Raw genomic sequence first — 1,153,433 nt, forward strand, 5'->3', positions numbered from 1 at the left:
ATACAATGTTTGTAAAACTTGTCAGGTCTGTTAGATGTTTCACTAACCATTTACTCCTTTCCAATTGTTTGTAATGGTCTTAATATCTCCTTACTGCTACTTTATTTATGGTGCTGATGTTTTTTTATTTGCTTTAATTATGACAGACCATTTATGTTAGGCGTTACAATAATAGAGTCAGTACTTTTTAATATATAAACCTACAATAACTCTCAGCATGTTTTTTCTTTGCCATTTCTATTGTTACCTCATAAACCTCTAAATTCTTTTGCAATTAATGCCTAAATTTGTGTCCAATGCGTAGAACTGTTTATTAAAAATATTCACTCATAAAGTTTACAGGACTTTGTAAAGCAGCACACTATGTCAAAACAATTCAACAATTTTCTGTGACAGTTATTGTCAATAGATAAAGATACAAAGGAAAAATGTGTGCAGAAGTGAAATGGTGAAGAGACTTTTTAATCCCAGTAGCTGTTTGAAAAACAATTTATTTGCAAAAATACAAAACATCTAATTCAAAATATAAATATTTTAACATTTAGTGTGTGACAACAGGAACATTGACAACCAATTATTAAATTATAATTTTTCTATTAGAGCCCGTCTCTGATCTTTTTGCTTCTTTGGCAATATCACAGGATCAGTGAGTAAAGGTGTTTAATGTTTTCCACTAAAATTACACCAACTACTTCTTCAAGTCTGTTAACTACTGATAATACTACGGCATCACATACTAATTGCCACCACGTTCTTTGTTCACTGAAGTAGGTACACTTAAAAAAGGATATCACAGCTACTTTAAACTATTACAAAATAAAAACAGAATATTTTATATTCAGTTGGCAAGAAGGTATATCTATTCTACTTTTTTTTCCATTGAGTATCATGTGTACAGAATAGGTTCTTGACAGAGTGGATAGGTCTACTTTATGAAAAACATGAAAAGAAATCTGGTGATTTATGGCTTTCAATTGTGTGTAACCATCTCATGGAAGCAACCTTCAGATACTCTACAAGCAAAATCATCCACTTCATTGTGAAAGAAGGACAAACTACTGACGAAGTATTGCATCATTAAATTTTTCAGTAAGTAGTTATAACATAAATTTACAGTTATAATGTTTTAAAACATAATAAGTCCAGAGACACACAGTTTGTAGAAAGAGACACGAGTCATAAACATATTTATTTATTTTCATTATCGTCTCTGTGAAAGAGGGTTCAGAGATAGGTAGGCATCATACATTAGCTTTTGCAAACACTTGCATTTTGTTATATCCATTGAGTGATGACAAAAATCCACTTATTACAGGCCTTCTGCCGTACTTAATATGACAGTTCCAATTTTGTAAACATGTTTTCTTGGACTCATGCTACATAACCAAAAATTTTCTGTAAGCACTAGTGACTTATGCTGATCTGCAAACAAAGTAACCAAAATGACTACAGGATCGTATTCTACAGATTTTACACCACATGCTGCCATATTGTGATATCATTAGCATCTGTAAAAAAAGTAACCAAAATGACAACAGGATTGAATTCCACAGATTTTACACCACACGTTGCATATCATTAGGATCTATCGAGCAACCAGGGGAAGTACTTCTAAAATGGCTGACATCAATGTTTTGTTTCAACAACTTGCTGTCACTGAATTCCTCATTAAAATGGGAAAATTTGTTGCTGAAATTCTTATCAGACATCAACGTATGTATGGAGATGTCTGCATGGGTGTAAGCCAACAGTGTTAGGAGATGGATGAAACATTTCCAAGTTGGAAACATAAGCATCCAAGATGAGCCATGTAGCACTCATCCTTGAACTACCTCCATGGGACACAAGGAAAGGGTTGATGGGTGCGGTAGAGAAGACAGGTGTGTTACGTGAATGAAATCATGCCAAATCTTGCAGTAGGACACAGAGCAGAGAAAGAAATGATTCAAAGCTTAGGTTGTCGAAAAGTTTGTGCCTGTTGTGTCTTACATTTACTGACAGAGGACCACAAAATTCAGAAAAGAACTATTACCCAAAATCTTCAGAGATATCAAAATGAAGGTGGTAATTTTTTAATTAATGTTGTGGATGTAATGAAAGCTCATTCTATCATTATTACCTGAAACAAAACACCAGGCCCCCTTGGATTTGCCATTGAAGAAAAAACTGAAGACAGTGACTTCTGCTGGGAAAGTAACGGGCACTGTCATCTGGAATGAACAGGGTTGCATTCTGATTCAGTTTCTTGAATGTGGCCAAATCATAAATGTTGCCCACTGTATCAAGCCTTTTGAAGCTCCATCGTGCATTCTGTGGTAAGAGCTCTGAGAAGATCATCCTGCACCAAGATAACACACTTTCTCATTTTGCTCTTTCGCTGTGGAGAACGTCAGGATATTTGGGTGAAGAAACTCTTCTACATCCTCCCTACAGTCATGACTTGGCACCCACTGACTACCACTATATTTTGTATTTTGTTTGTTAGTCTTTGAGAAATTGGAACAGTTCTATGATAAGAGTACTTTCAAACTTGCATGATGGAAAAATCTGTGGACAGGTATGGAGACTGTTGACAAGTGGCAGAAAGTGTGTAAATTAAAATTATGTACTTGGTTTTTCTAAAAATTAACATTTTAAAAACTGTTACTCTTACTTTCATATGGCCCACATCTGTGTAAAAAAAGGAATAAAAGCTTAATGAAATGTATTACTATTAGATCTCTATAGTTTACCCGCATATTTGTTTGTAACTGAACAAAATATAGTAGCGAAACCTATGGCCAACAATGGATGTCAGTGCAATTTAACAAACTCCATTTAGATTCAATATATGTAAACGGTGTATAATTGCTAATGACTTATAACAGCAATAAGACACAAATATTTTTTCTTGTTCATGAACAGATATTTTTTCATGTTCACAGACAGCATTAAATCTGACACAGTACTTCATCTATGGCAAGAAACTAATTGTAGTCTATGTGCATTCTGCATGACTTGTATAAAAGCTCACTAAAATTATTCTTGACTGAAGCATTTTTCACTTACGAATTCCTCGACATCCTGCTATCAGCAGCAAATTGCTTTTGCTTACGTAGGTACAAATAGCAACAAAATTTTAACTCATTAAAATCTTAAAAAAGTGTTCCTTCAAACACAGAGAGCCAAGTGAAGGGTGAAAAGATTCTGACTGTTTTACTAATTATGTGCATTTTCTTGTCCTGTTATGACAGGCTATAACATAACTGCAACTTAGAGTCATTGCTGAATGCTCTATTCTATTTATTTTGAGAAATGTCATTTTTTTTTTAAAGGCGAATGAGTGATAAAGCAATTTTTGGTACATCACAGGTACTGGACTGGCTCTTCCTTATGCTTGGAGAAACAATTACAACTTCATTTACAGAAAATGTTTTTTGAATTCACTAACATATCAGGTCAGTTTAATCTCATGGTATGGTTACTATTTCTTTTTACTTACAGTTTCTCATGAGTGAAGCCACATCCCTTCAGTCATTATAGCCCATACCATCCTTCTCTGAACACCTCATTACGTTAAGGAATAAGACTTTATTAAACTTCCAAATTTTTACGTTTTTGTATTGTGTCAATTGGATTGAATGGTCATGTAGAGATGAATTGAAAACTGACCATACACAAGGGACAGCCACATAGTTTTTTATTTTTTGGAATCCTTAAACTGACACTGAATTTTGCAGAGCTAATAGGGGAAATGTCTTAAGAATTTGCATATGAGCAAAACTAAATGAACTCAACTGAAAAATCACAAATATTATAAATACATTAGTTGTATTATCCATTACACATGACAGCAACACCCTGTTTTAACACTGGATAAAAGTTACCACTTTTCTAAAGGAGGTTGCTTACAATTGCTCTTCTCCAGCTCCTTATCACTGTCAATATTCATGCAATTTGGAACTTGGTTATAATGATGACTTGAAATATAACTGAACTCATTATCCACAAAAAGTCTTACCACATGGCAACAGAAAGTTTCAGACAAACTGTTACAAAGAAACGTCAGCTTTCACATAGAGAGTGCCAGTAGTCTTCTGATAAAATTTTCTCTGACTTTCAGTCACATTGAGTGATTGAATATCCACAATCTTTTGGCCAAGGAGCACTAAGCTGAAACCTTATAGATATTCAACCACCTGACACAGCTGAAATCTCATGAAAATTTTATCAGTATACTTTGTCATGAAACTACACATTTGTACATAGAATATTCTTCATTTCCCACGAGGGAGCAAAGGGTTGAATGATGGCGGTGACAATCATACAGCAAAGAAGATTGCCTAGACACTGGGTTAGGGATAAAAAGGCACAAAAAGAGAACTGTTGCTTATACAAGACACTCTTTGTTGTTGTTGATTGGTAAGTAGATTTTTTATCTATATTATATTACACTGGATGATTTGCATGTTTGTGAAGGTTAGACAAACAAAAGCTTGGAAAATCTGAGCAACCTTTTTCTCATAACTACTGGCCAATATGACAAGGTATCACCAGACCTATGTGCTATACTGCACACATAAGAACTGACAAAAATTTACAACAAAGAAGAAAACAAAAGAATATTATGCACATATAACTGGGTGCAGTGTGCAAGAGAGCTTAATTCCTGTACTTTAAAACAGTTTTTACACATGAATATCACAAGTAGCAACCAAATCAATTTCCATGAAGAACATACTGCTTCAATTAAGTACAATTGTACCCACATATTCCAATGTTCATGTTAAAAATAAGGACAATGCATTTTTCAGTCATGACAAGGTGAATGACTATGAGAATGACAAGGACAGTTGACAAACTATTACCCGTTTTGTTTCTTTAAAAACAGTTGGTGTCAGCACATGCACTATGTTCTTGTCTAGAATTTATGGAAACATCCATCCATTTTTTGGGACATTGTTCATGTTGTGAAAAATATATGATGTAGAACATGAGTAGATTTTCTTTTCTTCATTTATGTTTAATGCTGACATTTCTGTTATATGTCATGAAAAATTTAAAGTTCTTATTTTCATACTGAACCTGAAGGTATATACAAAAACTATGATACCACACACAGTGCATTCTTTGGATCATCTTTCATCTATACCGCTAGTCAAGATAACATTTTTGTTGTTGTTGCAGAAACAACAGCTATTATAAAATGTTTCACCGTTAATGAACTTACAGTCCTGACTTGAAATAAATACCCATTACAAGTCGTTGGCATCTCACTGTCTATAATGTGATGTCCATCATCATCTGGAATTATCCATATAAAAATAAACTGTTCAGAGACAACAGACAGTAGCACAATAAGCTGCCTCAAGCTTATAAAAGTAGGCTCCATATCTTCTCAACACACAGCGCAGCACTCATCACTCATGAAACTGGTGCTTCCTGCTGATCACTCAGCATCATCACTGCCTCACTTGGTGCAGCGTATCTTGGGCTTTCAGAATCTAAAATCATCAAAACAAAGGTTAACAATTTTTTTTTATTTACCTGCTACTGATTTCATTGTTATTGTACCAAAACTACCATTCACAAAAAATAAGAATTGAGTCAATAATTTAGAAAGAACTGCAAATTTTATTTTTTTGTTTTGTTTTTACAAGTACATATGGTGTATAAAGTGAATGTATTTGTACTGTAATGAATACAGGCTGTCTTAAGTAATGTAAAACCAGAATATGAATTACCCATCACAGATGGAGCAAGAGTATGTGGACAAGCAGGCTTAATGGAATAACATAGATGTGATGTGAGTATTATATGGCCATCATGGTTGTAAATAATGAAACAATGTGAGACGGTGCTTCTTAAGTGTATGGATGACAGAGGCAAGCTGAAGTAAACATGGAATAAAGATGCAGATAAATGTGAAGTAAAGATGCAGAAAATAAAGAACAACATGAAATCATCACTATAAAATGGCTAAGAATATTTAGAATGATGCATATTTCAAAAGTATATTTAAACATTGTCAGCCTCAGAATAAAGTTGCACAGATGTAGTGTTATCCATGATCATTTATGAGACCACAGGAATCAATGTTTTGATTCAGAAGATAGTTGACTGTGGGTAAGAGCAAACAGCAGCAGCTTTGAAAATCATTGCTCCTGTCAATTCCAAGGAGCATAATGTATTTTGATTTTGTATGCAGGACAATCTACAGCTGCTCAGCTTAGTCTGAATTCGAGTTTAGTAAATTAGCCAACAGAAATGAGAGATGAAATGGTATCAAGACTCTAAAAATGGATGTGATAAAGGGCAAATTGGCGCGCAACATCCAGATGGGTGAAGCTGAGCAGTATGTGGACCAAAAACTGTGATTTGATCAACAATTGATGCTCAGTGTTATAGGTGAAGAATTTCCTCATGTTGGATGCACCAATACTCACACCACTATCATGGAAAAGCTGAGATATCACAAACTGTGTACAAGGTGGGTACCAAATAAGCTTACAAACAAAGACAAATATCCAGAGCTGTCAAGCGGGGAAACTGCTGACAAGATGGAACTTCTTTGTTCTGTCACACTGTTATGGGAATTGAGACATGGATATCCTACACCAATACAGAATCAAAACAGCGTTGAGTCCAGTGGCACCAACTTCTCAAAATGGCAAACATTCCAGTAATCTCCTTATTCAATTTGAAAAATGATGGCTACTGTTTCTGGCACAAAAAGGGCAGCCCTCTGATTGATTTCATGGAATGTGGGTCAAAAATTGTACTGCAAAATAGTCACCAAACGGAGGAGGTAAGGCAAAGTTGTCAACGTGGGAAACTGTCACATCCTCAAGGGTGCTTCTGTACACACCACTGCCCATACCAATGAAACAATTTAATGTTGTCTCTGGGAACTTTTTGGCCACCTATCCTACAGTCCCAACCTTGTAACCAATGACTATTACTTCATCCTGCATTTGAAACAATAGATTGGTGGATAATGATTTGAAGATGACCCAAACTCGTGACTGCTATCATCAACTGGTTCCATTCCCAGATGGAGAACTTGTATGCACAGGACATTGATGAAACTAATGCACTGTTACAGAAAGAGCTTAGAAGTGAACTGCGATCACATGGAAAATTGAATGTTTGTAGCAAACTAAAACTGGCAATAAAAACTCTTTCTAGTTAATATTTTTTATAACATAATGGCCCTTACTCTTCAAATATCCCTCTATATCAAAGGAGAATTCACCTGACAAAACTGTAATATTACAAGGAGAAATAATTGCTAGCCAATACTTACCTATAAAAGGTAAAATTTCAGTACTGATGATACACACATTAAGAACTAGTCCTCTTTCTGACAACTGATGGGTTCATCTCAACCTCTCTCCCCCAACATAACCCTTTTGTCTCTCTGTTAAAAGAACTGACAGTTCTGAAAGTAGGAATCGCTCCTTTTTCTACTTTTAATGCGTCCACTGGTCAGGATTCTGTGTCTGACTGAGTTATCTTAAATACTGTGATGGCATATCCAAGGGACTGTATTAAAATTCTCTAGCCACATTCGTGTGTGTGTGTGTGTGTGTGTGTGTGTGTGTGTGTGTGTGTGTGAGAGAGAGAGAGAGAGAGAGAGAGAGCACAAACAGTACTCAGACGAAAACAGTTCATTACTTTGTGGATTACACTACCTAATAAACAAGGGAGGTGCATTCTCACCTCATATCATTATCAGTATGGAAGGCATATTATAATAAAGTAAGGCAAGTAAAAATTACAGAAAGGATATAACAAAATAACTAATATAAGATGTGATAAACAAAGGTGAAAAGGTAAAGAACACTGAGGAATACATTTTTATTTATTCCACAGCACAAATGGCTATTCATTAATCATAAACAGAAAGTCCTTATTCTAAGTTTCATACACAAATGTATTTATTAAAGTGGAATAAACACATAAACATGTGCACTAAAACACTACTATGTCAGAAACTGTTGCAAGTTAAGTAATTTATTATGCCAACTGTTATCTAATCTGTATTCAGCAGTGATAAAAGTTGAGCTCCTGGATAAATGAGATTACATGATAACAATCAATTGTCTCTAACTGTAGTTAGGACCTTCCTTTCATTTTGGCCAACTTACTGCTTCTAGTAGAAATTTATTTACGGGAGGATGCATGTTATACACAGACAAACTATGTAGCTCAATATTTCTGCTGAATGCTCATAATCCAAGTCAACATTTATGTTGTTTGTAAGTACCAGTTAATAACTACATTTGTTAACTATTTCTAATACAAACAAAATGAAAGATTCTTTTACTTACATTCAGTTTACCTATGAAATAATAATGAAAAGTATGTGTGTGTGTGTGTGTGTGTGTGTGTGTGTGTGTGTAAACAAAGTACAATTAGCACTGATGTTTCCTCATAAGATCAGTCTTTCACTTGAGTTGACTATTCAATTTTCTTCTGTAGCTTTGCTACTATTCCCATCCATTCCTAGTGATAATTACCACCTTGTTTCCTCTGTTCTTCCTATGACCTGAGGATTTATTGTTATGCTGAATTATCAATATATTTCATCATTTTTCCTCACAACTCTGAACTTAGACTGTGCCTCTTCTCTTTATTAAAAATGTGTGTTAATTTAACACTAAAATGTCATGGGCAAAATTTCAACCTGCACAGTCTCACAGGAAATGAAAAGCAGAGAACAATTATGATTACTACAGTCTATTAGTAAAGAGCAGTTGCAAAAATTGTAAGTTACTTCCGATTATGCAGTTAAGATAAATATGATCTGAGAGAGGCACTACTGGATTGCTATGAGTTGGGCAGGACACCAGTAGGAGCATTTCAAGGGTCTGGGTATCTATGCAAGTCCTGCTTTTAAGTCTCATAAGGTTTTAGGTTTCAAATATTATATGTTTCTTTCCCATTGATGATGGTCTTCTGTGATAAAAGGCATGACTGCCCCTCATTCTTCAGTGTTCAAATCATATTTCTTAATCACTGAAGCTAAGTAAATGTTATAATCTATACCATGTCATTATTATTGTCATTCCGCTATTAATATCAGAAACCTTTTAATGGGTCAACAGTATAAGACATATATGTATTAATTTGAATTTCCTTTTTTGCAACCTTCTTTCCTGCACTTGGAGAATGTTACAGTTTTCAAGAAAATCACGATTTGGTTCTCACGAAAATACCATAGTTTTCCATTCACCTGCATGTTAACAAAGAGAATCAAGCTCACTCCCATCTGATCCCATTTGTGTCAGGTGATCCCATAACTGCTGGTTTCGGAAAGAAGCAACTAATTCCAGTAACAGCTTCACTTGTTGTCAGTTTTGGTTTTGGTCTCAGCAGTTGTACATTAGATTTATTACATACATTTTATGACAATAAAAAGATACCAAGGTCAGTTATCCTACAATATTACCATACATCTCTGAAACTTACAACCATGAAAATGTTATATTTGGAAATTAACAAATGTCACTATTATTGACACGAATCCATCCAAAATGCAAGTCACAATAATGAAATGCCAGTTTATAATGTAATCTTTTCATCTTCACATTTGCTCCCAAGTCAACAAAGAATTTATAATTAGTAAAGATGTTGTTTTCCTGTAAGATCATAATGTCTATGAATAGAGTATCAAATGCTTCATTTGCTAGTTAGTTAATCCTATTTTTACAGGTTGCTTGCAAAACTTTTCTAGAATTCTTGTGTAATGATTCATTTTACATGCCGCATATACAATGCTGGCCATTAAAATTGCAACATTAGGGAGGAAAGAAAATAATGACATCTTACCACTCCCGGGATTGGAATGACTCCTTACCCTCACCCTTAAAACCCACATCCTTTCATATTCCCTCTTTCCTGATGAAGCAACCGTGGGTTGCGAAAGCTTGAATTTTGTGTGTGTGTGTGTGTGTGTGTGTGTGTGTGTGTGTGTCTATTAACATACCAACACTTTCGTTTGGTAAGTTACATCATCTTTATATATACTCCACCAAGAGTGTCTTTCCGCCTAACCTTCATAATCTCTTGGTTCATTCCTATGAAATCCCCAAACCACCTTCCCTACCCTCTGGCTCCTACCCTTGTAACCGCCCCCGGTGTAAAACCTGTCCCATGCACCTCCCACCACCACCTACTCAAGTTCTGTAACCCGGAAGGTGTACACGATCAAAGGCAGAGCCACGTGCGAAAGCACCCACGTGATTTACCAACTGACCTGCCTACACTGTGACACTTTCTATGTGGGAATGACCAGCAACAAACTGTCCATTCGCATGAATAGACACAGGCAGACAGTGTTTGATGGTAATGAGGATCACCCTGTGGCTAAACATGCCTTGGTGCACGGCCAGCACACCTTGGCACAGTGTTACACCGTCCGGGTTATCTGGATACTTCCCACTAACACCAACCTATCCGAACTCCAGAGATGGGAACTTGCCCTTCAATATATCCTCTCTTCCCATTATCCACCAGGCCTCAATCTCCGCTAATTTCAAGTTGCCGCCACTCATACCTCACCTGTCATTCAACATCATCTTTGCCTCTACACTTCCGCCTCGACTGACATCTCCGCCCAAACTCTTTGCCTTTAAACATGTCTGCTTGTGTCTGTATATGTGTGGATGGAAATGTGTGTGTGTGTGCGAGTGTATACCTGTCCTTTTCCCCCCTAAGGTAAGTCTTTCCACTCCCGGGATTGGAATGACTCCTTACCCTCTCCCTTAAAACCCACATCCTTTCATCTTTCCCTCTCCTTCCCTCTTTCCTGACGAAACAACCGTGGGTTGCGAAAGCTTGAAATTGTGTGTGTGTGTGTGTGTGTGTGTGCGCGCGTTTTTTTTTTTTTTTTTTTTTTTTTTTTTTTTTTTTTTTTTTTATTGTGCCTATCTACCAATGCTTTCCCGTTTGGTAAGTCATGGATATAATAGAGGGAAACATTCCACGTGGGAAAAATATATCTAAAAACAAAGATGATGTGACTTACCAAACGAAAGCGCTGGCAGGTCGATAGACACACAAACAAACACAAACATACACACAAAATTCAAGCTTTCGCAAACAACGGTTGCATCATCAGGAAAGAGGGAAGGAGAGGGAAAGACGAAATGATGTGGGTTTTAAGGGAGAGGGTAAGGAGTCATTCCAATCCCGGGAGCGGAAAGACTTACCTTAGGGGGAAAAAAGGAAGGTATACACTCGCACACACACCCATATCCAACCGCACATACACCATGGTGTATACCTGTCCTTTTTTCCCCCCTAAGGTAAGTCTTTCCGCTCCCGGGATTGGAATGACTCCTTACCCTCTCCCTTAAAACCCACATCCTTTCGTCTTTCCCTCTCCTTCCCTCTTTCCTGATGAAGCAACCGTTGGTTGCGAAAGCTTGAATTTTGTGTCTATGTTTAACAATCTTGTGGTTGTGTAACTGTGGCTTACTTCATACAGGGACACAAGGAATATTTATAACTGAGGTAAAAATCAGATATGATTTACAATGGTGATTATGGTAGCACAGGAGAGGACAAGCCACAAATGGCAACTGCTCAAAAGAGATAAAAAATAAAAAAAATAAAAACACACACACACACACACACACACACACACACACACACACACACACACAGAACATATCAAATTAGACTCTGTAAATAAAGTAGTGAAAACATGCAGCTGATTAAAGATTAGAGGAAACCCCTGACATACCAGTATGCTGAGATACACTGAAATGAAACTTTTTGGAAAACACACACACACACACACACACACACACACAGGGCAGAATTATTTTTTGCTAAGTAGCTAGGAGGAAATAGGCACACAAATAAAAATATATTGACTGGAATATTTTGGGATTGTTCAAAATACACCATCTTTTCATAGGAATCTTTCAGATTCACCTCATTTAATTTATGAGAACAATGTAAACCCTAAATCTGTACAAACCACTCAGTACTGGAACACTGTTTTTCACAAAAGGGAGACCAGTGTTTTAACCGTGTTGCCTCCAAATCCATTCTGTATCAACTGAATTCCTCCACATTAATAGATTTTGGGTAATTTCAGACTCTTCAACAAATAAATCACAATTCAAATGAACAGGCCGGGAGGGGTGGTGGTGGTTGAGAAAGATCAGAAATACTCTGCTACATCTATAGTACCAGTGTTTAAAAATAATCTAACATAAAGGAAAAACCAACCACATGCAAGGCATAAATTAGCATATTGTACATCCATAGTCTCCTAAAAGAAAATCATTCAAAATAAAGAATGGTGTGTCTTCACTCAGCAACATAATCAAATGGCTAACATCAAAATTTAGTGTAAAATCCCGATACGACACATAATTTTAAACTTCCACAGCCCCCCCCCCCCCCTCCTTACCACGTAAAATAGTTTGTGTATGTCCACATATCTTGTAGGTTGCCTTTTTTTTTTAAATTATTTTAAAATACAGTTAAGAAAAAGCATCACAACACAGACTGGAATAAGAGGCCTCCTGTCAGGCATGTATATCCTGTACACATGCACATGAAAAAATAATCCTCTGTATGAATGGGAAAAATACACTCCTGGAAATGGAAAAAAGAACACATTGACACCGGTGTGTCAGACCCACCATACTTGCTCCGGACACTGCGAGAGGGCTGTACAAGCAATGATCACACGCACGGCACAGCGGACACACCAGGAACCGAGGTGTTGGCCGTCGAATGGCGCTAGCTGCGCAGCATTTGTGCACCGCCGCCGTCAGTGTCAGCCAGTTTGCCGTGGCATACGGAGCTCCATCGCAGTCTTTAACACTGGTAGCATGCCGCGACAGCGTGGACGTGAACCGTATGTGCAGTTGACGGACTTTGAGCGAGGGCATATAGTGGGCATGCGGGAGGCCGGGTGGACGTACCGCCGAATTGCTCAACACGTGGGCCGTGAGGTCTCCACAGTACATCGATGTTGTCGCCAGTGGTCGGCGGAAGGTGCAGTGCCCGTCGACCTGGGACCGGACCGCAGCGACGCACGGATGCACGCCAAGACCGTAGGACCCTACGCAGTGCCGTAGGGGACCGCACCGCCACTTCCCAGCAAATTAGGGACACTGTTGCTCCTGGGGTATCGGCGAGGACCATTCGCAACCGTCTCCATGAAGCTGGGCTACGGTCCCGCACACCGTTAGGCCGTCTTCCGCTCACGCCCCAACATCGTGCAGCCCGCCTCCAGTGGTGTCGCGACAGGCGTAAATGGAGAGACGAATGGAGACGTGTCGCCTTCAGCGATGAGAGTCGCTTCTGCCTTGGTGCCAATGATGGTCGTATGCGTGTTTGGCGCCGTGCAGGTGAGCGCCACAATCAGGACTGCATACGACCGAGGCACACAGGGCCAACACCCGGCATCATGGTGTGGGGAGCGATCTCCTACACTGGCCGTACACCACTGGTGATCGTCGAGGGGACACTGAATAGTGCACGGTACATCCAAACCGTCATCGAACCCATCGTTCTACCATTCCTAGACCGGCAAGGGAACTTGCTGTTCCAACAGGACAATGCACGTCCGCATGTATCCCGTGCCACCCAACGTGCTCTAGAAGGTGTAAGTCAACTACCCTGGCCAGCAAGATCTCCGGATCTGTCCCCCATTGAGCATGTTTGGGACTGGATGAAGCGTCGTCTCACGCGGTCTGCACGTCCAGCACGAACGATGGTCCAACTGAGGCGCCAGGTGGAAATGGCATGGCAAGCCGTTCCACAGGACTACATCCAGCATCTCTACGATCGTCTCCATGGGAGAATAGCAGCCTGCATTGCTGCGATAGGTGGATATACACTGTACTAGTGCCGACATTGTGCATGCTCTGTTGCCTGTGTCTATGTGCCTGTGGTTCTGTCAGTGTGATCATGTGATGTATCTGACCCCAGGAATGTGTCAATAAAGTTTCCCCTTCCTGGGACAATGAATTCACGGTGTTCTTATTTCAATTTCCAGGAGTGTATAATTTGCTTCCATGTCTCCAGAAGATATACTTGACTCTGTTGTGGTGTCATCAGCTGGAGCTTATTGTATCCCACATTTAGATGGATTGGGACATGAATCTTTTTACTTTAATGAGCTAATAGCAAGCACACAAATTACACAACTGGCCACAATGTTGCCCATAAACCTTCATTACTTCTTTATCAGATACTCCATTTTTTCAATAACATCAGTGCATACCAGAAGGGATTATTTTTATGATACAATAACTGGTAAAAATCAAGTCTTGAATAGACTGGTTAAGAGCTTGACAACAGCTGCATGGTAGTAGCAAAGCCAGACTTCATGAATTTCATATCTAACCTGCTCCAGCAATTCCACAATTAATTTAAACATAATAAATTAAGCATCTAGAATGTAGTTTTAGTTCGAGCCACTATGTAAATGTTATTGTTTTCTGGTTTCAGTATACAATATGTATTCTGTCATCCTCAACTTCAGTATTTTTGTACTTCAGAAAGATTAGATAATTCTGCTCTAAAAGGGAAGGTGTCCTGACAAGCTGATGCACATTTGAGGGCATGGACATGGTGTACCTTATTTTTGTACTGACATACTGCTACCCACAGCCCCTCCACATTCTTAGAGGTGCACCCAAACCTTTAGCAATTAAAACATCTCACAGGGTTGTCAAAATAGTGTTAAACTTTAGATAGAAAAATCCACTCTTAATATATTTGTAGAGATAAACTGAATTTCACAGGTAATTTAATATGGAAGGGTTCTGACATTTTCACAGATGTCGTTCTCGGAACTACAGACTATTTCACCCAATCACACCATTTGTTCATGCACTGTTCCTATGTTCACTATATGCTTGCGTGTCACAACATATTTTCTGGAAATCAGTGTGCTGTGCAACTGTATTGTAACTGGGTTTTCCAATTTTTTTTTTTTTCACAGGGTGGTTCATTTGGACTATATGGTCATATAAATCTATTTTACGAACTTCAGAATCACCATCAGGCTCTCAAGTTCAATGTGTACAACCAGGAGGGGGGGGGGGGGGGGGGGCGCAAAATATAACTAGTCCAAAAAATATTTATATATGACCCTTGCAATGGAGCATAGAACCATCCATCACAGGAAATGCTGAATTCAGTACACCAATCGACTGCTGTCATGATTGCCCATGCTCATCTGCACACTCTTTCCCGAATATCCCACTTTGTTGTTACACATGAGTGAGTGAGAGTAGCAGATGTGTTTAGTGACCAGCGGAATGCAACACCAAACAGTGCTCATAATAAAACAATGTGTGTTTACTGTTGAATGTTATGCAAAGTGTAACTTGTGAGAAATATATGTAACTACTTTTGGAAGAGTTTACAGTTGGAAGTGTTTTGACAAATCCTCCAGCAAAGTCTCCAATGCAAAACTTAGTGGAAAAGATGGCATGAAAAGGGCTCAATAGCAAATAAAAACCGTACTGACCCAAAAAGAGTTCAAACACAAGAACTGGCTGTGATCAGTTTTATTTTGCTAATCTTGAATAAGATGATTTGTTATTCATTAAATTGTCTTCCATTTTTATTACAATAAATATGTAATGGAATACACTAATTAACAAGACCATTATGGAAAAACTACTGATTATTATAACTGGATGAAACTTTCTGTTGGGCAAGTTGACAATCTTGGGGACAAATTTAGTCAGCTATTTGAAAGAAATGAAAGCAAACATGACCTCTGTTCACTTCAAAACGTCAGCTCCTCTCAAAATATGTAGACCAAGAGAGAAATGTTCAGCGATAAGATTTTTCTTATCTGAAGGTTTGACATAAAGTAATATTTATTTGAGAATTGCATCACTGAATTTTTATTTCAGATTGTAAAGCAAACAAATTGCATTTTGTTCCACTAATGTTTGTTTGGTTTCAAAACAGTTTTCAGTTTATTACGCTGTTAAGTAACAACTGACTCATGTCCATAAGAGCAGGTGGGTGGCCTACTCTTGTGGACATGGGTCAGTTCAGCACAGTGAAAATGTGTAAAGGCTCAGTAGACTGAACAGTTTAAAAGAGATAGAAGACAGTCATACAAGAATTATGACAATTACTGATTTGTGTCTGTACATTCAATTATTCATGACAAGTTATTTGAGAATGGTTCCAAAACAGTTGACTCAGTCCATTGATACACTGCTTCTTGTTTGTCCTAAACTGATGAAACAGTTTGTAATGGAAAGTTTTAACTAATCAAATTCTGTTATAACCAGTGATGAAACAAGGGTTCACTAACAGGAATTTGAAACAAAATGACAAAGTCCTGTTCTTCTAGTATACATATTATAAGAAGAGCTGACATTTTAAAATTATCAAAACAGGTTAAGGCTTGATTTTATTTGTTTCATATAGTGGACTGTAGCCAATACTGGAAGCTGCTTTCCTCTCTGATGTTGATGCCTAAAAAACATTATTTTGAAAGGATTCAACAGCTTCTTGATGTGGAGAAAATCAGTCTTAAAAAAGTTGGTCAGGTGAATATGGAGCAATGAGATGATAATTCCACATTTTTCTTCATCAAAAAATCACTTGGTTGATATGCAATGGTGACAACTGGCATTGCCACTACGAAGAATGATGTGACATTTTCTGTTGTTTTTCTCAATTTCATCCATTACTTGTGGCAAACAAATTGTTGTATACCATTTAGCATTAACTGTTCTTATATCCTCCAAAGCAGTTGCTGCAGTAAAAACTACTTTTGTTGGTTTTGGTTCATCTAGGAACATACAAACAACTGATTACTGCATGGTGTCTTATTCATATCAGCACATCTATGTTTCATCTCCAATTATGATGCTGTGTACAGATTTCATATTAACTCCGTCTAAATTTTTAGGCATTTCCTTACATCAATTGGCTACAGCCCATTTTTGAGCTTCAGTCAGCAAAATCAAATGTTGTTCAGTTAGCAATATACTTAAGGGCATCCTAATCTCATGGTAAGTCAAATGCTAATCCTCCTCCACCATGTTGTACCTACCATTGAAATGTTGGAGCAAAAAAACAATTTTGGACAGCATTCATCACTGATAGAAGTACAACCGTGAAAAAATTCTACAAACCAACTGTACATAATCTTTTCTGAAGGTAGCTGATAACCAAAAGCTGAGCAAAGCAATTTGAGACATTGTTATTGAGTTACGTCTTTAACGCAAACTGTAAAATAGTCATACTATGAAACTCTTGAAGCGAAAATTCTATTTCCTTCACAATGCTGTTTCTTTAAATGCTCACTGTAAACATATTTCTTATTCAACTTCTGAGCTGTCATTGTTTCAATAAAAACAAATTTTACAACAATGGCAATGTGACATCTCAGGAGTGTCATTTAGAGGTCACTTGTAAAAGCTTATAGGGCAACTCTTATACAAGAAGGGTGTGGTAAGTGCCTCCAAGGTTGACAGTTAGCGTTGCAGCTGAACACTTTGACATTCAGTTTATTTTTCATAAAATTTTGTTTTTTTATAAAATTTTGTGCCTCTTTGTTACATTATCACATCCAACAATGATTGCTGAAGTGTGTTACAGGGTTATGATAACAGGTGTTTGGTGACAATTCTAAAGCCCCGATCTGGTGAATCTGTACCACAGTGATGCATGCTCGTCTCCCTGAGGCACTTAACATTTGTCACTACTACTTAAGGAAACATATGGTATTGGTAGAAGATAAAAAAGTAGTACAGCAAAGAAAAACAAAGAGTGACAAAAATTACTGTCAAAATGCTGGTGGTTGATAAGAGTGAACACTGAGAAAACCAGTTTCGATCACTAATGTGAACAGGCACAAATGATTCAAGTGTGAACACACACTACCCACTTTTTGATGATGGGTTGTGTGTGTCCTGTAAAAAGAAGTGTACAGAACTTCGTACAGAAAATCAGGAAGAGACCAGAAATAAAATTACATACCAGAATATTTCCTTTACTGACTGATGTACAGGATCTATTAAATGGCAAAAAGTATCAATCTTCTATGCCAATATCACAAAAAAGTACTTTTCAGTTCCCCAATGTACATGTAGTGAGTACAACATAGACAAACTACAGTAATTACAACATGAGTGTAAGTTTTTGGAGGACAAAATGTGAAAGATATGCGTACCTATGTCAAAACAGCGCACAATCATTGCTGAAAATTACAACACCTGAAATAATCCAAACAGGGCACTGTACTAGCAACAAGGGAGTAACATCACAGAGAGATCACTTGCATGCACAAGTGACCAGAAAAGTTGGTTATGAGATGCTCACATGGTGAACAGCTCTCAAACGATGCGGAAAGACAAAAATGAGTGAATTATCTGTGAAAGTCAAAGTATGGAATACGAGTGTGTGTGCAAGTTCAGGCAGTAGAATAATCAATAGCAAGTTAAATGGATACGTCCTATCATGGACTTTTGACTCACACAAAACATGATAGTAAAAAGCAATGCACATGTTGAAGAAGTGTATGGAAAAGGCTCCTCCTATGCAACACATGGCTGCTGAGCACACCGCATTTTATACAAATGGTTGTAATGCATCTTACAGCTCTCAACAACAGTGGTACTGTCTCTGTGCTGGAGGACTGCAAGTAACCTGCTACACTTACACCCCAAAAACACCACTCATAAACTTGCATACATACCATATTTACTCGAATCTAAGCTGCACTCAAATCTAAGCCGCACCTGAAATTTGAGACTCAAATTCAAGGGGCGAGAAAAGTTTTAGACTGACCCTCCAAATCGAAACAAAGTTGGTCCCTTCTAACATGAGAGACAATCGACGTCGCATGGATGAATATACAGCTACAGTAGTTCGGTTTGAGTCATAAGCTTAACAGTTAAGCTTTACCAAGTGGCCATTGCTGTGTGTCAGGTGCTCCGTCTGTATTTATACGGGTACCCTTCCTTTTTTACATGCTTCCTCTGGTTTGAATCGATTGCTTATTTTGCTTTGATCTGATAAGTGACGTTCTCTTTGTTATAGGTATTTACATCACTCTAGGCTGAAAATGCATTATTGTAATGTGTCATGCATTGTTTGTTGCATTCTGATAATGTGTGTTTACGACCTGTCACCACTCCCGAATGGTTTGCTTTTGTGCGCGCTACCACGGCTTACAATTAAAAATATAGAGGAATTGTCTTATTAGCAACACAATGGCAAGAGACTGCCATTTGTTGTTACTTACACTGTTGCTTTCTTTGATAATGATCAACAAGAACCAAATAATAGACTGTGTATGATAGAAGATGTTCTGAACATAGACTGCATATGATAGAAGATGTTCTGAACGAGAGTTTAGCGAAAATGTTTCTCCATTTGAAAATCTTCCCAGACACCTCTTTAATACATTACATTCTGCACAGAAATTAGAGTCATCTTAGATTTAAAAATCTAGTCAGTTGCCGTGCTTCATTTCTGACTGAATAACTATTCAGCATAAGAATAATATGAACATAAACATGACACGATATATATATTCTTCCGTGTTTGCTGCTGTCCCACTCTAGTTTCGTAGTTTATTAGGCAGACAGGATTTAAATGAGATGGCAGCAAACACGAAAGAATACATGGCATAATGTTTACATTCTTCTACCTTTTCTTTTAATTTATTTACTGACGAAGAGGTTTTGGCGCCAGTATTTATCTTTGTGCCTGCAAAGCATGCCTGTGTAGCGCTACATATATTCGAGGGCAGAAGTTAGTTGTGGTGGCACCTACCAACATTTTTCAGAACTTCCGCTTACTTTGCACTTGATTCTAAAAGTCGCAGGCGGTTTTTTGGATTACAAAAACTGGAAAAAAAGTACGGCTTAGATTCGAGTAAATACGGTATACCTCTTTTCAACGGTTGTGCTTATATGAACGGAGGATGGTCCTAACAGAATATTTTCACTTTCCATTCTCTTTAATAGCTGTACATAGTTCTTGTATAAAAATGAAAAAGATAAAGAAGCTGAACTGCAGCTGCAATATTTTCTAAAGACAGACCGGATACACTGAATTACCTGACTTTACTCAACCATATAAATGTATAATATTTCCATTCTTTGCAGAATATTCTTCTTCAAGCCCTGTAGTCATCAAAATCTTAGCTGCTTACCTGAATGTAAGTTTTACATCTGAGAACACTATGTTAGCCTTACCACTGAATTTTCTTACTGAAGGTTATTTTCCACCATTCTTTCTGTCCTCTTGTCATTCTTCCTTAATTATTTTATGACAATATTTATTCTTCCATGTTCAGTTATAAACACAGTTTCTTACTCTCTAGCCACCTTGCATCATTTACTATACAAGGCACTATGCTGCCTTTACAAGAAAGGCAACAGAGTACATAAAGATAAACATTCACTACATAATGGAGGCTTAGAATGACAGATGGGCATATATCAAGAACTAGAACTTTGTAGCTAATCTTAAAAATTTTCATTTCTATTGCTCTCTGACATTATAGTTGTATGTGCCCTGAAGAATAAAGGAATTTAAGCTGAGCTACCTCATTCCAGTTATTGGGTATGTGCCAATTTACTGTATAACACCTCCACTTCATGGTGAGTGGTTAGTTTCACTCATTCCATTATTTCTATAGAAATATATTTCTTGTTGATAAGTTGGAACAACTCCTCTCCCTACTGACACAAACACAGTGGCCATGAGATTCCATAAAATGTATGGTTCAAATGGAATTACAGAACACAACCCAGAATAGGAAGTCAGTAAACTTATAAATGGCCTAATCCATAAACTGCTCTGAAAAGAATGTGCCTTGGAATTTCTTTAGCAAACTGTGTTAAATGCAAGAACAAGTTGAGCAAAACCTTGATATACAAACAACTGCTATGATAGACTGATAGTAGGTTAATGGTTTTACCATGCAGCATGCCTGCTACACTATATGTTCATGCCATCTTGCTCTGACAACTAAGAGTACATACCACTTCAATATTCTTTCTGGTGATGATGGACTATCTGCTGTTACTCCACTTCTTGATATAACACCTCATTAAAGAAATTATATTTTCTTAAAACACATTTTTAAATATATCATACAAATAACAAAAGCAAATTTGCAAATACAATATCTTGAAGACACTTGTGTGTTGGTAGATAACAAAAGACAAAGACCGGTAGTAAATAAAACAAAAAGATTCAGATTGCATTGGGTAACTCTGATAGGTGAATAATTTGACTGTAAATAGAATTATGGTTTCATTTAATAACATTACAGTAGTCATGCAAGAAATATGCAACTGAAAATTTCACCATTTGAACCTTGAGCAGGCGTGCCTGTGTATAGAGTGTGCCAAGCGCAAATAACATTGTCGTGCACAGTTCCATTGCTGTTTTACAATAGCAGGCCCTACCTATTCCTGCAGTACTGTTTCAGCTAGAACAGTGAGAAATTGTGTTGTCATATGTTCACGTGAGCTACAGTAATTTAAAATAAACTGCGAGTGTGTCACCTTATTGGTACAAAGCACACCATGCGTCCGGTCATGTAAGTAATTTTTCTTTTACTTTTATTTCATTCCTTTTTAACAGCAAAGATAACACGTAATAAGCGGTATATCCCTGTGCAGGACAAGATCAAAGCTGACAGAAAACGAGCATGATTGGTTACTCAATGAAGATCCAGAGTTCAACACTGTATCATACAATGAAAACGTTGATGACTCTGAAGGCGAAGAGGAATTTATCACAAGAAGTGACCACGATTCAGATCCTGATCAAGTCCACGATTCAGGTGATGAATGTGAAAAGCGTCTCCACTGATGGTATTGTTATTGGGAGGGTCAAAACATGTAAATGGAATAAAATGTGCCCTAATGTGACAAACAAAAAGAAAGAATATTGTTAAAATATTCCCTGGGCCTACACGTGTTGCCAGAGGGGTCACAAGTGAAACAGAGGCTTTATGGACAATACTCATGCTGGAAATGACTGAGAAATCGTAAAATACACGAACCTATACATTCAATCTAAGAGCGAATGTGAACAATATTCCAGAAAAAGGGATGCTAAGGAAACTACATGGCGTGAAATAACAGCATTGCTGGGATTGCTGTATCTCATGGGGACTAAGAAAGCAAACCAAACATATGTCATTGATGGTACTGGTATGGAGATTAAGAGAGCTGTTATGAGCTACAGAAGGTTTCTGTTCCATTTTTTGATGTATCCATTTTTACAACAAGAGTACAAAGCAAGAAGAAGAGTAACTTATAAACTTGCTGCAATAAGGCAAATATTGGATGCCTGTTTGGTAAACTGCAGGAACACTTATAGTGTGGGACAATTTGTGACAGCAGACAAAAAGTTGAAAGCTTTCCGGGGTCACCGTTCTTTTGTTCAGTATATCCTGAACAAACCATCGAAGTACAGGATAAAGATTTTTCTTTTAACAGATGCTAAAACCTTTTTCAATAATAATATTGAAGTATATGGTGGCTAACATGCATTTTACATTGACAAAAACAACATGAGACCCCACAAGAATTTTACCTGGGAAATGTAGGGCTATTCACTTCTCTTTATTTGCTTTTCAAAATGTTATGATGCTAGTTTTGTATGTGCTGAAACAAAACAAGGCCAGTATATTCCTTTCAACTATGCACAATTTTGGACTCACTGACGAAACTACAGGTAAACCAGAGATAGTTTTGGATTAGAATATAACAAAGGGAGGAGTCAATACAGTCGATCAACTGGGAAGTGTGTATTCTGTTGCACGGGTGACAAGAAGATGGCCAATGGTTGTACTCTGTGCTCTAATGGATGTAGCAGGAATCATTGCTCAAATAATTTTTCATGCAAATGAGGCAAATCCAAAAAACATGAGAAGAATTTTCTTGAAAGATATAGCACTGTCTCTTATGAAGCCTCTCTTAGTGGAAAGAGCTAATATTCCTTCACTTCCAGCCAACATTTGAAACATAACAGCCCATTAAGACCCACTTAAAAAGGAACATTTTCCAGTGTAAATCAGGATTTCAAATGTAAACAAAATATGTAATTTGTCTAAAAAATTATTGTTACTAAACTAATTATTACACTCCAATTACCTTAAAGTATAGAAGCTCTATAAATGAAGGGAACATTTTCCATGAAGGAAACCACTAGTAATTAATAAAATATGAAAATACATTATTGTAATTTCTTATTCGAGAAGTTACACTCGAATAAAATAACAGACATGTACTAATATCTTAGTGTACTAGCTGTTCTGGAGTAAACATAGGTTTATATATGTATTTTCAGTTTTTATATGTCAATTTTAATTGTTAATTAATCAAAAAATATTCTAAACAATGCCAAGAATTGTTCGGGATTGTTATGAAAGTATAAATAGTTACAGCCATGTCGGCAAAGGGGGGTCAGTACTTTGACTGTATTTGGACAGAAAGCATGTAGCTTGTTGACCATCATTTATTTCATTATTTTAAAGTACATTGACTGTATTTGGACAGAAAGCATGTAGCTTGTTGACCATCATTTATTTCATTATTTTAAGTATGTTACAACTTATTTCAGATTTGTCAAGATGCTTTTATTTACTTTGAGATTGTAATAAATGTTCAGCGGAAACATTATACTGGATTAACTATTTAAATAACTTTATAGTTTCCCCCCCTCCCCCAGTCGCTGTATTCCAGGACTTCTGCTGCAACAGATTGCCAGCTACGATGAGTAAATTAATGCATAGTAACATTTTACATTGCAACTTTCCTTGTGAAATACAAAGATCAATGTGTTTAAAGAACTGAGGAGCCTACTACCAAGAAAAGATCAGCGTGTGACATGTGGATGAGCAAGAAACACATCTACTACCATAAGGTGTAATTCATGCCATAGCTTTGTTTGCAAAGGACATGTAAAAACTGTGCATATTTGTGAGAAATGTAAGACAATTAACTGTGTAGATGGAAGGAACTTTGTCATAACTGATACTACTTCAATACATAAAGCCTTTGTCCTTTTATGTTGCAATGAAAGAGTGTTATTGTTCAGTATGTGGTTAAAAAAGTGTTGGAATAGATCTGATACGTCAGCTATAGCAATAGAATGATATTAAAGTTTCTTATTTGTTTAATCAAATAGTAAATTACTGATTTAATATAAGTTTCTTGTATTATTTAAAAAAACTAAAATTAGACTGTGATTTAGTTCATACACCTTTCCCTTGGTAGCATAATGACAGCTTTTGACTACATGTGTACAAAGTGCACTGTGCGTCCACTCATGTTATGAAAATCTGTGCGCCTGCTCGAGGGTTAATGTCTTACTCGCAGCAGCTTCACTATGACAAAAATGCAGCAGTTAGGATTTATAAAATATAGGAAATTGTAAGACATTAATTTTGTTGGTTTGAATATTGATTTTATTTTGAATGGTAAACCAAGTCAGGTTGGCCTAACAAGAAAGATACGCATGAGGGAGAAGGGGAAGCAAGGAGGGAGGAAAACGTAGAACACCAACTGACATGGATGTATCTGATTAAACTATGCAAATATCACTGTGTACCTAACAATAAACCTGGAGTCTTTGGGTTTGAGCAAAGAGAACATACAGACCCATACTTCACTGTCAATTATCTTTGACAACTCTTTCATAGAAGCTAGGACCACACTTAAACTTTTATGAAAGATATCCTAAAAATGTTCCAGTGAAATGTCAAGTATTTCATAAACTGAACTTTACAAAAGATTTTTGATAAAAAAATATATTTTGTAGTGTAACATGGGCCTATTGAAGGCAAGTGAGACTTCATTTCCTACTAAAAAATCCTACAGTTGAAAAATCCTACTCATCAACTTTTCTTACCAAAAATCATTTAAGGGCAGAAACCATACAATACAATTTACTTTTTTTTGTTATAGTTATCAGCAAAGGTGCAATATTCATTTTCAGTTTAACACAAGTGCATTCAATTGGGATTTCATTGTAAATACAATGGCCTATTATGCAAGTGGAGATGTGAGGTGCCATCTGAAACTAATTAATACAGGGTCTGTACATCAGTCGATACAATAAGCACTGAAAGTACAGATGCAAAAAATGTGAGAGTGGTTGAGGAAACGTTTAACTGAAGTCCTTAGAAATAATAGACACACATCACACGAAAGTGTTTTGAAATTGTTCTGAGGGATAAACTGAATTTACATTCAGGATAACCACCTTACCACCACATATCAGCAGAAGTCTGTCATCATCAATCAAAGTACTGAGAGACAATGTTTGCTTGGTAAAACGACTGACCTGTCCTATACAAGATTATCATAAATATGAAAAGTCTATATTTTGTGGTGATAAGTTGTTTACTTGCGTAATTATAATTACTAGCAGTGGAGGGATATTGCCGAGGACGACAGAGGCAAGGATCATTTCGTACAGTTTGGTGTTACATTATTTATAACCCACTGACTGAGTGATAATTTTTTATGCTTCATGAATATTTTCCACAGTATTTTATCCACATGGTATATCTCAATAACTTAACTTTTATCAGTTATTGGATGGTATTGCCTTCCATTCTTTATGCCTGTGAACAGCTTGGAATCTACTTTCCAGTATAAGTGTTTGGTGTAGTGGCTGTGTTGAATGTCCAACAATAAGTCCTAAACTAACTCCATTTTTCTTTTGGCATGGCAAAATACAAAATGTATTGCATCAAACTGAAACCTCTTGACAAACTACAGGAATAAATTGACAAATGTAGCAAGTAAAAACCTGTGGATGTCTATTGTGACCAACCTGATAGGTATTAAATGCCTATTAGTTTAAATAAACACATGCAGTATTAATCCTTTTTCTCCTGATTTAGTTAGTGCCATCATATCAAATAAAAGCATATCAATGGACAAAAATGATAAGAGATAAATTCAGTTCAGACATTAGGACAGGAGTAGAATGAGGAGCAAATACAAATTGGAGAGGAAATGAAATGTGTAACGAATAATTCAAACGGAACTAGGGTAAAATCAGAAAAAGATAGGAGCAAAAATAGAAAGAGAGAGAGAGAGAGAGAGAGAGAGAGAGAGAGAGGAGAGGGGGGGGGGGTTAAGATTAAAAAAAAGAGGGTGGTAATATCTGAAGATATGTTGTGGAGCAAGTACCCATTCTCTAGAGTTTAGGAAAAGTAATAGGGGTGAGAGAATCCAAATGGCCACATGGTGTAACAAACACTCAGATCTCCTGGATCCAGCTATGGAAAATACTCAGAAACTGGGTACTAAGTGTCCGCAACAAACACACTTCTTCTCCATACCAACCAGTTAATGTCATGAAGTGGACACATGTTTCTAAATAGTACATGTGATTTCATATGTTGCTTTCATACTTTGATATCAGAGGATTTACCAGTGGTGGGGCTGGAGTCGGTGACAGTGGATGAGACGAAGCGGGAGCAGGAATTATTGCAGGAGTAGAAACCTTGTAGTGGGAATAATGGTCTGAGAATGTCACATGGTTTGGCAAGGGTGTTATGAAGATTAGGAGGAAGATTGAAGGTAGTGGGTAATACGGGAATATCAAGGGTTTGGCAAGGGTGTTATGAAGATTAGGAGGAAGATTGAAGGTAGTGGGTAATACGGGAATATCAAGGGAGATGTGATCTCATTTTGGAGCTAGTTTTGAGAAAGTCTCAGGCTTGGAGGAGTAATGTGTTGTGTCATTCAAATGCTTTTACTTACTTACAAGAGAGACACTACTGGTATTTTTTTTTCTTTGGACTGTCAGTTGTATTGGTCAAAGAGAGAAAGGTGGGGACTGATTGGTGGGATCTGAGAGGTGGGGTATGAGAGGACGGGGGGGGGGGGGGGGCTGAAAGACCGGGACCGAGGGGGGGAGGCTAAGAGGACAGGGGGGGGGGCTGTGAGGGGGGCAGGAACCGAAGAGGCTGGGGTGGGGACCGAAGAGGACAGAGGGGGGACCAAGAGAATGCGAGGGGCGACCCTGAGAGGGTGGGCGGGTGGGGGGGGGGGGGACAGAGAAGAAGGTACAGGGGGACGGCGGACCGAGATGGCAGTACAGGGGGATGGGGGACCGAGACGGTGGGGGAACACCGATGAGGACGGCGGACACCGAGAGGATGGGGAACACCGAAGAGGACGGCGGACACCGAGAGGATGGGGGACACCGAGAGGACGGGGGGCGGGGTACACCGAGAGAAGGGGGGGCACCGACAGGACGGGTGGGGGGGGGGGGCACCGACAGGACGGGTGGGGAGGGGGGGACCGAGAGGACGGGACAGGGGGAGGGGGGGGACCGAGAGGACGGGACAGGGGGAGGGGGGGGACCGAGAGGACGGGACAGGGGGAGGGGGGGGGACCGAGAGGACGGGACAGGGGGAGGGGGGGGGACCGAGAGGACGGGACAGGGGGAGGGGGGGGGACCGAGAGGACGGGACAGGGGGAGGGGGAGGGGGGGACCGAGAGGACGGGACAGGGGGAGGGGGGGACCGAGAGGACGGGACAGGGGGAGGGGGGACCGAGAGGACGGGACAGGGGGAGGGGGGGACCGAGAGGACGGGACAGGGGGAGGGGGAGGGGGGGGGGACCGAGTGGACGGGGTAGGGGGAGGGGGTCACCGAGAGGACGGGACAGGGGGAGGGGGGGACCGAGAGGATGGGACAGGGGGAGGGGGGGACCGAGAGGACGGGACAGGGGGAGGGGGGGACCGAGAGGACGGGACAGGGGGAGGGGGGGGACCGAGAGGACGGGACAGGGGGAGGGGGGGGACCGAGAGGACGGGACAAGGGGAGGGGGGGACCGAGAGGACGGGACAAGGGGAGGGGGGGACCGAGAGGACGGGACAGTGGGAGGGGGGGGACCGAGAGGACGGGACAGGGGGAGGGGGGGACCGAGAGGACGGGACAGGGGGAGGGGGGGGACCGAGAGAACGGGACAGGGGGAGGGGGGGGACCGAGAGGACGGGACAGGGGGAGGGGGGGGACCGAGAGGACGGGACAGGGGGAGGGGGGGACCGAGAGGACGGGACAGGGGGAGGGGGGGACCGAGAGGACGGGACAGGGGGAGGGGGGCGACCGAGTGGACGGGACAGGGGGAGGGGGTCACCGAGAGGACGGGACAGGGGGAGGGGGGGACCGAGAGGACGGGACAGGGGGAGGGGGGGACCGAGAGGACGGGACAGGGGGAGGGGGGGACCGAGAGGACGGGACAGGGGGAGGGGGGGACCGAGAGGACGGGACAGGGGGAGGGGGGGACCGAGAGGACGGGACAGGGGGAGGGGGGGACCGAGAGGACGGGACAGGGGGAGGGGGGGACCGAGAGGACGGGACAGGGGGAGGGGGGGACCGAGAGGACGGGACAGGGGGAGGGGGGGACCGAGAGGACGGGACAGGGGGAGGGGGGGACCGAAAGGACAGGACAGGGGGAGGGGGGGACCGAGAGGACAGGACAGGGGGAGGGGGGAAACCGAGAGGACTGGACAGGGGGAGGGGGGGACCGAGAGGACAGGACAGGGGGAGGGGTGGACCGAGAGGACAGGACAGGGGGAGGGGGGGGACCGAGAGGACAGGACAGGGGGAGGGGGGGACCGAGGCATTGGGACACGGGGAGGGGGGGGACCGAGAGGTTGGGACAGGGGGAGGGGGGGACCGTGAGGTTGGGACAGGTGATGCGGGGGGACTGAGAGGTTGGGACAGGTGATGCGGGGGGACTGAGAGGTTGGGACAGGGGGAGGGGGGGACTGAGAGGATGGGTCAGGGGGAGGGGGGGGATGAGAGCACCGGGGGTTACTGAAAGGATGAGGGACCAAGAGCAGGGGAACTTCGATGCTGTGGGACTGAGAAGTGATGAGCTGAGAGGTGGTTGCTGTGAGGTGGGGGCTATCTAGGAGATTTGTTTGTGAGCAGGCTCTTTGAGTCAGCAAGGACAGAGGGCAGCCTGAAAGAGGTTGCTGGGACAGGTGTAGAGGGATACATTTACCATGGGTGCCCAGGCTGTGTGGAAGACACTGTCTGGCGTGGAGGGGTGGCAGCTCTCAAAAGAGAGAGATCGTTGCTTATAGCTTTTTTGTATGGGCTGATTTTCAGATATAATTTACAGTGAGATGGTGTTCAGTGTCCAGGAATGTGGCTTTGCACCTGGGAAAGGAGTAGGTGAATCTGAGCTGGGAAGAAGAGTTAAGAAGTTGCTGTTAAGTTGTCATTAACCATGACTCCAGAATATAAAGTTATCAGCAACAAATCTGTACCGAGCCAGGGAAGTGGCAACTTGTGAGCATTGAGGAATGCCTTTCCCATGAGGCTCATGAAAAGGCTGGTATATTGGTTTCCATATATGTCCCCCTTAATTTATTTGTAGGTTCAGCCGTCAGATGTGAATTATTATGGATAAAGATGAAGTTAATTGGGTTGACTATACATCAGGTTTTTGTGACTTTCAGATGGATGTTTGGAGAGAGAGTGTTTTAGGGTTTAGACCTCAAGTGTATGTGGGATGTTGCTGTAGAGCACAACCCCCTTGTTGGTGAGAAGGTAGGTTCTGAAGGAAAGGATGGTGATTTATTTGAGGTGTCCTAGAAGTGGATTGTATCTCCAACGTAGGATAGGACAATGGTCCACTGCAGCTGAGATATGTATGGTACATGGTTTGAAGCCTGTTGCAATTGGATGGTTGGTTTGATTGTCTTGTGTATTTTGGAAAGTAGATAGAAGGTGGGGTTGTAAAGTGCAGGTGGGGTTCCATAGAGGCATTTGAGAATGTCTGCAAGGAGTCCAGGTTTTACAGAATTTTCTGCAGCTGTCAGACATCTCGATGTACAAAACTGTTGTTAATAATCCCATGCCTTTCATCTAGTCAGTGCTGCAGAACATCGTAAAAATACATAAGTTGGCCATAAGACTGAACTCTGTCACCAAAAATTATTTATTAACATATTTCAAGATAAAATAGAAAAAGTTATTAAATGGTTTGTGTATTATTGGTTCCTGGAGTAAGGGTAGAAAGCTCTGTGACATTGGTGAAAGACTTATATCAAGAAACTTAAAATCATTTCCTGCCATCTTCAGAATTAACATATGTGGATGTGAATTCAGAAGTGGCTAATAAAGCAGCCAAAGATGCTCATAAGGGGTGCACCATGGCTCAATATTCCACTCCCTGAATGTAATTACTGTGCAGTTTAAGCAATGACGTAGTGTCTGACCCTCTCCATCATGCATACGAAGACAATTCTAGGGATGTAGTCTATATTTTTAGCTTTCACTTTCTGATCATCACTTTCCTTTGATTTTTAGTACAGCATTGTTAAAATTTTTCTGATGCTGTCTCTTTCCGAGAGTTATTTATAACATGTGTTATCTCCAAAAAAATGTGCCAACTCTTCTAGGTATATGTTAAGTAAAGGGTCATTCACAATTATAAGGAATAAGAGTGAATCCAAACACAATGGGATTTCATAAGTTGTTTTTCTCCAGTCACCAATTTTTTATTCCATTGTAATTGCTTGAATATTCATCACACCACTTTCAGCACCTTTCTGTCAAGAACTTTTCAAATCAGTTGCTTGTAGTGCCTTTGATACCATAGAATTTAATCTTTTCTATGGGAGTATCATAATCTGCACAATCAAATATTTTGGACACAACACAAAAAATAATAACCAGCAACATTTTTGTTGTTTAAGGTTTGCCACTTTTGGCGAGTTAATGTCTGAACAGCAGTTTCAGACAAGCAACCCTTCTGCAATTAAAATGTGATGCACCAGGTACATGGTTTCTATTAAAATACAATAAATTATATAACAGTTATTAATAAGATATTATAATATTTAATTAATAAGGGCATTAATTCTGAAATATTTTGGGAAAACATATCATTTAGGAGATATGAAGAAAGGAAATGTGCCTAAAGATGATGGTATTTCAATAGAAATGGTTAAAGTTGGTAACAAAGAAACTTACAAAATTGTTTATTGAATATCTCCAGAACATGACAATTCTCCAAAATTGCAACAGTGTGAATTTATTCTTCATTATGTGAAACAAAAAAGATAAGACAAATAACTACAGAATTATCACCTTCTTTTAAATAATGAACACGATATTCACTCAAAGTATCACCAACTGCATAGAAAGAAACTCACTTTAACCAGACAAAAAAAAAAAACTGCCTTTCGCAAGGCAAGTAAAACAATAGAACAGAGCATAAGGTAAGAATGACCATTCTGTGTGGGACATATGTATTTTGAGGGAGCTTTTGACTTGGCTTCAACAAAATTTGTATTAACAACTCCAAAAAAAAAAAAAAAAAAACAAGACTTGATTCAACCTATATTAGTATACTGAAGAATATAAGCTCACCAGACAAAAAAATGGTCAGCCCTAGAGGATTCATTACAAGCATCATTTAATAACATTCCACTCTGGAACTTGATAACCACCTGGATTCAGTTAGGGAGTGAATCCACAAGATTGTTCAGGTGCATCACATCCAATTCCACTAAATTGCAGGGGTGTTGATGTTGACCTTTTGCCCATTGTTCCAACATGTCGCACAGATTTTTTATGGGATTCGAGTCAGGTTACTTTGCAGGCCAACCAAGATGTAACAAGATACTGGAGTGTTAAGGTCATATTCTTCCAGACTGATGAACTTTGCTTTTATCGTCTTTATGTGCCTGTGTGAACAATTGCCTCTGGCAAGGTGACAGATTCCAAATGTTCGAGGCATGCACTTTTGTCCCAATGTTCTCTCACTAACAGCTTGGGATGGGCATTAATTCACAGCCTGCAGCAATTCCTGCCTAGTTTGGAAGCAATTTTGAGCCACAACCCATGAAACATATCACCGATCCCTGTTAGTCAGAATCTTTTCTGGAACACAATTCTAATGTTGTGTTTGATAGCCACTGCTTGTAGACATGTTGAACAGTCCTGCCATGAAACACTAAAAAATCCAACAACTTCAAATAGCATATGTCTATGGGCATAGCCAAACACTACTGCACCTTTCTGCAACTCTGTCACATCCTTACAACAATGTCAGCTTGAAACAAAAACATCTCACTGATTGCTACTGCCTAATTGCTCACACTGAGGCAGTGCACATGTGGTTCAACATGTGACTTGACCGCTGCACCACCTATAAAGGTTTAATGATTCAGCAGTGTGTGCACACTAGCATTTACATCTCTGCTACAGCTTCCATTAGACTTCATCATGGGAGTCAGAAATTGATTAAATGATGATGGCATGCTCTTTCAGGAAAATTCCCTGAAGGTAAAATAGTTCCCCATTCAGATCTCTAGGTGGGGCTAAGGGTATGTCATCATCACGAAAAAAGGAAAATGGATAGTGAGATTAGTGAAGTTCTGTGGTAGGATGAACAGGACTTCTGGTCAGGTGAGTACAGGGTTATAAATACAAAATGAAATATGAGTAACACAGAAGCAGGTCTAATAATGAATAAGAAAATAGGAATCAGGGTTGGCTTCTATGATCAGCATCATGAATGCATTATCTTAGCCAAGAAAATACACAAAGTAGAGTAGTAAAAGTTTGTATGCCAACTAGCTCTGCATATGATGAAGAGATTGAAAAAATATATGATAAGATAAAAGAAATTATTCAGATAGGTAAGGTAAAGGAAATTTTAATTATGATGGAGGATTGATATTCAACAGTAGGAATTTGGTTTAAGATTCATAGAAGAAGACTATATACGTGGAATTGATCTGCAAGACATCTGCAGCAGTAAATGTGGACTCTGACCACAATTTATTGGTTATGAGCAGTACTTTAAAACAGAAGAAATGGCAAAAAAGTAGGACATTAATGAAATGGTACCTGAGTAAGTTGAAAGAATCAAGAGTTTGTTGAGAGTTTTGAAGGGGGCATTAGGCATTAGTTGACAGAGGAGAAAGGAATTCGGTATAAGGTGAATGGGTAACTTTGACAGATGAAACAGTGAAGACAGTAGAGGATCCAATACAAAACAGCCAAGCACAAATGGTTAGAGGGCAAATGTAAGGACACAGAAATATATTTAAGTAATGGAAAGATAGATACCTACCACCTACAAGAAAATTAAAAATATGTATAGAGAAGTGAAAACAGCTACATGAATATCAAGAGCTCGGATGGCAAAACCATTAATAAGCAAAGAAGGGAAAGCTGAAAGGTGGAAAGAGTCTATTGATGGTCTATGCAAGAAAGATGAACTTAAAGCCAATATTATAGAAAGGAAAGAGAAAGTAGAGCAACAGAGATAGGAGATATGATACTGTGAGAAGAATCTGACAGAGCAGTGAAAGACCTAAGTTGAAACAAGGCCTCAGGAGTAGAGGACATTCCCTCAGAATTGCTAACGTCCTTGGGAGAGCCAGCCATAACAAAACTATCCACATAGTGTGCAACATGTACAAAACAGTTGAAATGCCCTCAGACTCTAAGAAGAATGTAATAATTCTAATTTTAAAGAAAGCACTTGCTGACAGGTGTGAATATTACTGAACTAGCAGCCTAATACACCATGGTTGGAAAATTCCAACACAGATTATTTATAAGAGAATGGAAAAACTGGTAGAAACTGACCTTGGGGAAGATCAGTTTGGATTCCACAGAAATGTAAAAATATTATGACTTATCTTAGAAGTTATGTGACGGAAAGGCAAACCTACATTTATAGCATTTGTAGATTTAACGAAAGCTTTTGACAATGTTGACTGGAATATTCTCTTTGAAATTCTGAAGGTAGCAGGAGTAAAATACAGGGAGCAAAATGTTTTACAAAACTTGAACGGAAACCAGACAGTAGTTATAAGTGTCAAGGTGCGTAAAAAGGGAAGCAGCGGCTGGGAAGGAATTGAGACAGGGTTGTGGTTACAATCTCCAATGTTATTCAATCTGTTTGTGGGCAAGCAGTAAAAGAAACCAAAGAAAAATTTGGAGAAATAATTACAGTTCAGGGAGAAAAAACAGAAACTTTGAGATTTGTTGATGACAATGTAATTCTGTCAGGGGCAGCAAAGGACTTACTAGAGCAGCTGAAGAGAACTGACTGCATCTTGAAAGTATGATGTAAGATGAAAATTAAGACACACAAAACGAGGGTAATGGAATGTAGTAGAATTAAATCAGGGAATTAAATGATGGAATTATCTTCGGAAACAAAACACTAAAAGTAGTAGATGAATTTTGCTATTTGGGCAGTAAAATAATTGATGATGGCCAAAGTAGAGATAATATAAAATGTAGACTGGCAAGGGTAAGAAAAGCTTTACAGAAGACGAGAAATTTGTTAACATCATCAAATATAAACTTAAGTGTTATGAAGTGTTTTCTGAAGGTATTTGTATGGAGTGTAGCCTTGTATGGAAGTGAAATGTGGATTATAAACAGTTCAGACAAGAAGAGAACAGAGCTTTTGAAATGTGGTGCTACTTAAAGAGTGCTGAAGATAAGATGGGTAGATCTTTTAACCAATGAGTATGAAATAAATACAATTGGGGAGAAAAGAAATTTGTGGCATAACATGACTAAAGAAGGGACTGCTTGATGGAACACATTCTGAGACATAAAGATATCACCAGTTTAATATAGGACGGAAGTGTAGGGAGAGGGAGACCAAGAGATGAATACAGCAAGCCGGTTTGAAAGTACTTAGGCTGCTGTAGTTATATGGAGATGAAGGGGCTTGCACTGGATGTAGTAGTGTCTTCGGACTGAAGACTACAACAATGACAGTAAGTGATCATCTGGATATTATTAGAAGCAAGGTTGGTCTATCCTGTTTTGGAGAAAAAGTCATTTGAGTGACTTTAGGGGAATTCAGGATGACTTTGACAGAATTTTTATTTGGCCAAATGAATGACAGCTTGCTTTAAATGTGGGTTAATATAAGTTCATGCAGATGAGTAAAAGAGACAGTCCTGCAATGTTTGAATACTGTATTAATAGTACACTGCTTGACTCAGTCAGACTGATTAACCCTTTGCACTTTGTACTGCAGACAAAGGGCATCTCTGTGTGCTCTTACACTAAACTCTCACTAATCTGGCTCTCAGTAGTCCAGGCCACATTCAGCCTCAAAGTTGTTCAAGCAGAAATGACACTTGCAATAATGAATTCTTATGTAAAAAATGTTGTTAATTAATTACAATGTTAAACAATACTACACATGTATGCAATTGTGGCTTTCTTTACGGTTCAGTATTATATAATCTGAAAGGAAACACATTATGCTAAAGCAAGCATAAACTCAAAAAATCCTAAATTAGACATAGGTTGAACTGAGGTTCTTTGCAGAAAGCCACTGCTGCTGAGTACAATGTTGGATGAGCAATTACTTATGACCAAATTTTAACAGACAAAGAGATGAACAAAAGCTTACATGAAAGTTAGGATGAAAGCAATGAAGATGATAAAGGAGCTGTTGTTGTTGTGGTCTTCAGTCCTGAGACTGGTTTGATGCAGCTCTCCATGCTACTCTATCCTGTGCAAGCTTTTTCATCTCCCAGTACCTACTGCAACCTACATCCTTCTGAATCTGCTTAGTGTATTCATCTCTTGGTCTCCCTCTACGATTTTTACCCTCCACGCTGCCCTCCAATACTAAATTGGTGATCCCTTGATGCCTCAGAACATGTCCTACCAACCGATCCCTTCTTCTGGTCAAGTTGTGCCACAAACTTCTCTTCTCCCCAATCCTATTCAATACTTCCTCATTAGTTATGTGATCTACCCATCTAATCTTCAGCATTCTTCTGTAACACCACATTTCGAAAGCTTCTATTCTCTTCTTGTCCAAACTATTTATCGTCCATGTTTCACTTCCATACATGGCTACACTCCATACGAATACTTTCAGAAATGACTTCCTGACACTTAAATCAATACTGGATGTTAACAAATTTCTCTTCTTCAGAAACGCTTTCCTTGCCATTGCCAGCCTACATTTTATATCCTCTCTACTTCGACCATCATCAGTTATTTTGCTCCCCAAATAGCAAAACTCCTTTACTACTTTAAGTGCCTCATTTCCTAATCTAATTCCCTCAGCATCACCCGACTTAATTAGACTACATTCCATTATCCTTGTTTTGCTTTTGTTGATGTTCATCTTATATCCTCCTTTCAAGACACTGTCCATTCCATTCAACTGCTCTTCCAAGTCCTTTGCTGTCTCTGACAGAATTACAATGTCATCGGCAAACCTCAGCGTTTTTATTTCTTCTCCATGAATTTTAATACCTACTCCAAATTTTTCTTTTGTTTCCTTTACTGCTTGCTCAATATACAGATTGAACAACATCGGGGAGAGGCTACAACCCTGTCTTACTCCCTTCCCAACCACTGCTTCCCTTTCATGTCCCTCGACTCTTATAACTGCGATAAAGGAGCAGAGAACATAAATATATTTCACATAATTGGTGCTGAAGCTGTAGACATCTTCCTGGAGTACATTATGCAACACTCAGAAACATGCAGTACCATTGTAATGCTTGTAAACCTGTTGTGTGGTAAAGCATACTGTGATTGCACATCATCATTGCAACAACTAAAATTTTAGGACATGTTTCATAGTGATAATACCTGTACATGTACACACTCAATGGCTAAGTTTTCTGTGAGAATGAATGTATCTTTGGAGTTAATGGAGTACAATTCCTATGTTTTAAACTACATTTACGAGACTCTCAACAATCTGGCACTTCCGCCAATCCAGCACTCATATGTGCAAGGAATGGTCGGATTAGCAAGAGTCTAGTGTATCTAAATTGCCGCGTCTGGGCAGCAAGCGCACCTCAGAGACTTGCATGAGCCTCTTTGTTGAAACAATGAAACCATTGACCAACAATTAGGTTATACATTAAAACATAAATGTGCTCTTACATTCAAATATATTTACATAAGCATCAAAAAACTAAAGTTTTCCTTGTCTGACATTTTTTGCAACACTCTTCACAGAAGAAAGTTGGGTTTCATGTGCATATTTCACAGTACTACATGGTTTCTCACCAGCCACCTTTATTTTTTCTGCCAAAATACATTGCACAATTTCTGTGTTTATTGATAATGTGCAACTTTTTCATATAATTGTTCCTCATCATCAGAAGTTGAATGACTTCCCTGTTTCTGTCCTTGTCTTCTTTTTTCATCAATTAAGTCTGTTACAATATTTTTATGGGATTCTTTGTGGACAGTACTGTAAAGTAGTTGTTTTTTCACTGATTCTTGTGAAACAAATAGCTGTTTACAAGTCCTACCTCCAACCACCACAAGTACAGTTTTTGCCACTACTTGAGACTCTTCCATTACAAGATTGTAACTGGAAATAAAATGGTCAGATCAATCAACTTTGCCCATCATCCACGCATAATCAATAATCACATTTGGTTTCATTATTTCTTCCCTTCCCTTCCCTTCCCTTCCCTTCCCTTCCCTTCCCTTTCCTTTCCATTTCTCCTTTCTATAAGTGACACTGAGTTATTTATTCTTCTAGAAACCATGAGAACAGTTCATTTATCCTGCCATGCCAGAACCATGATTTTGTTATTCCAGCGGCATTTTACTTCATGCTTCTTTAGACAAAGAACTCCTTTCTTGTGAGATGCACATTCTGTTTCAACTGTTCTGCAGCTAATGTGACACTTGTACAAAAACACTCAGTTTACAACAGATGCCCTGACTGCCCTGCAGAATTTCTGATATCTAGGAACTCAAGAATTACGCATTCAGAAAAATTCAAGTCTGGACAAATCAATGCACCAAAATAATATACAAAACTGCAAATATAACTGTTTGATGTATCCAAAATTACATAAATTCTGAGTCCCCATTTTGTTAATTTTTGAGGATTGTAAATTTTGAGCACTGCACAACCCTTGAATGATACTGTAGGTTCATCAGCAGCTTAATACTTATAAGGTCTTTAAATTTTGAGAAACTTGCCAGAAAATAAGCCAACACATTTTTCACTTTACTCAGATGTGACTGAACCTGAGTAGACAGTGTAGCGTTCTCCAGATTAGAAACATGAAGGACCCAGAAAATTTCCATAAATTGTCTATGGCTAAAGCAGTCTGAAAAGAAGGCAGCTGTAACAATTCTCTTGAAAAATAGTCCTGCAAGTTTTTACACTTTTGTGATGCCATATTCAATAACACACAATGGAAGCATTCCATTCCTTCCATGGTAATGTTTCTCCACACAGAATGTTGTGGAAGTAGTGTCACTTTCCCTACTTTTACTGTAGCATACCTATTCATTTTGTCTGCTATTTGTTGAAATAGGTTGTGTGTAAATATTAACTGAAAGAAACCACTTACTTATGATAGTACATTACTAGTTTCAGTGATAAAACCAGAAAAATATGTATATTCGGTCATTGTTGCTCCACATTCTCCATCAATCTTCTGCTGAATCACATGACTTTCACAATTTTCATCACCATTTTCACTCGAATTGTTTACAAATGAATTACCATCTTCATCAAAATCATTGTCACTCTCATGTTCACTCAAGAGACTCCCGTAAAAACTCAACAACCCCTTCCTCAGAAAGGACTGCTATGTGAAGAACTAGCCATTTCGCACCTGCTAAACTTTCTCTCCACACAACTGCTAAAGTTCAACATCAACTTAACACAGGTTTTCTTGGATGGCAGTACTAACCAGCATTGATGCTTAGCACAATCAGATTCACAACTGAAGCATATGAAAGCTAAGATAAATTGCATCACATGAGACTTAACGTCTGAGAGGAAAACAAAATTTGCAATGGCAAGTGCCACTTGTCAATAAATGTCTAAGTATAATTGTGAATGTATGCTTTCCCGGCGTATACAGCTGGTGAAGAGTTCTCGGGCTTCCAGCCGGGTGGCGGTGTCTTCAAACTGCGACGTTTCGACGAGTGACATACTCATCATCTTCTGGCGAAGTGCCGAGACTTTGCGGATGCCAGTCCCTTTATACCTGCCGTGTGCCCCCCACCACCTGGCCGCGGGAGGCTGGGTCCAGAGGAGCCGGCGGGAGGGGTGGAGGGGGAAGCGTGTGCGCCATTTGTGTCTCCGTCAGAGCATTCTGATCACGTCTCGTGAGCTGGACGGTTCTTGTTGCGTTCCTGGCGTATTGCGGCTAATGCTGGATTCCAGGCCGCGCTCAGTTGATAGCCTTCGTCCCTGTTCACAAGATTCTCGTGGACCCGTATTTCTATTGATTCTTTAATGACGCTATCCCAATAGCTCCCGGCTCGGCACAGCACCCTGGTGTTTTCGAAATCAAAGGTGTGGTTTTCTTTGATGCTATGTTCAGCTATAGCAGATTTCTCCATCTGTCCAAGTCGAACATGCCTGATGTGTTCCTCGCACCTTTTAGAGATGCAGCGCTGCGTTTGACCAATGTACTGCACACCACATTCGCATGCAATGCTGTATATACCAGGTGTGTTTAGTTTGAGTGGGTCTTTAGCTGAGCCCAGCAGCTCTTTCGTCTTCGGCGGTGGTCGGAAGACGGTATTTATGTTTTTCTTAATAGCCTCCCGATTTTGGCTGATGTGGGCCCCAAATATGGAAGAAAGGCGAGTCTCTTGTTAACTTCCTCTTTGTCTTCCTGAAATTTGTCAGCCTGTCTCCTCTTGAAGGCCCTGCTAATCTGTGTTTCACTGTACCCGTTTTTCCGAAATACCTCTCTTAGGTGGTGTAATTCATCTGAGAGGCTTTCTTTGTCACAAATGATGTGCGCCCTATGTACCAATGTACGATACCTCATTTCCTACCTTTCAAACTTGACAGAAGTTGTTCTGCAAAACTTGCAAGGCTAACATTCCTGGAAGAAAGGATGGGGCATGTTTCCCGAATGAATTTTCCACTCTGCAATGGAGTGCACACTGATATGGAACTTCCTGGCAGATTAAAACTGTGTACTTGACCGAAACTCAAACTTGGGACCTTTGCCTTTTAAAGGCATGTGCTCTACCTACTGACCTACACAAGCACAACTCATGACCCACACTCGAAGATTTACTTCCTCCAGTACCTGTTCTTGCACCTTCCAAACTTCACAGAAATTCTCCTGCGAAACATGCAGGACTAGCACTCTTGGTACAAAGGATATTGCAGAGACATGGCTTAGCTACAGCTTGGAGGATGTTTCCAGAGTGAAATTTTCACTCTGCAGCAGAGTGCACTGATACGAAACAACCTGGCAGATTAAAAATGTGTGCTGGATCAAGGCTCACACTCAGGCGCTTAGCATTTCATAAGTGTTCTATGGACAGAGCTACATCTGCCGATTCATCCTCACAGCCTCTCTTCCCCATTACCTCATCTACAACCTTGCAAACTTCACAGAAGTTCTCTTGTGAATTTCTTTGAAGTTTGGCAGGTATGAGACAAGGTGCTGGCGCAAGTGAGACGGTAAGGATGGGTTGTGAATCTTACATGGGTAGTTCAATCTGCAGAGCACTTGCCCGCAAAAGTTACCGAGTGCCGAGAGAGAGAGAGAGAGAGAGAGAGAGATAGAGAGAGATCAGGGTACTGAAATACAACTCCACGTAACATAATAATATCTTAGAACCTTGAAACATCATATGGTAACGTTACAAGAACCACGTGCTTTAGCAAGCTACTACCGGGATTCAGGGAGGCACAGTTCCACTAGACTGAATCAGCCCGGTGGGTTAACAATGAGGGTCAGGGTGGTGGCCAGTCTGGATGTGCTTTTTAGGCAGTTTCCCATGTCTTAATAGGTGAATACTAGGCTGGTACAACATCATGTCTCAGATACATAACAAACAAACATTTTAAAAAGTTTGCAAAATTTCATATGGGATAACACTAAATGTAGGCAGTTGTGGTACACAAATTCTATCACACACAGGGGGTGGGGAGGGGAAGGGGGCGTGGGTGCGGGGTAAGAGGTGGCAAAGACTCCTCTCTAGCACTAACATTACGGAATCCAATAAATAACATGTCAAGCCTGTGGAGATATGGAATAAAGGTGAGGAAAAAGAAGAAGTTACATGAAATGTCACTATGTATACTGTTGTTCAACTTCAGTGATGAGGCAGGCTTCAGCTTGAAACTGTCAAATTCAAATCTACATTAGGTGCAGTCCCTAATATAATAGGTGTGCTGTGGAAGTAACCAGGTTGGAGAGGTGTCTATAGAGAGGCCAAATTAACATGATGGTACTGTGGACTGCTGAAAGCAAGAGGAAACTACAGTCACTATTTTTCATGAGCTCATGCAGTTCTTCTATGTGCTTTAATGGTTATGGCACCCTAGAGGGTAAAACATTCTGGAGGTAAAATAGTCCCCTGCTCAAACCTCTGGGTGGGGACTACTCAGAAAGATAATGCCATCAGAAAAAACAAATCTGGCTTTCTAAGGGTTGGCTCAAGGAATGTTAGAACCCTTAATTTAGTAGGTAAGTTCGTCCACCACATCAGATGAGTAGCCACTGCTGACTTGCACAGAGACAAAAGCACAAATTGGGAGCCTCAGCTCCAATACCAGGAATTGTTCACTAGAAGCTGGAGAAGAAGCAATGGCATACAAATTTCTTATGACATATTACCACCATGAAGCTTGCTTTCAGTAATATGAGTAGGTCTGCTCTGGTAGCAGCAATGGTTGTGTTTGAGTGTGGTGTTGTCCACAAGAGTGGCAAATAGTGGAGTCAGGGAACAAAATCGAAAACTAACTCTGGGCATCATAGTGTGGCAAGCAATAGGCAACAATGACCCTACCCTTAATTGTCACATGTCAGGGAAACAGAACAATGCAAAACACATTCAAAACACATTCCAACTAACTCCACTGCCATTCCTGCAAAGTCAGAGTGGTGTGTTTTCAAGCAGGAAGATGCTTGTGCACACACTTAACCCATTACTCGATGCATAAGACGATGATGACAATGATGAGGTCCCATACTCCGAAGAGCATAGGGGATCATGCGGGAGACCCGTACCGCCGTACTAGGCAAGGCCCTAGTGGAGGTGGTTTGCCACTGCCTTCCTCTGACTGTAATGGGGATGAATGATGATGATATTTGTCAACTCATTTGGCCAGCACAATGCCCTGTTCAGTTTATGTGGGACACGGTGAGCTGACTCACTTTAATCCCTTACTTAATTGTGACAACATGTGGAAGTAGTGGAGACCGTATGTCTCAAGCTGACATACGACATCTGAATGACTGTCTCTGTGAAGATGTATATGTGAGGGGGGGAGAAAAAAAGGAAATCCCGGGTTTTCCCCACATTTCTTGCTTAAAAATAAACTTCCTCTCAGGTGAAAATACACTTTTTCCATGGTGAAAATACACTACACCCTGGGTGAAAGTACATTTTTACCATGTTGTTGTTGTGGTTTTCAGTCCCGAGACTGGTTTGATGCAGCTCTCCATGCTACTCTATCCTGTGCAAGCTTCTTCATCTCCCAGTACCTACTGCAACCTACATCCTTCTGAATCTGTTTAGTGTATTCATCTCTTGGTCTCCCTCTACAATTTTTACCCTCCACGCTGCCCTCCAACACTAAATTGGTGATCCCTTAATGCCTCAGAACATGTCCTACCAACCGGTCCCTTCTTCTGGTAAAGTTGTGCCACAAACTCCCCTTCTCCCCAATCCTATTCAATACTTCCTCATTAGTTATGTGATCTACCCATCTAATCTTCAGCATTCTTCTGTAGCACCATATTTCGAAAGCTTCTATTCTCTTCTTGTCCAAACTATTTATCATCCATGTTTCACTTCCATACATGGCTACACTCCATACAAATACTTTCAGAAATGACTTCCTGACACTTAAATCTATACTCGATGTTAACAAATTTCTCTTCTTCAGAAACGCTTTCCTTGCTATCGCCAGTCTACATTTTATATCCTCTGTACTTCGACCATCATCAGTTATTTTGCTCCCCAAATAGCAAACCTCTTTTACTACTTTAAGTGTCTCATTTCCTAATCTAATTCCCTCAGCATCACCCGACTTAATTCGACTACATTCCATTATCCTCGTTTTGCTTTTGTTGACGTTCATCTTATATCCTCCTTTCAAGACACTATCCATTCCATTCAACTGCTCTTCCAAGTCCTTTGCTGTCCATGACCCTGGGTGAAAGTACATTTTTACCATGTCTAGTGATAAAATACTTTTCCTTGGAGGTGTCAAACTTATCTATCAATACTTTGTATGGCAAAGGTTTTATACATCAGTGCAGAAATTCCCGGTAATTTTGGGAATGAAACCCAGCAAAAAGTAATGCATTTCAGATATATCTTTGATGCATTGCAACATTACAAAAGAATAAATCTGAATTCTACCAAATACAGCATGATAGTTTTCAAAGCACTGAAATCAAGACTGTGCTGTGTGACATGCCTTTAGCAACAGATCATAATTCGTGTCACTTGATCTTTCCATCTAATTACAGCAATTATTCAGCTATTACACATGATGTAGTCAGCCAACAGTAATATCACTGTTAGGTAGTGTGAACACACAAGTTAATGGTTTCAGTTAATATGCATACAGTAGCGTTACAAGAAAAGATGAGCTTTCACATAAAATTTTCCCTGTCAAAAATTTTTTGATGGTTTTTTCCTCCGAGGGTGTGGTTAAGCAAGATCCTAAGGGCACGGCTTACATTACAGCAGCTGAATATTTCTGACAGGTACAATAATAAATTTCACTGCTGTGTACCAACATTTCATAGGCTACCTGGCTGAATACATGTTCCATTGAGCACTTCAACTTTTTCTATAGAAACGCCAATTACATGTTAAATTGCTCAAGAACTCACCTCATACCTTTTTTGAAGGATAATTATGTCAGGTTTCTGCCTAAGTTCACAGTGCTTTCCGTAAGTTTAATAAACACAACAGATGCACATAACACACACTTTAGTTATCTATAGTATATTCTCCTTCACTATTTAGAATAGGCTGCCAATGCCGGAGTAACTTATAGAGTCCGTGAGAGTAGGCAAAGAACTCACAGAACCATGTTCAGAATGCATTTTCGTCTGGAAAAGAAGTTCCTTGAAGGTTGTTCAACAGAGAACACAAAAGGTGAAAATTTGAGGATGCAAGGTCAAGTGAATAAGGTGGGTTCTGAATAACTTCTCAACCCAACTCCCATATAGCATTTTTTGTCAGTCTAGCAGAACACAGGTGATATCATGGAGTAGCACCACTTCACACAGTGTTTCTTGTTGTCATTCTCATATTTCATCTACAAGACAGTTGTTGACAATAAATGAGAGTAGTGACAGTTACACCTCAGGGAAGCAAATTGTAGTTTACCGCATCACTGGTGTTCCATCAGATGTATAACATTATCTTTTGCAGATGCATGAAGGTCTTTTAATGGGGAGTGAGAAGCCAATTGATAACGGTCTGCTTGTGTCTGTGTGTGTGCGGATGGATATGTGTGTGTGTGTGTGTGTGTGTGTGTGTGTGTGTGTGTGTGTGCGCGCGAGTGTATACCCCTTCTTTCCCCCTAAGGTAAGTCTTTACACTCCCGGGATTGGAATGACTCCTTACCCTCTCCCTTAAAACCCACATCCTTTCGTCTTTCCCTCTCCTTCCCTCTTTCCTGATGAGGCAACAGTTTGTTGCGAAAGCTTGAATTTTGTGTGTATGTATGTGTTTGTTTGTGTTTCTATCGACCTGCCAGCGCTTTTGTATGGTAAGTCACATCATCTTTGTTTTTAAATATATTTTTCCCGCGTGGAATATTTCCCTCTATTATATTCATATCATTAATTTGAACCCAACAATCACGTTTGTTATTGTCACTGTTGCATTTCGAAATCTTTTCTGTCGTCTTATTTTCTCTTTCTGTTTTTGCCAGTAGGTTCACTTTGTATTCACCTTCTCCTTTTAACCGTAATCTACTATACAATTTTATCCTGCCTACATATACTCAATAATACGTAACCCACTTCCAAACCATAACCAAAAAATTTTTTTTACGCTTTCAACACTACCGCCGCTATAAAATCCACTGTTTCTAGTTCACAAACAGTTCCTTTCACCTATTAAACAACCATTTCGGCTAGTTCTAATAACTTTTGCTTTATTTCCATTTCCATTTTTCCCACATCATTGATCATTTTTAGCCGCTTCCCACAGGTTTTAACGTCATTATTTCTTCGTCAGACAATTGTTAGCCTCATTCTCATAATCTGCCACCACAAAACCACTCCTTTTAATACATTTACACGTAGTTTTTCGAAATTTTCCTGAATTTCTCCACCAAAAATGTCTGCTTGTGTCTGTGTATGTGTGGATGGATATGTGTGTGTGTGTGTGTGTGTGTGTGTGTGTGTGTGTGTGTGTGTGCGAGTGTATACCCCTTCTTTCCCCCTAAGGTAAGTCTTTCCGCTCCCGGGATTGGAATGACTCCTTACCCTCTCCCTTAAAACCCACATCCTTTCGTCTTTCCCTCTCCTTCCCTCTTTCCTGATGAGGCAACAGTTTGTTGCAAAAGCTTGAATTTTGTGTGTATGTATGTGTTTGTTTGTGTTTCTATCGACCCCTAAGTCACATCATCTTTGTTTTTAAATATATTTTTCCCGCGTGGAATGTTTCCTTTTATTATATTCGAATAATTAGAGATGTGCATATGGCCACCAGCTGACTTTTGTGATTTTGGCTTAGAGCATGTGGTACCCACAGACCTAATTTTTGAATCTTCCCCAATGCATGCAAATGTTCACGAAGATGGAATGCTCACTGTTCACCATATTTGTCACTTGTCGAGTACACTGACGTGCATCATTGTGGATTAATGCATTTAAACGATCTTCATCAAACCTTGAATGTCTTCCTGCAAGTGGAGAGTCACTTATGTAAAAAAAAATCCTCCTTAATGTAAGAAAACCATTTTCTCACCGTGCTCTGTCCAATGAATTATCCCTATACATGGTGCAAATGTTTTTGGCAGCCTATGCTGCTGTCGTGCCTCCACTGAACTCAAACAGAACAATATGTCAGAAATGTTCCAATTTCTCCACTAGGCACTCCATTTTCTAGTGTTTACAGCTCCACTCACTATCTCCAAGAGACAAAATGACAATATGTAAACTCAAATTAGCAACAGCGAACCACAAATAAAAAAAAATGAGAATCCATAAATAAACCCATAGCAATGGGAACATCAACATGAAAAACAAAAACACTGAACTTATGCACCAAACTATTATTTTTTGCCATCATTACTGCATAATCTGTACTGTATGAAAGAACCAAAATAAATACGAAAAAATAACCTTGAAGTCTGGTCTTTTTCAGTGTGTGTTACCCTTTAAGATGTATCAAACACAGATGTGCCAGTAAAATTTTAAATACTGGCATAAATGGCTGGTTTTCTGGGTCTAAAATTTTTCTAAGTGTTTGATCCTCAAAGTGTTAAGTTTTTAAACACAGTCAAACACTCTGTGATTTAAGACAGTCATCGGATATTCTCACACACAACATAATTCACCTCTTGTAAAAGGAAATTTACTTTAAAATAATGCTTCTCAAACCACCATTCACAATACTTTCCTGTAACCTGTTAGAAATGTAAACAGTTGTGACATCACATTCATTGAAAGCAGTTTGTTGTTATGAAGTACTGTGTAGTCTTTGTCTCAAAGCCTCTGAAACACTTTGCTGTTGACTGACAATTGTGTTTTGTTTTGTAAATGTCACATTTCTTTGCAGCTAACATTTTATTTTGGTGTTATTCTCTCATTTATGTTTCACTGCTGTAATATTATTCTGCAGTAGGTGGATAAAGTAAAATTCTTTGTTGGAATATCAGTTCTTAATGGCTGGAATCACAAAAATTTAACTGAAAACTAAACCAATATAAAATTCCTGAAAATCTCAGGATTTTCTCAGATGCAAAAAATTCCCACATTTCTCCAGACGAGTATACACCCTGTTTATGCATGATTACAGGACTGCATTGCTGCTAGAGGAGGCTATGTAAGAAATACTCTTCAAGATAATCTCTCTAATGGTGCATTATCCTGTAAATATGACATGTCATTCTATAATCAATACAACATATGAATAAAACTTTATTCATGTGGGACAACTATAAAGGAGTGCTAATTTTTCATTTGTGTAATTTAGGAATGTGTCAGTACGTGCAGAATTCCATTTGAATGAAAACCCATTTACAATTAAAATTTTTCCATGTAGCTTGTTTTCACCATGTCGATTGATGGCTAAGTGGCTAAGAGTCAAACTACAAATCCAAAGATCCAGAGCAATATTTATTAAGCCCTGGGATTTTTTTTCCATCACTTATCATTTCTTCTCCTTCCAACAATGATTTGCTTAAAAAATTCCAAGTTTCACTGCGGTTCGGACTCTATGTAAAACTGTGTGTATAACCGGCTGGTTGCATGAGGGCAACAGCATGTCATGACCAATTGGATAATATCTAGCAATGCATTGTATCGTTCAAACCAACCTTCAAACTGAAGACAGTTTTTTGTAGGAATATTATCCTTCAGATACAGTGAAGGTCATGTAAAAGTAAAATCATGTGGAAAAAAAATATATATATATTGTCATGTAACTGCACATCTTGAATTGTAGTACAGGGAGCAATCTTCAGAGCTACCCGTGTATTTAAGCATTTCAGTACTTTTAAAAACTGCAAAATATCCATTAAGTAATACATTACATATTACACATTTTACTTAAAGGACAAAAAGATGGTTAAAAAAGAACTAGACAAAGCCATAGAACTACTATGTATCAGACAGATGTTGCATACAAGTTGCAGGTGATGAATATAAGGTACTGAACAGAGGTTGTAATTACTGTAGCTATAAATTCACAAATGACTTTTCCCTTAAAAATATGAAATTAAGGGAGTAGACACACACACTTTTACTTGCTGGACACAAAAATATTATATAATAATGGGATCTTGGCCAATAATACAATGGATAGAAAAAAGTAGGAGCTATTTTACCAAAACATTAAAAAACTGACGACACAGAGCAATAAAAGATAAAGCTTGCAGTTGGAAGTAAGTAAAACACAGCTGCACAAAAACAGTTACTAGAATAAAGTAAAATTATTAGTTCAAAAGGAATTTCATACATAATGTGTTCCTGATGATAGCATTTAAGAAGATGCCCCAAATTGAAATTATTTGGCTACCATAGGTGACATATCTGCTTTTTGAATGTAGCTATGTATTCCATGGCTAGGACAAGATGAATCAATTCAGTACATTTTTATAACAAAACATTAGTAACAGGGACAAATGTATGCAATACTGTTGGGCTCCCTTGAAAAGGAAGTAATTAAATCCTTTAGTAAGAAAAGAACCTTGATTAATATCAGAATAAGAGAGGGATTTTTCGATATGAAAGACATCCAGCAGTACAAAATGTTGATGCTACATTACACTTGCATAGATTGACTTAAATTCTAATCAACAAGAACCAATGGTTACATAAATCATGACATATATTACATTGTTATAAATCAATATATTTTCCTTCAAATAAAGCTCTACTTCATGGTATTTCACGCAACTGAAATATTTAGTGCCACTCTGATGCAAATACTACCTGTAATCATTTTGGAAGGCTCCATTAAAGGATGACAAAAAGTCACCAAGGAATTTTTTTAAATGATTACTTATTTTCTACTGTAACTGGTATCACATATCAACATGTCACTCACCTCCAACTTCAGGGAGTTTGTCTGACTTTCCTCCCAGCCAGAACTGAACTATTACATGCAAAACAAAGCATATCAGTGAACCTATACCAAATATAAGGAAAGTATCTGCTCCACCATACTGATCTATCAGTACACCTCCAATTAAACTTCCAATGGACACTCCTGCAACAGAACCAAAATGAAATTCAATTTCCATAAAATATTTTATTTTACTGCAAATGTAGGCAACATACAACATCAGAAGTTTTCTAATTCTGGTCTTCTGTATATATTAGAGCGAAGATTTTATCAAAAATACTTTTGCAATTTATATGTTTTCATACTTCATCTGCAAAGGTAATTACTTTTTTCCAAGTGTGCACAGAAAAAAATACACTGACAGTAATCAATCACGTCAACATCATACGTAGCCACCATATGGTGCAATTTCTGTTGAGGAGCTAAAACAAAGTGATACAACATACAGGGTTATTACAAATGATTGAAGCGATTTCACAGCTCTACAATAACTTTATTATTTGAGATATTTTCACAATGCTTTGCACACACATACAAAAACTCAAAAAGTTTTTTTAGGCATTCACAAATGTTCAATATGTGCCCCTTTAGTGATTCGGCAGACATCAAGCCGATAATCAAGTTCTTCCCACACTCGGCGCAGCATGTCCCCATCAATGAGTTCGAAAGCATCGTTGATGCGAGCTCGCAGTTCTGGCACGTTTCTTGGTAGAGGAGGTTTAAACACTTCACCATTAAGAAAAAATGTTGCTTCATCACTGAAAACAAGTTTCGCACTGAACGCATCCTCTTCCATGAGCTGTTGCAACCGCGCCGAAAATTCAAAGCGTTTGACTTTGTCATCGGTGTCAGGGCTTGTAGCAATTGTAAACGGTAAGATTTCTGCTTTAGCCTTTTCCGTAAGATTTTCCAAACCGTCGGCTGTGGTACGTTTAGCTCGCTGCTTGCTTTATTCGTCGACTTCCGCGGGCTACGCGTGAAACTTGCCCGCACGTGTTCAACCGTTTCTTCGCTCACTGCAGGCCGACCCGTTGATTTCCCCTTACAGAGGCATCCAGAAGCTTTAAAATACGCATACCATCGCCGAATGGAGTTAGCAGTTGGTGGATCTTTGTTGAACTTCGTCCTGAAGTGTCGTTGCACTGTTATGACTGACTGATGTGAGTGCATTTCAAGCACCACATACGCTTTCTCGGCTCCTGTCGCCATTTTGTCTCACTGCGCTATCGAGCGCTCTGGTGGCAGAAACCTGAAGTGCGGCTTCAGCCGAACAAAACTTTATGAGTTTTTCTACGTATCTGTAGTGTGTCGTGACCATATGTCAATGAATGGAGCTACAGTGAATTTATGAAATCGCTTCAATCATTTGTAATAGCCCTGTATAATATGGCACAGAAACAACATGCATATGTGCTGAACCTAGTTCTGAACAAGAAAAATCCACCGAGATCACACATCAAATAGTAATTATTATTATCACACACACACACACACACACACACACACACACACACACGGAAGACGTGGTAACATAGTGCCCCCTTGGGGCAGCTGTTTGTAGCAGTCTCGCTGAATGGCTATGCGTGCTGATTATGCAACCAGTGACACTGCCCTGTACAAAGGGATATTGTCTATTGGGCAACGGAGGACATAACATGTTGCTTCTTAACCTTATTTGGTGTAGTCTGCGCACACGCACACTCACACCCACACGCACGCCCACGCCCACGCCCAGACACCCCCCCCCCCCCCCCCCCCCACACACACATGTGCTTCTTAACCTTTAACCTTTTTTGGTGTAGTCTGCGCACACACGCACCCGCACGCGTACGCCCACGCCCACGCGGCCACACGCCCACGGCCACACGCACACCCACAGGCACACGCACAACACACACGCCCGCGCACACACACACACACACACACACACACACACACACACACACACACACACGTGTGCTTCTTAACCTTTTTTGGTGTAGTCTGCGCACACGCACACCCACACGCACGCGCACACCCATGCCCACGCCCACACGCACACACCCACACGCGCACACCCACGCGCACAACACCCACACGCACGCACGCGCGCACACACACACACACACACACACACACACACACACACACACACACACACACACGTGTTTCTTAACCTTTTTGGTGTAGTCTGTGCACACGCACACGCACGCACGCACGCACGCACACACACACACACGTGTGTGTGCAGACTACACCAAAAAAGGTTAAGAAGCAACATGTTATGTCCTCCAGTGCCCACCAGACAATATTCCTTTGTACAGAGCAGTGTCACTGGTTGCATAATCAGCACGCATAGCCATTCAGCAAGACTGCTACAAACAGCTGCCCCAAGGGGGCACTATGTTGCCACATCTTCCATGTATGCAAATTGCCCAGTGGAGGACACCACATTACATGGAAGGACAATGAGCAAGCATCTAGTTATCCTGGCTGACAGCTGCCAATTGTGAGGACTGAGTTTATTCATCAGTGTTATAAAATAACCAGTGCTGCCAGGCTTCTACAGCCAATCTATGCTCAATCCACAACATGACCAGTCCATGGATGGAGATCACACTAAGAAACCAGTGAGCTACCATCTACAGCAGTCAATGGAGAGTGGAACCACCACCAGTACAGTAGACCTCCAGGAAGTCATCTCAGAATATAACTTGGTAGATATGAACTTTTAAGAAGCACTATCAGGCTTGTACTGACTTAGTTATTGGAGGTCACCTGCTCCAAGAAGTGCTGTTTGTGTCCATTTGTACCAGAGTTCTGTCTGAGTGTTCAACTAAACGCTGTTATTATACTCAGATTATTTATTTGTATCGTTGTCTCCAATACTGCACTGGCCCAGTTGTACTGAGCTGATGTGCTACTCGACATACAGCCACATCACAACACAAAGTAATGGGGGATCGACCACTCTCCCTCTCCACATGCAATCAAGTGACAGGAAAGAGGTTTAAACTGCTATTATAATCGAATTTCTCATTAAATAAAGCAATACCTCTGAAATTTTAAGCAGACGGTGCTCTGGTGATGGAACACAGAACATAAACATAGGAAGCATAACATCATCGCCTGTAAGCAGCTTAAGGTCTGGATTTCATTATAATTTCATTCTTCGAGAGCTGCCAGATCAACTGTCCCCGTTGACATTTATCAATGCCTGCAAGCAGCTAAAGGTCTGGATTTCATTATAATTTCATGATGAAACTACTATTGTACATATCTAACAGCAACCATGTTTGAAGCAACAGCTACACCACACCACACAATGCTCCGCAGTGTGATCCACAACTGGGTGACTTAGTTTGTTCCCGGCCATACTCCCTTAAAATGTTGTACAGCAGCTGTAAACTAAACAGGTGATATGATTTCCTTCAAATGAAGTCCTTTTCTAAAATGCTAGTAACACAGATGGTATGCTAGTGACAGAGATGGAATAGGGAGAGGTTTATGGGACACTTTTGACTCCGTGTCTTCATTGATGGTATGATCCATGGGCAGATGTATAGGTTCAGGAGTGAGAGAGAGAGAGGGAGGTCATAATTTAAGTAGGGCGGGAAGGGTAATTTTGCTTAGGAACAGATGGCAAGGGTAATTAAAAGGAGCTTCCTCATTTTAGGACTCAGCAAGTGAGAGACAAAGCTTTGACAGAGCATGCTGTACAGTCATTACAGTCACGTGTAATATTCTGTGAAAATGAGGGTGATCCTTTGTGTCTCATCTCTGATCCTTTGTGTCACATCTCAGGTGTGCAATCATGTGGGAGATCCATTTTTGAACATTGTGACAAAAGTGTCAGTCTGCAGAAGCCTAACCGATGCTTGAAGAGTGATTGTTTCTCAGCGCAGATGAGGCACCACAAGCGATCTGGCAATATAGGAGTGACTTTTTGGCATATAATGGGTGCAGGCTGTCAAAATGGAATTACTTTTACTGACTGACATGTTCAATGTGAACAGAAAAAGAAGGAAGATTAGGGCTCACACATACATTGAGAAGGAAATTAAGAGATGATGATGATCGATTTGTGGCGTCAACCGAGCAGTCATCTGCACCCATACAAAGTCCCTATTTTTACGCAGCCCAATTTCTTCACAATCCAATCTAGCCACTGGCACGAATGATGATGATGATGATCATCATCATCATCATGATCATGAAATGATGAGGACAGCACAAACATCCAGTCCCCGGGCAGAGATAAATCGCCAACCTGGCCAGGTATCGAACCCGAGACCCCGTGATCCAGAGGCAGCAACGCTACCCACTAAACTACGAGCTGTGGACAAAATTAAGAGAGACTAAACTACGAGCTGTGGACAAAATTAAGAGAGACAAAGCACAAGCTTAGACTGAGGATAGATGGGTAAGGAATTTGGCCACATCTTCCATGTTATTTTCAAAGGAATGATCCCAACATTTCCCTTAAAGTGGTTAGGAAAACCTAAATCTGGGTGGCCAAGTGAGGATTTGAATTGCCACCTATTCAAATGTGAGTTCAGCATCTTACCACTCCACTATTTCTCAAGGGAGAGGTATTCATTGAGTGGGCTGTGAGGTTGTAGCCAATCATCCAGAGTCAAAGAGCAATATGAAAATAGAATTAGAGAAAAGCCATAGCCTGGTCTCACTTTGAATTCAGATTATAAAGATATCATATCAATGAATCTAACAATACCAACTTTGCAGGTTTATTTATGAGTGATTTTTTTATGTAGCAGTTGTTCTGGAAGAGGATATTGTTAGATGTAACTACCAGGAAGGATGTGGTTGGTTTTCAGCCAACTTGGCTATGGAAAAGGTAATGTCTTGTGATGGTAAAACCGTGTATCCTGGGGACGTGGAGTGGCATCAGTCAAAAACAACAATGGCATCAGTCAAAAACAACAATGGCAAGTACAGCACCAAACAGTAAAGACAAAGGAGCTGTGGGGGCCATTGGAGAAAGTAAGAACTTACTCTTGTTCCAGTTTAACTGTTGCACTCTGTACACACTGATTAATATTATCAGTGAAAGATGCACACTTAGAATATTTACCAACAGCACTGCTATCTTCAAGTAAATAAAACTGAACTATATAGGAAATTCAGAATGACGCAAATGGAATTTCCACGTTGCATATTGGATAGCAGATCAAACCATGACAATATTTGTCAATAGTAAAATAAATATTGTGTTACTTGGACAAAGAATAAATAACACACCTCTGGATTTGGTCACATCAACTAATTGCATCTAGGGCAATTACTATGCAGTAGACAAACAAAACCAGATGTACTAAGAGTGAACACATGATTTCAGTTAACTGGGAAAATTCTGGGGACTGTACATTTATCAGAAAGGGAGACCATAGATAACAACCCAAGACCCTTGGAGTAGTCCTGAAGGGAGAAATCAGAAACTAGAGCGTGCACCAAAGTAGGCAGACATTATGATTGGAAAAGAAGAGACACCAATGATTAATAGTATGACATTATCTTCACCGTATGTTGTACAGGCTTTCAAAGAGGATCACAGAAGAGATGTGGCAATGCAGGCACAGGCCTGTTATAGGTGCGCAGGAGTGGGCAGTGAGAAATCGGACTGCTTGATCCGGGGGGGAGGGGGGGGGGGGGGGGGAAACCTACATCTGTCATTACTATAATGTTTCGGAGTATGTTCAGTAACAGAAACCGTCCAATGTTGAGAAAAGTAATGAAGCAATGCTAATATGTACAATACTATATACCATCAAAGAAACAGGTGTAGAATATATACTGGATATAAAGACGCACAGAGATAACACTGTATTATGAACGTGCAAATATTAATTGTTTGTAACTATACATGACTTACCTATTCCTTCAAATGATGCACCAACAAGACCTTGCACTGTTGCTTCTGTTCCAGGTGGTGAAACAATACTTGCATATGAAGTCATGGCTGAGTAAAATATTCCAAATGTAAGACCTTGGAAAAGTTCAATTGGCAAGCACCACCATGGATTTGTAAGAAAATAATACAGAATAAAGCGCACTCCAAATGCCAGTAAAACAAGAGACATTGCATGTATGTGACCAATCTTGCGTAATATATGCCCTGAAACAATTAAGTCACCAATTGATATTTGTTACACTCAGTTTACTGTTCAGTTAGGTAAAGGAAAATATACCTTTTATTTAGGAACAATATTAAAGCAGTGAAATAAAAATTACACATTAGTCATTAACCACAGATAGATAGAGTATACATGGCATTTTATCATAAGGATCATTATTACTTGTTCTACAAAATTGTGCCACAGTCACAGAACATGCTCTTTGACACAGCAGACTGGATTTAGAAAACTACTTTCCCAGATGAGCTTAAGAGTTTATTGACAAATGCTCTGAAAAGAATTGCGAGAAATAAAATTTTGGTCAAACAATATACATATGTAACAATATGAAACACAGTTGCTGCACAATAGTTAACAGCTATGAGGTAGATTGATCTCATTACAGGACCAGCAGTATATTCACATAAGAGATTAGATACTTCACTGTTAATCCCAATCCTATCCCCTCAAACTAGGTTCTCTTAGTTTAGGTGAGAACAAACTCCCCATCAAGTTTTTTGAAAAAAACTGTAAAGTTCTTCCTTGGTCTCATTTTAGGAATTCAAGGACGACCCTGGATTTCCTGCTCTCAACTTACAACTTCAAATCTCAAAATGGAAAATTTGTACAATGGATACAGAGGTGGTAACTCTGATGAGGAGTCCATCATTACATCTTGTAATGCATTGGAACCTAGGATTCTGGGGAGTCCCAACATTTGCAGTGATGAAGAGATGGACTATACTGAAAAGCCTCTCACGCCAGGTGTGAATTACGCTTTTTGTGCAAAAATAACTGCGCCGGTGAACATTCATTCCCAACTGTTTAAATTCTATAGAGAAACATGTATGAGCATACAACATGGTTGCAAATTGTGCAGAGAATTCAAAGACGGCCATCAGTTTCAGATGAAACGATTGCAAAAGTGGAAGAAGCAATGCTGACAATTTGGGAGATCTGCGAGATGATCCCTGGTATTAGTGAGACGAGCACAGACAAAATTTTGACAGAACATTTGGGGAATGAAAAGATTTGTGTAAGAGGGTCTCAAGAATGCTTGAGGAAGACCACAAACATAAACATGTGGAAGTAGCCAATGAATTTCTTAAGCAAAATTTTGTACATGGCTGCACGTTCAGAGACTGCGAATAGTTACAACTGAAAGAAAAACAGCCCTTGGCCACTATTTTTAACAAATTAACCTGGTTTCAACACTGCTAGGAGTGTCTTCCTCAGAATTTAAAACAGAGAATGGTCTATATTCTATAACATGGAACAGAATTATGACTAAAAATGTATGATAGGGTATAAGTACGGAATCATAATCAGAGACTGACAGTACTTATGTGTCATTTATAAAATATAGTCACAAAGATACTTAAGATAAAGAAAACTATGATGGCAAGCCAGTAAGGGCTGCTCGTTACTTGCTTGGTGCAGGTTGCAAAATGCACTGAGGTGCCTGCGTTAACAAATGAGGCCAGGTGAACATAGCACTGCAATGAGCGCGCCATCTAGTAGCCATAGATACAATTAGGCTACTTCACATTGAAATATAGGCAGAAATGATTATAAATAACAGTATTTGGCACATAACGGAAAGCAATGTTTGTTTGACAGTGGCATACAACATAACATTTTGTCTACATCAAAGCTTATAACAGTAAGATAACACATGAAAACATCATTATGAAAATGTAGATTGGACTGAATGACAACTTGTACAAAACAATATTGACGTGAAATGCAGCCAAGAGACATTTTATAATTGAAAAACATAGGACTACCTTAGAAGGAAAAGAACATTTCGGCAACCCGCACAAGGAGACCCGCAATCAGATATCAAGTAACGGCTTTATACCTTTAAAAATTTTTTGTTACATAGCTGTAGCTGTTCGTTAAGGATGAGGGTATCATTTTGAGCAAAATGCTTGAAAATCTCTAATTCTTCTAGAATATCTAGTCTATGCTCTTTCTATTCGGTATGCAAGATGTTGCTATTGCAGATGGCTTTAGGTGAATGACCTGTTTGTCTTATATAGTAAAAGGAGCAAGTATCACAGACAATTTTGTAGGCACCAGAATTTTGTAAAGAGGAACACATAGAATCTAAATTATGAATGAAGTTTTTTTTCACATTGTTATTATTAGAAAAAGCAAAGTTGCAATCATACTTCTTTCGAAGAATGCGTTGGATCTGATAAGAGATAGGCCCCATGAAAGGAATAGAGAAATATTATTTTGAGTTAGACATCATAGCAGAAGTGCCTAGCATAGTAAGTCTTTTAGCATTTTTCTTTTTAAGGGCGTCATCTACTATGTTGGGTTTATACTCGTTAACTGCTATTGTTTTAAGTAAATTGATTTCGTTGTTGAAGTTTTCTTTAGAAAGTGGGATGGAAACAGCTCGGTGAACAGCAGAATGAAAGAAGACTTTTTTATGCGAATGTGGATGAGTAGAAGATGCAGGAACGATCTGGTTGGTATGTGTTACTTTATGAAAAATATTGAAATAAATTTTATTTGTTTCTATAGTAAGCATCAAGTCAAGGAAATATAACTGACGGGCCTCATTTTCAAATCCAATAGTGAAAGAAATTTTCTCATGAAGATCATTGAATAGGTTAAAGATATGATGAACACCATCAGCGGGTCCTCTGTAGATGATTATAATATCATCAACATATCTGAAATAAGAAAGAATGCATAGTGACGCAGCTGGAAAACAATTAAAACATTTTTCTTCTAGGGAGTTGATGAAAATATCAGCAAGGATACCAGCTAACGGATTTCCCATAGCGAGACCGTCGGATTTCTCGTACAAATGTCCATTAAATTCGAAATTGTTGTACTTGACTACAACTGAGATGAGATTCGTGAAGTCTGTGATTTGTTCATCTGAAATATCTTTTTTGAACCCGCGTAAATTTTTTTCTACAAGTAGCAGCATTTCCTGTACGGGGGCGTTAGTATAAAGATTTTTGATATTGAAAGAAATTAACTTGGTGTCTGAACTGCATTCTATATGTTTTATTTTTTGGACTAAGGTGTGACTATTTGGGATGGAAAAATTGTTCACAAAGACAAATGATTTTCTCAGAGTTTCATGTAGAAATTTGGACAGATCATGGTATGCACTATTCATACTATTAGATATCGGGCATATCGGATGATTAGGTTTGTGAATTTTAAATTGAGACTGAAGTTTCGGGGGCTGAGGGTTCATGTTAATGAGCATTTTCTTCTGAAACGGTTTGAGTAGGAAATTTGCGCTGTTGATGGCTGTCCTGACCTCTTTTTGTAAAACTGGAGTCGGATCCTCGTGTAGTCTCGAAATATTATTTTCATTAAAGAAATCTACGGTTTTGGAAATATATTCAGAGTTATAAGCAATAACTAAAGAGCACCCTTTGCTTGACTTAGTAATTAGGGCTTCTGCTTCTTTAAGTTTATTATTAATGGAAACGACAAATTTTCTATCATTATGTGTAACGTTATAAATAGGGGCTGTATTTTTCATGAAAATGTTAGCTACATCGTAAGCAATACGAGTTTGACAAGCATTATCTATTTTTTTTACTATCGAGACCAGCCTTAAGATCTACAAGCACTTTTTCAATCACATTTCTATCTGACAAGTTGGGCGAGACATTATACTTCAGCCCTTTTTCCAGCAGGATAGTTTCATTTTGTGTAAAAATAATGTTAGTTTTCTTCAGAATTCTTTTGTAAAAAGTGTGACTTTTTTTTTATTTAGTGTACGCTGAGGACTCTTTTCGCTACGAAACAGACAGAAAAGCTTGCTGAGTTTCTTTTCATGCTTCTGTATTACGCCTAGTTAATAAGTTTCTAAATGTTCATTAATTATCATCTAGAAATCGTCAATATTAAAATTGTAATTAATATGAAAAATGTTTGTCAGTTCTAAGTACAGGTAATAAGCGTCTTCGTTAAGATGATCTTTTTTGGCATATAGCCTTTTAATTTTATCAGATATGAGATTTTTCTCGAAAGGTCTGAAGGATTTAGTATTTTTCTTACAAACAGCAAAGTTAATATAAGTTTAACAAACTTTTTAAAAATAGTGACTGAGGGCGGTGTTAGTTTCAATCGTAACCACTCACGGTCTCTGAACGTGCAGCTGCGTCCAAAATTTTGCGATTCTTGCCTGCCCAAGCATCCAATGCTGCCACCAAATATAAAGTTTTAAAAAAGAAAATAATAAATAGAAGTGTGGCCATTAATTTTAATAAACAATGTGAAAATAGGGGTTTAGTCCCTACCTACGCGAAAGCTTATATTAAATTTGCAGTTTGTCAGAAAAATCCTAAATCCTTCAGACCTTTCATGAAAAACCTCTTATCTGATGGAATTAAAAGGCTATATGCCAAAAAAGATCTTCTTAACGAAGAAGCTTATTACCTGTACTTAGAACTGACAAACATTTTTCATATTAATTACAATTTTAATATTGACGATTTCTGGACGATAATTAATGAACATTTAGAAACTTATTAACTAGGCATAATACAGAAGCATGAAAAGAATCTCGGCAAGCTTTTCTGACTGTTTCCTAGCGAAAAGAGTCCTCAGCATACACTAAATAAAAAAAAAAAAAAAAAAACCGTCACACTTTTTACAAAAGATTTCTGAAGAAAACTAACATTATTTTTACACAAAATGAAACTATCCTGCTGGAAAAAGGGCTGAAGTATAATTTCTCGCCCAACTTGTCAGATAGAAATGTGATTGAAAAAGTGCTTGTAGATCTTAAAGTTGGTCCCCATAGTAAAAAAAATAGATAATGCTTGTCAAACTCGTATTGCTTACGACGTAGCTAGCATTTTCATGAAAAATACAGCCCCTATTTATAACATTACACATAATGATAGAAAATTGGTCGTTTCCATTAATAATAAACTTAAAGAAGCAGAAGCCCTAATTACTAAGTCAGACAAAGGGTGCTCTTTAGTTATTGCTTATAACTCTGAATATATTTCCAAAACCGTAGATTTCTTTAATGAAAATAATATTTCGAGACTACACGAGGATCCGACTCCAGTTTTACAAAAAGAGGTCAGGACAGCCATCAACAGCGCAAATTTCCTACTCAGACCGTTTCAGAAGAAAATGCTCATTAACATGAACCCTCAGCCCCCAAAACTTCAGTCTCAATTTAAAATCTACAAACCTAATCATCCAATATGCATGATATCTAATAGTATAAATAGTGTATACCATGATCTGGCCAAATTTCTACATGAAACTCTGAGAAAATCATTTGTTTTTGTGAACAATTTTTCCATCCCAAATAATCACACCTTAGTCCAAAAAATAAAAGATTTAGAATGCAGTTCAGACACCAAGTTAATTTCTTTCAGTATCAAAAATTTTTATCCTAAAGTCCCCGTACAGCAAACGCTGCTAATTGTAGAAAAAAATTTATGTCGGTTCAAAAAAGATATTTCAGATGAACAAATCACAGACTTCATGAATCTCATCTCAGTTGTAGTCAAGTACAACTATTTCGAATTTAATGGACATTTGTACGAGAAATCCGACGGTCTCGCTATGGGAAATCTGTCGGCTGGTATCCTTGCTGATATTTTCATCAACTCCCTAGAAAAAAAATGTTTTAATTGTTTTCCAGCTGCGTCACTATGCATTCTTTCTTATTCCAGATATGTTGATGATATTATAATCATCTACAAAGGACCCGCTGATGGTGTTGATCGTATCTTTAATCTATTCAATGATCTTCATGAGAAAATTTCTTTCACTATCGAATTTGAAAATGAGGCTTGTCAATTAAATTTCCTTGACTCGATGCATACTTCAGAAACAAATAAAATTTCTTTCAATATTTTTTGTAAAGTAACACATACCAACCAGATCGTTCCTGCATCTTCTACTCATCCACATTCGCATAAAAAAGTCTTCTTTCATTCTGCTGTTCACCGAGCTGTTTCCATCCCACTTTCTAAAGAAAACTTCAACGACAAAATCAGTTTACTTAAAACAATAGCAGTTAACAACGAGTATAAACCCAACATAGTAGATGACGTCCTTAAAAAGAAAAATGCTAAAAGACTTACTATGCTAGGCACTTCTGTTATTGAGACTAACTCAAAATGATATTTCTCTATTCGTTTCGTGGGGCCTATCTCTTATCAGATCCAACGCATTCTTCGAAAGAAATACGATTGCAACTTTGCTTTTTCTACTAATAACAATTCGAAAAAAAACTTCATTCATAATTTAGATTCTATGTGTTTCTCTTTACAAAATTCTGGTGTCTAAAAAATTGTCTGTAATACTTGCCCCTCTTACTATATAGGACAAACAGGACATGCCTTCACTACCAGATATAAAGAACACTTGCTAAGAAAAAAAATGACACGAGCCCCCAAAATTCGTCTTTTGCCAACCATCTTCTAATTACAGGTCATTCACCTAACGCCATCTGCATAGCAACATTTTGCAGACCGAAAAGAAAGGGCATAGACTAGATATTCTAGAAGAATTAGAGATTTTCAAGCATTTTGCTCAAAATGATACCCTCATCCTTAACTAACAGCTACAGCTATGTAACAAAAAATTTTTCAAAGGTATAAAGCCATTACTCGATATCTGACTTCAGGTCTCCTTGTGCAGTTTGCCGAAATGTTCTTTTCCTTCTAAGGTAGTCCTATGTTTTTCAGTTATCAAATGTTTCTTGGCTGCATTTCACGTCAATGTTGCTTACTTCAAGTTGTCATTCAGTCCTATCTACATTTTCATAATGATGTTTTATCTTACTGTTATAAGCTTTGATGTAGACAAAATGTTATGTTGTATGCCACTATCAAACAACCATTGTTTTCCGTTATGTACCAAATACTATTATTTATAATCATTTCTGCCTATATTTCAATGTGAAGTAGCCTAATTGTATCTACGGCTACTAGATGGCGCGCTCATTGCAGTTCCGTGTTCACCTGGCCTCATTTGTTAATGCAGGCACCTCAGTGCATTTTGCAACCTGCACCAAGCAAATAACGAGCAGCCCTTAGTGGCTCGCCATCATAGTTTTCTTTATCTTAAATATCTTTGTGACTAATGCCATTTTGGCATATTTATTATTTTAAAAACGACATATAAGTACTACCAGTCTTTAACGATGATTCCGTACTTATACCCTATCATACGTTTTCAGTCATAATTCTGTGACCATGTTATAGAATATAGACCATTCTCTGTTTTAAATTCTGAGGAAGACACTCCTAGCAGTGTTGATACCAGGTTAATTTCTTAAAAATAGTGACTGAGTGCTGCTTTTCTTTCAACTGGAATTTCTTAAGGCTTATGCAACTGATGGCAAGGAATCTTGGACTCTTGTCACTTTGGAGGAGACCTGGGTCCACTACACAACACTGGAAACGAAACAACAATCCTTGAAGTGGAAACATCTAGCATCACTGAAGCCAGAGAAGTCTGAGGAAACATCGTCAGCCGGCAAAGTGATGGTGATCATATTTTGGGACAGGAAGGGATTACTCTTGTGTGAATTCCTTTCTACTGGTATAACAACCAATGTGGACCGCTACTGTGAAATGTTGAAGAAACTTCATCGTATGATCCAAAACAAGAGGACAGGCACGCTCAAGAAGCATGTGACTTTCCATCAGAACAATGCTCGTCTGCACATTCCATGTGTCACAACAAATATAATCAACAAATGTGGATGGGAAACTACCTCAAAGGGACGCATTTCACAACCAAAGAGGAGCTGAAAGAAGAGGTTTTAAGCTAGCTTCGTGATGGGTGGGAGATTCTACAATGCAGGCATACAGAAGATGGCACACCGTATGCAAACATGATTGATCTCAATGACGATTGTGTTCAAAAATAGGTAAAAGTCTAAGCTTTTCACACATGTATTTTTCAGTGCCAATAAACATGTTTTTCATTGTGAAAAATAATTGGAACTTTACTTTACGAACAATCCTTGTAGGTGAAAGCTTTGGTGTATCTTGTTATAAAATGACATCAAAACGACCTTGGTACGTTAACTGAATATGAGTCAATAGTTTATGTTCTTCTGGGCCCACTGCATAATATATGTCTTTTAAGGATACTGTGTTTGATTGGTTTTATTTTTACAATAGGCCTACTTTGGCTGAACTGCATCATCAGGTTATCTGTAAGTAAACCGTAAATAATTTTGGTACTTATTTCTAATTTTGTAGGTAATTATTAAATGGGCTTCATTATTGTGGATTTTTACATAAGCCTAACAATGGAAAATCCAGGATTTTTAAAGGATAGTTGCTACTCAGCATATAGTGGAGATGCTGAGTTGCAGATAGGCACAATTAAAAGATTGTCACAAAATCAGCTTTCGGCCAACAAGGCCTTTGTCAAAAATAGACAACAGACCTGGTCTGGCTTCAGCTGCCAGAGACTGTGGTCATGTGTATATGAGCTGCAATTTTGTGTGTGTGTGTGTGTGTGTGTGTGTGTGTGTGTGTGTGTGTGTTGCCTATTTTTGACAAAGGCCTTGTTGGCCAAAAGCTTATTTTGTGGTTAGTTTGGGGGAGGAGACCAAATATCGAGGTCATCAGTCCCATCGGAGCAGGGAAGGATGGGGTAGGAAGTAGGCTGTGCTCTTTCAAAGGAACAATCCAAACATTTGACTGAAGCAATTTAGGGAAATAATGGAAAACCTAAATCAGAATGGGCAGATGAAGGTTTGCACTGTTCTCCCAAATGCGAGTCCAGTGTGCCACTTCACTCGGCATTTATTTTGTGACATTCTTTTAGTTGCGCCTATCGGCAACTCAGCATCTCCGCTTTACATAAGTCTGATGGTTTTTGACATCCATGTGATAACAGTAGTTGTGTCACTGTCTATTTGCTTGTTAATTACATTCCTTTGTTCATAGTAATGGTTGATCATCTTATCAACTTATTAGTTTATGTAGTTATCAGATTATATTCTTTATATCAGTATTTTCATGACATCTTATTTGACACAGTGATATTGTGTGATTACAGGCAGTTCTGTTTGTCACTGCTGTTATGTAGCTGTTGATCTCTGCTACTTTTTCTTTTTCCATGTGTTAAACGTACATCAATATATTTTCCTTTTTATAACTGCATATATTTTCTTAGTTATTATTTATTTTACTTATTATTTGCTTATCCATATGACATCACTGGAAACTGTGACTGTAATCTTTTTTCATACACAAATTTCATTGTAGTCAGTCTTTAGTCCCACATTTGTTTGTATGCAATTATAAATGTAATTAAACATTTCTATCTGGTTATTTTTGGGCTATATTTTTTAAATTAATTTTCATTGTTGTGTCTTTCTATCTGCTTTTTGACAGGTTTTCCATTGATGCTATATGGTTATGGTATTGTTTCTTGGAATCTATAGCTTGTTGTGAACGCTAAGACTGAAATAAATATTACACATATCAAGATGAGTAGACACCTCACCATTCGATACCAAGGGCATGTTAAAGACAGTGACAACAATCCATTTACTTTTTCCCACCACCTAAAGACCGAACAGCACAGTAAATAATGCAGAACAAGATACTTAAATTTTACATATAACACCAAAAGGACCACTAATGAACATTCTGGAAGAGATAGATATCTATCTACATACACATTAATACCCAAAACACTAATTGAGCAAACCGACCTGAAACAGAAACAATGCATTGAAAACTTTTTTAAAATTATACACTAGGACAATGGATATATATATATATAAGATATGAGACTACTAGAGGTTACATCATAGCTAGAGGCACCCGTTTTTCAAAAAGCATGAAATCATGAAATTTTACAAATTTTGCTCAAAATGCAAAGCTATTTACCTTAAAGCAAAATAACAAAATATTCAACGACATTGTGTGGAATCACACCATCTGAAGCTGAGGTTAACGGTAGAAATTCGATTTCAGTGATGGCAATGAACTCTGGATATCAATAACAATTGAATCTACACCACTTCGATATACAAGGTGAATCAGAAGGAATGTCACATAATTTGTGATGTGATTCTGCATGTGAAAGTAAACCAAAAAAGTCCTATAAATATGTGTATAATTTTCAATTATTATGGAACTGGAGTGGGTTGAAGAATACACATATCCACGAATGATATGAAGAAAAGTGTGAATATTACTTACTGAAATGCTATGTAGGCACTGTGGTGGACAGAACAATGGTGGAACCGATGACTGATTCATCCTACAAGAGGTGTTAAAGAAGTCCCCAAGCCATCTCAATGTACTTGTCAAATGTGTTGGACGGTATGCTGTGTTGTACATTGAACGCAGTTTTCCAAAATTCCTTCACCAGGGAAGACGAATGGAATATTCCAGAATTTGAAACACAAACAGCTGCTAGCATGAGTTTCTTAGAAGTAGATACCTTAGGGGTTGCGAAGCAACTCAAATCGCTTGATACGGGCAAGTCTTCAGGTCCAGATTGTATACCGATTAGGTTCCTTTCAGATTACGCTGATACAATAGCTCCCTACTTAGCAATCGTATACAACCGCTCGCTGACCGATAGATCTGTACCTACAGATTGGAAAATTGCGCAGGACGCCCCAGTGTTTAAGAAGGGTAGTAGGAGTAATCCATCGAACTACAGACCTATTTCATTGACGTCAGTTTGCAGTAGGGTTTTGGAGCATATACTGTATTCAAACATTATGAATCACCTAGAAGGGAACGATCTATTGATACGTAATCAGCATGGTTTCAGAAAACATCATTCTTGTGCAATGCAGCTAGCTCTTTATTCGCACGAAGTAATGGCCGCTATCAACAGGAGATCTCAAGTTGATCCCGTATTTCTAGATTTCCGGAAAGCTTTTGACACCGTTCCTCACAAGACACTTCTAATCAAGCTGCGGGCCTATGGGGTATCGTCTCAGTTCTGCGACTGGATTCGTGATTTCCTGTCAGGAAGGTTGCAGTTCGTAGTAATAGACGGCAAATCATCGAGTAAAACTGAAGTGATATCAGGTGTTCCCCAGGGAAGCATCCTGGGACCTCTGCTGTTCCTGATGTATACAAATGACCTGGGTGACAATCTGAGCAGTTCTCTTAGGTTGTTCGCAGATGATGCTGTAGTTTACCGTCTAGTAAGGTCATCCGAAGACCAGTATCAGTTGCAAAGCGATTTAGAAAAGATTGCTGTATGGTGTGGCAGGTGGCAGTTGACAATAAATAACGAAAAGTGTGAGGTGATCCACACGAGTTCCAAAAGAAATCCGTTGGAATTCGATTACTTGATAAATAGTACAATTCTCAAAGCTGTCAATTCAACTAAGTACCTGGGTGTTAAAATTATGAACAACTTCAGTTGGAAAGACCACACAGATAATATTGTGGGGAAGCCGAGCCAAAGGTTGCATTTCATTGGCAGGACACTTAGAAGATGCAACAAGTCCACTAAAAGAGACAGCTTATACTACACTCGTTCGTCCTCTGTTAGAATATTGCTGCGCAGTGTGGGATCCTTACCAGATGGGATTGAGGGAGGACATCGAAAGCGTACAAAAAAGGGCAGCTCGTTTTGTATTATCACGTAATAGGGGAGAGAGTGTGGCAGATATGATACGCGAATTGGAATGGAAGTCATTAAAGCAAAGACGTTTTTCGTCGCGGTGAGATCTATTTACGAAATTTCAGTCACCAACTTTCTCTTCCGAATGCGAAAATATTTTGTTGAGCCCAACCTACATAGGTAGGAATGATCATCAAAATAAAATAAGAGAAATCAGAGCTCGAACAGAAAGGTTAAGGTGTTCGTTTTTCCCGCGCACTGTTCGGGAGTGGAATGGTAGAGAGATAGTATGATTGTGGTTCGATGAACCCTCTGCCAAGCACTTAAATGTGAATTGCAGAGTAGTCATGTAGATGTAGATGAACATCATCTCGGTGGGCTTTAATGTGGGCAACAGCACCTGTGATGCAAGTGGCAATTTCTTCACGTGTGTCTACCTTTGTAGCATACACATCCCCCTTTAAACAGCCCCATAAACAGAAGTCTAATTGCGGTTAGGTCGAGTGATCCAGAAGGCCAGTTAATGGGTCTTCCACAGCCAATCCAGTGTTGAGGAAAAGTGTTATTCAGATACTGGGATACTTGTCTGGTATAGTGAATCAGTAATCCATTATGCTGCAGGTACAGGCAATCGTAAAATGCGTTTTAGACAGGTATGTGCCGAGTAAAACTGTGAGGGACGGGAAAAACCCACCGTGGTACAACAACAAAGTTAGGAAACTACTGCGAAAGCAAAGAGAGCTCCACTCCAAGTTTAAACGCAGCCAAAACCTCTCAGACAAACTGAAGCTAAACGATGTCAAAGTTAGCGTAAGGAGGGCTATGCGTGAAGCGTTCATTGAATTCGAAAGTAAAATTCTATGTACCGACTTGACAGAAAATCCTAGGAAGTTCTGGTCTTACGTTAAATCAGTAAGTGGCTCGAAACAGCATATCCAGACACTACGGGATGATGATGGCATTGAAACAGAGGATGACACGCGTAAAGCTGAAATACTAAACACCTTTTTCCAAAGCTGTTTCACAGAGGAAGACCGCACTGCAGTTCCTGCTCTAAATCCTCGCACAAACGAAAAAATGGCCGACATCGAAATAAGTGTCCAAGGAATAGAAAAGCAACTGGAATCACTCAATAGAGGAAAGTCCACTGGACCTGACGGGATACCAATTCGATTCTACACAGAGTACGCGAAAGAACTTGCCCCCCTTCTAACAGCCGTGTACCGCAAGTCTCTAGAGGAACGGAGGGTTCCAAATGATTGGAAAAGAGCACAGATAGTCCCAGCCTTCAAGAAGGGTCGTCGAGCAGATGCGCAAAACTATAGACCTATATCTCTTACGTCGATCTCTTGTAGAATTTTAGAACATGTTTTTTGCTCGCGTATCATGTCATTTCTGGAAACCCAGAATCTACTATGTAGGAATCAACATGGATTCCGGAAACAGCGATCGTGTGAGACCCAACTCGCCTTATTTGTTCATGAGACCCAGAAAATATTAGATACAGGCTCCCAGGTAGATGCTATTTTTCTTGACTTCCGGAAGGCGTTCGATACAGTTCCGCACTGTCGCCTGATAAACAAAGTAAGAGCCTACGGAATATCAGACCAGCTGTGTGGCTGGATTGAAGAGTTTTTAGCAAACAGAACACAGCATGTTGTTATCAATGGAGAGACGTCTACAGACGTTAAAGTAACCTCTGGCGTCCCACAGGGGAGTGTTATGGGACCACTGCTTTTCACAATATATATAAATGACTTAGTAGATAGTGTCGGAAGTTCCATGCGGCTTTTCGCGGATGATGCTGTAGTATACAGAGAAGTTGCTGCATTAGAAAATTGTAGCGAAATACAGGAAGATCTGCAGCGGATAGGCACTTGGTGCAGGGAGTGGCAACTGACCCTTAACATAGACAAATGTAATGTATTGCGAATACATAGAAAGAAGGATCCTTTATTGTATGATTATATGATAGCGGAACAAACACTGGTAGCAGTTACTTCTGTAAAATATCTGGGAGTATGCGTACGGAACGATTTGAAGTGGAATGATCATATAAAACTAATTGTTGGTAAGGCGGGTACCAGGTTGAGATTCATTGGGAGAGTGCTTAGAAAATGTAGTCCATCAACAAAGGAGGTGGCTTACAAAACACTCGTTCGACCTATACTTGAGTATTGCTCATCAGTGTGGGATCCGTACCAGGTCGGGTTGACGGAGGAGATAGAGAAGATCCAAAGAAGAGCGGCGCGTTTCGTCACTGGGTTATTTGGTAACCGTGATAGCGTTACGGAGATGTTTAATAAACTCAAGTGGCAGACTCTGCAAGAGAGGCGCTCTGCATCGCGGTGTAGCTTGCTCGCCAGGTTTCGAGAGGGTGCGTTTCTGGATGAGGTATCGAATATATTGCTTCCCCCTACTTATACTTCCCGAGGAGATCACGAATGTAAAATTAGAGAGATTAGAGCGCGCACGGAGACTTTCAGACAGTCGTTCTTCCCGCGAACCATACGCGACTGGAACAGGAAAGGGAGGTAATGACAGTGGCACGTAAAGTGCCCTCCGCCACACACCGTTGGGTGGCTTGCGGAGTATCAATGTAGATGTAGATGTAGATGTAGATGTACATTTGCTGTCATTTTTCTAATCTCATGTCCGTGCAAGGTCTTGTAGGCAATGTGCGTATGCTACAGCTGTCTTGTGATTTGGCAGGAACACATGGCTTATCAACAGGTCATCAATCATATGACACCAGACCTTTACTGAGAACCTTACTTTGAATCTTATAATGAAAAGGAAAGCTGCTACCCTCCATATAGTGGATATGCTGAGTTGCAGATAGGCACAACAAAAAGACTGTCACAAATAAAGCTTTTGGCCAGTAAGGCCTTCATCAAAAACAGATCACACACACACACACACACACACACACATGCAAGCAGCAGCACCAGTGCATGATGGAAGTGGCGACTGGGTGGGGGTAAGGAGGAAGCTGGGGCGAGGGAAACATAATAGGGTAGGGGTGGCAGATAGTGAAGTGCTGCAGGTTAGATGGAGGGCAGGGGAGGGGTCGAGGGACGAGGGTAGTGGAAAAGGAGAGAAGTAAAAAGACTGGGTGCGATGGTGAAATGAGGGCTGTGTAGTGCTGGAATGGGAACAGACAAGGGGCTGGATGGGTGAGGACAATGACTAACGAAGGTTGAGGACAGGAGGGTTACGGGAACATAGGATGTATTGCAGGACAAGTTCCCATCTGTGCAATTCAGAAAAGCTGGTGTTGGTGGGAAGGATCCATATGGCACAAGCTGTGAAGCAGTCATTGATATGTAGGAGTTCATGTTTGGCAGCATGTTCAGCAACAAGGTGGTCCACTTGTTTCTTGGCCACAGTTTGTCAGTGGCCATTCATGCGGACAGACATGTTGATGGTTGTCATACCCACATAGAATGCATCACAGTGGTTGCAGCTTAGCTTGTAGATCACATGACTGGTTTCATAGGTAGCTCTGCCTCTGATGGGATAGGTGATGTTAGTGACTGGACTGGAGTAGTTGGTGGTTGGAAGATTCATAGGACAGGTCTTAAATCTAGATCTATTACAGGGCATGCAAGTTCAGTGAATGGTGGAATACCACTGTGGGAGGGGTGAGAAGGATAGTGCGCAGGACATTTCTCATTTCAGAACACGACAAGACGTAGTCATAATATTGTTATATTCCATCCTGCACTTTCCATTGTTTAGCTTTGAATCTTGTTTCCCTAATGTCATGTGGATTCTCCATCGCCCATGTACGAGAATTGCTGGTGTTCCTGATACTTCTGCATGTAAATGTAGCCTCATCTGTAAATAAAGTGTATTGCTGATATCTCTTTGTACAGTACCATTCACATAGCTGTTGTTTACTTACTGAGTCACCTGGATGCAGATGTTGCTCAGGCTGCACATGGAATGGGTACAAACCCTCCGAACATAATGTACACCACACTCGCATTTGTGGAATATCAAGCTGACAGCTAAAGCGCAGTGTACTGTTAGTGGGACTTCACTGTACCATTCCAATAATGTCTTCTCTTTCCTCAACTGACTGGATGGCCTCACGTTCTGATGTTACGGGTACACTGGGTAGTGTTCCACACCCAAGTGATATTTGAAAAACCCTGGAAAATACCCTGGCACAGGGGGTTAATTGATCAGGGAAATATCTCTTGTATTCTGTCACAGCTGCATAGGCACTGCCATTATGCTAACCGTAAACAAACAACATCTCTACATATTCTGCATGGATGAATGTACGAATGTAGGTGGCATGTTGGTATTCCCGGACACAATGGATTTGCTCAATTAAATAATACTCACAGCACCTACACACCATTTTGCTAAGTAATATTCACATTTGTCTTCATATTCATTCATGGATGTATGTAATCTCCATTCCCGTAACAACTGAAAATCAGACACATATTCACTGAATTCCCCCCTCCCTCCCCCCCCCCTTCTCCCCCAACATGTAGAATCGCTTCACAAATTATGTGACGTTCCTCCCGAATCACCCATATCTGACATCATAACAAGCATAGCTAAGTTCATTTCCTGCACAGGGAAGGATGATATTCAACAATGTCTGGCTCATTATTTGATGTAGCCGTGTATTGTATGTGAAAAATTGTTGCCAACTGCCAGTGCATTCACTCTGATATTCTGTGATTTGTTTTTGTACTTCACTATATTAATAAGGTAGCAACAGTTTTTGCTTGAGAAAAAGAATTTTCATCAGAAAGATTTTACATTTTTGACAAAACTGCAAAGATACTTATGTGCAAATACTGCAATATGCTAATTGAGGGCCAGAAAAAGAACACATGCCTCAAACATATTAATACCAGTCCTCTTCGTAAGAAGAACAAGGAGAAGGTACCAACAGCAATATGTGTCAAAAGATAAATTACTCTCATAGACATCAGCGCGGTAGCAAAATGAGTAAAAACTGATAAAGAAAAATTTATTTTATCAATAAATCGATCTTTCCTCAAGGCTAATACACAATTGGAAAAAGTTGATCATCCGAAGCGGAGAGAATGGCTGTACAAATACATACCAGGTTTGTGTAATATTACACATTTTTGGAGGGGAAGAAAGGTGAATTCAACTTATATTGGTGCCAGCTCAATTGCGGGCCTTTAGTGCAGCAATTTTCCTAGTGTTATTAAAAAAAGACAGACATTGTTTTGTGTAACAAAATGTAACTGGAAGTGAAGATAATTTTTTCACACTTGCCTAGATTCCACCATCCTACCCCAAAAACTACCCTTCCTTTTATAGCAAGAATGAGACTGACACCTTGTGAATCAGCAATATACACTTTTTTGTGCTGCCAACTGTCACACGGCATGAATTTTAAAATGTAGAAACAGAGTGATCTACTCAACCTAACCAAACTGTCATGTCAGGCTTTTATAATGTTTACAACATAAAATTTTTGGGATGATGGATCAAAGTTGGCAACCCTCTATTCACACATGTGCGGGTTGGCTGCAAAGACTCGTGAATACCGCATGGTCACTACATTGGCAATCGGAAGCCCCACAGTTGAACAAATAGCCTTAACTCTTTGTAATATCACTTACTACATTTACGTGCAAATTTGAATTGAACTGAATATGCTTTCCATATGCAGTACACTAATAACTTTTTTGGTTAATAGGTGTGGCAAAATATGTAGACTAGTGAGCTGAAATCACTGAACACAAATGTAGTTGCATGCACAATACATGCAGCACAAATAATGATTGAATATCTGCAGAAGTTTTTTCAATTCGATTTCAGTAACCCATGGAAAATAAGTAACTGTGACATTATAATCTTTTTCTCATTCAATGATGTTTAGCACAGGTAATGCATGCTGGATCTGTCATTCATATTAAAGGCAAGGAAGTTAATAATTTAATTCCTTAAATGGTGTTAAATATTATTCTACTATCAGGTCTATTGACATTTTTAAAGTGCTGTAGTCTTGCCCTTAGCTGGAAGATAGTGGGAAGATTCTGTAACCTGAATCATTGAGGAGGTGGAGGAGGAGGAGGTGGAGGAGGAGGAGGAGGAGGAGGAGGAAAGATTAAAAGAAGCTGTGAAAAAATGAGTTTCAATTCTTTGTGATGAAACAACAAACACAAAAGGACAGTGTGTGTTCATGTTTCTGATGAAAATACTTAGTTGTAGTGCTGGTACAGTTCAGGTAATTCTGAAACTTGAAATTCAGTACCAAATTGTAGTTTCTATAACTTCACATTCAGCCCATTATGTGGGCAAGTGTATAAATGCAATTTGGGTTTTACTTTCAGAAGGGTTAGTACACATGCAATGCTGGATCCTTAAATTAAATTTGTCGGGTAATATGTGGGCCATGGAACTCGGTGATTTGAACCATTGTGTAATAAAGGCAAAACACGTCTTCCTTAATAGCTTAAAGAGGAACAACATATACATTCAGTTCTTTCAGAAATATGAAGGTGAACACACAAAAGATAAACTTTTCCCTATTACTGTCATCACCAAGTGGAACTTGTGGTTTCAGTACCTTGGAGAATATCTAAATGATATAGTAGAATTCACTGAAACTGTTTAAGACAATAGTGTTGCTTTGTACTATTTTAAAGCCTTGACCTCTAACAAAGAAAAGAAATTCAGTGCCTAGTTATTTTTCTTGTTGAGCAATTTGCTGCTGACATTAGAGAGCACCAAGATACCACTGATTCATGATCTACTATCTAAACTTTGTGCCCTTTTAAAGAGCTTTAAATTACTAGAGGACACATTTTTTTCGAGACAACCTCACACACACTTCAAACTGCCAAAGCAAATGCAAGCACATTTAACATCCATGGCAAAATTTGTGGGTAGAGCAAACCTGATGAAACTGAACCACTTAATGGAGTGTGACACAGGAAAGACTGCCATTCTTCTATCGTCAAATTGTTTGACCCAAGAAACATAATGAGAAGTGATTTAGATAGTGTCGAAATCTCTCAGCTAATTAAGCAGTTTACCATTCTACAAGTACTTTCAATGTCAGAATACCTAGTACCATACACAGTGTTTAGGGATTTAGTTGCTAGTTGTTGTTGTAGAGCAGGTAAAGATGTTGATGTGATTGCTATTCTCCTTTCCCTGAAATCAGAGCATGGCCATTTTGTGGATTCTGCAATGAAGGCTTTGTGGACCCCAGTCAGTGATGTAGATAGTGAGAAGTTATTTTCAACATTTTGTAATATAATTTCTGACACGAGAACAACTGTGACTCCCAGCAATGTGGAAGGCATAGTATCCTCTTTTAGGTTCAAATAAGAATTTGGTTCATAAATTCTGCTGGGCAACAGTAACTGAAAATGATGTTAGCAAAGCAATAGGCAAACTAAGCAGTTCCAGAGCAGAGGACTTCTATGGTCTGTCAAACTTTGTCATAAAGAAGATATCAAGAGATCTTCTGTCCCCTCTAACAACTCTCATTAACCGTATATTACAGCAAGGGATTGTTCCCGACTGTTTGGAAATAGCAGTAACTATTCCCATATTTACGAAAGGAGATAAATCAAATCCAAGTAACTATCACCCTATCTCATTAATCCCAATAATATCTAAAATAATCGAAGACTGTGTTCACCAACAAATGAATCACTATTTTGAGGGGAATAACTTGTTAAGTAACTCACTGTATGGATTCAGGTCTAAACTATCCACAGTTAAAGCGGCTGAAAATATTGTTAGTGATATGTATGACGGCTTTGAAAATTAATTAATCTCTTGTGCTACTCTCCTAGACCTGAGTAAAGCATTTGACACTGTATCTGATAGTGCTTTGATCATGAAATTAAGACACTACAGCATGGAAGAGGACACCTTGAAATTATTAGAATCCTACTTAAGCAACAGAGTACAATTTGTTAGTGTAAATGGGCAGCTGTCAAACCCACAAACAATAAAGAGGGGTGTGCCACAGGGCTCCATACTTGGGCCTTTCCTGTTTGTAGTGTATGTTAATGATATGCCACAGTATTTATCCTGTAAAACAGTCCTCTATGCGGACGATACAACTTTTATCAATTCAGGACAGACTCTTGAATCTGTACGAGAAAAAAATAATATAATATTTGAAAAATCAGTTCATTGGTTTAGTGCAAACTCCCTATACATAAATGAAATAAAAACTGAGGAAATATTCTTTAATTTGAAGGTATCAAACAAAGAAAATAAGTCTGTTAAACTGTTAGGAATGATGATTGACCAGAAACTTAGCTGGGATAAACATATTACATACATCTGTTCTAAACTTGCACGTGCTATGTTCCTATTTTATAAGCTTAGGAATAATGTCAGCCAAAACTTACTGCTGCATTCATATTTTGCTTATATCCACCTCCATCTTTCATATGGTATTCTGCTCTGGGCAAATTCTCCCAATTCAGTATCAATTTTTATATGGCAAAAAAAAAAAAGCTCTTCGATGTATAGTGGGTTTATCTCCTAGGGATACATGCAGGGAACATTTCAAAAAACTTAACATCATGACAGTTCCTTGTTTGTACATCTATTATTGCTTATTAAACGTAAAAGAAAACATAGCTCAATATCTTCTTAGGTCACCTATCCACACCCATAATACAAGATGAAACCACACAATTGATCTGCCATACTCCAGATCAGGCTGTTCCAACCGAGCTCCAGGGAGCCGGAGCGTTCCGGAGCACTCACTGCGGCAGCTCGGAGCGCGCGTGGAGGGGGAAAGCGAATCACTGCCCCCTGGCCGCAACTGACGCAATAATCCGTGTTCAATGACAGCTATGACTAGCCGTGGGAGCCCTGTACCTCTATTGGAGGATACCTTTCTATTCATTGACAGGGATGGTCGTCCGCAGTGTCTTGTATGTCATAAAGTATTTAATTCAGTGAAGAGGTACAATATACGACATTATACACGTCTTCACGCAGCGAACTACGATCAGGTAGAAGGCGTTGCACACAGAGAACTGGTAGCCAGGCTTAAGAACAACATACCCAGAGACCTAAGTCTGAAAATGGTTTCGTAATACAGAGGGTATCAAAACATGCAACATAGTTCGTGTTCTGTAATGCGTTTATAATTTTCAGGTGAATGAGAGCGGAAAAAAACACTACTGAATCTGCAATTCGAGCAAGCTACAGGGTTGCTCACATCATTGCGACGAGTGACAAGCCGATTTCGGTGGGACCACTCATAAAATCGAGCATGGTAGCAGTTGCAGAATGTTTGTTTCCAAGGGAGGTGCTGGCAATAGAAGGGGTTTGCCTGTCGAAGCAAACAATGTCTCATCGAATACTAGACATGACAGCAAATTTAGAGACACAGCTCAGGAAAAAGGCGGAGAGCTTTGTTGCATTTTCGCTAGCGCTTGACGAAAGCACTGACATATCGGACCGTGATCAGCTTGCAGCCTTTGTGCGTGGTGTCGACTTAGAGCTGTAAGTAACTGAAGAACTCTTGGATGTGGTACCACTCGATTACACCGCAACAGGACGTGACATTTTTGAAGCCGTTTGTGAATCAGTGGACAATATGAATTTGCCATGGGATAAGCTCCATTCTGTAGCGACACACGGTGCACCACAAATGATCGGGCATCACCAAGGTTTTGCTTCTCGTTTGAAAAATAAACTCAGGGACGAATTTGGGGAAGACATGCTGACTCTTCATTGTTTTATTCACCAAGAGGCACTGTGTGCTGAAACAGTAGAGCTAGGTGGCGTAATGAAAGATGTCGTGAAGTGTGTGAATTTTGTGTGGCGTCACGGTATGAATCTTCGCCAATTCAAAGGATTCCTGAAAGATACTGAGGTGGAGTATGGGGATATACCTTACCACAGTACAGTTCGTTGGCTGAGTCAGGGAAAAGTTCTTCATGTTTTCTTTGCCATTTGTGAGGAAGTATCCCTTCTTCTCGAAATGAAAGGCGAAGAAATGCATTGTCTGAAAGATATAAAATTGATATCACACCTGGTGTTCCTATCTGACAAAACTATGCATCTGAATAATTTAAATCTGTCATTGCAGGGGAAAGAGCAGCTAATCGTTGACATGCACAACCAGATCAAAGCGTTCATGGAAAAGTTACGTTTATTTGAGAGGCAGATGAGTAATGGACATTAACGTTCTTCAATCATCTTGGTTCTTTAAAACTACCTGAAGGTACTACTTTCAGCGACTACCAAGCAAAGTTAAAGCAGCTCATCATGTCATTTGAAACACAATTCCGAGACCTCACTAGTTTGGAAATGGAACTTAAGGTGTTGAGCACTCCTTTTTCAGTTTCCCCCGACGACTTGTCATTGTCACTTCAATTGGAGATTATTGATTTGCAAAATTCAACTTTGTTGAAAGAGAGGTACTGCAACACGTTGGATTTGTCTTGATGGTATCGTTCATTACAGCAAAAACATTTCCCAAGCTTCACAACAATGCTGCTCAGATCTTGTGCATGTTTGGATCTATGTATTGTTGTGAGCAGCTTTTCTCAGCAATCAAGAGTAAAAAGTAAGGAACGATCATTTCTTCAGGATGCAACAATGAAGGCCATCCTCCGCATTAACACTGCGAACACTTTGAGGCCCGATATTTCTGATCTTTTAATGAAAAGAAAATGTCAAGCTAGAGAGGCCCAATAAATGTAGTAAGCAATTTCTTGTGAAACAGTTGTTTCTTATTTATTTCCTGAACATCATATTTCCTGGTGTAGCATGTCACCACGTCTTAGCAGCTAAGAGTATGAGGTTGTCGATCTTTTAAGACGCAGCTGGCACATCAAAGCACTTGCCTTGCCGCCTGCCTCAGCCAGCGGTGCCACGTGCCGACCCACTTGAATGGTCACAGCGAGCGACACGGCTCCCTGGAGCAGGGAGCGCTCACAACGGAGCCAACAAGCTGGAACAGCCTGCTCTAGATTGTCCAACATACATAATAGTTATAAATACGTAGGCCTCAAACTGTTTAATATGCTCCCAAAAATTGTACAAACAGTATCTAAAAATAAATTTGAGACAACACTGGGTCAATGGCTCAAAGGTAAAGCATTTTACTCAGTTGATGAATATAAAGATTGTAATATGGCAGATTTGCTGTTTTAACATAGAGAAAGGTACCTCTGCCTGTAGTAGGACCTAAATTTGGAAAAACAATACCTAACATATAGGCATAATAGACCTATTTCGAGTGCTCTATATTTGCATCAATATCTTAGGATAATGACATAGTGTTATCAACATGTATATGATAATGACATAATGTCATCAACATGAATACTCCCCACTTAATATAAATTTGTATAATGTTTCCTTTTTTATTGTAAAATTAACAATATATAAAATTCCAAACATGTGCTATTTTACTACACTAACATTCATATGATTTATATATACATTGTTATACTATAACTGAACATGTTGACGAAGCCCATTGTATAAGAAAATACTGAACGGCTAATAAAGATTCTTATTCTTATTCCTAGTCTTTCTGAGAGTTTTGTGGAATATTTACCTAAATGAAAGATGTTTCACAACAAATATACTGTGTTATTTTTTATTTAGCTTTTATTGCTGAAAACTTGAAATAAAATTTAACAAAATTATTGACAAAATGACACAAAAATCGGAAAAAATCTGCCAAAATAGCTCTTTAAAAATGATGAGATCAGGCAAAAATTTTCACCACGCACAGGTGTCTAACTATAGCTAAACTATCTCTTACCCACTGCTTCGCTTGGATATCAGTACTTTTGTTATGATAAGTGAGGGTGAGTAAATAAGCTAGGAATTTTGCGATATGTCTGTGTATGTAGTGGTGTAGAGATTCATGTATAAACAAAGAATGCAGTGCCGCTACGTAGGTACATAACGAATATGTTTCTATTATTTTATTTATGTCTCATTTGAAATCATGTGTTATGTTTTCTAATTGTATTTAAAAATGCCTCAATTCATTGCATTCTTGCAGAAATAGCATTTTTAGGAGTTTCTCTGGTTCATATAGTACGGATGTGAGATTTTGCCACCGGAGCAAAACACACCAACCTTTTCTTTCATCCATTTTAATGTGTTATGGTGCTACAGTTTTAATCTATCCCACCGTGATGACTAATTTATGATTAATGTAGACAGTTAATAGATCATAATGAAATGCATCCTCACCAAAAGTCTCCCTCATTCCACACGTAAAGGTACATCTCTCTGTCTGTCATACAGCCTTTAAATAACACCACTGTTCTGAGTCTTCAAGTGTCTCGGAAGCTATAAGATACATATGACGCTCAGCATCTAAAATTCAACAGGCTTGTGACTGTTCTACTCTGTAGCTCTTAGGCTGAATGACGTTCTGCATCCAAGTTCCAGTGGGCATGAGACTGGTCCAAGGTTTGTTGGATTAGCAGTTTCAGTTGTCTTAGAACTAAGCGCTAAATCAGACTTATGTTTGCGAGGCTTCTAGTAATAATTTTAAATATGGTTCTCGGGCATACCATCCAATTTTATTGTTGTATCTCCACCAAAACTCTCCGGCTCGGCCAAGTGGTGTAGGAACTCAATATTACAAGCCACATGCACAATAACAATGGATTTGCACTGTCACAAAACAATCTATAAACACTAATAGTCACTAATCATAGTGTCAGTCTGCACACCACACACATATATCATATTTTAAAACGTTAATAATACTCAAAAACACAACTTTACAAAGTAGCCTATGATCTTCCTCAGTATTCAAGCTACCTCCATAAAAAATACCATCAGAATCTGTTCAGCAGTAGACTTGTGAGAACGTAACAGAGTGAGTTACTTTCTCAATTAATAATACTGGTATTAGTATGGAAGTATGGATTAAAAACATCGGGAATTGAACAAGCATTGTATTGATTATGTGGAATTGTATTACATACAACACATGAATCAATAGAAGTATTTTCAAAAATATAATAAAGTTCAAAAGCGAAAGAGTAAAGAGCTTTTTCAAAGAGTAATTATTGTTCCATGTTTAGCATTATATTCTTCAAATCAATAAATATGATGTACTAAACACTTTGGATAGTAAATTGTCTTCTTCATCTGGGTTAAAACTATCTCACGCCAAATTTCATGGATATCAGTTCAGCGATTTAATCGTCAAAACATAACAAGAGTTACTTTCAAATTTATAATAATAGTATCGAAGTATGGATTGGCATGAATTAAACACGATGGAGGATTGTGTAGTTTTTGTATTCTAGCCGTTACCCATGGCTATGCTTGCATATCCACAAAATGAAATTAGGTGTGCATATGGCTTTATTGGCTAGGAGACCTTGCTTTGGATGTTTGGGAGCTTGGTGTAAGTTTTTTTATTTGATGCCACTTCGATGACTTGCACATCAATGATGATAAAATGATGATGCGGACAATGCACACATTCTGACGCGAGCAGAAAAAAACCGATCTGGGAGGGAACTGAACCTGGAAATCCATGAGTGTAATACAGCAACCGTAACAGCATGACCACAAGCTGTTCATACAAATTATAACAATATTAGTGAAGGAAAGTTGCTACTCACCATATAGCAGAGATGCTGAGTCGTGATAGGCACAACAAAAAGATTCACACAATTATAGCTTTCAGCCATTAAGGTCTTTATCAGTAATAGACACACATACACACAAGCGCGCGCGTACACACGCACGCACGCACGCACGCACACACACACACACACACACACACACACACACACACACACACACACACGTCTGCAGTCTCAGACAACCGAAACCGCACTGCGAGTAGCAGCATCAGTGCATGATGAGAGTGGCGACTAGGTGGGGGTGAGAAGGAGGCCTAGGTGGGGAGGGGGAGGGATAGTATGGTGGGGGTGGCAGACAGTTGAAGTGTTGCAGTTTAGATGGAGGGCAGGAGAGAAGGTGGAAGGGGGGGAGGGGGGGTGGTAAGTAGTGGAAAGCAGAGAAAAAAAAGAAATTAAAAGACTGGGTGTGGCAGTGAAATGACGGCTGTGTAGTGCTGGAATGGGAACAGGGTAACAAGGAGGGGGCTGGATGGGTGAGGACAGTGACTAACGAAAGTTGGGGCCAGGAGGGTTACGGGAACGTAGAATGTATTGCAGGGAAAGTTCCCAAACGCGCAATTCAGAAAAGCTGGTGTTTGTCGGAAGGATCCTTATGGCACAGGCTGTGAAGCAGTCACTGAGATGAGGGATATCATGTTTGGCACCATGTTCAGCAACAGAGTGGTCCACTTGTTTTTTGGCCACAGTTTGTCAGTAGCTATACATTCAGACAGACAGCTTGTTGGTTGTCATGCCTACATAGAATGCAGCACAGTGGTTGCAGCTTAGCTTGTAAATCACGACTGCTTTCACAGGTAGCCCTGCCTTTGATGGGATAGGTAATGTTAGTGACTAGACTGGAGTAGGTGGTGGCAGGAGGATGTATGGGACAGGTCTCGCATCTAGGTCTACTACAGGGGTATGAGCCATGAGGTAAGGGATTGGGAGCAGTGGTTGTGTAAGGATGGATGAGTACCGTATTTACTAGAATCTAAGCCGCACTCAAATCTAAGCCGCACCTGAAAAATGAGACTCGAAATCATGGAAAAAATATTTTCCCGAATCTAAGCCACACCTGAAATTTCAGACTCGAAATTCAAGGGGAGAGAAAAATTATAGGCTGCATCTCCAAATCGAAACAAAGTTGGTCCATTGTAATAGGAGACACAATTTAGGTTGAATGAATGACGATACAGCTACAGTAGTTTGGTTCGAGTCGTAAGTTAGCCGTTAAGCTTTACGAGGTAGCCATTGCTATGCGTCAGGCGCTCCGTCCGTATTTATACGGGTACCCTTCCTTTTCCACGTGCTTCGTCTGGTTTGAATTGATAGCTTATTTTTCTTTGATCTGATAAGTGCAGTTTTCTTTGTTAAAGGTGTTTACATCATTCTAAGCTGAAAATGCGTTAATGTACTGTGTCATGCATTGTTTGTCGCATTCTGATAGTGCGTGTTTACGGCCTGTCGCCGCTCGCGGCATGGCTTGCTTTTGTGCGCGCTACCGCCGCTTTTTTTTTTTGAGGAATCATCTAATTAGCGAAACAATGGCAAGAAACTGCTATTTGTTGTTACTTACACTGCTGCTTTCTTTGATGATGATCAACAAGAACCAAATAATAGACTGCGTATGATAGAAGATGTTCTGAATGAGAGTTTAGCGAAAATTTTTCTCCGTTTGAAAATCTTGGCAGGCGCCTCTTTAGTACATTACATTCTACACAGAAATTAGAGTCATCTTACATTTAAAAATCTAGTCAATTGCTGTGCTTCATTTCTGACTGTATCACTATTAAGCATAAGAATAATACGAATATAAACATGACATGATATGTATATTCTTCCGCGTTTGCTGTTGTCTCACTCTAGTTTCGTAGTTTATTAGGCAGACCGGATTTAAATGAGATAGCAGCAAACATGAAACAATACATGGCAAAATGTTTATTTGCGTATTATTCTTATGGTGACAAGAATACTGCATGTGATTCACAATTTATAAAAGATCCTATTATAGCAACCATCTCTTCTCACAGATAGGAAAAAATTCAGAACGAGTTGGCCATATTGACAAACATCCCAAACAGTCTTTCCAGTCGGATTTTCGTAGTACATTGAATTGCTGCTACGTTCGAAGATGAACCATGCGGAATTTGTATTTACTTCGTTGGATAATGTATGAAAATGCAGTGGTCGAAACTCGGGGCGGAGAAAATAGCTCGTCTGCCACCTTTTTTTTTTTAATTTATTTACTGACGCAGAGGTTTTGGCGCCAGTATTTATCTTTGTGCCTACAAAGCATGCCTGTGTAGCGCTACATATATTCATGGGCAGAAGTAAGTTGTGGCGGCACCCACCAACTTTTTCCAGAATTTTCGCTGGCTTTGCACTTGATTCTAAGCCGCAGGTGCTTTTTTGGATTACAAAAAATGGAAAAAAAGTGCGGCTTAGATTCGCGTAAATACGGTATATTGTGTAGGTTTGATGGACAGCGGAATGTCACTGTAGGAGGGGTGGGAAGGCTAGTGGGCAGCACATTTCTCATTTCAGAGCATGACTAGAGGTTTATTTTATCACTACTTCCCCCCCCCCCCTTTCTCAATCCTGCCCTCCGTCTAAACTGCAGCACTTCAACTGTCTGCCACCCCCACCATACTATCCCTCACCTTCCCCACCCCAGCCTCCTCCTTACCCCCACCCAGTACCCACCCCCATCATGCACTGGTGCTTCTGCTCACAGTGTGGTTTCAGTTGTCAGACTGCAGACGTGTGTGCAAGTTGAGTTTGATGAGTGTGTGTGTGTGCACGCATGTGTGTATGCGTGTCTATTGCTGACAAATGCCTTAATGGCCGAAAGCTATAATTGTGTGAATCTTTTTGTTGTGCCTATCGTGGCTCTGTATCTCCGCTATATGGTGAGTAGCAACTTTCCTTCTCTAATATTGTTACATTCTATCCTGGATTTTCCGTTGTTTGATTCATACAAATTTTACTGCAACAAAGAAGTTATGAGTGATGCATGATGCTCAACAGCTAAAATGTGATGCGTTTGTGACTAATATTAGCATGGAAGTATGGATTAAACACACAGAGGACTGTATAAACATTATACTCATTACACTGAATTGAATTATGTAGGACATATAACAATAAAAGTATTTTCACAAAAACAGTAAAGTTCAAAAGTCAAAGAGTAAATAGCTTTTTCAATGAGTAATTATTGCTCCATATTTTGTGTTATATTCTTCAAATTAACAAATATGCTGTACTGTATACTTTCTAAAGTAGCCTACGTTCTTCCTCAGCATTCAGGCTATCTCCATACCAAATTTTATCAAAATTGGTTCAGTTGTTTGGTTGTGAAAGCATAACAGACAGACTTACTTTCGCATTTATAATATTAGTACGCATTCACAAAAGCATTTAGATCTGAACAAACAATACTGTAACAATAAGCATCACTCGAAAACCCGTTAACAAGCAGATAGAAAGACATACCTATGAAAATTAAAAAGAAATTATAGCACAAAAAATAACAAGAAAGAAATGTTTAATTCCATTTATAACAAACAAATGCACAGGACTAACCACAGCCCATACCAAAATTCATCTGAAAAAATAGATTACAATGACAGTATCCAGCAATGTTATATGGATACATAAATAACAAGTAAAATAAGTAATAGGATCTTCAAAATATGTGAATAATACCAGAAGTTAAAAAATAGATGAAATTTTAAAAAAGAAAAAAAAAATGATGTACAGAAACAAAAAAAGTATAACTGTAGCAAAGATTAATACCAGAAGACCAACAATGATAAACAGAACTGCCTGTAAGCATATAATATCACTGGATTATCTGTCAAATAAGCTGCTACGAAAATACTGATATGTCCGTTTCCACCCGAACCCACATGATCTTGCGGGTTCGGTTTTTATTTTTTTACGACAAACTGAATCTCTTGCCTTGCTTCCTACCGACCTGCAACGATCTTGCAGGTTGTGCGCTACGCGTTTCTCATGTTTATGTTGCCATTCGGCGCCAACAGATTGCAGCACATGTTGTTTAAGTTGCTCGAGAAGTGAGCATTATGCCGGCGCCTGGTTAGTAGCTCATAATTAAGTTAAATTGAATTGTTTTGGAGATTTGCTGGATCTGGTTATTTGTAATAGTGTGTACAACGTTGTGATATTGATAATTATTAGTAACTTCATATCTTTGCACAGTAATTGTGCGTTAAATTTGTACTAGCACAATTGTGCGGGTTAGGTGTTGACTGTGTAACTTCATCCTCGCGTGGGTGTTGTAGATTGTGTCATTGGCCTCCCTATATTACTGCTTTTCATACAGTTTTGAACGGGAAAGTTTTTTGCACGTTCACGTTATTGTATGCAGGTTTATCAGACAATCAAATCCGTTCTCAATTAGAGGATTCGGATTCGAGTTTGTTCCTTCTCCTTCAAATATTCAGCAGGCAGATGACTCGTCTGATGATGATTTGAGTGCCAAAGAAGTTCCTGAAGAGTGCAGGAGTTCACACAGTGTCACAGAAGGTGTCAGACCACTGCTTTTTCGGAGATCAAATTTTGTTCAGAAGTTTCATCCACCATACATTAATTACAGTGCTGTTGAGGTCAGTGACAAAGAGGTGCGATCTGAGTTATCTATTTCGTGTATCATTCCCATTTTCTTACTAAAATGTCTTCTTTTTAATTCTAGAGTCCTTCACCAATTGGAACTGCTGCTGAATATTTCTGTGAATATTTCAGTGAAAAGTTTTTGAAGAGGCAGCGAAATATACAAATATGTATAGTGTTGCAAAGACAGGGAAATCCCTAGGGACTACAGCTAATGAACTGAAGGTGTTTTTTGGATTAAATTTAATGATAGGGTGCATAAGGTATCCTACACTACCCATGTACTGGAAGAAATCTATTTCTTTATCAGCTATTAGTGACACTATGTCTAGGGACCGGTTCCTTGCACTCAGGAATAATGTGCACTTTGTTGATACTATAAAACCACCTGAAGAGGCTAAAACTAATAGACTGTGTAAAGTTCAGCCAGTGATCGACACAGTAAGAAGGTGATGTTACAGTTTGCCTCGTAGCTTTAACTACTACAGTATTGATGAGCAAATGATCCCTTTTACTGGGTGTTGCAAAATGAAGCAATATGTTAAAGGAAAACCAAGGCCTTTAGGTCTTAAAAACTTTATCATGACCTCAGCATCAGGTATAGTGTTGGATTTTGAAATTTATCAGGGGGCTACTACACCTCTGGGTGATAAGTCATTAGGATTAGGCCCTTCTGTTATTTTACGACTAACACAGACTCTCCCACAAGGAAGTTTTGTTTATTTTGATAGGTACTTTACCACAATTCCTCTCTTAGCAAAGCTGAAGGAGAAAGGAATTGAGGCTACTGGCACAATAATGGTAAACAGAATTAAGAATGTTAATTTGAAAGTGGGAAGAATGAAAAGAGGAGAGTATCATTCGTATGTTAGAGCAGATGAAGCTGTAGTAATTAATGAGTGTCAGGACAGTCAGAGGGTCGTGATAGCATCCACCTGTGCTGGAATTGAGTCAAAATGTAAAGTTCAAAGGTGGTGTAAGCAGGAGGGTCACTATCTTGATGTTGACTGCCCTTCCGTAATTCAGCAGTACAATGCCAATATGGGTGGCGTAGACATTCATGACCAGCAGGTTGAGTGTTACCGAACATGGTTCAGAACCAGAAAATGGATACTCAAGTGCTTGCTGCATTTCACAGACCTTTCAGTGGTCAACTGCTGGTTTCTCTACAGAGAGCACTGTCATGAAAACCAGACTGCCAAAAAGAACATTATGGATCTGTCGAAATTTAGAATGTGTCTAGCTGAGGCTCTTCTGTCAAGTCCAGACAGAAAGAGGAGAGCTGAAGAGTTTGAAACACCATTGGATGATACGCTAAGTATCTCCACAAAAGGCAAAAGTTTACAAACCCCATCCGAAACCAGGTTTGGACAAGCGATATGATGGGTACGATCACTGGCCGACAGTGGATGATATTTTGTCAGCATGAAAATGTAAGTATGAGCGCTGCAGTTCCAGAACAAAGACAAAGAGCATAAAATGCAATCAGTACTTATATCTTGCAAAAGGAAAGAATTGTTTCAAATTATTTCACAAAAAGTGAAGCAGTCTGAACCATGATTTTGTGTTACAAAATAAAATAAATAAAATTTATTATTAATTTTTTTGCCACGGAATATGATTTGCAACCTATGTAACATTTTTTATAATAACTAGTAAATAAAAGTAATGAAAGAATAATTTTTTATTCATAACTGTTCCTCAGGTAACTTATAATATCAAACAAATAGCAGGAATGCAGAGGATAATTTTGGTGAAATAAAACCTGACCCTCATGATTGTGCTTTGTTTCCCGCTACATTTTTTATGGAAGAGTTTTTTTATTATTTTTCCCAGTGTCTACTATGCTCAAATATACAGAGAATTCAACTTTATTCACCATTTTCAAAAAAAAGGTGTTCAGGGTGGAAAGGGATAATGAACATAAACTGACAACTACATAAAGTAATAAAACTGTTAAGATGATAGCCAACCATTATTAGTACCAAAGGAATATAATTAACAAGCAAATAGTGACATAACCACTGATATGTGATTGGAGGCTTTCCCAGCATATGTGTTGTTTCCAGGGCTCTCGGGTGTCCAGCCGGTCAGTCGGGCTGACGGAGATAAATAACTCTGACAATGAGCAGACAGACCATTCCGCCAGAACCAGCTGACAATAGCAGAAAGTTTATTTGCCGAAATATCGTGGGACTTCAATATCGCATCCGGCTGGACACACAAGAGCCCTGGAAACATAACCATTGATGTTGCATAGGTGTCAAGATCACCAGAAATACATGAAAATGTACAATAATGAAATCTATTTAATAACTAACTATAAAATTAGAAATAATGTACCAAAATTGTGTACCATTTACTTACAGATAATCTGGTGTTGGCAATTTGGCCAAAATAGGCCTCTCGTAAAAATAAAATCAATCAAACTTAGCAGCGTATTTGGGACTATAATTACACAAAATCAATGTGTGTTTTCAAAGTAGTAAAATCCTTTTCCATACATCTGTTAAACCTTATCACTTATTCCTTTTTCGGTTTAAATGCAGGGAATACTGAAAACTATGGTAAGACTGTCCAAACTATTACAGAATTTCCAGCAAGCTTCAGATAATGGTTCAGAGACAGGCTATTGTCCACCACTTAAGAGCACTCCTAGCATTCAGTTAGTTTGAAAGATATCTGAAATAACAAATCTGCCATGAAGGTTTTATTTATGTTGTTTCTGTTACTTTTTGTTGAGACTAACTATTTTCTTTAATGACCTCCTTCATGAATAACTTCAGTATTTCTTCTAATACTGAGTACAGAAGCTGAAGCTTTTCTGAACACATTGTGCTGTCATGACATCAGATATCCCTGCAGTTATTGTCACAGAAGCAGCAGTTACACGAGAGTATACACTGATGAGTCAAAACATTGTGACCACTTGTTTAATAGTGCATTGGTCCACCTTTGGAACACAATACAGTAGTGATTCTATTTGGCAAGGGATCCATGGTAGTTTCCCACAGGTACCTAGAAACATGTGTCTACATACTGGTCATGCAATTCCCGTAAATTAACAAAAGGTTGTTTGTGGGCCTAGAGCTCACACCTGATGGCATCACAGATGTGCTCCATGAGATTCAAACCAATCAGATTTGATGGCCAAGCAACCAACTAGAGTGCATCATTGTGCTTCTCAAACCACTGTAGCATGATTCTGGCCTTCTGACACAGATTGCATGTGGCTATTGGCTTCACGGAAGACGTACAGCATGAAGAGATGCAAGTAGTCTACACTAAAATTCACATAGCCCACAGTGCCCAGAAAAACTATGTGGAAGGTCTTAAAACATTTTGGCTGCCCTGAACACTTGTGTTAAACTGATTCAAGCTTTCCATGATGACATGTCTGAGTAAGTGATATACCAGCATGAAACATCTGACAAATTCCCTATTACTAACGGGCTCAAACAAGGATGTGTCCTCATGCCAATGTTGTTTGCTCTGTACCTACAAGCCATGCTTTATGAGGCGTCGCCTGTAAACAAAGCAGGAGTAGAACTTAAATACAGATTTGATGGAGGGCTATTTAATCAGTCCAGACTGCACTTTAATGGGTTTACAAGCATCACTCAGGTAACTGAACTACAGTACACTGATCACAAAGCTTCTTCAGCTCATACACCCGCAGAGCTGCAACTCTCTGTAAATTGTTTCAATACTGCATACAAATGGTTTGGCCTGACCATTAACATTCAAAAACGCAGGTAATAGCACAGCCAAACCCTGGAACTGCCTTTGAGAATCTCAGTATCTCTATTTCCAGCAGACATTTGGAACAAGTAGATCACTTCCTCTATTTCGGCAGTATATTATCAACTAACTGCTCGTCGGTAAAGGATGTGGAGAATAGGACACATGCTGCTCATGTTCAAACCAATTCAATTGATCTTCCTAAATAAAAGTCTGACACTATGCACCAAACTGATGGTGTATCGAGCAGTTGTCATTTCTGATCTATGGCTGTGAAACCTAGAAACTATACTGCTGTGATCTTAAGAAACTAGAATGCTTCAACCAACAGAAACTTAGATACATTTTGAACATCAAATCGGGTGACTTCATATCAAACATTACAGTTCTTGAGAAGGTAAAGATGAGTAGTATAGAAGCCACCATTATTGGTCACCAATTCACATGGATTTGACATGACCAGCAGATGAGAGGTAAGTGACTTCCTTGACAAATTTTACATAGTGAAATGAGCACAGGTAAAAAGCCCTGTGGTGCTCCTCTGAAGCGTTATAAGGACCAATTCAAGGAGGACTTAAAGAATCTTAATACTGACCCAAGTAATTGGAGCGCCTCAGCAGAAAATTGTAAAAATTGACCCACACCTACTTCAGCTGCTGTCTTACATTTTGAACAGGAACATCGGAGACAGCAAAACTAAAAACACCAAGAGATGCAAACTTTGGTAGGTACAGCCACACCCTCCACCCTCTATTATGTGTAATGTATGTGGATGCATGTTTCATGCCATCATAGCCATCTCCAAGCCTGAACTGCCAAGCAATAATGGAAACACAGGAGAAAAATGAAAACTCTTATACGAGTATCAGCTGATGAGTTCACAGCTGTCAATTACTACCACAGGTATCAAGGAAGCCAAGATGAATGTCCCCATATCATAAAATTGCCCTCACTGGCTTGCATCCATGGTGCAGTGCATGTTTTGAGGATCCATTTACCTGAACCACAGCATATCTGGACAAAACATGCAACAAGAAACTTAATTCATTTGACAAGGTGGCAAATTTCCACTGGTCCATGAACCAATCTTGGCAATCTTGCACACACCACAAATGTAACTGAATATACCACTGGGTCAAAATGGGAACACACGGATGTCATCCACTGTGGAGACACTTTTTCACAATGCGTGCTGAAAAGTATGCTTCAAAACATCTGTACTTGCGCCAGCATTGTAAACTGTCAGACCAGCCACAACTCACCAGCTATCCTGCTTTACAAAGTGGATCAGCCTTTGACCTCCACATTTCGTGCTGAGGCGCGAATGTCCAATACATTATCACCCTCTCACAGTTTCATCATCCTTCAACCACTTTCTATGAATGATTATGACAGTATCTTGTGAACAGCTGACCAGCTTTGCTGTTCCCAAGATGCTCATTGCCAGGTGCTGGGCAATAACAATTTGTCCTCTGTAAGTTTCTTAGGTCAGTGGATTTCTCCCTTTGCATTTCACATCATCTCTGCACCACTCATACACTTTCCTTACTGCACAGTAGGCCTGCAACACCACCAGGAACCATCCAGTCTCGCAGTGGGATGTGGTTGTACCTTTTGATTCATCACTGCACAATCTGCCTCTAGTGTAACTTTGTCAAATATAATATGATGGCGTATCAAAATAATGCCACATTCATCAAAGATGTACCAGTCACTCAGAACACTGCCACAGGTACTAGAGTCCCAGAGGAAAATAACTTAACATGATCATGACATCACTGACAAGACAGAAAACTGCTCCAAAGATGAGGTATGTATATCAGAAACTCAAATTTCTTCTAAGGCTCCATTTGAGTCATGCAGACACATCATGCAATGTAAAGAGTGAAACCAAACATACTTACCTGAGAGGAAGAAAAATGGTAGCTCTCCACCAAAACTCTGGACTCCATTTATTAAACCTTGTAGTGTTTTGACCCATTCATACGTCTCACAACCACTACTTTTTGCCAGATCTTCTATATGCCTATGAAACAGACCACCATTAAAGAACTTATGTATCAATGACACAAGGTCATACTTGCCAGAATAATAAATAAATTAGCTTCCATGGCATCATAATTGGATATAGGTCAAGTTAATATAATCAGTGATAACAACAATAATTATTATCACACAATGTAATTGTACTGCCTGACAAAAAAGTGAAGCATCCAGAAGTGGAGGAGAAAATAAAATGAAACTTCACCAGATGACAGAGATTGTGAGTTATTTCAGGTATTACAAAACTGAACCAAATTTACAAAAATTTACAAAGAACTTAGCAGTAAGAGCCCATTTATCAGAATGACACTGCACCTGCTCTGGTCTCGAATACACACTGATTTGATTGGGAAGGTGTCATAACACCACTGTGCCCTCTCCTGAGGCAAGCTGACCCTCAACTGTTGTAATTGGTCCTTAATACTGGCACTGGAACAGAGCTGGAGTCGAAGCTAGTTTCACATATGTTCTATCAGGGACAGGTCTGGAGATCTTGCTGGCCACAGATGTACTTCAACATCATGCAGACTGTTCAATCTGTCATGTGTGGATGAGCATTATTCTGTTGAAGAATGCCACTGTGATACTGTTGCATGAGACGTAATATATGAGGATGCGGGTTGTCCATGATGTACAGTTGTGCCATCATAGTTCCCTCAATCACCACCAGCCATGATCTGAAGGTGTACCTGAGGGCTCCTCACACCACCATACTAGGAGTAACACTGCTGTGACTCTCCAAAATTTGGAAAAATGGGACCTCTCTCCAGGTTGCTCCAATTTCAAAGACGATGGTCATCTGAGTTGGTGCAGAACCATGATTCACTGCTGAACACAATGCAAAGCCATTCATAGGCATCACTACAGATGTAGCCATTTGTGTTGAGCTGTTAATGTCAGCTTACGCACGCAATGGTAATTCCCTAGTACGGCTACTGCTAATCCCTGATCAACGGTGTGGGATGACACAGAATGCTGCAGGGATCCATTATTTGTTCTCTAGTGGCAGGTGCTGACCAAAACCTTGATGATGAGTCTGTCTGCCCTCCAGTTCCCATGCAGTCCATTGGGCCAGTGACACATCTGAATGCCCCACAAAACAATTTAACCTGCCAGCCAAGTACAGGACCACAAAGAGACCCCTTTCAAATATTGTCAGGTGTTGGTAACATCGTCTCATTTGAGTACAAGGAATCTTTGAATTCCTTGCAGTGATTACTCAACGTCTGACCCCACTCACACTTCTTATATACTCTACCTACATTGTTAACAACATAAACAGGGACAACACTAATGCACTCTAGTGTCATTCTACCTATCACAGAGAATTAAATCAGGTGAGATTTGAAAACCTGAGAGCTTGAAGGTGGATGACAGGGTAATATGCAAGACAGAGATTACTGCTTAAACATCAGGCACGAGTTAGTAACAATGATAACAATGAAAAGTTGAGTGCATTGTACGTAACAGAGGTGGGAGGGGGGCAGTGAAAAAACAGACAGGTAAGGCAATGAAAGATGTAGAAAACTAAAATGGAGTAAAGAAAAGAGTAGTTACTGTGAAGAAATACTGAGACAGAAAAAGAAAAAAAAATGTAAATTAAGGCCAGGTGGGTGGCGAGAACCAAGGACATGTTCCCACCTGTGGAGTTCTGAGAAACTGGTATCTGGAGGAAGAATCCAGATGGTGCATGTGGTGAAACAGGCACAGAAGTCACGATTGTCATGTTGTAGAGCATGCTCTGCAACATGATACTGCATGTTGCCAGTTTACACCTTCTGCCTATGCCCATTAACCCTAGCCGATAATTTGGTCATAGTCATGCTGATGTAAAAGGCCAAATAGTGTTTACATAACAGCTGTTGCAGGTGTTATTGAACAACTCCCCCATCTGTTTCTCCCACTGGGTGATTTTAATGCCTGTAATGTATTACGAGTCTCAAACTGGAATTCCCCTGGAAGTCAAGTCTTAGAGAACCTCATGATGTCTCAGGAGCTGTGCATCCTCAACACAGGCAATCCCACTCATTTCTCGGCTGCTACTGGGTCATCCTCAGGCATCGACCTCTCTTCCTGCTCTCCATCCCTTGCAGACTAACCACAGTGGAAGAAGCTGATGACCTTCATTCAGGTGAGCACTTCCCACTGTGGATCCACCTACCGGATGAAGGATTGGTTAAACAGAAGCCACTGGAAGGGATAATCAGTGAGGCTAACTGGGTATTGTTCAGACGGCGTGCTGTGCTTGAACACCCCAAAGTGTACAGGAAATGGTGGACTGCCTCACATGAGTAATCCATTGTGCTGCTGACCTATCTCTTCCAGTACCCTCAGGTCATCTAGGTGACCTTGGTGGGCAGATGAGTGCCATTTGGCAATCCAGAACAGGCGTGTTTAAATGCCAGGCAACAGCAGACAACCTCAGAGCCTTTTGAGTCATGAGGGCCAAAGCTCAATGTGTCATTAAGGAGAGCAGGAAACAATCTTGGCAAGCGTTCCTGGCCTTTATCAACCATTCCACTTGTTCTGCTTAAGAATGGGAAGCCACCTGGAGGATTTCCAGTTAACAAAGTTGTTTACCAGTACCAGGAGTGCTGAAACAGGCGTCTCTGAACAACACCCAGACACATTGCTCAGACAGTGGCTGAGCACTGTGCAAAACTACTGCCAATGCAAGCCAGGATCCGGTGTCTTGTCACTACTGTGCGGCTATCGAGAGGGGCCCGTTGGATTTCAGATCCAACAATTCTGAGTCGTACAGCCTCCTTTCTCCATGTGGGAGCTGGAATCAACACTGTTTAAGACTCGTAACACTGCAACCGGTTATGACCAAATCTGGTACTGCATTTACCAGTTGCAGCAAAAGAAAACCACCTCGAATGTTTTAATCCTATGCGGTAGATGGACAACCTCCCAACTCAAGGAGCGAGGCAATTCTTATACCTCTCTTCAAACCAGGAAAGGACTGCATGTGTCCCAGTAGTAAGGAGTATCGTCTTAACGAGGTATGTAGGAAAAACTCTGCACCAAATGGTTAACTGCCGTCTGGCCTTGTTAACGAACAGGCAATTCCTTAGCCATTCTAAGTGTAGATTCTGGAGATCTCAGTCCTCTGTCGACACTCCAACCCTGCCAGAGGCAGCTATTCAGCAGGCTTTCCTATGTGACCATAACTGTATCATCATATCATTTGATGTCAGTAAGGCATACGGTACTACTTGGAGACACAGTAGTCTCATACAGCTGCGTCAGTGGAGCTTTTGTGGGCACTTCTCCATCTTCCTACAGTCTTCCCTGTCTTGGCGGTATTTTAGGATCCAAGTTGGTGATATGCTGTCCACCATGTTGAGCAGGAGAATGGTATCCCTCAGGGCAGTGTTTTACGTGTTACCCTCATTACCATAAACAACATCACATCTACGGTAAGGAAAACTGTACTGTGCTCCTTATTTGTAGAAAATTTTGCTGTTTTCTGTTCCTTCTGTAGAGCTACAACAGTGAGCCATCAGTTGTATCTTACATTGTGGATATTAGAGGAGTGGGCTGCAAAGACAGGTTTTCAGTTTTCTGCAGATAAGTGTACATATGTTCATTTTAATCATTATTGTCATATTTTTAATTTACTTGACTTGTATGTGAGAGACAACATTCTGCATTTTAGAATGTCAGTGAAGTTTCTGGATCTCATTTTTTATTCCAAATTTTTGTGGTTCCCACACCCTCAAAGCCAGAACTCTCAAGGCACTGAACATCATAAAATGCCTTAGGCACACATTTTGCAAAGCAGAAAGGGTGAATCTGCTCCAGTTTTGCAGGGCTTTCGTTGCTCACAGTTAGATTATGGGTGCACGGTGTATGCGTGAGCAAGGCTGTCTTATTTGAAGATCACTGACGCTGTCCGTCATGGTGGGATTTGGCTGGGCGTGGGTGCTCATAGGACCAGCCCCATACCCAGTCTCTATGTTGAGGCCAGTCTATTGCATACTGCAGAGGTAAACACAGGGAGCAGAAAGCAATCTTCTCAGCCACTTGAAATGCAATGGCTACAGCTTGTATGTACGTAACCAAGGAGAGAACAGATGAGTGGTGTGTTATTGACAAACACAGCAACACATCCCTTGGCTCCATCCCCAGTCAAGTCACCCTTTCGCTGGAGGGCATAGCCCAATAACACAGTGGCTTTGAAATGTGTTTCCTATAAACAAAAGCACAGGGGCTGTGCCCTGCCAAGAGTTTCAGTTCCTCCACATGAGTCATGAACCCATTCATGTTCCACATGAAAGATGGCTTCCATACTACAGTGGAACATGTCCTTTTTCAGCTCCATGGTAAAGTGGATGTTTCCACAAATGGAATTTAAACGGTCCAAGAATTGATTAGTTTTCTCCTCACCACTGGGTCACACTACGGAAGTGTCCTCCATATAGTCCCAAAAGATGACGGGTTTAAAACTTGCACAGCCCAACATCATCTCAAAATCTTCTGTAAAATGGTTGGCCACCAAGAGAGATGAAGGGCCTTCTATGACAAACCCATCAATTTCTTGATGAAATTTATTACTAAACAAAAGAAGTTAAGTTGGGGGAGAGTACATGTTGATGTAAGGATATGTTTTTTTTAAATATTTTACAATCAAGGACAAGAACTTAGCAAGTAAATAGTGACACAATGTCACAGCCACCCATACAAATTTGACAGCTGAGCCTCAGAGTTTTAAGCCTGCTGATAAACGTGCAGAATTTGGGTGAGGCGCGTAATGGGGCCCCTTAGGGAAATGGCAGCAAGAGAGGGGAAGAAAACCAATGTGCACTCTGTGTGCATACCGGGGGGAGTCATTCCAGATGTGGAAAGGGTCCTTCCGGATGCCATGAAGGGTACAGGGTGCACCCATCTGCAGGTGGTCGCTCATGTCGGCACCAATTATGTGTGTCGCTATGGATCAGAGGAAATCCTCTCTGGCTTCTGGCGGCTATCTGATTTGGTGAAGACTGCCAGTCTCGCTAGCGGGATGAAAGCAGAGCTCACCATCTGCAGCATCGTCGACAGGACTGACTGCGGACCTTTGGTACAGAGCCGAGTGGAGGGTCTGAATCAGAGGCTGAGACGGTTCTGCGACCGTGTGGGCTGCAGATTCCTCGACTTGCGCCATAGGGTGGTGGGGTTTCGGGTTCCGCTGGATAGGTCAGGAGTCCACTACACGCAACAAGCGGCTACACGGGTAGCAGGGGTTGTGTGGCGTGGGTTGGGCGGTTTTTTAGGTTAGATGGCCTTGGGAAAGTACAGAAAGGGCAACAGGCTCAACGGGTGCGGGGCAAAGTCAGGACATGCGGGGACCAAGCAGCAATCGGTATTGTAATTGTCATCTGTCGAAGCTGCGTTGTTAAAGTACCAGAACTTCAAGCGCTGGTAGAAAGCACCGAAGCTGAAATCGTTATAGGTACAGAAAGCTGGCTTAAGCCAGAGATAATTTCTGCCAAAATTTTTACAAAGGTACAGACGGTGTTTAGAAAGGATAGATTGCATGCAACCGGTGGTGGAGTGTTCGTCGCTGTTAGTAGTAGTTTATCCTGTAGTGAAGTAGAAGTGGATAGTTCCTGTGAATTATTATGGGTGGAGGTTACACTCAACAACCGAGCTAGGTTAATAATTGGCTCCTTTTACCGACCTCCCGACTCAGCAGCATTAGTGGCAGAACAACTGAGAGAAAATTTGGAATACATTTCACATAAATTTTCTCAGCATGTTATAATCTTAGGTGGAGATTTCAATTTACCAGATATAGACTGGGACACTCAGATGTTTAGGATGGGTGGTAGGGACAGAGCATCGAGTGACATTATACTGAGTGCACTATCCGAAAATTACCTCGAGCAATTAAACAGAGAACCGACTCGTGGAGATAACATCTTGGACATACTGATAACAAACAGACCCGAACTTTTCGACTCTTTAAGTGCAGAACAGGGAATCAGTGATCATAAGGCCGTTGCAGCATCCCTGAATATGGAAGTTAATAGGAATATAATAAAAGGGAGGAAGGTTTATCTGTTTAGCAAGAGTAATAGAAGGCAGATTTCAGACTACCTAACAGATCAAAACGAAAATTTTTGTTCCGACACTGACAATGTTGAGTGTTTATGGAAAAAGTTCAAGGCAATCGTAAAATGCGTTTTAGACAGGTACGTGCCGAGTAAAACTGTGAGGGACGGGAAAAACCCACCGTGGTACAACAACAAAGTTAGGAAACTACTGCGAAAGGAAAGAGAGCTTCACTCCAAGTTTAAACGCAGCCAAAACCTCTCAGACAAACAGAAGCTAAACGATGTCAAAGTTATCGTATGGAGGGCTATGTGTGAAGCGTTCAGTGAATTCGAAAGTAAAATTCTATGTACCGACTTGACAGAAAATCCTAGGAAGTTCTGGCCTTACGTTAAATCAGTAAGTGGCTCGAAACAGCATATCCAGACACTCCGGGATGATGATGGCATTGAAACAGAGGATGACATGCGTAAAGCTGAAATACAAAACACCTTTTTCCAAAGCTGTTTCACAGAGGAAGACCGCACTGCAGTTCCTTCTCTAAATCCTCGCACAAACGAAAAAATGGCTGACATCGAAATAAGTGTCCAAGGAATAGAAAAGCAACTGGAATCACTCAATAGAGGAAAGTCCACTGGACCTGACGGGATACCAATTCGATTCTACACAGAGTACGCGAAAGAACTTGCCCCCCTTCTAACAGAGCTGTGTACCGCAAGTCTCTAGAAGAACGGAGGGTTCCAAATGATTGGAAAAGAGCACAGGTAGTCCCAGTCTTCAAGAAGGGTCGTCGAGCAGATGCGCAAAACTATAGACCTATATCTCTGACGTCGATCTGTTGTAGAATTTTAGAACATGTTTTTTGCTCGAGTATCATGTCGTTTTTGGAAACCCAGAATCTACTATGTAGGAATCAACATGGATTCCGGAAACAGCGATCGTGTGAGACCCAACTCGCTTTATTTGTTCATGAGACCCAGAAAATATTAGATACAGGCTCCCAGGTAGATGCTATTTTTCTTGACTTCCGGAAGGCGTTCAATACAGTTCCGCACTGTCGCCTGATAAACAAAGTAAGAGCCTACGGAATATCAGACCAGCTGTGTGGCTGGATTGAAGAGTTTTTAGCAAACAGAACACAGCATGTTGTTATCAATGGAGAGACGTCTACAGACGTTAAAGTAACCTCTGGCGTGCCACAGGGGAGTGTTATGGGATCATTGCTTTTCATAATATATATAAATGACCTAGTAGATAGTGTCGGAAGTTCCATGCGGCTTTTCGCGGATGATGCTGTAGTATACAGAGAAGTTGTAGCATTAGAAAATTGTAGCGAAATGCAGGAAGATCTGCAGCAGATAGGCACTTGGTGCAGGGAGTGGCAACTGACCCTTAAAATAGACAAATGCAATGTATTGCGAATACATAGAAAGAAGGATCCTTTATTGTACGATTATATGGTAGCGTAACAAACACTGGTAGCAGTTACTTCTGTAAAATATCTGAGAGTATGCATGCGGAACGATTTGAAGTGGAATGATCATATAAAATTAATTGTTGGTAAGGCGGGTACCAGGTTGAGATTCATTGGGAGAGTGCTTACAAAATGTAGTCCATCAACAAAGGAGGTGGCTTACAAAACACTCGTTCGACCTATACTTGAGTATTGCTCATCAGTGTGGGATCCGTACCAGATCGGTTTGACGGAGGAGATAGAGAAGATCCAAAGAAGAGCGGTGCGTTTCGTCACAGGATTATTTGGTAACCGTGATAGCGTTACGGAGATGTTTAGCAAACTCAAGTGGCAGACTCTGCAAAAGAGGCGCTTTGCATCGCGGTGTAGCTTGCTCGCCAGGTTTCGAGAGGGTGCGTTTCTGGATGAGGTGTCGAATATATTGCTTCCCCCTACTTATACCTCCCAAGGAGATCACGAATGTAAAATTAGAGAGATTAGAGCACGCACGGAGGCTTTCAGACAGTCGTTCTTCCCGCGAACCATACGCGACTGGAACAGGAAAGGGAGGTAATGACAGTGGCACGTAAAGTGCCCTCCGCCACACACTGTTGGGTGGCTTGCGGAGTATAAATGTAGATGTAGATGTAGATGTAGATGTAGATGTAGATGTAGATTTAGGGCACTTCCCAACAAAATTGTAAATGTTAAGTGAATAGGTGAAGCTGGGGGTGGTCTTCTTTCACTTTCCGCTCTTCAATTACAGCCCAGTGAGGAAGGAGGACATATTGTTACATTGCCCATTTACTGCATTTGCACAGAAGAATCCTGCCAAAAGAGGAGCTAGAGTTCCTTGTGATATCACCAGAACAATGACAAGCTTGGACACCCACTATTAAGCAAGCAGACTTTACTCTCTGTAGATTGTCATCTCCTGATGAAAAAGACTGTAAATCTTCAAAAGTTTACAGCTTCGCTCCAATATGATTGTGTTCTGAACATCAAGAAAATTTTATACGAGGAAGCCACTATGAAAAACTTCAACGTCTTTTGCCACTTTTAGCATCCATGAGTTGTGACATGGTCACTGTAGAGTTCTCCCACGACCCAGGAAATATTTATTTTATTACAATTCCAGCCACAGAAAAGTTGTTCACCAATGAGGTTATTAACTTCAATGACGACCATCTTCGGACCTATAAATTATATGTACAGAGATACATAAATATATCTATATTCCACAAATACAGAATCAGAAATAAATTTAAGTATTGCGGAAACATTCCCATAGGTGGAGAGATGTAGTATACTAAACATACCACACCGTTACATGTAGAGATGGTGTGACAGTACAGGCCCCAAGAAAGCAACTTTTAAACTTCAGGAGTGCACACAGCCATGAACACGAAGTTTGTTATGCCCTATGTGACTGTTGTCGGCATGCAAGCTCATGTTTGAGAGATAAGAGGGATGGTAGCAAGCCATGTGGTGGCTGAGTGTGGCTGCCCACAACAGCAACAGCTTTGTAGTTTGCCCGCTAGATGTCGACACTCTTCGAGCTCTGCTACTGGATTGGATATCATGTATCAGAAATTCTGATACTAGATGATGACTTGCTCACTCTAAAAGTACTTGGCCGGTATTTTCAGTGCTCAAAAGCTATTGGGGAGAAAAATGTGAGACTAAAGCGTCATGTTAAAGACTGAAAAATCAGATAACTTCTAACAAAATGTGAACTCAGTAAGATACCGGAAAGCCAGTACAACAGAAATAAAGGGAAAATTATAGCGAGTATGAGGGCATAAGTGCGTCCTCGGTTTGATGAATAGTTTTTAACTTATTCTGTGTTAAACAACTTATAAACTGTATGAACCTTACAAAATTTTAACTTGGTGACAACTACACTCATAAATAAAGTGTCAATCAATAGATAGATCTGGTAGAGACCTATTAGAGAATTAAACCAAAATTGCAAAAAACATTAACATTTCTGAACTATAGGCCGGAACGTGTATTCCGTGCTGAAAATCGGCAAATTTAGCCACATGATTAATTTATACCATAAAATTAACAGCAGCATTACAGAATAAAAATAGTTAGGGCAGTAGAAATAGGTTTGTAATTAATTGTTTACATTTGTTAACAATATTATCACCAAAAGTAAGGTTTTTCATGTTAAAAGTGTAATTTATATGCAAAAACCAGTGTGCATTTACTAAAAATCATACCAGCACTGAAAAGCTGGTAAAATTTGGAAGTGATTTCACATACAACACTTGATACATCAATAAATTTATATTTTTGGAAGCAAATATACCTGATTTAACACGTGACCCATGCGATAGTATAAATACCCAGCCGCCATCTTGCCTCAGTGCAGGTTGGTTTGGGCTGTATTCACAAGCAGTCTCCGTGTGACTTGTATGGGCAGCGATTATGTCATCTTGTGAAAGTATTGAGAGTTTTCTAAGTGTCGAGTTGTGGAATTAGAAAATTTTCACATGTATGTCACCAGTGAACATTCAGCAATATTTTTGAACTGTGGACACCAGGGAATGATTGGGAACTCTGAAATTTTACCATAAATCTGGATTTGGACTTGTGATTTTTGCCAGTTAGCATCTGAGAACTTTAATTTGAATTGGAACCAGGCTGGACTTCACAATTTTTCACGATTTTGGAGTAAGTGGGGACATAGCTGAGATACTGCCTGGTTACTTACATTCTTGCATAGGATACACATTCATCCTTGGAAGTTGGTTAAACTCGTTACTGCCGGTCATAAGGAAAATAAATCTAATAATTTTATGAAACTTGGATCCTTGACAGTTGTGACTTTATTACGCAAATCCCTACCTGCAGTATGTTGAATAATTTGCGCCAATATGATGAGTGAATGGATGGTTTTCAAGTTAGCCAGTGCACATAGGAATTAGTGGGCAGTGGAGTACAGTTACAATGTTACAATGAAAATGATTGGCTGTGCAAGCTTCACCACAAAGCTATAAAATTTGAGTATCTAAGCACCACTGCAACATCTATGTTGACACTTTGAGGAAACACATCAGACTGTCATAAAGCGACAAGTGCCTTATCTGCAATCTGGCACAATAGATATATGAACACACTGCCAAACATAATATCCCTCATCTCAATGACTGCTTCACAGTCTGTGCCATAAGGATCCTTCCCACCAACACCAGCTTTTCTGAACTGCGCAGGTGGGAACTTTCCCTGCAATACATCCTATGTTCCCGTAACCCTCCTGGCCTCAACCTTCGTTAGTCACTGTCCTCATCCATCCCGCCCTCTCCCTGTTCCCATTCCGGCACTACACAGCCATAATTTCACCACCACACCCAGTCTTTTAATTTCTCTTTATTTCTCTCCTTTCCGCAACTTACCCCCTCCACCCTCCCCACCTTCTCTCCTGCCCTCCATCTAAACTGCAACACTTCAACTGTCTGCCACTCCCACCATACTATCCCTCCCCCTCCCCACCCCAGCCTCATCCTTACCCCCACCCAGTCGCCACTCCCATCATGCACTGGTGCTGCTGCTCGCTGTGTGGTTTCAGCTCTCTGAGACTGCAGACGTGTGTGCAAGTTGCGTTTGTGTGTGTGTGTGTGTGTGTGTGTGTGTGTGTGTGTGTGTGTGTGTGTGTGTGCGCGCGCGCGCGCGCTGCCGACGAAGGCCTTAAGCCGAAATCTATAATTGTGTGAATCTTTTTGTTGTGCCTATCGCGACTCAGCATCTCCGCTATATGGTGAGTAGCAACTTTCCTTCTCCGATATTGTTACAATAGATATCACTGCTACATCTCAGATAACAAGATTTAAATAGCAGTATTCTCTTGGACTAAGTGTACAATATACTTCCGACAGGAGTTAGTGCAACTATGCTTACATACTTCAAAATTAAAAAGAGGAAGTATGCTTTAATAAAATGTAATATTAACTATGTTGCAAAAATTACACAACACTTATATTACATTACAATACAAATGACAACTGAAACACAAGCTCTGAAATTTGTTAATACATAAAGTACAACAAAACTAGATTGTACACTCCGAAACCGTACAATCCACTTGCCAATCACAAATTGTAGGTTATGGCTCCAAAAAATATCTGATATGGCATGCAAATGTGCCCAATTAAGGATCAATCAAAACCTCAGTATGTATGTACTGTGTATATCAGAAAAGCTATGCAAATGTAGCTAAAACACACACCAATAATGTCAAATACAGTGGTCAAAACCGAGTAAAATATAAAAATGAATGGACTGTTACAACACAAAGCTCACATGAAATACATAGGCCATCAAATAGCAACATGAAAAACAAAAACATATTGAGGAAGGACACACAGGCATGCTGTAAAATATAAAAGCACCATACAACATAATAGTGAAAAATAAATATGAAATTTGTTGTCAACAAAAGTCATTGTAAAAACTTTATATATGCCTCGTGACCTCTTAATAGGGGAGAACTGTCACTGTCTTATTTACATTTAATGATGGGAGACCTTCTGCACAGCACATGTTATTACCAACTGATAACATGTGTGTTTGGCTAAAAAGAAAGAAAGTTAGCATCAAAACATAAACTCAAGAGACCAAGTCGATCAACAGGAGTGTTAACACAAGCTTAGATTCAGTTTATATTCAAGATGTGTTACTTGTCGTTGCATGGCAGTCTAACTTGTTTCCTCAGAGTGTCAACATGTATGTTGTAGAGGGGTTTACATACTCAGATTCTGTGGCTTTGTGATGATGCTTATGGGGGTAACCATTTTCACTGTACCATCTATAAACATAATGACACAATATGTTTGGTATACCACATCTATCCAGCTACAGGAATGTTTCCACGTTTGTTAAATTGATTTTTGATTCTGTATTTGTGTAATCTGAATATATTTGGGCATCAATCTACTTCTGTATTGTATATCTATGGGTTTGAAGGTGATCATCATTGACTGAAATTAATAACCTCATTGATGAACACTGGTGGTCTGCAAATGGAATTATAATAAAATAGGCTTTCCATTAGTTTTCAGAATTATTTAATTCATAGCCATTAGTCAGCTACTACTATTTAATTTGTGTTTGATAACAGAAAATTACACACTCACCAAAACAAAAACTGCCACACCATAGCAGTGCACAGACCAACAGCAATAGTCCATATCAAGAAGACAACAATTCGGATTTCCGTGAAAAGCCTCCCAACATCTCGAATAATACTAGCAGACAGCTTAGTCTGGGTGTACTAAACAAACAGAAAACCACATTAGACTTTATTCTTTCCATACAGACAAAAATTAAATGAAAAAATGTATACAGACACTAACTAATTCAATAAAAAAGTTACACACTGAAAAATGTTTGCAAATTTTACTTTAATCATTCATGAAAGACAATGCTGTTAATATTTACCAACTATTACTAAAACAAAAATATCCAAGCTTACCTAAACTACGAAATAAGATGTAAAGGAATGTTCTGAAGATAACAAAGGCAACCCCTGATTTTTAAACAATGCATCATTTGCAGTTAACATGTTAATGACTACTTTCTTCCCCTACATTTTCCATTGCATCACAAGCTGCTCTTTCAGTGTTAGTATGAACTGATTTTACTAAAACACAGACAGCAGAACTCATGCTCATCCATTATTGTACCTGGTACCTGAAAACACTCATAACTGCCATAATAGAAATGATGGTTTTCAAGTAAGAGCCACAGTGGTATGACATTATCCCCCAGCTATGAATTTTTTAAATGAACCTTTGAGCAATATAATTGATTTACGTATCTATCCTGCCTTGCAAGTATGCATTATGTGTAATGACATTAAGTGCAGTGGCAGGAAGAAAACAACTTCTGGTTAGGACAGTACAGGATTATCAACGCAAAATCAAAAAAGAGTGCAGGGGTAGACCTAATGGCGATTAAGAGAACAGGGATGCAAGTAAGCTACAGCACAATGGACACATTATTGTAGCCAAATAACACAAAACCAGTACCCACCACAGCAGTACAAGTTTATATGCCAATTAGTTCTGCAGGTGATGAAGAAATTGTAATGAGATGATGAGATAAACAAAATTATTTGGTACTTAAGGGAGATGAAAATTTAACTGTGATGGATGACTGAAATTTGGTAGTAGGAAAACCAACAGAAGGAAAACTAGTACAATGTAGTTTGGGGGAAAGGAATTAAAGAGGAAGTCACTTGCATAATTTAACATTCAATCACACTTGGTTTAAGAATCATGAAAGAAGTGAATATGTGTAACAGGCATGGAGACAGTAGATCACTTCAGACTGATTATGTAAGGGTAAGACAAGATTTTGAAACTAGATTTTCAACTACGATACATTTCTAGGGGCAGATGTTGACATTCACCATAATTTATTTGTTATGAATTGCAGATTAGAGCTGAAGAACGACAAGAAGGCAGGAAATTAAGTAGATGGGACCCAAATACACTGTAGGAACCACAGCTTGTGGACAGTTTCACAGGCATCATTGGGCAATACTGAAAGAGGAAAAGGAATATAACTGAAGACACATGGGTAGCTTTGATAGATGAAACAGGAAAGGCGGCAGAGAATCACAGAAGTAAAAAGACAAGGCCTCATAGACATCCCTGTATAACCCAGGTTTTACTGAATTTAACTGATGAAAGGAGAAAACATAATGTTGTGTTGGCAGAAGAGCCAACACCGTGTTACTAGTGGAGGCCGAAATGCACGCGTTTTAGCTCACGCAGGCTGGCGTCAGGAGGGAAGAACTATGCTGACGTGAGGTCTGAAACATGACAAGGAATTAGAATTCAGAAAGCGGACGTAATTAGTTTGATACTTAACTTTAATCAATTAATGATGAACGTCGCTCTTGACGGTACATGAGTCACAATATTATCTGTTCAGAAGACATAGTAACTGAATATGGCGCCTTGCTAGGTCGTAGCAAATGACATAGCTGAAGGCTACGCTAAACTGTCATCTCTGCAAATGAAAGTTTATGTATACAGTGAACCATCGCTACCAAAGTTGGCTGTACAACTGGGGCGAGTGCTAGGGAGTCTCTCTAGACTAGACCTGCCGTTTGGCGGCACTCAGTCTGCAATCACTGATAGTGGCGACACGCGGGTCCGACGTATGCTAACGGACTGCGGCTGATTTAAAGGCTACCACCTAGCACGTGTGATGTCTGGCGGTGACACCACACATAACAATGCAGCAATTGAAGCCGTTTGGAGAAAAGAGAAGCAGCTATATGAGCATCAACAGCTCAGGAGGCAAGCCAGTACCAAGCAAAGAAGAAAAAGCTGAAAAGTGTAAGGCATATATCTACGAGGGTTGACTGCATGGGCGATTCTAGAAGTTGGTCTGGGGAGGGGGGGGGGGGGTGTTAATGGGGACAGGTGGGGGGGGGGGGGGGGGGGGGGGGGTTGGAGGAATGGAATATGGCTTAACAAAAGGAGAGTTGGGGTCCTCTACCGACAAATTGGTAAAATTTGGTGTTGCTTAAAGTCGTTTTTGGTAACTGTTTTGGAGTTCAGGGTAAGAAATGTGTATTAATAAATAATAAGACACCTATTTTAAGTTAAATGATATTTACTGGTTTAGGTAGTAAGCTGTTTGCACTCTTATTCTTTTGTTAAAATGTGTTTGTAATACACTGCAACCTATATTGCTACGTAATTATAAAAAAAAAGATTGAATCTGTTTGAGTAATATATTTGCTGATTCCTGAAAGTAATTTTATCCAGTGTAATATGATACTCTATGGGGGAGGGGGGGCTAAAGCCCCCCCTCCCCTTGCCACCGCCCCTGGTTGACTGAAAAGAAATGCCTCCACCTTTGTAACTCTTCTCAACAGTTGGCAGCATTAGTATGAGGAAGGTACTGGCTTAATCCATAGCCTCTTCTCTACAGCTCCAGTTGGTGGGAAGCCTTAGCATTGAACAGTCTCATATAAAAGATGTGACCAGTTGATAGGACACATCCTGAGGTGTCAAAGGAATTATTGATGGAATGAAATATGGGAGATAACAGAGACCAAAGTTTCAACACAACAAGTAAGTTCAAATGGATGTAGGCTGCTGTAGTTATGCAGACATGAAGAGGCTTGCACAGGGGAGACTAATCTGGAGAAGTGCATAAAACTAGTCAGTGGAATAAAGGCCACACCAATAATAAATATGACAGTAAACTGCTTCTGTTTGCATTGGTGAATTTGCAGCTTCACAGTTTTTGTATTTCTAATGAGAATTACAAGTTGCTAAAGGCAACTCTGTAAACACGTTTTCTTTTTTAAAAGTAACTGATTTCAATGTGCTTCAAATCTTGCTTATTTTTAACTATGTAGTTGTTTTGAGTACTTTCGTTTTTAGATGTAGCCCATTTGATTCAGAAGAGCTTGACAGCCTTACAGTGATTTATCACAAGTTTTATTCAATGTGATTAGCTGAAATTAAACGATAGTAAGTCTGGTCAAGTGACATCGGTGTATTGGTCTAAAAACTTGAAGTCTCGTGATGTAGACGCACTTCGTATGTAATGACATACATTTTCTACCATGAACCATGGACCTTGCCATTGGTGGAGAGGCTTGCGTGCCTCAGCGATACAGATAGCCATACCGTAGGTGCAACCACAATGGAGGGGTATCTGTTGAGAGGCCAGACAAACGTGTGGTTCCTGAAGAGGGGCAGCAGCCTTTTCAGTAGTTGCAGGGGCAACACTCTAGATGATTGACTGACCTGGCCTTTTAACACTAACCAAAACGGCCTTGCTGTGCTGATACTGTGAATGGCTGAAAGCAAGGGTAAACTTCAGCTGTAATTTTTCCCGAGGGCATGCAGCTTTACTGTATGGTTAAACGATGATGGCGTCCTCTTGGGTAAAATATTCCGGAGGTAAAATAGTCCCCCATTGTGATCTCTGGGGGGAGGGGGCAGGGAGGAGGGGGAGGAGGGGGGAGGAGGGGGGGAGGAGGGGGGAGGAGGGGGGAGGAGGGGGGAGGAGGGGGGGGAGGAGGGGGGGGGAGGAGGGGGGAGGACTACTCAGGAGGACGTTGTTAACAGGAGAAAGAAAACTGGCATTCTATGGACCGGAGCGTGGAATGGCAGATCCCTTAATCAGGCAGGCAGGTTAGAAAATTTAAAAAGGGAAATGGTTAGGTTAAAGATAGATATAGTGGGAATTAGTGAAGTCCGGTGGCAGGAGGAACAAGACTTCTGGTCAGGTGACTATAGGGTTTGTTGTTGTTGTGGTCTTCAGTCCTGAGACTGGTTTGATGCAGCTCTCCATGCTACTCTATCCTGTGCAAGCTTTTTCATCTCCCAGTACCTACTGCAACCTACATCCTTCTGAATCTGCTTAGTGTATTCATCTCTTGGTCTCCCTCTACGATTTTTACCCTCCACGCTGCCCTCCAATACTAAATTGATGATCCCTTGATGCCTCAGAACATGTCCTACCAACCGATCCCTTCTTCTGGTCAAGTTGTGCCACAAACTTCTCTTCTCCCCAATCCTATTCAATACTTCCTCATTACTTATGTGATCTACCCATCTAACCTTCAGCATTCTTCTGTAGCACCACATTTCGAACGCTTCTATTCTCTTCTTGTCCAAACTATTTATCGTCCATGTTTCACTTCCATACATGGCTACACTCCATACGAATACTTTCAGAAATGACTTCCTGACACTTAAATCAATACTGGATGTTAACAAATTTCTCTTCTTCAGAAACGCTTTCCTTGCCATTGCCAGCCTACATTTTATATCCTCTCTACTTCGACCATCATCAGTTATTTTGCTCCCCAAATAGCAAAACTCCTTTACTACTTTAAGTGCCTCATTTCCTAATCTAATTCCCTCAGCATCACCCGACTTAATTAGACTACATTCCATTATCCTTGTTTTGCTTTTGTTGATGTTCATCTTATATCCTCCTTTCAAGACACTGTCCATTCCATTCAACTGCTCTTCCAAGTCCTTTGCTTTCTCTGACAGAATTACAATGTCATCAGCGAACCTCAAAGTTTTTATTTCTTCTCCATGAATTTTAATACCTACTCCTAATTTTTCTTTTGTTTCCTTTACTGCTTGCTCAATATACAGATTGAACAACATCGGGGAGAGGCTACAACCCTGTCTTACTCCCTTCCCAACCACTGCTTCCCTTTCATGTCCCTCGACTCTTATAACTGCCATCTGGTTTCTGTACAAGGGTTATAAACACAAAATCAAATAGGGGTAATGCAGGAGTAGGTTTAATAATGAATAGGAAAACAGGAATTCGAGTAAGCCACTACAAACAGCATAATGAACGCATTATTGTGGCCAAGATAGATATGAAGCCCATGGCTACCACAGTAGTACAAGTTTATATGCCAACTAGCTCTGCAGATGACGAACAGATTGATGAAATGTATGATGGGATAAAAGAAATTATTCAGATAGTGAAGGGAGTCGAAATTTTAATTGTCATGGGTGACTGGAACTCGATAGTAGGAAAAGGAAGAGAAGGAAACGTAGTAGGTGGATATGGAATGGGATTAAGGAATGAAAGAGGAAGCCGCCTGGCAGAATTTTGCACAGAGCATAACTTAATCATAGCTAACACTTGGTTCAAGAATCATAAAAGAAGGTTGTATATATGGAAGATGCCTGGAGATACTGGAAGGTCACAGATAGATTATATAATGGTAAGACAGAGATTCAGGAACCAGGTTTTAAATTGTAAGACATTTCCAGGGGCAGATGTGGACTCTGACCACAATCTATTGGTTATGAACTGTAGATTAAAACTGAAGAAACTGCAAAAAGGTGGGAATTTGAGGAGACGGGACCTGGATAAACTGAAAGAACCAGAGGTTGTAGAGAGCTTCAGGGAGAGCATTAGGGAACGATTGACAAGAATGGGGGAAAGAAATACAGTAGAAGAAGAATGGGTAGCTTTGAAAGATGAAATAGTGAAGGTAGCAGAGGATCAAGTAGGTAAAAAGATGAGGGCTAATAGAAAGCCTTGGGTAACAGAAGAGATGTTGAATTTAACTGATGAAAGGAAATAATATAAAAATGAAGTAAATGAAGCAGGCAAAAAGGAATACAAACGTCTCAAAAATGAGATTGACAGGAAGTGCAAATTGGGTAAGCAGGGATGGCTAGAGGACAAATGTGAGGATGCAGAGGTGCATATCACTAGGGGTAAGATAGATACCGCCTACAGGGAAATTAAAGAGACCTTTGGATAAAAGAGAACCACTTGCATGAATATCAAGAGCTCAGATGGAAACCTAGTTCTAAGCAAAGAAGGGAAAGCAGAAAGGTGGAAGGTGTATATAGAGGGTCTCTACAGGGGCGATGTTCTTGAGGACAATATTATGGAAATGGAAGAGGAGGTAGATGAAGATGGAATGGGAGATATGATACTGCATGTTTGAGTTTGACAGAGCACTGAAAGACCTAAGTCGAAACAAGGCCCCGGGAGTAGACAACATTCCATTAGAACTACTGACAGCCTTGGGAGAGCCAGGCCTCACAAAACTCTACCATCTGGTGAGCAAGCTGTATGAGACAGGCAAAATACCTTCAGACTTCAAGAAGAATATAATAATTCCAATTCCAAAAAAAGCAGGTGTTGACAGATGTGAAAATTACCGAACTATCAGTTTAATAAGTTACAGCTGCAAAATACTAACACGAATTCTTTACAGACGAACAGAAACACTGGTAGAAGCCGACCTCGGGGAAGATCAGTTTGGATTCTGTAGAAATGTTGGAACACGTGAGGCAATACTGACCCTACAACTTATCTTAGAAGAAATATTAAGGAAAGACAAGCCTACATTTCTAGCATTTGTAGACTTAGAGAAAGCTTTTGACAATGTTGACTGGAATACTCTCTTTCAAATTCTGAAGGTGGCAGGGGTAAAATACAGGGAGCGAAAGGCTATTTAGGGAAGGGAGTGAGGCAGGGTTGTAGTCTCTCCCCGATGTTATTCAATCTGTATATTGAGCAAGCAGTAAAGGAAACAAAAGAAAAGTTCGGAGTAGGTATTAAAATCCATGGAGAAGAAATAAAAACTTTGAGGTTTGCCGATGACATTGTAATTCTGTCAGAGACAGCAAAGGACTTGTAAGAGCAGCTGAATGGAATGGACAGTGTCTTGAAAGGAGGGTATAAGATGAACATCAACAGAAGCAAAACGAGGATCATGGAATGTAGTCGAATTAAATCGGGTGATGCTGAGGGAATTAGATTAGGAAATGAGACACTTAAAGTAGTAAAGGAGTTTTGCTATTTGGGGGGCAAAAAACTGATGATGGTCAAAGTAGAGAGGATATAAAATGTAGACTGGCAATGGCAAGAAAAGCGTTTCTGAAGAAGAGAAATTTGTTAACATCAAGTATAGATTTAAGTGTCAGGAAGTCATTTCTGAAAGTATTTGTATGAGTGTAGCCATGTATGGAAGTGAAACGTGGACGATATATAGTTTAGACAAGAAGAGAATACAAGCTTTCGAAATGTGGTGCTACAGAAGAATGCTGAAGATTAGATGGGTAGATCACAACTAATGAGGAGGTACTGAACAGAATTGGAGAGAAGAGAAATTTGTGGCACAACTTGACAAGGAGAAGGGATCGGTTGGTGGGGCATATTCTGAGGCATTAAGGGATCACCAATTTCGTATTGGAGGGCAGTGTGGAGCGTAAAAATTGTAGAGGGAGACCAAGAGATGAATACACTAAACAGATTCAGAAGGACATAAGTTGCAGTAGGTACTGGGAGATGAAGAAGCTTGCACTGGATAGAGTAGCATGGAGAGCTGCATCAAACCAGTCTTAGGACTGAAGACCACAACAACAACAAACATTTTCTGTTTGCATTTCATGCAACTGGCTACACTGATGATGTCACATAGGTTTATTACTATATTAAATACATAACTCTTTCATCCCTTCAATCATAATAACACTACCCTATGCAGAAACAAAATGACACTACCCTAGGTAGAAAATAGGAATCACCACATGTAGGAGGAGTAGCATACTTTACACTTCCTAAAACAAAAAATGAAAAACTGTTCTCTACCCAGAACATTAACAGCGAAATAAATTAAAGAACAATTTAGAAACTGTAAAAAGCAGAATGTCATATTGCAAATAAAATGCCCACAATTCACCTTAAGGCGTGAGGAGACCAAAATATCCAGTGCCATCATCACAAGCAATATATAAAACACAACTGTATAATCTTTCTTCGTTTGACCCCTGCTAAATTCATCAACTAAAATGCCAGCTAAGATTGAAAACGTTCCCCAACCAACAGCTCCCCATAAACGCTGCTGACCAAAGTTTGATGGTTGATCACCTGAAAGAGATAAATTCAGAAGCTGATTAAATCAATGTCCACCCATATGATAACCTAGATTTCAAAATACCACTTTAAATTTTGTGTGCACATCAACATCAGAAAATGCAAATAAATCAATATTTTACTCTTACAGATGTAATCATTATGAACAAAGGGAAAAAAGAAAGAAAATGATATTTTAAAATCACAATCAAATTTGGAAATGTTACAGTGAAGGAATTTCATGTAAATTTCACAGAAGAGAAAACAAGCAGAATCATATTAAAAAAGATATATACAAGGCTACTACAAATGATTCATTCGTTTTCAAAGCTCTATGTTTCCTGTTATTACCTATAAAAATACAATTGATGCACAAGTAAAACTGTAAACTCATTAATACAATAAATTGATGCACAAATAAAACTGCAAACTCATCAAGTTTGCATTTTGCACTCTACAAATGTTCTACGAGTGTCCCTTTGGTCACACAACATACATCCAAACATTAGTCAATTTTGTTCCATACCTTATATAGCAACATCCTGTCAATGGTCATCACAGTAGCACTGAAGTGTTCTCTGAGTTATCACAATGTTCTTGGTAGTGGGAGCATGTAAACACAGTCCTTAGTACCCCCAAAAGCAAAAATCACAAGGTGTTAGGGTGACCTAAGGGGCCAAGGGAACAGATCCACACCATCTGCACCATACCACACACTCCAGTGACGCAGAAGTTTGTCTATTACGTAGTGACGCACACCAATGCTCCAATGACACGGTGCCCCATCTTGTTGGAAGATGAAATTCTTGGAATCAGCAGTCAGTTGTGGAATCTACCACAATTGCAACATATCAGGCAAGAGGTAACCCTCACAGTCTTATCAAAGAAGAAGAGCAGCCCAGACAGCTTTCTCTGTGACATTGCACAGAAAATATCAACCTCCGATGAGCCTTGTTGATCTGCCACTATTTTATGAGGATTTTCAGTGGCCCACAGACTCAGCTTGTCATGATTATCCTTTTCAGATAAATGGAAGGTTGCTTCATCAATGAACATAAGCTTGGAGGTGAAGTGTTCATATTAAAGTGCTTCCTGCATTATGATGCAAAACTGAATGCACTGGCCATAATCTTCCTGTTCTAATTGTTACATGAGCTGCAGACAGTATGGTTTCAAATGTAACTGCTGTTGCAAAATCCATTCCAATCAACTCTGAGACAGAATTACATTATCACCAGCAAACCTTAGAGATTTATTTGCTCTCCAGAACATAAATTTCTTTTCTCAGTTTCTTCTTGGTTTTATTTACTGTTTGCTCAATGAATAACATTGTGGACAGGTTAGAAATCCTTGTATCACTCTCTTCTTCAATATTGGCCCCTTTTCATGCCCTTAAACTCATAACTGTAGTCTGGTTTCTGCATATAATTTAGACAACCTTTCATTCTCTTATACCAGATTATTTCACAATGCTAGTCAACATTGCTGACCTACATATGACAAATCTCTAAAGTAAATCATATACATCTGTAATGGTATTCAGCCCAAGAAGACACATGGGAGGGGCTTTTGAGAGATACATCCCACCTTGTAGCACCAAATGAATTCTATGAACACAAGCTATTTTGAGGTTCCACTTTGCTTTGTAGCTTATTTTAAGTATCTTTCTCACTTTTCTGGGTATCTTCACAAGTATTTGTGTGCATTTCGACTAATCCGAACTAATGTTACAGAGAGAAGAATACATGTTACTTTCTCATTTGAGGGCTTGCCCCAAAGGAACAAAAACTTATAACAGAATGTTTTTATTTCATTTTCCATGGTAACATGAAGAAAACAGATATTTTTTCTTATGGCGGAAAAGAACTCTATGTAGGCACATTCTAGTGAACAATATATAACTAACATCAACTGTCAACGGACAGGCAGTAGTTGTGTAACATTATAGACTCTTTTAACAAGTGAGAAATGGTGTATCTATTGTGTATGTGACTCCTGCAGAATAAAAATATGGAAAATAAGCTTAAGCCAAAAAAACACATTACTTAAGACAAAGGATTACTTCTGAGTGACCCTGAGAAATGAGATCTTTGGAGAGACAGAGGTCGAGAGAGAGAGAGAGAGAGAGAGAGAGAGAGAGAGAGAAAATTATCAACCAGATACAACAATAAGTTAATGAGTACGTGTAATTTTTGTGTAGACAGTAGATATTTAATATTTTTCTCTCTGTCACTTGTTCAACAATATTTGATGTATGCCTGTAACTTGTCTCTTAATGTTCAGTACTGAATTGTTTGTGCAAGTAGGATCTAGTTTCTTAACAAATAAATGAAGGAAAGATTCGTAAAGATGGGCTAAGAGACACATATCATTAAAATTATAAGAAAATATTAAACTATATTTGCATACTTCACAATAAATTTGTATAGTAATAAGAACGTTGTGATATATGAAGCATGATATGAGAAAGGTGACATATTATACAGGACTAGCTACATTTCTGGAGTGAGGTTCTGACTGTATATGCTCTACACTTTTCACGATCAATTTGTGTAAATTATTTGATAATATAGAGCCATCCTCCCCCCCCCCCTCCACCCCCTCCCCTCCACCCCCCACCCCCCCGAAGAAATCTGATTGTTACGGAATGTGAAATGATAATTACTTTTTTCAAGGAGACAGACTTTTAAGTATACAAGAAAAATTTTCTTATGTCGATTTCATTTTCTTGCAGTACGGAAGACAATCAAGGATAACAGGCCCCCCCACCCCGGTGATTGAACCACCTACACACTATATAGCCCACAGAGCAGACAAATCTCAAGAGTTGCATAATAAATCAATTCTATCTATGCACAAGATGTATGGCAGAAAATATACTTCATCAATATTTACCTACACGAGAAAAAATTCCAGTATTGTGAATATACACTTTTAAAAGGAAAAATACTAATTCTAGCTTTCAGAACAATTAGCTTTTTCCCTCAGAGAGGACAGGTTGGGAAATGTTAGAAAGGACTGGCAGGTCACTCAGACCCCAGTATGAGAATTGCACACCATCTGTGAAGAGGTGGAAAAACAAAGATGAAGAGGGAGCATCTTACCGTAGGAGGTCACAACGGTAAATCAAAATTTGAAAAGGAGACAGTGAAAAAACAGAGGAAGAGAAGAGAGAGAGAGAGTTACTTTACACACAAAATGAAAATATTTGAGTAAATAAGTAAAGAAAATATGTATTACAATTAAAAAAAGTGGTGTTAATGCAGTCCAGGAAGATAGTGCCATCCTGGGATACGTTGGAGTCATCTCCTGAACTCAATGTTCTGAACATAAAATCCCTCACTCATTTATTATTGTAATTATCATTATTTTTACTTTCTATTTATTATTTTCTCAAACTCTTTATCAGTTTTTAAACACTGTTGTTGTTGTTGTTTGTTGTTTGTTGTTGTTGTTGTTGTTGTTGTTGTGGTGGTCTTCAGTGCAGAGACTGGTCTGATGCAGCTCTCCATGCTACTCTATCCTGTGCAAGCTCCTTCATCTCCCAGTACCTACTGCAACCTACATCCTTCTGAATCTGCTTAGTGTATTCATCTCTTGGTCTCCCTCTATGATTTTTGCCCTCCACGCTGCCCTCCAATGCTAAATTTGTGATCCCTTGATGCCTCAGAACATGTCCTACTAACCGGTCCCTTCTTTTTGTCAAGTTGTACCTCAAACTCCTCTTCTCCCCAACTCTATTCAATACTTCATAATTTGTTATGTGATCTACCCATCTAATCTTCAGCATTCTTCTGTAGCACCATATTTCGAAAGCTTCTATTCTCTTCTTGTCCAAACTATTTATCGTCCATGTTTCACTTCCATACATGGCTACACTCATACAAATACTTTCAGAAATGACTTCCTGACACTTAAATCTATACTCGATGTTAACAAAATTATCTTCTTCAGAAACGCTTTTCTTGCCATTGCCAGTCTACATTTTATATCCTCTCTACTTCGACCATCATCAGTTATTTTGCTCCCCAAATAGCAAAACTCCTTTACTACTTTAAGTGTCTCATTTCCTAATCTAATTCCCTCAGCATCACCCGATTTAATTCGACTACATTCCGTTATCCTCGTTTTGCTTCTGTTGATGTTCATCTTATATCCTCAAGACACTGTCCATTCCGGTCAACTGCTCTTACAAGTCCTTTGCTGTCTCTGACAGAATTACAATGTCATCGGCGAACCTCAAAGTTTTTATTTCTTCTCCATGGCTTTTAATACCTACTCCAAATTTTTCTTTTGTTTCCTTTACTGCTTGCTCAATATACAGATTGAATAACATCAGGGATAGGCTACAACCCTGTCTCGCTACCTTCCCAACCACTGCTTCCCTTTCATGCCCCTCGACTCTTATAACTGCCATCTGGTTTCTGCACAAATTGTAAATAGCCTTTCGCTCCCTGTATTTTACCCCTGCCACCTTCAGAATTTGAAAGAGAGTATTCCAGTCAACATTGTCAAAAGCTTTCTCTAAGTCTACAAATGCTAGAAACGTAGGTTTGCCTTTCCTTAATCTAGCTTCTAAGATAAGTCGTAAACGCAGTATTCAGATTTGACTTCTCATCTATCTCTCTCTCTCTCTCTCTCTCTCTCTCTCTCTCTCTCTCTCTCTCTCTATCTCTATATATATATATCCATATTTTGTTACTCACGCTGTCCTTGTATCATTGCTGGAATGCAGCTGGTACAGTGCTTATCTGTTTGCTTTGACCCAGTTCACAGTGGAACTTAGAATATTGGAGTTGTTTTTCCATTTAGGTACTCTATATCCTGCAGTGGATTTCACCGTGTACATATATAGCTTCTGAATGATAACATCATTTTCTAAAAACCACTGTAGGCTGTCAATACTACGCAAGATGCCTTTATTGCATCATGGATACCTAGGTCTCTCTCTCTTTCTCTCTCTCTCCCTCTCTCTCCCTCTCTCTCTCTCTCTCTCTCTCTCTCTCTCTCTCTCTCTCTCTCTCTCTCTCTCTCTCTCACACACACACACACACACACACACGCACGCAAGCAAGCAAGCAAGCATGCACAGGCGCGCACGCGTGCTGGAAGTCTATATATATTGCCTTGCACATCAGAAACTGCTTCCAAGCACACATTTTGCAATATGTCAGGTAAGCAAAGATTCTTTTAACAACTGGCTTCCTGGTCCTTGTCAAATATATTTAATGGCACAACTTGTCCTTTTGGTTTGTAATACATATACACAAACATTACAAAACCACGGGAACACGCAGCTCCCAAAGAATACGCTTAGACATTACACTTTGCAGACAGCTGAACTACAACGGCAAAGGGACCTAAAGTCATGTGACCACAGCACTGCGTACCTTTCACCATTCTCAATAAAAGTATTACATAATGGAATTTAAAATTACTCACAGCATTATTACTATAATCAGTATTCATTACTGTGTGAAAGGGAACAAGATTTTGTCAGTAATAATTCTGATCAGAGTTAGTGGACTGGTAAGAAACTCCTGTACTGTAGTAGTAAATAAATGTACAGCTGTAATTTCGCATTAGTGGGAAGAGGGATACTATCAGCTTCTAGAGAATTAAACCTTTCACTGTTATAGGCATGCTCTCTGCGATCTGTGCTGAGTGTGGATTTGTTGTGGCTGTACTGCTCACCAAATGCTGCTACCTGTGGTGAGGGGAGGTGACTGGCTGCCATGAAATACTTTCATCTGATTTTAAGAAAACTATTTGTTGAAAAAAAAAAAAAAAAAAAAGATTTTTGCACATCTTACAGTCAGATATCATCATTTGATAAAGAACTGAATTTATTTTCGTTATTCATCACAGTTGCTGCACTGCATGAAATTCAAGAAAAACATTGCATACTATTTTAAAAAGTTTTCAAAGATAAAAAGCATTGTGTAAACTTTGCATACAATTGATTTTAGCTCATACATTGCAGTGAATGATATGTACATTAGATATGAAAGTTTTATTTAAAATTGAAAGCAGAAAGATATCTCACTTCATTCTTGAGTTACTGATTTTTATATCAGATGCAACAGTCGCGTGTGGTGTGCCCAGTTCTGTCCGTGAGGACTTGCTGGCTACTATGAAATACTTATCATCTAATTTTAAGGAAACTATTCACTGAAAAAAAATTTATTTTTGCACATCCTACAGTCTGATATTGTTGTTCGATATTATCCATTATAGATAGCGCGCTGCATCAAATGAAGGAAAACATTGCACAAAATTTTACAGTTTGTAGAGATAAAAATGCATTGTGTATTGTTGATTTTAGTTCATGCATTGCAATATATGAAATGTAGATAAGATAAAGATATTTTATTTAAAGTTGAGAGCAGAACAATATCCCTTTCCATTCTCAAGTTATTGTTTTTTTCTATATCTGAGTGATAGCACGCAAAGAAGCACATATGTCGTTTGACAAATACTCAAAAATTTTTTATGCTCCGAGACACAGAAGTAACTGGTCAGCAGCAGTGAGAGGTTGGTGGTTCAGTACACATACAGTTATTAACAGCACTGTAGAAAAACCCAAGCAGTGCATGTGAAAACATACATAGGACCGGGGGAAGGGTGGAGCAGGACATGCACCCCTGTTCACAACAGCAGAAGGTTTAAAGATATCTCTATTAGCAATCACCGTTTCTTTAGATTAAATTCTGTTGTTGTTCTGTATGCCTGTCTGAGATATTCCTTTTGGGCTGAGTTTAGTTCAGCTGCTCCTGATGTCATCACAAGTGCAGCAAAGAGACTTCTGCACCGTATGCCATTCAAAGGAATATCAATGATTCTTGCATCCAACAGACAATAGTGTCAAATGCATTGATGCTTTCAATGACATTCAATTTTATCACTTAAATGTTAGACACACTACAAGTCAGTCATTGTATGATGGAAGCATATTAAACCTAGCCTTATCCTCATGTTATTGGACTACTTGTTTAGTAGATTTGCTAACATATGAATAACTGAGTAGCACCTGTTGGGGAATTTGTTGACTTTTACCGAATAGAGAAGCATTCGCGTTCAGCACTTGTGGACTCTCATAACTACTACTGAGATGCTTTGAGGTTTTATTAACTCTCTTTTAAAACTTCTGTTTTTTATGCCGCTACTACAAATGGTCTCCTCCTCATCTACACAAGGCGAGTCAATGCCCTAAATCATCACTGTCAAGAAAAATGTAAACTATATAAGTTGACAGTGGCTCGACACTAAAGCTGCGAGCTGAACCCTGGAAGCTGCAATGAAACACAACAACCCAGTCAATCTACGGGAAAGCAGGTTCTGAGCACTGCATTGAGAAATGCATGGAGATAATACAAATGCGACCAGCAGTCACAAGAATGCAGAAACAGAGCACAGTGCAAGGTGAGGGGCTGGTCTGAGACACTTGAAATCAGTGTAAGAACTGATGGGGCAGGTTTATCGGTCCTGAGAGGTAAGAACAGACCCTGTGGCTCTAGCCATGCCACACTTCGTCTGTACCCTCCATGATGGTGTTCAGTACTATTCTGCTGTGATATCCACATCAGCTCACCTGCACCTATCTTGATGTCCACTGGCGGGGATACTAAATCTCTCCACCCTGAAAAGGCCACACACAGTCAAAAATGGGCTGGCTTCTGCTGTGATCTCCGTCATAAGACTGGTGAGAGTGAGAGTCTCCCCAGCAGTGGATCGAACACCATAGAAGGTGATGCCAATGCAGCTAGCTCTTCTCAAGGGCTGAAAGATTGCTGATGCTGCTGTGACATTGATCCACCAGCAACAGTGGGTGTGAGGACTTGACCCTTGGCGAATTATGGGAGGAGGGCAATGGGTCAAATTCCACAGGGCTCCACACTTGCAACTGTGGGAGCCATCTCCACTAGTGCCCCAGTCTGCAGTCAAAGATAGAATGCTGGAAGGCACAGAGGGGGATGGCAGTGAGAGCACATGCTGCCACAACTGAGTGCATCCCACAGGACCGACACTGTGACTGACCACACTGCCTGGTGGGCTTGGGAGACAATGGCAGCAGGGGCTCCCTGGGCCGCAGGCACAACTAATTGGAACAATTCTGTGTACAGGTCAGGAAAGCCGCACAAGGTGTTCAACATCGTGAACAATCACTAGTAGGCATATGTAACACTGTGCCAAAGCCTTCATTGTGAGATGTATCCCAGTGCGATGCACACAGCAACTGACATATGTGAGGACATGATGTCACAGAGATGACCATTCAGTAACTTCGCTTCTCCTTTGCAAGCATGAGGACCCCATGGAACAATGCTGAGCTGAGCCCACAGCAGAAAACACATACGCCACACTGAAGCCGTTCCTGAAGGAGTGCACTTGAGTCATCCTGTCTGAACTACTGAAATGATTTTCCAAGAAAGCAGGTTGGCGGCTGCAATCTCCTGCTCCCTAAACATAGGAAAATCCAGCAACATCTGCTGCAAGGTATTATCCAAAGCAAAAAGTAGAGCCTCCTGTCGATCACACTCTGGATCATAACTGGCTGGCAACCATGATAGCATCTCTGCCTTAGCAGGCTGGGCAGTAAGCTGATATCGAATACTGTAACTATAGTTGCTGAGAAAGAGGAGTCACCTGTGCAACTGGTGGGCAGTCCAATCTGGCTTAGAGTGAGAGCCAAATAATGAAACCATGGGCTTGTGGTAACTGATGAGTAAGAACTTTGTTCCACACAAGAATATGTGAAATTATAGCCAGCACCTAATTTTCCACATCTGAGTAGTTACTTTGCCCTGCAGCAATTTTCTTCTATGCATAAGCAATAGGCTGCTTGGAGCTATCTGGGTTCCCATGAGAAAGAACTCCACCAGCGCCATACTAAGAAGCATTGGCAGCCACAGACAATGATTTACCTGGTGTAAAGTCAAACAAAGAGTACAGCACAAACATTGCTTGAGGGACTGAGAGGCCCGGTTCACAGACAACATGAATTTGAAGCTCTTTCAGCGAGGGCTGTTAAGAGGATGGCAAATGTGCATGGACAGGGCAGAACTTAGCATAATAAGAAATCTTGCCCAAAAAGGTCTAGAGCTCCTTCAGGTTCTTGGGCAATGACAAGTTGACAACGGCTCAGACGTGCTCATCCGTAGGGATGAGACAATCTTTGCTAAATCCATGTCCCATGAAATACGCCTTTGGCAAGAAAAAACTGCATTTTTCCAATTTGCCACAAAGACCTTTCTCCACAGGGCGCTGGAAGACTGACTGCAGATTTCGTAAATCCTCCTCTCGTGCAGAACAAATTAGGCTATCTGCATGTCATCGAGGTAGTTAACCCAATAGGAAAGCCCTGAATCAAAAGCCACAAATATCGTTGATAAATTCCTGGTGCAGACAAGCCTCTAAAACACGAGCAATCAAACTGGAAAAGCCCAAAGAGGGCGTTGAGTACCAAGAAATTCCAGAAGCTGCATCCAATGTCAGTTGCAGATACATATTGTGTAAGTCGAAACACGTAAAAATACTGGCCCCATCACAACTTCACCAATAATGCCTCTGGTAGTGGAATTGGATACAAATCCGCAACACAGTGGGCACTGATCATCTGTTTAAAATTGCTGTAAAGACACATGGTGCCATCTGGCTCTGAACGACTGACTGACTGCTTATGGGACATGCGTGCCTCAAAATTTTCTGTCCGTTGTTAACTATCTGGAAGCCAAAAACAGGAAAGGCGTCAGTCAAAAATATTTTGTGCCAATGGAGCATTTACCACAGTCTTAAAACGTGCAGAGATGTAGAATTGCCCTCTCACAGGAATACACTTTACTGAGAGACACAACTCGAAATAGCGGCCATTGCAAAGCAGGGCAGCCTAAGAGCCTATATGTATCAAAGTTAACTACGCTGACTGACACTCCTTTATCTACCTGATATTCAGTCATCTATACACTACCGACATTAGCAGTATATGCCAGAGAGATGCTTTCAGGGCATGGAGACAAACTCTAGTTCCAGAGAAAACAACAGGGCCTCTGAAGACTGCTGCCAAAATCACTTATTCTGTGGGATATTTCACACATGGCCTCTATTGCACCACATGACAATTGCGGCTCAATCGCAGGCTTGCCCAATGAGTGGAAACACAGAGAACATGAAAAATTTCACAAGTATGGATTATGAAGCTCGACTGATGTGTACTCATTGAGCCTGCTGCGGACAATGACAGGCAGCGCCGTATCACCGCACTCAAATCATCAATGATGTTAATACATGGTGACTCAGCAGAAGGAAAAGGCACCTGGCTCACCATACAGGGCACCCGGGTCTGTTTACCATGCACATCTAACTTTTGCCAACTGCCAGTTATCAGAAAGTACACCCCTTGCCACTGTTATAAAAGTTCATGTGATTGCAAAAGCTTTGTCACTTCAGCTACAGAAGGGGGTGGACAAGGCCAATGCACTTGTTTGGATCTCCGGGTCAGGTGTTAATTGGATGAGCACATTTGTAATTAGTTAGTCACACTCAAAACAACACTTGGGTGAGAGTCCTTGCAGGTCAGCAATCCACACCGCATATAGCTGTCCAGAGCACTTGTGGTGTGGGTTAAAATGTAACCGTGTAGCCAAGGATTCAATGACCAAAATACTGCAGGAGCAACTGACAAAGTTCATCACAGTTAAGTTTCTCAAGTTCGACAGAGGGATTCAAATCCTGTACAAACTCATATAATCCCACACTGCTGGACAACAACAAGGCAGCCTTATAAATTGGATCAACAATACGCCTTACCTGGCAATGCAGCAAGAACCAGCCCAGGTAATTCTCCCCCTTTCCGTAGACTTGTAGAAGACAGTAAATGCCATTGAGGGTAGTGAGGGAGGGAGCTTCTCTGCCATCAACAACTCACTATCAGTGCAGAGTGGGTATGGACTAATTTTGCATTCTGTTTGAGTAGTTCATGATCTGTTCCTGCTGCAAATTTTGTTGCTGCTATTGGACGAATGACGCCTCCTTCTAGTATTGCAAAAATGCCATGTCAATGGTGGCCACAATCAAACACTATGGGAAAAAAAATTGTCACATGCGCAAGAACGTCCAATGTCCTCAGATTTATATCTGCACAGGCTGTGGCAACACCATGAACTGTCACTATCAGCGGAAATATAAACTATATGAGCCGATGATGGAGCAAAAGAAAGGCCAGGAGCTGAACTCCAGAAGGGGGAACAAAACTCAATATGCCAGCCAATCTATGGGAGAGCAGTGTGTCCCAACACCACATGGAAACTAGCACAAAGATAAACGTGATCACGACTGTCACTAGCATAGTGGGAAGTGAGAGACTGGTCCAAGGTAGTTGAAATCAGCTTGGGCAGGCTTATCGCTGCCAACAGGTAAACACTTCGAGTCAGTGACTCTGCCAATGCTGCACTTCACATGCACACTCTGTGATGGCATTATATTTTATTCCGCTGCAGCATCCATGCCAGCCCACCTGTGTCCATCCTGCGGATATTTAATCTCTACACTGGTTGCCAGCGCACAAAACAAAGTGGTCCAACATCCCTGTACTGCACTGCTATGGTAAAACAGTCCCTACACTGACCAAAAATCTTATGTCACACAAATCTGTAAACTCATAAAATTATTTACAATACTGTCAATACTAAAATCATTTACATTTGTTATTGATGCATAAAGTATATAGTCATTTTGTTAATATTCTACTATAATGGACGCTTGCAGTCATTTTACTAAAATGGTAAATTAAAATTAACATTTGTGTCACTATTAATATAAAACAAAAAACAAATGGCTCAAATGGCTCTGAGCACTATGGGACTTAACATCTGCGGTCATCAGTCCCCTAGAACTTAGAACTACTTAAACCTAACCAACCTAAGGACATCACACACATCCATGCCCAAGGCAGGATTCGAACCTGCGACCGTAGCAGTCCCGCGGTAACAACAAAAAACACACCCACACAAAAACAAAATGCAGCCCTGCAACACCACCACATTTCATGACAATAAATGTAGTCCTTCATTATCACTGATTTATATAAACTTTAAAATATGACTAAAATTGGGTAAAAATTTTCTGTTTCACAAGTCTGTTTGCTCATTTAACATTTATCGTGGCTGCTTTTTGAGATGTTCATATATCTCCTCCAAGATGTGTAAGCTTTTTCCCTTTACCAGCTCGAAGCAAAATTGTCAAGGTTTTGTTTATATCTAATGCAGAGAGGCTGTTTTCTTTCTGATGTGTACTGAATGTTGACAGATAATTCTCACTCTGTCTGATGTGTTCTTTAAAATTTGTGTTAAAATCTCACCCACAGACTACAACTTGCCAGTAATGTCATTCGTATACATGATGCAATAAAGGCATCTTGCATAATAGAAATGACATGTTACGGACATATTTTAAAAATAGTTTCATTATTCAGAAATCAAATCAAGACAGTGGACCCAAACATGAAGAAATCACCATTTATATAAGTATAGTTTTAGCAGTATCCTAATAATACAATTTTCTAGCTATGGCTAATGTATGGAAGATTACAGAAGTTGTCACTTATATACACATAAAGTAAATACTATACAAAGGCATTGTCCTCTCATTACCTGCAAGTTTGGAAGACAGATTCCAGTGTCATATCTTTCGATTATTATTTGAAGTTACAAATTTTCTCAGCAGTGACTAGTTATTATCAAGCATATGTATTAATTTAGTAAGAACTTACAGCAAAATATTGCTGCGTTAGATCAATTTTATATTTGTAAACTATACTGACAGAGGAAAATTATTCCTCTGAAAACACAGAAGTGAGATTCGGATCAACTGTTGGGCGAGACAGATGTATTTTACAGTTTTATGAACATTAACAGCAGTTTAACAAAGATTATGAAGTTTTTTATTGGTGTTAAAGCAAAATGGGCCATTGGTTGTTCTAAAAGCGTAAGTTTCATTCAACATCTTTAAGCAGTATATGATTTATTTCAAATGGATAAGTGGGTTAACATATTTAGATTCAAAATGAGTGAAATGGAAGACATTATGGAGTTTATATGTCATTTTTTAGTGGAGGAAAAGGAGCAAGGAGGTAAGGAAAGAGAAAACTTTTTATAGAATCTGAATGAGGAGAAGCAATAGAAAATGAAAAAAGCATAATTATCTTCCAACTTTGAAGGACTGGATCACTTGGCTCAATGACTGAATTGGTTAGTAATTATGTATCTTTAAAGAGGAGGCCAGAATCCAAAGAAAACAACAAATAAGGGCAATATGCGGATGGCTACACTCTTAAGAACAGAACTGCAAGCTCAACTTGATAAGTGACATGGATTGCAAAATAATTTTAGGCATGTTATTGCAGTGGTCTCAGTTCAAATAAGTGGAAACAAATGTACACAGACAGAAACCAAGAACTGAAGTGAGAAAGCTGCTTTACGGAAATCACTTTAATCTTTCAGTAATAAAACAGACAGGTAAATTGCCAGAATTTTCGGTTGTGAGAATTTTGTGAATGTGATTTATCTGTTACAGGTTACTTAGTATCTCTAGTGATGTTACAGGGCAGAAACATATTGTCAAAATAAACGGCAACCAACTTTGACAGGATTCCAGATTTGAAATGAACAATAATGTTGTACAGAAATATATTATTCTTGAGCAACAAGGAAGAACACATCCAGTGTTGCTCCTAAAGAAATTCTATGGTACATCACCCAAGCCCTGCAACGAGTTACAGAAAATTCATTTCATATTTAACCATCTAGAAGGAAATGCATGTTAGTGAAGATTATTGAACATTGATAAATTTATTTCATACACTCTCAAAACGAAATCAAACCAAATTTCAGCCTAGAGAAGCACAAAAATACTCCATTTACAGCATTTATGATCAAAATTGTACAAGAATTTGTGGTGATGTTTAGGGAATTTTATCAAGTGGCAACTGGATCAATCTAATTATCTCAATATATCTAAAAACAAAGATGACGTAACTTACCAAACGAAAGCACTGGCAGGTCGATAGACACACAAACAAACACAAACATACACACAAAATTCAAGCTTTCGCAACAAACGGTTGCTTCATTAGGAAAGAGGGAAGGAGAGGGAAAGACGAAAGGATGTGGGTTTTAAGGGAGAGGGTAAGGAGTCATCCCAATCCCAGGAGCGGAAAGACTCACCTTAGGGGGAAAAAAGGACAGGTATACACTCTCACACACACACATATCCATCCGTACATACACAGACATAAGCAGACATTTGTAAAGGCAAAGAGTTTGGGCGGAGATGTCAGTCGAGGCGGAAGTACAGAGGCAAAGATGTTATTGAAAGACAGGTGAGGTATGAGCGGCGGCAACTTGAAATTAGCGGGGGTTGAGGCCTGGCAGATAACGAGAAGAGAGGATATACTGAAGGGCAAGTTCCCATCTCCGGAGTTCTGACAGGTTGGTGTTAGTGGGAAGTATCCAGATAACCCGGACGGTGTAACACTGTGCCAAGATGGGGGTGATCCTCATTACCAACAAACACTGTCTGCCTGTGTCCATTCATGCGAATGGACAGTTTGTTGCTGGTCATTCCCACATAGAAAGCTTCATAGTGTAGGCAGGTCAGTTGGTAAATCACGTGGGTGCTTTCACACGTGGCTCTGCCTTTGATCGTGTACATGTACGTCCAGGGCCTCGCTGCGATGGAACACTTCCTTTCACGCCAACCACCTGCCACCCTACCTAAAACCTCTTTCCTCATTACCTTAGCCAGCTTCATCCTGACCCACAACTTCTTCACTTTTGAAGGCCAGACATACCAACAATTAAAGGGAACAGCAATGGGTACCAGGATGGCACCCTCGTACGCCAACCTATTCATGGGTTGCTTAGAGGAAGCCTTCTTGGTTACCCAGGCCTGCCAACCCAAAGTTTGGTACAGATTTATTGGTGACATCTTCATGATCTGGACTCACAGTGAAGAAGAACTCCAGAATTTCCTCTCCAACCTCAACTCCTTTGGTTCCATCAGATTCACCTGGTTCTACTCCAAATCCCATGCCACTTTCCTTAACGTTGACCTCCATCGGTCCAATGGCCAGCTTCACTCGTCCGTCCACATCAAACACACCAACAAGCAACAGTACCTCCATTATGACAGCTGCCACCCATTCCACATCAAACGGTCCCTTCCCTACAGCCTAGGCCTTCGTGGTAAACGAATCTGCTCCAGTCCGGAATCCCTGAACCATTACACCAACAACCTGAAAACAGCTTTCGCATCCCACAACCACCCTTCCGACCTGGTACAGAAGCAAATAACCAGAGCCACTTCCTCATCCCCTCAAACTCAGAACCTCCCACAGAAGAACCACAAAAGTGCCCCACTTGTGACAGGATACTTTCCGGGACTGGATCAGACTCTGAATGTGGCTCTCCAGCAGGGATACGACTTCCTCAAATCCTGCCCTGAAATGAGATCCATCCTTCATGAAATCCTCCCCGCTCCACCAAGAGTGTCTTTCCGCCGTCCACCTAACCTTCGTAACCTCTTAGTTCATCCCTATGAAATCCCCAAACCACCTTCCCTACCCTCTGGCTCCTACCCTTGTAACCGCCCCCGGTGTAAAACCTGTCCCACGCACCCTCCCACCACCACCTACTCCAGTCCTGTAACCCGGAAGGTGTACACGATCAAAGGCAGAGCCACGTGTGAAAGCACCCACGTGATTTACCAACTGAGCTGCCTACACTGTGAAGCTTTCTATGTGGGAATGACCAGCAACAAACTGTCCATTCGCATGAATGGACACAGGCAGACAGTGTTTGTTGGTAATGAGGATCACCCCCATCTTGGCACAGTGTTACACCGTCCGGGTTATCTGGATACTTCCCACTAACACCAACCTGTCAGAACTCCGGAGATGGGAACTTGCCCTTCAGTATATCCTCTCTTCTCGTTATCTGCCAGGCCTCAACCCCCGCTAATTTCAAGTTGCCGCCGCTCATACCTCACCTGTCTTTCAATAACATCTTTGCCTCTGTACTTCCGCCTCGACTGACATCTCCGCCCAAACTCTTTGCCTTTACAAATGTCTGCTTATGTCTGTGTATGTACGGATGGATATGTGTGTGTGTGAGAGTGTATACCTGTCCTTTTTTCCCCCTAAGGTGAGTCTTTCCGCTCCTGGGATTGGGATGACTCCTTACCCTCTCCCTTAAAACCCACATCCTTTCGTCTTTCCCTCTCCTTCCCTCTTTCCTAATGAAGCAACCGTTTGTTGCGAAAGCTTGAATTTTGTGTGTATGTTTGTGTTTGTTTGTGTGTCTATCGACCTGCCAGAGCTTTCGTTTGGTAAGTCACATCATCTTTGTTTTTAGATATATTTTTCCCACGTGGAATGTTTCCCTCTATTATATTCATAATTATCTCAATATTTAAATGTACATAGATGAATGTTATTTATTGGAAATTCTTATTACTAGACTGCCAGTGACTGTATGTAAAAAGGTTGTTGGACACAAGTGGGTAAGTGCTCAACATTTATTTCAGTTTTTTTTTATCAACATGACTGTTTAAATGTAACTCAGAGTGTGGTGTGGTACCATTTTTCCCATGCAACAACAATGCAGAAGAAAACTGGAAATTTTCAAGTGAAGTGACATACCATTACTATTAAATGTCATTCCATTGCCAGAGATTTTTTTTTAAATTTCATTAATAAAATATTTGTTTAATGCATTTATCTTCTGTATCATCTTGTTTCCCATTTATTCCTCTCCATAACAGAATTTTTGTGAATTTTTATAGGAAATATGTGACCTCAATTAGTGTATTATAAATGAAAAAAATAAGCATATCTGAATTATATCATTCCATTACCAGAACTTTATGTTTTACAGAAGTCTCATTATATGAATGAAACATTAACTGTTACAATAAGAAAATCATATTTCTCTGTTTATGTAGAAAGTACAACAAAAACTTTCATCTTTTATGATGATGCTTGGCCTTTTTTATCCTTAACGTGCAAAAATAATACTGACTGTCATTCCATTACTCGTGCAACTGCCCAGCTGTTATGAGAGGTGAAAAAATAAGAGAAAGGCTTAGATTTGGCAGCAACTTTTAGAGAAGAACTACCCACGTGCAGAATGCAAAATTGCATGTCAAGGGAGACAATATTTTATAGGTCATGAGAGGAGTACACGATAACAGGTTAGGCAGAAGGAAAGAATCACAAGTACCTGTTGTAATGGGAAAGAAAAGCAAAATCACAAAAATATAATATGATCTCTCAGAGGTAAGGAAGTAGCTTACACTGCCAGATTCATTCAGTACTGGAATAATGAACATGATGGAGATGTATTAATGAAAGAAAGGGGGTGCACCTACAAATCACATGGCAGAGTATTCACCAGACGCTCTTTGATTCCATGATATGATCTAGTGGCTCCGACAGTAGTACGTGATGATGCTACAGTGTACTGAATTTCCACAGTTACAGAGGATGTACAGGTCTGTAATGCTAACTATTTGTGTAGTGTCATGTCCCTAATCATTGGAATAAATTTCACTGTGATTACATCTCTCGGTCTTGGTGTTTCACTTTTTCCAAACAGTAGTGTAGTTTCTTCCCTCCCACCTTTTTCATTTCTTTTGATGTAGACCATACAATCCTTTGTAGATTTCTTTTTGTTTTGCATTATAAAATGCATTTTCCCCATTCAGCCTCTCTTCAGCATCAGAAGAGGATGACCTTCCTCTCTTCCTGGAATTTTATTCCTAACAGTGCCCATAAGCAATGTGATAATTCTCCTACAGGAAAGAAGTCACTGCATCTTCTCTCCTTTCTCCTTCTTATCTGTTGCAGGATGTAGCTGTTTACAACTACAATTTCAACAAGCCAGACGAGTAATTTTGTCCACCATTCATATGACCTCTTTGTAAATCTGTAACACGCACAATACTGGAGAGTTCTGTCGCCTCTTCATATAAACTTTTAAACTGTAGGTTTCTGCTTCTTTCTATACCCGTGATCAACTGTGTTTCAGGACCAAAGAATGTACTCCACATATACACTAACTTCTTGTTGTGGACACACACACACACACACACACACACACACACACACAAAATTTGTATATTAAATTGGCAGAAACAACACATGATATTGCTGGAGCTACTGCTTCTCGAGATCTGGTGGAAACCTTTTCTAGATCTCGTAACAGTCCCTGCTGTATGCATTTTCATTTTATGTTGTTCTTGAGCAAATTTAGGCTTAGTGTGGAACCATTCAGTGTAAATGTGAAAATCTGTATCAGCTGTGTATGCTTGCAGATCTTGTGCCAAATGAATCACTACTGAAACAGTAAATGGCAAATCAAATGGCTGTCAGTCATTGCCTTGCCATAATATGGAATGTGAGAAAACATGTAATCATTTTCTAAACCACAGAGGCAAAAAAATTCAATGGCCACACTTTGCAGGCTTCCTTCAGTTATAATACTTGACCAAATCCCACCTCCAAAACCAACTGTGCTCTCATCTATAGCCATATTCCTTCCTGGTACATAAAATATTTTACATTTATTAGCAATTATTCACTTCATCCTTTCTAGTACACCTCTCTCGAGCTGCAATAGGAGAAACTAAATGAAACTTCCACAATATGCAGAAAAGTTGGGGATGAGAGAAAATATCCTTGAAGAATGGAAGGAAGGACATTGAGGTCATTAGAGATAGAGCACAAAATCAGATTGTTTCAAGGATGAGAAAGGGTGCCATGCCATTTCAAAGGAACCATCTTGGCATTGGCCTGAAGCTCTTCAGGGAAATCACGGAAAACCTGCAGACACGGATTTTAACCATAATTCCAAATGCGAGTCCAGTGTGCTATCCATTGTGCCACCAAAATCGATTTGAAAAATAGAGCTTGGTCCAGGCAATTTTCAGTAAAATAGTCATATTATTCTGTCTCCAAATTCAAAGCCTTTTTCATAACACGAAGGAATGCCTTAATTTCTTTTGACACCACATCTTTTCATGAGTACCACACAAAATGTTTTGTCAGTGGAGTCACCTTCCGTATTTTTTCCACTACATATGCATTTGTTGTGCCCATAAGGTTCGGTGAAAGTATTTATGTCTCAGTTTACAAGTGCTATAGATCAATTCTTCGGAAAAAGAGCTTCTGGAAAAGTTATTTTACATGTTGTGAATCTGAAGCAATAACTGAGAACCATCCCATAGGGATGAGCCAATTCTTAGAGAACAACACAGCTATTAACTACATGAAATGTATTCACAGTTGTGAGTATCAACAACCTTCACCTGTATAATGGAAAGACAATATCGCAAATTTGTGCCGGACCAGACTCGAACCCAGATTTACCATTTGTCACAAGCAACTGCCTTAACTGCTTTGGCTATCCGAGCCAGACACAAACTTCCATATGTCATTGTCCATGTGTCTTCAACCTGTGCTCATACATTCATTACGTTTATCCCTATACAGGGAGACATTTTAATTGATAGTTGCTTGCCCGGTACCGGCGTATAAATACTGTATTGCAGCGAGTAGAGCTGTTACTTGAAACATATTCACAATTGTGAATATGGACCATCTTCAGCTGCATAATCGAACAACAATATTGTAAATTTGTGCCGGGCAGAGACTTGAAGCCTTTGTCACAAGTGGTTGTCTTACAGACATTTGGATGATGATATGTGGAAATTTGGGTCTGGCCTCGAAATAAGGGTAATTAGTAAAAGAGCAAGCATTAAACAGTGTAACTGCAACTAACCTGTTAAAAAAGAAAGTAGCACCCAGGTTCAAGCGCCGGTCCAGCAAAAATTTTCAACGTCATCATTCCACTATACAGCTGAAGGTTGTCTATATTCACAACTACGTACACATTTCATGTATTTCATAATAGCTGTAATCACTACAGTGCCTGATCCTCATGTTCCTTCAGACATGCATGTATTGCAGTATCATAACTATTAACTTCTTAAACATAAGATTCAGAAGAGGAGAATAAACATTTTGTGTCATATGTTAATAGTTGACAAATCCAACCTAATCAAACTCAAATTGAGGCAATAATGAAATTTCCAGAACCCACAAAGAACTAAAATCTTTCCTAGGCTGATTACAATGTTGTGGGTAATTAGTAAAAGAGCAAGCATTAAACAGTGTAACTGCAGCTAACCTGTTAAAAAAGAAAGTAGCACAGCAGCAGTCAAATGGCTCTGAGCACTATGGGACTCAACTGCTGAGGTCATAAGTCCCCTAGAACTTAGAACTACTTAAACCTAACTAACCTAAGGACAACACACACATCCATGCCCGAGGCAGGATTCGAACCTGCGGCCGTAGCGGTCGGGCGGTTCCAGACTGTAGCGCCAGAACCGCTCTGCCACCAGCGGCCGGCCACAGCAGCAGTCTCCTAAGTATTTTAATTAGTTCAATACTAGTACAGAAGCACTCATTGAATCTAATGTTCTTGGGCACCCAGATTTAACAAGAAAATTCTGCACTGCCATAGATGAGTAAGACCATGGGTATTACACCCTAGTATTTATACGCGTTTACATATTCCAATTGTGACTCACTAATATTATATTAATAAGATACTATATTTGTTTTGTTTTGTGAAGTGGACAATTTTAATTTTATGAACATTTAAAGCAAGCCGCTTGTCACTGCACTGCTCTGAAATCTTATTGGTGACTGACTAAATATTTGAGCAGCTTCGTTCAGACCACATTTTGTTGTAAATAACTGCATCATCTGGGTAAAGTCTGAGGCTACTAACAATTTTGTCCCCAAGGTCATTAATATACAACAAGAACAGCAAGAGACCCAACACGCTTCCTTGGGGTACACCCGAAATTACTCCTATGTCTGATGATGGCATTCCATCCAAGACAACATGCTGCATCATCCCTACCAAGAAATCCTCAATCCAGTCACACATTCCATGTGATGCCCCGTATGACTGTACTGTTGACAATAAGCATAGGTGTGTACTGCGTCAAATGCTTTTTGGAAATCAAGAAACACTGCACCTACTTCATTGCTTTGATCCTTTGCTTCAAGGATGTCAAGTGAGAAAAGTGAAAATTGGGTTTCACATGATCTATGTTTTCAAAATCCAAAATGGTTGACGTGGTGGACGTAGTTCTGTTCATTCAAGACACCTGATTCTGTTTAAGCTCAGAATATGTTCTAAGATTCTACAACAAAAGGATGTCAGGGATATTGGATGGTAGTTTTGTGAATCACTTCTGCTACCCTTCTTGTAGATAGGTGTGGCCTAAGCTTTCTTCCAACTACTAGGGCCTTTCTCCTGCTCAAGGGATCCACAACAGATTACAGTTAACACAAGCACCAACTCTCAGCTGCGAACTGGTTACAGAATCGGATAGGAATTCCATGGGGCCCTGGCGTTTTGTTCAATTTTAACAATTTCCACTGTTTCTCAATGCTACTGACACTAATATCGATTTCACTAATTTTCTACAAGAATTATGACCGAGCAATACTCCAGGAGAATAGTCGAATAGGGTGATGAACCATTACCAGTAATTTTAATAAAAAAGAAAACCAAAACAACTGACTTCTTCTAAGAACAATTACAAAATTCAGTGAAAGATATCCACACATTTGTAAAAAAGTAATATGAATAACATAAATAGAAAAATAATGTGGCTCACTGCATTTATGCGGAAGCTTGACCTGGACTGAAAATCTACAACAGATTTTATAAATACTAAAAGCTTTTCTTTTAAACTTTCTATTCAATTACAAACATATTAAAACTTACCCAGCATTCCAAAGCATATGGCATCTCCAACACTTACTACAACTGCCATGCCGACCCAACTCAAAATCATGAGGAGGAAAAACAGCCAAAACTGGTAAAGACCAGCAACATCTGCAATTTCTTCATTTACAGTTATCATATTATTAATCACAGTATTGTTACAATATGTGTTACATGTCAAATGTCTCACAGCACTGCACGAGGGATTTAACACATCACTGTTCATGGTTTTTACTTTATGCACAGGGAAGTAAAAACAAGAATACACAGAAGTTGTGTGATTTAAGCTTGCCACAGCTGTTATATGGAGAGTGTCATTAGCAAGTACACCACTTCTTAGCCTTTGACTCTTGCAATAGTCTGACACATTCCAGTACATACAGATATCTGAAAATATTGCAGGGTTTGTTACACTACACGCCATCTGTAAAGGAAACATCAATAGTTTCAAACATGGAAATATTTTAAATTTGAAAAGATAAAAGCAGTATATGTTTGCTAGAAAATGAGCATATAAGAGAATTATTGTTTTTAAAAATGGTAATGACTTTACACTGACATGAAACAGAAGGTTTATTAACAACAATAATTTAAAAAGAGTATGGTTAAGAAGTTTCAAAGTACAGTGCACATCATAATCTGTTCTTAAAATTATCCAGCACTCAACACCCAAATTCACCATCCTATATGCTGGTAGTAATGGTAGAACAAAACATGTTATAAAGAACAGTTTTTTTTTTTTTTTTTTTTTTTTTTTTAATCCACAAGTATATCACGTATACAAAGTTCTATAAACAAGCAATACATTTCTCATGACAGAGGCATACATTACATATAGTGAAGAAACTGACAGAAATATGTATCCAGTTAGCAGTGGGCATAGTTACTGCACTGCGAATGTTTTGTACAAAATAACTACTGTGTGACTATTCACCAGCACTAACACATTTCGTGATCCACGGACCATCCACTTTGGATGATTGCTTTCCATCTGACAGGCAAAGCCAGATAGGGAGGAAATCAAGGAAACACAACTCAGTGGCTGCCTCTCTCTAACCAGTATCTATGATGTAATTCTTGTGATGGCATTACTAGGCACATGCCCAGGCACAATATTTACTGGCAAGTTAATCATGATTAGGAGAGAAAAGATGAAACCCAACAAATACATCCACCTTACTATTAGACATCTCCTAATGTGTTTGTCTTTTCTTGAAGGCTACAATCTTGTATCGAATGATAATAAGTGTGAAATGTTTTTCCCTTAAAGACATACATATACCGAAATCAAATGCACCAGTTGCCAGTTATTTTGTAGTTTTATACATACAATCGATTTCAGCTTAATTACAGATGAATCTCAAGTGTGTTGAGTGTATATGCAAGGACAGCAAGGGCACACAATAAAATGTTTAAATTCAGATGGCATGTCATTGCCAGCTGGAGTAAAATACTCATCACTCTTGAGAACAACTTTTTACTGAATCTCAATCAGTTAACAAAACTGCAACATAATTAGCAACTGGATAATTTGATTTCAATAAACACACAATCATTGGTTGTGGAAGCACTCACCAATTCAAAAAGTGGTAACTAATCTCTCATGAGCAAGAGACAAAGACATATGCCAGAAATTTCAGTCAATCCTCTTGGGTCACAGGACTGTGGGAGTCAATTTGGCAGTATTTTTCCTTTTTCCATCACAACTTCTTTTCAGCTCAAGGACTATTCTTCTTGAAAGGCTGGATGGTTTCCTCAGACACAGTCAATAATCCATATAATCTGTAGCAGTGTAGTCAGAAAACAGAAAACTACTGTTGAACAGTTTGAAGATTTCTGACTCACTTTGCTACTGTTATGACTTATATCACTATATTTGTTCTTGATTGATGACTCAGTATGTCTAAAGAGAACCTTGGCATTTATGTATATCTTCATGTTGGTGCAACAGGTAGCAGCACAACACTGTACGTGCTGTATTGTTGTCCAGTGTAATCACACTTCACAATGACATTACTTGAACTATCTCAACCTGAAATCATTTTGTACATCTTAAATATGTTCTACATAAACATAAATTCTCTGTCTGGAACAGTCTCTCAATGGTCTAGTTACACACTATCATGTGTCTGTCATTTTGACTAAGTTTCATAATTTTTTTAGATTTTTTTCAATTTTTTCCTTGATTTATAAAATTTGTGTTTTTTCTTTTAACCTTTTTACCTTGTCTTTTTTTTTCTTTTTGCTTAAACCATTTGTTCCACATCTCTTTATAAACTCAAGATGGTCAGTCTTCTATCCTTCTCCACATAGGTAGAACATAGTTAATGATAACTTGCTCTGGTAGTAACATGGAGGAAACAGGCAGTTCTGGAGGTAAATGACAGTGGAGTCCACGAAGTGATTGAATAACCATACCAAGCACATAGCATACCAAAGTCATCTTAAGTATGTACAACAATCCAGAGAGCAATCCAAATCACAAACATAAATTAGGCAAGGTCTAAACCTAAATATTCAATGGCGTGTAACAAAGGCTTCAATGACTAACAAGAAACTGGCTAGCAATAGCCGGGCTGCAATATTTCGCAGTAAACACTCGACAGTGGGCAGCACCATCTCCAATACTTCTGGCATTTTGTTTTCTTCATATTATTTATCATTTTCAGTTGTTTCACTTATTTAATTTTCATGTAATGTATCAAATGCTCTACATGGCACTTACAAATACTTTTGTTTAAGTCAGTTATTGTGTTCCTATTATTGCTCGTCTGAAACACTCTTCTCTACCAAGAAATCCTCAATCCAGTCACACATCTCATGTGATGCCCCGTATGACTATACTTTTGACAATGAGCATAGGTGTGTACTGCGTCAAATGCTTTTGGAAATCAAGAAACACTGCACCTACCTCATTGCTTTGACATGTTGCACTGTTGAAATTGCTTTTGCTTTCTTTATATCTTTAACATCTTTTGCTACTTGATAAGTAATTTTACCTCTTTCTTCACCCCTCACAACCCACGTTTTCTATGACGCTAAACTTGTTACTTAATTCAGTCTAATGTAACCAGAGTGTATATATACAGACAGGAAAAAAATTACGCTATACACTATATACTACAATGTCAGTGTGGTGAAAGTACTTTTTTTTCACGTTAAGTAACAGCCTTGCAGCTGTAAAACTTATCACACCTGTGAATGGCATGAGTTTTATACACCAGCTTAGAACTACCCGGCACTTTTGGAAATGAAATGCATTTTGGAAAGATCTTTGATGCACGGCAACATTTAAACTGCATATTTTCGTATCATAAAAGAATAAACAGAGAGTCCACCAAACACAGCACGATTCCTTCTGAAGCACTGAAATCAAGATTATGATGCCTATCATAGCTCGTGTCACTTGGTTTTTCCAGCTAATGACAGCAGTTATTCAGAGCATAGGACACATGATGTAATTGATCAACAGTAATATGACTGTTAGGTAGCATGAACACACAAACAGGAAAAGTTAACGATTTAAATCAATATACAAACAGCACAGCTACAAGAGCCCCCCTCTCCTCCAAGGGTGTGGTTACGCAGGGTCCTAAGAGCACAGCTTAACTTGCAGCAGCTGAATATTTCTCACAAGTGTGGTTATAAATTCACTGCTGAGCACCCAACATTTCATGGGCTACCTGCCTGAATACATGTTTCATCGAGCACTTTGACTTCTCCATAGAAAAGTCAATTATGTGTGAATTTGCTCAAGAACTCACTTCATATATTTTTTAAGGCTAGTTATACTTTAAGCTATCATTATTGTATGATTTTTAATCTGCGAAAAAACTAAAATAAATATTAAAAACTAATGTCAAAACTTGGTCTTCTTCACCATGTGTTACTCTTTAAGAGTAACACAAATGAGCCTGTAAAATTTTAAATAATGACATAAATGACTGGCCTTCTGGAGTTGAAATTCTTCAAGTGGCTGGTTCTCAATGTTAAGTATTGGCTAATAGTCTAATGCTCACTGATTTAAGAAATTCATCACACATTCTCACACACCAAATAATTCACCTTGCGTAAAAGGAAATTTACTTCGAAAGCAGTACTTCTCAAACCACCACCATTCGCAATATTTTTTCCGTGACCATTACAGTTATGTAAACAGTTGTGATGCCATGTTAATCAAAATGAAGCCCAAGAGAAAGACGCACTGACAACAGTTTGTTGTTACGAAGTATTGCATAGTCTTTGACACATTTTGCTGTTGGTAGACAATTGCGTGTGCATTGTGTTTTGTTGTTGTGAATGGTGCAATTTCTTAGCAACTACATTTTTATTTTGCTGTTATTCTCTCGTTCATGTTTTATTTCTGCAGTATTATTCTGTTGTAGTGGGCTAAAGTATAATTCTTCGTTAGAGTATCAGTTCTTACCAGTCAAAATAACAAAAATTTTATTGAAAAGAAAAACAGCGAAAAACTCCTGGAATTCTACCCAGATTTCCTGGTTGTCCTGCGGCATATACACCCTGTATATCTTATTTTTTAAAATAAATTTTCACTTTATTTTCACTTCCTACAGTTCTTACTTCTTGCCTGATAAGTTTAGGGCCTAGTTTGTTTCTTTTAGCTCTGTATACACTTTTACTCTGCATCTTACAATGGACTCTATGATCATCAGCTGTACAAAATTGATTTAGCATTTAACAGCCTGTAAAGTATCTTTGTTAGAAAAAAATATAGTCATTGTCACTAATAGTTGTATTTTATTTCGTTTTCTTCTGCAAGAATTTGTTAAGGACATAAATTTTGTTGTTCTAGGCATATCTGCTAACGAATGACATGGCATTTCTGTTATTATATCTGTAGACAAGGACTAGAAGAATTCATTGGGTAACACAAGAGAGACTGAATTTAATTGAGGAAAGAAGAAAATATAAAAATGCAATAAATGAAGTATGTGAAAAGGAATATAAATGTCAAAAACATGATATTACCAAGAAGTGCAAAATGGCAAAGCAGGAATGGCTAGAGGACAAATGTAAGGATGTAGAAGCATACATCACCAGCGGTAAGATAGATAATGCCTACAGGAAAATTAAAGAGACCTTTGGAGAAAAAAGAACCACCTGTATGAATCTCAAGAGCTCAGAGGGAAAACCAGTCATACGCAAAGAAGGGAAAGCAGAAAGGTGGAAGGAGTATATAGAGGGGCTACACAAGGGAGATGTACTTGCGGGCAATGTTATGGAAATGGAAGAGGGTGTAGAGGAAGATGAGAAGGGATGATACTGTGTGAAGAATTTGATGAAGCACTGAATGACGTATGTCAAACCAAGGCCCGGGGAGTATACCACATTTTGTTAGAGCTTCTGACAGCCTTGGGAGAGCCAGCGATGACAAAACTCTTGCATCCGGTGAGCAAGATGTATTACACAGGCGAAGTATCCTCAGACTTCAAGAACAAAATAATAATCCAAATTCCCAGGAAAGCAGGTGCTGACAGGTGAGAAAATTACCAAACTATCGGTTTAATAAGTCACAGCTGCAAAATGCTAACACAAATCCTTTACAGAAGTATGGAAAAACTGATAGAAGATGACCTTGGGGAAGATCAGTTTGGATTCCAGAGAAATGTAGGAACATAGGGGGCAATATTGACCCTTAAGGGAAACCTATGTTTATAGCATTTGTAGACTTTGAGATAATGTTGACTGGAATAGTCTCTTTCAAATTCTAGAGGTGGGAGGGGTAAATAAAGTGAGCAAAAGGCTATTTATAATTTGTACAGAAACCAGATGGCAGATATAAAAGTCAACGAGCATGGAAGGGAAGCAGTAGTTGAGAAGGGAGCGAGACTGGGTTGCAGCCTATCCCCAATGTTATTCAATCTGTATATTGAGAAAGCAGTAAAGGAAACAAAAGAAAAACTCGGAGTAGGAATTGAAGTCCCAGGGAGAAGAAATAAAAACTTCGAAGATTGCTGATGACATTGTAATTCTGTCAAGGGACAGCAAAGGACTTGAAATAGCAGTTGAACAGAATGGACAATATCTTGAAAGGAGGATATAAGACGAAATCCACAAAAGCAAAACAAGAGTAATGGAATGTAGACGAATTAAATCAAGTGAAGCTGAGGGGATCAGATTAGGAAATAAGGCACTTCAAGTAGTACATTAGTTCTGCTATTTGGGAAGCAAAATAACTGATGATGGTCGAATTAGGGAGGACATAAACTGTAGACGGCAATGGCAAGAAAAGCTTTTCTGAAGAAGAGAAACTTGCTAACATCGAGTTTAGATTTAAGTGCAAAGTCATTCCTGAAAGTATTTGTATGAGTGTAGCCATGTATGGAAGTGTAACATGGATGACGAACAGTTTAGACAAGAAGAGAATAGAAGCTTATGAAATGTGGTGCTACAGAAGAATTGCTGAAGATTAGATGGGTAGATCACATAACTAATGTGGAGGTACTGAATAGAATTGGGGAGAAGAGCAAGTTGTGGTACAACCTGACTAAAAGAAGGGATCAGTTGGTAGGACACATTCTGAGGCATCAAGGGATCACCAAATTAGTATTGGAGGGAAGCATGGGAGATAAAAATTATAGAGGGAGATCAAGAGATTAATATAGTAAGCAAATTCAGAGGGATGTAGGTTGCAGTAGTTATTCAGAGATGAAGAGGCTTGCACAGGATAGAGTAGCATGGAGAGCTGCATCAAACTAGTCTTTGGACTGAAGACAACATCAGCAGCAGCATCTGTAGTTTCCCAACGGAGAATTTTTTTCAGTTTTCGTCCTACATCTGCATTTATTAAAATCTTCCATCATAATCTTGTAGTGGGATTTGTTTCTCTATAATAAGACATATGTCTTGACTTAAATTATGTTCACTTTTAATTTTTTGCCACAATCCTGATAAACTTATTATATCCCATTTGATCTTATTTAACATTCCTTCCAATTCCACAAACCTATCTTTGGATTTTAAAAGTCTGTAATTTCTTAACTGTAGGCATAAGACAAATGGATTTCCAAGGTCATTTAATTGTCAGTGTAGCCCAATTTGCTGTAGTAAGGTACAGATGTAGAAGTGAGCGGTTTGCCTCATAGCCTGAAGCCATTGTCAGCGTTCCTTCCCTCCACAACTACTTACAACGTATGTTCATTTAGGCTGGAATAACACAATGCCTTGAATCTGCACATGGCATTAGCATCTGCAACCACTCTATGCACGATACACTAGCCTGTCATGGCTTGAAGGCTATGGCAAAACTAGTACTTAATCTTGTCTTGAGCTAAACCCACAGCAGTCTCAGTGCTTCTGAATCTCAGAGCCCAAGATCAACACAGACAGCTTGCATGCTAATCACTTTTCAGCAGGGCCCTCATATATCCAGTCTCAATTGTCACTTAACAGTCAGTCAATCAGTCAATCTTCATTCACAGAATCAATCTTTACTCCGCAGGGAAATTAATCTTGTCTGGATCACTCGTTAGGTAAAAGCACTGTGTGCAAAATTCAAGGTTCTGCATTAAAGTTCAAGTATACCACATATTTTAAATTTGTCAGAAAATTTGTATATCTACACCCCATCACCTTAAAAAGGTTCTGGTATCAATACAATTTCCCACACCACAGTTCCAACTGTGGATGGTGCAGACAAAGTATGACTGTTGGTAAGCCTCCATAAGAGTTTTAATTTCTTGTTGAGGACACTTAAGAGAAATGTATGAGAGAAGAAGAAATTCGTTGAGTAACTCTTCTTGGACCACACTTCCCGTGGAATGTTAACAGCAAACCTCTCCATAATGCAAAACACTTCTCTTGAAAAGTATGCCACTGTAGTTTGTTGTGTGCTGTAATTATCTCACACTCAGTAAACAAATTCATGACAAAATATGCCAGACTTCAATTGATTCCTCTCTCTCTTCCACTAATCCAATCTGGTGATCTTAAACTGTCAGCCAATACTCAAAAATTGGCTGAGCATGTGTTTTCAAAGTCACTTCTTTCACGGATGAATTACATTTCTTTAAGGTTCTTCCAGTGAATCTCAGTCTGGCATCTGTTTTTCCTACAGCTAGTTTCATGTGGTCATTTCACTTTAGGCTGTTCTGGTCATGTCTTGCACTTTTTTCCCAATAACTTGATACACCTCATTGCCCTATGTCCTATGATAAAATTTTTGTTAGGAGGAGAGGAGGGTTCTTCTGCACCATTTGTGTAGAATCTTACAGTTACCACATTAGATCAAGGTATCTTTCTACTGTTGAGTGATTACAGTTGATTTTTTATCCTGCAATCATTTGTCTCAATATCTGGCATTTTGGGATCCATACAGTGACTGAGTGAAACTAAAGTTTTATGAACTTGTGAACATGCAGTAAAAGAATTTTGGAAGACTGTATCCGATATTTTAACCTCCTATCAGCCACCCTCCGTTCTGGTGTCATTATTGCCTCTGACAAGTGGACCGCATGACAATTGGATTTTTGTAATTTTTTATATTTGTGTTATGTGAAGTTCAGAACTCAAATATTAATCTCCCAAAACAATTCAATGCAACTCTAAAAAAATTCTCCAGGAAATTGACTTTGAAGTTTTCCAACCATGATTAATAAGCTAAAGCAAGGTCAAGTTTTCTTGACAGGCCACTTGGCTTTGTGGCAGAAGGCTCACTTGCCATGTTGGGTTTTTTAGATTAGATTACTGGCCAACACAAATTTTTAAATAGAGGTGCATGTTCTATTGACAATTTCACGAAGTTTAAAATACTTAAAGATGGAAACAAATCAGTAGTGTTCAAGACTAATAACCACTGCTTTGAGTCTCATTTCACTCATTCCCCCCCCCCCCCCCCTTCCCCGTTAGTTTGAATACCTACGTCATTTAAACATAAAATTCTCCAAATATAGGCTAATTAACAGATATCAAGTTGCTTTTTTTATGAAAAATGTATGTGGTTTTTATTTCTAATTATATATCACACAACAGAAAAATCCAGTTTTCATTGCAAATATAAATCCTTAATTACTGAGTCTTTATATAAGATTGTTTGAATAAAAAAAATTACAAATTAGTAAATTCTTTTTCATTCTTACATATTTTACATTTTAGGGAAATGTTCGTGGAACCTTAGTTGAAAATTTTGCCAGGAATGAGAATTGAATCCATGGCACATATGTGATAGGCAAGCATTCTACCACACATCTGCATGGCCTGTCAAGAAAAATCAACCTTGCTTTTGCATATTAATGATTGTTGGTAAGCTTCAAACTTTAGAGCCGATTTTTTATAGAATTTTTGAGACCTGCATCAAACTGATTTTGCTAACTGATATTTGATTTATGAACTCCACATACCATAAATGCAAAAACAAAGGTACAAAATCCAGTTTCCATGTGGTCCCCTTGCGAGTGAGTGAACATATGATCTTGATCCACTTTATGTAAGACCAATATCTCTCAAGTCTTCTGGTCAGATTAGTTGGCACTGACAGCTCCTCACATTGCTCTTCTAAAGCTCATTTTCCCCCATTCAGCTTTTGTGTCACCAAGACCTCAACTTTGCTTAAATCTGTGACAAAGCTCCCTTTCCTTCCTTTGCAATTTACTAACAAGAGTACTGATCACATTGGATCTTTCCTATCCCTCATGACCTCATTGTCCCATCTGGTCTAAAGCTCTTTTGCACTGAAGTGAACACAAGTGAAAATGCCACAGATTGTGTTTGCTTTGCATTCCCTTGTGTTAGCTTGAATTCCACTGGTTGTCAGTCTTTTAGCAAATTATAAAATGGACGTTGGTTTCTCTTGTCTTCGGGGTTAGCAATACAGATCGATTTGGTTGTTGTTGACATGAGTTGCATAAGTGGTGGAGTGGTCTGGAAGAATGTAATGTTGCTGAGAGAAGAATATACAAGTGCTTTTGAGATATAAGGGATTTCAGCACAAATGCCAAGCCAAAAGAGGTACGACTAGTACAAAACTGCCAACGCACCTAAAGGTTCTACTGGAGCCAAGAGAAATACAGTAAATTCATTAGATGCTTGCTTCAGGCAGGATCAAAGTGAAAGCACAAGCTTTTTAATTTTTTTTATTAAAAAGGGAAAGCACAATAAATTTCCACGAGAGTAAATAAGTGTGAATAATTTACAAGACTTTCCAAGTGATTTACGGACATCTCGCAGAATTGGGTGTACTGCCAGACACCGTAACTCAGCATCTTCATCTAGTGTTTCGTGAGACTGGTCACTTTGCTGACTGGGTTGCATATTCATGCTTAGATAGTGCCCGCTATGCCATCCACACCCGCTGGGGCTGTTTCTTGCAGTGGTATTCGACTTCAGGCATTTCCTCTTTTGTCTGCACCCCTTGCAGCTGTCTCCCATGGTGCCAGCCATCCCATGGCATTCTGTATTAGGTATGTGCCCGCCAAGTGTCCCTAGCACTACAATGATGCTGATCACTGTAAAACTTCCTTAAGCTATTCACAACTACTGCACCTTTCTCTCATGGTCATGTCATCCTCCTGGCATTCTGAATTCAGTACGCCCTTGTAAGGTGTGCTTCCTGTGACATCACGCTGCAGCTGGCGTCGCATATTATGTTGTCTGCGCACTGCTGCAGCAATCTCTTATGGTGGTAGCCGCCACCTGGTGTTGCGTATTATGTCTGCTCCCTGGTTGTGCGGTGCCTGGGGTTTTGAGTGGTTGGTGCTGTTCCCTATCTTGTCTGTGACAACTGTGGCTGTCTCCCATGGAGGCAGTTGCCACCTCGTGCTCCATATGAGGTCTGATTCCTGTGATTATGCTCCCAGTCATCTGAGGTTCATTCTCAGACAAGGGAATTTTTTTCCGGCATTTCTGTAGTAGTTCCAAAGCCAGATTCCATGTTGTACTGATCTGGTATCCTGCTTCTCAGTTGATCAGGTTCTCCGCCACCTTGATTTCAATAGATTCATTGATGATACTGTCCCAGAATCTGGGGGTCTGACCCAGGATCCTGGTTCTGTCATAATTCATGGTGTGTTCAAGTTCCAGACAATGCTCTGCTATTGCTGATTTTGTGGCCTGTCATAGCCTGGTATGTCTTTAGTGTTACTAACAACAGAAGATGAATAAGAAGAAGAGACTAGGAAGGTAGCCTTTCTCACAATGGAGAAGGAACAAGAAAAATACACTAGGAAGGTAGCCTTTCTACTATATGCAGGGCCTATTCCTGCTAAGATCAGTAGAATCCTGGAAAAACACAAAATCAACAGTTTGTTCTGCGCACCCAGCAAGATCAGGGAGCTCTTTGAAATAGTCAAGGATATCTGGTGTTAAGAAAACCTGGTATTTACCTTATACCTTGCAGATACGGTATGTCTTACATTGCTCAAACTCCCAGAACAATGGACATAAGATGTATTTGCTTGTATCTGCTTCCATCTGTGTAGTTTCGAGGGGGCTTATGGTGTACTGTGAAATGCCTCTGGTTTAATCCATTTGTGTTCCACATCTTCATCCTCCAAGCTGAATGTTGTAGGCTTTGACTGCCCACTTACTCTACACTTAATTTCCTATCACCTTGTTAAACAAAAATATACTTTTCTTAGCATTCCTTGTAAGACACACAGTCATTCATGCTATGCTATTCCTTTGTACCAACTGATTAATATTTTCTGTTTCCAATCTGTACAAATTAAAGCTCTCCTTTGTCAGTAAAATGACTGATGTTTCAAAACAGTATGTACACAGTTGGAGAGTGACAGAAGGGTTGAGAAGATATGTCTTTAATCTCAAATTGTTTACACAAGTGCAACGGCAATTTAGAAATAAGATTCAGTAATACAAATCTGTGAGAGGAAGTAATCTTAACAGAACAAGTTAATAGTATGAATTCTCAGACTCTAGAAGTTAGATTACAAGTAATCCTGGATAGTAAATGTTTTGGATAATTTCATTTTTGAGCACACATACTAAAAATGTAATCAAAGTTGAAAGAAATCATATGAGAATAATGGTACAAATGACAACGTTACCTACTAGGCAAGGAAGGAAGGAATAACACACATCAAAGAAAGGAAAAATAAAAGGGGTGTAACAAACATGTTGTTTCCTAAAGGAAGCAACAGAAACAATGAAAGGCAACTACACAAAGAATACAGAAATGTGTCCCAAGAGAGCTTCAGTTGCCGTGGTTAGCCTAAAAAAAAGGTAATGCAATAATGTGTATAACATTTATGTCTTTAATTTAAGGGATCTTCACGATCCACAAAAAACAATGTGTCAAAGTGAAATTGTGACGACTAAATTGTAGTAGGGCAGCAGAGATGCCTCTGAGTATGTATGTAACAATCTCAGTGGGCAGAGGTCTTAGGCATTCTGCCTACTGCATGCATTTGGCAAAGAGTATTCAAGTTGCTCAAAAACAAGATAGCACAAAGAACATAGCTGGACAACATTCTGCATCATGAATCGCTGGCAGATTAGGGGTCAGCCACAGCCAGTGTAAGGCAGGCCAAGAGTTTTTGATGGGCCAAAGCGGAATGCTCCTTTTACCAGGAATGACAGTCACGAGTATCAAATAATATCCAGTGCTGAGCCACAAGAAAGCATAAATTTATATTTGCTTGGTGATCCGGACACCAGGAGGAAAATGACATTACAAGTTCGTGGTACCCTCCATTGGTAATGCTGGAATTCAATATGGTGTTGGCCCACCCTTAGCCTTGATGACAGCTTCCACTCTCGCAGGCATAGGTTCAGTCAGATGCGGGAAGGTTTCTTGGGAATAGCAGCCCTTTCTTCACGGAGTGCTGCACTGAGGAGAAGTATCGATGTCAGTCGGTGAGGCCTGGCATGAAGATGGCATTCCAAAACATCCCAAAGGTGTTCTACAGGATTCAGGTCAGGACTATGTGCAGGTCAGTCCATTACAGAGATGTTATTGGCCTGTAACCACTCCGCTACAGGCTGTGCATTATGCACAGGTGCTCAATCGTGTTGAAAGTTGCAATCACCACCCCCAAATTGCTCTTCAACAATGGGAAGCAAGAAAGTGCTTAAAACATCAATGTAGGCCTGTGCTGTGATAGTGCCATGCAAAAAAACATGGAAAACATAACCACACCATAACAGCACCGCCTCTGAATTTTACTGTTGGCACTACACACGCTGGCAGGTGTTGTTCACTGGGCATTCGCCATACCCACGCCCTGCCATCGCATTGCCACATTGTGTACCATGATTGTTCACTCCACACAACATTTTTCCACTGTTCAATCGTCCAATGTTTACACACCTTACACCAATCGAGATGTCATTTGTCATTTACCTGTCAGAGGTCTCTGTCGGTCAGCAGATGAGGTCGGCCTATATGCTTTTGTGCTGTGTGTCCCTTCACGTTTCCACTTCACTATCACATCGGAAACAGTGGACCTAGGGATGTTTAGGAGTGTTGAAATCTCGTGTACAGACGTATGACACAAGCAACACTCAATCACCTGACCACGTTCGAAGTCCACGAGTTCCACGAAGTGCCTGATTCTGCTCTCTCACAATGTCTAATGACTACTGAGGTCGCTGATATGGAGTACCTGGCAGTAGGTGGCATCACAATGCACCTAACATGAAAAACATATGTTTTTGGGGGTGTCCATATACTTTTGATCACATAGTGTATGTATTTACATGCTCAGAAATACATCTTACTAACTAAAAGCTATTGGGAAGAAACTTGTTGATGATGAAAAAGATGGAGGGAGGACATTATATCATTGACTATGGAATGGTGAACATCACTGCCTTTCAGTGTGAGTAGATAACAAATCAAAGAACTAGTCAAAATTTTGTGAACATCTTCTACTTAAATAAACTGAATGAAATTGCAAGAAAGACACCTAGTAGATGCGGTTAAGAGGTAAATATTTAAAAAATGTTCATCAGAAAGGGTAAGACTGGAGGATTTACGTTCTCATACATGTGCCTGTTGTAGAGTAAGAAATATCGCATGGCATTCATGCTTGTGACTTGTGGTCACTGGAAATTTTCTTGAGACCAGAGCTCTCAGATAAATGGTCAATATCATTGAGCACTAGTCAGACTAAAATCTTTCAATCAAATAAGAGAAGTGCAGATCAGTGAGGCAGTAACTGTAATAGAGTGCATGGCAAGGGGATTTTTTGTGACCAATCTTTCTAATGCAAAAATCAAGCGCAAAAGGATTACATAGGGAAGTTACAAAACTGGTGACACTGTCAAAGGATCACTGGAAATTATGTTAAGGAGACTATTTCTGATCAATATAAATTTAGGAATGTGTAGTACAAGAATGAGAATGCGGTGATGAAACCCCTGACTTGATCACAAGTGAGAGAAGACAAATGCAGCATTGATGTCAACCCATATGAGACAATGAGGCGACACCCGACCTGACCATAAATGGGAGGCAACCACACCACCGCCTGTGGTTCTGATGTGATCCTTCAACTCAGGAATGGTGGCACAACATGTTCAGAACACTTATTGCTTCAGGTAGTCCCAAAGGAAAAAGTCTGAACATGAAAGGTCAGGTGAGGGAGGCGGCCAGGAAACGTCACCAAAACGGGAAATTACTATACCAGGAAATGTCTGTCCCAAGAAATCCATGCAAATTCTGGCCACCATTCCTGTGTTGAAGGATCGCATCAGAACTGCAGTCGGCAATGTCCCAGGGAATATGTTACGCCAAGTTATGGGAAGCTTCCAATGCCGCCTAGATTAATGTGTTGTGCAGAGGGGGCATCATTTGACAGGAGGCACACTCAAAAAATAAATGGACAATGACTTACACACTGGTAAATGGCATACCTTTAACTATTAATTGACATAAGAGGTAATAAATGAATTACCTGCCTGTTGGTGTGTTTTTAATATCCTACCATGAACGCTGCTGCACCCTGTATTACAATAATTCATGGAATATAAGAGAATCTTGGATGGAATTCATGGATGCAGGGAGCTATCTCTGGAGGAAGTGCCAGAAGAAATGGGAATTGTTCTGCAGTGGAACTAAGGATGAAACTTTTGAAGGCGAATTTCCTAAATACCAATAGGCAGGTCTAACCACAGGAGAGTCTGGAGAGTTGGGAAGGAATTCTATAGGCATACATAAAATATTGGCCTGGCCTCTCCAATATTTCGATGTTCAGGGAAGGGAGATTGATTACGGATTAGAACGAATGTTTTTTTTTAATCTAATTTTGTTCTATATTGTTCGTTGAAATTTTGTTCGTGGCGGACGTCCGATTACACCTGTTCCGGTTGTTCGGTGATCCGTTCACTCAGTTTTTTTATTACAGAGCGTTGCCAGCCCTCTGAGCTGAGCTACCGTACCGGCAACTTAAGTAGCTGTAGTAACAGTTTACACAGAAAGATGAAAGTCTTGATATAGTATGAGATGTTTGCACTTCAGGAAATGAGCATGGTGTTTCTAGGATCTGTAAAGCACATAACATTCAGGAGGTGAGTTGTTCTGGTTAAAGGTGGGAAGCCTGACAAAATAATGTAGTGTACACAGTGAGAATTGAGTGACATATGGATCCCAGAATCAGTTCAAATCTGGTTCATGAGTGGAGCATAAAAAGAGATAACTTTACAGGTTTCTGGGACAGAAGTATTTACAAGTGAATTGTGTATATGGGGTTATCGGCTGGAAAACTAGTATTGCTCTCGAGTACAGATATCAAGACTGGAAATAGTAATAGACACAAAAAGCTAATTTGATTTTCTCAATAATACTCCCACACTTGAGTATATTTAGTTTTGAGATCTGTATGTGGGTAATCCCCCCCACCCCTCCTAAACCATGGACCTTGGCGTTTGTGGGGAGGCTTGCGTGCCTCAGCGATACAAACAGCTGTACCATAGGTGCAACCACAACGGAGGGGTATCCACTGAGAGGGGAGACAAACACATGGTTCCTGAAGAGGGGCAGCAGCCTTTTCAGTAGTTGCAGTGGCAACAGTCCGGATAATTGACTGATCTGGCCTTTTAACATCAACAAAAGTGGCCTTGCTTTGCTGGTACTGCAAATGGCTGGAAGCAAGAGGAATCTACAGCTGTAATTTTTCCTGAGGGCATGCAGATCTGCTGTATGTAAAATGGAGCACTGCATCAAACCAGTCTTTGGACTGAAGACCACCACCACAACAACAACAACAACAACAACAACATGTGTGTGTCATATTATATAGTTCAAGAATAAATTCAACATAACAAAAAGCAAATACAATAATGTTTCATAGTTACAATGCCAAGAAAATTGAGAATCCTAGATTCAACTGTGGGAATTTAGATATACATGAAGTAGATGGTAATGTGTTCACCAATATATCAATCTAGTGTTACAGCCATATAATAATATATTATCTACGAGTACAATATCAGTGCTAAGTTAATAATCTATATGTTTAGAATTAATAATTATGAAGAACTGTTCTAAATGAAAGAAAACCTGCAATAATTTGCTACAAGAAACTGGAGGAGGCAGAAACAATCATGATGCGAAGAGAATGTACTATAACTTTTTTACAGGAATTTTTTCAGTTTGTACGAGGGTTGTCCAGAAAATAAGTTCAGATCGGCCGCGAAATGGAAACCACTGGGAAAATCCGGTAAAGCTTTGCACAGATGTGTTGGGCAGTGTCTCTAGTATGCCTGTCGATCTTTTCAGTTTTGAGTGAACAGTGAGCACATAAAGATGTGTAGGGAATATCGTCTCCCGCCAAGTATGAGGGCCTGGTTAGAGATTTTGCCTGTGTCATGCAGCCAAAATAACACAACTGTCGAGCAGTTCCTTCTTCATGCCAATTCTCGGCTGCACACTGCAGGGGCAATGAAGATGCTCCTGCAGCATTCTTGATGAAAAGTGTTTGATCACCCACAGTACAGTCCGTAATTGGCTCCCCCCCACCCCAAGAGTCTCATCTCTATTCACAAGAACCGCTGGCTATGAAGGCAAAACTTTTCCACAGACGACAAGCTGCAGACCAGTGCAGATAACTGTCCAAAAGCACAGGCGGCTGCTTTCTATGACGAGGATATTGGAAAGTTGACTAGAAGTCGGAGCGGCAACTATGCAGGGAAGTTAGTGGAAGGTGTACCTAACTGTTGCAAATAAAATATTTCTGGTTTTCACTGTGGTTTCCATTTCGCGACTGATCGGAACTTACTTTCTAGAAAACCCTCGTATAAGGTGACCCTGTCAGTGAAATTTAAAATTAAACATCAGAAAAATTCTACACCATTTCTTCAGTTGGGAACGATTGGAAAGAATACTTAAAAAGTATCAAAGGGAGGATTTTTTATAACAATGATATAATAAAAAGTGATAATAATTATAGGAATGGAGGTGGTTGATAATGAAATCAACTTAGGGTGTTCTGTGATGGGCCAAAGTGCAGTCTTCCTGTTGTCAGGGATAATGATGGTCATTAGTATAATATTATCGCCCAATATCCAGTACCGAACAACAGTAAAGGATAAATTTGTATTTTCTTAGCAATAATGTTTTAAGTACGTATACATGTTATGTTGTAGATAAGTAAGGGGCAAGGAAACTGAAGCCACTGCAAATGTAAGATAGACTCAGTACGTGGAAAATTCATGGTCAGCTGTTATCAATGAAAGCCAAGTAGTTGGCTATAAGGAAGAGCTGTCATCCGCAAAAGTCAAAGTTATTTTTACCAAAGGGGCAGAAACGCACGCTTCTTCAATTGTTTAATGAGGTCGACATTTTTTTTCCCTACAGTCTCTCTGGATTTTAGAAGTAATAACAAATGTGAATTAATGATATACAATGGGAATGCATTGCAAATTTGGAAATGGGCCTGACGTAAAGAAAGTTTCTGACATGTAAACAGTAAGCCACTGTTTCAAATTTTTCTCGGTCATGTTCAAAAGGGTTCATGTCTGGAGACCGTGCTGGCCACTCTAGTGGAGCGATGTCGTTATCCTGAAGGAAGTCATTCACAAGATGCACAGGATGGGGACGCAAATTGTCGTCCTTGAAGATGAATGCCTCACCAAATATGGTGGCACTATCAGTCGGAGGATGGCATTCACGTATCATACAGCCATTACGGTACCTTCCATGACCACCAGTGGTGTATGTCGGGCCCACATAGTGCCACCTCAAAATATCAGGGAACCTCCACCTTGCTGCAGTCACAAGACAGTGTGTCTAAGGCATTCAGCCTTAAAGGGTTGCCTCCAAACAGGTCTCCCACAATTGTCTGGTTGAAGGCATATGCGACACTCATCGGTGAAGAGAACGTGATTCCAATCCTGAGGGGTCCATTCGGCATGTTGTTGGGCCCATCTGTACCGCGCTGCATGGTGTTGTGGCTGCAAAGATGGATCTCGCCATGGGTGTCAGAAGTGAAGTTGCGCATCATGCAGCCTAATGCGCACAGTTTGAGACATAACACAACGTCCTGTGGCTGCACAGAAAGCATTATTCAACATGGTGGCACTGCTGTCAGGATTCATCCAAGCCATAATCTGTAGGCAGCGGTCATCCACTGCAGTAGTAGCCCTTGGGCAGCCTGAGCAAGGCATGTCATCAACAGTTCCTGTCTCTGTATATCTCTTCCATGTCTGAATAACATAACTTCGGTTCACTCTGAGACGCCTGGATACTTCCCTTGTTGAGAGCCCTTCCTGGCACAAAGTAACAATGCAGACGCGATCAAACCACAGTATTGACCATCGAGGCACGGTTGAACTACAGACAACGTGAACTGTGTACCTCCTTCCTGGTGGAATGACTGGAACTGATCGGCTGTTGGAATGCCTCCATCTAATAGGCGTTGCTCGTGTGTGGTTGTTTTCATCTTTGGGCAGGTTTAGTGGCACCTCTGAACAGTCAAAGGGCCTGTGTCTGTGATACAATGTAAACAGTAAATGCTTATCTTCAGGAGTTATGGGAACTGGGGTGATGCAAAACTTTTTTTGACGTGCTCATCACACTTCCCTGGAGCACTCCTTATGATATCCTTTCTCTGATGAATACTCACCATTGAGGGCAACATAGTGAGTTCTGTTATTTAAGGAGTCTTCAAGCCACTCACATATCTATGTTCCAATTTCATATGCTCATACCTTCGTTAACAGCCTGCAACGGGGCTCTGTGTCAAATGCTTTCCAGAACTCTAAAAATATGGAATCTGCCTGCTGCCCTTCATCTATAATTCTCAGCATATAATGAGAAAAGGGCAAGCTGAGTTTTTCCAAGCAATGCTTTCTAGAACCATGCCGATTTGTGCACATAAGTTTCTCAGTCTCAAGAAGATTATTATATTCAAACTGAGAATATGTTCAAGGATTCTGCAGAGAACAGAAGTTGGGGATATTGGTCTGTAATTATGTGGGTCTGTTTTTTTTTTTTTTTTTTTTTTTTTTATGTACTGGAGTCTCCTGTGCTTTTTTTCCAGTCACTTGGGACTTTGTGCTGTGTGAGACATTCATGATTAACGCAAGCTAGGTTAGGGGCCAATGCCTCATTGTGTCTATACCCAATGAATGAAGAAGAACAACAACAGTCTTCGGGTGCAGGTGGTATACCTGACAAAACAGTAAAATGGTGTAGCGAAGTCCCTGTAAAATATCACTGACACAGTTACACAACAGTTCACTTGAATCAGGGACTTTCCCTTCTTGTCTAAAAATTGAAACCAGTATACCACAAAGGAAATATAGAAGAAGTTGGCAATAACAGGCCAGTCACTCTCGTTGTCTGGCTTCTCAATAATTTTACAGGCATTTTTCCATGAAAGACTTATAGGTTTTAGCAAATTCTGTCCATAGCACACTAGTAGTTTAGGAAGAACCACTCAACCAGCCCTGCTATTTATGAATTCTTGAGCGAAATTTACCAGAAAGGGGACAATTGACAATATATCACTGGTGTATGCCTTGTGTTCAAAGACATTTGAATTACAGACCATGAAGCCAGAGGCATAGCTAACCTTTGCAAACGTAAACAAATAGTGGAAATATAACATACTGAACGTAACAGAATTACAAACCATTACCCAGAATACCAAGAAGTGAAATATGGTGTTCCCCATGGATCAGCAAAGGGATCAGTGCTGTTGTTCCTATATGTAAATGACCCACACTCCAATATATATAGTCAAAATGATTATCAGTTTGCTCATGACACAAGCTTTCTCATCAGTGCAAAAACAAAAAACTTACCACATGAATATATAACAAAGAAGATAGCATAGCAAGATGATTTGCACACTATCAGATAATCACAATTGAAGAAAAAACTGTAGAAATGGACTTCCATAATGTCAACGAAAAGGTCCCACAAACTATAAATATCCACTTGTCAAACATAGTTGTACATAGAGTTGACATAACAAAGTTTCTCAGGTTGTGGATCCAGGGCAGTGTCAGGTGGCAAATTCATATTGGCAAACTCATTAAAAAATTGAGCACATTCTACTATGCGATGAGCATTCATGAAAACTGCACCAGCAGACTGCCTCAAAATTGTGTACTATGTAAACATTCAGTTGCTTCTGAAGTACAGAGTCACTTTCTGTGGAGCTTCCCCTAACATTATTAAGCTATTCAGTATCCAAAACACAATCGTGGAAGATACGACACACAAACTGCAATTTTCACAAAGCATTATGCAACTCAAAATAACACATTCTTCCCCAAAAATGTACACATCCACAACACAATAAATGTATCTCCATATGCACAGAACATAAACTAAGCTTTGTCAAATGGTTTTCTGCATCTAGTAAAAAAGATATTTAGAAAATTCCAAAATAATACACAGTCAGTAAACAGTATTACAGGATTCAATACTGCAATGAAGGCATATCTTAACCATTGCTTCTACAACCTGGAAGGGTTGTCTGATAAATAATAAAGTGCCAATACCAATACTAATTAATGTACCAGTATTATCCACTGAAACCATAGCAGCATTGTAACCCCTGAACCAACACTAATAATGCACCAATAATCTGCACTGTAACCTCAAACTTCACATAAAAGAATTCTGATAACAAGTCTCCAACATTAATTGGTCAAATGGCCTGAGATATAACGAATACCTTCATAAAAATGGTATTTTATACATTGTTGTTGTTGTTGTTGTGGTCTTCAGTCCTGAGACTGGTTTGATGCAGCTCTCCATCCTACTCTGTCCTGTGCAAGCTTCTTCATCTCCCAGTACCTACTGCAACCTACATCCTTCTGAATCTGCTTAGTGTATTCATCTCTTGGTCTCCCCCTACGATTTTTACCCTCCACACTGCCCTCCAATAGTAAATTGGTGATCCCTTGATGCCTCAGAACATGTCCTACCAACCGATCCCTTCTTCTGGTCAAGTTGTGCCACAAACTTCTCTTCTCCCCAATCCTATTCAATACTTCCTCATTAGTTATGTGATCTACCCATCTAATCTTCAGCATTCTTCTGTAGCACCACATTTCGAAAGCTTCTATTCTCTTTTTGTCCAAACTATTTATCGTCCACGTTTCACTTCCATACATGGCTACACTCATACAAATACTTTCAGAAATGACTTCCTGACACTTAAATCTATACTGGATGTTAACAAATTTCTCTTCTTCAGAAACGCTTTCCTTGCCATTGCCAGTCTACATCTTATATCCTCTCTACTTCAACCATCATCAGTTATTTTGCTCCCCAAATAGCAGAACTCCTTTACTACTTTAAGTGTCTCATATCCTAATCCAATTCCCTCAGCATCACCCGATTTAATTCGACTACATTCCATGATCCTCGTTTTGCTTTTGTTGATGTTCATCTTATATCCTCCTTTCAAGACACTGTCCATTCCGTTCAACTGCTCTTACAAGTCCTTTGCTGTCTCTGACAGAATTACAATGTCATCGGCAAACCTCAAAGTTTCTATTTCTTCTCCTTGGATTTTAATACCTACTCAGAATTTTTCTTTTGTTTCCTTTACTGCATGCTCAATATACAGATTGAATAACATCGGGGAGAGGCTACAACCCTGTCTTACTCCCCTCCCAACCACTGCTTCCCTTTCATGTCCCTCGACTCTTATAACTGCCATCTGCCTTCTGTACAAATTGTAAATAGCCTTTCGCTCCCTGTATTTTACCCCTGCTACCTTCAGAATTTGAAAGAGAGTATTCCAGTCAACATTGTCAAAAGCTTTCTCTAAGTCTACAAATGCTAGAAACGTAGGTTTGCCTTTCCTTAATCTTTCTTCTAAGATAAGTCGTAAGGTCAGTATTGCCTCACGTGTTCCAGTATTTCTACGGAAACCAAACTGATCTTCCCCGAGGTCGGCTTCTACTAGTTTTTCCATTCGTCTGTAAAGAATTCGTGTTAGTATTTTGCAGCTGTGGCTTATTAAACTGATTGTTCGGTAATTTTCACATCTGTCAACACCTGCTTTCTTTGGGATTGGAATTATTATATTCTTCTTGAAGTCTGAGGGTATTTCGCCTGTTTCATACATCTTGCTCACCAGATGGTAGAGTTTTGTCAGGACTGCCTCTCCCAAGGCCGTCAGTAGTTCCAATGGAATGTTGTCTACTCCGGGGGCCTTGTTTAGACTCAGGTCTTTCAGCGCTCTGTCAAACTCTTCACGCAGCATCGTATCTCCCATTTCATCTTCATCTACATCCTCTTCCATTTCCATAATATTATCCTCAAGTACATCGCTCTTGTATAAACCCTCTATATACTCCTTCCACCTTTCTGCCTTCCCTTCTTTGCTTAGAACTGGGTTGCCATCTGAGCTCTTGATATTCATACAAGTCGTTCTCTTCTCTCCAAAGGTCTCTTTAATTTTCCTGTAGGCAGTATCTATCTTACCCCTAGTGAGATAAGCCTCTACATCCTTACATTTGTCCTCTAGCCATCCCTGCTTAGCCATTTTGCACTTCCTGTCGATCTCATTTTTAAGACGTTTGTATTCCTTTTTGCCTGCTTCATTTACTGCATTTTTATATTTTCTCCTTTCATCAATTAAATTCAGTATTACTTCTTTTACCCAAGGATTTCTACTAGCCCTCGTCTTTTTACCTACTTGATCCTCTGCTGCCTTCACTACTTCATCCCTCAAAGCTACCCATTCTTCTTCTACTGTATTTCTTTCCCCCATTCCTGTCAATTGTTCCCTTATGCTCTCCCTGAAACTCTGTACAACCTCTGGTTCTTTCAGTTTATCCAGGTCCCATCTCCTTAAATTCCCACCTTTTTGCAGGTTCTTCAGTTTTAATCTACAGTTCATAACCAATAGATTGTGGTCAGAGTCCACATCTGGCCCTGGAAATGTCTTACAATTTCAAACCTGGTTCATAAATCTCTGTCTTACCATCATATAATCTATCTGATACCTTTTAGTATCTCCAGGGTTCTTCCATGTATACAAATTTTCTAACCTACCTGCCCAATTAAGGGATCTGACATTCCACGCTCCGATCCATAGAACGCCAGTTTTCTTTCTCCTGATAACGACATCCTCTTGAGTAGTCCCCGCCCGGAGATCCGAATGGGGGACTATTTTACCTCCGGAATATTTTACCCAAGAGGACGCCATCATCATTTAATCATACAGTAAAGCTGCATGCCCTCAGGAAAAATTATGGCCGTAGTTTCCCCTTGCTTTCAGCCGTTCGCAGTACCAGCACAGCAAGGCCATTTTGGTTATTGTTACAAGGCCAGATCAGTCAATCATCCAGACTGTTGCCCTTGCAACTACTGAAAAGGCTGCTGCCCCTCTTCAGGAACCACATGTTTCTCTGGCCTCTCAACAGATACCCCTCCGTTGTGGTTGTACCTACGTTACGGCTATCTGTATCGCTGAGGCACGCAAGCCTCCCCACCAACGGCAAGGTCCATGGTTCATGGGGGGTATCGTATACATTAGTTACATTAAATTCCAAACACTAAGTATGCATATAAGAGCAAGAGATTATCTCATAAAGAAAGAACGTAGCAGAACTGTACACAACAAAGTAAGAAATGCAAAAGGCGGTTGTATATTCTACAAACCTCACAATGAAGAGCACCTGAGCTACCATCTTCTGTAATACGTTCTGCATCACACTGGTCTGAAGATTTGTTACCACACACATTAATGAATGATTCCCCTTCTCCACAGTCAAATATTGCTACAGATTTTGATTCGACAGGTACTTCTGGTATGAACTGTATAGTAAAAAACGTTACTAAAACAAGTACTTCACAGAGAATGAACATCATTTTCTGACGTCGAAAATGGTCCGCAACAGCACCAAGTAATGGCTTGGCGAGCATTCCCATAATTGGCAGTATCGTGTAGATTAAACCAACAACTACACTGGAGAATCCAAGCTGTCGGGCATACGTTGGTAAGTAAGGCACCACTGGAGCTGTACCTGAATAACCAGGAAATGCATCTGTAGAGCACTAACCATAACAAAAATGTCACTTTTTATGCATTCTGTCAGCTATAAAAAGATGACATTAATGGTGCCTCAAAAACTGACTTTTGTAAATATAACTTACCGGCGTTGAACAGAAAGTACTGCCCTTTGACAGGGAGTAAATCTGCGTTAATTTTTATCTTCATTGTCAGTTTTCGCAAATAATGTCCTTTTATATTTATAAAAATCTTTTGGAAACAAACCACACGCGTGTGCTAGTCACGGGTTCACCTTTAAAATACAAACACTTAACCACCAATATTGGGCACTACCACATATTCATCGAATAATATAACAGAAACAAGACAATTAACTAAAATATGAGGGTCAAACAATATTTGAAAACATATTCCTTTACTGCGAACTGAAAGTTCCTCCTACACTCGGTACGGTGGTTCCATGCAATGTTTGAAATCTGTAGCACAACTTCAATTGTTTACGTTGGCTACCCTGGAAAAAAATGTTCAGTAACAAAGATAAACCACAGTGGGAAAATGACACAACAACTTCCACACACCGCACAGCACAGATGTTACCAACATTATTTTGTGTTTTTAAGGATCGAAAGCCGCTGTGAATTTTGAAGGAAATCTTTTTCCTGTCTTGGAAAATAATTTCCTTCAATAAATTATTTTGTGTAAACGGCAGTCCCCTCGCAAATGTCTGGCTCTAATAAAATATGCGTAGACATATCGTAGAATGTGGAGTGAGAATGACATGAAAAGTGCGCAAAACTGGATCCATACTGAATTATGACTGCGCGACAAATTGCTACGTGTGGACGAGAGATCGCCGCAAATATGTCGGGCGAAATATGTTTGAATTAGCTGTTTGTTCAGTCTAATTTCTTTCGTACTTGCGTATACAGTGAAACATAAAACGGTTGCTGAAGTCAGTGCTTTAGCGCGTTCATAAATGAATTTATTGAAATATGTAGGAGTCAAAAAAGTCTGTGGAAAATTAAGGCCAGGGATGGCTTAAATATCATAAACTGGGGTGAATAGGGGCAGAATTTCAGGTTTTTAAATAATAAATCCGAAAATGCGATCTGATTATGAGTTTTTAATAATTAAAGCGGAAGATGGTATAGTCATTCAACTTGGAAACTAGGTATATTTGGTATTGTTTAATATAATTTGACAGCAAAGGACTTGGAAGATCAGTTGAACGGAATGGACAGTGTCTTGAAAGGAGGGTATAAGATGAACATCAACAAAAGCAAAACAAGGATAATGGAATGTAGTCGAATTAAGTCGGGTGATGCTGAGGGAATTAGATTAGGAAATGAGACACTTAAAGTAGTAAAGGAGTTTTGCTATTTGGGTAGTAAACTAACTGATGATGGTCGAAGTAGAGAGGATATAAAATGTACACTAGCAATGGCAAGGAAAGCGTTTCTGAAGAAGAGAAATTTGTTAACATTGAGAATTGATTTAAGCGTTAGGAAGTCGTTTCTGAAAGTATTTGTATGGAGTGTAGCCATGTACGGAAGTGAAATGTGGACGATAAATAGTTTAGACAAGAAGAGAATAGAAGTTTTCGAAATGTGGTGCTACAGAAGAATGCTGAAGATTAGATGGGTAGATCATATAACTAATGAGGAGGTATTGAATAGGATTGGGGAGAAGAGAAGTTTATGGCACAACTTGACTAGAAGAAGGGTTCGGTTGGTAGGACATGTTCTGAGGCTTCACGGGATCACCAATTTAGCATTGGAGGGCAGCGTGGAGGGTAAAAATCATAGAGGGAGACCAAGAGATGAGTACACTAAGCAGATTCAGAAGGATGTAGTCTGCAGCATGTACTGGGAGATGAAGAAGCTTGCACAGGATAGAGTAGCATGGAGAGCTGCATAAAACCAGTCTCAGGACTGAAGACCACAGCAACAACAACAACATAATTTGTAGTTATTAGCAATTATAAAGTGTCCCTATTTACCACTTGGTAGGGGTCAATCGGGACAGTGATAAATATAACCCACAGAACCCTATTGCAACAGGCACAGGGGGCAAAAGCGACACATAAAAAGGTTTTTAAAAATAAAAATTAACCTTTAATACTTTAGAATATTAAAACATTATTTAAACATATGTTTGCCTCGTCTTATTAACGGTTCTTTCATGACTTGGATAGAGCCAAATTCAGATACATCTTCTACAACTGGGAAAACATAAACACTATCGTCTTTGGAGTTTTGTCTCAAAAATGATTTATTTATTTAGCATCCATGTCATCATACAAACGATATTGGACTTGTGATACATAGAAATTGACAATATAGAATATAGAAAATTAAATTGTCTAAAATTGGATTTGTCATACATAGAAATTAAAATATAGAATGTACAAAATTAAATTGTCTGTAATAAATGACAGCAAACTTACAGTTTCTTTCCACATAAATGGTTTATAGTAATTTGTTCCTCAATAACAATATATAACTAGTTCTATAGATGGTAAAGTATAATAAAAGCTGAAACAAACAATGATAAAAAATTTTGGAGTTAGTTTGTAAAGTCATTTTCTTGGTCTTCAAGATATTCATTTATTGAGTAGCAACATTTATTAATTAAAAATGTTCTCAGTTCCAATTTAAAATTTGTATTGTTCTTTAAATCTTTATTGTACTGAGGCAGTGCATTATAGAGGTTAATGCCCATGTGGCTTCCATGCTTCTGAGTTCGTGTTCTTCTTACTTGTTGTATGTGGAGATCATTCTTGTTCCTTGTGTTACAGTTGTGACAGTCTGCATTTGTGTGGAGATTGCTTAGATTAGCTTTGGTTAAGAGTACACATTTAAGTATATAGGCTGATGGCAGAGTAAGTATTCCTAACTTTTTGAAAAGAGGTCTGCAGTGAGCTTGTGTCGGACTGTGGGTAATTATTCGAACAGCCCGTTTTTGTAAAATTAAAATGTCTTTCAAATTAGATTTTGAGCCAGCCCAGAACACTATTCCAAATGAGGCAACAGAATGAAAGTATTCAAAGTATGCCATTCTGATGCCTTCTAGAGTGCAAACATCTGCAATAACTCTCAGTGCAAAGCAGGCTGAGTTATGTCTGTGTGTAAGAAATTTTACATGGTGTTACCAATTCATAACTTCATCTATATGCATTCTTAACACTTTTGCAAAGTGCACTCTCTCTATTAGTCTGTTATCCAGTTGTAGATTAATGTCTTCACCCTGAATCATTTTACCAAACTGTATGTAATTTGTTTTCTTTGCATTGAGTGTAAGTTTATTAGCACTGAACCAAGTCTCAATACTTTTTAGGGTTTTGTCAGTAGTTGACTGTAACGAGTTTTTGAAGTCGCTCACTATCAGACTTGTGTCATCTGTATATAGTACAATTTTGGTTGGATCATATTACAACTGTAAATCATTGAGATATATGAGAAAGAGTAGTGGCCCTAAGATGCTGCCCTGGGGTACTCCTAAAGGAACTTCTTTTGCTTCTGAAACTAGTCTTCTTTTTTTATTTGAATTTACAGTGGTGAGCTCTACATTGTGATATCTGTTTTTGAGATATGACTCAAACCACATTTTAACTCTTCCTCTAATACCTACCGCTTCCAGCTTATCAAGGAGGATTTCATGGCAGACCGTATCGAAAGCTTTCGATAGATCTAAATTGATTCCTACTACACTTTTGATTTTCTCCAAATTTTTAATTATTTTGTTGGGTGTAGTCTATGACTGCAGTTTCTGTGCTTCGCTTTGCACGAAAACCATATTGATTACTATTCCACATATGTTTTTCCTTCAAGCACAACTTCAGTAATTCTACTAATAAAATATTTTGGAGCCCCCTTTACGCTCTCAAATTTCACTTTCACCCAATTCTCATTGTGTAATACCCTATCAGTAGACAGTTCTTCTGGCTTCTGAGTAGGTGGGGAGTCTTCTCTCTTTTCATAACTGTGATCACTGTTGTCACCATCACTATCTTCTTCAGATTCATTCACTGAATTCGACAAGTCATGAACATGAACACTCCTGCCAGGTGGTACGTTCAGTTTCCTTTTTTTACCTCGTTTTGGCAAATTATCATCAAGCCCCCTTTGATTCTTTAAAAATTCAACCAGGCTGTCATTAATAGTGCCAGCGCTGCCTTCTCCACTTTCTTCAGATGGCAACATTCCAAGAACTTGGTCTTCATTGAAAGGATAAACAGCAGTCTTCTTGAAACCTGAACAAATCCTATAGTTTGTTATAACATGTCAAGGGTTTCTTTCAAAAGTCGAGGAAAGTACTTCTTATCAATTCTTGAACACTTGTTATTTCTGCTTTTCCAGTTCTCCAGAACCTTTCGCCAAGCCTGTTTCAATGCCCTAAAAATTGCGACATCTAGAGGTTGTGTAAGATGAGTTGAGTTTGATGGTAAGAAAACACACTCAATGTCATGTTTTTTGCACAAATCAATGACAGCTGGAGACACATTAGAGCTCAAGTTGTCACCAATAATGGCTTTTCTTCCCCCAAAACAACGGAAATAAGGTATCATTATAGACTCAAACCAATCTAAGAAACAGCTGCCATCCATCCAGCCTGATTTACTTATGTTAAACCTTGCCCCAGCAGGACCACCTTCACTCCACAGATCGTATAGGTGTTTAGCTTTATATATCACGTAAGGTGGCAATAGTGTGCCATCGCCTGTAGCAGCAAACAACACGCTTAGGCTACATTGGATTTTGTTTGATTTATAATCCTGTCAGGATATTTGCAGCGTCTTTTGCACAGAAGTTTTTTCCTTCCAGGGTTGTCCACCAGGTTTGTCTCATCATAATTTAATATTTGTTCTGGGTGAATAACATTAAGAGTTATTTTCAACTATTCAAAATAACGAACAATATCCTGTGAGGTAATTTTAGCCCAGCTTTGGGATATATTTTGATGTATTTGTGGAGAAATAGCTTTGTGTCTCTCGATGATAGATTGTGCCCAATCTGGACCTGGAAGATTGTTTTTAAATTCCTTTATTATTCTTCCTTCTGTGTCCAAATAGTACTTCACAAAACACTGTACATCAAACATGCTTAGTGGATGTCCCCCATCTTCCACAAGTAACAACACTTTCCATAATCTTCACTTCAGTTGGCATACCAAGAGCTGTTTGTCCTCTCTTCTTATTTCTGTTTTCAATTTCCTGCTTAGACATTTTGCTGTACCTTTGCAATGCAAATTTCGCAGTTTTAAAATTTTCTGAAGCTTTTCAGAGTGACATCCCTTTTCTAATGGCTTCTATGGTCCTTTCCAGGTCCTCTTGTGTAACATGTTTGTGGCGATGACCTCTAGGATCATGCTGATATTTCCTAACCATGCTGTCCCTATTCACCTCTGAAAGTTAAAATAAAAGTTACAGTATAATAGAAAATATATTACAGTACCTACTAAAAAATGATTGTATCATAAATCTCTGAGCGTGTCTCTTGTGCATAGTGATAATATTTACCTGGAAACTTTTGAAAAGATTCCTCAAAAGTATGTAGCACTTACAGCTGAAGTTTTACCGCCAAAACAAAAACAACACAAACAGATGACGAAGTTAGAACAAGGCTGCCAATTTTTGAAATAAGTCAAAGATGATAGTAACCAAGTACTTCAGAGAAACAAACTCATAAGGTGTTTCGGACATCAGATCTCACTGCAGACAAATTACTTTTCGTTGCGTTAATAACACATAAAACTTTTTCCTGAACTGCTGTCCCTATTTAGACCTGAGTCCGTATTCACCCCAGTTTACAGTATGTATTGTATACATCTTGGATTATTATACTGTAGACATTTGTCCAAATTTATATTATTATTATTATTATTGTGTTAAGACTGACAACACCAGTTGCATGTAAATATGCTCAAAGGTGGAATAAAACGTTTGTGTTATATTGTACTGAAATAAGAAAGCTGTTGATTATTATTACTTAATAGAAGAAACAAGAGCAGTTGACCCCACGACATACAGGAAAACTGAAATTAAAAAGAAAATCGCTGTGGAGTTAAAATTAATATTCATTCAATAATGCTCTATGCCATAATCTTTTGTGGTATTGCAGATAAAATAAAGATAAAAGTATTCTACAGAAGAGACCAGTCAGAACACAGAGTTGATGTAAATAATGGTGTAAATAAAATAAAAAAATGAACATTTAGCAGCAATGTCTTCAGGAACATAGAAATTCTTATATTTGTGTGTCAATACACATATTCTCTCATGTAATATCTGGTATCTAGAATAAATGGAATTTTATATGCTGGTACAAACGTTTGCTGGCAGACTTCAGACAGGGAATAGAAAATCTCAGTCAAAATGTAAGACTTCTTGCTGGCCACTCCTATAATATATTGGAATATATGGACCTCAAAATGCGGCTAAAATGTAAAAGTTCGCTCTGGACCTTGTCACAGTGTTACATAATTATATAATTCAGAAACTTGACTTGTATTCTGTAACCTCCCCACAAAAATTTATAAAAATTGCAAATAGTGCCAAATGTTAGCTTCCCACAGTAATAAAAGTCAATGATAATAAAAATGTGCAAAATGTTAAGTCCCCACAAAATTAACGTTAACATGAACCTGATAAATTTTATAAGGGCAGCTGCGCTGACCTTAGGCCCTGTGCAATAATTAATCTGATAAATTGAGGGGCAGCATCGCTGACCTTAGGCCCTGTGCAATAATTAATCTGATAAATTGATTCTGGGAGGAAAAGCATAGGAAATATTGTTTCAATTGTAATGATTCTTTTCTTAAAAACGATTGCTTTGAAAACAAAATTATGATTGGGGCATTTCTTGAACAAATTAATTACAATTAACATACATTACATTATCCGATGTGCGCAATGCTGCTTCATTACCTTATTTAACAATATACCTCGTCCTGAATCGTGACCTGAGACCCATGTCGACGCCCGCCGACTCCTGACACACAACTCCGACAGGCAACTGCTAACTCGCAACTGAACTACATGCTCTCGCGACTCGCTACGTACAACCACTGTGTCGCAACAGAACACTCACGCGGTCAAGTGCAGACTAGCCACGATAAATAACTCTCTGGTCAGAGATTCTGTCATGCCTCGCCATCGCTGCTACTGAATACATACGTGTTTCATAACCCTCCACTGGGGGGGGAAAAATTTGGCAGCGATGGTGCGTCATTTGGACTTGCCATGAGCAACAAATTTTTTTCTTAACTAATTAACTTTACAATCACAGAATATTCAGAAGTAGGTCATGAAGTAAATGTGGTGCACATGCACCAAGTACAATATATATATATATATATATATATATATATATATATATATATATATATATATATATATATATACAATGAGTACAAAACAAATTACATAAGTGCACATGCACTGAAAAACTCTTTAGTATTTTCACAACAAATAAACATAATGTCAAAAAATCGTGTTGACAAGTGACATAAGTGCACATGCACTGTAGTTCAGAATATATGAGCAAATCAAAATGTACATACAATGAGTAGTAATCATGTTAGAAAATGACGAAATTGCACACGCACTGAAATTCAGAATATATCAGCAAATCACAAAATGTATATACAATAAGTAGAAATCATGTTAGAAAAATGACAAAAATGCACACGCACTGAAATTCAGAATATATCAGCAAATCGAAATGTACATACAATGAGTAGTAATCATGTTAGAAAATAACAGAAATGCACGCGCACTGAAATTCAGAATATATCAGCAAATCACAAAATGTATATACAATAAGTAGAAATCATGTTAGAAAAATGACAAAAGTGCACACTCACTGAAATTCAGAATATATCAGCAAATCACAAAATGTATATACAATAAGTAGAAATCATGTTAGAAAAATGACAAAAATGCACACGCACTGTAGTTCGAAAAAAAATGTATAGGCCATGAATACAAATTATGTTAGCAAAAAAATGATTTTCACTATGTTGCAAGAATTAGGATAGGAAAGGGAAGGATTGCATCATGGTTGTAGCACTTTAGGTTGCAAGCAGCTGCACTGAAAGTCCATATCTTTTCACAGAAGTACAACACGAAGTCAGACAATCTGAAGTTCTTTTCCCAGAAGTATTTATCAGCGTACCCAAGACACTGAAATGTCGTAGTAATATTCCATGTTATCATTTTGGCAGTACATCAGGTACACCAAACAGTGCAACCATAATAACGTCTCCATCTATCACGGTGGTGGACAGCATGTCGTGTCAACACCACGCTCTTACAAGGCACACCAACGTAGAATTAGTGCAAAAACCAAATATATTGCTCCATGATCAAGAGGATATACAGGACAAATGGATATTACAGTAATTCAGGGTAGTTAGGTCAGAAAGTGAAGGACATTAAGTCACATACTAGTCTTCATTGGGAATTACATTAGTAGTTTGCGGCATTCATAGCCCAGTTATTGAACATTTCTGTACCATGTATGTAGTATTACAGAAAAATGTTCATTAATTGATTTACAGACAACATTGTTATTGGTCATTTCAATACTGTAATCAGTAGCGTTCATTTCCCAGTTACAAAGCATAATCAGTAGCATTCATTTCCTTGATACAAAGCATAATTAGTAACATTCATTTCCTAGTTACAAAGCATTATTAGTAGCATTCATTTCCTAGTTACAAAGCATAATTAGTAGCATTCATTTCCTAGTTACAAAGCATTGTTAATTAATCATTGGTCATTTAAATACAGTAATCATCTCAATACAGTAATCAGTAGCATTCTTTTCCCAGTCACAAAGCATAATCAGTAGCATTCATTTTCTTGTTACAAAGCATTATTAATTAATCATTGGTCATTTAAATACAGTAATCATCTAAATACAGTAATCAGTAGCATTCTTTTCTCAGTTACAAAGCATAATCAGTAGCATTCATTTCCTTGTTACAAAGCATAATTAGTAGCATTCATTTCCTAGTTACAAAGCATTATTAATCATTGGTCATTTCAATACCGTAATCAGTAGCATTCATTATTCAAGTGACATATTATTCATAGCTGATCAGCATTACTCAGAACTCTCTTAAACTGGTATCATTATTTGAGACTGGTAATACATTTTTTGTTAGCAATCCATTGCTTTGGGTAATTATAGGGGAAAGCAAGAAATAAAATTTGCTTCTGGGTTGTTGCTGTAAATGAAAATGTGTAACGTCATTCGTCATGAGTCCGCTGTTGCAAGATTATGAAACAAGTAGAGTATATGTAATCACATTCATAAAGGCATAGATTTAATGAACAACTGCTTATAGCACATTAATTTCATAAATAATTTCTCCTGCAAAAATATACAAAAAATGGATTATTAAGCTGAAAGAAGAAATGCATTTTATGCTGAAAAGTAGTGAACTTCGAATTAACAGGTAGTGAAATGTGTATAAAAATGTGTTCCATAGCTATCCTTTCCAAAACCTTCCGTCATTATACTATGCAATATAACACCTGCTGTCAAAGCAAACTGCAACAAATACTTAAATAACTACATAGCATAAATACATAACTTCAACAATATCCTCATCTGTAAAGAAAAAACTTCATTATCCATCACTTCATTATCATAACACCATTATTATCATCACCTGTAAAGAAAAACTTCATTATCCATAGTAGCATATTCGTCAGCATTATTCATCAGCATTCATTATCATCTGCAAAAAAGATCACTTCATTACTCATTACATAACTATTCCTTATCTCTAGCATATTTCATCACTAAAACTAAGATGTGTAGTTCTGTCTGACAGCCTGCATCAATCGCCTTGTATTCTGAAAGAAAAAATTAGTTAAGACTGCTATTCTGCGATGTGTATAGTATATTCTTGTTAATGCTTGTTAATCCTGATCCATTTACTCTTCCTCACGAGGTTTGCATCTTCTTTCATTCATTCCGAAGGTGAAATTCCCATTTCTGTTTAATTTATTTCTTTTACGCATCATTTCTTTCTGAAATTGATGAACAAAGATTAATGTCTTGCATTTACATCATTTACTCACTAAATAATGACTGGTTTATGGTAACATAATTGAGCATACAGCATACCATGACAGAATATGTGAAAAACTTTTGTAGTATTCAGAGGCAAAAATGTACTCAGTGTATCACAATGTAACAGTAAAGTAGTCACGATGTTGAGATATCATAAGGCAAAATGTCAAAGTCAACTGGTGTGTGTTATATCTCAATTATTTCACAGTGCATATAAACAAAATATGAAAACAATCGTACATACATAAAAAAAATGATGACAAGAAATGTGACCTTCTTTGAGTTCACCTTGTATGTTGTGTAGTTAGTAGAGGCGAGAATTAAAGACTTTAATGAAGAGAGAATTTAATAAAATTAATATGTCACTAGATAAAATTGCATAATTATTCATAAGATACATAAGTTTCTCTGAAAAAAATGTGCACAGTCTGATATGTAACGACAAGAAGAGCGACCTGCTAACCTTACCTTGCCAGGAACTTGCCAAGAAAAAATACAATAATCATCAATAAGTAGTCACATAAATATAATTGCATAAGTGGTCATAAATGTGTAAATTCATCTGGAAAAATATGCACGGTCTGATGTGTAACGACAAGAAAAGCGACTTGCTAACCTTACCTTGCCGGGCACTTGCTAAGAAAAAATACAATAATCATCAGTAATTAGTCATGTGAATATAATTGCATAAGTGATCATAAAAATTAGTAAATGGCATCATAGCATGTTAAATCACAAAGTGCCTTCATTCAATAAAGGGTTTAATATTGGAGACATGATGGTTGCCTTTACTTTTTCTGGTTCTCAGAGTTTCGACGTGTACTACATTGGGGTGAGGAATGCTGCGAATCCAATATGGACCTGCGTATAGAAGTTCAAATTTACTGCACTTACCTTTTATTCTGCTGGATAAATAGTGTGTACGTACTAATATCTTCTGTCCAATGTGAAAGTCACGGCGTGTACAAACCTGTTTTTGCTGTCTTCTCCGGCGCTCTGCGGCACGATTGATGTAGTTCAGCGCAATGTCGATTATTTCATGGTGTCGTAGTCGACGAGATGTAGGAAAGTTTATTAATTCTGTAATTTTGTTAGGTGGTTCAACATTTTTCAGTATAACAGACGGAGATAGCATAGTGGATTCATTTGGTATGGAATTAATTACATCTTGGAATGAGAATATGAGTGTGTCCCAATCAATATGTCTTTTGTGGCAGTGTATTCTACACAGTTTACCAATTTCTTTCATTAATTGTTCACAAGGGTTCGAAGAAGCATGGTACCTGGATATATATATCGGAGAAATGTTTCTAGCTCGTAACATACGTGTCCATATAGCAGATCGAAATTGTGGTCCATTGTCGGAAATTACTTTCAATACATGCCCTACATGAAATAAAAAATGTTTTACAAATGCTTTCGAAACAGTTTTAGCAGTAGCTTTGCGTAACGGAGTGAAAGTAACAAATTTTGAAGTGAGTTCAACAGCGACAAAGATGTAGCAAAAACCTCTATTAGTTCTCGGAATTGGACCAAAAATGTCTACAGCGGCCATATGTCTCAATTTAACAGGTACAATGGGATATAATGGAGGAATACGTGAAGTCGTGTCTGACTTAGCTTTCTGGCAAATTTTACATGGCGCTAAAACTCGTCGTATACGTTTTTCCATGTTGGTAAAATAACAGTTCTGTCTCAGTATAAGAAAACATTTTCTAGCTCCGTAATGTGCATAACTTAAATGAGTATACCAGATTAATTTGTTAACAAGCTCGTCAGGAATGCATAATAACCAACTGTTGCTGTCAGGATGAGAGCGGCGAAATAGAATGTCATTGCGTACAGTGTAATGGTTTCTAATCGTAACATTATTCCTATCTAGCCAGAGGTGTTTAATCTCTTTCCATACGTTGTCCTGATTCTGCTCGTGTGCTATGTCCTGTAATGACGACGAAATAAAATTTTCAAATGCAACTTGTTGAATGTACACCACACCGAAATTTGCCTTACAGAAGTTGGTTGCAATGTCTTGCTGATTGTTGCTGAGAGAACGAGATAGTGCGTCTGCTACAACATTTTGTGTGCCAGGAATGTGAACAATTGTGAAATTAAATTCTTGTAAATAAAGCTTCCATCTACTTAATCTGTCGTGTGAAAATTTAGCTGAAAGTAAAAACTGTATCGCTCTGTGGTCTGTGTATACGGTGGTGTGTCTGCCGTAAAGAAAGTGCCTAAATCTCGTAAATGCCCATACAACACATAATGTTTCCAGCTCGGTAACGGAATAATTTCGTTCAGCAGGTGACAGAATGCGACTTGCAAATGCGATGTTTTTAATTACTGTAGACCCATCTTCTTCAATTTCCTGGAAAATATGTACGCCTAAAGCGGTGTTAGAACTGTCGGTGGCAATGGAAAAATTTCTGGTAAGATCTGGCTGCGATAAAAGTGGAGCATTCAAGAAGGCTTCTTTCAGGTTCACAAATTCAGAATGTGCTTGCTTATCCCAGGACCAAATACTGTGTTTCCTGTCAATTGACATAATCCAGGGGTGTCTAAAGCAGAACAATGAATAAATTTATGAAAAAAGTTAATTAAACCCAAAAAACTGCGTAGTTGTTTCTTCGTCGTAGGAACAGTAATGTCACGTAGAGCTTGAAGTTTTTCCGGATCAGGCACAATGCCTTCTGCTGAAATTACGTGTCCAAGAAATTTTATAGAAGTTTTACCAAAATGCGATTTACTGAGATTAACTGTGAGTTTGCAACAGTCGCTCTAAAATCACATTGTGTTCAGACCAGTTAGCTTCTGCAATAAGAATGTCATCTACGTACGTTGTAATTCTGTCTTTAAGTTCTGTCGGAAGTATTGTGTTCAAACCGCGAATAAAAGCTGCAGAAGAAATAGTTAAACCGAATGGTAATTTGCAAAATTGATAACAGTCACCAAAACAGAGAAATGCTGTGTATTTTCTGCAATTCGGATGGAGCTGAATTTGCCAAAATTCCGATATCAGATCTAGTGTAGAATAAGTAGCCGTACCGTGAAATTTCTGTAGAAGTTCCTCTAATGTCTGTGGTCGATCTGTTTCATTAATAATTATGTCATTGATGTGACGTGAATCAAGTACGAGCCGAAGTGAGCCATCCTTTTTCTTAACAATATGTAGCGGGTTTATGTACGGACTAACTGCTGGTTCAATAATTCCTTGGTCGAACATATCTTGCAATTCTTTTTTAACTTGTTCTCTGTGGATATATGGAATGGGATAATGCTTTGCTTTAAATGTGTCATGCTGTTTGACTTGAAATTCATACATAAAACCGGACGTAGTACCAGGAATGTTGTCAAAAACTGGAGCTTGCTGTAAAAGAATTTTGTGTAGTTGCGTGCGTTCGTCGTCTGTATTTGCACTGCTTTGTTTAACTTTATCAGAAATCATCTGCATTACGTCGTAGTCAGCTTCGTCTGGAGTGTTATAGTTATGTACGTACGTTTCTGTGAACAATGTGGAATTACAGTCTATGCTACGTGATACGGAAATGACCTCTGTGCGATTAATTGTCTGTTCTTCCGCAGATAGTGAGTGCTGAAATTCTAAAGCCAATTGTACATTTTCATCCTTCAACATTAAATAGGAATTTTGAAAGTCAATAATGGCATCGTGCTGTACCAGAAAATTCGTTCCTAAAATAATGTCTGTCGTCAATAACGGAATAATCCAAAAATTTGAGTGAAATGTGTGACCTGCAATGCAAAATGATAAATGTGTCTGTAATTTAACGTCTACTCCTTTACTCGATACTGCTCCTTTTACTTTCGTTTTGCCTAATGATAATGTAGGATAGGTATTCTCTTTGTTACACTTGTTAAAAGTTTCTTCATTTATTACTGACATAGGTGATCCGGAATCGATTACTGCTGAAAATTTCGATGAATCAATTTTAATTTCGATGACAGGGTGTGAAATGGTTTTCTGAACAACTGGTCTTTCCTGCAAAAGAGTGTCTCGGATGTCGTCAAAAGTAATAACATTTTCGTGAACAACATTCTGCGTGTCAAAAGTAGTGCTTGTGTTACTGGAAGATGCGATCTGTACAGTATCTAGTCAAATTCTATCTGACCTGTTATTATTGTCAGGACGATTCTGTGCCATTTCGACTATTTGAACTGTTCTATTATTTCTTCCAGACGTATTACGCTCTGGATGATACCTACTGTCGGGTTCATTCATGAGAATATGTTGTTGCTGATCATTTTGCTGCTCGTAAGACCGACTGTTATTATACATACGCTGATAATTGTGCACATTGTTTTTATGTCTGTCGTAATAGTCATTCCTATATGGTGCATTGCGATAGGAATTGAAATACTGTATTTTCTGTACGTAGTTGTTCCTTTGCTGCCGTGCGTTACTATTTGTTGTACCAGGGACTATACGTCCACGCGGCGAAACATTAAAGTTTGGTTGACCTTGTGCATTACATTGTTGGTTAGGTATGCTAACCGGCTGATTTTGTTGCTGTTGTTGTGAAAAATCTCTACTGTTACTAAAATGTGATTCTTCTTGCTGATAATTTTCTCGATACTGATAATCAAAATTTTGTCTGCTATTAAAGTTGTGGTGGTTGTCGTTCCTAAAGCGTCTGTTACCTTTGCTATTGAAATTACGTGGTTGACCGTAATTACTGTAAGTTTGTTGGCCTTGGTTGTTATATGAAAATTTTTTACGAAGGAATAATCTGATTGCTGCACTTCTAAAAGCTCCAACAGATCCCTAAATGCAGAAATATTTTCTTTTTGCTGACCAGTTAAAAGTGACACTCTTAATGATCGTGGCAATTTATAAATACATAATTGAATGAGTGCAGATTCACTATATGGTTCACTTAAGTACTGGTTTTGTTGGACCATATGCTCAAAAAATTGCGTGACACTAGGAAAATTTGTGTTCTCATAATTTGGTAAACTGATTAGTTGATCTTTAATTCCACGCTGTGTCGTCTTCGACCAATACGCTGATAGAAAAGCATTCTGAAACTCTTCTACCGAATAGCATTGTCTCGCGATTGGTCTCATACGAGTTGCCGGTTCGCCTTCCAAAAAACTGAAAATAAATTCAAGTTTATGCGTTACGGGCCAAGTCAGTGGAAAAGCAAAGCTAAATTGTTGTATCCAATCCAGTGGGTGAATCTGTGTTCTGTCATTTTTAAACACTTTAAATTTTCTCACTGACAGAAAATGTTTGTAATCAAAATTATCGTCTCTGTATGATGGAATAGGTTCAGGATTGTAAGAGAATCTATTTGTCTGTGTCTGTTCGGAATCTAAGTCCCGTACTCTCTGTAGATTACCCAAATTATACGTGCTGCGTGAGTCTGACAAATGTTCGAAAAGTGGCGTCTGCTGTGATGTGTTATTAACTGAAATATTTTTTATCTCTGTTACTTCTTGCTGTAAACTTGAGAACTTTCTACGTAATGTGTTATTAGATGAATCTATCTCATTAATTGTCTGTTGTAAATTTTGGAATTCAGGTGTTTGGTTAAACGAAATCGGTGCAGTATCGTCTGATTTGCTGTCATTATTACTTTCAATAATATCAATACGACTGGCCAATTCATCACATTTTTCAGTCAGTATTTTTACCTGATCATCGGTTTTAGTGTCAGAGGCATTAATCTGTTTTTGCATTTTACGTGTGGTTTCGTTCAGTTTTTTAACGTCAGCTTTGACCACATCGGAATCCTGTGTTAGTTCTAATTGTTCGAATCAATCTGTCACTGTCTGAATATCTGCTGTGTGTGTATCTGTTTTTGATTTAAGAACAGAAATTTCATCACGTAATTCTATGTTCAACTGTTAAATAGTATTAATTTCGTCCGATACTGTAGCAATATTGTTGTCTACATATGTTTTTGAATTCGCAAACATTTTACGTTTATCTTCTTGTCTCTGGGCAGTGATTGTTTCCATGACCTGACGCTTTACTTTATTTTGATCCTGTATAAATTTGCGGAAACGCGTATTACTGTTTTGTAGGTGAAGATTAAAACGTTCGTCAATTTGAGTGTTCTGTTGGTCGAATTTCGCGTCAATGTTTGCATCCATTGTGCGCGAAAGTTCTGCTGTCATTAACTTAAACTCGTCGCGTAATTGTGTAGCTTTTTCAGAGCATTGTTTACCGACTGCACTTATTTCGTCTCTAAGTGTTTCTGTTGTGGCTGTTTGCATATCCCTTAATTCCTGAGCAACAGACCTAATTTCTTCGCTACATTTTCATGAACAAGCCTCAATTTCCTCGCGTAACTGTTCCTTAGTATCATGACACTGCGCGGCAACGTCTCTAATTTGTTCACTAAGCTGTCTGGAATTGTTGTCTAATTTTTCATTAAAGTATTGTTTGAGTTTTTTGTTGTTTTGTTTGTTGTCTTCACTCTGTTGTTTGGTAATCTCGTTTTGTTCTGTCTTAAACTGTAGCAATACAGCCATAATTTGATTCAAGCCAAAAGTAACCGCTGCATTCTATGTGCCGTGTGATGCTGTATATGCATTTGTCACGTTTTCTGTATCCATTAGGATATTCTGTGATTTGCTAGTCGGATGTGCACAGTTAGTCACTATTTCGGAATCAAGTAAATCTGTCCTACTTTGACTATCCTGTTCATTTTCATTAGAAAAATTTGTCCGTTCGTCACCTGAATTTTGCGAACTGGTTGTGTTAAGCTGGGCAGCGCTCATTGCAACAGAACGCCCCGCGTCATCAATTGTCGTCAAATTAACTAAGGAGACAATTGAGTTCGTTTGTTCATCATTAAGATAAAAATCATCATTAGTGGTTGGAACGCACAGATTGTCAGTGAACGCAGGATTGTCATCATTACACTGCGTGTCACAAGTACTATCAGTGAACTTGTTTAAGTCGGTAATTTCATTCATTATACTTGGCGATGCACTATTCACAGTCTTTCGCGGCATTTTTACAATAGTCACAACTATTCATAAAAGAAATAAGCACAATGCAAAAAGCAACAAACACAAATACAACAGAGAGCAACGAATTGCCGATGATCTGTGGAAAGAAAGTCATAAAATTAGTAAAAGCGTTGTGCCAAATGCTAATTTTATTTTAGTTAATAAGAGCAGATATCTGACTACTTTTCAGAAGATTCTCAAAGAAATACGATCCTGGTCCGGATGTCGCCTAGTGTAACCTCCCCACAAAAATTTATAAAAAAAAAGTTTAAATGTGAATTGGACATCGTGCTAAGTGTAACCTCCCCGGAAAAATATGAAAATGAAAAGAATTGAATAGAATTGCAAATAGTGCCAAATGTTAGCTTCCCACAGTAATAAAAGTCAATGATAATAAAAATGTGCAAAATGTTAAGTCCCCACAAAATTAACGTTAACATGAACCTGATAAATTTTATAAGGGCAGCTGCGCTGACCTTAGGCCCTGTGCAATAATTAATCTGATAAATTGAGGGGCAGCATCGCTGACCTTAGGCCCTGTGCAATAATTAATCTGATAAATTGATTCTGGGAGGAAAAGCATAGGAAATATTGTTTCAATTGTAATGAGTCTTTTCTTAAAAACGATTGCTTTGAAAACAAAATTATTATTGGGACATTTCTTGAACAAATTAGTTACAATTAACATACATTACATTATCCGATGTGCGCAATGCTGCTTCATTACCTTATTTAACAATATACCTCGTCCTGAATCGTGACCAGAGACCTATGTCGACGCCCGCCGACTCCTCACACACAACTCCGACAGGCAACTGCTAACTCGCAACTGAACTACACGCTCTCGCGACTCGCTACGTACAACTACTGTCTCGCAACAGAACACTCGCGCCGTCAAGCGCAGACTAGCCACGATAAATAACTCTCTGGTCAGATATTCTGTCATGCCTCGCCATCGCTGCTACTGAATACATACGTATTTCAATTCATGAAATTACTTTTCAGAACAGTATATAGGCCATATGGCTTCGCATGCATCAGGTACTATTTTGCTCAGTGCTTATTTGAACAATGCTGTAAGAAGTTTTAATTCATTGCAACTTATTCCTATTATCAGAAATCGCAATACTGTTATGAGCTGTTCATGTGGTGAAATCAATATTTAGCCATGTTTTATGATGAACTATGAGAGTATACGTATTAATATGTCCCCATGTCCGTTCGCCAATAATTTCACCGGTCGCCGTGTACCTCATGAAGTAAATTAATATACGAAAACTGTCGTCGCTTAAGGAGCCACTGCCTTGGCCATTTAGACCGTCCTATCCTCCTCTGACACACTGATAATATTTTTCTAAGTCTAGCTGCAAACACAAAACACAATAGATTTCTCTACAAGCCAGGTTCACACACGCAACAAAAGTGTCGCCACAGCTACACAGCTAGCGGCATACTGCGGTCGCAGTGCATTTACATGTGTGAACTCCCAGTTTTAGTGGTCAACTTAACAGACGCCACATTTGTCATGGCACAAAAAGTTCAACTCGATTGTACTTCGTTGTGCCACTGTCCTTCAGCCACTGCTCCCTGGCGGCAGTATTTCGAAACACAAGCATTCTGTCGCAGCTTTCGTGGAGTAATTTTGCTGCTGTACTCCATTCGGTCTCGGTATGTGTTCGTTTTATTACTGAAACAAGTGAAAACAGTGGTCGACAGGTACACTTTCACGGCTTCTGGAACTACAAGAACAGCAACGTATGTTTGATTTTCTGCAGCGGAGTGTGTAAACCAGTGACGTATTCCACAATCTTAAAAGATTTTTGGATGAATAAAGGAATAAACTTAATACACGCAAACCAAAAAAAGTGAGTCGTATAAACTTCGTGATTTGCGAGACGAAACATTGTATCAGTTGTGGATTATATACAGAAAATAGCTCCAGAGTATGGTGTGGCAGCCGCTAAACTAAAAATTAATTATTCGAAGTGCCTATATTAATGAATACAAAAAGATTCTAAAATCTTGGAAGAGTGGCGTGTATGCAGATGATACTTATATGCTATAAAAAAAAAGTTAAATTCTTTTATCTTGGCGGCTCGCGCATGCCCGCCCAGACGCGGGAGATTGCTGCGTTGCCAGTTGCACACGACACACGCGCCAATAGAAGCAGCACCATAGTATAGCATAGTTCGCAAGCTTACGTTTAGGGGGAAGCGCGCAGTTCATGAAGTAAAGCCACCACGGCCGCATTAACCCTTTCGCTGCTACAAAGACGTGCTCCCTGCATTCCGCGCTGTGGGCGATTTTGTCACTGCACTGCTCGCCTGTGCAGACACATCGTGTTCCGACTGCTTTGACACCCTTATCATTCGATTCCACAAAAACTATTTGGCCCAAAAATTTGATTTTTACACATCTTCTTGACTGATACCTTCCCCCCATAAATGACTTAATTTTGTTTTGATGTTCAACGCAGTTATTATGTAGCATTAAATATTGTAAACCATTGCACGAAATTTTGAAGAGTTTGCAGAGGTAAAAGTCCATAGAGTATACTTTCCGTATGGTCGATTTTAGTTGCCACAATGTTGAGAATGAAATGTAGACAAGATACCTAAATTTCATTTTAAATTTACTGTATAACAATACCTCATTTAAGTACCACAAAGGTGTCGAATGTAACATCGAGAAATATTCCGTCTTCCACGACTGTAACAAAAGTTTTATATACACAGAGCATATTTGGTTTATTTTAAAGCACTTCAATCAATCAAAAGGAAGTAGACAAAATACATTAAACAAAACTGTGGACTTACAAAAACATTAGGACTTGAATATACCGTCCATCAGTGAAGTGCTCTGAGCTATGTCAAATATAATTTTTGTGTGTGGCACACACGAACGTAATTTATTTGCTAAAACACTGATCAGCCAACACAAACGTTGAATATTGTGTTACCGCAGCACAAAACTACGAAAGGTGACTTGGCAATGGAGGAGACAAAATACTGTCCACTGAAGATGCTTCAAAAGAGAGAAACGCGTCTGGTCTAAATAAGTCGTTTATTACAGTAGCAGAAGAGGAATATATTTCAGTACCATTGGTAAAACTGCGACTGTGGAACAAAAATAAGAAAGAGAACATGAGTACCATTGTGTGTGTGCCATACCTTTCATTGATTGAAGTGCTTTAAAATAAAGCCAAATGCGTCTGGTGTAAATAAAACTTTTATTACAGTCGCGAAAGACGGAATATTTCTCAATATTACATACGACACCTATGTGGTACTTAAATTAAGTGAGATATTGTTATACAGTAAATTTTATATTAAATTTAGGTATCTTGTCCACATTTCATTCTCAACATTGTGGCAACTAAAATCGACCATACGGAAAGTATGCGCTATGGATTTCTACCTCTGCAAACTCTTCAAAATTTCGTGCAATGGTTTACTCCATTTAATGCTGCATAATAACTGTGTTAAACATCGAAACAAAATTAAGTCATTTATGGGGGGGAAGGTATCACTCAAGAAGACTTGTAAAAATCAAATTTTTGGGCCAAATAGTTTTTGTGAAATCGAATGATAAGTGTGTTAAAGCAGTGGGAACACCATGTGTCTGCACAGGCGAGCAGTGCAGTGATGACAAAATCGCGCACAGCGCGGAATGCGGGGAGTACATGTCTGCAGCAGCGAAAGGGTTAATGAAGAGACAAAGCACTAGAAATTTCAAAAAATTGCATTCAAACGAATATAATTTGTGAAGTAAGGCACTTCGATATTGTTTTTGAATAATGAAAATATTAAGCACCGCACATAGGTTTGAACTCATAACCTTTCGTGTAGAAGCCCAACACCTGAACTGTTGCGCTAGCGCAGCTCGTCTGACTGGACACGCCATGAGGACTCTAAGGCGTCACGCAAAATACTGACAAACACTGTTGGTATGACTATGAATTACTCACGCTTTGTCGAAGTACAATAGGAAATAAACAATTACCGCTGTTCTTTATTGCGAAAAAGCGGTTCGTGAGATTGATACAAACACCTTTCCTTGCTATCGCCTGAATTAGGAGTCTTATTGCTTGTTTGGTTTAATTAATTAATAGAATATGAAGCAATTGGTACAAACAATGCTTTTTCCAAACTTTCTATAAAAGAAAGTCTGCTATCAAGACATTGCTTTTGTTCTATTACTTTATTTATGACTGAACGTTTCTAAAACTGAAGACACTCGTCCATGCTCTGCACTGCAGTCGAGATCTGGCAACGTCGTTCTCTGTTCATTGGCTGACTGCGTTTTGTGACGTCAGATGCGCAGAACGAACCTAAACTCGGCCGCCAACATAAATGACGCGCACCTTAGCTGTTGGTCAGTTTGCCATTCCAGACAGCATCTTTGTCTCCGAGTGTTATTTCTTTTATAAACGTGTTTGTGGCCCCTGATTTATCCCTGTGCGAAATTTATTTTCGGATCCAACATTTGGGTCTCGTCTTCCTTGTATCTAACTCTTATACAGCTCTAACGCCATAGTTTGCGCCATAGACAATGGCTAACATAGACTGCACATGACGTCATTACACTGAAACTAAGATCTAAGTCACGTGACTCAGGGCAGTACTCTGAGTTTCTGTTATTACGCATTGTGTGGAGTGGAGTTGACAATTACATTTTTTCTCATTTATAGCTGAAATTAAGCATTGGTTTTAACAAGAAAACAATTTGCCTTTTGCTATTACACCCGATTTCTCCGAAATTCCTAATATAGCTGCGATGATTACCGTTTTTATAAGTGACCGAGTGAAACGTACTGACAGTTCTGTTTACAAGGAACAAAATTACAGTTCTTCAATGAATATTTCTTTTGTAGCACGATGAGTCTTTTAGTCCACCGTTTCCACAGGAGTGGAACACAAAATATTAGTCTGGCAGGCAGCATTACTTTTGTGGCGATTCCTCAACAAAACGTGCGAAATGTTTTGTTATGCTCTTATAAGAAATGTAACCCATTTTCAACCATAAGTTCCGGTTTTTACACAAAATAAGCGTTTATATTTTACGACTTTCCCTACTTAGTGATGCTGGTACATAAAGCAAGTAAACGATTTCCCTGAGGGAACTTAACTGGTCCACTCAACAATAACAGATTTTATACGTATAATTAATAGTCTACATTCATTTTTAATTGTGCATGAAGCTATCAGAAGCAGTTCTGTACCATGGAGGATTTTCATAATAGCATGTAAACTCACTCAAGACCCACTGAAGCTGCTTCCAAGAGATTTTTGGTACACATTCAGATTGGTACACATACTAATGCTAATTGCCTTGCCATTGTAATAGATAATGACTATGATTACGTTCCTTATCCAGTTTCTTACACTTTGTATTCGGATAGGGATCTGAACAAACCACTGGAGTGCCACATTGACAAATTTCACCATGTTCTAAAATTTCTAGTACAGATATTTTGAACAGAAGAAACAGAGGTGGCTTATCTACTATATCCAATGATCATTTTACCTGTGCAAAATGGGCCAGAAAGTATTAGACAAATGTCTCTTTTTAATGTGGAAAAACATTTTTGGCCCATGACGGACTGCTAAGAGCATGCTCTATCTCTGTCACAGAATGCCCCCTCTCTTTCGAACTCTCAAAGTAACCAAATGCTTTGTCACATACGAAGTCTCTTAAGATAGCAGTACAGAGGAGTTGTAGATATCAAGTTTATACTATACACCTCTTTATAAATTCGGTAATATAGCTGATTTTATTACGATGGTCATCTCTTCCTGTGTATGTGGGAGACTTAAATTTCGTTAAAAGATCTCGCTGCAACGGAAAGCACCTGATTACTGCTCCAACTCGCGAATCATATCCGTGGTACTCTCGCCCTCGCTTCCACTCACTCAGCAGCACGTCAGTGATGTCAAACTGATTGACTAATTCATTAAACTGATCACGAGAGTCACTCTATATAGTGACTAATTTTTTTCCTGCAGTCGGATTACACTTGATAGGTAACTCAAATTGGAATCCTTGGAGGGAAGATGATGTTCTTTTCGATGAACATTATTGAAAACCGACGTTTGGAACCGACAGCAGAAGGTTTCTGCTGCCGTCATCATATATCATGTGTAAGGACCAGAAAGATAATTTATGAGAAATTAGCACTCATATATAGGCATATAGATAGCCTTTCCCCCCTCGCTCTACTTGCGAGTGAAATAGGAAAGGAAATAACAAGTAGTGGTGCAGAGTACCCTCCGCCACACTCCATACGATGACTTTCGAAGTATGCATATAGATTTAAATGTAAATTTAGTCTACCTATTAAGATGTCACTCCATCCAATTACAGGCCAACTCATGGAAGAATGTTGTCTCTTATTTATCAAGAAAACAACAAATAGGACTTCTGTTGCTGATTGTCAGTCGTTAAAAATCTTCGTATTAGCCCCTAATTTTCTCATTGCAATCACTTCACGAGATGTAAATGAGAGGTTGTAATGTGTTTGCCCACAATACTTAGAGAAAGCGGTATAGAGCTGACTTTCCAACTCCATTTTCGTCAGAGTTTCATTTACCTCTCGAGTTCTCACGGATCTTCAAAAAATGTTCAAATGTGTGTGAATTCCTAAGGGTCCAAACTGCTGAGGTCATCGGTCCCTAGACTTACGCACTACTTAAACTAACTTATGCTAAGACACAGACAAAGATGTGTTACTCTGTGGCTAAGAACAACACACACACCCATGCTCCAGGAAGGACTCGAACCTCCGGCTGAAGGGACCACGTAATCCATGAGATAACACTTCTAACCACGCGGTCACTCCGAGCGTCACGGCTCGTCCAGTCTTCGATATAGACAGTTTAAATACATATGATTTCTACGAGTAAGAGGTGCCCCCGCCAGGTCATAGACCCTTGCTAATTCTCTAGAAATTCCATCACGTTCCGACAGCACTGTTCCATTAGTTGGAAAGCTGTCTAGTCATGCACATGTCACTGACTAGGTGGAGAGCTGTCATAACGACAAATAGAGTACACTAACGTACAGGAGGAAATTCACAACCATGCAGAGTGTATGCGGACTGCACATAGAAATTCATCAGCGTTATACCTACAATTCATCGATATCAAATGACCGTAAATAAATATCCCCCTGTACATGTCCTGATCTCTTATACAGTATTCCTGTGATTACTACGCTAGAAGTGCGTCAATGTAATGCTGACAGCGCGGTCTCTCTCTCTCTCCCTCTCTCTCTCTCTCTCATCGTTATTTTTTATAACATCCAACGGAGTAAAACTACAGACTATAAAAACTTCACTAACGTCACTTTGCAGGGAACTCGATCAGATTTTACTGGACTACTTCTTTTTTTTCTGCAACATGTATATGACTACAGCTTTGTACACCGCCATACATTTGGTTTTTCTATCATAATTTTGAGGTCTGTGTCCAGTGCTAAACTGACATTAATACGTTTGGATCCATTGGCTCTCTTTGAAAGCTGGACATCGCATTGTGGAACGTAAGTTACACCCACAACATGACTGAAATAAAAGACAGAGGCGATGTTTCATATTGACAAAAATGTGGAGGACATCGCAAAATATGGAAACTGGAAGAGTTTGCTGTATTGTGGAGCGTTTCCAAAAAGTTCTTCACAGGTGATGATCTCTACATTAAATCTCATATTCCACAGTGACAGGGTAGCAGATGTCTCGGTGTTCCATTTTCGAAGAAACCAATAGGATTGATTCCTCAGATTGGCAATGCATAACCCAAGGACATGACCACTGTTTGGGAGTTCTAGGTGGTGGTCATCATGACCTCCAAGTCCTTGGGCACTGTGTCTTTCAATTTATGGCTTACAGTGCATAGCCACATGTTAAACAAGGGGGTATTCTGCAGGACTTAAACTCATAGAACACTGATATTATGCACCAACAGTTGTCAATTGCACTGTTGGAGGAATGGAATGATTTTCATACACTCAGGCAGGCATATAAGTACCCACAGTCATCCAAATGTTTGTCGTATTTAGTTCAATTTTACGTATTTACCATCAATATTCCTAATTTTACCAGGTTTTCTGATTTTTTAAACGCATTTCACTCAATTACACGAGTTAAAGACCACCACTGTCGACTATTTGTCACATCGAGAAAGCGTCTCATCTCGTCGATCTCGTGATGTTATCAGCCAATGACATGGCAGCCTGATTCTCAATTTATGTATCATAGCTAAAGCACCCCCTCCCCCCTCCATTACTCTGCGAGAGTTATATGCCTGTACACATATCGCGAACCCTGTTACACTACCTCCTTCACGCAACACAAATAGTGTACGAAACAGCCATCAGCAGAGAGGAGGCGAAAAAACTACATTCCTTCGTCGAAACGCTATAAATTCTGTAAGATTTTTTAACGATTACCCGTCTCTCTCTGTGTGGATAGGGGTCCCAACGTGTTCTCACATTTGTGGATCCTGAGCAAAACTCTAGACAGTCTACCTATGCATCTTGCAACTGTTCCTCTGCCGTTAACAAAACCTCACTGCAACGTTGTCGCCGATTTAATTTGGAACTGACCAGAAGGAGTGATCACTCGGTATTCGACGTCTCGTGAAGGAACAGAATGAGCTGAGTTCCACACAATCAATACACTTCGATATTTTGCTTCCAAAAGAGCATAACACGTGATCCGAACTGCCACAACCGTTTGCGCTAGTGATATAGAATGGTATTTTCATTCCAGTACTGTAAATGCCGTTCTGCGAAGACCATTCCCTAACAATCTTACTGACGTCTCCCATCCAATTACGTACGATCTCTCTAGATGGATGCATGTTGAGGACGTTAGCACTCCTTATTGGTGCATAGTAGATACGAGCCTGATGTATTTGAGGGTATTGTGGCGATATAACAGACGATTCAGAAGAAGAAGAAATATATGTTGTGTGCATGATGAAGCTCCAGACTGAAGGAGATTGTAATATTTTACGTAGATCACTTGTGCTATCAATTCTGTAGAATTGTTGTAGTGTTTGGATTCCATACCACAAAGGTATTGGAAAGAGAGAAGTGTTCGTAGAGCATAAACACACACTTCTAAGGCTACACAGTTCTGCTCTTAAACATGCTATAATGTTAAAGCAGTGTGATTTCTGGTATATTAGTCATGTGGAATGCAACTCTGTTAATACTCCAATCCAGGTCATATATTTCCAACACCTGACGTATTTTCACCCTGGAAGCTTTCCATTCCATTTACTATGGTGAGAAATTTTGAGATGATAAAACTGCTACCTTCTACACCAAACGAAAAATACATAGCATCTTTGTGATACGTGCAGTATATAGTTTTCCGGAGGCATATAGCGCTCACTGTCCACATTCGATTATGGTTTGTAAATTATGTTATGCTCGTACCAGTCCTGTAAATTGATCTCCAGCAACGGAAAAATGCATGAAACAACGATGTCTTATGAGGAAATAGACAAATGCCTAGCAACAGTGTTTCAAATGTGAAATTACAAGCCATGCTGCACTAGCTCGGTGAACAGAACACAGCCTCTTCCACACACACATCACTTGTCAAGCGAAAGTATGCACAGGGAAGGCAGTAAGGAAATGGAGTACTTCACATACATCATTATTCGTCTAGAGGAGGGTGCCATAATAAATTTTGATTAGGTTTGGTGGACATGATACACCACACATGCATTGGAAGTCCTCTGCTGACTGTGATATAGGGAGGTTCACTGTTAACGATTGCAGGTAGATAGCACTATGAGTCATACACAGAACATGCAATCATATACAAGTCGAATGCAGGTTATACCACACAGCCGATACAGAACAAGAGAATAACGGAAAAATGGTTGAATGTGCGATCAATAACCTACCACAACATCTCCCTCTCTTTAGAATGTATCACCAGTCTGCCATTAAATCCTACCATATTACAACCCCTCTCAGTTGATTACTGCAACTACTTTCTATAGGCAAATGGCCTTCTATTCTAGGAAAGCATTCAAAACAGTAGTCAACATGCATGTATTCCTATAACCTCAAGCAGCTGTTCTGTAAGGCGTTTGCTGGCTGATCCCACATGGTTGTGATTGGACTGAGAGTACAGAAAGCACGTTGTAAATAGTGTTTGTTAGAGTTTAAAACATTTACACAGTCTTGCAAGGGTCAAATGAGTTTAAAACATTTAAACAGTCTTGTGCAGGATCAAACACGCGATCGATTCGGTAGTCGTATACTGCAGCCCCAAAGCTGGTAATACAATGCTCTTTAGCTAAGGAGAACGTACGTTTATCGTAATCACGTGTACAACCACTTTATTAAAATCCATAAGCGGGTTGCCGATAACTTTGGCGTCACACCTGGGTTTGTAATCTTAAAAATTTATTACTCTACATTTAGTGGTCATCCATGTGAAACAATTTATTCCAGCTGTCTTTTCGCTGACCACGAAAATAATTGTTTCCTTGGTTCCCAGTACTTCCATGTCGATTTTTTCTCATATTCCTGCTGCTATTACCAATTCGTTTGCAACAAGCAGACATGTAAGTACACTCTCATTCTCCCTCAATTTTCCCACATTTCGTCGTATTTTCCTTCACTTTACACGTATTTTCCATCAATTTTCGTAATTTCACCTTTTTTATATCACTTATGATAATGTGATCATGGCCTCACTGCTGGCCATGTATTCTAAAACTGCTTGTAAATGTAGTACAGTTGTCAACACATAACGGAACTGCGCTATTTTTCTGTGTGTGTGTGTGCACATACGCACACACGGCCCCTTATGGCACTGAGTGGGTTTGGGATAGGGCCGGGTTAGAGCTCATAATTGGATCCACCACGCGTAATGTCAGAGATTAGTGTTCGAAGGTGGCTCCACCATGTGTTACAGTTGGGATAGTGTTCGAAGGTGGATCCTGTGGGGCCTCGCCCACTCGTCGCTGTTAGGGTGCCTATGGGATGCAGAATTCTCGGAATGCTATACACAATTCAAACAAATAACATCAGCAGTTTTATTTCAATAAAACAATTGACAATACTTTGGAGAATTGCAAGTAGTAGTCGCAAACGATGGGCGACAGGAAATATAATTTAGAGTCCTTCATATGTGGACTGCTCAGGCAAGTTAACACATGTCACTGATAACTAACGTCCGCGATTCGGTGCCGATCTGAGCGGCCGAGGCTAGCAGGAGCGACACTTATATTCTCTTCTTCCAGGTGTCGTTCTTGGCGCGGCACGGTCCAATTCCGCGCGCCATTGGCTGACGTTTCCTCATCGCCTTCTCTGGTCTTGCACTCCACATCTTCATTCCAGCGTTTGTGGTTATGCCAGAATAGATGCACCATTTGCTATGGCTGGGATAGGGTTCCAAGGTGGAGCCACCACGTATTAAGGCCAGGTGAGGGTTGGAAGTTGTATCCACCATATGTTATGGTCAGGATAGGATTCGGAAGCAGATTCACCACTCGTTAGAGCCGGGATGTGGTTCGAGTGAATCCACTTGCGATGTACCCAAATGTCTGGGTCAGTGTATGAAGATGGATTCTCTCGCTTTATGTGTAGAGTAGAATATGTAGCTGGAAGTGAGGTCATGATCACACGAGTGGAAGTGACATAAAATTGGTACAATTACGAAAATTGATGGAAAATTTGTATAAATTGAGGGAAAATACGACAAAACGTGGAAAAATTAAGGGAAAATGTGAGGATACTTGTGTCTGGTTGGTGCAGGAAAATTCTTGTACATGGAAACGAGTGGGGGACAACAATAGGAATATGAGGAAAAGTCGACATGGAGGCACGGTGAACCAAGAAAATAGTAATTTTTCGTGAACGTTGGTAAGACAACTGGAATAGATTGTTTAACATGGATAATCACCAAACATAGAGTAATAAATTTATACATAGGGTGAGAATTATTTAACTGTATGAAAAAAAAACTTAAATTAGTTACAAACTATGGCATGAACCCACTTGATTCAAAATGTGGATGTCACTACAGATATTCGAATTTAGATTATGACATGTTCAATATGCCTGCCATCATTGGCCATGATGTGGCGAATAGCGGAATTCTGCATGACCCGCTGAGGCGTCAGAATATCGTTGCTGTCAACGACCTCCTGAGTGGCTGTTTCAGCTCAACAATGGTTTTGGCAGTACACCTTGTCTTTAATATAGCCTCACAAAAAGAAGTCAAATGTGTTCAGATCCATAGAACATAGTGGCCAATCGAGGCTCATGCCAGTAGTAGCGGCACTACCGTTTGGGATAGGAAAAGTCAGTTTTGGTGCAATATTTCTGAGTGTGCAAGTTACAGCCAGGCGGGGCTTATTTACAGTGAGTTGCGCTCACCAGCAGTTTCGAAGTAAAATAGAGGTCACAGCGGCGTAGAACCACCAGAAAAAGTACACGCAGCAGTTTGCATGGAGCAAGTCACAGGCAGAAGGGGCCCACTGGCCAACCTAAGTGTTATGAGTACGTGACACGGAGCAGTGCATTTAGCAAAACAGAGGCGTGCAGCCGCATATAAATGGGTGCCGCTTCACTAACCAAGCATCCAAGTATGGCAGCTCTCCTGGACGGCAGGGTGTGTCACACCACCAGCTACACACAGTAGTAGATGCGGCGCCAGCGTTCCAGTCCACGACGGGTCGCTGGTTCGACCCTCTGAGGCCGATGTGGGGTCCATAGCCAGCCAGCGGCGGGCTACTGTAAGGCTCCCAACACATGCCAGAGGAACCCTGAGGCGAGGGCCGCAGATTCGGACGCCGGATCGCTGGCGCTCGTTATCGTTGCATTCTTAGCCATGCCAGCATGGGAGCGCGCTGCGGGTCTCCTTGCAGCGAGCAGCACTGAGGCAGCATAAGCAAAGACCGCTGAGTCGGCTACTGGCACTTCCTGATGTCGACACAACTCCACGGCCATACAAGGCCGACACACAATGGGGCGCTGCGTGGGTCCCTGAGGCAGCCGTTCCGCACCAAGCCATTTCACAGACAGCGAAGTGGTGTCCTCAGCATTGTGAGACCCGGTGATGCAGACCAAGGGGAACACGGCACTGTAGTTGAAGCAATAAATCACTTGGAAGCCCAGACGAGTCTTAATATGATGTCTTCTACCTCTTCCCGCTACATTTGGTGTTCCTGTTACATTCGGTGTCAGAAGTTGCCACTACACAGAGGTCTCTGGGTACCCCAGAGCCAGTGGTTCCCAGAATGCTCCTCCAGGATATCAAACTCTCTCCTGCTCTGATGAGTCGAGCTCCATCATACATGAACGACATATCGTCGAAATAAGGGTCACTTTGGATAATGGCGATGAAATCATTTTCCAAAGCCTTCACGTACCGTTCGGTAGTCACCATGTCACCAGGGAATATCGCGCCGAGTAATCTGGGACTGAACACTGCACACCACACACTCACCCATTGAGTGTGAAGAATTTGTCCTGATCACGAAAGCGGATTCTCAGTTCCCCAAATGTTCCAATGCTGCTTACTGACGAACCCATCCAAATGAAAGTGGGCTTCGTTGCTAAACTAATCCATACTAGTTCCCCTCATGACCTGAGGCAACTGTGAAGTTTGAATGTCCTAACGCAAACCGTTCAGAAGTTACGACGACTTTATTTTGTATAGTTCAATAATTGTCTCCCCATATGTGTCAGATCACAAACCTTGGTATGACTCAAAAGTTATAGGCTACCACTTTATAGATTTTTATAAAGTGGTGGTACAGGTGACTACAATAAGATTTACGTCCTCCTTAGTTAAAGAGCACTGTATCACCAGCTTGTGGCTGTAGTACACAACTACCGAATCAATCGCGTGTTTGATCCTGCACAAAACTGTTGACATGTTTTAAACTCATTTGGCCCTGTGAAAGACTGTTTAAGCATTTTAAGCTCAAACAAACAGTATTTAGAACATGCTTTGCTGTACTCTCAATCCAATCACAATCATGTGGTGTCAGCTAACAAACTTCTTACAAAACAGTTTCTGTGTGGTTTTAAACAGCATATCCACTGAGGTAATAGGAATACATGCAGGTTGACTGCTGTCTTGGCTGCTTTCCTAGAAAAGAGGACCATCTGCCTCTAAATTGACATGGTTCTATGTTAAAGGATGATAGAAAGTACATGAAGTAATCAATTTAGAGGGAGGGGTTGTAATGAGGTAGATTTAATGATAGACTGATGATAAATTTCTGAGAGAAGGAGATGTTGTAGTAGATCATTTATCACACATTTAACCATTTTTTTTCGTTCTTCTCTCAGGCTGTATACATTGTGTGGTATAACCTGGGTTCCATTCATACATGATTGACTCTGTACTATAATCGAATGTGGACAGTGAGCGCTATATGTCTCTGGAAAACTATATAGGTCACGTATCGCAAAGAGGCTATGTTCTTTTTTCCTTTTGTGTATATTTATTATCTTAAAATTTCTCACCATATTGAGCGGGATGGAAAACCTCCAGGGTGAATGTATGTAAGGTGTTGGAAATAAGCTTCCTGGATTGGAGCATTAATAGCATTCCATTCCACACAACTAATATGTCAGAAACCACTCTTCTTTAACATTATAGCATTTTTAACAGCAGAATCGTGTAGCCTTGGGAAAGAGTGTTTACGTTCTATGAACATTTCTTTCTTTCCAGCACCTTCTTGGTATGGAATCCAAACAGTACAGCAATACAACAGAATTGATAAAACAAGTGCTTTACATAAAATGTTTCTAACTCCTTTCGTCTGAAGCTCCATGATGCATGAAACATACATTTCTTCTTCTCCTTGATCGTCTGTTATACCACCACAATACTCTCAAATTTATCAGACTCATTTCTACTATACACCGATAAGGGGTGTTAACCTCCTCAGCAGAGATCGTGTATAATTGGAAGGGTGATGTGAGTAGGACTGGTACGGGACAGTCTTCACAGAACAGCAGTTACAGTATTGGAATGAGAAAGTAGTAGGGCAAAGAGGCTTTGAGGAAACTGTTGATATCAAATTGATATCAAATTAATTGTGCAAATTAATTGTGCAAATTAATTAGTTATACCAAACCACTGATCACGTCAGGCGTTTTCCCCAGCTGGCATGTGGGTCCCTTCCTCCACCTCTCCTCTGAGAAATCCTCCTGCCCCAATACTATGATGTTACTCAACCCCACCACCACCCTTTCCCCTGCAAATGGCGGGAAAACTGACTCAGTCTGTGTTGGGGCATTGGAATGGGAGCAGCTCACGATGGTAGGCGAATATAGCATTCATATGGCATTAGTTGAACAATTTGTTTAAGAATATTGTTTGGTTTATTTCCGAAATCACAACACACCTCGAAATTAACACTGGTGCTTAAACAATTTAGGTGACGTTAAATAACAGCAGTACTTTTATTATTCCAATAACGAAAGGAACCACATAATTACATTGTCACAGATCACGCTAAACGTATCTGGGAAACTTCCCCCCGCATTCTCCGTGCACTGGAGCCATGTGCCTAGCTCATGGTACTGGCTAGTGTCCAACACTTGACATCTGTAGGGTTGTGCTAAGCACTTCCTGTCATGCAGGGAAATACCTCAACCTTCCCCCTCCCTGACACACTTTCTTTGTTTGTGGTATGCTGATCATGCTACGTGGTGCTAACAGCACTCCAGAAGCCACACTGCCCTCCTCCCCAGTACACTTCGTGCGCTTTTGTTGGAAATGCCCCAACCTTCCCCTTGTCTTTGAACACAAACTGCTTCAGGAGTTACTAAATCTGGTGTTTAAGCAATGTGCAGGATATTGTCACATATATATCTTGAAGGTGCCACAAAACTTTGAAAAAGTTGCTTCAGAAGATGTACCACAGGAAATATTAATAAATTCACTTCACAAACTGAATGTTATTACAGAACTCCTTGAAATGCACTTGCACACAAAATACTGAGAGAGCCATAGTTAGAATAATTAAACAATCTGGTGCTTCACACAGTTTATAAAATGAATCACACGCCCCAGGAAATATTAATGGATTTCACAAACTGAACAATTTCCCATGTTATATAACCTTACTAGAAGTCGGGGCTGGAAGACGTGGCATGTGGTTCAGTCCCACGTTCCGCAGACAAGCTGCGAACTTCCCCTGGTGGAATGCCACACAAAACGAATATAAGGATGTGTAAAAATAAATGAGTGCAAATGCATCGCGTAAAAATGTTGTTTAAACAATTTCACTAAAATAAATGAGCTCAAATACATTTGCACAGTAGTAGTAGTTTGCTGCACTTGGGAGCCGCCAATGCGAAACATCCATCCATAGCGCACTTCGCCAGAGAAGGAATCCGCCACAGCAAATCGACTCTCCGGTCGTCGTTGTGACGTCACCGCGTCCACCACAGGGAGCTGTTAAGCCATGGATCATACATCCTTGAGATTTCGAATCTCATTGGCTCCTGAAAATACTGTTCAGGACTTTCTATCAACCACTGTCCTGATTGGTTCCCGCCAATGTCTATGTAAACCCTATCCTCTCCCCTCCCGACCTCATTCTGCCATCGCCAGTTTACCTGTGTGTTTGTTCCTTAGTTGTGTGCGTCAGTTTGTCGAAAATGTAGCGTTCAGTGACACTGAGTAGCATCAGCAGAAAACGACGTAGAATTGTAGAAGAAGAATACAATGCACACCAACAGTTAGTTTTTGTAAATATTTGGTTATGGTGTAGAAATCGGAAAAATTTAGTCTGCGTTAAAAAATTTTCGTCGGCAGTTCAGTTTATTTTCCTTGTTTTAAAGTGCAACTTCAGAATTTTATCCTGGGTTGTGAGGACAGATGGGAGGAGGAGCAGGCTGGCCCACAGCAAACTCTCCCTGTCGAGGTCCAGCCTCCTGTGGAAAGCTCACAAATAGAACTGCCATGTGAGTATTAAAAAAACTCATGGTAGTAGTAGTAGTGTAATTTGTTTTTGTGTCGTTGGTTTATTTCTTATTTTATACTTACTCTGTTATAGCTCACGTGGTGAAAATTCTGCGTGAGTGGGACGCAATGCTGCAGGCTGAAAAAATACACAAGCAAAACGCTGTGTAACCGCCTCTGCCAGAATATACAGTACCAACAGTCGCAGTGAATACACAGCACCAGCTTGTTACAGCAACAATTCTAGAGGGGTCAGACCTCGCCGGCCGTGGTGACCGTGCGGTTCTAGGCTCTACAGTCCGGAACCGCGGGACTGCTACGGTCGCAGGTTCGAATCCTGTCTCGGGCATGGATGTGTGTGATGTCTTTAGGTTAGGTTTAAGTAGTTCTAGGGGACTGATGACCTAAGATGTTAAGTCCGATAGTGCTCAGAGCCATTTGAACCATTTTTTTGGTCAGACCTCATAGACAGGCAGCTGGAGACTATTCACCAACGGCAGCAGTCTCCAGTGAGACAGCAGAGCAGCCCTGTAAGTAGAAAAAAGAATTTTAATTTTTTGTTTGTTTGTGTCTGTAGTAGTTTTTCTTCTTCTCTAACAAATCTGTACATATATCTTTTGTCGTTGTTGTTGTTGTTGTAGGTGAGTTGGATCAGTGACACCATATCGATGGTTCAAAATAGTTCAAATGGATCTGAGCACTATGCGACTTAACTTCTGAGGTCATCAGTCGCCTAGAACTTAGAACTAATTAAACCTAACTAACCTAAGGACGTCACACACATCCATGCCCGAGGCATGATTCGAACCTGCGAGCATAGCGGTCGCTCGGTTCCAGACTGTAGCGCCTAGAACCATATCGATCCTGGAGAGGATGAGATACCTGAATGGGTCAGGAAAATGACTCTAGATGAAGAGCTGCAAAGGCAGCGTGACCTGGCCCTTTTATAGGGGAATGACTTTCCTGAAGGGTTTAATAAACGCTCACGCCGTGGACCTACAGTGGGAAAGGAAATTATGCACTCTGTTTATTTAACAGTGCTATCGTCTGTATTCTTTTTTACCTTGCAGCAGCAGCAAGCAATGTCCTGAACGCTGTACTTAATTTTTTTCGTTATTCTCTCTCTCCTCTACAACTGCATACTTTGGAGTGGGTACCGATGGTGGCTGAACCTACCCCGCAAAAGCTGTATCTGATGAGACATCTGCACTGGAAAAAACACTGCTACTTGTAGTGCTACAGACCGCGGCCGCAGCCGCCGCCGCCACCGTAGGTGCCACTTTTGCAACCCCTGCACCTCTCTGGCGTCTGTGGATCGAGCAACGGGTTACCACCCCTCAGGCTAGTGGATCAGGCCTACAGCAGCAGCAGCATTGGGAGCTGTCGCCATAGCCAGGCTGTTCCCACTGGGCTGACCCGATAGTGACGCTTCATCCTCCTTCTCATCCTCTTCAGAATAATAGTCATCAATGAAAGGTATGTGCGCCTCGGCGCATACCCATGTACACCTCGCCGACTCTATCATAAACAGTATGGAACCCATAACTTCCTGGTAGTGGTGTTATTAGTAATAGAGATGATCCTGTGGCTAACGGCAGTTCCTTCCCCAGTCCTTATAGTAAAGGTCATCAGATCAGTGACAACGTATCAAGTAGGAGTACTCAGTCATTGCATATGCCTTTGAGGAGCGAAACTCGTTCGCGAGAATTGAGAATCTGGAAGGAGAGTATCGTGACCCAGTTGGATTTCTAAGAGCATGCCTTCCTGTCATGGAACTGGAGCTACTCAAGGTGATCAATGATCTGTGGTATCCCGCCATTCAATGGACTGAACTGTCTCAGCCCCCTCCAAACTTGCCTATGGCGTTGGAGAGACAAGTCTTCATTATCTTTGGTGGGATAATGGCGGGATAAAGCGGAACACATCAGTCGCCGAGTGGTATTGTGAATCCACCTTGACTGCTATACTGGACTGGTATGGAAGTTAGGGGTCAGCTAATGCACTCAGCCAAATATTACACCTGGACGCCCATACACATGTTTATGATCCAGTAAATGGAGGGTCTAGCTATACAGAGCTACCTAAAGAAATAGCAGCCAAGCAGGCATGCATTAATGTCCAAAATAAAAAGGATCGGGCTTGTTTTTCATGGTCAATCCTGGCTGGTGGGAGAAATTACAATGTACATCCAGAGCATACAGGTAAATACTACTTGTGTAAAAATACTATCCACAGAGGATATAATTTTGATGGTATCAAGCTCCTCATCAAGATCCAGCACCTACCTAGATTGGTTCATGTTTATGGCATGGAGGAAAGCAAGCCAGACAAGCAGGAAAAGCATATAGTCATCGGTCCCCTCCATTTCTTAAAATTTGTCAGTGAGTGCTACCTTCGAGTAAACATACTGCTCTTCTCTGAAGTTGATAATAAGCATTATGTTTGGATTGAAAGCATGTCCCACCTCTTTAACTCCCAACTCAGTAAACACAAGTGTGAGAAACAGTTTGGATTGAAAGCATGTCCTACCCCCTTAACTCCCAACTCAGTAAACACAAGTGTGAAAAACACATCTGCTTCAGGTGTCTAAATATCTTTTCGGAAGAAAAGTATTTAAAAAGCCATATGGAGGACTGTGAATCCAAGGAATCGGTACGTGTTGTTATACCCGCTGAGGCAAACAAGTTCATTAAATTCAAGAATGCTCACCATCAGGAACTATGCCCGTTTGCTGTGCGGAATGGCCGCACGGTTTGAGGCGTCATGTCACGGACTGCGTGGCCCTTCCCATCGGAGGTTCGAGTCCTCCCTCGGGCGTGATTGTGTGTGTTGTTCTTAGCATAAGTTAGTTTAAGTAGTGTGTAAGTCTAGGGACTGACGACCTAAGCAGTTTGGTCCCTTAGCAATTTACACACATTTGAACATTTTTTTGCCCATTTGTTGTATATGCTGACTTCGAATCCCTCCTCACTCCTGTGACGAGCTGTGAAGGTGACTCTACAGCCTCACATACCACCTTCACAGAAAAACACGTACCATATGCGGTAGTGTACCAAATTGTATTGCCCTATGATTCAAGTCTTGACCACTACTAATTTTATGTTGGAGATAAACCTCCGATTTGGCTGCTCATTGAGCTTGAAAAATTTCCATGACAGTTTGATAAGCTTTACAGCGACAAAGTTCCCATGACCAAATCGAAGGAGAGTGAAGATTTGTGCAATAACGCGGTTGACTATCATGTTTGTGGGCTGCCATCAGATGGAAAAGCGGAAATGCCTCGTAGTGATCATTAACATCTTACGGGGAAGTTCTGTGGCACAGCTCACAATACGTGCAATTTGAGGTACTAGCTACCAAGGCACATACCTGTTTTCTTTCATAATTTAAGCAGGTATGATGCTCACTTTCTTGTTGAACACTTGGCTAATTTCGGCTGGGAGAGAAATCAGGTCAGTGTCCTACCTGAGAGCGTTGAGAAATACATTTCATTGTCCAAACGAATGAAACTGAGAATTATGCTCCACTTCCTTGACACACTACGTTTTATGCAGACGCCACTTCAGAAAGTCACTGAATCTCTACCTCAGGAGAATATGGATATCACTCGAGCTGAACTTTTAGACGAGGAGAAGTTTCAGCTTGTGACTAGGAAGGAGGTTTTACGAGTATATGGGTACTATGTCAAAATTCAACGAAATCAGGCTACCTGACATAACTGCATTCTCCAGTAACCTTACAGGCGATGCCCTAATGGATGTAGAGTACGAGCATGCTGTGAAAGTCCGGTGGGAATCCAACATTTCCATTTTAGGAGAGTATGCACAGCTTTGCATGGACACAGATGTGCGCTTCCTTGCAGATGATTTCTAGAAATTCCGGAATGAATGCATGTTCACATATTCTCTGGATCCCGCCTCTTATTACAGGTGCTTGGATTGTATTGGGATGCAATGCTCAAGTAAACGAAGTGCAGCATTGAATTATTGACTGATTGTGACATATTGACATACTTCTTTTCTTTGAGTGGGGGATCCGTGGGGGAGTTGCCAATGTGTCCACAGGCACGCCAAGGCAAAAAATTCTTGGGTGGATGACAGGTTCAATACATCCTTGATTCGAGTTACATCATGTACTTAGATTAAAATAACTTATTCAGGAATGCCATGCAACAGCCACTGCCAGTTGGGGTGTTTCAATGGATGCCTACAGATGAATGCAATGGATTGGGTGGAAAAAATCAAGGAGGGTATTGTGGCTGATTCTGATGTAGGGTATGTAATGGAGGCAGAACTCGCATACCCTACTAGGTCGCATGACAGACACCCCGATTTGGCACTGTGTCCAGAGTAACTATTTTCGTGAGGAGGCTCCGCCCCAGAACTGATGACAACACTGGGGAATAAGCAGAGATACATTATTCATCATCGTAATTTCCAACAGTGCCTCAGCTTGGGGAAGGAGTGGGTTAGAATCATCTGGGTTATCTCCTTCAAGAAGTCCCCATGGTTGAAGGAGTATAGTGATCTGAATACGAGACAGAGAGCTTCCGCCATGTATGGCTTTGAGAAAGATTTTTATAAATTAATGAATAATTTAATTTTCGGCAAAACAATGTAGAATTTGAAGGAACGAAGTGAAATTTTGATTAGAACCGGGTGGGATGGGCGTCATGGCTTATGAAATGCATTGCCAGACCAAATTTTAAGCAGTTCATCTTATTCAATAAGATCTTTCTGGATGTGGACGTGATGAAGACTGCAGTAGAGTTTACGAAGCCTATTTATGTGGGGATGTGCATATTAGACCTGCCCAAACTCCACATGTACTGCTTTCATTACGAGTTTGCGAAAATTCATTTTTCAGATCCTAAATTACTTTATTACTTTATATGGATACAGATAGCTTCAACTACTGAGCGAAGAACTGAGATCCATATGAAGTAAGAAGGTACCAAGGTTATGAATTCATCATGTCCTCATCGTATTGTTCCATAGAACAAGAAGTTGGTCGGCCTTATGATAGACGAGGCGAATGGATTGCTGATTGTGGAGTTCGTTGGTCTACAATGTACGTGTATTGCACATTGGAAGGTGCCACCCAGGGTGGGCTAAGGGTGCACATTGTATGGCATTGAGAGTCCTCTGTCGAAGACTATTTGTGGTGCCTGTACAGCAGGGTTCGTGGCGCAGTACCACAGCCTCGCCTCCACATATGGTACGGAAAACTAGTATTCCATCAAGAGGACACGAAGTGTAAACTGTGCTGCAGTTTAAAAAAGGGCCTTTCGCTTCATGGCAATAAGAGTCACTTGTGATGATGGGACTGAAACTCTCCTGTAGTCACACTACTTGAGTGAGAGGGAGAGAATGAGTGAGCGAGTGTGTGTGTTCACAAAGTGGTACGACCCTCTTACTGTAGTTTAAATAATTGTGTGTGTGTGTTGTATTAAATACTTACTTATTTATTTATGTGTACTATGTACACGTGTATATATGCACATCATATATGGAAAAAAGCAAAAAGAAAAAAAAGTAGGTGTGTGTGTGTGTGTGTGTGTGTGTGTGTGTGTGTGTGTGTGTGTGTGTGTGTGTGTGTGTGCGTACATATGTATGGATATCAAGAGTGAAAAAAGTCAAAAAAGTATGAAAAATGTAAATAAAAGCATAAACCAAAAAAAATTGCATAGTTTAATTATACACAGAGTATGTTTACTATGTAAGTACATAATTCTACACATCATGTGCACCATTAAATATAATAGTTTTTAAGTTTCAACTGCTGCTAGCCGTACAAGACTGATTAGTTTCTAAATGTACATAGACCATCAGAATAACTATTCAACCTATGCAATTGGGATTGTGGAATTTTGTTGTAGTATTAAAAAAGGTATTTCCATATTAGTGTGTAGTGTTGATTTATAAAAATATTGTTAACATTCTCATCTAGTGCTATTGGGAAAAAAATGTAAGTAATATTCTCAACCAGTGTTACTGTTGTGGCGTGTACGTTAAAAGTATCTCTGCATTGAAATACGAGAGTCAAATTGTATCTCAAGAACTGAACTGTACCTCAAGAACTGAACTATATCTCAAGAACTGAACTGTATCTCAAAAATCAAACTGTATCTGCATGAACTGAATAAATTAAAAAAATCGTTACCGCACGTCTTTGTTGTTGTTATGTACAAAAGAGCTATCTCCTATTGCATTGTGTATATAAAGGATGTGCGTGACACAAATGACATTAGTTTTTCTGAAGACGAGCACTGTTGAGGAGAAGTTTAAGATGGATGATAACAAAATATATAGCATGGTTGCGTGGGATTATGCCTATTGTGCAGCACGAATTAGCTTATGGGAGTACAAGGCATGTGACTGTGTCAGCTTCCAAAGACATATAGCAACCATATCCAAAATTATATCTCCTGTACGTGAAGAAAAAACCATAGACATAGTAGCAGGGCAAAACTGTGTACTGTCAAAGGGGAAACAAGGCAAAGAGAAATCATACACATATTGTGAGGTAAAAATGCATTTACTTCTCATCCAGCTTAAAATTAATTTTACAATTTCATAAGCAGACACAGCAACATTATTTTCACACATCTTCTTCTTGAGTCAATGGAGAGCAGGCCACCCATGTTATTCCAGATCTTGAATAGCAGCAAACTTGAAGATGCGACGCTCCCATGACATCTTCTCCTTCCCCCTCATGTAATGATGGTATCTGTATGGCCGAAGGATCGATGCGACGTCACTATATCTTTATAGGATATGCCGGGACCACCCCAGTGAATTCCATGATAGAAATGTGTCAACCACTTTGCACTCTTCCGTGTTTTAGCACACTTCACATCCTTGAAAGACCTCGGTGATGCAATGTTTGCTGAGAACGTCTTTATTTTTCTGGCATCTTCTGTGTATCCTATGAATGCAACATCTTTAAATATGAATTGTCTGCGCTCATCATCATAGAAACCCTGAGTGTCTGCAATGGTTTTCACACATTGAGATACCATTGTGGAATGCTCTGGGTGTGGCGCAGCACCTGTTAATTTATATGGCTCATTGCAGAACACCAGTGAGCAGGCAGCAGTTAATCACACAGTTATGTAGAACTAGAACATACGCTGCAATGTATTCCGGAAAATTTGCCAAAGATTCAGATTAAATTTGTACATTTATAGGTCCGCATTTAATTAGCTCTTCTGTTTTGAGAAATCTATTACGGTGATTGAAGACAGCTCTTTGAATTTCTGTGGACTGAGTAGTCATCCCCACCTCTTCATACTATGAAGGACTGAACCTCGTACACATGTCATATGCTAGACTGTACACGTTTTCATCCCACTGCAGGTGTAAATTATCACACGGGTAGAATTCAGAGTTCAGGTAGACTCTGCCATTAGTTATCGCGCAATTATCAAATTTGTTGGGATTATTTGCTGTATTCCCTCTTCTACTGTCTGAAACGCAAGTATGATGAACCTGAGGCCGGTTGCACACACGGCGGATTTTTCCGCAGCGATCAATTGACCGTCGCCGCCGTTCCCGCTGTGGTGCACAGGAGAAAGTCAGAGCTTGCACATTAAGCGGAAGAAAAAACGAGCGGTAAATCTGCCGTCGGCGGTAGCTGTGTGACCTCCGGCTGCCACTGGCGCCAACGGCAATTCTACCGCCACGGCCAAAGTAGTGGCGCACTTGACCAAATGCACGCTTACACACGTAGCGGTTTTTCTACCGTCGACAGCTGTTTTGCACAGTGTGAATAGAGTCCAGTCGTGGTGTTCACAGCTGTTAACCGGTTTCTTCTTGAAGACATGAGTAATCTAGACATAGATAATGAAATTTTAATTTCATTAATTCAAGAAAGGCCTGTTCTGTGGGACAAAACCCTCGACATATACAAAGACCGAGATATTACCAGAAACGCTTGGCATGAAGTTTGCAAGGGAATTCGTAGCGACTTTGATGTGTTGGAGGAAAGGGAGAGGAATGATTTTGGTAAGTAGCCTACATGCTTTTTCACGTATATGTTCTAGAAGAAACTCGATTTATAGACTCTAGAAGTGATGGCGCTCACTCTTTGCAGTGGAACAGGATCTTCACTTCACATTGCAGGCGTTTCCTGACTCAATTATTTATTTATTTTGTTATTATCGTGACAACCATGGTGGGCAATTATTAACAAATGTTTTATTTTATAAAAACGAACATTATTGAAAAACAGTAACAATGTCACATTTTTAAAAAGTATTATTATTTTTGCAACTTACTTCTAGTAATAAAATAACGATAAATATGTCGTATACTGGAATACTTGTGTTCAATGTGAAGGCGGTCTATTCCACAGTTATCTGTTCTCGACATCATGCCGTTCGGAATGCCCTTGTATCATGGACTTCTGCTATGAAACACTTCCTACACTTGAAACAAAGTATTTACACTGAATGTCTCTCACACTGTTTGCTTTGAGGCCTCCTCTTACAGTATTTTCTGCCTGAATATCTTCCAGCCCTGCAACTTACGTTGTATCCTCAACAATGTATCCATCTCTATCCCTAACATAATTATGAAGAATAATGCAGGCTTTAACAATGTCATTGGCAAAATGTGGTTGGGCATTTAATGGTCGATGGAATATTCTCCATTTGTTAGTAAGAATGCCGAAAGGACATTCTATGTACCTCCTTGCTCGGCGCAATCGAGAGTTGAAGATTTGTTTGTCAATTGTTAAATGTGTTCCAGAATAAGGCCTTAGCAGATGTTTATGTAGCCCAAATGCTGCATCACCAACAAAAAAAGTGTGGCACTTTCGGACTTTCTGTGCCTGGTAGGCACTTCTCATCAGGTAGATTTTTTGAACTGCTTTCAACAGATTTCCACAGCTGAGTCTGTTTAAAAATCGATGGGTCACGATCTTTTCCATAGCTACCAATATGCACATAAACAAATCGGTACTTCGTATCTGCAATGCCCATTAACACAACTGAGTAGTAGTCTTTATAATTAAAATACATAGATCCACTTTCTATCGGACTCACAATGCGGACGTGTTTTCTATCTACTGCCCCAATGCAATGAGGAAAGTTTGCTGCGTGCTCAAATCCATCTGCTACTGACTGCCACATTTCATTTGTCACTCTTGCGGTTGAGATTTCTACTCTGAAGGAATAATGAAGGTAGGTGAAAGTACATCCACTTGCTAGATATCTGGAAAAAATTATTTAAGATGTGAAGAGTTAACGAATTATTATTCACAATTTTTTTGTAATGTAAAATTACTATTGTGTATTTTATCGTAGCTAATGTAGGCGCTAATTATTTTCCATATTTAGGTAAGGACGTGATAAAACGATGGAAACATTTACGTGACGCCTTCGCCAAGGCTGAAAAAAGGGCAAAAGAAAGCAAAACTAGTGGCTCACAAGCTACAAAAAAAAAGAAAGTACATATTTCATGACGAACTCCAGTTTTTTTAAAAACGTATACGAAACAACAGAGACTAAAGAAAGTTTCAGCGTAGAAGAAAAGAACAAGGATGAAACTGATGCCCCTTCGCAACCTCGTCAGAACACAGAACATGAAGTAAACGCAACTATAGGGACAAAGGAAAAACCTCTGTCCGCCGCTCAACCTCGAAAGAAGTACAAGAAAATAGACGAAATAGATCTGAGGCTTTTAAAGGCATTGGAAAAAATAGAACCTGAGAAACCAGACTCCCAAATGTCCTTCTACCACAGTCTGCTACCACATACTGAGAAGTTTGATAATAATGAATGGCTACAGTTTCAAATGGAAGTTCTTAGAGTGATTTCCAATAATAAGACTCAGAAGGTTGCGCCTCATCACTATCAAACTGACACCACACAATCCGCTTCCCGCATCCAGCAACAGAGCCAATCAAATCCATACTATCTCCAACAACAGGCCAATCCACTGCCACCTCAACAACATTTCACTGCTGTCACTTAAGAGTACTCACAACCACCAGATGTCCCACATTATGCACCACCAACGATATCCTCAGTTTCAACTCAAAATGCATTACGTACTCCAGTATCCCAGCCAGGGCGAACGCATTCTGCATTCAGAACTCTGCCTTTGTATCCCTCACAAGTTCTACGTCTCCCAAATTACGACCCACCATCGATTCCCTCGGTGTCTACCGTAGATGAACTACCTACTCCACCTTCCCAACACACAAACGAAAAAACAAAATCTGCAGCTGAACATTATGAAAATTTTCCTGTGAGTGTTGAAGGAGATTTTGAAAGTAGTTCTTCAGTAAATTCGAACTCGTCCACAACAATGGACATCAATTTCTAATACTGTATTGTGTGCTAATGTGTGTTTGTTTATTTAAAGTTTTGGTAATGTAGGAATTTTTATCTTTCTTCGGAATTTTATCAATAAATACCGTTACTTTAAAACTAGTTTGAAAATGATTATCCCAAACGTACCTCAGTGTTATTGCCAGCATTTCTACAGGCTGAATACAATTCCTCATTTTGGTATATTTCCGCTGAATAGTATCTTTCAACAGCCCGTGGAGCCTGTCAAAGACAGACACCGACATTCTGAAATAATTAAAGCTCTTCAAACAACGTGTAGAAAGCTCCAGCCTCCCTTCTTCTTTCATTAATTGGACGAATCCAAATTAGTCGATTATTTCTTCTCCTTTTCATTCGTCGACGTAATAACGATAAACTTATAATTCGCACTCTGTTAATTTCAGACGACACCGTGTGCTTAAAAGCAACAAATACTTCAAATAAAGTAGTAAACTTGTGTGAACCGGTTTGATCATGAACGAGCACTGCCAACAAAAAACTGCCTGACTCGTTTAGATGCCCAAGCGCACCACAAAGCGAATAGCCTGCAACACAGTAAGCTGCTGACGACGGAGATTTTACCGCCGTGTGTGTAAACGCTAGAGTTCTGCGAGCGGCGACGGTCAACTGACCGCGGCGGAAATAATCTGCCGTGTGTGCAACCGGCCTGAGCGTCTCCAGCTGAGCTGCGGTTTTAATAGCCCATGTTTGTGCGCTTGCAGTCGGTATCGCTGGGTACTCTAAAACCACCCTTGAACGGGAAGATAGTGCTATATATATAGACCTGCATTCAGAGCTTTTAAAAGCTTCAAACGCTGCTCATCTGACACTGCGATGTGTGCCATCTTCTACATTATTTTACTGATAGCGATCTTGTTCTCCTCTGGAGCTCCTTGAATATATGAATTGTTATCCATTGCACTACATACCAGAATAAGTTCGTGTTTAGCTTTCAGAACAATTCGCCACATGTCCTCAAAGTATTCCATAAGCAGTTCTAAAGGTACATAAACAGCAAATCTGTTGTACTGATCCACTGTCCTATCCGCTGACTCACCAATGAACTATCCAGAATTTTCTATCAAATCCGAGGAAGTAACAGGGACATACGTTTTAAGAGTTGGTGTTATGCCTAAACTGCGTGTACGGTTAATCTAGACCTCATTAAGTTCATATCGTATCTCATGAAAGGAATGCTGAAGCGTTACGTGTTAAATTCGATGTCACTGTAACAGTACCAACCCTTTTCATAAATGATCCATCAAGATTTATGAAACTCTTGCATGGGAGCGCTAAAGCGTCCTGGTGTTGGATGACAGTCCTAATTTCATCGTTCTTGTTAAATGTGGTTAATGCATGAGGTTTATGTGAGAAGTATTCCTGGAATATAATACTCTCGTCATATTCCACTGGGCTAGTTATATTAAACGACCTCATTGCGCAGTTTCACACCAACTGATTTAAGAAACTCGTAGTTCGCACGTGTTATCATCTTTGCGCGTGTTACCACCCTTCTGTTCTGTTGTGAAGTGCTGTGCTGCACGTTGTGTACTTTGGTCTTATACCTTATGCTCATCCTGTGTGAGTTGACAATACAGGACTACTCCAATATCTGACTGGTTGTAGGTCTGGCAAGTTAAAGGCCGCCGATTCTGCCTCCAACAGGTTCTGGTTGGTTGAAGGCGGTCACCACTTCTGGGTCTCTGCACGTTTTTCAAGGTCACTGCTGGTTCCGTTTTAGATGTAGCTGTACAATGATTTCCCCACAGCAAAAATCGACAAATTTATTATCCTTGTCCACATTATGCACTTAGAGATAGTCCAAAGCCTGAACTGTAACTGGAAGGTTTCAACGATCTTCTACCCTGTCCCCACTGATGGGAAGGATTCGTAAATTGTGTGAATAAATCTGTTGTTGAGACGAGTTTGTTACAGTTTTACCCTCGACTCGGATTGTACTGTCAGGGAGTCTATCCACTGACTGGTCGGATCAGTAGAATTTATTAGGATCCTTCTTCAAAACCTGTCCTTTTGCGAAATGCAGTATCTGTCCTACTGATCCTTTCTGGTTAAAGTCTATCGTTGCACTTGCCGTCTTTATTTCAGGTTCAAGTGTATTCATGTTTGCACGTAGCGCAATCCCTTTTCCAGATCGTTTTAAAACTTCGTTTAAATCGTCGGTGTTTTATGCTCCAGGTTCTATTTCCACAATTTCTTTCCGACCATAATTTTCAGATGAAGTTTATTGTTAACCTCTGTGATATTTGTTGCTGTTGTAAGCCTCCAGGCCAGTCAGCGCAATACTTCCCTCCCTGCTGCTTAAATCAATCGGTGAGAGGTAATTCGCGCGTAATATTGACGATCGTTCTTTTAAAGCCTCAGTATTCAACATTGCATCTGAACTTCAACTGACGGGTGGATGTTTAATGAATATGTATGCTTCTTCATACACGCTAGGAGGAACATGATGCACTGATGCCCACATAAGTAGGTGTTAAAGTCTTGGTAGCGGTTAAAATCATAGAACACATATTTTCTGTCGGTGAAGTATCGTTGTAACTCTTCCGGCGGTTGCAAGCCTTCAAATCAGTCGAAATAGTAGACGTTATATATATTTTTCTTAACATAGGCCACCCAGTGGGTTCCTGGTCCTCCAGCAAGATCCAGACTCACAATTCTATGTTCTCTGGATTTCCCATAGTCACCCACCACGGAATCCTGGAATGCCGAATTTTTTCTTGACAAACTTGAGCAGATCTGTATTTGTAATAGGTCTGTGCGGCTAACGGGCTTTTTGTTATTTTTGAGGAGACCTAGTCCTTCCTTGCATCGTTTCAGGTATAGTTCTTTGTCGATGGTTGCTGCTTCCATCAGGCGGTTACGTCTTTTTGTGTCCTCCAGCTGTCCTGCGAGTTCTTTGGGTTCTTCCTTGCTCTGGCAATAGCCACAGCAACATTAACCAGTGAACCCATCACTGAGAAACGTGCGAGGGTAGGAATGAGGAAGGGGTTAATTCCATGGGTGCTTCAACTAGTCCTTTATGCTTCAGGGCACTTTTAGCTGCATGCGTCGCTGTCAAGATACAGGTTTTTTAAATACCCCTTCTTCTTCATCTGCATCTTTGTCTTCTTCTTCTTCAGTGCACGACGTGCAGCACTCATAACTTGCTTAAAAATTCGTCACTCCAAGCCCGACTTAATTTTACCGTACATGGTTTTATCAATTGCAAATGCTGCAGTGCGCTGTCCTAGACCAATATCCTTTCTCACACTTATTGACCTGGCTGTATCAGCTAAAATTCGATTTGCAGCGTGACGTCCAGGGAGACCTTTATGTTTTGCACACGCAATGTCATGTTCCAAACACGCCTCATCAAGCGTGTTAATTCCCTTATCACCATGAGTCAAACGTTTTTGGAGCTTTGTACCAGGCCCACAGTAATCACACAATGGAATATGCAATTCGACAGGTAGTTTGTGTAGAATACCACAGCCTTCTATAATACGTCTCCTATCAAGCATATTATCCTAACATGCTAATTGTGTTCTGTGCACCACATTACTTAGCAAATCATCACCGTCAATCTGGCTGTTTTATGTCTTAGGAAAACACAGCCATTTAACTAGTGCTCTATTCCCTCGACGTCTTAAGACACGCACTGTGAGAAATACATCTGGTTCTGAGCTATTCTGCATTTCTTCTGTGTAAAAGGATCCCGAAAACTTAAGTGCCATTGCTATCCTTTACGATGTAAGTTCTGGGATTTGTTCTTTGCACTCTGGAAACTGTGAATATCTCACTCGGCCAGTTTGGGAAGTACAACTTCTCAACTGCTATCTTGTGTTTCGAGATATACGCAAAATCAGCCACATTAAATTTTTGTTTACGTGGGTCCAACGTTTTAATACGTTGGTATACCTTGCCCATGAGTCCATTATCATGAACATCGATTAGTCTAATTTTTATTGTGCTATGTTTCATTCAGTTATACTGTGCAATTATTTCTGGAGGATATTCATCATCTTGTTTGAACCATGAAGTTTAAAACGCATCCACATTTGAGCTTCTATTGTTTTGTTCAGACGTTCCACAATATTTGCTTCCGAGTGGGCGAATGTTGAGTAGTGATGTATCCTATATCGCTGCACCACTGTCTTGAAATACCTATTGTAAAACTTTCGGCCGTGATCGGTTTGGAGGTTGTCTGGGCATCGATTCGTCCGTGTCTGCAACAAACGCTCAAACACATCATCGACATTTCTCCCCATTTTTGCTTCAACAGATAATGCCCAAACAAATTTGGAGTATGTATCACTAACCATTACAGTATATATGAACCCATTATTCTAGTGTGAATATTCCCTCATATCTACAAGATTGGCCTGTCATAAGCCATCTGAACCTTTAATCTGAACATGCCTATGAGGATATGTTTTGTGTGCTGGTTTGTGCAGTTTTCAAACTGCTGTCCCCGTACCATTCAGTTATACATCTCTCCCTAAGCTCTGAAATTATAGAGGCAACATCATTCGTATGAGTGGTATTGCGTGCAGCAGCTGATGCCATGAGCAGTCGTAGTCAATCTATTATCTCATTTGGGTTCTCGAAGGATACATACTGAGAAGACTGATTGCTGACTCTTTTATGCTAGACGTCAATACCATCACCCCTGCTGTACTGACCATCTAATACTAACGGTTTTATAATGCCTCTGTATTTCGCACTGCGTTGGTTTCCTGCTTCCCTGTGTACACTGATCAATTGTAGAATTTCACCATACATCTCTACATCTTTGGGTGAAAATTTTACGGTTTTTGAGGGTTTTAGGAAAATGACGCCAGTAGACCTGGTGTGCTTTGTAATTCCCTATCCCCTACCTGTATTGTTTTTTCATTTAAAGTTATATACGGCATGCCCAACATGTATGGTTTTTGTGATTCTTCAATTTCTCCTGGCATACTTCATGATGAAAGAGTGCATGGGTGAACAGCTGGGTGTTAGTGTCCATCAGACACAATATTTTGGCAAGCGACCACGTTGCCATCATCAGGTGCGATGGTGAACTGACCGCTGAAGCGCCGGCGCTAGGCTTTTATCTCGCCCCCCCCCCCCCCACCCCCCCACCCTCACTCCAAGTGTTCCCAGCGCGGTCCGACCCGCACAGAACGTCCAGCATTCGTTCCGGTGGCGGTCCGCGCATAGGGGCGCGTGCCAGCGAAGTCTTCTTAGTGTCTTTGTCTGTTCTCGAAGTCAGTTCGTGTGGGATGTTTTATTTCTCCTTTTATTCAGATTCAAAGCGGGTTCCCAGGCTTTACTAAGGATGTAACCGCTGTCTCGATTGATCAGCAGTTTCAATACTCGAATCTCGATAGATTCTTTAATGACACAGTCCGAGCACTTGGACGTCTGTGTCAGAACCTTGGTCTGGTCGTAATTAATTCTGTGTAATTCCGAGAGACTGTGTTCAGCAACCGCCGACTTGTTAGGCTGCTGCAGTCTGGTGTGTCATTGATGCTCTAGGCAGCGACCTCGGATAGTACGCACTGTTTGACCTATTTAAGTCATGCCACATTCACAGGGGACCTGGTAAACTCCGGATTTCTGTTGTCGTGGATCGTCCTTGACATTATCGAGCAGTGCCCGTGTCTTAATCGGTGGGCGGAAGACACTCTTCACTTGATGTTTTTGAAGCACTCGACCCATCTTTCACGTTAAAACGCCACAGAACGAAATAAATGCTATGCCCCTATCCTGCTGAGGTTGCTCTTCTATTTATTCCGGTTGTACAGTCTGTGTGGAACGTAGAGCTCTCCGAATTGGCTTCTTTGTGTGGCCGTTTTTCCGGAAAACCGACCTCAGATGTTCAAATTCTTGTTTAAGGTTCTCATTGTCAGACAGGGTACAGGTCCTGTGAACCAATGTTTTGAGGACACCGTTCTTCTGCACTGGATGGTGGCAGCTGTTTGCATGTACTGTATGTAGAGTACACGCTGTGGCCCAATGTGCCAACTGCTCTTCTTTTAACCAGGACACCCAGAAAGGACAGCACACCATCCACTTCGACTTCCATGGTAAACTTGTTCTGGTGCATGGAACTGAGATGTACGAGGGAACCATTCAGTTTGTCTCTACCATGTGGCCATTTGACAAAGGAGTCGTAAAGATAGCGGAAGAAACTGTTACGTTTCCACTGCACTGAATCCAGGGCTTCCTCCTCGAAATGTTCCATGAACAAGTTGGCGACGACTGGTGAAAGTAGACTCTTCTGCTTGTAATATCCACCGTCGAAGAGAAAATATTTCAGCATGTGACTTAAAACGTTGGTCGTCTCTGTGTCAAATTCTGACCAGTAAGTTCCAAGAATTCCTGCAAAGGCACCCTTGTGAAGGGAGAGACAACATAAGAATGAGATTCTGCTCACACATAAAGCACACCAGTGGCAAGACGCAATCAATACCTTCACTGCGCGATAACAACGGTGAAGTCACTGATGACAGTGCCACTAAAGCAGAGTTATTAAACACGGTTTTCTGAAACTCCTTCACCAAAGAAGACGAAGTAAACATCCCATTCAAGAACAACTGCCAAGATGAGAAATATAGAAGTAGATATGCTCGGTGTCGCAAAGCAGCTTAAATCCCTTAATAAAGGCGATGCCTCCGATCCAGATTGTATATCAGTCAGATTCCTTTCAGAGTATGCTGATACAATAGCTCCATATTTAGTAAATATATACAATCGCTCGCTCACAGAAAGATCCGTACCTAAAGACTGGAAAATTGCTCAAATCACACCAATACACAAAAAGGGAAGTAGGAGTAATCCATTGAATTACAGATTCATATCACTAACGTCGATTTGCAGTAGGGTTTTGGAACATATACTGTATTCGAACATTATGAAGTACCCGAAGGAAATGATTTATTGTCACATAGTGAACATGGATTCAGAAAATATCGTTCTTGCGAAACACAACCAGCTCTTTATACTCATGTAGTATTGAGTGCTACCGACAGCGGATGTCAAATTGAATCCATATTTTTAGATTTCCAGAAGGCTTTCAACACCGTTCTTCTAACCAAACTGCGTGCCTATGCAATATCGCCTCAGTTGTGCGACTGGATTCGTGATTTCCTGTCAGAAAGGTCACAGTTCGTAGTAATAGACGGAAAGACGTCGAGTAAAACAGAAGTAATATCCGGCGTTCCCCAAGGAAATGTTTTAGCCACCTATTGTTCCTAATCTATATTAACGATATAGGGGACAATCTTAGTAGACGTCTTAGATTGTTTGCAGATGATACTGTCATTTACCGTCTTGTAAAGTCGTTAGATGACCAAAACGAATTGCAAAATGATTTAGATAAGACACCTGTATGGTGCGAAAAGTGGCAGTTGACCCTGAATAAAGAAAAGTGTGAAGTTATTCACATGAGTACTAAAAGAAATCCACTAAATTTCGATTACGCGATAAGTCACACAAATCTTGTAAGTGGGCTACTTCTGTGCTGGTAGCACTGTGTAGCGCTTTGCATTGGATCTCTGACTGCGCTTTCTGGGCAGTTAGAAGTTAGTCGCCAGCAGTGATGGAAGTACTGTTGGGCAGTTGGAGGTGAACAGCGAGCAGTGATGGATGTTAAATGTGAGAAGTTAGCATTGATGGAGGGTATAGGTCTAGAATGTTAGCGTAGGCTAACGATCTGGAAGTATCCGACTTGGAGATTGAAAATTACTCATGATTATACACCTTTGTACTGGATATCAATGACGATTTATATTCGTGTTTGAACTGGATGTCACATTATTAAGATAAAAAAATACATTATTTGATTTGCAACAAAATCTTTCCTTTGCTAAACACATGCCTATTAGTAGTTAGTGGCTTTAGTAGTTGGAATCTTTTATTTAGCTGGCATTATTGACGCTTACTGTATTGCAGTCGTTTGCGTAATGAAGATTTTTGTGAGGTAAGTGCTTAATGAAATTTATAGGATATTGTCAGGATTGCTTCTTACTCAGGGTCATTCTTTTGTATTAATTATTGGAAGTTAGGTTGTAATTTTTTTTGAGCAGTCAGATTGCGTTACGCTAGAATATTGTGGGTCAGTGTTGACATGATAAGAAAAAGTAAAGAGAGAGTGGGTTCAGTACGTTCAGTTTTTCTCAGCTGTTTCAGAATCAAATAACGTAGAAGCTTCATCTTTTCCGTCATTCAACAATTTAAGTACAGGTTCACACATTTAAATGAAGAAATTTCAGTCTGTAAATTCAACTAAATACTAAGGGATTACTATTACAAATAATCCAAATTGGAACGATCAAGTAGATAATGTTGCGGGTAGAGCAAACCAAAGCCTGTGATTCACTGGCAGAACATTTAGAAGGTGCAACAGGTCTACTAAAGAGACTGCTTACACCACGCTTATCTGCAATATTCGGAGTATTGCTGTGAGGTGTGGGATTCGCATCAGACATTGAAAAAGTACAAAGAAGGTCGGATCGTTTTGTATTATCGCGAAATAGGAGATATAGAGCCACAGACATGATACGTGAAATGGAGTGACAAACATTAAAACAAAGGCGTTTTTCGTTGCGACGGGATATTCTCATGACACTTCAATCATCAGTTTTCTCCTCCGATTGCAAAAACGTTCTGTTGGGACCCACCTATATAGGGAGAAATGATCCTCACGATAAAATAAGAGAAATCAGGGCTCGCACAGAAAAATTTAAGTGCTCGTTTTTCCCGCGCTCCGTTCGAGAATGGAACAGTTGAGAGACGAAGGTGGTTCATTGAACCCTTTCCCAGGCACTTTATTGTGAATAGCAGAGTAATCGTGTAGATGCAGATGTCCGAATCACGAAGTCTGAAGTTGTTAAGACGCCCGACAAAATCCACTGAGTTGCTAATATGATGTGGAGATTATCTGACGCCAGGGCTAAGCATATACTTCATCTATTTTGCAAGTGGGTACGTCGGAGCACCAATGGTGCTGACAGTCGGATGTAAAGACACTCCCTCTTTGGGCACCTTTGGGAGTCCATAAAGTCTTGGTGGAACACATACTCTCTGTTGTAGCTTCTTCCCTGAGAAGTGCCATGGTCTTCCTCATCCCTCTCTTGGTAGGATCAGTGTTGATCTTCCAATATGCACTGTCTTCTAGCAAACCCCACATTTTCTCAATGTAATCCTGATGAGATTAGACCACAGTTGCGTTGCCTTTGTCGGCTGGTAAGACCACGAGATGTTGATCTTCTCGTAGCTCCCTCATGGGCGCCCTCTCCCTGCTAGAGATGTTCGGTTTCACAGGTTCAGTTTGCGTGAGAGCACGACAGGTTTCGCAGCGTACTTCCTCAGCTGCTTCAGGTGAAAGTCGTGCAGCTGCCTGTGCCACTGCATTGATGACATCCGTGATAGGTGCGGATTTAGGAGCTGATGCAAAGTTGAGTCCGCTCTTAAGAACTGAGAGCACGTCCTCATCCAGTTGCCTGGCCGTGAGATTGATGATAGTCGTGTAGGGAGCCTCAAAGAATTTTGATGTCTGACGTCCTGTGGCCTTCCTTTGTGAAGCGACGACCAACCTTTTTAGGCACGTGGATACTACGAGCAGCAGGAAGAAGCAGCTATGGGAGTCTACTTTCACAAGTAGTCGCCAACTTGTTCATGGAACATTTCGAGGAGGAAGCCCTGGATTCAGCACAGTGGAAATGTAACTGTTTCTTCCGCTATCTTGACTATTCCTTTGTCATATGGCAACATGGTAGAGACAAGCTGAATTGCTTCCTCATACATCTCAGTGCCACACACCAGAAGACCAAGTTTACCGTGGGTGGAGGGCTGCCTTTTGTGGATGTCCTGGTTAAAAGAAGAGCAGACGGCACATTGGGCCACAGCGTGTACTCTACATACATGCAAACAGCTGCTACCATCCACCGCAGAGTACCGGCGTCCTCAAAACATTGGTTCACAGGGCACGTACCCTGTCTGACAATGAGAGCCTTAACCAAGAATTTGAACATCTGAGATCGGTTTTCCGGAAAAACGGCTACACACACAAGCAAATTCGGAGTGCTCTACGTCCCACATCGATTGTACAACCGGAGGAAATAGCTGAGGAAACTCAGCAGGTTGGGAGCATAGCATATATTTCGTTCTGTGGCGCTTTATCGAGAAAAATAGCTCGAATTCTTCAAAAATATCAAGTGGAGACTGTCTTTTGCCCACCGATTAAGACACAGGCGCTGCTTGGTAATGTCAAGGACAGTCTACGACTATGGAATTCCGGAGTCTACCAGATCCCCTGTGAATGTGGCATGACTTACATAGGTCAAACAGTTTGTACTATCCGAGATCGTTGCCAATAACATCAACGACACAGTAGACTTCAGTAGCCTAACAAGTCGGCGATTGCTGAACACTGTCTCTCGGAATTACGCAGAACGAATTATGTCCAGACCAAGGTTCTGACACAGACGTCCAAGTTCTGGGACTGTGTCATTAAAGAATCCATCGAGATCCGAGTACAGGAACTGCTGGTCAATCGAGATGGCGGTTACATCCTTAGTAAAGCCTAAGAACTCGCTTTGAATCTCATTAAAAGGAGAAAGAATACATCCCATACGAACTGACTTCGAGAACAGGCAGAGATACTAAGAAGACGTGGTCGGCACGCGCTCCTGGGTGCGGACCGCGAACGGGACGGATGCTGGACGCTCTGTGCCCGGGCGCGGACCGCGTTGGGAACACCTGGAGGGCGGAGATAAAAGCCCAGGGCCGGCAAGACTCGGCCCTCCAGGAGGCGGAATCACGATTCCGCATGGTCCTCCATGCAGAGATGGAGGCCGCCTGCCTCACTCTCCGTGAACACCTCCGCCGCAATACCAGCAAGGAGACGCAGGCGCTGCAGACGGATCAGCAGCACAAAGACGACGGGCCGACAACACCGGCAACAGACGCAGCACACCCCAGGCGTGACCAGGCCTGGCCGAAGAAGTTGACCATCGGTCGAGCCATACAGGTCTCGTCAGAAGGCACGGGAGCACTGGGAGCACGTCAGGACCAAAGCGTCTAAACCAAGGAGTTCGTCAACCACTGGAAAGCCCTAGTGGACAGCGAAATCCTAGACGACACCATCCCAAACTTGGCCGACCGAGATGAACACCAAATGAGCTTCCTGCAAAGCAGGGAGCTCATAAGAAGAAAGGAGGAAGCCCTAGAAGAGCAGTTCCGAAGACAGAGAGACGAGCAAGAGGCGGAGCGTGACAGAAGACGCGAAGCCCGCCGTGATCGCCAGCGGCAACGCTGGCAACACGGAAAATAAAGAGAAGGCAAGACACAAGCAGTTCTGGCCGGGTTTTGCAGGTTTTCCTTGGCCGCTAAGGTAAATACCGGAACTGTCCCCTATAAACTCCTGCAAATAAATTCCCAATTGGGAGAAATGCCCCCCCCTTCCTTGCACCCCAGCAAAAAAGAATAAACAGAGCCAAAGCAGAATAACCAAACCAAATGGCTGAAAAGAGCATTGCGCGCTCTCAAGCAGCCCGCCCTTCTCCATCTGAAAAAAAAAAAAAAAAAAAAAAAAAAAAAAAAAAAAAAAAAAAAAAAAAAAAAAAAAAAAAACTTCAGCGGTCAGTCGAGTTGTGGCAGCCGTAGCGCGCAGGTCACTGTTGCACGCGGCGCTCAGCTCCTGCGGGAGAGTCAGCGAGGAGATCGTACTGCGCGCGGGTGGCAAATTGTCGTGTTGCTGTTTTAACGGCAAAAAAGCAAATTGTCAAACCTAGCGCGCAGTATGGTTAAGATGAGCAGCGTGGGACGTGATGTCGCAAGAGGCGGCAATTCGGCGACAGAAGAAGCAGTTTCCCCCGCTCCCGCCCTGTACATTAAATGCAGGGAGGTCGAGTGGGTGGAACTCTATGATGAGATGGGGCGGAGCTGCGATAAGGAGGTCGTCGTTGAGTCCGTTGACTCCGACGAAACCATCAAGCTCCAGGCCGCTGACTGGAACGACTAGGGGGCCCTGAAGGTCCTTGTGGCCGCTCACACGGTGGACGCCCCGGGAAGAGGTGCGATGAGTCAAAAGACCCGTCACAAAGAAGTCACCAAGGCGCTCCTGAGGGGCCTGCCTTGGATCCTCACGGAGCGAGCGGTAAAAGAGGGACTGCGCCGACAAGGTTTTGTTGAGGCAACCGTCAGGTTGCACAACAAAACCAATAGGAAGAAACCGCCTCTGTTTATTGTCGCCACACCAGCGGCGGACAATGGCGGGGGCATTCTCGACATCCGGAAGCTCTTGGGCTTCCACGTGCAGCCGGAGACTCTCCCCCCCCCCACCTGGACACGAAGCCACAGTGCTTCAAGTGCCAGGAGGAAGGACATGTGGCAAAACACTGCCGCAACGCCGCCAGGTGCGTCAAGTGCGGACGTCACCATGACACCCGCACCTGTACCAGCACCAAAGACGTCAAACCGACGTGCGCCCGCTGCGGCGGTGAGCACGTCGCAAACTGGCGCGGATGTCAGGCCTTCAACGGCCGAAATCCCGCCACCGCAAAGGAGACGGCGCCCCAGACAAAGAGGCGACGCCGCAGGAGAAGGAGGCGACAACGTTCTGCAGCCGCGGCGAACAACAGAGGGACGGAGGAAACAGCGAGAGGAGGAGGCAACGCCGCGGGAACAACGGCGGCAACCGGAGGAAACTCGACGACGGCCACCGCTCACGTGCGGCCGCCTTCCCCCGCCACCTGTGGCAAGGGTGGTGGAGGGGGGCGGCGGCACGACGCAGCAGGTGGGAAGACGGCGGCGACAGCTGGTCCCGACATCGAGTCGGCCCTCCGAGAGGCGGAAACACGATTCCGCATGGTTCTCCATGCAGAGATGGAGGCCGCCTGCCTCACCCTCCGTGAATCCCTCCGCCACGACACCACCAAGGAGACGCAGGCGCTGCAGACGGATGAGCTGCATAAAGACGACCAGGCCACACAAACGGCCTGGCCGAAGAAGATGACGATAAGTCGGGCCACACAGGCCACATTAGAAGGCAAGGGAGCACGTCAGGACTCATGTGTCCAAACCAAGGAGTTTGTGAATCACAGTCACTACCTTGTGGACAGAGAGATCCTGGACGTAACCGTCCCGGAGATTGACGAACGCAGTGAGCATCAGACGAGCTACTTGGTAAGCAAGGAGCTCATAAGAAGCTATATGCAAGAAGAAAAACGCAGAAGAGAGCGAGAGGCGGAACGCGAAAGACAACGCGAAGCTGCCCTTGCCAACCGTGAACGCCAGCGCCAAAGACGCTGGCAACTCGGTAAATAAAGAGAAGGAGAACATAACAAGCAGTTCTGGCCGGGTTTTGCAGGTTTTCCTTGGCCGTTAAGGTAAATACCGGAACTGTCCCCTACAAACTCCTGCAAATAAATTCCCAATTGGGAGAAACCCCCCCCCCCCTTCCTTGCACCCCAGCAAACAATAATAAACAGTGCCAACACAGAACAACTTCAACCCCATGGCTGAAAAGAGCAATGCACGCTCTCAAACAGCCCGCCCTTCTCCATCTGAGAAGGGAATGAAAAAAAAAAAAAAAAAAAAAAAAAAAAATATCAGCGGTCAGTTCGTCAGCGCACCTGATGATGGCAATGTGGTCGCTTGCCGAAATATTGTGCCCGATGTATACTAACATCCGGATGTTCACCCGTGAACTCCACCCTTCGTTATGTATGGTTTTCACCACAACACCGTATGTTTCGTCTGTCCTAGCATCTCTGCAACGTTTAATGAAACCAGTGATAGCCTCATCGTCATCGTTGTGTAATTTTGCTGAGATTCCATCGTAAGAGTCAGTAACTGGTTTGAACATTTCTCATAGTGTCCGGTCTCAATCCAAATGCCCTAACCTCAGCATCCATAACTTCTCTCAAATGGCCTTCCATACACTGATGACCTTATCCTTCGTTGACATCCTGCTATATGCTAAAAGCGCTGCTTCTCAGACTGCACCTTATATATATTTCGCTCAACCTTGACAGTTAAGTCATGTATTTTATCTCGAATTCCATCAACTTTTACGGCTACCCAGTGTCTACGTTCTTTCTCAGAATGATGGAGGTGTGCATCTAATTCGTTGGTAGGTCTTAGAAGGGTCTGGGCGTAAATCTCTAGCTCCTTAACTTTACCTTCGAGAGACTGGAATTTTTCATCTATGTACAGACGCATTCTCTGTCTATGCACACCTACCTTCTTGGGATGAGTGCCTGACATATGTGCAAACTTATCGATAGTGTGATGTATACTGACACACTCATCACTGTTTTCATAATTCTGTGTATACTTACCCTCAGTCATTTTTCTTGATTTATCAGTAACAAGAAACCCATACTGTGTGTGATTCCAGCAATCTGCACGTCTTTACAAAATCATTGAATGACATGTCGGTTCCTAGGTGTGGCTGGTAAATGCGTTTTAGATTCAAATTGTCGTGTCTGAAAGCTATAATGAGATTTGCATTATCCCTCATCAGTTGTTTGGGGATGCTGGGATATGTGTGACTCAAATAAAAGACATCAATAGCCATATGGCGACCAAAATCGAAATATCGTAGAATTCGATGTTGGTATTGCACAGCAACATCATCAAATACAAACACTGAATTTGGCTTCACTTTTTATGGTGGGGGAATTTGACTGCTTTGACTGAATGTCGTGTATGCTGCACCATCAACACCCAGCAATATCTCTTGCAGCACCTAGTGCTTGGGTTCAAAAAAATCTCAAAGTAGACTCCATCTGGGTGTGTTAGTGGTGGCATGAGAATATTTACCTTGGCACAGTCGGATCCGTCATTCTTCTTCTTTTCTTCTTCTTCTTCTGGTCTTCTTCCATACCAGTACAGGACCAGTCACTTACAACAGTCCTGATGCTTCACCCATCCGCCAATGGTAGCAACTACGTTAGCACATGATGTGGAATGGACTTTTATAGAATAATGAACACTTGCAATAACAGTAATATGTGTAGCCGCTGTAGCGCAATCATCTTACTGATTGAGCTACTGTGGCTACATTATAATGAGAGGGTTATGAAGTAATTGATGAAATGTATGACGAGATAAAAGAAATTATTCAGGTAGTGAAGGGAGACGAAAATTTAATAGTCATGGGTGACTGGAATTCGTCAGTAGGAAAAGGGAGAGAAGGAAACGTAGTAGGTGAATATGGATTGGGGGGAAGAAATGAAAGAGGAAGTCGCCTTGTAGAATTTTGCACGGAGCATAACTTAATCATAGCTAACACTTGGTTCAAGAGTCATGAAAGAAGGTTGTATACCTGGAAGAATCCTGGAGATACTAAAAGGTATCAGATAGATTACATAATGGTAAGACAGAGATTTAGGAACCAGGTTTTAAATTGTAAGACATTTCCAGGGGCAGATGTGGATTCTGACCACAATCTATTGGTTATGAACTGTAGATTAAAACTGAAGAAACTGCAAAAAGGTGGGAATTTAAGGAGATGGGACCTCGATAAACTGAAAGAACCAGAGGTTGTTGAGAGTTTCAGGGAGAGCATAAAGGAACAATTGACAGGAATGGGGGAAAGAAATACAGTAGAAGAAGAATGGGTAGCTCTGAGGGATGAAGTAGTGAAGGCAGCAGACGATCAAGAAGGTAAAACGACGAGGGCTAGTAGAAATCCTTGGGTAACAGAAGAAATATTGAATTTAATTGATGAAAGGAGAAAATATAAAAATGCAGTAAATGAAGCAGGCAAAAAGGAATACAAACGTCTCAAAAATGAGATCGACAGGAAGTGCAAAATGGCTAAGCAGGGATGGCTAGAGGACAAATGTAAGGATGTAGAGGCTTGTCTCACTAGGGGTAAGATAGATACTGCCTACAGGAAAATTAAAGAGACCTTTGGAGAGAAGAGAACCACTTGTATGAATATCAAGAGCTCAGATGGCAACCCAGTTCTAAGCAGAGAAGGGAAGGCAGAAAGGTGGAAGGAGTATATAGAGGGTTTATACAAGGGCGGTGTACTTGAGGACAATATTATGGAAATGGAAGAGGATGTAGATGAAGACGAAATGGGAGATGAGATACTGCGTGAAGAGTTTGACAGAGCACTGAAAGACCTGAGTCGAAACAAGGCCCCGGGAGTAGACAACATTCCATTAGAACTACTGATGGCCTTGGGAGAGGCAGTCACGACAAAACTCTACCATCGGGTGAGCAAGATGTATGAGACAGGCGAAATACCCTCAGACTTCAAGAAGAATATAATAATTCCAATCCCAAAGAAAGCAGGTGTGGACAGATGTGAAAATTACCGAACTATCAGTTTAATAAGTCACAGCTGCAAAACACTAACGCGAATTCTTTACAGACGAATGGAAAAACTGGTAGAAGCGGACCTCGGGGAAGATCAGTTTGGATTCCGTAGAAATGTTGAAACACGTGAGGCAATACTAACCTTACGACTTATCTTACAAGAAAGATTAAGGAAAGGCAGACCTACGTTTCTAGCATTTGTAAACTTAGAGAAAGCTTTTGACAATGTTAACTGGAATACTCTCTTTCAAATTCTGAAGGTGGCAGGGGTAAAATACAGGGAGCGAAAGGCTATTTACAATTTGTACAGAAACCAGATGGCAGTTATAAGAGTCGAGGGGCATGAAAGGGAAGCAGTGGTTGGGAAAGGAGTGAGACAGGGTTGTAGCCTCTCTCCGATGTTATTCAATCTGTATATTGAGCAAGCAGTAAAGGAAACAAAAGAAAAATTCGGAGTAGGTATTAAAATTCATGGAGAAGAAGTAAAAACTTTGAGGTTCGCCGATGACATTGTAATTCTGTCAGAGACAGCAAAGGACTTGGAAGAGCAGTTGAACGGAATGGACAGTGTCTTGAAAGGAGGATATAAGATGAACATCAACAAAAGCAAAACGAGGATAATGGAATGTAGTCGAATTAAGTCTGGTGATGCTGAGGGAATTGGATTAGGAAATGAGACACTTAAAGTAGTAAAGGAGTTTTGCTATTTAGGGAGTTAAATAACTGATGATGGTCGAAGTAGAGAGGATATAAAATGTAGACTGGCAATGGCAAGGAAATCGTTTCTGAAGAAGAGAAATTTGTTAACATCGAGTATAGATTTAAGTGTCAGGAAGTCGTTTCTGAAAGTATTTGTATGGAGTGTAGCCATGTATGGAAGTGAAACATGGACGATAACTAGTTTGGACAAGAAGAGAATAGAAGCTTTCGAAATGTGGTGCTACCGAAGAATGCTGAAGATAAGGTGGGTAGATCACGTAACTAATGAGGAGGTATTGAATAGGATTGGGGAGAAGAGAAGTTTGTGGCACAACTTGACTAGAAGAAGGGATCGGTTGGTAGGACATGTTTTGAGGCATCAAGGGATCACAAATTTAGCATTGGAGGACAGCGTGGAGGGTAAAAATCGTAGAGGGAGACCAAGAGATGAATACACTAAGCAGATTCAGAAGGATGTAGGTTGCAGTACGTACTGGGAGATGAAGAAGCTTGCACAGGATAGAGTAGCATGGAGAGCTGCATCAAACCAGTCTCAGGACTGAAGACCACAACAACAACAACATGAAGTAAGAAGTAGCACACATGATTTGCGATTATACAGAGTGTACATAAAGTTTGGGAACACTTTCAATTATTTATTGCACAAGAATCAAACATTGTATAGATATGATAAGCATGTCATTTTGAAGAGAAACCCTCAAAGTTTTTCTTCGTGTATACCGCCACAGCGTAGTTTGGTAATTTGCCGATAATCTGCGCTAGTCGCCAACATGGCGAGTTCAGGTGCGGAGCGAGCTGTTTATTGAAATGGCCTCCCCGATCACACAGATCTCACTCCGTATGACTTTTTTCTGTGGAGACACATTAAAGATCTGGTGTTTTTACCGCCTCTAACACGTGATGTAGCAGAGCTTCGAAAGAGAATATGGGAAGCGACTGCCAGTCGACGATGCCGCGCTGGGACGGGAATGAGAAGAATTCGATTACCGTATTGACATCTGCCGGGTCACTTGTGGTTCGCATGTCGAATGCTTGTAAAAAAAAGAAAAAAGAAAAAAGAAAAAAAAACTTTCAGAGTTTCTGTTCAAAATGCAATATGTATGACATCTGTACAATATATATATATATATATATATATATTTGATTAAAAATTATACTTTGGATGTAACACATCTGAAAATTCAACACATTCTTTCTTCACCTTCGCTCCTGTACAGAATTTACCAAATAACAGTTTCTGGTATGTAAGGAATTCAGCTTCAATTTCTGTCAGACTTATTGGTTGTCCTTTAATTGCTTTTGGCACTGTATTGATACATAGGTGTAAACCATAATCGTGCACACTATTCACTCAGAGACAGTCTACAATGTCATTATACACACTTTTAACACCATGTAACCATCTGTTCACTCTTTCCAACACACAGGACAATGCCACCCATAGACAGAACATGTTTGTAACAGTGGAGTGCTACAGGTAAACGACTATGTTCCCTGACTTCACACGGAGTGCAGAGCCATCGTACATTGTTGTAATTGGGAGAGTTAGAGCACCACAGCTGATGTCTGGTGGGGTACGAGTTAGATAATACTTGGTGGTCATCTGCTGATTGATATAGGCTCCAGTATATTTCTTTTCATCCCATTCATGTTCAGAAAATTGCACTTTAATATTTTTAGGCACATTTTCAGTTCCTAACAACATACACCAGTCACTGGCTTCTACAGCTGCTAGTACACCAATATTTAAACGCTTGGGACCTGTAGATTTTAAATTGTATTTTGAAGTCAAAAGCATTAAAGCACAAGGTGGAACTGCTAGCTTCTCATCTACAGTATCTACACGTCGTTCTTCTTGCAGTGGCATCGGAATCTTCTGAGATGGCTCGTATGTTGGCAGCCAGTACTGACCTGTACCATGTAGGGTAGGACCTCCTGCACACTTCTGCGAGTCAGGATAAGGTTGGTTGTATTCATCATCACTGAAAGGTATAGACAACAGCACATCACTTTCCTGCTTCAGCATGCACAGGATCTCACAGAGCCAACGCTGATGCTTATCCTGACACACTGGAGGTCATTGCAGTCCCTGACAAGTCGGTGGTCCTTACTGCTGCTGGTCTGGACACATCGGAGGTTACAGGTGAATAGAGAAGAAGCATTGAGCATCCACACAGACAAAGAAAATGGAGTTGAACAAACATACATATGGGACATGGTCGGACATGCTGTAACGTTCGGCCTGTCGAGATAAATGTGTTGCTCACTTTAGGCTCTGAGCACTATGGGACTTAACATCGGAGGTCATCAGTACCCTAGAACTTAGAACTATTTAAACCTAACTAACCTAAGGACATCACACACATCTATGGCCGATGCAGGATTAGAACCTGCGACCGTAGCGGTCGCGCGGTTCCAGACTGAAGCGCCTAGAACCGCTCGACCACATCGGCCGGCGCTCACATTAGGCCTAAACGGAAGCTCAGAACTTGCCGCCTGAAGTGGCCATGAGAAAAACGGTTCGGGAGTGTAATGCCTTTTAACATCTTCTCCTCCTTTACGAATCAGTGACTGGCTGCTTCTCCAGGAGGGAAATCAATATTAACTTTGGGTAGAATTGGCCGGAGGGTAAAGCAGATGAGCGACATGGAAGACACGGCACTTGCGGAGTGATTGGTACGAAATGGGGACGGTTGCATGGGTGCGTGTTTCGAGTTTAGCGATGTTTGATGGGAAGGGAGGAGCAGAGAAATATGGCCTTCTGATTCAAATTCTGATCTGGAGAGGAAATTCTGGCCTTGACTCTTAGTGCGCGTGAGCTCCTCTTTAGACACTAGTCCTGAGTGTGACTTTGCACAGGCATTGGTCCTGACTGGGGAGCCTGTAGTGGAGTCTTAGCTGTACCAGCAGTTTAGACCTGTCATCTCAGACAACTTGCTGTGCCGAGGAACCGAGGACAATCTTATTTGTATCGGGTCAGCCGCCTTGGCGTTTGATCTCCTTGTGTGTACTGCCATATGAGTGAGTCGAATTGGTTATCGGTATAACCGGTGAATAGGAGTGTCACACGATGGAATCTGACAAGATTTCAGAGCTCCATCAGAGGGTAATTGCGATCTGTCTAACAGATCTCCATGCCACGACTTGGCATATTTCGTGCCCACGACAACGAATTACAGGCTCTGCACATCGCTACTCTGCAGATGCTTGCACCACGGCCGTCGTCTTGACGGCGCTACGCACTGACAAAGGGGTATAATACTGCTGCTCTGTCTTGTTAGAGCAAACAGAGTCACTTGTTCTCAGCTGCACCAATGTAGTGTAACTTCTGTGTACACTAAATCCAGCAAAGTCTATTCATCATTAGATAATTTCAGATCGCGTTATCCATAATTTTGAGCCAGAGAAAACAGATTAAAAAGATAAACCTTAGTTTTCGCCATCCAGGCGCCGACCAGTGGAGTGCTAATCATCTGTGGTTTCTATTGTGTTGTCAAGAGATCATGATTTATTTGTCAACTCGCTTAACTTTATGATCAATAAACTTCTGCCATTTTTTTGGTGAAAGTTTAATCCCCTGTTGACATATTAATCACCCACAATCATTGTTTATAGTAATAACATGGCTACCATTTCATTAAATTATATCAGCAAGGAAATTTTATTTAAGATCCTAATAAAAGTGATAACTTTAAATGCAGGATAGTAACAAAACCACAATCAAAGGGCAGAATCAATTTAGCAGCCTCATGGCCAGGAAGACACGTAAAAGGCTTACAAGTTAAAGTGATTGCTGTCACGGCGTAAACCTAGATTCGCCTGTAGGTTTTCAAATCAAACCGCTAGATCAGTGTAGTATTGCAAGGTCCCTCCAACCAGCTCGGGTTTTGACGTTCTAACGTGTCAATTGGACAGAATTTTTGCGTGATATCCCTCAGAAAAACACACAACGACTCTATCAATCAATTCCAGGCCGAACAACTGCCTATATAATGGCCAGCGGTGGACTAACGCGGTATTGACTAGCGCAGTTTGTAAAGCACTTTCTCTTGAATGAATTACCTAATTTTTTTAAAAATTGTACTCATTCGGTTTCCTGTATATGAATGTCACATCTACCGATTTTCTTGCCATTCGGATAATTCCTTCGTGGTGTGTCCTTTTCTTTGTCTTAGAGTGTACATTATGGCTGTCGCTTGTTAAACTAATATTTGTGTTTGCGTTGTGTCGGATGGACTCGAATGATGAAATAACCGTCACTATACATGCAATAACACGAAAATTACATCCACATCTACATACATACTCATCAAACCACTGTGACGTGCATGACAGTTAGTGTGGCACACATCTTACAGTTTCTTTACATTCTAATCGCATATGAGGCGCAGTAAGAAAGGCTGCTTAAATGCCTCTGAGCATTCTGTAGTTAGTCTAATCTTGTCTTCGCGATCCTTAGGGCACCGATATGTGTGAGGCTGCAGAATACTTCTAGATTTTTCACTTAATACTGTCAAAGATTTTCATTATTTTCGTGACGCATCCTTTGAGTCAGGCAATCCTGTGACCGTTCATGTTGCATTTATTGTGTACATGTACTACTGCTATTAGCCATATCTGAGATACGACGGACACATTTGAACAAAATTCTAAGATGGGACACAAAAGCGATTTGGAAGCAATCTTCTTTGCAGACTGGCTGTGTTTTCCCATAGCATGTCAATGAACCGGAGTCCGTCGTCTGTTTTGACTATGATTGATCCTATGCGATCATTTCATTTTGTATCCCTAAAAGTTATTGCAGCCTCGTATTTGTATGAGTTGACTTATTCTAATTGAAATTCGTTGATACTGTAGTCGTAGGACAGTACAAGGGGAGGCCCAAAAAACCGGATATTTTTTATAAGCAATTTATTCCTGAACCTTTTTACAAAATTCCTTCAGTTACCGTCAAAGTACTCTCCATTAGATGCGACGCACTTGTCAAGACTTTTTCTCGCTGTTGAAGCATGTCTGGAACTCTTCACCTTTGATATATCCAGTGCCCTTTGCGAAGCTATTTTCATCGTCCCCGCACCATCGTAACGTTTCCCTTTTAGTCTTTCTTTTTCAGTCACTTGATCGCCAAAGTTCCAGGTTTTTCCTCCACCGCCCTCTCACAGACGTCTTAAAACTTCCAAATAAAACCGCTGGTTAACAGTCTGGCCAGGGGGGTATAAATTCCTGATGCACAATTCCATGAACATCGAAAATATCAGCTATCATCATCTGCACAGTCGACCTTACTTGACTTGCTTTGTTTAGTCTGGGAGAGTTGGGATTAGATTAGATTAATACTAGTTCCATGGATCATGAATACGATATTTCGTAATGATGTGGAACGAGTCGAATTTTCTAATAAATGACGTAATTAGGTTAATTTAACAACATACTTAAGTTAATATAACAACTTTATTTTTTGTGTTTTTTGTTTTTCTTTATTTTTTATTTATTTTTTTTTTCCTTAATTTATATCTAAAAATTCCTCTATGGCTTGACTCTTGCTTGGTTACTGGGTAAACTCGTAACACGAAGTCTTATCACATGTGATGACTTTCTTATAAAAAGTTTTGATCATTTTGAATCTCTGTTTTGAAGTTCTGGCAAGTAGTAGATGCAAATTCATTAAATTAATAATGACGTCGTGTGGCGAGGGCCTCCCGTCGGGTAGACCGTTCACCTGGTGCAGGTCTTTCGAGATGACGCCACTTCGGCGACCTGCGCGTCGATGGGGATGAAATGATGATGATTAGGACAACACACCACCCAGTGCCTGAGCGGAGAAAATCTCCGACCCAGCCGGGAATCGAACCCAGGCCCTTAGGACTGACATTCTGTCACGCTGACCACTCAGCTACCGCGGGGCGGACAATTCATTAAATTGATCAATTAATGACCCCCACCCACCCCCGCCCTTGACCATGCCCACCACCATCCCCAGATGATGTCACGTGTTCTCTCAGCTGCACGTGAGCCTCCTCTTCCCCTCAACTTCCCTCCACCACCCCCTCCCCCAACCAACCCTGTTGGTGGGAATTTCTAATTTTGGCAGGGATTTCGAATTTTGGCAGAATTTCAAATTTTGGCGAGAATTTCTTTGCCCCAGCGCTGTGCTGACATCCCACTACACCCCCATCCTGGGAATTGATGGGAAATTAAAATTGGCAGTACCCTTGCCGGGACTCGACCCTGGTTCTCCTGAGTGCAAAGCCCAAGTGGACCCCTCTAACACAATTAAACCACCAGATGTGCTTGGAATTGACAGGAAATTAAAAAGGGCTGTGTCCTTTCTGGGACTCGAACCCAAATTGTACTGGATGGAAAGCCAAAGTGCACCCCCTAACACATGGAAACTGTATAGATGCGGGGGAGGAAGGTTAGGTTGGTTAGTGTGCTTTATTTAATTTGGGCCGGAAACTGACGCAAAGATCGAACCTAATTACATAACTGATGCCAAAGATCGGGCTTAATTACACAAACATATGCATAGTGCTACACAAGGATTGAATAAAATCTCAACACACTGAAAAAACTAACGATACCATTCAACTGGTGTTATCCTGGTGGGAAAAAATTTTGCAATACCACTCGAAACTAGCGACAGACACACTCAAACTCTACACTATACCTACAAGCTAGCGGGAAAAAGGCTGGGGTGTAAGGTACCATCTATATTCTTTTTGGTGGAAACATATTCTTCTGACGAGATGCTGGTGCTGGACAGAGAGGACTTTGAAAAGTGTATTAACTGTAAGAATACAGTATGTATCACTGATGTCTCTACACTATACCTACAAGCTAGCGGGAAAAAGGCTGGGGTGTAAGGTACCATCTATATTCTTTTTGGTGGAAACATATTCTACTGACGAGATGCTGGTGCTGGACGGAGAGGACTTTGAAAAGTGTATTAACTGTAAGAATACAGTATGTATCACTGATGTCAGAGTTCGCTACGGATGCCTGTTCAAAAACCATACTGCAGCCTAGGTAATCGAAGCCAATACACGCTACCACAACTGACGCAAAAAAAGTGTCACAGTTCTAACTATGCTTCAAAATTGTCGTGAAAAAGCAGCACTCGTAATGAACGGGTCATAATGCAGCACATGTGTTGGGGAAATTCGTCGTCCTAAAAGATTGCAAAGGAGGTGGTAGTTGGATGTGCGTTCTCCTCAATATGCGTCCACAAACTGCCGAGGCTCCGTTCCTGCCTCCCTCCACCCCTCCGTCCATCCACCTACGAGGGGGACACAGGCTTCTTGAAACGGCCAGGTGCTCCACCGAGCGTCTTGTAGTTTCTCGCACCCCCGCTGCTGCCCCCCCCCCCCCCCCCCCATTGCGCCACTCGCGATACGCGACATGCGGAATACGGCATCGAGTTTTCAGTTTCATAACTACAGTGTTTCTAAGTTAGCGATAGGTGTTCGTGAGGTACTACAATCTCCGTGTATACATCTACTTGACAGATGTTCTGTTTACGGAGTTAGTGGTGGAATGACGTGTAATTTCACACGTCAAACACCGCTGCTATGCGTTCGCCGTTACTAACGATAATTTTAAATAGTACTGATGCGAGCATAGTATAATTTCTGGACCATCATCGGATGTGAATAGTGGGCAGCTATACACCTCTGGAAAGCTATATTGTACATGTATCAAAAGGAATCGATGTATTAAGGAAGTAGTTTTTTATTTCATAGTTTATCACCATAGTTTATCGTAGGGAAACCTGCAAGGAGAATGTATGTCTTGCGCTGGAAATACATCCATACGACTAATAGGTCGAAAATCGCAACGATCTATCAGTGTAACGTTTTTTAAGTGCAGAACATTGTAGCCTTAGGAGTGCATGTTTTTATGTTCTCTCTTAGCAGTGTCTTCTTGGTAATGATCCCAGACACTAGAACAATAGTTTAGAATTGCTAGCACAGTTGATTTACGTAAAACGCAGCAAACTCCGTCCGTCTGGAGCTCCATTATGCATAAAAACCACAAGTTTCACATCTACTGTACACCAATAAGGGGTGCTAACCGCGACATTCGCGCATCTGGGGAATTCTTGCGCTCTTGCATGTGTGCGGGACAACAGTTTCAGCCTCAGTTCGCACTGTTCCGATACGAAACGTGGAATGTAGCAGTCTACTTCTCGTCAGCTGCAGGAAGCATTGGTCAAAGACAATGCGAGGAGATTTTTCGGTCTCTAATTTTATCCTAAGAATGCGAGAATGCCCTGTGACATCCACCCACATAAAGAAAGATCGTAAGTTACGCACTATGATTGAAGTGCTAGAGATATGTAGGTCACTGTCTGGTATACTTTGGTGTATATGTTCGAGAATTAACATTGAATGAACATACTGCACATGAAAGGTGGCTTTCATTTGTGACATTCATTTCGCAGATTATTCTGCTTGTAGTAAGGGTAATTTGATGCTTACAAGGGCAAGAGCACGTAAAATGGCATACGATATGAGTCAGGAAAGAAATGAAATTATGACAGAGAATATGGGTAGCACTGATAGTTTACGTGAATTACGTTCTTGTTGTATATTAAAAAGGACTGTTTGTTTGAATTTCAACACAAACATCAGAACAGAAAAACGCCCAGAAACAATAACACGTTTTCTTCAAGTTAACTCAAATGAGAATGTAATTACATGTTTAAATAATTAAACGTAGGTGGCCACACTAAAAAAATTTACTTACGCAGGGAAGGATAAATGAAGAGTGAGAGGACCTTAAGTCTAATGCTAAGATCTGCCGTTTTCCAAGGAGTTAAATTTCGTAAACATTGTTTGCTTACTTTTTCTTGAACATTTTTGGAAAGGACATGAGATAGTTCCCAGAATGAGACTTTCACTCTGCAGCGGAGTGTGCGCTGATATGAAACTTCCTGGCAGATTAAAACTGTGTGCCCGACCGAGACTCGAACTCGGGACCTTTGCCTTTCGCGGGCAAGTGCTCTACCAACTGAGCTACCGAAGCACGACTCACGACCGGTACTCACAGCTTTACTTCTGCCAGTACCTCGTCTCCTACCTTCCAAACTTTACAGAAGCTCTCCTGCGAACCATGCAGAACTAGCACTCCTGAAAGAAAGGATATTGCGGAGACATGGCTTAGCCACAGCCTGGGGGATGTTTCCAGAATGAGATTTTCACTCTGCAGCGGAGTGTGCGCTGATATGAAACTTCCTGGCAGATTAAAACTGTGTGCCCGACCGAGACTCGAACTCGGGACCTTTGCCTTTCGCGGGCAAGTGCTCTACCAACTGAGCTACCGAAGCACGACTCACGACCGGTACTCACAGCTTTACTTCTGCCAGTACCTCGTCTCCTACCTTCCAAACTTTACAGAAGCTCTCCTGCGAACCATGCAGAACTAGCACTCCTGAAAGAAAGGATATTGCGGAGACATGGCTTAGCCACAGCCTGGGGGATGTTTCCAGAATGAGATTTTCACTCTGCAGCGGAGTGTGCGCTGATATGAAACTTCCTGGCAGATTAAAACTGTGTGCCCGACCGAGACTCGAACTCGGGACCTTTGCCTTTCGCGGGCAAGTGCTCTACCAACTGAGCTACCGAAGCACGACTCACGACCGGTACTCACAGCTTTACTTCTGCCAGTACCTCGTCTCCTACCTTCCAAACTTTACAGAAGCTCTCCTGCGAACCATGCAGAACTAGCACTCCTGAAAGAAAGGATATTGCGGAGACATGGCTTAGCCACAGCCTGGGGGATGTTTCCAGAATGAGATTTTCACTCTGCAGCGGAGTGTGCGCTGATATGAAACTTCCTGGCAGATTAAAACTGTGTGCCCGACCGAGACTCGAACTCGGGACCTTTGCCTTTCGCGGGCAAGTGCTCTACCAACTGAGCTACCGAAGCACGACTCACGACCGGTACTCACAGCTTTACTTCTGCCAGTACCTCGTCTCCTACCTTCCAAACTTTACAGAAGCTCTCCTGCGAACCATGCAGAACTAGCACTCCTGAAAGAAAGGATATTGCGGAGACATGGCTTAGCCACAGCCTGGGGGATGTTTCCAGAATGAGATTTTCACTCTGCAGCGGAGTGTGCGCTGATATGAAACTTCCTGGCAGATTAAAACTGTGTGCCCGACCGAGACTCGAACTCGGGACCTTTGCCTTTCGCGGGCAAGTGCTCTACCAACTGAGCTACCGAAGCACGACTCACGACCGGTACTCACAGCTTTACTTCTGCCAGTACCTCGTCTCCTACCTTCCAAACTTTACAGAAGCTCTCCTGCGAACCATGCAGAACTAGCACTCCTGAAAGAAAGGATATTGCGGAGACATGGCTTAGCCACAGCCTGGGGGATGTTTCCAGAATGAGATTTTCACTCTGCAGCGGAGTGTGCGCTGATATGAAACTTCCTGGCAGATTAAAACTGTGTGCCCGACCGAGACTCGAACTCGGGACCTTTGCCTTTCGCGGGCAAGTGCTCTACCAACTGAGCTACCGAAGCACGACTCACGACCGGTACTCACAGCTTTACTTCTGCCAGTACCTCGTCTCCTACCTTCCAAACTTTACAGAAGCTCTCCTGCGAACCATGCAGAACTAGCACTCCTGAAAGAAAGGATATTGCGGAGACATGGCTTAGCCACAGCCTGGGGGATGTTTCCAGAATGAGATTTTCACTCTGCAGCGGAGTGTGCGCTGATATGAAACTTCCTGGCAGATTAAAACTGTGTGCCCGACCGAGACTCGAACTCGGGACCTTTGCCTTTCGCGGGCAAGTGCTCTACCAACTGAGCTACCGAAGCACGACTCACGACCGGTACTCACAGCTTTACTTCTGCCAGTACCTCGTCTCCTACCTTCCAAACTTTACAGAAGCTCTCCTGCGAACCATGCAGAACTAGCACTCCTGAAAGAAAGGATATTGCGGAGACATGGCTTAGCCACAGCCTGGGGGATGTTTCCAGAATGAGATTTTCACTCTGCAGCGGAGTGTGCGCTGATATGAAACTTCCTGGCAGATTAAAACTGTGTGCCCGACCGAGACTCGAACTCGGGACCTTTGCCTTTCGCGGGCAAGTGCTCTACCAACTGAGCTACCGAAGCACGACTCACGACCGGTACTCACAGCTTTACTTCTGCCAGTACCTCGTCTCCTACCTTCCAAACTTTACAGAAGCTCTCCTGCGAACCATGCAGAACTAGCACTCCTGAAAGAAAGGATATTGCGGAGACATGGCTTAGCCACAGCCTGGGGGATGTTTCCAGAATGAGATTTTCACTCTGCAGCGGAGTGTGCGCTGATATGAAACTTCCTGGCAGATTAAAACTGTGTGCCCGACCGAGACTCGAACTCGGGACCTTTGCCTTTCGCGGGCAAGTGCTCTACCAACTGAGCTACCGAAGCACGACTCACGACCGGTACTCACAGCTTTACTTCTGCCAGTACCTCGTCTCCTACCTTCCAAACTTTACAGAAGCTCTCCTGCGAACCATGCAGAACTAGCACTCCTGAAAGAAAGGATATTGCGGAGACATGGCTTAGCCACAGCCTGGGGGATGTTTCCAGAATGAGATTTTCACTCTGCAGCGGAGTGTGCGCTGATATGAAACTTCCTGGCAGATTAAAACTGTGTGCCCGACCGAGACTCGAACTCGGGACCTTTGTCTTTCGCGGGCAAGTGCTCTACCAACTGAGCTACCGAAGCACGACTCACGACCGGTACTCACAGCTTTACTTCTGCCAGTACCTCGTCTCCTACCTTCCAAACTTTACAGAAGCTCTCCTGCGAACCATGCAGAACTAGCACTCCTGAAAGAAAGGATATTGCGGAGACATGGCTTAGCCACAGCCTGGGGGATGTTTCCAGAATGAGATTTTCACTCTGCAGCGGAGTGTGCGCTGATATGAAACTTCCTGGCAGATTAAAACTGTGTGCCCGACCGAGACTCGAACTCGGGACCTTTGCCTTTCGCGGGCAAGTGCTCTACCAACTGAGCTACCGAAGCACGACTCACGACCGGTACTCACAGCTTTACTTCTGCCAGTACCTCGTCTCCTACCTTCCAAACTTTACAGAAGCTCTCCTGCGAACCATGCAGAACTAGCACTCCTGAAAGAAAGGATATTGCGGAGACATGGCTTAGCCACAGCCTGGGGGATGTTTCCAGAATGAGATTTTCACTCTGCAGCGGAGTGTGCGCTGATATGAAACTTCCTGGCAGATTAAAACTGTGTGCCCGACCGAGACTCGAACTCGGGACCTTTGCCTTTCGCGGGCAAGTGCTCTACCAACTGAGCTACCGAAGCACGACTCACGACCGGTACTCACAGCTTTACTTCTGCCAGTCCCGAGTCCCGAGTTCGAGTCTCGGTCGGGCACACAGTTTTAATCTGCCAGGAAGTTTCACATGAGATAGTGTTTGATGCAAGTCGTAACTCGATATTGTGAAAGAAAGAGAGGCGACATTAAATGTAAATGTTCTCATGCCAAATATTAAAATCTAAGGAAGTACTCATGATTGAATGGAGGAATGAATGAGATTAGGAATGAGATGGGCTCTTAATTGTTCTTTGCTCAGGAAAATGAGATTTTTACACTGCGCAAGATGACACTATGAGAATCATCCTGCTTGTATAAAATTTCCAGGAAGGAAGAGGTTATGAAAGGTGGCTTTCAATTGCGACATTCATTTCGCAGATTATTCTGCATATTTGGAGTAAATAAACCCATATAATGGTTAATTAGTCTTATTCGGTGGATTAGAAAGAGAGATACGTGATGATTAAACACATGTCTGAAATAATACGGGCTTTGGTAATTATAATATTTAGTTGCATGCTCTAGGTGCAAGCAAAGTAAATTTGCCAGTGGAGGCGAGGAGTGGTCGGCCACAGCCAGGGAGGCGAAGGCCGGCGAGCGTCGGAAGAGCATTGTGCAGGGGCCGGGGTCCCAGGGGATGGGGCCGCTGGCCTGCAAGCATCAAAAGGAACGCCGCCGGGTGCCAGGTGAGAGAGAGAGAGAGAGAGGGGAAATGTCGAGCAGACAGAGAGCGTCCAACGTACGCACTGGCGCCGACCGGTCGCGCGCTGTTTTAGCGGCAAATGGGCTGAGCTCTGATTGGGCAGTTCATAAGAAAGTGCGGGAAACACTGAGGGTCAACGCCCGCTGTTTGAACAGAGAAATTTTTGGATAGGTGGAGAAATTGTATCACTCTGCGAGGGAAATGTGGGAGGCCTTTGCAGCGTCGGGATTGGCTGATTAGAGTTTGGCGGCAAGATTGTCGCAAGAGGATCGTGCAGAGCGAGGCAGGAGAGAGCGTCTTGTGCCGTGAAAGCCGACGGTCGCAAAGTTCGGTAGCTCTGAGATACGGACTTAGATAATACTGTGCTGTGTATGATCTAGAGTCTGCAGCTACAGTAGGACATCAGCGTCCACGATAGGCATTGCATTGACTACTAGTATAATTGCAGTTGATTCCGCCTTATAGGCTGGCAGTCACCATTGAACGTAGTCAACCAGTGCACAGAGCTATCGTACTGGTATTGTACGTTAGTACAAGACACACTGGGCTTCATCTTAAAGGTTGTTGAGCCAGTCTTGAAACCGTTGTATACCATTTAGAGGAAATATAGGGCTTGTGGTATTAGCAGTTTCTGAGTAGTTTATTCTGCTCAAGATATTTGAGAGACTTACCCTAATTCAGCGACTTCACAGCTGCAGTCGTCGCCCCAGCAGTATCGACGGAGCCAGCACGCTGGTAGACGGTATTGTAAAACTTGCAGCAGCGGCAGTAAAGTTCAGAAATAGTTGTTGGTTCGTGTTCTTGCTATCCACTGAGCATCCGTGCAGTTTTACTTACGATTCGTCATTGAGTATTTGTATTTTTGCATGTTGCTTGGTTTGTTTCTTGGTGGTGGTGTCCAAAGTACGTATTATTTCAGACACAAAAGAGATTATATGAACGCAGTCAGATCGCATTTACCATTTGCTTATCCAGGGGCTTAATTAAATCTAACTTCACATCAACTTAACATTGAGATTATAGGAACGCAGTCAGATCGCACTTACCATTTGCTTATCCAGGGGCATAATTAAATCTAACTTCGCATCAACTTGACATTAAGAGCTGAGAGCCAACCTTAACAGTGTAATATATCTAAGAACAGTGTACAATTTGTTTAATTTGTTATCATTCATGATTTGTTCAATATGATCTAATTTCTATCGTGAGATAATTTACAATAAATACAAGTTATTTACAATATCGCTTTTGATTCACTAATCATTGGTAGTTAGCCGCTACTGTCACATAATATATTTTAATCATGTTTAATAACCGGCACAACCCCAATGTGAATTCCTTTCACACACACACTCATCTACTTACATTCGCGATGGTACTCGCAAAGTAGTGGAGGGGCTGTTTAGCGATGATACAGAAATTGGTAAGCATGCTGCCGCGTTATTTGTCGGTGTTGAAATTACGATAAAATTGCTAAAATTGATCGCACTATCAACTATGATGCTTATTATTACAGCACATCGACGGTGTCTTTCCATCCCAACAGTCCAGGTACGCTGTTGATTACCACATAATGTTATTTACACCATGCGATGTCTAGCTTCCTGGGGTGAGTCAATCTCCCTTTAGAATCTGACACAGACGTTGAAGTCGTGGTGGGAAAAAAAATGTAAGGCAGTGTACAAATCGTGTTACAGCAGAAAAAGCGGTGTATCAAACAATGAAACAGCGTCCCTCTCCTGGGACTGATAACATGTGGGAGAAGGTTCTCGTACAGTACAGGCGATGAAACTTTACACCGGTCTGTGCAAGCGACGTCGATCACTGTCCACCTGCTCCAATGGATAAATATCTGTATATTTAATCGGATTACCGCACATGGTGGATGCCGGCGTGTGGGCGGTATTCGTTTTCGATATATCGGAAGTGAGAGATGTGGTAAAAATCTATTGGATGAAATTAATGGAGTTTTATAGTTCTTAAGTTTTCTCTGCTGGATGGTACAGAATAACGATGAGAGAATGTTTGGGTGATGGACGTGAATGGATCCTGAGAGACGCGTATCAGCTTCGATGTTGAGTCTTCCTAATTTTCCCAGAAAGAAACACTACCACAACTGTTCGTACTGTTGTCGTATTGCAGGGGCAGGCTGCATTTGACACTGACCTTACACATAGTACACGGGTGGCAGAGCTACGACAACATGTTCCCATTTCCACCGAGTGGTGAATACACGGCCCTATAGCTCACTCTGTTTGTACACAGGTTGCAGAATGTGGTGATATTGCTCTATCTGACATCCAGGTAAAATTGCTAAAATTGATCCTGCTATCAACTGCGGTGTGTATTACAGTACATCACTCCATATCAATGACGTCTTTCCAATCCCGACCGTCCACTGGGTACGCTGTTGATTACTGGATAATGATTGACTGACACCATTCCGTTGAGATGGAAGGAAACTTGACAGGACTCTTGATATCTGCTACTTGTCGCTGTGGGACATGGGATTAAATGCAGAGGTCTTAACACAGTTGTTAGGTAGCGTTCCGCATTGCTACAGACTCGTCCTATTTCCGTATGCTGCGATACCCTACACGTTTTTATTTTTATTTTTTTCGCCAATAAGATAACAGTACTTCTTTTTATCTGTGCTACCTCACGCATGTTGTGAACAGCACCTTCTGGCGATGGTCAACACCGGAACAGTAATCATGTACATGACTGCAAAATGAAGGAACAATGCTTTCTGAAACAGTGCACCGAGACATCCGCTTCCCTGTCGGTCGGAAGATGAGATTAACTGTACCGGTAATCACCTTTGAACAGCTACTGGAAGCGCTCTACAATACCGAAAACTCTTCCAATTTTCCATATGTTGTGATGTCTTCCACATTTCTGTCAATGAGAAACATCACACCTGTGTTTTATTTCTACCTGCCTTTATTGTGGTAGCTGTAGAGTCTATGTCATGTGATATTCAGTTTTCTGCGAGGGACAGAGGATCCATACGTGTTAATGTCGGATTTGCATCTGCTAACATGGATTTCTAAGTCATGGTAGAAAAAAAAAGTATGGCCGTGTACTATGATTGGGTGTGTTACAACCGAAAAAAAACAACAATGTATTAAACTGCTTATGAAGGAGCAGTACAGGAAACCTCGTGTGTGGTTGATAGTCTGTTGGATATGGTCATCCTACAGAACAAATGATTAAACTTTACACCGGTCTGTGGAAGCGACTTCGATCATGAACCACCTGCTCTAATAAAAAAAAAAAGTGTGTGAAATCTTATGGAACTTAACTGCTAAGGTCATCAGTCCGTAAGCTTACACACTGTTTAACCTAAATTATCCTAAGGACAAACACACACACCCATGCCCGGGGGAGGACTCGAACCTCCGCCGGGATCAGCCACACAGTCCATGACTGCAGAGGCTTTAATAAACCAATACCTTTATATTTAATAGGATCGTCACATATGTTTGGTTGATAGACATAATGCATCCTGAGAGACAGAGATCTCCTTCGGACTACATGTATGTAGTTTGGAGATGTGTCACAAAATCTTCGTCCTTCCTCCATGCCACGTGTGACGTGTAGTCTTCCTAATTTTCCCAACACGAAACATCACCTTAACTGCTCGTACTATCTCTTCTACTACCTCGTGTTGCAGGGGAAAGCTTGGTTTGCTGCTGGCCTTACACACTATACACGGTTGGCGTAGCTATGACACCATGTTCCTATTTCCACCGAATGGCCAAAACGCGCTCCTGTCACATTAACTCCGCTCGTCCTGTTTTCCCAAAGGATGCAGAAGGTCTTAGATATAGCGCTCTCCGACTTCTGTACAAGTCAGACTTAAATTGGGCGTATCACATGGACTAAGCTGCAGGGAGGGCGGGGCAGAGACTTAGGAACAGCTACAATATGCAGATGGATTGTCTAAAAACAGCGCTGGACTTCTTGGTGTATGGGATCCTTATTAGATAGGTTCGAAAAAAAAAGGGTGAGTCGTTCCGAGATACAAGGGTGGCACAAATATGATTCACCAGTGGCTGATTTTACGCTGTATGTGCATGTCTCTGCTGATCATTTGTGATCGGTGGCAGTACACTTCACTGCACGTCACAAAATAATGTAATACGACGGCAGTCGAACGTAAAAACTATACCGATTTTGCTCATAAAACTAAGAGAAAATGGACTTTACCTATTTCGTGGAAAGAGGACATTTATTATGGTCGCAAATGTGTTTTGCTATTTTTAATAGATGCTTGATCATAGATGCATTGATGTCAAATACAACTGTTCTCTATCGCCGAAAGGTGGGCTGCTGCAGGCGAGGGAGAGGGGCGGACGTGTCTGCTGTAGTGGTCACCGGACACAGCTACTCTCTGTTCAGGGGGCAGCGTGTGCAGGCTCTGTCACTATATTTTAGTCAAACTAGTTCTACTTGAGGCAGCTGTCCTTTTATCTCCTATTGTTTAGTTGACTATACACTCTACTGTGCTGGCATAGGAGCATCGCCTTAAGGCAGCGGCCAGATGGTGGAAAGCCGAGTTCTGATCTGGACCGTTCACCAGATGGGCGGGGTTGTGCTATGTAATTTCCCTTCTGTGTTGCCTAGGACTGTCATCTGAAGGCATGTTGCTTATCGCGAGTAGCGCAAAGGGAGCGGCAGTGGGGGTGCAGAGAAACTACAAGATGCTCGTTGGAGCGGCTGCCCGTTTCAAGAAGCCTGTGTCCCCCCCTCCCCCTTATAGGTGGAGGGAGAGAGGAATGCGGCCTCGATTTTCGGCAGTTTGTTGACGCCTGTCGAGGAGAACGTATATTCAACTACCACCTCCACTGCAGTCTTTTAGGACGATGATTTTCCCCAGTACATGTGGATTATGACCTGTTCATTACGGGTGCTGCTTTTTCATGACAATTTCGAAGCATAATTAGAACTGTGACACATTTTTTTTGCATCAGTTGTGGTAGCGTCTATTGGCTTTGATTACCTGGGCTGCAGGATGATTTTTGAGCAGGCATGTGTAACGAACTCTGACATCAAACAGTGATAGATACTGTATGCTTACAGGTAATACACTTTTTAAACTCCTCACTGTCGAACAACAGCATCTCGTCAGTAGAATGTACTTCCAGCAAAAAGAATATAGATGGTACCTTACACCCCAGCCTTTTTCCTCCCTAGCTTGTAGGTGTAGGGTAGAGTTTTAGTATGTCTGCCGCTAGTTTCGAGTGGTATTGCAAAATTTTTTCCCAGCAGGATAATACCAGTTGTATGGTCTCGTCAGTTTTTGCAGTTTATTGCGATTTTATGCAATCCTTGTGTAACACTAAGTATATGGTTGTGTAATTAAGCCCAATCTTTGTAATCAGTTATGTAATTAGGCTCGATCATTGCGTCAGTTTCCGGTCCAAACTAAATAAAGCACACTAACCTAACCTTCCTCTCCTAAATCTGGACAGCTTCCATACGTTAGGGGGTGCACTGGGCTTTCCATCCAGTACAATCAGAGTTCGAGTCCCAGAAAGAATACAGCCATTCTCAATTTGTGGTCGATTCCAAGTGCCTCTCGTGGTTAATTGGATTAGAGGGGTGCACTTGGGTTTTCCGCCCAGAAGGACCTGGTTTTGAGTCCCAGAAAAGTTACTGCCAATTTTAATATTCCGTCAATTCCCAGGTGGGGAGGGGGGGGGGGGTGGAGTGAGATGTCCGCACGGCTTTGTGGCAAATAAATTCCCACCAAAATTCGAAATTCCCACCAATAGAGTAGTTTGGTGGGTGGGGGGTTGGGGAAGGGGCGGTGGAGGGAGTGGGGAGTTGGGGCACATGGCCAGCTGAGAAACACATGACATAATCCGGGTTAGGGGGTGGACGTGGTCAGGGGCGGAGGTGGGTGGGTGTTGCCAGGGGCTGGGGTGATTAATTGATCAGTTTAAAGAATTTGCATATTAATTTGATATCATTAATTGCACCACAAACCCCTGCAACCCTACTACTCTGGCACTTATTCAAGCGCATGGCTTTTTGCTCCTGTGTGGGAAGGTGCAGATCAAATATAGCAGAGCATTTCTCATGTGGAAATCCTCAGTCATAATCGGCTGGCACGAGCTCCAGCTCACAACTGTCTGTGTTGAAATTCTGGCGATTGCGAAACAACGATCCACATTGATTTCTTGGTGGATTTTTTCAATGTTCCCCTCGATTGTAATGTTTCAGAAAGGTTAGGTTCAACAGCCATAAAGGGTTTTATAAAGTCAATTTTAGCCATCAGCCTTTTGTTTGTCCTATTAGTCATCCTCCGGTTTTGGTTATCAGTCATCGTCTTCGAGGATGCAGGGTACAACAGATTAGTTAAAAGCATGCCATATTCTTTTGAAGCTGAACATTATCGAAATTCACTGGAATATCCAATTTCACTGGATAATTTCGATACTGTTCAGCTTCAAAGGAATCTGCGATGCTTTTAACTAATCTGTTGTAGTCTACATTCTTTGTTCTTTTAAAGTTGCCATAATGACTTCACAACCGGAGCACACCAAAAGTCAGAGAAATACAACACGACACTCACACGTTGACCTACAGACTGACGTTGTCTGCACAGTTATTTCGTGAAGGTCTCTTCTATCCCCAATTAGCGGGAGAACTCTATACCACGTCTAAGAATGACAGTGCCCTCTCCGTCCGGATTTTTTAAGATCACCCACTTGTACATTTTTTCGTCTTCTGTAGTGCACAGTTTTACATTTCTGTATGTTTAAGACAAGTTGCAAATCATAGCACCACTGTTAAATCATATCAAGAGCTGACTGAATATTTGTGCACCTTTCTTTAGACAGTACGTCATTATAGATAGCTGCATCATCTGTAAACAGACTAAAATAAACATGACATGTATAACAGTCAGTCTGCAGTGTACTGCTATATCGAGCAACTCTGTCTACCAGCAATGTAGGTGTGATGGCAGATATTTGATGCTCCATCCGGCAGGTGACTTTGCCTCAGCAAGACAGCACGTAAACAGTTCGGCCGAGTACAATGCACTCTTTTGTTTTCGAATGGCACTTCAGCAGACGCCCCCAAGTTCACCGAGCAAATGTCCTTCCGCCAAAGCTGTACTTAAGAGGCTGTGCAGCCGCGGGGCAGGCAGTTACGACCACAGCACGAATCATGAAGGATCACGACAGCAGCTATCACAAGCAGCCAGATATCACAGTTGCAGAGCTTGTCTCCTCCGACTTATGCCTCACTCGGACTCCGAGCTCCAGAAATGGTATACGTCAGTCGACTTGAATATTGTGATCTTGCTGATTAACGATCTTCAGTGATAGGCATCTGACCTGACTTAGAAATGTTCCACTTAGTTTTCAGCAGCAGTTAGCGTGCGACCCGACTTATTTAAAACTCCAGGTGTTATTGTACTCTGCCAATGTGCTAATCACATCAGTGACCATTATTTATCATTTAAATTCAAAATGAAGAAAATTATTCAGAATGAAATTTTATCTCTGCAGTATAGTGTGCGCTGATTTGAAACTTTCTGTCAGATTAAAACTGTGTGCTGGACCAAAACTCAAACTCGGGACCCTTACCTTTGGCGGGCAAGTGCTCTATCGACTGAGCTATCCAAGTACGACTCACCATCCACAATATAATATGCCAGTAAGTTTCAAATCAGCGCACACTCCAATTCAGAGTGAAAATTTCATTCTGTAAATATCCCTCAAGCTGTGACTATAAGCCACGTCTCCGCACTATACTTTCTTCCACTAATGCTAGTCTTGCAAGATCCGCAGGAAAGGTCTTGTGAAATTTTGAAGGTAGGAGATGAGGTATTCTCAGAAGTAAAGCTGTGGGCATGGGTTGTGAGTTTGAGAGGTGGCATGAGCCCCCTCTCATATTTCTATCTTACGATTTTCGTCTCTAATTGCATGCGGTGAAAAGTTGCTATTCCTTCACACGCCGACTTCCCACGCAGCGTCTCTCGCCACCCAGGTTGTCCGGTGACAGGCGGGCTATGCAGATCTCGAGAGGGTTAAGCCAACGAGTGTGAGGGAGTCGAGTGAATGCTTTCCAGACGCCGACATTGTCAAAAGACAGGCCCGGAGGGGCCTGAAGTGGTGGCTGGGCTAGAGGTTCCGTTACTTCGCAGAAACTTAGCGAAAACACTTTCTGGCGGGCTACCAGCGAGACGTGGGAATGACTTGTGTACCCAGGCAATTGTGGCGGGAAAATTCCCGCGCTTTCTGCAAAATAGTAACTGTGATTGGCTTGCTCAGGGCATAGCTCCGTGACGTAGCAAAATCAGCGCAGAAATTGGCGCCAAGAATCTCCATTGGTTGAATGGTAGTGCTCCGGCAATGGAGTGGAATTTTCCGCCGGTTTTCGAGTTGCTGATTGGTACGTTTAACCACGGCCACTGTCGTGGGGGCGGGAATGTTATGTGTTCGGCCTGTACGGGTGCTCTAGGTAGTCAGCTCTCCCCTTTCGGTCGAGGACGTCGAAGCAACCAGCCATCGCCTCCGGTACGCCAGATCGTGTTCTGGCAGTTAAGAAGACAATTTGGTAATGTATGTCCGCAGAACCGGAAGATAGGGATTTTCCTAGGTGATAATCAGAGCTCAGCAGAGCGCGCCTGTTCGTCTTTTTCTAACTTTGTTCTGTCTTGAGTAGCAGCAATTAATGTTGGGTTAGCTGTGTGTCTCTCTTAAGATTTGAGTGGCAAGGAATTGGCTCCACATACCACTTCGTCATAAACCTCACAATCTAGTTTAGGGACAACTTCACCTTCACAGCGTTTGTTTGAGTATCCCATTTGAGCCAATTTGATGTATTATAAATGTTTCATGTGTTTTTGTTTATTATTTTGTGTTTAGTCTTAATAAATCATATTGTTATTTTGGACAGAACTTTCATTCTGTTAATCGGTAGAGCAACCCATCATTTCTCACTACGTTAATGAAACCTTCCTTTATTTAACTTATTTATCAAATTAAATTATTGCAGGTGCCAAACTCTTTTCTACTCCACTTGCAGGGTTGATTACAGTCAGTTCGCGTATATTTTTTAATCCATGTGCAACAGCAAAAGTCGGAGTTAGAATAGGGGGGGCTTAGAGCATCATTTACGTATGTAGATTCTAGAAGAATTTAGTGTTAAATACATTGCTTCCCCCGGCACCTCGCAAGTTGTGCTTCTGAAGCTCAGTCAGTAGAGCTACTTGCCTGCATAACGCAAAGGTTCTAACCTTCAGTCTCGGCCTGGCACACAATTTTAATCTGCCAGGAAGTTTCAAAGAAGATTATCGTTTGTGTGTGATCAGATTTAATTACTTTGCCTCACAGAGGACGTTGTTTTGTGAATCCTTTCGTTTTGTATGTTGTTTGATTGGTTGGGTTTTATTTTATCACTGCTTGTGACTCTTATTTTAGCATGTGTAGACTTCCTCAGCTCACCAGATGCACGTTATTGACAGAAGCATCAAACTGACGTTGTTGGCTGATGTGTTCCGTGATGCTCTGCCTTCTGCTACTGTGCATTATCCCACTACCTTCCATTGTGCATAGAACTCTAGGAGGCGAATATCAGTATTTTTCCTAGCCTCTTCAGAATCCCAGATCACGTTTGAGTGGACATTGTCACAATATTCGAGAACTTCAGTCACACAACATATATGACTTGTGATCAAAAAGTAATGAGAATTTTTTAATTTTGCGGTTTTATAGATCCGAGTTCAATTTTTTTATTTTATTTTTTTATATACATGTGCCTGATATATGTTTGCAGTTTCAGCTGTTTCGAATATTTAATTTATTGTTCAGTCGAAAAGGATATATGCAGGGCCAGCCACGGCGTGTCAAACTTCACTCCTGCAGCGTGTGCAAATCGTATGTGGGCCAAGGCCCAGACTGTCACTCGGCTTTGCGCGGTCCTTCTTGGAAGTACGTCGAAAAAGGTAACATTTCATTTAGCATTGCTGTGAGACGTTTTGGATCGGCGCAACTGTCTGAGCTCGGAAGAATCGAGGTGTCAGCGCTGTTTACCCTTCACTATTAGTTCGTGGTATGAGGGACGTTCGCAGGTCCAGTGGCTGTCTGCACGAAAGGAGGCAGTCTAGGGATCTATCGTCACATTCCTTTAAAAGAATTGGAATCACAGATGAGGTGGATGAGAATTCTCAATTGTCGTAAACGATGGGTACTGCGTATTTGATATGAAATGACATTATAGTGCCATGCAGAAAGGATTTAAACTATTAAATGACAATGAAAAAGAAAAAAGTTACAATGATCAACATTGTTCATTGCTCGAACAATCCACGGGTATACTGCCGGTTCATAGTGTCCAACGGACAGTCCACAGGTATACTGCCGGTTCATAGTGTCCAACGGACACTATGAACCGGCAGTATACCCGTGGACTGTTCGTGCAACAAATACGACGGGAGAAACTGAAGAATCACAACATTGTTCGTTGTTTTGTACACTTTGTGCTAAATTTTGGAGGTATGGAGTACTTGAAGATATTGGTGATAGGAATAGTAAAATTTATGAAGTTGCACCCATTACTCCATTTTCAGTTCAACAAAGAGCATGCAGACTTCATATATTACTGCAAAGTAAGTTGGTTAACTCAAGGGGCATGCCTGGAAAGATTTTTCGATTTAAAACTCACTATTGTTGAATTAACGAAGGAAACAGGAGTGCAGGGACGAAAATTAGAAAATCCGGAATGGATTGCAGACTTTGTATTTTAAGTGGACTTGACTGTCGCTGCCCACAGTAAAACATTGCATTTGACTTGATGGGGATGCATTTAAAAAGAAAATCGCATTGTAGAAGCGACACACTCTGACAAAGACAATCCAGTTACTAAAGCTCACTGGCATTAAAGAAAACGCGAGGTTTGTGAATTCATTGTGGCCTTGCAAGACTTACAACGATAGTTTTATAAAAGTTTTGATGACATTGTCAACCTTACATCCGTTTTCAGTTGAAAGCGGTCACGTGCATGTGCAGACTAACCTGTACATTTATTGCAGTTTTAATTATAAATCTTATTACATTAAAGCTGTCTAGGACGACTACATTGCTTTTCTGAGGTAGATTTTCCAAGTCTCCATAATGAGGGTGCAAAAGCCCTATAATATTTTGATCAACATATTTCGGTGAAAGACCTTTTTTCGATTACGAAGCTAAATAAGTCACGGTCACATGGCGGCCTGAGTGCCAAAGTCTGTGAAAATTTCTGAGTCCGTCAGTACGCCAGCAGTCTGTAGCAGATAAAATTTATATTATGTATTCAGTGGGTCAAAAATAATTAATAGTGAAAACCTGTTTTGTTTCTTATCTATGTTGTCGAGAAATATGAAATATAAAACAAAGTCGTATGCAGTAAGACTGACTGCCAATTAAATGCAGTGCGTTCGCTGGTTGTATGTGTTTTCGAGTACTCGGCGAATTTTTAGGTATGACCACAACCAGCTATGTGCTACACGTCTTACTCCTCGTCTTTCTAATCTTTCGAGCAGAATGTTATGGTCCAGGACGTCAAAGGCTTTTGATATATCTAGAAAAATACCTGCAGCTAATTTATGTTGATCAAGGGATTTTAAAATGCAGTCTAAGAATTCGAAAATTCTAAAACCACGTCGTTGTTTATTATTTATGAAACTTAAAAGCCTGTCATAGAAGAGTTATTCTAGAATTTTTGAGAAGGAACTTAACTGTGACACGAGTCAGTAGTTTGATATTTTTTCAGGAGAACCTTTTTTAGCGGTGGTGAAACTTTTGATATTTTACACTACTGGACATTAAAATTGCTACACTACGAAGATGACGTGCTACAGACGCGAAATTTAACCGACAGGAAGAAGATGCTGTGATATGCAAATGATTAGCTTTTCAGAGCATTCACACAAGGTTGGCGCCGCTGGCGACGCCCACAACATGCTGACATGAGGAAAGTTTCCAACCGATTTCACATAAACAAACAGCAGTTGACCGGAGTTGCCTGGTGAAACGTCGTTGTGATGCCTCGTGTAAGGAGGAGAAATGCGTACCATCGCGTTTCCGACTTTGATAAAGGTCGGATTGTAGCCTATCGCGATTGCGGTTTATCGTATCACGACATTGCTGCTCGCGTTGGTCGAGATCCAATGACTGTTAGCAGAATATGAAATCGGTGGGTTCAGGAGGGTAATACGGAACGCCGTACGGCATCGTATCACTTGCAGTCGAGATGACAGGCATCTTATCCGCATGGCTGTAACGGATCGTGCAGCCACGTCTCGATCCCTGAGTCAACAGATGGGGACGTTTGCAAGACAACAACCATCTGCACGAACAGTTCGACGACTTTTGCAGCAGCATGAACTATCAGCTCGGAGACCATGGCTGCGGTTACCCTTGACGCTGCATCACGGACAGGAGCGCCTGTGATGGTGTACTCAACGATGAACCTGGGTGCACGAATGGCAAAACGTCATTTTTTCGGATGAATACAGGTTCTGTTTACAGCATCATGATGGTCGCATCCGTGATTGGAGACATCGCGGTGAACGCACATTGGAAGCCCGTATTCGTCATCGCCATACTGGCGTGTCATCCGGCGTGATGGTATGGGGTGCCATTGGTTACACGTCTCGGTCACCGCTTGTTCGCATTGACGGCACTTTGAACAGTGGACGCTACATTTCAGATGTGTTACAACCCGTGGCTCTACCCTTCATTCGATCCCTGCGAAACCCTACATTTCAGCAGGATAACGCACGACCGCATCTTGCAGGTCCTGTAGGGGCCTTTCTGGGTACAGAAAATGTTCGACTGCTGCCCTGGCCAGCACATTTTACAGATCTCTCACGAATTGAAAACATCTGGTCAATGGTGACCGAGCAACTGGCTCGTCACAATACGCCAGTCCCTACTCTTGATAAACTGTGGTATCGTGTTGAAGCTGCATGGGCAGCTGTACCTGTACGCACCATCTAAGCTCTGTTTGACTCAATGCCCAGGCGTATCAAGGCCATTATTACGGCCAGAGTTGGTTGTTCTGAGTACTGATTTCTCTGGATCTATGCACCCAAACTGCGTGAAAATGTAATCACATGGCAGTTCTAGTATAATATATTTGTCCAATGAATACCCATTTATCGTCTGCATTTCTTCTTGGTGTAGCAATTTTAATGGCCAGTAGTGTAAAAATATCTGGAAATACATCAGTTTCTAAAGAGCGGTTGAAAATTTTTTCCAAGGGGTTTGCTATGTGGTGAGCATATGCTTTTAATATGAAATCAGGTGCTTCATCAAGACCACTTGGCATTTTATTGCTTAATGATTTAATTTTACTTATAATTTCATTGGGGTTTGTTTCATAAGCATACATAGAAGCAGTCGAGATCACTGACTTGCTGGAGAAACTTGGGACTGGTTCTTGACAGTGTACTTGGATGAGGTCTTGAGCTAGTGAAGTGAAGTATTCATTGAATTTTTCCACAACTGGATTTGGGTCTGTGCCTTTTGAGCCTTCTAGTGTTAATGATACATTGTTTTTCTTTGGCACTGAACTCCAAGTTTCTTTCTTTATAGCTCTCCACGTGGATCTCATTTTGTTAGATGAATTTCTTTTCAAATTGCTGTTCCACATAATTTTTGCGTCTTTGACTACTCTGCCATAGATTCTTTTGTAGGCTTTTGAATAATCTGTGAATTCTTGGGTTACTCTATATTTCTTACAACAGTACTGCAGAAATCTATTTATCTCACTGGAAATTTGTATTCCTTTAGTTACCCATTGCTTATTATTGTTAGGTTTTACTGTTTTTACTACTTTTGGAAATGCTACATTAAAATAGTGAAGAAAGTTGCTCTGAAAACTCATGTACATGCTATCAACATTGCTCTGATTGGTGAGCGATGCTTTCCCAGTTTTCCTTCGCCAGAAAGAGATTAAAAATTCTAAAGTTATCTTCAGAAAAAGTTCTTTTTTCAGCTACTTTTTCGGAACTGCTACTACTTGTTGGCATTTCTATACACAGCAAAATGGCTCTGAGCACTATGGGCTTAACATCTAAGGTCATCAGTCCCCTAGACTTAGAACTACTTAAACCGAACTAACCTAAGGACAGCACACACATCCATGCCCGTGGTAGGATTCGAACCTGCGACTGTAGCAGCAGCGCGGTTGTATAGGTTCTGTTAATTAAGTTTTCAAGACAGTCGTTACCTTCTTTGTGATTGAATCATTGCTTTCTTTTCGTATTGTTTCAAATATTTTGCTGTTTTATTGTTATTTCGTTGTTTTCTTGTAATTTTGTTGCAATTATTTTCTTGTTTTCTTGTAATTTTGTTTCAAGGTAACTTGATAACAGATTTGTTAGTATTTTGTTACTTTCCTGTAATAAGTGCTGAAGCATAAGTTCGTTTTTCTGCGAAGAATTCGTGCTAACTGCTGTGTGATGAATTGACCGTTCGTTTTGTTTTCACTGACAGCTGCGTTTTCCGAAAAATTTTGCGCCGACTGTGTGGTGATACTATCAGACTGCGCATTATCTAAATCTTTTAATCTCGAGTCTCGCGTCTCATCATAAAAAGAATATTTTAAGTTCGGAGAAATGTTGCTATCTGATTTCTGTGCATCGTCCATACTACTCGTAAACTGAGTAGCTGGGAGGGAAGCATCTACCTCAAAAAATGTTGTCTGAATTAGTCTCTGGAGTATTAATTAGTGACTCGTCTGAAAGTTTGCATATTGGCTGTCTGAGAATGGTTGCTACACGACTTGCTATTTACTGTGTTGCTCGGCATGGTAATTATAATAGGAAAGAAAACTATTCGAAATAAATAAATAAAGTTTCAGGAGTTATAGCAATGAGCTCTAATAAAACAGAAGTGTTTAGTAAATAGCGCAGCAGCAAAACAAAACTACAAGCAAATAGCGAGCAGGGGCAGTGTACTTTGTGTGACTACTTGGAAAAAAAAAATCTCAGAAAATTCCCCAATGCCCGAACCTAGAAGGAATGGCGCCTAGTGAGAGATACCTGCTTAAATTTATTTTAGTGAAAGAGGTTCTGTAATGTTGATTTTGTTTTTAATTTTAAATTATCTGTTAGGTGCTGAACTTGGGGCTTCCTGTTTTGAATGGTACGCATACTGGGACCATAGCTTGCGTAAAGCTAGAAAAATGCATAGAGAAATCTGACTGCGAGAATTCTAAGAAAATCGTACCCTGTATGAAACTTATTGTTATCATAAAATCCCACTGTTAACTTTGATGAAAAACTGGCTATTTAGAAATTAAAGTTGGTACCTGTAAAAAGAATCTGTGTACTACACTATTTGGCTTACCTGGTTCGCACTGGATAACACCGTGCAAACTGCTCTTGTAGCTGCAGCGCGTCTCGATAACAGAGCTGCTAAATCTAACTAATGAGATACGCAAAGGTGCAATACATTCTCAAAAAATATTGCTATCATTCTTGCTTCACTTTTGATAATGGTTTTAAATAAACTGAAAATTAATTGACTCCTAGGATGTGAACAATGAATCTGGGATAAATGAACTCGATAGTAGTCTCATATATTTTGACTTAATAACATTTAACGAAACTTCAAGCATTCTCTGAAATCACGTAACTGTAATCCAAGAATTACAAAAATTAAGGTTTACATGTTTAATTAAACTTCATATGTGTAATCTTTCCTTAAACAAATTCCAAAGTCTGTTTCTTAAATTCTTTTCTCTCTCAATGATCGATAAATCCTAATTAAAAAAAGTGAAAAGTAAAAAGGTACCTAATATGGACGCCTGATGAACCAAGAATGTTGCTTATCAAACCGCTGCCGCAAATAAAACTATTTTAATCATTGTTATCCATTCTCACAAAGCGTATAATTGTGCCAATGTAAAAATCAGTTCTTTTTCTCTTCGCAATAAATCATCCATTAATCCATAATATAATTCCAAAAAATCATTGTTTGCTGCTTACTGCTACCAAACCAAAATTCGACTGTTCGTATCTAATACCAAAGCTCAACTGTCCTGTCTCCTCTCGTCGATCAACACGCAAATATGGCACGAATCTTCACAGAGCAAAGATTACGTCAAACTCATCTCTATGCAGCGCAACTTCCCTGCCGAGGCTGAGCGCGTATATCTAAGCAATTCAAGCGTTAAGAGCGCGATTGCAGACATTCGAAAACAAGAAAAATTCCTATGAAAATTTACATACACACGCCTTTTGTTATTATATCTGATGGGGATTACTTTGAAGGAGAAGAGTAAGTAAAGAGTCTTTAAGAACAACATAATTCCCGTTACGTTTTGAAAAATGGCTCTGAGCACTATGGGTCTTAACTTCTGAGATCATCAGTCCCCTAGAACTTAGAACTACTTAAACCTAACCAACCTAAGGACATCATAAACATCCATGCCCGAAGCAGGATTCGAACCTGCGACCGCAGCGGTCGCGCGGTTACGTTTTAATCACACCTCGTATGGTATATTCATTTTCCTACTGGAAGCAGCTCATTCTTTAATACCGATATACATATTGACAGAAGCAATCGAGGGGACTAGGAAGAGTTACATTCCGTCCCGTCGAAAAATGTATTTATCGTTCTGGTCCGAATACGAGGTGCTTTCAAGTTCTAAGGCCTCCGATTTTTTCTCCGGACTGGAAAGAGATAGAAACATGCGCATTGTTTTAAAATGAGGCCGCGTTCATTGTCAATACGTCCCAGACAGAGATGGCAGCACCGTACGGCAGATGGAATTTTACCGCCAGCGACGAGAATAAGAACTGTTTTAAATACTTAAAATGGCGACGTTTTCCTTACTTGAACAGCGTGCAATCATTCGTTTTCTGAATTTGTGTGGTGTGAAACCGATTGAAATTCAGCGACAGTTGAAGGAGACATGTAGTGATGGAGTTATGGATGTGTCGAAAGTGTGTTGGTGGGCGCGACAGTTCAATGAAGGCAGAACATCATGTGACAACAAACCGAAACAACCTAGGGCTCGCACAAGCCGGTCTGACGACATGATCGAGAAAGTGGAGAGAATTGTTTTGGGGGATCGCCGAATGACTGTTGAACAGATCGCCTCCAGAGTTGGCATTTCTGTGGGTTCTGTGCACACAATCCTGCATGACGACCTGAAAATGCGAAAAGTGTCATCCAGGTGGGTGCCACGAATGCTGACGGACGACCACATGGCTGCACGTGTGGCATGTTGCCAAGCAATGTTGACGCGCAACGACAGCATGAATGGGACTTTCTTTTCGTCGGTTGTGACAATGGATGAGACGTGGATGCCATTTTTCAATCCAGAAACAAAGCGCCAGGCAGCTCAATGGAAGCACACACATTCACCGCCAGCAAAAAAATTTCGGGTAACCTTCAGTGCTGAAAAAATGATGGTGTCCATGTTCTGGGACAGCGAGGGCGTAATCCTTACCCATTGCGTTCCAAAGGGCACTACGGTAACAGGTGCATCCTACGAAAATGTTTTGAAGAACAAATTCCTTCCTGTACTGCAACAAAAACGTCCGGGAAGGGCTGCGCGTGTGCTGTTTCACCAAGACAACGCACCCGCACATCGAGCTAACGTTACGCAACAGTTTCTTCGTGATAACAACTCTGAAGTGATTCCTCATGCTCCCTACTCACCTGACCTGGCTCCTAGTGACTTTTGGCTTTTTCCAACAATGAAAGACACTCTCCGTGGCCGCACATTCACCAGCCGTGCTGCTATTGCCTCAGCGATTTTCCAGTGGTCAAAACAGACTCCTAAAGAAGCCTTCGCCGCTGCCATGGAATCATGGCGTCAGTGTTGTGAAAAATGTGTACGTCGATAAGTAACGCCAGTTTCATCGATTTCGGGTGAGTAGTTAATTAGCAAAAAAATCGGAGGCCTTAGAACTTGAATGCACCTCGTATAAGCCACATGTGGATAAACCACACCCTTAATTTTTAGAGGGAAAAATGCGCTGTGGCAAAAGCTTTATCGCGTTACCCAACTATAAAACTGCCCAAAGGTTACCGCTATTAATCACGTTTTGTGTGTTTTGATGCTTATAACTTACACAGTAATACCAGCCTTCCAATACGATCTTCAGTGATGTCACTTAGCTTCGCTACCGGCTTTTGTTTCAACACTGTCAGAACTTCGTCACTCTCCTCCAATAGCACGTCGCTCTGACTACCATTTAGAGATTCAAGAGCACCGGACACAGCACTGCTTGAACCCTTTGGGAGTATAGTTTGGCGATACAGTGCGCCACATAGAGAGTATCTTCTCACACGTAAAGCTGACTGGTGGTATTTCATTTTTGCGAGATGGAGTGAGTGCATGATCTCTTTCTTAAAGACAATCGAAATAGTAGTTTCGTAGACGGTCTTAAATGGCTGGCTTATGATGACTAGTGTTACCTGAAATTTTGAAGTCATACCTCTAGGTATAACTATTAGGCCTGTCTCCATTACAGCAACTCTGTTCTTTACTTCCGATGTGAGGTAACTTTTAAGACATCCAGCAATAGCATAGGTCTTAATGAGCAACGCACTAGATCTGCCGCTGGAAGTTGCGTTTCTCGGCAAAAGCTTTTTGCTACCTCTGCTAGTGAAGTACTTCGTCGGATAGGGAGGCCACTTCTTCGCACAAGCCAGTGGCACCTACCGATACACTCAAGGAATTCTGCCTGTGCTACGTTTAAGGCCACCGCAATTTCCAAAGTCCTTAACTAGACTGTATTATTTATCGAGAGATAGGTTCCTATCTCCTATTATCCTGCGCTAAGGAAATAAGCCTCGCTTCAAGTTCAGGGCACTAGGCAGTTTTTCGCGCTCTTTAGGATTGTCTTTATCAAATGTCAGCTTTTTGCTTATTATACATTGCGATTCAACGCCGCACATTGATTCGTCTAAACTAGTAGTAGTCAACCGCGACTCTACCGCCCCCTAATGGGCGTTCCATGGTGGGTGTTAGGTGTTTTAAAAACATTTTCATTAGTATTTCATACCGTTTTGATATAAAGCGTTTGGTAAATAATTATTATTATATTCTCTAATTTATTGTAACTCTGTTCTATAAATTTTTAAAGTTGCTTCCAACTTCTCAAATCACCATTACTAGGAAACCAGTTGGCGGTTAGAAAATTTTGCTATCAACAGTGATACAAAAGTGAAGTGAGCGGTAGATGAAAAAGGTTGACTATACCTGGTCTAAATCGTAGTTTTCCCAGCATCTTTATCAGCTGCACTGTTCGCATAACGGATAACTGCGAGCTTCAAATTAGCATTATAGCTTCGTCGGCGCCCGCCTTTTTTTTTGTTTTGTTTTCTTTCGTCTTTACCACTCATTAATAACGCCTAAATTTTACTTTTCATACAGAGAAAAACTATACCCCTCCCGCCATATAAAAAAACGGAACTGTGAGCGCTATAGTAGTTAATACATAAAAGAAACGTCGACCTCCGTAGACAGTTAAATTGTTACGTCATTTACAAAGATTAATTTCGATACACTAGCGGTACTGATGTCTCATTTCGAAATAGGGAACGAACACTGCAGTTGAAGTTTCTAGGGTGCTGAAATATTCTGGTATTTGTGGTGTCGCGCAGACAAGCTACATCCGTTTTCGTGACAGCATTTTGTAGAGAAAGCGTGGTTCATATTCAGGCCAATACAATAGGGGGGAGTGTTGTACTTTTGAACACTTGTCAGAGTTCCGGCTCGGAAGTCTAATGTATTTTCTTTTTCCATTTCGAAACGATAGCATTCACTTTATTTGCGCTGCGGTCTTTTTCTGAAATTACAAAAATTACCCCGGAAAAGTAAGGTTCCAGCCGTGAAAAACTTCTCCAAGGTACAGTACAACATGGTCATATATTTAAAAACAAATATTCTACTCAGGTTTAAAGATGTTGAAATCGTGCAAATCTTGTAAATACTGTATTTAATAGTCTATCTACTCTATTGCATAACAATAATCGGTAACTGAAATCAAATTAAAAAGAAATATTGTGAAAAACCAGTTACAAGCAAAAAGCATTTTGGAAGAGAAGCTGTTAACAACTAACCACAAAAATTCTACTTTCGAGACAGGAAAAATTGTTAACACCTTACAGAAACTCAGGTTATTTGTAAAAATCATTTGTTACATGATAAAACTAACTTCTGTTTCAAGTTACAAGATGGTGCACGACTGACGAGGTGTGGCTTAACTTACTATACGTTATATAACTAATTTTAGAAATGTACAGAATTTTACGCGCAATAAAGTCAACGGTAAAGATACCTTTAATATATCACATTACACTCAAAAACGTAGAATTCAGAATAAATAAAGGCGCTGCACGAAACACAAGCCTCATGTCTCACAACAACAAAAACTGTAGAAAATACAGGTAACCTTTTGTTTACTTATTTAACCTGATCTGATTAGGGCCACCAGGCCCTCTGACCAGGATTTCACACATACAGTACCTGTTTTACTCCTTCGTTACCTAAGAAATACCCATTTTAGTATGACAAATGGTATTAAAATGATTTGAGTGTCTACAGTAAAAATGTGATTAAGTAATGGTGACTATGAACTAATAAAGTCAATACTGGCAGTACTCGTACTACTGCTGCTGCTACTAATATTAATAATAATAATAATGATAATAATAATAATAATAACAGCAACAGTAACAATGATAATAATAACAATAATAGTGGCAGATATAGAAAGAATTTATGGCGGTCTCTAGGGACAGTTCCTTTACGTCAGTGTAAAATTGGTCACAAGAATGAAACGCCGACCAGGAAATCCCGTGTTCTAGACACACTGCCCTCCACGTGCAACACAATACCCTAATAAAAAGTAAGAAAGGTAAAGAATACAGCAGAACAAAAGGTAAAGAATACAGCAGAACAAAATTTAGATAGCTGAATTTTAGGACTTCGAAGTGTTACAGCCCGGAAAGGAACCATGTCATTTTGTTATGCAACGGTAAATAAAAAAGCAGAGGAGTACCAAAACAAGAAAGTCACAAGACAGCTCTTCGAGTTGGCAGAACTCAAAAACAACGGCCAGGGACGTACTCGTGGTGGCGCCCCACTTACAGCCATTTGACCTACGGCTCGGAGCGCTGAGAGTTTGGAACTGACCTCCAGAACAGAAATCGTCTGTGTGACCAACTGTTTTACCTTCGGCCAACCGGCTGCGAAGCAAATCTCTTGTCTGACTGGCCCGGATGATGGCACAAGAATACACTGTGGTCTCAAGTACCACACATGGGCAAGATTCCAGATATGCCATTTTTGTTATATTTGATTAGCTGAGTCTGCGAATGTGTTGTTCCCCATGAAACAAATGTGACATGATGTACACACGGGTTGCTGTATTTTAGATATTTGATAGTTATCCAGTCATTTTTTGAGGTAGATTATAGAGGAGCAAATTTCATCAGTATATCCAATGTTTATGTTTTTTATTATTAATATGGGTCTTTTGATCCAACTCTTAATAGCTAGGACCGAACCAAAATGGTCCTCACCTCCCTCGTTTGCATGGCGTTGTGTAACCTTGGCAAATGGACTGCAAAACTCGTAACTCTATGGTCGGGTGTCGCGCTGGGTTGCACTCCATACAGTTCATGAATAATTTGTTTTAACAAGATCCAAACGACTTACTGACCTTGATATTTCGCCATGTTTCCATCTTTGCCAGATCACAAATTGGCATTTCTCCTGCGTTTGGACCCACAGATGAGGTATAGGTGACCACACCTATGTTGCAGCACGACTGTGTCCCACATACTTCACTACAATCACTCTACCATGTAATGCGGAGTGAGCAAGCGTTGATAGCTCAAATATAAACCTATCGTTGTGATTGAGGCGTGCAGTAGACGAAGGCGTTATTATCGTGAGAATCAGAGCGGGTGTCTGGCAGCCGTATTTGTGCTGCAGCCATATTTGTACTGTGCCGGGTGTTGGAATTGCCCCTTTTTGAAGCTCGTTACGTGCTTCACGAGTGAGCGAAGACGGGGTAGTCTATTTCGGCAACATTCTGCAAAGATTCACAACCGCCAAGATTGAAAAACAACGCCGAAACAACCATCACGACAAGAAAATTGTATAATGACCCGTAAAGAACCTGACAACCAAGCAGCGCAGTATTTGCTAAAACTTGCATGCGGCAGTGCTACATCCGCGGTTAACTAGAATCGGAAACAATCATTAACAGAAATACGTGAGGATTCTGAAATTAACAAAAAGTCTACCGCAGATTCCAGGAGAGCGCAAGTACCCTCCTATTGCTCCTCTTGCAGCCACCTGCGCACACATATCAATTGGTCGCTACTGGGGGACAATTTGGTAGTGAAGCCTCAAGTGGCAATAATTCACTTGAAAGAAATTTTCTGTGCCAATAACCTACCATTACGCCATCAGACGGCACAGCAGTACTGCCTGGTGACATTTTGTGCGTATCAACAATGTTGCTGATATGTGGAATAGACCTCTCTCACTGGTCCGACATGAAAACAAGCATAGTAATTTCGACTTAATATTTTGTATGTCCATTGTTGTTAATCATCATTGTTATGACTTTACTATTGTTTTAAATACAGGGTGGTAATCGTGAACTTTTGCCACTGGTGCCAGTGTAGGTAAAACTATTTAATGTATGCGTCCCCAACATCATAGGAATGATGTTCTGACTTGCGCTGCGGGATTTGCGTTGTTAGTAACGATAGTACCGTGATTTGCCGTTAGGTGCCGGTACTGGTATGACGAATTACAATAGAAATACAAGCCTCATTGTGCATTGCAGTTGCAGACAGTCGCCATGGGTCTGGACAAGATGAGCAGGGCTTAACTCATAACGCTGATTTATCAAAACGACAGCAGCAGTGGTGTTTCTCTTCACGAGTATCGACGCTTGAAAGGAACACCGGGAGGTCCTCTTTCCACGTCGAGGTTGAAAACCATCATGTGGAGTGAGAATCGACTGACAATTTGGAAGTCGCTCCTGGGAGAGACCGACGGCCAACTGCACCACAAATTATTGAAGAAGTTACTGTTGCCAAGGCTGAGAATATTGGACGGAATGTGCGATCTTCAAGCAATGTACGAGCTGTGTCATGAGCTGAGTGTTGCATGATCCAACGTTCGAAAAGTGATGTGCACAATTTTGAAATGGTATCCTTACCAACTTTAGCCTGTCGTGGACGCAGATGGCAGTCACAATGAGCAAAGTTTGTAATGTTTGTAACCTCAAGCTCGAATTAAAATGTATTTCTTTCATTCGTTTATTCGTTATTCTCCTCCGCGTGTCCTTACAAATGTTTGCACAAAATTTCATTGTCCTACGACCACTCGTTTTCATGGGAGCCTTTTCCAATAGCGAAAGTTTAATTATAGCCATCATTTATCTGTAAAAGGTTCCTTCAGATTATGCAACCCAAAATTTTCATTTTATGTTAAGGGAAGAAATAAGGATATTTCATCGGGGAAGCAGGGAATTGTGTTAGCCTTAAAAAAGCTGGAAATGAAAATAAAGAAATTGCAAGGAAACTGTTCATTGACCACAAAACAGTGGGGAACGCTGGAATGTCATGCTTGCGACACCGATGAGGTCGTAACGATGACGCAAGTCTCCGACTGTGCAGGTCAATAAAAATGTCAGCAAAGAGAGAAAGGAAAATGTGTTGGCGTTAGATTGCTTCCAAAACTGAACAGGGTTTCAAGAAGATTGTTTCACGTCAAACAGTGCCTAAACGACTTTCAGAGATGAATATTAAGAAGACGTCTCGTAGGAAAAGCCTGCGCTAAGGAACACACCGCTGATGGGGTTCAGGTTTGTAAACATGTATGAAAACTGGACCGTGGAAGGCTGGAAAAGGGTAATTTTCTCTGATGAAAAACCGTTTGATATGTGTGGTAGTAATGCTGGCTTAGAACTCTGGATAGTACAGGAGAGGGACTGAGTAACGGGTGTGTTATTAAAACCAAAACGTTTTCTCGAATTGTTATGGAGTGGGGTCCATTTGTTCCAGAGAAGTTGGGAGGATAAAAATATGTGCAATACCTGTGTTTAAGGCGTACGACACACTGTAAAATCACTGAAAAGGAAGTAATGATCATTTCAGTGTTGCAAAGCTTGGGCCATTTGTTTTTCAAGAAGACAGTGCCAGTTGCCAGCAATTAAGGGTTGCACAGAAATTTCTGAAGGATCTGAGTTTACAGAGACCGTGGTGGTCAGCAACTCTGTAACATGAAACGTGTTGTGAACATCTGGTCAGTACTGTCAAACAAGTTACGCCGGTATTGCTGTGCATCTAAAATAGAGCTCATAGAGAAGATAATTAATGTCTGGTACAACGAAGTCGAGCCTACCTTGTATGTAAGTTTGCTTCATTCAATGCCGAGAAAAATCTCTCTCAAGAGGACCCGTGGGAAGTTCACGTGTTTTGACGTAAATTAACCTAAATATATGAGGGACAGTCAAATAAAAGCCGAACACCCACCACAACGGGACGATGGAATGATTCCGTTCAAAAGTAATTACCACACGCATTAAGACATTTATCCCACTAGGAAACGAAACGATCAAATCCTGTTTCATAGAGCGCGGCCAGCCACTGACGCGTCCACAACCGCACTTGCTCTTCCACTCCATCGTTCGACAGAAACCGACGTTCACGCATGTCTTTCTTTAGGTCGCCAAATATATGAAAAATGACACGGCGAATGGAGGGTGCTGTAGTGTCTATCAATGGAATAACTGAAGCGTAGCTTTCGTCCTACAGACAGTGGGGCGGGGGTTGTCAGGCAACAGGATGATTCTGTCTGACAGCGTTCCTGGGCGTTTTGACTTCATGCCACGTCGCAGTTTCTGCGAAGTGTCTGCGGACCGATTGTGGTTACATGCTCGAGTAACTCGACGAGCAGACCAAGAGGAAGGTCGTCATGATCTCTTGTGAATAGTTTTGGATTCTTTGGCGGGGGAGATGTGAGATATTTTCACTGTTGGCTTTGCCATTTGGCCACGGGCTCCAATTGGTGGCACCACATTTCGTCCCCTGTGACAATGCGGGACAGAAACTCATGCCGTTCCTCGTGGTATCGTAGCAGATGATTCAGATTTGACGCCATTCTGTCCATCTTTTGTCCCTCCGTCAGTTGATGCGGCACCCACTGCGAGAAAATTTTGCGGTAATGGCTCTGAGCACTATGGGACTTAACATCTATGGTCATCAGTCCCCTAGAACTTAGAACTACTTAAACCTAACTAACCTAAGGACAGCACACAACACCCAGCCATCGCGAGGCAGAGAAAATCCCCGACCCCGCCGGGAATCGAACCCGGGAACCCGGGCGTGGGAAGCGAGAACGCTACCGCACGACCACGAGATGCGGGCTTGCGGTAATGCAAGTGGTCTTTGATGAAGGCATGCAGGGAGCCATGGCTAATGCCGACCTGAACACGAATTTCATCGTCGGTCATGCGTCAGTCTACATGAGGGATAAAGGTTCGACGGGCCTGTCCTCGGCTCGATCGTCTTGCAGAGATATGCACCCTTCCCAGAACCTCCTCTGCCACTCGTCAACACACGTCAGTCATAAGCAGTGTTCACTGCACACAGCCGACATGCGACGATGAATTTCTCTTACTCCAGGATCCTCAGACATCAGAAAACGGCCGGCCGTGGTGGCCAAGCGGTTAAAGGCGCTACAGTCTGGAACCGCGCGGCCGCTACGGTCGCAGGTTCGAATCCTGCCTCGGGCATGGATGTGTGTGATGTCCTTAGGCTAGTTAGGTTTCAGTAGTTCTAAGTTCTAGGGGACTGATGACCTTAGAAGTTAAGTCCCATAGTGCTCAGAGCCATTTGAACCAATCAGAAAATGAGCCACACCTCTCTGCTATTCTTTGACTGCCTCCATTGCAACAGCTGGACGAACACACTAGACCAGACCGCCAACAACCAAGGTCATAACCCAACAGCTGCCTGCACCTCTGATGTGGCTTTATGCTGTTCCTCTACTACTGTGGTGACAGAATCGAAACATATAGTGGGACAGCCTGTCGGCAGACTGTGTGGTACGGAGAGTGTTCGGATTTCATTCGACTGCCGCTTATATTAGACATTGAGCTACATACAGCAAAACTATCGTTACCACAACCAACGTAATTTTAAACTATCCAGTCTTCACCTTATTGATAAAAACTAGGGAGTTGATATTTTTTGGACTGCAGTGCAATATGTAGTCTTGCTCTGGTAAATTAATGGAATATCAGGGATTCCGTTACGTCGAGTAGGAAATCAATAGAGGCCGAAAATAAGCCTGGAGAGACGAAGAGCCCTCCATTTAAAGCCGTAACGCAGCTCGCAGGGTATACATGTAAATGATGAGGAAATCTGCCATGGACTTTTACGAGGGAACCGTCCATAATCCGCTTTAATCTAATTAGGGTAACAACGTAAAATTAAAATCACTGGGCGGAGTTCGAACGCCAATGCTCCGGAATGCGAGTCCAGTGCTCTGACTACTGCGCTATCTCGCTCGGTCAACTCGCATTGCATTCACAGAATTGTTAATAAATGGCCTGACACTGACTTCATGACAAGGTTCAAGAAGGTCGCAATTCTTATGAGTTCGGAGACCACAAGTCGTCTCTTGACATTTAGCAGCGCTTTATAAATAGCTGTTGGAAATCAGGCCGCCACAGCGGGACTGTATACAAGCAGCTACAGAAATTTGCAGAGTTAATACCCTGCCGGATAGCGTACTCATGACTGACAGAGCTCGACTAAAATATAAGCATTTCTTATTCAAGGTGGTGCTTGAACACGATGAATGAAACGACTGTTTTGACGCAAAAACGTATATTTACTCGTCGGTTGAACTTTCTTGTGTGACAAAACTCCGTCAATTTTGTATCACTAATAACTACGAGACTAAAAACGCGTAAACAGTGGTTGAGCCCACAACGTATAGATCATGTATGTATCACGTATACACCTGTTTTCCGCGCAACATTTGTTTTGCCTGTGATATTATCGCATCAGTGTAGGCATGGGCATTATTGTTGGGAATTAGCTTTGTGTGATATTATGCATTGGTGCAGCGTGGAAACGTGTTTTACCGGAACATTGATTCGAGTGCCATTCCGAAGAGCTTGAGGAGCACTACTAGGACCCTAAGTGAGACAATAAAAATATTCTCCGGAATATAAGTGGAAATCGATATTGAATTAAAAATTACTATGTAGTGAAACATGTCTCACATGACTCGTAAATACGCTCCGAAATACTGAAATCGCAAGTCAGAGTGGAGCTCATGTTGAAAGGAATTCAAAAAGCTTAAAAGTCTAATGCCGATGGAATGTGAGAGCTACAGCATCGACGGAAAGGAAAAGAAAAAAATTGAAAATCACAAAACAATGAAAGACGTCGCCTCATACGACTCGTAAATCAAAGAAGACGCATGTCACAAGCAAGCTCGCGTTGAAGGGTATTCAAAAAGCCTAAAAATTCCAGTAGCGAGCGATTGTGAGAGCCACGGAAGCGTCGAAAAGGGAATGAAAGGAGGGCACAAAGCGATTACGTAGCTGGGCCATCGGAAATATCACCGCGCACGGTTAAATTGAACCCGCAGAATCTCTTGTCACATACGCTTGCGATCTGCTTCGAGAGGTTGAATATTTTATGAGAAATGCCATTGTTTATCATGCCGACCTCATCGATGATGGTACTATACAAACAGTTAAACATCCCTCAATACATTTACTCGAATTCATGAGCCCATAGATCCTTGCTACATGCGATATACTTGTGATTTACTATTTTGTAACTGTTATTCTACTCTATGCACCCTTTGTATTAAAGAGATTATTAATAATTAAATTACATGTTAATACAAAACATTTGTTATGACTTTACCCCGAAGTTTTCACGAAAAATACACGGCGCAGATCCGAACTACGCACTCAGAAATTTTGTTTTAGTCAACTAAAACTGCAAAAGATTGAGTGGGCATTGTGGAGCACTCTTAAAATGCACAATACCGAAAACAATGGGCTCCTTCCTCCGAGGAGGTGAACCATCGTGTCACACGTTCCATGTCTACTTTGCACTAGCACATGAGTTGTTTATTGAAGAAAAGACAGGCTGCAAGGCGAGTCTGGCCGACGCGTTCTACAGGCTCGTGATACTGTGAATTTATACTAGGAGAAATAAAAAGAGACGGATTGCGCATATAATCTGCATAAACTAAGAGGGAGAGACGGTAATGTACCCACTCCTTCCTACTTACATCTGTTGTTGTTGTTGTGGTCTTCAGTCCTGAGACTGGCTTGATGCAGCTCTCCATGCTACTCTATCCTGTGCAAGCTTCTTCATCTCCCAGTACCTACTGCTACCTACATCCTTCTGAATCTGCTTAGTGTATTCATCTCTTGGTCTCCCTCTACGATTTTTACCCTCCACGCTGCCCTCCAATGCTAAATTTGTGATCCCTTGATGCCTCAAAACATGTCCTACCAACCGATCCCTTCTTCTAGTCAAGTTGTGCCACAAACTTCTCTTCTCCCCAATCCTATTCAATACCTCCTCATTAGTTACGTCATCTACCCACCTTATCTTCAGCATTCTTCTGTAGCACCACATTTCGAAAGCTTCTAATCTCTTCTTGTCCAAACTGGTTATCGTCCATGTTTCACTTCCATACATGGCTACACTCCATACAAATACTTTCAGAAACGACTTCCTGACACTTAAATCTATACTCGATGTTAACAAATTTCTCTTCTTCAGAAACGCTTTCCTTGCCATTGCCACCCTACATTTTATATCCTCTCTACTTCGACCATCATCAGTTATTTTGCTCCCCAAATAGCAAAACTCCTTTACTACTTTAAGTGTCTCATTTCCTAATCTAATCCCCTCAGCATCACCCGATTTAATTTGACTACATTCCATTATCCTCGTTTTGCTTTTGTTGATGTTCATCTTATATCCTCCTTTCAAGACACTGTCCATTCCGTTCAACTGCTCTTCCAAGTCCTTTGCTGTCTCTGACAGAATTACAATGTCATCGGCGAACCTCAAAGTTTTTATTTCTTCTCCATGGATTTTAATACCTACTCCGAATTTTTCTTTTGTTTCCTTTACTGCTTGCTCAATGTACAGATTGAATAACATCGGGGAGAGACTACAACCCTGTCTCACTCCTTTCCCAACCACTGCTTCCCTTTCATGCCCCTCGACTCTTATAACTGCCATCTGCCTTCTGTACAAATTGTAAATAGTCTTTCGCTCCCTGTATTTTACCCTTGCCACCTTCAGAATTTGAAAGAGAGTATTCCAGTTAACGTTGTCAAAAGCTTTCTCTAAGTCTACAAATGCTAGAAACGTAGGTTTGCCTTTTCTTAATCTTTCTTCTAAGATAAGTCGTAAGGTTAGTATTGCCTCACGTGTTCCAACATTTCTACGGAATCCAAATTGATCTTCCCCGAGGTCCGCTTCTACCAGTTTTTCGATTCGTCTGTAAAGAATTCGCGTTAGTATTTTGCAGCTGTGACTTATTAAACTGATTGTTCGGTAATTTTCACATCTGTCAACACCTGCTTTCTTTGGGATTGGAATTATTATATTCTTCTTGAAGTCTGTGGGTATTTCGCCTGTATCATACATCTTGCTCACCAGATGGTAGAGTTTTGTCATGACTGGCTCTCCCAAGGCCATCAGTAGTTCTAATGGAATGTTGTCTACTCCCGGGGCCTTGTTTCGACTCAGGTCTTTCAGTGCTCTGTCAAACTCTTCACGCAGTATCTTATCTCCCATTTCGTCTTCATCTACATCCTCTTCCATTTCCATAATATTGTCCTCAAGTACATCGCCCTTGTATAAACCCTCTATATACTCCTTCCACCTTTCTGCCTTCCCTTCTTTGCTTAGAACTGGGTTGCCATCTGAGCTCTTGATATTCATGCAAGTGGTTCTCTTCTCTCCAAAGGTCTCTTTAATTTTCCTGTAGGCAGTATCTATCTTACCCCTAGTGAGACAAGCCTCTACATGCTTACATTTGTCCTCTAGCCATCCCTGCTTAGCCAGTTTGCACTTCCTGTCGATCTCATTTTTGAGACGTTTGTATTCCTTTTTGCCTGCTTCATTTACTGCATTTTTATATCTATAGTCCACATTAAACAATGTCTTTTATGAAGATTCGAGAGGAGCGAAGAGTACAATAAACTTTCAAGTTTACTTAGCTTGTCATGTAGAGTTGGCAGTTCTTCTTGTCTGGGGGTCTGATTCTTGAAGCTGAAAAATGTCACATCAGGTCCTCAGGGTTGGTTAGAACTAAATAAATCTGAAGATTGTTGTTGCAGCTTTTTTTTACGTAAATATGTTTTCTCACATTTTAGTATATCATACAGCATTTTGATTTTTCACATTAACATAGCCGAAATTACATTGTTCGCACAAAAATACGTCCGATCACGTCAGAGGCACGCTTACCACTCCCTCACTCTGCTGAAATAATATTCCAAAGGGTTTGCAATTTTTCTTAACACATGAATTCCTACTAGTTTTAGTTACGTTATTAGTTTCGATTATTATTTCATAAATGAATCCAGAAATAAACATAGCACACAGTATAGGATTGCGTAATTAATAATATAGATTTCAAGTGTACCAATAATTCGTAATTTCAAATGATTCTAAAAAAAGTAATTTTAACTGTCCATTCAAAACTAGTACTTATCGAGACCAAAATATTTTATAAAGTAATTCCTTTTCATAAACTTTAGCTTGAAATATAACATACTGTGTATAAAATTATATTAAAGTTTTCAGAAAAGCAACTAAGATAATACTGACCTGTCCAAAATCCGAAAAATAATACTGGTATCGACAACTACAGTTGAGGAAAAGTAATGCTTGAGGAGGATGTCCGGTTACAAGACGAACATCAATATTACATTTGAAGAGTAATGGACTATCAGACAGGTTATAGCGACGAGCCTCAAAGTGTAAAGACGACGGACAGAATAATTTTTAACATATTTTACAATACATTTTAACACGCTAACGCATGTGGAAATTATGAGACAAAGTAAGATACACGTGCCTGGAATGAATTTCGTGCAACAGATTAGGTACATGATAATCATGATTATTGAGGTGTACATGATCTTGGCGAATTCCGCGCCAGTGTGAATAGTCCACGTGATGTAATCAGGGCCTCTAAAGGCGGTGCCACGGAAACAAAGTGAACCTTATTAAATCACTGGGAGAATATCCATCTACGTAGTTTGTATGATGATCCATAGAGCACAAAAATTGTTGCTTGCTGGAGAATCGTGGTCATCAATTTACGCATCAACCATACTCAGACATAAATGGGATTTGATACTTCAGGTCAACGTACACTCCAAGGAAGTGGTGGTACTTGCCGACGTCCGAAGAAAGCTTGCCTCATCTTCCCACCTTTCGTTCTTCTGAAATACGGTGTGTGCAGTTGGCTAAGGAAGGGGCAGACACTCGGGTGTTACGGATATGATTAACAAATTCCAACGGCAGTCGCTACAAGAGAGGCGTTGTGCATCACGGCGTGGTTTTCTGTTGTAATTTTGAAATTCTGAGAGCGTACATTTCAAGATGAGGTACGCGCTGTATTAATTTCTCGCGCATTCGTCTCGCGAAATGTTCAAGAAAAGAAAATCAGAGGCCATGGGGAGTGTGCTTCCTAAGCTCTGTTAACGAATTTCAGCAAAAGATAGAAAATGTTAGTGATACTAGAAGTTCCCTCCGGCACACAGAATAAGGTAGCTTGTGGAGTGCACACACAACAAAAAGAGTTTTGCATTATCCATTTATTTCGAAGTTCATGGCAAGAAAGCAAAACTTGGCTTAGCGGCATGTGTGTATAAACTATTCATCTACAATGTGTCCAGATCACCAAATGATAAAAACAAACATTTCTGTAACCACAAAATCTTGTTTCCCATGTGGGGAGGCCGGGAGGGGTGGATTGTTTCATGTCACTGCTGATGAACGTCAATACGTGGTTGAACGTTCCCTTGCTCGTATGCAGATTTGAATCCATTGTGCTATACCATCGATGACATCAAAAATGGCTCTGAGCACTATGGGACTTAACATCTGAGGTCATCAGTCCCCTAGAACTTAGAAATACTTAAACCTAACTAACCTAAAGACATCACACACACATCTATGGCCGAGGCAGGATTCGAACCTGAGACCGTAGCGGTCGCGCGGTTCCAGACTGAAGCGCCTAGAACCGCTCGGCCACACCGGCGGGCTCATCGATGACATCAAGGCAGTCATGACCAACTGTCCCACTCTTCAATGACAATTCTGCGTAAGTCGCGCAGAATGCATGGTCCTTGTCGATGTCCGAAAACGCCTCGTTTCGATCAGTTTCACATATATTCGATTCGGTTCATATCCGGAGAACCGGCGAGCCACTCTATTCTGGTGATCCTAGCATGAAGAAAAAACGTGTTCATGAGAACAACACGATGATCACGTGAGTCATCATCCATCAGCATCAGATTGTCACTAAAATTCTGCAACACAGTCACAGTATTAGTTGCCGAATCTCTTCCCTGTTCCGTAGAGCTGTGAGATTGGTCTCAAGAATCACGAAAGGTATAAGATGCCCCATGTAATGCCACTCCAGAACACCACTCCAACACCATCTTGCTACAGATGAGGGACACAGTGTTGGAGGCGCTCGATGTTATCTTGTTGTCTCCAAACACATTATCTGCAATTATCAGCGTACAAACAGATCCTAGTTTCATTCGTAAACAAAACCCGACTCCAATCCTGGGGCGTTCATTTTGCATGATTTCTTGCCCATCTATAATGGAATCCATTTTGTAGTGACGTGCGACATGGTGCTCGCCGTGGTCATCGGTAACGGAGATTCACATCATGCAATCGTTTCCTATCAATTTGAAGGGATGCCTGTGCGGTGGACATCCTCAATTGGAACCGATTGCCCTCTGCCAGGAAACTGAATGTGATTTGCAGAATATCCATGTAGATGTAGATGACGTCCTGTAGCCCCCTCGAACGCAGAATTCAGATCTGGAGCACTCGGCTCACTGCTGCTTTGACATAAAAGCCGAAGATATCAGCCATCCGGTGTAACTGTCGGACGTGGACGGCCTGTGCCGTGGACATCCTCAATTGGAACCGATTCCATCTCTGTACCGCATCACTTAGGCTACAGTGCACACGTTGAGCAACTTCCCCAATTAACAAGCATTCCGCGAGAAACGGGATGATGCTGACCCGATCACCAGGCCGTGATTGTCCTTCGTGGGATGATGAGTGCTCACTCTACTGTTCCACAGACGTCTGTAATACGTCCTTAGTGAACTGTATCAACCGAAATGCTACGATCATTCGAGTGCGGCGTCCTGCCCATAGGTACAATGCCAGGCGTGACCTTTCGATCTGTACAATTGCACATGTGGAGGTTATGTCAACTTGTGTCGATGTTTGTATGTAGTGGTTGCTTTCAGATCACAGTTTATATATTTTTTTACTGTGGAGTCTAATTTGCATGAAGCAGTGTGTAGGGTAGCATGGAGTGTGATATGCGAGGGAACTCCTTTTTTCCACTCAGCATGTCAATGATAGCGTTCACTTTCTCATTAGTGTCGGAGGTGTCAGAGGTTTCTGGGTAATGGAGGGTAGTAGTGGAGCTAGGTCGGCGTCAGTGCATTTTGTTTGTGCATTGCCTACATCAGGGGCAGGTATGCACTCAGGGGCAAACTTATTGTTCTCCTTTGATTGACAGGTACATAACCTATTGTTCTCCTTTGACTGACAGGTAATTAACCTATTGTCCTGCTAAAAGGATCCTTCATTTCGTTTGACAGGCACTTAACTTATTGTCCCCCCCCCCTCCCACTACCCCCCCTCCCACCCCACCCCTCGCTGCTACAGGTACACTTTCAGGTCTGAGTTATTGGAATAGGCCCCTGTCACTCTTATCAATTTTGAATATGATAGACTACTTAATTGAATTGATCAAATAATTAACCTCTCAGCCCTAACCTCCCCCCTCCCCTCTCCTCCTGAGAAAATGGCGTGAAGTTCAAAATCCATCAGGACCATGCAACATACCATGGCTATCTCCACTAACCTAAGAAAATGACACTTTGACTACATTCAATAACCTAACTCTTCTCATCGCCACCTCCTCCTAGGAAATGGCAGGAAAAGGACTCGACCTGTGCTGGACATAAGTACACTCCTGGAAATTGAAATAAGAACACCATGAATTCATTGTCCCAGGAAGGGGAAACTTTATTGACACATTCCTGGGGTCAGATACATCACATGATCACACTGACAGAACCACAGGCACATAGACACAGGCAACAGAGCATGCACAATGTCGGCACTAGTACAGTGTATATCCACCTTTTGCAGCAATGCAGGCTGCTATTCTCCCATGGAGACGATCGTAGAGATGCTGGATGTAGTCCTGTGGAACGGCTTGCCATGCCATTTCCACCTGGCGCCTCAGTTGGACCAGCGTTCGTGCTGGACGTGCAGACCGCGTGAGACGACGCTTCATCCAGTCCCAAACATGCTCAATGGGGGACAGATCCGGAGATCTTGCTGGCCAGGGTAGTTGACTTACACCTTCTAGAGCACGTTGGGTGGCACGGGATACATGCGGACGTGCATTGTCCTGTTGGAACAGCAAGTTCCCTTGCCGGTCTAGGAATGGTAGAACGATGGGTTCGATGACGGTTTGGATGTACCGTGCACTATTCAGTGTCCCCTCGACGATCACCAGTGGTGTACGGCCAGTGTAGGAGATCGCTCCCCACACCATGATGCCGGGTGTTGGCCCTGTGTGCCTCAGTCGTATGCAGTCCTGATTGTGGCGCTCACCTGCACGGCGCCAAACACGCATACAACCATCATTGGCACCAAGGCAGAAGCGACTCTCATCGCTGAAGACGACACGTCTCCATTCGTCCCTCCATTCACGCCTGTCGCGACACCACTGGAGGCGGGCTGCACGATGTTGGGGCGTGAGCGGTAGACGGCCTAACGGTGTGCGGGACCGTAGCCCAGTTTCATGGAGACGGTTGCGAATGGTCCTCACCGATACCCCAGGAGCAACAGTGTCCCTAATTTGCTGGGAAGTGGCGGTGCGGTCCCCTACGGCACTGCGTAGGATCCTACGGTCTTGGCGTGCATCCGTGCGTCGCTGCGTTCCGGTCCCAGGTCGACGGGCACGTGCACCTTCTGCCGACCACTGGCGACAACATCGATGTACTGTGGAGACCTCACGCCCCACGTGTTGAGCAATTCGGCGGTACGTCCACCCGGCCTCCCGCATGCCCACTATACGCCCTCGCTCAAAGTCCGTCAACTGCACATACGGTTCACGTCCACGCTGTCGCGGCATGCTACCAGTGTTAAAGACTGCGATGGAGCTCCGTATGCCACGGCAAACTGGCTGACACTGACGGCGGCGGTGTACAAATTCTGCGCAGCTAGCGCCATTCGACGGCCAACACCGTGGTTCCTGGTGTGTCCGCTGTGCCGTGCGTGTGATCATTGCTTGTACAGCCCTCTCGCAGTGTCCGGAGCAAGTATGGTGGGTCTGACACACCGGTGTCAATGTGTTCTTTTTTCCATTTCCAGGAGTGTATTTATTTTGCATGCACTAATTCAACAATTAGGGGCAGTACCGCCATCAAGTGTGATAATGACAAGGTCCAGAGTCCAATTGACCTAGTACACAGTACTGCAACCAGAGGGCCCTGTCATCTGTTCCAAGACATAATCCAAGATGGCGGTCTGGGGTGGGGGGAAATGGCATGGAGCAGTGTGGTCGCCATGGGGTCTTGACTCCAACTGACCTGTTACACAGTACCACCACCAGAGGGTGCTGTCGTCCATTCTGTGATGTAACCCAAGATGGCTGTCTGGAGGGGAAAATGACTCAGCCTGTGCTGGGCTGCTGGAGAGAGGAAGGAGTGTACTTCATTTATTTTCGAACAATTTATTAAGGGATGGATATTTATCACACTGGTACAAAACACACGCACTGACATGCTCGGGGTCATGCCACCCAGCTTACAGGCCTGTAAACTACTCGTAAATTACCGTAATAACGCTTTGCAGACACACAAGCAACTCCTAAATTACCGAAATAATTTCAGTACATAGCACACAGACTTGCAAACTTCTCCTAAATAATACAGTACACTGATGTGCAGACACGAAATCAACTTGTAAACTGTCCAAAATAACACATAGCACAGCCTACAGACCTGCTCACAAAAATAATGCAACAGACACGCAAATGTGTGCAGGCACCACCTGCGGCCCCCGGTCCACTGGACTGTAGAGGAGGCTACTGCACACGCTCCCAGAAGTCAGAGCGCAGATGCTCCAAGGGAGTGTGCACGTCGACACCTCCATAAGCCACCTCCGGATGCAAGCCATCACTCTCACACTGCTGCCGATGGCATGTCAAAGTCACCTCTACAGTTAAAGTTCTTGGAGTGTTATACTGAAGTCATATGTCTGTCTAAATTAGCGCCAAGTCATCCTCTGGGCCGCGCGAGCATGTATTCACTGCTGCTGGTGTGATCCCTCTCTCTACCTGCAGTCCAGCGAAGACCTAATTACCGAGCGACTCACGCTCGCAGACGCTGCAGAAATCTGTTCCAGAATAGCACAGGGTGCATTGTTCCTCACGATCCTAACAGGACATGTGTGACACGCATACTGACTTCATGGATTATGCAATAGACATCTGTTCAACGACTCGCGATTCTAACGGGACATGCATGACGTGTGGCTGATGCATCACTGCATGTAGCTACATACCATCACATGTACATCTAGCAACGTTCTCAATGTTATACTGAAGTCACATGGCTATCTAAAGTAATAACTAAGCTGAACTCTCGAAAATTGTATAGTGTTCCAGAAATACTTAATGTGCACTTTTGTAGGAGCTTTTATGATGTCTCGGCTTGTATGCATGGAAATTCTTGCCCTAACAGAACCTGTTTACGAAAATGGCGTGGAATAATGCCGAATGCATTCCTCCTGATGGCCCTAACATGGCACCCTATCCATCACGTCTTATCCTTCCCCCTTGCAACATACACAAATGTTCTCCCTGCTATGTGGAGACTCCTATATCCCAGCACAAAGGATGTCTTGTGAATGAATCGAGCATTATTACTGGTTCTTATCGAATTTACCCACAGAATTACTGATGCCGCCAGTGTGGAAGCACCGTCCGCCTTTCTTTTTCTTTCTGTAGACAAGACTTTCAGCAGCAAAAAACTATTTCATACAGATAGCCATATTGCACCCACAATTAAACCTTGCAAATGGCCCTACATATCGTCAAATATTGAAAGACCCTTACTCAATTACACTGCTATCTGACTGAGAACAAGAGCTTGAATATTAGAGCTTAAACCGGTCTCCAACCCAGCAATATATCAACTCGTACCATATCGATGTAGTAAACACACAATTCGTATCCTGCACCATACAAAAATCGCCGCTTTTACATCATTTGTATAGCTCTCGACCACCAGACACTTGTACATTTACTGCGAAGACAGACAGCACCATATATGATCTTTGTAGCACTAGATATTTTCCCGCAGCCGACGGTCACAAGTCATCCACTCCCAATGCATGACCAGAGCGCCCTCAGTGGCCCGAAATCACTCTCAGAACTGTTCTACAAATTTGGGCTCGTTTCCCCTCTGCACAAATGCGTTACTGTTTCTGGTCTGGACCTGATTGCTTACTCGCTTGCTTTTCTACCCCATCTCCAGACCCTGGGATTACCAGAACACATTTATTTTAGCTTGGTTTGCAATAATACTATACCATTTTCGCTGTACTTCTAGATATCAAGCACACAGCAGTATCCTACCAGTTACTCGCACAACATTATTCCGAAGATATAGACCCCAAATTATTTCTCTACAAACCCTGAACTTTAGCGAGGTGGAGCGTGCTGTAAACCACTGAGTAACTAGAAACTTATCCCCTTTCAAAGACCTTTATGTGAGAACTCGAAAAAATATATGAAACTGATATTTCCACTTGCAAATACTGATGTCGGTGATGTAACAGATTCCAAATCATCCCTATAATTTACAAAGTCAACTAAGGTGTACCTCATGTCCAGAGAGAACCAGCAAACATGTCTTCCACCCATCTTTCACCTCCTAGATGCACACACCACAATCGATGTTCCCTCAACAAAATAAAGGCGCCAAATGTGCAGAAGCAGTCAACCAAACAATTTACATGGGAGGGAATAATGGTCCAGCGCAAAAACATGTCTATATTGAATCTTCTCAAAAATTTCCATGCGATCACGAAAGTGATCCAACACATACTAAGGATTAGTTCACTATTCGGCCATCTAGAGGACAACACGGTTAAGTCATCTACATTCCTACACTCCAACAGGCCTCTGCATTCAGACAGCTCCTACAGTGAATCATTCCCACCACAGGTCACCGGCGCCTCACGCCAAGCACACATAGACACAATCATCCTAGGAAAAAAATCAGCCTCATATATATTTTATCTCTGTACTTACAACTAAATATTAAGATTGAGGTCTCAGTTGAACGACATTCGACAATGAACGAAGTATCGGAAATACAGCCTGCTGATGGCTGTGGCTCTGGAAAGAGAAATATCGGTTGACATACTCCTCCCTTTGCTATCACAGTACTCTACATCAAATCCATACCTACCTTACGACTGGGCATAGCATTTCCTTTGCATAAGTCTGAACACGAACACATACTTTATAAGCCTGATGCTCAATGCGAACCTATCACACATCCCCTACTACTAGGTATAATGCTTCATCAATAACTGATTGCTGGCGATACGAAACAATACTGATCGAAAACTAACGACGGGTGGACATGTCTCACAAGTTTTGCTAGCGAGTGCTACTACCGTGTCTTAGAAAGAGAGGCGTAACTGTCTTACAAACTGCTGTATGTTAAAAAAACACAAGATATTTCTGCAGTATTTGTAACGCATTCTGTCTCGATGCCATGTTAGAGGTTCTGCTATACGTACACTGAGTTATAGGCGATGATTGATTGAGAAGGATCACAAACAGTAGTAGATGGTGTGATGATTGAATTCGTAAGAAATGTACAGTAGCTTTTCAGATCTCTAGTGCTATGCCTTCGGTAGAAATGATGTCTATGATTTCGAATCAAGTCTTTTCATTCAACCACATACCCGTGTTGGATCCTATGGAGAAGTCTAATGATTACAGTCACTAGCAAATCAAATTTCTGGCACCCTCATATCTCGAAACGAGCCACCTTTCTCGAAACTATCTTCTACATAATGCAGGTGCCTGTTCAGGCCCCCAAAGCATGAGGCGCTGGCATCCCTTTCATACTTGACACTTGAGAAGTTCCTCTCGAAATACGGGTTCACCTAGGCACCGTTGCTGACGCGACCAGATGGGAGTGAAAACCTATTTGCAGAGCGACTCACACTCACAGACGCTGCAGAAATCCGTTCAATTGCCTCCCAGAATAGCACAGGCTGGTTTCTCTTCCTCGCGATTCTAAAGAGACTTTAGAGCTGTGTCTAGCCGTGCTTATCTGCCCAGCGTGACTGACGCATCGCCGCAAAATACGCGCCCATAGCTCCACACCATTGCAAGCGCATCGAAAAACGTTCTCAATGTTATACTGATGTCACATGGCTATGTACAATAAGAACCAAGTCGATCTCTCGGCAATTGTATAGTGTCACAGAGACAGTTAACACTCGCTTTTGTAGGAGCTTTCGTGATTCTCAACTGGTCTGCTTCGAAATTCTTGACCTAACAGAACCTATTTACGAAAATAGCACAGAATAACTTCGAATGCATTCTTCCTCGTGGTGCTATCGTGGCACCCCATCCATCACGTTTACCCTTCCTGCTTTCAACATACGCAAACGTTCTCACCGCTATGTAGAAACTCCTATATCACAGCACAAAGGATGTCTTGTGAATGAATGAATGGAGCATTATGATTAGTTCTTATCGAATTTACGCGCTGAATTACTGATGCCGCTGGTGTGAAGCACAGTCCACCTTATTTTTCTTTCTACAGAGAAGAATTTCAGTGGCAAAAAACTATTTTACACACATCGCCATATTGCACCGACAATTAACCCCTGCAAAGGTGTCATACACATCGACAAATATGGAAAGACTCTTACTCAATTATACTGCTCTGCCACTGAGGATGGAAGCTTGAACATTAGAGCGGGAAACCGATCTCCAACCTGGCAATATATCACCGTTTGCTGTGTCGATGTAGCAAACATACCATTCGTATCCTGCACCATACAAAATCGCCCCTTTTACATCATTCATGTAGCTATCAACTGCCAGACACTTGTACTTATACTGGGAAGATGGACAGCACTGTATATACTCCTCACCGCACTAGATACTATTTCCCGCGAGGTCAGGCAGTTATCCACTCCCAACCTGTGACCAGACCATTTCTTACAACCTCAGTCATCACACCATCTACTACTATTTGTTATCCTTCTCAATCAATCATCGCCTATAACTCAGTGGATATATCGCACAACTTCTGACATGGTATCGAGACAGAATGCATTACAAATACTGGAGAAATATCTAGTGGTGGTGGCGTGAGGGAGTTGCAGACACCGATTTCATACCACACTCCTTAGCAGAATCACTTTCAAAATTCGGTAATTTTATTATGAGGATGCACCGTCAGCGACATGTAACCGCACTGCTGGTGTGATAATATACACTCTGGTGATCACCATCTATATTCAGTGTCACAGTATTTGTCTGTAAAAACCATGTCATTTGTAGATAATGCCATACATGGATTTATAAAGCCGGTATAGCTTTTAACATGGATACTTGTGTGCATCTGTAGAACCAAGACCGCTTGTGATGGTAATATGGTTGTGTTTTTTTTTTTTTTAACATATAGCTGTTTGTAAGACGATTACACCTCTCTTTCTAAGATATGATGGTAGCACTCGCAAGAAAAACTTATGGGACATGTCCACCCATCGTTGATTTTCGTTCAGTATTATTTCGTATCTCCAGCAATCAATTATTGATGGAGTATTGTACTTAGTAGTAGGGGGTGCATGATGGGCTCACCTTCAGCATCAGGCTTATAAAGTATGTGTTTGTGTTCATGTCCAGTCATAAGGAAGGTATGGATTTGACGTAGAGTGTGATAGCAGAGGAAAGAGTATGTCGGTTCATAAGAATGATACCGATATTTCTATTTCCAGAGTCACAGTCGTCAGCAGGGTGTATTTCCGATACTTCACTCATTGTCAAATGTTGTTCAACTGATACCACAATCATAACATTTAGTTGTAAGTACAGGGATAAAAGGTATATGAGGCTGGTTTTTTTCCTATGACGATTCTGTCTACGTGTGCTTGGCATCCAGCTCTGGTGACCTGTGGCAGGAATGATTCACGTTTCCTGTTAACAGCAGGAGCCGTCCAAATGGAGAGGCCTGTTGAAGTGTAGGAATGTAGCTGACTTAACTGTGTTGTCCTCTAGACGGCCGAATAGTGAATTAATACTTAGTGTCTGTTGGAGAGCTTTCGTGATCACATGGAAATTTTTGAGAAGATTCATTATAGACATGTTTTTGCGCTGGACCATTATTCCCTCCCATGTAAATTGTTTGGTTGACTGTTTCTACACATTTGGCGCCTTTATTTTGTTGAGGGAACATCGATTGTGGTGTGTGCATCTAGGAGGTGAAAGATGGGTGGAAGACATGTTTGCTGGTTCTCTCTGGACATGAGGTACACCTTAGTTGACTTTGTAAATAATAGGAATGATTTGGAATCTGATACATCACTGACGTTAGTATTCGCGAATGGAAAAATCAGTTTCCTCCAGTTTTCTATTTACAAGTTTTTTCACTTAAAGGTCTTCACAGACGGAATAAGTTTCTAGTTACTCAGTGGTTTACGGCATGCTCCATTTCGCTAAAGTTACGGGTTTGTAGAGAAATAATTCCCAGTCTATTACTTTGGAATTATGTTGTGCGAGTGATCGGTTAGGATATTGCTGTTTGCTTGATATCTAGAAGTGTTGCGGAAATGGATTAATATTCTTGCAAATCATATGAAAATACATGTGTTCTTGTAGTCCCCAGAGAGTGGAGATGGGTGTAGAAAAGCAGGCAAGCAAGCAGGTCTGGACCAGAAAGAGTAACGTCTTTGTGCCGAGGGGAACCGAGCCAGCCTCTGTACAACAGTTCTGTGAGTGACTTCCATCCACTGAGGGAGCTCTGGTTATGCGTCGGGAGTGGAAAACCGCCTGACCTCGCGGGAAATACAGTATCTGGTGTGGATAGGAGTATATACAGTGCGGTCCATCTTCGCAGTATAAGTATGAGTGGCAGTACTTGGAGACCCAAAACCAAGATTGTAGTAGCAGGGGGACAAGGGCGTGTGGCCCCACTCTGGATTGTTGCCAAGTTTATTCAAATGGTGGCTCTGAGCACTATGGGACTCAACTGCTGTGGTTATCAGTCCCCTAGAACTTAGAACTATTTAAACCTAACTAACCTAAGGACATCACACACATCCATGCCCGAGGCAGGATTCGAACCTGCGACCGTAGCAGTCGCACGGTTCCGGACTGCGCACCTAGAACCGCGAGACCACCGCGGCCGGCCCAAGTTTATTCAAGAGGATGTCATCCAAGGTGGCGGCCATGACGTGAGCTGATGACACGAGTACCGTTATCCAAGATGGTGTCTTTTGGTGGGAAAGTGCCATGCCCCCCTGGAGGGAAGTTCAAATTTCATCAAGACAATGCAACACACCACAGGTACTTCTACTGACCTAAGAAAATGGCGGGAACAAAGGGCACTAGCACTACCTGCACTGACCAAAGACACCTGACCGCCACTTCCTCCTGGGAACTCGCGGGAAAAGGTCTTGGCCTGTGCTTGACATGCCTTTATTTTCAGTCTTTATTTAAACAATTAGAGTCAGTACCACCTTCAAGTGTGTTCGCCATGGGGCCAGAGTCCAACTGACCTAGTACAGAATACTGCCACCGGAGGGCGCTGTCGTCCCTTCTGTGACATAATCCTAGATGGCGTTCTGGGGCGGGGGAAAATGATAGGAAAATGACACGGCCCATGCTGGGCTGCTGGAGAGAGGAGGGAGTGTACTTTATTTATTTTGGAACACTTTATTTAGGAACGATTTTCCCGTAGTCATTTATTACACTGATATAAACACACTCGCTGACGTGCTTGGGGTCACAATACACAGTCTGCTGTCTACACACTCTACATTTTCCCCTGCCCCAGACCATCTTTGATTATGTCATGGGAGGGATGGCAGCGCGCTCTGATGGCAGTACTGTGTACTAGGTCAGTTGGAGTCCGGACCTCATGATGGACACAATGGATGGCGGTACTGCCTCAAATTGTTTAAATAGACTGCCTGCAAAATAAAGGGTTACGTCCATCCTATCCTGCACAGGCTGAGTCCTTTTCCCGCCATTTTCTCATACCCCAGACTGCTATCTTAGATTACATCACGGGAGGGATGACAGTGCCCTCTGGTGACAAAAAAATGGTGCTAATGGCTTTAAGTACTATGGGACTTAACATCTGAGGTCATCAGTCCCCTAGACTTAGAACTACTTAAACCCAACTAACCTAAGGACATCACACACATCCATGCCCAAGGCAAGATTGGAACCCTCGACTGTACCAGCTGCATGGTTCTGGGCTGAAGAGCCTAGAACCGCTCGGCCACAGCGGCCGGCCTCTGGTGGCAGTACTGTGTATTAGGTCAGTTGCTCCTGTCCCATGGTGAGCACACTGGATGGAGGTACTGCCTCAAATTGTTTAAAAAAAGACATACATCCAGCACAGGCTGAATCTTTTTCCAGCCATTTTCCCACACCCCAGACCGCCATCTTGGATTACGTCACAGAAGGGATGACAGTGCCTCTGGCGGCAGTAGTGTGTACTAGGACAGTTGGACTCTGAACCCCATGGCGAACACACTTGATGGTTGTACTGACTCTAACTGTTTAAATAAAGACTGAAAGTAAAGACATGTCCAGCACTGGCCAAATCCTTTTGTCATCAGTTCCTAGGAGGAAATGGCGGTCGGGTGACTTAGGTTAGTACAAGTGCCCTTTTTCCCGCCATTTTCTTAGGTTAGTGGAGGTAGCTGTGGTGTGTTGCATTGTTCTGATGAAATCTGAACTTCCCACCAAGTGAGCGTGGCAGGAGGGCGTGGCACTTTAGCGCCAAAAGACGCCGTCTTGAATAATGGTACTTGCGTCATCAGCTGACGTCATGGCCGTCATCTTGGATAATGTCATACACTGTTACCAAGTCTACAGGCCGCCATCTTGGATGACATCATCTTGAAAAAAGTTTGCAACAATGCAGAGTGGGGGCACACCGCGCTTGTCACCCTACTTATAGTCACTAGTGACTACTTTTTAATAGCGATGATAGTTACAGGTTTCAGCATCACTGTTATCTTTATGTTTATCAAGAAACATTTTGCACAATTTTCAGATCTTGGGTTCTGAGGGCAATCTTTATTTACATGGTGTTTGAACAGAACAGGTGAGAAACATAATATATGCCGTTTTCCTATAAAAATAATGTGTTATGCAAGTTTAGTTTTTCATTTATATTTACTGACGTAAAAGTGGGAAGTGGTATTTGGAGCCTAAGACAATATGATGAAATTCAGATACCTGGGTCAAGTCATGAAATTCCACTGTAATTTGATATGTAGCCCTATTTGTAAAATTTTGTAGGAATAGTAAGTAAAAAATTGTTAATCTTACCTTTTCTCTACCATATTATTCAGACGTACGGTCAAATGGATGGTTGTATATGTGCACGTTTCAGTTCTGTGGTATGATGTATTCATATCTTTTCCCACTTTCCATCTCTTCTTTCTCCTCTTGAAACGCAATTTTTGAACTGATATGCAGCTGAATGGTGGACATGTTTCTGATCAATCCTAATAACACTACAGAAAGTTGCACAACAAACTTTTAACTTACGTCCTTCAGTATTCTGAACAAAGTATGTAATAGAAAACCGCCTTTGCCTGTTCCCTTGGCGACTCCTACTACATTCGGTTTTTCATACTGAAACCTTATTAGTTCTGAAGTTTGCTGATTCACTTTGGCAATACCATCACTACAAAATAAACTGTGAAACCTCGCTATGTCGTTTTGTAGTAATAGTTGCGCTTCGCAGCATCCATCATTGTGTTTACAGGACACTTTCGGTCGCTCCCATCACTTCCAAATCTCTGGTCATTCTCCTTGTTTTTACGCCATTCCGATGGGTCACGTTCCTTTTTCCTCGCAAAACAACCTTGTTGTTGAGTTATAACGTCATTAAAACACTATATATCACCCACAGCACGCATTCAAACAACTAAAGCAGTCATTACTCTGACTTATTTCATGTGACCCATGCAGCGCTCCTATTGTCTAGATCGAAATAAGGCTGATATGAAATAAAAGAGCGAGTCAGTAACGTCACTTTTGAAATAAATACACTTGTAGACGGATTTTGCACGGTTTTGGAAACAAAATGTTGTTAGTATGATATAATTGCTACAGTATATGAAATGCGAGAATTTTGTTAAAAAACTGGAAATGTAGTAGTCTTCAGTTTATCAGTCAAGAAAATTATTTACGAGTACAAAACATGTGGAAATTGATTCTTGAGTATTTCTTTTCAGTCTGGGACCTTTAGCAGACTGGAGTAACAGAACAGGAAAGGAGAGAGAGAGAGAGAGAGAGAGGGAGATAGAAAATGTAACGAAGAGCGGCACATTTGTGATGGGTTTGTTTAATAAGCGCGAGGGCGTTACATAGATAAACAACGAATACCACTGGCAGAGTCTACATGCGAGGCGTTGCCTCTCACGCCCACAGAGGAGTTTACTGTTGGAATTCCGAGAGTGCACGTTCCAAGAAAAGTAGGGCAACATATTACTTCCACCCACATGTAATTCGCAAAACGATCATGACGGGAAAGCTAGACAAATAACAGCTTATGCAGAGGTTCATCGACAATCGTTCTTCCCACATGCCATTCGCGAGTGGAAGAGGGAAGGGGAAGTTACAGTAATAAAATAAGTACCCTGCACCATACACAGTTAGGTGGCTTGCAGAGTATACATGTAGATTATGGCCCAAAACCCCGTCGATGGCGAAGCAGCAGCGCAAGCATCCAGGTCAAGCAACGAAACTACTCTATGTCATCTAACCAGCTAGTTTCATCCGCCGCTTTCAGTTCATTTAATTAATCAACTGTCCCCTATTTTTTGTAGGTGCGCAAATTAAAAACAGTGTAACGGCAGGCTACTATAAATTACCATCAGCACAAGTTGTGCTCACTGCTCAGTGTCATGACCCCATGAACCAAGCGCCTCCATCCCAGATGGTTACTGGCTTCAGTTAGAGCTTGCTGAAAAGGTAAGTAGTGGGATAAGGGGCTATGACCCAAATTATGATATCAAATTGATATGCAAATTAATGAAATCGATCAATTAATTATCCTGATCCCTGCCCCACCCCATCCCCACTCCCAGATAATGTCATGTGCTTTCCCCAGCCGACATGTGGGTAACTGCCTCCTCGCCCATCCTCCACCTACCCTACTGCAGGAATTTCGAATTTTGCTGGGAATTTCTTTGTCCCAGGGCTCTGATAACGTCACACCCCGCCCCACACATGAGAACTGGCAGGAAATTAAAAATCGTGATGCACTTTCTGGGACTCGAATTCTGGTCCTTCTGGATAGAAAGCCCAAGTGCACCCCCCAGCACATGGAAACGGTTTAGATACAGGAGAGGAAGATTGGGTTAGTGTACTTTATGTATTTTGGTTGGGAAACTGAAGTAAAGATCAGTCCTAATTACATAATTAATCATAAAGATCGGTCCAAATTGATCAACTATATGCATAGCGCTACGCAAGGAGCGCCTAAAATCGCAATACACCTAAAAACTTGACGAAGCCATCCATCTGGCGTTATCCTCCTGGGAAAAAATTTCACTATACCACTCGAAACTAGTGGCAGACGTACTCAAATTCTACTCTTCACCTACAAGTTGGTGGGAAGAAAAGCTGGAGTGGAAGGTACTATCTTTATTTTTTGTTGTTGTGGGAATTGTGTTCAGCTGATGGGATGCAGTGTTGGACAGAGAGGAGTTTAATAAGTGTATTACCTGTAAGCATACAGCTGAGAACTCTGTCTATAGCTGTTTGACGTCATATTTCGCTACAGACGCCTTCCCCAGCATTGCTCAACAATCACCCTGCAGCCCCAGCAATCGAAGCCTATACACACTACCACAAATGATGGATAACGCTTCACTGTTCTAATTACACATCAATGCAACTTCTAGAGGCGAGCATCTATTTAAAAAAAGACACCAGAATCGCGATGTTAATAAATGTCCTCTTTCCACGAAAACAGGCGCAGTCCATTTTCTTTTAGTTATATCAGCAAAATCGGTATAGTTTTTATGTTTAAGTGCAGCATACAAGTCATATATATATCTCTCTCTCCCTGCTTTCCGTTATTTTGCGACATCCAACAAAGTGGAAAAGCTACAGCACCGCCACCGATTACAGATGACCGAATTTCAGCAGTTGAGCTACACATCTCTTATACATTTCCACCCTGTGTAAAATCGAAAAAATAGTTCCACTATTTTGTTGTGAAAACTACCGATCATTGCAGAATGTTCTCGTTATCTCAAAACTATCGTCGGAGTAAAGAAAAAGTGAGATTTTAAACTCCGCAGAAAAAAACATTTATGTTAAGCAATTTCTTTCAGCTTGATGGACAAATTACACAGCCTGAGAGCATGCCTCACGTTCAAATTAGTGTCTGTAAATAAACTGTCATTCACTTGTGTGTTACAAATATTTCAGACACGTGAAATAACATTACAGAATACAGTCCTTTGCATCATTGATCACATGTCGGAAAAAACACAATCATTTTACATTCAATAACGACAAGCTGTAATTAAAGAAGACACTGTTGCTTTTTACTCTGTGACAGGCTCCATCTTACCAATGTGATGCATGAGAGCCTATATCCTAATGCCACCTAGTAGAGAACCCTGTAAGATTCTTCTGCTCCATTGAAAGCAAATACCATATATATGATGACATCTGACTTTTTTTATTGTTCCTTAACTCGCCTCTAGGGACGTGTACATAAAGTTTCTGTCATCCAGCAGACAATCATTCGCCATAGCAGCATTCTAGTTTTGGAGCAATTTGATCACCACAGCACAGTATTTCTCACACAATCTACCCATATGTTGGGAAAAACACTATCATTTCTAGGTTCCCCAACGAATGCAACTGAAATGGTATATGCTTTATAAATAGAGGTTGTGAAGTATTGAAATAACTTAGGATTTGTGGTAACACCTATTCTTAAACACGCAATAAAAACAGTCATGAGCCCACGAGAACATATACAGTCGATTTCTATTACTTTTATGAGCAAAATCAGTGTAGTTTAAGAGCATTCTGCATGTTCAAATTATAAACTGTCATGCACGAGGGCATTACATTCATTGTAGATAGATCAGCATCTGTACAGTCATTTAGTATGTTGGAGGGCACTCCTCATCGTTATTTTGTAACATCCAGAGAAGGTATAAAACTATGAACTATCTGTATCCAAACTTTAATCAGTCAAACCACTCCTTGTGATATAACTTCCTATTCTCTCTTCTGATATGTCGAAAACCAAATACCATATGCATGTTGATATCGAGCACATTACTTATACATGTATCAGTCCATTGGGAAAGATGGCCAGTGGCCGAAGTTGTTTGCACAGTCTTGTGTTCTGTTTTGTCACCTGTACTGGAGGAAGACCATATCCAACAGACTATAAATCACAAGAGAGGAGTCTTTAGTGTTTATTCATAAGCAGTTAAATGCATTGTTTTTTAGCTGTAACACATCCAAGCAGTGTATGGCTACAGTTTTGCACACCACCATATACTTCATTTTTCTACCATGACTTTGATCAATTGGCTCTCACAGAAAGTCAAACGTCACATTGTGTAATCAATGCAGGTACCACAACACACAGGATGGTGGAAATAAAACACAGAGGTGGTGTTCGCCATTGACAAAAATGTGGATGACATCGCAACATATGGAACTGGATGAGTTTGCAGTATTGTAAGAGTGTTTTCACATAGCTATCCGAAGGCGATGTCCTATACAGTTAATTTCATCTTCCACAGTGATGGGGTAGCAGATGTATTGGTGTACCATTTTGAAGAGATTATTTCCTCATATTGTAGTCATGCACATGATTACTGTTCCAGTGTTGACTGTTGCCAGAAGTTGCTGTTCACAACACATCTGAGGTAGCAGAAATAAAAAGAGGTACAGTTATCTTATTGGTGAAAAAAAGTGGAGGGCGTCACAGCATATGGAAATTGGACAAGTCTGCAGCATTGAGAAACAGTTACAAACAACTATACAAAGGTGATGATCTCTACATTTAATCCCATATTCCACAGTGATAAGTAGCAGATATCCACTGTTCCATGAAGGCTGTCTCCATCTCATCCAAGTGGTATCAATCGATCATTGGACGGATGGGATGGAAAGACACCATCGATGCAGGACAAAGTACTGTAATATACACTGCCGTTAATAGCACAATCAATTTTAGTAATTTTACCAGTTGTTACGTTAATTCAACGGCACCCAGTGATTCAGCAGATTGTTTCCCAGTTTCTGTATCATAGCTAACTCACCCCTCCACTGTATTGCAAGCACCATATACTACATATACAGATAGATGATCGTGCAGTTTATCTGTTTGGTCATACGCACCAAAGTATACCTGGTGTTCTGTAATTTCAAAGCCAGCCAATGATACAGCAGAATGCTTCCCAATTTCTGTATCATTGTGAAATCACCCTCCACTATGTTGCAAGACTGTGACTGCAGATAGATGACTGTGCAGTACATCCATTCAGTCATATACACAAATGTATACCAGACAGTGTCCTATACTGATGCAGATAGGTTATCTACATATTTCCAGTGCATCGATTACAGTGCAGAATTTACGATTATGACTGGTCATTTTTCCCTACAGGAATGGGAGTCATAGACTATTCTCACATTCATAGGATGAAGACGGAGTTTGATACATCCCCCAAATAGTCCTTAACCAATCCTTCCTACAGCATGTTCGCCAATTTAATGTGCAACTCAACAGGAAATATGAATGTCCTATACCTACTACATTCCACATCTCATGAAGGAACAGAGCGTGCTGTGTCGGTAACTGCTGTTCAGCGAACAGTGTTCTGCACCAGTCTTACCCACAGCACATATGCAAGGGCACAGTGTCACTCCAGATGCATGTATGTCAAGGAGGGTAGAAACCCTTATTGGTGTATAGTAGATATGAGTGTTGCAGTAACATGACAGACGTTTAAAAAAGAACTTGTGGTTTATACATGATGGAGCTCCAGACAGATGGGGTTTGAAACATCTCACATAAATCAACTGTGCTATCAATTTTGAAATATTATTCCAGTGTCTGGAGTCAGTACAAGCACAAGAGAAATGATCATAGAGTATAAACACAGACTCCTAAAGCGATGTGGTTCTGCACCTAAAAACGTTATATTATTAAAACTATATAGTTTCCAAAGTATTCGTAGTGCGGTATGCAACACTCTTAATATTCCTATGCAGGATATATTTGCCTAGCATCATTCATACAACCACCCTGCAAGTTCCTACTCCAATCACTACAGTGACAAACGATAAGCCGGCCGGTGTGACCGAGTGGTTCTAGGCGCTTCAGCCTGGAACCGCGCGACCGCTACGGTCGCAGGTTCGAATACTACATCTGGCATGGATGTGTGTGAAGTCCTTAGTTTAGGTAGGTTTAAGTAGTTCGAAGTTCTAGGGGACTGATGACCTCAGATGTTAAGTCAGAGACATTTGAACCATTTGAACGAACTATAAATTATAAAACTACTTCCTTCTATATAATTATAGTGTCCTAGGTAGGCATCGTTGGTGTATATTCGCCACTCGATCTGCTTATAAACCAAGTAGAACGGAGTCAGGAGACTGCTGTTCCATCTCTTCGGAAATTAATGGATTTTATGTGTCTTTTTAAGTTGGAAAGGTACATATCCACAATCACACTTACCACATCAGCTGTACTTATTATTATTATTATTAGTAGTAGTAGTGGTTTTGATGGATGCAGCTATGCCTAACTAGGAATTAGAGTGAGGGAAAAAAGACTTCAATATTTTAGATAGTTGGTACATTGAGTTACCACCCACACCCTGCTGCACAAAAATGCACACAAAGCAGCAACTTATTGTGAGGGAGTAAGCACCACAATCAGTAGCAATGGAGATGTAACAGTCTTATTGCTGTTTACATTAGCTTCTCCATGGCTCTGGCAGCATTCCTCTTGCACAAGGAAGTCCTAGTCTGACGTTAGTCACTTTCGCTCATGTGTAGGATAATATAGCAATTTCTTCCTAACACCGCATACTATTAAAGGTGATATGTATGGGATAGGTCCTGTCTCCTACAGAACACTCTAGGAAATGGCTCAAGTCTGATAAATACATTGAGTCTTCTCCTTAATACTTGAGGAATAACACTGCTTATGAGAATCTACCATAACTCGGTAATATCAATATTCGACTGAATGTGTGAGAACATTGTTCGTAACTGTAATTCCTAGGTATTTAGTTTATTTTACAGCCTTTAGATTTGACTGATTTGTCGTGTAATCCAAGTCTGACGTTTTACTTTCAGCACTCATGTAGATGACCTCACACTGTTAGTTATTTGGTGTCAATTGCCAATTTTTAAACCATACAGATATCTTTTCTACATCGTTTCGCAATTTGTTTTGATCTTCTAACGACTGAACTAGCCGATAAGCGATACCATCATCTGCAAACAACCTAAGACGGCTGCTCAGATTGTCTGCTAAATCGATTATAAAATAAGGGACAGCAAAGGACCTGTAACACTACATTGGGGAACGCCAGAAATCACTTCTGTTTTACTCGCTGACTTTCCGTCAATTACTACAAACTGTGACCTCTCTACAGGAATGTCGAAAACCTTCGGTAAATCTATAAATACAGAAGCAATTTAAAATCCCTTGTCAATAGCATCAACAGTTTGTGTGAGTAAAGAGCTAGTTGTGTTTTACAAGAACGATGTTTTCTAAATCCGTGTTGACTATGTGTCAGTAGACTGTTCTCTTAGAGGTAATGTTCGAATACAGTACATGTTTCAAAATCCTGCTGCATATTGATGTTAATGATATGAGCTTCTAATTTAGTGAATTACACCTACTACCTTTCTTCATCATCGGTATGACCTGTGCAACTTTCTAGTCTTTGGGTACGAATCTTTTGTCAAGTGAATGATTGTATATGATTATTAAGTGTGGAGCTATTGTATCAGCATACTCTGAAGGGAACCTAACTGATATACAGTCTGGACTGGAAGACCTGCTTTTGTTTATTGATTAAGTTGCTTCACTACTCCGTGAATAGCTATTTCTACTTACTCATGTTTGCAGCTGTTCTTGATTAGAATTCAGGAATACTTACTTTGCCTTCTTTGGTGAAGGAATTTCGGAAGGCTGTGTTCAGTAACTCTGCTTTGGCAGCACTATTGTCAATAGCATTTCCATTGTGGTCTGGTAGAGAAGGCATTTTCTCTAAGAAGGGCGCCAGAAGTTATCCCCAAAACCACTATTTGCGCTCCATTCAGACTCTTCATTTCGTCAAATGCCACTTGAACTCGATAGTGTTGTCCTCACTTTCCAGAGCATCATGGAGGAGGTAACTGAAGACTTAGAATTCCATTAAGTTTATATTGATGACCTCCCATAATGTCGTCCAATGAGGTTGGATATTTAGCAAACCTACAGTATCTGTGCACTTGACAACAATACCATGGCTTAGCGATTAATCCTGAAATGGATCTTTGGGGCGACAGAAGTAAAACTGTTTGACAAACGAGAGACATGGTGTCATAATGAGTCCCATACACAAATAAGATTTAAAAATAGCGACCAATCACATTATCAGTTCCTATGATGCCAAAATATAAACACCGAGTACAGAACTGTATAAATTCTGAACAATAAATGTAGTAGCAAATGATACAATGGTCGGTAAAAAGTAGCGCAAATCACTTGTGACAGTTATCGGTTACATCATCTGACCTATATAGCTCAACTGAAAACGCCACCGAGAAGAAATGGGACCCCTCCCATCCCGCCTGTCGCCGCGCCGATTCCTCTCGCGCCGGATTGGTCCGAATGGCAACGGCGCTGAGAGGATGCAGAGAAGCCCGTGGTCCGCGGCCATAAAGATCCTAGGCCAAAGACACTCTTGGGCGCCTCATATTCGGGACGTCCGCGCTCTTTACCGGCTGCTAAACACGCAGTCGACACTGCTGCCGCAGCACGGCGTCACGCTGTACCAACACTGGTCCGACCAGTGCAGCTGTTGTGTGAGGAAAGGCTTCAGATTCTCTCATCGCAATGCTGGACAGGCTCCAGAATCAAGCTCTGAGAACTGCTCTACATCTTCCAAGGGAATATTCAACTTTCCTGCTGCACGGGGACACAGGCATCCCGCTCCTGATGGACTGATTCAGGATTATTGCGAGATCCTCTTATGAGAAGGCAAGGCTTCTTGTAACCGGCTAGCCCATGGCGTGGACCGCCAACCACATCACAGGCCAACAACACATCGGTCTGACCAGCTGTGAGACCAAATATATCGTCATCACATCATCCAAGGACAGTTTGTATAGGTAAGGTTGTTTTCTTTTTTCCCCATAGGAACAGCAGGAACAGCATTTTTATGCTCACACTGCTCAACATGCTGAGCAAGGAAAGGTCACCATCAAAAACAAAGTTACATTAACAGGAAGTAGTAAGTGGGTTACTTGAACGCAGTAAAGGAATAAAAAATGTTCATAGTCATATTTCTTCCGAAACTAGGGACATTTTTCAAGAGGGCAAATAACAGGTAACAGGCAGTGGTAAGTAAGAGCAAGAGCACAAAAAAGACACTGATTAAATTTCATTTAAACTAAAAACTCAATATCGTGAAATTCGTTATCGTTTTTTATAAGTTTATTCATTGCTGTATACCTCAGTTTAATATTACCAACTTCAAAATACTGAAAATCACAACCAGTAATTATTTATAATTTCTATTTGGCAAAATAGTTTTAAATTTCTCATCGACCTCCATAACAATTTTCTCCCCATATTTCATTTTCAAATGTTCACATCCTGTAATGTAATATGTTTCATTCACTTCCAGCTCATTGATTTTTTTAACATTTTAGAAGTGTTAGCGCTGTCGAGCTTCTTGAGTAGAGTCTCCATTTATACAGATTAAAATTGTGATAGGATAAAAAAATTAATACACTCTCAAAACTGCAAAATCTTTCAGTACGCTTTCAAGGAAACCAGGTGGGTTTTTTTCTGATGGTACTCTCACTATTTCATTTCACCCCACTGTGTTTTTCTTTGGCTGAGAGTTGCTTTCAGTCTGTGACCTGGCTGCTAATTATCATCCACCCATCTTCTTCTGGCTATGTCTTTGATAGTATAACTGTTGTGCAATAATAGGGCCAAGTGGCTGTGAAAAAATGAAATTAATGCTAATGTTATATTATAGCTCCAGGATGGCTGACCTGGAATAAAATCAAATGTTTGTATGTTTACCAGCCAAAATACTCGGAATTTATAAAAAAGTGCAAAAAAATCAAAGATAAAAATTATAAGAAGATTGCTACTTTCACTGAAAACAATGATGAAATTATACCACTGGATCAATGCCAAGAAAATTCAATTGTAGTATTTGAAGATTTCATTATTGAAAATCAGTATGTAATGAGAGATTATTTCACTAGAGTTTCACATAAAAGAATAGACTGTTTTCATTTAGCTCAGACATACTCAAAAATACCAAAACGATTAGTCAGAGATAATCTAAATTTTTTAAATATCTTTAGGTAAGATGACACAAATTTTAAGAAATGTGTGGTAAATGTTGGAATGATCACTTCGGATTTTTTTATACACATGAGAAGAAAGATAAATGAAGGAAGGTACAGATTTCAAATAAAAGAATTTTTATAAACACAAACATTAAAAATATTTTTATAATGTTTTATCTATATTTAATGTTTTCACAATATGACCCAGAGGTTGTTAAGAAAACTAAACGAAATAGAAGCAAAAACAAAGTATTAAAAGAAGGTTTTAAAAATGGAAGAAGCAACCTAGAACAGAATATCAAAAGTGTAAAAAAGGTCAGCTTGGTACCGATTCAACAGAAAAGGTAAAAGAAGAAATCAAAGAGTTAGGTGATGATGTGTTGAAAGCTATAGAGTGGTTGACAAACAAATAATTCCTGATACACACCATTACTTAGAAAAGTATACTGATATTCCACCAATTAACAATACAAAAGTCCTCAATGCGATTGTATGTTGAGTGAATCAGAAATACAAAATTTATTAACTAAATATGATGATTTTAAAAATGGAAAAAGTGTACAAAACAGTATAAAAATGTTAAAAACAATAAATGTAAATGAAGATAAAGTTTGGATTGTAATGTGTCTGTAATTTTAAACTTTTGGGTAAATTACCAGTTGAATTCAATGTTGTGGCTTATGGGTAAAAATTTGATATTGTTGATTTATCAGTTTTTTTGCTGATACATTGTAATAATCATGAGCATTTTATTCTGATAATAATCCATCCAAATAAAATAAAGTAGAGCCATAAAATATAATGGTTTGATGAAGGAAGTTATTGATGTCTGCATCCCAAAGGTTGCAGCAGATTTAGGCTCAAGTGCAGATGCGTAAACAGGTGAAATTTTAATAAAACAATTATACAGAGAAACCAGCTGAATATGTTTGGATGAGTGAAGTCTGTCAATTAATCGATAGATTATCAGAAAAAGAAGATTAGGTATGGTCAATGACATCGAGAAAAATAGTTGGGATTGTAACTATATTTATTCTCATAAAAACTGAATCTGTATAAATAATAACTTCAGAATTGATTCCAGTTTGCTACCTAGTGCCAAAACTAAACTAAAATCAAGTAAAATAGACTCAATAATGAAGAGCTACAAAGTACTGATATGTTGTTAACTGATACTCACAAAAGAAAGAGAGACAAGAGAACTGCGGAAATTTAGTCGTATACCTGTTGTGCAAAAGATTATAGAATATCTAATAAAAAAGAAAGAAGATTTGGACTAACAAAAAACCTGAAGGTGGATCCTACAAGTTTTAGTAGCAGAATTAGGAACAATTGACTCATTAGTAGGTAGAGCAACAGTTATTGCAAAATCAGTTCATAATGAAGAAAAACATGATAAAGAATTAGAAGATCAAAAAAGACATAGCTTAGGAATGGGGCAGAAAGGAACTGGAGTAAAAAGATTTCCAAAAAACAATAAAAATTATTATAACCCTCCATAAAATTTTGATCTACAAAAATTAGCTAAAAAATTGAAAACTAAACCCTTTTGTGGTGTGTATGTGACTGATCAGTTACCTGATCAGCCTAGAGAAAATGAATCTGGAATAGAAAATTTAGATACATCTAATTGTCTGGCAGACACTTGACTATTATAAAAATAAAAATAAAAATTATATTTGATTTATTTGGAGCAAATATTCCTGAATAATTGGTTAAATATCTTGGTTCAGTTGACTTGTAATATGATGAACAATGTATTCAAAATTTTAATCAAGTGATTTGAGGTCATATGTGTATATTTGTTTTAAAACTGTTGTCAGGTATTTATGAGTTTAATGGTATTTTGAATCTAATAAATGGACATTTATGGAAATAAGTTGCAGCCTAAAGGGCACCTGATTAGTGAACAAATAAACTTAGAACATATGGAAAAGGAATTAGGATCAAAAACTGTTCAAAAAAACAGAAAATTTAATTAAATAATTTCATAAAGAATAATGTACCATCTTTAAAACAACTTAGGATATATTGATTTTAAGGGTAGAATGTTATCAGATTTAAAAGATCCTGTGAGTGGTTTTATGTGCCAAACGCTTTTAACTCCAAACGGAGCATCACTTGTTAAGATCACCTCAGCTTATTATCGAGCTCAATGTTTTGAGTGAATGAACAGGTTTGTGAAGTTTTCTTATATTTTTGTGTTAAAATACTGTAGATACATGACACATGATCTTCGAGAAAAGCTGTGTCTTGTCAAGTCAGCAAGTCTCCAACGCCCAGTCCACTACTGAACTGCAGTGGCAAAGAGTAGCCAGTCATTAAAAACCTTTGCTAGCGACCACTAAGAAGGAACATTTGTTGTTAAAAAAATAATTGGCGTGATATGCTTGTTCACAGAGAATGATTCTTGGTTTATCCTTTTAGAAATTCAGTTGGGTATGCAAGTATTGTTCAAGTAGTGAGCCATGAGAGAGATTATTTCAAGAGAGTGATGAGATCAGCTCACACATACGACATGTGAAATAGTCTGCAACAAAGATAGAACTCAAAAGCACTCAAAGCAGTTCCAAGTTGTTTCAAAGATATTGTGAAAAGATTACTGGCTCGTAAAGAAAGCGATTATTTCGCCGATTTTGGTAGGACATGCGCACGCCAGGTACAGGGACAGCTCCGATTTATTAAAGTATGAGACTAATTTCTCCCCTTTGTGATTACTGATGCGTTGTGCTGCTTAATAGACATGCTTTTGCAGGCGAACCGCGTTTCCAAATTTTTTGGAGATTTCCATTGGATGGTGTGTGTGATGACATGTGTTCACATGAAGTCGTTTAGTTATTGTGTTTAGGGATTAAAGCATGCACTAAGAGATAGTACCATTGCATTGTATTATTGTGGTGTATAGGTGTAAGTAAGCACTGAGAAGTATGACTTCGGCTTGAGCGTCATAGTATGGTTAAACTTCAGAAATCTCGCTGGATGCACTGAATGTACAGTCTATATTAGAGAGAATGATATTCATACATAAGAGTTATTTATTAAGAAACAATCGGAAGTTTATTGACAATTTGATACCTCCTCCTCTTGTCCCTAAAGAACAAATTAGAACCATTTATTAGATAATACGCAGATTCTGTCTAAAAGAGATCATCAAGTGCTGCGTTTTGCATTTTAAATATTGATGGGTCACAGAAGTCAACGTTTGAAGTGGTTCGACTTTGTTTGATTATTTAAAGTTTATATAGTAGAAAAGTGTCAGACACACTCAGGCTTTTTATTTTTTCTTATTTCATTACTGCTTACTGGGATTTTGAATAGTGAACCTGCACACGTAAAGTAAAATATTAACTTGTAGCTGCAAATGAATTAATGGTAGGAGATAAAGAATTAACTATTTTAAACTGAAAAAGTCAGTACCTAACTTGTCCTTTATACCTTAACTATCACAAGACAAATATTCAAAAGTTTATTCCAAAGCAGACTAATATCTCGAATATATCTCTTCATATCAAAGTAAATTCAAAGGCCAATAACGTAAAAGAATGACATAGTTGTTGAAGCAAAGTCTAGGAAATTAAAACCCTAAAGAGAAGGAATAATATTTTTCCATTAATAACTTGCGATGAAAAGAAAGATAATTAACCTTTATTTAGACAGGGAAAACCAGTTTATGTTATGTTGAAAAGTAATGAATATTAAATGAAAAGATATTCCATTTAGTTCTGAAAGATTGACAGTTAATAAATAGTTCATTACAATAAAATTTCAATAGAGTGAATAATATTGTTGTAATGAGGTGCTACTTATAGCAGTTATCGTTGATTGACAACGAAAGATAGACAATATTAAATTATATGTTTGCCTTGTGAATGTATTCTCGAGTTTGCATAAAAGTTTACAGCATTCACAATGATTGCTTGTATATAAGAATATTCATTGAAGCTTTAAAAGATGAGTAACTACAAGTGGCAACGAATTTATATGATGCATTCATCAGTTATATACAAAAGCTGTCGTTTCTGGCATCTACATTGTTGAGAAAGTGTTTAGTTGTGTTGTCCGAGTATACAGAGTAAGGTTCGCTACAAGTAGCTGATGCTGCATGGGGTAGCCATGCGGTCTAAGGCGCCATTACACGGTTCGTGTGGCTCCCCCCGTCAGACGTTTGAGTCCTCCCTTGGGCATGGGCGTGTGTTGTCCTTAACGTAAGTTAGTTTAAGTTAGATGAAGTAGTACGTAAGCCTACGGACCAATGACCTCAGCAGTTTGGTCCCATAGAACTCACCACAAAGTTGCAGAGTAGCTGATATTGTTAAAGTGAATATATCACTCCTAATCCTCGTAGGCTCTTGCATTTAGTGTTTTTTGGTTATTGAAACTAGCTTTGATGGAAGGTCATCTTTTGAACCTAGTGAACACTGATAGATACGTTGTTGTAATTAATATCCAGATAACTGCCACTGAACCCACTATACCATGAAAAGTGTTACCGTATCCATGCTTTTGTACATAGTGATGTCATAGTAAGCTGTTGTACAATTTTTAGCTTGGAAGTTGAATATCAATCTTATGTGAAATCATTGTGTTATTGCAGCCATTAATTTCACGTCACACCGAATACATCGTTGAGTGTAGGCAAGGTCTTGTCAGTACAACTTATTGTGGTATTGTAAGAGTGAGCTACATTATCTGACGTTGCTTTCTACCTATGTATTGCAGTGGTGTTAGCGTCTGTTCACACAGTATATCTCTTACAAGTTAGTGGTATCTAAAGGGTGGCGCAGTAAAAAGTTGGTGACCCTGTAGTCCAGGATGTGCTACTATTGAAATGCAGTGAATTGAGACTGGATCAAAAATTGTTAGAAGCTTGTCTTCTGCTGGGTCCATCTTAGAATTGCCATTTTGGCGGGTTAGGATTTGCAGAGTTCTTGTATCTCCTGAAGCAAGTGCAGTCTTGGAAAAGTATTTAACGAGAGCAGGTCGGTAGAGTTCAGTTTGTGCAGGTACAAACACATGTAGAATGAGATTTTCATTCTGCAGCGGAGTGTGCGCTGATATGAAACTTCCTGGCAGATTAAAACTGTGTGCCCGATCGAGACTCTTTCAGGATTCTGATAATTGAAAGTCATTGAATTTTGTTAGGAATTTACTACCATCATTTACTGACTTTTTTTTAATATACTTCATTAAAGATATGAAACACAATTACAACGAAAATTTATAATAATTTATATATCAACAATACAAAAATCTTATCACTGGATGAATTAATCAATCCACTCCAACCTGTTTATTATATATTCAACTATATTGCATTATTAAAATTTTATCTATACAAATGGGACCAATCATAGATCTCATCAGCAAAAGCTTCCATACAATGGTAAACCAGCATATATGATTATTAATGAAAAGAGTAATCCTTGGCTAAAAGCTGAAGATGTTGCAGAAATGCTGGAATAAAAAGATAATGACTTTGCAATAAGAAAACATGTTTATAGAGAAGAACAAATTGGGAATTTATACCCTGAGGCCATAGGAATGATATATTTACTATACCCATAACAGCAACCCATAGTAAAGCTTACTCTGTGTGCTCTGACTGCCTAACTAAATACTTAATCAACAATTTAGGTACCAAAAACGACAGCTTTCTTATATAAATGATGAATATGTCATATAGATCCATTGCCTATTGTAATTGCTCCCCTTTTGAAGCTTCAGTGCATTATCTTATCTACAACTAATCACTGTGAAAGTTATAAATCTTTATGTAAATTGGAGAATACATTCAGAAGGCGAATATATACGTTAATACTGTTTATTTTTCGTTGTCGATCAACGATAACCTCTGTAAGTAACACCTGGCTACAACAATATCCTTCACTCTATTTAAATTTTATTGTAATAAACTATTTCATCACTTTCAACCTTTCAGAATTAAATCGAGTAATTTTTCATTTACAATTCATCATTTTTCTATAAATCATAAACTTGCTTTCCCTATCTAAATAGAGGTTATTTTATCTTTCCTTTCATTGCAGGTTATTAGTTGAAAAACACTATTCCTTCTCTTTAGTGTTATGATTTCTTTGAAAGTTGCTTTTACAAATATGTGAGTCTTTTACTTTATTGGCCTTTGGATTTACATTGAAATGAAAAGATATACTCGAGATGTCAGTCTGCTATGAAAGAAACTTTCAAATATTTTTCTCATGATAGTTTAGGGATAATGGACAACTCGGGTACTGACTTTTTCAATTTAAAACAGTTAATTCATTATTTCCTGCCATTAATTCGTTTACAGCTACAAGTCAGCATTTTACTTTACGAGTGCTGGTTCCCTATTCAAAACCCCACTAAGCTGAAATGTAATAATAATAAAAAACTCAGTTGTCCGCCACTTTTCAACTATATGAACTTTAAACAATCAAACAAAGCTCAACCACAGGTATAGACATCTGTGACCCACTAATATTTAAATGCAATCTCAGCACTCACCCTCTTTTAGAGAGAATTAGTGTGTTGTCTAATAACTGGTACTTGATTTGTCGTTTAGGGACCAGAGGAAAAGCTATTAAATACCTTCTCCATAAATATTATGTAGGACTATTGTTCTCTGTAATATGGTCTGCACATTCAGTGCAAACAACGAGATTTCTGGGATTTACTATACTATGATGCTCACATCAAAATCATATCCCCTATTGTATGTACTCGTATATACCCCATGATAATGCAATGCACTGCTACTATCCCATAGTGCATTATTTAATCCCAACCACAAAATAACTAAATAACTTCGCATGAATTCATTTATTCACATACATCATCCAACAGAAAATCTCCCAAAAACATTGAAACATAGTTTGCCTACTAACATGTGTCTATTAAGCAGCACAACGCACCATTAATCACAAATAGGAGAAACTAATTTCACACCTCAATAAATCGGAGCTATTCCTATACCTGGCGAGTATCCATGCCTGACAAGGATTGGACATAAAAGTGGATGCTGAAAAAGATAAGATTTATTCCTCATTCTGAAAGTATTTCAATTAAAACAGAAACAAAATACCACCATGATTATCCAGAGGACATCATTTGATGCAAAGGCATATCTCCCATCAGTATAACATTGTTTCTAAATTCAAGGAATATTTATTTGCTCTAAAAAAGTTCCAAATCTTTAATAGTCCATTTCCTAGCAATTAAATAAAATAAGTAATTGATGCCAAATCTGGTTGAACTGGTATATTCAAGTGAGTTCTTGTTTAAAACTTTCAAAACATCCTTCTTATTTTAATTACTTTGGAAATTTTTCAAAATTGAGGATAAAAATTAGAAATTGAGGATGTTTGTTGTCTTTAGTCTGTTTTACAGGAATAGAGGAAGGACAAAGTATGAAAATTGAGGACTGCTCTAGAAAATGAGGCCACCTGTTCACCTCAATTTAATGAATAGAAGTATAGTAGGAGATTTTCATTGTTGTATCATTGGATATTGGTGGTGGTGGAAGGGGGGAGATATCAGAGAGACCAATGGTACTAAAAAAAGAGGGGTGTGTCATTTTTCAGTTCTCGCCTATGGCAGCAAAACACCTAGCAATGGCCCTGGCAGTTGGTAATAATAATAATAATAATAATAATAATAATAATAATAATAATAATAATAAAGATCAAGCAGACACAGCAAACCCAGTTAAATATCGCCCCATAACATGCCTATCAACAATATACAAAATATTAACTTCAGTCATTACACAAAAATTAATGACACATACAACACAGAACAAAATTATAAACGAAGAACAAAAATGCTGTTGCAAAGGAGCATGAGGATGTAAAGAGCAACTGATAATAGATGCAGAGGTGACATATCAAGCTAAAACTAAACAAAGGTCGCTACACTACACATACATTGATTACCAAAAAGCTTTTGATAGTGTGCGTGGTGCCGGGGCTAGCGGTGTATTTAACACTAAATTCTAGAATCTACATATGTAAATGATGCTCTATGCCCCCCCCTATTCTAACTCTGACTTTTGCTGTTGCACAAGGATTAAAAAATATACGTGAACTGACTGTAATCAACCCTGCAAGTGGAGTAGAAAAGAGTTTGGCACCTGCAATAATTTAATTTGATAAATAAGTTAAATAAAGGAAGGTTTCATTAACGTAGTAAGAAATGATGGGTTGCTCTACCGATTAACAGAATGAAAGTTCTGTCCAAAATAACAATATGATTTATTAAGACTAAACACAAAATAATAAACAAAAACACATGAATTCTAATTTATAATACATCAAATTGGCTCAAATTGGATACACAAACAAATGCTGTGAAGGTGAAGTTGTCCCTAAACTAGATTGTGAGGTTTATGACGAAGTGGTATGTGGAGCCAATTCCTTGCCACTCAAATCTTAAGACAGACACACAGCTAACCCAACATTAATTGCTGCTACTCAAGACAGAACAAAGTTAGAAAAAGACGAACAGGCGCGCTCTGCTGAGCTCTAATTATCACCTAGGAAAATCCCTATCTGCCGGTGCTGCGGACATACATTACCAAACTGTCTTCTTAACTGCAAGAACACGATCTGGCGTACCGCAGGCGATGGCTGGTTGCTTCGACGTCCTCGACCGAAAGGCGAGAGCCGACTACCTAGAGCACCCATACAGGCCGAACACCGAACATTCCCGCCCCCACGACAGTGGCCGTGGTTAAACGTTCCAATCAGCAACTCGAAAACCGGCGGAAAATTCCACTCCATTGCCGGAGCACTACCATTCCACCAATGGAGATTCTTGGCGCCAATTTCTGTGCTGATTTTGCTACGTCACGGAGCTATGCCCTGAGCAAGCCAATCACAGTTACCATTTTGCAGAAAGCGCGGGAATTTTTCCACCACAACTGCCTGGGTACACAAGTCATTCCCACGCCTCGCTGGTAGCCCACCAGAAAGTGTTTTCGCTAAGATTCTGCGAAGTAACGGAACCTCTAGCCCAGCCGCTACTTCAGACCCCTCCGGGCGTGTCTTTTGACAATGTCGGCGTCTGCAAAGCATTCACTCGACTTCCTCACACCCGTCGGCTTAACCCTCTCCAGCTCAGGAGAGCCCACCTGTCACCGGACCACCCGGGTGACGAGAGACGCTGCGTGGGAAGTCCGCGTGTGAAGGAATAGCAACTTTGCACTGCATGCAATTAGAGAGGAGAATCGTAAGATAGAAATATGAGAGGGGGCTCATGCCACCTCTCATTGCCCCTACGCCATTTTAGATTGTAATTGGTGAGCGGTTGGCTCACTTAGGAGCAAGGTAGTGAGTCAATCGCCCAAGAACAATCTTACAAACTGACTCCACATGCCACACTCTATAAAAGAATCACTGCAACCGAAAAATGCAGCTCATAGAGGGAGGATTATTTATGATGTAGCCAACTTCACCTTCTTAATATGGAACACTAACACTCACATCACACATCCATACCTAGGGAGCCCCTTCCAAACACCGATTCACACAGACATTCACGCTCTAAAGATGGCCCGGGCATGTGAGCCAAATATGGAGCAGTTTATTCTTTACAATCAGAGTTGGAGTGCTCCGCAATTAAATGCCCAAGATTTTACAACAATTTGAATCATGAAACTAACCTGAACTCACTCACACATGATACTATTTAAGTTAACAATCTCTTTGTGAGCTTTCAGAATCTAGTTACAACCTCCGATTCATTCTGTCTCCCTGCAGCAAGAATAACATTTACAAAATGTTCCCTGAACTGATGGTCCATTCACAATGACAGTGGTGGTATCTGCTTCAGTTTATGGGGACTTCAGGCACACTGTTTGCATACACACAACAATAAATACAAAATACAAAAAAAAACATGGTGTGGAGAACAATACAGTAATTTGTAATAAGAATTACAGTGTAAAACACAAACACATACAAGGTATAACATACATTACAAAAACAACACTAGAGAAAGAAATTTAAGAAAGAAAAGAAAGAAAAAAAGCAAGGTTCATGGGGCATCAAGTTGTGCGTGCACATTGCACAATGTTCACGACTGTGCTGAGAATGAGGCACTAAATCACATTGTTAGAAATATTCGAAGCACTTCACAAATTACACATTACTGACATCACATAGGGCTAAACGTCGGGTGTTGTTGCTACGTTGTTGCAACGGCAATAGGGTATGCTGGAGCATCTGCAGTACTCTGTCGAGATTGGACCAAGACCCACGCATATGATGACAGCAGTATGGTAGGAAGACACAGTGATAGGCTCTCATCACGTCGATTAATTGTCTCTGAGGTCTACTTGTTGGGATACATCACTAGTTTAGGCCTCTTCTCTCGCTGGACAGTACTTTATGTTTCCCAATATTGCAGTTCGACGAGGGACGATGGCATGTGGAGTGACTCCACCAAGTGTGTGAGGTCATCCATACAGGATCGAACTAGGAGCGACGATTGCTAAAACTGCTCTCTAATAGAGAGGAGAAGTTAGAAATGAGACCATACATTTGTTAGTGTGGCATGATACTGCTTTGTGTATGCAGATCGGCCAATGCTAGTGAGTTGTAAAAACCCAAACAGGTGAGTATATAGCGTCCCTTTCTGTCCTGAGGCACATGGGGCGCAGGTTCTGACACGATATGTGATCTTCTTCGTGTACTCACGACAACGTGGTCTGCCGCAGGGAATCCCTCCAAACGGCTGCCGCGTCCGGAGAGCTAGCAGGCTGTCGCGTGTGGGTCGCGTGTCAGTGTCAACGGTCAGCCTCACTTTCGCTTGTGGCCCGGCGAGGATCCCGCGTAATCCCTCAGGTATACGGCCCGGTGACTGTCAGCTTGTAGGACCGGATGTTCTCGCGCCCTTCACGTCAGGTAGCGCGCTGACGCTTTCTTCTTGCAGGTAGCCGATGACCTCCGGGTGGCCTCTGCATTGCCACGATCCCCGTCATCTGCACAATTCTTACAAAAATCTTATGCCTAACTTTTCCCCATGACCTTCTATGTTATAATAAATTTACATCATGATACATTGATGGTCTGTCATTTCAGACACTCTAATTTTAATTTTATAGTTATTTATCTGTAGCTATCATAACAAAAATCATGGAAATAATTTATCTTGATATTTGTGTAGAGACCGATCTCACTATTGTACATGGTGTGTGACGCTATATTGGATGAAGAACTAAATGTGCGGGCCCGCACTAATATTACTATTAATTATATAGATCGACAGTAGACATGCTCAAGAATTGACTACCATTTGCCAACGATCTACATTCTATGTCTTTTAATTCAATTATGTTGTTATGCAGGTCTAAGTTTTACTGTGCTATAAGGAACCTGCAACTATGCTACTTTCGCTCGCCCGTCGTCCCTCCATCTCGGGTCTGTGGTTTGGTGGCCTGAAAAATAGCATCTCAACAGGCGCGCGCCACACTTGTGGTAGAAAACCCCCACAATAATAATCTAGTTATTGTTAAATCCTACAGTTTAACTTATCCTAGTATATCGTACTTTCCCTTTTATTTATTTATTTATTTATTTTATTTATTTATTTATTTATTTTTGTTTACCTTATACAATACTCTTACATAATTCCTGTTACGCTGAGATGTCTCGCTGCTCGCCGCTATTGACGACAGTGATGTGCGCGCCGTACGACATGGCCTCCGAGTTCTCACTACGCCTCACTGAAACTCCAGAGACTGGGTTAGCCACGTCTATACAAGACAATAAATTTATAGTTGCAACTTCTTTTTCTATGTTATGCAGTATTCGCGATCAAAGCACACCTTTCCAGAGGCAATGTAATATGACCAAGCCAGGACTGGTTCCTGTTGAGGATTCCGTCGCCCACCACACATCAGCTACACAGTATGTCACGAATTTCCAAGTATAATTCCTTGGTTATTCATCTGTGACAGTCACGAGCAGCACGCTTAATCCCCAACCGTCACATTGGCATGGTAGGCTTTATGCCCGCATTTCTACCGTCTAGGCCCTAGGGCACCATTGGAGTCAAACGCTCACAGGTTCACCCCGACTTGCAAGACAACGATGCTGGCGCATCACTGTAAAAACTATACTGCCCATATTCATCCTCGAAATCACGCAATATACCACAATCTTGCAGTGCGCTGACGCGTGCCTGCAAGCATTGGTATGTACGTCTCACGAACTGGTTGTGGCCGCTATGGAGCGTATCACGACTTCTCAGAACGCTTCTAAGAGCACGTTCTTGTATGCGTCCGTTTGTGCGACATCTCGTCACTCATATTTACCCCTTAACATGGACACCAGATAGGAAAGGACAAAAACATTGCTCATGGAAAGGTAGTGCCTCTTGTCGCAACGACAGAGGAGATCCCGAACATAGACAAAAAAAAAAGTTAACAGCAGTAAATTCTTATGCGAGAAAACGCAGCGTGTTAATACTTTAACAATCTTAATCTATTAATGCAACACTTATTGTTCCCCGAAGAAAGGTTCATATATTTGTCTATTCTACTATGTACACCACTGAAACTACTATTATTCCACGAACTCCTTTATGTGAGAGATGTGGTGGAGTCCTATGGACTTCTTTCCTTTCAGCGTCTCCAATTCATAAGCATTGTGGTGAGCTGCTCTCCTTATACGGTACGGGCCGTTGTAAACAGAATAGAATTTTTGGCATTTCATTTTTTGTTTGTTCGAAAGTCGGAAAGACTTCACGAGCACCTTTTGTCCAATTTGGAAGTGTCGTAGACGAGCTCCCCTGTCGGCACGTCTCTTCCTGACCTCTGCTGCAGCCCGTATCCTCTTGAGAGCCAAATCCACTATGGCTTGGTGCTGCGTTCGCGCCCTTGGTGGGAAGTTTACGACCTCGGTTATCAAGTCCTTAGGAATCCGGTTTTTCAGTACTGTAATGGGTGCCAATTTTGTTATCCCATGGGGTGCCTCATTGATCACCTCCTGGAAGTCTTTAAGGAAAACGTCCCATGTCGTGTGCTGTTTGTTACAGTACAACCGGCACAAGTTTCCGAGTTCCTTAATAACCCGTTCTGCAGCATTCGACCTCGGATGGTGTGAAGATATAAAAATGGGATCAATTTTACATCCACGCAACGTCTCCTTCCATGTTTTTGACTTAAACTGTGGCCCGTTATCAGAAATAATTTTACTCACATGACCAACCTGTGGTAGGAAATCCCGGATTAGGGCTCGTGATACAGTTCGTCCTGTCGCCCTCTTCAGTGGCGTAAAGGTAACGTATTTGGACGTTAGTTCAACAAACACTAATACGTAAGTATATCCTCTTCTTGTTCTTGGCAAAGGTCCCATCAAATCTGTTGCTGCTAATTGTCTTAATTTGGTCGGTACGATTGGGTATAATGGTGCCTGCATGCTCACAGTGGTGTGCTTAGCCTTTTGGCAGTCTTTACACACCGACAGTACCCTCCGTATTCGACGCTCCATGTTTCGAAAGTAACACATGGTCCTTAGCTTGAGATTGCACTTGCGTGGTCCGAAGTGTCCATAGCTGAGGTGAGTATGCCATATAACCTTGTTTATTAGGTGTTCAGGGATGCATACCCCCCATTCAGTGTCATTTGCATAATTTCGGTGGAAAATTATGCCTTTCCGCAAGAGGTAGAACTGCCTGATGGTGGCGTGTCTTCTGTCTATCCATTTCTGTTTCAATAACACTAGGGCAGGGTCCTTGTCTTGCTCCTTCTTGATGTCCTGCATACTACAGGTAATAAAATTTTCAAAGGCTACTTTCTGCATATAGAAAAGGCAGTAGTGATTTTCCTCCAGATCTTCTTCCATGTTGTGCTCAAATCCGATCGGTGACCGTGATAAGGCGTCTGCAATAATGTTCTGACTGCCGGGGATATATTCTATCGAAAAGTTGTACTGCTGCAGATATGATGCCCACCTAATGAGCCGCCTGTGATTAAGCTTTGCAGTCATCAAGAACTCGAGTGCCTTGTGGTCTGTGTAGACCCTCGTCTTGCGACCAAACAGAAGGTATCTGAATTTTTCAAAAAAATGGTTCAAATGGCTCTGAGCACTATGGGACTCAACTGCTGAGGTCATTAGTCCCCTAGAACTTAGAACTACTTAAACCTAACTAACCTAAGGACATCACAAACATCCATGCCCGAGGCAGGATTCGAACCTGCGACCGTAGCGGTCTTGCGGTCCCAGACTGCAGCGCCTTTAACCGCACGGCCACTTCGGCCGGCCTGAATTTTTCAAACGCCCATACAATAGCCAGCGCCTCTAACTCGGTTACTGAGTAATTCCTCTCACTCTTGGCTAGTACTCTGCTACCAAACGCAATTGTCTTCCACACCCTGTTTCCTTCATGTACATAGTCTTGGAACACCATGACACCCAGACCTGAGTATGAACTGTCCGTTACTATGCAAAGCTCTTCTGCTAAATTAGGGTGTGATAGGATGGGTGCTTGTAATAATGCGAATTTTAATGCTTTCCATTCGGATTCGGCCGCCTCATCCCATTCCCAAGGATCTTCTTTCCTGTAAGTTGATGCAACCTAGGACTGCTCTGAGTTTTGACATGTATAAAGCGGTTGTAAAAATTTATGATCCCCAAGAACCCCCTTAACTGCTTCTTTGCCGTAGGAATGGGAAACTTTTCAATCGCTTCGATCTTTTCGGGATTTGGCGCAATGCCCTCACCCGTGATGATATGTCCTAGAAATTTGGCAGAGGACGTCCCAAAATTCGATTTTTCGATATTGATAGTCACTCCGTATTCCTTGAATGTCGCAAGGAGTTCACCGAGGACCGCATTGTGCTCTCCCCAAGATTTCTCCGCGATCAGCAAATCGTCCACATAGCTGGTGACATGACGTTTCAAATTATCGCTTAGTATGCCGTCCAGCCCCCGAATGAATGCGGCAGACGAAATGTTCAAACCAAATGGGAGACGACGAAACCGGTAAGATCTTCCAAATGCTAAAAAGGCTGTGTACTGTCTGCAATTTGGATGGAGCTAGATCTGCCAGAAACTCGATTTTAGATCAACTGATGAGAAGATTGATATTCCATGGAAGTTTTGTAAGAGTTCCTCTAATCGTTCCGGTCTGTCTGTTTCGGGTTCTATTATGGTATTAATTTGTCGCGAGTCCAAGACTAAACGAATACTGCCATCTGCCTTCTCGACTACTCTTAACGGGTTATTATAGGCTGAAGCCGTAGGTTCTATTATTCCTTCACTCAGCATTCGCGTAATTTCAGCTGCTACTTTCTGTCGATATGCCAAGGGGATTGGATAGGGTGGCACACGAAACTGGTTGTGCGGACGTACACGAAATTCATATTGGAAGTTCTTTATTGATCCTGTCTTGGGAAGGAAGACCTCCGTATGTTCTACTAGTAATTTATGAAGTTCTTTGCGGTGGTCGCACCTTATATTCTTTATTGCTTCCACCTTTTCTCCTATTTTCTCCTTTATTTCTCCCATTATTCCGACTTCATTCTCATCCGTGTTCTCTCCCCTACCCGCAACGTCGACCTGTTCTTCCTTTCCGTCTTTCAGACACGCATAGTTTATCCGTACACAGTTAGACGGTAGTTGAGCTGGGATCAGCTGGTCGTCGAACTTAATGTGGACGGGATTCCCTTTCCTCAAAACCACTTCACCTCGTCCTAGATCAACTATCGCTTCATGTTCATTTAGGAAGTCCGTTCCTATTATCATGTCGATCGCCAGATTTGGCACGATCCAGAAGTTAGACTCTATTTTGTGTCCTTGGCAGGAGAATTCCAGTCTTGTTTGTTGGGTGACCTCCGTACATTTACCCGCTAATGCCCCTTTTATTTTGGTTTTCTTAACCGATAGAACAGGCCAGTCCATCTCCTGAGAGCACCTCTTGTATGCTGCCTCAGATATTGCTGTTATGTAGCTTCCACTATCTATTATCGCATTCATACTCTTTTCAGCTATTGCTACTGTGATAAGAGGCTGCCGATCTTGTCGAGGAGTTGCTTTATGTTCCTCGAGCAGGATTTCTGATAAATCTTCGTAATGTATCATCCGTAGTTGGCCAGGTCCGAGATTACGTGCGAAATTCCGGCGGCCTGTGTTCGCACTAGTCTGGCGTCAATCCCTTGTTAAGCTCCCCCTCCTCTGACGTGCATTAGGATTTGCGGGTCTAGTTTCAATCTCCTGGTTCCACTGTTGTCCTTGGTTTCGCTCTCTCCAATTACGGTCGCTTTGCCGTTCGTTATTCCTCCTATCCCAGATTCCTTGTCTCGATTGACCCTGCTCCCTGACGTTCTGGTTTCCGTGTGTTTGGTTTCCATAACCTTGAATAGCGTAACCTTGACTTCCGTAACCCTGGTTTCCTAACTGACCAGTGCGATTATGCGATCTGTTGTCGTCTTCCCTTCCTGGCCCGTGATATTTGTTACTGTGCCCCTTCTTCCTGTCCTTTGCGTCTTGTTTATCAAAGACTACTTCGAGTTCGCGCAATAGACTCTTGAGTGCTTCTATGTCAGATCCACACTTGCCGACAAGTGTCTGTTGGTACCTAACTGGCAATTTGGAAAAGCAAAATTTAATGATTTCTCCGTTGCTATATGGACTATCTAAAAATTGATTCTTCTTGAGTAAATCATCAAGAAATTTGGTTGCGCTCCTATGCCCGGACACTTCCAGTTCAGGGCAAAATATTATTTCCTCTTTAATCCTGTCTTGCGTTTCCTTTGACCAGTAGGTCCGCAGGAATGCACCAACAAATTCCTGGTAAGTCCGACACGTCACTGCCACACCCCGCATCTTTTCCGCGGCTTGGCCTTCGATGTGTCCACACATGAATTCTAATTTTGCCTGGGTTGGCCATGATGGCGGTAATGAATTTGAAAACTGCATCACCCAGCTCTTCGGATGCATCGACCCTCCATTTTCTTTGAACTTCTGGAATTTTAGTATCGACAGGAAGTGATTGTGATCAAAATCCTGTCTGATCCTCGCACTGGTGCTGTCACTCGTTTCCGATACTTGCACATCTGCTGAGTGTCCTGCTATATCTTGCTGATAACTGTGATGTGCTACCTCTGTATCACAGTGGAAGTGGCTCTCAGAATTCACTCTCCTAAGTGGGCTATAATTATTGGAGCTATTACTTGCTGTTTCTGCGTGTGCATTGTTAGTTCCGCACTCGGTCATTGGGCTAGAGCACGGCGGGCTTTTCCTCGGAGACACAATTCTGTGTACTCGATCATTGGTATCCGAACGCGCAGTGCTCGTGTGCCCATTTTGCTCTAGTTTTGTTATCCGACTCTCTACTTCTTCCATTCGTTTCGTGGTGTTGGCAACCGCGATATTACGCTGAGTTTTTAAGAATGCTAGGGATTTTGAGTGGGATTGTGTTGTACGTCGCAAGCGCCCTGTGAGTTTAGAAGTTGCTTCCGCGACTTTCATTGCCCCTATTGCTGCCGTTTTGGCTAGGCCTGCTACTTTTTGTGCTACCATTGACATTTGTTTTGATTCTCCACATTCTTTCTTTATTGTTAGTAATTCCCCACGAATTTCCCCTATATTGCCTCTGTGTCCTTCTTACGCTGTTTCTCATCTTCTTCCTTCTCCTTCTTACGCTGTTCGTCAGCTTCTTCCTTTTCCTTCTTACGTTGTTTCTCCTCTTCTTCCTTCTCCCTCTTACGCTGTTCGTCAGCTTCTTCCTTCTCCTTCTTACGTTGTTTCTCCTCTTCTTCCTTCTCCCTCTTACGCTGTTCGTCAGCTTCTTCCTTCTCCTTCTTACGTTGTTTCTCCTCTTCTTCCTTCTCCCTCTTACGCTGTTCGTCAGCTTCTTCTTTCATTGATCGTAGGAAGCTCAGTATTGGGTTTACGTCATCTTTTTGATCCTCTTCAAACGTGGGAGATGTAACTCTGGACACCTGGGCGCTAGAGCTCTGACGTGGCCGAGCTAGCCCCTGTCTGCTCTCGTTCGTTTGATTATAAACTTCTGCTACCGTCTCGACCTGTGTGCCTGTCTCTGTTTCATCCTCTATTTCACTATCATAATCACGGCCGCAACGCTGCTCTGAGATCGCGTCCAAATCACCTTCCTCATCAATGACCCTGGCGTCCTGTCCTGCTAAAAATGTACCCATCTCATCTCTGAACCTATTACCGTCAGTAAACTGCCCCTTATCCATTATGCTATCCTCTTTTGTTTTAGCTTCGCTCGATAATAGTCGTGCCTTACTTCTCGTTATCATTCATGAAAAACAAATTTATCTAAAATGCACAATAAAATTAACCTACTCCATATATTTTTCGACATAGACACAAAATTTCAACAACGCCGTTCCAACGCTGTAATTACATGCACAGAAACTGCACACAAACCCGACAAAGTGTGAAGTGGTACGGACACCACATCAAAGAAACATATAAAACAATGAACAAACAAACAAATATATACGCTGAAAACAAAAACAGTAAACATGCGCCGCTACTTAAAAACTAATCGCGGAACTACAAGAAAAAAAAATTGGGTATTAATCAATAAAAAAATTAAGCAAAAAAAATTCTGAATGTCCCTACTACTAATAATAGTTGCTTACCAGCGATTCACAGGAAAGATCCGAGGCTAAGGGTCGCCATTTTATGCGAGGTGCCGGGGCTAGCAGTGTATTTAACACTAAATTCTAGAATCTACATATGTAAATGATGCTCTATGCCCCCCCTATTCTAACTCCGACTTTTGCTGTTGCACAAGGATTAAAAAATATACGCGAACTGACTGTAATCAACCCTGCAAGTGGAGTAGAAAAGAGTTTGGCACCTGCAATAATTTAATTTGATAAATAAGTTAAATGAAGGAAGGTTTCATAAACGTAGTGAGAAATGATGGGTTGCTCTACCGATTAACAGAATGAAAGTTCTGTCCAAAATAACAATATGATTTATTGAGACTAAACACAAAATAATAAACAAAAACACATGAATTCTAATTTATAATACATCAAATTGGCTCAAATTGGATACACAAAGAAACGCTGTGAAGGTGAAGTTGTCCCTAAACTAGATTGTGAGGTTTATGACGAAGTGGTAAATGGAGCCAATTCCTTGCCACTCAAATCTTAAGAGAGACACACAGCTAACCCAACATTAATTGCTGCTACTCAAGACAGAACAAAGTTAGAAAAAGACGAACAGGCGCGCTCTGCTGAGCTCTGATTATCACCTAGGAAAATCCCTATCTGCCGGTGCTGCGGACATACATTACCAAACTGTCTTCTTAACTGCAAGAAAACGATCTGGCGTACCGCAGGCGATGGCTGGTTGCTTCGACGTCCTCGACCGAAAGGCGAGAGCCGACTACCTAGAGCACCCATACAGGCCGAACACCGAACATTCCCGCCCCCACGACAGTGGTCGTGGTTAAACGTTCCAATCAGCAACTCGAAAACCGGCGGAAAATTCCACTCCATTGCCGGAGCACTACCATTCCACCAATGGAGATTCTTGGCGCCAATTTCTGCGCTGATTTTGCTACGTCACGGAGCTATGTCCTGAGCAAGCCAATCACAGTTACTATTTTGCAGAAAGCGCGGGAATTTTCCCGCCACAACTGCCTGGGTACACAAGTCATTCCCACGCCTCGCTGGTAGCCCGCCAGAAAGTGTTTTCACTAAGATTCTGCGAAGTAACGGAACCTCTAGCCCAGCCGCTACTTCAGACCCCTCTGGGCGTGTCTTTTGACAATGTCGGCGTCTGCAAAGCATTCACTCTACTTCCTCACACCCGTCGGCTTAACCCTCTCCAGCTCAGGAGAGCCCGCCTGTCACCGGACCACCCGGGTGACGAGAGACGCTGCGTGGGAAGTCCGCATGTGAAGGAATAGCAACTTTTCACCGCATGCAATTAGAAAGGAGAATCGTAAGATAGAAATATGAGAGGGGGCTCATGCCACCTCTCAAGTGTACCCCACTCATAGTTACTAAAAATATTGGAAATATACAAAGCAGATCCAAAATTGATACAGTTCCTAAACATAGTAATGAAAAATTGGAAAACCACACTTAATATCCAAACAAATTCAAATAATGTCACATCACAGCATATACGGATTAAGTGTGGAATATACCAAGGAGACTCATTAAGTCCTTTCTGGTTCTGCCTTGCTCTGAACCCACTATCCAACATGCTAAATAATAGAAATTATGGATACAATATTACTGGAACATATCAACACAAAATCACACATTTGCTATACATGGATGATCTAAAACTACTGGCAGCAACAAATCAACAACTCAGCCAATTACTAAAGATAACAGAAGTATTCAGCAATGATATAAATATGGCTTTTGGAACAGACAAATGTAAGAAAAATAGCATAGTCAAGGGAAAACACACTAAACAAGAAGATTACATATTGGATAACCACAGCGACTGCATAGAAGCTATGGAAAAAACAGATGCCTATAAATATCTAGGATACGGACAAAAAGTAGGAATAGATAATACAAATATTAAAGAAGAACTAAAAGAAAAATATTGGCAAAGACTAACGAAAATACTGAAAACAGAACTGACAGCAAGAAACAAGACTAAAGCTATAAATACTTATGCTATACCAATATTGAACTACTCATTTGGAGTAGTGAAATGGAGTAACACAGACCTAGAAGCACTCAATACACTTACACGATCACAATGCCACAAATATAGAATACATCACATACATTCAGCAACAGAAAGATTCACATTAAGCAGAAAGGAAGGAGGAAGGGGATTTCTCGAGATAGAAAACCTACATAATGGACAGGTAAACAATTTCAGAAAATTCTTTATAGAACGAGCAGAAACTAGCAAAATACACAAAGCAATCACTCATATAAATACATCAGCTACACCATTGCAATTTCATAACAACTTCTACAACCCTTTAGATCACATAACATCAACAGATACAAAGAAAGTAAATTGGAAAAAGAAAACACTACATGGCAAGCACCCGTATCATCTAACACAGCCACACATCGATCAAGACGCAGCCAACACATGTCTAAGAAAAGGCAGTATATACAGTGAGACGGAAGGATTCATGATTGCAATACAGGATCAAACAATAACACCAGATATTACAGCAAGCATATTATTAAAGATCCCAATACCACAACAGATAAATGCAGACTTTGCAAACAACAAATAGAAACAGAAGACGACATTACAAGTGGATGTACAATACTAGCAAATACAGAATACCCCAGAAGACATGACAATGTAGCAAAAATAATACATCAACAACTTGCCATACAACATAAACTAATAAAACAACACGTTCCCACATACAAGTATGCACCATAAAATGCACTGGAGAATGATGAATACAAATTATACTGGAACAGAACCATTATAACAGATAAAACAACACCACATAACAAACCTGATATCATACTCACCAATAAAAAGAAGAAATTAACACAACTAATCGAAATATCCATACCCAATACAACAAATATACAGAAGAAAACAGGAGAAAAAAATTGAAAAATACATCCATCTGGCCAAGGAAGTCAAGAACATGTGGGATCAGGATAAAGTTGACATTATAGCAATTATGCTATCAACTACAGGACTCATATCATACAATATCCACCAGTACATCTACGCAATACAGCTACATCCAAACGTATATATACAACTACAGAAATCTGTAATTATTGATACATGTTAAATTACCCGAAAGTCCCTAAATGCAATGCAACATATACCGTACAGTTAAAAGGAAGTCACGCTTGATCAAGGTCCGTGTCACCTTCCATTTTTAACCAGACATAATGTCTGAGAAAGGAAAGAAATAATAATATTAATAATAATAATAATAATAATATTCTTACATTATTAATATAATAATTTTAAGTAAGTTTCAGTCTCTTCTGCTTCATGCTACACTGCCCCTGTTTTCATTTTCGTTGGCTGCAAAATGAAAATATTTGTCTGGATGTTACAGCTAAGTAAGATAATAGATGACTATTTTCAGTTTATACTGGATAAGAGGAAGATAATTCCTCTCCAGGAGACACCACCTTAAAGAAGCACTGTACATGTGGGCAGAGAGGTTTGTGTGTTCGGATGACACTAAGAGCTATACCAGCAGTATTGTAGCTACTGGCAGGGTCTCGCAAGCCAGACAGGTCTTAATCGATAAACTAAACGAAGTGTGTCTCACGACGACCTATCTTTCCACTGCCTGTCGTTCATCCTTTCACATTTATAAGAAAAGGGGAGATGAACCTCGACAACTGTAGAGAAAGCAATTCATCTAGGGGAAGGTAACCCCAAAATAAAATACTCCAGTCCTCCAAGTTGGGGGTTGGCGATGGGTTACCACCCCATCATGGAAAATTTTTTAATGGTAAACAGACTACAAGGAAGCCTTGGAATTTGGTAATACAAAATAGACGAAAAGTGTGAGAACAAGGTTTACGATTTGAAACATGGAATATTCATAGTTTACATAAAACAGGCACCGCAATCAGTCTAGTCAAGCAGATCGAAAGATATAATATGGATCTAATTGCTTTGCAGGAAGTCCATTGGGAGTATACTGATACCCTAGATCTCAAGAAGTACACAATCTTTTATGGAGGATATGAGACAGGACACAAACTGGGTATGGCATTTTGTATAAGTAAGGTTCTAGCTGCTAATGTATCTGGGTTTGAGGCTGTGAGCCCTAGAATAGCAGTTTTAACAATAGATATAGAGAGGTGTAAAATATCTTTTGTGAATTGCCATGCACCCACAGAAGAAAGTACATCCAAAATGATGGATGAATTCCACACGGAGCTGGAGGTAGTCATAGATGCCATCCCAAATAATAATTGTGAAGTCCTACTGGGATACATGAAGGATAAAGTTGGAAGAGAGATGTCTTCCAGTCAACAACTGGAAGACACAGACTTCATGAACTCAGCAATGACAATTGCATCAGATTCATAACCTTTGCAACATCCAAAGGGATATTCTTAAGCAGCAGAATTTCCAACAGAGGGATATACATAAAGGGACGTAGGTATCACCAGAGGGTAAATCAGTTGATCAGATAGACCACATTGCAATAGATTTCAAAGCAAAGAACTGGGTAAGAGATGTAAAGACAACAAGGGGTGCAGGGTGTGGGAGTGATCATTTCCTCGTAAACAGCTGGCTAAAAGTACAACTCAAAGCCAAAGTTAGAAACAACCATACAAATGTTGTCCACTACCATATCGATGCGCTGAAAGACAATACAAAGAAAGAAGAATTTCAGCTCCAGGTCAGAAACCGCTTTGGAAATCTGTAGGAAGAGATTTCACAAGATAACCCAGATGAAATGTGGAAAGAAATTAAGTATGCCATAAATGAGGTGGCAAATGTAGTCATCAAGAAGCGCATCAAAGGCCAAAAGATTTGGTTTGGGGATGAATGTATTAAGGCATTAGCAAAGAGAAGAGAATCCAAGGAGAGCTGGTTACAAGGGGCCGATTTTGCACAAGGCAAAGCACAGTTTGTAGAACTACTCAGGCAACTCTGAGAAGAACAAAGAGAATATGCGTTAAAGAACTGATAGATGAGGCTCAACAAGATTTCTGGGGGAAAGAGGCGCGAAAGATGTACCAGAAAGTAAAATTCTTCAAGAAGGGATATCAAAGTCGCCTAAAATTCACCAAAGACAATAATGGAAGCATACTCACCTGTGAGCTTGGCATTGCTGAAAGTGGAAACAATACTTCAGGGAACTCCTCAACTGTGATGAACCTAAAGACATGTTTGAATTTCAATTTCCTGATATTGCAAATTCAGACTATCCTCCACCCACACTGGAGGAAATAAAGAATCAGATAATGATGCTAAAGAAGAACAAAAGCCCAGGAGAAGATGGAATCCTGGCAGAAATGATTCAAGCTGGAGGGGAGGGATTCCGCAAGAAAATTCACCAATTAATCAAGGGGATCTGGATTTTGGAGGAGATCCGAGAAGGATGGAAGACAGCTATCATATGGCCTATACACAAGAAAGGTGAAAAATAAACTGCACTAACTGCAGAGTAATCGACCTACTGAATGTCTGCTATAAGATCTTGTCCAACTGTTTGCTGGATAGAATACAGCCATTTGCAGAAGATGTGATTGGGGAATATCAGGAGGGATGCAGAAAGGGCCGTTCAACTGTCAGCAACATCTTTGAGCAGTGACAACTCACCAAAAAGTTGTGGGAGTGTGGCGAAGAACTTTATGTGCTCTTCATAGATTTTAAGAATGCATATGACTGCATCCACTGGGAGAGCCTGAGGAACTGCCCATCGGAGTTTGGAATACCTAAGAAACTCGTCAGCCTAGTTAGAATTCGTCTCACTGATTCAAAAGGCAAAGTGAAGCTTGGGAACCAACTCATGGAGAGCTTTAACATAAAGACAGGGTTGAGACAAGGAGATGGTGTGTCACTAGTATTGTTCAACCTGACACTGCAGATTGGAATAGAGAATGATTGGCGCCAGGAGGCACAAAACAGAACCCAGTGGGGGAGCAACCTTGTAGCAGCACACAGTCCTCTGGGCCTGATAGTGAAAAGTAAGTAAGTAAGAGGAAGATAATTGTTAGCTATTTTAATTATAAATGGTGATGATACATTAGAGTTGAAACCAATATGTAGTGTTCCTTACAGTAATGTCATGAGATTTCAGCCGGCCGTGGTGGTCTAGCGGTTCAGGCGCTCAGTCCGGAACCGCGCGACTGCTACGGTCGCAGGTTCGAATCCTGCCTCGGGCATGGATGTGTGTGATGTCCTTAGGTTAGTTAGGTTTAAGTAGTTCTAAGTTCTAGGGGACTGATGACCATATATGTTAAGTCCCATAGTGCTCAGAGCCATTTGAACCATTTTTGAACCATGAGATTTCACAATGGGAAATTATAACAACAACAATGTGAAATATGGCTTACCATCATCTGTAGCAGTCCTCATCTCTGTCCCCTGTTCCTCCTTTTCTTCAAACATGTCTTCATCTAAGTCTAGCAAATAGAGATGGCTGATATTCTCACAAACTGTATCACAATTTATGCTACACTGTGAGCACTGGAGGCCTATTTTCGGCAGCTACAAGAATAGCCACAACATCCTACGGTCGCAGGTTCGAATCCTGCCTCAGGCATGGATGTGTGTGATGTCCTTAGGTTAGTTAGGTTTAAGTAGTTCTAAGTTTTTTGGGGTTGATGACCTGAGATGTTAAGTCCCATAGTGCTCAGAACCATTTGAACATCCTGGTTTGCATTTGCATATGTTACAGGTCAGAATAACATTGGGTGCTGGCCGCTGAAGCATAGTGGTTGGAACCAGGCGATCCGTGTACCTCATCCAACCGCATCCCTCGGCATTTTTATTTTTGCCCATCAACTGTTGTACCTGGTGATACACTCGGAGAATATGCTGGCAAGCAGTATCCTCTGTTGGCGGCAGGGAAGTGATATTGGCAGTTGTCTGAATAATAATTTGATGTAGGTTCTGTATCTGAGGTGGTTCAGAGACTCTCCACTAACCACTGTACAACTTAATGAGGAGTTGTTTACAACACTCTTGTATGACCTTCTTTTCCATGTTCTGACCTTCAAATATCTGTATGTCTCGTTGCAGTTCAGGTTTTTCTTTACTGTAATCATGCACTTCACTTTATCCCGATTGCAAACAGCAGAAGTAATATGTCACAGCCATCGACTGCATGCAAAACAGGATGTTCTCTCAAGCAATAGTACATTACATTGTTGGTTGAAGCCGGTTAGAATGACAGCTATGAGGTTAATTGGCTGGGGGCCAAAGATAGTGCAGTGTTGATAATCAAGATATCAGCATCTTCAACAGCTTACTTGGATAGTGATATTAAGAGGTCCATGTTCTTTGAATTAGAAAGGAATTTTTCCTGAGAGATGTATCTTACCATCGTTTTGTTGAAGATTATTTCAACAGAGCTGTGTTTGTGGGTCCTTCTCATTCGCTTGGACTTCTTGGTACTGGTGTTCAACCTGTCAGGATTACCATAAAAAATTATATACCTTGAATTGTACTTAGACTGAATGAAGAAAATGTAGCTTTCACAGCCATCTTAAAATTACGGCCCATTGTGCCAAACAAGTCGATGTACACAGGTGTCCCACGATTAGGAGGGGGTGGTCAGTGCCACCTCACAAACATCTTGCCCCTCCACCACTCAGTTATCAACTAGTAACCACACTAACAACATATTACTGGAGAATGGACTTCGTCAATGGATGTGCAACGAAGCGTGGTAACGGTGCAGACTGAAGGTCCTGAGGTGGCCCATCTCCTCAGCTTTGAAATCGTGCTAACTTCAATACGGGCTACGCGCCATAGGTTGGTCTGACGAAAAGAGTCACTCAGACCTATTTTATGAGAAACTGTATTCTGTTTATCTCCTAATTAGTGAACGTCACCGAAAACAGCGTCGTTTACGAGTCGCAAGCGAAAATCCGGAAAATATCGCATTTTTCGTAGTTTTTTCCATTTTTGACCCATTTCTGGGCCAAAATTTTGGTGGGACTTTGAAAATTCGGATTCAGCACACTTGTAAACATATCGAAAACTTATCAAAAACTTTCCCCTATGTGGCCTTCCTGAGCACCATTTGACTGGACTATAACATTGAGGATACAATGCTGTTTCACCTACTGCCTCCCTTTCATGTCCTTTGACTGTTAAAACTGTGTTTTGCTTCCTGTACAAATTGTAGCAACCCCAACGCAAGCAGAACCAATGATTTCTTTAAACAAACAAATGTACAGGGTGACAATTATTGAATTATATGAAAAAAAACGTAAATTAGTTACAAACCACAGCATGCACACACTTTATCCAACATTAACTGTCACTACAGATATTTGGATTTGGGTTACGACATGTTCGATATCGCTGCTGTCATTGGCGATGATGTAGCGCAGACAAATAGGAAATTCTGCATGACCCACTGAAGTGTCGGGACATCGATGCTGGCGATGACCTGAATGGCTGTTTTCAGCTCAGCAATGGTTTTGGGGTTATTGCTGTGCACCTTGTCTTTAATATAGCCTCGCAAAAGGAGTCGCAAGGGGTCAGATCCTGAGAATATGGTGACCGATCGACCCCCATGCCAGTGGACTCTGTGCTCTCCGGGACCAGTTCACGGTTCACAAAGATCTCCTCCAGCACTTCAAACACTCTCCTGATGAGGTCGAGCTCCATCTTGCATTAATCACATCTTGTCGACATCAGAGTCACTTTGTATAATACGGACGAAATCATCTTCCAAAAATTCCATCTACCGTTCGGTCGTCACCGTGCCACCAAGCAATATCGCACCATTATTCCATGACTGAATACTGGACACGACACAGTGTGAGGGTGAAGAGACTTCTCGATCTCGAAATGCAGATTCTCATCCCCCAAATGCCCCAATTTTGCTTATTGACGAACCCATCCAGCTGAAAGTGGGATTAGTTGCTAAACCAAGCCATATAGCACATACTAATTCCCATCATGCCCCACGGTCAACGATGCAGTCTGAACGTCCTAACGTAAACCATTCAGAAGTTATGACGATTTTATTTCATGTACTTCAATAACTGTCATTCTGTAAATAAACCCAGGTTTGCAAGTACTCAGTCTATCGTTTAAGTCATAGGAAGAGTACTGCTTTGCATGACATTTCTCCAGAACCCACACTGATCTTCCCAAAGGTCAGCTTCTACAAATCTTTCCGTTCTTCTGTAAATAATGCTTGTATTTTGACATAATGACTTATTAGACTGATGGTTATTTGATATTCACACATAAGCACCAACTTTCTTTGTAATTATCAAATTTTTATTGACATCTGAAGGTATTTCGCCTGTTTCATACATCTTGCATAACAGATTGAATAGTTTTGTTTTAGTCTCAATAAGTCTGAGAGAATGTCATCTTCTCTAGGCATCTTGTTGCAACTTAGGTCTTTTAGTGCTCTGCCAAATTCTTCTGTAATCTCTCTGCCATTACATTTTCTTCCTCTTCGTTTTCTGTAACACTCTTTTTAAGTTTGATTACTTTGTATATTTTCTTTCATTGCTCAGCACTGAAGATTTGTTTAATTTCTGTAAATGCAATATCCAAAATGCAACATCCATTGCTACTCTCGCCATGGAGCGCCACTGTCAACCACCTCTACAACAACCTCCAAACCTCCTCCACATCCCCTCATAGCTGACAAACCCTGTATTGCAGACCTACTACATTTGCCCCAACCTCCAAAACTCCCTCCGACCACCAGACAGAATCCAAAACCTAAACAGATATGAAACACAGCCATGAAGCTTTCCTCCAGAAGCCTTAGCCCACAAAAATATTGGTCCTTTCCAAAGGCCTCACCTTTTGCCGCATCCCAAATTCAATCATGCAGGACTTGTTAAAGACCTTCTGTCCTTCTCCCAGTCCCTACAGTGGAAACACTTTTTCGCCACCAACCCTACCAATCAGACTCAACTAAGACCTAAGAACAATGGTGAACCATTCCTAACCCAGTTCACTCCTCCATCCAACCGTGATCCACCCCCACCACCCCAAATCACCCACTGTTGACTTTCCAGAATTTCTTAACCTCGAACCTTGACTCACCATCATTCTCTAAATCCCTCAACATGCAAACTAACCTTACATCCCCATAAAGAACTGCAGTCCAATGTCTAAAAACTGATCCTGACCTTATAATCCTACCTGTGGATAAGGCTCCACCATTGTTGTTTTGAACTGCAAGGATTACCTGGCTGAAGGACTCTGCCAGCTGTCAGATACTTCCACCTACAAACTTTGCCACAGTGCCCCCATTCCAGAAATCCAGCAGGCTCTCCAGTCACTCCTCAAATCCTTAGGCCCATCCCAGAACCTCTCCTCAGAGTCCATCTGTCTGATCACCCCTACCACTTCCCGCACTCCTACCTTCTACATGCTTCCTAAAATCCATAAACCCAACCACCCAGGGTGCCCCATTGTGGCTGGTTACTGTGCCCCCACTGAGAGAATCACTGCTCTCGTAGACCAACACATTCAACCTATTACCCATATCCTACCCTCCTATATAAAAGATACCAACCATTTCCTCCACCAACTCTCCACAGGATCTGTCCCTTTACCACACAGTGCCCTGCTCATCACTATTGACGCCGCCTCCGTTTACACTAACATCTTAAAATGTACATGGCCTTACTGCTATTGAACACATCCTTTCCCAATGCCCGATTCCAAACTCACAATGTCCTTCCTAGTCGCCATGACCAACGATATTCTCACCCACAATTACTTCTCCTTCGAAGGCATTACCTACAAACGAATGGCTTTGGGTACCATCCTATGCCAGCCTATTCATGGGCCTTCTAGAGGAATCCTTCAGAAACACACAGAATCCTAATCTCCTCATCTGGTTGAGTTTCACTGATGACATCTTAGCGATCTGGATCGAAGGTGAGTACACCCTATCCACAATCCTCCAGAACCTCAAAAACTTCTCTCCCATTTGCTTCACCTGGTCCAACTCAACCCAATAAGCCACCTTCCTAGATGTTGACTTCCACCTCAAAGATGGCTACATCCATATCAAACCTACTAACCACATTCAATACCTCCACACCAAGAAGCATACAGCATACAATAATCATCTTGTGGTGCAGTTCTTCTTGTTGTGTCCGTGCTTGTTGCGAAAATTTCGCCAATTAAGCTATAAATGGAACTTTTACATAATGTTGTAAACAACACAAAACAAAAAAAGGTGTCTTGCATAAGGCGGAACTTCTCATCCCATACAGCATATAGCCTAGCCACCCGTGGTCATCACATCCGCAGTGATGAGTGGTCCCTTTCGGAATATACTGAGGGTCTCGCTGAAGCCTTCACACACCGTAATCATCCTCCCAACCTTGTGCAAAAACAAATCTCCTGTGCCTTATCTTTCCAGTATTCCAACACCTCCCAAAGTCCCACCATCTGAACACAGAGGAGCATTCCCCTCAGAACTCAGTACCATCCAGGATCAGAGCAACTGAATTACATTCTCCGCCAGGGTTTTGGCTACCTCTCGAGCCATGAAATGAGAAATGTCCTACCCACTATCCTTCCCATCCCTCTCACAGTGGCGTTCCACTATCCACAGAATATACTGATCCGTCCCTACACAACCACTGCTCCCAACCCCTTACCTCGTGGCTCATACTCATGTAATAGATCTAGACGCAAGACCTGTCCCATACATCCACACACCACCACATACTTTAGTCCAGTCACAAACATCACCCGTTCCATCAAAGGCAGGGTTGCCTGAGAAACCAGTCATGTGACCCACAAGCTAAGCTGCAACCACTGTGTTGCATTCTATGTGGGCATGACAACCAGCAAGCTGTCTGTTCACATGAATGGCCTCTTGACAAACTGTGGCTAAGCAACAAGTGGACCACTTTGTTGCTGAGCATGCTGCCAAACAAGACATCCTTCATTTCAACGACTGCTTCACAGCCTGTGCAATATGGTTCCTTCCCACCAACGCTATCTTTTCTGAATTTCGTGGGTGGGAACTTTCCCTGCAAAATATTTACGTTCCTGTAATCCTCCTGGCCTCAGTGTGGGCTAAAAGTGTGGCTAGACATATTTTCGATTAACAAGACTATTATTTTAAACTATTAAAATTAATGTTTATATTCTCTGTTTTTACTTCATTATTGGTATATTTTGCTGGTGTTCGTTTTCTCTTCTAAACAAAAGCATTTATTAATGTTTTTTTTGGAGATTGGAGTATATTGTTCTTTCTTTATTTATGTTAACATTATTTTTCTTATTGAATTTGATTATGATCTTTTCCCTGCTATTGTTTTAGTTTTTTCTGTTTGTGGGGAAGCTTTATGTCGTTCTATCTTGGTTTCAATAATTCAGTCTCATGGTAATGATTTTTTAAATTCTTTTGGATTGTCTTTATTTAAAATATTTATTTATGACTGTATTCTGCTATCCTCTTTGTTTAGTAAATAATTGTTGATGGTTGGTTCATTCTTTAATGTTCCTGTCAAGTTCTGTTTTTATAATCTGTTTATATTCATAGGCTGATTTAACTATAATTAGATATTATTTTGGTATTGATTATTGTTCTTTTAGTTTAATTTTGTTGAGCTTTTGGATTTGTTCATTAATAATTACTGCTAGAGGTTCAGTTTATTTAAGTTCATATCATTCTAATTTTTTTATAGTTTTGAGTTTAATAATTATGCTTTATTGTTCGTTTGCTAGACTAAGTTTCTTTCGTTTTATATTTTTAAGGCTACATTGGTTCCTACTTTACTTTTAATTTTAGGTTGTGGCTATTAACCTGAGAATTTGCAGGCTGGTGTTTATTTAATTATTTATACTTTAGTTGCTTGATTACCTTTATTGTTAGTTTTATTTAAGGTTTATGATTTTGCTAATACTTTATATTTTCCTTTGTTGTTTGATTTTGGTTCGTATTATTTTTTGTTTTATGTTTTTATAATTTTGGCTTTTTTTAATTAAGATGCTTATATTTTTGGTTCATTTATGACTCCCTAAGGCCCATGAAGAATCCTCTATTTCTGGTAGAATAATTCTTGCTGGTGTTTTGATGAAGTTAGGTGGTTACAGCATTTTTCGTGTGATAGAAGATATTTCGTATTTGGGGTTGAAATTTAATTATTTCTGGTTTTTTAGGTTTATCTGGTGGGGTTATTGTTCGATTTAAAGTCTTTACTTGCTTATTCTTCTGTTGCCATATAAGAATGATTATTTGTGGATTAATGACTATAAATTGATGGGGTTTTATAGGTTCACTTTCTTTAGTGGTCAGTCATGTCTTAGGTTCTTCTGGTTTATTTTGTTTATCTACAAACATTTAGGTAGATGAAGATTATTAATTAATAAGGGTTTAACAAATTTGATGCCTAGAATGGCTTTGCAATGATTTCTTTTAAGATCATCAAGTATGGCTGCTGCTCCTTCATTAAATTTCATAGGCGAGCTGAGACTACTAAACAGAATTAAGTATTGATCTTCTTTCAGACTTTTGGCTCTAATTTTTTTATCTTTTTTTCGAGCTGTTTATACTGTATGTATATATTCTTATTCTCAGCATGGAAATTATTATTCTGGGGTTTAGACTTGTTCTCTTGGTTATTTTCGTGAATATAATCTTTTCCTTTTGTATTGATTACCTTTAAATATTCTTTGTTTAAAGGATGAATATTTCTTTGTTTAAATTGCTTGATTTTTTTAATTTAGAACATTGTTTTGTGGGGTCAATGATATGAAGTTTTTCATCTTAGGCCATGTATGTATTTTCTATTTGGTCTTTTAGTTTTTTTACTTTATTTTTGCTAGAACTACAATGTTTATTTTGGGTATCTATTATTTAATAATTGATTCTCGAGTTTTTGTTGAATGAGAACTTTTTAATTTGAATGGTTCTATGGTTGTCATGACTTTAATTTTAGTTTGAATGTCTCTTGTTTTAATGTCTTTTGTTATATATATATATTTCTTCTTTGGTAATTTATTGTAGAGTGGATTATATATCAGGTGTGAAAAATATAAATAGTTTTATTATTATTGTCTTAATATTTATTCTTCCGATAGGAGTTTTAATTATTCGTCCTAATTTCATTAGAATTTTATTAGGTTGGGATGGTTTAGGTTTAGTTTCTTATTGTTTAGTTATTTATTACCAAAAAGTAAAGTCTTACAGAGCTGGTATATTAACTGCTTTATCTGACCAGATGGGTGATGTTGCTATTTTAATTTGTATTACTTGAATGTTAGATTTTGGTGGTTGAAATTATATTTATTATTATGATTTCATTTTGAGTTCTTTTGAAATAAAGCTTATTACTATATTAATTTTTTTAGCTGCTATAACTAAGAGAAATCAAATTCCTTTTTCTTTTTGACTTCCAACTGCTATGGCTGATCCTACTGCTGTTTCTGCTTTAATTCATTCTTCTACTCTTTTTACTGCAGGGGTTTATTTATTAATTCGTTTTAGACTAATATTAGAAACTTATAATAGTGGTTGGTTTTTACTTTTAATTGGTTGTATAACTATGATTATGACTGGATTGAAGGCGAATTTTGAAACTGATTTACAGAAGATTATTGCTCTTTCTACTTTGAGACAACTTGGTTTAATAATGAGAATTTTGGCTATAGGTTATCCAAAGCTTTCTTTCTTTCATTTGTTGGCTCATGCTTTATTTAGGGCGTTGTTATTTATGTGTCCAGGTTCAATCATTTATAATTTAAAGGATTCTCAGGATATTCGCTTTTTAGGTTCATTTGTTAATTTCATGCCTTTAATGTTTCTAATTTGTCTTTATGTGGTATATCTTTTTTAGCTGGGTGTTATTCAGAGGATTTAATTCTTGAGATTGTTTGTTTGAGATAAATTAATTATTTGATTTTTTCTTTATTTTTTCTTCAGGTTTAACTACTGCTTATTCTTTTCATTTATTTCATTATTCAGTACCTGGGGATAACAATTTTTACTCAATTTTCTTTTGATAATAAGGGTTATTATATTTCATTTGGTATGATTGGTTTATTATTTGTTGCTGTTTTTGGTGGTAGTCTTTTATCTCTGTTAATTTTTCCTATTCCTCGTGTGATTGCCTTACTTCATTATTTGAATTTTTTGACAATCACTGTAGTTGTTTTAGCTGCTTATTTGGGTTATCCTATTTCTAAGTTTGATTTTTCTCATAACTCATTTTCTTTGAGTGTATTTTCTTTCGTTAGATTTGCTGGTTCTATATGATTGATACCTTTTCTTTAAACTAAGTTTGTTAGCTAAATGTCTTTAAAATTAGGTTATTATTCATCAAAGTATTTTGATTATGGTTGAGGTGAGTTGTTAGGTGATCACCGTACGTGCAGATTATTTATTAATTTAATTAGTTATATTCAAGGTTGATATGACTCGAATTTAAGTTTTATCTTCTAACTTTTATTTTTTGAATATTTATTTTAGTAATATTATTTTTCTTATACCTAACTAGCTTACAATTAGAGTGTGACACTGAAGATGTTAAGGAAATATTTTTAGGTAATTATAAATATATTTATATTATTTTTACAGTGAAAATGTTATGTTTTATTTAAACTATATAAATGTTAGAAATATTTATGGAGTTTGACAGCCAATATAAAAAGTTTGCAGTTTTCGTATTGGCTTTACATTTCCTTAATTGGAACTTTATAGTTCAATTATATTATTAACAGTAATATGACTCTTTTTACCTTCAATTAATTAATAAGAATAAGGGTACATTATTTACCAATCTTTCAGGTCGAAACTGACTGCAATATTTCGCTTCTTATTCTATTTAAGGTTGATTGATTATATCAATACTTTTTGAATGCAACCCAAATGTTATAGTTAACTCCAAAACTTTATTCTGCTCACTGTGAGGCTCCTTGGTTTCATTCATGCTAAAATGCAGTTTAAACATAATAGATGTTCATAAAACACCGAATTTCGCAGCACACATCCCCATGGTTGGCAGCGAGATGAAATTTACTTCCTGCTCACTATGCCCCACCCCACACTCATTATGCTTGTCAGCTAATCTTGTGTCACCATTCTGGAGCCTTCTGTAGTGCTGGGCCTGAACAACAGTGCACCACAGATGGCTATATCTTCTAGAGTGCAGGACATATTTAACAATAGCAACTAATACATAAACAAAAGATCGCAATAAAAATTATGTCCAATTCTCGAACATTCACTTGTCTTATGATCTGATGATGTCTGTTAGCACTGTCTCCACAATGTATCTTTCTGCTATAATTTATTCTTGCGATAACAACTGCAGTCAGTTTAATTGATTTGTTTTGTTTGTTAGACATTTAATTGTGGATTAAATTTCTTTCTCATTTCATCTAAAAGTTACAATTTCGTTCAAAGCTAATTAACAGCTGGTAATGTTTTCCCCCAATATTATAATGGATGAACAGCTACCGAATTTTCATTTCCAAAGCACTTTGTAAATCATTAGTTTCTCTTAATTATATAAAATACTGACTTTTATTTTCGCTTTTGAATATTATTTTTGCGTAAAAAGCAGCATAAATGTATGTATGCTGTAATATGGAGTAAAATACAATACCTTTCTTTTCATCTCATGGTTGCTCCAATGCTAGAATATTTGTCATCTTTATGTCTGAAATACTGGTTACTTTGGAACTCGTATATTTTGTGAACATTTTCAATTTAGTTTCGCATCTGACAGCATTTTCAAATGAAAAAAATGTGTCCTATGTTACCTTACAGAAACGGTTAACGTAGGATGTTGACATGTTATTTTACAAAAAGTTGTATTTTGCAAGAGAAGGGTAATGAATGCTAATCAAAATAAACTAATTTGGAAGAAAAAATATTTTTTTTATTTCTATACCCAGCACTGGTCATAATTTCAAATTTACCTTGATAAAAACTGGACAGAGCATAGTTCAAACTGAAACTTATAGCATCATGATACACTTAGTGGTGTCGCTAATGCCATTATTGATGTCATTTTCACTTCTGTTAAATCATAAGCATCTGGGAAAACATATGTTTTGTTACATTTTACTTATTTCCTCAAGAACTTCACCTGAAGCTTTCCCCGATCGCTAGTAATGGAAAATGCTTGTCCATAAAACTACTTCTTGTATTCCTTCTTAGTCTCCTTGTTGAACACAAGTTTTATGACTACAAATGCACGTACTGGTACACTGCTTGGAGAAAACTTTATACTTTAAGATGGCAATTGGCGTTCTTCTTTTTCTCCTGCTGTCTCCCATACAGATGTTTCAAGAAAGCACATTTCCATCTAAATCAGACTCATGAACTAAATACATGTCACATTCATCACTAGATGATGTGTTGGGTTTCTTATCTTTGTTGTTGTTTACATGTTTCTTTGAAGTCCTAGGAACTGGAGGCATAGTACAATCTCTCAGTGCAGGAGCACCTGTTCTTTCCCATTTGCTTTGCAAGGATTGTGTCCTTTTCTTCTGGTTTACTCCAGACAATTATCTAAGGTTTGAACCCATTCTGGTTCATTTCCCTCAAGATTATGACTGGTGGTTTTGGACACAGGCAATTTTCTTAGCATTTTTTCCCTGTCTATAGGCACAGTGCCTGTACTTCTGAAACCTGAGTTCAGATTCTTTTCACAGTTGTCACCAAACTCATCAAAACATTTCTTAGCAGTCCAGAAAACCTATCCTTTGGGATACTCCCCCTGTTGTTCTGCTTCCAGAAATCAATAACAGATTTTCATTTAATTTTTAAAGGCCTGAAAAAGGCAACATCAAGTGGTTGCATAAGTTTGTGCTGTTGAGAGGAACTAAAAAAACTCTTCTGATGTTCGTCTGACATTCAGATATTACCTTTGCAGATACATTGCTGCTTAGACTGTCTCCAATTGAAGTTTTTGGAGATTCAATGCTGAGTTGTTTGAAATTAGTTAAAGCTAGCGTTTCTAACCAGTTTTCATAGATTTCCATTGTTATGAACTGTTCATTTCGGACCTCCTCCTGTCCAGCTGCTGTACAGATTTTCTGCTTCATACATTACAAAGGGAATCAGCAGTGTCCCACTAGCTGTTACCGAAAACAGGACTGAAACACTTGACTTAGTAGAGTCAATAAATTTTTCGGGATGTCAGAAGCCACATCTGACAATGACTGATTTTCTTCCTGGGTCACCACTCATATTGGTCTTGTCATAGTTTACAGTAAGCTGTGGTTCGATGCCTTTAAGAAATTGTTGCAATTCATCAAATTACTGATTTATTATCTCAGGAGTGGCTTGAGCTCTTGGTCTACGCACATCTGTGCCAATGTTTGAGAGAGTTTTTGTTTGTGACGAGATAAAAATGATAAAACCCAATTTTTGTCAGGTAAATTATTGTTGAATCTCCTCTCAATTATTCCTTTGTGGTCAAGGGGTGATTTAACAAGTAGAAAAATGTCTAAAGCTGTCAAAGGGAAGCCCCAGTCTCCTGCAGAAATGATGCAAGACATGAGGACACACTGATCATCTTCCCACTTTTCCAATATTTACAGCAGAAATATGATGGTTTTAAGTGGATCTGGTGACTATACATAATTCAGCAGCTCTTTTTAGAGAGACACCTTTATTTTTCATTTCATCATTCGCTTTCTGTAGTTTTTGATGAGTGAAATCGCTATATTTATTGACCCAGGCTTCTTTTTTGTATTTCGAGAGATACAGATTCTCTTAAAATAGAAAAAATGCTATCAATGTGTTGAAATTGTAGTTGCAAGTAACAAGGGAGGTAGCATAGCGCACTGATGTAACAAGGGGACAACGTAGGACAATGTCCCATGTTACCCCATCATCGCTCCAAAGAATTTTCGGAAACAGCTTTCCTTGTATTGGCAGCACTGAACTTTCAAGTGTGCCAGTGTAACATCGATATTTGGGATTATGTTACGAAAACATTGATAATGGTTCAATACTGAGGGTAATTTCAGGAAAATGAGAGTTTCTTGAGGCATATTTTAACAGTAATTTAAACACCGGGTGTTAAAAAAATAAGTTGAAACTCATCTGCAACAAACACAACTTTTTGTTTAAAAATAAACCAGCACTTCTTTAATCACGTCCTCGTAACACAAAAGATGTCACAAAACCACCAGTGTAGCCACAACGTGAACATAACAAAATCGATGTCAAAATGGTTCATGTTACCCCACTGTCTTATTTTACCCCATTGTACTGTACGGAATCCACACATATGCGAGAATTTCTATTACAATCCTTTTCAAATGCAACGAAAGTCTATGAGTTGACAGAACTGTTAATTTTTTAATCACAGCATTAGACTGTTATAGTGCTTATTTCGTAGTTTCTCAAGAACCCATCCGTTGCACTCGTGCCGCAAGATTGAGGGAACAAGATCGATACGTATCGAGCGCTTCTGCGTATCGGGAAATCTCGAGCCTTTTCGAATGTCGAACGAAAGTTTTGTTTGCTACAGAGCTCTTCAAAATAGATTTGCACGTACTCTCATTAACCAAAGCTCTACGTCTTTAAATGTAAGACGACCCCTTTATTCATCTGTACTGCAAAGACGTTTACCTCAGCAGCAATAGGCTTTAAAACAAGCGTTCAGTGCATAGTGTTGTGGAATGGGGAGAAAACCGCAAATTGGCGTTCATAAGAAGGACAACACCAAAAATTTAACGGGAGCGTAATATGTAGGAAATTGTCCACGCAACCTGCCACTGATGATGCCTTGCAGAAAATAAAGGCGAAACGCGTATGGCACTAAAATTGTGTTTTATTCAGTTGCTGTCAGACGATCCATAAGTAAAAATTATTAATATACCATAAAAGCAATAGTTTAATCTGCGAATATAAGACAACCCCGTATTTTTCGATTGACGAATTTGGGAAAAACATCGCATGCTAATCGGGTGAATACGGTATATGAGAAGTGTTACCACACAAAATGTACCCCTCATCGTGATTGACTCGTGCACGTCTTACAGTAGCAATGCGGAAGTGGCACTGTTCTTGCCACGACGAATCATTAACCAGCCAACAATAAAAGTGACGCAACTGCCTTTTGGCGGATAAATTGCAAGGTTGATTTGTAACGCTTTTCATGCAACTGCAGCTGAGGCGGCCCCTAACAGAGATGCAAAATCTCATATTCATGCTGTTCCACTAGTTGCTGTAGAAGGTGGCCTACAGATGAACAGGGGGGCTAAGGATAAGTTAGAAAACCTTAGCAGAAAACATAACGGGGTGGGGGAGGTCTACCAGCACACACAGATGTATACATGTGGTTGCTTAGGTCCCCTGAGACACGGACTTTAGGTCATAGTTAGACAGACAATATCAAACGAAATCACACTGACAAATATTGTCAGTTCATTTGATTATAATAGAGGGATGGATGGAATCAACGTGCATCATTAGAATATTTGGAAGCAAACAATAAAAGAGTAGCTAATTTTATTGAAAGATTTTAACAGCTGGGAAGAAATTTATGTCATTTGTCTATCTGAAAACCATACAGCAATAAGGAAAGAAATTCTAAATTAAAGTGGTTATAAATTCTATGTAGATCCAATGGGGATAAGGGAGGAGTTGTCACCGTCATAAGAAAAGGAGTACAAAAATATAGGAAAAAGGTAAAACCAAACAATGGAAACTCCAGGTAGGGATAACAACAATGTAGGAAAAGGCGGATTGCTACTTACCGCAAAGAAGATGCATTAATTTGCAGACGAACAATTAAATGAGATTTACATAAGGCTTTCGACCACTGCCATCAGTAAGAGAGACACACGCACCATTCACACACAAGACACAAGCAAGCACACCTCACACACACACACACACACACACACACACACACACACACACACGACTGCAAACTCCCTTCACCTCAGACTGAAATGAAGTGATACTGAAGTTGGTGGTCGTGTGTGTGAGGTATGCTTGTTTGTTTGTGTTTTACTGACAAAGGCTGTAGGCGAAAGCTTTATGTAAATGTGTTGATTTTGCTTGTCTGCATCTTGACGTGTCTTCTTTACGGTAAGTACCAATCTGTCTTCTCCAACATAGCTGTAAGAAAAAAGTAAATTATGTATAGGTCAGGATTGGATGGATATGCTTTTGGTTTAGTAGTGTGAAATGTAATTTGTGACTGTTACAATACATAGGTCCCGACTGGGTAATTGGGTCATATCACATCATGACTGGTTGTAAATCACTGGAACTTTGTATATGTACACACCATCACTAGCAAGTTGCAATTCTCAGCGACAGATAGTGGCTACCTACGTGTATTAGTGACATTCATTCACATTTTGTTTTATTACTATGCCTGGTAGGCTTCATAAGGCACACGAACAGCCTCACTTGTCAAGTGATCACTTTGAAAGACACAGAGATGCTGTGTACTTGTGTGAGATAACACTATCAGCATGACAAGGCTTGAAAGGTGCTAATTGTGCGTATCCATTTAGTCAGATGGTTGAATTGTGCAATATCCAGATTTGTGGGGCATTTGAATGTGACAGTGGCCCGATGTTGGATAGCATGCAGTCATGCATTTCACTGTCAATGTTCTGGTCAACTACCACATGAGATCACCTTACTGTACACCAAGCACATCTCTTCACATCTGCACTTGCTATCTGAGAACAAGTAATAGTCTTCCTGTAACATTCCATCATACAGCCCCACTGGTCAAAGACTAGCAGCAGGTAGGAATAACAACAATGTAGGAAATGACGGATTGCTACTTACCGTAAAGATGACGCATTAAGTTGCAGACGAAGAATTAATATGTTGCCAGTGCTGTTAACTCCACAGAGAAAAAGAGCTGTGTTTGGAGTGGTGCCATGACGGGGAAGCACTGACTATTGATAAACTGCATCGCACTCTGCTCAGTGATGAACCATGGTTCTGCACTGTCCTAGGTGACAAGTATAGAGGTGACCTGGGGAGAGGCCCATTCTTCCAATGTTTTGAAGAGGCACAGCATCATAGTGCGGGAAGCATCGGGCTTCACTTCAAGTCACTGCTAGCCTTTGATGTTACAATCTTCATCACAGACATTCTGTGTTCCACACTTATTCCTTACGTATGTGACTGACCTTCCACTTAAGATTTGACGAGTAAAACTGATACTTTTTGCACATGATACTAGTGTTGAGAGAAAGCAACAGAAGAGTTAGTAAATGATGTTTTCCAAAAATATTATTAAGTGGTTCTCTGGAAATGGGCTCTCCAAAAATGTTGAAAAAACACACTACATTCAGTTCTCTACAACAAATAGTCATACCAACAATTGGTGTAGCACATGAGCAGCAGTCGATAAGTATTTTTGGGTGTATATACTAATGAAAAATTGAACTGGAAGAAGCATATTATGAGCTTCTCAAAAAATTATGTTGACCTACTGTTTCTCTTCGTATAATTGCTAATCTTGAAAACAAACATATCAATCTCCTGACATATTTTACATATTTCCAGTCAATAAGGTAGTATGGAATCATTTTCTGGAGTAACTCATCACTTAAAAAATACTGATTGCACAAAAGCAAGCTGTAAGAATAATATGTGGTGTTCACTCACTGATAGGTGTCTCAAGGGTTATGCATTTTAACTGCACTATCGCAATACAATTTTAACTAATGAAATTTGCTATCAATAATCCATCACAATATGAGAAGAACAGTGATGTACATACCTACAACACTACATGAAAAAATGACTTTTGTTAGTCACTGTTAAAATTGTCAGTGGCTCAGAGAGGAGTTCAATACGCAGCCATAAAATTTCTGGTCTTTTGTCCGATAACAAAATGTCAGACAGGTAGTGAAGCAAGTCTTAAATCTAATTTAAAATTATTTCTCCTGGACAACTCCTAGACAAATTTCTACTTGAAAACTGGTAGTAAAAAAAGAAAGTGTAGTTATGCGGAATAAAATGGTGATGTGTTCACTCATGTTAACACCAATTGTATGTACATATCCTATAAACTGACTCATTCCACATCATTTCAATGAAATAATTGTTCAAATGATTTATGGAACATGTAACTAACATGTGTTACCTTTCACTCTATTTCTCAACAGGACAATGCTTCTTCACACATGCCACGTGTCTATTAAATGTCTGCTTGATGCTGAGTTACTCCCGTGGACAGCAAGATTCGCAGATCTGTGCCCAAATGAACACGAGACCCCAGCTCATACATCAACTCCATCCTAGTGCCAAAATCAACTGAGGGCCAGTTACATTTGTAGGCCGGGTTGCTTCAGGAGAGGATAAATCAGCTTTATTCCTCACTTTCCATTGGATTTGTTCATGCACATCTACACCAGAAAGGGTGCAACCTGAATTACTGTCAACTACCCAGGGGCAAGAAGCCCAGACCCAACTACAGATTGCATAACTAATGGCTTCCAGGAGCAACAAAAATCTGATTTTCAATATTTCGTATAAATAGTGATCAAATTAAAAAAAATTGTGATTTTTTTGCTGACTTTTTGCTGTTCATGCAGTGACACTACCCCGTCAGGCTTTATGTTTTAATTTCTTTCATTAGTGCTAACTGTATTCTGCAGACTGTGTCCATATATAGCTCTGAATGTACCTGCAAAATTATATCACTGTACAACACATGGTACAGGAGATGACATCATAAAATGTGAAAATTAGCTTTTGCTTGAAACAGAGGGCAAATTACACACAATAGATTCATTCAATGTTTGACAATTAGAGCACTTAGCAACTTCCAACCAACTTTATGCATAATTTTAAACTTTTTCTTGATTACGTGCTTATGACATTAACTCATTTGTAAAGCTGTTTTATTCTTTATAGAATTGGGGGTTAACTATAAAAAGGAAAAATTAATATGAGGTGGATTATTTCTCCAATTAAAACTTGTGGCCATATAAAATGTAATGCTCTACGTTCCTTATGTAATGCATCATTATTAATTCATGACTTTTCCCCAAATACACAGAAATTTGCCACTGTTAGGCCTCTCTATGGATGTCTTCACAGATGTCAAAAACTATTGCCCAGTGTCACTTTTTACATTGTTTTCTACAATTGTTAGAAGGTAATGTACTGTAGGGTTGTCACCCACCAATCACAGTTTGTATTTCAAAAGAGCCAATCTACAGAGCCTGTTTGCTTACTTATTGAACACCTAATAAAATATTTAAATCATAATATTTTATCATTTGCAATCTTCTCTGACTTATCAAAGGAATTTGACTGTGTCAACCATAATATTCTATAAAGAAATTAAGTTTTACAGCATACATAGTTCATAAAAATGGTTAGTTTTTATTTCAGAAAACAATGCAAGCTGTTTGAGTAATATGAAGATGGACACCACATCATCTGTACAGAGAGGAATTATGATGGGAACCTTACAGGTTTCAATCATTGACTCACTTGTTCTTGCTTTATGTAAATGTCTAATATTTTATTTGAATTAGGATGCAGGATTAGTCATGTTTGCAGATGACACAAGAATTGTTAAGTTGAGTGAAGAAGCATTGACAGCGAAAACAGTAAATGATGTTTCTGTGAAGGGCTCTTGGCTTTCCACAAATGACCTAGATTTAAACTTTTAAAAAGTGCAGCTCATCCAGTTCTTTACTGTCAGAAATATCCCATCACCTACGAACACATTTGGCAACTTTTGCCAACTTATGGGCAATAGAAGTCCGTAAGTTGCATATTTTCATTCACTGATGTCTTGTGGGATTATATTCATAGGTAGCTCCTCACTTAGGCAAAAAGGATTCATTGTACAAAAGTAATTAGAATTGTGTGTGTGTGGGGTTCATACACATACATCTTGCAGAGACCTCTTAAAGCAGCTATGAATATTAACCACAGCCTCACAATACATTTTAGCATGACCTCACTGTCCATTTACTCACTTACGAAATTCTTGATCAACAATCCCTCTGACTTTTACAGTGACAGAGCTATTCACAAGTACAAAACTAGAAGGAAAATGATTTGCATAATCCTTTAAGGAATTGAACTTTCGCACAGAAAAGGTTGAAATTTGCTGTTATAAAACTCTTGAACATAAAATGTCTGACCGATAGCAGAAATGTTTTCAAATGTAGTTTAAAGAATTACTGAACACAAATAGCAATTTTTACAGAAAATATTTCTCAACTGTTAGCATATGGCTTTATATATATGTTACCGTGAAAGACCGAAATTGGAGAATGGTGACTTTCACTGGTGAAAGTCAACAGATACCAAATGCGTCGGTGAAAGATCGAATATTTCATTACATTGTTGTACATTCAGACCCTCTCCCGCTTGTGTCGACAATCACAGATATGGAAGTCCAAAACAGAAGAGTCAAAAAACAAGTGACTGGCTCTCACCTGCCAAATCCTTTGTTCTGCTCAGAGTCAATCAGCTTTGTCAGTGTTATGCAAGCTTTGATAACGCAAGCAACGTTTCCGTCATTTTTTTCCGATATCCTAATTTATACTAAATGGATACTGCAGTAAATTAAATGCAACACACCTCTGGGTTACAGATGATTAAAATGTTTTGATGTTTTAAAAATTAATGATGAAGAGAAGTTAATTGTACTATTAAACCAGGGTAAACGAACATATAGTATTATGTTACCAATGAAGAATTGTACAGTATACTATATGAAACTCACATCAGAATAGGCCACAGAGGAAGAACACGTGTGCTTAAAGAGTTGCACGCTAAATACAAAAATATTACCTCTGAAGTTGTAATGTTGTATTTAAATTTATGCAAACAGTGTCAAATGAAACACAGTGCACCTAAGAAAGGTATTATTGTAAAGCCAATGGTTAGTTCTGAATTAAACTGAAGATGTCAGGTTGATCTGATAGATTTGCTGTCAAACAGAGATGGCGGATATAAGTTCATAACGGTGTATCAAGATCATTTAACTAAGTTTGTCCAGCTACGACCTTTGAAAACTAAAAGAGCCGAAGAAGGAGCGCATCACGTTCTTTTAATATTTTTAACATTTGGTGCACCAGCAATATTGCAATCAGATAATGGTAGAGAATTTAGTAATCAAGTCATATCCAAAATATGCGCTATGTGGAAAGATGTTAAAATAGTTCATGGAAAGCCTCGTTACAGTCAAACACCATGCTCAGTTGAAAGGGCCAATCAGGATATACAGAAAATGCTAACTGCGTGGATGAACGATAACAATACAAATAAATGGTCAGATGGTTTATCCTTTGTTCAATTTGCCAAGAACACTACATACCAGGAAGGAATATGCCAAAGTCCTTATGAATCCATGTTTGGCGTTAAAGCAAAAAGAGGCATAGCATCGTCTTTTTTGCCTGGCGTACAAATCGCAAATATTGAAACTGAAGAACAACTCGAAGAAAATGCCAATACTTCTGAAACCGAAGAACAGCTTGATGAAACTGTAAATGCTTATAAAAAAAATTTTAGCAGTGGTCATACCAAAAACCACATTCCAAACAAAAATATTGAAGAGGATCTACTGTCTACACCACCTTCACATCAAATTCTGTCTGAAAAACACAAGTTGATTTCTACAAAAAGACTGGCCGCGAAAGAAAATCTACTGCAAACAACAAAGGTGTTACGAACCTCACAAAAACAATTTCCTCCTGCTCAAATTGGTGATAACGCACGAATACAAGTCCCTGATGTCGACCGTGGTCGTACAGATAGCCGAAATGTGTTAGCAGCTGTTGTTGGAATAGAAGACTCCGACTTCTATAAACTGGTATATAAAAATGGCACCCTCAAGCAGCTTTACACGCGGAATAGTTCGTAATTTGTAAAGAAAAGTTACTTTCCATAGATGAGATTTCTTTACAAGAAATGTTACTGAGAGAAGCAGCTGCAGCTAATTCGAGAAGCGGGGAACAAGGCTATACATGCTGTCATTTCAAAAGGAAGTGTTCCACAAATAAATGCAGTTGTAAAAGCAAGGGACTCTTGTGCAATTCAAAGAGTCATTATAGTTTAAGTTGTTGCAATAAATAGAATATGAATGACATAAGTAATTTTTTTATAACTATTATTTTCTTTTCTCATGTAGAATGTACTGTGTATTTTAAATTCTTGGTCATTCCTTTCAGAAAGAGAGGCAAAAAAGTTACGTCACCCTTGTGACGTTTTATAGCAACTGAATTACAGAGAAGAAAATATAAATCTCCAACATTCACCATTAGTGCATGGTGAATGTCAACATTTACCGATGTAAGTCAGAAATAAGGATATTTAGCAAATATTTCGGACATACACTAAGTGACTATGTGAATGTTGACATTCACCGGTGAAAGTAGACATTCTCCAGATTTGGCGTTTCACTGTGACATATATACACTCCTGGAAATGGAAAAAAGAACACATTGACACCGGTGTGTCAGACCCACCATACTTGCTCCGGACACTGCGAGAGGGCTGTACAAGCAATGATCACACGCACGGCACAGCGGACACACCAGGAACCGCGGTGTTGGCCGTCGAATGGCGCTAGCTGCGCAGCATTTGTACACCGCCGCCGTCAGTGTCAGCCAGTTTGCCGTGGCATACGGAGCTCCATCGCAGTCTTTAACACTGGTAGCATGCCGCGACAGCGTGGACGTGAACTGTATGTGCAGTTGACGGACTTTGAGCGAGGGTGTATAGTGCGCATGCGGGAGGCCGGGTGGACGTACTGCCGAATTGCTCAACACGTGGGGCGTGAGGTCTCCACAGTACATCGATGTTGTCGCCAGTGGTCGGCGGAAGGTGCACGTGCCCGTCGACCTGGGACCGGACCGCAGCGACGCACGCCAAGACCGTAGGATCCTACGCAGTGCCGTAGGGGACCGCACCGCCACTTCCCAGCAAATTAGGGACACTGTTGCTCCTGGGGTATCGGCGAGGACCATTCTCAACCGTCTCCATGAAGCTGGGCTACGGTCCCGCACACCGTTAGGCCGTCTTCCGCTCACGCCCCAACATCGTGCAGCCCGCCTCCAGTGGTGTCGCAACAGGCGTGAATGGAGGGACGAATGGAGACGTGTTGTCTTCAGCGATGAGAGTCGCTTCTGCCTTGGTGCCAATGATGGTCGTATGCGTGTTTGGCGCCGTGCAGGTGAGCGCCACAATCAGGACTGCATACGACCGAGGCACACAGGGCCAACACCCGGCATCATGGTGTGGGGAGCGATCTCCTACACTGGCCGTACACCACTGGTGATCGTCGAGGGGACACTGAATAGTGCACGGTACATCCAAACCGTCATCGAACCCATTGTTCTACCATTCCTAGACCGGCAAGGGAACTTGCTGTTCCAACAGGACAATGCACGTCCGCATCTATCCCGTGCCACCCAACGTGCTCTAGAAGGTGTAAGTCAACTACCCTGGCCAGCAAGATCTCCGGATCTGTCCCCCACTGAGCATGTTTGGGACTGGATGAAGCGTCGTCTCACGCGGTCTGCACGTCCAGCACGAACGCTGGTCCAACTGAGGCGCCAGGTGGAAATGGCATGGCAAGCCGTTGCACAGGACTACATCCAGCATCTCTACGATCGTCTCCATGGGAGAATAGCAGCCTGCATTGCTGCGAATGGTGGATATACACTGTACTAGTGCCGACATTGTGCATGCTCTGTTGCCTGTGTCTATGTGCCTGTGGTTCTGTCAGTGTGATCATGTGATGTATCTGACCCCAGGAATGTGTCAATAAAGTTTCCCCTTCCTGGGACAATGAATTCACAGTGTTCTTATTTCAATTTCCAGGAGTGTATATTTTACGCTTTCCACATCATAATGTTTGTCATGAATATGATCTATGGAACAAGTAATTACGATTATGGTCACAGCTATAATTAAGTGCTGAAATCCCCACTTCAATTCAGTTTTTGGTATTACCACATACCCGTGACATGATTATAACCACAATTAATTTTATTCACAGTTTACTTCAAGTTTCCTACTCCTGCTCTCAACCTGAGCATTTCTGTTACGACCAGATACTTGCCCTGAATATGTCTACCGTGGGTGCTGACAATTTACCTTGGAAAAAATTGTGCTACCCATGATTGATCAACTGCTTGGAAGACGCTTCATGTCACACATTTAACATGATTTGATGATGTTTTCAGTTCACTTCTTAACAATTCTCACAGATTCTCCACATTATGCAAACACAGCTTCTGCAGCCAATTCATTGAATGTTAAAGATTTCATATTTTCCTTTCTGTTCTTAGTAGATAAACATGAGAATGTACCATGATGAGAAACGCAACAGTAAATAGCAGAATAGCTGACACTCCATCCTGGAACTGGAGTGTTACTTTTCTGCATTTATAAGAAATCTTATTTGGTTCATTAAAACATTTACATGGTCATTGGCTCACATAGATGGTGAAAAATGATCACAATAAAAGATAATTTTGTTATTTGCCTAGGTTGTGAATTCATTCTAGGATATGACTGGCTTAGATTGTGATAGCAATCGACTTCAGATCTTAAAATTATTATTACCATGTTTAATTCATCACATGTTGTACAATCAAGTACTGAGCCATTAAAACTACGGTACTACTACTGACAGCAGTTAGAAACAACAGAACATAAAATGACAGCAACCTCCTGAAATGAGGTTATAGCATTTGTGACAGTGCATGTGTGATGAGCAGTGAACATCCAAATCATGAACCAATCAAGTAAACTGAAGACTTTTTTTTTAATTTAGCAACACAGATTAACTTAAGAAATGATAGTTCCACCACAGATAAATTTTAGCTGTTGATAACCATTATAGCTTCAAAATTAATTGCACAATTGATCCTTTAAAATGTAGAAATACTTCTAATACAAATATGGAAAGGTCCCCCATAATAGCATATCACTTACATTTTTAAAAGTGAGACATTAATACAGCTAAATGGCATAAAAATATTGTTGTGAGCAACTAAGTAGCCAAATGTTTTTGTATACTATCAGCCAAATATCACTGCACAATTAAGTATTTCAAAGCAGTGTGTGGCTTTGACTTCTAATTAACTGATATCTTGGTTCAAAATATGAATATTTTTTATATCAACAACTAGTAGCGTAAAAAAAACAACTTAATACCAGAAAAAACAAAAATTTTACTAGACGTCAATCCTACCTTGATTAAAAAAAAGTGCACATTAACAAATATTGTAGTGCTTAGAGAATTTCGGTGTAAATTCTATAACCACTTGGCCTTCCACTGTCTTGAACACACGATATTTTACATGTGAGTGGGAGAAAGGAGCCCTATCTACTGCACGTCACCTGTCTGTGTGTGCAGGTTTGAAGTTTGCCATACAAAGACGGTAGACACGGCGGTCGAACGGCACCGACAAGTACTTGTACGTCGCGCCATGGAAGTCGTAATGAAAGCACACGGCAGAACCAAGGAACTTCTGTCGTATTCTGTGCTGTTTTGTAACTATGACTATTGTTAGTGATGAAAGAACAAGTGAGTGGAAAAAGACATTTAGTAACTTTTAACCTGAACTTGCTAGAGGCAAAACATGTTTATGATTTTATGAGAAGAGGAATGTTTATTAAACCAACTCCCTCATAAATGTTATTTAATTGGTCTCTGGAAGTTATATATTTAAGTGAACATGAAGAAACTTGTGTTTCGAGTTGACTACATCGTTAATCGACAAGTACGTTGACAGTAAAGTTTGTATATGTGATCATCAGATTACGGAAATAAGAAAACATTATTTTTGCCACACAAGTCAAAAATGTTAGAACGTGGCGATCAGTGAAAAAGGACTTGAAAAACAGGAATTCTAAGACCAAAAACTAGAAAAGTGGATGTTGTATGTTGCCATAGCAACTAAACCAAACACAATAAAGAATATGCTCAGAGACGTAAGGTCATGCCCGAGTATTCAAAAGAGAAAAAAATTTTGAATTGAGGAATAGTGAAGAAGATTCCAGTGTGTTTCCCTAAGAAGAAATACATCGAGATCATTCTGACTAAGAAGATCTGGTGCAGGGAATGTATAGCTCTCACACACAGCAAGGGGACGCAGACGTGGAAACCAACATGCGACGTCGCCAGCACCAGTTGCTGTTCACCAGTGCTGACCCACTTCCACTTCCGCCCACTGACATCTATGTGGAAACCGACAGACACCACTGGCACCAGTTACTCCTCACCAGCGATGATTACACATCCGCTCATCGATGCAGCCCAAATTCTACGCCGGATGCATGCAAAACAGAACTTTATTGTTTAAATACAACATGGTATAGACTGATGCATGAACTATATTAGTTTAGTTATTATACTTAAAGTTAATTTTTAAATGCTCACAAAGTCCAAAGCGGGTAAAAATATGAATAACGAACAGCAAGTTGGGGAAACTCAAGAACCAACAATTGCTATGATAGTTACAAAAGAAGGACCTAACTGGTCGGAGTTAGTAAATTTGATCAAACTTTAAATGATAAATTGGAAGATCAAAGTACTCAATTAAATACTGAATTAGATGACCAGAGGACAGCTTCAATTGCTCAAAATGCTACTTTAAGTAAGGAACTAAATGCAACTATAAGTAAAGAAATAGGTTTGGTACATTCTAGTTTAAATGCTCAGAGTGAAGTTCTAAATGACCAGAGTGAAATCTTGAATAGTCAAGCACCAAATCTACATTTGTTAAATGCCACAGTTGACGCACAGAGGAGAGAATTTAGTAATCTATGCGAAGGCATGGATATTTTAAAGACTGAATTTGACACCCTAAATAGTAAATTGAAAATTTGAAATTAGATTTAAAGAAGGAATTGACTTATTCTTTAAATGTTCATGTAAATCAAATGTTTACTGGCTTCAATCAAAAACAGAAGTATAATTTTCAGGATCTGACAAAAATATTAGAATTGAATATTGAGGAGAAATGTAATAGTGTAGAATTATAGATCAATGAAAAGTTAGGATCATTGGAGGATGTATGTAACGCTCAGTTTAATGCTGCAAAGCAGGGATGGCATACTTTGAAAGACAGCATTGATATGCATAGCGAATTAATGCCTGTCATTCAGTTGCAAATTACAGGTGTAAGTACATGAGTAGACAGTGTAGAAAGACGCTTCCAAGAGAAGATAGCAAGAACTGGTATCATAAATGTAAGTAATCTGGAGGAACAGGTGGAAGAACTTATAGATCAAAAAGTTTCCAAGAAAGTAACATCCGGGAATACATTGCCTATGGCTTCTTCCGAACTTACTGATACCAGGAGGTGCATAGACAAACTCTGGTGAGAAGTCAAACTTATCCAGGACGAAGTAGAAAAACAAATAACTTCACCTAATGTTGTGTTACCTAGTGAAATAGTGACTGTTTTGCAGTGGGGAGACTTTCAAACAAAATTTAACGAGAAGTACTGGTCTATGCTTGTTCAAGTGAAGTTAGTATCAGATCCATGGGATCCAAGCGGAGTCATCTATTCCCCAGGAATGTTAACATTCTGAGTTAACAGGGGGAGTGACGATCGTTCGATCCTGAGTTGTTTTCGGTCTTTCTTCCAAAATAGTTTTCCTGCACTGAATTCCTTGCAAATCTTACACTATTCTATCATCTATTTCTAAAATCTTAAACTATCCTATAATCTTATTACCTAGAAAACTGGATATGACAATAAAATGAAAAAAGACAATTCAAGAGAATCACAGCATAAGAAAAAAAGTGATATTGGCATAAAATGAAATGAAGAGAGTATTTTATATGTGTATAAAATGTAATATAATATGAAGAGCTAAATAACTATTTTACAGCAGTGTACAGATTTTTATATTTTGTACAGAATATTTGATACCTTTTATGAGATGGGATATAAATTGGAGGGTTTGTATACATTTTGAGAGGGCCCGGTATTTTAAAGCATGATTTACAACAACAGATAAACCATGACTAACACAAAACACACACCACACCTTTCAGACAACCCTCGCAAACAAGTCTGACTGATTCTTCACCATTTGCCGTTTCCATAGGGTTTCCAAGATCCTTCAAAGGTGAAGGTGGGAATGTCCATTCTGTAGGAGATGATTTAACACCAAACCTCCTCCGACATCTTACTCAAGTACCTGTGAGATAGGGATCCTGGGGAAGTGGGGTGGGAAGGGTTCCTGTCTTTGGGGCTATCTTATTTCTGTTCTTTGATCTTGGCAACCATTTCTATTTATTTCCTTTCTTACTTCTCACTCGAGGACCTATCTATTTTTTCCCTCTTTCCATATTCACCTGCTTCTATCGCAGAAGTCCTTCCTACTTTCTGTGGTTTCTGATAAACTACATCTTATCTTTCAGTAAGAAGGCTGATGAATCAACACTACACGAACGCACATCCACATACACTTGAGAAGGCATTTAAACACATCAAGTATACATGAGAAGGAGGCATGAGCAAAGATAAAGAATGCAAACAAGAGTGGAATTGATTGTGATAGTCATTTAAGAAAAGTCATTAGAATAAATACTCTTATAAAGTGCCAAACTGTAGAATAGTGGGACTCGAATAGCCTAAGTAAGCATATTATCTACTGAATAGAGTATATAGACATGGAATCTATTAAGCGTATAGAAGTTGATAAGTAGAGGAGGACTCTAGGGATTATATGAAGTATTAAGAAGTATATGCGAAGTGTAGAGTAGATTTGTAACTTTACCAGAAAATACTTACTTATAATATACATAGGAAAGTATACTGGGGTAATGAACCATGAGGCCTACTCAGAAAGGAAAGGGGGGGGGGGGGGCATACCTGGCATTTGTTAGGTATATAGGGCAGGTATACTTACATGGAGATAGGATGGCCTGTGGCCTAAGATATAGGAATGTTTTATAAAGGGGTGTACCTATCAGAACGGAAAGAGGAAGTGCTCTCAAAGGTCAACCCACATGCAAGTTATAGGTACTGATCCTAGGAGAAGGGGACAGTAGCGTGACAGAAGTCACAAATTTTATAGGGATTATTCTGGTAAGTTTGAATTCTATGCACAATGAACATTATTACGTTTTATGGAAGTTTACGAGTGTCCAAAGAACACTTTCATTTTGCCCAATGTTCCTCCAAACTACATAAAAGTACTACAATTAGTACATACTTAGGAAAGGTAGCACAAAAAGGTGAAAACAGAAAGTAGATTACCCATATGTCATGAACACCTGGCCTTTACTATCAGAAAGATAGCACAAAAAAGTAAAACAATTATAGTCTTCACGATTATTAAAAGAAAAAAATGTATACTGTTGAAATGTGAATTGTTATTATGTGTGATATTAATGTACATAATGATTATATAAAATATCGCATGTTCGATCTGAGGGGGTGGGATATGTAGTGCTTCGAGAATTTCGGCGTAAATTCTAGAACCACTTGGCCTTCCACTGTCTCGAACACACAATATTTTAGATGCGAGTGGGAGAAAGTACTTGTCGGTCGTGCAATATAAGTCGTAATGAAAGCACAAGGCAGAACCAAGGAACTTCTGTGATATTCTGTGCTGTTTTGTAACTATGACTATTAATAGTGATAAAAGAACAATTGAGTGGAAAAAGATTGTTAGTAACTTTAAATTTGAACTTGCTAGAGGCAAGACAGGCGTATGATTTCTTTATGATATAGTTGTGCTTAGCAAGCCAACTCTGTTGTGAATGTAACTGTGTTTCCAACATTTGGACACGCAAGGAGACTTACTTAACAGTACTTATTCATGTGTACAGTGAGATTTGTAAACGTCTGATGGTTAACCCTTTAACTGCTCTGCACGTGTTAACGCGCGCCTTTGTACCTGTCCCTGTGTGCTCCTGATGTGTTGAGACACGCTGCAGCTTCTTCCCCTGTGGCCTTTGGCTGCATTAACGCGCCCAGCCGTATATTCGTGCCGAGTGCCTAGTAGCTGTTCAGCTTTCCGCCGGCACAGTTGAAGTCTCGTGAGCGTTTGCTGCTGTGTTCTTGTGTTGCCGTTTTCATCTGTGCATTTACTGACTGTTGACGCCATTAACGTTTTGAGAAGCAAATGACACGTCGTCGTGGTTGTACAGACAAAGAAATCTTCGAAATTCTCACTAGAAGAGACAGTGAGAATTAAATTTTTGACAGTGATGGTAGTGATTATTCTTCGACTGAATCTCAAAGTAACAGTACTGTGCTGTGTACTTCAGCTGGAACTACGCATCTGTCAACAAGGGAGGGATATCATTCAGAATCTGATGGGTCTGAGAGTGATAGTCAAGTGCCATTGAAAAGAGCTCGCTTTAGCGACACGTTTGACTGGCAGAAAAGTGATTTTCGTCCATTTATGCATGCATTCGATGCTTCAGCTTCTGGACACAACAGTGGTTTGGGGCCATATTCAAATGCTTTATCGTATTTCCTAGTATTTTAACAGAAGACCTGACGAAATTAGTAGCAGATGAAACCAACAGATTTTTTTGTATATGAAAGAAAATACGCCAGAATCAGGGCATTCTTGTTTGTCCAGATGGAAAGAAATGGGTTTTGAGGAACTTCGTCACTGTTTGTATGCTAATGGCTCATGTGAAAAAGCCGAAAATCAGTGGCTACTGGTCCACAGACATACTCTTGAACAGTCCTGTTTTCAGTAAAATTACGCCCAGGGACTGTTTTCTGTGAACTTTAAGAATGCTTCACTTCAGTGACAACTCTGTCAGCAATTAAGGAGACAGGTTATTTAAAATCAGGTATACCATTGATAAAATTCGAAGCAATGTGCGGCAATGCATTGGTGCCCAGTATGCTTGAAGCAGAAAGTGCACCAAGAAACGAGATACGAATGTACAGCATGCAACATACCACTATGTGTAGTGCCATGTTTTGACGCCTATCACACTAAACAAAACTATTAACCGTCTATAATCACTCAGAAGAGAAGAAGTGACAATGACATTGGTAACTTTCTAACAGTAAAGGAAAACAAAAAGGAAATAAAAATATAAAACAATACAAAAATTGTATATAAAATAAAATAAAAACAAAAAAATATATTTTTAACTTTGCCAGTGCCGGTCCAAAGCCCGGATCAAAAAGAAGGCTGGAAAATATATTCAGAAGGTGTAAAACAGACTCCAACACTTATGATTTCTGACCTTGAAGCCATTTTACAGAAGTGTTACTGCACTCTCAAAAACATGAACTGCATTTCTCAGATGCCATTAAATCTATTACATATGTTAAGCATTATATTAAAACAAGCATAGCGCTACATTGCTGATTTAAACAAACATCATGTTTGTTTCCATGGCCATCTTCCTCAGCAGCTCTAACAATTAATTATTGTTAGCTTTGCCATCTTAATCTTACTGCAATTAATGAAGAAGAATTTCACACTAGCTGCGTTTCGCTTTTATTTACAAAGCATCTTCTGTGTTCACTGGTTTTCCTGCTCCATGTCAACCTCCGCTAATGAAGAGAGGGAAAGCAGTGATGTGCAAAGGATGTAAACATGAAGCAGGAAAACCAGTGAACACACAAAATGCTTTGTAAATAAAAGTGAAGTGCGTCTGGTGTGAAATTCTTTTTCATTAACTGCAGTGAACTTAAGATGGCAAAGCTAACAATAATTAAGTCTACATATCATTTTTTATAGTGATTTTTAGCAACATAAGCAGTTTCAATGCACATCATGTGCGTCCAGTAATTCATGTGCACGTTCACAGCCACGGAAAATGTATTGAGATACATTGTGTGTCAGTGATCACACTCAGAAGGCGAGACAGCCACAGACGCCCTGGCTCGAGAAATATTCAGCGTAAGGCGTGCTCGGCCAAGTGGCGAGCTCAGCTGCAGGCAACGGTCTGTGGGGAAAACCATCAGCACAGGTACCAGGATTAGGCGGCCTCAATGGCGCGCTCAACCCTGCTAGATGAATGCACGGCTGCAACAGACAAAGGGTTAAATATATGTCGTTAAGTGAAGTGCAGCAGCAGGCTAACCAGCTAGGAAAGTCGGCTGACCATCTCAAGTAAGTTGTTTCGTTAAAGAAGTTGGAAGTTTGCACACATACTTCACCACTTCAAGTTGTCCAAAAACATTAGAATATCATATGAGAATAGTTGCTGGTGATACACCAGCTTTGGGCTGCCAAGTTCAACAACACTTCAGTAAGGGACGTTGGTGACTCCATATGTTTACCTCAATCATCTGTTATTTTATTAAAGTAAGAAATTGTATAATGTAGTAATTGAGTCTCATGTTAACCGATTAGTATAAAATACTGTATTAATGAAACTTTTAATGTACTATGGAACTCGCTTGAGCTTTCAGAAAACATTAAAAATTGGACATTAACAAACAGGCTCTTCTCAGGCAAAATCATATTCAACTATTTCCTTTACTTCAGTCAACCGTTTCTCATTATGGATAACAATTTTTTAAAAAATCCTTAAAACTATAAGTTACAACTTATACATTTCGCCTTGAGTGAACCATTACTGACGCATGGTAGCCATGGTTATTTCTTCTACATCTACATCTGCATACATACCTCGCAATCCACCATACGGTGCGTTGGCGGAGGGTACCTCGTAACACAACTAGTATCTTCTCTCCCTGTTCCACTCCCAAACAAACAGTATGAGGAAAAAATGACTGCCTATATGCCTCTGTACGAGCCCTAATCTCTCTTATCTTATCTTTGTGGTCTTTCCGTGAAATGTAAGTTGGCGGCAGTAAAACTGTACTGCAGTCAGCCTCAAATGCTGGTTCTCTAAATTTCCTCAATAGCGATTCACGAAAAGAACGCCTCCTTTCTTCTAGAGACACCCACCCGAGTTCCTGAAGCATATCCGTAACACTCGCGTGATGATCAAACCTACCAGTAACAAATCTAGCAGCTCGCCTCTGAATTGCTTCTATGTCCTCCCTCAATCCGACCTGATAGGGATCCCAAACGCTCGAGTAGTACTCAAGAATAGGTCGTATTAGTGTTTTATAAGCGGTCTCCTTTACAGATGAACCACATCTTCCCAAAATTCTACCAATGAACCGAAGACGACTATCCGCCTTCCCCACAACTGCCATTACATGCTTGTCCCACTTCATATCGCTCTGCAATGTTACGCCCAAATATTTAATCGACGTGACTCCGTCAAGCGCTACACTGCTAATGGAGTATTCAAACATTACAGGATTCTTTTTCCTATTCATCTGCATTAATTTACATTTATCTATATTTAGAGTTAGCTGCCATTCTTTACACCAATCACAAATCCTGTCCAAGTCATCTTGTATCTTCCTACAGTCACTCAATGACGACACCTTCCCGTACACCACAGCATCATCAGCAAACAGCCACACATTGCCATCCATCCTATCCAAAAGATCATTTATGTAGATAGAAAACAACAGCGGACCTACCACACTTACCTGGGGCACTCCAGATGATACCCTCACCTCTGATGAACACTCACCATCGAGGACAACGTACTGGGTTCTATTACTTAAGAAGTCTTCAAGCCACTCACATACTTGGGAACCAATCCCATATGCTCGTACCTTAGTTAGGATTCTGCAGTGGGGCACCGAGTCAAATGCGTTCCGGAAGTCAAGGAATATGGCATCCGTCTGATACCCTTCATCCATGGATTGCAAGATACCCTGTGAAAAAAGGGCGAGTTGTGTTTCGCAGGAGCGATGTTTTCTAAAGCCATGCTGATGCATGGACAGCAACGTCGCTGTCTCAAGGAAATTCATTATATTCAAACTGAGAATATGTTCGAGAATCCTGCAACAAACCGATGTTAATGATATTGGTCTGTAATTTTGAGGATCCGTCCTTCTACCCTTCTTATATACAGGCGTCACCTGCGCTTTTTTCCAGTCGCTTGGGACTTTACGTTGAGCAAGAGATTCGCGATAAATGCAAGCTAAGTAAGGAGCCAATGCAGTAGAGTACTCTCTGTAAAACCGAAATGGAATCCCATCAGTACCTGGTGATTTATTTATTTTCAACCCATTCAGCTGCTTCACAACCCCAGGGATGTCTATCACTATGTCCTCCATACGGGAATCTGTATGAGACTCTAACGGCAGTATGTTTGTACGATCCTCCTGCGTGAAAGATTTCTCAAATGATAAATTTAAAATTTCAGCTTTCGTTTTGCTGTCTTCCGTTGCCAGGGCAGACCGATCAGTGAGTGACTGGATGGAAGCCTTCAACCTGCTTACCGATTTTACGTAAGACCAGAATTTCCTTGGGTTTTCAGCAAGATCTTTTGCTAAGGAATGATGGTGGTAATGGTTGAATGCTTTACGCATCGCTCTTTTTACAGCAGCACGAATCTCTACTAACTTTTGCCTGTTCTCATTCTCCCAATCTTTCTTGTACCACGGTTGCAACTGCATATGCTTCCTGAACATTCTCCGAATTGCACTGTTAAACCACGGTGGGTCTTTTCTGTCCGTAACCCACTTTTTCGGCACCTACTTGTCCAATGCGTGATTTACAATGTGTTTAAAATTTGCCCATAATTCTTCCATGTCCATTGTACTGGAAGTAAATAAAGTCGATTCATTTACTAAGTGGGATGCTAACAACTGCTTATCTGCTCTTTCTAGTAAGAATACTCTCCTAGCCTTCTAGACCAACTTTTTAACTTTCGTAACCATACCCGTAATGACAACATCATGATCACTAATCCCTGTCTCAACACTGACACTGTCGACAGGGTCTGGTCTGTTCGTGGCTACCAGATCTAAAATATTTCCATTACATGTTGGCTGTCAATTTAGCTGCTCAAGACAGTTTTAAGATAATGTGTTCAAAAGCAATTCACACGATGGCTTGTCTGTACCACCTGTAATCAATCTATAGACATCCCAGTCTATACTAGGTAGGTTGAAGTCGCGTCCGACTAATATAGCATGATCCGGGTACTTCTGCGATACAGAATGTAGACTCCCTTTGAATGATTCTAGAACTGTCACGGTGGAACCTGGTGGCCAGTAATAACACCCCACAATTGACTTTATTTCCCCTAGCCCTGTTAAACGTGTCCAGATAACTTCACAATCACACTCTACTTCGACCTCGTAGACACAATATTTTTGTCAACTGCAATGAAGACACCACCTCCTACGGTGTCTAATCTGTCTTTCCGATACACATTCCAACCCTCACTAAATATTTCAGAACTTCCTATCTCAGGGTTCAGCCAGGTCTCAGACCCGAGAACAATTTGCGTGCCACACACTTCCTGGAGGGCAGTAAATTCAGGAACTTTATTCCGAGTACTCTGAAAATTTACTGCTAATATCTTGATAGCTGAAGTGTCTTTACACTGAGCGTGTCCTGATTTCCCTGCCTGCACGTCGACTGGAGAGTGTTCATCAGGACACCTCGCACTACTGCCCAGCCTAAAAAACCCCCATGTGCACGCCACAAGTACTATGCTACCCGAGTAGCCACTTCTTTCCCACTTTCTTTAACTTGCTGGAAAGGTGAATTCCGATAATACTGCTTTGATATTAACTGTTATCATAAAACAAACAACTGACACCTAGTGTCAACTATTGATTATTTGCATCTACTGTCTAAGCATAACTGGCATCGGTTCGGAGCTGCAGTTAGTTCTGGCTTGTTTAAATAAAGCATCATTCACTGTTATCGCAACTTATCAAATTTGTTTATAATATACAGTCTGTATTACTTAAAATGCTTTGACAATGCTACAGTTTAAAACAAAGCCAATTCAAACTTAAGAAAGTGACCAATTACAAATAAGTGATATGACATATGGTACCGTGATTCCTGTAAATACACTCCTGGAAATGGAAAAAAGAACACATTGACACCGGTGTGTCAGACCCACCATACTTGCTCCGGACACTGCGAGAGGGCTGTACAAGCAATGATCACACGCACGGCACAGCGGACACACCAGGAACCGCGGTGTTGGCCGTCAAATGGCGCTAGCTGCGCAGCATTTGTGCACCGCCGCCGTCAGTGTCAGCCAGTTTGCCGTGGCATACGGAGCTCCATCGCAGTCTTTAACACTGGTAGCATGCCGCGACAGCGTGGACGTGAACCGTATGTGCAGTTGACGGACTTTGAGCGAGGGCGTATAGTGGGCATGCGGGAGGCCGGGTGGACGTACCGCCGAATTGCTCAACACGTGGGGCGTGAGGTCTCCACAGTACATCGATGTTGTCGCCAGTGGTCGGCGGAAGGTGCACGTGCCCGCCGACCTGGGACCGGACCGCAGCGACGCACGGATGCACGCCAAGACCGTAGGATCCTACGCAGTGCCGTAGGGGACCGCACCGCCACTTCCCAGCAAATTAGGGACACTGTTGCTCCTGGGGTATCGGCGAGGACCATTCGCAACCGTCTCCATGAAGCTGGGCTACGGTCCCGCACACCGTTAGGCCGTCTTCCGCTCACGCCCCAACATCGTGCAGCCCGCCTCCAGTGGTGTCGCGACAGGCGTGAATGGAGGGACGAATGGAGACGTGTAGTCTTCAGCGATGAGAGTCGCTTCTGCCTTGGTGCCAATGATGGTCGTATGCGTGTTTGGCGCCGTGCAGGTGAGCGCCACAATCAGGACTGCATACGACCGAGGCACACAGGGCCAACACCCGGCATCATGGTGTGGGGAGCGATCTCCAACACTGGCCGTACACCACTGGTGATCGTCGAGGGGACACTGAATAGTGCACGGTACATCCAAACCGTCATCGAACCCATCGTTCTACCATTCCTAGACCGGCAAGGGAACTTGCTGTTCCAACAGGACAATGCACGTCCGCATGTATCCCGTGCCACCCAACGTGCTCTAGAAGGTGTAAGTCAACTACCCTGGCCAGCAAGATCTCCGGATCTGTCCCCCATTGAGCATGTTTGGGACTGGATGAAGCGTCGTCTCACGCGGTCTGCACGTCCAGCACGAACGCTGGTCCAACTGAGGCGCCAGGTGGAAATGGCATGGCAAGCCGTTCCACAGGACTACATCCAGCATCTCTACGACCGTCTCCATGGGAGAATAGCAGCCTGCATTGCTGCGAAAGGTGGATATACACTGTACTAGTGCCGACATTGTGCATGCTCTGTTGCCCGTGTCTATGTGCCTGTGGTTCTGTCAGTGTGATCATGTGATGTATCTGACCCCAGGAATGTGTCAATAAAGTTTCCCCTTCCTGGGACAATGAATTCACGGTGTTCTTATTTCAATTTCCAGGAGTGTATGTTATAAAACAAATTCATACCTTCACGTATTGGTTCAAATGGCTCTGAGCACTATGGGACTTAACTTCTTTGGTCATGAGTCCCCTAGAACTTAGAACTAATTAAACCTAACTAACCTAAGGACGTCACACACATCCATGCCCGAGGCAGGATTCGAACCTGCGACCGTAGCGGTCGCGCGGTTCCAGACTGTAGCGCCTATAACCGCTCGACCACTCTGGCCAGCCCTTCACGTATTGATTAGCTACTTATGTACCTAACAATGACGTAATTTCAACAAATGAGCTACACAAGTAAGATAAATTATTGGAAAATATTAAATATAAGATTTCAGCATCTTGTATTAGACTATATGGGTCAATTTTTTAACCCTCACAATATGGGAAGATTAACAACCCTACTCCAGCTCCACTTTGTGAATTAAGACCAACAACTTAAGGAGTGGGTAAGACAATGTAGATCATGACCATGTCATAAAATATGTAAACAAGATATTATAAATTTATTAGTTATTATAAAGTAAAGACATTACAAAATGACATCACATGAATAAACAGAAATGTGAAGTTTCTGATCTTAAGTGCATCAATGCCTACAGACATGGTTCGTCAATAGTTTGTGCATATTATTGATAAGGTGCAGTATTTTATCACCAAGTATTTTACTGCCTATCCCATGAACCCGAACGAGATCTTTTTACTGAATGGCTCCTTGATCGTGACCGTGACCGCTTTGGTGGCGGTGAGCGCGATCTGAAAATAAAAAGTTGTAAACGTATAGTTTCTTAAAGTAGGTACACAATTAAATATACAAAAATTAGTTTTAGTTCTCCTCTGTTAAATATGTAAATTACTCATTTGAAAACTGCTTCCTCATGCAACTATCAGGTTTCACTATTCATGAATGATATCCCTCCCTGTCCAATCCTTTCTTTTTGTGCTGTTACCTGTCATCTGTACACAGTTGGCTTGGAAAAAATTACTTACAATGCCTGTAGCAACATTCCCTCATATCGCTTGAAAGCCTTTCTGGTAACAGCAGCTTAAAAAAAATCCACTGGAAAATTACTGTAAATGACAAATTCTACAAAGTGTATAAACTGGAAAATTCCAATCAGAAAGTTATCAAATAAAGAAGAGAAAGATGAGGTGGCCAGTACTTACCTTTAGGAAATGCAACTTTCAGTATAGTCATTAGAGTCAGAAAAATTAAATAAGACATTATTCCTGGCTTTTGGAATCACAGGTTCTTTCTTCCAGGCAGAGTCAAGGGCATGGTTCTAACAGATTGGAGGTGGGGAGCGAATCACTCAGAACTCAGGTTAAAGGAGAATCACTTCCACACTGAGGAGCTCCTTTTCACTTGATACAAGGTGTGTCCCTCTTTCCTACATCCCACATGCCTGGTACCTGCCCTCATCCCATACTATTTCCTCTTCTCTGTATTTAGAAAAGGACCTGTGATTCCAAAAGCTAGGAATGATGACTACTTTGTGTATCTCTATTGGCTGTACTATGTGCTGCACCTTCTGAAAGAAAGTAATGGCCAAACAATTCCGTCCTCTTATAAAAATTTACATCAGTGATGACATCTGATTTCATATTACAACTGAGTGCGATGTTTACGTGTTTCACGAAATACTACCTGTAAGGTACAGAAATACAAATAAGAACTTCAATTGTGCCCATACATAATGTTCGATAATTAGATATTTTTGGTAATCTTTTGATAAAATTAAATCTGTTATTACAGGGAACCTAGCTACAGCCATGATCTTAAAGAGATAAAAAGCATTATTATAACACCGTTAAAATTAAATGTTGAAAATATTACGTTCGAAGTACAAGAAATTGACTTTAAAAGATAAATAATAATAATAATAATAACAGATGATGAGGCACTGGCTATAAAGTTATGAGTTTTCTGTCTATGGGATTTCATACACTTCTGATACACAAGATTAAAAACAACAGTTTAAAAATTTGTAACTAATGTACGCATATGATGCATCTGCATGGAATCAATATTCTAGTTTTCCAACTGCTACAACATCCAGATGCTTCGTCTTGTAACTGATAAGGCAATTGTGTTTTTTACATAGGAGGACTTTTTCCTGCACATGGAAACCTCAGTAACTTGCAGATAAAAATTGCTCCTTTTTGCCCCAACAGTTTAATCAATAATCAACTTCAAAGTTTTTATTTTATAGCAACACTGGAATCTGCCTGACTGGAACAAGCAGTTGCACATTGAGACCCAAAGAAACAGGCACATGGAAGGTTTACTGATTTGTTGTACGCCACGTTCATTCAATGAAATTCACAAGGTAGTCTTTCTAACTAACCCTGGAGTTTCCAAAGTTACCAGCCTCTTTCATTTGGTTGGCTATTGAAACTTTCACGCATTTTGCAACTTATGTGCTTCATTTAGACAAAGCTGTTCCATGAAAATCTTTCTAATGTTATTACTATACGTCTGTCCGCCCCCGGTAGCTGAGTGGTCAGTGTGACAGAATGTCAATCCTAAGGGCCCGGGTTTGATTCCCGGCTGGGTCAGAGATTTTCTCCGCTCAGGGACTGGGTGTTGTGTTGTCCTAATCATCATCATTTCATCCCCATCAACGCGCAAGTCGCCGAAGTGGCGTCAAATCGAAAGACTTGCACCAGACGGGCAGTCTACCCGACGGGAGTCCCTCGTCACACGCCATTATTATTATTATACTTTATGTCTGAATTAGCTTTTTCCTTCTGGCACCTCATTTTCAAGCCACAGAAAAGTAGCGATAGCTTCACAAATATTGGTTTGCATATGTAACTTTTTGGTTTCTTTCAATATTATCTGTACATAGTTGGATTTTCTTTAGATATCAGAAAGCCATCCTGTGTACTGCAGCATATACTGGATGACATGTCTTCATCTGTCTGGCATATTTCCATGACTGATGGGAATCAGTCAATGACTCAGAGCAAATATGATATTACATATACTCAAAATAACATTCCTCTTACAACCGACATCCAAATAACGCAGTATTCTACTAAGTGTAACTTACCTGTCCCCTCACACGTTTGTCACAGAAAATCAATCATTATACCTCTTAAGCCTTTGATATTTTGGAGAATACAAGAGCAACATTGATTTTCAACACATTAATGATAATTACTAAAAAAAGAACTACTCGAACAGACAACATAATACTGAAATGCTTTTCAAAATTTGCAACACAACTTTGAAATTGTTCAAAAGGCATGACCTTGAGACAATGAAGCCTAATAACATAGCTTTGCTGCTCACTGCCTATAATAAGAAATGTAAGTAAGTTATGATTGGCAATGCACTGCAAGATGGATTTTATGGTCTGAGTGACAAACCATTTTCTGATATCGAAATGGGAAGATTTGATTTTAATAAGCAGACAAGATCACAGAGTAACTTTACTTCTTAATATATCACACAAATTCTTTTAGAGATGTGTTGTTGATTCTTTTGCACTGAAATGAAATGTCGTGTGACGAGGGCCTCCCGTCAGGTAGACCGTTCGCCTGGTGCAAGTCTTTCAATTTGACACCACTTCGGCGACTTGCGCGTCGATGGGGATGAAATGATGATGATTAGGACGACACAACACCCAGTCCCTGAGCGGAGAAAATCTCCGACCCAGCCGGGAATCGAGCCCGGGCCCTTTGGATTGACAGTCTGTCGCGCTGACCACTCAGCTACCGGGGCGGACTCTTTTGCACTATAACAATACTTCATTACCTTTTATGCATTTTGGTGTTAGTGTAATGCTTCACGGAAGTAACTTTGATGAGATACATTGTACCAATAAGTTTTGGATCCTTCATGAAGGGAAATTGGTAATACTGCTGATAGACACACTTCAAAGCAGAAAACTCCTCCACCCCTTCCTACAAAAGGATAACTCCTTTTTCCTATTAAATCTTGTCGGGTCTTTTCCCAAATCCAAAGTCATCTTCCTTGACACCGACCCTCTCTCTAAGGCTCACATATACACATTCATCTTAAAAAACTAAGTAATTAGCAACAACAGCACCACAATAGCTGCCATCCCTTTTCTGCATTCTAGATATTTTTGGCAAATATATATGGAGTGATTTTGCTAAATGGGGACAAACTGCAGGGAACAATCCCCTGAGAGGATAAGAGGAAAAAACAGTCATATGGACATATGGCTGGAAATTCTTCCAAGGGAGGTACACCCACTTGAAGGTGGAGATGAAAGATCTGAGATCTGACTGTAAAAACACCTGGTAACAACACCAGGCAGGCGGCCCGCCAGTAACGAGTAAGCCAATCAGCTGTGTGGAACATTCTCTATGACAACTGTCACTCTGCGCATATCACTTACAAAGCATGCAGGTCTTACTACTTATAATGTGTGCAGGCCTTGCCTCCATGGGGGCAGTTTTGTCACTGGTTATTCACACAGGCCATCAAGGTGCTGAGATTTCTATCACCCATGCTATTCACAGATGAGGCTACATTTACAAGATGCGTTATTGTCATCCTAGACAATAACCAACTATGGGCTACGGAGAATCCCCATGGTAGAAGCAGCAAATCATCAGCACAGGTTTAGCCTCAATGTGTGGTCGGGAATTACTGGTGACTGACTTGTGAGACCAGTCATCTTTTCGTATCGCCTCACAGGTGAAGCATATCTGCACTTCTTGCAAAACGAACCTGCCTCTCTTGCTGGAAGATGTGCTGGCCTGGGCTGTTTTGAGGGAAGAGACCAAACTGCTAGGTCATCGGTCTCATCGGTTTTTAGGGATGGACGGGGAAGGAAGTCGGCCGTGCCCTTTCAAAGGAACCATCCCGGCATTTGCCTGGAGCGATTTAGGGAAATCACGGAAAACCTAAATCAGGATGGCCAGACGCGGGATTGAACCGTCGTCCTCCCGAATGCGAGTCCAGTGTGCTAACCACTGCGCCACCTCGCTCGGTGGAAGATGTGCCTCTGATGGTGCAAAGGGTACTGTAGTAAGATGGTGCCCAAGCTCACAGCCCTCTTGAGTGAGGAGTTAAAACACTAGTACAGACAGAACATTCTCACTTCTCTGGTGTGTTCTGAAGTATGCCCCCCCCCCCTCTCTCCTCTCTCTCTCACACACATACACACACACACACACACACACACACACACACACACACACACACACACACCACTTTCCTCAACACCTATAACCTCTCCCAGACTCTCCTCTCTCACAACCACACCACAAATCTGGTCCATAAACAAATCTCTACAATTATCTTCTGTTCCAAATACAGCTCTCACTTCCAAATAACCCAAAAGAACCCCCATCCAATATCACCCCTGAATGCGTTAAACCATTGCTCCACTAAGACTATTACACTCAAAGGTCAAGCCCTGAAACGAGACCATCCTCCTTCCATAACCTCCCAACACAACTTACTGTTACCAATTGTCTTTCTTCTAACTTCCTCAACATTTCTCTCTAAACCGTGACATTCCCTGATCATTACCCCTACTTACCAGAGGATTCCTACTCCTGCAATTATTTGTCCTATGAAACAAGATCCACCTTACCATTAATCAATCGTACATCAACAAAAGCAGAGTACCATGTAAAAAAACCTGATGTTTATGAACTAACATTTGCTTCCTACATGGCTTTGTGTATAGGAAAGGCCACCACAAAAACAGACTGGCTGAAGGATGAGTGGTCACAGAAGAATTGTCTCATTACAGGATATCAAGTGTTCACTTGCTGTGTGTGGTCTATGGCATGACTCAGAAGACCACAGCACTTTCTACACCACCCAGTTATCTTACCCAGTACTAGTTTTTTAAACTTTTTATGTGGAAACTTGCTCTCTAATACAGCCTATAATCTTTCCTGCTCTCGTAGTTCATTTTACTCAATTACTTTCTAGTGTTATTCCCCCTGCAATGTGTGGTGATATCTAAGTTTTAGTGATGTCTTTTCTGATGTTACATGATTTTCAAAGAAGCTGATAGCAGGACGATGGCAGCAACACATAATTAGCAATACAAATAGCGGCACAAATAATGGAGTCTGAGGAGCAAAATGGGCTTAGAGCAGGACACGCGCACATGGATGGCTTATTTGCTCTTAAAAACCTCACTGAAAAGAGGCTAAAAGGGGAATGAAAGTTTACTTAACATTTATTGATCAGCAGGAGGCATATTATTCAATCCCACTAAAGTAAGTAGTGAGTAGCAATGCAAAATTCTGGTATTAGTAATAGGTACTTCCAGGTAATAAGAAACTTATATGACAGTTGCATCAGTACGGTTAAAGAAGGTAACAAAATTCCTCCTGAATTCTCCACAAATGAGGGTCTATGGCAAGGGAGCTCATTAGCACCACACCCGAGAAATTATACTCAGAAGGGGAGGGGGAGTTTAAAGTGTAAACAAATATGGCTCGTCATGTGATGGACAAAGAATAAAGTGTCCCCACCTCCCAGGGACTTGCAGGAAGTAGTACTTACTTGTAGTAATTTGCATGAAATTAAATTTAACCTTTCAGGTACTTAAAATTACTGTTACACTATAAACACTGACAGCAGTGAGAATACATGATATCTATCGAAATAATCTGAGTGGAACTAGGGCAGCTGGGGCCACTAAGACTTTGACAGACTGTACTGCATACGCCTCGTGTTTGAGTCGTACGTCAGTCTTTCCATAACAAATAAATGTCATCTTACATTTTTTTCTTTCAATGAATTATAATGTTTTCATCCAAGAAAGTTACAGTTTGGCTTGATGGAGTATTGCACTTGATTTAAGGGATATAAATGTGGCACAGAGCAATCTCCATATTCAAGACACTGATTTGTATAGTCACTGATAGAGATTAGAGAGGGTACTTTATTAGATTACTTTTTCAACATTCTAAACAATATAATTTGTCTATACAGCATTATTTGCAGCACAAGTGATCCATACAAAGTGTGAACAGAGCAAGTATTTTCATAATTATGGAAAATCCTTCTCTTGCAATATCTCCTACATACGTTTTCTTATTGAGTCAGAGAAATGCTAGTATGAAGTCTCCTAAGGATGTCAACCTCTTTTACCATTTAGCAGGGCAGTACTTTTTCTTGCTGGGGGAAGAGGCTCTCGCAGGTTTACAGTAGATCAAATAGACATATGCTTCAGAGAAACCGCCAGTAATGTAGCAAACAAGAATACAAGTTTACAACACAAAATATAAAAAAGATGGAAATAACTATCACATAAACACATACGTAAGAAACACACACCATGTCTCCTCATTCATGGTAGCATAGGCTCACCAACTTGTTGGATACTGTTACATATCTACAAAGAAAATGACTTAGAAATTAAAAGCTAAAGTATAAAACAAATTTTATTGCACTGTTGCACATGTATACATACTGTTTTTAATCATTACTCAGATTGTTCTGAGTCATCACCACTCGATTCCTTGTTGGTACTGCCTTTGTAGATAGCATCATCCTATGTGCCATCAAGTGCATTGGAAACACAAAATTTTTTAAATGTATTATGGACAGTCTTACTCGGGATACATCTCCAAGATTGGTCAATCCACTTACACACTTGAGGGAAGCTTGCAAGCTTAACATGTAGTGCAGGCGTTGCCTGTCTATCTTCTCTCAGTAGCCGTTGTGGAGACATATTTTTAAGTTTGTCCTTAAATGGTTTGTTTAAACGAACATCTAATGGCTGCATAATTGATGTCATCCCTCCTGGAATTACAGCCAAATCTACCTACTCTCTACTAATTCCCTCCTTACAGAAGCATGAACTGCACAAAGATTTGCTACAAGGATATTTAGCAAACATAGCAAGGCACCAGGAAATGTTGCCATAAAAGTTTAATCCACTCTAATACCATGTCCTATGTGAACCAGCCACATTCGTTAGCAAGTAAGTAACACTTTTTGGAAATACTTCAGACTTGGATAACATCGTGCAGTTAGTAACAATAAATTGTGGCAGTTTATGGCCATCAGCTATACAAGCATGCAAGACAGACACACGCTGCTTTTCACCATCTGCGGACATTATCCTGACAGCTCTGTTCCCTGTTGCTTCTACTGTATTATTTGTTGGCGTATCAAAATACACCTATCTGACCAAGAAGAAACCTATTTTCAGTTTGACATCTGATTATGAAATGCCAAAAAATGATAAGTTCTTCCTCATAGTTTTCAAGCAGCTTCTGTACAACTGAAGTGCGCCTACGAAGAGAAAATCATCCATGTTTCACGAAACAGCCAACACAGTTGCAGCTTCCTTTGAATTAGTGATTTCCTGCTGTCGAGCAACTTCATGTGCTTTAACTTGGATAATTTCTACACTCACAGATAAGCACTTATGTCGTAGCTCCCTAACAAAATCATTCAGCACATCTACTATATAATAGCAAGCACGTTTTGGCCCAGAAATGTTTTTCTATAGCTGGAACAAGCTATAAGTTGTTCCTTTTCCTGTCTCCTTGGTCTCATGTTACTCTCGTTGATCCCGTGTCACTGACCTGTGGCATGATCAAGCACTGCTCTCATTATCCTAGAGGTCAGTGGAAGAAACACAAATGACAGTTTTGAACATGGCTGCCTTTCAGTAACCACGTCTATGGTTCAATGATGAAATAACGCAGAAACCAGTTGCAAATAATTTTTTAATATACTGACCTAGGTTTCGACAGTTCTAAGGCTGTCTTCATCAGAATGAAATTTTAACAACCATAAAGTTACATTGCGAGAAGGCAATAGCCACAGTTCTGATCAGAATTGCTCAAGCCAAAAATTAAAAAGGCTGGAACATTTTTAATTTTTGGCTTGAGCACATCTGGTCAATACTTTGACTACTGCTGTCTAGCAACGTATCTTTACGGTTGCTAAAATTTTCTTCTAACGAAGACATCCTTAGAGGAGTCAAAACCTAGGTCAATATATTAAAAAATTATTTGCAGCTGGTAGGCTGCATTATTTCTCCACTGAAACACAAATGAAGTGGGGGGGGGGGGGGGGGAGGGGGGGAGGGGGTTTGGGGTTGGTGCACTCATTGCAAGTAGCGCAGATAGCATAAGATCCATATCAATCAACAGCTATGGTAGGGGTCTCTCATGGGAGTAACAAGGTTTTGTAAAAGCTCATTTGTAAGGGCACTCATGTTCAAATGGGTAACTCATAATTATGATATTACATTAAGGCAGTGAAATACTTATTATGTTATGTTGCAAATATTAGCAGCATTGAAAAACGTGTGACGACAACCTCCAAATGGAGTTGGAGCTGTCAAAATGTAAAACTGTACTTACCATGCTTGCCAACTTCTGAAAGTTTCTTAAAAATGTCCTTTTTGTTGGCGTGTATATAAAGAAACTTATCTTTATTGATATGAATATATGAAAAACTTCCAAATTCAAAAGATGAGCAACCCACAACGAAACACTAACACAATGACTACTGTGGCAAAGTAACTACTTACAGCAGCTTCTTGCAGCATTTTCAGAACTTCCCGTGGCTTGCACCTGAATCTAAGTCACAGGCGCATATATGGGCCATGGAAATTGGAAAAAAAGATTGGCTTGCTTTTGTGTAAGTGCAGTAAACACACAAAAGACTGAAAATATGCTAGTGGGTGGCAATGAACGAGAAAATTTGGGTGTAGGATTCAAATTAAAAATGGATGTACATCTAAATATTTGGGTATCACTTATACAAAAAAATGGAAGAGGCACCTGAGAATCACAAATAAAATAAGGCAAGGGAAAAGAGTAATTGGTCACCTGAACTCTTTGTCATGGAATGACAAAAATACAAAGAAAACAGAGGTTTTTAAAAGTCAGTCATATAGAGCACCACCACATATGACACTGAAATATGGGAGCTAACCAAAAATTACAAAAATATGTTGATGACCCTTGACAAAGAAGCTGTCATATTTCCAAATTGGAGCATATCAGAAATGAAATGACACTATTTGTCATGCCACAGCTTTTAACTTGGAATGGCCACCTCCAATGCACGAATGATAACCAACGGCCATAAAAAATCTATGAATGGACACCAACTGAGCAAAGGAAATGTGGAAGATTATTGCAAGATGGGAAAGTACTTAAGTTGAGAAGCAGAATCATTGTCAATAAGCTACACACACACATTATGAGGTTTCCCTGGTCACATAGCTAATACAAATATTCCTAAAATCACACACAACTGTCTCTAAAGTTGACTATATAAAACTTACGGTCTTGGGGGGGGGGGGATGTTAGTATGAAGTCAACAATACCTTAATGTCCAGTGGAGATATGGAGAAACTACACAATCTTATAAATGTTTTCACACTGATTAACACAGAAATTGAATCAGAGTATTAAGGTTTTGTTTGCATAATGAAACTACGAAACTTCTGAATATATGCAGTTATGTTTGAAATACCCTAAATTATCCTAGTTTAGAAATTAAGTACAAAATGGTACATGATAAATGAGTTTTGTTAGCACCAAATGAAGTGCAATGAAGAATAATCAAATTTACACAAAACTTTAAGTATTAATTTATCATTTAATCAGATAAGAATTAAGATAACTACACCATGTTTATATCAAAATGCTCAGTGGATTAGCACGGATCTAACAATTCTTTTTAATTTTAAATTGGTCAACTGATCTGAGAGTTGCAAATTTCTTATAATTTACAGCGGAACCCATCACTAAACACTGCAGCAGCTAGGAGGGGGGGAGCATCGGAAGCTGCAACCAAAGAGAAGTGAGCCCACTGATATTTTGTTGGTTAGCATAGCTCTGAGGGTTGTATTTGGGATGCAATGGAGAGGAGTCTTGTTATGATCACAGCAAAGAAAGGGTTTGCTCTTAGGTCACAGTACAGCGAAGATATGTCGGACTTTGTCCCATGTAGCATACAGCTGCATATACTGTCAGTTACTATACTTAAGAAATTCCATTCTGCGAATGGATCCAAGTTATGGACTTAGTAAAGTTTAGCTGCACTGGTGGTACACAGTGAAGCAGCTCAACAATGAACTGAACTTAAAAATGTAGTACAACAATATTGAACCATAGCTTACTGGTTGCAGCTATCAACTGCTGGAAACAATTATTCATTTCCTGCGAGATATATGCATTTTTGATTAAACCTTTGATTGCTACGGGCATGCTCTTTGTATTCCATGGATAGTGCAGCTTTATTGTCACTGTACTGCTTGCCTAATGCTGCTATCGGTGCTGTGGTTGGCATTCCGGCTGCTGTGAAATACTTATCATCTGATTTTAAAGAAAATATTTGAGTTATAAGATTTGAATTTTGCACATTGTAGTGTCTGATATTTTTACTCAAAAAAGGATTGAATTTCTTTCCGTTATTCATCATAGTTGTGCTGCAATCAAATTACACTATGTGATCAAGAGTACTGGACACCTGGCTGAAAATGACTTACAAGTTCGTGGCGCCCTCTGTCAGCAAGGCTGGAATTCAGTATGGTGTTGGCCCACCAGCCTTGATGACAGCTTCCGCTCTTGCAGGCATACATTCAGTTAGGTGCTGGAAGGCTTCTTGGGGAATGGCAGCCCATTCCTCATGGAGTGCTGCACTGAGGAGAGGTATTGATGTCGGTCGGTGAGACCCGCACAAAGTCGGCATTCCAAAACATCCCACAGGTGTTCTACAGGATTCAGGTCAAGACTCTGCGTAGGCCACTTCATTACAGTGATGTTATTGTCGTGTAATCATTCCACCACAGGCCATGCATTATGAATAGGTGCTCATTCGTGCTGAAAGATGCTATCACCATCCCTCAATTGCTCTTCAGCAGTGGGAAGCAAGAAGGTGCTTAAAATATCAATGTAGGCCTGTGCTGTGATAGTGCCACACAAAGCAACAAGGGGTACAAGCCCCCTCCATGAGAAACATGACCACAACATAACACCATTGCCTCCGACTTTTACTGTTGGCACTACACATGCTGGCAGTGATGTTCACCAGGCATTCACCATACCCACACCCTGCCATTGGATTGCCACATTGTGTACCGTGATTTGTCACTCCACACAACGTTTTTCCACTGTTCAATCGTCCAATGTTTTTGCTCCTTACACCAAGCGAGGTGACATTTGGCATTTACCAGCGTGATGTGTGGCTTACAAGCAGCCCCTCAACCATGAAATCCATGTTTTCTCACGACCCGTCTACCTGTCATAGTAATTGCAGTGGATTCTGATGCAGTTTGGAATTCCTGTGTGATGATCTGGATAGATCTCTGCCTATTACACATTACAACCCTCTCCAACTTTCGGCAGTCTCTGTCAGTCAACAGACGAGGTCGGCCTGCATGCTTTTGTGCTGTATGTGTCTCTTCACATTTTCACTTTACTATCACATCGGAAACAGTGCACCCAGGGATATTTAGGAGTGTGGAAATATCGCAGACAGACATATGACACCCAATCACCCGACCACGTTCGAAGTCCGTGAGTTCTGCAGAGCGCCCCATTCTGCTCTCTGACGATATCTAATGACTACTGAGGTCACTGGTATGGAGTACGTAGCAGTAGGTGGCAGCACAATGCACCTAATATAAAAAACATATGTTTTTGTGGTTTTCCGGATACTTTTGATCACATAGCATAAGTAAATCACTGAACAAAATTTTAAAAAGTTTGCAGAGGTAAAAACGCAATGCATGAGCTTTGTGTAAGGTTGATTTCAGCTCATACACTGCTGTGTATGAATTGTAGATAAGATACCAAAATTTTAATTAAATTTGATTAAATCTTTCCAAATCATTAGTTTTTATACCCGGAGGATGGTTGTGTGTGCTGTGCCCAATTCCATCCGAGCGCTTCGGGAAACGTGATCAGAGGAATGGGATGCACAAACACACCAATAGTACTTAAGGTAAACCCAGAAGCCACATTTCAACATGTCCTCAGCCCCTGGGCGATGATGGAGGATAACGAGTTAACTCATCCACAGCAATCAAAGCGTTAATAAACAAGTCTTAAAAAATTTAACCCCTGCTGTTGCATAATAGTAATTCCAAACCTCTCCATTTGATGATTTTATGCAATTAATTTTACATTATATGTTGTACTGGACTACTCTGAAACAATGTATTAACAGATGTGGACTGAGGGGCAAAAGTCTTATGAAAATCTATCATGGATCCGATTACACATCCTTAAACTCACAAGCAAGGATTAATTTTAAAAGGGGATGTGAGGCAGTGATTCCAAGATCAGAAGTGGACAAGACTTTCGCTTCACAGTTAAAAACATTACGGGATTTTTTCGCCCCAATTCATCTGCATTAATTTCTCTACATTAGTGACAACACTCTTCTGCACACCACAGCATCATCATCAAACAGCAGCAGATTGCTGCTCAGTCTGTCTGTCAAAACATTTATGTATATAGAAAGTAATAGTAAAATAGTAGAAAGTAATAAATCGCACCCCCTAGGGCACTCCTGACGATACTCTTCTCTCTGACAAACACTCGCCATTGTGGGCAACATAGTCTTCAAGCCAATCGCGTATCTGGGAACCTATGAACCTATTCTGTACCTTCATATACAACATGCAGTGGGGCACCATGTCAAAACATTTCCTGAAAATCTTGGAATATGGAATCTCCCTGTTGTTCGTGATCCACGGTTTGCAGGGTATCGTTAGAAAAGGATTCCACCTGGGCTTGGCAACTTATTTGTTTTCAACCCTTTGAGCTGTTTCTCTACATCAGGTATGCCTATTCCATGTCCTCCATTTGATAGCCTGTATGACAGTTGAATGACAGTACACTTGTACAATCCCCCTGTTCGAATGATTTCTTAAACCTGAAATTTAAAACTTTTTATTTTTTTAATTTTTTTTTTTAGAATTGTGTTCAATAATATTTTACATGACAGCCTGTCCATACCACCTGCAACTTATCCGTAGACGTCACAGTCTATATTCGGTAGGTTAAAGTCACCTCTAACTGTTATCACATGATTTGGCTATTTCCATTCCAGTCCATTACTCAGTAGGTTAAAGTTGCTTTCAACTATTATCGCACAATTTGGTTATTTCAATACTACTGAGTGTAGGCTTTCTTTGAATGATTCTTAAACTGTCATAGCGTCAGATGGCTGTGAAACATCTGATAATTAAGTGGAGTTCACCAAGATCTGTTATAAGCATCAAGATAACTGCACAGTCAGACTCTATTTCGACTTGGAGAGACAGTATTTTTGTCTACTGCAATGAACACTCCCCCTTCTATGGTGTCTATATTCATGACATCTTTCCTGGAGGACAGTAAATTCAGGAACTATGTTATGAATACTTCAACAATTTACAGTTACAATTTTGACAGTTGTTATGTCTTCACTTTGTCTGTAGTCTGATTTTACTGTCAGGTGAGTCCTACGATTCGCTACTCCATAACACAGGTCCAGAAATCTGCAGCCAAGACTATCACAAAACCGACACAGCTTTTAGTAGAGACCCTCCACTCAGCTTCAAATCGAAGTATCCTGATCGATACTGGGAATGATGCTGTAAATTGAAAGCACCCAAGGTGTCAGTATAACAAATGTTTGAAGAGAGATGTGGCAGCTGAATTTGCTATAAGTGGGACAAGCTTTGAGGAGGATTTATTCATGGTTAGAGGTTTGACAACAAATATGGTCCTTAGTATGTATTTCTGGGTCAAACAGTGTTTAACAACCGACTGTAGAATTAACACAATTACTTGTAACTTTGGCAAGAACAGGGTAAAATTTAATTGTGTGTCATCAGGGCCAAAGTTCACAGCAAACTTTTGTTTAATACATGAGACAATAGACACCGTGCATATAACTGAACAAATTAAAGATAAGGTACCCAGTGTTATGAATATTTCAGATGTACACAGGCAGGAATTGTTCCATATACTGTACCAGATCAGTGATGAGCTCCCTGAAAGACCAGAACAGTTATAGGGTATTGAGGAACAGTTGGGGTTATTGTTTGTGTTGTATACATTTTCATCCATTTTTCATATTTAATGTATATTGTTTCTAATTAGTTTAGCAGTAGAGAAAATGTGACGAGTGAGTGTTATATTAGTAAGAGCTACACACAACTGAATTTTTTTATAAAAGTGTACCAGTGTTTTGGTCCATGGAGGTGGTAATTCCACCATGTGATTAAACTTGCAGTAAGAGTACAGTACTTCATTAAAGTTAAATTATTATGATCAAAGAGTACAGTTCCTTTATTTCTATTGGATGATTGCAGTAAGATTGGAGTGTGCTGTGGTTTAACTGCTGTCAAGTGTTTGTAGTTGTGCACATCTGCATGTACAGTAATATGATGGCACTCTATATATATTCTGTGATGAATACATTGGTTTTACTTTATTTTAAAGTGAGATGTGTCTTTAATTATTTACACTGGTAAATGTGTATGACATTTAGTTGAGAGATATTCAATTCGGTATGGGAAACCACATGCAAACTTTGTACAAACGGATGACTCAGATGCCTTTTATTTTTGTAGCTTACAGTCCAGTGGTCTTAGGTCTCTGATCTGAAAGTTACAAGAACACTGCAGTGTAAGGAAAATTCTGGGTGCTACATCATCTTGGTTGAAGCATTACAGCTATATTGTTTCTCATTCATTTCTTCCAGTTGCCTTTGACCGAGTTCAAGTTTGTGAGCGAGAGAAAAGAAAAAGAGCCTAACTTTCGGACGGCAGGGCATTCATTTTGGATTATGTTTGTTTGTTGGCATGAACTTGGATGTGTGGCTGACAGGCACAGTATTGCAGAGTGTTGCAGACCAACTGGGCAGTACTCCATCTGACGGTACATCAGCAAAGTGCTACTTAACAACATATTTCTAGACTTCAGACAATCTGAGCAGAGTGCTAAAACGAAGTGTATCAATCACTTGGTAGCTTCAAAGCTGCAGCTAAAAACATTGTGAATCAAAGAATACCAATCGTACTGTTCACAAGCCTCCGTTGGGTTTTCAGCAGTGGAACATTAATTAATTACTGATAGACCTATAAATTTAAAGATGAAAAAGTTTCACATTTAGTTTTTCTGTCAAAGCTTATTATTATTCTGATTTTTGTGATTCTTTGAAGTACTGATTTATTAGTTGCTTAGATAATTTTCTTAACCAAGTACCTGCTAACACATAACAGTGTAAAGCATGGCAGCACAATGCCATCCCCCTTTTCTTTTATCATTATTTCTTAGGTTAGATCATGTTATTCTCTCAGTAAAACTCAAATTTTATGGAACTGGTAGTTTTACACACAGCAAACAGAATACAAAAATTTGTGCTAAATAATTAAAACAATGATGAAAGTGTAGAACATTTTAGTGATTGGGGAGAAATCACAAAGGGAGATCCTGAGCCCCACAGGGTTCAATCTTGGGTCTACTCCTATTTCTTATATATATGAATGACCTTCCACTTAACATTCAACAAGAATAATTCATTCTTTTTGCAGATGATAATAGCGTTATAACAAATCCCATTAGAGAGGAAGCAACAAAAGAGTTGTATAAATGATATTTTACAAAGAATTATTAAGTGGCGCTCTGAAAATGAACTCTTCCCAAATTTGGGAAAAAAACACACTACATTCAGTTCTGTACAACAAATAGTCACACCAACAACTGACATAGCACTTGAGCAGGAGTCAGTAAATAGGGTAGAATGCTCCAAATTTTTGGGCGTACATATTGATGAAAACTTGAACTGGAAGAAGCATACCCTTGAACTTCTCAAACAATTAAGTTCAGCTACTTTTGTTCTTCATGTAATTGCTAATCTTAGAGACAAACATATCAATCTGCTGACACATTTTACATATTTGCACTCAATAATTTTAGGGGGTTACTCATCACTTAGGAAGAAAGTATTAATGGAAGTATTTATCATACAAAAGTTAGCAGTAATAATAATATGTGCTGTTCACGCACGGGTGTCATGTAGGTACTTCTTCAAGGAGCTAGGCATTTTAACTGTGCCGTCACAATATGCACTTTCGCTAATGAAATTCGTAATAAATGATCAGTCACAATTTGAGAAGAGTGATGTACATACCTACAACACTAGAGGGAAAAATACATTTATTACCCATTATTGAAGCTCTCAGTGTTTCAGAAATGAGTTCAATATGCAGCAGCAAAAATCTTTGACCATTTGCTAATAAGATAAAATGCCTGCCAGGTGGTAAATCAAATTTTTAATCTGACCCAAATTGACAAATCCGATTTCATGGATGAATTGCTATTAAAAAACTGTTAGACTGTAAAAAACAACTTGTTTTTAATTCTAGTTGCACAAGCAGGATTAACAATAGTGTTCATTACTGTTAACATTAACCATGTACACACCCTACAAACAAACTCATTCCACACCATTTCGATAAACGATTTGTTCAAGTAATCTATGGAACATGTAACTAACTAAAAAAGAGTTTGTTGTTGTGAGTAAGCACAGCACAGCATAATGGGCTGCATCTGGAATGTGATGAAAAAGGTGTCTCATTTTGGTCACAATGAGGAAAGTGTTTGCTTGTAGAACGAGATTTTCACTCTGCAGCGGAGTGTGCGCTGATATGAAACTTCCTGGCAGATTAAAACTGTGTGCCCGACCGAGACTCGAACTCGGGACCTTCGCCTTACGCGGGCAAGTGCTCTACCATCTGAGCTACTGAAGCACGACTCACGCCCGGTACTCACAGCTTTACTTCTGCCAGTGCCTCGTCTCCTACCTTCCAAACTTTACAGAAGCTCTCCTGCGAACCTTGCAGAACTAGCACTCCTGAAAGAAAGGATATTGCGGAGACATGGCTTAGCCACAGCCTGGGGGATGTTTCCAGAATGAGATTTTCACTCTGCAGCGGAGTGTGCGCTGATATGAAACTTGCTTGTAGTTCGTGGCAGGGTGAAAGCTTGTTGGAATGCATTCTGAGAATAAAGCCATGTTATGAACTTCGTAAAATTTAGCTACATTGGTGATAAGACTGTGAAGCAGCTTACCAAGGATCATTAATTTCGTGTTATAGTAGGATACTATTTGGACTCTTGCTTGCTGTTTGCAACCACCGATTGCCAAACTCAGATATTTACTGCCGTGAAAGGTGTGAATGACTTATTAATAACAATTCTAGTTCAAATTCCTCTAGTTGTTGCTTAAAAGTTATTTCAAATTACTGAATATAATTTGATACTTCTGTGCAGTTAAATATGAACTATGTTGTACTGGAGCTAGTTTGTAATGTCAATCGTACCGATACTTATAGACAGACCCAAGATTACAAAAATCTGTTGGACAGTTTGTAGTTTGTTGTTTAGTACTAACCAAGGTAGTGAGTGCAGGGAAAGATGGGAAGCATATTCTGATGGGGTTAGTGGAGGTACCAGCAGAGGACCTCGAGGCATATTCCAACTGAGCAGGTGTTATGGCACTGATACCCCAGACATGCAAAAAAAAAAAAAAAAAATTATAAGTTGGATAATTAGAACTTGTCAGATGGTGATTGCAAAAATGAGCAACAATTGGTATTGTCAGAACTGAAAAGGTGGTGTTTGGTTGTTTTGGGCACTCCAACATCGTGATTTTCAGTGCCAATTCAAAAGGCAAGATCCCCACTTCAGCGCAGGGATTGTCTGTGGGACTAGTCTGGAAGCCCCCAGTGGCCAGTCCAACTCTATAATGATGGTCTGGGTCCAGTAATTTTAAAGCTGAAGGTGCTGTTGAGCCACTCATGTGACAACCATAGTCCAATTGGGACAAGACCAGAGCCTGGCAAATATGGGGGAGAGTAGTGTGATTCACACCACAAGAGTTGTGTGTGGCCAGGAGAGATTATTAAGCTTTCGCATGCAGCTGGTCTTTAGCCAACAAATATGGGACAGCCATGTCAGACTTTGATAAAAACAGGAGTTCCAAACATATGGGTTGTGCAACAATGTCCAAGCATTGTGTACACAAGTAGAGTTCTGGGTATGACAGAAGCCCACAACACGTGTTTTCGAGGGAGAGAATTGGAACCTACTTCTTGAAAAAGTCCAAGTGGAAGTCATTCGAATGGGGTCTTTGAACTGGCATTCAGCCAATGATGCATACAGACTGGAAACGATACCAAATCAAAAGTCACTGACATAAAGCGCACAGCACAGACGACCACTCATCCAATGGGATCACTGGCTAAATGATGCTGATGAAGAGTTAACACTTAGCACGAAGTCCTGAGGAATGCTGTTTCTTGGGCCCAGGAGGAGCTCTAACTCAAAACAACTGGTGGGATAAAAACTGACGAATAAAAATTAGTAGGGTGCCTCAAATACCCAGTGATGGAGGGGGAGTAAAATGAGAAGTCGCATTGTACACCTTGTGTAGGTGAAAATGAGGTTTTGGTAGATAAAAAAAGGGTGTCATAATTCAGTTTCCATCCTAACCAGATAGTCAATTGTGTATCATCCCTCACTGATAGGGGGACAAAAGACCCCTTTAGTCAAGAACCCAGAGTAATTATCCGGTCATGCAGTTTGCAGAGCGTGTTAGTGAGGCTAACTGATTCGTAGCCATAAATGGATGTGGGTTTTTTGCCTGGTTTAAGGTTCAGGACAATGACACCATCTTACCAATGAGGAGAAAAACAGCTTCTAGCAAAATCTGGCTGAAGAATCTTAGTAGATGGAATCTTTGAGTAACATTAAGATATTCAGTAATCTGATTTTGAATCAAATTGCGGGTGTGGGGCCGTATTGTGTGACTAGTCAAGAGTCTGATGCAGTTTCCCATCAGTAAAAGGATCATTATATAATTTGGCATGACAGGAGATAAAGGATAGGGAGATGTCTTGAACTTCTCTTTTATGTATTCAAAGGGTAGCCAGATAGGAGGAGGATGCCAATGCTATCGCAAAGCGTTCAGCAATAACCGAAGCATCGCTAGAAAGACTACTGTGAAGGAAGAGAGCAGCCTACAAGATTAGGGAGCTTGGCCCACACCTGGGATGAAGAGGCATATATTTCCAGGAAGAAGATGTAGTGTACTCTCCATTACTTCTTTCTGTTCGATAGGGATATAAGATGAGTTGCTGAATTAAAATTCATGCCAAGGCTGGGACTTGAACCTGGGTCTCCTGCCTACTGGGCAGAGATGCTAGCATTACATCACTGTGAAACTGTGGCTCTCAAAATGCCTTCTCTAAAACAAACCTTAATTCATGCCTTCAGCTCATTTTGCCCTAGGCATTAAGGAGGGTATTAGACTACGGTATTCTGTGCAGCTCTTTGAGCCACAATGCCATGGTGGTGTAGTGGGTAGTACATCTTCCCAGTAAGCAGGAGACCTGGGTTCAAGTCCCAGTCATCACACAAATTTTCATTCAAAATGTAATTCCATCCTTCTTACTGTGTTTACTCAGACAGTGAACCTTAGTGTGAAGTCACTTAAAAGTGATGAGAATGGTCTGTGAAAGACGTTGCTCAGATGCTGAAGGGTCTTCTGACATTGTTGGATTTAAGCAGTCCAATGAAGTTAGGTAAGTGTCCTACCTGGGGGGTAAATAAAAGTAACAGATGGTGATTGCTGTGGTTATTTGCACTTGCACTACTATTGCTTCCAATGTGGTACACATTGGAATCCTCTTACTGATGACATCTGTAAAAGCCAATGTACAGACCCCTCCAGATGCTCTCTTAGGGGCAGTACGATTCTGAGAGGATACAAGGTAACTCTAAGGAGTTATAGAATGGTTGGCAGTGAAACGTATTTCTAGGAGAGCAAAACAGATGGCAGAATCGAAGGAAAATAGTAGCAATTGTACAAGCAGGTGACAGTAGTATCCATTGCAGTTCCACTGAAATATCACTTTTAAGTTTGTCCTGGTTAGGCATGGAGGGGTTGGGAGAACAAGTCATGCCCGAAAATCATTGTGTCACATGTAGGAGTGGGATAGTATCAGCAAACATTGGCTCAGTGTGTGTGTGTGTGTGTGTGTGTGTGTGTGTGTGTGTGTGTCAGGTCACAGGCCTGGAGACTTCTTCCTTTGGCTGGATGCAGGGAGTTGAGGTTCTAGTAGATGGTGCTGCAGGAACTGTGAGAGGGAAGGCCTGTCACCCCCATGGTCTAATTTACTTGCACACTACTGGAAGGTAACATCAAGGGCGTAAATATGCTAGGTATTGCTGTTGACCCAGTCACAATAGCTGCAAAGGTCAATCTAACTGAGAGCTTCAAAATACAAAAGGCAATCTGAACCCTTCAGTTCACAGATTTTGCATAACAAGGCAACAGACTTTGGAAATCTGGGAGGGTGGTCATTTCCGCAATTGGCACATATTGGTGGCAGCACAAAAGGTGAATTTTTGTGATGTGACCAACTAGTCTCCACAATTCAGGTTGTACGTACACCAGAGAAACCTACATCTGAGCTGTTGACATTTAAAGCACCAAAATATGGCTTCACATCACAGCAGTAAACCATGATTGTTACCATTGGAAATGACCAGTGCCAACATTGCTGTCTGGCAGGCTCTACCCAAGTTCACAACTGGGTAGAATTTAGCATTTTAATTAAGATGTAATCAAATTTTTTAAGAGAAGCAATTTCTCTAAATATGTTTTCAATATTCTCAATAAAGAACAATGGTTTAGTTGAGAGGAAGGATCCTCCATCTGCCCAGGTACAAACTAGGAACTGAGGGAAGTTAGCCACTTGTGTTCGTTTTCCTCCCATGGCGTAGCCAACTACGGTAAGTTTCTAGGATCATCATGAGACATACGCAAGAATTTCAGTCTGCCTGGAAGGACTGCCAGAGCCTTATGACCCATGGCTGAAAGCTTAGATCCCTTCATGGTGACACATATCTGGCATTATGCCACCTAGTCCAAACAAGGGTTCTCCATATGGGTGCCAGCCAGCTAAAGCAATGTAACAGGCGAAGCAGGAGAATTAACAGCTTGAGCACCAATAGTGTGTTGCCTATATAGTCAGAGATTACCGCAGTAGTAGCCTCTGACTACGCAGGGAACATACAATTGATGCCCAAAGCTATTACTTCCTCTTTTACATTGCTCTGGCAGGCTGTTGCCTACAGCCCAGCCACTAACACAGTGTACTGGGTGTTGCTGCCCTTCAAGTATGATAGCAACCCAACAGCAAATCACACCTCGGCAGCCACCATAGCATGAGGTGGCACTGCGTTTTCTGTATATAGTGATGCTATTGTTGGTATTACTTCATCCACACATCACATGCCACCACCACGTTTTGCTTGCATTCTTTTGCTGGATGGCTTTATAGGCTACTGCTTGGCCCTCTCCAGGCAGTCGACATCAGCCGTTCACAGATGTCTGAGCTTAACGCCAGTAGTCCCTCACATCGGAGCTCCATGTGCCCAGTGCGCAGAACACTCCAAGTTCATGGCCCATCAGTCTGAGCCTACAACTTCACATTCTGCGTCCAAAGTGCTGAGAAATCATGAATGCATCAATCACAGACTATGTCCACCTCAGACATTTCTTGACTTTGCCAGTGACAACTTATTAGGACTGACCAAAACACTAAGGACACTACGGAACTGTTACTGTGCATTGTGCCATTCACATATCAAATCTGGATGACCTTATCGTTGTGTTACTTCTGAAGCTGCTTATGTTGAACTTGCCCGTTGTGTTAAGTTAATAAAGTTCCATTGTTCTTTAACTACCTGGGCACATTCATCCATTAGTAGTGTGCAACACCCACTACAGGACTAACAACCACCATACAGGTACACAATGACCCTTAACATGGACTAACTAAATGCTGGATATTGGGCAATATTACCCCCACAGCCCACACTTCTGAAGAAAAGTCTGAACCAGTTGGAGGTCACATCAATATGTTGGGACCAAACCTAACTGAAATAGGTGGTATAAAGTAGTGAAACGAAGTGAGAAAAGCTCCATTGGATGTTCTATAAGCAAGCCACGCTGTTATTACAGAATGTGTCCTACACACAAAATGAGGAAAGATACAGTCAGAGAGTAAGATGACAGCACAGGAAAAAAGTACCATTGGGGGGGACCATGCTCACTATGCATGCATTCACAAGAGAGCTGTGAGCCCACTGGTGGCCTGCAATTAAACTGTTATCTCTCCTTATACAAAAGAGCTTTTGAAGCCATCTGTCCGAATTCTCACAGCAGACACCTTAATTTCTTTGCAGTGCCACAACATTTAAATTTTCCTTGGACACATTCTATGTTGAATTTACTGAATACCTATCTAACACTTTCACTTTCAGAGGTTTGAGAAAATTACACCTGTCTGTCTCCTTTGCTGAAACAATACATAAAGCTAGTGTGATGCAGTGACCTCTAAGAATATTTTTTGTGAAGTAAAATTGGAAGTCTCTTTCTTTATGAACAGAAGAGTTCATACCACACTGCTTGTGAAGTTTTCATTCTCTTCACACCCCAACACTCATGGAGTTTTCACTCTGATCACATGTAATAAAACCAAAAAGAAATAAAGAGAAAATGCAAACTACTGCAAAATAATGCTGTTTTGAAGAAAAGGTTTCAACCAAAACCTGTGCAATCTGTATTGAGAAACAAGCACTAACCACTGAAAACGTGCATTCTAGTCACATAGCCCCAAATAACCCTCCATGTCTACTTACATCTGACTGTCATTAATAATTGATTGTAATGATACAATATGGAGATCCTAAAGAAAGTGCAGCAGTGTAATTGAGCAGAAAAAAAATATGTTTCTACGACACAAATGTGGCTGAATAGCAATGTCAATATGGACAGACATTCAAAAATAAAATCTGCCTCTTTTAAAATAATGGTAGATCATCGGGCTTTTGCAAATACATATCCCACACTATTTGCAGTTTTTACTGCATAATATAATTTCCATTTGCCTTAATTGCTTTGGCAAAAGCTTTTATAAAGTGCAAACACACATCTAGCTCAGTCCTCCATGAATTAACGTAGGATGTACATACATTTCGAATCATAGGAACCACGCAAGCAAAATGTCACACAGTGAGTTAGAGAGTTTTATGAGGGTAGTTTGGTAAGTCTGGCAGAAAAAGTTTGTTTCGTAAAAAACTCATCTCACTTATCAGCATAGTCTCCTTTGAGAGATATACAACTGGATCAGCAATCCCATCAGAAAAACATCTTCTGTCAAGACTGCAAGATATTTGTTTTGACTGCAACCATCACTTCCTAATTCAATGAAAACCTCTTTCCAGCAAGACAAAATTTCAAGTCAGGGAACGGGAAGAAGTCACTAGGGGCTAAGTCTGGTGAATAGCGTTGATGAGGAACCAATTCAAAATCTAATTCATACACTTTCATCATTGTCATTTCAGACATGTAGGACGGTGCATTATCCTGGTGAAAGAGCACCCTTTTTTCTGTGTGTCAATCTTGGTTTTTTTTCAGCCAACACATTGCAAATGATCCACCAATGCAGCATAATAGGGTCCAGTTATGGTTTTGCCTTTTCCCATGTAATCTATGAGAATTATTCCTCAGGAATCCCAAAAAACAGTAGCTATCACTTTACCAGCCGACAAACCAGTCTTTGTCTTCTTCAGTGCACTTTCACCAGCCTTTGTTCACAGTTTTGATTGCCTTTTGACTCTGCGCATAATGATGGATATGGATTCTTTCAACAGTTGAGTCGGCACAAAAATCCTTGCAGACTGATTAAACATCGCCAGACATTGTGCTGAAATGTTAACATAGACGTGCATTTGGTCAACTGTGAATTTTGACATCCACCTCACACACAGCCTCTTCATAGACAATCCTGCATGCAGGATATTATGCACTTGCTCAGTTGAGATGCTTACAGTCTCGGCAATCTCACAGAGTTTTATTAGGTGATCTTACCTTACCACGTCATGGATTTTGTCAGTAGTTTCCATTAGGGTGGCCCCATTGGATGGCCAGAACTCACTTCATATTTGGTGCTTGTCTGACCACATTTAAATTCATTAATCCAATAGAAAATGGTATTTAATGATGGTGCAGAGTCCACATGAACTTCATCAGATTCAATTTTGATTTGTGTGGCAGTCCAACCCTTCCAAAAATGAAAATGTTTAATAACAGCAAGAAAATCTGTTTTCTCCATTTTCAATTGCAGCAGACACACTGACCAATTCAGATGGTTGTCAACAATGAACTGTATACTGAGCATCGTTTAAATTCTCTACACGGTCCTTGGAATAATCAAGCTTACTAACCATGAAGGTGCATCAAAAATGTCCCATTATTTCATGGAAATTTACAAGACTTGTCAAACCACCCTCATAAATATCTATTACCACTTGATTCCCTAAGTAATAAATAACTAAATACGGCAACGTGTGTTGCAGGTGCGTCTAACAAACATTTTTCGAGTGGTAATCATTTTCTCACAAGTAAAAATAATTACGGAAATGAAGTCATGAACTATGATATATAAATACGCTGGCCTAACATTTTAGAACATTCTGCATATGAAGTTCCACCTAATCAGTCCAGTTTTTCTTTTTGAAATATCCAGAAAAATGGAAGGCAGTGGAATGAGAAAGATGCGTGTAGTCACTGCTGGCGACATTTAGCAAATCGAAACAAGGAAAAAGTTGTAATGATTCTAATAATGTTTTACAGTCTGCAAAATTATGTCTTCCATGTAGTCTTATGGTCAGTTACATGTATTTCATTCGAAAAAATATCAGCAGACACAATGAAGTAAACTGATCAAAAAATGAAGAACCTGAAACAGGACTCTTACTTCCAGTTCTAATTACGAAAAAATATACTTCCAAAGAAAATATCAATATTCAAAGATATAATATCAATAGATAAAAAAAATCTACTCACCAGGCAGCTGCAGGAGAAAACAAGTGAAAGATGTGGAAACACACAAGCTTCCCAAGCCAGTGGCTCTTTCTTCTGGTACAAGAGTTGAAAGGAAAGCGAAAGGGATGTAATAAAAGCACTGGTGAGGTTTATAAAATGTGAAGAGTTTAGGAAAAGTTGCCCACAACCCAGGATTGTGTTTATTACCTTATCTTCCACTTTGAAGTTCTTAGATTTTCAGATGTCATCCAGCGCAAGCACCAAAATTCAATCTTTCCTTCTCATACTGTCCAGTAAGTCTCCCCTGAACCAGGGTTCTAGATGACTTTTCTATAACTCTTCCAATTTCCCGATCCTCACCAACCGTTTTCCTTCAACCCTCTTCCGTTCCTTTCAACCCTTCTGCAAGAAAGTAGCTTGTGCTTTTCCACATCCTTTATGAGTTTTCTCCTGCCACTGCTTGGTGAGTTGACTTTTTATCTAATAAATCTATTGTGGAACATTTAGAATATTAATATAATTCTAAAGATTGAAACTGCTCTAAACACACCACATAAAACCGTATTCAGTGTGTCATTAAAAAGCAATAGCAGCTTAAAAAATAACACAAAAGCATGAAGATAAAAAATAATGAGTTGTAATACTGAAAATATCAAAACACAAATTTAAATAAATCAAATGTATTCTACTCATGAGCATTAACCAAAATCCTTGCAAACTGCCAATGAAAACTCTTATTACATCTGCATAATTATTAGACAATACACAACTTCTTAAACATTCGTTAACAGATAAATAATGAATATTTGATTTGTTGAACTACAGATAGAAACCTGCACATAAACCAAAGATAAAACTGAATTAGTACACAATATTAAATGTGAAGGGCTCATATTAAAAGTCTTACTGCCAGAATGTGTATAGAAAAGATGTGGTTCAACTTTCAAGTTGAGCGCACAGTAAAGAACTATAAATTTTGTTACATTATTTTCTATGCAATCGAGAGAAAAAAATGATAACTGTGTGACACTAAAGAATAACATAAAACATCTGCTGGAAATATAATAAAATTACATACTGTGCTGCAGAGAAAAGTCCTTTGCTTTTATCACCTATTATCAGTTGTATGCTGAATACTACAAGCCGCACATTAGGCTGGCCCTTGTATCAGCACCATGAGATGGCAGTTGCATGAGAAGTTGTGAAACTCGTACGCTGGTATTAGGAGGCTGTTATGTTCTGCTGCCCAACAGATGGGTTGTAGCTGTGTTGATTGGTGGTCTGATGGCAGAGAAGGGTTGTGGAAACCGCTGGATGCAAATTTGTGGGCCTAAGATGTCTGGGGCGCCAGATGCGTAGTTTGTTTCAAGTGGGAAGTTCTCAGGTTGTCCCGGGTCATGTCGGTAGCAAAAACATGAAGAGCAGACTGACTTGAGCCAGAGATGGTAGACTGAAGGGAGAATATATCCTGAAAATTTTGGCATAATATGAAATACATACTATCTATTATTTCCCCAACAAAAATCACATTAAGCCAGATGCAGTGAAATTTAGAAAAAACTATATGTTTAGTTACATATGAATTTGCATGCATACTGGCATATATCTATTACCAAGAGAGCTTCAACCCCGTTAAAACTGCACTATTGTGAATATGTTATTTCCATGTTTAATATCAGGAAAATAAAGTGAGTGTTTGCAAAGAGGTAATACACCTAGTGGCAAAATTTATAAATGAGATAACAGACATGGCAAAAAATTGTACCTTGAATGTCTGCGGCCTTCATCTCTTCTTGTGCGTCCCGTAGACATTTCAACCCTAACTCGAGTTCCACACAGCCTCCTACAAATTATGAAATAGGTTCTAAATATACATATCTATGACACATGAAATAACCAACAGGATTTAATAGTGATAGCTCAAATCAATACTATGAGTCACATGTATAACATACTTGAAAAATAGATGTAATATTGCAGTGCCACAATGACTCAAGGGCAAGAAAGACATCTGACAAAGTTATTTTCAACAAATACACATCGTGCATTCTAATTTTAAAAACTTAAGTCTGAAGGCAGACGGACATCTTTCAGCAAACTGGGTTAAAAATTGGAAATAAAGGCCAGTAGTGATTTAAAAGTGATCGTAAATAATCGAGTGTACTACCAAAATTCATCTTGCTGCACTATGATCTCTTTCTCCAGCCAATATTTCTCCAAATCAGATGAATGCATTATCTCACTCCCTAACAAGCAAATGGTAAATAGACCAAAAATTATCATTCAAAAAGTGACACTGCTCTGTTGCACACCAAAATGTTTTATCAGTTCTCTTAATGACAATGTTCCATATGACAAAACATGCAAATGGTCCAGCACATGATGTAGCTATTTTGAATGGGAACTTTCACAGGGAGAGGTCTCAAACTAGTGAGAATAATTCAATCAGAATGACGATATATGAAAAAGTATTTTGACAGCAAAATTCATCATTTATTTAGTTATGCCTTCTTCAGTAAAGGAAACATGCCCACTACTTTTCCCAATGGGGTTCAGACTCCAAAAGCACTACCTCATTCACCATACACCTTACACCATACAACTTAGAGCTTGCAACTACTTCTCCTTTGAAGGAAAAGTATACAAACAAATCTGCTGCACCCACATGGCACCCTCCTATGCCAAATTGTTTATGGGCAATCTAGAGGATATCTCTGTTGCCTTCCAAAATGCCAAACCCTTAGTCTGGTTCACGTTCACTAATGACAACTTCATGATCTGAACTCCGGGCCGAGACATCCTACCCTCATTCCTTCACAATCCCAACACCTGCTCTTCCGTCTGCTTTACCTGGGGCCCCTCAATCCACCAGGCCACCTTCTTGGACACTGACCTCCTCCCCTCTGACGGCTCCATCCACACTTCTGTCCACATTAAACCTGTCAGTCATCCCTAAAAAAAAAAAAAAAACTTCTCACACAGCCTGGTCACCTGGGGATGGCATGTCAGCAGTGACAAAAACACTCTTGCTCAGTATGTTGAGTGTCTCACCATAGCATTCCCAGACAGGTACTATTCCCAGCTCTAGTCCGCAAACAATTTCCCATGCCATATCCCCACACAACCTCAATCCCCCCTGCTACCCCGAGAACCAGCTACAAAGAAGCACACGCTTTGTCACCCAACAGTACCCTGCACTGGAACAACTGAACCACATCCATTGCCAGGGCTTTGATTACCCATCATTGTGCCCTGAAATTAGGAACATCCTACCCAAGGCCCTTCTCACCCCTCTTTAAGTGGTGTTCCCACCCAACCTTTACAATATCCCTCTGCTACTCCCAATCCCAAACCCTTGTCACAGGGATCATACCCCTCTTGAAGACCCAGACGCAAGACCTGCCCATCTACCCACCCAGCAGCTCCTATTCCATTCCTGTCACAGGCTTATCCTACCCTGTCATAAGCCAGGCCACCTGTGAAAGCATCCATGTCACTTACCAGCTCTGCTGCAATCATTGCACGGCTTGCTATATTAGTATGACCACCAACAAACTGTTCACCAGGATGAACGGTCATCGTCAATCTGTGGCCAAGAGCACAGTACACCACACTAAGGCAAAACATGCAGCTGAACGTAGCACGTTTGATTTCAACGGTTGCTTCACTACCCGAGCCATCTCAATCCTCTTCCACCCTCTTTGCCACTATCTGCTTCTCTGAACTGTGCAGATCGGAGTTATTCTTACAACAGATTCTCCGCTCTTGAAATAATCCCAGGCTCAACCTACTGTCCCGACACCCACCAACCAACAACTTCCACCCCCTGTCCTATTATGTCCTATTCTCGTCTCCCACCCTCTTTGTGGCCACCCTTTGCTTACGCACTGGCCCATCTTTCCCCTTCCCTGCTCCTCTTGTTTTTTCTCTTCCACCCCCCGGCCTCCCCACCTCACAAAACCCCAAAGCTACACCTGTTGACAATTTGGTCCCTGCATGCTCTGCCAGACGGTGATTTTCCCTCTCCCCACTCATACACTGTTATCCCTTTTGCTTCCCAGCCCCTTCCAGATTGCTGCTTCCATGCTATATGACAGCTGCATTCCGGTCTGAGCTTACGGAGATGGCGGTCATGTGTGTGTAAGGCCTTAAAACATTTTTCACCAGTGCTTCTATACACCACACTCTGACTTAGTGGAATTTCATTGTAGTGACATCGATATCACACACTATTTCATCACCATCACATTAAGAATTATTCTTAATTTGGAGATCAGTTTAGTGGCATGAACAGTATATGACCACTAACCTAGTTACCTAGATGGTTATCACACCAACACAACTCATCTTAAATAAATCACGTTCCGACTGCAAAACAAGATTGCATATTCTGTAACAGATTCCATGCTGTATCAAGAACTTAGGAGATTACCTATGGAAACAATAGGCCTTTGCTTTTTATACCTTTTTTGGAATGATGATTTCTCTTTAATTATAAAAAATACAGAGCTATATATGCATGTATAATGTGGTATTAACATTGAACATTTTTGCTCAGAGCATAATTTGGACCCTACATCTCTTTTCGCAAGCGTTACTTTTTGTCAGGTTCATTCTTATTTTCCTGTTTGCGTGGTCTGGTATACCTAAAATCCCTACAACACTTATCACAGACTGAAGAAGTCTTCATTAAAAAGGCTACTTACATTCCATCAAGTGCTCGAACAGCATCCTTTGCATCTCTAGGATCTTCAAACTCTATGAATGCAAAGCCTGGAGGGCTTCGAGCTACCCACACATTTCTAAGGGGGCCATATTTACTGAATGCCCTTTCCAGATCATGCTTGGATGCACTGGGACCTAAATTTCCAACATATACTTTGCACGACAGGTCCCATTCACGAAATCTAGACATTTTCTGCAAACATACAAACAATGAATCAATTATAAAGTTTTTAGAGCACACTTGTAACAACTAACTACAATGTAAACATATCAAGAGATTTACAAATATCATGCATTTTCTCATCAAAAATAGCAGCTAAATGCTGACCATTTACAAAACTAAATATTTATGTTAATTTCAGTCTACAATACAATGTACTATCTGCTCAGAAATTAATGTTTGGTGTAGTTGACTCGTCAAACCAAGGCGATACCAGCCGTATTTCACGTTTAATTGGAAAGGGAGATGACCAAATATATTTACGGCTGCATAATTCTCCCCTTTCAGAGCAAGAGTTTGTTTAAGCTGGGCTAGGGGAACCCATGGTAATCCTAGAGTTGTGGTTGTGACTGCTGCTATTAACTTCAAACTGTGACTGTTTCTTCATAACAAACTTCATAAAAGAATGTGAACTGTCATGCTGTTGTCAGCACACACATCTTTTTAAATACTTGCATATACTTGTCCCACAAAACTGTATTCCTAATGCTTCTATCAGTCAAAATCTTGGCAAATACACGTAGGGCAAATGTTAATGAACACAGCATTAAAAAAGATCTATTTCCAACTCACATTCTGTTGAACACATATACCTAGAAATTTTTAACATTCAGTTTTACAATCTTTTCTTTCCTCTGACCTACTGTTACTAAGGATGGTAATTTCTGCCATGTACATATTTGAAGGAACTGTGTTTTTGTAAAGTGAGTAGGGCTCAGATTTTTAGGTTTTCATGAAATGGTTTTTAGCCATTTATTTTCTTGGAAAAGCCCTTTTTAGGTTTAAACACACTATTTAAGCCTTTTTGGAGTCTTTAATGGAAAGGTTTTGAACATGGCTGCTTGGTTCAGTGACCGTTTATAAATCAAAATTGAAACAAATGAGCCCTCGGCCACCATTTTTAGTCGTATAACCAGGTTGCAATACTTCTAAGAGTGCCTTCATCAGAATTTAAACATTTAAAGTGGCCTATAGCATATTTACAAATTTAAGGGATAAGAAATTTTTTATATAAAAGTTTAAGTACTGACTAACAACACAAGACAGAGACAGTACTTACATGTCACATATAAAATAAATAACAGGCCAGAAGGGCTTTAGTCACAAAATTTTTTAAAAAGTATGCATGAAGGCGAGCCACTATGGGCTGCTCATACCTGTACAGACACAGGTTACAACCTGGTTGATACGACTAAAAATTGTGACCTAGGGCTAATTTGTTTCAATTTACTCTAACGGGAACTATAATGAACACTAGCATTAACTTATTGTAGTTTGACAGTTATTTTAGTTCTTTGTGAAAAATTATTAATTATTCCTTATATTGGCACTAGAAAAATGCACAAACAATTGAGGCATTTGCCCATGCTACGATTATTTTCTCTTTTTTATAAAATTATTTTAATTGGAGGTTGTTCACTGAAAAGTTCTTTTCATGTAACTACATACGACCACAATACAATCTGTGATGTAACGTTGCAATTAAGAAGACACTTTTTTTTATGCCACACCAAGGCTGAAAGAGAGAGAGTATAAACCATTTTTTCTTTCCATTACAATATTCATGACTGTCACTACCATTGTCAAAATATGATTGATTTTTGACCACAAACTTCATAACTGGTGGTTGATGTACATGGGGCTGTTGTCAGTATGCTCAACTGAGGTTCTGGAGTTATCTTTAGTATCCTAACACAAATTTTCACTCTATGGCAAAATGTGTGTCGATTTGAAACTTGTGGCAGGGTTAAAACATTGCGCCAGACTGGGATTCAAACCTGGGACCTATGCTTTTCCTGGGCAAGTAGTCTACTGACTGAGTTATAGATGCGAGACTCACCATCCGCCCTTACAGCTTTACTTCCACTAACACATCATCACCTACATTCTAAACTTCACAGAAGTTCTACTGCAGCCCTGTGGGATTAGCACTCCTTGAAGAAAGGATACCTACTGCAGACATAAGGCCTAACCACACAGTTTGTTTTCATTAAGGACTTTCACTCTGCAGCAGAGAGTGCACTTAGGTAGCTTAGTACCTGTGAAAGGCAAATGTAAGAGGTTCAAGTTCTGGTTCAGCACACAGTTTTAACCTGCAGGAAGTTTCAAATCAGTGCACACCCTGCAGCAGAGTGAAAATTCATTTTGGAAACAACCTTCAGGCTGTGACTGTACAATCTTTGCAGTACACTTCCTTCCAGGAGTGCTATTCCTGCAATAAGATGGCGGAGGGCTTCTGTGAAGTTTGGAAGGTAGAAGATTAAATACTACTAGAAGTAAAGCTGAGAAGGTGGGTCACGAGTCATGCTGGGATGGCTCAGTCGGTGGAGCACCAGCCTGCAAAAGATAAAGGCCCCATGTCCAAGTCCCGGTCTGACATACATTTCTAATCCATATTATACGTTTTTGTGGAACAAGCACTCAACAGACGAGTGAACTGAAGCCAGTGCAGTGCTGACTTGCACTACTTTACCTGCCAGGAGTTAATTCCAAGACTGAGTACTACAGAAAGTGGTTTAGATTTCACATACCGCTGAATCATGAGTTTACAATTGTGTGGATTATCACCGAGTAATGTGTATCAAATTTGGTGAAAGAGTGTACACAGGCTATGGCTACACAGGGGTTGCACCCGGCTGAATATACAAAATACGGAATAGTCAATGTTAAAATTCTGGATCACGAGCAAGGTAAAAAAAATTACTTTATTTTTTTTCGGGACCTCTTTTGTCATTGTTGTTACGGTTGTAAACAAAATGGATATCAGGTGCTATCACAGCCATGTGAATTGTTGTCAGTGCTGTAAACAAAATGTATATCTCACTCTGTGACAACTGTGTATCACTTGCAACAGATCTTGGAAACTACCCAAGTACCAAACTGAGATTGACTAATTAGCTTATTTTGAGAGAGGTGTGTTTTAGTCCTTGCATACATAATTCTTTTCCAGTATGGATGAGAAGTAGTGAGACTGGTCCATAATTATTATCTGTCTTACTACTTTCCTTGTAAAGGGGTCTCTGCCTGTGTGTGTACGGCAATGCTTCTTATGATTATATTGCTTTATAAACGAAATGAACAGTCGCAAAGTAAAGAATAGAGTCAAGTTTTACCAGGTATAAAATATGGTATACACACAGAAGGAAAAATATTAAATGAAACAGTTGATTTTATGCAGCTTAGAATAAATATATTCAATTTTAACAGTGAACATTCTGAAACTACAGTAGGTTTTACTAAATACTTTCCAGTCTGCACCAGATCATGCATTGTAGCAGACGCTAATAGCATTCAGTATATCTTCACCATTCATCAAAACATTAGTTTAGCAAATTAATGCAGTATCATCTGAAGAAAACTAAAAAGTTACTATATGGATGGCCAACCACGACAAAAAAGTTTCTTTGAAAAAAACTGAAACCTTCGACAAACATGAAACCACTGAACTTAATCAGAAGATCAGCACGGACTACAAAACGAATATGTTACGCTAATACTGTTAACGTGAATGAGGACTTTTCATCTAAACTGACAAAATTAGTTCCACTCTCTTACACTGTAAAGTTTCACTCAAAAATTACAACATACTTAAAGGGTCATCTGGTGTAAGCATTGCCACAGTATCATTGGATGTTTATGAACATTCCCTAAACATCCCAAACAATGTCCAAGGAAACCACCAGAAGTCTGAGTCTTGCTTTGTGCATCTTATTACCAGTAACACACAAACCACTGTGGGTAAAAAAATTAGTTGTGTGCGTTTGTCTCATTTGTGAGAACATAAAACATTATCTCTGTATGCTCTACAGCATTCCAAAAATATTACAGATCTGATCTAAGTACCATATACCACTGTTATAAAAATAGCTTAGCCATCGAAAAACTGGGTGCAATAGTAGGAAGGTAAGATAAACAGCTAGTACGAAAGCAAAGTTTACAGATTCATACTCTACAACTTCCTCTGCCACATTGACTGCATTTACTTCTTCTATATTATTGTTGTTGACCTCAACATCCATAGTAGACCTTCTGCAGAACTCCAATGCTGACATTCAATTTACGAATTCCCTCCAGGGTGATACAGTCACACATGTCATGAAAGTAACACCACCCCGGAAGTCATCCTGGCATCACTCAACCTTGGTTGCCTCACTGTGGAAGTCCTCAATCCAATTGGAAGTAACCACCTACCTGTCCTCCTCACCATATCCCACGCACTATTCTGTCCCCATGCACCCCATCCCACCTTCATCCAAAGGCTGTCCACAACTACTCCCCATGCCAACTGGAATGACTGCTGGGGATCCATAGATACACTGACAGAAAGCCACCTCCTAATCCGCTAACATCGCCCATGGCACAGTCTTCCTGCAGCAGATCTAGTCAGATGCTATCTCCATCCATATCCCAACTAAAGCCATATATCCTCATTGACCCATTCTTCCACCACAAGCCATACTCCTCCGTGAATCCCGTCGCTAATATGACTTTCTCCTAGGGTCTTGTGACTGGGGTATATTCACATGCCACTGGCAAATACGACAACACATTAGAAATTCACTCAATGCGAAAAAACGGCTGGATTGGCACAAGACTCAATGCTACACCCCTAATTAACTCTTCCAACTAGAGAAAAGCATTCCACTGATTTGCAGGCACCCATCCCATCCCTCATTACCCAATCCTTCACAACAACCATCCCTTACTTGATGACCTGAGTAATGCCAATCACTTTGCACACTACCTCTCTAATATCATCTCCATCCCTGACAATCCTCAGTTTGACCACTCCCAATTCCCTACTGCTGACGAATACACAGATACGACAGTTCCACCCCTCCCTTAAAGCTTCTGGTACTTGACAACATACCACAAACAGAATTCAATACCTCAATCACAGCAGAGTACATAGAACATGTATTTCACAGAAAACACAATACATCCCATGGCCACAACTGTATTACTTATTGATATCTCAATGAATGACCTACCTCCTCTCCCATCACCCTTAGACTACTGTATACCACTATCCTCCCTACAGTCACTATCCTGACCTATGGAAAACCTCCAAAATCCCACTTTTCCTCATACTGAACAAACCCCCACTGATACCCCCTCCTATTGTTCCATCTGCCTCACCTCACTGTTTAACAAGATCTTTGAATACATCCTTTCCCCGACACATCCATCGACATCTGCTTTCTGTTACTCAATGTGGCTACTGTCCCTCATTCTCAGCTGATGATCAATTCCTGAACCTCACCCATTTCCTATCTCAAAAGCTCAGCAATCATAAATCAGCCACATTTGTTTCTCTTGACCTAGAGAAAGCACACGACTATGTATGGCATTCCAGTCTCCTTTTCAAATGCCAGACTTATGCACTTCCAATCAACTGTGTCCACCTGCACACTTCCTAGTCTTATCACCCATTCTATGTCATTGTTAACACCACCAGTTCCCATACCTTCCACCACACTGCAGGAGTGCCTCAAGGTCCGTTCTCTCTCCTCCCCTTTACTTCTTATACCCTGCTTATATGCCCAAACCATCTCCTCCCATCCACCTCCTCCTATATGCTGATGACACTGTTTTCCTTGCCCTCTATCATACATTACAGAAATCCCAACAGTCCTTCCAAATCCAACTCAATCAGTTTATCTCTTTGAATAACCAATAACTTTCTTAAGATTAACCCCTTCAAAATCCAAGCAATGATTATGGAGATTACCGCCTGCACTTTATGTCCCCACGACTTATACCTCACCATTTATGACTATCGTATCCAGTTAACTTAAAAACTAAAACACATTGGATTAACCTTAAACTAGCGACTAATGTGGAAACCCCACCTACTAAGCATCCAACAGATAGCCAACAATAAACAAACTACTAACTGGCCAAACAGTTGTACAACAACGCTCCACTGCCTTTCATACATAAAATCCCTGATCTGCACCATCCTTTGCTATGCAAATGTTACATGGATATCCATCCCACCCAAGATCTGTAAGTCCCTTCAGATCTTCAAACTCTATGCTTTCCACATCCACTCACCTTCTCCCACAAAAATCCTTCACCAACTCCTCAAACTCCCACTTCTCCTCACTCACGTTGAACATTTTCAAATAAACTACCACCGCAAACTCTACTCCAATAATCCTATCGTCCCCACTCTCCTTTCTAATCCAAGTGTGCTGCCAAACCTTTACCTACACATCCCACCAATCCTCTGTCTGCACACCCTCCACATCCTATCCCAAAGAAATTTCAATTCTCTCTCTACCCTAGACCACAAATTTGCCCCCAAATATATCCATCCCACCAACTCTGAATCTATCCTACTATACCCATTTCCCCCAAGTGCTCCCTCCTTGTCCTCACACCTCCTTTTCCCCTTTCCTGTTGCTCCCCATCCACTTTTCCTTTCAAATTTATAGAACCCAATACTATCCACCCCTACCTCATCCCACCTCTTACCAGTCCTCAATCCTCATCACCACCCCTCTCCTACCTCCATCCATATCAACCTTTCTTTTCATCAACCCTCTATTGATTCCAGGACAGGTCTTATTCCAGTTTTAGTGAAAGTGTACAGTGCTATGTTTTTAATGTTTAATGGTCACTGTCTACATCTACATTGATACTCCGCAAGCCACCCAACGGTGTGTGGCGGAGGGCACTTTACGTGCCACTGTCATTACCTCCCTTTCCTGTTCCAGTCGCGTATCGTTCGCGGGAAGAACGACTGTCTGAAAGCCTCCGTGCGCGCTCTAATTTTACATTCGTGATCTCCTCGGGAGGTATAAGTAGGGGGAAGCAATATATTCGATACCTCATCCAGAATCGCACCCTCTCGAAACCTGGCGAGCAAGCTACACCGCGATGCAGAGCGCCTCTCTTGCAGAGTCTGCCACTTGAGTTTATTAAACATCTCCGTAACGCTATCACGGTTACCAAATAACCCTGTGACGAAACGCGCCGCTCTTCTTTGGATCTTCTCTATCTCCTCCGTCAGACCGATCTGGTACGGATCCCACACTGATGAGCAATACTCAAGTATAGGTCGAACGAGTGTTTTGTAAGCCACCTCCTTTGTTGATGGACTACATTTTCTAAGCACTCTCCCAATGAATCTCAACCTGGTACCCGCCTTACCAACAATTAATTTTATATCATCATTCCACTTCAAATCGTTCCGCACGCATACTCCCAGATATTTTACAGAAGTAACTGCTACCAGTGTTTGTTCCGCTATCATATAATCATACAATAAAGGATCCTTCTTTCTACGTATTCGCAACACATTACATTTGTCTATGTTAAGGGTCAGTTGCCACTCCCTGCACCAAGTGCCTATCTGCTGCAGATCTTCCTGCATTTCGCTACAATTTTCTAATGCTGCAACTTCTCTGTATACTACAGCATCATCCGCGAAAAGCCGCATGGAACTTCCGACAATATCTACTAGGTCATTTATACATATTGTGAAAAGCAATGGTCCCATAACACTCCCCTGTGGCACGCCAGAGGTTACTTTAACGTCTGTAGACGTCTCTCCATTGATAACAACATGCTGTGTTCTGTTTGCTAAAAACTCTTCAATCCAGCCACACAGCTGGTCTGATATTCCGTAGGCTCTTACTTTGTTTATCAGGCGACAGTGCGGAACTGTATCGAACGCCTTCCGGAAGTCAAGAAAAATAGCATCTACCTGGGAGCCTGTATCTAATATTTTCTGGGTCTCATGAACAAATAAAGCGAGTTGGGTCTCACACGATCGCTGTTTCCGGAATCCATGTTGATTCCTACATAGTAGATTCTGGGTTTCCAGAAATGTCATGCTCAGTGTTTTCCAAGTGACCCTTTCTTCTTCTTCCCCCCCACCCCCATGTGCTTAGTTATCTTCAAGTGTTTTTAACTGTGCTGCCGGACGACAATTTTACCACTGTTTTTAAATTATTCTTGACGACATCATTAGTTCTTACATTCCCCCATTATCACCATATAAAAAATTAAACATGGTAAATATGTCTCTTTGTTTTGTTTAACTTCTACATTAGTGTATAATGTCTACTGACTGAAGAGCAGGTTGATTGTACTGCTCCCCTCCCCCCACCACAATATGGGGTGAGAGGGATGAGGGGAAAAAATAAAAAAAGGGGGAGGGGAGGATGGGAAAAATGTTTTGGCAATGCTTTCGATAGGCCCTAATGTCTCATATGACAAAATATGTCAACTTTTTTTCTGTTTACTCACTGATGTGACATTCTACAATATATACTGTGAATGCAAAGCAACTTTGAGCAATGGTTTTTGTCCACAAACTGTCTAAAAGTACACAACGGCTTCTAAAACTTGAAGAACACATTCTCTAGATTTGGTGTGATAAAAAGGCTACAGAACTTATATTCGAGACATGGACACCCAAAAAAACAAAAGATTTGACACCCAAAACCTTTTCATCCGTTTTCATCCGTTCAAGTGCGTATATTTCAATAAACGGCAGAAGCTACTGCACAAAATTGACGAAATGATAGTTTGGCTTTATTTCGTATAGTCAATTCTTGGCTGTACCCGTCCGTAAAACTACTATCTATGGCTGGTTATAGATGGGCTCTCCGAGTAGTGGTGTACTTTCTCTCATTTTAAATGCAGTATCGTTGTACCAGATATACTTAAAAATCTACCAGGACTAAATTGTTACTTAGCACAAGCATTTGCTTACGTAGGTCTTTACCAAAGCAGAGCCTTGTAAGAATACCTTCCATAATAGTTGTGCGATCGTTGCAGTTTTGCGTGCCAGTAGGGAGCAACTTCGGAGTCCATATCTACGAGACGCTGTATTTGTGAAATCAATGGGGATATCTAGCTGAAACTTCAAAGCTATCTATCCTAAACAATGTTGAACCTCCCTACAAAATGTCATTATATTCCTAAATGGTCCATCGGGGATACCGGCCCACTTGACTTAATATAACCCATAAGAGAAGCCAATCTGTGTAGAAATGCTTCATCTACGATTGTTGTGAATTTTCGTGACTTTCTTGCTCAATTCATAGAGCACCGTACTTAAAATATCTACTTGCCCAATACAATGGCAGCATTTGGCGCGTTTACATTCGCAGCGACACCTAACTATTGTTATCTCAATCTTAACTGAGCTATATGACTTTACTCATATAATTAAATTAATTATCCTAACAAATGGCTGCCACTAACAAGAGGGCCTACAATAACATTACTATACTACATAATATTCGCGTTCACGAAAAAACAAAACAAAAAAAATACAGCAAATATTTAAATGAATAATGAAAATCATGCACACCTATTTGTAAAGCGTTTAAAACAACAATCAAAAACACACAATTCCGTAAATACAAAGACTCATACGCAGCAACTCCCAACAAGTAAAACGTCAAGGCTCAAAGACTCTTGAAATAAGATTCGCCGAACCTATCAAATATCGACACAGCAAAGTAAAAATGCATGCACCCAAAGCAGGAGGAGATCCAAATGCACTTTACACTGGCACCAGTAACTGACTCAATCAGCAACCATGGTAATACAGCCTAACCTGTTTGATCAATATTGATTATAAAAACTATTTCTAGATGATAGTTTACTGATTCAATTACATTTTTTTGCACAAGGTACAACACGATGGAGTGTAATTCATTTGAGAAATGATATGCCAATATACGGTTCAGATGACAGTTAGCATTCAGAATCTATGCCTTCCTTATTTAAATATCGTAAGCGTTGCTATGATCACTCCATAATTTTACTCCATTTAATATTGTACATCCGATCGTGTAACAGTTTCTACCTTGTTCATGTGCGTATAACAAATTTTATCGCTATGATCAGATGTCGCCACTTTTTTATTCTGCTATCTGATTATGGGCTCAGACTTCATATTTCAGCGTCATATTCTACAAAATACGAGATCATTGGCTAGATGAAATTAATAGCAGGGTGCGGCGTAATCGCCAATACAGTGGTTTCTCTAAATACCAGTTCACTGCTTCAGATTGAAAACCTGATGGGAAGAGAAAACAACAGTATGCGGGAGTTCGCTATCCGAACAATTGTGGAATTACGTCAACTGCAAGATAATGGGCGTACATGAAGCGTACACAGCAAGAGACTAAATTATACTCCGTCGATGTACGTTCAATCTGCAAGCTACTTTTACAGCTGAAGAACTGCGAGATAAGGTAAAGCAAGCCTACAAAGATTCTGACCTCTTCCGACGAACAGGTTTACTTAAGACACTACTGACAACCAGATTTGAAAATTGTTCGTCAGTAGAATCATACATGTCAAAGATAATTTCCATATCAAAAAATTAAATGATTTTATCTCTGATGTTAAAGAAGAATGGATTGGATATACACTCCTGGAAATGGAAAAAAGAACACATTGACACCGGTGTGTCAGACCCACCATACTTGCTCCGGACACTGCGAGAGGGCTGTACAAGCAATGATCACACGCACGGCACAGCGGACACACCAGGAACCGCGGTGTTGGCCGTCGAATGGCGCTAGCTGCGCAGCATTTGTACACCGCCGCCGTCAGTGTCAGCCAGTTTGCCGTGGCATACGGAGCTCCATCGCAGTCTTTAACACTGGTAGCATGCCGCGACAGTGTGGACGTGAACCGTATGTGCAGTTGACGGACTTTGAGCGAGGGCGTATAGTGGGCATGCGGGAGGCCGGGTGGACGTACCGCCGAATTGCTCAACACGTAGGGCGTGAGGTCTCCACAGTACATCGATGTTGTCGCCAGTGGTCGGCGGAAGGTGCACGTGCCCGTCGACCTGGGACCGGACCGCAGCGACGCACGGATGCACGCCAAGACCGTAGGATCCTACGCAGTGCCGTAGGGGACCGCACCGCCACTTCCCAGCAAATTAGGGACACTGTTGCTCCTGGGGTATCGGCGAGGACCATTCTCAACCGTCTCCATGAAGCTGGGCTACGGTCCCGCACACCGTTAGGCCGTCTTCCGCTCACGCCCCAACACCGTGCAGCCCGCCTCCAGTGGTGTCGCGACAGGCGTGAATGGAGGGACGAATGGAGACGTGTCGTCTTCAGCGATGAGAGTCGCTTCTGCCTTGGTGCCAATGATGGTCGTATGCGTGTTTGGCGCCGTGCAGGTGAGCGCCACAATCAGGACTGCATACGACCGAGGCACACAGGGCCAACACCCGGCATCATGGTGTGGGGAGCGATCTCCTACATTGGCCGTATACCACTGGTGATCGTCGAGGGGACACTGAATAGTGCACGGTACATCCAAACCGTCATCGAACCCATCGTTCTACCATTCCTAGACCGGCAAGGGAACTTGCTGTTCCAACAGGACAATGCACGTCCGCATGTATCCCGTGCCACCCAACGTGCTCTAGAAGGTGTAAGTCAACTACCCTGGCCAGCAATATCTCCGGATCTGTCCCCCATTGAGCATGTTTGGGACTGGATGAAGCGTCGTCTCACGCGGTCTGCACGTCCAGCACGAACGCTGGTCCAACTGAGGCGCCAGGTGGAAATGGCATGGCAAGCCGTTCCACAGGACTACATCCAGCATCTCTACGATCGTCTCCATGGGAGAATAGCAGCCTGCATTGCTGCGAAAGGTGGATATACACTGTACTAGTGCCGACATTGTGCATGCTCTGTTGCCTGTGTTTATGTGCCTGTGGTTCTGTCAGTATGATCATGTGATGTATCTGACCCCAGGAATGTGTCAATAAAGTTTCCCCTTCCTGGGACAATGAATTCACGGTGTTCTTATTTCAATTTCCAGGAGTGTATTATTCTTGCAAGACTTGTAGACTAATATAAATTCGTGATTATGGATTTAGAAAACCCAAGCTGGCTCAATAAAAAACAAGTTACTGCAAGAAATAGACAACGACACCTGTAATAAAACACCAGCGATGTTACTTTGCGAATTAACAAGGAAAAGCATTATATTACATTCAAGAAAAGTGCCAGATGCTACAACTGCAACAAGTGTGTGCGTCTGGAAAAAATTATTGCAACAAGAGCAAAAACAGTGGAAAACTTGGATCAAGGCAGCAAACTACTAGACGTTCTTTTCAAACGCAGCTGCAGGTAAAGATACACATTCAGAAAGGTATGTAGATTCATATACAGCAGCACACATGTCCAAATATACATTTGATGAAAATAATGCTAAAACAGTGACAGGCTTGCAAACTGTAATAGCAAATAATGACGATGTATCTGTGAAAGGAATATGATCGACTGATTGTTTTTTATTTGGATGCATTTGGTAACATTATATACAGAATGTGTACTTGTAATACACAAGAAGTCAACCTAATATGTTAAAATATTTGAGCTAGATGTTACAAAATAAAACTAAAACTGGACAGTAATCATCATAATATTGTGTAACTTTTTCCCTCGATTAATATTTGGGTCTTAAAACTATTTACATACTACATATCACAGTACATTCAACTGATTATGGTTTATATAAATAAGTACTAATGGCATTCCTCACAATCTTTATTCTTTAGACACATGCTCCTCTACACTATAAAATTCTTTTCCTATTAAATAATTCTTTAGATGTCTTTTAACACTTGCTGCACTGTAGACTCTTAGGAAGGCGCTTTATCATTTGTACAGCTGATTACTGCAGACCTTTTCTGGTAGCTCTCCCTTTGTGTGGTACATTTCTCAGTTGGTATTTATTCAGAATTTTTTTTTAGTAATATGTTTCCATTGATTTATGAAATAATTGTTCTGTGTTTGTATTCATATAGAAATGTCAATATTTTTACATTATTGAATGTTGATCTGTGTGATTCCGTTTGTTTTTTTTATTCATGGTAGTCCCAAAGGCTTTTTCTTGCAATACAAAAATTAGTTTGTATTATTGCTGTTGGAGTTTCCCCAAGCTGTAATTCTATACTGTAAATATGGTTTAAATAGAACATGTCTTTAGAAGTAGTTTGTTAGCAAAATATGCAAGCTGTTACATTATAAATATTACATTGTTTTATTTACAGCTGATATTATCTATATGCTGTCTCAGTTGAAGCTTATTGTTAACTGTAATTCCCAAAATATTTATAGAGGTCAACTCCTCAAGGTTTCATTCATCTATGAATCTATCTATGTAATCTTCCTTCTCTCTACTTGTGTACACCATGAATACTGTCTTTTTTTATATTCATAATAAAATTGTTATATATGAAGCACTGTACTATGTTATAAGTTGACATAAACATGCTTCTTTCAAGTGTTTACAGATTTGCTTCTACATTTACTGTTGTTGTGTCATCGACATGTGCTGTATGAGTGATTCTGTCAGAAGCTTTAGACAAATCCAGTCTTAAAAGAAAAGAAAAAAAATTCCTTGAGGTCTATGTTTATGTGCTGCTCCATGACCCTACTGTCAATATCTTTATTCTTTTCCTTTGTGTAACTTCTGTATTTTTTTGAGTAAATGTTTTTTTTCGTATCCAGGGTGTAATTATAAAGTTAATAAAATGTTTTCTTGCTTAATTTACAGCTGATATTATCTATATGCTGTCTCAGTTGAAGCTTATTGTTAACAGTAATTCCCAAAATATTTATAGAGGTCAACTCCTCGATGTTTCGTTTCATCTATGAATTTATCTATGTAATCTTCCTTTTCTCTATTTGTGTACACCATGAATACTGTCTTTTTTTATATTCATAATAAAATTGTTATACATGAAGCACTGTACTATGTTATAAGTTGACATAAACACGCTTCTTTAAAGTGTTTACAGATTTGCTTCTACATTTACTGTTGTTGTGTCATCGGCACTCTGTGTTTTTTGATTCTTCTCACTGACTTCAATATAGTTTATAAATGGCTGAACAGAAGTGGACCAACTACAGATCCTTGAGATACACCATACTGAATATCTCTGATTTCAGATCTGCCAAGAGATTTTGTTATCATATACTACTTTTTGTTAATGACATACGATTTTATCCATTGCACTGCATGTCAACATGAGCTATTCCTTTCAAGTTTTTCAGTTAGTGCTGTATGAGTGATTCTGTCAGAAGCTTTAGACAAATCCAGTCTTAAAAGAAAAGAAAAAAAATTCCTTTAGGTCTATCTTTGTGTGCCGCTCCATGACTCTGCTCTCAATATCTTTATTCTTTGCTTTTGTGTAACTTCTGTGTTTTTTTGAGTAAATGTTTTTTTTTCGTATCCAGGGTGTAATTATAAAGTCAATAAAATGTTTTCTTGCCTTTAAAATAATATTTTTCATCATCCAGAAACATATCAGATATGGAGATTCCTTGTCAGTTGTATCTATAATAGAGCCTGTTAGGCTTGAGATGTTGATTTCAGTAGATATCATACCTGGAAACCATGTTGTGTGAGAATCGAAATACTATGTTTCTCTGGGAATGTGGTCACACTACTATGCATGGACATCTCTGATACGTTTGGGAAATTGAAGATTAAAGCTACTGGTCCCTAGTTATCTGGAACATCTTCATCATCTTTCTTACAGATGGGTACCACATTGCTCATTTTTAACTTTTCTGTGTACCTGATCTTCATTTGTGAATGTTTTCATAAGAAACAAGAAAGATAGAATTAAATGGAGAATACTCTCTTTGTACTTCAACTAAGCACAAATCTACTATCTGTTAGTAAAGTAGTAGAAAAAGACGATTCTATTTTACTTGAAAGGCAAGGCTGTCGTATTTACGACACATTAAAAAAAATAATCATTAGCAAATGGAATGTATTGACTAGACCAACCATTTGATCGGAATTTTGAATTAAAATCACTATTGAATTCAAATAATCTAGAGTTGTGGCATAAAAGACTAGGTCATCTGCATCCTAAAGCCATGCATGCACTACACAAATGTCTGACTAGTGATATTTCATATAAGGGAGAATTTGCAATTTGTCTAGACAGCACTCAAACAAGACTTCACAATTTAGCTCAAGAGCCACGGAAATTCTCAAGCTAATTCATTCAGATTTGTGAGTTAATGTAAACTAGGTCGACTGGAGAAGCCAAATACTTCCTAACTGTAACCGACAGCTATTCCAGAAAAGGAATGCTATATGTCAGTGCTCTCAGAAATAAAAATCAAGTACAACATCTGATTCTAGGCTTTGAAAACCTAGTTGAAAGACAACCCGCAAAAGGAGTCTGCACACAGATAATAGTACAGAGTACATGAACGATAATATGACAATTTCCTTTGACAAGAAGAATCTAACATAAGACTGTAGTGCCTTACATACCAAAATCAAACTGGCAGCTACCCATGGCAATGACACAATTGTAGAAAAAGCAAAATGCCTTCTCTTCGAAGCATATTTCCAAAATAAATTTTGGGCTGAAGTAGTCTCTGCTGCAGTGTACTTAACAAGTAGATCTCCTACAAAGGCCCTAAAAAAAAGACGCCAGACAAACAAGATACCTGATCTTCGAATCTCAAAATATTTTGATGTAAGGACTATGTTCAAATTCTGGGAGCCTACAGACAAAAATGCGACAGAGAGAGTACTGAGTGTATCTTAGTAGGATTTCGTAAACACTGAAAAGCATACAGAAATTTTGCAGCAATTTGCCACTGTGTCATAAACTTGAGGCACATTAGTTTTGATGAAGGTACTTTTTAGCAGTATATAGAAGAAAATGAGTCTCAGGAATCAAATCGGCTGTTCATTACACAGAAATAAATGAAGCAAAATGAAATAACAACGACCGAACTAGAAGTAATTGAACCTGCACCTATTTCTATCACATGAAGCAATAGTTTAATAAGTACTACCTGTAAGGGATAATCAAGTCCAGACAATGCAAATAGTGGTAAGGAGCAACTGCAGCAACTAGAGACAATTTAAGAATTCCAAAAGAAGTATTCCAAAGAAGCCTGTGACTTCATAACTTATCACTCTAAACAGGCAATGTACATTCGTCCTTCGTCACTGGAAGAAGCAACGATATCAGAAAATGTTGAAAACTGGCTGAAGTCAATGCAATCTCACGAAGACAAGCACATATGGGAGTGTGCTATTTTGCCTTCAGATTAGAAGCCAAAATATGGGAAATTTGTGTTTAACACTAAGAAAGATCTGAAACACCACATTACACACCAAAGAACACAGCTAATAACAAAAGGTTATACTATCAGGAAGGCCTAGTCTAGATGAAACGTACCCACCAGTTATAACTCATAATGCTTTTTATTTGCCGTACAGCTAAATATGTTATTGGCATTGACCATTTTACAATCGAATAGGCTTAATCTCTTAAAGATAATTAAAGATGTACTTAGTTACAGACATTTCGTCATATTTTGAATTTTAAGATATGTTCACAATCTATACAGTATAAAATTATGTTATATTATAAAACAGGATTTCAGCTAACTCGCTGCACAATTTTTATGAAATAATACCTAGAGTATGGAGCACATTGAGTGAGTAATTTGTGGAAGATTTTTAGAGAGCTGACTGTGTGTGACTGTCCTGTTTTTACCAGTCTGTGTCTTCGAATATCTAATTTAATTTCTCCCCTTGTGTTGTGATGGTAAATATTTTCTCTTACTTGAAACACTTTCACATTCATAACAATAATGTAAATTCCAAAATGGAGCAATATATAAAATAAGGGAAGACAAGCACTCACTTACAGCAGATTGACGATGGAGCACAGAAATACATAACAGAAAACAGCATTAACACTAGCATTTGAGCAATAGCTCTTTTTCTGTCAGTAGTACTCACATGCGCAATGCAGTCACACAGACACTTAAATATGCACGCCCGTAGCCACATAAAAACTTTAAATCAATTTCATGTATAATATTGTGGCATACATGTATAGGTTTACAAAATGGAGTGTATCTGAAATTTTATAATTTGAGGTCGATGGTGATCCCTTGATCTAGCTCTACATATTTCTCTTATGACATTTTCATATCTTCAGTGTATCACTTATACCTGAAGAGCACTAACATACACCAGCAATTCATATGAAATGTGAGATTGGACCAGTTTAGTAGTAGTTATTCAGATTTAGCTACCCGCCAAATTTCCACTTTAGGTGTGTTACCCTTGATATTTCTTTTGCAAATATGACTGATGTGTTTTCCATCAGCACGGCGTCATTACGAAATCCTAAAAGTTTAATAATCTTACATTCTATATCGTTAGACAGTCCTAACCAAAGGTGATGGGTCTTGTCTGAGTAATGCAGAGGTTTATAGCAGCAGAAACATTTCACTGAAGCATCTAGTGATTTCAGTTACATTTGCTGTAACGCTGACGTGTCTTGATGGACAGTAAATATTATTGTGGTATCTGCATAGGAAGTCATAGAATGGAGAATATGATGTGGCAAATGACTGATTATCAATTATGAAAAAGAATAGTCTAAGAACTGATCCCTATGGTGCTCATGTTTCAAAAGTTTCATAATAAAACGTCTGTTTCTCATGAAGACACCTTTTCTGTTACTCAGGTATGAAGAAATTACTTTCACTGATGTATTATGGTCTCCATATGCTCTATAACCAGTATTCATAAGGTATACAATCAAAGGTTTTATTAAGTCACATAAAACGAGTGTGGTCTTACTCATGTTCTAACATCGGTGATTATCTAGCTTATAATGTCAAGAAGTGCTAAAGTGGTTATGTATGCTTCTGATGCATCAATTGAAGAAAAAGTAGCTGTTACAGCAGTTAGCGGAATAATGTATGGAAGAGAAAATTAGGTATGGGTTTTAATGTTGATGTTAATGGTTGTGGACTGAAAACTATTAATCTTTATAAAATTTTTATCTATATAAATGAATAACTTCAGTATTGATTGTTATTTGCTACCTGGTGGAAAAACTAACTAAAATCAATTAAAATAAAAACTCAATAATGATATATTACTTAGTACTGAAAATTTAAGATTGATGCACAATAAAGAAAGAGAGAAAAAAAACTAATGATAATTTACTCAAAACATTAGGTATACCTCTTGTGAAAAAAATTCGAATACCTAACAAGAAAGTAAGAAGATTCTGGATGAACAAAACACAAAGCAGGATTTTAACCATTATTTTTGGTGGTGTTACCACATTTAGCTATCTTAGTACATTAGCATGCAGAGCAGCTGGTATTGCCAAAGCAGTAATGGACAAGAAAAAAAAGGCAATAAAGAATTAGAAAAAGGAAAAAGACATAATTTAGCTTAAAAATCAAATACTTTTGTGGTGTTTTTATGATTGGTGAGTTATCTAATGAACGAAAAAATTTTTAATCTGGAACAGTAAATTTAGGTATTCCTGATAATATAAGCACTTATTGGGTACGTTATTATAAGAATAATGATCAAAATTTGTGTTTGATTCATTTAGATGAAATATTCCCAAAAAATTAGTTAAATACCTTAGCTGAAGTGAGCTGTTTTATAACGGGCATCAAATATAAAATTTTAATGAAATCATATTTGGTCATTTGTGTATATTTGTGGTAAACCTATTGACAGATAATTATACTTTTAATGATACTTTGAACATAATAAATGGACTTTTTTGAAAATAAGGCATCGCCTAAAGGTTGCCAAATATATATGCAACAATTAGAAGAAATAAAATCGATTTCATCAAATTCAAACCAGAAAAAAATCATTTGACCCAAAGTACAAAATAGATCGATCAGTTTCAGAAAGAATTAACTAAATTTTTTCAAATAATCATGGGTTTATTAGTTTTAAAGGAAGAAGAATAGCCAATACAAAAGATCGATTAAGTGTTTATGATGTATTGCTATATAACATTTAGAAAAACGAAAGATCAGGTCACAAATGCTGAGCACTCAAGTAATTCCTCACAATTAAATAATTATGTTGCCAAACAAGAATTAGGATCAGCTAAAAAAGACTTTGAATCAGCTATCGCTGACTTTAGTCAGCAACTTAGTCTGTGACTAGATAATTACTTTGCAAGACAAGAAATTGAAAAATTTTATCAGTTTATATATTGTCAAACGATTTAGTTTCATATATTAAATCGATTAAATGCGAAAAAATCTACAAGAAGGAAACGCTCAAATCAGTATTTATTATGAGAAACGAAGAAATATTCATAATTTCTAGTATGGTTTTATATTTAATAACTTTTTGTTGTTGCTCAAAATATAAAAAAGGTATTCACCACCTAACTATTTTGATATTAAATTAACTCCTATTTCTGATGAAGTCTAGCAAAGTGACTATTACCAATATATCAATAAAAATAGAACATAAATAAAGTTTTCTGATCATAAAATTAAAAACCCTGTTAAAACTGTGCCATAAGATATATAGGAGCATTATTTTTGGAAACAAATTGTGAGGATAAAATCAATTAATTAATACATTTTTATATTAATGGACAAATATTTGGTCTTTTTAAGTTAACAAAATTCACTGAGACTCATGAAGGAGACAGCACCAAAAATTGGAAGATGAAGGTTCGAAAGTCTGTGTATAATACACAATGCTAAAAAGAGGTGTAGGTAATGGCCTGAATATTTGTGAAGAAATTATTAATGAATTACATATACCAATGAAAAAATTTTAAAAGAAGAAATTATGTGTCTTTCGGTCTACATGATTTGTGTCTGGCAGATACAGTAGAAATGGCATCTGAAATTTTAAAAGGAATTCAAAAATAGATAAAAGATATAAATATTTGTTAACTGTAATCGATGTCTTCTCAAAATTAGCTAGAGCTATTTCAGTTAAAGATAAAACAGGTAAAAATGTAGCTGATGCTGTTGAAAAAATATATAGAGAAAACATCAAAAAATTACAAGTAGCTAATGGAATAATTTATAATAAAGACTTGGAAGAACTAATGAAAAAATATGGCATTATCACTATTTTAGTTTTACAGAAGTAAAAGCATTTGTTGTAGAAAGATTTAATAGAATGCTAAGAGAAAAAAATTGGAAGAGATTTTTGTAACTAAATTGAAGGCATCCAATTTAAGATATTATGAAAATATTGTGGGATTGAGAAATAGATTGATAATTTTACTTCAGAGAAATTTACAGAACCTGGTTATAGCAAAATACATTGACCTTGTTGAAATGAATATCATAAAAGTACATAATAAAATTAAAATTCTTTTGTGTTTGTGCAAAAAATATTTTTAAATATTATTACAAAAAACATTTAAGACGAAATCCAGGTGAGGACACAAAAACATTATTGCCTATGGAAACCATAAATAATGATGATGAACAGTCTGCTTTGCCTGACACTAATTAAAAAATATGCAAATTGACAAGGAATTAGAGATTTGAAATGTATTTGTAAGTTTGCAACTTGTAAGGATAAATATTGAAATGAATGTAAAAAATATAGTCTAGAACATAACAGGCAGTTTCAGTCAAGATTTATTTTTTAATGGAAAACAGAAATGTGAATTTTAAATCTAATTATTTGTTTTATAATGTTCATTGGTACTGTAAATATTTTATTTTCAAAGATATATCTCTTGTTGTTGCTTGGACTTAGTGCTTTCTTATTGAATTTTACTGTATAGATTACATATTTTTCGTTTCTATTAATGTTCATTGTTCTACATGTTTCAATATTGTTGAATAGACAGTCCTTGTAGCCCTGAAGGCACATTTCTTGACACCTTTGTATTTTTCTCTTATGTTTCACCAACTTTATATGCATATAGACTATGTGATCAAAAGTATCCATAAAAAGCGAAAAACATACGATTTTTGTATTAAGTACATTGTGGTGCCACCTACTGCCAGGTACTGCACATCAGTAGTCATTAGATATCGGGAGAGAGCAGAAGGGGGCGCTCCGTGTAACTCACGGACTTCGAACACGATAAGGACATTGAGTGTCACTTGTGTCATACATCTGTACACGAGATTTCCACACTCTTAAACATCTGTAGGTACACTGTTTCCTATGTGATAGTGAACTGGAAACGTGAAGGGAAACATATGGCACAAAAGGATACAGGCCTATCTTTTCTACTGACTGAGAGAGACCGCAGAAAGTTGGAGAGGGTAGTAATGTGTAATAGGCAGACATCTATGCAGACCATTACACAGAAATTCCAAACTGCATCAGGATCCACTGCAAGAACTATGACATTGGGTGGGAGGTGAGAAAACGTGGATTTCATGGTCGAGTGTCTGCTCATAAGCCACAAATCACGCCTGTAAATGCCAGACAACGTCTCGTTTGGTGCAAGGAGCGTAAACATTGGACGACTGAACAGTGGATATACATTGTGTGGAGTGACGAATCGCAGTACACGATGTAGCGATCCGATGGCAGTGTGTGGGTATGGCAAATTCCCGATGAACGTCGTCTGGCAGCGTTTGTAGTGTCAACAGTAAAATTCGGAGGCGGTGCTGTTATGGTGTGATCGTGTTTTTCATGGACTGGGCTTCCATCCCTTGTTGTTTTGCGTGACACTATCACAATGCAGGGATACATTGATATTTTAAGCACCTTCTCGCTTCCTACTGCTGAAGAGCAATTTGGGGATGGCAAATTGCGTCTTTCAGCACGAAACACCTATTCATAATGCACGGCTTATGGTGGAGTGCTTACACGACAATAACATCCCTGTAATGGACTGGCCTGCACAGAGTACTGACCTGAATCCTATAGAACACTTTTGGGGTGTTTTGGAACGCCACTTCGTGCCAGGCCTCACCAACCAATATTGAACCTTTCCTCAGTGCAGCAGTCTCTGAAGAATAGGCTGCAATTCCCCAAGAAACATTCCAGCACGTGATTGACAGTATGCTTGCGAGACTGGAAATTGTTATCAAGGCTAAGGGTGGGCCAACACCATACTGAATTCGAGCATTACCGATGGAGGGCACCACGAACTTTCAAGTCATTTTCATCCAGGTGTCCGGAATCTTTTGATCACATAGTGTATATTTTCCCTCTTAAACTACAGAATTCTTCCATTATTTTTCATTTTTTCTAAAACTTTTTTATTTACTAGTTACGTATTACAAATATTATATTCTAAATAATTACATTTATCAAAATAAGCAATCATCGATTTCATATCTTCATAAACACCTTCAGTTTCTATATTATGGATGTAACTAACAGTATCTTGTTAACAGAGTTCAATAGTTTCTCCATATTTCGGTTTCATAACATTGTAGTGAAAATCATACATTACTTTATCATTAAATCGAGTGTTCCCATACCAGTACCCCAGATCACATAAGAAACAGATTGCCCGATCGCTTGGTCTAGCAGGCAACCCTTGTCAGGGAACGGTCACCAGGCGGCAACAGCATCACACCCTTACTTGTGGCACCAACCACTAGATGGCACTCCGTTCTGTGAAATATGTGGCAACATTGTCCGAACGCGTGCAGCTTTCCACCATCTGGCGTCTGTGAAGTACAGCTGTTTCTGATGTACCGGTGGTAGTGGATTGAGTCATTCCGAGGGCCTGCGAGTATATCAACTGTGGAAGGAGTAGATGGACAAATCCTGAGCTAAAAGTGTTCAAATTTCCCGTCAAAGATAAAGAAAGGTTATGGGAGTGGATTTTAAATTCAGGTAAATCAATAAATTAGTTAAGAGTAAGAATTAATAAAGAGCCCTAAGCATTCGATCCTATCTAAATTTTGTCGTTCTTATATTCTGATATAACGTGGCAGCCCTTCCTGTACAATAATCATATCATACAATTTTTAAAGGAAATCTTTGCTGCAATTTGGACTTTTTTAAAACTGTTTATTCACTTCACTATCATAATTTTGGCTGTAGAGACATTTTTGTGTGCAATATTAAAACTGAAACCAATATAAGATATGGATAACAAAACGCAAAGCATTGTGTGGTAACATTTAGTAAACAATTTAAGAAGCATTACCTTGCAAGACCTTTCCCTTGGTACTTGAAAATGGCTCTAGAGCTGAAATCGCAACAGTGAAATAAATGAATAATAGCTGTCATTCAACTGCTAGGTTATCGGTCCCTCTAAATCCTTGTATATACTAGAGCGAACGAAGTGAACGAGTGTAAAACCTTGTTTACACTGCTGCAAACGAGTATTCATAGATAATTCGCCAATGTTCCCTGCCATTCGTTTATACTTGGGAACAAGCGTTTACACTGGAATGAAGGGAGGAGAATAGAAGAGAACGAGCATAGCATGCAAACTATAGACGCTGCCTATTTTAATTTGTTTTTATCTGTGCGCTAATAATCCTCACACAGCTTTCACTCGAAAACAACACTACTTATAGTAACAGGTGTGCGCGAGTGCGGATATCCCCAGTAATAACTGTGTTGCAGATAAAAGCGTACGTCTGTTGCGAATATTTGCGGGTTATCTTTAAACTGTACAAAGTAAATTTTTAACATAATTATGGTTTGCCGTCTGTGGCTCTTCAACGTTGACACCGCTAAAATATGCTCGAAAAACACGCTTTCACTTATATATTACCGTGCCTGCAGCCCCCTTTCAACAACAATCCAAAATTCATCATTTTGTGCCACTCTTATATAATTTACGATAAGTTACATGCAAAGTAAAAGAATTTAAATGTGAAATGATTGTCACTGAAATATGACCAGCCTTAATTCGCATCATAACTGAGTGCGGATTTTGAAAACTTTCTAGTGTTAACCTGCACGTGGAGATCTTTTTTACCATCATAATCCATATCCGAAGAGCTGTATAGCAAAGAGGAAATAGACGGCATGGATGGCGAGTGTAAAACCTATGTGACTGCAATACAGTCTGCATCTAAACAGTAACTCGCGAGAGATGTGTGTGTGTTACTTTTCATTTATTTCATTTCGCATATGATTGTGAGAAATAAAATTGGTTTGTAGAATTACAGGAGATAATCTACATTCTTGGATTGAAAACTCGGGAAAAACCACAGCCGATCATGAGCTACAGTCAGCAGTGTGACGAATGCATTTGGTGCGCAGCACTCTAGCCGAACGCAAATCAGCGTCATTCGAGTCACTGAAGATACAACGTTGCCAATTCCGCGACATGGACAGGCCAGTTAGCATTGTAGCGTCGCGTGCGACAACCGACGGGAAAACTATGTTTACGGTTGCCTGTTCCGCCCTAAGGACGGTCAATCTGTTTCTTACGTGATCTGGGCCAATACTAATGGGTTTATTTAAAAAAAAAATTTTTATTTGTGTGAATAGCAGCTACATTTTCATTATATTCAATAAATATTGTGCTATGTTTAAGATTTGGCTTAGCTATTGATTTTTACATTTATTTAGATTTCTAATTAATTTTAGATCAATTCTATTTCATATACTTTCCAATGTTTTTCCAAATATTGAAATACTCATCAATTTGTAGAAATCTACACTCCTGGAAATTGAAATAAGAACACCGTGAATTCATTGTCCCAGGAAGGGGAAACTTTATTGACACATTCCTGGGGTCAGATACATCACATGATCACAATGACAGAACCACAGGCACATAGACACAGGCAACAGAGCATGCACAATGTCGGCACTAGTACAGTGTATATCCACCTTTCGCAGCAATGCAGGCTGCTATTCTCCCATGGAGACGATCGTAGAGATGCTGGATGTAGTCCTGTGGAACGGCTTGCCATGCCATTTCCACCTGGCGCCTCAGTTGGACCAGCGTTCGTGCTGGACGTGCAGACCGCGTGAAACGACGCTTCATCCAGTCCCAAACATGCTCAATGGGGGACAGATCCGGAGATCTTGCTGGCCAGGGTAGTTGACTTACACCTTCTAGAGCACGTTGGGTGGCACGGGATACATGCGGACGTGCATTGTCCTGTTGGAACAGCAAGTTCCCTTGCCGGTCTAGGAATGGTAGAACGATGGGTTCGATGACGGTTTGGATGTACCGTGCACTATTCAGTGTCCCCTCGACGATCACCAGTGGTATACGGCCAGTGTAGGAGATCGCTCCCCACACCATGATGCCGGGTGTTGGCCCTGTGTGCCTCGGTCGTATGCAGTCCTGATTGTGGCGCTCATCTGCACGGCGCCAAACACGCATACGACCATCATTGGCACCAAGGCAGAAGCGACTCTCATCGCTGAAGACGACACGTCTCCATTCGTCCCTCCATTCACGCCTGTCGCGACACCACTGGAGGCGGGCTGCACGATGTTGGGGCGTGAGCGGAAGACGGCCTAACGGTGTGCGGGACCGTAGCCCAGCTTCATGGAGACGGTTGAGAATGGTCCTCGCCGATACCCCAGAAGCAACAGTGTCCCTAATTTGCTGGGAAGTGGCGGTGCGGTCCCCTACGGCACTGCGTAGGATCCTACGGTCTTGGCGTGCATCCGTGCGTCGCTGCGGTCCGGTCCCAGGTCGACGGGCACGTGCACCTTCCACCGAGCACTGGCGACAACATCGATGTACTGTGGAGACCTCACGCCCCACGTGTTGAGCAATTCGGCGGTACGTCCACCCGGCCTCCCGCATGCCCACTATACGCCCTCGCTCAAAGTCCGTCAACTGCACATACGGTTCACGTCCACGCTGTCGCGGCGTGCTACCAGTGTTAAAGACTGCGATGGAGCTCCGTATGCCATGGCAAACTGGCTGACACTGACGGCGGCGGTGCACAAATGCTGCGCAGCTAGCGCCATTCGACGGCCAACACCGCGGTTCCTGGTGTGTCCGCTGTGCCGTGCGTGTGATCATTGCTTGTACAGCCCTCTCGCAGTGTCCGGAGCAAGTATGGTGGGTCTGACACACCGGTGTCAATGTGTTCTTTTTTCCATTTCCAGGAGTGTATTTCAAAATCATTTTTTTCCTTTGTCTTCATTTCTGTATGGAAATCGAGATTTGTTTTTTACAAAACAGATTGATGAAATTTAATAAGTTGTGTATTTTTCATATTTTCATTCCTAAAGGGAAATTTCATTTAAGGTTCCTATAATGAAAGATGTAATTATATTTATTATTTGAAGCACTTTATAAATTTTTCTTTACTCCCTGGAGCAGTTTTATTTTTAGGGGCTATTGGTAAATCTTTATGTAAATCATGTAGATTATTTGTGTAGTGCAAATCTACTTTAAAAACATAACCAATTCTTCAAGTGTGTGAAATTTTACTTATTTTTGTAGAATCACAAACTTTTGGTTCATCCCACTGAAATCCACCAGAAGGTAAGTACTGACTCATACCATTATCATATTTAAATATCGCAAATAATAGGCTATTGTACTTTTATGAAATTTGATCATATATTCGTTATTTGCTATAACATAACCACTAAATCATTGGGTTATGCCTGCTCATATTCCTTTTTCAATCATTATAATCAAATCTAATTGTGTAATAGTTCAGTTGGTTGATCAGTTCCTTTAACATTGCATCAAAAGGTAAACTAGGTGCTGGATAATACCAAGATGGATCTAAATCATATGTTTTTATAAAAGTTATTCTAAAATTCGAAAAGCATCATCTAATAAGAAAACATCATTTTTAAATATAAATCATGATATTCTCCTAAGTTTTTATATGAAATTTTTCCCAAATTAGTTTAACATAGTTATTGGCTTCTTCACTAATATCACATTTATTTAATTTCTTAAAAAATCTTCTTTTAGTGGAAGTTTTGCTTCTGCAAATTTTTCGATATAATCTATGTCATCATATGGATAAACGCCCTTTTTAGTTACTACTTTTATTAAATCCCTGGGAAAAATTGTCTTACATTTTTAAGTTGAATCTTTCTTAAATTTTATGAAAATTTATCATGGCTTGAACGCATAAATTTAAATGTATCAATAACTATTCTTTTGCAAATTTGCTGTTTTTCTGCCAGAATTAAAATATTTATTTACATTATTTGGTATTTGAGCTATTTGTTTTTCACTGTAACAAAGCTCTTTCACAAATAAATGAGAATCATATCCTAATAAATTATGTAAATAAATTGGTACATTAATATGATGTTTTAATTGTAAATTACATAAGGTTGGCATATATTTTCCATCCAAATGAACGTGATGACGAACTTTTTTATTGTTTTTTGTATAATGTATTCTACATAAAGATAAAAAATTTAGGTTTGTTATGTCTTGATTATTCTTCAGAACTGAACGATTTTATTTCTTCACTTTCAGAAAAAATTTCCCCAAGTTATTCAATTTTTTTGTAATGTATCCTATAAATTTTTCATGAGATTTAGCCATCTAGAAACAACTGAGCTTTTATAAAGTGTATTTATATATCTAATGTAATAAGAAAGAAAGACTTGGTTCGTGTTTTTAATATTTTACAGTAAATGAATTTTATGGGTCGCTCTGACAGTTATCCATTTTTAATAATAACCTCTCAAAATATGTATAATTAGCAAAGTGTAACATTCGAAAAAATTGTAGATATTTACCTCTTTTTGTTCGTTCTGCTTTCACAAGTTTATTAATTATACTTTTTTGTGTAATTATCTAATTTTTCTTTATTGAAAAGTAATAAAAACAAATAACACATAAATTTTTGTTGTTCATTTTTATTATTTTGACTAGAAACAATTCGAGAAAAAATCCAGTAGTAATGTGAATTATAAATTAATAATTTTTTTAATTTTGTTGTTTTTAATAGATACACATCATAATAATTTTCATAGGAGTAATTTTTTTCTTTGAAGGAAGAAACATTAAAAGATGCACTCATTTCAGTTCCGATTTTTGTGGGTATCAGTAATTTCACCATGGAACGAAATATCTGGTATTTATTCTTCAAGTTCTTTTAAAAAATCTTTATAATTACTCAGACAGTCCAGACTCTATCGTATCTGTCTATCTAATGGTTTTAATGTGGAAGCTCTTGCCCATAGGAAGAATTTTTCAACATTGCTTTTAGCATTAACACAATCTTCATTCTTTTACTTTTCTAGGAATTTGATGTAAGACAAAATTCATAACAGAAGTTATTTATTAATTGTTAATTCTAATACAGTACTTCTGTTTAATGTCCATCCTGATCCTTGTGTTTGAAAATTGAGAGGCTTTTGATAAATATTTTTTTCCTGTTCCTAAATGTTTTAATCATATTGTTTTCTGTAGGCATACTATAATTTTGAGTTAGACGTCCATAGCCCATAATTTAATTATTTTTCTGCATTCTGCATCACAAAATAAATAAAAATTTATTTTCAAACTGCTAAATAATTTAAGATTTTTTAAACTGCTTTCATAATTTTCGGTTATGTCGCATTTAAGAAATCATTACGATCGAGTGACCTTATATTATTTTCCAAAATCATAGTCTGTAATCTATTCTTAAATGCTGTTTTAACTAAATAACGGTTAACTGGTTTTCTGATTCTATCTTTCCCAAACACATCGGTAGAAAATGGAAATATTTTTTAAATGAATTATCTTATTTTTTTCTTCCCAAACACATTGGTAGAAAGTGGAAAAATTTCTTTTAAAGGTTTACCCTCTCTATTTTTGAAAACATAAAACTGTTTTCTATTTTTTATAAAAGTATTCATTTAAATTTCTTCCTTGCCTTTATTTCATTTCTTTTCAAATATTTAATTTTTAATATGATCGAATTGTCTTTATTTAATTTATAATAGACTTTAAAATAACTTAGTTTACAATATTATTGAAGGTCAGCTTTGGAGAGGTTTCTTTTAAAGTTTTCTCAAAGCTCATACAAGCTTTTTATTTGTATATTCACTTATAAGGAAGAAATTAGATGTTTTCGTTTCTAGTAAAAGAATTTTTGGAATGGAAAGTGGGGAAGGAGTGGAAAAGAAATGGCAATATCCATCTACTTGTTTTCAATTTCTTTCACAGAAGACACAGAGAACTCAGTCAGCTTGTTTCGGTCAAATGACACCTCTTGTGCATGGATAGGTGAGTGCTCTTGTGCGATAATCTGCCATTCTGCTTTGCACTTGTTTTCAGTGGTTTTAAGTTATCTATAGTTTTAAGTTATCTATCTATCTATATATCCTATAATTTATATCAGTGTAGCAGACACCCTATCAGTTATATCAGCCTGTGTAGTATTACTTTCACAGTTGTTTTTTTACATACTTTGTAGTAACAACATGTGTATCCTTGCACCTTTTAGGTTTTTGCTATTCCAGTTTGGTAACTTCCTTTTTGGCTTCCCGATGAAATGGAGACAGGGATAGGCAAGAATCTCAAGCCTCACAAAGATATAAAAGCTTTTATAGACTGATGAAGCTAGATTGCATTTTTTTCTTTCTATCACAAGATAATTGTACATAGTATACATACTTCTAAGTGTGTTTTTTCTTCTGGAGTGTATTTTAAGATAATTTAATGTGTATAGGCATCAGTAACTCTTTTGATTTGCACATGGAAGCATAAAATCAACAGCAATAGGAAGTAATAGAGTGGTTCATGTGAAGCGAAAGTATAAACAATTATGGCTCAACTGTCCACACTCAACAATACACGTTAACCCAGTAGTAGGAGAGGGGGCACAGACTTGTACTCATGCGCGAAAAACTGGCAGAAGGCACTATCAAATGGGAATGCGAAATGTACATGTACCTAACTTAAGTATAAAGTAAACCGAAATACTAAGAAATTTCATCTATTAGCGAAGACCTGAGGAACCTATTGATATATGTACACAGAGATTTAATAAACTACTAAGCTACATACAAAATATTTACCAACAGCATTATGGAAAAATATATGAGAAGTGTAAGATAAGGAGAGACGACAAAATACCGTTAAAAATGCCAAATAATTTTCTTCGTAAGGTAAATGAACACAATAGGTAACAAAACAAAAGAATGTTGATGAATTTATTTAGTAGGAAAACTCTGCAGATGGATGTAATGTCCAAATGTATCAGTGGCCACCAGGCTATGTAAGGCAATTAGTTTTAAGTTAGTTTTAAGTTTTTTTCTTTCAGCGACCAAGGCATCGTCACAACGCAGAAGAAGAGAATTACGTTGAGAGAAGAAGGCATCCCATTTTCACTAGAATTTCTCTTCTTTTCCCTTGTTTCTCTTTTCTCATAACTCTCATAGTGGTGTGATTGAATGAATGTTGTTGTGTGTCACATTGCTAGACGGTGGCATAGTCTGCTGAAAAAAGTCTGCGATAGTCATACAGATTCAGCAACAGTTGTTTAGAATAGCCAACTCTTGTAGTCGTCAAGTAGGCAAAGAGGTTTGCGCTACTTGTGAGAAATCCACCTCCACTATGCTGGGTTTACACTAGCAAGATATTGCAGCAATTTAGTTGCGCAGAGGAACTTGCAGAGCGAGTTGCGAGTGTGAACTTATCGCCAAGTCGACTTGAGACCGTAGCAATTTATTGCGGAAGTGACTTGTTGCTCGAATTCAGATTCCAGTGTGAACATCAGGCAAGAGGTATCTGCAAGTAACTTGCAGCTTTTAGGATTTATTTCTATTTCCTGCAAGTAGGAAGCGCAAGTTATAGTAAGTATGTCATCTGCATAACACTCGTATTTAACAGTTTACTTAATGTGGTGACTTAATTTTATGCAACCATCCCACGTATTATATGCCAACAAATTGCAGAAATGGAGGAGAAATGGGAATGGACGAAGCAGGACACAGACAATTTTATTGAAGCTGTGCAGAGCTACCGCAAATTTAGGACGTACATAACTGGGACTTTAAGGATAGAGTGAAAAAGATGTGCGCATTGAATGAAACCTCGTCGATATTCGACACATCAGTGAAAGAAGTACAAAGCAAGTGGCATAACTTGAAGACCCAATTTTCTCAAGAAGTTAGGAAACTGCAGAAAATGAAAAGCGGCTCTCCTGGCATAGTTTCGGATTCTCGGTGGCCGTATTTTTCTGCAATGAAATTTCTAGAAAGTAGTATTGCCACAACCTCTAACAGAATATCTTCGCTGTCAACAAAGGTAAGCAGCTGTGAAGTTAAGCTGGGATTCCTTGTTCGTTTACTGTAGCTTCTTGTTGGGAAGTAAAAGTGGGGTAGGCTACTCTTCATTGTGAGATTTCAATTTTATGACTTTTACCACCTGTCTGTATTATGTAAAAGAGTTAACTGCTAAATACTGTGACCATGTACGTTCATAATTTATTTATTTCGCTTGAGATGTTTGAGAACCTACAAATGTAAGTATTATGTTTTTACACCACTGTCTGTTGCCTCAATATTTGTGGAAATGATGATTTGCGAGGGTTCTTATTTTTTAAAGGCTTCTTATCATGCTACTATTTGTTGATGACAGAAGTATTGTGATCAATCCAAGCATTCTTCAACAAAAGAATTGGTAAACAGTGTTCTCAAAAGTATCATTCCTGATTTTCTGCAAATGGTCCCACCCTCAATTTAAAAAGAAAAAAAAATCAGTCCTGCACATCCAAGTGTGTACTACACCAGTGATAAGTTAATAGATGGTGAGGAAATAATAAATTGGGTGGAAACTTCAAAATTCTTAGGTGTTCATATCGATGAAAATTTAAACTGGAAAAAGCACATTTTGGAATCCTAAAACTACTCAGTTCAACCACATTTGAACTTAGAACCGTTGGGGAAAGACAAATAAATAAGTTGAAATATTTTCATACAGTGTCATATGGAATAGTGTTCTGGGGGCAACTCTAAGTAAGAAAGTCTTCATTGTCCAAAAGCGTGGTGTAAGAATAATATGTGATGCTCACCCACAATCATCTTGTAGACACCTATTTAAGGTATTGGGCATTCTGACTACTGCTTCACAGTATACAGGGTGATTCAAAAAGAATACCACAACTTGAGGAATTTAAAACTCTGCAACGACAAAAGGCAGAGCTAAGCACTATCTGTCGGCGAATTAAGGGAGCTATAAAGTTTCATTTAGTTGTACATTTGTTCGCTTGAGGCGCTGTTGACTAGGCATCAGCGTCAGTTGATGCTAAGATGGCGACCGCTCAACAGAAAGCTTTTTGTGTTATTGAGTACGGCAGAAGTGAATCGACGACAGTTGTTCAGCGTGCATTTCGAACGAAGTATGGTGTTAAACCTCCTGATAGGTGGTGTATTAAACGTTGGTATAAACAGTTTACAGAGAATGGGTGTTTGTGCAAAGGGAAAAGTTCTGGACGGCCGAGAACGAGTGATGAAAATGTAGCACGCATCCAGCAAGCATTTGTTCGCAGCCCAGGAAAATCGACTCGCAGAGCTAGCAGAGAGCTGCAAATTCCACAATCAACTGTATGGAGAGTCCTACGAAAAAGGTTAGTTATGAAACCTTATCGTCTGAAATTGGTTCAAGCACTGTCTGCAGCTGATAAGATTCAAAGAATCGATTTCTGTGATTTTATCGTTGCTCAAATGGAAACAGATGAATCTTTCGTTTCAAAGATTGTGTTTAGTGATGAAGCAACTTTCCACACTAACGGGAAAGTCAACCATCACAATGTCTGTATATGGGGCACTGAGAATCCGCGGGAAACAACTCAGTATGAACGTGACTCGCCTAAGGTGAACGTTTTCTGTGCCATTTCAGCCAATAAAGTTTTTGGTCCCTTTTTCTTTGAAGGTGCTACTGTAACTGGACTACAGTATCTGGAGATGTTAGAGAATTGGCTGTTCCCTCAGCTCGAACAAGAAGCACAACAATTCATATTTCAGCAGGATGGAGCGCCACCACATTGGCACTTATCTGTCCGTAACTACCTGAACGTCAACTACCCGAGGCGATGGATCGGCCGCCAGGCAGCCCGTGACAGAGCACTTCATCACTGGCCTCCAAGAAGCCCTGATCTTACCCCCTGCGATTTTTTCTTATGGGGGTATGTTAAGGATATGGTGTTTCGGCCACCTCTCCCAGCCACCATTGATGATTTGAAACGAGAAATAACAGCAGCTATCCAAACTGTTACGCCTGATATGCTACAGAGAGTGTGGAACGAGTTGGAGTATCGGGTTGATATTGCTTGTGTGTCTGGAGGGGGCCATATTGAACATCTCTGAACTTGTTTTTGAGTGAAAAAAAACCTTTTTAAATACTCTTTGTAAAGATGTATAACAGAAGGTTATATTATGTTTCTTTCATTAAATACACATATTTAAAGTTGTGGTATTCTTTTTGAAACACCCTGTATTTATGCCTTCATGAAATTACATTCATCACTCTACATTAAAGTTGTCTTCAACACAAAAAGGAGTGCACTATGCTGCAACTAAAAGTTTTGACTACTTACACAGTGATATCAAGTGTCTGACAGATAGCAAAGTAAAAAATTGAAAACAAACTGAAAAAGTTTCTCTTTGACAACTCCTTTTCCATAGAAGAATTTCTATTACTGTGAAGTGTAATACGTGGTGGGTATTAACTAGTTTCTATGTTATATACTTTTATGGATATAAAAAATATATAGATGCCTTATAAATGTTCAGCATGTAGACATGTTCACAAATTAATTTTCTATGTAAAATGACTCCTTCCACAGCATTACAATTTATTGTGCAAAATGATCCACGTAACATGAAACTAACTAACTATATCAGTCTCTGCAAATAAGATTGCCATGTGGAATTATACATTTGCAGTAAGATCATTAGGCATAATATTGAGTACATCCGGTTTCTGGGAATGTAAACAAATTATTTTTGTAATACCACCTCCAACAGGACCAGGCCTTGTAAAGTCCTGTGATGTTCAAATCAATCTTTCGATTGCTGACTGTTTTACTTAATACACGATAGTCGTTTCACATAACATTAACACATATAGTACATAATAGTATAATTAATATGTATTAGTCACACTTTAGATTGTTAACTTAAGTTCTAATAACCTTAACTATCTTTTGGTTGTAGTATGAGCAATATGCTTCCAATGAAGCCTATCAACACTGTATGGAAACTTAGTTATGTTCGATTTCTTTCCCTCTTGTATTCAATGATCTGCTGTTATATTCAATTTTGTTACTTTTTGCAGGAAGAAGAAATAATTACAGGAGATGATGTGCCTGTTGCTAATGAGGGGAAGAAACGAAAAAGAAAGGAGAGTAAAGGAAGTGGTAATGGGCTCATTGAAAACTCAGAAAAAATTCTGGGCGAGGAAATTGATGCTTTACAAACCTTTGGAGATTATGTGACTAGTGAGCGGTCACTAAACAATGAAAAAAACGGAAACGAGCTGAAAATTATGATTCTGAAAAACGTCATTGAAATAAGCGAGATCGACAGTGCAGAAATACCATCCGCTCCAGTTTCGACAGTGAGAGAGACAAGTGCTGCCAGTCAAAGCATACTTAATGTTACAGATTTTATAAACATAGAATAATGATAATAGAATATCTGTATGATACCGAAATAAAACATTATTTTATTTTCAGAATGTAGTGTTTATTCAATAACCTTTCCACCCTTAAAAAAATAGCTCAATACACCTGTAATCTACATCTACATCTACATGACTACTCTGCAATTCACATTTAAGTGCTTGGCAGAGGGTTCATCGAACCACAATCATACTATCTCTCTACCATTCCACTCCCGAACAGCCCCCGGGAAGAACGAACACCTAAACGTTTCTGTTCGAGCTCTGATTTCTCATATTTTATTTTGATGATAATTCCTACCTATGTAGGTTGGGCTCATCAAAATATTTTCGCATTCGGAAGAGAAAGTTGGTGACTGAAATTTCGTAAATAGGTTTCGCTGCGACGAAAAACGTCCTTGCCCTAATGACTTCCATCCCAATTTGCGTATCATATCTGCCACACTCTCTCCCCTATTACGTGATAATACAAAACGAGCTGCCCTTTTTTGCACCCTTTCGATGTCCTCCGTCAATCCCACCTGGTAAGGATCTCACACCGCGCAACAATATTCTAACAGAGGTCGAACGAGTGTAGTATAAGGTGTCTCTTTAGTGGACTTGTTGCGTCTTCTAAGTTTCCTGCCAATGAAACGCAACCTTTGGCTCGCATTCCCCACAATATTATCTATGTTGTCTTTCCAACTGAAGTTGTTCGTGATTTTAACACCCAGGTACTTAGTTGAATTGACAGCCTTGAGAATTGTACTATTTATCGAGTAATCGAATTCCAACGGATTTCTTTTGGAACTCATGTGGATCACCTCACGCTTTTCGTTATTTAGCGTCAACTGCCACCTGCCACACCATACAGCAATCTTTTCTATATTGCTTTGCAACTGATACTGGTCTTCGGATGACCTTACTAGATGGTAAATTACAGCATCATCTGCGAACAACCTAAGAGAACTGCTCAGATTGTCACCCAGGTCATTTATATACATTCCTGGAAATGGAAAAAAGAACACATTGACACCGGTGTGTCAGACCCACCATACTTGCTCCGGACACTGCGAGAGGGCTGTACAAGCAATGATCACACGCACGGCACAGCGGACACACCAGGAACCGCGGTGTTGGCCGTCGAATGGCGCTAGCTGCACAGCATTTGTGCACCGCCGCCGTCAGTGTCAGCCAGTTTGCCGTGGCATACGGAGCTACATCTCAGTCTTTAACACTGGTAGCATGCCGCGACAGCGTGGACGTGAACCGTATGTGCAGTTGACGGACTTTGAGCGAGGGCGTATAGTGGGCATGCGGGAGGCCGGGTGGACGTACCGCCGAATTGCTCAACACGTGGGGCGTGAGGTCTCCACAGAACATCGATGTTGTCGCCAGTGGTCGGCGGAAGGTGCACGTGCCCGTCGACCTGGGACCGGACCGCAGCGATGCACGGATGCACGCCAAGACCGTAGGATCCTACGCAGTGCCGTAGGGGACCGCACCGCCACTTCCCAGCAAATTAGGAACACTGTTGCTCCTGGGGTATCGGCGAGGACCATTCGCAACCATTTCCATGAAGCTGGGCTACGGTCCCGCACACCGTTAGGCCGTCTTCCGCTCACGCCCCAACACCGTGCAGCCCGCCTCCAGTGGTGTCGCGACAGGCGTGAATGGAGGGACGAATGGAGACGTGTCGTCTTCAGCGATGAGAGTCGCTTCTGCCTTGGTGCCAATGATGGTCGTATGCGTGTTTGGCGCCGTGCAGGTGAGCGCCACAATCAGGACTGCATACGACCGAGGCACACAGGGCCAACACCCGGCATCATGGTGTGGGGAGCGATCTCCTACACTGGCCGTACACCACTGGTGATCGTCGAGGGGACACTGAATAGTGCACGATACATCCAAACCGTCATCGAACCCATCGTTCTACCATTCCTAGACCGGCAAGGGAACTTGCTGTTCCAACAGGAGAATGCACGTCCGCATGTATCCCGTGCCATCCAACATGCTCTAGAAGGTGTAAGTCAACTACCCTGGCCAGCAAGATCTCCGGATCTGTTCCCCATTGAGCATGTTTGGGACTGGATGAAGCGTCGTCTCACGCGGTCTGCACGTCCAGCACGGACGCTGGTCCAACTGAGGCGCCAGGTGGAAATGGCATGGCAAGCCATTCCACAGGACTACATCCAGCATCTCTACGATCGTCTCCATGGGAGAATAGCAGCCTGCATTGCTGCGAAAGGTGGATATACACTGTACTAGTGCCGACATTGTGCATGCTCTGTTGCCTGTGTCTATGTCCCTGTGGTTCTGTCAGTGTGATCATGTGATGTATCTGACCCCAGGAATGTGTCAATAAAGTTTCCCCTTCCTGGGACAATGAATTCACGGTGTTCTTATTTCAATTTCCAGGAGTGTAGATCAGGAGCAGCAGATGTCCCAGGATGCTTCCCTTTGTAACACCTGATATCATTTCAATTTTACTCGATTATGTGCCGTCTATTACTACGAACTGCGACCTTCCTCACAGGAAATCACGAATCCAGTCGCACAACTGAGACGATACCCCATAGGCCCACAGCTTGATTAGAAGTCGCTTGTGAGGAACGGTGTAAAAAGCTTTCCGGAAATCTAGAAATACGGAATCAACTTGAGATCCCCTGTCGATAGCGGCCATTTGTTCGTGCGAATAAAGAGCTAGCTGCGTTGCACAAGAACGATGTTTTCTGAAACCATGCTGATTACGTATCAATAGATCGTTCCCTTCGAGGTGATTCATATGTTTGAATACAGTATATGTTCCAAGACCCTACTGCAAACCGACGTCAATGATATAGGTATGTAGTTCGATGGATTACTCCTACTACCTTTCTTAAACATTGGTGTGACCTGCGCAATTTTCCAATCTGTAGGTACACATCTATCGATGAGTGAGCGGTTGTAAATGATTGCTAAGTAGGGAGCTATTGTATCAGCGTAATCTGAAAGGAACCTAATCGGTATACAATCTCGACCTGAAGACTTGCCCGTATCCAGCGATTTGAATTGCTTCGCAACCCCTAAGGTATCGACTTCTAAGAAACTCATGCTAGCAGCTGTTTGTGTTTCAAACTCTGGAATATTCCATTCGTCTTCCCTGGTGAAGGAATTTCGGAAAACTGCTTTAGAGGCGCACTCGTCGGTAACAGTACCATCGGCGCTGCGCAGCGAAAGTATTGGCTGAGTCTTGCCGCTTGTGTACTTTACATACGACCTCAATTTCTTCGGATTTTCTACCAAATTTAGAGACAATGTTTCGTTGTGGAACCTATTAAAGGCATCTCGCATTGAAGTCTGTGCCGTAATGATTGATGAATTTAGGCTCACTGGAATGTGTACATTGTGGGCTTTTGTTAAGGTCTTACAAATAACATATCTTCAGAAGTTGATTTTATAAAATGTTTGATATATAGGAACAGTAAATGCATATTAAATCTGTATGATTATTAGCTAGAAACTTAAACATGGTACACTAACACAGATTTATGAGATGTTGTATTCCAATTCTGTTCCAAAATAATTAGCCACAAATTTAAGATTATATTAATAACAAATGAAAGACAATTCATAAAGAAACTGAATGGTAGGTCGTGCTTAGTTTCTTGGCCTACACAACTCTTTGTGGAAGCTGTAATTGTACTGTGCAAAATATTTCAAAATTGCAACAAAGGAAGTATTTTAGTAAAGAAACAAACTGGGTTCAATTCCTTACCTGACCTGGATCTCCTTATGGAAGTTATATGCAGAATAGTTATTTTCAAAACTGCAATTAAGGGAAGAAACTCGAAGGTAGGTTGTGATCCTTCTTGGCCTCCACAGCTCCTTGTGTAAATTGTATTTTGCAGACTATAGCTTATTTCAAAATTGAAATGTTTTGTTGCATGTCAAATATAGTCGATTGGACATATTTGCTGCCATTTTCCATGTTACCATCCAATAAAAAAGATTGCCTACCTATTGCAACCATCCAGAACAAAACAGTGAACATAAATTGCCAAGTATTGTGAATACCAATCTTGCTGACATTACCCATCTGAATTTCCTTACTAAAACGCCGAGAATATCCAATTTGCAGTAATGTTGGAGGAACCCGTTTACATATTGATTCCTCAAATAACTTAAATGCAGTTGGGCCAGTGCCATTATGTTATTTTGTACTGTCACTGACTACATCCACTATTTCTATGAATAAAATAGTATGCAGTTCTCCAAATGTGTGATTTTATACAAGATGAGTACCATAATGTAAATGGAATATGAATGAATATTCTCCTGTTTCTAAAAATGTGTTAAGGGTTGGAATGGGATAAGCATATAAAACACTCCGTTCAAAATTTAAAGGTATTACACTAAGGTAAGATAAGTTCTGGAAAGAAACCAAAATATAGACTGATTCCTTGTTTGTTCATCATAATTGTTTGTTAATTTGTTAATATATTATTCATTAATAGTTGACTTCATAGAATACCCTACTGCACCACAGCATACCATACACATGGTGTTCTATCTTCTGTGAAGCTGTAATTACATTGAGTGCCCATACATTATGGCCATGTGGAACAAAATTATGCACAACTTTTGTCAAATAGTGCAGGCTCCAATTCTTCTGATCTTATACTGAATTTCACTTCTTACTAAGAGGCTTCTTGGCAGATATTGATAGGCTTTATACTACTTTTCACTGCACCCAATCTTTGCAATTTAGCATTAAGTAAGTAAGTGTTCAACTGATCCTGCAGTAATTGCACATTACAAAAAAATACTCAAAATTACTGAGAAACTTTATAATAAAGTCCACAAACATGTATGTAATGTCAGAAATCAGTAATTCCGAAAACATGCTTAGGGCCATATGGAATATAGTGAAATGCGTGCTGGGACAGCCAGCCACAGAAATGGAGAACATCAATAATGAACTTAATGTTAAGGCTATAAATGATGAATTGCAGGTAGCAAATATATGTTTCAAATCTACAGTTTAAATTTTAAATGTATTTGTACTGCCAAGGTACTTCACCTAATGGCGGTACAACGTAATTCATGAATTCTTCACGAATTGCTCTAGTATCATTAGAATTTCTGTTACATTGTCCTGTTTGAATGGGGATTAAATTGTGTGTTCCTTGTTCTTCATTCCTCCATGAGGCTCCTATTACCTCACCATTCTGTACATCCTCTACATCAAAATTACTTTGGTTTGCATAATTGCATCTTTCCTGTCCATTGAGAAATTGTGTAGGGCATATATAGCTGAAACTATTGTCACAATTTTTTCAGGAGCTAGTAACAATGGACGGACAATGGACGTCTCAATATCTTAAACCTTTGTGCAATGTGTCCGAAAAATTTTCCACAACTCTTCTGGCCCTAAATAGCCTGTAATTAAACACTCTGTTCGGACCCAGTTGGTTATTGAAGGGATAGGGCTTCATTAAATATGACCTCATTGGAAATGCATCATCTTCAGTGATTACATAGGGGGTGTCCTTTTCTCTGACAGGGAGTGGATTGGGCAGAGGAATGTCAAGATGTCCTTGTTCCAAGGCTGGAGATAACACACAGGTACTGAATACACCATCATCCGAAACTCTTCCATTGCAGCTTACATCCATGTACAACAACTTGTAACTGGCATCTACAAGTGCCAATAAAACAACACTGTGACAATGTTTATTATTATAATAATAGCTTCCACTGTCTTTTGGAGCTTGCATCACAATATGCTTCCCATCCAATGCCCCAATGCAGTGTGGAAAAATCCAGTTCTCTTCATACCCCTTTGCCACATGCATCCATTCACTTGTTTTAGGAGTCTAGAAACAGATGATGCGTAATTATTACATGTTCTATTTAACTAGCTTGTCACTTTCCATTTTATGAGCATTAGAAAAAAACATTTTATAAGTATATCATTCTGTAAAATGCAGTTTATTTCAATAAATATTTAATTTCATTGTTGTGTTTTCACATCCCTTCAAATAATTTTCCCTTTTCAATTTGTCAAAAATGGCTCTATATACGTCGGGTACGATCAGAGAAATCGTGCTGACCGGAATACGAAACAAGTACACCAGGGACTTGTATGAGTCTCCTACAAAGAAAAGATTTCAAAATTTAATCTTTTTTTGGTTGTATGTTTCACACAAATAAATGAAAAGGCCTGTTTTATTCGTAGCTCACCTGTAGCTATAAATCGTAGAGTGACAAGCAAATGTTCCTTTGCTAAAATAGCAGTACAGAACTTTGTGTCTCGTTTTGATATGATAGGCTCTATTAATGTCAACAAACACTCCAGATCATTTGAGGACATTCTGCAAAAGTCTTCAAAAGTATCCATGCTCTCGATACTAAGTTCTTGCAAAAGGTTATTATAGGCTCCATATTGCGATCTTCTCATTATCTACTCTCTAACCCAAATACTTCTCTTTTTCTTTTTCACGTTTTTCATTACAATTACAAGAGCTGCAGCATATCTCACACGCCTACTTGTCATTTATTACTTCCTCAGACACTCGTAGTGGTATTGAAAGCATATGTAAACGGTATTAGCAACTTGTTGACGCAAGTTTCTTGCCAAAGAACTTGCAGAAGTATCTTGCTTAATTCTTGTGTTGCAGTGTAAATACAGCTGCAAGCGGATCGCAATAACTTGCAGCAATAATTTCTACAAGCGACTTGCTAGTGTAAACCCAGCTTTAGGTTGGTGGCGAAAATGGCACTTTTGCGTTTTCTGGGCCACGCGGAGCGTGGAAGAGCCTGGAGATGAAAAAGAGAGACTGTCTGCCGCCGGTACTGGAAGCATCCACAGCTGATCTCCAGTCGAAGAAGGGTGAGTTAGACTGACCGCATGGAGCGTTGTTACTTGGCGAGACTAGAGCTGGTAGCTTTTGGCCTCGCTTTTCAACTCTGGAAGATTGCTTTGCCTTGTCACAGAAAGGAATGCAAAACTCTGGCAGATTTTTCTTTTAGTAAATTTCTGTAGCAGACTTGGCTCCGCCGGAAGAGCGCCACACAAAGTTGTCGATAAGAAGCGAGCACTCGCTTCTGAATGAATGTCTGTATGCCTTCAGCTTTGCCGGTATAAGCTTTTATTTTTTCTAAATATTAATAGCTTTGCCTTCTCGTAAATTTTTATTGCTTTGTGTATCCTTCGTCCGTCGGGAGCCAACCAAGTGGCTGAACATTAGAGTTTGTTGGGCTACCATCATCACTAACTGTCCGATCTCATGTTTCTTTTAAAGAATGTTAACTGTTCATGATTGTGTGATGTGATATTGTTGCAACTTGGCCATGATACCTAGAAATTGCGTCTCCACAAACCACGTGGGCACTTGGCTGTACTGTGAAACGTGTACCATTTGACGAGTTATTGCGATCAGTTATCAGGCAACAGCAGTTGTATGACTGATTCACACCAATGATTATAATGGTGAATGTATCGATGCTTTTCTTTAATCAGGAATTGTGTACATGCCTCACATTCATATCTTAGGATTAAATGATTTTATCCTCAATTTTCTCTTGTATTCCGAGGTTACATTTTGGCACCTAAGCCACTCACCTCGTAGCTTTTCTGTTAGCACATCCAACGCGTTTTCTTAAGCATCAGGTCCAGTGATTGGTTTCCCCTTTTATTTTAAAACAAATGCCTTAGATTAAGTTATTTTCAAGGGTGTTGCTGGGAGCTGATTTTATGCATAGTGTTCACGCATTTTCTATTTTATTTTCAGTGTTTCATTCTCGTTTACAGTGCACGGGCAATACTATTAATTACATCACATCCCCTATGAGCGACATCACAATGTATCCACTGTCATGAGTTATTGGTCTGTGATCAAATTAAGTTATTTTCCGACTCGACCAAACCTTTGATTAGTTGTACGGTTAGAATCGACCCTAATCTTCACACATTAATTTCACAAGCAATAAGCATTTCCAGATGGCTCTGACCACTATGTGACTTAACTTCTGAGGTCATCAGTCGCCTAAAACTTAGACCTAATTAAACCTGACTAACCTAAGGACATCACACACATCCATACCCGAGGCAGGATTCGAACCTGCGACCATAGCGGTCGCTCGGCTCCAGACTGTAGCGCGCAGAACTGCACAGTCACTCTGGCTGGCAAGCATTTCCATTCCCAATAATAACGTAATAACCTGTAGAAACAGGTTAGTTACAAAGTGTAAGTTTGATAAGAGTTTGTGAATATGTAGTTCAGCTAATACATAAATTTTATAAAGTGGGAGGTAAAGTTTGGGTAAATTTCATACAGAAACAAATATAATGGAAATACTACATACGTCGGCCTTTCTGCCATGATAGTTCGTTGGTGGTTTTGGTAATACGTAGTCAGATAGTTTTGAGTTTCTCGACGGCAAAAATACTGCTGCGCTAATTTTACTAATGTTGTACATCTTTTTCAGGAAAATCATTTAAATTTCTGTGTTCAATTTGTGAATGTTTGTGTCGTGTGACAATTGTCGATTACTTTGTTGTATCAGCAATTGGCATAATAGTACTGGTTCTGTCTGGATTTCTTTCATTGTTGAGTACTTGTGTGCACAGTAGTGAAGTTTTGTTTTTGTTTCTTTGATCACTGCAGCAATTTCGCTTCTCCAAGAAAGAGTGGTAGAGCATGCTAAGTACAACAGAACACAATATGAAAGTTCGTCATAGTACAAGACAACAGAAGGTGTTGCAAAATAACAAGTCGGTACAGGATGAGATAAATCACCTTGAGTGGTTAGCAAATACCAGTAATTTACATAAGACTGCAGGAAATTGCGTTGATCCACAATTATTAACCAATTCAGAGAACAATAATGAAACAGAAATATAACCACACAAATTTTGAAGATGAATCGGTTGGCAATAAGTCGTACACAAGTCACAACAGTCGTGTGAAAAGTGGTAATCAACACAACAGAATCAGGTTTTGCATCAATGTCTTTTGCACGAACACAACACACATTACCTTCAGTGGACAGTTATAAAGAACCACCCTGCGCGAATCTGACAAATTTTCTAGTATCAATTCGCCAGATGCCTAAAGAAACAGAAGATGAAATGAATGAATTGACAAGTCACAGGAAGGAATTAGTAGATCACTTAGGGAAGAAATTAAAAATAATCCTCAACCAATAATTAACCGTTTTGAAACTAGAATATGCGATCTTGAAACACAACACGAAACCTTGAAAACAAATCAGCATAATGACAAGGACAAATTGGTGGCTGAAGTCAACACTGTAGTTCCGAGTTACATAGGTAAAAGAACAGAACGAACAATTTAACACAATGGTAAAAGACATCAGCGAACTAGTGGAAACTTTGACACCACATTCTAAAGAACAAAGAGAACAGTTAAGTAATATTAAAAAAGAAGTTGGTCACTTGACAGCACAAATGGCAAATTTGTCGACCAAAGCAGATAGAGATTCAAATGACACAATGCCAGTACAATTTACAGGCGCAGCAAAATATCAGTCGTTATTAAATTTTAAAGAAAGCCAAGAGAAAATTAATCAAAAAATAAATGTTACAGCAACAGAACAAAAAGGTTGAGCACATCGAAAGAAAGCTTAACTACAACAGTAAAAAGAACGATTCTGACAGTGTACACTCATATTCGGAAAACTGGTGACCACACAAATTTATGGCGTTTCCATGAGAACAGTACCACACATACAGATACGACAATGAAACGTATGTGGTGCAATAGAAAACAATCTGGTTCACTCATAAACGATAACTTCGATTACGCCTTCTGACAGCAAATAAATTCAAAGTTTGCAGGAACTACAGCAACGAAATTCCACAAGCTTGGACTGATCAGTTCTTCTTTACCACCAAATTGGCCAATTGAACACAAATTAGAATTTCTCTGCGGTTCTTTGGAAAATGAACCTGGAGCGAGAATTCTGTCAATAGTGAGAGACTGCCAAACCGTAAATAATTTCTATCAAGCATTTTTGTCAACGTACTGGTCGCAGCCCACACAAGATCGAGTAAAACATAACATTATAATATTACAGAACTTTGAGCAGAACAGCTTCTCGAGCCCAGCAAAATACTTTTAGGACATTGTACGCAGATATCAGCACTTATCAAGCCCATACAATCCGTCAGAGCTAATTAGCATTTGTTTAACAAAGTTACCTTACATTTGAGAGTTGTAATGTTGGCCAGCAGATGTAAAGATGATTTAGAACCATTTCAAACATTACTTCAGGAACTGTATTTGGACAAGACAACAGTTTAACGAAAAGACACAATAACAATCACAACCAGAAGAATGACATGCATGACGCTCTTGCACCGCATGAAAACAAAAACTATGGGAAATTCGCAACAAGCGTAACCACAGTGACAATTTACTGATGGGATAACCGACATCGTCTGTATGACCCTCAATTTTCGCAGTTGAATAATGATTATTGTGATAGAAGTAATTTCTGGAGCTCTGACTATGAACATTACAAGAACTCTGGTAATGAGAACAGTCGTAATCAGGCACGTCACAACAATCGAAATAGTCACAGGAAGTACCCTCAGTCAGATGGTAATCAAACAAATTCTCATAGATACACTTCAGGTAGATCGAATCTGCAAAATACATGGCATAACAGAAGTTACTTTGAACTTTGTGCATGTTGAGGACATTAGAGACATTTCACTGTAAGAGACTGATGAGAAACAAAACTCTCTAGTACATCCAGTAATAGACATTTTATTAGGCACCACTACACTTTCTGCTCTCCTTGACTCTAGCAGCACTATTTCTGTGGTCAGTCACACTGCATTCCACAAATGTATGACAACAACAAATTGTCTGACTTTACCTTTATGTAAGATTAAAATGAAAGATGTGATTTCTGGAAAAAGTGTTGACATGAAGCATCAAACCTATTTAGACTTTCTGTGTCAAGGCTATAAATTTTAGATGAATTTCTTGATTGTTCCTCCCTTGTCCACTAAAATAATATTAGGAGTAGATTTTCTAACCAAATATAGAGCTGCTTTGAATTTCAATGACACCGAAGTAGGAATGGAAGTAGAAGATATGTCAGTTTCATTAACATTGCAAGTCTGGATCTCGAAACAGAAGGAGAAATAATTTTTTTATGTTTTCTGACAGATAATGCATTACAAATTCCATCTAAGTACTTTCGTAATGACACAAGTTTGTGCACATATCTTTTACGATGAAATGGTTCAGGATATCGATATTCAGAGACACATTCTAGAAAAGGTGAATAGAGTAGAGCAATGTACAGAAGCTGACAAAAATGATCTTCTTGACATTCTGTGCACACATTCTATTGTTTTTAAACATCGTGCAAGGACTATGAAATGCTTTCAAGATATAAATTCCTGGGCAAAGATCACAATAAGTTTTGCATTAAAACACACATCATTCCAGCTTGCTACAGAGAAAAAGTGAAGGCTGAAATTCAGTACATGCTAGAATAGGGAGTCATAGCATAGTTCATATAAAAGCCCATTACATATCGTAAATAAGAAAGGTGACTCGATTAGACCTGTTTTAGATTCTAGGCAGATTAATAATATTATTTCAACAGAAACAGACAGACCAAAAATATTAGAAGAACTCTTGCACAGTTTCTAAGGTGTGCAAATTTTGTCTTCTGTAGACCTCCTCAGAAGGTTTTGTAAATAGAGTTCACTCAAATTGTATAAAATATATTGCTTCCTTATGTTTTGGTGTTGCTGTGCTGGTACTGCGAACGGCTGAAAGCAAGGGGAAACTACAGCCATAATTTCTCCCGAGGACATGCAGCTTTACTGTATGATTAAATGATGATGGCGTCCTCTTGGGTAAAATATTCCGGAGGTAAAATAGTCCCCCATTCGGATCTCCGGGCGGGGACTACTCAAGAGGACGTCGTTATCAGGAGAAAGAAAACTGGCATTCTACGGATCGGAGCGTGGAATGTCAGATCCCTTAATCGGGCAGGTAGGTTAGAAAATTTACACTAAGCAGATTCAGAAGGATGTAGGTTGCAGTAGGTACTGGGAGATGAAGAAGCTTGCACAGGATAGAGTAGCATGGAGAGCTGCATCAAACCAGTCTCAGGACTGAAGACCACAACAACAACAACAACAACATGTTTTGGTGTGTGATACCAGTTCCACAAATTACTTTTTGGCCTCAGCATCTCATCGGCTGCCTTTATCGAGGTTTGCGCACTATTTTACCTGACTACTTGAAAAAACACATAACATCCTAAGTTGATTATATTCTTACAGCAGCAAAATCTTGGTCATAGTATAACTGTATTTTGAGGAGTTTACTGCACATTTTTGTGGATTCGGGAAGCACTGTCAACTTAGCACTGTCAACTTAGAAAAATCAGAGTTTGGAAATACAAGAGTAAAATTTCTAGGTGACATAACTTCATCATGAGGTACTGAACTAGACCTGAAGAAACTAGAAGCAATTAGGGCAATCCCTTCTCCTATCACAAGACGAGAAATTAGGAGTTTCTGTGGTTTAACAAACTTTTATCGCCGTTTTTAAACAAGAAAATACTTGCCACCCCTAAATTATGTTCACTCACTGGCAAAACAAAAAAAAAAAAAAAAAAAAAAAATGGCAGTGGAACAAAAAGGCACAGTTAGAGAGTCACTGTTAAGTTGCACTTCTTAATGCTACAATGCTTGCTTATTCTGATTTATCATGGGACTTTTGCGTATCAATGAACTCATCAAAAATTGTGCTTAGCGCTCATCTTTCTCAAGATTTTGAAGAGACTGGTGTAACTGTGCAGAGAAGTATAGCCTTTGCCAATCGTGTCTTGTCTGAATCTGAAAGAAATTATTCTTTAACCGAGTTGGGAGCAGTGGCAGCTATTTGGCCATTTTCTAAATTTCGGTTCTTCTCAATTGGGAAACATACTAAGGTGTACGCTGACCATTGAACACTCCAATTTTTAATGTCATCTAAACTAACCCATGATCGTTTGAAATGATGGGCTTTATATTTACAAGACTTTAACTTCACTGTTGTTCACATACCCAATATTCAAAATAATATAGCGGCTACTTTATCATATTCTCGTATTGGTTTTTCCAAGAATACTTCTGAAAATGATTTGGAGAGAAGTAGCCTTTGAAAACTTCATCTTCTCTTGTTTATCAGATATAGCATATGAACAGGATAAGAATCCTATCTGAAAAAATGTAAAATGTGAATAGTTTGACAAAACAAACACTGCAATAAGATAATTTTATTCGGTACATCATATTATTTTTAGAACATGTACAATCAGTGAATCTCTTTGGGTTGTGTGCACACTCGATGGTCTTGTAAATAATCTCATTTGGTATACACATCTCAGCTGTGCTCACTTGTGTCCAAGAAATGGTTTCATCAACTTCGCACCATTTGTTACTGTACTTTAAAAACATGTAGAAAAGAATACATAAAGTTTTAGCAAAATGTAAATTGTGTCAGAAAGCCAAACCATGAGGCACTACACATCGAGCACTATTATTTTGTGTAATTCCTTCTAAACTAAAAAAGTTGACTGCAGTAGACCTCTTCGGACCTCTTGAAAAATCACTCAGTTGATTCTAATACATTTTTGTTGCTGTTGAATTGACTTCAGAATGCGTTTCATTCACTTCTTTACGAAAAGCTGCTGCCAAAACAGTATCCAATTTTCTGAGAAAAGCTGGTCACATTGATAAAGTCATTTTCGTTAACAGTACACAACTTCGCTCAAATATTTGGTTATGCATTTTACGGCAAACAAAATTAAACTTGTTTTTATTTCACTAGAGTGGCCTCACTCCAATAGTTTAGAACGCATTATGTGAGAAATTAACGAGCTGTGCAGAATATATTGTCAACGTCAACATCAGACATGGGACGAACAATTTCACACATTCCAAGAGATTTTCGGTGAGTCACTACACAATTCTACCGCATTGTCACAGTTACTTGTACTTAAAAATCAACAACTATCAGATCGTATCAGGGAGTTAATACCATTTCCAGCTTCGAAAAAATTACGACATAAGGTAGTTGTAGATACAACGCTAAACAACATAAAAAAGGCTACAGAAAGGAGGAGGAAATCTCAGCAGGGACAAGTAAACATCAAACATCTACAGACTGGACAGAAAATTCTGGTTAAATCTCACCCTTTATCTTGTGAAAGCAAGCATCTTAGTCACAAATTCACTGTTGTATGTAAGGGTTCTTTCAGGATTCGTAGAATTGTACATGACAATGTTATGGAAAGAAACTATTTGGCACTCAAGAGCAAGGGACTTCATTATGTTTCACATGTCAAACCATGTATAGAATAATCCTATATACTAAAGCTGTATCCAGATGACAGAACTACATGTCACCTGTTTCTAAAACGTTTCTTGCATTACAGTGCACAGCAACAGTTGGCTACACCGCATGCCAGAGCGACTCCCCTCACACGGCAGGCAACTTTTGACAAGAATCTGGCGACCATTGTCAGGCAACAAATTTCAATTATTGCTCAACACCTCCAGTGATTTGCTGCCGTGACGAGTACACTAAACAATACAGATGCATTTAATGCTTTCCTCCACCTTTAATGAGATATGCAGACTGTTGGGATGATAATTGTGTTGTCTGGAAAGAAGACTGATAGTTATTTTGATGTTAGAAGTTTTTCAGGATTTGTTTTAAGGTAGTGATGCTGTGTTTACTGTGGTGTACTATATACGACTATAACTATGAAGTCCTGTTTACATGGAAATAAGTGGATGAAAACAGATCAGGGAATTGTTATTTGAAGTGTGTATTGAGACAAAGACAGCGAATATGACTGACACACAGCACAGAAATATCTAACAGTCTCTGTATGACAAAGCTGGTCCTGATTGAATAAAAAAAGAAATGTATCAAAATATTTAGTCCTTATCTCTGTTCTGCACAAATCGTGATAATGTGTTGCAGTACTGTTTTGTCTTGCCTGCCTCTATCCTAAAGCTGCAAATTACTATATCTAAATAGAGACCCGTTGAGGTGCAATGAGTAATCTGTTAGTTGTAAATCTAAGTATTTTTCAGAACACTCTTGGTCCCTTTTATACTTTTTAAAAAACAACGATCAATTAAAAATTGTAAGAGAAAGACAGGTGAAAAATGGCACTGCAACAATAAAAAGAGTGACTTCAAAAAAATTACTTTATGATTCCTGTTCACGTAAATAAAAGATTCCATTGCACTTCCTCCTTCTCAGATCAGTTATCATTACATAATCATCTTAATTGAATACATCGATAAATTGAGACTTTGCATTTGAAACACAACATTACAACCGCTTCCTGACTTTGGCACAGCTAACCACTATCTGCCTCTGTGCCTACGTGCATACCGAAGATAATAACCTAACCTAACCCTGTGATATCGCTTACAACATCGCTGCACGCTCACATGTAACAGTTCGAGAACAAAGATATGACATCATTGTACAATCGATTAATACCAGTGATCTCTATACTAACTGGATGGCGAACTTCGGCTGTCTCAGCGGGAGGATGCTAAGTTCACCCAACCTGGATATGATGTGACGTCATTATGCCGTATATACGCTTTAGTCGATTAACACACCTATCGACTTTTACGAACGTTTGAGATTGTAAACTGTCGTCAGCTAGTGGCTTGTTTTGACACGTGCGATTCTGAAAACAGCTCAGTGTGGTAGCGTATATGTATTTCGCCAAAATAAAAGAGCTGGATATTAATAGAAATATTCCTGACCGTGGCCTTGAAAACACCACGTAAAAAAGTGAAGTCTTCTTATGTCTCGACCAGATTAGATTGTGTGATTGTTGTATTGAATGCTTACGCCGAAAATAATATTTATTTATTATCAACATTTTAGTATGGTTTCATACAATGTCAGTACATATTAGATTGTAGCAGCATACTCTTGCTGACTTTTTTTCTTAATTTATATAGCTGAAAGAGAACTCGTGCAAGTTTGTTAGCTAAGTAATTTATATGTCCATCCCACGATAGTCTTTTATTAACCATGATTCCAAGTAATTTTACACTCGGACAGGTACCTTAGTGTCCAGTAATGACTGATGTGTAGAATGATTGAATTTCGAACTTAAAAAGAAAAATATGAGGCATTGTTGAAGAAAAATCGTCGACCGGAGATGGTATACGAGGGGAAGTGGATTTCTCAATGTAATCTTAACCAAAGGTTAGTGTCTAGTACTGATTGACGTATGAAATGATTGAATGCAGTGTCAAAGCATTCCATGGTGGTAAGCTTTTCTCTCATTAGTCTCTCGAATGGTGAACACATAATTAGAGACGAGCAAACGAAAAACAACGCACAGGACACAAACACAGTACAATACACGATTTAAACGCAAAACACATTTAAACGAATGGCGCAGAGCACAGCGCTACATGTCACAATCTCTCGAAAGTTCACAAAAGTCGAATAGTCGATATACGGTTTCTATCGTTTTTGATGTAGCGTGTATGCGTCATAATGACGTCACATCGTATCCACGTCCGGTGAACTTAGCATCCTCCGTCTCAGCGTGCCGTTGTCTGAGCCGCCATATTGCAGTTAGGCAAGAAACTGTATGTGATATTTCAGTTAGAAAGGCGGCACTCGTTTTCGTTCGAAAGTATCCACATTCTTGACAATAATAAAACTAACTAGATTAACATTAAAGCAACGAACTACCAATTTCGTTTTACGCTCATGAACACTAAAGTCTACTGTAATATCGTAAATAAAGAGTACCTAAAAGCGAAACAATATTTTTCCCAGGCGTAAGGAACAGTTTTATTCACATATGTAATGCACTCATCAATGGCGACATCATCTTTGGCGTCGGCAAAAAACTTAATGGGGTTTATTTAAACGTGAATTTGGATATCCACAACAATATGCCAATTGTCAGGCACTGTCTGGAACAACCAAAATTACGTGTGCACTGACACGAAAATTGTTTTCTTTTACTGAACTAATACACATGTACCAACGTGGAAATTGCGATGAAATCAGTGAGTTTAAAGTGCATATTTAAATGAGAACTAACGAATATATACCGTTCAGTCAATCTGGGTAGCTTTGCACCACTTTTTCCGTCTTTTTGAAAGTACTACACACACACACACACACACAATGTACATCACAAGAGAAACCAAATTTCACCTGTATGGCTAAGGTGTGCTTGGCAATGAGGAAATATGTACTAGAGACGCTCTCTTGGAGTAAAATTTCAATTTTAATACTGGTTCAAAATTACTCAGTCATTCTGGGTAACTTTAATCTTAAAAATCATAGTATTTTCCCCATATCTAATGTTCTGAATAAATTTACATCCCCACGAAAGGAATTCAGGTGCTAATAAGAAGAAAAAACAGTGTTGATTTAGTTCCCAGATTTACTTTGAAATATCAACCTGGCAGTGTTCAACTTAAATCACTGTCAGAAGCTCACTTCACAGTCAAAGCAATTACAGAAAAATCACAAGCCTAAGAGCTTTTAGGGAGGTGGAAAGACATTTGAATGTATCACAGAGATAATAAAAACGTTACATTTGGTATAAAGTAATACAAACAGGTGAAACACCAACCATTTGAAACAAGAATAGCGATTGGTACAAAGATACTATGATTAGTTAAAAGTTATTCTGATTGTAATGAACCAAGGAACATCTCCATATGTCTATGTACTTCTTTATCATTTGTAAAATGATGAATACTGTGAACATTAAGCATGAGCAAGGGTATTGAAATGAGAACACAAAAACACATTGAAACACGAAATTCCATACATTTTTAACCACTGCTGCAATGTTACACGCATAATACTACACATTACGGAATAAAATAATCTTATTGAGTTTTTGTCTTACACTACTTGTATTGTGACCTATTTTCTCAAGTGAAAACTTTTTCCCGTATGTTTTCAGCCACACCTGAATGTACCTGGATGCAATCTTACGTAGAAGCTGTGTTTCATGCAAATCTTCAATTCCGCATACATTCTGGAGACATGGTCAAGTTTAGAGAATTGAATAGTTCACAAATGACAATCTTACTAATTAAGTGCTTTTGCCTCATGTCACCATTGACAACAAACATTTGAAACAATTATTCTGAGTGCTCCACCACAGAGTATACAGCATTACTTGTTTCAATAAGCTTGCCTTGGCTTACAAATTTTGTGAATGAGCTCTTTTCTGCACTACTAAGAAGTGCATATGTTGCGTCATTACAAACAATGGGTGGCCTAAGAATGTGGAGGCAGTCCTTACATGTAACTTGTTTTGAAATTGTGAGGGCAACATATCCTGCAACATAGTACAAAATGTTCTGCTTGCATGTGGAAAACAGAGTACCCTCTTCAATAAGTGAGCACCATTTTCCTACCTCATCTACAAACATACAAGAATTATCTACAAGAGGACACTTTTGTGATCGGAAATCATCCAGTCCTACAGGTACCATTGAACACATGTTAATATTTGCACAGTTTCCCTCAACAGTGCTAACATTAGTGCCTAAAAGCAACTAGTGCATAGAACACGTCAACTGATATGAATTTGGGTTGTTATTCCAACCCCCTCTAGATCTCACACGTGAGAAGAAGAGTTCAATATGATCTTGGGAAAACTTATATGTCAAACATTGCAGAGGAGAATTTTCCCTAGTCATTATTTCCAGTGCAATGGCTTTAATCGAATGCATGTTCAAAATTATGCCAATGGGTGATGCGGGAAAGAAACACCATTTACTTTTAAACTTCTCATATAAGATTCTGTCTGATGAAAAATATCAACCCAATATGCCCAATTACTGAGTTTCAGGCTGGTTTTATATCCTGAAGCTAGAGGATTTCTGGAGTTAAAGGCATCAAAAATTCTGTCTATAAATCTCAAAAACTCCACTGTTGCCTCACTGCCATGGAATCTGGGATTGCCAGCTCTTCTCAAAAAATTTATAGTATCTGCAACACTAGAACTGAGTGTTTGAACTGCTAAGATGACATTCATCTTTTTATTAACATAATTAATATGTTGTCCTGACAACTTGTTAGCAAATGTCATGCCTTCCTCAATTTGCAACTCATTTAGTTCTTTTAAGTACTGCCACTTAATATGGCCATTTGTCGACTCTGTAACACTTACTTCTGCTAATGCATTTCGAGTAGGTTTCACTAAATTACACATATCCAAAACGCAGTAAACATTGTGGTTTGAAACTGGGTGAAGGAACTGAGAAGAAAAAAACTTTTTGATGAAAATTAATACTGCATCCTAATGAATGAGGAGTACTTATATTTGTCATTGTGCTATCACAAGTGACTGCCCAAATTCTGATGCCTAAATTTCTTAGCCTCTCCAGAGCAGAGTTTATTAACTCCGCCTGCACACTACCATCAAAGCCATTCACTAAAAAAATACGCTACAGGACACTTAAATTTACATTTTATGGACACAAGCATAAAAACTAATGCCTCTGAAGCTTCTTTCATTTCTTTTGATTGTTCAACTTCTCCTCCAAAATCTACAAAACCTGTATACCTCTTAGTTTCCTGGTCCCACACTACCTGTTTTCTAATTGCCATACTGCCTATTACGAGGCTAGAATCTTTAAATTCAGTCCTCACTTGATGGTTAAATTCACAGTCCCTGCCCAACAAGAAATCAGTGATTTGTGAGGCAGAGGCATTAATGTCTGTAAATATTCATACGCCTTAGGAGAGTAAAAACACACTGTCATTGTAAACATTTTAATGTCTGTTTTGTACCTGTTTCCCTTGGATGACACACTATTATTCAACAAATTGCACACTAATTCCACCTGAGTCCCTGTTTGTTGATTCAAGAATTCATGCATCTTCTCTGTTAGATGACTCTTCTCTTTCAGAGCGCTTATGATGTGTTTCATTGAATAGTTTTTCTTCTCTCTTCTCCTAATTTTTTCCTGCAGGCTCTTGATTTTTCTTCTCAGTGCCTCCACAATATCTGGTAAAAACCGCATGTGTCAGTGACCTTGTCAATCATTTCTGTTTGTGTTTGAGATCCACATTCCTTAGATGTTTCACAACTCTGAGAAAACTGAAACAAGAATGAAATACAAGTAGTACAAGCATGAAACAAAGTTTGGCAAGTACTTATGAGAAAACATGTTTGTTTGAAAACAGAAACAATGTTCATATGAAGTGACTAACCTGTTCAATATAATCATGAGTTTGTATAGTAGACTGTTCAGTTGTTATTCTAATCTGTCGGCTTGGTTGCTTTTCCTTGAGTATTAAATGCGTCGGAAACGCAAATTGTGATGGCACTGCATCAGGTTTGAGATGCCTTCTCGAAGTACCAGACCTTATTAATAATCTTCCAAGAAGTGATCTCCACACAAGAAACTAGCCCTTGTAGGCGTGAAACCTTTGCGTTTAGTGGCAATGACCCACTGTTTCAGAAAATCGCCTTTTTGCAGAGGAAACCTGTCCAAAACAGAAGACACATTGCATCATGCAAGGCAACGACCAAGATATTTACGAGATTATTGTCATTTCTAGACATTCAATTATTACCCGTGGAAAGATAAATTTCTTTCCTTGTTCCACCGGTTAGTACAGTTGTATGCAGAGCACGAAATAATCATTTTACACTTACAACATACACTTCGTTATGACCAAGAGAAACTTTTTGCCTAACTAAAAGATGGCGGAAGATATAAACAAACACTCCCGATACGGCACAGATAAGCACTATGGTCAAAGTCAGAAGATGTACCTCCAATTAGTATGGAGATCACTGATTAATACTCAAATAACACCTATTAATAGGACAGCGAAAGTGTTTCTTTACAATTAATGAACTAAGGTTATCAGAAGATTTGATCAGAACTAGTACAAAAGAAAACAGACCTCTGCCAAATACACTGGAGAACAAGTGCCTTTTTCAACTGTGTTGTTCTGTGATGCACAAAAAGATGAACAGCTACATGAAAGAAGTATGGACTAGCACTACTACAAGCTAAGGTAAGTGAATCAGTTTGTCTGTCAGAAGACCACAAAGAGGAGCTACAGGAATTAATATTTCGGAAAATGCATGTATCTGATAATGAACCATGATACATATGTAAAATGGACATTTACCCAGACAAAATGTTCTGATTTTCATGATAACCCATGTCCACAGTTCATGGTCTAGTGGCTAGCGTTGCTGACTCTGGATCTTGGGAACCCGGATTCGATTCCCGGCCAGGCTGGGTATTTTCTCTGCTCGGGGAGTTAGTGTTGTCCTCATCATTTCATCATCATTCATGAAAGTGGCGACATTGGACTGTGCAAAGACTGGAAATTTGTACGAGTGCTGATAACCACGTAGTGGAGCGCCCCACAACCCAAACAACAACAACAACAACAACAACAACAACATCATCATCATCCCCCATACACTGGTTCAAGGAGGAAGCAGTAAAGCAGGAAATAAAGATGATAGATTGGGGTGTCATACAACACATATATTCATCAATCATAGTCTATGTTAGTTTTTGCCAAACCTGACAGCAGCATCAGGCTTGTACTCAACTCATGGATTACAAACAGTCCTGTTAGGATATATCCCAACAACTCAGAAGAAGAGTTACGGTATTGAAGTACTAATATCTTACCATAATCAACTTAAAGCCGTCGTATTTGCAGATAGCTCTCCATGAAGACATTAGGAAGTATACAGCCTTTGTAGGTGGGGTCAGAAGCTATGACTTTTGTGTCTTGCCTTTTGGCTTGAATCTGAGTGCAGTTGTCTTCATTTCCATGTCAGACAAAGTTTCAGGTCCATAACTATTTAATAAAGTTACTGTCTACGTGGATAACTTGTAAATATCAGTGCCTACATTGGAAGATTATTTGTAACTTTTTGGACAAGTACTATACCGATTCTCAGAATACATTGCTATAGCTAATTTAAAGAAGACTGAATTTGGGAATGAAAAGGTCAGATTCCTAGGACATGTCATATCATCACAAGGCATTTTGCCAGATCCAGGGAGGCTTGACGCAATTAGGCATTTTCCCACGTCTCAGAACAAAACACAAGTCAAACATGATATGGAATTAATGTCTTTCTTTGGAAAATTTATTTCTCACCAGTTGTTGAACAGCAATTCTCTGTTACAATTGTTACAGAAAAATAATTTATGGATATGGCCCAATCAATGTCAACCCAGCGTTGAAAACATAAAAGGACCTCTACTCAATGGAAGTATATTGCATCACCCAGATATGCCCCAATAGTTTTGTTTAAGCACTGATGCATCTTCTGTCTAGGGGCATGACTACTGCAAATCACCAAGAGAGATGGACAACAAACTCCCAAGATAATTGGATTTGCAAGCAGAAATCTTACTGAATGTGAGCGATCATTCAGTAACGGAGCTCGAAGCTCTATCTATGGTGTGGGCTTTTAAGAAATCCTAAAATTATTTCTTTATAATCTCTGCTGTGACCTCCAAGCACCTTCTCTTCTCTTGACGTAGAAATTGCTGGATGGAAGAATTCTCATATATTGTCTTTACTTGCAGGAATCTAGTTTTGAGGTAATGTACATCAAAGGTAAACAAAACATACATTATTACATTATGTAATTGATAAAGAGAGAAGAGGGTGTCGTGAACCAAATATAAAGAAGCAGAGGAAAGTGTATAGGTTCCTTACCTACCCTTCCTTCTCATGACAAGAGGAAACAACGTGCAGCCAATTACATACATTTCGATGTGAGTATTAAGGTAACATACGAGTTATATCAGGAACAATGCAATGAAGACGGAAAGACAGCCAAGAAATTGTGGTTGTATTAACAGATATTCCCAATGAGACTGAATCTGAAATTCCATAGGCCATGAAAAGATATGCGTGATAAATGTAGAAGGTTTTCACATCATTTGGCTGAAGAAAAGGAAGACAAAGGATTTGAAAGTGAACAAGAAGAGCGTAATGAGATGGAAAGTAAGGCAAAGTGGTTTAAGAATTTAAGAAAGAAGATGCAAGTAAGGCAGATCTTGCAGGCTGTTTTTTACTGTCCTAAAGAGAATGCAAGTAGGTACAAGAAGCAGGCTCTGAAATGGATGATGTCATCAATGAATCATCAGATTAACCAGCCCCCTTCCCTCCTCTGACATAGACCAATTCTGTTATGTATAAAATGGTGGGAAATTCAAATATGAGGAGGAAATTCAAAATTGGCACGATTTTCCCAATCTCCGACGATGTCACTGTGGCAGTAGTGCTGTTGTCCTAAGTATAAATTTATGGGAAATTAAAAAAAAAACTCCTAAATGGTGCATTGTCATGCTGGTGGAAGTAAGTCACTTGTGCTAAATATGGAATTCAACATGGCTGACATAGAATACTGGCACAGGCTCTATGACATCATATTCCAAGATGGCGATCCAAGACAGTTGGGCTGAAATACTAACAGTGGCTCTATGACATCGGAATCCAAGACGTGAAATTCTGGTACTATGCCTGTGGTACTGGAACAAATTGCAAGGTAAAGTCCCCCTACTTCCTATACCAGTTTCAGGACAGAAGGTCTTTGTTTACCTACAGATCCAAGATCTGTCTGTTAGAGAATGGATGTCAGTCTGCTGATCTACGTTACACGTTTTCTCCAAGCTATTATTCACTCAGATCACATGTTCAAAGTATAGAATTCAAGATGGCTACCACGTTCTCCCTTCAGGTTACATACCGCCTACACACAGTTAAAGTCCAGCTGTCTTAAACAATCCACCCTCCCCCCAACCCTACCCTTCTGAAATTGCAGCTTAAACAACTGGCACTTTAAGTTTGGTTCTGACTTGTCCTAAGTTTAAGTCCATCTGTGCTATCATTAAACTGCTCACAATAGAGTAGTAACAACTGTGTCTTTATTTAAACAAATAACATGCCAGAGGAACCTCTTTTCCGCCATCGCAAAATTCACAATTGCCAGACTAGTCGAGAAGTCAGATACTGTCCCTGTGTACAGCAGACCACTAAGAACTGAGTCACTGCGAACCCCTGCTGCCACTGGAAGGTTGGGCAGTGCTGAGACATCAGCCTCCAAGATCGTTGTGCTCTGTGATATGTACAAGGCTGGCAGCTGGTAGTCAGCCCTCCATCCGCTGCTGACAGGTCTGTGTAGAGAGAGATCAGACATTTACTTGTCGATTCAAGTGCATGATGCAAAGTGGAAGGCAGAAGTTCTGATCTCTACCACTAGTATGCTGTTTGTGACAGCGCTGTAGCCACAACTCATGACCCGAGTTAACAGTGACAGGAGACATTGAAAATCAAGAAATGCACATTCGTTCTCCTGAGGTGTAAACTTGTGCAGTGGCTCTGAAGCCTAAAAAAATAGTTCCTGGTACTATGCACGATAAAAATGTGTGTGTGCGCAATGAACAGTGGCTATTTCCCTGTCCTTAAAATAGCAAGCGACCACAGAACTTAAGAACTTATACATACTAGGCATGTAGCAACAATATCTGTTAACGAAATACATTATTTACAAGTTGAATTGCAGCCATCAAAAGCGATGCAAATAAATGTGATGGAAATATAAGATATTTTCTACAGTAGTAGTGGTCAATACACTACTTACGCGTAACACTTCAAAGCAAAAAAACAACTTCCGCAGCGTCATCTACTGGACGTAACATCTAGTGTAGAGCCCACAGGATCGACATGCGCTGCCAGCACCAGAGAAAGCGGCGCTCTTCCATGAATCACGGCCGTGCATGAATACATTACAGTTATGTGATTCTCTGGAGGCACTGCACAACAGGCTACAGACCAACAGTACGCAATCCGCTGGCCGCTGCATGTCTGCAGCTGATCATAATTATGAACCATGCCCGCAAGCAAATTTTCTGCTGTGTCATGGACCTTTATGCTACATGCCTCTATTTATTTTGCGGTGTCTACTTAATATGAGATGTCTCCATAGGATTTCTAAGTGGCGGCAGGCGACTTACATTCAGCAAGTTGTTAAATTTTCCAGTCAGTTTCGTGATGAAACCAACGAAAAATGTACCTAAATCAATGAAATTTTCATCTAAAGAAGTGTAAACTTCCTTTCCAGGTGAAGTCTTATGCTTTTAAAACGAATATTGTACCGAAAACTGAATTTTACGTTACAAACAATGAATATCCCTTGAATTATATGTAGGAATACCCAGTTTCTTTCGGTCATTCAGACATAACGCGTAATAGCCTGGGAAACTTCTTCAATGGATTTCAGTGGAATTTAAGATATTTCTTGGAGAGCAAACACACTAGTAGAAAAGGTCGAAATTAATACATGTAGTTCTAACATGTGGCGGCAGTACATCCACTGAATTATCACGTTAAAGTTCTAGGAAATTGAGAGCTCCATACCCATTTTTTATGAATACTGGTGCTAGTCATATAACAAGAGTGTTTATATTTTCAATAAATCTGTCATCCATCCCCTTCTCCTGTACTTTACAGAAGACAAAAAACGACCAACCTCTGATGTGAAAGGTTTTCATTTTTATAGTCATAACAGTTTGTTATTTTTCATGCAATTTCACATGTTCAGCGGTACTACATATCTCAGGTACATTATGTTTACGTATTTAGTTACTGATACACCTTTCAATTCTCTGTAAGTATGCTGTACTAATGTCATGAACAAGAACAGAACAGAGCACTAGATCACCACAATCTTTCTCACACACAATAACTGTGAAGCAAATGACAAGAGAAACATATGCATAGATCTGGCAGAACCTTACCGAAACTATAAGTGTATTACGTTATACATACACCAAAAAAAGTTTTACATCACCCTGGTTCCCAGAACTCCTGAAGATAGACGTTAACTGTGTATATTGTACCACAGACACAGTCCCTTTGACTGTTCAGAGATGTCACTAAACCCACTCAACGATGTAAACAACCATGCTTGAGCAGCGCCTATTAGACAGAAGGGGTACGACAGCCGCTCAGTTCTAGTCATTCCGCTAGGAAAGAGGTACATGGTTCGTGTTGTCTGTAGTTCAACCATGCCTAGACGGTTAATGCCGCGATTCGATCGCGTCCACATTGTTACTTTGTGCCAGGAAGGGCAAGGGCGTCTTGGAGCGAACCGAAGCAATGTTGTTCGGACATGGAGGAAATAGATGGAGACAGGAACTGCCGATGACATGCCTCGCTCAGGCCGACCGAGGGCTACTACTGCAGTGGATGACAGCTACTTACGGATTATTACTCAGAGGAACCCTGACAGCAATGCTACCATATTGAATAATGCTTTTCATGCAGCCACAGGACGCCGTGTTACGACTCAAACTGTGCGCAATAGGTTGCATGATGCGCAACTGCATTCCTGACGTCCATGGCGAGGTCCATCTTTGCAACCACGACCCCATGCAGAGCGGTACAGATGGGCCTAACAACATGCCGAATGACTGTTCAGGATTAGCATCACGTTCTCTTCACTGATGAGTGTCGCATATGTCTTCAACCAGGCAGTCGTTGGAGACGTGTTTGGAGGCAACCTGATCAGGCTGAACGCCTTAGACGCACTGTCCAGCGAGTGCAGCAAGGTGCTGTTTTGGGCGACATTATGTGGGGCCAACATAAGCCACGAGTGGTTATGGAAGGCGCCGTAATGGCTGTGTGATGCGTGAATGACGTCCTCTGAACGACAGTGCACCATATTGGCAGCATATTGGCGAGGCATTCGTCTTCATGGACGAAAATTCGGGCCCCCATCGAGCACATCTTGTGAATGACTTCCTTCAGGACAACGACATTGCTCGACTAGAGTGGGCAGCATGTTCTCCAGACATGAACCCTATCAAACATGCCTGGGACAGATTGAAAAGGGCTGTTTGTGGACGATGTGACCCACCAACCACTCTGAGGGATCTATGCCGAATCGCCATTGAGGGCTGGGGCAATCTGGAGCAACAGTGCCTTGATGAACTTGTGGACAGTATGCCATGACGAATACAGGCATGCATCAATCAAAGAGGACGTGTTACTGGGTATTAGAGGTACCAGTTTGTACAGCAATCTGGATCACCACCTCTGAAGGTCTCGCTGTATGGTGGTACAACATGCAATGTGTGGTGTTCGTGAACAATAAAAAGGGCGGAAATGACGTTCATGTTGATTGCTATTCCCATTTTCTGTACAGGTTCTGGAATTCTGGGAACTTACATGATGCAAAACTTTTTTTTTAAGTGTGTATATATCGGACTTTTAGCATATACAGCGGATTTCTTATGGTAGTCTCTTCTGGGCGCTAATGATTTAACGCCTTCCAACATTTCTTAGGTCCATATGCATTGGTCTCTACGACACACGCCTTCTTTTTGCTTATCAGCTTAGCAGAAGTAGCGTGAACATCTTGTGCTTACAAGTGCTGCAGATAGTTCTAGATATGGCAGAGTAGTCCTTTAGATTTATACTGCAAATGTTCTACATCTAAATACACATAAACGAGTGACGTTTACATCAAATACATGAAATGTATTCGTAGTTATGAATATGAACAACCATAAGCTATGAAATGGTATGAAGAGCATGTGTGCCGGACTGGGACTCGAACCCGTATTTTCCACTTTATGCGAGCGGTCATCTTAACTGCTGTGGCTCTCTGTGCATCACTCATGGCCAGATCCAAACTTCCATAATGTCGTTCCTGCGTTCGTATTTACACGCCGATACCAGACAGCAGCTTTCCATTAAAATGTCCTCCCTTGTATGGAAATTGCATAATGCGTGTGCTAGTACAGGTCTGTTGCCTGGCTCAGATAAAAAATGTTTCGCGAGCCAGCGACCTCCTGCTCCGGCCCTGCGTGGGAAGAGGCGAGTGTCACGGCCGGAAGTCCCTCTGCAGGTACAGTTCACCGAGGGCTGCTTCCCTGAGTCACTCGCACAGCCAGGTTACTGGCCACAACATTTATGGCCCACAATCCATCTTTCTTCCTGTTCTCTGTCACCTCCAAATTGGTTCCTCGGGTACAAGTTCTCTACAGGCTACACATGCTGTTATCTGAACATTCTGCCTACAAATTTCCTCATGTAAAAAAGCTATAAACCATATATGCCAAATGTAGCAGTGGGGAACTCAGAGATCATGACACAAAATATGAATATTAATCTGACTGACAGTGTAGTTAAAGTGAGAGATGACATGCCAACTCTCAGGGATAATAATGCTAACGAAAACGAAGAAATTGACGTACATTAAATTAGTATCCCATACTACAGTTAACCTACACACATCAACTTAAGTTTTTGAAACAACTCATATAATTTTATATCAACTGAGGTATTCCATGTTTTGCACAAGTATCCCATTCTTCAGTTGAGCTATATAGGTCAACTGAAGAATAGGATACTAGGACTCAAACAAGAGATATGCTTAAATGGTTCAAATGGCTCTGAGCACTATGGGACTTAATACCCGTGGTCATCAGTCCCCTAGAACATAGAACTACTTAAACATGACTAACCTAGGGACATCAAACACATCCATGCCCGAGGCAGGATTCGAACCTGCGACCGTAGCAGTCGAGCGAGATATGCTTAACATTATTTTCGAGATATGTATGTATGTGATGTATGTTCACCATCTGCTCTCTCTGTCCTGAATCCCTTTGTTTCTGAACACTCGTTTTTGTTGTTAAATCTGTGTAATACATCATCTCTGGTAAATTCTGACGATATTGCTCAAAGCTGACAGGTTGTATCCCATTCTTCAGTAGTCAGTAATCTTTAGTAATGAGTGTTAAAATATCGCTGCTGGGAGATTTCTCTCTGCGGCTATTTTTTAAAGTGGAAAATAAAGACGAGATCACAGCTGACACTGGCCAAGGGTTGGCTATGGCTTTGCTTATGCTTCACAACATTTTTTAGTGGAAACCAGAAAGAGGAGGAAGCCCACAAGAGAAACAGAGATAAGACCTTACTTAAGTTGGAAAAGCACAGAAATCTACAACAAGGTGTTTACAACTTTAAAATAATCCACCAGAATGTACAGGGCTTGAGCAAGAAATGTGAACAATTAGACGTTTTTGTAAATGAAACTATGCCTGATGTACTTGGTATTAGTGAACACTGGTTATCTGATGCCAAATTAGAACTTTTAAACCTCTAAACATGGTACTAGCTAATAAGTTTTGCAGATCTTCTATCAGAGGTGGTGGTGTGTCAATGTATGTAAAAATCACATTTGATTTTATTTCTGTAAATGTAAGAAAATATTCATTAGAAGGAACAAGTGAATTATGTGCAGCACGCATAAAGATACAAAATGATGAAATTTATGATATATGTTTATATAGACCGCCAGGAGGAAACTTCGAAGTTTTCTTAACAAAGTTTTGTGACATGATAGGTAATGTTTTTATATCACACCTGAACAAGTTAGTAATTACAGGAGATTTCAACATAAATGTATTAGCAGATAAGTTACACACTAGACTATTCAAGTATACTCTGCTTGAACATAATGTGAGATACCTGATATACACTGCAACCAGGGAGACTGAAACATGCCAGTCTGCAATAGATAACACAATCACTGGTATTCATCTTTATGATCTCACATCTTCTGTTATTATAAGTGCTTTGTCAGACCACTATGCAGCGGAACTAAGTGTACACATAAAAAAAGGTTCCTACACACAGTTGCTATACAACACATCATAGTTATGGCAAATTCTCAAGTGAACTATATTAAAATCTCAACCAAGCGTGCCCATTAATAAAAAAGAAAATTCAGTCACATGCTGTAACTCGAAACTGGATATCAAGTTAAGTCACTGAGGCTAGAGAAAAACTAAGATGGTATGAGTATGCTATGTTAAATGACTTTACCAATAAATAATTAAAAGAAGAGTTCAAAAAGTATCAGAAATACTATGTAGACCTATTAATTTCAGAAAAACATAAAAATTTTGAAAGTGTCATTCAGAACTCAAATAATATCTCCAAAACATCATGGTCACTAGTAAATAGAGAAATAGGTAAATCTGGGAAACATACTTAACTGAAAATCACTTGCTGATAAACAGCACAATAAAAACTGATCAGAATAAGATAGCAGATCTATTTAAAATAAGCTTGCTTCTGTTGGCTCCGACAAACAATCGGCTTAAAAATCATAAATACAAATTCAGAGGAACACCAGTATCAGGAAGTATATTTTTGGACACCAAAAAGTAAAGAAATAATTAAAATAGTGAGTAGCTTAAAGAATTCCCATGCAGCAGGATATGGTGGTCTTAGTATGGATACACTTAAGAAATGTATACATAAAATTGCATCACCTTTATCAACAGTTATCAACTTTCATATGGAAGATGGTCTATTTCCAGAATTTGAAAATTGCTCAAGTTGTGCCTATTTTTAAAAAAGGGAACAGAAATCTAGTAGGAAACTTTTGATCCATTGAAACTAACTGGGAGATTAAAACTGTGTGCCAGACCGAGACTCTAACTCGGGAGTTCGAGTCTCAGTCTGGCACACAGTTTTAATCCTCCAGAAAGGTAATATGAAAGGTGTACTTATCTTACACAAAGAAGGCACTTAGAATTATAGGAAAGAAATGTGCCAGGGAGTCCTGCAGAAATTTGTTCAAAGAATTTAAAATACTAACTGTTCATAACCTGTATGTACTGAAGATAATCATTATGGCAATAAACAGTAACAAAACACCTAATAAAGAAATACACAATCACAACACTAGAGGTAGAGAGAGACCCCACATTATCTCTCATAGAACAACACTTTATGAGAAAAGTCCTCGGTATATGCAGGCATAAAACCACTGAATGACTTCCATCCTAATATCTCCAAATTGCCCATTACAAAACTAAAAAAGAAATTAAAATCATGGCTCTTAAACAATACTGTATATTCAATAGATGAGTTTCTAGATCCAGTACACTTGTACAATGGAAGACCATTTATCTAAAAATATGTGATCTTAGACTGTCACTTTTTTTTGTAATCAGTTGATGTTGGATCAAAATAAAAATAAAATAAAACAATGGTATTCAAACAGCCTCCTTCAACAGTGGTAATTACAGAACCGTACTAACTGGGTACCATCGAAATTTACTGTCAAGATTACTGTCCTCACAACGATCAGATGGAATTGGGTCAGCATTTATCATGTTCACGAAGAACGCCCAGTGACAAAAGGCAAGACACCAATCACCCTCATTCCATCAGGTAACAGCTCCAGACACAAATGCATCGAAGAAGGCAAAGGCAAGTAAAAGCACAGTGGTAATGTTGAAGGGGATGTAGACATGGTAGATATTGATAATGTCGCATACACTGTGGAACTTGTTGACATAGACAGTAACAAGAGGGTAAATGCATTAGATAGAAATGGTAATGGGCAACCTACTTCCAAAAGTCTGTTAGTCGTAAAGACGTGGACAACTTGGTGACCACAACAGTTCCTCCTACTGGAAGTAAAACGTTTATTAGCAACAGCAAATTCATTAGTAAAGATAATACATATCAACCAACAGACATGGGGCCCTATGACATCTTTGTAGAGGGCAAAAATGGTATGTAGGAAAGTACATCTGACGGCCCTTGGAAGAATATCGTTTATAGAAAGTAACAACTTAAGACATGAAATCATTAATATCTCAATTATTGGTAGCAACAGGTACAAAACTGAAACCAAAACTGGGCAGTCCGCAAATAGATTATAGCTCCTTGGCGTTTATCGACAGAAAAAAAAAAAAAAGTTCAAATATGTGTGAATTCCTAAGGGACCAAACAGCTGAGTCATCAGTGCCTAGACTTCCATACTACTTAAAATAACTTATGCTAAGAACTACACACACACCCATGCCCGAGGGGGGACTCGAACCTCCGGCAAGAGGCGCTTCGCAATCCGTGCATGGCATCTCAAACAGCGCAGCCGACAGAAAAAAATACAGAAACTTATATCCGTAATTTCCTAACAAACAGACAGGGAGTCATCAATGATGTCAATTCTGTGTTATCCCACCAAAACATCCTTGTTGAAATACAGCCAGAATTTTTACTAACTGACGCACAAAGGTTCACAAAGAGTAATTGAAAATGGAGAAATGAAATGAAACTACTATTCACACCAAAATTTGTTGTAACATATAACTTTCCAAATTCCCCAGTGTGTATATTTGTGTGGTATCTGATGCTCTGTTGAACCGTTTGGCCAGTATGTTTTGCAATGTCACAATTACCTTAGGCACTTCCATTTAAGTTCACAGTGTCGAAGTAGTGCTCACTGTGCCAAATGTATGGGAGAACATAACACCTGGCAGTGCTCGCATGCCGGAGATCCCAAGTGTTGGCATTGAAATGTAAACAACGTTGCTACTAGTCACTGTTACCCAATTTGTCAGCAGCACATGGAAGCTAAGAGCAATGAAGCCGAAAGCGCTTCTTATGCAACCGCCATCTCATCACTCCGACCATCATTTGCGCAGATTACTGCTGGTATTTCTACAAAATGAGAGCTTTCTCCTAGTGCCTGGCCTAAAGTAAATGAGAAACCAGCAGGTTTGAACATAATCTGAGAATATTGCGGCACAGAACAAATAATTTGGGGATGTCAAAAGTCTGCTGTGTTACATTATCCTGAACAAGGATTTTACATTATAAAAGCAAATAATAATAATAATAGATAATAATACTGACAAACCTACTGAGATGTCTATCAATGTTTGTAGTTATATTGGTAAAAATAATTAATTTTTGAAAATATACTGTAGGTAGATTAAAAATTTACTCACCAAGATTTGGAAATGTGTGAGCTTTTAGAGGCAGTGATTATTTCTTCTGGCAGAAGGGCTGAATGGAAAAGTAGAGGGATGAAGAAAAAGGGCTGGTGAGATAAGGAAGTGATTAGAGTTAGAGGAAATTCACCCAGGACTCCAGATCAGGGGGGACTTAGTTGACAGGATGAGAAGGAAAGACTGGCCGTTGGTGCCTGTATCGGACAAGATGTAAAAACCTGGGAACTTAAATGGTGATAAGCAAGGAAAGATTACTGAAAAAAACATTGTGAAAGAGTCAGTAAAAACAATAACTAAGTGTATTATACATGGTAGATGGGTGAGGAGAGCAGGGAACATTAGACAGGTCAGACAATAAAAGATATAGGAAAATAAAAGGGATCAAAGAAAAGGAATAGTTACTGAAAATAAATGTTGAGATGACAGAAATTAACATACATTTAGGCCACATGGGCGGAGAGAACCAAGCAAATGTTGTCAAGCCAGTACTCACCCATGGAGTTCTGAGAAATTGGTGTCAGGAGGGAGAATTCAGATGGCATGTGTGGTGAAATAAGTCACTGGGGTCTTGACTGTCATGCAAGAGCGCCCATGCTTAGGGGCATACCTATCCCACTAGTTCTCAGAGAAAGTAAAGGTCTAGTGTAGTCAGAAGTTTTTCTTTCTTGAATATGATTTGAAAATCTGAATTACAAAGGTTTTTAACAGGTTTGGAACTGAAACTTTTTTACGGCACTTACAAGTCCCCATTAATCTTCTAAAATATTAAAAATACTCCATACTCCCAGGTCTAGCTCCCACCCTGCCGCAAAATACCGTATGAGTGCCCTTGTTGTAATGTTCTGCAGCAGAATATTATGCATCGCCAGTATACATTCTTTATCTGCGCCCATTCAACCTAACTGATAATTTGGTGGTAGCCATAGCAATATAGAAGACTGAAGAGAGTTTACAAAACAGCGGTGTACAGCATGTTGTTTCAGAAGTACTTTCATAGTACCAGGTGATTTTAAATAAAAGGATATATTTCAGTTCTTTATTACATGCAAACATTGCACATGTCACTGGATAGAGGAAGGTTCAAAGTTTTGACACAGCTGCAACATTTTTTGTTTCTAGCAACATGGTGGCTACACCATGAGAGAAATAATTTTGTCTGTTGGAGTTTGCACAAAGTCAATCCACTGTTTAAGTTCCGCTGTCGATTAAGCAAGAAACCACCTCTGCGCAAGCAGATTTACGACAGGCATACAAAATTCTTGAAGTTTGTTAAGTATGTGATGGGAAGAGCACTGGTCGGGCCACACAAGTCTGATGAAAATATCACATGGAGTCCTTGGATGTCACAAGATGGGCACGCCAGGAACTTTAAACTTCCTCAAACAATGGTGTGGCATGCTCTGAAATGATGCCTGCATATGAAGCCTTACAGGTCGCAGTTACTGCAGCAATTGCATTCTGGCAACCATGATAGAGGCTATGAATTTTGAACTTTAGTCCTGGCAACCATGATAGAGGCTATGAATTTTGAACTTTAGTCCTCCAGGGTATGTCAGAGGACACTTTCTCTGAATGACTCATCGTTTTAGACAAATTGACATTTCATCTATTGCATAAAGTAAACCGCCATAATGTAAAAATCTGGGGGTCACAGTATCCTGTTGTTGTCAAACAGGAAGAGACTCACCACAACTGAGAAATTACTATGAATTACTATTATTAACACTTCCCAATCAACTGATCACTCTCACTCTTGACTAATCTTAACAGTTGCAATTGCTACAACTGGGACTTTTTACTTATTCATTCTTCAGTCTTAATATTTCTGCTTCTGAATGTAAACTAGCTCCCTATTCGGCAAATAGTCTGTATTTATAATGCTAGGTATCGAAGGTTCTCTATACAGGAAAAAGATAGAATATTAACAAATTTTTTCGAACAAATGCCAGACAGAAACATAAAATATGTAGACACGGACGCGTGTGCTACATATGAAAGTACAACTACCCAATAACTCGATTCAGTCGAGTTGACTGACAAAAGGAAAGAATGAATAGAATGAATAGCATGCGGGCTGACTGGCGGGGGTGGTGTGGGTGGCAATGCAGGGAGCCCCGCAAGAGGAGGGGGGTTGGGGTGGGGAGCATGTGCGCTACGCATGCCTCCTCTAATACGTATCCTGCCAATGCCTTCTGCTCACTTTTCCCTACCCTATGGTTCCTCTATAACATTACCTCAGAGCCAGTTTCATCACGTTCCATCTGGATTCTCTCACCCAACAACAGTTTCTCAAAACCCTGCAGGTGGGAATTGGCTTCAGAACGTGCTTGGTTCTTGCCACCAACCAGACCTAAATTTCCATTAATTTCTGTGTTCTCAGCTTTTCTTTTCAGTCGCTGTTCCTTTTCTTCAGTCTCTTATTTTTCTATTCTTTTTCCCTAGTCTGTCTATTTTTTTCCTCTCCCCTTACCCGTCTACCACATATGATGCACTTGGCTTTCCATTTTTATTGACTATTTCACAGCCTTTTTTCAGTCAACTCTGTCTTGTTTATGAATGAATCTTCCATCTTTAAGTTCTCAGGTTTTCAAATCTCTGCTGGTGCAGGCACCAAAAGACAGCCTTTTCTTCTTATCCCGCCCAGTAAGTCTCCCCCGAACCAGGGTCCTGGACAACTTTTCTATAACTCTTCCCATTTCCTAAACCTCACAATCTTTTTCCTTCATCCCTCTTCCTTTCCATTCAACCCTTCTGCCAGAAAAGGAGCCACTGGCTCCAAAAGCTCTCATGTTTCCACATCTCTGGTGCATTTTCTCCTGTTGCTGCTTGGTGGACAGATTTTTTTATCTAAGCATACTGAATAGTGAATGGAAAAACTGGAAGCAGCCGACCTCAGAGAAGATCAGTTTGGATTCCGTAGAAATATTGGAACACGTGAGGCAATACTGACACTACAACTTATCTTAGAAAGTAGATTAAGGAAAGGCAGACCTACATTTCTAGTGTTTGTATACTTACAGAAAGCTTTTGACAATGTTGACTAGAATACTCTCTTTCAAATTCTGAAGGTGGCAGGGGTCAAATACAGGGAGCGGAAGGCTATTTACAATTTGTACAGAAACCAGATGGCAGTTAAAAGAGTCCGGACCATGAAAGGGAAGCAGTGGTTGGCAAGGAGGTGAGACAGGTTTGTAGCCTATCCCTGATGTTATTCAATCTATATACTGAGCAAGCAGTAAAGGAAACTAAAGAAAAATATTGGAGTAGGAATTAAAATCCACGGAGAAGAAATAAAAATTTTGAGGTTTGCCGATGACACTGTAATTCTGTCAAAGACTGCAAAGGACCTGGAAGAGCAGTTGAACAGAATGGACAGTGTCTTGAAAGCAAGATATAAGATGAAAATCAACAAAAGGAAAACATGGATAATGGAATGTAGTCGAATTAAATAAGGTGATGCTGAGGGAATTAGATTAGGAAATGAGACTTAAAGTAGGAGATGCGTTTTGCTACAAGCAAAGCAAAGTAACTGATGATGATCGAAGTAGAGATGATATAAAATGTAGACTGGCAACAGCAAGGAAAGTGTTCCAGAAGGAGAGAAATTTGTTAACATCAAGTACAGATTTAAGTGTCAGGAAGTCTTTTCTCAAAGCATTTGTGTTATAACCTTTAATCACCAATAATTGCGTGGATATTCAAACACACTCACTTAGAAACAATAGCTTGTTACATGATAACAACTCAGTATCTCTTATTCGACTGCCGCGCCGTGACATGCGGCCGGTGCCATTCGTAGCTAGGTGATGCTCCCGCGCTCAGCCGAGATGCGGAGCGCCTCTATCGCCGTTTGCGCGTACTGCCGTGGCGGCACTGTTGAATGTCGTGGCACTGTCACAACAATTTTCCCCCCTTGAAAAAAAAAAAAAAAAAAAAAAACACTCACTTCCTTGGAGACATGGACAGTGCAGAGACATCCATGGCCTCTTGTGAGGCCCCGAGAAGATCCCACGGAGAGATACAAGAGTATGGTCGAAAATGTCCAGGATGGAAGCTCATGCGTGGAACGTGCCTCCTGGACGAGATGATGGATGAAAACTCCGGAGCAGCATCCATAGGTGTCGTGGACCTGGGGGTGTGCTCCAGCGAGATGGGTCCCGGAGAAGGCGGCGTCGCGACTGGGGCCAGTTCTGGCGTACTCGGAAGCAGTAGCGACGTCGGCTGCATCAACACGTATGGTGGATCGGCAGCAGCGACAGGACTGGCTTCTCGGGCTGGTGAAGGCGAAGGAAGGAGTGGTGGCACCGGCGTGGCCACCACTCATGGGCGCATCTGGTCGTAATGGCGAACAACCATGCCATCGTCCGTACGTGTTTCACAAAGCCGGCAGCCGCGAAGAGCCTTGACCACCCCTGGAATCCATTTAGGGCAAGATCCATACCCTCGTGCCCACACGTCGGTGCCCACCGAGTATTTTCCCGCACTAGGGGACACAGCATAAGACTTGACAGGGTGAAGCAGGTGCAGTAGAGTGCGCGGTTGGCGGCCATGCAAGAGTTCAGCAGGGCTGCGATCACTCAGAGGCGTGAAGCGATAAGAACTCAGAAATTGCAGCAGAGCGTCATCTGTGGAAAAATCACTAAGGAATTTTTTCATCTGGCTTTTGAAAGTGCAGACAAGGCGCTCGACCTCCCCATTCGATTGCGGATGGAAGGACGGTGCTGTAACATGATGAATCCCTTGTCCAGTACAAAAATCACGGAAGACCTGCGAAGAGAACTGAGGGCCATTGTCCGTGACGATCGTGGATGGAAGACCTTCTAGCACAAAGATTTTGGGCAAAGCCAGCGTCATCGCCGCAGTGCTGGGCGACGGACATCGAACAACAAACGGAAAATTCGAGAAGGCGTCAATCAACAGTAGCCAATAAGTACCGAGGAAGGGGCCGGCAAAGTCAGCGTGCACCCGTTCCCATGGCTGCGCCGGATCAGGCCACGGAGAGGGCACTGTACGAGGTGCAGCCAGTTGTTCAGCACACTGACCACACGCAGCAACCATGTGGGCGATGTCCGAATCAATACCGGGCCAATAAACGTGCCTGCGGGCCAGGGATTTAGTCCGAGAAATACCCCAATGGCCTTCATGCAACAGTTTGAGAACATCTTTGCGAAGAGAGGCTGGCACCACGACCCGTGGAGATGCGCCATCCGTGGCCAGAACAACAACACCATCACGAACAGACAGACGAAGGCGCAAGGCATGGTAGTTGCGAAGGGGATCCGATGCCCGGCCCTTGGTCCTGTCCAGCCAATCCTGTTGAACAAAACCGATCACCTGATGCAGGACCGGGTACCGCGCAGTAGCCGACGCGACCTGCAAACCTGTAAGTTGAAAACCCTCGACAGCACGACGTTCTTCCTCATCAATGTGGAAACAGTAGTTCATCACGATCGAAAACCAGGTGGGGCCCATCGGCAATCGCGACAATGCGTCAGCGTTGGCGTGCTGGGCCGTGGGGCGATAGTGAATCTCATAGTGAAAACGAGACAAGTATAAGGCCCAACGTTGCAGGCGGTGAGCTGCCTTATCCAGAAGCGACGCCGATGGGCTGAACAGAGAGACCAGTGGCTTGTGGTCGGTGATGAGGTGAAACTTAGAACCATACAAAAAAACGCTGAACTTTTTTAGAGCATAAATGATAGCGAGCACCTCCTTTTCGATTTGAGAGTAACGCCGTTGTGCATCGTTGAGGGTCTTGGAAGCATAGGCGATGGGTCGTTCCGACCCATCCTCATACCGATGGGCGAGAACAGCCCCTAGGCCAGTCGCCAGAACCAAGTGCTGACCCGGACGGAATGTGGCAAGACAAGGCGCCAACTGCAAATGAGCCTTCAGGCGGACAAAAGCCTGCTCACACTCGTCGGACCAACAGAAAGGGATGTTTTTGCGCAACAGCTGATGTAGAGGATGAGCTACCTCCGCTACGGATGGAATGAATTTGTGATAATAAGCAATCTTACCTAGAAACACCTGAAGTTCTTTGACCGTAGACGGCCGGGGTAGAGCGTTAATGGCCGCAACGTGCTGATGTAGAGGACGTATACCCTCACGGGACAAGTGGAAACCAAGATACACAATGGAGGGTTGGAAGAACTGTGACTTGTCCAGATTGCACCTCAACCCAGCCGAATGCAAAACCCGAAACACGGAACGCAAATTGCAAAGGTGCTCCTCAGTGGAGGCCCCCGTGACAACAATGTCATCCAGATAGTTTATGCAGCTGGGAACGGAAGCCGTGAGCTGTTCCAAAAACCGCTGAAAAATGGCTGGCACGCTAGCGACGCCAAATGGTAACCGCTGGTACTGATACAACCCACAAGGAGTGTAGATGACGAGAAATTCCTTGGAAGAAGCATCCAACGGCAACTGATGGTACGCCTACGATAAGTCAAGTTTGGGAAAGAACTGGCCCCCAGCGAGCTTGGTAAATAACTCCTCAGGACAGGGAAGAGGATAAGTGTCAATGAGGCTCTGAGCGTTGACAGTGGCCTTAAAATCACCACTCAATCGCAGACTTCCGTTTGGTTTAGAAACCACCACAATTGGCGATGCCCATTCGCTGGAGGTAACAGGAAGGAGAATCCCTGAAGCTGTTAACCTGTCTATCTCAGTCTTGACAGGTGCACCCAACGCCACCGGAATAGGGCGTGCCCGGAAAAACTTAGGGCGAGCTGTAGGTTTAAGAGTAATGTGGGCTTCAAAATCCTTGGCACGACCCAGGCCAGCAGAGAACACGGACGAAAATTCACAACACAATCCATCCAGCTGTTGATACGGAATATCCTCAGATATGAGGTGCACATCATCATCAATGGAGAAACCGAACAACTGGAAAGCATCATAACCGAACAGGTTTTCAGTGCCCGCATGATCCACCACATAAAACGTGAGGGGCCTAACAACAGACTTGTAGGCAGTGGAAGCATCAAACTGGCCAATGATAGGAATTTTCTGTTTATTATAAGTTCTCAGATTTCACGTAACTGGAGACAAGGGAGGGGAGCCCAACTCCAAATAAGTGCGAGAATTAATGAGAGTTACTGCAGAGCCAGTGTCCACTTGCATGCGAATGTCTTTATCCAGAACACGAACAGTAACAAACAACTTATTTGTTTGTGAAAGCACACAGTTAACATCCATGTCCAATGCCTCGTCCTCGTCGACAGGAACTTTAGGGGACTGACACACAGAAGCAATGTGGCCTTTTTTCCTACATGAATTACACGTGGCCCAACGTTTGGGACATGCGGCCCTGTCATGCTGTACGAAACAACGTGGACAACAAGGAAGTGCGGAACGAACCTGCTTCTGTGGTTGCTGTTTTCGCTGCGAGCGTTGCGGCCCAACGCGACGTCGTTAACCGCCGCCACATCTTCGTTCTCCTGTGAAACAGGCAAATTGTCCGTGTTGAAAGTTGACTGTACAGTGCCTACATCACACCACGCGTCTATTTGCGCGCCAGCAGCGTGAGACACTTGAAAGGATTGAGCGATGCTTAGAACTTCCGACAACGACGGGTTTGGCAGTTGTAGGGCACGTTGCTGAACTTCTTTATCAGGAGCAAGCCATAGAATAGCATCCCTGACCAATGAATCAGCATAAGACTCATGATGAGTGTCCGTGACAAACTGACATTTGCTACTCAGACCGTGTAGTTCTGCCGCCCAAGCCCGGTAAGATTGATGGGGCTGTTTATGACACCAGTAGAACGCCACACGGGCGGCAACAACGTGGGTGTTTTTTTGGTAATAGACAATAAGTCACACATTTCTTGGAAGGACAGAGAGGCAGGTTCCCGCAGAGGGGCTAACTGAGATAGCAGCTGATAGATCCGTGGGGAAATCCAAGATAGAAATAACGACTTACACATAGGAGCGTCGACAACGCCGAAAGCCAAGAAGTGTTGCCGCAAACGCTTCTCATAATCCTGCCAATCTTCACCGGCCTCGTCGTAAGGAGGGCATGGAGGCGGAGAAGAGGAAGACAGACGATGAGGAAGCGACATCGACAACGCCTGAATAGCAGCCGTCAGCTGTGTTTGTTGTGCCTGAATAGCAGCCGTCAGCTGTGTTTGTTGTTCAATGAACGCTTGCATAAGCTGTTCCATGTCTGCCCCATCACGAACACACAAATCCACAACGCAGTGAAAATATCCGACCTCATCGCCAAAAAGTGTTATAACCTTTAATCACCAATAATTGCGTGGATATTCAAAAACACTAACTTAGAAACAATAGCTTGTTACATGATAACAACTCAGTATCTCTTATTCGACTGCCGTGCCGTGACATGCGGCCGGCGCTGTTCGTAGCTAGGTGGCGCTCCCGCGCTCAGCCGAGTTGCGGAGCGCCTCTATCGCCATTTGCGCGTACTGTCGTGGCGGCACTGTTAAATGTCGTGGCACTGTCACAACAATTTGTACGGCGTGCGACCATGTATGGATGTGAAACATAGACGATATATAGTTTAGACAAGAAGAGAACAGAAGCTTTCGAAATGTGGAGCTACAGAAAGATGTTGAAGATTAGATGGGTAGATCACGTAACTAATGAGGAGGTACTGAATAAAATTGGGCACAACTTGACTGGAAGAAGGGATCAGTTGGTTGGACATGTTCTGAGGCATCAAGAGATCACCAGTTTAGTACCAGAGGGCAGCGTGGAGGGTAAAAATTGTAGAGGGAGACCAAGAGATGAATATACTAAGCAGATTCAGAAGGACATAGGTTGCACTAGGTACTTGGAGATGAAGAACCTTGCACAGGATAGAGTAGCATGGAGAGCTCCATCATCATAGCTCTCTTAGCATTCAGGGCACTCCCAAACGGTATCCACATAAGCATTGTATAAACACAAACAAGAATACTAATGCAGATCTACACTTGTGTCCAAAAGTAATGGAGGTGAAGAGAGATTATGATTTAACTTCTTGTTCATAAAGCATTTATCTCAGGTGAAGCACGGGCTAGGTTAGAGCTAACAAATGAGAGATACACTTCTCATGCAAAATATTTTGACATTTACCTTACAATTTCGGGAAACCATCAGTTCAATCTATGCAATAACATTGTCTGCCCATATTTCACCCTTTTTCCAACTCCTTGCCCCATAACTAATATCCCTACAATATACCTTGATGCAAGATCTGCCCCACTCAACCTCCCACTACCACCTACTCCACTCCTGTCAAAGGCATCTCCAATCCCATCAAAGGCAGGGTCACATATTGCTCCCTACCTGTTGTCCCATGGCTCATATCCTTGCAATAGACCTAGATGCAAACCTGTCTACATCTACATGTATAGGCTGCAAATCACACTTAAGTGACTGGCAGAGGGTTCATAGAGCCACCTTCTCAATAACACACTACAATTTCACTGTCAAACAGCATGTGGGAAAAAAACATCTAAATCTTTCTGTGTGAGCTCTGGTTTCCCTTATTGTATTATGATGACTGTTTCTCCCTGTGTAAGTCACCATCAACAAAATATTTTTGCATTCAAGGGATAAAGTTGGTGATTGAAATTTCATGATAAGATCTTGCCACAATGAGAACCATTTATAATGGATCACATCAGAAACACTTGCCTTTCAATTATGTCCAACACAATCCTTTGTCATTTCTATGACACTCTCTCCCCTATTTCTCGATAATACAGAATGTACTGAGCTTCTTTGAACTTTCTCGATATACTCCATTAATTCTGTCTGTTAAGGATCCCCCATCGCGAACTAGTACTCAGAAAGAGGAAGGACAAGCATAGTGTAGGAAATCTCTTTAGTAGATCTGCTGCATCTTCTAAGTGTTCTGCCAATAAATCACAGTCTTGGGTTCGCCTTTCCCACAACAATTTCTATGTTTATTTCCAATTTAAGTTGTCCATAATTGTAATTCCTAGGTATTTAACTGAACTTATGGCCTTTAGATTTGATTGATTTATCATGTACCTGAAGTTTAATGGATTCCTTTTAGCACTTATGTGGATGCCCTTCACACTTTTCATTACTTAGGATCAATTTCCAATTTTTGCACCACACAGATATCTTTTCTAAATTATTCTGCAATTTGCTTTGATCTTCTGAAGACTTTACTAGATAATAAACAACATCATCAGCTGCAAAAAACCTGAGACAACTGCTTAGATTGTCTCTTAAATCATTGGTAAAGATAAGGAACAGCAGTGGGCCTATAACACTACCTTGGGGAACATCGGAAATTGCTTCTGTTTTACTCTATGACTTTCCATCAGTTACTACAAACTGTGACCTCTCCCACAGAAAATCATAAATCCAGTTGCATAATTGAGACAATATTCCATACACACAAGCCACTTGGGAGTTACAGTGTCAAAAGCCATTTGGAAATCTAGAAATACAGAATCAATTCAAAATCCCTTGTCAATAGCATTCAACACTTTTGTGTGAGTAAAAGGCTAGCTTGTTTCAAGAATGATGTTTTCTAAACCTTTGCTGATTGTGTGTCTACAGGCCATTCCCTATGAGGTAATTCATAATGTTCAGAAACAAGATATGTACCAAAATCCTGCTGCATATCGACATTACTGATATGGGCCTGTAATTTAGTGGATTACTCCTATTGCCTTTCTTGAATATTGGTGTGATCACCAATATTCAAGAAAGGCAGTAGGAGTAATCCACTAAATTACAGGCCCATATCAGTAATTTCATAGTTACTCATGTTGGAAGCGGAAGCTGTTCTTGATTGGAATTCTAGAATATTCACTTCATTTTCTTTGGTGAAGGAATTTCAGAAGGATATAAAGAAATGGCTCTGAGCACTATGGGACTTAACTTCTGAGGTCATCAGTCCCCTAGAACTTAGAACTACTTAAACCTAACTAACCTAAGGATATCACACACACCCATGCCCGAGGCAGGATTTGAACCTGCGACCGTAGCGGTCGCGCAGTTCCAGACTGTGGTGTCTAGAACCGCTCGGCCACCCCCGCCAGCTTCAGAAGGATATATTTAGTAACTCTGCATTAACAGCTCTGTCATTGATAGTATTCTTACTGCTATCACGCAGAGAAGGCACTGATTTTGTTTTGCCACAAGTATACTTTACAGGCAACCAGAATCTCTTTGGATTTTCTGCCAGGTTTTGAGACAAAGTTTCATTGTGGAAATTATTATAAACATCTTGGATTGAAGTCCATGCTAAATTTCAAGCTTCTGTGAAATATTGGCAATCTTGAGGACTTTGCATTCATTTAAATTTGGCATGCATTTTCGTTGTTTTTGCAACAGTGTTCTGATCTGTTTCATATACCAGAGGTTATCAGCTCCATGTTTAGTTAATTTATTTAGTATAGATCTCTCAATTGCTACCAATATTATTTCTTTGAATTCAAGCCACATTTGGTCTACACTTACATTGTTAGTTTGGAAGGAGGGGAGATTGTCTCTCAGGAAGGCATCAAGTGAATCATTTTTTTAATATATATATAAAAATAAATGTATTTTTTGAATATTTGGGGTTATAGTATTCAGTCTCGCTACGAGAACCCTGTGTTCACTAATCCCTGTATCCATTTTAATGCTCATTATTAGCCCAGGATTATTTATTGCTAAGAGGTCAAGTGTGTTTTCACAACCAATTACTACTTCAGTGGGCTTGTTAACTAACTGCTTGAAATAATTTTCAGAGAATGTGTTTGACACAATTTCAAATGATTTTTATGCATACCTCCAGATTTAAACATGCATTTTCACCAAAACATTGAGGGTAAATTGAAGTCACCACCAACTGTAATTGTATGAGTCAGGTACATGTTTGAAATTAGCCTCAAATTTTCCTTGAATCTTTCAGCAATTGTATCATCTGAATTGGGAGGTCAGTAAAAGGATGCAATTACTATTTTATTCCCATTGCCAAGAATGACCTACTTCTAACAGCAACACATGTGACACTGCCAGCTGTGTCTAGCTTATTGTTTCTGAACACCATTACATCCTTCACAAAAATGTTGGCTAAACGTATCTCTGGCTTTAGCCAGCTTTGAGTGCCAATAACGAGATGAGCATCAGTACTTTCTAATAGCACTTGGAGCTCTGGTACTCTTCCAACACAGCTATGGCAGTTTACAATTGTTATACCAACGGTTCCTAGATCTACATTCTTCCTGTGTTCAACCTGCATGTTTCTTCAAGACCATCTAACAGAAGAAATTGCCCAGTCCATGCCACACAGCCCCTGCTACCCGTGTAGCCACCTCCTGTGTGTAATGGACTCCTGACCTATTTAGTGGAACTTGAAAGCTCACCACCCTATGGCGAAAGTCGAGGAATCTTGCAATCTACATGGTCGCAGAAATGTCTGAGCCTCTGATTCAGATCCTCCACTTGACTCTGTACCAGAGGTCAGAAATCGGTCCTGTTGACTATGCTGCAAATGGTGAGCTCTGCTTTTATCTCACAAGCTAGACTGGCAACCTTTACCACTTCTGACAGCCACTCGAAAACAGAGAAACTCTCTCTGATCCAAAGTGACACACATCATTGGTACCAACGTGAGCCACCACATGCTGTTGGGTGCAACCTGTTCTTTTCATGGCATCTGAAAGGACCCAATCCATGTTTGGAATGACTCCACACGGTATGCACATGAAGTGCACATTGGCTTTCCTCCTCCCCTTGATAGCAGTGTCCAGGCCACATAACATGCCTAACACTGGAGTTCACAACTACCAATAATCCCAACCTCTGTACTGTCCGCCCCCGGTAGCTGAGTGGCCAGCATGACAGAATGTCATACCTAACAGCTCGGGTTCAATTCCCAGCTGGGTTGGAGATTTTCTCCACTCAGGGACTGGGTGTTATGTTGTCCTTATCATCATCATCATCATCATCATCATCATCATCATAATCATCATCATTTCATCCCCATCAACACGCAAGTCACCGACGTGGCGTCAACTCGAAAGACTTTAACCAGGCTAGTGGTGTACCAAATGGGAGGCCTAGCTTTCCATTTACCTCTGTACTTGCCCATATCTTGCAGGCTGAAACAGGACAAGCAACTGCATCTGTCTAAGTGACATGTCAGCCACAGAGAGCACCTGGAACCTGTTTGTCAAACTAACCAGGGTGTTTCTATGTTTTCCCCACAGCATGATCTATAGACTCATTCCGATTTAAGTTATCCTTAATTGTAGTCCCTAAGCAATCAATTGAATTCACAGCCTTTAGATTTATGTAATTTATCACGTAACCAAAATTTAGTGGAATCTGATGACTGTATTGGACAGTAAATAGCATCATCATTTGCAACAATCTGATGACTGTAATAGACAGTAAATAGCATCATCATTTGCAACAATCTAATGTTGCTCAGATTGTTTTCTAAACCGTCTACAGGGCGCGTCAAAAAAATGTACCGTATTTACTCGAATCCAAGGCGCACTTTTTTTTCCGGTTTTTGTAATCCAAAAAACTGCCTGCGGCTTAGACTCAAGTGCAAAGTAAGCAGAAGTTCTGAAATATGTTGGTAGGTGCCGCCACAACTAACTTCTGCCTTCGAATATATGTAGCGCTACACAGGCATGCTTTGCAGGCACAAAGATAAATTCTGGCGCCAAATTCTCTGCGTCAGTAAATAAATTTAAAAAAAGGTGGAAGACGAGCTTTTTTCTCCGCCCCGAATTTCGACCACTGCATTTTCATACATTATCCAACGAAGTAAATACAAATTCCGTATTCTTCATCTTCGAATGTAGCAGCTTTTCAATGTACTACGAAAATACGACTGGCAAAACTGTTTGCAATGTTTCTGAACTGAATTTTTTCCTACCTGTGAGAAGAGATGGTTGCTAATGGAAACTTTTATGAATTGTGAATCACATGCAGTATTCTCTTCACCATTAGAATAATACCAATATAAACATTTTGCCATGTATTCTTTCATGTTTGCTGCTATCTCATTTAAATCCTGTCTGCCTAATAAACTACGAAACTAGAGTGAGACAACAGCAAACGCGGAAGAATACACATATCATGTCATGTTTATATTCGTATTATTCTTATGCCTAATAGTGATACAGTCAGAAATGAAGCACGGCAATTGAGTAGATTTTTAAATCTAAGATGACTCTAATTTCTGTGCAGAAAGTAATGTACTAAAGAGGCATCTGCAAAGATTTTCAAACAGAGAAAAATTTTCGTTAAATTCTCGTTCAGAACATCTTCTATCATACGCAGTTTATTATTTGGTTCTTGTTGATCATTATCAAAGAAAGCAGCAGTGTAAATAACAACAAATAGCAGTCTCTTGCCATTATTTCGCTAATGAGACGATTCCTCTCTTTTTTTTTTTTTTTTTTTTTAATTGTAAGCGGTGGCAGCGCACACCAAAGCAGGCCATGCCGCGAGTGGCGACAGGTCGCAAACACACATTACCAGAATGCGACAAACAATGCATGACACAGTACAGTAATACATTTTCAACTTAGAATGACGTAAACAAAGAAAAATAAGCAATAAATTCAAACCAGACGAAGCACGTGAAAACCGAAGGGTACCCGTATAAATACGGACGGAGCGCCTGACGCATAGCAATGGCGACTTGGTAAAGCTTAACTGCTAAGCTTACGACTCGAACCAAACTACTGGAGCTTTATCATCATTCATTCAACCTAAATTGTGTCTCATATCACAATGGACTAACTTTGTTTCGATTTGGAGGTGCGGCCTAAAACTTTTCTCTCCCCTTGAATTTCGAGTCTCAAATTTCAGGTGCGGCTTAGATTCGGGAAAAATTTTTTTCCTTGATTTCGAGTCTCATTTTTCAGGTGCGGCTTAGATTCGAGTGCGGCTTAGATTCGAGTGCGGCTTAGATTCGAGTAGATACGGTATACATACTTTGAAGCTTCATAGAAAATTTATTTCCCATTCTACAATGTTAAATTTCTGGAAATGGAAAGCTTAAAGTCCAGTTTGAAAAATAAATGTACTTTGCAAATGTGATTAATGTTCAAACTGGTGGCCTTCAGCATCAGTACATTTTTGAGTACGAGTCACCACTGATTCCGTACATCGTACCAAAGTGCCCAATGAGATTTCTGCGCACACCGCCTCAATCTCATTCCAAAGTGTGTCCAGGTTACGTGGTTTACGTTTGTACACCTCATCTTTTACTGTGCCCAATCAAAAGAAATCCAACGGCGTGAGATCTGGAGAGGGTGCAGGAAACTCGATTGGTCCCCTGCGTCCTATCCACTGGCCTGGCACACTGTGATCCAGGTATGCTCATACGTCCCTATTTCTTGTTGGAAATAAAACTCATCATTACCATATAATGCACGAATGGCAGGGAATATGGAGTCAGCAAGCATTGTTAGGTACGTTTCTCCAGTAACAGTACCTTCAAAGCAGAAAGGCCCAACGAGTCCCCTTGCAGACAAACCACACCACACATTTACACCAGGCAAATTCACAGCCTTTTCAACTGTAATGTGAGGATTATCTTCAGCCCAGTACACACAATTGTGCCTATTGACAGTTCCATTGAGTTTGAATTGGGCTTCATCCGACCAAATTATGCTACAAATAAATCCCAGTTCACATCTCACCATCTCCTGAACCCATTCACAAAATTCTAACCATCAATCTGGATCATCGTAACTTAGCTGTTGCACCAGCCTTGGAGTGTACACACGAAACTTGCCTTTCTTCAGAATGCGTAGCACACTACTAGGACTTACATTACTCTCACGTGCTGCTTGCCTTGAAGATTTTTGAGGCGAACGTTGAAACAGTTCCAAGACCGCAGTTGTGGAATCATCACTTGTAGCTGTACGAGGTCGCCCTGATCGACCTTTATGCACACCACACACTGTTCCATGAATTTCGAATTTGTCTCGTAGACGTGTAATTGTTAACCATGAAGGTGGTTCTGTACCATACTCACTTCTCCACTGTCTTCGAACTGCAGCTACATTCTCAAACTTCCGGTACCACTTAATTACCTGCTTTCGCGCTTCAAAGCTCAAACGCACATCCGCCATGTTGCAGTTACTTCCTTGCCACTGCTGCCACCTGTTGAAGAAACATAACATTACTTTCTCGCAGATATTTAACCTTGTAGAATGGGAAATGAATTGTCTATGACAGTTCAAAGTGTGTATACATTTTTTTGACGCACCCTGTATATACATTAGGAACAGCAGAGGACCTACAGTGCTTCATTGGGCAATGCCAGGTATTACTTCTGTTTTACTCAATGATTTTCTGTCAGTTACTATAAATTGTGACCTTACTGATAGGATACCATCAATCCAGCCGCACCAACTGAGATGATACTCCAGGGTACGCAATATGACTACAAGTCACTTGTGAGGGATGATGCAAAGCTTTCTGGAAATCTAGAAATATGGAATCAATTTGACATCACCTGTTGGTAGTACTCATTACTTCATGCGAATAAAGAGCTAGTTGTGTTTTGTATGAATCATATTTTCTGAAACCACGCTGACTATATATCAATAAATCAAAATGTTCAAACAAAGTATATCTTCCAAAATTCTACTGCAAATCATCATTAGTGAAATGGGCCTGTAATTCAGTGGATCACTCCTGTTTGCTTTCCTGAGTATTGGTGTGACTCATGCTACTTTCCACTTTAGGTATGGATCTTTCATCGAGTGAGCAGTTGTATACAATTGTAGAGTATAGAGCTATTGTATCAGCATAACTGGTATGCAATCTGGAAGGAGGGGCTTGCCTTTATTATGTGATTTAAGTGACTTTGCTAAACCAAGGATGTCTTTGTGCAATCATATTGGCAGCTGTTCTCAATCCAAACTCTAGAACATTCACTTCATCTTCTTTGGTGAAGCAATTTTGGAAAAGTGTGTCTAGTAGCTCCGCTTCAGTGGCACTGTCATTGGTAAAATTACCATTGCTATTGCACAGTTAAGGTACTGATGGTGTCTCGTATTGGTGTACTTAAATACAACCAGAATCTCTCGGGATTTTCTGCCTGATTTTGAGGTACGTTGTGGAAACTATTAAAAGCATCTCACATTGAAGTCAGTACTAAATTTCAAGCTTCAGCAAAATGTCAACAATCTTGGAGATTGTGTGTTCTTTTAAATTTTGCATTTTTTTCATTGCTTCTGCAGCAACGTTCTGAGCTGTTTTATATGCCATGTGGGATCAGTTCCATTTCTTATTAATTTATTTTGTATGTATCTCTCAATTGCCATCAATACTATTTCTTCCAATTTAACCCATATCTGATACATGTTTACATTGTCAATATGGAAGGAGTGGAGACTGTCTCTTAAGAAAGTGTCAACCACATTTTACCTCCTTTTCTTAAATGGATAAACGTTGCATTTATTTTTGGTTGATTTGGATGTTACAGTATTCAGTCTTGTTATGACCTTGTGGTCACTAATCCCTGTATCTGACATGATGCTCACTATTTGCTCAGGGTTATTTGCTGCTACAAGGTCAAGTACGTTTTCACAACCATTTACACTTCAAGTGGACCCCTCAACTGTTCAAAATAATTTTTGAAGAAAGCATTCAGTACAATTTTGGAAGATGTTCTATGCCTACTGCTGACTTTAAACATGTATTTTCACCAACATATTGGGGGTAGATAGAAGTTACCAGCTGTTACAATTGTATGCAGAGGGTACCTATCTGAAAAGAGACTAAAGTTTTCTGTGAACTGTTCAATAACTGTATCATCTGAGTTGAGGGAGTCAGTTGTAGGAACCAATTATTGATTTAGTCTAGTTGTAAAGATAACCTCTACCCATACTAAATCATAGGAACTACTGTTTCAATTTCACTAGAAGGTAAACCACTTCTAACAGCAATAGGCACTCAACCAGCAACTGTATTTTATCTGTTTTTCCTGAACGCAATTAGGTCCGCTGCAAAATTTTTGGCTGAACTTATTTTAATAAGCGTTCAGTACCTACAACAATTTCAGCTTCAGTGCTTTCCAGTAGTGCTTGGAGCTCTAATTCTTTCCCATCACAGCTATGACAATTTACAACTACAAAGTCACCACAGAGTCCCCTTACCCCCATACATATTACACAGATGAGAATGAATTGTTGTTTCTTACTGTTGCATGTGCTCGTGAGTCCACTTACTCATGGAGGAATGGATAGTAATGAGCATGTGGGCTCATGAACGACCCTATACAGGGAAATCAACAAGATGTTCAGTGTGATTTCACTGTAAGTTTCAGAAACATTTTGCACGAAAATCAACAACTTTACAGTGGGAGAAAAAGCTCTTTGCAAATGGTTGCTTAGAAGATAAGCCCCACTCAGGACATCCACTAACACAACTGGAAACAGGTGTGGAGGCTGCAGTGTATGTCCAACGTTCGCCAGGAAAGTTCATTTGTAAGCAGTCACAAAAATTGGGAGTTCCCCACTCAATATTACAGACACATTCGAAGAGTTCATTTCTTTGATGACACTGTGAAACATGTTGTGTGTCTCTCACCATTTATATGATTGTTTTATTCCACATCTGGAAGATGCTCAGATGTCTGGTTCCAGCCCATTATTCTACTGTAGTTAGAGAATCCGTCAATGAGGCATCTCCTGATAAATGGATTGGACATGGTTCTGTCTACTTGCCTGCACATTTGGAGTGGCCACCAGAAAGTCCTACTGTCACTTTGCAACAATACATTATCGGATTTCATTAAACAGAAAGTTGTTGCCACACGTTATGAGGCAACTGTTGAACTTGGGATGATGTTTTATGTGCATTTACTGCCATCATACCAACAATGAAAAGGAGATTTTCACATTGTACATGGAGGAGAATCACATTCAGTTATGAAAACAATGATGTACATGTAGATACTCTGGAATAATTAGTAAAGAATAGTCATACTACCTCAAAGTTATCTTCTGCCAGAATCTCATTTTAATACAATGTTACCATATACGAATATGTGGACACTCAGTATGGGGTAATGGGGCTTTGTGATCACTGTGTACAATACCAATTGTTGCTAGGTCTACCCTCATCCTGCGATTGCCCTGCACCCTTTTAGACTGAGGTACTTTCTGTAATTTCTTGAGACTCTCTAATCTAAAAACCTAGATCATTCCACATGGCCTCCACTACCCATGTAGTCACTTCTTGAGTGTAATGAATTCCTGACCTATTAAGCAAAACCTGAAAACCCATCCCATGGCGTAAATCTGCACCCTAAATAGATGCAAAATTGTCTGAGCCTCTGATTCTGACCCTCCACTCAGTTCTGTGCCAAAGGTTTTCAGCCCATCCTGTTGACGACACTTGCCATCATTTGTAAGCAGTCTTTACCACTTTGTACAGCTGAATGAAACTAGAGAGAATCTCATCCAGTCCAAAGTGACATACATTGTTAGCACTGATTTGAGTGACTACCTGCAGTTAGGTGCACCCTGCAGTTGATATGGCATCCACAAGCATCAGTTTCACATCTAGGATGACCCACTGGTATGCACACGAAGTGCACTTTGGGCTTTCCCCCAACCTTGACAGCCATATCCCAAATGAGCCACCCCATTATGCACCAACAATGGAACTCCAAACTACAAGTAACCCAAATCTATTGGACTGCCTAGATCTTGTGGGCCAAAAGGCTTCCTCTGAAATTGACATATAAGTTTTATATCTACATCAACTAAACATTTTGACAGACTTTGTGGAGAAGGAGAATCGAAAAATGTTGGTGTTTACTGAAATCATGCAAAAATGGAAGAGGAAAGGATATACACTATTTGGAGTGATGGACAAGAGGCCAAAAATGGAATGAATGCAAAAGAAAAACCAACCCTAGAAGAATGTGTGGAAGCAGTAGAAGACATAAGTAAGAGGACGAAGAAGATTCAAATGAGGCCTTAATCGATGTACAGAAGTATATGCACCACAGACAGGAAATAAAGAGGAAACATTGAGGAATTCCTAAGAAATTAGAGAATTAACTTATGGATGTGGAAGCAATAACAACGGGCACCTTAACTATACAGGTGGGAAATGAAAAATTAGGGAAGGAAGTGAGGATTGATATGTACAGATATGGGAAGAAAAATGAGTAAGGAGAGAAAATGGCTGATTATTGTGAAAGAAATGGTTTGATTGTGAGCAACTTGCTGTTCAGGAAGATAACAGCCAAAAGGTAATAAGACCTGGCTGGGCAGAGAGAAGTACAACAATGTTCAATGGCTACTTTCTGGTGGAAAAGCAAAATCAGACTGTTAATGGGTGTAACTGTGTTCCCAGGAGAAGCTTTTGATATAAACTGTCCAGAAGTGGTGCAAAGATGAGGATCGGTAAAATGGAAGAAATTAAGGCAAAAAGGGAGACGAAATGAAAGACAGGAAAGAAGAAGAAAATTCAGAGAGTTACTTGTTGTATCCGTGGTCCCAACCGAATAGCGTGCGCACCCTGCCATCGCATCGCTTGCCACAGTTTCCCGTCGCGACCGCCGGTGGCACATGGCGTTGCCACCGACCAAAGACGTCGCGCCATTGCTGAGCTGGGGCCTACAGTGCCCTTTGGCTACACGATATAACAGGAGCGCAGGCCCCGAGTCAGGGGGTCTTGCAGACCACTCGTTGCAGTCGTCAGTGCCGTCGTTCGTTGTCTGGTTAGCTAGCTCGCTGTGTGATTCAGTATTGTATAACGACTTAGGCCACGAATCAGGAATATTATTTGGACACTAATTGGAACGGTATCTACGGTACACTCTTCGCTGTCAATAAAGCTAAGTAACTGTTTTATACTAGCTGGCACTTATTTGTCACTAATCGTTTTCCTGCCACCAGATTTTAGTCATAACCTGGTCATGTCCTACTCCATATCCAAATTATGGTTGCCATGCCCAGGCAGCCATAAAAGTGGCGACGAGAATTTTGGTATTGCTGAGCAGCGGGCGGACTCTGCCTCCCGCCGCCGTTGTCGATTCCGCTCGCCTCAACATTTGCTATCTCTTGTGAACTGTTTGCTAATTGCTTCTTGCTTGCGCCTAACCAAAACTAACCGAATTTCTTGTGGACATTTTCGGATTTCAGTGTGGAGCACTTCGCACCCTTGTTTCGTTTATTGGTATCTTGTTCTGAACAGTTGCATTGTACTAACATGGCTACTCCCTCGCCTCCACACCAGGCTCCTCCCAATCCGGTGCAAGCGTCTACTACCTCCACAGTCACTCTTGAACAGATTTTGCTTTTGCAGGCGCAGCAGATGACTCAACTTTTGTCCAGCGTGCAGTAACTAATAACAGCGCAGCAGCAATCAACAACGCCTGCTGCAGTCAGCCCCATGGACCGACTAACCTGCATGCCACTGTTCAGAGCCTTCAATCAGGATGAAGAAAAATGGAATGAATATCTAGCTCCATTCAAGGCACACATGGCGGCTCACCAGCACCCAGGTCAGCTAAAACTTGCTTGCGGGTGTTAAAGTATACCGACTCTTACAAAAGTTGTTTCTGGCCTTCCGCCCATAACTTTTGCAATACGAACAGTGCATTCAGGCTGTGTCACAATACTTTGATTCTCAAACCCAGTTGCTGCGGCTAGGTTCAGGTTCTTTCGCTATCATAGACAGCTGTGTCACACCTACAAACAGTAGACTACCAACCTCAAAGAATTAACTCATGATTGTCGATTTACGTGTGACTGTGGTAAACTTTTAGCAGACACTATGATTTGTGCCGCCATCACTCAGAACATGCACGACGTACATGTTAGGGAGCAGATATTGCGGATCCCTGATCCCTCCCTCGTCACTATCTTGGAAAGTAGAAATGCGAGTGAAAACGCACAAAACAGTTTTGACTTGCCATCCGTTTGTCGTGTGTCGAACGACCCTAGTGTGCGACAGACTGACTGTCATAGGGAAAAGTTGCCACACACACCGCAGGTACACAAACGGCATGGCGGCAGTAGCTTGCATTCCTGCCAACAGCCTTTGTGTCAAAACAAACAATTCCCTTCCTTGCGGGCGCCTTTGAAATCATGCCCACAGTGTAATATGCATCACAAATGCGAACATTGTCCATCACGTAACTATTCTTGCTACATGTGTGGGAAGACTGGACATGTGCAATCCGTGTGCCAACAGCGTAAACTGAATACATTTGCTCCTCGTGCTTCTGGACACGCACATTCAGTCCATGTTATTGGCTCTACCGTCAACAGTGTTGAAAACAGTGTTTTAGCTAGTGACTTGTTCCGCAGTGTCAATGTAGTTAATAGTGGTAGTGCGTTGACACCCTCTGTGCACCGACGGGCTCACAAATTGTACATTGACTTGCTCCTGGCTTCGCATCATGTGAAAATTCAATTGGACATGGGCTCTGCCATTACACTGATTAATAGCCGTGTGTATGAACTGCTAGGAAAGCCTACACTTGCAAAGCCCTCTTCTCCGCTAACAGCGTATAGTGGTGAGAGTATTTCAGTTCTCGACACATGTAGTTTGCCAGTACAATACCATAACGTGACCAGGACAATTCAGTTGCATGTTGTAGCTGCACGCTTGTGCGAAAACATTTTTGGACTGGACTGCTTTGATTTGTTCGGACTCAGCACTCAAAACAATGTGTTAGCAATTAGTGATTGTCCTACTACTGATGCTGTTGTCCCCTCTGTGATGAGTTCCCTGAATTGTTTAGCGGTGGCTTGGGCTGCGTCCGTGACTATGTTGCGCACGTCACGCTCAAGGCAAGCGCCCAGCCACATTTTTGCATAGCACCATCAGTGCCTCACGCATTGCGTGATCAAGTTGCAGCCGAACTCCGTTCCTTGCAAAATGAGGGGGTGATTGCGCCCGTTAGTGCTAGTCAGTGGGCCTCCTCATAAGTTGTGCTGACAAAGCCCAAGGGTTCCTTCCGTCTGTGTGTGGACTTCAAGAGTACAGTGAATCCACAAACGATTGCGGATAGCTATCCTCTCTCTCGCCCGGAGGGACTGATGGACAAATTAGGCACGGGCAGATACTATTCCAAGATTGACTTGCAGGACGCGTATTTGCAAATTCCTTTAGATAAACCATCCCAAGACATTTTTGTGATCAACACTCACTTGGGTCTTTTTAAGTATTTACACCTCCCCTTTGGCAGCTCATCAGTTCCTGCTATTTTTCAGCGCTACTTGTCGCAACTGACTGCCAAAGTCCCTTTTTGCACCAATTATCTGGACGACATCATAGTTGCCAGTCGTACTGCAGATGAACACCTGCAGAATTTGTGTCGCCTATTTTCGGTGTTGTTGAAGGCAGGCCTCAAAGTGAACAAAGACAAATGTGTGTTTTTTCGTACAGAAATAGAATGTTTGGGACATGTAATCAACGCACAAGGTGTCCATCTATTGCAGTCGCACCTTCGTGCCATTGCCAACCTTCCTTCGCCTAAAAACTTGTCCAAATTGCAATCTGTGTTGGGCAAGATTACCTATTATCATCGGTTCATCCTCAATGCTACACAAATAGCTGCACTGTTGCACCGATTACGCTGGTGCAGCGTTCCATTTGTGTGGTCGGCCGAAGGCCAAGCGGCATTTCAGAAACTGAAAAACGCCCTCTTGAGTGCTCGTTGCCTAGCCCATTTTGATCCCTCTCAACCAGTTGTGATTGCTGTGGACGCTTCATCCTATGGGTTAGGTGCTGTGTTGTCGCATCATGTTGGATCTGCTGATCGACCGATAGCGTTTGCTTCTAAATTGCTTACCGCCGCACAACAAAACTATTCACAAATTGAAAAAGAAGCCTTTGCAATCATATATGGGGTCACAAAGTTCCACAACTATTTGTATGGCTGAAAATTTTTTCTAGTGACGGACCATAAGCCTCTACAGTCGTCGTCCCATCCTGCCAAGCCAGTCCCCCCCCCCCCCCCCCCTCCCCCACTGTACGAGTCAGAAGCTCCAACGGTGGGCTTTGTTATTGTCGAATTATCAGTATGAAATTGTCTATCGCCCCACAACTTGCCACTGCAATGCAGATGTGTCGTCTCATTTGCCAATAACCCATGACAATGCTTTTGATGAGTCAGACATTGCGTGTTGTCACACCGATTCCCATGACAGTGACGTGGTCACTCATTTTCCTTTGGATTTCCGCAAGATTGCACAGGCCACAGCTTCGGACTTGGACAAATTTTGCATTTGGTGTGCACCGCCTGGCCCCATTCGCCAAAGGACGTTGCAAATCTCGTCGGGCACCGTTATTTTGCTCAACGCCACGACCTGTCAGTGCAACGTGGTGTTTTGCTGCTTCGATCTCAGTCTGGACACTAAGGTGGTTATTCCAGTCTTTGCTGTGCGAAGTTTGGACGTTGATACATCAGGGCCAATGGGGAATGGTACGCACTAAGCGACTTGCACGCCAACATTGCACTTGGCCAGGCATAGAAAAGGATATTGAACAGTTAACTGCTCAGTGCAGTTCGTGCATCGAACACCAGTCGGCCCTGTCCCAGACATTTGCTCCATGGCCCACACCCTCTGCACCTTGGCAGTGTGTACACCTCGACTTTGCGGGCCCGTTCTGAGGTACTCGCTGGCTTGTGGTTGTGGATGCCTTTAGCAAGTTTCTTTTGTCGTTGCCATGAACAATATCACTACTCCGAGCACCATCCGCGCCCTTTCGTCCATCTTTTGCCTTGAAGGTTTACCTGATCTGATTGTAACAGACAATGGTCCCTCTATTGTTTCATGTGACTTTGAACAGTTTTGTGTTGCCAATGGGACTGCTTGTCCCACAAGTGCTCCTTTCCACCCTCAGTCCAATGGTGAGGCTGAGCGGTTTGTCAGTACTTTTACACAACAGATGAGCACACTTCGCGCCACCCACACGAGAGACCAAGCTTTGCTCGCATTCCTTTCGTCTTATCGTTCGCAACCTCACAACGGCCCATCGCCGGCAGAGTTGTTTTATGGCCATCGCCACAGAACTTTGCTCACCCTGCTGCACCCGCCAGCACCTCTGCGGCCGCATGGTTGCTTTGCGCCTAACACTCCTGTGTATTGCAGGTTGTTTGCCGGCCGCCGCCGCTGGGGGCAGGGTACCATCGTCCGGCAGTTGGGCCCCCACATGTTTCTTATTTCCACCCCCGTTGGCTTGCAGCGCCGCCACCGCAATCAGCTGCGACTTTGCCGTGCTAGTGACACTGCCGCAGGCTTCTCGGTTGCAGACCCACAGGCGGATCGCCCCGGTTCCTGGATGGCGGGCGTCCCTCGTCGACCCCGCCCCCGCAGCCGTCGCCGGTGCAGGAGCCTTCCCCGATGGAAGTCGACACAATTGACCGGGCTGGTCCAGCCCACCCTCCGGCTCTTCCTAGCCGGGACTCCATTGCTGCCTCTTCCCCTGGGTCATCTTCGCCGCCGCCAGAGGCTTCGTCGTCGTCCTCGAGCGCCCAGGCGCGTTAAGTGTTGGGTCCATCGTGGCTGCTGTGCGTTGCGTCCTTGGGGTCATTTCGGCTGGTTCCGGCTTCAATGCAGGGCGAATGCCAGGACGTGGAAGTCGATGCCACCCAGCCTCGCTCTGTTGGCTCCCCGTCGCCTCACAGTAGCCACATCCCCCTTCGACGTCAGGCCCTGGCAGCACCTAACATCTTCGTGGCCTTTCAAGGGGGGAGGAATGTTGTATCCGCGGACCCAACTGAATAGCACGCGTGCGCCCTGCCATCGCATCGCTTGCCACAGTTTCCTGTCGCAACCACCGACGGCGCATGGTGTTGCCGCCAACCAAAGACGTCGCGCCATTGCTGAGCTGGGGCCTACAGCACCCTCTGGCTACACGATCTAACAGGAGCGCTGGCCCACAAGTCAGGGGGTCTTGCAGACAGCTCCTTGCAGTCATCAGTGCAGTCGTTTGTGGTCTGGTTAACTAGCTCGCTGTGTGATTCAGTATTGTATAACGACTTAGGCCACGAATCAGGAATATTATTTGGACACTAATTGGAACAGTATCTATAGTACTCTCTTCGCTGTCAATAAAGCTAAGTAACTGTTTTATACTAGCTGGCACTTATTTGTCACTAATCGTTTTCCTGCCACCAGATTTTAGTCACAACCTGGTAACGTTTTACTCCATATCCAAATTATGGTTGCCACACCCAGGCAGCCATAAAATTACTTAAGCATAAAATCCAAAGCACTGAATGGGGAAAAGTGGAAAAGGAATGCGGTAAGTTAAAAAAGGCATTTGTAAGCTCTGTAGAGAACACATCTGGCAGAATGCCATGAAATGAGAAAGATAAAGAGAGACAACAGTGGAATGAGCAAGTGAGGGAAGCAGTAAAATAAAAGAAGAAAGCATGGCAAGAATGATCAAACACAAAAAGAAAGGAAGTAAAGGAAATAACAGGAAAGCAAAGCGAAATGTAAGAAAGTGATACTAGAATAATGAGGAAAAGTTGGGAGGAATTCAAGTGAGATTTGGAAAAGGTTGTTAATTGGGGGGTGGGTGTGAAAAGGTGTATGGAATCACATGGAGGAAGGAAAACAGTTACACAATGTGAGAGGAGAAATTGAACAGCTAATAATGCTACTGGAAGAGATGTGGAAAAGATGGAAGGAGTATTATGATAAACCATTGAATGTGCTAAATAGTTATGAAATAGGAATGTAAGTACGTTGGACAAGGAGGAAGGGGGCGTTTGAACCTGGACGAAGAGCAAGATATTGCAATGTTAGAAGAAAGAAAACATGAAAGGTTATATGAATTGCTAAGATGCATATGGGCTCAGGAATGTGTGCACATAGAATGCGGAAAGGATATAATAATTCCAGTTCCAGTGCTCCAGAAGAGAGATTGAAAAGTATGTGACAACTATTGATGGATCACGATCATATCACAAGTAGCAAAAATAATGGAGAGGATACCAAAATGAAGATTGACAGAAAACGTGGAAGAGCAGTGTGGCTTCCGACATGGCCAATGAACAGAGGACCCAATCTTTAGTATGAGAGAGTTGATGTAAAGGGGAAAACTCTGGTGATAACATTTCTTGACTTCATGGAGGCATATGATAATGACCTCAGAGAAAACTGACCTCAACTCTGAACAGAGAGTGAATTGAAAAAGAAACAACTGAAATTCTTCAAGCAATGTACGACAAAAGTTTCAGCTGTGTCCTCATCCAAGATAGTTTAACTGTTTGGTTTAGGGCTGTTACATGGCTGAGACGAGGAAGTGTGGCGTCCTTCATTGTTATTTGTAATGGTGATGGCTGAATTCTTTAAGGAGACAAAAGCAGCTCTCAGAGGAACTGAGATGCTGTTTACTAATGATATTGTGTAGTGGGGAACAAACAGTAAGCATGTACAGTACAACAAGACATTTTACATGAAAAAAATCAACAAATATGGCATGAAATGCAATGTGGAAAGGGAGACCATGGTTGTAACAGCATATTGAAACAGTGGACAACTTTAAATATCCGAGAAATGTTGTAATGCATAATGCAAAGAGGGAGGCAGAAATTAGCACAAGGCTACAACAAAGAAACGCATTTTACCAGTGTGCGAGGGGCTTAGTCATACTTTATACCAATATTTACATTTGCATTGAAGACCTGGAAACTGCCAAGAAGAGAGGAGAGGAGAGGAGAGGAGAGTAGAATCCAGGCCAGTGAAATGAAATTCCATTTAAGAATTATTTAAGGGGACAGCGGGGAGATACAGACTGAGAAATGATGATGTTAAAAAGAAAATTGAATAATAGAATTGAAAACAAGAGATTAAAATGATTTGGACAAGTAAAGACATTCGAAGAAGAAAAAAATGCCAAAATGAATAACAGAGAGCACTTTCTAGAACAAGACGGAAATCCAGAGCAAGAAGCATTGGTTCGGTCAAGACCAGTTTAAGGACGAACCTGGAAAAATCAGTTACACATGAAGAATAGTGAAAAAAAGGGGGAAGAGAAAAAATACCCTACATTTCCCAACCCAGCTTGATGCTGGATAAAAAGAGAAACAAATTTGATGGCAACAAATAAAACGTCTTTATGGCCTCATTTTGCTGCAGCTGACTTTTGTTCTGTAGCTTGTACCTCCTGTTCCTGTTTTTAAATGCATAGCACAAACACATTTAGGTTCACTGATCCTGGGCTGCCCCTTCAAAGAAGGGCTTATGGTGGGGTGTCCTCACCAGAGTGCCTGGATTCAGAGATGAAGGCTTGTCATTTTTTTTATTGATATGCTATACTATGTCTGCTTATTGTTAACAATAAAGAACTCTGACAATATTTGGATATCTTCATCATCTACACCTTACTCATCTTTAGCAGAGAGCTGCTGCCCTACTTAATTCTCCCCAACATCTACGCATTTGGTGTCAAATATTCTTATATCTGTTTTGGGTTGAATTGGCTGATACACAGGATGCAGCAATGGCAGTGATTCAGCAGCAGTGAGATGACACAGATGGAGACAAAATGCTGATGGAAACTACAATGGTGATTCAACGTGTGCGACAGCAGTTAAAGTACAAGCAAGTACATTTCGTATATCATTCATTGGGGCCTTGTATCCTTGGGTTTGTCCTCTTTCTGCCATATGTTCCCATTATGTTAGGGATAGACTCAGTCATAGCACCTGGAAGTGACCCGAGGTATGAACCGGACTCCAGCTGTGTGTACCCAGTGTAATTTACCTGGACACATAGCCTAGGGCACCAATTCGCACAATATAGTTTGCTGGGTATGCCAACGGAATGGGCAATGCACCAGGCAGTACAGATAATATGTATGGTTAAGATGAGAAAGGACATGGATACCAAGAAAATTTAGATCACTGTAAATAATACATAAATATAAGCATGGGTTGTTGTAATTAAGAGAAAAAGTAGGAATTTAGTAGTCTGTATTAGTGGATATGATATATCCGTGCGAATGAGGCATTGACCATGATATCGTCAGTTATGCTGAGTTCATCCACTGAGACACAGTGAGCATGATGGAAAATCAGCCTCAGGTATCTGTGTAAGTTAGAAAAGTAAGTACAGAGTATTAAGGAAATTCATGACGTATCATAAGTGCACTGACACACAAGTGTACCTGGAAAGTGACTGTGATCCAGGAAGCAAGTCAGTGGTATCAATGAGCTCTTAAAGTGCAATATGCTGGACAAGTCTCTTGGGGTTAAAGGTAACTGAGATGAGGTACTGAGGATTTATTAAGAGATGATACTATTATGGTAATGTGTTACGGGGTTATCTTCATTACTGAATTACTGTGAGGAATATAACCATGGAGTTAATGTTAGAAATTAACTGTTATGTAAATGTAGTGGAAAAGTGTTCACTTAGCCATAGAGCAATGTAATTTTGATAATTCCCCTGTTATTACACCTGAGTATGTGACCACAGCAATGCTACCTCAGACTTGTTCGTTTTTGAAGTAACTGTCCTTATTTATTATGACATAGTGAGAATGCAAAAAGACAGTCTGCATATAAATAAGTATTTGCAGGTCAAGTAGCATCTGGTTTAGTCTCAAGTGTTAGAAGAGTACCTAGTATTGTTTCCTTGGGATAGTATAGGGCATGGCGCCATGGGACGTACATATTACTCACGTCTCCCGTTAGTCGGAATCAGTGGTGTTGAGGAAGTTACTGCAAAAGTGGGTAAGATTAGCAAGGATACTGTGGTATGTTGCTTTCCTGACTCCATCCCCCTTCCTACAAGGTGGAACAACACAGTTGCTTAAAAAGAAAGAACTGAAGTAAGGTAATGCCAAACAGGATCGAATGACTCAACGCCTGTGCCTCATTTCAATGAGACAGTGAACATGATGTAATAAGAGAAAAGGAAAAAAGGACACCATATAGTATAGGCTGCTCAAGAGTGAGTACTCCAGACTCAAGTAGGAGAATGTAAAGTGAAAAATGACTTTAAATTCAAAAGAGCTTCTGTTACAGCCATTTTCTCATGCAGGAATCCAGTGGGCGGATTATTCCTAAGAGGGAAGAAATATATCAGTAGGGGCCCAACAGGGGCCTGGCTGTAGGTTGTAGTCAGCCGACGCAGCATCTCACCATACTGGGAACTCTCCTCAACCCAGTTCTCTGGGCAATGACTGGCCTGCAGGATGATCCAATGGCACTATACGCAGCAGTAGTTGTCTTCCCCAGTAACAAGCTCTCTTTGACAATACGTATCTCCTCGTGCAAGGTGAGCAGCTCATCAGCACAGCTGGGCTATGCATCAATCCCGCTGTGTGTGCATCTCTGTCATGAGGTTGATGATGCTCTTCTGATACAGTGTTGAACACTGCCAGGGTATGAGCCAACAACCATTGCCTGTCGACCTAGCCGCCAAGTTGCATTGACTCTGTCGCATCTCCACTAGACCACTTATCGGCCATCCTGAAGCTGCCTCAGGGTCTTAGGTACAAACTCAGGTCCTCCCAGCTCCACACCACTGAGGTTCCATGCTGCCAGATGTAGTGCCCCAGCCATCAGCCCAGAGTCTGTAACATCACCCAGATGCCACTGCAGACTTCTGCTAGGGTGTCCACTAGTCTGTTTCAAATCCCCCCTGCCATCACATTGTCACGCAATCTTATCTTGGCAACAGCTGGTAATTGGAACATACTGGTAGAGATCACTATCGGTCCAGGTCTTTGAGAAGCTCTTACTGTGGTGCATCCACATCAGCATGCCTGGGTACAGAGTTCCAACACCTATCACCTATTAATAATTGCTGCAGGCATACTACACTAAACCAGATGAATGCTTCAAGTAGTAAGCAGTTTGCTTTGAAATGTGTGCCGAGATCTTTGTAGCAAGTTCCAGTCAATGGCACTCACACCAGTGACAACATCTCTGCATTTAACATCATGTTGAATATGTGATTATTCATACAAAATGGATCTACAAAAGAATGACAACATAAAACCATTTACAGCGAAGTCTGATGTTACACTGGGATTCAGTATCCCAAGAAAATTTAATCCAACAATGAAGGAAGTAATTTACAATAATATTGTTCAAATAATTCCTGAGTATCACTCATCGTCTAAGACACTTACAATGTAGGATTAATAGAGAAAATGATACAAGGACTCTTTGCCACACACTGTAAAGTGGTTTGCAAAGTATAAATGCAGATGGTCCCATGAGCACGACTCTGAATGAGGTAAAGTGTGGTGTACATGTATGAGTGTACACTACTTGGCCACAGAATCTTTAGGAAGTGCATGCATCAATCTGTTTCTTCATTATGAAAGTATGTTCATTTGGAGAAAACTGCAGTTCATTAGTTATAAAATGCCACTTACACACGGTTGTAATAACTTCATCCTTTTACCATACGTGCAAGACAGTAATGGAACCATTACTAGCTATACCCACAATAAGTTCTGGGAGACTCTAAGTTCACAGTTATAGAATCTATGCAGTGTCATCTGATTGACAAAATTCTGATGCAACCACCTTCCATGTTATGGGTAAATAGTAAGTTCACTGGACAGAGTAGAAGTCACTGCTTAAAAAAAGACTTTTGAGTGCATCAGATTGTTTGGAACTGATATCAGGTGGCCACGTTGATAAAGAGACATGACAGAATGGCACAAAGGAGCTATTAAGTTTGGCCAGTCCCATAACCACATGGCGAATGAAGTTGATCAATTTGTTGATGTATCATAAAGGACTGTCCAACAAGACTCTAGGGAATGGCTTACCAATAGCATCCATTTGACAGATTGTAAAAACAGTGGCCTTAAAAAAATGCTAATCTGGACTGGAGATGAGTGACACATGTTATCAGTAACAATCAGTTTCAACCCCTGAAAAGAAATGACACTGTCATTGAATGCAGATCCATCTCAAAGAGTTCCCGAGCGATCATTGTCAAGCGAACTGCATGCAGTGGACGTGTGACTACGATATCCTGCAAAAGGCTATTGTTCACAGTAGCACAGAAAGTTGCATGTCTTCAAAAACGCCAAACATAGAAACTGGACAGTAGCTAACTAAGGGCTTGTAATGTGGCCTGACTAGCTGCAATTATGTCTCTTTTAAAACGTTGCAAAGTGTTGAGTGCTTCAATGCCCCAATGAGAGATTTAACCCACAGTGTGTAGAGGGTGTAGTTCAGGTGGGTGGAGGTTTTGTGATGTCTAGGTGATGTTTTTTATACCATGAGTGGGACACAATTTCAGGTTACTGTGAATATGAACCAGGATGTTTAATTAAACACAGTCAGTGACTTAACTTTGTCCAGTCTTCTGCATCTTCCAAGATGACAATAGTTATATCCTCACTCTTGCACAGAAGTGTTTCTTGTTTGATGAACACTCAGCACCCTATCATACTTTGACTGGCTTGCTAAATCACCCGACCTTAATCCCATAGAAGAAGTCTGTGACTATCTTAAACACTATGTGAATATAACAGTCAACATCATCAAAACTTCATAGCTTTGCAGGATCCATTTATCAACGAGTGACGTCAGGTGGATTCTGGCATATCTGAAGATACTTGTCGTCTCTTTTCTTGCTGAACTAAAGCCATAATCGAGGGTAGAGGTGGTGTTACACAGTATTAATGTGATGTCTCCTGAGGGTGTTTACTCTCCTATGAAAAATAACATGTCACCTGCATACTGATTCAAGAATTTGAAACTCACAAAAGTACCTTTGTGAGAGTATTTACATCTCACTGAAAGCAAGCTGGAAGTGAACTTTGGGCATATCCCTACCTGTGCAAATTTTTTGATTGAATACCTAATATTCCGAACACTGTGATGATGACGAGAAAGATAATGAAAATGACAAACAGAAAATTATCTGTCAATCACACTTCCAAATCATTTTTACAAAAGACTTTTGAGGACAGCATCTCATAAAGCCAATATAAAGTACCATTCTTCTGCGATAATTGGACAATATTATGTCATCAGGACATATGAAGATGCTGCACTACAATTCCTTCAGCAGTTTTTTGAAATTTCATCCCTCATAATACTCCTTTCACAATAGAGGTGAGGAAAAAGAGGCAGTTAACCATTCTAAATGTTTTAGTGCTTGGCGAAGAACAATGATCCTTGGGTCATGGTGTTTATTGGAAGCTGATGCACACATTATGCTATTTTCAGGAATCAAGCTGTCATCATCTACCTTAGTACAGGCTAGTCTTAGAGATGTCTAAGATAGTAAGTGGTGTTATGAAATTTTGTACCTGTTTGGAAAACCCTATATTGTTGAATAACACAGCAAGTGAACTAATTCTACACTCTGTTTTCATCTATTATATAACAATCTTTAGGATTGACATACTGTACAAGATCAAGTAACCAACTTCACAAATACAATACCGGTATATATTTAAATTGCAGTACTTTACAAGAATAATGCCTTCTACATGCTGCACATTAATTTTTTATTTTACTTATGCACCCAGATACATTTTGCTCTTTTTGTTTTTAACAGGCATCTTCAGTGTGTGTCCTGAAATGTTACATAAATTTTTCATAATCACATGTAGGTCACAGATTTAAGAGTTCATGGAAGATTTTATAATAAAATGGAAAGGTACTTACAGATCAGGGTCTAATTCTGACCAAACAGGTTTCTCCCACATGACAAAAATGATTGAAAGCGTCAAGGTTTCTTGCAGTCATTCTGTTTTCAAAACATAGCACAGTTTTTGTGTCTAGAGTGTCATTTATCTTTGTAACAACTTTTTATTTTTTGCTTTCAATGGCCACCACAAGAAAGTATGTATGTAATTTTCATAGCATCAGAGCATTCTTAGACAGCTTGTCAATGTCAGGATTTTATTTTACATGTCTAGTTCTGTGGGACCAAATGTAGGAGCAAATCTTCAATGCCATGGAACATGTCAGTACATGAAATTACAACATAAAACTAATAACGGATAAAATAAAATGTTTATGAAGCCAAAAACGACAAGCCATAAGTTTATGTAAACACAATCAACAATATAACACAGGAATCAGCAAAATTTTTCAAGGAACTCCTCAAAAGAATAGAAGAAGCGACCCATGAGAAAACTCTTCAGTTTCGATTAGAAAGTGCGTGGATTACTGCTACGATTTTTGAATTCTTGTGGCAGCTTATTGAAAATGAATGCAGCAGTATACTGCACACCTACTGCACAACAGTCAAGGAAGTGCGATCCATATGCAAATTGGATTTCTGCATAGTATTAATTGAGTGAAAACTACTAATTCTTGGGAACAGGCCGATATTGTCAACAAGAAATGACAGCAAAGAATATATATATATATATATATATATATTGACATCCAATGTCAGAAAACCCAGACTAATGAACAGGGGTCGACAAGAGGTTCACGTACTTATACCACTTATTGACAAAACTGCCCATTCCTGAGCCTAAATATCCTTTGAGAATGGGAAGATTTACACCAAAATATAATACCATACATCATAAGCAAACAAAAATAAGTGAAGAAGACTACTTTTTGTGTCGAACTGTCACTTACTTGAATCGTAAAAATGGCAGCATTAAGTCTTTGAACAATGTGGGCTTTCCATGACTTCTAACTACCTATGTGAACACCTAGAAATTTGAACTGTTCAGTTTCACCTATCATATGGCCATTCTATGAAATTAAAGCGTTGGGTTTTGTTGAATTGTGTGTTACAAACTGTAAAAACTGAGTTTTACTGTGGTTTAACATTAGTTTATTTTCTACAAGCCATGAACTTATGTCATGAACTGTACCATTTGAACCAGTGCCAATGTTGCATCTTTACTACCAAGCTACTATCATCAGCAAACAGAAATATTTTAGAATCACCTGCAATACTAGAGTGCATATCATTTATGTAATATAATATAAATAATAGCAGTGACCTTAGTACTGACCCCTGGGACATCCCCCCCCCCCTCCCCCTTTCCAATTAACTGTGCCCCACTCAGACCCCACATCAACGCCACTCTTAACACTGTGGATAATGAACTTTTTCTGTCTCTTGTTAAAGTAAGACGTGAATCAATTGTGAGCTACTCCCCAAATTCCATACTGGTCCAACTTCTGGAGTAATATTTTGTGAACAACACAATCAAATGCCTTAGTTAAATAAAAAAGATGCCTAGTATTCGAAACCTTTTGTTTAATCCATCCAACACCTCACAGAGAAAAGAGAATATAGCATTTTCAATTGTTAAACCACTTCTAAAACTGAACTGTACATTTGATAGCAAAATATGCGAAATAAAAATATCAATTATCCTTATACACACAGCCTTTTCAATAACTTTAGCAAACACTGATGGCATAGAAGTAGTTCTAAAATTGTCTACACTATCCCTGTCTCCCTTTTTGTAAAGTGACTTTACTACTGAGTACTTTAATTGTTCAGGAAACTGACCATTCTTAAAGGAAAAATTACAAATATGGCTAAGTACACGGCTAATATGTGCAACACAGTACTTTCATATTCTGCTGGGTACTCCATCATATCCCAAGAGAATTCTCAGTCTTCAGTGATTTAACTATTGACTCAATCTCCTCCCTTGTCAGTATCACAGAGGAGAACTTCAAATGTCAGTTCAGGAAGGCATTTTCCAAGGGAGTTATATGATTCCCTGCAAAAACTAAGCTTTTATTTAATTCACCAGCAACGCTCAGAAAGCGATTGTTAAATATTGTACATATCTCTGACTTACCAGTAACAGAAATATTTTTACAATGAACTGACTTCACATCGTTGACCTTGTGTTGCTCACCATACACATCCTTCACAACTGACCATATGGTTTTAATTTTATCATCCGAATTAGCATTCTATTTGCATACCACATACTCTTTGCCTTTCTAATAACATAAGTACCTTACAATACTGTTTGTACTGGTCTACTGTAGCTCAATTGTGACTACTTCCAACATTTTGATATAATTCCCATTTTCTTGTACATGATATCCTTATCCCACTAGTCAGCCACCCAAGCTGCCTTTTACCACTAGTACCCTGTTTAGAATCTGAAGATGATTATGAAATAAACAAAACCAGCCATGACAGCAAAATAAAATATGCAACAGGAACTGTTATTTCCCTTTGCTATAGTTCCTACAGTTGCAGAATGCTCTAAACTGAACACGTCAATTGTGTACAAGATATTCTCTCACACTCTTAAGTACATGTGATGCATCACTGGTTTCATACATGGTTCAGGTTACTAGAAAATTGTTGACTGGCATGATCATGGGATGGACTACAAAAACACCAAGGCTGCTAATACTGCTCCCTCTTTTAGGAACAGCAATATTAAAGTGTCTGTCTACATCCACACAACTCATCATTTCACAAGAACTCGGGATATAAACTAAACAAAGTGTGCAACACGCGACACACTAAAATTATTTCGCTAATGGAACATCCAGTCAGCTAAGTGAAGGTAGTGAAGACAGACCATTGTGCACATCATGTTCCACTCCAACAGTTATCTTCTGCAGGCTTCTATGAAACATCTACTTTATTAACTGCAGATGATGAGCAAGTGCTCAGTTGAAATAATGTGTAATTTCCATAACACCATCTAGTATTATGCTAAAAAACCGCTGCAGCACCCTAGGACTACTACAGCATTCAACAGTAAAACTATTTGTCTCAATGAAGACATGTCTTGATTGGATGGCAAATCAAATTGGAATACAACACACACTGTGTGCAGTACTAATTCATCCTAAAGGCAACAAGAAGATATCATTCAGACTGAATTTTCCAACTACATGATGACCTGACCACAATGATTTATATGTTCCATTAGCACAGCCTATAAACCTACTTTAAGTGATGATATTCTGCACTTGCAAGAGCTCATGGGATACCTAACTATATCTGGTGAAATAATAACTGATTCATTTGCCTCTGACAGTTAATGAAACCAATATAATAAATAATCCACTACTTACACTGTCCCATAACAGTTTACAGTAACCACCACTAAGCTGTGCAACACACATGCAAAATGTAACATAAAGACACTAGAGAGAATGCGGCACTGATTGCATTACTGGATAAGTGAAGTACCATTAAACTAAAAGAATGCAATCAAATATTTTGCAATATGTAACTATATTACCTGACTGGAAGAATGGAAAAACCCACAGTTGATTTTGGAATGTTGTTGAAGTCTAGAAAATTTCTAGATATGCCGTACTCACGATAAAGTTAATAGGAAGTTTTTAATTACCTTGCGTATTATGCAAATTCTGCTAGAAGTAAGAGAAACTATGGATCATAGCCTGCAAGAAATGCCTTACTGTTTTAGAAATCTCTTTGCACATGTGCTTATTTTGTGAATGGTATAATACAATATCAATAAATATTTGTATGTAATCGATTGAAGAAAAAAACTGGAGACACAAACATGAAAAGTTGAATGACATGTTAAAACAAGGCTTTACATAGTTAGTAGTAGACTGACATGCAGATTAAAACCAAGTGGATGAAGCAAAAGATACATAAATGGTTGACTGATAATCAGCACAATTTCTTGTCTCTTTCACAGACAAGTTCATCACAGATTATAAAGGATGGAGGGGGACTAATCCTGTTGAAAATAATGTTTTACGAGGAAATCTTTGTAAAATGGGGTATAAACTATGAGAAGATGTACACATTTTAAGTCCATATCCATCATCCAAATAAACAAGGACAAAATATGAATAAGAAAGAAAAGGTCACAAGACCTAACGAAGAAAATTGAACAGCAAGCAGCTATTGAAAAGCAAGGAGCAAATATAGGTTTCTGCAGAAAGTTATCTAGTTTTGATATACAACATTATTAACTATATTTTTCAGAACACAAGAACAAAATATATAAACATGTTCATCACACATTCTCATTTCAGGCATGGAAAATGATGTGTGGTGACGTATGAACTCCTCTAATGCATTGGCATGCAAGAATACTGTGCCTTAAATTCACTATGACTGCCCGACATGACTCCATTTGCATTTCACCAATGGCTTGTCGAATTTCATCCTTTAACTTGCAGATGTTTTGGGGCTTACTGGCTTATACTAATAATTTAAAATAACCTCAAAGAAAAATTCCCACAGTGATTGTAGATGTGCGACTACCCGACAAACACAGACCCATTTAGTAAGTGCCCTGACGTCACCATTGGCATGTTTGTCTGTTGACCAGAATGCCACCTTGAGTGCAGGACATGATTTTAAGGACATCTGTTGACTGTTTGTATGACTATATCATGAATTAGACACAGGATTCGGAAATAGCAGTTTGTCGCTTTAATTTTTGACACCGGTGTATATTAAAAAAGGGGGAGTGGGACAATAACACCGCCCACTCAAAAACCACACCAAACTGTCACTTGCTGTTGATGCATTTCACTCTCTTGAACCATGTAAGAATTTTCTGATTCCTGGATATGGCAGATCTATTTATTCATAAACCCATTTAAGTGGAAGAGCACCTCACCACTGAAAATGACGCTTCTCGCTAAATTGTCACTTTCTCAGAAAAAAGTCAACAAAACAACATTTTTTCCCCATGACTGACTTATTTCAGATCTTACTGTAGAATTTGCCACACTCAAAAATATCCTACTTCCAATTTCTGGGAACTGTGAAGAACCACTGTCATGTTTTCTACAGATCATGTTCCCTGCTGAACCTGTTTCATTGAACTCTGCTGTTAGAATGCAAACTGTTGATTCATTCGGTACTTCATTGAGCCCTAGATGTCTCACAGCTGCTGCATAACTTTTTCCTTTACGATAACATGTTTTCATTATTAGTGCACACTGCACAATAGCAAACTGCTCCATGGTTAGACAAACAATGAAGGAATATGAGAAATTTAGACTGAATCAAAAATCAGAATGTTTTTGGAAACTGAAACGATACACAACAATTTGGTAAACCGACAACCTGTGATTTAAAACTGGCATGCTTTTTGAGGGGATCTGTACTTAAAGTCACATAAAACAAGTATGAGGACCTTTACTACCAGAAAGGTGCAACAATGACAGGGATTTAGTAACAGTTTATCTTCGGTGGCAAAAATTATAATGAGAAGTTGTGTCACAAGGAGGGAGTAAAAAGGTGATAGATGTATAAAAAAGACACAGAGAACAGCAAAATAAAAAGCAACACAATATGTAACTAACAAGGTATTTTTATCTCAATAACAGACTTAAACACTTCATTTTATTTGTCAGATATTGCGACCATGATAACTGACACACTAGCAACTTATTTAAGATGTGTGATAATATATAACGTCAGTATCCAAAAAGAAAAAGATTATTAGTTCTATAGTATTAATTAGTAATGCCAATGGAGTTTAATGGACAAAATTTTAAAACAAACACAAGATAAATTCTGAGCCACAGATCTCAATCTATGTAAAGCAGAAAGTTTGAAAAAGAATAGACAGTTTACTTTAAAAAAATGTTGGCAAGGACAAAATTAATAACTTCAGTTATTATCAATAAAGCAAATCAAAGAAAGAAATATGTGAATGTATGTGAATGTAAATATCAGCACATGTGGAAGATTAAAAAAGGTGTGTGTGTGTGTGTGTGTGTGTGTGTGTGTGTGTGTGTGTGTGTGTGTGGTGGTGTTGGGTGGGGGTGGGGTGAGGGGAGTGAAGAGAGATAGGCAGACCACTCAGCTGCAAATCCCAGAAATGAAACTGCAACTGTATCAACTTTTCTATTCTTTGTTTTGCTCCTCTGGACAAAAGAAATCAAAGTAGGATAAGAAAAGACAATTAAAACAATATTTTGAACTAATAATAAGGCATCATGGTATGAGGTTTGGGCTGAATACACAACTTTTCTGCACATAAGTTTTGATGCAAGACAGAAACAAAAAGTTAATCATCAACGGCTTTGTATTGATGATGTGACCAGTCATTTTATAATGCTTTTAACATACACTTTTATTCATCCATTTGCTAGCTTTCAAAGCCACAGCATATTCAACCTGAAATACTATGTATTTAGAGGTACTTTTATGTTTTATAGCAGATGCAGCTACTCAATGTTGCGTGTTATGTAATTCCTGAAGTTGTCATGATTCTAGCAATTAGATGCAAATGGAATGATAACGAAGTGTCTATAAATATCTACCACTGAAGGATGAGACTTGACACTGGAAAGCTAAATAATGGAAGAATTTAAAAAATCGTCATAAAATAACAGGGTGCAGTTTCAATTAAATGCATCTGATAATTTAACCAGTCACAAGTCTCCCATAATTGATTAGACAAATAAAAACTTGATTGATTGAAATATTCATCAAATTACCATACCTGCATCAACCTCTACGCAGAGTAGAATTATCACTACATGTAAATAACAAAAGAAAACATTAAAACAATATAACTCAGGTGAAAACAACCAGTGTTAGAAGACTCCACTAGTACAGAACTTAAATAATTAAACAAGCAACTTCCTTCATTCACGAAAAAAAAAAATTATTCAGCTGAGCAGAGTACACTGAATATCAATCCTATTACACACACTCATTGGCTGCTACCAGGGAAAAAGGCAGAACTCAAAACAGCAACAAAGTGGGAGAAAATGAAAATCTGATATGGGAAAAAAGAACATTACTCTTTTCTCACAAAAACAAAAAGGCATAATCCAGAACACATAAAAACTGCTTATGTATCAAGTATCTTTAAATTAATGCCCAGGCTAGTACACCAATCATAAACCAAACTTCACTTGTCAAATGTCTGAAAGTACATATGACTGCAACTGATTTAAGGTCACAGAAAATATGGAAATAATAAAAACACAATTTACGAATGTCACTGCTTTTTTGCATTTTATGCTGTTTTTCCTGCATACAGGAATCACTGACTTTGAAAGAGCTCTTTTACATTTCAATTTTCCAATTCTTTTGTACATATGGACATTTTACTTTTACAAATGTACAATTACGAGCTTTAAAAACACAACTGCATCCAACAAAGAGACACAACAAGCAACAATTTCTATACATATGATTAAAAACAGAAGATACTTTTCCTTTCTCGGAAGTACAGCATGAATGTATGAAAGATGACCTATCAAAGAAGGAAGAATAGCTCATACTATTTAGTCAAATAAATCACTAAAGTTATTCCAGCCAGGATTTTCCATTGTTTGAAATCACTAATGCAGCGTTATTGATGAATTTAAATCTTATTTCCAGTCTCTATTTAAGAACATCAATTTTTTTTCCATTCTCAGTTATGACTTCCTTCATCAAGGCAATTTCAATATGGTGAAGGAAAAACACATATTACAGCGTTTTCAAATATTAAAAAGTATACTATCACATTTCCCATCTCTCATACACAAGGTAAGACTATCCAGTGTTGATGCTCCAATTTTCTGATTTTAGTGGTTTATGAACAACAGCACACTTTTTGAAAACAGGTTGTACCAAAATACAATGATCAAGATGCAATAACTAACAGAAAGCTTCCAGCTATCAGTAACTGTAATATGTGTCTGCACACAATTTATCCATTGATTACACGGAAATACCAACACTCAACCTAAGGATGAAGCACTAAGTGGGAGATAAACACGGGGGTATGAACACACACACACACACACACACACACACACACACACACAGAGAGGGATGTCTACTTTGTTATCAGAGATGTATTATTTCTCTGAGTTATTGGTGTGTCATTGAAAACAATCACACTCCTCTCAATAAAGAGTGATTATTGGTCTAGGGAGCTAGAGAGTGAAAGATACGAAGACACGACTGAATAGGGAAAGACGGATAGGATTTCCAGAACAGCTCTCATAATCAGATGATGACACAGGGCAAGTCCACATGAATGAGAGACTTTCTGACACCAAGACATACAGAAAGACACAGAGAAAAGGGCATGAATGGAATACACATAAAAGGTAAGGATGCAGGGAAAGCAACATAAAGATGTCAGATGCAGAAAGATGACAAGGGCAATCATAGTTTTGTGCGGTGTAAGAGGGATGGTCAATAGATGCAAGATTGTATTAGATTCTTGAGGACTGTATTCAGCTACACATCTAACAGCAGCTAGTGTACAGGATGGACCGTGGAGGTGGCATGGGCAGAACAGCATTATTACACCTGTGCTAATCAACTGTCACAGATTGTCAATTGATGGCTACGGTACTTTTACAAAACACAAAACTGTTGTAGAAAAGCTGCATAGTTTGGCTGCCTTCACAGCTGTCTACATCTATGATGAAGGCGCTCATGGCACGGCTGCAACATGGAGAAATGGGTGTATGCACAGGATATGTCTCACACTGGATGACATGTAGGATAAAATGTAAGGCTGCAGGTAAAGCAAATGGTGAGGTACAACGTTAGATGGATTATGCAGGTGAATTTAAGATTCTTGGAGAGGCTGTTCCTCATTTCAATATGTAAGAATAGGTAGTTGAGGAGCTCGCTGATGATAGGGTTAAGCTCATCAAGAGCAATGTGGTACTGAATGACAAAACAAATTGTCCTTTGAAACTCCCATTAACCATTAAGTAAAACAGATCACAGGAGATATGTTTTTGGAGTGCATAAGTGGACATTTGTTGTCTCTAAAGGCTTTGGTGAGGCTACCCCATACAGGTGAGGGACAAATTATCATTGTAAATGCTGAAGTCAAGAGGTACACTTGCTGTAGGGTATTTTTTAGTGCATAAGTAATGCAAATTGGATAATTTATAGTTAGTATACTGTAAACTGAGATTTTAAAGTGATATATGAAGAACAGAGTTCAACATGATGTCCATGTCAATGTAATTAGAGATACTTAGGACTGGAGGGGGTGGGGGTGGGGGGAAGGTGATTGGGTACTATTAAAGAAACAGATTGGTCTTGCTCTTCTGGCAAAACAGACCAGTGCCTAAATTATTGTGTTTCCTCATCCAGGAAATTGTGTTATGGCGTTATGATTATCTGGAGTAGCATTAATGTTTGTAAATCTGATGTTCAATGGAGATGAGGTTAAGGCACAGACATAGTTCATTATGGTTCCAAAGGAATACATAGTCCATGCACTCCCAATGGAATTCTGGGCAAGACAACATTTAGCACCATATGACCATTGGTTGGTAAGTTCTTGTGTGCCAGGAGAGGGGCATGCACCATGATGAGTAAACATTCACAAATAAATTAAGAACAATGAAACACAAATTTTTGTGCTTTTTGAATTATAGGCCCTAGCCAACTACATTAAAAGAAAATGCTTTACAGACATTAAACTTACAGTGTTTCATAAATAAAAATTCTGATTCATTCACCATCGCCTATGGTAGTACTGGATATAATTGGAGCAAGCACAGTAGCCAGAAACTCTTGCCAATTCATCAGTTAACCAGATCTGCTGACCAAGTCTATTCAACATAAAATATACCAATTACTTCCCATAGAGGAGGACAACAATGTCTGTAGAGTCTTGTATCCAAATGTATCAAAGCTTCTGACAAAGCAGAGGGCATTCAATCCACCTATTTGAACTTCTTGCACTTCCTGCCCAGTTGGAGAACCCAAGGGACTCCAGAAAAATCTATTTTGTGACTTTGCTATGTCAGAGAATCAGCTTAGGGCAACAGGCTGCAGGTATTTAAGTTATCTTTGATAGTTAGAGGTATAGCTTTTCAACACTTAGGCTACATTCATGGAAAATACTTTGGTTCGCCTGGGCTTTAACGGAAAGTTCATCTTTTTTTCCTTGGTGTCATTCAATGCTCTTTTCTTATTTTGCAGATCTTTATCTTACGATAAGCACACATGCTAAGAGAGTGTGTGTGTGTGTGTGTGTGTGTGTGTGTGTGTGTGTGTGTGTGTGTGTGTGTGTTTACTGCGTATCTGCCATTAGCACATCATCATAGGAGTAATGGCATTTCCTTGAAATATTACATCTATTGTCTTTTGAGATCTCTCTCTCTTCCTAAAATCAAAACAGAATCTGTGATTAGTGAATAATGAATCAGTCTTTTTTTGGCCTAGTTGAAGAAACTAATTCATAAACAATAATAATAAATGTAAACAGAAACTACATGACTAATTTCCTATGTGGCTTTAAAATCTTTTACATTATTATGCATTAAAGCTGCTTTTGAATCAATGCATACAAATTTTGAGTGTTCACATAACAAGTTTTTTAAATATTAGGCATGATGATTAATTGCTCATCAATGACAAAAATAAGGAAGAAATGTGTTGCAAAACAGGATATAAAAAAGCAGTGAAAGTTTAATGCATTTTGACTACAAGGAAACTTCACACAAAGGAGAGAATGTGACTGCAAATTCTCTCTCTCTCTCTCTCTCTCTCTCTCTCTCTCTCTCTCTCTGACACACACACACACACACACACACACACACACACACACACACACACACACACACACACAAGAAATACAAGGCACCCATGTACACAGTTAATGCTATCACAGAATTAATAAATATACCTTTGTATAAAAAACTATTTACACACAGTTAAACATTTCACATATCAGACAGCTGATCTTTGGAATAGTTACAATAAAATACTATAAAAACACAACAATATGCTGTACTTCTGAGACACTGGTTAAAGCATGAGCACAGTATTCCTTAACAAATAAAAGATACAGTATCAATATTCATTAAAAATCAAAATGGAAATGTAAGATTTGAGTCACATAAAAACATATAAAAATCAACAATACACATATAATGTGATGTTTGCTAGTCTATAAACAATAAATGAACAACAGCATCTCATTGGCAAATGTGTTAATCAGCAGTGGTTTCTTTGGTATTGACTTTATGGGTATTAAAATACTTTTCACACGTATACAGTCACAACTGCTTTCAGTTTTGATGTCACAATGATCACAGCCACGATGGTCGATTCACTGAATCATACGGCTGACGTATACTAAGTGCAGGGTGATAGCCAGGTGGGAAGCCAGAGGGAGGTGGCAAAAGGCCTTGATGCAGGACCATTGGAGAACTCGAATGGCGCAGTAGTTCATAAGGCTGGTATATGGAACCAGGGGCACCAGGGGGATCAACCAGAGCTTGTTGATGGTTTATAAAAGCTTGCGCCAGGGGAGAATAGGCAGGTTGACGAGGTTGAGAATGAGTGAATACCTGGAATGGATTTGCCGATGGTGCAGGTGAATTCTGCACCATTTTATCACGTCCAGATTCTGAAGCAGCAATGTAGTAGTTTGTAGATGCAGTCCGATAATCTTCAAGATATCCTGCAAAAGTGTCTTTGTCTGAATAAATACCCAGGCAACCTGGACGAGGTCCAAAGTTAAAGGCACTACCTGGAACAACACTAGTTGTCTTGAGAGATATAGCCGTAGGTTCAGAGATCACCGAGTCACCCTTTAGTCCCACATACTGTTGAAATGCTGTTGACCCTGAAACACTACTTGCAACAGACACTCCACTATTTGCAACTGCAACTTTTGTCTTTCGTTTCCGAGACTTTGGCTGTCCTTGCATTTCTGTAGAAGGGGATGCTTTGTTAGATGGCAAATAGTCTGTCATTTGTCTATTGTGTGATTTAGTGTTAGCAGATGCACCAGATATTTTGCTATGAATGGCTGGTGTCAAATCAGTAGCTTGGTGAGCAAATGGTACTTGGAGATCTATGGGTTGGGAGTCTTTGCTTGTCAACACTGGTGAAAGATCTGCAACTGGTTTATTTAAAGAGGCCTGTATATTTGGCGAGGTAGAAGAGCTTTTAGCCAGTGCTGATGACAAATCTGAAACAGAATGAGTAAATGTTGTCTGCCCAGATGTGGCTACACTGTTTTTCACAGATAATAAGGAAGATTCTTCTGATCTGCTGTAGGTTCCTTGGTTATTTGTGGTTTTTAAAGGTGGTGACAACTGTGACTGGGTGTAACTTAGAGAAGGAGCGGTAGGGCTGTTTCTACTATAAGGCAATGTTGCAATAGTGGAAGGGACTTGAGAGAACACGGGTACATTTGTAGCTGAAGTTGATGGAACGTGTATAGAAGACGAAATGTTCTGACTAAACATAAGTTGGTTTTTAACAGTTTTTTCTATGTAATATTGAGAGCTAGTTCCCTGAATTGCAGAAATACCTCTTCCATCAGTTGGAAACCTTTCAACAATGTGCGAGAGGTTAGTTACACTACCTCTTAAAGGTGCTGATGCATCTACTCCTACTGGCGACTGAGGAAGAGGTGAGAAAGGTGCTCGATGAAAGGAGAAATCTCCACTGTGTGCTGGTGGAGCAACACTAAGAGCGGATGGACTCGGTTGCGGCATTGGTGGTGACACCTGTCGCATTTGTTTATGTGGCACTGTGACATTTACATCTTTATGTGAATGCAACACAATGCAAGATTCTGGAGCCTCCGCATTCTTTTTGGACATAGTATTTTCCTTAAGCGGTCCATCATGCTCTAAGTGATTAGTCATAAAGGTCTTGTTACTAACGTTTGGCACACAGTCTGGTAGAGACTTACTGTTAGCTGCTAAATGACTCTGTTTTGGCGACAGTGAAGAAGCAGAAGAAAGTAAAAGGTTTGGAGATGAGGCATGAGACTTCTTTAAAACACCTATTACTTGAACATCATCATCAGATAATGTATTTTTTGAACACGGTGAAGAGAGTGGTCTTGGCACTTGAGGTGATGCACGGCCAGTCATAACATTTGGTTGATTGAGAAACTCTTCTTTCAAACGTGAGCTTTCAGAGATAACATCTGAATTTGTGACTAATGCCAGAGATTTATCATTCACCGGCATTGGGGCATGAAGGTTTTCCACATTACTATGGAATCTTTCATTCCCTGAAACAATATTAGGCAGAGACATTTGGTGTGCTCTCTCAGGGGAATGCCGCGCACAATCCAAAGGCACAGAATCACGGGCTTGATCTGCAACAAATCCTTCCAAAGGAGCTCGATCAGAAGCATGTGCTGGTGGAGGCAATCTGCCAACTGAAGATGGCTCCACTTCACTGTACAAACGTTTTTTTACAGGGAAAATGGATGATGGTTTCATGAGTGACTTAGTCATTATACTAGATGCTGAAGTTGATGTTCCTGTGCTTTGCTGATGGCTAGTTGAAAATGTTGTGACATTACTGGTATTAACTGATGAGGGTACATCTTCTTCTGCTGCTTGTGTTCTTGCAGCCCTATACTGATCAGTCAGTGGCTTACTTGTGTCATAATACTGCATCATGGGACTTGCACTATATACCGGAACACTGCTGTACAGGGACTTTGGTCCCAGCAAAGCTGCTGGAGATTCTGGTGATCTTCCCTGGTATGTAGAGTAGCCTATTGCATCATTAGCTGGTGGATACATTCGTGGACTATATAAAGGAAATGCAGATGAATGCATCTGGTCCCTTGGGCTACCATTGCTGCTGTTTTTGTCTGGACTTCCTTTCTGAAGTGAAGATGTATCTTGATAAAAACCAGCCCGTATAGTTCCATTGATAGGCTGATATGGAGGCAGCTTCAGGTTATCTTCTGGACGAGGAGATGCCATCAGGGGTGATGCAGCCACTGGAGAACGATGAAGGGGGGAAGGATAATGGGTGGAATAATTTTCCACACGAGGGGAGGAACCGTCTAGTGGGTCCATTGGATCCTGGCTAAATGAAGAACGTTCAGACATGCTGCTACCCGTGCTTATTCTCCTTTGACGAGAAATGTTCTGTAACGGTGAAGTTGTAGCTTCTTCTTGCCCACTTCTTTGCTGTGGGGAGCGTAATGATCTTTTCTCAGATTCTTCTGGCATTCTTCCACTATAGAGATCACCCATCGCAATGCTAGAATACTTTGAAGGGACAGACTCTCGCTCAAACGTATGTGATTTATCTGTAAAAGGAACATTTTGAGAATCAGTTCTTTCACCTGTAGGAAGAGATTCATTTTCTTGAGAGCAAGAGTCTGACTTTTTTTTCTGCACTGTCAGTGTTCTCGGAGCGCCAAATGCTTTGAACCACGCACTAAGATTTGGTGTAGCCTTTTCTTGTTTTGTTTGTTGTACTATATTTTTAGTGCTTTCTACAGACTCTTCAGTTTCTTTCTTTGCAGACAAATTTGAACACACGGATTTGTGAGATTCTGGAGAGACAGGCACTTTAACATCTACAGGAACCTTCGACAATTCGTCTTCTGAGAGATCAAATTTGGTGTCTTCAGCCTCCTCTTTTGTGGAAAAATTATGCCCACTGCCAACACCGAAGGCTAAAACATCATTTCTTAAGACAGACCCCAGACTAAGTTTTGGCATAGTTTCTTCAGACTTCACAGGTTGTAATGCTTTTCCATCTTTAGGTTTTCCAGCAATACTCCCATCTTCTGCTACTTTACTTGTACTCTGAATGTTGGATAGCAGATTTCCTTTACTCTTGCCTGGCTGTAAGCGATCAATTGTTCTTTGGACCTCTCGTTTACGTTGTTGTTTGGCAGGATCCTTGTTCAAACGCTTTTTTGATGCATCCTGTAAAACATAACAGAGATCAGATAAGCATGTAAGCAGTGTACACATAAAGGATAAATCCAGAGACAGAGAAAAAAGGAGAAAGGCTGAAGCATCAGGGACCTAAGAAAAAAGAAATAAACATCTACCTTAGCATTATGAAACAGATACATGTGCCAATCATATGTTTATAGTTTCTGCAAATAAAACATCCAATATGATTAATACTACCACAAACTCAAAATGGTATCTTTAGTACTGAGATGTCACAAGTAAAAGTGGAAGATCGAGATAGACGGCAAGGTCATCATATAGTTAACATAGGCTCAGATTAGGGAAGGATGGGGAAGGGCATTAGTCATGCCCTTTTCAAAAGAATCTCCTGGTATCTGCCTTATGCAATGTAGGAAAATCACAGAAAATTAAAATGCGGATGACTTGATGAGAATTTGAACTGACATTCTCCCAAAAGTGTGCCCAGTGTCTTGCTACTGCGCCACCTCCCTTGGTTCTTAACACAGTGAAGAGTTCCTTCATCTAGAGCTATGGAAAAAGTTAACTGTGAAAGAAACATTAAATCATGGAAGGAAAAGAATCATAAGCATAAAGATTTGTGATACAATCGCCAGCTCAAATGGTAAGTTCACCTCAAATTTATGTATCTTTAGCCCAGCTCTACAAATGAATTAAAAGTTTTTGATCTATTATGAATATTCGTAAAGTTAAAACTCTGTGCTGGGCAAGCCCTCTTTCACTTGACCTATCTCAAAACACTTCACCAACTAATTCAATAAAGCATAAACCTGTCACTAACTTTGGCCTTATCTTCAAAACCTAAGAAACATCCAAGGTAAAATAGCTGAATAAGTGTCTCCTTGGAGAAAGGGTACAGTGGAGAGACTAACATCATGAAGGTTTCAGGGCTGTTATGCTCATCAATCATGAAAATTCAGCACAACACATATTATGCTTAGAGTAAAAATTTAATGCAGCAACAACAATCTGTAGTTGCCTTCTACAGAAAACTATTTGTAACAATCTGGCAACTATTAAAGTTATTCTCTCACGAATAACATTACTATGGCATTAACGAAGAGCAGGTTTAAAAAAAGATTGCAGTGTCAGGTAAAGTTAGATGAAGTGCTTTGCTTAGGCATATTTTGAATAGTAGGACAATTTTGGGACAAACTATGATACAATTACACAATCAAGAGCTCATCGGTAGGAGAGACATGATCCCCTGCTTCCTTCTCCAGAGATGCAGCAAATTTATTAGTAATCCACAGTCTTGTGTATGAAATGCTTCATTTTCAGGTGCAATATTCCCAAGAAAACTTAAAATAGCATTTGGTCCTGAAGCTAGGATAGCTGGCTTCCACCCAGCAGGTCCAGGTTCGATTCCTGGTGTGGTAGCCAATTTAAATGGAACTGCTTAGTATACCTCATTTTGGCAAAGTATCGGAGATTACGATAGATCAAATGCTGAAGTATTTACCTTCTTGATACATCATTAATATAACATTTACTGTTTCCTATAATCATTGCTTTTATGAATGTAAATATTTTTGTAATTTCAATCATATTGATACAGTACATAAATCTTCAGATGTAAATACTGTATTCAAATATCTGTGAACTGCAAGCTAGGAAATCTTTGTTGTTAATTTATGTAAATCAGTACAATACAATTCGTCATGGAGTAACAAGCAGTAGTGGTTTTGTATTAGCAGGTTATGGAATATCAGAAGCAATAGTGTTTCAGTGAGTCACGGCAGAATATTGTGAAGTATATGCTGCAAAATTGTGATGTTAAACCATGGAAAAAGGAGTTGTGAATGTATCTGCACACATCTGTTGTTACAAACACTAAATCAGTGAAAGAAGTACAAGGCATTGCATGCCAAATAGAAAGAACTTAATTTTATTTAAAACTTCAACATTAAATGTAGCCATGTATTAGTTACTGAATCATTTTCTTATGCTACAAAAGTTTGTTTCACATAACTGTGTTTACAGTAACTTTCAATCACCATTTGGTTCATACAAATAAAGCACCCTTACACAAAAAAGTAATTTACTTTATATTTGTCAAATCATAACTTATTTTAGTGTCAGAATTTTGTTCCACAAAATTCTTGGTGGGCTATAGTAATGGAACTGCTCAACATCCCTCATTTTTTGTGAAGTATTGTAGATTACGATACTACAAAGGTCAAAGTAATGACCCTTGTGATCCACTATAAATATAATACTTATTGTTTCTTATTGTCACTCAGAAAGATAAAATTGTAATTATGATTTGAAAATATTCTCATTCTTCTTATTTATAGGATTTCTTCTGAAAACATTTAAAAAGAAATAGTAAATTTTATTAGGTTCATTAGAGGTAAAGAGACGTACACATACATCTCCATACTGCAACTTAACGTACTGTAACTCGTGCCGATTTGTGTGCATAACAAGCACCAGTCCATCTGAGTCTTCGTGAGTTGTTGTTGTGTGACTGCTTAGTTGGTTGGACTCTGCAATCTAGTATTGTTCAGTTAAGATGGAATGGCATGTTGAGCTGCATTGAATATTGGTTTTTGTAAACATTTTTGTTGAATTATGCGAAGTGTTATGAGTACTATGAAGTGAATGAATCAACAGAAATTTAAACAACTGAAGTGAAATCACAGTTCCTGCTTCATTTTTACTTTTCACTGTATGTATATGAAAGCAACAACCCATTCCTCTCATAGGAAGCAAGATCATCGAACTAGACAATCTGCCAAAGAGCAGTTCTACAGCCACACGATCAAAAGTTAAGTAACATATGTTGTTTTTTTTACAGCCACTGGTTCATTTTGTATTATCACGCAAATGGCCACATTGTTATTCAATGCCTATATTTTCTATATTAGTTGGTTTTGCTATTATTCATGCAAACAGAGCAAGGCGGCATGTTAAAATTGTGTTTCAACAGCTGACACCAAGATGTCCCTCCCATACACCCTGGCCACTCAGGTATGGCGTATCTGCAGTGATAGCAGCTCCCTTACAAAGGTCTTCACTGACAGATACTACCCGCAGACCTAGTCCCAAACAGATATCCTATACCACACCACCACATACCACCCCCCCCCCCCCCCCCCCCCCCCCGAGAACCACATGCCCCCTTTGTAACCCAATACCACAATGTACTGGAACAAATGAACCACATCCTTCATTAAGGCTTTATTATCTATCATAATGCCTTGAAATTAGGGACATCCTATGCAAGATCCTTACCAAAGGCCTTGCCAGGTGGTAACAAGCCAGATCACCGAAGTTAAGTGCTGTCAGGATGAGCTAACACTTGGATGGATGACTGTCCAGGTACGCAGAGCGCTGTTTGCAAGCAGGGTGCACTCAGCCCTTATGAGGCCAATTGAATAGCTGCTTGATAGAGAAGTAATGGCGCCCATCACGAAAGCTGACAATGGTGTGCTGACCACTTGCCCCTCCATATCCGCATCCACTGACACCTATCAGCAGAGGATGATATGGCAGTCGTAGGTAACGTTGGGCCTCCTGAGGCCTGTTTGGACAGAGTTTAGTCAGTTTTTACCCATGATCCTTCCCATCCCTCCTAAAGTGGTGTTCTGTCACTCACTCAACCTCCACATCATAATCCATTCCTATCCCACTCCCAATCCCAACCCCTTCCAAAGGGTTCATATCCCTATATAAGACTCAGGTGCAAGAGCTGACCAATCCGGCCACCCAACATTCCCTATTCCAGTCCTGTCACAGAACTATCCCACCCCATCAGAGGTCAGGCCACCTGTGAAAGCAGCCATGTCATATCCAAGCTCTGCTGCAATCATTGTTCTGCTTTTTATATTGTTATGATCACCAACCATGTGTCCATGAGGATGAATGGCCAATGGCAAAGTGGACCACCCTGTGGTGCAACATGTAGCTGTACAAAACATACTTGATTTCAATGGCTGATTCACAACCTGGGCCATCTGGATCGGCCATCAGGATCTGCCTCTCCAGCACCGGCTTTTCTGAACTGCACAGATGAGAATTATTCTTAAACACATTCTACACTCCAAAAATTATTCTGGCCTCAACCTACTGTCCCCACACCCTCCACACCACTTTTCTGCCCACCCCCTGTTCTTCAACTTCTTCACAATTCATATACCCTCACTCGCATTTTGTGCTGTTCTCTCCTGGTGCATCCACCGGTCTCTTATCCTTCTCTGCTAATTTCCTTTCTGCTCCCCATATTTCTCCTCCCTCTCCCTCCCTCACAGCCTCCCAATGCTGCGCCCGTCAGCCCTGTCCTGCCATCTCTAGTCCCTGCATGCTCCATTAGGCAGTGCCATTTCCTCGTTCTCAACCTGTACCATACTATCCCTCCCACTTCACCCTCTGCTTCAGATTGTTGGTCGAATTCGACGCAACTCTGTTACAGTTTGGCCGGAGTTAGTGATCAAGTGTGTGAGGCGTGCTTGGTCGTGTGAATGTGTTTTCATTTCTCTAGTCATCTTTACAGTGAGTAGCAATCTATCCTTTTCATAATACTGTTAAAATAGGAAAAGTCCTAACCATACATAAAGAAAGATTGAATGGTGAACCCAGCAGCCACTGTTTAGTTCCATAGTTCCAATGCCGTCTGTATTCAGTTAAACATCTGAAAATGGATGGCTACCAAACTAAAATTATTTCTTAGAAGAAATAACATTCTCTCCTCTGCTCAGTGTGCTGATGCTATATATGAGCTCCTTGCTACTACTCTATATCTTGTTGACATGAAATGCCCAGCTATAGGTATTTTTCTTGAGCTCATGAATGTTTCTGACATGCTAAACCACAACATACTCTTGCAAAAGTTGGATTTGTATGGAATAAAGGGAACTGGCCATAGCTGAGTCAGCAGTTACATCAAAGAACTAGCACAGTACATTCATATAAACAAAGTAAGTCAGTCACAAATCCTAAAGGTACTGTACCTGTCTACACAAGCCATAAAACAGTGTGTTACAGGGCACAGTTTCGACCCCTTGTTATTTCTACTTTATACAAACAAACTCCATTCTACCCTATAAACTAGTAAGGCATTTCGTTTCGCTGACAATACTAACATCCTTATCTCAAATATAGATGAATCTCTCCAGTTAACAACTGATAGAAATACAGCCCAACTAGCCTCATGGGTTGCATCAAACAGACTGATTCTGAATGTAAAAAAGATGCTTACTCCTCACCTCCATTCGGGATGGAACTCTTCATATTTCAACAATAACACTAAATGGAAGCAAGGTAGAATTTGTCAATTAGACATGATTTTTAAAGATCCACATCACGGACACACCCACATGGAAAAACCACATTGACATGATTAGTATCAAGCTAAGTAAAGCCTGTTTATGCTCCACTCACTGAACGATGATCAAATGCCAGCACAATGACATTATGTATTATGCTCTTTTCCATTCAATACTATGCTCGAATAATTTCTTGGGGTCCTAATACTTAAATAGTAAAATTATTTAAACTGTGGGGGGGGGGGGGGGGGGGGGGGGGGGGAGTGAGAAAGAGAAGCAATTAGAACAATCCTGTAAAAACAGCAAGGAGAAACCTGTAAACAATTATTTCAAAAACAAAACTTGCTGCTTCTCCCTAGTCAACATATATCTGAATAGCTCTATCACACAATGAAAAAGTCAGGATGGAATAATGACAATATTATGAAAAAGGACAGATTCCTACTCACCATACAGCGGGGATGATGAGTTGCAGACAGGCACAACAAAAAAGACTGCTAAATGAGTAAGTTTTTGGACAAAAGGCTTTCCTCTGGAGTAGGCAAAACACACACACACACACACACACACACACACACACACACACACACACACACACACACACGTGCATGTGGGCGCGCACATGCACACGTGTGCGAACACAGCTCAAACACGACCACTGTCTCTGGCTGCCGAGAACAGACGATTTGCAACTGTGCACGACAGGAGAAGCAGTCTGAGCGGTGAGGGTAAGGAGGAGGCTGGAGCAAGGAAGGGGAGGGAGAACAGGTGTGCTTGTGGGAGCATAAAGGGATGAGATTGGGGGAAGTACAGCAGACAGGTGCAATCAGAAGGTTAGATGGATGGCAGGGGGAAGGGGGAGGGAAAAGGGAGCAGAAAAAAAGAGATGTAAAAAGAGTGTGGGTGCATTGGTGGAACAGAAAGCTGTGTAGTACTGGATTGGAAACAGGGAAGGGGACGAAGGGCAGTAAATAACGATGGATAAAGCCAGATGGGTTATGGGAACATAGTATATATCTCAAGGAGAGTTCTGACCTGCACAACTCAGAAAAGCTTGTGTTGGTAAGAAGGATGCAGATGGCACAGGCAGTGAAAAAATCACTGAAGTGAAGAACATTGTGTTGGGCAGCTTGCTCAGCAACTGGGCAAACAAGCTGTTTCTTGGCCATAGTTTGTCAGTGGCCATTTATGCGAACAGACAGTTTGTTGGTTGTCATGCCCACACAGAACACACCATAGTTGTTGTGTCTTAGCTTGTATATCACATGACTGCTTTCCCAGGTAGCCCTGCCATTGATGGGTATGTGATGCTTGTGACAGGACAGGATTAGGTGGTAGTGCGAGGATGTATAGGACAGGTGTTCATCTATTTCTATTAGAGAAATATGAGCCACGAGGCATGAGGTTGGGAGCAGGGTTGGAGTAGGGATGGACCAGGATATTGTGAAGGTTCAGTGGGCACTGGAATACTGCTGTGGGAGGCGTGGGAAGGGTAGTGGGTAGGACTTTCCTCATTTCAAGGTACAGTGAAAGGTAGGCAAAATCCTGGCAGAAAATGTGATTCAGTTGCTCCAGTCGTGGGTGCTACTTCGCCATCTGGATATTTCTTACCAACACAAGCTTTTCTGAATTACGCAGGTGGCAACTCTCCCTGCGATATATACTACTTTCACGTAATCCTCTGACCTCACCTTTCATTAGTCACTGTCCTACATCCCTTTCTCTTTCCCCACTCCAGCACTACACAGCCTTCTATTCCACCAATGCATCCAGAGTATTTTTACTTCTCTCTTTTTCCATTACCTTTTACCTCCCCACTGCCTAACCGCTCGACTGCACATACCTACCATACCCTCTCCCCATCTCATATTTGTATGGTCCCCAAGCAGCAGTTTATAGGGCCCCCCACCCCCACCCCTAACCTACTATCCCTCCCTCTCCCTGGCCCAGCCTCCTCCTTACCCCCACCCCCAGATTGCTTCACTCATCACACACAGTTGCTTGCAATCTGTCCTTGGCAGCCAGATACTGTGTGTGTGTGTGTGTGTGTGTGTGTGTGTGTGTGCACGCGCTATTTGCAAGAATGTCTGCTCCAGAAGTTGGCCTACTGGTCGAAAGCTTACTTGTTTAGCAGTCTTTTTGTTGTGACTGTCTCCACTTATGGTGAGCAGCAATCTATCCTTTTCATAATATTACCCATGTTTGAATTGCTCTCATTTTATAAACAAGAACATAAATGCACTGTACAAGAACAAAATCAGTTCTTCTAAACTGTATACTAATAGTGTTAAGTGTATGGGAACGAAACTGTGCAATCATCTTCCAAAAGAATTATGACATATTCCAGGAGTGACATTTTTTTAAAAAGTCTTTAAGAGCACTTCTAACATAGCACTCCTTCTACAGCATACAATACTTTCTTGAATGTACCTCATAAATTATATTACATACTTTATTATCTTTCAAAACTACCTTATTTTATTAGAAATACAGCCTATTTTCCGTTAATGAACTTTAGCCATGTGATTATGACCAGCATAATTAATCGAACTTGGTATTTCACAATTATGAATAATGTGTAATATATCTTTATGAAACAATGTTGTGGCTACATATCTTTGACCTGTCCCATATTCTACTGCACAATTTTGTACACAACACAATTAAATAGTGCTATTAAACTGCCACTGACTTAAAACTGTCAGCAGGATAGCAAAAGTACAGCTTTCTGATATTTATACCAAACTTATCAAAATAAATCTCTTCTGAGAATTTAGAATCTGAAAATAAATACTGGAATGAGTGAAGGTAGTAACTCCTCATACAGTTGAATCATTTACAGGCACATAAGCAAGACTGAGAATATGACTAAGTTTTGGATGAATCCAAAAGTTAACAGAATACACATTCATGCATGCATGCAGCTGCCAATGGCGTTCAGTGTGTATACCTGGAGGATTCATTCAACATTTTGAAGAGGCTATTCCTGCAGATTAAGGCAGTCTTTGGAACAGATGATGCATTTCATCTGGGTTCTGAGGTCACACTTGGGTCACTCCAGTGACTGGCAGAGTGTCTGAGAACAGCAGCCTCATGCATGGAGTTTCAACGAAGCTCAAAATTTGCAGCATAGTCTCCAGAACTGATCATGTGACCCTCGTTCTGATTCAAGTGGAAGGACTGAACCAGAGACTTCGACAGTTCTGTGAAAAGCTAGGTTGTGATTTCCTGCGCTTGCTCCCTAAATGGGTCAGGTGTGCACTAACATCAGAAGCTGCTACACAGGTAGTTGACTGTGGAATGCACACACGGTTGGTTTATTTTTTTATTTTTAAAGGTTATAGTGACTGTCCATCCAGATCAGATAACAACAGCTGTGGGACTCAGAAGTATAAACGTAACATCCAGAAGGATGCCACAAAACTACCACCCAATATCTTTGATGTCAATTTGTTGCAGATTCTTAGAACATATTCTGGGCTCAAACATAATGAGCTATTTTGAACAGAATGACATCCTCCAAGTCAACCAGCTTGGATTCCAGCAGCAGTGTGGCCTCAGTTGCCTGAGACTGCAGTCATGTGTGTGTGTGTGTGTGTGTGTGTGTGTGTGTGTGTGTGTGTGCGCGCGCGCGAGAGTTGCATTTGCATGAGTGTGTGTGTGTGTGTGTGTGTGTGTGTGTGTGTGTGTGTGTGTTTGTCATCTAATTTTGACAAAGGCCTTACTGGCCAAAAGCTACATTTGTGACAGTCTCTTTGTTGTGCCTCTCCGCGACTCAGCAACACTGCTATATGGTGATCAGCAACTTTCCTTTTCACAATATTGTTGGATTCCAAATACATTGATAATGAGTAACCCAATTCATAATTTTCTCATATGACACAATGAAAGCTCTAGATCAAGGCAGTCAGGTAGATGTAGTATTTCTTGATTTCCGAAGAGCATTTGACTCAGAACCACATCTACACTTCTTGTCGAAAGGATGGTCATATGGGGTATCAAGAGAAATTTGTGACAGGATTGAGCATTTTCTGGTAGAGAGGACACAGCATGTTATCCTGCATGGGCATTCATTGTCAAATATAGAAGTAACTTCAGGTGTACTCCAGGAAAGTGTGTTGGGACCCTTACTGTTGCTGTAGTATATAATGGCCTTGCAGACTTTTCGCAGATTATGCAGTTACCTATAATGAAGTAGTGTCTGAAAGCAGCTGCATAAGTATTCTGGCATATCTTGATAAGGTTTCAAAGTGGTGCAACTTGGTTTAGATGTTCTAAAATGTAAAATTGTACACTTCAAAAATGAAAAATACAAAGGATACTATGACCTATGACTACAATATCAATGGACCGCCATTGGTATTGGCCAACTTATACAAATACCTATGTGTAACACTTTGCAAGAATATGAAATACAAAGATCACATAGGCTCAGTCATGGGTAAAACAGATGGTAGACTTCAGTTTATTGGTAGGAAACTGGGGAGATGCAATCATTCTGCAAAAGAGACTGGTTACAAATCACTTGCATGACCCATTCTAGAATATTACTCAAGTGTGTGGGACCTGTACCAAATAGGACTAACAGAGGTATTGTAGGTATACAGAGAAGGGCAGCATGAACAGTCACAGGTTTCTTTGACCCGTGTGAGGGTGTCACAGAGATGCTGAAGGAACTGAACTGGCAGACTCTTTACAACAGACGTAAACTATCCTGAGAAAGCCTACACACAAAGACTCAAGAATTGGCTTTAATTGATGATTCTATGAATATACCACAACCCTCTAAGGATCATGAGGACAAGATTAGATTAATTACAGTGCATGCAGAGGCATTTAAACAATCATTCTTCCTGTGCTCTATACACGAATGGTAGGAAAACCGAAAAACCGACACAATGACATGCACTTCACAGTGGTGTGCAAGGTATAGATGTAGAATAGTTAGGCTCCTCTTATTCCAGAGTCTGAGTGAACTCCTTTTTAACCTTTCTCAATCTATCCATCTTTCCACCCTGAGAATGACACAAATAGTTATGAAAGCTAGGAAAATTTATTGTATTTTTATATGCTCCTATCAGCAGTACTTAGAATTGCATCTCCTGAAGGTAAGTTCCGATCAGTCATTCTCTCTTCTCGTAATTTTTTAATTTTCGCAAGCAAATTATAAAATTTTTCTTCTTCTGCATATTAAAAACAAATGTTTATGTTTTATTAATGCTAATGATATCTGATGTCTTTATGGGCGTTATACGAGGGCAGTTCAATAAGTAATGCAACACATTTTTTTTCTGAAGCAGCGGTTGTTTTATTCAGCATTGAAATACACCAGGTTATTCCCCAATCTTTTAGCTACACAACACTATTTTTCAACGTAATCTCCATTCAATGCTACGGCCTTACGCCACCTTGAAATGAGGGCCTGTATGCCTGCACGGTACCATTCCACTGGTCGATGTCGGAGCCAACGTCGTACTGCATCAATAAATTCTTCATCATCCGCATAGTGCCTCCCACGGATTGCGTCCTTCATTGGGCCAAACATATGGAAATCCGACGGTGCGAGATCGGGGCTGTAGGGTGCATGAGGAAGAATAGTCCACTGAAGTTTTGTGAGCTCCTCTCGGGTGCGAAGACTTGTGTGAGGTCTTGCGTTGTCATGAAGAAGGAGAAGTTCGTTCAGATTTTTGTGCCTACGAACACGCTGAAGTCGTTTCTTCAATTTCTGAAGAGTAGCACAATACACTTCAGAGTTGATCGTTTGACCATGGGGAAGGACATCGAACAGAATAACCCCTTCAGCGTCCCAGAAGACTGTAACCACGACTTTACCGGCTGAGGGTATTGCTTTAAACTTTTTCTTGGTAGGGGAGTGGGTGTGGCGCCACTCCATTGATTGCCGTTTTGTTTCAGGTTCGAAGTGATGAACCCATGTTTCATCGCCTGTAACAATATTTGACAAGAAATTGTCACCCTCAGCCACATGACGAGCAAGCAATTCCGCACAGATGGTTCTCCTTTGCTCTTTATGGTGTTCGGTTAGACAATGAGGGACCCAGCGGGAACAAACCTTTGAATATCCCAACTGGTGAACAATTGTGACAGCACTACCAACAGAGATGTCAAGTTGAGCACTGAGTTGTTTGATGGTGATCCGTCGATCATCTCGAACGAGTGTGTTCGCACGCTCCGCCATTGCAGGAGTCACAGCTGTGCACGGCCGGCCCGCGCGCGGGAGATCAGACAGTCTTGCTTGACCTTGCGGCGATGATGACACACGCTTTGCCCAACGACTCACCGTGCTTTTGTCCACTGCCAGATCACCGTAGACATTCTGCAAGCGCCTATGAATATCTGAGATGCCCTGGTTTTCCGCCAAAAGAAACTCGATCACTGCCCGTTGTTTGCAACGCACATCCGTTACAGACGCCATTTTAACAGCTCCATACAGCGCTGCCACCTGTCGGAAGTCAATGAAACTATACGAGACGAAGCGGGAATGTTTGAAAATATTCCACAAGAAATTTCCGGTTTTTTCAACCAAAATTGGCCAAGAAAAAAAATGTGTTGCATTACTTATTGAACTGCCCTCGTAACATTGCAATAATATCTTTAACTTCCAGCGTATGACATTCCAATAGACTGAACATCTCAGAAACATTACTTGTGCATTTTAGTTATCTTCACAGATGGTTCTGAGTCCTTAGTATTGTGAGCATGATTGTGTACATGTGTCACACACTGTGGAGTATTTTGCCCTAGTAGCTGAATAGAATAATTGCACTGTAATAACAATTAATTTTAGCATTAAAAATATCTTCAAAGGCAAGAATATGTGAAATTTTAAGTTTGTTGGGAAATACTTTCTTTATTATAAATGTGGTGCAAGCAATGCATTTGGAGTTGACTGGGCACATGCTGCTCATGGTGTTTTCACTGAGAGCAGTCCAGGAGTGCATTCATGATGGCAATAAAGTGAAGTATTTGTTAGAATCACGACTTTCTTCTTGCCAAACTAGCTGCCTAGACTTAAAACTAAAATAGCACAATATAAGTGTATTTTCAATTCTTCGTGTGCGTATTATCTGGTTTAAGGTTTATTTTGGCATAAAAAAAAGAGCTAACATCACCTTGAATATATGTTTGAAAAAATCTTCGATTATCTATGCAGCTTTTCCCCCCACATTAACCTGAAAAATCAGGAGTACATTAACTCATTAACTGGTACCAAACACTGGATCATCTCTCAGACAACATGAAAATGAGCCAGTCAACTATGATATTTTGGCTTTTACATAAACACCTGATAGACACCAAATGCTGGGTAGCATTACAGTTTGCAGCCAGTCATTGGTGAAGTAATTAAAGGTTCATGTGCCTAATTATTACCTTACCATCACCAGGTACTCTTGGCTGTACTGAGCTGCTTTAGCAACTCAAGAATGCCATTGCAATGTTAAATAAGTGATGTTCATGTAAGAGCCGATACTGCTTGTGCATCAATAACAACAAAAAAATACTTGTAAGTGACAGCTCTTTCTCATTCATTACAAATGTAGAAAAAAATCATTAAATCATAAAATACAAAATACATACAAAAGTATAAGAAAAATATTGTTTACCTTTTGCTCCTTACGGAAAGCTTTCTCATGTGATTTAGAACCATTTTTATGTTCATCCACACGAGTTGACCCATCATATTCTTCTGTTCCAGTGTTCATGAAATATGATGGGGAATTACTTGCAGATGAAAATTCAGAGAATCGTGGTGTGTCATCCAGCCACTTGTTAATATCCTAAAAGAAAAAAAAAATATTTGACCTAACATGATGTGGTATGATACCGGTATTACAATAAAAAGTAAAACAAAATTAAACAAGTGACTGTAAGTGTCGTCTTTTAAATTTGATTAATCATATTGCAGATTCTTCCAATATTATTTGACCTACCATGGTGTGGTATGATACCAGTATTGCAATAGAAAGTAGAACAAAATTAAAAAAGTGACTGTAAGTGTTGTCTCTTAAATTTGATTAATCATATTGTAGATTCTTTCAATAAAACTTGTTTATGTCCCTTCACAAAGATGTATGATGATTGCTGCTATACTTTAAATGCCATGTGCAATGTCAGCAAGACTTTCACAAAATGTGTTAATCACTTTTAAGGAACAGTAGGTTAGTACTCTTTCTCACAAACACCTGTTAATCCATTTCTGGAAGAAGAAGAAAAAAAAGAAAAAGTTTATCAGATTTCAAGGCAAAGAACTGCATCACACATCATCAAGATTCCATTCCCATTAAGAGGAAGACAATCTTTTCTTGCTGTGTCTAATCTCATTAGCATCCCAATGGCAGCTGCAATATGAATTCCTGCAGATATTGATGTTCTGATCAATCAGGTTTAAACTCTCACCTTCAATAATAATAATAATAATAATAATAATAATAATGAAATTATCATGCAGCATTTGTTGTTATGATAAACACACAAACAAACAAACAAACAAAAATAAGGGATATCACTTTAAATTTAAAGTTGCCTTCTCACCAGAATACAATTTGTACTTCATTAAAATGTGTCATCAGTAATGTCTATACCATGGGCCCTACATATACCCATATATCCACGGACTGGAGTTTAAAGCCGTAGAGGAAGACATATTACAATAGGAATTGTCATTTTAGACAGCACAAATTAAATTTCATATCCACCAGGACACAGACGCCACCTGACACCCTATTATATTTGCTATGTTTCTTGTAATATCCCCTATAGCCATGGAGGGCAGGGGTTCGCATTGCCAGGAACCAGGTTTCCTGGAGGGCAATGCAGAAAGCAGGTGTACAGCATAACAATTGCCGTAGCTTAGCCAGGTGGTTGAAAAAACCACCACAATTCCACTGGAGAATGACGTCACTGTTGGGCTGGGAAGGCATGAAGCGCTCAAGGAGGCAAGTTACACCTCAGGGTCACCTGCTGCCTACCATTCAGTACCTGTGCGATCAACATCTGTTGTGTCTGAGGGTCCAGAAAGATCTAGGTCCTCAGCAGACGCCAGAATCTCCAACACATTGTCAGGGAGCTTGTTGGGAGCAGTGGTATGGGTGCTACCGCAAGGTCTGGATTCTTGGGTGCCTTCTTCTTTTTTGGTTTCTCTCGCTGTTCCTTCGGTGTTTCTGGCTGGGAGGGCTTCACTGGGTCAGCCTCAGGGACTGAGGAGGCCCATGAAGCCCTACGACCAGCTAACTGAGGTTGCTTCAGCCACTGGCGGGTATCCGCTTATCCACTGGTCGGAACCTGGGAAGGGAGTGACCCAAGAGACCCCTTCCTGATGAGAGGAGCTGAAGAAGAAGTGAGAGGAGAAGTGGCTGAGAAGTGAGGACTGATGTCCCTGATGTTTGGGGGTGGTGGGTGGGGGGGGGGGGGGTGGGGGGAGGGGGAGTGGAGGGGGGGTTGTTGTGTTGCTCCTGAAGTAGGTGGTGCAGGAGTGAAGTGGCCCCCACCATCAGGGGGCAGGTGAAGTCTGACATCTCAGAGCCAACTGTATGCAGCGGAACGAGAGATGGTAGAACCGTAGTCATAGCAGCGGCATAGGTTGAATTCATAAGCACAGGATGGAGCATCTCGTATTTTCGCTTAGCCTCAGTGTAGGTCAGGCAGTCCAAGGTCTTGTATTCCATTATCTTCTGTTCTTTCTATAGAATCCTACAGTCCAGCGAGCAAAGGGAATGGTACTCTCTGCAGTTGACACAGATGGGAGGCGGGGCACATGGAGTATTGGGATGAGAAGGACGTCCACAATCTCGACAGGCAGTGCTGGACGTACAGTGGGAAGACATATGACCGAATTTCCAGCACTTAAAGCACTGCATCGGGAGAGAGATATATGGCTTGACATCACAGCGGTAGGCAATCACCTTGACCATCTCAGGTAATGTGTCACCCTCGAAGGCCAAGATGAAGGCACCGGTGGCAACCTGATTATTACTCGGACCCCGATGGACACACCGGACGAAGTGAACACTTCGCCACACTAAATTGGCGCACAGCTTGTCATCAGACTCGTAAAAGGAGGTCCCTATGGAATATAATACTCTGGACTATATTTAAGCTCTTATGGGGTGCGATGGAAACAGAAACATCCCCCAGCTTGTCACAGGCGAGTAATACCCATGACTAGGCAGAGGATGCTGTTTTTACTAAGACTGACCCAGAGCGCATTTTGGACAAGCCCTCCACCTCCGCAAACTTGTCCTCTAAATGCTGCCCAAAAAACAGGCTTGCTTGACACGATGATTCCCCATCAACTATCGTACAGACGAGGTACCGGGGTGAATAACCTTCGCTGTCATCCTTAGCCATACATGCCTCCCATGGTGTGGCCAGGGAGGGAAATGATTTGGGGTCATACTTCTGCGCATTGAATTGAGCCATGGAACGCTTAGAGACAGCTGGTGGGTTACCACCCTCAAGAGATGACGTACCACGCTTAATTGTGTGTCATCTGCCCTGATGCCACCCACTCCGACCAAGGGCCCTCCCCATGGATGCCACCCAGCCGCAGCAAGGGCCACCTGGCAGGATGGCCATTGCTGGGAGTCCCGATGCCCCAGGGAGATAGGTATCTACTCCTTGGCATACATGGGGAGTTAACGCCGCAGGCATCAGCAGAGTGATCCCTGTGTTGTCAGGGGGACTACAACCAACAGGTTACATGGCGGCCCCACCACAATGGACTGGCTACCATGCTGGATATCAGGTGCAAAGAAGCCCATGGTCATTGTCTGAGCAGAAAGAGGCACTGCATAGTGAATGGTGGAAAACGCACCCAGAAAGGTGACCTCGTCCAAAAGACTGAGAATGAGCAGGACTGCAATGCAATGACAAGAAGTGGGCTAAAGATCTCAATGGACGATGGACACAATGCATCATGTAACGCGCCCTTCCCCAATTGGCTCGCTCTTCAGAAAAATTTTGGAGAATGGAGATCAAACCCTACAGGGGACCAACACATAAAGGTCGAAACGTGAGACTCCTTTTGGTCACCTCTTACAACAGGCAGGAATACCTCGGGCCTATTCTTACACCTGCACCCGCAGGGAGGGGGGGGGCAGAAACAAGACATCGGAGGATACTCCAAGAGCATAGGAATTGGAATTTCATGAACCATACTACAATGTGAACATTTAAAGTGTATACTTAAAGTGCACATTCGTATGTCCAGATTCCCAATGAAGTAGACCTCGACCTGATATTAAGCTTTTCAGTGTGTTTTCCGGGACGTAAATTTTCTTGGAGCACCAGTACTGTATTATATCATATTTGGTTCTTTATTATGGCATAATGTCATACATGCTAGAAGATGAAAACGTGCACTTGAAATGCAGCAAACAGTTGAAACTAGCAAGTACTGTGGAATTAAACACTTAGTTTCAAATACATTGACTGCCTCTGCCGAAAAGGTTAGGAAAAGTCAAATTTCTTTAGCAAACAGACAAAAATAACTTCATTGTTCTGCAAGGTGCTTAATGCTTGACTGTCAGGAAAGTGGAAATAAAATAAAATCTGAAACTGATGCCATATTTTAGCCTTCTGTAATTATGTTAATGTATTTTAATTCACTTTATAGCTCCCAGCCACAGATATCCGTTTTGTTTTCATTTGACGGGAGAGCAAACAAAGGGGAAACAGCAAAATCACTAAATGTAAACACGGGTCACGTGGAGACTACCCACTGTAACTCAGACTGCTCTGTGCATCAGCCCCAGATCTACGATATTTGCGAACTGGGACAATACTAAAAAAATCGAATTTTCAAAAATAGGTTCATCTTGTAGCGCATATCATTCTGAAAAGTCTGAAACATAAAACATATGTGTTAGACGAAATGCAAGTGTGCCAAAGTGCAGTGCCATGCCTCTTCATACAGCATTCTTCTATCGCACATCACTGTATTTCGCTCTGTGGAATTGAAATGTGTATATTTTGTAATGGATGCCATCGAACTATATTCAGGACAGTGGAAACTGAAATATCCTGTGGTGCCTCTCCTGCTCCCAGTTGGCCAGTTTGACAGCCTGCCCCTCTTTAAAAAAAAAAAATCTTGCAATTAATAGCGAATGGGATTATTTGTAATTGGGAGAACAAGAACTCTTCAGAAAATTTGCACTCTTTATTGCCTACCCCCATGAACCATGGACCTTGCCGTTTGTGGGGAGGCTTGCATGCCTCAGCAACACAGATGGCCGTACCATAGGTGCAACCACAATGGAGGGGTATCTGTTGAGAGGCCAGGCAAACGTGTGGTTCCTGAAGAGGGGCAGCAGTCTTTTCAGTAGTTGCAGGGGCAACAGTCTGGATGATTGACTGATCTGGCCTTGTAACACTAACCAAAATAGCCTTGCTGTGCTGGTACTGCGAACGGGTGAAAGCAAGGGGAAACTACAGCTGCAATTTTTCCCGAGGGCCTGCAGGTTTACTGTATGCTTAAATGATGATGGCGTCCTCTTGGGTAAAATATTCCGGAGGTAAATTAGTCCCCCATTTGGATCTCCAGGCGGGGACTACTCAGAAGGACGTCGTTATCAGGAGACAGAAAACTGGTGTTCTACGAATCGGAGTGTGGAATGTCACATCCCTTAATCAGGCAGGTAGGTTAGAAAATTTAAAAAGGGAAATGGATAGGTTAAAGTTAGATATAAAGGGAATTAGTGAAGTTTGGTGGCAGGAGGGACAAGACTTTTGGTCAGGTGAAAACAGGGTTATCAATACAAAATCAAATAGAGGTAATGCAGGAGTAGGTTTAATAATGAATAAAAAAATAAGAGTGCGGGTAAGGTACTACAAACAGCATAGTGAACCCATTATTGTGGCCAAGATAGACACGATAGACACGAAGCCCACACCTACTACAGTAGTACAAGTTTATATGCCAACTAGCTCTGCAGATGGTGAAGAAATTGATGAAATGTATGATGAGATAAAAGAAATTATTCAGGTAGTGAAGGGAGACGAAAATTTAATAGTCATGGGTGACTGGAATTCGAGAGTAGGAAAAGGGAGAGAAGGAAACATAGTGGGTGAATATGGATTGGGGGAGAGAAATGACAGAGGAAGCCGTCTGGTAGAATTTTGCACAGAGCATAACTTAATCATAGCTAACATTTGGTTCAAGAATCATAAAAGAAGGTTGTATACATGGAAGAATCCTGGAGATACTAGAAGGTATCAGATAGATTATATAATGGTAAGATAAGAGATTTAGGAACCAGGTTTTAAATTTTCCCAGGGGCAGATGTGGACTCTGACCACAATCTATTGATTATGAACTGTAGATTAAAACTGAAGAAACTGCAAAAAGGTGGGAATTTAAGGAGATGGGACCTGGATAAACTGACTAAACCAGAAGTTGTAAAGAGCTTCAGGGAGAGCATAAGGGAACAACTGATAGGAATGGGGGAAAGAAATACAGTAGAAGAAGAATGGGTAGCTCTGAGTGAAGGCAGCAGAGGATCAAGTAGGTAAAAAGACGAGGGCTAGTAGAAATCCTTGGGTAACAGAAGAAATATTGAATTTAATTGATGAAAGGAGAAAATATAAAAACGCAGTAAATGAAGCAGGCCAAAAGGAATACAAACGTCTCAAAAATGAGATTGACAGGAAGTGCAAAATGGCTAAGCAGGGATGGATAGAGAACAGGATGTAGAGGCGCATATCACTACGGGTAAGATAGATACTGCCTACAGGAAAATTAAAGAGACCTTTGGAGAAAAGAGAACCACTTGTATGAATATCAAGAGCCCAGTTCTAAGCAAAGAAGGGAAAGCAGAAAGGTGGAAGGAGTATGTAGAGTGTCTATACAAGGGCGATGTACTTGAGGACAATATTATGGAAATGGAAGAGGATGTAGATGAAGATGAAATGGAAGATACGATACTGCGTGAAGAGTTTGACAGAGCACTGAAAGACCTGAGTCGAAACAAGGCGCTGGGAGTAGACAACACTCCATTGGAATTACTGACAGCCTTGGGAGTCCTGACAAAACTCTTACCATCTGGTGAGCAAGATGTATGAGACAGGCAAAATACCCTCAGACTTCAAGAAGAACATAATAATTCCAATCCGAAAGAAAGCAGGTGTTGACAGTAATAATTCGATCCGAAAGAAAGCAGGTGTTGACAGATGTGAAAATTACCGATCTATCAGTTTAATAAGTCGCAGCTGCAAAATACTAACGCGAATTCTTTACAGATGAATGGAAAAACTGGTAGAAGCCGACCTTGGGGAAGATCAGTTTGGATTCCGTAGAAATGTTGGAACATGTGAGACAATACTGACCCTACGACTTATCTTAGAAAATAAATTAAGGAAAGGCAAACCTACGTTTCTAGCATTTGTAGACTTAGAGAAAGCTTTTGACAATGTTGACTGGAATACTCTCTTTCAAATTCTGAAGGTAGCAGGGGTAAAATACAGGGAGCGAAAGGCTATTTACAATTTGTACAGAAACCAGATGGCAGTTATAAGAGTCGAGGGGCATGAAAGGGAAGCAGTGGTTGGGAAAGGAGTGAGACAGGGTTGTAGCCTCTCCCCGATGTTATTCAATCTGTATATTGAGCAAGCAGTAAAGGAAACAAAAGAAAAATTTGGAGTAGGTTAAAATCCATGGAGAAGAAATAAAAACTTTGAGGTTCGCCATGACATTGTAATTCTGTCAGAGTCAGCAAAGGACTTGGAAGAGCAGTTAACGGAATGGACAGTGTCTTGAAAGGAGGACGAGGATAATGGAATGTAGTCGAACTATGTCGGGTGATGCTGAGGGAATTAGATTAGGAAATGAGACACTTAAAGTAATAAAGGAGATTTGCTATTTGGGGAGCAAAATAACTGATGATGGTCGAAGTAGAGAGGATATAAAATGTGGACTAGCAATGGCAAAGAAAGCGTTTCTGAAGAAGAGAAATTTGTTAACATACAGTATAGATTTAAGTGTCAGGAAGTCTTTTCTGAAAGTATTTGTATGGAAGTGAAACATGGACGATAAATAGTTTGGACAAGAAGAGAATAGAAGCTTTCGAAATGTGGTGCTACAGAAGAATGCTGAAGATTAGATGGGTAGATCACACAACTAATGAGGAGGTATTGAATAGAATTGGGGAGAAGAGGAGTTTCTGGCACAACTTAAGAAGAAGAAGGGAGTAGTTGGTAGGACATGTTCAGAGGCATCAAGGGATCACAAATTTAGCATTGGAGGGCAGCGTGGACGGTAAAAATCGTAGAGGGAGACCAAGAGCTGCATCAAACCAGTCTCAGGACTGAAGACAACAACAACATTGAAACTTCCTGGCAGATTAAAACTGTGTGCCGGACCGAGACTCGAACTTGGGACCTTTGCCTTTCGCGGGCAAGTGCTCTAGCGACTGAGCTACCCAAGCACGACTCACGCCCCGTCCTCACAGCTTTACTTCTGCCAGTACCTCATCTCCTTGCTAGAGCACTTGCCCGCGAAAGGCAAAGGCCCCGAGTTCAAGTCTCGGTCTGGCACACAGTTTTAATCTGTCAGGAAGTTTCATATCAGTGCACAGTCTGCTGAAGAGTGAAAATTTCATTCTAGAAACAACAACATTGCCTATTAGCTAATAACTTGCTGTTTTGTGTGACATAAAATTAAATATAGGATACATAAAACCAATAAAGACAAGAGACAAGCAAGGAGGTACACATTTCATAAATCCTTAGCTTCTAGCATTTTTTCCTCTCTTATCTTGCTACAGCTTTACATGACGTGCTTTCCTTTCTGCGAAAAGAATCTAATACCTCATCAAAGTTCGTCAAACGTTTTGCTACGTGAAAAATTGAAATGCCGTTATCTAATACTGAAAAAGCTGTTAATACAAATAACACCCAAGACTGGTGTGGTTTCTCGATCTGATTACACCTATTGTGTCACTGTCTGCTAGATAAAACAAAATAGGCCTTTCTAATATTGCAGCAATTTTGTAAGACACACCAAATAAACGAGACTTTTTCGGGACAAATGGTCATTTTTATAACACGACAAAATATAATTAAGGAGGTACTAATAACAAATGCACCAGTTTCTCAAGCATGAAATCAAAAAGAAGTATTACGACATTTCTATATAAATTTTGAATTTTCTTATTCTTCCATTATTTGTGTGATGTCCCCACTTCTTCTCCTTCCTCGTTCTAACAAACAATCTTGTCATCAGCAATTCTGTAGCTATTCCTACCATTGTCAAAATTTGTTCGCCGATTGACTTCACTAACCCTGCCAGAATCACGTGTTTAGTTATCCCATGATTATTCTCCAGTCAGGCATTGTTACATGTTTATACAACACATTTTCTGCGTTACTTCCAGAATACAACTTCAGTGGCTGCTAGCTGGTGACTGTACAACTGGTTCTTATTAGCGTAGCGATCTGGCAAAAAATTTATGTCAAAATTTCATTTTCTTGGATACACCGAGAAGATAATACGTAATCTTTCTCACCCGTTATTCCTGTTAGTCATTTATTTCCATGGATTTCGCTAATAATTAGAACACTGATCATTTGCAAACCCAATCAACCTCATAATCAGACAGCAATTGGCATTCATCCATTTGGCTTTACTCCGCTCAGCTTTTATAGCCCCATCCCCTTTTGTCTGCGGGAAGTTTATTTATAGATGTGACGAGGATTCTTCTGACAGAGACTCATGTACACTGTGCACACATTCAAAAATCAACTTATGATTCATTCAGAAATCAACTTAAAACATATTCAAAGATGTTCAAAAACCAACAGGGAAGCATTTCAAAATCATAATCGATAGACGAACGTGCGCTGGATGCTAGGTGCTTTGTGAAACAAGTTTTTTTTTCCTCAAGAATTCTTAAGCATAGATCTGATCATTAATGGGCAATAATGAATCGCTCATATGCAGGGCAAGGTGTCTATCAACTGCAATCTTGAAATACTAATTTTCTTTCTCTTTTTATTAAATGGTATTCTATTTCTAATTGTATTTGAAAGGTATTGGCAGGACAAGTACAGTTATATGATGCTTGTTAACATTAGCATTGAAACTTTCGCAGAAGTATTCTCAGGAATATACCAAAACTGAGACAAAAAGAAGCTAGAGTATGCTGTTTTGGTGCCAACACCACCATCCAAGACTTTCGTGCCACACTTGCTCATTATGGGTAGCAAGAGATAGGCTGAGGTTACTGTGATAAAAAAAAAAATTCCTCCTGGCACTACTTAATGCAACAGAGATACATGGTCAGCTACAGTTTTTTATGAGTTGGCCGATATGCCATCTTCAAGCATATCAAAAGGGGCTTAGGAGAACTATTTCAAATCTGCATATGCCCTCACGTTCAAGCAGTTTTTGTGAAACCAGCAACATTTTTCTCACTCAGATTTCCATTTAAGCCAGTGCTGTGGCTTTTAATGGGTGACTTGTCAGCACCAAAAGAGAGAGATTTTCCAACTGTATTCATTTAAAAAATTATTAAAAAGTACCCTGTCCACAGAGAAAAGGATCATCTGTATTCAGCTATGTGTTGGCAAAATAATTATCACAACTGCCTTTGCCCATAGACAGCTTGAATGCCTCTTAAAGAATTTGGGTAGCTTTCATAAAATATCTATTATCAGACAACTGTGCAACATACTCAAAACTATAATAAAATGGAATACCAAAGGCTATTAACTAAATATTTTACTCACAAGACGAATAATCTTCTTAGTGCAATGAAGTTTCATGCTTCACTTAAGCATTTGCTCAAATTGCAGTGATTCATTATCACTTATCATCTGGTGTGGTTGGGACTTCGTGGTAGATTGCATATTTTAAGTGTTCCCCACAAGAAAGAAATTGTTTAGAGTCAAATAATGGGACAGAGCAAGTCATTTTCCTCTATCATTCCATCCCTCAAGTGATAAGGGAATTTTACAGTCATTATTTGTGATTCATCATGGAAGAGTGAGCTGGATAACTATTCCCTTGGACTCATATACACACTAATTTATCCAATGATAACTTTGCCAGGGTGGTGGGTAGGAGTTTTTGTGATAAAGGAATGGCAGAAATGAGGTGATGTGACTCACGTAGCCTAAAGAGATAGTCTGATACCCACCATTACATGTTAATGTAAATTCATGTTACTGTTGTCAATAAATGTTGCTTCGTGTATATGACCCGAGACAACCAGGAGATCTGGGAAAAACCCAGGAATTTTTCATTCAGGAGAAAACCGGTAATTTTTTAGAATTCTGGGAATTTTTCATTTTTCTAGTTTTCTGTTTATTTTTGTAATTCTGACTGGCAAGAACTCATACTCTAACACATACGACGACACACAGTGCTCATGCAAGTGTCTGCCAACAGCAAAATGTGTCAAAGGCCGTAGGAAGACTATGCAGTGTTTCATAAAAAATTGCCTCCGATGAGCATGAAGTCACAACTGTTTACATTAGATTCGTTTTAGCAGTAACAAGCAGGCTCATGCGCATGCGTTGTTGATTCGTGTTTGAGTAGTAGATTCTCCCACTTCTGGCTACAGGGTGGCTGTTGGTTGTGCAAGCAGTCGCAGCAAGCAGCTAGATGCTACTGGTAAAATGGGGGGCCAGATTTATATTCTCGAGGGAAAAAAAAAAAAAGCTTGTTTCACAAAGCACCTAGCATCCAGCGCATGTTCGTCTATCGATTATTCATATGTTTTTGAAATGCTTCCCTGTTGGTTTTTGAACATTCCTTTATCAAAAAAACTCCTACCCACCACCCTGGCAAAGTTATCATTGGATAAATTAGAGTGTATATGATTCCAAGGGAATAGTTATCCAGCTCACTCTTCCATGATGAATCACAAATAATGACTGTAAAATTCCCTTATCACTTGAGGGATGGAATGATGGAGTAAAATGACTTGCTCTGTCCCAGGATTTGACTCTAAACAATTTCTTTCTTGTGGGGAACACTTAAAATGTGCAATCTACCACACAAGTCCCAACCACACCAGATGATAAGTGATAATGAATCACTACAATTTGAGCCATAGTTTTGAGTATGTTGCACAGTTGTCTGATAATAGATATTTTATGAAAGCTACCCAAATTCTTTAAGAGGCATTCAAGCTGTCTATGGGCAAAGGCAGTTGTGATAATTATTTTGTCAACACATAGCTGAATACAGATGATCCTTTTCTCTGTGGACAGGGTACTTTTTAATAATTTTTTAAATGAATACAGTTGGAAAATCTCTCTCTTTTGGTGCTGACAAGTCACCCATTAAAAGCCACAGCACTGGCTTAAATGGAAATCTGAGTGAGAAAAATGTTGCTGGTTTCACAAAAACTGCTTGAACGTGAGGGCATATGCAGATTTGAAATAGTTCTCCTAAGCCCCTTTTGATATGCTTGAAGATGGCATATCGGCCAACTCATAAAAAACTGTAGCTAACCATGTATCTCTGTTGGATTAAGTAGTGCCAGGAGGAATTTTTTTTTAACACAGTAACCTCAGCCTATCTCTTGCTACCCATAATGAGCAAGTGTGGAACGAAAGTCTTGGATGGTGGTGTTGGCACCAAAACAGCATACTCTAGCTTCTTTTTGTCTCAGTTTTGGTATATTCCTGAGAATACTTCTGCGAAAGTTTCAATGCTAATGTTAACAAGCATCATATCACTGTACTTGTCCTGCCAATAACTTTCAAATACAATTAGAAATAGAATACCATTTAATAAAAAGAGAAAGAAAATAAGTATTTCAAGATTGCAGTTGATAGACGTCTTGCTCTGCATATGAGCGATTCATTATTGTCCACTAATGATCAAATCTATGCTTAAGAATGGTAGCAGATGACTGATACCAAACAATACCATTTATATTTTGATACCAAACAATAACATTTATATTTTAACTTGAATTTCAGGTACTAAAAGTATATCAAGCATCATGTTACTTCATACTGTTTCTCTGTTGTAAGTTGAGAATCAAATTATACGATTCCTGTAAAAAGTACATGGATATTATCTTAAAGAAATATTTAATTTGTTTACATATTAAATCTGCTACGGATGAATCGCCCAAGATTGCGATTGCTAGCAGTTGCGACTAGTTATGACACTGCGCACATTACTATATGTTAATTACAAGTTTTGACAAGTGCCAATGGCTGACACAGTTATACCTGTCATTCAGTCTTCACAGATTAAGCCTTTGTTATGATTACAGTCACTGTGTTACAGTCTATGCCTCCCTGCAGTTTATCTTGGCAATGCTTCTTCACTGACTCCCCCACCCCTTTAATCAACCTTTTATTTCATATCTTTGTCAAAAATTATTGTCACCACCATGGAGATAAATTGAGCAACAGCAACTTTACAGCTAATCCCAAAGTTAAAAAACACAATATTTTCTTAAATAGTAATTCCACGTAGAAACTTCATATATTGGACGTCCACACAGCTAATGAGCCAATTTCACCTGCAGTTTGGAGTTTTACATACACATAGAACTCCAAACTTTTTTGAGCCAGCTTCTCATAGATAACAACCACTTATCACTCCCACTCATTTTTGGGTTCATTCTTATTATGTCAAATATTTTAAAGTGAAGTTTACTGCCCAAATAACACTATCAAGTAAGTAGCCAATGTAAATATCCTTTCATCTGCACTTATGAAGAGCATTTACGTAACGACCACTAATGAATTATTGTCATGACATAGTACTGCATATTGTTTACCCCTTGTACTAAACTTAATTTTTGTTTTTAATGTTCTTGAGGATAAAAATGAGAACAATATCCAAGGTACATAGACTAGAAAGGTTGGGCATTCTGGCGAGTACGCTTTGATTGGTCAGCAATGTGTTACGTAACTTAGCAGCCCACATGGGACAATCACACTCTCACTAATGGGAATTTTGCACTGCAAAACAATTTTTCATGTCTCTCTTGATCCCATTTTTAGCATCTGACTCATTGAGTTCAAGATGATTCAAAAGAAGTACTATTTGAAATTTTCGAAAGGAAATGTTAAGCAGTAGAAGCACTGATGACAACACTTGTTAACATCCAAAGCTAGCTATAAATGACCCGTCACAAAAACTTACAGCTTAAGAGTGTCACATCATGATCGTGATACACTATCTGATCAAAAGTATCCAGATACCCCCAAAAACATACGTTTTTCATGTTAGGTGCATAGTGCTGCCAACTACTGCCAGGTACTCCAAATCAACGACCTCAGTGGTCATTAGACATTGTGAGAGAGCAGAATGGGGCACCCTGCGGAACTCGCGGACTTTGAACGTGGTCAGGTGATTGGGTGTCACTTGTGTCATACGTCTGTATGCGAGATTTCCACACCCGTAAACATCCCTAGGTCCACTGTTTCTGATGTGATAGTGAAGTGTAAACGTGAAGGGAGACATACAGCACAAAAGTGTACAGGCCAACCTCGTCTGTTGACTGACAGAGACCGCAGACAGTTGAAGAAGGTCGTAATGTGTAATAGGCAGACATCTATCCAGACCATTACACAGGAATTCCAAACTTCATCAGGATCCAATGCGAGTACTATGACAGTTAGGTGGGAGGTGAGAAAACTTGGATTTCATGGTTGAGCAGCTGCTCATAAGCCACACATCACGCTTGTAAATGTGAAACGGTGTAAGGAGCATAAACATTGGATGACTGAACAGCAGAAAAAAGTTGTGTAGAGTGATGAATCATGGTACACTATGTGGCAATCCGTTGGCAGGGTGTAGATATGGCGAATGCCCAGTAAACATCATCTGCCAGCATGTGTAGTGCCAACAGTAAAATTTGGAGGTGGTGGTGTTATGGTGTGGTCATGTTTCTCACGAAGGGGCTTGCACCCCTTGTTGTTTTATGTGGCCCTATCACAGCATAGGTCTACATTGATGTTTTAAGCACCTTCTTGCTTCCCACTTTTGAAGAGTAATTCGGGGATGACGATTGCACCTTTCAACACGATCAAGCACCTGTTCGTATTGCACGGTCTGTGGCAGAGTACTTACACGGCAATAACATCCCTGTAATGGACTGGCCTGCACAGAGTCCTGACATGAACCCTATAGAACACCTTTGGGATATTTTGGAATTCCAACTTCTTGCCAGGCCTCACTGATGGACATCGATACTTCTCCTCAGTGCAGCATTCTGTGAAGAATGGGCTTCCATTCCCCAAGAAACCTTCCAGCACTAGACTGAACATATGCCTGCAAGAGTCATCCAGGTTAAGGGTGGGCCAACATCATACTGAATTCCAGTATTACCGATGGAGGGCGCCACGAACTTCTAAGTCACTTTCAGCCAGGTGTCTGGATACTTTTGATCACATAGTGTAGATTGGCTGCTCCACTTTGAAAATAAACTTCTTATCATGGATATTTCAACATTTTTGTATTGACCCAACTATGACATCATCAGATGTATTGTGGCAGCACCACCACTGTCGAAAGTTCATTTCATCGAACCCATAGCCTCAAATGGTGACCTAACCTTAGGTAAATGTAGTGCTTCCTTTCAAATGTGGCCGAGCGGTTCTAGGCGCTTCAGTCTGGAACAGCGCTGCTGCTACGGTTGCAGGTTCGAATCCTGCCTCGGGCATGGGTGTGTGTGATGTCCTTAGGTTAGTTAGGTTTAAGTAGTTCTAAGTCTAGGGGACTGATGACATCAGATGTTAAGTTCCATAGTGCTTAGAGCCACTTGAACCTTTCAAATGCCTGATTGGCACTTAACTGCTTTGTCCATTTTTGGAGCACTGTTTGAGAGAGTGAAGGCTAGTCCTTTCTTCTTAGATAAGCATATACTTTTGAAGAGAACACTGTAAAAAAAAAGAGCATTTGCAATGTCTTCTGAACTTCATTTTACACTTTTTTTCCTTCCTTCACCAGGCGTTGAATTTATCCTTGGGTGAAATCCTGAGACAATATACCGTAATATTAAGTTCCTTACTTACTCTTCCCATGTTTTTACTAGCAGGAACAGATGCCTTGAGAGGTACACCCGGTTTTTTAACTTTCTGCATGTTTTTGCTCTGATTAAGCGTTTCTGCTCTTCACAGTAGCCAATTCTTTCTTAATGTCTTAATTTCTTGCTCTCTGATTATAACGATGGGATCAGAAGGAATTTCTATGTTAACTGACTTGTACAGTTTTGTTTGCCCGGTAGACAAAACTTCCAACATTTTGAGAGCCCTCTTCCATGGTCTGTTGTTACTACGACGTTCTCTTTCTGCTACGTTGTCTTCTATGTTGTTAGAACTTGCAGCAACAGGTTTATTTCCATGCCAGTTTCATAGTTTTTGGGATGGAACTGCATCTGAGTTCAGCAAATTTCCTGCAGGTAAACCCAACAACCCATTTTGCATGTCGCATTTGTAATCCTGAAGATGAAATTGTTTGGAACATATCCTTGTGTTTTTAATACTGACCTTGTCCTCTAGTTTGCAATGAGACAATTATTCATGATTAAGTTCTAAGTCTTTCGGAAATCAATGGTAAAGAATACCCTCAGTTCTATGCCCAGAGTTGCTGCACTTAACAACAGCACAGTATGATGTGTTTTTGCTGATTTCACTTGGAAAATACCATGGACAAACTGCCACGATTACAAAAGAAATCACTTTGAATAGGAATATGCCACAGTTCACCCACTACATTCAAGAAAGCATGAATACAGCACAGATGCCTTGAGAGGTACACCCGGTTTTTCAGCTTCCAGCAAGTTCTTGCTCTAGTTAAGCGTTTCTGCTCTTCACAGTAGCTAATTGTTTCTTAATTTCTTACTCTCGGATTATAACGATGGGATCCCAATACTCTCTCTCTCTCTCTCCCTCTCTCTCTCTCTCTCTCTCTCTCTCTCTCTCTCTCTCTCTCTCTCTCTCAGCCCCCCTCCCCCCCCCCCCCTCTCTCTCTCTCTCTCTCTCTCTCACTCAGCCCCCCTCCCCCCCCCCCCTCTCTCTCTCTCTCTCTCTCTCTCTCTCTCTCTCTCACTCAGCCCCCCTCCCCCCCCCCCTCTCTCTCTCTCTCTCTCTCTCTCTCTCTCTCTCTCTCTCTCTCTCTCTCTCCACACACACACACACACACACACACACACACACACACAACACACACACACACACACACAGAGAGAGAGAGAGAGAGAGAGAGAGAGAGAGAGGAGAGAGAGAGAGAGAGAACTTAGTGACTGGTTTATTAGTTCCTTTAACTGTGGCATCTATATCATTCCTAATTTTTGTCCATAGGTTCTTTTTAGATGCTTTCCTCCAGCTTACATTTTTCTCTCTATGGTGCTCTTGATGGTATTTTACCTACAGCTTATTTCCTTCCAGTGGCATCTTAAAAACTTCGAGCATTCTCTCTTGTTGAAACTCTTCTTCTTCTTCTTCTTTTTTTCCCCGCCCATTTGGTACCAACCCATGAAATACATTGTATTGAGTCAGATTACATTTTCTGTTAAATAAAAGGAAAAACATCTGCTGCATGACATTAAATACTTTCACAGGGAGAGATGTTTGCATTATAAATCCTCCTGAATCTGAAAAGTTGTAGTAGCATAAAAGACTCAATATGGATTATCACTTGCGGCATTATTTCCATGAAAATAAATGAATGCTACAACTTAATCAATTTTTGACAATATAATGTAGTTGGATGGATAAAAAAATCTACTCACAAAGCGGCGGCAGGAAAACACGTGTACAAAAAAAAGTTTTACATATGCAACCTTTTGGAGGCAGTGGCTCCTCCTTCCAGCAGAAGGATTGAAGGAGAAGAAAGGATGTGTGTAGGAAAAGGACTGGAGAGGTTTAGGAAAAGTGGCAGAGCTCTGGAAAGTCAGCCAGAACCCCGTATCACGGGAGACTTTCCCAAACTCTACCCGTTTTCCTAAATCTCTCCAGTAATTTTCCTTCACAGCTCCTTGCTTCCCCTTCAACCCTTCTGCTGGAAGAAGGCGCCACTGGCTCTGAAAGCTTGCCTATGTAAACCCTTTTTTTTTTATATGTGTGTTCTCCTGCCACTGCTTGGTTAGTACTTTTTTTTATCCATCCAATTACATTAGAAAGCTACTTCATTGACATGAGAATTTATCCTAATTTAAGAAAAAAATTCAAATACTAAACCCACAAAATGTATAAACCACCACTCCTTTTTAAAATTAATTCAGCATGTTGTTCTTGTTATTCTATCAACTACTTTCCAGTAACATTTGTTTCCAAGTTGACATTGGGCACTCCAACATGACACACAAAAAATGATATATTACCACGGATGATTTTTTATTCTATGGTTACTGACAGTGTAAAAACTGATGTTATCATCTGAAGTATCATTCTGAAATCAAGATAATATCTGTTAAATTTGTCATTGTTACACATCATAACACCAATATCCAAATATGTTGCCTTTTCACGATTATTATTATTATTATTATTATTATTATTATAATTAATATTACTTGTCCATGGCTGATTAAGTGTCAAACAAATATACTATATTCATCTAAGAATCTTGTAAATTAGGTGAATTTATATAGTGTTTAGTAATGCAAGACAACAAAACACACAGATTTAATGCAACACTCACTTCACTATTTTTTTGGTTCATTCAGTTTGATAAGACTTTCATACTTAAATCTGACTAAACAATGATCAACTAGCACACACCTTGTCAAATTTTTCTTTAACTCAGAAATCATTATATGCCACCAGTTTTACCACACAGTCAGTATTAATGTTCATTACTTTGCATTTCATCAGCTGTCTCTCTTTGTCCCACTGAGCCCAAAATGAGCTGACACATTAAACGTATGCAAAAACATTGAAGTGCTCCATAAGCATCATTTCAGTGGTAACAATGGCAGAAGAAAGTGGAACTAACATCTTTAATTACACACACTCACAGAAAAATCTGACAATTAATGTGAAGTAACTGGGATTATCTTAATTATTAAGATTCTTCTGTTTTCATTTTTATCAGTCTCCCTTGGGCAACTCTCATTTTTATTTTTTCGGCCCCAACGGTATAAGGTTCAAGGCATGAGGGCAGTTTTCGTTTCCTCTTCTGTATCTAATGGTGAAGAACCCAACAGCAGTTAGGACGGAAGAAGAGTTCTCTGGAATGACTTAACTGGCAGAAGATAAATCTTCAAAGGAACCTAAAAACACTGCTGCCTAGCAGTTAAGCATTGACTCATCAAAGGCTAGAGGGGAGAGGGGGAATTACCTGCCCTACCTGGGTGGGGTTTTGATATGGGCTGGTAACCCATATATGTACAAAGGTACACACTACAATGTCTCACATCAAGTATCAGAGAAAACTACTAGGTATGAACACGGACATCAAAAATGGTTTAATGGGTGTACTAAATGTGGCCAAATGATATGCACAGGGACTAGGATCAAATGAAAGTGAACTAAAGAGAATTCTCCAAGAGCATACAATAAATATTGGTGTGGTCACAGAAACAAAGGCACAAAAAAGCCAAAAGACTATATCATGCTTTACAATGAAGTTACTCAAACACCAAGATCACGTTGTGGAATAGCAGTTTTAATAGACAAAAAAATGGAGGTATAAAATAAGTTTAGTAAATGAAAGCCTCTTAGCAGTAAGATTAAAATCCGACAGGGGACATGTAACAGGAACTTGTGCACCTGAGGAAGGGAAGAAAAAGAAACACGACATTTACTATGAAGAACTTCAGACATGTCTAAATAAAGCAAATTATAACAACCAAGTAACTTTAATAGGAGACTTAAAGACGAGATTTCAAAAAGTACCAGTTTCTAATTTAACAGGTACTAATGAGGAAGATGACTGTAAATCAAAATGGAGCAAAACCAAGGGAATTCATAACATTTAATGAATTGAAGATAAGCGCCTTCTTAAAGAAGAAAGGCATATGCTAATTTACATGTATCTGCACAAGGTTACTGGTCACTAACACTTATATAATAATCAAAAGTTCGCACCAATGATAACAGACACTCAAGTATATAGACGTAACAACATAAATATGGACTGCTGCCTTGCAAAATCAAAATTCCATCTATGGACAAGATGGGAAAAGTAATAAAAAATAAAATCAAAGTTGAGGAAAATTTAAACAAAAGATTTAAGATACCTCTGTCGCAAGAACATAGCATAAAAAAACTGTGCCAGAACATACTCACGCAACTACTGAATGAAATACCAACTACTGAAGACACAAACAAAGACTGGTCTAATATTAAAAATCCTATAAAACAGATAGCAAGCGAAGTGTTAGGTGAAATACATTGGTCCAATTGGATAAGAGGTTTAAAAATATGGAACAAAGAGATACAAAAAGCAATGACAAATACACAAAAAGCATATAATGAGTACTTACAGAAGGAATCATTAGAAGCTAAAGAGCAATACCATCAGAAAAACAAATGAAGCAAAAGCAATAGTAAGATCATCACATAGTACATTGTGGGATGTGTTTGTAAGCAGAGACTAATACGATAGGAGACATGAAATAGCATACAAATTAACGAAATATTTGAACAAAGAAGATAGAGATACTGTAAATCTATATGTAATACAACTGTCTGACTGGATTATTATGGAGAACTATTGTACAATCCAGAAATCAAAGAAGCAGATAAAAGAGAACAACTGCAATGAACGGCCTACACTGAACTGACAGAACTGAAGGCAATTTTCTTAAAAATAAAACAGCAAAAATCACCCCAGATGGAATAAGTGCCAAATTGATTAAACACTGAGGAATTACCACAGAATTAAGAATTCTACATATCTTCAACATTTGCTGGGTAAAAAATATGGGATACCAGAGGAATCGAAAATAGCAAAGGAACAAAGAGCTTTCCGAAAGGGGAGATTAAGCACAGATAATGTTGTTGCACTAAAACATAGAATTTACAAAGAGACAAGAATTTAATCCCCCCATGAACCATGGACCTTGCCGTTGGTGGGGAGGCTTGTGTGCCTCAGCGATACAGATGGCCGTACCGTAGGTGCAACCACAACGGAGGGGTATCTGTTGAGAGGCCAGACAAACATGTGGTTCCTGAAGAGGGGCAGCAGCCTCTTCAGTAGTTGCAGGGGCAACAGTCTGGATGATTGACTGATCTGGCCTTGTAACACTAACCAAAACGGCCTTGCTGTGCTGGTACTGCGAACGGCTGAAAGCAAGGGGAAACTACAGCCGAAATTTCTCCCGAGGACATGCAGCTTTACTGTATGATTAAATGATGATGGCATCCTCTTGGGTAAAGTATTCCGGAGGTAAAATAGTCCCCCACTCGGATCTCCGGGCGGGGACTACTCAAGAGGACGTCGTTATCAGGAGAAAGAAAACTGGCATTCTACGGATCGGAACATGGAATGTCAGATCCCTTAATCGGGCAGGTAGGTTAGAAAATTTAAAAAGGGAAATGGATAGGTTAAAGTTAGATATAGTGGGAATTAGTGAAGTTCGGTGGCAGGAGGAACAAGACTTTTGGTCAGGTGATTACAGGGTTATCAATACAAAATCAAATAGGGGTAATGCAGGAGTAGGTTTAATAATGAATAAAAAAATAGGAGTGCAGGTTAGCTACTACAAACAGCATAGTGAACGCATTATTGTGGCCAAGATAGACACAAAGCCCATGCCTACTACAGTAGTACAAGTTTATATGCCAACTAGCTCTGCAGATGAAGAAGAAATTGATGACATGTACGACGAGATAAAAGAAATTATTCAGGTAGTGAAGGGAGACGAAAATTTAATAGTCATGGGTGACTGGAATTCGTCAGAAGGAAAAGGGAGAGAAGGAAACATAGTAGGTGAATATGGATTGGGGCTAAGAAATGAAAGAGGAAGCCGCCTGATAGAATTGTGCGCAGAGCATAAATTAATCATAGCTAACTAGGGTTTAAGAATCATGAAAGAAGGTTGTATACCTGGAAGAATCCTGGAGATACTAAAAGGTATCAGATAGATTACATAATGGTAAGACAGAGATTTAGGAACCCGGTTTTAAATTGTAAGACATTTCCAGGGGCAGATGTGGATTCTGACCACAATCTATTGGTTATGAGCTGCAGATTGAAACTGAAGAAACTGCAAAAAGGTGGGAATTTAAGGAGATGGGACCTGGATAAACTGAAAGAACCAGAGGTTGTACAAGGTTTCAGGGAGAGCATAAGGGAACAATTGACAGGAATGGGGGAAAGAAATACAGTAGAAGAAGAATGGGTAGCTCTGAGGGATGAAGTAGTGAAGGCAGCAGAGGATCAAGTAGGTAAAAAGACGAGGGCTAATAGAAATCCTTCGGTAACAGAAGAAATATTGAATTTAATTGATGAAAGGAGAAAATATAAAAATGCAGTAAATGAAGCAGGCAAAAAGGAATACAAACGTCTCAAAAATGAGATCGACAGGAAGTGCAAAATGGCTAAGCAGGGATGGCTAGAGGACAAATGTAAGGATGTAGAGGCTTGTCTCACTAGGGGTAAGATAGATACTGCCTACAGGAGAATTAAAGAGACCTTTGGAGAGAAGAGAACCACTTGTATGAATATCAAGAGCTCAGATGGTAACCCAGTACTAAGCAAAGAAGGGAAAGCAGAAAGGTGGAAGGAGTATATAGAGGGTCTATACAAGGGCGATGTACTTGAGGACAATATTATGGAAATGGAAGAGGATGTAGATGAAGATGAAATGGGAGATAAGATACTGCGTGAAGAGTTTGACAGAGCACTGAAAGACCTGAGTCAAAACAAGGCCCTGGGAGTAGACAACTTTCCATTAGAACTACTGATGGCCTTGGGAGAGCCAGTCATGACAAAACTCTACCATCTGGTGAGCAAGATGTATGAGACAGGCGAAATACCCACAGACTTCAAGAAGAATATAATAATTCCAATCCGAAAGAAAGCAGGTGTTGACAGATGTGAAAATTACCGAACTATCAGTTTAATAAGTCACAGCTGCAAAATACTAACGCGAATTCTTTACAGACGAATGGAAAAACTGGTAGAAGCGGACCTCGGGGAAGATCAGTTTGGATTCCGTAGAAATGTTGGAACACGTGAGGCAATACTAACCTTACGACTTATCTTAGAAGAAAGATTAAGAAAAGGCAAACCTACGTTTCTAGCATTTGCAGACTTAGAGAAAGCTTTTGACAACGTTAACTGGAATACTCTCTTTCAAATTCTGAAGGTGGCAGGGGTAAAATACAGGGAGCGAAAGGCTATTTACAATTTGTACAGAAACCAGATAGCAGTTATAAGAGTCGAGGGGCATGAAAGGGAAGCAGTGGTTGGGAAAGGAGTGAGACAGGGTTGTAGCCTCTCCCCGATGTTATTCAATCTGTATATTGAGCAAGCAGTAAAGGAAACAAAAGAAAAATTTGGAGTAGGTATTAAAATTCATGGAGAAGTAGTAAAAACTTTGAGGTTCGCCGATGACATTGTAATTCTGTCAGAGACAGCAAAGGACTTGGAAGAGCAGTTGAACGGAATGGACAGTGTCTTGAAAGGAGGATATAAGATGAACATCAACAAAAGCAAAACGAGGATAATGGAATGTAGTCTAATTAAATCGGGTGATGCTGAGGGGATTAGATTAGGAAATGAGACACTTAAAGTAGTAAAGGAGTTTTGCTATTTAGGGAGTAAAATAACTCATGATGGTCGAAGTAGAGAGGATATAAAATGTAGACTGGCAATGGCAAGGAAAGCGTTTCTGAAGAAGAGAAATTTGTTAACATCGAGTATAGATTTAAGTGTCAGGAAGTCGTTTCTGAAAGTATTTGTATGGAGTGTAGCCATGTATGGAAGTGAAACATGGACGATAACCAGTTTGGACAAGAAGAGAATAGAAGCTTTCGAAATGTGGTGCTACAGAAGAATGCTGAAGATAAGGTGGGTAGATCACGTAACTAATGAGGAGGTATTGAATAGGATTGGGGAGAAGAGAAGTTTGTGGCACAACTTGACTAGAAGAAGGGATCGGTTGGTAGGATATGTTTTGAGGCATCAAGGGATCACAAATTTAGCATTGGAGGGCAGCGTGGAGGGTAAAAATCGTAGAGGGAGACCAAGAGATCAATACACTAAGCAGATTCAGAAGGATGTAGGTTGCAGTAAAATGGAAATGTCGTGTGGCTAGGGCCTCCCGTCGGGTAGACCGTTCGCCTGATGCAGGTCTTTCGATTTGACGCCACTTCGGCGACCTGCGCGTCGATGGGGATGAAATGATGATGATTAGGACAACACAACACCCAGTCCCTGAGCGGAGAAAATTTCCGACCCAGCCGGGAATCGAACCCGGGCCCTTTGGATTGACAGTCTGTCACGCTGACCACTCAGCTACCGGGGCGGGCAGGTTGCAGTAGGTACTGGGAGATGAAGAAGCTTGCACAGGATAGAGTAGCATGGAGAGCTGCATCAAACCAGTCTCAGGAGTGAAGACCACAACAACAACAAGAATTTAATCTGCAAACTCGCCTAGCATCTGTGGATTATGTAAAAGCATTTGACAGAATTCACAGATAAGGCATGGGCAATTATGAAAAGAGGAATTCCTGCACATCTGATCCATGTTGCAAAGGGGCTATATATGAACACCTGTATTGGAACTGACACTGGTGGCACAATATAACCACTACTTAAGGGTAAAACAAAGAAATAGACAACTAAAATTTTATAAAATCATGGTAATTGCTTGTTTATTATACAGGGCAGCAAGTTAGATGCTGAGAAAGAGAGATTTATGGCACTCCGAAGCATCAGAAATGAAAGTTCTAAAATCTGTTAATGGCTGCACTAGAGCAGACAAAATTAGAAATGAAGCTATAAGAGAAGAATTAGGAATCCAATCAATAACAAAAAAGGTAATCCAATACAAACAAAAATGGAGAGAACATGTAAAATGGTTCAAATGGCTCTGAGCACTATGGGACTTAACATCTATGGTCATCAGTCCCCTAGAACTTAGAACTACTTAAACCTAACTACCCTAAGGACAGCACACAACACCCAGCCATCACGAGGCAGAGAAAATCCCTGACCCCGCCGGGAATCGAACCCGGGAACCCGGGCGTGGGAAGCGAGAACGCTACCGCACGACCACGAGATGCGGGCAGAGAACATGTACTTTGTACTGTCTGAAAAGGGATGGAATGATTGAGGGGGACAGCTGAAAAGTAACTGAAAATATCTAAACGAAGTAAAAAACGACATATTTGAAAACAACTGAATAAAGTTGTTACCTTGAGTGTCTGCTCTGTTGCTAGTTCCAACGCTTCAATAGCTGCTGCATTCTTAATTACACCTGTCTTCTTATTTCTTTTGTTTCCATTTGTGCTCCTCGGATACTGATTCTCACTCTCACTCTCATTTTTTAAGCTGGCACTTTCAGAGCCATCTTCATGTACTGACTCTGTGTTTTCAAATCTATTACTACACACCTCCGGCTCCTTTTCACTTTCACCTGAAGCTTCAGATAAAATACTTGACGGTGTTAGTGACCTGGAACATACAAAATATGATGATAGAAGTAAAGTGGTTCAACCATATTTAACAATAAAGGGAACAATTCATACCTTTCATCACTCTCCATCTTGTCCTCCAATTCCTGGTTTTTATCAGTCTTTCCTTTCTTCTTACTGCCTTGCACATTACCATGCCCAGATGTACTACTGTGGCTTTGCCTTTTTGGTAGCTCAACTGATGCGTCTTCATCAGATGATGGATCAGATTCCAAGTAACGTTCAGCTGCCATTTGAAATGCTTCTTGAAGATTCCCCACCATTTCAGTATATTCTGAAGCAAATAACATGCAATAAAAATTAACCAACCATAAAATGAATATTATAATGGTAACACATTATCCTTACCAATAAACACAAGTAAATTCCCAGCAAAATTTATTTCAGTATAATATGCAAATTTCAACTGCATATGGAGTGAATATCCAGGATCAAATACAATGCAGAATTATTCAAAAAGGAGGAGCAGATTTGAAAAATGTACCTCTCACAAACCACAAGAGGCAGAAACACAAATCCAACACTCTTTGACAGAGAAAATCTGAATGTTTTGGACAGTCTGCACAGAAGTTGAATTCAAAGCCATAATGGTGCTGTCGCTCGATTGTAGCAAAAAGGTGACACCACAGGAACAATCTTTTGTGGGCTACAATTAGCAAAATCAGAGCATATTGTTCTTGAACAATGTGCATTTTTTCAACAATTCCATAAAGATCCATCTCATGATAAGAGAATTTACTAGTAGCATTGAAAATTTGTAGAAGCAGTTGTGTCTGCAAACGTAAAAAAAAGGGCCTTCCATGTACATAAGATGAAAATGTCAAGTGTTCAGAGGCAACTTACAAAAGAAGCTCTTTGACATCCACACTACAACAACGTAGTAACTTTAAAACTATTCAACCAAGGATATGGCAAGTTCTGAAATACTGCCTGTATCACAACAAACTGCAGTTATTGCAACCACAGCATCCAGATGACCATAACAAAAGATATGATTTGCACTGCAATTTCTAAAGGACACGGCAAAGGACAATTTTTATGAAGATTAACATTTTTGGAGGAATCCAGTTTTTATCTTTACGTTACATTTAATCACTATATGATCAGATTTTGGGTGAGTGAAAATACTAATGTAGTTATTTAACATGAAAGAGACTTGTTGAAGGTTAATGTCTTCTGTGCCATTTGTAAACAAAGTTATGGACCATTCTTATTCATTAAAAACACTGACCCAGAAATCTTTTGTGTAGATACACTAGAAAACGGGCTATTTCCCAAGCTTCAAAGTGATCCACACAATTCATCTTACATTGACAATCACATCAGAAGTTATCTGAATAGTACTATTCCAGGACATTGGATTGGAAGAGGAGCAGAAGATCAGTTTCATCATCAGTGGCCTTCCAAGTCAATGTGACTGGAAACAAAGACTGTGATTTAGACTGTTACAATTTATTCTCTTATAAACCAAAAATTACGTAAGTTCCAGCAAACTGCCAAAATTCTTATTTATAAAGTTGTCTTCCACAACATGTGTACAGTGTCTCAACCACTGCACCACCATTCTTAGGTGTCAATGTCACCAAAGATTGTTCAAAATTAAGAAGAAAAACGAACTGTCTCACAATATCGTCTAACTCGGCACTGGAATTTGGCATAAAAGTTACAACATTTACCGTATATACTCGAATAATCCGCGCATGTTTTTTCCCGAATTTTAGGATGAAAAACTGGCGTGCGAGGATTATTCGAAACATTGCTGGTACTGCTCCGCCTCCAACAATACATCCCATTATACTATTGCATTGTTGCGACCTCAGTCTGTGACGCATCAGTAGCACGTTAGGAGTGAACTATTTACGTCTTCAAACTTGTTAATTATGGCTACTAGTTCTCGTTATCGTTAGTACACTGCTAAAGAAAAAGTGAAAATTATTGAAGAAGCCGAGAATATTGGAAACCGTGCAGCAGGAAGAAAGTACGACGTGAGTGAGAGTTGTATTTGCGACTGGCGAAAAAATAAAACGCAGCTTCAAGAAACTAATAGCAATCGCCGGGCACTTCGCGGCCAAAAAGCGAAGCATCCAGACCTCGAGAAAAGGTTCTGCGATTATGTAGATCAGAAGCGACAATACGGATGCGCAGTGATGAGTGAAATGTGCCAACTTAAAGCATTGTCTTTAGCCAAAGAACTAGGCATTACCAGTTTCAGAGCTAGCCGGGGCTGGCTATCAAGAATTTTCAACCGTAATGGTTTAGGATTCTGGAGGAAAACTACTATCGCTCACCAGCTTCCAGGTGATTACGAGGAAAAAATAGTGAATTTTCATTGTTATGCGATAAATCTGCGCCGTAAACAGTCCTATATATTATCGCAAATTGGTAATGTGGGACAAACGCCAGTCTATTTTGAGATGCCGCTCGACAACACAGTGAACAGGAAAGGAGAATCCAGCATCATGATACGAACTGGTGGCAGTGAGAAACAAAGATGTACAGTGATGTTTGTAACTGGCAATGGACGAAAGCTACCACCTTACGTGATATTTAAAAGGATAACTATTCCGAATATATCAGTAAAAGGCGTACTGGTATTTGTGAGAGCGAATCCGAAAGGGTGGATGCACAATGAACTTATAACTGACTGGGTGACACATGTTTGGCAACATCGTCCTGGTGCGTTTATGAATTTACGCAACATGTTGGTCCTGGACAGCTTCCGCGGACATACAACTAAGGAAGTGCGAGACAAATTGCAAAAAGGGAAAATTGACTTGGTCATTATCCCTGGAGGCCTAACATCCAACCTACAACCACTAGATGCGTGTATAAATCGGCCATTCAAAGCTGCACTTAAACAGCGATATACGCAATGGATGGTTGATGAAAACCATAAGTTCACACCTACTGGAAAACTCAAACTGTCAAATTTGTCCCAGATTTGTGAATGGGTGAAAAGTGCATGGGACTCCATTCCTCAACCACTGGTGGAAAAATCCTTCAAAAAATGTGGAATCACAAATTCACTGGATGGAACAGAGGACGATGCTCTATGGGAAGATGGTGAAGACTACAATGATTCTCCCGCTAGTGATGACGATGAAAATGACGAATAGAGTGGTAAGAGAGGAAACGTACCTGTACTGACTGAAATATTTTATTGCAAATACCGTATTAACAAATTCTTAAACAAGATAATTCACTTTTTTTTTTTTTTTTTTTTTTTTTTTTTTTTTTTTTTTTTTTTTTTTTTTTATTGCAGGTATGCATATAGACCCGGCTGGCAGTGATAATGTTCCCCGGCCGCCCGCCTGCTGGCTGGCCAGCTGCATGCCGCTGAATCGGTTGCATTTTAACGATGTATCAGCCTGTACAGCAGCATTGCTTCAAACCAGTAGTTTTTGCACATACTTTTGAACACATCGCAACGTTGGAACAATTTTTTTGCAAATAAAACAAATTAAAGCAAAAAATATTTTTTTTCCCTCTTTCTCAAAATTGGGGTGCGTGGATTATTCGAGTATATATGGTATAACAATAAATATTCCTGGATGGTAACAATAAACAAAAATAGAGATATAAAAAACTCATCTGTGGCTGATTAATATATCGGTGTTCAAAATTAAAGCAAACAAACCGCTATTTCTCTGTCCTGTGTCTAATTCATGATATAATCATACAAACTGTCAACAGATATCTGTACGATCGTGTTCTGCATACAAGATGGCTTTCTGGTCAACGGACAAACATGCCTATGATGACATCAGGGCATCTGTCAAAAGGGGTAGTGTTTGTCGGAAAGTCCCTCATCCACATTCACTGTTTACAATGGCACACAGTCGACCCCTACCAGACACACTGTGTTAGAGGGGCATGGGAAGAGTGGAAGCAGGACAGTCACAAAGTGATGTGGCCCAATGGCTTAAAGTGAATCATTCTGTTGTTTCTCAGATGTGGCAACAGTTTAGAGGGACTGAAACTGTATCCCGAAGACCAGCACAAGGCTGAGCAAATGTGACATCAGAAAGAGAAGGCCATTACTGGGTTGTCAGGGCAGGACAGTATCACCTTGGTACTGCATGGCAGCTGGCATCTGACCTTGCAGCATCGACTGGATGTGTGTATCAAGGCAAACAGTGTACAGAAGGATTTGGCAGAGAGGCCTTCATTGTCAGAGATATGCTGTATGTGTATCTCTGTCACGTCTTTATAGAAAGGAACATCTAGAGTGGAGCCGTCAACATTCCAGCTGAATGGTCGAACAGTGGGCTAATATTCTTTTCACAGATGAGTCCCAATTTAATCTGGATATCGATTCTCAATGGATTCGCAATCTGGAGGGAGCATGGAACACTGTTTTGGGACCCAAACTTTGTGGAAAAAGACCATACTGAGGAGAAACCCTAATGGTGTGGGCAGGGATCATGTTGACTAGTCTAAAACCTCTGCATCAAATTGCAAGCGTGAATCAGCCAGGTTTAACTTCCATCAGTTATTGTAACTAGATCTTAAGACTTAATGTGTGGTTGTTGCAAGGTGCTGTGGGCCCAGATTCATATTGACGAAAGCTAATGATTGACCTCATAGAGCACAGAAGGTTGTTATTTTCTCGGAAATGGAAGATACTGTATGCATGGTGTGGCCTGCTCGCTCTCCCTATTTGAATCTCATAGAGCATGTCTGGGATGCACTAGGGAGATGGTTTGCATCACGTCAGCATCCACCAATCCCTCTCCAAGACTTTCAAAGGGCATCACAATATGAGATTGATAACATCGTTCACAGCATGCTCCGTGGTTGACAGGCCTATATTGCTGCCACAGATGATCACACCCCACACTGAGCACATTAACCAGTTGTCACAGTATGTCTGCAAATGAGTTAAGTTAGAAAAAACAAAGAACATTTCTGTCTACCGTTATGCACATTGCAGTTTTTTATGTTCTGTATTCCTGACATTGTTTCTACTTTCCTGTCATCTGTTTACACACGCAAAATAAATGCAACCCTGCAAAATTTCTGCTTGTTGCTTTAATTTTGGACACCAGTGTATGTTGCACATACACATATGGAACAGTTCTGAGCATATCACCAGCTTTGTAGCATTCCTCTTTCTCTAATTTAAGAACACATTTACACATTCTTACACACATAACCACACAGATAACAGTGTCTGAAGTAATTCTCTTTCTCAGGGTGATTCTCTACCATGCAAAGTTGAGAAATACAACTTGATAAGAAGGTCAAAAGCAAGGTTTGGAATATTGAATCAAACAAAATTTTCCAAATGAGCAAGAAGAATTGTTTTTATTAAGTGAATTTATGCCCTTGTCTCTGATTGACTGTCTTTTTATGGCTGTAGCTCCATATTGGTACATTTCCAATTGCAGTTATTTTGAAAAGATGGCTGGATTCAACATCCCCTATCCTGCTTTTTTTTTCTCTCCACTTTGTATTTAAAATGTTCCCAATAAACTTGCATACAAATTTTAACATAAATAATGACATTGTTACAACCTAACAACATCAAACACATTTACAAATAAATTACATTTGCAAGAATGTCAGTTGTGTAAAGCATTTGCTAGCAAATGTACATACATTTTATGAGATCACAATATCAGATTAATGGGTTAACTGCTATGGTTTAACGTTTAGGCATTTATGCTGATTAAGGTGACAAAATAAAATAAAATCAGGCTGCTATCATAAATTAAATATGGAGGAAATATGCAATGCATTTCTTCAGCTAATAAAACTTCAGCAATAACAAAAGATAAACTGAAAATCTTCTGGAAATAGTACTAACCATTGTCAGTACCATTGTACTGTCGACAATTGTCCACAATCAGTTGAAAGTCAGCCTTAAATTCAGCAAAGGAGAGATACTCTCCATCATCAAGCTTCTCTTCCATTTTTTGAAGATCCATGGGTCTTGTAATAATAGAATAATATCGCGGTGCATATTTTTCGTCCACTGCATCGAGAAAAGGCCATGCATCCTCGTGTGCTTTAACATGTTCTAATATTTTGTACATCCCTGTTTGCAAATCTTCTTCACTTTGTCTGAAACTACATAAATTGGAAAAGGTCTACCAATAATATCATTGCTTCTAAAATGTTAGAGAAAGTGCAGAGAACGCAAAATAAAAGAAATAATATACTTCAAATGAATAAACACAAAGATGATCAAAACAATAATGTTCAACAACTTAACGCAATTTTGGCTTAAAACTAGCTTATTTTTAACGATTCACTGATAACATTGTGTTCTCTAAATCTCACTGTGCTAACACTCGGGAATTTGGAATAAATCTACGTAAACGTACAGAGAGTACAGCTTCGAAACTGCCTGAATAATTAACTATGATTAAACTGCTACACAACAGATGCTTATTCGGATAACGAGGTTGCCATTTCCTCAGTTATATTAAATACTTGCATTTTATCCACTACTGTTAGCTTAATGTCTGCATGACTGCACTGATATTTAGCAAACATCGGTTACACACATGTGAGAACTTTGGCCACTAAAGATTTACATGCCAGATTAAAGAACCTCACTATAGAACATAAGCAAGACGGAAAGGTCTAATTTATAGCTCTGATCAGAGCTGTCAACATAATCATGTGTGAGTTAGCCACCAAGCCAAAACAAAATGTCAGTTCAACTATAATATTAGAGAAATGCACTGTACATACATAATATGATGCTCCATTCCAGTGAGCAATCTTATGATTACTGCCAGGAGAATGCTCTCAATTGAAATGGACTTTAACAGAAGAGCAGTAGACAAGTGCTATGTCAATACTGTAGCGGCACTTAGTAACTAACAAATAATTTTAATTGCACTGCAATGACTATTAATCTCTACTTCTGGCACCAACAGGTAATTTTTTTTCTTCTTCGAAATGGGATAATAATGGGATTTCTTTTGGGAGTGAACCAACACTGCCTGCTCTAAGTAAGTTGTGTGGCCAGTTACATTACCATTTGGACTATGACTAATCACTTATTAGTACGTTCTTCAAGTGTCATTCGAAGGTCATTTATGTATGTTCGGAATCGAAGATGATCATACACTGAACTCCGAGTCATTCAATGTTATCTATTACATCATTCCGAGTTCAGTTTTATTCCTGGGGGTGCAGTTTGTCAACATCACGCCCTATTTTCTGCTGACGGTAAGACTCTATTCACACAAAAGGAATGCAATAACATTTTTAATTTCTCAAGCAGAATTTTCTGAGCCACACTATCAAGGCCTTCGAAAGGTCACAGCATATACTAGCATGATAGTTTTTGTTATTTACCTTTGTTAGTACTTCATTTGTGTGAGAGACACTTAACAAGCAGTACTGTGGAAAATGAGGCAATATCGCACTGTAAGCCACTTATTCAAAAAATATGAAGGATCAGAAACAATGGAATCTGATGAGAGGCGATTTTCTTGTATCCATTTTCACAGTTCATTACTGGTAAAAACGGAAACCTTAAGGATTACATCGTTATCTGTCTGTCACGAAACCTTTTCTCATGAACGTGTAGATGGACCTAGTTGAAAATTAAGGCCTATGGTCCCTTGGCCATGTAAAATATCTAAGCTTCTACATCAACGCAGTCGAAAGATACAGCCATTTAGGTCACATATTTTGATACCCGCAAGCTCACATGTCAAAACCTACTGGTACTTTCTGTTGACCTAGAATCACAAAATTTTGCAAGAAGCAAGGTTTCGTAGTACAAGCAAAGGCAAAGGAAAAAAATCCGAAAATTGCTAATTTGTAATTATATCACAAAAGAAGGGTAATTTGTTATCCATCAATCAATCTTTGTGTCTGTCTGTAAAGACCCCCTTTTGTCAGAAACAGGTATATGTATCAAGCTGAAATTTATGTCACACAATAAGATCTACAGTCCCTTTGCAGTGTAAAAAATTTAAGCTTCTATGTCAATTAAATCAAAAAGTATGGCCACTTATGTCACATATTTTGATATCTTACCATATTGGTAACTTTCAAAAATGTTTTACTGCCTGATTGCAAAGATAACACAAGATTGGTGCTATGGTCAATACAAGATTCTTATCGTCCTGTTAAAATCACTGTCACCACCTGAAGAATTACTGTTTTCAACAAAATAATGTCTTTTGTTATCTCCTTAAGAACTGTGTTTCCGAAATTAAAGTCTTTCTTCTGCTTGTTTGTTAGCAAGTATACGTTTGTTTCTACTATGGAGAAATAAATCACTGAAATTAGTGGTCAATAATTTCTATGTGGTGTCATTCCTGGCACACCATCAGCTGGAAGGATTTCATTTTCCTCAGCAGTTTTATTTGTTTGTGTGGGAAAATCACACACACCAAATGTTGAAAACAAGACATGACCAGAAAGAAAATGAAAGGGTAACAATTTATCTCATATGTCTACTTTCATAGATTATTTTCCAAGTTGCTGCTTTTATAAATGTTACCTATTGTCATTGTGAGCTATGACTGCAACTGTAATTTTCGATATATTGTGTTTAGGTGTTTTATTACAAGAATTGTTCATTAGACAAAAACATTTGCAAAAGGAAGAGAAGAAAGAAGGGAAACAAAATGTTGTAAGTTTAGGGGTTTTCTCCCTCTGACATTTTATTTGTTGTATCTCACTTTAAACAATGTCACTGTCATCATTCTATTGCTGAGGTATAGGTATGCTCTCATTAATTCCAGAATGAATTTCTATTATGCAGTGGAGTCTACACTGATTTGAAACTTTCCGGATGATTAACACTGTATGCTGGACTGGGCACCAAATTGGGGACTTTCATCTTTTGGGGGTAAATGTTCTACCAACTGAGCTATCCAAGCAACTGAAATCCACCCACACTGTCTTAGCACAAACCTACAGACTCCAACTTACATTTATATTTGTTGAACAGCTCTATTTTTTAAATCGACTTAAGTTTTTTACTTAGTTCTTTTGTAGGTTTATGCTTCTCTCGTGGCTTTTCAGAAATATTATGAAATGCATTAAGCAAATTTGATAAATTCTAACTATGGATGGTTGAATGGGGACACAAGACTTGCCCATCTCAAATATGTGTGGCATGCATTAACTGTTGTACCCCCTCACTTGGTCAAATCGACTGAACCTAAACTTAGCAGGAACTTGCGAAGTGAAAAGGAAAAACCATAAAAACTTTGGACCCAGTTAACACATGCGATAATAATATCACTGAATGGTTTAATAGCCACTGGAAACATTAGGAACATACAGGTTGAATACGTTACAACTAACAGCAAGAGTTAGTTGAAATGAAAATTTTGTTAAATCAGTGGTCAATCAGCAACATGTCAGCACTGAAATTAATTCAGCACGTAAGGAACAAAATATAACAAGGAAGGAAAATAAAAACTACAGATGTCACCATTCCTACAGCAAACGCAGATGAGGAAAATATATGGTTATTCAGAAAATTATTCAACTTATTGATACAAGAAGAAAATACACAAACAAAGATGATGAGGTGGGAAGGGAATGATGCTGATCAGTTAGAAATTAAACGAACAGAAGTGTAAATAAATAAAAATTCTTGATGTATAAGGCAAGCTTTAATGTCATAAATAAAGATGTAAAAAATAAAAACTAATGCAGTGAACTTATAAAGGGCAAATCAGAGTACACTGTTAAGTGTGGATGGATGGATGGATGGATGGAAGGAGAAAATCTTAAATATGTACAATACTGAAGATGTATTATACGGAATGATCAAGAGGAGGTAAGTTAATGTGAAAGGAAAAGGTAATACATTAATGCAACAAGAGTCTTACAGAGCACTAAATGACAACATATTCAAATACACAGAGGATCCTTGAGATGCTAGCAGATGTGATTAAATAATGAAAGATCTGGAACCAAGACATTACTTGATCTGGTGTCCAATATCTTTGAACAACCTGAAGTAGCGCAAGACTTCCAGAGAAGCATTAGTCTCATATTACTGGCAAAGCTGTAGGTGAAAGTGAACGACTCTTCAGAATACTTTGTCTAACATCCCAATGTCCATAATGCAAATGAGACCCAGAGAATGTGTTTTACATTGTAAGATGAAATAAGATTTTCAAAGTTCTCAGAAAAACCAAGATAAAGCAAAAGATAAGTGGGAAGAATAATAATATATACTGGCTAACTTTTATTACAAAAGGTGTAAAGTAGGAACATAACTTACCGATTATTGCATAACTTGCACATTGGAGAAGAAATAAAGAAAGCAAACAAAATTTTTATAAGAGGAACATGGGTTTGGCATAAATAAAGGAAAGTAATGAAGAATAGTAGGAAAATAGCAACATGTTAAACACCAAAAATGAAGAGTTAATGTTGGAAACGAAAGAAATCTGTCGAACAGAAACCAACGTTAGATAATACAGCCAGAGCAAGGAACATATCAGTAGATGGGGACAGATAAAGAAAACTACATTTAACAAATTAGATATACTTACAGCAAATATTAGCAGAGAACTGAGAAAGAATTTTCTGAAATAGCACACCCGGAGCAAGCATTTTATGTAACTGGAGTGTGGACTATGTGAGAAAAAAGTTGGACACACTGAAAATTAAGGCACATTAAAAACGTGACATTAAAAATTAAGGCATGTTCAACTGCTCTCACTAACTTTATTAATAATGTTAGATACTTGGAAAAAAAATTCTCTTTGCTCTAGTTCTTCAGTTTCCTTATTGGCAAAGCATTCTGATGTACATGAACCCCCGCTGTGGCAGTGGATTTTTGTTCTCTTGTAATCTCGGCTTCTGTAATAATCACTAGTTACTGTTTTGCTCTCTGGAAACTACTCAACATGAAGAATCCTTCTTGCACACTAGTTAACACTGGCTGTAACCTTTCTGCATGTATGAAAAGGAATTTTTTTTGTTGCTGTTGTGTAGGGTGTACATGCTTCTAACTATAGTATTGATGGTTGTTCTGTTTCTGACATGGAGTGGTGAACTCATGACTCAACTGAAGTAACAAATCCATTTTTGCATTTAGTTTTGGTCAGCATGTAACAAATATGACGCACATCTTGCACAGTTCTCTCCCACAGACTATTCTTCAAGTAAAATGTAATGTACGCATTCTTCTGATGTGCCTGTTGCATCACCTATTTTATACTACTTTATTGACATTCAATATTACGTGAAGTCTGCTCAAAAAATTCCAGAACTTCGTCCACAAAATTTTTCTATGCTTGCCTTTTACTTGCTGTGCATGGTCTCCTTCAAAATACTCCTCTCTACAATTGATACAATGCTCCCAATGCCGTTTACACTTCCAGAAGCTGCCTTGGTACACCTTTTGTTGGATCGTGCGAAGCACTGTCTGTGCATTTTCTTTTATCTCGTCTATTGTTACAAATTTTTGTCCTTTAAACGTCTCAATATCATAACTGTAAACCCATGTCTCATGACCAGTTATGATTCTCTTAAGGAACATCTAATTCTCATTTATGTGATCAAGAAGCACTTCACAGATCACAAGGGAAAGGTCTTCCTGGTCTTGATTCATAAGTCGTGGGACCAACTTGGTGGCAACACGATATATTCCAAGATGCTGTGTCAGGATTTCATGATCCAACCAAAATGTCAAATTATTTTTGTGACATGAGTGTTGTCAGTAGACGTCAAAAGGTGTCCTGAACAAGTGTCATCTTCAACTTCCGTCTGACCATTTAGAAACCGTATGAACCATTTGTAACACTGAGTACAGCTTAAGCACTCATCAATGTAGACTTCTTGCATCATTTGATGTGTCTCTTGAGCTTTTCGTGAGTTTCATGCAAAATTTATTGCAGAAGCGTTGCTCCTCTAACTCGGCTACCTCAAATTTTCGCAAACTGTGCGACACAACGTTCTACTCAATACAGTACTGAACACTAACTAACAGACATACAACAATGAAATTTCCCACAGTTACATATTAAACACAGGCGTGTGCAAGGATGCAACCATATTTCACTCCAACATAACACTAGCATGAAATTACAGATGTTCCAGAACTTTTTGAACAAACCTTGTATTGTACACTTTCTCAGCATTTAGGTCTATGGCTACAGATTTGGGATGTTTTTCAACTTCAAAGTCAAAGAACTTTAAGATGACAACATTGTAGACTACCCATGTAAATAAAATACATGCAACACACTTATTTTCAAAAGCCACATGAATAAATCCAAACTGCAAAATGTGCAAAAAAAAATAAAAAATAAAATAAAAAATTAAAAAGAATACTATTTCATATCAATGCAATATATGCATAGTGCTGGGAATTTTTCCACCTTGTCATAGTATACGTTTCTCTTGTCCCAGTGACTCCAAACATATGAACACATTTTTTAGCATCACTGGAGGGGTTAAAAAAAAAAGACGAAGACAACATAATTAACATAATTTAATATGGTGCATGTTAAACTTCCTGATACATTACAATGATGTATCGAACTATGACTTGAGTGTAGGCCCTAACCTTTCTTGGAAGGAAGGAAGGAAGATTAGTATTTAACGTACCACACAAAGAATGATATCAGTTGTGACAGGGCACAAGCTAGATTGGGGAAGGGAAATGACTGTACAACCACTGTCTTTCTTGAGCAGTACTATTTTCAAACGATCTGCCCATGCTTGATTTGTTACCTGCGTTCACTGCTTCAATTCTGCCAATACTTCTCTCCTACATTCCAATCTCCACAGGCATTCCGCTGTTTACTGTTCGGCGAAATGATATGGTGGTGAAACAGTTTAGCCACAGCCTGGGAATTGTTCTAGCAGCAGTTTCTAACTCCACAGTGGAGTGTGTGTAATTGTGAAAGTTACTAATAATTTAAACCTGTGTGTTGAACTTTGAATAGAGACCAGAACATAACCCATTGCAGACAAACAATTACTGATAGATTTATCCAGGCAAAACTAAGAATCTGACTCCACACTATAGTCGATAAGATTACTGTCCAAGGCACGAAATAGTCAGCCTGTAACAAACTTTTCATCTATCAGAAAGTTTTGTAACAGCCATCACTGCTCTGCAGAGAAAAAAATTCATAGTGATTTGATCAAGGCTGCTTGATCAGTGTGTGGTGAATTCTGCGAGTTCAAATATGAGTAGCTGAAAGAAAGTTTGCCATTCTTCATGAAGAAATATCTGCAGTGTTTGAACAATTGTGGAGATGCTGTCAACATAGCAGCCATTAGTGTTACATATGAATTTCATGTGTTTCCTAGAGGATTCAAATCTTGGAGCACTTGACCAATATGCTTTCTCTTCAAATGACCTTGAGAACTGCATGCCTGCCTACACAATTTCCTGCCTGCGCTGTCATCTGAAGAACAAGGTCCCAAGGCAATGTTGTTACCACACAACTGAAAAAATATAAAATAAAATAAAAAGGGAAACATTTGTGTAGATAGTGCCTCAAGAATTTCCATACACCACTGCTGGAGCAGGTTTGCTTACAGCAGAGCAGAGTGTCACTCAGCCCAGTCTGGAAGGAAGGAAACCTGTTGCAGCAGTGGTCATCAAACTGCAGCTCAGGGGCCACATGCAGCCCAAATCAAGTATCCAAGCTGTCAGCCATTCTCAGTTGAATTTTACAATAATATGCTTCTAGTGACTAATAACTGAATCCAAAAAGTCAACAAATATTAAAAGCTTCCTAAGTGTGTTGTTTTTCTGCTCGGTAACAAACAAAATTACTTACAGAGATAGTAATATTCTAAGATGTGTTCATTTTAATTGACATCAGTGAACTGGGCCAAGAGCTAAGTGAAGTTGACCGCTTACCTCGGAGTCACTGGGTAAGTAGTGCGGCCACGGCAAGATTGGAGGATTGACATGAGGGATTGTTTTCTTGTTTATCCTCCAGTGCTGACAACTCAAATGCATGTGCAACTCGTACTGATCAGCATCTACCATATACATTTTGACACAAAAGGTAACAGGGATTCGTTAATACTCATTACAGAGACAGTCATCTTCAAATGTGGTACATATTTGTAACAATGAAAATGACCTTCAACAACGGCTCTCGTAATGCAATGCAATGATGTGTAGAAAAATGGCATTTAAAATGTTAAGTAAATATTTGTGACTATGTCTTTTATTGCATAATACATTTAAGTATATGTACAATACTGTTATTCATCAATTAATCATCTGTACACACAGGCAACACAACAACACTTCATCATGCAATTACAGTGTCACAACTTTGGGATCACTGAGGGTGGGAGCAATTTGAAACAGGGAACAGTCCACATGGAGTGTTTTGAATAGTGCTGATTTAACAATCTGTCACCAGTGGTGAACTTGTCACGGCCTTACTATGACTAGTCTATTGAGCGCACATAACATACTAACTTGCGTAGGTTACCAATCAATAATACGAGTGGTACATATGTGGCTCGAGCAGCCATTCCACAACATCAGTATTGGCTCTTGAGCAAAACAGTTTGATGACTGTGGCACAACAGTGTAAGCAGCAAGTTCAGCATGGAAGTAGAGGAAAATGCCTGCCTATATTTCTTGGTCATTTAATAAAGAAGAAATCAGATGGTACACTTGAGTACTGTATACACCACAAGTACACACAAATGGACCTTTACCTAAACAGTGGAATTGCCAGCATCTGGCACACGTTTGTTCACAGAGCTTGAGCTCCCTGTGACAAAGAGAGCTTACCCTCATATCTATAACATTCACATGAAACTTTCTGCAAGAACCACAACAAACAAGTGTGAATAAAATACACGCTCAGGACAGACGAGTAGGAGGAAAAGGAAAAGACGGAATACAACTACAAGGGCCTGGCATTCCTACAGAGTGCTGGACGAGACACCGCCTAGATTAAGAGGATTCTGAACAAGCATAATGTGAAGTTGGTCTCTCTCTCCCTGGTTTTTAAAGTACCACTTACTACCAGCAACAGAGAGAATGCCTGCAATGGCTACACCAAGTTGTAAATGGGACTGCAAATCAACTGAAAGACAATCCAGCTTGTTGAGTGCAAGCAGATGTGTTACTTTGGAAATGCATCAATGCTCTCTTTAGATACGTATATCTTATTTATATAAGCAGAACATCTTTCAATACTACAGCTTCACAGTTCTGCAGAGGTAAAATCCTCATTGCTTTTCCGTATGCATTTACATAGTTGTACCACCTGATAATTTTGTCCTAAAAGATAAGAACACAAAAGCACCAATTAGGTATCTCATCATGCACAAATATCTTCAAGGGTAAACAATTCAGCTTAATCTTCTGACACCAACCCTTCAGTGGTGGGTGGGAGGTATGTGCACTACAACAGAACTAAGAGATGTGCTTGCAGTAGAGTAGCTACCAGCAGGGTCCAAGTGGCCAGGTCTTAGTAGAGGAGACAAAGTGAGTCCCACAACAATGACATGATGGATCTCTCTATAGTACAGTCAATGAAAGAAGATCCCTGACAGTTGCAGTGGGGTTGGCTAAGACTATCATTTCTGCCTGCAGCTGTTTGCACTTTGCAGCTGAAAGGTTGCAACAGGGCTGCCAGCTGTCAGGGCCCTTCTTTCGCTGACTCTACTACCCTCCGCGATTACAAACCTGATAGGAGCCAACACCAAAAAGATGCAATCCAGGGTTTACCATTGACAAGGTATCGAGATATTCTTCTTCATACATCTCAAACATAGATTTATAAAGCACAAGGGAATTATGTAACACATTAAATTATTGAAGCTGCAAGCCATACTATTTTCATCAGAAAATCAGGAAGTGTGGCTGCTTGTCCTGAGAACCTTGCCAATATGCCAAAATAAAGAGAAAGATAGCGCACAATATTTGCTAACAATGTGAGAAATATGTAGTGAGAGGAAAATTTGGACACACTATGAGGAACTTTAGAACAAGTCACAATGAACTGGATATTCAAACGTGTTTGCTAGCAAAATTTAAGTTCATAGGATTCTAGACAAAAAGGAAAAAAATAAATAAAAAATACACTTTTCTGAGCCACGTGCCAGTTTTCAATTTCCCAGACCATCAACAGATGAAATACAGATGCTGGGATTCAGATTCCAAGCAGAAAGCTGATTGTGTCATGATTTTGAAAATGATATTGAAGCAAAAAGTGAGGCACGGATAAAATCTTTACTGTAAAAGTCACCCTACATCATAGCAGTATTTTTATTTTTTTGTTTACCATTGGGGACACAGGAGATAGAGTGAGGCAGGGTGAGAAAAAGAGAGAAATACTAGTTGTTTCACTGGAACATTATCTTCAACAACTAGGAAAGTAATCAGATTTCATGGGTTTTCTGTCAAATTTTATACTGAGTATCCAGCAGAGAACCACCTCTGCTAGGACCTTGCCTAGTCAGCGGTGCGGGTCTCCCGCATCGTCCCACTATGCTCCTCTAAGTATGGGACCTCCTCCTCCTCCTCCTCCTCCTCCTCATCATCATCATCATCATCCAGCAGAGACACCATCTCTGTTTCATCTTAATCAAATAATTCGAGTAATGAGATGTGAACCAAGTTATTGGATAGTGAGATGTAAACCAAATGATCAAATGAAAGCAAAAGGCACTATTCTTTACAATTTTCATTAGGCTACACAATTATACACTTATGATATTGGTTTGCTTCCATAATCTGTAATATCTCTCTAAACTCAGAGGACTTAAAAGGCTTTAGAACACAGTGATCAGTTGGCTGCATGGTCTGGTTTGCTATTTAGGTTTTTGACATAATTCTGCTGTCACAGTATCCTATTAGATATGTGACTGGATCAAGAATTTCTTTAGGGGTGTAACCTAGTGCACAGATTACATGGAAAATGATTGGAAATTATCAATACAATTAAAATGTTTCTAGGAGGTGTTACACAACTTCTAAAACTAGTTTCATTTTCAGCCCAAGAGGGCTGAACAAAACTAGAGTGGTCTGCAAGTGAAAAGGCAGTTGGGTGATGCAATCTGCTCAGAGACAGAGAATATTTCGCAATAGCCCCAGTTACGCTTGGCTCTTGCTACTCGTGATGAACACTATGCAGACTGAATGATGCTATTAGCTGAAAAGTCATGGTACACTGTCCATTGCACCACTACCTGTCTTGTTATGTGCACACTAATATAATGGCTAGTGCTTCATCATCTGTCTAAAATCACTATTGGATAGAGATATTAGAGGTGCCTATGGCTAGACCACTGTTCTCCTCACCATTAATACAGTTTTCAAATGAGAAACTGTTACTTCTCCTTGGTAACTATAAAACATATAGTAAAATGAAAAAATCAGTACTTGGCACACTGACTGGTAGCTAACTCACAACATAATCAAATGCAATATGATGTGCATAACTGGATGAAAATCTAATATATTGTTTCATTACAGCAACATTCCTCTAGTGTTTCATTCTAATTGTGTGATGCGGATTAGAAATGCATAATACTTTTCATCTACACCTATACCCACACACTGCAAACAACTGAAAAGTGCACAGCACAGGGATTTCCTGTTGTATCAGTTATTAGAGCTTAGTCCCATTCTATTCATGTATGGAGTGCAGGAACAATGATTGCGTGAACACTTCAGTGGATGCTGTAATTAGTCTAATTTTGTCTTTGCAAACACTACAGGAGTGACGCATGGTTTTTTTTAGTATAGTCTTTGATTCATTACTTAATGCTGGTTCATGAAACTTTCTAAGTAGGCTTTTTAGGAGATAATCTGCATCTATCTTCAAGTGTTTGCCAGTTCAACTTTTTGATTGTCTCCATGATGCTATCCCGAGAGGCAAATAGCTTTGTGATCATACATGCCACTACCCACTGTAAATGTTCAACGGCTCCCATTAGTGGTGTGCGTCCAACACAATTGAGTAATATTTCAACATGGGACATAAATGTGATTTGCAAGTGGTCTCCTTTGTAATTCACCTTCATTTTCTCAGTACCCGACACATGGATGAAGTTTGCCACTTGCCTTAGCTATGACAGCCTATATGATCATTCCATTTCATATGCCTACAAACTGCTACATCCAGGTATGAATTGATGATTCCAAATGTGATTGACTAGATATTGTAGTCACTGACTACTACATTTTTGCAGTTTCTGAAGTGCGCAATTTCAAATTTCTGAACATTAAAATCAACTTTTGCATCACTTTGAAATATGACTGAATATTTGGGCAGTATTTTCGCGCAGTACTTCATTAGAAAAAAACTCCATCATCTGCAAAAAGTCTGAGGTTACTATTAAATTATCACCATCTGCAGTCATTAATACACAACATGAGTGCCAAGGGTCCCAACACACTTTCCTGGGACATACATGAAGTCATTTCTACATCTGTCGATGACTCTCCATCCAAGATAAAATGCTGTGTTCTTCTTACAGAGAAATTCTAAATCCAGTCACAAATTTCATAGATATCCCACAGAACTGTACTTTCAATAACAGCTGTAAGTTTCTTTCTAAGTCGTATGCTTTCTGGAATTCAAGAAAAACATGCTCATATGGTCTGCCTTTATCCACAGCTTTCAGGATGTTGTGAGAAAAGTGAGAGCTGTTTTCCACATGACTGATGTTTCTGTAATCTATGCTGATTGGCATGGAAGAGGTAATTTTGTTGGAGATACCTCATTACATTTAAGCTCAGGATATGTTTCAAGGTTCAACAACAATTGTATATAAAGGATAATGGTCAGTAATTTTGTGGATCATTTCTGCTACCATTCTTGTAGATGGGTGTGATATATGCTTTCTTCCAATCACATGGCATGATTTTTTTTGGTATATTGTATGCTACAATTAAAATGAGGGGCTAACTAAGTTGTAAATTTGGTACAGAAACGGGCAGATTCCTTCAGGAGTTTTTTCAGTAGTTTCTCAATGATACGGATACTAAAATGTATTTCACTCATCTTTGCGTTGGTACAAAAATTAAATTTCATGTAGAAATGTTTACATTTTATACCAGCAGCACAATAAAATCACTCCAATGAGGGGAGAGGAGGAAGGTGATGGAAAATCATTCTAGCATTAGTTATTTGATTATGTGTATCTCATTGGAAGTTCTCTCTAAATTCAGGCAACAGCTTAAACTGATTCCCATGGCACTTTCTTCAGTGCTTTGAAACATTTAGCTTGTAAAGAGGACTAAAGGAAGAGCTAGCTGTTCTAGTAAACTGATTCAAAACAACACCTCACAGCAGTTTTAATATGAAATTACGCTTTTGTATTTGAAGGTACAAAGTGTTAAAAAAATTTAAACAACATCAGTGCAAAGATCTGACAACTGCTCTTAATGTCTCACATTTGACAGTAATGAAATTTTCATTCACTCTCAAATACCATTCAGAAAGCCTGTCCTCATTGCTAACATTCAGATTCTGCTTCTTGCAGCTTTAAAGCAAACATTTGGTTTCATATTGTCACACTAATGCACAGGTATTTCATCTGCCACTTAAATAGTCACTCTCTGATGATCATGAGAACAAGGTTTGAGTACCACTACACTACCACTCAAACCTCTGTTACACCCCCCCCACCCCCCAGCTCCTCCCCAAAAAAAACCAACTAATTGCCACTAGATGATGACTACAGTACAATTTTTACACTTGATTTCAATCAGTTGAATTTTTATATGTTAGCCTTTACGTGCCACACACTTAAGAAAATGACTTCTTGTGCTGTAATGAAATCCTGCAAGATAAGCTGATAAAGATTTATTCTTTGACAGGGAAATGTGACCATTCATAAATGTGATACTACATTATAAAATACTATGCTAAACTGTGAATGGAAACAACTCACCTGGGTTAGACAACATTACTGCAGAAAGATTGAGACCCTTGGAAGAACATACCACTACAAGACCATTTCACCTGACAAGCAAATTTTATGAGACAAGAAAAGAATATATTAACTACAATTCCAAAGAAAGCAGGTGTGAATATTACTGAACCAACATTTCAGCAACATAAGGTTGCAAAATACTGACAAATTATTTGCAGAACAGTGCAAATACTGGCAGAAGCCAATCGCTGGGAAGATAGGAACATTAGATGCAAGACTGATCATATGATTTACTCCAGAAAATAGACTGAAGATAGGCATACTTACATCCAAAGTATTTATAGATTTAGAGAAAGCTTTTGACACCGTTGACTGGAATACACTACATGAAATTCTGAAGGTGTCAGGGATAAAATACAGGGGGCAAAGGATTGTCTACAACTAGCAAAGAAACCGGAATGCAGTTGTAACAGTTAGAGAACATGAATGGGAAACAGTAGTTGATAAGAGAGTCAGATATTGTAATTTTGTGAGAGACCGTAAAGAATTTGGAAAAGCTCTTTAACAGAGTGGATGTGTCTCGAAACGAGGTTGTAAAATGAATATCAAAACAAAGAGTAATGGAATGTAGTTGAATTAAATCTAGTGCTGATGATGGAATTAGATTATCAAATGGCACACAAAAAGTAGTGGACGCATTTTATTATTTGGGCAGCAAAATAAATGAGAATGGCCGAAGTAGGATAACTTAGTATGCAAACTTCATGTTGTGTAATGAAGTTACAATATTCACATTGTTAAAAGCACAGTGTCCGAAGAAATAGTTTTATCGAGTGGCAAAAGAATAATAGTACATCACAAAAAAGAAGGAGAAACATGCCAAACAGTGTGCAAAAGGTCGGAACTCAAAATTGTGCTTATGTGTCAGTAATAAAGTGGTAGTGTGACCTCCAGACCAGATGAGAGGAAACTCAGGTCACAGCAAATCATCCCACTGATGATACCTTAGAGCAAGAAAAAGGCGAAACGCGTCTGGGAAAAATAAATTAAGTAGCAGCAGGAAAAGGCAGTTTTACTTACAAAACAAGTATTTCTGTGCTTGCTGCTGAGGATGGCCACGCAAACAAAGTTGTGATACTTAACACACTTCACACATCAGAAGATGCTTGGAACTCTGGGCAGAATATAAGACATGGAATGCAGACTTGTTTTGGCCAGAGCATTAAATGTTAAATAATTGTGTATATTTTGTATAGTCAATAAAAACTTCCATTACCTGTAAAATCTTCATGGTCTGCACAAACATTCACGTTTCACAACCAAAATTTAATTCTAGTAATGCAAAGAGAAAGAATTTACTTAATCTGTGAACTTTACGGAGGTTGTAGATTTACTGTATTTACTGACAATACTAGTTTGTCAAACCTTAAATAGACTGAAGCAGCAAACACATCATCAATATTATTGACCATGTTTTCACCCGACAATGCGATTTGACAATACAATATCAAACTCCCAAAAGAAAGCTTGTGGCATATTTGCTGTAAGAACAGAAAACAACAAAAAAAGAGCGATTGAAATCAGAATCACGTTCCCACAAAATTTCATAAACTATTTTTGGTTCAGTCCTGCATCATACCACAAATTATAAATGTCGATATGTAATAAAATATAGGAAACACACATTAATGAGGAATCAATGGCTGTCAACAAAAAAATGAAGAGTAATTCCAAAAGTTCTTGTGACAGGCAGGTCATTTGAATGCCTGAAGTTTAGTTCTGTAATGAAAAATGTGAAACAACTATATCTGCATCACAGGGATATGTTCAAGTAATTAACACAAACTTTTTTATGTTTTGTGATGATTTGGTGGATATGACATGCATTTCACACACCCCAACACAATGATTACCTTTGAATGGGCTTTGTAATTTACCAACCTATACTATATTTTGAAATTAATAAAGTAAGAAGTGTCATAGAGAATCCTCTGCTGACCATCCAGAAGTGGAATTCACAATGATTATCCTTGGACAGGGCCGTTAAAATTGTTTTGTGTCAGAAGACTACTCTACGAATCATTGAATCTGAGGCATGATATGCACAAAGGATAATTGAAAACATGAACAGTGCACACCAATGCCGGGTGGTTGGTTCATGAAGCTGTCAATATCTGACTGGAGAATGTTGCCAGACTGTCAATACTTGACCCAACATAATCAGAGTCTATTGATAATACTGAGAATATTTTGAGGGTCATTAATACTGCTAGTCAAAATTGATAGTACTGACAATATGTCAAAATGCTCCCTCAGACAGCCAATGTATTGACAGTTTAACATTTTTTATAGAACATGTCAAGGCCAGTTTAAGATTGATACAATACTGGTACCAAAACAATTTTATTATGTTTTCACAATAGATAATCATACAAGATGTTGGTCCTAATGATGCACTGTGTGTCAGTATTTTCAGAGGGTAGAAAATCTAACCTTACATTCCATCTGCAAGCATGAAAATTCCATGATGATCAAATGTAGCTTGACAACAAAATCCTTCGACCAATTACAAATAAATCAACACTAAAGAAAACTAACTCTGCACTCAGGCCCAGAGGAACACCTGATGCCAACTGGCTGTCATGTAATTCTGTGCCATATGGATCTACACCTACATCTGTCCTCCATAAGCCACCTTAATTGTCACTTCCCCCTTTTTATGTTCCAATAGTAAATGCTTAGCATAGAAAGTGACTGATGATAAGATTCCATGTGAGTTTGAATCTCTCTAATTTGGTCATCATGGCCTTTTTTTCCTCCTCCTTCGAGATGTATATAAGAGGAGGCAATATATTGGTTGATTTTTCTAGGACTGCACAGTCTCGGAACTTTAACAGTAAATCACACTGTGATAAAGAATGCCTGTCTTACAGTATCTGCTGTTGGCTGAGCACCTCCATGACACTCGCCCTTACTAAGTGAATGTATAACAATAGCACACTACTTTTCTTTGGAGGTTCTCCACTTTTTTTTACCAATATTGTACGGTATGGATACCAGACTCACCAGCAATATTCAAGTGATTTGTAAGTCATCTTCCTTGTGGGTCGACTAAATTTCTTGAAGCCTCTTCCAATGAATCTGTCTGGCATCTGCCTTACCTGTGATTAGTTCTATGTGATTGTTCCACTTTAAATCACTACATTAATTTACCCCTAGATATTTTGTGGACTTGACTTATTCCAGTGATTGTTCTGCAATCTTGTAATCATACAATAATGGGTCTCTGTCTATTTACGCACAATAGGTTCCATTTGCTTATGCTGAGAGTCAACTGTCAATCCTTGTATCATGCATCAATCTTCTGCAGGTCTTCCTGCATTTTGCTAAAATTTCCTAGCATTGTAGCTTCTCTGTACAAAACAGCATTGTCCGTGAAAAGCCTTGTGGAACTTTTGACATCATGCACTAAGTAGTTTATTTATATTATGAATTGCAGTGGTCAAAGAACACTCCCTTTGGGTACACCCAAAATTACTTGTATGTCTGAAGACTTCCCTCTGTTTATAATGACATGCTGTCTTCTGTTTGCAATCCAGTCACACAGCTGGTACGATATTCCATACACTTGTAATTTGTTTATAAGGTGGCACTACAGAAATGTACTGAATGTCTTCTGGAGATCATGGAATACAGCATCAACCTCGGTACCGGTACCTACTGTTTATCGGTCTCGTGGACGAACGGTGTTTTCAGAATCGATGTTAGGTTCCTACAGAGGAAGTTTGCGGTCTCCAGAAATGTCATAATATGCAAGCATGAAACATGTTTCACAATACTACAATAAACCAAAGTCAGGGCTAAAACCCTACAATTTGGAACATCTGTGCTACGGCCCATCTTCAAAATGGTAATGACTAGCACCGTTTTCCTCATCATTAGGAACACTTCACTCCTCCAGTCAGCTACAGTACTCTACCGCTAAAAGAGGAGCAGGTTCTTTCGCTTGCCCTATGCAGTATCAGTATCCAGCCAGGTCCAGAGGGCCTTTCCTCCGCTGGGCAATTTCAGTTGCTTTTCTATCCCATAGTCACTTGTTTCAATATACGTCATTTTGATGTTCATGCAACAATTTAAAGGAGGAACTTCAGCTTGATCTTTGCCAGTGAAACAGTATGGAAAAAGAAATTTAGTATTTCAGGCGTCTCTGTATCTTCCACTGTTTCAATGCTATTATGGTTACAGCTGTATGAACAGATCAGTTGTTCACTGATTTAATGTAAGAGCAAAACTGATTAGGATTTTCTGGTAAGTTGGAAGAACAAATTCTGCTTTCAAATTCATTCAACACTTCACGCATGGCTCCCCTTATGTTAACTTTAGCTTCGTTCAATTCTGATTTGACTGTGAGCTTTTGGCTATTTGTGGTGAATCTCTCTTTGTTTTTGTAGCTGCTTTCTAACATGGCTGTCAATCCACAGCAGGAACAGGTCTTATCCATCCCCTGCAGTTTTACTCAGCAAATATCTGTTTAAAGCATATTGTACAATACTCTTGAACTCTGTGCACTCATGTTCATCATAGTGTTGGAGATGAAATTTTCAAGGTGACTGCTCAGGTACTCTGAAATCTGTTCCTTGTCACCCTTGCTAAGCATCTGTATCTTGCTACCTTTCTTTACATTCACATTTACAGCCATATTCAGTGATACTGTAAAAGCCTTATTAACACTGATTCCTAGTTCTATGCTGAGTCATGAAGTTCAGGCTTATTGGTGACAGGAAATCTAATATGCTGCATCACAAGTCAGTTATCTGCTCAGCTGGACAAGGTAATTTTTAGATAAGGCATTTACAACAATTTCACAATCCCCTGTCCGTACTACCTACCCCAACCACTTCAGTCTCGCAGTCTATAGCTGTTAAGTTGAAATCTCTATTTAAAATTATAATACAACCAGGAAATTTATGCAACATGTTCTCCATGTTTCCCCTCAAATGTTCTAACACTACTGCTGCTGAGATAGTTGGTCTATAAAAGGACCATATTTCATCCTCCTTTAAACGCTTATCTTCATCCAAATCATTTCAGAATTGGAATCTGTAATAACTTCACTAGGTTTTCTATGCTTTTTGCCATAAACATTCCTCCACCAGCAGCATTCAACATATCTTTGCGATTCGTACTGCAGTCTGAATTTAGAATTTCACCGCTATCAACAGCTGGTTGCGGCCAGGTTTCTGATCCTAGTACTATGTGGGCATTGTTACCATTTATAAGTGATACTATTTCTAGGATCTTTCCATAAACATTCCTGCAGTTAACTATTTTAAGATTTGTTTTCTACAATCTGCCACGGCAAATGTTATCCTCTTTAACAAAAAGTACTCCACTTCCCTTGCAGCCACAATGAAATCTTGAACTATTAAGAGGGATCCCACAATTCTCCACCCAATAGTGGAGGTACAGATATCCAAGACCATAAAAGAGTCATTGGCACCTCTGCTTTAAGCCTTCCACTCAGTTCCAAACCAGAGGACCACAAGTGGTTCTGGGAATGATGCTGTTGAATGCTATTTCCGCTCCCATCCCACGAATGAGTGTAGCTGTCTTCACAAAAGTAGGTATAGGAACCACGGATGCCCTCTGAACCAAGATAGCACAGGCATCATTTATGCTGATATGAGCCACAATTGAATCCGAGTGCATCCAGTGCACTCAACTGCAGCTGGAAGAGCGTTGTCCACATCTCGGATGTAACACCCTGGCAAGTGAACAGGGGGGCCATTGACCTTCCTTCCTCACCTGCCCACTATTTCCCTAAGGGGCTCCACCACCTGCCTAATGTAGGAACTCATAACGACGAGTCATTCCACCCTCTGCACTTGTCTGGACCTTTCACAAAGCCTGACCCCAATTCCTAAAGAAGAGGTGTCCCCCGTTGGCTCAGTTGGACTTTCAGTAACGGGCAACACGTAAAACCTGTTCTTAGGGCATAGAGGGATAGCCATGCGAAGAGTACTCAGTTTCACCTTCGCCTTCCACATCACTGTTGGCAATTCACTGTGAGGTAAGTGCTGACAGGTTAGAAAGTGCCAAATGGAAAGCTCTGTGACATCAGTGAATCCAGGCTAAACATTGACATTATTCACTTACAGTATGGTGAGGCATGGGATCAGCACACAACTCTCCCAGCCACTATCAGCTTTCCAAATCATGGAGGTGCTACTTCTCATTCAAATAGCTCCTTAATAGGCATAAACAGAATGATTGGACTGCATTCCAATGCTACCTCCCACCAAGGAAAAATCCCAGCCGATACCATTACCAGGAACTGAACATGGGTTCTCTGCATGATAGTCAGATGTACTTCAGCTACAGAGGTGTTTGTGTGTCAACCAAATACTTGAACATTGCTCATTAGTACAGTACAGGATCCGTATCAGATAGGACGGATAGAAGAAATAGAGAAGATTCAAAGAAGAGCAGCATGTTTCATTAGAGGTTCATTTTGCAAGCACGAAAGCATCGTGGTATACTAGCCAACTACAAGAGCAGATGCTGCAAGAGAGGTGTTCTGCATCATGTTATGTTCTGCTGTTAAAAGTTCCGAGAGCATACATTCCTACAAGTGTCAATTAATATATTGCAGCTGCCTATTTGTGTATTGTGACAAGACTATGAAGATAAAATTAGAGAGATTCAAGCCCATACAGAGGCTTATCTTCCCTTGAACAATATATGACTGGAACAAGAAAGGGGAACATGACAATGGTACACAGAATAACCTTGACCACATACCGTAATATGGCTTTCAGACTATAGGTATAGACGTGCAATTGGAATGAGGTGCGTTTTAAAATTATAAGATTTTTCTCATCCACCGGGTACAGTACAAAGGTCAGTGTTGTTCTGTGGTGGAATTTCTGAGCTCACTGCCGAGTTTGCCATCTGAGTGATATAATGACAAATATTTCTTTAAAAATATAACTGAAGTTTTACACATTATGATTCCATGAAATAATTATAAAATTTGTATTTTTTGTGTGTCATTTTGCACCAGCAGGGACTGAAGCAACATGGCAGCGTATACTTTGTTGGCAGCAGACCACTGCTATGCCAGTCAGAGTGACATCTTTAGCTGACAACAGGGGACACATGAAGATACTGCTATTTTGTTCTCATTTCCTGCAACAATTATTATTGTAGCTGAAAACAAAATTTTACAAAAAAAATTGAAAGAGACATATCTTTTCTGTCTCTGTGAATGTTTGGCCATGCATGCATATGAATCCTGTATGTGGCACATATTGAATGGTGGGATGTAATCTGCAATGAAATAAACCCGTGTGAAGTTACGTGTGTGTGTGTGTGTGTGTGTGTGTGTGTGGGGGGGGGGGGGGGGGGGGAAGGTATTTGCAGTATTTGAATTTCTGAAAGTAAATTCAATAGAAAACCTTTATTTTCATTTGATAGCATGGAACTGTTAAAGAAGACTGACTATTTTAGGCACAAAAGTGTAGGGAATATTGAATTCACACAGTAAAAGCAGTTTCTATAACAACAACTTGAACATATTTGAGAATTATCCATCTAAATACAGACAGCAATGTTAGTTGCAGTGTGGCAGGGTTGAATAGCTCTGCTTGACACTACTGCAATGTAAGATAAACAATATTTTGAAGCTGTTATCTTCTGTTATCACCCAAACTGCTGGATGATAACAATAAATATTCCCAACAAGAATCTATATATAAAAAAGATCATAATTATCTAATTAAAATGATCACATAAAACAAAGCGCATCATGGCAGAAGATACTCATAGTGATGCAGCAACAGATGTTTTTAACAGTAGGCAGTAGATTATGTACTAGAATGTAACTTTGCGATTAAAGAACATCTTAATAATTACATTCTAGGGATAGATTTGAATAAAGAAAATACTGCATATTACGTTACAGGCTCAAGTAATCAATTATGCTGCTTGCAAATGTACTGAGCTCATGACAATAATTCCAATGGCCACTTTTACAAAGTAATTATGTTGCCTTTGCAACAATATTAGTACTCCGAAAATAATTTCTTCACCACCACCATTCACCAAAAGGAGGGAAATATCTCATAGTCTAGTGCATTTATCTTTATACTGGTTTCTGGGAAAATCAGGTTCCCTGCACTACATAAGGAAATTACATACGGGAACAAGTGAGATGTTTAATGCTCATTTGATCGAGTGCATAAAGCAATTTTGTAGTAATTCAATAATACAAGGTACAATTTCTCAAAAACCATAAAACAGAAAACCATCACCATATACTGTTAAGTTCACAAGCTACTACATGGTGTAATAAGTCTGTGTCACTTTTACACTCCTACCTATTCTTCTTCTCACAGGACATTTTTGAGAACAAAGAACAGAAAGTTTCTGAAAGATTAAAACTGCTTGCCAAACTGCTTGACATAATGAACCCTCTAAGTACATGCCACTCTTTAACTCAAAGCTTCGTCATCTTCCTGTTACTCTTTCCAACTCCAGAGGCACTCCTGAATTTCTTGCTGAACCCCTGAGAAACATGGTATGGACGAGAACATAGACATTTTTTCAGAATGACATTGCACTAAACTGTCGATTGTACATTCAAATGAAACTTCCTGGCAGCTTAAAACTGTATGCTGTACTAGGCCTTGAGAACAAATCTTTGGCTTTTATGGATAACTCTGTATTACTGAACCACCCAGGGGAGGCTCAAAGACTGATTCCAAGGCTGCCATGCACTACTGGATAATTTTCATGTCAGCAGTTTCACTAAGGTATGAACTACACTGCAAATCAGATGTTTCATTCTGGAAACAAATGTCTGGTAGGGCCTAAACCTTCCTCCCCAGATTCTTTTCCCTATGGATAAAACTTCATTAAGGATGGATTAAGCTGATGTCAGGAAAAATCGAGCGGGAGTATTGGAATCAGCTCCAATAGCTGGCCTGTAGCCTGATTACAATAAAAGGCAAAGATTCTAATCTGGTACACAATTTCAGTTGGCAAAGAAGTATCATTGAATGGCACATTCTACTATAAGGTAAAGGTTTCACAATCAATTTTGATAGTGTAGTGCTTCGAGAATTTCCGCATAAATTCTATAACCACTCGGCTTTCTACTGTCTTGAACACACTATATTTTAAATATAAGTAAGAGAGAGCTTATTTACTGCACATCACCTGTACATGTGTGCAGGTTTATATACGTCATTAAGTGAAAAAAAAGAAACTATGTACGTCTGCTTATTTTATAAGTAGATAGAGTCTTGAGAAATTCCTGGTCCTAGCAAATATGCTTTGAAGAAGAAGAGAAGAGGAGGTTGCAGCAGAAAGCTAACCAGCAAGGAAAGTCAGTTGACAATCTCAAGTAAGTCGTATCGTTAAAGAAGTGGGAGTTTATACACATAATTCACCACTTTAAGTCATCCAAAGCGTTAGAATAGCAGTTAACTTTGTCAGAGAAGAGACATTCGTACAGTTAATACCACTACATGTCGACAGATTTAAATTGAAAAATATGTTTGCCAACATCTGTACCACTGTAGGAAAGCTAAATTGCAACAGTCATAAAATTTAATACTGCTAATTCAGAAGTGCAACCACATTCAACAGCAAAAACTATTTTACTTCAACTTCATTATTTTTACGGATACAGATTATAGTTCTTAATTAGAACATAGATATCATAATCCCAGTGTATGATTTCTAGTTGCTTTTAAAAAACTACTGTGGTGATCAACAAGTCAGATATCATACACCCATTCTATTTTGGCACCTATTTCATAACATCAACTGAAAAAGGAAAGGACTCAAGAAAGGACATACTAAATGCTGAACATCAAATCTGAAATTTGGAAACAAGCATTAAATCAAACACAATTTCACATTACGGAAATGAGGAGAACGACATAAGAAAATATCTATTAATTTTGCCTGCAGTTAAATCTGCATACTTCAGCAAAAAAGGTAGATAAAGCAACAATGTAAGGATACTTAAGTATATCAAAGCTCTTCCTTACTACTCCAGTATTATTACATTTGGGTAACATTCCATGCAATTCACATCTTATTAGCATGAAGTAGTAAGAGTGAGTTTCAGTTTACTGTGACATTTCTGGTTTTGAGGTCACTAACAGTGATTGAAACACTAATCTCTTAGAGCACATTATTCCACTCATACCAAGCACATCCCTTTGTGACCTGAAATGGGACCCCTTATATATCTTTATTACGACAGACAATTGTTATTGTTTTAAAGAGGCAGAAGATAGATGGTGACAGAAGTGTTTGCAGCAATCCTCTTTATATATACCTGGAAAGCAACAACACTTAATGTTTCCAGCTGATACACAGATCAGAAACAGCAGTCTCTCTTACTAAGCCCATAAAACATTGTTCAGACGATTAGTTACATGGAATACGTATTTTCCACTCACTGTCTAAATTCTGCCAAGAATATTTTGTTCTCTGTCACTAGGACTGGTCACTTCTACGTGACCCTTAATCTAAATACAGATTGTTTGCCTGGATCAGGTATGTCCCATGATTGTATGACATATTATACTTTAGCTTTACTCGGAACAAGCATTAAACATAAAAACAGCTATAACACACACGCTATATACATCTTGATGGAACAAGCATTAAACATAAAAACAGCTGTAACACACACGCTATATACATCTTGATGGGAACACTTCAACTTCGTGTCAACATATCAAGCCAGAAGACATTTCATAGGCTTTTGCCTACCATGATAGCAGCACTGAAAACAGTAAAGACCTTACACAAAGGTTCACAAACACAAAAAAATGTAGATTGATGTTTCCAAGAGACCACAAGATGATGACTGTTTTGATAAGTTTTTCAGTATGCAAATATTACAGTCATGGCTTTTCCACGATGTCACACACAGAATAACATAAAAGATATACACCTTCGATGAGGAATGGCTTGAAGACACTCATATATCACATTCAGAGTAGAGTGGAGGATCATCTTCATAAAGAAGTATTTCACCTACATCAACTTGTACAACTTTCCTTAATTACCTACTAAGGCAGCAAGGAGTGGAAGAATGTTCCCTTTGGCTGTGATAGGCAGACAGAGTGGTAGAATGATGTGTCCTGTGGACCGGGATTTGAGCCCTGTTCCTTGGAAACACATGTCCACTATTCTGAGAACTACTTCAACTGGTAAGCGCAAGAACACGCTCCAATCATTTCCAGACACAAAGCTTAGCAATCAGGCTCAGGTCACTTCTGGACACAAGGCTTGGCAATACCAAAGGCAGAGACAATTTTCTTTCTTTCTTCCTTTAACTGCAGAAATCTACAATTGCATGTTGCACCTGACAACAACTAGAACTATTTGCTAGTATAGTAATAGATCAGCCCTCCACAGCTTCTTTGTTAAGCAAATACGAAAAAAGTAAACTAAACGTGTGTATGCAAATTATTTCAGAAATCAAACAGTTCTTGTCTTTCAGACTGTAGATCCTTCACCAACTCTCAGCAATCAGTTCAAAGGTTAGTAATATAACAGTCAAACAGCTCTTTCTCGACACTGTTCTACAAAAGCATGCTGAAAAGTGATGCATCCGAATTTTTCACTTGGAAACTCTTAAAGCTTTTTAAATAAAATAAACTTTACTAACATTCTACACCTTTACTCTTAATGTCTACATGTTTATTTATCAACATAGTCACCCTGACAATGAACAGTTTCCTCCCAACAAGAGACAAGTTTGTTGATACCAACACTGTAGAATGTTTCACTTTGTTGATGGAGCCACAACCTCACCTCTGCTTGCACCGCTTCATCATCATCATCAAAGTGAACTAATCAAAGGTTTTCTTTAAGTTCTGTAAACAGATAAAAATCAGATGGGGTCAAGTGGAGACTGTATGTAGAATGGCGGATGACAGCAAACCCAAGGTACTGGATTGTTACAGATGTTGCAGCACTTGTTTGTTGCCTGGTATTTTCGTGCTGAAGGAGAGGGTGCTCGATGTGTGCAAAAACTATTCAAATTCATTCTTTCAGTTTTCTTGATTACATCACACTGTTTCCAACACACCAAATTACAATTACAATTGAGAACCCTCTAGTAGCAGAGGGTTGAGTTGTGTTACCGAAGGTGGAAAGTCAATGAGTAATACGCTTGTAATATCTCAACTGTTACTGAGAACAGAATTTTAAAAAAATGGAGGTTTTACTTTTCAACCTGGTTAACAAGTAATTTAGAACTGACTTCCTTTGAACTGGGAACCACCTTAGCTGCATAATTATGGAAAGGAAATGTAGTTTAGCACTGGATCTGAACCATTGTGTGTGAGACAAAATACATCAAAAAGTGACAGTCATTTTGCAAAAATGTTATAAAACTGACTAGATATCAAATACTCAACCTTTGAATTATTAATCTGGCACTTAAGAAGAAACAGAAATGTCAACTCACTCTGAGTGCTACATGATACATTACAAATCAAGTATCTGCATTTCCAGTGGATGTCGTTCTGATGAAAAATAACTTTTTCCCAATTTCACAGTCCTTGAAGTTGAAGAAAAAAAAAGTACAAAGTTCATAGGTTTTCAAACGGTTGAGTTCATCAGTAAGAAATGAGCTTGATGGATACTTGGGTTGAAATGAAGACACTGTTACTGAAGCGAAAATTGTTAAGTGCACTTTCTGGTAAAATACACCAAACAAAAATAATCCACCACAAGCCCACAAAAATAGTCCACACAAAAAAATAATCCCTGACTGACTACTGCCGAAACTAAAATTACTTCTATAAGACTGTCAAATGCAAGTGACAATAGATACTTCAGTCAGAACTTCCAGAGAAAACAGATTTTCTCATATCTCAAAATTAAAAATAGCAATGGAGGAGAACAAGGCAAGACACATGCACACATTTTTAGACCCTATGTTTGAGTCCATGTTTACACATCTCACAGATAGGAAAGAAACAGTTCTATGATGCCGAGAAGAAAAATGTTAGTCACCATTCCAGTTACAAAATATCTATATTACTCAAGGGTTAAAACAATCCCCCCAATCCCAGTTGCAAGTTGTCTACCAAATGGCTTCCAGCAGCAACAAAAATTTGATTTTCAGTATTCCATATAATTATTCAGTAAATTAAACATTCTGTCATAATCTGCTCATTAAGAGGTATAGCCTCCTGCTACAGGTTTAACATACAAAGTCAAGTTAGAAACGGTGTTTACATCTCTATATCTCTAGGCAGCATAACTCACAGTACCAAATTACACAGACTAGACATATATTCATCCAGTATTTGAGAATGAGAGCACGTAGTAATTTATAATAAACCACACACATAATTTCAAACCTTTTCGAAACTTTTTCCCATTACAAGCACCACAAAATATCAAAAGGGAAAATTTTATTGCTTACTAAATTACCATTGTTCATGAACTGAAACTTTAGCATCATCGCAACATTTTAATTTACTATTTCTTTTACAACTACCTCTACTAGCATTGAGTGTCCCATCATTGTACAACCCATAGTTCACTTAGTTCATAGATGTCAAGTCATAAATGTTGAGAAATATGAAAAACTAGCTTTTGATTAGCCTATTGGTAAATAATCTGAAACTAATAAAATCATTAATAAAGTACTCTCTGATTTCAAGCTGTGCCCACAAACTTTTAGCAGAGATCTCCTCTGCCATTGTCAAGTGGTTGACTGTTGTGTGAATGCTGGTGACACGCTTATATAGCCATGCCACTGCCAGTGTCACCACAGGTGCCCAGTCCCGCATCATATTTGGCAATGTTTCGGTTGCACAACCACTGCACCTGCCTTAACTCCCCAATCACAGGATCCCTGGCCCTATTCAGCAGCAACCCACCATATTTATTGATGGCATTGTCTGATTTTTTTCTCTATTGCTTCATTTATTACAATATCCCATAAGCTGTTGATCCGTTTAATATAGAATATCGTCAAACGCAATTGGGTGTCCATTTTATAGCACATGCTCCACTGCAACTGATTTTTTGGGATGCGTATGCGGAAAGACCTGTCATGTTCTATGCAGCACTGTTCAATAGTGCACGTATGCGGAAAGACCTGTCATGTTCTATGCAGCACTGTTCAATAGTGCAGACAGTGTGACTAACATAAAACTGCTCACATGCACACAGTAATTTGTATATTCCGGGTGTTCAGAAGCCTACATCATCTTTCATCTTCACAGGTTTCATTAGCTGTAAAATCTTTGCTGGGGTCCTGAAGATTGTGGTGATTTTATATTTCTTCAGGACTGGCTAATCTTCCCTGATACTGAGTCACAGAACAGTAAAAGAGCAATCTTCGTTTCTTCTTTGGGGGCCTTCTGCTTTCATAGATTAGATGAAACAGCTTGCAAAATTTGAGTATTGTAACCATTTTCCTTGAAAACTTTATGCTAGTGGCTCAGTTCCATCAGCAGGTTTTTGGCATCAGAGGTTTTAGCTCGATGTACCAAGATCCACCGAACAGACTGTTTCTGTACTGGGTGGTGGTAGCTCATGGCGTGCAGATACCAATCCATGAGGGTGGGCTTGCCGTAAATGCTGTGACCAAGACACCCACTGGGTTTATGGTGGGTAAGGACGTCTGGGAATGCCAAGGAACTGTACTTCTCTACTTCCATCGTGAACTTTATGTGGTCATGGATGTTGTTAATGTGCTCCACGAACTCTGCCAACTTTTCATGTCAATGAGGCCATATGAAGAAGCTATCATCGACACAGCAACAAAAACACTATGCTTTGCTGGAGATTTGGCCAATGCAATGTTCACAAAATGCTCCATAAAGAGGTTGGATACAACTGGAGTTAATGGGCTCCACACAGCGATGCCATCCATCTGGTTGGAATATTCTTCACTGTGTAAAAAATATGATGAATTCAGGGTATGTTACCATAAATTTACGATGGTGTTGCGAAAGACTGGGGATTTTAAGTGGGCACGGTGGCGATGCAACCAACAAGCTGCCATATATGGTGCTGGACTGGGCACCAGTGACAGCACTTATACAGCACGGCTGTCAGCAGCATTCGCATGACAGTCAACTACTTGACAATGGCAGAGGAGATCTCTGCTGAAAGCTCAAGGGCAGTTAACCACTTGAAGCAGCCCAATACCTGAGAATATTTTATTAATGGATATCGCCGCAAGAGCATGCGCTCGTACTAGTAAAATCAACATAAGTGGAGAGATATTCTGCCTTACAAAAGACTCTGTTTGTTTTATTTTTCCCACCCATGTTTAAGTCATGATAATTGAAATCTTGTGTTTTATAAAAAAACTAAAAAAAATAAAAACATTTGTGAAACCATCAGAAATTGTTAAAAAGAAGGTAAGTGTCTTAATATATCAAAAATAATGGGAAGCAAGGCTAGAGACCCAAAATCGTGAGATGCTGTAAGAAAATCTGTGGTAGTTGTAATGCTACCAACATAAAAATTGCGTCATGTAACACTGAAAAATAAAAAATTCCACTGAAGATAGCACAAAAAGTGCTGAAACAAGTTTAGAAAAAGTAAAACTAGCAGTGTCTTGCATACAGCAGGTTTGGGGGTGGCAGGTTACCTTTTTTCCTCATTTTTGTATTACAAAAAAGAAGTTGTTTTCTCTGATATGAATAAATTATGAAATGTATGTGATACTACATTTTTAGTCATCCAGGAAAATATGTACAATCGAAGATCCAAATTTCCAAAAAAAGCATCCCAAACATAACCTAAAACATACGAATATACACAGTAGTCAGAAGAGTCATGCAATAACACTCAAACTAGAAACGTTGAATATTTGGAAATTTCTTATATCTTTGGTGATTACCATCTATAATTCAAAAATGTTATTAGGTGTAATCACTGACAAGTTCAGTCAAATATTTAACACTGTTTTTACTTTCAGTTTTCAGATGTGTAGAGAACCTTCCCTCTTTCTAAATATTAATTTTGGAACTTAAACATCACACACCTTTTTATAATTCAAGTTGTTTTGCCATTTATTTGGGAACCCATCAGGCTAACAAATGGTGTCACACATGCATTCCCTTAATTAATTCAGAAGAACTGATACTCCTTGTTATGAAGGTTTCAGAAACTTGAAAACATGTTCAGGAATATTCACTCATATGAAGTGAAAATACTGCATATTTCTCAGTAAACAAATGGATTTAAATAGCTGTTGCCCTGTACTGTGCTATGTGCAAACTACTTTATATTCAACAGGTTACACAAGATGTAAATGATAGCTTATTGGTTGGACATAATTTTAAATTAACGCAATGGTAGTCTTTTTCCCTTAAAATTCCACTGTAACACTTTCTTACTGACAGTTTAAACAGTAGGCATCTTAGCTAAAATTTCTTCTTAGTTTATTATGTGTTGCTTGATCAACAGTAACGGTTGTTAGTGTAAATGCTCGTGAACCACTTACTATGTCAGACTTGTCAATCTTGTGCTTTTGGCAACCCTCATCCATTGTCATCGTCAGGAAATTCGATTTCAATAGGCCATTAGGTAATTCACTTTAGCTGGCTACAATATGTTACCGAGACAAAATACTTAATGGCCCACTGAAGTCTAACCTCCTGAACAATATGACAGATGAAGTCATTAAAAGCTTGAGATTGACACAGCTGATGCAGCTAGAAATCCACAATGCATTTATTCTAGAATGTCACCGTGAAAAACTACATGGTCAGCAATGGATACTATTGTGAAACACCTGTGACATAATTATTATTGTAGTTTCAGCAGTCTTGAAACATCAATTTAAACTTAAACAGTACAGGTGACAAGGGTCATCCTTCCTTACCAACTGATTAGTTTCTGTAGCCAAAAATAAATTCTCAACTGCTATCACTAATGTCCATGTAATTCTGCTTCATAACATCCTCCTATTTGGTATGAAATGATCAGTTATAACCTGTAAAAGCAACACAGATGGGAATGTCATATTCTAGAAATGTTCTACAGGTATATACAAGTACAAGGACTGAACAACAATGCATGAGATTACTTTAGAAGCAGATTCTCCGCAGACTCAAATATTCTTTCCAGTTCTTTTTCCTTCAAGTTCTCAACTTTTAATAAAAATATGTTCCGTAATACTTCAGCCATTTTCAAAAGATATATAGCTATCTGATTCCATCCTCTAGTACATTTAGTCTGGTATACTTCAAGTATAGTGGTAAACAATGTGTAAATATATCTTATAATTATTCTTGAATGAAATTTATTTGTCTGGTTTTCATCCACACAGTGCCCTTTTTATCCAGTCTTTAGCATGTTTAATAACTGCTTATATTATTTTTCTTGATGAGGTTCATAACTTGTCAGTTTCAAAGAAACCGTGAATTTTGAACTCCCTTAGCCCCCCTCGCCACTAAGACTTCATGACCACCGAAAAAAATTATACATTTCTTTAATACAGAAATCTGTTGTGAATATTGTGCTGTTTCACAGCTAGGATGATAATGACTATGTGCCTGATATGAAACAAATCATTCTTGAGTTACATGCATTCAATTTCTGTATTTTCTTTCCTTGGATACTATTCTGATTATAAACACTAAAACTTTCTCAAATATGAAGCTAATGCCTAACTTCCGCCTCACAATTTATATAATGTGCTAAATTTCCATGGTTTATTGTTATAAGGATAGAACAATTATTTACAAACTATGATTTTTTTGTATTTGTAAGTAATAACACGTTTTAAATAATTAACATATTTCAAGTAATTAATGTATTTCGTTTGTTCTGTCATTACTTTAATGTTCTGATGTGTCTATGGCAAGTGTGTTATTTATTAATAACACCTTCTTCTTCTTCTTCTTCTTCTGTAGCTGCTGCTGCTGCTGCTGGAGTCTCTTGAGTCCATCAGTTATTCCCCCGTTTCACTCTTCTGGCTCTCTAGTATTCTAGGCTCCAGTTACATTTTGAATCCTTGGTAATTTTGCACCATGACCTCTCGTCTTTTGATACACCTGTCATTCCAAGTATGTGCCAGCTGAAAATCAGTCTTCTTCTTCTTCTTCTTCTCCTTCTCCTCCTCCTCCTCCTCCTCCTCCAACTGATGATACTGTCCAGTATTTCTCAGCAGATATTAATCACAATTGACCATCAAACTACTGACTATGTAAATTTCTTCTCAACATATTATGTTGTGTTGTTACAAACTCACTGATTATCCCATTTGTACTTAAAATCAAAATTTGCAATGCATGATTGACTACACATAGTAAAGTTCATCATTCTGTCTTATCCTCTTACTGTAGGTAGTAAGCATGGTGAGAAGCGTGGTGTAAGTGTGGTGGTGAACATGGCCTAATTTTGGGATCCTTGTACTTATCACATTCTGTTAAGTTCATTCTACTACAGTATCTCACAATCTCAGCTTCTTAAATAATGCAGTCTTTCCATAGTAATAATCCATCCTCATTCAACATTGAAGTTTCTCATGTATTTAGTTTTGGCGAAGGAACCTTTTACTTGTACTTCCTGCTAAATTTTGCAGCAAGTTTTTTTCAAAATTTCTGAATTAATCTTGTTCCAGATAACTATGCAGTCACTAAACACTGATCACTCACCTTCTTCTTCTTCTTCCTCCTCCTCCCGGTACTGTGCTTTAGCCGTGAGGTTCACTTTGTATATGAACATTTAGCTCTTCTTTCCATCGACTACTCACTGTTTCTTTGGTCTTTTCCCATCCACACTGAGCATGTATACAGACTTTTTCAATGTGAACTGTACTGCTCTCAGGGCCATCAAAAGTGGTCCTCTCACATTTTCCAAGTGACTGCTTTCACACTGATTTGCTACCTGATAATGGTATTTCCATGCACTTTGTCACAGACATTCCTGTTAGGCAACACAGCATTCACGTTTCCATGGCATGGAGTATTATGCAGCACTTTCTGCCACTGTCCACAACTCTGTGTCACATAAAGCAACAGACTGTATCACTGTCAGATAGAGTTGGGCTTTGATGGAGTGGAATTTTTTTTGTCACATACAACATCTGTAATTTTACATCATTGCATCCATGCTGCAATGACTCTTGCTCGTACACCATAATTAGTGCCACCATTGCCTCAGCATTTACACAATTCCAAAATTTCTGTCTTGTGGGTATCAATATGCAGTGCACACTTTTGGAGTCAGCTACTCCAATTTTTAATTTCTGGTTGCAGGCTCATTCTCTCTGTTTGTAAGAGTAAACCTACCATCAGACTATTGGATCAGTCTGTAGATCCTGTTTGATGGTGTGCATAATAAGAAAAAAACAGTGAGGTGACAAAATCGATTATTGATGTACATCATCACAGGAAACCTCTTGATAACTGCGTAGGGTAAGAGCTGGAAGACTGTGTTGGACTGCCTGTCTTTTTAAATAAGAGCACTGAGATACTGGCAGACAAGTGCAGCCAGAAATTGTAATGATACTGAAGTATTCTGCCAGCCCATAGGACTACTTTCTTCAAAGTACTCTAATTTTTCAAAAATTCTGCGATTCGTTGTTTAACAGACTTCTTTAAGTTTTTTTATCTAAACTGAGTTAATTTTCTTCTCCTGGTTGCTGAAGTATTTTTCTCCAAAATACACTAAAACAATAGTAGAGAAAGTATATCTTCTTCTTTGATGCCAGTTATGACGTCGAATCTTTCCGAGATCCCAGTAATGAATTTTATCTTCAGGCTGGTACTTAGAGATTTTATTCATATCAGAGTCTTGAGCATACCATCCATTCCAGATTATTCTACAATATTATATAACAAATCCATAGAACATATAATAATAATATTTCTTTATGATTGCTGACATGTTTCTTATCTACTTTTCTTGCTGTATGTCTCTGAAGTAGTGTTTTACTAATCTTCTACATACTCACAAAGAGCTCAATGAATATCTTCATAGTACTTCCATACATCATATTGCAAAGTTCTGCCAGTACAGAGTTCTCCCAGGCCTCTTTATTTATATTATTTATAACTATTTTTCTTTCTTTTAGTCGTGTTCAATAAAATAATGGTTCCATTTCTTCTTAGAAAATTTACAATAATATTGTTCAAAAATCTGGTCCATAAGAGCTTGCATAAAAATATGTAACGGTCTTCTGGTCTTTCCTGTCTGCATTTCAATGTGTCATCTTCACGGTGAGTACCAATCTATCCTTTTCATAATATTGTTTGCAGTATAAAACATTTTACACAAAAACAATTTATCACCTCGTATGTACTAACATGAATTCTTTTATTCAGAAGGATTAACAGACATTCGAAACAGAGGAAGAAATGCTACAACATGTTCTGGATATCTTCTTCACGTAAGTCCATTTTTTCTTTATTAAGTAATAGTAAACAAGAAACCCTAGAGCAAATTCTCAGCTTGTGCTCCCATTTTTGATGAATTTGAATATATCCATGTAATTAATTTCAATTGGTAGATCATCATTATGATTATATTCCAGTAAATGGACACAGTAAGACACCCTGCCACTCATTTTTGAGTGAAACACGTGTATCTCATTATTACATCACCAAAATACATTTTCTTGTGGTAGATACATCATACTGATGTACATGTGAACAAAATTTGCAAATATATGCCAGAAAAATCTTAATGTATATGGAACCAGATAAAATATTTTATATTATTTATTCTGCAAGGTAAGTTTCATAGAAGTGCATGTACAGTACTTTTACTTATTTTCATGAAGCCACGTATTGACCAGCAATTCTATCTCAGTCTCATATTCATATCATGGTGAACATTTTTTTCTAAGGAATATGATAAATTGATGGCATGAGTCCTTCAGCAATTTTCTAGTTCAATTTGTCTCATCTTACACTTTATATCCCGCAATCACAACTATTCTAATTTTTGTTTATTAACTGTTCACTTAGTGGTCCAACATTTAGATGAGATGACACACAACTCTGTCTTCACAGCTGACCATCTCAACTCTTACAGAATTTACAATATTTTTAAAATAATTTACAATATTTTTAAAATAAAATGCAGTAAACTGCAATTCTGTCTTCTTAACTGGAGCATACACTCTTAAGTGCCTACTTTATTTACAATAACTCTTTCACATACAAAATAGATGAGCCACAAAACATAGTTTACGGTAACTTTTGTTACTCCAATCTATGCACCTTGACCTGTTCCACAATATCAATTATGGTATTACTGTCTCTCTGACTTTTCACTCCTTTTCATTTTCCTAGCCTTTTCAATAGCTTCATGCATTCACTTTTCATCCTAAGCTACTACAGCACAGTCCTTGCCAATAGTACTTCTATCATTTTTCTCTCTCCAACTGCACCACACCTGTCTGTTGCCCTGTCCTTGAAGAAAATTACATCACAAAATAAAACTTTTTTTGAACAATACTTTAGCAATGTAGTCACCATGAATGACTGTATGCTCCATTCACCAGCCTTTCTTTACTCTAGTAATGTAAACTTGTGGGAATGGCCAATATAGTCCAATATAATCCACCATTTACAAGTGTTTTCGGGAATTAGCATTATGAGTCTTCACCACTTTCATCAAACCCATGGTATGGATGATTATTATTTTGTGTCTTGTTCAACAAGGTGACATGAACTGTTTTGTACATGACTAATAAATTGGTATCACTGCTCTTGCTTCTAAACAGAGCTTCATATCACTTCTTCATTGTGGTAATCATCACTTCTCATAAAGTTGGAACCCGGCCTCCTTCCCTCGTTCTTTCATATCCCTTAGTAAAAGTTGTCTTCCTGTTTTGCACAAATGCCCATTAAACTTTTTTAATTTTTGACAATATAATGTAACTGGATGGATAAAAAATCTACTCACCAAGCGGCGGCAGGAGAACACACATATAAAAGAAGGTTTTACTGACGCAAGCTTTTGGAGCCAGTGGCTCATTCTTCCAGCAGCAGGGTTGAAGGGGTAGGAAGAGGGGTGAAAGCAAAGGAACTGTAGAGCTTTACAAAAAGGGGAAGAGTTTGGTAAAGTCACCCAGAACGCTTGGTCAGAGGAGACTTTCCAGATCTCATCGCATCTGCTGGTTGACTTTTCCAATCTCTACCCCTTTTCCTAAAGCTCTCCAGACCCTTTCCCTTCAGCCCTCTTCCTTACTGTTCAACCCTTCTGCCAGAGTAAGGAGCCACTGGCTCCAAAAGCCAGACAGATTTTGTTCTAATTTGAAGACAATTCATCACACACACAATATATGGTTGCATTCTGTCTGAGGGCAGTAACAGAAATAGTGGAGGAACGATTTTGGATTACTGAGAAGCAAGTTATCATCTGGATGCCTTTTAATGAAAATGCTGATCAGTTAGTATAGAAAATAACAACAGAGTGGAATAGACTGCATGATACTTGGAAGCATAGCACACATGGCATCCACTGCACATCTTTATGAAAAAATACTAATGTTGTTGCCTGGTGTTAAATGCTATTCTCTCATTACACAGAAATTTGAAGTATGGAGGTAATCATGCACCAGTTGTGGAACATGCGAGATTGGTTCGGCACATTACGTGTTGGAACTGCATTATCCCATTATCAAGTTCTTAAAAGTTTTTGATGATGCTCAATGGCATATTAACTAAAGGAATTTGATAACAGGATAATTTAGTGCCAAAAGACATCGTGTTACATAAATCACACATTTTCTACAACAAATGTATAATAATCACTGTATTGATTTTTGATACAGCTCTGCAGTCTTTTCAAAACAGGTAACAGAAATTTTCATCAGTTTTCTCAAACAATCTGACAATGAATGCTGTTCACCTACATTGTTTGAACACTGCCAGTGTCTAGGCAAACCTACACACTTCCTTTAAGTATTTGACAGAAATTACCTCCTGTTAATATCTGCACTTCCAGTATTGTTTTATTAAACCATCAAGAATGATGGTGTTATTTTTTCCTATTATACCTCAAATTTAATGACATATTTGGAATTAGTTGCTTGGTATTTGCCTCCTTTGTAAACTACTCCACACTAGTTACTCCTTAGTAAATCAGTCTTTCCTTTTCCTCTTGATCATAATCAGTTTCCCTGGGTGGCTGCAGTAATCTAGAATGTGTCAATATCACAACAGTTCTGACTCTTACAGTTATCAGGATCATATTTACACAGTTCCTTAAGATTACTTGTGTCTACTTTCCAGTATAGTACACCCATTCCCATCACTAGTCTGTGAGATAGCCTTGAACCATTTTGTGCTGTCACATTTCACTACAACAACAAAATCCTGAACAATTTTTCTAAAAAGAAATAGTTTTTTAAATGGTGACAAATTATGACACTGTATGAAGATTGACACACAGTGAATCCATTATTTTCTGCTTCAAATTTTTTCAGTATTGTGGACACTAACCGAAATTAAAGCCATTAAAAAGCCACTAAATCTTAACGTCATGTAATAAAAACAGGAGAATACAGACATTGACTACTGATCACAAGACAAGAAACCACACACAAATAGGGATGTAATCAGTTTTGCGCATGCCAGTAAATTATCTGTTTACATCTTACATCATATTTAGCATGAAGTGGCTTCTTTCAGACATTAAATTTCTACCTAATAATTCCAACAATACAAAATCCAGAACAGAATAACAATATGAAATGGATAGCTTGCTAATCATGATATAGGGGAGGCACTGAAAGTAGATAGGCAAATTTAAAAGCAGCCTTTTGGAAAATATCAGTTTTCAGACAAAGTTCTTTGCCAGATGAAACAAAAACACACATATTCATACTTGCACAACTCACACATACAGAGCCACACTCATTTCGTGATACTGTGGTGAGAAGTGATCTTGGCTGGGGTATAGAAGAAGAGTGGAGTGGGAACGGGAAGGGGCAGGGATAGCAATGTTGGAGTGGGGAAGGATGCTTGTTACTGCCTATGGGGGTGTGCAGAAACATGGCAAAGACAGGATGGTAGGCAGCTAGGTGAAGCATCAGTAGAGGCAGGTGGGAGGTGGGGAGGGTGGAATGTTGATAAGTGAAACAGAAAGTGGGAAAGGACTATGCAGGTGAGATGGGAGGATGAAGGACATGGGTGAGACTATAATGGGAGCAGAGAAGAGGACAGACACAGGGGGGGGACTGGGACTAGCAAAGGTTGAGCCCATGGAGGTTACAGGAACAAAGGAAATGCTGCAGGGAGTGTCCCCACCTGTGCAATTCAGAAAAGCTCGTGTTGGTGGGAAGAACCCAGATTACACAGGCTCTGAAGCAGTCAATGAAGCCACACATAGTTTTGTGCAGCACGCTAGGGAACTGGGTTGTCCTACTCTCTCTTCACCACAGTTTGGCGGTGGTCATTCATGTGGACAGATGGCTTTTTAATGGTCATGCCCATACAGAATGCTGCATGGTGGTCGCAGGTTAAGTTGGTACTCTACATAACTGCTTTCACTGGTGGCCCTGCCTTTGATGGGGTAGGAAAAACCTGTGAAGATGACTGGAGCAGGTAGTACTGAGAGTGTATTGCACACAACTTACACATGGGTCTTTTGGAAGGGATATGAACCAGATGGCAAGGCACTGGGAGCAGGGATGGAATATGGATGGACAAGAATATTGTGTAGGATAGATAGGCAGCAGAGTACCAGTGTTGATAGATGGGCAGGATACATCTCCTTTCAGAGCACAATGAGATGCACTCAAAATCCAGGAGGAGAATGTGATTCAGTTGTTCCAGTTCTGGGTGGTACACAGAGGCACAGGAACGTGGGGGGTACTCCTCTGTGCGGGTGGTCAGTGGGTGCGGTGGGTGACAGGGGAGACAGGCTGCAGGAGATCTGATGGGCAAGGAGGGACAGGTAATTTCAATCTGTGAAAGCCTCAGAAAGACTCTTAGAACATTTGGAAAAATACTGTGCATTACTGGAGGTGCGATGACCATGGATGAGTAGCTGTACAGAAGGGACTTATTGCTGTGGAATGGTTCATACATCAAAATGGAAGTATTATAGGTGGTTAGTAAGTTTGATGTGAACAGAGGTACTGATACAGCCATCCATGAGATGGAGGCTGACATCACAAAAGATTGTTTGAGGCTGAAGACGACCAGGTAAGTGACTGGGCAGCTGTTGAGATTCTGAAGGAATGTAAACAGTGTGTCCTACATACAGTTCGGATCATGAAGATGTCTGCAATGAATCTGAACCAGATGAGGGGTTTGGAATTCTGAGTGACTAGGAAGGATTTCTCTAGGCAGCCCATGAAGAGGATGGCATTGAATGGTGTCAGGTAAGTGCCTATAGCCAAAACTACAAACAAATCTGTGGTGTGCCTGTCTGTCACTCAATGCCTCCTACATATGGTAAGTTGTAATCAATCCAATTCATATTGCTATCTAATAATTCTCGCATAAAAAAATCATCCTTGTTGTCAATAAACAATGTGAAAGTCTAATTATTATTAATGAGGACTTTAGGAGTAATTCATGGTATTATTTCTTGTGGTACATTTCACAAGGAAGTGCCTGTTATTTAACATTTTCTTCAACACTTATCAGATGGATGTTTTTACAGTCCACCCAAGGATTCATAATACTTATGGCCTAAGATCACCCAACTATTAACTCTTGTTGTCTTTATGTGTGCCACAAAACTGCATAATATGTCACAATCTACGACAAAAATAATGTTCTCAATGCTTTGCAAAGCAAAATCCTAAGTTAGTACCAGAAAAATAGGTTAGGATTTTACTACGGAATCTTGTAACATTTCAAAATTTTACTCACATGATGCTTATTGAGAACATTAGTCAAATGGGGGAAGTACTCCAAACTACAAAATATAACACCAAGTGAATATGTTTCACATTATACTTTATTTCACACATACATAATGTGCAGTCTATGTCAAGAAAGATTTAATAAAGTAAAACAGCTGTAAAGACACTGCAATTCTGCTACATAGCTTGCAAAACATCAACACTGCTGTGACTTACAAAAAAAAGCAGTGCAACTGCATGTTAACAAAAAAAAAAGAGGAAGCAGCTTAAAATGTGTCTCTGAAAATACTCCTACTGAGATGATGTGATACAGATAATTCTGTTAGTTTAATTCTATGCAGATATATGAAAATAGCTGTGATGTACATGAGAAGGAGTCGACAGCTGCCCCCAAAACTTTGGTTCGAACACAATGCTGAAGAATGGAAACTAATGAGCCCTGAAAGTCACTGCAGTAATATGCACTATTCGTATTGATACTTAACAATCTGAAAATTTCATTTCAGTTCACAGAAATAATTTTTACCTTGCAGTATATGATGATGCTCTTGGATATTTCTAGAATGACACCATACGATACGATTTATCTTTAATGTTTTCAAATAATGAGTGGTACTGGAGTATAATGATTAATTTTATACCACAGTTATTACATCTTCGAGTTGTTTCCCTTCCCCCCCTCCCCACTGCCTGAAGAGGTGCCGAAGGAGGAGGAGGAGGAGGAATGGGAGGAATTCAGTCACTGTTATTGCAAAGAGAAGCAACTACTATTTTATGTTAACCATCCATTCATGTTTCATTTTGCCGGCCGAAGTGGCCGTGCGGTTAAAGGCGCTGTAGTCTGGAACCGCAAGACTGCTACGGTCGCAGGTTCGAATCCTGCCTCGGGCATGGATGTTTGTGATGTCCTTAGGTTAGTTAAGTTTAACTAGTTCTAAGTTCTAGGGGACTAATGACCTCAGCAGTTGAGTCCCATAGTGCTCAGATCCATTTGAAGCCGTGTTTCATTTTCCCCCAATGTTTGCTTTTCTTTATTTATCTAAGTACAGCAGAGAAAATGCTTTATGAGTTTGTGTAGTTACAGAATCTCATAATTTTGTGTCACATGGTAGTATAGCTCATAGTAAGCAGAGTAGCAAATTAAATGCAGCAACTTCCTCAGTTTTATTATCTCTTAAACAATATTTTTGTGAACATGTTCCATGCATGGTGAGTCAAATTCCCCCTGACATTTAAATATGGGCGATATTCTCTGCATCTCTAACAAGCTTAGAGATATTTTTAATGTTTACAATAAATATTATACTGAAGCTTCATATTTCCTATCATTAGCAATTGACCATGTTATGTTGATTTAACTTCTTGTGTGGCAGACAAACAATGGAAGATTTAAAGACAACTATTCTCAGTGGTGAGCAGTCAAAAGACAAAACAAACATAGAAATCACAACTAAGCTTTCTACCTTCCCTCAGAGCTCTCTCTCTCTCTCTCTCTCTCTCTCTCTCTCTCACACACACACACACACACACACACACACACACACACACACACACACACACTATAATGCCCCATTGCAGTTTAACTACAATGACCAGCTATGGTGGGTGCAGTGAGTGAGTGAGAGGGTAAAAAAGATGGCGAGGGAAAGGTTTGGTGATGGGCAGGAATGGAAGGAGAAACAGCAACATTACATGACAGAATCGTGGCACCTTGATAGTGAGGGGGGGGGGGGGGGGCTTAGACAGAACACAGGAAGAGGGAGACTGCAGAAAAACAGTATCAGATAGATCAAACTTGAATGAAGTAGGAGGGGAGGGGAGGGGGCAGAGAAATGCAAAGTGGTTTGCAGGACTGAAAGGTGTGTTGTAACGACAGTATCCATTTACACAATTAAGGAAGCTGGTTCAAGGGAGGAATCCAAGATGGCACAGGCTGTGAAGCACCCATTCAAGTTGATCATTTGTTACCTGCAACAAATTCTGCCAATGTTTGATTAGCTTCTCAGTGACCACTTATTCAGTCGGACCGTAGGTTGGTAATCATGACCACACAAATTACTGCAGAAATTACAGCAGACTTAATATATGACTGCTTTCATTGGTGGTCCCATTCCTAATAGCACAGGACACATCTGTGATGGGACTGGAATAAGATGCTGAGTGTCAATGTAGTTGGCTGCCATGCAGGGACCCGGGGTTTGATTCCCGGCCAAGTCAGAGATTTTATCTACTCAGAGACTGGGTGTTGTGTTGTTGTCACATCGTCAACACCCAAGTAACCAAAGTTGTTAAAAAAAAAAAAAAAAAAAAAAAAAAAAAAAAAAAAAAAAAAAAAAAAAAAAACACCTTGCAGCCGAACAACCCCGTATGGAGTCTCCTGGCCAATAATGCCCCACCATAATTTCATTTTCAATAAGGTGTGTTGAGTGAATGTGCAGGACACATCATTCACTAGGGTCTTTCACAGATATTGCCCAAATGACAATGGGTTGGGTTAAGTGTACCACATTTCAATTTACATTGCTCTTCCTCCCTTGGTATCACTCTCCTTTCCATCCAGCTCTCCATTTCTCCATGATCATTTCACCCATCCCACCGGAGAATTCCTCACCCAATGTGGGCTGTACGACCAGTTCAATTTATTGTGTGTGTGTGTGTGTGTGTGTGTGTGTGTGTGTTAAATTTGAGAAAGAATATTGTCTGAAAGCTTAGAAATGATTTCAATTTGATTTATGAGATTCTAACAGCTCAAAAGGCAAAGTATATTTTTCTAACATGGTAGTTGAGCTCAAATTAATAGGTATGCCTTTAATTTCACATTCTATGTAAAACCTATGTACTAATGTCAAAACATACTGACCTGAAGTTTTCACAACATATTTTAATACAAGATTTTTTACTCGAATATGAAAGCATATGAGCTATGATGTTGCACGTCTTTTCTTTGAAGGAAGGGAAAACAAAAAAAGAGTATCTGACAGGTTAATATACATTAAAACACTAATAGAAATGGATACACAAATAGGTCCCATTCAATGACAGCAAAATGATGGCTGAATATTTTGTCTAGGATCTGATCTCAATCTCTTTACTTCTCATCATCAAACCAGTACAAGGAGCTCCAGTCACCTCAATACTCCAAAAAATATCAGCAGTCAATTTTGTTCCTGTGGTATCTAATATTCTAGAACCTATAACAAATCTGCACTACCTTTTATAATTACACATGCTGATCACTGAAGTTAAAAATGTTTATATTCCTTCCCATATGGAGGTTGTGTGACTGCTGTTAAATTTATTCAGTATGACAGAAGCTTTTGAAATGGGTAGCTACAGAAAGATGTTAAAGATCAGATAAGTGGACAGGATAACTAATGAAGAGGTACTGAATTAACTTGAGAAGAAAGAAAATTAAGATATGACTTGATTAAAAGAAGGAATAAGTTTACAGGAAGTATCCCAAGCCATTAAGGAATCATCATTTTAGTATTGCAAATCAGTGTTGGGGTGAAAATTTTTGAGGACAACCAATCTTGAATCTATTACATAGGTTCAAATGAATGTAGGCTGCAGTAGTTATGCAGAGCTGAAGAGGCTGGCAGAGGATTGAGTAGCACGGAGAGCTGCATCAAAACAGTCTGCAGGCTCAAGGCGACGACGACAACAACAGAGGTATGCTACTTGATAACTGTAAATCAAATATGTTCTGGCAATTGCTTACTGCTTGTCACGTTATCTGAATAAGATATAACAATGGTGCAACCAGCATTGTATGGGAAGAAATTTGCATCTGCGTGGGGGAAATATTACAAAGGTAGTGTCACAGGGTTCGACCACTGGCTTTCTACTGTTCGCTGTTCCATTTGAATGAGGAGGCAGAATAATAAGTTTCAATAGAGAAAGTAGTAAACAATGTTTTTGTGAAATTTACAGACTAGTAAGAAGCTACCTTTAAATTTTCCAACAGCACAACTCATTCAGTTCTGTACTGTACTGTAAAAAATATCCCATCTCCTATTAACCTAGTACACGAAGAAGTAATAATAAGCAGGCTATGAAAATCAAAGTTCTTAGGTGTGTGTATGAATGAAAACTTAAAATGAAAACACCATACAGCTGACCTGCTAAAAACAATATTCTCTGATAATCCACCCACTGAAATAAAATGACTAACTTCTAGAAGAAGTGTGTCCAAATGTAGATTAAAGAGGTACTTTCTTAACAACTCCTATACCACAGAGGAAACCTGTTAATGTCCAGCCAGCACACACACACACACACACACACACACACACACACACACACACACACACACACAGTCACTGTACCAGATCCCCCCCCCCCCCCCTTTAAAAAAAAAATACAAATCAAGCAGAGTGTGTGTGTGGGGGGGGGGGGGGGGGCAGGGGGGGGGGGGAGAGGGAGATACATTTGTTCTGTTGACACATGTTCTACATCATAGTGTGTGAATATGATCCATGAAACAAGTGTCGAACTAACTATTTCTTTGCCAGTTCAGTCAAACACTGATTTAAAATATACCATAAAATTTAAAAAGGCAATTGGGTCTGATTTTCTGTTTAGAAGCTTTTACTTCACACAGAAAACATGTATGTGATGTCATATTTTCCAACATACCTCCACTCGTAAATAGTATGTTTGGACTAGTAATAGTTTTACTTATTGACACTTTCAGTATGGCATAATGCCTGCATTTTGACACAATTACTGGTGCATGAGAGAGATGTCCATGAGTTAGTGTGGGGAGGTTAATGTGACTTATTATAATAAATAGTAGCAGATACACAGATGTTTCTCTAATCTTGTCAAGTATGTAGAGAAAAAGAAGAGATTAAGATCATCAGACCTGTCATCGGCAGTATAACAGAAAATACACCTACCTATGGAAAGTGAACATACTTCTAATTTTGACTATCAGTTACTTCTTTTGAAAAGAGAAGTGTCAATGGTGATCAAATTCCTATCTCTTCATCCAGTTTTAGGGTTTTTGAAATTCACTTAAAATTGCTCGAGGCAGTGCTAGGATAGCTCCTTTGAAACAGAGAAGAGTCCAGAAAGTTCTCAAATCATCAAAGTCATTTACAAATGGCCTAGCTAATTTGCTGGTGTCACCCACACACATTAAATAAGAAAGCAGATGTGCCCATCACAATAAATTCAACCACTGAAACTTTGAAAATCATAAGCACTTACAGCAAAAAGACTGATATGGGAAATATTGCAGTAACATGGGTCAGAGGACTAATTAGGAAAACCCACAGTGGTAAAGACAGATTAAAGAAAATTTTTGTCAATAGAACTGGCATAAATAGAAAAGGGAAGATCACATTTTCTGGGCAAGACTCCTTAAGAAGAGGCACCAGGAGCAACAACAAAGTTCCAGTTAAGAGAGAATTTTATAGATGTTGGTGTTTTTGTTATTTGAAATATATTTAAGGGAAAGTGGATCGTTACTCAATTAAGTGCCCGCACAAAGATTAGGGCCTATGCATTAAACAATTAGAAATTATGCTTTATTGTCAATATACTTACAACATTCCATAACAAAATTTACAATGTCAATTCCACAAATTGAGTAAATAGGATGTTGGTGAATCCAATAACAGACACAAGTATTACTAACAGTGGCTTTCAGTTGGTTTTTTATACTATAATTTTTCAAGTAATCAATGTAAAAAGCCTAAATATAGTCATGTTACACAAGAAATCTTAGTTTTTGACCAGTTTATAAATATTTATTTCACATAACCTACATTTCATGCTTTAACTTCATTCTATAACGTTATTGTTTTAAAGACTTTGTTCATGGCTTTTGGTCTACTATGAAAATGAATCTACAACCAACAAAGAAATTAAGAGGCAATTTGAAATATACTGAGATCGTACAGTATGTATGCAATGAAGTAGTTAAATAATGATATACGACAGTGATGATGTAATACCTAACAACAATTACAGAATCACTTTTTTACACCATACAAGAAGTAGTCAAGGTAAAATATTTATGGATGGTTTCTCAATCAAGATGCACAAAGGACAATTTTGTAGACTGAGCAAGATGCTGGCAATTGCCCACAGATCTTACTGTATTTCGTGGGTCACAATACCGGCAAGTGGCCTTATGTACTTCACTTTCATTTGTGGGAAGACTGCACATCTCTGTAGTTGAACAGATTCTTGTCTTCTGTTTTTATGGCGTACTAAGACATTAAATGGTTCGTTGCTTTCAAGATGTTGTCTATTTTGGTCGGCAACAAATTACAAATTACAGTCTATACCTCTTTTTGGTTGTAATTTGAGAAATTGTGGTGGAATATATTAGCTGACTTTCCTTGTATCATTTTATTCCTCTGGAGTATGTTGTGGATGAGGGTGAGCCAGTAACCACAGTTTAGTACCTAGTTCTGGGTCAAAACAAATGGTGGACATAAGGAACAACAAGGAATAATGTACTAAATAATGAAATGCAGTATGTTTAAAAGTGAATTGGATGCATTAAAGTTGCTGTAGGGAAGGAGGCTGCAGACATGCTTTACCTATATATCTGAAACTGATGGCTTCTGAATTGGATATTTATACTAATGGACATTAAGCTGAAGCCCATACCATGTATTTCCATGCAGAATAGTATGTGTTCATGCTGGTTGTTCGAGTTTTCTAAGGAAGTATAGAGTCACCTAACAGTTCCTTTGCAAATGTATAGCACTTTATCCAAACACCTACATGAATAATGTTTATTCATTAATCTGGATTAATGATCTTATTCACATAATTTACCATGACTAAGCAAACAAACAACAGCATTACAAGGACATTTCAGAAATTTAATCAGAACATGGAATTTCTTTGCGTAATATGGTGTGCGTAACGAAGAGACTTCGTATTCAAGTGCAGCTCAACATTATTCCAATATACTAGAGAATTATCTGTTTAAACTAGATTTTAAAATCTGCTAAACAAAAACTTATAACCAATTCGTTCAGGAGCAGACTCTTTACAAGAACACACCCCCATTCTTAACTATCCTGATCTGGAATGTATTAATCAGCTACTTAACATCTTCTCCTGGAATGAGATCCATTCAGTCTGACATTTTGCCCACCATAACTGGAATAGCTTTTCATCGCCCTCCCAATCTCCGCAATATTCTTGTCACACCCTATGCTCCTTCTGCACCCATCTGCTTGCCCAGTGGCTGCTACCCCTGGGACCATAAGAAAAAGATTGTTTATTTAGTAAAAGGAACTTGGACCAAGAAATTATTTCTCAAATACTGGACTGAAACACTAATTTCTCATGAGTAAAAGTAAAACGAGAAGACATGGTAACAAAAAAGTTAAACCAGCTTCAAATACAACAGAGTAAAAAACAAAAGTTAACCAATCATCACAGTTTTTCAATTTCAGGTGCACTCCTGGAGAAAAATTAGGCTTTGAAAAGATGATTACACCAGTGTCATGCAAAGCAAAATTTTTACTTCATTGGTACTACTGAAGTAATACTTTAATTTCTTATTATCTCTCAACTTGGGACACTATCCACTGTAACCTGCAACTGGAATGTAGCACAAGCCCTACAAAATAACATTAAGGGCAACCGCAAACTAAAATGAAATAACCAGTAGCAATCAAACATTAACAGAACAGTTCTCTCTCACGTACTCAATACTATGTGCTTTCATAAATTTTATAGTCGTCTTTGAAATTTGGTCAACGTTTACTGTAGTTGTCCTGTCAAAGTAGTGCTTTACATTTCTTACTTGTTTTCCTTTCATTTCTCAACATGCCAGCTATTTCATGAGCATTCTCACTCAATTAGGAGACTATACTATGCATGACCCATGTTTATTGTCTTATTTTTTGTTAATGTTGCAATGTTCACCAACTTCATAAACTCAGACAATGTCAGTTTTTTACATAGTTAAATGGGCAACACTGGCCATTTATAGAACAGGTGATTACACTTAACACACTGAATCATTTGATGCTCTACACCCCGCTCAAGACTTGCCCTATGCACACTCCAGTCACCACCTATACCAGCCCTATATTTGGCAAAACATATACTGTCAAAGGGAGAACTATCTGCGAAACAAAACTTGTCATATACCAGCTGTTCAGCCTTTTACATCTGCATGACTACCACCAATTTATCAGTTAGGATGAATGAGCATAGGCAGAGGATGTATATTGGCAACACGCAATATCTTGTTGCAGAGCATGCTCTACAGCATGACAATAGTGACCTCGGTGCCTATTTAACCACACACGCCATTCGGATTCTTCCCCCAGGCACCAGTTTCTCGGAACTTCACAGGTGGGAACTTCGCTACAACTTGTCCTTGGTTCTCGCCACTCACCAGACCTTAATTTACGTTAATATCTTGTGTATCAGCATTTCTTCACAGTACCTACTGCTTTCTTCACTCCACTTTAGTTTTCTACATCTTCCATTTTCTTACCCGTCTATCCCCCCCCCCCCCCCTCCCCTCCTCCCACTTCTGATATTTACAATGCACACACACAAAATGAACAAGTGAATCAGAGGGGACAGTCATATGGAAGGGCATAGTATAGAGTGTATAATGAGGGGAACAGGAGGGCAGCTGCAATTATCTGAAAACCAAACACTTACCTAGTCCTACAACAGACAGTATTATGAAGAAAGTCTAATACCAAGTGTATCCAGAACCATTTATCAAGAAATCTCAAAAATACTTTTCTGTTCACCATTACTCTCTGCAACTGATTATGCCAGATGGCTATGGGCTCTAAATTCTTTCAGTGATGATGTACCTTCAATTTGCAAAGTTTTTTTTCTTCTCTTGTTACTTGATAATAGCATTCACTATTTGATGAGTGTTGTTTCTAGTTGTGATAAAGTGTGTTGAGGTGGACTGTAAGAAAACAACACTGTAATTGTTTTTGTGTTTAACACATCTACGATGAGCCAAGAATATAATACGGTGTTATTACACTGTACATGAAACTGAAGACGTGACATCAAAGAACTGTTTGACAGCAATGTGCAAGATTCTTTCATTCTATTTCTTGATGAATGCTCTGTTCATTACTGTTAGAGTAGTTCCCAGTATTTTTCACATAATTTTCACTTCCTTGTATCACATTTCCACCACTTATAGAGAAAAAAATTTTGTATAAAGACTGATGGCACTAAAAGTTCAAAGAATTCTATGGAAACCAAGGAGGGAAGTGACACAGATAAGTTGGCTGGGGTAGTTCAGTATTGGAAATGGCCTCTATAAAAAAAATTGGAGCTGGCAAATTGCAGCAAAATTACTTCCTTTTTGTAGGATCTGACACAGTAATGATGCAAATGAACTTCACCAGCATCCAAGCAAATAATTATGCACTATAACAGTGTTAGATATACCTACATAAATTCTAAGTATGTAATATCACAACTGACTATCTGATCTTGGATTTAACTGCTTCAGTGGTATGACTACTTTGTTCGCCATCCAAGCCATTCAATGTTTCCCATAAATAAGATTGTTGGGTTGAAAAAGTTGATAAGTGCAAGTGTCCCAAGTTCCCTTTACTATCTACTCAACAATACACACTTCACAAATCTAAGTGCGAAAGTGAGAGACTGATTCATTCACTCTGCTGGAAGCAATAGTACTGTTAGTGACCTGCTATCAACTAGAAACATTCATCCAAAGTGTTCCTGTAGGAATCCTCATTAGCTACAGTAATGCTGAATATTGGACTGGAACCAAAATAAGCATAGGAAATAACACAATGTTTTGCTCATTTATGCAGTACCTACTATTGTGAGAATGTACAGATTTTTGACAAATTAAGCTATGCTTTGAATGATATGATGAAGACAGTTTGGCACATTAAAATTCTGATATTTACTTATTCCAAAACACGGCAGTTATAAGGTTCATATAGCAAGCATTTTTAGTTTTCTGGTGTAAAAAATTAGTCACACGAACTCTTAATCAACTACAAATTAATCTGGGGTTCACATTCACAGCAACAATAGTTACAGCACAAGGGAAATAATGACACATTTTCACACTGCATTTAATACAAACTGCGCACGAAAATTAGTAGGGTAGGTAGGTAGGTGGTTAGTGTTTAACGTCCTGTCGACAATGAGATCATTAGAGACGGAGCGGAAGCTCGGGTTAGGGAAGGATCGGGAAGTAAATCGGCCGTGCCCTTTCAAAGGAGCCATCCCGGCATTTGCCTGAAACGATTTAGGGAAATCACGGAAAACCTAAATCAGGATGGTTGCAGACGGGATTGAACCGTCGTCCTCCCGAATGCGAGTCCAGTGTGCTAACCACTGCGCCACCTCGCTCGGTCGAAAATTAGTAAACATGGATATGCAACAGGGTGAAGTAGGAATAACAACAAAAAATTGATGAGAGTCAAATAGAAATAAACTATATATAAGTGGGGAAGGAAGCTTGCCTGTGCAACTAAACCACCATGGGACTAGTTCTCACTAGTTTTGGTACCACTGTGTACTTCTTGTTAGCTATTGCTTGTTTGTTTTCTTTTTATCCTATACTAAATGTTGCTTATTTGTGCTTAACTCAGAATAGCTTAAGATAAAACTACCACAATGAAAAAAATAATGTTTTTTTCTTCCTTCTTTTACAGTAGGAAGAGCAAAAGACAAATGTATGTCATGCATAATTATTATTATGCATGACATACATTATTATACATTAATACATTACATTATACATTACATACATTATTATATATCTTTTAAACAGCAACCAGCTGATTCATATTTTGCTGATTATAAAGATTCAAACCTGGAAGCACGACGTAGAAATGAACATCCACATAAAATGACTTTCGGTTTGTTTAACATTTTTCAAGACAATTTAAACCCCGGTTGCCTCCCTTGCAACATCAAGTTTGTAAAGTCTTCTGTTCTTTCAGTCAAGATTATTTGCGTGTAAAGATAAGGGCATGTCTAGTTCTTACAAAAATGTGGAATGCCTCAACATCAATGAAATGGAAGCAAGTATGAATGTACTTAAACAGCTATGCAGTTATGAAACAAGTACATGACTGTATCCACACTTAGGGTTTACTACATTACCTCCCATATAAATTCTTCAGATGTGCAAAATTTGACGTACTTTAATCAATTTGGGATCATGTTTTAGAACTATCTTTTTGTTTGTAAATGTGGTATAAGGCTGCTTTGAGTAAGATGTTTCCCCTATTTCAAATCTTCAATGTTTGTCTGAGGGACATGATGTACGATTTTAGCAAGCATACCGAACATATCATATCACAACTGAAACTTATTAATATTAACAATAGCCTCAAGTTTAATACTTTTGTCAAGAGGGAAAGCTAGGAAATGGTTGGCCTGACACAGACAATGCACAACATCAATGAAATATTGTTTATGCTATGTTATTATGCGCTTCAAAGTAATATAAATCAAACACCAACTTACTCTTTACTCTATGGAATATATGGCTTTTTAAAATAGTAATGTTATATGCATTTCATTTAAATGGAATAACCGAAATAACAGGCTGATAGAAAATTCTTCATACCTAGAACAGTTTACCACACAAAGAACTTCAGTCAAAGTCAATGGAGGTTTACAGGGAGTCTATTTTACTGCAGTTTACATTGGAGAATGCATTGCTGAAATTCACAATGTGACAATGGATGGTTAGCAATGAAATATACGCAAAATAAACTGCAACCACAAGCATATCAGAAGAAAGAGGATGTTGCATTTTGCAGAATGAAGTAACTATGAGAAAGCTTTGAGTAAGACGGCCACGATATTAATGACTGCCGACTAAAAGCAAACAGATGTTTTCCTGGGCAATGTTTCGACCTTCCTCTACGGAATACATTTTATGCAATGATTTATTACCAATGAAGAGTTTCATAGCTTCACCATCTCACATGAGAAATGAAACAGCAATGAATGTAATTGTAGTTGCTGTCATGAAACCAGGCAGCTGAAGGTCATTCGTGTCCATCCCTTGTCTCTCACCCTGCTTTGCCCCCGAGACTGCAATGTTGCCCTGTCAGTACCTGCTGCTCAGTCATAACATGATCTTGTTCTGCTTTACAATGATACTGAAGAGCAAAATTCTGGGCTTACCATAGTTTTTAGCCCACATATTCTTGGTGTAAGGCCCAGAATGAATGAGCAATAAAAAACAAACTATATAATATTTAATGTCTCAAATTTTTTAACAAACTATGTCATGACACAGAATACAGACATAAATTTAACTTTGCATGCACAAAAACTAACAACACAATCATGTGAAGTCTCATAAAAAGCAAAATGTGTTAGTAGCATTCTCACTTCTTCAGATTCCGTAGGTGTGAGTGCTGTCTTCCATTTGCAATAATTGAGATAAGCAGGACAGTAGAGTTACTCGAATTGACGATTTGAATAAAGAAGTGGTCTACATGATTGTTAGAATACTACATAAGAGGAAAGTATCCTATGACCAGGAAAGTCTGCGCCCAACTACAACATAAAACTGAATATGAGGGCTCACAAAGGTCCATTCTTTACCTTTTGTAAGACATCAGTTTCAAGTTCATAAAATGTAATGATAGATGCAAATTTCCTAATGAAGGGCTATTACCACCTTGAGAGCTACATTTTGCTAACTATTCATTTACTGCATGCTGAGGACAACTGATGTGTGTGTTACCTAGACGAACATAGGGTTTTGCAAAATCGTACAATACATTGGACACGAATCAAAGAATAACAATGACCTGGGAGGACATCTAGTATAGCGTATATTAGTGTATTGGTTGAAGGGTGCAGTGGTGGTGAGTACGTAACAGCTGCAAATACAATCTTTTCAAGAGGTAGAGAATATTCTCAGTCCTATTTACCTGAGTCATCAGAACTAAAATCCAGGCCGCAGAAGGAATGTCCTCGCATGCTGGTGCGCACAGACTCTCTCGTAAATTAATTGTGTTCGTAAGTGACATGATACAATAATATCTCAGATGGGACCAAAATTGATTTTACAGTTTTCTTATCAACGTTCTCATTGGAAGATCTACGAGGTGTAACAGAACAGAAATTCACCAGTGATGACATTTTTCATTACAGAAATGAAACAATTTCTCACTCCTTACAGCACTTTACTTTTTATCTCATAACAATTAGGTTTTCATGATAAAATGTGCATCATATGCGTCTATAAACTTTAAGAGTGTTTGTAGATTTCTTTTCAATCAAAGTGTGTTAGTGCTTCTGGTTTTTGAAGGGGGAAAATGCTGTATATTTTTCCTTGAAACTTTCTTGTAATGTCAGTTATTATTTATTTTAATAACAACAGGCAAGAATTTATTTTGGAACATCTAAAAACTTTTTTGGCATTTTTACTAACATCTGAATTTATCACAAACTGGCAATGTTTTAAGTATATGAGTTGACACTGACTCATATTTTCTGAAATAATAATAATAATAATAATAATAAAGGTATTTTCCTTACTGATTAATCTCACTGTGGTAAAACAGGCACTAATGAACAAAAAAAAGCATTCTAGACCAAATGGTTTAAAAAACACCTGATAAGAGACCTGTTTTCCAAATTTACACATCACTCTCATTTGGACAACGCTCTTGTCTACAAAAGAATTTTCATATTGTAAGATTTGTAGTAAGTGTCACAACATGAACCTAATTCAGTCAATTTTTGCACCCCCTGACTCCACTGACCTAAAGAATGAGGGGCTGGAAAACATTACAAATCCAATGAAGTGATTTTGCTAGCAACTGATGGGTATGCTGTAAATCTTCCCGAGCTGCAAGTTCGGAGTGGAATCTGTTCAAAGGAGGGAGGGAAGGAGGGAGGAGGGGGGGGGGGGAGAGGGAGGGAGGGAGGGAGGGAGGGAGGGAGGGAGGGAGAGAGAGAGAGAGAGAGAGAGAGAGAGAGAGAGAGAGAGAGAGATTAAATGCAAAGGTGATTATGCTGAAAAACATTTGTGCTCACATAGTCTTTCACTGGTAGGTTGTACCAATTTAATATCACATTCTTAATATTCTATACTGTATGTTTAACTTAATGGATGACATCAGATGTATTGCACTAAGTCAGGGAAAGCATACAAGTAGTGCATGGTGGTGGTGGTGGAAGCCTCTTAGTGTATGTGAAAGCTTAAGTGTGCCAAATATTTACTGATAAAAGAAGAGAGTTTAAATTTACATTATGTTGAAGTACAAACCAAAGCTTCATCTTGCAACATGGAAATGCAGCTACCTGTCAAACCTAAATTGAAGAGACAGAGATGGTTATCTCCTCAACACACCACTGACAGAAAGGCAATTACATCAATCAATGCGGTTGCAAACTTTGGTGAAGAACTACTAAGTAAAAGCATGTATTTATTAAGACTGTGCACTTTTAACCAAATAAATAAATACAAATAAATGAATAAATAAATAAATATCACTATTTGTGAAGATAAAACACTATCACACATTCATTACATGCTGTGCTAAACGGTAAGGCTTCTGCTTTAGCCTTTTCTGTAAGATTTTCCAAACCGTCGGCTGTGGTACGTTTAGCTCCCTGCTTGCTTTATTCGTCGACTTCCGCTGGCTACGCGTTAAACCTGCCCGCACGCGTTCAACCGCTTCTTCGCTCACTGCAGGCCGACCCGTTGATTTCCCCTTACAGAGGCATCCAGAAGCTTTACACTGCGCATACCATCGCCGAATGGAGTTATCAGTTGGTGGATCTTTGTTGAACTTCGTTCTGAAGTGTCGTTGCACTGTAATGACTGACTGATGTGAGTGCATTTCAAGCATGGCATACGCTTTCTCGGCTCCTGTCGCCATTTTGTCTCACTGCGCTCTCGAGCGCTCTGTTGGCAGAAACCTGAAGTGCGGCTTCAGCCGAACAAAACTTTATGAGTTTTTCTACGTATCTGTAGTGTGTCGTGACCATATGACAATGAATGGAGCTACAGTGAATTTATGAAATCGCTTCAATCATTTGTAATAGCCCTGTACAATATACCATATGTTTACTTAGTATAGTGAACCAGCCTCCTCTGTTTTTAGCGAACATCTCCTGATACCATGCATTTGTTTTTTGTATTTCCTTGAAATGAACCAACATGCATAAATGATTGTAGTGTATCCCTACATCATCTTACCAATGACTGATACTTGCATCCAAAGCTTATTCATATAATAAGAAAACAATAGCATAAAATAAAATCTTATTTTGCTTGTGCCTTATCCCGTGGATTCGCAGGATCCGCATTGTTAGGAACGGATTTGGCATGATTAATGTTAAGGGGTAGCCGGATGCCCTTCCTGCCACCATCCGGTACCCCCTGGGACGAAATTAGTGTACCACAGCTGTCTACGTCAAGTGTAATCCACGGAATAGTACGAACGTGTTCAGACATCTGCGAGTCGTGTAACTGAGGCGGGACATAGGGACCAGCCCAGTATTCACCTAGTGGGATGTGGAAAACTGCCTAAAAACCACATCCAGCCTGGCTGGCAAACTGGCCCTCGCTGTTAATCCACCGGGCGGATTTGATCCGGGGCCGGTGCGTATACCCAGGAAGCAGCACATTAGCACTCTCGGCTAACCTGGCGGGTCGATAGCATAAAATAAAATGTGTAGTATAAATGTACACCTACTGTGCTTTGTTTTTATTTTGCATGTGGTGAACTGTATCAAGAGACACTAAGCATTCAGTAAGAGATGGCAAGAATGATGATTGTAGTTGTTTATTATGACTGATGTATCTAATGAGGAGAAAAAACATATAGCTGGTTCACTTGTAGCTAGAACAGACAGTTATTTGTAAAAATATGGTGCAGAAGATATATAACTTCTGAATTTTGAAGTAATTATCCCAGATTTGGAGACAAAGTCCAAGAGGACAACAGTCAAGCAGATAATATCACATTGGAAGGGAAAAGCCAACACCACCCATTTGTGGTGACCATGACAGGATTTTGAAGGGTATTTACATTCTGAGATAATTAAGCAATGTGATTTAGTTATGAATGAGGTAAATAAATAGCTTCATGAAGTAAAAGTGGGACAGAAACAAGTAATAGATTATACTGGATGAGAATTTACATAAACGCAACAACAAATTTCAGATTCTAGCATACAAGTAAATGTTTTAGTATAATGTACAGACACATATGAAATAGTTCTCAGGTTATAATTTTATAACATAGACTGAACATATGCCAACATCCTTGCCGCAGTGGTAACACCGGTTCCTGTCAGATCACCAAAGTTAAAAGGACTGGCAACCATCCGATCTGCCGAGCGCTGTTGGCAAGCGGGGTGCACTCAGCCCTTGTGAGGCAAACTGAGGAGCTACTTCATTGAGAAGTAATGGCTCATGTCTTGTACACAGACATACGGCCAGGAAAGTGGTGCTGACCACGTGCCCCTCCATATCCGCATCCAGTGATGCTTGTGGGCTGAGGATGATATGGTTGGGCCTTCCAAGGTCTGTTCAGATGGAGTTTAGTTTCAGAAGGATCATATGAATGATCTGACTGAACAACCAGTTCAAGAAAAAATAGAATAATCTGATTGAACACCTCTTTCATCAGGTGATTCTGAGAAAGCAGAAGCAGAATTTTTAGCACTAAAATAAAAAGTTACTCAAAATTTACAGTAGGCAATGAATCTTTCTGGGAGAGACTAAATTTCGTACACAATTACAGCTTGACTTGAAGAAATATGTAAAGAAGTTAGTAAACAGTTTGAAATTGATTGGAATTACTTTTGTAATCACATGGTAATTGATGGGCATTTGTTTAAAATGTCTGATTCTGAGCGAGAAATATCGAATCTTGATTTAACAGTAGTATTGTGGCAGTGGTTCCAGAATTTTCTAAACCCCTTATCTCCAAGTACAAACGGACATTAGCTATTCCACTGATTAGTAATAGTGTGCTTTCACAACAATACTTAAGCAAAAATGATAGAAAGTTGGCAGATGCAATGTGGTTTTAAATGCTGCTGGTAAGTCAGTGCTTATTGGATTCTAAATCACTTGGTCCTCTGCCTTGTCATGGCAGGAGATGATGATGTGACACAGTTGTTCACAGGTAGTTTTGAGTGGCACAGTCGACATGAAACCTTATCTACGCTCTTGTTTTAAATATTGTTGGACAACAATTTTGTCATTTCTGAAATTAGGACCGTACTGTTGTGTGCAGTCAACCATCAAATTCACTTAATAACATTTTATTATAGTAAGCTAACTATTGGGACAAGTGGTTCATTGTTGATATTTACTTTACTTTGTTCTGACATCAAGTATTCCTTAACCAAACACCATTTATACAGTCAAGTGTTTGTTGTGGTGTGCCAGAGTCAGCACCTTGATCACTGTTCACAAAAAAGACGTGATGACCTGACTTGAGGGGAATAGTATATTAACAAATATGCAGCACAGCCATGATAAACTGCATAGCACTCACCTATGTCAATGTTTTTATGGGTCATCTAGAACAAACCTTTCTAGCTTCCCAAAGGCCAAACCCCTGGTCTGGTTCAGGTTCACTGATGATACCTTCATGATCTGGACTCAGGGCCACGATACCCTATTCCCATTCCTCCAAAACCCCACACCTTCTCCTCCATCCTTGTTACCTGATCCTCTTCAACCCAATGCCCTGCCTTCCTGGACACTGACCTCAACCTCTCAGATAGCTTCAAATTCCCCTCTGTCCATATTTAACTAACTAACCACCAATGTACCGACATTTAGACAACTGTCACACCTTCCATGTCAAAAAATTACTCTTATACAGCCCGGCCGACCCACGGACAGCATATGTTCAGTAGGAATAACTTTCTTCCTCAGTATGCTGAAGCTCTCATAAAGGCCTTTACAAACTGGTACTGCCACCAAATAGCGTCCAAAAACAGATTTATTGTACAATATACTCACACAATCCTAATAATCCCCCCCACAAGAATCAGCTACAAATAACAACCTTCTGATCATCCAGGATTCAAATGAACGATATCCTTCACTAGAGCTTTGATTACCTATCATCATGTCAGAAATTAGGGATGTTCTACCCAAGATCACTCCCACCCCTCCTAAAGTGGTATTCCACCACCCACCCGACATACACAACATTCTGCTCCATCCTTATGCCATTCCCTGACCCCTCCCAAACCCCTTGCGAAAGGGATCTATCCCTTTCGGAGAACCATGTACAAGCCCTGCCAGATTCACCCACCACACATATCCTAATCCAGTCCAGTCACAGGGTTATCCTATCCCATCGGAGGCGGAGTGCTATTTCATATACCAACTCTGCTGCAAGTGCTGCACAGCTTGTTATGTTGGTATGACAACCTATTAGCTGTCCACTATAAAGAACAGCCACCATCATACTGTTCCCAACAACAAGGTTGACCACCAGTGGCAAAAAATGCTGCTGAGCATAACAAGCTCAAGTTCAATGGCTGATTTACAACTCAGACCATCTGGATCCTTCCCTCCACCACAAGCTTTTATGAACTACATAGGTGGGAGCTATCCCTACAAAAAAAATCCTTCGGTCCCCTGACCCTCATGGCCTCAATCTCCACTAACCCACTGTCCACATACCCTCTAATCACCAATTACCCCTTCCTCTGTTCTGTCACCACATCCCAATCCACATCTCCATCTCACTTTCACTGGGCACTGCACCCCACTGGCTCCAGTACCCATGAATCGCCTAGGTAGCCTGTGCGCCTGTAATTCTATCTCTCACATTACTAGCCAGCCAATCTGTTGTCTCCTACCAAGCCGCTAGTTACCCATACTCAGTCTTTACTGTTCTCCCCCCCCCCCCCCCCCCCCCCCCCCAATATCACTCCTTTCACAAAGAATTTATTCCAAAAGCTAGCAAGATTTCTTTCTCTTTTGCGTATGCCTGTAGACAACTGAATTATTTTGCTATTCGATGGTTGGTCTCCTTTACTCCTGAAGTCTTTAACTTGTGCCAGAACTTTCCCTTCCAATATTTACAACAACATTTCTGATGTGCTAACAAGATTTAATAATTAGCAACACAACGGAACAGCTTGCTGGCTACAATGGCAGAGGAATGAGTAAGAAACAAAAGAGTGTGTACTTAGAGAACAGAAGTAAGATAAAATCATACAATTACATTATTATTATTTTAACAGCGCCTTAAAAAAAAAAAAGGATGCTTAGGAGGAGGAAGTATTGGTTACGAACAGACTTGGTGTACCAGTACACAAGAGAGAGTGTAGATGTACTACCAAGGAGGACTTACACTTGTGTTAATCTACTGGAGAATAGGTTGAAGGCTGTTGTATAAATATACAGAGACAGTCTCTGAAGGGAAAAGGAGGAAAGTGGATGCAAAAGGTGATCAGATAGGTCTGAGGAATGAAGTAAAAATAGTACTATGTAATTTCAAAGGTAACAAAATATGTATTTTTTGAATCCTACTCCAATGTTGTGCAAAACATAACAAACCTAAGCTATAAAAGGTTACAAAAATGTCTGACATTGTGTAGCTGAAATAATATAGATTGATAAAACAACAGGGAGGAAAAAAAGAAAGAAAGAAAACCCAGAAGTATCATGAGAGTTTTAAGCTGTCTTAAGTCCTCAGAACGTAATTTCACCAAAATTAACTTTGAGACTAAATAAATCCTGTTATAAGATGAAAGGGTAGGCAGAGTCTATTATGAGAGGTCAATGTCTGGAAGATTATTTCTTGTAATTATAGCATGTAAGCAAGATCAGTTTTGTTTACTGAAGTTTTGGTTAGAAGGTAGATGTTTTTTTAAATTCTGTTGTGAACACCTACTAGTGTTACATCTCGATTAACAAATGCAAAAGATTACAATAAACGTTTGTCATCAATGCTATGCCCACACTTAAAGTACATTATTACCATCACACTGTATTCATTATAAATTTTATAATGCAGTGTCAAATGCTTCTACCAGAAATATGATCATTGATAAATATGTATGGTAGCTGCTACCAAAAGTATCATCATCATTCTATTTCTGTTATGTGTAAATGTAGGTCAGCAGATTTCAGCAAAGGGATTATTACTCACATTTTAAGACTTTTATATGGTGCAAACACTCCATACTATGAATAGCATGTAGATATATTTACTACTAGATCATACAACTAAGGGTGAGAATATGTGATGACACATACCATTCCAGTGGAGTGATGTGTATCCCTACATCTTCTTACTGATGATTAATACTCACAGACAGAATTTATTTATACAAATAAGAATATACTAACATAAAATAACATGTTGAATATAAATGTACACATATTGTGTGTTGGTTTCACTTTTACTTTGCAGGTGGTGAGCTACATAGAAGGCAACGCGCATCTGCAATACAGGATGAGAATCACAGCAACTCAGCGACAGTAAATACCAGTTCAGATGCATTAAGTACTCCATGGATTGCCCTCCTGCTCTGGAGATATGCACACCTCCAAAGAATTGTTATATTAACAATTGAAGCATATTGTAAGAGAAGGGAGATGAACGTTAAGAAAATATCAATTTCTTTTGTATATGGAAGGATGGTTTAATGTGGTTGATATATGTAACAAGGAAAAAATATATAATTTGTTAACTTGTAACTAATAATGAAAGTCATTTATAAAAATGTGGTGTAGAAGAAATATGTATCCTGGATTTTAAAGCAATTATCACAGTTTTGAGGAAGTAGTCCAAGAGAGATATGGTCACACAACAGTCGAGCAGGTAATATCACACTGAAATTAATAAGCCAACACCATGCGATTTTAACTGTATAATCCACCTTTCTCTTTCTTTGCAGTTTCCCTGCTTACAAATTGGCCATTAGGGATATATTACACTTAAGAGAGAGGGGAGCTCCTTGACAAAAAAAGCACAAGTATTTACGTTGACAGTATTTTCGGCTACATTTTCCCCTTTGCTGGTGAAGGTTTCAAGACTTTCTGTATGATGTAAGCAAGTGGGTGCCAAAATTCTGGAATCTTATTTACAAAATAAGTCTCTGGCATTTTCAAACTGACTGCTTTGCATCTGAGGAAACCACTTTCTCACAACTATCAATGTCTGATATCACAATATTGTGCACTCAATGTTATAGAATGATTTTAACAAAGCAAAACATAGACTGTCTGACTTAGGATTTTTCTTCCCTACCCTTGTCTTTTTTTAGTTCTAAATGGTTCACAGTACTGTTAACAGTCTACATTCACCTGACAGAGAGCAGCAGGAGAGAGAGAGAGAGAGAGAGAGAGAGAGAGAGAGAGAGAGAGAATGAATTTCTCTTCTTTTTGCAATACAGTATATCCATAATAGAGAAACAAACTGAAGGAGAGAACGAGTATGAATCACAACACAATTCCACATGCACATAAATAATAGCCAAAACCATAAGAAGAGTACAGAGTCATTGGGGAATACACTAAGATCTAAACTTTTAAAATTATTTTCGGGGAATCTCAAGAGGAGAAGATACACTCAAACTATGTCAGGCGATGGTCACAGTTACTAATTAGACTGAATATTAATAAGGAATAGGTACAAGGATTAAATTAAAAATGTAAAGTGCTACCCTGGAGATCACAGATCTCAATTCAGATCACAATATGATGGACATCTCAGAAGGAAATTGATCCTATCAGAAATGAAGCCAACTTTGTTCAAGAACAATATAGCAGTTTTGGATTCATTCAAAAATGACAGATGAAGTACTATGCAAACAAACAGATGGAGGTGGCAATGAAAAGAAATGGAAACTGTTTCAAGAAGAGGTGTCCAAGACATCAAAACTGTGCTTCAGAAAAGACAGTAAGGTGCTGTACACGCAGAGAACAACGAAACTATCAACATGATGAAAAGATGGAGAAATTCCACAATAATATGTGATTAATCCAGATACAGATAGTATCCTCCGAAGTGCAAGAGAGAGACAAAAAAACGTAGGTAAAGAATTGTTTGAAGAAATACAGGAAAACAAGGCAAAAGATGCAATAGAATGACCTTATCAAGTTCAGAGCCATTTCAAAAGAAGAATAATTTTTAGTAAAAATACAAGATAAAGAGATAATAAGAGAACAAATAATACAAAAATAATGGCAGCCTTGTGGGGGAAAAGCGAGAGATGGAAAATATTTTGATGAAAATTTTCCATAAATTGTGAGTGAGGTTGAACATCGACTCCAACCACCAGCACAGAGGGAGGAATTCAACAGAGCAATGATAGGGGTAAAATATTCTGAAACTTGTGGGACTGACAACATGAGGGGTACTGTAATCACTCGGTGAAATAGTAAAGATATTTTACTTCTGATGTTAAAAGGTATTTACATGAAGGAATAAGTACTGTGTGCTTTTTGCAAGCATAATATGATGTATATTCTTAGCACCAGTAATGCAAAGCACTGTGAGCAACATAGCTGCCAAACTTGACAAAAGGCTGTCAGTAATCACATGGCAAATTTGGAGAGGGGTTCGCCACATCACTCACATTATTGTTAATTACAGAGATGTCGTTCATATGAACAAATGGTTCAATTGGTGCATAATTCTGCAGCTACGTCACAGGTAAGGTAGGACCCCATACAAGGACATCAAAAGGCACTGAGCAGGGATGTGGCTTGTCTACATTGTTATTCAACTTAAACTTGATAAATGGAATGAACAAATTGTCGTAAAACTGAAACAGTGGAATAACAGTTAATGAGAAATATTTCAAAATTATGCGTGTATTGGTCATAAACTTGTACTCTGAAAAAGGGGAAAAAGAAAACATTGCAAGCTCTACAGATGTGAAGCTCGAGGAGAATGCTGAAGATATCGTGGACAGACAGAGACTATGAAATAATGAGAATAACAGGAGAGAGCAGAGGGAAAGCGGGAGGGGGCAGGGGAGAGGGAAGGAGGAGGAGGAGGAGGGAGAGAGAGGGGGGGCCATTCACCCACCCGATCAGGAGAATGATGCAGGGAATAAAACAAAGGATGGCCGCAAGAGGAACTCACCCACAAAATGTAAGCTGGTAAAAACTACACAGACATCATGACACTAGAAACAAAAAGGTGAGAAGATATGAAGAAGCCCACCAACTCGTAGCTTGAGAAAATGAAGAAGCAGCAGATGTAGTTACACTTGGCAAGAATGGAAGAAAGAACAGACGGTAACCTCAAAAAAGGAACTGTCCTTACCTTCACTTGAGGAGATTTAAGGAAATAAAAGATAATTAAAACTATGACTGGCATGAATTTCAGATCAACTCCAGAAACAAAGTCAATTACCTAGCCACCTCACTTTGTAATGCCAGTAGGAATAAGAGTGCAGAGAGAGGAAGAAGAAGAAAATCAATTCAAGTAACTGTAAAGAGAGTATATATAACACAATGTGTTAGTTAATAATGAATACAGTGAATGCAACACAAATGAGCACTGAGAAAACCGTAGTGCCATATCTAAGGAATATGGCAACACTTGACAAGAAACCAGCAAAAACTAATTTCATACAGAAATATGAACAGGCAAATGCACCAGTATGATGAAAATGATGCATACAATAATGTAACAAATTCTCTTGATGGAGACAAGGTGTACAATCCCATTACATTGATAAAAAAAATAAAATAAAAACAAAGCCTGAAGAAGGTGAGCATCATCTCAGTAGTAAACATGACATGATTAAATAGATTTTTAATGAAGAACATTTCTGAGACAAGTTAGGAATCATTCTGAGCTAAATTTATTCAACAAATTTGTGGGATATGAATGTTACCAGTGTACACAGGTACTGTAATGTATGTATGTGCTGTTGGAAGGATAAATAATTTCACAGTTGTTTCAAAGATAAAAAGTTGAATCCAAAGTACTACCCATACATTTTACCTTTCAGACTCGTACAAACAGGCTCTACCCTGTTTAATACTGGTGACAATACTGTTAACCTCTTCCGCAATGGTCCACCACTTTCATTACACTGCCAACAATAGAAGTAATTTGTGTTCTATGCACCACAAGGATCTACAAACTTAAAATAATACAATGGTAGTAGACCTCTGTATGTTTCGTGTGAACATGGCTGAAACTGCCATCCATGAAAAATTTTATGGCCAGCAGCTGTGAAGGACTGGAAACTGCATTACCAGTTTCTTCAAGCAAAATAATATGACAACAAATTAAAGCCAGCATTTGACAACCGCACTGTATCTTGTTTCTGTGTTACACTACTCTTTGGCTTAATAGCTTAGCAACTATGCTACTATTATGAACTTTACCTCTCTCTGATGTATCAGCTCTAGGGATATGAGAGGCAACTTAACTAGTATGCTATCATTACGAATTTTCCCCCTCTCTGACGTATCAGTACTAGGAATATGAGAGGTACAGGGAAAGTGTGCACATAGCAAATGAATGACATAAGTTTATGGAATGTGAACAAATAAGTTTTTTGACCAACTGCATTGAAATCCAAGAGTGCATTTATCAGGCACTTGCCTCAACTGCTTTTAAGTGATGAGATTGGCTTTAACTGTAAGAAGCACAACATCAGATAACATATTCCTGGCGCAATGCGCAATGTAAAGCACTAATATTTCTTTTGACACTGCAATGTAGTTACATCACAGCTCGAATAATTGCATTATGTTGCTGAAACTTTTTGGTCTGAAACTATAGAAGCTTCTAAGTTATTTTTCAGCATGAACAGCTGAATCATGTACACAACGTTTTCTACCAAAAATTATGGATATTACAATTTTGAACAGTAATTAAATTACATATGTTCTGCAACAAGTAGTGACAGGCAATGTTTGTTACACAATGCAACACATGAAAATAATAACAGTCAACTGCTGCCATCAAAAATCACAGTTTGATTCAACATCAGAAAAAATGGAAAATTTCATGTTTCATTAAAAACTGCTGTTTTTTCACTATGCCACTAACCCCCCTCCCCCAAACAATTTGATACTGCCATCATTTACAATAAGTGTTCAAGCCCCAATCTATAAAATAAAAATGATGAAACTATAACATTTGATGACAACAGTATATCATGTTGCAGTAACGAAATAAATTAAATCTTTAAGGCCTCTACATAATTTTAAACTGTGTGTGTCCAAAATCATGTCCCATACTGAAATCTTAAAAACCACTGACACCAAAATCCATTTAGTCTTTCTCAGATTATAAGTAACGAACAAAAATAATGGAAGGAATCAGAGTGGCCACTCTACTGTTAAGGCGCTAACAGTTGACAAGTGCACATAAATGAGGCTCATATCATTTCTAAGCTTTCAGACAAAGTTCTTCCTGACTGAGTAATAAAGAACGCAAACACACATGCATACACTAAACTGTCTTGGGCTACAGCACTGGAAGAATGTGGTCATCCAAAACATGTATCTATCTGTGTATGTTTTGTTAGCTTTCTTCCAGAAAGAACAACACTATGGTTATCAGTTATCTTTACACCTACCATTATTTGTATTCCATTTACAACTTTCCAGTATGATACTAGTACAAAATAGTAGACAAATTTGTGCAAAATTCCTGTGGGAATAATGACGTGGACTATATTTTTAACATACACTGGATCATAAGCTCCACAGTAAATGTCTGCAAGTCGTGTCATAAACTACAGTCTCCTAAAAAAACATTTATCAGGCTATTGATTCAACTAATGATCTTGCGGCCTAATGGAAATGTAGTAAAGATTTACAGTAGTCAGTAATATTTTGAAAACAATGTAGATGCCCCAATTTAAAACTGATAAATAATAGCTCTAGTAATTGTTGGCACTAAATGCTTTAAAGAAAAGCAGCCATTAAAACTGAGGCAATGGGAACCTATCTAAAAAAATAAACAAATATTTTGCTATTTCAGGAAGTTTATCAGATATATTATTACACACGCTAATTTTAAGTACGTGATTTCAGTTATCACATGACATAACATGATTAGGAGAAAACAAACCAGACAGCTATGAGGAAAAGGTCCATTACAGAATACTGTGTCTGGAACATATGCAAAACAATTATATCCTATATAGACTCACTTTCATAAATAGGGCTGTTAAAAGACCTGCATAATTATGTGGTGAATATTGGTGCACAGATGTGCATTGTCCTGAGTTGTGCTATGTTTGATTTGGTAAGAAGGTAAAAATTAATAATTCAGTCAGGTGTATTGTTCACAAATTAATCAGTAAATGAAATGATTGTATAGCATTGTTGGCCGGGAGGCCCCATGCAGGGAAGTTCGGCCGCCGTATTGCAAGTCCTTTTTAGTTGACGCCACTTCGGCGACTTGTGAGTCAGTGATGATGAAAGACACACAACACCCAGTCATCACAAGGCAGAGAAAATCCCCGACCCCGCCGGGAATCGAACCCGGGACCCCGTGAACCAGTAATACCAAATCTCAGACAATGAAATGAATGTAAGCCAAATGAATAACTGTCAAATGAAAGTGGATTTAGTAAATTTGAAGTCAGAAGTTGTAATAAATATAAATGACCAAATGGTTTAAATTATGCAGAGCAGTGAAGGTCAAGGAGTTGAACTTAGGGGGTAGCCCCAGTCAATGAAATCTAAGTCAGAAATAGATTGTAATAATGAATGCATACACTGGAAAGGCAAAGTTAGGAATGTGATCCAGAAATAGAGACAAGAATAAAAATTTAAAAATATTTTTAATAGTATCTTAAACATTCCAAGCAAAAACTTTGAAATAATTAACAACAGACATTTATTAGATATATTTTGCCAAATTTTTAGAAATGTTCCAGAAAAGGCGTGGGCTAGGAATGAATGAATACCAAAACAACCTGACTTTCTTGAAAATTCAGTCTTTTCTACAAAAGATAACCACAGAAAGAAAAAGATAAACAGAAAGAATTTATGTATGACTGGAGGGCAGAGGATACAGGGGAATTTGTATTTCCAAGTAAAAAACCAACAATAACAGAAGGTACTCAGGAATGAGGCAACAGACAAACGAAGTCCTGAGAGGTGGGTTTCTCACAAGGATCGAATTATCTTAAGGCCAACAGCCCTGTAAAGCCATAGTAAACATTCAGCAAGAATGTGTTTTACATGAAGGGGATCTTAACTGAAGTTGAATAAAATATTAATTTTCCAACAACAACTGGTAAATCTGGATGAAAGACATTTCAATAGCTTTGGATCTTGGAGCAACATAAGTACAGTAAATTCAAAAGTGGTGGTTTCACCACTGGAAATGGGCATTACCTATATCACATGATATAAGTGTCCATATGGTAGAAATAATAAGAAGCACAGCAAAAAAGTGAAAGAAATAGTTCTAATAGCAACTGAAATTGGAAGTTTATGATGATGTTCATATAAAGTATTGTAGATAACAGATTGATTTACAATATCATTGACTGTGGACTGAGTACATAATGTTAAGGTTAACTTACATTTCAGAAGGGATGAATATCATACTGGAGAAAGCCTGAGACACTTTTCTGAGGCAAGAAGATATGGATTAAATGAGAGGACCCTAGTTAACAAATTGTAGGTTCTAGTTACAGATTGAACAAGCCACTTGCTGTGAAAGGATATGAAACCAAAGAGGCTGTGGATGGAAGAACAAACTTAACAATTAAAAGGCAATATTATGAGGGCAACCCACTTCCATGTGATCAGAAACAAGAGCTGGTAGAACACAGAGACATTTTTTCAACCAATGTCATTCAGTGGCATGAAAGTTGTTTCAAGACTAAAGAATAAACAGTTTCCTGATTAAAAAATCTAATTATATTGCTACAGATTCAAAAAAAGAAGTAAGCAAATAAGCTGACATAATAGAACAAATTAGTGGTCCACATAAAAATTTATTACAGGCCGTGTAAAAAGTAGAAAAAAAGTAAGGTTATTTTTCCAATCGGACAATGTGCTTCTGTTGACTGGAATAAGAAGAAACTATCTAGTATGTATTTAGGAATTATTAATGAAATTTGTATGGGCAAAACTTGAGTTGTACTGGCCAGTAACTGGCAGCTGCCATTAGCAACCAAATCAAGAATGCATACTGTTCTTTATTTCAACTGAAATGTTAGCTTACATAGGCACACCGGTATTTGCCCTGCACCAAACACTGAGACATGATCAACTCTGTATATGAATTTATTAGCTGCGTCAAAAACAGGGGCGAGTGCTGCAAAATTGTTAAAAAATATAGTTAGTTTGGAGAGATAGGGTGTAACCGAATTCCCTATACAGACTTTGAGGACACGTTGCTTACAACAGAACAAGTGGTGGGGGGGGGGGGCGGGGGGGGGGGGGGGGCGAGAGAGAGAAAGAGGGGGGGGGGGGGGGGAGAAAAAAAAAGTCTGGTAAACATGGGCTCTAAAATGCATATGTTAATATGCTATTGGCACTTTTTCATCGTCAATACTGTGAAACACACCCATTTTACTGAAAACACTTTGCTTTCCATATTTCGGGTAGTATGGACCAAAACAAGACAAAAATATCTAGTACACATGGACTCTAAAATGCCTACCTTACATGCTATGGACACTTGTTCAATAGATGGACAAATGCTCTTAGCTAGGGACAGGAAAAAAATCTATTTATTTTATGGCCATTTTTTGCCAAATTCAGTGCAATTTTTTGGCATATAAGTGCCATTTTGTTCCCAATTCTCTGTTATTTTATTTCATCTATTTCAGTGTCTTTTCTTTCCTTTTCCATCTCATTTTTCTCCAATTTGAGTGATGGTGCCAACAGCCCAGTCTTGGAGGGCAGCAAGAGTGACAGTCAGCATACACACAGTGTACAGTACACAGGTCTATATTGGATGACGAATTGCAGCTTGGCATCAGTTTTCAGCAGGACTCAGCAACAACAGCCATATTCTCCTACAGATGGTGGAGAGATGGACTGCCGAAATATTGAATTACAGTGTAACCCTGCTTTTACATTCCCTGAATTAACATTCTCTTGTCATTTATGACTTTTTTTATCACTTTATCAAATTTCCTATGCCAACAATGTTAATTCGTACCTGATTTTGAGACAACATATTTACAATTTTCCTATGATTTACACTTTATAAAAAATGCTTGTGGAGAAAAAACTGACGTAAAATGACGCTGGCACGATGATAGCCATCAGGTAATGTTTACAAACATTGCGCAGTTAAGATTCTTGACACTGGGCACTCTACTAAGCAGATTTGCCCAGTAAACGTGTAAATGTTGAATAATTCATGCCGTATCTCCTGCCACTGCCAAGCTCTACTTGGTATGGTGGCTAATAGGAGTAACTAGGTTCATCCGAATAAAGATACGATTAATCACAACCATGTCTCTACTGCACACATGCAGTTTTGTGATCGTCATAATCATTGTCACATCTTTGTCGAACCACATTTGCCTTCACTCACTCTGCTTTGCTGAAATTTTTTTGGTTTAAACACTGCACCAATTAGGTATTTTTTCATGCTGAGCAAAATACGTTTCAAGAATTTATTTTCAATGTCTAGAGCATTATTTATGTTTGGTGTGTGTGTGTGTGTGTGTGTGTGGTTTTCTACATAACCCCAGAAAGATGACTACAGCACCAGAGATGCACAATAACAAATCTGCAAAGACCACACAAAATACACATGTAAATACTTGCTCTGAACGACGAGGGGTGCGGGAGGGGGGGTCGGGAATAATGAATGACAGCTGCAGGCTTTCCAAAAACATTGATTATAATGTATTAAATTGAGTCAAACGTTTCTACTTCCCAGAAAGTTATCAGTTCCCATTACATCAGCAGTTTTTATTCGATAATAAACCTTTATTAGCTAATAAACAAGTCCATCACAAGAATTTTGATGCCTATTATCCTATTATGTATATAAAATGGTTTTACCGTAACATTCTGCAGTATATACACAAATCAGAAAAGACAAAATAATTCATTTTGTTTCTTACAAGTATGCCAGAGAAGGACTTGTGGTGAAAGAACAACAGATCCAGATGTGATACACATGATGTGTGTCCTAAATAACTTTTCTATCACTTAGTAATTGAATACCATCACAATAGTGATAAGCCAAAAAATGGTATGTTACAGGTAGGGATGCTTGTGGACAATTATGAAATATAATAAATTGTAAGTGTAAAAGTGTTCCTGTAAAACAAATCATTATCTTATTCAATCACCTTTCATGTTTGCATCTGGGTAACCTTAAGGCCAACTTCACAGTGAGCTGCTGGCATACATCATACATAAATTGCAAGGGGGTATCCTATACATAACTTTTAGAGCTTAAAACATTATTTCCCACATTTTACACCATTTTTTGGAAGTCCATTGAAAAGGATAAAAGTGGGGTTTCACTGTAGGACTTTAATTCTGCACAGTACAGTTGTCGGCCCATATCTGTAAATGTCATTTGACAATGAAAGATGAAAGCACTTTCAGAACACAAGATGTGGCCCGATTTCCACTGCAACCACCAATGCTCTCATGGCACGAGAACATAATTTTGTGATACTTCACCAACATACAGGCACAGGTTGTAACTTGACAACTGCCTGCTACAAAACATATCAACACAAGTTAATGTGGGGGGCACAAATTATCTTTTGCATTTCAACACAGGGCATATGTAGCTTCCTGTTATCATTGTTGAGAGAGGTTTTGCTTTTTCTGCCTTTCACAGATGCAATGCTTTGTAAGCAGAAATGTGCAATTTGTTGATGCTAACTACGCAATTTGTCTGATTAGTCAATCAGTCACATGTTGTGCACGTGTTACCACAAGGTTGATGGAATGCCAACTTAGGAAACTCTCACTTAAACACTCTCCTGTTGAACTGGTGATCTACAGAAGTCTCAGGTTGCAACATTTTCAACAGCCAGTACAGTCTATGAATACTGAGAGAAATCTGAGGTAAGGTAATATTTCATTGATTTATGCCACACAATGATTTTCCTCTCTCTCTCTCTCTCTCTCTCTCTCTCTCTTTATCGACTTCAGCTTTTTAACATAGGAACACAAATTTTATTCCAATGACTTTCAAATATTTGCACTTGTTCTTCTTCTCCTCCTCCTCCTCCTCCTCTATTACAGTATACACGTTTGTCTGTTAGCTCCAACATATTTTTAACTTCTTAACATAAAACCTAGAACTATCTCGTTTTCATAATTTTGACAAAAACCGAAAATCCTGTGCATACTAAGGCAACATAAAAGCAAAACTTTGAAAACATAGAAACCTGCTTATATCCATTGCAGCACTGACAGTTAAGTGTTTGGCCGCTAAAGAGCATCTGGTACAATATTTGTAGCCTGGTTGTCATGCTTTGGTTGAGGGGGTTGGCACTTGACATCGCCTTTACTGTGTACAGCTTTGGATACTCCATAACAAAACGCGTGCTTTCAGCCTCAGTCCTTTATTGTTGTTAAGGCAGTTCTATCAAAAGAGGATGGCTATAGTGATCCTCAGTTTGACATTGAATTTAGCAGCTCAGAAAGTGAAAAAGAATGTAATGTTATCTCATCAGACAGTGAAAGTGCCGACAATTCGTCAGTTGAGTGACAAGTGTTCACCAGGGGTACAAGATAAATACATCCCACTGTGATCCAGCCAGCTCCTCCAAGATTGATGTTCACAGAAAACATTGTGAAATACATGGGCAGACTTCATAGCTACAGAGAAACTAAAAAATGACTTCAAGGCTCAGAATATTTTAGTAGAAGTCCAGTGCATGGTTATACTTGGGAATTTACTATTAATGATCTTCAAAATTTTGTAAGTCATTATATTGAGCTTTAAAAACTATCCTTTTATGTCTAGATGTAATGCCATTCATTAAGGAATGTTTTTAATCAATTAAAAAAATATTTTAAAAAATTATGTGAAGCGGTCAAAAAATCTGCTGAAAACTTGCACAAGCCCACTGTAAGAAGGTAAGCAATATATAATAGAAACTTGCCTTCTACTTAATGTTGGATTATCATATTTTCCACCACAAATTCTCTGAATATTCATGATATTAACACTCTAATGCCCAGAGGGGTCAAAATGACCCTTTTTGGTTTTTAAGTGCTAGCTATGTTTTGCAGAATGATTCAAGCAACATTTACTTTTGTAACATTTATTAATTTGGCATGTACTTTCATTACATTAAAAGACAGTGCATTTCGCCTAATTGATTATCACTTTTTTCCAGTTTCACCTTTAACGTCCAGAGGGGTCATATTGACCCTTTTAGAAAAAAAGCTATAATTTTGTTTATAGTTATGCCATACATTTGTCTCCTGCATTCTCAAGCATCAGCTACTTTACTCTGTAGTGCAATAATTTACTTTTGTTCATATTATTGCCATATGAAATGACAACAATGGACTCTGTTCACCATTGTCCATCATTCCTTTGTAAGAATCAGTCTTTCAAAGGTAATTGTGAGCTGAAGATTGAAATGAATCAAAAAGAGGATTTACAATATGAAGAAATTCTTGCAGTATTACAAAAAGTTATGAAATGTGATTCAGATGGTGGCGAACTTTTTTCTGACGATTCAGAGGAAGAGTTTTTACTTCAGTCATTGAGAAAAATTAATCATCTAATACTAATGATCTGACTCTTCAGATACAGATAATGGAAGTTTACGTTCTAGTAAGTATATTATTATTATTATTATTATTACTATTGCTGCTAATTTATAATAATCTTATTTTTATCTACATATAATTTTACTGTACTTAATTTAGATTTTATGGTGGCTTTCTTACATTTGTTCTATTATTCGTGCTCTCTAGATCGAGAAGAATCATGTAACAGAAGAGGAGATAATCATGTTCCTCGGAGTGTAGAACAAGTGACTGCTTCTTCGTCTGATGAAAGACATAAAGAAGTTGCTCCTGGTGGAACAGTCTGGATAGAAGCACTGCCTAATTCACAAGGTGGGTGTCTTCCTAATCACAATATTTTGAGAGACTCTCCTGGACCTACACCACATGCAAAAAGAAATGTAAGTGATGAATTTGTCTCAAGTGCTTGGCACTTGTTCATAGACAACCGTATAATCAAATATATCTTGTAATACACTATAACAGAGGCACACAAGAGTACTAGGAAATGACAAAATGACAGCTGGTCAACGACTGTGGAAGAACTAGAAGCATTTATTGCAATTATTTATGCTCGTGGTGTGAGTGGTTGCTGAAGTACAGACCTTCACACCTTATGATCAGTTTCCTGGGGCCTACAATTTGGGTGGAAACCATGAGTAGAAATAGATTCTGTGATATTATGAGATTCTGGAGGTTAGCCGGAAAGTCTACACACTCTGTACAATTACAGAATGATAAGTTTGCATTGGTTTCTCCTGTCTAGAACAAATTCATAGAAAACTGTACAATGTGTTACAAACCTGGAAGTGACATAACAATACACAAGCACCTCTTCCCAAATAAAACTAGGTGCCCGTTCACACAATTCATGGCTTCAAAGCCTGACCAGTATGGGCAAAAATACTGGTTAGCTGTAGATATTGAAAGCAAGTATGTACTCAATGGTCTCCCTTATCTTGGTAAGGATACTGCATGATCCAAAGATGAAGGGGTTTCAGATTATGTAGTGATGCATGTTATAGAACCATTTCTGGGCAAAGGCAGAAATGTCACTACAGACAATTACTTCACTTCACTCAAACTAGCCAAAAAATTGAAAGAAAAATCAACATCCATTGCAGGAACTGTAAATATAGCAAGAAGAAAAATACCACAGGCTCTGAAGTCCTTGAAGAATCCTCTGTATTTACTCCACAAAAGAGGTAAGACATGATGATATTTCCTTGACAGTCTATCAAGGAAAGAAAGAAAGAAAGAAATGTGCTAGTAATGTCTTCCCTTCATCCTAGTGTTATCATAAATACAAATGAGAAAATAAACTCCACAAACAGTACGTTATTACAACAACAACAAAAATTGGAGCTGTCATAGTAGATAAAATGATGAGGCAGTACTCAATCAAGACTTCCTCAAGAAGATGGCCAGCGCAGTCCTACAATATCCTTGACCTAGCAAGAATATGTAGCATGTGTAGTATTTAGGGCTGTCACAGGGAAGAAGATCAAAAGAAGACACTTTATTCAGCAGCTTGCAGATGAACTATGCTCTGAGTATGTGGAGAGTCGTTTTCCCCATATGGCAACAGACAAGTGTGAAAAGAATGAAAATAAAGATGAAATGCCACAGAAGTGCCGTAAATGTTAAGTTCTCAAAATTCTGCAAATGTAATGAAACTATTTTCAAGTGCAGTGTTTGTAAGAAGATGGTTTGTGGAAAATGTACAAAGGAAACTGCATACAAACGTGTCAATTGTGTAAAACAATGAAGTAGCTGAAATTTCTGTACACATGAAAAGTTCAATTTTTTATGAATTTAGAACACAGAAAAGCCTGTTACTTGCATACACTTGTTTGGGTGTTACTAGGTTCAGTGAAATTTGTTGATATATAAACAAATAATATAATTTGTGTCTGGTTTTTTTTAATTCACAACTCAGTATCTGAAAAGGCTATAAATCTTGTAAACATTAAAATATAATAAATGCTTAATATTTCGAAATAATAATTCAGAAAACTTTTTTTAAATGGTAGGTGCCAAATGACCCCTCTGGACGTTCACGGGGGTAGGCAAAGTCTGAGCATCCGAGTGTTAATGAGACCCATCAAATATATTCCTTATACATCAGCTGTCCATTTCCAAAATTCTGTATGAAGTTTTCTTATAGCCTCTTCAGTGAATTTACAGCACTTATAATGGCACTTATAAATGTTGCCTAGGAAAGAATTTTGTGTATAAGCAATTATGGTTAAATATATTTAAAAACAAAGATGATGTGACTTACCATGCGAAAGCACTGGCAGGTCGATAGAAACACAAACAGACACATACATACACACAAAATTGAAGCCTTCGCAACAAACTGTTGCCTCATCAGGAAAGAGGGAAGGAGAGGGGAAGACGAAAGGAAGTGGGTTCCAAGGGAGAGGGTAAGGAGTCATTCCAATCCCGGGAGCGGAAAGACTTACCTTAGGGGGAAAAAAGGACAGGTATACACTCGCACACACACACATATCCATCCACACATATACAGAAACAAGCAGACATATTTAAAGACAAAGAGTTTGGGCAGAGATGTCAGTCGAGGCGGAAGTGCAGAGGCAAAGATGATGTTGAATGACAGGTGAGGTATGAGTGGCGGCAACTTGAAATTAGCGGAGATTGAGGCCTGGTGGGTAACGGGAAGAGAGGATATATTGAAGAGCAAGTTCCCGTCTCCGGAGTTCGGATAGGTTGGTGTTGGTGGGAAGTATCCAGATAACCTGGACGGTGTAACACTGTGCCAAGATGTGCTGGCCGTGCACCAAGGCATGTTTAGCCACAGGGTGATCCTCATTACCAACAAACACTGTCTGCCTGTGTCCATTCATGCGAATGGACAGTTTGTTGCTGGTCATTCCCACATAGAATGCATCACAGTGTAGTCAGGTCAGTTGGTAAATCACGTGGGTGCTTTCACATGTGGCTCTGCCTTTGATCGTGTACACCTTCCGGGTTACAGGACTGGAGTAGGTGGTGGTGGGAGGGTGCATGGGACAGGTTTTACACCGGGGGCGGTTACAAGGATAGGAGCCAGAGGGTAGGGAAGGTGGTTTGGAGATTTCATAGGGATGAACTAACAAGTTACGAAGGTTAGGTGGACGGCGGAAAGACACTTTTGGTGGAGTGGGGAGGATTTCATGAAGGATGGATCTCATTTCAGGGCAGGATTTGAGGAAGTCGTATCCCTGCTGGAGAGCCACACTCAGAGTCTGGTCCAGTCCTGGAAAGTATCCTGTCACAAGTGGGGCACTTTTGTGGTTCTTCTGTGGGGGATTCTGGGTTTGAGGGGATGAGGAAGTGGCTCTGGTTATTTGCTTCTGTACCAGGTCGGGAGGGTAGTTGCGGGATGCGAAAGCTGTTGTCAGGTTGTTGGTGTAATGGTTCAGGGATTCCAGACTGGAGCAGATTCGTTTGCCACGAAGACCTAGGCTGTAGGGAAGGGACCGTTTGATGTGGAATGGGTGGCAGCTGTTATAATGGAGGTACTGTTGCTTGTTGGTGGGTTTGATGTGGACGGACGTGTGAAGCTGGCCATTGGACAGGTGGAGGTCAACGTCAAGGAAAGTGGCATGGGATTTGGAGTAGGACCAGGTGAATCTGATGGAACCAAAGGAGTTGAGGTTGGAGAGGAAATTCTGGAGTTCTTCTTCACTGTGAATCCAGATCATGAAGATGTCATCAATAAATCTGTACCAAACTTTGGGTTGGCAGGCCTGGGTAACCAAGAAGGCTTCCTCTAAGCGACCCATGAATAGGTTGGCATACGAGGGGGCCGTCCTGGTACCCATGGCTGTTCCCTTTAATTGTTGGTATGTCTGGCCTTCAAAAGTGAAGAAGTTGTGGGTCAGGATGAAGCTGGCTAAGGTGATGAGGAAAGAGGTTTTAGGTAGGGTGGCAGGTGATCGGCGTGAAAGGAAATGCTCCATCGCAGCGAGGCCCTGGACGTGCGGAATATTTGTGTATAAGGAAGTGGCATCAATGGTTCCAAGGATGGTTTCCGGGGGTAACACATTGGGTAAGGATTCCAGGCGTTCGTGAAAGTGGTTGGTGTCTTTGATGAAGGATGGGAGACTGCATGTAATGGGTTGAAGGTGTTGATCTACGTAGGCAGAGATACGTTCTGTGGGGGCTTGGTAACCAGCTACAATGGGGCGGCCGGGATGATTGGGTTTGTGTATTTTAGGAAGAAGGTAGGGGTAGGGGTGCGGGGTGCGGGGTGTCGGTGGGGTCAGGAGGTTGATGGAGTCACGTGAAAGGTTTTGCAGGGGGCCTAAGGTTCTGAGGATTCCTTGAAGCTCCGCCTGGACATCGGGAATGGTGTTACCTTGGCAAACTTTGTATGTGGTGTTGTCTGAAAGCTGACGTAGTCCCTCAGCCACATACTCCCGACGATCAAGTACCACGGTCGTGGAACCCTTGTCCGCCGGAAGAATGACGATGGATCGGTCAGCCTTCAGATCACGGATAGCCTGGGCTTCAGCAGAGGTGATGTTGGGAGTAGGATTAAGGTTTTTTAAGAAGGATTGAGATGCAAGGCAGGAAGTCAGAAATTCCTGGACGGTTTGGAGAGGGTGATTTTGAGGAAGAGGAGGTGGGTCCCACTGCGATGGAGGACGGAACTGTTCCAGGCAGGGTTCAATTTGGATGGTGTCTTGGGGAGTTGGATCATTAGGAGTAGGATTAGGATCATTTTTCTTCGTGGCAAAGTGATATTTCCAGCAGAGCGTACGAGTGTAGGACAGTAAATCTTTGACGGGGGCTGTTTGGTTGAATCTGGGAGTGGGGCTGAAGGTGAGGCCTTTGGATAGGACAGAGGTTTCGGATTGAAAGAGAGGTTTGGAGGAAAGGTTAACTACTGAATTAGGGTGTTGTGGTTCCAGATTGTGTTGATTGGAATTTTGAGGTTTTGGAGGGAGTGGAGCTAGAAGTGGGAGATTGAGTAGATGGGAGAGACTGGGTTTGTGTGCAATGAGGTTTGCTGGAAAGGTTGTGAAGGGTGAGTGAGTTGCCTTTCCGGAGGTGGGAAACCAGGAGATTGGAAAGTTTTTTGAGGTGGAGGGTGGCATGCTGTTCTAATTTACGGTTGGCCTGCAGGAGGATGCTCTGAACAGCTGGTGTGGATGTGGGAGAGGAAAGATTAAGGACTTTTATTAAGGATAGGAGTTGACGGGTGTGTTCATTGGCTGAGTTGATGTGTAGGTGAAGGATTAGGTGGGTGAGGGCAATGGATTGTTCAGTTTGGAACTGGTATAGGGACTGATGGAAAGAAGGGTTGCAGCCAGAGATGGGAACTTTAAGTGTGAGGCCTTTGGGGGTAATGCCAAATGCCAGACAAGCCTGAGAAAATAGAATATGGGTGCGTAATCTGGCTAGGGCGAAGGCATGTTTGCGGAGGGAATGTAAATAAAACTTAATGGGGTCGTTGTGGTGGTGTTGTGAGGATGACATGGTATTAGAAGGTGGAAAGTGTAACATGAGGCTGAAATGAAAATAAAAATATATGGGGAGGCCTCGCTGCGATGGAGCATTTCCATTCACGTCGATCACCTGCCACCCTACCTAAAACCTCTTTCCTCATCACCTTAGCCAGCTTCATCCTGACCCACAACTTCTTCACTTTTGAAGGCCAGACATACCAACAATTAAAGGGAACAGCCATGGGTACCAGGACGGCCCCCTCGTACGCCAACCTATTCATGGGTCGCTTAGAGGAAGCCTTCTTGGTTACCCAGGCCTGCCAACCCAAAGTTTGGTACAGATTTATTGATGACATCTTCATGATCTGGATTCACAGTGAAGAAGAACTCCAGAATTTCCTCTCCAACCTCAACTCCTTTGGTTCCATCAGATTCACCTGGTCCTACTCCAAATCCCATGCCACTTTCCTTGACGTTGACCTCCACCTGTCCAATGGCCAGCTTCACACGTCCGTCCACATCAAACCCACCAACAAGCAACAGTACCTCCATTATAACAGCTGCCACCCACTCCACATCAAACGGTCCCTTCCCTACAGCCTAGGTCTTCGTGGCAAACGAATCTGCTCCAGTCTGGAATCCCTGAACCATTACACCAACAACCTGACAACAGCTTTCGCATCCCGCAACTACCCTCCCGACCTGGTACAAAAGCAAATAACCAGAGCCACTTCCTCATCCCCTCAAACCCAGAATCCCCCACAGAAGAACCACAAAAGTGCCCCACTTGTGACAGGATACTTTCCGGGACTGGACCAGACTCTGAGTGTGGCTCTCCAGCAGGGATACGACTTCCTCAAATCCTGCCCTGAAATGAGATCCATCCTTCATGAAATCCTCCCCACTCCACCAAGAGTGTCTTTCCGCCGTCCACCTAACCTTCGTAACTTGTTAGTTCATCCCTATGAAATCCCCAAACCACCTTCCCTACCCTCTGACTCTTATCCTTGTAACCGCCCCCGGTGTAAAACCTGTCCCATGCACCCTCCCACCACCACCTACTCCAGTCCTGTAACCCGGAAGGTGTACACGATCAAAGGCAGAGCCACATGTGAAAGCACCCACGTGATTTACCAACTGACCTGACTACACTGTGATGCATTCTATGTGGGAATGACCAGCAACAAACTGTCCATTCGCATGAATGGACACAGGCAGACAGTGTTTGTTGGTAATGAGGATCACCCTGTGGCTAAACATGCCTTGGTGCACGGCCAGCACATCTTGGCACAGTGTTACACCGTCCGGGTTATCTGGATACTTCCCACCAACACCAACCTATCCGAACTCCGGAGACGGGAACTTGCTCTTCAATATATCCTCTCTTCCCGTTACCCACCAGGCCTCAATCTCCGCTAATTTCAAGTTGCCGCCACTCATAACTCACCTGTCATTCAACATCATCTTTGCCTCTGCACTTCCGCCTCGACTGACATCTCTGCCCAAACTCTTTGTCTTTAAATATGTCTGCTTTTGTCTGTATATGTGTGGATGGGTATGTGTGTGTGTGTGTGTGTGTGTGTGTGTGTGTGTGTGTGTGCGCGTGCGAGTGTATACCCGTCCTCTTTTCCCCCTAAGGTAAGTCTTTCCGCTCCCGGGATTGGAATGACTCCTTACCCTCTCCCTTAAAACCCACTTCCTTTCGTCTTTCCCTCTCCTTCCCTCTTTCCTGATGAGGCAACAGTTTATTGCGAAAGCTTGAATTTTGTGTGTATGTATGTGTCTGTTTGTGTTTCTATTGACCTGCCAGCGCTTTCGTATGGTAAGTCACATCATCTTTGTTTTTAAATATATTTTTCCCGCGTGGAATGTTTCCCTGTATTATATTGATATCAATTATGGTTAAACACACACAAAAACCTAAAGTAAGAGTAAGGAGTCAGTAATTTCATGTTACCATTCTAAATGGTAGGGGTTTTGGTAGCATACTGATTTACAAACACAGATGTGTATCACAACAAACACTACTACTTGATACCACCACAAGTAGACACACTGTTGTTGAGACAATGTATAAGGAGACACTACCTTGTCCACGCCAACAGCTCGGCACATACAACTTACACTATCTAATGACTAAGTTTTCATCTTAAGTTTGATTATATTGAGACATACTACCTTCTCTGTGCCACTGGCATGCTCATATACTACCTCTTCAATACAAAACTCAAAATTGAAATTTTTGGGAGTTACGACCTTTCTCATGACAGTGCCTCAATTGTACTAAGTATCAGGACTAGGTTCTTTTCTGAAGTTATACTGAAGCAAAAAGATGTTCCTCTCAACTGTTGGATTATGGTTGGGAGAAGCAACAAATGATTTGTTTGAGTTCTTCCACATCAAAGCAACACAGGGTCTAAACCTCACCATCTCAGGTTTTCTTGAACTTTGGCACAGGTGTCCTGTTGGTATAAAAGAGAAATATACTGAGATACGTCAACTCGTTTCTGAATTACAGAGCTGTAAAGTTATCAGAAATGGTCCCAAAAACGGAACAGCAACTTTTAGAATTTTTGTAGAAGCTTTCCTAATTGAGCTACAGGCTTGTGATGAATACCATTTTATAGAATTTTTCACGTCGAAGTAAAAATGACTTTTCTTCATCTAGCTGGGCCATCTACATCCTTCTCATATCCAAGAAATGCTGATATTCTGTGGATATCAGTAATGGATGTTCTGGTGAAAATAAATCCCGTGATTCCTACTGGAAGAAATTACACTTTACTTGAATGTGATGCGTACCAAACGAATGAAGCCTTTACGAACTTAAAATAATAAAATTACTGAATAGATAGTTTTACTGTAAACTATTTACTCGAATCTCTATTGCAACAGTGTTCATGTTTATTTTCATTAAAATGTTAATATTAGTACTGCTGTAATAATTAGCATGAGTACGCAATCAAATTATTGGAAATATAGCTTGCCTTCTTTTCTTTTTTTCACTGCTGAAGAAAATATCATCCCAAATTTATATTTTGGCCTGGGATTTGTAACAACACTAGCTAATCATGGAATAAATTTGGAAATTATAAAATTGTACTCCTTGAAGAAAAAAAAAAAATAAAATAAAATAAAAATTAAATTAAATTACAATTTTGTTTTGAAAAGAATTTTCTTATGTTAACCTATATATTTTTGTCTGCCATAGGAAGGGGCATGAAAAATGATGTAAAATAGTATTCATCCCAGGTCTGGAGCTCAATTACGAAAACTTTTACAGCAATTCTAAAAACTGCCATTCCCTCTTTTTGGGCCCATTTATGATAACTTTACATCTCTGTAATTCAGAAATGAGTTGACGTATTTCAGAAAAATTTCACATTTTTCTAAGTCTATACCAACTGTAAAAGAAAATCTGGTGTGAGACAGTGAGGTAGAATATGGTCTTTTTCTTAGTTGATCTGAAGTAGAATGACCCGTTTTAAAATACAACTTGCGCAACTTAAGACAAGGTTGATTAATTATCCGAAACCTTTGGAGTAACTAAAGTTATCCAACACATTAAATATAGCCTAACTGAAATTAAGTTGTTGTACATGTGTGCCACTATCCTGGTAAAGTTAGACACTGAAAAAAGATATAAGACATCTAAATGTACTTAGGTTACGATACAAATAATGTTACTGCCCTGATCCTGTAAAACTGAGTGAAGACAAAATCAGCAAAGAATAAAAGGAACAATTCAAGGCAACTCAGCTAATTTAATTCAAATCTGACCCATTTCAAATAAGCTGTATTATCTGACCATATCCAATTCATAATGAAAACTATGTCCAACAACATTCAAAAAATAAGATCATGATCTGAATGAAACCGTCAGCATGAAATCCAGTATACTAGAAAAGGCAGCAATCTGACACACTCATACATGCTGTCCTCCACAGTACCACCACCTTTTATCCTTCCACATCATATTGTACCCTTAACTATCAATGATTTGAGAAGTATTTACCTTCTCCCTGAAAGTCTGTTTTTTCATAAAATGGTTGATATAAATCGTGCCACTGTAAGAGCTGTCAGCTGAATGCGGACCCATTTATCTATCCTTCACACAATCAAATTTCAAGTTTTCCTCCCTTAAAGACTTTTCACTCCGATTTGTTGGCTCATATCTAAGCCATTTACAATGAACAAACTAGACTCAAGACAAGAAGCAACATAAGATGGTGGCAACAGTCTCTGCCTGTCGGGACTCTGTTGCACCACAAAAGCAAACATGTTAAGACGTGAATTATGGTTCTGTCAGAATACAGCAAGAAAACATTTTAAATTCTTCTATAACAAGCATTAGTGGTTAATCTGTCATGGCAGGGGAATTATCTTTTGTTGCTTCTGCCTTCACACTTAACTGACATGTTATCTGCACTCCTCTATTCCATTTTCCTTCTATTTTAGTCTCACTTCGCATTTTCATTTTCTCGTACTAGCTGGGAATGTTTAATGTAAAACGCTTTCCATGTTCTGTCATATTATCACTAGCTATCATCATTGTACACTTTGTCCCCTGGTTAACATTGATTGGAATGAGTACTAAGCATCGTGAAAATAAATCCACATTACCTTAGATTGGCTTTAATCACAAAATTTTATTTGCAAAAAAGTGCAATGTCATAAAACAGCATAAATTATTTTTGTTTAAACACTGCAGCACAACACCCAAACTGAAAGAAAAAAATCTCTCTCACTCTATGAAGAAATGGTGTTATCGGGTTCACATAAACGGTTACTTACACCTGAGAACCACGAAGCTTACGTCGCAGCCCTTGAATAACTATTTGTCCTGTTGCAGAAGAAAGGGAGTTATTTGTCTGCCGACCAATAAATCCCCTTGGTTCAGGCACCAAATCAGTCAAACTACTAGTACTCCCACACTCTGAATTAGTTCGAGAAATTGAGCGCATGAGAGCTCTATTTGCACGTTCTTCTTTCGCTGTGATGCCCTGAAGCAATCTGCAAGAGATAAAAACCGTCTTTAACACATGTGTTCTTAGTACACCTAGATTTCTTCTAATTGATGACACAATTTTAATCACTGCAAGGGTAACATTCTTTCTGACTACCTAGGGTGCTTATAGATTAAGGGCAAAACTTTTTCAACCAATTCAACAACCCTATGCTTTGATATATAGCAGATACAAATTCTTACAAAACTATCACTCAGTGAGGCATATTATTCAAGTCACACAAAGTATCACACTTTCTGCGTTACAGACATGGATAATAAAAATCCACATTTCTATGTCTGGACAGAAGATCAAGCTGACAATGTACTGTTAGTTATTTCAGGTCTCTGGGATAATCTGGAAAAGTTTGAGTTTCTTATTGTGAATCCTAGCTTGAAGCTTTTTATAGAGGGCTGTGGAGAACAAGATAAGAAATCCTATGTGGTACACACTTTGACTTTCTTTCTGCTTAAAAAAGCTCCTCAGCAGCTTAAGAACATAATGCTGTTTTTCCAGTAAGAAGCCACTCATTTACTCCTGCTGACAGAGTCTTTGGAGTTTTGGAAAAACATCTGCAAAAGAAATCTGAGGTACTGACACACAAAAATTACCACAGTGTTTATAAATTGGTTGGTTCAATCCACATTTTAGATGAGGACGGGAGTGTGAGAAACTCCAAGCCACTCAGTGAACATTTTAAAAACATGGACGGTGTCAGAGGCATGAAACAAATATGTTATGGAAGTCAATCAAAGATGAAAATGCCACAGTCGAAATAAAAATGGAGAAAACGTATCACCGCAATGTTCCATTCACATTGTTCAGCCCTCTAAAAAAAAATTATAAAAAAAAAGAAGTGCCCTGTTGCTGACTAATCAGTAATTTCATGATACAGTACAGTGACTGAAGCAAAGTCGACTGATGTGAATAATTTCCTACACAAATGTTTTGGGGATGATTGGGAGAGCACAGGAGATTTTGGTTTCCATTATAACACCATCGAGGCAGTTCCTATTGTAAGTGGAAGTCAGGAAGAAGTTTGTATGTCAGCTTGTTGTTGCTTCAAAGGAGGAGGACTGTACCAAATTTGAAGGGAAACCAACAGGATGGTCACTCTCATAATTCTATAAATAGAAATTTTTACCAGAAACACTGTGAATTCAATATAAAATGATTAATGTGAATGTATTTATTGTGTAACAAAATGATTTTTCTAGTCAGCTGGCATCAAAAGGATGTTATGAACATTCTATACATTAGAATCTCTTTTAAAAAAATAAAAATATTAAAAAACTTTAATTTTGTATTAACAGATAACATTATTCTTTGCTTAGTTAAACATTTACCTCATTAATCGTTTATTTCTATATTTTACAAAGTATTTGATCAAAGCATAGAAGTCCAACAAATTTTCCATAAATTTGAAGAACACAATTGCACATTGATTTCTCTTTATGATGTTGCTAGAAGTACATCCCAACTTCACATTTTAAAATTTGTGACAAATCTTCCAGGTTAGGAGTAATCAGTTTTTTTTTTCTTCTTCTGTAAAATTTGGTCTTCTGGAAATAATACAATATGGAACTATGCTCCTCATATGTGACTATCTTCAGTTCGACATAAGCCACTGCCCATCCAATCTTACTGAGACACTAATGACTATCAGTACCCTGACACATTAAACAATGTGAACTCCAGGCTGGAATACCAACAATATTAGCAAAAGGTTAGATTGGTACTCACCCAAAAATGACTTGCTGAGTTTCAGACAGGCACAACAAAAAGACTCTTACGTATTATAGCTTTCAGCAAAAGCCCTCTTCAGCAAAGAAACACACACACATTCACAAGCAAGCACAATTCATGCACACATGACTGCTATCACCGGCAGCTCCAACCAGAATGTGACTGATGCATGAACAGCAATCTGGATGGGGCAGGGAAGTGAGAGGAATAGCAGGGTATGGGTTGGGGGAGGTAAGATCACTGCTGGAATGTGCAGGGACTTCTGCTGGGTCAGACAGCCAGATGCAGTTTTCGCCCCCTCTGTCCTCACATCCCCTCACCCTCAACCTGTGCTGCCCTCTGCCAATGCACCCATAATCCTTTCCCCTTCCCTGCTCCTCCCTTTTCCTCTCCCTCCCCCTCCACCCCACCTTCTCACCCCCTCCACCCCACCTTCTGAAGCTGCACCTAGCAGTCTCACCAAGACGCCATCTAGACCGTGCACGCCAGACAACGCTCTTCTCTCCCCCCTACAACTGGTAGTTTTATATTACCTTCAAGTCCCTCACATATAGTGTCGGACCAAAATGAAAGTAGATTCATGGTCAGTCCTTTATCAGGAAACTAAGCACAACAGGGTATGCTGATGGTAGGTGATCTCAAATCTTTTACTGATTTCCAAAGAGAATTAAAAGCTAAACATTAGAGAGAAGGAGCACAAAAGAAACTTTGTTTGGAATTATTGAGGACTGAAACTCTATAATAGCAACAGAGATTTTGTTGAATTTCAACTAAATAAAGCCAAATATCTCGATGATCTGATTCGTGAGAAGCACCTGTCAGAAGCTGGTTGGTTTGTGGGATTAAAGGGACCAGACAGCAATGGTCATCGGTCCCTTGTTTCAAAACTGAAAAAACACCCACACAGAGTAAAAAAAAACGGATAAGAGAGACAACAGATGACACAGAACAATAAAAACTCAGACAAGAACAGACATAACAAATTAAAATCACACGGAGTGTGGCGGTGGTTGGCCGACCATAGAGGGGGGGTGAAAAAAAAAAAAATGGAAAAGCCAACCACCGAGAGACACATTAAAAACTCAGTCTAAAATCGTAGGCCAAAGGCCAGAATCAACACAAAAGAACATAGCAAACACTCAGATTAAACGATAAAAACCCCCTGCCCGAATAAAACGTAAAACTAAGCCAGCCATAGCAGGGTCATCAGTTAAAAGGGCAGGGAGCTTATCAGGCAGCGCAAATGTCTGCCTGACCACAGCTAAAAGGGGGCAGGCCAACAAAATGTGGGCCACTGTCAAAGCCGCCCCGCAGCGACAGAGAGGAGGGTCCTCCCGGCGCAGTAAATAACTGTGTGTCAGCCGGGAGTGGCCAATGTGGAGCCGGCAAAGGACTACTGAGTCCCTGCGAGTGGCTCGCAGGGATGACCGCCACACAGCTGTCGTCTCCTTCCTGTCAGAAGTTATCAATAACAACCTACTGTGGAGAGTATGAGATAAATTATCAGGAAAAGTCTAGGGAAGGGTTAGTTATCTTTTAGAATATTTGGAACAGCTCGATATGACAAAAAGTGAGTCAGAATGTTGGAACAATAACTGGACAGTAGACAGGGACAGCAGACAAGTTCAAATTAATAGTCAATTTAAAGGACAAAGAGAAGAGAAACAAATATAAAATCCAACATAAGAACAGACAGAAATGCAGATGGAGAGATGCTAATCAAAGTACTCCTGACAGAGATCTGGACACTCAAGAATTTCATAACATCACACAAAGAGACAACTCATAAGCTTCGGAAGATAGGCTTGATTTTCTAAAGCTGTTACGATGGAACCAATATCATTCAAATCCGATATGGTAAAGGTAATGTGATGACAAATAATTTATTATATGAGAATCAATGTACACCTAAAAATTACATCTGAATAAAGCTATGTGGTATGGTAGGTAAGTTATCAGTAGATATAATTGTGGACTGAGGCAGTGGAATCTGTGTTGTGACCTATAATTTAATGCATTTTGTCTGACGCTGCCAATCACCAGAGTGAAGTTGATGGGAATTACAGTAAATTGGCACAGGCACAAATCTTAATTCATTTCTCTATTGGCACATACAAGTTTAGTTACCTGATGCCCTTGTATCTCATTTAAACATCCCTATCCTTCTTGTAACTGCCTGGCTATTAAATTCTAAATTTATTTTAGACTTTTGTAGAGGATATGTAGCTTTTCTACATGGTTATGATCACAACTAGTATCATCACCATTGGATTCCATGGCAAATAATCACAAGCATGTAACACTCACAATAGTAACTGTGCTACAATGAATGGAGATACGTATGAGCCCTACATATAGGGAAAAAATATCAGTGGAAGATACAGCAACTAATATGATAAATCATAATGACTTAATGCAAAGGAGAAAGTAGACATTATTCGACTGCTTACCAGTCATTGAGAGATATCTCCACTGAAACCAGTAATGACTAAAGATTTTACATGCACACTACAGATAAAACCTCACGATCCTTTCTATGCGAGACCATACGAGATACCAGTACCAGTAAAGGACATTACACGTCATGGAAGTAATAGAATTGGGATGTAATAGAAGTATTTAACAGTTGTTATAATAACCAACTGGTTATCATTAAGAAACCAGATGGAACAGTCAGGCTAGTGCTTGATGCAAGAACACTAAATAAGATAACAGAACCACAAAGAGACAGACCACCCATAATAGATGAAATGTTGGCAAAATTTTCATCGGTAAAGTGCATTAGTACTATTGATTTAACATCTGGATATCTGCAAATTAAACTACATGAGATGTCTAGTGAATATACAGCATTTCTATCTGATGGTAGAGCTTATCAAATCAAGTTTATACCATTTAAATTGAACATCTGTGTCAGTGTCCTTGAGAGCTCTTGATAAGGAAATTGGAGATGATCTGAAAGACAAGATATTGATATACATAGTTGACATACTAATAACACTGTAAACCTGATCACGTATATGTACTGGATGAACTAATACCTCGATTACCACATTTACCCAAGTATACGACTACCCTGAATATACGGTGATGCCATTTATTTATTTATTAAGGGCTCCTTCAGAAAAATTAATTTTTTAAACATTTTCTGACTACCGTATATACTCGAATCCAAGCCGCACTCGAATCTAAGCCGCAACTGAAAAATGAGACTCGAAATCAAGGGAAAAAAAATTTCCCGAATCTAAGCCGCACCTGAAATTTGAGACTCGAAATTCAAGAGGAGAGAAAAGTTTCAGGCCATACCTCCAAATCGAAACAAAGTTGGTCCATTTTAATATGAGACACAATTTAGGTCGAATGAATGCCAATACAGCTACAGTAGTTTGGTTCGAGTCGTAAGCTTAGCAGTTAAGCTTTACCAGGTAGCCATTGCTATGCGTCAGGCGCTCCGTCCGTATTTATACAGGTACCCTTCCTTTTTCACGTGCTTCGTCTGGTTTGAATGGATTGCTTATTTTTCTTTGATCTGATAAGCGCCATTTTTTGTTATAGGTGTTTACGTCACTCTAAGCTGAAAATGCATTACTGTACTGTGTCATGCATTGTTTGCCGCATTCTGATAGTGCGTGTTTACGGCCTGTTGCCGCTCGCGGTATGGCTTGCTTTTCTGCGCGCTACCGCCGCTTTCAATTATTTTTTTAAAAAAGAAAGGAATCGTCTCATTAGCGAAACCATGGCAAGAGACTGCTATTTGTTGTTACTTACACTGCTGCTTTCTTTGATAATGATCAACAAGAACCAAATAACAGACTGCGTATGATAGAAGATGTTCTGCACGAGAGTTTAGCGAAAATTTTTCCCCGTTTGAAAATCTTTGCAGACGCCTCTTTAGTACATCACATTACCGTCTGCACAGAAATTAGAGTCATCTTAGATTTAAAAATCTAGTCAATTGCCGTGCTTCATTTCTGACTGTATCACTATTAGGCATAAGAATAATACGAATATAAACATGACATGATATGTGTTGCTGTTGTCTCACTCTAGTTTCGTAGTTTATTAGGCATTCAGGATTTAAATGAGATAGCAGCAAATGCGAAAGAATACATCGCAAAATGTTTATATTCGTATTATTCTCATGGTGAAGAGAATACTGCATGTGATTCACAATTCATAAAAGTTCCTATCAGCAACCATCTCTTCTCACAGGTAGGAAAAAATTCAGATTGTAGAGTTGGCCATATTGACAAAAACCCCGAACAGTCTTGCCAGTCGGATTTTCTCAGTACACTGAAATGCTGCTACATTCGAAGATGAAGAATATGGAATTTGTATTTACTTCGTTGGATAACGTATGAAAATGCAGTGGTCGAAACTCGGGGCGGAGAAAAAAGTTCTTCTTCCACCTTTTTTTAAATTTATTTACTGACGCAGAGGTTTTGGCGCCGGTATTTATCTTTGTGCCTGCAAAGCAAGCCTGTTTAGCACTACATATATTCGACGGCAGAAGTTAGTTGTGGCGGCACCTACCAACATTTTTCAGAACTACCGCTTACTTTGCGCTCGATTCTAAGCCGCAGGCGGTTTTTTGGATTACAAAAACCGGAAAAAAAGTGCGGCTTAGATTCGAGTAAATACGGTAATCAAAATTACAAACTTTTCTTGGTGTAAGGTATCTGCCTACAAAGCTAACATTGCGACTATTCTAAATTTATGCCATTTAGTGCATACAACATGATAATACAACCAAAAATAAAATAAACAAAACGAATTAGTTTACATTAATTTTTATTTGCAGTGCATTTTTTCTTTACTTAGTGTACTTTTTTATCATCATCGTCATCGTCGCCATCCTAAATGAACAGCTCTGAAGCTTATATCTTCATTGTCGCAAATATTTGGCTGTTCACTTCTATACTGATGTGATAGTGTTAATGTACAATGTCTTTTGCTTCCAAACATATCGTATGCCCACTGCTTTCTCACTGGCCATGTAGAACCAGCAGCTGAACATGCCCTATCATTCCCATCATATGTCATAGCGAGCGTCGATAACATTGCCGCATGAAACACGTCATTGGCCTCAATCTAGACTTTTAGCATGTCCTACGGAAGTGCATGCTATTGTTGAGTACTTGTCTAATTCTGAATTCAATTGGATTCTGATAATAAATGGATTCAAGCAAACTGTGTTTAGACATGGAAGATGTTCATAAACAGCAGCGGTATGCAGTATAGATCCTCGCTGTTGGCAGCGTGACAAAATTTTCTCAGCTTATCTGATGTCACTGTTCACTCACCAAGCCTTCCATAGTGCTGTGCTTGAGTAACAGTAAAACATGGCAGCAATATCCTCTAGGGTGCAGGTCAATGTAACAACAGCAACTTATAAATAAATAAAACATCAAAATCAAGATTAAGTCCAAATCTTGAACTTTTGCTCATCCTGCAACTACTGTTGGTGCTACCTTGCTACCTCCAAAACGAGTCTTTCTGCTGTAATTTATTCTTGTGATAACAACTGCAGTCAGTTTAATGTGATTGATCATTTGTTACAAATTAATTACTGGATTAATTTTGAGTGTTGTATCAGCTGAATGTCACTATCTTGTTCTAAAGTTGATCAGAAGCTGGTACCGTTTTTCTCCGGTATTCCTGTACGTGAACAGCAACCAATTTTCTCATTTTCAACCCACTTGGTAAGTCATTAGTTTCTCATAACCAAATAAAAGTTGACTTGCACTCAGCATCAAGAAATGGTTTCTGCAGGACAAGATTTTCGCTTTTGAATGTTACCTTCACATAAAAACCAGCATAAATGTGTGTGTAGGATATCCCTCTATGAGAACTTTTACAGCAAAACTGTTCAAATACAACAAAAGTTTGTGAGTTGATAGAATTTAATGCTATTACCTTCTGTGTTTCACAAAGTAGTCAATTTGTTAGGCAAAGCATAGTATAGTTGAAGTGGCTGGTTCAAAGTTTCTCGCGTATCTGTGTGTCACTTGACAGCTTGAGCAATGTCAGTACTGTGTCGAGTACTTTGGCATATTGGGAATTCTTGAGCCTATTTGCATGAAAACATTGTTTGTTAAACCCTACCCTTCAGAATCCTTCAAAATAAATATGTACAAAACCACAATAGCCAAACCATCTGTAAATGTAGGATGGTCCCTATATTAGTCTATTTAACAATGTAGAAACACTGACCTGATGACCACTATTTTGATTTGTGTAAATAAGAGCACCCTTTGTCAAATAATGAATTTGGGGGGAAAAACTCATCTTATAATCAGGTAAATACGCTACATCCGCAGCGAATTACCTTGAAATTCGCCTAAATCTCAATTCGGTAGGACTTAAGTTAAATTTTTAGGATTTGTGATCAATAGGGAAGGAATAAGACTAGACACATTACGTTGGACGTTATTGGGAAACGTCCGCAACCATCAAACAAAAAAACAACTGTGAGTATATTTAGGGACAGCAGGATTTCACAGAAAGTTTTTGAACAAATAAGTCCTAAATGCACGGCATATGGCTAAGTTAATGAAACAATATTCAGTGTGGCAACGGGCACAGAATGTACAGCCGAGTTCTTAGCTATTAGGGACAGTTCAGTGTCAGCACCATCACTATTGCTTCCTGATTTCAGACAACCGTTTCACCTCACAACAGATACCTTGGATTACTGTCTAGGCACCCAGCTGTACCAACAAAGACAGCTGGGTGTTATAGTTGAACACAAACTATTGCATTTGCAAGACATATGCTCACACATACTGAAAGAAATTATGGTATAACCGAAAACAGAGATTAGCAGTAGTACAGGTGATCAAAAAGTTTAAATAGCTGTTAGCAGGATGAGAGACCATTGTCTGTAGCGATCACACCATCATTAACAGTACTCTGAAAAAGTAGGTTTGCTACACAGTAGGATCACTAGTCGGTATTTTTCTTGTAAGAATTCAATTTTTCTGTAAGTTATGTAAAAGGCAACGAAAATGTAGTACTGGATGCACTGTCCTGGCTTCCAATAGGTTTATGGCCACAAAAAGACTGCAAAGAACTTGGCACTTCCACAATATATTTTTTGAAAACTAGCAATTTAGGTAGGGAAGTTATAAATTTCTGTCATAACTTCCAAACAGAACAGCTCGAAGGTCAAGCACAACTTAGAACATACTCAATGGTTAGAAAATGGGAGTGAAGAGTTAAACCCCAGATGGAAGCTTCACACATGGGTACTAGTCCACTAGTCACAGTTCGAGTAAGTGGTTGCTCTTTATTCCATTCAACCAGACTGAATTAATAATATGGCGTATACATCTAGGGTACAGTCACTTTGGCCCCAAGAAATGTATCAAGCACATTAAAAAGTATTATTACTTTTAAAACATGCACTGACAAGTTAAAAACATTTTATGACAGTCTGAGACTTGTCAGAAGGTGCAAATACAGATGACAAAACTGCATATCTTACTTCATTGCATAATACTCAATGAGTTATAGGATTTAGTGGAAGTGGACTTCTACAGTCCACTGCCTCGTTGGGCAGGGAGGTATGGTGTTTATTTTCGTCATCCTGGAATGGTGGTCGATGTTAGTTAAATTCCATCCACTGAGAAAAGCATGACCCATAGCATCATACTGAAGCTGACAGATCATTATTTAAAGTTAGTAGGAAGACCAAAATATTTGTTGTCGGATAACGGTATACAATTTATGGCAAGCCAATTTAAGGAGTTCCTAGCATGGGAAAAAATCAATCATATCCTCATATACTGGTACCACCCACAGGCTAACACCACCATACATGTAATATAGGAATTAGGACATATTGTGCAGGAAAACATACCAAGTGGATTGGGTTCCTGAGTGATTTTGAAAAAATGCTGAACAAACATCCCCATTCAGTTATCCAGGTACACACAGAGAGATTTTAGGCAAGCAAGTTGAAGGTGAACCTTTGTTAAATTATACTGAATCATTGAAGAGAATGTGTGGGTTACTCCAGTAGCACAGTCAAATGTCCAAGAGACATTAACTAAAGCAGGTAATGAGAGGAAAAAGATGTGTATAAATTAGGGGACTTGGTAAGCACAATAGAAGTTCAAAGAGAGAAAGACTAAAGGGACAAAATGTGATAACACATACACCTCACCCAAAAGCAACTGTGCTAACCAACCTGATTACAAGGAAAGAAAAAGGGATGTTTAACAGTTGCATACTGATGGGTAGGGTCAGTAACTGACCCCAACGAAGTTTTTAGGCTAAGACTCCTGTCGTGTTCAGTAGTTTACTTAATAAATACATGACATTTATCGTAATTATAATTGCTACAATCGACAATAAGAACAGCTTTTGGTTTACACACATTGTTGAGTTACAGTGATTGTTATAACTGAATGTGTATCAAGTCAAGAATCACCACTCGCAGTCAACCGGTAAACAGAGTGGTGAGTGGAAGGTAATATATTTGTGGCATTTGACAGAATGTACAAGATGATGAAACTGACAGATGACGGAATTAGAAATTTGCTTGAGAGTTCAGACAATGAATTTAGTGGTGAACTACCCGAAAGCTCAAAGAGTTCTGGAAGAAAGAAGTACCTGAAAGATCTTCCTTGTGAACTTTGTAACCTCAACATGAAAAGACGCGCTCAAAATTCTGTAGGCCTACACTCAAAATACACTACAGCGTTATCAACGTTTGGGTGTGACTGTAATCAAAATCAAGGTGCTGTGAGAAGAGGAAACAATGTAACGAAGACGCGACAGAAAGTAACACGTGCAGCTGTGCATAATCTCCCAAAGAAAGGACGCTGTTACTTATGTGCCAGAAGCAAAGACCGTAAGTACATGAAGGCTTGCACTTCTTGCAGGAAGTATATCTGCCCTGCAAGAAAGAAGTAGTAGTTCGTATTGTAAAGTGTTCTGAATGTGAATCTGAGTAATCCTTGCAGCTGTGAAATTAATACAAATAAATGTAAAAAACTATTTATTTTTTGCTAAAAATGTCCCAGAAACCCTTTCCCAGTAATAATAATCAACGTTTTAATCTTCTAATCTGCCAAAATTATGGAAATACATGAGTAATGTGATTTATCCTAGATAGAGAATGTGTGATGGTTGTGGGGACAGTCGCTGACCCCTCCCATTGGCGTTGGCCAGTGCAACATACAGCATTGGTATGCAACTGTTAACATGCAAGATTTAAAACCCTTTGCAGTCAGTGAGTGATAAATTCTTGACTATATTATGTTCAAATTTAAAGCAAAGTGGGATTGAACAAAATCCCACAATCATTTTTTATGTTAGAGAGAGCTGTTGTTGTTGTTGTTGTTGTTGTTGTGGTCTTCAGTCCTGAGACTGGTTTGATGCAGCTCCACATGCTACTCTATCCTGTGCAAGCTGCTTCATCTCCCAGTACCTACTGCAGCCTACATCCTTCTGAATCTGCCTAGTGTATTCATCTCTTGGTCTCCCCTACGATTTTTACCCTCCAAGACTAAATTGGTGATCCCTTGATGGCTCAGAACATGTCCTACCAATCGATCCCTTCTTCTAGTCAAGTTGAGCCACAAACTTCTCTTCTCCTCAATTCTATTCAATATCTACTCATTAGTTACGTGATCTACCCATCTAATCTTCAGCATTCTTCTGTAGCACCACAATTCGAAAGCTTCTATTCTCTTCTTGTCCAAACTATTTATCGCCCTTGTTTCACTTCCATACATGGCTACACTCTATACAAATACTTTCAGAAACGACTTCCTGACACTTAAATCTATACTCGATGTTAACAAATTTCTCTTCTTCATAAACGCTTTCCTTGCCATTGTCAGTCTACTTTTTATATCCTCTGTACTTCGGCCATCATCAGTTATTTTGCTCCCCAAATAGCAAAACTCATCTACTATTTTAAGTGTCTTATTTCCTAATCTAATTCCCGCAGCATCACCCGATTTAATTCGACTACATTCCATTATCGTCGTTTTGCTTTTGTTGATGTTCATCTTATGCCCTCCATTCAAGACACTGTCCATTCCATTCAACTGCTCTTCCAGGTCCTTTGCTGTCTCTGTCAGAATTACAATGTCATCAGCGAACCTCAAAGTTTTTATTTCTTCTCTATGGATTTTTATACCTACTCCGAATTTTTCTTTTGTTTCCTTTACTGCTTGCTCAATATACAGATTGAATAGCATTGGGGAGAGGCTACAACCCTGTCTCACTCCCTTCCCAACTACTGCTTCTCTTTCGTGCCCCTCGACTCCTATAACTGCCATCTGATTTCTGTACAAATTGTAAATAGCCTTTCACTCCCTGTATTTTACCCCTGCCACCTTCAGAATTTGAAAGAAAGTATTTCAGTCAACATTGTCAAAAGCTTTCTCTAAGTCTACAAATGCTATAAATGTAGGTTTGCCTTTTCTTAATCTAGCTTCTAAGATAAGTCGTAGGCTCAGTATTGCCTCACGTGTTCCAATATTTCTACGGAATCCAAACTGATCTTCCCAAAGATCGGCTTCTACCAGTTTTTCCATTCGTCTGTAAAGAATTTGCGTTAGTATTTTGCAGCTGTGACTTATTAAACTGCTGCTGCTGCTGCTGCTGATGATGATGATGAAGTCCCATACTCCGAGGAGCATAGGAAGCGATGCAGGAGACCCGCACCGCTGTACTAGGCAAGGTCCTATCGGAGGTGGTTTGCCATTGTCTTCCTCCGCCCGTAATGGTGGTGAATGATGATGATGAAGTTGACACAACAACACCCAGTCATCTCGAGGCAGGGAAAATCCCTGACCCCACCGGGAATAGTTTGGTAATTTTCACATCTGTAAACACCTGCTTTCTTTGGGATTCGAATTATTATATCCTTCTTGAAGTCTGAAGGTATTTCGCTTGTCTCATACATTTAGCTCACTAGATGGTGGAGTTTTGTCAGGACTGGCTCTCCCAAGGCTGTCAATAGTTCTAATGGAATGTTGTCTACACCTGGGGCCTTACTTCGACTTAAGTCTTTCAGTGCTTTGTCAAACTCTCCATGCAGTATCATATCTCCCATTTCATCTTCATCTACATCCTCTTTTATTTCCAAAATATTGCCCTCAAGTACATCGCCCTCGTATAGATCCTCTATATACTCCTTCCACATTTCTGCTTTCTCTACTTTGCTTCGATCTGGGTTTTCATCTGAGCTCTTGATATTCATACAAGTGGTTCTCTTTTCTCCGAAGGTCTCTCTAATTTTCTTGTAGGCAGTGAGATAAGCCTCTACATCCTTACATTTGTCCTCTAGCCATCATTGCTTAGCCATTTTGCACTTCCTGTCGATCTCATTTTTGAGACGTTTGTATTCCTTTTTGCCTGCTTTGTTTAGTGTATTTTTAAATTTTTTCCTTTTATCAATTAAATTCAATATTTCTTCTGTTACCCAAGGATTTCTACTAGCCCTCGTCTTTTTACCTACTTGATCCTCTGCTGCCTTCACTACTTCATCCCTCAAAGCTACCCATTCTTCTTCTTCTGTGTTTCTTTCCCCCATTCTTGTCAATTGTTCCCTTATGGTCTCTCTGAAACTCTGTACAACCTCTAGTTTAGTCAGTTTATCTAGGTCCCATCTCCTTAAATTCCACCTTTTTGCAGTTTCTTCAGTTTTAATCCACAGTTCATAACCAATAGATTGTGGTCAGAGTCCACATCTGCCCCTGGAAATGTCTTACAATTTAAAACCTGGTTCCTTAATCTCTGTTTCCTTCTAGTATCTCCAGGATTCTTCCATGTATACAACCTTCATTTATGATTCTTGATACAAGTGTTAGCTTTGATTAAGTTATGCTCTGCGCAAAATTCTACCCGACGGCTTCCTCTTTCATCTCTTACCCCCAATCCATATTCACCTACTACATTTCCTTCTCTCCCGTTTTCTACTCTCGAATTCCAGTCGCCCATGACTATCAAATTTTCGTCTCCCTTCATTACCTGAATAATTTCTTTTATCTCGTCATACATTTCTTCAATTTCTTCGTCATCTGCAGAGCTAGTTGGCATATAAACTTTTACTACTGTAGTAGGCGTGGGCTTCGTGTCTATCTTGGCCACAATAAGGCATTCACTATGCTGTTTGTAGTAGCTTACCTGCATTCCTATTTTTTTTATTCATTATTAAACCTACTTCTGCATTGCCCCTATTTTATTTTGTATTTACAACCCTGTATTCACCTGACCAGATGTCTTGTTCCTCCCGCCACCGAACTTCGCCAATTCCCACTATATCTAACTTTAACCTATCCATTTCCAATTTTAAATTTTCTAACCTACCTGCCCGATTAAGGGATCTGACATTCCACACTCCGATCCGTAGAACTCCAGTTTTCTTTCTCCTGATAACGACGTCCTCCTGAGTAGTCCCCGCCCGAGATCCGAATGGGGGACTATTTTACCTCTGGAATATTTTACCCAAAAGGACGCCATCATCATTTAACCATACAGTAAAGCTGCATGCCCTCGGGAAAAATTACGGCTGTAGTTTCCCTATGCTTTTAGCCGTTCACAGTACCAGCACAGCAAGGCCGTTTTGGTTAGTGTTACAGGGCCAGATCAGCCAATCATCCAGACTGTTGCCCCTGCAACTACTGAAAAGGCTGCTGCCCCTCTTCAGGAACCACGCGTTTGTCTGGCCTCTCAACAGATACCCCTCCGTTCGTTGTGGTTGCACCTACGGTACGGCTATCTGTATCGCTGAGGCACGCAAGCCTCCCCACCTACGGCAAAGGGGGCGAGGGAGGGGGGGGGGGGGGGGGTTAGAGAGTATGATGTATGATGTCAATTAAACGCAAGAGAATACTCTACGATAGTCCATATGTAAATCAGTGAAGAGATGAATTATGGAAATTAAAGAGTAATCAAGTAATGAACTGTAATCTGAGCTCAATGGGATGGAAACTATGAAAGTCACAGTCAATATCGACCTGTGAGGTACCTGGTAAAGGAGAATTAAGTAATATCATTACAGTTACTAACAGAAATTGTTATTAAGAGTCCAGTGGGTTTTTCTTTTAAGATATGAAATGTCTAGATTTCTTTTTAGCTTTTGCATGAATAATATATACATTACTTAAGATTACATTATTTGTTCAGTCCATTTAGATTAAGGATGCACAGTATTAGTATTAAATGGCACACATGAAGAAATGATATCTCCTGATTGCTACCTGGAAGAGAATGTACTCCTGTATGGCATAGCTCAGACTTCATGGTTGGAACGTTTTTGTTTATAATAATAATGGTGATAAATGCAATTAATATAAGGGACCCATCTGATGCGTGATTTAAGTATTACAGTGTGTGGATATTTACTAGAACAGTGAGACACTATGAAATAACTGTATATTTAAGAACTAGGATTTTAGTATATGAATAGTTGGAGACTTGATGAGTAATGAGCTTATCGTGTCTACACGAACAGTGGTTTCACAAAAATATAATTTCTGCCAGTAGTAATCAGTGGAAGAAGATATAGGGGAATAAGTAAACAGTAATTAAGTAAGTCACAGAATATCCTCAGTTATCATCAATGCATACGTATGCAGGTACAATCATGCAAGGTTTGGGGCACTACAGGTAAGGGTGCTGGAATACACTCTTCGGAATTCTGAAGTTATCACTTACAAAACACATGGAGCACAAAATCATCCACACCTTGCACAGAAACCAAACTTGCTACTGGATCCTAATGACATGAAAAGGTTGCGTTATTAGAGAAAGATGTGAGAAAATGAGACACTCAATTTAGTGGAGGAGTTTTGCTGTTTGAGCAGGAAAATAACTGATTATGGCCAAAATAAAGAGGATATGAAATGCAGACTGGCAGCATAAATGAATGCTTTTCTGAAAAAGAGAAATATGTTAACGCTGAATATAAATTCAAGTATTTAAGTACTTTGACGGTATTTCTTGAGTACAGCCTTGAATGGATGTCCAACATAGACAATCAGCAGTTCAGTTCAGACAAGAAGAGAACAGGAGTTTTTCAAGTGTGTTGCCTCATGCTGTATTATTATCATTCTGTCAAAGCAGTAACACTACATTTGCACGAGTGCTACAGAAGAGAAAAAAATTGGATCACGTAAATCATCGACTGACTTCAGTTTATTAACTGAATTTAAAAAGACGCCCCGGTGCGCGGATACCGTCAGTCGTACCTACCCACAAGCAAGGTTGAACCACCTGATGATGTCGGACAGTTGCTCCGAGGAAATATTGTGGAATTTGCACAACGTGATCCGGCAGCAAACCCATCAAGACTATTTACAACACATCCGCCAGGAAAGTTTGAAGAGTCACAATTAAATTTTAGTTACAAAACTGCATTTACTAACTTTTGCTGCATCTGGAACACCATGTGCAGCTGCATACTTACAGTACTTATCATTGAAACTGTGGATTAGTCAGTAGTTTCCACTTAATATGCACTTTTGAAGTACTGCCTTCTTGACTAGTCAAATCGAAAGCGAAACTGTGTCAAGACTTGTTGCATAGTAAAGCCATTTACTGTGTATCACAATGCTTCTGAGAATTAAATGTTAATGGCACTGTTTACTAACAGAACCCTTTCTCAGTCTGCCTCATGAGGCTAAATGGACACCAATCCGAATAGTCAACACAAAACAAGTCTGTGATATTTATTTTGAAAATAACTTGAGACTTGTATGTTGACCAGCAATAACTAGACAGACATGACAATGACAATTACATAGACGATTTTATACAAGGAGATAAAAGTTTTGGATAGAAAAAATTATGAATTTTCAACATAAAGAATAGTTAATTGAGATTATTCTTAGTCATGGAAAATCCTACCTCACCCCGTATATGCCTTGAATGCACTTGGGTTGCTTGGTCAAAACCAAGGCAAATAACAGACTACTAACATTCCTAACATTTCAAAAGCAGTTACATAAAGCCTTTTTAGTCCTGGTAACTCTCTGATATTTACAATGTCTGTTAGTTTGTAATTTTTCCACTGCTCTTGTATGTCTCTCATACCAATTTGTGTGACACTGTCATTTTGTAATACCATTATTGAAGTGTAGTGTTCTACGAGGTGCATTCAAGTTCTAAGGCCTCCGATTTTTTTTCTCCGGACTGGAAAGAGATAGAAACATGCGCATTGTTTTAAAATGAGGCCGCGTTCATTGTCAATACGTCCCACAGATGGCAGCACCGTACGGCAGATGGAATTTTACCGCCAGCGGCGAGAATGAGAACTGTTTTAAATACTTAAAATGGCGACGTTTTCCTTACTTGAACAGCGTGCAATCATTCGTTTTCTGAATTTCCGTGGTGTGACACCAATTGAAATTCATCGACAGTTGAAGGAGACATGTGGTGATGGAGTTATGGATGTGTCGAAAGTGTGTTCGTGGGTGCAACAGTTTAATGAAGTCAGAACATCGTGTGACAACAAACAGAAACAACCTCGGGCTCGCATAAGCCGGTCTGACGACACGATCGAAAAAGTGGAGAGAATTGTTTTGGGGGATCACTGAATGACTGTTGAACAGGTCGCCTCCAGAGTTGGCATTTCTGTGGATTCTGTGCACACAATCCTGCATGACGACCTGAAAACGCGAAAAGTGTCATCCAGGTGGGTGCCACGAATGCTGACGGACGACCACATGGCTGCCCGTGTGGCATGTTGCCAAGCAATGTTGACGCGCAATGACAGCATGAATGGGACTTTCTTTTCGTCGGTTGTGACAATGGATGAGACATGGATGCCATTTTTCAATCCAGAAACAAAGTGCCAGTCAGCTCAATGGAAGCACACAGATTCATCGCCACCAAAAAAATTTCGGGTAACCGCCAGTGCTGAAAAAATGATGGTGTCCAGGTTTTGGGACAGCAAGGGCGTAATCCTTACCCACTCCGTTCCAAAGGGCACTACGGTAACAGGTGCTTCCTACGAAAATGTTTTGAAGAACAAATTCCTTCATGCACTGCAACAAAAACGTCCGGGAAGGGCTGCGCGTGTGCTGTTTCACCAAGACAACGCACCCGCACATCGAGCTAATGTTATGCAACAGTTTCTTCGTGATAACAACTTTGAAGTGATTCCTCATGCTCCCTACTCACCTGACCTGGCTCCTAGTGACTTTTGGCTTTTTCCAACAATGAAAGACACTCTCCGTGGCCGCACATTCACCAGCCGTGCTGCTATTGCCTCGGCGATTTTCCAGTGGTCAAAACAGACTCCTAAAGAAGCCTTCGCCACTGCCATGGAATCATGGCATCAGCGTTGTGAAAAATGTGTACGTCTGCAGGGCGATTACGTCGAGAAGTAACGCCAGTTTCATCGATTTCGGGTGAGTAGTTAATTAGAAAAAAAATCGGAGGCCTTAGAAATTGAATGCACCTCGTACAATTAACAACGCCAATATATTTATATCTTAAAAAGAAGCAGTGGCTTGGCCAAATTACTGATAAATATGTTACTGATGATGGCATTATGCACATCCAGGCTTCTCAATACTCAATAATGTGGTGAACAGATGTGAACTTATAAGTACCTACATATAGTTTCATTATATTCCTTGTTTACCTCTGTATCAGTGTATGATGAGTACCTTATACATTGGTCTTGGCACCATTTCTCATGCTCTATATTGTCTGTCCTTAATTACACAAGTATTTATGGATATCATAGGATAAAACAGCTGTCATTATATCTAGACAAGATGATATGGCAATAAACCTTATAAAAAAATTTTGGCACAATTCTGCTGAAATAGTACCAAACATATTGAGCTGTCATACAGTTTAAATCTATACAGTGTGCAAATAGTTTATTGTTGTTGTTGCTGTTACAAGTTTTTAGCACCTTTTAAACCCTTTTAGAATATTCACCAGGTTATAAGCTCACTGTTATTTTACTGACCAACAATATCTGGCAGCATATTTTTACAGTAATTGCTAAGTGTTACACGTCTAACACACAGTGTCCAGTACAACACATTTTAATCTCTTAGTCAAACATATGAATCCTAATATCAGTAAAAGCATGATATGTCATGAATTAATAGAACAATGTTCAACCCCAAAAACGACAAACAGAAAAGTCAACAATGTGTTGGGTACAATTTGAGTGCCTTCAGTACATTTCATGCTAAAAGTATCGAGTGCAACAGGATTACTGTGTCTCTAGCCTACTGTATGATCATCTTGCCAGAGAAAATTTCAATTATGATTAAGACGTGAATGAATCAATTTACAAACTTCTAAGCATCTGATCACAAAAATACTTTTTTGCTGAATTACTAACACTTCACCAAATAAGGTATACTTGTTGTTGTTGTTGTTGATGATGATGATGATGATGATGATGATGATGATGATGGTGATGATGATGGTGGTAGTGTCATCGCTTTCGGTCTTAAGATGGATTTGACGCAGCTCTCCATGCTACTGTATTCTGTGCAAGCCTCTTCATCTCCAAATAACTACTGCAACTGCTCACTGTATTTATCTTTGGTATCCCTCTATGAGTTTTACACCCCACACTTCCTTCTAATACTTAATTGGTGATCCCTTGATGTGTGAGAATTTGTCCTACCAAACAATCCCTTCTTCTAGTACAGTTGCGCAAAAAATTTCTTTTCTCCCCAGTTCCATTCAGTACCTCCTCATTAGTTACATGATCTACATATCTAACCTGTAACACTACATCCTCTTCCAGTTCTACAATATTGCCTTCACATTGATTTCCCTTGTATAGACCCTCTATATACTCCATCCTTTCAGCTAACCCTTCTTTGCTTAGGACTGGTTGTACATCCGAGTTCTTGAATTCATGCAGCTATTTCTCTTTTCTCCAAAGGTCTCTCTAATTTTCTTGTAGGAAGAATCTGTCTTTCCCCTAGTGATAGATGCTTCTAAATACTTAAATTTATCCTCTAGTCATTTTGCACTTCTCATCAATCTTATTTTTTAGACATTTTTATTCCCTTTTGCCTGCTTCTTTTTGTTTTCTCCTTTCATCAATTAAATTCAATATCTCTTGCGTAATCCCAGTCTTTCTACCAGGCCTCGTCTTTTTATCTATTTGATCATCTGCTGCCTTCAGTATTTCATCTCTCAAAGCTACCCATTCGACTTCGACTGCATTCCTTTCCCTGTTACAGTCTACTGACACCTAATGCTTCCTCTAAAACTCTAAGCAACCTCTGGTTATTTCAACTTATTCGGGTCTCATCTCCTTAATTTGATACCTTTATCTAATTTCTAAGTTTTAATCTACAGTTCATAACAAACAAATTGCGGACAGAGTCCACCACTGCCCCTGGAAATATCTTACATTTTAAAATTGGTTCCACAATTTCTGTTTTACCATTATATAATCAATTTAAAATTTTCTGGTGTTTCCAAGCCTCTTTCACAAACACAACAACCCCCTTTTGTGAGTCTTTGATATTAGAATAGTATTGTGAAACAAAGACACTATTCAGAAAAATAAAAAGGATAATATTTTAGGTAATTCATTGAGTATATTTCTTCTGATAGAGATAATGACAATCTCCACAGCACTACACTATGACAAAATGGCAGGCCTCTATTTTGTGGTCAGTATCATACATAGACACCATATAGAGAGAATACAGGACTTTACATACAACAAGAACATACGAGGTGCATTCAAGTTCTAAGGCCTCCGATTTTTTTTTTCCAGACTGGAAAGAGATAGAAACATGCGCATTGTTTTAAAATGAGGCCGCGTTCATTGTCAATACGTCCCAGAGATGGCAGCACCGTACGACAGATGGAATTTTACCGCCAGCGGCGAGAATGAGAACTTAAAATGGCGACGTTTTCCTTACTTGAACAGCGTGCAATCATTCGTTTTCTGAATTTCCGTGGTGTGACACGAATTGAAATTCATCGACAGTTGAAGGAGACATGTGGTGATGGAGTTATGGATGTGTCGAAAGTGCGTTCGTGAGTGCGACAGTTTAATGAAGTCAGAACATCGTGTGACAACAAGCCGAAACAACCTCGGGCTCGCACAAGCCGGTCTGACGACATGATCGAGAAAGTGAAGAGAATTGTTTTGGGGGATCGCCGAATGACTGTTGAATGCGAAAAGTGTCATCCAAGTGGGTGCCACGAATGCTGACGGACGACCACATGGCTGCCCGTGTGGCATGTTGCCAAGCAATGTTGACGCGCAACGACAGCATGAATGGGACTTTCTTTTCGTTGGTTGTGACAATGGATGAGACATGGATGCCATTTTTCAATCCAGAAACAAAGCGCCAGTCAGCTCAATGGAAGCACACAGATTCACCGCCACTAAAAAAATTTCGGGTAACCGCCAGTGCTGAAAAAATGATGGTGTCCATGTTTTGGGACAGCGAGGGCGTAATCCTTACCCACTCCGTTCCAAAGGGCACTACGGTAACAGGTGCTTCCTACGAAAATGTTTTGAAGAACAAATTCCTTCCTGCACTGCAACAAAAATGTCCGGGAAGGGCTGCGCGTGTGCTGTTTCACAAAGACAACGCACCCACACATCGAGCTAACGTTACGTAACAGTTTCTTCGTGATAACAACTTTGAAGTTATTCCTCATACCCCCTACTCACCTGACCTGGCTCCTAGTGACTTTTGGCTTTTTCCAACAATGAAAGACTCTCCGTGGCCGCACATTCACCAGCCGTGCCGCTATTGCCTCAGCGATTTTCCAGTGGTCAAAACAGACTCCTAAAGAAGCCTTCGCCGCTGCCATGGAATCATGGTGTCAGCGTTGTGAAAAATGTGTACGTCTGCAGGGCGATTACGTTGAGAAGTAACGCCAGTTTCATCGATTTCGGGCGAGTAGTTAATTAGAAAAAAAATCGGAGGCCTTAGAACTCGAATGCACCTCGTACAGTTTAAAGGTAAGAAAGATTACGTCATTGAAGTAAATATCTTTACTTCTGTTGCAAATCCATTCCAGTCACTGGGTGACCATCATCAGTGCTAGTATTAAAGCCCCCTGGACTCCTAAATGATGATCACGCAGTGAAAGAAATTGATCTGCAACAGAAATAAAGATTTCTACTTCTATGACCAATGGTGACCCTCCTAATCCCGGTTATAATTCACTGGCATCGGGTGCCGTTAAAAAAATTGGCTCTGGTAAGAATTGTTTTAGGATTGACATATCTTACTTGGAGGCCTCATTCTTGTCTGTCTGAAGAGCACACTGTGTTTTTTGAAAACTTCGTAATTCGAAGGTTCATTTTCAGATAGCCTTTGGTTTGTAGCTCTTAACGCAGACCATGGGATCTTCACGCGTTTCCAGTTTGGCTTCCATATAATAAAGCCGATGTATCCTAAGTTCATCTGAAGCTTTTTAAATGAATGAAGAAATGATGGCTTAATTTAGTTAATGTAACAGAAACTATCCATGCCTATGTAATCAAGCATCAAAAGGATTTTTGGTCAAATATTTAAAAAATGGTATCTAAGTGTTTATGAATACTAACACACTAAATTTAAAACACTCAAATGACCTGCATGTGGCCACAAATCACAAAGTTACACCCAACTGCTTGCCAACTGGGATTGCCTAGCTCATTGCCATGTTTTGTTTTCCTACTCTGTCTCGTGTTAACATTAGTGAATAATTCTTATCCATTGTAGGTGGAATATAATACTGCACCTGTTGAAGTTAAAGGTAATTTATAATGATTAATGATAAGCTGCAACCACCTGTTTTTATATACATGTCTTTTCCCATGAAGACATTTCAAGATACATGCAAACATTTGAAGATGGGGTGAACATAAAATGAATGTACTCTCACAAATGCATGTTTTGAAACACAATTTGTTCGCTTGGTGTGTCGAGAAAGGGGGTGACATCCATATTGGTGCATTATTCCACAGTAAGTTTTGATTTATGCGCTATGAGTGCTACTGTCACTTCATGTGATGAGGCAGCCCACAAGCTTAAACCAGTAGGTGAATAAGGTCTGCGGGTCACTTAAAGTTGCCCATTCCCATTTATACCAATTTAAGGACACTGAGCCAAACATTAATCAAAATAATTTCTATGTCTAATATGTATATGCAGGTCTTTCTTGTTGCCACTGAGCAAGTAAGAACTTCATATTTTTTGTAAAACTTTATTACACACCTTTTCAAATAGGTATCATGTACAAAGCCAATATAAGTCACTGCAGAGCTTCAATCATATGAAGTCCACCATCGGTCAATCCTTGGCGAGCTATAGAAGAGTGCAGTGAAATTTATGGTCAGTCAGTACGTATCATGGATATACTATGTAAATTTTATGAACAGAGCGCATAGTACTGCTAGTGATTACCATTCAGAAAGCTAGTCACAAAAAGTAAGCATAAAGAAACATTTATTAAGGACAATGTATTATTGTCACTTGGACAATTTTGTTATACTCCTCGAGTTCCTGATACGTTGTGTTGGAGGTACAAATAAAAGTTGATCATTGTCAAGACACACAGTGAAAATAAATGTACAACCTTTTTTAGGACATAAAGGCTGGCTGTTTATGACCACTGTGGAGACTAAGTAAGAGTCACTGACTTAAGGTGCCAATAAACCGGTTGCCCCTCAGAATTCTAAGTCCAGCCATCTGCTCAATTTGGCAACACTGTAAGATGTGGAAGTGTCTGGATGAACTGTTGTCTTCTGCTCAAAGTGCTCGTTGTCAGCTAGCGATAAGCATCGCACAACATAGACAAAGTCATGAGTTCGAGTTTACTCCTTTCTTTATTTTTTAAACAGTATTTTGGCTCTCTGCTAAGAGTATCAGCCTAATGGAATCTCAATGATAATTTGCTTTACTTTCTAACCCACTAGTAACAAAAACCTTCCAGAAACACTTCCACTGAAGACCTTTTGGCTGCATCAAGATCAGAACAGTTTATGCTTGAGAGTTTCCTTGCCCTATAGCGGCCACTGACCACTGGCTGTCTGACGCCTGTTGCCGTTTGATGAATTTAACACAGCACAGCACGCAACGACACACGTTGGCCACATTTCTGCACTCATACTGGTAAGTATAAAACAGTTTTTTTATTGTATTTTGAGTTTCTGCCCAAAATAACTTTGATTAACCAAGTGAATACTGTGCAATAGCACTACACACTTAGGATACCACAAGCATATTTATCAAGTATAATTTGTGTTGCAGTTACATATTGGATTTTGGATATTCAATTCTCGTGAAATTGTTTAAGCATTATTGGAGAGCTATTCAATAAGTAAAGCAACACACACATTTTCTGGAAGCATGTTGGCTTTATTCAGGATTCTAATACACTATTTGATTTCCCATTCTTCTGGTTACAAAACCACATTTTTCAACACAATCTCCATTCAATGTGATGGCCTTATGCCACCTTACTGGGAGGACCTGTGTGCCCAAGTGGTATGACTCTACTGGTTGACGTCAGAGCCAACGTCTTGCTGCATCAATAATCTCCCCATTGTCCACTTACTGTTTCCAGTGGAGTGCATTCTTCATTGAGCCAAACAGATGGAAATCAGGTGGTGCATGATCCGGGCTGTAAGATGGATGAAGAAGCCCAGGTTAATGGAGTTTTGTGAGCTGCTCTCAGGTGCGCATATTTGTGCGAGACCTTACATTGTCATTGGGAAAGAGAAGTTAGTTTGTATTTTTGTGGCGATGAAGATGCTGAAGTCGTTTCGTCAATTTCTGAAGATAGCACAAAACACTTCGGAGTTGATCCTTGCACCATGAGGGAGGACATCAAACAGAATAACCCCTTCAGAGTCCCAGAAGACTGTTGCTATGACTTTACCAGCTGGTGGTGCGGCTTTGAACTTTTTCTTCAGATTAGAGGTGGTGGAGTTTGGATTCCGTAGAAACACTGGAACATGTGAGGCAATACTGACCTTACGACTTATCTTAGAAGAAAGATTAAGGAAAGGCAAACCTATGTTTCTAGCATTTGCAGACTTAGAGAAAGCTTTTGACAATGTTGACTGGAATACTCTCTTTCAAATTCTAAAGGTGGCAGGGGTAAAATACAGGGAGTGAAAGGCTATTTACAATTTGTACAGAAACCAGATGGCAGTTACAAGAGTTGAGGGGCATGAAAGGGAAGCAGTGGTTGGGGAGGGAGCGAGACAGGGTTGTAGCCTATCCCTGATGTTGTTCAATCTGTATATTGAGCAAGCAGTAAAGAAAACAAAAGAAAAATTCGGAGTAGGTATTAAAAGCCATGGAGAAGAAATAAAAACTTTGAGGTTCGCCGATGACATTGTAATTCTGTCAGAGACAGCAAAGGACTTGGAAGAGCAGTTGAACGGAATGGACAGTGTCTTGAAAGGAGGATATAAGATGAACATCAACAAAAGCAAAACGAGGATAATGGAATGTAGTCGAATTAAGTCGGGCGATGCTGAGGGAATTCGATTAGGAAATGAGACACTTAAAGTAGTAAAGGAGTTTTGCTATTTGGGGAGCAAAATAACTGATGATGGTCGAAGTACAGAGGATATAAAATGTAGACTGGCAATGGGAAGGAAAGTGTTCCTGAAGAAGAGAAATTTGTTAACATCGAGTATAGATTTAAGTGTCAGGAAGTCATTTCTGAAAGTATTTGTATGGAGTGTAGCCATGTATGGAAGTGAAACATGGACGATAAATAGTTTGGACAAGAAGAGAATAGAAGCTTTCGAAATGTGGTGCTACAGAAGAATGCTGAAGATTAGATGGGTAGATCACATAACTAATGAGGAAGTATTGAATAGGATTGGGGAGAAGAGAAGTTTGTGGCGCAACTTGACCAGAAGAAGGGACCGGTTGGTAGGACATGTTCTGAGGCATCGAGGGATCACCAATTTAGTATTGGAGGGCAGCGTGGAGGGTAATAATCGTAGAGGGAGACCAAGAGATGAATACACTAAGCAGATTCAGAAGGATGTAGGCTGCAGTAGGTACTGGGAGATGAAGGAGCTTGCACAGGATAGAGTAGCATGGAAAGTAGCATCAAACCAGTCTCAGGACTGGAGACCACAACAACAACAGAGGTGGTGTGGTGTCACTCCATGGATTGCTGTTTTGTTTCTGGTTGAAAGGTATAAACCCCCGTGTTTCATCACCTGTTATGATGTTCGACAAAAAATTATCGCAATCAGCCTGGTAATGCACAAGCAATTCCCCACAGATGGTCCTTCATTGCTCTTTATGGTCTTCTGTTAGGTAGTGAGGAACTCGGCGAGCAAACACCTTTAAGTACTCCAAATGCTGGACAACAGTGTCAGCACTACCAACAAGTGTCCAGTTCTGCAGCAAGGTGTTTGATCGTGATCCACTGACCACCTCAAATGAGAATGTCCACATGTTCTAACACTGAAGGAGACACAGCTGTGTGCGACCTGCCAGCAAGCAGGAGATCCAACAGATTTGTGCGACGTCGTTCGGTGCCTCGCGCGAGGATTCACCGTGCTTTTACTCACTGACAGGTCTCCACAGACATCCTGCAATTGCCCGTGAATATATCTGTGATGCTCTGCTTTTATGCAAAAAGGCACTCGATGGTAGCTCTCTGCTCGGAACGCATCTCCGTTGAATACACCACGGTCCTTCATTGCTCCCATTTTGAAGGTTATGTACAGTGCTGCTACCTATCAGAACTTCATGAAAATACAGGGACTGAAGCAGGAATATTCCACAATGTCCCACAACAACTTCTGCATTTTTCCAAGCAAAACTGGCAGAGAGAAAAAAGAAGTGTCGCATCACTTACTGACCGCCCCATCGTAAAAGAGAGTTGCGAGTGGAGAAAAGTTATAATATTTGTGATATATTGTTCACTTTGGATTTAATAGAGAGGTTTGGGAGAAGAGGGTATCTCGGAATGTTTGTATCGTATCGAGCTAGTGGTATCAGACAAATCGTGTCAGGACAGGATTTTCTTGTTTCCAGAGAGACCATTTCGCCACAGGAAATCTCAATAATTGACACATGTAATGAACTGTGACCAAATAACATTTGTGTTAGATTAGCTTTCAATATGCAAAGTTCAGTGTAGGAGTACTGCGTGTTCTAATTTGATGCAACAAAACTAAAACAGATGAGCATTACTACATTTCGCTTCAACTTCGTAAGAAGAAATTAATGGCTGTGTCCTGACAAAAAGACATAGTCAACCAAAGGATAGTGTGAACATATATTTTGCACCCGTTGGCACAAAAAGGATGTCGTGCACTACCAACTCCTCCCCAGGGTTGTGTCCACCACAGTTGGCATTTCTTGCCAACAACCGAGACACCTTTTGATTGAAGTATAAATCAGCCAACAAAACTGTATTAAGTATTGGTCCTACACAATAATGCATTCTACTGACTTAACAAACAAAACTATCCACGAGTTTGTTTTCCTTACGGATTGTAGCTGCAATATCAAATGAAATACTTAATAGCTGTAAATGATACCTGTCACCACAGTTTGCTTCACTCTTCACCGCTTGTTATAGTATCATTTTTGCATGTGTAATGATTATTTGTGAACCCATTTGTTCAGTCAGCAAGCCAATGACATTCCAGAAATAATGTATTATTAGTCGTTTATTTGATTTTTGCTGCTTTGAATTTGAGCTTGAAGTAATCCTATATATTATATGACTTCTGAACATTGCCTATTGAATGCTAATGTCACACAAATGCACGTCAATTATCAACACTTCCTGACTGTGGAAATATTCTGCACCAGAATAATCTTTCTTGAAACAAGTTTTCTAATGTGATATGTCCGAAAGCATTCGCCCTAAACATAATACAAATGTTTCAAGCTGCCCTCAACATACTTTCTCCAGTAGCCAAGCTGGTTTCATTTTTAAGGCTGAACATCTACTTCAAGGATGTTGTGGAAAGTTATTTAAAATTCATTTAATGTTCCTAGAAATCAACAACTTGATTTTAGAAGAAGACTTCCAAGAAACACTATTAACAGATAAGTAAACTCACAAACGGTGATTACAGACTGAGCACAGGCTCCGATTGGGGAGAGACAACGGTGTCCCCCCCCCCCCCCCCCCCCCCCCCCCCCCCCAGTTGTTTGAGCCCTGTTCAGGGTGCATGCGTGGACAAGGAAAATAAATTCTCGGATTTTTCCCGGATTTCCCGGTTAAAAATACACTTTCTCCCGGGTGAAAACACACTTTTCCGCATTAAGTGACAGTATATTTTCCCTGCAAAACTTATCGATCCTTTGAATGGCTATGGGTTTATCCACAGGCATTGAATTTCCAGGCTGGAAAATATCTCTGATGTGCAGCAACATGTGCGCTGCGTCTTTCATATTACGAAAGTATACATTGGAATTCAATCAAACACCACATGTTACTTTACGAATCATTGAAATCGAGATTGCGATGCACTTTTGTAAGCCAGTTATTGCTCATGTCACGTGATCTCACCAGCTGGTGACAGAGGATATTCAGAGCATAGGACATGTGATGTAGGCAGCCAACAGCGACATCACTGTTAAGTAGCATGAACACACAAACAGGAATACTTAATAGTTTAAATTAATATACATAGTGTTACTACAAGGAAAGCAAAGCGTTCACATATAACATTGGTCTCTGAGGTTAATAGGCTACAACAGAAGCTAAGCTTTCGCACGTAAGGTTGATCTTTTTTGCGCATGTTATACTTTAAGATATATCACACTAATGTGCCAGTACAATTTATAATAATAACATAAATGTCTGATCTTCAGGGTTTGAAATTATTCTAAATGGCTCGTCATCAAAGAGTTGATTTTTAAATGAGAGTCAAACGCTCTGTGATTTAATAAATTCATGGTACATTCTCGAACATAGTTCAACTTACGTAAAAGGATATTTACTTTGAAAGTAACGCTTTTCATACCACCATTCGAAATAGTTTCGCGCGACCTGTTAGAAAGCTTTTCAAACCACCACTCGCAAAAGTTTCGCACAACCTGTTAGAAATAGGTTCATTTCAGCAGTTGCTAGGGAGCGCAGATAACAGGCGACACCGTGCTTGCGCAGCTACCATGGCTTAGGAAGCCCGTACGTACATACATGTAAAACATTGAAAGAAACAAGACATCAGAAAAGAAACAAGACATCAGAGGATACTCCAAGAGCATCGGAATTTCGTGAACCATACTAAAATGTGCACATTTAAAATGCATACTTAAAGTGCACATTCGTATATCCAGATTCCCAGTGAAGTATACCTCAACCTTACATTAAGCTTTTCAGTGTGTTTTTTGGGATGTAAATTTTCTTGGAGCACCAATACTGTATTATATCATGTTTGGTTCTTTATTATGGCATAATGCCATACGTGCTAGAAAATGAAAACGTGCACTTGAAATGCTGCGAACAGTTGAAAGTAGCCAGTACTGCGGAATTAAACATTTCGTTTGAAATACATTGACTGCCTCTGCCGAAAAGGTTAGGAAAAGTCAAACTTCTTTAGCAAACAGACAAAAATAACTTCATTGTTCTGCAAGGCAATTAATGATTGACTGTCAGAAAGGTGGAAATAAAATAAAATCTGAAACTAATAACATATTTTAGCCTTCCATAATTAGTGAATGTGTTCTAATTCATTTGCCGGCCGAAGTGGCCGTGCGGTTCTAGGTGCTACAGTCTGGAACCGAGCGACCGCTACGGTCGCAGGTTCGAATCCTGCTTCGGGCATGGATGTGTGTGATGTCCTTAGGTTAGTTAGGTTTAATTAGTTCTAAGTTCTAGGCAACTGATGACCTCCGAAGTTAAGTCGCATAGTGCTCAGAGCCATTTGAACCATTTTTTAATTCATTTGATAGCGCCTGGCCACAGATATCCGTTTTGTTTTCATTTGACGTGAGAGTAAACGAGGGAGAAACAGCAAAATCACTAAATATAAACATGGGTCACGTGGAGACTACCCGCTAAACTCAGACTGCTCTGCGCATCATCCCCTGATCTACGATATTTGCTAACCGGGTCAATACTATTAAAAAAAAAAAACACACATCTCGCTCTTAATAACGGATGGGATTATTTGTAGTCGGGAGAACAAGAACTCTTCAGAAAATATGCACTCTTTATTGCCTATTAGCTAATAACTTGCTATTTTGTGTGACATAAAATTAAAAATAGGATACATAAAACCAATAAAGACAAGAGATAAGCAACAAAGTACACATTTCCTCAATTCTTAGCTCCCAGACTTTTTGTCTCTCTAATCTTGCTACAGCTTTACATGGCGTTCTTTCCTTTCTGTGAAAGAATCTATTACCTCATAAAAGTTCGTCAAACGTTTTGCTACATGAAAAATTGAAATGTCATTATCTAATACTGAAAAAGCTGTTAACACAAATATTACCCAAGACTGGTGTGGTTTCTCGATCTGATTATGTCTATTTCGTCACTGTCTGCTAGATAAAACAAAATAGGACTTTCTAATATTGCAGCAATTTTGTAACACACACCAAATAAACGAGACTGTTTTGGCTGAAATGGCCATTTTTATAACAAGACAGAATATAATTCACAAAGTACCAATATAAAATGCCTATTATGCCTACTACAAGCAAAAAGCTTAATGTTAGCAAATAGTTTCACATTTCATTCACACGCACCAGTTTCTCAAGCATGAGATCGAAAAGTAGTATTATGAAATTGTTATATAAAATTGGAATCGTCTTATTCTTCCATAATTTGTATGATGTCCCCGTTTCTTCTCCTTCCTCATTCTAACAAACAATCTTGTCATCACCAATTGTGTAACTATTCCTGTCATGGTCAAAATTTGTTCACCGATTAACTTCACTAACCCTGCTAGAATCACAGGTTTAGTTATCCTGCGATTATTCTCCGGTTAGGCGTTGTTACGTATTTGTACAACACATTTTCCGCGTTACTTCCAGAACAGAACTTACGCAGCTGCTGGCCAGGGACTGTACAACTGGTCCTTACTAGTGTAGCGATCTGGACAAAAATTTTCTGTCAAAATTTCATTTTCTTGGATATATCGAGAAGACAATATGTAATCTTTCTCACCTATTATTCCTGTTAGTCATTTATTTCCATTCTGGTAGTCTGAATCTAAGGATTTTGCTAGTAATTATAACAACACTGATCATTCGCAAACCCAATCAACCACATAATCAGACGGCAATTGGCATTCATCCGTTTGGCTTTACTCCGCTCAGCTCGTATAGCCCTGTCCCCTTTTGTTTGGGAAAGTTTATTTCTAGATGCGATGAGGATGTGTTCAAAAATGTTCAAAAACCAACAGGGATGTGTTTCAGAATCATATGAATAATCGATAGACCAACGTGCGCTGGATACTAAGCGCTTTGTGAAACAAGTTTTTTTCCTCAAGAATATGAATTTGGTGCCCCCTTTTCCCGGTAGCATCTAGTTGCTTGCTGCGACTACTTGCACAGTCAACAACCACATTCCTGTAGCCAGAAGCGGGACAATGTAGTGCTCAAATGCGACTAAACTGCGCATGCTCACGAGTCCGCTCGTAACTGCTAAAACGAGTCTCATGTAAACAGTTGTGATTTCACACTCATCGGAGGCAATTTGTTGTTATGAAGCATAGCATAGTCTTCCTAAAGCCTTTGACACATTTTGCTGTTGGCACACGCTTGCACGAGCACTGTGTGTCGTTGTTGTATATGACACATTTCCTTTACAATTTAAGTTATTTTAGTTTTTTCCTCTCGTTTATGTTTTATTGAAGAGTTATTCTGCAGTAGCGGGATACAGTAATATCCTGTGTCAGAGTACTGGTTCTTACCAGTGAATGTTACAAAAGTTAACTGAAAACTAAAACAAGGAAAAATTCCCGGAATTCTAAAAAATTCCCAGGTTTTTCCCGGTTTTCCCCCGGATGAAAAAATTCCCAGGTTTTTCCCGGATCGCCCGGTTGTCCCAGGTCATATACACCCTGCTGTTATTTTACGCAATTTAGGAACGGAAGACTTAAAACTGAAAGTTTGTCAGAGTACCTGAACCGTTACCCTACTCTAATGAGTGTCAGTGCCTGAATGGGCATACAAGAATTCTCCACCATTACTATCTAAATCACAAAGGAGACAGTTCTACACTATTAAAAGATTAACCATTATTGCTAACCGTTCTTTACGTTCCCTTTCTTGTCGTTGTCTCTCACCCTCTTTTTGTTGTAACCGCTCTTCCTCCTCTTTCTGCTGTTTTAGCTTCTCTAGTCGGCTGGATTGCCGCCTTGGCTGATATTCAAGCAGTCGCTTTCTGAAAAGTAAATACGAAACATTAGGAAAGCAAGATCATTTAGACAGAAAGAGCGATATATTTCATATGTAATCCAGCACATTCAACCACCTCAAAGAGATCATTCTCAGCTCCCTTCCATCTGACCAGGAGAAAAAGCTCAGTACCAATATTACAAAACATTTCCTGTGCAGTACACCATGATAGTGAAACCTCCACTTCAAGAAGTTGCATTCATTCTATCCAAGTTGCAGTCATTCTACCCACAATGATTCACACAGCCACTGACAACTTCAGAGAACAGTTTCACAACTGAATCACTAATGATGGTCACAGAATTGAGTCAGGTACACTTTAAAACTGATTTTGAAAATTGTTACATATCTGCTTCTCATACATAAATAAATTTTAAAGGTGACTGTACTGCTTAATTTTTGGTGTTTTTTGAAAACAGGAATATATGACTCCAAATGTGAGTTACTTCTGCTGTCTTGTGTAGTTGAAGACCAAACTAGAAACGTTACGAGGTAAGTTTAAATTTTACATCATGTTTACAGTGATCTGGTTGAGTATGGCCTATGTGCAGTTCATATGTGGCCATGCTATATATTGCAACAACTGGACAGTAACTTGCAATATTAAATTATGGTTAAAAATGTAAGACAGAATAATATTTTACATGTACAGTATCAACCATTTTACTTTTGCTATGATGATTAATGTCTGGTAGTTTCACTTGTGCACTTATAATTTCCTGGTGAGTAGCCACAAATGTTTCTGCAGTGTTCAATCCTGAGTACTTCTATTTACATGATGTTATATTAATTGAAATTTAACATTACCCATCAGCACTGCATTTTACAATCTTTTCTTTTTCATGTTCACTATTCTGTCACTCTCGGCAAGTATTGTATTGCACATATTTAATTAACATGACCAAAATCTTACTGTTTTTCAAATCATGTCATTAAGAATAAAATGCTCAAGCTTTTGACAACTGTTACCACCACCACCACAACCAGGAGTAGAAACCCCCGACTGTCGTGACTGTCACGGTGTTATTGCTCCACTTACACAAGCACACCAGCAGTGTTGGAACCTTCCAGAGAGTGCTGAAGAGACACAGGTGCAGCAAGCTGATTTGAGCATCTCTTAGCAGCTCTGGCCTGTTGTGAGATAAGAGTGGTTTCAGGTGGCATGAGGGCTCTGAGCACATGTGAAACTGTCACTCCCACCTCCCTATGAGTATCAAATATCTGTCTTGGCTTTCATTCCATGTCCAACGGAGTCCCAATATGATGACATATAAATCAAGACTGTTGTCTTTTGAAACTGTATTTTGTGTCTTGTCTCCAGCCAATGTTCTGCCAAGGTCCACTTCACAAGCTCCCTAATATTTGATGTCATTTGTGTTCAGTAAAATACTCAATGGCAGCAAAAACTGTTTGGCTTAAGTATATGCTGCTGCATTTGCAGAAGACACCATAAACACAGGGCACTACGAATTTTGTTGTCTTTAATGGGGCGTAACGTATCTCATATCTCAGAGGTGGGTGGAACATTGGTCTCCTCGCTGCGATGGAGCACTTCCTTTCACGCCGATCACCTGCCACCCTACCTAAAACCTCTTTCCTCATTACCTCAGCCAGCTTCATCCTGACCCGCAACTTCTTCACTTTTGAAGGCCAGACATACCAACAATTAAAGGGAACAGCCATGGCTACCAGGATGGCCCCCTCGTATGCCAACCTATTCATGGGTCACTTAGAGGAAGCCTTCTTGGTTACCCAGGCCTGCCAACCCAAAGTTTGGTACAGATTTATTGAGAACATCTTCATGATCTGGACTCACAGTGAAGAAGAACTCCAGAATTTCCTCTCCAACCTCAACTCCTTTGGTTCCATCAGATTCACCTGGTCCTACTCCAAGTCCCATGCCACTTTCCTTGACGTTGACCTCCACCTGTCCAATGGCCAGCTTCACACGTCCGTCCACATCAAACCCACCAACAGGCAACAGTACCTCCATTATAACAGCTGCCACCCATTCCACATCAAACGGTCCCTTCCCTACAGCCTAGGTCTTCGTGGCAAACGAATCTGCTCCAGTCTGGAATCCCTGAACCATTACACCAACAACCTGACAACTGCTTTCGCATCCCGCAACTACCCTCCTGACCTGGTACAGAAGCAAATAACCAGAGCCACTTCCTCATTCTCTCAAACCCAAAAACTCCCACAGAAGAACCATAAAAGTGCCCCACTTGTGACAGGATACTTTCCGGGACTGGACCAGACTCTGAGTGTGGCTCTCCAGCAGGGATACGACTTCCTCAAATCCTGCCCTGAAATGAGATCCATCCTTCATGAAATCCTCCCCACTCCACCAAGAGTGTCTTTCCACCGTCCACCTAACCTTCGTAACCTCTTAGATCATCCCTATGAAATTCCCAAACCACCTTCCCTACCCTCTGGCTCCTACCCTTGTAACCGCCCCTGGTGTAAAACCTGTCCCATGCACCCTCCCACCACCACCTACTCCAGTCCTGTAACCCGGAAGGTGTACACGATCAAAGGCAGAGCCACGTGTGAAAGCACCCACGTGATTTACCAACTGACCTGCCTACACTGTGACGCATTCTATGTGGGAATGACCAGCAACAAACTGTCCATTCGCATGAATGGACACAGGCAGACAGTGTTTGTTGGTAATGGGGATCACCCTGTGGCTAAACATGCCTTGGTGCACGGCCAACACATCTTGGCACAGTGTTACACCGTCCGGGTTATCTGGATACTTCCCACTAACACCAACCTATCCGAACTCCGGAGACGGGAACTTGCTCCTCAATATATCCTCTCTTCCCGTTATCCACCAGGCCTCAATCTACGCTAATTTCAAGTTGCCACCACTCATACCTCATCTGTCATTCAACAACATCTTTGCCTCTGCACTTCCGCATCGACTGACATCTCTGCCCAACTCTTTGCCTTTGAATATGACTGCTTGTGTCTGTATATGTGTGGATGGATATGTGTGCGTGTGCGTGTGCGTGTGTGTGTGTGGGGGGGGGGGGGGGGGGGGGGGGGGCGCGTGCCCACACACACACACACACACACACACACACACACACACACACACACACACACACATATCCATCCACACATATACAGACACAAGCAGATGTGTGAGGTAGAAGCATGAGGGAACATAGGTCACTGGATTATGTTAATGCACTTCCCTCCTTCATAGGTCTTCAAATAGGAGGTCAAGCAGGTGACTTGCTACCATCTACCCCACTATGTCATGAGAAGCAACTACACGGTGTTTCACATCATTGTACGGGTCCTCCACAGCGCACCTTATGACTCACTGGTGGCAAAGTGTGCAGATGCCCAGGAAATACAGTGAAACTTCGCTTTTACACTTTTCAAGGGACTTGAAAAAAATGGTTAAAACTCGAGAAAATGTAAAATGTTGGAAATAACATTTTAAGCTGTAAAAGTTACATATAGGATACTCCCTCGCACTTTATGTATCATGTATGTACATAACAGGCATCAAAAGACTTGTCAGGGGCTATGAAGGTTTATTATCTCTAATGAAACTGGAACTGATAACTGTCTGGGAAGTAGGAACATTGGACTGAATTTCATATCTCATAATCAATGTTTTTGAAAGCCTGCAGCTATCATTCATTATTTAAATAATGATATACTGCACTAGTTACGTATTTTTTCATGCTTGGCATGACGCTTCTCGAGAATATTTTCTTGTTGTCAAGTGGAAATATGTAAATAAGTATTTTGTGTGGGCTTGAATATGTGTTACTCTCCAACTCTTGCACTGTAGTCGTCTTCTAGTGGTTATCAGGTACTGTGCCTTATCAGTTGTCAGTTATGTAGAAAACCCCACACACACACACACACACACACACACACACACACACACACACACACACAGAGAGAGAGAGAGAGAGAGAGAGAGGGAGAGAGAGAGAGAGAGAGAGAGAAAATCTATCACTCACATTGTTTGTGTAACATCACATAAAAATACATACATAAATACTGCACTTGACAATGAGAATAAGTTCTCGAAACACACTTTGCTCAGCATGAATAAAATATGTAACAGGCGTTATGTTTAAACTAAAAACATCTGAACAATGCAAAGTGTATGACGGTGTCAACTAGCACTACAAGCAGCCATATGGCAAAACACGCTAAATATGGTCCGACAAACGTGTAACAATAATCACAACAATTATGAAACTGCGTTTGTGCAGCAGACATGGTTTGGAAATGGTTGTGATTGGTCATGATATCTTCATTCGAACAAACCTAGTTACTCCCATGAGCCACAATGCCAAGCAGAGCTTGGCAGCAGCGGGAGACACAGCATGAATTGTTCAAACTTTTACACGTTTACCGTTTCAAACCCACTGAGTAGAGTGCCCTGGTGTCAAGAAACTTAACCATGTAATATTTGTAAACCCTTCTGGACTGCCAAAATCATGTCAGCGCCATTTTTTCTCCACAAACATTTTTTCATAATGTGCAAAACACCAGAAAATTATAAATATGTTGACGCAAAATCAGGTGCAAATTAACATTGTGGACACAGGAAATTTGACAGGACTGATAAAAAATGTCATAAATGGCGAGCAAACGTTAATTGCGGGAATGTAAAAGCGAGGTATATTGTATTTATTTTGCACAAAATGCTTTAACACTACACAGAATGCAGGTAAGAGTTACAAGTAACACTAATACCAATCCTGGATATGGACAGAATCTATGTAAATCTTTGCACATTGTTCTAAACTGCTAGAGGAGAAATTGATTCTTAGTCATCCTGCACAGCAACTGTAACGTTCTTCTGGGAAAGGCAACTTCCCCTCCATGAACACTGCTCACTTTTCAGTTTATGGACAGACTATATACATCCCCAGCATTTGCTGTCCAGTACTGTTACGTGAGAAACAAACTCACTGCGCTCATATTTATATAGTGGAGTTATTAACTCAGTACTTACTTGCGGTAGTGAAGTGAGCTCCTATGTAAAAAAAGCTTAACAGCTGGAGCTATCAACTGTGTATCGCACTGAAGGGCCTTTTCCAAGTGTTACATATTGTCAATTATGTATATGACAATGTTGATTTCATACATTAAAGGTATTTGCAACTGCAAATAAGGACAACCATCAGCTGTAGAATGGAGTGACAACAATGAAAATTTGTGTCGGACCAGGATTTCCAGCTTATCACGAGCAGTTGCCTCACCATTTGGCTATCCGTGTACGACTGACGGCCAGACCCAAACTTCCATATTTTGTCAACCACGCATCTACGACCTACACTCTTACATTTATTATGTATATTCCTATGGAGGTCATATGTTGTACTTGAAAGTCGCTCACCCAGAATCGGCAGGGAAATAAGATACTGGAGTGCGAGTGTTATTCTGATTGCAATGCAAAGTTTCTTTGGGCATGCATGCATGTCCAAAGGAATTCTGCATCTTAATCAGAGCAACACAGGCCTTCCAATATCGTATGTTGATTTCTTTGTCTCTACTATAGCTGTCTGGAATACTTTTCACAGCATGAGGGTTATCAAACACATCACCTCAGTCTCTGCTGTCCCAACATCTGAAGAGGCTCTGATACTTAAACTGTCTCCCTCTGCAATAGAAGTGAGTCACCTATGTGTCATACAATTTCAGTTACTTTCACGTAACTCAAGCAACGCATTACAGCAGCTTACTATTCTAGACTTTAACACGATCAGTCAAATTCCATTAGACATATTCACACCCATCTTGGAAGATATAATGTGGGTGGGTGGTAAGTGCCATCACTAACTGTTGCCTAGTGGAAAGTGTTAGCAATTCCTGAATGGAAGAAATTTATACAATCTACCAGTAACACAATTAATGGTGCACAAGTGAAGTAAATTTTTGCTGATTCATTATTTCATCAACAGGAGACTAAAACACAGTTACACAGCTTTACAATACACTGTAAACGATAGACAGCAGCAAGGTGCCACATTTACTAATCCAATCCCTTTCCCACCAACACTGCATAGGTGTCGGACAACACCACACTTACAAATTAACTTATTTTACATAACTGCTCACTTAACAACTGCAAACAGGTACTCAATAAATTGAAAATAACTCCATTATGTAAACACAAGCTCAGTGATTTTGTCTACTCACATACTCACAAGTGGCATCAGTGACCGTGATGCGGTTGTGACAAAAACTATTACCAATGTACAAAGGACAGTTAAAACAAGCTGTAAACTAGATAAAATATCGGTAGTGCCATATGTCACTGAGGAACTTGGGTTAGTTAGTTAGTTAGTTGGAAACTTTCAGCAGAGGGCAGGAGCATGTACAGGACCCATGGCTCAAGTTTAAAAAAATAACTGACCATGCACCAGATACATATGTGCCCAGCAGAACACTTCAGAATGGAGGCAACCTGCATGGTATACAGTCATTGTAAAGAATTTTTTAAAGAAATATAGATGAAGAAACAGAGGTTACTGAGTAACAAGTCTTAAAGTGTAGGGCTATAGATCGGGAGATACTGAATGAAATGTGTTTGGCTATCAAGAAAGCAATGAGCCATGCCTTCAATCACTACTGTAGCAGAATATAGAAATTCTGCTTGTATTTAAAGGCTGTTAGTTGCACCAAAGTTACTGTCCAGTTCTTAGTGAATGAGACAGGAACTGAAATTGAGGGCAGTGAAGAAAAGTTGAAATGCATAACTGCTTAACTCAGTTTTCAAATGTTCCTTTTACATATGAAAACCCAAGAAAATTGCTCCAATTTCATCACCATAGCACTGAAAAGATGAATGAAATAATTATTAGTGTCAGTGGTGTTCAGAAACAGCTGAAATCATTAAAACTGAACAAAGCTCCATGGCCTGATGGAATCCCTGTCAGATTCTATACTGAATCTGCAGCTGAGTTGGCTCCTCTTCCAAGTACAATCTATTTTAGATCCCTTGAACAAAAAAGTGTGCCCAGTTTTCGGAAAAAAGCACAGGTCACACACTCACGGAATCCATGTCAGATTCTATACTGAATTTGCGGCTGAGTTAGCCCCTCTTCAAAATACAATGTAATGTAGATCTCTCGAACAAAAAATCGTGCCCAGTTTTTGGAAAAAAAGCACAGGTCACACACTTTTACAAGAAGGATAGTAGAGGTGATTGAAAAAAGTATTGTCCAATATCCTTGACATTAATTTGTTAAACAATCTTAGAACATGTTCTGAGCTCAAACATAATGAAGTATCTTCAACAGAATGACCACCTCAATGCCAACCAGCATGGATTCCGAAGACATCAATCATGTGAAACCCAACTTGGTCTGTTCTCATGACACACTGAATTCAAAGTTTTTCATCATTTGGTTAAACTAACTCGAAAATTAGTGAAAGAGCAAGGCATTCTTCCAGTTTTAGGAAAGGAGAAAGGAGTACAACAATTAAAAAGATCCAGCAGTTTTTTGAAGATGATGAAAACAGTAGAATGTGCCCAGCTTGCAAAGATAGCAAAAGAATTGCTATAAATGGAGTTAAAGTAACAAAGCAGAAACAACTAGTGCTGTCAAATTTAAATGAACTTTATGTAGCTTTCAAAAATTCTCACCCTAAATGCAAAATTGGAAGGTCAAAATTTTCTGACCTCTGCCCTAAGTGGTGTATTTTGGCTGGATCCTCAGGGACACACTCTGTATGAGTACGTTTACATCATCAAAATGTCAAACTGATGATTGTGGGTGCAAAACTCAGTGATCTTAACTACAAAGAGTTACTAGATTTAATGGTCTATGACACTAAGTTATGACTGCAAAAATGGTTCAAATGGCTCTGAGCACTATGGGACTTAACTTCTGAGGTCATCAGTGCCCTAGAACTTAGAACTACTTAAACCTAACTATCCGAAGGACATCACACACATCCATGCCCGAGGCAGGATTCGAACCTGTGACCGTAGTGGTCGCGCGGTTCCAGACTGAAGTGCCTAGAACCACTCGGCCACACTGGCCGGCAGTTTTGACTGCATGATGAGTTTGTGTACTAAATGCCCTCGTAAGGAAACCGTTATTGAATTGTTTCACGAATATGAGGAGGAAATGCCGGATAGTATTACCTTCAAACAGTGGATCACAACTGACAGGGCAGAAATGATAACAGTGGTTAAATCTCAGGAAGAGTACTTGGAATCTTTAATTGATAACTTACTTCAAAAATTCAAAAGTCACCACTATGTTTCTAAAATCCAAAGTAAGTTTCTTGAAAGGGGTGGGGTGGGGGTGGGGGGGAGGGGGGAAGAACCACAACTTCATGAAATTGAATGCATAATGCTGGCTGATTTTGAAGAAAATTTTACATTTCATTTGTGATTCAGGATGCAATATTACAAGTACCACTGGGTCAATGGCCAGGCAACAGTGGATCCATTTATCTCTACTTTAAAAATGAGAAAGATGAAGTTCGCAGTTCTTCAATTTGCATTCTAAGCGACTACTTGGAGCACAACACTTTGGCTGTACATGTGTTTCAAAAGTATGTAACAAATTACATAAAAGAAGGTTGAGAAGCTGATATACTTTTCACATGGAAGTGGTGGTTAATGTAAGAACAAAAAGAATTTTTCAAATCTGTGCAACAACAAAGAAGACTGGGTCGGAGGCTGAATGGCACTTTTTTTGCATCTTGCCATGGTAAAATGCATGTGGTGGAGTAGGAAGTACAACAAAACGTGAAGTAAGTAAAGCCAGCCTACAAAGACCAACCACAGACCAAATTCTCAGAGTAAGGACATGTATGTCTTTTGCAAGGATAATATTAAAGACATAACCTATTTTCTGATCAAGAAAGAAGTGGTTCTGCATACGAAAACAATACTTCATACCAGATTTGAAAACTGTATAGCAGTAAAAGGAACATGGCATTTCCACAAATTCCTTGGCATTGCAGGAAACTTAGTTCAATGCTATGTAACATCAGAAACCGAAATTTATGATCATTGTGTCAGTAAAATTACATCTCTGTCTTTAATGTTGAACGACATAGTGGCATGTGTGTATGATGGGCAGTGGTGGCTTGCAGAGGTAGAAACAACAAGTTTGGAAAACAATGATGTTTTGTGCATTTTTACCACCCTGCTGGCCCAAGAACATAATTCAAGAAGTCTACTAATGACAAAGTTTGGATACCAATGAAAAATGTTTAAAGGAAACTTTCAGTGCTTGAACTTAACACAGCAAGTGGGAGATCTTAATCTATGTCACAGAAGCTGTCTGAAGAAATAAGTGTTCTTAATATTCACTACCAGGTTTAGGAACAGTTGCATCTCTAAGGATGTTAATTGAAAATATTTATTTTAAGCATGTCAAAATAATATAGATGTTAATTTCAGTGATGTTTCCACTTTTTGTATATAATTCAGTACCTTACTTCAATAATAATTAATTATATCCCACAAATATCTCACATGAACAGGCAAAGCCAAGAGATCAGTTGTAGAGTAATGTGAATTATCTCCTCATTTTCAAAAATTCATATCTTTGATATCAATGTTGAAATTTTTACAGTATGTTGCTATCATATAGGTGTACAAACTGTGCAAAAATCATTTTTATATTCAGTCTCACCTGAGATAACTAACCCCAAACTTCACAAAAAACGAAAATTTTGAAATTTCAAAAATTCATAAAAAATTAAGGGAACATTTGTAAGTGTTCTTGCTCTATATGAGGCCAGTAATGTATGATATCTAACTATAGGAAAAAAATAGACTCTCATAAAACACTCCTTGTTTGTTATTTTTGGGCCTGAAAAGGGGATTTTTTGAAAATTTGGATACCAAACTTGGAGTTCATTTTGACTGGTTATTTTTGAATTTAGGGTATTTTGTGTAATAGACAATGCTGTAGAGGACACTTTTCTAAAAACAATCATGTCAATTTCAATGTTGTAACTTAACCCAGTGCAGACATATTCAAATTTTCTCTAATGTCTCCGGACTAAAAAATCGTTGCGCACCTACAAATAAAAACGGCCACCATCCAGTAAAGATGCAAGATAAATTATTTTAAAAAACTGTTTTGAACTTCTCAAATACAGGGTAATCACATATTAAAAATTAAAAAAATTAAAAATGGTCAAGCAACCAATTTAATTTTTATTGGACCACTTCATTTGGATTGCCCCAACGTAAAATTCCTGGGTTTTCCTCGGCTTTCTCCCAGATGAAAAAATTACCAGTTTACCTGGGACACATACACCCTGGATAAAGATTCTCGGATAAAAATCTTAAGGGGGCCGTGAAAGCCCCAATCATGGAGGGTAACTAAAATGTGATGGTGCCAAGTCGTGTCATATGCAGAGTAGGTCAAAGAAGACCGCAACACGGTGCCAGCAATTTGTAAAAGCCTGTCGGACTGCAGTTTCTAACCTGAGTAAATGGTCAGCTGGAGAGTGTCCTTCCCGCAAGCCACACTGATATGGGGACAAAAGGCCTCAAAATTCAAGAACCAAACATAACCAGAAGTTAACCATCCTTTCAAAGTTTACAAAGTATGTTCATCAGACTTATCGGGTAGTAGCTTGTCCAGAGACATTGGGTTCTTCCCAGGCTTAAAATCAGGGATAGCTATACTGTCTCATCATTGGTGGAAAGGGGGGAGGGGGGGAGGGGGGGGAGCCACCCGTGACCAAATGTGGTTTGCGATCCTGAACATGCGTTGCCTCTGGGATGTCCAACTGTTGCATAATATGGTTATGAATAGAATCCAAGCCTGGGCCCGTGTCGTATGAAGAGGCAAGAGCCTGCAAAGATTTCCATCAGTGAAGGGTTCATTACAGGGCTCAGCTTGGTGGGGTTGAAACAGAGGGGCATCTGTTCAACCCAGTGTTTCTGCCAGAGAAATGTGGCAGGATAGGATTGGCAGTCTGTACAGTGACTACTATGTCCTTGGTCCACCACAGTACCAGTCGACGATGATGGAGGCCTGTGAATAAGGGAATAGCAGTGCCAGCAGCATGAAAAAGAGCAGCAGAGAAGTCTTGCACAAATGTATCAATGCAAACTGAGAGAGATGTCAAAGTGCACAGCAGACATATACAAAGGCCAACTGGCCCTATCGAATGCCCAATGCGTGGACCTGTCGGTGGCAGGATGACGATAGAATCACCAGGAAATGGTCACCGTCACGAAGGCCATCAAGGGGTAATCAATGTAGGGGAGCTGCGAGAGCAGGCGAGGAGAGTGAGAGATCAACAGCAAAAAAGGTGCCATAAGCAACATTGAAGTGGGTAGGGGAACTGTCATTAAAGAGACACAAATCAATGTCTGTAATAAGTTGGTCAATTAGAAGACCCCCTATCCGTCGAAGTGGCACACCCCCCACGCGGGGTAGGAACGCCCAATAACCATGAAACATTGGAGGGTGGTCATCAAGGAAGTGCATTTCCTGAAGAGCAAGACAGATTGCAGAATAAGAGGAAATGAGTTGTTGAATTTCTGGTAGGCGACAGTAATCTCCGTTGCCACTGGGTTATCGTGAGGCTAGAGTCCAGATAGCCAGATAGAAGCTGAGGGGAGGTCATAGGTTCCCCAGGAAGCTAAGTAACCTTCGTCCTCGCAATAGGTGGCATTATGTCAGGATCGGACAGAGAGATTGGGGGGGGGGGGGGGGGGGTGTTTGGTGCCCTCAGAGCGCAGATCCCTCGTCTGACACATAGTTACAGGCTTTCTACCATGAGAACGCCGATGAGGGGCATTCTGACAGGGAGCCACATCCCTGGCAGGCAACACGGAAAAGGATGTCTTCCCTGGCGGAGGTGGAGGGGGGGGGGGGGGGGCAGTTCCTTCAGGGGAAGAGTTGAGTGAGAAAAGGGGAGAGGCGCAAGATGAGGGTGGGGAGGGAGGAACATGTAATTGAGGCAAAGGTAGAGGAGAGATATGCAGGATGAAGTCTGTCAAACTTCTTCTGGGCCTTAAAGTAGCTGAGAGCTTCAAGGATCTGTATTTTCTTAATTCCTTTTTTCCATCAGATATACTGGACATTCCAGTGCGTGGGGAGGATGGAGACCAGAGCAGTTTACACAATTAGGTGGTGGGATGCAAGGGCTCTCTACATGAAAAGGGTGGACACAGTCATCACAGTTGGGAGTGGCATCGCACAGTGAGGACATGTGGCCGAACTTGAGGCAATAGAAGCAGCACATGGGAGGTGGAATGTACTGTTTCGTGTTACATCTGTACACCAATACCCTGACCTTTTCAGGAAGGGTACCCCCTCAAATGCCAGGATGAAAGCGCCAGTGTCTACACAATGGTCCTTTAGTTCTCTCTGGACATGCTGGATAAAATGAATGCCACATCATTCCAGATTAGACCTACATTCATTACCGAACTGGAGGTGAAGATGCCTACGGAAAATTACACCCTGTATCGTGTAGAGTGACTTGGGAGGAGCAATAGTCATTGGTTGTCACCTAAATGATCACATGCACAGAGGGAGGCCGACTGACTGGCAGAAATTGTGTTTATAAGGAGAGAGCCAGATCTCATCTTGCTTAATAAATGAAACTCACCAACTCTGTCCTCAATATGTTCCGCAAAGAAAAGGGGTTTTGTGGCACAAAAGTCTCTGCCTGAGTCCTGGTACAGACAAGGAACCGTGGAAAGGGTTTCGTCCCAAGCCGGCGGACCTGGCCCTCCTCCCGGGAAGTGGCCTAGGAGGATAAGGCTGGGAAGCAGAAACAGGAACTGAGACAGAACTATTTCCAGGAAGAGACAAGGTCGCAGAAGAGTGGCCAGAGAGTTTTAACACATTTAATGCACCAAACGTCCGCCGGGGTACCATCCACTACCAACAGGGGCTCACCTCAAGGGCACCACTAAGCCACGGCAACGGCTGCCTGGCAGGATGGTTGCTGCCAGTTCCGATGCCCTGAAGAAACGGTCAACCACTCATAGATTTTCACAAGGCATTCACAGTCCAGGTACCAGCAGTGTGATCCTTGTGGTGTCAGGGGGCAGATGGGCACATAACAGCGCCAACACATGGACTGGCTACCGAGCTGGTGAACTAGCAAGGGGGTGAAAGGGCTTTGGCAGGAAGAGAGGGGTGGCAGGAAAAGGGAGAGGGGATGGGGATGAGGTGGAGGGGGAGAGAGAGAGGAACCCACACCCAAGATGCTAGGGAGGGAGTTCTTCCCCGTCTGACTCACACTACAGATTTCCAATTTAGTGATGGTGGTCAAACCGCTGAGAAGGACCAAAGAAAGAAAAGCCAAACACGAGGAGGAAAAGTAAACAAACCAAAACCGCAAGCTGGAGCAAAGGCAGGAGGATAGCCAGGCCGACATAAAGAAGAACCCCAAGAGGTAAAGGACTGGGGAAAGAATAAGGAGAAGGAAAGGGAAGGTAACGCAGCCCGGAAAAGAATAAAGGCTGCAATAGCTAACGAACCCGTATTGCCACACATTTACCCACAAAAGAGCTGTGGGCCCACTGTGGACAGGACAGTCTTAATATTTTTCCATGATCACACAATTTTAACTGTCAACACTGCAAACCAGGACTTCCAAACGGTCTTCATAGTCAACTCCAAAATTGGCCCCACCTATCGTCAACTTTACATTCTGTTGATACAGAACCAACACACACAAACATTATGCGTGTCAGATGCGCCTGCAACAATTCACCATTTCGGTCTCAACTTGCAAAATTTTAATCGTCCAATTTTAACTTTTTTGTCTCCGAACCTTATTACTATTTTCATTCACATAAACAGAATCTTTTTTGTCAGGCATCAAATGGCTCTTATTGTCATGCTCATAAAACCTAACAACCTTTTCAATCATGTTTTCATCTATGAAATTAGTTGCATTTTTCTTTTGACATATAGGTAAAATTCCCTGCTCTTTTACTAACTGCCTTGTTAATTTAACCAAACATTCTGACACATTAAACTCATCAATAACTTTTGCTCGAATCGAAGAATTTGGTAGTGAGCTGATAATCTTAACTTCATCCTCTTTGTTCGAAATATGACATTTAGTTTTTTGCTTTTCTATCAAATCATCACATTTGGTCAGAGAAGTTTTACAACTTATACGTGGTTTAGTGCAATTTTTATTTTCAAATGAAACTTTCAAACCCTTCTTGACAGTCATTGCAACTTTCTCAATTTTTTCACTTAGTTTTCTAATTTTACTAGTAGGCAACACACCTAGGATTCCTGAATCCACTTTTTTATAGTTTCTGATGAGTCATAAAATTCTTTATCTGAACTATCAATACCGCTTTCTTTGTTAATGATAAATATCTTAGAATAACATGCTGGACACAATGACTTTGCTGGTGCTGGATCAATAAAAGGGCTTTTATTTTTAAATAATGATCAAGTGTTATTTCTCTCAGACCTTTTGTTATAGGTTTCTTATGTTTCTTAGAAGGGTTCAAGAAAAGACTGGCCAAAAAAGTGATAAAATTTCTTTAAGTATTTAATTCCATGGTACTCGCATGTTGAGTTAACTTCTGTGCCAACTCGTACATGAAAGAACACTTTTTTTTCTTCACTATAATATCTGATTAAAGTAACGTCTTTAGGAAACACTCCACACACACTTTCGTGGCAAGCTTCATTAATATGAATACCAAGAAAAAACTGACATTCTATTGTTAAACTGCATACTTCAAGAGCTCATTGTTGACTGAGTGTGAGTGAACATATGTTTTGTAGAAGGGGAAAACACCACACAGACTTGTACAGGCTTGTCTACGAGCTGTACAAATTTGCAGATGCTGTCTGATAGCCTGCTGAAACTTTCTGCTGAGGATTGTTTTGACAAATAATTATTCCTTACTTCAATTTCATGTGTTTTTTTTTTTTCGTGTGTTTAAGTTACATACTTGATACACTTTATTACATTAGTCCAGACATTCCAGATATGAAGAAACGTATTTTCGACTCAGGTTTGTAATTTTTCTTTTTTTTTAGTAAATTCCAAAATTAATCCCAAAAGTTGAAATTTATACTGATGTTTGATATCATAAAGGTCTATTAAGAGTGTAATTTTCAGATTTTTATCTGGTCTCTAAGAAAGATAATGCACGCCAAAGAATGAAAAAAATTAAAAAGCTATTTTTTAAAATAGTGTATTTTTTTTAGTGTAAGCTTTTCACCACTTACATTCCATAAAAAGTAGCTATACTGTACAGTCTAATAGCACACAAATATTACGGTTGAGAAATTACTTCTTCTTTGGAAAAATAATGTTTAAAAACAGAGTTTTTTAATCTGCGGCCAATAACTTTGAGCCATTAAAAATATATTAAGGAATACATTCAGCTAGGTGATCATGGTTTTGCTGCTTATTTGAAAGGTCTGGGGCAACCCATTACTGAATAATTAAAAAAATCGCAGATGCTTGCAAATGCAAAAAACAGCCTGCAGTTGGAAACGAAAGTGGCTGCTGTTTCTAAATGATACAAAATTTAAAAAATTTAAAAATATTTTTGATCCCACTAAATGTTAGGGAAATCACACACAAATACCAAATTTTTCTGAGATGGTCAAGCAACCAATTATTTTTTTCCTGGACCACTTGGTATGGAATGATCCTGTGAGATTGGACCAGAGCCTGGTAAATACAAAAGAGAGTACCGCAATCTGCACTACAAGAGGTGGGGACAAGGAAGCAGAGAGCGTTAAGCTTTCGCATGTAGCTGAAGGGGTCCAAGCAGAGGCACCATCGGATTGTATCTTGGAGCTGGTGTTGGGCAAGTCCATGCAGTGGGAGCTGAACTAATTGCAAAAGTAATTTCCATACAGCATGGAGGTGATCAGTGGCCCAACTGAGGTCAATATCTCATTAACAATGATAAGGAAGAGTGTGACACTCAGCAAAGAGCCCTGCAGGAAGCCATTCTCTTGGACCCATGCAGAGCTGAGTGAAGTACCAACATGGCCCCAGAACAATTGGTAACAAAAAACTAATGAATTAAAATTGTTAGGGGGCATTGAAAGCCCCAGTCATGGAGGGTAAATAAAATATAATGATGGCATCTTACATAGGTCAAGGACTGCAATGACATATTGTCACTTAGAAAAAGCTTGTCAGACTGTCATTTCCAACCTAACTAGATGGTCTGTTATGGATAGCCCCTCCTGGAAACCACACTGATAGGGGGACAAAAGGCCCCAAGACTTTAAAACATAGCTCAATCAGTGGACAACCATCCTTTCAAGCAATTTGCAGAGCATGTTGATGAGGCTAATCAGCAAGTAACTGTGAAGGGAAGGTACTGTTGACTAACAGTCACATTGTTTACCATCTGACTGTGAATGGAATAAGGGCCCGGGACGATATCGTGATATGAGGCAAGAGCCTGAAGCAATTTCCAGTCAGTGAATCATCCATTATATAATTTGACATGACAAGGTGCAAAGGAGAGGGGAATGTGTTCAATTTATCATTTACATGTCCATAGGACAGCCGCATAAGAGGAGTACATTGTTGCCTTTACATTGTGGCTCACAAGGTGTTTTTAGAGAGGATGCATCAGTACAAAGAAAATCCAGAAGGAAGAGACCCAGTACAGTTGTGGATCTTGGGTGGCCCAGAAGACTGCACAGCTAGACTCATTTAGCCTTAGGCACATTCTAGAAATTGTAGTGTAAAGTTGTGTACCACTGCAATGGATCAGAGTTCAACAGTGAGTACTACACTCAGTGGGTCAAGATGCGTCACAGATTCTTCACATACCGTAAGCCTTCCAAAAACATACCTGCAAGGACACTGATCGGCAAGTGCTTATCGCCAGGTGGCGAAATTCCTGTGCTACCAAAATACAATAAAAGTAGAGGAAAAAGAAAATTTTCCTACCTTTCAGAACTGTTGGTTCCTTTGTCAGGGAGGATTTATGGATGGATTTCAGAATGTGGAGAAAAAAAGGACACATCACTCAGATCCAAAATATCTACATCTACATCCATACTCCGCAAGCCACCTGACGATGTGTGGTGGATGGTACCCTGAGTACCTCTATCGGTTCTCCCTTCTATTCCAGTCTCGTATTGTTCGTGGAAAGAAGGATTGTCGGTATGTTTCTGTGTGGGCTCTAATATCTCTGATTTTATCCTCATGGTCTCTTCGCGAGATATACGTAGGAGGGAGCAATATACTGCTTGACTCTTCGGTGAAGGTAAGTTCTCGAAACTTTAACAAAAGCCCGTACCGAGCTACTGAGCGTCTCTCCTGCAGAGTCTTCCACTGGAGTTTATCCATCATCTCCGTAACGCTTTCGCGATTATTAAATGATCCTGTAACGAAGCGCGCTGCTCTCCGTTGGATCTTCTCTATCTCTTCTATCAACCCTATTTGGTACGGATCCCACACTGTTGAGCAGTATTCAAGCAGTGGGCGAACAAGCGTACTGTAACCTACTTCCTTTGTTTTCGGATTGCATTTCCTTAGGATTCTTCCAATGAATCTCAGTCTGGCATCTGCTTTACTGACGAACATTCCTAATGCGCACTCCCAGATAATTTATGGAATTAACTGCTTCCAGTTGCTGACCTGCTATTTTGTAGTTAAATGATAAGGGAACTATCTTTCTATGTATTCGCAGCACATTACATTTCTCTACATTGAGATTCAATTGCCATTCCCTGCACCATGCGTCTATTCGCTGCATATCTTCCTGCATTTCAGTACAATTTTCCATTGTTACAACCTCTCGATACACCACAGCATCACCTGCAAAAAGCCTCAGTGAACTTCCGATGTCATCCACAAGGCCATTTATGTATGTTGTGAATAGCAACGGTCCTATGACACTCCCCTGCGGCACACCTGAAATCACTCTTACTTCAGAAGACTTCTCTCCATTGAGAATGACATGCTGCGTTCTGTTATCTAGGAACTCTTCAATCCAATCACACAATTGGTCTGATGGTCCATATGCTCTCACTTTGTTCATTAAACGACTGTGGGGAACTGTATCGAACAACTTGCGGAAGTCAAGAAACACGGCATCTACCTGTGAACCCGTGTCTATGGCTCTCTGAGTCTCGTGGACGAATAGCGCGACCTGGGTTTCACACGACCGTCTTTTTCCAAACCCATGTTGATTCCTACAGAGTAGATTTCTAGTCTCCAGAAAAGTCATTATACTCTAACATAATACATGTTCCAAAATTCTACAACTGATCGACGTTAGAGATATAGGTCTATAGTTCTGCACATCTGTTCAACGTCCCTTCTTCAAAACGGGGATGACCTGTGCCCTTTTCCAATCCTTTGGAACGCTACGCTCTTCTAGAGACCCACGGTACACCGCTGCAAGAAGAGGGGCAGGTTCCTTCGCGTACTCTGGGTAAAATCGAACTGGTATCCCATCAGGTCCAGCGGCCTTTCCTCTTTTGAGTGATTTTAATTGTTTCTCTATCCCTCTGTCGTCTATTTTGATACCTACCATTTTGTCATCTGTGTGTCAATCTAGAGAAGGGACTACAGTGCAGTCTTCCTCTGTGAAACAGCTTTGGAAAAAGACATTTAGTATTTCGGCCTTTAGTCTGTCATCCTCTGTTTCAGTACCATTTTGGTCACAGAGTGTCTGGACATTTGTTTTGAGCCACCTACCGCTTTTACATAAGACTAAAATTTCTTAGGATTTTCTGCCAAGTCAGAACATAGAACTTTACTTTCGAATTCATTGAACGCCTCTCGCATAGCCCTCCTCACATTACATTTCGCTTCGCGTAATTTTTGTTTGTCTGCAAGGCTTTGGCTATGTTTATGTTTGCTGTGAAGTTCCCTTTGCTTCCGCAGCAGTTTCCTAACTCGATTGTTGTACCACGGTGGCTCTTTTCCATCTCTTACGATCTTGCTTGGCACATACTCATCTAACGCATATTGTACGATGGTTTTGAACTTTGTCCACTGATCCTCAATACTATCTGTACTTGAGACAAAACTTTTGTGTTGAGCCGTCAGGTACTCTGTAATCTGCCTTTTGTCATTTTTGCTAAACAGAAAAATCTTCCTACCTTTTTTAATCGCTGATTCCCTGGTCTGCGTTAACTGTTTCAAATAGTTCGGGTCTGTTTGTCACCAGAAGGTCTAATATGTTATAGCCACGAGTCGGTTCTCTGTTTAACTGCTCAAGGTAGTTTTCAGATAAAGCACTTAAAAAAATTTCACTGGATTCTTTGTCCCTGCCACCCGTTATGAACGTTTGAGTCTCCCAGTCTATATCCGGCAAATTAAAATCTCCACCCAGAACTATAACATGGTGAGGAAGTCTACTCGAAATATTATCCAAATTATCCTTCAGGTGCTCAGCCACAACAGCTGCTGAGCCAGGGGGCCTATAGAGATATCCAATTACCATGTCTGGGCCTGCTTTAACCGTGACCTTCACCCAAATTATTTCACATTTCGGATCTCCGTGAATTTCCTTCGATACTATCGCACTTCTTATCGCTATAAACACGCCTCTCCCCCTTCTCTGTCCAGCCTGTCTGCAGTATACATTCCAATCTGAGTTTAGGATTTCATTACTGTTTACGTCTGGTTTCAGCCAACTTTCTGTCCCTAGTACTATATGGGCGTTGTGACCGTTTATTAATGAGAGCAGTTCTGGGACCTTTCTGTAGACGCTCCTGCAGTTTACTATTAGCACATTAATATTGTTATTCCCTGTTGCATTTTGCCTACTCCTACCTTGCCGCGTCTCAGGAGGCGTCTTGTCGGGCCTAGGGAGGGAATTCTCTAACCTAAAAAACCCACATGTGCACTCCACACGTACTCCGCTACCCTTGTAGCCGCTTCCGGCGTGTAGTGTGCACCTGACCTATTCAGGGGGACCCTACATTTCTCCACCCGATAGCGGAGGTCGAGAAATTTGTACCCCCCAGATCTCCGCAGAATCGGTTTAAGCCTTCCACTCGGCTCCAAACCAGAGGACCGCAATCGGTTCTGGGAACGATACTACAAATAGTTAGCTCTAATTCCACCCCGCGAGAGAGGCTTTCCGCATTCACCAATTCCGCCAACCGCCTGTACGAACTGAGGATGACCTCTGAACCCAGACGGCAGGAGTCATTGGTGCCGACATGAGCTGCAATTTGCAGTCGGGTGCACCCAGTGCTCTCAATCGCCGCCGGCAGGGCCTCCTCCACATCTCGGATGAGGCCCCCCGGCAAGCAGACAAGAGTGAGCACTGGCCTTCTTCCCCGACCTTTCCCCTATTTCCCTAAGGGGCTCCATCACCCGCCTAACGTTGGAGCTCCCAATAACTAATAAACCCCTCCCCCTGTGCGCCTGCTCGGACCTTGCTGAAGGAGCAGCCACATGTCCACTCACAGGCAGAGCGGGCGATGCCACACGGCCAGCCTCCACATTGACCCTCCGCCTTGTGCGCCGTGAACGCTGCTGAACCCACCACTCCCCTTGGGGAGAGGGTGGCCCAACCGCGCCCGGTACCCGCGAAGATGTCTCGACAGCAGGGACAGTGGGTGAAGCATGTAACACCTGGGGTGTACCATGTGACGCACCAGACTCCCCACTGCCGCTACACTCCGAGGCAGCAGCCTGAAGATGGCTGACCGCGGCCAGCAACACGTTCAGCTGTTCGCGAACAGTGGCCAGCTCCTCCTGCATCTGTACACAGCAGTCACACATCCTATCCATCCTAAGAAATCAATTTACTGTAGAGAGTTAATCAGCTTTTAACTAGACTGCTAATTCACTAAAGGCGGCTGACTAAACTGTGGTTGCTAGACACTTCTTGTACAAAACAATGAAAATAGCACTACCTGTCTCTGGACTGTATTGAAAACAAACACTGGCACTATTGGCACTATGGTTGACTCTCTCTGACTGTATTCAAAACAAACACGAAATCTATGGAACACTATTACTAGCACTCGACAATTAAAGCTTCCTAAAAGCAAAAACACACGGAAGAAGTGACAAGTATGAGAGGACCCACCTGATGTCTTTGGGCAGGGCAGGATTAGAATTTCACTGTCCATACATAATTAAGCATGTTATTGTTGCTACTTGCCTTCTAATGGCGGAAGTTAAGAAGTTAAAATTAAGTGATTATTGGTCCAAAGATACACTTTTGAACACATCAGTTTTCAGCAAAATTACATCCCAAGATCATTTTTGTCTAATACGGAGAATTCTGCGCTCCAGTGATAATTCAGCAAGTACTGGAGGTGACAGTCTATTTAAAATTAGAATGACTGTTGACAAAGCTCGTAAGACATTTCATAATTAATTTTTTCCACATCAGAAGCTTTGTATACATGAAAGGCTCTTCCTGTTCAAAGGATGATTATCTCTTAAGCAATTTATTCCAACCAGGTGCAGTAGATTTGGAATAAAGACATTTGTACTGTGTGACAATCAGAGAGGGTATATTTTGGATTTTATTGTATATACAGTAGCAACAACAGAAATTGGGCTCCACAATTTAGGGAAAAGTGGCAATATAGTGGCAACTCTTATGGGACCATATTTGGAACAGGTCATATTCTATATGTCGATAATTGGTACTCCAGCCCAGACTACTTCATCTGGTTTCAATACCACGGAATAGCTGCTTGTGGCACTGTCCGTCAGAATAGGTGCAACATGCTAAAACTGCAGAAGAAATTAAAATGAGGAAAAACTGAGTTTAAGTCCAGGGACAGGATCCGTGCTATCAATTGGTGCGATAAGAGAGTGGTGTCCATGTTAACCACAAGTCTTACAACACAAATGGTTGAAACAGAGAAGACTGAAAGAAATGCTGGCGAAAAAATATAGAACCCACAACGTACTGTAGATTACAATTCAAGTATGGGTGCAGTTGACCATTGTGACATGTTCCTGAGCTCAGTTGGATAATAGCGTTAGACTGTGAAATGGCACAAGAAATATTTTTTTCGTGCCGATCCAAAACCTAGATCGAAAATAAGGATGGGAAATAGTTGCAATAGGTTAAAAATTATTCAAACAATTCCTGACCTCTTCATATGTAGCAGTTTGCTGGCAAAAGAATGGACTTGGTGACTGAGATGGTGTATGTCTGTACTGTGGCAAATGTAATTACACAGAGTAAATTGTACCAGTATAACAAAACCCATATATTAATCTACATGCGATACATTTAAAATATTAACATGTAACATAGACAGTTATATTCCTTTATCCTAAATAGTACTTAATAGATCACATTCAGTCTACCTGTACAAAACCTGTTTTCCACAACTGATTTCAAACACCTTTGATCACCGAGAAATAACATGCAGAAGTTAAAACTCTGTTCTCAGTGCGATTTTTCTTGCTACTTTGCCTCTGTTGTTAGGCAATATTGGAAATGAAAACTGTTCCGGGGAGGATGGGGGGCTTAAAATTGGTTATTCCAATGAGACTGGCTTTGAAGCATTAATAGAAAATGGTATATGTAAAAGAAGTATCGAATATATCCAGCATTCCTCTATTCATAAAAATCAACATCATTTCGACTAATTTGTAGATAATTGAAAATAGCAGGGGAATAAAATTTTGTATTCCATATCTTTGTGTTATAATTCTAAATTTCATTCTCATCATGCATTCACTCTACCAGATATGCGAATCCAAAGTTTACATTGTTTTCGGGAACGATTTTCGCGCCCAACTTTCATCCAATTATACAGCTTGGAATGTTTTATAGAGCATTGTTTTTAGCAAAATCAGAACAAAAATACCACATTTTTGACATTTTTACATCTTCAATTTTGTGCTTAATTCATTCGGTACTGGAAAGTGCTATGCAAATGAAACATAATATTTGAGAACCTTGTGTTGTTAGATTACTACATGCCAAGTTTCACGTTCATCATAGCATTAGCCTAGGAGATTCAAGAAACCAAACTTCGAAATTTTTTTTTGTGCCTTTTTTTTTGGGCGATTTTACCTACTATTTTCTGGCTCAATATGGCTCATGAAATTCTTTTAATTATTATTCTTAAGAGAATGCATAGAGTTGTAAAGATGGCCAAATCTGATTCTTTTACAAAAACTATTTCCCAAGGTATTACAGCTCAGAGTCGCCAAAAATTCACGCTGGCTCTGGGCGAGGCGTAATCAGTCCAGAAGTATTCAGCACAGGGTGAGCTGCGCAGCACAGGCTGCTCTGGTCCCTGTGGCAGCTGCGAAGGACAGGCACTTAGCGCAGGTAGCCAGATTACGCCGTAGGCCATGGCACCTCAACACGCCAAGCAGATGATGCATCTCCAGCAGTAAAGGGTTAAACAGCAGACTCAAACACATAAAACCAAGATCAACATTTCGTCTATCAATAAAAAGTAGTAGTTCAATTTAAATGTTACAATGAAATGAAAATTCTGACTGCAACAAGCAAATATTCAGGATTAAATTCCGATCATATACCAACACCCAATTTCTTTGGACCATTCATTACAGACTAGTGATGGTACCCTTGTTGAAACAGTTTTAGGTTTCCCACACAAAATGTCTTATCATTTTTGTAGAAGAAGGTGCAAACAGTGTTAGTAGGTGAAACACTAATTGGAGAATATCTCCTGCAACCAATACGGTCTTCATTTAAAACTCAAAATTGTGAAAATTTATGTGAAATCAGTGAAAAATTGAACACAACTGTCATTATTTTTAACCTCCTGTTGCCTCTAATCAGCAGCACAATCCTTCCCACAAGTTCCTGTAAACTTTTATCACCACCCTCTTCTCTTTTAACCATGGACATTCACCGGCTCTGAACATTCACAATCATCAATGAACTGATAATTCATTGTCTTTTTCTCATAAGCTTCTGAGATGTAAATAGTACCTGTGACAACTCCAGCTATGAGCTTTCTCCCCAGGTACATGTGCTAGTAAGACTTTGGTGGTTAAATACCAACAAAATGGACCACAGATTTTGTGAAATAAGAGTATTATGTCAAACAATGGAGAGTCCAGGATGGAATAACATAAAAGGAGAGATTGAGTTGCAGACAGGCACAATGAAAGAGGCTGATAAAATTTTAAGTTTTTGGACCTGCAAGTCCTTTTTCAAAAATAGAAAAAAAACACACACATTTTCAACTCAACTTAAATATTTGACAGTCTTTCCCATTGTGCCTGTCTGCAACTCAATGTCGTGTCTATGTGGTGAGCAGCAATCTATCCTTTCTGTAAAATGTTATGTCACGTAGGTAGCAAGTTTTGTTAATGAATCCAAGGAAAATTGTGGTAAAGCCACACATTTAAGGCATCCACAAGACTGCTGTCATTTTTTACTCTTGTATGCCATGTGCACTTACCTACCAGGTGACTGTAGTTTATACACATAATAAAATCACACATTTGAGATTTGGATAATGGTTTGCTTTTTGAATGCACAAAACAGGTCCAGACCAGAACACAAATACCTATGGAACACATCAGAGACAAAAAGACCATCTGTATGGTGCATGCATTGAAGATGAAGCTGCACCACAGTGTTTCCTGGATTCATCAACAAAATTTACTTCCTAGAGGATATGATAGGTTATTATTTTTATAATTCTAATTCTTTGGTCCAGTTTGTTGAAACTGAACCACTGAACCATTACTAACATATCTCCATGAAGTAGAAACTATAGGTAAAACTGTCAGATAAGTATCAGATAAGCTTTTCACATATGTTATGGTTTCAAACAACTCTATGGCCAATCTGAATAAAGTCCGGACAAGTTATTGTGTTTAAATAAGAAGACTTGGAAGCAATTAATGATGAAGAGTTCCTATGAAAATAAGAATAATATGCATTTGTAGGTGTTGCATAAATGGGAACTCTAAGACTGAGACTCAAGAACAATATAATTTTTATTTTTTTAATGTGGTTAAAAAAATCCACCACAAACATTAGCCACATAATGCAAGTGCTAGCTCGGATCGGCATTATCACACAAAAACGGATACCGCCAGCACAATATGACCTCCACTGCAGATGTCGGATTCACGGTGAATGTATTGGCCCAAACAATAGTTCTAGCACATCTAAAACCACAACTCAGATATAAGTTGTAAGGAGAACTTTTAAGGTTACCTGGACTGTCAGTTCTACCCCATTACACTGACAGAAACTGGGTATGTGTATTGTAGACAAAGCTTTAAGGTGCAGAATTGTTTATTTGTTACAAAAACATAATCTGAGAAGATGAGGCAGATCACTCAAAGACAAAAATCATAATTAATGTTTAACTGAAGTCCTGGAGAACTGTCACATCAGATTGGGAATACAAGAATAGTAACATCACTTACTCCATTTGTACAATGACTACACACATCCAAAGAAGAATATAACTGCAATATGTAACTCAAACTACTGTTTGGTCAATTTTACAATAGTACATGTAACACGTCCTTCTGTCTCTACAATATTAGGTACATATTTTACACATGCAACTTCTTTGTGTGGCTTTTAAAACAATGATATTAGTGTACTTAGCAATGTCCATTTGGATTTGCAGAGCAATGAGAACCACAAAGATGGAATAACTCCTGCAGTGTGCTGTTTTAATACCAAGAAAAAGTAATATTAGATCAAAAATAATAAACCATCCAAGTTTCATGCATCTTCACTCTGAAGCCTTCCACAGTCAATCCCACGAGTTCAATTGCAAGTACTCTCACTTGATTACCCCCTCCCCTTCCCCTTATTCTACAGAGATGTGACAATTCACTATATTCCACATCATATAGGATTACAACACTTACATTAAACCTACAGTATCCCACCATCTGTTGACATACATTTATTGCATCACTATACAGAAGTAATGCTACAGATAAATACTCAAAACTGATATAATTAGCACCAGAGCGGCATGAGATTGGATAGCTTACTATCTGTTGTTTAGACATTCATTCATTGTTAGTATTAAATTCCATTTTTCAGAAGTTTTACACCACTATCTCTTAACAGTTTTTCATTCTTTTATCATGCAGTAGCTGTAGCACCTACCATCGAATTATTACATCTTTAACGTATGATACGCGCATTTTATTATTCTAGAATAAAAAGCCACCCCTTTATTTCTTGACCTGACTATACAAATAATTCTTTCTGCTGCTTTAAGGCACCACTGGCTGCCCTTTTGATTAGTTAATAAGCTAGATGGAAAAATAGAGACCAAATGCACAGTCCTTAGCTCAAGCTGTCCAAGCAAATAAGTTTTTCAAAAATTTATGCTATGAAAATTTATTATACATTCCCTTCTAAAATTTTCATTGAGACTACACACAGTTGTTCTTCAAACAATATACATCTTACCACCATTATTATATGTGCTCAATGTGAGCAGGTGCACAGACACAGAGAGAGAGAGAGAGAGAGAGAGAGAGAGAGAGAGAGAGAGAGAGAGAGAGAGAGAACTGTTTACTGACCTTTGCAACTTTTCTTTCTCTGAAAATAGGCGAGGTATTTCAGGCAGAAAGTCTTCCGACAGGGTGTGGTACAAGGCTCGTTCAACTTTAGATGTAGAGTCCCTGAAACCTTCAGTGACTTTGTCCCAGTCTTCTTCTGTGAAACAAACCACTTGCCACACACTACTGCTTTGTTCCTCTCCTTCTGAATCAGCTGGTGATTTTCCTCTCTTCTTCTTTCGTTTCTCATCCTTTAATCTTCGTTTCTTTTCTTTTACTCTTTTTTTCTGAGGAAGAAAAAGCTTAATTGTTTTGGCAACATGTATTATACAGACAATTTCATCACCAAATGAGTTGAAATATTAAGTTATTAAACAAATTGAAAAATGTATTAAACTGCTGATTTCTAGTCCCTGGTTAAATATATATTTTTAACATTAAATAATGGTAAATCCAGGATGGAACGTAACAAATTATTTTTAAAATTATATTGCCATGTCAACATAATTACAATCACCACCAAATCCAAAACCAGAATAGTCAATAAAGTAAAACATCTCACTCTGATAGCACATTTATTATAAACATCGACAGACAGAACAAAACTGAACTCCCGTAGGGCGAGTGCTGCTACATATACAAACATCAAATAGGCCAGAATATACAAACACCACAAACATAAGGAATTTCAAGAACCTTCAATAAATACTAAGTAACAAATAATTGCTGGTGATCAGATTTGAACCGGCAACTCACAGCATGTGTCAGTCATGCTAAATGTTTTTATATGCACAGTCAGAAATCACTGAAATGTTGGACAGCATAGACAACTTATTCTATATCAACATTATGTCTATCGATTATCTTAAAAATGATCAACTGACACTTGGCAGTTAGACGTGACTTCGTTTCAGCGCCAGTGCTTACTGTGAATCATTGCTCAAGATTTTATGATGGGCAGTGAGGACAAAGCTAATATGCCATCAGAAAAGAAAACAAAGCATATGTGTACATATCTTACGAAGTGGGAAGCTTTATATTCCTGGATTGGACAACAGCACACAAATGATTATAAAGCAAATTGCTTAATCTGCAAACCTGAGTTTTGCATTGCACATGGCGGCAAGAATGATTGTGTGCAGCATATGAATATTTCAGGTGGTAATTTATTACTATGAATCCTAAAAAAAATAAATATCTTACTGTTCAGCATGTAGAAATCAGTAATTGGCAATTTTTTGAGTTAACTTCTTGTATTTGCTTGTAGGTCAAAAAAGCAAAGCAAATGATGTCACTACTTCATCCAAGATAACCTTTCTTCAGCTCTCCTCACCGGGGTAAAGGCCTAACAAACGACAACATGAGCTTTCATTAGCCTACCACACAGTACAATACAATCTAAGCTATAGGAGCTTGGACTGTGTGATCAAACTGTAAAGAAATGTGTTCGGCGGGTCTAATGCCTCAAAGAAAATATCTGTTCAAGTGTCTGTCAGTTCATGGTGGTCAGAATCTCTTGTGACGCCCTTCCCTGTTATAGCGGACCTCCTACACATTTTGTTATTTGGTGCTAACATATTTTAAGCATAAGTTGCAAAAATATTAATTTCAGAATGTTGCGGAAATCTTCACGAAGAGCAGCAAGTGGAGAAAAATATTTTATTAATAATTTTTGGAAAATTGTGTTACATGGTGAAAAATCTGAAATGACGATAATGAACATAATGGCCCCAAGAAGTGTGAATGATTTTTTGGACGTTTTAAATGACCTCAAAAAGTGTAACATGTTCTTTTCTTTAGCAACAGATGCCTCCATTCATCTAAACAGGAACACAATTCTAGTTGTAAGATGATATTTTGACCGCTTAATGTAACTAAAAAAAAAAGGTTGCATTTCATAAAACAGGAAGAGGAAACTGCAATGGATGCCTATAGGTTGTTAAAAAAATTCACTGTAATCAAATAATTTGAATGGCAGTATATATCATCACACTATGCTGATGGTGCCAATACAAATTACAGTAAGCACCATTCAGTCCTGAAACTATTAAGTAATGAGAATGAAAAAATCCTCAAAGCCAGTTCTTTTAACCATGTGCTTCATAATGCCATGAAACGTGCGTGTAACTGTTTACAATATGTAGATGTCGAAGCGTTAGTATCGAAAACATATGGTCAATTCTCTTGTTTTGCCAAACTAAAGGAAACGTTAAAATCATTTTTTGTATTTGTTAATGTTGAATGGGCTGAAATCCTGCCACATGTAGATGGTTCTCTTTTACACCTGCTGTAGAAAGGCTTTTAAAAAAATTGGGAGCCTATAAAAGCGATTTTAAAAGCATAGAAGATTCAGGCTTTCCGAGGCTAGTTCTATTTTTGAAAGCAGAAATCATAATCCACTACTGGCTTGCTAGGCCTATCGTAGCTTCACTTTTCAGGGTTCCTGTAGGACCTTCACAGCTACCATAGCGGTCCTCGGGCATATACTGTCCCCACTGCACCTCGCTCCTACAGGCAATCCCCTACTTCATGACGTTGCTGTGTTTCCCACGGCTTGGACGAGGCATTGGACTTGTGGGAGAAGGTGGAACCATTACAAGAGGAGATAGAGAAATCAAGGCTGAGATGATATGGACAAGTTAAGAGAATGGAGGAGAAGATACCCAGGAGGATACATGAGGTGAAACTGGAAGGAAAAAGACCAAGAGGAAGACAGAAAGACAGATGGCTGAAAGGAGTAGAGGAATGCACCCAGAAGAAAGGAGAAGACTGGACCAAAGTGATGACGGGGAGATGGTGGCAAGGCAGAAGACGATGGAGAGGCCTATGTTCCATACAGACCCAGCCAGTGGCTGGAAACTGTCCAAGATGATGATGATGATGATGATGATGATGATGATGAGAAGATTCAGACTGTCCTAAAGTTTTGAAAAAGTATTTTTGCAATGAAAATACAGAAGTACACACAATTGTTTGGCTTATATTAGTTTCTTAATGAATATTGGAAATATTTTCATCCTAAAAGCAAAGTATTTGGAGAATTCTGATATTAGTACCATGAAATCTCATGAAGCTGTACAGTTACTAATCAGTAAAGTTAGACAGAGAAAGGGATAGATTTTTTTTATAGCAGTACTCATTAATTGTTGGCCACTGTTCTTGATTCAAATTTGAATTCTATTAGTGAGAACAACTTCATTAAATTCTATGATTCTTTAAATTTTCACTTAGTTAACAAATCTGATGATAGTTTAAAATGTTGAATCTCACTATGTCTAAAAAGGGAATTAATATTCAATGACAAACATGAAGTTTATAAATGTGTCAAGCTGGATTGCATGAATGAAGATGAATTATATGAGGAATTTTGTAGTTCTAACAATGCAATTAAATGTGCTCTTTTTAGAGGATAGTATTCGCCAGAAATGGATAAAAGTTTTAACAACTTTGAAATCAAATAATGTGAATTTTGAAAACTTGAGTAAACTGGTAGGTTATGTCACGAGTATACCAGAAATTAATGCTCACACTCAGTATTTTCTCTTGAGAATAATAAGTGGACAGATGTAAAGAACAGAAGTTGTACAAACCTAATCAAATCTGAACTGCAAGTTGCCATGAATTTTCCGTATTCATGCAGTGAATTCTTCAAATTTGCTAAAAAATTATATAAAACTACTGACCGAGGCAAAATCTGTTGCAAAATATGTGTAAGTATTTGCAATCTGTAATTAAATAGTTATCTTTTAGGAATATTGCTTTCATTTTTGGTGAAATTTCACTGTGCTCTTAATCTCCCTCATTTTTTGTCGGGGATATAAGTATCTCCCTTATTTTCTTTTAAGAAAGTTTGCCACCCTATCCTCTCCTGTTTCAGATATTCTCAATGGAGCTGACTACAGCACCCTGGGTCTACATCTTGTCAATAACCCTTTGTACAGCACAAATGACAGAGCCTTGTGCTCTGGTCATGTCATGACGGAGCCTTGTGTTCTGGTCATGTCACCACACCCTGTTTACTATGATGACCATCAAGGTAGCCCCTCTTGTCGAAGCTCTGTGAGCATCGAACAAATCTTCAGTTTTCTTTAACAAGAAGCTTCAATTGTCAGTCTGCACCTCAGGACCATAGCAGGGCTTCATACAGAGGGCATGGACAATGTCTCTCTGCACTTTCGTTTTCTTGACAAAGAGACATAATCCGTGACTTCATATGTGGCATTCAACAAGCGACAAAAGATATGATACAACATAAAGTAGCATTTTAGTAACTATTCCAATAAACCCACTTCTCGCACAGCCATACTGAGATGGGGGAAGAAGTTAACTGGCATGCTTGCAATTATGGTGGTTGGGAACTGACATGCCTGTAATTATGGTGGTGAGGAATTGGCATGGGTGTAGCACACAATCTTTATCTTCTGGATGGGCTTGGTTCCTCCATCTTCAAGGCTTCTGTTGTTTTCACCAATGCTGAATCTTCCCCCTGTTCAGCAGCAATGTTATTCTGTGCAGTGATGACTGAGATTTTGTCAACTTGTCCACACTGTTGTGTTTCACCACAGGATTCCTTCGAAGAAAATCAGTGCCAATGCATTTGTATCTGTTTTTGAATGACACTGTGATGTCATACACCTGAAGCCTCAGTGCCCATCTCGCCAGTCGACCCAACAGATCCTTCAAGCTAGTCAGCCAGCACAGAGAGAGAGAGTTGATTCATAACAATGGCAAATGGTTTGCCAAATAAATAATGCCAGAACTTGTTGGTGGCCAAAACAAATCCCCCAAGATTTTTATTTCTTGGGTGACAAAGAGATATTTTTTCAGACTGAGGTGGAGGCTTGCAGCATAAACACACTTCAACGTAGTTGTCATGTGGCTTATGCTTACACAGATTCTTCAAATGTCTTCAGGAAAGGGGTGAGGAGCAGACAATGTTGTCCAGACAGCGAAGACATATACTTCATGAAGATGCTGAAGCAGATTGTCTATCGTACACTCAAAAGGGGCTGGAGCGTTACACAGTCCAAACAGTATAACTTTAAACACCCAGAGGCTCACAGTAGTTATGAAGACAGTCATTTCCTAGACAATCTTGTTAACTTCAATTTGCCAGTAACCCTCCTCTAAGTCCATTGTTGAGAAATACTTTCCTCCACTCAAGCAATCTGGGGTGTCAACAATATGCAGCAATGAGTAGACATCTTTTTTGGTGATTTTATTCAGTCATTGGTAGTTGGCAAAGAAATGCCGAGTGCCGTCCTCCTCCGTCACGAGGATGACAGAGATGGAAAAGAGAGCTCTGAAGTTTCAATGATGGAATCTTGGAGCACCTACTCCACTTCCTCCAAGATTATTCGTCATTCAGCTGACAACATCTATACGAGTGCTGACTTATTAGTGGATAATTCCCAGTGTTGTCAGAGTGTTTTTCTTGGGCCATTTGGCATATCTTTTCTTCAAACCAGATTCAAAAGCATTTGGAAATTGGTCCAGAACACTCAGCAATGTTGTTTCTCTGTCAAACCCAGTGGCAGTTTCAACAGCAGCTTCCATCCACATGTGGTCTGTACCGATAGCACCACCACATTTCTTCATCAGTGGTATTAGGCTGCCCTTTCTTGATTGGTTTTAGGTGTCCCTATACACATACCATTAGGGATGAGTTGTGGCTGCCCATGAGAATTAGTGATCCAAAGTTCTCCTTGGCCACCTGCAATGCTTACATTCCTTGCTGGCAAGTAGACTTTCTTTAACGAGCCTAAGTAGCTTTTCGCAATTGATAAAAGTTTCGCAGTTTAACTAATCATCTACATTTACAACAGGGACTTGTCTTGTTGACGACAGCGGGATAATGTATTCAACGACAAACAACTGTCCAGAACAATCTCTGTTACATATGCTTATTTGAACTTTTTCGTCAGCCTGGAGCTCTGATCTATCACAGTCTACTACTGGTTGTGATGGCTACAGGAAGTCCCACCCAAGAACAACATTATGATTACGTTCTCTTCATAGAGTTGTGGTCTGTCATTGATAGTCAGTCTTGCAATACAAATTCTTTTTGGCTGGATGTATTTCCCATTTATGGCTTTCACAAAATTCTTTTCGTACTTTGGAACAGTCTTCTTTTAGCTGGTGGTGGTATGCATTTGACATTAAGAAAAGAAAGCCCCTGAGTCTACATGCTCTCAGACAGGTTGGCCATCAATTACGATGTCTGAGATTTCCACACATCTTTGTGACTATCGTCCATGGAGAATTTTCATCTGTTATGGCCTCACTTCCACAGATAGTCACTTTGATTACTTTTTCTGAATTCTGTGGCTAGATGAATGGGTGGTGTGTCTGCATGGTGACACGGACTGGCTATGGCATCTTGAGGAGCAACTTTTTCCAATGTACGGTGATGGGCTTCATCCCACAGGGTGACGTCTGGCAGTGCAGTAGTTGTCTAACACTCATATTCTTGCTCTGTAGCATCATAAATGTCCTGAGCATCCACAGTGGAAACATACTGGGGTGTTGCTCTCCATCCTCCAAACGTCTGTTCTTTTGCAGGGAATTATACTTCGCGGAGATGTTGGTTGTACCTGTATTGATCAGATGCTGAGTTATCATTTGATGGCTGTGGCGTAAGTCCAAGTTAGCCCAGTCCATTCTTCCTGGTGTATGAAACTGGTAGCACAGATTGGTGCTGAAAATCAGTACACGTCTTCCTCAACATACTTCATTACCTCCTGACATACGTGGCCAATATTCATGGCTGCTCTCTCTGACTTACTTGATCTGACAGTTTTGGCTACCATAATTTGCTGTATGCCTTCTGTTACCACCTAGTGTATGAGACATGCAATGAGATGATGGGCTTTCACAACTTTCATAGGGACCACAATCAGGTCTCAGTCAAACTTCTTTCGACCAACTCTTTTTTTCCGTTGCATTTTCTCCATGTGCTGGCACCATTTTATGAATTCCATGGTTGTTGCAACATCCTTTACGAGAAAAGTTTCTTCTTCCATCTAGCTGGGATTTTATCAGCTGCTGTAATATTCAGATTCACATTGTGGCATAGGGCCATAACATAAGAGAGATTGTGTCATTTACCCATATCACTGGGCCTTGTTCTTCAATTGTTCTTTCGCTGCTGAATGTCACCAAATGTTTTCTTCATTTTGGTCTCAAACTTATAATGACAACTATTGAGTTTCTCTTTGTTGCTCTTAATCCACTGCTGGTCTGTTCTGGCCAAGTAAAAGTACACATTTCAAAAACGCATAATATCATAATCCCACAAGTTGTATTTGGTGATTCGGTTGAATCCTTTCACCAATTTAATAAGGCCCCGGTAAGCACTGACGGACTTTTATGAGCAGCTGACTAACTGCCGGCTTGAACTCCATTAGTCTCCTAAATATAGGGACTTAGGAATGATGTACAGTTTGCATTCTGGTTCTTGTCCATGTAGGCAATAGCTCTTACACTGCCTCATTGGAACCACAGTGACAGAGATTTTTTGAAGTACCTGGCATCTCCAGCAAACAATGTCACATCGTAACCACAAACAACTCCAAATCTGAAAGCAAAGTCATCTATGAAGGCAACACTTAGCACTGAAAGTACATTTATAATGAACACCAATGTATAGACAGAAAGGAACTGAATTCCTGGACAGAGAGTACTGCTATTTATATAGACATTGAATATTCCAGCATATGCAAACATAACAAACATAAATTTTGATAACGTTCCAGAAATGATAAATACTAAATAACAAATAATTATTGGTAGTTGGGATTGAAATGACGTCTTCCAGCATGCCAGCCAGTGATCCCAACCACTATGGCACACTGCACACCTTAATACACTGAAGAGCCAAAGAAACTGGTACACCTGTCTAATATATTGTAGGGCCCCTGCAAGCATGCAGAAGTGCCGCAACATGATGTGGCCTGGACTCGAATAATGTCTGGAGTAGTGCTGGAGGGAACTGACACCATGAATCCTGCAGGGCTGCCCATAAATCCGCAAAAGTACGACGGGGTGGAGATCTCTTCTGAACAGCATGGCATCCAAGATATGGTCAATAATGTTCATGTCTTGGGAGTTTGGTGGCCTGCGGAAGTGTTTAAACTCAGAAAAGTGTTCCTGGAGCCACTGTGTAGCAATTCTGGATGTGTGGGGTGTCGCAATATCCACTGGAATTGCCCAAGTCTGTTGGAATGCACAATGGACACAAATAGATGCAGGTGATCAGACAGGATGCTTACGTACATGTCACCTGTCAGAGTTGTATCTAGATGTATCAGGGGTCCCATATCACTCCAACTGCTCATGCCCCACGCTATTACAGAGCCTCCACCAGCTTCAACAGTCCCCTGCTGACACGCAGGATCCATGGATTCATGAAGTTGTCTCCATACCAATACAAATCCATCTGCTCGATACAATTTGAAACAATACTCATCCGATCAGGCAACATTTTTCCAGTCATCAACAGTCCAAAGTCAGTGTTGACACAGACCCAGTTGAGGCGTAAAGCTTTGTGTCATGCAGTCATTGAAGATACATGAGTGGGCCTTCCGCTCCGAAAGCCCATATTGATGATGTTTTGTTGAATAGTTTGCAAGCTGACACATATTGATGGCCCAGCATTGAAAACTGCAGCAATTTGTGGAAGGGTGCACTTCTGTCATGTTGAATGATTCTCTTCAGTTGTCATTCGTACCATTCTTGAAGGATCTTTTTCCAGCTGCAGCTATGTCTGAGATTTGATGTTGTACCAGATTCCTGTTATTTACAGTACACTCATGAATACCTCGGAGATGCTGTGTCCCCTCGCTCATGTGCCGATTAAAACACCATGTTCAAACTCACTTAAATCTTGATAACCCGTCATTGTAGCAGCAGTAACCAATCTAACAACTGCTACAAACCACAGCGCTGTATTCTGCCTGTTTACATATTTCTGTGTATTTGAATATGCATTCCTATACCAGTATCTTTGGCACTTCAGTGCAGTTTTGGCAACACATACTATAAAATGTCATCAGCAAATGAAACAAATATTAAGTAATTGCACAAATTGATAGATGGGTTAAATTGCTAATTTATGGTCTCTGATTGAAACAGGCGTTTTAAGGTCAATTAAGTTTGAAAAAAATTACTTCCATCTACTTAGAAACTGGCCATCTAAATTCATTATGTCAACTTTCTATTGTATCCTGGAGCTACGCTGTAAATGAATATACCAAAAATAATAGTGGGTAAGAGCAGTTTGTAGTTTGAGAGCACTCTTCTGGAGTGCATGCTGACACATGACACGTGCGCGCGCGCGCACACACACACACACACACACACACACACACACACACACACACACAGAGAGAGAGAGAGAGAGAGAGAGAGAGAGAGAGAGAGAGAGAGAGAGAGAGAGAGAGAGAGAGAGAGAGAGAGAGGGGGGGGGGGGAGAGGGACGGGAGGGAGGGGGGAAAGGGGGAGGGGGAGGGGGGGAAGGGGGATGGGGATGGACAGGGGGAAGGGGAGGAGAGAGCGGGAGGGGGAATAGTCAGTTTCCTTTTATACAATAATTAATCATGCTGAGCAAAGATCTGAAGTGCCTTTTACATGATCAACTTTCTTGTCTCAGGTGACTGCTCAAGACAAGTGCAATGCCCCTGGTATTCTATTCCTGCACTGAGTCTTGCTTGTTCTGAGTGGTCATTTTCGTTTACACGTCTGCACCAAAATTGCTGGTCTTGTGAGAGCTGTCTAATGTGTAGTTTGGCATCTGAATGGTGAAAGTGAGGTTACGAGGGTCAATCCCTTTTATGGAAAAATTGAAATACAGTAATGAAATGTATGAACAAGCAATGACAACAGAGTTTAATAATGACAAAAGCAGAATTTTAGTGGAAGTTCTTGTCAACGTGAGATAAATTCTCTACACTCCTGAGAATTGAGAACTGAAAGAATACAAAAAGTGTAATTTAAATATTTCATAACACATGCATGTAACTGTTCCGAGAAAGTATGTGCTTGCAAACACATCTAACAATATGTAGAATGTAGTAAACAGCGCCTTTTTGATTAATCTTTTTTATCTTGTTTTCTTGCTAAGTGCCAAGTAACAACTAAAATTCTTTTTCTCAACGAATAAATCTGAATTTTTCTTTGTTGAAATAATTTTCGTTAAAACATGTTTACCTGTTTACATTCTTAATTTAATGTAGTATGGGTTGTTTCCCTGTAAAACGTAAACACTTTTTGCTTTCAGGTATTTCATCTCTCTCGTAGGGGAACACTAGTAGGAAAAAGTCCCAGGATCTTCTGTAAATTTTCAATGTGCCATGAAAGCAAAGCAAACAATATAATAAATATTAAGACTACACGGAAGCACAAAATCATTTTCTATATTAGGAATGAGCTTGACCAGAATAGGTTATAGCTTCTGTAGATAGCCACCAGAGTTCCTTGTCTCTGTGCATGGCCAGTGTGCAGAATACTCGGAAATTTAGACCTCCACACTCCGCACAATCTACAGATCACTGACGCCATAGACACACTTGTGTCAAGGTTGGTTGATGATTTTCGTGCAAGCATGAAAGGTGCTTGCACTTCAAGTAGTTGATTCTGACCAGAAAGTTGCTGGTGTAAAATGGGCTTGAAAGTGCTTCTGATCTTTCCAAATTGGTTTTCCAACATATGCTTGGCTCTTAACATCCATCATCTTTTCCATTAATTAATTACTGTTTGACTATCTTGGAGAAATCATCAAGCATAACTCACAGAGGAAAGAAAGATAGCTAAACAGCAGCAACAAAAAGAAGAAAAGCCCAGTTTCTACCACGATCAACATATAATAAGAAATGCTTGCAAACAGACACAAAGATCCAACAATATAAAACCGTTATTCTCTCGGCGACCACTTATGCTTGCGAAACACTGTTCCAAATTAAAAAATGAACTTATCTGCCCCTCCCTCAAAACTGATAGAACTTGCATAAATAAAACTGGGCCAATGCATTCTTGTATATCCTCCCCAATGAAACTGTCTATTGAGAAAGTGATCCAACCACCAGCATACAAAAGAAGAAGAAACCTCTGTATTTCTTTCACATCTTGTGACTGCAAGGAGACAAGATGTTTACAACAACTTGCGATGAGAAATCTTAGAAAGAATAAGCGACAATGGATCCGAGCAATTCAGTAAAATCTTAAAACATTTAGGGTCAAGACTGTAGATGCAGAGAACAGAGATAAAATTACCAGAATGAATTTTTCACTCTGCAGCAGAATGTGTACTGATATGAAACTTCTTGGCATACTGAAACTGTGTGCCAGACCAGGACCCAAAGGCATGGCCTTTGCTTTTCATGGCCACGCGCTGTACCTACTAAGCTACTGAATCAAGACTCGCAATCAGTCATCACAGCTTTACTTCCACCAGTACCTCATCTCCTACCTTCCAAACTTCACAGAGGTTCGCCAGTGAAATTTGCAAGTATAGCACTCCTTGAAGAAAGGATACTGTGGAGACATAGCATAGCCACAGCCTGGGTGTATCCTTTCTTCCAGTTAGTCCAACAAAGTGTGAAGGAGAATGTCCATGAAGTCTGGAAGATAGGAGATGAGGTAAAGCTGTGAGGGTGGCTCATGAGTTGTGCTTGGATAGCTCAGTCATTAGAGCACTTGCCTAAGAAAGGCAGTGGTCCTCAGTTCAGTATGGAAAATGTTGGGAAAATGTCCACCACCTAAGCACCGAGCCACAATTTGCTAAAAGGAAAGAGATTTTGTGTGTGTGTGTGTGTGTGTGTGTGTGTGTGTGTGTGTGTGTGGGGGGGGGGGGGGGGGGGGGGGGGGATGAACTGTGAACAAAAGAGAAGTAGTTGCTCATTTATTTTGTTTTGAAAACAAGCATCTGTGCTTTCAGTAAGCCAATCAGTCAGGCCCCAGTTCTCAGCTGATACACATCTACAGAGTGGAAAGTTATGTGTTTATCTTTTTCTGTGTTTTCATTCTAGTAGATTTCTTAAATCTCATGTGTGTTTTTCTATTTAAGAGTTTAATCTCGCATTTTGTAAGCGTAAATTCATTCTGTCTACAGCACAGTTTTCATTTATTTTCAAAAGCCAGCTACATAGCTCATTAATGCATCAGCATTGCTGACATAGCACGAGGGTAGTAAGTTGCATATGTAGGAGTCAGTCTGCTTTTACAGTTTACATCTTCAGTTAAGAGTTGATAGGATGGGTAGGACACCTGCATGCTGTGTGCGGATGCAAGAGGAGCTGGCCGTAGTTTTGAACAGCTGGATGAAGTTTTGGCTACAGTCTGTCACCTTCAGGCTGCTGCCTCGATGAGCAGGGATGGCGGAGAATCTGGCACATCACATGGGACACCTCAGATGTACCTTGTTTTGCCCACGGCTCTGCTGCGAAGGTATCTCCTAGTGTACCCAACGCAATGGATCCACCATCACAGCAGGGTAAGTGGTCAGTGATATGCGACCATGTCGCTCAAGATGGAGAGCTGAAGTGAAGACGGGCTGTCTATATTCACCCATTCACTCTGCAGGTGGGCTACTGATCAGCAGGCACATAGGGGGGAGGGGTTTACTAGTTACCGGGAGCTCTAACACTAGGTGCATTATGGAGGCCCTTTGCATTCAGAGCTGGAAAGAAAGCCCATGCACCCAGTATGTCCACCAGAGGGCCTCATACGAGTGCAGATATGGATCCGCCTGTGGCTATTGAGCATGCACGGTGCAGTTGTCTGCAAGCTGTGGATCATGTTGGCACCAATGACATCTGTTGCATGGGTTCGGAGACAACCCTCAGTTCATACAGGCAGCTGGCAGGAGGCAAAGGCTGCTGGCCTTGGATGTACAGCACAAACAGAACTCACAATTTTTAGTCATGTTCCCAGAGTTGATGCGGGTCCTTTGGTTTGAAGCCCAATGGAGGGTTTCAACCAAAGGCTTCGTCGACTGTGACAGTCTTTACTGCAGACTTCTAGATCTGAATAATCGAGTGGGGATTTGTAGGACTTTCCTTAATAGGTCAGTAGTGCACTACACAAAGGAAGCAGCTACTCTGGTAGCAGAGTACTTGTGGAGTGCACAGGGGTGTTTTTTTTAATGCTAGGTGGTAGTTTGAGGTACTCTGATGAACACTCACCCATAAATACGAAACAAAGGAAGTCAGACCATGTTCAGACTAAAGACACTTTCACTATCAAAATTTAATCAGTAAATTTTCTAAGTATTCGTAACAAAGTTCTCAAATTTACTGCCCTCCACGAAAGTTATCGTGCTCAAATTATTCTTGGGACCAAACACTGGCTGAAACCGTAAGTGGAAAGCCCAGAGATATTTAGCGAAACGTAGACTGTATACCGACAAAACGGATCAGATGCCACAGGAGGAGTAGTATTCATTGCAGGTGAGAAAAATATTGTCTCTACTGAGGCCAAAGTTGGGCGTGAAAGTGAAGATATGTGGTCTTGTATAACAGGTGTAGTTGAATCCAAGTTAATTGTTGAATGTTTTTCCTGGCCACCAATTCTACTGTGACAGTTGTAAAGTCATTCAAAGAAGGTCTAGTCAGTTGCGCATAATACCCAGATGATGCAATACTAGTCGGAGGCAATTTTAACCTACCGAGTATAGACTGAGATGTCTATGGATCCACCGCAGGTGGTACTGACAGACCATTGTGCGAAGTACTTTTGAATGCATTTCTGAAAACTGTATTGAGCAGCTGGTTCGTCAGCCCACATGAATGGAGATATCACAGGCCTTGTAGCTAAAAATACATTGGGTCCTTATCCACAACAGCAATCATGATTCCACTGTCGCAACTATTGTTAGGAAAATTAAAAAATCGGTCAAGAAGGCAGGAGAGAGTTTCTGCTAGATAGAGCAGATAAGCAGTTGTTAGCATCTCACTTAGTTCCAGTCAGATGGACGAAGAGGAATTGCGGGCAAAGCTTAAGCACATTCCAAATCTTAGTCTGGAGAGTTGTGCGCCTAGTATGTGGCTCAAGGATGGAAAAGATCCACCATGGATTAATAAAGAAATACGGGAAATACTGAGGAAGCAGAGGTTGTCGCACTCTCGGTTCAAAAGAAAATCCACAAATGACAACAAGCAAAGATTAGTAGAAATTAGTGTGTCTGTGAAAAGATCTATGTGTGAAGCATAAAACTACTACCACCTTCATACCTTAGCATACCTGACAGGAAACCTGGGAAAATTATGGTCCCATATAAAATCACAAAGCGCGTCAATAGCTTCTATCCACTTCCTTGTTGACCAGTCAGGTGTGGCAATTGAAGATAACAAGAACAAAAAGGAAGTTTTAAATTTCACATTCAAGAAATTGTTCACGCAGGAGAAACATACAAACTTACTGTCATTTGAGCACCAGACAGACTCCCATATGGACTACATAGTAACAAGTATCCCTGGTGCAGAGAAACAACTGGAAGATATGAAAGCAAATAAGTCATCAGGTCCAGATGGAATGCCATTTCTGTTTTACAAAGAGTACTCTTACCTAGCATGCATTTATCATGAATCTCTTGCCCAGCGCAAAGTCCCACGCAACTGGAAAAAAGTGTATGTGACTTCTGTATATAAGAAGAGTAAAAGATCAGACCTGCAAAATTACAGTCCAATATTCCTAACATTGGCAGAATCCTTGGATATATTCTCAGTTCAAATATAATAAGCTTCTCAGCCTCAAGAAAATTTTTGTCACTCATGTGAAACTCAGCTTGCTCATTTTTCAAATGACGTACTGTGAAATAGGATGAAGAGCAACAGGCAGATTCCATATTTCTAGATTTCCAGAAAGCACTTGACATGGTGCCCCACTGCAGGCTGTCAAAGAAGGTACAAGCAGATGGAATAGATTCCAGACATGTGAGTGGTTCAAAGACTTTTTAAGTTATGGAACACAGTATATTGTCTTCAACAGCAAGTCTTCATCAGAGACTAGAGTATCATCTGGGGTGCCCCAGGGAAGTGTGATAGGACCACTGTTGTTCTCTATATACATAAATAGTTTAGTGGACATGGTGGGCAACAATCTGTGGTTGTTTGCTGATTACACTGCAGTGTATGGTATGATGTCAAAGTTGAGTTGCTGTAGAAGGATACAAAATGACTTACATAAAATTTCCAGTTGGTGTGATGAATGGCAGCTAGTTCTAAATGTGGAAAAATTTAAGTTACTGCATATGAGTAGGAAAAACAAATCCATAAAGTAAAGGGTGCAGCGTGGGATCTTCCTTATTTAAAAAAAAAAAAAAAAAAAAAATCATAAATCAGAGAGTATTAGACACGTCAATTTAACTCTCTTTTTCCTTTACAAAGAGTAACATCTAAAGTTTTGTTCCATTAAGTTTTGAAAATGATACCTTGAAGGTGGTCTCCATTCTGCTCAATGCATTTGGAGAGTCAAAATCACAAGTTTCGGCCCACTTTCTCCCATGCTGATGTTGGCAATAGCAACACAAATATTGTTCCATGGCTCAGCCAGGGTCTGCGGACAACTGGTACACACCAAGGATTTGAGATAGCCCCCTAAGAAAAAAATCGCATGGCACTAAATCTGGCAAGCGTGCTGGTCACTGGAGATTGCTCCTCAAAAAGATGAGACGATCGGGGAGTGTTCACACAACATGGTCATCGATGTTTGTGCCCTGTGAGCTGTGGGACCATCTTGTTTGAACCAAACATCACCCACATCCATTTCTTCAAGTTCTGGAAGAAAAAACTATTCAATCATCTAAACATAATGATCAGAAGTGACCATCACTGCCTTATCATTCTCTTCGAAAAACCATGGGCCAATAATACCAACTTTAGATAGTGCACATCAAACAGTCACACGTTCTGCACGCAAGGGCTGCTCATGAAGTTCTCGGGGGTTCGTGCCATTCCAGTACCACATACTGGGTGATATCAAAAAGTCAGTATAAATTTGAAAACTTAATAAACCACGGAATAATGTAGATAGAGAGGTACAAATTGACACACATGCTTGGAATGACATGGGGTTTTATTAGAACAAAAAAGGGTATTGCTAGACGCGTGAAAGATCTCTGGCGAGCTTCGTTCGGTGATGATCGTGTGCTCAGCCGCCACTTTCATCATGCTTGGCCTCCCAGGTCCCCAGACCTCAGTCCGTGGGATTATTGGCTTTGGGGTCACCTGAAGTCGCAAGAGTATTGTGATCGACCGACATCTCTAGGGATGCTGAAAGACAACATCCGACACCAATGCCTCACCATACCTCCAGACATGCTTTACAGTGCTGTTCACAACATTATTCCTCGACTAGAGCTATTGTTGAGGAATGATGGTGGACATATTGAGCATTTCCTGTAAAGAACATCATTTTTGCTTTGTCTTACTTTGTTATGCTAATTATTGCTATTCTGATAAGATGAAGTGCCATCTGTCAGACATTTTTTGAATGTTTGTATTTTTTTGGTTCTAATAAAACCCCATGTCATTCCAAGCATGTGTGTCAATTTGTACCTCTGTATCTACATTATTCCGTGATTTATTCAGTTTTCAAATTTATACTGACTTTTTGATCACCCGGTATGTGCCTCGTCGCTAAAGAACACTAAGGTGTCCTGAGGCAGCTCATCGATCAAGGCTTCACACGCATTTTTTCGTGAAACAAAATCACACGGATCAAGTGTGTGCACCACTGACAGCTTATACGGATCAAATTTCAACTCTTCATGAAGAATTTGTCTCAATGTGCGTTCAGAAATTGCGAGGGCAGCTGCAAGTGTGTGTGTGCAGATCGCTTGGGGGAATTCAGAATCGACATCCTTACCCTTTCAATGTTTTCAGGCGTTCTGATGGTTCTTGAAGGTCCTGATTTCTTTTTCTGCACACTTCCAGTATCCATAAAGGTGTCTACCCACATAACAATTGATTTACCATGAGGAACATGACCTGCAGGCACGATGTTGAACTGTTTCCTGAATGCACGCTGAGTTCTGATGGCCAAAGGTCCATTCAAAAAGTAGGTCACAACAGCGAACGCGCGCTCCGCTCTTGCCCACTGCATGATCGCTATTAAACTAATCTTAAAAAACACGTTAAAATCTCGCACTTTTGATTGCACTGAAACCCACGCAACAATGAATAACAGCCACTGTGTGCCGCACATTTCAAATAAGGAAGTTCCTGCGCTGCACCCTGTAGTATGGATAAGGTCAGATTAAAGGAAGACAAAGAAGCAATTCAGAGGCAGACTGCTAGATTTGTTACCGGTGGGTTTGAACAACATGTAGGTGTTACTGAGATGATTTGGGAACTCAAATGGGAATCCATGGAGGGAAGGCAATGTTCTATTCGAGGATCACCACTGAGAAAATTTAGAGAACCCATATTTTAGGTCAACTGTTGAACAATCTTACTGCAGCCAACATACACTGTGTGAAAGGATCATGAAGATAAGATACGAGAAATTAGGGCTCATGTGGAGCCATACAGACAGTTGTTTTCCCTTGCTTTATTTGCGAATGGAACAGGAAAGGAAAAAACTAGTAGTAATACCCTACACTACGTCATACGGTGGCTTGCAAAGTATCTATGTACATGCAGATGTAGGTCAAGCATAGTGAATAGTGCAGGTTGGCAGAACAAGGGCTATGTTCCCTGTGCTATCAACAAAAAATTGTACTGGAAAACTGTCTCTGACCAAAACCAGTTGCACAGTTAAAGATACATGACACAGGAGCTTCAAGTTTTGCACTATGCCATTTTTACCAAATACTGTGATATGGATAACACAGCAACATTTTAGAAAAGATGGAGAAACATTGTCAAATACCTGGCAGCAAATGTGGTCCCTTTGGGCCAGGTCTTCGTGTATATTCGAGATAAAGGAGATGCTGCTTCATAACTGGTTGGCAGCTCTGCAAGGAGTATTGGCTGCATTTGGAGATAAGGCATGGGAGTCCTGTTTTGATTAAACTAGGGTGAAATTCTGTATGCAAAGACTTCAGCAAAACCTTAAGTGTACTGGAAGAGGGTCTGGTTGTCACAGCAAACTGGTGACCAAACAAATGTCCATCTCTTGTCGGACAACATCACCCTACTGAATGCATCCCTGTCCTTGCACACATTTAGTGGGAATATCTGCAGCTTAAAAGTTTATTTTCTAGAGATATTATCACTATATAGCACTATTTACATGCCTATAAGGCTGGTGTATTGAGCATTAAGCCAAATCTACTGCAACTCCATATAGGTTTTATACATCTTTTGTTTGCATGTTACTTATATACATACCATTTTTGTACTAAAATTAATTCTTCCATTATTGTGCAACTCTGAATCACAATTCTGCTCAGATAAACATACTATCCTATTGTCAGTTACAAATTTATGTTAAACAAAGTACAGCTATGTATGCCAATATTAGAAAAAATGCTTCATACAAGATGCAGAACACTTCACTGATCTCTCAGTGCAACACCCTCGTCAATGGCATCCCTCCCCTCCCCTCCCCTCCCCTCCCCTCCCCTCCCCTCCCCTCTCCTCTCCTCTCCTCTCCTGTCAACATCACTTAGACCTGTCCCTCTGTCACTATTCTTAATATCTATCCTGAACCTGTAAAATTGATAGTCAAACATCCTTCCAAAATCTATTGAGAACCATTTGGGTTTTTACAACTGTGTGTCAACACATTTTCTCCTTAATAGTATTTGAAGTTAATAACACAGAATGAATTAAGACATATTGTGGAATTCACAACCAGAATACAAGAAGTATATACCAGTTTGCGAGTAAATGTCAGGCTGGAAATGTAAAAGCCCCAAATGCTGAGAAATAAAGTATAAGTATACCTTCAAATGTATCAAAAGGAAATTCATTTGAGAAAACTACAATTTACAAACAGAAAATGACTGGCCAGTAATTACATTATGGAAGTGAAATTCGAGTATAGTCAATATACACATTTAGGAGTGAAAAACTAATCCTAGTTTTCAAAACTATTAGTGCCTTCCTGATTTTCCTACCATCCTACTGTACATTAGCACTCACCACCACTAATTTACCACTCTATCTGAACACGCCAGTAGATTTCTTTCCGTTTACCCCTTTCCCACATTCACTCAACTTCTGTCAACATTTATTTTGGTGGTCACTTACACCATCTCCTACCTCCCTGCATAAGTGACATTCATTTGACATCTTTTCTTTATCTCCTGTGCTGTTGATCCCCCCCACTCCCCATCCCACATTCTGTCCTCCTGTGTGTGTGTGTGTGTGTGTGTGTGTGTGTGTGTGTGTGTGTGTGGGGCATGCACATATGCACATGTACATAGAACAGCTTCATTACCTATCTGCCCAAAACTTCCAGAAACATTCTCCTGTGAATACAACTAACTATGGAAGGGGAAGCAACCCCCCCCCCCTCCCCTACGTCAGCATATAACTGTTGTTCCACACAAAAATTGGAATAGAATTCCAGAAATACCTACCAACAAAAATCCATTCTTCACACTTCCTACAAATTCAACATAATTAAAAACTTCAACAATATAACTTTTAAAAAATCTAACACTTATAGCAACAATTATAGCTTCTGTTTCCTCTACTTACAGCTTTAGGATAATCTTCCCTATACAATCTCGTTCCATAGAAGTACCAGTATGCTGAATGGTTTTCATCATGACCAAGGGGCTCAACCCTTAAACTATCTGATTCCAAGTTCTGAAAAGAGATTTTAACATTAGTTTCATTTTATTCAAACATAGGGTTCTGTGACTTTTGTCAGCCATGGACCCAACAACAGTCAGTTAAATCCAGAGTTAAATATACATAAAGTCATGACCGCATATGGCGTGCGCTAGGAAGATTCTAATTCCATATTGTGTAAAGGGAATGCAATTAAGTGAATAACAAGGCACTGCACACTGCATAGCTACGCAGTGTTTGCAGTACTTCAGACTGATATTAGAATGCCCTAGACACTGTTTAAGAGATGCAGTAGCAATATCCTTGCACTGACAAGTCCAGAAGTAGATCAATATTTCCTACAGCCTCTACACAAAGTTTATCAACCCTCTTCTCTCAAATATATAAATAGCCACAAACCAGTACACAGAATTCAAAAGAAGCACTATTACTTTTTTTTGTTATGCAACACCTATAGGACAGAAAAGGGCAATTGCTCCTTTTATATTTATAGATTCATGTATTGCTTACAGATGCAGTTAATATCTTCTTACTTTTTACTACTAAAACTACTGCTGCTACCAAGACTTTCACAACTGTGCTTTGCAAAATATTTTACATCTGTGAAAAACTAAAGGAATATACTCCCACGCATTTGCAACACTTCACAAACCTGGCATACACTTATCATTGATCTCACCATAAACATGGTACATAAATTTCTGTAAGTAGTGCTTCACTTGCTTACTTGTATACAGGGTGAAGAAAAAATGCCGCACCCGGGTGTCGACTTACAATTCCTCATCCAGGTTCAAGATATCTAGCAAAATCAGATTGAGAGCATTTTGAAAACACTTGTACAAAAATGAGAAGCTGTCAACAATGACACATTGTGCAATACATCAGAACATACAGAGGAACATGTATTACCTCCTACTACCCTAACAACCATTGTAGCTCACTGAGTAGACTGCTGGGGCATCAAACCGACATACACCATGGGGCTACGGTTCGAACCATCGCAAGCCTGCTTTTTAATTTTTTTAGATGTCAGTTCCCTAGTTCTCATCATTTACAAGCAGGACATTATTTTGTCACATGACACACAGCCTATCACATAACAATGGGATCCATTAAACTGCATGCATGTGTGTATTAACTTAACAGCGCACAACCATAACTTTTCATGTCAAGTTCCTGTGTGTCAGCTTCCCCATGTAGAACACAAATGATGAATATGTTGATATTCTTTTGAAGCTGGGTGCATCAGATAACCAACCTGATGCTCATGCTGCTGCTGCTCGTGCATATGCTGCAGGGTACCCTCAAAGGCACCATCGCAATAAGAATGTTTTTTGTCAACTGGAGCTATGCCTTTGGGAAACCAGTAATCTTCATCCACAAGTAATGGACTGAGACTGTCCAAGGACTAGGCGTACTCCACTAAAGGATGTGATTCTTGAAACCAGTTAACCAATCACCTCAGCAAAATGCCTTTGATATTGCAAGACAGTTGCAGACACCTCAAAGATTGGTTGCTGAAGTGTCGCACAATCAAGAACTGCATTACATGTTAACTCCACACCTGGGGCCAAATGACTGCATTTGACAAGTATAGTTTTATGAATGGCTTTTGCACCATTCGGGAAGGTATTTTCAACCTCCACAAAACACATTATTTGTCGGAACACAACCCACATGTCACCCATAGTTGTGGCATGATGGTGCATTGCCACAAGCATTTCCAGGAAAATGGATTGGTCATGGAGGTCCAACGTTCTGGATCTTAATCCAATAGGGAGGTCCAACGTTCTGGATCATAATCCAATAGGTTTTTATCTGTGGGGACACTTATAGAAAAAAGTTTATAGTATTTCACCCAAGGATGTACATGAGCAAATACCTTGCGTGTGTGCAGCTTGCAAATGCAAGATGGTCACTTTGAACATCATCTCTAAACTGAGTGTTGCTCATATGTGTACGCACTGGCTCTGTGAAGATAAGCCTGGACATCAAACGTATAGAATGGAATTAACTGCGAGTAGCATAGTGTGCAATCTTGTGTAGCCTACCTGTTACGCATTCTGTACCTCATTGGATACAGATGATGTTACTGTAGCCACAATAATTTTCTACTGGCTTTATTTGTGTCATGGACAAAACAAAATGGTTGTTTATATCTGTAAGAAGTTCGTTTTATGTCTTAATGTTTACATAAAGTAATAGTAACAGAAAGATATACACAAGATAACGCATTGTCGAAGTGTAAAATGGATACAATTTGATAATTTAATTGGAAGGGAGGAAAAATAAAAACAAAAAAAATTTAAAAAAAATTAAATGTTTCGTCTGAACGTAACTCTAAGATTGTCGAGCCTGCATATTGTTTTCACGGTACTGCCTTATCTCACTGAGCTATTGGGACAGCTCCAGCACAGTGCACAGTTCATGCTACCTGCATGCAGTTACAGCACTGCCAGAACCTTATTTTTTAAATTACATTTCTACTAAACCTATTGGTAGCACTATGTTTTGCTACATACACTTTTGTCTCGAACTGGGGTGAGTAATTGCATGTCGATTGCTTAAGGCGGAATTTTTTCTTCACCCTGTTAGCAGCCCCAGTTTTTATCTATACCATGATGGAATTCCTACTTTTTACTGTTTTAATAGTACACATCATGATCATAAGCATAGAATTGGGGTTTTTTTCCCTATGTTTTTCTTTACTAGCATTGCAGTCCAGTCCTGCGTTACAAAAGCTGTACAATTTTTTTCAAAACTTGATATTTCTTCGCATTATTCTGCAGAAACTGCTGCTGAATATCACATCTGATCACTTTCCATGCTCGCACTGCCAGGTAAGAATGTGCACCAGTTTGAACTTTAACATAGCCGTTGGTATAGTCCTGTGACAAAGTGAGTTCTCGCTACGGATCACTTTTTTGAGTAAAACATTTCATAAATGAAAATATGCACCCAAGCATTAATAAAGCTGCTGTTTATGCTTGTGTGCAAACTTTTAGTTCTGGTACGTGAATAATGATATCCTGTTCATAAATATTTGAGAAGAGAGTTGCATCAGAATCAGTCACAAAATATATTCTCTTTATCTGCATTCTTAAACACAGCCAAAGCTCACTTTACAACTACAGCAATGTTTGTCCTGATGATATAAGAAAATAAAGACAAATTTATTGAGGGTCGAATAACACTTATTAGGCCATCTTCAGATAACTACTGGCATAACAATAGCCAGTAGTTACTGAAGATAGCCTAATAAGCCGAAAACTAGTTCATACAAATAAAAATCAGTGGAACAAAAAACTGTCTAAGTGTTATTCAACCCTCAATATGGAAACGTTCTATCAAGAAGCGATGGAAGACTTCATAAAAAAGACAAATTTAATTACGTGATATTACTGTATTTATGACCCTTCAAAACTGTTACAAAATTAGCTTGAGTGGAAAACAAAAACTTTTACGAGACATGCATTTAAAACAAACTTGTGGTTGTGTTTAAGAATACCCATAGTGAACAACACAATGCGAACATTTCATGTACAGTCTTCAATTGGCACCACCTGATAATACTTATAAGATGGTGGAGCTGTAATCTAACAAACCTAAGAGTAAATTCAGAAATTAATTGTTGAAATTTTGGAAGCATATAGATAAATTACTTCTTAGGGATAAAATCAATTTTAAAACCACCAGATTCATACCTTCAGTACATCCTGGACATCATCAGCATCCAATCGGAAATCACACAAAGCATGCAATATTTCAACCTTTGTTCGTAAAGGTAGGAACTGAAAGTCCATGTCAGTATTGAAGGGATTCTCTCTTCCATATTCCTGAAATAATACGAAAATTAAATGACTGTTCTGCAGTGAATGAAAAGCAATCATTTCCCATGTCATACTTTAACAACCCTGCAATTTATTACACAAATAAACTCCACACGGTTCTACATAACACACATATTTTATATTATATTATTTCTAACATTACATATGTCAATTTATACAGAATAAACAACAAATAAAAAATGTAACAGACACAATAGATGATCTTGACAACAGATGACAACTCATTATATAACAGTAACTTATCTAGATAAAAATCTGTAATGAGTGATCAAAATGTTAAATGAAAACTCCAGCACACCAGAATATCCATGTGCCTCTGCAGACATGAACTCTCTCAACCTCCCTCACCCTCAAACGCAATTACACCACAAGATGCACACACATATACCAGTAGTACACCTACGCACTGTTTTCAAAGTGCCTGACAGATAAAAACTGTACGCCAGACTGGGACTCAAATTCGGATTCCTGCTTTTTGTGGGGAATGCTCTTAACAAATGAGCTATCAAATCAAGTCTCACAACCCAGCCTAACAGCTTCATTTCTGCAATGCAACAACTTGTTCTATTTACTTCCAAACACATGATCACACACCAAAACATATGTTTCTATATAATTGTACACTATGTTACGTTGATATCCCTCCCTCCTTCCCTCCCTAATACTTCCTTTAAATTTCACATCAGCAACATTACTGTACCTAATTTAACTGAGTATTCATGTTCACTCCTATTTCTAGTACACGTCGGTCACAATATTTGATTGTACTAATGGAATTAAACTATGTGAGGGGGTTTTCTCTTTTCCATAACAGTTTCGAAGCTGTAAGTCATTTTCCTGACCATATGCATGCTGCCAACATAAGCAGTCTTTCTGAGCAACATATCACGAAATGCAACAGTGCCCAACACAGCTACATTTCTTTACTGTCACCGCGACAAATACTGTGGACATATGCTCAATTATTTAATTGCATGTGATAGTTATTTATTATCAGGAAAAAGAAAACCGTCATTCTACGGATCAGAGCGTGGGATGTCAGATCCCTTAATCGGGCAGGTAGGTTAGAAAATTTAAAAAAGGAAATGGATAGGTTAAAGTTAGATGTAGTGGGAATTAGCGAAGTTCGGTGGCAGGAGGAACAAGACTTTTGGTCAGGTGAATACAGGGTTATAAAAACAAAATCAAATAGGGGTAATGCAGGAGTAGGTTTAATAATGAATTTTTAAAAAAGGAGTGGGAGTAAGCTACTACAAACAGCATAGTGAATGCACTATTGTGGCCAAGATAGACACGAAGCCCACGCCAACAACAGTAGTACAAGTTTATATGCCAACTAGCTCTGCAGATGATGAAGAAATTGATGAAATGTATGATGAGATAAAAGAAATTATTCAGGTAGTGAAGGGAGACGAAAATTTAAAAGTCATGGGTGACTGGAATTCGAGAGTAGGAAAAGGGAGAGAAGGAAACATAGTAGGTGAATATGGCTTGGGGCTAAGAAATGATAGAGGAAGCCGCCTGGTAGAGTTTTGCACAGAGCATAACTTAATCATAGCTAACACTTGGTTCAAGAATCATGAAAGAAGGTTGAATACATGGAAGAATCCTGGAGATACTAGAAGGTATCAGATAGATTATATAGAATGAAATTTTCACTCTACAGCAGAGTGTGCGCTGATATGAAACTTCCTGGGAGATTAAAACTGTGTGCCGGACCGAGACTCGAACTCGGGACCTTTGCCTTTCCCGGGCAAGTGCTCTACCGACTGAGCTACCCAAGCATGACTCACGCCCCATCCTCACAGCTTTAATTCCGCCAGTACCTCGTCTCTACCTTCCAAACTTCACAGAAGCTCTGCTGCGAACCAGGAGAGCTTCTGTGAAGTTTGGAAGGTAGGAGACAAGGTACTGGTGGAATTAAAGCTGTGAGGACTGGGCGTGAGTCGTGCTTGGGTAGCTGTCGGTAAAGCGCTTAGTCGCGAAAGGCAAAGGTCCCAAGTTCGAGTCTCGGTCCGGCACACAGTTTTAATCTGCCAGGAAGTTTCAGATAGATTATATAATGGTAAGACAGAGATTTAGGAACCAGGTTTTAAATTGTAAGACATTTCCAGAGGCAGATGTGGACTCTGACCACAATCTGTTGGTTATGAACTGTAGATTAAAACTGAAGAAACTGCAAAAAGGTGGGAATTTAAGGAAATGGGACCTGCATAAACTGACTAAACCTCAGGTTGTACAGAGTTTCAGGGAGAGCATAAGGGAACAATTGACAGGAATGGGGGAAAGAAATACAGTAGAAGAAGAATGGGTAGCTTTGAGGGATGAAGTAGTGAAGGCAGCAGAGGATCAAGTAGGTAAAAAGACAAGGGCTAGTAGAAATCCTTGGGTAACAGAAGAAGTATTGAATTTAATTGATGAAAGGAGAAAATATAAAAATGCAGTAAATGAAGCAGGCAAAAAGGAATACAAATGTCTCAAAAATGAGATTGACAGGAAGTGCAAAATGGCTAAGCAGGGATGGCTACAGGACAAATGTAAGGATGTAGAGGCTTATCTCACTAGGGGTAGGATACATACTGCCTACAGGAAAATTAAAGAGACCTTTGGAGAATAGAGAACCACTTGTATGAACATCAAGAGCTCAGATTGAAACCCAGTTCTAAGCAAAGAAGGGAAAGCAGAAAGGTGGAAGGAGTGTATAGAGGGTCTATACAAGGGTGATGTACTTGAGGACAATATTATGGAAATGGAAGAGAATGTAGATGAAGATGAAATGGGAGACACAATGCTGCGTGAAGAGTTTGACAGAGCATTGAAAGACCTGAGTCAAAACAAGGCCCCGGGAGTAGACAACATTCCATTAGAACTACTGACGGCCTTGGGAGAGCCAGTCCTGACAAAACTCTACCACCTGGTGAGCAAGATGTGTGAGACAGGCAAAATACCCTCAGACTTCAAGAAGAATATAATAATTCCAATCCCAAAGAAAGCAGGTGTTGACAGATGTGAAAATTACTGAACTATCAGTTTAATAAGCCACAGCTGCAAAATACTAACACGAATTCTTTACAGACGAATGGAGAAACTGGTAGAAGCCGACCTCGGGGAAGATCAGTTTGGATTCCGTAGAAATATTGGAACACGTGAGGCAATACTGAGGCTACAGCTTATCTTAGAAGAAAGATTAAGGAAAGGCAAACCTACGTTTCTAGCATTTGTAGACTTAGAGAAAGCTTTTGACAATGCTGACTGGAATACTCTCTTTCAAATTCTAAAGGTGGCAGGGGTAAAATACAGGGAGCGAAAGGCTATTTACAATTTGTACAGAAACCAGATGGCAGTTATAAGGGTCGAGGGACATGAAAGGGAAGCACTGGTTGGGAAGGAAGTGAGACAGGGTTGTAGCCTCTGCCCAATGTTATTCAATCTGTATACTGAGCAAGCAATAAAGGAAACCAAAGAAAAATTTGGAGTAGGTATTAAAATCCATGGAGAAGAAATAAAAACTTTGAGGTTCACCGCTGACATCGTAATTCTGTCAGAGACAGCAAAGGACTTGGAAGAGCAGTTGAACGGAATGGACAGTGTCTTGAAAGGAGGATATAAGATGAACTACAACAAAAGCAAAACGAGGATAATGGAATGTGGTTGAATTAAATCGGGTGATGCTGAGGGAATTAGATTAGGAAATGAGACACTTAAAGTTGTAAAGGAGTTTTGCTACGTGGAGAGCAAAATAACTGATGAAGGTCGAAGTAGAGAAAATATAAAATGTAGACTGGCAATGGCAAGGAAAGCGTTTCTGAAGAAGAGAAATTTGTTAACATTGAGTATAGATTTAAGTGTCAGGAAGCTGTTTCTAAAAGTATTTGCATGGAGTATAGCCTTGTATGGAAGTGAAACATGGACGATAAATAGTTTGGACAAGAAGAGAACAGAAGCTTTCGAATTGTGGTGCTACAGAAGAATGCTGAAGATCAGATGGGTAGATCACGTAACTAATGATGAAGTATTGAATAGAATTGGGGAGAAGAGGAGTTCGTGGCACAACTTGACAAAAAGAAGGGACCGGTTAGTAAGACATGTTCTGAAGCATCAAGGGATCACAAATTTAGCACTGGATGGCAGCGTTGCGGGTAAAAATCGTAGAGGGAGACCAAGATATGAATACACTAAGCAGATTCAGAAGGATGTAGGTTGCAGTAAGTACTGGGAGATGAAGCAGCTTGCACAGGATAGGATACCATGGAGAGCTGCATCGAACCAGCCTCAGGACTGAAGACCACAACAACATTTATAATTTACCGGTAACAGTTCACTAGATGCAAGGAGCATGACAAACTGACAGTTAACGACTGAAAAGAGGATGGTTTCGAGATTTATGAATTTCATCCCCCTTTGGCAACATCCCTGCTACAGAAACATTATGCGTGGAGTTCATACTGATGGCAGTAACAATACTTTGTGGGACATCTTACAGGGAATGTACTTCGATTTACAAACGCTGCAGAGGAATACATGACTTGACTCCCAGTTTACTGCGGCCTGAAGGTACCTAACAGTTTTTCTGTCTTTTCCGTCTGACCACCGGGAAAATATTAAATGATTGTGTGGCACTTATGGCCGGGATCCCCAGCAGGGGAAGTTAGGTCCTTTAGTTGCAAGTCTTTCCATTTAATGCCACACTGGGTGACTTGCATGTCAATAATGATGAGGATAACACAACACCCAGTCCTGGGGTCGAGAAAATATCCAACCCGGCTGGAAGTTAAAATTAGGCCTGCTGGATGGCAGTAAAACACACTGACCACTCAGTTAAAGGGGTGGACTGTAACAACTGTCTGTTTCAAAATGACTGTGCATCTCTTAACACTACTGACTGACTCTCATTCAATTTCAAACACACACACACACACACACACACACACACACACACACACACACACACACTGACACACTGAAACATACCAACATCCACAATGACAGTGAGGCCACAACAAATGCCGAAGAGTTGACACATTCCAAAACTAGTACCAACTTATCACAACTGCACTGTTATAGCCAAGAGCTGCAGTACAAAACCAGTAGGGAATCAAAATATCAGTATTTCACAGTGTACACATGCTTATCAAAATAATGTGAACACCTATTATTTGGAACGCAGTTTCTTTGTGCGGTGGTAAAAGTGATCATTTTTACATTGTGTTATGCACTTGTTATGGTAGTAAATAAGATCAGTTTCTCACTTATTTATGCATCTAGCTATATGTAGACGAGCCAAAAACGAGGCTCCTCTGAAGCAGGCTACAATCGAGTTGTTTGAAACCAATGGACTTAAAACCTACAAATGTGTCAGATTATTAAAAAGTGATCAAAGCACACACAACTCACTGGACGAAAGAAAGAAAGATTAGTGTTTAACACTATCAGCGATTTGGTCATGAGAACGATCAAAAGCTGTGATAGGATAAGGAAGGAAATGACCATTTGATAGTCGAAGGAACCATCCCAATGTTTGTCTCATATGATACAAGCTAACCAGGAAACACCCGAATCAGGAAAGACAGGCAAGGTTTGAGCCCCGTTCCTCCCAAATGTATGTCAAATGTGTTAATCACTGTGTCACCTTGCTCAATGTGTTGCACAACAAGAGCAGCAAAGGTCAAGGAGTGGATAAACACCATTGCCCTTCTCACCAGGCAATGACAATGTCTGAAAACGTGAAAATACTTATATACTGAATTTGTATCTTGGGTCTTTTGCTGTTTTTAATACATTGGCATATAGAATCTAGAATCAAGTACTACTTATATTAGCAAGTACAGCAACAATAACCAACATTTCACAATGACAGCATGTTTATTACACATAAGCAAAAGTACACAATGTGCTGAACTACCTACCTCAGCAAAGTGTACCCATTTTACATACATAAAATGTTTTAGTAAATTCCAATATTCCATACGTAAGTTAAGTTCCAAAACATTACAGAAATAACAAATCTTACATGACATGATCATCTTCGATCTGCCAACTAGATGGTATCTCACGGACGGTCAGCCAGAGATACTGTTTTAGTAGTGGCCAGTACACTCACTGGACATAGATGTACATACACTTGTTCATAGTTTTGTACTTTACATCGATAAGTCCAGCTGTGTTACAAGACTGACCTCCTCAATACGTGTAGAAATTCATACTATCTTACAGGTCGGTGATTGACATTATAACATGGTGTACAAGTGCACAAGGAAAAAAAATCCTCTATTATGCCCAGATTTCCTGGTTGAAAATACACTTTTTCCTGGGTAAAAATACACTATATCTTAGATGAAAGTACATTTTTTTCCCCAGTGGTGACAATATACTTCCCCTCCGAGCTCTAACGCTTATCAATCCTTTGAATGGTAAATGCTTTATACACAAGCATAGAATTTTCCAGCACTTTTGGGGGGGGGGGGGAGGGCATTTTGGAAAGCTCTTTGGTGCACTGCACCCACGTGTACACTGCACATTTTGTATTACAAAAGTATAGATACTAATATACTAATTCCACCAAATACAGCACGGTGGCATCAGAAACACTGAAACTGAGATTGCGATAACTTTTGTCAGCCAACCATAGCAAATGTTACACGATCTTGCTAGCCAGTGACAACAGGTCCTCAAAGCATAGGACAAGTGATGCAGTCAGCCAACAATAACATTACAGTTAAAGTATTTTCCCGTACTTCCCGAGGATGTGGTTGTGCAGAATCCCAAGTACACAGCTTAAATTTCAGCAGCTGAATGTTTCTGACAAGTAGGATTATAAACTTCAGTATGGCGCACCAAACATTTCTTGGGTTACCTGGCAGAATACATGTTCTGTAGAGCACTTTGGCCTTTGCATAGGAAAGACAATTAATGTGAAATTGCTATGAACTCACCTCACACTTTTTTTCTAAGGACAGTAAGGTAATTGTAGTTCATAGTTCATCTACATTAATGTTGCAAGACTAGTCACCAAACTTTATTGTCAGAGGTTGTACTTGGCTCTATGGTCGTTGGATGAACCAGTTTCCATATACCAAGCAAGATGCAGTGAACTATGCTCCCTGCTGAACAGATGTATTGTATTCACTGCAGAATTCGTTGTCATTGCCCGAGACTTCATCCACCTTAGTTCTTACACTGGTGAGTCATTCTTAATTGACAGTGATTCCTTGAGTGGTCTCCTGGTTGGCAGTGGTATTCTCAACACCCATTGGTTGAACTAAAATAAATATGAAAAACTGACCTTGAACCTTGGTTGTTTTTAGCATGTGCTATACTTTCAGATGTACCAAACACATATACGCCAATAAAATTGTAAGTGATGGCATAAATGGCTGGTCCTATGGGTACGAAATTTTTCTAAGTCGGTAGTCTTCAAAGTGCCAAGTTTTGAATGAGAATTCATGAAATTCATCACACATTCTCACACATAACATAATTCATGTTGCATACAAGGGCATTTACTTTGAAAGTAATGCTTCTCAAACCATCATTAGCAATATTTTACCATGACCTGCTGTAAATGTAAACAATTGCGATGTCAGGCTCATCAAAAGCAGTTTCTTGTTACAAACCATTGCATAGTCTTTGTCCTAAGGCCTTTTGAAACATTTTGCTGTTAGCAGATACTTTTCTGTGCACTGTATTTTGTTGCTCTAAATGGAACATTTTATTTGCAACTAAAGTTTTATTTTGGTGTTATTCTCTGGCTTACGTTTTACTGCTGTTGTACTGTACTGCTGTAGCAGACTGAAGTAAAATTCTTTGTTAAGAGTATCAGTACTTCCCAGCCAAAATTACAAAAATTTAATTGAGAACTAAAACAATGAAAAATTCCCACTGTTTTCCCGGGTTTTTCCTGGATGAAAAAATTCCCTGATTTTTCTCGGTTGTCCAGGGGATTATATGCCCTGAGTAATATTCACATCCTGATTCTGGTCATATCCATGCTAGCTGTCTTGCTTCTTCAATTTGGTGATAGCCATTTATTTCCATTTCATATGACAATGCTCAGGATTATTACATTAAAGTATTCATTGTTGTTTCATGCTCTCAAGCATGGGTGAAGAAAAATGGTGTAAAACATGTTGTGTCTCGCTTTTGACAGAATGGTTGCTGCATTGTATAAGAATATCACAAGATGCAGCATAATATTCAGGTTTCTCCATTCAACACTAACGTATGTAAAGAGCATATCTGACAATGTCTAATTAAAACATACCACGAGGCAATTTGTTTGAAAGTGATATGTAACTGTCATTCTGTGGACAGCACTGGATTGTGAAACTACTACTGACATCAATCCTGACAAACAATTCTTCACAATCAGAGATCACACAAGAGGTGCTCCATATTTCCAAATTACGTTTTCAACAGGAAATCTTCGAAATTCTGATGTTTCAGCAAGCATTAGTGACAGCATAGCAAATAAGGCAGTGCACGCAACTCTGTTTCGGATTGTCACCTTGTGAAACTTCCTCATACGGTTGATTCCAATCCTGTGAAATGGAGAAACTGAAGAACAGCATGGTACCAGATGTCATGGGAGGTAATTTTGACACATGCTCCTGTCATTCTTGTACCTTACAGGGGCTTACATAATGCCTGACACATTGGTCAACATGTGGCCATGATACATGATTCTAACTCTACTAATGTAAATGCAAATTCCATATGACCTGATGCTGAAGATTCACCAAAATACTTCAGTACAGCTATTCATAAAATAAGGAAGGAAGATTAGAGCATAATCTCCAGTCAAAAGCAAGGACATTAGAGACGGAGCGCATGTATGGATTACAAAATGATGGGCTAGGAAATCGGCCATGCCCTTTTCAAACGAAATTACCCAGCAATTGCCTTGAGAAACTTAGAGAAAACACGGAAAACATAAATTTGGACACAGATTTGAACGATCATCCTCCCGATGAGACAAAACTATGAGGTCATCTGCCTCCCTTAATCTTTTTGTCTGTCCATAGAGGAAGGACACACAAGAAAAATCCCAATGGACTCAACTGTATCTGAGAATTAGGAAAGCCAAAAGATGGAAGCTAGCAGAAGTGAGAGAGGGGTAAAAGGGTGAAGGTGGGATTGTTGCCCCAACCAGAGAGCAGCTGGAACCTCCGGGGCATATTATGCACCCAGAAAGACACCCCCTGCATACGACCATTGCTTCCACATCCTCCATGACCACAAGAAACTAGTTACATGGACAAGATATAAAAATCCTAGGGAAGAGAAGAATGACGACGATACTGTCAACCAGCTACAGATGTTAAAGAATAAGATGATTTACAAAGATGCAAAGGACAGGAGCCATTCTGGACCACCAAGCAAGGGTAGTCATAGGCCACTTGGGTCACAGCAGTCGACGGGACAGCTCTCCAAATGCCTCAAATGGCCAATGAGGCTAATGTACCCTACATCACAGACAGGAGTAAAAACCACTTTCACAGATAAAATATAAAATCAAATCAGCTACTTTGGTGTTGTCTCCTAGTAGCAGAGGTAGCATGTCAGTAAGTTCAAAGTTTCTTTAAATCAGTGCACTCCAGTAAGATGTGGGTCACTGTGAGACAGGCACCACACTGACAGTAGGGTGGATCCTGAAGTCTGAGCATGTGATCGTGAGTCAGCTAAGTGTGGCCAATGTGAAGCCGAGAGAGGACAATAGATTCCCTGCAAGAAGCAAAAGAGAAGATTGCCACATGGTGATGGTCTTTTTTATGGTTCGCAGTTATTCGGAGAAACCAGGACACACCAATCTGCACTCCGAGCTTCCAACAATTGTCGGCACAAAGTTGACCAGAGGTCTAGTTCTGGTACAACCAACTCCAAAGTCAGCGTCCTGGAAGTCAACTTGCCAATTGGTCAGCATGTTCATTCCCTGGGATCCCAACGTGAACCAGGGACACGTACAAAAACGATCAATTCTCCAGAGTGGTGGAGGTCGTACAGGAGATCCTGGACAGTCACAACCAATGGGTGTTGAGAATACCACTGCCAACCAGGAGACCACTCAAGGAGTCACTGTCAATTAAGAATGACTCACCAGTGTAAGAACTAAGGTGGATGAAGTCTCGGGCAATGACAACGAATTCTGCAGTGAATACAATACATCTGTTCAGCAGGGAGCATAGTTCACTGCATCTTGCTTGGTATATGAAAACTGGTTCATCCAACGACCATAGGGCCAAGTACAACCTCTGACAATAAAGTTTGGTGACTAGTCTTGCAACATTAATGTAGATGAACTATGAACTACAATTACCTTACTGTCCTTAGAAATAGTCACCTCCCATAACTATGCACCATTGAGCTCTGCGATACATATCCTGGAAATTTTGCATGAAGTCTTCCTCCGGGATGGTGTTCAAGAGTTGCATCATGTTTTGTGGGATGTCAGGAATATTGTCAAATCTCTTCCCTTTCAAAGCAAGTTTGATTCGAGGGAATAGGGAGAAGTTTGAAGGATTGAGATCCTGCGAGTATGGTGGATGTTCAAGTTGCACCACCCCCTTTTTTGCCAGGAACTGTTTGACGATATTGGCTGTGTGTGGGCAAGCGTCATCATGAACTAAAAACCAGCAATCTTGTTGTGTTTACTGGGGTCATACCCTGCATAGACGTTGCACAAAACAGGTCAAAATTTCAACGCCTGTGCAGCGTTCGTCGTCGTTCCCTCAGGTAGAAATTCCTTGTGGATGATGCCTTGACTATCAAAAAAGGTGATGAGCATTGTTTTGATGCGTGATTTTTTAGCTCTGACCTTTTTCTGATGAGGTGAGAACGCCATTCCATGCTTTGCCATTTCGTTTCAAATTTGTACCAAAGACACCAGGTTTCATCTTCAGTGACAATATGGTTCAAGAAAGAGGGTGTCGCATCGACCATTTTGACAACATTCTGTGAAGCCTCTAAACATGGCTGCCTCTGATCATCAGTCAAGTGATGTGGCACAAGACAACAAGTTTTCCTCTTCCCTAACTAATGGGTAAGGATTTGTCGCACAGATTAACAGTTCATCTGCAGTTTATCCGCTAGCACCCGCACAGTTAATTGACGGTCGTTTGTGATTAATGTCCACACTTTCGTCACTGACGGCAGTCGCCGGTCATCCACTACGGCAATTGCCAGAACCACCTTCCCCACCTCCTCGAAAATGAGTGAACCACTCGTACACACACTTCATGGGCAGTGCATGATCCACATAAACATGTACCAGCATTGCATGTGTTTCTTTCGGTGTCTAGCCAAGCCTAAAACAAAACTTTAAATTGATCCTTTGATCATTCGTTGTCCTGTCCTCAGTTCAGAACCAACACACTAAATAAGCACTTCGTCCAACAGGTCTAACATGGAACACACAATGCTCACCTAAATATGGTGGGGGCAGGTTGTCAACACTGGCTGCTACACAGGTGCAGTGTTGTGGGTTGCTAGTGTTGCCTTATCAACCGTTCTGACTTCGTTCACTGAACTTTCTTGTTAGAGGTTGTATGTATAACACATCTGAGCCTGAAAATGTGCCACAGACTTCCAGGAACAGCAGGCAGTGAAAAACCAGAGGGTCTACTAAGTCTTTCAGACCAAATGAGAGGTCAAGGGAGATCCAAGGATGGAGTACACACCATGGGGGCACAAGTGTTTTCTCCCGGACAAGAGGCGATAGTTGGAAAGATGGATTTCAGAGCAGAGACACTCTATGCAATCTGCAATTGTGACTTCCGACCTTAGCCTCTGCTGCAGGAGGTAGATCTCCTACCAGGAAACAGGATGCCCAGGGGAGCAGTGTGTGTGTGTGTGTGTGTGTGTGTGTGTGTGTGTGGGCACGCGCGGTCCGAAAGGCACCTGTCGCAGGTAGGATCCCACAGTCACGTATCATGTCCAGAGTATGCAATGATGAAGGCGATGCTGAGTCATGAGCCAGGCTCCCACTGACAAGATATGACAAAATCAGAGCCTCGTAGAGACAAAAAGTGTAGAGTGGTCTGTACCCCAACTGCTGTTACTGAGACAGTGAATAGTATTAAGATGCAACCAATATGTTTGCTCAAGTTAGCAAAGATGGGGAAGCCATGGCAACTAGGCATCGAAGACCAATCCCAGGACACGATAAGACCCTATCACATTGAGCATTTGGTCCTCCAGGTAGAGTTCTGGTTGGGGATGGATGGTACAACAGGGACAGCAGTGCACAACACATCTTGGTGGTGGAGAGAGCCCAGGACTGCCCTTTCGTATGGCACCTTGCAGTCAGCATTCAGCAACACCCACAGTTGAGGAGCAAGTTTTCAGCATACAAGAAGAGTGACACTGTAGAGCCCACAGCTCCAACCAGACCATCGACAGACGCTAGAAAAAGGGGTACAATCAATACAGAGCCCTGTGGGATCACAGTCTCTTGTATACGGGGTTACCGTGGGAAGCACAAACCTGAACCTAGAAAGTACAGTGAGACAAGAAAGAAGTTCTGGACAAAAATTGGAAGCTGGCCCCAGAGACCTAACTCATTGAGGGTAGCAAGGACGTAGTGATGCCATGTGGTGTTATAAGCCCTATGCAAGTCAAAGAAGACAGCAACAAGATACTGACACAGGGCGGAAGCTGACCAAATAGCAGACTCAAGACAGACCAAATTGTCAGCAGCAGAACAGCTTTGTTGAAATTCATCCAGGGATGGAGCCAAAAAACTCAAGGTACCTACACAGCTGTGGGCTCCTCACCACATATCCCACCAACTTGTACAGAACATTAGTGAACCTAATTGGTAGCCAGCTGTCCACCTCAAGGGAGTATTTACCTGGTTTCAGTACTGGGATGATCCCACTTTCTCGCCAATGAGACTGATCTTACCTTTGTTCCAGATATAGTTGAAATGGCAAGAATGTGATGTCGGCAGTCCACTGGTAAATGAGCATTTGGCTGTGGATGTGGTCTGGCCTTAGAGACAAGTCAGGGCAAAGGGCTAGGCCACTCACTGAACAGAATACGATTCCAGGTGAAGTGTAGTAAATGGTAAAGCAAATTGCTCTACTCACTTTTCGAGGACACGAAATGCAGCCTGATAATACTCAGATGCAGAGGCACAAGCATAATGAAAAGCAAGATGTTCAGTAACCATTCACAGAGATAACAGGTACAACTACAAGGTAATGGTGTGCTTAGAGGGATTGAACCTTCGCCCAAACCTGTGAAGGATGGATGTCCAGGTGAGTGTCGCCGAGAAAGGGTCAAAATGGTAAACATATGATCACTGTCACACAGGTCATCATGGACTCTCCAATAGATGGAATGGGGAAGAACCGAGATGCAAATGGAAAGGTCGTTGGCTGAATAAGACCCATATGACACACTGAAGTGGGTGGGAACACCAGTATTTAAAAGGCAAGAATAGAGCTCTGAGAGCAAGTTTTCGACAGCTTTATCATGACCAGTGTCCACCCTACAAAGGGTTATGGGCATTTAAGTCACCCAGTATTAGGAAGTGTAGGGGATCTGAGAAAACAATGCAGATAACGTGTTCTGAGACACTTCATTGTTGGGAGGGAGATACACATTACAGATGGTAAATTTCAGAGGTGCCTTTGCACAAACATCCACAGCCCCCAAAGTCATGTTGAGGATCTACAGTAGACAGAGTCCACAATGTAACTGCAATTACCACCCTAAGCTCTTTCACAGCTCTTTAAAATAGCCATGGATGGTAGGGGTTCACATTGCTGGGAATCAAGTTTTCTGGAGGACAATGTGAAAAAATGGGAGAAGTACACTAAAGATGATGTAGCTCAGTCATGTGGCAGGAAAAAAAACGTTACAGTTCCACTGGAGGATCATGCTATAAATATTCTGTGGGGCCATGAAGGGACTGAAGAGGCAGATCATGTCTCTCATCTCCATGCCACCTGCTGCCTCTGTTGTGAAGATATACAATTAATACACATTTGTTTCGAATCAGAGTGCTTGGGGAGATCTGGGGCCACTGGGGCCACCAGGAACGCTGCATCAGATGCAGAGGCAGAAAAAGTAGGTTCTGACGGAACGAGGATCATCAAAATCTCCTGCTTTTTAGAGGATTATTACTTGCTCTTAGATGATTTAGACTTCTGTGAGGACTTGTTTGCCTCAGATTCTGGGACAGTGGAGGAATGGGAAGTCCTACTACCTGCAACCTGTGGCCCCTTCAGCTACCAGCTGGCATCCTGTTCCAGGTCAGCAGAGTCCTGGGAAAGGAGTGTCCCGAAGGAGGCCTTTCTTGTAAGGGGTGCCAGAGGAGGGCTTTGCTTCTCCAGTTGGGGGTTAGGGACTGATGTCCCCACCAATAGGGAGTCGATGAACCCAAAGGGGGTGTGAGGGAAGCAGTAGGACCCTCAACCACCTGGCAAGCAAGTGTAGTTGTGTGGCCTGCGGGCCAGACATAGAAGACAAGGAGGGCAATGGCACAGTCACTAAGGAGGATGACATTGTAGCAGCAGCATATGTCATTCTCATACACAAAGGCTGTGTACATTTGTATTTCTTCTTGGCATCTTGATATATGAAGCAGTCAAGGGTTTTGTTTTACCGGATTTTCTCCTTGTGTCTGAAAATGGTACAGCCCTGGGAACATGGGGGGTTTGTGTGCAAAGGATAGCGCATGGGAGGAGGAATATATGGCTTGACATCACAGCAGTATATCATCACATTGACCTTCTAAGGCAACAAATCACCTTAAAGGGCCAAGATGAAGGTTCCAGAATCCATTCTAGAACAAAGCAAGTATTGGAGCGTGTATTTCTCACCTTGTCTCTCAGCCCTATGTTCCTCCCTTGAAGCAGCCAGGAATGGGAATATTTTAGGGTTTTACCTCTCTCATAACTTCAGAAGAGACTGCTGAGGCTGTGTACTCACCAGCTTAAGAAAGTTTAATTCACTTCACTTGCAAATCTTCCGCCATAGTAATACCCACTCTGAAATGGGACACTACCCAACTGGTGTCACCCAGCCACAGCAATGGTTACCTGATCAGCAAATTGTTGCCTGTGCCCCAGCCGTGATGGACACATACTCCTTGGCTTGCATTATGACCCCCCCCCCCCCTCCACACACACACACACACACACACACACACACACACAAGAGGGTCTATTCTGCTGGGCTCTGAGCATAGTATGGTTGCAAGAAAGAAGGGTGCAAAGAGAGAAAGGCACAAAGGTGGAATATACAGCACACTGGGTGACCTTCCCTGTACAATCCGCACTTCTCTATAATTTAGAAAAGAAGTAGCTCAAGTCAATACCAAGAAGGGGACCAATAATTAATAAGGAAAAGTTGTAGAAGGCTGGACTTTAAGAAAACAAGTGTCCAAAACACAAATCAAATCCAAACACAACTGGCACCAAGAAGACCAACCAACTGAAAGGTAGAGATGAAAGACAGACTTGCAGCACGGAAAGCAAAGTAGCACTGTAGCTCCTGGGGGGCTTCCCAAATGCAGGTCCAGTGTGCTAACCATTGCACTACCTCACTTGGTGACTGTAAATGAGCCTTTTTTTCATACTATGTTCCAGATATTAATTAGAATTCTCATTTGGAACATCCTTTCCTCTCTCAAGTCTCTACGGTCTTCAGCAATGGTGACTCTTTTCCTTTCTTCAACAGCAATGTGTGTTAGTAAAGGTTCCTCCAATGATTTCCACAAAAAAGCAGTCTGCTTCCTTGTGTTTGCGTCCATTTTTGATACTACTGTGACATATACTTGAAGCTTCAATGCCCATATTGCCAATCACCTTTGTGAATGATGGTTAGTGACAATGGTGACTGATCTGGAGTATAAATACAATGATGCAGCAGAACATTACGAACTTGGTCGACAGTGAGACTGAATCCTGCTTGCTGGCACTCCAGGAACGACTCATGAGGAAAATATATAAGTGGAGTATAGGTGAATAGGGCACTATTCTAGTGACAATACAGGCAATAAATGGGGAACTCTGCTGACACATACGACTTTGACAAAGGACAGATTGTTATGGCCTAGGATCTAGGAAAGAGTACATCAAACCGCATAGCTAGTCAGCTGATTGTGTGCTACTATCATAAGCACCTACGGAAAGGATCACACAACCATGAGTGACAAGGTGAGAAGAAAGAGGACTCAGGCAGCTGGTGCCAAAAGAAATGGGCCACACTGAAATATGAGTAATTATTTATACATGAATGTGTGTATGACTGTGATAATGTGAATGTTGGGTGTGACTATAAAGAAGTTATAGTGCATCACAAGCAATGAAGTCAAGGTCCTGTACTATCAAAGGATAAAAACAAGGGGCCACACCACACATTGAAGAATGCAAGTAACAGATATGAACGCCAAATACAGGTGTTCAGCACACAATTACACACGATCAGGACATCTGAACGTCCTTTCACGAACATTTGATACAACCTTCGTAGCATAATAGTTATACCTCTACATATTATAATATACAGGAGCTGTATCCCGCAGAGAAAAGTATAAATTAAGTACACTGAAGTACAATACACACTCGTTTGAAGCAGTGATCAAATTTATGTGTAGCTACAATGAAGAAAACAATGTAAGTGCCTTTTGTGGTGGTGTTGGATGCCTAACTTTACAACAGAGGAGGAATTAAAGCAAGTAATTTATGGACTTACCTGGAATATGGTGAGCACTCGATACGGGAGGGTCTTTTGGGCACCGAAATATGTGATGGATAACGTGATCTACATAACCATGGTCGGAACTTTATGGTTTCTCTGTCGCAGCATCAAACTTTTTACCCAAATGCACATCAATGTGCACTTATCCTACAAAACTGTCCTGTGGACACTATAACGATGTGCAGTTTGTTGTCATCTACAATGTTATAGACCTGAGGCTGAACTGTTCTCCATAGTTGCACTCATGGTACTGCAAGGAATGCGCACAACAAACACTGCTTAACGTATGGAGATGTGGCCGCACAAACTAAGGGTGGTGGTTACGTCTCAATAATGGAGCAACCGAATCTAATTCAAACATGCCCTTTGTCAAGTTATGATCTCCCATAAACTAAACTTAGGAAGTTTTGTAGGTTATATGTACATTAAATGTAATATAAATAAAGCTGACAAGTGCTACAGATAAATAAGACATAACACTGGCCACAAATACAGGGATTTGATCCACAGCAAGGCCAAAACTTAGGTTAAGTGTTATTTTCATATGAAATTTGATTATTTATGTTATATATTTTGTAAAGCCACCAGTACTGTATACTGTCATTCAGTGCCCATGGACAACACCAGTATATGGTAGGGGTGCAACTGTGATGGATTTTATTTTGGTTTATCCACAAGTATATGTCATTTGTTAAGTATCTGAACACTGTGCAGGACAAAGATGAAATCATGCATGCACTAAAGGGAGACACATAAAGAAAGAAAAAAAAATGTCCACTCTTATGTGTCTTTAGCTTATATCCAATTTTTTACTCTTCAACTATCTGTCTTTTCCCGTCTGTGATTCTGGATGGACATGTGATTTAAAAGTTTTTTTTTTTTTTTTTTTTTTTTTTTTTTTTTTTTTTTTTTTTTTTTTTTTTTTTTTTTTGGAAAGGAAGGCAGTTTCTTTCATTTCTAAAATATTCCTTCTGGAAAGTTTACCTGGAAGCACGACAACCTGCAATCTTCTAAAACAAAGACAACTTTGATCATGATTGTATTTTACTGCATTCTTTATCATGGTGATGGGTGATATTCCCTTCTCTTCAAGAAAGAAGAGGTAAATACCGTTATGTTAAAAGGAGAAGTAATACACTAAACGATTAGATTGTTTCAGTGGTAACCGTAGCAACAGACAGCGGAGGTGCGAACTTCGACCCGTGAAGTGTTGCTGGTGAAAGTATCTGCCAGCAACACACCTTGAAATAATCCACATTACTTGCACCTCCCTTACATCACCAGTGGCTTACACACTGAACCTACACCTGGAGTTAATGGTCTGAAGGGTGATTTTGTATGACAGCAGGATTATTCTCACGGCTTTCCCATATACTCTGACTGCAACAAGGACAAGGACACACACACACACACACACACACACACACACACACACACACACACACAGAGAGAGAGAGAGAGAGAGAGAGAGAGAGAGAGTGGACGGCTTTCCCATATACTCTGACTGCAACAAGGACAAGGACACACACACACACACACACACACACACACACACACACACACACACACAGAGAGAGAGAGAGAGAGAGAGAGAGAGAGAGTGGACGGCTTTCCCATATACTCTGACTGCAACAAGGACAAGGACACACACACACACACACACACACACACACACACACACACACAGAGAGAGAGAGAGAGAGAGAGAGAGAGAGAGAGAGAGTGAGTGTGTGTGTGTGTGTGTGTGTGTGTGTGGTGGTGCAGCTACAATTGTTCAGTAGTATTGCCAGGTGATGTTCTACTACTACTACTACTTCTACTACTGTTGAGATTAAATGAATAACACACATTATAAAACAGAGAATACGAAGTAAAAAAAGGTATAAAATGGATAGCAAACATCATAATTTTACATTGAAATGAACACCCTTAGCTGCTTACAGGCATTGACATATGTCAACAGGGACAGATGAAAATGTGTGCCCCGACCAGGACATGTCTGAAAGAACAGATACCATCTTAGTAAATATATCAAAATTTTACCTGACACTTTTGTCGGAACAGACGTCTCAAAAACATCTGGTAGTTAAAAGTTGAAATGTCATTGTTCCCTAAACAGCCACACAACAGCCTAACAATCAGTTCTTGAAGTAATGAGCTTCCAGAATCTTCTGCGCCATCAGTCAGCAAAGCTTCTTCCAGCTCCTGAAAATATATAATAAAGACATAAAGAAACAAAGAATATTGAAACATTCACTTCTTTATCTCTATACAAACTAGATGAGTTTGAAATAGTACTCAAGTACAAATTCAAACGAAATGCCAGGCAATCATCCCAAGTTCTTTTGGGCATGCACCTGGAATAGTGCAGTATTAGATCTTTTTCCGATGTTTTGGCAGATAACCTAAACCTAACAGCCATTTTCTACACGTATGTATTTAAATCAAGTTGTATAAATTTTGCCAAACACTTGCCTTGATGGCTGTCAACCTTGAGAAGAAGCTGTCAGTAATCACATGACAAACGTAGGGGTGGAGTGGGCGGGGGGGGGGGGGGGGGGGGGGGCAGTAGAGGTCTGGGAAATTTTAAAAATTACAAGCCTGATGTAGGCCTTTCAATGCTACATTTCACACACTTCCCAACCCAAAATAAAGAAGATTTCCCAGGAATAAGAACAATTGTAAATGAGTGCATTAGGTTATGTGGGAAAGGCTAAAAATTAGCTTAATAAACGTCAAGGGCACTTAAGAAACATTTCCATAATTTTCAAATATTGCAAAATCTATATACATATCTTGCTCGAATATTTGGTGGAAATAGAAGTACAACATGGAAACCAAATCCACTTGCAGTATTAAATGGGTGGCCAGCCTTCAGTGTTTCATACAAAAATATTCAGAATACTCATCCACTTCCAGGCTCTGCCTATACTTGTATATTACAGAATCTGTATTTTCATAGATGACAAGGTAATTTTCTCTTGAGTGATAATCCTGTTGCACTCTCTGCAGTCCGAATCCGATCCTTTGTGAAATCATTTTGGTAACATGCTCTTCCTGACACCAAATTGTTCATTTTACTAATCACCAAAGCACTCAAGGTTGTTGTTGTATTCATACAAGACTGAAATTCAGTATTGTTTTCCCTAACAATATTTAACACTCTCTCACAGACTGCATTACTTGAACCTTGTGGTGTCACTTGTTTCAAAAGCAGTTTTATTTCTATCCTTTAAGCTGACAAGTGCAGAATGAAAAAAATTTTGTCATCACTCAGCATAATCTATCTTAGAAAGGCAAGATGACAATCATTCGTAGACAGGTTTACTATGTACTCAGGACGGAAATCATTACAATCTATAAAATATTTTAGCAGCACATGATTTGCGAAATGTAAAGAGTACTTTTTTTGATTTTTTAAAACATCAAGTTGTAAAATTTCTATTTTTGTAATTTTTTAGTAATTCCGTTTACTTCCATAAATGGGCGGTAAATCCATAAAAATTACGGACTAGACAATCAGTAATATTTGGCACTTCTGATGATGGCTGTAAGGTTATCAGCTGAGATACCAGAACAAGAAAAAAATACTGTCTCACACACAAACCCAAAAGATGATGGAATATTCTATCTGCCAGAGAAACTTCAAGAAACCCACTAAGCCAGGCTTTAACTACAAGTTGAATAGTCTAATTGAACAATGCTGATCCAAATGTGTACAATACTGAGGTTACTCAGGCACTGTATTGCTTAAAGTGATCATTTAGCTACTTCTGCTGGAAGCAATACATTTATCATATCACGAGACAAACGTTTGTGTTGCTGTATCAAAAATGCCTGTCTCCTGGGATATAATCAGTAAGTATACACTGCTACACCTGCTTTCTGATCATCAATTATGAATGTCACCCCACTATAGTGATCTCTGTCATGGGCAACTGAAACCTGTAGATAATTGCCTGCACTAAAAATGCAGCATTTGTCTGCTTATGAAGTGCAACTTATAAAATAGACAGACAAGTTATCACAGATTTAAAATTGACAGTTATTGGGACAAAAATATCATAGCCGTCACTGTAAGATCATCTTCATATTAACCAATACAAAAACTAATGAAGTTGTCAAGCTTCAAAATTCACTGATGAGTCTTAACATTATGACCACTATCCACTGTGAGATTGAGTGCTGGCTGGTGGTGTTGCAGGCACATGACACAGTGAGGAAAGCGTATACATGGAGCTGCTCAAGACAGTTTTCGGATAATGTGTTCAAAAGAAATTCATACGATGTCTTGTCTGTACCACGTGTAATGAATCCATAGACATCCCAGTCTATACTAGGTAGGTTGAAGTCGCCTCCGACTAATATAGCATGATCCGGGTACTTCTGCGAGACAAGAGTGTAGACTCCCTTTGAATGATTCTAGAACTGTCACGGTGGAACCTGGTGGCTGGTAATAACACCCAACAATTAATTTTATTTCTCCTAGCCCTGTTAAACGTGTCCAGATAACTTCACAATCACACTCTACTTCGACCTCAGTAGACACAATATTTTTGTCAACTGCAATGAAGACACCACCTCCTACGGTGTCTAATCTGTCTTTCCGATACACGTTCCAATCCTCACTAAATATTTCAGAACTTCCTATCTCAGGGTTCAGCCAGGTCTCAGACCCGAGAATAATTTGCGCGCCACATGCTTCCTGGAGGGCAGTAAATTCAGGAACTTCATTCCAAACACTCCGAAAATTTACTGCTAATATCTTGATAGCTGAAGTGTCTTTACACTGAGCGTGTCCTGATTTCCCTTCCTGCACGTCAACTGGTGAGTGTTCATCAAGACACCTCGCACTACCGCCTAGCCTAAAAAACTCCCATGTGCATGCCACAAGTATTCTGCTACCCGAGTAGCCGCTTCCTTTGTGTAGTGCACCCCTGACCTATCTAGGGGCGTCCTACAATTCCCCACCCAATAGCGCAAGTTTAGAAATCTGCAAGCCAAGACCGTCACAGAGACGACGAAGCCTCTGGTTGAGATGAAGCCTCTGGTTGAGACCCTCCACTCGGCTCCAAATCAAAGGACCCCGATCCACTCTGGGAACGCAGCAGGATTGGTGGTGATCTTTGATACATATGACGACAGAGGACTATACTGGTGCAGGCATAAGTGTTTCTGAGCACTCCATTCAGCACACACTGTTAAATGATGGGACTCCATGGAATACAAACCCTTTGTGTTCCTATGTAGCCCCAACAACAGTATCACCTACTGACTGCAGAGGGCACAGGATCATTGAGACTGGACAGTGGATAATTGAAACTTGATACCTGGTCAGATAAATCACATTTCTCTTTACACCACACTGCTGATCATGTCCAGATAACTTTCATCCAGGTAAATGGCTGCTTGGATCTTGAACTGTGCCATCGTCACAGGTTGGTGTGGGCAGTATTATGATACAGGGGACATTCACTTAGGCTTCCAAGGGAGACGCAGTGGTAACTGAAAGCACCATTGCAACTTATCGACTGTGTGAACAATATTGCAAGTCACGTGTATCACTTCATGCTTGATGCCTTCCCAGACAGCAAAGGCATCTTTCAGCAGGATAACTGTACATGTCACATGGTCAGAATTGTTCTACAGTGGTTTGAGAGGCCATGGTAATTAATTTAAGTTGATGTCTCAGCCTTCAAATTCAGGCGGTCTGAACCCGATGGAATCACTTGCCTGTAATTTTCAAGAATTGCAAGATGTGCATGTAGACACCTGGTTCCACATACCTCGGAAAACCAAAGACTTATTACATAAAGAATAGGTTCAAAATGACACAGTAATGAAACATCTGTACATGAATATCAATACTACGTGAAATGTAATCCAAATAAAGACAAGGAAATCACTGGATATACCAGGTGATCAAGCTAAGAGACACTCATAATGTGTAAGTGCAACAAAGAGCTATGTCTGACAGGTTAAAGGATTGCAAAGCTATACGAAATATCCATTCTGATATTCATTACAATGTATGTAGTACAATGTTTGACAAAACAAAAGTTTTTAAAACTTAATATACTCTTTTCAAAACTTGCCTAAAATAAAGGCCACATTAAATGCCAATAATGCCTTTGGGGGGGGGGGGGGGGTAAACAAAAGATTAGCACTCACAGTGACGTGTTGCTTTAAGTCATTGTGAAAATATGTTAGGAAAATAAATGGGTTTGGTAATACATATATGGTCCACAGTCTGAAAGCATTCAATTTAAATTTGTTCCCATTAACAGTAACCTTATCATCTTGTGCTGAAAGCTGGAATAGCTGACAGTATTCATTATTCAAAGGCCCTCTATGCCGAGAAACACAGCATATCTTTTACTTCTTTGTCCTTGCCTTTTACCATTACTCGGAGTCAGCTAACGTTATCCTGTGGCCTTATCTATCCCACTAGTAGTCATTGTTGTCATTAATGCTTAGTTTCTTAGAAGACCATTGCTGGGTTTTCATTTATAGGGCCAGGTAGTATCAGAGCCTATCTGTGGCTATTGAGGAAACTCAACAATAGCAGACTGCAACATTCGTACCATCCTTCACATATGTCCTTACCAGCTGTTAGTAGTGTGTCTTTGCTGTCTGTGAAGCACTTTGTAGTTTTAAAGTCTCTAGTGCTGTTATGTTAGTGTTTTGTTATTTTGTATATTTCCGTGTTATTTCCTTTTTCAATCCATTTATAGAAGTTGAACTCAGCTTTTTCTTCCGCAGTAGAAATGTTCTTTAGAATATTTTCTTAGCCTCTCTGTCAGATTCCCCATCTGTTTCTGTAAGTTTCCTGGCACACTTCGTAAACGAGTTTCTTATCAGATATGGCACCTTTGGTGCAGTTGTTCCACCATTTTGGATCCATATTGTTATGAAAGCCTCCTTTACTGATACCTACGAAGATTAAACAGAAGTCCTCAAATTCGAGTCAAGCCTCACTCTGGAGGCTGTCCTGGAGGAGCAGGAGCAGATTTGTGTTTAACTCCTGTCAACAACGAGATCATTAGAGATGGAGCACAAGCTCGAATTAGGGGAGGATGTGGAAGGAAATCAGCTGTGCTCTTTCAAAGGAACAATCCCGCCATTTGCCTGAAGCAATTTAGGGAAATCATGGAAAACCTAAATCAGGACGGCCGGAAACGTGTTTGAACTGTCATCCTCCCGCATTCGGGAGGACAACGGTCCAAACCCGTTTCTGGTTGTCCTGATCTAGGTTTTCTACGATTTCCCTAAATCGCTACAGGCAAATGAGAGACAGCTTTGGATAATTATGCCTACTTGTGGTTCACCACAAACTTCATGAAGATTTAAAAACGTGTCTCTGAGGTGATGTTTTGATATGGTAATCTGCAGCAGAGTAGGGTTATGAATAGGGCAATTATATCTTCCAAACAAACACTGGAAATGACTGCAAGCCCATAGCATATTATATGCCAATGTGCTATGGTGACCACGAGCAGCACCCGCAACCCTAGCTATAGTTTTGATGCATGGGCTAAAGTAGGCGACACTCATTTGCTCTGCTGTGGTCACACGGGAAAGTCAAGTACAAACCCAGACCACCAGGAGGTGCACCGAGAGCTACGGACCACTAGGTACCTCACCAGGCATCAGTAAGAGGTAGCTGGCCACATCACAAAACCACAATGCCATAGTTTCACAAGTAACTAGGGGGACAACACATCTCTTCCTGAAGAGTGACTATTTAAGCCAACACGAACAGTTCCTGTCAGCGAGAGCTGGTTGAGTCATGCGTGCACTGCTTGCAGTCCATCACTGAAGTCATTGACATGCCACAGGAGAAGACTGCGTCATGCTGAGAAGTTAGGCAACAATTGTTTTGAGTGCTAGCTTTTCTCACTTTAGTTCTGGCTCACAGCAGACAGGTGGAGTCTATACTTCAGAATTGTATTTAGTTGGAACTGTTGAAGAAGTGAAGTTAATTTCGTTTCATACCTATTGCACCACCAGTCTTTTGCATAATAATAAAGAAGCTGTTTGTAACATCTACTGGGGTCCTCCTCAATTAATAACAGAAAGTAAGATTTTTCACAATTTAATACCGACAAAGCAGAAACATTCATCATTGCAAGCCTGAAATAGCAGGTGAAATGTAAGTGGTAGACAGTAAACATTCCACCATGTATGGTGACAATGGCAAGTAAGGCAAAATCAGATAAGCAATCCCAGACTCAGAAAGGAAGATTATGAGGGTTTGGCAGGGTTGACATAATACAGGTAAGCTCCAACAAGTGCCACAAGTAACAGTACATGGAAATAGTGAATAAGTGTAATCAAACAATGGGCAATGGCCCTTGCACAATTGTTCAGATATAAGTTGGCTCCTAATGTGGTAGTGGAAGGAATTATGAGCATAAATTAGAGGTAAATCAGGCTCCTAGCTCAATAAAAGTAACAAACTAGCTGATGAAAACTCTAAATACAAACCTTTTCCTCTAGACAAAGTTGACAAAAGGGTGCTAACTTGAGCTGAACTTTAAACCAGGGTCCCTGAATTTAGGACTGAACACTGAACACCAACCTAAGTGAGATGACTGTGACAGTGGTCTGGACTGCAATTGAAAAACTGGAATGCCAAAGTCCTGTATCAACCAGCAGATTTACTGAGCTTGATGAGACTTGGTACGGGCTAACTATAGTGGCTTTGAAAGAAATTAGGTGGACAGGAATTGGTTCTGTGAGAACAGAAAATGCAATTCTATTTCACTAAGCACTATAAGACTAATTTGTTGGAAATTGGTTTTATGGGCAATGAAAAACCTTTAGTACTATGTCCTCAATTCTACACAGTAAATTCTAGGATATCCTTTATCACTGTTTAGGTAAACAAAAATGAACTCTTATTACCTGCAACATTCCTACTGAGAAAAGCAATGTCATTGTCAAACACAGTAATCCACAAGCTAGAGATAAGTGACAGCTTTCCACCTGAATACCACAATATCATTGACAAGATCCTTAGGAGACAGTACAAGCTCAGACTGGGTAAAGATGGAGAAGGAAATTGTCCGTGACCCATTCTGATGAATCATCCTTGAATTTGTCTCAAACAATTTACACACACAACAGCAATGTCAGATACTCTGGTGGGGATTTGAATTTCTGTCCTGAATGTGAGTCCTGTGACTTACTACTGCACAACCTCACCCTGTAACACAACAAATAATGATATATGTGAATGCAGACCTATACTGGCGTGTTGTCCGAACAAGACACAGCCAGGGAAAAAGCACCACAGGCGCAAAGATGCCATAGAGACTCACCATTTACTCGAGTTTCACCAGTGCCACGGGCAGTGCTGAGTATGAAGATAGCGACTTCGCCTCGGCCAATTGCTAGCTGAGTACAATCTGCCAATGACCAGATGACTTTGAAGGTAGAAGAGCACCTCTCGTCACTTGATTATAGACCATTATCGAGGACTGACGTACACAGGGAACGTCATTTAGTGAACTCAGAACTGAACATACAGTTGTAGCACTTGATACGTACTGTGAAGTTTACATATGATTATTTGCTCATAAGTCAATGAGGGCCTTTTTTGCATTATATTATGAGTAGTGTTGAAGACTACTTATTCGTCAAGACACAAAGATAAGTAAACCTTTTTAACTCATTTGTGTGACTTTGTTAGTAATTTGTTGGAGTGTTGTAGAACCTTTGTTCTTTCATCCTGTTACCTGACCCTGGGGCACAGATGCATAATAGTGGCAGGGAGAATTTGCCTTAGTGGTGTACTGAACCAGAAGCCGTTTCATGAACTCACAAACTTGGCCTACCATAACAACAGTAGCAACTTGGCCTCTTCAGCAGTAGACACAAGGCCTTTACAAACATGGTGACGAGGGTTTAGAAAACTGGTGACGAGATGGCAGCTTCCCGCGCCTTTTGATTCAAAGTGTTCTTATTTGCCTTGTTTCTCCTAACCCAACACCAAAAATTTGTGACATTTTTTGTTCTAGTTGTTCTTGTACATCACTTTTTGCTTTTGTGTCATTGTTATCGTCTAACTAGTTATGATGTCAACCCCGACCACTACCCACCCACAATTTATAATTCATTATCCCGTGATTCAACTGTCACCTATGCCTGCAAATCCACAGATTCTGCCAATTGTATCTGTTCTTACCGAACCATTGTCTAATGAGGATCTTAATATGTTCCTTCGCTTTCATACGCCGTCACTTCAGAAGCTGACAGAGACAATTTTCATCACACATCAAGCAGTGGCTCAATAAGTAAGCACTGCATTGGCAGCCACACCTGCAGCTTCTGTGCCACATTTCCTGCTGCCGTATCACGCCTTCTACGAAACTGCAGAAACTACATGGAGTATGTTGCACAATTCAGGGCCCACCTAGCAGCGCACCAAATATCAGATAATGTGATGTAGGCTCACTTCCTTTCGTCAGTGTATCAATGTATACGACTCTTGCAAAACTCTTCCCTACATCACAGGCTGAAGACGTCCCATTTGAGACATTAGTCAGTGCATTACATAAATACTATGAAGACTGTAGCAACACTGTCAGCTGCCCAATTTAAGTTCTTTCATTTAAAGAAGCAACCAGGACAAACACACCATTAGTGGGTGACTGAATTACAAGGTTTAACACGGAAATATAAGTTCCATTGTGGATGTGGACAATGTTACAGTGACTACATGATCAGGGAAACAATCACACAGAATGTGTCAGACAACAGGTCAGAGAACAAATTCTGAAATATTCCGATCTTACTCTTGAGCAGGTACTGCAGATCACTGATAACCATGACTCTTGTGATTATATAGAACACAAAGACAGAGAGAAGATAAAAAACGACTATACGTCAGTCCCAACTGACATAATAGAAGACAGCTAAAAACAGAAACAGAGCTCCCAAAACTAAAAATTAAATGGCCTTCGCCATATTGCTTTGGTGGATAAAAAATAAAACACAGTCGACAGCCCATGCTAAAACGGCAGATAAATCAGATGGCAAACCCAAGCTGGAACTAAACAGTTAAAACATGGGCATTCCATCAGGAGGTGGCGGATAGTTAAAACTTGGGCGCAATGTGTACAAAGTGGTGGGGTAGCACCACTTAGTAAAAGACAATGGCTAAAAAAAGCCAGTGGCCAATACGCAGCTGAGTTAAAATAACCTCCTCCCGGCAGGAGGTCCAAGATGAGGTCGTCCAGGCCGCTGGGAGAGGCTTAATAAGCCGGAGCTTATTCCTGTGAAGGAAGGACCATTGGCGATGCCAAAGGGACACTGCCTCCTGACAGACGGAAACACAGAGACCATCAGAGGGAATATTGGTACTCGCGGGCTGCAGCCTTGGCAGCAGCGTCAGCAGCCTCATTTCCTGGCAGACCTTCATGACCAGGAACCCACAGAAACATCACACTGGCTCCACCAAGAGTGAGCAAGTGACAGTTTTCCTGACGTTTTGCACTAAGGGGTGGGCAGTGTACAGCGCACACAGACTTTGAAGAGCACTAAGTGAGTTTGAGCAGACAACACAATTGAAAAGGCTGTGTCAACAGGTGTATTCCGTGGCTTGATACAAGTGAAGAGCTCGGCTGTAAATACCGAGGAGTGTTCTGGAAGCCGATATCAAAAGACACAGGTGTCAATGACAAAGGCACACTCGACCTAACAGTCAATCTGAGAGCCTTCAGTGTATACAAAGGTACTATCGCGAAGTTCCACATGAAGGTTGTTAACTGACGATAAACTGAGGCTGGAGTAGTGTATTTGGGAAGCAAATGAAGACCAAGGTTAACATGGGGCCGCTTCACGATGCCAAGGTGGTGAAGGGTTCACACCCACCGTAGCAAGTGCTGAAAGCAGACTCCAGGATGTAACAGAGAAGAGGGATGAGCTCCATACTGACAATTAGAGGAATCATCAAAGAAGGAGGCATGAGGTGGGTGGCCACACATGGCAGACAAACAGCATGCATACCTGCTGAGGAGAAAGCACGGTGGTAAGACAGTGGTAGTTCAGCAGCTTCAGCTGGCGAACAAGACGCCCGTGGCCAAATAGATAACATGATGGTGGATAGTGTTGAGATGGCGTAAGAGGGATGTGCGTGCAGATGCATAAACAAAGCACCCACAGTCGAGTTTTGAACAGACAAGGGTCCGGTACAAAGCACCCACAGTCGAGTTTTGAACAGACAAGGGTCCGGTACAAACAAAAAGTACCACTGAGGACACGTAGGACATTGAGGAACTGCATACAGTGGGCTGTCAGGTAAGATACATGGGAGGACCAAGAGAGTTTCCTATTGAGCATGATCCCCAGGAATTTCATAGTTTCAACAAACGGAAGGGCACCAGGCCCAAGATGTAAAGTTGGTAGGAGAAACCACTTGTGTTGCCAGAAATTAATACAGACAGTTTTGCCACTGAAAAAACGAAAGCCACTGTCGATGCTCCAGGTGTAAAGACGATCAAGACATCGCTGATGACGCCGGTCAGTAAGGCAGGTCTGTGGAGAACTGCAATAGATGGCAAATTGTCAACAAACAGGGAGCTGGAGATGCCCAGCAGGAGAGAGGCTGTTATAGGGTAAATGGCGATAGCAACGAAGATGACACTCAGGACAGAACCCTGAGGCACACCGTTTCCCCGGATAAAGGGGTCCTGACAAGGCAGAACCCATATACACGTTGAAAACTCAAGCTTTTAAAAATGTCTGGAAAAAGAAAGGCCCACATGCAGAGAGTATGGAAGATACCACTTCTCCAGCAGGCGTCGTAGGCCTACTCCAAACCGAAAAGAACAGCCACAGTCTGGGATTTCTGCAGAAAACCAAACATGACATGAGTGAACAAAGTAACGAGATGGTCAACTGCAGAAGGCCGCACTCAATATCCACTCCGTGCATTCGTCAGCAAATTGCAAGATTCAAGCCAACATACCAGCCGGGCATGAATCATATGTTCCATCACCTTGAAAATGCAGCTGGTAAGAGAGATGGGGCGGTAGCTAGAAGGAAGGTTTTTGTCCTTACTGGACTTAGGTATGGCTATGACAGTGGCTTCACACCAGCGTCTGGTAAATGTGCTCTCTGCCCAGATGCGGTTGTACATGTTAAGCAGAAAGTGCTTCAAGGCAAGGCAGAGAAAGGCAAGAGAAAGGTGCTGTAACATCTGAATGTGGATGGCGTCTGGCCCAGGGGCAGAGGATCGGGATGAACTGAGAGCATGATCTAGCTCCCTCATAGTAAAGGCAGCACTGTAGCACTCACAATTCAGAGAAGAGAAGGGTATTGCCCGAGCCTCCTGCAGTTGTTTCCGATGGAGGAAGGCAGGGTGATAGTGGGAAAAGCTCGAAACTTCCGCAAAATGGTGGCCCAAGGTGTTGGAGATAGCAACAGGGTCCACAATAACATCATCTGCTACTGTGAGGCTGGAAATTAGGGAACGGATCTCGGTCCCAGAGAGTCGTCAGAGGTTGGCCCACATGACAGAGGAAGGGGTGGAACTGTTAAAAGAACTAGTGAATGAAATCCAGCTAGCTCGTTTGCTATCCCGAACCATGCGATGACACTTTGCACGCATCTATTTATAATGAATGCAGTTTGCGATCGTAGGATGATTGTTAAAAATGCAGATAGCACATCTCCAAGGGACTGGGACATGACGTGGCAAAGAGGAAGTGTGAGGAATGGAACGTTCTGCAGCAGTAAGAATAACTTTGGTGAGATATTCCACCTGGTTGTCACAACTGGAGAAATCTTGTTCTTCAAAGGTCGCCAGGGAGGATTAAAGCTGCCAATCAGCCTTAGTAAGCTGCCATTTCGACATGTACGAGGATGGGGTAGGAGTCAGCAACCGGTGAGCACATGGGAAATGGTCACTCGAGTAAGTGTTAGAAAGAACGGACAACTCAAGATGATGGGCAAGCTGGGCAGTGCAACAGGATTGGTCCAAATAGGTGTGCGAGGAGACAGAAAGGAAAGTGGGTGGTGCTCCAGTGTTAAGGCAGAAGAGGATAAGTTGGTTAAGAAGGTCAGCCAAGAGGGCACATCTCTGACAGCTCTTGGGAGAACCCCAAAGGGGTGATACACATTAAAGTCACCGAGTAGCAGAAGTGGGGGGGGGGGGGGGGGGTAACTGCTCAATAAGCTGAAGGAAGTCTGCCCTAGTGACATCGAATGATGGAGGGATGGAGAAGGAAAAGGCGAACTGCAACAGCTTGAAGACTGGTAGTCAGGGTTGGTTGGTTGATTTAAAGGATGGGGGAAGGGACCAAACTGGGATGTCATCGGTCCCTTGTTCCCTGTAAAATAATTACACGAGGGAAAGAAGAAAAGAATGGAGGCATACAGCACAATAACAGGAGAATGGAAAAACCAGAAGAATGACAGAAAGACAACCGACACTACTACGGACAAAACAGTAAAAGAAAACCACAGAGAGAAGCAAGAAACAGGCAGAAGGGATAACAACAAGAGAGCAGATGACCGTGACTGGCTGACCACAAGAATAAAAAGGAAAAGCCAGCCACTCTGCGACACATTAAAACATTCAGCCGAAAAGCGTTAGTGTGGAGAACACAAAGTGCCAAAGGACATGCGCGAAAACTTATATAGAATGATAAAATCCACCATCACGTACAACACACAAAACTAAATTAGCCGATGAGGCGTGGTAGTTAAAATTAATGGCAACGAGTCTGGTAACAGAAGATCCATCGCAGGGCAGCCAAAGAAGGACAGCTTACCAAGATATGGGCCACTGTCAGCCAGGCGCCGCATCGACACTGAGGTGGGTCATCACGGCGCAGGAGGTAGCTGTGTGTCAGCCAAGTGCGGCCAATGAGGAGCCTACAGATAACCACAGAGTCCCTGAGAGAGGCCCGCATGGAGGTCTTCCAGACATTCATAGTCTCCTTAATGGCACACAGTTTGTTGTGCATACTGAGGTTATGCCATTCCGTCTCCCAAAGCCGCAAAACCTTGCAGCATAATACTCAACACAGGTCATTTGCAGAGAAGCCGATCTCCATAAGCAGTTTCTGCGTAGCCTGTTTGACCAGCCTGTCAGCAAGTTTGTTGCCTGGGATTCCGACGTGAACTGGGGTCCAGACAAACACCACTAAACAACTGGACCATTCCTGGGCATAGATGGACGCCTGGATGGTTGCTACCAAATCATGATGAGGATAGCACTAGTTGATAGCTTGTAGACTCTCAAGGAGTCAGTACACAGAAGAAACGACTCCCCAGGGCATGAATGGATGTGCTCAAGAGCACGAGATATAGCCACCAGCTCAGCAGTGAAAACACTGCACGCATTGGGCAAGGAATGCTGTTCAATATATCCTCCTCCATGGACACAAGCGAAGCCGATGTGATCATCAGCCATCGGCGGAAACCACTTCATGTCCTTGGTACATGTCAAGAATCGAGAGGAAGTGGCAGCAGAGAGTCGCGGGCTTAACAGAGTCCTTAGGGCCATGTGAAAGGTCCAGGTGAAGCCACGGCCTAGGTGTACACCATAGAGGTGTACGTGAATGGACCTCAAGTATAGATGGTACAGGTAAGGACTCCAGTTTGGAAAGGAGGGATTGAACACGAACTACAATTGGAAGCCCTGACCTGGGCCGCCGATGCGGGATATGAACCGCTGTGGGTGGGAAAAGGAAACGGTAATTCGGATGTGCAGGAGAACTATGGACGTGTGCAACGTAACTGGCCAGCAGTTGTGCACACCTAACTTGCAATGGAGGGACTCCAGCCTCCACCAGAATGCTGGTCACCGGGCTTGTCCTAAAAGCTCCTGTCGCTAGGCAACGCCACAGTGGTGAACTGGGTCGAGTAAACGCAATGCTGAGGGCACCGACGAACCATAAACCAGACTCCGATAGTCACTGACGGGACTGACCAAGGGCTCTGTAGAGCTGCAGCAGTGCAGAGCGATTTGCACCCCAGTTGGTATTGCTCAGGCAGCAGAGTGCATTGAGGTGCTGCCAGTATTTCCGCTTAAGCTGACGAAGGTGAGGAAGACAGGTCAATCGGGTGTCGATAACCAGTCCAAAGAATTGACATGTCTCCACTACAGTGAGCGGATCATCATTAAGGTAAAGTTCTGGTTCCAGATGAACAGTACGACGCTGACAAAAGGGCTTAACACACGACTTCACTGCCAAAAACTGCAAACCGTGGGCTAGAGCCCATGACTGCACCTTGTGCATGGCTCCCTGTAGGTGCTGCTCAGCAACACCAGTACTGGTGGAGCAGTACGAAATGCAGAAGTCATTTGCATACTGAGAAGGTGAGACAGGCGGCCCTCAGCTGCTGTTAGACCATTAATGGCTACGAAAAATAGAGATATACTCAATACGGAGCCCTGTGGGACCCCATTCTCCCGAATATGGGGGGAACTATGGGAGGCACAAATTTGGACACGGAAAGTGCGAAACGACAGGAAATTTTGGATAAAAATCGGGAGCAGACCGCGAAGACACCTCTCATATAATGTGGCAAGGATATGATGTCATTAGGCCGTGTCAAACGGTTTTCATAAATCTAAAAAGACAACAACCAGGTGTTGGCATCTGGAAAAGGCCGTTCGGATGGCAGACATGAGGGACACATGATTATCAGTGGCAGAGCAACACTGGCAGAAGCCGCCCTGACATGGAGCCAGTAGGCCATGTGACTCCAGGACCCAACCCAACCGCCAACACACCATATGTTCCAGCAGCTTACAAAGAATGTTGGTGAGGCTGATGGGCCAATAGCTATCCACATCAAGTGGGTTTTTACTGGGTCCGAGTTTCGGAATGATGGTACTCTCGCAGCATTGCGATACAAAGACGCCATCGCACCAGATCCAGCTGAAGATGACGAGGAGATGTCGCTTACATGTAGTCAGATGAGAGATGTTTAATAATCTGACTCTGGATCTGATCTGGGCCAGGAGCTGCGTCGGGGCAATGCGCAAGGGCAATGAGGAGCTCCCACACTGTAAATGGGGCATTATAGGATTCACTGTGGTGTGTAGTGAGTGAGAGAACTTTCCCTTTCAGCTGCCGTTTGAGAGTGAGAAAGGCTGGGGCTAATTTTCCAACACAGAGGCTCGAGCATAGTGCTCCGCAAAGTGCTCGGCAATCGCATCTGCCTCGGTAGATAGCATGCCATTTATGTCAACACCGGGAACACCTGTTGGGGTCTTGTACCCGAAAATACATTTGATCCTTGTGCAGACTTGGGGAGATGACGTATGGTAACCACTGGTCGAGATGTATCTCTCCCAACACTCCTGTTTCCGTCGTTTGATAAGTTGGCGAATGCAGGCATGGAGCCGTTTAAAGGCTGTGAGGTGCTCCAGGGAAGGGTGCCACTTACGCCGCTGTAGAGCTCGCCGACACTCCTTAATTGCTTCAATGACTTCCGGCGACCACCAAGGGACTGCCTTTCGCTGGGGGCACCCTAAAGAGCAAGGGATTGCATTTTCTGCCGCAGTAAGGATTGTTTTAGTCACCTGCTCAAGCATCACATTGATGTTCCCGTGTGGGGGAGATTCAGCGGTGACAGCTGAGGTGAAAGTTTCCCAATCCGCCTTGTTTAAAGCCCATCTGGGCAGGCTTCTGTAGGCCTGACGCCGGGGCAGTGACAGGAAGATAAATCTAAGGCCGAGTAACTACCATAAGCCACACTGGAATATGTGGCGGCCCCAGTATTGAAGAGGCAGAGGTCGAACTGAGACAGTGAAGTTTCGACACCTCTGGCTTGGCCAGTAAGCACGGTACCACCCCATAAGGGGCTATGGGCATTAAAATCTCCCAAAAGGAGGAAAGATTTCATGGAGGGCAATGCAGAAAACAGGTATAAAGCTTAACAGTTACCGTAGCTCAGCCAGGCGGTGGGGAAAAAAAAAAAAAATCACCACAATTCCACTGGAGGATGTCGTCATTGGGAGACTGGGAAGGGATGGAACATTCAGTGAGGCAGTTTACGTCACAGGGTCTCCTGCTGCCACCGACTTATTGCCTGAACAGTCTATATTCACTGTGCCTGAGGGTCCAGCGAGATCTAGGTCCTTGACGCAGAGCTTCTAGGTAGAGGTGGTGTGGGCGCCACTGCAATTCCCTTGGTCTTGGGGATCTTCTTTTTGGATTTCTCTCAATTCTCCTTGGGTTCCCTGGCTGGGAGAACTTCACTGATTCAGTCTCCGGGACTGATGATGAGCGTAAAGTCTCACAACCGGCTGCTTTTGGGCTCTTCAGCCACTGGCGGATGTCATCTTTCCCACTAGCAGGAACCTGGGAATGGAGTGATCCAAGGGATCCCTTCCTAGCAGAGGAGTCGAAGAAGACTTATGCTTCTCCGGCACAGAAGTGGGGACTGATATCCCCGATGGTTGGGAGTGGGGGTTGCTCCAGAACTAGGTGACTGGGGTTGGCGGAGCTAATGGGGCTACAACCGTTGTAGCGACAGCGTATGATGGTGTCATACATACGGGATGTAGGTGTTCAAATTTCCTCTTAACCTCAGTGTAGGTCAGTTGGTCCAAGGTCTTGTACTCCATGAGAATCCTGCAATCAGGTGAGCAAGGCAATTGGTGCTCTCCGCAGTTGACACAGATGGGAGGCAGGGCACATGGAGTATTGGGATGAGCAGGACGTCCACAATCTCGACATGTGACGCTGGAAGTACAGCGGGAAGACATATGGCCGAACTTCCAGCATTGAAAGCACCGCATTGGGGGAGGGATATAGGGCTTTACATCACAGTGCTAGACCATCACCTTGACCCTCTCGGGTAATGTACAATCCTTGAAGGCCAAGATGAAGGCACCAATGGCAACCTGATTATCCCTCGCACCCCAGTGGAGCCGCCGAACGAAATGTCCACCTCGCCGTTCTAAATTGGCATGCAGCTCATCGTCAGACTGCAAAAGAAGGTCCCTGTAAAATATGGTACCCTGGACCATATTTAAGCTCATACAGTGTGTGATGGTGTGTCATCTTTCCAACTAGCAGAAACCTGGGAACGGAGTGATCCAAGGGATCCCTTCCTAACAGAGGAATCGAAGAAGACTTATGCTTCTCCAGCACAGAAGTGGGGACTGATATCCCCGATGGTTGGGAGTGGGGGTTGCCCCCGAACTAGGTGACTGGGGTTGGCGGAGCTAATGGGGCTAGAACCGTTGTAGCGACAGCGTACGATGGTGTCATACGTACGGGATGTAGGTGTTCAAGGTTGTTCAAGGTTGTTACAAGCCAGTAACACCCGTGACTGGGCAGAGGATGCTGTTTGATCAAAACTGACCCAGTTCTCATTTTGGACAAGCTATCCACCTACCCAAACTTGTCCTCTAAATGCTCAACAAAAAACTGAGGCTTCATCATCATGAAATATTCCCCATCAGTTCTTGAATATACAAGGTACCAGGGTGAATAAGAGCCGCTGCCATTCTTAGCCTGACGTTCCTCCCATGGTGTGGCCAGGAGAGGGCAGGGAGGGGGGAGGGGGGGGGGGGTGACGATTTGGGGTTGTACTTCTGTGTGTTGAATTGAGCCCGTGAACCCTTAAATAGTGATGTAAAACGCTTCATCGCGTGTCATCCACCCTGATGCCACTCACTCCAACCATGGGCCCTCCCCACGGGCGCCACCTAGCCGTACCAACGGCCACCTGGCAGGATGGCCATTGCCGGGAGTCCCACCGCCCCAGGGTGATGAGCATCTACCCCTTGGCATATGTGGGGAGTTAAAAGTGCAGGCATCGGCAGAGCGATCCCTGTGTGGTCAGGGGGCTACAACCAACAGGGTACATGGCGGCCCCACCACAACTGACTGGCTACCATGCTGGATATCAGGTGCAATCCAGCAAACAAGTCTATTATCATCGTCAGCATAGAAAATGTTACTGCAGAGTTGATGGAAAAATACACACCCAGGAGGGTGATCTCGCCCCAACAGTTGTAGAATGAGCAGAAGTGCAGATACACGTCGACAAAAGATGTGATAGGTCTCAGTGCATGATGGACAAGAGCACCATGTAAAGCGCCCTTCCCCAATTGGCTCACCCTATGGGAAAATTTTGAAAAATGGGAGGTCAAACCCTACAGGGGACCATCACGTAAAGGCTGAAGCATGTGAGACTCCTTTTAGTCACCTCTTACAACAAGCAGGAATACCTCGGGTCTATTCTAACCGTCGGACCCACAGTGCATGGGGGGGAGGGGGGGGGGCGGTTGGTCAAGGAGATGGGTTGGACTATGAATGGATCATCCCGTGTGAGCAGCATGACCCCCCATGAGATGGAATGCCGACCTCAAGGGGAAGGACAAAGTGAATCAGCAAGTAATGCGAAAGCTCAAAGCAGTCATGAGGGCACAATTTCATTTCCTGAAGGCAGAGTAGAAGGGGATTCAGCAATGCTAAAAGCAGCTGTAAACCCTCTTTGTGGGACCAAAGGCAGCAAATGTTCCACTGGAGGACAGTCATGAGGAGGAAGAGATGTAGGGGTGTCAACTCGGCACCTGCTGAGTGACAGACGGTATAAAGTCGCTTCTAGAGGGCACAGAAGTAGGAAGATCCTGCTCCATGGGGTCCACAAAAGCATCGGCTCGTTTGTGCGGCCATCGGTGGAGTCCAACACTGAAAAATGGTTGGTGATGCACACCGGAGATACAGAGGCCGACCGGGCTAAGGAACCATGTGGTGACACCGTCGAAGAGTATTTTCGAGTTGGCGAAGAACACAGTTTGCCTTTGGTGGACTTCTTCGAGCCTTTACGATTAGATAAAGAATCGTTTGCTGGAGGGACAGAGGAAGTCTACACGGGAGTATGCCTTCTATCCTTTCCGGCCTACCAGTTGTGTAGCTGATCGCTTCGCCCCTTAAGGCAAGAGTTTGACGGATTGTTCTACAGCTGGTTGGTTGGTTTGTTTGTTTGCGACCAGCCAGTAACTTACGAGTGAGTAGGTAATGCACATTTTCCTTTACCCAGATCTCTTTGACAGAGGGCTGTGATGAGTGGACAGGTGGGGTGGAGGGCCGTGGACGAGTGGATGAGTGGGGTGGAGGGCCGCGACAAAGGGACAGGTGTTATGGAGGCTGTGAGGAGTGCATGGAGGCAGCATGTGGTGGAGTCCAGTAGAAAGGGAGGTGATGAGGACTTGGGAAGGGGAGAAGAGTGGTAGATGACACAGGATTGAGGATGCGGAGGAGAGGGGAGGGGAGGTGGTGGGTGGGAGGGGGGAGCGGGGCCGGAGCTGTAAGAGGTGGGGAAGTGAGACAGTGGCAGGCAGAGGTGAAGAGATGGATGGGGGTGACATGGCGAGCAGGCATGTATGAGGAGGTGGGTATGAGGGGGTGGACAGGTGGGTAGGAGGGGGTGGGCAGGCAGGTATGAAGAGACATGGTTGAGGAGATGTGGAGACGGCAGACAGGGCTGAGGAGACGGCAGACAGGGCTGAGGAGACGGCAGACAGGGCTGAGGAGACGGCAGACAGGGCTGAGGAGACGGCAGACAGGGCTGAGGAGACGGCAGACAGGGCTGAGGAGACGGCAGACAGGGCTGAGGAGGAGATGGGCACACAGGGAGGTAGAGGACATAGGCACATGGGGAAAGGAGGGGGATATCCAGGAGGCAAATAAAAGGTGTAGAGGGGTAATCGCCACGTGGGTAAGGAAGAATGGGAGGGAAAGATCGTTAGAGAGAGGGGGTGGAGTAGGTATACAGAGAGAGAGGAAGGAGGAGATGGAGAGACAAAGAGCATTAGTGAGAAAGAGACATACAGACAGAAGAGGGAGGATGAACTGTGTTGAGAGAGTTGAGGAAGAGGGGGCAGGGTGAGGGTGTGGAGGAAATCTGTTCAAACATGTAGACTGCATTCACAAACGAAGACACAGGGAGGAGACTAGTACTGTGTTAATTCGTAAGCTTAGAGTCAAATATGAGGCCCAGAAACTTTACTGTGTCTTTAAAGCTAAGGACAGTGACCCTCATCCTCAACTCAGGCAGGTTTAAAATGGAATGAGAATGGTTAGAAAGATCACACACAGACTTCTTTGTGGAAAACTTAAAACCACTCTTCTGTGTCTGTTCATTCAAACATCAAGGAGTTAGTTGCATGTCACTGCGAGGCTTGAAGAAGAGCAAAAAACAGAAAAGTCATCCACAAATAAAGACCACTGGACAGGACTTTTCACTATGGATGTAATGCTATTAATAGGAATGGCAAAGACAGTCACACTTAAATTGCTACCTTTAGGGACACCGTTCTCCTGCTCAAAGTGGTCAGACAAGACATCACCAACTAAAATATCATGGCGAGAGGAGGACTGAATAAAATGGGAAGACGAAAACCCCATTCATGAAGCTGCTTGAGGTTAAGATTCCTCCAAGTAGTATCGTACACCTTCTCAATGTCAAAAGATATACCTAGAAAGTAATGCCAGCATAGGAAATACTGTTGTATAGCCCCCTCCAGTAGGGCTAGGTTATCAAAGGTGGAGCAATACTTCCTGAACCCACACTGAAAGCAGCTAAGGAGGCACCTTCATTCTAAGAGCCAAACGAGGCGGCAGCTCACCATTCGCTCCAAGGCCTTTCCCAAATAGCTAGTGAGGGCAACGCTACGGTAACTACTTGGGGATGCACAGTCTTTCCCAGGTTTTAAGAGAGGAATTAAAATTGCCTCACGCCACGAGTTGGGAAAGTGACCTGACACCCAAATGGCATTAAAAACTGCAAAGAGGGTATCTTTGTTCCGCCCAGTGAGGTGCCGCAGCATACTACAATGGATTCTGTCATGATCAAGGGATGTGCCATGAGCCACAGACAATGCAGAATCCAGCTCACACATGGAAAATGGGCAGTTGTATTATCTTCATCAGTGGTGGACAGTCCAAACTATACTTCTCAGCAGCCGCTCTATGGTGCTAGAAACTTGGGTCCTGACTGGCAGCTGCAGTAACTGTGACAAAATAGGCCGCCATAGTTGGGCAATGTCCTATGGATTGGTTTGGAGAGTGCCATTACAGCAGCCACAGGGCACCTCCTTCCTCTCCAAGAAATTCTCCTGATGGTCTCCCATACAACAGAACTCTTCATAGAACAATTAATGGTGTTCAGGAACTATTGCCGTGACCTCTTCTTCCTCTCTCGAATAATTCAGTGACACTTTGCCCCTGCCACCCAAAAAGCTGCAAGATACTCTGTAGTTGGCTGACACTTGAACCTACACAGTCGCACGCCTAGTCCTGATTGCAGAGCACTCCACCAACAGACCAGTTGCCTCTTCTTTGTTGATCCATTATGGACTGTGGGACAACAGCTGGCATGTATTTCTTGATGTAATAATTTACCAACAGCCGTAAGTACTGTAGAAATTTATCTTATGAACTTCTGATGTGCTACCAGTTTCGGCATTACATTGATGCCATCTTCAGGTCCCACACATCATAGTCGTAAAATCGCTATACACAGAAAGAGCCATATAACTGGATCCGTGAATCAAATCACTATGCAACAGCTCTTGGTGGCCTTGCAACACAGTCTGTGTCCCTTCGAAGATGAGGGGAAAAGGGAGCATTGAGAGGCACTCTACTTTTCTTGTACTTTCTGGATGCTCACTGTGGAACTGTTGCTGGTCTTTCCTGGTGCAGCTGCCTGGATTGTTTTGTCCTTACTCTTTTTTCTTGGCATGTACACATGCAAATACAGGTGCTTGTGATGGATACAGGCACATTAGACGTCGTCTGCGTCGAAGCGTCCACCTTGGGAATAGGTTTCTGCACCATGGAAGAATATGAGGTGACAGTCCTACAAGTAGCTAGGGAAACAATAGTACACTCAAACAGAGCCCCACGTGCCTGAATAAGGGTTATACAACTGAGGGGTGGCAGGTTCCTCAGAGACTGCTCACAAATGACTGTTTCATCTCAACAGCCGCGCATCTCATCAGCTCACAGCACACACTGGGATTGAGGTTTTTTTTAATAGAGGTTTTTACCAAATTCACGATCCGGGTGGTCAAGCCAAGATCTCTGTCGCCTGACACACACAAAGTTCCACCGTCTCGCCACACAGCGGCCGCTGAAGCATTCTCAGAGCTTAACGTGACGGGGGACGGGCGGCGCTTACCAGTTCCCAGCTCAAGAGCCATGGTGTCGCCAAGCTCCTACCCAGCAAATGAATGCTGAGCTGCTGAGGGCGAATATACAGCAGCCACATCATCCAAACATCACACAACAGTCTCAAAAAATTGTCTGCGTCTACCACATCAAGCAGTTCATTGTGAAAGAAGTTTTGGATGTGGATAAACATTTTTATGGTGTTAGAAGTGCACAACACATTTCTTCATAGTGGAAAACTGAAAGCTTTGGATGAGAATCTAGAACAGAGCTTCCCTGATGGCACCTTGCAGTTGGCGTTCTGTAACATTTATGGCTGGAAAACTCCAGTAAATCCAAAAGTCGTCCACACACACAGATGGTGAGACCATACGCTTGACAGCCTCTACAAGCCCATTAATTGCTATCAGAATAAGGATCACACTAAGTATAAATCCCAGTGGTCCTGTATTTCCTGTAAATAGCTGGTACAGTTCGATTTCCCAACTATAACACAAAACTACTGGATAGGAAATTGTGGATAAAAATTAGAAGAGGGCCAGCCCCACCTGTACAGTGTAGTTAGAATATGGTACAGCCTTTTGGGTCACAGGCCTTCCTTAACCCAAAGAAAACTACAGGGAAGTATTTGCGACTGATAAAATCTGCCCTCATAGCAGACTCCAGTCGAAATTAGTGGTCGGTTGTGAATCAGCCCTCCATGAATCCACACTGGCAGTTGGACAAAAGGTATTTTGTCTCAAGAGTACAGCAGAGTCATCAGTTCACCATTCGTTCAAGTAACTAGCATCTGTAATGCAGATGGTTCTATAGCCGTCCATTTCATACAGAGTTTTACTTGGTTTCAAAACTGAGACAATTGTGCTTTCCCTTCCATGGGTTGGCAACACCTTCACACCAGATACAACTGAAAACAACAAGTATGTGATGTTGATAATTCACAGTTAGGTATTTTAACATTTGATTGTGGATTACACCAAATTCCAGCACCCTGTCTTGGCAAATACCAGAGCACTACAGAGCTCCCATTCAGTGAAAAGAAATAATGGTTACTAGCTGACAACCACTTATACAATAGTTACTTGGCCCATACTTACATTACCTGATCAAAAGCACTCTGACACCTTTTATTTAACATTAACACAGGTTGGGTCCACATTTTGCCTGTATGATGGATACTGCGTCAAGAGCCAAAATCAGAGAAAGTAGTAATGTTGGATACTGGGGTCTGGAGTGAAGACCACATTCTAACTCACCCCAAAGGTTTTCCATTGGTTCCAGGTTAGAGCTCTGGGCAGGCCAGTCCATTTCAGGAATGTTGGTATAGACAAACTATTGCCTCACAGCTGTTGCTTTATGACAGGATGCACTATGATGCTAACACTAACTACTGTAGTATCACTACCTAGTTTCCATAGAACTTGGAATATTGTGTAAGCGCAGTTTGACGACATGGATAATAGCAGCAGTTGGAAGGATGGTGTCAACATACCAAGGTAAGGCTATTGTTATGAGCTATGTGACTTAGTGTGGGGTTTTAGTGCAAAATTGTGCCTCAGAGCCATATAAATAGCAGCAGATTTTGAGGCAGAGGCATTCAGTCTAGGGCCACCACCATCACCACCACCACCACCACCACGCCAGGTCCATACTGGACAATGAGTGGACTCAGCACTGCCAGCAGCAGCCATGTGTTCAAGACCAGGTCAGGCCAGCTGCTGCCAGCACTGAGACTCCTTGTGGGACTTGTTGCCACAGCGCCGCTGTCCTGTCATCTGTGCCTACTACCATCTGACTCAAGCCGGAGGGCAGTGGGTCATATCCTGTGCACACCAGTCTGCCTACATCTACGTGGTTGACATCACTGCGCCTTAGTAACCCGAGTACAGGGATCTGCCATTGCAGGATGCTTTGGCAGCACAACACAAAGTGTCTCCGACCTCCAAGGCCAAGGCCCACTACAGGCCATCACTGCTTAACATCAGCATTAACAGGCACTGATGGTACTCCTTCTCATCAAGGTGGAAGCCAATGTCTGCAAGCATCTGCCGGCCTAAGTCACTAGAGTGGAGTGTGTGTGCGCCTCACATTGCTAACAGCATACTGTGTATCTGAAGTTAATAAAGTATTGTTTCTCCATCAACAGTGTATCTACTGGGGCTCACTGGCCAGCAACCACACCATTCACCCTACCAAGTGCTGCTGGTACCCAGCAGTGGTGTCAGGGGACAGGAGAGTTGATGTTGCTGCAGTGAATAGCAGAGGGTGTACAACCACCTGCAGCATATTATACGAACCACAGCCTACAACAACAATATCGTCACATAGAGGAAGGATTAAGTAGATGAATGACGAACACTAACTTCACTTAATGAAGGATTATTCAGCACTTGCATATAAAAGAGTGCAGAGCGAACTGCCTCTGGCCAGAACACATATGGTATATATACAGCTACAGACATTCCAGTACAATGATTCTTGCCATTTGTGGATACTTCTAGAATGTACTCGAACCGAATATAGAAATTAAAATTTTTCAGTTCAGGTGAGTTGTGAACTCACGACCCTCCATGCAACAATCTAGTGTCATAACCACTACGCTATGGCGACTGTGCTACTCGGCTTCTTCTGCAACATTGCTCCCCCCTTAATAGAACAGCGTCTCTGTGTTACGTCCTCCTAGTCTGGGAACAAGTCATTGCTCCTGCATACTTCGATTCCCGATGAATGACGTTCGCCCTGAGGGTGGTCTTCTTAGGAACTTCCCTTGTCGCTGCGTTCTTAATTACCTTTCCGCTTGTTACCTGTTGCTGGAGCTTCAAATTTACCCTGGGTTGCAGGATCCTTATAAGGCTTCATTCAAAGGACGTGGACCGTATCTCTGATCTTTCGTCGTCTTGTGTCGGGGTCGAAATCTTCAACTTCATAAGTAACATCAGAAAACTGTCTTACAACCTTATAAGGTCCAAAGTAGTGCCTGAGGAGCTTCTCCGAGAGACCAACCTTCCGAACAGGAGTGAAGATCCAGATGAAATCACCAGGCTGGTAGACAACAGGGCGGTGGCTCGCGTCATACCTTTGGCGATCATTTTGTTGAGCCTGCAGCGTGCAGAGTCGAGCTAACTGCCGAGCTTCCTCAGCTCTGGTTAACACCTGGCTGATGTAGTTGTCGTCCACGTCATCAGGATGATGAGGGAAACACAGTGTCTATTGTCATAGTTGCCTCACACCCATGCACTAGGAAAAATTGCATAAATCCTGTGGTGTCTTGTTTGGCGGTGTCACAAAAGGTAGCACCTCATCCCATTTGCTCTGCTCAAAACTGACGAACACTGATAGCATGTCAGCCAAGGTCTTATTAAGGCACTCAGTAAGCCCGTCAATTTGCGGATGGTGGGCAGTCGTCATGTGATGAGTAATGTTGCACCGACGGTTTATCTCTGTCATAAGATTCAATTTAAAAACTTTCCCTCAATCTATGATTAACGACCTTGGGGCACCAAGTTTTAATACAATGTCTTCTACAATGAATTTGGCTACCCCAAATGCTTCAGCTGTTTTCATGGATTTTGTAATGGCATAGCACGTCAGATAATCAGTGCTATCAATAATCTATCTATTGCCACTAGCACATGTTGGAAATCTGATGAGGTGGTCAATCCCGACACGCTGGAAAGGCGTTTCAGCTGGTGGAATTGATATGAGTCAGCCAGGTGGTTTCTGAGGAACTGCCTTTCTCCTCCGGCACTCTCGACAGTGCAACACATAGTGATGGACACTCCTAAATAAACCAGCCAGAAAAATCTCTTGTGGATCCTATCATATGTCTTAATAAATCCCAAATGTTTGGCCTCAGGTGTGTCACGGAATTTCTGTAGATCATCTAAGCGCATGTGTTTAGGAATCACTGGTAGCTACCTCTTTCCAAACAGAACAAAGTTTTTCTCACAAAGTAATCCATTAACTAACTTAAATTGTTCTTTCACATCCTCTGACCAATTTAAAGCAAGCATAATTTGAGATATCTTGGCTTCCTCCTTCTGCTCAGCAGAAAGATCCTAGAGTGCAGCGAGACAGTCGCTATCTTCATCAAAGTATAGATGATCTCGCACAAGGTTTCTTGAGAGACAGTCAGCATCCTGGTGTTTTCTTCCACTTTTGTACACTATGGTAATGTCATACTCTTAAAGACGTAGTGCCTACCTGGCGAGTCGTCCTGTTGGAATCTTAAGACCTGTCAACCAACGAAGTGAATGATGTTCTGTAACAACCGCAAATTGCCTTCCATAGAGATACTGTCGAAATTTGCACATGGCCCAGATCACAGCAAGACATTCTCTTTCTGTAGTTGAGTAGTTTTTCTTGGCTTTAGTAAGTGTCCTAAAAGCATAGGCTATAACCATCTCTTTTCCATCTGAAATCTGCACCAGAACAGCACCAATCCCATACCCACTGGCATCTGCGTGTAGTTCTGTAGGTGCTCTCTCATCATACAGACCAAGTACAGGGTCAGTCGTCAGTGCTTTTTGCAGCACATTAATTCCGTTATAGCTCTCACCTTTTCTGGGTCTGGCTGCAAACCTTCGTTTGACACAAGGTGTCCAAGTATTTTGATCTCTTTTGCTCCAAAGAGACACTTTCTTGGATTAAGTTTCAGTCCGGGTTGTTGGAGACACTTAAGAATGGCCCACAGTCATTTTATGTGTTAATCAAATGTCTCTGAGAACACTATAATATCATCTAAATAACAAAGACACACCGTCCCCTTCAGGTGCCTTAGAAGATTATCCATCACTCGTTCAAAAGTTGCTGATGCATTACACAAACCAAACGGCATTACCTTAAACTCATACAGGCCCTCAGGGGTGATGAATGCAGTTCTTTCACTATCAGCCTCATCTACTTAAATTTGCCAGTTTCCCTAGTTCATGTCCATGGTCGAGAAAAACTTAGCCCTCTTCAAACAATCTAGTGTATCATCAATTCGCGGAAGAGGGTAAACGTCCCTTTTAGTAATCTTATTAAGCTTCCTGTAATCAACACAAAAGTGCCAACTGCCACCTTTCTTCCTGATGAGAACCATTGGTGATGACCATGGACTGTGCAAAGGCTGAATGATGTCATTTTTCATCATTTTCTCTACCTCATCGCGAATTATTTCACGTTCTGTTGCTGACACACTGTATGCTCTCTGACCTATTGGTTGACAATCTCCAGTGCTAAACCGGTGCTTCACTGTCGAATTGTCTAATTTGCTCTTCACCAGTGGATTGAAGCATTCAGAGAAATCTTGAAAAATGGGAAGTAGCTTCTTCTGTTGTACCTTAGCGAGATCTGGTGATAGTTGAGCTAGAAGATCTTGTCTCGTAGTGGTAGCGCTAATGTCGCCCACAGACTTGGCATGGGAGGTTTCTATGGTGCTCAGCTGTTCTACAATTAACGGCCCAGTGTTTGCTATGCACATGTGTCTGGAAAGGATCTGTGGTTCTCGGCGACAGTTAATTATCCACAATTCACCGAATCTGTTGTTAAACGAGACTACAGAGGCTGGGATGGCCAAGTTATTTTTCAGTGGTATGCTACTCTTACATTCCAATACAAGATCGATGGGTTGATGCATGGCATGACACATGACAGCTACCTTTCTACTGCTGACTGCAGGAATTGTCACTTTATCCAACACACAGTCTGCACACACTCAGATGTGCATCTTCCTGTCCACAGTATCTCATCTCGTCTAGCACAACCTTCGAGCAATCACAATCTATAATTGCTTGACAAGCTTTCAAAAAGTCCCATCCGAGAATGACGTCATGACTACACTCTTGTAAGATGATGAATTCTAAGAGCTGTGTATGGCCACTTATACCAACAAGAATGACATATTTCCCATTAGCCACCTTCAGCAGAGATGTTTTGTTCTCGATGAATACGGTTTTCTGCAACTGGTGATGGTACTTCTCTTAAATATGATGAATATGATGCTCCAGAGTCCACAAGAGCTTGGGCTGATCAGCCATCCATGAGGATATCGACATAGTTTCCTACCATTTTTGTAGTGATCGACGGCGGAGGAGTTTTCCCTTCAGCGTCTGTCGAAACCTCCTCCAGGAGTAGGGCTTGATACATGTCCTCAGCAACACCCTTCATGAGATGTGCAACCTTGTCTTCCTCCATTCGAGGAATTCATCCTCGGTTCTACCTGGAATACTCGCCAGGCTGTGAACTTCTCCTTGTTGTTCTCATACCATTGCTTGGCAGTGCCCTCCAAGTAGAAAAATACAGTGTCACCCCTTTTGTTAAATTTGGCTATATGCCACTTCTTTGGATCTTGGCCATCGTCACCAGAGAAGGCGGAAGGATGTCTCATATGGTGGCACACAGTTGCTGTCATCTTGACGCCCCTTTCTTCTTCTTCTGTCTCCGATAGATTGTGAGTTGTTGAATATGGCTCGAACTCGGGTTTCTCGCCACATAAACGGCAGCTCTATCATGGCCTGATGGGAGCCACCGTGTCGTCGATAATGTGCGGTATCACGTTCTGAACTCACGACCCTTCATGCAACAATCTAGTATCATAACCACTACACTATGGCGACTGCGCTACTCGGCTTCTTCTGCGACAATATTATGAAAAGGAAAGTCACTACGCATCATATAGGGGAGATGCTGAGTCGCAGACAGGCACTACAGATAGACACTGTGACTCAGCATCTCCACTATATGGTGACTAGCAACTTTCCTTTTCGTAATATTGTTACATTCCATTCTGGATTTTCCATTGTTTGATTACAGCCTACTGTATCTTCGTTGTGGAACTGTTGTTTTTTTGTATGGTGACAATGGCAGGGTCAAGAAGTAAGGGTTGTGATAACTGTGCAGATACTTTTGTGAAAACAGAAGAACTGGTACGTACATCTCAGTTTAAAGATAATTATACAGATGAACGACTAGAGCCTGATTTGATTGATTGATTAACTGAGAGGGGCTGTGGGTCTAAACAGTGAGGTCGTCAGTCCTGTGATTCCGAAGTTACTCATGGAAGAGAGTGAGTCCACTAAAAATAGATGGATCCAGTCAGAAGAGTCAAATTATAGAATGAGGAAGTTGAAACACACACAGCAGAAGGCATAAAAAAGTAGACAAAATCTAAAAACTGGAAAAAAGAGTGGTTTTCCCACTGGGGAGTGGTCATGGGGTCCCAGACAGATACCGTGAAGAGAGACCCCAACCATCACCACCCTGCCCCTGCTCCATGTGTAAAGCAAAACCTTATATCTGGAATTAAAAATCGCTTTCATGGAGGAAATTGAGGACCAGTTCAACCATCCATGAATCATCTGCTAATATTAAAATTAAGGAATCTGGAAGACTATACTTAGTACGAAGGGTCAAAAGACAGGGACATTCCACCAATATATGGGACACTGTCAGTCTAGCTCCACAATCACATTGTGGGGGTGGTTTTACGCAGGATGAAACAATGGGTGATCCTGGTATGACCAATGCGTAGATGGCATAAGACAGTGGACTCCTTCCGAGAGGTACAGAAAGAAGAGCCTCGTTGATTGTGTGGAGTTTATTACTGAGAACAGTAGCACACCAGAAGTCATTCCACTTGTGGGCAAAGGCATATGATGTAGGTCTGCATATCCACAGCTGGAATCATGAAAGGGACTGGGGGTAAGTATCGGCTTCTACAAGGAGATTGTCAATGGAATTAATGCGAAAGGCAGTAATAGCCAGACCCCCCCCCCCCCCCCCCCCAATGGTGAACAAAATCTAGTATTTTCAGAGTGGGGGGGGGGGGGGGGGGAGCCACTGAGCCATAAACTTGACTACTATAATCTAGTCTGGACAAGACCAGAGCATGGTAAAGATGTAGAAGAGTAGCATGGTCTGCACCCCAAAACGTGTGGGCCAGGAGGCGGAGATTGGTTGGTTGGTTTGGGGGGATTAAAGGGACCAGACTGCTATGGTCATCGGTCCCTTTTTCCAAAGACAAAGAACACCCACAGAGAAGAAAAACGAGGAACAGAAGAGATCACAGACGATACAGAACAAGAGAAACTGAGACAAGGACAAGACAAAACGAACTAAAACCACACAGAGTGTGACGGTGGTTGGCCGACCGTAGAAATAAAAAAGGAAAAGCCAACCACTTAGAAACACATTAAAAAATCAGTTTAAAACCGGAGGCCAAAGGCCAGAATCAACACAAAACAATAAGATAAAAACAGAAACACTCAGATTAAAGAATAAAAACCCCCTGCCCGAATAAAACGTAAAACTAAGTCAGCCATAGCCGAGTCATCTGTTAAAAGGGCAGGGAGCGAGTCAGGCAGTGCGAACGACTGCCTGAGCGCAGCTAAAAATGGACACTCCGATAAAACATGAACCACGGATAAAACGGAGCCGCAGCGACATAGAGGCGCGTCCTCACGGCGCAATAAGTGGCCGTGCGTAAGCCGAGTGTGCCCAATGCGCAGCCGGCAGAGGACAACAGACTCCTTGCGAGAGACCCGCAAGGAGGAGCGCCACACACCGGTAGCCCCCTTGATGGCCCGAAGTTTGTTGCGTGAAGGCAGGGCGCGCCATTCAGTGTCCCAAAGGTCCAGAATTTTCCGGCGTAGGAACGCTCGCAAATCTGTCTCCGGGAGGCCAACGTCCAGAGATGGTGCACTAGTCGCCTCTTTCGCCAGCCGGTCAACATTCTCGTTGCCGGGGATCCCAACATGGCCTGGGGTCCACACGAAGACCGCAGAGCGGCCGCAACGCGCAAGAGTATGCAGGGACTCATGGATAGCCATCACCAGACGGGAACGAGGAAAACACTGGTCGAGTGCTCGTAAACCGCTCAGGGAATCGCTACAGATAACGAAGGACTCACCTGAGCAGGAGCGGATATACTCTAGGGCACGAAAGATGGCGACCAGCTCAGCAGTGTAAACGCTGCAGCCAGCCGGCAAGGAACGTTGTTCGGAATGGTCCCCTAGAGTGAGCGCATAACCGACTCGACCAGCAACCATCGAGCCGTCGGTGTAAACAATGCCAGAGCCCTGATACGTGGCCAGGATGGAATAAAAGCGGCGGCGGAAGGCCTCTGGAGGGACTGAGTCCTTCGAGCCCTGTGCCAAGTCTAGCCGAAGGCAAGGGCGAGGAACGCACCACGGGGGTGTACGCAGAGGTGCCCGGAAAGGAGGTGGAACAGGGACAAGCCCAAGCCCGGAGAGAAGCTCCTTGACGCGTATGGCGATCGGACAACCCGACCGGGGCCGACGTTCCGGCAGATGGACGACTGACTGCGGGAACAGGAGACGATAGTTTGGATGCCCGGGCGAGCTTAGAACATGGGCAGCATAAGTGGCCAGCAAACGTTGGCGTCGCAAACGCAGTGGAGGGACACCTGCCTCCACGAGTAAGCTGTCCACAGGGCTGGTGCGGAAAGTACCAGTGGCAAGGCGTATCCCGCTGTGGAGAATTGGGTCCAGCACCCGCAACGCAGACGGGGATGCTGAGCCATATGCCAGGCACCCATAATCCAGACGGGACTGGATTAACGCCTGGTAGAGCCGTAACAGGGTAGAGCGGTCGGCTCCCCAGCAGGTGTGGCTCAAACATCGCAGTGCATTGAGATGCCGCCAACACGTCTGTTTCAGCTGCCGGATATGAGGCAGCCAAGTCAACTGGGCATCGAAAACCACCCCCAAAAACCTATGTGATTCCACCACCGAAAGAAGTTCGCCGTTAAGAGAAAGCTGCGGCTCCGGGTGGACAGTACGTCGCCGGCAGAAATGCATAACGCAGGTCTTGGCTGCCGAAAACTGAAACCCATGCGCTACAGCCCAAGACTGCGCCCTACAGATAGCGCCCTGTAGCTGACGTTCAACAGCTGCAATGCCAGTAGAGCTGTAGTAAAGGCAGAAGTCGTCAGCATACAGGGAAGCGGAGACAGAGTTTCCCACGGCCGCAACAAGACCGTTAATGGCTATTAAAAACAGACAGACACTTAAAAGCGGAACCCTGTGGCACACCGTTCTCCTGGACGTGGGAGGAACTATACAAGGCCGCGACTTGCACGCGGAAGGTACGACGCGACAGAAAATTGCGGATAAAAATCGGCAGAGGACCCCGAAGACCCCATCCATGAAGCGTAGAAAGGATGTGATGACGCCACGTCGTATCGTACGCCTTCCGCATGTCGAAAAAGACAGCGACCAGGTGCTGACGACGGGAAAAGGCAGTACGGATGGCCGACTCCAGGCTCACCAGATTGTCGGCGGCGGAGCGGCCTTTACGGAACCCACCCTGAGATGGAGCCAGAAGGCCCCGAGACTCCAGTACCCAATTCAAGCGCCGGCTCACCATCCGTTCAAGCAACTTGCAAAGAACGTTGGTGAGGCTAATGGGACGGTAGCTGTCCACCTCCAGAGGGTTCTTTCCAGGTTTCAAAACGGGGATGACAATGCCTTCCCGCCATTGCGACGGAAACTCCCCCTCGACCCAAAGACGGTTGTAAAGATCGAGAAGGCGCCGCTGGCAGTCCACTGAAAGGTGTTTCAGCATCTGACAGTGGATGCCATCTGGCCCAGGAGTGGTATCAGGGCAAGCAGCGAGGGCACTGCGAAATTCCCACTCACTAAATGGAGCATTGTAAGATTCTGGGTGGTTGGTGCGAAACGAAAGGCTCCGACGTTCCATCCGCTCTTTAATGGAGCGGAAGGCCTGGGGGTAATTCGCAGAAGCGGAACTCATACCAAAATGCTCTGCTAAGCGATTTGCAATGACGTCGGAGTCAGTACAAACTGCTCCATTCAGTGAGAGCGCAGGGACGCTGACAGGTGGCCGATAGCCGTAGACGCGTCGAATCTTGGCCCAGACCTGCGATGGAGTGACATGGAGGCCAATGGTGGACACATACCGCTCCCAGCACTCCTTCTTGCCTTGGCGGATAAGGAGGCGGGCCCGCGCACGCAGCCGTTTGAAGGCGATAAGGTGGTCGACGGAGGGATGTCGCTTGTGACACTGGAGCGCCCGCCGGCGATCTTTAATCGCTTCAGCGATCTCAGGCGACCACCAAGGCACAGCCTTCCGCCGAGGGGACCCACAGGAATGGGGAATGGCAGATTCGGCGGCAGTAACGATGCCGGTGGTGACCGAGTGAACCACCGCATCAATGTCATCGGTAGAGAGAGGCTCAAAAGCGGCAGTGGAGGAGAACAAGTCCCAGTCAGCCTTATTCATAGCCCATCTGCTAGGGCGCCCAGAAGAGAGGCGCTGTGGTAGTGACAAAAAGAGCGGAAAGTGGTCACTACCACACAGGTCGTCATGCACACTCCATTGGACAGACGGTAAGAGGCTATGGCTACAGATTGAAAGGTCAATGGCGGAGTAGGTGCCATGCGCCACACTGAAGTGTGTGAAGGCACCATCATTTAACAGCGAGAGATCGAGCTGCGACAATAAATGCTCAACGATGGCGCCTCGACCTGTTGCCACTGACCCACCCCACAGAGGGTTATGGGCGTTGAAGTCGCCCAATAGCAAGAAAGGTGGCGGCAATTGGGCGACCAGTGCAGCCAGGACATGCTGCGAGACATCACCATCTGGTGGAATGTAAAGACTGCAGACGGTAACAGCCTGTGGCGTCCACACGCGTACAGCGACAGCCTCTAAAGGCATCTGGAGAGGGACAGACTCGCTGTGCAGAGTGTGAAGGACATATATGCAGACGCCACCAGACACCCTTTCATAAGCTGCTCGGTTCTTATAATAACCCCGATAGCCACGGAGGGCGGGGGTTCGCATTGCTGGAAACCAAGTTTCCTGGAGAGCAATGCAGAAGAAAGGGTGAAGGCTGATTAGTTGACGGAGCTCAGCTAGATGGTGGAAGAAACCGCTGCAGTTCCACTGGAGGATGGTGTTGTCCATGGCTGGGAAAGGCGTGAAGGGACTGGGAAGGCAGATTACGCCACTGGGTCACCTGCTGCCGCCGATGGAGCATCCGTGCAAATGCCATCCATTGCGTCCGAGGGACCGGCAAGAGCAAGGTCCTCAGCGGACGCAAGAATCTCCACCTCGTCCTCAGAGGCAGAGCTTGTAGGAAGCGGTGGGATCGGTGCCACCGCAATACCGTTGGTCTTGGGGACTTTCTTCTTTTTCTGCTTGTCACACTGTGCCTTCGGCGGTTCAGGCTGCATGGGCTTCACTGGGTCAGTCTCGGGGACAGACGACGACCGCGAGGCCCGACGACCAGGGACTGGCGGTTGTTTCAACCACTTGCGGGCGTCCGCTTTTCCACTGGTCGGAACTTGCGAAGGGAGGTCCCCAAGGGATCCCTTCCTGGCGAGAGCAGCCGAAGAAGTCTTACGCTTCTCCGGCTGGGAAGGGGGAGCTGATGTCCCCGATGGTTGGGAGGGTGTTGCTCCTGGAGAAGATGGAGCAGGAGCAACAGGGTGTGAAGTGCCCCCCACAAGCAAGGGGGCCGGTGGAGGCTGACCGATCGTAGAGCCGATACGTGATGACGGGAGAACCGTCGTTGCAGCAGCGGCGTAGGTTGACGGCATTGCCACAGGATGGAGCCGCTCATATTTCCGTCTAGCCTCGGGGTAGGTCAACCGGTCCAAGGTCTTATATTCCATTATCTTCCGTTCTTTCTGCAATATCCTGCAGTCCGGCGAGCAGGGGGAAAGGTGTTCTCCGCAGTTAACACAGATAGGAGGCGGGGCACATGGAGTATCGGGATGCGAAGGATGTCCGCAATCCCGACACGTGATGCTGGAAATACAGCGAGATGACATGTGCCCGAACTTCCAGCATTTAAAACACCGCATCGGAGGAGGGATATATGGTTTCACATCACAACGGTAAACCATCACCTTAACCTTTTCGGGTAAGACATCACCCTCAAAGGCCAAGATGAAGGCACCGGTGGCGACCTGATTATCCCTCGGACCCCGATGGACGCGCCGGACGAAGTGAACACCTCGTCGTTCGAGGTTGGCGCGTAATTCATCGTCGGACTGCAGAAGAAGATCCCGGTGGAATATAATACCCTGGACCATGTTCAGACTCTTATGCGGCGTGATGCTAACGGAAACATCCCCCAACTTGTCACAATTGAGCAACCTCCGTGACTGGGCAGAGGATGCCGTTTTTATCAACACCGATCCAGACCGCATCTTGGACAAGCCCTCCACCTCACCAAACTTGTCCTCTAAATGCTCTACAAAGAACTGAGGCTTCACGGATAGAAAAGATTCCCCATCAGCTCTGGTACAGACAAGATATCTGGGCGAATACGTCTCACTGTCACGCAATGCCCGTCGTTCCTCCCATGGTGTGGCGAGGGAGGGGAACGATTTGGGGTCATAAACGTTACCTTTAAAATGGGCTCTCGAACGCTTAGAGACTGCTGACGGCTGGCCGCCAGCGAGAGATGATGTACCACGCTTCATTGCGGGTCATCCGCCCTGATGCCACCTACTCCGACCAAGGGCCCTCCCCACGGGCGCCACCCAGCCACAGCAAAGGCCACCTGGCAGGATGGCCATTGCCGGGAGTCCCAATGCCCCAGGGAGATGGGCATCTACTCCTTGGTATACGTGGGGAGTTAACGGCGCAGGCATCAGCAGAGCGATCCCTGTGTTGTCAGGGGGCTACAACCAAGAGGGTACATGGCGGCCCCACCACAACGGACTGGCTACCGTGCTGGATGTTAGGTGACATGTGGTCCATGGGCGTCGCCAGTGCAGAAAATGGCCCTGCACAGTGCTTGGCAGAAAGAGCACGCAGGAGCGCATCCACGCCCAAGCGATGGAGAGCGGGCAGGACTGCAATGCAACGACGAATAAGATGGCGAAAGTCCTCAACACAACATGGACACAATGCACCAAGTAAGGCGCCCTTCCCCAATCGGCTCGCTCTTCGGAAAAATTTTGAGATATGGAGGTCAAACCCGACAGGGGACCATCACATAAGGCCGAAACGTTTGAGACTCCTTTTAGTTGCCTCTTACGACAGGCAGGAATACCGCGGGCCTATTCTAACCCCCGAACCCGCAGGGGGCAGGAGGCGGAGAGAATTAACTTTCCGCACGCATGTAATCTTCAGGTGGCAAATATTGGGCAGATCAAAAATAAGATCCAAGAAACAGAACTGTGTTATAACATCTAGAAGTTGGTTGCCTATATAAAACTTTTGGATGGGGGAAGGGAGGGTCGACGACAAAAATCAATAACCCGCATTCTGGAGGGAGAAAGCTGGAAGCCATGTGTGAGATCCCATGCAGAGGCCTGTCAGATGGTGCCTTGGAGCCGGCGCTCAGCAGATGCTACCGAGTGGGAGCTCCACCAGGTGGAAAATCATCGACATAAAATGCTGGGGTAACCAGAGACCCGACAGAGGTTACAAGCCCATTGATGGCTATGACGAAGAGAGTGACAGTTAACACAGTACCCTGTGGGATACTGTTCTCATGAATCCAAGGGATGCCGAGCGAAGTGCCAACTCGAAGCTGGAAGAGCCGGTGGGATAAAAACTTGCGGATAAAATTCTGAAGGGGGCTGCGAAAGCCCCAGTGATGGAGGGTAACTAAAATGTGATGGTGCCAAACTGTGTTGTACGGCTTATGTAGATCCAAGAAGACTGCGACAAGGTGCTAGCAGTTAGCAAAAACCTGTCAGATTGCAGTTTCCAATCTGAGAAAATGTTCAGTTGGAAATTGTTATTTTCAGAAGCCACACTGATATGGGGACAAAAGGCTCTGAGATTCGAGTACCCAACATGATCAGAAGCTAACCATCCTCTCAAGCAACTTACAAAGAACATTCATTAGGTCAATCAGTCAGTAGTTGTCGAGAAACATTGGGTTGTGTGTGCCAAATGCGGTTGAAGGCCATGAATATATGTTGCCTCTGGGTAACATCCAATGTCGAATCATCTGGTTGTGGATGGAATCCGGATCTGGGGAAATGTCAGGTGAAGAAAAAAAGAGAACACCTCGAACAACTAGAGACAGGACGTTCATAGTCACAGGACACGGACATTAGTATGTTCTGAAGAAATGATTAACATTCCAGTCACCTCAGATTAGCATATGCCCTGCTGGCTAGTAGGCACAGGGTCCACCATGAGCCCAGATAACTTGTTCCATGTGTGTTGGCATCGATGTGTATACGGTACGAATGGCATTCTGTGGTAAAGCCATCCACGCTGCATTCACCTGGTTCCAAACTTCATCTGTGGTGGTTGACATTGGGTCACAGCACTGCACCTGTCGTTTCACCATATCCCACACATTTTCAGTTGGCGGCAAGTCTGGTGATCTGGCGGGCCAGGGCCAAAGGCTTACATCCTGTGACACCAAGGTGTGTGTTCATGCAGCAGCATGTGCTTGTGCATCGTCTTGCTGAAAAATGGCATCTGGGGTGTTGTGCAGAAAGTGTATGGCTACAGGTCACAGGATGTCATTCCCCACTGGTCACAGTGTCCCGGATATGCAACAACTGAGATTTGTGGTTGTACCCAATAACACCCCACACCATAAGGCCTAGAGTTGGTGCTGAATGTCTTGTGCAAATGCAGTCACTGTGATGCCACTCCCCCTCTCTGCGGCGAACCAAAACACGGCCATCATTTCAAACAAACAGAACCTGGATTCATCAGAAACCACTATCTGATGCCATTCCTGCACTTTTGTCAAAGGTAGGCAGAGAAGTGGACGATGCGCATGTAACTCATGCCATAATAAACAACAATGGACTGTCACCCCAGATAGTGTCCAATGTATTACACTGTTCCATTACACTGTTCAAATGTTGCACCAGAGGTGAGGATCTGTCTTGCAATGCCACTCGGATGAGGGGTTGATCTTCTCGTGGGGTGGTCTGGGGGAGGGGGGGTTGCAACATAACCCATCTTGTCGTCTTCTACGGCCTTCTATGAACCATTCTGCACACACCCATTGCACTGTTGAAAGACTTTATCCAACACGAGTAGCAATTTCACAAATGGATGCAACACTCTCTCTCATGCCTTTCAGACTCACTGATTTGACAGTATTGTTCGTGCATACGTCTGTGGGGTACCTCGCACGATCAGTCACACTGATCCATTACCTTGAGTTTATAGTGACAATGAGAGCCGCAGGCACATTTTACTAGTAGGTGGTGTCACACTGTGATATTGATGTTGACCCTGAAGCTCTGGACTGACATGGTTCAAATACTAATCATTTCTGCAGAACATACTAATGTACATGTCTTGTGAATATGAACATCCTATCTCTAGTCATTCAAGTTGTTCTGTTTTTTTCTGAACATGAGTGTATAAAAATGTAGCAAATAAAGCAGGAAAGTGAATTCAGTTATCTGAAAAAAATAGACAGAAGAACATGCAAAATGAGAAAAGAAAGAATGGCTAGATCACTAACATAAATCCATAGATGTGTGTGTGTGTGTGTGTGTGTGTGTGTGTGTGTGTGTGTGTGTGTGTGTGAAAGAAATTTTTGGTGAAAAGATAAGCAGCTGAACATCAAGAACTCAATGGAATTCCAGTACTAAGATAAGAAGCAGAAGTCAAAAGATGGAAGGAATATGTACAAGGGCAATATACAGGAAACAAACTTCAATCCATATCTCGTAAATGATAGAAGTAGATAAAGGTGAGAAAGGAGATGTGACACTGCAAGAAAAATTGACAGAGCACTGAAAGTCCTGTATTGGAACAAAGCATCTGGAGGCGATGACAACCCTTTAGAATTACTGACATCCTTACAAGTTGCAATTACAGCAAAACTTTCCCATCTGGTGTGGTGGACAAATAAGGCAGGCAATACTTCTCCTCATGACTTCAATAATAAACCTTATCTCAGTATCTAAGAAAGCCGGTGTGAGTATTATCGAACCAAAGCTTTTGACACTGTTAACAAGAAAACACTTTATCAAATCCTGAAGTTATAAGGGATAAAATTTGAAACAGGTGCAAGGCAGAGTTGTACCCTACCCCCCAAAATTATTCAATCTGCATATAGAGCAAAAAGGGCAGGAGACCAAGGTTAAATTAAGAAAGAGAATTGAAAATTAAGGAGAAGAAATTAAAACTTAAAGGTTTGGCAATGCCATTGAAATTCTATGAGATATGGTAAAGGACTCTGAAAATCAAGTGAATGGAATTAATAGCGTCTTGCAAATAGGTTATCAGATGGTCATCAACAACAATAAAATGAAAGTAAGTGATTGTAGTAAAGTTAAATTGGGTGATGCTGAGGAATAGATAACACTTAAAGTAATAAATGAGTTTTCCTATTTGGGCAGCAAAATGACTTGACAATGGCAGCAGTCAAGAAATTGTAAAACACAAACTTGCAACAGCAACAAAAGCATTCTGAACAGAGAAATTTGTTAATACTGAATATAAATTTAAGTGATAGGAAGTTTTTTTATGAAAGTATTTGTCTGGAATGTAACCTCATAGGGAAGTGAAACACATGGATGGTTAAGAACACAGATAAAAAGAGAAGAATATAAATTGTGGTGTTAAAGTAGAATGCTGAAGATCTGATGCACAGATTGGATTAATTAAGAGGTGTTGCACTGAAGAGGGAAGAAACTAATTCCATGGAAAAAAAACTTGCTAGAGGGAGAGATACGTTGACAGGAGGCAGGTCAAGCGAAGTTTACGGTACAACCCATTTGCTTTGACCTGTGATGTAGCTGTTGTGTTGTGTAACATTGTGTGTAAAATGGATCATGTTTGGAAGAATGGACAAAGGAAGATTGTGTTTCGTTACCCATCAACATCGAGGCCATTAGACACAGAGCACAAGCTCCGATTGTGTCAAGGACAGGGAAGGAAATCGGCCGCGCCCTTTCAAAGGAACAATTCTGGCATTTGCTTGGAGTGATTTAGGGAAATCATTGAAAACCTTAATTTGGATGGCCAGACGTGGGTTTAAACCATGTCCTCCCAAATGTGAGTCCAGTGTGATAACCACTGCGCCACCTCGCTAAGAGGACATGATGGAGTATAAAGAGGTACTCTTTCAGAGTGGGAAAGTTTATGCCTCTAAATTGTTTGCGAGGGCTATTAGCAATTCATTGGACTCCTTGACTGCTGTTTGTGAGACTAATATTGGAAAAGTTTTGTTGAAGAGTTAGGTTGTTGTTAGGAAGTATGGGCAACAGATTCATTTACAGGTTTCAAATTATCAATGCGGTGTACTGTTTATGGTTAGAGATTTTGTTAAAAGTTTTGTTTCTTGTTACTTATGGATGTGACAATGAAGTTCATGAGTAGGTCTCAGCATCCTGCAATGGGGAATATGTCTATCACAATTAAATTGCTACAGTTATTCAGTTAATTTCCTTAGTACATGAAGTGTTACGTTTCTAGCGAAGGTATAAAATTGACCAACATAGCTGCATCCCAAAGCAGTGACCAGTATATGAGGTGTTGTCACTGGACAACTTAAGGCATTCTATCTGGAGGTGTTCTTGGTTTTAGAAGTCTAGGACAGTCATTTGATAGGTTTGTATTGATGGCATACTATTTTTGCAATCTGTCAATTTCTAGATTTATGTGTCAGCTGACTTTGGTTACCAAGTATTTTATGGTTTTACTTATTGTAGCAAGTACTGTAGGTTGCTAATGTGCATAACTGAGTGTTTCTTGCATGTTAAAATTGGTGTTAATATAATTTCCCATGAATTTTTGTGCTGTTGGCAATTATGACAGATTGTTACTCATAGGTACTTGGAGTTTGTTTTGGCAAACTTGGTGAGATTAGGTTTTTGATATTAGTTATATGGGAAAGTTTTGGTTTTGTGGTATCATAGACTGTTTTAGCTATATAAGTCAACTGATACTGGATCTGTTGATTTGCATGTGAATTTCATATACAGACAAAGCTTAATTTCCAGTACTGTGTTTTGAATTGTGTGTAAATTTCTAGTACCTTTTTTTTTTTTTTTTTTTTTTACTGTGGGCTTCCCTTAAGCTACACAGGTGATGTGTATTTTCTAGTACATGTTTTCCTATTTTTACTGTGGTTCTATTGACAGCTGAGGATTTCTACTGCTTCATTTTTGCTTCTTTTGGTGGGTTTAGTATTAGGACTGTTGTATAGTCTGCCCTCGTCAAAACCCCCACTGATTTCTGCAACAGTCCTATTAGTATTACATTACTTCTGCAATTAAATTTTTTCTTATTGGTTGTGTGTGTCTCCATGTGTAATGCGTGATGTCATGGTCACTGTACTGTATAAGCTTGAAATGGGGGGGGGGGGGGGGGGTGTCTGCCACCTTGCTGAAATGAGAAAATGAGAGGTGAAAGGGGACGGGTGTTGCCGCAATCTTTGGTTTTGCCAGCTCCTGAGGCACCATGAAATAGTTAATTTGGTAACTGAGGGAAACGTGAGGTACAAGCTGCTACAGAATACCTAGGAATCATTACAGTACACACGTTCAAATTTATTTAGATTGCAGTAGTTGTGAAGAAATGAAGAGAACTGCACAAGATAAGACTACCATGCAGGGCAGCACGACTCATCTTTATATATACATCTAATTCCGTAGGAACTAATTGAGGAGCATATCTCCATGGTCGTGGAACGTGTCTGTACATGAAATTACAACATAAAAGTAATAACAGATAAAATAAAGTGGTTATAACTCCCAAAAAAGTCAAGCCATAAGTTTAAGTAAATGGATTTCTGTCTAGCATTAAATGAGCGAAAGCTGCAAATTCTTGGGAATAAGCTGATAATGTTAATAAGAATCGAGAGTAAAGAATATACATATTGAGAGGCCAATGTCAAAATACCCAGACTAGTGGACAGGGATTGACTAGAGGTTCGCCAACTTAACCATTTGTTGCCCGAACTGCCTGCTTCTCTACCAAAAACATCCTCTGAGAACGGGAAGAGTTGCCCCAAAACATAATACCATATGACATAAGAGAATGAAAATAAGTAAAGTAGACTAATTTTCATGTCAAAGAATCACTTACTTCGGATACTGTTCGAATATTAAAAATGGCAGCTTTAAGTCTTTGAACAAGATCCTGAACTTGGGCTTTCCGCAACAATTTACTATCTATCTGAACACCCAGTGGTTGTTGTGGACTTCCGACTGGAGAACAACAACAACAAATAGTTACTTCAAACCATGATCACTGTTTGGAAACAAGGGAAAAAACAACAGCAAATTGTACAATTAGCTGAATAATGCACAACTCAGTACGAATGTAGATCAGTGGTAATAACATTACTTACAATTTTCTCATAACAATGTTAAAGTGCTTACTGTATGGTGTCAGAGAAATGCAAATGACTGGTTGGTCAGTTTGTGGGATTGAAGGGACCAGACTATTAGGGCCATCGGTCCCTTATTCCACGAACTTTAAACACCCACAAGAAATAAAAACAAACAATGGAGATGACAAGAGACGACACAAGACAAGAAAGACACAGACAGAGACCAGAAAAAAGGAATTAAAATCACACCGAGTGTGAAAGTGGTTGGCCGACCATAGAAACGAAAAAGGAAAAGCCAACCACCAAGAAACGCACTAAAAACCCCAGCCTAAAATCGTAGGCCAAAGGCCAGACTCAACACAAAAAAATGACAAACACTTAGATGAAGCGATAAAACCCCCATGCACGAATAAAACTCAAAACTAAATCTGCCATCGCAACGTAATCTGATAAAAGTGCAGGAAGCGTATCAGGCAGCGCAAACGTCTGCCTGACCAGAGTTAAAAGCGGGCAGTCCAACAAGATGTGGACCACCGTCAAAGCTGACCCGCAGCGACAAAGGTGGGTCCTAATGGTCCAATAAATAACTGTGTGTCATCCAGGTGTGGCCAATGCGCCACCGGCAGAGGACAACAGAGTCCTTGCAAGAGACCTGCAAGGAGGAGCGCCCCACATCGGTAGCCTCTTTGATGGCCCGAAGTTTTTTGGGTGAAGGAAGGGTGCGCCATTTTTCACCCCAGGTGTGAAGTACCTTCTGCTGCAAAACTGACCTGAGGTCACTCTCCAAAAGGCCAATCTCCAAGGCTGGTGCACCGACAGCATGTTTGGCCAGCGTGTCAGCACATTCATTTCCCCGGATGCCGACATGACCAGGGGCCCACATAAGGACCATAGAGGGGCCGCGGGTAAGAGTATGGAGGGACTACTCGATAGCCATCACCAGACAATAGTGAGGGAAACACTGGTCGATAGCTCATAAACCGCTCAGGGAGCCATTACAGATAACAATGGACTCACCTGAGCAGAAGCGGATATACTCTTGGGCGCGAGAGATGGCGACCAGCTCAGCAGTGAAAACACTGCAGCCAGCCAGCAATGAGTGTTGTTCATAATGATCCCCTAGAGTAAGAGCATAACCAACACAACCAGCAACTATCGAACCGTCAGTATAGACAATGTCAGAGTCTTCAAACGTGGCAAGGATTGAAAGAAAGCGGCAGTGGAGGGCCTCAGGAGGGACTGAGTCTTTCGGGCCCTGTGCCAAATCAAGCAGAAGGCATGGGCGGGGCACACACCACGGGGTTATATGCAGATGGGCCCGGAAAAGAGAAGCCCAGAGAGCAGAGCTCTGACATGAACCGCGATCGTACACCCTGACCATGCCACTGTTCCAGAAGGTGGACGATGGACTGAGGGAACAGGAGATGATAATTGGGACGCCCGGGCAAGCTACAAAAGTGTGTAGCATAAGCGGCTGGTAATCGTTGGCACCGGAACCACAATGGAGGGACACCTGCCTCCACAAGTATGCCGTTGACAGGGCTAGACCGGAAAGCTCCAGTGGCGAGTCGGATCCCGCTGTGAAGGATGAGGTCCAGCAACCGCAATGCGGAAGGGGATGCTGAACCATAAGCCAGGCTCCCATAATCTAGACAGGACTGAATTAACGCCTGGTACAGCCGTAGAAGGGTAGACCAATCAGCACCCCAGCTGGTGTGACTCAAGCAACAAAGAGCATTAAGATGCCGCCAGCACGTCTGTTTCAGCTGCCGAATATAAGGGAGCCAAGTCAACCGGGTATCAAAAACCAGTCTCAAAAACTAATGCTTCTCTACCACAGCAAGAGATTCGCTGTCAAGATAAAGCCGTGGCTCAGGGTGAACACTGCATTGCCGGCACAAATGCAAAATCAGGTCTTGGCAGCCGAAAACTGGAAGCCGTGCTTCTACAGCCAAAGACTGCGCCTTGCGGATGGCACCCTGCAGCTGCCGTTCAGCAGCTCCAATGCCAGTGGAGCTAAAGTATGGGCAGAAGTCATCAGCATACAAACAAGCTGAGACAGACATTCCCACCGCCACAGCGAGACCATTAAATGCAATTAAAAAGAGGCAGGCACTTAAGACAGATCCTTGCGGCACCCCATTCTCCTGAACTCAGGAGGAACTATGGGAGGCCGCAACTTACACATGGAAGCAACGAAGCGACAGAAAATTTTGTATTAAAATCGGGAGCGGACCCCGAAGACCCCAACCATGAAGCGTAGAGAGGATGTGATGTCGGAGCCAGAAGGCCCCGAGACTCAAGTAGCCAACTCAACCTCCGGCTCACCATGCGTTCGAGCAACTTGCAAAGAACGTTGGTGAGACTGGTGGGGCGGTAGCTGTCCACCTCCAGTGGGTTCTTGCCATGTTTCAGCATGGGGATTACGATGCTTTCCTGCCATATTGACAGGAACTCACCCTCAACCCAGATATGGTTGAAAAGTTCTAAGAGGCGTTGCTGGCAGTCCACCGAGAGGTGTTTGAACATCTGACAGTGGATGCGATCTGGCCCGGGAGCCGTATAAGGGCAAGCGGCTAGGGCACTTTAGAATTCCCACTCACTGAACGGAGCATTGTACAATTCGCGATGGTGTGTGTGAAATGAAAGGCTCTGATGTTCCAACCACTCTTTCAGGGAGTGGAAGGCCAGTGTGTAATTCGCAGAAGCAGAACTCTGAGCAAAATGCTCCACTAAGCGGTTTGCAATTGTGTCGGAGTCAGTACAGACTGCTCCATTCAGTGAAAGTGCAGTTGCACTGACGGGGGTCCGATAGCCATAGAGTCGTCTAATCTTGGCCCAAACCTGCGATGGAGAGGTACGGAGGCCAATGGTGGAGACATACCTTTCCCAGCATTCCTGCTTAAGTTGGCGAATGAGGCGGCGGGACCGCGCACGGAGCTATTTAAAGGCGATGAGGTGCGCCAATGAGGGATGCTGCTTGTGATGCTGGAGTGCCCGCCTGCAATCTCTAATCACCTCAGTGATCTCGGGCGACCACCAAGGCACAGTCCTCCGCCGAGGGGTCCCAGAAGAGCAGGGAGTGGCAGATTCTGCGGCAGTAACGATGCCAGTGGTGACCGAGTGAACCACCGCACCAATGGCGTCATTAGAAAGAGGCTCAATCGTGGCAATGGAGGTGAACAAGTCCCAGTCAGCCTTATTCATAGCCAGTATGAGGGGTGCCCAGAAGAGTGACGCAGTGGCAGAAAGTCGCCCAGCAACAGAAAAGGTGAGGGCAATTGGGCTATAAGTGCAGCCAAGACACGCTGCAGGAAATCACCATCCGGTGGAAGATAGACACTGCAGACAGTAACAGCGTGAGGTGTCCACACCTGAACAGCGACAGCCTCTAAAGTGTTTGTAGAGAGACACACTCACTGTAAAGAGAGTGAAGGACGTAGATGCAGATGCCACCAGATACCCTCTCATGAGCTGCCAGTTTCTCATAATAACCCCGATAGACAAGGAGGGCAGGGGTTTGCATTGCTGGAAACCAAGTTTCCTGAAGAGCAACGCAGCATGGGGTGTTATAGTGACAGAAACATCCACCAGCTTCTTACAAGCGAGTAATGCCTGTGACTGCGCAGAGGATCCTGTTTTTATCAAGACTGGCCCGGACCACATATTTGACAAGCCCTCCACCTCCCCGAACTTGTCCTCTAAATGCTCTACAAAGAACTGAGGCATCACGGACACAAAGGATTCCCCATCAGCTCTCGTACAGACTAGATACTGGGGCGAATACATCTCCCTGCCATTCATAGCCTTTCGTTCCTCCCATGGTGTGGCCAGGGAGGGGAACAATTTGGAGTCATACATGTTTGAATTAAAGTGAGCCCTCGAATGCTTAGAGACTGCTGGTGGCTGGCCATCAGCAAGAGAAGATGTGCCACGCTTCATTGCGTGTCATCCACCTTGATGCCACCTACTCCGACCAAGGGCCCTCCCCACGGGCGCCACCTAGCCACAGCAAGGGCCATCTGGAAGGATGGCCACTGCCAGGAGTCCCGATGCCCCAGGGAGATAGGCGTCTACTCCTTGGCATAGGTTGGAAGTTAACAGCTCAGGCATCAGTAGAGTGATCCCTGTGTTGTCAGGGGCCTACAACCAACAGGGTACATGGCGGCCCCACCACAACGGACTGGCTACCATGCTGTCTATTAGGTGGCAAGTGGTCCATGGTGGTCGTCAGCACAGAAAGCGACACTGCAGTGTGCGTGGTGGAAATCGCACCCAGGAATGTATCCTCGCCCAAGAGATGGAGAGCGAGTGGAACTGCAATGCAACGACGAATAAGCTAGCTAAAGGTCTCAATTTACAATGGACACAATGCACCAAGTAAGGCACCCTTCCCTACTCGGCTCGCTCTTCGGAATAGTTTTGAAATATGGTGGTCAAACCAAAGAGGGGACCATCACATAAGGGCCAAAACATTTGAGACTCCTTTTAGTCATCTCTTACGACAGGCAGGAATACCATGAGCCTATTCTTACTCCCGAACCCGCAGGGGATTGCAAAGGAATGTGTCAGTAGCTGATTGTACGTAGTCAATGAAAGGGCTGTGTGTAGACTGTTTTGGAGTAATTTCTGGAAGCAATTGTGCAAGTAGCAACTTCTATACAAAGCAAGTAGCAACTTCTATACAAAGCCAAAGTGCACAGTGTTTTGGAAAAAGCAATACCAAAGTTTGTGGAGTACTCATTATAACTGCTAACATGAAGCTTACATTCTGGACGGTACAACGGATGCAAGTACTTCAAATTTTACTTTTAATCTGAATTTGGGGAAGAAACAGTAACTGCCAGTAATGTGAACACAATGTTTCTAAATGTTCACCATCTTACAGCATAAATTTAACTAGCTTCAATTTCTAATAATAATAACTTCAAGTTCTAGTAATAGTTGAGAGAGAGAGAGAGAGAGAGAGAGAGAGAGAGAGAGAGAGAGAGAGAGAAACAAATCACCACTACTCCATATGTTTTTCCAAATTTCAAAGTTTCCTTCTCTTTAATTTGTAACTTCAGAAAAACAAACATATTGCTTCTTTACAAGAACTATTTCTCAACCTTGGCAACTATGGTACAACAAATGACAAATAAATGTGGATTCTTCTACTTGAAATCAAAAATTATGAAACGTAACAAATTATATTCTATATGATACAAATAACAAATGAGGTGTGAGCACTAACCTCAATGTCAAAATCCAGCAGATTGAAAGCTGCCCTAAACAAGGAACAAAAGTGAGCTATACAGGGCACTTCCCACCATGACTGTATATCTGAAAAGAAAGAATATTACAAATAAATGTTTATATACTGAAACCATATGTAAATCTGTATGTTGACATACATATACTATAAAATCTCAGATCCTGCTGGTACACTGTTAACAACTGCCAAAATCTCGTATAATTAAAGACCAAATGCATTCGCTACATGACTGCAACGAAATATCACTTTCAAACCGGGAACAGAAACATTATCATTAATCAATACTAAAAGAAAAATATGATTTTCGGCAAAAAAGGAAAAAATGTGAAGGTAACATCCCTTTCATCATCTTCTGTGACAAACTATGAACGAAATTATTAAGTTGATTAACTTCAACAAAGATTGTATATGTAGGCCTAACAATACTGAACTAATTGCTATAATTTTACCTTGCATTCGGATTTTTTTTATAAGTAGCTTACTGTCATTATGGTAGAAAACAATCCAGACTTTAATTTATACACCGTCGCACGATTTTATGAATTTCCTGGTTCAATAGAAATAAGAAGTTTCCAAGATCTTTAAATGAGGTAATGGTGATTAGTTTTTACATTAAACGCTCAAGCTGTAAAACTGCAGAAAACTTTCAGTTTTCTGGAGTTTGTTAACACGTTGTAGTTAACTACAGAACGTAATGAAACAAGAATTACGCGTGTTCACATAATTTATAATAAACGGGAGGAACCTGACAATTCACAATAAATTACAACTTAAGATTACATCCCACGTCATGAAATGCTAAATCTTTCGATACCTGGGCATCTGGATCTGACAAGATGAACACAAATAAAACCAGTACAGAACACCGCTCCAAATGTAAGTGGAAACATTTCTTCGATATTCTCATTGAGTATGATGTCGATTCGAAGCAATTGAATTTTCCGTGGTTTCTAATACAGGTAACAATGTAATACCATGAGTACATACTACTTCCAAATTAATACTGAAATTAGAAAAAAATAGTAACGTTTCACACGCTTAATAAATTCCGTTACTTTTCACACAAAAATGTTTCGTGTAATATAGTTCATATTAATTTTTCACGAAATCTGTCAAACGAAGATACTGTAAATATCGCCATCCGTAGAGTATCTCTCATTAGATACACGAGCAGACGTATGCAAATGACGTTACGCTCGACTAGCGGCATGACAGGTATCGTAATTCATTAAATATTCTGGTTTCACGATAATTTACACATACTTGACAACAAGGATTTAATCTAGCTTGCAACAAATTGTACGAGCATAACCTAAACATGCTTTATTATCTAAACATTTCGTATGATACAAATTATAAAAAATTCCGGAGTAAGTACCATACTTATAAGAATAACAAATATTTATTTACCATCCATTTGTGTTCACTCTATGCCCTAAATTAAAACACAACTACACAACTTCAACGGCAAAATCCCTCCAATGTTTTGTTGTTTTGAATGGCCGGAAGTACTCAATGTTAGAAGTTTTACGAACAAATGAAAGGCATGTTCCGAAATGGTAAATTCTTATGACATGACGTATAAATGTAATGAAATGGTTGTGTTTCTTTCATATTGTGAATGGAAATAGTAACAACTACATGCAACTTTGACATTCAGTAGTTTTAAATTGAACAATATTTCATTTAAACCCAAATCTATTTCGATTCTGCTTGCTGTTTTGAACGGCAAGTGCTATCGATATTACGCATTCGATAGCGCGGCCGTTAATCGATCAATGAGGTCGAAAAAGTAGCGATTGTCAATCCAAACTAACATCTCTCGATATAAATTTTGGAGAGATGACAAGTATGACAAACAAATTTTTGTTCATGGCAAAAAAGCGGATAATACTCATTTGTTAGATGGAAGATGTCCAATGGCGAATCACGCGGAATTATGCCACATAAAAAGTGTGGTAGTAGCTGTTCCAGCTTTTCTCCTCTGTTTTTGTTGGTATGTGAGGGCGAATTATAACTTGGCAACATCGCTACAGGCAATGAAACTGTACTTCCTGATAGGTGTGCTGACTGCTGACAGATAACGTGTTAGCCGGTCGCCGGTTATAAAAGGGCGTGCAGTGACTGTAGCGTGACAGGAGGCCACTGGGGAGTTCAGAATTTAATAAATCTTTGAAGATAGCTTTGGAGACATGTCAGCCCCAGAAACGCTCCAGAAATTATTTGCGTATGTATACGGCATATATGTGCTTCTTTATTGTAACTTTCAGACCTTATTTAAGAAAAATGAAATGTAAATGATAACGTATATTTTCCGGGGTACGCGTAGCATAAATACTTTTTGCTTTCTGTAGATTCGTAATTTTGTTTAAAAGTGTTTCATTTCTTTGTATTGTCCGGGTCTTCACTGCAGCTCCAGTAACATGTTGCATTTATTACTTTCCTATTATTGGTCAAATGTTGAGCAGGACTTTATCTAGGGCCAAAAATCATATGGGGTATTAATATACCTTAAACAGTGCATTTTTGCATCATGGGAGTTTGTCGTACTTGCTGACAGCTTATAAACATAACTATGTTTCTTCTGCACCTTGAAGAATTCATGTAAACATACGAATTGTATAACGTGAGAAAATGACATGCAATTTTTTAAGATAACTGTGGGGAAAGTTGGGTGTACCTCGGTAGTTATGTACATTCGTAAGTTTAAGGGAAACATGTGCAATAAATTTTAAGTAAGCCTAATTAACTAAACCATTCAGTACCACGTTGCCAACACACAACCTATGTACCGTAGATGCGCTACCATTCAGTCTGTTACTACAATACACATTTCAAAAACTAATATAGACAAAGAAGAACTATTATCGGTGTTCTGTTGTATTTCTTTTTGTGTATTGTGATATATCTCTCATCCTCATTACATTACATGACAAAGGAGACCGCAAATTCTCAAGTGTGAGAGAATGCATTTGTTCAACGCAGCTGCCATGAACTATGCGTATCAATCAGGGCATTAACTTCAGATCTATGCTGTTTACTTTCAAAACTCATGTAAATGAACATCATAAACAATAGAAACAAAAGCTGTTACTCAGTGCCATGCTCTTACTGCGTCACGTAGGGCCTATACAGTAAGTTACTAAAGGGTTCACAAATCTTAAGGGTCCACAAATTTATATACAATACAAGATTCTAAACCAAATGGTTTGAGATTAGGAGCCATGGCCAGAAAATGAATGTTTTTGGCTGATAAGGTCTTTAATAAGTAAATAATGTGATCTATGTGTTTCTAAACAGTAAAGATTTCTTCGGCATATTTGATGGCAATACCACGAACAACAAGACACAATCTTCTGTGATGGGCATGTGGTGGATTTTTTCCCTTATGGTTTTACATGAAGTTGTTGGTGTTTGATATCCACTAGGGACTAGCAAGGAAATGGTTGATAGGGTTCTAGCCTCCCTTTCATTGTACGACAGTAAGCAAGTTTATCTGAGGTAGTGCAAAATTTTATACACCACTGTAATGTGGCTAGCAGTTGTCACTTTCAGCTGGTGGTATAATCTTGAATTTTTTCAGTGAGAAGCTTTTTGTGTCTATAAAAAACTAAATATTCTTTTCGACATTTAGTTATTTATCTCATCTCCACTTGTACAAGTGGGAAATTTTCCAGCATTAAACTGCTCCTGTGGGGCTCAAAGACAGTACAGCCAACGCCTTGTCATAGAATGCTGAGGGCATACTTTTGTAATATGATAAGAGTTCTTTCTTCCAATAACCATGCATGGTTGTCTGCAGAAAGTCTTCTTGTGATGGTGATGGGGGGAGGGGAAGGTGGATGGGGAGATGATTGTAAGACACTAAAATTGCCATGTTTTATATCAATGGGTTAGTCACTCTAGAGATGTGTTATGCCACAAAAAAAAGTTATAGGTGACACAAAAACTTTTGTATAACCCAGAGAATTAATGGTTGTGAGAATTCCGTAACGAATCAAAAGCTACAACTTGCCACACTCCACCCCACTCCTTGTCATGAACCATGGAGCTTGCCGAGTGGAGGTGGCTTCTGTGTCATATCAGTGCAATGGAGGGGCATCTGTAGAGAGATGGTTCAGTCTGGATGATTAACTGCTCTGGACTTGTAACATGAGCCACCATTGAAATGCCATGATGCTACTGCAAATAGCTTAGAGTATGTGTAGCAGCTCTACAGTATGGCTTATGGTTATGGCATCCCCTTGGACAAAATATTCTGTAGGTAGAATAGCCCTCCCTGCAGATTTCTCGGCAGGGACTACTCAGGAGGATGACATCATTGGGAAAACAAAACTATCTATCTACAGATCTCCACCAGGGTTTCGATTACCTCTTGTCGTGCCCTGAAATGAGAAATGTCCTGCCCACTATCCTTCCCACCCCTCCTACCATGGTATTCAGCCATCCACTGAACCTACACAATATACTCATCCGTCCTTACACAACCCCTGCTCTCAATCCCTTGCCTCATTGCTCATACCCCTGCAATAGACCTAGATGCAAGACCTGTCCCATACATTCTCCTACCACCACCTACTCCAGTCCGGTCGCTAACATCACCTATCCCATCAACGCAGGGCTATCTGTGAAACCAGTCATGTGATTTACAAGCTAAGCTGCAACCACTGTGCTGCATTCTATGTAGGCATGACATCCAACAAGCTGTCTGTCTGCATGACAGCCACCGAAAAACTGTGGCCAAAAAACAAGTGGACCACCCTGTTGCTGAACATGATATCCCTCATCTCAATGACTGCTTCACAGCCTGTTCCATATGGATCCTTCCCACCAACACCACCTTTTCTGAATTGCACAGGAGGGAACTTTCCCTGCAATATATCCTACGTTCCCGTAACCCTCCTTGCCTCAACCTTCATTAGTCACTGTCCTCACCATCCAGCCCCTCCCTGTTCCCATTCCAGCACTTCACAGCTGTCATTTCACCGCCACACCCAATCTTTTAATTTCTTTTTATTTCTCTCCTTTCTGCCACTTACCCCCTCCCCCCTCCACACATTCTCTCCAGCCCTCCATCTAAACTGCAACACTCCACTGTCCGCCACTCCCACCATACTATCCCTCCCCGCCCCAGCCTTCTCCTTACCCCCTCCCAGACACCACTCCCATCATGCACTGGTGTTGCTGCTCGCAGTGTGGTTTCATTTCTCTGAGACTGCAGGTGTGTGTGTGTGCGTGTGTGTGTGTGTGTGTGTGTGTTTACTGCTGACAAAGGCCTTAATGGCCGAAAGCTATAATTGTGTGAATCTTTTTGTTGTGCCTATCGCGACTCAGCATCTTCACTATATGGTGAGTAGCAACTTTCCTTCTCTGGTACTGTCCCAATGTGGACCTGTACACTGTTGCTAATATCAACACTACAATATCCAGCTGTAGTTCACATGCACAAACTTCAAAGTGCTGATCGACACAAAATTAGCTTACTTCTGCAGTTTTGTACTGATACCCTTATTTTGTGTAAATGGCAGCTCCTTTATCCATGCTAGATCCGCAAGTGTAAGCTGCTAAATTATACCCATTTATACTTACGCTTTCCATCCCCACAGTTACGTGGTGTTCAAACAGACAAAGTATATCACTCTCATTCTTATTTTTGAGATCATCTAAACACACTAACACCTCATCTACTTTATATTTTATTCCCTTGATGTTTTGATGAAGTAAATTTATACTACCCTTAGCATTATCCCTATTTACTGTACATGAAACTTTTTTTTATTCTATTTGTCTTGATTATTACCTATCTGGACTTAAGATTTAACCTAAAGAAACCTGTCTGCCTCGTCCCATTAACCACAGGGATCATCCCTTGTGTGACTGTGGCCCCCTTACAGTATCTGCCAATAGAGAACCTAACTTATCTTTCCCCTTCCTATTTATGTGCAGGCCACGTGTAGTGTATCCCCACCTACCAATAGCATTAACTGGAACAACACTCATATGATATTTTGCTGGTGTCCGGAGCATCCTGTTGAGCTCAGTGTTAACAAGCCTTACAGCAGTGTTTACCCAGGGCTGATCATGGCACTGAAAGACCTCCACAAACCCCATGTTTGTTTGACCAGTTTCTGCTCCTATTTTGTCCAGGTAACTCCTAATACTATATCTTGGATTCATAGCCAGTCTGTTTCCTACTTCCCCAACAGTAATTATCTGATCTTCCTTCTCAAAGTCCCTGCATAGCTGATCTAAGTTTTCTGTCACCTGGCTAAGGCTAACACTTGGGTTTCACAAAGCTTGTGACCTGATACCCTTCACCTAATTTCTCCTGAAACTGCTGGCCTACGCTCCTCCCTTGGCTGCTACCTAGAAGCAGAATTCTTTTTTTGCACATAAGACATATCAACTTACACCAAGACTGTGGTTGTGTTGATACAACTGTCTTGTCAGAAGGTTTAGAAATTTCAGTGTGAACATTTCCAATCCTACTGCTTTCCCTACACTGACTATCCCATGGAAAGAGGGGCAAGCCAGACATTTGAAAGCGAAACAATTTGTCCAACGCTTATTATGCACTCGAACTGATGGGAATATTTTTACTGTTGCGAAGCTTTTATATTTTATGTACATTGAAGATGGAGGGGGGAGAAAGGAAAGGAAAAGGAAGGAACTAATGATATCAGCTTCATTGGGACTTTATGTGAAATTGGCAGCTATGAGCAAAAATGTGTGCTGGACTGGGACCCAAACCCAGAATATCTTGCTTCCTAGGCAGTTGTGTTAACCACTGCGCCACCCGAACACAGGGCCTATTGCCAATACACTGACTATCTCGGCACGCTTCCCAGGCAACTCACATTCCCACACAGTGCTACCTATCAGCAGTCCCCATCCATGTCGTCCATGCTCGCTAATTTAAGATTCCTGCTGTAGGTCAAATGTAACCGTGTATCCGCACTGAAAGTTGTAGATTCGTTGCCCATTGAGGTGAAGCAAATATGTGAATGCTTGTTCCTTCGGACATGTGCAAATGAACAGACACCGTGCGAAATCTGCAGATGTGATACATGTTATGTAAATTGGTGGTGGAGGAGAGAGAAGGAAGGAACTCAAACCTGGGATTTCTTGCTGACCGCAATGCCTAAGCAGGAGAGCCTTGGTTAGAGTCACAGCCTGGCACACATTTTCACTTGTCATGCTGATTCCTCATAAAGTCCCAGTGTAGCTGATATCATTAGTTCCTTCCCTTTCCTTTCCTTTCTTCCCCCTCCACCTTCAGTTTCCATAATATGTACTGCAGCTGCAGATTTCGTGTAGTGTCTGTTTTTTTGGACATGTCCGAATGAATGTTCACCACACATTCATAAAACCATTATTTTTTGTTTAATACATTGAAGATAAATTTGGGGAAGTTGAGTCTTTGGGAAAATGCACAATGGATCACTATGATTAAAGCCTTCTCTGTTGCACTTTCTATAACTCGTCAGGGATGTTGGTGACATATCACTGACCACTGCCCAATGCATATCTTTGAATATGGTCCAAGGATTGTCTTACACAAAGACCTTACACATCAAAAAGACGAGGACCTATGGGCTCATCATGAGCAGTGAGGCATCATTTTGTCTGCCAGGTCCAAACAGATCCCAGGAGTATTGAAATAGACACAGGCACCTTTTCTTAGTCTTTCAAGGGAATGTTCTCCTCAGAAAAGTTAGTCATAGGTACACAGTAAACACAAAATGTTACATTCCACCACCCATGAGCTGCTTCTATTGCTTACACTTTGTTCATAAAATCCCACTGCCCAGTGACCTACAATGTGACAAACTGCGGATGACGACTCCACGGAGGTAGGCTTCTGAACAATCACCTTTGTGTGTTAACTACAGAAAACACCAGCTTCCATGTTCACTCAGTTGCTCAGTCTTCATGGTATAAAAGAAAATACAGCATCCACCACGTTTCTCTCGTGCTTCCTGTGGCACAATCTTTGGGAACCACACATGTCTAGAGCAGCAGCTTCCTCCTCCGATGCCTACCGGCGACATGACTCTCTCTTGGGTTCCCTCTGCCAGGAAACATGCACATGAGAGGCCTGATGCCAGTCAGTAGCTAAAAGAACTATGGCCTGTAGGTTCCAGGGCTGCCCAATGTACATCCACCCCCTAGTTCATCAGGGATAGACAGTCGCAAGAATCTTGACCACCAAAAGATGCTTATGAGTAGGAGGACAAGGATATTCCAGTGACCCCAGAGGCGCTAGATCCCCACACGCAGTTGGATTCTGAACTATTGCTCATTGATGTTTTTCCATCCCCATTGGTGCCAGTCAGTGAGTTGTTGTCGTCATCATAGCCATCGTACAGTCAAAAGACAGGTTTGATGCAGCTCTCCATGCTGTCTCTCCTGTGCAAGCCTTTTGATCTCCAAATAACGACTGCAACCTACATCCTTCCCAATTTGCTTACTGTATTCATCTGTTGGTCTTCCTCTATGATTTTTACCTCCCAGACTTCCATCCAATACTAAATTGGTGGTCCCTTGATGTCTCAGAATGTGTCCGATCAACGCTTTTTTTGTCGATGCCAGTATACATTTTGTATCTTCCCTACTTCAGCCATCATCAGTTATTTTGATGCCTAAAAGCAAAACCTATCTGCTTATTTAAGTGTCTTGTTTCCTAATGTAATTCCCTCAGCATGACCTGATTTAATTTGATGACATTACACTATCCTTGTTTTGCTTTTGTTGATGTTCGTCTATATCCTCCTTTCAAGACACTGCCCATTCTGTTGAACTGCTCTTTCAAGTCCTTTGCTATCTTTGACAGTGTTATGTCATCAGCAAACCTCAAAGTTGCTGTTTCTTCTTGCTGGAATTTAATTTCTAGTCCAAATTTTTCTTTTGTTTCCTTTACTGCTTGCTCAATGTACCAACTGAATAACGTGGGTGACAGGCTACAACCGTGTTCACTCCTTTACAACCACAGCTTCACTTTCATGCCCCATCGACTCTTACAACTGCCATCTGGTTTCTACCCAAGTTGTAAGTAGCCGCCAGACGGTGGGGCCGTGCAGTTCTAGGCGCTTCAGCCTGGAACCGCGTGACTGCTACGGTCGCAGGTTCGAATCCTGCCTCGGGCATGGATATGTGTGATGTCCTTAAGTTATTTAGGTTTAAGTAGTTCTAAGTTCTAGGGTACTGATAACCACAGATGTTAAGTCCCATAGTGCTCAGAGCCATTTGAACCATTTGTAAGTAGCCTTTCACTGCCTGTATTTTACCCCTGTTACCCTCCAAATTTCAAAGAGAGAATTCCAGTCAACATTGTCAAAAGCTTTCTCTAAGTCTACAAATGGTATAAACTTAGGTTTGCCTTTGCTTAACTTATCTTCTGTGATTAGTCCTAGGGTCAGTACTGCCTCCTGTGTTCCCACACTTCTCCAGAATCCAAACTGATCTCCTCTGAGGTCGGCTTCTACCAGTTTTTCCTTTCTTCTGAAAAGACTTCGTGTTAGTAATTTGCAGCCATGACCTATTAAACTGATAGTTCGATAATTTTCACTCCTGTCGGCAGATGCTTTCTTTGCAGTTGGAATTATTACATTTATCTTGAAGTCTGTAGGTATTTCACCTGCCTCATACACCTTTCACCCCACTTAGAAGAGTTTTCTCACAACTGGCTGTCCCAAGGCTGTCAGTACTTCTTACAGAATGTCACCTATTCCAGGGTTCTTGTTTCACCATAGTTCTTTCAGTGCTCTGCCAAATTGACTCTGCAGTATCGTATCTCCCATTTCATCTTCATCTATGTCCTCTTCCTCTGCTGGAACTGCAACAACTTATTTTTGTCTCTTCTGCAATTTACGTTGCTCTACAAGAAATGCAGATGACCATTTCCCAATGGCCTGTAATTACTGCGCATTCTGTAGAAATCGCAGTGGCCCTGAGAGGGCATCTGGATAGGTCTGTAAATCGTTTGACATGGATATGCTGGAAACAATGGCAGTGTGGGAATGACCCCAACGATCACAATTTGCAACATTTACTTACCTCAAGGCAGACCACATACTTACATTAAGCTGATGACATTAATCCAACAACTTTCCTTCTCTTTTTTTGTTACTTGGTGACTTCAGTGGACACCACCTCCTTGTGGGGGCATACCACTTCATACGGTAGGGACCTTCTGCTAGAAGAGCTTCTTGCCAACCATGATCTGTCCCCCTCAGTGGCGAAACTCATACCCACTTTGCAGTTCTCCTGTCACATACTTGCCACGGCCAGACCAACTGGCTACCACAACGGGTGCTTCAAGGAGCCAACTGGCAGTAGTATGCCTCCACTGTTACCTTCCACCTTCTACCCCCATTCCTCACCTCCCCCCCCTCCCCTCCCCTGTTAGATTGCATCGACAAGGATGTGCAAGATGTCTCCGAGACGATCACCTATGCCGCTGGAACTTTTATTCCCCTTTCTACAGGTCGCCTGCCACAGTGGACTGAAGACATTTGAATAGCTGTTCAGGACTGCCAAACAGTCTTACAACATTTCAAGTGACTTCCTTCGCAGACTGACCTTATCACTTTTAAGTGACTTCATGCTAAGTATTGTTATCTAAGTAAACACAGTAAGCAGGAATGCTACATCTCCTCTCTGGGAGCCTATGCCTCTTCATCCCAGGTGTGGGTCAAGCTCCTTAGTCTTCTTGACTGTTAAAGATCCTCAATCTCCTCTGGGTTTCTTCATTTAGAATGGTCTCTGTACTGATGCGCTGCCTCTAGCTGAACCTCTTGCCACCCATGTTGCTACAGCATCTGCATCTATTCCTATGAGCTGTCTTCTGGGAGTATAAGTGACGAATTGAAGCCATCCCCTCTGCTTTAGTACTCGGCATGCCAAATTATATAAAAAAAAAAAAAAAAAAAAAAAAAAAAAAAAAAAAACCCTCACTGACTGAGATCTGCTTCAGGCTCTTGCTGCAACTCACTGTATGGTGTCAGGCTCTGATTCCATTCACAGTCAGATGCTGCAACATCTGACTTCCTCAATGGCTCCATATCCTTTGGGTCTTCAACAGTGTTTGGCTCAGTGCTGTCTTCCCTTTACAATGGTGAGATAGTGTCATCATTCCAATTCTTAAGCCAGGCAAAAATCCAACATCCAATGACAGCTACTGGCAGATTAGCCTCACCAAAATTCTATGCAAATGTTTTTAAAGAATGGTTACTTTCCGATTAAACTGGGTTCTTGAATCTCAGGGTCTATAATCCCGCTTATAGTATGATTTTCGGGATGGACAATCTGCAACCAGTCATCTGATTAGGTTGGAATCAGCAGTCCGGCAGGCTTTTTCTAAATGGCAGCACCTCATTGCGGTCTTTATTGATCTTCAACTGCTTTTAGATGGTTTGCCTCTTTTCTTGCTGCACCCTGTTTCCTGTTTTAGGAGTAGCACTTTGTTGATTAATGGGTGCAGTTCTCCTCTGTAATGTTCTGCCTATGATGGGTTGGAGGTGGGACGGGTGTGGGAGGGGCTGCCCCTGTCGCATACAGGATGGTCCATTGATAGTGACCGGGCCAAATATCTCACGAAATAAGCATCAAACGAAAAAGCTGCGAAGAACGAAACTAGTCTAGCTTGAAGGGGGAAACCAGATGGCGCTATGGTTGGCCCGCTAGATGGCGCTGCCATAGGTCAAACGGATATCAACTGCCTTTTTTAAAATGGAAACCCCCATTTTTATTACATAATCGTGTAGTACGTAAAGAAATATGAATGTTTTAGTTGGACCACTTTTTCGCTTTGTGATAGATGGCGCTGTAATAGTCACAAACGTATAAGTACGTGGTATCACGTAACATCCCGCCAGTGCGAACGGTATTTGCTTCGTGATACATTACCCGTGTTAAAATGGACCGTTTGCCAATTGCGGAAAACGTCGATATCGTGTTGATGTTTGGCTATTGTGATCAAAATGCCCAACGGGCGTGTGCTATGTATGCTGCTCGGTATTCTGGACATCATCCAAGTGTCCGGACCGTTCGCCGGATTATTTAAGGAAACAGGAAGTGTCCAGCCACATGTGAAACGTCAACTACGATCTGCGACAAATGATGATGCCCAAGTAGGTGTTTTAGTTGCTGTCGCGGCTAATCCGCACATCAGTACCAGACAAATTGCGCGGGAATCGGGAATCTCAAAAATGTCGGTGTTGAGGATGCTACATCAACATCGATTGCACCTGTACCATATTTCTATGCACCAGGAATTGCATGGCGACTTTGAACGGCGTGTACAGTTCTGCCACTGGGCACAAGAGAAATTACGAGACGATGACAGATTTTTTGCACGCGTTCTATTTATAAATCTGGCATCTGCTTTTCGCACTTAATCAGATAGATGGGGGTTTCTCTTGGCATGGATGAACCCTGGAGACCACTTGTCTGCTCTAACCAACTTGCCGATCTAGCCCATATACTCTTACTTCTCTGTAAATCGTTTTTCAGCTCTGGCACGAGTGTCTCACTTTTACCTGTCCTGTGTGCTCTCCCCATTCTCGAACATTCTTGGTGAAGTCACTACCTCTGGATGAATGAACCCTTGACTGAAGGACTGATGACATTGCTGTTTAGTCGCTTATCCCCAGTCAGTCAGCCGACCGTTAAATTGACATACAATCAGTGTATCAAATTTTTACACTACAAACACTATTGGCTTCCTAACGAACGCCGAATGAAATCGTGCACGACAGAGTCTAACAGCTATGTTCCTATCTACCTTAATGTTGTTCTGGCTTGGCCTAACCTCAGTAAAATCAAAGTGTAGTTGTGAATCCTCGCCCATGGTACAAGTCTTTGTTTTGACTCAGTAGGTGAATGGCAGGTACAGCCAAGGAATCTGCATGATACCCACACACCCAACACATACAAATAAACTCCTCTTTGCCAGCTCCAGAGAACACAAAGCCTCCTTGGGATCTAGAGTGTAAAGCGCCGTGGGAATACCGCAGCAGGCACAGTGTAATATCTGCATCGTTACTCACACTTTTATCGTGTATTAATGTTTATGCCCTTATCTCGTAGAGCTTAGAAGGTAATCTAGAAAAGAAAGCGATAGGATCAACAACAAAACGTAATATCGCCGCGACAGCCCTCATCATCCTAAATATTATAAACCATATAAATACCGCTAACGGAGCAAAATAAAAGGTTTGATGTGTTGAAATGTAATTCTTTCTTATTGACAGACAATGTATAGTTTGGCGTTGCGTATATTTTTTTGTCAACGTATTAGGAGTAACGCGGCACCCTTAAGATTTCGTAAACAGTACATTATCGGGTTACATTTAAATGAGATAGCACACACAGCACCCCCTAATCATATTACAGAATTTTTTTTTGGAGCACGATGATAAAAATTTTAACAGCTTTAGATAACTCATAAAAAATAACTGCGATGAGATGGATATGTTTATCAATACGTAACTGGTTAGAGAGGTTTAAGTGCTATATTGACCTGTTACATCTAAAGTATTTTTCACAAAATAAAAAAAATGCTTCACTTTGAACAAGCGTATAAAACATAGGTACTTCATTTCCAGTCGGTCTGATACCGAAAAAAAGTATTAACCAGTCCTAAACGTCATATAAAACACTTTTGTAATTATTTCACTTGATAAACAGAATAAATTCTCGAAACGCGTCGCGCACTGCATGAAAAAATGTTGGAGTGTTTTATTATTTATATTATAAAAACATCGATTATGATGAATGAAATTAGCCAGCCTGTTAACACTTGTCAATATGCGCGATTCGAAAGCTTGATCGAATGCGATATATAGAGGTATGCGATATATAGAGGTATTCACTTTACCGACACGTTACTTTCGCTTCCCTTGCGTGACATTCCGAAAGCCATGGATGAAGCCAATCATGTAGATGCAGTATTTCTCGACTGCCGAAAACCATTTGATCCGGCACCACAATAACAATATTATTAATTAAAGACCAATTATGAAGCTTGTAAAACAAAATTTGTGACTGGATTGAGGATTTCCTGGTAAGGGGGACGTACCATATTACAACTTCATGCGTGTCCCAGGGAAGTGTGTCAGGTTTCTAGTTCATATCGTGCCGTATATTAACACGTATCTGCGACTAGGCCGGCCACAGCATGGCCTGGCGGTGAAACATTGTGGAGATTACGTCATATCCCTGCCCACGTTTGTTATATCTTGTTGCAATGTTTTAATGCACGGTAAAGGAAGATGTTGTTACGGGAGGCATGGAAGTAAGTAGGATCGCAAGGCAGATTCATCGAACGACGCGCCAGGTGGTGAGTGTGGCAGTATGGTAATGAAACTGAGACAGTGGGGATTCGCCTACAACGCAAGGAGCCAAAAGGCGAATCTTCTGTTATTTATATTTTCTGTTTAAGTATTAATATACATTTCCAAACATCATGATGAAGTTACTTGGACCGACAACTTGTTAATAGTAATTTAAATATAACTCAGTTAATCAGAAATGCTAATTACAAATTTTAGCTACTGTCAGTCCTTATTGGCAGAAAGGATGGCCCAATCATAAGTGCGCCCTGAAAGGGCAGAAGTCGAACTGTTAAGATAGCTTACAGACGTCTACGACCGGTTTTCGAGGTGGCGATACGCGCTAACTAGTGTGTGATGTGCAACTCCACGGAAATACAGAATTAATTGTTTTAAGTTGCCTCATAAGACATATTTGTGCGGACTCATGTGAATTCAAAGATCGAGTGAAGCATTTTTGTGACTTCTGCGTTGGTCGGGAACTAATGGTTAATTACCGGGTGTCTTGTTATGTTAACGATAGACTGGCTCTAGAAATTGTTTTACTAATTCTGTGATTGGGCAAATAAAACAAAATAAGTTGGCATGCTAGCATTTTACGGGTCTCATTATGCTTATCATTTAAACTTAACTACTTGCCGCATGCACTGTTTATTGCATAAACATTAGATCTCGACCGACGGAGAAGAGGCAATGTCTTCGAGACGTTGGGTAAGCAAGTTGGCTACCATTCAGTTACGAGAAGTGGGGTGAGGAGGGGGAGAGGACGCACTGAACTTCCATTAATCACACATAGCATAACTGTGCATCCCCGTGTACATTATGTGGTAAAAGATTTATCGAACACTCATTCCCCTGTCTGCTGTGATGGTCTCACAACATCCTCACTATGCTGCGGCAGTCAATATTTTAATGGCCTGACAGAAATTTTAATAGTAACCTCAAGCCTTGCGATGATCCCGTTATTTATACTAAAGTACCATGTGAAAAAAACTAGCACAAATATCCATGTCAGATCTTGACAAAATCTCGGAGTAGTATACAGGCTGTTAGCTTGCTTTATAAATGTTCAGAAACGTAATTGTACTGTTACAAAATGTAGAAAAATAGTGTCCTATGACTACAATATCGGTCAGTCACCTCTGGAATCTGTCAACTCATACAAATAGATGCATGCAACAATATGTAGGGTTAAGAAGCGAAAGGTGATCATGCACGCTCAGTCGCAGGAAAGGCAAGTGGCAGGCTTCAATACATTGACAGTATACAGGGAAAATGCAGGCAGGCTATAAACAAGGCTGCTTACAAATTACTTCTGCGCCCCATCTTAGAATAATGCTCAGTTGTTGGACCCACACCAAATAGAACGTTAGGGGGCGTTGAACGTATAGGTTACAATGAACGGCGGCACGTATTATCACATGTTTGTTTGTTTCACGGGAGTGCGTCTCGTAAATCCTAAAAAACCTGGATGAGCAGGCTGGCTCTAGAATATAGAAGCAGATTATCCCACGACAGCCTCCTTACAAAATTTCAAGAACCAATATTAAGTGAAGAATCTAGAGGTATGTAATTAGACGCAGGCGTAGGACACTGCTGTATGGTGCATATTATTGCTTGTGAGATTGTAGAAGTATCTAGTTAGGGAATAATATGGCACTCTTCCTAAACAGCGCTAGTGAATAGAGAACGACGTCCTGAAAAAGCTGTTGTTTCGTGTTACGTAGATGTAGGCACAAAGCAGTACAGGGTAAGCCCCCGATTCTGTAAAAGATCGAACTCCCATGTATAAAAAGAAACTTCAAGCGTCTGATTACTTTAGAAATGAGATAACGAGTTAAATATTTGCCATTATGCATGTGGGCGAGAAAAAGTTTAGAAAATGTTTGAAATTATGCTTGCAGTTTGTTGGTAGTCGTTGAATCCTCTTATTACAAAGCACTGGATGAACACAAACCACGTATGAAACTTCCTGGCAGATTAAAACTGTGTGCCGGACCGAGACTCGAACTCGGGACCTTTGCACTTGCCCGCGGAAGGCAAAGGTCCTGAGTTCGAGTCTCGGTCCGGCACACAGTTTAATCTGCCAGGAAGTTTCATATCAGCGCACACTCCGCTGCAGAGTGAAAATCTCATTCTGGAAACATCCCCTAGGTTGTGGCTAAGCCATGTCTCCGCAATATCCTTTCTTTCAGGAGTGCTAGTCTTGCATGCTTCACAGGAGAGCTTCTGTAAAGTTTGGAAGGTAGGAGACGAGGTACTGGCGGAAGTAAATCTGTGAGGACGGGGCGTGAGTCGTGATTGGGTAGCTCAGTCGGTAGAGCACGTGCCCGCGAAAGGCAAAGGTCCCGAGTTCGAGTCTCGGTCCGGCGCACAGTTTTAATCTGCCAGGAAGTTTCATATTAGCGCACACTCGGTTGCAAAGTGAAAATCTCATTCTGACAAACCACGTACTTTGCGCTCTGTTTTAGGCAAAAGGTAGTTTTTCGCGCATCTATATGTTTATGACGTCATATCTCCTGAACATTGTGCCATACAGTGATATAAATTTGCAGGTACATACAATGTTATAAACTGAAGAGCCAAAGAAACTGGTACACCTGCCTAATATCGTGTAAGATCCCCGGGAGCACGCAAAAGTTGCGCAACACGACGTGGCATGGACTCGACTAAAAGTCTGAAGTATTGCTGGAGGGAACTGACACCACGAATCCAGCGAGGCTATCCATGAAAGTACGAGGGGGTGGAGATTTCTGAACAGCACGTTGCAAGGCATCCCAGATACGCTCAGTAATGTTCACGTCTGGAGAGTTTGGTGGACACCGGAAGCGTTTAAACTCAGAGGAGTGTTCCTGGAGCCATTCTGTAGCAATTCTGGACGTGTGGGGTGTCGCATTGTTCTGCTGGAATTGCCCAAGTCCGTCGGAATTTACAATGGACATGAATGGATGCAGGTGATAATGTTGTTGTTGTCGTGGTCTTCAGTCCTGAGACTGGTTTGATGCAGCTCTCCATGCTACTCTGTCCTGTGCAAGCTGCTTCATCCCCCCAGTACGTACTGCAGCCTACATCCTTCTGAATCTGCTTAGTGTATTGATCTCTTGGTCTCCCTCTACGATTTTTACCCTCCGCGGTACCCTCCAATGCTAAATTTGTGATCCCTTGATGCCTCAAAACATGTCCTACCAACCGATCCCTTCTTCTGGTCAAGTTGTGCCACAAACTTCTCTTCTCCCCAATCCTATTCAATACCTCCTCATTAGTTACGTGATCTACCCACCTTATCTTCAGCATTCTTCTGTAGCACCACATTTCGAAAGCTTCTATTCTCTTCTTGTCCAAACTATTTATCGTCCATGTTTCACTTCCATACATGGCTACACTCCATACAAATACTTTCAGAAACGACTTCCTGACACTTAAATCTATACTCGATGTTAACAAATTTCTCTTCTTCAGAAACGATTTCCTTGCCATTGCCAGTCTACATTTTATATCCTCTCTACTTCGACCATCATCAGTTATTTTACTCCCTAAATAGCAAAACTCCTTTACTACTTTAAGTGTCTCATTTCCTAATCTAATCCCCTCAGCATCACCCGATTTAATTTGACTACATTCCATTATCCTCGTTTTGCTTTTGTTGATGTTCATCTTATATCCTGCTTTCAAGACACTGTCCATTCCGTTCAACTGCTCTTCCAAGACACCCCCACAGGAAAAAATCGATTGAGGACAGATCGGGTGATCGTAGTGGCCCATCAATCCAGCTGCCGGGGAAGGTTGCCTGCAGATGTGCCCTCACTTGTCTCCTGAAATAAGCGGGGGGTCCGTGCTGCTGACATCGAATGCGGCGACGAGTACGCATTGGGGCATCATTCAGCATATCCGGCAGAACCTCTCGCAGTAATACGAGATACGTGCACCATCAAGTTGGTCCAGGAGAGTATACGGCCCAACTAAACAGTTTCCGACGATGCCAGCCCACACGTGACCGTAAGACCCTCATTTGGCGTTAGCGAGTCACCTTCCCTACGTTACTACTGATCCTTGTTGCATTCCCGATGTGCCATGTGAGTATAGATGTATCAGGGGTCCCGTATCACTCCAACTGCACATGTCCCACACCATTACAGAGCCTCCACCAGCTTGAACAGTCCCCTGCTGACATTCAGAGTCCATGGATTCATGAGGTTGTTTCCGTACAAGTACACGACCATCCGCTCGATGCTCGATACAATTGAAACAAGACTCGTCCGACCAGGCAAGGCGTTTCCAGTCATCAACAGTCTAATGTCTGTGTGAGGCGAGCCGTAAAGCTTTGTGTCGTGCAATTATCAAGGGTACACGAGTGGGCCTTCCGTTCCGAAAGATCGTATCAATGATGTTTCGTTGAATGGTTCGCACGCTGACACTCGTCGATGGCCTAGCAGTGAAATCTACAGCAATTTGCGGAAGGGTTGCACTTCTGTCACATTGAACGTTTCTCTTCAATCATCGTTGGTCCCGTTCTTGCAGAATCTTTTTCCGGCCGCACCGATGTCGGAGATTTGATGTTTTATCGGCTTTCTCGGTATTCATGGTATATTCGTGAAATGATCGTACGGAAAAATCCCCACTTGATCGCTACCTCGGAGTTGCTGTGTGCCATCGCTCGTGCGCCGACTACACCACCACTTTCAAACTCATTTATATCGTGATAACGTGTCATTGTAGCAGCAGTACCCGATCTAACAACAGCGCCAGACACTTGTCTTGAATAGGCGTTGCCAGCAGCAACTGCCTTTTTACATATCTCTGTATTTGAATATGCATGCCTTTACCAGTTTTTTTTTACGCTTCGGTATAAATGGATACCGCCTATGGACTGTGTTGTGAATAGAGTTAGTAGTAAAAAAAGTAATAAATTAAAACGACATGGCTGATGCTGAAGTTTGACAGCATGAATATTACCCTTCAGACACCCCCACAGGAAAAAATCGATTGAGGACAGATCGGGTGATCGTAGTGGCCCATCAATCCAGCTGCCGGGGAAGGTTGCCTGCAGATGTGCCCTCACTTGTCTCCTGAAATAAGCGGGGGGTCCGTGCTGCTGACATCGAATGCGGCGACGAATACGCATTGGGGCATCATTCAGCATATCCGGCAGAACCTCTCGCAGTAATACGAGATACGTGCACCATCAAGTTGGTCCAGGAGAGTATACGGCCCAACTAAACAGTTTCCGACGATGCCAGCCCACACGTGACCGTAAGACCCTCATTTGGCGTTAGCGAGTCACCTTCCCTACGTTACTACTGATCCTTGTTGCATTCCCGATGTGCCATGTGAGTTTGTAAAGTTTTATTGAATCACCCAGTATAGATATTATTAATACATTTTGGTTCCTAACTTTGGCGATGGGTTCAGTTGGCTCATCGTCAGCATTAAATAACTTGCCTCTGCGTCATTTAGGTCGCTTACTGGTTTTTTAAACGTTAATAAGTGTCAGTCTGTTAATGCTAAACTGGACTGATCAACAGCAAAATGTTCAGACGAACCAACTAGGAACTGTATTTCTTAGATATAAACAATGGAAGGTCTTTCAGTAGTGCAATAACTAACTGGAAAATAAGTCTAGTACTGAAAACCGCTCATCGCCTAATAAGGAATTTAGCACTTGCGCTAATGAAACAGAATGTAACAAGAAAGTAGAAAGTATCCGGACACCTGGCTGAAAATGACTTACAACTTCGTAATGCCCTCAATCGGTAATGCTGGAATTCAATATGGTGTTGATCCACCCTTAGCCTTGGTGACAGCTTCCACTCTGGCAGGCATACGTTGATCAGGTGCTGGGAGGTTTCTTGGGGAATGGCAGCCCATTCTTCACTGACTGCTGCACTAGGGAGAGGTTTCGGCGTCGGTCGGTGAGGCATGGCACAAAGTCGGCGTTCCAAAACATCCCAGTGGTGATCTGTAGGATTCATGTCAGGACTCTGTGCAGATGACGTTCACCGGCCACTCGCCATACCCACACCCCTTCATCGTATCGCCACTTTGTGTACTGTAATTCGTCACTCCACACAACGTTTTTCCACTGTTCAACCGTCCAGTGTTTACGCTCCTTACACCAAGCGAGGCGTCGTTTGGCGTTTACCGGCGTGATGTGTGGCTTATGAGCAGCCGATCGACCATGAAATCCAAGTTTTCTCATCTCCTGCCTAACTGTCATAATACTTGCAGTGGATCCTGGTGCAGTCTGAATTCCTGTGTGATGGTCTGGATAGATGTCTGCTTATTACACATTACGACCCTCTTCAACTGTCGGCGGTCTCTGTCAGTCAACAGACGAGATCGGCCTGCACGCTTTTGTGCTGTACGTGTCCCTTCACGTTTCCACCTCACTATCACATCGGAAACAATGGACCTAGGGATGTTTAGGTGTGTGGAAATCTCGCGTACAGACGTATGACACAAGTGACACCCAATCACCTGACCACGTTCGAAGTCCGTGAGTTCCGCGGAGCGCCCAATTCTGCTCTCTTATGGTATCTAACGACTATTGAGGTCGCTGATATGGAGTACCTGGCAGTAGGTGGCAGCACACTGTACCTAATATGAAAAACGCGTGTTTTTGGGGGTGTCCGGATACTTTTGATCACATAGGGTATGCTATATGGATAAGGTAAGATCTACTTAAAAATACTGAAGAATGTTGAAAGTAGCTTTGTCACGGGTCTACGTTTAAATTCCATCGGATATCGAAATCCGCATTATTTTTTGAGACATACATTTAAGTTGGTATACATACACTTCCTCTGTCAGAAGAGATAAAAGTTCATATGATTTGGTGTATTTTGCAAGCGTAAGTGAACTATATATGCAACACCATTTTAATAAATTAATGAGAAATACATTTAAATAAGGCGTCATATTTAATGATATTCACAATGATCAAACGAATACTGCAGCAGCAGTAAAGCGTAAAACGCGATGGAGACTATTTGTTAAGAGGATTACTAAGGGAAGCAAACGAACGCTACATAGTCTGAAAATATTACTTATTTAAAATTTTAATTGTGTTTTAATTAATAAAGGTATTCTAGTTCTTTTGATGGTTTGCGTCTTAAGTTTCTTTTCTTCCGAGACGTGTAAGTTTTAATGAGATCAAGTTTAAACTGATTTACCTTAAAAGTGTGGTGGAGTCGAATTATCGCCGTAAGTTGTTGAATTATAACCCTGTACATGGTTCCGTACAGAAATGGAAAAAGGTTATATTTTTAATGTGTGTAAAGGTACAGTTAAAATCTATAAATCAGAAAAAATGAATGTCAAAGGGGACAACACATTGATATTGGAAGATCGAAAACATGGTCCATGTTTATTAAAAATATTAGGGACATTTTGCTTACGTGAATGATTTATTTCGGCTTTGAAATGTAACGTCTAAAGACTGCTGGCTTGTTATTCATGTGTGCCGAGGAGATGATCATGAAATGATAAACGGAGGTAATGGAAGCAGATGTGTTCAGAATGCAAGTGTATTGAGGTAGCAGGTCAGGGAACTGAACTTGAAATGTTTTGCAACATTACACGTGTGTAACGGCGCACATTTTCAAGACATGAAAGTCCGTCTAGCTTTGTTAATAGAAGAGTACAATTTCAGAACCAAAGTGTCACCATTGGGAAGGTGTTTTGTGGCTTTGTTAACCTATGTCTTGGCTGCCTATACTGTTTTTATTGCGAGTGCGGTGTTGATAACCGTTTATCTTTCTGTAGGTTTCATGATTCATCTTTCTGTGAACGGGCCCGTTGAAAATATCGGCTGAAAACAGTCAGAACTCCTAATCCGAAAAAAATATTTTAAAATGGTCAGTTTTTTCTTCTTTTGCTTGAGGTAATGATCCTCATTGTTATCTTTTTTCAGTAAAAGCACAGTTTTGCAGCCTGTAGAGTGACCCCACAATAGCAGCCATAGCTGAAGGTTTGGAAGGTACATGTTTATTGGTTTGTTGCCACGATAACTTAATGTCAGTGAAAAAGCACAAACGTTTAATGGCTGCTGTAGCACTCAGTGCACCAGTGTCACTGAGGCTGCACATTGTCCTCTGCGTTTTGTCTTCATTGATTTTCGTCTTGTTCACGATAATCAGACTTTGGTCTTTTGAATAGGACTTCTGCTTGTTGAGCAGCCTGAACGATATTGTCTTCTTTTGAGAACAAGGCTGTCATCCGCGAACTGTAATACGTGCCCACTGGAGCCTATGCCGTTAACGAAGATCAGAAACAATAGAGGCCCTTTTACGGATACCTGTGGCGCACTGTGTTGTGACTTCGTTTCACCTGAGCCTGCTCCTTGCACTGATAAAATCTGTCGCCTATTATTTATGTAGGATTAGAGCGTGCGTAGAACAGTGCGTCCAGTACCACATGATTTTTAGTTTGCCGAGCAGGGCGTTATGCTGTGTACAATCGAATTCGTTACTAAGGTCGTGCAGTACCAGTGCTATAGACTCTGTCTCAAAACCCCTGACTTGTATTTGTAAACAAGTCAAGTAATGCTGTTGTCATGACCTGTCCTGTCCGAAAGCCGTGCTGCATATCATAAGAGATTATTTCCTACAGAATAACTTGGTAGCTGATCTTTCATTGTGTTCACCACATTAGCTAGCTTTGGTATTATAGATATGGGCCTATAGATTGACTCATCTTGCGGAATACCTTTTTTGTGAATTGATACTACGTGTGCTAATTTTAGGAAGTCTCTAAATTCCTCAGCATAGACGGAATTATTTATTACGGCTGTCGGTGGTTGAGAAATTGTGTTTTTAACATAGTACAGGACACAAATATCAGGGTTTCCTAAGTGTTTATAATTTTTTACCGTTTTTATTATGTCTTTTAGATAAGTGCCTTCCACATTACCATGCTGCATTCATTTCCAAATTTCTCAGCAACTGCAGGATCTGTTCCAAAGACAGAAACTTGACCTGTTCAAATAACTTATGGGTTTGCTGCCGGGTGATGTCGTCGACCACTGCCGATATTTCGACAGGAGCACACCCTGCCATTCTCAAGGCACAACTGCAAGGAGGAAGCAATGTGCAAGGGAATTTAATACCTCGGTTCACAGAGGAGAAACAAGGAAGATACCACACACAGAACAAGTAACCCCAGGGTCAACACACAACCAAAGATAACCAACATCAGAAATATCGATAGCGGCTAATTAATCAACGGGTGAGCTAGCACTAATTCTGTCCCTCTGTTTTTTTACGAGAGACAGAGCCGGATTCCAAGGAGACAGAGCCGGATTCCAAGCAGCATTTAAACAAAATCCACCATCTCTGTTTATAAGGTTGCTTGATAGTTTGATTTCAACAGCTTCCTTAATAACACTAACCCAATAGCTGGACGTGCAAGCCAGAATCTCCGTGTTGTTGTATTCCATAGGATGACCGGTGTCAAGGCAATGTTCTGCAATAGCGGATTTGCTCGGCTGTTGTAAGCGTGTGTGACGCCTATGTTCAATACACCGGTCTTCCACAGTCCTGATTGTCTGACCAATGTATGACATGCCATAACTGCAAGGAATACGATAGACACCAGCCTTACGCAAACCAAGATCATCTTTTACGGACGCCGACAGGGCCTTAATCTTAGAAGGTGGTCGAAAAACACATTTCACATCATATTTCCGCAAAATATGGCCAACCCTGTTGTAAATGCTTCCTGCGAAGGGCAAAAAGGCCGTAGACTTAGGTGCCACTTCGTTGCTATAGTTACTCACCCGTTGCACAGAAGGCTGATAGCGCAACGCACGTTTGATCTGCCTCTCACTGTAACCATTCTGACGAAGTGTGACTTCGAGATGTGATAGCTCAGCTGACAAACTTTCAGGGCCTGAGATAACATGGGCCCTGTGAACCAGGGTACGAAGTACTCCTTCACGCTGAGCTGGTTGGTGACAAGTATCAGCTCGTAGATACAAGTTAGTGTGAGTAGGCTTCCTATAAACAGAATGTCCCAACGTACCATCAGTCTTCCTTCTGACCAACACATCAAGGAAGGGAATGCATCCATTCTTTTCCACCTCCACAGTGAACTGAATACAGTATTCGGATGGATTGAATTCAGGTGTTCCAAAAACCGGTTTAAATTCTCACTACCATGAGGTCAGACAACAAAAGTATATTTCTGATGTTTGTTATCTTTGGTTGTGTGTTGACGCTGAGGTTACTCGTCCTGCGTGTGGTATTTTTCTTCTTTCTCCTCTGTGAACCGAGGTATTAAATTCCCTTGCACATTGCTTCCTCCTTGCAGTTGTGCCTTGAGAATGGCAGGGTGTGCTCCTGTCGAAATATCGGCGGTGGTCGACGACGTCACCCGGCAGCAAACCCGTAAGTTATTTGAACATTCAATTCGCCGAGACAAGTTAAGGTCTGACTTGACCTGTTGTTTTTCCACTATATGTATAAAATACAGGGCTACTACAAATGATTGATTCATTTTCAAAGTTCAGTATTTTCCAAACTCATTAAGTTTACATTTTCCACTCTACAAATGTTCTCTAAGTGCTCCTGTGGTCGCACGACACACATCCAAGCGGTGGTCGAGTTCGTTCCATACATCATACGACGACATCGTAGCAATGGTCATCAACACAGCATTGATGTGACCTCTGAGCTGTTCCTGTATATGTAGCGGAATATCAGCAAGAGTTTAGGTGGCGACGAACATCGATGCTCAAAAGAGAGGGTGCCCCGTGTTGTTGGAAAATGAAATTCTCAGAATCAGCAGTAAGTTCTGGAATCAAGCACAACTGCAACATAATCAAGATAAGAAGTACCCATTAACAGTATACTCACAGAAGGAAAAGTCCCATACAGGTTCGTCTATGACACTGCACAGAAAACATTACCTTCTTCGAATCTAGTTCACGTGCCTCAATTTCACAAGGATTTTCAGTGCCTCACACACTCACACTGTGGCGGTTAACCTTTACAGATAAATGGAGGGTCCATATGTAGCGGAATATCAGCAGGTGGCGGGGCGGTACCTAAATTCTTTCGTTGCTTTGTAGCGATTTTGCCAAGGCACTGCACTCTTAACGCCGACTGGTGGCACAATGCAAGCTCGGTGAACTTACGGTCCTTTTCAGGCTTCAATAATACACTACTGGCCATTAAAATTGCTACACCAAGAAGAAATACAGATGATAAACGGGTATTCTTTGGACAAATATATTATACGAGAACTCACATGTGATTACATTTTCATGCAATTTGGGTGCATAGATCCTGAGAAATCAGTACCCAGAACAACCACATCTGGCCATAATAACGGCTTTGATATGCCTGAGCATTGAGTCAAACAGAGCTTGGATGGCGTAAACAGGTACAGCTGCCCATGCAGCTTCAACACGATACCACAGTTCATCAAGAATAGTGACTGACGTATTGTGACGAGCCATTTGCTGGACCACCATTGACCAGACGTTTTCAGTTGGTCAGAGATCTGGAGAATGTGCTGGCCAGGGCAGCAGTCGAACATTTTCTGTATCCAGAAAGGCCTGTACAGGACCTGCAACATGCGGTCGTGCATTACCCTGCTGAAATGTAGGGTTTCGCAGGGATCGAATGAAGGTAGAGCCACGGGTCGTAACACATCAGAAATGTAACGTCCACTGTTCAAAGTGCCGTCAATGTGAACAAGAGGTGACCGAGATGTGTAACCAATGGCACCTCATACCATCACGCCGGGTGATACGCCAGTATGGCGACGAGGAATACACGCTTCCAATGTGCGTTCACCGCGATGTCGCCAAACACGGATGCGACCCTCATGATGCTGTAAACAGAACCTGGATTCATCCGAAAAAATGGCGTTTTGCCATTTGTGCACCCAGGTTCGTCGTTGAGTACACCATCACAGGCGCTCCTGTCTGTGATGCAGCGTCAAGGGTAACCGCAGCCGTGGTATCCGAGCTGATAATCCATGCTGCTGCAAACGTCGTCGAACTGTTCGTGGAGATGGTTGTCGTCTTGCAAACGTCCCCGTCTGTTGACTCAGGGATCGAGACGTGGCTGCACGATCCGTTACAGCCATGCGGATAAGATGCCTGTCATCTCGACTGCTAGTGATACGAGGCCGCTGGGATCCAGCATGGCGTTTCCGTATTACCCTCCTGAACCCATCGATTCCATATTCTGCTAACAGTCATTGGATCTCGACTAACACGAGCAGCAATGTCGCGATACGATAAACCTTAATCACGATAGGCTACAATCCGACCTTTATCAAAGTCGGAAACGTGATGGTGCGCATTTCTCCTCGTTACACGAGGCATCACAACAACGTTTCACCAGGCAAACGCCGGTCAACTGCTGTTTGTGTATGAGAAATCGGTTGGAAAGTTTCCTTATGTCAGCACGTTGTAGGTGTCGCCACCGGCGCCAACCTTGTGTGAATGCTCTGAAAAGCTAAAGATTTGCATATCACAGCATCTTCTTCCTGTCGGTTAAATTTCGCGTCTGTAGCACGTCGCCTTCATGGTGTAGCAATTTTAATGGCCAGTAGTGTATTTGTATGTGTAATACTCTAGAAAATATAGAACCTCTGAAACGAATGAATCATTTATAGTAGCCATGCATTCATTAAATTCGTCTGAACTGGAGGGATTAAAGCGAGAGGTGGGCTTTTTTGCCTGTGTTTATAAACCAAATCCCACTTTGCCTTGCAAGGAAAGTCAGCTTCTTCAGTAAATTTGACATTGCTTTTCTTCTTCTCTTTCTATTTCCTTCCTGGAGATCCTTTGGTCTGTAAATAATTGCGGGCTCTCTTTCCGGCATATCTCATTCTTTTGCCGTCGCCTGTACCGATTATGACTTCTGTTTCTAGTACTGAAGTTTTCAAACATTCTCATAGTAGGCTTCAAAGTATATTGTTCATCAGCTTTTCCATTTCGTAGCACAGTCTTGTAAGACTATTTACTTTTGTAGTGTCTGCCTCTGGACTTAATAATGGTCTCAATTCTACGCGGAAGAGATTCCACAAGTTTCTTCAGGTATGCCATATTCACCTGAAGCCACTCATTTTTGATAAATCCCACAGAGCTACCAAATTGCGGGAGCATTGTTTTCTATGTTTCAACCTCTGTTCCAAATAGTGCTACACATTTTCCATGGGTATAAGATCGGCTGATGTAGCAGGCCAGTTGAATTGCTGCGGGATGCTTGAGCGTTCGTCAAGCCAGCGGCTCCTGTAATCTATAACGGAGAGGAGTGTGTCTACAGCAGGGGTGCCTAACCGCGAGTCGCATCCGACAAAAAGCAAGTTATCAATGCGGCGAAAGAATGAGCATCTATTACAGGATTGTTAAAAAAGAGAAAAAGTATATATGCAGCTATGATAAACTCCCGCCATACGAAGCTACTCTCTCTTTGGTCCGTCCCGTTCTTAATTTTGCCGTCCGTGCTAGACTTGAACCTCCAGTCTATCGTTCTCATAACCAATCGATTCGTCAAACGCGCTGTCACTTTACGGATACTTTGATTGCAACTGCGAAACTATAGAATTAGGGACATAACTTAAGGAAGGGATGAAATATGCAGCCATACTTTTCAATTTCAAGCAAGAGTTTGAAAATGATTTAATGATTTTAGAAAAAATAATCAAACATTTTGTATGTATGCGACACTTTTACGAGCAGTATAAATATGTTGCCAGAATATTTTCAGATGGAATGCATAAGCTGCAGTCTGACCATCCAACTAAAAGAAAAATTTCATCATTTACAAGGTGTACAACTTTGCTTCCGCCGTTTTTTCCCCAACATTTGAAGCTTTGATGAAACAAATTGCTTACACATGTATCATTCAAAATATTTTCCATCGCTGGCCACTACTTTCTCCCATATTTCGGGCAGTGTAAGGATCCCGCGTCGAAAAAATTGTTCATCTTTTGCAGCGATCCACAAATCGATCCAATTTGTGACTTCTTCATGAGATCGGAAGTGTTGGTCAGCCAGGCCATGTGTCATTGATCTAAACAGGTGACAGTCGGAGGGAGCAATGTCTTTTGCAACGTGGGGTCGAGCGTTGTAGTGCTGCAAAATCACTTTATCGTGCCTCTCGCTGTATTGTGCCCGTTTGTCTTTTAATGCTCTGCTCAAACGCATTAATTGCGTTCCATAACGAACACCTGTGATTGTTTCACTTAGTTTTAACACCTCATAGTACACGACGCTGAGCTGGTCCCACCAAATGCAGAGCATGATCTTGGAACCGTGAATTTTCGGTTTGGCCGTCAACGTCGAAGCATGGCCGTGACATCCCCTCGATTTTTTGCGTTTAGGGTTATCGTAATGAACCCATTTTTCGTCTCGGTCACAATGCGATGCAGATATCCCTTCCCACTAATCGAGACAATTCTTCTTGAGTTTGGCGAGTCTTCACTCAGTCTCCAATTTTGCATCCTCGAAAACATTCTCTCTTCCACCACTGTGCCGATCTATGACGTTAAAATCACCGTTCTTGAAGCGTTGAAACCACTCACGACATTCACTAATAGCGTCCTTACCATACATACTTGAGAGCATTCGATGAGACTCAGCCGCTGTTTTATTCATACTGAAACAAAACAGTAACACCTCCCGCAAATGACGAGAATTAGGCTCGTAAACTGACATTTTCAGTCAAGAACAACTTTATGATGCAGACACAAATCGACTAATGTTTGAATGAGGTTATGTTGACCGAGGTCCAAACTAACTGCCTGACGTCTGCGATCTGTTTCTTTCGACCGCTACTTACCGCTGTCGCCACCTATCGGCAAACGCCGGAAGAAAAGTTGTACACCTTGTATATTTTTGAACTTTCACAAATATCCCTTGCTGTAGTCACGCGTTATATACAGATGGGTGCAGAAAAATGTAGACACTCGTTGATAGTCGATATTAATGGAACGAAATAACATACTGTAACAATTCTTGCCCGGAGGGAAGGTTATTTTGTGTGTTCAAACTGAGTAGCAGCCAAACAACGCAACGCCGTTGAACTGTTGATCGAACTGCGGCTGTCACCATTGCGGATGTTATAACCGCACAGGACGTCTCGATGGTTCCTCGAAGCTGTTCAGTGTAGCTAGTTTCTATTGATAAACTTCATTTTTCAAGGTCCCTCATAGGTAGAAGCCCAGAGGTGTACGGTCTGGAGATAGTGGTGGGTACTCACAGATTATTTTCGACCTATCCGTCGTCCAGGTAGATTTTCATCCAAGTATACTCTGACATCCCTGTGGTAGTGGACCCGAGCGCCATCTTATTGTAGGTAAAATTTTTCATTTCCAAATACGTCTCGGATGGCAGGTAAGATCGATGTTTGCAGCTTAAGATACACCTCACCTGTTACGATACCTTAACAGAGGAATGGACCAAACAGACCGCGCGATGACAGACCACACCACACATGAACATCCGGTAGATCAGCATGTTTGTCCACGCGAACGTGAGGATTTTTCAGCCCAGTAGTTGTGGCGGTTTACAATACCGTTTGAACTGGACCTCGTCAGATGAGATAATAGTCCCTGCAAACAGTTCATCCTCACAAACCATGCCTTCAGACTACTGGCAGTACTCCATCCTTCGATCTGGTCGTCCTCGTTCATAATGCGCAGCCTTCAGAATTCTCGTACGCTTAATCGTTTTAGCCCGCTTTCACATACACCCAGCTTCACACATTTTTGAGGCAACTTAGAAAAATGTTGCAACACAGTAGCTGTGGACCTATCCTTGTGCACATCCAGAACAGTACCGTCGGCTTCAAATTTATCCCGAATACTATAAATTGTTGTAGTGTTGGTGGCTGAGTTCCGCACACATTGTGCCATTGCCGTTGTTCAGAATGGTTCAAATGGCTCTAAGCACTATGGGATTTAACATCTGAGGTCATCAGTCCCCTAGACTTAGAACTACTTAAACCTAACTAACCTAACGACATTACACACATTCATGCCCGAGGTAGGATTCGAACCTGCGGCCGTAGCAGCCGCGCGGTTCCGGACTGAAGCGCCTAGAACCGCCATTGCCGTTGTACCTCCATCATGTTTTCGTACTTCCAGTACCACTTCATTCCAGCCTTCGTTGCCTAAATGACCATTACGGCCTCACGCTGGTCAAACGACAATCTTTCTTCAGTCATTGCTGTACTGTCATCTGCGCAAAGATATTTAACTATGAAAGATTGTCTAAATTTTTCTGGATCCCTCTACATGTCATCTTTGTTTGGAAGCTTGCAATATTCGCAAACTAAGTTGACAGCGCGGTAGCTGATGGGAGCGACTGTAAATGGGAAATGTCTTTACCGTAGATCCCATCAGCCACTGTATCGAGTGTCAACTCAGTTTGCGCGTATAGTACGTTTGCGAACAGTTATTTCCTAGAGCAGAGCACACAAAGAGTAAAAATAGAACCAGAATCGCAGAAGAAAACCTTGAGAACATCATGAGAATTGCAAACAATTCGATCGAACCTGATATTGCTACATCAGTTTCCCAAATTCAAAGTCGAATGTCGCATTAATCCTTGACTTGTAATTACTTATATATAAAATTATTAATGAAATCTCATATACAAAATATTAAACTAATTGCGGTGTGTGTTCTTTAGAACAAAGAATAACAAGTTATTAGATTCTAAATACTTAAATGTGTTAACTATACACTTTGTTATTGTTAAGTGCGGCCCAAAAATACTCGTATTTTTCTAATGCGGCCCAGGTAAGTTAAAATCTTGGGCACACCTGGATTACAGCATACGCATAACGAAGATATAGAAGAAAGAGTTACAGTTTCGTCGCCGAGAATATTGAAATAAACGTCCTAGTTGGTGTTCACGGTAACCTGGATGAATGGGACCACGTTATGGTGCTAAAAACACACGCAATACATCACATTTCCGTCCTGAACTGCACCCTCTACACACTGCAGTTTAAAAGCCTCGTCGAGCCGTCGGTGTGGGGAAATACCTTTAGAGTAGCTCCCATCAGCCATTTGGCCGATTGTCAACAGTCTGCACAAACAGTACTAGTTCTGCACTACCTACAGCGCTCCGAAGCGAACAGTGTTCTCTTTGAAGTGACGACTAATATTTTGTTCGGTGAGCTTATAATTACAAATATTGTGCGTATTTTGATTATTCACCGTATCTCTACGCATGTCAGAGTGAATTTTAAATCCTCTTACTGTGTGAAGATTGAGCCTTTGAACTGTAATACGTAAAAGTTTCACAAACCCATATTCTTTCCGATTCTACACACTTGGATCTCTTCTTCTTCTGCGGCGTACAGCTTGCCGAACTACGTACAGTGGTTCATCGTTTCAGACCATTTGCCATATGTGATTATCTTACTGAACCTGTACAATACTTGCATAAAACGACTTGGCAGCTTTCTATAGCTGACTGGAAGCTCTACTCTTTATTTGCGACTTTTGACAAAACAGTTCCACAGGAGTGGACCCCAGGTAGAGAAACTTACAAACGTCATCCTCTCCGCCGATGAGTGTTTCACAACCAGACGTCATGCGTCCTGCGACGAAACTCCGTCTTCTGAAGGACAAATAAATGCCAACTTCTGACGGACAAATAAATGCCAAGACGCGATTTTCCCGCGATGACGTACTTTCCTTGTCTTTGAACGCCACCCCACGGCGGAGAACTGTATCCGATATAAACACGTGCGTAGAAAGAGCTGTCGAAATCGGAGATATTAAAAAGCTCTTGGATGCTGCTAGAAAAAAATCTCGAAAAGTTCTTGACCAGTGTACTTCAGATTTTTACGCGGGCGGCGCTCTAGTATACATTCAAACAGACTTAGACTTTATATCTTTTAGTGTATTTAATATATAGATACATGTTAATATTTAAAGTGGAATTGTTGTTACCAAAATCTAGAAATGTGCTTGAATGGATAAGCAGGCATGGCTAGAGGGCAAATGTAAGGATGTAGAGGCTTATCTCACTAGGGGTAAGATAGATACTGCCTACAGGAAAATTAAAGAGACCTTTAGAAAAAAGAGAACTACTTGTATGAATATCAAGAGCTCAGACGGCAACCCAGTTCTAAGCAAAGAAGTGAAAGCAGAAAGGTGGAAGGAGTATATAGAGGGTCTATACAAGGGAGATGTACTTGACAATATTATGGAAATGGAAGAGGATGTAGATGAAGATGAAATGGGAGATATGATACTGTGTGAAGAGTGTGACAGAGCACTGAAAGACCCAAGCCGAAACAAGGCCCCGGGAGTAGACAACATTCCATTAGAACTACTGACAGCCTTGAGAGAGCCAGTCCTGACAGAACTCTACCATCTGGTGAGCAAGATGTATGAGATAGGCGAAATATCCTCAGACTTCAAGAAGAATATAATAATTCCAATCCCAAAGAAAGCAAGTGTTGATAGATGTGAAAATTACCGAACGATCAGTTTAATAAGTCACGGATGCAAAATACTAACGCGAATTCTTTACAGACGAATGGAAAAACTGGTAGAAGCCGACCTCGGGGAAGATCAGTTTGGATTCCGAAGAACTACTGGAACACGTGAGGCAATACAGACCCTACGACGTATCTTAGAAAATAGATTAAGAATAGGCAAACCTACGTTTCTAGCATTTGTAGACTTAGGGAAAGATTTTGACAATGTTGACTGGAATACTCTCTTTCAAATTCTAAAGGTGGTAGGGGTAAAATACAGGGAGCGAAAGACTATTTACAATTTGTACAGAAACCAGTTGGCAGTTATAAAAGTCGAGGGGCATGAAAGGGAAGCAGTGGTTGGGAAGGGAGTGAGACAGAGGTGTAGCCTATCCCCGATGTTATTCAATATGTATATTGAGCAGGCAGTAAAGGAAACAGAAGAAAAATTCAGAGTAGGTATTAAAATCCATGGAGAAGAAATAAAAATTTTGAGGTTCGCCGATAACATTGTAATTCTGTCAGAGACAGCAAAGGACTTGGAAGAGCAGTTGAACGGAATGGACAGCGTCATGAAAGGAGGATATAAGATGAACATCAACAAAAGCAAAACGAGTATAATAGAATATAGTCGAATTAAGTCGGGTGATGCTGAGGGAATTAGATTACGAAATGAGACACTTAAAGTAGTAAAGGAGTTTTGCTATTTGGGGAGTAAAATAACTGATGATGGTCGAAGCAGAGAGGATATATAAAATGTAGACTGGCAATGGCAAGGAAAGCGTTTCTGAAGAAGAGAAATTTGTTAACATCGAGTATAGATTTAAGTGTCAGGAAGTCGTTCTGAAACCGCGCGACCGCTACGGTCGCAGGTTCAAATCCTGCCTCGGGCATGGATTTGTGTGATGTCCCTAGGTTTAAGTAGTTCTAAGTTCTAGGGGACTGATGACCTCAGTCCCATAGTGCTCAGAGCCAAGTCGTTTCTGAAAGTATTTCTATGGAGTGTAGCCATGCATGGAAGTGAAACATGCACGATAAATACACTCCTGCAAATTGAAATAAGAACACCGTGAATTCATTGTCCCAGGAAGGGGAAACTTTATTGACACATTCCTGGGGTCAGATACATCACATGATCACACTGACAGAACCACAGGCACATAGACACAGGAAACAGAGCATGCACAATGTCGGCACTAGTACAGTGTATATCCACCTTTCGCAGCAATGCAGGGTGCTATTCTCCCATGGAGACGATCGTAGAGATGCTGGATGTAGTCCTGTGAAACGGCTTGCCATGCCATTTCCACCTGGCGCCTCAGTTGGACCAGCGTTCGTGCTGGACGTGCAGACTGCGTGAGACGACGCTTCATCCAGTCCCAAACATGCTCAATGGGGGACAGATCCGGAGATCTTGCTGGCCACGGTAGTTGACTTACACCTTCTAGAGCACGTTGGGTGGCACGGGATACATGCGGACGTGCATTGTCCTGTTGGAACAGCAAGTTCCCTTGCCGGTCTAGGAATGGTAGAACGATGGGTTCGATGACGGTTTGGATGTACCGTGCACTATTCAGTGTCCCCTCGACGATCACCAGTGGTGTACGGCCAGTGTAGGAGATCGCTCCCCACACCATGATGCCGGGTGTTGGCCCTGTGTGCCTCGGTCGTATGCAGTCCTGATTGTGGCGCTCACCTGCGCGGCGCCAAACACGCATACGACCATCATTGGCACCAAGGCAGAAGCGACTCTCATCGCTGAAGACGACACGTCTCCATTCGTCCCTTCATTCACGCCTGTCGCGACACCACTGGAGGCGGGCTGCACGATGTTGGGGCGTGAGCGGAAGACGGCCTAACGGTGTGCGGGACCGTAGCCCAGCTTCATGGAGACGGTTGCGAATGGTCCTCGCCGATACCCCAGGAGCAACAGTGTCCCTAATTCGCTGGGAAGTGGCGGTGCGGTCCCCTACGGCACTGCGTAGGATCCTACGGTCTTGGCGTGCATCCGTGCGTCGCTGCGGTCCGGTCCCAGGTCGACGGGCACGTGCACCTTCCGCCGACCACTGGCGACAACATCGATGTACTGTGGAGACCTCACGCCCCACGTGTTGAGCAATTCGGCGGTACGTCCACCCGGCCTCCCGCATGCCCACTATACGCCCTCGCTCAAAGTCCGTCAACTGCACATACGGTTCACGTCCACGCTGTCGCGGCATGCTACCAGTGTTAAAGACTGCGATGGAGCTCCGTATGCCACGGCAAACTGGCTGACACTGACGGCGGCGGTGCACAAATGCTGCGCAGCTAGCGCCATTCGACGGCCAACACCGCGGTTCCTGGTGTGTCCGCTGTGCCGTGCGTGTGATCATTGCTTGTACAGCCCTCTCGCAGTGTCCGGAGCAAGTATGGTGGGTCTGACACACCGGTGTCAATGTGTTCTTTTTTCCATTTCCAGGAGTGTAGTTTAGACAAGAAGAGAATAGAAGCTTTCGAAATGTTGTGCTACAGAAGAATGCTGAAGATTAGATGAGTAGATACATAACTAATGACTAGGTATTGAATAGAATTGTTGAGGAGTTTGTGGCACAACTTGACTAGAAGAAGGGATCGGTTGGTAGGACATGTTCTGAGGCATCAAGGGATCACCAATTTAGTATTGGAGGCCAGCGTGCAGGGTAAAAATCGTAGAGGGAGACCAAGAGATGAATACACTAAGCAGATTCAGAAGGATGCAGGCTGCAGTACGTACTGGGGGGATGAAGCAGCTTGCACAGGACAGAGTAGCATGGAGAGCTGCATCAAACCAGTCTCAGGACTGAAGACCACAACAACAACAACAACTTGACTGATTGACCTCAGTTTTTTACACAATAGGCTAATAAACATCCGGACGGGCATTGGCTAAATATTTCTTTAATATATATGCTATATAAATTTTACATATATAATACATAAAGTTGAAACGCTGTTAGCAAAAATCTCGAAAATTTCCTTACCAGTGTACTTCAGATTTTTACACAATACTCTAAGAAACATTCGGACGCCCGTAGACAATATATTGCAATATATGATATATAAATATGGGTGTTATATAAAGGGGAAATGTTGTTAGGAAAAATCTCAAAAAATTCTTGACAGATTTATTTCAAATTTTTACATGGGGCTCTGATAAACATTCGGACGGATGTAGGCAATATGTGCAGACATTGGGGGAACTTAGTAAAAATTGCGAAAGCTTCTTGACGGATTTACTTCAGATTTTCACAAGATACTCTAATAAACATTTGGACGGACATAGGTTATATATTTCTTTAAACAACAACGTACAGGTTTTATGTTAAAACCAACTGCGAGAAACTGTTACCTGTAAGAGCAAACCATTTAAACCACCAGACAAATTGTTTCTCCAATGTTATATTCTTTCTTCTTACATAGAATTTTGAAGTGGACGTAGAGGGACGGTAGGAGGAGATGGACAGGAAGAGGGGAAGAAGGAGATGGGGTGGAGGAGGTGAAAAGAGCGAGGAGGTGGAGGAGGAAGAGGAGAAGAAGTAGTAGAAGGACAAAGAGATGGGGAGGAGAAGGTAAGGACGTGTTTCCGATTCCCACACACATTTAGCAATTGGAAAGCATTGACAGGTTTGTAGCATTAAACAATAGACACCAAAAATGTTCTTGTTTCCAGCTATGAGAGATCACTAGAAGTGGCAGCTCCAGTTCACATAGTGTGCACTGACTGGGAATCAGCCACATTCCACCCGCCACGTGACTTTGATGTTATCCGCATTCGCGGTATATACTCGTATGCGTGACCTGGCTGAGGCTGATGGCTCCGCTCCGTGCTTCTCAGCCCTGAGCTGCGCTCCTTAGTATGTGGAGTGACTTCCCGTTTATCTGTTGTCATAGTGTCTTTATCGCGCCCTTATCGGACATGTCTTCTTATATCCATTGTTCCAAAGGAAATCTTGTATTTTCTGATACAGGGTAGGCTATCTACTGTACAACGATGACTTACTCCAGACCTAAAGTTTCGTAGACTATTTTCGTTTTATCTTCACCTATGTACGTATCCGCAGGCCACCATATCCTCCATGGCGGAGGGTACTTTTCAACTCACACTTAGAGTGAAGGAAAAGCGACTGTCTGTATGCCCCCGTTACGAGACCTAATTTCTCTCTTGTCTTCGCAGGCCATACACGAAATGTACCGTGGCGGCAGCAGTCGTTCTGCAGTCGGCTGCAAATGTAGGTTCTCTAAATTTTCTAAATATTGTTTTGCGAAAGGATCGTCGTCCCATATGAATGTACGAAGCATCTCTGTGATAAGCGTTGACCGAACTACCAGTAACAAATCTAGCAACACGCCTCTGAATAGTTTTGCAGCGATATTCCTAGATATTTTTCTACAGTCACAGCAATTTACAATTCATGACACCAAACAGAAATTCTGAGTCGACTTGTATCCTTCTACAGCACTCAACGACGATGGTTTCCCGTATTCTACAGCATCAACAAAGAGTTGCAGATTAATGTTCACTCTATTCATCAGATCATTTATGTCATAAAGAAGAAGAGAGGTACTATCGCACTTCCCTGAGGCATTCCTGACGATACCCTTGTGTGTGATGAACTCTAGCCACAGAGGACAGTGTACTGAGTTATTGTCTTTGGGCCACTCAAACATTTGCGAACATATTCCGTATGCTCCAGCCTTTGTTAAGTCTGCAGTGGAACATCGTGTCAAACGCTTTCTGGAAACCTAGCCGAGTTGCTGTGTTAATCCGTCTGTTCGTGACTATCCTAACCTCTCCATTCGTATGTGTGCAAGTTCTTTAAACGCGAATATTTCATCACTGCACCAAATTCTCCGTAGAAATGTTGGAACACGTGAGGCAATACTGACCCTACGACTTATCTTAGAAGAAAGATTAAGAAAAGGCAAACCTACGTTTCTAGCATTTGTAGACTTAGAGAAAGCTTTTGACAATGTTGACTGGAATACTCTCTTTCAATTTCTGAAGGTGGCAGGGGTAAAATACAAGGAGCGAAAGGCTATTTACAATTTGTACAGAAATCAGATGGCAGTTATAAGAATCGAGGGGCATGAAAGGGAAGCAGTTGTTGGGAAGGGAGTGAGACAGGGTTGTAGCCTCTCCCCACTGTTATTCAATCTGTATATTGAGAAAGCAGTAAAGGAAACAAAAGAAAAGTTGACATTGTAATTCTGTCAGAGACAGCTAAGGACTTGGAAGAGCAGTTGAACGGAATGGACAGTTTCTTGAAAGGAGGATATAAGATGAACATCAACAAAAGCAAAACGAGGATAATGGAATGTAGTCGAATTAAGTCTGGTGATGCTGAGGGAATTAGATTAGGAAATGAGACACTTAAAGTAATAAAGGAGTTTTGCTATTTGGGGAGCAAAATAACTGATGATGGTCGAAGTAGAGAGGATATAAAATGTAGACTGGCAATGGGAAGGAAAGCGTTTCTGAAGAAGAGAAATTTGTTAACATCGAGTATTGATTTAAGTGTCAGAAAGTCGTTTCTGAAGGTGTTTGTATGGAAGTGAAACATGGACGATAAATAGTTTGGACAAGAAGAGAATAGAAGCTTTCGAAATGTGGAGCTAAAGAAGAATGCTGAAGATTACATGGGTAGATCACATAACTAATGAGGAGGTATTGAACAGGATTGGGGAGAAGAGGAGTTTGTGGCACAACTTGACTAGAAGAAGGGATAGGTTGGTAGGACTTGTTCTGAGGCGTCAAGGGATCACCAATTTAGTACTGGAGGGTAAAAATCGTAGAGGGAGACCAAGAGATGAATACACTAAGCAGATTCAGAAGGATGTAGGCTGCAGTAGGTACTGGGGGATGAAGCAGCTTGTACAGGACAGAGTAGCATGGAAAGCTGCATCAAACCAGTCTCAGGACTGAAGACCACAACAACAATACCAAATTCTGCAAAACGATCTTAAACAGCGCACTTATAAAATCGAACTGGTGCAGGAATTAAACCTCAGGATGCCAGACTTAGGCCGCAGTTCGTTAATGAGTGCCCTTCATTTAACAACGTCTTGTTTTCTGAAGAGGCTCATTTTCACCTGAACGGTCACGTCAAGAAGCAAAATTGCCGCTACCGGAGTGCAACAAATCATGCTACCGGAGTGCAACAAATCATGAACAAGAGCATGAGAAACCCGTTCATTCGCCAAAAGTTATTGTATGGAGTGCGATGTCGGCTCGAGGAATAATTGGCCCCCGGTATGTTTACGAGGATGAGAGCGGTCGTGCAGATATAGTGAATTCGGAACGTCATGTGACGATGTTAAATGACACTTTGGTGCCTGAACTGCAAAACCTGAGAACAAGGCTTCAGCAAGACGGAGCCACAGCGCACACGTCCATTGCGTCTATACTTAAAGAGTTTGTGAAACTTTCCCTGTCAAATTGATCTCCAGGAGGAGTGACATAAATTGGCCTCCTTGCAGTCCAGATTTCAGCCTCATGGATTGTTTCTGATAGGGACCTGTTAAATCTTAAGTGTATGTCAATAATTCAGATTCTCTGGAGCAAATGAAAGAAATTTCCGTAGAAACGCCAGCCATCCTATTGCCTACATGCCGAGCCGGCATGCAATGTTTTGTTCATCGTTTAAACAAATGCCACAGGCGTGCTGGATTGCATTTAAATGACGTTACTTTCCTGAAGTAAATTCCTAAACTGTATATTTCAATAATAAATAAAGATGTCATAGACTTCAACTTCTATTGTATTTTGGCACATCAGATATAAACTGTGCTTTGGGTCACCCTTTAAATAAAGGGGATAAGTTGTTAGGAAAAATCTCATGTTTCTTTTGTTCAAAATCGTAAATCTCTTAAAATTCTTCACAGATTGCATTGAAATTTTGACACAGTGGTGCCTGCAAGCGTTTTTTATACACCCATTTTACAATATATATGAGTAGGAGCAACGTTGTTATCAAAAATCTCGTAAGAGTTCGTCAAAGATTTACTTTAAATTTTTATGCAATGCTCTAATGAACATTTGGACCTTCCTTGTAGCCAGTTTTAACTACGATAGCAGTACATTTAAACCATTAGACAAATTGTTTCTGCCATATATATTGGTTCTCATTATATATTTCAACAGATATTGTATACACACCAATGTACTGTTTTGTTCTCTTCCTCGCAGACTTGTTTTCACAGGAAAGTTGTATTTCTAGCTTATCGGCTTAATGATTAGAATACTGCTACACTGTTACGAGAGCGAGAGAGAGAGAGATTGGGGGGGGGGGGGGGAGAAAATGGACAGAGAGAGGAGGTAGAAAGGGCAGGCAGATAGGGGGAAGGGGAGTAGATGGTCAAAGAGAGGGAAAGGAGGAGATTAATACGTCTATCCAGTTCCCACATACATTCGAAACGTGGGCTTTCTCTTTTCTGTTTTCCCACATACATTCGAAACGTGGGCTTTCTCTTTTCTATGTTTTCCATTTGGACAGACTGAGCCACAGCAACGTGTGGCCGGGTACAGCTGATAAGACATGTAATAAAGAATTAAAACACGGAAAGAGGCAATCGCAGTCTACGAGAGGTTGTGTGTAATTTTCAGAACTCCGGCGACAAGCAGGTAATTCGAATACTTAAAGTTTAATGCGATAATATCAGCAAACACAGTTAGCAAAATTATTATTGAAACCTGTGAAGTAATTGTATCTACCCTTCGGTGATATATTCAGTTAATTAACGTAAATCGTATTTTTTGTGGTAATGTGGTGAGGTTCCTATGTATTTCCCAGACTACTAGTCATTGCATATTTATGACGTACTTTTCTCATTGCATATTTATGACGTACTTTTCTCATTGCATATTTATGACGTACTTTTCGAAGTACTAGCCTTTCTCTACACTACTGTGTAATTCAACAAGCTAATGGGCGTTCTATGTTCTCAAATTAATAAAGAAAGCAGTGCCCCAGTTAAGTCCTTCGTTGACCGTTCTAAAGTAGTACATACACCAGCCACCCCTTGATAGTCCTATTAAAACTGTTTTGTGTTAAACGGTTACACTAAAAATTAATCTGCGAAATGATAAGCAGAAAGACCAACTGAAAACAGTAACGGCGCTTATTAACGCAGCGCGGCTCATCTGGTTCATAAAAGTCTGTCAGTATCTGAATGACGAATATTGGGACCTCACACGCTCAGTACGTATTGACAATCTTCAGATTATTGTTGAGACCGTCAGTACTGCTCGTCAGCACTTCTATTATTGATAATATGCCAATACTCGCTCTCAGAGGCCAATATGTTGACGATTTGACAATGTTATTGAAGTAGTGAGGCCTCTTAATAAATCGGTTGTGTTTGAATGTTGGTGCCGACTGACTGAAGGAGGTGACAAGCTCACCGTCCTGCCTCCAGACGGCATAGCACTGAATGATGATGATGATGATGATGATGATGATGATGATGATGATAATTTCGTATCCGTAACCTACCCCAGTTACTTAACTGGGGAAAGGAGAACTAGCTAAAGTTTAACGCAGAATCCGAACCACGTGTCGCTTATGAGAGGTGAAAGCTGGGTTAAAACACGTACTGAAAAACCCGTGGTCCGATCAGGATTCTGAAAGGTGATAACAGCACAACGCAAGCCAGTATCTGTTATTACCACCGTAATCTGTTTGCTGAAACCAGATGTACGATAAAGGCTGCCGCTCGCTGGGCTTCCTTCTTATACCTTTTGTCTTGAATATTTTTGTTTATTTTATACTGTACTTTCTCAACTGCAAGTAAGACAGGCTGTTTTAGATCGGGCCCACTACAGAATCGCGTTTCTTTTCAGCCCATTACCAAGCGAGCTGGTAGTGGGGCCGTGGGATTTCCCTATTGGGAATAACTGAGATGCTACCAGTTCCGTTGTTTACCTGACAACCGAGGAAAACCTGAAAACCTTGGTGGGTACTAGGGGATTGGAACTATTTTATTTTCGGGCAGCGTCGTTGATCGTCCCAGAGAAAAACAAATTTTATGTATATGGTTTGTGAATATATGTTGAGTATGTCAACAATGACTGCACGTCTCCAGTGTTTGTTGTGGCAACATGTAACAGGGCAGGATAGGAATGCACACAGAACATATAAGAGCTCGTTCTACCCTTTTTCTAGAACCAAATACAGCCCGAATGCTTTCCGGGGTTTTCCAACAACTCGCCTAGTTATTTGCATGATCTTGAGACACCCTTCCATTTGACACGTGCAGGCTGCCCTGTTATTCATTACTGAAAACATGTCTTGATCCATTGACACAGCCAAGCGGAAACACCACTCCCAAGAAAACAGCTGTCACATTCCAGGACTGCGTTGTAGCTAGACATGGGTACACAATATACTGAAACTAACGTCCTTGACAATTTGTGACCAAATGGGCGGCAAAGTAGTTACGGAATAAACCTCTCCTTCGAGGGAACTAGGGTCCACATACTCCAGATTTAGATTTTCTGTGGTTTCCTTAAATCGCTTAAGGTAACCATTTGGAAAATCCACTTTCTATTACATGTCCCATCCCATAGACAACAAGATGTTAATATCTATTGTCTTCCTTTTCTAATACTGTCCATTACTGATTATCTGGACTCTGTGATGCTATATTCTTATAATGTCCAAATGTATAATATGTAAATAAGCTTCACTCGTGTGAGACCTTGTGTTCGTTTTACTTTCATATGGCACTGTTCCATTCCCTATTTGAAAAATTAACAAGAGCGGTTTTCGTATAGAAATACATCACACACTGAGTCATCATGAATATGCACACTTGACGAGGCAATAATGTTGGTTCAAATGGCTCTGAGCACTATGCGACTTAACTTCTGAGGTCATCAGTCGCCTAGAACTTAGAACTAATTAAATCTAACTAACCTAAGGATATCTCACACATCCATGCCCGAGGCAGGATTCGAACCTGCGACCGTAGCGGTCGCTCGGTTCCAGACTGTAGCACCTACAACCGCACGGCCGGCAATAATGTACCGGAGTCGAGTACTGATCTGTCCGCCAATACACCTCTTCAGTTACTAAAATAACAAATTGCGTCTGTAAGTCAGGAACAGCTCCAATGTTAATGATTTAGCTCATTACAAGGAATACTGCAGGATATTAAGGAAAGTGATTGAGACATCTAGCAAACGGACTGTGAGAAGAAGGTACTAACGTCAGGCAAGAAAACTAAAGCAATATGGGATATAGTGAAATAGCAGACTGGTAGTACTAATAGGGAACAGGAGCGTATAGCTCTGAGAATAGATGTTGGGTTGGTAGCAGATGAGTATAGTGTGGCGAATCTCTCTAACAAGTGCTACATATCTGTTATTGATAGGATGTTATTCACAGGGTCACTAGCCGGCCGAAGTGGCCGTGCGGTTAAAGGCGCTGCAGTCTGGAACCGCAAGACCGCTACGGTCGCAGGTTCGAATCCTGCCTCGGGCATGGATGTTTGTGATGTCCTTAGGTTAGTTAGGTTTAACTAGTTCTAAGTTCTAGGGGACTAATGACCTCAGAAGTTGAGTCCCATAGTGCTCAGAGCCATTTGAACCATTTGAACAGGGTCACTAAATAACACCATAGAATGCCCGAGACCGGGCTTTACAAATAACTATACTCTAATAAATGCGTCACGCATTTTGCTAAAAGAAGTAATACGTACAATAAAATTTTAAAAATCAAAGAATTGTAGACCTATTATGAAACATCATCAAATGTAGTTAAGTGAGTGTTCTTGTGGGTTTAATAAAACCTTAACTTTATTTGTGCAGTTAGTCTGTTATTATTTGAACATTTCGTGATTGGCTGACGTAGAACCACTGTTTAAGGAAGATGATAAAGGAATGCAACCAAACAACTGACTAGTTTCACTTTAGCTTGCTTCTTAACAATCTGAGCCGGAATAACATACTGACCAAGACGCAGTTTGGATTTCTCAAAGGCTCCGATGCTGAGAAGACATTTACACAACATACTCGTTACGTAATTAATTACAATCTACTTGTAGTTTCTGTAATTAGTGGATTACATCAACTTCTTAAGTAAAACAGAATACTGTGGCATCACTGGGAACACTACAAAATGTTTAAAATCATATGTTGTAAACATTAAAATGGTTCACAAGTGGCTATGAGCACTATGGGACTTAACATCGGAGGTCATCAGTCCCCTAGAACTTAGAACTACTTAAACCGAAGTAACCTAAGGACATCACACACTTCCATGCCCGAGGCAGCATTCGAACCTGCGGCCGTAGCAGTCGCGCGGTTCCGGACTGAAGCGCCTAGAACCGTTCGGCCGCCACAAAGTGTTTCAGGACGAGAGAGTATCTGTCATCATCAGAGTATGGAGTAACTAAGTGTATTACTCCAGAAGGGTCCGGCTTAGGACCATTGCTTTTTCTTGTATACTTTAATAATCCTTCGTAACTTACATTGCTTGTTTTATTTTCATATGATACAAGTATTGCAATAATCAACAAGTCTACGATAGTTTCAGAAAATTCTGTTAATTACATTTTCTTTGACATTAATGAATGGTTTGTAACCAACTTACTCTCATTAAATTTTGGAAATACTCACTACATACATCTCAGAACGTGTAAGAAGTTTCAGCTCAGCATATGCATGAAGTATGAAGCGCAGATAGAAGAGGCTGACAGTTAAATTCCTGGGATTACAACTTGATAAAAAATTCATTTGGAAGCAGCATGCCACAGAATTGCTACAACACCTAAAGAAATCCTTATTAACAGTGCGAGTGTTATCAGACATTGTACACATAAAAATAAAAAAGATGGCATACTTTGCATATTTTCATTCCATAATGTCATGCGGTATCTTGTTTTGGCGAACTCGAAGTCAAACAAAAGTTTTCAGTGTCCAAAAACGTGTAATACGCATTATTTATTATGTGGATTGACGAAAAGCATGTAGAAGCTTGTACAAGGAACTGGGTATACTATTAGTACTTACCAGTATATTTACACCTTAATGAAACTTCTTGTAAATAATATATCTCTTTTTCCAACTAACTGCTCAGTTTACAAAATTAATACTATGGTCAAGAAAATCTACACAAAGACTTAAAGGCACTTCATAAAGTCCGAAAAGGGATCACTATTCAGGAATACACATTTTCAATAACTTGCCAGATAGCATAAAAATTTAGACACAAAGATATTTAAGAGGAGCTAAGACCGACTTGTGGACAATTCCTCCTACTCCGTTGACGAATTTCTGAACAGATATAGTTGATCTGCAGTACGTATTATTATTATTGTGATTATTATTGCAGTAATTTTTTTTAATACCTCATAATGCATCAAAAATCAGGTAAGTTCCGCCTGCATGAGGATCTCCTCGATACGGGTCCATGGTACACGGAGTCAGTCGAATCTAATCTAATCTTCATTCTGTGAGTAACGTAATATTGGGAATTCTATTATTTGCTGCTTTCTCTTGGCAGACTGTTTAGGTGTTGATTCAGAGGTTATTTCGTATTCTTGACGCAAGGTCAAGTCAGTTTTCTCGCACCGTTAATTTAATGTTATAGACAGGAGTGAGATAATTGACAGAAGAAAGCAATTTCGTCGTTTTGATATAAATTACCTCTCCACTGCCCTCGCAGTATGTACTGGAGACAGAGTTTACTGAAAAGAAATTATTTTCTCATAACATGATCAGGGCCTAATGAGACTATAACAGTACCACAAAAACACATATATCAGGCTATGAAGTCTGTAAAGTATTTGGAAAAGAAGTGGCATACTGTCACAGACTCGCGCACGTAATGTGATTATTGTCTGATATATTTGTGATCAAAACAAACATTCGACGTTTACTGTATGATTAGGACGAAATAATATTTTGTAATGTCAGTGTTAGTATCCAAATAGTCTGTATCATTCTACAGACTGATATATATTTACCCCGAGCAGTTAAAAATGCTTAAAAATCACTATGGCTTGACAACAAACAAATCGCGATTATGGTGCCCAGGCAAGCGTCTTACTTCGCGCCTATGCTCGTGATGCAAATCTTGCTACGTGGCGTAAGTCGGGTGAATCGGGAATCATCGCTTTAGAAAATGCAGCTCACAGTGGGGGATAGTCTTGACAAATCAACACACATCATCATCTAAAGTGGTTTCATAGATACCATCAGTTGATTTTTCTTTAATTACGATCTTTGGCATAACTTAAAACAGCGGCGAGACAGTCTATCACAGAATCTCTACAAAGCTTCGCAGTTAAAAAGGGTGTTTGAATTGCGTGGTTCCTGCGGCAAAATTCGTACGTGTGCATCATTAGATCTGTAAAAAATGAATATTTATCAACATCAGATATAGTTAACCACTATAAATCAGCTGATGTATTAAATTTCTGAAGTGGCAACACGTTAGGAAGTTAAAAGTATCTTCCGGCACCATGAAATCGGCCGGTTCGAGAACATTTATCCGCTGAAGCGACATATCATTTGGGACCCCCACCCCCTCTGCCATGCCTTTACCCACCTTCCGTCATACTTTATTTGCCGTCCCTTGGGCCCTTGGTAAGACCTGTAAAAAATCCAAGTTTAGTGAGCGTGGAAACTGGTTGTTTTCGTTACTAATTACGATACACTCTGTGTACTAATTTTGCACCAAGGGTGTCTTTGGCGTCCGAGGTGGCCCCTTGTGTCGCTAGCGCCTTAAATCGGTCCTGGATACCACACCCCTTAAACAGGAACTGCTGTGCGTTGGATCTCTAATGTTAGCTTACGCAGGGATAAATACAGTGAGGTGACAAAAGTCATGGGATACTTCCAAATATCGTGTCGGACCTCCTCTTGCCCGGCATAGTGCAGCGACTCGACGTGGCATGTACTCTAGAAGTCGTTGGGGGGGGGGGGGGGGGGGGGGGGGGGAAGTCCCGCGCAAAAATACTCACCAATGCTGCATCTATAGCCGTCCATAATTGTGAAAATGTTGCCTGTGCAGGATATTGTGCACGAATTGACCTCTCGTTTATGTCCCATAAATTTTCGATGGGATACATTTCTGGCTACCTGTGTGGCCAAATGATTCGCTCGATCTATGCCGAATGTTCTTCCAAGCAATAGCGAACAATTATGGCCCGATGACATGTCGTATTGTCATCCATAAAAATTCCATCGTTGTTTGGAAACATGGCCTCCAAGTAAACGAACATAACGATATCCAATCAATAACCCAGTCCATCCCAAGCGTCTAGCTCAAACTACCATCCCGTGTTCATAGACTGTTAATTCCCGTCGTGCGACCATAATCAAGTCAGAAACTCTTCCACATGAATACAAATGACAGCTCCGCCAATGCACTGCCCTAAAGTTACCTTGTGTACGCGATACTACCGCCAGCTGTATATTTTCATATCGCTATCCCGTGACTTTTGTCACATCAGTGTACAGTGAGCACGGGTTGTACAAAATGGGCTGCAGATATTTCGAAAACATAAACCGGCCAAACAGGAGGGCCGTCTCATATACGCTATGAATCTCTAAACGTAAGGCAACACACACGCAGCCAAGCATACCTTAGGTGAAATTCAGGATAGAATGAGCGTATCCCATACAACAAATAAAGGCTCGTTGTTACGTGTGCTAGAAGAACTGAAAATATCTGTGGAAAAGAAAGGGAAACCGCAAAATTTATTAGATAAATAGGGTGAGTTCAATTCGAACGAAATTTTTCGTTTTTTTAATGTAGTGTTACAGAAGATTAAAATAGTACGTGGTTTACACATTTCAATATCGCTCTTCAATATCAATCAAATGTGGTAGCTTTCACAACTGTTTTTTGATCATACGCCAGACCGATGAGCTTACAATAAACTTTGAAAATCCAGTATAATAAGCTGATTTCAAGTGATGACTATCTGATGCTTCTAAATACCCTAATATTTATAGATTTGATGATGCCCGATCATACGTGAAACCCTTAGGAAATCAAATTGTGTTCCACTTATATATTTATATTAGGGGCAGTCAAATAAACCCGAACATCCGCCACAACGGGACCATACAATGTTTCCATTCAAAAGTAATCACCACACGTGTGAAGACATTTATCCCACAGGGGGACGATACGATCAATTCCTGTTTCGTAGAACGTGGTCAGCCTATGACGGAATCCCAGCCGCATCCGCTCTTCCACTTTCTGGTCCGACTGAAACGGGCGTCCACGCATATATTTCGTCAGGTCGCCAAAGATGTGAAAATCGGTGAAGTGCAGTGGCTATGGGGGTGCGGGCGTTATCGTGCGACAGGATGATTCTGTCCGACATTCCAGAGCGTTTTGCCTCTATAGCGCGGGTACTGTTTCTGCGATGTGTCTTTACAGCACTGCGCATTGATTGTAATTCTACTCGATGGACTCGACGAGCAGAGGGATCCTGCGGTCAAAGGTCGTCATGACCTTAACGGAACTTGTGTAAACGGCTTTGGATATCTTTGGTGTGGGGGGGGGGGGGGGGGGGAATGTGGGATGCTTTCACGGTTGGCTCTGCCGTTTGTCCTCGGGCTGTCAGAATGCGGTCGGACTGAATCATCCTGTTGCATGATAACACTCGCCCCAACGCGCACGAAGGCTACGCTTCAGCGATTTAATTAGAGAACACTGCAACATCCTCCCTACCGTTCGGACCTTACACCGTGTGGTTTTCACCTCCCTGACGATCTGAAGAAAGACATGCGTGGACGTCGCTTTCAGTCGAACGAGGAAGTGGGTGCAGTTGTGGATGCGTCAGCGACCGACCGCATTCTAAGAAACAGCTATTGATCGTCTCGTCTCGTCTCCCAGGGCGATAAATGTCTTAACGCAAGTGGTGATTACTTTTGAATGGAACTATTTCATGGTTCCATTGTGGCGGGTGTTCGGTTTCGATTTGACTGTCCCGAATACAATTCATTGTTAGAGCATGGTTGCCCAATGCTTCGTATAATCGCAACAGAATACGAAACCGTACCGTACAATTTGTTCTACAAGTGGAATATATGTGAGAATGCAACGAGTACAGATACAGGGTTACGTATAGTTCTTGTCATTGCAACATTTTCATGACCAAGCCATGTTGTGCAGGGGTTGGCACACTGGAATTAAAGCTCGTGGTCCGCGTCTAATGACCTCGTTATGGATGGGACGTTAAACCCTAATTTCCCTTCATTCTTTCAGCAGTTTCGTATAATATTTTATTACGAATTTGTTATTATTTTTATTCCAGTTTTTCACACACATGAATTAGTAAAATTAAGTTACGTGCTTTCACTTAGTCTCAACTTTATGTAATTCTCCTGACTACCGTCGTGGTTTGTACAAATACTTGCTGAATCAAGTACGGGAGTTCTGATTGCATGCCCTTTTCTTTCAGACCTCCGTTCAGAGTGTGATAGTAGTCATGTGTTTGAATATTGTTACACTGGTTGCCATTAAAAATCGAACACCAGGGAGGATAGCTAATAACGAAATTTTACTTATCGTGCGTGTATAGTATAGTAGGAAGGATACATGGCTAAATGTGTAGGAGATTTGGGCGTACACAGGGTGCAAAATTTAGTAAACAAGAGTGTACCTTCTGGTAGCAACAGTGGCTCTAACCTAGCTGGGCACGGTGTCGGACTAAGCTTGGATGAAAGATAAGACTAATTCATGTTCAAAAAAGTTTCGGGCTCGCAATCAGTCGCCGTCTAATAGATCTAACGATATTTCGACTGGACATTTGCCCGTCGTCTTTACGTAAGCCTTCGAAGGCAGACAAACACGTTGCTTTGTTCCGCAATATAAACGCGCTTCAAGTATTCTGCGCATGTGTCAAAGACGGACCGCACTTTCCGGCAGCAGCGCCATCGCTGAACTCATTGTCAGCTGTCCTGTGTATCACCGCTCGCCGCTGCCATTGGCGTACTCTGCCGTCTTTGTTTAGAAGAGATCGTGGAGATGATGGGGTCTCATGCACTGTCAGACAGGTAACCGTTATCACGGTTCGTCAGCTTTTCCGCCAGGCTTATTTCCAGGGATTCTTTAATAACGGAGTCCCAAAAAGATGTTGCTGTGGTCAGAATTGTAGTTCCATCATATTTTTTCATTGCATGTCCACTGGAAATAAGAGTGTTCGGCCATAGGGGACTTGATTGGTTGCAGAAGACTAGTGCAACGTTGATGTTCAGTGCGGCATTCTTTCACAGTGCATTTGATCTCTCCTATACAAGCCATGTCGCATTGGCAAGGTATTTTGTAAATTCTGGCTTTCTGCGATGATAAGTCGTTATTCACTGATCCCAAAAGAGCTGCAATATTAGATGGTGGGCGGAAAATCACTTTCGCTTGAAATTTACGGAGGATTCTAGGTACTTTAATCGAAATTAGTCCGTAAGCGTGTTCTCTTCTTTATCCGCTTCCTGAAGTTTGGTTTTAACTGACAGTGCCCTGCTAATCTGCTGGGTGAAATATCCATTTTTTTCTAAACACTGTCATTAGGTGGGCGAGCTCGTTCGGCAAACTTATCTAGATCAGAGACACGTGTGAGCACTGTGTGCGAGTGTTGTAAGCACACTTGTAGTTTGCGACAGGTGTTGACCACTTGACACTTGCAAATACTAATCAGTAACTTGTCCACAGCACGTGGTCTCGCGGTAGCTTTCTCGCTTGGCGAACACGGGGTCCCGGGTTCGATTCCCGGCGGGGTCAGGTTCAAATGGTTCAAATGGCTCTGAGCACTATGGGACTCAACATCTATGGTCATCAGTCCCCTAGAACTTAGAACTACTTAAACCTAACTAACCTAAGGACAGCACACAACACCCAGCCATCACGAGGCAGAGAAAATCCCTGACCCCGCCGGGAATCGAACCCGGGAACCCGGGCGTGGGAAGCGAGAACGCTACCGCACGACCACGAGATGCGGGCGGCGGGGACAGGGATTTTCACCTGCCTCGAGATGACTGGGCGTTGTGTCGTTTTCATCATCATTCATCCACATTACGGTCGGAGGAAGGCAATGGCAAACCACCTCCTCTAGGACCTTGCCTAGTACAGCGGTGCGGGTCTTCCGCATCGTCCCCTACGCTCTGTCAAGGAGTATGGGACTTCATCATCATCATGTGTGAGCTTACGATAAACAGAATGCCTGATGTTACAATTGAAGTTGTGGTATTGAAGAGACTCCATTAATTTATTTTCTCGATTCATTCTATGAACTAATACTCTACATACCTCCAAAATACATTGGGTTTACAGGCAGCTCATTCAACTAAACTTCACACAAGACTGCATCATTCCATGCTGCTTCAACATTAGCCCAGAGTTCATTCAGTCGTAGAGGTGGGCACGTGGTGGCATAAAATCTCTCGGTAACGTACGACCCGACATTTTCAATGTGCAGGAGAGCTGGAGAAAGTGCTGGTCAGTGCAGCAGTCAGTCACAGTCGGTATCGATTTAGGTGAGAAGAGCGTGACAATGTCACGGAGAGCTTAAGATAGACCATGCCCAGTCCCTTTAACACATCAGAAAAGTAACCGCTGCTGTCCAAATTACCGGTGAGTCGAAACACAGTATCATGTCATACCATCACGCTAGTTGCTTGTCCCATGTGACAATGACAGATGCAATTTGGCAATGTCAGTTTTGCTAGGAGCTTCCACACATGGGAGTAGTAGGGCAAGGGTGGTGTCAGCGCATTTTATTAGTGCGGGTCTTGTACATCAGTGGCTGACGAGTTTGATTTATGACCCCCTGGAGATTAATAGATTAATGAGCCCCTGGGTGTTGATTTATGACCGCCTTCTGAGAAACTCCCCACAACTCCCCTACTCCTTCATCCTCCCCTACCCCTCTATGCAATACTCAACTTCTCACCCCTCGCCCACATCGATGTCAAATTAATTGACCAATAAATTAAAGTGATCAATTAATTAATGCCTTTCCCTCTCATAAATCCGCCAGGCCTCCCCTCCCCCACATCCCCCAACCCTCCACCGTCTGGAAATTTGCTTGTCTATGCTCAGCTGCTGAAGAGGAAAGACATAGGATAGTTTATTTTTATTTTGGGTGCTACTCTGTTGGAAATTTGTGGAAGAAGCTCAGCCTCTCTCCACCTGCAAGAATGTCGGGAAACATACCATACCGTCTGTGCTGAGGTGTTTGACTGAAAGGAGCAAGTATTACCTTGTTTATAAAATACATGTTCTAATTACAGATTTACACTGCTGCAGATGGGGAGTATTTTCTTGGAAAATATTCGTGTGTGTGTTCTCCTTGATGTGCAGGGACCGCCTCAACTAGTGCACAGCTCCATCACCAAAGGACGTCCCAACCCCCCCTCCCCCCCGAGGCCCCCCCCCCCAATGTTGTTGTTGTTGTGGTCTTCAGTCCTGAGACTGGTTTGATGCAGCTCTCCATGCTACTCTATCCTGTGCAAGCTTCTTCATCTTCCAGTACTTACTGCAACCTACATCCTTCTGAATCTGCTTAGTGTACTCATCTCTTGGTCTCCCTCTACGATTTTAACCCTCCACGCTGCCCTCCAATGCTGACTTTGTGATCCCTTGATGCCTCAGAACATGTCCTACCAACCGGTCCCTTCTTCTTGTCAAGTTGTGCCACAAAATCCTCTTCTCCCCAATTCTATTCAATACCTCCTCATTAGTTATGTGATCTATACCCATCTAATCTTCAGCATCCTTCTGTAGCACCACATTTCGAAAGCTTCTATTCTCTTCTTGTCCAAACTATTTATCGTCCATGTTTCATTTCCATCCCTCCCCATCCCTCCTAGAAAAGATTAGCAGGAAAATTCACTCAGTCTGTGCTGAGCTGGTGGACTGGAAGGATCCCACGAGAGGAATTTCACCTACATTGCAGAGGGTATAAAATATATTGTTTATTTACAAAATTCAATTTTCAGATGAATTGGCACGATTTGGATCTCTCTTTTTCGCGGGAAAAGCTTATCATTCTCTGCTGTTTATTTAATTTTGGAAGATGCAGTTCATGTAAAATACATTGAAAAGAAGTAATTAAATACATAAATACCTCACCTTTTTCCGATCATACAAGAAATACCGTCATGAAATGGTCAACAAGAAACACTCGCTGCACATACACTGAGGCGCCAAAGAAACTGGTATATGCATGCCTATTCAAATACAGAGATATGTAAACGGGCAGAATATGGTGCTGCAGTCGGCAACGCCTATTCAAGACGACAAGTGCCTGGCGCAGTTGTTAGATTGGTTGCTGCTGTTACAATGGCAGGTTACCACGATTTAAGTGACTTTGAACATGGTGTTACAGTCGGTGCAGGAGTGATGGGACACAGCATCTCCAAGATAGCGATGAAGTGGAGATTTTCCCTTATGAGCATTACACAAGTGTACCGTGAATATCAGGAATCCGGTACAACATCAAATCTCGGACATAGTTGCGGATGGAAAAAGATTGTGCAAGAACGGGACCATCGACGACTGAAGAGAAGCGTTCAGCGTGGCAGAAGTACAACCCTTCCGCAAATTGCTGCACATTTCAATGCTGGGCCATCAACAAGTGTCAGCATGCGAACCATTCAATGAAATATCATCGATACGGGCTTTCGGAGCCAAAGGCACACTCGTGTACCCTTGATGACTGACAACACAAAGCTTTACACCTTGCCTCGGCCAGTCAACACCGACATTGAACTGTTAATGATTGGAAACATGTAGCCTGGTCGAACGAGTCTCGTTTCAAATTGTATCGAGTGGATGGATGTGTACGAATATGGGGACAACCTCATGAATCCATGGATCCTGCATGTCAGCAGGGGACTGTTCAGACTGGTGGGGGCTCTGTAATAGTGTGGGGCGTGTGCAGTTAGAGTAATACGGGAATCTCTGATATGTGTCTGTGAAAGGTGACACATATGTAGACATCCTGTATAATCACCTGTATGCATTCATTTCCATTGTCCATTCCGACGGAATTGGGCAATTCCAGCAGGACAATGCCACACCCCACACGTCCAGAATTGCTACAGAGTGTCTCCAGAAACATTCATCTGAGTTTAAACATTTCCGCTGGCCACCAAACTCCCCAGACATGAACATTATTGATCACATCTGGGATGCCTTGCAACGTGCTGTTCAAAAGAGATCACCACCCCCTCGTACTCTTAGGAATTTATGGACTGCTCTCCTCGTGTCAGTTCCCTACAGGACTTCTTGAGACATTAGTTGAGTCCATGCCACATCGTGTTGCAGCACTTCTGCGTAGGATAACCTGGTAAATTCCCAGCCCTCCTCAAAACGCTGGGCTGTGGATGTCTTGGAAATAGTCCATTTTCGCTACCCCACTCAGCCAGATTGACTGACTAATTAATTAAGGCGATACCTTCTGTGTGGGGCAGCTTATCCTTGGGTCTTACTGTGGCGGGAAATTCTGTGGCTAACCGGGATTCGATGGTGCTACAGACCAATGAAATGGGCTCGCATTACCACTATCGCAAACAATAAATTGATCAGTCGGGAATTTGACATCGTGTTTGGAAGTGGTGCTGCGTAAAATTGTAGTTATAGTTTCACATTTCGACAGGAATTTATACCATCGCAGATGTGTAATTCCCGACCACCTACAGGTAGGCTAAGTATATTTTCTAAAGTACTAAAGAATTCCCAAGTGGTTCTCTGTGCTACATCAGGACGAAGAAGGAGGAGAAAGTGTCTACCGTGTGCTAGAATGGTAACAACAACAAATCCACCTTTATTTAAACAAACTGAGTATTGATTCGCTATACACCCACCCAGAGGGCCACATAGGTGGGTCAACTGCATGCTTGTATCCAGCCTGACTGGCTCACGAGACTCAGCAGTGGCTCGCACCTTAAGCCAGGAATGTCCATTTGTTCTGACAAGCAGCTACCTCTTCGATGCACCTGCATGTCAAGCAGTGTCGTCCTAGGAAGCTAGCCACAAATTTCAGTGTAATTACAATTAACTATTACGAATGTAGCACCAATCTGGTGATATTTGACAATGAGCAAAGTATCGGAAATACCTCCTTCTGGTGATTGTGGTTCTGGAAATATTAATGTAAATCTATATCTTTCTTATGACTGGATATAATTTTCCATGTAAAATCTTTTCTACCTCTTACAGCTATCGATTCATTGAAATCGCAATTTTCCACGCCAAATCTATACGTTTCTGATGACTGGACATAGTTCCATCCACGTAATTTTCTTTGTACATGTTGGAACACTGAATACAGTAACTTTACACTCCAACACACACACACACACACACACACACACACACACACACATTGCCGATTATCGTTTGTATGTGCTTAGCGTTGGAAAAAATTAGGGAATTATTTACCATTCAGGTCTTCCAGATAATTAGATTCGAGAACAGACCGCAGATATTTTCAGTCACCAATTCTGGATGGTGCTGCATCCCGCCAACACTCTCTCAAACAAATGTTGTGAAGAACAGGCATCCGGCACTACATGATAATCAACAGTGCTTCCGTGGTTGAGGAGGCTAGCACTCCTTATTGGTGTATAGCACACATGAGCCTCATACATTTGAGAGTGTTGTGGTGACGATTAAGAAGAAGAAACAACGTAGTGTTTATGCATGATGGAGCTCGAGATGGACGGAGTCTGAATGTGATCATGAGAGGTGATAGATTAATTTTGTAAACACCTGCACAATATACCAATGCAAGGGTTCAACTGCATGAGCTCTAGTGAACAAAGACGACAGGCAACACGGCTGTAACATAATGGATACGCAGAAGATTTCTCACTGGCTCCCATAAGCAGATCTTCACATTTTCTTTGTCACACTATAGACTGCGATATTTGTTACAGTACATCAACCGATATTGGTGATGTCCTTCCAACCCTTTCGTCCGCGAGAGCGCTGTTGATTTTTGCATAGTGCCTGATGCCTGTGCATACAACACTTGTTTGAGAGAGTCTTGGCGGGATGCAGCATCTCCCAAAAGTGCTGACTGAAAGTACCTGCAGTCTGTTCGAATCTGCTAAACAATTCACTTGTGCTATTAATTCTGTAGTATTGTTGTAGTGTTTCGATATTTGGATATCAAGAAGGTACTGGAAAGAGAAATGACCACAGAACATGAACACACACTCTTAAGGGTACACGGCTCTGCACTTAAGCATCCTATAATGTTAAAGCAGTTAGGTTTCTGATATATATTACTTCCATGGAACGCAACATTGTTAATACTGCAATGCCGGAAATTTATTTCCATAACTTGACATCCATCATCCCTGAAACCTTTCTATCCCAATCACTGTGGTGAGAAGCTTTTAAAATAATGAAACTATTACAACAAAGGAAGAAAACATAGATTCTTTGTCATAATGCACCATACAGCCTTCTTGAGATGTATAGTGTCCACCTTCAAATGGTTCAAATGGCTGTGAGCGCTATGGGACTTTAACATCTGAGGTCATCAGTCCCCTAGAACTTAGAACTACTTAAACCTAACTAACCCAAGGACATCACACACATCCATGCCCGAGGCAGATTTCGAACCAGCGACCGTAGGGCTCGCGCGGTTCCAGACTGAAGCGCCTAGAACCTCTCTGCCACAACGGCCGACGTCCACCTTTCACGTCCGATTGCAGTTCAGAAATATGCTTTGCTCACATCAGTCCTATAAGGGGATCGTCAGCTACGGAAAATGCATGAAACTACGACATATTATGAGAAAATAGACAAATGCGTAGCAGCGATGTTTGACACGTGGAATTACTCCCCATGCTGTACGAACTCCATGAGCAGAACACAGTCTCTTCCACACACAACATCCGTCTAGCAAATGTATGCACAGAGATTGCAGCATATCACACACCCATGCCACTGACTTAAAATCACTCTAATTATGAAACTGAAGACTCGATCAATGTCCAAGATGTGGCAGTCTGCAGGCTGTTCGCGAAACAAATTGGCTGGAAGACAATGTTAAATAATTTCCTAGAACCGAGGAGAACTGAAACAACTAGCTGGTGTGTGTGTGTGTGTGTGTGTGTGTGTGTGTGTGTGTGTGTGTGTGTGTGTGTGGATATATCGGAATTTTTTCAGACAATATACACTTATAAAAACGTTAATCGGATGTGTGTGTGTTTTATTATGTGGGTGGGACTATCTCAGGTCAACAGGGAGGTATAGATTTGATGTGGAAAATTGTGATTTCAACTCATTGATACCTGTAAGAGGTATAAATGGTTTTACATGGAAAACTATGTCCAGTCATAAGAGGGATATAGATTTGCATGGGAAATTGCTATTTCCAGAAGCACAGTCATCAGGAGGAGGTATTTCTGATATTTCGCTAATTGTCAAATGTCAGACTGGCGCTACGACCGTAATATATAAATATATGGCTGGTTTCCTAGGACGACACCGCCTGATTCGTGGATGTGTGGTGGAGGGAGCTGGTCGCCAGAACAACTGGAAATTTCCGGCTTAAGGTGCAAGCCACTGTGGAGCCTCTCGAACCGATCAGGCAGGGCATGAGCGTGCAGTTGACTTACCTGTGTTGCCCCCCTGGGCAAGTGAGTAGCGAATTAACATCCAGTATGTTTTGCGCACCCTTCATTATCTCGTGTGTTGCGCGTGTTCTCTGAATTTTATGTGGAAATTTGGGAAGATTCAATATGACAAGTGTTTGCGCTTGACGATTATCCCCCCCCTTATACAATTTGATCTGCTGACGGCTGGGCAGTCATAGCAACACTCTCTCCGACCTCTGAGCATCTGGGGTTACTAGTGTGGGGATGCTGGGAAATGAGCGTGCAGTTGTCAGCGTGGCCAGTGCACGGCAGTGGCCTACGAAAGCTTCCGCAATCTCAAAACATCTGACTGTGACAGTTACTACGGAACGGATCATGGTTTAAGCGTATATGTACCCTATCCATGTGATGACAGCTGCTGTGTGTGGCATTGAGTGCACGCGGTCTTGCAGCGGAAAGATGGAGTGGTATTTGTTTAAATAAAGTGGATTTATTGTCGTTACTATTCTGTCACACGGTAGATGCTTGCCCTACCATCTCCTTCCTGGTGTAGCAGAGAGGACCGACTTGGTAATTCTATAGTGCTTTAAAAAATACACTTAGCATACCTCTAAGTGGTTGGGAATTCCACAACCGTGATGGAATAAATTACCATCGAAATTTGAAATTACAACTATTATTTAATACAGCACCACTTCCAATCACAATGTCAAATTCCTGACTAATCAATTTATTGTTTCCAACAGTGGTAATGTGAGTACACTCCAGTCAAACCCCTGCCTTATCTCCTGGAAACTTTTAAGGGCATAGCGCTATTGAGCTGAAATTTGAATTTCTCACTACACCTTTCATCTACCTCCAACGTAATGCATTTCCCACCAAACGACCTAACTGTGCCAGTATCCGCCAATAGGAGATAAGGAACATACAGACGGGGGAAGAGTAGGGTTTGGAAACTAGACAATAGCGGGATGTAATCCTGGATAGCCCCAGAATTTCCTGCGAAATACGCCAATCCTAGTATGCACAATAGGAAGCAAGGACAAAGTGCTCCACATAGAGTAAATCAACTTAATTTCTTGGTCAGTCAATTTGTTTGAGTGTTGGTAGTTAAAATGGACGATTTCCAAGACATCCACAGCCCAGCATTTTGGGGAGGATTGGGGATTTACCAGGTATCTACTGCTATGTTCAGGACAAAAGAGGGTTTAGCGTGGTTACCACTGGCGTGTGATGGACGTTCGCTGGTCGGGAAGAGTAACCTCTAGAGAGAGAGAGAGAGAGAGAGAGAGAGAGAGAGAGAGAGAGAGAGTGTGTGTGTGTGTGTGTGTTTCGACAGGAATTTCCCGGGTATCAGTATTACACAGTTGCCGCCACCTGATGCGTTGTCCAACAGGAAGTAACCGGTGGGGTCAGGGGGGAAAAGTGAGGAGGTTGCTTCTCCCAGCTTTCTCTTCTGATGGTATTGTGAGCTAGCTCAGTCAGTATCTGCACCGCGGGGTGAGCCTGTCGTATGGATCTGAAATAATGAGTGACAAACAAGATCGAAAACGGAGTTGAGAATTTAAAAATGGCCGCACAAATGTTCACGATGAACGTTGGATTGTCAGGCCCGGTATTCGGACCGACAATATAATTGATCAAGTGAACCAAAACCTTCGAAGTAATCGGTGATTGACGATTAGTGGTCTGGCTAATGAATTCCAAAATGTTGCTCGAACCTCAATTTACCAGGACTGTCACTGGACAGCTTGGATATCACAGACTGTGCGTGGTGGGCTCCAAAAATGCTAACTGATCGACATAAAGAATGCGTAATGCAGTACAGTTTTTGAAGCGCTATAGACAAGATGCAAATGATTTGTTTTCCCACATTGTTACGGGCGACGAGACGTGGATATCGTACACAGACGAAGAATGGAAACAACAGTCAATGCAGCGGCACCATTCAAGTTCACCCGAACCAAAAAGTTTACGCACTCTCCGTTCTCGAATCGAAAGATGATGGCTACTGTTTTTTCGGACGAAGAGGGGTACTTTGGATTTCATGGACCGTTGGTCAAAATTTACAGCTGACGTATACTTTGAAATGCTAACCAAACTGGCAGGTGCGATCCTAAATCGACGCCGCCGGAAACCGTCGTCTGGCATAATCCTCCCTCACGACAACGCACGCCCTCAAATCGCTGCCAAAGGCAAGGAGAAGATTCAGGATTTTCGTTGGGAACTTTTAGATTACCATCCGTATAGTCCCGACCTTGCACCAAGCGACTGTTTCCTCTTCTTGCATTTGAAAACGTGACTAGTTGCACAACGATTTCAAAACGAGGATGAACTAAAGACTGGCGTTACCAACTGGTTCAGTTCCCAGAAAGCGGTACGTGAACGGAGAGAATTTGGAAAACTAAAGTAAACATGCAGTAAAATATTAGTCAATAAAAACCTTTCTTCCTGGGCTTGTTTATCTATAACGAATCGTACCTTAGTTTTGGAATACATCTCCTAGATCGTTAATCTTTTGCGGTGCTCAGAAGATTGTTTTAATGTCAAATTTCTTAAGGAAATTGCCCTAAGCTTATACACAACAAACGCAATGCGATAAGCAACTTTCAAAGTATGCGTTGCCGAATGAGACACTGCGATGAACAACAAAAGAAAAACTTTTCAGTAGCTTCCGAGGTGAGGTCTGATAGTTTGAAACTGTTCCCCGTATAACATTCTTATGCGTCATTTTACTCATCAGATATGGCAGTCTGTCGCAGCATAAGTCCTGGAGACACTTACTGTAAAAAAATAACTATAAAGTTATTTTTAAATGATTAATCCCGTATATTGTTGCCATTGAACGTTTACTGTAATCTCAAATTAATTAAAAGCATCTTGGCAAATCTGAAATAAGTTGTAACATGCTTACGATAATGAAATAGCTACATGCTTTCTGTCTAAATACACTCAAAGTACTGACCCCTTTTGCCAACATTTATACGTTCTTAACAATCCCGAACAATCCTCGGCGTTGTTTATAATCATTGTTTGTTTAATTAACAATTAAAATTGACATAAAAATGAAAATACACGTATGATTGTATATTTACTCTAGAACAGGTAGTACACTACGATATTAGAACATGTCTGTTATTTTATTCGAGAATAAATTCTCGAATAAGAAATTGCAATAATACATTTACGTCTTTTATTAATTACTAGAGACTCCCTTCATGGAAAATGTTCCCTTCATTTACAGAGTTTCTACACATTAGTGTAATTAAGGTTCCATAACTATATTTGTCGTAACTTTCCCTCAAGTACATATTTCCATACACCTCTATGTCAGAAATTACTGTTTATGGTTAAAATTTACATGTTTAAATGGGTTTCAATTAGACGGACGGGAAAATTTCTCCGATGAAAAAAAAAATTAAATTAAAAACAGATTTTTGAATTCCTTAAATATGCTATACACAACAGTAGCATATTAAAATTTCAGAGATCTAATTTTTAGGTAATTTCTGTCGAAGGTGGAAGCTTTAAAGCGATATTCTGTCTGTGGCGGCTGCCTGCGTACAATAAGCTACTATCTGTTCGCGTCAACGTCCTCACTTTGGAGCTTAAACGTCAAATGCCGACTAATTTCAGTCAGACTAAATTGTTGGTCAATGGTCACGTTGAACTGATTTTCCAGAGATAGAGATTTCACGCCATTTCTGTTGGGTGCTCAGACCTCATCCAGATCAAATATGTGAATCTACCGGACTGACTTCTATTCTCATCAGCACTATTTTATCTGTGTGTCCCAGGAGGCTTGGAAGTGCAGGGAAGAACAAAACTGTAAAAAATCCACTACTATCTTTTGAATACTTCGAAGTAAAATCTCAAAATTCCTAATAGCTACTGACAGTGTAATCCTTTCAAGCTCCCAAGACCTACAAAGTCACATACATGCAACTTTCCACTCGACACTGCATCGCCCCATATCTGTTCCGTTATCTGAATCTGCCTTTAAAACAGAAATACAGTCAATCAGACGCATTGCTTTCAGTAATGGTTATAGCTGTGCTCAATTCATAATATTTTACGCAACAAAATGTTAAAATCTATCCCGGTCAACAGGAAGCAGTCAGCCGTGAAAGGGACTGGTGCACCATCGCATATGTTGGGAAAATTTCAGATAACTTTGAAGAAAAAAAAAAAAAAAAAAAAAAAAAAAAAAAAAAAAAAAACCCATTAATTACAGACCGTTGTTTAACAATAAAAATAACGTAGTTAAATAGTAAAGACAGAGCCAAACCTTTGGCACAAAGTAGTTTGTAGAAGCTCACCCGCAAGCACTGCAGGCAAAAGTATGTATTGGTCTTAAAGACATAGCAAAATAGTTGTCGAGACATGAGAGAAGCTGGAAATTGCGAGACACAAATTCAGTCTTTGCAGGACACGTTTTCACAGAAAACCTTCCATACGATGTAGGCCTACAATGTGACATTTTACTTCCAACGACATTGTTGGAAGCACTTGGAATCCATTTAAACACATGATATAAACGCTAGCTTCGTTTTAAATGAACAGACACTGTTTCCTTTATTCCGTGTACAGAGTTAAGCTTCAGTTGTGTACTGTCATGCTGAAAAGTATCCGAACGACCTGAATTGAGTTTCGCCAGATTTGTATGCAACCCATATAAAGTAACTGTCGTGCAGGACCTCTGTTCTCCTTTCGGTAGAGTAATTTCACTACACAAAATGGTTACTTCAGGAGACCACAGGAGATAGGTATTCTGTATGGCTATCAGTCCAAATGCAAATTAATGCCACGAGAATGCAGATATGGAAAACACACTATTGGAGATGACACAGGCATTACGCTTGTAAACTCAAATTTATAACAGTAAATGACATTTCAAAAATCAAGTTACACCCTGAAATTATACGCCGATAATTTTTGTACTGGACTACGACTCAATCCAACAACTATTGTTCCTGTTAACTAAACACGGAAGTTCTTAAAGATGGTTTCATTCACAAGTAATAAATAGTGCACACATTTAAACTTGAAATTACGTGGCATAAAGTTTTCTGTTGGGTGGAGTTTCGAACACGGCACCTAATCGGACTGTTAACTACGCACAATCAAATGTTATATATCGTAATTTTTCACTAGTAGCGAGATGACTGAAAATGAAATGACAAAATGAAAAAGTTTTGCCTTACGGTACTCGAACCCAGCACCGATTGTCGTTGACTTCTACCTACGAAGAGACGTTAAAGATCGGTGTATTTCATCAAGAGAGGGAAGTGGACATACCTGTATTGAAAATAACATGTCGAGAAGTTCTGCGCTGAGAAGCAATCACTGGGTGTTTCATGGTTGCTGCCTACTCACGAAGAGACGTCAACTTTCAAATTCTTTCTCGCCAGTAACTAAAAGTGGCATGGCATGTTTGAACCTAAAATGATATGACAAAAAGTTCTGTATCGGACTGGAAGTCGAAACTGGTACCCATCACTGTTGTTGACAATGCACAGAAAGGTGTTACAGATCATAACCAATTGTCACCTGTAATTGGTGTGCACGTGCTACAACTTGAAGTGACAGGATGGTAACTTTTGTACCAGAACGGGAGTCGAGCCCAGACAGACGCTCTTCGTGGAGACCGTGGAGTTCGGATTCTGGGGGAAATGATGGAACTATATGGTCTCAAAGGGGTGAGATTTGAGTGCGAATTCCAGTTCAGCACCAATATTTTCAACATCTCAAGTTCAAATACAAAAATAAACGTGTCTTGGGACCTTACAAGACGATTGCATCATTAAAAAAAGAAAAAGAAAAAACCTCGTGTACGGAAGCTTACTAGTTACAAGGGTTTCAAACTGGCGTGAATTCGGCCTATCATGGCCCAACCTACACCGACTCTCCTGTAATAGTTATGGAAGGGACGTCATGTTTAATGTGGATATGGATACACGGTGCAATCCCACATTGTTCAACCGGCGTTACTGGAGGTGAAGAAGGTCTGTTTGTGCTTGTTAAAAATGATTGCCTAGTGTGTGAATCGAACCCAGACATTAAGCAAACGTATCTAGATACCGACAACCTACAGAGAGCAATGTCTCATGATTGTGCCGTAAAGAAAGATGATTCACACTGAAAGAGAATTCTGATTCCCTGGAGTATGATTACAACCTGTTCGAAACGTTCCTTTCCCTATTCATCCAATCGATATTCACAGGCTGTCTTGGCTACCCAATGTGTGATTTTGATTTGATTTTGTAATCACTGAAGTAAAATTACTCGTCAGCCATCTGCACGGACTTGCAACATGGTACGATGCGGAACTTTCTGCAGAAAGTGTTGCTTTCCTTTAGTTCCCGGCGGAGGTTCGAGTCCTCCCTCGGGCATGGGTGTGTGTGTTTGTCCTTAGGATAATTTAGGTTAAGTAGTGTGTAAGCTTTGGGACTGATGACCTTAGCAGTTAAGTCCCTTAACATTTCACACACATTTTCGCTTTCCTTTAGTGATTCTGTGCCGATGTATGTGTTTATGGTCGGCTGATAAACATGGTGCAGTGTAACGCAGTGCCCAGATATCGAGCACATTCTCAACTTCACGCTTTTAAACCGCATTTCATCTCATATAATTATGTAGTCAAGCCGTAGTGACCTTTTCTCACGCAGAATATTATGTGAAGAGTATTGATGTATCTAATCCATCAGCGCAAAGTTTACCTGCAAAATCCGGACTAGTGCGTGTAGGTCTAGCGCTTTGAGGGTTCCGCATAAACTTAATTATGTTCAACGATTATTATTAGTATTAGTATTTATTATTTCATGTGGTCCAATGCCCTGCTGCCAGTCTTTCTATTGGACGCCACTTCGGCGACTTGAGTGTCCCTAGCCTACTCCAGATATCCAACAGGGGAAAGGTACCTACAGTTTAATGTGGGATCCGAACCTCGAGTGTTTTCTGGCGACTTTTAACATCGTTGTGAGATGAAGACTACGTTAAAAGGAAGACTGAAAAATAAGTAATACGACCCAGAATTAATTCCTCGTCCTTTCGGTTTCCAGGCACGAGATTTACCACCCCCCCCCCCTTCATTTTGTTCGTATTGTTCTCATCATTTGGTCTGGGCGGACGACACAGGACACCTCTTGAAATTCATCGTTTTTTATTACAGAAGGCAGCCAGCCCGCTGACCGAACACGCTGAGATATCGTGCCGGCAGATTCACTGCGCGATCAAAAGTATCCTGACACCCCCAAAAACATACGTTTTTCCTATTACGTGCATTGTGCTGCCACCTACTGCCAGGTACTCAATATCAGCGACCTCAGTAATCATAGACATTGTGAGAGAGCGGAATGGGGCGCACCGCGGAAGTCACGGACTTCGAACATGGTCAGGTGATTGGGTGTAACTTGTGTCATACGTCTGTACGCGAAATTTCCACACTCCTAAACATCCCTAAGTCAACTGTTTCCGATGTGATAGTGAAGTGGAAACAGGAACGGGCACGTACAGCACAAAAGCCTACAGGCCGCCTCGTCTATTGACTGACGGAGACCGCCGACAGTTGAAGAGTGTCGTAATCTGTAATAGGCAGTCATCTATCCAGACCATCACATAGGAATTCCAAACTGCATCAGGATCCACTGCAAGTACTATGACAATTAGGTGGGAGGTGAGAAAACTTGGATTTCATCGTCGAGCGGCTGCTCATAAGCCACACATCATGCCGGTAAATGCCAAACGACACCTTGCTAGGTGTAAGGAGCGTAAACATTGGGCGATTGAACAGTGGAAAAACATTGTGTGGAGTGGCGAATCACGGTAAACAATGTATCGATCCGATGGCAGCGTGCGGGTATGGCGAATGCCCGGTGAACGTCATCTGCCAGCGTGTTTAGGCCAACGGTAAAATTCGGAGGCGGTGGTGTTATGGTGTGGTCGTCTTTTTCATGGAGGGGGCTTGCACCCCTTGTTGTTTTGCGTGGCGCTATCACATCACAGGCCTACACTGATGTTTTAAGCACCTTCTTGCTTCTGTTGAAGAGCAATTCGAGGATAGCGATTGTATCTTTCAACACAATCGAGCACCTGTTCATAATGCACAGCGTTTGGCGGAATGGTTACACGACAATAGCATCCCGGTAATTGACTGGCATGCACAGAGTCCTGACCTGAATCCTATAGAACACCTTTGGGAAGTTTTGGAACGCCGACTTTCTGCCAGGCCTCACCGACCGGCATAGATGCCTCTCCCCAGTGCAGCACTCCGTGAAGAATGGGCTGCCATTCGCCAAAAAGCCTTCCAGCACCTGATTGAACGTATGCCTGGGACGGTGGAAGCTGCCATCAAGGCAACACCATAATGAATTCCAGCATTATCGATGGAGAGCGCCACGGAAAGTCATTTTCAGCCAGGTGTCCGGATACTTTTGATCACATAATGTTCCATTAGACCAGACATGTATATAGATTGTTTATCTATATATTTGATGAGTGAGTTTGCGAGTATAAAAATATGCGACAAATGTCATCGTAACTATTGATTGCGTTGTCTTAGAGGCTTAAGCGTTTGACACCACCAAATGATCGTAGGCATTAGTATTTGTCATGAATTTTAACTTGACACCTTTAACAGTTCGGGAGAAAGAGAGATCTTAACACAACGACACACAGACAGACGAACAACAAATGGCAAAAAAATATGTACTTAAGAAAATAACGGGATATTTAAATGAGTACGAACAGACGGTTTTTGAACCACTGTGTATTAACCTCATAAACTGAAAATAACTGAAGTAATGCCAGTGTGAGTCCTCAAAACCGTAACGTTATGCATCTAGTCTCTCAAAGAAGATGGTTTGTGTTAAGAACTGCATCCCAGCGGCGTGTCCATCGCAGTTGGCATCTGTTTTCAAACAAGTGAGGGACCTTGCGGCCGTAACACACGAAGGGCGACCAAGGAAACTGCCAACTATAGTGTTGCTCTGTACAAGAACCCCAGTCTACTCCCAGTTGATTTGACAGAAGAATCTATCCACGAACTTGACTAGAAAGCAATCTCTTCCGAAATACTTCTGATCTATAGAATATACTGTGTTCTAATGCAAATGAGTTACAACTTAACGGGATATGCGTATGATAAAACACTAATTTATAAAGAGAAATAGTACCTATAATACTAGCCAGCCGAAAAAGCATGCATTAGCAAGAACTTACGCAATTTTGACCTCGGTATGATCTGTGTCAACATGTCGTCCTGTTGCTTACGCAAGAAGCATTTCGGGATAATCACAAAAATACATAAACCTCGCAGTAAGAGTAGGTCCAAACAGAAACCCAGTTAACAAACTATTCAATGCCACACACAATCTGTTGTTTTATTATAAGAGGGCAAAAAATACTCTGGCTGTATAAGGTTTTTTTTTATTATTAAATCCACTACTGGTTTCACATCAATCTAGGCGCATCCTCAGGTGATATGAGTTGTGTCTACAACATTATTTTATGCTGTCCTGGGGCTTTTTCCCGTCCTTCACGTCACTGATAAATTAATGATGGGGAGGATGGGGGGGGGGGGGGGGGTGTGGCCGTGCGGTTCTAGGCGCTACAGTCTGGAACCGCGCGACCGCTACGTCGCAGGTTCGAATCCTGCCTCGGGCTTGTGTGTGATGTCCTTAGGTTAGTTACGTTTAAGTAGTTCAGGAGTTTAGTCCCATAGTGCTCAGAGCCATATGAACCATTTGGGGAGGAGGGGGATAGACTTTAGGGCAGAATAAAATAATGTCGTAGACACAATTTATATCACCGGAAGATGCGCCTAAGTTGGCGTGAAAGCAGTCGTGGTTTTAATAAAAACCTTTCCACAGTCATGGTGGTAGTTTTCGCCTTATTATAAAAATGTGGACATTTGGCTGCAGCTGCCTGCGATTCGAAATAATATATTCGTAAATCAATTGTGTATTCACTAAAATATGTGTTGGTGTAAGCAAAAAAGTAAAATTTTTAACAAGCGGGTACCAAAACGAAATTTCGATGAGACTAAAGATGGTGTTCCCACCCGGTATCGAGCCGAGGGCCTTGTGCGTATGAAACAGAAGTGATAACCGCTACACCACAGAAAGGATGGGCTGAGACCACTTGGGTAGCCTCAGCTTCTCTTCCGTTGCACACGAGACACTTGATTTTAAAACATTTGCCTGTCTGAATGTCATCACAAGTAAGAGGTCAGCATCGTAAATGTTCGCGCGCAGGTCTTCAATAGCAGCACTACTCAAACTTAGCTAGTGACAGAGAGCGGGTAACTAGGGACTGTCCGCCCGCGTCCGCCGAGGCTAAGGCACTGAGTTTAGGGCCAGAACTAGAAAACGCGAGTAGGTTTTGCAGGCTACTGAATCGTTCCATCTCCACCATGCAGAATCAACGCTCAACACGTCAAACGAAAAACGTGACAAGAAACAACAAATTTAACACAAGCACACCGACCGAATCTTAAAACAGTCACCAACCGATCCCCAACAATCTCAGCAATCTCAGTCCGACCCATAACCCGGAACTCATTTACCAACAAACGACGCTCCTCATGAAACGGAATCTCCTAAGATATACGACGATGGCTGTTTTCAAGAGGTACGCTCCAGCGTAACTCGAGACGGAACTCCACTGCGTCCACAGAATCCGGCGGGGACCCAGTTTGGTCTGAACATTCAACCTGGAATTGCTATCACTGAAAAATCTGCAGCCCAAGGACACCGCGAAGTGCTTTCATATGGCACCAAAACAATTCAAACTTGCTTAATTTGTGACTGAAATGAATTGCAGAAGAAATAGTGTCAAACTAAACACATACCAAACTGACTGAAACCAGATTCAGAAAAAACTGGCACCCCTTACAGAGCGGAAGCAACTGTCAAGGCAGTAAACTCTCACAATAAACCACAACCTCATTAGAAACCACATGGACCCTTCCTAAGTGTCGCCACCACTAATGTCGATCACGACGTCACCACAGAGGAAGTCGAAGAGGAACTAAATATGCAGGGATGCCAACTGAAAAGGCAACGCGCATCTACTCGTGACTCACAAAACTTTATAGGGTATATAGTGTCATTTTTGATCACAAGGAAACCATAGATAAAACTTCTTGCACACCATTTCAGGATGTATTGCGTAGTACATATGGTTGAACCATCCAACCCACTACCTCCGCAACCAACACAGTCCAAAAAAATGCACACTTCAGAAAACAGTAGTTACGAGCTCAGATAAGGGAAATATAGCGGACACCTAAATGTAGCAATTGCTATGGTACTTACCTCGCCAACGGTCGAAATTTCTCGGGAAGGCCGAAGCAACCTATCTCCGTCGACGGAACAGAAAAGGTCAAGTGCGCTGATGAACACAATTACCCCTTGCAGGAATGCTCACAAACTGAAAACTTTCTGCGTGCGTTCGCCGCTGTACTACTCAACGTTCTTCCGGAACATAGATCCCTCATTATTGAAAAGATAAAATCATTTTCCAGAAAGTTCTTCTGATGTGATATGGAAATTACGCACGCCTGGAACAAGACACACATCTACGTCAGCAAACCGCCAGTCTCCTCTGCCGAGTCTGACTCTACAGATTTGGTAATCTTCTCACATTCACATCGAGGAAAGACAGTGTAACTACATGCTTTGTCATCGCAAATGGTTTCTGTGCTAAAAAAGATCTAGAAAAATTGGTTCGAGTGCAAGAGGTTCACAAGGAGCAGTCACCAACTTTCGTAAAAACAACGAGCCGCTATAAGACTTGATTTTCCAGAAAAACTGAACACCCACCAAGCAGTCCTTCGCAACTGTATATGTACCTCCCACTGAGGATCCACCAACAGACCTCTGATTACATCTCTACAATTGATCCAGCAATCACACAGGCGACCTTCGTGCCAGATCAACAGTTCTTGGTGACAAAACCGACAACAAAAACGGCGATCTCGTCATTGCAGCTCTAAAAATACAATCTGATCAACCTTGAAAATAATCCACCTACTTTCATCAATTACACTCGAACCTTCATAGTTGATCACATTATTTGCACATCGCGAAGTGCTAGTTACTGCAGTGAAGTGAATATAGGTGATACCATTTCCAGCGACGACCTCCCCATCATAAAAACAGCGACTATAACCCAAATCAAAAGTGACGACCACAACAGGAAGACTTTCAGCTGCTCCAGGAACCTTAATACAGAAAACTTCAGATGAGAATTTTTAAGCACAAAGCCCAACACGGCAGCCATTAATAGTATAGGGAACCTTGACAACTATAACCAGCTAATCATCCAAATGATACAATCTTCTATCACTAGCACTGCACCAGAGAAAACCATGATAGAACATTTGGGCAGGATTCCTACAGGTATTCTTAATCTACTCAAAGAAAAAAATATATAGACCAATTAAACGGCAAAAACGGAATGGAGCCGTCTTAACAATCAAATTAGATCAGAGATTCGACAGTCAAATTAGATCAGAGATTCGCCAACTCAGAGAAAATAGATGGGAGTGTGAGTCACTCTCTTTTGGAATAAATTCAAGAAAATTATGGGCAAAATCGTCACCGAAGAACCGGCTTTACAAATCGATGACCACATCACGGCGGACGAATGGGAGAAGGCTGAAATATTCCGTGATCTACTGGAGAAAATACACGGTCATCTACGGGGCCCAAAATTTGACGACAACCACGAGAAATTTGTTACTAGGGAACTTCATTCACTATCTATACAAAAATACCACACCAGCCGATCACCCGCTACAGAAAGAAATAACAGATTATGAGACAGCCTCTGCTATACTAAGTGGCAAAAAATACAGCTCTTGAAAACGACGGCATCGGACGATTTCATCTCAGACTATTTCTAAAATAGGTAGTTATTTAAATATTAAAACCTTGATTTAACGCAGCATAAAAAACTGTACCATCCCAATGGAAATGTGCATATTAGAATGATTCCGAAATCTGGAAAACCCAAAACAACCCTAACTCATACAGATTTATCACAATTGGCAAAACCATTGAAGCAATAATTAACAACAGACTAAAACAGTTCGCAGAAGAAAACAGCATTATATTGCACGAACAAACCGGTTTCAGAAACAGTCACAGTAACACTGATCCATTAATACACGGTGTATACGTGGACAAAGAAAAAAAAATACCCGGATTTCTTGGTAAAAAATACACGTTCTTACAGGCGAAAATACACTTTTTCTGTGTTAAGTGACAGTATACTCTTCCTCAGCACTGTAAAACTCATTAATCCTTTGAATGTTTATGGTTTTATATACCGACGTAGAATTTCCCGGCACTTCAGAAAACGAAACTCCCGGGAGGGGGGGCCATGTACACTGCATATTTTTGTATTACGAAGGTATAAATTTGAATTCCACCAAACACCGCATGTCACTTACAGAAGCATTGAAATCGAGATTGCGATGCGGTTTTGTAAGCCAGTCATAGCTCATGTCACTTGATCTCGGCCACTGATGGCAGCATAGGATGATGATGTCAGCCAATAGCAAGATCATTCTTAAGTAGTGCGAACACACAAACAAGAAATGTTCGTGGTTTAAATTAAGATACATCACACAAATGTGCCAGTAAAATTTTTAATAACGATGTAAATGTCTGGTCTGGGCTCGAAATTCTTCTAAATAGTCGATCAAAAATGGCTCTGAGCACAATGGGACTTAACATCTGAGGTCATCAGTCCCCTAGAACTTAGAACTACTTAAATCTAATTAACCTACGGTCAACACACACATCCATGCCCGAGGCAGGATTCGAACCTGCGACCGTAGCGGTCGCGCGGTTTAAATAGTCGTCCTCAAAGAGTTGATTTTTATTAATTTTAATAATGAACAGCCTCAGTTGCACCGTTTACCTAGAATTTACCTAGGTTTCAGTCGGGATAACCCAACCTTCTTCAGAATCTAAACACTAATACAGTAAATTCTAGGTAAACCGTGCAACTGAGGCTGTTCATTTTTAAAATTAATATTTATACAGTTGCTGACAGGGCCGCGAAATGTTGAAGATATTTAAGTTGATTTTTAAATGTGAGTCAAACGCTTTATGATTTAAGAAATTCATCGTACATTCTCGCACACAGTTCATCTTGCGCAAAAGGAAATTTACTTTGAATGTAACGCTTTTCAAACCACCATTCGCAATATTTTCCCGCGACCTGTTAGAAATAGGTTCGTTTCAGCAGTTGCAAGAGAGCGCCAGTTAACAGGCGTCACCGCGCTTGTGCAGCTACGATGACGCAGGCAGCCCATATGTTCGTTAGTGTAAAACATTAACTCTTTGAGGGGCAGTTGCTATCACCAGGCATTATCTCTTTCGAGGGCAGTGATTATCAATGTTAACCACCTATTTTACGACACCTGGTGACGGAATGGGGCAGCAGTTGTCACTGCGAACCACACAGTTGAGGGAGTTCTCCCTAGATTAGGGTGACCAAATTATTTTCGGTGAAAACCGGGACACATTCACTCGGGTGCCAATGGACACCTCATTCCACATGTACCCAGGTTTGTTAATTTTAAATATTAATGTTTTGTTGATACATTTTGTTAACCCGATTATTATAACTAATAAGAGGATACAAAAGATTGATATAACCTAGATTATCTGTATAACTAATGACATTTAATAAACGTATGCAGTAATAAAGAAATGTATTACGATTTTACAAAATTTTACAGCCATTCAACTTTTAATCAATTAATATTAACATGAGCTTTAATATTACTGAGCGCTTGTTGATGTAATTGACTGTCCTTGGAGAAAAGGGTATTTTTCACTGCCTCCAGCCTTCTTGATCATGTCTTTGTTCTTTGAGACACAGTGATAAAACTCGGCACAATCCATTTTGTAGTTGTACAGGATCTGCAGGATTGCTTCAAGAGTGTCCACCTCCATTCTGTTTCTTTCATCAGTCCACTGGATATTCATGAACGAAAATATTCTTCCACATTGGCATTATGGGCTGGGATTGCAAATAAATACCTTGCAATTATTACCAACGCAGAGTAATGCTGAAGACAGTCACAGCTTTTAAAAAAACTCACCCACTTCTCATGACATTCCAATGGCGTTTTTTTTTTTTTTTTTTTCATACATCATTCCACTTGTGAAGACTTTCTTCAACAAAATTTGTCAGTATGCCGAACTGATGAAAGAGAATAGAATCATCGATTTCAGTCTCTTTACTCTTCAAATAAGAAACTGTCTCTTCAACACTTTCCCATTTTTGCACTCTCTTCAGTAACATCCAATCAAACACCGGCGATGAGGGTAAATATGAGGCGCTCCACTTGCTGAGATATTCTACACAAGTGTCATAAAACTTGTTAACTTCTTCTCTAAAACTCCTTTCCGCTACTTATGATACTTCTGCTCTTTTAAGGGCAGATTTAACATTAAAAGAAATGAACTGCTGTTCTCTCCTCTTAGTAACAGTTTCCAGAGTATTTTTCAAAACATCATTTACCTCTATTACACTTTTCGTGCTTCCCTCAATTTCCTTTATCCCATGCTGCAAAGTGCTAAGCTGACTGTGAATGAACCATAAGTAGGCTTCACTTAAAGGGTTACTGAAAAACTGAACCAATATTTTGGGGGCTTTGTCTTCATTTACGAAAAAAATCTTTTAATGGTTCAAACAGGCGTATTACTCTTTCAACTCCTGGCAACAGTGATAACCAGCGAGTTTTCGAGTGACACATTTCATTCATATATTCAGTTCCCACATGATCACAGAACTCCTTAAGCCTCTCTGTTCTAACAGTATATATGTAAAAGTGTGAGTGTACCTTCATGACGATAGTTTCAACATCACAGCTTAAACTGTCAGCAGATGTCTGCACGCAGGGCATCCTATGCCTTCAATGTTTGCCTTCAATGTTTTCATGCAATGTTGCCTTTAATTTGGTAAATACGTTGCATTTGTCTTTTTAAACCACCAAAGTTTGTGTTGGTGCTGTCTCCACAAAATGTCACACATTTATTGTTCTCAAGATCAAACATTTCGATAGTATTCATACAAAATCTTGAAGTTTCGTCAGATGTTTATTAGGTACGGAATTCACTTTCGAAAGTTTGGTCTGAATTCCCTGATTAATATCGAAAAACTGAACAACAAACGGAAATATTTTAGTGGTCTTATGATTGCTGGCATCAGTGGATATCCCGTAGAAAGAAAACTTTCTGATGTGTTCAAGGCTTTCCTTTACACTCTGGGGAGCAATAACTCCTTTCACTAAGGCTGACACTTTATTTCTTGCTGAACTAAACTTTTTTGCAATGGAAGAATCATCAAACATAATGCTGTTAAGCTTATTAGCACAATCACTAGATCTATAAGTATGGTGATGTTTTACCGTGTGGTAGGCTAGTGTAAGCTCGGCTGCTCAAACTTTGGTCTCTTCACTTGACTGATGTTTCACAAAATAATTTTGTAGAGTTTTACTGCAGCTCGGTGCACTGTATCTGTTAATGTGTTTCTGTGACCTGATGTGATCAACTATGTCGGAACGTCCACCATGACTTATACTAATAAAACAGTTACATACGGAACACTCTGCTTCGTAATCAAAACGACCTTTCTTAGTGAAATTCCATTCCTTGGAATAACAGTCACTGAACTCGCAGGCACGTTTCAGCATCGCGTTTCACAGTACTGCAGCAATAATACCACTAATATGAAAAAAAACTATTGCAGTTTGTCTGACAAAACATAAACTACTACACCGTTCGGACAATGAGTGTGTGAGTAAGTGGCGCGGCAATCGGACGGTTTCATAGCTCTGTTACAATAATACAACTTAACTTGGCCAAAGTACCGCTCAAAGTAAATTATTGCCTGAGTGTATCAATACTGATACTGTAATTACCAGTAAGGGACAATGGAGGTTTTAGACAAATAAGCTAAAATATATTAATTTCTTGTGTTGTATTTCCTTTAATATAGTGAAATCCCAAAAATTTGAGAAAGATTCACGAAATGTATTTAAAAACTGAATTCCGGGACTTTTGAGCGTCCCGAAACAAATTTTCGGGACACCGGAACACAGGGATGAAAACCGGGACAATCCCGGTTTTCCGGGACGTTTTGTCACCCTACTCTAGATGGGATGGCATTGGATATCACGCATTTTGCTTTCCTATTGTTGGTACAGCACAATTCGTTTGTTGCCTTGCAGCAGTTTTGTGCCGTTTACTTGGTGTACGTTTTGAAAAACAAATTTGGCCCATATATACTACTTTCATTTCCAAGCAAGTATTTTCATGTAAATTTAGTTCATGCTAATGACCTCCAGTGCAATAGTTACGTGAAACAAGTTTATTTATTTCATATTTTTGTTACTTTAATCTAGGTTAGCGCTGCTAACCACCGAGCAAATGGGATACAGCTTTCATTCAGTATGGCTAGGAGGTGCCTTAGTGATGGTGAAATACGAAAACTGCTTTTCGAGGACCTTCCATCAGACTCAGATAGTGAAATAAGTTTGTTAGAAGACTCTGACATTGATCCTACATATGAACCTGAATGTGATAATATTGTGTTATCATGTTCTGAAGAGAGTAGCAATGAATCAGATGATAATTTACCAGAAAGTAATCACTTGTGCGATAATAAACAACCTTGCATGGCTACAATTCCATCAAATGATGATTCGTCTGCCTCTGAATCAGCTTCTCTGTCCATGCCTAGACGTTAGAGATCACCAGTGGCTAAAGCAACGACATCTGTGACAGTTAATTCTTCACATATACAGCCAAACATCCCAAATCATTCTGGTACCTCTGATGGGTCTGGAAGTGTACCCATTGTTCAGGATGATCCTCCACAATGGAGCCAAAATTTCGGAGTTGAAGCACTGCCTAATTTTGTGGAAAAAATTGGCCCTACGGCTGTTTTTACAGAGATGTCAAATCCATCGCCACATAAAATATTTTGTGAATTTTTTACTGATGAAATGGTAAAACACATTACATTTCACACCAATTTGTACGCCACACAAAAAGGAAAGACTTTCATCCCAACTACTGAAGATGAGATAAGGGTTTTCTTAGGCATCAATTTATTTATGAGTGTTAAAAAATTACCAAGTTATCGAAATTATTGGTCTTCATCTCCGGATTTAAATGAGTCAAATATATGTGACTTGATGACTGTAAAACGATTCAGTTTTCTCCTCAGTCTTATTCATTCAAATGACTAATCGATTATGCCTAAAAGGGGACAGGCCAATTTTGACAAGCTTTTTAAAATAAGACCTCTTGTTGAAATGTTGAATAAAAGGTTTGCACAATGCTATCAGCCTCACCAAAAAGTAACAGTTGATGAGTCAATGGTGAAATTTAAATGCAGAAGCTCAATGAAGCAATACATGAGGGACAAGCCTGTGAAAAGAGGCTATAAAATATGGATGCTGTGTGATGAATCTGCATATAATTTGAAGTTCCAAATTTATACTGGAAGATTAGCTACAGAGAAGTCCGAACTGGGCCTGGGTGCACAGGTAGTAACAGATTTATGTGAAGAACCTTATGGCAAAAATCATATTGTTTTTATGGATAATTTCTTCAGATCTTGTAATCTTTTTTTCCTACTAAAAACCCAGAAAACATTTGCAGTTGGAACTGTGAACCCACACGTAAATTCCTCCCAAAACTGAAGGAAGATAAAAAGATGAAACGAGGAGACTTTGTCAGCAAAGTCAGCAATCATGGTGTAGCATTTTACAAGTGGATGGACAAACGAGCTGTGAATTTGATCTCTACTATGCATGATCCAAGTGACACCACAAGTGTAAATAGGAAGGAAAAAGATGGATCAACTACTGTAGTGGCATGTACCCGTGTATCGAGTGACTATAACAGGAGCATGAATTTTGTTGACAATTTTGACTGTCTAAAAGGAGATTATGGTTGTGATCGCAAAAGTAAAAAAATGGTGCCATAGGCTTTTTTTCCATTTTATTGATATGTGTGTAGTGAATGCGTTTATCATACACAAAGAAAATGAAATGGAAAAATTCACGAATAAAGACTTCCGAAGGAAATTGCACTAAGGACTGATTGTCAAGGCAATTGTCCATTGCAGTGGCCTAAATCAAAAAGGGAAGAGCGTAACTCTCAGTAAACATAAACCACACGTGGACAAACAAATCAGATTGGAAGGTAGTGCACATCAGCCAAACCAGGCCACCTCAAGAAGATGTGCAGTATGTAGCACACGTGCTGTTCCTGTTAGAACAGTGTGGATGTGTTCTTCATGTAATGTACCTCTTTGTCTACGAAAAGGCAAGACTTGCTTTCAAACATTTCATTCTCAATAATGATGTACTTTTGACTTGTTTGTGTAAATAATTTCCTAAGAAAACTGTCCAAAATTTTACCTCTCAAAATTTCTCAACAAATAAATAACTAATGAATATTATGGGCGGTGGTTAACAGAGGTAACCACAATTGAATTGACTGTAATTAGAAAAGTAAGCAAAATATTGTAAAATTGTATTAACATAAATTGTTTTGTTTGGTAAGAAGTTTTATAATTTTGACAAATCACATGTTTTCATTAAAAAAAATTCCCGCCTCTCTAAGAGTCAAAAAATATGTGGTTAACACTGATAACCTCTGCCCCTGAAAGAGTTAAAAGATCTTACATTATGCAATTAAAGAAACAAGACATCAGAGGATACTTCAAGAGCATCGGAATTTCGTAAACCACACTAAAATGCATAATTCGGCTTAAAGTGCACATTCGTATGTCCATATTCGGATGTAAATTTTCTTGGAGTACCAGGGCTGTATTATCTCAAGTTTGGTTCTTTATTATGGTATAATGCCACACATGCACTTGAAATGCAGCGAACAGTTGAAACCAGCCAAGAGTGTGAAATGAAACACTTCGTTTCAAATAAGTTGACTGCCTCAGCAGAAAAGATTAATAATAGTCAAATCTCTTTAACAAACCGACAAAAATAACTTCATTGTTCTGCAAGGCGATTAGTGCTTGACTGTCAGAGAAGTGGAAATAAAATCTGAAAGTAATAACATATTTTTGCCTTCCTTTACTAAGCGAACGTATTTTAATTCATTTGATAGCTCCCGGCCACAAAAATCCGTTTCATCATCATTAAACGTGAGAGCAATAAAAGAAGACGAAACAACAAAATCACATAACTTAAACACAGGTCACGTGGAGACGACCCACCTCCCCACCACAACTCTGACTGCTCTGTGCTTCAGCTCCAGATTTACTATATTTCCGAACCGGGGCAATGTTAGGTAGTGGCGCCCAGCCACACTTCGGTAACCAGAAGCGGGAGAAGGTACTACGCATGCGCGACTAAATTGCGCATGCGAAAGAGCCCGCCCGCAGCTACTCAAACGACTCTAAACAGTTGTCACGGCACACTCATCGGAAGCAATTTGTCGTTATGAAGCATTGCACAGTCTTCCTAAGCCTTCGACACACTGTGCTGTTGGCAGACACTTGTATGAGTACTGTGTTTTGTTGTTGTATAAGGCGATTTCCTTTGCAACTAAAGTTTTTTTTCCGCTCATGTTTTGTTGTTGCAGTATTATTCTGCAGTAGCGGGATACAGTAATATCCTTTGTTAGAGTATTGGTTCTTACCAGTCAAAAATCACAAACATTTAACTGAAAACCAAAACAATGAAAAATTCCCGGAATTCTAAACAATTCCGGGGTTTTCCCGGTTTTCTCCCGAATGAAAAAATTCCCGGGTTTTTCCCGGATCTTCCGGGCCGTATACATCCCGTATTACGACTAACTGGCAAAGTAGCAGAAGCATGCATCTTAACAGATGCGACTGCTGCCGTCTTTCTGGACATAGAACGCGCCTTCGATAAGGTATTGTATGTGGGACTTCTCAGAAAATGCTAAAATGCAACTTCCCAACTGAAATAGTACAATTAATAGCTAATCTCATTGGAAATAGAAAAGTACGAGTTGGGGATCAAAAATCGCCCTATTTCACACGAAAAGCGGGAGTCCCTCAGCAATCCGTCATCTCCCCCTTTGTGTGTAAGATACATACAACTGACACCCAAAGACCCTCATGATGGAATGAAGACATAGCTCTGTACGTGGATGACATCACTTACTGTGTAATGCATCCACCTGCAGTGCAATCAATGAAAAAACCAACAGCTACATCAGCAAACTTGAAACCTGGCTCAGTAAATGGAGAATCCGACCAAAAGTCAACTTTTCCTGTTAGACACAGAAATCTTACTAATCGCCAGCAACAGGACCCCTGCCCCCTCAACCTCCACATTCAACTTGGGGGACAAGAAATTACTCCATGACCAAACGTCAAATATCTTGGAATCCATCTAGATGAACTCTTAAACTGGTAGACAAAAACGACTGAAAATAGTAAATGAGAAAAGAGTAAATTTTAATACTGCACGGTACACTTTTTTTGTTCGGCTTAAGATAGAAAAAAATGAGGGCTGAAAAAGCACGTAAGGCTACAGAAAATATCTTCACAAAAATACATGAACAGATTGGAATAAAAGACAAAGTTGCAGTTTCGTTATAATTTTACAATTGCTGAAATAGGCTAATCACCACCGTCCGTAATTCTCGAAAGTTTTGACTGCGCTGTGCGAAGAAACAAAATTTAATTTCAGAAACATTCCAGATAAAATAACTAAAGCGGTTATTTTTGTCTTTTTTAAATCTTCTTTGCTGCATATAATACCAGACAGACCTTGTACATCAGGCCTGTTTCGACTATTAGACTTGATATCTTCTAGGGTGCTAAACAACCTTTCAGTTAATCCATTCGAAAAGGGCAAAGTAAAAAAAAATAATATACTGTTTCATGACGTTTTCATACTACTTGTCGCCACTCGCTTGTTTAATTTCAAGTACCTTACTCCAAAACTGATAAACATCGGTGTAATTCTTCATATTATCTAGGCATAAGTTTCTCCACACTTTATCCACGTCCGTTAAACTGTACTTAGGCCCTATGGTAACTAAAACAAAAACTAAATGGGAAAAAATAATTATGTTTAACTATTAGCAATTACGAAATATTCTTGATCATTTAGATTTTTTATATAACATTATTACTATATTTTGAATCATTTATTTAACAAATAAATCTTACATAATAATTGTACTGTAATTTCCCTTTAATTCTCTTCAGATTCAAAATTTAATCGAAACGCTAACGTAACCAAGAAATGTCTGCGTCCATTTTGAACAAATACGTTGATTGATTGAGCAAGTGATCACGTTGGAACAACTGTGCTTTCTGTGCAGACTGCAGACAAGTTGTGGCAACTTGCAAGCATTTTGCTGGCTTTCGTCTTTGGCTTCTAACGTAACTGGTTACTGGAAAATGTATTCCCTAGAAATTTGATGTGTGTTTTACTTTATTAATAAGCCTGCTTCATAATCTCAAAAAAATCTGACTGGTCATTACGGAAAAAAATGTCAATTTGTCCCTATAAAGCATGCAATAATTGTGATTCTGTGAATTTGACGGAAAATGTTGCAAAATAAAAATTGTAGAGTATAAAATTTTGTTTTCAAAATGTAAATTTTATCTTTCCTGATGTTGCTTGTAGTTAAAAATGCAATAGTCGGATAATTTATGAAAAGAGACATTTCATTATCTGGTATTTTTGTCAGGTTCCTTGACTTCCATAAACAGTACTTGTAGATTTGCAGGTTTCATTTCATAAATTTTGTATTAAATTGGTCGAGTCACAAATATTACATGTTGCATGAAAACGAAATGAAGAGTTTGGTTCAGCTTGCGACTAGCCACTGGAAAACGTGGTCGTAATCGCTCGGTTACTTTTGTCACAGTTCCAAACGAGCATACCCTGTTCCAGACAGTTTCTCCGGCCACCCATCTTTTCCCATTTTGATGACTTTCACAATATGCTTCTCGAATTAGAAGTGCCAAAAGCACTTATTTTGAGGTGTAATTGAAGGAAATAAAATACTTAAGTGGTTGACTTCTTCGGTGCTCAGTAGCAATGAACTCGGCGTCTGCTACAATAGTAGATATTATAGTAACAATTTAATAATCAATTTAAAAGTAGCATTGAAATAAAAATCTTAAAATATACTACCAAAGTTCGCTGAGTTTAACTATGACAGGAAGCCGATGACTTCGCCTTTTGCCCCCCTAAAACCACAACCATCATCATCGTCATTATCATCATTAATTAGGAACCGCAGAATGCCACGAAAATGAAATCATGTTAACTATGGTGAAATACTTTAAATCTTTTTTCTTGTGTGATGCTATTTAGTTGATTCCGAAATTTAAACAACGATCTACAATGTTGCAGCATCAGCAAAGTGCTTTGTTTTGTCATTCTTGAGTGTCTACCATGTACGTTACTTCAATTTCAGCTCAAATGAAGGGTTTTTCCATGTCTGTACCCTCGGACAGATAATAATTGCGTTAGTCTACATACATGACGAGTGTATGTTCTCTGCAAAATTCATAATGAGTTAGCAACACTGAGATGTATGTGGGAAGAGGAAAAGGAGTGCCAAGTAGATTTGGCCACTGTTTTTATGTTTCGATACAGTGTCTCGATAAGTGGAACAGTTTCAGTGTTTCGAAACGGCTATGGTTCACTGTTTGGAAGCAGTGGTCTCTCATTCCGCTCTGTCTCTGATAATGGGACCAGATTCGATCTCGAGCCAGACACAGAAGCTGTATCGTTATTTCAAAATAACGCTTTTTCAATCCACTTGTGCTTGGAACCGACTAATTGCATCGAAACAGTGACGTTTCATTCCGCTCTGTCTCGGACGAGATTCAGGCTGGGTACAGATACTGAAATACATTCAACATACCATTTCATGAAAATACTTTCGGGAACGTCGAAATCTTTTTGATACACAATAGCATGAAGCTTAAGATTTCCGAAAATAAAGCTGCGTTTCTAATTGACTGCCCTATTCCGAAATGGCGTAATATCTTATTTATAAAACTAACCAAACAATAAATTATCGCATACTATTCACATTCAAAATAGTAAATGAGTGAAAATCATTCAGTTACACTACTCATCTTTTATAGCATACTCTTGCTTGTTCATGTACAGTAACCATATTAAAAAAAAACGCAAGTAAACCTACAATATTTTGAATAAAAAAGACGTAGAGTGGCAGTTTTTAGACATATACCAAAAATGGATGTAGGTATAATTGCAAGCAATCTGCTTGACGGATAACTGATGGTGTAATGGTGAACGGAAAGGGCTGGGAAGCATGGTGAATTTATAGTAATGTTTCGAAACACCTTGAGGGACAAAAATTTCTTTCTGTTATATTTTGTTATTTATTCGAATTACGTGGCGTCATTTGTGAGTCTATAGTCAATGTGTCTATTCTCCACAATGATTCCTTTTGAGTGCATGGAAATTAGCAGGATGGGTATATTACCCATATTAGTGGAATGTGGAAATCCCAGTAGCGTATCCGTTGTTTCTGCAGTTTGCTCCCGACTCCAGTTCCGTTCGTGGTGGTTCTTCTGCTACGGCTTTACGAAGCCCGGTGTGGGATTATTTTATGAAGATGAATCCTGAGAAAATTAAGTGCAACTTGTGCTCGGCAGTGTTGTCGTTTACAAGTAGTTCAAGCTCCTGCTTACAACAGACATTTGTGACATGCATCCAACAGTTAATTTACGTGAAACTCGTTCGTAACCAGTTTTTATGAATCTGGGCGGTGACGAAGCCAGATCAACGTCCACAGCAACTGTTCAGGTATCTGCCGGTTCAGTTCTGGGTAGATGTGGTAGACAAACAAAGATTACTGGATTTGCACAAAGACCAGTGCCTTCATCCGAACAGGCCATAATACACGAACAGATTTTAAGACTTGTTGTTAAAGAATATCTACCGTTTAATGTAGTTGAGGGTGTAGAGTTTAGAAAAATGACTTATTTATTAAATGAAAACTGTGTACCCCCCAGCAGAAAAACCCTCTCTAACGGTTTACTCTCGTAAGTGTTCGACATCACACTAGTGCGAGTAAGATCTGCAGTACAAACTGCATCCTACATCTGTGAAAAATGAGAATTATATTGTAGGGACTGCTCAATTCATTGATGAAAACTGCAATCTGAAGTCATAATTGTTATCTAGTTTCAAATTCCATGACTAGCGTACAGCTGGAAAATATTTTCAGTGAATTACAAAATGTGATTTCAACTTCGGGTATTACCAATAAAATTATAGTTTGCACTACAGATACGACACCTAATATGGTGAAGGCAGTGATGCTGTACAAATGGTGGCATGTACGTTGTTTTGCACATACATTGAATATAATTGTGCTAATACCGTAAGACTTGAACCAATTACAGAGATATGGCCAAAAGTGAAGTCAACAGTGGAATTTTAAAAATGAGTCCTCAAGCATTTGAGGAATTACACAATATTCAGAAGCAAATGGGCTTCTCTGATGGAATTCCAAGTATCAAATGTTTGACAGGCTTTTGAAAATCAAAGTGCCTTTGCAAAGGACCCTCACCATCCTCAGTGTGGATTCACAAACAAAACTGTCCGATGAAGACTGGTCAGTTATTGAAAAATCTTGTGAAATAGTATCTCCTTTTGAGCAAGTCACAACAGAAACTAGCAGCGGAAGAAATGTAACCGTCAAAAGTTGTTTTACTAAGCAAAAGGTTTACAAAGACATTGTCTGAAACTGAAAAACTCAGATTACAGCAGTGAAACCATTAATACAGTAATTTCCAAACTTGCGGATGGAATCTGTACCCGCCTCGTTCAAAAGTTTGCGGATAAAGCAACTGCTTGTGGAGCAACATTACTTCAGGGAAAATGGATTTCCAAAAACTGGGCATCGATTAAAAGAAACAAAAGATGCCATAATTAGCAAGTGTTGTTTAATACTACAAAAAACCCACTCAGTATTCTACAGACAATCCACCACCAGCCAAACCAGTTGTGGTGAGCATATTCAACTCTAGCAGAGGCAACATTTAGCAAGATTTTGATCTAGCTGTAGGAGGGTTGATCCAAAGTGTAGGCAATCCACTTGCTGCAAGTATAGTCAAGCTTGATAAATATATGAAGATGCCAGATCACAAGATCTATTGTTGTGGTGGAAAGAAAATCATGTGTTGTTTCCTCTGCTGTTTGAAATAATGAAATGGCGTCTTTGTATTATGGCCACCTCTGTTCTACGTGAGCGCATATTTTCACAGCAGGAGCAAAGAATGACAGACGATCCTGTCTTTCAAGTTAAAAAGTATCAAAACTGTTATTTCTAAACAACTTCGAATAGATACATTAGATCTATTCAGAAATGAAACAGTAAAATTTCAATTGATTTTGTTCTTCTCTGGGCAATGTGCACCGAATTTGTATTTGACTGTATTTTGGTTAGTCCTCTAAATCTTACATGTAGCTACCTTACAAGAACCTATTTGTTGCACACAGACGACACGTTTTTGCTCACCATTTAGTGAGTTTAATTTTTTGAGTAATTTATTTATGTGTTTGAGAATAATTATCTGATTTATGTATGTATATGTAATAAAATGATAATATATCTGCTTGCTGTGAGTAGTTGTGGGAACTCCGTATGCCTGTACATCAAACAAACTTCTTCAGCAAGAATTGTTAAGTGGTGTAGAGCCACATCTGCCATGATGTCGGTATCACAAAGGCATTACACTGTATAAATTGTTTTAAATTTTATTCTGGATTTTATACTCATGCCGATCTCTGCATTTGTTACCTTGAAATGTTTTAACGTGTTTTCCAGTTCTATCAAGTGTACATATTATGAGCTGTATCCAACTGACTTGTGAATGTTTGATGAGAAACTGCCATACTTGACTATTGAGTTATATGCTCCAGTCTGTTATGGTAATTTTTTGATCTATGTGCATCGGTCACTTTGCAGTCCTGCTCTTTGTGACAAACTATGGAAAATTTAACTGCGCGTAAGAAAAGTTTGAGTGGCACACTCATAAATGTTAATTCGGTGCCTCGCTTTCCAGAACGCTATGTCAATAAATTACATCTCATGATATGCCTTTTTAAGAGCACATACAGATTTTTACTTATAAAACATATCAAAATTAGGAGCTAGAATACAGGGAAACTAGTTTGGCAAAATCTGTTATGTCAAACATTAAAACTCTGTCCTCAGCCAATTGAAAAGTATGAAAGTCACATATCACATAACCAGCGCATTTGCTGGAAGGAATATGAAACTGCCAAGACACCTAAGTGAAAGTTTCATACTTTCTGCTATAAGATTGGCACTCTCACACCTCATTTGTGTTTATATGGAAATATTTATACAGTAAAAACTCAAAATGATATAATGTGCAGGGCTATACGATTACAGAACACCAACTACTTCACTGTTTCGAAAAAGCGTATCGAAACATTACAGTGCACTGCTTCATTAGTTTCGAAAGAGCTACGTGTTTTAGTTTGCCTATCTCTCGAGCCAAGGAAACATCACTTGTGCTGACGACATTACTTACTGCGTCGCAACAAGCTAACTTACAGTACTGTACAACGCAGGTATTGGCAGCAGTGCCAAAAGACAGCTCACAGAAAGTATAAAATATGCCAAATGGAACTGGTGCACTTGAACTCGCTATGAAGTTTCCAGACTGTTACATAACTAAACAGACTAATATTTCCATGGAATACTGCATGATATTTCCAAAATATTGAAAAACCTGATCATTTAAACTAGATTTTCCTTGCTTCGAGATTAACTGTAGTCCCTTATAGATTAGTCTGTTTTGCATTTTTTTAAATTGTGGAAACTACACTAATACAACAAAGGTCTTTTTTACCGCTGCAAGGAACAAGCTCCAACCACTCGATTAGTCTGAACTTCTGAAGTACCGATTTGCACACTTCCTGATAAAGATTAATCAGGGTACGCCGTTCAAAAGGACAAAACCGGGGGCACACGCTGAGGCAAATCGTAACTGAACCACGTTTTTGCCACTCCCTCGTAGGAAACACTGACAATAACGTCCAGTAGATTGTGTAGTTCGTATTGGGCAGGAAGTCGTATCGCTTAAGACGTCCGGAGGATAAGGAGTAGTGTTTACTTGCTTGCTACCATCCCAGGGGTGTGCACGTCTCGTGATAAGCAGATGTAGTAGACATTAAACATGGATATGAGAAGTGCTCGTGTAAGCACATTGTAGACAATGCAATGAGTAAGGGGAAAATAATTACTAAAGAGCCTATCCGTTGGGTCGTACAGGGTGACAGCAATTGAAAACGCAAGAGAATCGGCTTGAAATTTTCCAATTAAAGAACATGGGGACTACCAGTCTGGTACGAAATGTACACGTACAGCAAACGATTATCGAGAGTTTTCGAAAACTGTAGAAACTGAGGTTCTCTAAAATAGTTTTCCAATATGATCACTTCATCAATCACGAAAAGTATTTGGTTCTGAATAGACTAAGAGCTCAACGTTTTATTTTGTTGACACTTTAGCATTTACGATTAAACACTAATTTGAGCGATAAAAAAGAAAACAATTTCACATTTCCTAGCATGCAATTTATCTGCTTCTGTTCGATCAATGTAAGTAATGCTGCATCCACGAGCACTAAATTATAGGGGGGGAGGGGGGGGGGGGCAGGCGGACTCCTTGTTTGCTAAACTAGATGTAATTTTATCAGGCTTTTAATTTGTAAATGTTCTGAAACGTGAATTTTATGTATCGCAGTGTAGCGGAACTTGGCAGAACTGCTATATTTTTAACCATCTGCTAAGTTTTATATACAATTACAAAATTTAACATGTGCATAGGCCTACCTTGTAAAGAAGTAAATCCAGACGCCAAATTACTCGTTCAAGCATCTGTCTAATTCACAAAAGAAGCAATCATATACGAGAATTACACCGCCACCAGTGCTACCTTCACAAAAACTTTGCCAATAATGTGCAGCAGTACTCATTCTTGCAGAGGAGCGAGGAGCTGTGGGGGATCAAAGGGATGTGTCATTGTCTCCTATTTATTAAATTCTGTATTTAAAATAGGTGCCGATAAATATTAAAATATTAATATTGCCAGTCAAGGGCCTTAGAAGTAGTTACTATTTTTAGTACGGGGAAAGAAGTCCGCCCGGCTTATTCTCTATCTGTGTGTGTGTGTGTGTGTGTGTGTGTGTGTGTTGGCCACTGCTAACAGTTCGCTAATGCTGTAAACAATCGGAAACAGACGACAGCTGAGAGCCGACCTTCAATGTTATTCTATGTTCCTTGCTTCAATGTTCCAAGTTGTGCCGACATGGGACGACATGGTATATTGTGTGAGGGGCAAACTATAGCTGGCAGTATTTGAAAAAGGCACAATAAAATTCAAACAGGACGATACCACTGCACCCACAATAAAAGGTCACCTCAAGTGGTTTTATGGGGAGGAATGTAGAAGCTTCCTGTCTTTCAAGGCAAAGTGTCGGTGCCACAGAAGCATCTCGTACAGAACCGGAAACTTACTTTCAACGCTACACAGTTCGAGCGAAAACTGAAGTACTTGGTTCCAATTTCTATACATCACAAAGATTGGCCGCATTGGAAGAAGGATGATTATGACGTACAGCGACTATTACCGAGTGGCTTCTATCGCGTAACGGGAAACTGCGTTGTCGACTACGATACATACAGTCTCGTCATGCACTTTATCTACCACTATTATATCGCTTTTGAATTAAATAAATTGATAATTTTTAGATTAAGGACTAAATAAAAATTGGATTAGACTGTATGCTGTGGAACGGTGTTTAGAAAGCTTCAGAGGTAAATTTTTCCCTCCATGAACTTTTTCCCGGTTTCTTCCCACAGAATCCCGCAATTTCCCTGAAAAGAGACATTTTTAACCAAGGTGGAAACGCTGGTATAAAACCACCCTCTGCAACTTCGTCCAGACGAGTGCTGAAAAGCAAAGATAGAAACGGTTCTCTTGGCCCTACTATTTCCGATAATTTACATAATTGGCGGGATAGAGAGATCACCAGTCGGAATTAAAACTTTTGATATAGAAAAGCAAACTTAAAAGTTGGAGTTACCAGTAGAAGAGTGCTAAAACGTTTATTAAAAACAGTTTATAATAAAAATGCTTAAGTAGTTCGCCCACAATCTTAATTAGAATGATTACACATTTCAAATAAAGACATCAATATTCAGTTTTTATTGACTGTATCTTGAACAGTTATAATACACACATGTAGGGGAGTGGACAAAAATGTGGAAACACCAAAACGTAACAAATTGCCTTGCCTAATACGGTGTAGGATAATTGATGGCATTCAAAACAACTTTCAGTAGTCTCTAAATGGAGAAATACAGATCCCGTATGGGAGGGAATCTTGTACCATTCTTCCTACAAAATAGTGGCGAAGTTCAGGTAACAATGATGGAAGTGGATAGAAATCATGCACGCTTATAACCACGCAATTGGGCGCCCCTAAAACACACACTCAGCAATCATCTCCCCTTCTCTCCAAAGAGACCAATAAAGCTCGGTAACTTTGTGATCTGATGACTGTGGGGACTAAGGGAGATACTACAAAACATCCTCGTACTCACAAAACGACCGGTGTGAATAGCGGTTCTGTTGTCTTGTGAAACAACATCACCGTAGAGGAACAAATATTGTACCATGGGATGGACCTGATCAGCCAAAATGGTCACACAGTCCTTACCAGCAATGCGACCTCACAGAATAACCATGGGCACCATAGAATTCCATGATATGGTTGGGCACCTCATCACCAGACCCATTCCATGTTTCACTTTTGGCAACTAGCAGTCTGCATCGTAAGCTTAGGACGGTGTACATCAGAAGTAAACTTGGGCAGAAGTTGGGAAACAATGTGAAACAGGCCTATCCGACCAGATTCGTTTCCATTGCTCCATAGACCAGGTTTTATGGCTTGGTCACCACGTTTTCCTGTTATGGGCATGTGCATCATTGACGTGTGGTCTTGGAATTCCAGCTTGCCTTGCTGTTCCCTGCTTATGGAGCTCCCTTTGTGCTGGTTTGCTGCTGACATGGTTTGCGGGTGTAACATTGGTCTTCAGTGACTTTTGCACTTTTTGCCCTCATATTTTTCGTCGTCGTCCTCTTCAATGACCATCCTCCACAGTCACTCAACACACATTTTTCTCCACATTGACTTAGTGGATGATGTTTTTCTGCTTTCCCTGTATGCGGTATAAATCTCAGATATGGTGCCTCTTGAAACACTAAACACTTTGGCTGACTGTTACGGGAACACCCACCATATAAGCACCAGCCGTTTGCCCAAGTTCAAAGTCACAAAGGTCCAATGTAATGCATTCACAACTACACAGAACATTGTTCTGAATGCAACTGACACTTGCAACGTACTGAGGACATTGCACAAATGACGTCTGTGGTAACGTACAACAGTGCAACCTGCAAGTTTGCCTAGCATCATGTTTGTGTGTTCAGGCATACATTTCTCATAGTGTTTCTGTATTTTTGTCCAACCATTGTAGAAGGGACATCAGTTTTGCAGATAATAGTCCCCTCTTTCCAAAGCTGCCATCAGAATTTATGGATGTTTCATTTAATTTAAATTATGGATGAAAAAATAGGATCATATATTTAAGTCAATACTGTAACCAAGCAACAAAAAAAAAAAAAAAAAATCTCATGGGCTAAGTAGTGTTTACAAGACGTGTCCACACTAAACACCAGATAGTGCCATCCTGTTTGTGTAGCGGTCTTGGGTAATTAATGAGGCTGACTTTAATAAGCATCTGGTTCGATTGAATCTCATTAGCTACTTAAGTATACAAATAAACATATAGTTAGTTCATTGGATGTGTCCATGATGTTTGCTTTTATATGGTTGGCTAGCCTTTATTGTAGATAAATTATTACAGTTGTTATTAAAGATATTATGAATGTCCATTACAGATACCTTCTTGTCTCAATAACTAATGAAATATATCCTTTGCGTTGCCAGTCTACATGTCATCTGAATCGTCTTGCTCTACTCTCAAAAGCTGATGGATCATACTCCACTGAAAGCTTTGTGGTTTATGTTACATGTCCACAAATGTGTACAAAACTTCAGTGGTGAATGTTATGTCATGTCCAGACCCATGTGAATCTGGTAGGACCACGTGCTCTAGCCGGCATCCATCCTATACTGCACCGCACCTCCCTGGCCTCTTGGCAAGTGTCTGAACCGCATGCCGGCAAGCGGCCGCACCTACAGCGCCCTCTTCGACTGCTCGCCCTACCAGAAAACCACCTACAGTCTTACAGTGTAAGCTTTCACGGCTGGTACTGCTGTCACTTAAAACTTCCGGGCTATTAGGCCGTGGTTGATGTATAAAACTTTCTCCTAATGTTTCCTCTCTGACTGTGGGAGACAAATGGTGAACAGCAACCAAAACTCGAGGGAGCGCTGTTATATAGGAAGTGCAGAGGGCATCACAGTCTATAATACACTACTGGCCATTAAAATTGCTACACCACGAAGATGAAGTGCTACAGACGCGAAATTTAACTGACAGGAAGAAGATGCTGTGATATGCAAATGATTAGCTTTTCAGAGCATTCACACATGGTTGGCGCCGGTGGCGACACCTACAACGTGCTGACATGAGCAACGTTTCCAACCGATTTCTCACACACAAACAGCAGTTGACCGGCGTTGCCTGGTGAAACGTTGTTGTGATGCCTCGTGTAACGAGGAGAAATGCGTAACATCACGTTTCCGAGTTTGATAAAGGTCGGATTGTAGCCTATCGCGATTGCGGTTTATCGTATCGCGACATTGCTGCTCGCGTTGGTCGAGATCCAATGACTGTTAGCAGAATATGGAATCCGTGGGTTCAGGAGGGTAATACGGAACACCGTGCTGGATCCCAACGGCCTCGTATCACTAGCAGTCGAGATGACAGGCATCTTATCTGCATGGCTGTAACGGATCGTGCAGCCACGTCTCGATCCATGAGTCAACAGATGGAGACGTTTGCAAGACGACAACCATCTGCACGAACAGTTCGACGACGTTTGCAGCAGCATGGACTATCAGCTCGGTGACCATGGCTGCGGTTACCCTTGACGCTGCATCACAGACAGGACCGCCTGCGATGGTGTACTGAACGACAAACCTGGGTGCATGAATGGCGAAACGTTATTTTTTCGGATGAATCCAGGTTCTATTTACAGCATCATGATGGTCGCGTCCGTGTTTGGCGACATCTCTTTGAACACACATTGGAAGTGTGTATTCGTCTTCGCCATACTGGCGTATCACCTGTCGTGATGGTATGAGGTGCCATTGGTTACACGTCTCGGTCACCTCTTGTTCGCACTGACGGCACTTTGAACAGTGGACGTTACATTTCAGATGTGTTACGACCCGTGGTTCTACCCTTCATTCGATCCCTGCGTAAACCCTACATTTCAGCAGGATAATGCACGACCGCATGTACAGGCCTTTCTGGAGAGAGAAAATGTTCGACTGCTGCCCTGGCCAGCACATTCTCCAGATCTCTCACCAATTGAAAAGTCTGGTCAATGGTGGCCGAGCAACTGGCTCACCACAATACGCCAGTCACTACTTTTGATGAACTGTGGTATCGTGTTGAAGCTGCATGGGCAGTTGTACCTGTACACGCCATCCAAGCTCTGTTTGACTCAATGCCCAGACGTATCAAGGCCGTTATTACGGCCAGATGTGGTTGTTCTGGGTACAGATATCTCAGGATCTATGCACCGAAATTGCGTGAAAATGTAATCACATGTCAGTTCTAGTATAGTATATTTGTCCAATGAATACCTGTTTGTTGTTGTTGTTGTGGTCTTCAGTCCTGAGACTGGTTTGATGCAGCTCTCCATGCTACTCTATCCTGTGCAAGCTTCTTCATCTCCCAGTACCTACTGCAACCTACATCCTTCTGAATCTGCTTAGTGTATTCATCTCTTGGTCTCCCTCTTATCTCCCTGTTTATCATCTGCATTTCTTCTTGGTGTAGCAATTTTAATGGCCAATAGTGTATGATGTCAACTACGAGATTATCCCCGGTATTGCCAAAAGTCTTGAGTGAAAGTAATCGATCACCAGGAAGCTGATATGAAATAAATCTACGTGTCATCTGAATTGTCTTCCTCTGCTCTCAAAGTTGATGTATTATGCTCCACTGAAAGTTTTGTGTTTTTTGGTATACGTGCACAAATGAGACGAGTAGTGTCATATCGAAACATTGCATTATTATGCACGTATGTATAGAGAGGCTATTGAGATTCATAAACACTATAATAATTTTAACAGAAAAGAGGTGTTAAATTAGACAAAATTTGGATGTCAACATTGCAGCGTAAGAATTATGATGGATTACTTTCTGTCGAGAATGTTGGCAATACCAGTGATAATATTTTTTAAATTTTTATTGGCTTCTAGCATACAAACTTTTTAGCCATCACAAATAAATGCACTGACACACATAACAAGGTAACATTTTTTTCTTCGTCATACATACTGTTTAGGGCATACATTCATATGTTTTCAGATCAATCTTATTGTAATCAGATTACAAAACACCGTTGATTGCTAAAAATATATTTGTTAAGTTCTTTCGTTAAGTTCAATTCATTTTGGATTTTTATATCTTCTTTCGCTAGAAAACGGGATATGGCATCGTATTTACTACCTCAGTGATGTAATACTGAACTGTGAGTAGCCATTGTAAAGCGACTGGTGAGCTTCGCTACGTTCCTTAGTGAATTTTTACACTGCGTTATGAGTGACGAAGAGATTCCTGGCCCATCGCGGGCAACGCCAAATACTCCATGCACTCCTCAGAGAAGAGCAAAGGGTAGCACACTACGGAGTCGATAAAGAAAAATAATTAGTAATGTCGCTAAATGCTGCGAAGAAGAGAGCAAAAATAAAAAATTGCTCCACCCTCTTTCGCAGCCAATAACACGAACAGTTACTTACACATGGGTGAGCGTCAGTTCCGTGAAAAGAATACGTGGATTTTCTAAAGACAACCCTGGAAAATCACCAGAAACTCCCGAAAAAAAAGGTAAATTTCAGTTCAAATTTTTCAGTGCGACATTGCTTTGAATCTGCCTTACCGTTTGTCTGAACTACTGTAGTCGTTTTGTTTGTATGGTGTGAAATAATTTCTTGTCCTCCAATAGGCATATAAAATTGAGTCTAAAGCTGTAAATTAGTCATATCCACGCAATTCGCTTTTTGTAGCGTAGCGGTTATGGTGCTTGATTGCTGTACCGATGGTGACGGGCCCGAATCCTGTTACACCGCAGTTTTTTTAATATTAATAGCAAGGACTGTTATAATCATTTTCACTCAATTCAGTGAAATGTGACTGCATAGTACGACACCAGGGACCATAACCTACGACACTAACAAACATTACTCTATAAGTGTTTAAAAAAAGTAGATTTTTCACCTGGAAACGTCTCCTTGATGCTTCTAACTACACATTCTTACAGTCTGACTCTCTAACCCTTTTTTGAAACTCTCTTTTATTTAGGCCAAGATCTACTGGAAAAATTCAGTTGGATAATTTCGACAGGACTGTCGTAAAACAAACAATCGAAGATTTTTGTATGGTACAGAAGATTGCTCCCAGTCTGAGAACACTTCGTCCTGTACTACAACAAAGATCGGTTGGACGTGGGGTATTACTTCACTGCGGAATATTTTGTTATCCATGGTATTCACATGGCAAAAAGTACAAAATAAGCGGTCTTTACTGCTAGAGCGTGGAGACATTGTTGATTGGCGGTTGCATTTCATTGTGCAAATGAAACATCTGAGGGAAGCAGCCAAAGAAATATTCTATTTGGATGAAACGTGGATCGACAGTAATATGACAGTAGGTAAATGTTGGAAGAAGAGTGATATTGTCGGCATTGTGGGTTGGGGAACTTCCTCCAAAAGACTGGTTATTGGAAGCGTTGGATCAAGGACGGGATTTGTCAGGGAAGCCGAACTAAAATTTTGGGCTAATTCAACGAAAGGTGACTACCATGGTCAGATGAATTCAGGAAATTTTGAAAGGTGGTTTTCAAGCATGGTACTCCCGAAACTTCCTCCGAAGTCGGTAATTGTGATGGACAACGGTCCATACCATAACAGGTATGACACCAAAGCGAGGATTTTGGAATGACTTCAAAATAGGCGTGTCACCTGTAATGAGAGCATGAGAAAGCAGGTTCTGTTCGCTTTAATACAAGAGCATAAACCTGCTAAAAAAACATGTTATTGACGAAATGGCGAAAGAGAAAGGCCACATGGTTGTACGCTTGCCTCCTTACAATTGTGATCTGAGTGCGGTAGAACTGACATGGGCGAAATTAAAACGGTTGTTTAGGGAGCGCAACATTTCAGGGGACATATCGAAAGTTAACCTTTTTGCGACAGCAAGTGAATCCCTTTTGTCTGTAACTGCCGATGACTGGGAAGGGTACTGCAGGAAGGTCCAACAACTAGAAGAAGAATATTGGAGGCGTGATGGTGGTGTTGAACTAGCAATAGACATCATTAACACTGCCGAAACGGACAATAGCGACGAACATGAAGCACACACAGAAGAAAGAGTACAATGAAAGTGATTCTGAGTGATGTATTTGAGGGTACAATACAGCGTAACAATTGTCAATAAATTTTCCAAATTTATTGCTTCTCTTTTTATTGCCACAATGTAAGTTTTTCTGCTGGTTCTGTATAATGCCAAATTGTCCAAGAGAGTTGTTACGAAATTAGTAGCAATCATTCAATATGGAACTTTCGATTTCACTTCATAACGACCAACCGTCGAAATTGCAATATTGGGTTTTACACATAAATAATTTCACGTATCCTGCAATCTTTTATTATGCCGCTGTCCGCTTTTGCGCTAGTATATGCGCAGCATTAACAGTTGCTGCTGCGTCTAATAGATGGCATTGTGTATACCGCTTGGAGCACAACTTTTATGTGGACGCCAGAATGTTGCCAGCACTGTGTAACGTTAGCGCGACTTATACCTTGCCAATATACTGTGTGCCGGTGGGCGGAGCGTACCTCCTCTATACCCTGCACCCCCCTTCCCCCGCAATAAGAATTAGCTCTTCTCTTTGTGAACAAGCAGTACTGTTTGGGTAATTTGTGTCGTTAGCTGTTGTGGAGTTATTTTGCTGCCCAAAGGTCGGCTGCGATACAGCGTAGGCATGGCATTGTTGCCGCGCGTCGGCCACTGCTGCGTCTGACTCGGCATAGGGCCTTGCGATCGTGAATTGTAATTCGCTCGTGCGTTGAAATTTGTTTTGGAAATTTCTTTTAAATCGTTTGTTTTTTTCGTTACCTTTACCGTACTCGTTACCTCTGGATATGTAATTTTTGCTGTTGTGTGTACCAACCTTGCTGTGTGTTTAAATCACGTTTTGCTGACCGATTTACATAATTATGTTGTTGTGCGTGATTTTCTATTGCTCTATTGGGTACAGGTCTTTCCTCATAGATTAAGTCGATAGAATCTAGTACTGAAAAAAATATTCAGTGCCATGCTCTGGCGTTGTGACTAATTTTTCTCTAATATGCGATGGAAAACGGCTTTTAAAATGTTTTTAACACTTCTACCTGTGCTATTGGGTTCGTCCAGTAGCGTGTCTTGTTCAGGTATTTTTCAAAGTATCCACGTACACTACTGTATTTGCAATTGAATGGTGCAGCGTTGAAAACCTCGCGTCTGAGTCTTTCTTACACTGCCTCAGACCTGTATTTGTCGAGCAAAGCTCGTTCAAGATGGATGTAAGTTCTGCAACGTTCGGCCACTTCAGCTGCCCATAACAGCACACCACTTCGCGTATATCGCATGGCAAATCTGATGTTCTGTGCTTCCGTCCAGTTGCGTGGAAATACACGTCGAAAAGCACTAATAAATACTACGGCATTCATTCTTTTACCTTCGGTAGTGAATGTAGGAAATTGTCGATGTCTCAGCAAACCTTCGTCTGCAAAAATAGTTGATAGACTCGTGGCATTTTCGATCGTATTTATGTTGTTATTGTAGTTACCTGTAATTCCTGCTGGTAATTGTTCAGGTATTGGAGTAGTGGGTATGTTTACGTTTTGCTATCTATAACTGTCACCGGTACCTGCTGTGGGTTCAAATGGCTCTGAGCACTATGGGACTTAACATCTCAGGCCAACAGCCCCCTAGAACTTAGAACTACTTAAACCTAACTAACCTAAGGACATCACACACATCCATGCCCGAGGCAGGATTCGAACCTGCGACCGTAGCGGTCGCGCTGTTCCAGTCTGTAGCGCCTAGCTCGATCACACCGGCCGGCATCTTGTGTTCAAATTATCAATCTTGGTATTCATATTTTGTTTCATATCGCTGAGATCAGTGTTAATGTTATATAATAACTGCCATAGCAGTGTGTCAGTTTTATTACCCTGGCTGCTGCCAGGTGTACTTCCAAAGTTAATGTTTGTGTTGTGACCAAGTGGTGTTTGTAACGTGTTGTCAAGATTCATATTTCGATCACTCTCCAACGTTTCATTCATGAGCAGTATGTCGCCCTGGGAGATGCGTGACATTGTCTCGTCGGTTGTAAACATTGTGTCGTCAAAGTTATTCTGTTGTGGAGCGTCGCCATCATTTGTCACTCCTGCGACACTCATCTCTGATCTACCATACTTAAAATTTCTGCAATAGGCATGCATGGCGCCTGATCTTCAATTGTTCGATCTCGCAGTTCTACGCCATCTTGGCTGATTGCGTTTTCACTATCGCTATCAACAATGGGCGTATATTTTTCGGCCATGTAACATGAATTTACAAAAAAATAGAAAATTCACAAAATTTTAAAAATTTCACACGTTAATTATTACACTTGATAAATGTTAATTACGTAATGTCAAAGCCTGGTTTACGTCTATTATGATGCGCAAACTATTGTGTCACAAATCTTTGTTTTACTAACAATATGAATCACACTGTAACAATAGTTAATAAACACTACTCACGACCTGTGCCCAGAAGTCCTGTCACGGTCGCCAGTTGTGATATACAAAAAAAAAAAAGATGTAATTGTGCTTATCTTAATTTTTTTTTGACGATCAGATTTCGCTGACCTAGTTGAAGCTGCAGGCAGCAGAGCACTCCGGGAACATCGGCGCTTGTAATAATCACGAAAATTCTCTTCCTGTAATTTTCCTCTTCACTTACTTCAATAAAAATACTTGATACTGTTTTTCCATATAATGTTATTCAAGCACACATATGATACATAGAACTCACAATACTTCATATCTAAAGTCGCACATCTTCACCATTCTTCTACATACGAGAGTGTGTGTAAAATTGAAGAAGGAAAAAAAAAACTGTACAATAGTTGACTGTTTTGTTTCGTTCATTTGTCTGCGCCTTACCGCGCGCCTTCATAATTAACGTCTTTGCCAACCCTCTGGTTACTCAGTGCTTCAATTTTTGTTTTTTAATAAATCTTAATTTTACGGCATCCTGGGGCCTTCATCATGTACTTATACATACAATATCTCACTATCAACAATACCCAGAAGTCCAGTAAGATCAAGAGCCCATATTGTGCTAAAACAACCACTTACTCAATTAAAATGTTAACATGGACTGTTATGTGATGTTACATTCTACATTCTTCTTATTAGAATTTTCAGGTCCAGGTTTCTTTACGGATGCAGCCAGGAGTTGTCATATTGTCTGCTCTGATATATTTTTACACAGTCTGACTTGGTTAGTTTTAGGACTATGTGGAATGTAATACAAAATATTTACAACTGGAAGACTTGGAAATCAAATGGGATATTTCAGTGCAAATCTGCAGGTTTTATACTGCCCAGAATGTAGCCACAGTTGGATTTCTTGTCATCAGTTGAAACTTTGATTGTCATTGAACACAGACATACGTCCGTGAATGTTTTTATAAGCCGGCCAGAGTGGCCCAGCGGTTCTAGGCACTTCAGTCTGGAACCACACGAACGCTGCGGTCGCAGGTTCAAATCCTGCCTTGGGCATGGATGTGTGTGATGTCCTTAGGTTAGTTAGGTTTAAGTAGTTCTAAGTTCTAGCGGACTCATGACCTCAGAAGTTAAGTCCCATAGTGCTCAGAGCCATTTTTTTGTTCTTATAAACTGGTCACAACAGAAACACCACGAACCCAATACTTATTAGATGCTAATGGAAAATGGAAAAGATTCATACTGTATTGAGCTAGACTATCAGTATCACACAGTTTGATGGAATACTGATGCCAAGACCCAGTTGATGGATGACAATTGCCATGTATTTGATTGTATTTAGTGTCCAATATGATGACCAATCTTACTGCAGTCCATTTCTGGCACCCTAATCTCAATGTGTTGATACTCATGCATTAGTTAACATGATTCAAATAAGGGCAACACACTGCAAGAATGAGCCTGCATCCTACTGTTCAATGGTGTGATTCTTCAAAACATTGTGAAAATGTGTCTTTGTTTCATACTCTGTGACTACTTGTTTTCAGTATGGATGATCAAACATACTTGATATATTTTCTTTATAGAAGTAGTTTATTTTTAATTGTTTATAAATTCTATGGAGATTAATAAAAATCACACACAGGGTGTGTCTTCTAAGAGTCATTAGGTACATTCTCTGGTGTTTTGGCAGATATTTGGAGTTTCTGTGACGTAGAACTGGAAAGTCCTCCGATGTATAACTAGAAACAGCCCAAACAAATATTGATCATCACGCCTTTCCCATGACACCCAGTGTTGACAGAAAGCATATTTAAAGCTGAATTTTACATGCTCTTTTGATAATAGCAGTCTAACGTTAGTCGAGGGCAATAGTCATTTAATCATTATGTATTCACAGGGTAATAAAAAATGAAGAATAACAAGTACTCCAGCATTTGCCCTGGCCTGCGCTGTCTGGTACTGTCTGCAGCACTACTGGTTTACTGTTGGAATACTGGTTATTCTTCGCATTTTACTGTCCCTCTGAAGGCGTAATGCTAACATGAGTATCGCACTACACTGATGTGGAATCACTCTATTGGATGGGAAAGTAAAATTCCACCTTAAAAATAATTTTATTTGTAACAGCAAAACAAACGGACTCTTTCTGTCGACACTGGGCATTATGTGACTGAAATGATGAGCAGTATTTTTTTGGGCTGATTCAAACTGCACATTGCAAAAACGAAATTGGAAATATTTGCCACAACAACAGAGAAAGTGCGGCTAACAACTCTTAGAAGAAACACTCAGTATATATGATGACCGAAAATGAAGTACTATTAATTTACCCTTTTACTTATTTTTCACAGTGGGATCAATGGATGTGCTTTGAGGTGATAGGGTCAAAACTGGTATGAAGAGCACAGTAATATTTTTTGTTGTGTTAACAGATCCATATAAGTTTTTATGTGCTGTTAAACGGTAGTTTTAATTATGTGACTGTAAATTACATTTTGAAAAAAAGAAAATAAAACAAAGTGCAACCGTACTAATGCAGTACAAAGTATGTGGGTGATATATATTGAATTAAATGTTTTGGTGTCCGGCTAGACTTGAGGCCGAAAATATTCTGAAAGTAATAATGAAAAAGCCGAAATAGACAATGTTAGTGTCAATAGCAACAGATCCATTAGTTTTTAAAGTACATGATTACTGAACATACGTAAAGAGCATTTCAGCTTTCAAATCAATTCATTCATTTATTTTCTTCTTGAAACTGGCTAAGGATGTACATATAGCTGTTATTGTGCTCTCAGCTATTTTTCAGAAATTTTGTAATCCAGATCTTTGCATTCTAATTGGTGACTGCACTTCCTCAGTTCCATAAAGTATCTTGTAATATAAATTGAGAAAGAAGAGATCATGCAATGACATTATATTTAATGGAAACTACTTCTTATACATACGTCATGTTAATTTAAAAATATGTGCCAGGAGTGCATCTGAAAATGGGGACCATACTTGCGTTCATTCAGTAGGAAAAGTTTCAGCTAGCCATTCAGATTCTGGTTTTCTATGATTTGTCTGAAATGGGCATTGATGTTTATTTGAATAACTTGTTAGGATTGTCATTCTTGCACTACTTCAAAAATAAAATTATATATATATCATTACATTATATTTCCCACTTTGTATCTAGAGAGAATATGTTTTTGAAAGAGTCTTATTATTTCTCCAGTCACATAGATGCAAATAAAACCAAGTATATTGAACGCCTGAGAGAAGCTGTAGCCATTAAATCTGTGTCAGCATGGGAACACACGAGAAATGACATTGTAAAAATGGTTCATTGGACAAAAGAAAGACTAGAAAAGTTAGGTGCAGAAACAGAACTCCATGATGTTGGTACACAGGTTAGTATCCTCTAATTTTGTATGTTCATTTTGTTTTTAGAGAGAGTAAATGAATTAATTACAGCAAATTTCATCTAGGTTGGGGATGCCAGCACTTCACATTTTTGCCTATTACTTTCTTATTACTGGTAGGAAAAGTTATGCAATGCATTATTCTTTGCTTCCCGCATGTTTATAAAATGTAGACCTGAATTCTGGTACAGTTTAAGGTTTTTTTTTATATTGTGTGATATTGTTTGTAATTAGTATGTAGGTAACCACAATTTTGTATTTTTAGCAGTTGACCCTATAGTTGCATATATGTCCGTTGTGTTCCCTGACCCAATGAAACTTTTCAAAATTTGTTGGTTTCCATAATCTTGTTCAGCTACTGTCATAGAGGCCCTATGATTCACTTGTGTGACATGTTTCTAAAGCATTTGTCTTTTCTTGCAGTACAATTTGTCATATCCTAGCTATGAGAACTTGAGAGAATGATGGACTAAAATATATCTTTCAGTTATCAGTCAAGAGTTTCATTTAATAATTGTACCACAAGAATGAGGGAGAACAGTATTATTTGAGGATCAATATTATGTGGTATGAATAACAGCTAAAACAATATTACGTCATATAATTTACAATAAAATTTGGCAGATATTCAGTGTGATGTATTTCCTTAAGGGTTCACAACGTTATGTTTTCCTCACATATTTTCACTCACTTTTTCCTTTTGTATGTTTATCAACTACAGGCTCCGTGTTGTGAGTTCGTTGACTGTATTTTTTTCTCATAATTTCTATTCATGAATCAGGTGTCTTTGACATGTCAGTAACTATAGCATATCTTCAAAAGTGACTATTACGCTGCAATTCTTATTTAGCTTTTTTGGATCTTTCCTTCTTTGTTGTGAGGGGATTTCTAAGGGTAAGCTACACAGAATTATGGCAGACCAGGTAACATTTATTGACTGCTAGAGAGTGACTTAAGAACATGACACTATTTTTCAACAGTCACCAAGGCTCTGTAACCAATAATAGGAATGTTCTACCAGTTGTTCGCCCTATTAAAGATAGAAATTCACTACTTCTTCATGGAGCCATTCGAGAACACTGTGTGAATGTTCTCATCACTGAAAAATCTCCTCCTTATCAGCATCACCCACATCTGTGTGGCTTTGGTAAAATTATTGGCACCATTTCACAACAGCTGGATGCCACATTGCATTTAGTTCATATACCCCATAATTTCATGGTGGATGTGTGTACAATTTAAACATTTTGCTCACAAGAACTATACTGCACTACATGCTTCAACTTTGGAATATGTTTCTAGTTTTTGCTCCATTTCAATCCCATACTCATACCATAGCAGAACTGTGTCTATAGGCAACCTCGAACATGTAATCACTTCTGGCATTGTGCCACTCCTGTTGCATTACGATCTTAACATGAGATGACATGTTTAACTAACTTTTTGAAGCCCCCACCTACTTGTGCATTTATCTGCAATGTTAGCTGTCTTTGTATCCAGTTATTTTTCTCTTCAGTTTTTTCCTTAGAAATTGAAACTTGAAGCTTTGGTCAGAAAAGTGTGAGATGTGTACTGTGAATTTTTTTCATTTGGTTAATTATGGTGTATGTAATTGTAATACTGGAGACTACACGTTCAAATTGCCCAGGTTCACTACATCATAAAAAGACAGAAATGAGAATGCCGGGAATGGTATGTTGCTATCATTGTACCGCATACCCCACCTTCACAGGTTTGGGCAAAGATTCGATGCCTGTATGGACACCAGTCCACTGCAGGTGTATGTAATATTTCTGTGAATGGTGTTGTCTTCATTGACCCGGATGCTGTCGCCAAACATTTTGCTTTGCATTATGCTTAAGCCTCTGCATCTGAGAATTATCAGCCTGCAATTTGTATTCTCAAAAAGCTGGTGGAGTGAATGCACTTACCAATTATTATATTTTACCTGGAACCATGTTATGTTCCATTCAGTGGGTGGGAATTTCTCATTGCCCTAGCTCTTTGTCCTGATATGGTTCCAGGGCCAGACCACATCCACATCAAAGTGCTCAAATACTTACCGGTGGATTGCCAATGTCACATCGTTGTCTTGGGGTCTTTTGGCTCTGTCCCAAGGTGAGTTTTGTCGAGGTTGCTGCAATTTGATCTGCCTGGAGTCCGCTATCAGGTCAGGTTTTCCCTGGCGTCAGCATCTTATCACTGTTTTCTTTGACTGCAAAAGGCTTATGACACCACATAGCATCACCACATCCTCACTACCTCATATACATGCGATCTTTGGGGACCACTCCTAACTTTTTTGTGGAACTTCTTGTCCCATCATACTTTCTGGATTCAAGCTACAGGAGAACAGGGTCACCCAGAGCTCTACATTGAGTATGGCCCTTTTAATAGTGGTTATCAATGGTCTAGCTGCAGCTGTGGGGTCTTCTGTGTCATCTTTCCTCTATGCTGATGACTTTTGCATCTACTACTGCTTCTGAACTGTTGGTGACACTGAATGCCAACTGCAGGGTGCCATACAAAAGGCACAGTTCTGAGCTTTCAGTGGGTTTTTCACTGCCAGGACATGTGTCTTACATTTCTGTTGCCATTGTACTGTCCAACCCCAACCAGAACTCTGCCTTGATGACGAAGTGTTCAGTGTGGCGGAGTCTTGTTGGTTTATGGGATTGGTCTTTGATGCCCAAGTGACATGGTTTTACCATCTTTGACAATGTAAATGAACATGCTTGTCACATCTTAATACTTTTTGCTGCCTCAGTAACATCAGCTGGGGCACAGATCGCTCTACTCATTTGCAGCTTTACCAAGCTCATATCTCATCCTGTCTTGATTCTGGGAGCCTGACATATGGCTTGGCATCACCTTTCAGCGTTGTGGACCCAACACACAGTTGTGGAATCTGACTTGTGACAGGTGCTATTCAGATTAGTCCTGTGAACATTGTACTCCTGGAAGTACTCCAGGCTCCCTCCCCTAAAGATCAGGCAGCAACAACACCTGCTGAGCTATGTGATACAAACTCACTGCTCCACTGAGCTTAGAAACTGCTGGGTCCTTTCTACTGGTAGGCAGACCTACCTCCCACAACAGAGGCTGAGGACGTCACAGTCGTAGTTTGCATACAGAGTCTCTGCCCTGAAGTTCAACTTCCCCCACTATCACCTCTCGTCAGGGAGAAATCGTCTGTGCCCCCGTGGTGTGTACCACATCCTTGGATATGTCTCAGGGGACACCAGGCTGCCCTTGCTAAATGGTGTGGCTTGACTCCTACCCTTCCCACTTTTCTAATTCTTATTAGTTTACATCTGTTGTTGTTTTACCGAGATTTGTTCCTTTTCTTCTGGTAATGGCAGGTGTGGAAGCACTGGTCAGATGGAGAGGTTGCATCTCCCATTGCATAACATGTCCCAGGGGCTCCAGCTACTTTCTGTGCATGGGAGCCTTCCCACTTTCACACTTTTACCCCTCTGTCAACTCTTCTTGCTCCTATCTCTTGGTTTTCTTGATTCTGTGATACAATCAGGTTAATTGGTATTCGTTTTTTTTGTTTCATTCCTCTCTGGGGAGTATTCCTGGCTTGACACACAAAGGATTTAGGGACCTATGACCTTGTTGGTTGGTCAGTCAAACACCATCATCCGTAACCATTAATTTGAGTGAGAGGCCCCTGACATCTATTAAGTCAGAAGAAAGAAAGAAAGAAAGAAAGAAAGAAAAATATTATGACTGCACCTACTGCTAAAATGGTTTTAACTTCACACCCAAAATCCAGCATGGTAGCCAATCTGCCATGGTGTGGTCATCATGTACCCTCATGTTCGTAGCCCTCTGTCAACTTAAAGGTTGCACTGTTGATGCCTGAGCTATAACCTTCCCAGTATGCTGAAGAGTAGGTGCCTGTCTAAGCTGGGGCACTGGGACTCTGGGCAATGGTATTATGCCAAGTACCATTTTAAATGGTGGAATCACACCCACGGTGACAGCTTCTGATGAGAGTGAATTATATTAGGGCAGATGATCCACAGTGAAATGGTCATCTGGCAGATTGAAAGCAAGATTTTAATTCAGGGGCTTACAACCTGATGATGAATCTGTCTTGGGCCTCACCATGGAAGGGATAATCAGGTGAGGAGAAATGGAGGTGGACCATTTGCTCAGTTCTTGGTATCCTCTGGAACTGATGGAAGAATTTTTTTTTGAGCACCAAAGCCATTGTTTTGGTTGAAAATATTGAGGACAGGTTCAGAGGAGTTGCTGCAGTAGAGGAAATGAGAACTGGAACTCTGTTGATCAAAACTTTGAATGCTGAACAATCACAGGCAAATTATGCCTTGAATGCTCAAGAATAAACAAGTGGCCATCTTTCCTCCTAATAAACTCAACATGATTCAGGGTATCATCATCCACTGGGACCTAATGCTAAAAACAGATGAAGAAGTGCATGTAAACTAGAGCAGCATGGAGTATATTTTGTTTGTCGCTTTCATAGAGGATCTAAGGCTAATAGAGTGGATGCTGGAGCTTTCATCCTAGCCTTCGATGGCTTATAGATGTGAGGTCAAGCCCTATTTTCGTCCTCCTGTGAGATGTTTTAGGTGCAGAGGATTAGACATATGTCCTCCTGCTCTACTATTAAGGCTACTTGTAGGAAGGACAAAACATTAGGAGATCCCTTTCAGACAATCTCCTACATATGTTAACTGCCCAGAACACCACCCCTCTCATTCGCTGACATTTTCAGTTTTGTAAGAGGGAGAGGAAAACCCAGGAATATGAAACACTTGACCTCCTGTCATATCAAGATGCTAAGAAAAAATTTGAATGACTCCACCCAATCAATATGATGTCAAACTTTGCACACATTGTGTCAAAGTCCACTCCTAGTGTGATGATCAGGTCTCAAACAGTAACTCCCATCTCTAGCCCTGTGTCAGTGCCTGTTTCTCAGTTAGGGGAGTTGACACCAACTCCCTCCACCCACAGACCCACAGCACTGGTGGTAGTCACCCCATTAGTGCAGCTGGAGATGCCTTGTCCTCCTCTGTCATCACCAGGGGAAAGAGCACCTCCCAAGATGCCTCGCTCCCACAAGAAAACAGACCACCAGTCTGCCACCAAACAGTGGCTGAAAGAGCCACGTGCGTTGGGTCATAATGAAGAATGGGCCACTTCTGTTCCAGAAGTCAAGACAGTAAAATCCTCACAAAAACAGAAACCATGCAGCGAGTGACAAGAAGGAAAAATTCGAAGTCAAATTGAGCACTGCTGCTGTGGTCAGTCTGGTCCCCACCATTCACGAGGTCAAGCCTTTGAATGCTGATGAAGAATCATACATTCAGGTGGAGTCTGACTCAGCAGCAAAGTAATATAATTTCTTGTTTTCCCCTTCATTGCTCAGATCCCACTCTGACATTCCTTAAGTGGAACTGCAGTGACTACCATCATCACCTGGCAGAACTCCGTCAATTAATGGCTACGTACTCTGCAACTGATGTGGCATTTCAAGTAAAATGGTTCTCAGAAATCCATACTATTAAAAATTACAAATCCTACTGTAAAAGTTGTGTTAACACTGTGAGAATTCAGTATGCTCATACGCTCTTGACATTTCAGTGAGCAGGTGCCACTAACCTCTGCATTAGAAGCTGTGGCTGGACATGTCTACCTGGCAGTTAGGGTAACAGTAAGTAACATCTGTCTGCCCCCAAACAGGTGCATACCATATCACGAGCTGGTAGATTTAGTGGAACTTCTGCCTCCAATCTTCCTCCTACTGAGGGACTTGAGTGCCCTCAATCCTCTGTAGAGCAGTCAAGCTACATTTAGCAGGGACCAAGTAATGGAGCTATTGATTTCAGACCAGGAGGTCTGCCTACTTAACACTGGAGCTGCATGCAACACATTTCAGTATGGCCTGTCAAATATGCTCAGCCATAGATATTACAGTCTGTAGCCTAAGCATCTCACCCTTGATCCAGTGATATGTCCCTGGTGACCTCTGCAACAGTGACCTCATGGATGTCACTCTCTCTTTCTCAAACCACTGATCAGTGGACATGCATCACTGTCCTTGTTGGTAACTTCAGAAAACCAATTGGCAAGCTTTTTTTCTCCAAAGCTAGTTTCGAAACCAGCAAAGAGAAGGATATTGAAGGAGTGATATAAGACACTAATGACGTAATTATACAATTATACAGGCTGTGGAAACGATGATACTGCATACTCCAGCCCTTTCCACTGGAAACTTGTGCAGTGATGCTCCAAAGAAATAGCTACACTACCAGAGAATGTTGAAGTTCACTTCAACAACATAAATGCCATCCTTCTACAGAGCATTTAATAGCATTCATCAAGTGAAGTCATGGTTTCTAAAAAAAGAGAGAGAGAGAGAGAGAGAGAGAGAGAGAGAGAGAGAGAGAGAGAGAGAGAGAGAGAGAGAGAGAGAAAGCAGGGGCGACAGGAACAGTGTGTATCATCTATCAGAGCCAACATCCCATCTTCTCAAGTATGGACTAAACTCTGTCGCTTCTGTGACCACACACCATCTGCAGTAGTTCCTGGTATCTCCCTCAATGTTGACATCAGTACTGATCCCGAAGTCATTGCTGAATGCTTCATGGTAATTTTGCTGAAGTGTTTGCGTGCAGTAACTACCATCCTATTTCCCTGACCCACAAACACCTGGCAGAGCAAAACTGCATATCCTTCATGCACAAGGCCTCAAAAAATACAATGTTCCATTTAGTGAATGAGAGTTTGAGAAACAGCCCATGGTCCGTGTAAAATCCACAATCAAATGCTTAAACATCTTAGCAGTGACAGCATAAAATTCATCCTCAGGTTTATCAATCATATTTGGTGGGAAAGGCCACCACATCCCAATGGTATGGCAGTATTATTTATCGTATCCCAAAAATTAAAAGAAAAAAAACCCTCAAATTCTGACTAATTATTGACCACTTTCTCTTATAATTGAGCTGTGTAAATTTTTCAAAAGAGTGGTCAATTGATGACTCTGTTGGTGCCTGGAAGCCAGAAGGCATTTATCACAATTTCAGAGTAGTTTTTGAGCATTGCATCCACCTGAAACCTGCAGTGCGCAGTGGTTTCGCACATCACCAACACCTGACTGCTGTTTTCTTTGACCTACAGATTGCATATGATACTATCTGGTGCCATCACATCCCGTCTACAATACATGAGTGGGGCTTCTGGGTCTTCCTACTCATTTTATCCTGAATTTTCTATCACTCTGACTTTTTCAATTCTGAATAGGTTCAACCCATAGCAGCCAATATGTACAGGAAACTGGGGCCGTCGGGGGATTAGCTCTGAGTGCAACCATCTTCACCACTGCAGTCAATGGTATTGTGACTGCAGTAAGACCCACTGCATGTGGCCAATTTCTACCTGTATTACAGCTCTATGTTATTGCACATTGCAGCGCGTCAACTTCCGGGAGCCATAGAGAAAGTATGTAATGGGGACCTGAAGTATGGACATTAATTTTCTGCCATTTGTGTCATGGAGATTTTTGACTGGTGACTGTGCATCCGCACCCAGAACTTTTTATTGTAATGATGTACTTTAGTTTTTGAATGTTTCAAATATGACAATAAGTTAACATGGTTATCATATGTCTGCCATCTCAAGGAAAAGTGTATAAGGAAACTTAATATCCCCAGATTTCTCAGCAACACCTCCTGCGAAGGAGTGGGAGGGGGAGGGGGGGGGGGCAATGTAGACTGCACAGTTCTTCCATGATTCTACAAAGCTTTGATTTCTTCCTGCTTGGACTATGGACGTGTTGCTTACAGGTCAGCAGCACCATCAGTACTGAGCTTGTTAAACCTTGTCCACCACAGTGATGTGCTGTTGGGAGCTGAAGCCTTCCATAAGAACCCCATAGGCATTCCCCTAATAGAAGTTGGAATCCCAGCACTGAGGGTCAGACACTAGCAACTTTTTGTGAAATATGCAGCCACAAACTATCAGATGCCTAACAGTCTATGTGAATCGGCTCTTGTTTCACAGTCAACAATTCAGACTATTTAGAAATCATTCAAAAATAGGGGGACCAGCTGGGTAATGATTGGGTGCTCCGTGCAAGGAGCTCCAACTGTCTTCTCTTTCCTGTGTGCGCAGAGTTCTTTCTTGGCATCCTCCCCGTGTTGTGTATCTAGTCCTATGATTAGGATGGACCTGTTGTGTGGCCCTAAGGAAACTACTGCTCTGATCATTCTCAGACACCTATTCTGTTAGGATCTCCATGACTACCTGAATCCAGTGTGCATCTACACACATAGATCAAAAGGTAATGACAGGGTTGGTTATGCTTTTGCACACAAGGGGACATGAGAAGCACTCTGTGAAGTTCATCCAGAATATACATTACAGAGTTGGTTGCCACAAACGGGCTCTGCAATACATTAAAACTCATGGTGGACTTTCTTATTTGTAGTAACTCCACGAGTTGCTTACAAGGCATACTCAGCACTACCCATAAATTTTTTGGTCACTAATATCCAAGACAACAGATTAAGACCTACAAGCTGACCTTCACAGCTGCAGAACCATCTAGACACCAAGCCACATGGGTATTCCAGGAAATGAATTCATTCACAAATTAGATAAAATGGTTCAAATGGCTCTGAGCACTATGGAACTTAACATCTGAGGTCATCAGTCCCCTAGACTTAGAACTACTTAAACCTAACTAACCTAAGGACACCACACACATCCATGGCCAAGGCAGGATTCGAACTTGCGACCGTAGCAGCAGCACGGTTCTGGATTGAAGCACCTAGAACTGCTCGGCCACAAATTAGATAAAGACACAGCCACAAGAGACAAATTTGAACTCAGTGTACCAGATCTAAAATTGCAAATGTGTCATAAAAATTTCAAAATATTGGATATGAAATGGCAGGCTACCACAACACTTGACAAGCTGAGTGCTGTCCAGGACCCCACCACAGTATAGCATATTCCCTCCGAGCCTCTTGGAAAGATGTCATTGTACTCTGCTGACTGTATTGTCCACATCAAGAGTTCCATTTATGTCAAGAGGACTGCCTTCAATGCAGCTGTGGTAGCCGTCTCGTTATAGTTGATATTCTGACAGTGTGTGCCCTGCTGGCTGATTTGAGATGGGCCATTGACTTATCTACCTACTTACCCAGATACTTGCAGGTGATGGAATATCAGCTAACAAAAGTCAAATATTTCCTGAGGGGAAGTGGATTTCATAATAAAGTGCAATGTATCTCAACATTCGGTGTCAAGGGTGCAAATGGGGGCATGCCTCTTGCTGTGGCATTTTACCTGACTGGCCTTTGGCTGCTTTGTACCCCTGCACTTTCATGCATTTTTTAATATTTATGTATGTATTTCGTTTAGTCAAACTGACACTCCCACTCATACGATCTTCATTTTCTCCCCACATTTTTGTAGTACTGACTGACTATGATGACTCTTCTTGATGTATCCTTCAGTGACTGGCAACTGTTTTTACCTACCTATGTTTTCTCACACTAGTGTTGCACAAATTTTCATCTCCAATGACAAGGTCAGACACTGAAGCTAATGATTTTTCTTTTCCTGTTCCACATCATTTTATGTGAATTTACAGTGCAATAAAAACCGATAACCAAGGTATTTAGTTTCTTTAAAATCATAATCATCATCAGATTAACTGTGACAAGAACAGTGACAGGAAAAAAATGAAAAATAAAAAAAATTAGTTATATTGCTTTTATTTTATTACTTAAAAACTGATATCATATAATATATTAATAATATTTAAATGTTAGTACAATTCTTAATTAGTTTATTTACTTATTTATTAAATGTTGTTGTTACAGGTTACTCCAAGTGGAAAAAAATTACCTTTGCCACCTGTTTTATGTGGTATTCTTGGTAAAGATCCAAAGAAGAAAACGGTTTGTGTGTATGGACACTTAGATGTTCAACCTGCTGCAGTTACTGATGGATGGCACACTGACCCTTTCACTCTGACAGAAAAAGATGGGAAACTGTATGGAAGAGGTGCCACAGATGATAAAGGCCCAGTTATTGGCTGGATTAATGCAATAGAAGCATATAAAAATCTTGGCATTGAAGTACCAGTTAATATCAAAGTAAGTTGTGTTTATCCATGGAGTAAGTAAACATTTTTCTCCTATCAATTACAGAAATGCCACAGTGAATCATTTGCTGTTTGCACTTAAAATTTGATTTCTTTTTACCTCTTTACATATGATTGTTGATTGTGGTACTTTATACATGGTGGAGCTTTAGACAAATTTGCTGATTTGTAGTATTTTTCCAATACCAGTTTGCTTGTGAAGACTGACAATATCTTCATATGAAATACTGTCTAGCAAGATGATATCCGGAACATGTATCGGCAGGAATATTTTCTCCTCTAGAAAGGTATTGAATATATCTGATGAACTGACAGAAATTCCAGATGTTGCAGTTGCCTAGGTGCTATTTTTCTTCTGGACACTGTTTGAAAGCAAGTGTTGATGGCTTGTGGTGTGTGAATATTGTGAATTCTCTGCCTTCCAGAAGATAACAAAAGTGTTTGACTGCTGGATATGCTGCTAACAATTCACAATCATAGGTACAACAGTTACAGTGTTTGTGGGTCAGAGACGTAGGGAGAAGCGCAAATGGCACAGGTGTTTCTTCTTGCAATTGGTGAAAAGAAGCACCTATATCATAGTCCAAAGCATCAACCATCAAAATTAAGGGTAGATGTGTTCAGGGATGAGCAAGCTGAATTACACTGGCAAGTTCTACTCTTAACCTTGTGATTGATTTGTCTGCTTTATCGATCCATGTAATAGGGATGATTACCCTTCCTCTTGATGTTCTTGCACAAGTTAAACGAAGATTGTTGGATTTCTGCTGTAGAAGTTTACCAGTCTGAGTTCTGTTACTGTTTCAGGATGAGGAAAATCTTTGCTTACTTTCAATTTTTCCTCTTGTAAAATTCCATGCTGTGATACAAGATAACACAAGCTAACACAGGTCAGCAACTGGAAGCAGTTAATTCTGTGAATTATCTGGAAGTAGGTATTAGGAGTGATTTCAAATGGAATGATCATATAAAGTTGATTGTCGGTAAAGCGGATGCCAGACTGAAATTCATTGGAAGAATCCTAAGGAAATGCAATCTGAAAACAAAGGAAGTAGGTTACAGTATGCTTGTTTGCCCACTGCTTGAATATTGCTCGCCAGTGTGGGATCCATACCAGATAGGGTTGATAGAAGAGATAGAGAAGATCCAACGGAGAGCAGCGCGCTTCGTTACAGGATCATTTAGTAATCGCGAAAGCATTATGGAGATGATAGATAAACTCCAGTGGAAGACTCTGCAGGAGAGACGCTCAGTAGCTCAGTACGGGCTTTTGTTGAAGTTTCGAGAACATACCTTCACCGAGGAGTCAAGCAGTATATTGCTTCCTCCTACGTATATCTCGCGAAGAGACCATGAGGATAAAATCAGAGAGATTAGAGCCCACACAGAGGCATACCGACCATCCTTCTTTCCACAAACAATACGAGACTGGAATAGAAGGGAGAACCGATAGAGGTACTCAAGGTACCCTCCACCACACACAGTCAGGTGGCTTGCGGAGTATGGATGTGGATGTAGATGTAGATGTAGATGTAGATATAGATATAGATATCACTTTATCCCCAAAAATGCATTTCCCCACATTTATATTAAAATGTTAATAATCCGGACATTCAAGATGATGTTGCAGATACATTATATGTTCTTCATCTAATGCTGAGGTAATGAGAATGCCATCTAAGTAGGAATACAAAAAGGCAAATCATCCAAAATTGTCTGAATAAACCATTGGAATGTTTGGGCTGCACTGCAGAGAGCAAATGGCATTTTCAAAAATGTGAAAAGTCCAAATGGTGTAAATAACAGCTGTTTCAGGCACATCTTATGCCACACCAGGAATGTTGTTATAACCTCAGATAAAGTCAGTTTTAGAGAATATCTTTCTGTTTAAGAGTTAGCAGTTGATATCTTGTAAATGAAGCACCGGATGGTAGTCTGACACAGTGACAGCATTTACAGCTCTGTAATCTCCACAGAGACGCTAAGTTCCATTTTTCTTTGGAACAAGATGAGAAGATTAGACCAGCAACTTTTAGAAGGACGATATAACCCAAGGTTGATGACATCTAGAAATTCAATTTTTTCTCTTGCAAATTTTACTGGTGATAAGTGTCTGGCTCATGCAGACCCTGGAGGTCCTGTAGTTGTGTAGACATATTTCCTATACTTAAGGGCATCCATAAAAACAAAAGAACAGCCTTATTCTCATGTTTCTTTGCCAGAAAGGTGATATTTTCACAGCCATATGCGATATTTCTGTGCTTGTGTTCTTTGATGGAGAGCTTGCCATAAAACAGTGTATATAAATTAATGCCATAAAATTAGTATAATGTTTGTGATTTTTGCACACTTACAATCATGTTATGGGTTCTGCAGCTATGGTATAGTAAAAATAATTCCTTATTTAGCACTAAACAAAACTACAATAAATGCGCATATATTTTTTGAAATCATGTTGTATAGGAAATGATAAACTGAAATAAAAGACTACATACCTCAATATGTAGCAATATTTTTAACAGAATTTATATTTCACTGCATCAATAGCAACCACAAGCTCAATGCTAATAAAATTCATCAAACCACACCCTTTTATGATTACTCCTCCCCCCCCCCCCCTAAAAAAGAGCTCCTGCCTTTGCCTAGAGGGTACAAATCTTCGCCTCTTGTTCTGTGATCTTCCTGTCTTTTTAAGCAATCCCAGAGTATACATAGGTAGCCTCACTGTGAATATATTCTTCTGTCTCCCTGCATCTTTTTATTTACTTGCATGATAAATATTCCCTAGAAGCATTACAGTGCCATAAATCTTCTTTAAAAGTATAGGTAACAGCTTGAATATATTTTCATCTTATGAAAATCTGAGTGTTTATTTCCTTTTGTTACAGTTTGTGTTTGAAGGAATGGAAGAATCGGGCAGTGAAGGATTAGATGAATTGTTATATTCTGTCAAAGATACATTTCTGAAGGATATAGACTATGTTTGTATTTCTGATAATTATTGGCTTGGAACAACCAAGCCATGTTTGACTTATGGGCTAAGAGGAATTTGCTACTTCTTTATTGAAGTTGAGTCATCTGCAAAGGATCTGCATAGTGGTGTGATGGGAGGCACTGTGTAAGTATTTCAATTCTGATATTAATATAATAGAGGGAAACATTCCACGTGGGAAAAATATATCTAAAAAACAAAGATGATGTGACTTACCAAACGAAAGCACTGGCAGGTCGATAGACACACAAACAAATCTTTGACGAGGGCTGTTTGGTTGAATCTGGGATATGGTTTGACTGTTGTATTCTTGACTTTTGAGCATTTTGGTATAAATAAGTGGAAAAGAGAGGTTTCCCCTTTCAGATGTGGAGTGGAAATTGTTGGTGTGCACTTTTTTATCCTTATGATGGACAGCCATGGCAAAAATTATCATATTACTCCAGAACAAATCTGAATGCTTTCACAGTACTATATAAAACGGTCCAGTTGTTTGTGTGTCTATCGACCTGCCAGCGCTTTCATTTGGTAAGTCACATCATCTTTGGTTTTTAGATATATTTCAATTCTGATATGCATATAATGTTGCTTGCACAGTTTCGAACATATTTTTTTAAATTTTATGGCAAGTGTCACATAAGTGAAAAGTGCCCTCTTTTGTAATTGGGACTAGTGACATAAAAAAGGATGAATAAACAAAAGCAATGGAAATAAATACCCCTCCCCCCCCCCCTCTCTCTCTCTCTCTCTCTCTCTCTCTCTCTCTCTCCCCCTCCCTCTCCCCCCCCCCCCTCCCTCCTTCTCTCACCTTTCTCTTGTTTCTTGTAGCTTTCTGTTCCCAACTGGAAAACTGGAAAAAATAAATGTGGATGTAACATGAGTTCTGTTGTTTAATGTGAATTCATCTGACTCATTAGAAGAAGTGATGAACTTTTTTGTATTTATCTAACATAATAAGTTTTAATTTGCCACACTTGAAATTAGTAGATGGTCAAGAAGTCAACAAATATTACATGCTAGAACAGGTTTCTCGTATATATAGCTAATAAGAAGTGCAGTCCTAAGCTAAAGTTTATGTTCAAGATATGACACTGCTTCAGATGTGTCACTTCAGCCTTACTTAAGATTTTTTTGTGACTCAGCATATTGTTAAATGTGACTTCCACAGGAGTATTTGTCTTTGTAAAGAACATTAACCTCTAAGAAAAAAGGGAAAAAAACTATGTTTCACTGTAGTTCAGCTAACAACATTGTTGACTGGATCTCTCTTCTTGTTAGTGAAAACTGGTGATTGCAGTAATGCATACTAATTTCCTCTCAGAGCTAGGGATATGGTTTGACTGTTGTATTCTTGATTTTTGATCATTTTGGTATAAATAAGTGGAAAGAGAGGTTTCCCCTTTCAGATGTGGAGTGGAAATTGTTGGCGTGCACTTTTTTATCCTTATGATGGACAGCCATGGCAAAAATTATCATATTACTCCAGAACAAATCTGAATGCTTTCACAGTACTGTATAAAACGGTCCAGTTGCTCTGTGTAGGAATGCAGAAGTGAGAAAAATCAACCATGCACTCTCTCCTATTCAACTAATTACAACAATATCATATTACATATCAAGGTGTCCAAGAATAATTTATTTAATTCAGATTTAAATCGTATTTCATCCCAGTGTTTTCTCCTTTTGTCTAGTCATATTGTCTTTGGATTATCCTTTTGGAAAAATAGTACAGAAATCCACATTGTGTCAAAACAAAATTATTTATTTACTGCTGTGGCACTTATATAGCCATTAGCCTTGAAGTCACAAGCCTACAGCAATAAAATTGGAAGAGAAAAAATTTAACAGTGATAAGAAGCATACAAGGTGGATTCCAAAATTTTTGGGACTGGTGCTGCCATCTGGAAAGTAGGCGTAGTAGATCTTTGCACCGCTAGGTGGCAAGAACTGCACATCTGATGAGTCAGTGTGTGGAGTGGCATTCAGCTGGGAGGATGTGTTGTGTGTCCATGGTGATTTCCGTAATACTCTGTGTTTGGTGTGTGGCGATTTTACGATGGATCCATGAACAGAACGTCACCTGTGTATCAAATTCTGTGTGAATCTCGGGAAAATTGCTACGGAGACCCTTCAATGATTCAACTGGATTTACTGTTATGACCCAAAGACAAAGCAACAATTGTCCCAGTGGAAGAGCCCAGGCTCTCCAAGACCCAAAAAAAGCGAGATAGGTGAAGAGCAAAGTGAAGATCATGATCTTCATCTTTGATACCAAGGGAATTGTGCACAAAGAATTTGTCCCATCCAACCAAACAGTGAATTCCATGTACTACTGTGATGGTTTGCGACAGCTCCGTGAAAACGTGCGGCGATGACGGCGCGATCTTTGGCATCAAGGGAACTGGCTGCTGCATCATGACAACACGTCCTGTCTCACATCCTTACTCACAGGACCTTTTTGGCAAAAAACAACATGGCGGTTGTATCCCACCCACCATAGCCACGAGATTTGGCACCTTGCGACTTTGTGTTATTCCCAAAACTGAAACTCAAGTTGGAAGGCCGTCAGTTCGACACTCTAGAGAGGATTCAAGAAGCATCACTGGCAGTGATAAATGCCCTCAAGGAACAGGACTTCCAGAAAATGTTTGACCAGTGGCAGAAGTGCTGGGACCGCTGTGTACGTGCGAATGGGAACTACTTCGAGGGTGGTGGTGATCATTAGTCCAAAGGTAAGGTTTTCAACAGATGACAGCACCAGTCCTGAAAATTTTGGATAACACCTTTTATATCTGAAGCTACTTTATGCACAACAAAGTATGGTGTAATAACATTACAAATTCATCATTTTATCTCTTGCTTCTCAGTACCTGTCCACAACATGTTTTGCAGACAGTGGTGTATAAATAATTAAGCATAAAGCGTCCATGGAATCCCAGCTGTTGCAGTGTGTGCAGCTTGAACTGTCAAGAATAGCTAGATTGTGAAAAGGGCTGCTGAAGTGGTTGTGTCATGTTGTGCTTGGAAATCTCAAAACAGCTTCTCTTCGGGGCCATTCTGGGAGTGAAAATTACAAAGCACCTTTCGAAGGATTATACTTGATTTTTATATGCAGACCAGCTTGATAATGAATGTTTGCAGCTGCTCTGGTCTTTCATTTCACTCCCTCTAGTTCCCCTGTGGAAGGGTATCCACTGAAAGCAGGTATTCTTGCCTGTGTCATAACTTTCCAATGTTTTCTCTGCACACTGGAAGCACCACGTAATTACAGATCACCAATGCAGCTGTTTTTGAAATACTTAATATTACTGGTTTACCAAATCTGATATCTGTAGGTAAAATGATACAGAGCAATAGTTATGGCTCTAATGTCTCCATCAAAATATATATGTTGTTTCCTAATGTTACGTATCCTGTGCATTGTTGGCATTCTATTCTGGCTCCCATGTCTCTAATCTTCTCTGGAATCCATCACTGTAAACCTGTAGCTATTTATTTTCTTCATATCAAGATCTAATAGTTTTCAGTGCAGAAACTTTGAGCACTTAGACTCTTTTTTTCCCCTAACCATTACGTAAAATGTAGTGTGTGACTGGTGTGATGCAACTCAAGTGGGCTGGTTGGAGTCAGTAGCTTACATTTATCCAATGATATGCATAGTTTTTATTTCCTACATTACTTTTTAGACATAACCCTCGTGCAGTTTTAGCCTGTGGCTACTATGGTAGGAGTGGTGATGGTACTGTAAGTCTGATAAGGCTGTGAGCCTTTGCGTATTTTTAAAGTAGATTCAGATATCTGAGATCTTGAATTTGTAGTGGAAATTTTACAGCATGGGCTATCATTCTCATCACTTGGTTAGGAACGCACTCTATTTTGTTGTGGTGGTTGGGAGGGTGGAGGATGGGGAGAGGGGGGGGGGGGGGGAATATCCAATTCCAGGAAACATTTTTCTTTAATAATTTATACAAATTTGGAGAGTTCGTACTATGGTCACTGATGAATTTCCGGTAGAAATAGCACATCCCTGTGAAAGATATCAACTGTTTTTTGGTCACTGGCCTCATACTTTCTGCAGTGGTCTTGATCTTATCCGTGTTAGACAGTATCACTTCAGTTGTTAATTGATGGCCTAAAGAAGTTAATTCCACATGCATAAATTCATGTTTACTAAGTTTGAGTGTCATTCCCCCATTCTGTAATGCCCTGAACACCTTTTCTAACAACAGACAATGTCCGTGCCATATACCACTAGTGATCAGTATATCATCTACGTACACTGTAAGCTGCCTCATCAACTCATACCCAAGTACATGACTCAGTGGTTTAATAAAAATAGTATCTTATATTAATAGATTAAATGGAACAGCTCTCAGCATGTATGTCCTTCCCTCAAACAAAAAAGCTGTATATCTTCAGATTTTCTTGGAAGTGGCACCTGCCATAACACACAGGTCAGATCCACACTAGACATTAACATCACATTATTAAATTTTAGCAACAACTCATTCATAGTTTATGGTTGGTCATTTTCTCTTACCATTATTTTACTGTATTTAGTCTCCTGGCATCTAGCACATTGTGTACAGTTCCGTCCTTCTTCCTAACCACTACAATTGGACTGTTGTATTCACTCCTTTCCTGTTCTCATACTTTCCATTCCAGCATTTGTTGAATTCTATCCGTGACTGCATCTTTGTCCGTCATTGCAATCAGGAAAGGCTTTACCTTAATGACAACATGAGGTGACACGTTAAGCGAATACTCAAAATTCACTACCTTCCCTGGCTTATCAGAAAACACACTTTTATGTTTATGCAGAAGTTCACCCTGTTGAAATCTTCTCACTTCTGATAAGTCCTGCATCTCCTTTACCTTATTATCTATTTGTTCACCTGCACATGACTCCTCATACTTTTCATTTTCCTTCTGTAAATGTGCCATCACTGTATCTTCTTTTAATTCTTCTTTAAACTTTGTTCTCTTTTAGTACCCTCCAGCATCAAAATCCAAAATTATATCCTTATCCCCAATATTACAGCCATATTTATACAGAAAGTCCATGCTGTAAATAATGTTTACTGGCAATCGTGAAATGATAAAACAGCACACACTAAAACAATAATTATTTATCGTAAATTCTAAAATTATTTTATTTCTGATGGACTTATTGCATGCCCCAGTTGCACTTACAATTAGCTCTAGTAGATTCCTACTTCTTACTCGTTGCCACAAGGATTCAAACACAGGTGATATATTTGAGCCAGTATCCAGCAATGCTTCACTTTCAACATTCCGCACTATTAACTTGACAATAGGATGCACCTTCTGTACGTTTATGACTTTTAATTCAGCTTCCTCCATCATATCAACCTCAGTTTCCTCCCTGCTCTCTTTATCCATCATACATGCATCCCCACACCCATTCCCATATTCAGTCTCCATATCCCCTTTAAATAAATCATTAGATATTTCACTTGCATTCCCATATTTCAATTTCTGCATCTTTCTAGCCACTTTGGATTTTAACTGCTCCCATTCCTCTGGCACCAACATCTGAAGCACCTTTGCATATCACACCCCATAATTTACATTAATGCTCCTCCTTCACTATCCATTCATTGATAATATCCCTACTTAGACCCACATGATTTCTGTCTTCCCTGAATACAAGTGTTTTCACTGTATTTACTGAGCAGATCAATTCATTATTAATAAAACTGATATTACCTTGCTCTATCTTTGGTACTGGCATATTCAAATCTTTCACACTTGCTAGACCATTGTCACATACAATATCAGCTGCCTCCTTTGTAATAAACTCATTTACATTATGCAAAGAACTCTTGAGATTTACTCCGCCAATACTGTCAGCAACATTTATTAGAGTTCTAACAGGCTCAGCTCCAATTTCCAGTCCCACAGCACCCCCAAATGTAGACAAACCAATGCTATTCTCGTCCCCTATCAAATAACTCCCTTATGTAACCCAGTTCATTGTCACATCACTGATACTTCTCCCCCTTGTATCTTTATTTCTCTTATTAAATTTCATAAAACCTCCCCACATATGTTACCCAGCACAGCATCCATCTGGCATATAGCCAACTTCCTCCTTTCCCTCTAATGTTTATTGTACCCTTCTCTGGTCCTATTCACAGCATATGTCCTAGTCGTCCTATGCACCTTAGGTGAAGCTCTGTCTGACTTTCTGTCCACCTACTTTGAAATTCTGCACTGTGTCATCCCCTGTGCCTGTGTTCATTATCATTTCTTCTAGGTGGTAGTCATTTCTACCCCTTTAATGGTTTATTTCTTCTCTGTCCTGGCTGTTTCTCCAGTCCCCATTCTTATTACTTGACCACCTGTTCCCATTATCATTGAAATTATTTTCATAACTGTTACCCTTATTCTGATTTCTGCGATCTTCCTTGTGTTCTACCAATTTTGGTTTATAGCACAGTGCCCTGTCCATGTTCTCAATAAAATTCAAAAACGCTTCCATTGAATCAGTAGGGCTATGTATTAGATCCCATTGCAAGTTCTCTGGCAACCTTCTTTTTAATGTTGTTATTTCTGTTAGTACCCCTAATGGTCTGTCTAAATGCATTAGTTTGCTGAGCTCCTCACACTGAATTCTCTTGTAGTTTCTCTACCACTTCTGTATTTTAGCCTATTTAAGAAATCATTTTGCAACCTTAATTGCCTGGCCTGCCCCCCAATATTTATGCAAGAACATTGCTTCAAATTTCTTATTGTCTACTAATTCCTCAGCATCCTGATTAGCCCAAGTCTGAGCTGGTTCCTCCAGCTTTCTCTTTAGAAATTTAACTATTGCCTCCTCACTCATCGCTATTACAAAGCTATCTTTGTATGTAGCCAAGAAATCTACACATAGTACTTACTTTCACCATTGAATGGCTTTATATTACTACTAATTCCCATGGGACACACTATCATCATGCCTGCCTGTCCTGCTGCTGCATTACTTAGGGTTTCATTCAGATTGTCTATCTTTCCTTGCATCATTTTGGCTTCCCCTTTTAACTTTTCATTGCCGATTTTAATTACAGATTCTAGTTCAACATCTGTCTGGAGTTCACATTTCCTGCACTGTTCTCCTTTGCTTCAATTTATCCCTCAAGTTCAGATTCTACAGTCTCCACATTGGTTCCCAGCTCCTTTTCTACTTTGTCCATTTATTGGCTCCCTTTTGAAGATTTTTCATGAGTTTCTAGTTTATTTTCAAGTTTTTCCAATCAGATCTCCAACAGCTCAAACTTTTGATTTACTGCATTCATTTTCTCTCCAAGTTCAGTTTCAGATTTTATACTTCCATCTAGATCAAATTTTATGTTTTCCAATTTTAAATCTAAACTTTCAACTAATTTCTCAATCAGTGTGTTCAATAATCGAGTGAGTTCACTTCCTGGCACCCAACCATGCTCCTTTGGCATAACAGAGCTTCTACTATCACTCCCAACATCCTCTGATCTTCATTCACTTGGAAGTTTCTGTATCTCATCATCCATGGCTGATGACTAGCAACATATAATGCAACTAATGCTTGTACTTAACTTGTGGCTGCTATGACATCAACTGTTACTGCAACATGTGGAGCAGGTGACGATAAAGACACTGTGAAGACAGCAGCAAGGAAACAATATGGGATGAACGTTGGCGATGGTATAGCTTGGCTACAGCGTGAGCATGGAGATGGCCTGGCGATGGCATGGAGATGGTCGAGACATGTTCATGTGTGGCACAGCAAGTGAGAACAGAAACACTGACCAGTGCTGGTAAGGTCAGTGGCATCTCACTATGTCTACCACGTGGACCAGCAGCTTCCCAAATTTGTGAAAGACTGTCACACAAAATGTGGCAGCATGAGCTAGGCCTACACTGTAGAGTCTCTTACACTGCAGGCTACTGCTATATTAGTGTTCACATATGCACAATGATTGCACAGCCAGACTATTACTGCTATGCACTGTCTATAGGTCCGAGCCTCCACACTGACTGTTAACAGGCCTATACAGTTTGTGGGATACTCGATCCTGAAATACTTACCTGGAAAAAGTTGAATCCAAGTTGGGCCCATCCAATTGCAACATACCAGGGAGGTAGCATGCACAAGTAAATGCCTGTTGAGAGTTCAATAACAGGAACCAATGCTACTTTTCACCCAAATGAACATCCTAAAATTAGCAGATTCCTCATCTTCTGAGGGGAGCAGTTGCCTTCTGGTTGCATTTACCCCTTATGTGGATGTTGTAGTTTCATCAAGTGGCCAGTGAATCTGTCAGTGAATTATGAAGAACACGTTAACACCTTTGAAAACTTTTGATTTAATGATAATAGTTCACAATAGAAGATTCATCAATATGGTAATATTCCAAGTACAAACTGGGTTGGTCATGTGTCTGCCAGTGCTTGAAAGCAGTTTGCTGACAAATTATGTATATGCAAATCCAGAAGAAGACGTTACATAGTACTCAAAAGACAACCAGCTGTTGGTATTTCAGAAGTGCTGAAATACAAATTTCAGTCCTAACATCAAAAGACTTCCAAAATGGCATACTCAGCTCACATACCTGAGCAGTATTTCATTGCCTGAACACCCATGTCCACCAGCAGAAGGCTCAGAAAATCTCTCTGTGTACTTTCAGCTCCATGAGTCACTTAACCGCTACCCTAATCAAAACATCAGAGGCAAACCACATTTGGTCACAAATGGTCATTTATATTTTACACTTAAATCATATTCATTAAAATTATTTATCACAAAAATTAAAATAATCTTGCTTTCATAAGTATTATAAAATTCACTTTTACTTGTTTTTTAGATCGTTACATCACCAGATTCCACATATAATAGTCTGCCTGCTTAGCTGAGTGGTAATGTCCTTGCCTCCCACGCAGCGGGCCCAGGTTCGATTCCCTGCCGGGTTGGAGATTGCCTCCGCTCGTGGACTTGGTGTTGTCCTCATCATCATTTCATCCTCATCATTGGCACGCAAGTCACCCAATGTGGCATCGACTGAAATAAGGCTTGCACTTGGTGGCCTAACCTGAATGGGGCCTCTCGGCCAACAATGCCATACGATCATTTCATTTCACATACACTAGTCAAGAGTCTTACTATGTGTTATTCAAATGTTATTTTTTTGTTTTTAATATCAATTTCTAAATTCTCATTGAAAACACAGTCAAATCTTATACAGATTAAAGTAAAACTGTTTCTTTATGGATGACTTGTCTTAGTACTTATTTTTCCTAAAGCACTTTTCTGGCTCGCCAGAAAATTCTTGGGGAAATTTCCCACAATATACATGTTCCAGCAGATCGTGCCACAGCTGTGATATGTATTACCATACGACACTGCCCCCATTATCTTACAGGGCATCACATGGGTTAATCTTGTGGAGGCTGTAAGGTATTTCAATGAGACAGCTGCTCATCATCTTCAGGTGCTGCTTACTGACATGTTGCTGCAGTGGCTCACCAATATATAAGCTGGCTCATTAGAAAAGTGCAGGTGCCAACAGGTGGGGCTATAACATCATGATACACCCATGCTCATAAATTAAGGATAATGCTGATACATGGTGAAACAATGCTCTGGTGGGTGGTTTGCAGGTTTAAATCACCTCAGGGTATGACCATGCGATGCATTTGACCTGCGGTTGTCGCACAGTGGTGCTGGCAGCAGTCCACATACGCAGAGGTGTGTTGGTGCACGTCAGGGTACGGTGCAGCGAGTAAGTGTGCAGGCATTTTCAGACGTGCTAATGGTGACTGTGTGTTGAAAGTGGCTCAAAGAACACATATTGATGACGTTATGAGGGGCAGAATACTAGAGTGACTGGAGTCTGGTCAAACACAGCGGGTCTTAGAAAGGGCCCTCCATGTGTGACAAAGTGTGATCTGAAGATTATGGCAATGATTCCAGCAGACAGGAAACGTGTCCAGGTGCTACAGTACGAAACATCCACAGTGGAAAGAACCACAAGATGGCCAATATCTCACCATCAGTGCCCGCAGACGGCCATGGAGTACTGCAGGTAGCCTTGCTCGGGACCTTACCGCAGTCACTGGAACAGTTGTCTCCAGATGCACAATCTACAGACGACTGAACAGACACGGTTTATTCGCCCGGAGACCTGCAAGGTGCATTCCACTGACCCCTGGTTACAGGAGAGCCCATAAAGCCTGGTGTCAAGAACACAGTACATGGTCATTGGAACAGTGGTCCCAGGTTATGTTCACGGACGAGTCCAGGTATAGTCTGAACAGTGATTCTCATTGGGTTTTCATCTGGCGTGAACCACGAACCAGATACCAACCCCTTAATGTCCTTGAAAGGGACCTGTAAGTACGTTGTGGTTTGATGGTGTGGGGTGAGATTATGATTGGTGCACGTACACCCCTCCATGTCTTCGACAGAGGAACTGTAACATGTAAGGTGTATTGGGACGTCATTTTGCACCAGTTTGTCTGAGCGAGCACATCTGGGATGCTCTCGGTTGACGTATTGCTGCACGTCTTCATGCCCCTAGGACACTTCAGGAGCTACGATGGGCACTGGTGCAAGAATGGGAGGCTTTACCACAGTAGGTGCTCAACCACCTGATCCAGAGTATGCCAACCCCTAGTGCAGCCTGTGTACGTGTGCACAGTGATCATATCCCATATTGATGTCAGGGTACATGTGCAGGAAACAGTGGCATTTTGTAGCACATGTGTTTCGGGATAGTTTTCCCAACTTATCACCAATACTGTGGACTTACAGATCTGTGTTGTGTGTGTTCCCAATTTGAGTGTGTGGACTCAGATTCCCCATCTGTGTTCACAGTACTGAGGCATTGTCAGCCGCAGATGAATGAATCGGAGCCAACACAGGTGGGAAATCAGAATCCACACACTTAAACTGGGTGCTAACACTCTGCCCGCACGTGCTCAGGGCAGCGATTTGCAGCTGTGCTTTTCCTGTGTCATACATGTGAAGACTGTGGCCTGTTTCTCCAGTAGAGGGCACTGAATGTTGCTGTATTCTCTGATTTGTCTACAATGATGTTCTAGCCCCACCCCTTGGCACCTGTGCTTCTCTAGCAAGCCAGTGTATATATTGGTGACCCATTGCAGCAACATGTCAGTAAGCACCTGAAGATGATAATCAGCTGTCTTGTTGAAACATTGTGCGGCTTCCACAACATTATCCGATGTGATTCCATGAACCAATGAACTATGGATACTTTCCAGAAGTATTAAGACTACTGTCAGAGAGTAATCAGTCAGTTATTGGGATTTGTAGACATATTTATTTGAATAAAAAAAACCTAGAATGTTTATTTTGAAAATAATTTTAAATCAGTAAATGTTATCCTGAATGTTGTTGCTGAAAAAAATGTTGAGTGCCAGTTGTTGAATTGTTAATAATGCTCTAGGTTGTGCAGCATGTATGCATTATTGTGCATTATGCAGTTGTCATTGGCTAAGAAATTTGGAATGTAACAAGAAAACACATGCAAGAATGAAGATGATGATAAGGAATGGCAGGTAATACAGGCTAGCGAAACTTGAGACAAGAGTCTTAAGAGAATGGTGAAAATGTTGCAGGAAGAATTTCCACTTGCAGAGAATATAACTAACACAGGCTATGAAGCAGTTTTGAAGTTGACCATATAGTGTTTATGCAGCATAGTCCATGCAAAAAGCTACACTGAAATCCTGTACCACCACTTAAACAAACATATTAATTCAATGTTTGTTTGAACAATGACTAAACATCTGATTGATACTGGCCAATAGCAAGTACACTGAAATCCATTTGCCAAGTAATCTCAAAATTATTTCACTATCCATTGGGAAACTAGCAAGAGTTGCTCACCCCTGCAGCTCAGATCCTGCCTGCATTGATGTTGGTAGGTTTGATGTAAAAACAGGTTTCACTAGACCCATCAACAAGATAAAGATAAAAGTGACTTGCTGAGATGAGGAGACAAGGCAGACTCAGTGAGTGAGAAGATCGGGTTCAGGAGGAATGGAAAAAGCACCCTCGCTGTGGGTCTGATTTGATGAGGGTTTTGAGATTCTAAGTAGCCAGAAAGAATTTTTAAGGATGGCCCATGAACAAATTGGTCGCAATACAACTATTCAAGTGCTTATGGCTGTGTTGCAGATATGTTTGTAGAAGTTCTTTTTTTTTTTAAAGTACTAGTAATCTTGAATACCAGGGACTATGTAATAGATATGGAATCGCCTGTATGTTGGGAGTGGTCATGCTTAGTGACAATATTAGTGGAATCAGCATGGTGGCATTGATAGTGACAAGAACACCAAGTGATAAAGAGACAGAAAGTGTGGAGATCTAGTGGATGAAGTGGGTGGTGCCTTGGGTACAGATTTAATGTGTTGGTCGTCAAGAGAATAATTTTTTTTTGTGAGGGTAGAGTAACCAGCCTACAAAGCCAAAACTGTGACCACCTCCCAGAAGCTCAACACTCCTCCATTCCTTTTTTGAATCACTAACCCCATTCCAAACCTACTCATCACAATCATTCTGCCTCCCCCCCCCCCCCCTCCCCCTGCCTCCCCTCCTGCCAACAGACACCCATTTCATTTTTTGTGTTTTGAGGATTCCCTCTGAAAATATTTCTATAGGCTACGGATTCCAATGAAACCTTGACAAGCATGGTCTGTGTGTTACATATCAGATCCTAGCCATGACCGTTTGTAGTGCTGGTTGCTATTGTGAATGACAGTAGTGAGTTTCCAGTTTCTGTGAGATGGGATCTATTCTCAGCCCCTTAATCCAGCTAAATGGTAGGGGGCTGGCCCAAAAGGTGAGTGATTTCTATAGGATGGCTGCTGTTCCCTAATAGCTGTACAACAAACTTCTGAAGATGTTGGCTGGTAGCGGCACATTACAGCTGTAGTATGAGCATTAATAGGAAATAAGCAATCAAAGTGCCTACCTTTTGTCCTGGAGACTGATGGGCAAAGACTAACATGCTTGTTAAAATAATTTTGTTTGGAGCTAGTAAAATCATGGTGTCAGCAGACAGTTCCTGTGAAATGCATGCGTCTAGTTTTCTGGCTTCTGTGCTGTGGTGGAGGGTGGAGGTGGTGTTGTGTTTTTCAGAAGTTGTGATCAGTAAAGTTGTGGAAGTGTTTGGAAGCGAGTTCCCATGCACATTTCTGGAAACTGGTTTAGTCAGTTGCCCTTTTTTTTTTTTTCTTTTTCAAGATGGGTATTGCTGTTTAGCAAGCATACAAGGACTCTGTCAGAAAAGACCACCTACCAGAGAGTGAAGAAGGTAGCTACATGGAGCTGTTGTTTGATAACAATGAGGTGGAATTGATGAGGCTTATTAATGGACAATAAATTCCAATTGGCACCAGTAGAAGTTTTTAAGTGTGTTCTTGTGTGTGATCTTATACCTTCTAACTTTAGATTGATATTGTGTGTTGTTTATACAGAAGATGCAAGAAACTGGTTGGAGGCAATGAAGTGGATGTTTAAATTGCTCGTTTTCCAATCTCTTGATTGGATCTGAGAGTTTTTTGAAAGTTGTTTTACTGAAAAGTGATGCAGAAGCTGTGGCTATTTTACCCCTGTACCTTTGGTCAAAATGAGGCTGGTGACTCATTTAGCATGATAGTGTAAGCATAGTAATCCACAGAAGTAATCTGGGTCTGCCACCAAACATCTCAGAGGAAGTCTACTGAGAAATACATCACATAATTCCTCTTGTGTATCACACATCACTAAGACTGCATGGACTCTGGCTGGAAGTGCATATGGGACTTCATTAGACACTGTTAAAACTCCATGAATAGGATGAGAACGAACATTTCCTATGTTCTGGAATGATGTGTGTCAAATGTATCAGGATGCAAGAATCTTATGATTTAAATACACATTGAGGTGAAAACTGCAGGTCAAATCCCAGATAACTGGAGTGCTCAATGTTTGAAGATTAAGATACGGTTTTCCCATTTGGATAGTTTACCATAACATTGTTGGGTAAACTATGAAATGGGACAAGTGAGCAGATTCATCAAGGTACCCACTGAAATTTAATGCCAATACAGCAACTATTGGAGTAAAGTGGTAACTAACAATCTTTTTGAGCACAGTAACCTAAACTTAGATCAACACAAAGATGGAAAGCATTCTTCAGAGTTACAAGTAAAAAAGGAAGAAAATAAATAAATGGAATTTACCTCGTCATTATTTTCCTTCCAACTGGTTATTAAATTTTACACATTGCAAAATAAAGAGAAATGCTGAGACTGTATAAGCTGCTGTTAGTGTTTCAAACCCCACATTAAAATTTTAAATTTTTAAAATATTACAATGTGATGGAAAAATTATGAAGTAAATATTTGTGATCAGCATCATGAAATTTATCAAATGATATGTGAAGCAGAAAACAACTAGGTTGTTTGATGAATTGTAATGATAACAAGTGGGTTTAAATGTGACTTTAATTGATTGTACATGATATTCAGCCTAAATTTTGTCCTTAATTTCTCTGTGGGGAGTTTTGGACAGTTGTTCATCTTCTTATGACTAAAATACGATAAAAGAAAGTTCTGGATGGATTACAAATAATGCAAGAGTAAAGGTAACCCCTTGGCATACAGTTAAAATGTAAATGAGCTTTTACACAATGTTCATCCTTGGGCTAACTCTCTCCCTCTCCATATGTGTGTGTGTGTGTGTGTGTGTGTGTGTGTGTGTGTGTGTGTGTGTGTGTGTGTGTGTGTGAGACTGGGGAAGAGATGTGTCGAATGGGGTTGTGGTCAGTGAACAAATGTATAAATAGCTGCCTCTGTAGAGCTGTCCATTTGAAATTGAAGGTAGGATTGAGACAATATTCCAACACTACTGAAGTGGGTGACAACTGAAGACTACATTACCCTCTCAAAAATTTTGGAAAACATTGTGAGGAGTGAGACTGGCTGTTGATCATTGACATTTGTGACATCACCTTTCTTATAGAAAGATCCATTAGTGGCATATATTAATCTGCAAATAATGCAAAGTCTAGAGAAATCTGTCACTGGTATGATTCTCTGCCACGCATAATAGTTAATTACTAAGATATTTGTAGGGTGATGTGGCATAAGATACCAAGAGCATCAGCACAGAAGTATAGCAGTCACCTCTGGAATTGTGTGATCGCACTGAAGTTTTCATTTTTTTGGTTATAGTTATTGTTCTGAAAACTATAAAATACATGCTTTAATGTTTTTCAGGCGTGAGGGTATGTCTGACCTTATTTATTTAATGAATACCCTTGTTGACAAGGATGGGAAGATTTTGATTACCGGTATTATGGACGATGTGGCACCTTTGACTGATGAAGAAAGACAGATGTACAAAAATATAGAGTTCAGTGTAGATGAATACCGTGCAGACATTGGAACTAATAAATTACTCCACAATGAGGATAAGGTAAGAGATGGACTGCCTAATAATCTAATGTTGTTGCCTCACATTGTGTCACTCCTTATTTCCCTCTTGAGTCATGTGTTCAAAATATTTATTTTCAGTCAAATAGTTTGTTTAATCTTACATAATTGTATATCTGTGTAACGATTTAAAATAGTAGAAATTTTTGTTGTCTCAACCAATTGTGGAAAAACAGAAACTACCGTATGAAAATTTGATGTACCTATTTGTAAATCTGACAACAGGTACCCCAGGTCAGTTTCAGTCAGTCTAAATCTGCAATACGGTTATGTCGTGCTTCTATTACCACAAAAATATTTAGCTGTTTCAATTTTACATTATTTTCTTCTGTTTTTAACTTAACACTTTTTTAGAAAAAACTATTCCTCAGGACAATATGTGCTCGAAAAATGGTTCAGAGAGTCAAACAAATTATTTATTATTACCACATTTACAAATTCTGTACAAAAGAAAGGAAAAAACTGGATGATGTAACTCATGTCTTCTCCATGAACAACTGCTCAGTATTATTTGACTTCTCTTGTGTACTGCCTATCTTGTCAGCAAGAAAACTTTTAAATCCCCCCATCTGAATCCCATATTTGACTGTCCTGACAAGCATCCAACTTGGTCAGGATTATATGATTTTGGCACTTACTGTCATTGTCTTAAATCCCTGATGGGTAACATTTTCTTCATGAACATAATACATATAATTTGTTTTGAATTCTGTCACTGAGGAGGAAGTGATATTCTTTGCCTTCAACTTTAATTTTGGGCCAGTTTGTATGCATTTTATTGGCACAAGATCCCCAACATTGTACATGAAGGATTTCTTTTGAGACTGGTTGAAGCTAGCACAGTTTTTGTCTTACATCTTACTGTTTTATATTTAGCATCCTTCTAGTAATTTCATGATGTGAAGTGTGGCCTATGTGTGCACTCTAAATCCCATGAAAAGTACAAATTGTGTTTTCCAAATACTTCCATGGTAAGTTGAATTCATGGTATGTTGAACTGTTGGATTTTGAACCATTTGATATGGTTGTCTATATGAAGCTCAGCAATAGCTGTAGCCATAATACAGTTTATACCGTCAGTCTGTCCTTTCCCTCTTTAAGGAGTCTTGTTGTTATTAAAATGTGTCAGTTTTCTACCAGTCAGCAATAATCCTCAAATTATTGAGAGGTAAAGCAAGTATCTTTATCAGTAGTTACTTGGATTGGACTCTCAAAATTATTTTTCTGCAATTATACGTTACTAATTCTTTCTACTAATTTTGTAGTCTTTACAGGACACAGGCAAATAAACTTATTACAAGCATCATCAGTAATACTTACGATTCATTTGTGTCTCGTATGAGCCAATTAAAGTAATTATTGTGATCCATGTGACAAGTACAAAATAAAGGTTGAAGGAAGGCTTCCTTCTTTCCTGATTTTTTTTTTTTAATTCACAGTTAAACATTTTACACAGATGGAGATCACTCATTTCAACTTGCCAGTCACCTATGGTAAATAATAACTTTGTTTTACTCCCTCTTTGCTTCACTTAACAACATCCTTTCTTGTGCACAAGACTGATGGTTTCATACTGCACAATTTGGAACCATTAAAATCCTTCTTCCATTGTTGAATTTGTAAAGAAGTTGTCATAAGATCATTCATTGAGAAAGTTTTCGTATGCTACCAAACCATTATCTTTTTCATGGGCTCTTTCTGATATTAGCTCACCTGCAAAACCAAACTATACATTTTCACAGAAACTTAAAACTTCTACATGTTTCATCCTAAAATCAGATTTGTGTTAGATGCTGTCATGGTGGTGGCATCATCTGGAGATATAATTACAAAGAAGCCCTCTTTCCTTGCATATCTGTGTAGCCCAGTTTCCTAATGTAGGTTGCCAGTTTTTAAAGATGTTTGGTGGCTACTTTCTTCCAATTATGATAAGCCAGAATAACCAGGCATGAGTTAATCTAGCTTGGTACTTTATTTAACGTACTAGCACCAACTCAACAACCAAGGAATAAACAACTAAAACTATTTATCAAATATACAAGTACCCCCACCCGCATGTTCCTCTAAACCCTTAACTTAACAAACAATGGGAAGTTCAGGATGGACTGTAACAATATTATGAAAAGGAAAGTTGCCACTCACCATATAGCACAGATGCTGAGTCGCAGGTAGACACAACAAAGAGAATGTCACAAATAAAGCTTTCAGCCCTTGAGGCCTTCGTCAAAAATAGACAACATGCACAAACACAACTCACACACATATGACTGCAGTCTCAGGCAATTGTAGCCACACAAAGAACAACTTAACTTTTTTTTTTCAAATTACATTCCAAAAAATAGTTTATTAATGGAAAAACATCCTATAATGAATGAATTATGTATATACATATAAAGATGACTTTTGAAGATCAAAATAATGAATTACAAAGTTTTGAAAATCACCAGTAATAAAATCCTGAGTATACTCATGCACTGGTCTTTGACTAAAATATCCTGAAACTTGAAGTCATTTTTTAATTTTTGTGTAGCTATGAAGTCTAACCATGTATTTCACAATAGATTCCTGTGAACACAGAGTCCTGTAGGAGCTGACTGAAGCATAAAGGGTGTATTTTCTTGTACCACTGGTGAGCACTTGTCACTCAACTGATGAACTATCATCACTTTCAATGTCTAATGAAGTAACATCACATTCTTCTTAGAGCTGCTAAATTCAGTGTCAAACCCAGGATCACTGTAGTAATCCTTTTTTGAAAGCATTTTGTAAACAACAATATAAGAGAGAGTCTGAAAGTGCGCATTTTGTTGTTGAGTACCTAAGTCTGCATACTGTAAAGACAATATCAAGTGGCAACTACCTCAATCAAAACATGACAGCCAGGCTAAAAATGTAGTACCAGACACTCTCTAATGGCCGAACATATAACTATCAGTGTTGAAATGGATATGTGTTGGATTTTATTTTTTTGAAGGTCTCTTCTTAAGTTGCCCTAGTATACTTGGTATTTTAAGTTTCTGTCAAAATAAAAATGTGGTAACTCAGGGTTTATGTTAAGGGGCTAAATCCTGGTTCCCAGGGAAAGTTGGTAACTGAGTTGACATCCAGATAGGAACGGTCTACGGAGGTTCTGGCATAGTAGCAGTGAGTACTATAGCAGCAGTCTCTTCTGGAATCACCGTGAAACCCTCCACATCACTCAGTGCTGTCGGATAATCTTGTTTTGATGTATAATTGACAAATCGTTGTTGTCCCAGTTTCTCCACGTCTAGATATGATGGCTTTAACCTGTCTGTGGATACTGTTCCATGTCTACCATTCTGGTCAATTTTGAAGGTGTCTGTGTGCCTTGAAAATACCTTGTATGGCCCAGTATATGGTTGGCTTAATGGGGGCTATGCTGCATTGCCTCAGAGCCAGACATATGGTGTAATATGTAGGTCCTTGTGAACAAAAATCTGTCTTTCTACATGTCTGACTGGTGGGCTTCCCTGCAAATATCTCATGCATGTACTGAGTTGCCATGTGAAGACCATTACTTCTGATGGTTGGGTCTCAACTCTTGTTAGGCCTACGAGCTCTACCAGTGCCCTCAACTGCTCCCCGTAGACCATTTGAGCTGGTTAGCATTGTAAAGCCTCCATGACTGTCATGTGCAGGCCCGCCAATACCAGTGGTACTGTTTCCGCTCATGTATATGAAGAATGGGTCAGTTTAGCCGTTAGTGTATGATGCAGCTTTTCCACCATCAAGCTACATTCAAAGTGATCACTGGTAATGCACAGATGGTTGTGAATAGCTGTAGGATTTCTGCTGAAAGCCATGATTCAAACTGTCATTCGCAATCCATTGTAACTGCGCGAGGCATACCAAATCTTGAAAACCATATACCCACTAACGCCTTGGCCACTTTCTCTGCCAAGATGTCTGGTATAGTAGCTTCTGGCCATCTTGTCAACCGATTAATGGCTGTAACCAGAAAATATTGGCCACCCAAATATGGTTTCAGTGCCATGTTGTCAGCACGAGTGTTGGAAAATCTGACTGGGTGTTGGAAACTGCCTAACTGGTATAAAAGCATGGTGACTAATTTTGCTCCATTGGCACTTAAGGTAAGAACATGTCTAAGCTCAGCAGTCCTTCTGTACTCCAGGCCACACCACTTCACTTGTTACTAATTTTGCTGTCGCATGTATGCCTAGGTGAGCCAAATTTGTAGTGCCTGGAAAGCCGTACATTTAAATTCTCAGGAAGGTAAGATTGCTGTACTTCTCACAATCTGTCACACCAGATGCTTGTATCACCATATGAGGCAGGAATTCATCATAGCCATAGGGCTGCATGTTCATTTGATACTGATCACACTACTTTACCACTATCTCCACCCACGGTACTGCTTATAAACTAGCGCAGTTCTGTGACAGACAATCTGCGATGATGTTGTCCTTGCTGGAAATGTGTCACACGTTGGTTGTGTATTCTGCTATATACTCAATCTATTTTCACAGCCGTGGTGATCTGCGAGCTGTGGCACAGTGGAAGAACAACATTAGTAGTTTGTGAACTGTTTGCCCCCTACTGACGACCAAAAGTGTTGAACAGCCATGTAGATTGCCAACATGTCCCGATCAGTGGTGTTCCTTTTCCTTTGGTGTTTCTTTTCCTTTGCTGTGGCGTGAGGCTATGTGAATAAAAGGCAAGCAGTTGTCACCTGCCATCCACCTTTTGTTGCAATGCTGCTCCTGTGGCATTTTGACTTGCATACACTTGATGGCCAATGGGCTGTTAATTCATGGGCGAGCCAATTGTGCCACTTTCGCCAAACAACACTTGACTGAGAGAAATGCGGCTTTGCTTGCTGGTATCTAAGGTACTTTCAGGTTGCTGGCCATGTATTTGCCCATGAGCAATGTGGTGAGCAGTTTCTATTGTCTTGCCATCCCACAAAAGTGTTATCGATAGCGGTTCCCATACCTAAGAATCTACACAATCCCTTGTACATTGTTGGTATGAGCATATTCTGTACTGCCTTGACCAGCCCTCACTGCGGGGCCAGTCCGGCCAAACAGACAACTTATCCTAAGAAGTGTACTTCTCGTTTGCTGAATCTACACTTATCAGCATTAACTATTGTGCCAAATGCAGATGCTGGAAAAGCTGCTGCAAATGGGATGCATGCTCTTCAGCTGTTGATGAAAATAAGAGAACAGTAATGTAACAGTAGAGAAGTGGCAGACCCTGTAATACCTCATGCATAAAATTCTGCCATGTCTGTGCACAGTTCCTCAAGCCAAAGGTCATAAATTTGTACTGAAAAAGCGTGAAAAGTTTTATTGCTGGGGTTTTTGGTACATCCCTGCAGCTATGAGAATTTGCAAATAGGCTTTTGGACAGTCAACTGCACTAAACAGTTGAGCTTGGGCAGTAGTTCTGTTATAGTGTGTTACTTTTGTGCCTTGGTAACAGTTGAGTATTATCTGAGTACTCTATAGTTTCTGCATAAGTCATGATCAATCTTTCTTTGTCACCACGTGTGAGGGAGATGACAACGGGTTGTCTGATGTGTCTATTATCCTTGTTTTCAGGAGCTCTACAAACCCAATCTGCACCACCAAGAGTTTGTCTGGTGGAAATCTCCTCGGATAAGCTGCAACAGGCTGGTCCAGCAACATGCAGATATTGTGCCTCATAGAGTGCCTGCATCTCCTGTTGGTAGTGAATTTGTGGGTGATCAATGGGAACTCTTGTATTACCTGGCCACAGTGCTCATCCTCATATGCCATCAATCCATCGGACATCCTATTGTGTAGTGCAGTCGATTGGTTTTTACTCTGCTCAGAGGACTCTTCTTCATCTGCCAGCATGGACAACACGTTCATCAGATCGGAATTGTGATTCATAGTAATTAACCATCTGTTGACTAAATCTGGCAAGAGGCAGAAATATGATAAAAAAAAATTGGCACCGTGTATGGGGTCAGTGAAATTTGTAACCATGAATGTCCACACAGGCTCAAATGAAAGACCTAAGTCCAGTGTCCATCTCTGTTTTCCATAGATTTGGATGGCCAACTTGTTTGCTGCTGTGACTTGTGCCCTGCTATCAGTGTTTCATTTGCCAGCTGTCTTCACACCTTCTTCTGTGGACACACAAGCTGTTGGTGGCAGACATCAGCATCCTTTAAGGTCCGCTCATGGAATTTGGGTAACTGCAGTTTTTAGTACAATGATGTGCAGCTTCCCCAAAATGCCTGTGATACCAGCACCACAGATCCATATTCGTCTCAGATGAGCATTAATCACCCTCCTCGCTCACGATCTGCTTCTCCGGAATACGGCACTCATAATGGCAATATACCTTCTGCTGCTGTTTCTATGATATTAGATTCATGCATGCTCTCTGTTCCTCCAACTTTTCTACCCTTTTTTCTTGTGTTGCCTCCATTGTTGAGTGCCCATATGAATTGTCAGTGGCTTGTGCTGCTTCCATATCTCTTCCTTGATCATCGTTACTCTATGATGGTGACACATACGGAAACTTCCACTAGGCTATTCACTACTATGTCTGGCTTTCCCATTAGCTCTTGCAGTGACAAACCTTGATAAGTGGCTATTGCTGTATGAAAGTCCATAGGCAACTCGCACAGCCAAAGCATGCGTAACGACTGTTCAGGCAACAAATCTGATCCTGCCAATGCGTGTAAGGCCTCCATCACTTGAGATAGAGATTGGTTACCCATCAGTTCATTGTTAAAAGGCCTTCTCTACTCAGAGTTCCAGCGTCAAAGTGTATGGTTGCGTAAGCGCCTCCTTTAAAGTGCTGTAGCAGTGTTGTGGTAGAACATCTTCTGTTCCCTCTACCACAGTCTTTAAATGTTCTGCCATGATGATGTATTTATTTGTGTTTGTAAGTACATCGTGCTGTTGGGGATATACTCAACGTGCATAAATCTAGATGTTGGGTCAAAACAGCAAATGCTTGACACATCCCAGATGATTCATTGAACTTGCATCTTGACGAATGAAGTTGGTGTCTGTGAATTGCGATGTAGTTGAGGCTGCGGGTTGTTCCATTTTGACATGTGCCACAGCTGTTTGCATGGTTACGCTGGTCATTCTCTTTGAAAAAATATCTTCATTTACAATGAATCACATCAGGGTCATTACGGTGGTGGTTACTTTCTTCCAGTTATGATGAGCCACAATAACCAGACACACGAGATAATCTAGTACACTATTTTATTTAACACACTAACAACTCAACAACCAAGGAATAAACAAAAAAAAAACTTTTAATCAAATATAAAAGTTCCTTGATGCTATAACGCTCTACTCACTTCTTTCGCTGCTACTTTGTGGTGAAATACTAGCATCGCCACAAATGTATCTCATGAAAGGATGTTGTTGAGCATGCTCTTTAAACTTATATTCCTAATTATTCTCCTTAAGTCATGCAGAGGTTTGTTGGTTGTAGAATCATTTGAGATAAACTTCCTTAAATATCACATTAATCCAAAGAAACTTTGTAATTCTGCAATAGATTTCATTTCTGGAAAGTTTTGAAAGGCATCTGTCTTCTCATCTGGAAGTCCTTTTTTCTGCACTGTACAGCAAACTCAAGAAACCCAACAGTTCTTTTGAAGAACTGATACTTAGCAAAATTAATTTTGTAGCTGTATTCTGCTGAAGCTTATAATACTCAACCAAGTGACTGGAGTGTGTTGTACTCACACTTTGCTGGCAGTTCAATATTGCCCACATAAATAAATATGATTTTCTCTTAAGGCAGTGTCCAAAAAATTATTCAATAAGTGGCTGGATGACAGCAGGCAAATTTGATTTTCCAAGTGGAACATCCCTGAACTGAGAATGTCATGAGTGTGTTACAAAAAAATAAAGTATACTTTTGACTCTCCTGTATAACATCGACATTAAAGAATACATTCTTGAGGGCTTGTGTGTAAAATACACATGCACCTTTCAGTTTATCTAAAATATTTTTAACTGTAAATTTGCTTAATTTTCTAGGAATCAGCTTGGTGTGCAGTAGCACTTGTGCTCATGTGCCACTTTGAAAATGACTGCTTATTTTAAAATGGGGACGGTAGACAGCTCTATGATCATAATTCAGCCCCTCATTTACTTATTTGCCCTGTATCATCCCATAGTCTTCAGGAGTTGACCATTGGCTTGGCACTGTGACTTCAGCATGAACTGGCTCACACAAGACGATCAGCGAAAAAGCATGGAAGATGTAGTCAGTCTCATGTATTTTAAAAATTTGCTAAGTTTATGTTAATTGGCTTTTATTTCCTTTTTGTTAATAGATCGAGCTGCTACTTCATCGCTGGAGATATCCAACACTTTCATTGCATGGAATTGAAGGTGCATTTAGTGATCCAGGAGCAAAAACAGTGATACCTGCAAAGGTCATTGGTAAATTTTCGATTCGTATTGTACCCAACCAGACACCAGAACGAGTGCAGGCTCTTGTTGAAAAATATCTTAATGGACAGTGGAAGAAGCGGGGTAGCACAAACAATTTTAAGGTATACATGTCACTACTTCTTTCATGTTTGCAGAGAGAGAGAGAGAGAGAGAGAGAGAGAGAGAGAGAGAGAGAGAGAGAGTATGGACTTGATGTGTGACGTAAGATATCATTTCTTTTATACATTGCAATTAAATCGTATCTATTGGTTTACTGTGATTTGTTGAAGATATGCCCCAACCAGAAAATATGATGATGGATGGTTAAACAGACTGATAAATTGTTACTGTGTCACAGTGGCTCCGAAAATTAAACAACAGAAACTCCTGGTAGGAATATCAACAATGTACGAAAAGATAGACATGTTAAGTTGCAGACAGGTACAATAAAAAGACACTTATACAAAGTTTTTGGCTATAGTCTTCATCAGCAAAAGAAAAATAAACACCATTCATACACACAAGCAGGCACACCTCATAAAGATAAGACTGCCAACTCTGGCAGCTCAGGCTAGAAGAAAAACACTGCTTCTGAACTTAAATAAAGTGTAGATTGGTACCAGTTAACTCTGTACATTGCCACAAACATTCGTAAACTGTTATACATTACATGGGAAGTTACTACTCTCAGAACCAACTAATATTAGTATCTCAAAGACTCCTCAGTAACATGTCTGTGAATAGTACATATCAAAAATGGCATATATATACATCATATTAGTCTCCCTTGGTGCCACAGATCTTCCATGGTACTGGACTTCTTCATTCCTTCTTGCTCGATGGAGACTACAAATGCTCTCCAGCAGGTAGACTCTGCACCTGTTGAGTAATACTTTTCCACAATATGTGGCCTGATGTTTACAAGCTAATTGTGATCATGGACATCTTTACTCTGAGCTCTGTATTTGATGTATGTGATACATCCCCTTCCATGAATGGTAGCTACAACAACTGTGTGTAAAACTAAATTTTTTTAGCACTTACCCAAAAAGGAAAGTGGACAGATAGGATCAAAATCATTATTTAAATAAATGTGGCTGGACCATCTTTGACAAAACAATATTAGGACAGAAGGGAATGAGGAAACAGATACAAGATGTATAAACAAAGTAATGGAAAATTATAATTTTGCATGTTGTATTTATCTGACTCAGCAATTTTTTTTCATTATAGTGTTGGTAAAGATGTCTGAAAATTATCTGTACAATATTAGCCATATCAAATATTTAATTTGTCAGCTGTCAAAAAGGTTACATGTGTTTTAGTAGTGCTGGAAATTATTTTTATAAGAAAAAATTGCCTTTAGTGAGTCTGCTGTGAGTAAAACAAGTTATGAGAAGTATAAGCATTTTAAAGAAGGCTGTGAAGATAATGGAAATGAAGAGAGCTCTGAGCATCCCATTACATCGTCAACTGGTGCAATTGCGGGAAAAAAGGGGGGAAAAATCACGAACAGTTGTCAAATTACAGTCAGAGATATCACTGATGATATTGGCGTATTCATTGACTCATGCCATGAAAATTCTTTGCAGGTTTTGGGTGTGACATGTTTGGCATAAAAATTTGTTCCAGAAGTGTTGAATTTCAAACAAAAGCAGGAGTGAATGCAAGTTGCTTGGGTGTCACTAAATGATTCAGTAATGATGCTGAACTACTGGAATGTACCATGAGGATTAGGAGGAAAGATGGATTTACTGATAAATCATCAAAACCAAGGCTCAATCATCCCAGTGGAACCATTTTGGATCACCAGGATGAAAAAAAGCTCCACAAGCATTATCAAATGTTAAAGTTACATTCATTGTGTTTTCCAACTGTAATATTGTAGTGCCCCATGATTACTTGCCCCAAGATTGAACAATCAATAAGGAGTACTACTTAAAAGTACAATACTGTTAGCATGAAGCAGTCTCGGAAAAAAGCCAAGTTCTGTGAGGGAAAAATTCATGGATTTTGTTCTATGATAACGCACCTGCTCACACCTCATTGTTTGTACCTAGTGCATTGGACAGGACTTGGGACAATTCATGAAACATTAAAACCTTACCTGTACTTTATCTCATTCTTAACTGAAATATGGTGTCAAGGATAACTGCTGGCCTCATTTCAGGATACAAAACAGAATCAATCAAATTGGGTGCACACCAAAACTGATCCTTAGTAGGCACCATGCAGAAGGGACCATGTGTTGTTGGGATCTCTGTCCTTAATTATGTTAAGGGTGATTTGTTCACACTATTTGCACATTCAGATAATTTTTTTTTTTTTTCTATTTCCCAACAAACAATAAGGCAATAGCACCCATAGAAACAGGCTATGGAATTACATTATTTTCATTGCAAGCATCGCTTGCTGCTATATCAGACTGCTCATTTCTCTGGTCTTCCACATTTCCTGATACCCAATAAAATTACATTTGATTCCCTTGTGGCCATAGTATTTTAAGGATGTCACTTGTATCTTATTTGCCACTTAATCTTCTGGGTTCATTTGCTGACTAGTGGGCACACATAAGCTCTGTAAAATGTCACATACATGTCCTCTGTCCTGAACATGCCGCTAAGACGATGTAATACCTTTAGAACATTTAGTGTTTCCTCTTCAGATCATTCAGGTATGGTAACCACGTGAGTTTCTCACCATAGATGAGAATCATGAACTTTACTGGTTCTTAAAACTAAGGATTACATTATCAGTCACACTTCAGAGTGATTAATAACATGATGTACCTGATAATCCACATTTACTTATTCATCTAGGTGAAGTTGAAGGACCTGGGTTTTGCTCTTAGTTTTAGACCCCTTAATGTTAACTGAGTTGTCTAGTAAGTGAGATTAGAATACAAACAAAAATCATGCACAAATGTGAAATAATTTCCACTACTTGCATCTGTGGGTAATACGCTGTTAGTGGCTATTAAAAAAAGGAAGAGTTAAGATTTCCTCTGTGAAATACCATTCTCCTGGGTACATCAATTAAACCTGAAGTACCATTCTGAAAGGAAGAGCATACAGTAATGGAAAGACACCTTTGGAAGCAATTACTGTATTGCCAGGTAGTTCTTTCAGGCCTTTTCAATGTCAAATAATTATCATATTTTGTGTTCCACCACCAGGAAGACTTGGACTGTGTACATAGAGTAATACCTCCTAAAATCACACCAAAGGCAACTGAGAAGTCTTCTGGATTTCAAAAATCCATATGAAGCAGATATTAATAATATCTTCTCTATACCAGTGGTAAGTCCAATACTTTGATGACTATGAGGGTTGCTGTAATCCTTCCTTATTTTCAGGAGAGGTTTATTATCACTTCCCTCCAGGAAGCAGGGTATTGTTCATGAAGCCAGATCGTACTCCCCCCCCTGCAAAATGGACAGTTGCACTCTGTGACAAAGCTGGACCTTCAGTCCAGCAGTGGCCACCGTGTTAATTACCATATGATTGGAATGTTGGATTTCGAATGCTGTTGATTGTCATCCAGTTACGCTGGTTGGTGGTAGGTGCTAACGTGTCTCATAGTGTTTGATTCAAATACAGAAATGATCGCTGAAGTGCTGATCCTCTCTGAATATGCAAAGAACAGTATGAGTTATAGCAAGAGAGTAAAGTGGCGGATCAATGGCAGAAGATGATCCAGTTCCAGCACTGAAGTATGCCACTTTATCTCTATTAAGGAGGTAGATATCATTCGATTTGAAGAACTGCTCCCTTATTTGACCTGGGGACAGGTGCGAGTGAAGCCTCATTGCTTGTGATGTGCATTGAAATATCTGCTGAGTAGCACAGCTAAATCATTTCTTCTCTACAATGGCTTCTATTCCACATCTGAATATTTATCAAAACCTGATAGCCAGGTAGCTAAAAGAATATTTTCAATGTATGGTTACTTACATGAATAGTACCAGAGACTTAATATGTTCATACTCATTAAATTTAAGTAGTCAGTAGATGGTTAGCATGTAGCCAAACTCACAAATAAATTGTGTATTGATATCCTGTAAAGACACTTATTCATCATTCTGTGGAAGGAAACATCCTGGGGTAAGCATCAGAATATGCACACCAACAGACATGCAGCACATGGCTGTTCCTCAGTGTGCGTCTGAGATGCCCAACATGACTGTCTCCATGCAGGATCATGCACTGCTGTTGAAGATCTTTTACGAGAATGGTGATTGTGCACCAGTAGCCCTGGAGAAGTTCTGGATACTTGAGGATATGATAAAAGATATTGATCCAATGTCTGCTGAAGGGTCTGGAGAAAATGATTACAAAACTTGAAAAGACAGGTTCTTTTGAAGAACAATGTGGCAAGTGGAGTAAAGCAGTTGATCTGACATCTGCCAAAGATGTTGCTAAAGTATTGTAGGAGGGGTTGAGCAGTGGTGTGTGAACATGTAGTGCACAGGGAATTGCCCAAAAATTGGACACCTGCAAGCATGGTGCATAAAATCCTATGAAACATTCTGCACTGTTATCCATACAAAATCACCCATGTTTAGGAATTGCTTCCTACTGACCTGCCAGTAAGACAAATGTTTACTCTGGAATTTCTTGCTCACATGGAAGTGGACAATGAACGATCTGTGGACAGACAAAGCCCATTTCCATCTCCAAGGATATGTCAATACATGGAACTGCAGAATATGGGCAATGGAAAATCTGCACACACATCGAGTACTACCTCATTCTACAAAGGTGACTGTGTGGTGTGAGTTGACAGCATTGTTTATCACAGAGCTGCATTTTTTCAAGGGGTCCTGTTTCCTATAATGTCTTCAGTAAACACTATGAGAACCCTTTGTGCTCCAACATCATTCCAAGCCTCCAACATTTTTATGCGAAATGGTGCTCCTCTGCGCATTTCCCAGCCAGTGAAGCAGCTGTTGTAGACATTTTGGAAATGCTAGAATTATCAGCTGTCATTTCCCTGCAGCCTGACTGTCCAGATAACCTGATCTTAATCCATGTGACTTCTGGCTGTGAGGTGATCTGAAACATGATGTGCTCAGTGCTCCAGTTATGAATGCAGCTGAATTGAAGGCAAGCATTATTCAACACATTCTGAGACACACTGATTTCTAAAATGCTGCTTCTTGATTTCAAATTGTGGCAGAAAACAGTGGGCAGCATATTGAACATGTCTTGTGCCAGTCTCACAACAATTAGAAACCAATGTTATTTTGCTTTTTATGTGGTTTTTGGCCTGAGAACAATTATATACTGATTTTTTTTTTTTTTTGCAGCCAATGTGGTACACCTTTGCTGTGATGAAGGGCTCACTTAACTAACAGTGCTACAACTGTTGACTGCCAAACTCTTGCAGTCATACGCATTGAACAATATGGATGGTGTAATATGCAATTCAAGCTATAGTCATTCTATTTGTGATTCATCTGTCATTTGTAGCCGACCCCATTTACATTATTTCGCTCACAACACCATCTATTGGTGAAATTATTATTAAATGATGATTCCCCTTGCATCAATAACGTGCTGTTCGAATTTGACATCATTCTGAGCAGTGGTTTTCTTTCTACAGCATTTTGAAATGGGAACTTTAGTTGTGGACCCCTGGTATATAATTCGCTCACATACCTCCGCATATAAGCACAGATGTAAATGACCATGACCTGCCACTCCCTCCAATAACTACAACAACAACAACCACCAACAATAAAGTTTTTGTGGAAAGATGCTATAGCAAAGGATGAAGGGAGCTTGACATTAGTAGTTGTGGAGGAAATCATATTGTGAAATTTGAGACACAATTATGAAAAATATTATATTGTTATAAAGTAATACTGCCATGAGCTGTGGTGCATGCAGTGTGGTGTAGTGGTTAACATTGCTGGCCGGCATGCTGTGAGTTACCAGTGCAAACCTGACCAGCGGCAGCTATTGTTATTTAGTATGAGAGTGTGCTGAAAAGTAATGCTTCTGAATTTTTATTCTGTTCTTAATATTAGTTGAGATATTACATGTTATGCATATTACTTGATTGACTTTCCCGCTTTACTGACACAAGTTGCAACTCTCTGCCCCTTGAGAGCTCCAAATAGTAGTGCATAACATGGCGGTGTGTAACATAACTGTGTCAATGCATGCAGAATGCTGTAGTCAAGTTTCTAACTACAGAAATTGTCCACACATGGAACACCCTCTCCTTCAGCATGACAATATCAGGTCACACATGAGTGCTGTGACATTTGCAACACTCTGATGTCCTGGGTTTACTGTCATCGATCATCCTCCATACTAGTCCTGATGTGGCCCCATCTGATTCTCATCTGTTTTCAAAACGTAGAGTATCTTTGAGGACTTCACTTTGATAGTGAGGAAGATGTGTTCTTTGCCAGGGTGACTATGTTGAGAAATAAATTTATGGATGTGAAGAATAAGATGTAGAATGTTGATAAACTATGTTTTATTTAAAAAGCTTTAAAAGTTTTCACATAAAAAATTCAGGGGCATTATTTTTCAGCTTGCCCTCATATTTATCATTTCTGGGAAGTTCTTGAAATATCCCATGTTAGTATGTTGTGGAATATTCAGCATTTGTATAAGTACTAACATATTCAGTGTCTGCATAAATAGCTACACTCTCCGCCCAAGAGGTCAGTTCCGTAGTAGCTTATGTTGGCGTTCGTAAAAAGTGTGCTTTCACTGCTAAGTGCTGTATTTCATTGACAACCTTGCTTTTGCCATTTGAACTTGGATTATGGTTACAATGTGTCATGTTTGTGGAGGGCTTGGGTCCTTCAAAAGATCTACATCATCGTGGATCGAGTTTGGCAATGTAAAAGCTGTTACCTACATGGACAGGGACTCGAATACAAGCAGCACATCATTCCCACAGTTCTTGTATTCAGGAGACCAATGGATTCCAAGCCAGCAGTAAGTAAGCTGCACATCGGCCATTCATCAGTGTTTTTCAGAGATGCTTGTAAAGACCCAATGAAATGGGTGAAAGGATTCAATTGAGTCACCAAATACAGGAGTTGCGATTACGTGATGTGTTTGGCAAATGTGTATTTTTACTTGGACAGAAATTCTCAGGAGAGTTTGAGAACAATAAGGAGAAGCTCATTAGCTGGGAGATGTTTCAGGCCAAAATGAAGAAAAATTTGGTGACAATCAACGGGCAGTCCGACTGGTGGATGAACAATTGAAGAACGTGAACACCAGTGTCATGGGAAAATGACACCTTCATATGTAGAGAATGTTCTGGCCCTATGCCAAATGGTGAATCTGAATATGACAGAAGCTAACAATATCCCATACTTCATGAAAGGAGCCGCAGAAGATGTGTACCAATCTGTTCTGGTAAAGGATGTCACAACAGCCAAGGAGATTATTAAGTAGTGCCATTGCATCTAGGAAATGCAACAGAAAAGAAGCAGACAGAAGATTTATGACCTGACTCCCCTATGTGGTCTCTATGACAGTTGTGGTGACAACCTCACCTCTGTCATACAACAGTTAATGAGAGAAGAGATACAGCATTTTATGGCAACTAGAACTGTTGGACTGAGTAAGCAAGAGATGGTAGCTACAAATGTTGACCAGTACTTCGGGAGGCAATAGCTAAATCTGCCAGGAAAAATGGACTAGGACACCTCAGACTTATTCTGCAGCCATCAAACAGCAGCCCAGCCCCTGACCAAAACAGGTAGAACCTAGTCCTATGTCAAGTATAACGCTCCATAGAAGAACAAACAGTTGGTGGACAGAGGACACATGCCAGTGTTTTTCCAATATGGATGGCCTGGGCATATTGTACACTACTGCAGAGAAAGAAGGCAAGTTTTTGACAACAGCTAAGCTGCCACACATCAGCCATCATTACAGGTAATTATAGTCAACCTGTGTGACGAAGCCCATTGTTGTATCCAGCATGCTGTAGTCATTTTCCATTGCCAAACAGAGGTACCAGCCATATGCTTAGCCATCACAGATGCAAATCTTCCATGGTTGACAGTTACCAATTTATCAGTAAACTTCATTAATGTCATCATAGATGGCCAACCTCTTTGTGCTAGTCATCTTGAGGCAACTTCCTTTACTGTAATGTTGGATGCTAATCGTTGTCACCTAAAGAATGGTATGCATTGTGATATGAAAGCTATTGTGCTGAAAGTCACAAATGGGATATATGCCCAGCTGAATGTGTATTCAAAGGATAGCTATCAATGATGGAACACAGTCCTTCGAACTGTCGTCTTAACGGAATGTAGTAATAATGCTAATCTCAGCTGGGGCTTCTTGCAGGCATCACAAGTAATCACAGCTCCAGATTGACATAGCGATCCCAACAAGTACATGTAACTGAGTTTACTTTCAACTGTTTTTTTGCTGTTGAAGATACTGTTATCCCACCCTCATCAATGAGACGAGTTAAACTGTGTAGCTTTTACCTCTTGCAGATACCTACTCACTACTCAGACTTATAAAAGAAATCTAAATGCAAGTAACAATCGTAAGCATTGTAGCCACTCAAGGAAAATTATGGATCACCAATTGTCACAAGTAGCCACAACTCATCCCTAAAGGTATGCATGTAGGGACAGCAGAACCAGTCCAGGAAGACCAGCTTATTGTCACTGATGAAGAATCATACTCCACTACTGGTAGACAAGTTGAGGGAGAAAGCTATTATTGAACTGTGAATGGGACCTGGCTTGACCTATGAACAATGTTGGCCAGTGACACCCGTTCTGTATCAGTTTTTGTATGTTTTCAAATGTTCTGTGATGCAAGAGCTTATTGTGCTGGAAGTCTCAAGTGGGAAATATGTCCAGCCAACAGGAACGTGTATTGCAACAATAACTATCAGTGACAAAACACAGCAGCCTATGGTAAAATACTGTATGAAGAATGGGAATCATCCACCCATCGCCACCATACATGTAGAGTGTCACTGCATGGACTAAGGATAACCAAAGAGGAAGTGGAGAAGATGCTGAAAGATGACATCACTGAACCTTCAGAAAGTCCTTGGCCCCTTCAGTGGTACATGTGAAGAAGAAGTGCGGCACATGACATTTCTATGTCAACTACTGATGACCGAACAAAATCATGAAGAAAGATGTCTAACCATTGTCGAGCATTGATGACATTATAGACTGCGTAAAAGGAGCTAGGGACATGGAAATAGGCTACTTGCCAATTGAGGCTGAAAAAGCTAACTGGTAAAAGACTAATTTTGTAGCTTCTGATGCCCTGTATGAATTTAAGGTTCTGCCGTTTGGACTGTGTAATGGTTAGCCACATTCGAATGTGTGATGGTTAACATGCTTCACACCTTAAATGGATGATATTTTGTTTACATTTGGATGACATTGTCATTTTTGAGACATCTGAAGAACATCTAAGCCATCTGACAATCTTATTGAAGAGTGTTCAAATTGCAGGATTCTGTCTGAAACTGAAAAAATGCCTCTTCTCCTCCAAAGAAATAAAAATCTTGAGGTGTCTACAGAATGGTAATGGAGTCTGTCCTGATCCAGATTTTCCAACTCCTCAGCACAATGTGATATGAGAAGTTTTCTTGGGATGTGCTTGTACAACTGGCCATTCATAAACAACTTCTGTAGTAAGGCACATGTGTTGCAGTAACTACTGCAAGGAGAAGCCATATATTCCTAGAATGAGCTGCAAGTAACATCTTCTGTTGTCTTTAAGGAGGTGCTAATATCTTCTACAGTTGCAGCATTGTATGATGAGACTGCAGAGACAGAAATTCACACCAAAGCTAGCAGTCATGTGGTAGGTGGTGTCCTAGTGCAATTTCACGAAGGTGCTGAAAATGTGATAGTTTATGCTTCCAGAGTCTCTCCAACACTGAGATGAACTTTCCTACAACAGAGAAAGAGTGTCTTGCAGTTGTTTGGGCCATCAACAAATTCTGTACTTATTAATTTTGCAAAACATTCACCATGAAGATGGATCACCATTCTCTATGCTGGCTGACAAGTCTGAAGGCTCCACTCAGTTGAGTAGTGAGATGGGCACCGAGACTTCAGGAGTACGACATAACCGTGGTATACAAAAGCAGATGTAAGCACAGTGATGCTTTAAATGACATTTCTGCTGAAGAGAGGGGAGATACAGCATTGCTAGAAACCGTAAGACTCGAAGAAGGATGAACAACAAAGGAGAATTCTATTTCATAAAGAGACCATTGTACAAGAGGAACTATGATTCACTGGGGTTGATATAGTTTCTGGTCATCCCAACTCATATGTGGCCAGCTGTCCTTCAGTATTTCCATGATGTTCCAACATATGGTCACCTGGGATTCATGGAAATTCTAGACAGACTCAAAATGAAAGTATCACTGACCTGGTCTCTATTGACCCATTAAACACCCTGTGAGCCACTGTAAGGAATGCCAACAACAGAGGCAATTGCCCCGTCGGTTACCTCTGGGGCATCTGGTACCAATTCCATCGCCATTCCACCAAGCCTTTTGGGGAGATTCCTGAAGTCAACAAACACAAACCAATGGATGAAAGTCTGTGTTGACTAGTTCACCCATTATACTGCCACCAAAGCTGTGTTGACTTCCAAACCCCTGAAAACTGCGAACTTCCTTGTCAAAGTTATCATTTTGAAGCACAGAGCATCCTCTGTAATGGTCTCTGATCACTGAAAAGTTTTCCAATTGAACCTAGTATCAGAATTAATTTCGCATCAACCACAGGATGACAAATACCTACCAGCTGTAGATGAGTGCTCTCACAGAATGCTTTAATAAAATTCTGCCAGATTTGCTCTTGATGCACATTGGCATTGAACAGAGAGCTTGGGCTACAATACTGCCCCTGTTGCGGCATTTGCATACAATACAGTGAAGCAAGACACAACAGGCCTCACATTTCTCTTTTTGCTTCATGGCTGTGAGGCTGAAATGACAACGGATACACTATTCCCATTCCATCTGTACAATACACAGGGTGACTATATGAAACACTCTGTCACCAGGACTGAAGAAGCAAGACAGCTAGCTGGCTTCCATTCAGATCCTGGATGCCAAGGAGAAAGTTCGAGAGCACTTTGATTAAGACAACAGAAGTGCAGAGACATCATGCATGTTCCTTGTAAGAAGCCCACCTACAGTCCACAGATGCAGGTTGACCATGAGAGCATGAGAGGTTGAAGGAAATTGAAGACTCATTCGACAGTTGCGAAGCATCGATTGGAGGGGGCGGAGGGGGCTACGTTCGATGTTCAACACTGTGAAGAGGGTGTAACAACACAACCAGCATGCAAATAACATCTGCCAACACCATTACACGTAGGACCATTGACTAGATCTAGACCCAGAGTGCTGCAGTCAGTTCCAATGAGAACTTCTGAAGCGGCTGGTCACTGTTTCTTCAGGAGAGGGAGCAGTGCTGTGAGCTGTGGTGCATGTAGTGTGGCATAGTGGTTAGTGTCACTGGCTGGCATGCTGCAGGTCAGCAGTTCAAGCCTGATCACCAGCAATTATTTGTTACCTAGTATTTATCATTTCTTGAAGATCATTGAAATATTGTATTTTTGTAATGTTAGTGTATTCTGGAGTATTCTATGTCTGTAGAAATACTAGCATTCTGAAATAGTAAATGTTTGTATAAATAGCCACACTCTCCATCCAGGATGTCAGTTCTGTTCTTGTTCTGGCTGTATGTTGGTTTTCATAAAAATGTGCATTCAGTGCTAGGTGTTGTATTTCCTAGACAACCCTCCTTTTGGATTTAGACTTGAAAGTGGTTATCACATGACTATATCATTTCATACAGATACACTTGTATAAATTTTGTAAATAATACTTGTTAGAAGAGTAAGAATTTTCTTTTCGTTATTATGTGCCACACACAATGACAGAGCATTTCTGCTCAAATCTCAAGACTGCAGTAGGCTAGACTGAGGATGGCAGATACATCTGAAATTATTCATTTTCTTTCTTTTCCCCTCCTTTACATAGCTGTTTTACAACACTTACATTTTTTTAAAGAAAGATTTACTATTTACAGGTTAAAATGGGACACGGTGGCCGATATTGGCTTTCAGACCCAAATCATCCACACTATTTGGCAGCGCGTGCAGCTACAAAACATGTCTATGGTGTAGATCCTGATCTAACACGTGAAGGTGGCTCAATTCCAGTCACACTTACCCTCCAGGTAAGTTGTCAGTTAATTATGTTGAATATATTTAGCACTACTGTCAAGTTGAGTTTGATAACTGACTATTAATTTTTGACATTACACATAGGAAAATATGACAGGTCAAGTAGATGACACATTAATAGCTTATGTGAGTAGGTATGAACAGTACTTCATATCAAACAGGCAAGACTATGCAGGTGTCAATATGTGTCCATCAGTGTGTAAGTAACAAAGTGTTTTTAATGGTTTAAATGATTAATGGAAAATCTCATATAAGATGTGAAACAAATACTAACAAAGAGATAGAGGGGCTGCCCAGTACTTACCTCAGCTCAGTACAGCCGATAGATACACATAAAACAGAACTGAAAATTTACATTCCTAGCTTTCGGAACTTTGTTCCTTCATCAGGGAGGAGAGAGGGGAAAAAAGGGAAGAAGGGAAAGTGGATTCAGTTACTCACAACCCAGGTTATGAAGCAACAGGGAAAGGTAAACAGGGAGGGTAGCAAGGATGGAGGCATGGTTGCCAGAGGGAAGCCAAAGAATATCTTTGGCTTCCCTCTGGCAACCATGCCTCCATCCTTGCTACCCTCCCTGTTTACCTTTCCCTGTTGCTTCATAACCTGGGTTGTGAGTAACTGAATCCACTTTCCCTTCTTCCCTTTTTTCCCCTCTCTCCTCCCTGATGAAGGAACAAAGTTCCGAAAGCTAGGAATGTAAATTTTCAGTTCTGTTTTATGTGTATCTATCGGCTGTACTGAGCTGAGGTAAGTACTGGCCAGCCCCTCTATCTCTTTGTTAGTATTTGTTTTTAATGGTTTTTGCTTTTTATGTATTGGGTTTGCGACAATATGACTTGACAATGGCATTTAACTCTGGTATCACAAAAATATTGTGGAAGAGGAGCATCTTAGCAGAGATTAGTCTCTATTGTAACAAAGCATGGAGTTTTCTTCAGAATGAATTATATTGTTGAGGAACAGAGAGTATACTCAGATCTAGACAAGGACTTTGGTCCTCCCTTAATATTCTAAAATAGTATTACTTGGAAGGTGCATAATATGATAGACAGGGCATTCTGAAGCACAAGAAAGGTTTGTGTGTGTTATCAAAAACATGATCTGTGTCAAACGTGCATAGTTTCCCATTTTTTATGGGGATGTTGTGTGCTACTTGACATCAGCAGTGAAGTGTAATCACACTGTTACAAAGTATGTATTTATTTACTAATTCCTGGATCAGTTTGCATTATTAGTAGATGTTGTGATCAGAAACAAGGCCCACTGGAAATAGGAAAGGAAATGATTGAATGACCTACAAACTAGTAAGTTTGACATATAATAAATATGAGTATTTTTGCAATTTCAGGGCACTTTCCAGTAGTGTACAATAAGTCAATAAATGATGTCATTCTACTATCTTTTTAATCTTTTTTTAAAATAATCACTGAGAACATTATGCGTGAATTTTGCAGTTTCACAGTCACAGAAATGCTTTTATAGTGACTGCTGTGACTATGCTGCTCCACATAACAGGCATGTTTTGTGGGCTGCTGCATCTGCTGGAGGATGCGAGTAAACAGCTTACATCCACATAACATACCGAGCTATTTACAAAGCTTACTTTGACACTGCTCAGGCTGTTTACTTTGTTGTGTCCCACATTCTCCATGGTGTTCGGTTGCGTCCCACATTCTCCATGGTGTTCGGCAGCACCAACCTCATCGGGAGAGTGCCACTGCACCATTTTGTGGCCAGTACCACTCCAGGCTTTACACTGGTTGCACCAGAGTCTCCTGTATTCATTATATCAGTTTTGCGGTAGCTGGGCATTTCACTGGACATAGCACCCATCAGCCACAGGACCAAAAGTTTTGTTTTGAAATTTGTAGCTCAAACTTGGATATAAATAACTGGTTTCTCAGTAATGAGGTGTTATTGTCAGCCTTAGTCTCTGTAAATAGATGCATTGTCAGTTTTCCAAGTAGAACAGCAAAATCTTGCAGCGGAATTTGATTGCAAGAGCAGTGAAGCAAAATGTTAGTACTGCTGCGCATATACTTTCATTGCACTAGAGCAAAAGACAATTGCATATTGTGGATGCACCTTACTTGAGTAACATTTATGGACTGAACAACTTTTTATATTACAGTTCCATGCCGGAATTGTACCATAATTATAAACTGCAGGAGCAAAGAGCACAAACATTCAGACTCCTGAATGCCATGTTGCTGTTAAGTAAAACATTAGTTTCCCATATCACAGCTAGCAATGGATTTAAACTAATTGAAATTCATAAAATTTTTGTTGTTTTATAAAACACCACAATATTTCTCATGTTGTGATAGGTATGATTCAGAGTCCTGTTTAATAATACAGACTTTTACTTCAAGTGGGTTTGGTTGAAAAGGACTTAAGGAAACTATCAAAAAACCAGTCAGGATGTGCAAGACTGGCTTGCTCCATGGATTCCTCCAGATACGAGTCAAGAGCTTCAGTTCTTTACCCTCTTGCTTGGTGTTAGAATTATAGAACTATTATTTATGCACTATGGTTCCAAAGAAAAACTGCTTACTTCAAGTGACAACTCTAGCTTTGTTTGCCTTATTGGCTACCAATATTTCAAGTCTTTATTCAATGTAATTTATGGTACTGGCAATCAGAATATTTATCATTGCATAAACTGTCAATACATAGGAAAAAACATTGGATTTTAATCAGGCAAAGGAACAAGTTGGCTTCCAAAGTGTAAGTGCATAAGGGACCATTTGTAAGTCATCAATAAAATTAGAGAACAGAGCCATAAGTATGAATTTCCACTATCTCTGGGATTCATAGATTCTGAGAAAATTTTTGACTAAGATTCAAAAAATCAGTACTAACAGCACTCAAGAAACAAGACATTGATTCAGTGTATGCAACATACTGAAAAATGTGAGTGTCAATGCTACAACTCCCATTAGACTTAATCATGATTGCGAGAAGTTCAGAACTGAATGAGGAATCAGCCAAAGAATGTCTATATTACCAAAATTATTCTCAAGAAAGTGCACAATGTTAATGCAAGAAATATGAATCACCGCTGTTGTTATGATGACACCACACACATGAAGTTAAAAATAAATGAAGGAACTTAATAGAACACTCTTGAAAGTAGACCTAAAATCAAGTATAATAAAACTACACTAATATATAACAAACATATTGGTGCTTATGGTTTTCAACACTAAATGTCTGAAAAGGAAAGTTTTCCATCGTCAGAACAGATGATACACACATCAATTCTTTTGAGCCATGGACTTTAATGCAAAACTACTAATAAACTGAGGATTCTTCAGCAAGCAATAAGGAGATGGATGTTATGGATTACTAGAAGAGTCGGGAAAACAAGCAACTTGATCAGGGAGTAGATTGCTTGGAAAAAGTAATTATGACAGTGTGATAAAAAAATCTTTGTTGGGCTACAACAGATAAGACAAGACAAGACAAGACGCCACAATGGAAGATGGTTCAGTAACAGTAGAAAATACGAGAGTTGCCCAGAAAGTGATGCATCACATTTTTCTTTCTCAATCAAAAACAATGCTACGAATGTGAAACGTTACGTATGTATTATTTTGAAGTCTCCTGAGTGAGCACACAAAGTTTCCGTCAATTCCAACAGAATGAAACTGTGGGGAATATTCACAAATGCTTGTGCCAAGTCTATGCAGCATCTGCTGTTGACAGAAGTATCATTAGTCACTGGGCATGGAGGGTGAGGTCATCAGAAGGCGGTTTGGGGGAATTCCACGATTTGCTGTGATCGGGGAGACATCCACAGCTGTCACATCTGACCTAGCCCCCTTGGACTTCCACTTGTTTGGGCTGTTACAGGATGCCATTTGTGCAAGATATTTTGAGGACGATGAGATGGTGATTCGCACAGTGAAGCACTGGTTCTGCCACCAGGACAAGTGTTGGTACCAACAGTGCATACATGCTCCTGTTTCATGCTGGAGGAAGGCCATAGAATGGGATGGTGATTATGTGGAAAAATAGGATGTGTAGATAAAACACTATTCCTTCATATGTGGAATTCTCATTATGTTCAATAAAGACTTGTTGATGAAAGAAGTGTGGTGTATTACTTTCTGGGCAACCCTTGTATGTTGCATCGACTCGAACATGTACATCTGAAGAACATAAGCATAGAAAAACTGGAGTAGGCTTTTATCCAGATATAGATGTTTAATGGCTGCTGAGGATGTTGATGATGATGATGATGATGATGATGATGATGATGATGGTGATGATGGCTTTGAATGCAGAACAATATTTTTCATGCATGGCCAATGTTTGGCATCTTTCCATAGTGTTAGTTCTTTCACACACTATTAATGACTGTTTTCAAGAACTGACCCAGTGGTGAGGAACAGAAGCTTGTACATAAAGTCTTTGTAGCCATAGACCACCCTCAGGTAATAATGTATAATAAGTCACAATGAGAAATTTCTTTTGAGCTACAAGTTATTTTGCTGAAGGCGTAGGTGATAATTAATGCATGTTGACTGCCATTTTGTCTTTTTTTATTCCTGTGATGACACTTGCACATGCTGGTGCAACACTTTTAAGATGTTAGTATTTACATCAATTATGAGGCACATTTTCTGCTTTAATATGTATTTGCTTAATGCACTGGCCAGAGACTGAGTTACGATAAACATTATTTGTTAGTTATTATGAGGTTTAACTAAAATATTAAACACACTAAAAGGTATTTTCTGTTACTGTTTTCACAGGAAGTAACTGGCAAAAACGTTCTCCTATTGCCTGTAGGAGCTGGAGATGATGGAGCCCATGCACAAAACGAGAAGATAAATATCAGAAACTACATAGAAGGGGTAAGTTTTTCTTCCTTGTAATAATTATTTTATTTTAAACACACAGAAGTACCTTTCAAAGCTCATGTTCAGTAAAAAATAGTTTCCTAAGTGCATCACTACTATTACTGGATGTCCCAAGATCACGATTGATGAGAAGGGGGAAGAATTCAGAGAAAAACCGATAAATAGCAGAAGGGAGATGGTTTTATTTTTCCAATAAAACACATTGGCAGAAATACTTCACAGAAATTTATCTTAAGCTTTTTAGCAAATGTTGCCCCTCCCCCTCTCAAAGATTTGACATGCAGACTGTTTCAGTTCAGTAGATTTAAATTGGTGGTGATTTCTTACCTACTGCAACAAATAAACCAACTACCACTCCATATAAGCTCAGTTCATTAATTACTTTGTTAAACAACAGTTAAGTCCTGTGGAACCAGCCTAAGTACTGAATACTATCTGTGACTTGCTACTTTAATAGAAGAATTCAAACACTCTCACTTTTTTGTCCAGGTTTCCATAGTTGAGGACTAACACCTTCATATGTTGAACTGCCGTGGTGGTGGTGGTGGTGACTGTTGCTTTAAGGGGTCACACTGTGTAGTCATCAGTATCAAAATACCAAAATGCTTGCCTGACAGGAATTATGCAAAGGGAGAAGAATGGCTGCTTCCTGTACATGGGACTAGTAGTGGTTGTAAATTTTGAAGAAGGTTTAATGAGTTACACAATAAGTAGGATGACTGGTTTGTAATATGTTATGCTGGAGGTCTCTTTGGGCTGTGTCTGCGGGGAGGGGGGAAGCACTTTCTTCATACCCACCTAAGCCCAAGGTCAGTTTGGTGTGTGTGTGTGTGTGTGTGTGTGTGTGTGTGTGTGTGTGTGTGTGTGTGTGTGTAATGGAATGCTTAGACGGTTGAAGAAAGATTGATTGGTCATTGCAGAGAGAGATGGCCTGCTTGGCATCTCAGGGCACAGGAACTGCACCAAGGGCCTCTCACCATCCGTAACCATCCCAAACACCGACAAAGAACAAGAGGGCCAGTTAAGTTTACTATAGTGTGTGTTCTCTCTCCTAAAATTCTGGGGTTTTGTGATAGCTATTTCAATATCTGAGTGACTATAAGATTTAGGTAGTGATTATGAGCTGTAGGGAGCAGTCCATCTTCAGGTCTTTCATCATGTTGGCCAATTTTTACACAAACAGAAATACATGTATTACAATGAAGCGTACAGGAATGGTAGCAAAGGCTTCACATCATTTTTCCACATAATAATGATTTACTTCCATGCATTTTGTCAATTGTGGGATGAGTTGTTCCGCCCCTTTCATTGTAGGTGTCTCCCGCCAGCCCCATAAAATAATGAATGCTTGTCCACTTCGGTTTTTGCCCCCTCATCATTGCAAAACTGTTTTCCACCTACACTTAGGAAGTAAATGATAGCCATTAGGTGCAAGACTGAGACTGTGAAAGGGGTGGTGTGAAAGATTCCAACAAAATGAGGTCAAAAACTCTTGCGCTGCTCGAACAGAGTGCATCCCAGCATTGTCATGGATGAGGTAGACTCCGTTCTTCAGCAACCCATAGTGTTTGTTCCGCATGCATATGTGGAGATTCTTGAGGCTCTCACAGTGCAATGCAGAGCTGATAGTGTTGTTACTTTGCAAGAAAATGGTTGCAATTACTTTTCTAGCTGATTGCTGGGTTTTGAAACTTTTTGTTGAAGGGGAATGAGTGTAGTATCACTGCATTGATTTTCACTTGTTCTCTGAGGTGTGATGGTAAACCCATGATTCATTCGCTGTTACTATGGAGTTAATGAAAGTCTTTTAGTCACTCACAAAACAATCAAGAAACCATTGTGTGAGACCTTGACTCTGTTGATCTTGTGTTCTGCAGTAAACCTCTTCAGAACCATTGCAAACACACGTTGCTATATTCTAGTTGATCACTCACAGTTTCATGAAGAACAGTTCCAGAAACCTCAGGACATGCTTCATGCAGGTCATCAATGGCCACATGGTGATAGGGACGAGTATGCTGTTAGAGTTTTTGCACCAGTTCATCAGTCCCCATGGACAGGCAACCCATTCTGTCTTCATTGCGTATTTTCATTCTTCTGAAAGTGCAGTTCTCTACCTGTTTTGTCATATGTTGCTGTGATATAATCTCCTCCCCTTCCCTGACAAGATTCCATAATGCATCATGCCAGTGCTCATACCCTTCACATTCAGGTAGCGTATCACGGTGTGCACTTTGCACTTGGTGGCAGACGGAATGAGAGAGCTCATCTTTAACCATCACCACAGCAAGAACCGGAATGTTACTGATGACCATTACCAGCACTTTTGTTTCAGTGTGTACTACCATTTACAACAGTGGTACAGACTGTGAAAAAAGCAATTCATTGGTAGAGTCACAGGCCTTGTATCCTTAGTTTCTGGATATCCCTCGTATAAGGGTCATAGCATTCACTAGAGGTGGATCCTATTGGTTTAAGGTAGGGTCATGGTCAAGACTGTTGTGAGCAAAGCATAGTATATATAGTGTGATGTATTTGTTTGAGGAGCTTGTAGGTAGGTCCTCCATGGTATGATGGCTCTCTTAATCAATCTTAATTTATTGCAGGTTATTATAGTTTGCAATTCCATATCCAGATATCTACAGAATAGGTACCACAGTTGTGATTATACATTTGTTGCAGGTGTTCAAAGGTCTGATTATTTTGTGGTACCTTTCTTGGTCTTTTCATCAGCTTGCATATTCTTGTGATGCCCATGTGCCTTCACAACCAATAAACTTGATGGTGATGCTGGCATAGTATAGCATTGTCAACAAGTCCCAGGCATTAGATGACAAAACATTATGTGGGTATTGTGCATAAAAAGTATGTTGTCACAGCTTCATTGAGTTACAGTACCATAGAATGCTTGTGTTCTACTGATTTCAGATGTGATGCCAGACCTATAAGTGCAAAAGTGAATACACTACATGCCACCTTTTTAGATGTCAGTCTTCTCCTCTCAGGTGGCTCCAACCACACCTCGGTCCACATCAAATCCACCAATCACCAACAGTACCTGCACTTTGATAGCTGTCACCTCTTCCACACCAAAAAATCCCTCCCATACAGCCTGGCCGTCCATGGCAGACACGTGTGCAGTGATGTGAACTCCCTCATCCAGTATGCTGAAGGCCTCGCAAAGACCTTCACAGGCAGGCAATACCCTCCATATCTAACACACAAACAGATTTCCCATGCCATGTCCCCTCACACACCTGATCCTCACAACCATCACAAGAACACAAGAACCAACCACAGTGAAGGCCCCCCCCCTTGTCGCCCAATACCACCCGGGCCCGAGCCCTTCGTCAGGGCTGTGATTATCCATCATCATGCCCTGAAATGAGGGACGTCATACCCAAGATTCTTCCATCCCCTTCCAAAGTGATGTTCCACTGCCCACCCAACCTTCACAAAATCCTAGTCCATCCCAATGCCGCTCTCACCCCCCATTACCCTCCCACAGGGATCATACCCTGGTGGAAGATGCAGATGCAAGACCTGCCCAATCCACCCAACCAGCATCTCCTACTCCAGTCCCGTCACAGGCTTATCCTACCCCATCAGATGCAGTGCCACTTAAGAAAGCAGCCATGTCATATACAAGCTATGTTGCAACTGCTGCACTGTGTTTTACATTGGTATGACAACCAACCAGCTGTCATGCAGAACGAATGGCCACTACCAAACTGTTGCAAAAACAAGGCAGACCATCCAGTGGCACAACATGGAAGATTTCAATCGCTACTTTACAACCCGTGCCATCTTGATCCTCTCCACCACTACCACCACCAGCTTTTCTGAGCTGTGCAGATGGGAGCTATCACCGCCACCCAATTTTTTTCAGCTAGTTGTGTGTTGCCATCTCACACCCTAGTCTGTGAAATCATGTGCCCAACCATCAGCCACCTGCCCCCTTTTCCTGCACCCCTAGGTAGCCCGCAGATGGCTCCCCACTCTCCCACAAGCTGCTAGATGCTTCGCCCCCCCCCAACCCACTCCTTGCCTCCAGCCTCTCTCCATCCCTTATCCCATCTCACTCTGCACCGTCACCTCATCCCAGTACACTCACTGTGGGCCAGGAAAGAGTTGGCAGTCTCCTGAGCACAATTTAAGCAGACAGGCGTGTGTGTGTGTGTGTGTGTGTGTGTGTGTGTGTGTGTGTGTGTGTGTGTGCACGCGTGAATCTCCTACAAGCTTGAAAAAGGAATTTCATTCTGAAAGCTATCAAAGCTCTGTATGTTTTGTTTGTGTACCTATCAACAATGCAGCACTTCCATCTTTTGATGAGTCATCTCCTGTATTCCTAAATAATTTGTAATTTTCAACTAGAACTTTCTGTACATAACATATAAATACGAGTGGATCTCAAATGTAACCCTAAGGAACAGTGAAACATATATTTCTTATTCTTGACTGCCTCCTCTTCATTAATTCTCCATTATAGTATATAATGCTTGTACACTATTGCCTATATTTTAAATATATTCCCAGCAGCTACACGAGTTTCCCAGTGACACAATTTTTTATAAGAGCACATCACAATGTACTCTATCAAAAGCTTTTGAGAGGTCCAGGAATATTCCTGCTGCTTAGGAGTTTTCATTTCTTTTTTTCCAATACATAATGGACAAATTGTACTGCTGCTGATACGGTACTTCAACGTCTTCTGAAACTGTGCTGGAAATCATCTAACATGTCAGCATTGTTGTAAAGTTCCTAGATTCCTTTTAACATTATTTTCTCAGTCAGTTTGCTAAGTGTTAAGATTAGGACAATGAGCCTGTAGTTATGAACATGTTTTCTTTCCTCGTTTTTTGTAATGATTTGACGACAGCCAATGTCACCTTGACAGGGAATATACCGTCTTCGAGAACACAGTTTATTAGATGAACTAATGGTTGCACTAATTCATATTTGCATTCCTTTAATAGGTACGGAGAAAATCGTCTAATCCTGTTGACTTTTTGTTTCTGAGGCTGTCAGTAAGCTGCAGAATGCCGTCCATGTTTACTGCAGGTAGTGTACTACAGTTGCGTTTGTTAGTGGACTCAAGTATAAGCTGCGTATCCTGTTTCATACAGACATCATTTTCAACAGTATCTATAAAGTAATTATTAAAGATGACATCACAGTGGAAATTATCAAAGCCACAGGAAGTATCAGAATTCAGTGACTATATAGAATAATGAGAATAGTATGAACCTATGGAGAGACTTCTAATGACTGGAGAAAGGTAGAAGTATAGAAAAATAGTAGTACTGTGTCACTGCATTAAGATTTAGGAAAAGATAATTTTACAGAAAATCAGGAACTAGGTAGAGCAACACTCGAGATAACAACAAAATGAATTCTGGGCCTCTGGCCCAACTGTAGATGCCATTTTTATAGCTAGACATGTTCTAGAAAAGAATTTGAGAAAGACATCACAGTTGCATTCATAGATATACTAAAGGCCTATGGCATTGTTAAAAGGGAATACACATGGTAAACTCTGAATAGACAAGACCTGTCAAAAGGAATGCCACTTACAATGAGAAACATGTATAACAAATGCCTGACTTGTATTACAATGTATAGCAAAAAATCAGAATCATTTAGGACAGGCAGAGTGGTTTGACAAGGAAGTATGCTCTTCCCATCAGTGCTCTTCAGTATAGTCATGGACAACAACATAAGGAAAGTTTGCCAAGGGTCAACAGCAGATGATATCACAATCATAGCATATGCAGATGATGTGATGATATGTGAAGACAATAAGCAGGAATTGGAAGAACAACTAAACAGCTGGTTGAGGGTAATTGAAGAATCAGGCACAGAAATAAGATTAAAAAAGAGTGAGGTTATGGAAAATCAACAGGGAAAATGAAAAAAAAATGAAGAATGAAAGTTGTAATGGAAAAATTATTAAAGAAGCAGAGGCTTTAAAAATTATTAGAGAAGTAGACACTTTCTAAGCTGACTGGGAAAGGAAACATCAAGACAGAAATTATGAAGAGCATAGAAAACTGTTCAAAATTTTATTATTGTGTATAAAACACAATTAGGAAGTGGAAAATAAGTGCCAAAACAAGAATCATGGTATACAAATCATATGATTTATGAATTTCATCTATGAGCCAGAATCTTGGACCTGGACAAAGAAACATCTGAGCAGAATACAGGCAACAGAGACATGCTTTCTACAACGGATCTTGATTAAGACAAGAATGAACAGGGTAAGAAATAGAAACAATACAAAACACAATTCATATCAGTCCCCTAAATGAAACCATGGAGAGAAAAAGGCTGAAATGGGTTGGCCATGTTAAAAGGATGGAAAAAGAGACTACCAACTAGAGTTCTGGAATGGACAGAACCTCAAAGAAGACCAGTTGGAAGACTGTAAACAAGATGGAGAGACCAGGAGAAGGATGATGTGACTCAGAGAGGTCTACAATGGGAACAAATACTGAATATTAGACTGAAGGAGAAAAGAGAAGATTGAAAGAGGCTTTGTGAATGACATGCATAAGCATAAACATTTCTGGAAGAAGAGGAAAATATAAAATGGAAGATAAAAATTTAAGGAGTAGAACTGTAGTGAACGGATCCATTTCACCTTGCTACATCTCAAGCTCTAACAATAATTGCACAATTCTCATACATTACTGGCCATTAAAATTGCTACACCAAGAAGAAATGCAGATGATAAACGGGTATTCATTGGACAAATATATTATACTACAACTGACATGTGATTACATTTTCATGCAATTTGGGTGCATAGATCCTGAGAAATCAGTACCCAGAACAACCACCTCTGGCTGTAATAACGGCCTTCATATGCCTGGACATTGAGTCAAACAGAGCTTTCATGGCGTGTACAGGTACAGCTGCCCATGCAGCTTCAACACGATACCACAATTCATCAAGAGTAGTGACTGGTGTATTGTGACAAGCCAGTTGCTCGGCCACCATTGACCAGACATTTTCAATTGGTGAGAGATCTGGAGAATGTGCTGGCGAGGGCAGCAGTCGAACATTTTCTGTATCCAGAAAGGCCTGTACAGGACCTGCAACATGCGGTCGTGCATTATCCTGCTGAAATGTATGGTTTCCGCAGGGATCGAATGAAGGGTAGAGCCATGGGTCGTAACACATCTGAAAAGTAACGTCCACTGTTCAAAGTGCTGTCAATGTGAACAAGAGGTGACCGAGACATGTAACCAATGGCACCCCATACCATCACGCCGGGTGATATGCCAGTATGGCGGCGAGGAATACACGCTTCCAATGTGAGTTCACCGTGATGTCGCCAAACACGGATGCGACCATCATGATGCTGTAAATAGAACCTGGATTCATCTGTAAAAATGGCGTTTTGCCATTTGTGCACCTAGGTTTGTCATTGAGTACACCATCGCAGGCGCTCCTATCTGTGATGCAGCGTCAAGGGTAACCGCAGCCATGGTCTCCGAGCTGATAGTCCATGCCGCTGCAAATGTTGTCGAACTGTTCGTGCAGATGGTTGTTGTCTTGCAAATGTTCCCATCTGTTGACTCAGGGATTGAGACGTGCTACTCAATCCGTTACAGCCATGTGGATAAGATGCCTGTCATCTCGACTGCTAGTGATACGAGGCCGTTGGGATCCAGCATGGCATTCCGTATTACCCTCCTGAACCCACCGATTCCATATTCTGCTAGCAGTCATTGGATCTCGACCAACGCGAGCAGCAATGTCGCGATATGATAAACCGCAATTGATATAGACTACAATCCGACCTTTATCAAAGTCGGAAATGTGATGGTACGCATTTTTCTCCTTACACGAGGCATCACAACAATGTTTCACCAGGCAACGCTGGTCAACTGCTGTTTGTGTATGAGAAATCGGTTGGATACTTTCCTCATGTCAGCAAGTTGTAGGTGTCGCCGCTGGCGCCAACCTTGTGTGAATGCTCTGAAAAGCTAATCATTTGCATATCTCAGCATCTTCTACCTGTCGGTTAAATTTCACATCTGTAGCATGTCATCTTCGTGGTGTAGCAATTTTAATGGCCAGTAGTGTAGTTTGCACAGTAGTATGAGAGGACAATGGTTTTTAGTCACTGAATTACACAAAGTAAAGGCAATCAAAGTCAGAGCAGTAGTGGACGACAGGCAAAATTTGACTAGGTAGCATTAATAGCCAATGCAAGTTCCATGGTTAAAATTTGGTCTGTGGAATTTAGCGGGTGGTCCCCCCTCCCCTCTCTTTTGTAATTGGGACTAGTGGCATAAAAAAGAATGAATAAACAAAAACAATGGAAATAAATACACCCCCCCCCTCTCTCTCTCTCTCTCTCTCTCTCTCTCTCTCTCTCTCTCTCTCTCTCTCTCACTCACTCTCTCTCACACACACACACACACACACACACACACACATTCCACGTGGGAAAAATAATCTAAAAACAAATATGATGTGACTTACCAAACGAAAGTGCTGGCAGGTCAATAGACACACAAACATACACACAAAATTCAAGCTTTCGCAACCAACAGTTGCTTCATCAGGAAAGAGGGAAGGAGAGGGAAAGACGAAAGGATGTGGGTTTTAAGGGAGAGGGTAAGGAGTCATTACAATCCCGGGAGCGGAAAGACTTACCTTAGGGGGAAAAAATGACAGGTATACACTCGCACACACACAAATGTCTGCTTGTGTCTGTGTTTGTGCGGATGGATATGTGTGTGTGTGCGAGTGTATACCTGTCCTTTTTTCCGCTCCCGGGATTGGAATGACTCCTTACCCTCTCCCTTAAAACCCACATCGTTTCATCTTTCCCTGTTTCCTGATGAAGCAACCGTTGGTTGCAAAAGCTTGAAATCCCGTGCTACCCGGGTGCACTACACAGGTTTGTAGTGCATTACTGTATTTTTTCACATGTAGCAGGGAGGAAATGGGTATTTGTTGCTGTTGAACGAGAGTGTAACAACTCCACACTTCAACACACTGACCATGTGATCATAAGCCTGACAGTTCAGAAGCAAAGCAATTGGTTCCAAAACACAGTTGAAACAGCATTGGGAACTGTACGTCTACTGCCAAAAATGACAGCCTCTTCTCCTGCTCTGCCTCGCAGGGGACTCACAGCTCTTTTGTGAGTTCATACATGGTCCACAAATGGCCCCAAGCTATTTATTCCTTGATGGGCTACCCCATTCCCATACCTGTCCTTCCCTGGCTTCCTTCCCTCTGCCCCCTTCCTTCCCCCTCTCTTCCCTGTCCTTGTTTACATGGGCCCAGCTATCCTCCTGGTTTCTGCTATCCCTTATGGTTTTCTTCATCTTGTTTTTTTACACCTTTCCTTCTTGGCATTTGATATCCCCTAGATTTTGTCTCCATAGTGTATGATAACTGGAGAACAGTTTACGGCCATCAACACTTACTTTGGTGTGTGGCCTTACCACCTCTTCCATCTTTCCCTCAACAGTCTTGTCCTTTAACACTGCATAGCTAGCAAGGTGGCCAGTCCATGTAGTGGAGGCATTAAGCACCCTTTTGGTTGACTCCCCTTATGACACAGGGACAACATTTCTGGTACCGGGGGTGCTATCATCCCATGTATGCCTAGCAGCAGTTCCCCCCCATTATGGAACATTTAACCTCCCGGCAATGGCTGCCATCCCACACGGACCTAGCTATGGCTGTCTAGTGTCCATGGGGAGAGCCCTGAGCCCTGATCAGAATCGGTGATATATCACAGCAGTCACTTTGTATATGAAAGGTATTAAGCTCCAAAAAGCTGCCCATCTCTTTAGTTAGGAATGGATCCTTTAATGCCTTCCCTTCCCTGGCTACCCCTCATGTGAGGGCCAGCCTCAACAGGTTGGGGTGAAACCCTTTCACAACTACCTGGTCAGCACCAGGACTGAAGGGTCCCTTTCACCACCACCAAGCCGTTATTTTTCGTGGAAACTATTGAAAACAAGTTTGGTGTCATGGACACACTGAATAAGGTGCAATTGGGTTCACTGTTGATCAAACTTTCTTCTGCTTCCAAATCTGTGGCCCTTCATATCTGTGACCATCTTTGTGACATTCTGGTGCCCATTACTCCTCACCAGTCTTTGAATGTGGTCAAGCGAGTCATTTTTCATAGGGACTTCATCCTTCAAATTGATGAACTCCTGCCCAGTCTGGAATGGTGTGGTATTTGTTTTGTTTGACTTGTTCAAAAAGGCCATGAGAACAGTCACGCCAATATTGGTGTGGATTCTGGCATTTGAGGAACATACCCTCCCAGAGATGTTCACATTTATGGTTTATCAGTGTGAGATGTGCAACTGTACGTCCCACCGCCATGAGCTGTTTGTTTTTGCGATTTGGGCACATTTTTCCCACTTTTACATCGGACCCTCTAAGTGGTGAATGTGGATGCACACTCCATGAGTGGCATGCCTGTGTACTGCCACCCATGTGTGTTAATTGTCATGACCATCATTGTCCATGCATGGCAGGGCTCCAAGTTTATACAAAGGAAAAGAAACTACAGGAGTATAAGTCCCTTCATCATTTATGCTACACTAAGGCTCGTCACAAATATAACTGTCTTCACACTGGGTCTGTAATACCTAACTTTGCGTCTCTCACATCCTTTCCCCCTCCTCCTTATGCCAGTTCTGCCCCCCCCCCCCCCCTCTCCACTCCTCCTCCCCTGTGGTTTCCATGCCCTCCCCTCTAGCTGCCACTCCCACTACCTGGCCAGAGAACTGTCCCCCTTTTTCAGCATCAGCCGGTGTGGTGATGGGCCCCCTCCCAGGACCCGTACCCCTGGCATCTCGCAGACTGGAGACCTGCTGCCACACACCGGCCATGGGACTCATAGTCTCTGCACCCCAAGGTCACATGCTCTCTCTCATTTCTAGATCTCACTGAAGCCTGCTCTCTCTGTCTCTCTGGGCCCTGTGCCCTCGACATATATTTCCTTTTTCTCCTCACCTTGTGTTGTTCTACAGGCATCACATTTTACTGATGCTCACTCACTGACCCTTTGTAGGTTTCAAGCTTTCTGTTGGAACCAGGTCGGCCCTTTGAGGGCTTCCAGTGGTGTTTGCACGTTGGTCTGTACAGACTTTGTTAGTACATGGATCCTCCTTCATACTGCTTTGGAAATGGTTTCTGCCTGGGCCCACCTGGACTCTGTGGTCATGCTTTGCAGTCTCTGTCTCTGTCCTGACTGTCTAGGCCCATTGCCCTATCTGCCCTCCTTCACAACTCACAAACAGATTTGTTGAAAATCTTTTTTCTCCTCGCTAGGTTCTTTTGTCTCTTTGTAATGGGTGTGGACTATGCTCCGCACCATCCAAGGCTGCCAATGGCCGTCGTCCATCCTGGGCCTTGCCCTCACAGGTGGCTTTTGTACGAATCAAGCACTGCCCGTGGAACATCTTGTGACCCATTTTGCAACAGTGTCCAGCCACTTTCCTCCACTGTAAACAGAGGGCTATGTATCATATTTTACTAGTTGGCAGGTGGAATCCTACAGGCCCCTTCTGCTAATTGGGAACTACTTGTGGCCCTCTCCTCTCCCCATGATTCAGCCCCTGGCCCCAATTCCATTCATAAGCAATCCTCCTTAGTGACAATGTCTCCTCCAGGTGATTAACTGCATTTGACTCCATGAGGTTTCCTCTCTCAGTGGAGGGACAGTTCTTAGGCCCGATAAGGATCCATCCCCCTGATAGTTACCAGCCAAGATATTGTGACCAAAAACCCCCATATTTGAATGGATGATGGGTCACTGGCTCTATTGTGCTCTCGAATCTTGAGGCCTGTTGTCTCCTTACCAGTGCGGTTTTCGGGAGAGATGGTGCTTAATAAATCATCTGATTAACTTGGAAACCACAATTCGGCAGGCCCTTTCTCAGCGCCACTATCTTGTCACAATTTTCTTTGTTCTTTGTAAGGCCTTTGACAAGGCTTGCCTATGACATGGCTTGGCGCCATCACATCTTACTTACGCTCCACTAGTGGGGTCTTTGGGCCACTCGCAGTTTTTATTTGCCAGCTCGTGTCCCACTGGTTGTTCAGAATTCAGGTTAGCACCGTTCTCATCTCTACCAGGAGAATGGATTTCCACAGGGCTCTGTATTAAGTGTCCTTTTCCTTATCACAATTAATGGACTCTTGGCCTCAGTCAGACCATTGTTCACCCCTGCTCTGTACGTGGATGATTTCTGTATCTGGGCTAGTTCCCACACACAGGCTTCTGCGGAGCAAAAACTCCTCTGTGGAGCAAAAGCTCCAGGTTGCCATCTGGAGTGCTTCCACAAGGACTCTCTCATGCTTTACAGTTCTCTCCCCTTAAATCATGGGTGGTGCATTTCTGTCACCGTGCTACACTCCATCCCGATCCAGAGCTGTACCATGAAGTGCAATACCTGACGGTGGTTCTCAGTTGTGTTTCTTGGGTCTTCATTTTGACAACAAGCTTACTTGGTTGCCCCATATCCGCCTTCTAAAGATTGACTGTTTCCGTAAACTCAGTGTCCTTCCTTCACCCACACCTCGTGGGGCACAGATCATTCAACTCTTCTTCAGCTTTATTGGGCCTTAGTTGTGTCCTGTCTGGGCTATGATTGTCATGTTTGTGGCTCAGCTGTCCGTTCCATACTGCTCCTCTTGGACCCAGTCCACCATCTTGGTATATGGCCACTGGTACCTTTCACACTAGCCCTGTCGATAGTCTCCTGGTTGACACTGGGATTCCCTCCCTTTCGGTTTGGTGGTCCCAACTCCTCGTTTCCTATCCAACCTTTTTTTTTTTTTTTTTTTTTTTTTTTTGGGTGTGCAAAACTGCTGCTCAACCCTCCTATCCAATTCTTTTTGTGGCTTTGGGATGTAACCCACCCGCTGCCCACCCTCGGGTGGGTTGACTTATTGGCTCCACCTCTATTCTCTCAGTCACGATTTCTGTCTTCCCCTCTTTGTCTTGTTCCCCACATTTTCTCCTCAACAAACTGATGGTCATTTACTGGGCCTTTTTCTTATTAAACTGTCCTCATTCACCCATACTGCCCTCATTCACCTCATACCATTTTGTTATGTATGGGCTCAATGAGTGGCCTTCACACTGCTACACAGTGTTTTTCCTGCAACTCTGTGGAATCTCCCATCCACAAACTTCTCGCTGATTTTGACTGTGCTATTGTTTGTTTGATTCCTTTGGCCACATGGGCATCCCAAGTAACAAGTTTGCTGATCATCTGTCTGGGGAGGGCAGCCCCCCCCCCCCCCCACGCCCCCTCCGTTCACCTTGACCTGTTCAGGTGCAGATTTATAGCTTCACATCAAATTCTTTTTGCTCATTCGGGGGCTGATTCTTGGGGGAGGCCCCTCCCTGTTCAATAAACTTTGTGCGATTAATATGAGTCCTGGCAAGTGGCTTACTTCCATCTGCCTCTCATGGCAGGAAACTAGCATCCTCTGCCATCTTTGTATAAGCCGTACTACGTTGACCTACCATTGCATGGTCACACGCATCCTCAGTTTTCTTCGAAAGTGGTTTGTCCTCCCAGATTTAAGCACTGAATTTCCTTCCAGAATTCAAGTCCCGCAGTTAGCAATGGAGATGGGTCGCCTCCACCTTGGCAAGGTTTCTCCTCCCCTCCCCCCCTTTCCCTTTGTTTTGTCTGGTATTTTTTGCCATATTGTCCCCTGTTGTCTTTTTTCCCTGGTGGTGTTTCCGTAGTTTTGCAATCATGGTACGGCATGGAGATCAGGATGGGTCAGAGGTTGGGCTGGAGCCCCATCACCCATTGCACATCTGGGGCAGCCACTGCTTTCAACCCTCCCTCCCTGCTGTTCTTTACTCTTCCTCCCATCCCAGTGTTCCTGATGCCTCTTTGCTCATTTTCTTTTCCCAGTGACTGGGCTGTGCTGTTAGTGTCACTCCTCCATTAGTTTCTGCCACGTCGGGTCATGGGACCAATGGCCTCATTGTTTGGGCAGCTCATAGCAACTCCAGCCCAATGCGGGAGACAAAGCGACATAAGGTGGTGGAGACAAAGCGACATAAGGTGGTGCAAGAGGCGAGCGACACACATGAAACTGCAGCTCCCATATCCCTACAAGCATTAAGCATCCAGTGTTGCTTCCTTTTGACATCCAAAGTGGGAAATAGTGCCAGCCCCAGCAATGAGTAATTTTACTCCTGATGACGATGGCAGAGCTAGCCATAAAGAGCTTGAGTATTTTGTTGGAACTGATGCAGCTTGAAAACCAAGATTTTTTCAAGCAATTTCTGCCTCAAGCTCCCAGCATATTGACTGGTCAAGGATGATGGCATTGTGAAGGAATTTGCCAAGCTTACACAGTGCTGCCACTTACACATGCACTACATATCTGTTTATGCTCCAAGCAGTGTTGATAATGCCACCTACTGAGCACTATATTAACTGTCTACTGCTACATGTTGCATGTCTACAGAAGTAAGAACGGATACAGGCGTAACAAAAGCTTACAGGACTCATGAAAGCAAGGTCAATACTTTCATGCTGAATGATGATGCTTGTGTTACTAATTCCATATCAATTCTCATAGACAATTTCAAATTAAAAAGAACCAATAGTAAAACTAATACTGTCCCAATAAAAAGAATGAGTCAAATCTTGAAAATTTATTAACATATGTAACACTTACTGATTTTCCCTTCATGGCGGACCACAGTCATGTACACCACATACACCTAGTGAGTATGCCTGGAGGTCTCATTCAGCATATTGAAGAGACTATTCCGGCAGCCACTTAGGTGACAGGGAGCAATCGTCTGCAGATTGTGGTACACATTGCAACAAACAATGCCTGTTGTCTGGACTCTGATGTCATACTTGGATCATTCCAGTAACTACAAGAGAAGGTTGACAATACCAGCCGTGCTCATAGAGTTTCAACAAAGGTCACAATCTGCAGCATTGTTCCCCCTGCTTCTGAATCGAGTGGAAGGCTTGAACCAGAAACTCTGAGGGTTCTGTGACAAGCTAGGCTGTGGGCTCCTAGACTTGTGCCACACAACTGAGAGTTGTGGGGTCCCCCTAAGTAGGTTGGGTGTGCACTACATATCATAGGCAGCTATCCAAGTAGCTGACTGTGTATAGGGTGCACGCAAGAGTTTTTTTAGATCAGGGGACTCTCCATCCAGTACAGGTAATGGTAGCTGTGGGAAACCCAGAAATACCAGTGTAAGATCCAAAGAAATGCCTCCTGCAGATGAGAGTTTCAAAATTCTAGTGGTTTACTGCTAAAACATTTGCAATGAGTTTGTCAGAGTTTGAAGCACTCCTAAAAAGCACCGAACTCACATAATACTTTGCACAGAAAGCTAGCTAAAATGTGAAGTTGACAGTATCCATATCTTTGGGGAAAAGTGAAGCATATACCAAAAGGATAGGGAAATGGGAAATGTAGATGACGTATTTGTTGAACTAGACAAGAAACTCAGATCCACTGAGATAGAAATGGAAGCTGCATGTGAGTGTATTTGGGCATAAAATTACAATAGGATCCATCTATCAACTAACAGAGAGTGGGGGTTCGGGGGTCCAGACGCCTTTCCGCCACCCCCACCCCTAAGCCTATGTATGGTCTCCACTCATTTCTCTTTTCCATTTACACTGTCTCCTCTCTCTTTTGCTATCACTGCCACAATCTCCCTCCATCTATCTCTCTCTTCTATTGCCACTGTCTCTCACTGACCATCACTATCTCCTCTTTTTTTGACTGCCACTGTTACTGTTACTGCTACTGTCTTCATCCATCTCTGTTTCTCTTTCACTGCCAATTTCTCTCTACAACCATCACTGTCTCCTCACCCTTGCATGGTCACTGTCTCTCTGCTACACTCTTTCAGGACAGAAAAGTTGAAATATGTTCGCATGCCAAAATTTTTTGGTGAGGAAGGCGGAATGAGGCAGCTGGTTCCCCAGTTTTCTGTCAGATTCTTTTAAAGGAGCATGTTCACCTTTATTATGCTCCAATAGAAGCATTTTTCAACTGGTTGTCTTCTTATTTATACACTTTGACACATTTAAACCACAGATAAGTATGCATAATATATGGTTAACACAAAATACTCTCCCATCCAGTGCATGTTCATGTAATTCTTCTTTACAAAAAAAATGAACATTTTTAGGCCTGACCTAGAGTATACCAAAAAATATGCTTTTTAATTTGCAAGTACAAAGAATTTTGTACAAGAAAGTAATTTTTTGTAAAGTGCACCATGGAATAATTTCCAAGCCAAGAGAATATGCATGAGTGTTATACAGAGATGGTGCAACATAAAGTTTTATTGTTAAAAAAATTGTGACTAAAAATATATTTTGGTGACTTTGGAACCCTTGCCATATATTTGCTATGTCAGTTAAACTACATTTATGTCTCAGACCAGATGTTATGTGCAATTTTGATGTGCTTAATTTCAATAATAACTTTTATTTAACCTCTGGATCTCAGTTATGGATAACAATATCAAAAAAAGTTCTAATATTTCATGAGAACATCATCTAAAGAACATGTGGTTAAAAAAATTTTATGATTTGCCGTGAATAGAAATTATAGAAGTGTAATATAACCTTAATTGGTGCACTTAAATCATGATCTTCTGACTGTATTTTGATAAGGGATAAAGATTTTTGAAAATGGGAAAGTGACATTTCTAGATAAAAGTCTAAAAAATTTACAGTTAAAATTTAAGCCATTTTCTACAGTTACTTATTCAGATAATTGTGGCCCATGGTGCAAAAATGGCTAAACACTGGTTTTTGTGGTTTCCTGCACAAGTACGGTAACTTAGAACCTCTGGATCTCGGTAACAGATAATGATATCTAAAAAGATTTTGAAGTTCCTTGAGATCATTATATTAAGTACATTTGGCAAAAATTTCAATGCTTTGCCATGAATAGAAATTGTAGAAATCACCATTTCCACAATTGATACTTTTGGTACCCAAGAATCGCCCATGAGCAAATGGTACTTTTATAAGCCACCTAAGGCCCACTGTAGACCACATCGAATTCAAAAGAACCAATTGATTTGCTCAGTTCGCGTACGCTGGAGGAAGTGTGTAATGTTTAAATTTTGACCTTATACTGTGGGATGGCCACAGTATGCCCAGTCTTCCAATAGGTATACTTAAAGTTGCTAGGCGAAGTGCTATCCAAAACATTTGACCCCTTCCTATCTGATTGATAGAACCAGAGAGGTGAAGAATTTCTGTGAGCAGAGGGGTAAAAGACTCAATGCAATTCCTAACAAAATGCTGATGATCTCATCTGAGTCGGGTGTACACTAACACAATGTTTATGGCAGTATAGCATTATAACTTAGCTACCCAATCAAATTTTTCTTGAGAATTACTTTGTTTTAATAGCTATCATATTCTTTTTCAGACAAAGCTGCTGGGAGCATACCTGTATGAAGTAGCGAGGCTCTAAGTATATCGTACAGCAGATTATTTGAGTGTAATCCAGATATGTTTTTATATGGCATAATGTTATTGTTTATCCTTTATTGAATGAATAAAAGGTATATTATAACTAATTAACAAGTTATTAAATGTATTTTATGTAAGACATTGCATAGTTGACCCAATCCAATGAGCCCTATTTCTTAAAATTGTTTGTTTCCAATTTTATACTTTCTTAAAATATTTGTACACACATTTACGTGACAAAAATATGTATTTTATTTCTTTGTATGACAAAATTTTTCATCGGTCTAATATTTTGATTTTGAGAACTACAAATGGATTGCTGAATGTAGTGTCTTCATTTAAACAAAAAGATAATTTTTGATATATATTGTTAAATCCCGAGAACTAAAATATGTAGTTCAAATATCATGAGGACAGGTGTGTATGTAGCTACTTAGTCTGCAGTTGGAGAGTGTTTGGCCTACTTTTACATTACCAGTATAAAATTTCTAATGATCGTTGTGACCTAATAAAAACATCAATTTCTGCTCTATAATTTTGAAGTTCTCAAGCAGATAAGCAGATGAAAGAACATAGAAGCACACCACATTAGTTTTAATTGGTGATCATCACAAACTCATGTAATTTCTGATTTTTTCAATTACTGCTTTATTTCATATCATAAGCAGATTTCTGCAGACAATCCCCATTTAGTCAAGGTTCAAATACAGTGTTCCTCCAGTGAAGGCTTCTGCAGACGATCAGCCTCATTAACTTAAATGAACGTGAAGTGAGATAGGAGCATAAGAAGAGATGCCCTTTATAATTTAGGAAATTAATAATTTTTCTTCACTATATGAGGATGCCTTTGCACTTTGTGAGTTGTCGCACTCGGAAGCAATCAGATTACTCACCATCACTACAAATGGCAATAAATTTTGCCCAGTCAATCTCGTAGTTGTGAGTGATTTCTAAAAACATGTCATACAAACACTGGCCAGTAGTGTTTGCAGGGATTGCTTTGAAAAATATAACGTCTTTCATCTGTTTCGATGTGCACAAATACTATAAATTGAGCACAATCTGAAAAATCAGTAGATTCATCAAACTGCACAGCAAATTGTGGGCTCTTTTTTTTTTTAATTTTTCGACTAACTGTTCTCAAATGTCACCAGTCATATCATTTATTTGCATTCAATGGTATTATCAGAAAGTAGTATGCTTTATAGCTTGTTTTCCTCTTTCTTACCCAACATAATTTCAACCAAATAAGATTCTCTGTATCTATATGCAGCTTTACTGCTTTAGCAATTCGGAAAGCGACTCGATGGCTAGCTAGTAATGCTTTGTCATTGACACTGGATACCTAAAATCAGGTAAAAAATATTGTTAAATCAGAAAAAACAAACAAGAAATCAGAAACATTAATACTATTTTAAATCAACAAATAATATTACTATTTTATTACCTGAATCATAGTAGTTTGCTGCTGTTAAGTATTTTCAGTTTCCTGTCGAAGAAATCCAACGGTTTATCAGCTTTCTTGGAATGTTTATTTGAGAGGTGATGCAGAAGCTTTGATGGTTTCATACTCTCGCATGACAATACTTCACTGCATATTACACATTGAGATTTACTGTTCATGACAGTAAAACTATACTTCAGATAACTGTTGTCATAGAGTCTATTTTTTCTCGATTTTGATTCACTTCTGCTACTGCCACTTGTACCAGACGTGGAGGGCTGCACACATCTTTTAAGAAACTTGTCCATTTTATGCTTGCTCAGAGCGAAGTGCGAAGACAGTAATCACATTCGTACTTGCTGGTGTACTTGGACAATTGATTGTACTGACCGAAAACGCGTGACTATGCCACCGCCAGGGCTGATGGCAAGGGGGGGGGGGCTATGGCGGCTATAAACCCCCCCCCCCCCCCCCTCCCAATGGAGTATGATATTACTCTGGATAAGATGACTTCAGAAATCAGCAAATATATTACTCCAACAGATTCTTTTTTTTTTTTTTCAAATTATGTAGCAATATAGGTTGCAATGTATTTCAAACACATTTTAACAAAAGAATAAGAGCAGCAAATAACTTACTATTTAAACCAGTAAAAATCATTTAACTTAAAATGGGCATCTTATTATTTATTAATACACGTTTTTTTACCCTGAACTCCAAGACAGTTACCAAAAACTACTTTAAGCAAAATCAAATTTTACCAATTTGTTGGTGGAGGACCCCAATTCTCCTTATGTTAAGCGATATTCCATTTCCCTAAACCCCCTCCCCCCCCATTAACCACCCCCCTCCCCTTGACCAACTTCTAGAATTGTCCCTGGCCACCATTGACCCCTTCTCACCCCCAACACCTCTACTGTGGCAAAGAATACAATTATATCTCTGCCCGCAGAGCACTGCAACCTCTTTCCACATTGCACTTGACTTCTCAATGAACATAGTACCAACAGAAAGAAAATTAAACACGTTGCTTTTGAAATCACTGATATGTTTTTATTATGGTTCTGGGGGTCACCATAATAGTTTTACTTGGAAAGGGGTCACATACCCAAAAAGGTTGAAAAACACTGTTGTATTGGGTAGCCAAGTGATATGTTAGAATACTGAGGAAGTGTAGGAAACTAGAACATTTAAATGAAAGTATGCAGAAAGATATTTTAGCATTTGCGGAGGCAAGATGGCTAGACAATAGCAGTTTTTTAAATTGGAATGACAGAAATTTTTGTACTGGATCAAATGATGGTAGAATAGGAGTAAGCATAATAATGAAACAGTGGATAGTCTAGGATGGAATACAGATAACAACAATATGGAAATAATTGATTGCTACTCACAAAATGGAGGAAGCGTTGAGCAGCAGACAGGCTCAATGAAATAAGTAACTAGTATTCTTTTCATTGTGCCTGTCTGATTTAACAACTCTTCTCTGTGGTGAGTAGCCATATGTCCTTTCCGTATGGCTATTACTTGGAATAATAATTAATAAATAGTGAAACTGTCAGCTGAGTAGAGGGTTATCTGCAGAAAACAAAGAATGGTGATGGTGAAGTGATGGGGTACCCAAGGCTTATTTTAATAATATAGGAATACATTCCAACCACAGGTTTAGATGACTGAAACGGAATAAGTGTATGATAACAGTAATTAACTCACAAAATATGTTAAAGTGTCCAAGAATTTAATCATAACAGGAGGCTAAAGTGTGGTCATCTATGAAGTTAGAGGGAGAGAAAAAAAAAAAAGAAAAAGAAACCAGCTAGAGAATTTGGTATTAGCAAGAAAAATGAGAGGATTGTGATCTACCTATCTAATCATAAGCATTCTTCTGTAACAAAACATTTCAAAAGCTACTACGTTAGGTTAGGTTACTGTTCTTGTATAAACTGCCTATTGTTCACATTTTGCTTCCATACTAGTTACACTCCAGATGAATGCCTTCAGAAAAAGACTTCATAATACTTAATTTATATTCACTGTTAGCAAATTCCTCTTCTTCAGAAATGCTTTTATTACCGTTACTAGTCCACTTTTTATATCCTTTCTACTTTACCCATCATCAGTCATTTTATGGCTCAAACTGCAAAACTCATCTACTATGTTTAGTGTTTCATTTCCTAAACTAATTCTCTCAGCTTCACCTGATTTAATTCAACTGCACTCCATTACCCTTATTTTGCTTTTGCTTATGTTCATCTTATATTCTCTGCCAAAACACTGTCCATTCTGTTCAACTGCACTTCAAAGTCCTATGCTGTCTCTGACAGAATTGCAATGTCACTGGCACACCTCAAAATTTGAATTTCTTTTCCCTTAATTTTAATTCCTTCTTAGAATTTTTCCTTGCTTTCTTTCACAGCTTGCTCAGTGTACAATCCTGTATCAATCCCTTCTCAACCTCTGCGTCGTTTTCATGCCCTTCATTTCTTACAACTGCTTTCTTATTTCTGTATAAGTAGTGTCTTGTATTTCACCTGTGCTATCTTCAGAATTTCAAAGAGTGTATTCCAATCAGCATTGTCAAAAGCTTTCTCTAGTCTACAAATGCTACAAACATATGTTTGCCTTTCTCTAAACTACCTTCTAAGATAAGTCTTAAGGTCAGTATTGCCTCGTGTTTTCCAACATTTCTCCAGAATGAAACTGCTATTCTCCAACATCATCATCTACCAGTTTTTCCATTCTTATGCAATTAATTTGGGTCAGTATTTTGCAACCATGACTTATTAAACTGGCAGTTCGGTAATATTCACACTTGTTAGCACGAATTCTTACATTGTTCTTGAAGTCTGAGGGTATTTTCCCTGTCTCATATATTTTGCGTATCAGGTGGAATAGTTTTGTCATGGCTAGCACTCCCAAGGATATCAGCAGTTCTGAGGGACTGTCAACTACTCCAGGGGCCTAGTTTTGGCTTTAGTCCTTCAGTGCTGTGCTGAATTCTTCTCACAATATCATGTATCCCATTTCATCTCCATCTACTTCCTCTTCTCTCTTCTACAATATTGCCTTCAAGTTAATTTCTCCTGTTTAGCCCCTCTATATATTCCTTCTAACTTTCAGGTTTCCCCTTTTGCTTATTACTGGTTTTTCATCTGAGCTTTCAATATTTGTACATCTGCTTCTCTTTTTTCCAAATGCCTCTTTAATTTTCCTGTAGCTGGTATCTAACTTTCCCCTAGTTATACATGCTTTTATAGACTTACATTTGTTCTCCAACCATTCCTGCTTAGCTTTTAGCACTTCTGTCACGCTCACTCTTTTAGATGTTTGTATTCCCTGTCACCTGCTTAATTTGCTGCATTTTTATTTTTTCTCTTTTCATCAATTGAATTCAAAATAGAATACATTTCCTTTATTTCTGCCAATGGTCTTAAAACTTTTGGTCCTTAGACTACTGATTTCAGTCAGCAGATCTATTTTATAACATGCCCTAATATAATAAAGTCATAGCATCACTGTCACAAAATCAGCTTAGTATCTCTGCATATATTTAAAATGTAGTGTAAACTATGCCACAGTGCCAGTGAAGTCTGGATGGCCTACAAACAGAGGAAGATGAAAGTGGGGCCATGGCCAGCACACAAGGCAGAGAGTGTGAATGCAGGAATACCTCAGGAGCAGCAGGGGAGGGAGCAAAGGGTGTGATGGAGGAGGAATGAAGGTTGGCAGGAATGTTAAGGTGCACAACAGCTGGAGGGTCCAAAGGAGGGGGCAGCAGAGTCCCCTGATGCAGGCACAGCTGATTTTGATATTGTGTCACTGTACAATCCCTCATGTCCAGCATAAATACATCATGGCCCCACTGTTGCTGGATGACCGTGAGAATCCACTTGACCTGGGGTCTGAACCCTCATACCCACAAACGGGTGCACAGCCAGAAATTGAGGAGATGGTGCAGTGCATGGGCAATGGAAATGGTAGCACGAGTTGGTAAAGTGTGAGGGGTTGACAGCCTGGGAAGAGTTCTGCTGAGCTCTTCTCCCATATTGGCACTGACATCAATGCAGTGAACTCTAAAAAAAATGAAAGAGCCTCATCTGGAGAAACATCAGTCATATACTCCTGCATCTGTGTCCTGAAAATGCACACAAGCCTTACAGCCTCTCCATTTGACTGGACGTGTAAAGGCAGTGATGGCAGGTGGTGAATGATGTTGTGGTGACAGAACTTGCTGAAAACTTGGGAACAGAAGTGCATGCCATTGTTGGACACCAGCATTACAGAAAGACCTTCAACAGCAAAAATCCTGCCGATTGCAGCAAGTGTAGCTTTCGCAATCATGAACTGACTGTTGACTAGGTACAGAAAGTATGAGTATGTATTGATGACAATCAGCCAAGTCATATCGAAGAAGGCTTCTGCAAAGTCAACATGTACCTGCACCCACAGGCAGGAGGGCATTCATCAGGAAGAGAACGTATGGCGTGGCGCTGCCTGCAGTTGTCCGCACTGAGAACAGTTGTGAACAAGATGCTTGACCTGCCGGTTGTGTTTGCCCAGTACACAAGGCGCCGGGAGAGCAGCTTCATATGAGAGACACCCTAGTGACCTCTGTGCAGGAGCTGTAGTATTGTTGGATGCAAATAATTTCTTTGGGTTTTGTGAAAGATGATTTGACAATATTCTGGTACGGTAGTCAATGAAAGTTCACGTATTATTCTCTTGATTGCCAAATGCATTTGATTCAGCATCTGCCTATCTGTAGCCCTACGCTTTGTTTTATACCTATGATGAAGTTTCTTTACAGTGACTGTACCACATGGAGGATCCCTTCCATTATAATTTTTCTACTGGGTACACATCTACTCAGTAGATGTCATCTATTCTTTCAAACTTGAGCCACAGTTCCTCTACATGCTCCTGGTTGCTTGTTTTAGTTGCCATTTGTGTTAACTGCCTCACAGTCACTGATACCAGATCCAGTGAGGACTTCCTCAAAGATTTCAGGTTTCTTTTTTACCATTAAATCCAACATAGTTCCATTATGAGCAGCAGTCTAAACTATCTGTTCTAGATAGTTTTCAGAGAAGGCATTTAGTAATGATTCACAAGATGAGTCTGGTGGATGATTGAAGGATTCAATTACCATTTTATATCCACTCCTGATACTGAGACTTGCCCAAATTATCTCACATGCAGCTTCAGTTTCTCTCTTGGTGGATTCCATTTTCTTGTCTACTGTGACCAATACACATCCTCCATTTCCCATTAGCCTATTCTTTTGATTTACACTTAAAATTTCCCCAAAAATCTCATTGCTATGGATTTCAGGCTTCAAACGGCTTTCTGTACCTATTATTATGTGACCTTCATTGCTTTTCAGGCGTGCTTCAAATTCTGGCATTTTGTTGTTAATGCTTAAGGAGTTAGCTACTATGATTTTAAAAGTGTTGCCTGTGGGGGGCATTCCTTCGGATCTTACACTTATTCTTCTTGGTCTGCTGCAGCTGTGGTTACATGGACTGGACAAAGATTCAACTAATCTAAAACAAACCTTGTGTGCACCGCACACACAGTCAATCTACCTGGGTAGCAGCCTTTGATGTGTACTGCACGCCTGACCCATTTAAGGAGGCCCTATAGCTTTCAACCCTATGGCACAAAGTCCAGGAAGTCACAGCCTAGCTTATTATAGAAATGTCAAAGTCTTTGCTTCAGTCCTTTCACTTGATTCAAAACCAGGGTGCCCTGATCAGTTCTGGGGACAATGCAGCAAATTGTGAGCTTTGTTGATTCCATGTGCAATGGTGGTCTTCTAAACATTCTCTGCCAGTCACTGGGATGACCCAAGTATGACATCGAAGCCCAGATGACAGGCATCATTTGTTCCAAATGTTCAAATGTGTGTAAATTCCTAAGGAACCAAACTATTGAGGTCATTGGTCCCTTGAATTACACACTATTTAAACTAACGTAGCTAAGAACAACACAAACACACATGCCCGAGGGAGAACTCGAACCTCAAGCACAGCACAGTCACAGTACCAGTACCTTCTGATGACAGTTTCATATACAAGCTGTTTGTTCATTTTCAGGGCAATAAATCCAGACATTTAAGATCAGGTAGTCTTAGTGTAGAGGTCATGGCTCCACTAAACGAGGATATTTCAAGCAGTTTTAGGAAGATTTTCTTCAATACAATTACAAATTTTTTCTTCCACAGTGACAGTATTCATGATTTGCTGCTGGTCTGTAAATTGTGTATGTGATGAGGATCACTGTTCCTCATTAAGTACCAAAGTGCATATTTGAATGTTGGTGTGAAACTATCTGGTGCATGGTGGAAGGTTTCTGTATCTATTGATAGAATTGTTGTTGTTTCTGTCTTGCTTTCAAAGGTTGATTCTGTTCTCCAATCTTGTTTTCTTGCCACAAACCTTTTCATTTCAGCTTAACTGCTGAAACCTATGTCATCACCAATCTTCCTTATGTACTCGCATCTAGGCCTATTTCTGTGATACTTTCATTTCTCCACCTTGGAGCAACAGCTCACTTCATAACAATGCTATGTTGAATCCTGAATCACAGACCAATTGCGAGGGTAAGGTCATCAACAAGAACTAACACTCACAGTGAATGCATATACACATGGAGTTGAACTACCTGCCTCAGCAAAGAGTGCTCCTATTTATTCACACATTGAATGTTACGCTAGCTATTTACAAAAAATAAAAAAAATAAAAATAAAATAAAATAAAATAAATGGTCGTATGGCATTGCTTGGCGGGAGGCCCCTGATTGCGAATCTTATTTCGCCACATTAGGCGACTCGTGTGCCGGTGATGAGGATGAAATGATGATGAGGACAACACAACACCCAGTTCACAAGCGGTGAAAATCTACAACCAAGCTAGGTATTGAACCCAGGCCCACTGCATGGGAGGCAAGCACGTTACCATTCAGCTAGTCAGGTGGACAGCTATTTACAATATTCCATCAATTAGTAAGTCCTATAAACTTCAGGAGGTCACAAATGTTAAATAATAAATACTTCCAGGAGGCAGGAATTGAGCAAGTCATCCATATGACACCCAATAATGATTATTATTACTACAACTTCTGGCATCAATCTTGGCTGAACATTTTTTCCATTATCAGAGATAATTACATGTGGTGCTTCACACTTCAAAATTATATCTTTAGCAAGAAACCTGGCTATTTCCGGAGCTCCAGCAGTAGGTACAGTGGTAGCAGAATAATGGGTAAGGTTATCTGTGCACACTATTACCCATTTATTTCCATTTTTCTGGTGTGTTTTGAAATAAAGTGTTTATCTAGATTTTTTTATGATTTATTACAATGGCATACCAGCATGTTAGGAAGGTATTGTTTATACAATATGGAATATGTCTCAGTAACTATTAAGGCAATCACCTTGAAATTGGAGAGGCGAACTACTATCATTATTTGACAGTGTTGCATACAGTTCTATTACAGTCAATTTACTGAAAGATACAGAGGTTAAACCACAGGCTGACAGGCTGTATATGATGTAGTGACTTGCTATGCATATGCACTGTGACACACCAGCGGACGCATGCATAACGTAACATGGGAATGGAGCTCTTGAGTACATACAGGCACTCTATATTGCCTCTTAAAGAGTGACTACATACGGCTAGGCCACAATGCCATTCACGACATGTAGTGTGCCTTTGAATGTAGACAGCAATCAAATATTTTAACTCTGTGTTGCAGGAATTAAAGCGACATGTCATATATTACCAATTCCCTACCTCATGTATTAATGTGAATGAACAATTATTTGACTTACTACAAAATACTCTATTTAAATTTACACTTGTGGCCATTTTTATAACAGCTGTTGCAGAAAGGCAACGATCACTCCAAAAGTAATGGACACTACAATAGGTACAGAAATCATAATATTGCATTTGAATAGAGCAAGATTGTAGCTGTTCACTTCGTCATTTTTAGGGTTCTGTATCTCGGTGGGTTCTGTACCCCAGTTAGTAAAAATGGAACCATTATAGGACACTTTGTTGTAAGTCCATCCATCAGTCTGTTGAGACCCCTTTTTATCAGGAATGGATAGACATATCATGTTGAAATTTATATTGTTATATCCTAGCCAGTAATGCCACCCGAGCCCGCTGCCAAAAGGTTGGCAGCATCAAAGTCCGGACGCCGTCCGCATAAGCAGCGCCAGCGATACAGGAAATCGCCGCAAGTCTGCGCACGCCACCGCTGGCTTCTGGCTTCTTAAGCGCTGGAGTCGCGAGCGCTAGGACAGTTCTGTATTCGCCACTCAGTTGTATACTCGCCACCGAATTGTGTACTTGCTAGTCAGTTGTGTCTTCATCGCAGCAGAGTTGTTGTTTGTCGTCAGCCGACGCTGACCTAGCCGCTCCGACTCGAACTAGACAGATTTCTGTAGACACGGAGTTCACCACTGTGTTACTGTATCTTCGTTAATAAAGATAAGTACCGACTTTTATTTAATCAGAGTGTTTGGGTTTTCATCTTTCTGTTCACTGTTCCAGCGGACCGGTCGGTCCGCTATTAAAAGTGTGGCGGTGACTTCATAAGCCGTTTCTACAGCGAATTGCTTGTCGCTACGAACACCGCCACAAAATATATCACCTACTAAGGTCTACAGATGGTGTAAAAAATTTAAGCTTCTAAACCATCACAATCAAAAGATATGGCCATTTATGTCGTGTAGTTTGATACTCTCAAACTCACACATCAAAACCTATAGGGTACTTCCTGTTGACCTAGAATCATTAAATTTGGCAAGAAGTGAGGTTTCACAATACAAGTAAAGAAGAATACAAAAAAATTGGAATTATATAACAAAAAAATATTTTTTTTGTCATTATGTTGCATATGCAATCTGTCAAAAATCTATCTCTGGAACTATTGTATGGATTTTGATATGCTTTTCAATAATAGGAGAGTGAAGGTTTCTATATATAATTTACAAATATTTTGTGCTTTCTGGCTGAGCTATGATGAAATGAAGCCCCTGCCACAATGAAAACCATGCCTTTCCTATTTAGCAGTGATACAGTCGTGATCGTGTTTTTAGATTTGTTAATTTGTTTGCAACCAGTTTCGGCCCTTTCCTCAAGCCATCGTCAGGCTTGTGACCACCACTGTGGCTCCTAGTGGTGGCAGGTGGAGCGAGACCCTTAGAAGTAAGCAGTGACAACATTACTTTTAAGGATTTCTCTCCAACTGCCGCCACCAGCAGCCACAATGGCAGTCAAAAGCCTGAAGATGGCCTGAGGAAAGGGCCGAAATTGGTTGCAAACAAATTTAAAAATCTGGAAGCGCAGCTGAGACTGTTTTTATCTGATTCTTAGCATTTATACCGATAGCTGTGCTCCAGAATGCTTTCTAAAATTTTAAATTACCACACTGATAATTTAAGTCTACTACATGTACATCATCTGTAATGTTTCAAAACAAACTAACACTGGTAAGTGATTCAAGATTGCACTTCCATAAAAATATATAAAAACTGAAATGTTACGCACGTTTGTGTAACAACAATAGCCAGTAGCACTATGACGAGCTGCACCATTTTTCTTACTTGGAGACTTCCATCAAATCTTACTAGTAATGCCAACAGCAATGAGAGCAGATGAAGTTAACACATCTACAACTGCCATTAGCACAGCATGTTAATATAACTATGAAATTAATAAAATAAATGTAAAATTGTACCTGCAAATATGAAATCACACAAAAAATTTAAACTTAAAATTAACAATATTATGAAAATGAAAGTTGCTACTCACCGTATAGTGGAGATTCTCAGTTGCAGATAGGCACAACAAAAAGACTATCACGAATAAGCTTTTGGCCAACAAGGCCTTTGCCAAAATAGACAAAACACACACACACACATGTGGCTGATGTTTCTGGCAGCTGAAGCCATACTCACAAACCATCTACAAGATGCTTTGACAAAGGCCTTGTTGTCCAAAAGCTTATTTGTGGCAGTCTTTTTGTTGTGCCTATCTGCGACTCGGCATCTCCACTATATGGTGAGTAGCAACTTTCCTTTTCATAAAATTGTCCCATTCCATCCTGCATTTTCCATATTTTGAAACTTAAAATTAAAACATTGTTGAAAGTTTTGGAATTCCTGGGACTGATACCATGCCAGTATCGACATTGATAACTGTCAAAAATCGTCCAGGTTCTTGATTCCCAGGATGAATGAATAGACATAACCAGTTGTACATGGCCACACTTTGCTGTGCCTCAGTCAGCTTAAATAGAAAAGAAAGAAAAAAAGCGAAAGCACACATTTCTAATATATACGGGAATTGCATATACATCATAATCTCCTTATATGGAACCCAGTGGCGTAGCGTGGTTGTAAAGGTTGTGAAGACAGGGAGACATAATAGTGCAATAAACAATAATTAAAACAAATGAAACAAAATGCATCAAATAAAACACAACAACAACAACAACAACTACTACTACTACTACTACTACTACCACCACCACTTCCACCACCAATAACAATAATAATAATAATAATAACTAACTTGTTCAAGAAATGATGAAAAATTTGTAGAACTCCAGCAGCAAGAGTAGAAGCACTTACATTTTCTTGAACACAAGTGCAATGCACCTGCCGTTTCTCTCCACAAATAAGTCTATAACTCGGTCTACAAAAATCTGATCACTGGATAGCTCTCCAAGTAGTGTCTTTTCTATTGCTAACATGCTCAAACACAATTCCTTAAATAATTCTTCACTCATTTAAGAGTACTCATGCTTCGTTCACTGTTTGCTGTAGTTGCGGGTAGGGTCAAAACCAAATGCAGGAACTTTGTTGTTTCTTCATAAACAGAATCTAAATCATTGTTGACAACGTACTTTAAGAGGATTCTTGAAGATAAGTGTTTTTTCTCATCAGTGTATATGTTACATTTTGGGGAAAGTCTTGAAATCTTCTTTCCATCTGAACAGTTTGCAAATCCAGTATCTTGTAAGTTAGTGCCCTGAGTGATGTCTTTTGACTGTCACAGAATGATAAGTTACCATTCAAACACAAGCTGCATTTAATGCATTTGTCAATGAATGTTCCCGTTCTTAATTGTCGTAAGTTTCTCAAAACAGTTCTTATTTCGTCATGGCAAGCAGTTATACTGACAGATCTTGACTGAAGAACGTTAAAGAGACGATCAACATAAACAAAGCACCCTCAGTAGAACCAAAGCAAGTAGACAAACGTAGGATCATCCATCTGTCGTTTCACTCCCACAGCTCAGCTCAAAGATTCTGGATCCCACTGAGAGTCTGTATCATCAATTATATAACTAAAAACACTGCATAGCTCTGAGAAATGACTAGATATTGTTGAAACTGCCCTGAAACGAAAGTTCCAGCAAGTGTTGCTTAAATGTGGCAGTTTAAATCCTTTCTCAGCTAGCAGTACAGTTTGTTTTGATGATTTGCTGAAAAACGAATGGAATGCAGTAAGATCACTTCAAACATGTGTACTTGTCGTATGATTTTAGAGGCATGTAACAGCACTAAATTCAGTTGGTGTACGTAACAATGAATAAACAGCACTTAGGGACAGAACTGCTTCACCATTGTTGTAGTCCTATTTCTCTGTCCGCCATTACTGAAGCGCTATCATATGTTTGACTAACCACTTTTCCTTCCACATTCCATTCTTTCAATACTGCATGAATATTGTATTTTATTGCTTTCAGACGAGTGCCTTCAGAAAGGGTGTGCTCAAATCTACTTTTGCCCAATAACTGAAATGATTCTTTGTTCTGGAGGTGACATTTTGATATCTGATGCTTTCGTGCTTTCCTGTCAAAGTTCTTTGTTGTACAAATGCCCTCATTGCACCATTCCTTTTCACCACCAAACAGAAGACATGTATAACAATATAATCTGTTATTAACTGCACCAGGTGGTCTGAAAAGTACGTTTTTGTTTGGCTTCACTTTAAACTACACTGAGTATAGGAATAGGTCGTTTGTCCTTCAGTTCACACTCTTTTTTTCGTACGTTAATGTAGAAAAAGGTGTTTTAAATAAAAATTCTATAAGGTGTTCAGTTGCTGGCTCACTCATGTTGACGACACAATGAAAATATGCACTAAAATCACACAAGAATGACTATGAAAACAAACCGCGCGACTGTTCACTTCTGTGTTAAAAGCCAGCATAGAAACGGCAGAGACTAGTCTCGATACCTGCTAGCAAGTGCAGCGCACCAGCCTTCGTGGAAGAGGGGAAGTGGAGGGGAGCCGAGAATGCCACTAAAACACAGGCGCACACAGCCAGCTAAGGGAAGAGAGACAGAGACTGAGAGCAGTCGAGTCTCAAGCAGGCAAATACACCAATACTCAGGGTGTGGCGCAGGCTACAAAACTGATGTCTTCGCACATTTATAACTCTTAGTAGAAAGTTGTTTATATTTTTGTTATGAATTACTATTGCATTTTTTTTAAGCACGAATACAGGGGAGACTAAGTCTCAAAGTCTCCCTTCACGCTACACCAATGATGGAACCTATGTTGTATGAGTCCTATTCACAGCTACCTGGATTTTCCTTACAGTCACCCTCATTCATTATGCACTTTAGCCAATGATGAACAAGACCCTGCATGTGGGGATTATGAAAACCTGATCCAGATGTGGCTTATAGCTTTGAAGACAGGATCTGAATCTAGAAAATGTTACCCATCTAGTAACTCTTTTATTCACCCAAAGAGATTGAAGTCTGAAGGTGCTAAATCAAGATTGTACAGTGGATGTGGCAACGCTGTCCACACAAATTTTCAGTGAATTCTGTGGTCATAAGACTGTGGTAGGGCATTTTGTTATTGTGATGCAAGTGAAAGTCTAGCCTGACTGGAAAATTTGGGCTTTCAGCCTAGTCATTGCAATCTTGTAGCATTCTAAATTGACAGTTGCTTTAGGCTCCAAGACAACTCAAATTACACATTCTGCCTATCCCAGAAGACTGTCCACATCACTTTGTCTGTAGATGTCTGTATTTTGAACAGGAATATTAACAGCAGAAAGTTTACTTGTGCTGTAACATCGACATTTTCTTCAGATAAAAGGGGTGCAGGTAGCAGGAGAAAAAAATGTATTGATACACAATTTGTGTATGAAACAGTGTTCCAAAATTTATTTGTATGGTTCACTGCAATGAGATTCACATATAATCAGTTCATAGTCAAATATAAATTCACATAATTTCCTATACTTTATCTGAATCACCATTTTTTTATATATATATATATATATATATATATATATATATATATATATATATATATATATATATATATATATATATATAATTTTTTAACTGTGCTATTTAGCCATCAGAAACCTTCACTCTGATGATGTAGCATCCCATGAACTCACTGAGTCTGCAAGATCTGAAAACTTCAGTACCCATGCCCAGTTCGTTGGAACTTGTGATTTATTTGGTAAAGTAATAACCACCTTCTTTCCTGAGGCATTCCACTAAAAATGAAAAAATATGTAAGTAAAAAAAAAGGTTATAATAATACTTACAGAAATAGTGATATTGACATTACACAGAATATGAAACCTGGAAAGTAAGTTAACATAAAAATGTAAAAATCAGAGCTTTGAAAATGTACATGGACTCCTAGTTTTATGAATTTTTATGATCAGTAAACACTGCAAATATTATGTGCAGTTGGTGTAATGAGATTGCAAAAAGGTGACAGTACTAAGAACCGAGGGACAAGGATTAAGGGACTCAACTGGGGTAGATCACAAATCCATTTCCAGTGTTTACACCATCCAAGCAGTTGCTAGTACTCATAAAGTGACCATCTTATAGGGAACAAATATGAAAGGGGTGCTCTAGTCTGCATTGCAGACAGCTTGGTGAGTCAATGTCTGCAACCCTCCAGACTATATCTTAACACCAATGGACTTCTCTTCAACAACATTAACTGGAGACTTTATGGCACTTATGGTACAAACCACCATCCAAACTGGTTGTGTTCATATTCGACTCTGAGATTCAGATCTGAAAATACTGTTAGTTCTGCTGAGATTTATCAATTCCACATGCCGTACTAAACCCTTCATATCCTTGTAGACTGGTACACTATGGGTAGGACTGGTGGAGGCCCTACTGGTGTGTACAAATACCTGGGGTACCTTTTTTTTACGTAACAAGGTAAAGTTATCATTAACCCAAAGGTTTGTTTGAGCCATATAGGACATTAGTAGGGATGGTCATATCGGAAGTGGTATGTCCTTGCCTTCTTGCTACCTTTGGGCTGACATCCAGTCAATTATATGGGGATCTATAGGTTAACATTGACTCTGAACTATGCCACAATTTAACACTTCACTCTTATAATAATCACCTCAAGCGGTGCAATAAGCAACAAGTGATGATTCAACCCTGGACTCCAGATTTGTTGTTTGACATTTACACACCAAGCCACACACCATTATTTAAGAAAAATAATGTACATAACTCTAGGATCTTATGATAGGTTATGGGAATAGGAGGAGAAATAACATCAAATGGTAAATGGCAGAGTTATCAGAAGTGTGGCAAAAAATAAGATCACATAGAATTAAAATTAGGACATGTATTTTATTATGGAGGAACTGAAGAGGGAGGAAACTGAGATGTAGGCAATATTATACAACATTTAAGGCCAACATCCAAGGTATCTCGAACGCAACAGCAAGATCAGCTTTAAAAATAAACAAAAACTATTCCATCATAATGTCTCAAATCTACATGCCAAAGAGCTCACATTCTGATGAGTGGATACCTCCAAAAATAGTTACAGAAATTTATAAATGACATCAAATTCACCTACAAGATAGTAGTCGATACAGAAATTAAAGAATGATTCTTCAGTAGAAAACTATGTGTGTGATACTAGAAATGATAAAGGTCTTACATTAGGCATTACTAGCATTTGCCAAGAAATAAGGAAGGGATATTCATCCTTTACATGACTATTACATATCCGGAATGTAGCAAGGCCATGGTGAGCTAAGCCACCAGCCAAGGTTGCAGGCACATAGGGGGTGTGAAAACTGATCACTTAAAACAGTGAGCCCACACAGAATGATATGGTGCAGTTGGCTGGCAGCTGACCACTCTGACTTGACTCATTGAAATGCCAATAACAGAGTTATTTTTAATAAAGTGTAAATTCATGTGTAACATTATACAGGAAGGAAAACAATACTTTTTTTAGCAACGAAGTCACAGAATAAATTTTTTAAAGGCAACTGAAGATGAATACTGGAGGGATACCAAAGCAAATAAACAGAGTAAAAATGGCTGCAAGTGCTACTGGTTAATTAAATGGAATTCCCATCACAAACCTTCTCATGTGCTTCAAAAGGGAGATTTACAATCAGTGTATGGTACTAGTTTTGACTTACTGCAATGAGACAAGAACTTTAAATGCTAAACCATTCAGGAATTTATGATTACTCAGTGAGCATTGGGGAGATGCACAAAGTGAATTTAAACAAACAAAAAAAATCATGGAACAAACTGATGTGTAAGATGTAACTATGACCATAATAAAAATAACATGGAGATGAACATTGTATGTAACAAGGCAAATAGACAATCCACTGAACATAGAAGCACACTTCAGGATTCTAAGATATAAAAAGAGCAAACAGACAACCTAAAGGAAGCTGGGTAAATAACATCATAGCTAAAAACCATATAGTATAGAGAAGTCTAGACGAGTCCTTCTGGCAGCAGTGAATGACAAATGGATGGTGGCGGTGATGAAGATGATGAATGAATAGTATACATTTGTCATCCTATCATGTCACAGACATGTATTTTAAGTATCAACAAATTCTGAATTACTTTATAAAGTGATAGAATTTAGTAACTGTCATGGAACTTCACACTGAAATGTGATGCGTTTAGTTCTATTCAATGAGGCAGTTAAGAAACACACTCAAGTGTGCAAATAAATTAATTTTCAATATTTATTTATTCTTTTAACATAAACTACTTGGCTTTAAATCATTATTTTATTCTTAAAGTAAGTAAATCTCTCACTATCAATGGTTTGGTTTGAACACCACAGTTCCTTACAATGCTTGGCCTATTGGAGGTAGTATGAAAAGCCTTTCTCTAGCCAGTTATACAAAAACAAATAATATTCATATTAATTTTGGTGCAGGACAGGTTTTGGTGCTTTTTAAATTTTTTCATATTTTGTTATTTATCTTATATATTTGTACAACTTTTATTTAAATGGAAATCAACTGTAGTATGTGTCACCTATATAATCCATATGTACAGATAGCGAGAGTGTTTTTGTAGCATGGAGGAGAGGGGGTGCTGCTTATGTGCATAAACAGAAAAAGGTGACTCCAGTTCCGTATTGCCAACTGAGTGAATGAAACTGTATCACCACTGAAAAGCCTTCATTGGTTGGTGGAAGCTGATGGAACATTTCAAGACTGACTAGGTGACTGCGCTTACCTGTCAACACCAATTTCGTCCATATTTATAGCGTATGCATGGTGTATGAAAGTGGCAGAAGTGGGAGGTCCAGATCACCAAGCATTTAGAAAAAATATCATTTTTGGAGCAGGTTGGCCAAGGCATGAGCCTTTTATGTTAACGTGGCTTTCAGGCAGTGCTTGGCGCAGCAGAAAGAGTATGGAACGGTCGTCTGAGGGTCATGGGGTTGAGTCCCTCTGCAGAAAGCACTTCTATTTTCAGTTTTTATGTTACTTACAATGCAAATGAACCAAAATAATTCTCAGTATATTGCATTTATTAATATTTTCATAAAATGCATGAAAAGGAAAGGTAAAAGAAAATATGATGGATGAGTACATGGCAAAACATAAGAATAATGTCAGTACTTCATCAAAATCTAGCTAACTCACAACCTTATACAAAACATTTTTGACTTATGTAATGGAGCCTTCCTTACATGCAGGACAACAAATTTCTTTTGTTAACTGATTCATGGGGCAGACTAACAAATCCACAATTGTATGATGTGATTTTTCAAGAAGGAAAAAGGACTGCAATCATGCAGTATTAAATTGATTCTCTCACAAATTGATTCATTAGTGCAACCCTGCAAATATCTATTTTAATCATGAGGTGACAATCTTGATGAAAATCTCCAAAACTGCTTTTATTGCACCGAGAGAGAAAAAGAAGTCATATCTTAAGAAGACTGCATCAAAATACATCCCACTGCCAATATTTTGTGAAATGTCGCATCACGTATGATTTTCTGGCACAGTGTGCAATGAGAGAGAACCTTTTATGAATGTAAACAAAGTTTGTTTTACAACAAAAACTTTTAAACCATCTTATAATTATAAAAATGTGACATTTATGGCATGTGCAAGAAGCCAAGACAATTAACTATGAATATCACCCCAGCTTGCTGGAATCATCAGCTGTAAAATAATAAAAGTACCTAATTTTGTATGTGAAGTTCTCATATGTGGCTGACTTCCTGGAAATTTATTTACAATACCAAATTTTTGTTGACCTTTCCTGTTCATGCCTCTCATGAAAATATTAATCAGTACAATATATTGTGTAGTCGAATTAAGTCGGGTGATGCTGAGGGAATTACATTAGGAAATGAGACACTTAAAGTAGTAAAGGAGTTTTGCTGTTTGGGGAGTAAAATAACTGATGATGGTCGAAGTAGAGAGGATGTAAAATGTAGACTGGCAATGGCAAGGAAAGCGTTTCTGAAGAAGAGAAATTTTTTAACATCGAGTATGGATGTAAGTGTCAGGAAGTCATTTCTGAAAGTATTTGTATGGAGTGTAGCCATGTACGGAAGTGAAACATGGACGATAAATAGTTTGGACAAGAAGAGAATAGAAGCTTTTGAAATGTAGTGCTACAGAAGAATGCTGAAGATTAGATGGGTAGATCACATAACTAATGAGGACGTATTAAATAGAATTGGGGAGAAGAGGAGTTTGTGGCACAACTTGACTAGAAGAAGGGACTGATTGGTAGGACATGTTCTGAGGCATCAAAGGATCACAAATTTAGCATTGGAGGGCAGCGTGGAGGGTAAAAATCGTAGAAGGAGGCCAACAGATGAATACAATAAGCAGATTTAGAAGGATGTAGGTTGCAGTAAGTACTGGGAGATGAAGCAGCTTTCACAGGATAGAGTAGCAAGGAAAGCTGCATCAAACCAGCCTCAGGACTGAAGACCACAACAACAACAACAACAATATATTGAGCATTATTCTGGTTAATTTGCAGTGTAAGTAATGTAAAAAATTGAAGATAAAAGAAATGTTTTCTCAGAGGGACCTGACCCCATAACCTTTGGATTATCATTCTACACTCCTTCCACTGCAACAATCACTGCCTGAAATGTAAGTTAACATACATGGCTCATGCCTCACCTGACCACACTAAAGACGCTAGTTTTTCTGACTTCTTGGTTATCTGGAACTCTCACTTCTGTCACTTTCATTTGTGGCGTTGCCCTACATATACCATGAATATGAACTGAGTGTGGCTCCAGTTGCCAGAGACTGTAGTCATGTGTGTGTGAGTCGCATTTGTGTGTGTGTGTGTGTGTGTGTGTGTGTGTGTGTTTGTGTGTGTGTGTCGTCTATTTTTGATGAAGGCCTTGCTGGTCGTAAGCTTATTTGTGACAGGCTTTTTGTTATGCCAGTCTGCGACTCAGCATCTCTGCAATATGGTCTGTAGCAGCTTTCCTTTCCCTAATATTGTTACATTCCATTCTGAATTTTCCATTGTCTGCTGAAACAATTAACACATCCTGAGCTGTTGCAAAAATATTGCTTAGAATGATTACAGGCTGAGACACAATAATGTGGCATGAATGATCCAGTGGAACTTATGCCAAAAATTACCATCTACCACTTGAATGAAATGGTGGGACCACACACCAGAAAAAGTTGATGAAAATTAACACACTAACTTCTGACTTCAGGCAAGTTGAATGCTGAAATGCAATACAGCAAACATCACAAAGAAGAAAAAGAACATGTTGATCATCAACATTGCCATTCCAGGTGATAGCAAAATCAGTGACAAACATATTGAAAAACTTTTCAGATATGAATGCTTGACTACAGCAACTCAGCATAAACCAGCAAAAGTGGTCCCAGTGAGTCTCAGAACATTAGGAACAGTGCAAAAGATCTTATTGGGCACCTGAAAATCATTTGCATTGATAAATAAATATCCATTTGCCAACTACGAAGGGCCACTTTACTGCAATCTGCACTAATACATCATCCAGTCCTAGACACTTGAGAAGTGATAACATACAAGACGCAGCACAGTGAAAGCATTTGCTGTATTTACTGCTCTAATACTGTAATAATAATAACAGTAATTTAATAACACACACACACACACACACACACACACACACACACACACACACAGAGAGAGAGAGAGAGAGAGAGAGAGAGAGGGGGGGGGGGGGGGGAGAGAGAGAGAGAGAGAGAGAGAGAGAGAGAGAGAAAACTGTGATATGGCAAGACAGGTTTACAAGTAATTTGCTTATTTGCTTAAGAGGCTTGATATAGGGCAGCAAACACTTTACATCAACAACTAAGACTTATTTTACATTATATATTTAAGAATAAAACAAAAACTGAATATTAACTAATATACATGCTTGAAGCCTATATACAATTTTCATTATTCTGTGCAAAGCATAGATAATCATCTACTAAACAGTGTGTGTTGGCAGTCAATGTTCTTTTTAGACTGGTTTTAAACTTTCCAATGGTGAGAGATGTGACTGAATTCAGCATACACTGGAAAGCCTAGTCCTGCATAAGGTGTTGCCTTCATATAGTGCAGTTATCTGGCTTATAAGATGAAACAGATCCTTGTGTCTAGTGTCGTTTTTGTGTAGGTCAGAGTTTCCATTTTGTTTACATATTTGGTCCAGTACGACTGATTTAAAAATATACATATTTATAATGCTTAATATCCCAGCTTTCAGGAACAGAGCACTGCACGAGTCTCTTGATTTTGCACCACAAATTAGTCTTACAGCCATTTTTTCTTTTAACTTTAAAAGCTTGTGAAAGTTTGCTTGTGTGTGGCACCCTATATTTTTATTCGACGGCTTATGCTGGCACCAATGCATGAGAAGCAGTCCATAGTATGTGGGTATCAGTGCAGTGTTTCTAAGCATATTTATTACAAATATACACTGCCTGAAAAACAGTGAAACACTCTAGATGGGGAGGTTAAATGAAATGTAACGTTGTGGGTTGATAGGATGAGAGATACTGTTTCAGTGAGTACAAAATTGAGTCAAATTTACAACAAACTTGACAGTATGAGCAACTTATCAGTATGATGTTGCACCACCTCTGGCCTGGATGCATGCACTGATTTGGTTGGGAAGACTGTCATAAAGCCATTGTATCCCGTCCTGTGGCAACTGTTGTAACTGATTGTTGATAACCTGGATACTGGCACTGGAACCCATCCCAAACATGTACCGTACTATCAGGGACAGATCTGGCAGTTATTTTGCCCATGGGACTCCCTCAACAATATGCAAACAGTTCATAGAGATATATGCCATGTGTGGACTTACATTGCCCTGTTGAAAAATGGTACCACGACACTGTCGCATGAGAGGTGACACGTAAGGATGTAGGATGCCCGTGACATACCATTATGCCATCAGAGTTCCCTCAATCAATACTAGATTTGACCTAAAGTCATACCCAGTGGCTCCCCACTCCACGACACCACAAGTTACAGCATTTTGCCTCTCCGCAACATTAGAAGAATGAGACACGTCTCCAGGTTGACACCATATTTGATGACGTTGGTCATCTAGGATAGTGCAGAACCAGGATTCTTCACTGAACACACCACCACTGCATTCTTCCCTGCGTGGCACCACTCCAAACACAGCCATTTGTGTTACGGTGTGAACAGCAGCCTACGCATGGAATTGTAATTCCTTAGTCTGACTGCTGCTAGTCTCTGACCAATGGTGCGGGATGACACACAATGTTCCATGAAGTCCATTACTTGTATTTGGATGGCAGGTCACATGTAAAGTGGTTATGACACGCTTGGTGCATAATACTAGTCAACTGGAACCTTGACAATGGGTATACATGCCCTCACATTCTCATGCAGTTCAACATTGGGCGTCTGTCACATCCAAATGCCTCATAACTCTTAGTATTGCACATTACAATCAGCTGGCCAAATGGAGACTCGAAATGGAGCCCCTTCCAGACTGTTCCAGATGCTGATAAATCTGTCTCACATGAGTATGCGGTTTCTCAGCATTCTCCACAGTCATGACCCATCATATGCCACTTTTCATGCCCTACCAGGCCTGATAACAATACTATACATGAACACACTAATGCACTCTGTTGGCCGTTCAACCTGTCACAGGGAATTGCAACACTAATAACCGCTGGTACTGCATACCTGTACAAAGTTACATTGACATACAATCATGTTATCTCTAAGTGCTGTTTTTTTTTCTTGACAGAGGGTGAACACACACATCCCATGGAGGATTATCTTGTACTGTTATTCCCAGAAATTTTACAGTTTCCATTAATGTCAAGAACAGTTCTATTGTACAACTTTATTTCAAAATCTGTCTGCCCTGTGGAGTTAAAATCCATTACTGCTGTTTCCTTGCTGGTGACACTGAGGTGACTTTCACTGAAGTACTGAACTAATTCATTTGTAGCAAAACAATGGAAATTCCATATATAATTATCTTTGCATTTGGAAAGCAGTATTTTATGTCACTTACATGCATCAAGAAAAGAAGGGATCCCTGTACCAAGCTCTTGGGTACCCCATAAGAGATCTGTTTGAAAAATTCCAGAACATTCCTAATTTTGCGTCAATGGTGTGTTGCAGCAAAATACGGTTGGCATCCCTGCACAGTGCTGTGCTTAATGTGTAACTGCCGTAAGTTTCACTGTTGTATGTCCATTAGTTATTGTTCAGTGCTGTACTGAGTAGAGCGTCGTGTTGTGTAGTTTGCGGATTTCGAGATGGTAGAGTTAGAGGAGCAGCGCATCTGCATTAAGTTTTATGTGAAACTCAAGAACACTTTTACAGAGACACACCAAATGATGCAAGAAACCACAATGATGAGTACTTACACTGTACTTGGTGTTACGAATGGTTCACATGGTTTAAAAATGGCCAGACAGAAGTTAAGGATGATGCTCATTTAGGATGCCCTTCAATGTCTACCAATGATGTTCATGCCAGGAATGTCAATTAAATTGTGCTTGCCAATTGAAGATTGCAGAAGAATGTAACATCTCAGTTATGTCATGTCATAAAATTCTGAGACAGCAACTTGGAATGCATCGTGTTACCACTAAGTTCGTCCCACAGCTCATGAGTAAAGACCAGAAACACCTTTATCTTGTAATCTGTGAGGAGCATTTGCCTCACGCAAATGAGAATAAGATGTTTCTTAAGAGAATCGTAACCAGTGTTGAGACGTGAGCCTACTATTATGATGCTGAGACCAAGATTCAATCTTCACAATGGATTGCGAAAAGTTCTCCAAGACGAAGAACAGTTCATCAGGTCAGGTCAAATGTCAAAGCCATGCTGATAGTTTTCTTTGACTCTGAAGGGTTAGTTCATCATGAATTTGTGCTATGGGGACAAACTGTTAATTGATGGTACTATCAAGATGTGTTGTGACACCTGCAAGGAAATGGGCTGACATGTGGTGAGACAATTCATGGCTCTTGCATCACGATAATGGACCCGCACATTTATCCCTGTTGGTGTGTGACTTGCACAAAAAAACAAAATTACTGTGCTGCCTTATCCTCTGTACTCTCCAGTTTTGGCCCCTGTGGACTTTTATTTTAGTTCCGAAGTTGAGAACCCTGTTGAAAGGATGAAGATTTGCAATGACAGAAAAATTTGCAGATGGCACTTCACGCAATCCAGCAAGAGGCTCACCAAAACTGCTTCTGGAATTGCAAACAGCATTGGGAGTGGTGTATCAATTGTGGAGGAGAATATTTCGAAGGAGACCATGCACAGTAAGTAAAGGTAAGTGTAGAAAAATTCTGTGGACACAGTTCTGGAATTTTTTGAACAGACCTCGTATTTCATATCTGTAATGCTAGATCTGTGAAAACCACTTGTTGTTTCAATATATAACTGGCTTTCTCTTAGATAAAATTTTATTAGATGATGAACAATGCCTACATTCCAAAATTTCTATGAGAGTTATGAGATACTGACAAAGTCAAATATCTTTTCAAGATAAAGGAATATGCCTGTAAGATATTCCTTTTCCTTGATAGCCATAATTATCTCATCGATAAACTGTGCAGCAACTACCACAGTTGATTTTTTTTTTTATTAAAACCATTCTGATTCTCAAAGATTCAGTTTACTGAAAAACATGATAATTCAAGTGCATATAACCTTTCTATGATCTCTGAGAAGACAATAAAGTCATTGACATTCTATTATATTACCATTATAATTCATTAGCGGTCATTAATGAAATTATCCTTTCTTATTGGAAACTATTTATGACATTTCAAACCTTAGCAGCCGTATTGCTCCCTTATTTAATATGCGAGCTACAAGTTTCCTTCTTGTATGTACTAGTCTGTCCTTACAATATTAATGATATTTACAGAAAACTCCATATGGATGAACATTCTCTCAGTCTTCAAACATTTTGCTTTGGAACAGCGTTACCTTTTTCCTTGCTTGTACATTTCATTGTCTATACAGTCACTTTCACACATTATTATTTTTCACTGCTATGGTTTGCACTGGACATGGTGATGCCAAAATGCAGAAGAAGTCATTAGCAAAATTTTCATCATTTTGTTTCAACTCATGCTGCATTTCCTGACAATTGATTGAGGTTTATGGTATTGTCATTATGTGTTTAGATTTATGGAGATAAGGAAAGTTGACAGGTTACTCATGCACAACAAGTAAAGATTTATACATAAATAGCTATTACCGAATAGTTTTAATATAACACATTTAAGACATTGGTAAGTAGTATGTTTAATGCAAAATTAATTTTTTGATGGGCAAGGATGTTACATACCTGTAGAGGTTTTCCTACACCAAGCATAGTGACAATTGAGGTATTCTTAAATTTTGGTGCACCCAATGTAATGGCTCCTGATTTAGGCCATTTCAATATTATACCATAAACTGACTTTTGAACTGCGTTATCACCACTCTGGGTATACCTGTGCAAAAATAAAATTGAATATACTTTAAGAAGCTCATGGTGCAATAATTAAACATAAAGAACTGTTTTACTCGTTACAGTGTGCCATAAAGCCAGCAGCTACTACTCTTTGACTAGTGTATCGTGCTGATATCAGGTAAGTTGTTTCCAACTACAAAGCTGAATAGGAGACTAATCTACCTCTACACTTTCTTTGTAATGTAAGAGATCACAATGTAATTAGAAAGGTTGCATTAACTTTGTACAGCTTGCATGTAGTGTTTTCCCTTGGCTTTTGAATCCTTGAGTCTTTAACTATTGATTAGGAGTAAAAAATGTGATGTAAAAGAAAAAAAGTAACTGAGAGGAAAAAGAGAATCAATCACACAAAAATGCCGTTATGTCTTTATCATAATCACCCAAACTTTGGCACAAAACATTCCGTAATATTGTATTTCCAAGTTCACATTCTTTATACAGATACAAGACCTGTTCAGTTAATAACAAAACTGTTTTTAGATGGAAATAAAGGATTGCAGTGAGGTGTCATTGGTACCAATTCAGCCATCACAACTACCTAAATAACCACCGTGTTGTTGTCTCCATCAATTTTGTTGTTGTCTGTATAAGGTGGCATAGTGTTAATGGTGACTTTTATGAAGTATGATTTACATGAGCAATAATGCAATGTGAAACAGGTAGTGAAATATTTTACCTTTCAAGCAAGCTTATGAAGATAATGCTCTTGGTTGAATGCAATGTTACAGATGGTTCTCCCAATGCAAAAATTATTGTCAGTCAACTCAAGATCACCCTCAAAGTGGAAGACCTCCAATTTCAACCGATGATGATTACAATCAGAAAATAAATGACCAGGCACGTGCCAACCATTACATAATTGTAAGAGAACATTCAGAAGCTGGCACCTCAAATGACGCAGGTCATGAGATTTTAACACAAAAAATGTACATGAACTGAATTGCAGCAATGTTTATTTCTCATTTTATGATTGAAGAGCAAAAGGAACATAAAGTGAACATTTGCAAGAAACTTCTTTAACAAGCTCATGTTGACAAAACATTCACGAAACCATCACAGGAGATGAGTGTTGAGTTTACAGTTGTGTTATGACATTAAGAAAAAAAGGTTTTCCACTCCATGGTATGGTGATACAGCAACCAGTATGTACAATGAGGAGAAGAATACAGCCCTGGTTATGATGTTGAAATTACTTTTTATTTATTCATCACTGAATCGCATTTCGACTAATTCAAGGCATCTACAAATTGTGCTACATTAAAATCAATAAAACTAGAAGAGCTTGACCCTACCTTGGGATTGTACAAAATTAGCTAATTTTAAATTGGACTTAACTTGGTATTGCCTTGCCAGGTTATTACTTTGCATATTTTCCACTTCTTCCTCCTTCACTTTGTGGACTATAACTTTCATGAAAATGACTGGTTGCAGTTTCTACTTTTTAATTCTTTCTGTTTATTTGAAGGTTATTGGATGTTACACACTTAATACATGACAGGAGCATAATTTACCTCAACTACTTTACTTGCACATGGCGAGGGCCATTTATTTTTTTGGATGTTTTATCAATTACATCCATACTTTACTTATCAAAATTTATTTTAAATTTTGTAATTTCATCCAATCCCAAGATGCGGTCAAGTATTCTTGATTTGATTGTATTTTAATGTAGGCCAATCTGAAGACACCTTGAATTAGGTGAAATGCATGTCATTGATGAATAAATAAACAGTACTTTCAATATCGCAACCAAGACTGTTTTCTTCTCCTCATTAAGAAAAAAAGTCCGTGCATCACAGTGGGTTGGCAATGGTCCCCCCCCCCCCCCCCAAAAAGAATTAACACTTTCCTTTATAAGTATGAGCTACCTCAGAATATTATTTCATATGACATTATTGAATGAAATTAAGCACAATATGTCAACTTGGCTGATTTGTCTCTGCCCAAGATTTGCAATGATTTGAAGTGAAAATGTGGCTGAACTAAGTTGTTTTAGGAATTCCAAAAAGTGTTGTCCCCCCCCCCCCCCCTCCCCCTTCAAATTCAAATTCTCATCAGTTCATCAATATGGATACAAGGGGAACCATACAGCTAACCAGTTTATGCCAAATTTTACTCACATCTTTACCTAGGTTTTTACAGGTATAAACCTATCTTCCTCAGAAGAAGTAATAACACATGTTAAATATTGCAAAGTAAAATGATCCATGTAAAATCTAAGGTCAACTTGCATCACATACACAAACAGACAACTCACATCTACACAAATTAGATGGATAATTTTACTGCTGACTTAGCTTTATGGCTTTGTTTATCTTTTCACATAATTCTTCTGAGGAAGACAGGTTTATATCTGTCGAAACCTAGGGAAAGGTCTGAATGAACCTTTGGTGTGCAACTGGCAGGCAATATTATTCCCATTATATCCATAATTCTACAGCTGTTGACTGCTGCCGTGTTCAAGATGTCTTCAATATGGACACCTAACAATTTTGAAGTCTGCACCCAAGTTATTATTTCCTCACTAGGTGTTACACTTTTCATTAGTGTAGTATCTCTAGGTGGGAAGAACTGAATATGCTGTGTCTTTTTGAAATAGTGAATGAGACTATTCACAGAAAAAAATCACTCAATAATATCTTTAAGAACATTATTTACCATTTCTTCCATTGCTGTATGCGTGTTTAGATCTACTGCAATATTAGTGTCATCTACAAAAAGAACTAATTCTGCTTGTTGTATATTTGACAGAAGGTTGTAAACTTACATTAGAAAAAACAGTGCACATAAGATTGAGTTTGTCAAACCCCATAAGAATCTCTTCCGCTTAACATTGCTTGAATTATCAAGCATAACGTTCCACATTCTTTGGTTAGATATGACATTGTCCATTGACTGATGATGCCAAGTCCATAACCTCAATTTATCCAGGAGAATATTGTGATTCACACAGATAAATGCCATAGGTAGGTCACAGAAAATACCAGCTTGTGGTCTTTTGTGATTGTAAAACTTGGTGAGCGAACATGTAAATGGCATTCTCAATTGAATAACTCTTCTTAAATCTAGTTTGAGAGTTGTGGAGGATATTATTGGTGCTCAGGTGGAATACTATTCTACAATACATTACCTTCTCAACTACTTTGGAAAATGATGTCAGTAGTGAAATGGGTCAGTAGTTTTTGACATCCCTCATATCACCTTTCTTATAGAGGGGTTTAACAATGACATATTTCAATCTCTCTGGAACAGTGCCCTGAGTTAGTGATGAATTATATATTTAGCAAACAACAGTGCTTATTACTGATTTCTGACATAATGTACATGTTCCTCTATATTAATAATTTTTCTTAGCACTTTGGGCAGTTTTTTTAGAGTGCAACTACCGCAGGATCTTCACTCGTTCTTGTCAACAGTTATATTTCCCTTTTTCTTTCACAATGTACTTTCATCCCTCTAGGGATCCAGGGGTTTTTACACGTCTGTTTAATATCCTTTCCGGTTAGATTATGTGGAAAGCTATAGTCAAATAAAGATATGAATTTATTATGGAACTGATTAATTTTTATATCAACATTTGGTTCATTATAAATTTCGTTCTTGTAAACTATTTTTAAAAATGTTTGTCTTACAATAATTAATTATTGTAATTAATTTCCACTGAAAAGTATCTATACTGTATGGCAACATCTTATTTACCCTAACTACCTGCACATCATGATTAGAGAGCATTCGTTACAGGGCGTATAGTTATTTTCTTGCCCTGGATATGACTGAGGCAATCATTATCAGTTAGGGTCCTCCTATCTTTATCTGTCCATGACGGAAAGTTAATTAATGTGATCACATTGTAGGTTTGTAATAAGGCTTCCAGATAATCTTTTCTATCAGAATTCTTTAGAAAATCTGTACTGAAATAGCCACCAACTATTAATGGCTTGATGTTGTCTGACAGATAGGATAGTGAGAAATACGCATGTCCCATTAACACTTCAAAATTTTTCAATGGAGATCTATATACAGTTACAATTAAAAGTGAACTGTTTTTCAATATTAATTCACAAGCACACACTTCTATGTGTTGTCTACTTCATCAGTTCAAACATTTTTTTCATATGTACTTTCCTGTTTAGTATAATATTTGTATGTGCCTGATGGTACTGTTTAATTTCTGGCTCTAATTTTAATTCATGAAAATATTTGAACTGTAAAACATCTCTGGTCATAGATTGATACATACCAAACACCTGAAGTAAGAGTGTCATTTTGTACACTCCATGGCTTAGTAGAATAAATAGCTTCCCCATTTACATCAAGCCATTTGCCCATGTCAGTTAATCTTTCCTCAAATATAGTTGGAATCATTCCATCCTTTGATGGACCAACATTCAAAAGCAGATTACCTGAAACAGAATATCACTGCCTTTAGTTTCATGAAATACTTTATTCGACAAGTGTTTTGAAGATGGGAAGTCAGGAAATATGAAAACAGAAGGAAGAAATAGTTACTTTCAAATGGATATTAGATGGAAGGGAATACATGGATCCAGGGTATATGTGTTGAGAGTGACCTAAAATGGAATAAAGCATAAACTAGCTGTAGGAAAGCAGGTGGCAGATTGAAATTTACTGGAAGAATTCCAAGGAACTGCAGCTCACACACATAAGTACCGACCATGAGTATGGGGCACTTGCTTGATAGAATTAATGGAGGAGAAAGAGAAAATTCAAAGGAGAGCAGCACTTCTTTTCTCTAGGAATCATTTAGTAAGTGTGAAGTCTCAGAGAGGTGTTCATCCAACTCCACTGAGTAGCCAGATGCTAGGAATCTGTAATGGCTAATACTACGTCCAATTGAATTTGGTATGGTTTCTGTGTTACTCTCCTTCAGGTGACATAATTGAGAATGAGGGACACTAAAATTGCTTTGTATTAGGTGATTAATCAAGAAAACAACTCATGTATAATACTATAGCATTAAATATGGGCTACAGTGGTCTTCACGCTTTCTTGTTAACACTGGATCGATGTTCACAGTAAAGACTACCCATCAAATTGTGCAGCAGCAGAGACCTAAGTAAGAGAAATATTACAATTTTATGTTGCCTATAGAAATGGGAAATAATGGAATGAAGTGTTAACCAGGACAAACATTAATAGTATGTTCAGTACCTTTCAAACCATATCATTATTATTTTGTCTTAGCTTTCCCGACCTATCAACATATACTAAAGCTGACTAGGAATGAAAATTGGCATGCAACTAGTATAAAAATCTCCAGAAAATATTTCTGCATCCCCTCCTTTCTTTCATTTTTTAAAAAACTGAATTACTAGAAATGCAAAATTATGTCTAACAGTACAATAAGATCCATCAACAAATTATAACTGATGAAAACAGGAGGAATGATGACTATGTCTCCAAATCAATAAGAAGCAGGGACACAGCACTTAATTAGAAACAAGTAGAAAACAAATACGCTAAATATTCCAGTTACAGCTAGGTAGTACGTAAGTATCCTATGCCAACACTAGAAAATCCATAGTAGTCTAACTAGACAGCACAAGTTCTCAAAATTTACTTTGGAACTCAAAATGTATAAAGTTCCTGAAATGACAAATATCACAGTGTATCACTGGATCTCAAACAATTTACACGAGGTGAAATCATATCTGCATTAAGCTCACAGAAGAAATAGCCCTGCGATTTTTGGACATTTCAAACTGTATTATTAATACAAATGGCACCTCTGATTCTCATTATGAATCAGTCCTTAACTACAGATTCTTTACACAATCTTCAAAAGTTGCTAAGGTTGTCCACCCTCCACCAGAAGAGCACTACAGATAACACAGATATATTCAGGCCTGCTACACAGCTTAGTGATATCCCAAAAACAACTGAGAAGCTCTTTCATAACACACTGCTGCACTTGATAAACAAGAACTCACTACCACCAGTCAACAGAGCTACAGTCAGGCTACATACACATGTGAATATCTGCTCTATGTGAGTATCATAAAACCTATAGGTGAGTTATCATAAAACCTATAGGTGGAAAGGAAATGGATGCTGAAACATTACACATCTGTTAAAGCATTTGACATTCTTGATCATAATGCTTAATTTAATTGTATAAAGAGGAAAGGAATTTTAGGTTTTCCAAGTGAATAAATTTGATCCTATTCCACAAACCAGCAGCAAAATTTGCACTTCAACAAGACTACGTCACTGCAAATGCTATAAAAACAATAATATACCCATTCACAAATAATCTATTCATATACGGTGTACAATAAAAACAATTTTTTCAATGATTTCATGTTTCCTTTTAAATATTACTGTTTTTATTCACTATTGCAATTTTGATTAGAGTACACAACAAATGTCAAAAAATTGGTAATACAAACTTCACTGATATAAAACTATGGCTAATAAAACGCAGCAGTACTTTCAGATTTCTGTAACTTTTTTGTGAAAAAACAGCTACATTTACACAACAAGACTACTGTTAAAGCACTCCCATGATACACAGCCTTATCTGAAAGCACTTTTAGTGCTGAATAGGAGAGTTTGTGTGCTCCATTGCAGTTGAGAGCTATTACAGCAGAAACATAACTACCAGCTGAGTCACCAAAGCCACACAGGCCTCAATAGAGGAGCCAGACAAATCATGTCCCACATAGGGCAAGAGAGGGGGGGAGGGGTTTCTATGGGCATAGGGAAGCCAGCCTCTTGGGGAGTAAACCCCAACAGAAAATCCTGCCCCCACCCCCAGGTCAGAGGCTGGGTGATGAAATTTTTGCAGGTAACACGCATTGCCCTCAGGAGGATACAGATTACAAGATGTGACCCATCAAAGAAAAAGGTTAATGAGAAGGAATATTGATATCCTGAAAGTTTTGTACATCAGCTGGGGGCTGCATATGTCTGCTGCCAGTCCGACATCTCCGCCATGCAGGCTCACTTATCCATTATCTGCAAGTGTCTCTCCTCTGCCGATTGTGTATTTGTACACGATGGGCATCACATGTCACGACACAGTGTTGTACACAAGCAGTATGTTTATACACCAATTGTTTCAGGCTTCACCAGGGGGCACCAGCTATGCTCCCGAGCAGCATATGCACCACACACTGCTATCAAAAAACAAATACCACCCACACATCTTGTGGATGCACACATACTTCCACCTGCCGGGTGTATACAACTAGGCACAGCCTCCAGCAAGCCAGTTTCAGTTTGAGTTCCAGTACACTGCAGTTCAGTTGCTTTTGCAGTTCCACTGGCTACATTTTTAGTCCTTCTAATGGAACTCACTGAGACAAGACAGGACGCTCTGCATTGCTTCACACCATTGTCATGGCTACGCTACTCCATTCTGGAGGATCTCTCATCCGATGCTACCTGCAGCCATAAGGGATGATGTTTTTCCTGCAGATCTGTTATCATGCCAGTAAATTTTGTGTTTGTTACTTCAAGTGATCATGAATGATCTGTCAATTGTTGTTTTTGGGACAAATGGCATTATGACTTTGTGCAGTTAATAAAGTGTTTTTTATTGCAACTTGAGAATCATCTTTTAACACAGCAAGCAACCACATATAAAGTATGCACAGAAAAGTGGCTATGTATTTGTGTCCACATTGTTGCAGTTGTTTTCTCTTTCCTCGTCTGCCATAGGGGAGATTGGTGACAAGACTGTTTTCATGTGCAGTTTATGATTCTTGCTGTGTGTGTGTTCTTTTATAGGGTTGCGTTCCATTTTTCTCACTGGTTGAGAGGTTTCAAGCAAATGGATTTTCACTTATGCGTCAATCTGTTTTGATGGGGAAGTATATTCCTGTCTCTGGTGTCGTCACTATCTTATTCAGAGGAGAGACACTTGCAGACATTCTGTGAATATTCTGACAATCTCTGTGTTTCGTATACGATGTCTTCCGTTCATGTGTTGTTGCCAAAGGAATTATCTTAGTTGATGTTTTTGGTCTGTCTTGTTTTCAGTGATTAGTTAGCACTTTTTTCACACTCCTGTGACAGTTCAAGTCTCATGATTGGCAATGTGTCCCATCAGTGGAGCTGTCTTTGTCTCATGTTGTTCACTATTCAGGTTTTGTCTGCAAAAGCTCCCATTTATGCACCAAAGTTCTGACTTTTGATGGTCAGGAGGAGGACTGGACCATGTATCATCAACAGTTGGAGTGGCACTTCATAGCCCACAGCATATTAAATTTCCAGTCCTCTCCTCACTTTCTTGCAGGTGCAGAAATCTGTGTTGTCAATTTTTCCCAGACTCTTGTCTGGAGGGCAGACTGCAACTTATTGGTGGAACAGGGGATGTGCATTTTGGATGAAGTAACAGTCGCCTCCAGTTATTGCATGTGCACACCTCATTATGAGTTCCTGGCCAAAAGTTTTCTCTACGTCTGAATGAGCACATACGTGAAAAATGTCCAGACAGGATGACCAAGAATGATGTGTTTAGCAAGCTGGGCCACCTTCAGTCAGGTTGTTGTACCATGTGGTATTCCGTAACATGTCCACTGAGTTCCACGACAGCTGTACTGCCACTCTTGGCCCAGCCCTCCCCTGTGACACCATCAGTTGCTGACACTGTCATCGATGGTGTCAGGCCTCTCGGTGCCGGCACTACTCCCGGCGTCCCTCCTGTCACTGCCGGCTCTGTTATGGCTGGTCATCCTGCTGCTGCCAAGCCTGTCAGAGGTGACATCTGCCCCGTCATCTCTCTGCTAGCTGCCGGACCCATCTTGGCCAGGCCTCATGTTGTCACTTAGTCTGTAAGAGATGACATCAGTCATGTCCTTAGTCCGTCTGTTGCTGGCTCTCCTGTTGGAGCCATGCCTGTCATTGTTGTGGTCAGTCTTCACATTGCCGGCTCCGTTGTAAATCCCAAGCAGCTGGTTCGACCGCCACAATATGGACTGAATATGACAGGTTGGCAATGGTCTAGTGTGAATGTTTGTTGGGGGTGGCCAGCTGTCAGACGGTCTGTGACAGGCGAGCTGAGTGCAAGTAAAAGCAGCTAGTAAGCCACAAGGCCCAGCAGTCATCAGGGTTTTTCCACACAGAAAGAGAAGTGTGTTCTGGGAGCATGGTCATGGGATGAGCTAATATGACGAGGCCTTTGACTTGGAATGTCATCACTAACATCATTTTAATGAAAAATATGTAAAATTAATTGCAAATATGCTGGAGAAAAACCAATGACAACTTTGGAAGTGTGGCAGTAGAATGAGCTCATTGAACATAAAGCCATGCCTGGAGCTTCAATAGTTAAAAAATTGTTAACATTACTACCATTACTATTTATAATAAATTGTAACATCTGAACCCATCATGAAAATCACACTTGTAATACTGCAAATAAAAACTATACTGCCTGCAATGTAATAAACAGATTGTTTTTCTAACTAAACAAATAAAAGAAAATGTTAAAAACAATTTAGTTTGCTATGTAAATAGTGACAAAACAATGGAATCCACCATAGAGACACAAATAATCTTACCATTATGAGTTTCCATCTTCAGTATTCCAATAATTTTTGATGCGTGTTTAATTATAGTTGTGATTTATAAAATACAGTGATGGTGTATGGCCACCCTCTATAGCAAGCCACATTTCAAACTAATGGTTATATATTGCCCACACACTGGTGGAACTTACTGCTGCATCAAAATTGCTTGTATCGAAAGGGATACATGACATGAGGAGCAGGAATTAGAGCCCTAGGAAAAAACATCATATTATGACAACCGGCCTCCAATTGTTGCCATGTCTGTATGCGACTACGTCTGTCCTACTGTCAGCCTTTGCACCACCAGCTCTGTTCCGATTGGCCCACCACGGTTTGGCAGCCACGTCAATTCTGGTGCCAGCTGTCTTATCTGTGTGTTCAGCACCGGTGTGACCATGACTGGTCCCCTCACTGCTATCACGGCCTTTCCTGTGGCCAGCCCAGTCATTCCCACTGGCAACGCCATGGCCGTCCACATGGCCGCTCCCATTGTTGCTACCAACCTCAATGTCCTAGCTGGCACAGCTGATCTTATCATGTGTTCTTCTGAAGCCTAGAGTTTCACTGCTAGCCCCACCAACACCCCGTCTTTCCTGTTGCCATTCCCTTTCTGGGATATTTTGGGATCATTTTCTTGCATTAATTAGTGGTTCAATCCTGTATTTTCAGACAAATGGCACTGAGGATTTTGTAGTTGTTAGGCAATGTTTATGTACTGTTTCTGTTCTTGTGTACCAGATGTCATGGGTCCTACACCTCACACTCAGCAGGCTTGTTCATTGTATCTTGTACTCAGAGGTTTATGTCAAGTCAAGGATTCTGGTTTTGTAAATTGTTTTTGGTTCTTTTCAATGCTTTGGACTTGATTATTGTTACTCCATATGGTTTCTCGAGGTCAGTGCTGGTGGTCAAACAATGTCAAGGGAGATAGTTCATCACTGATGTCCAGGTGCAGGGCAAAACAATGTCAAGGGAGACAGTTTGCCACTGATAACTGCTGTCACTTGCCCATGTGTCTGGGCTGATCCAGCACCTACTTGTCAGGCTCCTGCAACACATTAGGCTCCAGTGCCTTCGATGGCTCCTGTGCCCCAGCCTGTTTGAATCCACATGTTGCAGCGCAAACAGTCTTTAAATGGCTCATTATGCCTGACAAACAAGTCCCCTCTCATCACCCATGCAAGACACTGCTCTGCTGCTTTGCGACTTCACCACAATGCAGCAGGCTTCGTAAGTGGGAAGGGATTTTAAAGCTTCGCAAGTGGGAAAAGATGTTATATATTGGCCATGGGGTGCATATGTCCACTGCCCGTCTGACTTCTCTGCCAAGCAGGGTTGCCTATCCGTCATCTGCAAGTGACTCTCCTCCAGCAATTGTTTAGTCGTACAAGATGGGCATCATATGTTGCGACACAGTACTGTATACAACAGTATATTTATATACCATTTGTTACAGGCTCTACCAGAAGGCACCAGCTTAGCTTCCAAGTACCACATGCACCAGGAAAATGGCGGCCTGCTATCGAAGAACAAACACCGCTCAAACATCATGTGGACACACATATACTTCTACTTGCAGGGTACATAAAGACCAGGCTCAGCCTCCACCAGGGTAGTTCTGGTTTGAGTTCCAGAACCAGTACAGCGAGGTGCAGTTGCTTTTGCAATTCGAGGCCAGGAGCCAGCTGCACTCATAGTCCATCTAATGAAATTCGCCGAGACAAGCCAGGATGTTCCCTCTACATTGCACTGTCATTGTGACAATGCTGCTCCATGCAGCGTGATCACTCATCAGACACTGCCCTACAGCCATATGAGATGATGCTTCTTGCAGATCTGTTATCATGTCAGTAAACATTATGTTTGATATTTCAAGTGAAAACAGATGATCTTTCAGTTGTTGTTTTTGGGACAATCATCATTAGGAATTTGTGAAGTTAAGAAAGTGTTTTGTGCTGCAACTTGAGAATCCTCTTTTAATACAGCAAGAAATCACATATAAAGTGACACATAGCTAAAATAGCCACTTGTAATATGACCACTTAAGAGACCTGCCAAATTCCAAGAAATTAGAAAAGAAATGCGTAAGTACAGAGTGAAAATAGCTTCACAACAAGAAATATGATGGAAAGGACAGGGAATGAGTGCACTGGGGAAACATATACTGATGTATAGTGGGAGGAATACAAGCCACCACAATACTGGCTTTCTTATACATAGCTCAATGAAGGCAAATATAATGAGTTTCAAAGCAGTTAGTGACAGGCTGTGTTCTTTAAGATTTATGGAACAATGTTTCAATGTTACAATCACGTGCCTTTCCCCCTCTGAAGGAATCAGATGAAGATGAGAACGAGGCATTTTTCTCCAAACTGGAGGAGGAAATCAGCAAAGTTCAAAGGCAAGATGAAAAAGTGATCCTTGGGAACCTGAATCCAAAACTATAGAAAGAAAAAGTGTATAGAAACATAACAGGAAAAGAAAGTTTGCATGAAGTCAGTAATGGCAAGGGACTAAGGCTTCCCCAAAGAACTGGAGAGATTGATGATTATTTACTGCAGGCCATATACAGACAGAAGATAAATATGGCAAGAAAAAAAAAAGAGTAGCAGAAAAGCGAAACACAATATAAAAAGTCTCCAAATTAAAGAAATAATACAAGAAGAAACTAGAAGAGCTTACGGAGGCAAGAAAGAACACATGGAAGGAAGGGGATGTGAAAACTTAATGGGAGATACAGAAAATAATCATCAGTGTACGCGCAGAAGAAGTAGTATAGAGAGTAGAATACCAAAGAACAGTGAAATAGTTCAGCAAGGAGTGCTCACTGGTAACCCACTACAGAAATGAAGTGAGACAATGAATGCTGTAAAGGAAAAGAAGACTGGTGGCAGAAGACAATAAAAAGAAGAGGGAAAGAGTAGGTAAGTTATGTAGGGTGAAGAAAGTGCAGTGCAAACGTAAAAAGATAGAGGAGTTGGACGAAATGAAGGACAATATGAGATACAAAAGTTCTAAGAAAGATGTAGAGAAATGAAGAGAAGATTCCAACTGAGAGCAGTATTCCAAAGTATAAAGATGGCAAAAGTATGTTACTGAGTTACTTGATGGAAAGGGGAAGGCAACAGAGAGGTACCCTTGACTGAAGAAGAGGAGGAACTGGATTTTAAGTTGGAATTAGAAGCAGAGGAGCTGGAAGTTGAACCACCAGACCCAGAAGAAGTGAAGAATGCAATTAAAAACTTAAAAAAAATTATAAAGGAGCAGGAGAAGATGGCATGGTGATCTAATTATTAGAATTTGAGGGAAAGAAGATGGTGCTGGCTGTTAATGAATTAATAAAGAAAATATGGATAAAGGAAGAAATGCCTAAGGATTGGAGTGTGGGAATAATCTACCTACTACATAAGAAAGGTGATACGGCAGGTTGCAGCAATTGCCATGCAATCACTCTCTCACATACATTGTACACAGTGTTTCGTACGATCTGGGAGGAAAGGATACTGGGAGATTATCAGGCTGAATTTAGGAGAAATAGATCCATGCAAGTGCCAGAAAAATTTTATGAATATGACAAACAACTGCATCAGTTGTATATTGATTTTAAACCAGTGTATGGCAGCCTATGCAGGAATAAAGTTCTCCAAAGTGTGAAAGAATTTACAATCCCACAAAAATTAGTGAGGCTGACAGAAATGGCAATGAAAGCAACAGTTTGCAAGGTCAGAATGTATCAAGATTTGTTCAGGAGAGTTCCACATAGGAGGGTCTGCAGCAGGGAGATGTGATCTCTGCACTACTTTTTAACCCAGAGAGTGGTATATGCTGATGATGTAGCATTAATTACAAGGAATGTCAAGAGCTTTGAAGGATAATTATGCTGCATAGGAAGAAGCAGTGCAGAAGTTAGGACTGGAAGTGAATACAGGTAAAACAAAGTACATGATGATGTGAGGTCTTAGTAGGGACAGAAGAGAGACTTAAATAAAAATAAATGGGAAAGGTTACCAAAGAGTGGAAAAGTTTAAATATCTATGTTTGATAATAACAGAAGATAACAGGACAGCAGTAGAAATTCAAGAAACGATAGTAAGTGTAAACCAAAGCTATTATTCATGGCAGAACATATTCAAGTCCAGAAATATTAGTAGCAATACAAAAATCAACACAAATCTGACTATATTAAAAGCTATAACAATGCATTGATTGGAAGGCCGGGTGACAACTACAAAAGATGAAGGCTGGTTACTGAGACAGGAAAGGAAGATTTTGAGAAAAATATCTGGGGCAGTGGGAGAGGAAGAAAGCTGGAGAATAAGGACAAACATATAATTTCAAACAGTTTTGAACAGATGAATCTTATAATGAAACCTGAGCACAGAAGAATAAGATGGGCTGGGCACGTACAGACAATGCCAGGGACTTGAAGTGTTCAGGAAGTGTGTATATAAGCTTGAGGGTAAAGGAGAAAAGAAGACCATGGAAGAGGTGCTTGAAGATATGGAGGGGGACCTAAAAGCAATGGGAGTCAGGAATTGGAAAAGGAATGTAATGGACAGACAAGAATGGAGGCATGTGGCAAAGGAAGTTATGGTTCTGCAGTGCCGACCAATAAGTAAGTATTACTGATAAACTACATCCTTCTCAAATATATAGTTAATCCTTCATGAACTCTTCAACTGAGTAGTAGCATCATTGAATTAGAGTATCATGTAGCTTTTTTCAATAAGTCTAGATTAATACTTAGAATGTTCCTGCCTTTTAGTTTGTTGTCAATTTTCATACTTCATGTACTGGAAAGTCTGAGCATAAAATTTAAACAAAGAGCAGGTAATATAAAATTATCTTTACTTCTCAAAGAATGGAAAATCCAGGATGGAATAATGACAGTACTATAAAAAGGATATATTGCTACTCACCATACAGCGGAGATGCTGCATCACAAATAGGAACAACAAAAAGACTGTCAAACAAGTAAGCTCTTGGCCACAAAGGTCTTCATCAGAATTACACAAAACACCCACCCACGCACATACGCGCCCACAGTCTCTGGCTGCTGAGGCCAGACCATTGATTATTCCATCCTGGATTTTCCATTGTTAGGTACTGAATTTCACGTTCAGAAGAACAGGAATTCACAATGAAGAGAGAAGTGGGCACATGTCCGTGGTGATTGATAAATTGGTGCAAAAGCTGGAATAGCATATTCGTTCCAAGCGTCACATGGCCATTGATGACCTGCATGAAGTGTATCCGGACTGTGCCTCGGGCCTGAGACTGTGACCTTGTGTGTGTGAGTTGCATTTGCACATGTGTGTGTGTGTTTTGTCTAATTCTGATGAGGTCCTTTTTGGCCAAAAGCTTACTTGTTGGATAGTTTTTTTTGTTGTGCCTATCTGCAACTCAGCATCTCCACTATATGATGATAATCATGATGAGAAGCAATCTATCTTTTTCATGATATTATCTTCATTTCTTGTATCTTATTTGTGATCACAATAGTTTTTCTTGAATAATTCTAAATTGCTATGAAAAAATATGATAATGTCACAAAATACTGTACAAGGAAGGAACTGTTAATGATTGCACACTTTTGAACAATGAGCATCATAATTTCTTTGGATGTGTGGCACACATGCATAACAATTCTTTTCTGTAGTTTCAGTATAAGCAATATGCTGCTCGAATTCCCCATTAACAATACTGTGCCTTCCAACTTATTGGAAGTATGTGCGGTATGTGATTTTCCTTTTGTTAATGTCAGTGGCACTAACTAGATTGCAAAACAAAGCTACATAATTTGCTTGCTAGATACTCAATACGTTTCTATCCTATGTTTAATCCTAAAAGTTTCACAGAACCCACTTCTTCTAGATCTGGATTATGACAACTTTTTTTTTAATTTCCTGGGATTTGTTCTGAGCTGAATCATATGGATATTGTGATGTTCAGGTATTTTCCATACCACAGCTACTCTATAATCCATAGAACTCAAACTGTGTTTCTATTTTATTTGTTCATTGAGACATGGATGTTTTCTGACTCACTGACTGAAATGGGGATTTACATTGATGGGTAAATCATTAATGTAGAACAAAAACAAAACAGCTTCTAGAATAGAACCTTGAGGGACACCTTGTGTTACTGTTTCACATTTGTAAGAACAATTTTCTGCCTTTCAAGAGACAATCACTCTTGGTTTTCTATTGCATAAGTATGAAGTAAGTCAATGTAGAGCACTACCCTTGTTCTTTTCTGTTAAGTTTATAGATAAGCAGTTCACAATTTGCTGAGTCGAAGGCTTTTATGAGGTCACAAAAGATTCCTGCAACTTTATTCTTATGTAATGATTTGCTAATTTTGTTAACAAACTTGTAAATTACATCTGTAGAGCTATTTCTAAGCTAGAATTCAAACCTATTTTTCAAAATAACCTTATATTTCCCAGTAAAATTTTGATTCTGGACCGCAGTACCTTTTTTCAACTAATTTTGTCAAGACTGGAAGAAAAGAGGTGGAATGATAATTTTCTATTTCCTGTCTTGACTCTTCTGGACTTTGGTGTCTATGGGACACATCAACGGCCAAAAGATGGGCTTATTATTATAGGTCGTGGGTACCCTATTATTTTGCACACATATGTTGGGACTTTCATGGGTACTCCATTTCAATCTGCAAAATTTTTGTTTTTCAGCATTAATATAATATTTTCTACAGCTATTGCTGAAACTGTTTTAAATTTTGTGAGGCATTCATACTTTTGATTTAGCCCAAAGGGATATACTTGGTTACAGTCTGCAACACTGACACCTGATTTCACCATATTAATGAAGAACTCATTGAAGAATTCTGAAATCTGAGCTGGATTTGCAATAATCTCATTTCCAAGTTTAATTTTAAAAATTTCATGTCTCTAGGCTTTAATATCTAATTCATTTTTCACAGCTGACCACACTCCTTAGATTTATTCTCTTGCCTTAAGATTAAACCATTATTTTTCATTTGCTTCCTGTCTTGACAACCTTTCTTAAATGTAATTTTGCATTGTCTAACATATTCAAAAGTCAGTGTTTATTATATCTCACTTCCTTGTGTATCTGTATTTTCTTAGCACTTGAGAATTCTATACTTTTAGTAATCCATTTTAAGTTTTTGTCACTTTATTAAAACAAGTTTCAAATGGAAATGTTACACTGGAAACATTTGACAAATTACTTAAAAATTTACAGTGACTGAAATATTCTGATAAAAGTACCATTCAGTCCCATTAGATTTCCATGAAATAAACTCGAGCCTTTCGATTAAATTTTCTTTTACTTCGACTTTTTTTTACTTAGAACTTTCCTACTTGCTCTAGGCAGCTCAATGAATGACACTGGATAATCACTAATTCCTAAATCCAAACAAAATCTATATGCAGCCTCAAACACATAATTTGTTACAACAATGTCAATTCGTGTAGCTGACCAAGCATTTTCTCTGGTAAAGTCACAAAATTTTTATTTTAAACCATATATTTTACTAAGTCAATGAATTTTGATGCCCCACAGTTTTCATGCAACAGATTGATGTTGAAATCAGCAACACTTACATTTTTTCTTTACTGAGGTGTTCTAGCAAACTCTGAAATATACACCGAAAATTCTCAGTTGTCATTTCCCTGGGATTTTATATGTCAACTTTATAACAACATTTAGTTTCTGTAACTTTACAAAGCAATCCTTAAAAATACACTCTTCATTTAAACAGTTAAACTCACACTTTATATGCTAATCTATAAGAGGGAGTCAAATAAAAATAAGATAGATGAAAAAAAGAGTAAGTAAAATGTTTATTATTTGAAAAGTAATCTCCATAACTAATAATACACTGAGCCCACTGTCAGGCAAGATGGTCAATGTCTTCATGGAAAAATGTTTGTGGTTGCCTATGGAGCCACAATTATTCCCAGGGATGCACCTTTTTGTCTAAAGCAAATTGATGGCCACAAGTGCCTTTCTTCAGGACTCCAAAAATATGGTTATTACATGGGAAGAGATTGTGACTGAATGGAGGAGGTATAAGGGCTTCCCAGAAAAATTCTGCAGCATAGTCCAAACAACCTTGACAACATGTGGGCGGCCATTATCTTGCAACAGAATTATGCCGTCTGCCAACATTCGTGGGTGTTTGGAGTTGAAGGCGCACTTCAGTTTTTGGGAAGTGTCCATGTACTTCTGTGCTTTAATTGTGCCACTGTGCTCCAGAAAGTCAGTGAGCAGTGGGCTCTTGCAACAAGGAGAAAGGTCACCATGGCTTCCGGAGAGCTGGCACACATATTGTTTCGACTATGCTGCAGAAGTTCCACTGAGAAGTCTTTACGCTTCCTCCACACCATCCTGATCCCTCCCCAAGTGATTTTCACATTTTTTACACCCTGGAGAAAGACATTCGTGGCTATTGGTTTGTACTGAATGAAAAGGTAAACTCTTGGGTACAATCATGATTCTGTTGGCAAATGTAAACTTTTTCCATGAAGGCATTGGCTGTCTTGTCTCACAGTGGGATAAACATATTTACAGCTGCAGTGATTACTTTTGAAATAATAAACAGCTTATTTAATTTTTTCCAACTGCTTTACTTTCATTTGACTGCCCCTTATAAATCAGAACAAATAAGTATTCCTGAAACACCTTGTGACTTATTTTCCTTACAAATTAAATCCTTGTCTGGGGCTCAGAGATGAAAACTTCCCACAGAAAAGGAATGAAAGGAAGGTAAAGAGTTGCTTCCTAAACAAAAATTGAGGGAACTAAAAGGTCTTGAACCTAAAACCTCCAATAAAGGACTGGCTCAGAGTGAAAAGCAATCAGACCCTTTCTACCTCTAAGACAGGGAAAAAGAGAACAAGGGAGGAGTATAACCCTCTCACTTCTCAGGATAATCATGTTGAGAAAAAGCTGAGGCAGGAAATACGGAACTAAATCTATAGGAGTGCAGACTTGGTTTACACAATGACTGCTATCCAGCAGGGATATACACTGGTCAGCACCACTTTGCCGCAGATGGAACTTGTTCATATGGCTCTCTCCGAGAAAATTGGGGAGAGGGGGATGGAACTTACCTTTATCTGGGATTGGCTTAAGGAGATGATGCCCAAGATATCTCCTTGGGAGGAAGTGAAGCTGCTGGCCAAGAAAGAAGCTGAGCTCTTCAAAACCACCAGGTATCAGTTTTAATACCAAAAAGTCTTAAGGATACTCTTCCAAAGATTCTGTTTGAGAAAGGTTTTGACATATTCGACGGCCAAACCCTCATGCTGGAAGTCGGCGAACAATCTCTTGGCAATGCAAGAACAGGAACTGAGATTGTACTTAGTGTTCCCATAGGTTACCATCAGGATAATTAAAGGCACTGGAAGTGGCCATGGTGGCACGCTGGAAAGTGCTGAAGATATACCTGCAACACAGTAAAGGGACAACTGCTGCCCTGAATAGCATTCTGGGAAGACAAGAGGAGGACGTGGCCCTGGTCTAGAAATTCTTTCTACATAAATGAGGCATTTCAGCTCTAGCAGAAATTGGAGGCAAGCTGGTTTAAACTAGAACTCCAGAACATGCATTATGTTCTGAATGGAATTTCATTCATGCTGATTGTGCACTGCAGTTTTAGAGACTTAGTTACCATCAGGAAGAAATAATGTGAGGAAGGAAGCATGAGGGAAATTCAATGACTTCTGCTTACTTTATTTTTCAGGAAGTGAGGAGACTGGTAGATAGCTGCTCACGGCAGAATGAGCGACTGCTAGATGGCTGCAATGTCACTGCCCACAACTTGGGAAACAGTAACAACAACAACAACAGAGGTGAGTGCCTTTTCAAATTTTTTCTCTAAAGCAACCTGCAGATTCTGAACAGGCAGGGAACCTATGTTCAGGAACATAAGAAGGGAAGAAATAACTGACATAACTGTTGTGTCCATTCTAATGCGCAACTATGCCAAACAATGGCATGTGGCATTGGGACTAACCTTATCTGACCACATGTATATTAAGTCTGAAGTTGAACTGAATGTTAAACAGACTATAGCCTAATGGAATCCTAGGAAAACAGACTGGGACTTATACAGGAAAGACCTCAACTCGTGCTTACCTGAAATCAGAACTTCAATAATGATTCCCAGAGTTTTTGAGGAAATATGAGACCCAGTGACGTCTGCCATTGTGACCTGTTTTTTAGGAAACTGCACAATTACCAAGAAGCACTCAAACATGAATGTACCTTGGTGGAACATCAAATTGCAAAGGAAGCAGATAAGAAGACTGTTCAACCTTGTAAGAAGGGGACAATGGGCAAAGCATCAAGGGGGGGGGGGGGGGCTTGGCAAATACAACTTTGTGATTAGGACATTGGAACTATCAGGATCATCCTGAAAGGTATACTATGAGGAAGTGAAGGAACAGCTACTTACAACAAACTTCCAAACTTCAAAAACTCCTCAGAAGAATATCAACTACTCAGAAGGTACTCTAAGGAAGGAGGATGGTGAGTATACAAGGAAAGCGAGTGAGATGCTTTATGTGCTCCTTAAGACTCACTTCCCTCAATGTACTCTGGCAGGCAACATAGACCAACGTTCCATCCTTGAGAGGCACTGGTTTACAGGTAATCAAAGGGAGAACTGGGAATCTGTGCGAGAAGGTGCTGATTTCAAAATAATCCAGTGGGTGATGGGAATGTTTCAACTACCCAAGTCACCAGGCCGAGATAGAATCTTTCTTGCTCAACTGCCAAAAGCAGGAGAGAGTTTAGTCAGAGTTCTATTTATGCTGTTTTGGGTTAGTCTAGCAGCAGGAGTCATTATTTATGCCTGGAGGATAACGAGGGTTACTTCCATTCGAAGGCCAGGAAGAACTGATCATACCAAGGTCAAGGATATGAGACCCATTAGTCTGTCCTCTTCTCTTTTAAAGACATTAGAAAAACTGGTTAATGTGCATGTTAGGGAAAGGAGGTTAACTAACATTCCTCTACATGTAAACCAACATGCACATCAACCAGATAAATTGTGTGACACAGCACTTCACCATCTTGTTGGGAGGACGGAAAAAGCACTACACTTTCTGGAAATTGCTCTCTGCGTCTTCTTGGATATTTACGGGCCTTTCAGCAATACAACCTTAAAATCCATGATTAGAACTGCAGAAGGAGCATGGCATTAGGCCTATCATATGCAGGTGGGTTAAGACCATATTGAACAGGAGAAAGGTAGAAGTCAGAAAGATAAAAATGGTGATCAACAAAATAGTAGAAAACCACATACTGAGGTACAGAGGAAATCCCACCATATTTACCACAGCAGTCAGAATCTGAGTTTTATATGCTGGAACTTCCTTTTGGTGCATACACTGGTTCTAGTTATGAAATGCTGTTTACACTAACAATTAACACTTTATGCTGTGAAGCAACTAAGCTGGTCTCCACACCCCCATAGACATGAAGCGGTAGATGCTCAGGACATGGAGAAGGGCATCATCCAGCGAAGAATCCACAACAAACTTTTTATTTTGGGACTTGAATATATGCACTAGTCATTCAATCTTGCCATTTGACTGAGATGGAATGGCAGAGCCATAACATGACAAATGTCATGACAGGAATATAACAATTATCAGAAACTAAGAGATAAGACAACCCCTCAATAGAAAAACCTGAGGCAATGTTGATGCACACCGGAGAATGTAAGGAAACCGAGAAAATGCATCCACAACCAAGGGTCAATAAGAATTCAAGAAGGGGCCCGCAGAGTCTACATGAATGCATTCCCATGGCTGGTGGGGAGAGGTTAGGGGTACAGTGATGTACTTGGAGCTGCCTGTTGTTGCGGACACTGCTCACAAGCAGCAATAAAACAGACAATTCTGCCATCCATCCCTGGCCACATACCATGTCACCTAGCTGAAATGTAGTGCACAAAACTCCCCAATGATCCTGGTGGAGAAGGCATAGACCCTCATGCCATACCATGGAAAGAATGACTATTCTGGGAGAGAGGTCTTCCCTGGACAACAGCAAAACCCCGCCAAAAACAGAGAGGCGATACACTAAAGAAATATAGTTGTGCAGAGGGTCAAAAGCCTGAGCAGGCAGTTTATCTGGCCAGCCCTGTTGAACAAACTGAACCACCTGGTGCTGAAGTGGGTCAGTGACAATGGCAGCTGCTATGTAGTGTAATGGGGAGCCAGTAATTGGGAAACCCTCGACTATGGCCTGCATATCAATATCAAGATGGGAACAGAGCAATTCTTCATTATTAAAATCAGAATCAGGACCCACAAGAAGGCAGGACAAGACATCCAAATTTATGTGTTTAGACAACGGTCGAAAATGAATTTCATAACTGTACCAAGACAAGAACAGCACCCAACGTTGTAGGCAGTGAGCTGCCTTGTCAGGCAAGTGTGAGGGACCAAGCGTTTGTGGCCAGTAATAAGGTGAAATTTGGAGAGAGAAAAAAAATGAAATTTCTGGAGAGCATAGACTATGGCAAGAGCCTCTTTTACCACCTGAGAGTAGCACTGCTGGGCTGGAGTGTGAGATTTAGAGATAAGAGCAACACATTATTCAGAGCTGTCAGCATATCAGTGTGCTAGAACCATGCTCAGACCATTCTGTGAGGTGCTAGTAACCAAAACTATGTGCTGATCCAAAAAGAACATAGCTAAACATGGGGCTAAGAGTAGTTTGGATTTCAATATTTGTAAAGTGCATTTGCAATATGGTCTCCAACAAAAAGGTACATTCTCATGTAAGAAGGCATGCATCGGAAGGACCAATATGGCTCCCCCCAGCAAGAATTTATGGTAGTAGGCTAACTGCCTGAGGAAGACCTCAAGCTCCTTTGTGCACGAGGGACAAGGTATGGATGGAACAGCGGAGATGTGGTCTGGCAGCGGGCAAACCCCATCTCGCAAGACCTCGAACCCCAAATAAATGGGATTTCATGAGGTTACACAGTAAGCACACTGACTGTAAGACAGAAAACAAACTGCACAAATTATTCTAATGATCGGCCATGGAGGAGCCCACGACAATAACATCATCCAGATAATTAATGCAACCCAGGACAGGAATAGTCAACTGCTCTAAAAATCATTGGCAAATAGCAGGGACACTAGCCACACAAAAAAGTGCTAATATTGATAGGGATCAAAAGGAGTATTCAAAACTAGAACACACTCAGACTCTTCGTCCACAGGAACCCGCAGATATGCTTCAGACAAATCAATTTTAGAAAAGTACTGGCCACCTGATATTTTTGCCAACAGTTTGTCCTGGCATAGGAGACGATACGTATCCATTACTGACTGCACGTTGACAGTAGTACTGTAGTCACCACAGATGCAAAGTTTCCCCAATGGCTTCCACACAACAACTAGTAGAGATGACCATTCACTATCCATAACAGGTTGCACTGCCCCCAGAGATTGAAGTCTGTCCAGTTCTACTTCCACCTCATCTTCCAGGATGAAAGGAATAGGACACACATGACAAAAACAAGGCCAAGCCTTGGATTTCAAAGAAATATGAGCAGAAAAATTTGTAGCACACCCTATACCTTCCGAAAACAAGTCTGAAAACTCCTCATACAGTTTTCCCAATTGAATATACGGCACCTGATCAGACAAAAGGTGAAATGCATTGGTAACAGAAAATACAAATGCCTGAAAGACGCCCATTCCAAATAAGTTCTCAACACTGGCGTCAACAACGACCAAAAATGTGAAGGAATGAACCACTCACTTGTAACAGGCAGATGTTGTAAATTGTCCCTACAGTGCAATGTTCTGTTTGTTATAACTGATCAGCTTCCGTGTGATCGGTGCCAATGGCAGCGAGCCTAAACTCACATAGGTTTGAGAATTCAATAATGTCACTGCAGCACCTGTGTTGACCTGTAGCTGGAGCACTTGTTGAAAAACACTTAACTCAATAAACAACTTGGGAGATGTCACAAGCTTTGGAGTCACACTGTTTACGTGCATGTTTACATCCTGAGCAACCTTCAGCAAACAACACACAGAGGCGGTGTGGCCTTTCTTCTGGCAAGCATTACAAGTTGCCCAGCACTTAGAGCTTGCCGAACATTCATGTTTGACAAAACAGAAAGGACAAGACAGAAATAGAGAATACTGATGCTGGCACTGTGGTGCTTGTGGCTGTTGGGCCAGCCTTGGTCTATCCAGCACTGGGCTTGCATGTTTACTGCCATCACTGCCACTTACTTGTGCAAGCTTTCCATCAGCCTCCTGGACACATCTTGTGACACTACAGTCACATCACCCCATGCTTCAATTTGGTCAACCTGCCCAAGAAAGTTCAAAATATTGTCCTAGTTGCAAAATTTCTGCCATTGGGAGAGGGGGGGGGGGGGGAGGATGTTAGGTTGTTAGGTGGAATCCACAAGAGGAAGAAGGCTTTGCACAAATTCGAGTCTGTCACACCAAAAGCCAAAAATTTCATAAGTTTCTCAATCCTCAGCTGAACCATCAGAGAGGAAAAGTGGTTGGATGGATTGTGGAATGGAACCCTGTTTGTTCATGGAAGCTGACAAAGTGGTCACTGCCTAAGTAAGCTGTTAAATCAGGGCCGGTAGCATGGTGTTCATTATGACAAACCTAATGAAACTGCACTTGAGGTAGCATGCACGGAAACTGTTCCATCCTCACCACAAATCATGTAGTAACCAAGTAATATATGAAGTCAATCCAAGTAACACAAACATGGTTTTATTCATAAACCTCTGGGCAATAACAGAAATAAGCTTCTCATGAATCCACACATTACGAGACACAGAACAACTGGTGTGAATGGTACTACTGGACAAAGAGTGGGTCAGTCAGCACTGCTCCACACATATATATGCGCGAGTCACCAGCAGATGGTGTGGCAGAGACCATACTGCATGCATACCTCTCACAGGCAGCCTCCAGCGGCCGGCCCACGCTCATACATCTGGTAGCCAATTCACACACAAATGTACGGCGACACCACTCTCAGTGCACTCACGCTCACATGGACTAGAAGCAGGATACAACAATGGTCGTGTGTGTGTTTCCTACTTTAGAAGAAGGTCTGTTGGTCAAACGCTTAAATGTATATCAGTCTTTTGTTGTGCCTGTCTGTGATTCATTGTCTCCTCTATATGGTGAATATGAAAAATCATATTTGGCACGCTAGATATCCAAGGTTGGCCACCATGTTCACAAACCAATAGACCAATTTTCTGAAACAACCCATCATTTCACACATGTCCACACTGACCTGGCAAGGCTGTTGCCTCCTCCTGAAGAATTCAGATACATCTTCACAGAAACTGACCAGTTCGCCCTTTGGGCTAATTATACTACAACTACAGACATTTCTGGAGAACCAACAGTTATGACATTCCTCATTACATGGATTGCTCAGTCCATCTACCCAGTATATTTGAAAAAGGACAGCAGTTGAAGTCTGGCCTTCTTAAAATCACTACTTATGGGGATTTCAACATCATCAACTACTAGTTAATGCCCGGCCAGCAAAGGTAGGATATAGAGCTGGCACTGGACATTCAAAGCCATGCTTACATGCCATGACACGGCCTGGACAGAAGCGCAAGACAATGATGCATCAACAGCTGAGATGTTCTATGGAGACACATTGCAGCTACCACGAGAAGTTTTTTTTTTTTTTTTTTTTTTTACACAACAAATGTCTTTGCCAATCCTACTGCAACAAGTTTAGTGTGGAATCTCAGAGTTCTGCCCGGTACTGGCATCCCCCCAAAGAGAAGCCAACATTTTCAATCATAATGGTTTGAAGAAGTGCTCACATTTTTGTTAAGGACAGGTGCTGTTCAGGCGGCATTAAAACCTCCTTACTCTAGCACCTACCAAGTTCTGAAGCATAATGAAAATGCTATAGAAATCTTATAAAATGGTAAATCTATGACAGAATCACTCAAAAGGGCGAAGCCTGGTTGCCTGTTACCAGCCAACAACCTACCAACTTGGCACACCTGTCTATAATCAACAGTTGCAATGAGAAAGGTCAATAAGCTGCCCATTTCAGTTATGGTTTCACTGCCATCATACTGTAATGGATCTGGGAGATGTTATTTTTTTACCGTATTTGTCGATACTGAATTGAAAATGTTTTCTTATATTTTTGTCAGAATTTATTATAATTTGTCTTATTATATGTTAATTTACTTCTGTTTATGAGAGTAAAAGCATATTGATTACTATTAGAAAATGTATCGAAGAATAGCAAAGAAACTGATTGTGTAAAATATCTTTGACGTTGGAGTAGTCTTTGACTATAGTCAGTCCGAGTCGGAAGCTAACTCTTGGTGTGTGTTGACGGAAGAACAATGTGAAGGTCGCAGTCATAAATAATTTTGAATTATGTTAACTATTATTTTTGTATTATCTGAAAAGAAGACACTACATTGGAAGAAACTGTATTTGAAACACCAAAATGAGAGAAACACGCTGAACCACGTCATTTTCTGCAGCCGACAACAATGCATTGTGGAATCATACTTAGACAACTGAAGCCAAGACTTATATTTGCTTGCAAACGTCTAATGGAAAAGGTACTGTCACGAAATATGGCAAATTTAAGTTTATAAAAAAAATAGTGACCATATTTTCAACTTGTGTAATAGCCGGGAAGGCATATTTCAATACCTAGAGCTGCCAGTGTCATGTCGCAAGGACATTCCCAATGAACCATGACTGCTGCCATACTATACTATGAGTTTATACTATGAGGGGCAGACAGTGAGTTTGGCACCAGTTCGCCACATTCCCCGAGCTCAGCTCTACTGCTGAAGGGGGCAGAGGCAGAGGAGGGGGGGGGGGGGATCTATGTGGCAGTAGAAGTTCATCAAATACTTCAGGAGTATTGTGTTCTTTTTAGCTAACACAGTGGATCCACTATTCCTGCCAAGCGGCACAGTTCAGTTAATCTCTGGTATGACTCTCTGCACTTCTGACTTTAGATGGATTCAATTTCAAGGCTGTTGACCACATAAAGTACCTAGGAAGTCATTTTAGTAATAACAACAGAACAGATATAGAAACAGATTCCCATTTATCAACAGTAAACAAGACACTTTTTAGTTTCATCAAAATTCTAAGAAAAAGATCACTTAGCAGTAACTTCAAAATCCGCTTATATTAATCGACCATTACACCTGTGATGCTATATGGGTGTGAAACATTAATATTTAGAAAAAAAGATGAAGAAAAATTGTTAATATTCGAAAGAAAAGTATTAAGGAAAATTTTTGGACCTGTATACGACGAAAATAACATGGAATGGAGAATAAGAAGAAATAAATAATTAAGAGGACTGTACAAACACCGTAACATCGTCGAAGTTCTCAAGAGGAGAAGATTGAATTGGGCAGGCCATATAGCAAGAATGACAGAGAATAGACTACCTAGAATGGCATTCAGCAGAACAATAGATGGAACAAGAGGAAGAGGGAGACCCAGGATCAGATGGCGGGATAACATTCGGGAGGATACAACTAGGATGAACAGCAACAGCAACTGGACAAACAGCGCATTGGACAGGCAGAAGTGGAAGAGGCTCACAGAGCAGCTGTATGGTCAATAAGGCCCTTGCCTCATGTAAAGTAAAGTAAATGACTCATGATCACTCATATACTGTGAATGCATCAATACTATTTACTTGTTTGAAGTCACAAATAAATTGTGTTCTTACTCAGAAATTCTGAATTTGTATTATTTATTGAGTTACATTAGTCACAACATCTTAGCAACAGATTCGCACTCTCATCTTACTTTATGATGTGAAAATGCTGACACTGTCAACAAGGCAGCATACAGCATGAGCATCATGGCTTCGTAACAGTCAGTACCAATAACATGGTTGAACAGTTGTCCATGAATGTACCACGGCTGGTGGTCACAGTGGCAGCATGTCCACATAAATAAATACAGATTTAATATAAAGGAGTCAAAATAAATGCAGTAAAGTGCTATTAACAGCTTAGGATTAGTATCTTATGGTCAGCTAACTGAAACGCTTTTGTAAATAGGTGTAATAAGTTATTTGGTTTTGTAAATAGGATTAATAAGTTGTTTGGAAGATTATGATAGTAAGTGAGGTGCTATTTTGTATCTAGAAAAGAAGATAACTACTCAATTTCGATTGACCAAAATTCGATTTAGTTCACTTTTTACTCACACAGGGTGGTGTCTCATTTTTGAAATTACTGAATTATGTGCAACAGTTTACTAGTGTTATAAAAGGGTACACAATGGTTTAGATGTTTATGTAGCCATAGTACTAGCAGAGGATTATCACCTAAGCCTTAATTAGCAGGGCAAAATACCTTGCAGATTTATGAAAAGAGCTTAAATACAGACAGAATGAAAATTAGTTGAGCAGGTTCAACACACTGGTTCAGATTTTTACGTAGCCATAGCACTAGCAGAGTGTTATCATGTAAGCCTTAATTAGCAAGGCAAAATACCTTGCAGATTTATGAAGAGAGCTTAATTACTGACAGAATGAAAATTAGTTGAGCAGGGTTCAACACACCTGCTCACAACTGACTGAAGGAGGGAGAGAAGACAGAAAGTTAATGTCTCATAAATAATGAGGCCACTGGAGACTGAGCAGTACCACAGTCTGGGCTAGAATATGGAGTAAAACAGACAGTTTTGCTGAAGGAACCAATCCACCATTAATCTGCAGTGATTCTGGAAAACAGATGATGATGAAAATATGGATAACTGGATGGACATTTTAATCCATCTCCTCCCAAATGTGTGACTACTATATTTAATAATACACTACGTGGTTCAGTGAGAGCTGACTAACACATCTGAATGAATGTAGTAATTACACTGTCCAGTCACATCAATGTGACCACTACTTGTCAAAAGCCTGAATAACCACCTTTTGCAACACAGACATGTGGGAAGATAATTAATGAGATCCTGGAAGGTACTGACAGGTATGTGGAGCCATGCCAACTTCAGCCATGTCACCAGATCTTGGTTGAGGATCCAGGGTGTGAACCGCCTGATTGAGGTGGTCACACAGATTCTCAATGGTTATAAATCCAGGGAGTTTGTTGGCCAGTGGAGTACGGTAAATTCATCCTTGCGCCATATGAAGAACACACGTACACTGCAAGTTGTGTGACATGTTGCACTGTCTTGCTAGTAGATGCCACTGTGGCGAGGAAAAACAAACTGCATATAGGGGTGGACATGGCCACCAAGGATAGGTGCATACTTGTTTTGCAGTGAGCACATGGTGTGTCGTGGGGTGATCACTCTGTTTTTAAAATAATTGAAAAGCCACGATCGCTTCAATATCATTTACTAGATGACCAGTTTCAGCACTCTGAAGGTGACATCATCGAATCTGAAACGTGGATTAACATTAATAAAACCATATGGACATAATGGCACGAGGCAGACCATCTGATAAAAATCATTGTCACAACCAATAAAAAATAATAAAAAACTACTCTCATGGTCGTTCTTTACATAAAATATAAAACTGAAGCTGAAACCGGTCATCTAGTAAACAATATTGAAGCGATTGTGGCTTTTCTATTATTTTAAGTGCATACTTGTGTTGATCCACTGTGCCTTCCAGAATGATGAGATCACCCAGGAACACATTCCCCAGACCACAACACTCCTTCCTTGTTTGCTTTCAGACATTTCAAACCGTACACCCCAATGGCCATTTGTTTGACGGAGCAGAAAACACAATTCATCTGAAAAGGCCACCCGTTGCCATTCAGTGGATGTCCAATTGCAGTACTAGTGTGCAGATTCCAGCCTTCATTGCTTATGAACAGCAGACAGCACGGTTACATGGATCAGACATCTGCTATGGAGGCCCATACACAGCAATGTTTACTGAATGGTTGTTGAGGATACACTGCTGGTAGTGCCTTGGTTCATCTGGGTGGTCAGTTGCTCAACAGTTGCATGTCTATTCACCTGTACACATCTCCGAAGCTGTCGTTTGGCCCTGTCATCTCTGGCCTGTGGTGCACAACAGTTGCCTTGGTGCCAGTTTTTGATACTGCCTTTTTGCCATGCACGGTATATTTTAAACACAGTAGAATGCAACAGTTTATAAACTTAGAAATTTAAGAAATCCCAATGATTATGTCCTTCTGTGCATAAGATAAATCATTCTGTTTCCACGTTATGACAATGAGTGCACTGTTTTCTGTGTCCTCTGATACGTTTTATATAACCTCCACTGCTAGTGCTACCACTAGCTGTCTGTGAGTGGTTATTGCTCATTGATATTGAACATAGGTGGTGGTCACATTAATGTGGCTGGATCATATATACAAATGTAGAAAAGTGCAATACATGAAGTTGAATTGTTTTCAGTTTCTCCAAAGCCTTTAACATAAAGCTGAATGATCTGTTGGCATTAAACAACAAACTGTACATCAAAGTGGGGTGAGTTCAAGCTGCTGCTACTGAGCCATGGTCACACCCTCAGCAACATTGGAATATAAGAATGGAGATTCTGTTACTTACCACCACAACTAACAGTTCTTGCAAGTTCCTCGATTAGTTCATGTGTTGTTAAATAGTCTTTCAGTCGTGCATTGCGTCTATATCCCCATGAATTTCTATCAATAGTCATGCAATTCTCCCATTTATGAGGCTGCAGAACTCCTGTCAAAAACAAGGCAAACAAAGAGTTACACATTTACAGACTGCAGCGTATAAAATACATTGTGTCAAAAAACCACTATGGTTTTTGAAAGTAGTCACACATGTTACTAACCAATAAAGTAATGACAAGTTAGCACTGAAAATAAAACTCCAAATCTCATAGTCACAAATAGTAAAAGTCCTATCCAAAATTCACATGACAAAAAGCAGGCAAGACAAAGTTGAAGAAATATGTTCTAATAACGAGGTGTTCAACGTAAGTAATTAACTTTTTGGATGTCTAGATGCAGCTTTTCCTTTCTATAAACAATATACATCTGAACCAAAGTGATCATCGTTACAAAAACATGTTTCTTGTATAGTGAGTATAAGAATTTTGAACTTGTTACCAGTATCTATCAGGAGCTTGAATTTTATTGTTTTGCTTAATGTCTATAAGTTGAGAGTGGCAATAAGTTTTCTTTACTGTGGCTTGAGAAGTTTTTGAAATCTCTGATTCTTCCTGTTTTCCCAGAATCTGAATAACCAGGTTCGTCTTCACTGTTACCGGCTCAGGTCTCAGGTAGATGCTCTGTTTGTTTTTTTCCTTCATGCATGAGACTGGGGCAAATGAACCAGACTATTGTTTCACTCTTATCACATAGATGCTCAAACCATAAGGGATGCTGGTGGTTTGCAATGTCGATATCAAATGAACAGTCTTGTGGTGTTTTCAGCCTGCAGGTCGGAATTTCCTCCAACGCCAAATGAGTACGGTATTACCTTTTTATTACATGGAAAAGAATGAAACCGATTTCCAACAAAAGGTTTTTGTACCAACAGAGAAAAGAGAAAGATGGGTGAGCTTTGGAGATACATGAACAAAAACCAGAAGAATTATAATGTTTGAGTTAGGTGTGGCACTGAATCTTGTACAAACTTTCTTGGAATAGGGTTAGATGATCATTTAAAACAGGAAGGTAGCTTTAAACTATTGAAAAAAGACTCAGTAAAAACTGTCTTAAAAATATGTAGAGAGATCTGTAACACTTAAACAGAGTGGCATGTTCATGATACTAAAGTGCATGGCTCTTATGGTATGGCATACTGTTCTGAGGAAATGCAAGATTCACAAAAAAATCATTTATTAGGTTGATGCATAAGAACATAGCATTTTTGTTTTGCATGTTGGTATTTCGGTTGCAATGGGTTTTTTATTTGTAGTCCATTGTTGCTATTTGAATTTACACATTGTCATTTTGCCATTTGGAGATACTGAGTGGATGCTAGAAAATGCAGGGCCAAGTGGAGGAATCAGAACATTTCCAACATGCTCTTCATTTGAGTTCAATACAGGGGAGACAGCAGCAGAGGTGACCACAAACATTTATGTTGTGTGCGTGGATAATGCCATTGGACAGGGCACGGCGAGAAAATAGTTTTCTCATTTTAAGCAGCATTGCTTTGAGACTAGTGACTCTCCACAGTTAGGAAGGTCTTTGGGGTTTGACAAATATTATTTACATGCATTAATCGACAATGATCATCACCGTAGTTGAGAACAGGCAAATGTGATGAACTGTGATCATTCCACCATTGTGTGACATCTGCATTCAATTGGAAAGGTCCAAAAATTGGGCGTACGGATACCGCATACTGTAAGCCAAAATCACAAAAATCTGGGGATGGCCACAGGTTCACATCTGCTCACTTGTCATCAGTTGGCTCGTGAATGACATCAACCATTCCTATCCTATACTGGTGATGAGAAATGGTGTCTTCATGCTGACATAAGGAAAAGAAAGGAATGGTTGAGCCCAAACAAGGCAGCAACTTCTCATACGAAGACCTGCACACATCCACAAAAGTAGTGTTATGCGTCTGGTGGAACAGCGATGATGTGCTCTACTATGAATTGCTTCCCCAAGGTGCAACCATTAACTGCTCACATTTATTGTTAACAACTCCAACATCTTGCAGACACAATCAAAGATCAACAACCAGGAAGACTGTGTGAATGATGCTACTACATGATAGCAGCCACCCACATTCTGCTACACTGACAAGAAACACTACACGGGAGTTGGGACGGGAAGTCATTCCGCGATCTTGTGTCCTCAGATTTTCACTTTTTCTGCTTTTTATCAAACGACCTTCAAGGAACTTCTTTTCCGGATGAAAGTGTGTTCCGAACATGGCTCGGTAAGTTGTTCACCTCGGTAAGTTGTTCACCTCAAAATCATGTGAGGTCTACAATTGCAGAATCAAAAGGTTACCCAACATTTGGAGACTGTTGTAAATATTGAAGAAGAATATACTATTAATGACTAAATTATCTGTTATGTGTATTTGTTATGTTAAACTTATGGAAAAGCACTATGAACTTATGTAGCAACCCAATAAAATTAAAAAATGAGCAATACAAAAAATTGAAGGGGTCATTAATTGGAAATCATCTAGGAAAGTTTTTAATTAACTTAAAATTATGACATTTGCAGGATTAAAAAGAATATTTTTTTGCCTGCTTTTCTGCTTTATTGTTTTAGTGTAGTTGAGTGTTCAGCAAGCTGTCACAATGGACCTGGTGGAGTCCAATAATGACTGTGCTGCCAAAGTTGAGTGTATGGAATGGTGCAAGGTGAGTAGGTGGAGGGAGGAAGGGATGGAGGGTGGGAGGGGGGGAGGGAGGGGGAGGGAAAAGAGAGGGATGGGTGGAGGGAGCGGGGGAGAGAGAGATGGGTGGAGGGAGGGGGGGGGGGGGGAGAGAAAGAGAGAAAGAGAGAGAGAGAGAGAGAGAGAGTGCACATGTGCATGTATGACTCTAGACTCTAGGAGTAATGAGATGCATGATCATTGCATTCTGTGTATCGTATGCCTCTTTGGAAAGTGTTTTGCCTATATCATTCTATAAAATGATCAAAGGACGTATACATATTATTATTATTGTATGATGTACCACAGGTACACTTGACTACTGTAGAAATTTAGATATTGACATTTGTTTGTTGCTTAGCTGCAGTGGATTTTTATGACAATTCAACTGGAGTGATACTGTCCAACTGTCACAACAGTTTTTCAGTGGCTTTTACATCCAACAAAAATTACTAACTCTCTCACTGTCTGCTTACGTGTGGAATATCAAGTGCATCAGAAGTATTAATCACAACCATTTTGGGCCATTTATAAGGTATATGGGATTTGAGGAAAATATTATTGAAATGGAAGAGGATGTAGATCACGATGAAATGAGAGATATGATACTGCGTGAAGAGTTTGACAGAGCACTGAAAGACCTGAGTCGAAACAAGGCCCCTGTAGTAGACAACATTCTATTAGAACTACTGGTGAGCAAGATGTATGAGACAGGCGAAATATCCTCAGACTTCAAGAAGAATATAATAATTCCAACCCCAAAGAAAGCAGGTGTTGATAGATGTGAAAATTACTGAACTATCAGTTTGATGAGTCATGGCTGCAAAATACTAATGCAAATTCTTTACAGACAAATGGAAAAACTGGTAGAAGCCGACCTCGGGGAGATCAATTTGGATTCCGTAGAAATATGGGAACACGTGAGACAATACTGACCCTACGACTTATCTTAGAAAATAGATTAAGGAAAGGCAAACCTACATTTCTAGCATTTGTAGACTTACAGAAACTTTTGACAATGTTGACTGGAGTACTCTCTTTCAAATTCTGAAGGTGGCAGGGGTAAAATACAGGGAGTGAAAGGCTATTTACAATTTGTATGGAAACCAGATGGCAGTTAAAAGAGTTGAGGGGCATGAAAGGGAAGCAGTGGTTGGGAAGGGAGCGAGACAGGGTTGTAGCCTATCCCTGATGTTATTCAATCTGTATATTGAGCAGACAGTAAAGGAAAAAAAAGAAAAATTTGGAGTAGGTATTAAAATCCATGGAGAAGAAATAAAAACTTTGAGGTTCACCGATGACACTGTAATTCTGTCAGAGACAGCAAAGGACCTGGAAGAGCAGCTGAACGGAATGGACAGTGTCTTGAAAGATATAAGATAAACATCAACAGAAGCAAAACGAGGATAATGGAATGTAGTCAAATTAAATTAGGTGATGCTGAGGGAAAGGAAATTTGATTAAGAAATGAGACACTTAAAGTAGTAAAGGAGTTTTGCTATTTGGCAAGCAAAATAACTGATGATTGCTGAAGTAGAGAGGATACAAAATGTAGACTGGCAATGGCAAGGAAAGCGTTTCTGAAGAAGAGAAATTTTTTTAACATCGAGTATAGATTTAAGTGTCAGTAAGTCGTTTCTGAAAGTATTTGTATGGAGTGTAGCCATGTATGGAAGTGAAACATGGACGATAAATAGTTTAGACAAGAAGAGAATAGAAGCTTTCGAAATGCGGTGCTACAAAAGAATGCTGAAGATTAGATTGGTAGATCACATAACTAATGAGAAGGTATTGAATAGAATTGGGGAGAAGAGAAATTTGTGGCACAACTTGACTAGAAGAAGGGATCGGTTGGTAGGACATTTTCTGAGGCATCAAGGGATCACCAATTTAGTAATGGAGGGCAGCGTGGAGGGTAAAAATCATACAGGGAGGCAGAGATGAATACACTAAGCAGATTCAGAATGATGTAGGTTACAGCAGGTACTGGGAGATGAAGAAGCTTGCACAGGATAGAGTAGCATGGAGATGATGTTCCAGTTACATGAAATGTGCCAAATGGTAAAGTACACTGATAAAATTGTGCACATATTTACACAGTGCTTCATACAGACCAATTTTTCACAATTACATATATCATTACAAAAGTTATTACTTAAATATCATTGATTACAGGTCAGCTGTTACTAGCAGTACAGCAATACTTTACCAGGATCATAGCGGTCTGAACATGTATAAAAATCTCCATGCTTGCATGTAACACCTTTTCCCCAACGGTCATTTACAACAACAGTATCCTTGACAGGACTCTCATTATACAACCAGGCAAGAAAATCCCGTGAAGTCCAATATGTATCACCTGCTTCCCAGTCTCCATCTGACCATATAACTTCAGGCTTGTAGTTTTGTACCTGTTTAAGTACAATATGCCAGTTAATACACAGCTCCAAACAAAGGGTGCATACATAGCAAAGAATTAATTGGCAGATGATGATAGGCAAAAGTATTCACTGTAAAAAGATCAGACACAGACAACAAACATGTATGAATGTTTCAGACACAGGCTCTATCTAGAATTGGTTATTATGTAAAACATCATGTGTTTACCAGTACAACAAAATTCAGCCTAACACCGCTTTAACATCAATGTCATCCATTTACATACATTTTACAAGGCACATTAAAAATACAAAATTTGGTTAATATGCTCCATTATATGGAGTAATGCTATGTCTGTTGGCTTACTTAATTGAAAATTTCAACCGCTGATGTAGATGCAGAACAGATACTTTGAATATTGCAGTGTTTTAGCGGCTGTTCCATGATCGGTGCATGAAATATTTGGAGTCTATAAAAAGACCACTAGAGGTGAAAGATTATACTTGACAACTACGGCATTTTATGAATAATTCACAATTCACACAGAGTATTGTGCCTAATGGTTGCTGGATACAGGCTCCAGATTTCCACATCTGAAATTTTCGAACATACTCAGATTCACTTGGCCTACTGCGTATTGCCTCACATACTTCCATGATCCATCATGTTGTATCATTGGAGGTTTTATTTAAGCTGTAGACATGAAATAACCTCATGAAAAGAAGGCCATTAGGGAGGCCAGGCATGGGTTGATGTACATCTATCCACTGAATAATGTAATGTGCATTAAGGTGCACACAGGCAAAAAAATTGTTATGTTGACAGGCACAATTGCTCATACTTTAGGCAAACAGTGGTATACCACTTACAACAAACAGCACGTGGCTTTCAAGATGCAGTTTAAAGAGACATAAAAACCAAACAGTGTCCATAAATGGGCTTCTTCTTTTACCTCAGCATTCATTGCAGCAATGTCAGGGCCACTGCTGCAATGCAGAGCATCAACTCTGTTTATTCACCTGGATGTCTCACCTAGGATATGGAGGCAGCTTTGCCAGTGGCAGTTGTGTGCAGTCGACACACCCAACTACAAACTGTGGCTCATGGAGGCAGTGATGACACCTGACAGCTGGGTTTACATGCTCTCCTCAGTTGCTACAGGTGGCTGGGTACATTGGTGAAAATAGCTAGCATCATACAAGGGCTAGAAGCTGAGCTAGCATGTTGCAGCCATCTGGTTTAGAGCCAAGTGGAAGGCTTAAACCAGATGCTCAAATGATCGTGTTCCAATCTTAGATGCAGATTTCACAGCCTTTGGTATTGTGTGGATAATTGTAGAGCCACTCATAATAGTTCAGGACTTGATTACATGGAGAAAATGGTAACTGTGGAAGCAGAGTACATTCAGTAAACATATATGGGTTTTTCAGGATAGAGAAATCCATCCACTGGCTTGTAATCTGTGCTGTGATTTCAGAGAGGGGAGAACATCAGTCCCAACAATTTAAAGGTAGTAACTTTCATCATCACAGATCAGAGAAAGAAATAGTGAATACAGTATTAGCTAACTGCCTGGACTTTCATGAAAAAGTCCCAGAACAAGCCTTACTTATAATGGTAATAGTGACCACTTAATACTAGAGGCAGAAACCTGGCTGAAACCAGATATTAATAGCAATGAAATTATAAATTTCAATTGGAATGTATCTTACAAAGATAGACCGAATGCTGGTGTGCTGGAGCAGTGTTTACAGCTATAAATTATACAATAATATCTAGTGAGGTTAATACATACTTTAAATGCTAAAAAATGTGAGTGCAGATAAGTGTTAAAGATGAACAAAACATGGTAGTTGTATGATTGTATAAAACCATATTCAGGAACAGTAGTGGTAGATAGGAAATCACGAAATTGTTCTAAATACCTTGTCTGAAAATTATCTTGAGCAGTTCATCATATAAATGACTTGTGAAGATAGCACATTAGATCTCTGGGTTACAAACAGGCCTGAACTTTTCAATTCAGTTAATGTAGAACAGGAAATCGGTGGTCATAAGGCTATTATAGCATCACTGAAGATGGGGGTGTATAGGAATGTAGAAAAGGTACAAAGATATATGTGTTTAATGATTGAAACACATTTCAAATTACCTGAGTGACCAATTTGAAGCACTCATATCTCAGACTGAAAATGTTGGGTATCTATGGACTAAGCTCAAGAGCACTGTACAATATGCCTTAAACAAATGTGTGCCAAACAAAGCTTTGAGAGGTGAAAAGGACTCACCATGGTTTGACAGCAGATTAGAAAGCTGTTTTGAAAGCAAAGAGACCTTCACTGCAGATTTAAACATAGCCAAAGCCTAACAGACAAACACAAACTGAACAAAACCAAAATCAGCACAAGGAGAGCCATGCATGAAGCATTCAATACATTCAAATATAAAATTATATCTACTAAGAAGTTTTAATCTTATGTTAAATTAGCGAAGCTATCTGTCCAGACCCTCGGTGACCACAGTGGCAATGAATGAAGGATGACAGAGAGAAGGATGAAGTACTAAATTCCTTTTTTCAAACTTATTTCACTGAAGGAGCTCACGCTGTGATTCCTGCTTTAAACCATTGTATTAAACTAAATGACAACAGGGTAGAAAATTAACTGAAATCATTCAACATAAGAAAGGCTAATGGACCTGATGGGATACCTATAAGGTTCTAAATGGTTCAAATGGCTCTGAGCACTATGGGACTTAACATCTGAGGTCATCAGTCCCCTAGAACTTAGAACTACTTAAACCTAACCAACCTAAGGACATCACACACATTCATGGCCAAGGCAGGATTTGAACCTGTGACCATAGCAATCACGCGGTTCCGGACTGAAGCGCCTAGAACTGCTTGGCCACAGTGGCCGGCTATAAGATTCCACATCAATTATGCAAATGAACTCTCTTCCTGCAGTAGAGTACTGTATATCACTGGAGGAACTAGATGTTACAGTGATTTAAAAATTTTACAAGTCATATCCATATTCTGGGAAGGTCCTTGAACAGACACACAAAACTAGAGGCCTACGCTGTTATTGAATAATTCTAAAATCGCAGCCTGTAGTGAAACCATATTCCCCATAAAAAATTAAACTACATTAAATTTTCTACAAAAAGGTCCTATTCATATTTTCTACAAGACAAACATTGTATCTTTATTCCTACACATCCTCAACACCTTCTCTCCCATCTGATTCAGTTGGTCCTCCACAACCCAGTGTGCCACCTTCCTGGATGTTGATGTCCTCCTCTCTGATGGCTTCATCCACACCTCTGTCCACATTAAACCCACCAACCACCAACATTATCTGTACTTTAAGAGCTGTCACCTATTCCACACCAAAAAGTCCCTCCCATGGAGCCAGGTCATCTGGGGATGGTACACTTGCAGTAAAAAGAACTCTCTTGCCCAGTATGCTGAGGGTCTCTTGAAGGCCGTTCCAGACAGGCACTAACCCCTAGACCTAGTCTGCACACAGATCTCCCGTGCCATTTACCCTCACACCCCCAATCCTCCCACTACCCCCTAAGAACCAGCCACAGAGGAGCGCCCCCTTCGTCAATACCACCCTGGACTGAAACCACTGAACCACATCCTTCGCTAGAGCTCTTATTACCTATCATCGTGCCCTGAAATGAGGGACATCCTACGTGGGATCCTTCCCACCCCTCTGAAAGTGGTATCCCGTTGCCCACCCAACCTCCACAACATCTTAGTCCATCCTGATGGACTAGGATGGCACAGGTCATCCCCGTTTTCAAGAGGGGACGTCGAACAGATGCGCAGAACTATAGACCTATATCTCTAACGTCGATCAGTTGTAGAATTTTGGAACACGTATTATGTTCGAGTATAATGACTTTTCTGGAGACTAGAAATCTACTCTGTAGGAATTAGCATGGGTTTTGAAAAAGACGATCGTTTGAAACTCAGCTCGCGCTATTCGCCCACGAGACTCAGAGAGCCAGAGACACAGGTTCCCAGGTAGATGCTGTGTTTCTTGACTTCCGCAAGGCGTTCGATACAGTTCCCCACAGTCATTTGATGAACAAAGTAAGAGCATATGGACTATCAGACCAATTGTGTGATTGGATTGAAGAGTTCCTAGATAACAGAACGCAGCATGTCATTCTCAATGGAGAGAAGTCTTCCATAGTAGGTAGACAAGTGTAATGCGCTGCAAATACATAGAAAGAAAGATCCTTTATCATTTAGCTACAATATAGCAGGTCAGCAACTGGAAGCAGTTAATTCCATAAATTATCTGGGAGTAGGCATTAGGAGTGATTTAAAATGGAATGATCATATAAAGTTGATCGTCGGTAAAGCAGATGCCAGACTGAGATTCATTGGAAGAATCCTAAGGAAAGGCAATCCGAAAACAAAGGAAGTAGGTTACAGTACGCTTGTTCGCCCACTGCTTGAATATTGCTCACCAGTGTGGGATCCATACCAGATAGGGTTGATAGAAGAGATAGAGAAGATCCAACGGAGAGCAGCGCGCTTTGTTACAGAATCATTTATTAATTGTGCAAGTGTTACAGAGATGACAGATAAACTCCAGTGGAAGACTTTGCAGGAGAGACACTCAGTAGCTCAGTACGGGCTTTTGTTGAAGTTTCGAGAACATACCTTCACCGAGGAGTCAAGCAGTATATTGCTCCCTCCTACGTATATCTCGTGAAGAGACCATGAGGATAAAATCAGAGAGATTAGAGCCCACACAGAGGCATACCGACAATTTTTCTTTCCACGAACAATACGAGACTGGAATAGAAAGGAAAACCGATAGAGGTACTCAAAGTACCTCCCGCCACACACCGTCAGGTGGCTTGTGGAGTATGGATGTAGATGTAGATGTAGATGTAGAATTCCTTGTCACAAGGATCAAACCCTTGTCGAAGACTTAGGTACAACACCTATCCCATCTACCAACCCAGCATTTCCTGTTTCAGTCCTGTCACAGACTTATCCTATCACATCAGAGGCGGGCAACTGTAAAAGCAGCAATATCATATACCAGCTCTGTGCCAATCACTGCACAGCTTTTTATATTGGTTTGACTACCAACCAGCTGTCCACCAGTAGACCACCCTGTAGCACAACATGCAGCTGAACACAACATGCTTGATTTCAATGGATGCCTCACTACTCATGCCATCCAGATCCTCCCCTCAACCACCAGCTTTTCAGAACCGCACAGATGGGAGTTATCCTTACAACACATTCTCCACTCCTGAAATTCTCCTGGCCTCAACCTTTGGTAGCATAGTGTCCCCATACCCTCCACCCAACAGTTTTCAACCCCTCTGTCCTATCACCTCCTCCCAATTGTTGTCTTCCACCCTCTTTGTGTGACACCCTCTGCCAACAAACCTGCCCATCTTTCTCCTTCCTCACTCCTCTCCTTTTTCACTCCTCGCTCCCCTCCCCCTCCTCACTGCCCCACAGCCTCCTAACACTGTGCTTGTTGAATGTCTAGTCTCTGCACACTCCGTTAGACAGTGCTCTTCTCTGCCTCCACCTGTACACTGGTAACCCTTCCTCTTTCGCTCCTTTTCCAGACTGCTGCTTCCAGTCTACATGACAGCTGAATTCTGGTCCAAGCTGCAGGAGATGGCAATCATGTGTGCATGAGGTGTGTGCTTGCTAGCATGAATGAGTGTGTGTGTGCATTTCTCTTTCTTCTTCTTACAAAGGCTTTGGCCAAAAGCTAGTGTGTAAGGTGTCTTTTAGTTGTGACTATAAGCAGCTTAACGCATCATCTTTATGGTAAATAGCAATCTATCTAATCCTTACATTGTTGACTTGCAGCCCAGAGTTTCCATTGTTTGATTGGAGGAATAGTATGCATGCAGAAAATGAGAGAATATTGAAAATCTCACACACCGCACATGCGCGGTAGCTTAGGTGGCTTTTGTAGGTCAATTTACAGTAGTTTCAAATTTTTCATCTTGACTCTCTCTGCATCACTGTAGAACAATGCAGACAATGAATATTTACACACCATATATTCCTCCGTTGGAATCAACACAGATTGCACAAACAACCATCTTGTGAAATCTGGCTCACTCTGTTCGTCCACAAGACTCAGAGGGAAGTAGATACTGCTATCTAGATTGATGTTGTGTTCCTTGACTTCAAGACAGTATTTGATAGAGTTTAACATTGTTCACTAATGAACAAAATCTGAGCATACAAAATATCAGACCAGCTGTGTCAATGGATTGAAGTGTTCCAAGCAAACAGAACACAACATGTCATTCTTGAAGGCAAGAGATCTTCAGACGTAAAAATAACTTCAGAAGTCTCCCAAGGAGTATTACAGGGATAGTACTGTATACAATATAAATAAATAACTTACTGCATAAGCTGGCACAATATTGTTAGCACATGATACTGTTGTATAAAGAGAAACCACAAAACAATAAAATTATAATGAAATGCAACAATGTAGGAAAAGTCATAGTGCTACTTACTGCAAAGAAGACAATCAGTTGCAGACAAGCACAATAAAAAGACTCTTACATAAAGCTTTCAGCCACAGGTTTCATCAGCAAAAGAGAAAAACACACCATTCATACACACAAGCAAGCACACCTCATGCACATATGACTGCCAATACTGGCAGTGCAGGCCGGTATGCAGCTATCACATAAGAAGCAAGCAGCAATCCGGAGAGGGAGGCGGGGCAGAAGGGGAAGGGATAGTAGTGTACGGGTGGGGGGAGGGACAAAGGCTGTCTGGCACAGTGTGCAGGGACTAGAATGCCAACATACACAGTGTCAAGAGGTTGTGGGGAAGGGAGATGGGGAAAAAAGGAACGAAGGCACACAAAGAGGGTGGGAGACAAGAAGGGGGAGAAGATGGTAGGACAGACCGGGTGGAAACTCTTGGGTGGAGGGTGTGGGGACAGTATGTTACCGTAGGTTGTGGCTGGGATACTTATGGGAGCGGAAAACGTGTTGTAAGGATAACATCCATCCACACAGTTCACAAAAGCTGGTTGTGGAGGAGAGGATCTACATGGCTTGGGTAGTGAAGCAGCCATTGTAATCAAGCATGATATGTTCAGCTGTATGTTGTGTCCCAGAGTGATCTACTTTGCTCTTGGTCACATTTTGGTAGTGGTCAGTCACACTGCTCAACAGCTGGTTGGCAGTCATACCAACGTAAAAATCTGTGGAATGGCTGCAGGGCGGCTGGTAAATGACATGATTGCTTTCACAGGTGGCCTGGCCCATGATGGGTAGGATAAACCTGTGACAGGATAGGAAGTGGAAGTGCTGTGTAGGTGGATTGGGCCAACCTTGCACCTGGGTCTTCCACAGGGATATGATCCTTGTGACATGGGGTTGAGATTGGAAGTGGCATAGGGATGGACTAGGATGTTGTGGAGATTGGGTGGATTAAAGAATACCACTTTGGGATGGGAGGGGTGGATCTCGGGTCAAAGGTCCCTCATTTCAGGGCATGATGATAGGTAATCAAAGTCCTGATGAAGGATGTAGTTCAGTTGTTCCAGTCCACTGTGGTACTGGGTGATGAAGGGTGATTGCTGGTTCTCGGTGGTAGTGGGAGGATTGGGGACTAGGTCTGGGTGATAGTGCCTGTATGTTAAGGTCTTGGTGAGATTCTCAGCATAATGAGCTGGGAAGTTCTCATCATTTCAGATACGCCATCTTGATGTGGCCAGGCTGTATGGGAGTGATTTTTTGGTGTGAAAAGGATGACAGCTGTCATAGTGCAGCTATTGGTGGTTGGTGTGTTTAATGTCGACAGAGGTGAGGATGGAGCCATCTGAGAGGATGAGGTCTCCTCTAGATGGTGCATAAACAGATTGACATAGGAAGTTGTGTTGACATCTGGGATGGGGTCACTCTGGCAGAGTTTATATATGGAGTTATATAATTGGTGGTGGCCTTCTGCCTGGTGTTCACTGCAATTCATAACAACAGTGGTGGAACTTTCGTCTGTAGGCAGGATGATTAGCTCAAGATTTGTTTTGAGATTGTGTATGGCTGTTCTTTCACCAACTGAAAGGCTGGCGGTCTGAGGTAGGGACCTGGGGAAGGATGGTGTGGGTACATGGGAGATAAGGAATTCCTGGAGGGTGATGAGTAGGTGGTTAGATTGAAGGGGAGGAGGATCACAGTTTGCATGATGGTAGGAACTGGAAGAGGCTTGGTTCAGTGCTGGAATTAGATTGTTTTTGGTTGGATGAATTGACTGCAAAGAAGAGCTTCCATTGCAGGGATCTGAAGAGGGAGTGTAGGTCTTTGAAAAGTCCAGCACGGTTAAATTTGGGTGTAGGGCAGAAGGTCAGACATGGATTCAGTAAATGAATGCAGAAAGACAACTGCAATGAATGCAGTGATGTCTTACTGGATCACTGGAAAAACTCACAAAGTGGTTTCAAACACTTTCCAGCAGGAAACTCATGGTAGCTGCCATCTGTGACTGAATAGAAATTTTGCTAGTGGAGTTCTTGGAGAGAAATGCCACCATTAATGTTGAAAGTTACTATAACTCACTAACAGGCAATTCGAAACAAACACCATGGTACGCTGAGCTCTAGAATCATTTTCCTGCATGGCATTTGCTGCTTGCATACAACGTGACACACTACAACCAAACTGCAAGAGTTCAAATGAAATTACTGGATCACCCTCCCGAGAGCCCTGATTTGGTGGCTAGCAATTATCATCTTTTCAAATACATGAAGAAGTGGCTAGTTCGAAGCACACTGGCGATGAATAGTTGAAAAATGGCATCATATTTTGGCTTCAGTTGAAAGCAGCAGAATTCTACAGTTAAATAATTTCACAGCTCTTCAGACGCTACAAAAAATGTCTCAATGTGGCTGGAAATTACATGGCAAAATAAATTAGACGATGTATTTTCATTTCTTCTTCTTCTTCTTCTTCTTTTTCTTGGGCCTTTGTCCTGCATAAGCACAAGGTTAGCCTGGCTATTAACAGATTTGGCAAGGTTATTTCAAGAGGTGGCCAGATGCCCTTCCTGTCACCACCCCTTTTACTCCTCAGGACAGAACATGTATACCTTAACTGTCTGCACATAATCTCAGTCATGTGAAAATGAGTGAGAGTTTTCTAATTGTTTGCAAGTCAAGCAACTGAGGCAGGACTCGGGTATCAGCCTGGCATTCACGCAGTGAGGTGATGGGAACCGCCTAAAACCCACATCCAGGCTGGCCAGCACACTGACCTTTGTCATTAGTCCATTGGGCAGATTTAATCCAGGTCTGATGCACCTCCCCATCACAGAGGCGGTGCTTTAGCACACACTGCTATCTGGGCACATCGAGTATGTACTTTCAAAGTATTGTAATAAAAATTCTTTTTTTTCAATGAAACGGAAGGTATTTTATGGATAGCTCTTGTAGTATTTACTAAAGCAATGATAAATTGAATGATACACAAAAGGAAACAGGACACCAGAAAATCATCAAAGAAAAGATGAAAAAGGAAATGCAAGAAAGACAGAAGAGACATGGTGGTACAGTTAAAGTCCTTATATTTTGGGAAAGAGGTATAGTCCTTGTAAACACTAACAAGAGATCTAAGAAGATCGTGAATGAAAACAAAAAATCTCTCCTTGAATATCATAGTCCTTTTTGTGGTGTAACTGTAACCACATGCAAACTTATATCAACTGCTTTAGTCCAGATTCAAGAGGGTATTTGGTGAAGAAACATAGTTTAAATAAAAAAGTACAGTCTCAGCAGTGAGAGTTAAATACATAGGGGAACAGTTGTGTGACTATTACACAGCATGGCTGCCATGCTCCTCCAACTATCAAATCGTTTACTTCCCTATATAATCATTCATCCCTCCACTCTTCTCCGTACATCCCTTTACAATAGAGAAGATAGGGAGTCCATGTTTCTGTGAGTGGTACACAGTACTGCTGCTGTGTGTCCCCAGCTTTCAAATGGTTTGATTCCTCTGTACCCAAAGAGGGGAAATAATCTTTGTTTTTTGTTATGAGAAAAGGATTGGTAAGAAGAAGAACACAGATGTATGCAGCTTGAGTTAATGGAATTTTAGTACATTTTGAAGGGAAAGTGAAACAGGTCTCACTATTTTCAATTAAAGTTATTTAAATGCATTATACATCACCTAGAAGAATAAAACCCAGGTAAATAAAATGGCTGCAAGAATTTGGATAATGGCAAGAAATAAATTTTGCAACAAGATAGTATCCAGTAATATGTCCAGTGCAAAGGTAAAATGTGTGTATACAACTAGAGGTGCAAAAGGACTGTTCATGAAAACTGTGGAACATACTAGCATTATGAGATGAGTAAAACATTGATGTCAATGTTTCCAAGGAATTCTGAGGTAGATAAGGACTGCCAGACACAAGTTAAGTTAGGATTTTGCAGTAACAGACATGAGAGAGGGCCTTGTTATTAGTATTTAGGGGTTACTTCATAATCTCGACCAATGCACTCAAATACATATCAGCTCGTGAGCACAATTATTTCCACAGACTTCACAAATGCTGGACAACAAAACTATTTAAATAAAAATTTGTATCCATACATCAGCTAAGTCCAGTACAGTAAGAATATAATGTTGAAAGGTAAGTGAACTGGATGGAAAAGAACAAATTGAAATCATGGCTACACAAGTTACAGAGAAAAGAACAACTTAACATGTATCCTTGAATGAACACAGCAGTTAAAGTTTCTAATTGGAAATAACAGTAATGTTCCACAGAGGTGACAACTTTGGCATTAAAGGTGAAATGCATGAAACATAAAAAAGTTCTGAGATTTGAAAGACATACATAATGTATGGGTGCAGTTTGGAAAATGCTGGCAATATGAAGTTTCTGATACACTGGGAAGCAGAAAAATTATTATAAAATTGTTTAGGAAAATGAACAACAAAATACTGAGCAAATAATACAAAGGTACCAGAGGAAAGGGAGGAATTTAACATTACATTAACTTAAAATCTAAACCACTTTTCATAATTCAACATAAAGCAATAATAAACTGCAACAACAAAACAACATCAGTCTCAAAACTCGTCATTAAACGTGAACATCAAAGATAGTCCTATGAACAACTCCAAAAGCATAATACCAAATCACTTTTTTTTTAATTGTGTGTTGCTTAATTTGGGAGCTAGAGCCAAAGAAAAAGGAACACAATGACGAGAACAAATAGCCCACCTCTTGTGTGCTGAATGACACAATCTTGCTTGCTTTACTAAATGCAACATTTATTCTTTTCTTGTTATCTCACATTCACAAAAACCAAATTATAAGATTGAAAGTATGATGATAGTTTTCTTATAGACCAATCAACCCAACACAATATACATTTTTTTATGCTGTATTCAAACTTCCATATTTATATTTCCACAATTTTTTTGTTTATCAAAAAATTTAGTTAATTTAATATGCTGACAATTTGCCTTAGTGGAATACAGATAATTTATTGCAAATAGTTGTTATATTGATGACTATCAAAATGTGTGCTATGCTTACCAGCTCGTACAGCTCTGGGATGGTTTTCTGTTTCACAAAGTCTTGAGTCTTGAATCCTGAAGACTTGTCTTTCAGGTACAAAGGATTATACCATTCAAACAGGGAATGATACACACCAAACACCATTCCACCTTTCTTACGAATAGCAGTAGCAAGATCACCTTTAAAAGTAAAATGACGACTATAGAGATATTATACTGATAGTAAATGATGAAAAAACTTCTTTTTTAATGATATTTGGTGAACATTGAAAATAACTTTAGTCTGTATTTTAAGTAGTATATATGCATATGTACACTTAGTATTACAAGTACACTGGTAGAATAGGTACAGGATATACAACGGCAGAAAGCCAGGCATCAGTTCAAAGCCAAGTCATCATATGCATTGAGGAAACAAGTCTCAACAGGATCCTAACTGGAATAATATCCAAACATAAAAGTCTATCAGCCACAGGAAGATCAAGACTCCAATGTTACACATACATGCGGAAAAATTTTGAAGTCAACCTGACAACATAATTCCAAGTGAAGTCTAGAGTGAGGTGATCATTTTGGGGCAGCCCGTGAGCTAACAGATTAACCAACCATTTCTTCTACCATGACAGACACCTCTCAGTGCACCAATATTTTTCTGTAGACATGTCACCTTCAAGATGCAAGTGATAACTTTTCATGGCAGAACATGCCTGTTCATACCAAGTCTTGGGCCAGTTTGTAATAGAGAAGTGAGACCCAGTGTCACAGTCGGTGTTGCTGGGCTAGATAGGACAGTGTTCTGGTATGGGTTGGCTTTCATCTCTATGTGAGAAGGGATCACTGGCAGTAATGATCAGGCTGCAGAGAAGGCCACTAGCAATGGATGCCAGATAATTAGTCTAGATATCATACAGGCAGTGCCTAGTGTGTTGTGTCTTCTGGAAAGAGGCAATGGGTTGATGTAGGTCACAAAGGTGGATACAGCATGATTTGAGTGCTCGTGCCTGCTGTTGACATGCACTAGTGCCAGTATGGATCATCAGCATAGGATACATGTTTTGGAAAACACATGGTGAAATGAGTGGGAGAACTAGGTACATTTTAAGAATAAATCCAGACAAATGTCCCCATCAGCACAGAAACTTCTCCTGCAAGTCTATACAAGACAGAAACCATTAATAGCTACATATTTACGATTGCAACCAGTCGAATTACTGACTGGTTGTGGCCATAAACACATACAAGTAGCTACACTCTCATCAGTCACAGATGAACAAGAGCCAATTTGATTTACAGTGTAGACTACATTACACCAAGATGCATGAGACACAAGTTAGGAATCCTCCATCTGTTACATTTCCTACTCCTAAAAATAACTATATTTTTCCACACTTTTTTTTTCAGTACAGTTGCACATGTAATATGTAATATGGACATAAAAATTCCAAAATTTTATTTAGGCATAGTTCTGTTGATTCTACTGATATTCCTGATTGTGGTTGCCATTGGTTTTATGAGAAGTTCAGTTAATTAAAAGTTATAATTCATTGAAAATTATACTACAGTAAATACGAAAAAACATTTTGAGCTCAGCAGAATATGAAGTGCTGATCTCATTCATTTCAAAGCAGACATTTGACTCTTTCCAAAAACATACTTTAAATAACATGAAATTAAATAACATATAAAAATAATTACATTATGAAAAGGATAACTGCTACCCACCTTTTAGTGGAGATTCTGAGTCGCAGGTAGGCACAACAAAGAGACTGTCAGAAAGCAAGCTTTCAGCCAACAAGGTCTTCATTGGAAATAAACACACACACACACACACACACACACACACACACACACACACACACACACACACCCCTCTCAATCACATCACCATGGTCTGGGTGTTAAAACCAGGCTGTGAGCAGCAGCACATGATGAGAGAAGCAACCAAGTGGTGAGGGTAAGGAGGAGGCTGGGGTGGGGAAGGAGATAGCAGGGTAGGGGTGGAGGATGGTAAGGTGCTGCTTGTGGGAGCAAACAAGGATGAGGTGGAGGGACTGTATGGCAGCTATTTGCAGTTGGGAGGTTAGACAGAGGATGTGGGTGGGATGTGGGGAGTGTGTGTCTGTGGGGTGGGGTGGGGGGACTGAAAAGGAGAGAAGTAAAAAGACTGTGGATGTGTAGGTGGAGTAGAGGGCTGTGTGGTGTTGGAATGGGAACAGGGAAGGGACTAGAAGGGTAAGAATAATGACTAATGAAGGTTGACGCCAGGAGGCTTGTGAGAATGTAGGATATACTGCAGGGAGAGTTCCCACCTGTGCAATTCAGAAAAGCTGGCGTTGGTGGGCAGGATTCGAATGGCACAGGCTGCAAAGCAGTCACTGAAATGAAGAACATTGTTGTGGGTAGCGTGCCACACAACAGGGTGATCCAGCTGCTTCATGGCCACAGTTTGTTGCTGGCCATTCTTCTGGACAAACAGCTTGTTGGTTGTCGTGCCCATGTAGGATGCAGCACAGAGGTTGTAGCTTAGCTTGTAGATCACATGACTGGTTTCACAGGTAGCCCTGCCCTTGATCGGATAGGTGATGTTCGTGACCAGACTGGAGTAGGTGGTGGTGGGAGGACGCATGGCACAGGTCTTGCATGTAGGTCTATTACAGGGATATGAGCCATTAGGCAAGGGGTTTGGAGCAGAGGTTGTGTGAGGATGGATGAGGACATTGTTTAGGTTCGGTTGGCGGGGGAATACTACTGTGGGAGGGGTGGGAAGGATAGTGGCTATGAAATTCCTCACTTCAGGGCACGACAAGAGGTAGTCGAAGCACTTGTGGAGAATGTAATTAAGTTGCTCCAGTGCTGGGTGGTACTGAGACAGGAGGGGAATGCTGCTGTGTGACCAGATGGTGAGTGACAGGAGAGATAAGGCATGGGAGAACAGTTTTTGTACAAGTTTGGTAGAGTAATTACAGTCTGTGAAGGCCTCAGTGAGACCATTCGCATATTTCGAGAGGGACCACTTGTCACTGCAGATGCGATGGTCAAGGATGGCCAGGCTGTATGGAAGGGACTTCTTGGCATGGAAGGCAGCTGTTGAAGTGGAGATATTGCTGATGGTTGGTAGGTCTGATATGGGTGGAGGTACTGACATAGCCATCTTTGAGGTGGAGGTCCACATTGAGGAAGGTAGCTTGCTGAGTTGAGTAGGACCAGGTGAAGCAAATGGGGGAGAAGGTGTTGAGGTTCTGGATGAATGTGAATAGGATGTACTCATCCTCGACCCAGATTAGGAAGATGTCATCAATGAATCTGAACCAGGTGAGGGGTTAGGGATTCTGGGTACTTTGGAAGGATTCCAGTAGATGGCCCATGAATAAGCTGGCATAGGATGGTGCCATGTGGGTGCTCATAGCCATACCCCAGATTTGTTCTAGAATGCCTTCACAGGGGAAGTAATTCTGGGTGAGGATAAAGTTGGTCATGATGACTAGGAATGAGGTTGTAGGTTTGGAATCCGTCAGTTGTTGGGAAAGGTAGTGTTCAATAGTGGTAAGGCCATGGGCATTAGGGACATTAGTGTAAAGGAGGGGGGCATCAATAGTGATGAGCAGGGCGCCATGGGGTAAAGGAACAGGACCTGTGGGGAATCAGTGGAGGAAATGGTTGATGTATTTTATATAGGAGGGTAAATAGCAGGTAATAATGCTGAAGGTCTTGGTCTACAAGAGCAGACACTCTCTCATTGAGGGCACAGTAACTGGCCACAATGGGGCGTCGTGGGTGATTGGGTTTATGGACTTTAGGAAGCTTGTGGAAGGTATGGGTGCAGGGAGTGGTAAGGGGAGGAGAGTGATGGGATTTCAGAGAGAGGCTCTGGGTTGGGCCTAATGATTTGAGGAGAGACTGGAGATCCTGCTGGATTTCTGGAATAGGGTCACTGTGGCAGGTTTTATAGTTGGATGAATCTGACAGCTGGTGGAGCCCTGCAAGAAATCTTTGCAGTTTAGAACAACAGTGGTGGAGCCTTTGTCATCAGATACAATTTATAAGGTGGGGATCAGTTTTTAGATGGTTGATTGCAGTTCTTTCTGCAGATGTAAGGTTTGCATGTTGAAGGATTTTGGGAATGATGGTGAGGCAAGGTTTGAAGTTAAGATATTCTGGAAAGTTAACAGATGTGATTTGGGGGCAGTGGGAGCAGATCATGGTTGGAGGGATAGTGAACTGACTCAGGCAGGGTTCAGTATTGGTCTTTGGTTGAGTCTGATTGGTAGGGTGGTGGCAAGAAAGCGTTTCCACAGTAGGGACCAGAAGAAAGCGAGAAGATCTTTAACAAGTCCTGTATGACTGAATTTTGGAGTGGGGTAAAAGGTGAGGCCTGTGGAAAGGACTGATACTTATACGGGGCTAAGGCTTTTGCAGGAAAGGTGCATGACTGTGTTTTGGGTCTGTTCAGGTTCTGGATTGTGTATGGTGATTGGAGGGAGTTTATGAGGGAGGGGTACATGTAGTAGGTCTGTGAGACAGGGTTTGTCAGCTATGAGGGGATGCGGGGGAGGTTTGGACGTTGTTGTAGAGATAGGAATTGAACAGGGTGGAGAGTTTTTTGAGGTGGCATTGCACATGTTGCTCTAGTTCCTGGAGGGCAAGAGTTCCAGCGTGTGATATGGGATCCAGGAATTTGGGATTGCATTGCAGGAGAACTTTGCGGATGGGGAGGAGTTACTGCAAGGAGATTTTGGCCTGATTGATATGGTTTTGCTGGACTATGTTAGTGAGTGTTAAGGACTGGCAGAATCTGAACTGATGGAGATCATTACAGAAGGAAGGGTGGCAGCACGAGGTGGGTAATTTGATGGTAAGGTCTTTTTGGGGTATTCCATGAGCCAAGCAACAACACAGAAACAGTGCATGGGATTGGATTCTGGCTAAGGATAAGGAAACTTTTCTGTATTGACGCAGATAGAAGGAGCAAGAATCCATGGTTGAGGATAAAAATATGTAGAAATATGTAAATAATGTAGAAATATGTCCAAAAAATAGCAAAAATACTACCAAAGACATGGGAAAAATCACGAAAAGGATGAAACAGGTGAAATACGGGGAAACAAGAGGAAATCTAAGTGAGTAGGCCGATAGTGAAATGCAAAAGCCAGCTGAAATTGGTGTGAGTACACAATGAGATCAAAGAAAAAATAAATAAAAAGATTGCAATGTGGGCTGCAGATCTGTGGGGGGATAAATTGGGGAAGGGGAGCGGCAGATGTGACTAGATTAGTTAAAGTTAGCACATACAAACTGGAAGAGATAGGAGAAGGAGTGGGGGGTGGAGGGGTGGGGGGGTGGGGGTGTGGGAAGGGGTTGGTAGGTCGAGATGAAGTTCATGTGGCACAGGAAGGTATGAGAAATAACACATGAAAATATGTGAGAGTGATGCAGGAGAAGTGATCAATTTGAAGCCATAGGATTAATGATATCGACAAGAGTAATGTGGGACATGAACATGCTGCACCAACAATCAGTACAGTTTTGTAGCCATCTGTTGTGCACGGACGAGATGGTTGACACATTGTGGCTCGTAATTAGAGCATGCAGTGCAGTTTGCATGGCAATAAGAGAAACACATGGGCCCCCTGACACCGATTATAGTAATGCATTAGAAAATAGTAACAAAGGAGAACAGCACTGGGTTAAGGGATGGAAGAAAAATGTATTGTTTGATTTTACAAAAACAATTGATATTAAAAGTCTGGGCCCTCGATGATTTCAACCTCCCATTTTGCATCCATGTTTGGTAAATTCTGAACTATAACACAGTACTTTGGTTACTATATTTCTTCCTGAATCAGATGACATTTCCCACTAATTGATTATGCCACTAATTAAGATTTTGAATAATTTATTGTTATATCAAATTATTTTCAAAGTGAATGTCATAACCACAACTGTGACATTACCACAGTGGAATCATAACAGGTTTCGGTATACTTTTATAATCTAGTAACATTCAACATTTTTTATAAACCAGATAACAGTTTAGTCTTATAGCCCATTCAAAACAGCAAAATCTAACCCAAATGACTTTAAAAACATTATGTAGTTTCTGAAACACAGTATGTTCTTACATCAGTCTTTCAACAATCCACACTACCCAAAGTCTCCAGTCCAGTTTCAGATATGAAATGCGTAATGTCTATGTTGAAAGAGGTCCCATTGCACATCTGTTGGCAGCCCTCTCTTTAAAGCATCTATCTGTGTGAGCTCACCAAAGGGTTTACTCAAATGTACAAGTTTCTTCAATTGATTTTTACAAAACTGTTTCATAGTCCCCCGTGTTTCCCTAGAATTTGGTCCACTTAGGAACTCGCTCTTTATCCTGGCTTGTTCAGTTTCAGCCCAGAACCATTTTAAGAACTCAATTTCAAATTCTGCATAAGACATGTCCATAGAAAAATTTTGATTGGTCCATGACAAAGATACCCCCTCCAAAAATTTTTTTACAAACTTAATTTTGAAACTTTCACTTATATTGGGCAAGAAGTTGTCTCTACAACTCTGCAGAAAGTCGACAGGATGCAAACTACACTTATTAGAAAAGTTTTTAACTGGAATATTGGATAATAAGGTACATGTGTTCATAGAAAAAGTTTTGTTGGCTACATCATTGCTAAATATTTCAAACTTCTTGTTCAACTCTGATACTGTACTTTTTAGTTCACTAAAATTTTTCTTAGTTTCAGTCTCGTGGAGTTTTACTGCGTTACTGACTGTTTCCACTTTATCATTCGCAACAGCTAGTTTCGAATCTACTCTATTTTCAAGATCTGCCACCATAGTTTTCACATATACAAAAACTGTATCTATTTGACTATTAACATTAACAAAACACTTTGCATTTTTCTCTCTGTCTGAGACCAATTCATTTTTTACAGATTGAATTTTGTTACTCAGACTAGATTTTACTTCTCCCACTTTAGATTCTACTGCCAAAATCTTTCTTTCTGCCCTGCTAAGTTTCTTGTCTATCTTGGCTATATCGTTGCGAAGTTTACTACCCCACAGTAAGACATTGTCAATTTTTTTGTTCATCGCTCCCTCGAGATGCGATACTTTCTGATTTATGACCCAAAAGCTTTTAAGACAGGCATGTGAGAAACTTAGAAGAGGGCAAATTTGCAGTGCCTGAGTTAAAATTTTTGGGACATGTCATAACGAAAAAGGAATTTTGGCAGATCCAGACAAAATTAAAGCTATTGCAGAGTTGCCTATACCCTGTAACATAAAACAACAGAAATCATTTTATGGGCTATGTGACTTCTACAGAAAATTTGAAAGTAAATAAAGCTTAAACACACCCTGTCTAAGTAACGTGTTAAAGGAGGACACTGTTTGGATATGGAGTAATGATTGTCAAGAGGCTTTCAGCAGAATAAAAAAAGGAACTGAATAACCAGAACCTGTTACACGGACCAGATTTCAATTTACCTTTCTGTTTACATACTGACAGTAGTGATTATGGGCTAGGTGCTGAATTATTTCAAGAAAAAGAAGTCAATGTGGAGACAGTTCATTCTACAATCACATTTGCAAGCAGAATGTCACTGAAGTATGAAAAGAACTATACAGTCACAGAAAGAGAGTTATTAGCCACGCAGTGGTCATTTTCAAAATTCAGGACCTTTTACTTGAACATAAGATAATAGTGTACTCCGATCATAAAGCCTTGAGCTATTTACAGGAATGCAAGCTCTATTATGATAGACTTACAAGATGGGCATTGTATTTACAACAATTCAACTTTGAAATTAATTATATTAAAGGCACTGACAGCATAGTTGCAGATGCTCTATCAAGGCTACCGGTAGGAGGGGAAACAGAAATTTTTGATCAGAATGAAGAAAAACAGTTGAAAATGAGGTATATTAAAGGAGTCAGAGATAAAAACGTTGTTACATCATTGTGTGGTAAAATCAGGAGGAGCCAGAACTGATACAAATCGGAAATTAATAAAGAGCTGTTTAGGGAAAAAGAACTATGAAAAATTAGACAAGTACTGCAAGGTGTTTAAAGGTACTTTATTGAGGAGAACTGATGAAGACTCGGATAATTGGAATCTATGCTGGCCTGAGCTCCTGCACAACCTTCCAAGAAGTAGGAGTGCCCACTGCTACATTTTTGTCACGGTGGATGTATTTTCTAAACTAATCAAGTTGTATCCTGCCAGAAAAGTCACAGGCAAAGAGATAGTTACAAAAGTTGAAAAAGACTATTTCTTAAACGTTGGGAAACCAAAAGCAATCTCGTTGGATAATGGTTCTCAGTTTCTGTCAAAAGCTTGGAAAGCCTTTGTTGATAAATCGGGAATCAAACATGTTCAAATATCTGTACATAATCTGTCGTCAAACCCAGCTGAGAGGTATATGTGCAAGATTGGTCATTTATGTCATACATATTGCAGTCATAAACATCCTACATGGTACGACCATGTACGAGATTTTGAAGATGTCATGAACAGCTTGCAACACACTTCCACAGGATTTTCACCTTATGAAATTATGTTTCGTCTAAAACCAGACAACATTATCACTGTACTCGCAGAATTTCCACCATGCACAATGATGACTATGGGTGAACGTGAAGCCATACTCAAAGAAACCATGATAAAACAGGGGGAAATTAGAAAAAGACGACATGATGACAAGATCAAAGGAACCAAGTTTAAAGTTGGAGATTATGTTTTAGTAAAATCATATGAGAAATCAAAAATTCTAACTTCTGAAATAAAGAAATTCTTTGATTATACATGGGTCCATTCGAGATTGTAGAGCATCCACACCCTAATGCGTACCGGTTGGTGTATCCTAAATCCAGGAAAGTTCTCGGGCTAAGGAAATTTGTTTCATTGAAAATGTATAAACAAAAGAGGTAAGACTGTTCTGAGAAAGTTAAAAGGTGACTCAACAAAAGTTTTTCACTGGAAATTATGAAATGTTATGTATAAAAACTTACTGATTTTGATACAGTTCTGTGTCCTTGTTTATTATTTGTTTAAAATGAATTTGCTGTACGAAGTGTTTGCAAAGGATTTTCTCTGTGTAATATGTTTATCATGTTAGTTCTTGATATTTCTATATGTTTATGCAATTTAAATGATATTTGATAATTTGTGTAATTTTAGCTTGTGTAACCTTCTCACACCATACTCGTTGAGACATCATTTAAAATGCAAACCACTAATCAGCACTTCTTCTGACTCGGAACAATTAACAGTTTTTTCAAATTTTTTTATTCTTAAAGGCAGAGTTCTAATTACAACACACCTAAGTGGTTGGAATGTCCAACTATACTAGGGGAGAATCGTTTTTAGTAAACCACATGAATTACTGTATATTTGTTTCTCAGCCACTGCAAAGAATAGGCAGTAATATTTTTTTCTAATTTTGATATATACATGCCATTCTAAAACTTTCAAACATGATCCTATCCTTGCACTTTTACTGTGGTTATGAACCATTGTAACAGACTGACTGTAACTTTACTTTTGAAAACAATTTATTTTTTTGTTTATCCTTGGAGTAAGTATTATAGTTTGTGATAAGGCATTTTACACCCAATATGTTAATGCATTTGTATTACATGTTTATTGAATTTATTATTATTTAAAGGATCCTTTTTGGACCAATCCATACCTGTGTATCACAGACCCTGTAAACGTCTCCCACTGGATAAACATTACCAGAAGGATAAATATGTATCCTAACCATGTACTTACATATAAACATTATGTAACCAAAAGGTGATCCCTGTATGTGATTTTTAGATAAAATGGCACTATAATCAATGAAGCAATACAAACAGCTAAGCTGTGGAAATGGTCATGCTGCAGTACAAGCAGAAATCAGACCTATTAATGGAAGTCACCTAAGTGCAGATGGACAATGTGGGACATTACTGTGAGTAGTGAGAAAAGTGGTCAACAAAAGAAAGTAAAACAAACCAGTAGTTAAAAGTTACAATCTTTCAGTGGTTTAATGTGAAGTTCTACAGCATTATGGACTCTTCTAAGTGAAAATTGTGAATCTTCTTTTGTATTTCATTTACCTTACGATTAACAATTGTATGTTTTCCTTTACTTTGTGTAACACAATTTCAGTGTCATGCCAATCACTACGGGTGGAAAGTTAGCACAATTCTAAGAAAACAGTCCTATTAACAATTTTAATTTATTTAAAATCATATTCTTAGCAGTTCTATTATTCTGGTGTCAGAATTTTGTTCGCATGTTCATACTTACAAAATTCTTGGGGGGCTATTGTAATGGAACTGACATGTTGTTGTTGTTGTTGTTGTGGTCTTCAGTCCTGAGACTGGTTTGATGCAGCTCTCCATGCTACTCTATCCTGTGCAAGCTTCATCTCCCAGTACCTACTGCAACCTACATCCTTCTGAATCTGCTTGGTGTATTCATCTCTTGTTCTGCTCTCTACGATTTTTACCCTCCACGCTGCCCTCCAATACTAAATTTGTGATCCCTCGATGTCTCAAAATATGTCCTACGAACTGATCCCTTCTTCTAGTCAAGTTGTGCCACAAACTTCTCTTCTCCCAAATCCTATTCAACACCTCCTCACTAGTTATGTGATCTACCCATCTAATCTTCAGCATTCTTCTGTAGCACCACAGCTTCTATTCTCTTCTTGTCTACGTTTCACTTCCATACATGAATAGACTCCATACAAATACTTTCAGAAACGACTTCCTGATACTTAAATCTATACTCGATGTTAACAAATTTCTCTTCTTCAGAAACGCTTTCCTTCCCGTTGCCAGTCTGCATTTTATATCCTCTCTACTTCGACCATCATCAGTTATTTTGCTCCCCAAATAGCAAAACTCCTTTACTACTTTAAGTGTCTCATTTCCTAATCTAATATACTCAGCATCACCCGACTTAATTCGACTACATTCCATTATCCTCGTTTTGCTTTTGTTGATGTTCATCTTATATCCTCCTTTCAACACACTATCCATTCCATTCAACTGCTCTTCCAAGTCCTTTGCTGTCTCTGACAGAATTACAATGTCATCGGCGAACCTCAAAGTTTTTATTTCTTCTCCATGGATTTTAATACCTACTCTGAATTTTTCTTTTGTTTCCTTCACTGCTTGCTCAATATGCAGATTGAATAACATCGGGGAGAGGCTACAACCCTGTCTCACTCCCTTCCCAACCACTGCTTCCCTTTCATGCCCCTTAACTCTTATAACTGCCATTTGGTTTCTATACAAATTGTAAATAGCCTTTCGCTCCCTATATTTTACCCCTTCCACCTTCAGAATTTGAAAGAGAGTATTCCAGTCAACATTGTCAAAAGCTTTCTCTAAGTCTACAAATGCTAGAAATGTAGGTTTGCCTTTCCTTAATCTAGCTTCTAAGGTAAGTCGTAGGGTCAGTATTGCCTCACGTGTTCCAATATTTCTATGGAATCCAAACTGATCTTCCCCGAGGTCGGCTTCCACTAGTTTTTCCATTCGTCTGTAAAGAATTCACGTTAGTATTTTGCAGCAGTGACTTATCAAACTGATAGTTCGGTAATTTTCACATCTGTCAACACCTGCTTTCTTTGGGATTGGAATTATTATATTCCTCTTGAAGTCTGAGGGTATTTCACCTGTCTCATACATTTTGCTCACCAGATGGTAGAGTTTTGTCAGGACTGGCTCTCCCAAGGCCGTCAGTAGTTCTAATGGAATGTTGTCTACTCCCAGGGCCTTGTTTCGACTCAGGTCTTTCAGTGCTCTGTCAAACTCTTCACACAGTATCATATCTCCCATTTCATCTTCATCTACATCCTCTTCCATTTCCATAATATTGTCCTCAAGTACATCGCCCTTGTATAGACCCTCTATATACTCCTTCCACCTTTCTGCTCTCCCTTCTTTGCTTAGAACTGGGTTTCCATTTGAGCTCTTAATGTTCATACAAGTGGTTCTCTTTTCTCCAAAGGTCTCTTTAATTTTCCTGTAGGCAGTATCTATCTTACCCCTAGTGAGATAAGCCTCTACATCCTTACATTTATCCTCTAGCCATCCCTGCTTAGCCATTTTGCACTTCCTGTCGATCTCATTTTTGAGACGTTTGTATTCTTTTTTGCCTGCTTCATTTACTACATTTTTATATTTTCTCCTTTCATCAACTAAATTCAATATTTCTTCTGTTACCCAAGGATTTCTACTAGCCCTCGTCTTTTTACCTACTTGATCCTCTGCTGCCTTCACTACTTCATCCCTCAAAGCTACCCATTCTTCTTCTACTGTATTTCTTTCCCCCATTCCTGCCATTTGTTCCCTTACGCTCTCCCTGAAACTCTGTACAACTTCTGGTTTAGTCAGTTTATCCAGATCCCATCTCCTTAAATTCCCACCTTTTGGCAGTTTCTTCAGTTTTAATCTACAGTTCATAGCCAATAGATTGTGGTCAGAGTCCACATCTGCCCCTGGAAATGTCTTACAATTTAAAACCTGGATCCTAAATCTCTGTCTTACCATTATATAATCTATCTGAAATCTGTCAGTATCTCCAGGCTTCTTCCATGTATACAACCTTCTTTTATGATTCTTGAACCAAGTGTTAGCTATGATTAAGTTGTGCTCTGTGCAAAATTTTACCAGGCAGCTTCCTCTTTCATTTCTTAGCCCCAATCCATATTCACCTACTACGTTTCCTTCTCTCCCTTTTCCTACTGACGAATTCCAGTCACCCATGACTATTAAATTTTCGTCTCCCTTCACTATCGGATTAATTTCTATTATTTCCTCATATATTTCTTCAATTTCTTCGTCATCTGCAGAGCTAGTTGGCATATAAACTTGTACTACCATAGCAGGCGTGGGCTTTGTGTCTATCTTGGCCACAATAATGCATTCACTATGTTGTTTGTAGTAGCTTACCCGCATTCCTATTTTTTTATTAATTATTAAACCTACTCCTGCATTACCCCTATTTGACTTTTGTATTTATAACCCTGTATTCGCCTGACCAAAAGTCTTGTTCCTCCTGCCACCGAACTTCACTAATTCCCACTATATCTAACTTTAGCCTATCCATTTCCCTTTATAAATTTTCTGACCTACCTACCCGATTAAGGGATCTGACATTCCACACTCCGATCTGTAGAACACCAGTTTTCTTTCTCCTGATAACGACGTCCTCTTGAGTCGTCCCCACCCGGAGATCCGAATGGGGGACTATTTTACCTCCGGAATATTTTACCCAAGAGGATGCCATCATCATTAACCATACAGTAAAGCTGCAAGTCCCCTGGGAAAAATTACGGCTGTAGTTTCCCCTTGCTTTCAACCATTCGCAGTACCAGCACAGCAAGGCTGTTTTGGTTAGTGTTACAAGGCCAGATCACTCAATCATCCAGACTGTTGCCCCTGCAACTACTGAAAAGGCTGCTGCCCCTCTTCAGGAACCACACGTTTGTCTGGCCTCTCAACAGGTACCCCTCCGTTGTGGTTGCACCTACGGTACGGCTATCTGTATCGCTGAGGCACGCAAGCCTCCCCACCAACGGCAAGGTCCATTGTTCATTGGGGAACTGACATATAGACCTCATTTTGTTATATTATACACTAAAGTTGTATTAAAAAGCATTTGCTTAATATAATTCTAGGTTAGGTGTTGCGATCAATAATCAATATTGAAATTGTATTTTCTTTGCAGCTTATGACTGTGATCTTTGGTCTACAACGGGTTTTCGGCCACTTGAGTTTTGGCCGTGGTTGAGCGTAGTTGTTTTCAAGTTTGGGCAATAAATATGTGTTTTTGTTACAAATAAACTGTGGAATACTGTGTCATGATTTTGTTAGTCCAGTGATAATTAAAAACATGCACCCTTTTCTTGGAGCCAGAGCAGCAAAGGAATCATCGCCTAGACAACAAGACGCCACATGGACAATGCAGACTCAGCAGCATCAACAAAGGAGACATCATGGCCAGCTCTACAAAGTACTATACAGCCATTAGCCACACCATTATGGTGTCCTTATGGAGATAACTTTTTCAGCATAGTGGAGAGAGATCATGACAACTGCCTCAACACCTTACCTCCCATTCACATCATCTGCCCTTCCTCAGCCCGACATGCCACCTCCTGAACACTGACCTCTACCTCTGCGATGGCTCCATCCATACTTCTGTGCCTGCCAAGCTCACTAACCATCAACAGCACCTGCATTTTGACAGCTGTCATCCCTTCTACATCAAAAAATCACTTCCATATAGCCTGGCTACTTGTGGACAGAATATCAGCATATCTGCAATGATGAGAATGTCTTTGCACAGTATGCCTGATGGTCTGACAAAGTCCTTCACCGATAGGCACTACCACCGCGAATCTGGTGCACGAACAGATTTCTCATGCTATAGCCTCATTTACCCCTAATCCTCTCACCATTCCTAAGAAGCACCTGCATACGAGCACCTCCCTGACTAGAGCAATTTCTGCACAGCACTGTAGACGAGCGTGGCTGGCAAACAACTGTCCACTCAAATGAATGGTGACCACCGAACTGTGATCAATGTCAAGTTGACCAATCAGTAGTGGAACACATTGCTGAACACCATACGCTCAATTTCAATGGCTTCTTCACAAAATTTGCTATCTGGACTCTTGCTCCAACACCAACTTTCCTCTACTACGTAGATAGGAGTTATTCTTGTAACACATCTTTCGTTTCTGCAATCCTACTGGCAAAGGATTTATCTGAACACTAACGGGGTTTTTGTTCCTTCTTTTTCGCCTGTTGATGACTTGAAGCTTCTACTTATTTGGTAAGCTATTACTTTCACTCCTTAATTATTTACATTCTGCCAGAACTTTCTGTACCATATGAATAAACATCTTTGTCATTCTACAGTATACAATCATACACATTGTACATAATAATGAAAATTTTATGCCCAATGTCCAAGATGGATAATGTACTATCTCCAACATTTTTCTGAGCTGAACATCTCATTTACACATAGAGGACTTTAGAACTATTAGGTCCTTCCTCATGGATAAGACAGAGATTGGTTAGGGAAGAAGAGACTGGGCATGTCGCTCAGACATCAGGATGACAGGAACCAGCCTGTTATGAGGATGGGGAAAATAAAGATATGTTTAGTTTTGTTTTAATTTAGAATATTCTGGCATCCTTCTATTACCATTTGCTTCAGCCTCTTCCATTTTCGTAAAAGGATGTTTTTTGTGTTTGAGATGTTCTTCTCTTTTACTTTCTTCATGTTTGCATAATCACCTTTGTTAAATAATTGTTCCTTTTCTCTAAGTGTGCATAAGAATCATTTACTACGATACTAAAACACTTGCATAATTTAATCTGGTATCCCATCTTGTTCTTAAATATACTCTTAAAATCTACAATCCTTGTTTCCTGTCTGAAAAGGCTCTTTCTTTCTATCTAGCTTTGCATCCATTTCTACTCTGTACCTTAACATCTATGATCACTCGCAATTTGAAAGTGGTTTAGGACCGTCATATCCAGAATGATTTCTTTATTGTTTGACACAGCATAGACAATTTCATTTTTAATTCCATCTCTATCTGACAAGTCTACTTTTTATCTGAATATTTCTGGGAGAATTTTTAAAAGATAAACATGTCATACTCTACTGTCTTATGATTTGTGTGATATTGGTATCACGTATGAAGCTTCTCACTGGAAAATCATTCTTTAGTTTTTGTATTACTTTCACATTAAAATACACAAAGTATCATCTTGTACTGGGATTCAGGACACATACCAACACTTATTTCATAATTGAAAGACAAGTCTACAAATATATCAGTGGTAAGGAGATGGGCACCAAGATGGTTCTTTCTGGTCTGAATCGTTTCATGGGTAGCTTGGAGAAACTTCCCTGGGATTCAAATATCTTCACACTGTTGGCAAATTTTTATCATATGAAATGAACTTTAAGTTCTTGGAATCACTTAACTCATTTACAAACTGTCATGTTGACTTTCAAAGGTATAACCAAAGGCTGTCATTACACCAGCATAATACTCTTTAAATAAAGAGATATAAATATACCTGCAACAACATTTAAGGAAACACAGTACAATGATGAGTATCTAGGTGCAGGTCTACAATACATTACCTTTACAGAATCACAGTGTGTCACTTTATATCTAAAAACATAATAATTGAAGAACACACTAAATCATACCAAGAAGATCTCTATGCGGCCCCACATCCATAGCATTCCAGCTGAATGAATATTTTGAGGGCCAGAGTGTATATCCCTCATGATGCTTGCTTGTAAGAACAACATACCTGAAAATGAAAAATGAATAATTTCTTATTAACTGATTTCCCAAATTACAATTCAATTTTCTACGTCCAGACAGATACAAAGTTCAGTTCCTCTTTTGAAAAACACAAGTTATTGTTTAAAAGTAAAAGAAATAACTATCCCACTTAGTTAATTAAGAAAACAAATTTTAATACAAGTATCAACTGACAATAAAAGTCACAGTAGAATACAGCCCATGGAGAGACCAAATAAATAGGCAACATATATAATTCAAGTATTGAAATATAGACTTTTCTGACAAACTTGTGAACAAAAGATATGGAATCTGACGGATGCGTGTTATAGGAATAAAAAGGCCTGCTATCAATAATTACCTCATTAGCTCAATGTTTCATAGATAATTTGTACAGTAACGATTGAAATGATGTGGAAAGAGTCAGTTCACTAGATACATGTGAACAATTTGTTTGGATTAATTGCTCCATCCTGGGAGTTATAAAAATTTATACAATGACCCAATTTAATAAAAATGAGTGCATTTTTGTTTGAAACTACTCATGTTATTAGTGAACCATACTTACATTTGCAAACAAAGTAAACATATATGTCTTCTACATTGCACAAGCTACTTCCTTTTAATTAAAAACTCACTACAGAGTAGGAGGCAAAAGAAAAAATTAGAGATAAAATGAAAAATCTGTTTTCTACCTGTCAGACTTTTACGTTATCGGGAATACAATTAAAGACTTTTGTGGCTGCATGTTGTATACCTTTACAAGCCACTGAAACTTGATAATCAGTAATGATTGTCTTTTTTCTGCTAGTTCTGCAGCTGTGAACATCACTGTTCTCAAACTGCGATGGGTTATTTATGACAAATTTAATTAGCAATAAATACTTTGACACAAGTGATGAACTACCCAGGATCTTATTCCATGAGTCATTAATTGGTTTGGTGCCTTCTCGGCAAAGCCCTTGATGTTTGGTAAGTGCCCCACCGGCTGTTGATTTGCAGCATTTCCTGTAGTACTTTGCAATTTTCTTATTAGTATGCTGTTGTTTCTGTTAGCTTGGAATTTGTTACATGACTCTCTCAGTTTTCATTTTATGTGGTTTGTATTACTAATGCGGTAGGCTGACCCACACAACACCTTCCAAAGTTGATGGATATGACAGCAAAATAATAAGAAGAACCACAATACTGTGAAGTAGCTGTAGGATGTAGAATAGGGTAGCACCACAAATCAGGATGGCTGGACACGGGTTTGAACCACTGACCTCTCGAATTTGAGTCCAGTGTACTAGTCACTGCGCCACCTCTCTCGGTGCAGCACAACAGTCCAGCACTAGTAGAGTACCACTGCAATTGCAGGCAGCCTATAAAGTTCCAGTAAGCAAGTAAACCTGTGAGATAGCCATGGGTGTGCATACATAAAATAAGAGAGGCAGCTGAAATTCTGAAGCACCCTAGAGAGGACAGTTGAAGGCTCTCAAAATTTTGGTTGTCAGTAACCTTATTAAGACAAGCCATGTGCACTAGCTGGGATGCAAACTAACTGGACACTGCTGCAGCAGGTTAAACAAACAGCACAAGCGGAACTAATGTCATTTTTCTGCATGAAACTGCAGTTCCCACAAACTTGTCACCAATTTAGAACAGAATTTTAGGGCCAATAAAATCTCAGGAAATTGAAGTCTGTGGTCTCACGACACCATTAGGAATGCAATACATTGAAACATCTATCTCCTCTACTACCTCCTCCTCTTCCTAGCTACACCAGTTGTGACGAAGCAAGCTGAGATAGTTTTACTTACCCTCTTGTTTTGCCATCTGCCTCCTTAAATTCATTTTTTCAATTCTCAACTAATAACCATTAACATATGAATATAATCTGCATTCACATGAAAGAGAAAGGTTGGCCCTCAGTTTTAAAGAATATAACAACATATCTAATTTTGTGCTTAGCTTTATGTATCTAATTGATTTTATAATTTATTTCAATTGTTTTGTAACTTAAATTCTACTGTTGATGTATAAACAAATTTAAATTCTGTACTAATTATAAACATTTGGGGGAACAACTAATAGTAATTTTAAAGGGTCTATTTGGATCTATTCGAAAACATGTTAGCCCAAAAGTTTTGTCAAAAGTATTGTTTGTATAACGATACTTGTTAATTTCATGATTTAAACAAATAATTTGGCCTAACTCTTGTAGTGGAAGAAATTGTTAAAAAGATGGAATTTTTTGATGTATTCAGTTAATTTAATGAGTTAAGTTTTAATTGTAATTTCTATAAATTAAACTTCAAAAAATGTGTAGTTTCAGCACCTATTATTGTGAGGATATATAAGGGCCCAATTTTTGGTCACAAGACAGTCAGTCCACGGCCGAGTTTCAGACTAGGAACTTGTGTTGGTTAGAATGACAACAATGCATCGACTTAACAGTCAAATATGTGTTACACCAATAGGCCATGTGTTAAACCAATGACAGTGTCTGCTCCATATGTACCTGATTATTCTTCAAGAACTGTGAACTTTGTTGTTAGGTTTTACTGCTCACAGATGTTCAACAGGAAATTATTGTAGCAGTATGTGGATGTTCACCTGCAACCTATTAATGAGGCTTATCAAAAGTCAAACAATAGTGCTCTGGCCGTATAAATGTGTTTATGGGGGGTTGTGAATAGTGACAGTAAAACACCGTGAAACGCAACTGTGCGTCTATCAGCTACCACATTTACAGTAGACAGTAGTTGCAGTTCCACCCCCTATATTTTCAGTCAGTACGTCGACACTGAGGGTAACGATCAACGAAGATATAAAGCAGGCAGAACTGTCACACAGTATACACCATGAGGAAAGTCACTGCAATGCATCTGAAATGTTGGTTGTTTCAGTATTCTGGTACTTTTATGTATTTTATAAGATGATGCAACAGATACCCAGAGGGAAATTACTGAGATTGACATCTGCCACAGAAACCTACATATGTATATATTCTTTGCATGTCTCATAATTTGTAAATTCTCATAATTTATATACTCCCTCTACCTTTTGGTTTTGACATATAATGTTGAAAATATTACGTGCTACAGAGTTATGAAATTAAGCATTTGATGTGGTTTTCATTTACAATACCATAAATATTTCAGATGCAATCCATATCTGAAAGAATCTTTCACAGCAAGCCAATTTTTTCATCACACTTTTAAAAAGTTCCACTCAGGAAAAGATCCCCTTTTGGTAGAGAATTATCTGATCACTGTATAGTCCAAAATTGGAAAGCAATGACCCATTTTAATGATCAGAAGGGGTATGGTTACTAAATGCAACCCTCAACACCAGCTGTTCAGAGCAGGGTGTTCCATGTGACATCTGCACCCATGAACCAACTCTGCTCCATTGTTAAGTGGTATTCATAAAATAAATATCATCACAAGAGGGTCTATATTTGGTGGATTCTTCTTCATACATTAAACAGTTGCAAGAACCAAAAGTAATTATCCCCTCTGACAATCACAACCATCAGATAAATTCCACCTGTCACATCACACACATGACGTCCACAATAGTTCTTCGCAATGCAGTTATGACAGTGTGCATTCTACTGCAGTGCAAGCGATGGCATATGCATGCCTTTGGGAATGTTGGGAATCAATGTTATGAATCAATGCAAGAAAGGAGCAATCTTACCCAGTACCATGGCAGATCTCACAAATTATTGTTAACTCGTCAAAGCACATTAGGAACAACAATCAGAATAATACTCATGACCTGATGGGGGCATATGCAAGCTTGTTTCAACATTAACGCATTATACTACCCAAAGCCAATTGGATCCAGTTGTAAACTACATATTCAACACAGAATCATGTGTGTCCTCATGTCTACAGTGGGACTTGGAACAATGCAATGGAATGCGTGAGCAGCAAGACGTAAAAGAAGACGCCTGTTTCATTAACGCATACCATTTGTCTATCGATTCTGGCAATTGTAGATATATAGTACAAGCCTAACTACTGAATTATATTCTTCAAATACAATATAATTCAAGAGAGCAGAGAGATGGGACGGACGGCACGAAGCCTTTATAAGGTGAAGGTACTATGTGGGCTAAATGTTGTTTAGTGTTTGTCCCCCGTCGCCCAACAAACTCCAAACTTGGGAATTCCCAACTTCTGGCTGGATAATTACCTATGCAGTTAAATGGATTATGGTCAGGATGAACGTGTCATTTCTGGTTCACGGACAGTCTACTCACATCTTCCTCAGGATGTATGACGGTCACTCGTAATGTAATGAGTTTAAATATCATAAATTTGAAACATCACGTGAGTTTTGGGACAAAATCTACAGTTCAGTTCAATGAAGGCTGCTTTAAAGTGACACTGGTGTACTGAAAGTTATACAAAGATAGCAGTTTTCTGCTATGACATGACATCAAACTTTTTTCATTATTATTTTCTATGACACTGGGGTGCATATGGAGGAAGCTGCGAGAGGTGTTGTGCCACACACATTATGAGTTTCATTTGTATTCCACAAACCTAAAAGTGTCTCACCAAGCCCCCAGCCAACCACATGATATCCACCCTTAAGGTTGTCTGTGAACTCAGCTGCCCCATGCTTGTGAATAATGAGTACAGAATGACAGCAGAGGATGTGCAGCACAGATAATTCATCCTTGGCAATGACTTAAAAAAAAAAAAAAAAAAAAAAAAAAAAAAAAAAAAAAAAAAAAAAAAAAAAAGCAAGGGGGAGGGGGGGGGGGGGGGGAAACAGCAAGGAAAATCTTGCAAATATTAAGGAAAACTGCGGCTATGGATAAATACCTGAGTAATTATTTAGGTGTTGACACATATCAGTATCTGAAGTCTGTAGGGTGCCATGTCAAAGCCCCTGGACAGATGAACCAGTTGCTGATATGTGCCAAATGAGTGTACACTGGCTACAAAAAGTGCAGTGAAATGAATGAATAAATGTTTTTGCAGGGAACTCACCAAATGCATGGAGAGAAAGCTCACTGAGACATGTACTCTAGTAAGGGACATAGTTTCCCATGTGGATAATGACATGCCTCAAATCTTAATTCTTGTACTTGTTACTTTATTTCTTTCATCATACCAATCAGAGGGCTATTTTTAATTGTGTGGTACACATGATTAGTAAACTCAATTTATTACCTTACAAGCTACATTCTTATTATGAAGTAACTGGTTACACAAATGTACTCACTTAGCTCCAGAATTTTTAAAGATTTCTGCCCAGTCATCAGGGTTATAAAACTCGGCTTTAAAGTCAGGAGCAAAATCTTGGTAAGTGAAACCAGGCCTATAATTGTCTCTCATATATTCTGCATAACTGCTGCTGTTGGACTCTGAAATGCAAAATTTTTTATGAAAAAAATATTCAGCAGTTTTTGTTATGACAGTAACTATTCAAGCCAACTATGACAGCAACAAAACTTGTAAACAATGTTGTTACTGGATCTTATATACTTATTTGTTTTTCTCTTTGAGATCCACTGTATTAACAAACCCCTGACACAATTATCTGCAAAATTGTAAAGAGCACATCAGTTAATATGAAATCTGCTATTTCATAAAAGTTCTGGTTTCATTATTCCTTTTCTTTCCCTCAAGCAAAAGATGTTCTCTGTTGTTATGAATAGCTGTACCCTCGATATCTGAAACAGTAAGACTAGTGTAATACTCTATGATTGAACTATAAATGTGTCCAGAGTTGGTCAGACTGCAACGGCTTTGCATAGCAGATACAGGCGACATTCCACAGCATAGTGTAACATACCACTTTGTGTTGCACATAGCATTTAGGACTGACCAATGACGATCGTCAACTGCTAAAAAAAATTATTTAATGTAGTGTGGGAGGTGGGATACATGTGTTGAGCGTAAGGTTTCTCTAAACAAGCATGTTAACTGAATGGCAATAGAAACAGCATTTCCAGTGGATGGGGTGGGCTGGCAGCAGCTCTCATTTGGTCACACTTACTGTTCCTATGTTTTATCCTTGCAGTGGACCCTCACCTCAGAGTTGTGCCTGCCTTCATGGAAGAAGATGATCCTGACAGTGCATGAAAAAGTCACAGAACAAAAGAAGTTCTGGCATTTCACTAGCTCAAAACACCTAGACAAACCCTTCGAGGACAATCACTCGATCAGAGTCTCACTTAGAAGGTTGCCTTCTCGTGTGAGAAAGGAAATTTGGTATATAGACTGGAAAACGATAAGTAATCTATTAACTTTCTTGGAAGGATATATATTAAATAAGAAACAGGTAGATTACTCTCAGACTGATAACACAAGTTTCAGAAAATCAGGAAGGAAATTGCTACCCCTCTTGGTTTCTGCACCAGAATGAAAGTAAATTTTGCAAAGTAAGGAAGCAGAGTAACTCTAATCAAGATGAACAGAGAGGTAATCAGTCAAAAATGGTTACATCGTCCTTTCTGACTAATCAGAGATTCGCAGCTACTAATAACAACACATACATCAGTCTTTAGTGATCCAGCCCTTCAGAAAACAGTGGATGTTCTGGAGCATAGGCCAGGCTCGAGGATATGGCAATGGCAGTGTAGGCCCATTTAAAGAGATATTGGTGGCCCTAATGTACCCAGTATCAATAAAAGATTGGTTACTAGAGGAACATAATAAATAAAAGCAAGAAATAACTTGCCCAGCCATCAGCAGAAAAAAATCTTTGAAGCAAAAGTGGAAAAATCTTTACACTAAGGCAGTCAAACACTGATTGTATACCACTAATTAACATCAATTCTTCATTGATTATATACCAGTAATTAACATCAATTCTTCAAAGGAAATGTGTGTGCCCTATCTTTCCTATGACTGGGCATATATGCAGTGAGTATTAAGGGGAATAAAGGAAGGCTGATAAAAGAAGGAATGCGACTGCCCGTAAACCTAAATGACTGTGTTCATAATCAAACATTAAATTACTTGAATATTCAATACTGCTGGGATAGGATTGGGTTTCGAATTACAGAGAATCTTTAGATTGCAGGGTAATATAGTGTCATAGGAATTCCAAAATACAGCTTATAAAATGTTATTTTTATATAATACACTTTCCTTTAAACCTTAATTATGAATAGAAGCCCACATTCATATCGTGGAAACAGCAAAGGCTATAGCAGTAGATGACCAGCTGATTACAGAAACAGTGGTAATAAAGAGTATTTGTGAGGAAGCTCACAAATCAGGTGTACTACCCAAAGACCAAAATGAGGATTTACAGAACACATTATTATGATAGAAAGGAGATTTCTGAGATAAACGAGGACTAAACGGTGATTATATCGGTATTCTTAAAAAGTTATATTGCTTACAACAATTCATTATGGGAAGTGAAGAAATCTGCAGGCTGCACCTAGTGTTATATGCAAGAACTATACAGACTGAAATGGTATTGACAAGTTACTGTCTCATTTTCAACAGGCAAAATTGGATTTAACAGCCGTGTACTGACAGGTACCCTTATACAAAGATTCAAGACCTTACACAGTTTTTCTATTTGAGGGAAAATGTTATCAATTTAAGATGCCACCATTTGGCCTAAACACAACAATAGTGATATTTATCCAAGGCCTGGAGACCCCTTTAGCAGGGTTGCCACAAGTTTCTCCAAGTGAAGTTCCCTGATAATGCTCTGATTTCACGACAAATTTTAGCATTTTTACCAGACAAATTTTGAGATCTCAAGGGTGAGTAAAGACATAAGTTGACAAAAAATGTAAGGACTTCTATTTTTCTAAATGTGTTATTAACACACTGGTTTTGAACGAACAGCAAGTTGTCTCCTTTACTGGATTTATGATCTTAAGGTTATGTAAACAGGTAAGTTGTGTAAATGAAAGCCATTTTTAGTTGAACAATTTCTGGTTTACTAACAAGTTAACTCTACCTTTGAATTAACAGCAATCCCGAAACTGCTGACACTAAATCAGAACAAACTGAGACAAAAACATTTTATTCGCAAACTTTTCTTCTGTTCTTGTTAGCTTCATATTTTTTGTTGCTTTTTTCAACTTCTAAATACACAGATGGTGACCATTACATTGTAAAACACTCAGGTAAAAATGCTACAAAAATATCAGTTCTCTTCAAATGCAGAACAAATGCTGACACACATCTGTTATGTTGTAACCTTAAAAACACAAATTTATCAAAGAAAAGAATTAAAGCTTCTACAGAAAATTTTACTTGATTAAAAATGTTTTTGATCTAATGGCTATGACAGTGACATTTGTGAAATCATAATTTAAAAGAAACTGTTATGGCAGAAACCAATAATTAATTACAATTTATCACTCCAAAATCTCATACATCATGTTGAATACTTTGATTTTAAGGTGTTTACATTAAGACCATGTGATAGTTTCCATGAACATTTTTAAAGACAAAGCATATTTTCTGTGGAATCAAACCTTTTAAACATACGTGATGGCATAAAATCATCATACAAATAGTTTGAATCACAGTGCAAGAATTTAATAAGAACAGAAAACTGTTCATCAGATTAAAATCAATATGTGAAAATTCAGTGATTTTCAGAAAATTAGGTGACTTTTCGGTCCCTTCATGTAAAAATCAAACACATTTTAAGCTGTGAGAAAACACCCTCCGTGTATAAAATGAGCAGTCCAAAGATTCAGGCGTTATACTCAGTCTTAAATGATAGTGTGTTTATTTTTACACAGCTTCAGTCTCAATAATTACCAGCAGTTCCAATAATTACCATCTGAGATTGGAGGACTAAGCAAACAGAACAACTATATACAAGTGCTAAAGTAATATAACAAGACACACACACACACACACACACACACACAGAAAACAGATGTAGTGACTTACCAAATGAAAGTGCTGGCAGGTCGACAGACACACAAACAAACACAAACATACACACAAAATTCAAGCTTTCGCAACAAACTGTTGCCTCATCAGGAAAGAGGGAAGGAGAGGGAAAGACGGAAGGATGTGGGTTTTAAGGGAGAGGGTAAGGAGTCATTCCAATCCCGGGAGCGGAAAGACTTACCTTAGGGGGAAAAAAGGACGGGTATACACTCACACACACACACATATCTATCCACACATATACAGACACAAGCAGACATATTTAAAGACAAAGAATAACAGTAGATTTCTTCATCCTTTGTATACACGAATTATTTTATATTTTGTCAGGTGCAGGCACATGAAATTTAAAATTTGTACTTGAAGTTAACTTTCAGCAAATACTGAATGTTTACCTGCCCAACATCATACACAATTATCTGAAAAGTTGTTAAGCAATTTTTAACAACAATTCAAATCATAACAATAGTACACATCCTTTTAACACATTGCTGGAAATGGCAATTCACCTGCGCATTAACAACCTTGATTGCCTTGTATTGTATTTTTATTGGTCCTGCTGTCTACAAAGCAGCTTATGCATAAGACATTGGACAAGTCAACCTATAAATATACAGCTGAAAGTCATTTCTAGGCATATGTATTTCCTTCAGGAAATTTCAACCTGGTTATAAATGGTCTTGAAGATTTATTATCTCATCTAAAAAAAAAAAAAAAAAAAAAAAAAAAAAAAAAAAAATCTAGTGGTTGCTGGTGATTTTAATATAGATGTCCTGAAAAACACTGTCAGTGAACAGTTGCTGAAATCAGCTACATTGTCATTCAATTTAATTTCTACTGTAAATTTCCCAACTAGGGTATACAAATGTTCTAAGACTACCATTGATAATATCTTTATAGACAATTCTAGGCAACTAAGCCACAATACAAAACCAGTAGTAAGTGGGCTATCTGACCATGACATGCAACACCTAACATTAAATTTTGAAAATTGTCAGGGTAAAACATCTATCAGAACTGAGTACAGAAGCCCAATAAAACAGTCAAAAACTGAGAAATCTAGGAGATTGCTCGTGGAAATTAATTGGATGGATGTTTACAGCATCCAAGACACAAATGGAAAATACAAAACATTCATTAATAAAGTTAGCACCTTATTTGTAAATAGTTTTCCCCTGAAGGTAACTCAAATCATGCAGAAGTCTAACCAGAAACCAAGGATCACATAAGGGATAAAGATATCATGTGAGACAAAAAGGAAACTCTATCTGATATGTAGGGAAACCTTTGATACTAGCATCATAGCTCATTACAAAAATTACTGCAAAATACTGAAGAAGGATATCCAGAAATCTAAACACCTGATGAGAAGAAGATAAATACATCCAGCAATAAAATAAAAACAATATGGGATATAGTTAAGTCAGGTACAGGTATGACCAGAAATGAGGAGGAACAAATAGCTCTAAAAATAAATGAAACCCTGGTAACAAATGCATGTGTGTTGCAAACCATTTAAACAAGTATTTTGTCACTGTTACTGATAGCATGGGGTTGTCAGGTTCAGTAAATAATGCAATGAAATATCAGAGACCAGTGCACACAAGCAATCTCAGTAAAATGGAATTGACACTTACTTCACCCACAGAAATAGATTGCACCATAAAGTCCTTGAAATCAAAGCATTCTAGTGGTTATGATAACATATCAACAAAGTTAATAAAAGAGTGTTCGTGTGAGCTTAGTAATTTTTTTAAACCTAGTGCTGGTCTGGAGCAGGTGACAGAGGATTTAGGATCACTTTGCAAAGATTTCACTAAGGAAGACACCGTGGTTATAGTGGGTGGGGCAGGTAACAGTATTGACAGAGATCCTGGGTACAGCATAGAGTGTGACCTGGCGAAGATTGCATCAGCATCGAGGCATACCAGTGTTGAGTTTGTATCTGTTCTTGGGCGCCATGACCGACCTCATTTGAACTCTTCTGTCAAGAGAGTTAATTTGGAGCTGGAACGGCTGCTCATGTCGGGTGCGGGGTCACACATTGGTGTGGTTCATGTTGATTCTGTCAGTAGGTGGGATTATACTAGGCATGGCCTTCACCTCAACAGGAAGGGGAAGGGTAAATTGGCTGGGGAAATAGCAGGAAAGTTAAAGGGGGGAGGCACTGTCATGAGTGGTAAAATACCAGTGGTTATAGGATTCAGAAAAGACCCTTTTTTAGGGTAGGGAGGACAGAAAGAAAACAAATTTTAAGAGAGGTTAGAACTGAGACAAACCTTCAGTTTGAGAAAGAAATCAAAAAACATAATTCCAGCTTATTACATCAACATAAACAGCCATTGGTTAAGAATTTTCAACTGTCAGCAGATATTTTAACTCCATCCAATTTTAAGTCAGTCAATGTGAAATGTCAGCTATCTTTATTGCATCAAAATATTCGAGGACTGAGAAATAAAATTAATGAATTAACTATCTGCATAGATGAATTAGAGTCTTCAAACCCAGCTGACATAATCTGCCTCTCTGAACATCATGTGACCACTGGTATAGAACTTTTAAGTGTTACAGGGTTTAGGTTAGCATCTCACTATTGTAGATCAGAAATGGAGAAAGGAGGAGTTGCCACATTCATCAGGAACTGTCATAAATTTAAGAACATAGACATTCATAAATTTTGCCTAGAACAGCATATGGAAGCATGTGCAACAGAATTAGATTTTCACAAAAAATCTTTCATAATATTAAGTGTATATCGAGCACCTGCAGGTAACTTTAATCTGTTTGTAAACCACCTTGAAGCTGTACTGGCCCATTTAACAACCAAAAACAAAGAAATAGTGGTTGCTGGTGATTTCAATGTAGATTTCCTTAAAGACTCTCCCAATAAGAACCTATTTGAGTTAGTAACACTATCATTCAACTTAATTCCCACAGTAAAGTTCCCCACTAGGATAACCACTTGCTCACAAACAGCCATTGATAATATCTTTATAGAAAAGTCAAATGAACAAAATTATATTACAAAACCAATAGTCAATGGCCTCTCAGACCATGACATGCAGTTCCTTCTGTTAAATGTTAATACTGAACAGGATATAAAATCTGTTAAATCTGAGCTCAAGAGGGTAATCAGTAAGCCAAAAATTGATTATTTTAGGACACTCCTCAGAGACATTCACTGGACTGATGTTTACAGTGCTCATGGCATGAATGAAAAATATAACATTTTTGCTAATAAAGTGCTTACCTTATTTGAACACTGCTTTCCCCCAAAACTTACCAAGGTTAGAGCAAAGTCTACAAAGAAGCCATGGATTACTCGAGGAATAGGGGTATCTTGTAAAACAAAAAGAAAACTGTATCTGTCAATCCGAAACATTTCCAATGTTGATGCTATAGCACATTATAAGAAATACTGCAAAATATTAAAGACTGTAATACGGATGTCAAAGCAAATATATTACAAGGAAAAGATAGTCATATCAGATAACAAAATAAAGACAATATGGGATATAGTGAAGGAGGAGACCGGTAGAACCAGACATGAAGAGGAACAAATAGCATTAAGAGTAAATGATGCATTGGTGACAGATGTGTATAGTGTTGCAGAACTTTTTAACAAACATTTTATAACTGTTACTGAAAAGATGGGGTTGTCAGGTTCGGTAGATGCTGCTATGGATTACCTCAGACCAGACATTTCAAGTAACTTCCATAATATGAATTTGACCCTCACTACCCCAACAGAAATAATGTCCATCATAAAATCTTTAAAATCAAAAACATCTAGTGGGTATGATGAAATATCAACAAAGTTAATTAAAGAATGTGATTCTGAGCTAAGTAACATATTAAGCTATCTGTGTAACCAGTCGTTTATCAGTGGAATATTTCCCGAATGGCTGAAATATGCTGAAGTTAAGCCACTGTTTAAGAAGGGAGATAAAGAAATAGCATCAAATTTCCGTCCAATTTCACTGTTGCCAGCATTCTCAAAAATTTTCGAAAAAGTAATGTACAGTCGTCTTTATAACCATCTTATCTCAAATAACATACTGTCAAAGTCACAGTTTGGATTTCTAAAAGGTTCTGATATTGAGAAGGCTATCTACACTTACAGTGAAAATGTACTTAATTCATTAGACAAAAAATTGCAGGCAACTGGTATATTTTGTGATCTGTCAAAGGCATTTGACTGTGTAAATCACAATATCCTTTTAAGTAAACTAGAATATTATAGTGTAACAGGAAATGCTGCAAAATGGTTCAAATCTTATATCTCTGGCAGGAAACAAAGGGTGTTATTAGGAAAGAGACATGTATCAAGCTATCAGGCATCATCCAACTGGGAACTAATTACATGTGGGGTCCCACAAGGTTCCATTTTGGGGCCCTTACTTTTTCTTGTGTATATCAATGACCTTTCATCAGTAACATTACCAGATGCCAAGTTTGTTTTGTTTGCTGATGATACAAACATTGCAATAAATAGCAAATCAAGTGTAGTCTTAGAAAGATCAGCCAATAAAATATTTGTAGACATTAATCACTGGTTCCTAGCCAATTCTTTGTCACTAAACTTTGAAAAAACACACTACATGCAGTTCAGAACTTGTAAGGGGTGTCCCAAGAGTATATGTCTAACATATGATGACAAGAAGATAGAAGAAGTGGACGGTGTTAAATTCTTGGGATTACAGCTTGATAATAAATTCAACTGGGAGGAGCACACCACAGAACTGCTGAAGCGTCTTAACAAATCTCTGTTTGCAATGCGAATTTTGTCAGACATAGGGGATATAAAAATGAAAAAGCTGGCATACTATGCTTACTTTCATTCCATAATGTCATATGGGATTATTTTCTGGGGTAATTCATCAAGCCAAGCTAAAGTTTTCCGGGCACAAAAACGTGCAGTAAGAATTATATGTGGTGTGAACTCAAGAACATCCTGCAGAAGCCTGTTTAGGGAACTAGGGATACTAACTACAGCTTCCCAATATATTTATTCCTTAATGAAATTTGTCATTAAAAATATATCACTTTTTCAAACCAACAGCTCAATTCATGGAATCAATACTAGAAATAAGAATAATCTTCACAAGGATTTAAAGTCACTTAGTCTTGTACAAAAAGGTGTGCATTATTCAGGAACACACATTTTCAATAACTTGCCAGCAGCCATAAAAAGCTTAACAACCAATGAAATTCAGTTTAAGAGAAGCCTAAAGGATTTATTGGTGGCCAACTCCTTCTACTCCATTGATGAATTTCTGAGGAAAACCAACTGATTTGTATATAAGTACAACATAACTTCTGCACAATTTCAGTGCAGTAATGTGTTCACTGAAAATTTGTGTGTGTGTGTGTGTAAGTATAATCTAACTTCTGCACCATTTCAGTGCAGTAATGTGTTCATTGTAAATAAGTATTACAGTAGTAGTATTACATGTTTCTTACCTTATAAATAAATATAAAACTTTTTTATTTTAAATTCAGTGCAATAGTATTTGTAAAATGACTCCTAGTGTTCATTAAAAAATGACGATCATTCCACTTGGGACCTGTGGAATGGTACATTAGCTTATTTGTTTTAGTTTAAATATTTGTCATGTATTGTTGTTTTTCTGACATGTTCCACATCCTGGAGGACCTCCTCACTACGGATCAATTGGAATGAAAGTAAATCTAATCTAAATATCTTAAGGTATTTGTGTAATCAATCACTTATCACAGGACATGCCCGGACTGGCTTATATATGCTGAAGTTATACCTCTCCACAAGAAAGGGGACAAAGAAATGCCATCAAATTACCAACCGATCTCACTTTTGCCAGCTTTTTCAAAAATCTTTGAAAAGGTTATGTTCAAGTGTCTACTTATGCATCTTAGTGAAAATAACATACTGTCAAAGTCACAGTTTGGGTTTCTTAAGGGTTCTGATATTGAGAAGGCTATTTACACTTACAGTGAAAATGTCCTTAATTCATTAGACAACAAATTAGAGGCAATTGGCATATTCTATGACCTGTCAAAGGCTTTTGACTGTGTGAATCAAAGCATTCTTTTAAGTAAATTAAAACATTTTGGCATCACTGGTAGTGCTGCAAAGTGGTTTCAGTCATATCTTACTAATAGAAAACTAAGGGTGTCATCACATAACTCTTCAGCAGGAGGCAATCACACATCATCTGACTGGGAAGAAATTACATGTGGTGTTCCCCAAGGTTCCATACTAGGTCCACTACTTTTTCTTGTGTATATTAATAACCTGTCATCTGTTACATTACCAGATGCTAAGTTTGTCTTATTTGCAGATGATAAAAACATTGCAATAAATAGTAAATCAAATATAAATTTAGAAACGGCAGCTAATCAAATTTTTACTGACATTAATAAGTGGTTCATAGCCAATTCACTGTCATTAAATTTTGAAAAGGCTCATTATATGCAGTTCAGAACTTCCAAGAGATTTTCTTCTAGTGTGTGTAAAAAATATGATAACATGGAAATAGAAGTTGAGAGTGTAAAATTCTTGGAATTACAACTTGGTAATAAATTCAGTTGTGAGCGACATACTAACAAACTGCTAAAGCGCCTAAACAAGTCGTGTCTGCAATGGTTGGTTGGTTATTTTGGGGAAGGAGACCAGACAGCAAGGTCATCGGTCTCATCGGATTAGGGAAGGGCGGGGAAGGAAGTCGGCCGTGCCCTTTCAAAGGAACCATCCCGGCATTTGCCTGGAGTGATTTAGGGAAATCACGGAAAACCTAAATCAGGATGGCCGGACGCGGGATTGAACCGTCGTCCTCCCGAATGCGAGTCCAGTGTCTAACCCCTGCGCCACCTCGCTCGGTGTGTGTCTGCAATGCAAATGATGTCATACATAGGAGATATAAATATAAAAAAACTTGCTTATTTTCACTCCATTTTGTCATATGGTATCATATTTTGGGGTAACTCCACAAACCAAGAAAAAATTTTTAGAGTACAGAAGCATATAATAAGAGTAATGTGTAGTGTAAATCCAAGAACATCTTGTCGAACCTGTTCAAATAATTGGGCATACTAACCACAGCTTCTCAGTATATTTATTCCTAATGAAGTTTGTTGTAAATAATACATCTCTTTCCCAACTAACTGCTTAGTACACAGTATCAATACTAGGAATAAGAACAATATACATAAAGATTTAAAATCACTTACTCTTGTCCAGAAAGGAGTCCAGTATTCAGCAACACATATTTTCAATAAGTCACCAGCAACCATTAAGAGTTTTGTTTCAGACAAGGCACAATTTAAACATAATTTAAAAGAATTTTTGGACTCCTTCTATTCCATCCATGAATTTCTCAACAAGTGCAGTAGACCATTTTAATGAAAATTTATCATACTTTAATTTTTGAAAATACTTGGTTGTAACAGCCAAGTAACTACCCACTGTGGGAATGATGGATGTATGGAAAGCAGATGCAAGTCTTAAGTCTGTAAACAGTGGAATTTTAATTTTAAATCGTGTACTAATTTGACTGTTGTTAACTGATGGTCATTTAAATGGATAATTTACTTTGATTTTTGACAACACTTGGTTGTAATAGCCAAGTAACTACCTTCTGTGTGAATGATGGATTTAACAAAAGCAGATGTAAGTATTAACCCTGTAAATATTAGAAGTTTAATTTTAATTCATGTACATAATTTTACTGTTTATTGATTGATGATCATTAAAATTAATGAAACTCAAATTTTCTAATTACATTTTTGTAATGCATTTATCTGACATGTTCCACATCCAGGAGGATCTCCTCTTATTTATTTATTTAGTTTTGGTCCTGTGACATCTTGTACAGATATAGGACAGGTCAATGAATGATACAGAAAGTTAAAAATTACACACACACACATTATTAATTTAACATTATAAAATTCTGTTTCATTCTGAGAGGTATTCATTTACAGAGTAGAAACTGTGGTCCATCAGAAATAACTTCAGCTTTTTTTTAACAAGCTGTCTTGCTTTACCAACTTGATGTTGTTAGGAAGGAGGTTATACAATTGTGTGCCTCTATGAAGGACACTCTTCTGGTAGGCTGATGTTCTGGCATATGAGACATGAATGTTATTGCCATTTCTTGTTGAGTACTTGTGCACAGAGCTGTTCAGCTGATAGGCATTGGAGGTTCTTAAATATTCTCTTACAAAGACTATTGCTTCAAAAATATATATATATATATATATGTGTGGAAGATTCAGTATCTTTAGAGTAGGAAAAAAAGAGAGTGACATGAACCTTGCCTCTTTATGGTGCAGGTGATTCTGATAGCTCGTTTCTGCCTTTTGAAAACAGATTGACTACAGGGTGCATTCCCCCAAAATATTATTCCATATTGGATTAATGATTGGAAATGTGCATGATATGCCTGTATTATTATTTCTCTATTACAGCTTGTGCTTAGTATCAGTAGAATGTAACAGATTGATGATAGCTTGGTTGTAAGAGCTTTAATGTGTGTATTCCACTTGAGCTCACTCTGTAGATATATTCCTGGGAACTTAACATTATCAACTAATTTTACAATTTTGTTGTTTATTTTCAATGTGTGTTCATTTTGTTGTTTATAGTGTGATATATGAAAGTTCATGGCCACCATTTTCCCAGTGTTAATTATAAGTTTATTTTTTTCAAACCAGTGTCTTAGCGCCAGCAACGATGCATCTGTAGTTACTTGAAGCTCTTTTTGGTCTGACCCTGTAATCAAAATACTGGTATCATCTTCAAATAAGGTTTTCTGTTTGAATGGACAGTGTCATTCAGGTCATCAATATACAAAAGAAAGAGGATAGGACCTAATGTTGAGCCTTGTGGCATACCATAGTTGATGGTAGTTTTTTCTGATGTGTATGTTGTTCTTATTGAAATGTTTTCAGTTATTGTCTCTTGTTTGAGAACAACTTTTTGTTGCCAGCTAGTAAGATATGATCTAATCCATTCATTTGAAATACCTCTAATTCCCTTTCTTTCCAACTTACGTAGTAGGATACCAAGATCTAAAATGTCAAATGTGTTGATAGGTCCAAGAATATTCCAGTAGGCATTTGCTTTTCATCTACAGCTTTTAGAATGGGGTGCAAATATTCATAGACTGCTGTGGTTTTGGATCTAGATTGCCTGAATCCATGCTGATGATTTGACAGCAATGAGTTTTTGTTAACAAACTCTAGCAACCTACTATAAAAGAGCTTCTCAAAGATCTTTGAGAAGCCACTAAGCTGTGCTACAGATGTGTAATTGTTAACATTGTCTGTGGCTCCCTTTTTGTGCAAGGGGGTTACTTTTGCAATCTTTAGAAGATTTGGAAAGGTACCTGGGGAAAACGAGTGATTAACAATATGCTTCAAAGGTTCTACAATATTATATCTTGTTTGGTTTATAATACAATCTGCAATCTCATCAATACCTCCTCATTAGTTATGTGTTCTACACATCTAATCTTCAGTATTCTTCTGTAGCACCACATTTCGAAAGCTTCTATTCTCTTCTTGTCTAAACTATTTATCGTCCATGTTTTACTTCCATACATGGCTACACTGCATACAAATACCTTCAGAAAAGACTTGCTGACACTTAAATCTATACTCAATGTCAACAAATTTCTCTTCTACAGAAATGCTTTCCTTGCCACTGCCAGTCTATATGTTATATCCTCCCTACTTTGACCATCGTAAGCTATTTTGCTCCCAAAATAGCAAAGCTCATGTACTACTTTAAGTGTCTCATTTCCTAATCCAATTCCCTCAGCTTCACCTGATTTAATTAGACTACTTTCCATTAGCCTCATTTTGCTTTTGTTGACATTCATCTTGTTTCCTCCTTTCAAGACACTGTCCATTCCGTTCAGGTGCTCTTCCAGGTCGTTTGCTGTCTCTGACAGGATTACAATGTCATTGGCGAACCTCAAAGTTTTTATTTCTTCTCCATGGATTTTAATTCCTATTCCAAATTTCTCTTTTGTTTCCTTTAATGCTTGCTCAATATATAGATTGAATAATATGGGGAATGGGCTACAATCCTATCTCACTCCCTTCCCAATCACTGCTTCCCTTTCATGCCCCTCGACTCTTATAATTGCCATCTGGTTTCTGTAAAATTGTAAATAGCCTTTCACTCCCTATATATGACCCCTGCCACCTTCCAAATTTGAAAGAAAGTATTCCAGTCAACATTGTCAAAAGCTTTGATTAAGTCTACAAATGCTAGAAATGTAGGTTTGCCTTTCCTTGACCTATCTTCTAAGATAAGTCATAGGGTCAGTACTGCCTCAAGTGTTTCTACATTTCTGCGGAATCCAAACTGATCTTCCCCAAGGTTGGCTTCTACCAGTTTTTCCATTCATCTGTAAGGAATTTGTTTTAGTATTTTAAAGCCGAGACTTATTACATTGATAGTTCGGTACTTTTCACACCTGTCAATACCTGCTTTTTGAGATTGGAATTATTATATTCTTCTTGAAGCCTGAGGGTATTTCGCCTGTTTCATACATCTTGCTCACCAATGGTAGAGTTTTGTCAGGGCTGGCTCTCCCATGGCTATCAGTAGTTCCAACGGAATGTTGTCTACTCCTGGGGCCTTGTTTCAACTTAGGTCTTCCAGTGCTCTGTCAAACTCTTCACGCAGTACCATATCTCCCATTTCATCTTCATCTAGGTCCTCTTCCATTTCCATAATATTGCTCTCAAGTACATCACCCTTGTATAGACCCTCTATATACTCCTTCCACCTCCCTGCCTTCCCTTTTCTCTTAGAACTGGTTTTCCATCTGAGGTCTTGATATTCATACAAGTGGTTCTCTTTTCTCCAAACATCTCTTTATAAGCGGTATCTATCTTACCCCTAGTGATATACAACTCTACATTTATCCTCTGGCCATCCCTGCTTAGCCATTTTTAACTTCCTGCTGATCTCATTTTTGAGATGTTTGTATTCCTTTTTGCCTGCTTCATTTACTGCATTCTTATATTTTCTCCTTTCATCAATTAAATTCAATATCTCTTCTTCTACCCAAGGCTTTCTACTAGGCCTCATCTTTTTACCTACTTGATCCCCCGCTGCCTTCACTATTTCATCTCTTAAAGCTACCAATTCTTCTTCTACTGTATTTCTTTCATCTGTTCTTGACAATCATTCCCTAATGCTCTCTCGCTCTCATGATTCTTAAACCAAGTGTTAGTTATGATTAAGTTATGCTCCATGCAAAATTCTACCAGGCAGCTTCCCCTTTCATTCCTTACCCCCACTCCATATTCACCTACTACTTTTCCTTCTCTTCCTTTTCCTACCATTGAATTCCAGTCCTCCATGGCTATTAAATTTTCGTCACCCTTCACTATCTGAATAATTTCTTTTACCTCATCATACATTTATTCAATATCTTCATCATCTGTGGAGCTAGTTGGCATATAAACTTGTAGTACTGTGGTAGGCGTGGGCTTCGTGTCTATGTTGGCTACAATAACGCATTCACTATGCTGTTTGTAATAGCTTACACATGCTCCTCTTTTTTTATTCATTATTTAACCTACTCCTGCATTACCCCTATTTGATTTTGTATTTATAACTCTGTATTCACCTGACCAGAAGTCTTGTTCCTCCTGCCACTGAACTTCACTGATTTCCACTACATTTAACTTTAATCTATCCATTTTGCTTTTTAAATTTTCTAACCTACCTGCCCGATTAAGGGATCTGACATTCCACACCCCGATCTGTAGAATGCCAGTTTTGTTTCTCCTTATAACAATGTCCACTTGAGTACTCCCTGTCCGAAGACCTGAATGGGGGACTATTTTACCTCCAGAATATTGTACCCAAGAGGATGCCATCATCACTTAACCATATAGTAAAGCTGCAAGCCCTTGGAAAAATTACGGCTGTAGTTTCCCCTTGCTTTCAGCTGTTCGCAGTATCAGCACAGCAAGGCCATTTTGGTTAATGTTACAAGGCCAGATCAGTCAATCATCCAGACTGTTGCCCCTGCAACTACTGAAAAGGCTGCTGCTCCTCTTCAGGAACCACACATTTGTCTGGCCTCTCAACAGATACCCCTCCGTTGTGTGGTTGCATCTACGGTACAGCTATCAGCTATCTGTATTGCTGAGGCACACAAGCTTCCCCACCACTGGCAAGATCCATGGTTCATTGGGAGATGCAGGAGGGGGTGGCGGGGGAGGAGGGGGGGGGGAGGGGGGAGTTTCCGTAATGAACACCAAAACTTGAGTTTAGAAAAGGATAGGTTTCATCAAGCTGTGCAAGTGTACGTCGAAAATGCCAAAGTTTGGTGGTCACTTTTGAGACTACTCTGTTGGTAAGGTTTTCCTGGTCGCCCACCATTCCTGTTCTCCTCGCTTACATTTTAAATCATTATTGGGATACCCTTTCAATGGGCTACTGCATCAACAAAATGGCAGGGTGAAAAAAAAGTCATTGAAAATAAAGTCCCATTAGGGTCAGTGAGATGTTGGGCAGCCTTTAAGAGTCTATTCATCACTTAACAGTCATAGTACTTCACTTACCGAGGACTGATAAAAGAGACAAATGTCCACTGTCTTCTTGACTGCTGAGACAGCCTTGGAGTGTGTAGATCCTTCCACATGGCCTATTGCGGCCATCTTCCCAATGTTTCTGAAAGACTTGCTACATACTGTGCAATGCACCTGGCATTCTGATGTCTTGTGGACCATGATGCCTGTAACCCTCCAGTCATTCAGCCATTCAGCAGTGAATTTCATCTTACTTGGTTTCACCATGATATACTATGAGACCACTGTGAGGGATGCCAAATGACTGAGGACAGAAAGTTGGCTGTTGACAATGTTTCTGCAACAATCAAAAGCTGGTGTACCTTCAAAGGCAAGATGCCACACAAAAAAAGGGCTTTCCCGATAAGTCAGGGATATTTCCGACAGATTCTTTGATACCTGGAGTCCCTGCATATTTGTTTGTGGAGGCCTGACCTTGAGACTGTACATGCAGAATACAGGAATAAAATATTCTCAGTGTCCCCCATGCCTCATAAATGATCCGAGTAATTGAAAGAAGATTTTGGCAAATGATAGCATGGAAGTATTTGAATATTTTTCTACATACTAAGCACGTGGAATTTTCTTATCTACCGCACTACACGACTAATTGCAGACTTACGTAATGGAATCATGCTGAAATAAGAGTTAGTGTGGTCTTGAAAGAAGGTAAGGTAAGAAATTACACATTTGTTTTTATACCAGAAATGTGATTTTTTATAAACTTTTGACCTGAACTGACCACATTTCCTCATTTAAGAAATCAATGTTTAAGGATTCTGTCACAGCAGAAAGTGGATTAGGATGTCAGCGAGGTGACACAGTAAAAACTTTGCCTCGTTTTGCCAAAGGAAGTAAATTTTAATAAGGAAACAAGAGAAATGTAGCTGTAACTTGAAATTTGCCACTTCTGAGTCAGTGGTTTTCAAGAGTCAGCAAATTTTAGTTGCTACAAAGATAATGAAGGGGCCATATTGTAAAACATACAATTGTTCCGTGAAATATCTTGTTTGTGAAAATTGACACATGAACATTACACAAACAAGAATGTAAAAAATAGGGCATACAAAGAAACAGTTGAAAATTTTCTAGACAGTATTCAAACTGTGGACCACAGTGTTGTTAAATAAACTAAGCTACATCATTTGAAATGAAGTTTCAGAAAAAAATTCTTCGTTTGTGTGACCATATTGTCCATAGCTGCTTTATAATAACTGAAGGTATTTTAAATCCACTTTTGCAGATATGGTACAAGAAACAATAGTGCCAAGAGAGGAAATATCTAAAAAAACTTGCAAGCACATGGTGTTTTCTGATGTGAGCACAAATCTTAAGTGCTAACATCAACATCTTTTGTAATGGTTTTTAGAAGGAGAAAGCAACCCAAATGGTATGTGTGTTTCATTAGGATCACTGAGGTTATTTTATTCCAATAAAACAAAACACATCTGGTGACAAAAATATACACTTCCTTGAAGTCACAAGACAGGTTTAAAATATCTTCACTGATTTCAGAAATAGCCTCAGAAAAAAGTAGGCCTCTTGAAAGAACTGTATTAAGGAGGGGAATAGTTGTGTAAAGCAACGCTGTAGGTGATTGCCAATAAAAGGTTGGTTCTACATGTTCATTATTGTTGGTTGTTACCCATTGTGCTACGTCTATAATTTTACAGGTATTATGTGATTTTTCTTTTGAGAAATGTACGCGTAGATAACATACGAACTGCCAGCAGCTGCCACAGTTTCTTTCTTCTCACCATCCACACTTTCTAATACATGAACTACTTTCAAAGTGCCCAGATGTACTTGAATAAATAAAATGTCTATAAAATACCACACTGTAAAGTAGGAGTGGTGCATCGGAAAGCCGGCCGGAGTGGCCGATCGGTTCTAGGCGTTACAGTCTGGAAACGCACGACCGCTACAGTCGCAGGTTCGAATCCTGCTCGGGCGTGGATGTGTGTGATGTCCTTAGGTTAGTTAGGTTTAAGTAGTTCTGCCACAATTCCTGAAATGCATCACCCATGGCCTCTGGCCTGCCAAGGAGCACCCCAGTCATGGGTCCAAGGATAAACCATGGAAAACTGCTGCATTACGCCACACACAAACAGACCCGGCCTGCGGGCAGGTCGGTGAGACTAGATCTGACAGGCAGGACCTGCACCTTAGTGGGAAATGATGCGCTTCAGATCAGCAGCCCCGACACCTGCAGAAATGGCCTGCAGTTTTGGCCTGTCATGGAAAATCCACTCATGTTGCCAACTATTCATGAGTCACAGAAAGCATGTTGATGAAATGAGGCTACAATGATCAATCCATGCAACAGATAATTTGTGCATATAGTCTGGGGATCAATAATAATAAGGAAATGCAGCAACACACTGTAAAGATGATCACTGAGCTGCAGACATGCACATAGTAAAGACAATCACACTCTCACAACTGAATTTTTGGCCATAGCCTTTGTCAGAAAAAGAGAGCACACACACATTCACACAATCACTCACACACAACTCGTGCTCACATGACTGCCATCTCAAGCCGCTGCATCTACAGTATCTGAGAATCAGGTCCAAACAAACCACTCCTCACACTTGCCTGCCTCTCGTCAGCAGCTGCTTGGGTAGTGGAAAGGAGTGATGGCAGCACTAACTGCAAGCTAAGGGGAATGGTAGGAAGGGGAGAAGCAGTAGGAATGAGGGAGTAGGGAAGCAGGGCACGTACTGAGCTGCACCCAGCCAGTGACGATGCATGACAGGTCAGTAAAAAAACCATTTCATCTACTGAAATAAAAACGAGATTTTTCCACTTTTTTTCAAATTTCCCTGATTTCCATAACTTGTAGCAACCCTGTTTACGTACAGACCTAACCCAAGGATTAATATCAACATCTTGATGGTCTCAAAAATTGGAATGACCTTTGTACAGTGTTAAGCTGAACATTGCAAGGATTGGTAGAGAAAGGAATAACTACAAAGCTAACAAAATCACATTTTGCGATAGACGAGTTAAAATTTTTCGGTCATGTGGTGGGAGTGACAGGCAGTAAACAAGATCCCAAACGAATTCTGGGTATCAGAGACTGTCCTGAACCATGGAACGTTACACAATTGTGCTTGTTTCTAGGCCTTCCTTGGTTTAATAGGTTTTTTTTTTACAAGGACAAACTATGAATGATCTGCGTTAACTATGGTTGTTGAAACAACGGGCCAGATGGATCAGGGATGACAGTGAAATGGAAGCATTCAATAAGATAAAGTAAACTTCAGTAAAGGCTCAAATTTTAGGTCAGCGAAACCTTTTAATTTTGCCTCGGATACGTCAGAATACGGTTTGGGAGCAGAGTTGTTCCAAGGGAAATGGGACCATGAAAAGTGTGACACATAACCACGTTTGGCAGTCAAAGCCTCAAATAAGCATGAGCTGAATAATTGAGCCACAGAAGAAGAATTGTTGGCAGTAGTATAGAGTTTAAAGGAACTTCAGACACTTACTAGGGGATCAAAGACTACAGGGAATACAGATCACCAACCTTTATCTTTCCTAATGGGAAGGAGACCGCTTCATAGAAGATTAAGTTGTTGGGTCCTTTTGTACAAGTGTTTCATATAGAAATACTAGGTCTGTTCAAAATATCTGGAACATTTGTAATTTTGCACCAATGGTGTGATGGAGCGAAATGCAATTGGCATCCCTGCGCATGCCTGTGTTCAATATGTACCTGCCAGACATTTCATTGTTGTATGTCAGTTAGTTATTGTTCAGCGCTGTATTGTGTAGAACATTGCGTCCAACAGTTTGCGAATTTCGAGATAGCAGAGATAGAGGAACAACACATCTGCAGTAAATTTTGAGTGAAAGACAAGAAAACCTTTACAGAGACACACCAAATAATGCAGGAAACCTATGATGATGAGTACTTAAGCAATACTCAGTGTTACAAATGGTTCACACAGTTTAAAAATGGCCGAATGGAAGTTAAAGATGACACTCGTTCAGGACATCCTTCAACATCTACTGACAACGCTCATTCCAGCAGCGTTAACAAAATCGTGCATGCCAATCGAAGACTGACTGTCCAAGAGATTGCAAAAGAATGTAATATTTCAGTTGGATTGTATGAATCCTGACACAGTGTCTTGGATGCATAATGTTGCCACTAAGCTTGCCCCACAGCTCATGAGTCATGACCAGAAAGACCTCTGCCTCGCAGTTTGTGAAGAGCTTCTGGATCGCGCAAATGAGAACAAGATGTTCCTTAGCAGAATCATAACTGATGATGAGACATGGATCTATGGTTATGATGTTGAGACCAAGGTGTGGCACCAATTATTTATAAGGACATGTATGTTAACAGACTGAATTGTTATTCCTACTGATGATGTCTTCCTTCTTTTTCAATTGTGGTGAGCAGCTTCAAAAAACTCTCCTCTCCCATTGAAATAAAATTACAAAACAAATCTTGATCTTGAAATCTATGTTAAGAAGTATGTTAGATGGTTGTCACTGCAACATCAAAAATACATTGCATGTGCAAACTGACATTAGACACTATAATTTAACCAAATTCAATTTAAAACTGAAAATGGGGTGAAAATTCAATGAATTAACAAATAACTTCTACTAGTATGTATCTCAGATTGTTGTACAGCCCTATGTAGTATTCTCTACTAGCAATTTGCTTGTTCAAGCCATTGACAAGTCAAGAATAATTTTAGATTTTTCTCCACTATTCTTCAACAACTAACACAGCTGTTTTATGAGCATAAATTTTCGTAGAGAAACAGTGTGATTTATATGTTGGACGCAGCTGGGAACTGCCACAGGAGTGCACCGAGATCACAAATCGTGATGAGGAGCACATACTGTGAGATGTAGCATGTCGTAGCAGAGCATGCAACAACCACAACAGACACTGTGTCTGGTATGCTTTGCAATAAGAAAGGTGTGCTGTGTGAAGATGGCTTAACCACAAGGAACTATCTGTGCATAACATCTTGTGAGATAGAATTACGAGGTCCAGCACAGAACTTACTACTTGCATAATAGATGTGATTCAGTAGCAGTGACCGAGCGAGGTGGCGCAGTGGTTAGCACACTGGACTCGCATTCGGGAGGACGACGGTTCAATCCCGTCTCCAGCCATCCTGATTTAGGTTTTCCGTGATTTCCCTAAATCGTTTCAGGCAAATGCTGGGATGGTTCCTTTGAAAGGGCACGGCTGATTTCCTTCCCCATCCTTCCCTAACCCGAGCTGGCGCTCCGTCTCTAATGACCTCGTTGTCGACGGGACGTTAAACAACATTAACCTAACCTAACCTCAGTAGCAGTGTTGCTTTAATAGCTACATTAAATGCTGCTCATCCCTAATTACTGGAAGGGTAGGTTGTGGGATCATGCTGTACACACACTGTAACTACAACTGTTTGTAGGTTGGTGCTGATCAAAGAGGCAAGGAGTCATATGCATCATGCCTATAAATACATTTACACTCCCCCACCCCTTCCCTCATCTCCCAAAGTTATTACTGTGTATGCTATAAATCCTTACCATGATAATGTGAGGAATTTAAAATGTTTTTCTTGTAAACAAAATCATATAGGTCAGTTCTGTGTTAGATGTCTTGACTTCCTCAACATGGGCCCTGGGCACATTTATGTTCCACTGTGAAATGGGTGCCATTTCAATACTGAGGTTTTGTATTTTCTTTACCCGTAGTCAGAACACTGTTGTAGAAGCAACAAAAAAAAGCATGCCAAATTCAGAAGAACGCAAAGTCCCCAAGACTGGCTAAGTTTCACGGAAGCTTGAAATTTAGTGTGGACATCAATGAGAGATGCTTTTAATAGTTTCCACAATGAAATATTGTCTCCAAAAATGGTAGAAAACCCAAAGAGATTCTGGTTGTATGTAAAGTACACCAGTGGCAAAAAACAGTCAATACCGTCACTGTGTGATAGCGTTGGAAATGTTACCGAAGATGGCGCCATTAAAGCAGAGTTACTAAATACAGTTTTCCGTAATTCCTTCACGAAAGAAGATGAAGTAAATATTAAAGAATTCGAAACCAGAACAGCTGTTAGCACGAGTGACATAAAAGTAGATATCTTAGGTGTTGCGAAACAACTCACACCTCTTAAGAAAGGCAAGTCTTCCGGTCCATATGGTATACCAATCAGGTTTCTCTCAGAGTATGCAGACACAATAGCACCTTTCTTAGCAATCATATACAACCGCTCACTTGATGAAAGGTTCTGTTCCTAACGACTGGAAGTAACCCATTGAATTACTGACCCATATTACTGATCTCAATTTGCAGTAGGATTTTGGAGCATATATTGTACTCGAACATTATGAATCACCTTGAAGAAAATGACTTATTGATACATAACCAACACGGATTCAGAAAATATCGTTCTTGTACAACACAGCTAGCTCTTTATTCCCATGAAGTAATGAGTGCTGTCGACAATGCATCTCGGATCGATTCCGTATTCCTAGATTTCCAGAAGGCTTTAGACACCATTTCTCACAAGTGACTTTAAATCAAATTGTGTGCATATGGAGTATTATCTCAGTTGTGTGACTGGATTCGTGATTTCCTCTCAGAGAGCTCACTGTTCGTAATGATAGATGGAATATCATTGAGTAGAACAGAAGTGATATCTGGCATTCTGCAAGGTATTGTCATAGGCCCTCTGCTGTTCCTGATTTATATAAATGATCTAGGTGATAATCTGAGCAGCCCCCTTAGATTGTTTGCAGATGACGCTGTGATTTACCGTCTAGTAAAATCATCAGACGATCAATTCCAATTACAAAATGATCTAGAGAGAATTTCTGTATGGTGCAAAAAGAGGCAATTAGCTCTAAACAAAGATAAGTGCAAGGTCATCCACATGGGTACTAAAAGAAATCAAATAAATTTTGGGTATACGATAAATCACACAAATCTAGGAGCTGTCAATTCAACTAAATACCTAGGAATTACAATTACGAGCAACTTAAATTGGAAAGACCACGTAGATAATATAGTGGGGAAGGTGAAACAAAGACTGCGCTTTGTTGGCAGAACCCTTAGAAGATGCAACAAACCCACTAAAGAGACAGCCTACATTACACTTGTCTGTCCTCTGCTGGAATATTGCTGTGCGGTATGGGATCCTTACCAGGTAGGATTGACGGAGGACTTCGAAAAACTGCAAAAAAGGGCAGCTCGTTTCGTGTTATCGTGCAATAGGGGTGAGAGTGTCACTGATACGATACGCAAGTAGCAGTCACTGAGACAAAGGTGGTTTTCTTTGCGGTGAGATTTATTTACGAAATTTCAATCACCATCTTTCTCTACTGAATGCATAAATATTTTGTTAACGCCCACCTACGTAGGGAGAAATTAACATCATAATAAAATAAGAGAAATCAGAGCTTGAAAGGAAAGATTTAGGTGTTCCTTTTTCCCACGCGCCAATAGAGAGTGGAATGGTAGACAAGTAGTATGAAAATGGTTTGATGAACCCTCTGCCAGGCACTTAAGTGTGAATTGCAGAGTAACCATGTAGATGTCGATGAGTATAGAGTTTCCTTCTCTACAGATTAACCACACAAGACTAGTGTCTTTCTCCTTTGATGGAGATGGTGGTGACTTCATCACTGTGGAAACATTACTCAGTTTCAGGTGTAATGTCTCTTGCAGCGGTCTCTCCGCGATATTTTCATAAATTTTATAAATTACATAACTCAGTACATATCTCGAAATATCTCTTCTTACCTTACCGATTCCTAAACTTTAATATACGATGATTATCACTGCAAAGTAGTTTCAAGCCCTATTATTCCTTGGAGCGTCCATTTACTCCATGGAATAGCTTCTCTGCTATCTATGTTTTCTCTTATGAAAAGAATGATTCAGATCTTGCCGATTAGCCAGGCAAGAACGAAGATGTATATGTATGTATTATTGAGCTAGTCCCCATCTTGATGAGATTCTGTATGAGAAGAAATTTAATACATGAACTAAATTAAAGTAAGTGTGTTCGCGTATTATTTAACTGATTATTATTGACAGTGTCTGCTTACTACGCTGTGTTGCACGGGATCAGTGGGGAACATCTGATTTACACTGGACGAACCTGCCGTTTTGTACGCTCAAGATATCCAGTTCATTACTTTCAATAAATAGGCTAACACGGTCTTCCCAGCAGATCTCCGGTCTTCCCCATGTGATCACCGAAAGTTAATAATTATTACAAGTGTTTTCAGGAGATCGACTGACAATTTTCGTCGCACCGAGACTTCGAAATTGCTTCACTGCCTTATGGAATTTAAGTTCAGCTCAATTTAATCAGGATAGAACAGCATTGAACTGTGTGAATGCGATAAGCTTGCTTTGTGAATGAAAATTCCCTTAATATACGGATGTTTTTTACTATCCTGATCAGTGAAGCTAAATCACGCTGGTGTGAGAGAGTTTTTTAAATTTCAGATCCCACAAAAAATATTAAACAGGGAAGATTTTTTTTTTTTTTGGGGGGGGGGGGGGGGGGAGGCGCGAGGCGAGGCCACTTGTAGCTTGAGGAGTATGTTAGCCTGAAAGTTCTGCTGGCTGCACAAAGTAGAGAACTGACAACTTCACCATCACAAGAGCGCTAGCATGTGCAAGTGTTTGTGTGCAGTTTCAGTTGGTCAAGTCTGCATTGAGGAGTCTCTGTTCTGAAATATGGTTTGGTCACTGAAGGTATTTGTTGTTGTGGTCTCCTAGTTGGAAAACAGGTTTTATGCAGCTGTCCAGGCTACTCTACCCTGTGTGAACCTCTTTATTTCCAAATAACCACTGCAACCTAGATCTTTCTGAATCTGCTTTCTGCGTTAATCTCTTGGTCTCCCTCTGTGTTTATTACCACCCATACTTCCCTCCAATACTAAACTGGTGATCCCTTGATGTCTCAGAATGTGTCCTACCAACCAATCCCTTCTTTTGGTCAAGTTGTGTCACAAATTTCTTGTCTCTCTAATTCTGTTCAGTACTTTCTCATTAATTACATGACCAACCCATCTAATCTTCAGCATTCTTCTGTAGCACCACATGTCACAGGCTTCTGTTCTCATGTTATTTAAACTGTTTATCGTCCATGTTTCCCTTCCATACAAATACTTTTATAAAAGAGTTCCTAACGCTTAAATCTATGTTCGATTTTCGCAAATTTCTCTTCTTCAGAAGTGCTTTTCTTGCCATTGCCAGTCTATATTTTATATCCTCTCTATTTCGGACATCATCTGTTATTTTGCTGCACAAATAGCAAAAATCATCTACTACTTTGTGTGTCTAGTTTCCTAATTGGATTCACTTAGCATCACATGATTTAATTCGAATACATTCCATTATCTTTGTTTCGTTTTAGTTGATGTTCATCTTATATCCTCATTTCATGACAATGTCCGTTCTGTACAATTGCCCTTCCAAGCTCTTTGCCACCTCTGACGGAATTACAATGTCATCCAACACGCAAAGTTTTTATTTGTTCTCCCTGGGCTATAATTCCTGCTCCAAATTTTTCTATTCTTTCCTTTACTGCTTGCTCAATGCACAGATTGAACAACACTGGGGATAGGCTTCAACCTTATCTCACTTGCTTCTCAACCACTGCTTCCTCTTCATGCCCCTTGACTCTTATAACTGTCGTTTGGTTTCTGTACAAGTTGTATGTAGCCTTTCACTCCCTGTACTTTACCCCTACTACTTTCTGAATTTGAAAGAGACTATTCCAGTCAACATTGTCACAAGCTTTCTCCAAGTCTACAAATGCTATAAATGTAGGTTTGTCTTTCCTCAACCTGTCTTCTAAGATAAGTATTGCCTCGCGTTTTCCTAAATTTCTCCTGAATCCAAAATGATAATCCCCACAGTTGGCTACCCATTCACCTTATGCTGTACTGCTTTACCCAGTTTTAGTCAACCGTTACCCAATGCAACTTTGAAACTCTCAACAACCTCTGGTTGACCTTTTTACAGTTTATTTAGTTTTAGTCTGCAGTTCATAAGCAATAAACTGTTGTCAGAGCCCACTTCTGCCCCTGGAAATGTTTTACAATTTAAAATCTGGTTCTTAAATCTCTGTCTAACCATTATATAAGCAATCTGAAACCTTCTGGTGTATGCTGGTTTCTTCCATGTATACAAACTTCTTTTATTATTCTTAAACCAATTGTTAGCAATGATTAAATTATTAACTGTGCAAAACTCTATCATGGCACTTACACTTTCATTTTTTTCCCTGAGTCCATTTCACTTCTTTTTCCTTCTCTTTCTCTTCTTACTATTGAGTTCCAGTCCCCCACCACAATTAAATTTTCATCCCTTTAACTATCTGAATAATTTCTTTTATCTCATCATACATTTCTTCAATCTCTTCATCTGCAGAGCTAATTAGCATGTAAACTTGTACTCTGTGGTACACATGGGGCTTTGTGCCTATCTTGGCTACAATAATGTGCTCACTATGCTGTTCATAGTTTCTTATTTATTATCAGAGCCACTCCTGCATTACCACTGACTGACTTTGTATTTACAATCCCATATTCACCTGACGAAAAGTCCTGTTTCTCCTACCACTGAACTTCACTAATTCCCACTATATCTAATTTCAGTCTATCCATTCCCTTTTTAATTTTTCTAACCACCTGCCTGACTAAGGACTCAAACATTCCACACTCCGATCTCAAGAATGCTAGTTTTGCTTCTCCTGATTGTAGAAGTTAGTTTCTAATCATGACTTGTTTAATTTTTGATGGCAATGATGGCTTCTGTCAGAGATCCAAATGGGGGACTATTTTACCTTTGGAATATTTTACCCAAGAGAATGCCATCATCATTAACCATACAGTAGCACTGCATGTTCTTGGAAAAAATTACAGCTTTAGTTCCAATTGCTTTCAGCCATTTGCAGTACTAGCACAGCAAGACCGTTTTCATTGTGTTACAAGGCCAGATTAGTCAATCATCCAGACTGTTGCCCCTGCAACTAATAAAAAGGGCACTGCCCCTTTTCAGGAACCACACTTTTGTCTTTCCTCTCCACTGAACCCCTCTGTTGTGGTTTTCCTATAGGCAGTATGGCTATCTGTATTGATGCGGCAAGGAGGCCACCCCACAGATGGCATGGTCGATGGTTCATGGCAGGGCATTGAAGGATATTGACACACAAATGTTGGTTTGGTTTATTTTAGTTTACTTATTTGCACATTCCACAGATCATAACTGTGACTTCTCACTATGATGTGGAATAATTTAGATTTATAATTATAGTACACTTTCTCAAAGAAAAGTAGAGCACCACAATTTGCAAGATTTTTTTCAGCAACAATTTTCCTTTTTTATACGTGAATATTTATACTTACCTATATTGAATCTCTCTCACCGAATAAACATATTATTGCTTATCTAAAAGTTCTGTCATGAGGTAAGAATAGCTCTCTGTCAAACTGATTTTTCCAAAGCAACATATAGGTAGATTTTAGCTTCAAAGTAGAGTATTTTTATTTGAGTTTCATCTCCCAAATTTTCTTTTCATGCTCCAAACAGCATGGTTTCCTCTGCAGTTCACACACAACAGAGAATCTGAACAGACGTTATCAACTTCATATATTGATTTGCCACATGTTTCACATGTTGTATGCTGTTGTGGCGTGTCCCTGTGGCTAACAGTTGAAACAGCCCATTGCATAGGGAGGTGTGATCTAACTTCTAAGTCAGTGGAATCAGTTGTTATTAGGTTGGTGCATAAATTTGTAGTGTTTTTTTTTTTTTTTAGCATGTTGATATTTTGGTTGGCATGGGTTTTGATTGTCATTTTTAAATTGTACTTCACTGTTGCTGTTTGAGTTTACATACTGATATTTGGAGATAATGAATAGGGCTGTGGTCACTAGAAATGGAGTGCCAAGTGGAGAAACTTGGACATTTCTGACACATTCTTCTGGGTGAGCTCAATAAAGGGGTGACAACAGTGGAGGCATCTAGAAATGACAATAATGCCATTGGACAGAGCACAACAAGAAACTGTTTTTCAAGTTTTAATGAGGAACATTTTGACTTTCTGCATTTAGGAAAATGTCCGTTGTTTGATGAGGATTGTTTATACACATTAAACAAGGATCCATGTCAGTGTACCCAATAATTGGCAAATGTGATGGGTCGTGATCATTCCACCAACAATCAACATTTGCATGCAATGTGTAAGGGTCAAAAATCGATTGTACGGGTACCGCATACTCTAAGCCAAAATCACAACAATTAGTGCCTGGCCATACGTGCATCTCTGCTTGCTTGTCATCAATTAGCTCGTGAACAACACTGACCATACTGATCCTGTATCATTACTGGTGATGAGAAATGGTGTCTTTATGGTAACATAAGGAAAATAATGGAATGGTTGAGCTCAAACAAAGCACTAACTACCTGCACAAAGACTTATGTGCATCCAAAAAGATAATGTAATGCATCTGGTGGAACAGGGGTGGTGTAGTGTACAACGAATTGCGTCCCTGAGGGCATAGCCATCACAGCTAATATTTATTGTTAACACCTGAGACGTCTTGCAGACATAGTTCATAAACAATTACCAGGAAGACTGCAGGAAGTGATGATATTCAATACCACCCTCCCACATGCTGCTAGACTGACAAAACATTATACAGGAATTGGCTTGGGAAGCAGTTCCGCACCCACCTTATTCACCTGATCTTGTGTCTTCAGATTTTCACCTTGTCTGTTCTCTTATTGAACAACCTTCAAGGAAGTTCCTTTCCGGATGAAAATGCACTCTGAACGTGGCTCGGTAAGTTCTTTGTTTCGAAACCATGTGATTTCTACAGTCGCATAATAGAAAAGTTACCCCAGCATTGACAGACTGTTGTAAATAGTGAAGGAGAATATACTGAATATATTATTGACGACTAAAGTCTCTTATGTGTATATCTTCTGTATATTAAACTTATGGAAGAATGCTTTTAACTTATGCACCAACATAACACATGCTTCGGCAACATTGGAGAACTGAAAGTTAGCTCAAATGCAGTTGTCTTCCGCAGTATGCGATTCATATGCTTGATTATGTTTTTAACTTCTGTCATGCCAGTGTCTTACAGCTTCATCTTTATCTACTTCACTTTCGTTCTCACCCAATCCACTAAGTCTACCTTGACCTGGGGTTCGGGGTGACTTTTCCAAACTCTCCCCATTTTTAACCTCACCAGTCCTTTTCCTTTGACCTTGCTCCTTTCCCTTCAACCCTTCAGCTAGAAAGACTAGTGCGTCCAAATGCTTGCAAATTTCAATACCTTTATATATGTGGTCTCCTTATTTATTTATTGATTTTTTTCCCCATGGATCATCTCAGGCAATGATATTGGATTTACATAATAATACAATGAAAATAAATAGCAAAAAATACACACAATATAAAGTATGCTTTATGAGGATAGGATAGATTATTGGACATGACGTAGGTGGAAGACCCATCCCACCATTTCCTGAAATTGTTTAGGAAAACCAAATAAAACATAAATTAGGATGGTCAGATAGAACAAACTCCATCCTCCCAAGTGCGAAGTCTGTCTCTTAACTGCACTGCTCCATTCAGCTCATTCCTACTGTACAATATTCTTTGACATTAACACAATTTTGCTCTTCATTGCAGCGCACATTAAGGTCATCCAGTGGTGACTCCAGAACCATAAACTTGCTGCTAGCCCCTTATGTTAAATCCAGTCCATTTGGATAACTGACTCCAGGCCCATAAACAGGCCACTATTTCTCATGCACATTTTTATGCCCTCTCGTGTCCATGTGATAAACTGAATCAGCATCCCCCTCCCTATGATGAGTGAGATGCTGAACTCAGGAGACATAACTATCACACACTACAGGTCTGTTAGTACAGATTTAGTTGACATTGAGTCAAAGGCTTCCCCAAACCCAATAAATAAAGATAATTCATTCTAATAGTTCAGCAGAACAATTTTGTTCACAGTTTGAACTTGAATATGCCAGTTTGTCCCTCTGCCTGATTAAAATCCACTGTTTTCCTTATACGGTCGATAATAATTGCAGTGAATATCTTATAGATTCCAGGTAGGAGAATAGTACTGTCCATCTGCTTTACTGTGAAGTGTAATAATGACAGTATTGTTCCTGTTTTGGGGGATTTCCTATCTCCACAGAAGTTCAAACAAGTTCTTTTTGTTGTATTTTGCTTCAAACTTTAATCATTTCAATGAAAAAGCATCAACTGCACACAGATACATTTCCTTCCATCATACGTGGAATCGCAACACACATATAGGTCTGCAAGGGAGAGCGGTGCAGAGGTTTGTGGTGGTGGTAAGAGGGAGCACTTACCGCCTCCCTCTAGAATCCTGAGTTCAGCATTTAATATATTACACATTTATAGAAATGATTTCCCTCGATTCTGCTAAACCTCTCTCATTCAGCTAATTGAAGCATCACTTGACGAATTGCAGCGAGACATCAATTTTTGCAGACGCCCATAAGCTACAGACTTCATCTGGCATTAGCTTCAGAATGTCATTATAAGCTATATACCTATGTGTGTGTGTATGAGTCACCCCTGAATTATACAAATGAAGAGGTCACAATGATTCAAGCCTAAGCCTCATTGTCTTGAAAAATGAGATTTCGCTGCAGCGAGCTATACTGAGTATAGCTAGTGCATCTACGGGTGATGTGGATTGTTGATTTTTCAACAGACGGTAAGTAGTCATTCTTCCCGCACTCCGCTGAAAAAGGATAGAAACCCTAATATGCAGTACAATGGGATGTACACTATGCCACACACTTCACAGAGGTTTGCAGAATATAGGTGTAGATGTTGATGTGACAAAACATGCAATGTTCCAGCTTATTTAGGATTCTTCACCTTCTCCTCCAAGAATCTAAGCATCTGTTCTCTGTATTTATTCTTATATTCTTCAGATCATTATATAATTTTCTGAGTGAGTTTTACAGCAAATTTCTGTCTGGCATTTCCATGTTCAGAATTTTGATCTATTCCTTCATGAAAGTAAATTTCTTTCAAGTCCCTGCTAAATACTGCTAGCCAATTGCTGTAATGCTTAATTCGTAAACACAGTTTAGTATTTTCTTTGCAAACTTGTTTTCATCCATTTATGATATCATAAAATTGCAATATCCGCTTCTCGACTTAATTTATGTTTTTCCCTTCTGAAGCTCAACACACTTTATGTGATTTCTTTTTCACCAAAACTCCATTATACATGTTCATATACAAATATTTCTTGGAAATTTTTCTTATCTTGCTGTGAAACTGTGTTTCTAATAACATAGTAAATTTCTCTAGTCTTATCAAAAATGGACATATGATTTTTAACATTATTGTTGTTGCATGTTCAAAGTGACATAATAAGGAGCTTCCAAGAGTCAATTGTGGCAGAAATGACACACACACACCAAAAAAAAAAATCTGTACAGTGTTAATTATGTTACAGAGTGTGTGACATTCTTAGTAAATTTAGTAATGAAGGAAGGAGAAATCTCAAAATGCTTAAAGGGGAGCAAAACAACAGTCAACATTTGGAGAAGGGGATGTAGGAAAAAAGAAACCAAATACTAATAACTATTACAATTATTCACTTTCAAACAGTAGAAACAGACATTAGGAATAGAACAACAAGCTTCACAGAAAAAGAAAACACGAATCACAGCAGGGTTCAAATATGGTAGATTTATTAAGAGAGCTGTGGCAAGTTTCATAGCTGGGGCCCTGGATGATCACAGGAAAGTGTTTATATTTTTCAACTGTATCTGTCATATCATTCTTCTATAGAAACATCACTACTGGGCCAAAGGAGGCAGACGATCAGGTTTCAGTGCCAGGACTTCTGCTCTACATGCAGTATATTAATGACATGCTCACTGCAGTAAACGGAAAGCTCATAATGTGTGTTGGTGATGCAATTCTACTAGTGTGTAGTGACTCAGTAAAGGAAAGCCAATGAGGCCATGAAAGTGACAAAGATATTCATAAATAGAAAGAAAACACAGTACATAAAATTTCAGGCAAACAGAACTGACAACACAGAGATTTTACAGCTGGCTTTGGGGTTTCTGACCTAGAAGTGGACTGTACTAGGTTCCTGCGAATAGAGCTCGATAAATTCTCACACAAGAAAAATACACTGCAAGATCTCAAAATTACATTTTTGTTAAATAAAATGCCTTATACAATGGGTGCAGAAACTTTATTTATAATGTACTGTGGAATTATTTTCCCATACATATTGTACTCTACATCAATACTGGGATGAGTGGCAGAACCTAACTGAACCGTGTGTGTTTGTGTGTGTGACACACTATTTCTCTTTTTAGTGATAAACTGTGCACTACCATTAAACAGAGATATTTCCATGAACACAGAACAAGAGACAATTTCCAATTAACACCATAAAATAGTGAACAGAACTGTACAAATGCAGGAATATTAATTTACCACAGATGGTCACGTAGCACTGATATTAAAATAACTAAGCTCCTTAACAAATCAACTGAAAGATCATCTCATCTCTGAATAAAGAAGTACACTTGAAGGCAAATTCAGAGAATACTCAAATTTAAAGTAGAGGCTATAAATATCTTTCCTTTTTGTCACATACTCTAGGTGCTAGCTAAGTGTTAGTATTTTTATTTTAGTTATGTATTTTTGCAAGAATTATCCAGCATTATTTGTTTCTGTATTATAATATTTATGCTGTGTTTATCTGTTTCATTAATAAAGGAAAACTAACATTGTGCAGAGTGTATAAAGGTAGATCTGTAGTAGGCATTGTGCTGCCATTAATGAAGAACTAGTATAGTTTGAGAGGAACATCTGTTTTATCTCATGCTATATATTACTGTAAATTTTCTCATAAAATATTTCTTAAAGTTACATAAAATGCACTTCTTAGTGTTTACATTTTTTTATGTTGGCTATTAGTCTTGCTGTGTGAAGATTAACATTTTATTAATTCAAAATGGTTTCTGTATCTTTTGTAAATATGTAAACAACTATCACTGTTCTTTTGTTCCCCCATAACTTTGTAACCTAAATATGTTGAGATTAATACAAAGAAGAAAAAGTAACTAACTGTGTCTATAAAACGGTGACTGCCAATCAATTTCCACATATGAACACTTTTCACTCCTTCACTCCCTAACAAAGTGACTACGCGACAGAAAATGGAATTATGGCCCAAAGCAGTCATGGTTGGGTGTTCATCAGTCTTGCTTCTATGAGGATTTGATGGCTTCCATGAAGTCACAGATGACGTCCTGGTACGGTTAACAATACCAGAAGGTATTTTATTTATTTATTTACGTCCTGAATCTTTGTGGTACATATACCATACCTTAGATGTTGGACAAAATATTACATTAATATACTGTTACATTGGTGTATAAATTACATTTATAAATTGTTACATTTTTATATTGCTATGTTGTTACATTACATTTTTATACTGTGACAACCAACTTATTTTTCAAGATACTGTGTAACTGAGTAAAAACAGTTTTCCAAGAGATATGATGTTACAGATTTTTTAAAGCTATGGATTTTGTTTATGGCCTTTAGATTACTTGGCAGCTTATTAAACAAATGTGAACCTGAGTGATATACACCTTTCTTGCACAGTGTGGTATAACAATGATGTCTGTGTATGTCACTGTTTGCCCTTGTATGGTGTTCGTGTACAGATTTATTTTGAATAAATACATTTCCATTTTTTAGCATGCTCTTTTTTAGGAACATTACAACTTCTAGTATATAGATACATGGTAGGTGTAGAATCCAGTATCGTGCTGCCAAGGAGTTTTTACATACAAAAATGATAAAATTGAGATGCCGTTCGTCATGTTATTTCTTATTCGCAGCGTTGAGTGATTTGTTGTTTGGTTACCCCCATAACAACATTTAAATGTGCATAATGTGTCGCTCTTTGCGTGTTGCCAGTCTTACCTCGCCAATCTCTCCAGAACCATTCTGATCCAAAACTGGGAACAGAAAACACGCCCCAGTGAATGAATATTCCAAATTTCGCATCGTCATACCAGTTAGGTAGCGGCCTAGTATCTAGGCTATGCCATGTAGGATCGTATTTGTTGGAGACAATTTGCCCATCTGCTAATACAAATGTTAAGCTCGCCGAGAACACTATTCGAAATATAAACCACGCCATCTCCGCGTGCTGACTAATAAGTCAACAAACAACCGAACGCTACTGCCAAGGAATGCAACTGCCAGTGATAAGGCTTAGGTCATGGTTCCCACCAACTTCTGACTATGCATTGTTTGCGGTCGGAATAGCGTCTGCGTCAAGTAGTAGTAATTGTTATGGCCCGGCTTATGACAAACATTGGTCACGTGCCCATGACCACAAATTTGTAACTGCATGCCTTTCACCTTTCAGAAAACAATGTTATCAATATTTATTCGTGTAAATTCGGTTTGTACTTCTGAAATATATTTCTGGGAACCTGATCGTAAACTCGTGAATTTATGCTACTACTCCTCAAAGCCAAAAATACAAATGTTAAATCTTTCTAGCTATATGCTTCAACATATTCACTATTACACTACTGTAATCATAGAACTCTATTAAACAGAGCAAATGTAACATGAATGTGTATTGTGTTTCGTACAGATTAAGAAATCCATAATTCAACGAGGTGAACTTTGCATTTATCGCAACGAATTAACTCGTTGATTTATCGCCTCAAACTGGGCAAATCAGAGACAGAGATAACGTTACAAAAACAAAGATCGAAATGTTTTGTGTACGGATCAAAGATCTCTATTTTGTTTTATTCGGTCTTCGACCAAACGACTGGAGACAAAGTGGTTACCACAGTCTGTTATTATGTTAGATTGTGTGATTATTCTAAAGTCCTTATGGAAATCACTAGTACGGATATAAACTATCTTTGTCCGAGAGTAGAAAGGAAAAAAAAAGACAGAGAGAAAGAGAGAACTGCGCGTTTAAGCGATCGGTTTTCTCCGTAGTTGAACTGAGTAAACCGATAGATAGCGCTACGGTCACGCTACCGTGGTCCCTTGCACTTGAATCCATCCCTCGGATCCCTGGACTACCGAGCGAACCGACATGTCTCTGCGGTGACGCCGTGGTTTGTTAGTGTTGGGAATCATTTTTGACGATAAATTAAAGCATCAATTTAAGAAAACAGTATAGGTCCTTCAGATTTAAGAAATGTGTCTCCTTCTATAGACTAATATGCACACAGTCAGAAAATTCACTCGAAAAGCTCGCAACTCCAAATGAATGCTGTTGCTGAAAGGAAGGTGTTGGAATGCAATTGGTACAAATTCCGGTTTCCCGGTTTGAACGAAACTATGATGAATTAAAAGGGGCTAGCGTGTGGTACTGGAGCCACTACTGAAATTTTGGTTGTGGTGAGAGACTGATGTGAAGCTTAGCCCGAACTGAATCGATAACTGCAAAAAGTTCATGACTCAACTATTTTAGAAAATAGATTTACATAGGAACTATGTGATAAATAGTAGCCAGATTATTCCATGTAAGAAGGGAAGTTATCAACCTTCAAATGGCGTCACTATCAGAGCTCGATATCTTCACTCCATGTAGGAAGATCATGAGTCATTGACTTGTAGGGTTTTTGCAATAATAAAATGTAACAATCTGATTAGTGGTTCACCACGAAATGCCCAAAATATTTATAGGCTGAACTTTGACTACATGAAAGATTTACTGTTACAAAATATTCCGGTTTCAGGATATATTTTATTTGAAAAATACATGGGGTAAAGTTTTTGACATATATAATATGAAAAGTAACCACTCATTCTTTTAAAACTACCATGAAGGCGAAGTGAAGAAATGTGGAAATGAAAGGTGCTTTTACAGGGTGGTTTTATCTACCATGTACAAACTCTAGGGACTGATCGATGAGAGAATACAGAACAAAAATGTTCTGATGAACTTGTGTCAAAAATGCATCGTTTCCATGCTAAAGACCATTTATTCAATCATAAATTCTTACAGAGACTGCGGTCTAATATGCGCTGTACCATGTAGCCCAATTACAGTATGTGCTGAAAATGGTTTCCATGTGCCTCAATGCAAACATGTATGCGCCATAACATGTTCTGTCTCACGTTCACATTGGCCAGCCTTCATCCAAACAGTGTCAAAGGTGGCATGAATTACGCTCTTCCAGTGTCTCTAAGCCTGGAATGGGATCTGCATACACAATACTTTTGAGATGGCCCCATAATCAGAAGGTGCACAAGTTGAGATCTGCTGAATGAGCAGGACATGCAACTGGATCCAATCATCAGATCCACCAACCAGGAAGATACGATTGAGATGCGTCCAGACGTTAATGGCGAAGTGCCCCAGAGCATCATCAGGTACGAGTCACAGAACCCTTCGAATCATCAATGGTACTTCTGTCAGGAGGGGATGCAAAGTCACATATGAGAAACGCCTATAGTAACGGTCTGTTAGGCAAAGTGTCAGGAAGACTGGTCCCAAAATACAGTCACCAATTATTCTACCCACACATTCCAGCTGCACCGATGCTATTGATTCACTGTCACCATACCATGGTAGTTCTGCATACTATCCCACAGATGATCGTTATTAAAATTGGAGTTACCTCTTCGTGCAACAGTGGCCTCATTTGTGAATAGGATGGATGACAGCTGCGCGGGTTTAGCCGAGCGGTCTAAGGCGCTGCAGTCATGGACTGTGCGGCTGGTCCCGGCAGAGGTTCAAGTCCTCCCTCGGGCATGGGTGTGTGTGTTTGTCCTTAGGATAATTTAGATTAAGTAGTGTGTAAGCTTAGGGACTGATGACCTTAGCCGTTAAGTCCCTTACGATTTCACACACATTTGAACATTTGATGGATGACACAAATCCCAGAATTGTGGTGGTCTGGTGAAGAAACCAGTGACAAAACTGCTTCTGATGTGGAAAGTCTGTCGCCAGTAAGCCCTGCATACACTTTAAGTGATAAGGGTAGTCATAGAGAATGTTTCACATGGTCGTTTAGCTTACCCTGCACTGGTAGGCAAACTGTCTGGTACTGACACAGTGGCTGCCTACCTCTGTGTCAATCACATTTTCGTTGAAGTATGGTTATGAACATTTTGAGTCTATTCTTCATGATCTCCTGCTTCCTGAAACGAACCTGTCTCAGACACATGGTGAAACACTGTTGCAAACATTGGATGCTGTGATTCACCATGTTAACAGTATCTCAATTCGAATACAGAACAATTGTGTGCAACTCTGTATTACATCCACTACAAGGTGAGTCAGCAATAGAAGTGGACACAACATTTCCAATTACTACAGCAGAACAGGGCGCTAGGGCGTGACATATGAGGAACAGTACCACTCTCTAGTAGGAAACCATACATACTGAACTGTGGCTGCATGGTACAGTGCATGTTAGACAATAGTCACTGTAACAATGTATGATTGAATTAATGATCTCTAGCATGGAAACTATGTATTTCCAGACATAAGTTCATTAGTTTATTTTGCTCCATATCCTCTCATTGATCAATCACTAGAGTTTTTACATGGTGGAAAATCCACCCTTTACACCATTAAATTCAAAAGCTGCTCCAAAAAGATGTGCATGAGCGTCACCTGTTCTCCAGTGGCTGTGATGGTTAGAAAAAGAATAACACAATGATTCACTTTGGTTTAACACTTTACCAACTGGAACACAGAAGAAGTTGAAAATTAAAGCCCTATAAATGGGCATAATATTCTACCAAATGATAAAGACGGAACTATAAAGAAGTTGATGAGCAATCCTGACAGGACATATATGATTGAAGGGTATGCCATAATAATAAAAAAAGCGTCAAGTTATAGTCATTGAAAAGTGTTGACCATGCTGCAATATTATAATTTAAAAATTTGGTCATCTGTCTGCTTTAAAAAGTCTGTCTCTCTATGAATCAAGTTTGGGAAAGTTTCCTAACATAAATTTTTTTTCCTTTGTAAATTGATAAGTTTTGAGTATTATGGATAGTATCCTGGGTAAGTGAGACAACAGCAGTTGTAGTGATTCGAGAATTTCTGTGTAAATTCTAGAACCACTCAGCCTTCTACCGTCTTGAACACACGATATTCTAGATATGAGTGTGGGATGGTAGAATCCTACCTACTGTGCGTCATATGTTTGTGTGTGCAGGTTTAAAATCAGTCGCAGGAAGAAAGTAGATGTAGCAGACAAATGGCACCGACAAGTACATCTCAGGCAATCCATAGATGTTTTAGTGAGTGTGTAAGGAAGAACCATGGAATTTATATGCGGCTCTGTGCTTATTGTGTCATTGACTATTGTTATTAAAACAAAGACAGTTGAAAAAGAACTCTTGAAAACTCTCGACATAAGCTTGCTATAGGCAAGACTTATTTCCTGATTCATGTCAAGAAAAGTTATGGTATCTAAGCCAACTTCCTTTTAACTGTAATTTAATTTGTTTCTGATGTTCGACTGTGCGAGGGACTTACCGGAAGTTACATATTTATGTGGGAAGTGAGAGTTTTATTGTGTATGGAGAGCAAATATATGGTTAACTGACGAAAAGTAAAGTTTGTATGTTTTCTTATTTCATAAGTAGGATGAGTCTAAAAGTTCCCGCACTTAGCGTTATTTGACAGAGAAGAAGTCAAGAGAGTTTCCAGCAGCTGGCTAGCCAGTAAAGAAGAGTGGCAGCAAGTTCCATGTAAGTCACCTCGTAAAGAAGTGGGGGAATTAACCGATATAACCCTGATTCACACTCACACTTTAAGTCGTTAGAACTTTAGAAAGTGGCGACCTGTGTGAAAGGACCGAGAAAACAGGAACTTTAAGACAAAAACGAGAGAAGAAACTGTTACGTGTTGCCATAGCTACCAAACATAATAAGACAAGGAAATTACTCTGAGAAATTGGAATATGTTCAAGTATCCAGTGGAGCAAAATTTAAATGGAAAAAGATGAAGAAATGAAAAATTCACAACGATAAAACAGCAAAGAAGATTTCGACGTATTTGTCTAAGAAGATATACGCATAGAATGCTTCAACCAAGAAGATCCAGTGCAGGGACTATACAGCTCTCACACACATTGTGGGGATGCAGACGCAGAAACCAACATACATCCGACGTCGCTGACACCAGCTGCTGTTCACCGGTGCTGACCTGCCTCCACATCCACTCCTCTATGCAACGCGAATTCTACACCGGTTGAGCGTGAAACAAAAGTTGATTACTTTAATATGAAGTGGTACAAGATACTGTATACTGAACTTTTATTGTGTAATTATCATATTTAAAGTTAGTTTTAAATGCTTACAAGAGCTAAGGCATATTCAAAACAATGGTTCAAATGGCACTGAGCACTATGGGACTTAACATCTTAGGTCATCAGTCCCCTAGAACTTAGAACTACTTAAACCTAACTAACCTAAGGACATCACACACATCCATGCCCGAGGCAGGATTCGAACCTGCGACCATTGCAGTCGCGCGGTTCCGGACTGAGCGCCTAGAACCGCGAGACCACCGCGACCGGCTAAGGCATATTAAAGTATGGAAAATATGCAACAGGTTTGGGAGACTCAAGACCCAGCTATGGCCATGAAAATTGGCAAAGAAGTGCCTGACTGGGCTGAACTGATAAATTTAATCAAAGCACAGAGTCTTAAGTTAAACTCAGTAAGTTCTCTATTAAATACCAAGAGTGAAGCTTTAAATGGTCAGAGCGAAACTCTAAATATTGAAACGACAAATTTATGTTTGTTAAACGCCAAAGTTGACACTCAAAGCAAATAATTTAGTAATCTATGTGAAAGTGTGGGTGCTTTGAAGACTGAGTTCGATGCTATAGGTAATAAAGTAGAGAATTTAAAAGTAGATTTAAAGAACTAGTTGACGAATTCTTTGACCACTCATATAAATCACATCTTTCTTGATCTTAGTCAGTAACAGAATGACACTTTTCAGGATTTATCGAAAAGGTTAGAACTTAACGTTGAGACCAAATGTAATAATGTATAATACGAACTTATTGAAAAGTTGGGATCTTTTTAAAACGTCTACAATATTAAGTATGATGATGTAAGGCAGGGGTTGAATATTTTGAAAGAGAGTGTAGATAAGAAGAATGAATTAATGCCAGTCATTCAGTCGCAAATTACAGGTGTAAATACACGGTTAGGTAATGTAGAAAGAAATTTCAAAGAGAAAATAACTAACTCTAATATTATAAATGTAATTAGTTTGGAAGAACAATTTGGAGAAATTATAGATCGAAAGTTTACCAAGAGAATAACAACCAGAAACGTATCGCCTATTTCTTCTTCTGAACTCAATGATACCAGGAAGGGTATGGACGACCTGTGGAGAGAAATTAAGCTCATCCAAGATAAAGCAGAATAAAGGGTAACTTCACCTAATGTTGTATTAACTAGAGAAGCAGTGACTGATTTGCAATGGGGAGCTAATTCAGGGTTATCTTGACAATTCCCTAAATTAAAGCCAGACAGAGAGGTACATCCGACCCATTCTTAAAAAGATTTAACCAAGCTTTACCAAAAAATTGAGAAGATTCCAAGAAGATCGAATTTGCTGTGGGCTACCATGTAGGGGAAGCCTCAGAATAGAGAACAGTAAATATTGAGAATTTTTCCTCTTGGGGAGACTTTCAAAAGAAATTTAAAGAGAAGTACTGGTCTGCCAGTGCTCAAGAAAAGTTGATATCAGAGCTATGTAACCCAAAATATTGTAATAATACTTGGGGTACTATGAGGAAATTGGCATTTAACATGAGGAAAGTATTTAGAGTAGACAGTGGAAGAAGAAGGATTAGTACATATTTTAATTAGATGATTTCCAAGCTGTGCGAGAAAAGACATCTTGTGTAGTGGTTAGAAAACTGTAGAAGAGTTGTCTTTTGTTGATGCACTTGATGTAATAAATAAATACTACAGTGAAACTTAACACCAAACTGAAAGCTCGAACTATAAAAGAAATAGCTGAAATAATTTTAAAAACCATGAGGCAAACTTAGCAAAAGTACACCAGTATAATAAGAAAAGTTGTAATGGCATTTATCAAAAGAAACATCCACCTTCAAATTTAGACCTAGTAACTTCTCAAGAATTTGTACTGAGTAACAAAGGATGTAAAATTGTATATCCCCCAGGGTTGTTAATATTCTGAGTTAACGGGCAGAGTAACGACCTTCGGATCCCAAGTAGTTTTCGGTGTTTCTTCCAAAATAGTTTTCTTGCACCAAATTCTTTTAAAATCTTAAACTATTCTGTCATCTATCCCCCAGGGACATTAACATTCTGAGTTAACGGGCGGAGTAACGACTGTCAGATGCTGAGTTGTTTTTGGGGTTTTTTCCAAAATAGTTTTCCTGCACCAAATTCCTTTAAAATCTAGAAATATTCTGTAATATTTTTGCTTAGAAAACCGGATATGACTATAAAATAGAGAACTACTTAGGAGAATCACAGAAAGAAGTGATATTTAGACGAAATAAACTGAATAGAGTATTATATTTGTGGAAAATATAAATGATGTGACTAGCTGAAGAACTGTTATACTATAGTGTATAGATTTTCTATTTGGTACAGAGAATTTTATACTTTTAATGAGATGTGGTATAGATGGGAGGGTTTGTATAAATTTTGAAAGGGGTGGGTATTGTAGCTGAAAGCAGGATTTACTAGAAAAGATAAATCTTGACTAACATAAAACATACATCACACCTTTAAAACAACCCCCACAAACAAGTGTACCTGATTTTTCATCATTTTCTGTGTCCATAAGGTTACTAGGATTTCCTTCAGGGACCTCAAGGGTTAAATTGGGACAAGTCTGTTCTGCAGGAGATGATTTATCACCAGACCTCCTCTGGCATCTCACTCAAGTAACTGAGGGGTAGGGATCGAAGGAAAGGGGGGTTGAAATGGCTTCCTGTCTTTGGGGCTACTTTCTTTTTATTCTTTGATCCTATCATCCACATCTATTTTTTCTTTTCTTACTTCTTATTTAAGGACCTGTCTACTTTTCCCCTCTTTTCATATTCACAAACTTCTATCGCTGAAGTCCTTCCTTATTTCCATGTTTACTAGAAATCTAAATCTTATCTTTATATAAGAAGGCCGAAAAATCAGGCTACATGAACACACAGCCACATATACACAAATATAAACTTCTACACAAACATTAAATTCCATAGGACAAAGCCTGTCACGATGTGAGAACTGCCAGGTGTGTTAGGGGTAAATGTGTGTACATATGGAAATATGCACCCATATATAGGAAGCTATGGCGGTTCTACATCGAATAAATAAGATTGGGAGCACATAAAAAAACAGTGGCAGTTCTAAATAGATATTAGAATAGGCACAATGAACTCATGCCCAAAGAGAGACAAAAGCATATAAGTTTATGGAACAAAAACGATACATAACAAACAACTATAAAGTAGTAATGAGTAATGATAAATAAGAAAGAGGCGTGAGCAAAGAAATAAAACGAAAGTAGGAAAGGAATAAGTCATGTTGATCATTAAGAAACGTCAGTGTAATAAGTACTCTGATAAATTGAAGGATAGTGGGATGTAAATAGTATATGTAGACATACTATCTATTGAAAATATAGAAGTTGATAAGTAGAAGAGGACTCTAGGGAGTAAATGATATATTAAAGAATGAATGCGAAGTTTAAAATAGATTTGTATCTTTAGCACAAGATGGTACACATAGAAATGTCTACTAGGGTAATGAGCCATGAGGCCTACTCAGAAAGGATAGGGGGGCATACCCGGCATTCACTAAGTATAAAGGGCAGGTATACATACATGGAGTCACAAATTTTATAGGGAATATTCCAGGAAGTGTGAATTCTATGAAAGACTAGCATTATTAGGTTTCGTGGAAATAAACGAGTGTCGAAAGAACACTTTCATTCGTCCAGAGTTCCTCCAAGCTACAAATAATGAAAATAGCACATACTAGAAAGTACAAAAGAAAAGAACAGAAAATAGATTACTCATTTGTCATAAACACCTGAAGCTTACGATTGGAAAAACAAAGGGAAATAAAGAAGAGAAAAAGAATCCTCATAATTCCTAAATATTAGAAAAGCTGACTAAAATCACGAGTAAACGCTAATGCATCAATAACAAAGTAAAATAAGAAAAGAGTAGAGAAACAATACATGAAAGATTGTTTAAGAGAGGACAGAGAATTGTTATTGAAAGGAAAGATATGTATATAAACATATGTAAGAAATGTATACTGTTAAGATACGAAATGTTGTTATGAGTGATATTTTTTACATAATGATTATGTATAAAATATCGCCTATTCGATCTGAGGGGGGGGGGGAGAGGATATGCAGTGATTCGTGAATTTCTGTGTAAATTCTAGAACCACTCAGCCTTCTACCATCACAAACACACGATATTCTGGATATGAGTGTGGGATGGTAGAATTCTACCTACTGCGCATCACATGTTTGTGTGTGCAAGTTTAAAATCAGTCGCGGGGAAGAAAGTAGACGCCGCAGACGAACAGCACCGACAAGTACATGTTAGGCAATCCATAGATGTTTTAGTGAGTGTGTAAGGAAGAACCATGGAGTTTATATGCAGCTCTGTGCTTATTGTGTCATTGACTATTGTTGTGGACAGTTGAAAAACAACTCTTGAAAACTCTTGACGTAAGCCTGCTATAGGCAAGACTTATTTTCTGATTCATGTAAAGAAAAGTTGTGGTATCTAAGCCAAATTTCTTTTAACTGTTATTTAATTTGTTTCTGATGTTCGACTGTACCAGGGACTTGCCAGTGGTTACATCTTTTTGCGGAAAGTGAGGGTTTTATTGTGTATGGTGAGCAAATACATGGTTAATTGATGAAAAGTAAAGTTTGTATGTCTTTTTATTTCATAAGTAGAATGAGTCTGAAAATTCCTGCACCTAGCGTTATTCCACGGAGAAGTCAAGAGAGTTTCCAGCAGCTGGCTAGCCAGTAAAAAAGAGTAGCTGCAAGTTCCAAGTAAGTCATCTTGTGAAGCAGTGGAAGGTGTTTTGGGGGAATAAACCGATATAACCCAGATTCACACTCCATTAGACAGTTCATTGACGGTGCTGTGACAGAGGTATTTCAGTTGCTTTGGAGCTTCTCTATGGATCCTGTACTTCCCAGTGAGTTTCCGTATACTGAAAAACAGGTGCTCATCAGTGCCAAAAATATTCAAGATATATTGAATGCGAAAATATATATTTCAGTACAGTGTATGGAATTTGGAGCAATTGCAAGAACGGCCAACAGTGGGGAAGGTGGAGGGGGGACACAAAATGATGATGAAAAAGATTAACTTATGTTATTGTGTTTTGCGTTCTTATAGGGACCACAGCTACAGGTCAAAAAGCGAATAAAATAGCAATAGTGTCCTCTGAGTTTGCAGTTCACCATACTTAGTGATTTTGTAATAAAATCTATATTTTTGTAAATATGACAATCATTTATTATAACAAATATTTGTTCACTGGAGAAATTTTATGAGTCAGGAGTTTTTAAATTTACTTTTATGCTAAACTATAAATTAGAAAACTAAAATATGCAATGCTACACAATCCTTGGAGACACTGTAATAACAAATTCACAAATAGTTTATGTGGTAGAAAGTTTTTGTCTTCTGTAAAATTTAATTTTTGTGACTCATGACCTTTTTGAAATGATCAATTCAGTTACAGGGTAGGTTTGGTGGTGATACTTTTTTGGTTGTGGGTTGGCAAAACCAACAAACGTGGTACAAGATTGACCTGTTGCATTTCCTGTTCACATTGTGTGTAACGCATTGTGCTATGTTTGACGAACATTTCATCATAAAAACTAAAGTTGCTTCATAAATTCACAGAATTTATGTTAGATCATGGACATGTTCCAGGTGAATATTTTGATGCATATCACATGAACTATGAAAAATGCAAAGGGGTGGGGGTCTACAACGTAACTTTACCTGACAAGAAATTGTTGTAGCAAGAGAACGGAATGTAGATGGAAATATTCATCTATTTTGCAGTTTTTGATAAGGGCATGTTTTGAGAAGGTAGCCTTTATATGTTTCTGAGTTCTGTGTGTAGGGATCTGTAAATGAATTTGCAGCTGAAAGTCTTATAATTCAGGTTCATTTCTAATCCAAACAGCTCTATGATGTTTCCTGTGCCTATACTTTCTTTAAAATTATAGTTAACTGGTGGCACTTTACTGCAGTGTTGAATATTTTCCTCGTGAGAAACTTGTTCCGATTGCTGTGCTGTAATGTGTAGTGACACCTTACACAAGTGGGTTGAATAGTTATGTCAATGTAATTTTCACAGATTAATCCTAGAATAGTCGGGCAAAAAACAGTTTCAAGAACGGTCATGCTGGGTCTGTGGGACCCAATAAATAAAACACTTATAACAGGTTACGGTATATTCACATTAAATGACACATTTTTTATTTTGTTCAGGTACTACTAAATGCCATATTTATATTATTTTAACTCCCAGAATTATACAATAATAATACTTCTTTGTAGTACTAAATGTAAGTAAACTAAAAATACAAGAAAATATGATTGAAGTACGACTGTAAATGAGAATGAGTTGCAGAACAAAGAAGCAAGAATGTTGAACTTTCATTATTTAAATGGAATTAAAAACAGTCGCCACAAACCATTTCAGCATGCGCCATCCATAACCACACCTTGCAAGCTTTGCAAAAGTGTTTAGTTTTGCTGCCCTTGCATTTGTAACATCTTCCCTTTTTTCCTGGTTATGATTCTTCAACCATTTTTTGTTCTTTGGTACCAGAGAGGTTGGAGACAAGCCTGAAAAATTCGCGCTGGAGGTTTGGCGCACATTGCATGTATTGTCAAATATGATAATTGAAAGACTTTCCTATGTTTCTGAGACATTCTCTTTTAAATGAAACGTTTTTGTTTGCGTTTAGTACAATGCAGCCATTGACAGCTGCAGTACTCAACAACTGTAACAAAGAGACAGAGAGACCACTGTCTTGTTCCTCTAGCAACAGTACATTCAACACATATAACATCAAGGAATCTACACGACCCTTTGTTTTGTTGTAGTATGTTATTATACTTAGTTTCTTCCTTTTGCCACTGAACATGCACCTGCCTCTATGTGGAACAAGCATTTCGTCCAAAGTAACGTTTTCTGATGGAGCAAAATATGCATTGCAGTCGGAGACAAATATATCAAGAATGGATCTTATGACATCAAGATTATCTTGTGCTTTTTTTCTTTCATTGTCAAATCTGACATACTGAGTCAAAAATCTGAATCTTTTCAGTGACTTACTACGTCAAAAGATTTCTTTCCTGATACCATCTGTACTCCAGAAGACTTCAATATTCATTTTACCCCATGTAGTGTTCCAGGTAAGTCTCTCCCTTTCCAAGCATTAATCCCGACTTGCGGGATAGGAAATAAGACGCTTAAAGTAGTACATAAGTTTTGCTATTTGGGGAGCAAAATAACTGATAATGGTCGAAGTAGAGAGGATATAAAATGTAGACTGGCAATGGCAAGGAAAGCGTTTCTGAAGAAGAGAAATTTGTTAACATTGAGTATAGATTTAAGTGTCACGAAGTCTTTTCTGAAAGTATTTGTATGGAGTGTAGCCATGTATAGAAGTGAAACGTGGACGATAAATAGTTTGGACAAGAAGAGGATAGAAGCTTTCGAAATGTGGTGCTACAGAAGAATGCTGAAGATTAGATGGGCAGATGACATAACTAATGTGGTGGTACTGAATAGAATTGGGGAGAAGAGAAATTTGTGGCACAACTTGACTAGAAGAAGGGATCGGTTGGTAGGACATATTCTGAGGCATAAAGAGACCACCAATTTAGTATTGGAGGGCAGCGTGGAGGGTAAAAATCGTAGAGGGAGACCAAGAGATGAATACACTAAACAGATTCAGAAGGATGTAGGTTGCAGTAGGTACTGGAAGATGAAGAAGCTTGCACAGGATGGAGTAGCGTGGAGAGCTGCATCAAACCAGTCTCTGGACTGAAGACCACAACAACAACAACAGCGGAGTCTGCTGTTATGGTTAACCAGATTTGGCATATTAATTTTAAGGGGTGGCTGAATGCCATTCTTGTCGATACCCCATACCCCCCACCCCCCCATCGGCACGGAGTGTGTGTATCCCAACTGTCTGTATCGAGTGTGATCCATGGGATAGTGCAAACGTGATGCAAATCTTTGCGAGTTGTATATCTAAGGCAGAACGTGGGGACCAAGCCGGTATTCACCTAAAGGGATGTGGAAAACCGCCTAAAAACCACATCAAGGCTGGCCATCACACTGGTCCTCATTGTTCGTCTGCCAGACGGATTCGATCCGGGGCCGGCGGGCCTACCCAAGTCCAGGAAGCAGGGCGTTAGTGCTCTTGGCTACCTTGGCGGGTTAATGTTCCAGTTAAGTAAAGTAGGCCAAAATATGCCTTCAGTTCATCAAAACTTGCAGGCCTAGCAATGTTTGGATCATTTGTATATTTGCTTCGAACTCACTTAATACATATATTGGTTAATTGAAGAACTAAATCAATCAATGCGTTGCTAAAACATAACTGCCATGATTCTAACACTGAATTAACATCTATTGCAGTTCGAATGCATTGTAAGAATGATGTGACGTCTTGTTCGAACACTTTGTGCGAGACAAGTTTTTCTCCATTTAGTAGCTCCGTTTTTTCCTTTATAAATCCGCATAAGTGGCGTATCTGAGTCATTTATGGGAAATGTACTTGAATCAATAACAGTAGGTGCATCGGTGCTAGCAGAAAGCTGAACACCTTCCACTTCATCATCACTTATTTCGCTATTACTGTCATGATCACTGTTTGTTTCGAAGTCTAGCTCCATGTTAGAAACAGTCATACAAAAACTTTGTAAATTTCACTGATGAAAGATTTTTTCTTGCCATTTGAAATTGCAAACTATTGACAATGATAATTCAGTTTGAGGATATCACAAATAGTTCGCAAAGTAACTCAGTGCTAGTCTTATACCAAAATAAAAATGGGATCTCACTGGCAGAAATTAGTATTGTAAACGGCCGAGCTGGTTCTGACTGACCTGTGCTATTTGGAAGACTGCCAAACAATGACTAAAAAAATTAAAACCTCATTCACGACGTGAATGCTTTCTCTCGGATGTTACAGGAAGCTAGCGATCGATCGAGCCAGCAACTATAAGAATATAAATTCAGTGAAACAAAACATTAGTGGGCCTCACAGTCCCTGCCCCGCCTTTTTAGGATTAAATGCACACTGTTTTGCGAGTCCAATTGAAGCATTTGACCATCATAAAATAACGGACATAAATGACTCTTCGATTGCAACATGTCTAACAATAAAAATAATTACAGTCATCCTCTTGCAGCACATTCGGCGAATTCGCGAACTCACCATCAAACTGCCACCTTCGGCCTAATCCACATATTTGCCAAAACCTGCAACCAAAAATGTGTATCTGCCTGTGGTTGAATAATCTGCGAAATTTGTGGTGTGGAGTAATTCATCGTTGTATTTAACATAAAGCGAGTAAAATGAGTTTTGGAAGGCTTATTCAGATTTAGCTTTCTACATCTACATCTACATCCATACTCCGCAAGTCACCTGACGGTGTGTGGCGGAGGGTACCTTGAGTATCTCTATCGGTTCTCCCTTCTATTCCAGTCTCGTATTGTTCGTGGAAAGAAGGATTGTCGGTATGCCTCTGTGTGGTCTCTAATCTCTCTGATTTTATCCTCATGGTCTCTTCACGAGATATACGTAGAAGGGAGCAATATACTGCTTGACCCCTCGGTGAAGGTATTTTCTCGAAACTTCAATAAAAGCCTGTACCGAGCTACTGAGCGTCTCTCCTGCAGAGTCTTCCACTGAAGTTTATCTATCATCTCCGTAACGCTTTCGCGATTACTAAATGATCCTGTAATGAAGCGTGCTGCTCTCCGTTGGATCTTCTCTATCTCTTCTATCAACCATATTGAGAGGCACCCACCTGCCTTGCTCATACTGTGGCATCAAGCAGTCAGGCCTGCAAGATGAGTGGTCCGCCAAGCGAGTGGATTCAGTCTTATTTATCGAGTAACATGAACTCTCGTACTCACAATTAAGTCACTAATCAACCTCCTGTATGAATAATACGCAACGGAAACGCAAATCTGACTATCAGTAATTTACAGAACTCTGACTGTTCACTAAGCACTGGCAATACCACATTTTTCCTTTTTTTTATTTAACGGCTTTTATCAACGCGTGGCCACCACACTGAATATGAATGGCGCACACATTATAAATTCGGGACATCATGACAATATACTGTGGTGTCACCGCCAGACACCACACTTGCTAGGTGGTAGCCTTTAAATCGGCCGCGGTCCATTAGTATACGTCGGACCCGCGTGTCGCCACTGTCAGTGATCGCAGACCGAGCGCCACCACACGGCAGGTCTAGAGAGACGTACTAGCACTCGCCCCAGTTGTACAGCCGACTTTGCTAGCGAAGCTGCACTGACCCGATACGCTCTCATTTGCCGAGACGATAGTTAGCATAGCCTTCAGCTACATTTGCTACGACCTAGCAAGGCACCGTATTCAATTGATATTTATTATGTGAAGCATGTATCATCAAGAGAGATGTTCTACAATTGTGGATTAAAGTTAAGTATTACATCATCTACGTACTTTATTTGCAATTCTCAAGATATTGTCCTGTTCCAGACCTCACGCCAGTCAGCGTGTAATTAAACGCGTGCATTTCGGCCTCCTCTAGCAACACAGTGTTGGCGCTTCTGCCAACACTACTCATACAATTCGAAGGAAAAGTCCGCCAATCCTTTTCTTTTCACTATCTTATTTATTCCGAGAAATTCTATAACCTAAACACACAAATTCTATAACCTACAACAATAACACATGAGAAATTCCGCCCAGTGGGCATGGGTTTACATTGGTGATTCTCTACCTTATGGTCTCATAATTATTTAACGCTACAGTGCACTTTCTGGTTAGGATGGTGGATCTTTTATTATACCTCACACCTCGACTCTCACAATCATCATCACGAAACTTTCCTCCAGACCGAGCTGTACCGAAGGAACAAGCATAACCCACTAATCTTTTGAAACTACCTTGCTACTCTCCCATGCAAACCACACATACCCAAATTACATGACATACACCACACTACGACATGGAATACAATAGAATGAATAGTCACAACACTATCACTTTCAGCTTTCCCACTTCAATTAGTATTTATCCCAGTTTCACACGACACTGCCCCACTTTGTAATTCTACTTTCCTACTATGAACTCTGGAGATATATGCACGTCTTCCTGTGCAATGCAAGCCAAGTGGCGTTGCTGGATAGACGGCCGACTCACCTTGCTTCTCTCTCAGAGTTTGAATCTAGCATCACACGGAATCATATCACGCAAAGTAATATTAAGAACATATTCACCACACACGCGAGTCCTCAACTGATACCATGGACGAGTACTTCTCTTTATCCTTTGTCTCATACACAGATTGAGACTCACACAGTACTCACCACGTGGAAGTACTCGTCTCTAATTTCAAGTCCAGCACACGCCATTTCTTAAATATTTCAACTTATGGTACACACGCTATTTCTTAAATATTTCAACTTATTGTACACACGCTAGTAATTCAGCTTAACTTAAGCACACGGAAGTATTCAACTTATTACTACACGTGGTTTCATTGTGTCCGTTGGTCACTTCCGAAGATTACTACGATCCCATTAATATTACCTGCCTGACATTTAATTCTCCCCACAAAAGTTCCTGAAATAGAGAAATTATTATTTCAAATTACTCTTAAATATTCTACATGCATACCATGTCTCCACTCTTTTGTCTTTACGGAGCACACCCGAGACAGGTCTTAACAGCACAAGATCCAGCGGCAGAGTGCTGAAACATGGCCGTTCTTCAGGTCATCTTGCACCTCTGTCGAGGTGGGGGAAGACCATGCTACCATATTGGTCAGCCACATTTCAGGCGCTCAAAGCTCCGGTAAGTTTCATCTCTTTGGTTCCACCAAAGATGGCCAAAGGTTCGTCTGAAAGATGATCATATATTCACATTCACTATCTGCGGTTAGCAGACGACCATACATTCATTCATTTCGCTGATCTCACCAAACTGGATGTAGGGATTTATTTTGTGGGAGTGCACATGTGATCAATTAAATAAATAAATTGTCATTCTTTCCCACACTGGTATCCGGCTTCGCTGTATTAATTGAAATTGAGTTATTTTTACCAAAAAAATGTGTTGTTCTGACAAGAATAATGAAGTATGTTGTACCTATTTTCAATGGCGGGCGGTACTGTACCCTTTCAATATCTGGTACGGATCCCACACTGTTGAGCAGTATTCAAGCAGTGGGCGAACAAGCGCACTGTAACCTACTTCCTTTGTTTTCGGATTGCATTTCCTTAGGATTCTTCCAATGAATCTCAGTCTGGCATCTTCTTTACCGACGATCGACTCATTCCATTTTAAATCACTCCTAATCCATACTCCCAGATAATTTATGGAATTAACTGCTTCCAGTTGCTGACCTGCTATATTGTAGCTAAATGATAAGGGATCTATCTTTCTATGTATTCGCAGCACATTACACTTGTCTACATTGCCATTCACTGCACCATGCGTCAATTCGCTGCAGATCCTCCTGCATTTTAGTACAATTTTCCATTGTAACAACCTCTCGATATACCACAGCATCATCCGCAAAAAGCCTCAGTGAACTTCCGATGTCATCCACAATGTCATTTATGTATATTGTGAATAGCAACGGTCCTACGACACTCCCCTGCAGCACACCTGAAATCACTCTTACTTCGGAAGACTTCTCTCCATTGAGAATGACATGCTGCGTTCTGTTATCTAGGTACTCTTCAATCCAATCACACAATTGGTCTGATAGTCCATATGCTCTTACTTTGTTCATTAAACGACTGTGGGGAACTGTATCGAACGCCTTGCGGAAGTCAAGAAACACGGTATCTACCTGTGAACCCGTGTCTATGGCCCTCTGAGTCTCGTGGACGAATAGCGAGAGCTGGGTTTCACACGACCGTCTTTTCCGAAACCCATGCTGATTCCTACAGAGTAGATTTCTAGTCTCCAGAAAAGTCATTATATTCGAACATAATACGTGTTCCAAAATTCTACAACTGATCGACGTTAGAGATATACGTGTATAGTTCTGCACATCTGTTCGACGTCACTTCTTGAAAACGGGGATGACCTGTGCCCTTTTCCAATCCTTTGGAACGCTACGCTCTTCTAGAGACCTACGGTACACCGCTGCAAGAAGGGGGGCAGGTTCCTTCGCGTACTCTGTGTAGAATCGAACTGGTATCCCATCAGGTCCAGCGGCCTTTCCTCTTTTGAGCGATTTCAATTGTTTCTCTATCCGTCTGTCGTCTATTTCGATATCTACCATTTTGTCATCTGTGCGACAATCTAGAGAAGGGACTACAGTGCAGTCTTCCTCTGTGAAACAGCTTTGGAAAAAGACATTTAGTATTTCGGCCTTTAGTCTGTCTGTCATCCTCTGTTTCAGTGCCATTTTGGTCACAGAGTGTCTGGACATTTTGTTTTGACCCACCTACCGCTTTGACATAATACCAAAATTTCTTAGGATTTTCTGCCATTCAGTACATAGAACTTTACTTTCGAATTCTATGAAGGCCTCTCGCATAGCCCTCCTCACATTACATTTCGCTTCGCGTAATTTTTGTTTGTTTGCAAGGCTTTGGCTATGTTTATTTTTGCTGTGAAGTTCCCTTTGCTTCCGCAGCAGTTTTCTAACTCGGTTGTTGCTCTTTTCCATCTCTTACGATCTTGCTTGGCACATACTCATCTAACGCACATTGTACGATGGTTTTGAACTTTGTCCACTGATCCTCAACGCTATCTGTACTTGAGACAAAACTTTTGTGTTGAGCCGTCAGGTGCTCTGAAATCTGCTTTTTGCCACTTTTGCTAAACAGAAAAATCTTCCTACATTTTTTAATATCTCTATTTACGTCTGAAATCATCGATGCAGTAACCGCTTTATAATCGCTGATTCCTTGTTCTGTGTTAACTGTCTCAAATAGTTCTTGTCTGTTTGTCACCATGTAACATTATGTGATTGCCTTATCATTTTAAATCATTCACTAATCGAGCAGTCGCTCGGCAACAGCTACAGTTAGCAAATAATGTTGCGAGAATTTAAAAGGTGAACGACCTGTGACGTAACTTGTTTATTGTCGAAGCGCCGTCAGAGATGCAGTGTGTTATTGACTTTGAAAACCGCGGCGCGAAAAACGGTCAGAAGAAGAACACTTTTACACATTTCTTTTGATGTACGAGATATTCTCGATGAACAGTAACTCATACTTCTCTTGTCTCTTGTAACTTGTGTCGGGCGCGCATGTCTTGCCGCCGTTTTATTATTGTTAAAAATAATATTATTTTAGTGTAAAGTAAAAGTGCATTACTAAAAGTGCAATACTGCACAGCAGTAGATTTATTGTGCGACGTGTATGTGAAAACGTCAAAGGAATTATTTTCATTACGAGAAGTGCCAGTCAAAACGGCATCCATGTTAAATCCTTCATTGCAGTGTAAGTTCATCTATTAATTGCCATAAATGCAGAGTTAAATGGAACTGGTGTATGGACTATTTATTTAATATAGAATCTATGTCTCACTCCTTCATGAAGTTATTCAATTTTCTTTATGTTTCTACCAAATAGAGAGTTCACAGTCACGAATTCTTTCGTCGAAATCGGACGGAAGTTGTATGCGGCGAAATATTTTCTCCGTGCCATATTCTACTGGTAAATGCATGATAAACTACGGTCCCTTAGGAAATTCATGTTGAGCTATCCCAAAATAATTATATTTTGAATAGGCATTTACTCTCCTCTGCAATGCAACTTCCGACTGATCAGACGATCCAACAAGAAACAGCCGCACACGGCCGCCGTTCGCAAATATACTTCCACCGCTGATTATAGCTATATGTTACAGCACAAAAGTAAACGTATTGTTATAATTGGCGACTACGAACGGGGACATTTATAACTGTATGTTTGTGTATACACATTACGTAAACATATCGTTATAACCAGAAGGTCTAATATGTTATCGCCACGAGTCGGTTCTCTGTTTAACTGCTCAAGGTAGTTTTCAGATAAAGCACTTAAAAAAATTTCACTGGATTCTTTGTCCCTGCCACCCGTTATGAACATTTGAGTCTCCCAGTCTATATCCGTCAAATTAAAATCTCCACCCAGAACTATAACATGGTGGGGAAATCTACTCGAAATATTTTCCAAATTATCCTTCAGGTGCTCAGCCACAACAGCTGCTGAGCCAGGGGGCCTACAGAGACATCCAATTACCATGTCTGAGCCTGCTTTAACCGTGGCCTTCACCCAAATTATTTCACATTTCGGATCTCCGTCAATATCCCTCGATACTATTGCACTTCTTGTCGCTATAAACACGCCTCCCCCTTCACTGTCCAGCCTTTCATGTGAATATGTGCATTCCATTTTCAATACCAAATTTCCTACGTAGAAGGTTGGGCCAGTTCGTTCGGCAGCGGTAGCGAGCTTCCGCGTGACGTCACTGTCGAGAAGCGTCAGCTGCGCGAGATGTATTCTCACGTTTGCGTATGGTGATATTCCGCTCATAATAACATTAATTTATGAAAACTGAAGGGCAATGTAACCAGTCATGGCTTCTACAGGTGTTTACCTATACGAGGACTGAATGTTACTACTTACTACGACTATAAAACTCAAATAAGCACTCGTAACTCATAACCTGGCATCCTGCAGTAAGTTTTCAAATATGGTCTTATACAATTTTCAATTGTACGTAAACGCAACAATCACAAGATCTTTCAGTTTAGTAAACGTATTTTTCGCGTCACAGTCGGAAATAGTGTATTACACTTTTCTCATGCAGATATTAAACAGTAAGTAAACGCTATAAGTCCAGTTACTTGACACATAACTACGCATGAAGACACAGAAGCTAGACGCCTGATTGCCTCATTTTCAACAATTTGAAGAAGAACTGAAATGTCATAATCCGATTTGGAGTGAACCGCAGTAGCGTGGTGTTTTCTGCTTCTGTTTTGGTCCTCTGTGCTTTGCTGATGTGTTATTCCGATAAAGATTCTGGTTGAGAAAAAGCTGGAAACTTCCCAAATAAAAGTACCATTAAGTTCCTAATCATATTGGCATCTTTACACAGACTGCTGCCACGAAAATTTGCAAATAACACCTCTAACTGCTTAACAACTTCAAACCACTCACCTGAAGGGACGATTAAGTCGCCACGAGAAAGTTTCTAAACTACCTCAGAAATTATAGGTTCTTCTGACTCTTCCATAATCTTGCCACTAGGATGGCCAAGCTATTGGTCTATGGAGGCGCAAATGGAGTGCATATCCAGCGACGTAGCGGAGACCTTCTACAGAACATTCTGAAGCTTCTATCAACGGTGAAACAGTTAAATTATCTAGTGTAATGTCTCTCATTTGTTGCTCATTGTCTATCATTGACGACGATTCCTCAATCAATGTCCAGCACAACTTCTGTAAAGAACTTGGAAGTCAGATAGGTTGCATCAGTTTCCGCTTCAACTGGTGAAGAATTACGTAACTGAACGTCAGCAAAACTTTTGTTCATAATTAAGATACGCAAACGGCTATTGAAGTACACTGGTAAGAGAGGATCATAGGCCCTGCGAATTGCTCTTATCTGGGAAAGTAAGTTTTCCAGGAGATCTTGGTTGAACCTTGAGGTCAATACATACTTCACTGTGCTATCTGATGCTTGAGGGGGGGGGGGGAGGCTAAGCCAGAACAGAACGCACCTTCTGCCAGGATAGTGGCCGCTCCTTCGGCAAGGTCCGGACAGGCACGTGGGGGTAGGGGTTTGTTAGTTATTGGGAGCTCCATTGTTAGGCGGGTCATGGAGCCCCTCAGGAACATATCGGCTAGGGTGGGGAAGAAGTCCAACGTTCACTCGGTGTGCTTGCCGGGGGGCCTTGTCCAGGATGTGGAAGAGGCTCTTACGGCGGCTATCGAGCGTGCGGGGTGCAGCCAGGTGCAGATTGTTGCACATGCCTGCACCAACGATGCCTGTCGTCGGGGTTCCGAGGAAATCCTTGGGTCCTCTCGACGGCTGGCTAAATTGGTGAACGCGGCCTTCATCTCTCGAGGAGTGGAAGCCAATCTGACGATCTGCAGCATCGAACCCAGGGTGGACCGGAGTCCTCTGGTTTCGAGTCGAGTGGAGAATCTAGACCAGAGGCTATGTCGACTCTGTGACGAAAATGGCTCTAGATTCCTCAACCTACGCTATGGGGTGGAATGTTGTAGGACGCCCCTCGATAGATCAGGGGTGCACTACACACATGAAGCAGCTACATGGGTAGCACAGTACTTGTGGCGTGAACACGTTTTTTTTTTTTTTTTTTTTTTTTTTTTTTTTTTTTTTTTTTTTTTTTTTTTTTTTTTTTTAGATTAGGTTCCTCCCCGCGGGAAACAAACCGCTGGCCTGAAATATTACCAGTTTGTGACACTGATGTGGGTTCGCCTAAGCAGGTCATTCCAAAGGATTTAAATATGCTTAATCTCTTATTAGTAAATTGTTGAAGTGTCTGTAGCAAGATCCCCGAGTTAATCTCCGAAATAAACAGTAGCAATGCTAACATTGTATTAGGTACCGAAAGCTGGTTGAAACCAGGCATAAAAAGCAGTGAACTTTTGAACTCGGATTGGACCATGTTTAGGAAGGATAGGACTGATGCTATCGGAGGTGGTGTGTTCATTGCAGTTAAAAGCTGTTTAAACACAGTTGAGATCGATACTGGGTTGGACTGTGAAATAGTCTGGATAAAGCTGTCAATCAGACAAGGATTGACCAATGTATTAGGATGTTTTTATAGACCACAAGCATCTGCAACGAACGTCGCAGAACATTTCAGGGAAAGTCTTGAGTACATAGGAAGTAAATATCCAAATTATCCATTAGTTATAGGTAGAGACTTTAATCTGGCATCCACTGACTGGGAAAATTACACGTTTATCACAGGGGGCAGAAGCAAAGATTCGTGTGAAGTTATTCTAGGAGAGCTCTCATCACACAACCTTGAGCAATTGGTTTGAAAACCAACTCGAGATGGGAACATATTAGATATCTTGCCGACAAACAGACCTGATCTTTTTGAGGAAGTTAATCTAGAAGAAGGTATTAGTGACAATAATGTCATTGTGGCTTCTATGTGGAAGTTGTAAAAAAAAAAAGAAAAAAAGAAAAAAAAAAAAAGAAAAACCAAAGAAAAAGCGTAGAGTTTTCTTGTTTGGAAAGCAAATAAAAGTGTCATTAACGAATATCTTCATAGTCAGCTCCAAGCATTCTCCGCGGAACACAAAGATATTGAGCATCTTTGGTCGGAATTTAAAGGTATTGTCCACCATGCGCTAGAGAAGTATGTGCCGAGCAAAAGTATAGGGGGGGGGGGGGGGGGGAAGGATCCACCTTGGTACAACAAACATATTAGCAAGTTGCTGAGAAAGCAGAGAATTTTGCACAATCGTTTTAAACGTAATCACTGCCTGCTGACAAACAGAAATTATGCGAAATGAAAGCAGCTGTCAGGACAATGAGAGATTCTTTTAACGAATTTGAAAGCAATATTTTATCTGCAGATTCTAAAAATAACCCCAAAAAATTTTGGTCGTACATAAAATCTATGAACGCTTCAAATAATTCAGTACCTTCTCTTGCTGACAGTACAGGTAATGTAACTGATTATGATAAATAGAAGGCCGAAATCCTAAACCTAGCTTTCAAAAACTCGTTTGCGGTAGAGGACTGCGGCACCATTCCCCCTTTTAATTATCGAACAAATGACAGGTGGTAATAATATATGTGCTTTACATCCTAGGCGAAGATCGGATTTCGGAATTTAGTGAGCACATGGTGACATAGACTAGTGTTTAGTGTATCTGGGATTGTAAAACAGTTAGGATCCTTAGACGCCAGGAAGGCATACGACCCAGACAGTGTCCCCATAAGACTTTATGTTGACTATGCTACAAATATAGCACTATTCTTATCCATCATCTATCAGAGATCATTGGAACAGCAGAAAGTTCCACGGGACTGGAAGAAGGCCCAGGTCATAGCAATCTATAAAAAGGGTAGAAAATCGGATGCACATAATTACCGGCCAATTTCACTGACATCGATTTGTTGTAGAATCATGAAACATGATTTTGTGTTCAGACATAATGACCTTTCCAGACTCTGAGAAGCTCATCTGCAAAAACCAGCACGGTTTTAGGAAACAGCGGTCATGCAAGACACAGCTGGCCCTCTTTGTGCATGATATACAACAGGTTGATGTCATATTTCTCGACTTTCGAAAGGCGTTCGACTCAGTTCCGCACTGTCGCTTGCTACAAAAAGTGCGCACTTACGGTCTATTCGATGACATATGCGGTTGGATGGAAAGTTTTCTAACAGACAGGGAGCAGTATGTCGTCCTGAACGGGGTGACTTCAACAGAAACAAGCGTGACTTCGGGTGTGCCCCAGGGCAGCGTAATAAGTCCTCTGCTTTTTAAAATTTACATAAACGATCTGGTTGATGGTATTGACAGCGGCCTTCGACTGTTTGCCGATGATGCTGCAGTCTACAGGAAAGTAGTATCGCACGAAAATGGGGAACAAATCAGTGACTATTTGCAGAAAATAAATGCGTGGTGTAATGAGTGGCAGTTATCTCTCAATAGTAGTAAGTGTAACCTACTGCATATAACAAGGCGAAAATCGCCATTAATGTACGAGTACAAATAAATGCCCAGTCTTTGGAAGCGGTAACGTCCATCAAGTATCTGGGTGTGACTATTCTAAATGATCTCAAATGAAATGATCAGATTACACAAGTAACGGGTAAGGCGAACTCTAGACTGCGGTTTATTAGTAGAATCCTGAAGTGATGCAGTCCTTCAACAAAGGAAATAGCTTACAATACGTTAGTTCGTCCAGTCTTGGAGTATTGTTCGTCTATTTGGAACCCTTACCAGTTGGGTCTGATTCAAGAGATTGAGAAGGTCCAAAGAAGAGCTGCAAGATTCGTGATTGGTACATTTAGCCATCGCAAGAGCTTTACAAATCTTTTAGAAAGTTTTAACCAAAAGCACTTGAAATTGGCCGCTTGCCAACAGATATCAGCAAATTCATGGCGTCAAATGTGTCGTTTATCAACTTAAAAAATTCTTAAGTATTTTTTCTCCAGACATTGCGAAACAAATTGCCTCCGACACAGTGTTGGAAAAGAGCTGACAAGCAAGACGAACACGCTGTCGTTCCCTTCCGGAAACTATCAGACGATGAGCAGTATAAGTTTAGGGCACAGTTTTAACTCGCCATAATCTTTCGACGAGAGCTGCTCGATTGCGCCTTTTGTTATTGTTTTTCCATGGCGTAACGAGAAACCATCACCCAAGAAGGGACACTCAAAAGTTTCACCTTGTGTGGTACATCAGCAAATACCCACACACATTTCGTTTCATCGTTAGTGGTGATGAAGCATGTGTTTCTGTAGTCGATGTGGAATTCCTTGCACACTTTCCCAGTTTTACCTCTCGAATCAGATACAACAGCAACTACAACAAATCCCACTTTCTGCGTCTCTTTGATGATACTGACCAGCAAATCCCAAGCCATCCTCCTATCAAAATTATAATACACAGGCTGCTTCCAGGTTCTACATAAACAACATGCCGTATCAACCTGTACCTGGCTGGCTATGTGGCCCATTATGGTGTCTGTTTTTGGGTCGTTACATATGCGACTGTCCACATTCATTTCATTAAAACTCGACAGGCACAGCCTCTCTGCTGCGCTTATGCTTGTTGCTTGCTTACTCATCAAGTGCATCACATCCGTCTAAATGCCAGGAAAACAGCAGATGTGGAAACCTTATATTGGCTTGCAGCAGTATCAAATCTTGTTGGTCTTCTCTCAGCCTTTCTATTGTTTTGTAGAGTTTTCACTAAGGTATACATTGCCAAATGACATTGAGTTTTTAGTAATTTTCCAGCAGTGCATGAATTAACATTTTCCATTGCAGTTAACTGAGCACTAATTCACTTAAAACATACTTTATACATGATAGGGCTGCATTACAAACAGATATGACCTGTCTCACAGAAAGACAAAGAACAACTGAGACCAAATAGACTAATTCTTGCATGCCAGTTATTCTAAACAATGAATCTCAGCAATTGTTGCATTGTTTTGATGCCTATAAAGGTTTCAAACAAGCTACTACCGTCCAAGAACACTTTTTTTTTATCACTGTGAGCAGGTGACTGGCTGAACACATAAATCACATATATTATAGTCTTTAAAATTACTGAATTAATCAATAAATGGCTAGAGGACAAATGTAAGGATGTAGAGGCTTAACTGCCTACAGGAAAATTAAAGAGACCTTTGGAGAAAAGAGAACCACTTGTATGAATATCAAGGGCTCAGATGGAAATCCAGTTCTAAGCAAAGAAGGGAAACAGAAAGGTGGAAGGAGTATATAGAGGGACTATACAAGGGCGATGTTCTTGAGGACAATACTATGGAAATGGAAGAGGATGTAGATGAAGATGAAATGGGAGATATGATACTGCGTGAAGAGTTTGACAGAACACTGAAAGACCTAACTTGAAACAAGGCCCCGGGAGCAGACAACATTCCATTAGAACTATTGACAGCCTTGAGAGAGCCAGTCCTGACAAAACTCTACCACCTGGTGAGCAAAATGTATAAGACAGGCGAAATACCCTCAGACTTCAAGAAGAATATAATAATTCCAATCCCAAAGAAAGCAGGCGTTGACAGATGTGAAAATTACCGAACTGTCAGTTTAATAAGTCACGGCTGCAAAATACTAACGCGAATTCTGTACAGACGAATGGAAAAACTGGTAGAAACCGACCACGGGGAAGATCAGTTTGGATTCCGTAGAAATATGGGAACACGTGAGGCAATACTGACCCTATGACTTTTCTTAGAAGCTCGATTAAGAAAAGACAAACCTACGTTTCTAGCATTTGTAGACTTATAGAAAGCTTTTGACAATGTTGACTGGAATAATCTCTTTCAAATTCTGAAGGTGGCAGGGGTAAAATACAGGGAGCGAAAGGCTATTTACAATTTATGCAGAAACCAGATGACAGTTACAAGAGTCGAGGGACATGAAAGGGAAGCAGTGGTGGGGAAGGGAGTGAGACAGGGCTGTAGCCTCTCCCCGATGTTATTCAATCTGTATATTGAGCAAACAGAAAAGGAAACAAAAGAAAAATGTGGAGTAGGTATTAAAATCCATGGAGAAGAAATAAAAACTTTAAGGTTCGCCGATGACATTGTAATTCTGTCAGAGACAGCAAAGGACTTGGAAGAGCAGTTGACCGGAATGGACAGTGTCTTGAAGGGAGGATATAAGATGAACATCAACAAAAGCAAAACGAGAATAAAGGCATGTAGTCGAATTAAGTGTGGCGATGCTGAGGGAATTAGATTAGGAAATGAGACACTTAAAGTAGTAAATGAGTTTTGCTATTTGGGGAGCAAAGTAACTGATGATTGTCGAAGTAGAGAGGATACAAAATGTAGACTGGCAATGGCAAGGAAAGCGTTTCTGAAGAAGAGAAATTTGTTAACATCGAGTATAGATTTAAATGTCAGGAAGTCGTTTCTGAAAGTATTTGTATGGTGTGTCGCCATGTATGGAAGTGAAACGTGGACGATAAATACTTTGAACAAGAAGAGAATAGAAGCCTTTGCAATGTGGTGCTACAGAAGAATGCTGAAGATTAGATGGGTAGATCACGTAAGTAATGAGGAAGTATTGAATAGGATTGGGGAGAAGAGGAGTTTGTGGCACAACTTGACAAGAAGAAGGGATCAGTTGGTAGGACATGTTCAGAGGCATCAAGGGATCACCAATTTAGTATTGGAGGGTAGCGTGGAGGGTAAAAATCGTAGAGGAAGACCAAGAGATGAATACACTAAACAGATTCAGAAGGAAGTAGGCTGCAGTGCGTATTGGGAGATGAAGAAGCTTGCACAGGATAGAGTAGCATGGAGAGCTGCATCAAACCAGTCTCAGGACTGAAGACCACAACAACAACAATTAAATAAAAGGAAATAAATTTTGACACTTAAAGTTAACTTACCTGCCAAGGAGGAGTTATACTTAAATATGGTAATTTGATACCCTAGCATCTGAGGCAGTGATACAGTGAGTGGATGAACTTTCTTAAAGTGACCCTTTTCCATCACAGCAGAAAGTATTTTGATTACAGACGTGTGTGTCAATTAGCAGAAAACCCATTAAATATTTTATTTTGTTAGAAAGCTTACGATCAATGGGATTACTGAGGACCAAAATCAAGTTCCCAGCAGGTAGGAGAAATATGATATAAGCATTTTTCCACACCCCTGCAGTTTTTCTGAAATATAAGACCGACATACAATAATACTATTTAAAATTTTTCTTTTTAACATTACTGCTTCAATAACTGGATAGCTGTTAATTATATGCCTTATTTAACTTTTGAAAGCAGTTCAAAATCAAGAACTTCGTAAAAACCTGAGTTATGGCCATTTATATAGATAAGTACCATTTTGCTTTGACATTCCTACAGAGCCCAGTTATCAGAATATCACTACATTTAAAATTCGATATAAAATAAAGTTGTAGTCTGGGAACAAAAAGATTTTACTGGAGTTCTTATGTTATAAGCATAAGCAAAATTTGAAATAGTGGGTTACAAACCCTTGAATTATAGTGTGTTTTGACGTGGAATGATACTTCTTCTACACCGCTGAACCCACCAAGCACTTGTTTCAGGATCTTTGGGGAATTTATGAAAGGAAACATTTCTACCTTTATTTTCTGATTGCATTGTTCACGCACAGACACAGCGCAGTTCGGCATTGTTAAAGTCAAACAGAAAGAATAAATTCGATAGAACACGAAAATAAACAGCACATAAGAGCACGAGCGAAATGAACGGAGTTCCTCGACGCTGACGTATTGCCCAGACCGGTTAAAAATCCATGTTCTGTGGATGCAATATGTCTCCCTCGGCCCTCCTCCCACTGTTTGAGCGCTACTACTGCTACGAAAGTTCACCGACGAATGAGCGAGGGTAAATGGTCACCCTCGATTCGCAAGGGATCATGGTAGCGTGACCATGGCGACATGGTTCCTTAAACAGTGCATTGTTAGCTGCAACAAGCAGAAGACGTGGTTTGTTGGTGATGCATATTTTAGCGATTTTGATTGAGGTAAACTTGTGCTGCGGTGTTCTTCGGCACGCCTGTGTAGAATCAGCTAGATGAAAAATCCGTGCAATACGTACGTTTATTTGTATACAAAATACGATATAGGAATTTTCCTTTACGTGAGACCGCATATACAAGGTCGTGTGCCAATTTAAAGTCTATATTCGCATATTTTACTTTTCGAACATACAAGAATTAGCTGAGGAAATTGCAAATAATGTCTTTCAAAAAATTATTAAGTGGTTTACTGCAAACGGACTATCACTAAATTTTGAAAAAACACAGTATACATTGTTCTGTACAGTAAATGGCATAACACCATTGATAAATATAGATTCTGAACAAAAGTTGTTTTTAAGGCAGAATATTCAAAATGTCTGACAGAAATTAAGTTGGAAGAAACACATTGATGATCTGCTGAAACATTTTGGCTCAGCTGCTTATGCCATTACGGTTATTGCATATTTTGGTGATAAACATAACAGTAAATTAACTATTTTCCTGTTTTCATTCACTGCTTCCATATGGAATCATACAGTTTATCATTAAGAGGAAAAGTATTCATTGCTCAAAAGTGTGTAATCAGAATAATAACTGGAACCCACCCAAGACCACCTTGCAGACATTTACTTAATTACTTCCGGATATTCACAGTACCTTCGCAATGCATATATTCACTCATGAAATTTGTTATTAATAACCTATGTCAGCTCAAAAATAATAGCAAAATGTATAGCTACCAAGCTAGATCAAACAATGATCTTCACTATTCTGCCTTAAATCTGACTTTGGCACAGAAATAGGTGAAAACCTTTCGTCATCTAGCAAACAGCATTAAAAGCCTGACAGATAGCCAACCAACATTTAAAAACAAACTAAAAGAATTTCTGAATGACAACTCTTGCTACCCAATAGATGAATTTTTAAATATGAAGGGACAAAAAGAAGAAGACAAATTTTTAGACATTACGTAGGAAAAAGAATTGTATTGTGTAAAGAAATCTATTTTAAGCTTACAAGCTCCAATCATTACGGTACGTATTCATGACCTGTGGGACAAGTATTAATATTAATTGTTGGAATAAACTTAATTCTGCTCTTTTAAAATTTTTAGGAACTGTAGGCCTATTCCTATCCTGGTTCAAAACCATCGTTCTCTAATTCCACTCTACAATTATGTGAGAAACAGGTTACTTTCAGAATTTTCGGACGCTTACAAAACTAATATTTCGTATGTTAGCAGTATGAGGGTTTTGGATACATAATTTAATTCGTAGCAAATCAGTCTTCACCATCATTTCATCTTCATCGACGCGCAAGTCGCAGAATTGCCGTCACCTCGAAAGACTTGCACCAGGCGATAAGGTCTAGCCGCCGGGATGCCCTCGTCACACGACATTTCATTTCATTTCAGCGTTTGTGGTTCACAGTTCCACCAAAATATACATCCCCTGTTTTTTATTGTATATCAATACAAAGAAACGTGTGTTTTTGAGACTTTTCGGAAGCTAGCATTGTCCTTTGCATAATCTAGGAGCAGTTTGTAGAAAATCGGCGTTCGTGGTTTAGTTACTGTAGCAGATGTTTTTAACTATCATATTGTGTTACATCTAGCTTTCCCTTAAAGAGGAGTAGCGCTACATGTTGCCTGCATTTATTGTAATTAACTCCATTTTCGAGTTTGCTAGCACCTATAATAAAACTCAAACGTTTTGGAAATCTATAGTCCATTTAAAAGTACTTGATAGTCGATGTCTGTCACTTGGCGCTACAATATTTGACATATTGGCTACCTCCTGAGTTACAGGCGACAGGTGGCAGGTATGGCGGGATCACGATATGGTCTGTCCACAGATGATTTTAAATGACCAATGACTGAACTGCGGCAGACTACCCGTTTAGGAGCCGTTGGTTTACCCTTGCGTTCTAACGTAACCACATCTTGACGTGCAACGTATAGGAGAAACGACGGTCAGGAACGCACGGCAGAACTATTAATGACGCTCGCTTTGCTCACAGGGCTTAAAGCTGACCCGTACGAGGAAACTGGAGGCAGAAAAAAAAAAATCTGTTTTTGTGCTAAAAGCGAACTACAACTTCTCGATTTTTCTATGGGAGCCGACACGGTACCGACTGATGAGCAGTCCTGGACGAAACTCAATTACAGGCTGTTGTTGGAACTCAATTACGGGCTGTAGGCGCGAGGCAGATCCCCCCCCCCCCAAAAAAAAGTCATGTTGAAACCAAGTAACTGAAAATAATAACAACTGGAGTAGTTTTGGTAAAGATTTAAAAAAGGAAAAAAAAATGTTCAGTTGGTGTTATACGAACCCGTATCCTATTGCAGATAGCACATCTTCAAACATAAATGTTATTTATTTATCTACTGAAGGAGTTGCGACTAGCAGTTTCTGCCTTCAAAAAGTTCGTTTTATGCTATGTCGTATGAAGCTTACCTGCTGTAGGCCTATCTCTATGATGACAATTGATTATGTGAAGCTGAATCGCGTCTTGTGCTAAAGAATCCAGTAGTGTTTGGCTAGTGGTGTGTACGAAAAGTGCGTATTTCGTTACCATCGTTTTGTGTGTGTTGGGGATATGGGTAAATTAAAAAAAAACAGCTGAAACTTTATCTTTTGAATAGTTCTTTCTATTCTTTGCAGGAATGGTCCGCCTGCTTAGCTGGGTGGTACCGTGCTCGCCTCCCATGCAAGCGGGCCCAGTTTCGATTCCCAAGATTTTCTCCGCTCGAGGACTGGGTGTTGTGTTGTCCTCATCATCCTTTCATCTTCATCTTTCATCTTCATCTTCAAGTCGCCCAATGTGGCGACGACTGAAATAAGACTTTTTTTTTTTACAGGAACTTTTTGACAGTGTGTAACGATTAGTACAATGTGTTTAATTTTAAGCATTCTTACAAGAACTGATTATGTTGCACTGGCATACCAATTGATGACAGAATACTTTTTATGTGTATCAGAATGTAAGACTTGTTAGTTGTTTCTGTAATCATTACTACTTCTATAATCTGTGTTGCTGTTTAACCATTTCGTGGGCAATGGGAAGATATCTTCCCACATACTTTAACGTCCTCCAGGTGCCAAAGGACTTGACATCCCACGTCTAGCTGGTGCTGCCATCTGTAGACTAGAATTAGAAACACGTGAAAATTTCCGCCGCTGCCAGCAGTCGCTCTGGCAACAATTGACAGAGTACTACAGGGTGTCGAAAAGTCTTTCCCTGATTACATAAATTGATAACTCAGGCTAGAAGCAAGATACAAATATGAAACTTCTGTCGAATTGTTTACAACTATCAAAGTTTTTTTTCGCAGTACGTAAGTAGTGGATGAGGTGCAGTGCCCAAGAAGCCATGTTAACCAATCAGGAGAAGGCATAGTGTGTCGTGTGGTACCATGAGAAACGATCACCAACCACAATGCAGAGACACTTCCAGACAACTTTTGGAAGGAATCCACCTGATGTCAAGAGCATTAAAGCCTGGTATGAGAAGTTCAAGAACACAGCATCGGTTGCTGACTCTGCGAGGTCTGGGCGACCAAGAACCTCAGCAGACAGGGTGGAAGCTGTAAGGCAGTCTTCTCTGCAAAGTCCGAAGAAATCGGTGCGCAGGGCCTCACGTGAATTACAGATGCCAAAAAGCTCTCTCCATGACGTTTTACACAAACGTTTATTGTTTCGTGCATACAAAGTGCAAATCGTACAGGCCTTGTTGCCCAATGACAGTACACGTCGATATGACTTTGAGGTTGAAATGCTATCACGTATTCAGGATGATGATGGTTATCTCAGACGAATTGCCTTTTCCGACGAAGCGACCTTTTTTGTCAATGGAGTAGTGAATCGCCATAATGTGCACATTTGGGTTTCACAACCCCCTGGCAAGGTCATGCAGTGCACCAGAGGCAGTCCAAAGGTGAATGTTTGGTGCACACTATTGCATGATCGAATTATTGGGCCATTCTTCTTCGCTGAGGCTACCATCACTGCAGTGTATCTGGACATGTTGCAACTGTATGCTGTTCCTCAGCTGCTTCAGTATCACCCCGATGTCTTGTTTCAGCAAGACAGTGTACCGCCTCATTGGGGTTTGGATGTCCGTGCCTATCTCGATATGACCTTTCCTGGGCGATGGATTGTTCGTGATAGGCCAACGGTTTGGCCTCCACGCTCTCCTGACATAACCCCATTAGACTTCTTTTTATGGGGTTATGTCAAGGATGAGGTCAACCGAACACGTGTACCAGATCTTGAAACCCTACGGCAATGGATAACCACAGTCGTTGAATCGATCCCTCCAGTGATGTTGGCTAATGTGCGGACGGAAATTGAATATCGCCTAGATGTGCTATGGGCTACCAAGAGTTCTCATGTGGAAGTTTACCGATGTGTGAAAAAAACTTTGATAGTTTGTAAACAATTAGACACTAATTTCATGTTTGTATCGTACTTCTAGCCTGAGTTATCAATTTATGTAATCAGGGAAAGACATTTCAGACATCCTGTGTATCTCTATTGTGCTCAATCTGGTGGCAAGTAGACGTCGTTTTGATGTGATTTTGTTTGCGTATCTGCAGACAGTGGCATTTGTAATTAACTCCACGGTACTTATTCGATATTCTATGCAATTTTCTTCGTGTTAACGCATGAAAAAATTTCCTAGTCGATTCTAACATACGAAAAATATGTTGTAAACATGTGAGAATATTTCCTCCCACAGCCCAAGTTGGCGATACGTCTGTCACTATTTCAGACATTTAGTGTAGGCAATAGGCCTGTTTACTGATGTGTTATTAGGCATATTCACTTAGCTTAGGCATTTCTCATTGCAGAGTTACTTTACCAGAGAGGAAGACGTGCTAGAATATCTCTTCTCCCTTCTTGGGAATGAGTCAGTTTTCGACATTAAATCAGACGATGTTTTAACTGATGTGTAAAGTAATATACTAAGCATCCACCCACAGTCTCCTGCTACTTTTAAACAAGCGCCTTCAGTATGAAACAATGTTTCAGTCCGTGGAATGTGTTCAGTCTCCGCAGGTTCTCCCACAGACTCTAAACAAAATCCAGCTTTGAACGATGGTGGTGAGAGTGCTGAAACTCATCGGGATGAAACACTGCCTCAATGTTCAGACATAGATTCTGTTAGAGAAAGCTTAGCATTGCCAAAGAAAGCATTCTCTAAAATGAGTATTTTCTTGAGATCTCCAATGAAAATATCATTCAGAATATTGCCGAACAAACAAACTTGTATGCATCCCAAGAACGACACAATTTTCGACTGAGTTCCAAAACACCTATAAGAACAAAGGGCTGGGTGGACACAACAGACTCAGAAATAAAAGCATTTATTGGGTCGTTTATCATTATGGGCTTCCAGGGATGGTCACATTTATCAAATTACAGGAGTTCAGGTGCCCTTCTGCATGTTGAATCAGTCTCGAAAGTGATGACGCTAAAATGGTTAAAAATAATTTTTTGAAAACCTTCATTTGAACGATAATTGGAAGGCAGTGGGGAAGGGTGCTCATGGGTATGAGCCCCTGACCGATCCCCTAAATGCTAATTTCTTAGAAGCATATAATCATTCAGGCAGATTGTCTGTTGATGAAGTTATGATACCTTTCAAGGGAAGATCATGCATAAAACAATATATGCACATGAAGCCTATAAAAAGAGGGTACAAGGTCTAGTGCCTGGATGATGCTAAGACATGCTATCTACTGAAGTGGGAAAGGGGAAGACAATATTTCCAATGTTCCTCTTGGTGAAAGGGTTGTACTTTTTATTAACTGGAGGTGTACTTTTTATTAATTGGAGGTGCCAATGATGTTTACAGGAATGAGTTACTGAGTGCTGTGCACAACTTAAGGAAATTTCAGGACGGTACTAAGAAGCAGAACGTGATTGTCACTAGCATTCCTTGTATTTTTATTTATTTATTGAGTCCTTTGATCATATGTAGTACAGTGTACAGGATGATATTGGACTTATTACTAAGTTCAGAATGATACATATTTAAATAATCATTTTTCAACATGCTACCATTTTCAATAGTTGTAGTCTTACAATGATACAATGTTACAAATTACAGTAGCTTTAGTTATTAACAGTTATTCTGGTCCAAGTATTCCTTTACTGAGTAGAAACAGTGGTACTGTAGATATTCTCTGACAGATCTTTCAAAAGCACTAATATTTTGTAAGCATTTTATAATATTTGATAGTCTATTATAGAGTTTGATACCCATATAGCATGTACCTTTCTGATACAAACTGGTACTGGCTGGGGGTACATGCAAGTTATATTTTATTCGAGTATTATAATCATATATATCTTTGTTTTTTAAAGTATTATCATCATTTCCAATCATATAGTTTTTAGCTACATTAGTGTGTCAACAACAAATATACACGGTAGAGGTAGTATATTCAGTGCTTTAAATATTGGTTTGCAGGACTGTCGAGCACCACTCCCTGTCATAATCCTAATGGCTTTTTTTTTGTATTCTGAAAGTCCCTTGAGCTGCTGGGGAATTTCGCCAGAGTATGAGTCCATACTTAAGATGGGCATTGAAGTACACATAATAGGCACACAATAGTGCCTCTTCATTTATGCATCGTTTGAGAACCTTAAGAAGATAACAGCCCGTGCTTAGCTTGGCATTAATTTGTTCTAAGTGTTTGTCCCATTTTAAGTCTCTTTGTATCCAGATGCCGAGAAATTTTGTAGCCTCATCACTTGCAATAGGGTGTTGACTGATTTTTATTTCTGGATATCTCAATGTGGTATTTTGGTAGTTATGGAAATTTAAGGGTACTGTTTTGTTGTAGTTTATTATCAACTGATTTTCTGCTGTCCAATTACTTAGATGTTTTGTAACTGTGTTTACTTCTTCTTGTATATCTTCACTTTTTGCTGCTTTTACCAGTATTGTTGTGTTGTCAGCAAACAGTATTACTTTGTGGGAATCAATATGTATATCCAAATCATTGATATATAACAAGAAAAGTAGGGGTCCCATTATCGACCCTTGCGGTACCCCGTAAGTGATTGGGCTTTCTGATGATACATATTCTGTGATTATTCGTGCTTTATCATCTATATGTCTGATGGATACTTTTTGTTTACGGTCACTGAGAAATGAGCGAATCCAATCATTTGCCAACCCCCTAATTCCATAGTGCGCTAGCTTCTTCAATAGGGTTTTGTGGTTTACCATATCAAAGGTTTTGGTTAGGTCCAAAAATATACCTGTTGTTTGTTGTTTTTCACCTATTGTTTTTAATACAGTAGATATGCATTCATATATTGCTGTCTCCGTCGATTTCTTGCTTCTAAAGCCATGTTGAGTATTAGATAGCACACTATTTTTGTTTATAAACTTTAACAACTTACTACACATAATTTTTTCTATTACTTTTGAGAAACAGGATGTTAATGTAATGGGTCGATAGGTTATTACTTCATCTTTGTCACCAGCTTTGAAAATAGGGATGTTTTTAGTTGATCTGTAAAGATGCCTGACTCTAGGGAACAGTTGCATAAGTGAGTAAGGGGGTCAATTGTATTTTGGAAACAGAGTTTTAGGATTCTGTTCAGTATACCATCAATTCCTGCTTACTTGGTCCACAAACATTGAAAATTTATTACTGTTGCACTTGCTTACCACTTGATGCTGAGTTGAACTAAAATTAGTTTTTATTAAATTTTCAGCTATCCCAGTGAAGTATTTGTTGAATATGTTTGCTGTTTCTCTAGGCTGTAAAATCTTTTCATTGTTGTATATCAAGACAATGTTCTCCTCAGTTCTCTTATTTTTGCCAGTTTCTTTTTTAATGATGTCCCACATAGCTTTCACTTTATTTGTACAATTATTTATGTAGTAATCCTTGTACATTCTTATTGCCTGTTTTATGACCTTTTGTAAGATTTTAGTGTATGTTTTGTAGTGAGTATGCATTTCCTCAGTGGGATTATTTTCTTTGCAGATTCTGTGGAGCTCCCTTTTTTTCTGGCAAGAAGTTCTGATTCCCTAACCCTTTCCTCTTGTCTTCTCTCTTATATTTACCATTTTTTGAGGGAAGGCTGTATCAAAATGCTTTACCATTTTTTCTAGAAAAATATTGAATTTTGAATTCAGATTTTGCTTTTCGTAGACATCAGACCAGTCTTCAGTATGCAAAAGTGAGTTAAAGTGGTCAATGCTTTTCTGCCTGTAGACCCTTCTCTTGACCTTTAGTAAGTTATTCTTAACCGGTCTTCCTTCCTTTGTGGTGGCAAGTATTTGAGCTTTGTGGTCACTGTATCCTGTGTTAAACACTTTTACTGACCACTCCAATTTCTCTTTATCAATCAGGATTTGATCTAAACCTGTCTGACTGGTTGGTGTTATTCTCGCTGCAACTTTAACTGTGGCTGTAAGGTTATGTGTTTTAATGAGATTGCCAAGGGCGGTTTTCTGTTTACATTTACTAAGAAAATCTATATTAAAGTCACCACATACTACAACATCACACCTTGTTTTATGCAGCTTATTTAAGAAAATTTCTGTTTTTTCTAAAAATACCTCAAACTTTCCCGTTGGAGAGCAGTACACTGTAGCTATTATCAAACCTAATTTCGGAATTTATATCACTGTCATCTCAAAGTCTTTTTCACAACTTAGGGAGGTGACATTATCTATTTTAATAACCTCTATATTATCTTTTACATATATGGCTACACCTCCATAGTGACCACTAAGTCTACAATAGTACTTAGCCAGAGTGAAATTGTGTAGGCGGACAGACTTAATTAAGTTCTTGTCAAGCCAGTGTTCTGAAAGACACATTACGGAAATATCCTCTAGTTCATGCATTAATAAAATATTTAGTTCTTCTACTTTATTGCTTAGGGACTGAACATTTTGGTGAAAGATCTTTATTACAGAATTTGTGGGAAAATCTACAGTACCACCTACCTTCAGTTTAAATGTTTCTTGTTTGTGCAATTTGTAGCTACTGCTTTTGGTAGTAAAAGATCATTCAGATGAGGAGGCTGCCTGATGTTTCTTCTGTAGACATGACCTTATCCCTACTTCGTGTGTAAACACTGAAACTAGGGAAGCCAACTCACAATTTCAGGAAATATGCAAAATGTATCCAAATACAAACTTTCTTTGCACAGATTTTCTTAAGAGAGACTGCTTCACGAAACATGGGATGCATCTGAAGAAAAAGGGCAAGAAACTTTTGCGTGGGAAAATCAGTGAAATGTTAGAGAGACTGAACAAACATAGTGACAGCATGTCATTACCATTAGCTCCAACAGTTTTAAAGCAAGCATCAACAGAAGTATATCCACAAAAAATGCTAAAAGCATCAGAAACAATCACAGCAACAACAACAAAAGCAGCAACAGCAGCTACATTAACAGCAGAGCCCCTCTGGTACCAGCAGCGGCAACAGAATCAATGGTAGCTGGACCAACTCCACCAAAAGTAGTAAAAACATCAAGAACAGTTACACTAACAACAACAAATACAGTAACAGCTCCATCAACTACAGGGCCAGCCCTAATACCAACAGGAACATCAACAGCAAAAGCAACAGAACCATCATTAGCAACAGCAGAGCCATCCAGAATAGCAGCAGAATCAACTCCAACATTAGTAGAACCAATACTGTCAACTAAAAAAAACTTCAGACAGCAGACGGAAGCCAGTGCCTCCATCCTATCTAAATGATTTTTTAGTGGAAACCAGAAAGAGGAGGAAGCCCACAAGAGAAACAGAGATGTGACCTTATTTAAGTCGGTAAAGCAGAGAAATCTACAACAAGGTATTTACAACTTCAAAATAATCCACCAGAATGTACAGGGCTTGAGCAAGGAATATGAACAATTAGACATGTTTGTAAATGAAACTATGCCTGATGTGCTTGGTATTAGGGAACACTGGCTATCTGACGCCAAATTAGAACTTTTTAAACCTCTAAACATGGTACTAGCTAATAAGTTTTGCAGATCTACCATCAGAAGTGGGGGTGTGTTAATGTATATAAAAAGCACATTTGATTTTAATTCTGTAAATGTAAGTAAATATTCATTAGAAGGAATAACTGGATTATGTGCAGCACGTATAAAGGTACCAAATGATGAAATTTATGTTATATGTTTATACAGACTGCCAGGTGGAAACTTCGAAGTTTTCTTAACAAAGTTTTGTGACATGATAGAGAATGTTTTTGTATCACACCTGAACAAGTTAGTAATTATAGGAGACTTCAACATAAATGTATTAGCAGATAAGTTACATACTAGACAATTCAAGAATACTCTGCTTGAATATAATGTAAGATACCTGATAAACACTGCAACCAGGGAGACTGAAACATGCCAGCCTGCAATAGATTACATAATCACTGGTATTCGTCTTTACAATCTTACATCTTCTGCTGTTACAAGTGTGTTGTCAGACCACCATGCAGTAGAACTAAGTGCGCACATAAAAAAGGTTCCTACACACAGTTGCTATAGATATATTAGGATGAATACAGAATAAAATATAACTCATTTGAATAATATGTTAAGGAATGTGGATTGGAACAGTGTTCTAATGACACTTCATAGTTATGGCAAATTCTCAAGTGAACTATTCTACATTCTTAACCAAGCCTGCTCATTAATAAAAAAGAGAATTCAGTCACATGCTGTAACCTGAAAATGGATATCAAGTTCAGTCACTGAGACTAGAGAAAAACTAAGATGGTATGAGTATGCTATGTTAAATGACTTGAGCAATAAAAAATTAAAAGAAGAGTTCAAAAAGTATCAGAAATACTATGTAGACCTCCTAATTTCGGAAAACCAGAAACATTTTGAAAGTGTCATTCAGAGCTCAAATAATATCTCCAAAACATCATGGTCACTAGTAAATAGAGAAATAGGTAAATCTGAGAAACATACAACTGAAAATCACTTGGTGTAAATGGCACAATAGAAACTGATCATATTAAGATAACAGAGCTATTTAACAATTACTTTCCTTCTATTGGCTCCAGCATAAACAATCAGCTTAAAAATCATAAATACAAATTCGGAGGAACACCAGTGTCAGGAAGTATATTTTTGATGCCAACAAGTAAAGAAGAACTAATTAAAATAGTGAGTAGCTTAAAGAATTCCCATGCAGCAGGATATGATGGTCTTAGTCTGGACACTCTTAAGAAATGTATACGTAAAATTGCATCACCTTTATCAACAGTTATCAACTCTCATATGGAAGATGGTCTATTTCCAGATGAGTTGAAAATTGTTCGAGTTGTGCCTATTTTTAAAAAAGGAAACAAGAATCTAGTAGAAAACTTTTGACCCATTTCTGTTCTTTCAATAATATCCAAAATCTTTGAGAAAGTAATATACATAAGAATTTGGAACTTCCTGGTATGCAAAAAAGTTATTTCTAAGGGGCAGTATGGGTTTGTCAAGGGGTCATCCACCATTACAGCAGCATCCAACTTAATCGAAGGTGTCACTCAAGCAATAGATAATAAAGAACATGTATGTGGCATCTTTCTGGACTTAAAAAAAGCATTTCACTGTGTTGATACGACCATATTGCTGGACAAACTGTAGAACTATGGCTTTTGAGGCACAGCCCATAATCTGATGAGGTTCTACTTGACAAATAGGAAGTAGTTTGTATCTATTAGCACTACAGGGAGAGCAAACAAATCAATCACCACTGACATAAATTTTGAAATTCCACAGGGGTCAATATTAGGACCACTTCTTTTTATTATTTGTGTTAATGATGTTCAGTCCATAACAAACCATGCAACAGCTATCCTATATGCAGATGATACCACGTTAATATGCTGCAATCCAAGCTATTCACAGCTTGAAGAGGAATCCAATATTGCAGCAGGCTTAATTCTGCAGTATTTTAATGAAAACAAACTAAAATTAAACACAAATAAATATGTCTATCTTGAATTTGATCTTGGGAGGCAAAAAACTCATGAAAACCAAATCTTAATGGGTGACAAATACATTAAAAGACAATACTCGACCAAATTTCTTGGCCTGAAACTTGATGCGGAGTTAAACTGGTCTGATCATGTCAATGAGATTTGCAAAAAGCTATGTACTACCATATATGTCCTAAGAAAACTGACACCTTTTTGTAACATCACCACTCTGAGGCAAATATATTTTGTACTATTTGAATCCCATCTAAACTATGGGATAGAGGTATGGGGATCCAGCAGTAAAGGGAATTTGAAAAGTGTACTTATCTTACAAAAGAAGGCACTTAGAATTATGGCAAAGAAATGTGCCAGGGAGTCCTGCAGAAATTTGTTTAAAGAATTTAAAATACTAACTGCTCATAACCTGTATTTGCTGAAGATAATCATTATGGCAGTAAACAATAACAAAACACTTAATAAAGAAATACACGATCATAACACTAGAGGTAGAAAGAGACCCCACATCATCTCTCATAGAACAACACTTTATGAGAAAAGCCCTCACTATGCAGGCATAAAACTACTGAATTGCTTCCATCCTAATATCTCCAAATTGCCCATTACAAAACTAAAAACGAAATTAAAATTATGGCTCCTAAACAATCCTGTATATTCAATAGATGAGTTTCTAGATTTAGTTCACTCATAAGATGGAAGACCATCTATCTTAAAATATATGTAATCTCAGATCTTAGACTGTGTCACAAACTGTAAATATTTGAATGTCAGATATGAATACTGTGTCACAAACTGTAGATTCGTTAATCTAAGTATAGAAATAACGATTTCTTTTATGTATAGTTCATATATGTAACTCTGTTCCCTCAACTAAATTTAGAAAAAGTTGTGTAGATAAAAGTGCCAGCCAATAATATGTAACCCTAGTAAGTAAGGCTCTGCCTTATCCAGAAGACTGGAACAAAAAAAACCTTTTTTTTGGTAATCAGTTGATGTTGGATCAAAATAAATAAATTGGGTTCATCTTTGAAAAACATTAAATGTGATGTTGTATTTGACAACTATTTCACTCATACATCCTAATGAAAACTGTTCTGGATAGTGGTACTGCCAGAGTCAACAGAAAGTAAGGCTCTGCCTTATCCAGAAGACTGGAACAAAAAAAACCTTTTTTTTTGTAATCAGTTGATGTTGGATCAAAATAAATAAATTGGGTTCATCTTTGAAAAACATTAAATGTGATGTTGTATTTGACAACTATTTCACTCATACATCCTAATGAAAACTGTTCTGGATAGTGGTACTGCCAGAGTCAACAGAAAAGGTTGGCCAGAAATGATGAAGAAAAATGACAAAGTTTCACGAGGCGAGTTCAAGGCACAGATAAAAGATTCAGTTGTTATGATTAAGTGGCGAGATACAAGGACAGTACCATTATGGTTTTGTCTACTGCAGCATCTCCCAATGTTGCACATTCGTTTCCAGAAAAGGAAGAGATGGTTCTATATGTAGCATTGCGTGTCCAAGTGCTGTAAGTTTGTACGACTGTGTAATGGGCAGTGTGGATCTCTTTGACCAGAAGAAAGAATGATATGAAGTTGGATGGTGATCGCTAAAATGGTGGCACAGAATTTTTTATTTTCTGATTGATGCTTCCATTGTGAATGCGTTTATAATGCACACTGCAGTCACAGGAAATGGAGAGCAGATAACATTCCGTTTACAGTTGGCAAGAGAATTAGGCCTACTGTCAGGATTCTCATCAAGGAAATTCCTGTATTCATTTCAGAAAAAAGGAGACAGCATTGGTGTTTCTGATGAACTCAGACTTTCAAATGTGGGTGAACATCTACCAGACAAAATTGTGCAATGTAGACGTTGTCGTATGTGCAATACAAGAAAAGAAGAAAATAGAACGAGAATAATATGCTCAAATTGCAGTGTTACTTTATGTAGATCCATGTTTCAGACTTACGTAACATCCAGTAATTGAATTTTTGTTAATATTTTGTGAGTAAAAGATAATCTAGCAATGATGTATATTTTCTATTTTGTTTTGCAGTGTCAATATTTACAATAAGAAATTCCTAAAAATTTGATAGTATCATCCTGCGGGCCGTGAGAAACCACCCTCCCACATAAATTTTCAAAAAAATGGATGCCAATTTTTGTTTTTGTTTTTACATGGAATGGCATAGGTGGTTTCATAGCAAGTCACTGATCTATGAACTGTCACTTGTAATAAGCCCAGAAAATGTGCCCACGAAAAGGTTAAACACTTTAACTTCATGTATTTGTTTATATATATTTCAGTTTGTAAGCTCATGACCATTTAGATATGGTTATTACTGTACTAATCTGACATGTTCTACATCCTAGCAACACACTTCCATCAAGGATCTATGGAACACGAAAATAAATAAATTTATAAAATAAATACCATAAAAATAAACATGTGAGTGTGATGAATTGTGAAGTAAAAGGACGAGACCCAGGATTTGGAATCTGAACACTGCAAGAAATAAAGCCAGACAAGGAATTGGAAGTTAATTGACCATTTGTTGTGGCAGATCGGCAAAGCGAAAAGTTGCCGGCCGCGGTGGTCTCACGGTTCTAGGCGCGCAGTCCGGAACCGTGCGACTGCTACGGTCGCAGGTTCGAATCCTGCCTCGGGCATGGATGTGTGTGATGTCCTTAGGTTAGTTAGGTTTAAGTAGTTCTAAGTTCTAGGGGACTAATGACCACAGCAGTTGAGTTCCATTGTGCTCAGAGCCATTTGAAAGTGAAAAGTTCAAGTGTCACATGGAGCGCACTGATTGGAGGAAGACACCTCCAACACATGAAGTATCAACTATCAAGCAGTTTTAAACAAACTATAGTAGATATTAATACAGGATTTTGTGTTGCCTTAATAAAAATTGCATTTTGTGTATTTGCTTCAATTCTTATAGGTAATTCACAACCTTTAGGCTCAACAGCTTAAAAGATAACCAGCGAGCTTAATTTAAAGTTATTTGTTCACTGCATTGTAATACATTGCACCAGCCAAGATGCAGCCTCACTGCAAATGCTGTTCCGGAACATGGGATGAGTTGGTTGATGTTAATAAGCAAATGGAAATCACTCTGACTGCTGTCAAACGATTGGCAGCTGCTGCACATCAGTGTGTGGATAGAGCCCCTGAGAGTCATGTGATACCTGTATCAGCGGTACCTCAAGTACTATCCTCTCCCATGGACTATTCTCCTCTGCAGAAAGTACAGGATCTATCATTGGTCGTCCATTTGAGTTTAAGTGGCATGTCAGTGGTAATCTAGGCATCTTGCGCAGAGCGGACGGAGACCAGGGAGGACTAAGGATGTTGTACCAGTCCTCCTAACCAACGAGTTTGAGGAGGTGTCTTTCACTGAAACTGAGCGAATGGGACTCACTTCACCTGTTTTGGGGAAATCTGTTTAGTCCAGTGTCCGGTAGAGACAATTGCAAAAGGGCATGGATCTATTAAACATCAGCAGTTCCAAAGGACGTTGAATGATGGTACCCCTTACAGAAATGGCAGGAAGGGATGCAAAAGGCCACCTGGTGCACTCAGCGTGTAATCCTGGGGGCCGCATTCAACAAGTTGAAGAGGCAATTCCAGCAACCACTGAGGGAACAGGGTGCTGGCACACATTGGTACAAATGATGCCTGTCAGCTGGGCTGAGAGGTCATTCTTGGGTCATTCCAGCGACTGGGAGAGAAGGTTGAGAAGACTGGCCTTGCCCAGGGAGGTTTAACAAAGCTAACAATTTGTAGCATTGTTGGGGAGGTTGGGCATAAAATGATAATTGGATCCTTCTATCACCCACCAGACAAGTCTCATAATGTAACTGAAAACTTTAGAGAAAACCTCAGTTCACTTGTATGTAGGTTCCCCAACCATAATGTAATCATCATTGGAGACTTTAAACAACCAACAATTAACAGAGAGAATTACAGATTTGTCAGTCGTGGGCATGGTAAGACATCCTGTGAAACTTTACTAAACGCATTCTCTGAGAACTGTCTGGAACAGATAATTAGGAACCCCACTCACGGTGGAAATATATTGGACCTAATGGCAACAAATACACATGACTTCTTTTAGATTGTCCACATTAAAACCCGTGTCACAAACCATGACAGGGTTGTGGCAACAATGATTACCATATTTCAATGGACAACTAAAAGCAGCAGAAAGATACACACTACTGGCCATTAAAACTGTTACACCAAGAAGAAATGAAGATAATAAACGGATATTCATTGGACAAATATATTATACTAGAACCGACATGTGATTACATTTTCACGCAAATTTGGGTGCATAGATCCTGAGAAATCAGTACCCAGAACAACCACCTCTGGCCATAATAACGGCCTTGATACGCCTGGGCATTGAGTCGAACAAGAGCTTGGATGGTGTGTACAGGTACAGCTGCCCATGCAACTTCAACACGATACCACAGTTCATCAAGAGTAGTGATTGACGTATTGTGACAAGCCAGTTGCTCGGCCACCATTGACCAGACGTTTCAGTTAGTGAGAGATCTGGAGAATGTGCTGGCCAGGGCAGCAGTCGAACATTTTCTGTATCCAGAAAGTCCCATACAGGACCTGCAACATGTGGTCGTACATTATCCTGCTGAAATGTAGGGTTTCACAGGGATTGAATGAAGTGTAGAGCCACGGGTCGTAACTCATCTCAAATGTAACGTCCACTGTTCAAAGTGCCGTCAATGTGAACAAGAGGTGACTGAGACGTGTAACCAATGGTACCAAATACCATCATGCCGGGTGACACGCCAGTATGGCGATGACGAATACATGCTTCCAATGTGCGTTTACTGTGATGTCGCCAAACACGGATGTGACCATCATGATACTGTTAACAGAACCTGGACTCATCCAAAAAAAAAAGTGACGTTTTGCCATTCGTGCACCCAGGTTCGTTGTTGAGTACACCATCGCAGGCGCTCCTGTCTGTGATGCAGCGTCAAGGGTTACCACATCAATGGTCTCCGAGCTGATAGTCCATGCTGCTGCAAATGTGTCGAACTGTTCATGCAGATGGTTGTTGCCTTGCAAACGTCCCCATCTGTTGACTCAGGGATCGAGACGTGACTGGACGATTCATTACAGCCTTGCGGATAAGATGCCTGTCATCTCGACTGCTAGTGATATGAGGCCATTGGGATCCAGCATGGCATTCCGTTATAACCTCTTTAACCTACCAATTCCATATTCTGCTAACAGTCATTGGATCTCAAGCAACGCGAGCAGTAATGTCACGATACGATAAACCGCAATGGCGATAGGCTACAATCCGACCTTTATCAAAGTCGGAAGCGTGATGGTACACATTTCTCCTCCTTACACGAGGTATCACAACAACGTTTCATGAGGCAATGCCAGTCAACTGCTGTTTGTGTATGAGAAATCAGTTGGAAACTTTTCTCATGTCAGCACCTTGTAGGTGTCACCACCGGCGCCAACCTTGTGTGAATGCTTTGAAAAGCTAATCATTTGCATATCACAGCATCTTCTTCCTGTCAGTTAAATTTTGCATCTGTAGCACATTATCTTTGTGGTGTAGCAATTTTAATTGCCAGTAGTGTATATGTTCAGTAAGCTAGATAAAAACTAACTAGTATAATATCTCAGTGAGGAAGTTGAAGCTTTCAGCACAGGGCAGGAGCATGTAGAAGAACTCTGGCTCAAGTTTAAAAGAATAGTTGACCTCACAGCGGATAGATATGTGCCCAGTAGAACAGTTCATAATGGCATAGAACCTCCATGGTATACATTCACTGAAAGAAACTTTTACAGAATGAAATGCATTTTTCTGTCAAGAGAGCAGTGCATGATGAGTACCGTAGCAGAATATTGTCAAGTGATCTTTCACAGAACTCAAAGAAATTCTAGTTTCATGTAAAGCCTGTTAGTAGTATGAAAGTCAGTGTCCAGTCCCCGGTGAATGAGACAGGAACTGAAACTAAGGATAGCAAAGGAAAAGCTGAAATGCTTAACTCTATTTTCAAATATTCCTTTGCAAAGGAAAACTCAGGAGAACTCAATTTAATTCTAGTACCCCTGAAAAGGTGACTGAAATCAGAAATAGTGCCAGTGATGTTTAGAAACAACTGAAATTGTCAAAACTGAACGAAGCTTTAGGGCCCTATGAATCCATATCAGATTCTATACTGCTTTTGCGGCAGAGTTAGCTCCTCTTCAAACAATAATCTATCATAGGTCCCTTGAACAAAGATCCCTGCCCAGTTCTTGGAAAAAAGCACATGTCACACCCACCTACAAGGAGGGCAGTAAAAGTGATCCACAAAACTATTGTCCAATATCCTTGACATCTATTTTGCTGTAGAACCTTAGAACATATTCTGAGCTCAAACATAATGAGGTATCTTGAAGGAAATGATGTCCTCGATGCCAACCAGCATGGATTTCAAAAACATTGATTATATGAAACAGCTTGCACTTTTCTCACATGAATATACTGAAAACTTTGGATCAAGACAACTTCTTGATTTCCAAAAAGCATTTGACACAGTACCATACATACGCTTTTCATCAGAAGTATGATCGTATGGGCTATCAAGTGAAACTTGTGACTGAATTGAGGGTTTTTTGGTAGGAAGGACTCAACATGTTATGTTGGATGGAGAGTCATCATCAGATGTAGAAGTAACTTCCAGGCCTTGGTGTTCATGTTGAATATTAATGGCCATGAAGACTATATTAACAGTAAAATCAAGCTTTTTGCAGATGATGCAGTTATCTATAATGAAGCACTATCTGAGAGAAGCTGCATAAATATTCAGTCAAATCTTGATAAGATTTCAATATGGTGCAGAGATTGGCAACTTGCCCTAAATGTTCAGGAATGTAAAATTTTGCATTTCACAAAATGAATAGATGTAGCATCCTAAGCCTGTAATGTCAATGAGTCACTGTTGGAATTGGCCAGCTCTTACAAATACCGAGGTGTATCACTTTGTAGGGATATGAAATTGAATGATCGCATAGGCTCAGTTGTGAGTAAAGCAGATAGTAGACTTCAGTTTATTGGTAGAATACTGGGGAAGTGGAATCAGTCTACAAAAGATATTGCTTACAAATCACTCATGCGGCCAGTCCTAGAATATTACTCAAGTGTGTGGGATCCATACCACATAGGACTAACAGGGGTATTGAATGTATGCAGAGAAGGGCAGCATGAATGATAAAAGGTTTGTCCATGGGAAAATGTCACAGAGATACTGAAGAAACTGAACTGGCAGACTCTTGATGACGGATGTACCGGTAAACTATCCCGAGAAAGTCTATCAACAAAGTTTCAAGAACCGGTTTTAAGTGATAGGGAATATCCTACAATCTGCTTAGTATCACTCACATAGGGATCATGAGGATGAGATTAGAATAATTACTGCACACACAGAAGCATTCAAACAATCTTCTTTTTGCACTCCTTCCATGATTGGAACAGGAAGAAACCCTAATTTTGCTTTTGATCAATTGTTATATCAAGGTGCATACATACTTCCTCTGTTTTCACAGGTTGTTGCAGCTGGATGTTTTGCAGAGGCACATCTTGTGGTCTTGATAATATTCCTTTTAGTAATAAACAAACTATTTTGTGTGCTGCTGTTGATAATTTGTTTTCTAGACGTCACTCATGTACTATTTCACGAACTACCTTACTATTTTCCTCTAATTTAGCCCCTGAGTTGGCAAATACTATTAGCAGATCGTTTACATAGGCAATGCAGTCTCTAGTGTTTGTTATGCTCTGAAGCTGGTTTTGTAATGGCCCTAAGCCAACACTCCAGAACTGTGGACTACAAACACAGAGCTATGGGCACCCTTTGGTGATGTTTTTCTCAATTTTCTTTCCAGGACATTCTAATTGCATCTGGCTGTCCATGCAATGATCTTGTAGGCTTTTATAGACACCTGGGACAATGAATCTGTTTCAGTTTTTGAACAGGGCAGGCCATCATAAATTATCAAATGCTGCAGCTGTATCAGTCATTATGCCTATAACATACTTGTTGTCTGAGGTGTTCACAATGTCCATTTTGTGATTTATTTTATCCTAGGTGGATTTCCCTTTCCTGAAACTGTACTGCAGGGGGCTCATGCCTATTACATGTCCATCCCACTGTCAATGGTACAAAAGCTTTTCATGTATTTTGGCTAGATCATTTACCTAACAAATCAGCTTGCAAGGTTTGGGTCTTTGCCTTCCCCCTTTTTAGTATAATGATAATTGAGATTTTCCAGACTCTGGGCGCCCATCCCTGCAAAGAACATTCATTTATTAACTCTGTTATACATGGTACAATGTGGTCCACTAGCTGATGCAACACTTCTGCCATAACTACATCATTCCTTGGTGATTTCTTCTTCTTCTTGAACTTCATTATTCCCAGCCGTGCTTCCTCCTCGGAAAATGGAATCACAACAGTATTATTCATGTGCTGCTGTAGTTGTCAAGAGCAAAATTGACAGTGATACCTTGTGTCTTTCATCCTCAACATATCATTCAGCAACATAGTTCTGAATATATGCTGCACTGATGTTTCCCACTCTGAACTCATCATGCCATAGGATCATCTCAGGGTTGGTAATACAGCAGGTGATTGAAACTTGTTCATTGCAAGTTTGTATGGAAATCCACAAACATCTGTTACCATTTGGTCCTTAAAGTATGCCTCCCTTTTTCTACTCTTGTTTGATGTAGTAGTTCTTTATAGTGTTGTTTGACTGTTCGATAGAAACTTAGCCTTCTATTTCCTCTAAGGATCTCTGATGGTGTCTTCTAACCAGCCTTGCTTTGTGTCTTAAAGACTCTATGACAGGACACCAGGGAATTTTACATCCTTTTGATTTCCTAACAAATGTTGGGACCATCTTCTCTTGTACAACCTGCAAACCTTACACCAATGTGTTGGCTTTGGCGGAAAAATCAAATCTTCTTCCTTGAAGTGGTTGTAAGTTGGGTTCTGTCTTTAACAGTTCTCAGTCTACTTTGTGTAGATTTTAAAGTTGCTCGTACTGGATGTTAGCATCTAAGTCATTATCTGCATCTGTAATTTTGAAGTAAATGGGATAATGGTCATTTGTTTCACATCCATCACATATCCTTCCAATATGCTATTTGGCCACTGTCTTTCATATTTATGAGGGTGATATTTATATTTATTGCTGCACCTCTTCATCAGTAACTCTGCCATGCCACAATGTTGATTTCCCATTTTCATCGATTATGAAGATGTGTCTGCCGTATCAACCCAGTATTGCTGCTGTTTCTATACATGGTTGTATCTTCTGGCTGCACTGAAAATATTTATTGGTCATGTAAAATTTTCCTAAGGCAGTCATTTTTTCTGTTGTCTCCATTTGTCAATGTATCATCATCACTGTTATGTCTTAATCTGGCACCCCAATCGTGGCTATTGAATGGTGACCTAATGTTATGACCAGTAGTGTAACTGGTGTGTGCGGTAATGCTCCATTTCTGGAATATGGCTCCTGTGTGCATAGTATGTTTAGGTACAACTCTCACACTTTCCAAAGGTCTTCCATCACCATGGCACTGCACATTGTATTTATCTGGCCTATTTTGGTAACTGTCTCTGTCCCATTGCCTCTGATGTGCAAGCACATTGTATGTGAATGCTACGGGAACCAAGTAAGCACGTAGCTATGGAGCCATTCTGATCTGTGATCATATACAATTCACACAAGTGTCAGCACTAATTGCTTCTACAGATGTTCAATATCAAGTGTCTTCTGCCTCCTGTTAAGATACATCAAGTGGGGTATGCAGTTCCTCTGTATTTGTAGGCAAGTTGTTGACACTGAGCTGAATAAGAACAACTTCCTACATGACAGGAAAATTTATGGTGCAGCCTTTTGGATGAATGTGTCTAACCAGGTGCCTTATTCCTGTCATTAATACGTGCATATCCTCCAATTTAGATAGTCTCATTGTGTTTTTACACGTTTCATAAACAGCCGCAAGTCCAACCATAAACGTCTTCCATTTCTCATGTCATGTCCGTCATCGTTTACATCCTTTTCATGATTCCTGTTGCCATGTGTGAGAGTCTCCTATGAGCTGTGTATTTTCATAATCTTCCTCTATTAATTGTTGCATGTTATCACACTCTGCTACTATAACATGTTGCGTGCTATCACGCCTTGCATTCCTTGTACTTTCGATTCTTTCTGAATTTGAGAGTATGTTCTTCTTTAAGTCTTAGTTGCCTAGAGATAAGCATGTTGTGCATTCCTTGTAGTCCTTTCTGCTTAGCCACTTCCAGAAGCTCCACTCCTTTCCTCTTGGATTCTTATTAATGGTAATTTTACTGCCCATCTCATTATTGGCTTTGTTTATATAGTCAGTAATTTTTTCAGTTTGTGTTGCTATGTCTCTTCTTGTTCTACCCTTCACATTGGACTAGAATATTTTGGATCTTTCTGTATCTCACTTTCTTTTCAATGGAAATTTCCATTTCTTACAGGCATTAGAAGTCGCTTTACAATCCATTTGATCACTGGGCTTGCATACAATAGTTTTCTTGCTAGACAATGTTTCATCTTCTTCAACTGTCAGCCTTTTATTGGTTGCATTCGTATTTACTTTGTGGTTGTCTGTGACGATCATCAGCAGATTACACAATGGTTCAGTATCCATATTCTGTTCTGTGAATTTCCCGCGCTGAGAACATTTGGCATGTCGCAACATCTTTACCTCATTGTCCACATTATTTCCTCATTTTTGCACATGAAATGCACACTACTGCTCACTTGTTGTTCCTAAGTCCTTTTTTTTAGATGGTCACATTCTCCACATGGGAGCATATTGGTTTGTTTTCCCTACAGTACTTTGCAATGTGCCCATAGTCATGACTGTTGTAGCATTTGGTGACTGTAACAAAGTTCTTCACGTGGACAGGCAGCTTGTTGGTTGTCTTGCCCACATAGAATGCAGCACAGTGGTTGCATCTTAGCTTGTTGATCACATGACTGGTTTCACAGGTAGCCTTGCCTTTGATGGGACAGGTGATGTTTGTGACCAGACTGGAGTGGGTGGTGGTGGGAGGATGTATGGGACAGTTCTTGCATCTAGGTCTATTACAGGGGTATGAGTCATGATGTAAGGGGTTGGAAGCAGGGGTAGTGTAAGGACGGACGAGTACATTGTGTTGGTTTGGTGGACAGTGGAATATCACTGTTGGAGGGGTGGGAAGGATAGTGGGCAGGACATTTCTCATTTTGGGGTACGACAAGAAGCAGTCAAAACCCTGGAAGAGAATGTAATTCAGTTGCTCCTGTCCTGTGTGGTACTCAGTTACGAGGGGAATGCTTCTCTGTGGCTGGACGGTGGGACTTGGGAGATCCGCATGAATGGCTGCCGACAAACTGTGGCCAAAAAAGAAGTGAACCACCCTGTTGCTGAAAACGCTGACAAACATAACATCCTTCATTTCAATGACTGCTTCACAGTCTGTACTGTATGGATCCTTGCCACCAACACCAGCTTTTGTGAATTGCACACATGGGAACTCTGCCTGCAATACATCTTATGTTCCCATAATCCTCCTGGCCTCAACCTCTGTTAGTCACTGTCCTCACCCATCCAGCCCCTTCCCTGTTCCCATTCCAGCACTACACGGCCATCATTCCACCATCATTTCACCCATCCAGCCCTTTCCCTGTTTCCATTTCAGCACTACACAGCCATCATTGCACCATCACACTCAGTGTTTTTACTTATCTCAAAAAATACAATGATTTAATGCTGAATTAATAATTACATTGAGCCATTGACAGTCCCTTGTATTTCTGAGTGACAGTTAGTGTTTTGGTTCAAGAAAGTAGTGATGAACCTTGTCACTATTAACCATATCTGAAAGCATTTAATATGTTGAACAATTGAATACATGTTTATAGTGTTTAATAATTGAGACAGTTGAATAGAACATGTTATGTAATGTATTAGTAGTGCTACATAACTGTACTGATTTGATGTTGCTGTGTAAGGACACAAACACACACTATTATAAATTCTGTAGATGGTTCAGGGAACCTATACTCATTGGCAAACAGTGACTGAACATTTACCACTTAAGTGGAGAATACGAATTATAATATTTTCAGTCAATATTTAACTAAAGTTTCAGTATTTAATATGTGTTTATATGATCTACCATTGTAGTTAATTACAATATTTGCATTTAATATTACCTTTGCAAGCTTATGAAAAAGTTTAAAGTTGTTTTGTGTGTCATTATTAATAATGTGTGTTTTTGGGATACATAATTTTGCTGTTTCATTCATGTTATTTCTGTCATAACAGTACATACAGACACAATTTTGAAATGTATTAATTCGTATTAAAATACTATGGAAAAAATATACAATGTTGTTGATGCTGATTTTATTATATACTTACGATTATAACTGTTGACTAATTTCACCTCACAGAATTTTCTGACATACATATTTGTCTAGTAATTCAAGTATATCCAGTTCAGTTCAGTTGTGACTCGCTGATCTTTCAAAGTGCCGCCACGCAGTTATGCGCGTCCCCTACATGTGGCACTGTCTGCCAGCCATGCAGCAGCCATGCCACCTAAGCGGCCAGCCAGCGGCCACTAGACTTGGACTCAGTGCTGATTTGACTGTTACCATGTATACTTGTCTTACTTTGTTTACTTAACCTGTGACTTACATGTATTGTGTCATCCTTGAAATATATTTGTTCAACTTGACATTATAGCAATTGGTGACGAGGTAGTGAATTTTTCTTTTTCATTGTTGACCCACAGGTTTCCATGGCTACTTTAGAGCAACTATTGCAAGGTCTCATCGAACAGCAAACGCTTCTCACATTGGCGATTCGTGATTTTGTCGTGGCATCCAATGCAGGGTGTCTCTCGTTGTTGTCTATACCTCCTTTTCCTCCTTACGATGAGATGGAGGAAGACTGGTCTGATTACGAAAAATGTCTTCAACAGCACTTCTTGGCATTTCATGTCGCGGACGAACAAACATGTAAGTCTCTGTTCCTTTCATGGATTTCACCTCAAACGTATCGGTTGTTGTCGCAATTGGCTCCTTTGAAAGATCCTGCGTCTTTGTCCTTTGCTGAAATGTGCTCACTTCTGTCCGCATATTCTCAAAAGCATACGCATGTGGAAGCCTCTCATATTGCCTTTTATCATTGTCAAAAACAACCGAATCAATCCTATCGCGCTTGGGCTGCGGAACTTCACGGCCTCAATCGAAAGTGTCAATTTGTTACTGACGTTCACAAAGAATCCTACACCAATTCCATGGTACGGGATGCTATTATCCGGTTGGCGCCCAACAAAGACGTTAGGCAACGTGCCCTTCAGTTGGCAAATCTGACTCTTGATGAAGTCCTATCCAACCCGCAGTCTTTTGAAATTTCTCATGCTGCTGGAGCGCAAATAGAGGCATGGGGTGATGTCAGGGAAATACTACCTCTGTGCACTGTTGACGACAAGTGTGGTGTGTCACCGCCGGCCGACATGGCTGCAGTACGCTCCCAAGCGCAGCCTCGGCCTAACCGTAAACAAACCTCTAAGAAACTGCAGCACAACCCCCCGGCATCTTCCTTCATGTCTGCAGTGTTTTACGAAACATTCATGGGAGGATTGTCCCCAATGTTGGGCTGTGTGTCACAATTGCAAAAAGAAGGGTCATGTGTCATCCGTTTGCAAATCCAATCGCATACCTGATGTTTGTGAACGTGATGCTGATTCTGCATCTGTGTTGTCTGTCAATGGTACTTCTTCCCTTTCAGGGAAGTTATTCCTCACTGTCCGAATACTTGGTCAGGATGTTCGCATGCAGGTGGATACTGGTTCTGCTGACACTATCATCAATTCTCAGACGTATCTTCAGTTGGGTTCCCCAATCCTATCACCTGTCACTAGGCAATTACAGACGTACAATAAACAGAAGATTTCTCTCTTGGGACAATTTAATGCTGAGGTATCTTACAAATCCGTCATTTGCACTGTTCCCATATTTGTGGTCGACCATAGTAACGTGGAGAATCTTTTTGGTTTCGATGCCTTTCACGTTTTTGGGTTCTCCATGGATGACTCTGTCCATATCGTCTCTGATGCTAATCCTTATGCTCACTTGGATTCCTTGTCGACGACATTTTCGTCCCTTTTTCTCCTGGGTTACGCCATGCAAATGACTTTGAAGCTCATCTCACGCTCAGACCCACTGCTTGGCCTAAGTTTTTTCGGGCTCGGCCCATTCCTGTGGCCCTTCGTGATCGGGTCAAATGGGAGCTGGATTGTCTCGCTGCTTCAGGGGTCTTGCTTCCTGTCAGTACCAGTGAGTGGTCCTCTCCTGTCATTGTTGTTGCTAAGCCCAATGGTGATATTCATCTCTGTAGCGATTTCAAAGCCACTGTAAATGCTCAGTGCCTCATTGACACTTACCCTATGCCCCGACCTGAAGAATTGTTCACTAAACTTGCTGGAGGCCAGTATTTCTCTAAACTTGACCTGTCAGAAGCTTATCATCAACTTCCTCTCAACGCTGCTTCCCAGGAGGTCCTGGTCCTTAACACACCTTTTGGCCTCTATCAATACCAACGATTGCCATTTGGGGTTGCCAGCGCCCCTGCTCTCTTTCAGCAATTCTTGGAACAATTATTGCTCCCTGTCCCTGGGTGTATAAATTACATGGACGACATTGTTGTCACTGGCTCCACCACTGAAAAACATCTTCAGAATCTCCACACACTTTTTTGTATCTTACAGACTGCCGGTCTTAAGTGTAACCTTCAGAAATCAAAAATTTTCAGGCATCTATCACATACTTGGGGTTCAACTCTCTCGGGATGGTATTCGTCCACTTCAGCAAACTGTCGCTGCGATCAATCCCCTTCCTCGCCCTACATCTGTTAAGGAACTGCAGGCCTTCTTGGGGAAAATAGCATACTATCACAGGTTTTTACCATCTGCTGCTTTGGTGGTCAGCCATTGCATTGCCTGTTGCATAAAAACGTGCCTTTTCACTGGTCCGTGTCATGCGATGCGGCTTTCCAGAAATTGAAGACTATGCTGAAACAGTCCCTGCGCCTGGCTACTTATCAACCTGGCCAACACCTTGTTCTTGCCACCGACGCCTCTCAATACGGGGTTGATGCAGTCCTTGCGCACCATTTTTCTGACGGTTCTGAACAACCCATTGCTTATGCCTCCAAAATGCTCATGGATGCCCAATGAAAGTATCCTCAAATTGAAAAAGAAGCTTTGGCCATTGTTTATGCTCTTCATAAGTTTGGTGTTTTTCTCTATGGATCCAAATTTCATCTTGTTACGGACCACAAACCACTTGTTTCCTTGTTTCATCCATCAACGTCACTTCCCGACAAGGCTGCTCACCGCCTCCAGCGTTGTGAGATTCATTTCTGGCCGACGGCTCAACATTCGAATGCTGATACACTGTCTTGCTTTCCCATAGGTCCTGATCCGGCAATCGATAGGGACGAAATTTTGTGTTTCCACCTGGATGTTGCCGAGCAGTGGGTTGTGGATGGGTTCCCTATCACTGGGGACCGGCTGGCGACTGCTACAGGTTCTGATCCTACCCTCTCCCAGGTTTTACACTGTATTCAGAAGGGTTGGCCAGATCGTCCGTCTGCTAAGACTTCTGATCCATTGCAGAACTACTACGCTTTGCGTTACCGCCTCACGGCTAGGGATGGTGTTATCCTCCTTTCCACCGACAATGCTTCGCTGTGTGTTGTGGTACCTGCATCTTTGCATGCTTTAGTCTTGCACCTCCTTCACCAAGGGCACTGGGGTGTCTCTCGCACAAAATCTCTGGCATACCGTCATGTGTACTGGCCCGGGATCGACTCTGATATCGCACACATGTTCGCTGCCTGCAGCCCTTGTGCGTCACAGTCCGCCGCCCCGAAGTCATCTTTGTCACTGTGGCCTTCGCCTGAGAAGCCCTGGGAGCGTATTCATGCTGACTTCATGGGATGTTTTTAAGGTACTTAATGGCTTCTCGTTATTGATGACTACTCTAACTTTCCTTTCATTGTCCGTTGCACATCGCCTACCACCGCGGCAACCACCAATGCTCTAGCTCACATTTTCTTTCTGGTAGGCCTTCCCTCTACTCTTGTTACTGATAATGGTCTGCAATTTGCCTCTTCTGATTTTGCGGATTTTTGTGCCCGTCACGGTGTCATGCATGTCATGTCCCCTCCGTTCCATCCACAGTCAAACGGTGAGGCTGAACGACTGGTCCGAACATTTAAGGCTCAGATGAGGAAACTCTTGACTTCTTCTGCTGCTGATGATGCGCTTCCCCAATTTCTGGCTTCTTACCATTTCACCCACATGGGTGACCACAGCTCTTACATGGCCAACAGCCCCGCACGGTACTTCATCTTCTGTGGCCTTCCACCTCACGGCCGCGGGTGCCTTCGCTTGGCCGGTTCACCGCTGGCGACCTTGTATGGGTACGAGGATATGGCAGGCGGCCGAAATGGAGTCCTGGCTGCATCTTACGACACCGTGGCCGACGCCTGTATGAAATCCAGATGGACACGGGTGTTGCAGTGCGCCATTCAGACCAGCTTCGGCCTCGTATGCCAGCAACGCCTGTTGCGAATGCCGTTACACCACCTTCAGCTCTACCTGATGCTCGGGATCTTGGAATCTCTCATTAGTCACAACGCAGTCCTCTTACCATCATCTCGGTGCCAGCATAAGAACTGATGCCACCAGGAGATGTGCCCATGCAGGAACCAGATGACCATCATCTGTCGGAGCAACTCTACTCGCCTCCTTCTCCTATGGATGCCGACACATTGCCCATATCCCCTGTTATAACAACTGGACTTGCTGCAACGGGCAGATTGGGGCATGGGGCCCCAGCAGACTCGACCCCCAAGTCTCCTGTCATCTCAACCCGTTATCATAGGGGACACTTCCGTCCGTACGGGAAGCCTCTTCCTCGAGACTTTATGGCCAGTCAAACAACACCTACGGACGTTAGCAATCTACAGGCCACCTCCATCAAGACCAGTGCAAAAAATTCATAGGGGGGAAAAGTGTTGTGACTTGCCGATCTTTCAAAGTGCCGCGGCGCTGTCTGCCAGCCATGCAGCAGCCGCGCCACCTTAGCGAACAGCCAGCCAGCGGCCGCTAGACTTGGACTCAGTGCTGATTTGACTGTTACCATGTACACAGGTCTTACCTTGTTTACTTAATCTGTGACTCACATGTATTGTGTCATCCTTGAAATATATTTGTTCAACTTGACATTATAACAGTATTGACACCAAAAACATGTTGCAGGGCAAACAAATGATGACCCAATAAAGTAAGAGACTACTGATACTGCACTACAATGGATGGACATTATGCTGGAGTGGAGGATGGACAATGGAAAAAACCAGAAGATAAGACATTATTTCTTGTGTAACTTTTCTAATACTCAGTTTTGGTAATTTCTAATGATTCGGTTTTCACAAAACATGTTTATTTATTTGACTTGTTGAATTATGGGAATAGCAGATTCCCACTCATAAATGCTTATGTTTGGAATTCTGGGGGGGGGGGGGGATTGTATAACGCAACAAGTGAGTAATATAGTAATAAATGTACAATGCCAGTGGGTATTGATCTTTCCTGTTTGATAAGCATAATTTTGATGTACACACATTCATAAATGTGAGTTATTCCACACTTCCTGCACATTTATCTTAATGTTGAAACATTTCACTTAAATTCATGTGAATCTGTTATATTAATTGTTATGAGGTTGTGCCAGCATTTGTTATCCTCTACGTGAGATCACTGTTCTTGTTCAGTAAGAGAGAGGTATAGAGACTTGGTAGGAATGTGTTGTGAGTTGGATTCTCTTTGAAGGAGAGTGGTTGCTAAGGGACTTGATTTTGTTTTATAGTATTGGTGAAGGCAGAGGTATTGTGTATTAATAGTGCTGAGAGTGGAAATATTGAAGCATATAGTTATTTTAAGGTTCTGAAACTACATTTGTCAGAATAACCATTGGAAGTTACCTGAGCAATAATCCTTTGACCATTTAATATTAATTCTTTGAAAATTTAATGCTTCTTGATTCAAGGACAATGACTTGGGACCAGCAGCATATTCCATGAAAGACTACGAACACAACAATGAACAAACAACATTAAGTACTAATTTAGAACTACAGATGTGATGTGGGATTTAATGCAAACTAACTGCAAAATAATGGTCCATGCCTTGTTTGATGACTGATCATTGAACAGGCAGTATTGAAGAATCCCCTACAAAAAGCAGGTTGGCCCAGCATTAATGGTTTTTGGAATTTTTTCAGATTTTGGTCCACCTTCAAATAATCATAGCTGATGGACACACTGCCACCTTGAAATTCTGCAAACCAATTGTAACCATCTTTTGTTAATGTAATTGATTACAAAAATTTGAATGAAGCAGATTGTGTAATTGTCATCCAATTTCCCACAACACTCCTTTTTTTAATGCTCAATGTAAACAAAGTACTTCAACAGTTCCTAAGCTGCCTCTGGTTTAAGAAAAATAAATGACAAATTTTAAAATAATAATAATGTCACATCTCATGACAACTTAAAACACTAGTGCCAATACACCAATAAATAACAAGCACACAGAAACAAATCAAGTCCACAAAATAATATCAGAAAATCAGAAATAAGAAAACAGATTATTAGTGTAAATTTTAAAATGGAGAATATACTGATTATAGTATGATGTACACTAATGTACACACATAAAGAAAGTTCAAACAAGGTGTTGCATTTTATCGTTAATGAATCAAATCATCTAAGGATAATGTACCACTCAGAAGTGTGTGAACAATAGTTATTTGATCTGAGTGGCTGAAAGGAGCCATACCAAGACTTAATGTTGAACTGCCATCAGCAGCTTGCAATCTCTCATTATGGGCCAGTTATCTTCTTGCTGTGTAAGAACCTGTGTTGAAAAAATGATGTAACTGCATGCATTTTAAAATGTCTACAGATGGCTAAATATACATATCAAAAAAAGTTTTGCATCAGCCTGGTTCCCAGAACTCCTGAAGATAGACATTGATGCTGGATAATGTATCACAGACACAGACCCTTTGACTGTTCAGAGATGTCGCTAAACCCAACCAAAGATGCAAACAACCATGCATTAGCAGTGCCTATTAGAGAGAGGGGCCTGACAGCCAATCAGTTCCAGTCATTCCACCAGGAAGGAGGTACACAGCTCATATTGTCCACAGTTCAACCCCGCCTAAACAGTTAATACTGCTATTTGATCACATCTGCATTGTTACTTTTTGCCAGGTAGGGCTCTCAACAAGCAAATTGTCCAGGCATCTTGGAGTCAACCAAAGTGATGTTGTTCAGACATGGAGGAGGTACAGAGAGACATGAACTGTCGATGACATGCCTTGCTCAGGCCACCCAAGGACTGCTTCTGCAGTAGATGGCTGTTGCCTATGGATTATGGCTTGGAGGAACCCTGACAGCAACGCCCCCATGTTGAATAATGCTTTTCTGCAGTCACAAGACGCTGTGTTTTGACTCAAACTGTGTGCAATAGGCTGCATGATGCATAACTTCACTCCCGATGTCCATGGCGAGGTCCGTCATTGCAACCTCGACATTGTGCAGTGCGGTATAGATGGGTCCAACAACATGCTGAATGGATCGCTCAAGATTGGCATCATGTTCTCTTCACCGATGAGTGTCGCATATGCCTTCAACCAGACAATCGTTGGAGACATGTTTGGAGTCAATCCGGTCAGGCTGAATGCCTTAGACACACTGGTACAGCAAGGTGGAGGTTCCCTGCTGTTATGGAATAGCATTATGTGGGGCCAACATACACTGCTGATGGTTTGATACGTGAATGACATCCTCTGACCAATAGGGCAACCATATTGGCAGCATATTGGCAAGGCATTTGTCTTCACGGATGACAGTTCACTCCCCCATCATGCACATCTTGTGAATGATTTCCTTCAGGATAACAACATCGCTTGACTAGAGCAGCCAGCATGTTCTCCAGACATGAACCCCATTGAACATGCCTGGGATAGATTGAAAAGGGCTGTTTATGGATGATGTGACCCACCAACCACTCTGAGGGATCTACACCGAATTGCTGTTGAGGAGTGGGACAATCTGGACCAACAGTGCCTTGATGGACTTGTGGATAGTATGCCACGACAAATACATGTATGCATCAGTGCAAGAGGACATGCTACTGGGCATTAGAGGTACCAGTGTGTACAGAAATCTGGACCACAACCTCTGAAGGCCTCGCTGTATGGTGGTACAACATGCAATGTGTGGTTTTCATGAGCGATAAAAAGGGTGTAAATGATGTCTATGTTGATCTCTACTCCAATTTTCTGTCAGGTTCTGGAACTCTTGGAACCAAGGTGATGGAAAAATTTTTTTGATGTGTGTAAATAAAGAAAAATAAATAAATAAATATTATGGTACAGTACAATCATGCAGGTGTTGCTGCTTGCATTTTGTTTCCCTAAACTTCCTATGTGCTTTCCTCCATAGATCTTAAACACACTGAATGGTTCCCCTATTTTCCATGACAGTTCAATTAAAAATGCAATTTGGCTGATTAAAATTGACGCAAATAACATTTTAGGTAAAGAATGAAGATCAGCTTGTAACATCAGGTGTGCATTTTCTTGTTTAACTCTGTTGTATTGGAATTCACTGATTTTATACCTGAAATAGAGCTGTGAGAGGAAGGAGTTACAAAGACGACATGTCTCAGGAAGCCCCAGTTATGCCACTGTTGAAGGATATTATTCAACAAGGAGTTAAAAAGGTATCTAACAGATATTGTTTCCATAGAAAAATCTCTTGGCAACTGCCTTCAATAATATTCAGGTTATTAACAGTGGGCTGGTAACTTCTGAACTTATGCACAAAGTAACTGAGAAGTTGTAGTACAGTAATCAGTGTTAACTATTTTCTTGGTGCTACTTGAAAGTAAAATTCAGCCAATCTCTCATTCCAGCATGTCTATAACACACTTCATTACAACACACTACATCACATTTATACCACACTGATTAGTCCTTCTGTCATAGCTTGATAGGTGTTTAAAGACATTTATCTAGTGAAAAATATGTAAGCTAAAAGCAGCTCCACAAAGTAACTAATATTGTATAATACTTGGACACTAAACAACAATTCTTAACTCACTAGATTCACACATCTAAAAGAAAGGTTACCTCTGTACATCAATCAAGAAAATATTTCCAGTATCTGATTACAAATTGCCAAGCAACCCAAATTTAAGTTTTCTGTGGATTCCCAGATACCTGTAACAATCCAAGACAAATTCCTTTGTGATTTTCTGTGCCTAATCTGATGATGCAGTCTGACAAACTCGGAATCAATGGGCATTTCATTCTTAACATTCTATCCTTCATGCACTTTACTTACTTGTAGATTGTAGATTGTATTTTATTGGTCCTGTTGTCTACATAGCAGCTTATGCATAAGACATTGGACAAGCCAAGTTATAAATATACAGGCTGAAAGTAATTTCAAGGCATACATATTTAAGCTTACAATAATACATATTTAAGCTTACAATAATACACTTTACACACAAGTATTTATATAACACATTTCATAAATTTAAATATTCTTCAATGGAATAAAAGCAGTGATGCTGTAAATATGACTTTAGAGATTTTCCAAATGTATTGACCTCAGTGATAGCTTTTATGTTTTCAGGAAGTTTGTTATAAAGCTTAACTCCCATGTGAAAAGTACCTTTTTGGCACAGTGCTGTGCTGATTTGAGTCATATGTAAGTTCCTGTTTTGTCTGGTAAAGTGCTCATGTATATCACAGTTTTTTTGTAGCCTCTGGTCCTTGCCTATTACATTTAATTTAAAGAACAAAAGGGTTTCCATAATGTATACACACAGTAATGGGGGAATACCGGATTTCTTAAACAGGGGTTTACAAGAGTCTCTAGGCTTGCACCCAAACAAGATTCTAATGGCCATTTTTTGTAGTTTAAAAGTGCTATTAGCTATTTTAGAGTTTCCCCAGAAGGTGACCCCATATCTAAGACGAGAATGAAAGTATGCATGATATACATTCATTACTGTTTTCTCACTACAGCATGATTTTAATGAACAAAGAAGATAACATGTTTTGCTCAGTTCTGTATTGAGACATTCAATATGCTTATTCCATCTGATGTTACTCTGCAGCCAAAGTCCTAAGAATTTGGTTTCAGTACTGTTACCAACTGGTTCGTCATTGATAGAGACTGATGGGATAAACATGTCCTTGTTAGGAACATTGTGGAATTTTAGAGCAACGGTTTTCTTACTGTTTATTACAAGCTGGTTACTCTGTGCCCAGCTGCTAAGATGTTTCGTGACCGTGTTTACTGTCTGCTGTAACTGTTCATCGTCGTCTCCTTTTAATAGAATCGTGGTGTCATCTGCAAATATGATTGATTTGTGTGCATCAATATTTAAGCTTAGATAATTTATGTACAGAAGAAACAGAAGGGGTCCCAATACGGATCCTTGGGGTACACCACATTTTATTTGTTTATAGTCAGATAAGTGATTAGATACAGTTTTTAGTTCAATATCTGTGTGCTTGATGCACACTGCCTGCATATGATTTGTCAGGAAGGAACTGATCCACTTGTTGGACAGACCTCGAATACCATATCTTTCTAGCTTTGATAGCAGAATTTTATGGTCCACCATGTCAAATGCTTTTGACAAGTCAATAAAGACTCCTATTGTTTCCTGTTTTTTGTCCATCAGGTTTAGGATGGAATTGATGCACTCCTAGACAGCAGTTGTCGTTGAGCTCTTATTTCTGAATCCATGTTGTTCATTACATAGGATGCTGTTTTTATTTACAAATTTCATAAGTTTCTCATACATAACTTTTTCCAGTACTTTAGAGATGCAGGAGGAAATTGTGATGGGTCTGTAGTTATTTACATTGTCTTTATCCCCTTTTTTATATACAGGAATAACTTTTGATGTTTTTAACACATCAGGGAAAGTGCCTGCCTGAAGTGAGCAGTCGCATAAATGTGTGAGTACTTCAATTAGGTTTGATGTGCTCTTCTTTAACATTGTTGCAGGTATACCATCAATACCTGCTGATCTGGAATTTTTTAGTCCTTTTATTGCTTTAGCTACTTCATCTTGTGAAACAGAACTGATGTACATTGATCCTCTACATGTACTTATTTTATATTCATTTGCCTGGATGCTCTTAAAGTTTGATTGTAACATATTTTCAGCAACACCTGTGAAAAAGTTGTTAAATGTGTTAGCTACTTGTAAGGGGTTTGTTACTTTTTTATTTTTATGTGATAGTGTTATATTTTTCCAAGGTTGTCTGTATTCTCCACATTCTTTTTTTATAACACTCCACATAGCCTTTGATTTATTAGCTGAATTATAAATGATTTCATCATTATGCATTATTTTTGCTGCTTTTATTACTTTTCTTAATATTTTGGAGTATTTTTTATAGTATGCGCGTACTACAGGTGAGGAATTTTTTGTTACATATTTCATGAAGTAGTCTTTTCTTCTGGCATGAAACCCTTATTCCCTTTGTGATCCAGCTGTTTGTTCTAGAGTTTCCCCGTACGGTTAATGTTTTCAGTGGGAATGCAAGTTCAAAGAAATGGGTTAATGTATCAATGAAAGTGTCGAATTTTTCATTTATATCATTCATTTTGTACACTCCTAGCCATTTTTCTTTCTGTAATAAGTTGTTGAAGTAGTTCACATTAAGCTGATTATAGCTTCGATATGCTGTTCTAAGAGACATGTTGTTAATAATACTGCCTTGTACTTTTATGCTTAATATTTGAGCAAGATGATCACTAAAACCTGCATTGAAAATTTTTAGTGAGGTGTTGTGTAAACTCTTCTTTACTAGAAACTGATCAAGAGCTGTTTGACAAGTTTCTGATACTCGGGTAGCTGCTTTTACTTCAGCCTTTAAATTGTAGGACGTTGAAAGGTTCAAAATGGTCTCCCTATTTCCACTATTCATGAGGAAGTCAATACTGAAGTCACCACAGATTATCAATTCACAATCTATTTTATTTACTTTATTTAGCAATGACTCAATTTTGTTTAAGAAAAGTTCAAAATTCCCGGACGGTGATCAGTAAACTGTAGCAATAACCAGGTTGAACAGAGTAATTTTTATAGCTGCAATTTCATAATCCTTTTAGACATTTGCCCTAGTTAAGTCAGGTAGTGTAATAAAATCTACATTTTCTTTTGTGTAAATTGCTGCCCCACCCTGTTTGCTGTTTTTCCTGCAGTAGTAAGCAGCCAAGACAAATTTGTTTATTTTCGTATTCTGGATTAATTCTGGGTTAAGCCAGTGCTCAGAAATGCATAACACTGAGATATCATTAAGTTCATGTATTAATAGAATGTTAATTTCATCGATCTTATTACGCAGGGATTGCACATTATGGTGATAAATTTTTAGTTCGGGCGTATTCACGATTTGGTAATTGGGAATCATATTTACAGCATCACATACCTCTAGTTTAAATTAGGAACGTCAGCAGCGTTGTATTTTCGTTCTTCTTTCTTGTTTATTTTGTTTTCCTCGCTGTTGGAAGGATGTTCAGGAAGCTGATAAATTGTTCTATCCCTTACAAGTCTTTCTTTGATTATTTCACTAACACGATCACAAACAAATCTTTTCCCATCATAGTTCAAATGCATTCCATGCTTCGTGTGCAGATTTCCATGCAGCTTGCTTATATCCAGTACATCGCACTTAGTGTATTGAGAACACAGTTTCCTTATTTTAATGTTTGTTTTCTGAATTTCTTTGTTTACACATGAATTATAAATCAGATCATGCCTATGAGGAAGTGTGGCAACTACTGTGTTTCTGCATTTATTAGCTTGTAAAAAATTCTGTAGCGTTTTCACGCAAACCTCTGCTTCATTTTTTGCCACATCGTTTGAACCCATTATACAGACGATAAAGTCATTTTCTTACATTAATTTTGTCTGAGAGTTAATGTCTACAACATTTTTACATCCCGCTCCTGGTTTCACTACACTAGTTACTGCTATGTCGCGATTTTTCTCATGGAGCATGCTGGATAGATTCCTGCCATGACTGTCTGCTAGTAATAGTACACTACTCTTTTTCCCTGATGATCTGTGTTTGTTGTTGACATTATTTGAAAAAACGCTATTCATTTTCAGTTCACTGTCTTTTTCAAGTTCACGATCATTTGGGTAACGGAAAGTCCAGGATGGAATGTAACAATCTTACGAAAATAAAAGTTGCTACTCGCCATATAGCAGGGATGCTGAGACGCAGATAGGCACAACAAAAAGACTGTCACAATTACAGCCTTCAGCCAGTAAGGTCTTCATCGAAGATAGACAACACACACACACATACACACACACACACACACACACACACACACACACACACACACACAAACGCAGCTCACACAAATGTGACTGCAGTGGGGGGGGCGGAATAGCGGGAAAGGAGAGAAGTAAACAGACTGGGCGTGATGGTGGGATGACGGCTGCATAGTGATGGAATTGGTACAGGGAAGGGGCTGGTTGGTTGAGGACAGTGACTAACAAATGTTGAGGCCAGGAGGGTTACAGGAACGCAGGATGTGTTGCAGCAAAACTTCCCACCTGCGCAGTTCACAAAAGCTGGTGTTGGTGGGAAGGATCCATATGTTAGAGGCTGTGAAGCAGTCATTGAAATGAAGGATATCATGTTTGGCAGCTTGTTCAGCAACAGGGTGGTCCACTTGTTCCTTGGCCACAGTTTGTCGGTGGTCATTCATGTGGACAGACAGCTTGTTGGTTGTCATGCCCACACTGTTGTTGCAGCTTAGCTTGTAGATCACATGACTGGTTTCACTGGTAGCCCTGCCTTTGATGGGACAGGTGATGATTGTGACCAGACTGGAGTATGTGAAGGTGGGAGGATGTATGGGACAGGTATTGCATCTAGGCCTATTATAAGGGTATGAACCATGTGATAAGGGGTTGGAAGCAGGGGTTGTGTAAGGATGGACAAGTATATTGTGTAGGTTCAGTGGACAGTGGAATACCACTGTGGGAGGGGGAGGAAGGATAGTGGGCAGGACAAGTCTCGTTTCAGAGCACAATGAGAGGTAGTCGAAACCCTGGCAGAGAATGTAATTCAGTTGCTCCAGTCCTGTGTGATACTGAGTTATGAGGGGAATGCTCCTCTGTGGTTGGATGGTGGGACTATGGGAGGTGGTGGGGGATTAGATAGATAAAGCACAGTAGATTTGTTTTTGTATAAGGTTGGGAGGATAATTGTGGTCTGTGAAGGCATCAGTGAGACCCTCGGTATATTTCGAGAGGGACTGCTTGTCACTTCAGATGCACTGACCACAGGTGGCTAGGCTCTATGGAACCCACAATTACTTCTCCTTTGAAGGCAATGCCTACAAACAAATCCTGGGTATGGCTATGGGCACCCACATGGCACCATCCTATGCCAACCCATTCATGGACCATCTAAATGAAATCATCCTAAAAACCCAGAAGCCTATGCCCCTCGGCTGGTTCAGATTCACTGATACCATCTGTGCGATCTGGATCAATGGTGAGGACAACCTATCCACATTCCTTCAGAACAGCAACAGCTTCTCCCCCATTTTCTTCACCTGATCCTACTCAACCCAACAAGCCACCTTCTAGATGTTGACCTCCACCTCAAAGATGGCTACATCAGTACCTCCATCCTTATCAAACCTACTAACCACCAGCAATACCTCCACTTTGGCAGCTGCCACCTGCTCCATACCAAAAAGCCCCTTCCGTAGAGCTTAGCCATCTGTGGTTGTTGCATCTGTGGTGACAAGTGGTTCCTATCGAAATATCCACCCACCCTTATACAAAAACATATATCCAGTGCTTTATCTTTCCAGTCTCCCACCACCTCCCAGAGTCCCGCCATCAGGCCACATTCCCTCATAATTCAGTACCACACAGGACTGGAGAAACTGAATTACATTCTCTGTCAGGATTTTGACTACCTCCTGTCATGCCCTGAAATGAGAAATGTCTTGCCCACTATCCCTTCCACCCCTCCCACAGTGGTATTCCACTGTCCGTGGAACCTACACAATATACTCGTCCATTCTTACACAACCCCTGCTTCCAACCCCTTACCTCATGGCTCATACCCCTGTAATAGATCTAAATGGAAGTGCTGTCCCATACATCCTCCCATCATCACCTACTCCAGTCTGGTCACAAACATCACCTATCCCATCAAATGCAGGGCTACCTGTGAAAACAGTCATGTGATCTACAAGCTAAGCTGCAACCACTGTGCCACATTCTATGTGTGCTACTGTATAGGTTTCGGTAGATATTGATATCTTGTTCCTGAACTTGACCTGTCTTAGGTTTCCAATTTTATTTTACTTGCTGAACTTGTTATCCTGCCATGTGATCTCTAGTTGTTATTATCCACCTGTCTACTCTCGGGCAACTTGCTGTGATGCCCTCTGCTGGGTGAACTATTCTATTGAGTCTCGATTCATTCCCAGTTTTGCCAGGTTATGGACACTATAATTTTGGTAGAAACTAGACTCCCTAAGAGATTGGCCTAGAGAACAAGCCATTTATGCCAATATTGAAAGCGTTACTGGCTCATATGTAACTGATATATCTTAAAGAGGAATAGATAATAAAAATAGATCAAGTCTTAAAATTTATTTTTCATATTTACTTTAGTTCTTTGAAAGACTACAAATTTTAAAATAATGACTATAGAAAATATAATCATCCTTCCAAAAAACCTGCTATGTGAGTTATTGAATAATTTTTTTAAAATTTTTTTTTTTAATTATGAATTTGGCCAGCTATGGACCGCATACAACTTAAGACTTATGGTGTTTCTTTTTCTTCCATTCTTCCCAGTACTTCTTCATTTTCTCGCCAACTGCTTGTCTCTGCTCATCTGTCCACACTCTCTTGGGTCGAGGTTTTGGCGCATCTTCTTCATAGTTTGCGTTTTCTATAAGTAGCCTAAAGTTATTCCTGTCACGTATTATTTCTTCTGTAGCACCTATTTTGTTGGCGTCTTTCTTTACTGCTTCTATCCATCCTATGGTGTTTTTCAGCTTACTAACGTAATTAAAAATTTTCTTTGTAACTCGTGTTTCTTCCATTCTTTTTAAATGTCCATAAAATTTTAGCCGTCTCTTCCTCATTGTGTCTGTGATCTTTTCTGTATTTTTGTATAGGTCTTCATTTCTCCTTTTAATCCACCTGTTTTCCTTGTTTTTCTCAGGACCTAGAATTTTTCTTAATATTTTTCTCTCTCTTTTTTCTAGTTCTCTTAATTCGCCTTTCTTATTCAATGTTAGGCACTCTGATCCATATGTTGCTTGTGTCCTAATAACTGAATTATAATGTTTAATCTTTGCTTGTATGGATATTGATTTCTTATTGTAGTAGTTTTGTGTTAATTTATATGCAAATTCCAACTTTTTTATTCTTTCTTTATTTGTTGTGTTATCCAGTTCATTGGCTTGGATCCACTCCCCCAGGTATTTGAATCTATCAACTCTTTTAATTTTTCCATACTTTGTTTTCATAAACTTTTCTGTATTATGTTTGTGTTCTATATACTCGGTTTTTTCGTAGGATATTTTTAGCCCAGTCTTTTCAGCAATCTCGTGTAACATATCAAGCATAACTGTTGCGTCTGTTCGGTTTTCAGTTATCAATGCCATATCATCCGCAAAGGCTAAACATTTTACTTCAAATTTGTTCTTTCCTTGACCCATGCTTATACCCTTTGTGCCTCTGTTTTTTAATGTGTTTTCCCATGTTTTTACTACTTTATCTAAAACCAAGTTAAAGAGAATTGGGGACAGTCCGTCACCTTGTCGAACTCCTGTTTTGATTTTGAATGGTTCAGAAATTTCGCCTTGAAACTTAATTCTTGATGTTGTATCTGTGAGCGTTTGTTCAACAAGTCTTCTGGTGTTTTCATCTATCCCTGATTCATAAAGTATCTGGAATAGTGTTTGTCTGTCAACTGAGTCGTAGGCCTTCTTGAAGTCTACGAAAGTAACTACTGTATTTTTATTTTGTATAGCTCTCACTCTCAAAATTGTTTTTAAATTAAGAATCTGTTCTGCACATGATCTACCTTTTCTAAATCCTCCTTGATAATCTCCTATATTAGGTCCTGCTTGTTCCTCTATTCTATTTAAAAGTGCTTTAGAAAGTATTTTGTATGTCACTGGTAACAAGGATATGCCCCTGTAGTTGTTGGTGTCTGTTTTATCTCCTTTTTTATGGAGAGGGCGGATCAATGCTTGTTTCCAGTCACTGGGTATGATTCCTTTTGTCCAAATGTCTTTAATTACTTTGTGAATTTTCTGACATGCGGATAAGCCCCCTAGTTTCCACATTTCTGCCACTATCCCATCCTCACCTGGTGCTTTGTTATTCTTCAATGCTTTGATAATCTTTTCTATTTCTTCTACTGTAGGTGGTTCCGACATTGGATTTTCATGTTGTGGTTTTTGAAATTGTAACCTGTCATTAGGCTCCTCACAATTTAATAGATTTTCAAAGTATTCAGCTAAGATTTGGCAGTTCTCTTTATTGCTTAAAACCATTTTTCCATTTTTATCTTTAAAATGTAAACTTGGTGACTGGAATCCTGTTAAAACTTCTCTGAAAGTCTTATAGAAGTCTCTAGTGTTGTTCCTTTTGAAATCAGAATCCATTTCTTCTAATCTGTCTTTGTCATATTTTCTTTTCACTGATCTGATGATTTTTGCTGTCTTTTTCCTTTCTTCCTTAAACTCTTCCCAGTATTCGTGTTTCTTATTGCTGTTCCATTTTTTCCATGCCTTTAGTCAATTGTCAATTGCTTCATCACACAGCTCATTCCATCATCTGTATTTTGGTATTCTTCGTGGCTGTCCCATTTCTTTAACTGACTCTATCATTGTTTCTTTAATTTCTTCCCAATTATCCATTTTTCTTGTGTTTAGTATATGATAGAATTTGTCCTGCTTTTGCAGGAGAAATTTAGTGTTTACTCTTGGAAATCTTCTTGGTTTTGGTTTAGGTTTGTTTGGTTGGAACATGGTCTTTATTTCTGTCAGATAATGATCTGAGTCTATGTTTAGGCCCTTCCTCACTCTGACATCCAAGATTTCCTTGTAGTTGCGAGTCGTTATTGCCACATGGTCCAACTGATATTCACCTTGATTTGGATTAGGTGATACCCACATTTTTTTCTTTCTTGCAAGTTTCCTGAAACATGTCGACATTAATTTTAGATTAAACTGTCTACAAAAATCTATAAGTCTTTCCCCATTTCTGTTGGTTCTTGCATGTGCTGGATAATCTCCAACTACTGATTTAAATTTTATTTCTTTGCCAACTTGTGCATTAAAGTCTCCCACTAAAAAATTTATATGTTCTTTTGGTAATATGGATGTTTCGTGTTCAAGCGTTTCCCAGAAATCTTCCAGTTTGTCAACATTTGTTCTGTTATGTTGGTTAATAGGTGCATGTGCATTTATAATAGTGTAGCGTTTATTGCCTGACTTGAATGTCAGAAATGAAATTCGTTCTGATGGGGAGCTAAAATTAGTTATTGATTCCGTAAGTTGCTGTTTGACCATAAATGCGGTCCCTAATATAGTCGTATTATTGGAATTTTTAATGGCTGGTTTTCCTTTGTAGATCCTGTATCCACCTGATTCAAATGCATTTTCATCCAGATACCTTGTTTCTTGAAGAGCTAATATAAGTATGTTGCGTTGATTGAGAGCGTCCGTTAGGTGTTTTAGTTTTCCAACTTTCATAAGTGTGTTGATATTCAGAGTCCCCAGTAGATGCTTTTTCTTGGGTCTTATCTTTGAAGAAGTACTCAGAAACTCCGACTCTTCCTTACATGATGTTCTAGGCTCTCCAGAATCCAAAGGCCTATGAATAATGATTATAGAAAATATAATCATCCTTCCAAAAAACCTGCAAGGTGAGTTATTGAGCAATTTGTTCCTCTTGAGCATTCAAAATTTCTTGCTCTCTCCATGCACATGATCATATGCAGGCTCAGCAATTCGTGCCTGCAGCTGTTGTGTTCACTAATGTTTCTTCCAAAATTATTCTAGAAATTGATAACAGAAGGCAGCACCTGTCAAGGAATAGATAGTGAGATGTCTTTACATTATTCTCATGTGAAATGCATCAAATTTTTGAGTGGTAGGCAGCCCACAGATCAAGAAGATTCTGCCTGAGCTACACTTAGATGTGGTCTTACGAACACAGCATTGTGGCCTGAACTATGCTCGGGGCTGGTCTCCAAAGTCTTAAGAAATTCAGGAGATATTTCACAATACTAAAAACAACAAAAACACTAATACAGAATGTGTGTTTGTTCCATAACTAAGTTTATTATACATTGAGAAGTATCCTATTTTCATGACATTGTTCCATTCCCTATCGCCTGGCAGAAGTACAAGAATTAGATAAGCTTTAAGCAGTGCCATGAACATTGTAGCAGCATATCATAATTTGTCAAAATCAGTGATTTTGGTTCCATTTAAAACCAGCTCACATTCAATTTAGAATGATCTATGCATTAAATATTAGCCCCTAAAGGACACAAAGTGCTGTTGACAAGTTTTCTTGAACCCATTTCCTGCATTAACAAGTATTTTATTCTATACATTACATGCTATTTGATAAAATGTTTTATTTTTTATGCAACTGTTGGAACTATTCATGGTGCAAAGTAATAATTAAAGACAGTAATCTCCATTGTGTAGCTTCAGTCATTTCATTTGGTCCACCACTTCCAGTATATTGATAATGTAGTAAAAAAATTTCACTAGAAATAATTGGAAGACCAAAGAAAGGAAAAGAGTTTCACTAATTTGCATCCTTTAAAATCTAATTCTACATAAGCAGTTTACAACAATTTTTTGTACAAGTTTGGCCAACTAGAAGAGATACACATGAGCTGTAAGTTGAGAAATTATATTCAAAATTACAGTCCAGAACATGAAGAGGGTCTAGATTATTAAGTCTATGAAGTCTAAACAGAATGGTGATATAATGAGCTCACACTGAAGCCAGATTGAGATAGTTTGATCATCTTAAAAGACTGTACCTTAAAAGAACAGGTAGAAAGTGTCATGTTGATTAATTGGGTTTCTGTTGGTTATTCGCGTTTTTCTTGCACGATATTTCAACTGTGTGACTCACAGTCTTCCTCAGATGCTGTATGATGATGATTCCAGTGTGGAACAAGCCCAATATTTATGCCTACATTGTGCTAGGTGTTCCCTCTGTGGTCCTCACCGCGTCTGGCACTCTGTCTGTGGTGTGTGCGACCAGTAGCAATGGCTGTAGCATTTTCTTCTAGCCGCGGCTGCTCTGAATGCCGTGCGCATACATTGTGGTTATTAACCGTTGTCAGTATAGCTGAATTAAGTTCTGAATTGCGTCCAAGCTGTGCTAGACGTTCTATCTTCCGATTGTCATCATTTGAGTCCTTCTGAGAATTAGGACATTCTGTTACCGTGCTGAGTCGTGTTAGGCAATCTGTCCGAAGTTCTTGCCCCACAGGATCGGCTGCAGCATCATTTTCAGGCCAATTGTGTTCAAATTGTCACTCGAGACTTGGATGAGCATCCTCAGATACTTTGTCTGTTGTCTGAGATGCCATTTCATGCACGTCCTTATTTACATGTAGTGGGCTGTCATCTCTAATTCCATCCTTATACTTGTGTCCCTTGGGGTCTGGATGTTGTCTACACTGTGTCTTCAGAAGATCAAGTGCTGGGTTCCAGGCCAAGCTCAGCTGGAAACTGGTGTCCTGGTTAATGAGATTCTCTGCAACCTTAATCTCAATAGATTCTTTGATGACGCTGTTCCAGTATCTCAATGTTTGTGTTAAAATCTTCATGGAACTGGAGAAGGAAGGACTACTCCCTTTCCTAGATGTACTAGTCATGGTGTGTACCGTAAAACCTCTCACACCAACTTGTACCTGCAGGCCAGCAGTTGCCACCACCCGGCACAAAATACGGTGTACTCAGAACACTGGTTCACTGGGCATGAACTCTGTCAGATCCTGATAATTTGGCGACGGAGACAGAACATCTACAATCCGTGTTCTACAAAAATGGGTACTCTTCTTGAGATCTTCAAAAAGTGCTGTGCCCTGTTTCCCCATGAGAGGTTCCTGAAGAGATACAAGAATAAACGCAAAAGGTTGCACATTTGCCATATGTTGGGCTGATATCTGCCAAAATCAACAGAATTCTCCGCAAACATAACATTAAAAGCATGTTCCATCCACCCACCAAGATTAATGCTCTGATAGGGAGTGTGAAGGATGATCTGCGTCTACAGAAACAGGGCGTTTACCACAACCATGTGGTATGGCATACATCGGCCAGATGACCAGGCCCGTTGACATCAGGTGCAAAGAGCACCAAAGGCACACAAGACTGAGACAGGCAACCAAGTCAGCGATTGCTGAACATTGTTTAGAACTCAATCTCTATGAAGTATAATGATACCAAGATTTTAACACAAACATCAAGATACTGGGACAGTGTCATCAAAAAATCTATTGAGATTAAAGTTGCGGAGAATCTCATTAACTGGGACACCGGTTTCCAGCTGAGCTCGGCCTGGAACCCAGCACTCAATCATCTGAAGATGCAACATAGACAACATCCAGGCCCCAAGCCACAAGTATAAGGATGAAACTAGAGATGAAAGCCCACTGTATGTAACTAAGGACATATGTGAAATGGCACCTCAGACAACAGACAAAGTATCTGAGGACGCTCATTCGAGTCTCGAGGGATGATTTTAACACAATCAGCCTGAAAATGATGCTGCAGCCGCTCCTGTGGGGCAAGAACATGGGACAGAGCAGCTAACACGACACAGCACGGTAACAGAACGTTCTAATTCACAGAAGAACTCAAATGATGACAATCGGAAGATAAAACATCTAGCACAACTTGGACGCCACTCAAAACTTAATTCAGCTATATTGACAATGGATAATAACCACAAAGTACGTGCACAGTGTTCGGAGCAGCTGCGGCTAGAAGAAAATGCTACAGCCGTTGCTATTGGTCGGCGCACACCACGGACAGAGTGTCAGATGCGGCGTGGACCACAGAGGGAACGCCTAGCACAATGTAGGCATAAATACTGGGCTCGTTCCACACTGGAATCATCATCATACAGCGTCTGAGGAAGACTGCGAGTCATACGGTTGAAATGTCATGCAGGAAAGACATGAATAACCGGTAGAAACCTGATTAATCAACATGACAACGCCTCACTGGGAAAGGTTGAAGAATTACAGGTAGAAAGTGAAGTGAAATGAAACAGGACAAATATATATAAACCAAGTTGTGAAAACTGCTATGATGAAAATGACAGGAATCGCTCCTTGAAAGGAAAGTAAAAGGACTAACAAAAACTAACAGAAACCATGATTAAGGATACATGGTGCTATCACATAAGGTAAGGACAGCATATTTATTTTCTCATATTAAAGTGCATACAGCTTGTAGCAAATTTATTTAGATGTATGTAAGATTAATTCCATTATGTAACAGTGATTTCTGGTAACAAGATGGCTATTCTTGTAATATACCTCATGCAGTGGTGAAGTTATGCCATACACATGATGCTTCATTGATAATCTAGATAAAAGTGAATGTCAAGTACTTTTACCAGCAGCATTGCCAACATGAGGGTAATTACCTGATCTTTGGGTAAAACCTTGGTTGGTGCATATTTTAGAGAGTAATATGAAATGGTGGGTATTTTCGAGGTAATTTGAAAATTTTGACACCAAATATTTTTGTTCATATTCAGATCATTCTTTAACTTTTTAAAATGTAAGTACAGGCACGGCATGAGAATATGAGAATTGTGATACAAATTATATTGTGTAATGAGCCTGGGAATTCCATGATTTCTCTGTTCTTGATTCTTCTGTTTGGTTGAACTGGTATATATCATAACTCATAAGCCTACTAGTCAGTTTGCTGCTCTTGTGATAACAGTATCACACAGTTTTGCTGGAATCCTATATTGAATGTTCTGATGCAAATTATACTTGTGGTCAGTATTGTATAATTATTAGACTATAGTGCTTTTATTTTACTAAAATGAATAAGTGCTTGCTTAATGCAAATGTAAATGCAACATCTGCAGAAGATCTGCATGCTCTTCCTGAATTTCCTGTCTCACCTAATTTACCTGAAACTCTTAATCTACAAAGTGAGCTTATTGAAAAGGAATGGAAAATCAAAGCAATCCAAAATAAATAGATTTTGTGATTCCTGGTTAGGCTTGCATAAGTGCAGTGGTTGGTTACAGAAAAGCAACAAATGGAGGGATGGATGTGATTTTGTATACTGCAAGAAAGTGTTTTAACAGTGCATTGATCTAAAATTTTCAGGCATACAAAGTCTTCCAAATATATTAATCAAATGACAACTGTTGCATCTCCTTCTAATATTTCAGTGCTAAATACCAATGCTGATGACATAAAAAAATCAAAAATTAAATTTACAGCACTTGTCACTGCCAGTAATTTACCATTCAGCACATTGGGTACACTGATTCCCCTTCATAAGAATATCTTTCCTGATTCAAAAGTCGCTCAGAAGATTGCTTTAAATTGTATGAAATCTTCAAGTGTTATTAAGGATGTGTTAGGGAAGTCATTTTCAGAGAGTGTCAGGTGTGTTTCTTTCACTGATCATGAATGTAACTACTGATCTAACTATTACTGAACAATGTGCATTAACAGTCATGTATTTTGATATGGATTTAGGCCAGATTAAAACTAGTTTCTTTGAAATGTTTGAAGTTGAATCAGGTACTGCCAGAACATTATACACAGCGATGACAGGTTTTTTAAAATCAAAGAGCATTAATCTTGGTAATCTTGTTGGTTTTAGCTTTGACACAGTAATTGTTATGGTTGGAGAGCATTGTACCATTTTTCCAGCCTTAAAAGAGACTTACCACATATAGCATGTCTCAAATGCTCGTCTCATATGATTCATCTTTTGTTTCTAAAGCACACTTAAAACTTCCAAGAACCATTGAGGATTTGCTGAGAAACTTAGATTAGGGTCTCATTTCAGTAGAAGTTTTGGGAGGAGCGAGACAATTAAAAGAATAGGGTACTGGAACAGTATAATACACTTTAGGCTTACCTGAGAAATGTTGTCATGGAAACCCATATTCACTACAGAACGTATGCTTTCAACTATGGATAACACATTTACTTTGGCATATTTGGATTTCATGTCATATGTTTTAGGTACACTTACAGGTTTTAACATCCTTTTCTGCAAATGAAGTCCCTCTCCTTCACAGACAGATGTGTAAAGTAGAAAAACATGTTAAAAGACCTGTGTTAAATAATCTGTGTTCATTCATTTCGTATAGGCCATCTTTGGGCCATGTTCTTTCAACTATTTTGCTTTACGTGTTCTGATGTTTGCCCAGCTCTCCTGCATTCATTCTCTGTGTTGCTCCTTCCTCTCCTGGGTCCAGGCCTTTCCTGTTTCTAGTTTTGGCTTTTCTTGGAAACCCTGCCATGCCATAACTTTCTCCTTGTGTGGGACATGCTCCAAGATGTCATCATGGGTGATCCCCACTTCTTTAAGATCTTTCTCCACCTCTGTGAACCAGGCCCATTTGGTTTCTTCTCCTGAAAGTAGGCGAGTCTTCCAGGGCTCACTCAGGTCATATGTCCGTAAAACATAGTCCTTCTCTTCTGGGGGTATCGGTTATCATCTCTATGTGGGAATTCAGTTCATGATTATGATGTCTTCTATATTTCCCATTTTCTTTGATGGGACCTAAGATCTTTCTCAAAATCTTCTTTTCCTTGGCCTCCTGCTTTTTGATTAGGCCTTTTTTGTTCATTACAGGCATTCAGAAGCATACAAGACCTCCGGACAGATAACACTGCAGTAATGCTTTAACTTTGCATTGAACAATACTGATCTTTTGTTGTATATGTTTTTGATTAAATGGAATGCCATTTCCATTTTGTTCATGCGTGATATGAAGGTTTCTTTCTCTGATAAGGTGGATGTTATCCATTCTCTGAGACATTTAAACTTTTCAACTCGGTAATTTTGCCTTGACCCACTGCAAGCTCCCTTGGTGATGAATTTATGTTCATTATAAACTTCATTTTCTCAAATGAAATTTGGAGGCCAGCCTGTGTTTAATTATAATTTTGATGTTATTAAGACAACTCCAACTTTGCTGTTAAGACTATACAAATCCAAGGCACTTCATTGAATTAGATAAGATATACTTGGATATTGCTGCACAGGAAACATTTGATGGACTCATAGCCAACAATGAAGTACATCTACAGGACTTATATTGTTTTTACAAGAGTTGCTTGCATTTCTATGTAGATCTTGTATAACAGATCAAAAGATGATGACTTCTCAGATCCAATTTTTGAATTAATTTCCATAGTGAAACCTAAAGTAGCCCAATCCTATGCTATTAAATCCTTGCTCCCTATTCTAAAGACGTTCCCTATTCTTCAAAAACTCATCAACTTGCAGCAGCTAAATTCTGAATGGAGCTAAGCTGGAGAATGAGAAACTTGTATCAGTTGTATCTAAACCTACCACTGTATATGGGAAGAAATTTTTTCATATGACACCTGCAGCCACAACTCCAAATTTCCCAAATTTACAAAAAGTAATCTTCCTTCTCCTCTGTTTTCCCTTTTCCAATGCCTCACTGGAATGAGTGTTTACTATGATTAAAAACAGCTCACAGGAACAGACTGAAAACTGAATCTATAGTAGCATTGATGGCTGAAAAAGAGGGCCTAGAAGGTGAAGAAGGATGTGTTTCTCTTGAAATGATGAGAAGCAGTGTATAGCATTGCTCAGTGTCAGAAAACTTGGGTTAGGTTAATAAATGTTTAATTTTTAATTTTTCGTGTAATTGATGGTCTTTTTCTTGAATGTACGCACACCTGCAACTATTTTTCAAATGGGGGGTATTTTGAGGTAAAATAGGATGATTTGAATGATCCTATGTGTGTAATTTAATTGATAAGCATTGATAACACTGATTACTAGGAAGATACTTTTCAAATCATAATTCATTCAAAATTCCTTTAAATGCTTTTTGTATAAATTTCTTGTTATCGTAAATATAGGAAAGAACACAAAAATGGTTATGGAAGGAAATAGTAGCATGAGACTTAACACTGAGCAAGATGAATTTACTAAAGTACAAGTTGTAAATCCACACAGTTCAGAATGTGATATATAGCTGCGATATAAAAGTATTTCAAATATTTTAACTGATAATTTTTATGTGAGTTTATGCTGACTGTGACTGCCATCCACATAATGTAATCGTTCAACATCATGACGCTTCATGTCAAGTAAATGTTCCAACAGATCAGCAGTTCTCAACCTTTTTCAACTCATGAACCCCTTCTACAATGATATGAGTTGGGTGAACCACTGACTTTTAAATATACATACAGCAGACATGCATACAATTTAATTCCAAATAAAAGGTTTAATAACCTTAAATTAACTTGACCCTTAATGGTTAAAAATCTACAGTTATTGTAGTTACATCTTAAACGTTACACAATGTGTAGGACAAGTTGTGAAAATAAACACAAATTTTCATTGTAATTACTCACCTCTTCCTTGGCATTCAGTGAGAAGGTTGCATCTGATTTCCATGGCACAGAGATTTGTCAGGAACCACAGCAGTTAAATAAGTCTCAAACCACTTTCAGCACAAAATCTGTTTCTGTATTTATTTTTTAAATAGGCACAACCTTTGGCACAAAGCCATTATGGCTTTATTCACTAATGCTGGGAACTGCTTTAAGTGTAAACAAAAACCAGTTAATGACAAAGATTTATAACTTTTCTGTAACTGATAATCAATGGAAATATTAAGAAGCTTGTCTTTATCATTTACTTGTAATGTGGATTCTAAAATTGTTGGCTCTTTGAAGGGACTACAAATCCAATTGTTATTACTGGACATAGCAGGGAAGTATTCTGTGAAGATTTTTCCAAGATCATTCTAAAGTTCTTTAACCATGTTCTTGACATTTTTGTCCAATGATAGATGGTTTTCCACCAGAAAGGCGTGAAGAGTATCAAAGCACTTGGTTTGATTCCTATTGAAACATGCTTCCCAAAACTTTAGTTTTTTTTATGAATGTTTTGATACGGTCTTGCACAATATTAATATTGACATTTCACACCTATAGAGATAAGTTTACACTGTTAATTTTTGAGAAAATATCTGCCAAATAAGTTAAAGTCTGAAGTCAGATTTCATCTTCCATGCACATTGCTTTGTGAAAAGCATGGCTGGAGAGAAAAATTTAAACTTCATGTTTAAGCTCATACAGGCTGGAAATAATTCTGTCTCAAGATAGCCACCTAACTTCAGTGTGAGACAATAAACACTTATAAATGCTTTCCATTTCCTCACAAAGTACTGGAAATACATGGAAAGTTGTAGGCCAAGCCTTAATAAAATTAATTATTTTCATTGCATCATCCAGCACAGATTTCATCCATCAGGCGTGTGTTAAGAAACAAGAACCTATCTATGAATGCAACAATGTGCCCAAGAAGCATTGCTTGTTGCAAACAGATCAAGGTCCTCCCCACAATACAGACCATTCCTTGAATTTGGTAACTGGGTACTGGCAATGTATTTTATTTAATTATTTGAATATCAGCTTAGTGGTTGAAGATACTGGTATGCAGTGTGTATCTTGATGTCTATTTCATTTAATGAGCATATAATGCAATCAAATCTTGCTCCTTGAAAGCAAATAAATTTGATAAATTGTCTGAGATCTATAGAACTGAGGCAAACAAAGATTTTTTACCATATGAATTAGAAATCATGAATATGCTTTGAAGCAGGTGTTTTATGGAAGTTGCTCATATTTAATTAATAATATGTTTCATACTCTTCAGGATGTGCATTGCAAGGTTTTTTTTGTTAAGATTAAGATTCAACTTGTTCATTAACATTAATGTTTTGTGAGATAAAGTGCTACTGTCAGATTACATAAAAAGAGATAACTGCCAATTATCACTTAAAAAAAGAACGGAGTACTCAGACCAAATCAAACAACTATTATGAACTCATTTCTTTTAGTTTACTCTATTTTTCTCCTTCAGATTGAGGTATAGTAATAATTTGTGTGATCCATTGATTTGTTCAATACATAAATATTCAGAAACCAGTGGCAGAATAATGTATATCCAGGGAGCATAAAGGCACAGGCAGGACAGGTAACAAATTGGCAAGGCATTCATCGAAAACTGTTATCAACAACAACTTTCAGTTCAGAGGAGAAAAAATGCACAGTGTTTTTATTACTCTAAAAATGTGGTGTTTACATAACTTTCACACAGTTTTGATGGCTCACTCTCAAGTAGAACAATACACTTCTCTGATCATTAGCCAATAATACAATTACTGATATTTAAGTATAGATATTTCATATATCTGCAGTTACACTGTTTCTTTTCAAGCTCCAAATTAATATGCAATGACTTGTTCCATCTGTCAATTTTGAACATTTGTAAATCTCAATACCCAGGCCCAGTCATTTGCCACATGCTGCTTGTCTGGAAGAGTTATTGCAATTCCATTTTCCAGAGTCTGCCACTGAAACAGAAGTGGAAGTAAAAGAAAAGACACTGGAGTGTAATACGTATTTTCTATTTATGTGAATATCTAATAATTATTCACTGCAATAAGTTTTGTACCTCAAGAGTGCCATCGACTCCAAGCATAGTAATAACTGAGTTCTCTGATAGCGATGGTGCACCAAGAGTGATGACATTGTCTGTAGGCCAGTTCAGTAATGTTGCATAGACAAATACTTCTGAAGAGTTATTTCCACTTTTTGTGTACCTTATGTCAACATAAGACTGAGTTTAGTGTCATATAGTAAATGACTTACAAAATATATTATTAACTAGTGTACTTAATATTTATTGCCAATGTAATTAAAATATGTTCCTCTAACCACAGAAAACTCCCTATAATGGAATAAATCATAATTACAGAATTTATAGTATAAAAACTGTAAGTTTCTTCAATAGAGAAGTAAAAATTCTATCTACTATAATGTCAGGCCCTTTTATTTTATACTTTTTAAAATTTTCAACTTATGCTATCTTGAAAACCTGAATATAAGAGGCAATAACACAGTATAAAGAGATAAAAATACTTGTTTCAGTACTTGGACATGTTACCACATGTAGTAGTTCACATTTCTCAAAAATACCTTTATTTAAAGCTTTTACCCACTGTTGTGACTCGCCGATCATTCAAAGCGCCGCCGCGCAATTACACGCGTCCTCTACATGCAGCGCTGTCTGCCAGCCATGCAGCAGCTGTGCCACCTAAGCGGCCAGCCGAGCAGCGGCCGCTAGATTGGGACTCAGTGCTCACTCGACTGCTAATGTGTACACATGTCTTGCTTGTCAACTTACTCTGTGACTTATATGTGTTGTGTTGTTCTGAAATATATGTGTTAAACTTGACGTTATAACAATTGGTGACGAGGATGGGAATTTTCCTTTTCACTGTTGACCCACAGGTTTCCATGGCTACTGTCGAGCAACTATTGCAAAATCTCCTTGAACAGCAAACGCTTCTAACAGCGGCGATTCGCGATTTCGTCGCGGCGTCAAATGTGGGGCGTTTCTTGTTGTTGACTATACCTCCTTTTCCTCCTTACGACGAGACAGCGGAAGACTGGTCTGATTATGAAAAACATCTTTGACAGCACTTCTTGGCATTTCATGTCACGGACGAACAACCATGTAAGTCTCTGTTCCTTTCCTGGATTTCATCTCAAATGTATCGGTTGTTGTTGCAATTGGCTCCTTTGAAGGATCCTGCGTCTTTGTCCTTTGCTGAAATGTGCTCACTTCTGTCTCACTATTTTCAAAAGCAAACACATGTGGTA

At 40.2% G+C, this 1,153,433-nt stretch overlaps 7 protein-coding genes across 9 annotated transcripts in view; 2 read left to right on the forward strand and 5 right to left on the reverse strand.

The window, feature by feature from the left end:
* Positions 1 to 467: 467 nt before the first annotated feature.
* Positions 468 to 158,077, reverse strand: LOC126482351 (major facilitator superfamily domain-containing protein 6). 2 transcript variants are annotated; one of them, XM_050106433.1, is made up of 10 exons: positions 157,744 to 158,077; positions 157,249 to 157,613; positions 133,203 to 133,626; positions 111,173 to 111,360; positions 103,095 to 103,231; positions 90,323 to 90,444; positions 54,618 to 54,860; positions 48,728 to 48,889; positions 20,991 to 21,054; positions 468 to 5,483 (listed from the first exon to the last, which is right to left on the reverse strand). In XM_050106433.1, coding segments are annotated over exons 1-10 (1,770 nt in total). In that variant the 5' UTR covers positions 157,808 to 158,077; the 3' UTR covers positions 468 to 5,482. The 2 variants fall into 2 exon arrangements, with proteins under 2 accessions (XP_049962390.1, XP_049962389.1); XM_050106432.1 differs by lacking the exon at positions 20,991 to 21,054.
* A 190,520-nt stretch (positions 158,078 to 348,597) lies between these two features.
* LOC126482354 (RNA-binding protein 1-like) lies at positions 348,598 to 388,407 on the reverse strand. The gene is made up of 4 exons (XM_050106436.1): positions 388,269 to 388,407; positions 378,699 to 378,910; positions 375,758 to 375,835; positions 348,598 to 348,866 (listed from the first exon to the last, which is right to left on the reverse strand). The coding sequence occupies exons 2-4, from the start codon at positions 378,905 to 378,907 to the stop codon at positions 348,776 to 348,778; spliced, it is 378 nt and encodes a 125-aa protein (XP_049962393.1). The 5' UTR covers positions 378,908 to 378,910; positions 388,269 to 388,407; the 3' UTR covers positions 348,598 to 348,775.
* Positions 388,408 to 439,211: 50,804 nt separating this feature from the next.
* LOC126482353 (uncharacterized) lies at positions 439,212 to 474,364 on the forward strand. Of its 2 annotated transcripts, XM_050106435.1 has the most exons (3): positions 439,270 to 439,313; positions 467,385 to 467,583; positions 471,346 to 474,364. In XM_050106435.1, the coding sequence occupies exons 2-3, from the start codon at positions 467,472 to 467,474 to the stop codon at positions 471,957 to 471,959; spliced, it is 726 nt and encodes a 241-aa protein (XP_049962392.1). In that variant the 5' UTR covers positions 439,270 to 439,313; positions 467,385 to 467,471; the 3' UTR covers positions 471,960 to 474,364. The 2 variants fall into 2 exon arrangements, 1 of the variants encoding a protein (XP_049962392.1); XR_007587634.1 differs by lacking the exons at positions 467,385 to 467,583; positions 471,346 to 474,364 and adding an exon at positions 439,402 to 439,542 and having other exon boundaries at positions 439,212 to 439,313.
* A 15,549-nt stretch (positions 474,365 to 489,913) lies between these two features.
* On the reverse strand, positions 489,914 to 771,200 carry LOC126482350 (uncharacterized). Its single transcript, XM_050106430.1, has 13 exons — positions 771,106 to 771,200; positions 769,675 to 769,763; positions 722,079 to 722,240; positions 703,185 to 703,316; positions 699,385 to 699,495; positions 679,763 to 680,028; positions 653,172 to 653,306; positions 621,046 to 621,264; positions 538,285 to 538,547; positions 532,530 to 532,749; positions 532,197 to 532,455; positions 507,521 to 507,694; positions 489,914 to 494,619 (listed from the first exon to the last, which is right to left on the reverse strand). The coding sequence occupies exons 1-13, from the start codon at positions 771,110 to 771,112 to the stop codon at positions 491,005 to 491,007; spliced, it is 5,652 nt and encodes a 1,883-aa protein (XP_049962387.1). The 5' UTR covers positions 771,113 to 771,200; the 3' UTR covers positions 489,914 to 491,004.
* Positions 771,201 to 771,716: 516 nt separating this feature from the next.
* LOC126482352 (cytosolic non-specific dipeptidase) lies at positions 771,717 to 941,354 on the forward strand. The gene is made up of 9 exons (XM_050106434.1): positions 771,717 to 771,922; positions 869,392 to 869,566; positions 879,451 to 879,726; positions 882,623 to 882,852; positions 897,994 to 898,192; positions 906,536 to 906,757; positions 918,718 to 918,867; positions 923,635 to 923,736; positions 941,197 to 941,354. The coding sequence occupies exons 1-9, from the start codon at positions 771,888 to 771,890 to the stop codon at positions 941,239 to 941,241; spliced, it is 1,434 nt and encodes a 477-aa protein (XP_049962391.1). The 5' UTR covers positions 771,717 to 771,887; the 3' UTR covers positions 941,242 to 941,354.
* Positions 941,355 to 955,862: 14,508 nt separating this feature from the next.
* LOC126481272 (alpha-L-fucosidase-like) lies at positions 955,863 to 1,070,084 on the reverse strand. Its single transcript, XM_050104897.1, has 9 exons — positions 1,069,673 to 1,070,084; positions 1,035,406 to 1,035,547; positions 1,030,077 to 1,030,183; positions 1,013,862 to 1,014,022; positions 1,002,117 to 1,002,318; positions 997,136 to 997,276; positions 971,259 to 971,421; positions 966,851 to 966,998; positions 955,863 to 956,234 (listed from the first exon to the last, which is right to left on the reverse strand). Exons 1-9 carry the CDS (start codon positions 1,069,890 to 1,069,892, stop codon positions 956,100 to 956,102), a joined length of 1,419 nt encoding a protein of 472 aa, XP_049960854.1. The 5' UTR covers positions 1,069,893 to 1,070,084; the 3' UTR covers positions 955,863 to 956,099.
* Positions 1,070,085 to 1,151,956: 81,872 nt separating this feature from the next.
* Positions 1,151,957 to 1,153,433, reverse strand: part of LOC126481975 (alpha-L-fucosidase-like) — a 113,994-nt gene continuing 112,517 nt past the window's right edge. The window contains exons 8-9 of the mRNA XM_050105940.1: positions 1,152,223 to 1,152,370; positions 1,151,957 to 1,152,121 (exon numbers count right to left, since the gene is read on the reverse strand). Of these exons, the coding sequence (XP_049961897.1) occupies positions 1,152,020 to 1,152,121; positions 1,152,223 to 1,152,370 (250 nt within the window). The 3' untranslated portion in view covers positions 1,151,957 to 1,152,019. The remainder of the gene's footprint in view (positions 1,152,122 to 1,152,222; positions 1,152,371 to 1,153,433) is intronic.

The sequence above is a fragment of the Schistocerca serialis genome, chromosome 5 (genome assembly GCF_023864345.2).
Source record: "Schistocerca serialis cubense isolate TAMUIC-IGC-003099 chromosome 5, iqSchSeri2.2, whole genome shotgun sequence".
NCBI lineage: Eukaryota > Metazoa > Arthropoda > Insecta > Orthoptera > Acrididae > Schistocerca > Schistocerca serialis.

What these genes read in the sequence shown, in the direction of transcription:
- LOC126482351 (XM_050106432.1), bottom strand. Translation starts at nt 157,807, where the DNA reads ATGAAGATAAAAATTAACGCAGATTTACTCCCTGTCAAAGGGCAGTAC. An exon ending in TGGTCTCCTCACGCCTTAAG is followed by an intron (nt 103,232 to 111,172) that starts GTGAATTGTGGG and finishes CTGTTTGTTTAG; the next exon opens with TACACCCAGACTAAGCTGTC. An exon ending in GTGTGGCAGTTTTTGTTTTG is followed by an intron (nt 90,445 to 103,094) that starts GTGAGTGTGTAA and finishes TCTGTTTCATAG; the next exon opens with GCATATAGAAGATCTGGCAA.
- LOC126482354 (XM_050106436.1), bottom strand. Translation starts at nt 378,907, where the DNA reads ATGTCTAGATTTCGTGAATGGGACCTGTCGTGCAAAGTATATGTTGGA. An exon ending in GTTCGAGCACTTGATGGAAT is followed by an intron (nt 375,836 to 378,698) that starts GTAAGTAGCCTT and finishes CATAATTTGTAG; the next exon opens with GAGGCTGTGTGGAACTCGAG. An exon ending in GAAGGCCGCAGACATTCAAG is followed by an intron (nt 348,867 to 375,757) that starts GTACAATTTTTT and finishes TTTTATTTTCAG; the next exon opens with ATCGCGCTCACCGCCACCAA.
- LOC126482353 (XM_050106435.1), top strand. Translation starts at nt 467,472, where the DNA reads ATGGACCGACTAACCTGCATGCCACTGTTCAGAGCCTTCAATCAGGAT. An exon ending in GGCGGCTCACCAGCACCCAG is followed by an intron (nt 467,584 to 471,345) that starts GTCAGCTAAAAC and finishes TCTCGGTTGCAG; the next exon opens with ACCCACAGGCGGATCGCCCC.
- LOC126482350 (XM_050106430.1), bottom strand. An exon ending in ATGTCCAGGATGTACTGAAG is followed by an intron (nt 699,496 to 703,184) that starts GTATGAATCTGG and finishes ATCTCTTTTCAG; the next exon opens with AACTTGGAATCAGATAGTTT. An exon ending in GAAAGGGAACGTAAAGAACG is followed by an intron (nt 621,265 to 653,171) that starts GTTAGCAATAAT and finishes TATCTCTTGCAG; the next exon opens with ATTGCTTCAGGGCATCACAG.
- LOC126482352 (XM_050106434.1), top strand. Translation starts at nt 771,888, where the DNA reads ATGTCAGCCCCAGAAACGCTCCAGAAATTATTTGC. An exon ending in ACGCTCCAGAAATTATTTGC is followed by an intron (nt 771,923 to 869,391) that starts GTATGTATACGG and finishes TTATTTCTCCAG; the next exon opens with TCACATAGATGCAAATAAAA. An exon ending in GTAGCACAAACAATTTTAAG is followed by an intron (nt 906,758 to 918,717) that starts GTATACATGTCA and finishes TACTATTTACAG; the next exon opens with GTTAAAATGGGACACGGTGG.
- LOC126481272 (XM_050104897.1), bottom strand. Translation starts at nt 1,069,892, where the DNA reads ATGGCGTGGTTTATATTTCGAATAGTGTTCTCGGCGAGCTTAACATTT. An exon ending in TTCAGACCGCTATGATCCTG is followed by an intron (nt 997,277 to 1,002,116) that starts GTAAAGTATTGC and finishes TGTTTTTGACAG; the next exon opens with GAGTTCTGCAGCCTCATAAA. An exon ending in ACTCTTACTTCAGGTGTTTG is followed by an intron (nt 966,999 to 971,258) that starts GTATGTATCAAT and finishes ATTTTTGCACAG; the next exon opens with GTATACCCAGAGTGGTGATA.